Source organism: Epinephelus lanceolatus, chromosome 17 (genome assembly GCF_041903045.1).
Source record: "Epinephelus lanceolatus isolate andai-2023 chromosome 17, ASM4190304v1, whole genome shotgun sequence".
Lineage (NCBI taxonomy): Eukaryota > Metazoa > Chordata > Actinopteri > Perciformes > Serranidae > Epinephelus > Epinephelus lanceolatus.
The window spans coordinates 26,787,034-27,888,813 of NC_135750.1; the positions used below are offsets into that span (position 1 = coordinate 26,787,034).

The following is a 1,101,780-nucleotide window of genomic DNA, read 5'->3' on the forward strand; positions in this document are numbered from 1 at the left end:
GAGTTGTTTTTTTTTATAACCCACCCATTTACATTTTATTAAGGCTTAAAGTTACACATAATTAAGGGCGGATCGTTTTCAGTGTCAGGCCATCTGCCAATAGTGACATTCACTCCTCACTCGTCCACAGCACCAGCCTCTCACCCAAATATGGTCACTTCTAGCTCCAAAAAACCAACAGCACAAATGCCATCTCAAAGGCCATAAACCAAGGATGACATGATGGTAGCTATGTCCACTATGTTACAGTCTCAGATAGATACATAACTCATTAAAACAGGATTGTTGTTGAACTTAAAATGTTACCTGTACCATTGTTTGTTGATCAGATAATTAGCAACAATAACTGTAAAATAAGAACAAAGTTTATCAGTATGGAATTCCTTAATTCTCAACTGGCCTTCAACAGCATAAGTGAATTCCTGAAAGTCAGTTATGGCTTTTGGTTTTGGTGTCCCACCTTTAGATTTTCAGTGGCCCAATCTGGTCACCTCTATGAAAAAGTTCTGGGGCCACCACTGCTCATCACTCTGCATACTACATAACTTTAACAGATAAAAACAATCTAAAGTGTCTCCCACGCTAGTGCTGTTATGACAAGTTACAAATAAATCACAAAGTAAGTGTTACGATTGTCTGTCTACTTTTTCAATCTATTGTCCTCGTTGGTAAAGCTGGCAGAGCAAGAAGTACAAAATGCTATTTTGAGCCTGTTCTGCAATCAGGTGAGCCGGTGAAAAGTACGAATGCTGCTGCAGAGCAGCACAGGCCTGGTGCTCTCAGGCTCCTTCTGTCCCCCACGCCGCCTGCCTGCTCCCAAGGGCCCGCGAAGGAATAATCAGTCATTAACTGGTGCAGGTCCAGCTTCAGCTCCAGAGTGCCGTGTCCCTGGGTGGATCAATAGGCCAGGGTAATTAAAGAGCTGGCCGGGGAGGGAGGGGGGCATGTTGCCAGTAAATCCACCGCAGCGACAGGATGCCTGTAGCCAGAATGACTACAACACTGACACCGAGAATGTCACTAAGGGAGGGTGACTGTCCACACACACAAGAAACAAACACATAAACCTGAACATATACACATATACACTAGCAGGGCCTGCAGACCGGCTCAAACACAAGCCTGTGCACTTATAAACATACTACAACACTGAAGATGTGTTAGCGTGTGTGTGATGGGAGTGTTGTGTAATTACTTGACTGGTTTAGTTTTTTTTTTTTTTTTTTTTTAGATTTTTATTGTCATGTGCAAATTGGCATAAGTGATAGTAATTACTGTGATTTAGAGTTCTGTGCTGCACCAAAACACCAGAGGATTAATCGTGTCTCCTTGTGTATCCAAGTGGAGACGCAAATCTATTGAGCTGTCAGGACACATGGTGATTTAATTTCTCTAAGCTGCTTTTAGCGTGAGTAATGTTTTATTGTGGAAAAAGGTAGCGGCAAGGTAAGCTGCATGAGCATGAGCAATATTGCCTTTTCACAGCGAAAACACCATAGATGGATCCCCTTTTTATTCTGCGAATGAAGCTGCTCAGATGTGCAAGACCAATAAAGAGATGAAAGAATTACTACGGCAAATCCAGTGGGAGAGGCTGTTGTGAATGATGTTTCGCTGTTTGTTTGCGGAGATGTAATGTGCAGAGTAAAGTTCAGTGTGTGCCCTAAATCCCTGAGCATTTGCAGGCTTCACTGGTTTCTTTAATCTGATGCATTAGCAGTCCTTACTTCATTCCAATAAGGACATAGGGGTCTTGTGTTGTTGTCAGCCCTCTCGGACTTATAAGACTTTTTAAATCCAGCCCTTAACACCACAGCACCTCTGTTCACTCAGTGTAATCTGCAATACACAGTGCAAAACAAGTAAGCAGATAAGTGGTGTGCATTCACCACAGTAGTATGTAGCTTCCAAAAGACACTGCACTACATGTGTACTGATAAATAATTAACCCATACATCTGGAGGTGTATCACTTTTAAGCGTCAAGGTCGTTATCATGAAAACACTGGTGAGAAGCATGTAATTTGCCACAGGAAGGTGTAAATTATCACTATAACAAACACAGGAAACAATTTGCACATTCCTTAACTGTAGAACTCTTGTTGACTTAAGTAGCAAAGAAATTGTTGCCTCTGTTTTCACTTTGATTCTTTTCAGATAATTGCTAGTTTGTGACAGTTGATAGTTTGTTCAGCTCGGTGACAGTACAGGTAAAGTAAAATCAGTGATTTTTCCCACTAAACACATTGTACATCTAAGAAAATGGTTGTTGAAAACAGAGTTGGGTAAGCGTTACTTTAAATGTGATCAAAGTACTTAACTGCGTTACTTTTTAAAAAAGTAACCAGTTACTTCACTGCGTTACTCCCTGAGTAAAGTAACTCAAGTACTTTTAAAGTACTTCCAACGTTACTCCCTGAGAAAAGTAACTCAAGCACTTTTAAAGTACTTTTGAGTATTCTACATTTCCTATTGGGCAATAGACCACAGGGCGCTAAGCCTACATTTTTTGTCTCCAAAATTAAAGTTATGGATCACTTGCCCTTCACTGAGATCCAATTCTCCCATCACAGCCGTCACTTTGACCAGTAGAAACACAGAACGATCTGCTGCTGTAGACAACTGTATGACAACAACACCCCAGCGTTTTTAATATTTCCTCTAGGGATGTTACCACACAGAGTAAAAGGAGGAAATGATGGTGTGAAACAGCAGAGGCACTTTATCAACCCAATGAGTACTGTCATTAGAAAACAATGGTACATCCTCACGGTCGAACATAAAGTAATAACATTAAAAAATGGTGGCGGGGCTTTTACTCACCACAACTGCAGAGGCTCCCAGCTTCATTTGAAACAAACTACATTATAGACAGTCCGTTATTTATTAATCCCTCTGTGTTTTACTTTTTATCCGCTCCCATTGTCTTTATAAAGTTAACATATCGCGCAGTCATTTCAAACGCAACACTTCCTAAATTTCTTTCAAATTAAAAGCCCCTTATAACCTCAGCTGAGAGAATCCCTCCATTTTCTAAATATGCTTTTATTGTGAAACATTTGTAGGAACTTGTTGTGGCGGATACAGTAGCTAGAATGTTTGTGTACGGTACTTCAAATGTAGCTCCTGCCATCTGCTGACGCTTTTAGGTGACAACAAAATTTCATCTGGCACATGTACAGACACAGTGACTCAAATAATAGTAAAAGTAATAAAAATAGGATAAAAATAACCAGATGACATCATAAACGATGTGAAAGACGACCGGGGATAATCAGTGAGTACTGTACCATCGTGTGGTGTGTCATGTCCGTCGGCCAAGATACGGCACGATTTTATGACTCCACAATCGTGTAATGTGACATAGTGACTTTCAGAACGGGCAGAAAAGTCGTGTAGTGTGTACCAGGCATAATGCAAGTCCTGAGTCTGACCTGTCTGTCAGCAAATCCTCCTCCACCTTTTTTAAGACTCCACCGTAGACAACGGCAGCATTTCTTCTACCACGTAGTGAGCCACAAGCTTCGTGGCTTCTTTCAGACTGATAGGTTTAACGTAATTTCCGTTATTAGAACCAAAGGACAGTCGTTGCTATTTCGGAGCTGAAGGACCAGCGTTCTAAAAGTAACGGAAGTAATGCCTTGTTTGAAAATGTACTCAGGTATTTGATTACTCAAACAGCAAACTAACGCGTTAGGTTGCTCGTTACTGCAAAAAGTAATCAATGTACTCTAACGCGTTACTTTGTTATACCCAACTCTGGTTGAAAACATGAAAAGACTGGGAAGTGTGTAGTGCTTCATTGTGGAGTTAGTCCGTTAGACTGTTTTCACCATTTCTATGTCCAAGATTTTTTGGGCGGACCTGCAATCATGGCTCGTCGATGTACTTGAGCCATCCTTAACATATCCCATCCCCATCTATATAAAAACTATGTTACTACTGATGTTAGAGTGCATAACATCAGTGTTCTTCAGCTCAGAATTTTGACAGCTATTTTAGATTAAGTCTTAGTCTTGAGACGAAAATGCTTATTAGGTTTAGTCACATTTTAATTATTTTTATCCTTCATACAGTAGTTTTAGTCTAGTTTTAGTTGATGGAAATTTATGACAGTTTTAATAATAATAATAGTAATAATAATAATAATACATTTTATTTATACAGCGCTTTTACAGCTCTCAAAGATGCTTTACATTTAAAACCAAAGAAAAGAAGTACATACATGTAAGTGCAAAGACATAAACAGAAGACAAGGACAATATAAAACAACAAGGTGCAAAAGCATAGTGCAAAACAAAGAAAAGGAGGGCACATGAGGAACCGAGAACGAAAAGCTAATGTTAAAGGTTAAAGGCGGATTTGAAAAGGTGGGTTTTGAGGAGAGATTTGAAGGTGGATGGATTTGGACAGTCACAGATGTGTATAGGGAGGGTGTTCCAGAGGGAGGGGGCGGCTATGGAGAAGGCTCTGTCGCCCCAGGTTCTGTGCTTGGTCCTGTGTGGGGGTGAGAGGAGGTTTTTGTCGGATGATCGAAGGTTGCGGGAGGGAGTGTGGTGGTGGAGCATGTCCGTGAGGTAGGAGGGGGCCTGGCTGTGGAGGGCTTTGTGGGTGAGGAGGAGGATCTTGAAATTGATTCTGTACGGGACAGGGAGCCAGTGAAGGTTTTGCAGGACAGGGGTTATGTGTTCACGGGAGCTGGTGTGGGTGAGGAGGCGGGCGGCAGAGTTTTGGATGTACTGAAGTTTGTTGAGGACTTTGGATGATTTAGTCATTACTTTTAGTTGATATGTTTTCTATATGTTTTTTAACTTTAAACTAATCCAGTTAGCTTAATTCATGCATCAGACATTAGAATCAATGTGACAGGTTGTATAAAAAAATTAATGTAGACAAATTTCTAAACACTTCACAAACACTTCTCCAGCAGTGTTTGACAGGTTTAAGGGGGGATTTATGAGCACACTTGACTAATCATTATTTGAAAAGCTCAACATCTCTCTATTTATGCTCTTAACAACTTTGACATCACAAATAACTAATCTGAGACAACTAGGATTTGTCCTCAGGTTCATTGTAAACTCTGATGTATTGATCTCACTGTTAAGAAGCTGAAAAATAACTTAATTAAAGCCTGAATTCTTTCTTAATCTGCAACATGTTAGTCTGGAGGTTTAAACTCATGTCTAAACTAAACTTTTAACTCTGTCAGAGAAAACTGATCTGAGTTCAGACTGTTTACTTACAGATCAACCCATAAACCTTGCCGACACTGTCCAGCTCTAAGTGGAGACCTGAGAAGACCGGCAGCTGGTGGCTGCTAGCTCCGCTGTCATTCATCGGCTTACAAGAGGAGCAGCAAACAGCCACTGCTGTAACTAGCAAACTCCACAAATCCATTCAGCTCCACTATCCACAGTCTGACACACACAGCTGATTATTCACTACTGAATTACAGCTTACAACTTGCACCCGCTGATGCTGCTCCAGTGTGAGTGTTTTTGCTGCCTAGTGAAACCTCCTGGAGCAGACTACATACTGAAATTTACCAGTCTGTCGCTCATGTGGCATTTGAAGATAAGTGTAAGCGCGGCCATTCTTGGCTTTCAGTGTCGAATAGTCCACTACAAACAATTTCGTCACATCCCATCTGGTCAACGAAAATTAAGCATAGATTTTGTCTTAGTTTCTATTATCAGCATCTATTTCTTGCTCATCATCGTCTCATTTTTGTCACGATAAAAAGGCTGTTGATGAAAAATTTTTGGCAACGTTTTCGTCAGCGAAATTTACACTGGTGGTGTGTGTGACTGAGCTACTGGCTTAGCTGCAGGTGTTTGTCGCTGCGCAGCGGCTCATTCATCAGCTTGGCAGGGGGGGTGCTATGGGTGTGTGCATGCGCTTTGTGCTACTGAGCTAGCAGGTAACGAGACTCTATCGCTTATCAGCAGCTCAGTGCTCTCAAAGCAGAGAATAGTGTTTACATTTTTAATTTGGCCGGTTTGTGACACATTGTTCTGTGGTGTGACAAACTCATTCATTACACAAATTTAGTCTTGCTTTACCTAGAGTTTAACAAAGCTCGGCGATACTGCTTCCGACAAAAATTACAAGAAATCAACATGTACTGTTAATTATTAACCAGCAAGCAGTCACATTAAAGTCACTCATTAAAAGAGGCCATTTACATTCAGGTTTTGGGGTGTACATATTTGCAGAACCTCTTGCACATGTACACATCTTATTCACAGTTATAAATGTTTGTTGACACTTATAATTTTTAGTACAGATTTAAACATTTGTGTTCACATTGGCAGATTTGCCTACACAGTTACAAATCTTAGCACATATTTACAGATTCCTGCACACAAACAGTCTGAACACACACTGTATTTCACATGACTTGTAGTGGCTGCCAAAATTTAAAAGCTGTGAAAGGAGTAATGTTTACAGCATCTCCTGCACCTGCTGCTGTTTGATTATCAGCTGATAGAAAGCGTCATACCTGCCACCTGCACTCCATTTCCACACCTTTGCCGCTAAGTAACAGGCAGCACATGGAGCACAGCCGGAGAGAGAAAGCAGGGCAGCCTGTAGAATGAGTGAAATGAGAAATTTTAAAGACTGTCTATTTTATGGCGTATGGAAATGGCCTTGATATTGATCACTTTAATGAGGCCCACTCAGCAGGCAGCAGCCTGTGTATTTGGTTTACAATTGTTCAGAGTATTATCTACGTATTTTCGCTCCACCACTGAAGAGGAAGATGCTGTTGGTCAGTCTGCCCATTAAAGCACACATCAGGAAGCACACATGTATCCATAAATTCTTTGCAGATGCTTGGTGATGATAATTTGCACCCAGGATGAAAAAATAATTGAGAAAAGGGTTTAATTTGTTGTTGTTGTGGTCTGTTCATCCAGCCAACATATTAGTCCGAAATATCTCAACAACACTTGACCTGATTGCTGTGGAATTTACAGTGAATATCCACAAATCCAAGATAAGATGCTTATTTTTTTATGTTTGTGTGGAACATTTCTCTGCCATCATCATCAGGCTGCAGCTTCCACTTGGACCACAAATATCAGCCTTTCATGGGTATATTGCCACAAAAATAAAGTATATCTATAATCTCCAGACGATGTGAAAATAACCTGTTTTGTAGTCATCCTGAGGTCAGATTTTTCATGATCCAAATCTTCTGTATAACGAACACTGCTGCAGCCTCTAGTTGTTGCTTTAGACCTTGTTAACATACAGTAGGTCTACAAGACCTTTTTGATCTCAGTTTGCCCCAGTTTCCAGATACATTTTGATAGCCTAAGCAGCAGCGCTCAAAGATACTTTAAGTTTGTTGTCAGTTTCCCTGTAAGACAATACTTTCTTTCCTCAGAGTAAAAATAGCTCGCCTCTTCTCTGCCAAGCTGTCACTTGCCCCCCGTGAAGACAACTGAGTGTTTCACCATAGACCTAAATGTGTGGACCTATTGATTTGGAGGCTTTCAGCTCCTAATGGGGCTGTTTATTAGCGCTTTATTAAAGATAGTTACACCAGAAAGGTCACCTAGTTAATCCTTTGTGTTAGAAACACACAGACAGTGGTTGCATGGATGTCCATTGCTATCCCAAATAGGTAATAGAAGACACATTCTCACATTCACTCTCGTAACGCAAATGATAATTAATTTTTGATGTTTTCTAACTTCAATAATAACACTGTATTTTTAAATACAGACATTGAGATCTCACAAAAAAATGTGTTGCTTTTGATTAGCAGTGTATATACTTAGCACAAGACAATGAACCTATTTTGCGACATGTGCGTCACATACACTGGTGCACCATTTACCATATTAGAGGCCAATCAAAAAAGCTAAACAAAACGCTCTTTGCAGCAGGTGAGATACCAAACAACCACTTACCATAATCAACTCTGTAAACCTCTGCAGGCATTCCAGGCATCGGACAAAATGAGATTAAGTGCAACACAATTTGCTTTCAGTGTTTGAGCAAACTCACGCCTCTGTTGTGAGGGCTTTTGTGCGACAGCACATGGCTGGTTGCTGTCGGGGCCACAGGGAAGAGGAGAGAACACACCACCTCTGCCCATTTATGTTTGATATCACTTTCATACAGGCCATTTTATTTCTCCCTGCCTCAGCCTCTCTGGTACCAACGTAAACGGATAACTGCACAAGTGTGTGCTTGTGTTTGTGTGCTTGGGTTGTTCCAATATAACACAAGGTAATGGATTATCTCAAAAAAATTAATTAGAATCCTGGAACAATGATTTGTCAAATATAAATGAAACTGGGCAGTGCAATGTAATGCTGTTGATTCAACAAAAATGATCACATCTGTCTTTGAAGCATATATAAAAACATACTGTCGTCGACCAACCTGTGTGCTTTTTGTCATATTTGTGGGGCAGATCTTCTCTATAGGTGACACAGCCAGCCGCCTAGGGTGCCACCCAAAGAGAGGGCAACAAGGGCATCACAGTCAGAACATGTTCGAGCATTGACTGTCTGGCCATACAGACACGACCTCAAGTAAGAAACCTCTGTGTCATTTTAGATTCTGATCTCAATTGTAAAGCTCAATTTTATTCATTAACAAAAACTGCATTTTATCATTTACACAATATAGCTGCGGTACGACCTCTATTGAGCAAGCGAGAAGCTGGAAAGCTTGTTTATGCTTTTGTTTCCAGTCATCTTGACTATTGTAACGCCCTGTACACTGGCCTAAAACTGCCATTGCAAAACTACATACCATTCAGAATGCTGCTGCCCGGGTTTTAACCAAAATGAAAAAGCGAGACCATGTAAGTCCTGTTCTACATAACTGACACTGGCTCCGACTATCTTTTAGAATTGATTTTAAATGGCACTTAATGGCATCACCCCCTCTTATATAACAGATTCCATATCACCTTATGTCTCTCCACGATCCCTGACATCCTCTACAGCTGCTCTTTTGACTGTTCCTACTGTCACTACAAAAACCTTTGGGGATGCTTCTTTTAGCTACTATGCCCCAAAAATATGGATCTTCTTATCTTTTTAACTATAACTAGCAAACTCCTGTAAAGCACTGCAGTTCTGCATGCGGTGCATGAAAGGTGCTATATAAATAAAGTTCCTTCCTTCCTTCCTTCCTTCCTTCGTTCATTAATGGCTATGGTGGAGATAAGTGTATGTGGGGAGCATCAGAGTAAGAGAAAATAAAAAAGCAAAATTCGCAAATTTGTACAGTAGCTCAGTTATTTGTGTTTAATTTTTTTATTAGCTCCTGTTCTTGTTTTACAGGTTGGGGGTCAGATGTGCTAGGTCCGGCACTGCTCTAAAACTGAGCAACGCCAAATTATAAGCTTGTTTTTTCCGGTGGACTTGCATTGAATCTGAAAAAAATACATCTTTTACCATTTCTGTTTTCCAATAATGATCTTGTTATCTCTAATGACCTGCCATCCTGAGGCCTTTCCAGACAAAGAACCTGACTCTTAAGTCCCATGTTCCTCCCTGGGACTCTATCCTGCCTGCTCCCCTGAGCCCATTGATTATTTGATTTATTGACGAAGCCACTCTTTCCATTATGATGTACAGGAAAACTCTGTACAATCCTGTGAGGAAGTAGTAAACAGGGGGAGCAGGAGAAGCCTATTGATTCTGTGGACAGTGACTCTGATCACATTGAACACTGTGGGATCGACGAGCCGTCCCCAGGCGAAGAGCAAAGCCTTCATCAGGCGAAGAGGAGAGCGACGGATGGGCGTGTCCATCAGCAACAAACATTCCACAACTCGACAAAAACAAGAGGGGGTATTAACTGTGATGCCCATCGATCGGTCAGCATTGCACACAGTCAGAGAGACAAGCTGGCCCATTCGATTTGTCTGGAGACAGACCTGGTGTAATTGTAAAGAACTACAAACAGCAGAAAAGGACAGCATGGGTCAACAGGACATCTGTAGTTTGAACACATTTTGTAGTGTTGCACATGGACAAGGTATCAGGTGAGGGAGGGAGAAGAAAGAGAAGTCAGACCGAGAGAAACATCGAATGAGAGAGCAAAGGAGAAAAATACAGAGCTCCATAGGGGATTTATCTAAGCAGTGCCATTAACAGTCGAGGCAGAGATTTCCTCCTGGCTTTACTGCCCACTGTGCACAGAGGGTCATTCTTTCCAGACAGATCTGCGAGCAGGAGGGACATATATTAAGAGCTTAGAGGCAGCTTTATTCTGTCATGTTTGGCAGAATCTCACAGGTGGGGGGTCAGCATAAACAACACAAGTTACAAGCTACTAGATTGACCTTTTCTTCCTGTGGCCTGACACCCACCTGAGTGGAAGTGCAATGGACACACATTTAACGCTGTGAGTGTTAGAAGAGTCCTCAGTTGCTATGGATTCTTCGCTTTACGCATATGCAACAGATAGACTGTACACAATGCAAGTCACCAAAGATTTTTGGACATTCACTGCGTTGTCATGGAAATCAAGACTGCAACTTGCTACATCCTGCTCTTTACATGAATCTCCAACTTCAACAAAAGGAGAATTTTGTATTTGTAGTTTGAACTCAGGATGCCCTTCTCAGGCAAATTCTCTCTACAGCAGTTTGTACTGCATGTTTATGTTGACAGAATGATGACCAGATTGATAAAGTGAGCACAGTAAGGGCAAAGCAGTGAGTCAAGCAAAAGTAACTATACATTATTAAAGCACAGCATGTCTTGTAGCTGCATGGTGGTGTTATCATTTCCTACTATCACGTGCCACATACTAACACGATACTAAAACCCATTTATTTTACGACAGAGTTACTCTTTTATGATTCTTGTACATTGGTACATAATTACGAGTCTATTAAAACATGCATTTTAATAGTTTTAGATAATTGAATTGTTTTCTGTTTATGTCAACTCAGGATAGAAACAGACATGATGTCACATCATTGACTAGAGTATGAAAAAAGATTGTTATTTTTCAAACTTTTTCGTGAGGCTTTAGTAGGATGGGTCTATCGATGGTAATGTTGATCTGTCAGTCGGCCTTTTGCACCTTTGCTCCAGACTGAAACATTTCAACAACTCGATGGATTGCAATGAAATTTTTCACTGACATTCATGGCTCTCTAAAGAATGAATGACTTTGCGGATCCCTTGCCTTTTCCTCTGGCACCATGAATAGGTTGACATTTTTGGCTTTCAGTGAAATATTTTGACAACCATTTGATGTATTGTCAATAAATTTTCAACCCAAACACCAGAGAAATGTTGGCATTGTACATCTTTGCAAACCACAAATATGTTACATTTGCACTTAGACACGTTGAAACCTTACGTTTTCAACAATGCTGGGGTCAATGTGTGGTTAAATTCAGGCACCAAAAAGATCATGTTTTGACTTAAAATACCTAGTTTTGGTGGCACAATTCCCGCTGGAAAAGTAGTATTGTCTCTGTAAAAACCAACCATTTTTCCTCTAACTATCCCAGCAGGAGAGACAGTGATGTCTCGGCAAAAAGCAACCACTTCTTGTGCCACTATCCCTGGCAGGTAATGCAATGTTGCCTCTGTAAAATAACAACTGCTTGCCATGGCACTAAATCTGCTGGAAGAACAGCAAATAAATCACTGATGTCTGGTGCCTAAAAAGCCGCTGGGAAAACAGCAAAGGGTTGCTAAACAACAACCAGTTTTGTTGTTAGTTGGTCTCAAACATCCACCATCATTTCCATCACCCAATGAGGGTTCCCAGATGATGACGCCTCATGACATAAGCCCCCTGACCTCCTGACTTCCTTCACTATCTATTCAAAATTTTAGCTTGTCAGATTCTTTGGTTCGTAACGAAATATCTGCATAACTGACATTCCCATCAGCCTCAGCTCTACTTTGTGTTTTGCGCTAATTAGCACGTTAGCATACTAAACTACTATGGTGAACATGCTAAACATTAGCCTGTACCTGTTATATATTATCGCATCGTCAGACCTATCTTGCATTGTGCCAGCTCTGGAGAAAGGCCAATCATAATTCCTCACTAGGATGAAAAAAGGATTGATTGTATTTTTTTTTAACCATAGACAAAATTGAAACCAAGCTATCCCAGATTCAGGCGCTGCCATCTTGTGCTTTTGGAGGCAGAGTGTGCACAGCAGTGACTGGGAAGTGGAGCTGCAGTATTGATTTTGACAACCTCTTTTAATTGCATCAGTAATTTATTATGACCAATCTTATCAGAAACACAAACACTTCAACATACATTGGCGTGATAACAACTAGGCTACCTAAATTGTCAGAAACCATTTTCCAGCCCATGTCCTGTTCGCAACAAACAGGCCTGACCTATACTGCAGCCAGCCCCCAGGGGGCGATGAAGATATTGTGGATTCATTTTTGGGGAGCGGTCATGTCGTCCATTTTTATACGAACTAATTGCTCTAAACCGATTACAATACTCACAGGCGGTGCTAAGCCCAGAATGCAGTGATGGAGCCTTTGCAAATCAGTAATGGGAGGGAACTTGTTGGTGGAGAGGTTTTAAAATGGCGGAATCCCTGCAAAGGAAAATGCCACATAAAACATTAAAGGACCTTTTAGCTTTTAGGTTGCTAGCTCGGAGGTTGTTGTTTTTATTTCACACAGTGCTAAAACAGTGTTGAGATAGGCCAAGCTAGGTGAGACTACTTTCACGTAAGGACACGGATTTTGAAAAAAGTGCCATGCAGGAAGTGTGCTACTGTCTGTGACAGGTGGTAAATGACAGGCTTTATACCCAGGCCCAGCCTCACAGGGCTGCTTCTATGGCTGTAGACTTTGACTTTGAGATGGGACAACGAGACAAGATCTCAGTGCATTAGTGCATAATTCATCATGTCTTATAGATGACTATGTAAGGCTGTCATTTAAAAAGCCAAACTTGTTGACCTTTTACAGCATCATGCCTCATCTTGCTTCAACCAGCAGAGTAAATAAACTTTTAAAACACAATATATGCTATAACTGTTAGCAACTGCTATAACCCACATACACACAGTGCACACACAGAGATACATTTATAGTTCCTGTGCATGACTCCACAGAAAATCAGGTCCCTATTTGTATCTGTGCTCCCGATCTATTTTACCAAGTACTGAATGACTGATTAATCGAGTCCACATGAATGATGTCACCGCCCACATTTTGTGAAATGTTTGGGTGAGCCTAATGACAGTTTGACACAGAGCCAATCTAGAGAGCGGACAAGAAAGGTGATTGAAATTCATTGCTTTTGAATGGCTGTAATTTCCATCCAGGTCAGAATATGCCACTTGCCACGAGCGCTGGGCATTTCCCAAACCTGCAATTAAACAGGGAGCACATAAATCACTGGAGGAGGACGAACGACGGACAGAGACTTTCAAATGGCAGGCATTCAGCTGCAGAGGAATCGATTTTTATTAAAATAAGACAGATGTATGTGACAGATGACACTCTCTGCAGTCAAAAGACATATATTTATAAGAAGTAGGATTTTCTTAAATTTACATGTTTCCAAAAAATGTCTTTTTGCACACCATATTTGACTGACCTCATTGTCCCCCACGATTAAAGGAACAAGAGTGAATCACCCAACCATTCGTCCGTCTTTAGAAATGACCTGGCTGGATGCCGCTAATTGGACTTTGACAGGTCTTCAGGAAATGGTATTTTCAAAAACTGGCCTTATTAGCCAAAGGGCTTCTTTTATGTTTTGTGTGTGTATTTAAAACCCATCTTGGCCAAGTCATCATTGTGTGCATGTCATACATATACGTGTGTGACCACAGGAACACACACACACATTCACACACACAGGTAGCTGGCTCTAACTCCCACTGCACAATGCCATTATTCCTGGTGTAATTTAAGACAGCCCTTTGTAACATGGTAATTATGGCAGATGGGAAGATTTTCACATTACGGTAATCTAGAATTGCTGACGGGTCGCTGGATTTCTACGGTGAGAGGGAAGAGGTCTGTGAACAGATTAACAGAACAATCTTTTATGCTTTATCTCCGAGACGCATGCAGAGAATTGAGGTGGTCAGGTTGCCTTTAAATCACCGAGTCAATTACCTCGTCCATATGGGACAGCAGTGATTTGGATATTAAAGACGGGCGGAGTTGAGAGTGAAGGGGCTGTATCAAAGGGGTCTCCCCAAGCTATCTTTTGTCCCTTAAGGCTATACTTATGAACACCTGACTGACTCTGATTCGGGGGCTGCACTGGCTGCGATAGCTTTGGCAGCTGTAGCAGGTTGAGATGAGATGGAAGATGTAGCACCTGGTCCAAAAACAACCGCTAACGTCTCCAGGGATTATTATAATTGGCGTCAGTTTCACATCATAGCACCTCTGTGTGTGGAAGCACAATAACACCTATGGTTAATGTTTTACATTATATTCACATACTAGTTTCAAAGAAACACCACGCTTATGACGGATGTTACAGTTGTTTTTTTTTAATAAGACACAATATAATGACCCAAGAAAATGCAACACTATTTGGAGAAAATCTGTATAAATGTGTATATGCATATTTTGATTTCAGTATTAGGGTGATGTTGAAAAGTTAATAATATGACAAAATGTATTTCTAGTACTGGAACTGTTGCATAACTGAAATAAATGAGTCAGCATTTCAGGACTCCCAGGTCCGACATCTTGAAGCCAGTGTTTTCTGAATGGGTTTTTGGTTAGATGCCTGAAAAATAAGGTCTGTGGGTAATACAAGCTTAAGAGACTCTCATGTTTCATTTTACGAGATAAAATACATCAGTCAATAACCTACTCATGAATTTTGAAGCTTCTACAGTGTCTTAAAAAATACGGATAAATGAGACTGCAGAATGTCATTAAGCTGAACACAGTTTAACAGCCTGGTTGGTGGTGTATAACGATGGTGACGATTGCATTCACTCTGGGAAAATGATAAAAATGGTGTAAATTTGCGGAGATTATCTTGCTGAACAAAACATGGAAATATCATAAATTTACTGAACTTATTTTCTGCAATAATCCAATAGAAAAATCCCACTCCCTTTCTGTCAAGGGAACCAGGTTGACCTTGACCTCCTGGTCGGCCTACAAATAAACATCCCTGTACTGCTCTTTTTTCACAAGGAGAAGATGGGTGGGTGCTGAGGGTGCTGCAAGCACCCCTATCAACAATGGAATAATGATGTCAACTCAGTCCATAGGGACTTGGGTTTGTGAACTGGAGGGTTGTCAGTTCAATACCCCATCTGGACCAAATATGAAGTGTGGATTGATGGCTGGAGAGGTGCCAGTTCCCCTCCTGGGCACTGCCAAGGTGCCCTTGAGCAAGGCACCGAACCCCCTAACTGATTGGGGCGCTTGTCCATGGGCAGCCCCCTGTGTTTTGTTAAAAACGTGCAAATTTATTTAATCCATCCGATCTTCTAAAATTCTCTGCACTTTACATCAGATCGGCTCCAACAAATCACAATTTTCAGTAAAGTATTTCTGAATCTGATTCAGATTCTGATGCAACATCATTATCATGTTAGGTCAAAAAGCAAGGGTCAGGGTCCGCTAAACTTTTTGCCATTTCGATGCATGCAGCCCAGAGAAAAACTGTGTCTAAGGCGAGGGAGCACACATCCTTTGGACTAACGGCTAACAACTACGCCTGAGCAGTTTTCCTGTAGGTCCTGTGTAAGTGCTTGCACATACATACAGTAGTAATGCATGTGCATTTATACTGTGCAGAACCCCTTAAAGAAAATATGTTCCTGCGTGGAAGCAGGTGAACAAAAAAAAAAAACACACCTTCAAATGAACGCTAATGTTGCTCTGTAATTGCTGGATGTGTAAACAGGCAACTGTGTGCTAAGAAGTTTGCCATATTGACTTAAAGGAACAGAGTGTAAGATTTAGGGGGATTTGTGGCATCTAGTGGTGAGGATTGCAGACTGTAACCAGTTGAAAATTCTCCCAGTTAGAATTCATTCAGTGTTCACTGTTTAGGGAGGTTTCTACTGGGAGCCAAATTCTCCACAGAGGTCTCTTCCTCTCAAAAACAAATGCACCAGGAGCCAGATCCGTAAAACTCTGATTCACGAGATTCACAACATAAACTGTGTGTACGCATGGATGCAGAAATGTCCTTAGACATCCCTTTGCATATTGGTACTTGTGCCCCTCTGCCATTCATTAGACCTATCATTGAGAAATATGGGAAAGAATGTGCAATTTCACCTGCTGTGTCGCATTGGTGAGGTTCTCCAACAGTGCCAGAGCAGCCGTCATTACCCATGGCTGTGGATATTTGCAGCATCCCTACCACTAATTCATCACATTTCTGCAAACCATCATCGCAGTAAAATCTCAGTCATCATTACAAAACATCAGAAAGATGATCAATGATTCATTCGAAGTATTCATGTGGAAACTGACTTTACAAAATGATTCACAGCATAAAATTGAACAATCACTTACAGGGAGATGAATGTAAACAAAAACAATGTTGACATTCATCACTCATGAATAATTTAAAATTAACTTTATAACAGCGCCTTTGATTTGACATTTTACTGAGTGTAAGCTGCAAAAATAACAACACAATCAGTGAAATTGGCAGATAATCTAAAAACAGTGTTATACATCTCTTGACTTATATTTAATTTCCTCCTTATCATTTTACCCACAGCTGTCTAAGCTAAAACCACATGTACGCCTGGTTCTGAAGAATGCATAAGTCGCACACATTCTCACCACACATTCCTCCGTTATAATAATCAGTTCATGTGTGGGGAAAGCTGTACACAAGGTCTTCATGTGTATGTATCGTTAATGCATCTGGCCCTCGGTAGTTAAAATCAGTAAAAACAATGAATGAAGCAGATTCACCTTACAAATCAGTGTTTCTCCAATGCTGTTTGGCATGCTTTAGACGGGCCACTAGCCCAGCACCTGCTAATGTGTGCTCACATAATTTTTGATCCAGATGTTCAGGGGCTGTATTCACAAAGCTTTCTAGTACTAAAAGTTGCTTCTAGTGATGAAAGATAAAAGTTAAAGTCTGGTAACTATGTTGGACGACACAAAAACGCAAATAGCCATATCTAGAGCCAGTGTTTTGTTTGTCCGTTCTGGGCTTCTGTAGAACCTTGGGTTTGCAACGTGGCAATCTTCTTGGGCAAGGACCTGCTCCCTCTTTAGATAACGGCTCATTCTAACTTATTTTAAGGTGATTATACACTTATGAAAACGCACTTCTTATACTATATGCCATGACCGCCAATCATCCCCTAAATCACCAGTGTTGTGTTTACAAGTTGTGTTCACTGCTTATTGCAGGTTTAACAAGATGTAATGAATGCTGCAGCTACATGCGGTGACACAAAAAATAATTCTTTTTAGGAGATTAAAGAGGCATGCCAAAAGCTTCATTATAAAATGTGATATATCCATCATCACCACGAGTGACACCAACAGCTAAAAATAACAGTACATGTGTCAGGTTAGCAGGAACCTGGCGATCTCTTGATGAAATAACCACTGGATGAATATTCTCTACATTTAGGCAGAATTAAATAATGAACTGATGAAAAAACTGAAAAGCTTTTTCCCCCATTTAGACCTATTACTTGTTGAAAAGACACGTCACATTGGATCACACACTTGCAGCAACAAATCCCAATATAGTAAAAGCAATTAAAAGTGTAAAGAAGCATGTCCTTGTCCACAGAGCTCAGATTATTATATTTTTCCGTACATAAAGCCATATGTATGAGACAAATCTGGAGCTGACTGACAAGGCTGACATATTTCTTCTAATAAAAGGAGACAGAGCAGATTTCAAGTTAATTGATTCAGTAACATGAAAATTGAGTAGCTGACATAAACGTCATTGAGGATGACCTTTATTTTTTATTTTTTTATCACAATTTTATTATATTCTCTGCGACTCTGACAGGGCTCACACAGTTGATCTTTTTAAGTGTGATCAGACGTGATCATCTGTTGACCGTCACAACTTCAACTGACAAAGAGGCACAAAAAACATCTTGAAATAGCCATCTTTAATCCTGAGAACTGTCCATTTACCCAGATATGGCTGAAGATTTGTCTGATGTGCCTGGTGTTGTCTGTCTTGGTGAGTATGTATGTTTAAAATGCTGAGTATTATATGGTCTCAGAAACATACAGTTCATTTCCACTACAGACGGGTCCATGTCATTGGTCCGACAGACCACTGGTCCGACATCCTATTAGTCTGACGGTCCGTGGTGCTGAACGGCTCCTGGCGGGCGTATTTCTACCTTGGTGGTGTGCCGCGGCCGGCTCTGGGTCAGCTGGGAAAGGCTTGAGGCGAAGCAGGCTCACGGCTTATGTGTTTGTCACTTTCTTTTTCATTTTAACCCACACCATGATCTTTTCCTAACCCTAACCAAGTGGTTTTTGTGCCTAAACCTAACCAAACCTTAACCACAGGGTATCATGATGATTTCGGAACGGACTTCGGAACAATGGGTTTAATATGGTCAGAACAATGGGCTGTTGGACCAATGGGCAGTTCCCCTACAGACTACATATCATGCTTTTAGACAATGTGAAGTTCCTTTTTATAAAATGTGTAATTTCCTTTCTCTTAGCACCTTGTCACAGGCTGGCTGGTCAGAATGATCCAGTGAGGTCCCAGACTGCAGTAGATAATCCAAGTGATCAAAGGGTCTTAATGCAATATGAGAGCTTTTTAAAGGTCAGCTGCAGATCTGCCATTTCTTATAAGTCCTGTGCTCTCCTCTGGCCTGCCAGCCATTAAAGGTCACACCATACTACTCTCCTGCGGACAAAAAGATGGCAAAGGGCTATGTGTGGAGGGGACCATTCTTCATCTAACAAGGGCCACAAGAGCGGACACTTCTATTATACTACATGCTGTCGTACCAAATTCACAGTGAGCTCTCTCAACACTGCGTTCGGCAGATATAAAGGTTTGTCCTACAGCCAGCGAAATGATTAAAGTCACAGCGGCTCAAGAGTAAGCTCTGAATTCCTGGGTGTTTTACTAAATAATCAAAATCTGCAGCCTCTTAATCTTACTGGTATTTATAGAAAGTACATGACATTACCTATAATGAAGTAAATTACACTGTTTTTGTCTGTGAATACTTGTCATCCCAACTTGTCAAATACCACTGCTTTGTCAGTGGACATACACATCAAAATATGATGCACTACAGGTAGGTAACCCCCTGCATCTGTTTTGGACGTTCACAGACGGCGTCTCAATTGACATTTGTCACATGCATTGTGTCTTTAAAAAAAGGAAATGTAGAGTTTCTGCTTGTTAGATGCAGACAGCCCTTTTCTAAATACACTTACAACGTACGTAGGTAAAACAATTTTAGGTTAATTTCCCTAAGTTTAGGCAACAACAGCATGTGATTAATTTGAGAAAAAACACCATGGTTTGGCTTAAAATTCTCACAGGAACTGAACAGTGACCTCCCAGGTGAAAGTCCAAAGTTTGTTTGATCCATCCACCTCCCCACCCCAGGGTTTCTACAGGTATCAGACAGTTAAATTTAATGCTTTTTAAGACCCGTTCAAGACACCTTTTAACCAAATTTATGACAGATTTTTGGACAAATCATGTTTCATTTATTTAAAGGAGCTATATGTAAGAAATCTAAAGCAAATAGTCGTAAAATCCTCCTAATATGTCACAGAGACTAAGGAATAATGTTCATACAACATACTGATCTCACCGACAACAATCGTAGGGCCAGAATATTCGCATTTTAAAAAAAAAAATTACGGTCTGCAAATCATGTTTATGTTTTGAATTTGCGTTTTGGCCTGTTGCGCCACCCACCGCCTTCTACCAGTCACGAAGTCAGTAGAGTCTCAGCATCAGTTACAGTTACACCTGAGCTACAGCAGCATGGCAAGCAGCATTAGCAGTGACCCGGTACATAGCATTAGCAGCCGGCTCCTCCTCAGCTGTATCCCGGCAGCAGCGTTAGCAGCAGAGAAGCCGGACTTGCTTGAACGGTCCGCTGGAAAACCGAAGATCAAGGACGCGGTGACGCAGCCCTGCCATGGCAGCCACCCGTGGGCAAACAAATCAGTCTCCAGAGTGCCGCTGTCCAGCAACCTCGAATCTGTAGGGGAGGGGGGGCGGACACGACTCGCGGCAGTATTTTGAATTTGAGTACAGTAACCGTTTTGGCCACATTCTTACATATAGCGCCTTTAAGCATCGCAGGAAAGATGTGTTGTGAAGGAATATGGTTGTTAGAGTGAGTTAAGTGAGTCTACATTTTGCCAACAGCTAAGTGCAAGTAGTAAAATGACTGTATTATTGTTTTTTAAAGATTAGTAACTTTTACATAGAAAGGCTTCACTTATTTTCACAAAAAGGATAAATGAAATTAGATAAAATTTTTGTAGTAGTTAAGGCCTCACAAATTAAAATGTAAGACTATGTGATGACTTTTAAGGCCTTATGGTTGTAACACTGAATTTGAGACCATCACCCCAGTATTTGACAGCATGGATTGTTTCCCACTGCCCCTAAAACTGACGCGCCTGGTGCATATCATACCACCGGAAAAGGTGCCTCTCAGTGTCAACCTCTGATGCCGAAATCACTGAGAAAGCGGCAGTATTTGAGGAGGCCAGATTGAGAACAAGCTGATCATATAGGAGACACAGGTACACCATGTACATCATGTTTAGAGCATCTAAAGTCTGAGTGCCTCAGTACCACTTAGTAGCAGTTATTTGCACAGGGGCGGAGCCAGACAGTGTAAACATTAGGGCACAGCTCAAACCAAGGGGCGTCCAAGGAATATGCTCCCCAGGGAGGTTTTTCCCTCATTTATGGCGGATATATGCACTATTTTGCAAACCATTCAACATAACAGAATGCCTAAAAATCTAAACATTATTTGGGAAAAAAAACATCCTGTAGAGCCTACATCCTATTTTGTATCTAATTGTTCTCCAACTGTTTTCATCATTCTGTGACCATAACACAACAAATGTTGAGGATGAATCATTTTCACTTCTGCCAACTAAAAGGAGGGAAAAACTGTCTGATTTTTAAGTTACGCAGCATAGATAGGATAGGAATTTGGTGTCAACAGCATTAATTAATCTTCACACCTGTTTTTGTTATACAAAGCTGGAGTAGAGCTCACAGGATGAATGTTTAGCAGACAAATCTGCTACATTGAAATGGATGTGACATGAGTGCGGGCTGCTAATTGCAAATCAAGAATTTCCCATCAACACCAAGTTAGGCTAAAAGAGGAAAACTCAATTATTTTAGATTCTTTAGGGAAAAACACAGTAGGATAAACAACATGGGCCTAATTATTGTCTAAATGACACAGTGTTGAATGTATTTTAAAAGTCTAACAGATTTGAGCCTTTTGAGAAAACATTTGGGGCTGGAGCCCCAGAAGCCACCCCCCTTCTCCGCCTCTGCTCTTGCAGAGAAAAGGACGTTGACAATTTTCACCAATAATGACAAAATCAAAGCTAAAACTGTATACTTATTTTCAACCCCTGTACTGACCTTTTCTTTTAAGCGCTTTGAAAAAAACCTTTTAAAACTGAAAACACCAACTGGAGATGTAATTCAAGAAGAGGGAGCTGCTATCCACCTGACACTTTTAAAGTATTTAAATTGAAGGAGCAAATTTACTGTGCCCCACATTTTCCTTTTTCCTCTCTTTTCTCATAGTTAATACACAGTTTATAATATCTGTGTATGTTTCAATGTGTATATTAAACATGTTATTAGTTTGAATTCCCAGAACACTTTCATATCTGTGTTGTGTGTGCATTGTGCATGTGTGAAAGAGTTAATAAAGTAGTTTAATCATTTTTACTGCTCACTTGTTTGTTTTGTGGTTTAAAGTGTAATATATAAAAGTGTTTATATGTAAAAGTGAGATTATCATTCTGTTAATGAAAATACGTTTGTCCAAAACATTTTAGTGAACGATGCAGAACAGCATGAGATTAATCTGAACGCTTTAATTTTTGACATTTACATTTTACTATATCGGGGCAGGGAGAAAAATGGAGCTAATTAAGAAATGAAATGAATTTAATTAATCTATTGTGGCTTGTGGGAACCCAGCAGCATTGTGAAGGCTCATTCAACCAAATAAAGCCTATGTATGTGGCGATGTATTCATGTGGTTAAACACTGAAAACACTGTCAATTGACCTCTGGCGTTCTTGTGTCAGCGATGTTTTTTTGTTGTTTGTTGTGTTTTGGAAGAAAAAGACTCAGTGCTGTCATTTTTAATTGCTAAATCTCTTTTAGTAACATGAAGAGGAAAATAATGGAGCTTGTGGAAGTTTTAGGAAAGTCTCACAGGGTAAGTCTATGGTAGATATTATCATTAAGTTCAGTATATTCTAAGTGAAGTGTTATGATGAGTTTTGTAATTTACTCTGGACTACCCTCTTCCCCTCAAACTAGTGGTGGACAAGGTAAATTCAGTCTTCCCCAGACAAGGGAGTGTGAATCTGAAGCATTCAGCACGTATACTGTGGGTGGAAAGAAAATTTTTATAGTAACAGCAGCTGTGAGAGCCGTGGCCCTTACTCATGTCCTGTGGCTGTGCTGTTTCTGGTCTATTGAGGCTCTTTCAGCTCAGAAAATGTATCTCTGCCTCTCTTACAATAGGCCTTTTCTCCCTGTATGATTGTAGAAAATTAGTGCGGTGGCTTTCACTCTCAGGCACAGTCATCAGCCTCCTGCTCACGCTGTTCTAATGTTTAACTGTGGAATATAGACTTCTGGAAATATCTTAATGTGATGTTATATCATCTACAAACGTTCACTTTGTCAGTTAAAAAAATGCTATCAGTGCTAACTAGCTGCTTAAACTATGAGTATTTTGTCCATTAAATTAATGTTTCCACTGCACAATGCACCCACAGTGCTATAAATGAAGTTACCAAAATGTATAAGCTGCAGCTCAAGTTTTATGGGTCTGCAGCAAGGGTGTGGGTTTTGTTTTAATGGTGGTTGAGGGGGCATAAGAAACAGAGTGTTTCAGGCCCTCCATCAGAACATTTTGAGCATCAAACACTTTCATTTCATGCATCCTGGTGAATTTGTATGCACCAATTAGTGTGGTGGCTGTGGCTCAGAAGGTAGACGACCGTCCACTAATTGGAAGATCAGGGGTATGATCCCTGGCTCCTCTATTCCGCATGTTGAAGTATCCTTGAGCAAGATACTGAACAATGGCTTTTGCATTGGTGTGTGAGTGTGTTAAAAACTGAGTAGCAGGTGGCACCTTGTAGGGTAGCCTTGGCCACCTGTGTGTAAATGTGTGTGTGAATGGGCAAATGTAAGTGCTGGAAGACTAGAAAGGCACAATACAAGTGCAGGTTCAGGTCCATTCACCATCAACTTATGGTGAAAAGATAAGTCTTTCATGTTTTTAATGGGAAAGACAAATGCACGTTCTAAATATTGAGGGGGACATTTTCCCTGTGTTCCCCCTAAAATCTACACCTATGGTCTGTGGCTTTTCAAGTTGAAAGAGGAAAACTCCCAAAAGAACTTAGTATAAATATAGTGAAATGGGAGAAACCTCGGAAAGGCCAGTTTAACCGTAATGTGAAGTGAAAGGGTTTTCAATTTGAAATTCAATTGTTGACATTGGCCACTGCTAAGCCTCCACTATTAGGGTTTTATTTACAGTTGGAGGGTGTTTTTACTGTCTGGACTCAACTTCTTAAGTGATGTTTCTAAGGCTAATCAACAAACTAATGTTAAGCTAGCTGTTGACGTTCAGTTAAAACCTTCAAACTGCATCTCATTTTCTATTTCCACACGTTAAATATAGAATCTTTGACATGTGAGCGTTGAAATGTAAAATTTAGAGGGTATAAACTGTCTGGAAATGTTTCTTAACATGGAGGTGGTGGAGCTAGCTGCTAGTAGTTAATGGTGCAAACTCCAACAACGGCAACAGAACTTACAGTGCTATCTGTGCTAACCAGGGGGGAACCTGAGAGTAGGCACTTTGCCTCCACAACCACAACATCCTGATGTCAGCGATAGCTGCGGTATGAGGTGCAATGCAAAGCAGCAGTGATGAGCAGTCACACATGGCCAGACAGGTTTACCGCAACAAACCACAGAAAAGCTCGGATTACAACACACACTCATGCTTTGCTCAGGATGCCATTACTCAACTATATCTTTACATGGCATATAATGGTTTGCTGCTATACTCATGCTTTGAATGTTGCATAGCCTGCAGAACCTTTAAAGGCCCTGACAAACCAAGCAGACGGTTGACTGTCGGTCAATGTTGGACCATCGGTGATCGTCTGCTGTCTCAATTTTGTGGTGTATCCCACACAGCTGGCCCTCATCGGCCCTTGTCGGCTTTTTTTCAGCCAATTCAGTACGTTGAATTAGCATCAGAGATGGCGGGGTCCATTGGTTAATGAAATCACTCTGGTTGTACAGACTTGTACACGAGAAAAGAAACTAAAGCAAATGGCTACAGTCAAGACGAAGTGAGATCAAAACAGACTTGTTTTAAGGTATGATTATTTTTAAGCCATAGAGCGCTTTAGCAGAAATAGTAGTGACTTTTTTTGTGCTATTGTTCGGTATAAATATGCTCTGTTCTTTCAGCATTAGATTGTGTTACTAATGTGCTGACTGGCTAACTAGCGTCAAGATTATCCTCCGGGTTCCTTTTTGAAAGATGAATGCAGACTACCACCATCTGCTGGTATGGAGAGTTTCCTCTCAGGCAGATGCAGAACATATGTGCTGGTTGTTCGCAGGCTGTAGTTTTTGTAGTACAACGTTTTGGACGAGACAGGGGACATGAGGTGACGCAACAGTCTGCTTTTGTTGTTGCTAGTTTGGTGTGTGTGGGCCTTAAAAAGCAGCTTCAATAAAGCTGTACAAAGTAACAAAAGTTGCCTGAGGCAAAAAATTGATTACGCTTTTCAAATAACTTGTCAAACACTTGATAAAAATTAAAATCATGCATTGAATGAAATTATGCACTCCCTCTCCTTCTTTAACTCCTGTAAATGTGCCTGTGTGTGCACATGTGCGTGTGTGTTTGCATCACCATACCAGGCGTAACAGAATCATGTAGACTTCAGGCTCACTTTCCTAGCTAATGATTTAAGTAGGGCGTCATTAGTAAGTCGCTGACAGCTGCAGCGGGACATTTGTCATCAGTGAAAAGGAGATTTTGAGGGGTGACATTAATGAATAATGCTGCCTTAATCAGAAATGTATGCCATGTTGCCTTAAGCTTACTATGAAGATTAATTTCGATCGTATCAAGGTACTCAGCTTCCAAACTTTGGAATCTATCTTTGCAAACGTCTTAATCGGTAGAGTGAAAATAAGTCTACCAAGAAAACAGCATCCCTCATGTTGTGCAACTGCATCAGTATCTTCTGTGCAATCCACTTTGCAATCCAACTATGTCTAATGTCCACTTATGGAAGTTTGACCAGCCTGGTCTGGCCCAACACAGACAAAGATCCCAGCTGACTGTGGCATCACACAGCTAAGAGTGTTTTCCTGTTAACGCAGATCAGCAGTGACACTCAGGATTAAATCTGTCCATGGTCTATATACACATGGTGTGGCAATAAACACAAGCAACAATAGCCCAATCTGCAGTTTCTTCATTTCTCTGCTTATATCCAGCTCCTCTCGAATCATCTGCCTGTAATTGAGGTCTGGGAAGTCACATTTCTGCATCTCTTAGAAAAACTGAGAGTGGATGTTGGCAAAAAAGGAAGTCTATTCTTTCTGGGTTAGAGATGTGTTTGTGTTACTGAGATGAAAAGTGTGTCTGCGCACTGCATTGAACTGTGGCTGTTACTTCTTCAGGTGTTAAGTGTGTAAGTATGGTATCTGATTTAAAAGAAATGAAAATTCCAGCGTATAAATAAACACTGTAATGGCAAAGTGACACAAATGGTGTGAGGATAGGATATTTTTCTACTGGCTGCTACAGAGAAAAGTGACCGTTGGAGTTGGAATAAAAAAGGAGAGTTGTCAAATGAGAGGAGAGGAGGAGGGCAAAGAGAGAAAGACCTCCGCCAAGGTCATACCCCCTTCATTTATCACCAGTGTTTGTCACAGTGGTCCCCTTGTCCTATAGCATGCTATGGTCATCTTGCTCTCTGTGCCACTGGGACAGCTTTCTCCGTTAGCATGACATGCCACAGTGAATGTCTCTTGATTACCCGCCACATGCACTCACCACCAATCCATAGACGACATTATTCAGGTACAAAGCAGGAGCCGGAGAAGGATAATGTTTCCTGAAAAACCACTCGTGTGTTGATAACTGACACCTTAAGTCATGCATATTGATTACATCCTGGAGGCATTAGCAAAATCAGTTGAATCTGCAGAATGGAGAGGTGGAATGAACGCTGCAGCAGCGAGCGAAAGACATTTAAAGACATTTGAATACAAAGGGCTGTGCCGTAGCGATAGGAGATGTAAATAAACCAGCCATCAGGATGCATTAGCTTCAGCCTCAGTAGCAACGATACACCACTGTGATTGACTGTGTTCGTTAAATGAGAAACAGAGCAACCAGGTGGATGAGTCATTCTGAAGTCATGCCCTCAACAGACGGCCTCATTGTCCTCTGTGAAAACATTTTCAAGACTTATTTATGGGAAAGTTTCTATCCACTTCATTGGCTAACTTCATTTTTGCAAATTACCCCGAAAAAAAGGCTTGCCCTCCATTTAGATGTCAGTGTCTCTTCAATTATTGTTATTATGATGAGGTGTGGTGTGCTGCGGCTATCGGTGCGCTTCCACCTACTGTATGATGCCCTTTTTATTTAAGTCTAAGGTGGTTATGAAGCCCATAATCTGTAATCATGGTGACAATAGCCAAGTCATGCCTTTAATAAAGAGTGTGTTCTGGAACCAGACCAACGTTTGTGCAGAAGTCACGGGGACAGACAGTGTTTGCAGCAACACATTTTTCCAGGAAAAATGTCTCTGGGTTCCCGGCATCTACCTCAGCAGTGAGGAGAGAGGCACCTCTTCGGATTTCCTGCTGAAACCCAATGTGGCATCTTCAGTTTCCAGAGAGGCGCGTTATGGCTTTTCAGTCGTGATTATGAGGTAACCACCACCACAGACAGGAGGTGGAGACCACATGAAACTTAACACCGTAGTGAATGCACATGGAAAAATGACAGCACATGGATGCTCTCCTGGAAAATAAACGCACGTGCACACTTGCAAGCACAAGTGCGAGCAAATATACTGCTCACACTAATGTGTATGTGTACTAAAAAGCCCTATAGACACATACCAATCGCAGCTCCGCCAAGCTCAAAGGCATTTATTATTAATAGAGGAAATCATAGGAGGCTTTTAATTGGAGATGCTCTAGTCGGTGTCTCAGAGGTAAGCGGGGTGCTGTCACTGTCGATCTGCAAACTTCCTCAGCTCGGAGAAAAACGACGGGACGTCGCACTTTCATGTGCACCTCCTGTTGACTGTGAAGGATGTAATTTGAAGCTGTCCTTCTCCTCTCACCACAGCTTCTGATTAGCAGCCCTGACTCCCAGGCTGGAGCATGCTAATTCAGGAACGGCAGTCTGGGAATCACCACCATTAGTAGCAGGTATAGAGAGTAAACGGCATAATATGCAAATGAAGGCAAGGCATCACCTTGGCTGTCAATCACCAAAATGAAGAGAAAAAAAAAAAAAAAATTCCGAGCGGCCGCTAATAATACCTCAGCAGAGGGAGGGAGTGGAGGAATGCAGATGAAGAGAGACAGGGAAAAGAAGAGAGGATAAAAGAAAGCAGTGTGGAATCAAAGCCGGCTGGCCTGCACACATGTGAAGCTGTGATCGAGGCAGGCGTTCAGGCAGTCTGTGTGAAATGAGCTCAGACACTGTCATGAGTTAATGACAGGAAGGGCTTCGATGCCAGGACACTCGTCATCATCAGAGGTGGTTTGCTGTCTGCTGTCACCAGTTTGTCTCCTTCAGTGGTGGAAGAAGAACCCTGACCTTATTCTTAAAATAAAAAGAGGAATGCCACAGTGTTCAAACTCTGTTACAAGCCAAAGTCCTGCGTTGAATATTTCACTTAAAGGTCCAGTGTGTACGGATTAGGGGGATATACTGGCAGAAATGTAATATAATTAAATAAGCATGTTTCTACAGTGTATGATAACCTAATAACAAGAATCATTGTGTTTTCAATACCTTAGAATGAGCCATTTATGACAAAACAGGGAGCAGATCCTTGTCCATGAAATCCACCATTTTGTATTGCCATGTTTCTACAGTAGCCCAGAAAGAACAAAAGATGAATGGCCCTATCTAGAACCATTCACCTTTTCTCATCGGCCACCTTAGCTAGCAGCCCCTCAACGATGAGCAACATCGGAAAAATACTGACTTTTTAAAATGAAACCGCTTCATTCAGTGTTTTTACCACTTTAAATCATCAGGTCCCTTAGTTTTGGAGAGGAGGAGACCTCTGAAGATAATTCTGCTAATGCTATAAACCTCCTGAACAATTAACACTGACCTAAATGAGGAGTTTTAGCTAGTTTCATTCTGCAATCATCACTGCTAGGTGCCACAAAATTCCCTTAAATCTTACTCTCCATTCCTTTAAGTAAACACAGAAAAGTAGTTGCACCAAAATATACATAACGTACTAACTAAAAAGTACTCACTACGCATTATTTCAGAATAATCTCACATGAGTACATCACTTTAATGTTTCAACTAGTAACAGTGAAGCTCATTTTAACTACTTTATATACTGCTGGGTAGTTTTACCTATAATAATGCATCATAATTTATTCATTGATGGTGTTTTGTTTTAATAATCTAAATCTGCAAAGTGATCAATTTAGTGTGGTGAAACAACACACTACACAATATACTACTTGCCACCAAAATGTAGTGGGGTTAAAGTATTATGTAGCAAAAATGGAAATACTCAAGTAAAGCACAAGCATATGAAAATTTATAATTAAATTGATATCACACATTTCATATGAGAAGTGACAAAATCTATTTAAGGCCTGAAACTAAATGATGTACTTTGGGTATTAGGGTGTTTGAACTCAGCCCCAGTGTGCTGCAGACCTGTGGGTCAATCACAGTGTGCGGGCTGGCACGAGGATCTGAAAGTCTCTTATTTGTCACATATTGACCCACTTTGCCTGACAGCTTACAACTCAAAGCCATCAGTCTATCTATGTGTCTATGTGTCAGGCTGTACCAAATTTTTATTTTTTTTCTTGTCTTTTTTTTACATTTGAAGCTTCTACTGAGGTCTTTGAATGAAGCTTTGAATGTTTGCCATCAGGTTTTGTGATGTCATCACCCTATAAAAAATCCTCAATCAAAATCCTCAATTTGAATAAAGTGATTTATCTGATTGAAATACCTAATCTTTTTTTTATTAAATCAGCTTTATTTCATTAATGAATGTTATGGTGCTGGCTGCTGTAAGAGGATCTGCTGCTAGAATAACAGGCCTGTTTTAAGCATGTGATCTAACAAGCCAACGGAGACAACAGATAATATCACTGCTGTTTTGTATTATCACCACCAACTGGGAGGAAACCACAGCTAACTAACCTGATAACCAGAGGTTGATCCATCGCAGCAGGCCCAGTCCTTGTGCCTGTGCCAGTAAGTGGCGTTCCCAACAGGACCTCCTGTGTTACAAGTCTACTTTCTGTTTTGGGCAATCCCTGCAAAGCAATCACAGATAAATCTTGCACTGTCTGCATCAAAACTGTGCAGGAATATCTACTTAACACAGAATGCAGACATGCACAAGGAAAAAAAGCTGCACAGCATTCAAACTTTTTAGAATTTAAATGTTAACGTCAATAAGGCTTCGATGCTTGTGTGTGTATACACACACAATCTCCAATGCCACCTCTCCTCATGGAGCTCCCCCAGGAGGCTTCTGGTGCCTTACCTCATTTGCACTCATCACAGCAACTTGGGACTGGGTTGACAGGCTCATTTTCCCCACTCTGCATGGAGCAGCACAGCAGCAATGCCTAGGAACAACCAGGCACCCAGAGTGGTTTTATAATTAGCTACTTGCTCTCTGCCACTAATGTACATGGAGCAAGAGCCTCCCTCTGAGTGTGTATGGTGAGCAGACACTCAACACGTGCAAGCAACCACTGATGATAATATGTAGGTGTATGGTGGTATATATTGACTGAGGTCGCAGTGACAGGCTGGAGAGAGGTGAGAGACGGAGGCGGGCAGGGTTGAGATCGTGTGTAGATGGCACTGGTCGTCTCGCCGCTCAGCGGGTGAGAATTGTGCCTGGAGCTGGTGGCTGATTGCTTTGATGTGAAATGATTGCATTTCACGTGGCTCTGGAGGTGCACAGACCACAGGCATGGCCCTGGTCTCATTGTCACATGGTCAGTCAGGCTTTGGTTTGCCAGTGCTGTACCCCACGGGTCCCGAGGGGCAGGGGCAGATGTAGCTGTTGGTACATATGAGTGTTATGGGGAGTGAGAACTCAGCTGTAGGTTGCATCTCCAGGTAGTGCCTCAAGGTAAAAGAGCATGCTCCTGGCAAGGAGGTGAAAATGAAAAAGGGAGGAAAGGTCTCTCTGGGAAGAGTTAGCAGGTTCAGTCCCTGATGGACATGCCCCTTCAACAGCAGGGCACAGAACAGGAGAAAGACTGGGGTACATGGTATGAGATGTGGTAAGAAAGAGAGCATGGGGAAAAATAGCAAACTTCAGAAATAAGTGAAATCACTACAATCTGTTTTTGCTTTATTTTTATTCTTTTTAATATTGACTTGGTTCTACAAGCCTTCTGTTGCAAGCCGTTCAACTTCAGCTGTATTATTGCCTTCATAAATACAAGTTCATACTTGTGGGCTCTGGATGCTATGCAGCCACACAGGATTACAATGTACACAGTATCTCTGCTTCCCCACCACCTCTACGCTCTTTTTTCCTGCCTCCATAGGACAGACAGCATCTGTTGTTCAGCCACGCTTATACAGCGGATAGAACATCCACTGAGTGTAGAGGTGGAAATGGAGCGATCAATTAGATTTTAACAAATGACTTTCTGTGTATTACCCAGCAGCTGTTAAATCGGTCAACCTTAGCACACTCCCCTCTCTGAGGGGATGGAGGAGAGGGCTTGTCTGCGCTGCTTGCTGTATCATGGCAAACTGCAGAGAAAGTCAGCCGTGGCCTGGGGCGGGAGTGTGCTACTCGTAGCGTGGCTTTGGACGGAGATGGAGGGACGGAGAATGGAGGATGGAGGTGGGTCAGTTGGACCCAAGAGACCCCTGGTGGAGATGATGCGGGGACTCTGGGCCAGGAGATGGGCATGCTACATATGGAGGTCCACCCTTACCTCAGGCAAAGGCCGGCCAGGCCATTTGTTCACTTCCTCCACACTTAAATATATAAATAAAAAATATCCCACTGTATCTATTACACTCTTGCACACTCACAGACACAGACACACAGCATGTGCAGAAACAAGTATGCACACACAGGCACACTTCAGAAAGGACAGACCTACTTTTAGTCCTACTAGTAACCCCCGTCTTTCAGGGCACAGGCACAACTCAGCGACTCAGCTCCCTAAATGATGTAGTTTTATGGCGAAGTGCTACTAATGGCTCAGCAGTACGTCTTAAAAGGCCACTTAAAAGCTAGCGGGCCCATAAACTGCGTGACACACAGCAGTGGGATTTGACCACACAATACTCATTTTAGTGACTGAATGCATGGTGGTGTGTGTGTGTTGGAGATATGGAGGGACGGCGGTGTATAAGGTGTGAGTGTATTTGCAAGCACGGTTACACCATTTCACTCGTGTTGCCGCCTTGCTCAGGGTATATTTTCCAATAGCAACCAGATTGGAAACAGGTGAGAACGCTTGGATGTGTGATGACGGAAGCAGGAAGTTATTCTCACCTCGGACACATAGATGGATCCATAACAGATCAGACGTCTAACATGCATGTCCTCTGTATTCTGTATTTCCTGGGAGGAAAAAAAGAACACAGCACTTAGAAATCTGCCTTCTTTCCCTTGTTGCAATTCAGAGCTGTAGACAATAGTTAAATCAGTTAAAAAAGAACTACATCTTTCCAGCTGCACAGGCACTGTAATCACCGAGCACATTAGAGCAGAAAGCCTCTACTTATGGAAAGTACTGTAAGATGACAGAGAGGCTGGCGAAGTCTACCATTATGTTTTGATAAGATGGTTGCCATGCTAAGCCTTAGCAAGATGAAAAAATGAAAATGTGTAAAGTCTGTCACATAACCTTGACACAGTTTTACGAAGAACAGAAGTTTCATGTAGGTTTGATCAACTGAAGACAATATCTGCACAAGATTCAATTGAAAACTATCTCACTATCCATCCATCTATCTACTATATTTATTCTTAACAACTAGCTATAGTTGCTTCAACATCAGCTGGAGGTTAAGCATTTATAGCATGATGGTGATTTGTTTCCTACATTTTTGTGTCTTGTTTTGACCCATTGTAAACATATGTAAAATGTTTTTTTCAGTTTGTTTGCTTTTCTGACTTTTTGACTGGCTGAGAGGAATCTTCATTCAGAACACCCAAATTAATAGCAAGCATATAACAGATTGGATTCTGTCTTTCTGCCCACGGAGTAGTATCATCATCATCATCATCATCATCAGCAGCAGCAGCAGCAGCAGCAGCAGTGGAGAGAGGATGTCCGCACAACAAACATTGCTGCTCTGACTCATCCTGATAAAGCAAAAAAATGTAATTTTGTTTATGATGAGAATTACTCTCCGAATTAATTTCCACAGCAATTAATCTTGATGCCTCACCTAAAAGATGTGCCGTGCTCTTTGGGAGAGGTGATAAAATGCAAAATAATTGAATTGATTATTTAATATATTTTTGTAATGACTAAGCTGTAATGGTTTTTTCTTTTTAATGGAGTTTTTTTTTTTCCCCATCATGAACGACCTATGTTGTCTTTGTTGTTCAATAGCCTGTGGGCTCTCAGATATTTAATAAATGTCCCTTTATTGTGCTTTACTCCATAGGTGAAGTATTGCCTCTTGTGCCTTTCAAATCCCCCTCCCCCATTCGGCTACCAAACCCAAGCCCCGTAACCCCATTGAGGAGCATTTCTTAATAAAACCTTTATTTATCTACTTGATTGGTATATAAGAGGGGACAGGGTTAAGTCTGCCATTCACTATCTCATATTGGGACTTGACTGGTTTCAGCCCTGAGGGAATAGGTCTTTATAATTTCAACATCAGGCCCACTGAGTGCTATAGTTTGCATAGGCGTGCAAGATAGGGGCTTAATAATAGGGAAGTGAGACAGCGAGTCGTCCTGTGGAGGGATGGAAACTAATGAGATGGGGTTTTTTGAAACAGAGGAGGGAGTAGAGGAACAGAAGGTGGAATGAAAATGATAAACAAAACAGAGCAATTCAGACCTGATAAAGATTCTCTTTTTTTTTTTTTACCTACTAGATGAAATAATGCAAAAATGCTTCCGTCTGGGGCTGAGTCATGGTGCCTTCACACCAGCACACTATGGAAGAAAAGCCATATTACCTTGGACATTTTATTTCAGTGGGGCTGTGGGGCAGAAAGCAATTACACTAACAGCAGTGAAGAACAAATCTTTTGAAGGTGAACAACACCAGCTAAATTTTAATACTGGAATATTTGTTCAGCACTCAGGAGTGGGGGTGTGATGCATTTTTTTCATTTAGAACTTTTAGCACTTCTATGAAATATGCATCGAACGTCACCACTTATTGGCTCGGTTCTCAGGATTTTGTTGTTTGGTCGGTTCACAAAATTATGCAGACTGTCACTGGACTGCAAATACTGCTGCTCCCCAGTGTGCCAAATTTCACCCCAATTTATTTTAGCTTGACCATCATGCTTGACCATCAGTGGTGGGTCACAGCCTGCCTCAAACCTTACAGGAGAATGTAAATCTTCTACAGAAATGGCCCAAGCCAAATGCATAAACAAAAAGCAACAGCAGAAAAGACATTGGGAATTCCAGCAAATTAACTTGACAGTGGTCAAAGTAGTTCTCCAGTTTTTTGCTAAAGCTTCAATCCTAAAACTTAACATTACTACCTTAAAAGTCCTTTAATCACACTACATAAAGAAATTTACCTTCAACCTGCATTAAAGGTTTTGTATATGACTTTCAGAGCATTAATACAGCAGCAAACAACTATTTGCAAATTAAAGATATAGTGCAGTGGTGGCATCCTGAGCAGAAAATTAAGTCACCGTGTCTCTGTGTGTTGTAATCCGAGCTTCTCTGTTATTTGTTGTGGGAGATTGTCAGGATGTGCCTGCATGTGAGTTCCTGTATGTGTATCCCATTGATTTATAATAATTACTAGATACTGGATGCCAACGTGGCGTCTATTCATTCCAGTGGAGTTGCTCGCCTGGCACAGATGTCAAAAAAAAGTTTTTTAGATTATGGGTTTACTTAGCAGTATGCAGCTCACTGAATATGTGCAGTAGTGTTTCTCCTGCTGGCTATGCCCGCTGTTTCCTGCTGAGCTCATAGACTTTACATTATGATGATGATGATGATGTCACTAATTTTTAAATCACTTATCTCTGCTCCAGGAATGTTTTACAGATATAAAACCTCCATGGATCAAACATTCATAATACAAGTCATAATTGACCTTGTTTGCAGTTTGAGGTGTCCTGTTAACACTTTTACAGACATCTCTTTTATAATGGTGGCCTATATGTGGAAAATGTTTTTTGGGCCGCAGGGGATTTATTCGCTGCAATACCACAAGTGGCCACTGGAAAAATTTGGCTATAAGACTGAGCTGCTTTCATAGGGGCCTGGTGCATCCCACTGGCTAGATAATCACTGCTGCTCTGCACAGCACTGCACTTACAGCTGATATTGGACCGGCGGCCTTGCAAAGGCATAATGCCTACCAGCTAGCTCCACCCACACTGTTAGCTCTGTTAGCACTATTGCCAGTGTTTGCCCTGTTTGCACTATTAGCAATGTTAGCCTTCAGCCACTGGCTTGCCCATCTCCATGAGAGCTGTGTGCAGACAATCCTGTTTCAGACTCTGAATCATCGATATGCTCTAAATGTCATATACAGCTCCTTCACTTGACTTCTGGTCACTCGGGGGAGGCGCATCAAGCTGTTATGGCTAATGGTGACAAAAGGCCTATTTGCACATCCAGCACTCATGGGGCAGCATTATCAATTATATGGAGTTGACTTTCAGTGGTCATGACAAATTTAAGTCCAATAGTCGCTCTCCTTTTAAAGGGAAATTTCGGTTTATTTCAACCTGTCTCCTATCGTCCTAATTTTAAAGCTAAGGCTGCAACTGGTCCCATTCCTTACAACAGAGGCATTCCTCTTCTGTGGGCATTGGGGTACAGCATTCACAGGTAACGTTACACCACCAATCTCCAGAGCCAAATCCTTCCAGCAGCCGTTCCTCCTCTGTCGTCCTCTACCTGTTGTGCCTCTCTCTCTCTCCTCCTCCGTTCTTCAATTTTACGAAGCTCTTTGTCAGTGCATTCTGGCTCAAATAAATAAGGGCAGCCATAAAACTCTGCAAAATCAAATTCCTCCTCCACAAAGTTGAAGTCTGGCAAAAAGTCAGCCATTATTCTATAAATCTTTCATAAAATAAATGTTTGCATTTGCGGCGACACATTCTCGCCAACTAAAAGAAACAAACATAATCTTTTACAAGGCCATGACTCATCCGTCCGGCGGGACTATAGAGGGAATCGCCTTGTTGTTTACAAATACTTGGGGTAGAAAACCAGCAGAGCTTTTAGCTATATATATATAGCCTATGTATCACATTTTTCACATCACTGTATCACCGTTTGGACTAATCCAATGTTTGTAAAGTCTATAAACACAATGATTGAACAAACATTACTATTTCTGTGTGCACGTTTAGCTGGGCTAACCGTTAGCTGTTAGCCCTGTTAGCCCTGTTAGCCGTTAGCAGTGTCTGTAATAGGTAATAAGTCATTAAACGGTCCGTGAAAAAAATATTCCAGCGGATATCTTAGTTACAACATGATTGAGCTAGCAAAGCAGTTTTGTGTTGCTATGTGTGGTATTTATTCAGTTTTGGGAAATCACGATGTCTAGAAAGCAGCGGTGGCTGCAGCTGACAGGGACAGCTAACAGCAGCAGCAAAGCTAACATCAGGACGTCATCTGTTAAAAGCCTCCCGTTGTCGGATAGGACATGAAACTACTCCAGTTAGCTCAATAATGTTGTAACTAAGACATCCGCTGGAAAAAATATTTTCTTCACGGATGAGCATACGTTTGATAAAACGGAGTTAAATCTCTCGGCATCCATTTTCAAGCTCTCTGTGTGTTTGTTTCCTTGCGGACGAGAAAAGGAGGAGCGCACATTTCTGAGAAGGCGTGTCCTTTTCAAAAATGCAAGAGGCGTTGCTTTGTTGCCGGCCGTTTTCGCCGGTGTGTTAAACACACTTTAGAAAGGAGTGTCCCCAGACTATCAGAAGGTGGAGATCTCTGATTGTCTGGTGGCGAGACTACTTACGTTTTAACAGGTCTGACGCTACAGCTGTATCTAGGCTAACGGCTAACATGCTAACTATTATTTCTATGTCACTAGTCACTTGAAACAAATTTAGGACGATAGGAGACAGGTTGAAATAAACCTAAATTTCCCTTTAACTCTGTTTTGATTTCAACCAACTCCTGAGGGAATTATCTGCTATTGCTATATTTGTTTGCAGTTTGGTGTTGCACAGGGAGCATGCAGAGGCAGGTGATTATTTACCATAGGACCCTCACTACAAGCGGCTCCTTTTGCATCACATACCTGACCCATTGTTAATATAAAACATATTGACTGAGCAGCTTTAAGATGTAGTCACACCTCAACATTCAAAGTACTCACTGTGAAGTATATTCTTGAATTAGGTCTCACTACATAAAACGCATATTTGGATAAATTTTGTTACTTCATATAAACTGTTTGGTTATGCACAACTTTGGACGTATTGTAGTTTGGCCACTTTACTCCAATTTGAGCACACAGTAACACTACATCAGTGTCACACAGAGAAAAAAATACCTGCACCTTGTGGGAGAGCCTCATTTTCTTGATGAGTAATTTAAAGGTTAAACCAACATAAAATCCCATAGAGCGAAAAAACTGCTGCTGTACTGTTCTCCGTGGGTTTTAAGCACGCTCTTCCAGCCACACCTCACAGCAGGTGTTTGGCAATTACAGCTGATGGAAAACACCTGCTGTCATATCACTGATTGAAGTGTGGCCAGAGGTGTAACATTTTTCAAAACCATAAAGAGCTTCACAGCAGCAGGGTCTTATCCTACATGGTAATCTATGATATAATTATATGTTGTTGCACTGTTTGGGAATTGGGATCTTCTATCCTTTAAATGCAGTTAATGTTAGGGTTTTTTTGGCCATCAAGTGCTTCGTGCACCCATTGGGTTGTCAGGGTTACCGGTGACATTCACACTCTTGCCTTGCATTTGAGCAGGAGAAAATTGCTTCCTACATGTTCACAGCCCTAACCTGTAAGAAGAATTTTCATGTTGCAGCTGGGCTTACTTACTCCCTTTGTCTTTGGACAGTTTAAAATAATTTTAAAACTTTGCAACTACGTTCATGTCAGAACAATAATGCACATATTGTAGATCCAAGAAACAGGAATCACCATAGCTGAATAGTTCAATTTAAATAAGAAGTAAACATGCAGGGAACTATACACACAAAATGGACACATACTATAGACCCCTTTTCATATGAATTTTCATGGTACTAGGACTAAGTCCACATGACATCTCAAAAAGACAACAAATTGCAACCTTGGCTTGTTGTACTTGTACTTTATAAGATTCTGTTGATATTTATGCCAAAATGTATTTACAGTACTTTCGGGGACTGCCTAGGACCCCAAAACCACCCATTTTGCACTTACTTTCCATTTTAAAAGGCCAGGAATGAAAAACATGACATCTGCTTCTGCCTTTTGATCATTTGGATCTGCAGTACACTTGTTTGTCTGTGCCCCTACCAAATTTCATGGCTCTAGGAGTTTTATATCTGAAGATATTGAACCCTAAAAATGGTTTCCGGCTAAAAGGTTTTTTCAGGGATGAAAATGACAACATTCCCAGGGGCAAAAAACTATGCAATTCTCAAAATTCAACCAAAATGTTTCTAACTAATTTTTTGGTCTCAAATAATACATTCATAAGGTTTGAACAAATCTAAAATGTCAACAAAAACTCAACCTGGTTCGAGCCATGAGCTAATACTGACAGGTTTATTTATTAAAAGCTCAGTTAGTCATTTTGTCGATCAAATTCTTGGGTTATTTTCAGCTAACAGTTTCAGATATAGTTGCACAAAAACAGCAATCGTGCATGTTTCACCAGATTGTTTTTCAAAATTCAGAAATGTTTTACTACTGTGTTTACACAGATTACTGACAACAGAACAGAAAACTCAATCTCAAGTAATATTTTTATATCAACACAGCAACAAAGTTAAATATGAGTTAACAAGGATGCTTTGAACATCTTTATTTAAAAAAACATTTGCTTATTTGGCAGACTGACTATATTGATTTATTCATGACTGAAAAAATATTCAAATGAGCAGTATTATATTCATCTGATGAAAAGTTTAGAGGGCAGTTTCTTAGAGGACAAGGTTATCAGTGTTATAAGTGTTTCATATGGTAAAGACACAGTCTGTGAAAAGTTTCAATAAAACTTGTCTTAAATGATAAAATGTTTTCAGACTTGTCAGATTCTGCAATCCTGATCCTGTATCTGTTGATAGTTACAATCCTGCCTCTATGGAACAACCGAGGCCTGTACTACTGAGCCAGTTCAACATACTCAGGATATCTTTTTGTTATCTAGCTTCACTGACCCCAACACTGGCCATCTGGATAACCAGAATCACAAAGGTGGTTATCAACTAGCTCAGTCACCTCTGGGTTTTCCTATCCAGCTACAAGCATGTTTATGTGAGAGAGGCGGGGTTGTGAATAGAAAATATAGAAACTACTCTGAATACGTCATATTAAACATTATAAAGTAATACCTGACTGTTCCTGAAGCAAAGAGTTGAAAAGTAGCCTAGTTAATGACTAATGAGGTTTATCTGACTGAACTGTTGTATTTATAATAACGGGAGCCAGCAGCGTGTGGATTAGTTTTCTAATCAAATACGATCTTTTGTTTTTATTTCCAGTTCTCATCACACAGGTGTCTCATGTTATTCTGAGCTGCAGTGATGGAATCAGAGTGAAAATCAGCCACACTGTCAGATATCACTCGGGGATAAAATAAACTTTGCATAAGTTAAAAAGCAGCTAAAATCATCAGCATGTGTTTAGTGTTGTAAACAATCACTTTGTTTGTTAGAAGCTCTGTTTTAAAAGCAGTGGAAGTAGAGAGTCAAACAATGAAATTATTCTACTGACTCATACCAATATACAGGCCTACTCATTTTTACCTGTCACTCTGGACTGATCTGAGTGGTCAGAAGACAGATGTTGACAAGTTGTGATCCGATACTTTAAAGTTAACCTGTGAACCAGCTTCGTAGGACTGAAAACCCAGGGTTGAACCCGAAGTTACCTCCCTAACTCCAAATCCTGCTTTGTATTACAGGCCTCTGGTCATTGATCAGAACGACTGCCACTCACAACTCCTATTTTAAAGAATGGATAAGCTGTTTTACAAGGTCCATTTCACTACAATGATGGGAAATTAGCTTTTCACTGGAAGACTCACCAGATTTTTCTGCCCTATTCTTTCACTGTGTTGGTATATTTAGTGTTAGGTGTAATGAATGATATTCAACTATTTGGATTGCTTTCAGTATTTATTGTAATTAATATTTTGAACTTGTATTTGTACAAATCCCATTAGCATTACTCTTTGTGTCAATCCATCCAGAGACTATAGAGGCTGAAAATTAGCTAGCAGATAAATCAAGTACGATGCAAATAGAACAAGTTTAAAACAAAGAAAAATGAAACAAACTAAAAGCCAAAATAAAACACAGAGAGAAAACAAGCTAAAATGTCAAAGCATACATGAAGTCTAGAAGCTTTGACGGCAAAGGCTCGGTCACCTTTGTGAATCAATCTGGACCTTGGAACGACAAGAAGCAACACATCCAAGGATCTCTGTGTGCATGAAGGGACACAGGGCAATAGGAGATCAGATAAGTAACTTGGAGCGAGGCCTTCGAGGGCTTTGTAAGTAATCAATAATACCTTGAGATCTACTCTGAAAGCAACAGGTAGCCAGTGTAAGGAAGCCAGTGAGATTGATGTTGGTGTATATGGTTCCTGACAAATAAATTCAATAAACTAACATACTCTGCTTTTAACCTGGTGCCGCTTGTAAGCCAGAAAGAAATATATGAATATTGCTAATTGGTTGCTCATGGTGCGGGCCCAGTTACCAGAGTGGCATTTTAGGCACCATCACTGCATTTACTGCTAGGTTTGTGCCTTCAAAAGCAGGTATTTTAAGCCAAATGATCTTTTCCTAACAATAACCAAGTGGTTTGTGAGCCTAAATCTTACTACATTAACCACAGCATTGCTAAAATGTAAAGTTTCAACATGTCCGCTACAAAATAACATGCAAATGTAACATATCTGTGGTTTGCAGAAAAGTACAGTGCCAAATTTCTTTATGACGTGTGGGTTAAAATAAACCCCCACCTTTACAGATCAATACTTTGCCTCTTTCAACTTGGTGTATTGGTATTCTGTCCTATCTATGGTTCAGTCACACTGTTCTCACCCACCCCTCATATAAATTTGTTGCCAGTGATTTTCAGGAAATAAGCTCAGACAAGTTGATTGTACTCTACCTGCTCAAAATGAAACATCAGCAAACAAGTGGCTAGTGAAGATACTCATGCATAATTTTCCTACCGAGATGTTGGTGTATCAAATCAGAGCTGACAGGTAAATGATTATATTTATCCTCATAATATGGGCAAAAACATGACTCCACTGGATGTTGATGGTCTGCTGAATGTAAGTTGGCATTTGTTTGCTGACATATTAGTCACTTTAGCCAGTTATGCTGTTTATCAGAGCAGTGTTTGTGTTTTTCTGCCCCCTCATGGTCCCAAATAGCTCAGTGAAGTTTTAAAAACTATAGAGCTATACTCACCGGCCACTTTATTAGGTACACCTAGTGTTGGGTTGGACCCCTTTTGCCTTCAGAACTGCCTTAGTTCTTTGTGGCATAGATTCAACAAGGTGCTGGAAACATTCCTCAGAGATTTTGGTCCATATTGACATGATAGCATCACACAGTTGCTGCAGATTTTTCAGTAGCACATCCATGATGCGAATCTCCCGTTCCACCACATCCCAAAGGTGCTCTATTGGATTGAGATCTGGTGACTGTGGAGGCCATTGTACAGTGACCTCATTGTCATGTTCAAGACACCAGTTTGAGATGATTTGAGCTTTGTGACATGGTGCGTTATCCTGCTGGAAGTAGCCATCAGAAGATGGGTACACTGTGGTCATAAAGGGATGGACACAGTCAGCAACAACACTCAGGTAGGCTGTGGTGTTTAAACCATGCTCAGTTGGTACTAAGGGGCCCAAAGTGTGCCAAGAAAATATCCCCCACACCATTACACCACCAGCAGCAGCCTGAACCGTTGATACAAGGCAGGATGGATCTATGCTTTCATGTTGTTTACACCAAATTCTGACCCTATCATCTGAATGTCGCAGCAGAAATCTCCAGACTCATCAGACCAGGCAATGTTTTTCTAATCTTCAGTTGTCCAATTTTGGTGAGCCTGTCCAAATTGTAGCCTCAGTTTCCTGTTGTTAGCTGACAGGAGTCGCACCTGGTGTGGTCTTCTGCTGCTGTAGCCCATCTGCTTCAAGGTTCGATGTGTTGTTGGTTCAGAGATGGTCTTCTACATACCTTGGTTGTAACCAGTTATTTGAGTTACTGTTGACTTTCTATCATCTTGAACCAGTCTGGCCATTCTCCTCTGACCTCTGACCTCTGGCATGAACAAGGCATTTTCACCCAGAGAACTGCTGCTCACTGGATATTTTCTCTTTTTCAGACCATCCTCTGTAAACCCTAGAGATGGTTGTGTATGGAAATCCCAGTAGATCAGCAGTTTTGCAGGTATGATCATTTCAACCAACTACTGTATTGTTATCACTTGTTCTCATTGGGTATATAATAGTTGATAAGGATTTTTGATGGGACTCATGTCATAATATATATTTTAAATTTTTAATCTGTACAGTATCATTAAATGTCACAATAAAAGTTAAGTATACACTACATCAGTGTGGACTTTGCATGAGTTGTATATGTAACATCAGTTTTGTATTCTCTCGTGGATTGCTTGATTTCTTGAGAGTATTACCAGGCCAAACCATTTCCAAAGTTTTCGTATTGGTGTATTTGCTCAGCCCCTGGTGGCCAAGACGAGAAACGGCATTACACCTAAAAATAAATGCCAAGTAACCTCTCATTAAACATTCCTCCATCCCTCCCCAACCAACCATCCCAGCTCCCCTCCTCGCCCCCCGCAGAGAACAGCTTAGGTCATTACAGTCTGCTGTCAAAACCTGTGACCGCTCCGCGTTGGAGCCGCCAGGATTAAGGGCTGTGAAAACAAGAACAAGGAGGGAAAGGAGGTGGAAGCTGACAGAGGGAGCAAGGCCTTAAATATTTTCCTCTTTCTTCCCCTCTTTTTTCCCCTGCCACAGTTGACCGCGTGCTGATTCTTGCAGCTACTTTGCAGCGGACTGCACTAATGTGAAGGGATATGGAGTCACATGGAAAACATGGAGAATGAGACTGGTGCACTGAAAATGAGAAGCAAACATCTCCTGACTGTTGAGTCAAGATATCACTGCTCCACACTCTATCCAACCCACACTATATACTGTAGCTATGGAACTATGTTTTCAATCAATTTTGTTTCAAAAATACAGAAAAATGCTGCTCATCTGATATCAGACTTAGCTGAGTTGCATGAACTATAAAACTGTCAAATGAATGAAAAAAAGCATCTGCACATAAATCTTTAAGATTTTTGTGCATATTAGAGTGTGCAGGTGCTTTTTTCCATTCAAATACAGGGTTTCCCCATAGATTTACTTGTGGCAGCCCACCACAACATCAGCATTTGCCAACACACATTGATTTTACATTTTTAGAGCTTAACCGTTACATTAGAGCCTCGTTGGAATATATACACCATTCAGTTATTCAGAGCTCCACACTCTGAGCATGGAGCATACTCTGGGCACAAACAGAGCACTAGAACATCAGGTCCAGTAAAACTGAAACTTAACTGTTCATTAATCTATTTAAAAACAGAACGTTGCATTTCTTAGAACAGCACTTTAATTTTAGTGTTGTCCATAGTTTTTTCCACCAACCTACTACTACTACTACTTTAGATGAAACCAGCTGCATACCGATGGAAACCGCACACCCAGTGGCATGTTGCTGGGTTTAACCTGTGTAATGGCAGCAAAAAATAAAATGCTTTAATTGGCCTCTGTAGCAGCTGCTTCTCTAATCCAGTGGATCCCAACTGGATAACCAAAAGGGTCTAGATTTCTCCTTAGTTATTAGTTCAAGGCCCACACAGTTTAATATATTAAACATTATACTTGTGTTTGGCCATGTCATCAAGCTATTTTGTTGTCTCTGTCAATTAGCTGTCCGTTAGTTTCTCACTCTACAGCAGGAAACAGCATTTCAACATAAAAGCTCCGTGCCTGATATATTTACTGTACACATTCGTGGGTCACTTGTGGTCCATTCAAAACGAACCTTTTGGACCATGACCCACCAGTTGGGAATCACTGCTCTAATCCATTGATCTGCTCTGCTCAGCACTGATCTATCCCACTACAAACTGGATTGATCAGTCCTCCACCCTGCAACTCAAACTCAACAAATTGCTGCTGAGGAGAAAAAAGAACTCAGGAAGAGTTCCATCTAACCTGCACTGAGCCGTTAGTAGCGGCCAGAGATGCTGACCTGAGTCACATCATTTCAAGTAACTCCCTGCTTTTGGTTTTACTTGCTTGGCATATTAAATGGATGATGTGTCGGTGAAGGTTCTCAGTCATCCAGGTCATGGTAATCGTAAGTGCTATATCGTGGGCAACTTGGCTTGCTTGCGTTTCTTGAAGACGTTTCGCCTCTCATCCAAGAAGCTTCTTCAGCTCTGAAACTAAGAGCTCACATGTGACCCCAACGACTCTGCAAGGGTTCACACCCAGAGAGGCGAAATGTCTTCAAGAAACGCGAACCAAGTCCAATTGCCTACAATGTAGCACTTATGATTAAATGGATGATATACCCCAAATCAATGAAATTAATTTAGCACTGTTTGGTTAACCATTTCTGACTTTCAACTTATTCTATTGATCCGAGTATATGCACTGTCCATTTGGTGCAGACCTCACAAATTTGGTGGACAATGCTTAGGACACAGACTTTTGACAACTGAGATTTGAACAAGATGCAGCAGGAAGTTGAGGTAGTCTGTCTACACTTATGGGAATGTGTGTGTGTGTGTGTGTGTGTGTGTGTGTGTGTGAGAGAGTATTTTTTATTTTCATTCAGAATTTGTCAAGGTTGACAACAACAACAAATTGCATTCTGGATCAGACACACAGGGGTTGAAGGGTTGAGGCAGCATTCTTGCATCAGACCTGTGTGTGTGTGTGTGTGTGTTTCTCTTGCTGTATATCTGTGATGTTATCTGAAAAGAGAGATCAAGCCATGCAGGTGTCAGCAGGCGCGGGGAGAATATTTGACTTTATCTCAACCGTTTACTTCTATGTTGACACCATCAGGAATTTTCAATTTCAGCCCAACAAAAGATCATCCTCCGCTTTTCCCTTTTTTCACAGGGGGAAAAGTACAATACACTATTTTGTACAAGCACAGTCCTAACTGGATGCACCCACAGTAAATCAGTGCCAGCGAACCGGACTGCACAAAGCTGAACCATGACTCCATTATCCACCACCATTAATTTGAAATGAGTGTAAAATCATTTTTCTGTTTGGACCTGCTGTCCTGTGGAGTGGGCCTGTTTGGTGTTTTATTTACCGTCACCTCCATGCCCAGAACTCTGTTAATCCTCTGTTTGTGTTCAAACACCTTCGCTGGTTGCTCTGCGTCAGTCTGTCTCCATGCTGGCTGCTGTGAGCAGTCTGTGTATCTGGCTGCCAGTGGAGCTGATCTGGCAGGCAGCCTGCTGTTGGGGACGATGCCTGATTTCAGAGATGTGTGACAGCGGATAGTGAATCAGTATTGTCTGTCTGCCCTGCTGCCTTTCTGTCTGTCTGTATATCTGTCTGTGTGTTACCGTGTACGTCTACTTTCCTGTCTCCCCATCCGTCTGCCGGCCTGTCGGTCTCTGAGTTAACAAGGATGTCTTCTTAAGAGGCATTATTCATTTGGCAAGCTTTTATTTGTTTGATTTATTTATGACATGAAAATATACTTAATCAATATAAAATTCATTTCCTGAAAGGTTTTGAAGGCTGTTTCTTAGATGGTAATCAAAGGGTTATCCTGTTGTATGGTGAAGATTACACAAACTGACAGCTTCAACACAACTTTCACTTTCCTCTAAAACTCTGCTTTCAACCTGTCGCCCCCTGTAGGCCGCACACGAATGCTGACCCTGTTCCACGGGGCTTTCAGGGTCATCAGCAGGCCCCGTGTTCTGGCTCAGGTCCCTCCCCTCACCCCGCTACTGAATGGTACCCGTGATTATCTCATAGTTTTGCTGGATATTCCCTCATCTCCCCTTTAAAAAGGGCCGCATTACTTCCAGCTCCCCAAACTTGTCAAAACCAATTTGCTTTCCTATTATTCCCTCAACTGATTCCACCATGACCCCTCCTTACAGCCCTCCCTCCACAAATCCTCGACCCTCTGCTTCCCTCAATCGAAACTCCCAACACGACCTGTGCAACCCCTAAACTCCCTCCAACCCCGTCCTGTGGACTCCTGTGAATTTTTTTTAGCCCGCGACCTCCTCTGTACCACTCTTATCTGTCTAAACGCTGCGGAGTTTTCTTTCATCTCTGAGCAAACCTTTAGAAGGAACACAGTGAAGGGTGGTGAATGAGTCCGTCACACACACACACACACACACACACACACACACACACACACACACACACACACACACACACTAACAGGCCTTTGTACGAATGAAAGCAGACAGTGAGTCACTGACTACTAAATAAAACCTGTCTAATAGAGATCAACGAACCTGAAAAACTTTTTTTTTTTTTGGACAGCTCAGGCAGCACTTCCACCATCATATCCTGCACAGCCCTTCAACCCCCCCTCCTTGCACCCATCCCATCCTTCTACTGTCAATTAGCGCCTCACCAGTGACAACACAGAGGATCTTCATTAGTGGAGAATGCTCAATTATATCAGTTGATATTCCTTTCCAAAACTAATTATCCCAGTTGCATGGTACGGCTGACTGAGCCTGCCCTCACCCCGGGGCGCAGCGGTTACTGATGTGATTTGGTTTTGGCTCCAAGGTCTGCTTTCCTCTCCTCTCTTTTGTTATCCTCCTCTCCCTCTACGCTCATTCAACAGTCAGCACTCCCATCTCAGTATAGCCCCGTTTCCATTGCATGATACTTGTTGACCCTCTGTGTATTTTTAAAGTTCATGAAGACTCATCATGCTCACATTTTTGCCCATTAAAAACTAAGAGCCTGTGCATATGGATGCAGATCTTGCTCCTCCAGTAAAAGACATACAATTAGCAGTAATGTGGTAATTCTACAAAAAGCTCATCACAGGAGCCCTCTGTCTATATAATGCCATCCTGTGGGGGATAGCAAAAATAGACAGCCTGTACCACAGCTATAGCTGAAACAGAAATGGTGCAAACACTGTCTCCTCAAGAGAGGAAACTGGGAAGGAGGTGAAAACTGCAGAGAACATATGGTGCAGACGCTTAATGCTGTATATTGGCTCAAAGCATGTTTACTTGGAATTTATCCACTAATGAACAGCTATGACATCTGAAATATGTTGTTTATTAGGAAGATTGCTTGTATTGCTCATGGAATCTGTCAGCAGAAGTATGTCCTTTGTGTTACTGACTTCTTTGAATAAAAAAAGGTCTTTAAAAGGAGGTATTAATAGGTGCAGAAAATTATCATACTGTATATATCTTACCACTATGAGGCCGTTTACACATACACGGTGATTTTGATAAACGGAGACATCTTCCTTCGTTTGTGCCCTTCGTTTACACGCAAACGGAGATTTCTCCTCTGAAAACGAGTCTTTCTAAAAACTCCGGCCAGAGTGGAGATTTTGGAAAACTCCGGTTGCGCGTTTGCATGTAAACTGAGATAAACGCAGATAAACGGAGTTATAGGCAGCCCACGTCACAGTATGCGCCAGAACTTGCGCCTGTGTAAAAAGTGCGACCTATGTTGCTATGGTGACAATGGATACATGGAAGGCTTGAGCTTCTCGTTACACTGCCACCTACAGGTTTGGCGTGCTCTTGTGTATATATACACGGGTAAGTGTAAACGAAGATCTTTTTGAAAACGGAGACAGTGAAATGTCCGTTTATGAAAATAGCCGGCAACGTGTAAACGGCCTCTATGTTAGACATCTTAATGGTCAATGGTTCAACTTATGAACTGAGTTAATTACTGCAGAAACTGAAGGCGAAAATGAGAGAAACTGTTTCACTGACAGAAATTCACGTAGCGGGGATTAAAATGAATAGGCAGGCTTAATTTTCTTTCATCTCAAACACATTACTTCCATGCTAATCACTTTGTTTTACATTTTCTGACAAGGTTTATTAGAGGGAATATTATCCAAATGTCTAAACATGCCGCACACCTTTTGGAGTCAATGCATTGTGTTTCCTGTCAGCTTCAGATTCTCTTGGTGGGCTCCTCGCTGCCCTCAAGCCAGGGACCGGCCTCACAGAAGGTGGGCCATTTAGTCACATTTCAAAGTAGCTCAGGCAGGGGAACACACTCATTACACATAATTCTTCTTCTCCTCTTTTCCCCCTGGCTCCCTCTTTAGTCCCCCCCCACTCTCGCTCTCTGTATCTCTCCTCCTCCCTGTTTCAAAGACCAAAAGCCCTCATGGTCCTCCGTCCGGAGTCCGGAGGTAGATCACTTTAATTCTGCTTCACGGATCTTTTTCAAAAAGACCCGAGACCCGGAGACCTCAGAACCGGTGACCGTTGGGTGAACCCGGGCCAACCAGCCAGGACCCGGGCGCTTGTAAACACAGCCAACGTCTCACACGCTCTCATTCCCCCCCGAGCGCTTTTGTTCCCTCCCTACAATGGCACAAGCAATTGATGTTGAGCAGAGTGTGTTCTTTTTAGTTTGGATGTGTTTGTTTGTTTTTGTGACCGCTGGTCATCGCATCCATCCGAGTCAGTTATATCAGCAGTCACTTGGCCGAGAGCAGCTGATCAGTGATTTAAAGGTAGATTGTTTCTCTGGACTCACAACTCATTTAAGTTTTTTTTTTTTCACTGTTGGTTATTTTGAGGGATTGCATCCAAAGCTCCATGTTGCCAAGACAGTCTGACCCGTCCTGGGACAACTGAAAACTGCTCTTTCTCAGAGAGAGGAGGGGGACTGTCCTAGATGAACTGGTTTGCTTATGTAGGCCAGACCTGGATTCTACCAATGGTTCATAAGTTCATTTCCCTGTTTGGGAGGAGTCTCCGACCACAGCTTTCTGCCTGATGTCATCATCCCAATTAACTCGCAGGTGATTGGGTGATTTGAGCACAACCAAAAATTGATCATTGCTGAAAAACACAACTGCCTTCCCAAAATACAAGTGTATGCTTATTTGCCTCTTGTATTGACCAGTCTAATCAGTTCTGCTGCAGCCTGCTGCCTTACAAAACAGTCCACGCAATCAATACACCAAACAAATAAATATTATATGAAAAATTCAGCAGACAATCTCACAGCAGAAATGTGGAAGCGTGACAGTTTGTGACAACAGGCGAGTTTCTTGGAAAGACGTCAGTCTTTCCAGGGCACACACTCAACGATTGATAAATCCTCTCTGATAACAGCACACGAAGCCACACACACACACCAAAAATAATCACGGATATGTCAGTGTTCGAGACATTCAGTGGCATTCACGAGGAGTGAAACCTGTCTGGTTTACTTTAGAAACCACTGTAGGCACAAGTTTTGTACAGCCTCGCTGCTTTCGCACAGCCTCCCTTAAAGGGCAGCCGGCTCATCCCTTTGATGACTGACGGTGGGATTTGTGGTGATAATGTCTTCAGGTGCCAGAGGATTGGGATTAAACATACTCCAATTTAAACAGCAAAGTTGCCATGGCGATGACCTTCAGTTTTAGCTCAGTACACGTCAGGGAATACAGTGACTGGTGTTATTGTCCAGAGACACTCCAATTCAGCGGGGGGCTTTCGTCATGATTGCACTTTCAAATCCTCCATCAAATTAGAAACTTTGTGTGACAACATGTATATTGACTAAAAGCGCAGGTGACATTTCACAAAACAGTCATGCAGCACGGATTGCACAGTGTACAAACAGCCCCACTTAAAGAGGCAACAGATAGCATCTTTTCCTAAATATACCATTATGAAAATAATGTGGGTTGCACAGGGTAGTGGCCACAGTAAAATCAGACTATCAGCGTTTACATAGGTTACTTAGTGGCTGTGCAATAAGCTTCTGCCACCGGTGCTGAAATTTCGCGCAAAAAATCTGCTTTACAGCAGGAAACGCGATTGGTCGGTGAGCCAATCAGGGACTGGAGCTGGTCCTTATGAGGAGTTGGGCATGAGATAGTTGAGTCAGGAGCACAATGGCAGACGGACAAAGTTTGGAGACGAGTGAAAAACGGCCTAGCAAAAGAAAACGAGCTCCTCTGTCTGAGGAGGCAAAGAAGAGCAAAAAGGAGAGTGATAAAAGAAGAGTAAACCTCAGTCAGGTGTTCAAGAGATGGAGGGAGCTCCGTGACCAAAGAGGCTTCAAAACCGATGTCCAGCTAGCTTTCTTTCTAATGGATCAGTAAGTAACACGGCTAAATGTTAGCTAGACAAGAGAGGACTGTACTGTACTGGCTGCTAGTTACTGTAATTCCTAGCTGGCCAGCATCGCAAATCGCCGCAACCAGGGACCGGGTAGTGAGTGTTGGTCGGCTGACATCCTCGTTGCCATTCTACAGCAGCCCTCGGACGGTGATACCCCCCTCCCTTCCTTTTGTTCTCTTCTCGAGGAGGCAGCTATCGATGGACATTGCCCAGCCAAGTTACGCCCAGCTAAGTGAACACTGAACTTTGTTTCCCATTCAATTTGAGCTCCAACCGGCCGCATCATTTCCGTACGGTACCGTTTATTCCAGAATCGGGACTGTTTACATGTGCATATTGGTATAATTCCACTGTGTCTACTGTTTGACTGATACTGTACATATTGGTATAATTTACTGTGAGTTGTTTGTACTGGTACTGTGCATTCTGCTATAATTATTTGCATTACTCTTTGTTTTTTCTTCAGATAAATCTAATTGTTGCTCGGTCTCTTTACTCATTTATTTAGTAGTGTCCACACACCTTCTCATTCTACATATACATAGAGGTATACTGGTGGCTTTACAGCCTACATTTTATTGATTATATTATTTTATTGATCCCCACGGTCAATTTGGTCGTTGCAACAATGCGACACAACACCACTGACGCTAGGTGGCGCCAAGCTAAAAAAAACAAAACAAAACACAAATCCTATCTGTTGCCTCTTTAAATCATGACTGTAACACTGTTGAACAGTCTGAATTGAGCTATGAGCCCCAAAAGACAAACTTCAGACACCCCCACCCATACCTCAGCAGCACCTTGACCCTTTGACCCTCCATCAGCCCTTCAGGTTTATGCAAACGTTCCCCTCCCGCTCTAATTAAGGTGAAAGAAGCTTTTCAAATAAAGCTGATGAGGGCTGACGTGGGGCCGTTCTCTTGGCTGTCTGAGGATGTGAGCACCCAGAGCAGGCTCCGGTTGAACGGGCCTGGAGACTCACGGTTTGGGGTCAGTGCCTATCCCCCTCCAGGGCAGTCCGTTCACACTCTCACACCTGCCTGTCATAGGTGAGAGCAGCAGGAGAAAGAGAGGAATGGAAAGAGAGGCAGGAAGCAAGAAGCGGAGGGAGAGGGTTTTCGCATTTTTAAATAAAGAACAAACCCCAGCAGACAGCAATAAAACAGTGCAATTATTATCACTATTGACTCAAGCCAATCTCAGCAGTACCCTTGAGGCGTGGTTGGTCAATATGAATTGCAACAGTCTTGTAGATTTGACAGCGTCTACTTAGGTCAAAAGTGTGGCTAGACTGCCTCGCGGTGGAGGCTCTGGGAACTACAAGAGCAGGCATGACAGGGAGAAGATGCTACTGTAGGTGTACACACTCACACACAAAGCCATAGGGAGTGTTACGTTATGCAAGACAGTGTGAATACTTCCATTCCATTCCATAGGCTGTCATATTACTAAGACCCAATACTCATGTACTCATGTTTAGTGTTACATACACAACATGTTCTGTGTCATTTAAAATGTTTATGTTGCTTGTCACTTCAGTCTGTTCATGTTTATTACAGTGGCAGTTTATGCATCTTCATACCCATTTTACTAATGTGTCTGAGTAAGTTGTTCTGTAAGCAGTGAATATCATCAGTGCAACAGATGTCTGTCTTCTCCGAGTATGATCGTAATATGTTAACACGGTTCAGCCCGAGAGCAGCTGTTGTATCCCAGCTGTTATATTTGGGTTTGCAAATATTGAGACAGTGTGAAGACGCATTTAAATGTGCCACCTCATGTGGGTGTGTGCTCCATGTTTTGTCATGTGCATATAAATAAAGTCTCTGGGAGATATCAGATACATTATTTGCTTCAAGAATTTACTTTGATTTACTTGTTTTTACATGAAAAGCTCTCATTTGTATTTCATTTTACTGCCATAAAATCAACCCGATTTCAATTAATTAAACATGTCTCATAGTTTAACATGACATTTGACATTATTTATTAATTATGTCTTTGTAATGAAAGTTATCCATCTTCTTTTGTTACTGTACATTAAATTCCTCTTTAAAAAGGTAGGCTACTATAATTCATATGTAAATGCATTTTTCTGTTGCTCACTTACCATTTTGGTTAAATTGATTATAGTGTCACCAGGCATAAGAGAGAAAGAAATTAAGCACTTAGTACTTTAGTGAACCAAAGTAACTGGATTGCTAACCACTAAAAACACCATAGAAATCACCATAAACTATCAATATAAATATATTATTGATTTTCTTATTGAAATATCAGAATAATTGATCATTACCATGATGAGTTTGACCAATTAGTAGCCTACTCAAGAATGATAAAAGCATACAAGAAGTGATTTCTTCACAAACTGACTAATTTTTCTTATGAATACGTTCAGCCAGTGGGCTTAAACTCTGCACCAGTGGAGTGCTCCTTGTTTGAAAAGCTTCTTTAGAAATGGAAAACCATCTTAGTTTAGTGTGTTAGCATATAATAACATTTGCTAATAATTAGCACAAAATGCACAGTAGGCTACATATTAAACTGATGGGCATGACATTGGTTTTGTAGGTATTTGGTTATAAACCTACCCTAAAACTTAAAAAAAAAGCCTAGTCTCAATTAAACACCTAGTCCCTTTTGCTAGCCCAGTGTGGTCACACATTTTGATAAATAAAGGTCTGTCTCAAATAGAGGCCTGGTCTCTAACCATGTGTCCAGTCCTCAATTACCCTGTAAGTTATTCATATTCCTTTAGCCTAAGGGACCTCCGATCAAAAGAATGAAAAGGGGTCTTCCTAAAAAATAATTCAAGTTGTTGTGAGTATTGTTTTAACAGGATAAAGTGGTTTTGTGTCAGCATGGGAGGTGCCGTAATCCTGAATGATTCATAGTTGATATCTGAAGTTTAATTATCAAACAATATTTACACTGGTTTAAATAAACAATGTGAATGTATTACCCGATTTTTGCAGAGCAACAGTTTTGTGTGAAAGGAATTAAAAACCTGTCCCATATGGAGGCACCTGTCCCAAATATAGGCATGTTAATTTCCGTGATTTAAGCAAATAATAGCCCGGGCTATTATTTATGGTGATGGCGCTGTGAGAAAAATCACATGAAAGTGGACACATAATTCTATGGCAATCCATCCAGTACTTGTTGACTCAGAATCACTAATGTAAGCCTCCTCTTGATGCTACAAAATACAGTGCAAGCTCAAGGTATACATATCACACTATAGATCACACAACTAATTAGCAATTACACAACCACCTTCCTCACTAAATGACAATATAATTAACAATAAAGGAGACAAAACAGCTAAACAGAAATGACCCTGTGGACACCACATAAATTAAATAACCTGGCGCTTTTTATAAAGACAGCAGATTAAAACATCACCAAGGCAGACCACGCAGAGAACAAACTCCAAAGCAGCTGCAGCCACAAACAAACACACAAATCAAAGCGCAAGAAACACTGCACAGATATTAAACAACCTGTGGTGCACAGTTGTCAAAGTTACTCACCTGTGTAAACATGAGTCTCGCGCACTGCTATGTCCCCCTCAGTCTGCACCAAGTGTGACTTCTCTGTTCGTTCATTCTCTCGTTTTAGCTCATATCCGGTCCACTCAGCCTCTCTGTCCCAGTATAACCAGTCCCAATCACTCTGTCACACTGTACTCGTCAACGCTGTCAAGGAGGCCCGTGAGCGTGTTAGCATTTAGCATGTTAACAACACCCAACAAACACCTGTTGGGTGTGTTTGATTATGATTACTGAGTGTGCTGGGGTCCGTTTCACAAAGCAGGTTCAACAAACTCTGAGTCTAATCCTGAACTCTGAGTTGATCTACTCTGAGATAGGAAACTCTGAGTTTCCGGTTCCAGAACAGCTGATTTGAATCCGTTTAATCAACTCGGAGTAGTTTCACCTGGAGTTAAGCGCGTGCACCACAACTATAAAAAGCCAGCATCAATGGAGCCTCGATTCGACGAGTCACCATGGCAACGGGGAAGAGGAGGGCTGCGTTTTTCACCCCACTAGAATTAGAAATCTTAATGCGCTCATACTGCGAGTTTGCACACGTTTTCAAAAAGAAGTGCAACACCGCTGCAGCTGCAAAAGAGAGGGAGACGGCGTGGGACAACATTGCTGCTCGGGTCAATGCCTAAGTTTAGGTAAGTAGTCCTTTGCTAGGCTGACCAAACGTCCTCTTTTGCCCGGACATGTCCACTTTTCACGTCCCGTCCGGGGCGTCCGGGGTTTTTTTATAAACTGATGATAATGTCCGGTTTTCCGTGTGTTTGTGTGTGTGTGTTAGAGCGCGGCACAGGCCACATATTTCTGCCGAACCCGAACCGAGCCCGACATTATTTAATGACCAAAGCACTGAGTTTGTGTCACACAGTGGTTACAGGCTATTTAACAGGCCGGGCGTGCTCAGCGGAGAGGAAGACCTCCGTGTTTGAGACGGGAGCGGGAGGCGGGAGGTCCGACGCTTCCAGCGAGAGAAGATGGAGACATAATACAAAATAAGATAAAATAGGAAAAACCTGTCTCCCTCTTTTATTTTATTTTCAGCGTTTAATCAAGGCTGAGGCGGACGGCTGGAGGTCCGAGACTTCCAGTGAGGAGAGAGGTAGAAACAAACAGCCAATGTGTGTCTGTGTGTGTTATGTTCAGGTGTTGTCACATAAATAACAGTGCCCAAGCAATAAACAGGACAGACAATAGGATTTTATTTATTTTTACACTACATTTTTACTGAAAGCTGACCGAATCCGACCTGAGCCCAAATACAATTTATATAGCTATAATGGGTCGGGCCAGGTTTGGTCAAAAATGTAGCTCTACATTTTTGACCAAACCTGGCCCGACCCGTCGGGTACCGTCGGGCTTGGATCGCCACACTCTAGTGTGTGTGTATGTGTCCCCTATAGAGGCCTATCTGAATTTCTGTCTTTGAGAGATATTATTTTGTAATATAACTGAATTTTCTATCCATACATATAAATTTTAAATAGCCTATATTAAAATGATAAGGCATCTTTGAGTAAACTGCGAGTATCATTTAAGTAGCCGTGACCGGCCGAGTGTCCTCTTTTTTGGAAATCAAAATATGGTCACCCTACCTTTGCAATCACAATAATATTACAAGGGAAAACTGCTTGAATGGTAGCCTATTAATTTATTTCATTTAGGTGCAATCCCGTGGGGGAGAAGCGCACTTGGCAGCAGTTTAGGATGAAATATAGAAACATTGTTCAAACAGGTAAGACCTCGGCATAATCTCATGGGGGTACCTCATTTTGATCACGCTATATATTGTAAAGTAGCTAAATATTAAGTGGCTGTTTGACTGTGCAGTTGTTTTATCCACAACATAATGCTGTTTTCACACACATAAATGTCTTCTCATCTATATCATGTTCTGTTAAATAGGCTAATTAAGCCTATTTAAACTAACACAGACTTCTACTCAGCCAACAGAAAGAAGGCAGATGCCTGTAAAACGAGCACACTTTTCTGACCGCCCTGCATACAGTTGCCTTAGCCTACTCAAATGCTCAGCATCTCCGACATTGTACAAAAAACTTCCATTTGCAAAGAAATGCAGCGCAACACACAATATCTGCTGGGATGTGAGAGCATGACTACGATTGGTAATGTTGCAAATATAAGGACGGATTAGGTTGTGTATGTAGATGATGGACTGTGACGTGAAACGGTACAGCACAAAAAGATAATAGCTAAGATAGCTAATTGTCTGGAAATGCTTAAACATCTATGCGCAGTCTGATAACCATCTCCCGACGAATATTTAATTCTCTGCGCAGTAATGCTGCACCTTCATCCACAGGATCGTTATCAAAAGGACATGCCATGTTAGTAAAAAAAGTCGCCACCTACTGTGCCTAATGGACTTCTAATATACTGACTCTGATTTTTTTAATGATTTTTTTAAAATGACAGACGGCAGTACTAGGCTGCGCCAAAACTCGCCTGCTGACTGAATGAATGAGGAAATCAAATGGAGTGTGTGGCTCTGAAAGAGGGCGGAGACAGAGAGAAACTCGAGGTTTATTGAGAAAAACCGACCCTGCGTTCCAAATCGCATACTCTTACTATATACTTTTAGTATGTACTGCCTTAAAAAGTATGTAGTGTAGTATGCAGTATGCATGCAGTATGCATACTATTGGGACACACTACATCCGCCATCACATCGCTCCCTGAACTCCGACCCTCTTGCTCACTTCCGCCGCCGTCCGTAGCGCCACATTTGAATATTTTGTTTTGTTGTACTTCGGAGATGCAGTAAATCTCCTCTCGTCGAGCTCGCCAGAGTCGTGCATACCGTCGGAGGTGCCAGAGAGCTGTGTTGCTGTTATGTCGTAATGTATGTTGTTGTTTCTAATAAACTGACGTGTTCACGTAAACAGTCCCAAGCCTATTATGAGTGACCTGTCTATTGAACTAGTCACCAGTAGGCATATTAACCCCCTTGACACATAGCTCTCTGTTACTGGCAGATGTTTGTTGTTAAATATATTTACAGCAATGCAGCTGCTGGCACTATATTCTGTCTGCACGTGAAGCAGCCTTACATTCACATTAATTTTATTTGTAGTGTAACATACTTGCACATTCTTACTACATTACTTAATATGTATTTGACTTTTACTATTTATATATTTACTAGTCTATACTGCTCATACCTGGCCCATAGTGTATTCATATTTAGTCATATTCATTCATTATTTATACCACATTTACACCACTGCCTGTACTGGTAGAATCTTCTATATTGTAGTCATAGTTGAACCCTAACATTGATTATAATATAATCACAATAAAGTTGAATGTTGTATCTGTGTTCTTGCAAAACTGTATGATATGTGACAGTATATAATCAGATCATTGCAGTCCTAATATGTAGTGTCTTAGTATCTCAAATTAAATAAACCATGTATGAAAGGAAGTGTGGGCGTTGGTTGTACACGCAGCTCAGTCAGTGCGACGTAACTTCCGCTGCGCAAAGGATTGTGGGTCAGAATGGCCAAAGAAGCATGCTGACATGCATACTGCGAAATATGACTGGATGTAGTAGAACATTCTGGTACTTTTGGCATACTGCATCTGACATACTATGTATTGGGACACACTAATTCTTTTTCTGGCATACTAAATAGTATGGTAGTATGGGTATTGGAACGCAGGGCTGGTCCCGACCAGGTTAGGTTCATAGAGTCTGTTACTACGGTAACTGACTGAGAGCTTAAGTTACCTCTCTCTCTGAAACAGGCTAGAGTTACTCCTCTTTCTCTGGTTTGAGTTACCTCCCTTTTTGAAATGGAAAACTCAGAGTTTCCCTCATTTCAGGGTTAACAGACTCTGAGTTTTCACTAAATCTGCTTTGTGAAACGGACCCCTGGCCAGGTGGTGCACTAAACCGGTGATTAATTAAAGTGAACGCAACCTTTTTTTTTTTTTTTTTTTTTTTAACTTACCCATGTCAATGTACAAAAGGCCTAATGCTAACCTTAACCCATAATGACGTAATTATTGATTATGTCCTCATTATTACTTATAAGGGAGGCATCTTCAAAAAGCAAAGATAGAAAGAACGTTACTTCAGTAAAAGTAGAAATACTAATATTTATAAAAACAAGACTTCGATACAGTTACACGAGTTGTAATTCCTTACTTTCACCCCTGCAGTTCCGCATGTGATATACACTCACCGGCCACTTTATTAGATACACCTGTTCAACTGCTCATTAATGCAAGTAGTTAATCAGCCAAACATATAGCACTCAATGCATTTATGTCTGTGGACATGGTCAAGACAACCTGCTGAAGTTCAAACGAGCATCAGAATGGGGAAGAAAGATGATTAAAGTGACTTGGAACGTGGTATGGTTGTTGGTGCCAGACAGGCTGGTCTGATTATTTCAGAAACTGCTGATCTACTGGGATTTTCCCACACAACCATCTCTAGGGTTTACAGAGGATGGTCCGAAAAATAGAAACTCTCCAGTGAGCAGCAGTTCTCTGGGTGAAAATGCCTTGTTGATGCCAGAGGTCAGAGGAGAATGGCCAGACTGGTTCAAAATGATAGAAAGTCAACAGTAACATAAATAATGACTTGTTACAACATCTGTGAATGAACAACATGTCGAAACCTGAAGCAGATGGGCTACAGCAGCAGAAGACCACACCAGGTGCCACTCCTGTCAGCTAACAACAGGAAACTGAGGCTACAATTCACATGAGTTCACCAAAACTGGACAATAGAAGAGTGGAAAAACATTACCTGGTCTGATGAGTCTCGATTTCTGCTGCGACATTCAGATGATAGGGTCAGAATTTGGTGTAACAACATGAAAGCATAGATCCATCCTGCCTTGTATCAATGGTTCAGGCTGCTGGTGGTGGTGTAATGGTGTGGGGGATATTTTCTTGGCACACTTTGGGCCCCTTAGTACCAACTGAGCATGGTTTAAACACCACAGCCTACCTGAGTATTGTTGCTGACCGTGTCCATCCCTTTATGACCACAGTGTACCATCTTCTGATGGCTACTTCCAGCAGGATAACACGCCATGTCACAAAGCTCAGATCATCTCAAACTGGTTTCTTGAACATGACAATGAGGTCACTGTACTCCAATGGCCTCCACAGTCACCAGATCTCAGTCCAATAGAGCACCTTTGGGATGTGGTGGAATGGGAGATGGGTATCATGGATGTGCAGCTGACAAATCTGCAGCAACTGTGTGATGCTATCATGTCAATATGGACCAAAATCTCTGGGGGATGTTTCCAGCACCTTGTTGAATCTGTGCCACAGAATTAAGGCAGTTCTGAAGGCAAAAGGGGTCCAACCTGGTACTAGCAAGGTGTACCTAATAAAGTGCATGCACAGAAACATGTCCAATACTCCAGTAACAAAAACAACTGAAAAAATCTTTATCACATTAACCATATTTTGCTAGTATGACTAAAAGATGATTGTTTTGAGGAAATTATCATTTTAGTATTGATATGATAACATACACACAGAAGCAGCAACAAAAAGACCTTTACATTGTATTTGCACTGAATTATGACTGTCTACATTTTTATCATTTGGTTTGTACATCCAGTGCCAGCTCTGTTGTGTAATTTAATGGCAGAATATTTTTTTATAGTATGGTAGCCTACACACAGCGGAGAAAGGATGAGCACCCTCAGTGTCTTTAGATTCAATGGCATTAAAATTTTATTTTCATATGAGAAATTTATAGAAACTTTGTTAAATAATCCACAAAAGATTTGAGTGTGTAGCTTGCTAAGTCTTATTATAATTACTGTAAGTCCTCCCTTATGCATTTTTAAAGTTGGTACTAAAAATGTATAAGGACACCAGCAGCTGCAGGTTATGTATTTAATGTACATTCACACCAGAACAGAAAAACGTTTCCTAACATGAGCTCTGCAAAGGAAAATTACACAATGAACATTATTATTTGTATTATTATCATTTCTATACAATATATACAGCAGCCTCTACTTATAGGCCATCCCACAGCAAGGTGTGCTCATGCTCTTTTTATAAACCAAGTAATTCCTTAAGTGACTTCAAACACAGTGGATTAACCTCATCGGTGTAACGCACCTGGCCTAGGGCATGTAAAAGGCTTATGTGGATTTGCAGTGTGTGAGAAGTGTTTTCGCACTTTCCGAAATACTCACACAGCTCGTCAGGTGTGTGATTGACAGGTAGAAGTGAGGACACACCAGCTGATTGATCTCTTAGTGCCATATATAGCCTCACAGAACATCTGCTGCAACGTAACTTGAGAGGTGATTAGTAAGAATTCAAAGAGATAGTCTTGTTCCTGTTACCCTGCAGTTTCAAACACTGTGTTCTCAGCATCAGAGCGGGTGGTAAAACTGATGAACAACATATCCCTCTCTGTAATGTAGGAAGCACTTAATAAATTATCTCTGCCTGTTATCCAGCACTTCCCTTAGGATCCTCTAGTTATTGGCTTAGTGAAATCCCTTAAAAGACGCATCTACTTGACTACTGCTTAATGGAGTCAATCCAACATGATGTGTATAATCCATGCAGTCACACCTAGCACCTCTTCTATGTGCTGTCACTCCTTGGTGTCTATGCTTCAGTTTAGATGACTAAGGTAAATAGAGTTGAATAGTAGTACAGTGTGTAGTGTAAAATTAGGCAGGGCTATTTGGCATTTTTAGAGTAAATGAAAATAACAGTAGTTGGCATTTGTGTTGCAGATGGATGCTTGTTGGCATGGTGAAGTCGAGTCAAATGTCTACTTGAAAAAGCAGTGGAACAACAGCGGCAGAAACAGCAGCAGATAGTTGAGTCCTGGCAGCCCGGAGGCGAAGCTCGTCACATTGCAGTCATCACTGTAGCAGCAGTGAACTTTGACACCTGGTGCTCTGTAGCCCTGGCTGTTGGCCTGACTACAGAAAGACTTGTAGGAGCACGACTTCATCACGCCACCTGACAAAAGAGACAGAAATAGAAGTCAGTATAGCAGCTGTTTCGCATGGACCAACTAGGATATATCGGATTAAACTCGCTGCTGATTGAGCCGGGCTATGAAGCTTTAGTCTTGTTCTTTGTTCAGAATTTTTCAGTACACAGTACACAGGCCCGCACACAAACAAGATCATAGACTCTTTGGGTGGCCCAGACAAAGAAGCCCATCTAGGCTCTAATGGTTGCATGTCAAGTGAGGGTAACAGCTAACATATGTATGACAGTTACAGGTAACTAGCTGACTGTCCTAACTAAAGGTATCCATTACTCATACGTTAACAATAAGGGGCCCCACTTATGAGTTTCTGGGGAAATGGCAGTCAACTGCATAGTGCCTTCATGAGTGGTTTAAGAGAGTTTAAGGCCACTACAAAATGTGCCGATATGAGTGATCATCAAGGATCCCTCAGGTGTTTTGGGGCCCTCAAACATTTGCCTGGTTTGCCTCTCCTGATGGTGCACCACTGGGCACCTGGAAAGGTCCAGTAAAAAGTCCCTACCTAATGTATGTCAACATATGTGCATGCTCTCTCCTCGTTTCGACCAGTGAACTTCTCAGGTCATGTGGCCAGCTGCCTGCAGTGGTGGAAATTTTGGTTCGAAATTAAATTTGGTTATCATTGCTTACATTTAGGATGAACATCATTATAGCTAGACTCCATGGACCCCCCTGGTGGCTGGGTCCCGCAAATCTTTCCCTTCTTTTCCCCCTTATGTTCAGCCCTGCCAGCACACACTATGTACCTGACTCCAGAATGTAATTTAGGAAATGTGGTGCAGCCACAATGTGTCATATACAGACAGGATGATGGTCTGTCCTGTTGCCCCACTTTTTAATGATTAATAAGGTATATTTTACACAAAACTCTTGCCTTGTGCAGGGTTAAATGAGCAAAATGAGTTAACTTAATTTTGTGGAGAGGAACTGTCTCGGTGCCATGAACACATGGTGTCCTAATTAAGGATATTGATCGAGCTGGAGCGGCAAAGCTCTTCATTTCCTTAAAAGCCTCGGACCCCCTGCTGATTGGGATGTGTCTCCAGACAGCAGCCTGTCCACCGTTTAACATACACGCACACACACACACAAACACACACATCCTCACATACAGATACAAATAGAGTTGTATGTATCTTAATTGTTGGTAGGAAGAAACCTAGTAAAAGAAAGGCTACTACACTGTCATGGTTGGACTCACTGTCATGGCCCACCACCACAGCGCAGGCATCAGAGTAGCTGGGACAAGATTTGGAGCCTTGCCGGTTGCAGTCCTCATTATTGGAGCCCATACAGGTGAAACATCGCAGAGCCTCACCTGGAGGAAACAGAGAAGAAAACCTGCCACAGTGGACACTTACTAAAGCAGTGAAATCAAAACATCATGGCATGTGGGCGAAACAGATGTAAGTCTCTAAAGCGTAGTTTCATCTTGGTGTATGTAGAGAGCATTAAAGATGTCACTACATGAAAAAAAAACATGCCTATACATACATATAGTTTATATAACAGCGTGTAAATGACAGGGAAGTCATGTAGAAATGTTATTAAACCAGACCAGACTGCTACTGGAGCACATTTACATGAAATCCAGCACCACGGTTTTTAAATGCCAGCTGTACAGTATGTTATTCTTTGGCTGATCTGGTGTTATTGCTTCAGCTGATGGGAACTGATTGTGATGCTAATGTAGGATTTTCCAGCAAATAACTCAAATTAATGAAAAAAAGGCACCCTATGTCAGATGTATTGACTTTTTCCAGACACGATTTGGCTACTTAATGCTGCTGATGTTACTGCTGCCACGCTTGTCTTTTAAAAACCCATATTTAGACACTGGTACAAGTGGCTGCAGCTGCTCTGGCATGGTTGAAACTGCATTACATTGTGGCACACTCAAGCTAACTCTGTCCCATTTATCATGAATTTCACTCTACAAGGGCCTCAGATGTACCCTTTATTAACACAGGATCTATGGGTTTGATGAGTGTGTACACAAATTCACATCTGCATGACTCTGATGCGTGACATTGTCCCACAGGCAGTGAGAGTAAAGTGAAGATAGAGTGCTCATTAATCGCTTCGTTCACAAAAGTATTCCCTAAATCAAGCAAAGATTTAGACAAGCGATTTAAAAACACATCTTTCTAACCTTCAGCTAAAGCTTCAGGGGCCCACTTCAGCGTATAAAACACTTAAATGTCTTTCTAAAACTCTCCAGAGGAAGGAGCGCTTATTTGAGAACTAGCTGACCTTTGAAATATCACTTTAACGCTCCCTTTTGAAAACCTCCATCGTCTCCTAAATTCTAAAACAGCCCTTCATAAGCAGCCTTTAATGCTGCTTCCTAAGAAGATCAAACCGAGCTATAGGAATCACCATATGCTTTATACAGATAGCAGCTTATCTCTTGTCTTGGCCATCATCATAACCTCCTTCAACACACTCAACTTGTCTTTTATCTCCTGTTATGATGGAGGGAAGAGAGAAAAATGTTCAGACACACAGTGCTGTCTCCATTAAGGTAAAGACCAGATAAAATTTTCTACTAAAGACAAGCAAATCAACTTAATGACACATTGCTAAAATATGAGACTTTTACTGATGGAGGCAACAAAGAGAACAACAAACCAACATTTCTGGTATGAATTTGAGAAGCTGGTCTCATTTCTTTGCTTCCCTTGTGCCCCTCTGTATGTTTACATGGCATGTAAATGCTCCCTGCTGTTCGTAGTTGACCCCAATCTATCCCCACAGCACAGCCACTCTCCACACATGCTAGAAGTATTAGCCTCCAGGCCTATTAAGAGATTAGTTGCTGGGATTGCATGCTTGTTACAGAGGAGAGTGGAAGGCTGAAGGAAGGCAAAACTCAGGAGCATTACCAGAGAAATTAACAGCAATTAGCAAAGATGACATTATAATACAAAGTGTTACTGTAAAATTGCTTTATAAAACATGCCTGAAAAAATAAAGTTAACTGTGATTTTGTCATTTTCTGCCTGTCCTGATGTCCGACAGCAAAGATAGACTGGGCAGTTACTCAACAGGTCCCTGCCTCTCAGGGAAAGACAGAAAAACAACAAATACATACTATTCTTGGGAATTCAAGAGATTCAAGGGAGAAGACACCAACAAAAACAGGTGGACAAAGGGTATAAGGGAGATCTAAATGGGGGGAAAGGATGAGGTAAAGACAGAAAACAATAACTCCTTACTGTTGGTTGCTAGCAGGACCAGAGAAAACAGGAGCAGTGGACAGTACTGGACAGCTCTCATGGTGTTGGTGGTCCTCACTCGTCCTGATCACACAATGAAAAGCAGGTTGTTTGCTCCTAAAGCCCCCTGAGCTTAATCTGAGCTATCAGATGAGCTAATATCCCCTCCTGTACTGACCAATAGATTAGCAGCCCCTCTACTGGGGCCCACAGCTTTGTGCTGAGTGTCAACAGTTGCTGCTTCTCCTGGATGGGCAGTAGGACTCGTCCTGTACCTCTCACCTCACCACTGTGCTCTGGCCACACCCATCCTGAGTCAGGCTCTTGTCCCTGTCTCCACCTGGGCCAGCCCTTACATCAGCCTGCTGCAGCACCTGATCACCATCTCTGAGCTTTAACTGTCTCAGGATGCCTGTTGTCCTGTGATGCTTGTTTGTTTGTGTGAGATGTAGATGCCTTAATTCCATAGGGATGTACTTGATGTAAAGCTGTATCTATTTAAGATTGACATTTGGAAAGATTACCTCTGTATATGGAGTTACAAATAACTATATTCTACATTACAGTTCCAAGAGTGGCAGTAAATCATTTTAGGTTGGCTGTCATCTGTCTCAGTAACACTGCTGCTCTAAAGTTGTTATACTTGTTGCTGCCATGACACAATATTGCTATAAAAAGTTAATTTAACATTGCACAGCTCTGTCAGATAAAGTCAAGAACTCCGTTAGTGAATCCATTCATCATGTTCTAAAAATGGTCTTTCAAATGGATTTTATCACCTTTTGTTGTATAGTGACAACATAAACACTCAGTAGCTCTCAACAGTCATGACAACACTGACAGCGTTTGAGGAGCCAGACTTTGGTGTCAGTTCTGTTGCAAATCGTGTCTCTATCTAGCAGAGGCTGAGATGCAGTTGCTGGACAAAAACATGATCTGTATGGAGAGCAGTAACAAGGAAAACAAAGACGCATATCAAGATATAAAATGTCAGTAAGCATCACGTATTATGCATTTTGTGATCTGGAGGAAGGATATTGCAGTCAAAGTTGAAACGACAAAGATATGATGGGCTAAAGTGTGATTTGCAGTGCCCACCCCGTTGACTCCAATAAAACCGAAACCAAAGTCTGGCTCCCTGAAAACTCTCACCGCTGTCGTCATGACCATTCCTTCTTTTATATTTTCCCTGGTAGCTCACAGAAAATAAACAGGGACCTGCCCGAGCACCAGAATAGCAATGACGCCTGTTCTTTTCATATAAGACAGAGTGATCCTGAAATTGTTCAAGGTTTGCATTCATGCTACTGTCACCTTGATTGAAAGAGGTTGGATTCTGAACCATTTATCCATTACTTTTAGTCAAGGGTGTAGTTTTTCTTTCTTTAAATTTACATATGTGGGGACACATATTCAGCTGGGGGCCTCCCCACAGAAATTTTGAGCATCAAACACTTCATTTGATGCATTCTGGTGAGTTTTATGCACAATTTTCTGCATCAATGGTTTCTCCTGCTTCAAGTGGCTCGTTATGTTTTATGGCTAACTGCAGCCATTGCTTTTGAGGTAGCCATAGTTGCATTTATGAGTTCCATTTTAGTGGTTTGTCAAAATTAAAATCTTTTACTACTTTCATGTTTTTGGGAAGGGGACAAATGCACGTGTTCTAAATATTAAGGGGGATGTGTCCCCTGTGTCCCTAAAATCTACGCCTATGCTTTCAGTGATCTACCGCATTCCAACATCTCTGAACTCAATAATCATAACACTTGGTGTGAAGCATCTCTTGTGCAGTTATCGTAGCTGAGGCAATAAATATGCATAAGATCTACCTCACAGTAATTTCTTCTATTTGTGTTTATTTCCCTCCCAAACACAAATAGGTTTTGCTGAAATATACATCTTTATCAACATAATTTCTATTTTTTCAAATGAGCATTTTTCAAATCAAATGTCTATAATGCTTTTATAGTGCATCATATACACATAAGAAAGATCACCTGTGCATGTGTGTGTTGTTTCCTTAGACACTGACTGGAGCCAGCACAATGTCAAATAATCCTATCCACATCCTAATCCTGATTTATCATTGGTCATGCCAAGTCAGCTAAACGCATGAGAAGACAAGTCATGCACGGAAAGAACTGGTGTGAACCCAGAGTGCTGTATTGCCAACTTTTATTGCACTTTGTAAGCAGATGCTGTACAGCAGCTGTGCAGAGAAGTTATTCCTCAGTGTGACACAACGAACCATAGCAGAACTAGGACATAACCCATCCAAAATTAAATTACTCCTGGTCACAACTGAATACAGTAACGATTAGTTTGCTTTATATCAAAATTAAATCCCAAAAAATAGTCACACGATTTCATCAAGAAAGCTATGACAAGTATGACAAATATCTACAAGGTTACATGACGGATATGGGCTGAGGATGACGGAATAACTATCAAAAATGCAGATCGATCTTTTTCATATGTGGAATTTCCTACAGTATATACAAACATATAACATAACGAGTTCTCCTTTCTCTCCTACATGCAGTAAGATATCTTGATGGTTGGTGTTCTCTTTAGTGGTGTATCAACATTTCATGGATGAATCTAAATCTCTGTTACTCTTTTTCAAAGTCTATCTTTCTCTTGTATCAAGAGGAGACAACAACAAGAACGGGTAAACAGTCTTCCTCCTCAGTGGCTGTCATGGCAACATCATTATAGATAATTTAACCCAAAAACAATGCTCTCGCTTCCTCATACACGCACTCACGCGCACAGACACACTCATTAGTGATATGATACATTTTCTAAAACTTTAAACCAGACCCCTGATACAGTACGATACAATGACACATCAAAAAGGTACAGAGTGATTAGAAGAGAAGCAGTTCCTGTGGATCCTGTATACACAAAGTCAGTAGGAGACCATTTTGGTCTTAAATGTCCGTCAGTTCTTGGTAGAGTGGTAAATGTTACTGATCTGCTTCATTTTCCAAGTTCTTTTTCTCCCCACAACCACTCCTCTTCTCTGGGAGGTTTGGCCTGGGCGTGGTGTGGTTGCTAACTCTTCCCCATCTTGGCGATCAGCTCATCGCAGATCTTTGTCAACTCCTCGATCTCTTTGTTCTGTAAAATACTTGTTGCAGTTACATTTATATACTTAGGTATTTTCCTATGATTTCATATCATTTTACAGTACATCCCAGGACTGATGAATTCTGACTGACCTTTTGCTCCAAAGTGCGTTCCAGAGAGTCCACCTTCATCTGCTCCTTCCTCAGACTGGCCTGGTAGGCGGCCTGCTCCTGCTTGGCTTTGGCCCGCACCTGAGCTATGTCTGCGTTAGCCCTGGAAACACACACAAGTAATACAATGAGAATAAATCACCTCTCTGTGACCCCCATAAGCCCGGGAAGTCTTAAGAAAGCACAAGGTCACGTCTGCAAAGCCTATACAGATTAAAATCTTCAGAAATGCTGTCTGTCTACCACTCAGCCCTGAGGTTCAGAACTTGTGATCCTCATAGCACCTTACGTCCCCCGGCCACATTTTGCTGTGAACCAGGACCAGCATTGGTTTTTATTCATCCACCCTTTTAACTCTGAACCCATAATATCTTGGTCCTCGCTCACAGAACAGGTTGTTGCTCAACATTTCCTCAATCAGAACTGAACTCAGAAAGATAAAATTCCCTTATAGTCTCTTATAGTTCACCTTATACATGGAATAATCTGCAAAAGACCTTAAAAAATTATTCTTTTTCTGTCTTTGTTCATGCTCTGCATCATTTGAAAATAACGGTCTCCCTGATTCTCCAAGTCTTCAAAGGTTTCAAAGACAGCCTATATTCAAATACACCGATCAGCGAAAACATTAAAAACCATTGGTGGGTGAAGTGAATAACATTGATCATCTTGTTACAATGAAATGTTCTGCTGGAAGACCTTGGATCCTGGCATTCATGTGGATGCTACTTGACGTGCTCCACCCACCCGAAAACCATTGCAGACATAATAAACCCCCTCACGGCAACAGCACTTATAGATGGCAGTGACCCCCCAGCAGGACAATGCACCATGCCACATCACAAAAACTGCAGAGGCATGACTGGAGGAATGGGACAAAGAGCTCAAGGCGTCCACCTGATCTCCAAATACCCAGATCCCAACCTGATCGAACATTTGAGGGACATGCTGGTACCCCAGAGGTACCCCCGATCCACGGTGGGTGCTCCTTGGAATGGACTTGGCTTTGACCTATTGAGGCATGGACACAGGACCTCTGGGGGTGTCCTTTGGTGTCTTGCACCAGAGCGTTAGCTTCAGATCTTTTGAGTCCTGTGGGTTGTGAGGTGGGGTAGCTGCATGTCCCACAGATGTTTGATCAAATTCTGGGGAATTTGGAGGCTAGGTCGATGCCTTGAGCTCTTTGTCACATTCCTCTGACCATTCCTGAGCAGTTTTTGTGGTGTGGCATGGCACAAAAAACAGTCATGGTGGAATAAACTCCCGATAATGAGTCTCACTTGTCTAGTTTCTCTTCTGCATGAATCTTCAGGGCTTGATAGCGCTGTTCCTCCTTGCGCACCCTGGACAGATACTCCTGAGCGCACTTCTTCAGAACCTCTTCATTCTGAGCAAAGAGAGAAATATTTTAATTACTTGCCATAAGGTCTGCCAAACTAAATTTTAGATGACTTGCAAGGCTGGGGCATGTTGGAAACGCTCATTAGTTGTGAATAATTTGTCACCTTGCGAAAGCCCTCCAGTACGTCTTTCATCTTCTCGTAGCGTCGGAAGAGGTCGGCGAGAGACTTTTCCACGGAGTTGAGATCGGCCAGGGCCTGGTCCTTCTCCATGATCAGCTGCTGGATGGTGTGGTGAGAGAGAGACTTCTCTTTCTGGTCATCCTCTGATGGACACACACAAGTAGAGTGTATATCAGATCATCACTCTGTGTACTGAGGCGTCTGCTGTAGTGGGCTCATCTGTCACCACATATATACAAACAAACACTTTACTATATATCAACATGGATATGTGAGTTAGTATGATTTAACAGCATTTGATACACTATATGAGTATTTCTGCAGCATGCAAACAAAAACACTCAACAATGGGAAAATCAAAGAGACCTGTAATCTATAGGAATAGAGCTGGTTTGCTTTGATAGTCTTCCAGACCCTTCAGATTTAAATGACAGAGCTCCCAGCGTACTGCAGCCCCCTCCCAGCTTTCCCTTTCCTTTCCTGTCAGAAGCTTAGACGGCCAACCTGCTTAACCCACTAATTCTGCAGCAATGACTTTCGCAACCATCTACAGCACAGAAGCAAAATGCAGATGTGCATTTAAAGGTATCCAGTATGTTTATATACATCTTAAAGGTTTGTATAATGTACTTAATACCAGAAACTGGGGGATTACATGAAGTGAATGTTTACCCGTTCAAAAAAATACAGTGTTTCAACATACAGGATGAAATGCAACAAATATGGACAAACAAATGTCACTGGATGAGATGAAGAAAGTGAGCAAATCTGCTCCCCTCTCTGATAAACGGGCGGAGAGATGTCAGCAGACACAAACAAGTGAAGGACAATTCTGCGTTACTCACCTGGCATGCCTGTCAGGGTTATCAAATAGTAAGGGGAGCAAAGATGGGAGCAGAACAGAAAAGAAGGGACTGTGTTAAGTCAAGCTGGGAGGGCAAGACACGTGAGAGAGCCGAGTGTTAGACACAAGCAGAGACAGATTGTTCCTTTTTCGTGGCAGTGCTTTAATGGGATCAAGAAATGAAATTAGATAGCAGCAAAAATCAAATCTTCAGGTGGCGGAGAAGATGTAGGTGAGAGCAGGAATAATGCAGAGAGTGAACCCGCGGCGAGATTTTAATGAGTCCAGAGATGCTGGACACACGTGGGCGAAAGGTGAGCACTTCCCCCTCCGATGACATAAGAATTCACTTCATATTAATCAAACATGAAAGCAAGCACATAGCGAAGCTAGCTTGTGTCAGAGGATAAAAGAAAATACTTAACTCTCTGAAATCAGTGGCAATGGAGTAGGGGCACACAAATACAGTATATTTTGTTCAGTTGCAAATAAACAAGTGCAGCAGAAAGAAGTGGCAGAGGTTGGGGGACAAGTAATTGGTTTGAAATGAAATTCGTGTGTACTTAAAAAACAGAGTCCGCAGTAACCTGGGACCAATGCTCGGGGGTTTGTAAGCAACTGAAAACCTTTATTTAACTTTGAACTCACCTATCATTTGTGCAATCGTCTTCTCATACTCAGCAACAATCCTCCTGTGGATGAGAAGTTGGAGATCATCAGTAAATGGATGGGGTTATATGAGTATGACATTTGATTTCAAAGCACACCTTATTTTATGCAACTCATATATTGGTCTCTACCAATGAAAATAGAGGTTTTGTTTCATACTGTATGCTGCTGGGAACATTTGATCTTAAGAAGTCCAAGATGAGTGAAAAATATGCTAATCTGAAATATTTTCTTAGAATTTAAGTGGATAAAAAAACACACAACTCTTTGTCTACAACTTAAGATAATATGATTATTGAGTAATAGAAGCATTTTCACCCCCCATAACTATTTATCTGCACTATGTGTCCAGTTTCTGAGTCTCGCTGCTTGAGGCCCCCACACTCCAAGCCAAGCAGTGGCGGGGCCCAATAGGAAGCCTTGTTTTGGGTAAAGCAGGTTGCCAGAGGTAAGAGGATTGATTAGCCATGCCTGCCCTTTAGCCTCTTAGCCCCTCCTTATCCTGAGCCCAATCAGTCAAATGAAGTAAGCTCTGTTTTATCCACACAAACTGAGCTGTTGCCAGCTGGACCCCCACCCACCACCTGCTGGCAGAAAACAAGGTGTCTGTACCACATATCGCTATCTCCTTGAACCCACATTTGTCGGGCAGCAATATATCATCCACAGACGTAAATATGAGTGTGGTTAATCCCAGTTTTGAGCTGTTGTCAGGCAGTTTGTGGTGTGTAATCCAAACGACACCTAAATTTTCTCATGGATCATTTACATATAACATAACAACCACCTCTATTCCTCTCCACCACTAACACTCATGCTGATATTAAGGCTCAGATGAACTTCTTTAACTTTCACTTTAACAAGTCTGAAAACTAGACACTAATGGGTCAAATTCACAATGATATCATAGCACAAACAAGCCCGTGTAGTTTTGGATTTAAGTGCAGGTTGCCTGTTTTTTTCCACCTGATTGCAGTCATTCATGTGGCAAAGTATAAATGTTGCCTTTGCACTAAGAACACAAGGCAACAGTGGCAGAGAGAAAAAGACAAATCAAATTTTCGGACTCCATTCAAACAATATAAACCATATTTGGGATTTGATATCCCAGTCTTTCAGTGCACTTCAGTTACCATCAACTCTCTGAAGATGCTAATAATTCCTCTGTAATTGTGTGTGGCTAAGGGGGCTCAATTTTGAGCCACATGTATGCATTTTATCTAATTTAAATACATGCAAATAGCACAGCAGCACCACCCTTTCCACACACAGTTTCATTTTGTCTCATTTGTGCACCCACAAAAGCTGCACAATCGTTTTGTACGCATCGTGACCATAAGTGTGGATTTCAGGGGGGACACAGGGGACACATCCTCCCCAATATTCAAAGCATGTGCGTTTGTTCCCTTCATTAAAAACATGAAAGTAGCAGAGGACTTTTATTATGGCAAAATCAAAGCAATTAACACCATAAATTGATGCAAAAAAAGGTACAAAATGGAGCATAAAATTCACCAGAATGTTGGAAATTAAGTGTTTTATGCTCAAAATTTTCTATCAGAGGACCCCCAAACCCCCCAAGTTTCATATGTGTCCCCTCCAATTGGTAAAACTAAACCTATGCCCTTGATCATGACACAGCACCATTTAACAGAAAGACAGGGAGGTGTTAAATCCATGCTGTAGTGCATGAGTGGGACCCCACTGTGATGTCAGTGATGATAACCCAAGGTATGACTTCTTACCTCATCTCCACCACTTCCTGTCGGCTGTCTTCATACTTCCTCTGCCACTCCAGCACTTCTTTCTCCTTTGACACGATCTGTGGACGGTGACCAAACCATTCAACGTGAGATGTTAAAATGACGTATGTACAATATGTATGGCTTATAGGATAAAAAGAAACATTTTGGAGGCACCTCCTCTCGTGCTATTCCCAGGGAGTGGTCCAGTTCTCTGGGTAGGTGGGGGCTCTCCCCTTCAATGTAGTTGGTGGTGGTGTTGGTGGTGGTCCTGGCATATAGTGAGTTCTTGGACACTCCACTGTCTACTGGAGATGACAGGTCTCGGTGCTGCGTCCAGGAACCAAAGGAGAGGTGGGAGAGGAAAGGAAACATAACCAGTTACGAACCAGACTGAGCTACAGATGGGACGCCCTCACCCTCGAGCCCACAACCAAACCGCAAGGCAGCATCAAACTACATTAAAATGTACCACACAGCAAAATCAATGTGTAAATGAGGCAGGCTTATGATGTTCCTGAAGACTTGGTCAGCCGCCATATGATTGGATGAAACAGTCTTCATTGCCACAGTATTAGCCAAATTTGGCTGATGCTGCCCCCAGCTGAGCGGTCATGATCACCTGCTCATCGCAGTAGCTTGAATGTGATTGGGTCCAGGCAAGGCACACAGGAAGGAGGGCAGCAGTTGATACAGCAAGGACTGCATCATACAGGAGAGGGGGATAGGGTAGCGGACTGGGCAGCATGGGAAATAGATGTTAGTCTCGTGTTAAAGCATATTACAGCATAGTGGTCTTACCTGTTGTGGCTAGAGTCACCTGTTACAGCATTTGCCCATTTCTTTTACAAGTACAAAAAATAAGATGTGAGGTGAACCATAAAACTCACAGGATTCATCATTAGAAAGAGTCTGACTTTGGATATAGTGCTGAGGTGTACTCAAAGAGACACTGCAAACCCAAGTATATGGGCTTGTATTCATGTAACCATTGTAACTTAAGACAATACTCTTCCACCTACAACTCCTCACACAGACCATCATATCAAAATGCAAAAACAATCCTCGTTCTCGTACCATTTTTGGTCCCCTAAAACTCTGCTCTGAAAGGGATTTAGTCATCCTTGGGCGATTAGGGGAGGATTTGATGAAATGGTGGGGGCTCACAGGGGACACGGAGACTGAGATCCACTAATACGCGGAAAAGAGAGTGAAGTGTTTGGTCTGGCTGGAGCAGTAATTCCATTATTTCGCTGAAGGTAAAGACCAGTCAAGTTTAGGTAACCATGGACCTCTTTTGCTTTTAGTCAGGTACTGATTAAGCTTTCCTTCCCACTGAAGTAAAGTAAACAGAAAGCTTAAGCAGAGAAACCCAAAGCTCTCTGTGGGGGTGGTATGACTCATTGTAACTTATTAAAAAGCTCTGTTTACAGAGACCTAAAAAAATCCACATTAAATGTCAGTACTGTAAATTGGAATAAAGTATTATAAAGCAACGTGAGCTCTACTTAATATATTCCTTGAGTGTATGATTGCTGCTGCTTTTAGGAGCTAGGGGTAAAAACAAGCTGGGAGCCCCTATTGAACACAACCCAAACTGACAAAAGTCCCAGAAACCAACCAATATTTCTACACTGGAATACTATCCTACCCGAGGTTTGCTGCATGTCTGTATGCTTTATGTAATAATAATTTGATGAAATGCAAGGCCCCTCTCTGATACTCAGAGCAGCGAACAACTATTTGCTATGTAATGATATAGTGGAGTAATGGCTCCCTCTCTGTGTTGTTGTCATTCAAGCTTCTCTATTTGTTAGTGCATGTGAGTCCCTGTCAATGTGTCCCACTGGGTAGCTATTCATTGGCTCTCTGCACTGCGCTCATATGGCAGATACTGCTGATATTGAAATGGCAGTATTGTGGAAGTGCAATGCCCACCGTCAGTTTAACACTGTTAGCTCTGTCAGCACTGTTGCTTTTGTTAGCACTGTTTTCCCTATAAGAACCATTAGCTGCTAGCCACTAGCTCAGCCGTCTCCATGATGAAAGCTATGTGCAGACAACCTCCTGTACCATCGTACAAAGCTCCTTTAAGTCAGGGCTTCAATCGGGTAAAAATGCACAAGCTACATTTGGGCACAATTTGAAATTGTGCTTTAGTGGTGCATATTACCAAACAATTTTGTAATACATTAAATGACCACAAAGTAATCACCTTACAAACAACCTGGGGCCTCAGGGCAGGTACCCGCTTTGCCCTGTTGGTAATTCAGTCTTACAGAAAAGCACCTTTACCAGATCATCCTAGATCACAAGTCAAGTAAACTGCAAACATTGTAGTGTCTCTTGTAGGAGTGCTGTTGGCAAAAATCACTTACTGTAGACTTGAGGAAAAACGACTTAATGTGAACAAAAAATGGACAACTGAAGACACGAGTTGATGCCACAAAACAAACACTATGTCAAACACGAAAAAGACTACAAGAGAGATGCTAGATATAACTGCAGAACACACAAATTTGCTGACAGGGACAAAGTTCAGCTATGGTAGGTTACAATGTAGGGAGACCTTAAAAAAAGGTCTAAGACTGGGGTCTACAGCAGTTAGAATATACAATGCAGTCAGTAGGTATTAGGACAATTGTTTTGGCTCTGTACTCCAGCACTAAGAGGGCAAACTGATGCATTCCAGCTTTAAATAAAGGGCATTTAAATCCAGATTGGATAAACAACGTAGGATTTGCTGCACTCTACAAAAATTGGGAGTAGTTTGTATTAAAGGGCTGTGATTCATACACTCTTAACCAATGTAGATGTGAACACCTTCCACACTGTAAACAGTATCGCCAGCGAAAATTAAATTGAAATCCAACCTCAGATTCACATTTTGAAATGAACTTTGTCCACTTGGAATTTGCCTTTTTGCATTTTTTTGGCACAGTGTCTACAGTTTTAGTACCATACGCTTAGATGTGTGCCACCTACAGTCTGGCACCTGGATGCTACTGCCAGCTGTGCCCAGGAACTTCCAGAACATAGCAAAGTAAGAAGTAAATAAGAAAATACTGGCACAGGGCAGAGTCTCTGCAGGTAGATACACCTCCACATACCTCTAGTGGGTCACACTTCTTCTTCTTCTAGTGGGTCGTAAGTGATGATTTGTATACATTTTCTTTCCCTAGCAAAATCCTGCATGGTCTTCCTTTGATCCCAGAGTTATTTCAAATCTCTTGTGTTGGTGCACTGAGCCAAAAACAATGAAAAAGTGTGTTTATGACCAAATACTTGGACTGCGCTGTCGCTGGACTAAGACGAGGACAGATCACAGGGGTATAAAGTTACTCTTACTTTAAGTAAGGGGGAACCGTTGATATTCCATCGCCGAGTGCTGGGTTTCTTGAGTCGAGACTGTAAAATGTGTGGGACAACGGCATGAGACATGAGGGGGAAGAGGACCAGGAAGCGAGAGAGTTTTTCCACTGACCAAAAAATGTCATAATATATCACTGTTTTTATATCTAACCATGTGCTGTTTCAGCACAAGCCCTCCAGCTACTGAAATCTTCATGTTCTAGCTAAAAGTCCAGCCAAACTGAATACTGACACCTACCTGATGTAACTGTTTGTTAGTGCTGTTAGTCTGGGGAAAGGACCAAATCACAAAACAAGAATGTGACTGGGATCTGGGGCAATGATAGCAAAGCATCACCAAATACATCTGGGTGAGTTATATCCATATAACTCCTCAGCTGCTGATATTCAGTCTGGTGCGAGACATTCCCAGTCACATTCATGCTCATGTAAGCCTCTCATGAACAGGCAACATGCATGTTGCCCAACATGCATAGTAAAGGCAAGGGACTAAGAAGGCACAGCACTCTGTCCCTGAGGAGACAACCTGGAAGAGCTCGCTGCTAGTCAGGGGTGGGAGCTGGACGTGTTAAGCCATGTTAGAGATTTCACATGTGGGGGACTGAGGAGGACTGCGGATGTAGTGGTGCAGCCACCATGTTGATAAGGCCATGAGTTCACAGTCACACTCAGTATGGTGTGTTTAGGGGGAGGGATAGGCAGGCTGAGACACACTCATGCACGCACACTACAGCTGCGCACACGTGCATCTCACACACACCTGCTGTCCCGTAATCACTCATTCATAATGCATCTTTTCTCTCCCTCACACACACATCCACACACACTTGCATACAGCAGGTGCAGGACTCAGCGCAGTACCTGGGGGGATACAGTGGAGAGGGAGGGGCACTGAGAGATGTTTTTGGCTACCTGCAGAGCCTCTATCCTCAGGGCAGCAAGCACCAGCTCCTCCTGGGCCGCACACATGAGGGGGTGGGGGTGGGGATTGATGGATTTCGGGGGTAAGGAAGGGGGAGTTGCGGCCCAAGGATGAGAGAGCAAAGGGAAAACATATAGAAACTTGAGTTGAGCGCACACACTTTCTACTGTCTACATTTCACACCCCATCACTCACAAACAGTAAGCTAAAAACTGCAGCTGAGACAGAGGAGATGAAAACAATGAGAAAATGAAAAGGCAGGATGTTGTAAGGTGGCACAATGACAATAACACACACATATCAGGGTCACAAATGGGCCACCAGAGGCTACACCTATCAAGTTTATCAAGAGGGGTCATGTGTGGTCTGTCAACACACCTGTAGTTTTTGGGCGAATGCTGTTGGGTTGGTCTCAGCCAGGTCAGGCTCCAGGTACTGCAGGAGGTCGTCACACTCAGACAGCCTGTCTAACAGGGGCAGGGCCAGGACTGGAGCAGGGGCCTCCACAGGGCCCTCACTAGGGGGCTATAGGGGCACCAGGAGTAGGCAGAGGGTAGGGAGGAGGGCAGGGGTCAGCATGGCAAAGCAAAGCGCTGAGTGTTTGAGTGGCAGCAGTGGGAGCTGAGTCACTGAGGTCAAGCTGGGAAGCTAGTGTGGCCGACTGGCTATGTGTTACCATCAGTGACAAGGCTTTAATGAGAATCACTTTGACTGATGGAGCTCATGTTTGAGGGCCCAGTCCCGGTCTACCATAAAGCATGTGCAGTGTGGCACTCTCCCTCTTGTGACTAAACAATGACATGGTGTAAATGTTACAAAATCAAAATCGACAGATTCCTCTTACATGACGGTGACAAGACAGAAATGACACTGCTTACTGACTTTGAATCTTTACAGAAAAGCACCTGGCTCACCTGCTCGTCCCTCTCTGTGCTCTGCGTTCTGCTGAGTGCTTCACTTTCCCTCTTCCTGCCCTTGTCCCCAGCAGAGCCCTCGGGACCGGGCCGGGAGCTCAGCACCGGTGTCTTCATACCCGCTGTTATCTGGGCCTCCATCTCCTCAAAACTCCTGCACAGAGTGAGGGAAAGAGGGAGACAGAGAGACATGGCATGTAATGAACTGAATATGATAGATGAGTGTTAATGAAAAACATTTCTGGAGCAGCTGAATTGCATGCATGCCTTATGCAATCCAAATCATCCTGGTATACAATTAGCAAATTAAATACACCAGTAAAGCACAGACGAACGCACTGTAAGATTTCCAACAGTACACAGTGAAATATTGCAAAGTAGCGACACATATCACAGACAGAAACATGCAGCAGAGTAGTAGTAGAGTGTGTTGTACCCTGTGCAGGGGGAGCTGGGCTCAGATCCATGTGCACACGTATTCTTGGTTAAGCTGTCAGATACAGAGTCTAACTTAAGGTACAAGGACGGCTTCTTCACAGACAGTGGCTGCAAGACACAAAAGAATAAGTCTGAATTCTAAGTTTAAATAAAACATCAAAATATAAAATGGACCAGCATAAATAAATAAATAAAGCAGCAAACATTTGATAAATTCTTTAAATAACATCAGATACTCACAGGCGAAGCGGAGCCAAGCTTCTCCATGTACTCAATTTCATAGTCTTGAGCTGATACAGAGAGACAAAAAAAAGTTTTAGATGCAATAAAAGAAATGGAGAGACATTTGTAGCCAGTGTGCAGCTCTGGACCGATGGGATCAGAAGCAGAGGCAGGGCTGACTGTTTGTTATTTCATCTCTGACCTAGATGGGCTGTGCCACAGGGAAGAGATGGCTCTTCCTCTTCTGGAGGTCAGAGGGCACTAGAGAACTGGGCCAGCTGGCTTATTTCACCGCCACAACAAAAATCAATAATGTTGCTGGATGAATGAAGAGTAAAGTGGCTGGTTGCTGTACAGTACATAATTTATCCAAACATAAGCTTTGAATTTCCTTTTGAGCACCGCCTGTCTGCAGTATGCTTTGATCTCTGTCATTTATTTGGACACAGGTGGCTGCTGGAGGCACAAAGAGGGATCCAAGAGAGGCAGACAGCTAAGCCTCACCTGGAGCCTGATGAGGAAGACTGTTCTCGTTAACAAAGGATGTAAGGTCACACGGCTGTGGGAAGTCTTGTTGGTCGGAGTTTAAATCTGCATCCATGCTGTGCAGGGCTGCCCACTTGTGACTGGTGGAGGAGGCCAGCTTCTCCTCGTCTGTGGCGTGGTCGTCCTGTTGGTGAAGGGAGGGGGTTTCATCTGCAGGCGTAGGATCCTGAAATACAAAGGAGTTGGTGGTGATAGAGTCAGAGGGAAGAGGGAGAAATACAGGCAGACAGTACAGATATGAAGAATTAAAACGCACCTCGGATGGGTCAGACATTGGGGATTTCTTTGGCGACCTCTTCACTCTGAAAGTATTACTGAGAAAAAGAAAAACAATCATCAAGATCCAGCATCTCTCAGCACCTTCAGTCAATGACTCTTTATTAGATCCAACAGTCCTTGTCTGACACCAAGTATTGTATTTGCTACGTATTTCAGACGTGTGCATAATCACAAATCCTAAAATGTAAAACTGCTTGGGTATGTCTGCTTTTGCAAAAACTTACATCATAATTTGCGTAGAGTAGGATTACCATATGTGTAACAGTACCTCTTACTGTAGACTATGTGTGGCTGAAATAAACAGAACAGTGAAATGTTTGTGAAGAGGGTTGACTCTATAGTTAGTAACTGCACAGTGAGGAGCAGAGGTTAGTGAGTGTTATGTTGTGAAGAGTTTACTTTCACACAAATCGATCCTGGCATGTATTTGGTAATGCAGCAGGTTAGTTCGGACATTGATGCAAACATAATCGATTACTGCAGATTTACTGTTAGTGTAGGGTTTTTACTTTTGTTACCCCAGTTTTCAATTTATAGATACCATCAAACATAGATTCTCCAAGAGTCTGTAAAAGACTGGAAGTCCTTGGATGGTAATTACAACGACTATCAACATACAACCATCCTCTAAATTTAATTCAAAAGACATATGATAAATCTGAGCTGGAAATTTCTGCAACCTTGTCACAAATTCACGTTTTTAAGCCTGATGTTTTATGGTTATAATCCTTAACTGGACTCATTAAGACATGAATATAAATGGGACAATAACCCCCCAAAGCTATATGTATCTATGAAAGTATTATCATTAATATATAGTTAGCTTTTTCAACAATAGCCAGCAATGAACACAAGAGGGAGCACAAGCACCTCCTTCATTACACACTGATGGGACACACAGCTTCAGCAGAAAAAGAAATAGAACATTTTTTACACTTTTGTTTTGGAAAAGGTGCTGATAGACAACAATTAAATGAAATCTGAAATGTTTTAAAGAGTGACGGCTAAAGGCAGCAATATTGAAGTTTTTACTGGACTTAATTATTTGTAACCCACACAAGACAATGTACAAATGTGTAGTGTACAATGATCCACAAATATTTCACTATCCACAAAAATGTATTTTACATTTGTGTTGAGTAAGGTCATCTCCACAATAATGCACATAACATAACACATACTTTGATTTCACATAAAAATGTTACAGGTTTTGCAAACTGTTTCACCATAGCAAATAAATGTGCAGTTTTATTTACCCATATGTGGATCCATTTTTACATGTTAAATCCACAAATGTGAAGAATTGTCATTGTAAAGCTTGTGAAATAGTGAAGTATTGTATGGGTTGCAAATAATGTCCAATAAAAACTTGGCAAAGAAGGGAGCCAGAGCTGTAATCTCTGTGAGGGGCCCAGTGTGTCCCAGCAGGATAAGACTGGTCTGCCTGGAGATGCATCTGGACCAGTCACAGGGAACCAAGATCATAGTGACAGACAGAAATAATATTTCATTATTTTGTATTTGTTTCACGTGTCATGTCATTCTCTGGGTCATGTGATGGCCTCCTATTGGCTCCTGCTACTAGCCTATGTAGGCAGGGCAGTATGTTTTTAAAGCCCTGAGGAAGACCTGCAGTGGCTGAAACATGTTTGTACTTTTAATGATTTAGCCACTAAAATAAAGGCTTCTAAAAATTTCCTTCCCTGTTTTCTACATTTTTTGGAGTTCCTGGATTGCCTTCCTGTGTATCACGTTGTTTCCTGTTCTCCATGAGCACCCAACACAAGGTTTTCATCACACTTTTTTCTAACCCTCAAGAATTATTTTGATGTCATATTTTTACTTCATCAGGTTTGACCTAAATTAAGATTACTTGATATCATCATCTCCATCCCTGATGTTTCTATGGTCAATGTCACGTTTTCAGTTATTTTGTCATTGGTATCATTCTCACCTTCACATTCACCATTTTGTCATAATATTATTTCTGTGATTTTCTTGGACCCTTTGAACCCAAGGCAGAGTGCAAACTATGTTCACTGCAGTTTGCCTTGGATTTTGTGGTTACTGTGATATTTACACCCTATATTCTCTAGAACAGAATAAGATTGAGCCAGAAAATTATTTTTAAAAAAAACAGAATAGATATCTCAGTCATAACTCAATGTTGACTGTAATTGTAGTTACTGTGGTTCGCCTCTGTGGGGCAGAATTGGACTGTGATATTTTTCAGTTGGCACTGTCATAGATGGGATTGTACCATACATAATACAGGATTGAAAACAAAACTGAAAACAGGTCCCTCCTGTTAAAATGGGCAGGAATACAAAGTTTAGATGGATTGTTTGACAGTGGGCACAATGACCTGTGATGACTCTGTTAACATAGAGGGACGACAGGGCAACATGCTGCCTTAAAATAAGCCACATGGAATTAAGGGTCACAATGGGATGGATGGCTGTGTTGTCCCTGTACTTACAACAGACAACATAGAGAAGACACACCCCTGGACTTCCTGTGACATATGAGAATACACAGACACAGGTGACAGAGAGACAGACAGAGCACACTGGCATAATAGACAAGAGACCGTACAAACACAGACAAACCTCACAGACAGAGACGCAGACATTCCTACACACGAACACACTGTTCTCTAAAAGTGAGTGTGGTCTCTTCCACAAATGTTCGGTGATAATAAACTGTAAACTTACGATTTAATGGGTGTTTTCTTCTTCTTGGCCGGTTTGTTTTGATTTTGGTCCTCCAGTTCCCCGATGTTATCATTGTCATTTTCATTCTCATAGTCATTGGACGACAGTTCAAAGGAGGCAGAGGCCTTTGGAGGGGAGTTGGCCATCTTATTGGAGGATTTGAAAGGGTCTACGCAGTCATCAAAGTTATTAGCGTCAAACGAATAAGACGGCCTGGACAGTTTGGGGGAGTTGGAGATGCCTTTCTTAGAAGAAAATGGATTGAAGTTCGGATCATCCCACTTGTCAGGTTCAAAATTGTAAGAAACTGCAGGGACAGGGATGTCATCCTCGTTGCCGTTGTGGGTTGCTGGAGGATTGTTGTCCAGCTGCTCCGTCTGCACTGGAGGGGCCTTTTTCAGCCCAAGCTTTGGTTTCCTCAGAGGCATCTTGGCACCGGGCTTCTTGCCCACTTTCTTAGGTGGGGGAGAGGCCTGGTGTGGTGCCTCGCTGCCCTCCTCAGAGTAGTCAAACTCCAGCCTTACTGACTGACGCTTAGGAATGATAGGTTGTTCTTCAGGATTGGTGATTGGCTTTTCAGGAAGAGCTGGGAGACACGGCTCCACAGCAGGGACAGGGGGGCTTTCTGGAGGGCTGGCGATGGGAGCACCCACAGGACCTTTACGACCAATAACAGGAGAATTGGCAATTTTACTACCTCCAGTCTTGAAAGGGTCGATGTTCTCAAAATTATCTGGATCCCATTTGTAGGAGGTAGGAGGGGGGATGGGGGATTTGTCTCCGCCTGTTGGACTACTAGAGAGAGGGGTCTCCTCCTGGCACAAGGGTAAGGCAGGGATGACAAGGCTCTCCTCTTGGGTGGTATGATTGGTCTCCTCTGGCAGAGGAGGAGGAGTCACCACACGGCTCTTCCTGGTCCTGCGAAGGGTTCCTCCTGGGCTCGGGGTCGCAGATCCTCCCTCTGCTTCCTCCTGAGCCTGGAGAGGGCTGGCAGTTCGAGGCTTCGCCCGCTTTTTGGTCTCCGGGGTGCTGCTGGATGAAGCTGGCTTTGCACTCTCTGGGTTCGAGTTCTGCCTGAGAAGGGGCTTCTTCTTCAAAGACCCAGGACGGACTTTCTTGGGCCTGTGGAGCGTCCCTGGGGCGCTCTCAGTGCCTACACTGAAGGATTCAGAATGTGGACGGAAGCCTCCCGCCGTTGATCCGTCCAACAGACCAGAACTGTCTAGTGCTCCTCCCTGGAAGCTGAGTGAACGAGTAAGGGTGTGACTTGTTGAATCTCCAGCCAAAGATTCAATGTTGTATTGGCCACTGGCTGCAATGGGCCGGTTCTCATCAAAAACAGGGGATGGGGAACGGCATGGTGCATTAGCTGAAGTCAATTCAGAGGCAGGAACATTGTCGGAGGTGTCTGCTACTGCAAAAGATGGAGAGACATAACATGAAGAGGCTTTAGCTGCTAAAATCAAAATGAAATGAAATTGGGATCATATATATTTAAACTGGTTTGTGGCGGAGATGCAGGTGTTATCAAGGAAGCCTGCATGGAGATAAAAGCTGCTGCTGGCTTCTGACACATCCAATTATAGAGATGAATGTGCTATAAATAATTCAATAAGAATCTCTCAGTTGGACAGAAAGTCATGAAAAATAACCACATGAGAGAACCGATTGGTCAGCCTTTCCTATATATCCAAAAGCCTCGGTGCTGTGCAGTGGAGGTGCTTGTCTCAGCAAACAAAGCAGATAAAAAATACTGCTTTATTCCACTAGATGGTGCAACAACACTTTCTTACACCTGCTTTGTTACAGTGGTGTTACAGAACATGATACTATGAAAGAGCTACGCACACATCATGGCATCATTTTCTTACTGTACCTTTGTCATCAGATGTTAGTTGCTGGGTTGGAGGATCTACAGGAGAAACAGCCTTCACTGGAGTTGTGGATTCAGGGGTCTCGAACGCTCCATCAGAGTCTGAGCTCCTATAACAAAAGATGAGCATACATCAGATTGATATCTCTTGAACTATAATGACTCAAGCGACTATACTGGGATCACTGACGTCATGTGAGGATGAGCTTAACTTCTACTCCGTCAGACACAGGACTTCACCATGATCTATTTCCCAAGACAGCAGTTTAGATATTATTCTTCAGTGCAATATATAGTGTAAATATGTTACCACACCAGCTGTGTTTAAGGTCAGAAGGGCAGCAAATGCTATTTCCTGTAGTGTGTATGTCTTTCAAAAAAGGCCCAAGGTTAGCATGTATTTCTGTTTTCATTACATGTAGTCTTTTATGGCCACATATTAAAACGCTGAATCTGCAGTGAGGTGACACATAATGACACATCTGAGACACAGGATTACCTGCAACTCAGCACACACATGCAACACCGTACACACACACAAGACCACCTCAAGAGATCTAAAGATATCACCACTATGAAACAGGGAGGTACCAAGGAGAACACTGAGCCGAAAACAGAAAAATGGCCAATTTCTGCATGACAATAACAGGCAGTTAATAAAAACCACAGTGTTATCATCCTGAGCAAAAGCCATATTGATTGGTTTTCCTCAGCACCGGACACATACACATACATCGCAAAGCTCATCAGACAACCTGACTACAAATGTCCATGGTCCATTAATCACAGTATTATCTGACAATGTGAGGCAGCAGCCTCCCGTACTGTCTCACCTCTGTCTGACCGGCTCCCCGGCAGCACTGATCATGTTGTCATGACGTGAGCCCCAGGAGAGGCTCCGGAGGAGCCCAAGAGCCGGATCCGAGCCCGGGCTGTCTCCATCTCCTGCCCCTCCTAGCAGTGTATCCCAGCCCCAGCGAGCCCACTGCAGTGGAGACAGAGCCTGCCACGTACTCACTGCCATGGCTGCCGGCGGGCTACACCTCTCCGCAGCACAGTGCCTGACACAGGTGGACGCTCACCGCCTCTTCCTCAGATGATGACCAAAACCACCAGATCCAACCTCTCCTCTGCCTTCTCTCTTTTTCTCTATAGTCTAATGTCTCTTTGTTTTTGATCTAAAATCTCAGTCCTACTTAACGTTGCTCTTCTTTGTCATCTATAGCCACATCAGCCTGTCTCCACTGCTCCCCAGGAGGAGATGATGCCTCCCAATCTAAATGAGACTGGCTGCAGAAGCCCACCGCCTGCATACAGTATATTCTGGTCCTCTCTCTCTCCCTCGTCTCTCCCAGCCTTCCTCTCTCTACCGTCCTCCCTCCCTCTGCCCCTCTCTCTCCTGCTCCTGAACCATGTTGCTGAATACACACAGAATAAAAGGCAGCCCATAGCCTACCAACAAAACCTGCTATGATAAAGCTTGCTCCTTACATGTACCACCACTGCATCTGATATATATTTCCTGACCCTTATCTCTACTGTAGTGTCATTTTCTACCTAAATTAATGAGAACATTTACACATCTTTTGGTCACTGCAAAGACACACCCAGATTTTGCTCTACTAACCCAGGTCATTTTCACACACACACACACACACACACACACACACACACACACACACACACTGAAACTGAAGAAACATCTTCTGGTAACTACTAATGCCTTTAAAGATATTATTGTGTGCAGATGCAGGAAACAGCTTCTCTAACACATCCTCGGACAGGACAACGAAATGAGTCCTTTGCATTGAACAATATAAAATGGTAATAAAGAATGCAATGCCTAGAGTAAATAGTGACATTATTATTTTCTTTTTAATATATATATATGGTTATTGCTTTTTTAGAGCATAGAAAAAACCTAGGAAAAACAAAGCCAACAGGCATAGCACATTATATGCAAAAGTGGCCACAGACAGTGATTAGTACAAAGTAGTAGGAGTAAAAATTACATATACAGAGAAGGAAAAATAAACACAGCAAGGTGCTTCATCTAAAAAAATATTATTACATTGGCCTTCACTCTGAAAGAATTTAAGCACAGGGTCCCAAATCTTATCGAACTCAACACCTCTATCCTCGCTATAGAATCTCACCATTTTATTTAACCATAAATCATATGTAGGAACAGAGTCCATCTTCCACACTTGTAAAATGAACTTCTTTGCAATCACCATTCCAAGTAAAACAGCCATTTTTGGCATTTGCTAGCAGAGGATATGGAGCTATGAGTGGATCAGGTTACCAAGATTTCCCAAAAGCCTCAGAGAAACATTGAAAAGTGTTCTTCCGATATGTATACAATTTACAGCATGACCAGAAAGCATGTGCTAAATTGCTGATTGTAGATTTACAGTGAGTCTATGTAAAGTTTGAACCGTAAAAGACTAAGTCTGACATTCACTGAACAGTTGTGTATAGTCCTTAAACATTCATCTCAGACTTCATCTGTAAGTTCTATATTCAGTTTGTCTACCCATGCCTGTTTGATTTCTACAGTGTCAAACACGGTGACATTATAGTGGACCCCCCCTATCTCTCTAACACACAAATACAAGAGCATATATGGGAAAGTCTATACACTATATTGATCTAGCTCATCTACAGGGCTTCACCTTGAGGCATTTTTGAAGCCATTCAGCATCCCATGGGGGTCTTTTGTCACATACAGACACAAAGATGGGAATAAAAGGCTGTAGTATGAAAGACACCATCTAGTCGTCAATATGGTCAATATGGCCGATGCAACAAAAAATTCAGAGCTGAGACTTTAGTGTTTTATAGAGGAGGCTTTTGCTGTCATGGTCAATATGTCCACTACCCCCTGGGGTCACATCACAGCAGAGATGGAGGGTCTTCTACAACAACAATATGGCAGTAAGTTACTTGCTCTGCAATGTGCTCAAGCTACACAAAAGCGTACACTGCATGTTAAGGGTATAAACTGATAAGTGGTGCCTGTTTATTACATTTTTATATATTAGCTGATACTTTCTCAGATCAATAGCCTTAAAAACACCTCCATTACTTTCAGGGGGGTGGGATCAAAAAGGAGACAACACATGGCAAAGAAGGGAGCCAGAGCTGTAATCTCTGTGAGGGGCCCAGTGTGTCCCAGCAGGATAAGACTGGTCTGCCTGGAGATCCATCTGGATCAGTCACTGGGAACCAGGATCATAGTGTCAGATGGTCTGACAGGCAGTGACACAGACAAGACCTACTTACAGACTGTAATATGCAAAGACCAGCAAAGCAAGCACCAAAGGAATCAATCTATTAGGAGCTATAACAGATGCAGCTCTCTGGAGATTTTGTTTTGAAGTGTAGCATTAAAATTAGCGCTTCAAATCTGCTTCTTCGAGGATGGATGGAAATAAAACTGAGAACAGTGACACACTGAGGTAATTAGGGCTTATTTCGGCGCTCCGCTTACGTACCTGCAGAGGACATTTTTCATGTGACTGCAAACACAGCATTGCTATGGCAACAGGAGATTGCTCCCGCCATATGTTCCACGTTGGAAGAAAACACGTTGGATGCACACAGTCCAACACAGGCGCACACAGCTGAGGCTTCCTGAACCAATGAGGTCCTCTGGTGAGTTTTATATGATATAGAGGACAAAAAAAGGCACACTGCAGATTTATGAGGAAAGCTGCTCTTGCATCAGCATTATTCTGTTCACAACCTATGAACTGGTTTAACTGAAAAAGGGGAAACAGCATATTTTTTATATATATATAATCCTCACATGATTATTATTGGTACTCTTTATTTCAATTTAAACAGATAGCATCTAATAGAAGTGAAATCATACACTGTAAGGAGTGTTTTAATGAAAGAAACGAATAAGGTGAATAAAAATCAATCTGGGAATGCCTTCTGTGTTAATGCAGTAGTGTTTTCTGCAGCACTTATGCGAGACCTGGGTGCAGACAAAACATAGAAAGAGGAAAAGCAGCGTGTGGGCGAGCAGTCAGGGTATGGGGGCGTATAGAAACAAAGAGAGCAGCAGTTAATAGCAGCCTCTCAAAGGCTGAGATGACTGCCTGGAGACAGAGACTCTGCAGCGTGAGGCAGGGAGACGCTGCATTTCAGATAATCAGACGTGTCTCTGCTTAAAGCCAAATCCAACTCCGCCGCTTTAACAGCTTTCACAGTGCCGGAGGGAGAGCCATCACCAGCCCCTGGGAAGAGGGGGAAACTGGGCTGCACCGACATGTACACCCAGCACCACCTGTCTGTCCTATTGATACACATTCTTCCAAAAAAAATGTGATGTTGGAATTGCAAATGAAGCTCTTATCTGCTCAGAAACAGTTTGATGACAATTTAATAGTGATTCAACTGTGATTACATGAAAGCTGATGGGAGGACAATGAAGAAGGGATGGATGAATGGAAGGCAGGCTGCTGGTGTCCAAGCAGCTGCGTGATTAGCCTCAATGGATTAGCTGCCGAATGCTCCCTCCACCGTCTCTCGGCTGTCAAACACCTCTAAACCCTCTCTGTCTGGACTTCATCTATCTCGATCTATTTCACTCCATCTGTACCTTTAATTCTCCCTCTCTCCCTCACCCCTTGCTTCATCACTACAATTCATCATCCCTTTGTTATCTTCTCATTTGGCAATGCCTTGCCTCTCAGGTGTTTTGAAGCTTTCAGCATCAGGTTGATTTCTGATCTGCTGTTTAGGGCATTAAAGAATCCACTGTAAATCTGTGTCACATGCATTGCACTATCAAATGTCAATGATTTAACTGAACAGAAACACTGTGAACAATAGGAAGTAAATATTTTAAAGCGTGTACTTGGACTGTGTGATAATGAATATCTGCTCTGTTCTGTGTTGTGAAAAGATGGAAGATAGTAAAATCATATAAAAATAAAAGACAGAGTTGTACTATGAGTCTATCCCTCATTACACTCTACACAGTCTGTGGTTTCTCCTCTGAGGTAGACATAAAGACACCAACAGAGGGAGCTCCTGTGCTTTTATCCTCCTGATGAATGAGCGTCGGGATACTACAATATTACATCACAGTCACCAAACACCCTGTAAAACACCACAAAAAAACAATTTTACATTTTACAAGCACCTCTCCAGTTTCTACACAGATGTGACGGGAGCAGGGAGCAACTTAATGAGGCTTTGTGATGAGAAAAGAACACAAAGCGGCTCATGTCTTCCGCAAATGATTCTCCAACTTCAGGAAATGAAATGTTATGGAGAATCGCTCTGCACCTTCTGCGGGTCACATAAACGGAGCAGATGACACTCATCTCAATCCACACAGATGTCAGCTCTCAAGTCTGAAGAAAACACACTCAGCCTCAAACAAAGAGGCCACTGGGAGGAGAAAAAGAGAGTCAGACTGGGATTACCTCGATGTGTAATACCTCATCTAGTCTAATCTGAGACTTTGACTGCAAGCAGATGGCACATGAAACAACAACAGGTCAGGTCTAGGAGTCAGAGCACCAGCAAGGAGGGGGTTAAAATGTCCATTTTGAAGATGAGATCAGATGCTATGTTCATCTGTAGTATCCCAACCCCCATATCAAGGCAGACACCAGCTAACTGGGCACTGATTTTAGATTTATGAATAGAGATGACTACTAACAGCTCATTTGTACATGGTGTTTTGTACTGGATGTCCCTGAGCTTTGCACTTTTGAGATGACTCAGTGCATCCTTTCCATTATTTTTTATTAATGTTGGTATATTTATATGTGTTTATGTATGTTTTGAATTTTTATTTACTCATTTTTCCCCTTTATTTTAATCTTTTTAGATAGTAATGTGTAAGGGTTGGGGTGTAAGGGGACCTGGAAAAATACCAACAAATGAGGGACATTTCCATTTCCATTGTATTTGTATGTTTCTGTACATGTAATGCTGCTTCCAACAAAATATTACTGTAAAATATATATATATCAGAATAAAATAAAGTTTCCTTTGAGCATAAACAAAGTTTGGTCCCTTACCTGACACATAATACTTCCGGATCACAGCCCTAACGTGCTTTAATGTGTGAATGCTTTATATACTGTAAGTACTTTTGACAGTGTTACACAACTCACGGAGTGTTCTCAGTAAAAGCCTTATTATTAATGGTTGGGATGGTGGGCACGGTGCTGCTGCTGTGCACACCTGTAGGAAAACAGCTTCTAATCCAGTGCGATAAGAGCCTGTGCTTTGCTGCTGATCTTCTGAGAGAAGTATTCAGTCCTCTGAGGTCTGAGTTCAGCAGAGCTCTGAGCTGAAAAATGACTTATGTATTATGCTATAAATCATTCATTTCTACATTACAGACAGCACACATGGAGTCACTCCATTTCCCTCATCCCTCTCCTCTGTTCCTCCCCTGGTTCCTCTTCCCCTGTGCAGTAGTGTGTCTGAGATATAAATAAAACACAGCAAAGTGGAGCACTCCCGCTCCCTCTCTCCAACTCCAACTCTTTCTCTCATCCACTGATATTCCTAACATCTTCTTCCACTCCCCCCCCAACACACACACAGCGTGTTCTATTTCGACACCATCACCAGCTCCTGCTCCCAGCGCGTCAGCCACGTCCTCCTTCACGCAGAACAAAAACATCACCCCACCAGCCTCCCGGGGGCACCTACTGTACTCATTGCCTAATTCTGGTTCCCACAGGCTCCCCCGAAGCACTGTTATGTTTCATCCATCCGTACAGTACTGTAGCTGAAGCACAGTGATGCACATGAGGCTGAGCACGTGCTTCGATTCTCTCATCCTTATTTACATATTGAAAGCAAACAACAACAGTGATGACGTGCTCTGCTGGTTGCTTTGGATTTAACAGTCAGAGAAGGCTTTATAACAGTGTGCATGAAAAGATGGAGTAAGGGGAAGCTAAGTAATGCATCAAAAACTGACAGAAACAAAACAGAACACAATGTCTCACAGAGGTGTTTTTGTCAGGTGTCATGTGGCAGCAGTCACTGACACCATAAATGGCAACCATGCCCGTGATATTACTCACAGGTGATCACATCCTGCATCCACAATGAACATTTATGTTGCATGGAGAGCTGGTTTAAAGCCATAAATAAATCAAAACAGAAGCAGAAGCAGGTGGAGCTGCTCTCCAGACCTCCACCTTTCAGAAATAAAGTGATTGTCTTGATTCTGATCACACCCCTGAACATTTCCAGACACAACACTGAGCAGCAATGCATTTTAAGTCAAACTCACATGTGTTCTTGAGAGGGACAGGGGGTCTCTCCTTGCTCCATGGACTCGTTGGCTCCCATCCTCAGCTAGCTCTGCCCCCCCCTGCACCCCCTGCCTGCTCCTGCTCTCCAGCCACCCTCCACATCCACCTGCTCCCCCCTCCACCTCCAAAACTGCCTCTCCTTTTCGGTGTGATCTTTGCAAGAGGAGGCAGGCAGCCTGTGTCAGCGGAGGGGAGCACCGGCTGAGCTTTCAGTGCTGCAGTGCAGAGGATCAGTGAGTCCTGCTCGCATCAGGAGCAAAGCAGTGGATGATTAAGGGCTCCTCACTTTGTGCACAGCATCTCTAAGCCTCTGCCGCTCACAGACCGGAAATATTCGTGTTTCTCATCTTAAATGATGCAACACCAGCAGGGATAAAATCTCCAAGAGCACAATGTCAAGAAGAGAATAATCCAAAACAAACAGGATGAAAGGATCCTGCTTTCCTGCCGTCTTCAGTGTCTGAGGTGCCTCCTCTCTGTTTGGCTGCTGATATTGCTGAGCTGTGTTGCTGCTGCTCTGGCTGCCTCCTCCCCCCTCTCTCCTCCACTCATTCCCCTGACTCCAGCCTCCTGTGCCTTTAAAAAGACAAGCAGCTTTTTTTCCTTCGCTACGGCGACTATGCAGGGGAGCCTAACAATAGAAGACCCTCCAAAACCCCACTGATTAACAGGCAATTTCTCTTTCACTCTATGGTTACCCCTTCGTCTTCCCTCCCACAGCAACCCCGTACCTCTCGACTCTGCCTTTCCCCTGCCACGATCCCCCTCTCTCTCACCCAGTGACTTGCAAAATGAAAAACGTCATTTTCGTGCCTCCTTTTCACACAATGGAAGCTTCCAGCACTCAGCGTGGCCAACCAGAGTGATGCCTGAGGTAAACAATAGACTCTGAGAAACTAGAATGTGTGTGTACTATTCAGCTCTGACCCTATTATATTCCCTTTCATTCAAGACACTCCAACAACAGCTCTGTACCAGCACAAAAAGAGACCAAAAAGACAGACAAAAATCCAACTTTTAAAATGTTATATTATGTTATAAGAGAAGTAACATCAGCAACCCACTATCAGACTCAAAATGTTAAAGATCTTGGTTACAGGAGCTTAATGCAGAGGTGTCAGTCTTTGTTGAAGAGGTAGGGACATATGCTAAATGAAATGAATGAATACAGTCTCTGCAGTAAAATCCCTGGATAGCAGGATGGGCCGGTGATCTAATTTACTGGCACTCTCATCAAACCTTGAATCGCATCAGAGACCGGAAGAGCAATGATGATATTCCGTCCTAGTCTGTCGTTACAATCTGTCTTTCCTTTAAGACATCTGTGTGTGTGTGTGGCAGACGCAGAGAAATGTGTCCTGCGGGATGGAAATAAGAGCGGGAACAGGTTCTGCACTTTTCCCATTCATTGTCAAGGAACAATGGGAAAGAGAGGCGTTGGAAATATGAGAAGAATAAATCTATTGTGCACTCATGGGAAAGTGAGGAAACAAGGGCTCGCTACTATAGCAACTCAAGCCTGAAGCACTTGTAACTTGCTTGTACGCAGGTTTCAGGTGTCGCACCTTTGCCTACGTAGACTAAAAACACAGAATTTCCAGTTCCAAATGGCACTAAACCTGGTGTTTATGTCCGACCTAACGCCACACTTGATAAGGGGGAGTGCTTGCATGTAAACATGAAGTCCATTAACTGATGTTCACAAAGAAAGTCAATGTGATTTTAGCCTCGGATGGGTCTGTCGGTCGATGTTTCACAGCCCGAGGGGGCAAGTAAAAATGCCTCCCACTCACAACTCCCAACACAGACCCCTGCTGAAGCAAAAATATTGATTGCCACTGCCATCCCAGCCCCCATACCAGTTCAAAGATGTATCTAGGGCAGCAAAGGATGTATGTGTGAAGTACAAGTTCCTGTTCTATTGAATCACTGATACTGACATCCTCTCTGTGTTGCTACTGTGAAAGCCCGGCCTTGCACCGCTGTTTCCACTGCAGACTGAAGAAAATGAAGAAATAAAAAATTCAACAAACTCAGGCACTGGAAGATATGGCTGTGGCAGTTTTTTCTGAAAGATTCATTATGGCGCTCAAGAGGAATCAGGGTCACTACGACCCACATATGTGTAGCCTGCTATTCAGTGTCAGACTGTGATGGTGCAGAAGAATTTGTGGTCCGTCTTTAAACCGTCTTTAGTTAAGAACGCTGAAGTGGAAAAAAATATAACCTATGTACCTCTGAAATAGGTTTTAGTTGTGTTAAAAATCCAAAACATACAGTTAAGTCAGAATAACACATGATAAGTGTGACTTAAGAACCTTGAGAAGTGTTGAAATTTCAAGCCAGTTCAAGCTAAGCATGAACCTTAATCACATTACGGTCTCTTGGTTTGCTAAAGGCTCTAATTAAACAAAGAAAATAAATAATATGCCCTTTAATTTGACAATGCTAAAGTCAAAGACACAAGAATAGTACATCAACCCTAAGCAAGAAATAAATTCAACAAATCTAAGTAAGGACCACAAAAGACGGGACCCTCTTTCCACAGGAAATTATAGGTGTGGACTTGGTGGGTGAGAACACAATAGCAATTTCATGAAACATTGTGCTAGTGCAGCAGATCAGACCCAAAACTGAATGATTCATGAAAAAGATAGGGAGGTTCTGATGAGCACAACAACGAATAACAAACAATAGATCTTGAAAAGTGCTGAAGCTAAACTAAAAGCGTGGTTCTATTTCTGACTTTGCAGTACATGTATTTTTTCGTTGACTTAGTTCAAGTCATACATCACTGATGACAAAGTGGGCCACTAACTCCAGAATTACAGGCTGTATCTCTGTTGATGTGCAAACAAAGGCTCAAATACATCACAAACAGAATACAGCAGCTCTGCAGGTGACACACAGTTCAAAGATGTGTTTTGGTGAATCCTGGTTTTAGGTGTCTGTGGCAAACCCCTAATCTGCCCCTCTGATCCTCCAGCTGATCAGGCAGAGCGAGCGCCTGAGGCTTCCTTTCTCATATGCCAAGAAAAGACTACATTGCTCCCATAAACAATCACTTGTGGGATCAATTTCCTGAGGCTGTGTCTACAAAACATCCACTCTTGGGCTTCATCTGTCTGCGTTCACTGTACATCTTCTTATAACATGTTTTGAGATTCTGAGGCATTCCTTCTCTTTGTATCATCAAAGTATGATGAAAGCAATCAATGGGGTAATCAGGGCACTACAATGGGAAACCTCAGAACAAAAGGCTTTGATACCCATCGACACATTATCTCAATTGCAGACATGTGGGCGTGTGACATAATGGTTTTCTCTACAGTCTCAAATAGAAGAAAGAGAGGCTGTTTGAATGATCACAAACTAAACAGATGGGAGATGATTGGTTTTGGGGGGTTTTCAGGGGAATCTGTAAAAACAAGAGAACCTTTTCAGCCGTCAGCTACTGTCTTCACGACAGATATTATGAGTGCAAAATGTGTGGGCGCCACTGACAGATTAATTATTTTTCAATAATTATTAATTCAAAAAAGGCAGCCTGACTTGTTATTTTTCTTTCACAGAAGGATTGAATTATTACTCATGCAACTCTCAATGAATCATTCAGGAAAAAAGCACATGTTTCTTTTAGGATGACTAACATTTTGATGATCGCATGCTGAGGGAAGCCAGTTTTCAGTAGGAGGAGGCAGGTTCAAGGGCAAGTTTCCCAGCTGAAAAGCCTTTTAGCAAGATAATAAATGTCTAGCAGCTCCACAGGTGTTGCTTTGCCCCTGCAGGGGTTGATACATCATCACTTTATTACCAGTAAAGATTGTTAATTTTAATGTTCTTTGCCTTGAATATGACTCAAAGTAAAAAAAAACTAGATTAAAAGTGGCTTCTAGCTGCACATATGTTGGCATAGTTGCACCTCTATGCATCTGCAGGCGAACAGGACAATCTGTGACTTCCACTCAGAATATTAAGTCCATGATACTATGGTGGTACTCTTCTCCTCTCCTCTGCTACCTAACAGTCCTCTCAGATATCATAAATAATATAACAACACTATGGCAGCCTCACCCTCTCAAAATCCTGGTCTTCTCTGAACAAGGAGAGCATTTAGAAAGTCAAACAGGCTGAAGTCATGAGCAAACATGTAAAATTATACAAAGAAAACAATCCACAGTCTTTTCCAATACATAAGAGCTACTGTGTCTCCCTGTGTTATTCCTCATATACCTGCAGCATTCAGACAGCAGAGTGCAGACGTAGGCTGGCAGTACATCATGAACACTGGACTCTGAGAATGGAAAACACCCTCTGCTGGTTGTAAAGGACAGTGCACTGTGAAAGTGGCTGAGTCATTCCCCCTTAGAAAAGTCAGCCCCTGGAATAAATTGCAAAGCATGATTGCAGAGGAATGTCAAGTATTATCAGCGGGGGAACTGCGCTGAAAGCAAAATAACGAGGACCATTTAAACACAATCAGCATCAGTGTTATGAATGAAAATCATTGTGTTCTGCGCCATGACGTTGGTGCTACACAAGCAGCCTAAATGACAAAAAGGCAGCCGGGATGTGTCAGGTGTTGATGATGGGGCCGGGTATGCGTATTGTGAAGAAGCCTGGTGCTCCGCTTTATCCTGTAGTGTTTAAAGGATCCAAATATAAACATTTCACAGTGATGCTTTTGCTATATCCACCATTAACAAGCCACAATTATACAGTGTACATATGAGTTTCCATGACCACTAAGTTCATACATTAGCAAATCCTGTTTCCTATGAGTTCATGTGGCCGACGTGCATAGCAACGCTAATCTGTAATTTTATGAGGTGGTATGACAAGTTGCTGAAATAGCAGACTCTGGAAATTGCAATAATGCTATATGTGATGTATCTGTATATGGAAAGGCCTCTCAAATATGCTGATTTACTGTCTTGCCAAGAGTTAGATGAGAAGATTGATACCACCGTCATGTCTGTGTGATAAATGTGAAGCATGAGCCAGAAACTGGTGGGATGAGATAGTCCATCATATCTTGTTTGGACAGAGCCAGGCAAGCTTTTTTCCCGTTACCAGTCTTTATGCTCGGCTAAGCTAACCACATGCCTGCCCCAACTATTCACCATGTAGATGTGAGACTAGTTATCAGTCTTCTCACCTTACTCTGCAGGAAGGAGAATATGTTAAACTTGTCCTTTAGGTCAGAATAAGGAAACTGATGACTACACTTCCAGTAGCTCACACTATTTAGGAGCTCTGCGAATCAACATCCACAGGATAATTCAGTGTGCCAGACGTTAGTTTAATGCTGTAAATTGACCTGAACTGGGGTTGAAAGGATAAGGACACAGCTACTTTTCGTCAAGCAGGCTAAACGGACTAGTGTCAGCATGCACAAATCTGCGAGGTCTTACAAATGAAGCAGAGCAGAGGCACGACAGAAAACTGACACACATTCAAATCACTTTTTTTTTTTTATAAAGTGAAACAGGAAATGACTTAATGAAGCGTTTCAGGAGCAGTGACAGTCAGGCAGAGTTCATGTTCCTACCTTAATGGGGGGTGGCGGGGTGCAGGAGCAGGGCAGTGGTCCTCGCTCTGGGAAGCAGGAGGTGCAGGAGGGGAATCAGGGGCTGGATGAGGAGGAGAAGGAGGAGGAGGGAAGCTGGGAGATGCAGGTGGGGTTGGTAGAGCGTCAGGAGAGGGTCTCTCCGGGGGTGTGGGAGGAGGAGTGAGAAACTCTGTGGTGTCTTGGAGGTGAGGAGGGAGGGCAGGCAGGAAATGGTATTCGGAGGCAGGAGGTGGGGGAGATGCAGGGGCACGGTCACCTCTCTCTGCCCGCTCAGCGAGGGAGGGCCTGCAGGGGAGGGAACACAAAACATTAACAGACGGACCGCAACAAGAAGGCCAAGTACGGCGGTTTCAGAAAGCCCTCTGAGGCCACGCTTTCCTTTGCACAAATGAACCGTGACTTACCTCAAAGCAGAGAAAGATGGAGCACTCTGCTCTGTGTCATCACCTAAACCTAGCAGTGACTTAAAAAATAAAAAGCTCACTCCAACCATCCTAAGAACACTTTGTTATTAACTCTTCTCATTAGTCCCTTTACATGATAGTCCATGTTTCCCTTGCTTGCTCTACTTGCCCTCTGCTGTGAAGTAGCCTGCTTGAGGACGTCTGGCTCTGTCATCATGGGCCACCTGGTGGAGTGGATTTGGCCCAGATCCAGGCTCGTCTTATCAGGAGTGGTAGGCTCTCTAATCTGACAGGCAACGCAATCGACGCCCATGCAGCTGTTTCACACTTGGGGCATGCCTCCTGTTTAGCTCTAAAAATACCCCAGTAGCCTCTTCTGCAGAAAGCTTCACAATACCTCCATCAGCTGTAACACATTCACACCAAAGCATCAAGTCAACTGTCTGCTGACCTGCACTTTCCAAATGCCCCTTCCAGCTCACTTCGGACTGAAACTGAGCTCTGTTATTCTCTCCAGTAAAGTCAGAACTTAATAGCATTTAATGAGGGCGTGTGCTTTTCTTTAGGGTGTAGCAAGTTACAGTTTACATCTGACTGGTCTGGTTGTTATCATTCCATTACAGAAAGTACAGAATTTTCTAACAGATGCAGGGCGGCTGCGTGAAGAGGAAACGTCCTGCAAATCCATATATGATTTTTATTTGGTCCCATTCCACTCGTTACAAATCCTCAGTCAGTGACTAACGCCAGCAGGCCAAAGCTATACATATGTCAGCATCTGCGGCCAACTTGGCACATGCAGCCTGGAAATAGAAACAACCAAGTCACAGCGCAGTCCGAGCAGACTGTCCAAAGACGCGCCGCTGCTTCCAAAGACGGACAAAAACAGCTATGGAGCAGAGAGAAAATAAGATTACCCAGGACACAAGAGTATTTACTGGTTCAGTGGTTTTTATGTCCAGATAATAGCAGCTGACCCACTCAGGTTAACAGCTTTCCAACTTCTTCTTCCAGATGTGATGTGTATGATGTAGCAGAGGATTTACTAGCAGACTGAACCCAACAAGTTAGAGAGAGCACATGGGCTTTTTTTCAGCCACACGCTTTTTCACGTCAGTGTAGTTTTACTGTTGGCATTAACAGCTGGAGGCTGTCCAATACAGTTTTTTATTGTTGGTAATTCAGCAGCGTGCAGGGCGTTACTCAAGGGCACCTCATAAGGAGTTTTTATTTAAGAAGGCAAATCCAGATTTTACAAGGCAAGTCCAGGTATACATAGTAGTCTATCACAGTCCAGATAACAGAGCTAATTCTCTAACCTCCACTTTCATGACTGAGCATTAAGTAAACAAAAGTGACTTTGCCTGTGCATGTACAGTACTCTAGCCACACACACACACACACACACACACACGCACACACTCATTTAGTGTAATCTACGCGAAACAGCTGGACGCAGAAGACAGCAAGTCCAGGCAGGGTGTTAAATGATAAACAGAGAGTTGTAAACAAAACCAGCTGAGGATACTGACTTTTTTAAAATGTTTTTTAACGCTGTAATCATGGGAGGACCATTTCTGTCCTGTAGCCAACAGCTACCACACACACACACCAGCACACACACACTGCACATTCAAGAACACATTGTATATATTGCAAACACATACTTCATAAATAATCCGCCAATTCTCCTCTGTCACTATGGAGATTAAATTATTACTTGAAGGCAGTCCAGTGTGGTTGAATGAATGACAGACATGAGATTATCTACTCCACTTGTGCCAGCAAAGACACATGAACCTACAATCGCCATGGCAACTGGTCTATTTACAGTACAATGTGGGCTATAGCACATCCTACTTCCTTCTTACTCCGAAAACATGGATGAGAAATATCCTACATACCAAGCTAAAGAGTTCCAGTCATTTCCATAGTGTTTCCTGAGTAACTGTTGCTTTACAAAAGACTTCATTCAATTTGAGTAAAAGTAGCTGTGTAACACGTTGCACTTTTGTGCCATATGTCATACAGGAAATACACTCAGTTGTCCCTTGTGTTTCATGTTAGGCCTAAAAATAGTTATCAGCTCCTCATTTTAGAAGTCTACCAAGCCAGCAAGATTTTTGGACCACTCACAGACAGTAGTTAAACATCAGTTTTACAACTACTGAGATGTCTTGCCAGCCATCGATCAGGCAGCCTCCACATCAAGTAAGGAAAGGAGTACAACATGCTGTGACCTGTAGCATTTTTCTGAAGTACACCGTTCATTTCGCAACTTTGTAACTTCTTCTCCGCTTTCTGTCCCTTCGTCTTTCTATCTGTCCCTTCCCTCCTCCCATCTGGTGAGGTCAGCAGAGACAGAGCGTAATTAGCCCTAGTTACCTACACACCATCTGTTGCATCCACCTGGAGGGATTTAAAAACAACCGCCTACTGTAGACACACACAGACAGGAAAAAAAAAACAGGGCGCCTACTTCTTGTCAACTCACCCAGAATTCAGCCACGGAAGAATCCATCACACAGATCTAAACACGTAAGTGATGGCAATGACTTCTGCTGCTGAACTCCCAAACAGCAGTTTGTATGTCCCAGTCCTCCTCTCCTCTGTGTGACTCTGACTCTGTCATACACACTCACGCCGCAGCACATGCTCAAGTGTTTCTCTTAACTCTGGCTTTTGTTCCACTCTGTCTGGTCTGTGCAAATGACTTCAGTGGGGCTGAGTGCCTGCCCAAATTCCTCCCACTACAGGCTTCAGTTCACAAAGCCGCACAGACTGAGCAGGACTGACAGCTAGGCCAGCCTCTGGGGGCGGGGTAAGAAACATATGTACACACACACACACACACACACACACACACATCACTGACCATGCAGTCACATTTCTGTCTCTGACACACGTACACCAGTGTAACTCTATCTATTGATGAGACCTATAGTGGAAATAGCACTGTCACTCCTCCCTTCTACACTGAACAAACCTTTATGTCTCCAACAGCAGTGATGGGACAAGTGTTGTGAGTGACAGGCAGCAAGTGCTACTCTGGCATGTGGGATGGCTCCTGGGCATAGAGCTAAGCGGCAGGAGAGAGTGACAACTAAGAGAGATAGCTAAGGAAGCTGAGGAAAGAAGTTAACTTAATTAGAATATTCCAAAAGACGTTCCTCACACAGCAAATAAACTAGAAGAATAAACTTTGACACAACACATCTTTATATGCACAATGAACAAAACAATGACATCAAGTAAAAGAATGACATATATGGAAAGTTAGTCTGGTGAGAGCTATTAAAATGCTTAAATAAATACCAAACGCCCACATGGAGGTCGAAATGAACGACACACTGGTTTACAATGTGTATTTAACATAGTCAGGAGCTTTAACAACATAAAGGGGTTCACTGCCGTTTCACAAACGCTTACAAAACTGTTAGACTCAGTCTCATTCATCCAATCGGACACTGTTGCAGACAGCAGCAACCTACCAGACGCCCTCGAGGTGTCTGAAAGCCAAACAAAGCCACCGAGGGGACTCTCTGTGCACATGGAAATCCATTTTAAAAGTGTGACAGACAGAGCTGCTGAGCTGTAAAGACCATGTCCGTCTGACATTCCCCCCTTTTTCACAAATACGTTAGCTGCAATAAAATGTCTCGAATACATCACTGCAATGGAAATGTTATGATAAGTTTCAGGAAAACGATCAGTTCTAAAAGGTCAGATACAAATCATTCTGATGTCTGGTTTCCTGTTGGAAAACCAGTCAACCACAAATTACCAGTCTCCAGCAAACCTGTTGTTCTTAATAGTAAAAGGCTATAATCCTTAGATTCTAGTCAATTGAGGATTACAAGGACATGGCTCTTTTTTTTTTATCCAGACTCTGAAGTCTGAGCTCTGAAGGGAACAGTCCCTTAGCAGCAGTCTGGCAGGGAAACAGTGCTGGTAATGTTGGCTTTCACTGGAAACTGCACGGTTGGACAATGAGAGGAAGTTGTTCTTGTTTGCTGTTGTCATTATTTCAACACACAGATCATGGTCATAACAAACAAAATTCATGTATTCAATGCATTGTGACTGATTATGAATTAATCTGATTTTATAAAGACACTCACCCGCTGTCCTGTAGCTCCTCAGCAGGGTGCTGGACTGTTTCTGTCACTGCCGTTTCCCCAGCTGGTACTTTAAATGGCTCCTCAGGTGAGATCTCTACAGGTTTGTCCACTAGCACCTCTGGCGGCTCACTGGTCAGCTTCTTCTCTGCAGCTGGGGGATCTGAAGTCGTCTTTGTTGGTTCTGGTTCCTCATTCTCTGTTGGTTCTTGGAGCTCTTCTGTGCTTTTTGTTGGTTCTGGGAGCTCAGCTGGCTCCTTCGCTGCTTCTGAAGAAGTAACTGGCTCCCTTTTTGGTTCTGTGAGCTCTTCTGGAAGTTCTTCTTTCTTGGTTGGTCCTGAGGGCTCTACTTTCTTCGTTTCTTCTGGGAGATCTACTTTTGTGCTCTGTGCTGGCTCTGGGAGCTCTGTTGGAGGCTCTTCTTCTGTCTTGGTTGGTTCTGGGGGCTCTACTTTCTTTGTTTCTTCTGAGGGCTCTACTTTCTTTGTTTCTTCTGAGGGCTCTACTTTCCTTGTTTCTTCTAAGAGCTCTACTTTCTTTGTTTCTTCTGAGGGCCCTACTTTCCTTGTTTCTTCTAAGAGCTCTACTTTCTTTGTTTCTTCTGAGGGCTCTACTTTCCTTGTTTCTTCTAAGAGCTCTACTTTCTTTGTTTCTTCTGAGGGCTCTACTTTCCTTGTTTCTTCTGAGAGCCCTACTTTCTCATTGTCTCCTAAGAGATCTACTCTTGTGCGCTGTGCTGGTTCTAGGAGCTCTGTTGTCTTCTTCAAAGGTTCAGGAAGATCCACTGGCTTCTTCACAAGATTCAGAGGTGGGATCTCTGTTGTCTTCTCTGCTGCTTGCCCCGGTGGTGGGATCTCCTCCTGTCCTTGAGAAGCAGCTATCTCCTCAGTCGGAGTAAGAAACTCTAGTTGAGGGGAATCCAGAGATGGGAGGGGTCTGGAAAAAACAATGCAAGAGAAGAGGGGGTTGGGGAATTTGTTGTTTAGTTTACAGCACATGCACAAGGAATGACTGACAAATGACAAATGTGTATGTTTGTGTGGTTATGGGGGCTCGAGTGTGTGTGTGTGTGTGTGTGTGTGTGTGTGCAGAAGTACTGTCGGTACATGTGTGTGTGGTTGTGTTGTTGTTGTTGCATTGTGTTTAGCAGTGTGAGAAAAGGCTCATTCTTGCCCTGGAGAGCAGGGCCGATGTCACAGCTGATGTCATCCTTTGAATATAAAGGGCTGCATTACTTCCTTTAGACTTCACCAGGCACAGTCATCTGATCCGAGCTCGAGTCAAAACAAAGTGCAGCTCTGTGTTTACCTCCTCATTCATATTCATTGTCACACTGCTCTCTTTAATATCACTCCAAACAAGAGCTGGACATGGTGTTACTGCTGGGATTTATGAATACTAAGCAACTGGTAAATAGACTGAATATCATCATTTACAGCCCATGGAAAAATCCAAATAAGTTTACATATTCGTCTACCAAATTCATGATTCTTTAGCCTAAGCTGGTGGGGCAAACCCAATCAGACTACACGCATGCCTTTGTCTCTGTGATGTACTTGAGCAGATGATATGTGACAGCATGCTAACATGCTACTTGTGTGACGCATTGAGAGGGAGCCCATGACGACCTCCACTGACCTCTCAGACATGTGTAGATGCACAGCATTTACTTGCCATTAACATAGTTTCATTGGCGTGAAGTCTCATGTGCACTCCTCTAATTTCTGAATCTTAAAGGGACAGTTCACCTCAAAATCAAAAATACAGATTTTTCCTCTTACCTGCAGTGCTATTTATCAGTCTACATTGTTTTGGTGTGAGTTGCTGTGTGTTGGAGATATCAGCCATAGAGATAACTGACTTCTTTACAATATAATGGGACTAGATGGCACTCAGCTTGTGATACTCAAAGTGCCAAAAAACTTAATTTGAAAAACTCAGCAGCAATGTCTCTTTCCAGAAATCATGACCTTGTTACTCAAGATAATCCACAGACCTTGTTTTAAACTTGTTTATTGTAGGAACCATTTTCTTTCTGCCAAACTACACCCACCAAAGGTATCACTGTTCAGAGGGAAGTGTGCACCTAGTGCTAACTAGCACTGCTTAGCTACATAACGTTACAGCTCAGCAAAGGACAACGCCATTAATGTTTATACTTTGCGCTGTCATGGGCATGAGCTTCTCATCCAAGAGTAGATGCACGCTTCCTTCTGTGCAGTGATACAGATGGCGGGTGTAGTTAGGTATAAAGAAAATAGTTCCGACATAAATCCTCCAACAAGGTCTGTGGATTAACGTTAACTTTAACGAGTTGATTTCTGGAAAGAAACATTGGTGTTGAGTTTTTCAAATGTATTTTTTTGGCATTCTGAGCACCACAAACTGAGTGCCATTTTGTTTCATAATACTCGAGAGAAGGCAGACATCTCTACAGACAATATCTCCAACATTCGGCAACTCACACCATAACGATGTAGACTGACAAATAGCACAACAGGTAAGAGGAAAAATATGTATTTTTAAATTTGGGGTGAACTGTCCCTTTAAAGCATTTTTCTCATATGATGACTTCAAACACACACACACACACACTTGTGTTTACCTTGAGGTCTCTTGTTTACTCTGAACACTGGAAGCAGCTTCTTTTAGAGCTTGTATCCAGTTTGTATCTGGTTCTCTGGCTGTTTGCACAGGAGCAGGACTCTCTGACACATAGCCGGCTTCTGTGTTCACAGGAACTTGTTCAACAGGAGCTTTTTCAAGTGGTTTTCCTTCACAGTTGGAAGCAGCAACAGTGGGCTTTAACACAATATCACCTTGGGGCTTTGACAAAAACACCTGATCGTGAGGCTTCTCAGACTGGGTAGAGGCTGCAGGAGGGGTAGATACAAAATCTTCCAGGTGCTTTGACGAAACAACAGATGGGTGTGTGATAACATCAGGAGTTATTGTATCTGTTATATCACTGTCCTTTTCTGTTGCTTTTGACAGACCAATTGAGGCACTGTCTTTAGCACCCTCAGTTTGATTTATGACCGCCTGTTTTTTCATTGCTTCAGTATTCATCTCTTTTATCTCACTTTGTCCCGTCGCCTGGCTGCTAGCTTTCACTTCGTCCAAAGCTGCTTTATCTTCCTTTGTGATCTCCTCTACATCAGGGCCTTTTATGGCTGTTTGTACTACTGGGCTGCTTTGTGCTGCTGAGCTTTTATTGAAGCTTTGTAGCTCGACAGGCTCACCCACTGTATCCTGATTTTCACAATCCACAGTTTCACTACTGTTGCTCTTTACAGCCGTGACAGCACAGAAACCCTTTTCCACAGTTTCTGGTTGCCCAACCAGAGTAGAGGATATTTTTGTATGAATTTCTTCAGCCTGGTTTGCACTTGAAATGACTGCTGTATGAATGCCGGGACTATCTGTGCTGACCTTTGATGAAACAGAGACCCGTAAAGGTGAAGTCTCATGTTCCTGTGATGCAGACTCAACAGATACAGCAGTGTTCTTTGAGGTTTCAGGTTTTCCATGTTGGTCTTGACAGGCAGCTGGTAGATTGCTTTTTTGCTGACCTTCAAAACCTAGATCGCTCACGAACTTAGTGTCTGGAATTAAATCTGTATCCGACCCAACTACCCCTAACACGGGGCTTTTATTCTCAACCATCCCCTGTCTTGTCTCACCTACACACGAGCAAGCAGTTACGCTCCCAATGTCAGCTGAGGCATTTCTCTCAGCAGCATTTCCACTCTCATTTAAATCACTGGCAAAGTGAGACAGCATATAAACCCCGTCAACCACAGCTTGCACTCCCTCTCCCTTGCCTTTCTCCAGATCTATCACTCGTTCATTGCCACCACTGTCATCACCTGTCAACTTATCGCTGCTCCCTGACTGACACAAACTCCCAGAGGAGCCGTCTCCTCCCTGTGCTACCCCTTTCAGCCCTGGAACCAGTGCCTGGGTCTGCCTGACCTGACCATTAGTCTTTTCTCCTCCCTGTAGACTGTCACCTGACAACTCCTGTGTGGGATGTGTGGATCCCAGACACTGCTGCTGTTGCTCCTGTTGCTGAGCAAAACAGTTTGGCTCTGGTGTGGACTGTGATTGGCCAAGAGCTGCATTCAAATCTGGGGAAGTGTCCCTCTCAGAGCTGCGTTCCAGTGTCGGAGTTTGGCGCAAACTCTGGTCATAAACAGTCTGAGGTTCACTACGAGAATCTGCCCCAGCACTTAGCATGTCCTCAGACGACCCCGCAGGTCTGTCGGGAGATAAAGAAGAAGTGTCTATCTGGGTTTTAGGTGAAATGCCACTTTCTCCCTCCTCCTTTACATCCTTTATTGGTGACTCAGTCTTTTTTACTTTATGTTCATGTGGTGGCTGCAGGCCTCCAATTTCCTCCACAGCCTCTTTCTCTGGCCCATTACTCTGTTGTGGTGTTGTGCCTGTCTTTCCTGTCTGCAGCTTGCTGCTGTCTGCTGTTTCCTTTTGATTATCCATTGTTGCCTCTTCAACTTTTTTCTTTTCCTCTGCAAACAGAACAGAGGTTACATCTCCCATTTCCTGTTTCATATTTTGTTGTTCAATTTCACTATAAGCTTTGTCTGAAGGTAGGTCAGAGCTGAGTGGGCAGCTGACATTAATGAGGCCATCCTTAATGGATGCTTCACAAATAACTGGCTCAGTGTGAGATAGAGAAATTACATTATCAGACCCACCCTTTGCCAGTACTCCCTCTGCACCAGGAGGCTGGGTTGGGGTGCACAGATTTTCCTCCTCTAAAAATGGAATATTTACACTGGTAATCGCAGAATTCTCAAGCTCATAATTTTTATCTTCCGGTTTTGGACAAGCCTCATCTGCTTTAACGCTGACATCACCGTGCTTCAGATCCTGCGCTACGGACATTTGTGTCATGTCCCTGCTCTTGTTGTCATCCACCTCCCCAAAGACTTTGGTGCTGTCACCATCAGTGCCACTGTTATCTGTCTGCTCAGGAAGAGAGATATCACAGTCAGTAATGAACTCCAAGTGACTCAACATCGGGCCAGGAGGCTGCCGCACAAAAGAAGAATTACTGGCACGTTGCTCTATAACAGGAATTGACCGGTCGGAGGCTGTCACTTCGGAAGTCGCTGATTCATCCTTTGTCAGATCAGCAGAGTGAATCGTGGGCTTTGGCCCCTCACCAGCGTGCATGGCATCTATAGTAACCAGTCCATGAGGAGGTGTTTGATTTAATTGGGTGGGAGACTGATAACTGGGGTCATAAGGCTTTGTCTGAAGAGAGGCTGCGCAAGTTAGGGTCGCAGTTTCCATAGAGAGCTGCCCAGCAGATAACTCAGCGGAGACATCACTAAAAGGCTTGCAGGTGACATCATCAGTTGGAAGCACAGAACATGAGGAGAGAAGAGGTTGGTTACCTTCAGTAGCATCACTTATTAAAGGTGACTCCTGAGGCTCGACTGGGCCTTCAGACTTAGCGGGTAACTTATCTATCTCCTTCTCAGTCGACAAGCACAGGCTTACAGCATCCTTCTCTGTTTTCTGCTCTAATTGTTTTGTCACCTTTACAGACACCTGCTCAGCTGCTGAATGATCAGCCTCAGAGGTGGCACTTTCTGCTGTTTGTGAAAGGTCACCAGTTTGATTCTTTTCAGCAGAACATGGAAGCTGTTTTGAGCCGGCCTTTGTCATTGACTGTAAATCCACAGTGTTTGTCCCCAAGTTGTTGCTACCTGTCTGATCTATCTTAATGTTCTCTTCTTTAGTCCCCACATCTCCTTTTTCCTCCAGGACATCTCTCTGTGGCTTTAGAAAGTCAGTTGAGCTCCGTATTGCTGGTTCATCCTTGGTAGGAGCTGCATTTGTGGCAATTTCTGGCTTCTTCAAGCCGAGGAATTCTGGGAAGGTGTAGCTGGTCTCCACCACAGGATGGTGCAAACTTTCATGCACAGTCAGCGGAGGCAAAGAGGCGCAGTCCATAGCTGGTACCGACATGCTCCTAAGATCCATGGAGAAACTGCCGTCTTGTTTCACAGTGTCCGCAAAGTGAACTCTGTTGTTGCCTCTGCTGCTGTCACATACACCCGCAGCACCTCTTTTGCTCTTGGCTTGGACTTGGAACTCAGCTGCACTTTCGTCTTTCCGGGCTGCTGTTGTGCTACTTTCAAGCTGGACCTGTTGATTGCTGCTCGCTTGTCGCTCGACTGGGATATGTTGTGAAGTAGTCAGAGGCTGAGGTGAGATTAAAGGCAGGAAGACTTGGCTGCAGTTTTTCTCTGTCTCTGTGATGGATGACCCCTCACAAGTGTGTCCTAAAGACACTGCTTCCTCTGAAATCGAATGCTGTTTGAGATCAGCCCTTACCCCTCCGTCTGTATTGCTGGAGCTCTGTTCAGGGTGAGCCGGGAGAGGTGAAATTGCTGCGCCATGGTGCTCTTGGCAGGGGTGAGAGAGACGGTCCTGTTCAGTGCAGATGCTCTGAGAGATGGTTGCAATCGGCTCACTCCAGCCCTGTGACTTCAACTGTGACTCGGCAACATCGGTGGGCGGACACGTCTCAGTCCCGGCTGATGACACCCCACTAGCAGAGCCTTCTGGCTGGCTGAATGAACTGTGCTCTCTAGCCAGCCCTCCTTTCTCTCCCCCCTCCTCTCCTCCTCCTCCTCCCTCTCCTGCTCCGTCCAATCCCGCAGCACTGTGATCCTGACAATCAGGACCAGTAAGTGGCCCAAAGGGAGAAGTATTGATATAAGCTTCTAACCGAAGTGGCTCCTTTTCTCTGTCTCCCTCCTCAGCTGGTGAGAGCTCTGTGTCTGCACTGCGAACGGTTGTCTCTCTCGGTCCCTTCATTTCAGTCTCAGTCGAGTTGTGTGGCATTTTGCTGCTGCAGCTTTCCTCAGATACAGCCTGTCCCTCTTTGGCTGAGAATACAAGTGAGCATTTTCCCCGTGAACGGATTAATGCGAGCTGAGGAAGGCTGTCCAGGTCTTTCTCTCCGTCTGCAGAGCTGAGGCACTTTTCTATTCCTCCCAAATCTTTCTCTCCTACTGCTTTCTCACTCTCTGCGATCGTTACAGAAGCTACTCTCTCCAGTGAATCACGCCTCACGCTTTCTCCCTCTCCCTTGCTTTCTATCACTTCTGGCATCGTGGGTGTTGCCAGTGGCAACGCAGCAACCACCACTAAAGCCTCTTCAAGGGCACTCTCCACGCCGCTCTCTCCCACACAAGTTGGGCTGCTGGAGAGTGGGCTCTGATTCTCGTGTGTGAGTATCACTGCCTCTGAGGTAACTTCAGCCTCCTGTGTTTGTGAATCGGACCTCTTATCAGCAGAAGCAGCTGGACTGATAACTGTAGTGTGGACATGTGTCATGGGTGTATTTTGGTTGTCGATGGCACCTCCGGTTGCATGTTGCTTCCGGTGTGGGCTTTCATCTGAGCTGTGATTCATGCCACATGGGGCATCTGTATGGTTGCGGTTATCTGACTGATGAGGCTGGTTAGACGCAGGTGAAAAGGGCGAGACAGTAAGATGATCCTGCTCACTAGGAGAGGATGATAGTGGGGGGCTGGGGCTGGGCTCTCCCTCGGGACTCAGCTGCTGCTTAGAGCCAAACCCATTATCAGGCTGTTCCCCACAAATCACAGTCTGAGCGTCTGCCTGTGACACAACATTTGCTGCTGAATCTGTGTAATTTCCTGCATTTACAAGAGAAACAGCCTGTGAATCATTCTCAGGTTGTACTACTGTCTTTGCTTTCTCCTCAGTCTCTACATTTTTCTCTTCTGTCTTGTTCTTTTTCCTTTGTTTCTTTTTCCTCTTTGCCTTTTTGTCCTGCCCAGCCTCACACGGTGAGCTCTTCCATTTATCTGATTTTGACTCCTGATCCTCCTCGCTGTAATGGTTTGCTCCCATCTGTGCTTCTGATAATACATCTTTATCCTTTAAATGCAAATGACTGCACTCTGATGTTTCATTAACTGAATCATCTTTCTTTCCTGGTTCAGTTATACAAACACTAATGCTGGACTCATCGCTATAATTTTCTTTCCTTATGTCTACAGTCTCTGTTACTGCCTCTGTGCCTTTCTCCCTAATCACTGTATTACAGTCTAATGTGCCATTATCCTCAATGGCTGCATTAGAATCAACATGTTCCTCTCTGAAATCATCTCTCTGCACAGTGAGCGCAGCATCTTTTTGGGTTTCTTTAAATAAATCTGCCGTTGTTTCTAATTGTGCATGCGTGGGTGTCTCCTTCTGCTCATCCATCTCTGTTTCTTCCACTGTCTTAATCTCTGGACATTTATCCAGGCTCTGTGTTGCTTTTATTTCACTCTTCGTCTCTGCTGTCCCAGCACTATTCTCAGTGCCCAGAATGTAATTCCTAAAACTAAACACAACTGTATCCGTCCGACTGTTTGCTGCCTCACTGTTTCCGTGTGTACTCTTGTTTCCATGGCCCCCGTTGCTATGTCCTGGCTGGACTGCAATTGGAGGCAATGATGATGACTCACTGGATTTATTAACCATCACTTCTCCAGTTTTCTCTCCTGCATCGTTAACTGTCTGGTGGGGGGGCCCTGTGGGATTAAGTATCCCCAGTGAGGCCATTTGTTCTTCACATTCCTGGAAAGCCTCTTGGAGTTCCTGGTCTAGGAGCACGGATAGGGGAGGGGTCAGGGGTTGGACACCCGGGTAAGGTGTGGCAGAGGGCCGAGGTGATTGCTGAGCATCTGTGAGAACTGGGTCGCTGTCATGAGGCCTGAGACGAGGGTAGGGTGACACAGTTAGGAGTCTGGCAGGCAGACAGCTGGTCATTCCACGATGCCACAAAGCACTGCTATTGGCAGAGCAGCAGCCCATGCTCACACACTGCACTCCACGATATGCACACACAACACACAACTGCATGTCTATTCTGAGATATACATACCCCCACAAGAAATAACCAGCTGTTTCTAAGCATATGGTTGTTAATGAACATGCAGGTCTGTTCATACACACCAAAACATGTTTGTAGAGATCCCCCACCAAAAAGCTTTCAAATTTAGTTTAACTATTTTGTTGTGACTGCTTGTTTTTCTGCCTGAACCCAAAGCTTAAAGGAATACTTCACCTCACAAATGACCATTTGTGTAACAGTTATTCATACCATGTAATGTTGAATTCCTGAAGAAAACATTGGTTTTCTCACATGCCTCCAGGGTGAACAAAGAATCAAAAACTGAGAAAATTCTTGATGAATTGAAATCATAGGGGGGCGCGTTTAACAACAGGAAAACTTTGTCAAAACATCTGTTATCAAATTCTCACAACAACTCATGCAGTATCACCCAAGTCTTATTTTGCGTCGGGGAGCTAAACTAAAAGCAAAACTTAGCTATGCTGTTTAAAGGAGCTATATGTAACAAATCTAAAGCAAATAGTCATAAAATCCTAATATGTCACATAGACTAAGGAATAATGTTAATATAACATACTGATCTCACAGACAACAATAGTACAGCCAGAATATTCGCATTTAAAAAAATATTTTACGGTCCGCAAATCATGTTTATGTTTTGAATTTGTGTTTTGGCCTGTTGCGCCACCCACCGCCGTCTACCAGTCATGCAGTCAGTAGAGTCTCAGCATCAGTTACAGTTACGACTGAGCTACAGCAGCACGGCAAGCAGCATTAGCAGTGTCCCGGTACATAACATTAGCAGTCTCCTCAGCTGTATCCCGGCAGCAGCGTTAGCAGCAGAGAAGCCGGACTTGCTCCAACGGTCCGCTGGAAAACCGAAGATCACGGACGCAGCGACACGGCCCTGCCACGGCAGCCGCCCATGGGCAAACAAATCAGTCTCCAGCATGCCGCTGTCCAGCAACCTCGAATCTGTAGGGGAGGGGGGGCGGACACGACTCGCAGCAGTATTTTGAATTTGAGTGCAGTAACCGTTTTGGCCACATTCTTACATACAGCGCCTTTAAAGCCAGAATCCATTGACAAAAACAGTAAATTTACCTCGCTGAACATGTGAACTGCTGGTTTACCGGTGCCTCAGTCAGTTAGTTTGTTTGTGTTATTCTGTGACTTTGGTGTTTTAAAGGGTCAGTTTGGATTCACCAATGTCACACAATAATACAAACAAACTAACTGATTGAGGCAGCAGTAAACTAGCAGCTTACATGTTCAGCAAGGTAAAATTATTGTTTTTGTCAATGGAGTTTGGCATTGAAGAGAGCATAGATAAGCTTCAGTTTTAGTTCACTTTCCCGTCAGAAAGGGCTGTCTGTTTCGGAAGTACTGAGCATCCAACTGGATGAAAGAGACTTGAGACGAGACAAGAATTTTCTCTGTTTTTGGATTCTTTGTTCACCAGAGACGTGCGAAAGACGTATTCTACATGAATTCAACGTAACTTGGGGTGAGTAATTGATATACAAATGGTCATGTGGGGGTTGAAAGAGTTGTCTCATTCAAGTAATTGGATTGGCTAATGACGTATTGAAACTATGCCTGTATTTTGTAAGAACCTACTACTAGCATTGCAAATGTAACAATACTAGTAGTAGCAACTAATAATAGTATTGACCTCCATATACTCAGGGTGTCTACAGGTCTCAGACACTTAAATTTAAGTCTTTTTACGACCTTTTCAGGATCATTTTTAACATAATTAAAGACTGATTTTTGCACATATTTTCCATATTCAAGCAGTAAAGGTAAGTATAAAGGTTAGTAGTATATATGTGGCCCTGCGCAGAGGTAGGTTTATGTAGGAATATGGTTATTAGAGTAAGTTAGGTTAATCTACTTTTTGCCAATAGGTAAGTGCAAGTATAAATAAAAAAGACAGCATTTGGTTCTGTGGTAGGTTTAAAGATTTGTAATATCAGAAATGTGGACGCTGAAGAGCTTAATTAATTTTGACAACATTAAAAGATGGATAAATCAAATTAGATCAAATGTTTTTGCCGATTAAGACCTCCCAAATTCAAATTTAAGACTATCTAATGACCTTTAATGCCTAATATGTACAGATCTTAATTTTAAGGATCTGCAGACACACTGATACTGTAGTAACTGCTATGAAAATGCTACATACTCTATGGCAGCTTTATAATTATCCCCTTAAGGGACTGTAATAAATCATGTCACAATATAAACAACCCTACACATGCTTATACTTACGCACCATAAAAAAATACTGCTCCATAATATATGTCAAAGCAGTGACACTGCCCAGCAAACACTCCCTAAAAGTGCACAGCCAGCATCATACTATGAGTGTGCGTGGAATATAATGCCTTAAACAATTACACTAGCTTTGTGCCATTCAGATGTGATTGCTGAGTCACTGCTAAGCTGTTAGCCGGCAGTACAGGAAAAGCCCCACTGAGTGTACAGATCCACCTTCATTATTTAATCATAAGATGAGCTACACTCCTACTCATGTAGATCCTTACATGTTTTTTTCATACATGCAGCAGCCGCTATGACAAAAGTCATCATTCATGATAAGATGAATAGTAAATAACTTAAGTTAGATGTGATTGGCTGATACACTCTCGCCACTAAATGCTCTGTCATTTGCTTGTAAACACAACCTCTGCCCTGAGAACATGTTACTCACTCACCTCACCGGTCTGCCATTCAAGCCTGCATCTAATTCACCTGGCACTCCCTATAAAAAGGCAGGGCGAGTAAAAAAAGGCAGCTGGAAAGTTTTGCTGAGCAACAAGCCGTTGCCTGCCATATCTACCTGAGGTGGAATGGACCAGGTGCTTTCACAGTACTGCATTGTGAGTGTATGTTACTGTTATTATGCAGCATTTGGCTGAAAGACTTTATCATCTTTATTTGGCCTGAATAAGTAAAGTGGTTCATCATACTGAGCTGCTAAGTAGTGCCTCATTCCTTCATGATTATCTAACAGCTTTCACGTCTTTCCCGACTGTGCCACCCTTACTTTACATTAATAGTTTTACACATTCACATCACGCAATATTACTGCAATAAGTCAGGTTGTCAGAACACATTAACTCCTCAAACATATTAGTGTGATTAACCTCAGCACTCAGACAAAAGCAGAATGCCAGGCAACACTTGAAACAGAACACTGAGTCTTTCTGCAGATAATTCACCCAAGCATAAAAACAAACGACCACACCTCAAGCCAAGTCTTCTCAGACAGGCAACACCCAGACAGACATATCCATCACACTCCAGTATAAGTTAGAAACACTCAATCATCCTCTCATCTTTTTGCTCCACTCCATGCTCCCCTGCTTATACTCTTCATCATCCCCGCTGACCACGCTCACACAGCAGACGCCCCACTGTCCCCCTGTCATGCTGAGCCGGTGTGGTACCTTGAGTCTAGAACCACCAGTGGTCGACTGACTTCCATGTGGCTCTGCAGGCCCGCCAGCAAGGGGTTCACCTGCTCACATGTCCTCTCACCTGAGCTAGTCTGAGCTCTGCTAACACAAACCCACACCACACACAGGTACACACACATTCACAGGAAATCAATATCAGATTAACTTAACCTTGACTGAATAATTGGGACAAATGTGTTCCCTTATGGCCATAAATCAAGCAAAGGGAATATCAAATACATTTATTATAAATTAATGCAATAATAATAATATATTGATCATAAAGGCTCTAATCACTACATTATATTTTTTTGCATTGGGAAATAACCTTGTTAATATAAACATTAAATATGGCTTATGGAAAAAAAATAGTAGTATGTGGGCAAGTGTGATCGAAGTAGAATAAAGACTTTTGAACTGCTGTAGAAACTAAAGCCACTCACACTATTGTCTGTATATGTGTTAGCCCTGCAAATTACTGGTGCCCTGTCCAGCATCTTTGTTTACCTTTCATACGATCCATGCTGGTATAGGCTCCAGTCCTGAACTAACCCAAAACAGGTATGAGCAGGTGTAAATAATACATTTATTAATGGTTTGAAAAACGTGCAGACTTATCAGGGAATGGGTTTGTTGGACTGGGCAGATTTCTAACATCAAATCTTTCTCGACAACATTAAATATTCTTAATAATTAAGGACAACGGTCTATCCCTATTATTACTTATCAAAGAGTTTAGCACAAATCAACAAATCAGTTTATTTGCTGTGTCTGGACTGTGTGTCTGTGGTTTGACAGCAACATAACTGTCATCAGATGAAGTATATGATGTCACCTTTTCCCCACTGATCCCAGCCCACTTTAACCAGACACAGACTTAAATATCTCTCATATGAATTAACCAAAATTGTTTAAACTGCAGCAGATGATCGTGGGTTTATGTAAGACCCTATGGCTCATAATAAAACACTGATTTAGAAAATTGGTTTTAAAGTTTTTAAAGGTTTCAGAGTGCCGGATTTATGGGAATATAATAGCAGAAATGGTATACAATATAATGTAATATAACATGTATGATTTCTTTTGTGTATAATAACCTGAAAATAAGAACTGTTTATATCTACATAGGGAGCAGGTTCTCGTCTGTGGAGACAGCCATGTTGCACTGCCATGTTTCTACAGTATCTCAGAATGGACATACCAAACACTGACTCTAGATAGGGCCATTTGCGTTCTCATGTTGGCTACCGTAGTTCACAGCCCTGCTATGACAAGACCATTGTGAAAACACTGATTTTTTTTTTAACCCGGAACTGCTTTATATGGTGTTTTTACCACTTTAAATAAATGGCTCCATTTGATTTGGAGAGGAGGAGACCTCTGTGGGTAATCTGGCTCATGAGTAGCGGCTCAGAAGTAAGGTGAGCAGTGCACACATTCAGTTACCAGAGAAAATAGGTGAGCATGCTCTCTGTGATATCAAGTCACAGTTCTATTTTGACATTAGGATAGAAACTGGGATACCTGCATAATTGTGCATGTGTGTCTGCATGTGTATGTGCGTATGTGTGTGTGTAACCCCTCAACTTACCCCAGCGAGGCCTCCCAGATGTTGAGCTCACTGCTGAAGTCTAGACTGGGCAGCAGGTCATGAGGAAACTCCAGCTCGTCCTGCTCTCCAGCCTCACTGCTGCCCTCCTCCACTCCAGTGATGACTGGGACGTCTGGGAGCACTGGTTGAGACAGCGGACTCTGCTGGCTGGTCGAGGCTTCAGAGAGAAGCGCTCTATCGTCCCTCTGGGTCAAAGTCTCAGAGTGAGCTTCAGCCTGTGGGACAGTGAAACATAATCATGGTGAGCGACACGCTGGAGTCTCCTCTGCACTGTACATGATCCAGTGTGTGGTTAAACAAGTGTGAGCATGTTGCGGTTGAACACAGGAACACCTCCGGAATCAACATACAAGGCCAAACAAATAACTCCACCCATGTGTTATACTATTAAGTAAGGTGTTGTTTGTGCACTGATGCATAGGTCATAGTGACTGGAGTCTATCTTTGTCCCTCAGCTTGCTTATTTCACACTACTACTGACATTAAAGGATTATTTCCAACATTAAAGCCTATAATTTATTCTAGGTTCAGTGCTTGGGCCCAACTCTGCAGCTTTGTTTACACTGTGCTCTTGAGCATCATATAAATACTACTCTGAGAGAAAAAGGAAGTCATTAAATTAACTGTATGTTTCATTGCAGTCTGGTGTTTTCCACCTTAGAAACACCTGAGGAGGAAGTCAAAACCTTTTACAGAGCAAGCAACAATAATCAGTAAAGACAAACCAGTCTTGCTGGACTGTGACAGGCATGATCAGACACATGGTTTAATCATTATCTACAGCATATAATTCATCTGACACTTTTAGTTTTTAATTCTTTCCTATATTGTGAGTAGGTAATTGAGATGTAGAGAAAAAAAATGCATTTAAAATGTGACTTAATCTGTTTTATAATCTCATGTGTAGCCAAAACATGTGTAGCTGTTTTCCCTCTCTGTCTGTCCCACTGTTTGACAGACAGACAGAATCCAACCACAGCCACACACCACAACACTTGGTTGAGGCGTCATGTTGCAGCAACACGGCCCTCGCAACACACACCGCTCAACTGTGGACCCACTATGTGGTGGAATCTCTCCGGCTCAGTTTACAGAGGGGAAAGTTTCCATTTATTTCACCCACTCGGATACAAACTGAGGTGTACAGGTGCAGGCGAGAAAATCTGCGCTTGCTCAGACACATGTAAACGTGCAGATGTAGTGCAGCCCTTTAACGTTCAGTATGTCTGGAACATGTGTGCATGAGCTGTTTCTTACAGAGAGAGACTGGTTTTAGAGAATCAGGATATGAGGTGGTTTAACAGGGTGAGTATAAAAGGATAAAACTACTGAAGCTGCTGTGGTAATGCCGTCCATTGAGGATCTGCTGAGATTCAGAATTGAATCCGTTCATTCATTATTTATGAACCAGTAGTAGACAGCATGGCTGCACACAGGCAGAGGTGACTATCATGACTGACAAGACGGAAATGATGATTAAATCTTTTAGTAAATAAGTTTTTTAAAAAAATGAAATATACTTCTTTAAGGCAGACAACAAATGCCACCTCTCATCTGGAGGTTAACAATTAAAGCTGTGTGTATAGTGGGAGACTCTGAGTCACTGCCTCACCTGTATCACCACTACAAAGAGCCTCCTTTGTGTGACACATTCAGCACAGATGGATCACAAACATGAACGCTGCTCACACAAATACCAGAATACCAAACAGTTAAAATCCTGACTGTACTCAGCCTCTAAAGCTCATTTTAGAAGAATGTTGGCCAATTATGTCGCCTCTCTCCTCACGTCTGTGTCCGCACAGCTCCATCCATATTAGGTTATTTTTAAATGCTCAAATTTAGACTACCACTCCTTGCAGAAAAAAACATAAGAGAACATTAAACATGAAAGAACAACTGAACCCAAAAAAGCACTGCTGCAGGTAAGATTGTCTCTCTGGATGCCTGTGATCTCCACACTGCTTTTACTTTCTGTATTAATGTTTCATAATAAGATTTTAGAAGACAGTCCTTCCACATCTCAGCAGTCATGTGTGCAGACATGAACAGTTTTATCACAGCTGCATGTTGACGTGTCTTTGGTTTCCTGTTTCCTGCCTGAACTTTCTCACCTTTATCATCATGAGCAGATAATGTCAAAAACAGCATATCAACTCAGAGCAGCTAAAAACTGAATAGCACCAGTTGGCACAGCATGTCCACAGTCACAGCCAGCACTCATCCTCCACATCACTGGCCGTTGTATGAAGAAATGAAAGCTCAGTGAGGTGGAAAAGCACAGGCCTCGTTACAGTGAGTTTGACCCCTCTGCAGAAAGCACTGCCTGTTATTAATTAACCCACAGGAACAAAACAGAAATCAAGCTGAGGTTGCCTGGAAACTTGTCCAACAGTCATTAAGTCCTCCTTACTGTTAATACAATCTGTCAGTGCCCATGTGCTAACACAACTTTAATGCTTAACACATGACTGCTGTAAACAGGGAGAATCCAGTGCTAAAGCAGAACCAGGCCCCCACTCACACGTACAGAATAACAGCACTGGCTCAACACGTCCACTCTTTCTATCAAGTTTCATCCCACCATCCCCTGCGTTGCACTTACCCGGCAGTGTGCTCCACTGTGCTGAAGGTGACTCTACAGTGCGCTGCAGCTCCTCTGCTACCCCTCTACCTTGCTCACAGTACAGGCAGCAGCCTCTGCAGGGCTGTGTGTTGTGAAGGGGGCAGAGGACGACACAAACATGCTGCAACACATGCTGCTGACGCTCCCTCTCCTCTCCTGTACTGACTCAGCTAACTTCCTCCTCCTCTCCTCTCCACAGTCCTGTCCTCTCTTCTGCTGCTGCTGCCGCTCCCCAGTTAAATTTCCATGAGCCTCCTCAGGCTCTTGCAGTATGTGTGTGTGTATGTGTGTGTGGAGTCTAGAAACACTACACTACCACGCACTGATAAACACAGTGCTGGCTGCTGAGACTGACTGACTTGACTGGGCTGGTCACAGGGAAGTGCAGAGAATTCTCCTCCCCCTCCACTGTATACTCTTTCCACTCTCTTTCTACTCCCTCCTCCTCCTCCTTCTATCTCCCTTCCCTCTTTTATTTCTTCCGTCCTTCCCTATCCACCTCTGCTCAGTCCTCCTCCCCCCTCTCTCTTGCTGCTGCCTGCTTGCATTGACTGACAGTGCCTCTGCAGGTGAATGCTGGGAATTAGGCCAAGGGTCAGGCCTGCAGTGACCCCCTGAGAGAGGATCAGGTTACACTCCAAGAAGCTTGGTTACACATACACATGGGCACATATACACGGGGAAGCACAGCATCCTCCTGCATTATAAAAGCCCCTACTTCATCCAACTTTGACCTCTGAATGTTGCTAAGGTGTGACATCATCACCGTCATCATTATGGCTGACAGCACCCTTTCCATGACACCTAATTAACAAACTCCCCCTGGCTGTTTAAACACCCTGTGCTCCTTTTGACCAGCTCTCGGGTAATAAATATAAAAACATAACAGCTGTCAGTACACTGAATGTTTTCAGCTGGTCAGTAAGTGTCCTGTCCTGTGGCTGATTTCCACTGGATATTAAGTTTAACTTTCCCCACTGTGGGGACACATATGTGTCACCTGAAGTGATCCTGACATAAATGTGTTGTCAATTTACATCACTAAAAGTGCCACTGACAGGCTCAGATTGTTATTCTGTGTCTGACAACATCGCTACAAAAATATACCTTCCTGTTAGAGAGTGAAATCTTTTTGTTTAACCCAAAACAGCCCCATAATCATCATTGTCAAACCCACCAGACTCCATTTACATAAACATTAATTTTAGCGTGTATAGAGCCAGCACATTTTCACATCTAACTGGGTGAATTAAGGGTGTAATTCAACCGACCCAACCAAAACTGGTAATTGTTGGAACAGTGGAAAGACTAACACGATTTGGTATTTGTGAGTTGCTTTTGGTTTCTGTTAACTTTGAATGTTTTACAATGATAAAATTACTGTTTATTTAAAAGGAGTCTGGTGGGATTGGCGATAGTAATTTTCAGGCTGTTTCTGGTTAGTCAGGATCTTACTCTTTAACAAAAAGGTGTTTCTCTTTCTGTAAGTTGTCAGACACTTGAAAAATAATGTGAATGTGGCAATGGCAAAAACAAGCACTTTTAGTGGAAGTAAACAGACGGTGCAAACATGCCCTGAATCCAGTGGCATAAGAAAGTTATGATGGACCTCTGTCCACTCTATTATGACGGGCCCCAGTGCACACTATCGTGCATGTATTGTCTTGACACAAAAAGAGACTTGACATTGGACAACATCAACATACTTATTACCCAGCAATTACCACTGCATATCTGACAAAAATATCAAAGAAAGTGAAAAATGTAATATTTAATTTGATAGTTTTCATAGTACATTTATAGATTCTAGAGCTTATTTAGAAAAGACATAATTTTATTTTATTTTTTATTTTATTTTAATTTTTTTCTGACTATTTAAAAAAATGAAAGGTAAAAAGAAAGACAAGACACAGATTGGTTTGGCTTTTTCAGGATTTGAATAGCAGATGGGACAGTTTAAAAAAAAAACAGTTTTTAATCATTTATCTTTGAATACAGGTATATTTCCAAGGTGGCAATATGAATCACTTGCAAGAGCCTGCTCTCCCTACGGGCCCATCCATCCCTGGGGCCCCAGCGCAATTGCAATGCCTGAACTGTCTGTATCTACCCTCCTGTCCGAATGATTACATTGGAGCTTGTTTCACTGCTGCTGTCTGCACTGGTCTCACTCAATACTGGACCAATGTCAAAAACTATTGTTGTCACTTATAAACAAAAACATGGGAAAACAGGGTCCAGTAAAAAAAAAAAGCACAAAAGTATAATACTTTAAGTATAATTTAATTATATAATTTACATTGTAATCAACAGTTATTTTCTGCTACATGGGCTGCAAATATCTTGAGTGACAGTTAACAATAATGAACTTAATTAGGAGACTATCTGGATTAGCTAAATATAATATTTAATTAGAGCACACACAAATTCCAATAGGCATTATAGCAATTAGGAATAAGAGCTGCTCTGAATAATTGATAGACAGGGCCAGAAATCACTAATTACTAAACCTGACTTTCATATTTCAAACTTATGTGACACCAAAATGGCGTTACATGATTAATATGTCTACTTTTTCATACTGTACTTTGTGTAATTTAAATCAAATGGGGACTTTCTAACATATTGTGGAAGTGTCCGTCAGTTAAAAGTTTCTAGGAACAAATAACAAACGTCTATCTGAAGTTTGGGGTGTTACATTGACTCTCCAGCATGTACACTACTTAATGATGACTGAGGGCAGAACTTCAATCACACTCGAAAGCAGCTATGGTTATCAGCATGCACTGCTGCTGAAAAGATGTTGGTTGTTAGGTGGAAGCCACCACGCAGTCTTTCTAGTCAGCTGTGGAGCTCTCAGTGCAGGTTTGAGAAACTTTATACATGCATAGTAGATTTAGAGAAAGACCCATGGAGACGGGGAGGAATGATCAAAAGGTGCAGATGTGTATGTTCTTTGTGTCTGTTTTTGTCTTTATCATAACAGTAGAGCTGTATTATATGAGGTATGATGTTATAAAGAGAAGGTCAGACAGTTTTAGCTAGATGTTTTTGTTATTATGCTCTGGTTTGTTTATTTAACTGTATATGTATACTTGCAAGTTGTGTCGAAGTAGTTTTACCAGCTGACTTTTATTTTTAATTCTATTAATATTTATTTATTTATTTATTTATCATTTATTTATCAATTTGTTTTACATTTGTTGCACACCTCTTTGTGTCGATGTATGTTATTCAGTTGTTTTCATTTATTCTATTAATTTACTTTGTTCTTATGAGCTGGGAGGGGATTGTTTGGGGGATGGGGGGTAAAAGGGTTAATATATCTGTTCACAAAGAAAAATGTGCTACTGTATCATCACATATGCAAATTGCTGAATAGAATTGGGTTACAAAAAATCTTATTCACCAGTTAGTATCCACTCAGGCTTTCACTCTCTCACACATTCACATATATTGTACCTGTGGGGAGTCATTTTGATTTTCCTGAGGTGGAAACAGAACAACATTTTCTGGAGCGCCCTCTTCTGGCTGTAATGGGGAATGAAAGAGTTCAACGGTACATCTTCAATGAGGGAAAACCCACACTAAAGCATACAGCAGCAGCAGTGGTATGCATTAACAAGCGGAAAACAAATCACTTTTGTTTTTTAAGGCAAAAGTAGTAATGTTAAGCTCCACTCTGCAATCACGTCTAATGAGATCCAGTGCATAATGTTTTAAGTCTATAGCTCATGAGACAGAAGTGTATGTTAATCCTATTAAGATAATCCTGAATTCCGCTGCTGAAGTCCTGTCACATGTGGAAATTACTGCTTTTCTATAGCTGTCTTTTTTTCTAATCACGAAGTACACCATTACAGCCAAAAAATATTCTTGAATATAACAGTAATACTAAATGCACATTTGAGGCATACATAATGGCTTTCCAACCATTTTAGTAATGATGGATTTTATAAGCTGCAAGACAGCAAGCTTTGAAGTATCATTGTGTGTAGCAGTAAACACCAATTAACCACAAAAAAAGAACAAGGCATGTTATCCAAATGCTTATTAGACAAGCCTCAGTCAAGCATGGGAATGTACGCAAAGCTCACAGCCCATCCTGTGCACATCCCATGTGTTTTACTGAAGCCAGCAGTTAGTTATCATGCCAGCAAGTGTTAGTTTTGTTAGTCCTCAATACATATAGCAGCACGGGGGCAGCAAGTAGCAGTCCCAGCCATCCAATTCCAGCGAGCTCGCCCTTACCAACGCCTCAGTGGTGCTGCTCTCGTTCCCCATGGCACATCCAGCTGCGGGGCCACAACCGCCCAAACCTACAGCCTCTCACATCAGCTGGCTGAAAGACACCGGCGACAGAGAGACCATCAGCGTACGAGTATTCCCAGAGAGACACAGAGTGGACTGTGGTCCCTCAGTGGTCACAGACTCATGCTCCGCAGGATTAGAGGTCTGTGGTATGAGGTTGAACTAGCAGGGAGGGAGAATGGTTAAGTGTGTGTGTTGTTTTAGAGATTAGGGACCTGTGATGCAAGACCTCCCTCACAGACCAAAGTGCAGGCTTCACCTCTGCTGGTGTGGGCTTAAAAGCACGAACAGCATCCTCACAGCATCTTGTAATCATACTGGATGATTGTAGAGATTACTTTAGGATGCAATATCAACTCCTACTGCAGTAAGTTACTCTGACCAGCAGGTCCCTTCTGGTCTGAATTACCTCAAACAAATGGCATCACTTTGTGCTTGTGCATGTGATGTGACTGTAGCATACTGACACAGTGACTAAGGCTAAGTAAGGTAATCCTTATGTGGTAAATAACAGATTGTGTTGTCCCTTGGCATCCAGCAGAGTTCAGTCTGTTAGGAAGAGTCACGGCTATTAAAATCATCCAGGAGCATCTCTAATCCAACGTGTCATCGAACTATAAACAGCATATTTTAGAAAAACACATAGATATTTGAGCTATTTCAAGAAAATGACAACAGCTTTTAACCTTGGACTGATTTTATATCAAATAAAGATAGAGCCACTTTCATAACCTGATTAAATATTCTCTGACAATCATCTTTCTGGCTTATGTCTCTGTTGTATGAAGTGCAGCTGAGCAGTAAACACTCGTGCCAACAGAAATGTTTGTGCATTCCTCATATGACTGCAGGGTCCATACGTGTATAGTCAGAAAGCACTGACCTGAATATGCAAGACTTTATAAATAGAGATCTGTCCTGTCCTCTGCTGTTAGACTTTATTCCAGTATTGTGCACAATTCACCATGCACACTTCATTTCCAAACACGTTACAAAGGCTGTGTAGTTATGAGTTTGCAAATACTTGATCCCATTTTTGTCCTGTTTGTTTCCTATGATTATCCCACGGGAAATTTAATATCTGGATTTCCCCTTACATCTTAATTCTTTATTCTGTGGTGTGGCAACTCTTCTCCCATCCCTGCCTGCTTGCTATTTGTGTGAATGGGGTGTAATTTCAGCCCCTCAAGCCGTGTGGACGTGTGTGCACTTTAGTCGGCAACAGTGTCTCAGAGCTGTTTTGGCAGCGCAGTGAGCACTGGGGCAAATCATATGATTAGACTGTTGCCAGGTCTCTTGTCACCTCATCTTGGGCCTGTCAATCACTCAACATGAGCCATTATTTAAGCTCTTGGGTTTGGATGAGCACCGTATGTCTGTGCTCGGACACCTACCGTATGAGGTTACTGTTTCCTGCCCTGTACCTGACCCCTTCACACAAGAAAACCCAGCAGGGACACAACATTCAAACTGAACATAATGCTGTATGATGACAGACATTTTAACATAATTCAACGGTATTTCTTAGATAATAAACATAGTATAATTCAGCAAGGTAAAAGGCCAAGAAAGGCAGGTGAACATGATGTATAGTAGATGGCATTGTGGTTTAAACCATTTTCATCCACCTGGCTAAGGCAACCAAATATATTGAAATCATCATACTACATCACAGTCACACAGATTTCAATATAAGCTTTCGTAATCCCCACCATTTACCCTGTATCCCTTCATTTTTACATATTGATACGACTACAAACTAATCAAATAATCCAAAATCTGTACCACTGCTGCAACCCATGAACTACTTACCGCTGCAAACAACTTTTCCTCTCACCAGTGTCAAGCTTTTGACAAACCCAAATCCAATCTGTGTTAACTGTCGGACTCAAGGCCAATGTTTGTGTCTGTCCTCTCTCTCTCCTCTGAGGAGCCCCGGTCCCTCTGTTGCTATTTTTGCATTGCACGCTAAGTGGGAGGAGAGAACTCAGGGTGGACACAGGACGGGGACAGGAGTGAACTGGAGCTGGAGAGGCCATGTTTGCTCAGGGTGGTAGTGGGAGGGAGACGGGGGGGGCTGTCAATCAGCTGGAGGGGACAGTCGCTCTAAGGCAACACTGTAAACAAACAGGCATGCTGCATGGACAGGAGGATGAGGTGTCAGACCTCGTGGCTCCCTGAGCGATGCCCACCTGTAGCTTTCCTTTATATCTCTCCAAGCCTTTCATTTATTCATCCTCTTGACTTTAGCGTGGTGATGCTTTTATAATGCCTCCCTTGTGTCCATTTGACAGTGACTGACATGTTTAAACACACACAACCACAACTGTGCTGTAACAATTACCACTGCCAAGAATAACAGCGTGCAAGCAGGAGCCAAATTCACAGGTTTTGACTACAGAGGGTTTGAAATGTATTTCGGGTGCTGTCTTATCTGCCATCATCACAGGCCATCTTCAGCTGACTGCCCAGTCTGTGGACACAGCAGGCTTATTATCATCCCTATAAATAACACTGATTAGATCAGCTCTGTTTCCCACAGCGTACTTTAAAACCATTGGTCCCTCCTAGCTCAACTGTCAGTCTTACTCTTGCACATACACGTGATCCATTCTCTTGTCAACCTGCCTCCCATCTTCTCCCAGTACACTCAGCATCATTCTCTCACTTTTACACTCCTCCCTTCCTCTGCATCTCCACAGCTCCTTTTTCCACGCTGACATCGCCCCTCCTTTAACACTGGAGTTCTCTCTCTCTGCCTGAGAAAAGACCCAGCTTTTGTCCAACAACACCCATTCTGTCTCCTCTTGCACACTCTCCCTGCTCAGTCAGACAGGCACTGATGCTATACTGCAGGCAGCCTCCTCCCTCTCCTCTGTTTACCTGTCTGTGTGAGATTCCGATGCAGCTCCCCATCTTGTATTCCATGTCCTCCTCTGGTGAAGTGACTCTGGCACTACACGGCTTGCAGAGCACCTTTCTGAAGACCTGCATCGTTATCAGTCAGAGTGAGCATTGCCAGAGCAGGCAGACCTCTGCTGGAGCTACAGAGTGAGCGTGTGCACGTCTCTGTGTCTGTGTGAGTGTGTGCCTCAGTGACTAATAAACGCTCTGCACTGCATTGCCCGTGGTACGCCTGTGACATATATTTTCAAGCCATTGTTATATAAAAAAAATCCACATTACGTAAGGAGTCCAACCTAATCAAATGAGTGTGAAAAAAGGGAGCTTCTCTTTGCAGCCTCATGTGCAGCTTAGCCTCACTTTACTGCACGGGTGTGACTGAAGCACTGCTCTGGAGGGAAAAAAAATGCTCAGAGAGGGAGAGAGGCAGAGATGGGAGGCAGCATAAAGGGTGTCTGTCCCTTTAAAAGATCCAGGAGATGGTGGTGCATCATCATGATGAGAACGCACGATGATATCAGTGTGTTCATCCAAATAAATCTGATCACAGTGAAGTTCACTCAGGCAAAACAGAGCAGGAGGAAAAATGACAGCAAGAAAAGTAGATGAATAATTTTGTGTTTTGCATACATATATATTTCTACAATTAGAGCAGAAACATGGATACTGACAATTTGTGTTCCCAAAATACCACAAGACTTGGAAATGAGCACTACACAATTACAAATTACCTCTACCTATTTATCATTACCATTCAGGAGCAATGAAATGATGAAACTGCTGGCACATTATCTGCACCATAGCACTGCACCATACACAAATAGAAAGCCTGAATCTAGACAGAATATGCTGATTGGTGGAAAAGCAGCATAAACTGTACAGCAGCTTGGGTAATGGCATAGTTCCAGTTTTGCTTATGCCGACCAACACACACATCGTAACAACCAGGTCGGAGCTATTTTGTGATCAATCATTCCCAAATCAACCTTGCACTGGCAGTGGTTCTCAGTGCTAAAGGCTTGTGGCCCCTTAAAATGAAGCAATATCAACTTGTGACCTATTGTCACCAGTTGCACTTATGTATGTGGGTCATAACTTGGTTATTGGTCATGGACTCAATGTGCACAGGAAACAGCACTTTTAAATTTTAAAGGTCCTGTATGCGACATTCAGAGCATTAATATAGCAGCAAACCACTATTTGCTATGTAAAGATTTAGTGCAGCAATGGCATCCTGAGCAGAGAATGACGTCACACTCCTGTGTGTGCGCTGTAAAGAGAGCTACTCTGTCATGTGTCGTGGTAGCTGGTCAAGTCGCGTGTGCATTTTTGTTCACGTGTGTGTGTGTGTATGCCACTAACTAGCTAATTGCTGCTTCTCTGTGCTGCACCCATACAGCAGTTACCATTAATAACGCAGTCTTGATCAATGGTAGCTAAATGGCGTTGTTGCGGAAGTCTAACGCTCGCCCTGCAGTTTTGCCCAGGGTAAAGGCCTTTGCACAGAGTCTATTTTTGGAACAGGTTAGATTCTCTGTTTTTAACATCTCAGATGTTAAAGCAAGAAAAAAAATTGTGCCTGAAATGTGGAGGATGGAAGATTTCTGACAGATGATCTGTCAGAAGCCTTTAGAGACATTTGACAAAGAATCAGTGAAGAAAATGTGGCGGTGGGACACAGCTGTGACAAGACAGAGGAATAGGGCACACAGAATTATCTCCTAACTCAGATAGCTCACATTCACAGGTCAGATAGTAATATGCAGGTGGTGGATGGTGATGATGACAAGGAGGAGGATGTGGACTGCAAACAGATTGTGGAGACAGACAGGGAGCACAGCTCCGCCCCTTCATACAGCTGTGGTGCCAAATGCAAAACAGGAAGGGGGTGATGATAGCCAGATAGGTATCACCAGTGGAGAGAGGCAAAGGAGGGAATGTGACTTTTCATTTTGTCACGTATTGTGAATTTTCTCAACAAATAAAGCATTATAGCGCATCGGAATCAGTGTGCAATGTTTCTGTGCATGACAATTTTTTTCAGATGACAGGTTAAAAAATGCATCTGAAAAAAACAGACTCAGAGCACAAAGACCTTAACACCGTTAGCACTGTCAGCACCGTTGCCACTGTAAGCAATGTTTGCACTGTTGGCATCATTAGCTGCTAGCTGCCAGCTCAGCCGCCTCCATGTTGAGATCCGTGTGCAGGCAATCCCTACACAGACTCTGAAACTCATGGCTCATGGTGCGTGCCATTTGCACTGGGAAGATGGAACTTCCATAATCCCTGTCAGAAATTTCAACTGAAACACAGCCTAAAATTGGATTTCTGACTCTGAAAGTTGAAGGAACATCCCAATCCAACCCTCAAAATTCAAGATGACTGTGCCATGTATCAACAGTAGTGAAAGCTGTACTAATATACTGTTAATTAACGTTTTTGTCTTCTTTGTGTGCCATTAAAACAGCTGTACACATAGTCATGTCCACATTCTCTCTGTGGACATGTTGCTATGGTTGTGTGTATACACAACACACAGCGTAATGCATTATCATCAATTGGTATTGCTAGCAATAGCTACCTTGGCTAGAACTGGTATTGCTAACAACATCTTGGTTTCCTGACTTGCCATACTGGAACACAGTGTACTTGGGTGTGACATCATTCCCAGCTCAAACCTCCAACTTCAGAGGTAAATGAAACGCAGCAATAGCTTAAAGCGTTTAATGTCGTACACAGATCCTTTAATGCAGGAAGTTGCCCAGTTAACACAGGTGTTACCAACCCACATATCAAACCATTCAAATTATGGCATTCACACATATTTCATATGAGTAATAAATAAAACATCTTTCTCTCTGTCTTTTTTGTCTCTTTTATTCAAACTTCTAAAAACAGTAAAAAGTAAAAATTACAAAAATAATGTACAATCGAGTAATTAGGATCCTAAGTTACTATGATATGTGTTTACATGAGTGACCTACACTGGAATTTGGCCTCAGCAAATTTTTAACTATTTGTTTTTATTATTCAGAAATAAAAAAACATTAACACACCTAAAAACATGGTTCAGTTTCAGCTGCCAAAAAGTGACAGGGTCTGTCACTCATTCTGCGTGTTCGGAGGCTGAATCAATGTGTCTCTGATGTCGAAGGCTTCTATGAGCTCCTGGGGAGAGAACAGTCGTGACAATTAAATAATTATCAATACAAAAAACAAGGGTTTTTTGTATGTGGGTCTTGTATTGTTGCTAAATTAAGTCATTTGTATTCAGGCCAAAATGTACTAACCCTCCACGTCTTTGGACTGATGGAGACGATGCACTGCTTACGGCTGTATGATCCTCCAGCTTCCACCTCTCCCTCCTCTACAGGTGCTGAGATACAAAAATATAAAACACTGGTAAAATAACTGACTGAAGTTTATCCCTTAGTAAGAATATTTCAACTTAATGTTACATCTTCTCACCTATACATGGCAATTTGCCACTATCCAGATACATCCGTGCCAACCCATCCTGTAACACAAACATTGTCACACCTGTTAACGTCACTAGAGGGCAGACAAGCTCCGTTAAAACAAACTGAAGCACAGTCAGCTCACCCTGATTAGGAAAGACGTGTGGAAAATATTCTCTACTGTCCGGGAAAACGATTTGGGGTCGATCACGAACTCGTAATACGATATCGGTGATGTTGCTGTGATAGAATCAGAGACATGTGAGAAAAGAACAGTTACACAATAATGAAAGGTTAACGTCCATGAAGTTGGCTTTAAACTCACGATCGTCTTGGTAATAGCTCTTCAGGTATCCCAGGATCCTCTCCACCTCTTTCTCAGTCGCTTCCTGATGGGAGTCTTCCATTCTCTTCAGCTGGCAGACATTAACGTGATGCAGTAAGTTTCTGGGACATCAAAACCATCTCATACAAGACAACTGACTGAATTAGTCATTTTTGTAGGATGATGGAAGGCTGCTACACTTTTATTCAGGAGTATCTAAGATTTTGCTCACCTAACACATCACTCTGTGGCTGTACCGAACAGCTGGAAGCTTCGTTTATAACACTGACTAAATCAACATTTGAATGCTATGCAGCTATTTTTTGTGTGTCTAATCATTCAGTTTGAACCTTGCGACTTTGAACTTAGTCACAGAAAAAACAAAAGTTAAACTCTATTAGCAGCTGCGCCTTGTCAAAATAAATGAAAATCTATATGACTGGACCATGTGGGAATTTAATTTGAGAGAACAGACACAGGAAGTGGCCTCGCTCAGCAGTCAGACAGGAGTCACATTACAATCCAATCACAGCCGACAGATGTCTTTCCCTTCTTCTGTAAATATTCAGTCTGATAAAAACAGAAAAGTTGATCATGTTAGTGCAGGGCTACCCAGAGCTTTACATCTGTCCCATGGACGATAGGCCTACACACTTATAAACAGCACCTGGAGGAACATCCGCTCTGCACTCAGGCTTTCAGGTAAAGACGCAACCTGCTGCTGTGCTCTTGAAAGCTGGCACAAAATAGCAAAGTGCCCCACCTCACATTTTCCAGGCAATTAAAGATGTGGCATGTGTATGGCCCCTAATTTCCAGGGCTGTTATAACACAGGTTAGTTAATAACATGTCGGGCAGGAAATCCAAAGTATGGGATTATTTTGAGAAGGTGAAGGACGAACCCAAGGTGATATGTAAACTCTGCAGGCAAACATTTGCCTATCATTCATCTGCAACATGGAAGTAGTCATTACTGCTTTGCCGACAGCGTCATTAACAGGCGGCTCGCTCAGTGTGTGACGTGCACTTGTAGATAAAATGTATGCCTATATTAATGAGGGTTCATTAGTGCGGTTTTGTATTTCTCTGTAATGTAGCACAGTGTTAACAATGTTACTGATACTATTCTTTCTCACACCTTGAACTCAAACCATTGTGTTGCCCCGCCCACAATATATCATTTAATTATCAAATTAATATCGTAAACATGTGGGCGACTAGTCCACTAATGGCACGACATGACAACTATTGGTCGACTAGTTCTTAGTCAGGGGCAGCCCTATTCAAAAACAAATTTTTCACTACGGTCAAACAACCACTGCGCCACCGTGCCTAGTGGTGGGGAATTTACAGCTCCCAGCAACTCAATACAATAGTGTCTGGCTTTTGTTTGATATGTAGCTGTAGTTGTGATACGTGTTGGACGTGTCTGATTTGTCAAATAGCACCGTTAACTTGTTATTATATGAATGTCACTGTCACAGTGAACATCTCGCTGAGCCCCGTTCAACTTCTCAAACTCTATATGGAAAAAAAGGAACGAACAGTCAAATATTGGTATCGAATCGATGTATCTGAGTCACGTACAGCCCTACATCTGTTTTAACGGGGCGAACCAGACACAATCTAACAACACCATGAATTAAATTTATTCATTAAAGAAAGTTAATCATTTAATCTGATAATCACTTTGTTCAAAATTGAGGATCCTGTTCAAGAACTTAGGGTGATGACATCCTAAAATATGACAACAGATATCTGAAGCTTCATTCACTGTAAATAAGTGGAGCCATTAAAGTGTAAGTTTATGTACCTGAGTAGGCATTATCCTTTTCAGTTCCTTGCTCGGTTGCTTCCTTAGCCGTTCAATCCTTTGTTTTGGAGGAGGCGGCTCTGCATGGAAGGAACCCATCCTGATGAAATAAACACAGAAATGACAAAGTCAGATAGTGCTGAAGACAGTAACACACCAGCGCATATGCAATAATTACACTATAATAATAGTGGAAATAATAAAGCTGTTCTCTCGCGAGACTACAAATCAGCAGTTTTAAAATTGTGGGTTAACGTGCACTCCCCTCTGTGATCCCTAATTGACATTCACTAAATAACAATATGTGGGTTTTTAGTGATCATAAGTGGTTGTTTCAGAGAGCAGGTGAATGCCCTGACACATTAGTACATGCTGGCACATAACATGCTGAGGCACTCACATGTAGTGGAAGGAGGGTGCTGTCCTGAAGCAGCACTCTGCTCTCCTGGCCACTCTGTGCCAAGCATCCTGGGGCAGGTAGCCATCAAGTGCATCTCCATTCTGCTGCTCGTTCTCGCCGTCTTCTAGTCGGTTGAGACCCATGAAAGACAGCTGGCAGAGAAGAAGAGACATCTCCACATGACCACTGCAATGTATACTGCCTTGGTACTCGCATTACGAACATGTTCAGATTTTCTACATCGTAGATTGTTATACGTTTATCATTTTGCTTTCTGTTCCCTGAGTTTCCCTCTCTCACACAGTTCAATACATTTATTAGAGTGTTGTTCAGGAGGAGACAAACCCTTTCCCCCGGATTAAGTGCAATTACGACGGCGAGTATGTTAAGTTTTTTTAACAAAAGGAAGGAACGTATTAAAACAGAATTGTGAAATACTGTAAAGACTGAAAGCTGTTTTAGCTCCAGTAACAGGGCTGGTTGAAGTTTGTGCCTGCCAACCACCATTTTATGTATGATGTCATAATGTGTATACACAATAAACTCACTCACAAGATTCTCAGCGAAAGCAGTGGGATCGAAAGCCGTGCCCTCGGAGAAAAGTTGGCTGGCTTTCTCCTTTCCGAGGTCTGTGGCCACAACAAGGAGCTGGGCGTCCAGAGCTGCTTCTCTCGCCTGCCGGACTGCCGAGGAACACAGTGAAAGCAAACTGAACGAAATGTAGGGCTGCGTGATAACAATGTGATTCAGGTATGACTTGACTTGACTACATATATAACATTACACTAAATGTAAATGACAACTTTAAACAAGCAATTTAGAGCTGACGATTAACCTATCCTGCATGTCTTTGGACTGTGGGATGAAATGGCCTGGGAACGCCTTGGAGTCCCCCAGGAGGAGCTGGAAGGTGTTGCTGGGAAGAGGGATGTCTGGGGTGCTTTGCTCGGCCTGCTGCCCTCACAAAGCGGCCCCGCATAAACGAATGAAAATGGATGGATGGCTGGATAGATGGATGTATAGTGCAGCACTGTGCCTCCACCCTTTCATTTTATTGAGTGTACAACCCTGTTGCAGCCCAGACTGAACATTTCTGTGGCTGTGTCACACCTACCATCTTTAAAAAGTTTATTTGCCTCTTCTAAAACTTCTGTGAGCTTGTTGTTGGAGGGACTCAGCATATCTTCTCTGTTTTCTGAAAAGAAAAAACACAAAAGGAAATCCATCAAAGACGTGTCAACAAATAAACAACAACAATGCACGCCATCACACCAACCTGCCTGTCATGAGATACTCACGTTGCACCGAGTTGATGAGGTCTCTGTACTTGCTCCGTATCTCTCTCCTGAGTCCCGGGTCATTGTCGTCGTCCTGCAGTTCAGTTGGGTCGAAGCTATTGCCACCGTCCTCCCCATCACCTTGCTGTTGGTCTCCTCTCCTGCGGGATGTGGTGCCATTCTGCCGGGGAGCTTCCTCATCACCGCCGCCTCTGGCTCTCTTCATGTTCAGTCAGTTAGCAGACAAGCTGCGTGTTGTAAAAGGCAAACACGTCGACGCAAAATAGGTCCAATATAAACAAAGTTTGTTTCAGTGTGTGAGTGTTGCCGCTAATTGTTTACCTTCTGACAAAAACAATGGACTGATTGTGTTTAGTTATCGAGTTGTTTGATGTTATTTCGCGACGTCTAAACCCACCAGCCGTTTTTTCTAAACTTCAGCCAAAGACGTTAGAAAAGTCAAGATAAAACTCCGTTGCTACAGCTTATTCCCGAGGTAGCCCAAGCGCAAAATGCTTCAAATGTCTGTTTAATGAATATAGTGTTAATACATTTGATTCGTACAGCGTATGTGCTAAACAGGAACTAACCATAGCTTAAGTTAGCCACTGCTAAACGATACAGCTACTCAACAGTAGCGCTACATTATGTCTCAACGAAACACAACCTTGGCATTACTTCAAATATGCTAATACACGACTAACAAATAAACCTAAGCAGCTAAAATATATTTTAAAAGCCAAACCCCGCTCAGCTATCAAAGAAACCAGAAGTAAACTTCTGCCGGGCCGGTCAGGAGGCGGAGGTTAACTCAAACACGGAAGTACTGAGCAGTTCATCATGTTGCTTCAGTGCATCTTTGGTCTGAGCAAACGTTAGCCGATGCTAGCTAGCAGAATCACTTGTGTTGGCAACGGAGCTGTACTTATATACCGTTATCTCTCCTGCCGTAACAAACGTGACATTAAAAGTAAAACCACAGCGTGCTCTGATTATTGTTAAACTAGATCAATTTTAATTTAGATAACTTAAACACAGCTACCTGTGTGTGAGAGACAAGCGCGCCAGGAGTGTTCCAGTAATGTTGATGATGATGAAGTTAGTTTAGTATTGGTACTTTTTTGATTGAGGAAAAGGAAACTGAAATTGAAACTTTAATAATAATAATAATAATAATAATAATAATAATAATAATAATAATAACGCTGTTTCATTTCGAGTTTCTTCTACATTACAAAATACATGAAACAAAGAAAATGTTTACATCAATCGGAGCTGTTGTTTTACATTTTAAGAGATTATCAGTCACTAACTTTGACCTGTATAAGCACTATACTGGATGTAAAATGTGTTTGTAAACACTTTAACAGTATCACTAATGTGGCTGTTTAAGGCTTAAGCTCTTACAGAAAGAGAAAAAATAAAATAAAAATGTGCTAAGACATTGCTTCACCTTCAAGATAAAAAAAAAATCAGTGATGTTGACATTAAACCTCCAACCATATTCCCAAAACATACATGTTAAAAAAAAGAAAAAAGAGTGAAGCAGACATGCCTAACAGAGCTAACTTTAGTTGATTTTACCGCACACTCATTAATGTAATCACTTCAGTAACCTAACTGGAGATAACACTGTTGTGCCTGACAAAACTGATTTTTTTAAAGCCTTAAACAAGAAAAACAAAACATTTTATTGCATTTTGCACACACAGGATTAAAATCAACACATGTAAGATATTTTTTATTATTTATTTATTTATTTATCAATCAAGCTCGTGGTGACTTCAAATCAGTTTTCCAATTAGTTTCTCCCCTGAATTTCAGATTTACAGGCACCTGACGAACATGGAACTAACTTCAGCAATGTTATACAGCACCAGTCTTGATGGCTGCAGTGACAACACGTCAGCAGTGACGTAGTATTCCCGCGGATACTCACCGGAAGATGGCGCGCTAATAATGTAAGTAGCTCTCCGTCGTTAGAGAGCCGCTCTTCTTTCTTCCATGTAAACTCAATGTTCTTGTTGTCATGGTTACCAGAAGAGTCTCAAGGGCTCTGGCCAACACAACCAGCTGACTTTATGGGTTTTTTTAAACGGCAGAAGTGGTTAGTGTTGTTTTTTTTGTTGACATTTTTATTTTGTTTCTTTTATTAAAATGTTATCATGTAAAAGTAGAACGTTTCACATATATTTATTCAAGATAATTTGAAAAATAATGGCATAAAAGTTCAGTTAAAGACTTAATTTAGGAGCCTAATACGCTACATGTCAAGTGTTTCTAGTGGCAAAGTCTTAGCCTATGTATTACTTAAAATGTTAAATTATAAGTCATATGTCAACGCTTTTTCAGGATTCTAATATGCTATGATTTATTCATTTAACGTTTTCTCACATTTGCATGAATAAATCTGTCTATGTGTTACAGGTGAAGCAGGGACAGTCAGGTGCAGCTGAGCGCCGCTTGTGTGGAAACGCAGCTAATCCCTCCATGACCTCTCCAGGCTGCACACCGAGGGAACACAGGCTACACGGCATGAGCACGGGAGCAGAAGCAATTTTAAGGTGCCTGATATTATCATCCAGGTAATTTGACTGTTGTTTTAAACATGGGGGAGCTGAAGTCCAGGGCTCCTGGGCCTCGTCTGGACCTGAACAACTTTGACTCGGCCGAAGCAGAGAGGAGTCGGTACGTTTTAACGAGTCCCCGCTCCCTGGAGTCCTGTGCACGACTCGGCATCAAACCTGTTGAACTTCTGATTAAATCACTAAACGAGTTGATTGGTGAGCGGCAGGACGTACCCTTTGAGGCGATGAGAGTTATGCACGAATCCTATGAGAAGGAGAGAATGAAGCTTTTACAAATGTGCCGAGAGGAGAGGGAGAGGATTATCCAGGCGGCTGGGGACAGGTGGCCAGGTAGTAGTAAAGTGTCATGCCTGGAAGTGGCGCCAGACACCAAACTGAAGGATCACAGGAGGGACAGGCAGTCAACAAGGCCCATCCCGTATGCAGATCTGTGCTTTAAAGGGAAATCAGTGAGTAGGTCCTCCTGCTCTAACAGAGACCCAGACAGGAGTACAGTCTGCAGCTTCAGTCTGGGAGACCTCAGACACACCCCTGCTACTGAGAGGAAACTGGAGAGGCTCACCAATGATATAAAAAAGGAGATGTGTGTCACGGTATCAGAGAGAGACCGCAAGATAGCAGCTCTGATGTTGGTGAAGCACCAGGAGGAGCAGGCTTCCCTGAAGCTCAGTCAGCAGGAGGAACAGGAGCGACAGGAGGCCCGCAGGCAGGAGGAGGCCTGGAAGGCTCAGGAGGAGAAAAAGAGGAGGAAGAAACTGAGGCAGAGTATGCGACAGTGGCGTGAGGAGCTGGAGGCCCGCAGGAGGCTGAGGGAGCGTCAGGAGAAAGAGAAAGCGGGACAACTTGCACTGGAGGTGCTGCTGCAGGAGGACCGTAGCAAGAGGCTGAAAGAGGAGGTGGATGGACAACTCAGGGAGAAGATAAAGGCTGCACAGAAGGAGGCAGGGGGGCGCAAACGCTACCAGGAGAGGCTGCTGAGAGAGAAGGAGGAGATGGAGAAAAGGCAGCAAGAGAGAGAGAGGCAGGTGGCAGTGGAGAAGGAGGAGAAGGCCAGAAGGAGCAAAGTGTTGCAGGAGAAGAAGGAGAGGAAGAGGCTGCAGGAGGAAAATCGTAGAGAGCTACTTCGACACATCCTGCTGAAACAGCAAGTAGAGCAGCAGGTGGAGGAAGAGGAGGCCCAGATGAGGAGCACACTTGAGAAGAAGCTGGAGCACTCCTGCGAGAGACGGGCCCAGGCTGTAGAGGCACAGCTGAGGGAGCTGAAGGAGCGGGCGGCCAGGGAGGAGGAGCAGATTCAGAGAGCACAGCAGAGGGCCAGGCTGCAGAGGGACCAGCATCTCACACAGAAACAGATCCTGGTCCAACTGAGCCAGCGTCGCGCAGAGAGAGCTGCCCTGCACGCCTCAGCCCAGCAGAGGAACAGAGCTCAGCAGGCACAGCAACACAATAAGCACAGGCAGCTCTGCCACCAGAGGCTCAGAGAGAGGATACAGAGAGAGGAGGAGGCCATGAGGAAGGTCAGAGAGAGCTGCGTCTTCATGAAGGAGTGGAGGAGGGAGAGGCTGCGGAGGCAGAGGGAGCAGATACAGGAGGAGGCACACAGGCTGGCTCGGGCCTCCTTTCACATGAGGGAGAGAGCGAGACAGCAGACACACGGTCGAACTTTTGCTCAGATGGCCCTGGAGGCTCAACTGACCGCCCCCATGAGCCGCTTGAAGCTATGAAAGACATGTATTCTCCTATCTGCATACAAGTCTGTGAATGTGTTATAACCAGGGTGCTGCCGGAGGATGAATGGACGAATGTTGGGGCTGCACAGGAGCCCTGCAACATGCCATGGATCATTATCATGTCAGGGCTGTGACTTTATGACTCACAAAGTCAGGGTTTGATTTGATTAGATGCTGAATTGTGCCATATATTTTCAATTGTATATGTTTACAGTGACATTTAAATTAGAAAGAATTGTGGACTTCTGTCTGATCTTGTAGTGACCTTCCACAGGGAGAGTAAACACCAAAGCAGTGGTCCCCAAGCTTTTTTCATTGTGAACCCATGAAATTAAGCACTGTCTAGACCCCTCATGTCAGACTGCATTAGTCTATGAGCTGTGCACATTTCAACCAGACTGATTTTAGCTTTTCAGGTTTTAAAAACATTATATAAAAAGGTCAAAATTAGTAAAATGTCAAATACTATGAGCTTAATTTTGCATAGCAGAAATGTTTCTTTTCCTTTTGTGTCATTTGAATCAACTTGCAACCTCTGTGATTTATCCTCAGACCTCTCAGGGGCTATGGACTCCAAGGTTTGGGCTCAATGCTTTATGGTCCAACCAGCTTCCATATATAGTAACAAAAAACATCTCTGCTTTGTGAGCACCAGCACAGAATTGTGTAGCTTGGCCTATGTACCACACACGTGATGACTTCATTGTTTTAACACCAGCATCAAATCCAGCATGAAACAATGTAGTATTACACCCCTAAAATGAATATATGTCAGGGAAGTGGGATCAGCTTTTTAGATTGAGTTAAAGAGAGTTTTCAGCCCGCAGAGAGTCGAGCAGTGCCCAGGAAGGCTGCAGACCAGTGAGTGAAGCGTTAAATCCTGGTCTGTAGCCATTGGGGTGTTTGAAGGCTGACATCAGTATTTTGAAAATGATATGAGCAGCCATTAGCAGCCTGTGGAGTGCAGATAAGAGAGGAGTTAAGGGGGGAATTTCAGGAGGTTGAGGATGAGCCAAGCTGCAGCACTCTAGATGAGCTGAATGTTTTGTGATTTATTCTGGTCACCTGATGGTTGTCAGTGTCTTACCATGTCACCTTGTCTCACTATTATGTCTTTCAATGTATAAAATAGGGCAGGTTAGGCAAAACTTTGAGTTAAATTACAATATTAAAGCAGAACAGTAGTTTGTGAACTCTAAAATGACATTTGTAAATGTAGAATATAAATGTAGACACTGTTGCTGCTGTGGCACCTGATTTCAAATGTGTCACTTCTGTTCTGGACCATAAAAATGATGTGTTTATCATTTAACAGTATTATAATGTTTTATTACACCATAATAAATCATACTTTACAATGTAAAATGCCCTAATCTTAATCCGTTTACTACTGCAACAAAAAAGTGTGTTATGTGGATAAAACTAAAAAGAGCAAGACCTTAAGCAGTCAAATAAACCATTATAACATGAGCAGACATGTTTTTATTCCATGTAGACGTCTGTATGCGCTGAAGAAGGGACTGAATGAAGAGATTCTTAAAATGACACAGACATAATTTCAAACATCTGTGATTGGAAGTTCCCACTTGATAAACCCAGTTATGTACAAAACCTACAGCCACCTGTTTCTGTGACTCACGGATTATTTAAGAAGTGTAAAGAAGTACTGGACTTCTATATTGTTGCTGATTGCTCACACCCAAAAGGCTTTGGCAGTTATACTGATAAAAACACCATAAAACACATTCATATTCTGTGTACTGGTAATTTGTACAATTGCACATTGGTCGACTGAAAGTCTGGTTCTCCTTTCAGGCTGCTGACTATACAAAAAAACGAGGAAATAATCTTAAAATATGTGTCCTATATTTATTTGGTCGTTCCTGTAAATCTCCCCACTGAACATGCCATGTCCTCAGAGGGACATGTTGAAAGGACCTCAAGAAGGCTTACTGTATTCAAACATGGCAACAAACAATAGCTGGACTCACAAGCCAGCTTGACTGAGACAAACACACGCCAAGGTAAACTATTCCACAGTACATCCTGTCTACTCCATCAGGTGTCATACAACACTGTACAGTATTCTTCAACAGGTGTTTTCCTTCCAGGCGTGGTGCCCTTCGCTCTACATTTTATTACCCTGACGTTTCTTTCTCAGTCATCACTCAGCCCGAGGGCCAGCACCATCGGGAGCCCAACCCCCAGGATCAGAGTGAGGCTTTCCAGAAGCCCCAGGTATCGCTGATGGTGAGCCTCAGCTCCACTGTGGTGCTGGAAATCAGAGGTGTGCTGGCTCGCCCTGCTGCTGCTGATCTCGGGGAGAACATGCACTGTGGCGACATAGAGGAAAGTCCCAGCCGAGAACAGCATTCCCACACCTGTCGCACTGAGCTGGTTCTGAGACGAGCTACCGGACTGTGGACACAAGCACACCAAATCAAATAATACCAAACTACCAACTGAAACATTATATTCAGACACAGGATAGCTGACGTGTGGTTTCTTACCGCATTGATTATGAAGTATGTGGTGATGGCAAGTATTGGTGCTGCAGCTGAGAAGGCCAGTAAATGTCCCTGAATGTGTTTCTTTTCAAGGCCTGCATGCAACAGAAAGGAGACCAAACCGAAAGCTGCAGGTGCCTAGGAGATAAGACAGATGGTCAGGTCTTCACATCATTTCATTACATCCTGCCTGTAATCAATACTACTGTATAGACTTAAAGGAACAGTGTGTAAGATATCGGCAGATTTAGTGGCATCTAGCAGAGAGGATTGCAGGTGAAACTCATCCTGGTTAGAATTCCTTCAGTATTTACTATTCAGGAGGTTTTAAGCAGGAGCCGAATTACTCACCTTGTGTAGAATCACAGCTAAAAATACTATAACTTGCACTGTCACTTGACCCGTGGCCACAGCTGCACCAACAGCGAATCCATCCGCTATATGCAAACAAAAATCTTGTCAATGGTCACAATAATCTAGACAAAAATTACATAACACAGATGCATATGTCTGGTTTTATATGTATGTTTTTGCCATGCTGCATCCCAGATTGCCCATGTGAGACAAAAATGTTGAAGCTTACGTCCCCAGGCTGTGCTATAGACTCAGAAAAATTAGGTCATTTAAAAGACCCAACCAGTGAAAACAAATCACATGCTGAGTCACATGAGGAAACTCCAGTGCTCTGTGGCCCGGATTTTCTTGAAACATCTTTGTTTACCTTGGACAAACACCAGCCAACAGAAACAGTTTTGTAATTGTAATGTTGTATTTGTACCTGCAGCGTGAATAACCAGTCCCAAAGTGGCTGTGATGCCGACTCTGTTAGGCAAATGAGTCCTTTGGTCTGAAATGAGACATTGCACGTGTCGTGGTGATTAATCGGAAGATATAGTAGAGTTGACATTCTGCTAAATGAAGCTGGTGTGAAAGTTCTGCCAACTTGCCATGCATGGAGAGGTAACTTCCGATCTGATCCACCACAAACATGAAGGTGAACCCCAGAGTTAAAGCCACCCCGATGATGAACCGAGGTGGAGGGCCTCTCTCTGTGGAGGTTGTGTTTTTATTTTTTCCACTGTTATTCAGCATGGATGGCACATCAGAGGAAGAGGGTGCTGCGGAGAGAAGATGAAGGACAGGAGGAGCTTTTGATCAAATCCACATAAAACAAAACGAGGCAGAGGAGCATACATTCACTGCTTTCATCCCCACACAATCAAGCACAGGTGTGGATGGCGTGGATTATGTGTGATCGGTTGGCAAGACAACCAAGGAAGAAGGGTTAAAGAGGGGGGTGTCCTGTAGGTTTAATGTGTGTATGCCTGGCTCACCTCTCCATGACTCCTCCAGTAAGCCCACTCCCTCAGGGATGGTGATAGCCAGCGCTGTCCCACACAGGAGTCCTGCTCCCAGGATGGAGACAAACTGCAGGCTTTTCTGTGGATCCATGTGATTTCAGCTGATCAGACACATGCTTTCCCACAGACACAAAACAGCTGGAGCTATTTCTCAGATGTCCACAACTATAATAATTAGTTATATTTTTTAAATTTAAAAATCTATTTGAAAGGAACCACGTCTAAAACATATATGTGAACACTTGATATTCAAAAGAAGCCATAAAACAACATTGTATAAACGTGCAAATGATTATAATGCGGTCCACTCTATGGGGGCACACATAGATACAATCACTGCACATTAATCTAAAGTTTGGGTCAATCTTTGCAGGGTCGTGACTGTAATCTGACGTCACTTCACGATGGCGTTTAAATAAACAGTAGTAAACACTTACCTCAGAGAGTCTGAACAACAGTGGGATGAATCCAAGTAGAAAACAACCTACAAACATCGCAACCGATATAAAAGTGATAGTCAGCCCTCCGTCCATGACGACTTTTCTTCCCACATGTACAGACTCAGTTCACCGATATGCTACATTTTAGCGTTAGATCATTCCGGAAGCTGACAGTCTGTTCCCATGATGTCGCTGGACTTCAGTTGTTGCATTATATAAAGCCATAAGTGTCATTCTGCCTTTCCACGTCGCACCTCGGTCTCCCTCTGCACCACAGCAGCACCTCCCTCTCCAGCAGCACCCAGTGTCGGTCACTGAAAACTGCACCCTCCGCCCCCACCAGCCTCTGGTCCTCCAATCGTCTACCTCCATTCTTCCACCCCCCCCCCCCCCCCCCCCCCGCCGAAAAACTAAATATGGCTTTAACTACACATATGCCTTTCCTGATGAGATGTTTCACGCATCCAACCTGCTATTTAGATTAAACCAATGTTTCCCAACATCTGGGTCGGGGACCAGAAGAGGTCGCAAGGTACATCGGAGGGGTCGAAAGATGGTTAACAGGACATGAACTAGAAAATGTAAGAAAGGAACATAAAAATGTTACCTTTCTGGTGAAGTATTGGATAATTTTACTTCTTCAGGCCTCTAATAATGAAAAAGTGCTCAAAATCAGTAGGCATGACCAAAAAATAAATCATACAACATACTATTGCCGCTTTTACACTGCCAGATTTTCCGCGAATGTTGGGCTGTTTTGCCAGCAAGCTGCGAGCGTTTAGACACACAGAGCCGGATTGACAAGTTGATCCGAGGTGCCCAATTTTCCGCCGCGTAGGGTAGTCATAGTGGCAGAACCCTTTTAGTTTAAAAAGACTGAGGCGGCCTTCTGCAACGGGAGGGGCTGTTGAAGACTTGTGGAAGGAACTGTTGATGACGCCGCACGTGCAAGCCACTGGTGGTGGATAAATAGGAAACAGCTGATAGCAGGAATTAGCGAGCAGCTAGTAGCAAGAGGGAAACACAGGCTAGTGACTAAGCACGTTCAAACAGGAAGTGACCAAATAAACAAATAGACAGCATACATACATACCATATATGAGTGATTTTTGAGTGTGCCCTTTATGGACACTATTCTTCCACAGTACAGTTCAAAAGCAACAGTTGAAAAAAATGTGGGTGACAGGAAAACAAAAAAAAAATTCTGTTTCAGATTTTATTCAGTGACACTTGGGAGTCAGTTTGATGTCAATCAAATGTTGACGGTGCATGTATTGCATCACTTCCTGTTAGTGTAAAATAGTTAAATAAGATGTTTTGTTTTGTAAACCACCAAAACAGTATCTTCGTAATTAGTATTTAGTGTATTGCTTTAAGGAGTCACAAGCCAAAGTGAGCCATTTTAGATACTTACAAAACACAGTATTATTGATAGACTTTATTAAATACAGATTTATTGTTCAAAGAGGGGGAAGTACAGATATATACAGTATATATCTGTTGAACAGACGGCCCTTTGGAAAGAATAAGAAAATGAGACGGTCAAATGCTGAGATTGGTTATTGTTACTCTTGCTAGCTAGAAAAATGTAAAACTATAAAAGGCAAAGCACACAAAGACACATTCTAGTTGTGCACAGTTTTGAGACGCAGAGACATTTTACTAACCATTCTGAGAACATTGAGCAAACAAGCTGAGAACTTCTATTAGAAAGTGCTTGGCTCTTTACAAAAAAAACAACAACAATCCATTCATTTTCATTGAGTCCCACTGTGTGTACAGATCTTATGAAGATAATCTAAAATAAAAGGATTCATCACGAGGGTACTAGACTTGGAATTAGAAAAAAAAGGCTACAGGAAATCATTGTAACCATCAGACTGACAAACGTAGATCTATGCTCAAATGAAACGCTACGACATGGGAGCGGACATTGTTGTAGTATAAAACGTATCATTTCTGATTAGTGAGTGAACCGTCCTTTTGAAGCTGTGTAAATACAGCGATCACACTGTTACTTTAGCTACTTTCAACTTACCAAAAGTTGTGGAACAAACCTACATTCAGCGTTTAAACACTGGAGTTGTTAGACAAGACGAGACTTTTAAGTATCTGCCTCAGAGCTGGACAGTATGTTACTTTGACAGGACACATTCAGAGATTTCAAGACATCTCAGAGGTATAAAAATGAAGAGGTATAAAAAAAATAAAATCACCTTATCATGACTAGAAGAGCACCTGACTCAACGATGTCAAACAACTCTTGTTAGTACCATAATAACATCACCATATGTGGGGCCAACATATCCATGGACAAATTATGGAAACAGTTTAGGTTCACCATTGTCGTCACCCATGTCGTTATCGTGCCCTTCTCTGTCAATCATATAAGTGAAAGTAAGATTAGTGCACACTTCCCACAATGGCTCTCTGAGCAGCTGAATAATAAATGTTTCATATCATGATATTCCAAATAACAATAATTGGTCCATAGTGACAGACTGCAGTGCTTTGCCTTTCTTTACCGACAATCGTCTTTGTGTTTAACGGGGCAGCTCATAGTGTTGTCTCGACTAAGGAAGAAAGGAGTGGACAGAAACAAGACGCTTGTTAAATCCTGAGTAAAGTTATAACTGTGTGGACATTGTGTTTTACATTCTTATTTGTGACTTGTAGTCAAGTATGTATTTTTGTCTTTGTGATAACTGAAAAAAAAAAAAAAAGCTGCTTCGTATGATAGGAAACAATTTTAAAATGGCATGTTTCGGGAGCAAGTGTTGAGTTGTAGTACATTACTATTGCTCTGGTTGCGGCCTGACAAAACTGGTCACTGGATCTGCAAATCTGGACTGTCAAACTATGAGGGGAAACTTGGTTCATAACAACTCAAGGAGCAACATCGTGAATTATCTTCCATTTTGCATTCAATGGGTTGGGGTGGGGTAGCATAGTAGTATTTAACAGTATAAAGTTGAGGTTTGAAAATGAGTGACTTTAAATGGATGTGGACCTCATCCACTGTTGTAACTTTCTCAAGTGGCCTAGCCTAAGATCTGATATGTTATCACCTAAATTGCACAATTGGTTTTAAACTATCTACAACTCAGCACTGAGTAGTTGCGAAATGGGAAACTGTAACAATGCTCAATGACCACTGGAACAATATGCTACCTAGACGATGAAGGAGGACCTGGCAGAAGACTGAGTGATTACATACAGAATAGCTTATTTGTCAAACTATCAGTAGCCACCTACACTGAATGCTAATTTGAAAATTTCTACATAAAGACGTAAACATATGGACAAAAAGATACAAACAAAAAGATAGAGAGAACCAGTCACAAGGAGTACCATTTGAAGCTGACCGCGACAAACCGCAAAAGGCCTTTCTCTCCATCCTACAAGCAACACAAAAGGATCAGCAGGCTCCAGGCCTCCAGTCCTCCTGCAGCAGCTGTGCAAGGATTTCCCCCTACTGGAGGAAGCATCAGTAGCAGCAGTCCAACGGCAGTCCCAACAAAGGCTCAGAGACTCAACGCCAAAGAAGATCATGATAAATGTAGTGTGACGAGATATGAATTATCCTCTTCCACAGTTTAGGGATGTATCAAGCTTGATAGCATTAAAAATTCAATGCCTACAAATAAATACCATGTCAAAAAAGCCTATTCTACAAATCCAGAGTTTTGTAGCTGTACAGTGTCGAAGCGTCCAGGAGTGTTAGTAGGAATTATTTTTTTCTTCTTTGATTTTTTTTTTAAAAGGCTTTCATGGGATTGGAAGAACCATTTAGAGACCATCACATCTACACAGACCGAGCTGTCTGGTGAGGTGGAAAACTCCTCTCTTGTTCTCTTGCACCAGCTGCTTATTTGGGGGAAGCGTTTAGTGCAGTCAATTAGAGATACTGGCAAAGGATTATGGGAAAATCCCTCCACCCTTTGAACTTGAAGGCATGCTGAACTACAGTACCTTAATGAAACTCGAGCTTATAGCACAGGTCCTCTCTTTCAAGTGCAACAATGTTAAGGAAATACAGACAGAACATCGCTCCCCTTAGAAAACAAGGCAAACTATTCTTCATTTGTGCATTTAGTGTCTTTCTTTCATGAGTCCATGTGCAGTGTTTTGGGGTGTGCCTCTGTTATCTCGGGGCAGAAGGGTGTCACTGCCCTTGCATTGTTAAAGTAGATTCCCTCTGCAGGTACACAGACAGACGATGTGTTTTGTTGAGACCCAGTGACGGAAATGCGAGAGTCCTGGAGCAACAATCCATTTAATCCTTAGTAGACAGTGTGCTTATGTTAGTGTTAGGTCCCTCGATGGAGGTTGAGATGCTTTGGAGAACTGTTGGTTCAGTTCCTAGTTTAATTCACATATTCAGTGCGCTCCTCAAGTTAAACTTAGGGAATTTTTTTTTTCTGTTCCAGGCACTGTCAGTGCCGCACTTCATTATCAATGAGGCTGTCCTCACCGGACTGGAAGTCCTCATTCAGGCCATTTTCGACATTGATTATATCCTCGTCCTGCGAGGACCCTTGGCCGTCATCCTCACCGCTGCCTGAACCAGCCTCCTCTGAATTTGGGTCTTGAAGTACCTGAGCAATGTACATTTGCTGTAGGGGAGAAAATGAAATACAAAGTCAAAGTCTGATACCTATTTTGTGTTTCAGGATAAGCTTCATTCTGTGGACATCTCTTTCCACTGTTTAATCTTGAGGCTCATATGCTTATAGAATAAATATGACAGAATACATACTGCTGCCTTGCTGGCAGCAGTGCTGCATACTGGACGCCCATTCTCCATCCCGTCCACATGGGTGTCAATCTAAGACAGAGAACATTCATTTAGTATAAGCAGCTGAATATAATGCTGGTCTGAAGTACTGATGAATTGAGGAAACATGCATAACATGCAAACAAGGGTGACTATCTGTTACCTTGTAGTTGTGAGCACTGAGATATTTAAAGTGTCCAAAGCAGACGTGAGAGAGGCAGATAATGATTGTGATGATCAAAACTATGAATGTGAACATGGACGTTGCAGCTGAAAACCCTGGGAGGGAAGAAAGAAAGTGAGACATTTAACATTTAACTTGTGTTTTATTATGCTTTATTATGCTCAGAAAAAAGCAGTAGATACACTGTTTATAAATGTGGGCATGTGTTAGGATATTATTGGCCAGTAGGTGGAGTCCTTGTCTTACCCGAGCGAACAGTAGAGAAGAACAGAAGCCAAAAGAGACAAAGAATAGGAGCAGCCACCACTTGGTTGACTGCTCCAGAGTGGATCTTCTTGTCTAGTTTGGATGGCAGATAGGCGTAGTACATGTTGTACCTGTCTGCGAGGTGTTTCAGTAGCATGTACATCAGCCCTGCACAGAGAGGGAAGACAAAGTAAATAGTGGAACTAATCCAATTAGGCCTGCTGATAAGCTTCTGTATAAAGAACAAAGCCACTGAGTCCCTGCCCTCCACACTTTTCTCCTGCGGTAATATAATAAGCACACTATCTTGATGTGAAACAGCAGTAATCAAAGCGGGGGATGTTAAACAGTAGAACTCACCAAAAGGGACGATGATCGGGCAGGTGATGCTGTAGGTCATAACCACAGTGAAGACACACATCATCCATGCATAAGCCGCCCCAAACTGGAACTCATACGCTTGGTGCTGTGAAGATACAGTTACAAAATATCAAAGTCTGGGTACAGAAAAATTAGTGATTTCTTTCTAAACACATTATACATGTTAGAAAATACTAGTTTAAAACACATGAAAAGACTTCCCCTACCATATAAAAACTACTACGTTACTACTAACATTAGCGCAGATATATCAATGTCTTGCAGTGGCTTGTTCTTCAGCAGGGAGTGTGTTTGCTTTGTGCTACTTGGTGAGCTGCTGAATGAGAGCCTGTCGCTGCACAGCAGCTTGTTCTTCAGGTCGGCAAGTGCGTGCTTTGTGCTTCTTTGTTAGCTGCTATAAAGACTTTTAATCATTCAAATTTGGCTGGGTGGTTAATAACACATTTTTCGGTGGTGCGACAAACTTACACTTACACATATTTACTTTTGCTTTACCTCACTTGCATTTTCACTAAAACCTTACCATTTAAGACTGACTGAAAGTCAATATCCAATATTAGTGAAAATGCATGTTTGGAAAGTACTGATCATACGACTGAATTATTGAGACTTGGAGTTTACTGCACGAGTTGATTGAGAGTTTGTAAAAATATGTTTTGCTGTATTTTGCTGTTGTTAAACATGGTCGCCATTTTCTTTAGAGGCATGCAAGACAAAGATTTCTTTCGAATTCAAGGTAACACGGCATGACTTATTGATATATAAATGGTAATTTTGTGGGTGAAGTATTCCTTTAAAGAAGGACCCTAATTTGCAGTACATCATGTGAAGGGGTGAAAAAAAAAAAACAAAAAAAAAAACCCAGAATATATTTTCAGCCCAAAATCAAAGCAGAGATTCCCATTTTTATATATTTTTGACATCTGAGTGTTGGCTTTCTAATGTTTAGCTTCTTAACTGGCTCGTTCATGTGCACAACAATGACACAATTAATTCCCCCACACAGTTTCAAAATCAGTGACTGTGTTAGAGGTAAATTATACCCTGCTATTAAATGTTAAATTAAACCACTTTATGGGCCATGGACCCATTAATGATGTCAACGTGGCAAGCAGGGGAAACACCAACCCTCTTGACATTCCTCCTCTCCGCTGCAGAGCGAGCCAAACAGAGGCGGATCATGTACATAAGTAGACCGGGGATCCTCAGCAGGTCCATGGCATTTCCAATGAATGCAGATGCAATGACATAGTTCACGAAGAACGCTCCATTGTCAGGAAGGAACACGCACCTAAAGAGCAAAGAAAAAAGAAAATCTTACTAAAGTCTGATGTGAGAGTCACTCTTAAGTTTTAAAATGCTTTATTGGAGAAGCCTATTTAATTCCAAATTAATTTACTGACACATTTAAACTGGTGATGGTACAGAAGAAAATGACTGCTTACATTGTCATCCTGTTTTGCCCTGTTCCAAGTGCTGGAGAGTTGTATTGAAAACATCCATAAATTGATCGTACTTACTCAAATCTCACTTTAGCATCTGCCAAGAACTTTTTGTCAAAAAGCCAGCGGAAGAAAACATCCAAACTGCAACGATACAAGAAAGAGATTAAATCAGCTCAATTATTCAAGCTGAAAAAAATGAATTAATGTATAACATTAATCATAATCATAAACATCCTATACCTGCTGAGTCCTAGGGAGGGCAGCAACAGGACCATGAAGATCAAGAACGTGTAGCATTTATGCATTGTGGTCCTGTTCTCTCCTGACCTGTTGAAAAAATAAACAGAATACAATCAAACAACCTTAAACCTCAAATGTGAATAGAGACAACATGACTCTGATTATGCTGAAGTATTGACTGCAGATAGTGTAAACTATACCGGGTCCAGTGGGCTTCGAAGAAGGCAGAGTAGTAAACAATGGTGGGAAGTAAGGCAGAGAAGGACCACAGGAGGAGGGTAGGGAAGAACTGGGTGATGATTGGATTCTGGAAGACAGATCAGACAGACATGAACATGCTGTGTCAAGAACTGAGAAGTGAAATCCTGTTTCTCTGCAACAGCATACATACTCGATAAGGATGCATGATCTGGTCGCACTCTTCATAAAGAAAAAAACAAGCCATAAATGAAACACTCACATTTAGGTACTCCACTGGTTTGGTAACATTGAACTTGTCCATGGTGGAGATGATGATGGCCGGGGTGGTGAGGAAGAAGAGGAGGAGAAAGAGGACAAGGTTGATGATCAAGCAGCGGACCCACCAGATGAATCCTCCCACTGACAGATGCTCCCTGTGGGATGAAGGTTATGTTTCGGTTAGATTGACACAGCTGGCCAGTAAACTGATACTGCAGATCAAAAACCGGTATGCCATCGGGATTAAGAAAGTCTAATTATTCCTCAGTATAATATGAAGCACATTACACATCAACAAGTCTGTATTTGTAGAACTCCCTTTGGGTATTTGTATGAAGTACTTTTATTCTGCCAAATGTATCCACCCTTTTCAATTGGTGGAGTTATGCAGAGGGGAAAAAACTATTCAGCCTGGATAGTGGAGAGAATATGAGACCTAAATGTGTTCTTACCAGTAAACATTTTGTGGATCAGGGGCATAGTTGACAGTCCAGTTGTGTGTGTGAAGCTTGTGGCTGAATTGAGAGCTCTTGGGCTCCCAACGACACTTACAGCCCTGACACTTGCAAGCATTAAAGTCTTTCAAGATTCTGAAAAAAAAAACCATACACCCAAACATAGAACAGACATTACAGTGTGCCGAGAGCTAAATAATCTGTAAACTTAAAACCTCACAGGTCACAGATACACATTGACATATTACATATATAATATACTCACATGGCAGTCATAGACTCATTCTGGAAAGTGACAAAGGCCATTCCTAAGGGCTTCCCGTTAACCTTCTCTCTCTCTTTCCTGTAGTCATCTTTTAGCTGTGCCTCCAATTTGGTATAGTAGCTCACTGCCTCTTCCTGTAACAGACAAGAAAAATAAGTCAGTCTGTGATGTTTGTTTTAGTTTTAGTTTAATCCTAACAGCTATAATTTTACACTGCAGAAATAGCGAGTATCATTTAAAGGGCAATTGTGCTCTTTTTCAAAATTCATACATGTAATTCCTACATTCTAAGACAGTCCAAAAATATTAGTAAATATGAACAACTCCCAAATCCAAAAACTAGAGTGCTACAACCCAAATTAGTGATGTCGTTTGGTGTCAAGTCTGGAGCTGCTCCATTGAATATGAGTTGGGAAAAATGTTTTAGATAACACAAAGAGCACCCAGGGGAATGTTCTAAGTATATGGGTATGTTTCAAGTTTCAAAACTGACAACACCACAATAGAAAAATGCTCATTTGGGTGTGAAAAAGACAAACATCTTGCAGTTATACAAAATCATTCTCTATGGAGCAGCTCCAGACTTTATACTTGATGACATCACACGTTTGAGACTTAGGCTGCGTTCCATACAATTTGGAACTTGAACATTTCCAACCTCCCACTAGAAAAAGTACAATGGAAGCGCACATATTAATTGATAGGTCATGTAGGTAGGATGCATTTGTACACTACATCATTTGTATTAGGCTAGTGAATGGAATATTGATATATGTTTCCAAGGATATAAGTGCTGTAAAATAAAATGTTTAATGGCGTCTGTTGCCTCGAGTTGTTTTTCCTCCTGTTTCATATATGTGTGCAAGCAGGCTGCACTGCTGAGTGTGTACACCCACCAAGTAAACATTAGTTTGTCAGAGTAAGCCATGTTTTTGTTTACATTTGGTGCTGTGTACCTGAAACATTGGAGGTCAGAAGTTGGACATTGCAACTGGGAAATTTCGACGTCCGGCTGTGACTGGACTGCAGCATTGATGCTCTGTCTGTATAATTGTCTTCGAATGTAATTATATGACTATCAACTTAAACTTATGACTAGACATCATAATATTTGGCACTATTTAGCACTTTGAGATTAATGTCTACTTTTATGGGCTACTTCGTACTGCTTTTATTTGGGTTTTAAAGATTTTTACAGTGTAATTTTAAATATATGTTTTATTGCTGTTTAGTTGTTACTCTTTCTGCCTGTCAGTAATGCAAACCTGACACAACCCATACACGTACACCCATATACGTAGCAGTTAGCACAAGGAGTGTCATGACTAAAGCAAAAATAAAGGCTGCAGTATACAAAATGATGTTCAGATAGGGTTTACAACTGATGTGAAATTATACGGCTTGATGGCTTTTCTAGGAGCAGCTACCTGCATGTTACACTGCTTATATGTTTTTCCAGCTTAGCCCCGATTCTCCACATGAATCTATAAATTGATAGTAAAATCAGACAGATGCCTTCATTATCTTCCCCTAAAAAATGCTGCTAGTGTCAGCTTGCCAACATGTTTCAGGAGTGCTGTTTTGAGATAAAGCTTCAATATATCAGCCTGACCTGCTCACAGCCTTTAATGATGCAACAGCAAAGGTGTCCACAGGGTTTTGGATTGATCATGGTGGTAATATGCTCCTTAGCGTGGAGGTCGAGGAAGAACTTCTTGTTGCGCTCTGCCTTCTTCCTGCATGGAAAACATTAGCTGTGTCAGACTGAAGAAGGGCTGCTTCACTGAAACAAGCTCACATCCTGAAGCCAATAAGACACTTCACAAGCACATCCCAAATTGCTATGAAAGGGCAAACACACACACACACACACACACACACACACACATACACACTCACACACTTGTGGTTAAAACATTGTTACCTTTCAGAGTTGAGAGACATCAGCCTGGCTACGTCGTAACAGATACGAGCTTCCAATACAGCACAGTTTTCATACGCCTGCCTATAAAGGAAGAAGGGGGTGGGGGGTCAAAGACTAGATAAATTCAAACTTACACACTCTTGACAACAACAGCAAAGTATATTTACAGTAGATGATATATCTCTACTACATAACAATAACACTGACCACTCACAAAAAAGATGTGAATGTAACAACCACAAACATTGATTGGCTTTCATCATTTTTGTTTTACACAGGAAGTTCCTTCTTTCTGTTTTTTTTTTTGTTGTTGTTGTTGTACTCAAGGGTGAGGGTCTTTTTCCAGCACAGGAGTAAAGATAAGATTTTGATAAATACTATTTGGCTGAGTAGGAGTTGAGCCAAACATCCCTGCCTCCGTGTTTGACCATCTTGACACATGACTTGCATGAGCCTCCTCATCTGGCTCCTATTATGGACAATTACACATATAGGCCTGTCATTGTCTGATCCTGGTCATATGGGCCAGCACAAGACGGCTGCTTTTAACAGGAAAAGGCATGGCTCTTATACAGCTTAATACAGTTACTGCACTGCTTACTGCTATGACGACAGAGCAGTGTACTATTTTCATAAGCAGACAGATTCAAGCATTGTGAGATATTAACTGTGGAGCCAGGATACCAGTGATCCTGACCAATGCTTACTCAAAGTGTTGCTTTATGTCAGTCTCCTCTGCGTATTTGGAGATTCTGTTGATAAATAAAGTGCGTTTCACCTGCAGGGAAATGAAAACAGAGAAATAATTACCAATAAAAGTCAGACCAGTGAGTTTACAAGGACGAGGGGTGTATAAAATTGCCACTTTATAAAACCATGCCACTCACCAAGTCATCCTCTTTGTAGTGCATCTTGGAGGTGTGCCGTCGCATGCTGTACACCGTCAGTAACAAGTAGAGAAATGCAAAGATGGTGTGCAGCCACAATAGTGCATTACTGCAGAAGAAAAGAAGTATGTCACACATCGTAAAGTTAAGGCTCAACATTAGACTTATACGAGTTAAAAAGTGACAGTAGAAGAATTACTCACTCTGCATTCAAATTTGCAATAGTGGTTCGCCCAAAACTATATGCATTGTTTTCTGTAGGAAAAATAACAGACACGAGACGCTTTTCAGTCACCAGGAGTCCTGCCCATGTGCAGCTCACTTTGGCTAACATGCTTCATAGCCAAAGACAAACATTAATAAACATCAATAACTGAGGGTCAGGGGAGCCAGTAAGTATTGCTGACACTGAGCGTCCATGAAAGAATGAATATATATATATCAAAAATAATAAGAAAAGTAAAAAAGTATGATTCATTTAACATATTTACTTTGTGTGTTCTTATTGTTTTACAGAATACAATAATGGTGCTGTAGGTTAAATCCTTCTGTACATGTCTGTACTTACAAAAGTTTACAGGTTACATGCTAAAGACCATTGCAAAGCTTTGTCTACATTTGTTAATGGGAAGACAGTTTTAGTAAGAGTAAAGAAAAAGCCCCACATAAAAGGAGAACAGGAAAAATATACAGAAAATCAATCTCTAATCCACTCACCAAGTAGGTTTCCCGAGAAGTTAACGGGCAAGATGATGCCAACAGACAGCACGCCTACCACTACTAACAGGCCAATGATGTGCCGCTGAAAGGACAAATAATGTACTGCATCCTCACCACACTTCTCCCTTATCTCTTCATCCCTACAGAGAGAACACATCAACAAAGTAACTACTCGAGAGCAATCAGAAACAGAGACAAATGTCATGCCAGCTTAGTCAGCGTTTCGCCAATGTTTCTTATTTCCAATATGTTATGTATGACTCACTTGATTCGGAAGATGGCAGTTAACCAGGAGCAGAAGCCCTAAAAAATAACGTGTGCCTGTTATCACATGCAACATACAGTATATCCTAGATGAACAGACTATAAAATATCATGTAAGAACAAAGGCATACTTACTGTGTCTCTCTGATCAATATCCACAGAGCTGGAAACTGAAGTGAGGCGCTCATAGCGTTCTGGTGTATCTGATGTCAAGGCAGAGGCCACACTGTACATAGGAAACACAACACATAGTTTTTGTATGATGTGACATAACTACCTAACATCACCATGCACCATAACAGGATGTTAGTTCTTTGTTTCTAAGGACAGTGGGATTACCATCAGTTTGGAAAAGTTGTCACCACACAACACAGGCAAACACACGCCCTGAAATGTACTGAAGAGATTCCCCCCTGCTTATCCGGTGTGGGCTGGACACAGGATTTGGGCTGGTTAACCACAGTCAACCACAGTCAACCACAGGAACAATCTCTACAGCCACATTTCATGCTCTATTAGGAGTCAACTTTACACAGGTTGAGTCACCATCACTGTCAGAGGAAAGGTTGTGATAAAAAGTTATAAAGAGGAGCTCTACAGAAAAGACCATTCACAGAGGAAACATCAGAAACCCAGCTATCACAAAGAGGCAGATTTATGGAGTTTCTCCAGCAGAGCCTGGACATAACAACACATCAGGACTTTATCATATGCTGTGTACACATTTGATAGCACTCCCCAGGGAGGTCGTGCCAATTTATACATAATCAGAAAATATGAGGAGGACCCAGGCTCTGCTGGGATTCCAACATCAGTTCAGTGTTCAATACTACATGAAAGGATGATGTTGCCCAGGACTCTAAGAGATCTCTAATGGAATGAGGAGAGAGCCTGCGGCTGTAAACCACCGTCAGTCCTCCTCTCGCACATTCCTGTGAGAAGTCAGAATGGCTCCTCTCTGCTCTAGTAGACAGGACATACTGTAGCTGCACCATGTCAGGGCCTGTCTATTAACAACAACAACAGATCAGGGAAGCATTACCTCTCCCTATTAGCATCCTGTCTGTGTGGCTCATGCGTTGCGCTCACACAAAAGAAGTCCGAGCTTCATAAAGAGGTCAATACACAGATTAGAACACACAGATCTGATTAGGACAGTGAGAGAGGACAGGCACACCCAACAGCAGAGGTACAAGAGTGACAAGGAAAGGGAGAATAATTAAGAGCCTGGCACTGGGAACGCCTGGAGGAGGAGGGGAGAGAAGCAAAAACCATCCAAGAGAGAAAAACAGGCTGAAACCCACAGCAGCCTGGGCAGAGTGGACAAGAGTTATGAGTTAGGTTAACTACAGAGAGGGGAAAGTAGAGAAATGAAAGGTGGTGAGTCTACTGTATCGAGAGATAACATACTATTCCCGATCATCCAGGCGACTGTATCGTTGATCCATTCGTCTGGTGAAAACAGAAGCAAAACAAAGCCATTCAGCTTAGTTAAGAGGAAATGGCCCTGTTGGCCAGTAAGGGTGCTGGTTTAGAGAACAACTGGGGTAGCATATCACACCACGGGCATACCAATGAAGGTTTCTATTCACTCTGGTGTACATTACACAGCCATATAAATGCATTTATGGCCTGTGACATAACAACTCAATCATTCATTTTAGTCTTGAGTCATGGCTTATGTAGCTGGAGCAAAAGACACACCAAAATTTATACCCCATTTTTGACAATTAATCAAGCTTCCTGGTAAAAGGTTACATTTACTTTTCAGATGTAACAAGAATCTAAAATACAGACACTGATCTCAATCCAGCACAGTGTCATGAGACAACAAACTACATTTCCTGTCTATTACAAAAGTGTCTCACGCTGCCACCCCCCTCCCATCCTCCCACCATGCTGCCAGCCCATTCTTTGCTCACATGCAGCTGCAAAAATAGTGAAGCTGCAACATCACACAAACACAGCAGGGGGATGTAGGTGATGGAGCACTGTGTCATGTACTTTCCACGGTTCACAGTCAAAGAGGTCTGAGGTCTGCAGCAATTTCTGAGCTCCCTCTCTCCTGAACTTGATCGGGCCTCTTGTTTTAACTTGGGGTTAGGAATCAGTCCTTGTTGACAGGCGCCTCTTAGGCTGCTTCCACTACAATTCTCGTTATTCGATCAGTGCGTAGACATCAGTCTCAAGCGTATCTGGCAGCATATCATCATATAATAGCTACAGTCCACGGGGCTTAGATGCAGACAGTGGCTTTAAAGTGTTCTGAGAAATGGATCTAAAAGGGTATTTAAATTAATAATAGTTACTAATCATTAGTTTCTTTTTCCAACATTTCAGGCTTATTCCAACCGCAGTCGGGCCTGTCTATCTCAAAATGAAGAAACCATGTAACACATGACAAAACATGGCAATGTCAGTGTGCATTATTGCCCTCAAAAGGGAAACTGCTGACACTGACTTCCTGTCTGGAGTATCATCCTTGTGATGTCTGCTTCCATCAGAAAACTAACTCCACCCTCAGAACAAGAATTTTTCAGTGTCAGCCAGTATCCAGACAAAACAGCCACCAAATACTGATAAAATGTGTCTCTGACGGGGCGTCGGTGGCTCAGTGGTAGAGCAGGCGCCACATGTACAAGGCTGTTGCCGCAGCGGCCCGGGTTCGACTCCAGCCTGTGGCCCTTTGCTGCATGTCTCTCCCTCTCTCTCTCTCCCCCATTTCACACTTAACTATCCTTTCAATTAAAGGCAAAAAATGCCCTAAAAAATATCTTTAAAAAAAAAAAAAATGTGTCTCTGACAGATATATAAATAAGGATCACCAGCCACAATGGCTAGTACCTACTGTAACACTAACATTTAAATACCAACAAAGCTTTTGTCACATTTTGTCCCTGTTGGCCACCATACACTTTCTGACTAGAGGCAAATCATATTCAAGATTCAATAGCTCTGTATAAAGCAGAGGCATTAAGCACAAGTTCCTGACTTGCTGCTTAAGAGTCCTGTCTAAACCCTGTCAAATGTGACATGCTTATATCTCCTGCAACAGTGTGTAAATAGCCTGACATCACATGATGATCAATTATCAAAATATTAAACAATATGTTTGCCAAAATGATCTTGCAAGATGAATTAGTTATGTTTCACAACAGTTTTCAATGTACAAAAGGGAGTGACATTTCTGGGAAAAAATCTATGATAAATTATTTTAGCTAACACATTTTTTGGGATGGTTATCCATCCTCTAATATACAGCTAACTTTGGACAATGGCATGTGACAATATCACTGCTGAGTATTCAACACTTATTACATGAATAAATAAACATGTTAACATATGAACTTTCAACTATGGTTGATGTATCAGTGCATTTTGGCATAATGTTATTGCTTTCCATGACCCCTAAAAGTCAGAAAGTCTAAGTACTGGACCCTCTAGTCTGGACCAATGTATTCTAATTACCTGTCAGCGTCAGTCACCAGAGCGAGGCGCCCATAGTCCCATGCTACTTTTCTCAAGAAGGAGAACACAACCAGCAGCCCCTAGAAGTACATGATAAACAGTGGCTGTCAACACATCTTGTCCCTTTATTTATAGTACAGAGAATACAAACGTTACATAACTGCTTGAAGGAGTTAATCATTCAAAACACATTCCTGAAGTATTTTACCTCAATTCAAACAGTTGAGGTGAAAACACTGACAGAAAGACTCACCAGGAAGCACATAAAGTCAAGGGCAAGGACAGTAGGCACCCCACCGAAAGGCAAGCCCTGGAGCACTGTACTGCGAATTCGGGCAGAGTAACAGAAATCCTTGGTGGAATTACTCGCTGTTGTCTCTGCTGGCGGGCAGCTCCCTGGATTGGAGCATTCCGACGCCCCCAACATCTCCATTATTAACAATATCAACACTTGGTTGATAACTCACTGCAACATGTTGACAACCTGTAAAGAACAGATGAAAGTCTTAGAACACTTGGTATGGTAATTATCAGCATCTTGCATTCTGGCATAATTGATTACACTGTATGTGTCTATCACGGACAAATTCTGAAGAGCACCTTCCCCCAGTGCTTCGGCAGGAAAATGGACGTAACTGTAAAGCATTCATCACATGAGACTTTGTGGTAATAGCTACAATGGAATTTCAATTTACTGTCCCAAGGCTGAAATTTCTGTCTTGTCATTAGTCACATGCTGTTGCTGTTGACCACATGCATGACAACTGAGAAACACATTTCAAATTGTTGTACACTTTCTGTTCCTTGTTTGCAGCCACTCTATGTGCAAATGACACTTGTTCTTAATTCCAGGAAAATAACTGTAGTAAGTAAAAATGCATATTCTGAAAACCTGAGTGTTCAGAGACAGAGCACATGTTCAATGCCAAGCAGCAGTTCACTATCCCCATCCAACAGACGGAGACCAACAATGGCACATTGGAGATATTTCTAGGTCACTGAGAAACTTAAGTGAAATATTCACTCCCCTTTCAGTTCCAATGCTGTCCTCCAACACCTGAAAAAATAGCTAAGTCTTTAGCTTGTAAGATGTTCAGCTTACAGCAGTCACCGGTGTACTTCAACCTTTGTTTTGTCTTAGGCAGGTAGCATACTCTCAGCTTGCCTGAGCTTGTTTGAGAACACTGCTGCGTACAGTCATGTATTGGGGTTTGATGAGGACAGTGACTCAACCACAGAGTCTGTTTGAGTCGGAGCAGAGGGCAATGAGTTGAAAGCTGCCAACAGCTGCTGAAACCCTTTCACATTACACTGTATCACTTAACTCTTAATAGGTGTAGATACCAGGCCTCTAACCTAACAAGCCAGGCTCAAGAGATGTGGCCTGTTGGAAAAAGCCTCACGTTGGCTACCTTTCTGTTTTGGTCTCTAATGCATTTCAGTTAGAAACAACAAGCATCTAACTTAACAAGCTACCTGAAGGATAACGAGGGAAAACATTTACAAAGCATTAATAGTGTATGAGGCGTACTCAGTCCTATGAGACATGTATCTTAATAATAACATCCTGATCCCAACAGTAAAGCAAGAGCCCCAGTGATTGTAGCGGTTTAGTATCCAGATAGTCCTTTCATCTGCCCTGGTACACAGCACAAATTAAGTGTGAAAAACTACATCTACAAGCTTATTCAAGACTCCCTGGCAAATATGACGAGAAGGAAAAACATATTGCTTAGATAGAAAACTAGCCATCCTATCAATATTTGTAACAACATAAGCTTTGAGCATTCCCAACATCATTTACAGCGGCCCTGAAGTTGCAAAACATAAGAAAGTTCCTACTGACTTACAGTAAGTAGAGCAGAAGTGATACAAAAATGTATTGGTTTTAGATGTTGACACAAATAACTTAAAGCACTTTGTCTATCCTAAAAAAAAAGATCTATTTCAAACTACAGGCTATTACACACAAAAGGTTTCATATTTCACACAGACAGACTGAATGAAGGGTTTGGAGAAACCGTGTAGGTGTTCTGGTGAGTGCCGGCCAGCATGTTTGTACAGTTGCACTACTATACTTGTGCCCTTCGACCCACTATTACCAGCAGTATTCACGATGCTGCTCATCTGCCCTAACACTAACTCATTTATCCGCTCCCTGGAATGCTGTGACATCACTGGAGAGGGATGCAGCCAGAGCTGAACAATAAGCCGATAGAGACCGCAGGGTTCAAATGGACCGGTCTCAACCCAGGGAGGACACAACATACCCCCCTGTGCCTTCAACAACACTGCTGCACATCCTGGACCCATTGCCACAGTCCAGACTGTTTAACATTCAACACCAACATCTTGAAAAGGACTTAAGCACATTTCAAAAACAACTCGTTGTAACACCAAGGTCGTAGATGTTATGGTACAGTAAGCCCACCTCATGGCTGCAATATCAGTGTCATTGGGAATTAATGTGTATCTTCTTGAGTGATGAAGCTGATGTTTAACATGTATACAGTATCTATAAGGAATCAAAGAATATAATATTCGCACAAAGCATGTGGTTAGATAAATTGTATTCCATCATGAGGCACTCTGCATTACACAAGCTCAGCGTTAACTTGTTATGCTATTAAATACTGCAATTAAGGGAAGTGAAAAAGCTGCATTTTACTTTCCTTTTTTCTGGTGTACTTTAGTTCAAAACTGAAATAGTGAGAACAGCTGGTACCCAAGAGCTGAGTCAGCTGTTTATGTTATTGGAAAATTAAACATAAAAGGCTATACATATATATAAATCCCCATCTCTCCCTGGGGGGTGGTCCTCTGCCAGAGGCCTGGGAGTTTGAGGGTTCTGCTCAGTATCTTAGCTGTTCCTAGGACTGCACTCCTCTGGGCAAAGACCTCAGTTGTTAGGCTATACCTTGAATCTGCTGGAGCAACTCTCCCAGTTTGTGGGTCACAGCCCTTAGTGCTCTGATTACCACTGGCACCACTGTTGCCTCTATTCCCCACATCTTTTCTAGCTCCTCTTTCAGCCCTTGGTATTTTTCAAGCTTCTTTTGTTCCTTCTTCCGTATGTTCCTGTCGCTTGGGATTACTACATCTATCAACACTGCCTTCTTCTGTTGTTTGTCGATCAACACGATGTTCGGTTGGTTAGCCATCACCAGTTTGTCTGTCTGGATCTGGAAGTCCCATGTGATCTTCGCTTAGTCATTCTCAACCAACTTAGGAGGTGTTTTCCATTCTGACCTCAGGACTTCCAGCCCATACTCAGTGCAAGGTTCCTTTGCACTATGTCAGCCACTAAGTTATGGGCTGGGCTCCCATGTACGCTGCTCCTGCCTGCATCTTACACCCTGCTATGTACTGAACCGTCTGTACTACACAGTACACAGCCTGCACTATATATGAGAGAAGTACAGTTTGGTTACTGAGAGCAACTGAATGATATTTCTTCATGTCATTTCACTTGCCATTAACTTACAGGGGCTGGACGCAACAACATGAACATCTGACAATACAGCACAATAGCACTCTATCTCTTTGAGGCTTATATTTAATTGGCCAAGCAGAGCTGAGTTAACAGGTCTTTGACTGAAAGGTTCAGCACTATATGTTTTTTATTGTGGTATTTAGGCCTATTACAAGACTACATAATACTGTCCGGTCCTGATAATTTGTTAACAACTTGTGATTTAGCCTGGGCAGCTTTAATCTGTTATCCTGTTTACCTTACCTAGTTCTTGTTTTCTTGTGTGCATGTGTGATCCAAAAAAAGGGACTCATGTTGTCTGTTTAGAGGGCAATTAAAAATGTGATACATGTATTTGAACCATGACTCCTGACAGCAATTAAGTACAACTGAGGCAGAACATCTCAGCTGAAATCGCGAATGACATAATAAACCATGGTACTCACATCAAACATTATCCGTCACATTTAACACAATATTGATGTTTTCCGAAGTTAAATCTATTCTCAGCTCTGCTGGGATTTGTTATCTGCTTCTGCAGTCTAACAAGGCAGTATTACCTTAAATCTGAATGGTAAACAGTGTTCAAATCCTATAGCTACAACCTAAACATGACGTTGGGGCAGCATCTGTTTTAATTCCATACCTTTAACAAATCAAATAGTTTTTTCACTTTCGTGTAACAACCGACATGGAAAAGAAGCATTCTAAACACTGAGAGCAATTTCTAACACCGCTGTGTGCATGACACAGGGGCACAGAAATACTGTGCCACCTTTCCACCTGATGCTAGTTGCTATGGTACCATCAGTCTAGCACACATTCTCAAAATACAAATAAACATAAAGGCGATGAAGGCAGTGGGGGAGAACATCCCATGCTTGACCATTTGAAACTCAATCTGGAATGCTGTTTGCTCTGCAGCTTAAACAAGAAAAACAGTGTGGTTTGTCTAATTGTCTGAGATATTTTTTCTAGTTAAACAAACAATATAAAATGCAAATGTCTGCCGAGACGATTAAAATGAACATGTCATACAATACAGTGCCTCATTCAAGTCCATGCAGGCAGCTGCATGTTCATTATAAGCGGATAATATGCAAACCTTTTAACTGTTCACTTCCACCTTAATGCGCAGAGATATTGGCATCTGAAAGTGCACAACACTAATGCTTTCCATCTATAATTAGCAACAGCACACATATTCATGACCTTGTGCATTCAAATCTACAGTATGTGAGTCATCATTTCTGTAAACTTCATAGATTAAATACTTGAGCAGACTTTGTTTAATGGTTTAAAAACTGTGGGCTATAATTTAGGTTAGCGGTTGTCAAGCAACACCAACTTGAGATGCTCTACCTTGCTTTCCCAACTAAATAAAACCAAATTCAACAAAGGAGAGACAGACATTAGGTGCTAAAAGTAAGTAAATCAGTTTTGTTCAATTCTTCTACACAACTCTATAACCTTGATAATGCCCAGAAACCTTCAGTGTAACATGTTATTTATGATAATGTGGTTAAATATTTCGTTAAAGCAGAAACAAATTGTGGAGGAGAGACACGAACAACCTTTAAAAAGTTCCACTAACAACTAAGACGTTCACTTATATGTCCAACAAAAACAAAAATGCCACAGATATAGCCTACTTACAGGTGTTGGTTAAAAACAATCACCACATAAAGCCTTTGACTGAGAGATTGCACATTCTTTCCCCAACACACACCACATACTTAACCTTGATGCGTCACTCTAGATAAACAAGTGTCCTGATCAAGTCTCTCTCATCACCTTTTAAAGGGTTAGTGATAAACAGGGCTGGGTTAAAAAAATTATGATACCAGTACCAATACCAGTATCCTTGAAGTGAGAGCGGTACAATATAGTACTTAATTTGATACCTTTTTTCTACTTTATGTGAATGGAAGCATTCAGTTGTGTAAAATGCTATCAGATGCCACAGGCCATAGCCATACTTGAATGCTTTGGTGGCATCTCAGCATGCTGAACTGCCAACACTTCACCACACCACTGACTGTATGGTCGCACCCGCTGCTATAGTGAGCCAATCACACATCGCATTAAATCGAACAGCACTTGAGTGATTTGCTGCTACCAAAACCATACAAATAGTAATTATTTTCCAGGTCTGGGTACAGAAAAGGATCACGTGCAGGTAACAATTGACCTGAGAAGTTTCACTATTACTTGGTACTCGGCTATGTCGGTTCATAACTAAAGGTATCATGCACCGATACCCAGCCCTTGTGATAAACTTATCAGCAATGTGAAAACAAGAAACAAAGAACAGGTAAGAAGGAAGGTGCCAAAAACACCTGGCCCATGTAGACAATAATTACACATTTCCACATACATTTGTTCATGTAATCAATCTGTACTAGTGTGTCAAAGTATTAGCCTAATACTGTATGTAATACTGTTTTGAATCCTTTATGAGGCCATTCACAAGCCTGCTTTATACTGACTGCTTTACAAACCTGCTTCACAATGTCATACTTGACATGAATTCTCTGACAATTCTGAAGACTGATAATGCAGATTTGCGCATATTAGTCTTGTTGGTATTGGCCTGTAAATCATTGACAGCTGCTCAGTGCCTGAGCTTTGATTATCACAGATCATGACGATATCAGAGTGCGGTTACATAATCACGTTACAGCAAATATGTAACTACAAACAGTAGGGAAAAAAGGAAATTCAAAGCAAAATTAAATGTTGGCGTCCCTTCCCCTGTGAACATGATCAGTATTTGTTAGTCAGCAATTTTTACAGACATTTTGTACATTCAGCGATAGAAAGGAGATCATACCAACATATAAGTTGACGCTATGTGATAAAACACTATTACGCTAAATAGAACACAAGTGCACCTAGCTACTCATCTAAAAGTCAGCAGCATTAAATCAGTTTAAATCCAAAGGATTACATTATCTGTGTAAAATTAATCTTACAACTTTGAGTGGATTCTACCTTAAAAAGACTGGAGGTGCGTGTTTCATCCCATTAAGGAGTTGCATTTCTTCAACCCATCATTTGTTTGGGTGATTTACAAAGTACCACAAATGACTGATTGATGCAGCTAAAATTTAAGACGGCCTTAATTGGCCAGTTCTTGCTTTCTGCATGGCAAAATGTAAAAATGTTATGCACAGGAAAAGCTGAAATACCCTCAGCATTTGGAGAGGAGTCAAGCTAGTGAGGTGCTATGTTTTTATCTTGTAAGAAATCAATGAGGCAGTAATAATACACTGACACTTGATACTTGTTTTTGGAAAGTCTTCCATCACATAAATCATTAATGTCACTCAGGCCCATGGACAAAATATTAAGACTGCTATCAGCCAGCTCATGTTTATCCCTTTATAGGCTGGGCACAAGGAAACACTTAGGGCATTAACTGTCACAGCCAAGCTGTGTGTGGTCATCAGTCCATGATGAAGCCCATGTCAGTGTAACACCGTGTAAGAGAGTCTCTCTCGGCATTGCTCAATTACAAGCGTTAGATAACGAAGATATGTTAGGAATTACTGACCTTGAGCTGGATATCTATAGGTGTGTCAAAACCATGTCCTGAATTATGTAGACAGACATTTAAACTATAGCTGCATTGTCTGATATCTCTTCTAGTTTCCTCGCGTCTATGCACAAGCAATCTCCCCACAGCACACAGCCAAGCACTGTGGAGGTCCACACAGTTTTCAAGGTTTGATAGATATTGCCACATCCCACTACTGATCATGACTAGTAGAATATGGGCAATGAGTCAACAACAAACCAAACACCCAAGTGCCCGATGATGACCAGCAAACTTAATCTGGGGCTTGTGGCTCGTATGTCGCAGCCGATGAAATAATAATGAATGCACAGTTATCTCTTAGGAAAAAACAATACTAGAATCAGTACCATTAACTTGCCTTGATGAGTTAGGTTACAACGCGCACAAAACTACCAACCTTAATGTTTGAGCTCGTTAGCATTTGATCAGTTAGCCTGCCGCTAATGGTAACGGGATGTGTTTACTCCGTCATTGTTCTGACAGCAATTATCAAGTTTACCGGCAAAGTAGCTAACGGTTAGCTGCCGCAACTCCAGACAACAACCAGCCATGTTTGTCACGAGAAACAAACAAACGCAGAGTTACTGAATAAGAAAAACAACTTACCCGGCTATGATACGCAGCAGGGGCAGAAAGTAAAACAATTAGCTAATGTGAGCTAGCAGTCAACCGTAACGTTGACGTTAGCTAACTTAGCTCCTCGATGTAGCAGATAACAGGTGGAGGCTATCTAACGCCTGTCGACAAATTTCCGCTTTAATTTAGATTTCGTTCACCTTCCCTGACCGCAACACTAATGCTAAACAAACGGAGCAACTCGGTCAAACGGTCTTGCTGTTGTTAATGATAGACAAGCCTCAGTTTCCACAGTTGTGTCTGTCAGCCAGTTGAGCAACTCTCGCTAACCCAACCAGTCCGACGAGAGGTTTAGACTGTGACGTAAATAGAACTATGTCATACAGAGAGCACACACATGTTTAGAGGTCGGACACTTAGATCCAAATCTGAGGCATTGTCATGTTTAGTGTATCCAGACAGAGAGAAGTATTAGTTGTCACAAAATAATTTACTGACAAATAGACTCTACCTTCTTCAATTTAATATGGAACATAATCCTCACTATTCAAACAGAGACACCAAGGAGGCCTGAATGTGCTTGATTTTCATTCCTCTAATATAATTTTCAAGTTGAACTGAATGACACATTGCATTAAGAATGAAGACAGGATATGGTACTTCATTCCAAACCTTTGTTTAATTGCTAGTATAGTTTTTCGTTTTAAATGAGATTTTGATGTAAATAAACTCCCTTTTAAATTATCTAATTTCCTCAGGCAGGCTCTTATATGTTGGCAACACGATTTTCCTTCCAACAAACATTTAATATAGAATAATAGAAATTAAAAGTATAAATCTAATTTTTTTAATGACAAATCAGAAAGCCAACAAGACTATGGTAATTTACAATGCTTTAATAACCTCTCTTTAATTTCAAGGTATATATGTACTCCTTGTTCTTCTTGTTATCAATTGTATTCTTTCATTCTTTTGTATCATGCTATGATGACTGAATAAATGGGGTTTTAAAAAAACATCTTTGCACCCCATCATCGTAGGGGCTTTATTGTGTAACTTCTATACACTCATATTTCTATTTTACCCTGGCGCGTTAATATGACGTAATAGAAATTAGCAACCAAGCTAACTGGGACCGGCAGCCGTTTTTGCGTTTTTTTCCAGGCACTCTAACTGTTACGAGCGCAAACCATTCACATTTATGAACATTTATCAAACCAAAGCGCACCTTTCTTATTTGCAGCGAAGAGCACATTTTATCATATGCTAATATATTTTGTGTTTACCAGCTAGCTCGGCTAAATCTGATTGGTCGCGTGTTGCTGACGCCATACTTTTGACATTGGCATGGAGCGTGATAAAAGGGTAACATCAAAAAGGTAGACGTTTTAGACTCACACCTTGATGCGTTTAATGTAATTATTCTTGAATTTGTGTATTTTCGGGGCACAGACTACAAGCCAAAGTAATTCTGCTTTGTTATTAGGACTTGTCCGGCCACCATGTGATTGTTAGCTAATGCTAGCGATATTGTTAGCAAACCCTTTAGCTTGTTAGTTGCTAACCATATTTAACTTCTCTTTCCAGCTGACCCAGTGTTCGCTGTAATTATGGTTCTCCCCCTGCTTTCAAGATCACTTACTGGGCTCCTTGTAGAGTCGTCGTCCATTTTTCACCAACGGACTTTTAGGTAAGAAACTTTTTTGTCAAATTTTAGACAGTTAAGACTCGACAGCGGTGTGGGTTGTGTATTTGGGCCAATTTCATTTGCAAAACCAACTAAGATTAATTATTTAAACAGTTACTGACACAGTCACTAATAGAGCAGTGACATGCTTTAGCATATCTCAGTCAAGTCCCCTCCAGTTAAAAAATGTGTTTATTTGTTTGACCTTCACTGTGCAAAATCATGTATGAGCAGAAATTAGATGGCAGTGCTCGTTTATTCGTGGATTGATGTTCTCCTGAATACATCCATGGTATATACCAGCCTGATTTCATGACATCAAAACTAGTTTGAAAGCCATTAGTAGTCCAACATGAAACACAATCAAGTGTGAAATGGAAACCATAAGCCCCCAGTACACACACACACACACTGAGAGTAGATTTTTAAGTTAAGTATGAGACATCTTGTGTCCTATAGTTGATAATAACAAATAAAACACATACCTGCATATTATAAACATTCCTGGATGGGGTCTGTATTCTCACTGCAAGGTGGTTGATGTTTTCAGTCAACATGAGTAATACCAGTGAAGTCACAGTGGATGCTGTCATAGTTTGAGTTCCTTCTTTCCTGGTTTGAGGGCAGAGGTGTGGGAAGGCTATCAAAAATAGGTGGGGGTTAAATATTAAAGATGTAGACTGAGGCCAAATTATTTCATTTATTAGCTAGTTATAACAGTAAAGGGTGTGTCTCTCTTTATCCACATAATACAATGTAGTTTCCTGATTCAACCTTATAACACATTTAACTCACTGTATATGGAGCAGTGTATTTGTCTCCATATGACATGATCACCACAAATTTAGTGTTGATCTTAAGGATTAACTTGTGAGTCTTTGTTTGCATGACTGCTGACTGATTGGTTTCTATGTCTCGTCAGTGTATCCGCTGTTGCAGCAGCCATTCAAAAGATGACAAGAGTGCGCGTGGTGGACAACAGCTCTCTTGGAAATACACCTTATCACCGTCCGCCAAGAGTGATCCATGTCTACAACAAGACTGGCGTAGGAAAAGTGGGTGACAAAGTGCTGCTGGCCATCAAAGGACAAAAGAAGAAAGCGCTAATCATTGGACACAAAATGCCTGGACAGCGCATGAATCCACGCTTTGATTCGAACAATGTTGTTCTGATTGAGGAGAATGGGAACCCTACAGGAACAAGGATTAGGGTCCCTATACCCACACAGCTACGCAAAGTGGAGGGGGATTACTCTAAAGTCCTTGCAATTGCTAGTTCATTTGTGTAATAGAGGCATCATTCGGCTGTTGTTTTTGGTATCTGTGCTTTATGTTTCACATTGGGTGGGAGTATGTGATTCTTGTCTTCAGTAAACTTTAGAGAAGCGTATACTGTCAGAGTTATTGTCTCTATACAGTATTCTGTTATGTAATGTATGTAATTGACACAAGACTTTCTCAACATGTTTGACATTTTACTGAGGCCCCTCTGTGCTTACAATAAACATAACCTTTACCTTAAGGCATAGGAGTTTCTGTTCAGTTTAAGTAGCCAAATGTGGGTCAAAGTCATGTCTTCTATCATAAACCTACTGAACAAACTGAGAAAAGCATGAACCATGAGGGAAATATTTATTGAAGGCACAACATACATTCACATCACGAAACAAATGACTGGCATATTCTTACAAGCTGATTTTTTAACATGGTGTCATGTATAAAGGCATTTAGTATCGTGATCCCTGTAAATGCCACTTGAGCGGACTGAAATATAGCATTTCTCAGTAATGTGAGGCAATGTCAGTAGCAGCTTCCCTAAAATCTCAGTGCAAAATAAAAACTATCAAGTAAAACTAAATTAAAATTCAGCTGCTGAACTTAAATTAAAGACAAATATTAGTTGAATAAAAACAGGCTAGTATCAAATGCCACAAAATTTAAAAAAAAAACATCAACATTACATCAGGTCTGTACTGCCATCTACAGGTGCAAGCATGAAACTACACTGAGGTGATCATTCCCTTATAAAAATCTTTGTTCTTAGGCAATAAAAGAAACGTGATTGCAGAATGATTAAGAGAAACTATAAGACTTCACCTTTTACAGCATTAACAGTAACAGACTTATTCAGATTTCCTCTGCGTTTTATGTTCCTTAGCCAAACAGCTCTTTGTGAGATTTTAAAATGATGTGAGCAGTGAAATTGTTAGTAAATCAGTTGACTCTCACACAGAAAGCAAAACTAAAATGTAGAAAGCTAAAATAAACTTACAGTGCACATTACAGCTGGGGATTTTTGTCATGTTCAGACTCATGCTGTTCTAACAGATGACACATCTATGTGGCACAGTGACTGCTTCATAATGTAGGTTTGCATAGTTTCTAAAACTCGGCTGGGATTCACCTGGCTTTATTGGACTTTGGTTTCCCGTTTTACAGCAATTTACTACTTAAGGTTCGCTGAGGTGGGATGTGTAAAAGGATCAACGAGTGGCTAAGGCTGAGGGGTCTTCAGTTCTCCGGGTTCATGGCACTCTGCAGGCTTTGCTCAACGTGCACCAGTGAAGACAGCTCTCTTCAACCACACATTGTCATGTAAAGCCACTGGAAAGATGAGACAAAGTTAGATGATGAGAATACAAAAGACTGACAAATTGTATTGAGATTTTCTTTAAAACGCAACTCACCTCTGTGAGATTAAGCTCAGCCTCTCCTGATCCCTCCTGGTCGAACTGCTTGAAAGACCCTGTTAAAGTTTCACAATTAATATTTAACAGTCTGCAAACAAACAGTAAACATTTAGAATATCTTTTATTACAACAATACTCACTAAACATGGCTTCCAGCTTGACCAAGCAGCTGATGAAGTTGTCAAAGTCAATCATCTCGTTCTCTGCATACCGGGCTACCAGAACCTGGTGCAGTCTGTTATTCAGTTTAAAACCTACACAGGATGACAATAATAATAACAGAAAGGGTTACGCTTCTCTACTGTGAGTGAGCATGCAGTGAATAACTGTAGACATGATAATCCAGAGCATTCTACCTGCCGCCTCCACAGCAAGGCGCATCTCATATGAGCTCATGGCCCCCGACTTGTCGAGGTCAAAATCTCTAAAAATGACCTGAGAGACAGAAATATAAATAAAAATACAGAAAATCTGAGTATGAATCATTTGATGTTGCTGTAACAGTATTTAATTCATCCTCACCAGCCACTTTCGGATCTTATTCCAGAGGATCTGAAACTCCACCATCCCTAAATGGGCACTTCCATCTTTCTGGTAAACACAGTGTCAAGGGGTGAAAACACACAGATTTTTTGGTGTCAAATAAAAATCACTGTAATTACATTTTTAAGCCATTCATGCGCAATAACTCAAAGAGGATACGTCCATCAGGTTGACCATGGTCCTGCATGAGTCTGTGCTGAAGCCATCAGTCTTCAGATCTTTGTCTGAAATAGCAAAAACACTCAGTGTCGCCCACAACGATACAGTTACACAGACGGATGGTGTACACTCTACAGTGGAATCTTATACAGCAGTGGGAGATGTATTACTAATATGTAACATTTCCAGTAGCTATTAACTGTTAACTAAAAATAAACAAGAAACTCACGCCGGGAGATGACTCTGTTCAGAATGGTCTTAAGCTCGTGAATAGAAATCTCCATGTCCTGGAAAGACACAGAGGACAAGAAAAGGGAAACTGGGGTGATTTTGGATGATTTCAGCTTAAATATTATCTAAAATACCACTGAAAATATAAATACAGAAGAGAGCAAAGATGCAAAACAGTAAGATGGATCTGTTCTCAGAACTTACCTCTCCTGCTAGCTGGGCGAACATTGACTTAAAGGAGTCATCAATGTCGTCTTCAGTTATTTCATCCTGAAGAAAAAGACAAATATAAAGGCACTCGTTTATAATCAAGGTCCTAGTTATGCTGCTATTCATCTACTATTGTATCTTTTTTTTCATGATACATGTCACTGATACATACATCATCTCCTAAATCGGCAGAGATTACATCATCCAGTTCCCTGCAATGGACAAAAACACGTCAGCATGAGATTTAAATGTCTGCACATTAGAAATACATAAACTGGCATTAATATAATGTGCAAAAGACACATACTCTGTTTCCGATTGCTTCTCGGTGAAGACTCTGAGGACAAAGTCAGCCTCCTTACTGGGCTCAAAGGTGGAGGGGACGATGAGGTATTCTCCGGGGGGCAGACGAAGCCGCGTGCTCACCTCTCGCAGGTTGATGAAGGTCTCAGAGCGTGCGCAAGATGAATGCGACAAAAAGAAATTTTTCTTCAAGTGGACATTCTGGCAGCCTCTGTACTAAGGGCAGGAGGAAACAACACACAGGGTGAGATGCAGTTGAATATTTTTAGGTCCATTAACAGTGGCAGTAATCGATGCTCTACTTACCTCCTCTGGAATCTGCATGACAGAGGATAAGGGGGGAGAAAACAGAAATGAGTTAAGGCAAACTTTAAAAAAAAAAGAGAGAATATGAGAAGCACAAAAGGACAATACTGATGTTTGATCTCTGTTCTCACCTCATAGAGAGCAAAGCCAATGGTGTGCATGTCCTGACCTTGGCGCCGATATCTGCGGCGGTCCTTCTGCATGAGCGCTACTAAAAAACTGCACGCCACCTCATCGTCCTCTGGGTCATCATCCTCCTCCAGCAACGTGATCTTGTACTGAGGGTTGATCCAAAACGTGTCTACACAGATGGTGCATTTGTGTTAGCCTTTATCATAGTCTATGTCTAATGTATGTCAGTGTCGTATATTTGTGAGTGTACGATTGGGACTCACTGGGATTGTTCCTGCAGCCTCCAGCGGTGCTGCCTCTCCTCCACGTGCCGTAGAACTTTATGGTGTTCCAGTGGCTGAGAGTGTCCTCGCTCAGGGCGTCAGGAGTCAAGTTACAGATCTCTATCCGAGAAAACTGCCTCTTGAATTCGTTGAAGGACATCCTGGAAAATTAAAAATAAGTTTTGTATCAGAAACATGAACCCTCCTTTATTAAAGAATAGTTCTGATAAGGAGAAGCAGCACACACAGCACCTTAATGCATTAAGTGCACAGTTGTGATGAGGATCAAAGCAAACAGAACAGCACTCAGAATTTTCTTATTTAATGTGGGCAAAACAAAAAGGAACATGTTTCAGCTCAAAGCTATCACTAGCATTCAAATTGTTTTGCCAATATTAAATAAGAGCATGTATTCCTGAGTGCTGCTAAAAGAATAGTCTGACATTTTGGGAAGAACACTTTTCTCTCTTTTGCTTAGGGTTAGATGACAAGATCAACACCACTCTCATGGTAATATGGTAAACAAAGCTGTTAGCTGAAATTAAAGACTGGAAACAGGAGGAAACAGCCGTCCTGGCTCTATCCAAAGATAACAAAGTCCATCTACCAGCACCCCAGTAATTAAAAAAGTTATATCTTGTTTGGTAATCCAAATTATCCCCTAATAAAACTGAACCTGTTGTTGTTACATTATGAATATAAAAAAAAGTGTGTCCAACTGTGAGCTTTAGAGGTGCTCAGTTCTTTCTTACTCCACACCCCGAGATTTGTTTTCTTTTCAAACGAAGTCTTCAGCGTCAACCAACACTTAATTTACGACACCAGGTTTTTAAATCTACTCCCCAAGAACTGTAAACATACTTTGATGTATAAAATTTGTAGAGTTCCCCTTTAATATTCAACCGAGAGATATGAGAGTGGTATTGATCTTTGGAACTCTCTGCAAGAAAGTGAATAAGTGAATTTCCCCAAAATGTTGAAACAGTCCTTTAAAATATCTTTAATACATAAAATTGCCATACAGTACTAAAGCACCTGGGACATCTTACCAGAACTCCCCGTCTTCCATCTGCAGATGCAGGTCCTCTCGTTCAGAAGGGTCAACCTCGTCCCATTCAGAAGAACTACACACGACAAGACAAACAGACAGCAATAAACATTCAGTCTGACACTCATAAAAGACAACATTAACCAAACAAAACTAGGAAATCTTTTTAGTGCACAGGGACATTTATTATGTTTTAGCACACTCACTTGTCACTCCAGGCACCGGTCCACTCCACCTGACCCCAAGGGTTACGTACTCGGATTAGGCGTTCCATGTTGCCACGGAACTCAACCTACATAACACATGGAGTGATGGCCAGCTTAGATACGTTACTATTATTCATTATGGTTATGTATTAAAGGCAACAGAGTTACACACAGACAGACCTCCTTGAGTCCAGTGACGGAGTAGGCGTGGCCCTTCACAAGCTTCTTAAATGTAACAGCCTCCATGTCAAAGGCACTAGTGATCTGTATTAACATGAAAGCACGATTACTGCATCCCAGTATGAATTGTCTGCCGCAGAAATAAATAGAAGTGCTTTTAATGTTATTGGCTTTCTCAAGATGGTGCAACATTGATCTGCATGTGTTGGTGGTGTGCCAGCGTGTTCAGCACTTACATCTATAGAGCAGCCCAGCAGAGAGCCTCTCTCCAGGGCTTTGCTAATTATCCTGGGCAGATCTCTGGGAGCACTGCGCAGCTCGTACATCTCAGACACACCTCCTGTGAAGTCTTCAAACCCTTCTGTGGTGCTTCCTCCGGACAGGGCCTCATAGGAGCCATTCAGCCTGACACCACAATAAAAAAAACCACACATGCCATCAACAGCAGCAATGCAGAATGTGATTTACAACTTCCTACTAATACACTCATGCTAAATAATTTAGCTATTGGGCAGGCTCTCTTTCAATACCTACTTGGCATAAGCCTTCTCCAGGAGTGCACTCCAGAATTCATTGCCCTCAGCAGAATGGACAAACATGAGCTCCCCGCTTTTGACAGGCAGCCTGTCATCTATCACGACATCAACCCACTCGCCGAACTGCCAGAACTGCAACACAGAGCAATAATCAACGACTCCATCTACGTAAACTGCTTGCTTTACAGTTGATAGGAAGTGAAAAGTATGGAAGATGATCTTGAAGTACCTGAAAGTGGAAGATTCCAGCATAGTCGTCCTGGAAGGACTGCCCATGTGGGACAACCCGATGAAGAAGCCTCTCATTCAGGGTGAGAGAGGCGATGGCTGCTAAGAGCCAGCAGTCACCTGCAAGCGAAAGAAGCATTTAGCAACCTTTATCTAATTCTGTCAAATCTTTAGGTCAGATTAAACATTAACATTAACAACAAGGGCTCACCCAGCGCTCCCTGACAGATGTCCGTTCTGGTGGCACCACCCACAATAAACTGAGGGTCATCTGTCAGTTCCTACGGAGAAGTAAATGTCTCAGTGAAGACAAATCAAATCAGTCAAACTCTCAAATTTCAGACAAGCCAACACAGTTTCCAATCTACTTTAAAGGCAAGGCACTGAACTTTGACACCTGACACTTTGAAACCATGGCTATTATTGCATCCATGTGTCAACTTCCTGTGTTTTAATGAAGCACTGTAAACAAATGTCAGAGTGAGGGAGTGGTCAGGGACTGCCACGCAATGCCAACAGCTGCAGTGGTCTGAGACTTTCCTGTCCGTGCTTGTCTATTCTGTCTGAGTTTGCAGACGTGAAATAACAGAGTGTCATCTGATATAGTCTGTTTATATGATATCTTTCTCTGTTGAGTCCCAGTCATCACCGGCAAGAGTCACAAACACATGCCTGTTGTGAAATATCACATGAGTAGCAATCCAAAGAATATGTCCAGCTTTAGGTCTGGAGTCTATGTCTTGAAAACATCTATTCATCTGTATATGGGTGCATGAAATATGTTTAGCTGTAACCACTCACAGTAGGCCTCATCCACTCCACATCCCTAGTTTTGGAGGAATGGGGGGCGAGCTCCTTGAAGCCCAGGGATGAAGGCTCAGCAGGGAAACAGGGGTCTTCAAACAGGCAGCCCGACTCCAGACATTCCTGCTTCAGCGCCTCGTAGTTTTGGTTGGAGAAAGGCACAGCCTGTTCCTGAGTGCCCATGCCTTCTGCCCGGAGCCTGTTGGCCTGTATGGTTGCAGATATCCCTCCACTTGGAAACATACTGGCGTGAGATAAAAATATGGCACTGGGTGGGTATGCACAGCGCTGTCTATAAATAGCAGAAAGCTAATCGGTGGCATACTCTTGTCTGAGGGTTAGGGCACAGCAATCAGGTGTGGTAGTGTGTGCAGAAAATTAATGTTTATACTAGCAACAAGGATTGTTTTTGCTCTCTGCTGATTGGACTAAATCTGCCTTCAAGTAATTAGTCTGACTCCCATGTTTGACCCCATATGATTCAAGATATACTATGCAGGACTTTCCTGAAACACAATGTTTAAACCCATATAAAAGTAATCCCTTTCAATCAATCATTAATAATAACCCATATTTTCTTATTTTCTTCCCATTTTGCTGTGTTCAGGACGTTTCTGGTCACAGCATGCAGGTGAGGTCAGGACTTTACAGAGAGGTAGCAACCAGGTGCCTATAGGTGACTGTAAGCAACACGCATCCAACAGGAAGCCACAAAATTCTACGCCGAAAAAAACTCAAATATAGCGAGAAGAAACGCTAAGCTCGTTCCAAAATGAGAGCGGATGCGGTGTTGGTTTTCACTTTCACTTTGACTGGCGATACTGTTCACAAACAGTAACCAACCATTCCTGCATTGTATACCCTTAAACATTTCTGAGAGGGGTGGGGGGTGCACTGGTGGGACTTGTGAACTCAGTATTCCTCATGTTCTGGCTACAGCCCTGCACAAGAAAAATCCTGCAACTAATAATTTACTTACCGATTAGTCAACAAATTTTACAACCTACTTTAAAGGCGAGGCACTGAGCTTTGACACCTAACACTTTGAAATATAAAAGTAACGCACACTAAGAATTCAATGAGGTGCTGATTCCTGGCAGTAGGCTTAATTGTAGAAAACAAGTGTCTCACATTATGGCTCTACTTGCATTTCTTTTATTTTGGCGGCGGTTCGGCCTTTGGGCCTTCTTTTTACAATACAATACAATTACAAATAATAATAATCAACAATTATGTTTGTTTCGGCCTTTGGGCCAAAGTTTGTTGATCTTGAAGAAGGCCCAAAGGCTGAAACATCATTGAAATAAAGAGTGTTTGACACTTGTTTTCTACAACTTAATACTTCTAAACCATTGCTATTCTTTCATCTTCACGTCAACTTCCTGTGTTTTAATAAAAAGTTGGCAAGATTCAAATCTGTAAGCAGCATGCATCCAAGACAAAGCTACAGATATCATGGACAAAGCACAGAAAAAACACAAATATAGCGAGAAGACAACCAAGCAGATGTTCCAAAATGAGAGTGAATCTGGGGTGCAAATTTGAGAATCCTAGGATAGCGAACGAATCACCCAGCACCCCCCCCCCCCCCCCCCCCTTATGATTGACTGGTAATTGTTGTCTCCATTGGCTGGATTGTTTAGGTTTAGGTAAGAGGAGTGGGATTGGTTAGGGTAAGAATATCAGGGTGAGCCAATCAGAGGCAGAGTAAGGCGGGCAATTCCTTTGCTATCCTAGAATTCACGGATTCGCATCTGGGGTTGGTTTTCACTTTCACTGGCAATACTGTTTACAAACAGTGGCTAACAATCCCTGCATAGTATACCTTTAAACTTTTATGAGAGTGGTGGGGGTGCATTGGCGGGACTTGTGAAGTCAGTATTATTAATGTCGTAGTTACGGCCCTGCAAAAGGAAAATGCTGCAACTCATAATAATTCAAGCCTCTTATTAGACATACCTCTGATGACAAAGTCATTTTACCAAGTTAGTGGTGTGTTAAATAAATGTAAATGTGCTGCCATGGAAACTTCAGCTACAAGCTAAAATAAGTAAAAGCCCTGCAGAGAAATAATAGAGCTAATGAAAATACGAAGGGAAGAAAAGCTGAGGAATGTGAGATAAGACACCACCTTGAACACAATAAACCCAGAAATAACAAAAGAACTTGACATATGACGGAATATGATACCTTGTCTGTATAGGCAGGCTGAGGGGGAGATGAGACAAAAAAAACAGAGAAAGAAAGGTCATTCACTCAAGGTTTGGCACTGGTAAAGATAAAGTGCTTCTTCTTTCAAATAACTTGGAATCGCACTAACAGAAGCTTGCACAGCTCTAATGGACTATAGTCGGGGCTTTCTCTCCTCCCTGAATGCACTTGTTTTTTATGCATTTCCCAGAGAGTTTCACAACTTTTAGCCGAGCCTCCAGGGATGACATAAAAGCTTTGTGAGGAAACTAGGAGTTAAACAAACTGAAAAAGCTGTTGGATTTAAGGTTGTGACTTCCTGAATCAGTGCAAGAACAACTGAGACACTGGATGATCATTTATACGCTCTGCTCCACGGGAAAGGAATCCTAATGAGCTCTATTCAGTAAACAGTGCATTCAAAGTAAGAGGGGAAACTTGGATGGAGCTGCGGTGGTAACAGAACAGGGAATCCATGAGATAAGTGATAGAGTTAGTTTTTAAAATGAGTTAGGTAACAAAAAGAGGTGTTGCTGTACAAAACAGGCTATGCTTTTCATAGAATTCTGCAGGCAAGGACATTGTTTGTAAAGCCAGCCCCCCCTCTGGCTCCCCGGCCCTGAGGCCCCCTTGCCCTTAGAGTCTGCAGGAATGTCCCTCAGCTCTGTCTAACAGCTAGGGAGAGACTACTGCTGGCTTGTGACCAAAAGGACATCTCTACTTTCCCTCAATGGGCTTTGAAAAGCTGATCCATGCATTCCTGTGATGATGATGTCATCTATAGGACTTCAACCTCAACAATGCCCTAAAACAACCAAAAGCCTCTGTGTCAAAACCCTGGGGTCCCCCTCTATGACAGAATAATGCTTCACATATGTTGGCAGCTTTGGGAATCCATGGGCCTGCTACTATCAAAACCTCACAGCGTGTCTGACATGTAAAGCAGACTGTTTACAGCACCTGTTCAGTAGTCCAAGTAGGCCTGTGTTTTTTTTATGGCCTGCAGCCTGCTTCAAATATTTCTGGCAAACAATACATATTTCACAGCACTTATTCCACCCTGGATGTCACATGTGAGTCAAATCTGTGAGCCTGAATATGACAGCTGTGACTGTATACACTATTATTAGTGCTTATAGCGTGCAGTATATTAAATCAAACAAACCCCACGGTGGCCTACACTGCAATAAAACCGCGAGGCACTGTTAATCTCAGTAGGTTAAATGAACACATTCAATGAAATGGAATAAACAAAACGATTACACTCACCACCGCTTTAAAGGCAACTTTGGGCTCCTTCAAAATGGTTCAGTTAGTGGTAATCGTGTAAATCTGTGAAAGGGGGGCAGTGGTTTAGCAGACAGGAGCGCAGGTCCAACCCTCTCCGCTGCACACACTGCAGGAAAGACCAGCCCCTGCAGGAGGAGGGGCCACAGCTCACACACCCGGCAACACACACACACTGCCGCTAGAGGTGCTCAACACAGTGACATGCATGCTTTTTAATAACTGTAATAAGTAGGTAAATATTATAGCCTACTGTGAGAGAATGTAAGTGAAATTACAAATAAATACTGAATTGCAATCATTCAAATGTTCAATATTTTTCACCTTTTGAATGTATATATTAATTCAACATCCAATGCACATGACTGCACATATTTCTTGTGTTTACTCTAATTATATTCTTGTTTTATTCTACTGATGTATATATTGTAGTTAAATATTTGTACACTTACAGCCTTAGCACAGCAATGATATATATTATATTTTAATGTTTTAATTTCATATCTTAAGCACTAGTTTTAAACACTGTGGCATAATGCACATTTTATTTTATTTTGATGCACATTTCACTTCTACTTATTGCTTTATATTTACACACTTTTATTTCATACTCTTATTCTTACTTCTTATAAGTATTTCTGATTCTTAATTGTTTTATGATAGCGAATTTATTAATAGTAACATCACTCAGTGCAATTCAGTAAAAAACATACACAGTAAATAAAATAGAATAATAAACAAAAGCTAAACAATGCTAAAACAATCCATGCAATATTAGAAATGAATAATATATTAAATGCACTAATGCAAGATGCTGTTATAGCATATGTATATACATGTATCTATATACTGTAGGTGTATTGTATATGAGTATGTGATAGCAGATATTTTTGGTCAAAGGAAGAAATATTCAGTCAGAAAAAGTCCAGTTCAATCCAAAATGAGGTTGACTTTTTGTTATAATACCCATAAAGTAGAGCTAATACTTTCAGCTATTAGTAAAATGCCTTTAATTAACAGATATAACCAAATGCCACAGGTAAACAAGAGCTGGCTTTAAACTACTTATCATCAATTCACAACAGTATGTATCAGAAAACAAAGCCATGGAAAGTGTTGAAATAGAAACTACACCGTTGACTGGTCAATATAAAATATGATCGCTGTAAAAATTAATAATAACCTCACTCATATATATAAATGATTGTTACTTGGTTGAAATTCAACTATTATCTATGTCAGTCCTCTTGCCACCCAAAACAGTTGAGTGTCACCTGAGAGATAAGAATTGCAAAGGGTTAAAGGCCCCCTGAGGAAAGACAAATAGATGTTAACTATCCTTTGTTTAGTTACAATGCAGCCAGGGGTTTGTGGAGCTTCCTTTACACTATACTCAGAAATAAATGACACTTTAAAATATGATATCTGTTACAAGGTTGAATAGAGCTCGTCTTGTAGTGATTGAATCAAAAGGAGAGTGACACTCTCTCACACTACTGTCAGAGTGTTTGCTGGCGACTGAACTGACTCCAGATAAATAATGCGGCCCACTACAAGAAAAAATAAATATTAGCACAGTTTTCCTCTAATCCTTATTCTGGTAGAGCCGCCTGGTGTCACCTGAATCATAAGGCAAATATTTTTGCAGGATTACAGTGGCATGTCTTTAACACAGGTCTGGCAGCGTAAATATAATGTTACTTAGAGGACTTAAAAACTTTTTTATGTGGGCGGAGATCATGATGTCACGTTCTTCTTTGCGCCAATTAGGACTTTGAGCTTAGCAACAGTTGAATCGGATTGTTTGGTCACTGTCCATCATCAAACCACATTTGCATAGTCCAGATAAAGCAGATCAGTTTTTTTGTGTTAAACTCTTAATTTAATACACAAAGATGCGTTTCTTCTTGTTGTTGATTCATTAATGAATGTCATATACAGAATTTTTTGGTGCCAGTTTTCAGGGGCTTTAAAGTTGCTTTGATCAATAGGCTAATTTAATTAACCACTGATGAAATGATGATGTAGGAAATCAAAGGGGTTGCTGAGAGTCAAACTCTCGGACAATAATTACCATCTCTGCTGGTCCCCTCAGGCCTAAGGAGCTTTTTAGTGTCTTTCGGTTCATTTATTTTGGTTCTACGGCTCTTAATGTTTTGGTTCTCTTTGACTGCTCTCATCAGTGTTGTCACCAAACAGCAGGCAGGTGTTTACATCAAATAAGCTCTAATAACCTACCATACACCACCTGATTGGCACCAGACGTCAGAAAGGCAAAGTTAGCAAATAGCTGGTGAACACTGGGGAGTAATTAAGGGTGGCAGTAGCTCAGTCCATAGGGACTTCGTTTGGGAACTGGAGGGTCACCAGTTCATGTCCGGACTAAATATGGAGCATGGACTGGCTGTAGAGGTGCCGGTTTGCCTCCTGGGCACTGCCAAGGTGCCCTTGAGCAAGTCACCGAACCCCAAACTGCTCGGCACGCCTGTCCATAGGCAGCCCCCTCGCTCTGACACCTCTTCATTTAATGCATGTATAGGTCCTGTTTGTGCATGTGTATGTATTTCAGGCTTGTGTGTACATGACAACAGAGGGAACAATTGTATTTCCCCTCTGGGATTGATAAAGTATATCTTCTAAATAGCCAAAAGTTCCCACAGGACCAGGTGGAGAGTAAAACAGAGCTAAAAAGAGAGTGACCAATGTGCTTAGATTCATCAGGTTGGCGGGGAAAGGACTCGAAATAAGGGCTGATGTTGCTCTGCATGTCTGATAGACTACTAAACTGGCACTATTTGCTCAGCAGAATAAGTAGCAAATGTAGACGTCAAACCAATGTTGCATTCAGGCTAACAGTAGCTTTTACTTACATAATGACAGTGGATTATGTCTGTTAGATATTTGGTAAAAACAACAGTACATGCATTATTAATCATTTGCAATGCCACAAATACACTCTGTCAATACAGGCTTTACATTATAGCTATAGTGATGGAGTTGCTAACATTAGAAGAGACATAAATCATTATAGATCTGTTAAGAATGCCTGTAATGGCTCATACATTACAACTGATTATTTCCTTTCATTAAAGTGTGCTGATCAATTACCGACTACTTGCCGTTGTCTAGTGTGTCAGCAAACTTCCCCGAAAGATCAATAACCAAGAAAATCAAGAAGAATTAGGTTTTCTTGCTGTTTGGCCCACATTTTAGAGCAAAGTTAAGTGAGTCTGTTGAGTCCTTTGTGTGTCTCACGAAAAGAGGAGGAGTATGGTTTTATTGGATCTCATCTGTCATGTCAGTGTTCACAAACAAGACTGTGTACACACAGCATTCAGTGGTGTATGTTGCACCCTTCCTCCAGCTTCCCACAAGCCAGCGAGCTTCGGAGGAACTGTGGATAACCTCAGAATTGTTATCTGAGAGGATGTTCCATTTGCCCACTGGGTGTGGACGGCTGACACTTGGAAATATGGCCTGCGTGGCACAGAGGCATTTATTTCAGCTCTAACATCAAGAAAAGTCTGCTTAAACCAAGATATTTTTTTTTGCAGAATGTTCTCCCATGTATAAGATAGAGATGGACTGTTTCTTTACTATGAGATATAGTAGCCACTCTGCACCACAAGCACTGGTCTGCAGTTTAGTGAGTCCTCTATGAGCGACGGTTGTAGTGCATGTCTTTTCTTTTTCCATTCTGAGGCAATCTAAACAAGGGTGGACTCACTACCATTCAAGTCCTTCGGTGCACATCCTTATGGGGTACTTCTGAGGCTTACGCAGTGTATGAATAATCTTTTTATAAAACAAACAGTGTTGTATTCAACAGCTGAAACAGCAGTGCAGCTGCAGACAAAGCCAGCTGATCACTGACCAAAAACTGTTTGACTAAGGATTAGCTTTGCTGTGTTTAGCGTAGAGGATGTAACTACAGAATAAGGATATAAGATGATGTAACAGCACAATGTATGTTCTCCAAAACAGACTGGACCTGGCAGACATCCCAGTGTTGCAACGTCATTCAAACCCCATTATTATACTTGCTCAATATAACACTTGCTTCATTTTATGCAACTCCTAGCTCCGTGCATTACATTTAATCCCTTCCAATAACTCTGTTGGAGAATAACACCTCAACTTTGTTTTTCTTAGCACTTTTATATGTCTAATTTCAAGCAAATTTAAATCAATGCAAGTGTTTGTTTCCTGTAACATCATTAAATGGGAGACGATAAATGCAATACATTGCCCACCCCTACCACACTCCCACACAAAATCAAAATGAGGCAATGAGAGTGGTGCTTCAAGTCACCCCTAGGTGTGTCTCTGTTTGTATTTCGGCTGTGGCCACAGCCATCTCATTTCAGATTTGCTTATGGTTCCTGCTGTCTGTTTTGCTCGCCTCATCACCTGTCCATTGGAGGCCCCTCCCTGTCTGTGTTGCCACCCTATCCTCCCTTCTATAGAAGAGCCTAGGACAAAGACAGCCAAAGTCGACCCAACTAAGCCCACAAAGAGAGAAATCCCCATCCAGGGAGTCTATATACACTTGAAGGGTGAGGATGACGTCCACGGCAGATCGACTGGCCCATCAGCAGGAGAAGGAACAGGGCATTGGCACAAACCAGAAGGCAGTGAAGTTCTCCCATCAGGATTATGAGACTCTGCGCCAGCAGTGTCTGGAGCGTGGACGCCTCTTTGAGGACAACTGCTTTCCAGCTGAGCCCAAATCACTGGGCTACAATGAGCTGGGACCATACTCACCCAAGTCCAGGGGCGTCATTTGGAAAAGGCCAACGGTAAGAGACCACTGGGAAGAAACACACAGCTATGGAAAAAAAAAAAAAGCCACACTGTTCACACTGTAATATTATACTGTGGTGGTTGGTGAGCTTGACAGTGTGTTGTCTGAGGAGTGTGTCTTTCTTTTACTGAACTGCATGAATTCATAGACAATTCAGACAGTAGCCATAACTCGTTACTTTTTAACAACATCATGATCAAACACTCAGGTTAAACATATGCCCCACACACTGATCAGGGTAGTTAAAAACAGTGCTAAATACTCCGTTCAGCGTGGTTATGACAATCTCCTAAATGTGCTGGATCATAGCATTACTACTGTATGTGTGAATTCTTTGGGTGTATTTTTACTTTGAACAGTCATCAGATTAAAGTCACTGAATGGGATTTTATTCTACCATCTCAGTAGTTTGATACTGGACAATCAAAAGAAAGATTTCTCCAATCTGCTCTCAAATGTTCAACCTTTTGTGATTGTTTGGTTCTTTATAGGAGCTGTGCTCAAACCCAAAGTTCATTGACGATGGAGCCACGAGGACAGACATTTGCCAAGGAGCCTTGGGTAAGTGAGGGGAGGGAGGATAAATATATGATGGATAGATGAATGATGGGTCACTTTGGTTTTTTAGAAGGAAACCACAAACATCCCTGGTCTGAAGCCTCCACCCATTTTGCCATTAAGCTTGTAAGAAGGAATTGTCATGTTTGGTGGCACATACTGTTTACAGCACTGTGGTGAACAACACATGTTACCCGATCTCAGAGCATGTATCTGCTCTTACTGTGTAGGTGACTGCTGGCTTCTGGCTGCAATAGCTTCTCTGACTCTAGACCAACGGATCCTGGCTCGTGTGGTGCCTCATGGACAGAGCTTCACTGAAGGTTATGCTGGGATATTTCGCTTCCAGGTCAGACAAAGACTGTTCTCATCTCACCACTTAACTTGACCTTCAAGAGGGATTTTTGTCTTTCTTTTCTCTTTTATCCTGCCATGTCCAACCACAGAATGATGACTTATTTTGATGAAGACTTACACACTAGTATAGGGCAGTCCAGGATACTCAAGTACAGATTTCGGAGCTAATACAACAATCCATATAGATAAGCATCAGTCAAAATGTCAACTCATATTTTGCACTGTTACTGTTGAACATCAATTGTTAAGTTCCTCATATCAAGACAGGTGCAGCCAAAACATGTTCTACTTGTTCTCCTACAAAGCTGATTAGCACATGTTTGGTATAAAATATCTTGTGCCTGTGTACAAATTTAAAGCGTCCCCTCTGGCACCACCACCAGTTAAAAGATGAGATCATGTAAAATTTCATACATAAAGACAAATCCAGCAAATCTGAGCTAATATAACAAAAAGGGTCACAGTGTTTTATGACAAATCTTCATGGCAATAGGTTAAAACACAATGGTGTTGGATTAATAAAGTCTCATCTTGAATATTCTCTCGTCAGTTCTGGCAGTTTGGTGAGTGGTTGGATGTGGTGGTCGATGATCGTTTACCCACCAGAGATGGAAAGCTGTTATTTGTTCACTCAGCAGAGGGCTCCGAGTTCTGGAGCGCACTGCTGGAGAAGGCCTACGCCAAGTATAGATTGTTGTTCCTCTTATATATATTTTCACCCAAACATTAAGGCATTGCAAATGTACAGTAGGCAGTCTAATGAAGCTATTCACATCCCTCTGTGCCTGACAGGGTGCATGGCTGCTATGAGGCCCTGTCAGGAGGAAACACTATTGAGGGTTTTGAGGATTTCACAGGAGGGATTGCAGAAGACTACACTCTAGACAAAGCTCCGCCAAACCTCTTCCAAATCATGCAGAGGGCTCTGAAACTGGGCTCGCTGCTGGGTTGCTCCATTGATGTAAGCCTTATTTTCATACTGATTTTCATGCTGGTCTGCAGACAAGCACACCAACAGTAGAACAGCACTGTTGCATCAGACTAAAGTCTTTGTTCTTGGTGTTTTCAGATCACAAGTGCTTATGAGACAGAGGCAGTTACATCTCTCAAACTTGTCAAGGGACATGCATACTCAGTCACCGGTGCAGAGGAGGTATATGATTTATGTAAACTGTCAATGATGAGATGTTTTATTTACTGCATGTAAATTACATTGCTCACTGTTGCTCTCTGTCCCAGGTTAATTATCGAGGCAGGCAGGTTCAACTGGTCCGCGTCAGGAACCCATGGGGTCAAGTGGAGTGGACTGGGCCTTGGAGTGATGGGTAAATAATTACATTATAGATCCAATAACTATCAGCTGTCATTGATTATTTACAGGATTTTCTAAAAGCATGATTTGTTTTCCACAACTAGATCCAGGGAATGGAGCTACGTCAGTGAAGATGAGAAATCAAAGCTGAACCATGTGGCTGAGGATGGAGAGTTCTGGTAAATCCATTGCTTAACCTTCCATTTATATGATGATAAATGCAATATTGTAGGCATTTTGTTGATGCTGTAATATTGATTGATAATCTGCTACATCACCAAAGCAACTATTACGGCTCAGACTCAGGCTACGACAAGAAGACGTTCTTTGCTGAGAAATGTGCTCTCTTCTCCTCAGGATGTCCTATTCAGACTTCACGAGGCAGTTCTCCAAGCTGGAGATCTGTAACTTGACCCCGGACACACTCGTGAGTGATGAAGTGGGCCACTGGAATCACTACCAGTTTGAGGGGATGTGGAGGGTGGGCTCCACTGCTGGCGGCTGCCGTAACAACCCCGGTAGCAGAAAAACCATATGTACATCTGAGTAAGAAGTTCTGTAACACCACTTCACATAAATAAAACATGTTTGTGTGTTCCAGCCACATTCTCATCCAACCCTCAGTTTGTGGTGCATCTGGAGGATGTGGATGATGATACACTGGATGGGGAGGATGGGTGCACCTTTCTGGTGGGACTGATGCAAAAGGATGGGCGAAGGAAGAAGAGGCTTAACCGCGACCTTGAGACCATCGGCTTTGCCATTTATAAGGTGTCTCAGAATAATTTGAAATAGCTGCAGCTAGTGATTATTATAATTGTTGACTGATCTGTTCATTATTTTCTCAATTTACTGATTAGTTGTTTAGTCTATAAAATGTTAGAAAATGGTGAAAATGGCAATCAGTGTTTACCAGAGCCCAAGATGACGTCCTTAAATGTCTTGTATGTCCACAACGCCAAAGATATTCAGTAAAAAAAACAAACAAATTAACAAAAAATATTCACATTTAAGAAGCTGGAATCTGAGAAATTTTACTTTTTCTTTCTTTAAAAAAATGCTCAAATCAGTTAATGATTGATATATAAAGTGATATTTCATATGAAATCAGTACGCTGTATTTGGCTGATTTACTAAAATACCTCTGTCTGTTTCTGCTTTACAGGTCCCAGATCAGGTCTGTATTTGCACTGTCACATGCCAGAAATGATCCCTCACTTAAAACTAAAATTTTACATGCAAAAAATAGACATCTCAAGTGTCACAAGTATTACTTGATTGCATTAATGCCTGGTATAGCTGTTTGACATTCCAATAATAAACCCCTTTTCTCCTGTTAATATTCAGTACAAAGGCCACAGCAATGTTCACCTGGGCCCGGATGTTGTACTGAGACAGAGAGCTGTGGCCATGAGCAGCACCTTCATCAACACACGAGAAATTTGCAACCGCTTCAAACTTCCTCCAGGAGAATATGCCATAATCCCCTCGACTTTTGATCCTCACAAGAACGGCAGTTTCCTTCTCAGGGTGTTCTCAGAGAAACAGGCTGCAACCAGGTATCTGTGTCATAGTAACATACAGACTAATGGATGTCTGCAGGGGGATGTAGAGTTCAGAGCTTTTGCTTAGACAGCCATCTAGTGGACAAAGCTCAGAAGCCAGCACCTACTTTGGTCACAGAATAGTCTTGAATGTTATTTTCTTGCACGCCGACAGAGTGTGCTCAAGGTATGTGTTTATATTTTTCAGTCCACTGGAGGAGGACATTGATGCTCAAATAGAGGAGGTAAGAAAATATGCAATGATAAGCTGCTTTTGCATGCATTGATATTAAATAAGTATAGTCATTTTTAAAGATTTTCTTACATTTCCATTTTAACTTTGAGATTGAATGAATCATATAACAATTTAAATGCTTAATTTAAAGGTCCAGTGTGTATGACTTAGGGGCATCTATTGGCAGAAATGGGGTATAATATTCATAACTATGTTTTCATTAGTGTATAGTTACCTGAAAATAAGAATTGATTTGTCATTACTTTAGACAGACCTGTTTATATCGAAGTACGAAGCAGGTCATCTTCCAAGGAGTCTTCCATGTTGTTTCTACAGTAGCCCAGAATGGACAAACCAAACACTACCTCTAGATAGAGCCCTCCACGTTTGTATATCAGCCACTCTAGTTCTCCTACATGCTTGGCACCAGGGGTGTCATAGTGGGAGGAAAATGGACTAATTACCCAGGGCCCCAATGGGAGTGGCCCCTCAAAAACCCTGGAATGAAATGTTTGTTTTTTTATGCAATTTTTAAATTCTATTTTATTTTGTAAGTAGTTTGATAATTAAATTTAAATTGGTTGGATAAATCATTTGAAAGACTGAACTTGTATAAAACCAATAGTGGAAGTTCTCTGAGGCACCTCTTACCCCTAAATGAAATGGTTTAGTCCACCCTTGCACTAGGATTTGTCTCTGAAAGTAGCTAAAACTGAGTGAGTGAGTGAGTGAGTGAGTGAGTGAGTGAGTGAGTGAGTGCTTTTGTTGCCGGAGCCCCATCATATGTTGTTCCCCAAGAAAGGGACACCTGAGTTCCACAAAAGAAAAAAAAGAAAGAAAAGGGAAGAAGGCAAACTGACTGTAAAAATTTCAAAAGGTGCATCAGAGAGACATGGATCAAGAAAGAAGGGCAGGTGGCCCGCAGACACTGCTTTTGCATAGGGCCCAGAATCTGGTGCTTTACCTCTGCTTGGCACATGGGAGAAATTTCAGTTGGTTGCAACCTGCAACCTTACCACTAGATGGTGCTAACTCCTACACACTAAACCTTTAAATATATCAAATTCACCTTTCACCAATGTTTCAAAATGCCTAAAGTCTGAAAAGCCTTTGCCTCTATTTGACAATAATGATATAGATTTACCTGTGTCTCCCTCTCACAGGAGGAGGTATCTGAGAGTGATGTGGATCCTCATTTCAAGCATCTCTTTAAGCAAATTGCTGGCAGTGTAGGTAGAGCAACACAAGAACTGATAGTAAAGGAAATATATGAACAACAGTACACCTGGATTATAACTGAAGACTCACGTTATAATATGCATTCTTCAAACAGGACATGGAGGTATCAGTCTTTGAGCTGGTTACAATTTTGAACAACGTTGTCTCTCACCGTGAGTACATCAAACTCGTATATATTGACATGTAGCCTTTTTATTTGAGTTTGAGCTGCTATTTTTATCACTTTCTTGCAGGGTCTGATATCAAGACAGACGGCTTCAGCCTGGAGACAGGCCGTCTTATTGTCAGTCTGCTGGATGTATCCTCTTTAAAAATGAATTGTCCTCCCAAAATTGTTGAAATTTAGGGATTTGGGTGCATTTTTGGATGATCTGTGAGTGATCAGTGCATTCATACTAAAGGATGAGGTTTTTATTAACCTTAACATTCCTCAGAAAGATGAAAGTGCCAAGTTGGGACTGATGGAATTCCACTTGCTTTGGAGCAAAATCCAAAAATACCTGGTAAGTTGTGATTGATACGTTTTGGAACAAGTGTTGATCGTACTGCAGTACCTGGCTGTATCTGTTAACACAACACATTGGTGCCTGGGATATACAGATGATCTTCAAGAATTACGACTCAGACAACTCTGGCACCATGAGCTCCCATGAGATGAGAGGCGCCGCCACTGAAGCAGGTAACACGCATTATCACATGAGGAATCTCATCCGCTAAACCAGTGGTGGCAAGAGGTCAACTGGAGAGGAGAGGAAACAAGATGATGAAATGACAGGGAAAAGGAAGAGGAGAGGGGGAGAAAGGAAAGGAACAGAGGAGATGAGACAATGGGAAAGGAGAAGACATAAAGGAGAGGAGAGGAGAGCAAAGTACTCAAGGGGAGGAGATAAAAGGGCAGAGGAGAGAAGACTAAAGGAGAGGACGAGAGCAGAGGTGGAGGCAAGGGGACAATTGGAAAGGAAAGGAAAGGAAAGGAAAGAGAAAAAGAGTAGTAAGAGGAAAGAACAGGAAATAAGGAAACATGAAAGGAGAAGAGATGGCATAAAAAAGGAGAGGGGAGGAAACAAGACAAGGAAATGAAAGGGAAAAGGACAAAAAATGAAACAAGGACAGGAGAGAAGGAGAAAGGAAAGGAGAAGAATGGACCGCAAGTGACTCGCAAACATGTCTAGTTTGTAAAATACCCACTTTATTTTTGAGTACAATGAATTTCCAGCACCGAGCTTTTATTTTGAAGTGCTGTTTCCTGCTGTAGAGTGAGTGACTAATGGACAGCTACTTGACAGAGACAGCAAATTAGCTTGACGACATGGCCAAACACAAGTATGACACTAAATGTAATAAACTGTGTGGACCTTTAACTAATGACTAAGGAGAAATCTGGACCTCATCAAATGGCCACTTGAGGCTGGCTCCAAACAGAATCAATCCCCATACACCCCCCATGTTAAAATGCCTAACTTTATAGCAGAAATAAACATCTTTACAACCTGGTATAAAAAACAGCTTTGTTCCCTGTAGTTAATTTAAACATTTATGACAACTGTACAAGAGGGAAATTTTTATACAACTCATCTGTTTATATTTTATTAAGACACAAAGCTCTGTATATTTAAGGGCGTGCCAGCTTTGAGTGACAGGTTGTCTGAGAGGCCCCACCACAGTCTATGAGTCAGATCCACCCTTCACTCATACACAGCTCCACTCTCTTGTCCAAATATTAGGAGGGGAAGCTTGCGTAGAGCTCCAAATCTGCTAGGCCCAGCACTGCTCTGTGTATGGCTTGAAATTCAAGGTTAATATTTGCTTTCCTGATAAGAACAAAAATTAAGTATTCAGATATATAGCCTCCAGACTTTAGTCATCTTTGAACAGAGTATGCCACTATAGTTGACATGCAGCATGAAATATGTCTTGCTTGTGGATAAGGAAAAAGTAATCATGTACAGCTTTGTGAACACATGAGCCTACTTTACCTGTTTTGCTTATCTTTCTGGTTTGCATCTGACCACTGAGCCCTGCAGGAAGAAATAGCAACATTTTGGCACAGTGGATAGTGTTTGTGGGACTTGTAAAGGCAGTTACTGGTATACTGGATAAGCAAGTTGGAGGACTTCTCCTGTGCATATATTTTATTATTGTATATTATGCCACAGGAACAAAACAAGCAGGGTGAGGCTGTGTAACTCAACTCTTCCATTATCACCCTGCTAATATCGGATGTTTGTAAAACTATACTCCCACAGGATCAGAAATAATCCACCTGTATGAAACTGACCCTTCAAGCTAACAAAATGATGTTAAGTGACATCTTTTTTTTTGCCCCCACAGGTTTCCATGTCAACAGTGCTGTGCTGCAGGCCATTGTCAGTCGTTATGCCGACGCCCAATATGCCATAGACTTTGACAGTTTCGTAGGCTGTCTCATTAAAATGGAAATGCTCTTCAGTAAGTGTCAGCAAACACAACAATACTGCCCTCAGCATATCCGATGTTGATCTGCAGGATCTGAGGGCTGTGGCATGTTTACATGACCAGTATCTTTTTTTCTGTCCATCAACCAGAAATGTTTAAGACTCTGGAGAAAGACGGCAAAGGGAAGATTGAGCTGGACATGCAACAGGTGTGTGAGAAAATAACAAAAGCTGCTGCTGTGTTGGCACTTCTAGTTCAGATAGCTTATTGTATCATTCTTTTTCCTCTTACAGTGGCTGTGCCTGGCAATCTACTAACTGTGGAGACAAGACAAGTGAGGGACCTTTTGTGATACCTGCAGGAAGATTAGCAATACACTAATTTCATTCACAAAAACTATTTTTTATTGTTGCAAATCAAATACCGGTAAACGCACTGTTATTCCATATACTCATATGTTCCAAATGTATTTGCAAATCTTAATGATATCTGCTGAACATATATATGAAGATATGTTGTATTCCTCACATGTAAGACCAGTTTTGTCTTGTAAGTAGGTGTTTTTGTTCTTTCAACTGTTGCAAAACTTCTGTCAAATGATAGAAAATAAAAAACTAAGAAACTACAGCCTCTGGATTATCACTATATATAACATCTTGCACAGATCCGACAAATTTAATGGTTAAAATAATAGTTATAAGAAATGATCATATAGTCTGTGCCTCAGTTTGTCTGTTTTTTACAGCTTATGAGCTCAGCCGGGCCAAATGAGGTAGAAATATTATTGAGATTTAATTCCACTGATCACATATTTTATGGCCCAGCACATGTTTCACCCATCCATCCATGTGGGCCACATCTGGGCTGATGATGGGCCATAAAGCAAAGCCAGATGTAAAGCAGGTTGGATGAAACAGGTGAGCCAGAGCAGGTTTGCTGTCTGCTATGAACAATAAAGGGTGTGGAGACAGTTGAGCTGCTCACACAGCACAGAGCCTGTCTAACTCCACACACAAACACACTCACACTGGGACTCACACTGGGACACTGTCACAAATAGACAGAAAGACTTAGTCTTTTAACATGACCGGCATGGCTACAAGACTTCAACACAACCGAGACAAATCACATGGGATAGGATGCAACGATAACGCGGTGAAATACCTCAACCAGGACTTTGAAGCGCTAAGGAGAAGCTGCCTGGAGAGAGGGCAGCTGTTTCAGGATGACTGCTTTGAAGCTCTGCCTTCATCCTTAGGGTTTAAAGATCTTGGACCTAACTCCTACAAAGTTCGGGGCATCACCTGGAAGAGACCCACGGTGGGTACAATAAGCAGATAAAAACATCTGCTGTAAGTACAGGCTGGTGGCATGTGGCTGCAGAGTTTTTACATGCTCAGAAAATACAATTATTGGGCCTATAGTGGCCAAGTAGATTAAATTATGAAACAAGTTTTGTGTTAAAATAGTTATCTTATCAACCAATATGCTGACTTCTCACTAACTGAGTATGGGTGTGATTGCAAGGTAAAGTGGACATTGTTTTCCTGCAGTGTGTCAGGACCCTAAGAGTTACAGTTTATGCAGTATATTTGTGCAGTTGTGACATACAGCAGAACATGACTATCCAAATGAAGGCGGATATAATATTATAGGTCAAATAGAAAGTGCTGATACCAGGAAGCATTACAATTTGATTCAATTTTTACCCTTGTTTTTCCTTCAGGAATTGTGCTCCAATCCACAATTCATAGCTGCAAATGCTACAAGGACTGACATTTGTCAAGGAGCTCTTGGTAAGACACACACCCACATGCATGCATACATTCTTCCAACAATGTCAGTTTTTTACTGTTTAAAACTGACCCACATTAACAATTTTATTTTCCTATCGCTGCCTTTTGATGGCACAGTTAGATATTTACAGCATTTTACAAAGAGCACATTGACTTCCATCTTCAACTATCTGAATGAATGATTCTGCATGTTTATCTTAGACCATCACAGTTGGCAGACGTGAATAAAATAACACACTGATGTAGCTCTGCTCATGCTGACTCCTCTGACGCTGTTACTCTGTGTGTCAACGCCATCTTGCCTTGCTTATCTCTGGAAACTGTCTTTTACCAGTATGGGTTTGTAACCTCAAACCACTGAAATAAAAATCTCCTAGTGGATGCCTAAGCTCTGACATCAGCTGTCACTGTGTACAAATCATTTTGAAACAACTCCCTCAGCCTTCTCTGCCCACACCCTGTCTGGTTTGGTTGGGACTGAGTTGGGTTGTTACAGCTTATGAGACCAAGACAATAGCTACAACTTTGCTCAGCAGAGGTGTGTTTGCACATAAACTGCATACCTTGTATGGTTTGGAGATGTGTCATAATGAGATGACAGTGACATGTGAAAACTTTGAGTCCTCTGGGGGGTGTGAGGTTTTGAACAGGAGTTCCCTTCATTCTTATGCTGTCAACTTGTTTTCAGGCGACTGCTGGCTCCTGGCAGCTATCGCCTCCTTGACCCTCAACAAACAGGTTTTGTCTCGTGTTGTCCCCCATGACCAAAGCTTTGACGAGAACTACGCTGGCATCTTTCACTTTGAGGTACAGCGCTCTGATGCATATCACAGGCCTTATTCTTTAAAGGTGAGGATTGATTTTCACTAAATGTGTCTTCTCTGTGGCTCTCAGTTCTGGCAGTTTGGTGAGTGGGTGGATGTGGTGGTTGATGACCGCCTGCCAACCAGAGATGGAGAACTGCTGTTTGTTCACTCAGCAGAGAGTTCAGAGTTTTGGAGCGCACTGCTGGAGAAGGCCTACGCCAAGTATGGAAGAACAGAACATTTGGATACCTTTCTGTTTGTTTCAGTGTCTTTTTCTGGTGTAAACATTCATGAACTCCTTTTCCCTTCAGGCTCAATGGATGCTACGAGGCTCTTTCTGGAGGCAGCACCATTGAGGGTTTCGAGGACTTCACTGGAGGCATTGCTGAGAGGCATGATCTGAGCAGACCAGATCCCCATCTCTTCCATATCATTGAGAAGGCCTTGGCCAGAGGCTCGCTTCTGGGATGCTCCATTGATGTTTGTTTGAGCTTCTTGTTTCACTCTCATGTTAATGGTCTCCTCGTGATATCTGGTGGGTTTTACCTCACAAACTTTTCCTCTCCATCCCAGATTACCAGCGCAGCCGACTCAGAAGCTGTTACATATCGCAAGTTGGTAAAGGGCCATGCCTACTCCGTGACAGGAGCGGAAAAGGTGAGGAAATATTTGTGTCTGTGTGCTATACAGATCATACACATACAAGTGAGGTTGCAGTGGCTACCATGTATGCTGTCAACCGTAATCAATATTACAGTTTGACTTCTTTGCTAGTTTTACCTTTTACAATATTTATATTGTTTTTAGGGTCTTTCTTTTGTGTCTTTTTTTTCTGGTTGAGAGTAATTGACACCTTATTCTGTGTCAGGTGGAGTATAGAGGAAACACTGAGAGGCTGATAAGGATTAGAAACCCATGGGGTCAGGTGGAGTGGAACGGAGCCTGGAGTGACAAGTAAGTGTTGTGTACTTCTGAGTTTTGAGGACATTAAATGCAATGAATATGCTTTTATTTTATTGTGCTATTTTCTCATGATGTAACCTCTTCCTTTGTACAGTACTTTGTAACCTAGGTTTTGAAAGGTGGCATATAAATAAAATTTTACTTACTTACTTACTTATCATTGGCAGCTAATCTACGCCAGAGTACTTCTCGAGTTTTTGGCCGCATTAGCAACATGCGACTCCAGGGGTGCTGCGCTAGGCTGGTTGATCTACTTTGGTCCAGAAATATCAGATATAATTCAACTATTGAATGGATTTCCATTACATTTTGTATATTTTGTACATTCATGGTCCCCAGAGGATGGAGCCTCATGACTCTGACAATCCCCTGACTTAGCATCTATCACCATTAGCAGGTTGCTCGTCCAGTGGAGTATTTCACCATCTACCTGGTGAATATTTCCGACCTTAAGGTACCTATATGATGTATACTGATGACTTTGGTGCTTCCTCTACAGCCACAATGAGGTTTACATTGGTGGTTTGGAGTGACATGTCTCAACAACTGATGGATGGACTGCCATGAAATTTGGTTTAGACATTCATGTTCCCTGCAGGATGTATTGTAATCACTTGGATGATCCTTTCACTTTTCAAGCACCATCATCACTGTTAAACATTTGAATTTGTCCAATATATTGTTTTAGGGCCAAATATCTGCAATGACATTCCCATCAACTTTGTGTTTAGTGCTAATAAGCAAATGTTAGCCTGCTAACACACTAAATTAAGATGATGAACTTGGTATACATCATACTTGTGGATACGTTAGCATTGTAATTGTACATGTTAGATGTGCTGACATTTAGCTAAGAACGCCAGTATGCCTACTGTAAGTGCTCACTAGAAGAGAGGACGATTATGAAGCAATCCCTTCCACCTCTGTGTGTGTCTATACTGAGGAACCATTTTATTAGAGAGAATAAAGGAAACATTGACTTTCCACATTTATGACGAGAATATGGATCAAAGATTTAAAAACTAAATTCAATTTTAGCTGAACTGCTTTCAACTGCTTCTTGTAAATGGGCTTTCCCAGTTACACCTCTTGTGTTATTTGTAAGATGACCCAGCCTAATTGAAAAATCTACACCCTTTGTTTGGACAAAGGTACTGAGTGTGTGTTTCTGTCATGCAGAAGAGACATACACACCCTGTGGAATGGCTGGTAAATCCTGTGGTAAAAAAAAAAGTTGTTGCACAGACTCTGGCTTTACAGCTTATTCTACTGCTCGAGGTGTAGGTGGAGTGTGTGACATTCAGTCATAGGTGCAGTTCATGTCTTTCATGTTTTGATCTCATCACAGTGTATTTCTAACTGAGAACATTTTTTTTGCACTTTTTCTAGGTCTTCTGAGTGGAGATATGTGAGCGACGATGACCGGGAGAGGCTTGTCAACCGTTGTGAGGATGGGGAGTTCTGGTAAACCTCGCTGAAACTATGCTTCTTCCTCCTCTGGTTTTCCAGTGCAGAGATACTACAAGAGCATTTATAGTTTTTATATCTATGTTATTTAATTTTCCTGTTTTTGTCCACAGGATGTCATTTAAGGACTTCCTGCGCCAATATTCTCGACTTGAGATCTGCAACCTGACCCCTGATGCGCTCAGCAGCGATGAGTTCAAGAAATGGGCAGAGATAGAATTTGAGGAGACATGGAGAAGGGGCGTGTCAGCTGGTGGCTGCAGAAATTTTCCAAGTACGACCAGTTTCACAATCTTCCCTCTAGCACCGGTGCTTGTGTATCTTAAACTAATGCAGTGTGTGTCTTGGCTGCTGTGATGCTGTTGATGAGCTAACTCCTGCTTCCCTTCCTAGATAGCTTCTGGATGAATCCTCAGTTTGTCATAAAGCTGGAGGACTTGGATGATGATCCTGATGATGGAGAGGAGGGCTGCACCTTCATTGTGGGCTTGATGCAGAAGAACAAGCGCCGTATGAGGAAAATGGGGGAGGATCTGGAGACCATCGGCTTTGCCATCTATGAGGTAAGATGCTACCTTTAATATGTGGTAATAGAGTAGTGATCATACCCATGTCAGTAGTGATTGTATTTAACATGTGCACCAATTCTGATTTGTTTTTGTCTTTTTCTAGCTGCCTGAGGAGGTACGTATACAAAGAGGAAGACACTTCATGATCTTGTTACTGGGAAGAACACTGAGTATTCAAAGAAACGTTTGCATTTTTTTAAAATCAATTTTTAGTCCTAGAAATTCTCTCTAATTACACAACATAAAAAGATTGTGATCAGAGGGAAGGTATAGGGTGCCCTCATGTGACCATACAGCATGTGTGTCATTTTCCAGTGTGCTGGCCAAAGGCAAGTGCACCTGAAGAGAAACTTCTTCTTGCGCAATTGTTCTAAAGCACGCTCCGAGACCTTCATCAACCTGCGAGAAGTGTGCAACCGCTTCTGTCTTCCGCCTGGAGAATACCTCATCATCCCCTCCACCTTTGAGCCCAACAAGAATGGAGACTTCTATGTGCGGGTGTTCTCTGAGAAGTCGGCTGATTTCCAGTATGTTCCTCTCACAAACAAGTACAATTTCATAATGACAATTTGTACTGATAATCAATCCAATTGATCGTGTAACTATGACTTCTTGCTGCTTTTAGGGAGATTGATGATCCTGTTGACTGCCATGTTGAGCAGGTAAAATCGTACCCCTTGATATACATATACTTCAGAGGATCAATACTGATGATAGTATTTCAACAAAGAAAAAAAATATGATTACTTTGTCATCTCTAGACCAATATTGATGAAGATGACATCAGTGACAGGTTCAAGAGACTGTTTGGACAGCTTGCCGGACATGTAAGTATCCTAAAGATCAGATACATTATCTTGTGCTCTCAAATTATCACTCTTATGATCTGCAAAATGTCTGTGTCATACACTTTTTAGGATGTGGAGATTTCGGCATTCGAGCTGCAGAGAATCCTCAACCGAGTGATAATGCACAGTAAGAGAAATCATTTCTGTCTTCAAGTCCAGTATGTGCATGTATGTGGGCCTGACACTCACAGTAATCTATAACTGTGTTTTGTTCATTCCCAGGAGATGACATCAAAACCAGTGGCTTTAGCCTGCCAACTTGCCGCAACATGATCAACCTGCTGGATGTATCCTTCCTTACTATCTTTAATTATGTTATGAGAAATCCACAAAACTAGTATTCACCTGTACACAATCCTGTTTTCCCCTTATATATCAAGATTTGATTAGAGGCGCAATACGTCAATTTGAGCTTCAGAAGTGCTTGTAAGTGAATTTTGTTACTTTTTGACAGAGCCTGTTTGCTGTAGCTGTAGCCTATATTTAGGATCCATACATGGAAGTGGTATCATTTTTTTCTTATGTAACTCTTGGCAGAAAAGTGGATAAACATAGTTCCCAAAATGTGTTCCTTTAAGGCTAGAAACATCATCATATTCCTCACAGTCTGACAGTATTTCTGTATTAAAGTGAAATATTTAACGGAAGACGTCATCCATTTCCATCCAATAGATATATTTAAGCCTGGCATATTTGGTATCTTTGTAAACTTCTTTGGATCTCTGAATCCCCACTTGAATTTACAACTGTGATCAGTATCTATGAACCAAGTTTGAATACTCTGTGTGAGGCATGTTAAAATTTCCTTGACATCTGCTTCAAAGAAAGATGGAAGTGGCAAACTGGGACTGGTAGAATTTAAGATCCTGTGGACAAAGATTGAGAAGCTCCTGGTGTGTTCCTCACTTGTTTGTATTAACATTAACATTAACATATTAACACATTAACACATTAACATATTTACTTGTTGGAATTTCCATTAGAATGTGTACAGAGAGAAAGACGCAGACCAAAGCGGCTGTATGAGCTCCTCTGAAATGCGGATGGCTGTTGAAGAGGCTGGTGAGAAATCTGTTTCACATTCACGTTAATAGAATTTTGTGCACATTGTGAGGTGTGTGAATATCGTCACCTTTGTCCTTTTTTATTATGTGCTGTCAGATATTATCTCTTAGTTTGTTCTTTTGCATTTCGGCAGGTTTCTCTCTCAACAACGCTCTGCATCAGATAATTGTGGCCCGCTACAGTGACCCAGACCTCACCATTGACTTTGACAGCTTTGTGTGCAGCATGATCCGCTTGGAGACACTCTTCAGTGAGTTCTTGACCTTGTGACCACATTTTTATCTTACAACCATGCAGGCATTCTGTTGACTCATGATGTCTTCTTCTCATTTACAACAGACACCTTCAAGACTCTGGACGAGAAAGGGTCTGGTAGGATACAGCTGGGTTTCATGGAGGTAAGAGCCCATCTGTGATCATTACACAAAAATTTAGCCATGGTTTACGGACCACACAGTGACTTGTGCTTGTGTTTTTATTTACAGTGGATGGATCTAGCAATGTTGTAGAGGAGCTCTGACTACTGACGGTGGAAGAAGCATCAACTCTGATTATTTGCTGTGTGTTGTCTGTCTAAACTGACATGTCTGTTGCATGTCAGTTTAATCAATAGTTCCTGATCTTAAGGGAAGGTAATGTCTTTAAGTTTGATATAATCCACAAGCATAATAAAACCACAATGTCCTGTAAGTAAGAATCTGTCTGTTCTTTCAAGTAACTTCAAGGAAGAGTTTGGGGTTTGGGGCCTATTTGCTCTTTTGCAGAGCGGCATACAAGGGCAGGGCCTCGTTCACAGTGCGTACACACAAATATGTGTTTAAACCATACGCATGACTGTTGGAAGTGGGTGAAATACGTAAGACCCTTACGACCTGATTTTGTGGAGGTATCGTTCAAAAGATCCTATGATGTTTAGTCAAGCAAACCTCATTGACTGCTATTTTATTTATTTTTGTCTCTTTTGAATTGGATTGAATTGAATTAGAACAGAATTGAATCAAAATCTAAATTGAATCGAAATCTAAATAAATAAATAAAAATAAAATCAGAAATCTGTGTCATGACTTTATCTTTTCTTCTTAAAAAAAAGAAAGGAATTTATGTTATATTATTTGCAAAATCACGTGTAATTATATAAATACACCCACAGTACATGACTTAATATGACCAAGACACGTAAAAGTAAAAACAAGGCTGTTTTCATCAACTTACAAGCAAGTGCGTGTCAGACATACTGTAAGTGAATGGGTTTTCTGGTCGGAAAGGTAATGCCCTCATGCCCCACTAGAGGGCGCGTGAGGCTTAACTTCAGCATACCACAGGGGTCACTGGAAGTGTCCTCACTGTGGTATTGTAGGGTCCTAGGACTAACTAGCTTACTGACGATACCACCATCTTCCTGCAGAACAAAGGTGAAGTTAAGATTGTTGTGGACTGCCTTGGCAGTTTTTCCTTGGTCTCTGGATTAAAACTAAATACCAAGAAATGCGATCTTTTCCCTTTAAAAGATAGACCGGGTGACTAAGCTGAAATATGTGGTATTCCTGTAAAAGATGTGGTATCTTATTTGGGTATTAAGGTCTGTAAAAAACAGGCGGATGGAGTGGCTCTGAATTTTAACCCATTAATCAAAAAAATACAGAAAAAGTTTGATGGCTGGCTATTGTGTGACCTATCTTTAAATGGCCGTATATTATTATCAAAAGTTTGTCACGGCTTATTTATACAGCTATGGTATTAAATGTTCCTCTTGCTTTAATCAAAAAAATTGATTCTAAACTCTTGAACTTCATCTGGAGAAACAGACCTCACTATCTAAAAAAGAGTGTTTTATGCAATTCCTACTCCAACGGTGGTCTTAATGTCCTCGATTTCAGTACATCAAACACAACATTAAAGGTAAAACGGTTGAAACATTATAAGGGAAGAATAAAATGTGGTACACCAGTATAAATTTAATCTTTGATAGAATAGGTGGCATAGACTCAGCTTGGCTGATTAATAAGAAGTATTGTGTTACCAATAAAGTTAGGGAAGTTTCTTTTAAAATTTTGCATTCAATTTATCCAGTCAACAAACTGATTTCAAGATACAGAAACATAAACAAAAACTGTGTGTTGTGTAAAATGGAGGAGGAAACTGCCCCAGTGTCAGGTCATTTTGGTTCAATGTGGAATTTTATTTTAGGACTCTGACTGGTCATTCTATCGACCTTGACTTGAAGGACATTATTTGTTATTTTTCTAGAGAAGACAGAATTGATTGTAAGAAGCTGTTCATATTAAACCTGTTTATTTTAACCTGTTTATTAAAAGGACTGAAGAACATCAAAGCAGCCAAACCATTGACATCTGCAAAGACTTTTAGATTTTCATTGATTGATTATTATTAATCAATTATTGTTTTGATACCCCTATGTTTTGTATGTCTTGTATGTTAAGTGTGTCTTGTATTGTCTGGTATATATTGTATGTTTTTTGTATGATTGCTAATATGTTAATAAAGCATTAAAATAAACTTAAAAAAAAAAACCTAGCTAGCTTACTGCTACTTCCGCTATCTCACCGGAAGTTGCGCATCAAAACATCAAAATGTTTTTATCTTTTATTATTTTTTTACCAATACTATTACTACTATTATTTTTGAAATATTACATAAGACTACAACAACACAGCCACATAACAAAGCCTATTAAATCAGAGAGAGGCTCCCCACCTCGTTACACTTTACCTGCTCTCTCGTGAAGGTTACCTGACGTCACGTGAACCCTGAAACACGCTGTATCATGTTATCATCATGTTATATCAGAGATATTGGATGAAGCGAGATACCCAACTCAGCTCACTTCCTGATTCAGTGACGTCAGCGCCACGCCCCCGTAGGAGACTTGAGGCAGCTCTGAATGTATTGTCGTCAATGCGGAAAATGAACGTGATCACAATTTATGGTCAATTCTTTCGCCCTGTAGTCACTAAAGTAAATATTGGGTTAATTTTCCACAAGCTACACATCTTCCCAATATTCTGACACTAAAGCTGCTTTTTTCATCCGCACAGATCAAGAGATAGTTAACTTTGTTTGAGCCCTGTCCGTCTCAGAAAACAAGTTCTCGCGAGATCTCGTGATCTTGATAAACAGGCGGTAAAATCAAAGTTAGCTTACAAACAGTTATTTACCGCTAGTAATAAATAAAAAATGCCCAAGCTTTGTGCAACAATAGGCTGCCATAATAGGAAGAATGTATTTTCATTCCACCTGCTTCTGCTTCTCGATCCGCATACACAGACATCCGCATTGATTTACATTGTGAAGCGTTCAAGCTCCAGTCCTACCATTGGGTGAAGGTAAATTGGTATGACGTCCTCATGATGTGTTCATTGTAATCTTGTAAAAATGTAGCTTTTGGTGAGAAACTTGAATAAATCCAGCTGTTTGATGGAGAAATGTGTTGTTGTTTTCACAGCAATATAAAATAGATATTAGAGAGAGAATTATGATGTAACATATAGTTATAAGGCTTGTTGCTTATGTTTTTAATGATGTTTTTCATGTGAAAGAAGGTTATGTTCAAGGTTCATAAATGTGTATTACTGAATTTCTGCTCATTTGATTTCTGTTTCCCTGGAACAAAAGAAGAATAACAAAGAAAGAAAGAAAGAAAGAAAGAAAGAAAAAGACCAATATAAAGACATCAGTATTGGCTATTGTTATTTTAAACATTAGTATCAGTATCAGCCCAGAATTTCAAAATCAGTGCATCAAATAGAAAGTTGAACATTTCATTATTATTTTATGATGTCATATATTATTTTATTTTTTATTCTTCTGAACAAATTCATTTGTAAAGCAAATTAGCAGATATGTTTATCTTTTTTTGTTAGCTAGGTTGTTTATTTGCATTTTGGTAACAAACTCTACATTCACTGAATGTAGAGTCTGTATATAGAGGCTACAAACGTGCAGACTGTTGAGCTGCACTGAAAAAAAACACATGGTTTTTGGGGGGTGGGTGGTGGTGACAGGGTGGCGTATGGGTGTAACCTCAGGCACCAAATATGCTAGTACTACCGCCACTGGTTGGCATGACGTTAGCTCTAAACTGCTGGATGATACAAGTTTGTTAAAATGGTGGGGGTGGGGGTAGTGTGAGCCAATACATCGATATGAAACAACTAGGTGAAGTTTAGAGAACACTGTATTAGACTTACCCCCATGTGGCTCAACCTATTCTCTCCCTTGGCTCAGCTTTTATCAGGGGCAAGTTGAGTGAAGACACCACTTTTTCTGGAGTCTTATTTTGAGGATGCACCACATCCTGAAATATATGTACATTTTAGTTGGAGACATTGCTGTCATGCTCCTGTAAAGATGCCTCAAGTAAATACTGGTTCAACTCACCCTGCTCTCCCTAATATGTGGGATATATTCATAGAAATCTTTAATGAGATCAAGAAGGATATAATAAGCAAGTTAAGTAAGAACTATCCTCAAATGTTTGTGTGTTAGATCCAGTTTCTAGAATTTAGGTGGATATATTTGCAGAAATGGAGTGTAATATAATCCGTATGTTTTCTTGTGTGTATAATCACCTGAAAATAAGAACTGTTTTGTTATGACATTGTCATTACCTTTATATTTACATAGGGGGCAGGTCCCTTTCTATGGAGATCGCCATGTTGCACCACCATGTTTCCACCCAGAATGGACAAACCATTCACTGGCTCTTGATAGAGACAATTGCATTTTCACATCAGCTACCGTAGTTAGAGGCCTCTTAGTGACGACAGCACTGGAAAAACACAGATTCTTTTTAACGTGTAACTGCTTTAGTCAGTGTTTTCACCAGTTCCATTTGTTTTGGAGAGGAAGAGACCTCTGCAGATGATTCGGCTCCAGGTAAAAACCTCCTAAATATTTGGATCTTAAATTATCAGAGGAAAAAAGGTCAGCACAGATTAGCATGTGCTGGACTAGCAACCTGCCAAACAGAAACTCATAACATGAAACTGCTTTTGTGTGTGTGTTTTTGCCAGTTTAAATTACCAGGTTTGTTTGTTGTGGAGAGGAGGGGACCTTTGTGGATAATTCACCTCCCAGTAAAAACGTCCTGAGTATCTGAATCAGAAAAAAGGTGAGCGCACATGAGCAATCTTACACACTGATCCTTTAAATAGATGCGTATAATTATTCCATTTTTCCTGAAGAGAGAAAACAGGTCAATCTAAATCTAAAGTCTTTTCCTTAAAAAGTTCAATAGATATTTTGCCATAAGTTATCTTATTCATTGAATTTCTTTAAACAAGTTGATGCACAAATTTAACTCTTCATACACTGGCTCTGGTCTTTGGTGGCAGATGGTGTCACTCTCCAACAAAATGCAACAGATTTCGACCTTACGTACATGCAGCACAATGAAAATGCAGATCCAGTATCTGTAATTTACCAGTAGATGTCAGAGTTCTCACAGATCTGGGTTCGCTGCTTGGACGTCACTGACTGGGTTGTGGCCAAACTTCCAATGTGCTTGCAGCAGCATGAAGTTTTCAACTGACACAGAGTTATGCAGCAACCATTTCCTGTTCCGTGTGGTTTAGGGTTGTATTTCTCCTTTTACTACTTAGAAACGTTGCTGCTGGCTGCAGTTAGGGTTGGTAGGCTGGCCTTACCATAGCTGTGACGATAAACCTACAAAAAATAACCCTCAAGCCACCAAAACAGCATTCTGTTGATAACTCTATCGGTTTCTCTGTATGTCTAACTCTGTTTGCTGAACAGACTCTTAGATAATATATAGATGATCATTTTCTTTACAAGTTATAGATTATTAGGTTGCAGTGCAGGCAAGTTATGACGTGCTGACATTAAGACACTCTGCTTTTTGAAACAGACACTAGTCCGGATGTGGGGCGGGACTCTGTCTCTGTAAACCACAAGTCCACACAGAGGAAGCAAAGCCGCTGTGATGCTTAAGCAGAGTATGTACATTTAAAAATAGTCACTGTGGAGGAAGGGTTTATTATGTATTAAATGCTCAATCAAGAAGGAGAGTTTGGAAAAAGGAACTAGACAGTGTAACTTCCAGCATCACAACTTTGAATTTGTCATATTTAAGGCAATAGATCACGCATAATTATGTTAAGCGATTTCCTAAGGGCTTTTACACAAACTAACTTACCCATTTTATGTCAAGCTAGATGATGTGTTGCATGACCATCCATCATTTTGCAATGTGACTAGCAAGCATGCTACAGAGCAGCCAGCAAAAGTGCAGACGTATTACCTGTGCGCAGGGCAGTGACCAAATCTGAACATAAGTGGTTACTGGAGACGCATGATAAACACAGGTGTGAACAGCAATGTGTCTTTGCTGTCCGCTTGTGATCAGAACACACAAAACGCATGTTAATACCAGGTCTAAACAGGGCTAAAGAGACGGTTCATCCCATACTCAAAAATATATATTTCTCCTTGTATCTGTAGTGCTTTTTATCAGTCTAGATTGTTTTACTGTGAGTTGCCAAGCGCTGATGATATTGACCCTAGAGATGTCTGCCTTCTCTCCAATACAATGGAACTAGATGGCACTCTGCTTGTGGTGCTCAAAGCGCCAAAAAATACATTTGAAAAATTCAACAGTAATGGCTTTTTCCAGAAATCATGACCCAGTTACTCAAGATAATCCACAGACCTTGTTGTGAGCAGTTTCATGTAGGAACTATTTTCTCTCTACCAAACTACAACAGCCGACTGTGTCACCGAGCCAAAAGAAGTGTGCATCTACTCATAGGCTGAATCCAAATGTCCACCCTCTGGACTTGTGGACTGAGCCCTTGCGGACTGCAAGTGGCTGAAAGACAGCTCTCAAGACTGTTTTACTGGTTGCCGTGAAAACGTTCAACCATCGCTGCTGTCATATTCATATATATGTCATATAAGTTGATGAATAGTGCCTACTCAGCCGTTCCTGAAGATCCAGTGTATCACCTTTTTTTGTGATGTTGTGGCAATTTTTAGCCGATCTGTTTGGGAGTCAGCAAGCAAGACTGAATAGCTTCGTGCATGAAAGTTTATTCTCTATAGAGAAGGCGCAACCTACATGCTTTTTTGTGCGTGGTGATACGGTTGGCGAGTGCAGTTTGGTGAAAGAACAGCAAGGTCTGTGGCTTATAACTAGGTCATGATTTCTGGAAGGAGACATTGCTGTTGAGTTTTTCAAAAGTGTTTTTTAGAGCTTTGAGCACCACAAGCCGAGTGCCATCTAGTCCCATTATAGTCGAGAGATGGCAGACATCTCTTTGGCCGATATTGCCATCGCTCAGCAACTTACACCAAAACAATCTAGATTGGTAAATATCACTACAAGTAAAAGGAAAAACATTTATTTTTGATTTTAGGTGAACTGTCCCTTTAACCATTTAGAATTTAATTGGTAATTATTTATTCTATTTTTAATCTGAATGCGCAAAGTACAGTAATTAAAGCAAGTACCTCAAAATTGTACTTAAGCACTATACTTGAGTAAAGGTACTTAGTTACTTTCCACCACTGAAAAAGGCATGGCGTTGGACCAGAGGAAAGTGGCAGGGAGCCATGGTTCCCCTCCTGTGAACTGGGCCCCTAATTCTTAGCTACAGCCCTACAGAGAAGTTCCAGGTTTCATTAGAGGAGGCCTTGTTTACATGCATAGTCTTCATGTTACTTATTTTGTTTTCTGACACGGGTTTGGACCCTTGTCCATGTATGTCTACTTACTCTCAGAATCCATGTAGTATTCCGAAAACCTTACACCAAAATGGCATGGTCATATAATTACACTCCTTCTGTGACTTTAGGCTTATGAAACAGAGAGAAAAACAGGCCGGGCACTAAGTCTACGCTCTAATTTTGTGAGTTACTTTTGTGAATCATAGAAACTGCACTGACTCATCAGTCCTCACAGAATGTGACTGGAGAAAAAAATGAATCTACTTAACTGAGTTGGCAAATGACACCTTACATTTGAAGCTCACACGGTCCAGATTGACCCTGTTAGGTGGTAAATGTGTGTAATGCTTGCTGTGTTTTTTTGTAGAATTGGTGTTTTTAGGCATCTAACTATTGACTGTGACTATTGGAATCTGATGAAGGCGTAACATCTCACTTTTTGTAAGTAGATGGATAAATCCTTTTGACATAACTGCACTCATCCTGTCTTTTACCTTATAAGGCTCTGAACTGCGTCTCAAAAGCAGATGAGCTGAATAGGTGGACAGGTTTGTTCTCCATATAAGGGTGTATGTGCCGCTCCCACTGATGACTGTCTCGAGCTCACCTGGGGATTTTCCTAAAAAGGAAGATCTCTCCCTCTACCAAACTTGTTCATAGAAAGGGTGTTAACAGTGTTTATACTGTGCCAGACAATGAAGCCCATAAATCCATTGTGCTTTAGTCTTCAAATATAATGTAATTAAATGAAAATGCCGAGGTTGCAGCTGAAACTGTGTCACACCTGGAAAGAGGGGGAAGGGCCTACTTTTGGAGGTGTGCTCATTTACTCCGGCTCCTCCTCTATGAGTCAACCTGCTCTCCTTCCTTATGACCCTTCAGCATTTTGACTGCTGCTGCCATTTTTCTCTGCTGCCTGTTCCTCCACACATCAGAAGCAAACATGGTGAGTAGCTTTCACAAAGAATTTGACTGGATTGACTTGTGTTGCATGAGTTAGCAACTTCATCTCTGTTATTTGTGTGACCCAAAGTGATATGTAATGTAGAGATGATGAAACTTTCAAGTGCCATGCCTTTGTTTTTAGTTACTTTAGTTACACACAGAAACTGTGTAAACTCAGTAAAGCCTGGTTGTCATTATATCTAGAGTGCAAGGTTTCTATTTGATAGTCTGCTTAGTGAGAAGAGACGTCAGTGTTTGAAAGGGCTTGCTCAAGGTGTGGTTTTGCCTCCAAAATGGAGGGAGCTTTGTTCGTGCTTCAAACTTGTTCTGAGAGAATCCCTTGGGGCGGTCTTTCTTGTACTAACTTGTTCCACAATGACTGGAATGTGACAGAGCCAAGGTCTTGAAAAAAAATCATAGGGAAGCTACACCCATGGCATGTTACTGCAGAAAAGCTGGTCGAACATTTGCGCATTGAATTGCTTTGATAGTGTTAACACTTCTCTCCCAAGTCTAGTTTTGAAGAACTTCCTGTTTCTTCATCTTGCAGTTCTGCTTTCTGTCTCAAAACCACAGCACAAGTGAACAAAGTCTACTCAAATATGAGCCAAGGCCTTAATCTCCCCAGTGTGCTCATATTGTGATAGTCTTTTATCATGTAAGAATCATTACAAGAATTTGTCCACTTAACTGGCAAATTAGACTTGGTACTGAACTAGCAAAATCCTATGATTAAAATGATCAGGAAGTAGAAGAGAGCCTTCAGTTTGTTATATAAAATGAATAAAATTCATCCATTTGCATCCATTCTTAAGACTTTTTTTTTTTATTTTATTGTCCTTCAAATACAAATCTTCTGCAACTGCATTTTTCTTTGTGTGTTTCCCTTACTGTGAAACATTAGATACATGTCAATTGTAATTAGTTCATCAACATTAAATGTGATGGCATATGTTGTCTTTTGGTTATGGCACTAACTGTACATGCCATGTTTTGTGTTCTCTCAATAGTCGTCCGGAGTACAAGTTTCAGACGCTGTGAAGCTACTCTTTGAAGAAATGAAAGTTATGAAAAAAGATGCTGATGAGTGCCAACGGCTGAGATTCGCGATGTTTGTAATAGCGGATGGCGCAATCATAGTGGACAAGGTCGTCCGAGAGAAAGACCTGGAAGGGGTGGAAAATCACTTCCAATACTTTCGGGGCATGCTGGATGACAAACAATGCCGCTACGTACTGTATGACTGCCACTATGAAAACGAAGAATGCTCTAAAAAAGAGGATCTGGTCTTCTTTATGTGGTAGGTCATTGGATTGCAATTAAAGTGAAATTACTCTTAAATGTATTTTTCTGCGTCCTCAACTGACTACAGACTATAGAGAAGAACTAACAATAGATTCTTGGTAAAATTATCGCATGTATTCAAGAGCTAATCTTATTTGGAGAAGGCATTTCTGTTGTGTGTGTGAATACTTAAGTAAAACACTCTTTGTGTGTGACACTTAATGATTTCTCTTCCCATCAGGGCTCCTGACAATGCAGACATCAAAGAAAAAATGGCCTATGCCAGCTCAAAGGGCCCCCTTGCAAAGGTTTTCTGTGGTAAGTTTTTTTTTCTGCTTTGTTCAAATGTTTTTGTCACATTAATTAGATATTCTGAGACACTGATGTCATGAGTTCAAGTTGAATGATGTTCAGTATCTCAAAGTACATCCTATGACTTCAACAGGTGTCAAGTTCGTCAAACAGATTAATGACCCTGGAGAGTACCACTTGGATTATTTTGCAGATCTCCTTGGAAAAAATACAGTCACAATTGAGGGCTGCAGTGTGAAGTGCTCACATAAGAAAGGCCATTAAACAGTCTTTTCCCTGTTTTTCATGCCATCAGGAATTTAAAGGGACTAAGGGGGGCGGGGGATAACAACAAAGTTTCCAAATCTACTTTGTTTTTGGATTGATTCAACAAACCTTTAGGGGAAGGTATCGGGTCGGATTCCTTTAACTCAAACCCCTGATGCTCGTGTCCTACTTAGCTCTTAAGTTACTCCAGACTGTGAAATCGGTCTTATTCAGATGTAATTTTGTTCATTCTTTGACATGTCAAGAATTATACTATTTCTGTCACTTGACTCTCTCATAATTTTCACATCAGTAGTTTCCTGACTGTATTTACATACATGATGTTTCAAATTCCAACATACTCCAGTATAAACCATTTGTCTTCCTTGTGTGTATGTTGAGTTTACTAGGTCAAAATGTCAGGGTCTGTAAATTTGACATAAATCTGTTTTTCTAGACTGTTACACTTTGATAAATACCTATAAAGAATAGTACAACTTTTACAAAGAAACTAAGATGATCTGAAAATGCATCAGTGTCTGAGTATTGCCAAATAAATTTAATGCAACCTGTTGTGCAAGTATGTGTGTGTTTTTTCTTTTTCCACATACACCCAAACAAATTGGTTGTAAATTTCCCAGTGAAATGAGATGGTGTGGGCTCACTGATTCATTGATCTGACATACAATCATAGTGGAAATTCTGATGTAATCAGGTTTGACCAACTTACCAATGGTCAGTCCTGAGATAATTATGGAACCACATTATTTGATTGAATCTCCATTTTTATACAGTTTAACTGAGAAAAATGTACTGGTACTTTTTTTGCATTACAGTGATGTACTTAAAATTGTGAAAAAAAAATTGAACAGGAGAAATTACTTTGATCATATTTTATGTTTTGCTTTGTAAACTGCTGTCGGGGAAAAAAAATGAAATATAAATAACAGTGGTGTACATCAGGGCTTGTATTTACTATTTGTGTCTGATGCATTAGCTGAAAATGCCAAAGGACCCTTCCAAAATTTAACTGTGGATGAAGACTATAACTAACAGGAAGCTGGGGGTTGGTCTTAGCACCTGGATGTATACCACAAGAGTTCTTCCTCCCTTCCAAAAACCTGGGACCTGTCAGTGCCAGTATCGAGATCAATCCATCAATCTTATACTGATACCATAAATAAAATAAAGACAGGCGGTTATCTGCCTTTAATGGTCACACTTTCACACAGATTTTATGTTTGCGCCTTATTTCACACTTGCAACACAACCAGCATTACCATTTATAGTTTAATCGTTTGACTGTTTGGGAAATATAATGGTTCACTTTCTTGGCATGAGTGAGATGTCAAAATTGATGCCACACTTGTGACTGCAGCCAGTCAGCTTAGCTTTGCATTGCTGTAATTTTTAGCCGATCTGTTTGGGAGTCAGCAAGCAAGACTGAATAGCTTTGTGCACGAGAGTTTATTCTCAAGCTCAGAGGTCAGGGGTTGTGCCCAGAACAGTGAATACAGGGCATCTTTATACCTACACTCAGACGACAAGATGACGAGAAATCAGTAGTAGCTTTCTTGGGCCCTCCTGATTTAATTATGCTCTCTTGATTATATCAGAGGAACATACCTGTTGCAATTTAATTTAACATGTTAGGTAACCGGCTGTATCTGTTAACAGTCAATGGACTGTCTTTGAAGGTGAGATTATAGTGAATGAAAATCTCTTGATGATGTCAAATAACAATATATGTTTACAAAAGGGGAATGCAAAGGTCACACACTTACAAACACATGGGAAGAATGAAACAATATAAGCACTGACAAAATTTTCACCATAGCATAAAGACTGGGAACAAGTGGAGACAGCAAGCCTGGCTCTCTTCAAAGGTAGCAAGGAAACCAGCAGAGACTTCATTAATTCAGGGTCCAGTATATACCTATACCAACTGTTCATCTGTTCCTGTTGCTGTTAGAAACAAAATGTCCTGCTGGCTTTTTTACTGCAGTTTGGCGTGTCATCACATTAATTAAAAACCCGGAAGCCATTAAGACAATTGTGCAGACTCACCACCTGACAGTGGCAGACTCAGGCTGGCTGAAGTTAATTGAGGACTAAAAGTTTCATTTGTTTCCCTCACACACACACACCATCGGCTCATTTTGCTTTGTTCCCTCAGGAAAGATACTGTCTGTGGGTGTGGTGGGGAGGAGGATGACAGAGACAGACAGAGATCATGCCTAAAACAACTGCAAATTAACTCCCTCTTGTAAAATACTTCCTTGCATCTGAAGCCATTGATGCAATCTGGACCTTTCAGTGTCTAAAGCTTTAAGTAATGCAACGCCACATTTTCAGTTTTTAAAAAAATGTTAGTCATGATTTTAAAGGATAACAAAAGAGATCAGAGCTACCCGCCATTTTGCTGTAAGATGGTATACTGTGTGGTTGCTGCTGCATGGTACTACTTCCTGTCAGAAACCAACAATGTTCTCAGCACAGAGGAGCCGTCACAGGTTCCTGTTGATGGCAGGGAAGATGGTTTAAGTTTTAAGATTCAAGTGTAGTCATCTTGAGCCAACTCTGTTGAGGTTTAATTGTCATGAGACAGATGTACAGTGCACATATTCACCATTTGATTCACACCGGATGTGAAACTATGTCAAAATATAATAGCTAACTTTTACCTTGCTTCCTGCCTGCACTCATTGCAAAAAGACACTGAACAAAACCATGTAGAGCTACACTGTAGTTTATTCATTTATACAAATTTGATGCATGTAATTGGCAGCCAGCTACAGAGGAAAGCAGGCCCTAAAGGTAATGAAACATTGAACCATAAAATGTTTCCATTATTCAACCACATAGAAAAGACATACAAAGTAATTGCACAGGTTGATGTACGTTTGACGTACAATCGGTTTCCCTTTTTAACACTGAACTATGGGTAAATGTTTGGAATATAAGGCAGGGGGATAAATAACTTCTGACATAGCCAGAATTGTTGATGGAATGTGGGTTTCAATAAAGATTGTAGCAGGATCGTCTCCTCTAATCTTATTTTGAAATGTTCATAATATCAAACATTTGACTCCTACAGTTGCAACAAATGCAATCAACTACAGTACAAGAAAGAAATAGTTTTGGAATGCATAACTATGGTAATCATAAGGCATATTTGGCAGTTTTTTGTAGTGTCTGCAGTGAACTTCCTCTCAGACGGACGTTCCTTCCTTCAGCTCCACGTATTCTCCCTTGAGAAACACAAATATAGTGTCAAAATTGATGAGCATACTGAAACAATGAGCTTAGAGGCGTGCATGTGTAGTCTTGCTGCCTTGCTTGTCTCACCTTGCCCTCCAGGTGCTCCTGTAGTGTTCTCACTGTGTCTCTCTCTTTGGTCAGCTGCTCCTGAGTGGCTTTGAGAAGCTGCTGGAGCTTGGTGGCTGCCTGGCCCAAGTCTTTGGACAGCTTCCTCTCCTTCTCCAGGCGCTCCTGTTCCAACAGTGGTAGCAAACGTTACTCCAAGCCACCAAACAAAAAGTGGCCTCAATATGGAGATCTAAAGTGTTAAATATTAAATAAATAAGACATGGGATAAATACAAACTACATCCTGTAACCATAAAATTGTGAAATAATTCAGTGAAGATTTCACCAATGACCCGGATGATGAAATATGAGCCCAATTGGCGTGATGGTGTCACTATAATTAAGGCCCAAAAATGCAATTTTGGAAAGGCCATGCCCCTCACACTGAAAGTCCGACTGACTATAAATTCGACAGACAGTTCCAGTTCCATGTGCTCTACAAAAAAGTCTCAAGAGGCTTTTAAGTCTGCCTGATTCTATATTTCGCCATTTTGAATTTGTACCAAATTGTCTGAGGATCATTATTGGACAAAGCTAATCAAAAGACCGTATATATGTATAGACCTTACTCAACAACCGTCGTGCCAGTCATCTAAAACTTGCAGGATCTGTCCACATAAGTACCTGAAATATACCATGAGAGTTTATTTTTAAATAGTCCACTAGAGGGGCGCTACAATTTTGAAAAATGTGTGTGGCATGACACAAATGAGACTATGAATCCGAAATTGTTTGTCTAATCATTTCAAAGTTTTCAGGATATATTTCATAACAATGGCAAATCACTGTTTGTTTTAAATTATTTTAGTATTTTGACATCGCTCAATAGGGGGCACCACCAGTTCCAAACATGTGCACTGGCCTGGCACAAAATTCGCCCGTAAATCAACACAACTTGGTTCAAACATTGCTTAACTCGTGGATAAATTAAATTGAGCTGTTAGAACATGCCCCCAAAAATGTTTTTCCAATCAGCCAATCAGGGGGGACAACATTACCGCAGAAGAACGTGGCCCGGCAAAGATTTGATCGTAAATGAATGAATGTCAGCCCGACTGTCATTAAACCGGTCAGTTATTTGTGATGCTCGTCTTGATACTTCTCGTCTTTCAAGTTTCGTTATAACCAATTTTCATCAAAAGTCCAAGTTTACAAAGTCTGTAATCTGTTAATCGAGGCAAACAGGGCAGAGCCAGTTAACTAGAGCTGCTCTTTCATCCAGACCTAAGCCACAGCCAAGTCGGAGTAGCACTCTTTAACTTTTTAAAAACTGTTTAATTGCTTGTATTGTGTATTCTGGTTTTAGGGTGACTTTAGTAACATCTGTCCGGGGACTGCAGATGAAAAGTAGCCTCTTGGCTAATTCTGGCACATTTACAGCAATGTTCATTAATGTGCACTGTCCCTGTTCAAACAAACCAATAAACTAAACTAAACTAAACTAAATATGACTGTCATTGAAAACAAATGGTGCAAGGTAAAAACAGACTTTGAGAAAGGACATTAAAAAATAAATAACTAAATAAAATTTGATTAAATTCATTCAAGCTGCAATTACCTCTGCTACTCTCAAAAATACACAAAATAAGAATAATTAGCTTTTTACCACTTTTTTAATATTGAACACTTGGGTCTCCATAAAATAAATGATTAGAGTGGTGACCTTCTGTTGGAGAGACAAAAAGCTCTATTCATAAGAGATATCAGATATCTAAGTTTCATTTGGAGCCGCACCACCTGTCACTCTGAGATACGCTGCAGATTGCCAAATTCATATATAATCAGGACTGTATCATTAATCACAGTTAAATGTTTGGATTCTGGGTGTCATTTGTAACCGCACCTTGAGCTGAGCAACATCTTCTGTGTCGGCTTGTGGTGACTCTGCAGAAACTTTCACAAGATCCAACTGAGCCTGAAGTTCTGTTATAGTCTTCTGGGCCTAGAAGTTGACAACACACACACATACTGACGTCATCCACTGAGAGTTTATTAGTCACCCTCTGGAATGACAATGCGAAAAAGCAAACACAGTGTGCATCAACAATGGCTGCTACCTGCTCAAACTCCTCTGAAAGCTGCTGTCTCTGAGCCACCTCCCCGTGCAGCTTCTCAGTTGTCTGACTCAACTCGTTCTGAAACTGATGGAAGACAAAAAAAGGCGTGCACACACAGTGAATACACATGCAGACAAATGGCTGATGCATACGTGTGTATGCAAAGATTATTGTGCCAAAGCAGCAACAGTACACACACGCACACACAAACACCCACACAAAAAAAGCTGCTCGACCTGTGTGCCAAGTTAGTTGCCTCTCAGACTATTTCAGGTGAAAGGCTAAAATCAGATTAACTTTCTGCTGATATTAAGAATCTACGAACAAATATGTAAAAACAAAGGAGAAGTGAGCATGCTGAAAAGGGCAAGAAAAAGCAGTGGTTAGAGTTGTGTCCACTCAGTCAGTGCAAACAGTGGTTAGCATAAACAGCGGCTGTGTCAGAGGAATACTGGACAGACTGGAAATACGGCTCTTTTTGTTTAAGTCAGGTGTTACTCAGTATCCGTGTGCCAAGGCCACATCCTTGTTTCAGGGCATGGGTTTGGCATGTGCTGAGTCAAATCCAAAAGAACATGTCTTAATACATAAAGTATAAGAAAATCAATCACAAGTTTAATTATGGTGATTTTCTACTAAATTGAACAAGGCTCACTTGAGAAGTAAACAAAAAGCAGGTAACAAAGGAGATTTTAGGAAAACGTGTCCTTGTCATTGTCCAGTACCCTCTGACAGGAAGTGAAGGGTGCCCTGTAACATTTGCACCCTGACCTGACTGGGTTGAGCCTCAGCTGGGCCGTTCTGTTCTCGCTGAGCCCGCATCGTGATCTCGCCCAGCTGCTCTCTGACCTGAAACAGGAAGCCGCACTGGTTACATAACCTGCGTTGCATGAATCCCCCGTGAGCTGCATGGCACCTCACCTTGTTGGTTGTGCGAGTTTAAGAGGGACTTCCACAAATTCCTTGTCATGTGCTGTCTCATAATTAACATGTCTCCCCCCCACCACCACCTCTGGCATATAGCTGTGTAAATATTGACGTATGGAGAAAAGGAAAAAGCAGGTTAAGTCAGTGGGTCACCTGTGCAAGCTCCTCCTTGTGTGCCTGGGCCTCCTTCTGGGCCAAATCCAGCTGGCTCTGACACTCTGACAGCTGCAGCTTCAGCTGAATACAGAGCACAGCACAGAGATGAACAGATGTCAGACAGGTTTACTTTGAAATCCAGCACAAGAGATTGAGATCTTTAAATGTGTTTCTCATAGGAAAAGCCTCCTACACAAGTATGGATTGATAATTCTTTACATTGAGAGCTATTTCTATAATATTTCATCAATGAAACAAAACTTTTTAAATCGTATTATTCAATCCATAATAGGGCTGGGCAACAGAGTTCTGACTGGGCCCAAAAAAATCAGGCCTGACCCACATGAGCCGGCAGTTTCTGTCAAAGCCCGACCTACAGCAGCAGTTTTGGCCTACTTAACAACCCAAATCTATACTGTCAAAAATATATATTTAATTTTATTTACTATATTTCTTTTAATATTAAAACGTATTACAAGCTAAGGGCTGATGTGTTTCCTCAAACCACTTCTTCTTTTCTACCTTCTGTTATTTCAAGAGTCTGATGTCTCATACACGACAGGTTCCCCCCCAGAGCGTCTAGTGTGCACAGTGGCCCATAGCAATGCGGTGCTCAGATGATGATCACCGCTCTTCACTGCATGTTACGCACATCTCTCACACTGCTAGGGAGGCAGAAGAGTTGCAGAACTGCCAACCATGTTACCTCCCAGACCTCCCTTTCTCTCTGTCTCTTGCTTTCCGTCCCTCTCTCTTGCGTGCATTCCGTCTCTCTCCATTACTCTGTTGTTCCATCACTTTCCCTCTCACAGTCACAGTCCCCATCTTTCTCTCTCTTTCCCTCTTGATCAATCCACTATAATATCTGCCATTTATGCACAAGAACTGCCTGTTTAATATTAATAATAACTATTAAAACAAACAAACAAACACTGGTAAACTGACGAGAACCCAACCTGATTCAAGCCCAAGGGAGTACTGAGAAATAACAGCCCGGCCCAGCCCAAACTTGGTGGGTTGGTTTGGACCAACACTGATGATGAACATTGAAGGGACTATTGGTGCTTACACAAAATATTTACACAATGACATCTGTGATAAATACTCATCAGTAATGTGGATATAATGACTGAGGGGGAAAATGCAAATAATAGAACAGCTAGAACAGTCTGGTAGGTTGAGAAAGCTACGTAACCTTATTGTAACGCTGCCTTGAAAATTAGGAAAAGACAACATTCTCAATGATACATTATGCGAAACCCAAGACGGTATCTAGTCCCAGCCCTAAAGAAAACTGAATGTCTGAATATGGACATTTATCAAAAGTTCAAAAAGGAGTTAAATCTAACCACCAAATTTTTTCCGATTTTAGAAGAATGTAATATGCAAGTCCACCTTCTTAAGAGGGGAATTTATCAGTGGTGTCAGTTCCAGTGAGGCTGCAGTGATCCGCAGACTGAACATGCTCATGTACCTGCTCCATTTCCTCTGAGATCCCCTGGTTATCTGACTGTTTCTCCAGCTGGGCTTCCACAAGCATCATCTGCTCCTTCAACTACAGCAAGAACCAAAATAAAGCCGTTTACTTAGTTAGCAGTACATGTCTTACCTGCTAACTTAAAATCAAAGTGCAATTTAAACTGAGTGTGGAAAAATCCTCACCTGTTCTACACTTTGGGTTTCTGCCTCCAGTTGGCTGACTTTCTCCAGAGCCTGGAAATGTGTGAGAAGGACTGTTGTGAGGTTTTGAAAAACATGAGGAAGGGGGACCCACATATGGTGAAAAGATGTCCAAGTCATAGTGATTTTAAGGAGGTCTCATAACTTACCACCCTAAGCTGTTCCTCTGAGTTAGCCATCTTGGACTTCCACACCAGCTCTTCTTCCTCCACACTCTTCTGCAGATGTTTCAGCATTCCTTCCTAAAAGGAGAAGGGGAATGGGTTTAGCTGAACTGCATAAATTTAGGGTGCTTTCACACCTGCCCTGTCTAGTTCAGTTAATTTTGATCTCAAGTTGTTTGCCTCCCAAAGTGCAGTTCATTTGGGCAGGTGTGAACACAGCAATCACACCTAAACAACCAGACTGACAATTCTGACCAGTCAAGAGCAGCTTTCTCCTCAAGGAATTTTATCTGGTCTGCTTGTAAATGCTGCTGTGAGAACACGGACCAACTCTAGGCAATTATACAACTTCGGACCAAAGCAAGCTTTAGGCCTGAAAGCATCCTTACTCGATATTCACACAACTCAGTTTCCCAGTCACTTACTGTTTCAGCCAGGACTGTCCTGTACTGTTCACATTCAGCCTGCAGTGAGCCATGGCTCTCCTCGGCCTCCTTCAGTTTCTCAAGCAACTCCTGAAACAGAGAAAGCACATTCACATCTTCTGCCGTGCTAATTTAAATCAGTATATTTTTATCTGTATAAAACTGTGGCTTACAGGCGACGCTGTGCTTGACTGAGACTCCTGGCTCTGCTGGCTGAGAGACTCCTGCGCTTTCTGTGTAAATACTTGTAACCAGTTGGCCTAAGCAATGAGAAAAAGGCAGACGTAAATAATTCATGTGAATATTATTTTACAGAATATCAACCAAAATAAGAGATCACTCAGCAACTCCTTTTATGATATCCCCTTTTCCTACCTGCTCTGTCTCTAAGGGTATCTGTGGGAAGAGTGTCTGGAGAGTTTCTTTGGCTTCAGTTTGAAAAGCTGTCAGCTCTGCTGTAACATTCTGCTAAAAACAATGGATGACATAATCAGGAGGGTGATTCAGAGGAAATCAGTCTCAATTGAAATTGGCTAATGTGTAAAGAGAGCCTTACTGCATCAGTGGTAGTCTTTACTCTCACTTCTCTCAGCTCCTCTTGTAGTGATGTGATGAGAACATCCTTCTCAGTCAGGCTAGCCAAAGAACCAAAACAGTCAAACCTGAGATCTATAACAGACCTAACAATATGTGGGGCTGATTTTTTTTTCCATATGCCAAGACTCATTTACCTGTTCTGTAGTAGTTCCAGCTCTGTGGAGCTGTCTGTCTGCTGTAAGAAAGCAGACATGCAAACAAGTCTAAGATCATTTTTTTGTTCTGCAGGGAGGCTGTAAAAGTAGAATCATGCAACACATCAACAGGTACACTTACGGGTGTGTTTTGAAGTTGCACCATCTCTTCTTTGAGGTTTTTAAGTTCATCCTGAAGTGATGCAATAAGGCCAACATCCTCACTAAGAATGGGCACACAATTTGGACAAACTATTAGTAAACCGAAAGCAAACATAGGTGTGGGGAGTTGATTAGATTTGAGTTAAACACATGGACAGTAGAAGGCACCATACCTTTTATTTCTTTGTTCTAGCTCAACAATAGTGTCCTCCTGTTAAAACAGCAGATTATATGTGATTAGCAGTGCCACTGTACACATTGGTATGAATTAAAAAAAAAAAAAAAAAAAAGATGTATCTCCTTCAAAATCAAGAAGTGATACTATTTGGTAATAGATGTAACAACAGATGTTTGCGACACTTACAGCAGCTTCCTGCTTCATCTGCAGTTGCTTCAGTTCCTCGTGAAGCGTGTTCAACTGGTTGTCTCTCTCCTGAAGGCTGCAGGGGGCAGTGCACTATGATCAATAAATGAAACGGCTCTGGTTCGAATGCTGACACTGAGGAAAGGAGGCTCAAACACTTACCTGAGCTTTAGCTGTTCCACTTCTGCAGCGTTCACCTGCCAAATCACACATAACAGACATCCTTAAGGGGTGACTACGTGTGGTCGACCATCTGGCCATTTCAGAGAAGTCAAACTGACAAAGTGTGTCTTACCTGATTGTTATCCTCCTCCTCCTTTTTGGTCTGACTGGCCTCCAGCAGTGAGTTAATGGTGGCCACCTGCTGCACAAGCTGGTTTTTCTCTGCCTGTGTCTCCTCCAGCTGGGCAGTGAGGGTGTCCACCTGAGCAGAGCGCTCACCGATCTCAGCCTCCAATTTCCCAATACGCACCTGAAACTCTGCACGGACAAAAACATAGCACTCACAACTTATACATCCACTGCTACTGATACAGCCACTGCTACCCTTTTTTTTCCCCCACTATCAAGATGCACATGACCATTAAGACATCCCTCCCTCATTTTCTGACCTGAGAGGGTGCTGCTGTCCTGCTGGGCATTGTCCAAAGTGGCCTGCAGGCTGCTGTTTCTACCCTGTGCTGCTCTGAGCTCCTCACACACCTCCTCCAATCTCCTCTGCAATGCCTGCTCGCTCTCCCCATGGCTGGCCTGAGAACAACATATATCAAGATGTGTTTAACAGCAGGGGGCAGCAGAGATTCACAAAACAATTCTACTTTGCAGCAGTGATTCACAGGGCAGTATCCGTGCCTTCCTGTTCAAATATATTGCAACACATTCAAAGAAAAAGAACATAATTTAATATGCACAGATGATCCACCTATGAGATGAGAATATAATCTGGCTTGAGGTTGTATAACAAGGACATAAAAATAGACATTTTATCAGTCAAGCTATTTGTTTGGGAATTTTTAAAGGAAGTGTCTTGCAGGAAGTGCTTTGAACTTGAGGGAATTTTGAGATGACTAGCCTGCCTGAGCTTCTCTGACAGACTCAGTCACAGCAGTCAATTGTTAGTGACAACCAAGTCCAACGACACATTTCACAAAGGGAGCAAAACTTCTCTCATGTGCAAGAAATTAGAGAAGACCTCTCTTGCATCAACTGAGCATGTCTAATGTATACTGACTGACGGCGGAGCCATTGCATAACGTGTTTGAGGACCTTTAACTGTTAGAACGCATGTTTGTAAATGATTAAACTAAGTGAACACTTGACTGTCAGGAAGTGCTGACTCACTTGCTCCACATAAGCCATAATGGTTCAGACCAACACAACAACATTCCGTCAGTGAGTGACTGCGTAGGCTGATATGAGAACAGCAAATTAGCAGATAATGCAAGGCAGGGATATACTTCAAGTCTGACTGTCGTGTGTTGTAAATACCATCAGACTGTTCCTCCTCTTTCAGAGCCTGTTACAGTGGGCTGGAGAGGAGAGGTGCTCGGACATGCACACATTCCAGCTGGTGCTGAGGCGCATTTTGCCTACAGCCCTATTACTGACTGGCTGCATTCCAGCTCAGTCCTGAGCTCTGTGATTACAAGGCAATTAAACTTCCCATAACATTAGAGGGTTTGAGGATAGGTGGAAATGGTCTAGGCTTGCATTTTGAACAGCCTCTGTAACTAATGGGCTGCCCAAACAAGAAACAGCATTTTTTTTTTAAAAAAAAAAAGATGGAATCAATTTGTTTTCATGTGGAAACTTGATCACTTCTAATGTAATGTGTAGCAGAGATGATGTGGTGTTCCCACAGGCCAAGCCAACCTGAAGCATGGCGAGCTGCTTCTCAGCAGCGGACACCTTGGCCTCCAGCCCTTTCCTGATGTGCTCATCAGCGAGGAGACTTTCTGTCTTCTCTCCAAGTTCCTTGGTTAACTTTGCACATTCCTGACGCAGTTTGGCCAGCTCTGCATTTTGTCTGAGGACAGTATGAAGGAGGGACAGAAGGACAGACACAGGGAGAAAGAGTCAAGGACAATGCCTCATAAAAATAGAAGCCAATCTTCAGGCTTGGCAGACCAAACATGCCTTTAAATTTGTACACACTGTATTTAACTGTCACTTTAATTAGTATCAGTATAAAGAGGTAAAGAGGATGTCATTATGGATCATGGCTTCTCATTTACTGTCAGAGGAATACACTCACTTGCTCTCAGCCTGACTAGTGGCTTGATTCAGGGCATCGCGGAGAATGGAGTTCTCCTGCTGCAGGCGGGCCAGCTGGGCATTGGGGCCTTTCTCCAGCTGGTCCTGCAGGCTCACGATCTGCAAAATAAGTTTTTTTAAAATAAACTAGCCATGTTGGACTGTCAAAGCTTGGACAGCTGCTTTAAATCCTTTTCAACACAACAAAATTACAAAAAAAAACCAAGGGAAAAAATGCATTTTCACTCCTCATTAGCAGCCAGATTGCCAGGAGGAAATAAAAAGACAAAATGCAAACTCAAATGTGCATTAACAAACTGTAAAAATTGTTCTGAGGAACTGACCTTTGCATTGAGGCCCTGGGTCTGGGCTATGTGGTCCTGGTAACTGGCCTGCATGCGAGCTTGCAGAGCAATCATTTCTTGCTCTCTCTTACTCAGCTGGGAACTCAGCCTCGTCTCCACACTGGCAACCTTGGACTTCTCAGCAGACAGCTCCTGATACACAGACAGCACGTTCAGATTCATTGCTCATAATTCATATAGTTAAGACATCCACCACAGGACAAATTTAAATATTTACCATACTGTGGCTTTTCCTCTCGTGCCAACATGATGACTCAATTTTTCATTCAACACTTGGTTCAGAACAAGAAAACATTAAAAATAATGCAAAAAATACTTTTCTGTGGAATTTGCTGCGACCCTAAAGATCGACTTGCCACCTTGTGCTGCCACCCACAGACAGAAATAAATAGCGCGTGACATTCTTAGAATTGAAGCAGAGTAAGCTCCAGATGCTGCAGACACCTTGTTAACTTTGCTCTAGTGCCATCTTCAGGATGAAAGATAAAGAGGACTGCAATTTAAATGTCAGTGCGTGTTCATTTTCAACAGAGAATTAACCCTTTAATTTAGGTTTTTTTTTTCTCAGCTGCCACATTTAGACCAATCTGCACTCTTTGCCTCAATAGTAAAAAAAAGATCTAAGAATTCATCCAACAATTTTGTTTTCTTATGTAAAGAGTGTAATGTGTCTCATAGGGCTGCCAGCATGGTTACAGACCAGAGGAGGTGTTGTAGCTGGAGTACGGCTTCATTGACCCGAGAGACACGTGTATGTCTAACCTTGGTGAGTTCTCTGAGACGGTTCTTTGCAGCAGAAGCATCCTCTTGTTCTGCCGCCAGTTGTTTCTCCCTCTCCTCCAGCTGTTTTTTCAGCATGGCCACTGGGTCTCCTTTCTGAGTGGCCTGAAAACACATTAGTTCACATTAAGACAGCAAAAAAAGTGGATCTCCCTACAAGTCTCATACATATTCAGTGAACTATGAAGTCTTTTTTTCTTGCTGACTGCAGCGTCCATTACCATGTGCCAGGTGTCCTGAATGATGCCGACTTTCTCAGACAGGATCTCGATGAGCCTATGAGCTTCTCCCTCACTGAACACCATGCTACTGATGGTGGACACCAGAGCCTTGTAGGGCAGGTACAGAGGGGCGTCAGCAGAATCCACCACAGCTGCTGAAGAGGCAAACACCAAAAATTGCAATGAAAAACAACATGGTGGTATCACATCAGGAATTTAGAGGTTATTTCATGTTTTAAACCAAAAAGCCAACAGTTTCAAAGCTCATTAGGCTGTCACAGTGAGGACTGAATTCCCACACTGCCTCAGGAAAAGGACAAGGTTGAGACTTGTCCTGTGGGTCTGGGGCCTTGGGCAGCTTTGGATGGCAAAATGATGGGGCACTGTGGCACCAGGCGGAGACAAGCCTCAGGCAAGGAAGAACCCATCTCCCCTCCCTATCCATTGTCAGGGCACTGAGAGCCTTTGTCAGTTAACAAAACAGGGCAGTGGTGTTTGGACAGGCTGGCGTGCTCTATGCCCTCCAGAGCTGAGTACCAGACATTACCCACAACTGCCATTGGCACTACTTTCCACGGGTACACAGCTAGAAGTTCATCAGTACTGACAGGGTATTACTGCCTTAGATTGTGAGTGTATGCACGTGCGACTAAACTGTACAGACATGACCCCACTCCACCTCCAAACAAGTTCGAGTGCTATCACCAGTGTTATGGCTAATGCAGTTCCTGCTTAAACAACCATTTCCACTTTAAAGGAGGACGCTAATTTTAACAATGATGGTTCTAGTGTAGCAGAAATATTGATAGACTACAGTGGCTTTGATCCTTGATAGGCAGTGAAGGGTTTGTGGGTAAATGTAGTTTTGAGAGACTTGCAGGAGCACTGATGTGGACGCCACCAAGGTCCAAACTACACGTGGAGCGTAACAGCAGTCCCCAAACAGTGCATCGAAAAAACAATGACTGGTTTAACAGGAAAGAAAAATCTGGCGGCGGGCTTGGCCAAGGCCAAACAACAGGCATCTTTTGGCAGAGGGAGAGTTACCAGACACCTAAAGATAGTGTAGAGCTGTGCTGTGATTTTGGCATAGTGGCCACACTCAAAACTGCAGGTTATGTAATTCAGGGCCTTGATCAAGCACACAAAAGACTGGACTCTTAAGACTGACGAGCTATATGTATTATTCTCTTCCCATGCTGCTATTATCTGTATCAGTTTCTATATTTTTGAAGTGTAATCTTTAATAACCTTTGAAACTACAGAGCTATAACATGAAATATTTGGACATCTCTAAAACATAACTGCTTACCAGGCTCTGCCTTTTTCTTGGAGGCCTTCTTCTTAGGCTCTTGTGCTTTTCCTGCAGCAGGAGGAGCCTGCTGAGATCCCACTGGGGGGACTGCCATCACTGGGACGTCTTTAGTGACAGCTTCCAGCACTGGGGCAGTTTTGGATGGAGCAGGTGAAGATTTGGCTGGGGCCGGCGCAGACTTGGCTGGGGCTGCAGCAGCTTTGGCTGGTGCAGGGGCAGACTTAGTTGGTGCTGGGGCAGACTTAGCTGATGCAGGGGCAGACGCAGCAGGCGGGGCAGTTGCTTTGGTCGGGGCAGACACGGGGGCCTGGGTTGATGGAGGGACTGAGGAGGACTTGACTGGCGCAGAGGCAGCCACAATTGGGGCTGTTTGGGTAGAGGCTGGCTCGACCTTAGCCACCTTCTTCTTCTTTTTCTCTTTAGGTGAGGGTGCAGGTGAGGGCTCACTAAGAGCAGGGGTTGGGTCAGCAGCGGCCTTTGGCTGGGTGTCTGCTGGTGCTGGGGCCGCAGTTGGCTTAACCTCTACAGCAGGGACAGGTTCAGGGGCAGGGGCGAGAGCAGCAGCCACGACTGGGGCAGCAGCAGACTCGATGACTGTGTCAACTTCAACTTCCTCTTGAATTTTTTCAGGCTCTGGGATCTTTCCATTAGGCTTTTCTTCTTTCTTCTTTCCACGACCCTTCTTTTCAGATACCTTTTCTTTCTTCTTTTTCTCAGAGCGAGTAGATTGAATTTTACCCAACTCTTTGCGTTGTTTAGCCAGGGCTTCTTCATAAGAGGTCTCCTTCATGGAGAAGGTGGAGACAAGAGCAATCCCTAGAGCAGAGATCACCATGAATCCACCAAACACCATTATCCCAAGGGTCTGGGGGTCATAGATATCCATTGTTCAATTTCAGTGGACCTAAAACGAGAGTGGCAGACTTGTCAATACAGTTAACAACTAAAAAGATTATCTAAAGGAAACAGCTGGCTGTGGACAAGCAAAAACTAGGAATTTTCAACAAGGGGAGAAAGAAGTTTATATACTAATTCCCCACGTAGTATCATCAACAGTATTTCTCTGTGCCTAGGTAAAAATGAAAGTGAACTGGCAGCAGCTGACTTAACTAAGCAGTTTATGATATAATTGTGATTAATGCTGCCTGGAGGACGAGCAAAGCTATTCCTTCCAAATGCCTCAAGGTGTCACTGTTATCCCCATAAACTTTTGCCTTGAGGCTGGCTACATAATACAGACTGGTTAACTGTGTGACAAAAAACAGCTGCTCAAAACCCACTTGCCATATTGCCTGCAAACTTGGATAAAACATATGTATTCATGCAGCTGAAATTCACCCTCACAGTGAAGTCTCATATGCTTCATTTTGAGGCCAAGCACTGAGCTTTTTGAGTACAAACACTGAAACAAATTAAGTAAATACAATTAAATATCAGCATCAGGCTGCCTCACTTAAAAGATTTAATTTTTTGTACACTCGTATGATCATTTTGGATGATTACACTGTTGTTGCAAGAGACACAAGATTAAATAAAATCGAGTAGTCCTATATGAAAATGCATTTTTATTCATCAGCAGGAAGACCCATTATTATGGCTGCATTATACACCCGATAAATGCACTAAAAATATATTTCAGACCCCAAATCACACACTTGAGTGTATGAGGGAAGCATTATAGCTGGTATAAATTTTGTTTTATTTGCATACACAAACATCATCATATCTGCTGTGTCTGTTAATGTTCCTACTATAATTCATGTTCAGCCATCAACAGAGTTAGGGAAAGGTTACTAGATCCTGTGTCGGCTAATTACCAGATAAACTACTGCACAAAAATGACTCTTGTCATCTTTTTCTATATTTGATCAATGCTGCTAAAATGATCAGAGCTATTATGGAATTCAGTGCATGTATGAAAGGGGCTTAGCACAAATCAACTACTTACTTTAAAACAACCTAAGTATGAATTTAAGGCAGGGAGCAAACCCCAATCCATACAGCCTAAAAGGGTTTCAGACAAAAAGAACACAGTACCAGCAACTGCAAAAAAAAAAAAAAAAAAAATATATATCCAGCAGTTGGCTGGTAGTTTGTGTTAATTTCCTGCCCTGTAGAAAAAAAAGAAGGCATCCCTTAAAGGGACTTTCAACTATCCCTTTAAGGCGCTTCTCACAAACGTTTAGCCTGCAGGGGAGGAAAGTTGGCTGAGTGTGGACAGCAGCTTAGGGACACTAAAACCCCCTCTTTGATTTATTTATTCTTGCAGTGCTGTCAGTTATATCACAGTTTACATTATAAATAGCAATATCACCCTGTCAGAAAATATATAAAAGTTGGGCTTTACTATTTTAAAACAAACCACCATTGCGACACGGTAGAAGAAAACTGCTGAGCCACTTCAGTATAATCAAAACTGAGTCCAGAGTCCCTGTTCATTGCAGGGTCTAATAGTCAGAGGCAAAGGGGAAGAGTTTGTACTGCCTCCTTATCTGTGATGTCACACGTCAATGCATCTACTTTCAGAATTCACTGAGAGAGGACTTAAAAAAAAAAACTTACTCTGGGTGACTTTCTGGAGATGAAAGAGCATCTCAAGGTCCATTGGAGATAGGACTATAAGATGAATCTTGCTATGCTGTAACCACTACCATACGGCCTTTAACTTTAACACATGTGCCTTTCATGGACAATGGGATACCTACAGGGATTGTATTAGTACATGGAGCAGTCTTCAGCTAAAATAAAAAATATTACTTTTAATAAGCCATGGAGGTAAAATGTGCAAATGCATAGATTTTCTCTCCTTTAAAATACACTATTTGTCTTTCATTGCCTTTAGTTTCAGACATATTATGTAAGTCTGAGAAATATTCGTGCAAACTTTACACAAACGTACTCAATTTAAGTCCAAATGTTACTTTAATACAAACCCATCGACTTCCAAGAACTTCTGAAATAGTTTAGTATCAGACCAATACTACAATTACATCACTGAGACCCCAACTAAAAAGGCCTCGGATATGTGAGAGACACAGAGACACCCTACACTGTTACCCGTTCAAACATACATTAAAACAGACAAACAGTGTGTAGCTTAATCCTGTCATTATTTAAATGTAAAATGCTTTCAATCATTACTTGCAAGCTAGCCCTGCAGCTAACACTATGAATCAATGAACTTAGCTATCCTCCTGCACATTATAGTATTAAGTGTTGGTTAACGTTACAAAACAGTGTTGCAGGAGCCGCAATAAAGCTGTAAGCTAAACAGCTGTTGAGGAGGAAAAACTCCAAATGATTTCAGACAACTTTAACCGGCTGTCTTTCTGTGTGACTAGTTAGCTCAAGAGTTAGCAGTACTTAGCTTCCCAGCCTAGCTAACGCTGGCTCAATGAATAAAAAAATTCCAAGACTCCCACACTTACCTCGCTGGTGATGTAACTTAGCTTCGTCTGCTTGCTTCAAAGGGAACGGAGAGAGGACAAAAAGCTTTGACTGTTAGACGAAGTGACTTCCGTGCAAAGCTACCTATTTGCCCAGCTATCTAGCTAACTAGCTTTTTTCCCAGTGCTCTCCCCCTCGCTCCGCTGGAGAATCCGTGGTCTGCTGTGAAGTCGTGGCACTTCGAGCTGGCTAGACGCGCTGGCCCCGTGCCCCAGATAGCTGCCATAAATCCCGGAGGCTTCTGATTGGCTGCGACGCACTCAAGCCGGAAATGAGCACTCTGGGACTTGTAGTCTTTTACGTAGACGGCAAAGCTCGCATAGTCGGGCAGTTTTCAGTCAAACAAAAGGTTTGTTTGTCATGGAAAGAATGTTTTCTCAAGAATAGAGCTTAAGGAACGCTTTTCAAGTAGGCGACCGACCTTTTCTTTAGTGTTTTAAGGCATTTTGAGACACGTCAAACTTCATGCCTCAGAGAACACTGTGTTTTTTTCTTTTTTTACTCCATTACGTGTAGGCTGTGTACAGTCAGTGGTGACAGTCATAGTAATAGTAGTCTCGTTTGAATGGGCCTTATTCAAAACTTTCTTACATGCTTATGTAACCTGCTGTAAGCTTTTTCTATTCTAGCTCTTTACTGAAGCTTTATGTTGTGTGAATTAATCAAGATAAAGGCCTCCTGTGCATCATTTTATAGAAAATCTAGCCTGATACATTTGTTATCTTTGGAAAGCTTGGTGTCTTTATTTAATCTAAAATAGAGTTCTGTGGGTTTGAACATAATTTATCTCTGATAAATACACTGTACCTCTGCTGATCTTCTACTTTACAACCCAGGTCATATTTTGAAAGCAAGACTTCTACTTCCATTATAGGGGTCACCACTTTACATGAATTATATTTTTGTTTATTTCCACAACCACTTTAATTTTAAAAAACAATGTGTTCGTACAACTAAAAAGAGTCTGTGTATTTCAGTGTATGGGGTGAACGAGTTGAAACAAAGCACAAATATAAATCAATTTAAAAAGCTATACAAAAAGATATTTTTGGCAGATATATAGATGAGGAAAGGTTGAGTTAGGGGAGTGCATATGTAACATTGGTTGGCACTTGGACTGTAAATAAACTGGGTGGTAAATAGATTGGGGATAGTTGTATATTACTTGTAAATAAATTTGGGAATTTGTTGAAATAATATATGAGTTAAAAGAAGAAATGTAAGAAAGGGGTAGGGACATACAAGTTTTACTTCTACCTACTCATTTTCAGACACTGTTATCTTTGTCTTGCTTGTCTTTTATCATGTTTTTCTTTTATTTTGGTTTGAAATAAAGTCATTCATTCATCCATTCTTTCAACTAGGCCAGAACCTCAGGAAGTAAGCCTTTCAAACAAGCTACAGGCCTCCCAGAAGTGATCATTATTAGCCACGCCTGACTACTCGGAAAGGTCACCCGCAAGCTGCAGGATAACATTGTTAGCATTAGTGACGTCTAAGTTTTGACAGTCCTTCTTGGGAAGCTTGTTTACCACACCCTACATTATTTTAACGCCCAAAAAACTAGCAAAGGGAGATTACACCTTACACTTTGTGTTCTGTGTATGAAAGGCTCTCGATAAATAAAGGTAATTCATTTTATAATGATACTGTATTAAGGTGATGCATTAACACAATGTGAAGCCATTGTGTGCCTGTGTGAGATATTTATTAAGTAGCCTATGATGTGTAAGATAAGTGTAAATGAAATGTGTAGCCTCTCTGCACTAATAATGAAACATTTCTCTGTCTACAGCTGAGGTCACTCATTTGGAAACTGCTTTCACAGGCATCCTTGACACAGCCTCTCTTCAAACCGCTTAATAAAACGGTTTGTCAAGTGGATGCACTTGTGGTTCAAGTGTGGTCACAGAAGGTCCTTGTCTGCCATCAACAACATGTGATGTTAAGAACCTCACATTAACCTCACAATACTTCATTAACATAAAAACAAGCATCTTATTGAGTTCCAAAATATAACAGTGAAAATGTTGACTGAACATATTGTGTATGGACAATAATAAACCTTATACCAAGTGTGGTTTCCAATCCATTGCTGTAGGCCTACTAAGAAGATGTGACTGAAAGTGTGTAGCCTATAACCAAGTTCTGCTCAATCATCTTTCTTGGCACCTTTCAGTGCTGCTTATTTTCTATCCTACACCATAATAACGTTATTAAGCTGGTGGCCTGGGTCAATTAATAATTGTTTAGAAACCTGGCTGTACCCCAAGATGTAGCTGTCTCACTAGTTACAAACCAAAAGCCATTTAATATTTGTCTGGACACTAGTCTCTCAAAAATTACACTCAGTGTTTTTTGTTTGATGCACATAAACCACTGTCAGTGATTCTGCCTTCACTCTACATCACTACCGAAACTGATGTGTGGCATTTTCACTCCCTTTTCTCACATTAAGTGGCAGCCACTGAAAGTTCAGCATCGGCTGCAACTCTGTTGTGCTCTAGTATGTGTATTAGATGAAATACTTGTCTTGTTGGTCTGTGCCTGTTAATTATTTAGAACTTTATATTTTGTTTGTATTGTGAGCATGAAAGCAAAAGAGTGCCTGAGCAGGGCAGGGCACACTGACTTAGTTAAGGTTTGGCCTTTGGTCCTTTGAGCTTTTTAGTGTTGTGTGAATGACAAGATGCATTACTGAAGGAAGAAAATAATTGTCTATAACTACTTAAATGCTACAAAACTTAGTTTCACCATGGAATTACTGTGAGATTCTCTGAGAATCACAAAGAATTACATGATTTCACTTTTTATTATGTGAATTATTAATGAATAAGTTTCCATATGCAGCTCATGAGCAAAGAAATGCGCTCATTTGTCACTGAGCATTAGCATATTGATGTTTAATTCCTGAATACTAAACCTGCCATAGGTCATACATTTTGTGATTGAGTTGGAACTTGAACTTGCAGTCTGCAGTGTTTCACACTAAAGAAGAATGTTGCATGAGCCTCTTCGGTTGTAGGTCAACTATGTCAGATAGATATAAAGTTTGAGTCCACAGCCTCAGAGCTGGTGGTCTGTTTTTACATTTATTGCATACCATGCAACTCAGGAGGTAGAAAGGTAAGGAAATAGGATTTAAAATATCCGTAGCTGTGTGCAAATTTAACCTAACGAACAGCAGGAAGTAGAATCCTGTTCTCTTTCACTAAGGAAACACAGATAGTTCAGTTATGTCAGGAAGCCCTGCAGGTGCACCTTTTTAAAGTGAGTCCCTTCAGAGGACACGATTTCTATTTGAGGATGTCTTCATGCCTCATGCCTCCGGTCCTGCTCTGAGGCTTCTGTCTACATTTATCATGACTTTTCAGTTGAACAGTGTAGAGCTGCGGGACATGAGGCAGGTGCTTTCACAGGCTCAGTCAGCATAAGTAAGATGTTGGCATGTTGGTTTTTTGCAGTTCACCTATTCATGACCTCAGCCAGAGTGGTAAAACTCAGAAACACCTAAATTTCATGACATGACACAGCATGAAAGGTACATCTGAACAGGTGACTTTTTCCCCTTATATTTGCTATGTCCTTTTTGTTAAAAAAATCCTGGGTCTGACTGTCTGAGGGTGTGTGTGACTGAGAATTATAATAGATTTGCAATCATAAAGATGGTGCCGGAATAATTTTTAATGACTAACTAATGATAATGTCTCCAAAAGAACTGAAAATGTTCCAAAATCTTACCCCTTATCATACATTTAGAGCCCGCGGATTATCTAAGTGTGTGAAGAAATTCATAAAATCAGCAAAAATAACTCTTTAAAGCAGACAGATTTGTTCCTTTACACCAGTGCAAACAAATGTTACACTCTGAAGCTTTCTTTCTGCGTTTAGAGAAAGAGCTGAGGAAATGCTTTATCATAATCACACAGCAGCTACATAAAGGGAACATGAAAAAACCCAACTAAATTTAGCACTGATACTTCTCAGTTTCGTGCTGATAAACTCAGATCTGTCACTGCATATTTTCATAAAGTGAAGTGAAATAAGCCCTCCATAAGTAGATGCCTAAAGCATGGCCCCTTACATAGGACACCTCAGCTTTGTGTCTGGGGCCCTTATAATACTTCTTCCTCCACATGTTTAAAAAGACACCTTGTTCTTTTGATCTTTCATCGCAGTAATTCCACAGTGCCATGCTTTCAAATAGTGTTTGCTCTGATCCCAGTTGGCAAACTAACCTATTTGCACTGATAGTGTGTTAAGATCTCATTGGCTCTACTCTGTGGTTTCATCCAATCAGTGAATCGACCAAAACAGGTCACTGTGACTGACTGCGCTACAAGTGAGGTCAATATTGACAAATCTATCAGGGGCAGGTACAGTATATTCTGTCTATGCACGTGTTTGTTATAACTTTATCTGTCCACGACTTTTTAGGGGTAACCTTTCACCTCTGTATGTGTGGAGTTACTTCAGTGCTGGTAAATGAAGCGTCATCAAACAGTTACCATATGTTTTTGACACTTTAGCATTAGCATTTCCATCACAACAACAAGTAACAAAAAGCAATTAGTTAAAGGGACAGTTAAAATCATAAATATGTATTTTTCCTTTTACCTTTAGTGTCATCTGTCAGTCTAGATTGTTTTGGTGTGAGTTGCCGTGTGTTGGAGACATCAGCTGTAAAGATGTCTGCCTTCTCTCCACTATAATGAAACTAGATGGCACTTGGCTTGTGGTGCTTTAAGTGCCAAAAAAATAAATGTGCAAAACTGAACAGCAATGTCTCTTTGTGGAAATCATTACCCGGCTACTCAAGATAATCCACAGACGTTGTTGTGAGCAGTTTCATGTAGGAACTATTTCTTCTCTATCAAACTACACCCATCAACAGCATCACTGTGCAGAAGGAAGAGTGCATCTCCTGCTAGCTCACCTAGCATCACTGAGCTAGCTAACATTACAGCTCAACTGAGGAGGATGCCATTAATATTCACATCACACTGTCATGAGCATGAGCCTCTTGTAGATGCATGCTTTTGTGCAGTGATGCGGTTGGTGGTTGTATTTTGATAGAAAAAAAATAGTTCCTACATGAAACTGCTCACAACAAGGTTTGTGGATTATCTTGTGTAACTGGGTCATGATTTCTGGAAAAAGGCATTCCTGTTGAGTCTTTCAAATATATGTTTTGGTGCTAAAAATACACCCGCCAACTGAATCACCACAAAACATTAATGGCATCCTCCTCAATTGAGCTGTAACGTGAGCTAGCTCAGTGGTGCTAGGTGAGCTAGCAGTAGATGCAAGCTTCCTTCTGCACAGCGGTGGGGTGAATGGTTGTAGTTTGATGGAAAAAAAAAAAAAGTTCCTACATGAAACTGCTCACAACAAGGTCTTTGGATTATCTTGAGAAACAGTGCCATGGTTTCTGGAAAGAGACATTGCTGTGCAAAAATATATTTTTTGGCGCTTTGAGCACCACAAGCTGAGTGCCATCTAGTTCCATTATATTGGAGAGAAGGCAGACATCTCTATGGCTGATATCTCATCACTTGGCAACTCACACCCCAACAATCTAAATTGATAAATAGGAAACATTCGGGATAAACTGTCAATTTAAAAACCATTTCCATGTATATGCCAGTTGTTACGAGTGCCTATCTTCTGCCTATCTTTATATAGACAATGGACAAAGATATGAATCTAACAAGAGTTTCACATGGGCTGTAGTGCAACTCATGAAGTAGAACATGAAATGTGTACTCTGGTGGTACTGACTCCCATGAGTACTCTGGCATTTCCTCAAAGCTTACCTAATACACCACACAGTCCCATCACAGGATCCACTGTGGTCAATGGATTTAACACAAATGTGCATACAGCTGTGGGCCCACACATTATAACTCAGTAGAAACTGGATAGAGTGGATAGATAGATGGATACCGCCACCTGGTGGTATGATGGATCACTCTTTAAAATGTAGATGCAGTGCATTTTCATACAACAGAAAACTTGTAAGGAGTAAGACATACTAAGCTATAAACCCTCAATACAAATCGAGAATGGCACAGGTGAGTCTTGGGAAAGTAGGATTTATTCAATGCCATTATTACAAATTTATAAAAATGCTAATGTTCTGTAAGAAAAGCATAATGTAAAGGAATTCCCCTGTCTGAATCCATTAGAAATACATTCAATTTCTTATAAAACTATAATGTATTTTAACACTCCGCTGAGCCTGGTCATGATTGTAAAGTATTTTTCATCATCTTAGTGCATCTTTTCTTATATTTCCTTTAAATAAACAAAATGTTTTGAGGATCTGGTAAATATATCAGGTCTGGTACATGAGATCAATAACAATAGGGGAATCTAAAGCAAAATGAAGAAAAACAATAATTACACACTGAAAAGTGAACAGGCAGAGGCAGTTAGGGTGAAGAAGCTGCTAAGGACATGATAAATGTAGTGCAGGGGTGTTGGACATGCCTTGTGCAAATGAAACTAAAATGGAGACTCAGAGTCGTTACCAACATTGGTTTTGCCTGCTAGATGTTCAAATAGCCAGCTGTTGACTTATTCTCCTCACTAATCATCTATGATTCATCCACATTTGCAAAACTAATGTGCATCTTTGATAACCGTGGGATCTTGAGGCCACTTCCTACAAACAAGAATGTGGAGACTGATCCAACTGTCCATTCCTGAGGTGAGGAGCAGCTATTTTAAAACACTCCAAGATGATCTGTCTTGTCTTATAAGTCGCTCATGAGTTGGGGTTTTTTTTTCTACTATTGTTGGTTTGGCTGTACACTAATGTCAGAGCCCAGGAATGCAGATCATGTGGATGTTTTTTCCAGGCACTAGTTTTGCTTCTGTAAAACTGTTCCATTGCCAAACAAGAAAGCCCCAACAGAATCATAAAACTTAGGTTATGGCTATGTGAAAAACATGCTTTACGTCTTAAAAAAAAGTATTTTAAAGTGTATATGAGAGAGGAGCTCAGAGTCAGAATTTATGTAGGCAAAAATATGCTTGAAAAAAAGGCAAGATGTGTACTATGTGCATAATGTAAAAAAAAAAGAAAAAAAAAGAAGAAAAAAAAAGAAACTTAATTAGGACAAAGTATAATCTCCTCTATTGGTGCTGCGAAGGAATGGAAGACCTTAATGTTGGCAACCTCGTTCTCTGAAGGCGTTCACATCAAGTTAGGCTTCCATAAATAATGGAAAAGGATGGACCACGGACCAGAGGACAGGGACTTTGTAAACATGAAGACATTCTGCTTACAAGACACTTGGCCTCGCGCAGGGTGTTTAAGTGGCATCAGACCCATGGGTGGGAACAGAGATAGGGCTTCGATTCATGTCCATGCAAGGCCCCGGGGGACGCCAGGCTTCCATTTTCTATGACTGGTCACTTGGTAATGGCAGGACATGGATACTTGAAGTCTTGTCCGTTGGTCTTGAGCAGGTCAATGCATCCCTGCAATAGAGTCACATTGTTCTGGGGAGACGGGAGAAAATAGTATGAATACTCCGTTCTGTTCCAAGTCATGAGGACATCCATGTCACCAAATGAAACATTTGAATGCACACTTGTATCCCAGTTATAATCAGGTTTTTGAGTATGCATTTTCAGGTGTAAACAACATATCCTAATAACCTGAACAGATTGCTATCCTAAGTGCATGAAGATCAAGGTGAGCACAAATCAAAGTGGGTACTACACTTTTAAATCAGTCACAGAACAAATTCAATCGCACAGAACAGACTCGCTGAAATGATACAGATATGAAAAAGAGGCTGCAATTTAAAAGTCCTTTATTTGGGTGATTTATAATTTGGTCTCTTGGACATTCAAGGTTAAATTTATTCACTCAGACTGAAGAAGTGTGCATGATTAAATGCACCATGAAGCAACAGGAAATGAGTTTAACTTATTTTCCAAATGATTCTGTGTTTCCAGTAACACACAGGCAGCGTTACGTGGGGTTTCAAAGCACACCTTGCCGCTTCAGTGTTTCCGCTTCCCACAAATGCCTAACTGTCAAACCGCATGAGTGCAGACCAGGTAGACAACAACAACAGGCCAATGGAAAAAGCAGAAATATTGTTGTAGCAGATAAAATGTTAAAAAGCAGATAAAAGTTGGGAAAACTGGACTAATAGGAAATGACTGCAAGACAGGAAATTATTCATTATCATTGTGACATTCAGGTTTACAGGTGCATATGAGATGTATTAATGGTACTGGTGCATGATTTTTACACTTCATCTACATAATACGATTGAAACAAAGTGTATGTCCCTATAGGAGTGTTACAAGAGTATTTTTAATAAGTATAAATATTAGTTGGCTCTATTGTGCTGCTCACCTTGGCATGTTTTATCTCCAGCTCAGCCATCTCTATGAGGTTCTTCCTGAAGGCCACAACGCGCCTGCCCTTGAAACTGGTGAGTTCTATGAGGAAAAACAGTGCCCAGTTAAAAATGCGCCTGCACAGTGCACACCACTTGACACACAAAGACACAAGCACAGAATGAGCCAGCATCTCTTGTGCTCGGATGCACAAACCTTTCTTCCCAGACTCTGAGAGCTTGTCAAATTTCTGCAGGCACTGCTGCTGGTGCTCCTCTGCCTGGGCAATGTCCTTGCTCTTCAGCCGAGCCTTATCCAAGGCCTTGTTAGAGTTCTCGTAGTCGACTAACGCCCGGGCTCGCCTGTACAGAAGGTCCTGATATGTGCCAGATAGTTAGTTAAATAGATAACATAAAAAAATAAAAGAATAAATGGGAAGCCAAAAGTGAAGTGCACTTGAAATATTTTAACTGAGACAACTTGGCAACATGTTCATGTTTGCAAAAGACAGATTTAACACAAGATGAGCTTTACACACACTTGTTTTTTCATAGCAGGGTTTCTCACTGCTCCTCAAATGCAATTATTTAAATCTGAATAAATACTCAATTAATCCTCATGCTGAATACGACAATTATGTGCGTCTCTAATCCCACATTGCCTGGAAAATGGCTGCCTTGCTCCTCTGAGTAATGCAGATTATTTTCTGTTCATCGTTACCCCATAAATCTTCATTCAGATTTGCTTATTGAGAACAATGAGGACTGATACTAAGCTCTGATCCGTGGCAAATAGCAGAGCTTTTGTTATTTGGATGAGTATAGTTCTGTCTGGGGGGAATGGGTCGCATAGTGATTGAGATACAGCAACATGTAAACTTCTTAAAATAAGGAGCATACGTGCATCTCTTATAAGGCAGAAGATTAACATGTCTCACCTTGGCGGCCTGGATGTCTCTCATGTAATATCTTAGCAGCTCTGTGAGTTTCAGCTCCTGGTCAGATGCTACTCGTCCCTCCACTTTCTGCAGGGACACAAATAAGGACACATAGTAGATACTACAACGCATCTACAAATAAGAGCAATATTTACAATGGGGGCTGTTCTTACTCTGAGCTTCTCAAACAGGTCTGACAACTTCTCCAGGTGCCTGAGAAGAAAGTAAAGATATTAACATGTAAAACTCTGCAGTTATGTCTTTGCTAATGACGTGATTTGAAACTATGTGCATGCAAATATCACCTTAATCTAGCTTTTGAAAATCATCCACAAAAGCAGTGATTTGTTGCACAAGATAGGGCCAAAAACACAACAATCACTTATAATCTTCAACAGCAGGTGCATCTTTGCATAAAAATCATCCAATTATACATAAAACTCACTTTTTATTTGCTGTGGTATCCTCAGCAGAGAGAGTGCTCAGAGTGGCAGAGATGTGAATGTAATCATCCGCAATATCTGTAGCAACAGAAATCAGAAGCCAAAACTAAGCCAGTTACAAATATTCATTCACTTATTCTACTTAACTCAAAATCTAATATATAACTGTGTTATACTTTTGTGCGCGCGGGTCATTTTCTCTGCTTTGGCAGTGGAATCCTTTATCTTGCTGTAGTAGTCAAGCAGAAACGTCTTCTCCTGCTCGAAAAACTCATCCACTTCCTGTACAGGTCACACACACACAAACAGACAAAGGTAATTGAGGAAGTGGATACGATACTGCATCTGTAATGATGCTATGCAAATAATGTAAACAGATCGTGCATGGGCCTCACCTTTATTCCTGAGATAAGGACCTCATCTGCTGACTTCACCATGTTTTTAAAGAATCCTCCAAACATTTCCTTGGCATTCTTTCTTCTCACAGTGAGCTACAATGACAGAATTTAGACAGGTTAGATATCAACTCTAAAAGTGGAATTTGATTTATTACAGTATATGTTGTTGTGGGAACTACAAAGGGAACTGAAGTAATGGTTGTAACTGTGACAATAGTTCATTGTTTTTAATCACTGTGTCACGGCGTGGTGCACAAATACATGTGGTTCATGCTCTTTCATCAGACTAGTACCTAAGTGTATAAGGATTTTAACTACTTTAAATTACATTTATGTAGCTGATGCTTTTATACAAGGCAAATTAAAATAAGTACATTTAACCATGTGGGTACAACCCAAAAAAGTGCAGCATTCACGCAAGTACATCAAATATGCTGATCTACTATAAAGTGCTAGATTTACAGACAATAGTAGATAGAGGAAGGTTTTTTTCCCCCTCCCTAATTTTATTTTATGGGCCGAGGTGCAGTCTGAACAGATGAGTTTTCTCTTTAACTCTTAGCCAAACTCAAAAACAACAGCCACCAACTAACAAAGACTACAAAGATAAGCATAACTGCTGATCACAGCAGGATGTAAGCCATGTGTCACAAGTCTCCAGTAAACTCTACTTCCTCTCTTTCCAACTGACAACTCAGGAAAGGAAGTCAGCATTATGGGGAACTCACATCCTGGTCATACTCTAAGAAAATCTGGAAGTTTCTGTCTTTGCTTAAAATGGGGTGAGAGGACAATCTCTGCAGGAAGACTTCGTGCACTTGGACAGTTTTCTTAAACACAGCCAGGTACTCACTGAAAAGAAAACAGACACAGCAAGAGGAAGTTTGGTTTTTGTATAACAATATCATACTGACGTTTGAAAAGGATCTAATGTGATGCTGTCTAAACAATACAAAGCAATGTCAGGTGTTTTGTTTGAGTGTCACACTCACGCCTCCAGCTCCTGCTTCATTTTATTGTACTCCTCCTTGGTCATGGTGGCTTCACCTTCCCCCAGTTTGTGCATCTTCTCTCTTGGGCTTTCAAAGTCAGGCTTTGGGGGTGCAGGAGGAATCTATGAATGATAAAGCCGGAAAAAAATACTTCAGATTTGTGACAGGTTAAATGGTGTTAATGCGTTATATGCTATTAAACTTCTGTAAAAAAATATTTTTCACTAAGTATACAGGCACCAAAGACAAATAGTGACATGACAGCCTCTGTCTATATATGTGAGTCATGTCTGCTGCACGTGGTCCAACTTACTATTAGGCCAGCATAGTCCTCTGTCTCAACCAGAGTATCATGTAGCCAGATGAAGTCTTCATGTTGCCTGGGAACAGAGAACTCTGGCTTCTGGAAAGAGCTAAGTGTGGTCTGGGAACACAATTAAGGTTTTTGACAATGTTATTTACTATTTTTGAAAATAGTATGTTTATGTAGGGGGTACAATTTTTTTTTTTACCTTTGTATGGACAGTAAACTTGACTTTATCCCGTTCACAGAGTGCATCAGGAATGTCAATGAGAAGAGAGGCATCATGGTTCAGATCCACCGACACAGAGCGCATCTAGGGAGAAAGAATATAAAGTGGTTATCAGAAAATATCACTTGTTATGTACAGATGCATTTTTTTGTTTGTGGTCACTTGGTTTTAAATGTGTCTCTCAAGAAATATACAACCTGTGTCTCGTCTGATTATCATCATTCTTGTCAATATCATAAATGCAATTTGATTCATTTTATTTTAGTTTGATTAGACAGAGGTAGCTAAAGCATTGCCTATCTGATGTTTCTATGGGGTACTAAGAATTTAAAGTGTTAAATAAAAAGTAGGACTGTGTGTAGCAGCACACATTTTGAATATTGGTTCAATTATCAGTCACTATTCATAGTTAAAATGTATAACAGTTTCATTTAGGTCTTAACCAGTAAAGCAGCACTACAAATCCTCAGTGTCTGGAGTCTTTCCCAGCTTGACAATATACAAACAGGTCAGAGGAATGTTCTTTTAGCTGCAACAATGTTGAGAGCACAAAGTCATCACTTTGATCAGTCATCAGCCCTCTATCTGATTCAACACTCGCCAGTCCTGAGTGGCTACAACTTTACAGTGAGGACAAAGTAAGGTTGGAGGCTAGAGATACAGAAGGGAGTCTTAATCCATAGAGCCCGAGAGGTCAAGCTCAATCCATAGAGTTCAATGTTACATTTTGTTTGAATTCCTAATGTGCACAGGGGCTCTTAGAAATCATTCTTCCATGAGTTTGGAGCTTGAAGTGTCTGGGGGGTGTTGGGTAAAAGGCTGGAGGCAGATTATTTCGGATCTCAACAATAAGCACAGACTCCAGTTCTTCTTTGGCTTTCAGCCTGGATCCACACCCTTGTTGATCTGTTATACTGAAGCATGGGAATAGGCTAAACACAGTCTTTACTATTCCTTCTCTTGCTGGTGAAGCTATACACCTTACACTCAGCTGTCAGTTTATTCAGGTACACCCACCATGAAGGCCATACAGGTCAATTTTTGTTGTAACTGTTTTAAAGAGGTGTTGATACAATGGCCATTCAGATGGCATATATTGATGTCTTGTGTCACTGATATGAATGGGATGACCAAATTATTAGGAACTCCTTTCAGTATATCACATCGCCACAAACTACATCCTCCAAAGTGAACGTAACGTTGAATCAACACCTCTCAAAAACGACAATTCCTGTCAGATTGATAACAGTTTTAGCTCAATAAAGTCCACCGAGTTGTCACAGTCCACTGTTGCACAGCTCTGCAACACACTCCTCAAACTGAGTTAAACAGCAGCGGAAGCGAGGAAAACATAACTTAATGCCAGGCAAATTTTATCACTTTTCTGACACTTTTACGTCAATTGGCGTCAATCACTGCATGTCTTAACACGATCAGTATGTACGGTAACAAACAAGCAAATAACACCTTTTAAATAAATGCAATTTGACACCACTCCTATACCGTTACACACTTTTTCATAGCTTTATCGATTAAATGTTAGCTAGCTTTAGCTAAGGGCTAGCCTTATGCAGACAGAAAACAACAAGTTAGCGGCAACAACTTAGCCAGAAAGCAACCGTTAGTGTTAGCTACCTAAATGCTACCAGGGCTGGCTTTTTGGTGCAATTTAAATGCCGAGACCCATTTCCCTTACCTTTTCCTTATTGCTTTCGTCTATTGTGGATGTCATGGTGGGATTTAAATCGACGGAACGGCAAGAACAGGCCCACAACCCAAATAACAAAACTATATGCAGGAAGCTGTCCGTCGGCTGACTGGTTAGCTGCCTGACGAGCTGTCAAACGGTTTTTTTCGCCCCCATCCTGATGATGTCAGTTTAAATCCCGCCTTAAAGTAAATGTAACAAGACAACGTCAAATTTACAAGAGCTACGGTTAGTTTTTAACCTGGTCAGTTATGTCGCATTTCTATTCGTGCGATTTAATACAAAAAATAGCGTTAACTTCTTTATAAACAGCAATGTTAACGTTACGTTTTGTTATCATTAGTTAGTAACTGAAAATAACTCTGGCCCAATAACCGCGCGGATGTATTTCAATGATACACTGGGCATTATGGGTCATGTAGTTTTTTCTTTTAAAAATGCAAACATATGAACCACGCACGGAACTACAACTCCCAGCTACGGAAATGTGTGCAACCGAAGAGGAAGGTCGTATGGAAACAGTTGAGTTTGTTTGGACGACTCTCTCGTGAACACGTTGGGGCGAGTACCATCACCAAAATGAAAGAGACATCTTAAATGTACTGTTAAAACACCATACTTTTGTATAGTTCGTTAGCTAGTAAGTTATTGTCTGCTACGCTAGTTGTATAAAAGTCGTCAAAATGTTCATTATTAAACGCGTGGTGTGCGTTGGGGGCATCATTGTCCCTCAATGCACCTCTCTCCTCTTTGCGAGCAACTTCTCTGCTTGCCATTGCCTAACATCCCCAAAGAGACCCAGCCCGTACAGCTCAGTGGACAGTGAGCGCTACTCTTCTCTCGTGAAGTCCGTCATGTCATCCAGGGTCAGTTCCCAAACCCCCGAGACCCTCCTAGCGGAGGATGACCACATCTATGGACCTGTTGTCAAAGCTCAGGCGCCCTCCAGACCACAGAAGAGGGCACCCAAAACTCTCCATCCCTTCTTACACTGCGAGGAGACTCCTGAAACAGAGGAGCCAGAGTCAGGACCTCCAACCCGGATTTCGTTAAACCGGGGCCAAGACAGGTCTTTCCTACCCAGTGTGACCCACATTCTTCAGCAGACCCTTTCCCCAGAGCAGATCTTTTATTTGGAGAGGTGGAAGAGGAGGATGATCGCAGAGCTCGGAGAGGAAGGCTTTAAACAATACAGTCAGAGTAAGTTTCCATAAGCTGATTTTGAATTATGGGTGGGTGTGGAAACTTGGATACAGGGTTTGTTTGAGGCAGGACAAACTGTGAGAAGTGACCAATGTTTTTGTCTTCAATCAGATTTGTTTAGGCAAGGGAAGATTTTCCATTCAGCTGTGGAGGACATCCTGACATCAGGCACAACATCGGAGGACAAAATTTCCTCAGAGTGTTCAGAGTATCCACCTGAGGTACAGGGATACATGCAGAGCATCTCTCACATACTGGGGGATGTCAGAGCAGTGAGAGCCATTGAAAGCACTGTGCAACATGACGCACTGAACTATCTGGGCATTGTGGATTGTGTTGCTCGCTACAGGTAAATATAATTTGCAGACAAAGGTAGACTTCACTTTTTCCACAACAGACTTGACTTGACTGTTTTTTCCGCAGGGGTGTGTTATGTGTTATTGACTGGAAGACCTCAGAGAAGCCCAAACCATTCCTGAGCAACACATATGACAACCCTATTCAGGTGGCAGCCTATGCCGGGGCTTTGAACAGTGATGGAAACTACAACTACCAGGTGATCTACTGAGATAAATGATGTGATGATCTTTTAATGCTCCGCTTTCCACCAGGATTTTCCTTAATGCTCAACCGGAAAGCCATGATCACTGTATGTCTGCCACAGTGTCACACACATAAACCAACCATATACCCACTGATGTCTTCTCATTGCAGGTTGAAAATGGACTCATAGTTGTGGCCTACAAGGATGGCTCACCTGCCCATGCTCATCAGTTGAGCTCTGAGCTGATGTCGGAGTACTGGAAAAGGTGGCTGGTTCGTCTGGAAGTGTTTACAGAGCAAAGGTAAAGTAATCCGAACTTTTGTTTTTATTCCTTTGAAAAGAATTTACATTTTGTTTACCACTGATTTTATTCAGAAATACCTGCAATAAGACTGTCTAATTATATTGTTATTGACCTGATCTTGGATATCACTTTTGGCAATTCCCCAGTCAGTCTGGTCGATTTATTAATACATATTGCTTCTGAATATTTCAAACGGTTTTGATGCTGTTTTCCTGCACTATCAGTACACTCATACTGGCTGCGCTTTCTCGCTATCGTCAAAGTTTACCACAGTCATTCTGCTGTTCTCTGCTACTAACCAAGAAAAAAAAGTCATTGTCATGGTAAAGTCTTGTTATATTTATCTTTTAATCAAAAAAATGTAATTATAAACCCTTAATGTCAGTTTTTTTCACGTGGTAAAAAATGGTATTGATTATCAATATTTTACAAGGTATTACACTGAAGTTAGAATTTCCACTACAGACACTACAAACAACAAAAACAAGAGCAATAATATCATGAGAGTGAAAGAACAAGTATATTGCATTCCTCCATGCATGTCAGACAAAATCGAACTATGTCAAAGCAAATATGATCACAATCCTGCTCCTCAGATGTTACAACTATGAAACATTATTTAGGCACTTGATCTTAGGAACAGATTTCAACACATCAAACATAAAGCGCTCTCCCATGGTGCTGGTAGGTGTTTAACACAAACAGAGCTCGGTGAAACGCTGACTGTAAACAGGCACTGATGTCTACATCTATCAGACATAGAAAACAAATCAGAATGCTCTGCAGACATTGGAAGAAAACTTGGATATCTTGTGTTTTTGTAGAAGAACATCGAGTTTTCTTATCATATTATCATATTCTTATCAATGTAAAGTGAAATGTAAGGTAAATTTAACAGTGTGTAATGAGGACATCATTTCCCATTATTCTAAAACATAGATTTGTCATTTACACTAATTCTTTTTCTTTTCATTTCAGATCCAGTAATGCATCAAGTGCTTCCATGGAAAAGAGGTGAAATGCGTAAAGAGAGATCTTTAAGGAAGTGTCCATGAAGCAGGTTGTTTCGGTTTAAGGCAACTGAACCTAAACTGAACACATAACATTCTGACTAGCATTTTCCCCTTTTCTAATTGTCATCTTCTCTAAGGAATTAAAAAATCATTAAATCCACACCAGGCCTCCCTGTGTGAGGGGTCCTCAGTGAAGCCCAGGTTTTTAAAGAGCCTGTAGGAAACCTTATTCTCCTCCTCTACGAAGCAGAACACTGGGTAGCCGTCAGCGTGGCGTTTCTTGGCCATAGTGCTGACCAGGACTTTGGCGTAGCCTTTCCCTCTGTGCTCTGGCAGAGTGTACAACACGCCTATCGAACATGACGCGTAGGTCAGGATCCAGGACACAGGCTTTCCCTCTGTGTCCAGCACGCAGTAGGACGGGAAGTTAGCGAGCATGTTCCGGATCATCCTGACAGCATTGTTGTTCTGTGCAAACTTCCACATCTGACACACCAAGCCAGTGTGTGATTCATCAAGAGAGCTTAATGAGATCCCCGAGCTGATGCAGAGCAGAGCAGAGCAAAATCCTGCTTCATTAATTAACTATTAAATTTAAAATAATGATTTCTGTCACACATTAGACACTTAAGATATCACTGCATAGCTAGGCCTTACCTCTCTATGGAGGGAAGGTTGGATATATCCTCCAGTATCATCATGTGACACACTGCCAGTCTGTGGTAGGACACGTGTTTTTCTGATGCAAGTGCTGTCAATATCTCCATATGGCGACTGTTGATTCCTTGGAAAGATATAATGAAAATTTTTTTTTTACTGAAAAGCTATAAATAAATGTGTGAAACTTAATTTTGGTATTTGTATTTATTTTGAGTTCTGAGAAAATGTTTTATTCAAACATGATTTAAGATTCCAGTTATACAGTCTATCAGAAGTGATTTCAACCTTGTTTGAAACATAAATGTACAGCCATCATAAACCTGATCTGGTATTTTTGTCTTTGAATTGAGAGTTTATGTTTCTCTTAAGATATGAATAAACCCCTCTCATTACATCTTGTCCGTCTATCTTCTCGTTTCTGATTTGTTTTACTCGGACTTTGCTCTTCCAAAGTGGTCCTATAATCATTCACATACTGTAATGGCACTGACATACGGATCTTTGCACTCATAAATTTTTGGGGCTTTGATATGCCATTATAACAGGAGGACTTTGGACATGATAAAAGAAAGGGAAAAAAACTAAAAGTAAATTTGTACCTTGAAGACAGCAGTGCAAAAATCACATTTAGGTTTCTGAGTTTTGTATTTTTTCTCCATTGTCTTGTTGGTGGTGCAGGTATGTTAATGGCACACTCCTATATTACAAAAAAAGGTTACATTTTAAGTCTGCAAACAGTGCATTAGTGCCACAGTAATATTTCAATGATCATAGGGCCAAATTGTAAGAGCAGCGTGCTGACAAAAGAATAGAATAAAAGGTAAATGCACTGATGTTCACATTACTATTCAAGAGAATATGAAAAAAAAATCTTAGTGCCATTACCAACACACATGTACTGGGTCCAGTCAAAAAAAGAGGACTTCCTGATGGTTTCTTCTAGAATAGCTTCATCATTTGCAAAAATCAGAATGTCTTTGAAGAGATCCCCCCTCTGTAAGAAAAATGAGATGTGAAGATTTTGTATATGCATGAATACAGATCAGAGGTGGGTAGAGTAGCCAAATATTGTACTCAAGTAAGAGTACTGATACTTTAGAACAATATTACTCAAGTAAAAGTAAAAAGTAGTCTTCCAAATAATTACTTGAGTAAGAGTGAAAGAGTATTTGGTGAAAAAACTACTCAAGTACTGAGTAACTGTTGAGTTACGTCTGATTTATTTGTAAAATAAGAACATGAACGTAATCAATCAATCAAAAATAATAATCTGCAAATTCATGTATTTTAAACGATACCCCTTTAACTAAAACAAAAATAAATCAAATCTTTACAAACATAACATAAATCAAGGCACAAGAAACAAATATATTCTTATATATACTGTACACACACACACACACACACATATATATATATATATATATATATATATATATACAGTACAGGCCAAAAGTTTGGACACACCTTCTCATTCAATGCGTTTTCTTTATTTTCATGACTATTTACATTGTAGATTCTCACAGAAGGCATCAAAACTATGAATGAACACATGTGGAGTTATGTACTTAACAAAAAAAGGTGAAATAACTGAAAACATGTTTTATATTCTAGTTTCTTCAAAATAGCCACCCTTTGCTCTGATTACTGCTTTGCACACTCTTGGCATTCTCTCCATGAGCTTCAAGAGGTAGTTGAATGAGAAGGTGTGTCCAAACTTTTGGCCTGTACTGTATATATATGTAATTATGTACTCAGAGGTGGGTAGAGTAGCCAAATATTGTACTCAAGTAAGAGTATTGTTGCTTTAAAACAATATAACTCAAGTAAAACTAAAAAGCATTTTGCATTAAAACTACTCTGAAAAGTACAATTTATCCAAAAAGTTACTCAAGTAAATGTAACTGAGTAAATGTAACTAGTTACTACCCACCTCTGATACAGATACATATACTTATTTGAAATACATATATACATATTACCTGTTCACATTCTGGTTTACAGACAACAACACTGAACTCTGGCCATTTGTCCACTAAGATCCTCACAGGGTCTGATCTGACCCTGTTCATGTAGACCAGATATCCATACACCTTAAACATGAAAGAAATAGTTACATTGCATTTAAAGAATTGTTTGAGCAGGTCTTCGCAGTAAATATGTTTAAAGAGGTTGTCAGACTAAATAATAATAGACCAACGTGAGCCATCGACTTGCAATGGGCTATGAAATGTAGCGTAAATTTTCAGTTATTGTTGACGTGAGTGGACGCACCTGTTGTGACCGAGGTAAATATCTCTTTAGCTGCATCTCAGCCATTTTAAGCTGGTCTCCTGTCAGTTCTACGGTCATTTCTGCTGAAGAATTCCCAATTTGTAAAATCAGAGAATCAGCACTGAGTCTAAGGGTGCGTCCCAAGTCTCTTATTTTTATAGTGCTACCAGAGATACTGGATGAAGGGAGATACCCGACTGTAGGCTTATCCAATGTTAAAAAAACGGTTACTCTTCCTGTCTCCTAAGTGGGCGTGGTTAGCTCTCCCTCCAATCAAAGCCTGTTCTCCCTCGTGGCGCTGACGTCACTGAATCAGGACGTGAGCTGGAAAATGAACCCAATATTTACTTTAGTGACTACTGGGCGAAAGAATTGACCATAAATTGTGATCACGTTCCTACGGGGGCGTGGCGCTGACGTCACTGAATCAGGACGTGAGCTGAGTTGGGTATCCCGCTTCATCCAGTAATGCAATCAAAAACTTAGTTTAGGGAAAGCGCCTGGACAAGATGGGTTATCATCAAATTTTTATAAATTTTTTTGGAATGAAATAAAAGAACTGTTATTTTTTGCTATTTGTGAATGCTTCACGAACAAGTCCCTAATGCTCACAATGAAGCAAGGATTAATAACCCTTATCCCCAAACCTGGCAAGGATAAAAAATACTTGGAGAATCTGAGACCTATTACACTACTTAATGTCGATTATAAATTGTTTGCCCATGTTATTGCTGACAGATTAAAAGAAGGTATGGCACAAATTATCAGTGAAACACAATCTGGCTTCCTTAAAGAACGCTCCATCCATAACAATATCAGGCTAGTGTTGGATTTACTTGATTATAGTGACAGAATTGAGGATGATGGTTTCATTTTATTTTTAGATTTTTGCAAGGCATTCGATAGAGTGGAACACCCTTTTATTTTGGACACTTTGCAACACTTCGGTTTTGGTGATGGCTTCAGAGAGATCATCAATATGCTTTATAATGACATAAATAGTTCAGTATCATTACCATTTGGCACCTGCAGTAGATTTGAGGTGAGAAGGGGTATCCGCCAAGGTTGCCCTGCCTCTCCTCTACTCTTTATTATGGCGGCGGAGATTTTAGCTATTATGTTAAAAAATAGTGAGGATGTCAAGCAGCTAAATGTTATGGGTTGTCCCTTAGTTGTAAGCCAACTAGCGGACGATACAACTTTATTTCTAAAAAATGCCGCTCAAATACCGAAAGCTCTAAAAATTATTTCCTCCTTCTCAGAAGCTTCTGGTCTTAAGTTGAATTTAAATAAATGTGAATTGATGGCGATTCATGACCAACCTCTAACATCTATTGAAGGCATTCCAATCAAAAAAGAAGTCAAATATTTAGGAATTACAGTGTCTAAGGATTTGAAAGATAGAGAGAGGGCTAACTTTGAGAACATTCTGAAAAAAAAGTAAAACAATTTTGAATACATGGTTACAAAGGGACTTATCTATTTTCGGAAGAATTTTGCTTTCAAAAATGGAAGGTCTATCGAGATTGATTTACCCAGCGTACTCTTTGAACGTCCCTGATCATATAATTAAGATTATTAATCAAAACAATTTTAATTTTATTTGGAAAAATAGACATCATTATATTAGGAAGAATGATGTCATTAAATCTTTGGAAGAAGGAGGTTTGAATGCAATTGATTTCGATCCCATGAATGGCTCACTAAAGCTGAAGTGGTTGCAGAGTTTTATCAAACAGTATGAAAATTTTTGGTTTAATCTTCCTACGAAGTTGTTTCTGGATTTTGGGGGTGTGGAATTTTTATTGAAGTGTGATTTTGAAATAAGTAAACTGCCAGTCAAACTTTCCAAATTTCACCAACAGGTCCTCCATTATTGGAAATTAATATTCAAACATAATTTCTCCCCCCACAATACTCCAATATGAAATAATAGATATATTTTGATAAAAAAGAAGTCCTTTTACTTCAAAGAATTGGCCAGACCAGGGAATCTGGTCTATCCTACATTTATTGGATGACAGAGGCAATATATTGGAATTTACAGAATTCAGGAACAAGTACAACTTAAACTGTACCAGAGAATTATTTAGTGATGCGATTAAAGCAATACCTCAAGCTCTTATAGCTACAATCAAAGGATATTTATTTTATGAATCAACAATACCTCGAATGTACCCTTTATTCATTCAAGACTGTCTTTTTTCAGCTGATAAATGTAGCAAAAATCAATTTCTAAGATCTTTACTTTCCAAAGGATGTTTCCCATCGCCCTTAAAAAGAAGATCATATTAGAAAGATACACTACTGCTGCATCCACCGCTAAGAGAATTAGATGTAACTATTTGAAATTTTCTATTCCAACGAAAGCTAAAGAAGTGCACTTTAAGACAATGAATGAGATTTATCCATGTAAAGAACTATTGCGCCTTAGATTTAATGTTGATGTTAATGAATGTACATTCTGTGAAAATAACATTGAAACTCAGGAACACCTTTTCTTCTCATGTAACATTTCTGATAGGTTTTGGAAAGATCTTTATCAGTGGTTCTTGGAAAATAACTTGTCTTTGTCACCCCTAAGTTATGAAAATATTCAATTTGGTCTTGTCTTGGAGGACGCAAAAACTGAGTTTCTATTAAACAATATCATTATACTTGCAAAATACTTTATACATAAATGTAAATTCATGTCTGTCACACCTCATTTTCATGTTCTGTTGAAGGAGCTTGCTATCTTTTTGGACTCTTTGAAAGAAGTTGGATCTAAGAATGCTGAATGCCTTTACAGTGTGTTATCTGCTTTGTCTTTCAAACTGACCCCAGAAAGTGATAATTGAAATTTTTTATTTTATTTTTATTTATTTATTTACTTATTTTTTTACCCTTTAATTTTATGGCTTTCTCGTTATTTGGTTATGGTTTCCTAGTTATCTGTTTATGTTACACTCGTTTACGCTCAGTCTAAAACGTAACTGTGCATGTTCACTGCTTATCAGATTTGTTTTAACTAAAAAAGAAAAAAAAAATTACAATGACCTCTGAGAAGGAATTTTATTGTTGTATTGAAATATCTGTATATTACTTATTGAAAGGTCATGTAATCTTTGGAATTTAAATAAAGTTAAAAAAAAAAAAAATCTCGCTTCATCCAGTATCTCTGCTGTGATTTTACCGCCTGTTTATCAAGATCACGAGATCTCGCGAGAACTTGTTTTCTGAGATGGACAGGGCTCAAATAAAGTTAACTTTCTCTTGATCTGTGCGGATGAAAAATGCAGCTTTAGTGTCAGAATGTTGGTAAGATGTGTGGCTTGTGGAAAATGAACCCAATATTTACTTTAGTGACTACAGGGCTAAAGAATTGACCATAAATTGTGATCACGTTCATTTTCCTCATTGACGACAATACATTCAGAGCTGCCTCAAGTCTCCTACGGGGGCGTGGCGCTGACGTCACTGAATCAGGACGTGAGCTGAGTTGGGTATCTCGCTTCAACCAATATCTCTGGTGCTACTGCTAGCTCCTCGCTTGAACCGGAAGTCGTTCGAGGTCCGCCATCTTCTAGGCCGTCCCAAGTCTCTTATTTGTGCAGCGAGGAGCTAGCGCTAGGAGCTAGCAGCAAGCTTTAAGCAGCTACGAGCTAGGATGGTCGAGAGGTTCCTAACAGGAAGTCTTTTTCAGCTTGAGGCCATGACGTATAAATACCCGCCCCCTACGTCTGGCTCATTTGAACGAGATGGCGGAGAAACAGCGCAAGTGTACCCGTTACATGCATTCTTTGCAATGAAACGCTGTAATTCACATGCCTACGTGACTACAAAGAGTAACGTTGATGATATTTCCTGCAAGACTGTCATGTTGTAATTAAGTTTATTTCATTCACAACCCGTTGCGGTGTTCAGCGGACTGTCGGTGATGTGTGGCTGTTAAATGTGCAGCTGCTCATGTCCAGAACCACACATGTTGATATAACACCACGCACACACACACACACACACACACACACACACACACATTTGCCCATCATTAATTGAGTGGAATAATGTTTAATAGCTTGTAGGTAATATAAATTAGCCTATTAATATTAATAATAATTAATATTATTACTTTCATGTTGTTGTAAGCTACTGTCATTACCGTCTGTCCTGCACCTCTCTCTGTCACTGTCTCTCTCTCTGTCTCTCTTTCTGTCTCATTGTGTCATACAGATTACTGTTAATTTATTATGTTGATCTGTTCTGTACAACATCTATTGCACGTCTGTCCGTCCTGGAAGAGGGATCCCTCCTCAGTTGCTCTTCCTGAGGTTTCTACCGTTTTTTCCCCGTTAAAGGGTTTTTTGGGGAGTTTTTCCTGATCAGCTGTGAGGGTCATAAGGACAGAAGGATGTCGTATGATGTAAAGCCCTGTGAGGCAAATTGTGATTTGTGATATTGGGCTTTATAAATAAAATTGAATTGATTGAGGCAGACTGACAGGTCTGATGTCTTATTCACTCAGCAGCTGACTTGTTGAATGATGGCGAGTGGATTTAATAATAGTGATAATAATGATGATGCTAATAATAATGATAATGATGCTCATCACAGTGACAGTGGCAGGGCTACAGACCGTTCTTTAATTGTGACAAACTTCAGCAAATGTCTCAATAACAATGGTAATACATGCAAAAGTGTGTGACTAAAGTCATGATGGTGGTTACGGCTTTGATCAGCGAATATAATGGGACTTGGGATGTACGCTAAACGCTGGCTCCGTTATGCAGCAGATCCAGCTGTGCCGCCGTCATCAGGAATGGACGTTGCTTCACGTGACGCTTCAGAGTAAGGCTATCTCATGTCTCTTAAACCGACAATGCTCGCTCATCGCTCCTAGCGCTAGCTCCTCACATTTTTTCCTAGGTGGGAGGGGCTAAACAGCTAGCAAAGTCAGCTAGCAGTAGCACTAGCAGTAATTTAAGAGACTTGGGACGCACCCTAGGACACACACACACACACACAGCTGTACACTGGCTGAATTTCCGATTCGCACTTTCGACACATGAATGCCACCTCTATTCGGTGAACCACAAAACAACCTCTTCCGTGTTCTCTACAAGCAAACTATAAAAAATATTATCCATAGTTTACGTCGAAAGGACCACAGGAGAGATTGTTTTAACTGAAACTATGAATAATAATATTTAGTTTCTTTTTTTTTCTATTTCCATAAAGTGGTGGAGGAAGTATTCACACCTTTTACCTAAATTTTTTTTTAATTAATTAATTAATTAATTAATTAATACTACTTTGTAAAAATACTCAATACGAGTAAAAGTTCTGCATTTAAAATCATTATTAAAATATAGCCTACTAAAAGTACATAAAGTTCTCATTACCGAAAGTGGCCCATTTCAAATTCATGTAAAATGTATATTACTGAATTAAAATTAGTGATGCGTGCATGTGTATATCGTCAATGTTGATAGCTGGTAAAGGTGGGGATAATTTTAATTACTGCAGATTGTGGCAGCAGAAGTGAATAAATAAACACTGAAATGATCAAGTTGTCTTTTGTGTTAATTAATAAAGTGATAGAATAATAAGAGTTATAACAGAGTCAGTCTGTTTCAGCTGAAAGGTCCGAGCTCTGACACCTTGAGTATCCTCTGTAGGTCTGACAAAGAATCACAGATTCAGCCACATATTATGATTAAACCTTATAAGTGCACCGCAAAAACTGAGGCAAAGGGAACTGGTTAACTGCCATGAAAACAGCTACAAAGCAAGCTGCTCATACACAAATGAAAACTCAAGGACAGTTTACCTCAGGTAGCCTACAATGAAGCAAAAATACTGCATGTCTATATATGGTAATGATTAATCAGTTTAACCTTTAGCCTAATAATACACTTTAATTCATTATTGCAAAGTAACTAGAGCTGTCAAATAAATGTAGTGGAATAAAAAGTACATTTACCTCTATAATGTAGTTGGATAAGTATAGAAGCATAAAATGGAAATACTCAAGTTAGTGCAAGTGCCTCAAGATTGTACTTAGGTGTAGTAGTTTGAATCAATTGAAGCTTTGTGAAATGAAAAGGAGAACATACTGTATTTGAAACACAAATACAACAAAGTATGCATGAAATATCTTTATTTTAAGGGACCGTGATGACTGATAACTGCATTGGTGTTTATAAAATGAGGTAGCCTCAATGGTGTAGTGTATAGAGGATATACTGTGTGTGCATCATTGAATAACTGCAGACAGAAAGTAAAGCATAAATCAGCACAGCTCAATTTAACTTGGATCTCTCCTGTAAACACCAAGGACGGGCATACATACACCAAATGGTGTCTTGTTGCAGGTTACAAATTCTTGCTCGTCAAATGTATCAAAATAAAATACAATATGCTGGGATGAGAAAATGTATTTAATTAAATACAAGTACTTGTAAATGTAGAAATATATTCTATCCAAACTGCTGTTGTCACATTTAGGGAATTTAGTAGCTTCGATATGGGTCTGACATGGAAAAGATGAGCTCTGCTAAATTATAATAAAGTGGCCAGTCAGATATGTCGGAGCTGGGAGGCTGTGAGTTCAGGGGTGCATGCTGGGCATTTCTGTCAGTCAAAGTGACCACTGACTGATTGGGTGGCCAATAGAAATGCAGCAAGGGTGATGCACTGGTTCTTTCAGATGACAGTAAGACTGACAAGCAACCAAGTGAATGAGTGCAATGACACAGAACAGTGCCATTACAGCAGAGTATGACACAGTACAAAACAGTAGAAGAGAAAGAGAATCAGTTCCTCCCTTTACCCTGATACCAACAACAACCTGAAACAAAAACTGCTCTCCTTTGTGTAGCCCCTTTACACTGCAGTCCAGAGGAACACAAAGGAAATACGATACTTCACAATGAGAAAGTTGCTGGACCTGCCATTACATGTCACGTGATTCACTCACATTTAGCCAAAGACTGATTCGACTAACTGTTTTTTACAGTTTAAATGTGGGGATAAAACCGTCTTTTTTACTTATATAAAATGACATATTAAATAACTAATTTTCAGCATTTCAAATACAAACTCTTAGTATTGTGTTACGATTTTTTTTCTGTCCAGCAAAATACAAATTACAAAATGCTCAAAAGTATTTCAGGTATTTCAAATACATTTAATTAACACACTGGTCATCTCACCTGCACCTACTATGAAAAAGGTGACATTATGTGTATGATTTTGCATCAGTTAATGTCTCTTTCACCTATAGTACTATCATTATAACATTACATGTTTATGGGTCAGCTATACATTAAATCACAATGGTTGCAAAATCAAAAGTTGAACTCCAGCCACACTGCCCTGTACGAGGGGTCCTCAGTGAAGCCCAGGTTTTTGAAGAGCTTATAGGAGGCCTTGTTCTCCTCTTCTATAAAGCAGTACACTGGGTAGCCCTCAGCGAAGAGTCTCTTGGCCATGGTGCTGATCAGGAGTTTGGCGTAGCCTTTCCCTCTGTGCTCTGGCAGAGTGTACAATAAGCCCATAGCGCAGTAATCATACACCAGAATCCAGGAGAGTGGCTGACCCTGGCCGTCAGTGATGCAGCATGACGGGAAGTTGTTGATGAGTTTCATAACTAATTTGTGACCCTTCTCGTCCCCACCAAACTTCCAGGTTTTATTCACCAAGTCAACATGGGAAAGGTTAAGAGATGAAATCCTTGATTCAAGCTCACTGTAGAGAGACAGATTATGATAAACTTCATCTGAGCGAAGAAACAATGTTATTTAAATTTTCACTGATGCAGATTTTAGTGAAATATGTACATGTATCCTTACAGTACATTTTTATGATTTGACTATACCTGTCAACTGCTGGTGTGAGCAGACTGCTGCTGTCTGGCAAATACAGAAGATGCACCATAGTATAGCTGCGGTTGTTAACTCCTCTGTCAGCAGACACTTGTTTGATCAAGGGGGTATGGGCGCTGTCAAATCCTGTGGGACAATGATTCACACATTAATACCATTTTCCTCCCTAAGTATGACACTTAAGGCTTACATGAAATACCTTGCAAAAGACTGACTGGAAAGATCCTGTTGCATAAAGCTGCAAAGCAATCATTCATTGTAACGGGGCTGGAAGAGCACAGCTTTGGAAGGTTGGGTGATCCAACCCCAGACGGTCACAATCATAAATTGACTTTCAGTCAAGTTTATAGTGCAAAGTCAATTGTTCATCATTAAGTGTGTCCATCAGTTTCTCAGAATGCCTTAATTTTTCTCATTTATCTCCATAAACTCTGCCATGTTGTGGTTAAGATGGGGTCAGAGGTACTTTATGTCCTTACTTTGGTTACTAAGGTCCTCTGTGCAACGGTTTAACAAACTTTAGGCAATGCCTTAAGTGTAAGACCAAGATAACTAGAAGAGCATAAATCCTTAGGTAAACAGTTTAAGGAAACTTTAAGGAGAAGCCTTGAGGATGCTTTATGCGACCAATTTTATTTTAGGGAAACCTTAACTCGGACTTAAAGGAAAATGTTTAACTTAAGGTGCTTTGTGCAACCGACTTTTATATATCATGTGATATACATTTTCGTCAGCGATACATTAATGTCTAACAACCATTTCACTGTTGGCTGTTTGAGGTGGAGTTCAAGTGTAGTTCCATAATAACATATGCTATTTTATGTATGTCATACTGTATGTTCTGTGAAATCTTATTTGTAGAGTAATGGTACCGTTCCTAAGCATCCCCATTTTGGTCAGCCCTCTGTTGGGGTACCTAGCACACAGATCTGGGGCCTCATTTATAAAGCTTGCTTGCGCACAAAACGGGGCTTGAAAGTGGCGTACGCCACTTCCCACGCAAAGGTTGTGATTTATAAACATAAACTTGGCAGGAAAATGTGCGCACCTGTAAGCAAACTGAGTCATGCGTGCGCACATTTTGGAGACACTGGGAAGTGGCGACGCAGACGGCGAGGTGGAGAAGTGGAGTCAGATTTTTATTGATGTCTCACACAAATTTAATGTCACGCTATATCCACCTTAGATCCACGTTATCATTGAAATTAAATCCAGCAGCCTTATTTTGCGCTTGGAGTGAGTGATCATTGTTTCATAAAAATGTTGTAAAATCCAACTCAAATCCTGAATTGAAATCCTTTCTAAATACGTATTTAATCCGCACTGCCTCTAACGTCTCATTGTCCACTCTGTGAGCGCAGGAGGGGGAGAGGATGGCGCGACTGCATGGAATATATTTATTTATTTAGCTAAATATGTACAGTGCATTTATCATGTCTCGAAATACAGCCATTAAGTACAACCGTTACACTCATTTCATCAGCCCTACTTAGACATGTGCTGTTCATGACAAAACCGGCATGAAGAAACGTGTTCGCCTATTACACTTTCATCTTTGAATTGTATTTCAAATCACACGTTGTATTTTGGGACAGGGATACTACTGGTTCATGCTGTAATTCAGGCCGGGTGTCTGATCAGACTAATTGCCATAAACATATAAATACTGCTGTGACCCTCGTGCGTAATTGTGCAAGATGGCACTGGCACATATTCCTTTTTGCCTCCACCTTTAATAAATGTGAAGCAACACATTAACTACATGTTGGTTAAGGAGTAGAAATATTTGGTCTACCTTTAGATCAGACCACTTTTTTTTTTCTGTCAATGTCCGTGCAGTCCCAAAGACACATCAGCTAGTATCAGCAGCGCTGATGTGTTGCCACTTTTCTCGCTTTCTTTCTTTCTGTGGCCACCAAATAAAATCTTTCTTCAGTCCTCCACCTCCCGTTAAAGGGTCTCGAGCTCAGTCTCGGAGGAATTCCATTTTTTGGTTCGTTTCTCACACCTGTCGCTGTGACTCACAACGAGAGAACGTTTGCATGCCAGCTTATTTATATGCAGATCGCATTCATGAGGTGATTTGCATGACCATTTATGGTTGAACTAGGGCGTGTAGAGGGCGGAATATGAGGCGGATCTGGGTGCGCACAACTCCAGGAGGTCTGTGATTTATAAAGAGAACATTGCTTGCAAGTGTGCGTGCGCACGGTTTTATAAATCAGATTATTTTTTGGCGCACGCCATTTTCAGCTTTTGGGCACACGTCAACTCTTAGTATGAATCCTAAGCACTCTTTTATAAATGAGGCCCCAGGAACTTAAAGGTGGAGCTGTGAACACTGCAGTCCGTTGATTGGTCAATAGCGGACGGTCACTCTTGTGGCTGGTTTTGAGGCTCATATAACATTTACTAAGTTTTATTAGTAAACTGTAAGTATAAAATGAAAGGATGTTTCAGTGTTTGGTGGAAAACGGGACTTTATTCTACAGCACGAGACACCACTTCAAAATTGAAGCTTGAAACGCTCTCGAGTCACTTGTGGCCCATTCAGAATGGACCTGCGACCCACTTTTGGACCACGACCTACAAGCTGGGAACCACTGCATTAAAATATGTTTCTGAAAACATGAGGTGAGGGACAGAGATACAATAACAGAATCTTCATATTTGATCAATGCAGCCTTGTTTGAACTCCGCTCATGAGCAGTTATCGTCATGAATGACAGCTGTATTGGAGTGTCCTTGGCTCTGATTGGTTGTTCTTGTTCACATGCAATAAGTTCTTTTGAAGCTACAAGGCAATAAAGTAGGCAGAGGAAAATGTTTCTTTTTCCACAAATTATATGTCTAATTCAGTGCTGTGTGAATACAGTGACAGTTTCAGCTAATATGCATTTTTAAAATCACAGTTACCAACCACAGCTTTAAGTGGTGTTCCCCTTTAAGTGCGGCACTGCTGGCATACTTGCTGGTAGTCAAGTTACACCGCTGCAAACTGCTGCCTGCTCTGCAATGATCTAAACTCACCTCCGATAATAAAATAAGAGCTCCAGTCAATTGCATCCTCCTCTGACAGCATTCTCCTTAAACTCTGTTCATCCGTGCTGTAGTATGACACCTTCTGCATGAACTCCAGGGAGCGCTTGTTCTGCAAAATAAACGCGACATCTAGCAATCACGGCACACACATGTATAATCAATGGAGGCTTAGATTGTATCTAATTCTCCAATTGCATTTGAACTAACCTTGCGGTCAGGCCGGCAAATTACAACCTTAAAATCAGGCCACGTATCAACAAGTACCTCCAGGGTGCTCGGTTTGTTCCTGTTGATCCCATATAGGAAACCATATACCTAAACACACGATAAGTTTAGAGCCACAGTAGCTTACATAACAACGCGATAACATGCATATTGAGGAGTGTAGTTTCAAAGGCTCGCAGCCGTCTACCTTTATGCTCTTTGGTAAGTGTTTCTGCAGAACTCCTTCAGCGATCTGCAGCTCTTCCTTGTTTAAAGCCTTCATGTTTCGGGAGTTAAGAGTCTTTAATGGCTCAGTTTCCCTTTCCTGACCGCTTAAACTCCTCTGTTCTAATAATAAAAAAAAAGCTCTCCGCCTTGATAAATCATTGACAGCCGATCACAGCAGGTCGTTAGCTGCCTTCAGACGATAAGAAATGTGCTGATCGCTCACATCGAAGTGGGGCAGTGTGTGTGTGTGTGTGTGTCTGGCTGACCGTGTCTACAGTAGGTTATATGACACCATGGGTGTAGATTCTGCAGGGATCACATAGGCATGGCCCTCATATTTCAACATATCCACCTGAGACCAAAACTTTTGTTTGGTATGCATTTTTAATTTCTCCTAGCTTTTTGGGATCAGCCGGACATGATAGGCTAAGTGTAAAAAACGAATGACTGTCAATGACAATAAGTCCTAATGTCCTCAATCAAGACAATAATAAAGTCCCAAAGTCCGCAATTGAGACAATAAAATCCCAATGTTTTACAACAACAATTAAGTCCAAATGTCCTCAAATGAGACAATAATTAGGTCCAAATGACTTCAAACAAGACAACAATAAAGTCCCAATGTCCTCAAACGAGACAGTAATTAAGTTCCGAAGTCAGCAAAGGAGACAATAAAATCACAATGTTTAAAACGTGACAATTAAGTCCCAATATCCTCAAATGAGACGATAATAAAATCCCAATGTCTTCATACAAGTACTTCCTAGTTAACAATGTTACAGCTCTTTACTATTACTAAAATTGGTCAAATGGTTTGCCATATCAAACTACAAACATTTCAATCATTGGATTCGATCAGGTTTTGGACCTTGTTCTCTTTTGCACCAGGATCGGCTGCAGACTGACTTTGCAGGGAAGGCTGCCATCTTGTTTTTACACGAATTAGTGTATTGTGTTCTTACTGCCACTAGATGGCACAAAAACGTGTCCACAAATAAGGACTACAGGTCTAAGTTAATGAAGTATAAGGTCAAGTAGTCTCGCTCACCAGACCTTTCTCAAGAAAAGAAAGGTCAGGCTGCACTGACTCTTACTTTGAGATTGGAGAAAAAAATGCCCCGGCTTTTTTTTATTTCTTTCAACCAATCACAGTCGTTCTTGGCCGTGCCACAGCAACGGTGGGCTTGCAAAAATATTGCCGGGGGGGAAACAGGTTTTGGCATAACACACCCACAAAAATATCGGCTACAGGACACGAACCATGACAGAAAAATGGCTACATCCCCGCAAGATCAAACACCGGCGCAAAGGTTAGTAAAGGACGTGTTGAAAACTGCTACACAACCGGAGGTGGTAGGGTGGGATTTCAGCGGGTGGCTCGTTCTGCCCAATGAGAGGCTGATCTATGCAGCGAACTTCCGCCCACTCAGACTAAAGGTCAAGTAAACCTTGATGTCCTCATATAAGGACACAGGGTCTCAGGAGGTTATGCATTTGTCTCCCCCAATAAAGACATGAAAGTAGCAGGGGCCTTTTTATTTATTTATTTTTTTACAAAAGATATTTGCACCATAATTTGATTGCGAAAAGGCATAAATTGGTGCATAAAAAACCACCAGAATGGAGAAAATGAAAGCAACATTGTCTCTAGATTCAGGAGAATTTAGAGGCTTGTAGTTGAGGATTGCAGATTGCAACCAGCTCAGACTTCTACTGATTGTAATTTCCTGAGTCATTTGTTTAAGAGGTTTTGACCAGGAGCTGAATTATCTGCAGAGGTGTCGTCCTCTCTAAAACAAATGGACCAGGTGATTAAAACTAAATTAAAGTACAATAAATAAAGCAGTTTCATGTTATGAATAAATTTTCCATGCTATTTGGTATGTCACAGACAGGCCACTCACTCCACACCTGCAGTGTGTTCCTATATTTTCTCCCTGATACCTTATTGTGTGCTTACCTTATTTTGGATCCAGACATTCAGGATGTTTTTACGGTCAGCTGAATTATTCGCAGAGGTCTCCTCCTCCCCAAAACAAACTGACTGGTGATTTTAACCAGTCAAAACATGTTATAAAGCAGTTTCATGTTACGAATCAGTGTTTCTCCTACACTGTTTGGCATGTTGGAGATGGACTGTTAGCCTATAAACTGCATATATGTGCTCACCTTTTTCTTTGATAACTTAAGATCCAGATGTTCAGGAAGTTTTAACTGGGAGCCGAATTATCTGCAGACATCTCTCCCTCTTCAAAACAAATAGACCTGATTATTCAAACCGGTAAAAACACCGAATAAAGCAGTTTCACATTGAAAAATAGATTTTAACAATTCAGTTTTTAAAATGCTCGTTGTGGAGGAGCTGCTAACTACAGTGGCTGACATGAAGGCGCAATTGACCCTATCTAGAGCTAGTGTTTAGTTTGTCCATTGTGGGCTACTGTAGAAACATGGTGGTGCAACCATAGATATATAAATGTAGATATATGCAGCTCATTCTAAGGTAATGAAAACACTACATTCTTATTTTCAGGTGATTATACACTTGAGTAAACATACTTATTATATTCCATTTCTGCCAATATAGTCCCCTAAATCCTACACACTGGACCTTTAGGTGTTTAATGCTTTAAATTTTCTGGTATCCATTCCATATATGTGTATGTCCCTGTTGAAATGAAACCTGTGGCATTGTATGAGATCTACTTGGTATATGTATCTATTGTGTCCACTTCTCAAACAGAAAAATATAGGCACCCTGCCTCGAGAAAGAAGAGCTTTTGTTATTTTTCTTTAAATCCAAATTGTATTTGTATAACCCAAATATATAGATTTTGAGCATCGAACACTTAATTTCTTGCATTCTGGGAAATTAATTTATGGTGTAATTGTTTTTTAATTTTCTCAGAATAAAAGTCCTCTGCTACTTTCATGTTTTGTTGGGGCAGACAAATGCATATGCTCTAAATATTGAGTGCAACATGCCCCCTGGTTACTCCTCCAAAATCATCGCCTAGGGTATATATATTATTTTGCTACAGTTGCCAGCTCATATGTGTGTAAAAAATGACATAACTGATCATTAAAAGAGGGAAGTTTACATGAAGTTAAACCAAGTATTTAAAAAGAGCAATAAATGTGGTTGTTTTTTTTAATCTGATGTAATATTATTACTTCTAAAAAATTTTCCTTTCTATAAAATCATACCTTTCAGAGCATTTCATACCCTTACTGGCCAATGGCAGATGAGAAAAAACAACACACAAAACAAACTTTTCTGTACTCTTTCCAAACACAACAGAACATCAAACTGGGGTTGGGATAGCGAAAGATGAATACCTGTATGTATTTACCACATGGACACATTCATTTAAATTCACGTGCTGCTTTAATTTTCATTTCATTTTAAAAAGCTGTGTTTTTTAAAAAGCTTAATCAACAGTTCAGTCACAATTATTAGTTATTTGCTTGGTTTAGCACTTACGCATTAGAAAGTTACTCCTCTAAAAGTAAATGAACCTTTACATTTTTAAACTGTAAAGGTTATTTTAAAACACAGTGACTGTCAAAGGATATTCAGTCTAGCATACAGCAATGTGGCATAGGCAGAAAAGGGACGTTAATACTTTTGTGGTTCGACTACAGGGAAGTACATATTAATCTGAATGAAGGTTATTTTGCAAACAATGCCAACACTCGAGATTTCCCATGCAGTTCTCTTTCTAGCACTCCTGCTTCATCAACTGGATGTCATTCAACCATGGTCTGCTCCACACTGTGAATGTGCACTGGTATGGCTGAGGAAGAAAACATTAAATGAGCATGATTACTTAAGATTTCATTGAAATTAAGTCCACTTATCATTTATCATTAATAGGTTAATGTTAATTTATTTGTTAAACTTAGTCCTCTGGTTAAAAGTGACTATGGTTCAACATCTTTGCTAGTCACTTCCCCTCGCTTCACACACCACTCTCACTTCCAACTTCTCTCAGGGGGAACAGCAACAAACCAAGCTTGATCAAAGAGGGGAAGTATAAACTTGTTTCACAATCTGATAGTTTATGGTGTACTGTTGAAGAGAGAAGTACAAGTCAGCTGTGTGACCTGTAAACATTATGTCTAATGGTTATAGCCTCATGTTAACGTCATTACCCGAGCCAATTCTGGGTTTTGGTGGATGGCGCACACTTCATTTGCACTGCCCTTTCTGCAGGGGGTCTTCGCCATTTTCACAGTTATTAAGTACTTCATGCCAGAAACCACCTATGAGGAGAAGAGAGGGAATGGTGGAAAAACAGATCAATGTTAAACTTCATGATAAAGCACTGTAGCAATCTCACAGTAGATTTCAGGTAAATGCAAAATTAAGGCAAAAGTGGTGGCCTTTATATGAACACATGCCCCAAATATTAACCCTTAAGGAACATTTCAGCCCCAAATCCAAAATACATTTTTTTTCCGCTTACCTGAAATGCTATTCAAAAATGTGGATTGTTTTGGTGTGAGTTGCCATGTGTCAGCAAAAACAACCAGAGATGTTTGCCTTTTCTTTAATATAATGGAACTAGATGCAACTGCATTCAAGAGAAGTCGGACACTCTACGGTCAGTATCTCCAACACTTGGCAACTCATACCAAAGCAATCCAGATTTATGAATAGCACTACAGGTAAGAGGGGAAATTTTTTGGGGGGTGAACTGTCCGTTTAAGCTTATCTTTGTATCAGTCAAATACCAACATACTCCACACCAAAACACAAAATGATCTGGTACAGCAACAAGTTTCAAGAAGGGTACACAATTACTTAAAAAAAACAAAAAAGACCTGAGGCCTCATTTATAAAAGAGTGCTTAGGATTCATACTAAAAGTTGACGTGTGCCCAAAAGCTGAAAATGGCGTGCGCCAAAAAATAATCTTATTTATAAAACCGTGCGCATGCACACTTGCAAGCAATGTTCTCTTTATAAATCACAGACCTCCTGGAGTTGCGCGCACCCAGATCTGCCTCATATTCCGCCCTCTACACGCCCTAGTTCAACCATAAATGGTCATGCAAATCACCTCATGAATGCGATCTGCATGTAAATAAGCCGGCATGCGAATGTTCTCTCGTTGTGAGTCATGGTGACAGGTGTGAGAAACGAACCAAAAAACGGAATTTCTCCGAGACTGAGCTCGAGACCCTTTAACGGGAGGTGGAGGACTGAAGATTTTATTTGGTGGCCACAGCAGCGGGTTCACTAATAAAGCAAAAAAAGTGGCAACACATCAAAGCTGCTGATACTGTCAGCTGTGTCTGTGGGACTGCACGGACAGCGACAGAACAAAAAAAAAAAAGTGGTCAGATCTAAAGGTAGACCAAATATTTCTACTCCTTTACCAACATGTAGTTAATGTGTTGCTTTTAAATTTGAGGATGTTTGACATTGATGTGCGACATAAAGAATCACATGTATTAAAGGTGGAGGCAAAAAGGAATATGTGCCAGTGCCATCTTGCGCAATTACGCACGAGGGTCACAGCAGTATTTATATGTTTATGGCAATTAGTCTGATCAGACACCCGGCCTGAATTACAGCATGAACCAGTGGTATCCCTGTCCCAAAATACAACGTGTGATTTGAAATACAATTCAAAGATGAAAGTGTAATAGGCGAACACGTTTCTTCATGCTGGTTTTGTCATGAACAGCAAATGTGTAAGTAGGGCTGATGAAATGAGTGTAACGGTTGTGCTTAATGGCTGTATTTCGAGACATGATAAATGCACTGTACATATTTAGCTAAATAAATAAATATATTCCATGCAGTCGCGCCATCCTCTCCCCCTCCTGTGCTCACACAGTGGACAATGAGACATTACAGGCAATACGGATTAAATACGTATTTAGAAAGAATTTCAATTCAGGATCTGAGTTGGATTTTACAACATTTTTATGAAACAATGATCACTCACTCCAAGCGCAAAATAAGGCTGCTGGATTTAATTTCAATGATAACGTGGATCTAAGGTGGATATAGCGTGACATTAAATTTGTGTGAGACATCAATAAAAATCTGACTCCACTTCTCCACCTCGCCGTCTGCGTCGCCACTTCCCAGTGTCTCCAAAATGTGCGCACGCATGACTCAGAGTTTGCTTACAGGTGCGCACATTCTCCCGCCAAGTTTATTTTTATAAATCACAACCTTTGCGTGGGAAGTGGCGTACGCCACTTTCAAGCCCCGTTTTGTGCGTAAGCAAGCTTTATAAATGAGCCCCGTTCTGCAGAAAGAAAAAAAAATCTTAAGAAATGTGCGAGGAACAGGGACCGGTTGCACAAAAACACCTTAAGTTTTCTCCTTAAGTATGACACTTGAGGCTTAATTTCTCCTCAGCTGAGGGACACAGTTGCACATAAAGGTTTCCTTAGTTAAGGAAAAAACGATGGTTCATTTACTGCATTGAAAGAGATTTTGCGAAGGTAAAAGTTTGCATGGAGCTTGTTTATTTGCTTGGACTGATGCCTGTTCCCACCTCACAAAGTTGGCATATGGCTAGATAGTGGAAAAATGGCAGAGGAAATGAAGACAAGACAAGAAAACTGTATTCGTGAGAGGGGGGAAAGATAATACTTATGGAGGAATACAACCATAGAAAGTACATCCTGCAAAGTAAATTTTATCCCCAAATACCAGAAAACAATTGTAAGAAAAATGAATTCAGTCAAATTTTAAGTTTAAAATCAAAAGTGTATTCATTGGGTTCTCCTGGTAGCAAAACATTCTTACTTACTTACTCACCTCCATAAATTTGGTCATGCTGTAGTTAAAATACAGTCGGAGATACCTTAATTTTTATTTTTTTATTTTTATTTTTTTACCTTGCTTTAAAGTCTTTTGTGCAACAGTCTAGGGATTCCTTAAGTATAAGACAAGGAGAAAGCCATAAATACTTAGGTCAACATTTTAAGGAAACCCTTAGGAGAAGATTATGGGTGTTTTCTGCGAGGGATTAAATTTGAAAAAACCTTAACTAAGACTTTCAGGAGGAACTTAAGGTGTTTTGTGCAGCCGGCCCCAGGTATATAGAGACACCGGATGGGATTTGATTGGATTATGGTGTTTTGTTTGTTTGTTTCTCTCTGTTGAAAACTGTGAATTCAGCTGATCATGGACATGAGGACATTCTTGTATAGTTATGAATCAAGTGTAATTATTAATCAAAAATATATGTATATACTGTAATCAAGGGCAACAAATTCAGCCAGACATATATATTCAAGTGTGGGAGGGACTTGTGTGTGTGAGCCATTACCAGAATAAGATTTGTCATGTTTGATTATGGTGTTTGCATTCCAAAGGGCGAGACATGTTACGTCATTGCCAAACCCCAAATTACCTCTAGGATCGATGCACCTGGGGTATAAATAAAGAGACAAATCACTGCTCACAGTCATGTGACTTAAGGGTGGCGTCGGAGTAAAGAAAATTAAACATGTAATGTGTACAGGCCTAACGGGCCCACAGTCACAGTTAATGGCTGCTGTCACACCGCGACCTACATGTAAACTGGTGTCTTGGCTTTACAAGCTCAGTGAAATGAAGTCTAGACATTCACAAGTCTAAATGAAACGCTAGGCCACTGACCTGTCTCTGAACCTTGATCACTTCTGCCACCTGGCTGAGGTACAGGTCGTTGGTGGCTCTGTTGTGTTCGACGACGGAGAAGTTGAGGGCATTCTTCGCGTCTTCGTCAGTGTTGTAGTCTACGTCTTGAAACCCCCCGACTAACTTTGACCCTGATCCGACGGCGATAACCGCCGCGAGAGCGAGGAGGACAATCTTCCACATCGTGTTTCAGTAACAACGAACTCAATTGAACAAAACAAGCTGCGCGTTTCCTCCCTGTTATATAAACAACGACGTCACGGCTGTTCGTGCGCGGCGAGTGACACATCTCTCAGCCAATCAACAACCTCTCCAACACAAGCCCCTCCCACAACGAGCCAGTTCTCGCTTCACCAGCAGTCGCGAGTGTGTTCGTTTTCCACATCGCTCAATTCAACAGTTTCCCTTTCTACTTTGCAATTCTAACATTTCCTAAAGGCACACTTAAGAGGAGGTAAACAAGGTTGTTGACAGGCATGGCGGCTGGGTTTTAACGTACTTGTGCGAAACTTTTGAAGTGCGGAAACATTTCTGACTTCTGTCCCAGCGCAGGCAGGTCCAAAATAATCACCTGTGTGGGCGCTCACCTTTGGAATTGCACAATGCAACGACTGCAGGTTTTGAAGTAAGTAGGCCTCTATGAGCTTTTACTCAAACTTTATATAGATAAATATCTGTAATTACATCAGAGCTATGATTGTCCCCAGTGAGTTTCCCCCCTCATATTTTCCCCCACACTTTGCAGGCAAACTTTCTGTGGCTTGGATGTCTTCCAGCAGCAGCTCCTAATAGGCTCAGCCGTGGCAGCAGGGGGGATACTGGCATACGTGGTGTACAAAAGAAGACAAGTCAAAAGCATTCCTCTTGGTGAAGGATGGTGGGGAGCAGGGAAGAAGCCCCTGACAATGGATGATAAGATCTATCCCTTCAAAGTGCAAACCTCAGATATGGAGATCAAGGTCCTTTTTGAGCTGTTCAGTAACTTTTCATCACCAGTAATCAAATTAAAAGTGTGTAGTAACCTATAGTGCTTTTATTCAACAGGATCTTCATGAGCGCATTGACAAAACCCGCTTCACTGACCCTTTAGAAGATAGCTGCTTCCACTATGGCTTCAGTTCCACTTATCTTAGGAAAGTGGTTTCCTATTGGAGACACGAGTTTGACTGGAAAAAGCAGGTGGCAGTGCTTAACAAGTATCCACACTACAAAACTAAAATAGAAGGTACACAGCCCCGAGCAGAATCAAAGTGGTTTGCTTTGTTTGAAGAGTAATAATCACTACATGCACTTTCTTTTTTCTGTCTGCACATCAATGCTTGTGCTTCAATGCAGGACTGGATGTGCACTTCATCCACGTGCGACCACCGTACCGCGAGAATCAGAAGGTTCTGCCTCTCATGCTCGTTCACGGCTGGCCCGGCTCCTTCTATGAGTTCTACAAGATCATTCCACTTCTCACAGAGAACCAGAGTGGCATCGCGTTTGAGGTCATATGCCCGTCCATCCCTGGCTACGGTTTCTCAGACGCCCCTCGCAAACAAGGTAGACAATTCTCAATAAATCTGTATGTGTTTAAGTTTGAGCAACAGATGTTTACAGATGATTTTCCTGTGTCTATTCAGGATTTGACAGTCTCGCTGCTGCCCGAGTTTTCCTGACACTGATGGAACGTTTGGGATTCTCCCAGTTCTATCTGCAGGGAGGGGACTGGGGCTCTCTAATCACCACCAACATGGCACAGATGAAGCCTCAGTAAGACAGCAAAACAAGCTCTTGCAAACAAGTTATCATCGCAGTGGAATTTCCACCACCCACTTGTTTTTTTTAAAAGGGAGTATTGTGACATTCTAACTTACATTGTGAAACAGTGCTTGCTGTGTGCAAAGTGCAGAATTGACCAAAGCTACTGACACTGCAAATTCCTGGATCGCCAGCTCAAATAAAGGACAGTTTTCCAAAAAGAAAAACATGATAAAAACTTGCGTAATAGCTGCAAATCTGTTATTAATATAGAAATGTTGTAAGATCTGAAAGCTTCGGTAACATTGATTTTTTTAAATTTTTTTTTCCCAGGTGTGTGAAAGGTCTCCACTTAAACATGTTTATGTCAACAAGGGGGTTCAAAATTTTGTTGTCCCTCATGATTGGTCCTTATCTGCCCTTCCTGGTGGGCTTAACTCGGGAAGATGTTCGCCGGTTGTTCCCTTACTTTGAAAAGAATGTCTGGGACATCCTGAGGGAAACTGGCTACTTACACATCCAGGCCACTAAACCAGACACTGCAGGTGGGGACATACACAACCAGGAAACGTAGTCTGAGGGTGTTATTGTCACTGTTTATAGGTCAGAGGAACCGCCTCAAAAAGGCAAACTACTCATACTATTTTGTAGTCTCAGTACGCAAATATTCCAGCTGTTAATGTCTCTTAAATTGTGGTTACAGGCTGTGGAGTGAATGACTCTCCTGTAGGCTTGGCGGCCTACATCATGGAGAAGTTCTCCACCTGGACTGATCTAAAGAACAGAGATCTGGTGGATGGTGGCCTGGACAGGTACAAGAGGAAATTCAGTTTTGCCTTTTTTGCTATTTCCAGCCTAGAGATGATACAATAGATTCAGCAAGGTTGCTGGCTGTAATTATAAATGTCTACATCTGTGCAGGAAGTTCAGCCTGGATGAACTCTTGACAAATGTCATGATCTACTGGACCACAGGCTCTATCGTCTCCTCCATGCGCTTCTACAAAGAGAACTTCAAGAGCAACCCTGACAAAAGAGTGGATGCAAAGTATGTGCCCAAATGCTCATACTGTCAAGACATATCAATATCATGTTTTAACTCTGATAGAGTTTCCCATTTTGTTTTAGGACTGGAATATTTGTGCCCACTGGACTTGCAGCGTTCCCTGGGGAGCTGATGCACTGCCCTAAGTCATGGGCATCAATTAGGTATCGAAACATCTATTCCTACACTTTCATGCCTCGAGGTGGTCACTTTGCTGCCTTTGAGGAGCCCCAGCTGCTAGCTGAAGATATTTTCCAGTTTGTCAAAAAAGTGGAGTTCAGCCTCAGACAAATGTAATTACGGTACATCTGTTCTTTATTATTGCAGCTGTGTTTTTGTGATTGGTCATTCCAAATAGGACACAAATCCTTGCTACTAAGATTGTGTTCATGCTACAATCATTTCAGCAATGGATTGCCTCCAAAATTGCAGCACTGTGAAATATCTTTTTCAGATTTCAATACATGTAAACATAAACACAGATGATACTGGCACTCCAATGTATCCAAAGATTGGATTAGAGAAAGCACTATAATGCAGTAGACCTTTTCAGTTATGTCTATTAAAAACATATTGCACCAATATTATGTGTGCTGTGCTGTGTTTAACATCCTTAAAAATTAGTGATATTTTATGCAAAACATGTAAAACATTATTCATAAACAATGCACAATGTTGTCATAAATTTAATACTAACAAAGCCTCAGAAGACTACAATACACTACACTGCTTGAGTCAAAAAACCAACTATTGTTTTAAGTGACACTTTTAATTTCAAGTAGAAAAAAATGTAACTCATAATTCATTAAAATATGGACAATTCAATTCAAAATTCAAGTTCAAAATTCACATTAACCACCATTAAAATGTATAGTACTGTAGTATACATGCTCCAGATAAAGAGCTCCAAGCTCAGATTATGTGCTCCCCAACTGTCTGGGTCATTTGCCAAAGCCCTTGATAGTCATTGGAGCCTGAAACCACACATAATCCTGCCAGTCTGACCCCTGTGCCCTTGATTCCTTACAGGTGCTGGGATCAGTAGACAGAGCTATAGTTTGGTTCTTTACACGGGTTGGCACTTTAAATTGCAGTTTAGGGCAGAACCAACCTACACCGCAATCCCTGTGAGCCAGTGCCATAACTGTGGTAGGCATTAAACGAACGGGTCTGGTGTCAGACAAAAGGTCAGCCACAAAAAGAGTGCGGAAGAGTTGCCTTAAGCATGAGGACACCCGTAGACACTGCTCACCACCATCCAATACCAGAGCCTCCATGTTGATCTCATACAGCTCTTTGGGGAGGACGAGGGAGCCACCCATCAGCAGCAGCACACGGGGCACCTTGCTAAGGGAAAAAAGCACCTCCAGCTGCTGCAGCACCTCCTCGAGCTCCTGAAGAGTCTGTTGACATTTGCGCCCATCTATGTCTGCAGACTGCGGCGGCCTCCGACTCACTGTGTCTTTATCCTGAAAAGTAAAACATTCAGCAAACATATTTAGTTAATCTCAAATCCACAGTCTTCATTTATGAGCATTTGTACACTATGCTTGCACACTTCATTTTCCCCTTCACCTGCATTGTGGCTTGCTGTTTCTTCTGGGAGTAAACCAGCTGGTCGTACGTCATGGGCAGTTGCTGTCTCTGGTAGAGAACGCACTTGAGGATCTCGCTGACGAAGCGGCAGCAGCCTTCCTGAGTCACAGTGCCAGGGAAAACCACGTTCACACGGCCTTCCTCCCGCGCTCTTCTCATCACCTCAGAATCACTGTCCTCTCTGTCATTGTGTTGTTTACTGGCAGTCACGCTGGAATCCGACAAAGTCCTCTGACCAGAAGTGTCCTCGTCTTGGGTGTTTTCTGTCCAAATGCAGACCACAGTAATGTCATTAGGGTGAGCAATGGGCCTGTTTTGCTCAATTTTAGCTAGTTAAATAATTAAATCTAGCAGGGCCAGTGTTCTAATACAGCCATTGTCCCCATTTTCCCCCTAAACTTAACATAAAGTTACTGCCTGGCTGAGGTGGAAGAATGACTCAGATCCTCTACTTAAGCATAATAAACAATCCTGCACTCAAAGGTTTGCTTAAATGGAAACTACAGCCTTTTTCAGAATTCATACATGTAGAGAAGCACAATAATATCGACATGTCATCGGAATCAGCCAAAATGCTGATAATATTGGTACATCATCGGTATTGGCCAATATGTTTTTTAATGTTGCACAATGAATAAATGTTACATACATTGAAAAGCATATCTCATGTCTCCATCTGCTGGTGGGCCATCAGTATAAGAGTATGCATGCATAATATGATGTTAATTCCACCACAGAAGAGACTTAATGATCACTAAGATTAGCTGGTAAAAAAGTGGATATATTGATACTGGTATTGCTTATCAGCCAAATAAGTTGTTATATATTGGCATGTTGGATATCAGCAAAAAATCCAATATCAGGCATCCTTACGTACATGTTATTCCTATGGTCTCACAGTATTAGATCATAGTAATTATATAATATTAGTAAGCGTGAACCTCTCTTTCCCAAATCAACAGTTATGAGGTCTGGAGCTGCTCCATAGACAATCAGTGGTGAAAAATGTAATAGATGACACTGAGAGCACCCAGAGGAATGTTCTGAGTATATAGGTACATCTTCTGTTTCAGAACTGAGAACACTACAATATAAGATTTTTTTATTGTCAATGGAGCAGCTCCCTATACTTTGACATCACAAGTTTGAAACTATCATATCTGGTTTCTGGCTTTGAAAGAAGGTAGCTCATGTTCACTAATATTGATTGAACTTTCCTTGGCTATGAAAATAACATTGGTATACTTAATTTTGGTGGTGTCTCCCTTTAAGTGCAGATTAATACAGTATTATATCAGGGTATACTGGATTATAACTATTGATGCCTTCAAGTGTAAGCAGCATTTTAATACAGCTGGTTATGGGGCTCGTGTTATCTACTATATATACTGCTGGATAGTGTAATCGTATTTGCTTTGTTGATATTAATGTTTTGTTAGCAGAATAAGATAAATATATCTGTAAAGTAACTTGAGAATAGTAAATCACGTCCATTATAGTTTCCCAGAGTGCAGAATGACATCTTTAAATGTCTTGTTTTGACCAAAACAATAATCCAAAACTCTAAGATATTCAGTTTACCATGTTAAAAAACAGAGAAGCTACAAATAATCAGAATTAAGACACTGGACACTATGTTTATAACCTATCACATCACACTCATCTGCCATGCTGGATCTGAGAAACGTGTAACAGTTAGGAAATGTGTTTTAACGTCCCCACTGGAAAACATGGATACCCACACCGGTAACCAACCTGGAGTGCTGCTTGTGGAGGACATAATGATGTTTTCCTTGTCTTCAGTGTTAATCACACTATGCTGTTTTGAGTTGAGTCGATTTTCAGTGGAGGCATTTTTCAATTCCGTTTCATTTTTCGCTTTAACGCTTGTGTTTACGGTCCGTGGTGAGAACTGTTCGGCTACTTCCGCAGACGGTCGGTGTGAGTTTGAGTCTTCGGGAACATTTTGTAACGACAGGACTTTACAGGTCATATTCGGCTCTGACGGAAACGACAGGCGCCTCGGTATCCCGGTGTCTCCGCCGGTAATAGTGGACGTATGTTCCGCGCATTCTGAGTTAGATGTTAGCTTTATTATATTAGAGTCTTCTGCCATGATTTTGAATGTCCCCGCCGGGTGTTGGCCGCACTGCATCATGGGAAACGTGGAACGACAGCAATGCCGTGTTCAGGCTACATTGAAATATTCGAAAAATAAACTTCCCCGACTAAAGTACTGTTCCTCCGACTGTTATGTCCAGAACAATAAATCAGAAATGTATTAATTCTCGCAGGTGTAAAGGTTTGCTTTGTAGGTTTTTCATGGCTTTCACAGTTTTGAACGTCACTGACTAAATAATATTATTTCGAATGAGACCTTAAAATAACCGCTTTAATTGTTCATTTTTTTTTCAACAGACCCAACACTAAAAATATTAGCAAATATAACAACACAGACTACAAGCTTACATAACTTTTCAGAAAATTTTAGTCAACGTTTGACGGCCTAAAATCGCTTTTACCACGAGACCAATAAGCGGAACAACTTGGCGATGTTTCAAGTCCTGCTGTCGGTTTTTTTTTTCCGTGAGTGTCAAATGCAGCATATTGACAGACATATTCAAATCAGTGGACACATTAGATACATGTTGATTTCAGTACAGTGGGTTTATTGATTAGAAACTCCATATACAATTTAAAGTTAAGTGTGTAAAGTTTGGTTGAGTCACTTTCCATTTGTGAGTGGATACATTTACAAAGTTGTGTTTTTAGATAAACAGAAAATGAGACATCTGCCTGTAAATTGAGTGCAAAAACGGGGTCTACAGGTATCGGACGCTTATGGCATTTTCAAGATCATTATATCCAAATTTAACACTAATTTCTGGAGAATCCATCTTTTTCTTATTCAAGCATTGCAGGTAAGTATAAAGGTATGCAGTCCAGTGTAGATGTAGGTGTTATGTAGGGACATAGTTAACAGAGTAAGTCAGGTTAATCTACATTTTGCCAACAGATAAGTATAGAATGAAAAGACACACTTAGATTCAGTGGTAGTATTAAAGATCTGAAAAATCAGAAATATGGACTTTAAATAAATAAATGGATGAATGAAATTAAATAGAAATGTTCATGGCAATTAAGACCTCGCGAATTCACACTCAAGATTATTTAAATACCTGCAGGCACCCTGAATAAATCAAAATAAGTATAATAACACATAATAAATAATAAAAGGGATTGAGCAAATATAAAAAATGTATTAAGTCGCAGGCTACTACACCCTAGTGGCCAATTTGTGTAGTGCACCGAGAAAGGCAGCAACAGGCCCCAGGTGTGATAATTAGGTGTGAAATTACGCTGCCTTGATATTCACGCGGATGTCTTCACGCCAAAGGCGGACTTCTTTTTCAAAGCAGGAGAAAACCGGCTGAGAAAACTGTCTGTTTAATGTGTTGTGTCTGATTTTGATCAGTAATGGCGTCAGTGCGAGTCGCGGTCCGAGCCCGTCCATTGAACAAAAGGTAGGTAGAGTGACTGCTGTTATTGTCTCTCTGAATCAACTCTGATGCCACTCACGTTCACGTCTCCACAGAGAAAAGCAGTTATCATCGAAGGTGATAATTCAAATGAAGGGGAACTCTACATCTATTTATAAGGTATTTTATCACACAAAACGCCATTATACTAAATTAATTAAGTTTTTATTAAGAGTGGGCTGTGTATTTCAAATTGTAGCCTTCACCTCTTCGAGGGGACGAGCTGAAGGGCAAAGGGAAGACCTTCTCTTATGACTTCTCATATGATTCAACGGACAGAGGAAGACTCACATTTACATCCCAGGAGAGGGTATCTGTATTCTTATGTTTAGGGGAGAACTGGGCTGGTTGTCACATGGCTGTTGTTGTGGCCTGTTAAAACATGTTGGTAGCCCACTGAAACTTTCAGAATTGGGGTCAGAGGTCACCTACAAGGTTATAGTTTTTTTAATGTCATAGTGTAACTAGCTCCCACTGTTGTTTCTCTTCTAGGCATACACACAATGAATTCATTATATATCAATTATTGGCGTGAAAAGCGAGCTAAAGTTTAGATTTACATATTTCTAGAAGTTTTTTTTTCTTAGTAAGGCTACAACATGTGGTTGTTGTTGGCTTAAGCAGGATTTATACTTCTGAGTCAAATAGATGCCGTAACCTACGTCATAGCCAAACGTGCACTTCCCTAGAAATGTAACTACACCTTGCAGCAATGCAGACCTCGCTATTTTTGTAAACTGAAAACCATTTCCCTCAATACAAGTTTTATTTACTTTAATTTCACAGATAAGGAACAATAAATTGTGAGGACAATAAAGCCCCTACAAAATAACATGTTAAGTCTAGTGTGTGATTTATTCTGGCTTCATATGAGTAGAGGAAATCTCAGAGAATCGCCAGGCTAATTATTACAACGTAAAATGACATAAGCTTGTGCTAATAACATTAGCATGTTATATTTGTTTGGAAAACGTCTTTAGTAAAAGACAATTGTTTTGTTGGTGAACCTTGTGAGCTGTAATGGAGCTGAATTTTGTAACATTACCTTTGTTAAATGTTGCTTAGTCCCTGGCTTCACATGAGTAGAGGAAATGTCCGCTAGCTGCTAAGATAATTTACACAATGTAAAATGCCATAGGCTTGTGCTATTAACATTAGCATGTTGTATTTGTGGGGAAAAAGTGTCCAGCAAAAGACAAATGCTTTGTCTGCGAATACTGTGAGTTATAGTGAAGCTGATTTGTGTACTGGTGTTTGTATTTGTTGTTATTAAGCCATGTTTAAATTGTGTTTCAGAGCGACACAGATAGACCACCGCACACGTATAAATGCTCACAACAGTGAAGGCCATGTGCGAGGCTACGTCGTAGGTTCTGTGCACAGCTGATGCAGAAGTATAAATCCACCTTTGGTCGCTAGCAAAAAACTGCAAATGGGGATGCTTGTCATATTCTCTTCAGGGAAGATATTGTTCTTCATAATGCTATATAAGGATGAAAAACTTGAAGGAAAGCTTTTTCCTGCTTATGCTCTCTTGATGCATGAGCTAGAATTTAACTTTTTAAATTCATCCATATTCATCCACATATCTTTAAAACAGAATAAGCTTAAGGAGGGTAAAGTCACTGCGTTCCTACCTGACATTTTAGGCTTCCATTATACTTTGAAAGAGAATCTGTTAAGGATACAGTTTTTGAGGGATTCAAAATTAAAATAAAATGTGACGATAAACCCGGTTCTCCCCTACCATCTGTTGTAACATTTTGCATAACGTTTTTGTAGTGTGGGACAATGACCTGATATTTTAACTAACTTTTTCTCTGCTGCTTCAGATTTTTCATGACCTGGGGTCTGATGTCCTGAAAGCTGCGTTTGAGGGTTACAATGCCTGTGTGTTTGCCTATGGCCAGACAGGTTCAGGAAAATCTTACACCATGATGGGTCATACAGTAAGGCTCTCTATCAGCTGTCTCAGCACTCTCACTCAGGTTAAAGGGCCATTTTTAATTTATCTTGAGAGGTAGCTATCCTATAAACATCTGTGGGTCATTTCCAACTTGCATCTCAAACAGGCCCTGTAAATAAGCCCCTCAGTCATTACGGACACCCAGGATGTCACAATATTCACAGCACTGTAGAGCTTACAGTGCAGAATACTTCAGCAGTCCTAACCAAGTGTGCACAGAGCAGTGACTCCTCACCACATTAGAAACTAACTGATGGCAGCCTCATCACACATCGCTCCCTGTCTTTCCCATTTATCTTCATGTTTCTCCCCACTAATCAGCAAATGTGATGAGGCCAGCAACCCACAGCTTTTCTCTCCTCACCTTGCGCAGCAATGGAAATTTCACATTACCAGCAAGCTTTCTGCTTGTCTACCAGGAGACTTGTGCAAGGTCATCAGCAAAGCTGCTGTCAACATTCCAGATAATTATATATGGCTCTTAATGCTTACTATCTGTTACTTTGTAATTAAAACAAGAGGGCATGCAGCTCGGAGTGGAATTGCTTTTATGCTTCAGTAACTCCATATCAGATGAGCTGTTGTTTGTGTTGTTCAGCAGTCTTTGCATGTGCTGACTTGTGGTCACGGCATAGCATTGACACCCAAATTAAGAGAACATAATAGGAGCAAAAATGATATTGTCATGTAAAAGTAACACTATGTATAACATTATCTTTTTGAGCTCTGAAAAGTTCTAAACGTGACATTTTCTACCTTTTAATTTGCCAGGAAGATAAAGGGTTAATCCCACGGATCTGTGAAGGTCTGTTCTGCGAGATATCTCGTAGAAGCATGAGTGATGCCGTGTCATTCCGCACAGAGGTCAGGTAAGGGACCTTCATATATGTGCTGCAGTAACTCTTCTTTTTATTTTCAATCAATCAACAAACTTATAAAAATTTAAAAGATTCCAGGACAATATTTTGCTTATGAGAATTTTAGAAATTAGCAGAGGCGGTGGACTGACCAATTTTTTTGGTACTTATATAGAGTTGGAAAGGAAAAATTGGTGTGTGGCAAATGGTAACAGCATTAAATCCAAAGCTACTGTCGCTTATGTTGGGATGATGCTCCTCTTTGAGTTGTTTTCTGATCTAATACTAAGAGAGCCTACAATTGCAAGCCTTTTTTCAGCACCACTAAGACCATTTTACTCATTGAGGAAAGTGTGTTTAAAAAAAAAAAAGCATGTATATGACCAGCCTACAAAGAATCCATGCTGGGATCAAGACTTCAAATAGACTGATTTCTGTCATTTCAATATAACAGTAAGGCCTCAGTTTGTCTCTTATACCCCTGATGCAAAGGTGAAAACAGTCAAAAAACTATGGTGCAAAAATACGCAGAAACAAGTTCATGCCTGATTGTCATTATTTCAAAACTCCTTAGAGCTGCAGCACATTTCATGAGTGTAACCACAGGTGTCATGATGCACACGGGAAAAACAAACGCACTGTTTGCAGCTATCTACTTCCAGCTGACAGTGACTAGGCCTCCAGTCACACTTATGACGAAGCATGACATAAACAACGCCATCTCAGTTATTGAGTTGCTTCCTGTTTTTTGATGTTCTTTCTTGTATTTTTCAGCAGTATGGTCTCGGTTTAGATATGATGGTCGTGCAGATAAAGGCCTTCATTGTTCATTTCACCGAGCTAAAATGGTCATGTAACTTCAGAAAATTGCGTGACTTCACCGTAATGAAGTCATTTAAAATCAGAAAAAGACAACATTAAGGTTTATTACTATAATCAAGATCCTAGGTGATATCCAGTCTCAGCACAATTGTTTCATGATTACATGTCCCAGCTCTGCTCCTAAATGATTATGTTTGGAGATAAAATTGAGGGTTTGAAGCCCATCAAGATACTGTGAAACTATTATTTAGCCATTTGGTATCATGTGTGCTGCTGGCACATTATTTGGGTTTAATTCAACTCCAGAATTGGATGTGATGTGACTGGCTCGGCTTCATTTTAGAAATGTTGAATAGCTTGAAAATGACCACGGGATGGCTTCTGACAGATTACACCTTCTGTACTGTTTTTTTTTTTTTTTTTTTTTTTTGGTATATACCCAGCAGAGGTGCGAGTTACACGTTGTCTTCCAAATACATTTTCCAAAAAGTGTGATTGTCAGTGATATTAAAGTATCACCGTCACCGTTTTCTTGCAGACATCATGAAAAACACAGATGTGTTTCAAATGTTTGGTTCAAGATATGGTAATTATTAAAAATGCTTTGATATCCCTGATACACATATCATAGATTTAGTGACCATACAATAGCAGTGTAAGGCTTCATGTAGTAGTTCACCAATCACGACTTCATGGGGCTCCAAATTCTGAACAAATTTGATAAAGTGCATGATTAAATAAGGATTATGAGTCATTAAAGAAATTAAACTTATAGGAATGTTGGGATAGGACATGTGTGAGATTCCTGGCATGGCATCTACCACTTGTCAGCTTTTTCTGTCAATTCCTATGGTCATAGTTTCACTTGCCCATAAATGAAACCTCTGATTGTTGTTGGTTTCTCTTGTGCAGATAGCTATAAAACATCATACGTTTTGTATTCATAGTTTGAATCACACAGTATGTAACTGGCCTTATAATCCTTCCTGTGCTGTTATAGTAGTAATAGTAGCTACGCTTCAAGTCATTTAGAAACCATCTAATATTGTAACCCGTCTGACTTCTCAACTCTGTGCCAGAAAAACAACCTGAATGGCTCCATCCACATGATGCGGTCTCTACCATTTTCATCACTGTCACGCTCCCGTAAAGCCTAATTGCTCCATGCCTTGCATTGTTTTTGAATCACCCACTCAGACTAGTCCTTTTGCTTCTTGCACACACCCAGTTATTGATTTGAAGTGCTCTGCCGAAACCTATTTTGCATGTGTTTGTTTATTCATTGCCAATGCAAGCAGAGCAATGCATGCTCAATATGCACAATAATTTGGCTTTAAATCTCCTGTGCATTTCTTTTCATAGTAGACGGTGAGTATAGCAACTTGTTTTGTTCTCATTTGGTGCTGTGCCACTCACATATCAACACTGAAACCCTTCATTATTCATGTGGCTTTGTGTGTAATCTCAGACCAAATTTTGCATTTGTGTTTCTGTCTGGGCCCCAGCTATTTGGAGATCTACAATGAACGTGTGCAGGACCTTCTCAAGAGGAAAACTGCACCCGCAGATGGAGGCTTGAGAGTGAGAGAGCACCCCAGGGATGGGCCCTACGTAGAGAGTAAGGCAGGGCTTTATTCTCCATCCCGTGCCTCTCTCAGCTTGTGTGTAATGCAGAAAATGTAATACAGACCACAACTTGTGTGTAGATCTGTCCAAGCACTTGGCACACAACCACAGCGACATGGAGGACCTGATCATTCTTGGCAATGCCAAACGCACCACAGCCAGCACAGGCATGAATGACCTCAGCAGCCGCTCTCACGCCATCTTCACCATCAGCTTCACTCAGGTGAGCTGCAGTGCTTAAGTGCGTCCTCGCTGCCCTGTCTCACATTGGCAGTTTGAATTGGAGTTAACATTTTTTCTTAAGTTTCCTTGCAAACTGTTTTGGTGTTAGTAAAGGCCATCCCTCAAGAGCTGTAATTAGCCTTGTTTATCCGTTTTGTGTAATGATCATTTTCTTTGTTTTTAGGGGTTTTTTTTTTTCAGTCTTCAAAGGCCTTTTTATTTTTTAGATCTTAAGTAGCACTTTTGTCGTAATGCCCGCCCATCAGTATTCCTCTGTGATGTTGCCCCTTTTGAACTAGACGGAGATTGCTCAGTGATTTTTTTTCTCATGCCACAGGCGTATTTTGACACAGAGCTGCCACGTGAGACGCTGAGTAAGATCCACCTGGTGGACCTGGCAGGCAGTGAGAGAGCCAATGCCACGCGGGCCACAGGCACCAGGCTGAAGGAAGGCGCCAACATCAACAAATCCCTCGCCACCCTGGGCAGTGTAATCTCAGCTTTGGGTAAATGGCAGTTACAGTTTGACTTACACACCATGATGCCACATCTTTATCTAGTATTGAGCAGGTCAGCTCAGTAACAGATATTGATAAATGACTGTATTCTGTGCTATGGCTGTAAGTTTTCAAAACAAAATGCAGTGTGGGGGTTACTTTTCTTACATTTTTATTATCTTACTATATAACGACGAAAACTCTGTCTGTGATTGTATCTGTCTGTGTCTCTGTTCCACGTTTTTCTCCTCACTGACTTGGTCAATCCATATGAAATTTGGCACAGTGGTAGAGGGTCATGGGAGGATGCGAATGAATCAATTGGCCAAAGCAGGGCACTATAGCAACCGATTGAAATTGCAAAATTTGAATGGGCATATCTCATGCCCCGTATGTCGTAGAGACATGAAACTTTGCACAGAGATGCCTCTCCTCATGAGGAACAAATTTGCCTCAAGAACCCATAACTTCCAGTTATATAGATTTTCCGCCATTTTGAATTTTTTGAAAAACACTTAAAATCGATCTCTTCCTAGGAAGTTTGACCGATCTGCATGAAACTCGGTGAACATAATCTAGGGACCAATATCTAAAGTTCCCTCTTGGCAAAAGTTGGAAAACTTACTAAAACTGAGCTTCTGTAAGGCAATGAATATTGCGGAGGGTGTGGCTCATCACATAAAGGTGTGTAACATCTCAAGGGTTTCACCGATCACCACGCAACTTTGTAGGCATATGACCACACATAATCTGAGGGGACCCCTCCATTATTTTCAAACAAAATGGGGGTGCTAGAGAGCTAATTTCTTATCTAGGCCTAACCGCCATCGCTGTGGCTCCCCCTGTGGCCAAATGTTTTGTTTTTTTTTCTAATTATTGGTATGACTAAGTCATGGTATGGTATGCTGTACATAATCACGGAAATTCTGTCAGTCAGTCATTCTGTCTGTCCCACGTTTTTCTACTCACTGACGTGGTCAATCTATGTGAAACTGCACATAGGCATTGAGGATATGCATAGGTAGAAGATGACAAAGCTATCACTGGGTATGGACTAGTAGAATTTTATGTTTGGTTTCATTTCAAATAGTTCTTTTCACCATTTGAAGGAAAATATTGTCTTGATAAAATTGTAGCTGGAATTTAACCGCTGTTGTTCGAGGGGTGAGAATGAGAAGGGCATAAGTGACATTTAACTAGCTTAACAGGACAGCTAAAGCCAAAAATGACCCTACTTTGTCCCAACTTTATTGAATTTACTCTTCAGTATTAAAACATCAAACATATGGATGACAATATGTAATTAATAGTATTTTGACATATATTAAATTATTTTTTAATGAGAAAGTGCACATACACCCTTTTTGGCCCCAAATAATTTAGCTTCTTTCTTTTTCTCTTTAGTGCTATGTCCTTTTGGTTTTTGATTAAGAACTCTTGATTGGTTAAGATTTCACAAGTACCCCTTTGGCAGTAGAAAGAGCTCATTAGGAACTTTCATTTTTTATATATATATATATATATATATATATATATATATATATACATACATACATACATACATACATACACACACACACACACACACACACACACACACACACACACACACACACACAGTACAGGCCAAAAGTTTGGACACACCTTCTCATTCAATGCGTTTTCTTTATTTTCATGACTATTTACATTGTAGATTCTCACTGAAGGCATCAAAACTATGAATGAACACATGTGGAGTTATGTACTTAACAAAAAAAGGTGAAATAACTGAAAACATGTTTTATATTCTAGTTTTTTCAAAATAGCCACCCTTTGCTCTGATTACTGCTTTGCACACTCTTGGCATTCTCTCCATGAGCTTCAAGAGGTAGTCACCTGAAATGGTTTTCCAACAGTCTTGAAGGAGTTCCCAGAGGTGTTTAGCACTTGTTGGCCCCTTTGCCTTCACTCTGCGGTCCAGCTCACCCCAAACCATCTCGATTGGGTTCAGGTCCGGTGACTGTGGAGGCCAGGTCATCTGCCGCAGCACTCCATCACTCTCCTTCTTGGTCAAATAGCCCTTACACAGCCTGGAGGTGTGTTTGGGGTCATTGTCCTGTTGAAAAATAAATGATCGTCCAACTAAACGCAAACCGGATGGGATGGCATGTCGCTGCAGGATGCTGTGGTAGCCATGTTGGTTCAGTGTGCCTTCAATTTTGAATAAATCCCCAACAGTGTCACCAGCAAAACACCCCCACACCATCACACCTCCTCCTCCATGCTTCACAGTGGGAACCAGGCATGTGGAATCCATCCGTTCACCTTTTCTGCGTCTCACAAAGACACGGCGGTTGGAACCAAAGATCTCAAATTTGGACTCATCAGACCAAAGCACAGATTTCCACTGGTCTAATGTCCATTCCTTGTGTTTCTTGGCCCAAACAAATCTCTTCTGCTTGTTGCCTCTCCTTAGCAGTGGTTTCCTAGCAGCTATTTGACCATGAAGGCCTGATTGGCGCAGTCTCCTCTTAACAGTTGTTCTAGAGATGGGTCTGCTGCTAGAACTCTGTGTGGCATTCATCTGGTCTCTGATCTGAGCTGCTGTTAACTTGCGATTTCTGAGGCTGGTGACTCGGATGAACTTATCCTCAGAAGCAGAGGTGACTCTTGGTCTTCCTTTCCTGGGTCGGTCCTCATGTGTGCCAGTTTCGTTGTAGCGCTTGATGGTTTTTGCGACTCCACTTGGGGACACATTTAAAGTTTTTGCAATTTTCCGGACTGACTGACCTTCATTTCTTAAAGTAATGATGGCCACTGGTTTTTCTTTAGTTAGCTGATTGGTTCTTGCCATAATATGAATTTTAACAGTTGTCCAATAGGGCTGTCGGCTGTGTATTAACCTGACTTCTGCACAACACAACTGATGGTCCCAACCCCATTGATAAAGCAAGAAATTCCACTAATTAACCCTGATAAGGCACACCTGTGAAGTGGAAACCATTTCAGGTGACTACCTCTTGAAGTTCATCGAGAGAATGCCAAGAGTGTGCAAAGCAGTAATCAGAGCAAAGGGTGGCCATTTTGAAGAAACTAGAATATAAAACATGTTTTCAGTTATTTTCACCTTCAGTGAGAATCTACAATGTAAATAGTCATGAAAATAAAGAAAACGCATTGAATGAGAAGGTGTGTCCAAACTTTTGGCCTGTACTGTGTGTATGTGTGTGTGTGTGTGTGTATATATATATATATATATATATATATATATATATATATATATATATATATATATATATATATATATATATATATATATATATATATATATATATATATATTTTTATATATTTTTATATATATATATATTTTTATATATATATATATAAAAATATATATATATATATATATATATATATATATATATATATATATATATATATATATATATATATATATATATATTTTTATATATATATATATATATATATAAAAATATATATATATATCTAATCATTTTTGCCCCAAATGTCACGTGCGCCCCTCCACTTCTCACACCTCGATCTGAGCATATGATAAAATGAAAGAAAAGGGAGAGAGAGAAAAAAGAATATAATAACAAAAGAAAATAAACAGGTGGGAGGAAGAAAACCAGAGGGCTTGTAAAAGGACCCCACTTAACACTGAAATTAAAGATGGCTATCTTTGCCTACCGCAATTTACAAACAGACATGAATATATTTTTAAATATCTAAAAAAAAAAAATTTTAAATTGCCAAACAAGTAATATTAGAGATACAAAAAAATACAGAGGCGGAGGAACCCCCCCCCCCCCCCCCCCCCCCAAACAATTTCCATACAAGAAAAATTGGAGATTAAAAAAACAGAAATTTCAGTAACATTTGCACTGTTGACATACACTATATCATAACTCATTTACATAGTACTGTACTACATCAAGAGGAGTTGCTTAAGAGCTTTTTTAAACAACAAAAATGAGAAGTGACTGCGAAGTTGAGCACAAAAGCTGTTCCATATAATTGGAGCTCTGTACCTACGTAATTGAAAACTGGCCAAGGTTAGCTGGCCAGGTTTATATTGAGTTTTTATTAAATGCGAACTAGTCACACTTTTTAAGGATTAATACTGACCCTTCCACCCCCCTCACCACCACCACCACCACAACCACGAAAATGGATCTATAGAGCTTTAGGTTAAAATATTACAAATTTTACTGGAACTGCAGTTTTTTATTGAGTCAGTGTTTTCTCTCTGTGTGACCCCCCCAGCTGACCTCAGCGTGGGAGGACTGTTGACGAAAAAGAAGAAACAGCTCTTCATTCCTTACAGAGACTCTGTGCTGACATGGCTACTGAAAGACAGCCTTGGTGGAAACTCTGTGACCACTATGATAGCAAGTATGTTCTGTAAATCAGCTGACACCAGCACATTTCAGGCCGTTTCCCAAAAGTGCATGTCCCCCTGTCTTTATTCTTGCATATGGTGAGATAAGTGATTAAAAATAATGTTAACCACATAGTCCTTTTTTTGTTTTTCACGTTCTATCTCACCATTGCTCATCCACCTGTGCGCTTCCCACCCCGGGGGCCTCTCACGGCAGCCATCTCTCCCGCTGATGTGAACTACGCGGAGACCCTGAGCACGTTGCGCTACGCCAGCCGGGCTAAGAACATAGTGAACTCTCCCACGGTGAACGAAGATGGCAGCGTGAAGGTGATCAGAGAACTGCAGGCAGAGGTTGCCAGGCTCAGAGGACTGCTGGAAGAAGCCAATCAGGTGCTATGTGTGTTCAAGCTCGCATAAAAAAACCATCAAGCATACTACAATATGTATGTTGACAGTCTTTTATTCAAAGGTTACACTGTAGGTTGGCCTGTCTTTTTACTACTACTCCAGGTTTCCCATGGGGAGCCATCTTCCTCCGTGAAGGTAGAGGAGGAGCTGCATCAGAATGAAGCAAGGGTGAGTCATCCTCTGCCAAATGGAAAGCGGGGGGAGGTTTGATGGGCCCCTGTGTAAACAATACACCTGCTATTCCCCCTCAGGTCCAAGCACTGACCAAGGAATGGACCAGGAAATGGGGCGAGACTCAAAGTATTTTGCAGGTACAGCAATGTACAATTCATAGATTAAATTGTATTTAAATGTAGGAAAACCAGACATTGCTTTCCACAAAAAATACACCATTGCAAGCTGTGGTTGTTTTTGTTTTAACATCCAAAATTCAACCACACATTTTTTTTAAAAATGTGATGTCTCCCTTAGTTTTTCTGCATCCCTTACATATGTGACTAAACCCACCAGATCATCCACCCACCTCCACAATACTGTTAGCCCCAAGCGAAAGGAGTTAGAGTCACCCATTTGTTTCAATAAACTATTCTTTCAACTCACAGCTAAAGAGGCCAAGTGAGCTTTATGCCGACATCCTGGGGACAATTTAACTTCTGTTAGTTAGATTCACAAAAGCCTGGTACTGTGTGTTTGATTCTTGGACATGAGCTGGAGGATAACAAGGGAGTAACTGGGGAGAATGGCTTGATGAATTGCCTTATTCCTGTGATCCAGTTTGGTGTAGCACTTTCATTTAATCTGATAGGACTATAAAGACAACCAAAGACTCGCAGCAAAACTCTGTAGTTTGACATCGAGGCATTTTTCTTTAGTACAGAGCTGGGTAAACATTTCAGAGTAAAATGTGAGATACCCATATTCACAGTGCTATTCTTTGGCGCTTTGTTGTTTCCAGACAGACAACAGTTTGTTAGGTGCCCTTGTTACTTATGTTTTTGTTGCTTGCCTTGTTTTGTAAACCCCCATTTTCAATTTAGTAATGTGACAAAACCAATTTGTATTTCATTTTCAAGTCCAAAATTGAATGTATTATTTTGTGAGGAATAATGTAAAAATTATGCCATTTGAAGCCTGGCACAGAAGGATATATGTAAGTAAAACAGAAGAGTGCATAGAGTGTGAAGGTTTGCTCTATTAATTTTAATACTATCCATCAACAAAGCGGCAGGCTCTCAGTAGCAGTTTTGACAGACGCTGCTGCATGCAGTAAAGACATCCTGCCAGGTGGTGTCACTGCAAGTCTTGTGAACAGCCCACAGCCACTTCATGGAGTGGAAAGGGTAATGAGAGTAGAGTCAACCTGACATTTAAATTTAATTTTCCATCTATTTAGGTTTAAATGGCATCCAAAAGCTGGGCTCTTGTAATGATCGTGAAGTAAGTGTGTGTGACAGTGTTTGTGGAGTTTGACAGAAAAGAAACAGAGCAGCCTTCTCCCTCTACCCAATATGGTTTCTCTGAGGCTGGGACAGGGTGGCAGCAGCATCCTCTTACAAGACCCCAAGCTGCAACAAAAAAAATGCCGCAGTATGCCAACCCAAGAGTTTACACTGAACACTTTTTCCTCTGTTGAATTTGTGCCCAACCTCCCAAATAACACCAAATGTCATCTGTTTGGGACTCATCGTACTCCACCAAGCAGCCTGTTGCATTATGCATTGAACTGCGAAGCGTGCCAGTCATGAAAAGTATGCAATGACTTCCTGTGTACATCGTACATGCTTAGCAGTGCATTCTCTTTAGCAGATTTTGAACTGTTGTGTTGATCTGGCCTATAAAAGATTTGTGTGTTCCTGGCTTGTAGATCCTGCACCAGAGTCAAGATGCACATTTAAGAAGACATTGCGTAATTTTTGAATACCCTACTTATGAATGTTGGCTATAAGTGTGTTGGATAATTAACATTCCGAATCTGTACAGTGGTTAGCAGGTGACATTTAGTGGCTCGACAGCCCTTTTATTCATGACAGTGTATTGGAACTCATTAGCAGCTGTCACCGCTCCTAATTAAGAGGTCTTGATTATTGACATATGGCACTTTCGTCTCTGACTATCCGGCATATTAATTAAAGTTACAGTGTTGTAAATCTGTTTGCATGGTCAAGCAGTGATGGCTTTATGCTCGGAGGCAACATTGTCCATCTATACCGGCAGAGCTGAAAAATATGCCTTGTTTTCAGCTGGGCCCATTCATGTCGGAACACCTGTTATGATGCATGATGCAATGTGACACCTAGGAGAAAAGGCCACTGTACCGGTGACCGGCAGGCTCACTGTTGTTGCCGAAGCTCTAAGTGTTTGATGAATGACTTTATGGATTTGACATTTGTCTTCCTGTGCATTTGCATTCTGCTCAGACGTTAGAGGTGGTGTCTTTGCTCAGCTCAGTACAGAGAAGCACATCCAGCCCCAGTTTGAAGTTGGCCATCTGAAAATTCAGCACACGTTCTTTGCAAACAAAAGCTTAATCACATCTGTGGAATTTATTTAAAGTAGATTTTTCTTTCTCCTTTTTTATCGAATGGCCCTCAACATGTTTTTAAACAGAATGGTTCTGATATAGTCCAACCTTGAGTGTATGGCGTTACACATAGTGGATGTTCCCGATCTCCTTGTACATGTTTTTTTAAATTACTAGCAGTCTTCTCCAACTCCTCAAGTCTCATATTTTGTGTTTTAATTCAGATGACGCCGTTGCTGAGAGCTAGATTAACATTTCTGCTTGGGCCGTAAGGAGACGAGTTGACCAAGAGCGGTGTAAACAGAATTTTGAATTCTGTATTCAAAGCAGATTTAGAATGCAAAGTTATTCATCGTCAGCTTCCCAGATTGGTTACAGGGCATGTGGGAAAGAGAAAGTAATTAATATGAGATGGATTCCACAGCAGCCTCTTACCAGACAGAGACGGCAACAGATTGAGAGAACAAAAAAGGCAGGAAGAGGGTAAAGAGAAATGTTGTTCTACTTCAGGGGTATATGTATATGTGCACACACACACATGCACACACACAACCACGCACAGATTTGTGAGTAGGTGTACTTCACTTGTGGAGTTCTGCTCCCCAGCCAGCCTCTCAGGTCCCCTTGTAACACAGCGGTGGGAGGAACCTCCATTTCAGTAAGATAAAATGAACCACAGTGTTTCTTTGATCCCAGTGGTCTTTGTATTTCCCAAACATGCTGCAATCAGCACAAAGACACAACTTAAGCCTTGAATGCTGCGAGCCTGCTGGCTCTGTTTAATGTCAATTTAGCTCGTACTGTCAGCAGTTATACATCATAGTATGTCATTATAGCATTTCATGACCTTTACATATTCTTATCAGCAGCTTGCCTTTGATTCTTCACATGCCAGTAAAACTCGGCCCCAAACTAGATTGACTTTCTTTTCCTAATTTAATTCAGAAGAATTGGTTATTATCCGGCCATGTTTGAAACACACATGGCGAGCACATGTTTCATAGGTGTCATTCATGCCAACAAATCTCCTGCTGGGGCCCTGCAATCAGCTGCACAAATAACATTTCACATTCTTTCAACAAATGAACGATACAGTACAGGTCCTAAGTCTTATTACTTATTTTAGCCATTACCTGATGTGAGTTGCAGAGGAACACAAAGCAAGTTTGTCAACCTATCAGAAACCCAGAAGTGCTTTCACCAAGTTGAATTCCTCTATAGTTTTTAACCACAAGCTGCATGCATGACGACATGCTGATGTCTAGCATTAAGGGTGTAGGTTTTGTTTCAACATTGGCGGGGACACGAATAATAATAATGAGTACATTTTATTCATTAGAGCGTTTTTCATGGTACTCCAAGACACTTTACATTAGAATACAGTAAAATACACACATAATTCATATGTTAAAAGCCGTTTTTAGAAGATGAGTTTCGATGAGTAATTCGGAGAGGTCAGCAGAGTCTCAAATGTATTGGGGAGAGAGTTCCAGGGGGAGGGGGCAGCTATGGAGAAGTCTCTGTCGCCCAGGTCCGGTGCTTGGTCCTGAATGGTGGGGTCAGGAGGTTGGCATCAGAGGAGCGGAGGCTGTGGGAAGGAGTGTGGCCGTGGAGCAGGTTGGTGAGGCAGGAGGGGGCGTGGTTATGGAGGCTTTGAGTGAGAAGGACTTTGAGTTGGAGGCCGTGTGGGACAGGGAGCCAGTGGAGGTTCTGGTGATGTGATCATGGGAATTGGTGAGCAGACAGGCAGCATAGTTCTGGATATATGTATGGATGGTGTACCATAAAGCAGTGGTTCGCAACTGGTGGGTCCTAGATCCAATCTGAATGACTTGTGAACATGCCAAGTTTGTAAAAAACACACTTTATTTTGAAGTACAATGAATTTCCAGCACACAGCTTTTATTTTGAAGTGCTGTTCCCTGCTGTAGAGTGAGTGACTGACGGAAAACTATATGACAGAGACAGCAAACTAGTTCAATGACATGGCTAAACACAATTTGACACTGAGTACATTGAACTGTGTGGACTTTGAACAAATGACTGAAGAGATAGCTGCAGCAGTTGGGAATCACTGCCACAAAGAATGTGTGGGGTCCTCAGCCAAGAAATTTTGAACATCAAACACTTTCTTGCATTCTGGTATATTTTTGCACTAATTTATGCCTTTTCTGCACTAACCTATGGTGAAAATGTAATGTTTCACCATAGGTTAGTGCATCCCTGTCGTTCCCCCCCCCCCCCCCCCCCCCAAAATCTATGCATATAGCCAGAGTGCTTATAAAGCTTTTCGCACAACATTTATATTACAACAAGAACAACAACTCTCTGGTTAAGATTCTGCTTTCACATATAGCACACACGGAAAAGCAAAGAGGTGGGTAAGGAACAGAAACAACTGTTAATAAGATGCCAATTCATTTCTGTCAGTAACCGTAGCGGAATATAACCAATCAAACAAAAGGCTTCATGCCATTTAATAAAACTGTCCATTGCCTTTCCCTTCATGTGTTATTCATTTGAACTTTTATAAAGAGCAGTAATCTAGGATATAAATGCAGCTCTTTCAAGGAAATTAACCTTTTTAATGTAACCGAGCAATTGAAATGCAGCGTTTTTTTTCTCTTGGCTTGGATTCAGTACCTGCTTATCTGTTCTGTTGGCAAGTTGCTCCACTTGACAAGGCTGATGGGCAGTCAGGAAAGAAGGATTGGTTGGCCTAGTATGGAAGTGTTTTGAAATGCATATTAACCAAGTCGGGAACCTGAACTGTCAAAGTGCTGCGAAAAATCCATTAAAAATTCTGCCCAACCACAGATGATGGCTTTTAATGGAAGCCTAAATGCTGCCCGAGCCTGGCTGCTGGTCCAGGCCACAGTTAATTACAGTATGTTCACCAGCTGCCTCAATCTGAAAGCAGACTTTTTTTTTGTCCTCACAGCACACGCATGCAGACTGACTGACTGACTGGGCGTGGTGAGGAGCAACTTTCTCTGTTTTGTGCGTGCGAGTGTCGGGAGAAAATAAGAGGATCTCCTCTGCTCCTGTTGTCTGACGAAAGTGACACAGTGCATTAATCTGCCAGGCTGCTCCTCACCTCCTAATGAAGTCTGTGAAGAATCCCTTTTAATTAAGTACAGGGGCTGGGGTCGATGCCTCTCCTTCTTCATTAGAAAAAAGGATTTCTCCCATCTCACAGCTGCCAATGAGCGAGGTGGTGCCGGTGGTGGACACGTCTCTCACTTCGCGGTCCAATCTATATAAGAGAGAGTAGGAGGAGGTTGAAAGAGAGGGGAACTAGTTTATGCAGAGTGTTGCCTCTGAATCCTCCATATGTGAGATTTTCTGCTCTGCCTCTTGGGGAGGTACTTATGATAATCCATGGCAATGTGAGGCATTAGTCCACCAGCTTAACAGAAGAATACTGATAGGGCCACTCATGCTTGGGTAGACTCTGGGTTATTGAACCACAGCCATTGCCCTGGGAGGAAAAGGTTAGCGGCCTTGAACACTTTGCCTAGAGTTAAGTTTCCCTTTATGGCTTAATTCAGTGTGTCTTTTGAACCCAGCAGGTCATCTAAGGCTAAGTATTTCATTTCTTGTTGAATAATTGGCAAATTAACTGCTCAACGAACTCATTCTGTCTGCAGCCTGTCTGGCCTTTTCTAAAGCTTAACTCATAAGTTAGAAATGAAATAATACAAAATGACATTTTATACAAAGTTAAATGAATATCACCCCCTGACAGGCACACATGCTGTAAGGTGGTGTGACTCATGCTTTTGAATTTCCCCAGCAACAATAGTTGGAGGCAGTGAAGCGGTGTGTGGAGCAGATCAGAGGTTTAAGTGTGGCTGTCCTGTGCTTTAGAAATGGCTTTCAAGGATTAAATCAATTTCTCGACTTCTTATCGTGTTTCTGTGAAGAGGTGCTGTAACACCATGAAATGCATATTTATCAGGGATTTCTGGACAAGCAGAATGGATTATTTTTTTCATGTGGACATTAATTTCTGTCTGACTTTTGAGTTGTGATGCAACTGCAGTGTTGCTTTCTGTGTTGCTGTAATGCAGTATTAATCAATAGCCTATGTGAAATATGGACGTTGAATTGTTTTTCATCATTTGCTTCTGAGATTTGGCATTTATGCAAACACATGCCATGTTTTATGGGCCAGGGAAAAATGTAAAATGCCCCTATGAAATAGTCTTACAATGACCGATCTTACTGCAGTTATTCATAGTCCTCAATAAGTAATACTTATGGAAAAGAAGTGCTCTATGTTTAAGTGTCCACTTCACATGAGCCAGTAAGGCACATGAATTCACTCCAGTTTGACCGCCATACAATACTTTTATCCGACACATTGTAAATGACATGAAGCTACCTGAAGTTTGTTGCCGTTATCTGAAGTTGACACACTTTACAAGCTCAGGAGTATTTCATTAGTAACATGCAGTGTTGATAGCTATGTATCAATAAAGGCAATGGTGCATGGTATACAGCCCACCTCGTGTGTGTGTAGGCGGCGGCACCGCGTCTGCTTCGCCCACTGAACACAATGTACAGTTTGACTCTCGCCACGATAATCTGAATGATTTATGGCGTCTCTCTTGCCGTTAGCCACTCTGCCGCTTCATGGCGACACATGGTTGGAACGCTGCTATTCTGCTTGGCCTTCAGGCAAGGAAGAGCAGTCATAAAGAATTCAGTTTTCTGCTGGTTGCCATTAAATGTCTGTCAGCATTTTTGTTTTATACTGTGTGCCATTCCAGCTACAGGCTATTGAATACTCCTCATGGTATATTCTCTGGTGTATACAGGAGGATGCTGTGGCTCTGAGGAAGGAGGGGAGTGGAGTGGTCCTGGACTGCCAGTTACCCCATCTGATAGGCATTGATGAAGACCTGCTCAGCACTGGAATCGTCCTGTATTATTTGAAAGTGAATCTGAACTTTATATAATGACACATTACTTTTTATTTGTCTCAAATCATTATCAGCCAAGGCCCAGTGCTTTTGTTAATTGCTAAACAACAGCTTGCATATTGTATCACGACCTTTTAATCTTTGCCGTAGGAGGGCAGAACCCTGATCGGGAGTGACGAAGCATCATGCAGTCAGGATATTGGTGAGTCAAGGTCACTACACTCTATTCCCAGCTGCTGTGTTATCCGTTGGACTGAAAGTAAGCAGTATTTCTTTTTACGCTTTCATATTTAATTGTGTTGCAGTGCTTCACGGGCCTGGGCTCCTTGGTGAACATTGTGTGCTGGAGAACCGTGCTGGGACTGTGACTCTGATCCCTCAGGATGGCGCACTGTGTTCAGTCAATGGCTCTGTGGTAACTGATCCCTGCCAGCTGACTCAGGGTAAGCATTTCTGCAAAGATTAATATGCTCCTGATATTCTTTAATGAACACGAGGGGAGGAGAAAAAAAAAGCAAGGCACGTCTGTATTAATGAAGATTTCTGTCTCAGATTCCCAATTATTTGGCTAGTGGGAGGCAATAACACGCTGATCCATTCTGAATGCAGTTATATGAGATCACTGCATCACATCTGCAAATGAAATCCACTTTATGTCCCTGGCACCCCCACGGCAGCGCACTCAGGGCATGAGTGGATTGTGAACACAGCTCTCCACAGGGCAGATGCCATTTCTCTTACTAAACATTTTGAAGGGCGAGGGACCCCAGACAAAGCTCCAGACAAAGCCCCAGGCCCTCCATTTAATTGGCAGATGGAGTTGATAGGGCCGACAGGTTTGAAGTGGGCCAGAGCATTAACCTTTCAAAGGACAGAGCCAAGCGGAGCTGAAACTCCTGCCCCCCTGAGTAGCCCGTGTTCGCCGGGGCTGGGAGCTTTCGCCGCTTACTACCTCCTCATCCACACTACTTTGCTTCCCAGAGATAATAACTGCACACAGAACCAGGCAGCGCAGAGCCTGGCTACGCTAGTCTCTTTTATAACCATTTCAATTTATCCAATATCCCCTTCAGAAACGGCTGCATCTGAAGCTATTTTCTTGAACAAATGATAGTAATTTTCAGTCCAACAGCAGCTGGAATCCATCACAGACTGCCCTCTCAGGTGCTTTGTCACTCGTCAGAAGTCATTAGTAGTAGCAAGATTAGTATTTGCTGTGCTGAGAGAGAGGAGGAGGAATGAAGAGAAGACCCTGAGAAAATCTGCGGATGTGGCCATATAAGCGTGAGTCTGATATATAAACCCTAATATCACTTCAATTTCTATAGCTTTACAAGACTTCTCAAGTTTCCTTGGACCATTTTCATCCACCCGTCTAGGTCACTGCCAATCACATCGGGGATTGTGTCCTTCATGGCAATTCATTTACTTTACCTCTGCAGAGGAAAATGTTGGAGAACTTTTTGTGCCATTTATCACCCCCCCCCCCCCCCGAGTTCAGTGCAGAGACAGTTCACTGCAATCCCACAATGACAGGATGATTCTCATGGCCAAAGCCTTTTGCTCCTCACCTTCTTTATGCATTATAGATACTGTGCCACACCTCCAAAGGTTACCTGGCAGACTCTAGACACCATTACTGTCACTTGCATCAGTCTTGAAACACATTACATACTGTCTCTGCCAGTCTGGCTCGCACTGTGCTGCATAGTAGTGCTTGGCGCTGCATTTATACCAAATAGTGAAGTTTAAGCTGGTAAGTGAGTCGGTGGTTTGCCACTTTTTTCACGTTTTGCCTCTTTGGTTCCCTCTAGGTGCCATCACAAAGTTAGGAAGAGGAACCATACTCCGGTTTAACCACCCGACTGAAGCTGCCCAGCTCAGGGAGAAACGGCAGGTACAGACGGCACCCAAAACCTCCACATATGAGCTCTGTTGTGTTCTTATACTATCCTGCTGTTTTCGTAAAGCCGAGGGAGCCTCTGTCAGAAAAAGATGCTGCCACAACTGCATTTTCTGCTGGTAATTTTGTAAAGGCAAGTCAGCATCATGCACTTTGTTTCCATAACTACCAGCTGTGATATCTGCTTCCTTCAGCAAACATCGCTCATGTTGAACTCTAATTCACACTTCACTCCACATCACAAACTCTACAACAACACCAGCAGTGTGTGATCCATGCAGATTCTTTCTGATCAGAATAGGAACTCACCGCCTGCTTTTCAGCTGCTGCTTGTTTTTTCCTGTTTAGCATGAAACTCTCCGTCTTCGTTCTAATTAATTGGCTCACCAAAAAAAAAAAAAAGCGCCAGACCTGCACATCATGAACAATCTCTCTGCAATATTGAACTGTTTTCAACCATAGAGAAGCTCTCTGCTGTTTCTGAAAGGAGGCCAGGTGCAGCGGCTTTCAAAACTGGCTGCTTTTTCGTCCAGCTTACAACAGCTCCCTCTTGGCTTTGTTTCACTTTCATGTGTTTTTTAAAGAAGCATTGTGTGAATGCACCCTCGCTCCAGAGGAAACAGCAGCCAGCGTTTCTCTCCAATAAATTGTGAATGTTTAAGTATTCTTAAGAAGTTTGGGTTGTGAAAGCCTGAGTGGGTGTAGGAATAAACACCTGTGTTTATGTGCTGTGCAGAATTAAGTAAATCACTTTAAATTTAGTAAACAATGGCTGAAAATGTAAGATGTTAAAACTCAAGTGGAAAGTTTAAAAGTTTGTTGTGGAGGGAGTCAGAAGTATCACTGTATGCTGCTGGTGATCATTTAGCTTAACCAAAGAATGCTCCTTCAGATTACGATCACATAATACATATCATATTTTGATTTTAGGTTAAAGGTCCAGTGTGTGGGACTTGAAGAGGCAACAGATAGGATTTGGGTTTTTTTGGCTTGGTGCCACCTAGTGTCAGCGGTGTTGTGTCGCACTGTCGCAAAGACCAAATTGACCGTGGGGATCAGAGATAATCAATAAAATGTAGGCTGTAAAGCCACCAGTATACCTCTATGTATATGTAGAATGAGAGGGTGTGTGGACACTACTAAATAAATGAGTAAAGAGACCGAGCAACAATTATCAGATTTATCTGAAGAAAAAACAAATAGTAATGCAAATAATTATAGCAGAATGCACAGTACCAGTACAAACAACTCACAGTAAATTATACCAATATGCACATGTAAACAGTCCCGATTCTAGAATGAACGGCACCATATGGAAATGTTGCGGCCGGTTGGAGCTCAGACTGAATGGGAAACAAAGTTCAGTGTTCACTTAGCTGGGCGATGTCCGTCGATAGCTGCCTCCGTGAGAAGAGAACAAAAGGAAGGGAGGGGGGTATCACCGTCTGAGGGCTGCTGTAGAATGGCAACGAGGATGTCAGCCGACCAACACTCACTACCCGGTCCCTGGTTGCGGCGATTTGCTATGCTGGCCAGCTAGGAATGAACTAGCAGCCAGTACAGTACAGTCCTCTCTTGTCTAGCTAACATTTAGCCGTGTTACTTACTGATCCATTAGAAAGAAAGCTAGCTGGACATCGGTTTTGAAGCCTCTTTGGTCACGGAGCTCCCTCCATCTCTTGAACGCCTGACTGAGGTTTACTCTTCTTTTATCACTCTCCTTTTTTGCTCCTCTTTGCCTCCTCAGACAGAGGAGCTCGTTTTCTTTCGCTAGGCTGTTTTTCACTTGTTTCCAAACTTTGTCCGTCTGCCATTGTGCTCCTGACTCAACTATCTCATGCCCAACTCCTCATAAGGACCAGCTCCAGTCCCTGATTGGCTGACCGACCAATTTCGCAATACATGACGCGTTTCCTGCCATAAAGCAGATTTTTCCCGCGAAATTTCAGCACCGGTGGCAGAAGCTTATTGCAAAGCCACTAAGTGACTTATGTAAATGATGATAGTCTGATTTTACTATGGCCACTACCCTGTGCAACCCACATTATTCTCATAATGATATATTTAGGAAAAGATGCTATCTGTTGCCTCTTTAAGGGGATATATTAGCAGAAATGCAATATGATATAAATAGTATGTTTTCTTTAATGTATAATCACCTGAAAATAAGAATTGTTGTGTTTTTGTTACCTTAGAATGAGCTGTTTATATCTACATAGAGAGCAGGTCCTTATCCACGGAGATTGCTATGTTGCACCACCATGTTTCTACAGTAACCAAGAATGCACAAACCATATCACTGGCACTATAGGGCTGTTTGCGTATCTGCATCAGCCACCGTTGTTAGTAACCCCTTTGCAACATGCCGAACAGTGTGTAGAAACACCGATATGTAATGTGAAATTGCTCTTGTTTTGAAATTTGAAATTGATCTGTGTTTTTACCAGTTTTAATCACCTGGTCTATTTGTTTTGGTGAGGATGAGACCTCTGTGGATAATTCAGCTCCCAGGAAACAATGAACACTCAAGTTTCAGCTGGTTGCAATCTGCAGTCCTCACCACTAGATGGCACTAAGTCCCCCTTCTGCTTTAAATACACCAGTATCTGTAAGGTGATCAATTTCTTAGTAGCACCTACATTGTGAGGACAAACCAAATCTTGCCAAATTTACTGAAAACAACCCAATCAGGGGAAGCACAGGAAAGTGCAGTTAGGTCAGTCAGTCTCAATTTGCTTCGCCCAACAAAAACAGACCGTCTGTATGAGAGGAGCACTAGTGAAGCAAGTAACCGAGAGGCCTGTAGACACTCTGAAAGTGCTGCAGGCTTCCATTCCTGATATGGCTGACACTGTGTGCATACAAATACTGTTGCCTTGGTGCCTCACTACTCATAGCTTTATGGCATGTGAGTTTTTTCCTACAGGGACTTTCAGGCTGACAAGTAGCTTAGTGTTTGTCAGAAGGCAAATGAAAAGGGGTGAAAACTTTTTTTATAAACAACAATAAGTAAGCGTTGATGATCACAGAATCTGAAAATATTGCTTTAATATTCACAGTCAGTTTTTAAAATTAAGTTCCACTCTCGTATGCATTTGCCTTTAACTCAAATTGAGTCTTCTTTAAGTATTTCATCCTGTGCTTTACAACATTTTATGTTGTAAAATGGATTCACACACCATTTTATAGACACAGCTGTACTTCTAGTTTTTGACAGCTTTCTGCTCTCTGCATTATTGAAAATTGCACACCATTACAGCCAAGTAAAGTACAGACATCCAGGCCCCGCTGTGGTTCCCAGAAATGTCTTTGCCATTCATTTTTAACATCGATTCCAAATGAGATGGTCTCGGGAGCTCTGCATTCGCTCGCTCTCTGAATATGCTGCCACACCTAGAATTCAGTGTGTAACTGTTGTGAAAGGAAGTGGCTTTAAAATAGTTTTCAATGTTTCAATGGCAGCAAATTATATCTGAACAGTGCTAAAGATAAACTGTGAACTATATGGAACCACAAGCTATACATTACAGCTGCTCTTTCAAAATGCACAACCCTTTCATTTTAGAGATATGTGAGAGTTTCATGATGATTACCCTAATTTTTGGAAGGGCTTTGATTTACCAGATATTAGCGTTTGATATTTCTTCAAATGTTGTCAAAGCTCTTCAGTCTACCCTTTTATGTTTTGTGAAAAACAGTGTCATGAATACTGATGACATACAGCATATACTATAATTAAACCATTGCATAATTGCACATCCACCGCAGGCAGCTGTCACTCATTTCTTACACTTTGACAGATTTTCATTTCACAGTGCTGTCTCATTCTGTTGTCTGCAGAGCCGGCTGCTGTCTGCCTTCAGCCTGCCCTTGACTGACATGTCCAAATCTACCGTGAATCTGTCCAAGGTGATGCAGCAAAACCCAGGGTGAGACTCATGCAGACACGTGTAATAGCTCTCCACGCTCTGTGACCCGAGCATAACTGAACCCAGTCCACCTCAATCACCACAACGTGCCTGCTTATTGAGCAGCATTCATCAGGCACGTAGACCAAATCAAAGCCATAAATCATGGCAGCATTTCTGTGAGGCGAGGTGGGAACATGCAAAAGCCATTCTGATGTACTTCATGCTGAGCCAGTGGAAATCACAGCAGGCAAGTTTCCTGCAGCCCAAGGGTGTGTCCCAAAACGGCCCCTAGTTCTGTAGGTAGTGAACTGCCCTGTGTTTCCGTTTATAAAATGACTGACTGCAGTGCAGTTGAACTTCAGCTCCCCCAAATTCCCAGAATGCACTATGAAAATAAAGTAAGTGATATCATTCTACCTAGCTGCACTTCCAGCAGATCCTTTTCACATTAAATCTTTCTCAGTCTACCTTCTTGTCTGCATTTGGGAGATCTCATCAGCCATGGCCCAACTAGCATCCTAATTCCAAGTCCGTATTTAGCCAAGCACAGTCTTGGGGTAGACAAGTGACCCAGCATGTATTTACAAGCAATGGCTGTTATAATTTTTACTTCTGAGACTTCTTCAAATCAGTTATGATTTTTTTTAGAAGATAAATTTTGATTTTGAAAACTGTCTCTGAGACCAAAGTTTTGGAATGCACTATGCTGTGTTAAAAACACTACAGAGTCTCAATGTCTTTCTTGCCATAAAGGTAAAGTTAAGGTTTATGTTTGGTATTGGGCTGTTGTTCAATAGTGCTGCTTCTGTGTACAGTACATTTGACTCCTTAAATGTAAGTAAATGTATGTAATCTTGCCACACACTTGATAATAATTATTAGTAAATATATTTAGGCTGCCCCCTGAAAGTTGAAGATTCACATCATTTGTTTTTGTCAGTCAGTGTGCAGTGCACCTGTGGGGACATTTCAGTCCCTGGATGTAGCTGCAGAGTGAGCACTTCTCACTTTCTGCTTTCACGCTGCTCCCTGGAACAAGTAGCTGCGAACCCAGGGTGAGTCTGAGTGAGATGGAGGCAGCTGTCTGGAGAAAGATGTTTTAACAGGTCCGGTTCTGAGATAACGTTATCTTCTTCCTTCTGCTTAAAAGGGTTAGATTCACAGCTCAAAGCAACTGATTATGATACAGTCTCTGGCTTTTTAAAAAAAATCTATAGGGGGCAAAAAATGTTGCTGTAGTTAGCATGCATTAGCTAAAAGGGTTACTACAATATGTGAACATTGCTGTCACCCCAAACCCATTCAAATTCTGACTTTATGTTGGAAAAAAAGGAACAAATATTCCAATATTTTAATTGAACAGCCAAATTCAACCGACATTAGTTGACTACAGCCCTAAAATATGTAAATGAAAAGGGGCAGTGTAGTGTATCTTAAATTCTGTTTTAGAGGAAAAATACATTACAGTGAGGATAAAAGATGCATCTGCTGACTGCATGTCACAGTCAACGCAGATGAAAGCTCTGTAAAAGCTTGTTAAGTGGGCTTTTTCGGTTTTGAGATAATTTTGTCACACAGCTGGTGCACAAGGTTATGTTAAAGTGTCACGACAAAGTTCAAACTCCCAGGGACGGGAATTATTTTTGCATACTCTGTATCGAGAAAGGCTGATTGTCTGTACATGTACACACAGCTGCAAGTAATACAGTAACAGGAAAGTTTGATTCAGGTAAGTTAAGGATTTTAGGATTTAAGTCAGTTAAAGCCACAATGTGATACTGATAATGAATGAATTGATAATGATAATTTAAAAGATGCTATAATTATTATCAGCTAGCTCTTTACTGTTTACTAGCAGCAGTTGGGCACTTTCTTGACACAATAGCCTTCCAAACTCTGAGAGATATTACATTAATGTGACTGATCTTTACATGCTGCCACCGCCTTGGAACTGTGCGACAGGTCATTGATCTGTCAGTGTCTCAATGTTCATTGAATTAGTGCCCAAAATCCAATTCACTCTCTGGTGATTCACCACCCACTGAAGTAGTGAGCAATTTGAGACACACCTCCAGTCCCTCGTGATCTGATAACCCTGATGTTTTACAGTATGTGGAGCTGTCTGACATGTAATTTCCCCCACAGTGCAGTATCCCTAAAAAGCAGCGCATCCGCTCAGGTGATTCATGCTGCTTTTAGTCCAGACAGCTGTGACCGTTGTTCCCAATCCGCTGGTCTGACGCTGCTTGGATGCTAAAGTGTGAATACGTGTGTATGTAGAGGATTACTTTCTTCAAGGCTGCTATTAGTCGACCACACAGCTACTGTCTTCATCACTCTGCATCAGAAACACTTGGTTTGTGTGTGAAAGTGGTGTTACAGAGTGGGCAGAAGGTGGAGAAGAATGGAAGTCAGTGTGAGTCTGCGGTGGAGGGGAACTCGGACAGCTTGATTGAAGTCTGTAGGTGTTAATGGCAGATCATCAGCAGGATTGACACCTGTTTTTTGCAGCGTAGAAATACACAGAGCGGAATATGGCAGTATAGCACATTGCAAAATACACTTATTTGATTCCTCTGACCACGCACCATAAAATATTAAATAGTGCATTCAGCTGACAGTCATCTCTTTTTTTTTTTTTTTAAACCTCCCCTCACCTGGCATGCTAAACCATCATCTGTTGAAGACGGGCAGTAAAGGAAGGTCTTTTTCTTCTATCATTACTTAGATATGTATTCCGTCCTTGTTCTGCTTGTTGTTCGTGTAGCATAAACTCCCCACAGCAAGGACAGAATTGATCTCTAAGTTTGCCCAATCATCTAAATATAACCCTCAGTGGTAAATAAGCACAGATAATTAGAATTCAAATGGTGGCTGTGGATATCCGTTCAGCTCTGGGAGTGACACAAGATATCAATGAACTGACCTGCCGTTGCTTGAGGGGGTGCTCCTTTGCAACAGAAGCAACGTGCCCATTATCAGCTACATCAGTTGATCACAGACTTTCTCACTTGAGAGTTCAGATAGGAAGAGGCTAACTGCATTAACAAAACGTCCGACCTGCTCCTTACAGCATGAGAGCACTTCAGTTTTGTGTTTATCAGGATCTTTGATTCACTGATTCTTATGTATGCAATGTCAAAGTGCATTTACGTCAGCTGAATGCAGATTTTCTCATCTAGCAATGCCTCCAAGTATGAAGTGTAGAAAGTCGATTCAATTGAGCTTTTAGTTTGGAAACACAAGATTGATACTCCTAAGAGACGAAGAGTATTAGGCCCAGGCATAAGGGAAAAACTGAGGAGCACGAAGTTTATTTAGAAATTATGCATCATAAGGATAAAGTCAAAATGTCAAGGATAAAGTCCAAATTTCAGGATTTGAGTCAGGCATAAGAAAAAATTAAAATCAAAAGGAGAGTTTTTTTCTCTCTTTGCACTTCGAGAAAAAGTCAAAATTTTGAGAATAAACTTCAACTTCATTTTCAAGATTAGTGTTGACCTGAGAATAAATCACACTACTAGCATTAGCACATATGCCTACCATGACAAAATTATGTAGATGAATTGGGAAAACTATCATTCAGAATTGGTTAAAGTAACAAGGAAATTATTTCTCTTATCGCATAAACAGTGTGGTGATAAGTATTGGGGCTTTGAAGAGATTGTTCAGGAGGAACCTGTGTGCAATACAGAGAAAATATGTATCACTAGACACAATTTTATGGACATGAGGAGCTGACTTTGTTCTCAACATTTTGACATCATTCTCAAAATGCAAAAAAACATAGAGGCAAGAAAGGGCTACATTTGTCTGTTATGGCAAGGTGACACGCTTTGTATTGTGTGCCAATTCACGACCATCCACAAGACCAGTTCCTGAACTCCAAGTAAAAGTTGGCCCACTGTGTGTGAATCATTCTTTATTAAATGGACTGTGTAACAGAGACTGCCCCGTTGAAATGCAGCTCGCTCAAACCCAGCAAGTCTGGACTCTGAGAGCTCCAGTGATGGAGCGGGCCAGTTGGTGTGTGACCCATGCAGCTTTTAATGGCCACCTTATCTCTCAAAGTCCCTCATCTGACAACCCTCTCAGTATCCTCCATCTCTGGCCAGAAGGCCAAGTGGCAACTTTACTACTTTCCTCCTATGACCACCGACAGGCTGTTATTGGGAGCTCGAATCTCCTGAAATGGTGTTTTTACACTGGTTAACGTCCATCACTCTAGGAGCTCCTGTGCCACTTAACACCTCCTGCCACTAGCTTTAGTGCAGCTAGAACAATCTTACCTATGAACCTATCTTAAGGTTGAGATTCTTTTTTTTTTTTTATCTTCCATTTGTGTGTCACTTTAGTTTAAGCTGTTTTTTAAGTTAACATCCCAGGTGCCTCCTTCAAAAACACAGGTTGGAGTTTCATAAAACAGCTACAAAATGAACTGGAAATGTTTGAAAATATTGGTGCGAGATGTGTTAAATGGCGCGTATGAAAGGATGTAGGATTTCTCATAAAACCTGTGTGTGTGGGCGTGCGTGTACGATGTGATGATTAGGAGGATGGAACTGAAGCTCAACCAGCAGGAGGTGGAATGGCAGCAGGTCCAAGAAAACCTGAACAGACACAACAGGGACATCAAAAGACTTTCAAAGCAAAACAGTGGGGCTCCCCATCAACACAGAGAAGAAGAGAAAACAACGGGGGCAGAGATGGAAGAGACTGGCAATGAGTAAGTTGGGGGGAGGCGAACTGTGCTCTCTGTGGTGATGTTAATGAATCCATTGTTGGTGTACGTTTTGTTCGCAGTCATTCCACAGCGAGAACACTGTAAACCTCTGCATGTGAGCGAAAATGTGTGACAGGAAAAAGTAAATTGTATCAAGAAAATGTGGTCAGCTTTTTAGACTTGGGAATCCCAGATCAGTGTTCCTCCATTTATTCATGCAAATAGACAGACATCACTGAGTACAGGACATTCTCTGTACTGATCCTCAAGATCTGCAGAAATCCTTTAATCGTCACGAGGACCTACACTGTGATCCCTCTTGTTGATGTTGTCAATGCTTTAGCGCTCCCGCTTTCCCCCTCGTCAACCTCCTGCAACACACAAAGCTCAGCCAAAGCCTCTGTTTACTGTCAGAAATCATTCTGAGCTGTATATTTGGTTTCTGCTCCCCCCTCTAGAGTGCTGAGTATTGTATGTAAATCCTCAAATCAACATGCACAGATTCTATTTAATTTCACAGCTAGTAGAGTGGCTCTAATCTCATCCAGCCATTTGTGCTGTTTGCTTTTCAAATCTAATGGATGTTTTTTGTGAAGGGGGGGGGGGGGCGGGGGCGGGGGCGGGGGGGGGGGGGGGGGGGGGGGGGGGGGCGGGGGCGGTTGGGTTATTGCAGTCTTGTCTTTTGCCTGCAAACTGTTTGAAGTCTCCAGTGTCGCACCACAGCAAATAATTAAGTTTTGCTTTTGAAAACAAAGAGCCCAGCAGCATGTATAAGCATATAAACACAGCTGTATTGTGCGCATGCCTCCTCATATCAAGGCGCAATTTTTTTTGTTTTCTGATAGAATATGAAATGTATTATTTCGTTCTTATCTCTTCACGGTGTCCTTTTTCCAGCCAGATGGATACGCTTGCTGCAGAGACAGCTGTGTCCAAAGTGCCAAGCAGCTGTGTTACCTCTGCCAAAATGGAGATGCTCACGACTACAGTATGTATTCATTTTTTTTTGTTTTGTTTTACAGTTAAAACAAATCATACTCTTGATTGAATATAATAGAAATAAGGATGTAATCAATAAGCCATGGGTCGTTTTTGAATGAAATATAACTTTAAATTGCTTTTAAGAAATAGAATAAAGCTAAAAAACACTGTGTAAAAAGTGAGACTTTGTTCTGCAGTTTTTGTTTATTGAGCCTCTGCTGCCACTGTGCAACTGAAGTACGAGTCCCTTTTGTCTTTGCAAAACAGCGCAAATGTCAATACCTATCCTCTCTCCAGCCAGGCCCAATACAGATTTTTATGAGGCATGAAATACTTTTTCTCTCGGCTTGTTGTTTGTTTATTATTCACATATTTTCTTTGAAATCCCTACAGGAAAGTGTAATAGGGTTTAAATGACACTCATTTTGTGAAAGCTTATTGCAATGAGAGCACTTTGAAGTATTTTTGTTTATACTTGTACCTTGTTATTCTTCACTCCATTTTCTCGTGCATGTATTTATGTATTCAAATATAATTGAATACATAAATAAAGATACATTTTGAAGGGGGCTGGCTGAATAGTTATTTCAGTTCCCTCTCAGCAATGGCAGCGCTCATTATGTAGTCAATTGCATAAAGCAAACAGGAATTTTGAATCACTCTGTACAAAATCTCTCAAAGTTTTATTTCCTTTTTATTGTTTTCTTTTTCCCATCCACTTACACACTATAAACTAGGGCACACCTGGAAAATATCCTGTCTGTCACACTAGTTTTGAGTTGGATGGAGACACACTGCAGGGTGGGATGAGCACCAGGGATGGCCAGGAGCAGGAGAGGGACTCGTGTCATAAATCAGGGCCAGGGCCCACGTCTGAGAGGCTGTGGAGGAAAGCTCAGAGTGGGGCTGGAGCTGCAAGTTATAAGGAAGAGGAGGTTTGGTCAGGGGATGCCAGCTGCCAGCAGACAAATGTCCTGGGCCTGGGTGATGGATGTGGCACGAAGCCAGAGGGGAATGCTAACGAGATCAAAGGCGTCATGTCTGACTGGTACAAGGAGAGACCTGGCTCTGGTGGGAGCTCATTAGGCAGCGTGTCCCACCTGCAGAGCAGCAGAGGAACTAGCTCCACACCCGTCCTCCCACAGACCAGCACTCCTCCTCCACTCGACAGAGTGCCTCTCAGCAGTCAAGCGGCCCGCTGTCCACCTGAGGGAACTACCTTCGAGGGCCAGTTAAGCTTCAGAGAGATGTATGAATCTGGAGGTTTGGAGGAGATCCCAGGAGTGTGTGTGACAGGGACTGCAGCAGCCAAAGTTCAAAACTCAGGACTGGCCTCTTTGGTCAGCAGAGTTTCCTGGATTGTCCAAGATGCAGGGCGTCTCCTTTGGAGCTCTCCCACAGTATTGCAGCAAGTCAGGGAAGAGGGAATACAGCCTGTTGGGGCCCGCTGGTCCAGTCACATTGTCTCTTTGATCAGGGAGAGTAATGCTCTCTCTGTAGTGAAGGACAGCCAGGTCGTATCCATGGTTAAAGGTAGCTTTGTCTTCGCCCTGTTGAAGGATAGTCACATTTTTTCCTTGGTGACAGAACTACCTCTCATACAGCACATCCATATGGAGATAACTCAAAACCTTCAGCCTGAGGAAGCAGCTCAGATGATTCAGGGCTGCATTAATCCTGACAAAATCCAACTTCCAGTCCTGACACCAACACAAACCTTTAGCAAGGCAGAGCAACTGCCAGATGATGTACCACCAATCCCAGAAGATACCTGGACAAGGAATACGAGTATCAGGGATCTGCGGTTACCAAAAAAGGAAGACATGGCTGATATTCATGTAAAACAAGGAGACAAACTGATTACAGCGCTGTCACCAGTGAAACACATCAGTCAGTCAGAGGCTGTCCGTGCACCTGAAGACAAAGATCAGGCATCAGTCAACTCAAGGCCTCTGCACAGCAAAAAGGACATTCAAATCTTTTGTCAAACGTTGATAGAATTTCCTGATTCCCTTTTGTACCTGCAAACTCTGCCACTGCAAGACATGATGGACGCTTTAAAATCTATTGTCTCTACCTCAGTGCTCACCTCCCAGAAGATTATAGCTCTCTATTGGCTGAATGTAGCTAAGTGCTGCCAACCTGAGCCTCGTCCTGCCCTCCTGATCCTGGCAGAGACTGGTCTCTACACCCTGACTTCTGACTCTGGGCTCCTGGTTTTGTTCCATCAACTCCCGTGGTTGCAGCTCAAAGAGGTGCAGATAGGCTTAGCAGGCCACAATCTGCGCTTGATAGGCACCACAGAGGAGAGCATCCTGGGTGTCTACACCCTCAGTCAGAAGCTTACCAAAGAGCTGTGCTGGGCCATACTTGGTGTCATCTGCCCCGGGGACAACAGGGTCTCCCAGCACCCACTGCTCCATGGAGACTTGATGAAGTTGTCTTTTGACTGGCAGGCCTGTGTGCCCGACCTGCTGCTGGATGCTGGTTTAAGGGTTTGTTGCCAGTTTCAGAAAAGTCTTGCTGATCTGGTTTATCTTCTTCATTGTAACATGGATCAAGAAACAGTAACTTTGGGAGAGGTGCAGCTACTACTGTGCACAGGTGTGAGGGCGTGCATCAGCCCTAGTAGCCACACTGAGCCTCTGGCCCAGCTTCTACTCACTGATACCCACATCGGCCTGGTGCAGGAGGATGCTGTCTTTCACCCAGCTCCATGCTCCGTCACCACAGTGAGCTGCCGTCCCCAATTCAACGACTTAACTCTCCGTCGGCGCTCAGATGTGCGCTGCGTGCTGCTGCATGATGAAGACGAGCGCGGGGCTGTCAGACTGGATGTAATCCTAGCAAATGTGAGGGGCAGGGGTCACCCTGAAAGCGTGACTAAGGCAGCTACCCCGCCAGCACAAGCTTCAAATTCATCTCCGCATGCAGAAGTGTGGAAATTAACTTTCAGTTGCTCCTCTGAGGCCGCCTGCCTGATTAATCACTTGTCAAATGTCTGATCAAGGACTGAACAGCCAGTAATGAACAGCCCAGCTTGAAAACTCTCACTCACAGGGAGCAAAAGTGCATCACAACCAGACAATGCAAAGGACAGCTTCTCTGGTAAATGACAGTGAAAACTATGACCTATTTTGAAGTTTCTGTATTGATTTGTGTTTCTAAAAGTTTTTGTCTTTTTAATATTGCATGGCTAGAGCACTTTTATCTTTAAAACCCTTGAATTTCTTTGTTCTTCAGTTGTTATTGTTCTTTAACTGCTAGCCTCCCATTATTGTTGTTGTCAAAGAGGTTGTCAGTTTAATATGGGATGTTTAAAATAATTAGGGGTTCAAGGTTTAACAGTGAGGATTAAAAACATGTTTGTTTATTTCATTTGTTTCATGGGCATTGTTTTTATAGGATTTTAGATTACCAATCTGATCAAATGATCTCACTGTCAGGTTTACTTAATGTATGTATGTCAAATTGTTGCCAATTTTAAATATTGTATATACAAATAGATCTATTGAAATGGATATGTGTGAATATATTTGTATAAATAAAAGGAAGGTAAATCCACTGCTGCTCTGGAGTCGTGTTTACCACTTAGAATGCAGATAAGCTCTGATAGTCGAGCTTTTAACTCGGGAAAACAAAGAATTCAGAGTCTGATGCATCTCGCTGCTTTGTCTAATGTCTAATATTTTGTCTCCCTATCATCTTCGTCAGGCTTTCTTTATTTTCCTACCCTCCTCTCTTTTGTTAGCTTTGGCACAGTCTCCTTTTCTTCCTTTCAGCCTCTTCTTCACTGTCATGCAGGACTCTGCATGAATCTGTATTCCACTCTTATCATCGGACTCGCCACTGGAAACATATTCTTAGTATCCGAGGTCAAGGTGAACCTCCTCCACAGAGTTACTACCTGCACAATTACTCGTTGGATTTATACCTGCCAGTCAACATTGTCTCACTCCGGGACAAGACTTGTTCATTCTATGAGAAATGCTTCAAATTTTGAAAAGCTTGATCATGCTGCATCTCTGAGACAGAACTTGAGTCTGATTCACATCTCGAGAGTTGGAGCCAAAGACTGTTTGCTCCTTGTCTTGACTGAGTGACCCCATCCAGCATGGAAAATTACAGGGGCAATATAGTGCAATCAGTCCTCTTGTCTGCTCCGGCATGAAGGATGGAGATTTGGCCTCGAATGAAGAAACACATCACACCTCGTAGCGGTGAGGTTTGAGCCAGGATGAAAGCTCAGGGATGTGAAAGGGTTGTTTTTCTCCCTTTTGCTCGAGACAGTTAATTAGCATTCAAATCACCTCCTGTGTATCACTACCTTCCTGTGAATAAAACACAAAAGGCAGACAAATCATATCCTGATATATTGAAATGAGGCTAGACTAATATAAACTGCAAAATGAGAGACAGTCCTTCTGCAGATAAGACCATAAATTACGTCAGTATTTGGAAACAGAAGGTTCAGCGGGCCACCCAGTGTCATAAAGATTGATTATCAGTGATTGAGAAGTATCAGTGACTGTTTGAGTCATGCCATATTAAATGGGGGCTGGTGAGTTTGTTCATTCTCGAGGCAGTTGGCAAACATCTCTAACTTTTGCGCCTCCCCTGTACCATATGTGATGCCTTCAGTGTGCTGTTTTGTGGAATAATTATTTGGGAATGTAAATTGAGGGGTTGTGAGTAATCTTTAGTGGCACCAGTGAATTATTTCTCAATAACAGCCATCAAAAATTAAATTTAGGGCTGTTTAAATGGGAAACCACTGCAGATCTTCTATCCCATCAGTTCGGCGGCTGGCTTGTGTCTGAAATAGACAGGAGCTCTTGTTGGGCACAGCCTGGTTAAGGGGAAGTGCTCACTCTCAGACAGCAGATACACATACTGGCAGGCTTTGAATCTCTAATCATTACTCTGTGTGATTTCCCACTGGGTTCTCCGGCCCTAATATGCACCGTCATTGACAGCACATAACAGGATAATTTGTTTACCTCCTCCTTTGGAAGCATGTGAACGTGACCCAGTCAGTTCTCTCATTGCTTAGCTGTTGATGGGCTAAATATTTCTTGCGTCAGTCCCGATCGCTCTGCCTGCCTGTAGCATCCACAAAAATGTAATGATTCACTTACATGCTTTCTTCTGAGATTTAGGAGACTAATCCATGACCTACTGCTTAGATGCAAATTGGTCCTGATGATGTTTTGTAGTTTTATAATCAAATCAGTTTGATTAGGACAGGACTGGTAAACTCAAATCACCCCGTGTACTTCAATTTCTTTTGCTTGGAGAGAAGCTTTCCTGGTTACAAATTAGACTTCACTCCAGAATAAAAAAACCATCTTGTTAAACCAAGAACTACCGTAGTCTCTTAGAGAAGCTGGCTTCCCAATTTAACCTGATAGTGGCCTTTTAGAGAAGAGGTGCACTGATCAGCATGTAACATTTAGAACGCTTGCAAAGACAAGCCTCTGCTCGGATAGAGGCAATTTGTACCTTGGACCAAATGCTGAAGTGCAAATGCTGTCATTTTTAAATGTAATCGACTATTAGCCTACAGTATAACTGAACTGAACATGAACAAACAGCTCAATACTGATGCACAATGTTTTGCTGTCATCTGTAAGTTTGTTATTGTTGCACATGTTGCTGTATAAGTTGCCTACTTTGTTTAACACTCATTCTTGAGAACTGGGACAAAACCTTTTTTTAATTGTATTTTTACTCTTAGATTATGTTGGGAAAAGTGCACTTTATAAGATAAAAGTTTTGTCTATTAAACCATGTAATGGGCCAGCCTGCCAGTGATTTATTTTTTTTCTTAAGTAGCATAAGATTTGACAGAGTGGATCATAGTTTAAAAAAAAAGAAAAGAAAAAAAAAAGTTCTATATTTATTGATTTCACAGCAGCTAATTATTCTCTTAATGCTAATTTTTTAAACCATAATTCTCTAGAAGGGCTATAGAGTTGACATGGTTGAGATGCACCTGATGGCAATATTATTTAATGTATTTGTCAAAAAAAGAAAGCCCACCAATACTTGAGCAGCAATTCCATCTTTTTGGAAACCAGACAATGAGACTTTTATGTCTGATTAAATTATGTTATGATAAAAGAAATGTGGGACACATCTTTAGGGGGCCAACATTTTTACAAAAAAATATGTTTAAAAACAAAGATTATTATAGTAGCATATTTTTACGCCAACTGTGAGCTTTGTTTTAAAAGCTTTTAACACATTTTTTTTTTTTTTAAATTGAAGTTGTGAATTCTTGTCTGGGACAAGGTTATTTACTGGCACAGGGCATGTGTTTAGTTTAAAAAAAAATGAAAGCAGATCAAAATATTTTATCAAATTCATTTCATAAATATGATTTAAAAAAAAAAAAAAAAAAAAGTTTCACCCCAAAAATGGAAGTAGTGTTTTGAAATGATAAAAATGGGACTTGACCAGTTTGTTGCAATCAAAAAATCCTCCAAAGTCACAACTATTTCAGCTTCTTCTGGACATGTTCTTGCAGGCGAATTTTCTCTGTTGCTGTCAGGACGTTGTTACGCTTTACCTGCTTGTAGAAGTAACTGGTATTTAAAATCTTTTATTCCTTCTGCTATTTGTCTTTTGAATTCTCTGTAAAATTTTGTTTTTTGATATATTTTTTTAATCTTTTATGATAATCTAACTTTAAATATAGATTCCTTTATTCCACTGAATGCCCTTTATACATTTTTTTTTATTTGTTTTTTTTTAATTTTATTACTCATTTATGTGTCTACATGTTGTCTGTATGTGTGAAAGGCAGGCTGTTCAAACAAATTGGTCCTAGTGGGATTAATAAAGCTGTCTGAATCTGATTCTGTAGTTATAATTTTAAACTCTAATTGGCAGGACATGGTTTGTTCCATGGGTGTTAAACATATCTCCCTTGTTGTTACACTTATTGTTGTAATATAGACACGCACACATGTACATTTAGTAGTTAATAAAGTATAGTCTCTTTGTGAACAGCTTCACACTCTTGAATGGAGCTTAGTCTGTAAACTAGTTCAGACATCTTACATGCACTGCTACACTCACATGACATATTTTCCATGCTACACCTTATGTCTAACGCACCCTCTATAATCAGGTGGTGTATTTAAGCCTCACTTCTAACTCGGCAAACCTGGCTGCAAACTGCAGAAACTACTGAAACCTACTGCTAACATTCCCATGCTTGCCTGCCAGCAGCCCGGCCATGTTGGACACCGTTGTGACGGCGGTGTGTTTCTGCTGCCTGCCCAGCAGCTTCTAAAGGTGTTGAATCACCTGTAGGCCACAGTGCACTTTGGAAGCAGACATTTTGGGATGTGTAACCACAGTTGTATTCTTTTGGCTCTGCTGCGATGCCAGAAGACCACTGCCTCACTTCAAGATAAGTACTTGCTGTTCTTGCTAACATGTTTATTCTTGGCTCACTTGTGCTTGTGTGGCAGTGACGGTTAACAGCTAAGTGGAGGTGCTTGTAGCCAGATATTTCAATGCTCTTCACGGTGTTAATGAGCACCTCTTGGTAATTTAGCACCTTCTGGTAAGAATAAGGAAAGTTTTCGTCACTTTTCTTTTCTTTGTGACACTTGACAGATGGTGCTGTGTCTTTTGTGGTGATTTTAAAGCCTTTTCTGACTTGTCATTGCAGGAAAAGTACAGGTGTAACCTTAAGGATAACATTAGACCCAATCATGGAGCAGTTTGATGAAGTCATTAAGCTGGAGCCGGAATATCTAAATAAATGGGTGTCATCAGGAATGCTATCAATGACACTTGTGCTGTTCTTACTATGGTAAAATATAAAGTATCCTCTGTTTGCTACAACACTCATCGTCCTCATGTCATTAAACACACCTGTGCTTGGATGTCACTATTAACACTTGGGAAGGGCTTGTCCCATGAACTTCTACACATCAGTCATTGATTTTTCCCATGCTGGTGTCTGTTTTTATGGCTGTGCTGGTTATTTTCTTTGTGGCACTGCCATGGTGTACATGTACACTGCTGGTTTCTTTTGAGTTTTTAGTTTCTATCTAATGAAGCTCAGTGCAAGTTCAATCAGGAAGACTTTCTTTGTGCTCATCAATTTACAATTCTCTCCATCCATCCCACTCTCACTACTTCCTCTAATCACTTGACTGTGGGTGTTCACTGTTATAGTTATCCACTAAAACTTTGCCATGATCTCTCTCAGCCAATCAGGATGCCACTGCAAAAGTTTAAATCTGCTCTCTCCTCTGCTGCTGTCAGCTGACATATTAGGCAGAATCTTTGCGCCCTCCACCACCCTGTTCACCTCCGGCCATCGTATCCAGAGTCCAGGACAAGCTCAACAAAGGCTCATTCCTCTACTCATCCAGATGATCAGCACTTCTCCATCTTCCTCTCATCTCATCTTCACCACCTCTACCACCACCAGCGTCCAGACCCCAGGGTGGTTCCCTGTTCGACTATGGATTCCTCACACTCCTTAAAGGGATAGTGCACCCAAAAATGAAAATTCAGCCATTATCTACTCACCCATATGCCGAGGGAGGCTCGGGGCTTCAGGACACTTGGATCACTACGGACGAGCAGTATGGAGATATTTTGTGGTTTCAATTATGTGTTTTTGGACGTTTGAATCTGGGGCGCCGTCAGCCTGCATTAGGTGGAGTTGTGTTGCTACCCCCTCTCCCCTGGGATCTCCGCAAGGGATGTTAGGACTCTAAAACTTCACCTGAGCCTTCCTTGGCATATGGGTGAGTAGATAATGGCTGAATTTTCATTTTTGGGTGCACTATCCCTTTAAAGGGAAATTTCGGTTTATTTCAACCTGTCTCCTATCGTCCTAAATTTGTTTCAAGTGACTAGTGACGTAAAAATAATAGTTAGCATGTTAGCCGTTAGCCTAGATACAGCCGGGGCGCATAGTAGCGTCAGACCTGTTAAAACATAAGTGAACGGGCAATCTTCAAGTGCAAAGTTAGTCCACTAAACAAGCTTTTTTTCCCACAAAGACCGCCTCATATCGTTAGGATAAATGTCAGAGAACATATAGAAAGCGACATGTAAACGTGTTGTCTTACCTTACTGGTGTGCTGCCATGTTTGTTTACCATCTAGCTCTGCTTTCCAAAGCGCGCCCGAAATATCGCGAGAACAAGCAGTGATCTCATAGCGTGCCTGAACAAGCAGCAACAGCTGGAAGAATACACTGACGAAGAGCTTCGTGAAATTGAACGGAGGAGGAGAGAGAGAGGCGCAACAGGTAGAGGACGAATGGCTGCTGCAAGGCTGCGTAGCTCTGGAGATTGGTGGTGTACCTGTGAGGAATGCCTCTGTTGCAAGGAATGGGACCGGTTGCAGCCTTATTTTCAAGGTCTGGATGTGACCGAGGACGAGACACCTCCACCTGGAGTAGTATCCAGCTGGGCTTTATCTAGAGCTGGCGAGATATATTTCGGCCGTGCTTTGGAAAGCAGAGCTAGATGGTAAACAAACACGGCACCACACCAGTAAGGTAAGACAACACGTTTACATGTCGTTTTCTATATGTTCTCTGACATTTATCCTAACGATATGAGGCGGTCTTTGTGGAGAAAAAGCTTGTTTAGTGGACTAACTTTGCGCTAGAAAGGATGCCCGTTCACTTACGTTTTAACAGGTCTGACGCTACTAATGCGCCCCAGCTGTATCTAGGCTAACGGCTAACATGCTAACTATTATTTCTGTGTCACTAGTCACTTGAAACAAATTTAAGACGATAGGAGACGGGTTGAAATAAACCAAAATTTCCCTTTAAGGTATACCGTGATGTAAAAGTTGACAGTTATCATACAGTCCACATTTGTACGGAAGCGCATTGCATTCACTTGGCAAATAAAAAAAGCCCTGTTTTTCGGAGTAATTTATTTGTTTTTCTGTTTTTGGTGTAATTTTTTCCCTGTTTTTCTGAGTATTTTTTTCTGTTTTTCGTGGTACTTGTTTTTTCTGTTTTTTGGGGTATTTTTTTCTTTCTTTTTTTTTTTTTTTGTGGTAATTTTTTTTCCTGAACGAGGAGACGAGATACTTCAAAATCTCGCGAGAAGCTCCCACCTGGTGCCTGCGTAAAGTCGACAAACTAATGATATGACTTAGACAATCTCCCAGTGTCTCAAACCCAAAACAAAGTAAAACCGGATTAAACTAAATAAGCGGGTCATGTTTGCTTCCATTATATCAAGCTCTCAAGAAAGGAATGAAAGCGTCTGTTGTTCTATTGCTCTCTTAACTCAGAAAAACAGAAAAAATTACCCCAAAAAACAAACAAAAAAAAACCCCACAAAAAAAATAAAACAGATTTTTCTTTATTTGTCAAGTGAATGCAATACGCTTCCATACATTTGCTTTTCTATGATATTGGAAAAAATAAAATGCATCTAGACTTTGAATTCTCTTTTATTTTGTTTATTTTCTAAGAGGAGACTTTTTACACAAACTTCCATTAACAAATGTTTTAAGTTTTAATTGTCGTAATAAAATGTTTGTTGCACCAACAATAACCCTTCTCTTTTCTTTCCTTTTAAGGGTCGTTCTAACTGATAATATAAATTGTGTAATGCCGTGGAACCACCATACTTTCTGAGACTGCTATTGTACCATGAAAATCTCATACCTTTGCAACCCTGCAATTAATCGATTAATCTGCCTCTAATTTTCTCAGTGAATTGATTAGGCCTAATTACTTTGTTGCCTAATAAAATGTCAGAAAATAGTGAAACATGTCCTGTGTACTCTAAACTCCCAGAGCCCAAGGTGACATCCTCAAACAGTATGTTTTATCCGACTAAAGGTCTAAAATTCCAAAGCAGTTCAGTTTATTATCATGTCTGACAAAGAAAGCATTATTCAAGAAGCATGAAACCTGCAAATGTTTGGCTTTTTTGCTTCAACAATTTCTAAAACGATTACTTATAAAAATAATTGCCAATCAAATTTCTGCTTATCAAATAATAGATGAATTGCCTACCATAGAATTCTAGTCTTAGTCATACCGAACAACCAGTCTTTTCAGGTAAAGGTCGCTAAAGTAAATTTTTATCAAATGAGGGTATGTGACGTAATGTGTGTCAATGTAGGTGTCCCTGAAACGAAAAAGGTTGAGAACCACTGCTTTACAGTATTGTGTCTGTTGGAGGTTTTTCAGGCTGTGATCCAATGTGAGGTCTCTGGTAAAGGATGAATGGGTATGTTATCTCATGAGATCATGTAACCACTGTTGTGCACTGTCATGTAGTCATTACATAGTGAAGTCATTATGGCTGTTGGATCATGATAGGTAGCCTACTTACATTCACATTTTCCCCACGTACCTCAATTCCATCTAAACTGCTGAGCTCCTGTTCTTTGGTTTATGCTGCTGTTACACTCAGCTGCACCAATGACCAATTTAAGCTTATATACCCATGTACTATGGTTTTCTGCTTATCACACTACATAACATTTCATAAAACGATTATTTGGGATTTGTATTAGTAAACACTGCAAGTACCTGCTGATGTGTTTTGCATGTTTGGATTGTTGCATTTAGATTTAACTATCTGAGTTCATTAAAAGGCTCATTTCTCTAATGGTTAGAGGTGCCTAGCAGGGAAATAGCCACACCTATACATAGCTGATTCCATATAATGGTTGTCAGCGCTGCATATAATGTGGTTTTGGGACAAACATTGTACTTGTTATAGACGCCAAGTGTCAACGCTGTACATATTCACATTGTTTTTATTTATAGAAATGAGCTTTTTTGCACATATGAGAAACTTTTGAAGTAATGACTGAAGCGTTGGTGCTAATTATAAAAGAGTGTGATGTGTGTATGTGTGATGTGAAGCAGTAAGGCTTCTGGATATGTTCATTAGTAGATAAAAACCAAAGTCACACCAGCACTCTTTTTGAAGGCTTTATGTCAAGGACACTTTTTCAAGTTCAATTCCAGCAGAGTGGAGGTTTTTTCAAAATGTCCAGTATCTGCATCCCCACTGTTTCAAATTCATTTCACTCAAAAGCAGCAGAACGTAATTAACTTCATCGCTGTACTCCCATCTAATGAAGGCGAGTGTTTGCCAGCAATGGCAGGTTTTATCCAGGCCTCTGATGGAACGTGTTGGGGGTGAGTCTCAAAGGAGACGGACACAATGGCGACCTGAATGTCACTGGCATCTTTGAGCAGCGCTCATTTGTGAATGTCTGTCCACGGGCCAGAGAAAACTCTCTGGCCTCTAGAAGGATGTGTTTGTCACACAGTGTCATTTTTAAATTGGACTCCTTCTCCCCCTGCCCATCCCCGCTCAGTTTTGGACCTCACATGAGCTTCATTAGCATTTGCAGGAACTGTGAGACATTTACCACCATGGATTGTGACAGATTTCACAAGCTCAATTTTACTGTTGCCCTGGGGGGGAAGAGGCAGTGCTCACCATCTGTTGATTGTGACTGTACCCAGCACTTCCATAGGAGGCTGCCTTTCTGTCATTCCTATGTTCTGTGACAAATCTGGTGCATTCACTTCGGTGAATTTATACCCTATGATTTCACGTCACAAATGAAATTGATTGATTCACATGAAATGAATGCTTAAATTGAGGTATGATTCTCCTAGAGGGCAAAGAAAAGACTATATTTTTCAAACATGAGTTTTTCTCGGCCAGATACAATGCACATGACAGTTATTTCAAAGTTAGTTTTAAAGTTCTTTGGTTTTGAACAATGTGTTAGTATCAACCTTAAATCTACAGAATAGCTCCAGTCCTCACTGGATTGCCTGAACTTTGTTGTTAAAGCCTCTATTTTAAATTGCACTCCAGAACTTTCTATGATATATTTAAGTCTGGAAAATTGGCAGACGAGTGAAGACATTTGATTTTGTTTTGCTTTTTGTGAAATGGCTGTTGGATGAAATGGTTGTTTATCATTGTGTATGGGGCAATATGGTTGGAGTTATGAAGAAGAAACAGGGGATGCTGCACTGGGTCAAAAGAATTGGTGTTGGTGATGCTGACGCAAAAAAACAGGTGCTCTTGAAGGATTGGGTGAGTAGTCATGTAAGAATAAAAAAACAATGATTGTCCAGCTTACTTGAAAGATGGTCTTTGCATATAACTGGGCTGTCTATGCAGTAGAAAGAATAGAATAAGAAAGAAAGTGTTATTGTCATCATATATTAAATGAGATATAATGAGATGCAATGCAACTCCATTACTGTGCTTTCAAAAATACACTGAACAAAAATATAAATGCAACACTTTTGTTTTTGCTCCCATTTTTCATGAGCTGAACTCAAAGATCTAAAACTTTTTCTACATACACAAAAGACCATTTCCCTCAAATATTGTTCACAAATCTGTCTAAATCTGTGTTAGTGAGCACTTCTCCTTTGCTGAGATAATCCATCCCACCTCACAGGTGTGGCATATCAAGATGCTGATTAGACAGCATGATTATTGCACAAGTGTGCCTTAGGCTGGCCACAATAAAAGGCCACTCTAAAATGTTCAGTTTTATCACACAGCACAATGCCACAGATGTCGCAAGTTTGAGGGAGCGTGCAATTGGCATGCTGACTGCAGGAATGTCCACCAGAGCTGTTGCCCGTGAATTGAATGTTCATTTCTCTACCATAAGCCGTCTCCAAAGGCGTTTCAGACAATTTGGCAGTACATCCAACTGGCCTCACAACCACAGACCACGTGTAACCACACCAGCCCAGGACCTCCACATCCAGCATGTTCACCTCCAAGATTGTCTGAGACCAGCCACCCGGACAGCTTCTGCAACAATCAGTTTGCATAACCAAAGAATTTCTGCACAAACTGTCAGAAACCGTCTCAGGAAAGCTCATCTGCATGCTCGTCGTCCTCATCGGGGTCTCGACCTGACTGCAGTTCGTCGTCGTAACCGACTTGAGTGGGCAAATGCTCACATTCAATGGCGTCTGGCACGTTGGAGAGGTCTTCTCTTCACGGATGAATCCCGGTTTTCACTGTTCAGGGCAGATGGCAGACAGCATGTGTGGCATCGTGTGGGTGAGCGGTTTGCTGATGTCAACATTGTGGATCGAGTGGCCCATGGTGGCGGTGGGGTTATGGTATGGACAGGCGTATGTTATGGACAATGAACACAGGTGCATTTTATTGATGGCATTTTGAATGCACAGAGATACCGTGACGAGATCCTGAGGCCCACTGTTGTGCCATTCATCCACGACCATCACCTCATGTTGCAGCATGATAATGCACGGACCCATGTTGCAAGGATCTGTACACAATTCCTGGAAGCTGAAAACATCCCAGTTCTTGCATGGCCAGCATACTCACCGGACATGTCACCCATTGAGCATGTTTGGGATGCTCTGGATCGGTGTATACGACAGCGTGTTCCATTTCCTGCCAATATCCAGCTTCGCACAGCCATTGAAGAGGAGTGGACCAACATTCCACAGGCCACAATCAACAACCTGATCAACTCTATACGAAGGAGATGTGTTGCACTGCATGAGGCAAATGGTGGTCACACCAGATACTGACTGGTTTTCTGACCCCCCCAGACCCCCCCAATAAAGCAAAACTGCACATTTCAGAGTGGCCTTTTATTGTGGCCAGCCTAAGGCACACCTGTGCAATATTCATGCTGTCTAATCAGCATCTTGATATGCCACACCTGTGAGGTGGGATGGATCATCTCGGCAAAGGAGAAGTGCTCATTAACACAGATTTTAGACAGATTTGTGAACAATATTTGAGGGAAATGGTCTTTTGTGTATACAGAAAATGTTTTAGATCTTTGAGTTCAGCTCATGAAAAATGGGAGCAAAAACAAAAGTGTTGTGTTTATATTTTTGTTCAGTGTAGATAGAACAAGACAGCCTGCTAAAACACAGCTATTTAATGGCTATAATAGCAAATGATAAGATAGATAAAAATGATAAAAGACAGGGGTTAAAAAATATTGCACAGTGTAGATATTGCAAGTGATTATTGTTTGTTTAGTGTTCTTACAACCCAGAGAAAGAAACTGTCAGTTAGTCTAGAGGTGTAGGCTTTCAATGACCTGTAGTGCCGGTGGAAGGAGTCATTGAGAGTCATTGAAAAAACAGAAAAAGGGGCGATAGCTTTTACTCAAGGTAGAAAACCTACAACTATCAAAAAGCAATGCGCCACACTGGAAACTCTCCCGCTGACACATGTCGTAATGTGATCTTGTCCATTTTCACACAGGAAACAATATGACAGTCAGCTGGTAACAAATGATCGTAAATTACAGTTACACAATAAACTAAAATGTGTTTCTGAAAACATTTTAGGTAAATATGCAATGTTGTAACAGAATGTTGGTTCATGTTTTATCATGATATCATATTATATCATATGTTTTTAGCGTCTGTTTTTACAGTGCCCACTTCCTGCGCACAAATGATCCTATTACAGCCAAACAGTGCACTAAAATATGTTTCTTGAGACATTTTAGGCAAGAAATAGGTAATACAGTAACAGAATATTGTTTTATACTTGATCACAGCTGCCTAGTTTTACTGTTTGTGTGGAGCTTGGTCTGAGATTGAGAGAGAGAAGGACTCTTTAGCCCCGTTTCCACTGAGCGGTATAGTACAGAACATATCAGTTCAGTTCGGTACGCATTTTTTTCCATTTCCACTGTGAAAAGTTGTGGATGGTACCAATGGAACTGTTCTTCACCATTCCATGTTTGGTCATCCCTCTGTTGGGGTACCTAGCACACAGGTCTGGTACTAAAAGGTGGAGCAGCTGTGAACACTGCAGTCTGTTGATTGGTCAATAGCGGACGGTCATTCTGCTCAGGGCTGAGTTGTGGCTGGTTTTGTAACCACTGTTTATACCGTGGCAACCTTTTTTTACATTAGTAAACTATAACTATAAAAATAAAGGATGTTTTTTTTCTGCCTGTTCGAGCAGGCGACTGAGGAGGAAAAAAAACTCAATTCACTGAGGCTGACTGCAGGCAACTTTTAAGGTGGAACATTTTCTTGTCTCAATTCATGAGATGATGACATGAATCCATCACCTCTCCTTAAATTTCAGTATGACAACTTTGACCATTACTTTAGTTGTGTGTTTGTCTCTCGACACAGACTTTTAGTAATGAGTGGATCTTCAAACATTAAAAATATATATTTTAATGTCTACCGTATTATGTGAACTGCGTGTATTCTAATCCTCACTTGGAGAAAAAAAACCTCACGGAGCATCATTCCTGTGGGCTCCGTCTGGCTCACTTGCCTGAGAAGGACTACATGCACAAACCCACTATTTTTAAATATCTCATCGAAAGAGACTCTCACTGCAGCCTGTTTTATTTTCTTCTGAAAATGACGGCGTGCAACCTCGTTCTGTGGACAATAAACAAGGTGCAGACTTTCCATCTATGAGGAAATGCAGTGAGTACTGGACGGAGCAGTGAGTGACAACAACCCCGCCCACATTCAAGGGTACTGTTTGCAGTGGAAACCCTAATCGGACCTAGGGTCGAGGTACCATGTTGGAGGGGTTACGTTTACTTCCAAAGGTACCGTACCGAAAGTGTTTGGTGGAAACTGAACTTTTGTGTCTGTGGTGGCGGGCATACAAAGTTGCGGAAGTGCAATCTGTAATTTATGCAACAGCTCCTGGAGCCAGTGTAAATCTGCCCAATGACACAAAATGCATCATCCAGTGGATTTGAGCTGTGAAGTAAGCAGGGAGATCTCAGCGCTGATAAGATGGAGGGACGTTTACAATAGTTAATTTACAAATACTATCCACATTGTTATGATAAAAAGCTGGTTGAAAATCTATCTGCAAATTATCCCTTTAATGTAGAAGTCCAGCGTATTGTTTGGCAGACTGAAACGCATCCAAGGCACTCTGATTGTATGTTCATAATCCATTATTAATACATGGATAACCAACACGTTTCGACTCAAGGGGTCTTCACTAGAGTATAACACATCATGGCAGTTTTTCCCTGCCATCAGTCTACAGCATAGCCTGTCAGTCATATAAATGGCTTTGTGGATGGAATCTTGACGCAGGTGGTGGTGAGTGGGTGGTGGTAGGAGTTGGCCTCAGTGGGCGTACGCTTTAGATGCTGTTACATGGGAGCTGATTATTGGTTTAAAAAAAAGCCCACTAATAATGATTGATTCCTGTGGGTAATAGGAATGTGAGGTTTTTGCTTATTTGATGATTTGAAGATGTCTTGAATTCTAATGGGATCATAGAGAGATAGAAAAATATGTAAAACGATTTGAGCTCAGGAGGAAGTTCTGAAACTCATAAACAAGTAAAGAGACTTAAAAATCAAATGTTATTTATAACAGAACTTTGACCAAGTGTAGTTAAGATATTCAACCAGAACTCTGTTTTACATTGCTTGTGGGTACAGGTCTGTTAATTACCTTCATTTTGTTTTAAAAACTGACATAAAAAAGTTTGCTTCAGTGACACCCATTGCTAATTAGCTTTCAACTTGTCCATGTGGCTGCTTTTGTGTAATTCTTTTATTCATAAACTAAATGTGCAGCTTACAAACTAACACCTTGAAAAAGCAGCCCAGTTCATGTTTATGCTGCTGGCAGGGTCCTGAAGTCCTTTGAGACCTGAGAAGGTTTTCTGATTATGTTGTAATAAAAGGAGATGGAGGTGCTGTGCAGCATGTTGCTCAGTAGAGTAGCTGCTCTGAGTGGATGTGCTTTTACATGATTTTCTTAAGACTCCCATAAAAGTTGGAGAACAAGAAGGAACTTCAAATATTCATGAGTAGTGCTTAACCGAAAAGCTTTCCACATATTCCACAAAATAAACTTGTAAAGGAGTTAAAGACAGCGTATTCTATAAAGCAGAACCATACAATGTTTTGCTTCACTGAATTATATTGGTTTACAACGATCATAAAGGCTTTCCTTTTAAAGTATTCATGTTTTCAACTTCGTTTTGTAGGATGTGCCTTTTTTTGGTTGGTACCAGCTGAAAACTGTTAGCATATTGTGGATGTGTTCCCTTCAATAAAGCTCCGTCCCCTGACTGTTATTCATGGGTGTCCAAAAAAAAGTCAGCTCATTGTAAATATACTGAGGGACAAGTGGATGATGAGTATGGTTGATAGTCAGATGGTGTTGCTACTTGTATATGCACCTCATGTCAGCATGGTTCATTTAGAAAGTCTCTGGCACACTTCTATTTTAGTAGCAGCTGGGTTTCAACTTCTCACTTCATTATGAAGCAAATGATTGTGCTATCGCTATGCTAATGCTGATTCAATCAGGGCTAAAGTCAGTTGAGCACCGTTAAATTAGATTATTAAATTGTCCATAAGAATAGTCTAAGTCGATCCTCTTTTCACTTGCTTCCTCAATTCTCATAGGTTCCTTTGTTAATCTACATCCGAGGGTGGAACCATGAAGTTAACACGTTACTGTTTGTATGTCGTGGCTTCATATCGAGAATGCGCTTTATTACGCCTGCTTTTGTGCCTCATGTTCAGCTGGTCCAATTCAAAATTAGCACTTTGAAATGGCATGTGTGAAAGCCTCACATCATTTATAAGTGAGTCACTGATTTGATTTATTCTGTCTCTGATTAATTCTGTGGGCGGCACAGTGTGCAGTGGTTAGCATTGTAACCTCACAGTAAGAGGGTTCCTGGTGTGGAGTTTGCATGTCCTCATGTCAGCGTGGGCTTTCTCTGGGTACTCCGGCTTCCTCCCACAGTCCAAAGACATGCAGGTTAACTGGTGACTCTAAATTGTCTGTAGGTGTGAATGTGAGCGTCTATGGTGTCTCTATGTGTCAGCCCTGTGATAGTCTGGTGACCTGTCCCGGGTGTGCTCCACCTCTCGCCCAATGTCAGCTGGGATAGGCTCCAGCCACAACAGAATAAGTGGTTACAGAAAATGAATGAATGATTAATTCTGTGAAAATCACAAGAAGTAAACGACCTACTGAGAGTGGGAACATCAATGAGCAAACACCGCAGTGCTGTAGTCAAGGGTGGGAATCACCAGCAGCCCCACAATAAGATATTATCATGATATTCAAGTCACGATACAATATTATTGCCATTTTAAATGTTTTGCAATATGTTGGGTATTGTAATAACATATTTTGCCAAATATTGTAATTTATCTCCATCTCCAAATTATGTAAACAAAGAAAAAATGTGTCAACATCTGTTTTTTTCTAATGAGATAATACGTTTTCAGTCTGTTTATCTCACTTCAGTCATCTTTATTGCAACAAAATATGTCTAGTGGATCGAAAAAAGCAATTGATTTTATTATTTTAGTAGGCTACCCAAAGTTTAATTTGTATTTGCAATATTAATAATTTAAATTATAATAAAATCTATACTTGGCATCCATGTATCAATACAATATTACCACACAAAATATTGTGATACTATACTGTACTGTGATTTTACCCCGACTCCTAGTAATCAATAATGTGATTTAAATCAGACCTCAGCTTAGTTCTGTGCCTCAGCTGCATGTTCCAACACTATACAAGAAAAAAAGTATTACTTATCATAAAGGGTCATCAAGTAATCAACCTCCAACCAACAAATTGCACCAACACTGATAAATCTCTGCTGTGGCTTGTAGAGGCCAGTAATTGAAACAAATAATAAAACCATATATTCACAATAGAGATGAGTAGGCTGCGTAATTAGAGGTCCAAAAGAAATAGAGGTAATATATCACAAATCCAATTCACTGTAATAATACTAATTTGTCATTTAGCCTGACAAAATGCCTTGTGATGCTGATTGTTTGCTTGTGCTGTGGCCTTGTCTTCCATTGCTGAGCAGGTGAATTAGCTGGAACTTTTGTAGCAAAGCAGAAAACAAAAAGCGATGTATGAAAGCCTGAAATTCCAGAGCCCAAATAATCATTCATAATTGCTATTGATCAACAGCCCTATCTAAACACTGCTGATGTAGCATGATCATTTGAGCACTGGGACTGAAAAACAATCAAACACTTTGAAGCTTATCACCTTGCAGTGCAACAAATTAGCACTCTCTGAAACAATCCTTTTGTACCACTACATTTGGCTGGCACCATCAGATGAAGTGCCATGGTGGTGATGAGTGCTATCACCAAAGCTTTCTTCTCTGGGGCTTGACAAACACTACATTTACGACAAGCCCCATGACAAACAGGGCAAGGCTGTTTTTCCAAACCTGCTGCATTTTACTTTTATGGGAAGCGGATGAGAGCGGTGACAGAAGGAGCGGGTCCAGACTGCTGATGCTGGCGATGTTGAGCTCCTTCTCCACACCTCCTATTTCTAGGCTTTCAGCATCCAGCATGGTGCCATTAATCAAGCTCCAGAAGTTAAGTGCTACTGGAGGCATTGCTGTGTTATAAATTGCATGGGAAATGCATAATTAGTTAGCAACAAATCTATTTTACAGTCATACTGTATTCAGTTGGGGATGCATTTTGTTCCAATAGCTTTTCTGCAGGGATAATAATCACTGCTTTGGACCAGAAGTAGTGCTGGTTCACCTGATGCAAGTGAGACCAAAAAAAATACTTTGAAGTCCTCCGGGAGTCAATGAAAAGCAGAGAAGTAGAATAACACACATCTGATTGTTGAGCTTCTCTTAGCCCTCTTAGATGTCCTGCGTGTGTGTAAATAGCTGTATCATGTAGAGCAGGAAGGATGTTTACATTCAGTGATTCCACTTGGCAGGATGCTTTAAGGATATTCGTCTCTGCTTTCTTCTTCAGTGTCACAAAGCCAGACTCAGCTGACTCCTAGCCAACAAAAGCAATTTTCTCTAGGTCACACACACACCCGGACAAACTCTGAGTTTCTTGATGACCTTCCGATACCTTTCATAACTTGACAATCTATGTCCACCATTGCAAAGTTTTTGTATTTCCATGCTGGTTCACAAAGTTCTTGTTGTTCCATATTTCAACCGAGTGCTCCGAGATGCCTGTTCTGCTTCAAGCAAAAAGAAGGAAACAAGGAGTATCCGCTCATTATTCCCCATGTCTTTAACCCATCCTCGGGACCTTAACCCAGACAGGGACTATTTCCATGTAATTGGTGCTGGTGTTGCTCCTTTCACCATTTAGTATTTTTGATATGGCCTCGCTTTCTGAACGGAAGGAACAGGGTGCAAAGTGTCCCTCACTACAGGCGGCAAATTACTCCTCAGAACTCCACTAACACCCCTGTGCAGCGCAGAGCTGCCGTAAAGGCAAAACAATTTGTCCAACATGAATAGGTTCCCTGGAGACTGTCTTAAGTGTTAAATGACCTGGGTGAACCCAATACTAATCCGCGGCTGGGAGTTATTCAGGCTTGGATGGCTAACACTTATACCCTCTGCGCAGCCATTTGAAGGCTGTTTATGCAAATTCAAGGTGATCTGATTTTTCTCATGGCTTAGTTTACTGTCTCTCTCAGCCCCCCTGGAGACTCCTGCAGTCACTCCAATCGCTCCAAGTCCCCTGCCCACGCAGACATGTCAGTGGTAGTGGGCATGGATATAATGTAATACAAGTGTTTCACTTAATCCAACATTTTGAGCTACAGTTTAAATTGTTCAGGGGTTTATTGACATTTTAAAAATCCCAATGCAAATGTCAAACTAACAGAGCAAACATAACACTATTATGTGCTCAAGTCCGTGGACTGCTGTGCCTGTTACACTTTTCAGATGAGATGCATTGTCATTTGTGGACACACACAAAGTGTCGGCACGTTTGTGCACAGAAAAATCAAACAAGATCTTGGGCTCCAAGAAAATATTAAAAAACACTTTCTGTCCTGCTGACAGTATTAAAGCTTTTTGAGGATAAATCTGTGTAGTGCATTGTTTGTAGAGTACTATTGATGTTACAGTAGGGGGCAGCAGTGAGCCACGGGTTGTACATCAGGTTTGACTTCCATACCTTTGTCTTCTCCCTCTCTCGTTCCTCATAAACAGGATTGTGGTCTGCCCTCCAGACATCTGCTCGGTTGTAAAGGGAATGAATAAATAAAAACAAAGGCCTATGAATGACGCTCCAAGAATTTATGTTCCATGCAAACATATATTCTGTTTCAATATTATAATCCTTATTGGTACATTTATTGTTTGTGTCAGCGTTTATGTTTAAGTACAGCCGTGTTGTTGTGTTATGTCTTTGTAAGATGAAAAGGGGAGCGTGCAGGGGAAGGAGAGGCCTCGGGAGAGTTAGGCGAGTAAGGATGGAGTGAAGTTAGGGAAAGAAAGTATAGCGTGACAGCCAGTCACTGTACAATACAGAGAACAGATCATTAATTAATGCTGCCGAGAGTGTGAAGTGAATCGATTCGCCCCCTGAGCACGACACGCACTAACACCCCCATCTAACAGGCATGGCGGGGGGTAGCTGGGGTGCTGGTGAGGGAATCCACACTCCCCTTGTCAGTTCACCTCCATTTTAATGACTTCTAATTGTTTCCAGTGGCATGCAGTAAATATCCGGCGGGAATAATTCAATACACCCATACCCCCTGGTTCTTCTCATCAGGTCCCTTTCTGTCTGTCATGCTTTTTTTTTTCTTTTTTTGGCCGATTCATTCCCTCCCTCTGCGAGCACCGGATGCCTTGATTAAAGTAGTTGTTTCATAAGTGGCTTTTTTGTTATGCTTCTGTTTTTGTGTGTTCGCTGTGCCTGTGTTATCAGTACACATGGAGGAGTGTGTGTGTTCCTGTCAGGGGATGACAGCTGGCTCTCTCTGCCCCCTGTCACAAAGAGGCTGTGACTGCTGGAGTGTGACCAGCCTCACCCCCCCCCCCCCTGCAGCCTGGCCTGCCCTGCTACTTTGCTTGTGGCCCTCTCTCTCTTTAGATCCACACTGCATATGGGTCTGGTCAGCCATGGAAACCTGCTCAGCCCAATTAGAAGCAGCCGCCAGCTGGGCTTCCCATCCATTCTTCCATCCCTCCTCTCTGGCCCAGCCACGTCCCTCTCTGTTCCTCTCCAGTGGTTTCACGCTCCAGCATCCCACAATCAGAGCCTCTCTCACGGCCATAATCATGCCAAGCTGATGGGCACACTGTCCCTAGCGCGTGGATGGAAGCAGCGATTTGTGACACGTCTCCTCTCTGCAGACACCATGCACGCACATCCATGCTATTACATCTACACATGGTAAAACGGACAGCCGCACACATGCACACTGTGACGAAGTGTCCAGAGTCTCCCCTGCCAGATGCTGTGTTTTGTCTCTGGCCTCACCAGCTGGTTTGGACCAAATGGCTGGAGAAAATAAAGCAGTGTGTTATTGAGTTCATATCTCAGTGGCTGGACTATAGCGATGATGGCTCCGCTTAACTCTCACCCCCTCAAAGCACATTCTGGCTCCATAGACGAGGTGGCTGGAGTAACTGGGTATCATTCAAAAATGTCTGGAGCAATCACGGCTTGCTATTAACTGTGGAATAAGGGTATTCACTTTTTCAATATGGATTTCTTGTATTATTGAAATAGTTCCGCATTCTGGCTTCATATTATTCACTCACTTAGCATTCATGGCAATATGATATGGAAACTTCTTTCAGTAAATACTGACAGCCCAAAGTCATTTCTTGAGTTTGAGAGATTCTTTTCAGCGAGAAAGATTAGTGATTTGAAGTCATTTTCTCTCCCTCTCTCTCTAATGGCTTTTAGTTAATTTCAACTGCCTCACCTGCAGTTCAGGGACCTGTGGAGACAGACATAGCATAAACATAAGGTTTTATATAATGCAAACCAAGAATTACTCAGGAGAATTTTCCTATCATATGAAAAAGCCATTACTTACAGATAAATGTCAAACCTTGCTCTCACAGTTTGACTTTATGCCATTTGCGCTGATACAAAACTGAATTATTGGCCATCAGATAGACGAATAGGCTACAGTTGTGACAGATAATCTTCCTAAAGGTAAATGTATTGCATTTTAAATTATTGAACATACGATTGATCATGTGAGGAGGACGGGTCATATGCACTACACGCACAACCATATTAATTTCTCTTGTGCCAGCATGTTACACCTTGGGACTCCAAATCGCCGACCAGATGGGAGTGCTAGCTGCTCCCACCTGGCTGACGATTTAGGGACCCAAGGACCAGCTGGAACGTATATGTAAGAAATTCTTTATCCCCTATGGCATGTAGCCAGTAAACACAGAATGACTGCATTGGGGAACACTGTTATTTTACAAGATGTGCTCTCTTTTGTTATTTACATAACTTATTGCTGCTATTGTATCTTGTGTACTGTACATTTGTATGTTTTTTATGGTGTATCATGGGTATGTATGTATGTACCTCTGCTGTGTTTGAGGTCGAAAACAATTTTCCATCGAGGTGGGCAGTAAAGTCCATCCAATCTTTTATCCCTCCTGTAATACTACATTGTTTAACTCCCTTTTTTCAATCACAAAAAGTTATGATTCACCATTGCACCATTAGAGATTCTAAATTGCATAGGCTTTGTGAAGGTTCCCACTCAAAATGGTTTCACTTTTCTGCCTTAGCTACTTCTCTGCTGTCTTCCCTCATATTCCACTTTGGGGTCATCAATCACTGATGTAGGCCTGATTGCACATGAAGTGGCTGGATCCCATTTTGAGGGGTGACAGGGGCCTATTTTGCACTGGTGGCAGTGATGGCTGTGTGTCAGAGCTTGTGACAGGATGCTCTCCGCCCCGTCTCCTGAGGTTTGGGAGTTTGAGGGGCCACCAGCCCCTTTTGTCCTCCTTTTGTAGATGGTCTCCGACACGGCTTGTTTTAGGCAGAGGCAAAGGCAGTAATTGATTTCTCTCTCCTCTCTGATTCCGCCTGTGGCTCTCAGGCGCTGGCTGCATCTCTCCTCTGAGAAACAGATGAATAAAAAGACAGAGCGTGAAGTTTATAGCCAACAGTCACAGCGCTGACAGATGGTCAAACCTCACGTTATCAGGGCCCGATAGAAGTCCGGAATGTGGTGGTTAGCTTCTGAATTGGCTTCTGAAAGGATCGGTCATATATATTAGAGCAGAGAGTATTGAGCCGTGAAGAGCTGGAGAGATGGGAGATATTGAGGCGCGCAAATGCTGAAGGTGAGAAGGACCTAAGCTCAGATCTGACAGGCTACATTAATAGATTGGTGAACTGATAGATGCACAGTGGAACAGTGCGATGAATAAACTGATTCAGCCTCAGAAATTGAATTTTCACTCCTCTTGCTACAGCCGGTGGGAAAAGTTGTTGCAATGTTCAGTGACGTGTTTGAGATGCATCCAAGTGAATCTCACAGAATTGAATTTTTGAATTTGCTGTGAACAACAGTATTATCTCTCACTGACTGACCAATCTAATTATTACAAGCTCAACAAAAGAAAATTACAGTCTTTTTTCCCAGAGTCCATAATATCAAAAGAATCAACAGCGCATTCATCATAATTGTGACCTTGTGTCTTCCTGTCAGCAAGACTGACTTAATCAATTGCAGAAGTTGTCAGTTGTGACAAGAGGCGTTTAGCCTGGAGACAAGAGGGACGGGTGGCATTGACTGTCTACAGACGCTCTAGCCTCTTTCCATTAATGTCGGTGTCTGTTCCAATCCAGACAGCTCGCCTTAGACAAGCTCCAAAACTTTGTTAGCCAAGTTTGCCTAATCTCTGCTTTTTTCCCCCCACTGCACGCAGGAATAAATGAGCCAATTAACAGTGAATGAGAAAATCTCCCTGTATCTTGCAGTATGAGGTGTTTTGAGAGCTGCATCTTGCAGAGAAGCTGTGGCGTTCTGTGACAGGAAAGCCTAAAAATTGGTGTTGGGTGTCATTTTAATCATCTCTATCAGCTCGTTTGAATTGTTAGCACCTCTCTGCAGGCTCAGGCAATTTGACAATGATGCTAAATGAATTACATTTATTAATGGAGCTCATACAGGTATCATGGAAATAAATTATCTGTTGTCATGCATTCTGAGCTGTTTTCACTGTAAACTGTAACTGGAAAATCCTATTTTAACGAGTTACGAGGAATACTATTTTAGTTAGTTAGTTCACCTTTTAATGAGATTGAAGGGTGTAAAGAAGACAAAGCAGAGGGACTGGTGACAGTCCAACAGCAATGGGGACATTGAAAGTATCCCTACATGTTGTTCTGTACCCTCCACTTGCCCTGCAGAAGCTTGCAGGGATGACTAACGTGTCTTTCCGTAACCATTCACATTTCATCGCTGAATGATTGGTTGTGAAATGGCACATTTAAATTGCATGCTGTGTTGAAGTGATTTTCCTGCCTACCTTGATGCCTATTTTGTTATGGAAATTTGTGATACATTAACATAACCAGCAGGAGTTCGGAACAGAAAATAATGAATCCTGGTGGGAAGGAGCAGCACTCTCCACCCTTATCTGTGAATTAATAAATACACATACAGTATGCACCTAAGGGTCACACCATGTACACTTCAACAAATGCTTACTGCACTTGATGGCTCTTCCTCATTGTTAACTCAAGGCTTTCCTTGGTGAGAAAGGAATGTACCAGCACCCATGTAATAAAAGAAGGTGGTTTGCAGGCGGGGAATATGAAACGTGCATGTCACCCTAGACACCTAATGGTCTGATATCCATATTCTTCCTTTCTCTGCAGGCAAATCAGCATAGATAATAAGATGGTAATAAGACCACCAACCAGTGGCTACCATTACCAGGATCAGTTGGAACATCATCACTATACTGTAGCTCACCTGTGAAATGTGAAGTGTTTGTAGTCCACCACCACAGCTGTGCCTGCTTTTTATCTTATGCTGTAAAATGTTTTATTATTAAATCAACTCATCATAACTTCACCTCTCGTACACTTTCTCAGCAAATGGGCCGCGCTAAATTGGACGCAGTGGTCGGGATGGCCCATTCACTCTTCTCTGCTCAATGGCTAAACTCCATTCACCTGATTCTGAATGCATACAGGGCCTCACTACATCCTGTTGCTACGGCAACACTCCTCGGAAGCAATGGAGGGACCCCAAAGGCTCCGTCAGAGCTGACAGGCAAGATGCCGAAATGCAGAAAGCAATCAAGCTTATCTGTTTTCTGGTGAAGATGTGATCTCAAATTTGTTTGGGAAAATAATCAGGTAAATGTAATTCTTCACGGCATTGTCAACAATCAACAACAACAAAACGGCAAAGCCACCAGTAGATCTTATATTCGCAGGAATGTGTGTTGAATTTCTGCACATTTGGCACGGTAAGTTTGTGGCAACTTTTTAGGCAACAGTAATTAGTGACAATGGCCAAGAAGTTGCCAAGAGTGGTTAGGTTAATCATACAGGCAGAGGCTGCTGCCAGGATTCATTTGAGTAGCCTAGCTCTTAAGACAGTGAGTCATTTTGTTCATTAATGCTGTGAGTTTGCCACAAAATGCACAATATTAACACAGTGAACACACACGCCGTCAAAGTGGTGATGCTTTCCATTTTCATTATTCTGGACAAACTAATTCAAGAAAGCTACTCTGCTGAAAATTATGCATCAGTGGGTGTTTTTATAGGAACTATTACAACAGATTAATGCAGTATATGAGATGCGCTGATGATGCTGCAAAATCTAAAATCTTCATTAAAAACACTCCAGATTTCTTTCTCATGGAGCTCAGGAAAATATACCCATTCCCAGAAAGTTCCTGGCAAATTCTGTTTGGGCAAAAATATGATCCATTACAAACTTTTTTAAAACCTCATGACAGTCGAGAAACACTAAGAGCAATATAGTGTTGCCAGCTTAATGGTATTAAATTCCCATGACACCAGGGGTACCTCTGGTATTAAATTGCCAAAACTGAAATCAAGGGCACCAATACACAAATATGCTGCAACTGGTAACCACAGATGATAAACACAGGCTCTAATGACTCGACTCACATGTGCAAATATCTGTTCACACTGTTCATACTCTCTTTGATTTAATTTTCTGGCAGCACACAAATTTGGATGGCCAAAAATGCACTGTTAAGATAGGAGAGTAAACTATGTTGCTGGTCAGTTCAGGTCTTGGGTGTTGTTGTTGCGTGATTCTGCGAGTCTGAAAGCTAGCACAGATTTGGTCACCCCGAGTTGAACTTTCACTGTGAACTGTGTGATCGACAGTAATGAAAGAAACCTGTATTTATGACATGTTAATTCCACGGGAAGGAAGGTCAAAGTCAGATTTAGATGTTCAAACAGACAAACGGAACAATTGTTTGGCCAGTGATATTGGAAACTTGCATTTATCAATACATTTTCTCACATCGGGTCATAAAAACAAATGCCGACCGGTCGTGCTAACAGTTGTCAGGTTGTTTGGTGTCCATGTCAGCAGAGTCTGTAGATGACTGAGCGGATGAGCAGTGGTGTTGGTGCTGCCCTTTGCTTGTGCCATGTGGTGTGATTAGCTAGCACATGGTATTATGGCTGACACTGCGAAACTGCATACAGTTTCAGGATGAGTAGAAAAAGGTAGAAAAGCTTCATCACAAAGCTGCCAAAGTTGATGAGTAATTAATAAACTTGTTAATTAACCTTTTCTCAAGTGGTAACTTACAAACTGTTGGCATGTATTTCAACAATAAATAATCATTGTGAGAAAGAGCCAGAGAACCACTGTTGACTCTCAGCAGGGAAAAGAAACTGTTCAGGCTGAAACTGTAGGTTTGTAACACACAATTAAGCAACGTAGTGATCTACTTAAAATTGTATTAAGCAATGAGCGTTAAAGCTTAGACCACAGACTGTAAAAATAATGGGAGTAGCTACCGTGACATCACCTGTTGGTTTGTGGCCATCTTGGTGTTTTGGAGCCTAAAGTGACTGTATACAGACAAGGAATTGGAGCTAGAGCTAGACTGAGAAACCAAGGACACTATCGGCAGACAGCCTGTCACTCAAAGCACCACCCTTAATTAAGCATAACTTTAAGCCTTAACAAAATGTAAATGGGTGAGGTAAATCAAAATTCACCCCGTACAGTTGTCATAAATGGAAAAATTAGTTAGAGTCCAAAACAAATTTTTGTACCAGGCTGCAAACATGTTTATTTCTGCTGTAGATTTGGGCATTTTAACATGGGGGTCTATGGGGATTGACTGGCTTCTGGAGGCAGCCTCAAGTGGACATTCAAAGAACTGCAGTTTTTGCCATTTTTACGTCGGCTTCATTTTTTTAAACCTGGAGGTTGCCGCTTGTTGTAGACACACCAAACAGACAGCAAAGAACTAGTGGTGACAAAGGCAGACTGTTGCATTGACCCACATTGCGAGAGAGTAAATAACTCTCCATACTCTCCAAAAAATGGAAACTGTAAGACCAAAAGGATGGGTTCAAGACGCTAGTTAGCCAGAACATTAACAATACAACCTGATGCTGAAAGAACAAAGGATATTTATCGTGTGGCACCAAACAATAACAAACAATTATGAACCATTTCTGCGACAGAGCTCAATGATTAAGAAATAATCTTACCTCATGCAACAAGTTTGTTTTGGTCTCATGTCCTTTTATCTTCAGGTGTTTGTTTGCTTTCTTCACCTCTGTTTCTCTTCTTATGCACTGTGCTGATCTCACTCATTGACGGGCCAATTCAACATGCTGAATCATTCCAAAAGAAAAAAAAAAGGCAGACAAGCGACGATGAGGGCCAAGGGTACAAGACACACTGCAAAAACCAGGACGACAGATGCTCACCAATGGTCCGACGTTGGCAGGGTGTGGCCGTTAAGAAAAATTTGGCAAGTTACAATGTTGAAACCAGTGACTTACAACTACAGTAAATACTCCATTTTGTATTTTTTAACCATTTGGATATATAAAAGACACTTGTTATTTATTTAAAAAAATAGTCTCCTACTGATTTTACAAAAAACATTTTTACATTTGACCCCAGCTTCCCTGCTGCTCAATCCTGTTTACTTAAGTGCATTCACGTTGGATAGCTGGAGTGAAAAGCAGCAGGGCTCCAGAAGAAACACCACACTCCCCTCAGCTTGACTTGTTGGTTCTTGATCTTTTAAATGCATTGCTGATTTATTCCCAGAATCCCTGGAAACTAAGATCCAGGTGACATTTAGCTTTAATGAGTTAGAGAACATCAGCATATCCACACCTCTCACAAAGATACAGCTAAATAAAACTAATGCATTTATTAATGTCCAGTTTAATTACTGAACATTTTAGAGCCGTTGCTTTTCATTTTCTTTCATTAGGTGTTCTCGGTGTTGTGTTTTTTTTTCCTGGTGGAAAAACAACATGGAAAGTTTTTAATAACTTCTGAAGTAAATTTGTTAACAACAGTAGCGCCACATCGTCCTTCAGTTTATTAGTGTTCTACAAAGAGATGTTATCATTTAAATCTCTTGTTTTAATTTATCTTTACCAAAAAGAGCATGAGCGTGTGCATTTATTTAGATGTAATCCAAATGGAAGCTTGTTCACGAACATAAAAGCTTTGACCTATTGGATAATGAGGACGATTCAGAGCTAATGATGCCAATTTAACTGAGGTTTATCAACAGATCGTGTTGATGGGTCTTTAAAACAGGACCTTATATCGCTCTCGGGCTGCTCCTAATCAGTCTTTGTTGTAAGTTCAACCCATGCAGCACTGCACACACATTAGCTTCATAACCCACTGAAATTTCTTATTTTACGCTGAAGGAAGCTGTGTTTTGTTTTGAAAACAGCAGCGAAATGAATTCAAGGGTGGATGTCGCTCATGTGAATTATCACCAAGTTGTTATTCTGAGCAAGAGGATGGGAAAAGAAAGAGAGGACTGCTCTCCTCAACCTTACATTACTGCTCACTGATTAAAAAGGCAGACTTTGACTCAAAGTGGATGACTTCATACTGTATTTAAGAGACAGTGGTCTTATCCATGCTATAGCTTCGGTAAGGTGAGAACTTGCGATATCACCTGAATAAGCAATTTATCAAGTTGATAATTAGAGCAACAACGGAGTGTGAGAGACAGAATTAGTTCATTAATCCTCTTTCTCTTCTGTTCTCTTGTCACGAGGGGCCATCAGCATGAGACGAGCGTGCTTTTTTAGTCAGACAACAAATGTAATCTGCATAACCGTCTTGTGCTGGTGGAGTTTAATCGACGTATTCTCACTTGTTCAAAGCAAACTAGCAACGCTGCAAGTCAATTTCCTTTCAACATTTCAGTGGCTCTCGCAGCCTTTGAAGACAGGCATCCATAATGAATGGCGTCAATTTTCATCCCAATTAGAGTGTTTATCTCGGCTTAGTTCACCTATAGTGTTGCCTTTGCCTCTTGTGGGGGCGATGAATTTTCATGAAGGACGAACACTGTACTTCAGATAAAAACAGCTTATCTAGTGCTGGGATTTAAAGCTTTAGAGCTGGAATTATTTTTCTCCAATTTGTTTGTGCTGTGTTAACAGCCAGCGTGGCACCGGGTCGTCGTTGTGTGGCAGGAGGGTGGAAGACAGTGGGAGGAGTTAGGAGAAGGAGAGTGGAGGGAGAGCTGAAAGAAGGGGGAGAGAACACGGTAATGCATGTTTATATAAGAAGAGGTCAGCAGAGCTTTCATCTGGAAAATGGAATAAACGGAGCACATCACATCATATCAGCCCCACAGCTGCTTGATAAGATAGAAACTGACAAAAACATGGCAACTACACAGGTCAATCAGCATTACCAGTACATGCATAAATACTCTAACATGTGGTTATGGTTTATTTAAATGTGTAGACACAGATACAGTGCCTGTGAGATGTTTTTGCAGTGTGAGCCAACAATTTCACCCTCACAACTCTGATGTGAACCAGACAATTCAACACTGTTAGCTGAAAACTATTTTTTTTTTTGGCTGTTTTTGTGGAATAGGCGGTTTGTTGTTTTAGCACTGAAGTGTTTTGTATGCCAGGGAGCTGGTGCGTGGCAGGAAGCCTGTGCGATTAAGCTGTTTCCCTTGACACTACCTACTGCTCAAGTTCAGGGAACCCTCCGCTCTGACATGCAACATTTAAATGAAGTCATTAAAATTTAAACCGTCTCCGTTCCAGGGACAATCACTCCTGACATCCGCTTGGCATGCGACAAGTTAATGGAACGTAAACATGGTAGCTGCTAAAGCGATTTGAAACTTGTTTTCCATTGGCTTTTCCACACCAACAGATGAGAAACCTGTTGGTGATGCTTTTTTGCCATTATGGTATCCAAAAATGATAACAATAGGTGAATTTTGTTATTTTTAACCCAATAATAAAGACCTCTCTTGACAGGATAATGCTTAAAACACTGTGCTCTTGTATTTGATTGATGCGTCTCTGGAGAAAGAGGAACATGTTGAGAATTCTTTCTCTTCATCTTGTCTGTGTTGGACTGGATTTAGTGTTATGAATTCAAAGTCCTAGTAGCCTTGTGGTTACGACACATGTAACCACAACTTCCCCAATTCAATGCAAGCTGGTTGCTTTGCTGCATGATGTACCTCTCTCTCACCATATTCATCTCTATACACCGTAAGCGGTCAAAGAGAACACAAAACTGCGAAGGAAAACAACAGAAAAAACTAAGTGATGTCACTTTGGCAGCTTTGGCTGGTGCTGAATATGACAACTTTGAGAATGAACAAACATTATCTGGGGATACGGAGTTAAAGAAACTTACCAGACCTCTGTTTCCTGCTTCTCATCTCGAGGCTGCATTGGCCACTACCAGCTTTACACACCTAAATCTCCTGCCTGAGCTGTCAACGCTCGAGATCCATGGGTGGGTAATTTAGTTGCCAGGCTTTCACAGAGAAGCAGAATGCATGGAATAAAAAAGATATCTCTAGTATCCACTGTTTTAACTGTCCATTGTGAGTCTGACAATGTTAAAGGAGCGCAGTGCTTAATTGGTGGTGTACCCTTTTAATTATTAATACTTCACTGTGCAAACTTTACCCCTTGATTTGCCTTAGAGCAGACTCAGATGTGAATACAGGTCGACTCGACACATTATGATTGTTAACCCGTAATAAATCTGATTTGGAAGTGGAGACTGATTGGTTCAAGTCTGTCCAATCTGGAGATAAAAGCATACAGTGAGTGTTGCTGAAGGATTCTAATCATTTGCCTTCTGATTCAGTTGCTGGCCACCATCTTAGCACAATCATCTTTAACATTTGTTTGCTCAGCGAGTGAGAGAGTATCTTTTATTTCATGCTCCACATCAGGTGTTTGTGCAGAGCCGCAGCACCTGATAAAGTTATCTCACTTTCAGCTCTCCATAGAGGTTTACAGCCAGAGTTGCTCTCATCTCCCCGTTCACCAACTTATCAAAATGTTTTGTTTTTCTTCAGTTTGTTCCCTTTTCCTTATGGATCGCACTGTAAATTAGCAAGGCAAACTCTTTTTGATGAATGTCGTCTTGTATTTCGTAAAGGAACATGCAAATGTTTGTGTCCTTGTGGGAGCTGCCATTCAACGTGTCTGTATTATATTGCCTTGTGTGTTGCCTCAACACATACATCAGATGTTCGATGTGAGCTCTTTCCTGTTGTGAGGACTAAAAAAAATCTGTATCGTGGTGTAAAAGGATGTTACAGTGTTTTGTTTAGTCTTTATAGAGTTTGACTCATCCTTAGGTTTGTTTGCAGCTTTATTTTGATTGGGGCTTGGTATCGATATTCAATACCTCTTTAACGTAACAACCGAAACAACCCAGTACCAAGTTGTACGAAAACTTACCTGTGTTCGATCCTTTTTGTACCCAGAAAAAAAAAACTATTTGTATGGTTTTGCTAGCAGCAAGCACTCTTCAGTTTAATGCAAAATGTGGTTGGCCCAGCTATACAGTCTATGGTGTGGTGAAGCAGAGTGCGGTGTATTTCACATAGTTGGCATTTCTGCATGCCAAGATGCCACCAAAATGTTGAAACTATGACTATACCACACCCCTGGTGTCTGGTGGCATTTTACACAACTGAATGTTTAACATGATTGGTATTGAATGAAGCACTCTGGTATTGGTACTGGTATTGTGGTTTTTTAAATAATACCTAGCCCTTTTTCTTGTGGTTAAATGATGAAAAAAGCCTAGAAACCCGGAAAACCTGTTAGAATATGTACAGTAGTTTTGTAAGAGTGTTGCCGTCTAATGATAAAGTGTGACTTCAGGAATTATAAACACTCGTAAACATTTACCAAAGATTTGAAAAGTTGCTACGCTCACATTATCTCTCCAGATAAAGGGGGTGATTGATGAAGTGGTTCTGCTCCGAAGAGCTGCTGAGTCTTTGATAACAAACTCCTTGTGAGGTCTTTGGCCATTAGTGAGTTTCCCAGAGGGAGGGAGGGCTCTGGGGTAAGAGACTCTGCCAGATATCTCTTCTTATTTGATACAGGAGAGAGCCTGAGGGCCAGAGAGGCGGCATGCTGGAGATCACAGGACAGACTAATTGTTTCTGTCTACCCAGAGACACACGACTGATCGCTCTGTTACTGTTGCTCAATTTCACACGTATGAACCGATGGGAAATGAACTGTACCAGCTGTGAGTGGAAATAAATAAAATATCAGCTACTGTCGTGACAGAAGTGAAAACAAGACGCGTGTCGGGGTACATTAAAAGCTGAGACATGGCTTCCACCTTTAAATTTTATTAGTTGTTTCTGTTATAGTTTAGCAAAGCAAACATCAAAGTATGAAGGCATCATTTCATAGAACTGTAATTAATCTGATCTTTAGTATGGCACCACTGAAAATAACCCATGAATCATACCAACATTTAAAAGAAACCAAAACCAATTTTAAAAAAATCAACCGAGGAAATAAACAAGAAACCATTAACAACAGGTATTAGCCATTACATGATGTTATCATGTACTTAAAATTACAAATCATCTGCAAGCAATACACAACCAAGAATTCATACTTGGACCACCTCCTTAGGTCTGTGATTGTGATTTAGTAGGTTGATATGAAATAAGGCAGATTCCTTCAATACAATTATAGACAATCTGGTAAGGAGACAAGCGAAAGCAAAGAGGACTGTAATTTTGTTTATGTTGATGACGTTTAAAGCAATTTTCTGGCATGCACTGGAAACAGCAAAGAAAAACGGGGACAAGAATTAATTGATTTGTTAAAAGACACTCATATCTTCTTTAGTGTACGTGGGCCTTGATGAACAGTTTCTTGGTTAAACGAGTTAAGCTGCGGTTACAGCAGTGGTGGAGATCAGATGTGATCAGTGACGTTCATACATAAAAGGCCGAGTGACACACGGCCTTACAGACCGCGGTCTGAATCAAGGGTATTGGCTGATTTGACTAAATAATGGAGCTCAAGCTGCAAGAGTGTGAGGAGACATGGCAGGCGTCAATGTGTTGCACTCCACTGAGGCTTACAAAAGCAGGGTGCTGTCAGGTACTCCATCGTTGAATGTCACCATGACTGTGGCGCTGTGAGAACAAAAGGATGGTTGATGTTAAGCATCACCCAGCCCGGAGTGTCAACATGTAGGAGCTGCGGCTGTTGTCCTCTGACAGCTTCACCATGCTCTCACAGTGGGATTAGATCAAATAAAGAGACTTGAACCTGGTTTATCTCATCGCACCCTGCTGGCAAAAATGATGTATGACTCTAACACACACAGTGAGGTATGGCTCATCTTTTCTGGTTGATATGTTCAAGTCCTATAGTAAGGTTTTGCACATACATACATTTACATACAGAACATACATACTTCAGAGATGAGTAGTTTCTTAATAAAGAGGGAATAGGCTAAATAAAGTTGGGAATGTGAGCATCTTGTGAGTAACTGGTTGTCCTGGGCCAGTGTCAGAGCCCATACTGACATGGGCCCGTCTGACACCAGTGTGGTTGGCCTTCGCACAGTTTTGCTGGCTGTCAGATGAGGTTGATTGTCTTTCCCTCAGCTGGTCATTCTTTCTTCTCAACAGTGTCTAGATGGAAAACAAGTTCAGAGTCCGACCTTAGATTTTGCATGGCTGAATTTCTGGTTCTTACATTTAGCACACAATACTGTCTTTTAATATTACTGTTTATCACTGGTCATGAATTTGTCTGACTTCAGCCAAGGAGATGATTGGAGACTTCTATAATCAATCTCTGCATGAGTGAAATGATAATTGCACACCACAAAATAAAAGGGGCGAATGGAAATAGAGCTGAAATGATCAACATCAAAATCAACAGAAACAATTAAGCAGTTATCAAGAGTCGTCGATTAATTCTGAATAATTTGTTAAGTAAAATGGCCAACTATTCCCTAGATTCAACTTCTTAACCGTGGAGATTTGCTGCTTTTATTCATCAAATGTAATGGCAGAGTGAACATCTTAAAGTTTGGGCTGTTTTCTAATATTTTATAGACCAGAGGAAATAAAGAGGACCTTATGCTCATTTTCAGGTTCATACTTTTACTTTTACTAGAATATATTCACATGCTTTAATGGTCAAAAAAAAGATCTGTGCTGGAACACCTGTATTCACCCTCTTTCTGAAATGTGCTGTTTTAGTGCTGGTCTCTTTAAGCCCTCCTGAAAAAGCCCAGTGTGCTCTAACTGGTCAGTGTTTCTGGTTCTTCCATATCTCTGCATCTCTGAGAATAGCAGCTCCTTTTACTGTGAAAAATCACCAGCAAAAGCTTCTGAACACAACCAGACATATTGCAGATCTGAAATTGGACTGACATTTACAAAATCCGTAACCAAGTCCAATGTTTTCCTCGTGTTACCCTGTAGCTTATTATTTGGAACTTTGGTTACGTTTAATATGAGCTCATAACTTCATGCCTGTATGAAGACATGTATGTTGATTTACCTGTGTGTGTGTGTGTGTGTGTGTGTGTGTGTGTGTAAGAATAAATCAAATCCAAAAAAAAAAAAAAAAAACATCCATTGTAACAATATATAAGCATAATAGTTCCCCTTTAATGTAATTTTTGGGATACTATAAAACTTCAATTTAAAGCCCAGGCTGTTATTTGCTGAAATCAACAGGCTTATATTTGGGACAGGCTTTTAATTCCTTTCACACAAAACTGTTGCTCAGCAGAAATTGGGAATTATAAGCAATCATTTAAACTCGTATAAATATCACTTATAATAAGGCTTCAGATAACACTAATTATGAATCATTAATTTGACCTAGCTCTGACAGACAGCACATCAGAGAGAGAGTGAGTTATGGCACTCAAGGGTTATGGCACCTAGTGTACCGACACAACACCACTTTATCCTGTTAAAACAATACTTAAAACTTGGATTAATTTTTATGAAAAACACTTCTTGATCTGAGGACCCGTATGGACAAAAGGAATATGAATACCTTACAGGGTAATCAAGGAGATGACACATAATTTGAGGTAGCCAACAACCTGGTTTAATACATCCGAAGAGCTTCTATTAAAAAAATGAACTGCTTGGCAACCAGACCAGGCCCGTAATTGAGACAGGTGTTTATTTGTGAAAATGTGTAGCCACTATGGGCTAGTAATAGACAACCATGCTATTCTCAGAGCCTTACAAGTAATACAGTTAAATTTAAAGTTGATCCTAATTTAGAAAAAGCCCATGGTGTCATTAAAATCAAAAGGGATTTGTCCCCTTAGATGTGTGTCTCTGGTCATGATATTTCATAAGCTGTTTTTAGAGCAGGAAATATTCAATATTGTCCTTTTTTTGGCTGAGGTGGCATTAGTTCAAGATTAGTTCAAGTTTGATGCTGACAATAGAGGAAAGTTCACAGGGCATGTTTGATGGTTTTCAGGATGTCGTGACATGAACCAAAATGTTGGCAAAGGGGAAGATTGACTGATGGTGGCACCAAAGGTCACTGGGTCACCCAAAATCATTAGAGGACATTCTCTGGGGAACAAATAGTTGGTCCAGATTAAGATATCTTGGACTGGTGAACAGACAGTAACCCAGTACTAAAGTACCTCTTAAATAACTAACAGTAGACAGAACCTGTGGCATTTATCTATAAAGCCAATAAAGGGCAGTGACATGCATTATTACCAAAAGTTTTGTCTAAAATTTGATCTGTGATGTTCCAGAAATTGTGTGTGACGGACAGATGGACAAACATTTGGACACTGAGACTGATCCATTTTCTCTGTTCTGATGTGAATCTTTAGTAACGATAAGACAACCTACCATCTTTGTTCCTGTTCAGAAAACGGGGCAGTTTGTTGTGACTGCCCAGTGTCAGGCGTTTTGATACTGTACTATGGCTAATTTTAACTGCACGCTATGCCCTGCCCAGCTCCCTTATACACCATCCCACCCTGATCCACACGCTTGTTCGACAACAAGCTTTTTCTTCTCTGGCGCTTTGTCTGGCATTGTTTAAGCTCCTTCCTTTCTACACCAACCCATTTGCCTCTGCCAAGTTATTTCATATGCTGCTAGCCTGTCCTATTTATTCAACCCTGACAATCTGTTCACAACAGTTGCTTAATGAATATTTTTTTTTTTACCTGGAAACTATGATGCCCAAATCTAAATCCCATTTTTTGGCTCAACAACTCTATAGAGCCACACACACAGAACAAATGCAGACATATAAATTCATAGCACTCTCCACAGATGTGTACATTTAATTTACATGCCATCTTATTACCCTAAATCTCAACAGAGACCTGAGAATAACAACAGTGTGGTATCCTTATCAAATATGATTTATTGGCATGATTATTGCTCCTACAGTCTGTGTTGGCTGCATGTTAAAATAATATGCATTGCACATTTGATTTATTAAATGTCTGATAGTTGAGTTTGCAGGCAATTCATCACATTCAATCTCCAAAGACGTGCTGACACGTTTATACCAAAATATCCTACAATACAGCCCCTACTGAGAGAAGGAGATGGAGACAGACGGTGGGGAAAAAAAAAAAAAAAAAACGGAGACAAGGAGGGTGAAACTGGCTAACACTCAGCTGCACAGCGCTGAGGATTCTCTGGATGAAGTGAATTTTAATTCGGCAGCTGTGGCCACTAATAAGAACCTGCGATTCTGCGTATAAATAGAAATTGTGTTGGAGATGTGAGCGAGTCAGTGTGAGTGCTTCCCCCACGCCCTTACCTTTGGACTGAATGCTGTCAGTTAGAATGGAGTCACATTCTTCTGAGCTCTCGACAGGATCTTTCATCTCCTCTAGATAAGAGCAGGGGAGAGAAATGAGAAGAATGGAGAGGGAAAATGTGAGGAGAGGCATTTGATAATCCAGCAATCTGTTGCCCCCCATCCTGTGCAGAGAAGCATCAATTTACCTAAACAAGGTAAAGCACGTGAATCAAGCTGAGTAGATTTAAAGTTATAATGTAGCAAACTTTTCGACATCAGGGATGGAACTGGATGTAAGTATCTATGGAGGCTTTCACATCAGGGACCTGGGTGTGGATTTGAATACACTTAAACCCAGAGTCCAGTTTGTTTGGTTAGTGTGAATGTTGTGTACCATACCCAGTCACGGTTCGTCAATCCGTGCCAGGGTCCACTTGAAAAGATGATGGAGTATGATTTGCGTGTACTTGGGTACGGTTTGCATCTGGTGTGAACTTACAGCACCACAACACCGAAGTGGACTGTGATTTAATAAAAGGTAGCAGTAGTTGCAAAGGCATTTCTCAACACTGCAGGTCTCCTCCAAAATTTGTAATATGCACGCACCATGTGGTAATCTCCTCCTTTGAACTGCACGGCCACAGGTGATAAAGTAGAAAGGCAGGTGAAAGGGTTGTCCTTTGACATTCTCTCCAAATTATAAACAATAGACCAGATCACTGTGACGTTTTTACTGTGACGTTTTTACCCTACATACTAACTAATCAAGGCAGTGGTGCACCAGCAACTCCTTTGTTCTGCAAAGTAAATTTACCCTTTTGTAAATGGTGGCTGGTGGCTTTGAGGTAACTGGTTCAGTGGTAAAAAATACACTAAATATAGTGTACACTTATACTGATGATGATATTCTTTAGGTTGGACTTTTTAGGTGGCTAAAAACTAACCAACTGAGGCAGTGTTTGCACATTGCAGTTCAATTTGATGTACGTGACGCGAGGGTTTCTACTCGAAGTTATTGGAAACAAGTGGGCATAATGCAAAGCTTGACTCCATGGTATGGACTTTGGGTGCAATTTGTGGCTTTTCTACATTGTAGCAACAAAATAAACAAATGTCACATAGATTATGATGCAAGTGTTCATGGGTACAGCAAATTACTAATGTGAAAGCTGACCGGCAGGTGAGTGGAAAGGGAAGGCAGTCATAATTGGGGATGGAACAAATCAATTATACCTAATATATAATGCTCCAATAGCAGCGTCAACAAGAATCTAGATTACAGCATTGACTTGAGCTTCTACTTCTAAAATGTGCATCCAACTTAAAACCAGAACGCTAATATGCCCTGTGATATTTTATGAAAGTAGGCAGGTATGTTGACTCATGTGTAGCAGAGGCAGGAAAGCAAGAAATGGAGGAAAGGGTGTGGAGAGCAGACAGCAGGGAGGTTTCTGCTAAGTGGCAGGATTTCAGTGATGCGTCACAGCACACAGACTGAATAGTTCATGGGGAAAAACATGATTTCTACTCACCCCCATTGCTGGTGCCAGTGTTGTTGATCTCAGAGACATCTGCAATGAGGAGCACATATAAATACAGACATGTTACTCATCTTGAATGTCAATCCATGCATGGTGATGCAGTTGATGAAAGATTCAGGAATTAGCAGTTTTAAATAATCATTTGTGCAAAATTATTCTGCTTTTTTCTAACTGATAGTAGTTTTTATCAAATTATCTTGCGCTCAGAAAAGTAGATCATCCCAAAATCAGTCCATGAATTCAAGAGTAACTTCATGGCCTCACATTTACATTTGTCGTGATGTTTAACAGTCTCCCATGCCTGGAAATTCAGTGCCTTCCTAAAGAGTTATTCTTCAAAAAAGAACACAACAAATGCGAGAAGGGAGAGAGACGCATGCAAAATTAATTACAGACTGCCATCCCTGTAAGGCAGCGTGAGACGCCCCCTCACCATCCCCCGCTCACATCCTCTCTCCCCCTCTATCCTCCCCGTTACCTCTGTAGGCACACAACTCCTTCTTCGTCACTCCCAGAACAAATCTTGCTGCTTTCCCCTTTGCAACAACAATCATCCAAACAAAGCACATCATAAAAATAACCGCTCTCCCCAGGCAGTCCAGCGATGATGTAAACAAATACAACTGCTTAGGCGTGATAGAACGTGTGGAGTCCAAAGTGGTTCAGAGCTCTGTATGTACACTAACAAGTCTGTGGTCAAGGTAATTTAATTCCTCAAAGAAATGCAGGTCCCTTGTTGTAATTGCAGGTTTGGATACATGTGTAGGACTGCAGAGGTTCTCAGCTGGATAATACTACATTTGCTTTGCAGTTTGGACGTGTCGGCTGCCAAGTATGGAGAATATACATTACTCTGCTTCTTCTACATAGAACTGATTTAATCTGTTGCAACATTTTGGTATGAACTTTATCCTTACTGAGACTCCATGGGGACAAAGGGACTCTTGAAAAGCAGGAAGGATGAAGCAACCACAATCTCACCCTCATTTTTTATTTAACTTTTTGATCTGAGGCTTAGAAGTCACAGGGGGGGAAATATATATATTTTTAAAGCAAAACTATTGAAAAAACATTTCAGATTATTGACAACTTGGATTTTTTTCCACGTAGTTTTAGCTCTGATCGGTAGTTATACTTACCGAGCTAATTGAGAGTGAACCCCAACATTGATGACAGCTTAGACATTTACCATACTTGCCTCAGTTGTGCACTGGAGTTTTCTGTGTTCTGTGATTATTTTTGAGGGCTGCAACTAACAACTATGTTGGTCATTGGTTTATCTGCCAATTATTACTTTAACTGATTATCAATTGGATAAAAGAGAAAAGTTTTATTATTTCCAGCATTTCATTAAAAAAACTAAACTTTTTTTCATCTTCTTGTGAGCTTGTGAGGCATTTTCCAAACAGCTTGCAAATTAAAATAAACAAATTTACGTTACACCAAAAGTAAGTACAGATAAGGGCACTAAAATAAAAAAAAAAAAAAAAAGAAATTAAATAAATGGACACTGGGGATGCGGACATGCCCTAAGAATAAAAAGGAAATGTAATGCAAACTTATGATGGCACTCATCAGTCTGATCTCAAGTACAGGGCTGATAAGTACATTCCTTTAGCCATAGAAATTGGCAGATATACAAACACTCCAGCTGATAGATGTTACTGTACTCTATGCAATAATGGTTCTATTGAATCAGAAGCCCATGTTCTTTTACAGTGTGACCTCTATGCAGACATTAGTTCAGAACTATTTCGTAACCTCTCCAAGTATCTTGTTAATTTGAATGATTTTGATGATACAAATAAAATGTGTGTAATTTTATCTGGTAAACACTGCATTAACGTGTGTGCCAAACCCTGCCACCTCATTCTTAACAGAAGATTGTCTTTTATGAGTTCCGGTACATAACAAAACGGTTCTTGTGTTTTTGTTTTATGGTGCCATAGTGTACGTTTGTCTTTTTAGTATGTGTCTCACGACTCCTTTGGAGTGGTCCTCAACATCTTTTAATTTTTATCAAGGGGGAGGGGGGGTTAACGGGTACTGAATACTGTAACTTATGTATATTTTTGCAATTCTCCTGTACCCTTATGTACTTGGTATTCTTATTGTGTGTTGTGGAGTGACACTTAAATAAAGGTTTATCTATCTATCTATCTATCTATCTTGTTTGTTTATATGAAGTAACAGAGGTGCATATTTAACAGATTTGGGGTGAACGTACAGTAAAGCATCCATGGTGCAATGTGATAGTTTGACATGCTCATGCTGGACATGGTGGAGATGTTAAAGCTAGGGATGCATGATATAAATCTGGCTGAAATAAAATTATCAGCCGGTAATAGTAAATATATATTATTATGTATTATTCCGATAATTAAATTGCAGCTAATAAATAGCGGCCATGATACGAAGGCAAATTGCTTTCATTGACTTAACAAGGGCAGCATCTACACACCCAGATACAGTGTATGGTGGTACACCTTTAAACTTGGTTTGTGAGCCCCCAAAATACACAAAAAGGGAGGAAGCACAAACACAGCACGCCCACTAGAGAGTCAAATATGTCGTCGCCAGTGTGGACGTCTCTTACAGTTGCAGAGGAAGACAACAAAATTGTACTTAGGGTCTGATCACCCACCGATCGACTCCCCACCAGATCAGCAAACTTGTCAGACACAGCCTTGAAGGACTATCTCAGGGGCCGCCATCCTCCTGGCGAACGGGCAGTTAAATGTCTGCCCGGTTAGCACAAGCTAACACAGCAGCAGCTGTACACATCCAACACAGAGCCTTAAATGTTTCCAACAGACCAGGAGCGTCGTTTCAGCAAAAGCTAAGGTATGGCAATATGACATGACGTCACAGAGCTACTGATGATGGAGTTTCAAAAATATGAACTTATATAAAACTTCAGTTTGGTCTTTGACCTGTCAGAAGTACATACTATGCTATTGAAAACTGTTTCAAAGGACATGAAGCTGTTTCTCACATTCATAATACCTCATGTCTGCATGTAATGCACGACTTGGTGAGAGCAGTGAAAACATCGGACCTATTTTGGCGCATATTTCAGCACCACGGACAGCGAGCGGACGTTTAATTATCATTAGTCATGTGTTTAACTTCACAGAAAATAAAGAAAATAAATTAATTACAAGCTCATTTCTAGAAGATAACCAAGGGGCCCGGTGTATGAAACATAGTAAGACAAAGGTCAATTTGGTACAATACTGTATAGGCGAATTTATTGGACTGTCTCCAGAGACCGAAAATACAAGCTTAACATGCCGACATGAAGAAAAAAAACCCCACATACAATCAGACAGGCTTCAAGACATCATTTAGACAGGCTGTCTACAAAAGCAGAGCAAAATGCTTTTACAACACATAGATACGGTAACTCACATAACTCAAAACTCGCGGAGGAGAGAAGTGGTGAACAATTTGATTCAATAACACTCGTATTCACTGATGAGCATGTTATTGACCTATTTAAGTGCAATACAATGAAAACAACCAGCCGGTGCGCCTCGAGTAATGACTACAGAACCTCTCTCTCTTTTTTTTCTCCCGATTCCAAGGTATGGCAGCTGCCATACCTCACCATACCTAAATGACGCCTATGCAACAGACTCACACCAAAACAGCTTCGGTTCTGTGGTTAAAACCATTAATAACCGTTAGGTAATGCTAGCCTTGTGATGCTACAGCCCTGTCACTGTGTGTGTGTGTGTGTGTGTGTGTGTGTGTGTGTGTGTGTGTGTGGACTATCTCTCACCCAGCACAGAGCTCACACACAGTAGTCTGGAGTGTCTACACAGGGAGGCGGAGGGACTTTACTTTGGTGTCACTTATTTGTGTATAACCCGTTAACAAGCCTGTTTTGACAGATAATGTCGAAGCATTTCATTTTAATTCTTTGGCAAAATGCTCAATACAAAGCAAAGTGTGTTTGAGAGGTTTTTTTGACATCCTTTACTAGAAAAAATAAATGAACATTTGAAGAGTCAGAGCTGTTCTTTGTTTTTGTTGTTTTAACAATAGTGGTGTCAGTTAGATCTGGTTAGGTCTGGGCTGTGGAATATTAAGTCATCCATATTTTCTCTCTGCATTTTAGCCTTTCTTACCCTGAAGTGTGCATAAACTACAGGTTATACACTTCTTTTTAAAATACAAATGTGAAATAATTAACAGTCTTAACAGTACCAGTGGTGCAAAGCAGGTAACTATTGGTATTGGCTGAAAAACAAATTATTATCTATATTGTGCATCCCTAGTTATAACATAGAGCCCACTAATCAATGATGAAATTCAGTGCCAACTTCATTTATTATTGATTTTAATCAATTAGTTGTTGCAGCCCTTAAGCACACTCACTTTTGGTTTCAATCTCCTCTCCCCCTGAACATTTGTGTTTCTCCCCCTGCTGTTGTGGCAATGACACTGTGTTCCCAGGTATCAGCAGTTACTCTGAGCACAACGTTATCAATTACTGATGGAACTGGCCAAAACCCTAAGAACAAGAACCAACCCTGAATTATCCTTTAATATATTCTGCTTCATTATTAATCAGAGGAGCAGATTTACCAACAGATTCCAATCATCACGGTAATGGCATAAATTGACAGGAAACATGTTCACACACGATGTACCACATATGTTCAAGAGTCAGGCGTATGGCGTCAAGTAATGTAATAAATTATGCATACACGTGAAATGATATGGCCTGCATTCCACACGATCACGGTGCAGATATTAAAGCTGATGGTGGGACATGTGGAACGTGCCTGATGCTGCGACTCGTGTCGGAACACAGCCTCCATCATGTCTGCATTTTCATATGAGCTAGCATAGCATGCCTGTGTGAAGCAGCAGGAGCTCACTGAAGCACTGGCCTCATTCCAGATGCTTCTTTCTTCCTCTCTCTCAGGTAATAACAACACAGTCTGGGTACTAGGATAGCATCCTCTTCCTCTAATATCCAGCACTGATCAAGACAAAAGCATAAAGCTTAGAATTTCAATTGATTGTGGCCCCAGTCTCCCCTGGCTGCCTGAGGCTCAGAGGGAACAGCAACGTGGGTATGTCCTGCTCTCTAATTTGACTGCTGTGTGCTGACAGTCAAGGGGCTATCATTTAGGGGAGGATGTGAGTCTGCTGTGGTAAACACATAAACAAGATGGGGGTAGAGAGAAAAACGGGCCTCTGTCAAGGTTCTGGTGAAGGAGAGGCACAGTCCACAGAGGGCTGATAAGGAAAAGAGAAAAACAGTCGACCGAATTGACTCCCTCAGCAGGAAACTAGACAGCTTACACCAGTGGTTCTTAAAGCCGGGACCCTGAGGGGTCCTTGACAGTGTCTCCCACTCTCAGTTTTGGTATGTAAATTACCAGTACGCATGGTAACACAATTTGTATACTGCCTAGATTATTGTGGGTGTCTAGAGACAGAGGGCATAAAACACTCTAGCCATCTCACACACAACAGTTTATATATCTATGGCCCCTTGAAATACGTTTATATTTTTTTTCCCCAAATGCTGGGTTTTCCATTTTAAATTTTCTGAATTTTATATTTTAAGATTCAAGCACATTTTGTGACTGCTCATGTTGTTCATGAATAATTTCAATTCAATAAGAAAATGTTAGAAATTTAATGAATATTCAGGAATGTGATGTAACACAACATTGCACTATTTTTTGAATCAAAGCAAGTGCTTCAATACAGTCATAAAACAAAACAGTCAATCCTTTTGTAAATTAAAGTGCTTCACATCTAAGCGTCACATTGCTCTGCTCTAAATGTAGCTGTTAGTGTTGAATTCCTCAGTTTTTGGATGACTCGTCTCAGAGGGCCTCTTCCACATGACTGCAGGGTCCAACAATTTTCTTTCAACAACCCAACATCAAAGAACAAAATAATTTTCCTCACAGTTTAGTGGAGAAGGAAGCAGGTAACATGTTTTACACATCCTGTAAATAGAATCTAGCCTAATTAATCTCATTTGCATATACATGTATTTTTTATATGCTCTTTATTTCAAAAAGCGGACGTAGTCACATGAGCATCTTTGGCCGTATGGATGCATTTACCATAAAAGTCAGAATATGGGGGCACTCCAGTTTTAGCAGCAGCTGGTTTGACAATGGAGATGCTAGGAGACGACCTAGCTTCGCTGGCCAAGGAAAAGTCTGCAGCCAGGCAGAGCACAGCAAACTCTACTTGTTTTTAAGAAACTTCTTTTGAGCACTGGCCTGATCAACTTGGCTGATTTACTGGCCCCGGTGTGTGTGTGTGTGTGTGTGGAGGAACTGAGCCCTGCCCTCGGTGAAACTTCAACACAGAGAGCAGAGGACAAGAGCAACATGTTTGTAAATGACACCAAAACCAAAAAATGCCGATGATGGTGGAGAAAACCCTGATTTTTTTACAGACTGCATCAGCATTTTGGCCAATTCCATTAAATTCCTTGTTTTACAGTTGATTCCATTTCTATTACCAAATTAGATACTATCTATGTTTTCCATATCACAGATATCACAGGGCCATATATATCTCCTGGATTACACTTAAGCATGCATGAAATTTCTTCATGAAGACAGACATCTTCAGTGAGGGCGCCTGGTAATGAGGGTTTAAAAGGTACCTGATCTGCATTTTTTGCACAGTATTGAATTATAATCTGTTATCGTGATGATGTGAAATCTCATGACATATTCATTTACAAGCCAACAGAGGCCACGCAGGAGATTAAAAACATTGAAAACATTTGGTGAACTTTTACGTTCTTTAACTTTTCTTGTCACTTCAGCCTTTCAGAAGTTTAGTGAAAACATCCTGGAGAGAAAACCCATCAGAAGCTCAAGAGGGAGGATGAGCATACGTGTGTGTCGGTGTGTGTGCGCGCTCACATCTTCACACATCAGAGTGGGGAGAGGAAGGAAGAGAGTTGGGCATAAGTCACCCTCGTATGCAGACAAGCAGAAAATTACATCCCCCCACCTTCCATTCATTTATTAGACAAGAGGTAGTTAGCGTTTTGTTGGTCAGCATTGGTGTACTGCACCACAACATTCAACCATGATAGAAATTGCATTTGCAACTAGATAGCAATGGCAAGTTAAGATTTAAAAGTATTGTGTTAATAAATGAAATACACATTTGAGTCGCTGTAGCTTCTGTGTCTGTTTTCTCATTATTTCTCTTCCTTGGAGAGCATTTGTCACGATCAGCAGCAGTTCTGCCTCCACACCACTTTTAATGTTCTTGTCATTCTAGCGCGGTCAGCCCACAGGGGAGGCTGTCCCTGTGGGTCACCCACATGGCAGCATGGGAAACCGTCTCTGCTTAATGTTCCAGACAGGAGCCTTGGGCAGAACAGGAGGTTCCTTTTGTCCCTCCGCCACAGGACATCTCACTGTCTTTTAATTCAAATCCTCTTTTCTTGAGCAGTGAAAGAATAAAAATCGATGGAGGTGTAGAAGTGTCTGCGCCCTACAGTGTCAGTTCCCCAGGAGAATTTCTTCTGTTCATTTGATCCCCAAACCATGGCGTGGTGAGGTGGGCTGGTCTGCTGTGTCTGAACAGGTCCTGGAGCTTTGATCTCAGCCAGCTCACACAGGTGTCCAGCTGCCCCCAGTCAAACAATGAAAACGACCCATCACAATCTCAGTCTGGGAGCAGCTGACAACCATTATTCTTTAACTTCCCAATAGTTGCTCAATATCTTTTGCTTAATGAGCCACTGAAGTATTCCTAAAATTAAACGCACAACATCTGAAAAACATTAGACTGAATCTCTTTCACCGATTGCATCAAGTGTGTCTACTTTGCTTGATTTGATCAAGTATCTGGTAAAGGTCTTTGGTTTCTGCGGCTTTTATGAAACAGGCGAAGGGCTGCTCCTTCCTCAACAGCATTTCATCTTGAGAGAATAAAACAGAAAATGTCAAGGTCAATAGCAGTATCAATTGAGAAGCTCCATTGCTTTCAGGAGATGAGAGCAGAATTCATTTCAGCATGTAAACTGGGTGGTCTGTGTGGGACGTGGGCCTTGTCTGCATTGGGCCATGTATATTAAACAAGTATCAAAGAGCCCCTCATTGAACTTTGCATGGACTAATAGCTTTGGGGCTGATATGCCTTCTGCAAAGATAATTAAAGACATCTCCGTGCTCCAGCAAAACAGGAGCGGGTGGAACTCAACAAGTGCCCGACCAAAAGAACTAATGAGCTGGTAAATGTGGAAAGCAGCCCATTTTCATATGTTAATGTTAAGTTTGTAGTGCAGGCTTGTGGAAATAGCTTAGCTGCATGAGCTGCCACTCTCAAAACAGGAAAAAAAGGATTTTATGAAGAGTGGGGGTCAGTATTTGATAGCTGGAGTTTTCTTTGCTATGAGATGGAACACTGTCTGACAATCTGAGCCAATTAAAGAGCACTGAGCTGTGACCTGCAGGCTAGGGAGACGAAAACAAGCCTGCTCAATAAACACTGCGTCCGCCCCTCTATACTGCTATCCTCCTGAAAAGCCAAGAGTCTTCATTAATATTCCGCCTTTCTTCTCCCTAAGAAAAGGCCGAGGGGTTGTGGACACTAAGTAGCATTGAGCTCCCCTGCGGGTTTGGGTAACCTTGCAGTGGTGGCTGTAGTGGGGCGGCTCCAAGTTGGGTCAGGGTCCCCTAAACAGGCTGAAAAGGCCCAAGCTCATTACACAGGCTTGGGCCATGCTTGACAAGATGAGAAAACACAGAGTACTCTGAATGACTGAAAAGAGAACAGGACACCATCTGCTTTGGGGTTGAGCTACAACTCAGAGAAAGTGAAGCTGATTAGAGGGCAGAGAGAGATGGCAAGAGAAGAGACGGGGCACAGTTGATAACATATGTTGCAAAAAGCAATGGGAAAATGACCACTGGCAACCCATTGATAAGACAAAACAAGAGTGAAAAGAAACAGGAAAGTCAGTTAAAATGTTGCTCAATTGTTAATCTCTCTCTTTTTCTTTAGTCGTTTCTGTTCCCCACTTTGTCCAAGTTAGTGTGAGACAGTCACAGTGGTCTGTCACAAAACAAAAAGGGAGATAAAACAGAGCGAGAACACTGAGATACCCTGAGATGAAAGGCGTAAGTGAATAACTGATTAAGTGGAGAAGTGAGAGAGGGAGACAAAACAAAAATAGACATGGAAGGGAAAAAATGCAAAAGAGGCCTCCCCCTGTGTGACCTACATACCTGCTAAACCTGCTGTCAGTGGTGGCCTGCTCCTCTCTCATCACTCGCTGAATTACTTTACATAATCTTTAGACTCTCCCTACACAGCTAGCGGGCCTGCTGCAGGAAGCTGCCCACCTCTGTCTTCACTACCTATTGTGGTTTACTATATCAAGGCACAGACAGACAGTCTTGCAGGGGACTGGTAAATCTGACTGAAGGCGATCTGGCTAACCCCTGCGATACATTAAAATGGGACACACCACAGCGGAGGGAGGTGTAGGAGCGGCAGGCCTGGATGTCTGTGTGCCATCCAGGACAAGGCTCAGGCCAGCTGACTGATTTGCAGTTATGAAATGATGCTTCTTCTGGGCAGCTCAAGGTTTTCCGCCGGAGATCATGGATCGGGCTGGTCGATATAATCAAAGTGCTCGTCTAGACTGCAACGAAAGCTGCGAGCCCTGGCAGAGCAGCTGTCTAACACTGAAAGGTCAGCAAGAGAGTAGCTTGATTGGTAGACCTCAATAGAAGCTCCAAGTATATGTGTCAGCAGCATAGTGAGAGACTGATAGAGACATTATCATAGCAAATGAAGACGTATTAGGTATTAGTATCGTGACATTTTTTTTAAACATGATTTTACTTCACTGCCGGTTGCTGTTTTTTCCCCCAATATTGTCCAATTAAGTGTTTTCTGTGATAAAATATTCTAATGTATCACTTTCTTATCATAGCATGACCTAATTTATTGAAGTGTATCATATCATAAGGGCTGCAATAGGGATGTCAACGGTTAATTGAGAATATTTTTGATCGGTTGCACGTCGATCTATTGGTTTATTTTGCAGCTTAGCAGTTCACTGCACTGCAGACCACCTGAGTCCGGTGGGAGCTAGCTAGCAGTTCCACAAATTCAGCCATAACCTCTAGTATTGCCGTCCTGACCAGTGTTGCTGGTCCCTTCTAGCTTTGTTAATGATGTTATCACTCTGTTAGCACTGTTAGCAGTGTCGGCACAGCTAGTGGTGCTTACATAATTAACAATGTTAAAGGGGTTTTGTGGCTCAAAATGAAGCCACGTACTCACTGTAGATACCCAGGTGAGACCAAAGGGTGACCACCATGTTTTTGCAGGAATGCCGTCCCACCACTGGGACGCTGTTTCTAGTGGTAATAGCCAATGAGTTGCACTGCTAGCTCCTACCTGACCCGATTGGCCAAGGCTAACCAGTTTCCGCACATTAACATAGCGAGCAATGCCAACAGAAAATAAAATAAAAGGTAGAGATTTATATCACAAAACATTAAAATTTTGGATAGTGCTTCGAAATGTGGTGCTAAAGCTTACTGAAGTCAATAAGCGCCAGATTAAAAGAAGAGATCTCTTGTATGTCATGTAATTTTACCTGTTTTTCCTCAAAAATTAACTGGTTAGTTACCAGGAAATAGGTGTCAATCAAAACTGATATCAGTGGGCTGTAACTAATGACCATTTTTGTTATTGATGAATTTGCCCACTATTTTATTGATTCATTTAGTCCAGCCAACAGTGTTCATATGTATATGTGTAAATATTCAGTTTACTATTATGTTAAGACCAAAAAAAAAAAAAAGCAGCAAATTCCTAAATTTGAGAAGACGGATCCATCCATTTCTCAGTCGTTTTTTGCTTACAAAAAAACCCTTTGTAAAAAAAAGTTCATCAAATCAGTTGGCAGTTTTTTGGTTGATCAACAAATCAGTTTATGGAGTAAATGTTGCAGCTTTGTTATGTTGTGTTGTATCTTGTTGCATCATACCCTCAGTGCCTTTTGGGTGAACTTGGAGAGATCAGAAAAAGGGGTCAATATCTGAAAATTCGAGTGAGTGACATTTGCAATCCAAAGACTAAAAACCCCGACTGTCATGCTTGAGTCTCAAAGACCATTGTTGTCAGTATCTCACTGCTCCCTTTTTCTAACTGAAGTAGCTACCATCAAATCTTTCTCACTGCCTCCAGGAGACAGGCAACCCATACAGAGATCACTCATCAGTCAGTGTCTTCGTGTGTATGCGTGTCTGTTTTTAAAGTATGTGTGTCTGACAGAGATTAAAATGTGTTCAGGACTTTTCAAACACACATTTGTTGCATCTCTGCTGGCTGACAAATTCTCACTCTGCTCAGAGTTGATTCATTTACCATTTCTGTGAAGCAAACAGAGGGATGGGGACAGGATAAGAGAGCTAATCAAAAGAGGAGCTTCAAAGGAGGACAGAAAAAGTGTGTCCCTTGTAGCTTGTTAGATGAGGCCCCGTCTCTTTGAGGCAAGCTTCTGGGCCAGAGGTGACCAACATAATGGACATTGTGCACATTGTTGGTCTATTCTCCAGCTCCAGCCAAATAAACAGAGTGCTTTATAACTATCAATAAGACGACATTACAAGATGACACAGGGCACTGTGCTGAGGAATGATGGCAAAGAACCAAATTCAATCAGGGTCTTTTCACACCTTAAAGTCAGACCCAAGATGTGAACCAAGGTTTGCATTTTATGTTACATTGTACATTTGATGCGCTTAGTTTTGGTTTCACATGGCAATTATGCAAGCACACAAAATAATTATACATGACATATATCCTGCTGTCATTATCTACGTAAGCTGTGCCTCACTGTACTTGACATTGACTGTTTTATAGATGTGCTCTGCCATCCTCTTGTAACTCCTCATTCTCATCCTCTTAGAAAATAATTAAAAAGTGTCTGAGTGTCTTTTCCAGCTGACTGTTTACAAAGTCGTCTCCTCCTCTCCAAATGTGCTACAGCGGCTCATTTTGTTATGTTGTGTTGTTCATGGACTAACCAAAACCTACATTGTACATTTACTACCACTTGACAACTTTACTGTTAATTTCTCCCCCGCTCCAATCGCCAACACCTGTCTGCTCTGAGCGTAGCCACCGTCACTAAACCACACACACACAAACACAAACACACACACACACACACACACACACACACACCACACTGAGGCACTACAGTACTCTCATCACTTGACGACACCCTGCCAAAACGTCCTGTAATTGGTCTGAAAGTCCAAACCATTCAAAAAATGTTTTCACACCAGAAAGAAACCAAACCATGGATGGTTCAGTTTGATCTGGACCAAGACAATCTCTTTTCACCGGAACAAGTTCCAGCTGTTTGGACTGAGGGAGGTTTCACACTTGTATTTTGGTTTGGATCAAATTGAAAAATCCAAAAGTCCGGCGGACTTTCACACTTAATGAGGCGGGTGTGAAAGGACCCTCACACTCCAAGGGATTATAAAAAGTCAAACTTTTTCATATTGAAATCACCAAGAAATTGGCTCGATTTGATATTCAGTGACCTAACATTAACAAAGCAAATCAAAAAAAGCTATAAAACACAAGCATAGCCTAATGTCTTCAACCAGTGGCAGCTTGCTCCCTGAGGAGCCACTCAGTGTTACAGTATACAATGTTATGCCAAAAGTTAATTGTGTGCTGACAACTCTTAGCCACAGGAAAGACTGCATTGCTCTCCAGAATTAGATTTACATCACCAGTATCCCATTGTTCACAAAAGGCGAAGACAAAGGGTCACAAAACAACCAATTAAGCAAAGCTTCAAATCCTTTTTGCTAAGACAAAGGAACATGAATGCAAAGCGCACTTCAGTAACAACAAATTCTGAGAGGAATATACCAATGAATTCTGGGATAAATTATTCAAGCTGTTAAAAAGAAGGAAAAGGGTCTTTTGATTTGCAGTGGATTACTAAGAAATCCCACTCTTTGTATTTGACGCTTTAAAATAAAAAGAGCGACCACACAGGGTCACTGTGCTGTGATAGCTTTGTGTGTACCCTGATATTGCCAATGGCAAGTCTGCTGGATTTCAGAAGAGCCATTTATGTCGGCTTGTTGTTATGTTACACTCAAGCTGTACCACCGAGGGAGTAAAATACATAGAAATCAATAACATCCCCCAAATAACATTCGCAAACAAGAGAATAACAACAATTCTCATAACAGTTGTTAGAGGGGGATTTGTTGCACCTCCATTTTGATGCTGTTTTTTTTTTTTTATTATTATTGTTTTTCCGATTGTACAAGGGAGAGAGGTGGGTACATGATGTGCATGTTGTTTTTGGGCACCATATGGCACTTGTGGATGCAGCTGGGCTTTCTGCTCAGAGCTTCACATACAGTGAGCTGCGAGCGGTTGTGGCACAGTCACAGCGCTAAATAAAGCACTCACAGCCATCTATACTTAAAACACCCTGGCTACCATGGGGGGAAAAAACATTTGGAGAGAGAAAGTCAAGAAATCAAGACAATAAAGAAACCATAAACAAGTGAAAACTTGGATAATGAGTGTGAACTGGAGTTTACTTGTGCTGCTGTGATGTTTTTTCCTTTAACAACACAACAGGTCTAAGGAGAGAAAAGGAAACAAAGAAAAATCAAGGGAGAGATGAGCAGTGGGAATGTCAGCTCCAACAGCCTCTGGGCTGATGTAATGGTGCCTCGTCTCTCTGCTGTGTTGAGACTGAGATTGTTGTGATGGCCTGCTGGGTCTGTCTGTCTCTCCATCCTCTTTCTCTCCATCTCCCCTGCAGGGTCCCTTTTTCCTGGCTTTAGTGTGCCATTACAGTTTGTACTCGCCTGTCTGCTCTGCACCCAGCCATGCTTAGGTAGAGACCACCCCTCTAAACTATTCTCTGTAGCATCCTTCCATAGTCAAGGAGCTGCTTTCATCCCGCAGTCGGCCTCTACCAGAGGCCAGCTTTATCAACGGCTGAAAAATATAAAGAACATTCAGGCTCCCTCGATTGCAAGGTTGTCCGTGCTTTATATTCAAGGATATATTGAAGAGCAGAATTATAGGAACAGCACTGCCTTTTGGTCACATTTAAAAAGGCTGTGTAGATAATAGGCACAAACTAAACCGAGTGGCAGTGTAATAGGAGATACTGTCACAGAACAGTCTCACATGCCTTATTCAGGTTTGTGTTGGTGCACTGCATGACATGCAAATGCTTTACAAGAGAAATTTGCTCAAAGTTTGATTGTAAAGAAGGATGAGCCACTGTTCGCTCGGTGGCATTGAATCTGCGCAGCCATTAAATCTTACCTTTGAAGCCAAGACGATAGCTATCGACTCCTGTAGGAGAATCACACATGCATGAAGGAAAAACAATTTCTGTTCACAACTCAGATTTATTTATTCCTTGCTTTAGGCAAAGACAGTCTTATTTTAATTTATGGATGCTACATGAGCTTACTGAAGCGGGTGCCCACTCTCACAAGTCACCAGAACAAGGCTTGCTGGAGAGATAGTTAAAAAAACACACAATAAAAATACAGCTTCCATTTCCATTTTAAAGTATGTTATGAATATTCATAAATAAAGGCTGCTTGGATTCTGATTCAATTTAGGGAGCCTTTATAAAATCCCAGATATCAGACGGAGGATCTCATTGCCTGTGCAGGGAGATATCTAATACATATTGCGGAGCCTGCTTTAAAATACAAAAGCTCTCCTCTGCCTGCCTCCTTACATATCTCTCCTCCATGCAGATACTATAAAGCGATAAAATCCCTAGAATATCTACTGTTTGTTGCTTATAATGTTGCATTAAATTAAAGTCATCTGTAAAGCTAAGAACAACACAACTAAATACTTGAACAAAACCGCATATTTAGACCTGCTATGTAAACAACAGATGGCATCGTTTGGTTCTATGAACTGTTAAAACATCAGCAAATGACCTGTGCTGCAGTGTCCTACATCTCCATCTAATATAAGGGGGTGTGCTCAGAATAAATAGATTCTTACATTAACAAGTAATAATGCTGACGATAGTGAAAATGAATAAAACACCAAGCTTTGTATTATTTAGTGTGACTGAGCTGGGACTGAGATGCTTAGCTGTGATAAACACTTCCATATGTGCAATATTGAGCTATGTGAGAACAGCAGGCTGTCAACAAACATCGCCGACAACTGGGAGCACGTGGATTTAAATGTGCGGAGGCGAAAGATGGTATTTGAGAACACTGTAGCGACATGTCTGTCTATAACACATCCTACGGTGAAGGATCGCTAATATGTGGAGTGTGAACATCGTCATACAGGAGGCTTTACCGATTAACAACATAATGAACGGGTCAAAGGAGTAGAAGCTTTCAAGCTGGTAATTTTGAAATCAAATGTGTCCACAGCCACTGATGCAATATAGCTACAGTATTTTAGATACTATGAATCAGTGCACACAGCTGACCAAATAACCCAACAACAAAATTAGACAGAATTATTCTTACAACATTTACTTTAGGATCAAAGAGGCAGCACATTTCTTCTTTCTATATTTCTTGTCCTTGCTCTTGTGTCTAAGAGCATCAGATTTATCGCTCTTTTTGTCCACTATTAGCAATTTGGCAAAAGAAAGGGAAAAATAAATAATTCAGTATATCATATATTTATAATTAATGCAGACAGGTGTGTCCTTGTGGAGAAATTAAGCTCAGCAAATGCTCAAATTAGTTTGTTTGATTGGTTTGAATTTGCTACAATGGATACATTTGTTTAGGAAATGTACAAATTTGCCACAAACCATTTTCCGTCTTGCCTGCAATCAAGGTAAGCTCTTTTGTCTGAACGCAACATCAGACAGCCAACAGCGTGTGTTAATACAAAACATATTATATCGCCATCCCTGAGTTATTGGTGCTCGCAAATTACCACTTGATTGTGAGTATAAGACTGTTGAAAACAGAAAATAAGGCACCAGGTAAGACCTCCACACTGACTCCTGATTAGGTGTATGCATATATGTGTAGCAACCTCACGTTCGTCTCTCCTCAAATTGTTTGATTCATTACTCATTCCTCCCATCATTATGAGGCATTTTATTACTCCTTTCAATGAAGCAGATTTAACCTCTATAGCCATGAGCAGGCAGCCTGATTACAGTTATTATTTTTAATAAAGGGTATTGGCTCGGGAATCATTTTGGTCTTGTCCTGTGAATAGCTGGTTACGCGTGGCTAAGTCGGGCTGTGTTGGCCTGCATGAGATTCAATATCCGAGACAGTTTGAGTCTGCACTCTGTCCAAGGCCCTGCTCCTCTATACAAAATGCAATCTGCCTGCAATCAGGAATGACACCACTGTTTACTGCTTGACAGTGCCACCACACAGTACACGGCCCATGGTAACCCTAGACAGTGACAGACACTGGCGGGCTCAGGCAAGACACAATCAACAGGCTGGAGTGAAGCTTTCCAGTGATGGAAAGCCTGCAGTGTTTGTAGGACGTATTCCAATGGCTTTTCAGAGAGGATGGAGAAGGCTATCTCAGATAGATCTAACTGGAATGTTCACTCTCACCCTAAATTAATTGAATGTCAGTCAAAGAGAAAGTGAAATGGAGGTGAGGGAGTGACTCAGACCTTTGTGTTAGTGTAGTGGTGGGAGAGGGGCGGCTGGGGCTCACAAATCTAACCCTCAACTTCACCAGGAAAAAACCCTTAATCAGTGTCAATGTGAGCAAGAGAAAAATGGGGATAAATAAAGACGGATAATACCATGTGGTCAATGAATGAACATAAATGAGGGGTATGCAGAAATAGAAGTTAGAGCTAAACAAAATGGCTGGCCTCATCATGGAGCTCAACTGGACTGGCTGAATGCAAATAAAGGCTAATATATGGCAACCTGATGAAAATTACCTAATTTAAAGTTTCCTGCCTTAAAACTTTGTATTTATTTCCTCTAAACACTGTCTTTTCTTTAGCCTTAATAATTCAATATTTGTATTATTGTCAACAAGACCAAAACCAGCGATGTGTAAGTCCGTCTCTCAATACTTTGTGACTTTCCTACCCTGTCTGTTCTGCCGAGCCTCCAGCCAGTTTGTTCTTACTGAAAGTGGCAATGTTTTAAAAACAGGTCACAAATATACATGGTCTTGAAAAAGTATTAGAATTTCCTACAACAGTTGGGCACTTAAGTTTTCAGCAAATGTTACTCAAACAAGTGTAAATAGTGTGTTTGTTGGCAACTATTTTCAGCCATGGTTTAATACACATTTGGTGCTCTAATGAGTAATACAACAGCAGGTTGGTGAAACGGACTCTTAAGGATGCATTCGTAAATCCAATCTGACACTCTACACTAAAATGAGAGCGCTGTTGTTCAAAGAAACAGAGCGTTCTACTTATTCATGAATTAATGAACCTTTAAGTTAATCACACTTTCACTCCACATGGCACTCTGCTGCTCCGTCCTCCCAGACAGAGTGTCCAGAGAACGCACTGCTGCTCTGGCAGTGTGGTGTTCGAGAACTTCAAATTTAAGAATGGCCCAGTTTGTGCCAGAGTGTGCTCCGGCACTCAGAGTGAGTATTTCCGAATGCAGCCTATATAAACTGAAGGTACAGGTCACCCTGTGCAACAGTTTGGCTCATTTATGTGTTTAAATAGCAAACAATGGAGGTCTATGGTACAGAGGAATATGTTATATCAGGCGTTGGATACTACATATTGTCATCTTTAATTTACACCTTATATTTTGAAATTCTCATGGCATGTCTGTGTCAGCATTTCAATCTGATTTCACCTCCTGCTGAAACATTCAAACAGTGTTGGCGACCTAACACCAGGCAGATAATGGGAAGCATCATATTGTTGTTCAGAGATTCAGTGTAGTATTGTACCATGATGAAACACACATTTTTCAAGTGTTGACATTAAATAATATTGAACACTGCCTGCTTTATTCTGCCCAGAAAAGAACAATGCATTACAACATAATAGTCAGTCTCAATTTTTTTTATCTACTATGATTGACTGTTCTCAGCACCTCCGTCGTGGCTTCCAGAGATGTGTTATACCCCCTGAGGTCCCCTGCAATGCCTTGAACTTCCCATACAAAGTGATGTAGCATGGGTGAAGTGGATCTTAGACAGGCTGAGATTGATTTCAGGAGAAAACTACTTTGACAAACAGCAGACAACAAAAACAACGCTGACCATACTAATTCAATTCACAAGTATACAAATACACAAGGCTGACCGAGAAAATCGCATTGATAGAAAGTCAGTCAGCGAAGCTCTCAATCAGATCAAATCAAATCAGATCAAATCAAATCCAAGCAAATCAGATCTTACCTTCCATCTCCACAGTGGACTTTGCTGTGTCGTCGTCTTCTGCCTTTGCAGCAGGCTGCTCTTCCTCTGCTGGAAAAAGGAAGCAAACCTCTGATGTTTGTTGTGCTACACATTCACATGACATTAGTGTCTTTGCAAACAGGTGACTGCACCCCCCATGACCTGCTGTGTTTTCAGTGACGTTAACATGCAGAATATTCCGGTTTATACCCTTATTCTGAAAAACTCAATGTTCCTTCTAAGCTGTTTACATGGCTAATGGCAAAGAATATTCAACTAATGTTCCGTGTCCTAACATATCATCTATCACGTCAAAATATAGAAAAGTCGTAGCCGCTTGTGCCATTTTGCTTCTTTGGATCAAAATAGGATTTTGTGAAAGTTTTCCCCTGGTGGCGGACTTGTTTGACCGTGAAAACACATTTCCCCCCTTTCATTCCTTAAGCCCCCTTCTTGAAAAGGTCAGTGTTGCGATATTTGCACATATCCAAAAAACATGTTGATAGCAAACTTAATGTTTAGGCGTGTTTCTTCCAAGCAGAAATGTGGACTTTTTTTGGGCACGCATTGCTACCCCACATCCTTGCAAACTGTTGACTAGTTGGCTTGTGTACAACACATCAATGACAACGAACAGAGCTGACTGTAAACAGACAAGAAGTTGACATGCAAGTTCCGAATGCCCTGTATACATGTCCAAAGAATAGTCCTAAAGTTGCCAACGATATAGCACTTACAATAACCATGACCTGGATGACTGAGAATCTTCACTGACAATAGTCCTAAAACCTGAATGATACTGGCGTACCCCACATGTCTTGATTAGAAAATGCTTTATTCCAAAAAAGGCCTATTTGCAAATATTTGAAAGGAATATGCTGTTGCCACTACTTGTACCAAATATTGCCATATTTGGAATGATAGTTGTATGTTAGTGTGCATGTCAATATAGTCATTGAGATCAGCTTTATGTATATGTTAGTATGCTTAGTGTGTGCACTATGAGGCTCAAGTGATGGAATATTGTATGTAAAAGTGCACACACTCCGAGCCAATCCCTCCTCACTTGGTTCTGCTCATTCTGTGCAGAGAGATGAATTTGCATAGATTCAGACACTGACAGCAAGAAATAAAAAAACACCCTTATTGTGCATTTGTAGTGTTCCATCTCCCAACCGTGTAATTTTAGACTGCCACTAAACCAAAAAATGTAAACATCAATGTTTCCATTTTGTTATGATGTCATTATGTCAGCCATCAGGGTTTCACACATTGAACTGACTTATTCATATCTAACTGCCTCAGTGCCCTGTGGATATTTTGCTACATGCAGTGATAAAATACAATTACTATCAGGAAATCAGACCATCACCTGAACCTTTTTCAATTTGGTACGAATATTTGTGACTGTCAACTCGTGTACCTCAAAGTGTTTGATGTACAAGAATAAAACCAAACACATATACCCCTGAGTACATACCTTTGTCCTCATCTTTATTGTTGTCAGTGCCTTTGTCTTCTTCTTTCTCTTCGTCATTGTCAAAGCCAACATCGTCATCTTTGTCTTGGTTTTCATTTTCATCTTTGTCCTTTTCTTGATTTGGCTCCTCGTTTCCTGAATTTTCATCTGGAGGCACACAAACATCGAAACATAAAATGAAGTACGTTTTGAAGGATTAATTCAGGCAAAGGGAATTAAAGCCTTCACAATTAAATCATGTAACACATGGCAGAAAACAAGCTCATACGTCATAATGCTGACAGAAATCTCTCATAAACATTTTCACATCAACAGGTTGTTCTTTACCGCGGGGGCTGACAGGAAAGAAGGGTAAACTGTCAGAAACTTTAAAAAGCCACAGTTTCAGAAGAAAAAGTGCTTGCTTTAGGCTGTACAAATTGTATTAAATGTAGATCTATAAAACCGATATTTCCTGTCCTTGATTATGATTGGCTGAGGCTTTCAAAGCCGTCATAAAACACTCTATAAACACACAGCTGCTACCACACAACGTCAGTATTACTGCCCCAATTAGTCACCTGCTATCATATGTGATACAGAGCTGAAGAGGACAACAGCCAACAACAGCTTAGTATGAATCATGTATCATTCAACAGGATGAGAACGGTCAAAGGTAGAAGTATGCACCGCTGTCATTCAATGTGTGTGGTCTCCGACTGGAGTATAGTCCTGAGAGCCTGGACCCTGGAACATCTTCCAATCCCAATCCCAGTCCTGCCTGAGACATGGAAAAGTCGATAATAAGAGGGGAATGTGTGTGTAGACTTGTACTACGCATACTATGGACACAAAAGTCTTTTCACACTGTGACAATTATGAGACACGTCTCTAACGTGGGAACTGATGGTCCCCAGTGGCGCCCCCAAAAATGGTTTATAGTGGCGGCCAAAAAAAAACACAAAGATGCCGGCAAGAGATCCTACAGTGAGGAAACCCACTGTTTCCAGTGACAGCTGTTGCTGCTGCTCAATACACCGTCCCTTTATCTCCATCAGAATCGGACAAGCTACACCAACTATCTATGGGGTAAGTTGACAGTGTTACTTTATATAGCTTGATTAGCCTTGGCCCAGATATTCACTGGCTGCACCAGATCAGCCCACAATATTTGTCCTCACCCCTAGAAGCTTTATTGTCTCCTGATGATAGCCAGTAAGTTCCAAGGTTGGTTATAATGTGACTTCAACATGACAAGGACTTTTTTTTTTTTAATAATGTTAGGTAAACTAGAGCTCATGCAGGTAAACTTCTTTGGCGCCATGTTGCCATAGCTTTGTAAAGCAGCCCTACACCAGCCCTACGTCACTTTGTGTGTTGCTTGACAACCATTCTAGTAAATGTCACCAAAGGACTACACTACTTGGCGGAAGAATAATTATTCGTTAACAATAAATCATTGCATTTTTTGTTGCTGTGTGTTTATTTCATGAAACTTTGCCAGGTATATCTAGTAACTGTTTTATGAAAGCAATAAGCCGCAAGAGGCCATGCTTTACAGTGATTTTAGAACAGCTAAGGGGCGTTGTTTGGCAGCTGATGTACAATAGTCCAGGATATAAAAACATGTAATGGTTGGTGTTATGAGGGTGTCACTTAGTGGTCGTGAGACTGCTGGTGTTTGCTAGGGTGGTGGTTTCTATCATTTGGAGGGAAAGTAGTGCTGAAATATGTACAAGATAATGAACAAAATGTGTGTAAATGGAATAATACAAAGCGAAATGTGAAGGAGCAGAATACTCACAGCAAGTAAAAGTGCTAATAAAGGTCTGTGTGCAAAGGTTATATTTTACAAATTAACCACAACTACATTATTGAATAACATATCGATCTGTGGTCTCTGGTTTTCACCTAGAACACACACACACGCTCACACACATGCTACACACACACACACACACACACACACACACACACACACAAAGCAGAATTATGCAACTGCTGTATTTTTGGCTGAATTAGTCTGCAGGTGTTGTTTTATATTGTATATCTTTGCTCCTCCTAGCTCCTACCTCTCTGTTTGTGTCTCATGAGAAAGTAATTACATATCTCAGGTTTTGGATAGCATCCCAGGGCTGCATTTGCTATAACTCTCTCATAGAATATCTACAAAATTCATGCTCAGAGAGGCTCTATCTGTCAAATCTTTGTCAATGGGATGGGATTTGAATAAAACAAAAACAGAGGAGAGGCGAGGCGCTGCTCACTGCCAGTATGCAAATGCAGAATCTTAATTATATACCAGCAGCACAGAGGATATTCGGAGAAAGAGAAATGGTTCTTGCTCAAAGTTAATGGTTGCCTCTCTGTAACACACACACACACACGCACACACTCTCAATTCACTTAAGGCCCTCGCTGTCAGCGCAACAAAACATATCAGAGTTTCATGGTCTGTTCATCCAGCCCGTACAGATGCATTCAGAGCTTTGTATACTAGTTATTCCTCCGCTGCTAACAAGACTGATCAGGTTAGATCTTAAATCAAACTCCGAGCTTAAGTGAAAACCAGAGCAATGAGCTGCATGTTGGTCAGCTCTTTTCCAGAGATAAGAGTCAGATCGATGTGCAATCCGTCCCTCTCGGTGAGTGATGCATAGAGTGGTGGCAATCTGCACACTGACAATAACACGTAATCACACCCCTGGTCCATACAGGAGCCTTGGCTTGTAACTGTACTGTACCTGGGTTTTGACTCGCCATCTCCACGTCTTCATTTCCCGGAACATCTAGAGACAGAAGAGGAATTCAAAAGAGTGGAAAACATTTGAGCTCAGTGCTGTTGCCTGGAGTTGAATTGACTTGGCTTCCGATATCACCTCAAACAGCCTTTTCATTCCATCTCTTTGTGTAGCTTTTTCTTTGTACAGCAGTATGAGAGCAATGGAACCACAAAGACATGCATAAATTAAGTGACAAAAAAGAAGGGAAAAGAATGTCACTTCTAAAACCATACATAATTAAGGGATTTCTTTGTTCCATGCTTCTGTGATAAGAGAGTTTTTTTTTTTGTTAGTGGTGGCACACAGGATGGAAAGACTGAATTGGAGCGACTCGAAAATTCAATTTTTGATGACAAATGACATCAAGAAGCACTGGTAGAGCCGAGGGGCTCAGAACATGTGTTAATGGTCCGTGGAGTTACATTACCATCGTCACCCTCTTCTTCGTCACCTATTTCCTCTTTACCTGAAAAAAGGAGGGAGAGGAATCATCAGCCAAACACTCACATGGAAATAATGCCAGTCGTTCAAATTTGAAAAGCAACGCCACCAGTCATACTGATGATCACAAACTGTTCATCTCTAGGCAAAGGATTCATCTTGTGAGAGCTGCCACCACATTTTAAAATGTTTACTAACTGTCCCCTGTTACACTTGCCTCACATTCACAATGTATTTTTTTTTACATAGTGTATTCTATCCATGGTCTAAGGTACTGCTAGGGAAACCTACTACTGCACTTGCAAATAACAACTCCTTTTGTTTGAAATACAACAATTACTTTATTAGCTTTACTTGTCTTACATTGCCAGCTTTGAACTTCAGTTGTTGAAGGGTTACAGAAGTATTACTGTTTTAATATAAAGTGTTTCACATGTGTATCAGTAGGAACTAGGTACGAAGAGTGGATCCAGAGTAAGGGCTCTGACACATCAAGCCAACAGTGGGCCATCTGAGCTTCTGCCACCTTTGTTTTTGGGGTGTGCCCCGTACCACTGGCAATAGTTGGCCCTTGTTGGCTGTTTTTGGCCAATTAAGCATGTTGATTAGGCATCAGAGGTGGCAAAGCCAATCAGTGAGAAAAATCAACTGGCAGTTGAGCTCAGTGCGTGAGAAGTGCCATGGAAGTGAGGAAAGTAAACAAAGTAAAGTAAACTGCTAAAATCAAGAGGGGGTGAAATCAAGAGACTACCACCGGCTGCTGGTTTTGAGTTACTTCCTCTCAGGCAGGTGCAGAATGTACATGCTAGTTGGCCATTGGCTGTGGTCTTTGCAGTGTGTTTAAGTGCAACTTTGTGTCTGTGACCCAGGCGATGTGAGGTGACACAACAGTCAGTCTTTGAGCCACTAGTTCTTTGATGTCTGTTTGGTGTGTCTGGGCCTTAAAGGAGTCTACAGCCATGCTAGCAGCTCTATCAGCCTGTCGCTAGGCACAGCAGTACTTTGAGCTAAATGCTAACATTAGCATGCTTCAGTGTATGTCCTTGTATTAGTCTGTGTCCCCTCTCTAAATTTGGAAATTTTTGCAGGTCCTTGAAGGCAGCGCAAGCAGAACTTTGCTTTTTTCAATTCAACAGCATTTGTGGAGTTTTGAGTTGTGGGGTGAATAACTCATCAATTGAGCCGATCACAGCTGATCAGATCAGATCAGATCGATATACGAGAGAAGCAGCTGTTTGTTAGTGACAGGAAACTTTAGAACCACCGCACTGAAAGTTAAGTTTCACTTTTCACTGCGTCTGATGTTCTGCTGCTCTGCCTGGGCTCTCCATCTGTGGAGCAAATAATAACCGAATTGTGGAATGTGGCGGCATATGTTTTAATTGTGGTAGCCTGCCACAAATAAATGAATGTTTAGGAAACCCAGTACTTAAATGCACGCATACAGTGACAATGCTAGCACGTTGACATTAGCAGGTAACATTGTACTGTTTACCATGCAAACGATTGTAGTATAGTATCGTATATTATAGTATAGTGAATATAATACTGTGAACTTGAACTATTAACATGATGCTTACAAGTATCATGTTTCATCTAATCCATGAAAACATATTTGACGAGGGGGTCTTGTTTTCTACACTGAAGAATGACACTCATACTGTAGCCTACATACAGACATCATACTGGCTAACCAACCTTAAACTGTCATGAAAGTATCTGCCTAACTAATCTACCCAAAAAACATGTCAAAATCTGTCCAGTGTATACACCAAAGACAGATTTCAGTTGAACATAAAACAAATTTAATCCCTGCATCATATCTGTTACCCCCACCCTCCTCGCCCCTTTTCTCACTCTCGCATATTCTTAGACACACACACAGACACACAAATAAACCAATGACATTTGGGACAAATTGAGTAAATGAAAGCCATGACACCAATAAGGGAACATGCTATACAATGGCTATTGTGCAGCTTCTATAATTGCTTTTTTAACAAGCTGTAGAGAGAAACCATTTTTTCATATCTTTGCAATTTTGCCCTGCACTCAGAACAATAAAAATGCCAGCCTCTATTAAATGGGGAAAAGGCCAGTTCTACCAGTGCTGCATGTTTTACTCAAGTGCCTCTGTCCATCACGCAGAACGCTGGTGACACACAGTAGATGGCAATCCTTTCGATTAATCATGACTGGCATTTTGAGATGGAGCCACAGACAGGGCTGAAAAGAATACTTCATTGGGAAAAGCAGTTTAAGATGAATGCCTCGCTGGTCATGAGGTCACCCTAAACCTTTCTTCTGCGTTTAAAAATTATGCATGGCTGCTGTATCTGTCTAAAGTGATCCCAAACAACAATATATCAGATACGACAAAAGGCTGGATGTAATTTCCTCCCTGTTATTTGATCATTCGTATTTGGCTTATTGAATGGAACAGTGTTCAATTTGTGATAAAGGATGTTAAGGGACAGATTGTGGATAAACATACACACACACTCACACACAAATGAGACAACAAAAGATTCTATGTAGGGCAGATGTGTTTTATAATGGATCCAAGTTGAGTTCAATTACAACAGTGTCTCTCTCTCACAAAGTAAAATCCCAACCAGCACCTGAAGTCTCACTCATGTCCTCCAAACAGCAGGTGGCAGCATTGTCACAGCTTTCCTACCCAGTCCTCACTGTACTGTAGAGCCTTCTCTGTGAGTCAGGGTCTACCATACTTCACACAGAAGGGCTCCGGCCGAAGTCCTCACCTCACGACTTTTAGTGTTAATACTCCCATAAATTCCACTTTCAGAAATATAGTAGAGACTAAAAGGCAATTTTAGACACTCGCCTGCACTCGTATTGAATGAGCGACAGCGCTGTGGTGTTTTTTTTCCTGAATAAAATGTTAGTCTCACACACGCTTAAATGATTTATTTATGTCAACATCAGATTCAGGAGCACAATATCACAAATACATAAACTATTTAGATGTTGATATGCAACCTTCCCTGTGTGTCCTACTTGCATGACCGTTGAGTAAACACCAACTACAGATGATATTTCCTAGGAGGTAAAAGCAGTATCTCATGTTTAGGAATGAATAAGAATGTGAACAAGTTAACTTGCACACACACACACACACACACACACACACACACACTCACACACACCCAAGCTATGCTCTATCTCTTCCCCCAGCCCTGTCTCCTTTTGCTTCCATTAAAGCAAACTGGAGCAAAGGACAAAAAAGATTAAAAAAACAGGGAAATGTGAAAAATTCATGAGACATGTGTAAAGGAAAAGGGGCTCTGAGATGACCAACAGCTATCATTCAAAGACCTTTTGCATGTGAAATGTGTGTGTGCTAGTAAAGTGCAAGTGTGCCTGTGGGCGATGCTTGACGGGGTGCCACAGTGTAAAAGATGGTATCCCGTGGAGAGGCTCACTGTCTGTCCACACATAGCGTTATTAATCTGCATGTCCATCCACGCTCCGTGCCATCTTTCACCATCTCCCCCTCTCTTCCTCAAATCTTTCCCAGAAAGCTCGAGCATGCCAGGCAAACAGACCCAGCCAGGCATTGATTCCTGGCGCAATGTTCACATGTTACTGTGCCCTGTGACATCCACTAATCTCACTAATACCAATCTGATATCAAATAATAGACAGTGTGGGGCTGCCTGCCAACTCAGGTGTGCTCTAAAGAGACTGTTCTCCGCCCTGGACCTCTGTGCCAACATTCGTCTCTGTGTCTCACCCACCCTCTCCCACTCTTGTCTTTCTTCTTTCTATAGCTCGCAGCATCTGCATGCTGTGCTTATGTTTCATGTGGATTACATCACAACACAGCTCATCACACACACACAGTTAATCTGTGACCCTCTTTTGCAAATACACTTCGAGGGTTGTTTGTAGTTAACGAGGGATCGCGTATTGGCCTCTTTTGAAGAAGAGCTGAAATACTGTTTCTCATATCTGAACAACTCCCCTGTTGTGTTGGTCTTAAAGGGACAGTTCACCCCAAAAGCAAAAATACACATTTTTCTTCTTACCTGTAGTGCTTTTAATCAATCTAAATTTTGTTTTGGTGTAAGTGTTGGAGATATCGGCCTCAGAGATGTCTGCCTTCTCTTTAATATAATGGAATAGATGGCTCAAAGTGCCAAAAGAAAAAAAAAAAGACACATTTGAAAAACACAACAGCAATGTTTCTTCCCAGAAACCCTGACCTAGTTACTCAAGATAATCCACAGACTTTGTTATTATTGCGCAGAAGGAAGCGTACACGTAGTCATAGACGGGACGCTTGTGACAGCAAAAGTGGTGAACATTAAAGCCGTCCTCCTCGGCTGAGCTGTAGCATTAGCAACATTAGCTAGCTCAGTGGTGCCAGGTGAGGCAGCAGTAGATGCACAATTTCTTCTGCATGATAATATGGTTGGCAGATGTAGTTCAGTAGGAAGAAAATAGTTTCGAAAAGAAACTGCTCACAACAAGGTCTGTGGATTATCTTGAGTAACCCGGTCATGGTTTCTGGAAAGAGACATAAGCCTCTTTTCCACTGCAGGGACTTTTATCAATTACCTGGGATTTTGAAAATCCACCGAAATTTACCCGGGTAAAAAACTTTCCCTCAATCCCAGACTTTCCCTGAAAAAAGTACCTAGTAGGGGGGTAGGACTTTTCAGATTACCCGGAAGTCTTGAGGGGCGGGGCTGTTAGCTGAAGAACGCTGATTGGTGGAACACACACTTGCAGTGTTCCGCACTTCCTGGCACGGGCAGCCGCTGCAAACTTTATTTTGTTTCTACAAGCTTCACTTTGTTTGTGTTTTGATTAAGGATGGGTACTGAAACCCAGTACTAAATTAGCCCTGGGGCTAAATTATCAAAGACCATATCGATAAGTGCTAACGGTATCGGTTCTCCTCTGCGCTCTGTGCTGGCGCTGAACTCCTCCACACACACACACACACACACTGATGCGACATGGTAACCGGTGAACAACCGAGCGGCCGCGGTGGATACAAAGTGAAACAAAGCTACACTCGTTACTGTAAGTGACATTAGCCCTTAGCGAGTAAGAAGCCAATACTTTATCAATACATGTGTTCAGCAAGCATGAACATGTATACATGTAGACAGCGATATTCAATATGCTCCGTCTAAAGTCTCTCATCCACCGACACTAACATTATGTCTTACACAAGGTCAGCAAGCTAGTTCGGCTGATAGCGAATTGTTACTACATGTAATAAGCTCAAATGACAGCTGTCTGTATGCAGACCAACTTAGTTTGACACTTATCGTAAAATACTTTTAAACTTAGCAGCTGGTTTAGACAAACTCTCTCTACCAGCACTATGTTACCAGTAAACAAGCTGGTGGAGCCAAATACAGGGCACATGCCGAATCATCTACGTCATCATGCTAATTTGAATACATTTTCCGGAGCTTTGAGGTACGGTGGAAACGCAGATTACCAGGAATTCTTTTACCCAGGTAAACAAATTCCTGGTAATAAAAGTTCCTGGAAATGTTGGTGGAAAAGAGGCTATTGTTGATGAGTTTGGCACTTTGAGTACCACAAGCTGAGTGCCATCTAGCTCCATTATATTTGAGAGAAGGCAGACATCTCTATGCCACCATCTGCAACTCACACCAAAACAATCTAGATTGAGAAACAACACAACAGGTAAAAGGAAAATATGTACAGGGTGAAGTGAATTTAAATAATACTTGAAGATTGAAAAGTCTCATGAAAGTAGGACATTTATTAAAGATTTATGAGCCATAAGTGTTTAGAAAAGACAAGGAACAAACTGACAAAAGCAATACATAGTATATTAACATTCAAAAAAGTAGAATAAAAAAATACACAGTAACATAATATGAGGCATGCTTTGATGTTTATATAATAAGATGGAGAAGCTGCTGTCTTGATTGAATGGTTAGTTGTACCACAGGTTATGTGCCGTTTTACATAGTTGGGTATTTGTGTTAATTGTATGCTTTTTTACTATTTTCTTCTTTCAGCCCACTGAGGCAGAAGAGGCATTTTACTTGTGTGAAGTTGCAGCAGTAGCAGTTGCTGTGTGTGGGACAGCCCTATAATTACCTTTAGTCCACTAACCAGTGTGTTTATCGTGGAACAGCAGTGGAGAAAACCTTTCAAAGAATGCTTTCTCTTCATCATGTGCCGTTGCTAAAACCCCCTCATATCTGACCCATGGACTGAGAAGAGTGAATCCCCCTGAGGAGAGTGATGGATGTGATGGATCGCACTGAGGCATATTGACAGACACACTCCACCAACTGTGCTGCAGCATAATTTATTCTAAAAAGTGCTCCACATATTATATCGACCATACCAAATAGGTGACCTGCTTTGCTGGCTCTATAGACAAGATGGTGAAAAATAGTGTGTAAAACACTGGTGTACAGAGGTTGTAGAGACTCCCAGCCATCTTGCGTCTGTCTCTCACATATGACAGTCTGTTTTTGGAGCTCATGTTTCCTCTGCTCTGTGCTATCTTGACATCTGAGTGTTTTCTATGATTAATCCTTCCTATGTGCTACATTGAACCAGACCTAACCTTTACAGTGCAGGCAGTACAAAATCATTTCATTCCTTTCCTGTGAGAGAGGTTGTCTCAAGGACTGAGTGTTCCCATGCTAGAAAGCTGTGCCAAGGCCTTTTGTGAATGGATTAGTTACTATTAAGCTGCCGGGCCTGATAAATTAGGATTTATAAAGATTATTACAAAATACTTATGCCCTCCTAATGCTGGTGATTGAATTTGTGAATCATATTGAATTACTGCTGTGGATTATAGAAAGGTATGTTGAATAGGCAGGGAGAAATGACTTATTGTGCTTTGTTTAACAACGCAGAATGTATTGACGCCCTTGAAGTGTCTGTGCTATCTAGTCCAGCCTCTCACAATCAGCCGAGGACCCGTTTCCCCAAAGAAAACAACCATGACTGCTATCTTCAAAAATTCCCTGCAACCTTAAGGCTTGAAGACAAATGGATGGTGTACGATTTTAATTGCCTACTAACACCCTCCAGTGTAAGAATCTAATTATCTTTGGTCCATCGTATCGGAGAAGCCTATAACTGTTTCAATATTACACATCCAAAGGGGCTGAAACTGCAGAATAGCCAGATAATGGCTTCTTAAACAAGTTTGCCTCTAAGAAAACATTCTTTTAAAAAAGACCAAGCTTCATCTTGTATTCATTTCCCCAAAGAGGAACTTGGCACCAGAGAGCAAGAGATTACCGACCAAGAACACACTCCATTACTTCAAACACACAAAACAAATTAATATGTAAACACATATCAATGTGCATTGTTTCCTCCACTAGCTACTTGGCATGTCCAAAACATGCAGTCATCATGAATAAAATACAAACAAACACACATGCATGCAATCACACACACTCACCAATAGGCTTACCTCTGTTACTGTCTTCACTTTCTTCCTTGGTTGTGGATTTTGTGGATGGCGGTGTGTTATCTATAAATAAACAAAAATAAATGGTGATTTACAGACGGGGGAGTGACACATCGTTATCCCCCAACGGCATCAGGATGCGAAGGGCGTGATTCCTTGTCAATTTGAACTGCTAGATGAGAGACGGTGAAAGACTTTTGGCAAGCCAAACTCATCCCAGCAGTGATTATTCTAACTTGGCCATTCTGCATCGGCCGACCACGCTACAAGAGCCTATGGGGGAACTCAGTGGCTCTTACACTGTTTTGTTTTATACCTGCCTGACAAAAAAAATGACTCCTGTGGGAGAGAAAGGGAAGAATGTGAGGCTTTGAGACCAACTCCAGAGCACAGTCTGAGACAAAAGCATCATTCCATGTGAGAATGGCAGTCATTCGAACCTTTGAATAGGCTCCAGGCTGCACTGATTCAAACTCTGGCTGATGGAGCTGAATAAAAGGCCAGTCCTTGGCACCGACGCAGAGGCCCATCAAACAAGGCCAAACTGGACCGGGGCAGGGCTGGCATGATGATACAACAGAGCCACGAATTATCAGGGGTTTTTCCAGTTGGCTTGATGTGGTCTGGTGCTATGTTATTATGGAGTATGCAGTGTAAAATAGCTGGTGAGAAACGCGACAGAAAACAGCGTAGTTGCTCAGGCGCTAACAACAGGACAAACTCTCAAATGCAGTTCCTCTCAGCCAAGTCTTTATGATTTAGCCATTACGTGCACATTGTTTCACTCTGGAATATCACATTTTACAGTGCACTTATAAAACAGCCCTTTTATGTTCACCCAAAATGGAATCTCATTGAAAACACAGATGCGTGTAATTGGCAAATCATGGGGGTAACTTTGGGAGGAAAAACATTTTGATAGCACCCTGGGTTCTACATCTGCGGTAATCTGAACACTTCCTTTCGACAGACAGTAAAACTAACATTGCTCTCTGCTTAGTTGGTCGCACGTGTACTATGACGTCTTCAAGGGCCAAAGCCATTAGATCCCCTCATACTCGTAAAGAAAACTCACCATCAGGTGTTTTCTTAGGCCTACTGTACCTTGGAGAACACTGCTGTACATTACATCAAACATTTCATAAAAATGATTTTTTTTGTCTAAGGAGAAAAATAATTGACTGCTGCTAAACTCTTTTGTTCTCCCTATTCAAATAATACACACACCTCCATTAGGCTTTCTGTTCAAGCCATTGCTTAGTCCGGACATCAGCGCACAGACAAATGTCAATAGTTTATCCTGATAAGTAGTATCTGGGAGTTTCAGGCTGTGTGCCAAGATGGTGTGGTGATAAAAGCATTATGCGCTGACAGTTGTGTTTGTGCCACCGCCTGGCACATGCTGCGGAGGGATGCTGCTCTGCTGTTTTTTTGTCACTCGCTTTAGGTGGTCTGAAGGCATTGTGCCCGTAAGCCGGATGAAGAGAATGGTGTTGGGAATTAGCTGTGGATATAAGCTCTTGTAATGTAATGTACCTGACATGGAGTATTTTTAACTGCGATGTGTCAGGCCCGGGATTCAACTTGTCACCAAATGAATAAACATTCAATTTCATCTGCTGCATAAAACCTGGCAAATCACTGTCACCAGTTGAAGCTACGCCACTCACTCAGCCTCTGTGTGCTTTAATGGAGGTGTTAAGGTGAAAAGGCAACCATGAAATATTCTGTCACTCACCTCCCTTCAGCTGCTCCTCTGTAACCTCCATGTCATTGTCTGGCAGAGGGGAGAAAGACAGCGTGTCAAACCATGCTATTTTATATTGTACGATACAGCTCGTCTCCTTGATTATAATGTTAAAGCACAGATATTTTGATGCCATACTGCTGTGTACTCTGCTTAAACCAGTCAACCACTGAAACTAAAACCTGGAGTGTTTGCTCAGAATGTGATTGAAATATGAATTATTCTTTTGGTACAAAAAGAAAAACCCATCTCATTCACATGCCTAAAAGCCTGCTGTTGAAACTCTTTCACCTCCTCCTTCAAAACCAGCTGCCATGCCCCCAGATCTTACCCTTCACAGCCTCCCTCGATTCCTTCACCAGACGGCCTTGGATCTAGTGAGTTATTACACCAAATGACTGTGCATGCGGGTGTGTGTTTCAGGGGGTCACATTCATGAGACATTCTTTTTCAATTAAACCTATACTGGTAGGCTCAGCATAAATGGCACAAAACCTCCAATTTCCTCAAATTACAAGGACTGCAGGCTGGGGTGGACAACTGTGCCTTCAAAAAAAAAATCCCTTTGATTTTCTCTTCTTCTCTCTATATGTCTATTGTGCGAGACAGACTGTGTGAACCAAAGGTGTTTCTGGGTGGATGAGTTGAGTTGCACAGTGGGAGATGAGAGGGAGCCGCTGGATGCTGCTTCAGGAGGAACTACAGTGTGAGAAATGGGGAGAGAGGAGCTGGGGATGCTTGCTCACAGATCCTGGCTCCCATCACACAAACACACACTCAGATCTCAGCATGCCAACATTCTTTGAGTCATGCCACTATACACTATATACATAAATCTGTGTAAAGCATGTGTGCGGTTACGTTTTAATATGCATGTTCCAATGTGTGAGGGCACATCTCTGACTATGTGTATGGCTGTGCATGAGTCTGAGCAATGATTGCGCTTTGGTTAACAAGCAAAGGCAAGAGTTAGCTTTGATGAAAGGCTGTTGTCATCTGTTCTGTAGAAGTGTAACCATCAGAGCTCCCAGTGGATCCAGCGACAGACTTTTCTTTTGTATAACACTGAATAAAAGGGTACAGTGCATTAATCTAACCTTGCTTGGGGAAACAAAGCACGGCCCACTGATACAGTATAACAATAGTGCAAGAATGGAAACATGGGGTGTCTCAGCTACTGCCACATGCTATGACATTATTACCACCACTCAACACTGCTGTCAGCACAGGAAATGTATGTAACGTAGTTTAGAATAACAATATATGACACCCTTATTTCTTTCCTTTTTTCCTTCTAGGGGTAAAGACAACACAATGGCGCAGTGAGATTCACACGAGGGATTGCTTGATCTTTGAACGAACAAAAGCTATTATTATATGAAAAAGATGAGAAACTATCAGCTGTTCAATAGTTTGACATTTTGGGGAAAGTACTCATTTGTCTCCTTTCCGAGGGTTAGATGAGAGGATCAATGCCACTCTCATTTCTGTGTGCTAAATATGAAACTAGAGCATCAGTAGCTCAAAAGCTCGCTAATTAACATTATATGTCCTGGCTTCTCCAATGGTTGCTTGGCAACCTCACAGCCATGACAGAAATCCAGAAAGTCACTGCGCCCGGCCAAGAAATGGTCCAGCACATCAAACCCTGTACAACTACAACTTGTTTTTCCACTTTGGTTTATGTACAGATTAAACAAAAAATGTAACGCAACAGACCGGACCATCATCGCCAAGGCCGCGCCCTCTTCTGGGGGAAGGAAGTGCGCTGTGACATATGGAGAAAAACAGGAAAATGCCAAAGCTTTCACATGAGATTTGAAGCACCCACAAGATAGTAGAATTTTCACTGGCAGTGAGGTAAATGGCTAAACGATGCTGGTGACAGTACAATCATACAGTGCAGCAGCATCACATTGTCGTCTCCAAGTAAATCTGAGTTTGGTCAATCAGTTGGCTACTAACAGGATAATTATTTACAGAAACGGCCAGCCTCATGATACCTTATAATTAGATCGAATATGCATCAATGTCTGCCTCAGCAATATACAGTCACTGTGTTGGTCATTGATCGAATTGCATGGGGGAAGACTGAGGGGGCATGACGCCAATCAACCTTCATTTGTTAAGGTATCACAAACGAGCAGGTTCAGACAAGGTGGCAAAACAATTATTGATGTCTATCAAACAAAAGTTTGGTTGACAAGAAATAAATGCATACAAACGTATCAAAATTACAATCCAAACAAGTCAAATTGCATTGACATCTAAAGAAACTTTGGTTTTCCAACCCCCAAAGAGGGGGGAGCCTTGATGTTTGAAGTACTCCTATAGGCCCGTTTCCACCGCAGGAACTTCGGGGTAATTTTACAGGGCCGGGGCCGTTGGTGCGTGTCTCCACCGCAGAAACCACCCCCGAAGGACAGAGTTCCGGAACTTTTACGGGGGCTAAACAAGTCCCTGCCTCGGGGTAGGTACTCAGAACAGCCCCGAAAGACTCCTGGCTGGGGCTTGGGGATTACTTGGTGCTGATTGGATATACTCAAGGAGGGATGTGACGTCAACAGAAAGCAACAAAATAGCCGGCATTTTTAAAACTCAGCAAACGAGGGTTAGCTCGTTCATATAGCTTTTGCCGCAACGTAAAAAAACTCACTAAATGCCCCGTGAAAAAAAATACTCTTTCCAGCGGATACCTTAGTTACAACATGATTGAGCTAGCAAAGCAGTTTTGTGTTGATATGTGTGGTATTTATTCAGTTTTGGGAAATCACGATGTCTAGAAAGCATCAGCTAACAGCAGCATCAAAGCTAACATCAGGATGTCATCTGTTAAAAGCCTCCCGTTGTCGGATACGACATGAAACTACTCCAGTTAGCTCAATCATGTTGTAACTAAGACATCCGCTGGAAAAAATATTTTTCTCACGGGCCATTTAGTGAGTTATTACAGACACCGCTATCGGCTAACGGCGTCCCTACGTCGCCCCAGTCAAAATGGTCGCGCAACAATTACGTCACATCCAGAGGCAGCCCGTAACTTTACAGGAACCTTCCTCATACTCCACTCAGTGGAGACACGGCGGTTGAGAGGGCCGAACGAGAGGACATTCCTGTAGTAGTTCCTGCCCCCCAAATAGTACCAGGAACTTCTTCAGTGGAAACGGGCCTTATGTGCCCGTTTGGTCTGTATAACGTTAGCTCTAGAGGTGCTTTTAGGCATTCTTTGTTTGTACTTTAGACAGAGCCAGTCTAGCTGTTCCCCCTGCTTCAAGTCTTTATGCTAAGCTTAGCAAACTGTCTCACAGTGGTATCGATCCTCACATCTAAATCTTGGAAAGACATATTGATCTTTTCATCAAATTCTTGACAAGAAAGTAAAAGAACTATTCCTCCAAGTAACTTTTTTTCTGTATTCACATATTGGAACAGCTTGGCATTATGTGAGGGATGGTTCAGACAAAGTTAGCTTTAAAGTTTCAAACTGTACCGCAAGCAAGTTCTAAATCTCTGTATTATCAGGAAGTATCCATGTTTAGCCAATACTCTACATATCGATAACCAGGTATATGTACATTTTTTTCATGTCTGTGATTTATGCACATGCATGTGAGCATTTTCACATGTGATAAGCTAAACTGAATCCTCATATCTGCCAAAGCTGACTGAGAGTCTCTGAGCCACTGTGCTTTTTGACAATCACATCACTAACACACCATGGTCTTCTCATTTCCCTGCCCTGAAGGACAGCCTCATGAGAGCAACACAGACTTCATTTACACCCCTCTTGGGGTTCCCGTAGCCCTTCATATCCTCTGTCCACATATTACATGGGTATGATAGAAGCTTGTCCATATCACAGCTTTACTTCTTCCAAAGCAGTGGGGGGTTTGAGGGAATGCTTCATCTGTGTGGTAGGTGTGTGGGTTGTGGGACTGGGAGTATGGAGTGTATTAAGAGCCATGTAAACAAATGTCAATCCGAAAGTCAGTGAAACAGTCGGGGAGAATGCAGCAGCCCCTGCAGATCTGTGGGCTGTGTTAATATTGTCAGCACTGTGGCTGATTGAGGGGAAGAAGAGATGGAGCCCAGCTTGTGGGCAGCCACCCGGATCATATTAGTGAAGAAGTGTACCCAGAATCAATTTCAACATGCTTTTACTCTCTACAACCACAGCTGGCTGACTGCTTCCATGCTCGCAAATAATGCGTGCCAAGGCAAGCATGTGGTCAATCACGATTTATGAACCAAACTGAATACTTAATAGATTCATGTCATATGATTACATTGCATTGATTAAACACAGTCAATTAATGATTATACTTAATCTAGAAAAAAAGAACCTATAAGTGCAACCATGGTAATTCCTTGAAATTTTCTGGCTGCTGTCTCTAGGTGCGCGTATTATTCCTTCAAATGATTCAAACACTGATGGTCCACTTAACCAGATAGAGAGGCTGTCATAGCACCTTTGAGATGTATACAGTTTATAGCTTTTCAATGTAATGAATAGGTCATTATATCACTGGTTATGAGCTCAGTTGGAGCTCAGGTGGGTAATGGATGGTGAATGGTACCACTGAGGCAAAAGCTTTACGTATAGTTGCTGTGTGTATTAGCTTGTTAGGCTATTTGCATATTTTAGTATTTGTGTGTTTGAGAGGCCTCCTTTAGAAAACATATGAGCTGGCATACATTCATACATTAAAAAAGACCTTTGCTCATCAGGGCTGTCGAAATTGGTCAAATATTGCATTTGACTATTCCCTCTGGCAAAACATGTAGGCTCAAACCATTCGAATATCTATTACGTCCTTAAGAGGTGGCGTTCCGGACATCTAGCCATGCTCATTTGTAGGCATATTTTCAAGATGTGCCCTCAAGTTGCAAGTGTTGAATGGCAGGCTAACTGTAGCTTACATAGCTTGCATACATCTTTATCTCAAAGTTCCACAATTTTCTGGTCTACTGATTGAATTTGAAGTATTTCCAAACTGAGCCTTTAGATTGCTTTGAGTGCACATCACTCTCTACGGCTGACTTCTCTGCCATCATTACCATACGGTTGTTGTTGTTGTTGAATTATTTGCTCGTTCAGCTCAACCAACATTTCATTTTCAATCAGTGAAAGTCGCGTTGTGTGACTCCGGTCATGCAGTAAATTTACTGTCTAGACTGTATAAAAATAATGGATGCAGCCACCGTGATGTCACCCATTTTGAAACCTTGAGTTTGGCAGTTTGGCCAATGCCATCTTGGATTTTTGGAGCCAGATGCCAGGTGACTTTATTTGGACAAGAGGGTGGAGCTGTGGAGGAGCAAGATGTCACTCGGATATATAGACTGTGGTGACCCCTCGCAGACAGCATGTCTCTCAAAGCAGCCATGCCTTAACAAAATGTAAACAGGTGACTTCTGTAAAAATTCCCATCCTGTGCAGATGTCATGAACGGGGAAATTAGTAATTGAGACCAAAACTGTTTTTTATACCAGGCTGTAAACATATTTATTTCTGCTTTAAAGCTGGCTTATTATCATGTGGGACTTGCATTTGGAGCCAGCCCCAAGTGGCCATTCATGGAACTGCAGTTTTTCACACTTTGCATTGATTATTCAGCCCTGGAGATTGCTGCTTGCGTCAGTGCATCAGCCTAGGCCTAGCCTACGCGACAACTTGTGATGCAGAAAGCCACAGCAGTGCTGCTGTAATATTCACAGTGAAATGTATGTTTAAAAAAATAAATAAATAAATAAATAAGTAAATATATAATTATATGTAGAATATTCATTGACAGCCCTATTGCTCATCAAACAGCAGCTCCTCTGGTAAAGAATCCACAGTCATTTTTTCTATTTTTTCACTGTGATGCCAATGTTGTAATATTCATTCAATAGTTTCGACTTCGGTATTACTTCCTGTTTTATATGTATGTGTCTTTGTCCGGTGTGCCTGTTTGCTGGTGTGCATGAGTATTCTTGTCAGCACAGGCCATTTTTCAGTTTCCCTCTTCTGCAGAGATGTAACCATATTTTGGCTCTCTCATAGTGACAGCTTGTGGGAATGCACATTGTAATAAAGCAATTTCCTGTATGCAAATGTCCTGTTTACATGTTCCTGCTCCAGTCATTGTCACTTGACAGATTGCTTGAATATGAGGAAAGCAGCTATACAATGAAAAATGAGAATAGTAAGACTTCAATAAAAATCTGCTGTGCCTATTCTCAGCTCTAGACATGCTTGAAACCGATGTCACAGGGAAGATCTTGAGTTTCACTCGGCCACACATACAAATTACAGAGAGATCAAGGCCACTATTCACGACGGCTGCTTAACAGCTTGCTGATAGAGGAGGCAGTGGAGAAGCTTCTCCTTGATATAATGAGGAAGACTGATAGAAAGTGGAGGGATGAGGTAATGGCTCAGTGACATGGGAACAAGGAGAGTTGTAAGTGAGAATGAGTGAGGAGGAGAGGGAGCGAGAATATGGGGGATCGACGTGACAGAGGGTTATTAAAAGCGGTAGCATGTTGCAGGAGATAAAATGGTCTCAGGCCTCTGTGTGATGCAGTCAGCGCTGTCGCAAGATCTACCTGACTGTCTGTCTCTAGCAGTGAGGATGATGGGATGTTCAGAAAGCGTATGAGCACACCTGCAGAGCTAATTCACAGCCTCTGATTCACTACTGCCACTCTGCACAGGCTAAATGCACGTCTTTTCACACTACGGGGTTATGCATTCCCTACATGGTGCAATCATACCAATCAGCATTTCTTTCTTTAAAGCACACCTACTGTTAAACTCATCTACGTGTTGCAGCCTGATGGATAAAATATACGAATTCCCTCCCTTACCTTAGCATCTAGTCTACGATCACAGCACCAGTAATTATGTTATCTTTGAGTCATCCTCATGGAACATCTTAAACGAGCTGTTGTTTTCATAGAGAGAGGACGGTAAAAGCTTTGAATGAACACATGAGGTGAAAGACTGGAGCAGGTGTAGGCAAACATGTGTAAAAAAAAAAAAAAAAAAAAAAACCCACGTCAACCTCACTCCAGACTATGACCCTCAGTGGGAATGTCACACTTATTTAGCCACTTGATCTATAATGGAATTAATATCCTCTCCAGCCCACACATGCACACAGAGCAGTGATAAAGGTGGCTCTGACCCTAGAGGTCAGAGGGCACATGACAGGTGAGACACTGTGATGAGGAAAAGCACTCGGGCTGGCATCATGGTGCGTACTGTGGTAGCCTTCTGGAACGACCCCACATTTAATCAAAGGCTGACCTCTGCCTCCCTCATTAGCAACTCATTGCATGATGGTAAACAATAGTTTTTAAAGAGTTATCCTCTAATAATGTGGCTCTCCAGAACTTTTCTGATTTCCCTTTGCGGCACGCACAGAGCCTGTTGTTTTGTCTCCACTCTGTTCCCAGTCGTGGATAGAGATATAGGGCATTTATCCGCTGACAGCACTTGTAAATGGCGAGAGTGATAACTGGAGAACAACAGCTCCAGATTCTCATCTCAGAGCACTAATATGATGAGACGGGTGCTGGGTGCACAGGGGCAGGCATTATAATTAAGGTCTCTCCCCAGAATGTAATCTTTCAGGGTAGAGCCTGGGCGGGGAGCGGGACAGATGACGGGGAGCGCAGGGGGAACAAAACACTCTCCATCTGGGAGCAGCGAGATGAAGGCCTGAGAGCTGGTATTCCGTTGGGGAGGTGGGGAGGGAAAAGTGAGGTAAATGGGAGGTAATGCTAGGCTGGTGAAGCCAGCCAGCCTCCTTCAGCTCCCCAGCTATTAAACTCAATTCTCCGTGGAGCCCCCATCAGAGCTGGTGACTGCTCCCAGCCCCCCAAAAAAAGATGATGGCGTGAAAGGAGGGAGGGAATTGAGAGAGAGAGACAGAAAAGAAAGAAGGAGTAGGAGATAATGGATGTTTGTTTATTTCACATATAGAATTGAGGAGCAGTAACCAAGGACGATCAGCAGTTGCTATGCATCCCTGAATTTTTTAGCTCTTGCAGGAGACATTCACTGCTGCGGACCGTTATTACAGTCAATCAAATCTGACATTAAGTCTCATCAAAATATCAACAATTATGTAAAGTCTCAGCTTGCTGGTTTGTTGACAAGAAGTCTAACTATTCTAATCCTATTAAGGCAATCCATAAAGAACCTGACACTTGTTTTACCAACTGACAGCATTAATTCTAACTGTTAATCTCTGAAAATGGCTTTGCAGGAGAATTGACTGTTTTTGCATTTGAAGGTGTCACCTAAGCCTGACAGGTCCTCATACTACTTCCAGAAACAACATATCTCTAGCTGCAGATGTTTTCTAGGATAAACAATGCGGCAAAGCTGCCTGGGTTTGTGAAGATGGTCAGTTAGGTAGGTGGTGACATCACATATCACACAAAAGCATATAAATCATTCATCTATCCATTAGTTCAACTCAAAACAGCAATGGGTAACACAGGATATGTAATGATATGGTATTACTGATATGCAGTCTATTCAACTGGAGGTAGAGACACATACCTGGAAATATGACAGACATTTTCTTCTTGTAGATGGCAAAATCAGTCTCGAGGAAGACACAGAAAATGACCCGTGTGATCTGTGCAGGAAGAAAAAGAGATAGAAGAGTAAAAGTGTTATTGGAAAAAAGTCTCTCTCTGGTGAATAACATGACGGGAAAACTAAGTGGACGGGTTTAGATCTGGTGATTGTCCACACCAGCCGGCTACAATTGTCGCCATTCAGAAATCTAATTAGTTATCCTCCCTATCGAGACCACACAAACTAGACCCTTTGAGACAGCTTTTTAGAGAATATTACAGTACATTACATCAGAATAAGTATTATTGAATGGGTGCATTGTTTGAGCAGAGCACTGTGCTTTAGTATCAAACAAAGTGCAATGACAGGAAACTGCAATTTTAAAGATGAGCAATGGAAAATACTTTTACCTAAATTGAACACGTCAAGAGATAATGGCAAATAAAGTGTTTAATTCTCCTACACAGGATCATAAAGACAATTAAATGCTGAAAAGAAAAAGTGCATTTAATGCTGAAACATCAAAAAGACCATCTGTAAATCTGAAAACCTTTCACAGACATTGACTTATGTTCTGTTTCGGTGTCATAAAAAACAATACAGACAATTTCTTTTGTTAAATTGGATAGCTCAAGAAGATGGGAACTACCACTGGCCAATCATTTCTTCCCCTTACCCTGGGTCTCTTATTTTTATAGCTGTGCAGTTGTGTAAGAGAAAGTTATGTCAGCTCTCGAACATTCAAGTGTTCAACAACATCGACAGTAATGAGTTATATGTTGATCACAGGCAGATGCAGAGGTTCACTTTTTGTAAACAATGTCGAAAAGACATCTATGCACTGTATACAGCGGCTGCCATGACAACGCAAGTCCTCTACAGTATGTTTGTGAAAAAAAGGTCTAGAAAACTTTGTAAAGGTGAAACCCGTTTTATTTCAGAGGCTCTGAGCACAACATAACCTCAATAGCTCAGTGGGTGTTGATGATCAATGCCAGTCACTTCTCTGTTTCCTCACTGCCTACTCACATTTCAAACTTTCTAATCACTCAGGACGACCTGACTTTCTGTATTTGCTCCCGCTGCTCCCTAACCACCAAACTACCAACTGTGCTCTGAATCATTTGTGCATTCTTTGAAATCTGCAGCTTTACACTCCAAACACTGTTGCACAATGCTGGCTTTAATTTTTTGGTAAAGATAACCAACCTGTGCACAAAATAAGCTTTTAGGTTTGCTGTTGATGCAGCATAGCAAAGGCTGCCATGAGATGATGATAAAGAGCTGAGTTATGTTGATAACTCATTACACCTTCAGTGCACCTGCACTGGCTACAATTCAAATGCAGGATTAAGGTTCTTTTATTTGTTTTAAAGCCATATGTGGGCTGGCACCCCAGTACATTGCTGAACGTCTCTGCCCCTACTCCAACTCCCGACCTCTTGGATCCTCAGATCAATGTCTTTTAACTGTCTCGTTATCGAGGCTGGTGGGTATGGGAGATCGTGCATTTGCAGTAGCTGCTCCAAAGCTTTGCAATAGCCTGCCACTCTCAATCAAATGGTTCTTCTCCTTTGGCACTTTTAAGACAAAGCTTAAGACGAACATATTTTCAATGGCCTTTGGTTGTTCGCTGTGGTTTTAATATTTTAGTATTTTACAATCTTTTTTACGTATGTAATTGTTCTTACTGGTGTTATTCTGTTTTATATTTGTGTACATGTGATACTGCTATATATTTGTGTCATCCTTTTAATTTGTACAGCACTTTGGTGCTTTTAATGTGTTATATATGTTGTATTATGCGTTATAGACTTTCAATGTAATGAGTCCCTGGGACTCACAGGTGGTCATTTGAGTGGGTCCCCAATAAATTCTTTGTCTTTTGATTTGCCAAATTACAATGTTACACTAGTTTGTGATTTTATATATTTATAATTGTGGTCATATTTATGTATGAGGAATATATATATATGTATGAAAATAAAATCACAAACCTGTAACCTTAAGTTATAAATCATTATACAAATGTCATATCTTGTGTACATTTTTAGACATGCCTATTCTCTTTTGTTCTGAGAAGAGTGTTACATTTCCCTTTTACAGGATCTGGTCTAACACAAGATGGTATGAAAATGGCAGCTGCTTGTGAAAATATTTTTTCAACAGGGCACATCCCCTGGACAGTAAAGCAACATCGGGTCATCATCAGCACGAGTTTGATTGTTGATTGACAAAGAATTAAGTTTGTTTGCTGCAACAAGAGCATTAAGTCTTTATAAGTATGAGATCTCAGTTGCTTTTGTTTTTTGACAGCAAAATGTATTGTCTTTATTTATGATTTTAACAGAAATTTGTTTTTCACAATATAGCATTATCAGGGAAAAAACATAGTGTGCCTCCCCTGGAAATGCTGATAATGAGTAATAGTTGCGGATTTTAATGCGTCAGAGATGGACGTGTACTTAGCAACAGTACTGCAGCTGCCATCAGCATCTCCACAGGGAACAGATTAGAAAGGAGAGAAGTTCCTTTCTATTTGATGAACAGAGCAAACAATAAAAAATAAATAAGTAAACAAGCTCACGGTTTCTTAGACTTGAAAATAAGTTTATAATGACAAATTGTTACATATTATTTAACTGCCAGCATATTTGAATTATTTTACTTCTATTTGTTGGCTCGGTAGAAATCTGATAACCATTTTGTTTTCACCCTCAGGGCCAAAATCATTCAAGTATTCAATTTAGTATTAAAGAGATTTCTTTTCCGAAATGCACAAGAGGATGATTAAGTTGGAGAGCACCATTGTCTCTGGTACTTTCAGTCGTCAGACATACGCCAAATAAGTACATGTAAATAATATATAAATATGCTATTTATTTAATCAACAATGTGACATTTAGCAAATCATACAGATAGCATTCATGAGAGTGTGACTTTGTTTAATTCTGTGTGTTATAATTCATACTGTAGCCAAGGGGACTACTGATGGTTCATAAACTATCCACTAAATCTATCCACTGGCTATGTACACTTTCCATACTGTAATATTGTATCTAAAATCACTCATACGCAGAGCCTTTGAAAGATTGCAGAGAAAGAGGTCACCTCTTTCACTTTCACTCTTCTCCAGTGGAGTCTTAGATATGCAGGCATCAGTCACAGTCACAGAGATGCATTACACACCGCGGCAGCAGATAATCGCTTGACTGAATAATGGCAATTTTACACAACAGCCATAATGGTGGCTACCCGCTCCCCATCCTCTTCCATGCAGGATAGTGATGTTATGGGGGAATAAAAGGAGCTGACCAGCTTCACCCCCATTCCTGACCCTGCCCAACACAAGGATCTGATTCAAAGAGGCACCCTTCTGGTGTTCACACAGACATATAACTATTAATAGTTTATGATCTGCGCTTTGGAGTAAATGTTAGGAGCTGCATCTAGGATGGATAACATTTTATTTTGCTGGATGTTTTGTGAGGGGAGGAGGGCTTTGTTCATAAAATGTAGACTCACTCTCTCAACCCCTCAACCCTGACAGAATATGAAAGAAAGCTTTAAGTCTCCTTTGAAGTTGTGGGCTCGCTGACAAACAGATTGTGAGAAAAGTGATAATACGCCAAGATAGTGCATACCACTGGGAGCTGGAAGGCCACAGGACAGCAGCTCCCCAGGAATTTCCATTACTCTTTTATGGCGCTCCATTCTAAAACTGACTACCCACTGTGAAACAGGATGAATCATGAATTCATGCTTTGGAACACACAGAAATACCGGTTTGCACGCACACACACAGAAACGGACACCATCAATGTTGAGTCCACTTCTCCTATGTTGCATTTGATGTGATAAAGGAAAGGAGAAATATTACTTGGAGTTAACAACTTGTGCTAAAAACAAAACCAAACGGATAATCTTAGTATCCATGTCATGTAGCCTCTTCTCTCTGGCTCCTTCTCCTTCTTTGTCAATCTTTTTGTGTAGTTTTTGTTAGAGCATGTTCACATTCTGCACAAGGCTTGGGCAACTCCTTTTATTCCACAGATCAGAAACACATCGTATGGTCTTTGACAGATATCAGCCAGACCAGGATGCCAAATAAAAACCAGAAATTCAAGTGTAGAACATTGACATTCTGTCTGTATCCAAACAAACACTGCTGGCCAAGGCTTCATAACGGTGAAAAATGAATCAAATACAACACAGAAGGTGATCTGTGACTTTTTCTTTGTAAAACTAAATTCTAACAGTCTGTACTTAAAAGAGCTTGTTCTTTCAAAGTCAACCAGCAACGGCTTATCTCTTGCATGCACACTTACAGTACTGTATAGCCATAGACGAAGAATCTATGAGGAGTTGGAGAGCAATTTTCTGAATCGCAGAACCAAAATCACACACACCAGACGTTTTTTTCATGTGCAATGTAAAATACACCGTTTCTTCACTGTCATGTGGATTAGTGATGACACACAAACTCACTGCTTTATATTGATGATAACACATAGAAGAGAAAAGATGATACACAGGATGGCATTATACTGTATGAGTGTAATCATATAGATGAGCACCATAGGATATAAAAGCACACTCTTTCAGCCAATTAGGGTGAAAGTGAGCATGATTTAAATAGTACTGCAGAATAGAAAATGCTACTGAATACTTCATTTAAGATTTTAGATTCAGGAAAAGATGCACAATATTTTGGTCTGAGGCTGCGAGGTGTGTGTATGACTGTGTGTGTTGAGCGTGCACCCCGCAGCCGCCAAGGTTGAAAAAGTTAATGGAAGACTAATTAGAAAGCTGGGATCACTGCATGCAAGCCTGCCTAGTCATTACTCATCCCTGATTGGAGGGCCTTTGCCAAAGGGTGAGCACAATATGATTGGGTCCCCTGGTTGCATATGGGAGGGATGGTCGTCTTGACAGAAATGTGTTCTGCACAATAAGGTGCAAGACGGTGTAGTTGGCATGACCTGTCGCTCTTTGAGACTCAGCCAACTTGTGAAAGAAGGACTTTTGACAACGACTGAACAGATGCTTTAAAATAGTTTTGCTGTTGTTAAACATAGACCCCTGTACCTTTAATTCATCAAGGAGTTTTTTGATTCTTCATTCACTGCAGGCATGCGAGAAAACTGTTTTCTTTATGAATTCAATGTAACACAGGGTGAGTAGTTGATATGTAGATGGTCATTTGTGGGGTGAAGTATTTGTTTACGTACAAATCAAAGTAATATTTTGAAATACGTCCAATTAATTAGTTTATCCTCGATGAGTCCTAGAAAATATGTGATAGTCTGAAAGCTGTTGAGTCACTCTGAAAGTTTCTATTACACTGTAAAGACATTAATTAATGGTGCAGACATTATTTGTCAACACCAGTGCTGTGCTGTGGAATATTTAATAAGTAAGGTTAAAGATCTTATTTCAATTATATGATTTAAACACCCTGCAGAACAAATTCATCCAGCCTAATCAATTCAAAACCAATGCCTCTTAGTTGTAATTGGGTTGTGAATATATCATGAGACTAATTAAAATGATAATGCCAGGGGTGCACCCTCCTACGACTTTGCAGCTCATTTGCATGGCATGTGAAAAGCAGAAAAACAAGATCTGGGAGTGGCTAGCTCTGTCAGTTTGTGGCAGATGCATGTGCCACATAGTTAATGAGTAGCATGACACAATATGAACGTGTCCTTTACCCACATTTCTTGTTTCATGAAATACTGTATGTGATTTTTAATTTGTGTGTATCTGTGGCTCATCATTCTGGCGCATGGCTCACCAGGTGCCCCAGACTCCTATTGGCTGGCTGACAGATGAGCTGTCATAGCTGGCCACCCATGCCCATAATTACATTGGGGGCACTGCCAGCAAAATCTGACGTGCAGGCACAACGCACGCACTTTTGCTACTTGCATTTCCTTCTTGATTCTGTCACAAACAATAATAGGGACAGGTTGCCCTAGCATGTCTGCTCCAGCTGGAACCCAAACCCAAGGGAGATCTGTGTCTCTGTGTCCTGCACTGCCTTGTTACCGAGGCACCAGCTCATGCAGGATCCCGAATGGTTGCATCCAGATGGACAAAAAGCGACAGTAGACTGATATACAAAATTAACACTGTCTCTATTTATTCATTTGCTTTCTTGCTTATGACCAAGGTCATGCTGAGTAAACACCAGCATGTACTGGGTGGAGGGGAACCTCTGCAGGTCACCAATCCATCACAAAATATGGGCATAATGAACTGTATGTATCATAAAGTCCCACATACACACCGTAAATACATTTTGTGTTTGTTTTGTTTAAGATGTATTCATCTCTGACATGACATATATGACAGTGTTGCACATGTGATCATACGCTGATAGTACATTTCCATTGTTCGAGACAGATTGAATAATTCCAGCGAATTATTCCAGAGCCAGAAATATCTCCCCATAAAACACAGCCTTCTATCTGCATCATCAAAGCCATAATCAGTGAGCGCCCGTCTCCTTTGTTGTCGGCAGCGCTGGGTTGGATAGAGGGTTCACTTTGAGGCAGGTGGACCATATCCAGGCCCTATTACTGATGTAATTACACACACCTGCGTCCCCCTCACCACTAGTACACACAGCCTGCATCTTGGAAAAACTCTGCTCAGGTCTGACAGGCATCTATAGTCAGAGCTGTGTACACACTCAAACACACATAAACATTCCCGGATCCTTCGTGATCATGACAGCACAACCACCCAGTCCACGTTCTGCTGCTTAAAACCTGCTCGCCACTGTGACATCCCTCTTGTTCACTGCCTTTACCAGCAGTAGGGATTATGTCGGTGGCAGAGCTGACAGCTGCAGCCAAGGCACTGGCACCGGCTACTCGGGTGAAGCTGTGAGCAGCTCCTCCATTTGACTTTGATTGACCCTGTCTGCCGGGAGAGCTGCAGCTCCACCTGCAGCAAGCTGGTGAATTATCATTTCAAAGAAGTGCCCAGAAAAGGTTATCCCTTTGAACAAAACGCCTCCATCCATACATCAAAGGAGAGGCCTGACATTGGGCTTTGAGAAGGCATGGTTACGACCAAAGCCTGGAAGAAAGTGCTGAGCTCAAATTCTTACTTTCTGAAGCCGGTCGACATTAGATGCTCACTATATCACGATAAGGGCAATAGGATAGTCAATGGAGTCAGCTTAATATTGCTAAACACACCACAGATTTTGGTAAATGCTTATGTACACAATTATGCATGAGTGCTCAGCACAATGTGACTAAGTAGAAGTGATAACAATCTGGTAAGCTGCCTGGTTATTTCATCAGTGTAAAACATCACCATGCTGCTTCTAAGGCCGTACAGCAGTGCAGAATATAAAACATTCTGACAGGAAAATGCTGTCTTGCTAGATTTGGAAAAACCTGTAAGATAATATATCAGCAATTTGTATGTTAATTCAACAAATGCTGCGTGTGCCTCACATTTTTTACACATTAGAGCTGAACAAATAGTTCCTGCTACTGTATTATTCAGGCTTCATTGCTACATGGTACTGTAGACAAAAATTGGAGTACAGCATGCTTGAGGCATCTAGCATTTTAGCTCACATTCTCAAAAATTGTTCTCTCAAAGTGAAAGAGACAGCATTTGACTTTCACAGGCTTTGAGCTGTTCCTGCCAGCTCCCGCTGCCAGCAGCAGAAGCACTGTGCTATCTGATTAAAAAAAAAAAAAAAAAAAAGCCAGACACAATTTCAGCAGGAAAAACTCACAATTCATTCCTTCTATTTCATTTCATATTATTTTCATATTTAATCTGTCTGAAAGAAGACGGCAAGCTTTATGGATTTTAAATTCTCCAGTAAATTTTGCCAATAAGAGCACCAAACACAGTGGCTGATAATATTCTGAAGTGGCTGTTTTACCTCCGCGAGCCTGTTCCAGCAGAGTGAAGTAAAATGTCAATAACCTCCCACGGGATCAGTAACTGACATTACCTGGCTGCAACTAAATGTTTAGTAGTACATAACCAATGACAGTAATAGAAATCCTTCCCCATCAACAAGAGGACTTGTAAGTACCTTGGAGGAGCTCTAAGGGAAATGTCAGTACCACCAGTGCCTCCAGAGGTTTGAGGTCCTGGACTAACAGCATCTTTTTGGCATGTGACCAATGGCGCAACAGCCTCCACTGATAAATGTGTCAATTGATATGGATGGTCAAATAATTATAATGATGGAATACTTGTGTTGAGTCTACAGGGAGTGGTGTGAGTGTGAAGGAGAAGGATTGGACCACTTTCTCATCATAAAGATGAGAGGTGGTGCAGCTGCGGATGAGGTCAGAGGGGAATGATGAAGGAAGGACTAATATGAGGGCTGTATCTATGATCCATGGCTGCATTGGTAATGATCTGACCTCTGGACAGCCACTGGCCTATAACAACCTTTGCTGATGAGGCACAGTGTGTGTGTGTGTGTGTGCGTAATGGTGGAGTTAGGGTTCCTGTGATAACACCTTGTTCAACTGTATACCATCCAAATGTCATACTGGTCTTAAAAACGGAAATATAGTATTTTCTCTCTCGCTTTACGTAGATAAACATTATGGTGTGTTTTCTTACCCTTAAGAGAACTAACGACATGACCAAATAGATCTACCTGAGTTACGCTATTGTCGGCTTGTTGCTATCTTCAAACGGCAGACATGAAACAGTCATCTGCCTCTGGTTAATGGTATAGTGGAGTTTGCAACAAACACAGTTTTCTTACATTTCTTGCTAAAATGCACTGCTTGTCTCCCTAGGGTGATAAACATATGCAATGCATTTCCTACCTCATAAAACCTTTGTTTGAGTGTCCTTTTTCTGCTGTTTTATCCTTTCATTGCTAGCTTTTACAGCCCACCAACTGTCAAAGGAATAGTCTGCATCTTTTGAAGTGGGGTGGTATGAGGTACTTATCCATAGTCAGTGCATTACATACAGTAGATGGTGATCGGCACATGCCCAGTTTGAAGAAGGGAAGTTTGAAGAAGACAAGCAACATGGAACATGGAAGCTAAGTAATGAACTGCCGTGGACAGGGGCAGCAGCAAAATGTATGCCACCCAAAAAACAAAAAAATCAATAATAGTTTAAGCGTACGCTATATTGAGAATATTTTCACTGCTTTACCTTGCAACGGACAGCCTTTTTTGACAGGAAAGCCAGTTACGGATCCACTTCCCCATATCTACTCTAGTCAATGCCACCGGACTCCAGTGACAAAAACAGTAATTTAAGCTCACTGGAGCTGCTGGACATCTGCTGTCTCAATCAGTTAGTTTGTGTTATTGTTCAACTAAGGTGAATCCTAACTAACTCTTTTAAACTCCGAAGTCATACAATAATACAAACAAAATAACTGATCAAGACAGCGATAGACCAGCAACTCCTGTGTTCAGCAAGCTAAAATTCCTGTTTTTCTCAATGGAATCTGGTTTTGAAGAGAACAGGGATAACAGCTTCAGCTCCCTGTCAGAAATCGCTGTCCATTGGCGAAGTAAAGTGGTGAAAGTATTCTAAATATAGTGTACACTTAGACTGATATTGATTTTTTATGTGGTACTTTTTTTTAGGTGGCTAAAATATGTTTTGCTGTTGCCCCCATCCACAGCAGTACATTGCTTAGCTTCTATGTCAGTACTCCTGCCTGCTTCTCTAAACTACAGGTGTGCCGTTTGCCATCTACAGTAGGTAATACACTTATTATGGATAACCCATAGTTTACCCCACTTCAAAAGATCCAAACTGCCCCTTTAATATCCATAACACCCCTCTGCATTTGGTTGGAATGTACGCATGTCTCCTGGTGCTTATGGTCTTTATGTGTATCCTGATGCACTTGCTGGTAAAATTTGAGATACAAGCAAATGGGGACCACCTCACCATAACATTGCGCCACTTGGCACATATACTTTAAGTCGGGAACAAAGTGCAATTACTCAGGAACTGAAAAAGTCTAGAAACTTATATTTATTGTGTATCTCCAAGATAAATTCTAATTATTACACAAGTGGTGTATGCTGTTGCCTCACATTGTTTTGCAGTCTTCCTCTGCATGAATCCCTCCCTCCCATTAAGCTCCTTTAAAGCAACGACTAGCCTCTGACACCTTTGCTGTGCTCCCAATTCCCATATTGACCACCAATAGGCAGTATTACATGTCAAGTTGAAGGATTGGTGCTTCGTGCGGATGTGTCAGGCTCTGTGTCTGCTCATCTGCTCTCCAGGATCACACAGGGGATATCCTGCTTGGTTGTCAGATCCACTCATATTTTCATTTTTCCTGTTTCTATTTTGTCAATACCTGCTCAGTCTCTGGGCGGAGGCCAATAAGAGCCAAGTCAGCTCTCTCTGAGGGAGGCTGGTGTGTGCAGCCAGGTACATCCTCTACGCTGAACCCGTTACGCCCAGCTCATGTTGATGAAGTTATTACACAATGTGTGTTTTCTTGTCAGATGAAAACAGTTTTCACACAAGAAGGGCAAAGCCTTTTAGGTCCAGCAGGAGAGACAGAACGGGGAGAGCACTGCCTTAGACAAATGAAATCCACTGATGTGCACTGAGGAAAATAAAACAATACAAATGTCTCCCTTCTATTTCTCAGATAAATCATTTTTGATGTTTCCCTCTAGTGTATGCAGGACTTGGAGCAGTCAATGCGTGTCTCTGTGTGCTCGTTTGGCACGTCCGGCTTCTCCTTTTCAGCTGCATGTTTGCCCTGTCTGGTCCTGACTGGTTCTAAGAGGGTTTCCTGGGAGGAAATATGTGGTGTGATCCAGCCAGGTCCTCCCCAGTTTGAACGTTACACAAAAGCTGCCAGACGAATGGGAATCCAATCACAGTTCCCCATGGCAAAATTGCCTGAACTGCAGACAGGCCCGGATCTGGAGAGGCACCAGTGACCTGTAATTTATCTAACAAACAAGTCCATGTTTCTTCTGCAAAAACGAATGTGCTACGGCTGCTAGCAATAAAGCTGTGTCTTTCATTGTGAGCATTCTTATTAATAAAGCCTTGTAACCCAGTCAGTACTTGAACGTGATAATGCATATGAGTGAGAGAGAGTGTGTGTGGGCTGTGCTATCCCCTCGCTACATGGAAATGCTAATAACTTTGTCAGCTCTCTGAGGTTTAACCCACGTGTGGTGTTTTTTTTTTGTTTTTTTCTCCTGTCAAGGGTAATGCCAAAAGGTCAGGAGGAACACTCATTAGAAAGTATTCTGCTTCACATATACACTTCTAGCTAAAGCTATTGCCCCTTTGTTACTTTTATAACAGAGATGCCAACACAATTCTAGGCAGAAATATTAATACTTTTTCCTTTTCTTCCAGCTCATCCGGCGTCTGCATTAGAGCTGGCACCAAACCCATCGAAGAAAAGGTTCATTAAAGCCTTTTTTGCTCTTATATCCAAACAGCACAATCAGCTGAGCAGTACTCATGATTTCATTTCGAGTTTAGAGATGGACTATTTTATTCTGTCTACCATTTTTCACCCGTATAGAGACACACTCAGAGTCTAAATCTCCTCATTTAATTATGAAAACCATTCTGTGGAGACTAAAATGAATAGTTAGTGGAGGTTTTAGGTGTCTATAGGTATCTTACGAGGTATTAAAAGGATAAAGAAATACCCCCAAAATTAAAGCAGAGGGCTATGTGAACACGTGTTATGACAAAAAAGGTGATCCTTTTCACATTAAAATGCCACGATAGCCACTGTGAGGTTCGGACAGATTTACACACTGCTGAACAGAACAGAGGATGAGTGTAATGGCAGGAAATAAAAAACAGAAAAGCTGATCCTGAGAGCGATACCATATGGCTGTGTGGGCGACATCAAACAAGGAAGCGAGCCTCAAAGCAGAGGTGCTGTTTGACATAACTTACAAAGTGGAATGAAGATCTGATCTGGACTTTGTCAGGTGTGTCAGGCAAATTTACAACCCCACGTTCAATGTGAATTGTAGAGAGTGTCGGGGCTATTTATTTACAGTGACAGACTGGCAGAAGGTAAAATGCTTTTTGAGGGGCCAGTGGATTGGGATTTCCATGGAAGTAGAGGAAACAGTTGAACATTACAAGACACATAAATCATGACTAAGTAGAGACAACATAGCAGAACATTTGCTGGAAACTAATGCATGTTACAATATCACTATTTGGTGTTAATGTTGAGACAGAAATACAATATAAAAACAATATCAAGAGCCACAGTAGACAGGCACAGATGTCGTAACTGGGTGGTAAATAAGTTCTCACACAGAGTACCCAAATCAGAGTCTTTGAAAGCAGTGATTAAGATAAAATTGTCTGGTTTTGGTTTCCTCTGTGTTGCTGTAACTGGCAGCAGTTGGCTGATAGGAGGTGCCTGAAGGTGTTTGCTCTGGAGATGGGAGGCTGATTAGATATTGTAAATGCAAGTGGCTCACAAGGTTTATAGCAGGTTCATCAACTAAAAGAGAGTCAAACCATGGAGATTTGTCTAAATCAGTGTCACCCACTGGAGTCTTTGCTTCTTTTTTTCTTTTTTGATGACAAACAGCTGTGTAACAGTAGATCTAGTCGCTCAAAGGCCCAGTTACAGTTATATTATCATGACACAATGGATACCTTTACAGCTGGCCTTAACACGCACATCTCACATCTGGATATCTGGGGCCAGATACATAAAACTCTGTGTAGACTAAACCTGTGCGTACCTGCACAGACAGAAATATACCTATGCTTTTAAAATCAGATTTATAAAGTGGTACATACATATGATTTTGTTTTATGAATCCCAATCATTGCAGAGCTGGGCGCATGTGCATGAGCCTCATTTCCACAGTTAGCAATAAATGATGATGATGTAGACACGCCTTTAAACAAATTGCATATCAATATTTGTACCAGCTCCACCACTCATTAGACAGCAACGAAAGTGCAATTACACGGACTGTGTCGCATCAATGTGGTTCTCCTAACAGCTGTCATTTCACATGGCTGTGGCTACTTGTAGCAACCATACAACTAACTCATCACATTTCTGCAAACCATCACTGCGGTAAAATCTCAGTCATCATTATTATTAAACCTCAGAGGAATAATCAGTGATTCTTTCATGGTGCTGTTACTGAAACAGACTTTACAAAGTGCTTCACAATTAAGGATAAAATTACACAATCATTAAAGGGGAGACGATGCTCAAATGTAAGTAAAAAGAACTAGAGACCATTTAGCGACTGGATCACTCCAGCTGTGAAACAGCAATCTGACTCAAAACAAATGTGTACCAGGGGCGTAAAGGCTGTGTGTGTGTGTGTGTGGGGGGGGGGCTCAGTTGTGACACTAAGGTGTGACAAAATCTGTCAACAGACAGATGGAAAGACATATAACCACCTTCAAAATACTCACAAGTGCTTCTGTGGTAGTTCCTGCTACAATAGGTGTCACTAGGACCACATTTTGCCATGATGACACGCACATTAACACACACACACACACACACACACACACACACACACACACACAAGCCCTTTTTACACTGCCTGATTTTCGGCGAATGTTGGGCCGTTTTGCAGGCAAGCCCCTCATTGCCATTTTAACCACAGCTATCTCAGCTAAAACCGTGTGCATGTCTGGTCTGAACAAGGCTGTGTGTGAGGTGCACACATTCCTACTGCACATTCTCCCTTTATAAATACTAGTGTATATGCAGGAAAAGGCATTTGCATGGTTTAAGTGCATACAAATCATTTATTCATCTGACCCCAGAACTCCATTTATAGTAAATCTGAAATAAATATTTTACCCCAGCATACACACTAAAAGCAGATATATATTTTTCTTCATAAAGGACATATTGCTGAAAGCAGATTTCCTCTAATAATAGTCTGTCCTTATGTCCTTTTGGCTTTTTCACTATTGACATATATCCCCATGATCTTTGTGTGACAACATTGCTGTCCACACTTCCTACTGTAGCTCCTGCTTGATTTCTAACTGAAAGCATACTTGTGTTTACTGTATGTTAGTGCTATTAAATGTCATTTGGAGATTCTTGTCATATTTAGTTGGGTGTTAATGCACCCAAATGTGTCACTGGCAGCCTCTAGATCAACCTTCATCTCATTCACAATCGGATTTACTGCGTCTCTGCTTTATTCAAAAATAATCTGATTACCCTTTTTGGTGTTGATGTTAGGTGCAACGTGGATCAAAAATCATGTACGGGAAAGATCTTGTAAATCAGGATTAGGGTTTGCAGTGGGAGGATGAAGGTTTCTAATTAGCTAAGCCCTGCAATGTGAGCAGTTTTGTTATATGCTGAGAGAAGCTCCAAACTAGTTATAAAAGCCCATAGAACTCCAACAGCTTTGGGTGTGATGGAACTAATGGGAACAAAACACATCTCACTGAACAGAGTGAACTGAAAGAGTTTAAAACAAAAACTTAATGTGAAGAAAGTCTCTAATAATAAGCTGGGAACAACTCTGTGAGGAAGCCAAATAAAGGCAAGATGTTGTCATCATCTTTGGTCGAGCACAGTCAGTCACGATCAGTGCAGCAGGGGGAAGGGGGAGAAAGGTAATTTTCCACAGTCTCCCCGATTTGCATGATTTCTCTCAGAGAGACTGTAATATATCTATATTAGTGTCAGTGTTCTTATGTGTGTTTGCCGTGCTGCACCTCAGGGTAAAGCCCTATACTACAGGACACTCAGAAACAAGGAGGGATCCCCATGAGGACCTTCCAGGCCATTGACGCTAGAGACACAATTCAGTCTGACTTATCAGAGGGCTCATAAGAGTGGAGTGTTACTTAAATAGGCAGCACTGTGCTTTTTCAAACACCAAGCCACAACAAAAATACCATTCAAAAGATCCCCCCTGAGTAATAATAAAATAGCTAAAGTGGGTCTAATTAGCATGGCTAGTGGAAGAAAGCTCTGTGCTCAACTCTTGAATATGAATCAAACCGTTTCACTTGTTGGCAGATCAAATAAAAACATCAAAAATGTAAAAACATATCCAATAATTTGTTGACTTTAGTGGTATAACTGTGAGCTAATATGAAACAAATAAACAAGGAGATGTGAGCAGTCGCAGAGAGAGAGTAGTCAACAATATTAGTTAGACTCGGAATGGGTTTTGTCATGTTGGGAGTTTCAGGAGGTCATGCTTACGAGACAGGATGGCCTTTTTAAAAAAGAACTACAGTATAGCGAGGTGTTTTTATTGGAAGGAAAAGAGCTGCAGAGCATAAGATGGTTTATTTCTATGCAGCGACCACATTAGCTCAGGGTGCTGAGGTAGTCTGTGTCACGCATGATGGACGGTCACACCACACAGCTCCACAGACTAATGTTTCCCAGCCTCCGAACTCTCCTCTAGCTTACTACAACTATCCCGCGGAAGTCTCCAATCAATACAGTATCTGTTTCGGTCGAGCTGTTGCTTAGAAAAATCAATGACCTCCTCATTTCTAGCACTGTTTTCTACACTGTCTCTTGTAAGCTTCCTTAAACCTGACTGGAACCAAAGCAGGGGGTAGTTATCTCCCTTCCTAGTAGCTTGGTGACTATCCACAAGAGATAGGTGACAATTTGTTAATGCGACAACTGTGTAACAGGGGGCACAGAGTGCTGCTGTAATTAATAACGCTAATCCAACATCACTTTATATGTGCACTTAGAAAAAGACAAACAAGGATAAGTAGGAGAAGAAAACACACTGCAGACGGGGTATGATGAATGAGCAGGCTCACTAAGTGACTAATACCAGGGGATAAGAGAGAGTATTTCCCCCCTGTTGTTAATACTTTAATAAACAAGGACATCCACTATTTTCAAAGTAATATATCCAGTCTAGGTACTAATTAATGTTCCTGATAAATACGGACCGTTAAAGAAGTGTCAAGGGACTAATTAGATCAGTGGAAGAAGAGTCGCTAAGCACGCAGTGATATCACATGGGACTGAGGAGTAAAGAGGGAGAGCACCCACTCTGTCATGTGTTGGAGACCCAGCCGGCTCAGTCTTAAGGAAATCCTCCCTGCACCATCAAGAGAAAACCACGGGCTAATATACTACCTCATGATTCATAAGTAACAACCAACGGAAAAAAATGGCAAAATAACAAAATGTGATTTGTCTTTATGTGGCAGACGACAACTCAGAGCAGCATCTGAGCTGCAAAGAGGAGCGGGGATGGGGCCTTTAAGGGAGTGGAGAAGAACATCAGGGTGGTGTGTTGGGACAGACCGGCCCCCAGTAAGCCTGTCTTAACCACACCTCTAACCAGGTCCAGGTGGACACTCTCACTGTCTCTTGACTGCCAGATCCTCAGAAGTGGGTCAACGCAGCACCAGAGAGGGGAAAAAAAACCTCTTGAGGAGAATTTAATGCAATTGGCAAAGATTCTTGTGACCATGTAACTGCAATGGCAAACAGTGCTAAAATGGATCTTTAAAGTCTTAACATACTCCATAAAACCATCTCTCCAGGCTGAGAGAAACATGGAGGTATAAAGCCCACGTTGACCCTTTGACCTCTGGAAGAGCACTCCTATATTACCATTCTGCATGCCTGTGCTTTGACCTTTTCAAATCCCTCTTTAAAGGTTGCGTGTTCCTGTGTCTGTGGGCTGCGCAGGCTTCGCCGGAGCAGCCGGCTGAGTGAGCGCACCTCGCCTCTCCACAGAGTGACCTACAAAGCTATTGTATTAAAAGAACCGTATTTATTACCGCTCTCCACACCACTCTGTCCTACCTGCTGCAACGGAGAACATAACCCTTCCTCAAACTCAAGTGCTCCTCCACTCAGCACTTTGAAAAGCTTTTTAGGCACGATTGGTTAGAGGGATCTCTGAAAAGGAAGCCTATCGCTTGGCTGCTTTGAGAGGTGAAAATGGTATTCAGGAGCCACTGAAAGTTTAATCAGTCTGTGCTGGGTTGCTTGAAACACAGGGCTAGACTAGTACAGGCGAGGACCGGCCACTAATTTAAATTTTTGAACAGACACTGTTCCTTACATCTGCATTTGTAATTATTTCTCCTAAAAATGTATTAACATAAATGGAGAATCTCTAAAAAATATATCTATCTGTGACAGATTTCTTGCAGATTTCGAATTCAAAAGGTTTTAATCTGGTGAAAAAAATGCACCTCCATACTCTAGAGGTGCATATCTTAAAACTCGCATTGAAGAAATACTGACAGAGTGCTGTTGTAAGGTTGTTACTCAAGGCAAGGAAAGCCTGAGGATAAAGGGTTAACCCGAGGGGCTATACTGGGAGCATGGCCTTTCAGCCTGCAGTTTTTTCATCTTTTCAGATGACGACTGAAGCTGTTAGGTTGGCAAACGATGAGGCTCTTTGGAATAACAGGTGCTCCAGAAAAGCCTGTAAAGTAGAGGTAACAATTCATTGTTAGAATTATCCTTTCTTATGCGTGCAGTAATCATCCCAAATAGCACCTCCACTGTCAGCTCACAGCCCAATATCCTGGTGTTCGGAGAACAAATATAGCTCTCTGCCAATTTTGATTTCAATATAACAGAGCCCCCAAACTTTCTTTAAAATAAATAGCACTGTCATATAAGCAAATAAAACTCTTAAAATAGAAAAGAACTTTGTGTTCAAGCTCCAGCTGACCACAGAAGAGGCCGCATGGTATCAGGCTGCTCTGATTTAGCAACAAAACAAAAACAATTAGCGGGAAACACTGTAACCAAGAGTAAAGAAGCCAGAGGCAAACAGAGCCACAAGTTCCCCATAATTCCTCCAATAATCTAATTAAGATACTTACTGGAACCATGGCAAGCTAATGAGAGGGCTATGACACATTTGTACTCTAAACACTCTGGCGCTTTATCTTTGCGCGCTGGGAAAATGGAATTATTTCCACAAATGGATCTCAAGTCTGATATCCTTTCTCTCCTGGAATGGTTTTGTTTCGCCTGCCCTATCTCATCTGCTCATCTCCACTCCAATCTTATTGTTAATTCTTCCAAGACAGGGACACAATACAATTCCATTTTAATGATTAAAAATACAAGGTTTCTAGAAAGCGCAAGTAGGTTAAATAAACAGTGGAACTCTGATGGGCATAAAATGACGGCAGCATCGCTTTTTATCAGATATTTATAGCTCAGAGTAACGGTTGTGTTCTGTGATATGTCTCTCTCCACAGGGATGTGGCTGTGGTTGTGTTTTGACATATATTGTATCAGTGTCCTACTGTCTCTGCGACCTAAACGTACAGAGGCACATGTTCACAATGGAGCACACACAGCGCTAACATGCTGTCCTGTGTGCATCCTGTCCTGCCACTGAATCTTTAATTCATGTGCGGTGCCTGTGCCGAGTCCTCGTCTTGTTTTGGCCGATGGCTGCCTGACAGGGGGGGTGTTAGGGGTTGAGGGGTGGGGGTGTTGATATGGGTGGGGTTAGGTGCATATAAAAACTGAGGCAGATGGCAGGATGTGAGAATATCAAATAGAGTCTTCACTTCCTGCTTTGCGGTGCCCGTAGGTCGGCAGGGTCGAGCCAGCTTTGCCGTCGCAGCCCATGCTGCGCACACAGGAAGAGAGCGGGTCACACGTTTATCACTGAGACACACTGAAAAAGCAGCTGAGAAAAAGATCACAGCCGCACAGGGGGAACGCAGACCCGAGAGGTATATCTCTCCTGCTTTCACTTACTCAGATAAGACCCTGAGCCTGACAGCACTTTCATTTTTGCCACTTGCTTATTTCATTTGATTGAGCTTTAATGGGTTTTTGTGGATAACATCCCTTTGTTTTTCACTGTATTTTTTTCTAATTAAGATTCAGTATGACACGTTGAAGTCCTCTTGTTTTTGTAGCACCAGCCTATTGCAGAAAATGAAACCCAGCTTTTGTCAACAGGAGGGTAACCATCAGGAAGGAATTTAGTTTCTCATTGATCTTTAAAACTACAAACGTGTCTCACTTTTTCCTCTGTGCTGCTCGGCAGAGATTGAAAAATCCTTGTTTTCCTTCGCATATTCACTTTGAAGAAGTAAAACACCTATGAAACATGCAAAGTTGACAAAGAAGTGGGTGAGGTGGTATTTGTAAAACCAAAAGGAAAAGGGTTAAAAGTAACCTCTGCCATGCGTTAATGCATGAAAATGCATTAGTGCTGAAGAAGTATAAACTGACACTACCTAGGATGATAACACAGATTTACATTTTTTTTTACTTATTGAAATTCATCTTTCCTCAATGGTATGCTATAACTGGCACAGTTTAATAATCTGTGGCGACTATATGAATATGAATGAATGAAGCTACCATAGTATGATACTATATTTCAAATCAGCATGCATATCTATCTTTTAGCACACCCCAATTAAATTTGACATTCTGTATGAAGCGGCTTTGAGCAGTCAGTGGTGTGTGTTTATGAATATGTATTCCTTTTACGATGTCAATTAAGCATTGGATAAACGTCCATGATGTGCTTTTCGCAAGCTTAAGCGTAATCAAACTAATTCTAATTAGCTGGTTTATATGAGAGGCTCAGATTAAGTGTAAAGAGCTGTGGATGTCCCATCGGCACAAGGCTACGAGCCCATATGTGAGACTGTGTGTGTTTTGTAGGAATAATAAATCGTCTCACATGTTTTACACTTCAGAGTTGTTCAGCCTTGGCGCTTAGTGGATTTGCTTGCCAACATTCCCAAGAAGAAGAAGATGAAAAAAAAAAATCACACATCTGTAAGACATTTCCAGACTCGACGGTTGATGTGCTTCGGACAGTGTCATTTAAACATCCCAGGTTATGGCCTGTTATAAAAATGCCCAGCTATCCAGGTGCCAGGAGACATTTACTGGACTCCCAGAGGCTTTGCGAGGGATTTGGAAGTTTCATGAAAAGACATGGAAACGTGCATGAAAACCTCTTCACCTAAAACTGCAGGAAAGCTTCCAGAATGAGGATTAAGGTTCAACTTCCATCTGTGTGACGGACAGACGAGTACTTAGCAGACAATTATAATCCGTTAAAAGCTAATAAAAGCACCATCATGCTGTTTCAGCATAAGGTGAGCTGGGCTGGGGCTGATGCTGGCTCCCTCCCTCTGATTGGCTGACTGCTGATGAGAGGTAGACATCCTATCTACAGCCGCAGTCCCCACAACAGCCTCAGGCTTAGAGGGTCAAAGGTCATACTGGGGATCACATCAATCAAACGTCTGCTGTGAACCCTGTATGGGTTAATTTGGTAACTAATTTATCTGAGATGGGCTCCCGCCTCATATCACTTTATATGCCTCATGGATGTAACACAGGTCTTTATTGCTCTGTTGAGGAGAGAGCAACTCCCATGTGCTTGCTTCGCTGACGCACTGCAGTCGGCATGAGATCAAAATGGGACTACTTTTTGATGTTTCTCTACAATCTGAGGAAAAATACTAATAAGCTGAACATCCCTCAATATGCAGAGCGCTGGAAAATCAAAACCAAACTGTCAGCGCCAGTCTGAGTTTGGGTATGTACTACTGCAGCAACATGAGGTGTCATCACTTTCATCTGCTTGGACACGACTACATCAGGGACCTCATTAGGAACTTTCAAACCCCCCAAAAAACTCTGCATCCCTGTTATCCAGTCTAGGAAACATCTGCGTAACACCCATCCATCCAGAGTTACCCACGTCCCGCCCAGCAACCGGGGTTACTGGGTTAATTGGCATCCATCTAATCACATGTGACGTCTGATGTAATAAACTGATTTATTGATTTAAGTGGTGTGTTTTGTAATATCCTGCTCTATGTATGATTTAAGCTAACCACTCTAAATCAAATGCCTGTCTGAATTCACAAGATAATATCAAAAATGCAGTATTTACTGGAAAATGATTATTTCTTAGATCAAGGCATATGGCTCTGAAGCTTTTAGCGCGGACAGCTTGAAGGATGCACTGGGAACCAAACTACAAAACACCTCCATAACCATGAATAATGCTGAACGGAAATGAGATGTCTTATTGCTATTCTCCAGTGAGGGAGGTAGGAGGAGGGCTACAATGAGTCAAAGGTTCAAGATGCATTTAGAACGTGCCAAATGCACGTTCATTTTATTATCAGTTTTTCGTCTGAAGCTATATAAACCTATCACAAATGTCTTGCCTTTATCTCAACTGTTTGGATATACATGTGAGCCCAGAGAATAAAAATATTTATTCTCTTGCTAGCTATGGATAATAGCTCGAACCTCTTGAGCCAATAGGCTTTCAGGAGGAGTACAAAGACACACATTGGAGATGAATCAATACTGATGATAACATGAGCTGGATGCAGTGAATCAGCCTAGGTCTGGGCTTTGCGACCTGTCACATTCAGACATAAACCAGCGACTCCAAAGATTAAGGGGAGATTCTGTCTCTGTCTCTGTTCTCGACCCCACAACCGAAATGTTTTAGTTGTCCTTTAGATCCCTCCTGTATGCCACGAATCAGTTTCCTTGAGAGATGGCCGCGAGCACAGTCCTTAGAAGTGGATTGTGGGGGGGAAACCTGATGTAAATATGTACAGCTGGCAGCTCATGTGGTTTTGTTCATGCAGCTCGGCTCGCGAGTCTTGTGCTGAGAGGTACAGTATGGATTTCTATGAAAATAACCTTGCTTTACAGTTTTTTTTAAGACTCAGTTTGAAAGTTAACCTTTTGAAAAGTGCATTCTCCATCTGAAAAACATTCAAAGTGCTCTCTGTATGAACTCTCACAAGTGCTCTTTGACAAAATGAAGTGACTGCAATGGTGCAGGGTGTCACCGCATAAGACCTGAATAATTACAGGCTGTTTGCTTTCTGAGTGTTGCAGTTAATCCTGCCTGACGGGTCGCATTAAAGACAATATAGACTACTTGAAGTATCCGATTGACATCCTTGACATCACAATGAATCTGCCAACATTTACAAATACTGTGGAGTACAAAACAAGGCGGCTGCAAGCGAAAATAAAGCCTCACTTTATGGAAGGTGAATCCCTGGTCTCTCCAGTTTGAAGCAACTGTGCCAATTTAAAAATAACAAATACAGACACAGGGCCTACAGGGACACAAAGCTTTTACTGTAAACTGTAGCAGCCATAGCAGGGGTATCACACAGTTGATAGATACTTCCAAATAAGATATGAGACATGGGTTCTCTTGTGTGTTACCTCATAACCTTTCAATTATATATCCTGATAACATCTCGACTTTTATTGTCAGATATGATGTTGATAAATGTCACATAAACTGCAAAGAACATAATGGCTGCAGTCGCTCAGGCTCTGCTGAGGCAACAGAACATGCTGACAAGATGAGATGGTGCCAGAGCACACGTTAACCCAAGTACTGCTACATGCGTTTTTACAATCCACCGTTTAAATCCATATATTTTTAATTACCACATCACTTTTTCTCCGAATATAAATTATGCAGGGGGCAAATGCTATCTAGTTCACACTAGTTTGACTCCTTCCATGCCTGTTTTTCCATCAGATTCCAGTCCAGGATAGTCTGCGTGGGGGTGAATTCTAATGAGCAAGACACACTTACATCCAAGCTATTCCATCCACTTTATGCTTTTTGAAATTACATTAACCTTTTTAGACGCAACTTTTGGAGGATTTTGAAGGCGGCTAAGTATTGCATCACTAATTGACTGCTTAGCAGAGGAAATGTGGTGGAAAATGACAAGATTATTAGATACAGAGTGAGAATGTAATGGAGTGCCAAAAGAAAGGGCTCGCTGATAACGCCTTCAAAAATGCCAGCAAATAACAGGAACACTGCTCTGGAAAGCCTTCAGTGTGAGGGGGAAAAACAAACTTAGCTAACATATGTTCACGCACATTCAGACAAGGGCAAAGTCATAAATGCACCCCCACGCAAGGTAAGTCACGTTTTGCATGAATACGTGAAGATGACTATCTCAGTGGCTCGGCTAAATCCACACTCACACAGGCTGTTAATGTTGCCCCTACCATAAACATGTTAGATTCAATAAAAGCTTGATACTATTTTAATAAGAGGAAAGGCTCGCGGCTTAAATAACTTTGTTTTTCTTCCACAGAGCCGCCCCCTCCATATCACATTTCTCAATTTCAGGCTTTTTCTAATATCCCCCCCATCCCCTGCAGGAACACTTGTATGTTTCAGTCAGTGTTCAGTAGGCTGCATGGGTTCACTCCTCTAACTCTTACCACATGTGCACTGACTGGGGCAGCAGCACTGCACGCCAGATAAAGCCTCCGAAAAACACAGCCACGCTTATCTCCCCATTCAATTCTCCCAATTATTACTAAATAAAAGATCAATCCAAAAAAAATATTACTGACATGCTTTACGACAGGCTTGACACAACACACTTGCACGACTTTAAAGCAAAAGCCAAATCAATTTAGATGAAGTATTGATAAGGATCGGGTTGGAGGGGGAATAAAGAGGTGACAGATATACAGAGGGCATAAGAAAGTATCGCAGTAGATGATGAAGGAGGGACATTTTTTCATCTTCTGACACAAAGGAATCTATGAAGGTCTGCTGTGCCGCGTGACTGCCAGACAGAGAGATATGCATATGAATTCTTTATAAAGAAATTAATTGTTTTTGTCTGTCTGGGTGTGCTAGATTTTGACTCATTCATTTCTATACTTTTCTATTATTATTCCCTATAAATTATAATTTGCTATAAATCTGAGTGAAATTTTGTGGTCATGTTCTGACTATTTTTGCTAATTTATACTTTATCCTCATTAAGCTCAGCCACATTTCCTCTCATTGAATATTAGTGAAGCTACCCAAATGTTACACAATAAAACAACGAGGAATGAGTGTAATTACAAGTGCTCACAGCTCCGGCCTTATTGTTTTACATGGTACACTGCACAACAACAGAGGGGCAACGCTTATTACGCAGTACAAACACTGTGTAGATTGGCTTGAACATATAAAGATGCACTAATTCTGAAATGGGCCATGAAATACAGAGGACTGTAGATTATTGCCGGTCACAGAGAGGAGCTAATCAGCTCGCCAAATGAATGATGAGGAGAGAGCTGGAGAGAGGACTCCCTCTAGTTCTGCCCATTATCTGGCGACATGCAGAGAGACTACCTGGTGTGAACACACAGACTTCATGCCTGTGCAGTGGGCAGCAGCTCACGCTGGGCGTCCCGCGCGCATCAGATAATTGGTAGAGCACCGCCATGTGAAGCAGTGTGCCAAGGGGACAGCGTGCAGAGAAAAACACACAACTTCAGCAGATGGTTTGTCTGATGAACAAACAGCATGCGGACAGAGAGGCAGAAAGAATCGGGAGCGTCCTAAAAATATAGGGAAGCGGTATAGTCGGAGAGAGGAAGCGCAAATGTGTGTTTGTGTGTGTGTGTTTGCGCGCATCCTGACTGACATACAATACGACAAAAGTAAAAAGATCCAACGCTGACTGACAGCAGATTCGTTCATTATCACACAACACTGGTTTCCATCAGTACTTCCTAACAATCCCAGGTGTCAGAAAATCAAAAGGCAGTTGAGCAGCCATGCAGGGAGGAGAAAATCAAATATGTCACAGTAATAACAAAACACCATATATTGGGCTTTTGACGACACAATAAACAAGCACACTGAGCAGAAGAGAGTGTAGACGCTGCGGCAATAGCAAAAAGGATATCATTACAGCCCTTCAGTTGCTTTATTCCACAGTATGGGTCAGAAAAAAACAAGCTAACAGAGCTGAATCAATGTGACAGGGTTAATGACTGTTTCTCTCTTCTAAACTCCGGCTGTGGAGCAGCTGGGCCTCAGAGACCCCAGGTGACAGTTAGACTTTCTGTCATATCCGCCCAGTCACACTTCATTTCTTCACCTCACTTCACCACCATGATGCCGCTGCGCTTTCTCCCATGACACCAGCACTCAACCACAGTGCCTGGGCTCCTCACCTGCGGGCCTCGCACGACCTCAGCATGCTTTAATCAAAACAGGTTGATTATTTACACCCATATCACTTTGTTGATGGAGAGATGATCAGGCTCAGATTAAATCAAAAAAAAAAAAAAAAGCACCCACAATTTTTTGGTTTGTTTAATCCTAATTATGTGCCAGATGGGCGAGGCTAGACACACAGCACGATGATACAAAAAGCTTAGAGAAACCTTTGACCCATAATTCACATGTGTATTTAAAATATGATTAAGTATGCCTTGTTGTGATTCACACATTATTTGTAATTATCTGTACACAGCCTGTATCCACATCCAGTGGTAAAGCCGTATCCATACAGATTAGAATGAATGATACAAACCACTGAATTATTTGTCGCTACTAAGAAAAAAACAAGGCATGCCACCAAATTATGTAGCACAAATGTAATGAAAATATACACTTTAACATTTTAATACTTACATTACTTATATTTATAGACTTTTTAATATTTTTTAATCACTCTATTTATTGCACGTTTGTCTTTTAGCATATCTAATTGAGTATGCCACCCCCGCATTTCACTGAAATATGAGTATGTGATGAAGACATTGTATCATCATATTTGCATGTTCTTACTGATTTCAGTATAATGCATGACGTACTATCATGTGTTTAAGTGGCTGAAACGCACAAGCTATGTTTGAGGTCTCCTGATTTTAATTTAATTTAATCTTTAAAAAATTTAACGGACACCTGCTGACATATTGGAAGAATTATCTGTAGCCATGGCTGGAAATAAATTAAAGATTTTGTTCAAATTGATCCCACAAAACAAAAAAACATGAATAATTCTGGCATCAAATACGAATTTCAACCCAAAGCAAATGTGACTTGACATGTCAATATTAATCTGTAATTAGTACATTTTCTCTCAGCAGTTTTTTTAATCCCCTTCAACTGCTGTCCAATAAAAACTGTCGCTGTGTTTGTGATCATAAAATCATGGTGAGATTCAGAAAGACAAAGGCTGTGATGCTGTGTTCGTGTGTGTCCGTGGGCTTGTGTGTTGTTTGGGGGCTCTTGATGTATGTGTATGGCTGTACATGACGTTGGGGGAACAAAGTGTAAGTGGGTTAGTGTGTGAATCAACTCCATGTGTGAGTGTTTGACCACACTTTGGAAAAGTTGCTGATTTAGTTCAAAGGGCCATCTGTGCTTTTTTCCCTGACCTTCATGGAGCTGTGACTGTGACAGCGAGCAATTCCCTCTCTGTAGGATGGCTGTCTTTTATATATATATATATATATATATATTTATGTGTGTGTGTGTGTGTGTGTGTATGTGTGTGTATGACAAACACAACGCATTTCTTGTCAGGCTTTGATCGAATACACTTCACAATGATACATTTCATTGTAGATTGTTTGATTTTCCTTTTGTCTGCGAGGCCAAATACAATAGCCAACACAAATAAACTGACTATATCAAGAAAATTACTATTGAATTGAGCATGCCCAAAAAAGAGTGTGTCTCTCCCCACGACTCAATGGTGAAGCGTCCCCTCACAGTGAGGGTGACCTCCTGATTTACTCCTTTTTGCCCTGGTCACAGCACTTTGTCAATACAGCATCCACCATTCAGGAACACATCAACACCCAAGGACAGTCCACACAGACCTGGCTGGTCAGCCTGAACAAAATCCAAACAAATAACCTTCCCTGCTGTCACAGATTTACAACCCTCTGACAGGACTGCCCGCCAGAGGACGACAACAACACGACACAAACGGGATGAATCATCCCTACGTTTTTCCTCTTCACCTTTGAATCGGTGGAATGGTGATGAGAGTGTTGTAATTTCACAGAGCTGGAGCGAGAAGAAATCAGCCTCCTGTCTCTAAATTTTCTTCACAAATTGGTATTGAATACCTGCCGTTTTATTCATTCGTTCGGAGGTATTGTCACAATGCTGAGCTGCAGGAGAGGATAAACACGAGACATTAGTAGTCAGAGTAACTCTTGCAGATGTGACCAAGTTGCCCCACTTTTCCACCACATGCCCCTCGGAGCATATCCTGCCTGAGGAGTGTCTTTCTCTTCTCTCCTTCCCTTCTGAGGGTGAAGGCAGTGCCAGCCACTAGTATGGGTTGTCTACGGGATGTCGGGCGGACTGGTTCCCAGCTGGGCTGCTGCTGCTGAAGGGGCTGTCATCACTGCCATGTCGCCCTGGGCACCGCAGCAGGACTGAGTTGCTGGTCCCTTGATCGCTGTGGTAAAAGCTCATCTGTAACTATGCTGGGGCCAAAGAGGCTACTCATGCCTAACTGCTAACATGGAGGCAGGCCAGAAGAAGACTGGGTTTAACTCTGACATTAGCCAGCAGAAAGAAAAGGAATCTTTAAAAACCCATGGCTCGTACCCTGTATCACTAAACTTTTCACAGTATATTACTGTATATTACAGCATGGCTTGTTTATTCAAACTGTCAGTTTACACTGCCTGCTGGTAGATAATGCTGCAATCAGTTAAGGCAGCAATAATGTTACGAATATTTGCACATTATTTTAACCAAAACCCTAAAATATTTCCAATATGACTTAAAAACAGCTAAATCAACATTCAGACAAACTGACAGCACTTAACAACATGCACACATCTAGGCTCCGTGCCCACAAGAATATTAGGTTTGAACTGGAGACATTGTTTGCTTTTAAATGTCTTGTAGCTGTGGAGGGTTGAAGAATTACTGCTCCAGGTCAGCGTGGAAATACTGTTACAGAAATACTGGAGGTAGATAACAGTCTTCATTGTTTCTAATATCTCTACGCTTCATGTAACTAGAACAAACTCGAAACAAAGGTCATACTGTATATTGTGTCTTTCACGGTCGGTTAAAGTACGTCTTCGTCATATTGTATTTGCACTTAGCAAGTGCGGTTGAGTTTAAAGAGAACAATTACATTGTTCAGGAAAATGTACAAACATTACTTTCATTTTTCTCCATATGTGCAACTCAAATAACAACTCTTTCTTTGAAAAAAAAAAAAAAAAAAAAAAAATGCTCAGATGCCACCTATGAAGGCATTTTCTGGTCAAGGTTTATTCAGCAAACTCCTACATTTGACCATGATCATTTGTGCCAGAAAAAGCATGGGGACAGAACTGGAAGATAATATAATAAGTATGTTTTCTTTAGTGTATGATCATATTAAAATAAGAACTGTAATGTTTTCATTGACTCATTGATGGAGTCCGCCATGTTGCAACATCATGTTTCAACAGCAGCCCTGAACAGACACACTAAACACTGGCTCTATAGGGCCATTCTGGTTGCATCGGTCATTGTGGTTAGCATTCCCTCCATGACAAGCAGAGGAGAACTGGTAAAACACTGATTTGTAACATTAAACTGCTTTTTTCAGTGTTTCCACCACTTTAAAACACCTGGTCAATTTGTTTCGGAGAGGAGAAGACCTCTGTGGATAACTTGGCTCCTGGTAAAAACCTCTTGAACATCTGAATCTTAAGTTATGAGAAAAAGGGTGAACACCCATCAGCAAATGCCTGTCTGTGACAAGCCAGACTGTGTCAGAGAAACACTGATTTGTAATGTGAAACTGCTTTGTTCAGTGTTTTCGCCGGTTTTAATCACCTCATGATCTTCTTTATTTTTCCTTTGGAGAGGAAGAGACCTCTGCAGATAATTCGTCTTCCAATAAAAACCCCCTGAACAATGAACACTAAAGGTATCCTAAGCAGGGGTTCATGTTTGGCACATGGGAGATGTTTCAGCTGGTTGCAATTTGCATTCGTCACCGCTAGTTGTCTAAATCCTACACATTGGTCCTTTAATGCATTGGCTTTGCCTAGGTTGCACTTTAAAATAGTGTTATTCTAAAATGTCATACAGAACCAAAGCCTTTTGGGTGATTTCCTTTGGCAGGTATGATTTCATGTCTATCTAGATAGAAAGGGAAAAACAACTGTAAACTGTCAGCTAAAGCAGATGAGACTTGCATACTCTATATCAGCCTTTCTTTAGCTCTAAATGGGGGCAGTGAAAGATGTCGCCTGTCACTCTATCTCTGATGCTGCAGTGATTAAGCAGCACTGTGGCTCTGATACAGTTATCAGCAGTAATGCTGGAAGCCGGCTGAACAGACTCTCCAGCTCAGGGAGGAATGTAGCGTCTGATGGAGTGGCTTGGCTCCCAGAGCAGTTGAACTGACATTACATTAACACTCTGTGCCACGACATGCAGAGTGGCAAAAAGGAAAACAACAACAGTGCAAAATGTATCGCTTTGGTCGAGTCACACTGAGCGAAAGGCAAACTTTGGGAATGAAATGACATTCACGGGAAAAAGCATTTACTGTGATGAAGGCAGGAGATGATATTTAAATCGCATTTGTCACTCTTGACATTCAACTCAATGGCTGACTTTTATACGTGTTCCATTTTGCCCAATTTGCCCATTAAATGAAGTGAAGGTGGAATGAAAATCAGGCTTGCTTTTTCTGGCTGTGTAAAATGACATCATTGTAAAGAGACATGTCTACAAGAGTGTTCTGTTTATAATAACAGACAAGTAACTGCTAAACTTGTGCATAATCTCATGGATGTAGACGCAGTCATGTAATGAATGCTGTATTTTCTAACAGGATTTAGTACACACATCATGCTTAGCAAGGAAACATGACTGCAAATCCAACGCATCATACAATACGCTGTCAAATTCACCTTCAAAGCCTCTAATTTGGCATTTTGGCTGTTGGCATCTTGTATTTTTTTTGGAGTAAGAAGTGACCAGTGGACCACAGGGTGGAGCTGTTGAGGGGCCTGAGAACCCAATGACACCGCTGTGGTAGCAACTTGTCAATCGTAAGATAGCTACACCTAAAGCATATCCTGCTTTAATGTTAATTTTACTCAAAATGGGACCATAATTTACAAAATGAACATCATGGTGTAGTGAAGAAGTAACAAGAAACGTAACAAATCAAGTGAGAAGTTGGGTAATTTCTTAAGGTCTTAAAGGTCCAGTGTGTAGGATTCAGGGGCATCTACTGGCAGATATGGTATAAAAAATTCATAGCTGTTTTTATTAGTTTATAATATTCTGAAAATAAGACACATTGCATTTCCTTAGATTTAGCCGTTTGCATTTATATATGAGTGGGTCCTCTTCCACAGAGTCCGCCATGTTGTTCTGCAACAGCCCAGATGGCTCCATTCGGGTTTTTGTAGTTTTGCGTAGTTTTTGCTGTAGCTCTCCTACAGTACATTCTTGGCACATGTGAATGTTTCAGTTCTGCAACCTCTACGCTAGATGCCACTAAATCCTACACACTGGACCTTTAACTACAACCAGACTTCTTTTTGCAACCAAGCGGCCACCTCAAGGACCGAAAAATGAAGCCAACACGACTATGAAGACAACCACTGCAGCTCTTTGAATGTCTACTTTAAGTTGGCTCCAGAAGCAAGTCAGTCCCCATCAATCCCCATGTTAAAATGCCAAACTTTACAGCACAAATAAACATGTTGACATTCTGGTGCAAAAGTTTTGGTCTCTATGGCTAATTTTCTCTCTCATAATGACTGTACAGACGGTCAGTTTTATTAAATTTACACTTTATAATGGCTTAAAGTTGCACAAAATGAAGGGCTGGCCACTTTTCATTGCTGTTTGCCGATAGTGTCATAGATAGATATTTATTAGTCCTTTCGTAAATTTGTTGTATGCTGTACAGCAATCGCCAGATAAACAACTATAACAACACTGACAACAACTATAATAACAGCAACAACGATAAAAAAAAAACAAAACAAAAAACACACCGAAAGTCAGATCCAACCCTTGCTTCTCCACAGAACGACGTCTGAGATGTCGAATATGAGGCATGCAGGTTTAGAATGCAAGTATAAGGCACTTACGCACTGGCTCCACTTCAGACCTGGACATAAACCTTTGGTTCAAACAACTATATGCACAACAACTTTGTAGCAGCTGACATCTTTGTACATTCAAGATCTTTGTTGAATGTGTATCAAATTGTTTTCTGAAATGAAAACTTATTCATTATAAAAATAAATGATGCCATCATTAGTCTTTTTTGTATACTCACAGTGCTCTGTGACCTTGTATGTCAAGTGCTGCATCTAATTACTTGTGTTCTCTTTTTCATTAACTCTTAACCGCACCTTATGTGTTTTATTTTAAATGTAGACAAAAAGATTCATAAGAATCAATAATAGGGCTGCGCTGTTGGATACAAAGTCTATTATTTGCAAACCACTCATGATCCTCAAATAAACTCTGCATAGCGCGCTAGTTCTTAATTGCTATAGTCAACAACAATACTGTTCTGAGGCTGTTTTGGATGAAGCACAAAGGGCAGATGAGGCGAGGAGAATGCACACTGATTGGAGTGCAAGAAGTGGGGAAAGCTTACAGCAAACAGTTGGTTTGGTGAGAGATTTGTGTAGTCTGTATAGTTTCAGCTTGCTGTCCCAGGTGTATTCTACACACTGTGTACACTAACAGCATACAGGTAACATTATTCTGTACTCCTGGCTGGAGACAGTACGGGGAACAGTAACAGACAAGACGAGAGCAGGCCTGCAGGTCCTGCTGTCATGGCAGCCATCCTCTCTTTATCTCAGTCTCACCTGTGTCCTGGACAATTTAATCCATCCAGCTCCTTGTGGCTCGCCAGAGTGACATTCGATTAGTGGCCCAATTAGAAACAGCATTGCTTCAAGGCCTCTTTTTCCCTCCCCTTGTGTCAGGGTGAGAGACCGAGATGTAGTCTGAGGTTAGTTCAAGGCTATTGTAACGGCAACAAGTAACCATGATGCCAATGCCAGGTTGATTAAAAAAGTTAATTAAACATGGGGCTGGGTGATATGGAGAAAATCAGGATACTTTGAATCAAATACCTCGATATTGATATTGTAACAATATAGCTGGGTCGACTATTGGTGCTTTCCACTCAGTTCAGACTTGAACATAGCACATATATAACACCTGCTCTTAAAAACAAAATGGATACTCATATTTCTCCTCTCTGCTGTAAGTGTAACTGATCTGGATGCTACATTCACTGTTTTTGGCTATGTGTGAAGCTACAAAGCTATTGCTCTACTATTGTGGATGAACTGTGTGTTATATTTGGTGTACAAATAGAATTAGACCCTCTGTGCCTCTTACTTGGCCTCTCGGATGGTCATATTACAAATATCAAACATAAGAGACTCTTCAATCTTTTGATATTTGTCGGCAGGAAAAATGTTCTGCTCTTTTGGACCAAGGATGCTGCTCCGACAAAAAAGTCGTGTCACAATCTTATAATGCAGTGTGTTCCCAATGAAAATATATCCCTTGTATGCTTCACTTCTCAGTAGAGGCTTTTTAAGTCTGGGACCCTGACTTAAAGTACATTGGACCTACACTGTCTTCTTCCATAGTACAAGGGGTTCCTAAATCGGCTTAGCCAGTCTCTGCACATTGCCTAATCAGTCTTTTTGTAACCTTGCCGTTTGTCAATTTAGCCTATTAGTTTGTTTGTTGCTGCCTTTGTGTGGTTGTAGGAGGTGATGGAGGCTGGGGAAGGATGTAATGCCCACTATTTTTTACTTTTATTATTATTTTCTCAATTTTAACTACGATTTTTATTTGTCATGTCATGTCCGAGCTGCTTTGTTCTGTGTTGTATGTAAAAAATGTAATAATAATATTCTGAAAAAAGGGATTTTTGATAAATAATCATCAGTAATGTGGATATAATGAGTAACACTTTAACAATTTAAGACGTTATCTAGTCCTATGTAACGATATTTACATGATATATTGCCCAGCCCTAATTCAACAAATACATGCACAGAAACATGCTCTTTATGCTTTGCGACAGACATGGGAATGACCTTGGTCAGCCCTTAGTGTCTCCATCTACACAAGCAACAAGAGACATCATGGGATGTTTCACACCAAACTGTAGCTGAGAAGAATCTGAGGTAAAAGAGTCATTAGCAGCAGTTGTTGAGTCCTTGAAGGGTCTATACACAGATGCCTCTGCTAAAACACAGAGAGAAATACAAGCTGATGCCTCACTACTGATGAAAGAAATGTTTGCCTTCACCTATTTCCTCTGCTAGCTATATGGATTTTGCTCAAAGAGGGGTTAATGCTTATGTTGGCTGCCTTTTAACAATGCAATTAGCCAGACAAAGGTAGCAACAAATCACTTTCATTTGTGTTAATTGATTTTTAGTTGTTGTAATTATGACTATCAACTGTGAGTCACATCAAGGAGGGCGCTCCGCCCTGGCTCCAGTTTCAATTTAGTCACGCTAAGTGGGTAAGCATCATGGTGGAAAAAGGACCAACCCATGGGTTTTCACACATGTAAACACACACACACACACACACACACACACACACACACACACACACACACACACAAACATACATACACACACACCCTGATTGGTTCAGTTTCTCACCAAATTTGCAGGGATGTGATGTGGCATATGTTCCAGCTATGGGCTAGGCGTGTGAACAGGTGGAGCAGAAAATGGTGTGAACTGCTAGACACCGCAGCAAGGTGGAGGCAGCACCTTCTGTCACAATCTTAGGACAAACTCGTGCCTGATCAGGCCCCAGGGTCACCACTGACTTGTGGGTCATACTAATAAGAAGCTGGGATTGGTTAATCACACAGCTGTCATGCTAATGCAACGATTCAATTGGAAAAGACAGACTGGTTGATGCCAACACAGTGCTCTCTCCTTGACTTTTATCTTTTGGAAGAAAGGTTTAATTGTGCAGTGATGAAACAATTGCCCTTTGCAGTTAGCGTCACTTCTAATATTAAACAGAGCCTAAATGAGCAGGTGGAAATCACTTCTTATGATGAGGGAAAATAGAAGTGAAAGCAGTGCTGAGGGCATCCATGAGCATTCTCCTCCACCCAGCAGTTCAGTGACACTGTAAAGGACCTGTAAGAAGCAAGGGAATTGATCTTTTCCTTTCACGGGCAACAGCAGCCGTCTCTAATTGTCTACCAGAGCGGAGCAGGCCTTGGTGGAGGCTTTGCACTGGGAGCCCCTCGTGCACTGTGGGAGAGCACCTTGGGCCCTCATGGAGTGACAGGAGCTAACACACACTTATGCAGCATGCTCTGAATAATGCAAATCATGTCAGCCCTCACACAACTCCACCTAACAAGACTCTGGTGGTTTCACACAGCATCATCTGTAACAGTGACAAATCCCAGCGTGATGCAAATTAAAACAGTGTATGAGATTATTTTCACTATAGTGTACCACCTCCTCTGAATTATGATACAATAAATTTAGCTTCACAAAAACGGCTCCGAGCTGTACTGATAGATGCTCAGTGAGACGCCTTTTAATAGGATTGTTGGTCTAATAGCAAACATTACCACACATTTTCTGACACTCCATTACACATAAGTGACATCCTGATTTGAATTTACAAACATACACACACATGCATGCATTTCGTACATTTTCAGGCTGGTCCCAGAATCCCAGCAGCAGGTCCAGAACAACGTCTCTGGTCTTGGTCACTACTGAGGTCTGGGCCCCCAAGCCTCATTCATCACAGCTGCTTCTGTCTGGTGCTCTGGATCACAGCAGGGATTTTTTTTCTGCAGACTCTGCATTTTAAGTTGCCCTATGAAGAGGGGAAGCGATGATGGACACACTAGTCAGGGCATCTGCAGCAAACATGCCGCGAGCCATCCAGTCAGGGTTAGTCTCCCTGACAGCACCGCTCTGACACACAAACTCTGACGAACACATAGTGCCCATCTGGCTGTAGTCAGCGGCGGAGAGAGCAGTGCCAGAAGGGCCAGTCACACTCCCATCCCAAGACTGATATATGTGTACCGCTGGTATTGTTCCTGCTACAGTAAAGATTGGCTTGGCCAAAGACTGTCAAATAAATATCGAGGTGTAATTCCATCTCGCACAGCTACCTTTAAAAGAACTCCCTGACATAAATTCTTTGCAGTGGCAGATATGTCCGAGAATATCCCATTATACTCCTGAATGTGATGCAGGCTTGTCCCAAAACCATACGCGCTGGTTTTGGGTGATAGGTAAACATAACAAGATGATGTATTGTGTAGGACAGTAATTCTAGTTCTTCTCCATCTCCCCTGGGGCAAATGAGAAGTCTCAGCCTCACTGCTGTGACTCACCAAAGGCCATTTTCACACCTCGACACCTTGGCCTGATGAGACAAACCATGCATGATAATTACGTGTGACTCAACAAGCTGCAGGGACACTGTTAAGTAAGCACGTGGCCTCTGCATGCATGCGAGTGTTGATGTGTCTGTCATTACTCAATCCCCATTTAGCCGGCCGCTGACATCTCTGACCCTCTGAAATAGGCATGGCAATAACAAACTGGGTGGGACTGGTATTAATAAAGTATGAAAAAAGGCAGCGTTTGAATCTAATTATTGATCTAATGCATTAGATGTGATCACACAGGCTCTTCAGTGATGAGGAAATCATCTCCCGTAAGACTCCACACTGATAATTACAATAACATTAACCTCTGCCTTGTTAATTCAGGCCCTCATAGCAACTCATCTCAGGTCAGAGACCTTTTAAAACATTTCTTCACACTAGCTTTGCAGGGTGGTGGAAATGCTGATGTGCTATGGACAGAAATCAAGCTATAACAAGCACACACTGTTTTTTTTAAATGAATAAATGAGGGGCTGTATTCACCGCCTGCTGGAGCACATTTTCTTATTACCCTGTTAGCTTGCGATGTGTGCTTATCCATGTGCTGGAAGCAGTGCTGTGACAAAAACACAAATGCCAACAAATTTAAGAAATTCACTGCAGTGGTGCCCCCAGAAAATTTCCATAGGGGTGGCCAGATGGGGCTGTTTTAGTAGTCCATACAGTGTGCATTCCGAATCACATACTTTCTCTTTTTACTTACAGTAGTTACTGCAGCTGCCCTTTAAAGTACATACTGTTGCATACAGTATGCACACAAGTGGGACATACTATAAAGTGTTATGCCTTGAACTTTGACCCTCTAACTCATATATCCGTTACTATGGAGAAAAAAACAAAATGCCGTTCATCAAGCTCTCCAGAGATGGAGGTCAACCCAGAGAGCTCTGCTGTAGTAACTGCATACACTTCACAATAGCACAATTACATAGGCTGTACATTTCTCTGTTATTTTTATTTAATACTTGTGCCCTTTTGTTGTTGGTTATATGATTATTTTATTCAATTTATTCTTATTTTTACTAATCGATTGGTCATCAGTCATCTGAATGTCATCCATCATAGTGACCTCTGAATAGCCAGGAAAGCATGCTGGCTTGCATACTGCAAAATTGAACCCAATGTAGTAGCACATCCTGGTATTTTTGGCATATTGCATTTGCAATACTATGTATACTAAATCTTTTCCTGGCACATGATATAGTATGGTAGTACTGGTACTGGCAGCTAGCGTTAAGAAATCGCACACTGATATACTTTTGTTCCTTATTTCAAAGTAAATATGCTAATTATCTGATTAGCCGAGACTAATAATGGTACAGTTAACACTTTGATTCTCCAACAATCTTGTTTTAATATGTTATGTGTCTATACAAGCTAGGCAATTCATTGTTCTTCAAATAGGCTGGTTGTCCTTTTTCTTATAAAGACAAATATGCAGCTTTAGTATGAAGAAGTACTTCGATTGGAAGGAACTAAATATTTAATGGGGGCAAGCCTTCTTGGGTTTAGGGGAGACTCTTGGGTACCCAAAGAACCCATTTTCATTCAGATATCTTGAGGTGTGGGTTAAAGGGATCCCTTTACAAATGGCCGTGCAGTTGTTCCCTCAAAAAAATGTAGCCTTTTACTTTGAAGTGTTATTAAGCTTCCTGTCCAGCGTTTGTGGTACCCACATACACAGAATACCTAGATCACACTAGCTTTAAAAATGAGCATGCCACAACCTTTTACAAGGCAGTAATATCAGCTTCCAATTATGCTCGCTGGGAAGCCACTGGGGGGGCCAGTACTTGTATCGGCCCCTGGCAACAAAAACGGAGAAACAGGCAAGCAAATGCCAAAAAATGTAAGTATAGTAAAGGGAATAAATTGAAAAGTAAATGAGGATCTGAGGTGTGTTGGTTGGTGGCATCAGCAGTGTAAATGTGCAGGTGTGTGTATAATTTAGTGTAAAGTGTTGTCAAGTACAAATATGAAACAAAAGCCAAGCAAAAGAAAAGGGTTGCAGGCGTTGGCAGGGAGGAGAAAGAGTTGTGCTGGAAGCTGGAACTTAATTAACCTATGGTGCTTCAGATCTGGCTGGACTCTGCAATCAGCGGCACCTTAAAGACAACATGGGTAAACAAAGGAACCGACGCTGCTCACATACACACAGGCAGACTAGGCAGGGGCTGTCATACATGTGAAAAGATTTCTGAGTAAGGACAGGTTTCTAACCGACACTATAATTAGAATACCACAATAGCAGGGAAAATGACTCATTAATCTGTTCATGTCTCACACATAATCACTGTCTTTTCTGCACTCATGTTGTGCTATTTGGATGCTTCTAATGATGTGTGTGTTGTGAGCAGGCAGAACTTGATGTAAGAGCTGCACACACACACACACACGTGCACGCACGCACACACACACACACACACACACACACACACACACACACACACCGCCTCCTGCACCTTCTCTCCTGCCATATTCTCAAATGAGCTGCAATAACCGCTACCAAAAATTAATATGGATAAAGCAGACAGTAAACACTTGATAAGGCAGACACACAAATAATAAAAATAATAGATGCATGCACGCACACACACTCTCATACACACACACACACACACACACACACACACACACACACACACACACACTAGGGAAGATACAGATCACACAATAAACTCTCATATTCAGGTAACACTAGCGACTATATTGGACTGTGAACACCAGAGAGGTTTCAAAGGTTCCAGGTTTCTGTTCCCTTGACTACAATATTAGATCATGAGCAAAAAAATCAATTACTTTTCTCTTCATTACAAGATAAGCTTCCACATTAAAAATACGAAAGTATCAAATTCAAGTTTTAAAATATCATAAGTAGCCTCCAAACATGTGAGTGCTATCACAACAGTCTCCAATCAACATGTTGGTCAGCACACATTGTTCTCTAGTGAAAATGAGGCTGTTGCTTCACAAGGTGGAACAACACTAAAAAGGTGTGCGGCACGTTTTCATGTGAGGAGGACCACATTGACATGGAGCTGGTGTTTCAAAGCTGGAACATGTAGCATGGCAACCAACTTGTTATCTATTAGGCAGGCAGAAAATCCACGGTGTGAAACAGTGAGAAAAAGATGCACTTGTCAAAATAATCAATCACACTCGGGATCGACACGACCGCATGATTTAGCACGTGCAGTTATTCCTTGCCAATCACACTTGGCTGCTTTGTGAGTTTTGTTCATTCTTCAGTGCACAGTCTTGCATCTCTAAACAAATCAAGTGAGCACTGCTGCCAGCAGGAATACATATTGTGCCTTTTTTAGAGATCTAAATCATCTTCATGTCATCATGTTAAATATTGAGAATACCCTGAATGTGAAATTCTTGGCACATACCAATTTTTAAAATAACTATTTGTCCGATAGCCAATACTGATGTTTTAATGTTGTTGTTGTTTATCTTTCTGCTGTTATTTACTCCCACTTTTGTTCCAGGGAAACAAAGAAATCTACTCTATTAAAAAACTGAACTGTTTCAAGTATTAAAACAAGTGTTAGGCCCTCGATTACAAATTCAACTATACAAATTTATGAAACAACTACCTGTCACATGGAAAACATGTTTTTAACAAAGTAACAGCTTAAAAGCATTTTTACTATATATATATTATCATAATTCCCTTCGTTTTTATCTGTTTTATATTGCTGTCAAAACACAAATTTCTCCTTAAAATAATTGTATTTATTCTAGTTTCTCACCAAAATCTACACTGTAGAAGATGACACTGAATGCATCATGAGAATGTGACAGTTTAGCTTTGCCTCATTGTCAGTTTTACGGAATAGAGCTTGAACGCGTCATATTGTTGCTCACTGCAGCCTCTGTGAGCTGTTGATTGTAGGCACCGGCTGCATGGAGCTAACGATAAGTAGCACTCCTCCTGCAACATGGATTCGTTGTTCACAATGTAACATTATCAGGGAGACAATAGGGTGTGTCCTCTGACATGATGAAAGTGAGTTCACAGCGTCCTTTCTTTAAAGATTTATCTTCATCCAGAACACGTTTTCTATTGTCACCAGGACAACAGGACTACTATTAACAATCTTGTCACACAACAGTGAGATCACAGAGCCCATTTGCCGAACATTCATTGTATTCTTCCTGTACCTGCTCATCAGTTTAAGTTTGTTGCCGTACGTTTTGAGCCCTGCTTTTTAGCCTGTCCAAAACTGACATTGGTGAATGTCATCTCATTTGCCGATTAGCTGATGGCAGTAAAGAAGGTGGATATTAAGCCTATGAATTGGTGCCTCCCTATTAAATTCAAAATAAACATTAACAGTGCTTGATAGTAATGGTTGCCAGGTTGCCATTGACAAACATCTTGAGAAACTGACAATCAATTCTTGGTCTTTGGTTGCAATCAATGGCAACCACTTCTTAAACATATAAAAAATAGGGACAGCAATCAGCCAAATGCACCCCAAAACAAATAAATTGTTAATATTTGCTGCATTGGTGATATTTTAATATTTCTGTTACAGTCAGACTGGGAGGCAGACAACGGGACGAAACTGCACATGCATGGACTGTTTACTTGTGTGTGCTAAGCAAATAAGGTTGCACTTGAGATTCAAATTCTGTAAAGTCCCAGATAAAACAAAAAAATAATTTTGTTCAGTCACTGTAATAAAGCTTTTTAACATTCTTATAGGTCACATTTTCATTATTAAGCTGACGTATAGTGAATAGTGTCTTAAATTATTATTATTAATAATGATTATTGTTATTAAATGTTGGATTGGAATGATTTTTGATGTTTTCCAATTGGCAAATTCAATCCACAACTATTTACCACTAGAGGTTAACTTGTGTTTATCTTTGTCATTACAAGACACATGAGAGAGACAAAAATGTACTTAACACTGATAGTGTTTACCACCATGAAGCTGTGGGTTGATAAACAGGAAAACCCCAAGAAACACCTCGAAAATGACTAATATGATGTTTAAATGAAAACTACTTAACATGGAAATCAGCAAGAAAAATACAACATTAACATAAATAAGGGATCACATTAACATCTGCAATTTACATTAAGTCTTAATCAGCACTATGATTGTTTGATCTCTTGACAATACATAATGGACTTTGAGTGCATGTGTGTGCATGCAGCCATGTGTATGTTGTATCACTTTGTTTGCAACTAAAATTAAAAGCATCCTTGGATAGTAAGACCTGATATGCATATAGCACAGTATGCCCTCTGACGTTTTCTGATTTGCATCTAGATAGCTTTAATTATGAATAAAAGTCAAGTTACCCGATTGGATGGCATAGTGGCGAATCGATTGGGAAGCGTGGATAATGACAAAAGGCACAGCACCACTTCTTATCACAGCTCCAAAACCATATCAATCTCAATATGTGGCACAGCAAATAACCACTCCGTTGCATCGCACGCTGGAACATTTGTAGCAATTTAATGGTCTTGTCAAATGTGGATGATCAGAGATCGTTTTTGAGTCTACAAATAAATTCTCCTATGTAATGTGGCCTCAAGTCATCTTACTCAGGAGGAAAAAGGGGAGTTCACGTCGAACAGATGGCACCGCACCTCAAAAAGTGCGAGGGTAAAATATGGATTATGCAAAGTCCAGTTGTCTTGTAAATGTTTGTTTTAATGCATCTTTTGCATCCAGCGAAACCACAAAATTATTGATGCCATAGTATGTCCATCTGCAGACTGCTTTAGCTGAAAGCAGGCAAATGCAAGTATATATTTGAATCTTTTTGTTTCCGTCTACTAAGACAGAATTATCAAAAAATCCTCATTAAAACCAGGCTCTTCAAAACTTCATATTAAGCCATCACTACTATATTGGAGTTCAGAGACTTAAACATAGTTGACAGGCTAGAGACAATAAGATGCAAACAAATTACATCTTGTTTTGACAGGCTTGACAAGAATCTCTTCATTAAAAGCATTTTCTGTGATCAACTATTTATTGTGTTATAACTCAAAATGAAACAAGGATCAGACTACTTCCTTTTACTCTACTTTAGTTCATGGTCAAAAGTACTCACATACACAATTAAAGACATCTAATTCATGATAAATGAATATGTTAGAAGGGCTACATATTGTGCACGGATCCATCGACACAGCCAGTTATTAAAATAGCTGCTGAGGGTTCATGAGGTGAGAACAACTGCTTTGAGTCATCCCACGGACTGCTTTATCTTTTCCTGTGTGACCTGAATAAAATACAGCCTTTATTTTCTTAAAGCACCTCCTTAATTATTGAGCCCTAAAACCAAAAATGAGACGATGTGTGTCCTAGCTCATGCTGCCAAGACAGTGTGCCTTATCTAAAGCCTTTTGAAGTTTGCCATAGTTATCTAATGAAATCAGAGGAAGGAAACTAACATGTTGAATGCACATCCAAAACCACAAAGAAAATTCACAAACAGAGCGTCTGCCGAGACAAGAACTGCATGAATAAAAGAGAGAATGTATTTAGCTTTTTACTGCGGGCGGTGCGGCTGAAGTGTGCTAGCCCACACAGCAGCACAGAGCTCCACATCAGAACGGGAGCTGAGAACGTGCACAGAGGTGGGGATGCTGAAAATGACTAGCACAGTGCACTGGCAAGAGGGTGGAGTGTTTGATATCATCATTATGTACCTCTGTTCTGTTCACATCTATATGACACACTATGCTATTATTATAAAGCAAAGGGTGGTTGTGCTCTGAAGACTACATTCAGCTTCTCTTTGTGCTTCCCAGTCTTACAGTCATGTCTTTTTCACTCACTCCTCTCTAGGACTGACAATCTTCCAGTAACGACACTGTAATGATGCAAACAGCTTGACACAGACGATTCTGAGGCCATGCCTCCTCTCGCAGGCAGAGAGACTCTACAGAGTTTTCTTAACGCAGTATTTATTTTTCTGTCCTGGCTGCAGGCTTTTTGACCTCCCAAAAGCCACATTGGGGATTTTGTGAGCAATTTTTCTCTGTCTCTAACTGGGCCGTAGCATCATCATGAGGGCATGATTGTACTTTGATTGTTTCCAGCCCACTTCATGAGCGTATGGTGTGCCTGCCAGTCCTGGTGGACTGAATCAGGACATAATGGGTTCATTAAAAATCGCCAAGACTGCTGGCATTGGGAGGAATGATTAGTGAGATAAGCAGGGGATATGAGCTTAATGGAACAAGAGGTGGCTCACCAAGATTAAAAGCCTTTTCCACATCACTGCCATTTTCCCTCCAATTCAGCAAATCACTTAATTGAAATTCTTTTAATTTTCTTTTTAATTTTCTCCTCAAACCCCTCTTGGAATTGCAACCTTGAGATGAATGGTCAACTGAAGTATGACTGTGATACGAATTTTATTACTCTTAAGTCATTCAGTGTGTCATCTTAGAGCCCTTTTGTGAGACCATTATTAGTGGACTGTGAAACTGTTTTAACAAATCCAATGTTTTGCCTGAAATATTAGACTTTGATACCCATATCAGCCGCTGCTTACTGTATCCACAAACATAAAAATAACACATAAAACACTCTGCTGCACCAAATTGCCATGTTACTGTTGCTGTTTCTCTCTCCTTGCTCTAAAGTCAACATTAAGGGGAAACAAAATTTAAAAAGCATATTTTCAAAGTCAAATTAAAGAGAAGTATCCCTTGCTGATCCGGAGAGCCATTACTAAATTCAAGGGCACAGACTGAAACATTAGTCCCCACTAGTTGCAGATTCATTATAAACCATAAAATCGCGACATCAAACATGTCATGAACCTGCTAAGAGCCAGATTTCATGGCGGCAGAAACACGGAAATTGGAGGTTGGCTGCTGCCAGTCAAAAATGAGTGTGAGGGCTTTGTTGTGTGATACCCTGTCAAGAGCAGTGCAGTCTCTGTGGTTTGTTGCATGGGCCTTCAGAGAGGCTGCACAGAGGATGAGAGACATAAATAAGTCTGCTCTGTCAGGAGAAACCACAAAGCTGTCAGATAATGCAGCCCTCTCAGGCCTACGATACAAGGCCCAGCATGCGCCCAGAGAAAAACTACTTGTTTGTAGGACTCAAATTGACGTTACGCTAGCTGGAACCAATTTAGAATCGATTCCAATTGCAAATGGAGATCGATAAATGCCATTTAAGGCAGCGTCCTGCTGCACTGCACGTAAACAAGCATAGCCGCACTAGCATGCACATGCACAGATGCATACTGTACATGCAGGAACAGGCCATGCTTAACCTTGAGAGATGTCTTTGTTAGCTCTATTAAGAAATCATCTCCCCGCTAACACCAGATCAATAGCTGCGACTGAGCTCTCTGTCAGCAGCACATAGACAATAGCATGTCTGAAGTCCCGGTGATGATGTGACAGGATAAATTTGGTTATGGTCTAACCCCTGGCTGGCTGATGAAGGGATAGAGGATGAATAGGGTCTTATCAGGTCGTGTTGAGAGAACTCAAATGGCAAAAAAAAAGCTCAAAGCCTTCCAGAGATCTCTCTCAATCCGTCTGTCAGATGAGGATGAAAAGTGCCTAGGCTGAAGCTACCCAGTGCTCATACTTTAATGTCATTCAGTTTGCCTTGACAGCGGCAGACACAAAGTGGGTAATTATTTTGCATTGTAGTTTATTTAAACAAGACTTGTGTAAATTTTTCCTCTGCAGTCTGGAGCCAGTGTTACATAAACAGCGTGCTACGAAAACATCTGAGGGATACTAGACGGGAAGAGGATGTGTCAGAGATGGAGAGGAGCTCCTCTAAACACAGTGTTTGGAGAGTGAGGCGAGCTCAAGTGTACTCAGCGTGTTATGAAGGTCATGGCTCAGACAGTCTGTCTATCTTCATTACATCCCGTCTTGTTTTATGATATACAGGACAACATCTCAGACCAAGAGCCTGGCTGGGAGCGTGAGAGCCAGACTGACAGCATATTTCATAATTGTTATGCATTGAAAAACAGCACAGGCTGCATTCAGCCTCCCTGCCAGAAGCCAAGCTAAGCTAAACCGCATACAGTTTTTCATAAGTGTGCATTAAGAAGCCATTAGAGCAGGATGCTCACAAACAACAGCACAGGTGTTGACAGAGATCTTCACTACACTTCAATAACAATATTAGACATGGGCATATGGCTGATTACACTTCTCTGCATTGGTATCAGTCACATTATAATGCAGCATTGATAACTACTGTATTAGCATACCAGCTTGACGATGGCTTTTTACCTGCTGATTGTGGGTACTACAGGCACTTCCAATGAATTAATAATTCCAGTGCTCAGTATCAGTATGATTATCAGTATATCCAAGATAACTCATTATCCCATTTGGCTCAGTGGAGTCCATTTATTTCAACCGCCTTTGTTCGTCATGATGAACCTGCTTTATCAAAAGCTTGTTATTCAATGCCTGCAGTGCAGCACGATCCTGTCTGCCTAACAAGCCAACAATTTACAGCACAACAATGATCACAGACTATGTAATTTTCTACCTTACTCCTCTGACTGCTGTTTAAAAAGCGTCAAAAAACCTCTGATTTTTTTTCAAAAACACTCTGTTAAATAAGTATTATTTATAGTTATGATCGTAATTGAATGTAAAATCACAATGTACAATAGATACAAAGGGTCTTTAGGAAGTCTGATGGGACATATGTAAATGAAACGTATTCAAACATCATTAAAAGCTTCCCCAATGCAATTAATAGAATATATTTTCTTCAAAGGCTGCCATTTTCACAAAGGTTGTGATTTCTCATATTTAAAGGGCCTTTTTTATTCTCTTTAACACAGCTGAGGGGAATTCATCTCATTTACATTTTATTTTTTGTGACATTTCCAAACTTTATGAGACAGTTGCATAAAAAACATGGCTATATTTCATTAACGGCCCCAAGCAACGAGGAAAAAGGCAATCGACTCTCAACTTACAACATGAACTTTCTGGGTTTTACGGGTAAGGACAAATATCTGACAGAAAATTCTGCCATGAAAGTGTTGAAAAATCCCACAGCCAGACAGACATGTGAAATAATCAATAGTTCCCATTGGAGAATGAATGTCTGCAGTGTAACCTCATTCTTTGAGAAAATCTTGTCTGCTCAGTTTGAGGTTTGCCCTCTCCAGATGAGAAGGCTGAATTACTGCGCATCAAAGGCAGAAAATCGTACCAGATTTGCCAGAATACTTTGGCTCTGTATCCTTCAGATTAGATTTGATGTCCATCAAAGCTTTTATGAAAAACTCTATCTGTGGTGTTCACATTACAGAGTGAGAGTGCTTTTTATCCCATAACTGTGAACAAATCTAATCCGATGACTTCATGAAGGGGGGTACATTTTCATTTCAGCACTCAGGAGAGACTGTTAACAGTGATTAAAAAATAGCCACAAATCCCATTGATTTGTTTCAGTTGAAGAAACAAGCCGGAACTGGACATCAGATTTAGAGACTGCCCAAGCTTAGAAAAGGAATTGGGAGAAAGTTGAGGGTGTATAAAAAATAGATATATTTTGCTGTTTCTGCAAGCCACCACCACTAATAAGCATACACTTTTCATACACTTCTCTCTTCCCCAGTTCACTCCAGTCCACCTTCTGCTCAGCCGAGAGGAAATCATAAAAGCAGGAGACAAGTACAACTTCATAGGAACACTGCTTTAGCTATGCTGGTTGAGCAGGGACAAACTCTGGTGTACTGTCAAAGTTCAGCACGTAAATAGTAATTCAGTGCTCCAGGCGAGGAGAACACAGGAGGTTACTAGAGACCACTCCGCAGGGCGACAGCTTCTTAACGTCCTCTACTGAATAAAAAATAGGAAACATAGGGAATACAGAGAGCTAGGAAAGGCTGGGCACATCAACAGCTCCCTTTAATATGTCTGGGATAAGGAGGAAGAGGCGTTTGTCAGCCTATTAAATGAGAAGGAGGAATTTAGGTAGTTGCAGATTGAAGAATCTTAAGTTGAGCACTGCAGTTTGCCTGTAACAGGAAAGCAGGTGAGCGCAAAATTTATGTAGGCCTGTTTATTGATTTGAATTTGAAATACAGTTTATTACCCCATTAAAATATTTTACGCTGAAATATACATTCAATAATAAATACGCAGCATAGGCATGGCTCACAGTCATTTAAAAAAGCGAGGGGAGCAGCTCCACACTCTTCAATACATTACTGACACAGTAATGCTCAAATTCAGTTAGGTTCACACTGATGAAGGTCCAGAAAGGGAAACCCAGCAATATGGAATCCACCAGTGCAAACAACTGAAATAAACAGCATTACGGAGGAGCAGAGAGGCAATATCAGAGATTGCCCTGAGAGAGCGTAATGGAAAAGGACTTGTTCTGTCACAGCCTCTCATGGTGATAGAATGCCACATGCTCCCTTCTGACAGTGTGATATTGGCTTGGCACAAGCTTGATGAATGTATCAGCCATAAGTCAGACAAACCCCTGCCCTTCCTGGAACAGCACCTTCTAAGATGTTTATGCCACGGTATAGAGACAGACATTGTGTAATAGGAGTGGGACCATTGTCTGAAATGGGTTTATGGAAAGCGGGCGGGCCCAATTCCAATTCCAGCCATTATTTCAAATGGAATGTTATTACTCTTTGAGGTTAGATGCATTGCTGCTTGGAAAATAAGACGGGCATTTGGCTGGGGTGACTTTGCGGCACCCCCCGAGAGAACGGGCCGTGACTTCCTGTTGCTCAGCTGTGGCAGAAGGTGAAGGGAAAGAAAGGAGAAGGATGAGAGGATGAGGGGCGACCTTTCCCTGGGCAGGTGATAACCTGTGCCAGACCACCTGGCTTCCTGCCAGGGTCGAGCAATTAATGCTGTCCTCCTTTGATTACCTCGGACAGCCTGGGGATACAGCGGGCCAGCAGATAGTGTCTGGTCCGGGAACGTTGCACAAGGCAGAGAGGAGACAGCTCTGATGAAGGTTCAAGCTTGGGTCGCATTGTTAACACACACAGCCGTTATAAACATCAGAAAAAGTAAGCCGCTTTGCTTATTTATTTTTGCATTTGCATAGTAATGCGGCGTAAACACACTAGGTTGTCTCTAGGCCTTGTCACTCCTGCCTAGAGCCTCACCAACCTGCTCAGTTAATATAATGATTCACAGAGAAGAAAAAGGCTCTAAAAACTTTTCATATAGCAGGTGATACCACAAGTTGGGCTGTAAGGATTTGGTTTTCTTTTTTCAATTACATTTATATTGTCAGACTAAGAGAATAGTAAGTAGAGGTGTTATGAACTAAAGCATCTACTTTCTTAGTTCTAGCCCTGCAGCCTTCACACAGCGACAGTGGCAACCGGAGGGGACATTTTACAACAGTATTGCTGTGAAACTCTAAGTGTTAACTGAACTGCTATAAGTCTACACACATTGCACATCAGATAGTTAGCATTAACTGTAAAATAAGAAACCAAAGTATATCAGTAATGACTATTTAGATCTATTTGAAAACAGGTTTTGTCCTATATACTTCAAAAGCATGCGCAAATCCCTGAAATTCACTTATGGCTTTTGGTTTTGGTGTGTCACCCCAAGATTTTTACTAGCTCCATCTGGCCACCCCTATGACAGATTTCTAGAGGCGCCACTGCACAGTGAGTGCCTCCTGTTTTATCCATCATCCTCCTCTACCATGTAGCTGACCCTCAGTGCCCAGCATTATCTGTGAAGCCCTGTTGAGTTACAACATGTACCACTCCTACTGTGCCAGCCCTGCTAGCTGTGTCCTGCAGAGACAGATGCCCTTGTCAATCAGCACTGTGGAGATCATTTGTCAGTAAAGGTAACAGTCAAACAATGACATAGTTTAAAGGCCTGCTAGATGTAGGGGTGGTGAGGCAGAGGCTGAGAGTGATAGCATTGCTCACATCTGGCCATAATCACACCTGTTAATGACGCACACTGACCCACAGCTTTAAACATCTCTCTTCCTGCAGCTCAATGAAAAGCTCCCTCAGAAAAGGCAAACTGCATGGGGGATTAGCACTTCAGAACTCAGCATGACTTGAACTGAACCACAGCTTCAACCTTTAACACAACTTTGAAGAGCATTTACACCCATTTATGGTTCACTGAATCAATTGGGCATCACTGGAAATATGAACATTTTCATCTCCACCTAAACAGCTCTCAGTATACTGCTGCTTTGTATGAAGACACAGTTTAATAGCCCATCATATGGTTATATGAGATATATAACTGGAAAAGCACATGGTTAATAGCACAAGCAAAATGTTTACGTGTCTTTAATTCTGGCCAATTTTTTAAATTCATGCAGAAATAAAAAATCAACTTGATGGGGACATGTGTGACATGACATATGCAAACACTAGAGCCCCTCTAACTGTGGCAACCCTTACTTCTGAATACAACCTTGGGCAAAAAAGTGCCCTGATCAAGTAATTTATGCTTAGAAATAAAACATTGACTTTCAAATGCACCACCGCCTGAAGCCAGGCTTTGAGGCTGATTTGATCCCCCTTTGAGATGGTGAGAGATACGGCCCATTCCCCCTAATCACATGCCAGAGACCGTGCAATCACACGGCAACAGCTAAAGTAATCACTGCGGTGGTCCCCACCCCTCCTCCCTGAACCGAAACTCAACCCTTCAACATCGGCAGCACCGGGAAGTCCTGCATGTGCGCTCCCCATACAGAAACAGACACACTGCCTGCGGCACCGTGGCGCAATATTCACACTGTAAGCAAGTTTGTTGATGAGGTGGCTGATAATGACCAACTGTGAACTGTGAAAGAGGCTGCCGCTGCATGAGTAGTGACCTCATGCTGAAACAAATATTTGAACAGGAAGGTCAAGCATTTCGTTGCTGCTTAGGTATTGCCTTTCATTATGTTACAGTGCAATGCCACATATGTTGCACAACTGGTGAACACAACCAATCTTAACCTATATTTGTGAGATATTTCATCCTGTAACTTTTAAATTAAAACTTGTGAGAAACTTTATAAAGCTCTAGTGCTACGCAGAGTTTTTGTTTGTGGAAAACTGGTTGGGAAAAAAGGAAGCACGGGAATCTGACTGTAAAAAGTTAAGCTTTGGCAAATGAGCATGTTGACTACACAGCATTCTTTTTTATGGTCACAGAGCTGCACGTTAAATGGACTTCTGCTGATTTGGTTATCATGTTGCTTCCTGTGTGAGTTTCCACAGTTAGTGTGGCTGTTCCACCACCCGCCATGCCATTTCCTCTAACTGCAAAGAGCTTATCTTAATACTCTCTGGTAACTGGGATAGCTACCAATAGCTTCCGGGGAAAACAAAAGTGATATCCTCTTTCTGTTTTGGTTGCGCAATGGTTGACGCACTTCCTGTGTACCCGGTGGCAGACAGAATCGCAGAGTGAAAGTGAGGCTTAAGGGAAATCAGTTTAAACGCTGATGGTGTCATTATTCTGTCGCCATCACATTGTGCAATCAACATTTACTTCATTATGATAAGTTAAGCAAAACACTATTTCCACTTACATATATGTCACTTAAAAATCACTTGTGACTGCTAAGATACAGACTTGATAGTGGCTTGAGAGATGCCATTAAATGCTACTGAGATCCAACTCTGTATTCAGGTATAAGACATATATTTAAAGGAGCTGTATACAGCATTAAGACCATATTTATATTTCAGAGTCTGATTCAGAGATTGTCTGCAAATGGTTCTCAACATGGAGGTGGCTGAGCCAGTGGCTAGCAGCTAACGGTGCTACAGCAACTTTACATGCTCACTTCACAAACAACTATGTACGTTTTTCTTGTGCTGTACCCGTCAAAAAGAAGGTCATTACACTGGCAATGCTAACCAAGGTTATTTGTGTGTCCCAGACTTTATGGCTTATTATCAGCACAAGTGAGTGAGAGGACAGTGGAGTGGTCATAATGTTTTTCATCCACTATCTGTTTCTGCAGGCCATAGATAGATGACATAATTAATGGCTGTGATGAGCGTTCTCCTGACAAAACAGCAGAGGGTTTTTTTTTGTGTGTGTCATCTGAACTTGCGGCAGTCTTGAAAGGAGCTTACTAGGTCATGTGCTGCACTTAAAGAGCACACACTAAATGGCATACACAACACCTCCACAGTAAAGGTCTCCATGCTTCAGAGTGGGATACTGCGGTGTAAAATTGTGTTCAAATGGGAGTGAATGAGCTAGTCGGAGTTTGATGAGTCTCCTGTCCTCTTCTGAACCAACAGCTCGACCCACTCTTGCTTTATCACGGTGTGCCAGCCTACCGCTATCTCTGCTACACTAAATCAATTAGCATGTCATTAAGATAGCTTGTTCCAGCACAGTAAGCATGGAGGTGGGACTACAGTATCTGCACGAACGGAGAGTGCTGAACTCAGAGGGCATCATATCTCAGTGTCCATGTGTTAGAGTGCAGTGGGCTGTATTTATTGGTGGGCTCGGTGCGTGCGTACAAGAGCACCTGGATGTGGAGAAGATATCAGTCCCTAACAATAAAACACTGAAGGCTTTCCCACCATGAAAAAGGCCGTTTTACAAAGTCGCAAACAAGTGCCAGCAAACTGTATTACCCATAAAGATAAATTATGCATATCTGATATTTCTTATGGTTTTTGTTACTTGTTAGTTGGCTCTGTAATCCTCAATAACAGCCATAGCAATTACATTCAAAGCTTTATTTAAGTACTGTGCTATCATAAACAGCCTTTAAATTATTTACTTATTTCTGTGAGAGAGAGATTTAATCAATCCTGCGAGTGGAGTTTTATTTATTCCTTTATTCCTTTTATTCCAAGTAGGGACCGAGCATTAACAGAACATTCAATATTCATCCGCCTCAGAACAGAAGACTCAAAGTCACCTTACATCTGAGAATAAGGTGATCATTCTGCAATTACCAGGAGTAAAGCAACACCTTGGTCTTTGGACAAGATAGAGAGATGATAGGCTTAATCCCTATTCGTGCAGAGAGGATTTCTCTCTGAAGGCAAGAGCTCAATCAAACTGTTCAGATAAACATTAAAAATACTGTAGCATTTTCCTGCTTGCGATAAACTTCTCTTTATCTTTGACAGCAGGAGCGTTTAATCAAAACTGCTGCAGATAAAGAGCTAAAAGTTAAACATTTAAGAAATAACTTTCACTAGTGTCAATACAGAAATTGGATTTGTATCTTAAATCTATTTAAACACTGAAACTAGTAGTATTTAACTACACCAACCTGGGGTCAGGGGAATCAAAGAGCACACATCATATTATCCAGAGTGAGCCAGATAATAAAATCCTCAGATCATAAAAGCCATAAAATCCCCATTCTACTGCCTTGGGCCAAATGGCTGCCACTAATGTATTAGACTACATGGCATGCATTAGCACTGGTGCCAGAAAAGTAATTCTCTGACAGAGAAAACTAATAAGGCATTCACACACTCTCTCTAAAGCATTTCTATAGCCAAAACTGCAGGTGTTTGACAGAGAGGCTGGAGAGAGAATACAGTTATCTCAGGTCAAACTGTGCGTCTCCATCCAGACAGTACAGTATGTGGATGCAGAGTCGAGTGTTTAGTCATGCTCCCGGCTCCCGATCTGGCCGTATCTCCCTGATGCTCTCAGTCACAGCAAACGATTCAAAGGGGCTAGACACTGACTTCAAAAGACCAGTGCTGCCTTTGAACACCATGCCAGTTGCACAAACCATCAGCGGCACATCAGTGTCCTCAAGGCATGCACGGAGCAAATTTGTGCCTCTCTCGGCTGCAGATGCGACACTTGGCAAAGTCTTTTCACTGGATACCAAACAATAAAAACACCATGAAGAGGCAATGCAGCAACAGGGAGCTAACACACACCGCCCCACTTAGTGTTAGCCTCTGTTACGGTAGCTTTTGGACTCTCAAAGTGTTTTCCAACAGAGGGCTTCTTTCATCAGTCTAAGCTGAATTTACCAGGGCTTTCAGTCCACACTCTAAATGTGTATTTATCACTGTACTGTCGGGCAACATTTAAGCACATTGTCCTTTTACTATAGAAAAAGCAATGATGTTTTTGTTAGCTTTTTTATTACTGTTTTTAAAATGGATTAAAAAACAGTCACGTGTCCAATTTATCTCTAAACTGTAAGTCCCTCTTGGTACATTTACTGTAGTTAATCATTTGACAACTAGATCATTCCTTTAAAGGTCCTGTGTGTAGAATTCAGTGGCATCTAGTGGTGAAGCTGCAGACTGCAATCACCTGAAACCTCTCCTGAAAAGCTAAATCTTCCTATCTGGAGTCAGTGTTTGGTTTGTCTGTTCTGGATTACTGTAGAAACAACATGGCAGACTCCATAAAGGAGTATGTAATATGTAGATATAAACACCTCATTTTATGCTCACAAAACAGCTCAGAATCCTTAGTTTCAGGTGATTATAAACTGATGAAGTTATGAATATTATATTCTATTCTTGCCATTGTGTCCCCCTACATCCTACACATTAGGCTTGCAGTCACTTTTAGTCAAAAATGAAAAATAAATAAATGAATAAAAATAAATAAATAGATAAATAAAGCAAAAATGTCATCCTTTCTTGCTTCTCAAATGTAAATATTTACTGGATTTAACTGTTTTCTATGATCTCAGACCAAATATCTTTTAGTTTTAAACTGTTGGTCTGATAAAACAAGAAATCTGAATAAGCCAACTTTAGCTTTGGGAAATGTTTTCTGATATCGTATTGATCAAACGGTTAAAAAATAATTGACTGATGAGTCAATAATGAAAATTAACCTTAATTGCAGGCAGCTTGATGGGTTCCACAGTTCTGCTACAAAAATACACCAGATAACACTGCTTCCTGTGGATCCTTTTACAGGCTACATCTCTTGGCCTCAAAATCATTTTTTAGGCCCTCTCAGTGCCAATGTGGTTCAAGCACTGGTGCCAGATCTTGTAAAAACAAGAAAGGTTTGTCCTTCAGAGCCGAATAAAAAGCCACAGCCTGAATAGTAAGTGTTACAGTTTGCAGCCATTGATTCAAGGAGGGTTTTTTTTTATCTGTAGTCCAGAGACTCAATATACATTTTCAGTCACATTACAACAGAATATGCAGTAAATGTGCTCCTCAAACATTCTGTGGTAACTCATCATTGATGCCCAGCAGCATACTTCCTAAATAATAATCACTTTTATTTTGGTTATAATAAGGAGGTCCTGGAAATGTACTGTCCTTTACAGCAGTAGATGCCACTTTAACATGCATTATCATGTTTCAGCCTCTTAGAAAGACTGATGAAAGAAACCTTGCATTGAAAACACACTGTCTGGACAAGGCTAATGGAACAGAGGCTAGCTAAAAAAAACAGGAGGGACTTCAACTCTGTATTCTCTTTGTGCTCCCTGAGGCAATTCATCATCATTCTAAGCACCATGTATAGACAGTGATAAACAAGCAGGGAGCACATACGAATGTGGTTCAGTGTCTGCTAACCATGCCTGCTTGATAAAGCTGGTCACAATACTCAAAAATGTAATACTCATTTTCTAAAGGTGAACTGCACAATATAGCCATGATAACAGCAACCATCCATCGTATTCAGCTGAATGCCTCATGTTAGAACCCCATCTGCCAAAACCCAGACAGCATCCTAAACTGATATCCATTTACACAGAAAAACACAATCATACAAGACATGCGCCATACTGTATTTATTCCTAATAGTCACTTGACATTTGTCACAAATCACTGTTAAGTCTCGGGCTCTGGTTTGAGATGGAATTTATTATCAGGTGTCTTAAATGACAAATGCTGCTAAGGTAAACAGATCATTCACAGAACAGGAAAAGGGATGTAAACACCTGTTTTGGGAGCATCACCAGCACAGTGGAGTGCTTAATACCAAAACCCAAACCAGAGTGATGTTGAAAGGTGAAATCTCTACACATCAATTTTGTCCTGAGCAGCGCAGCGCAGCAGAGCTTATTACAGACTCCCAATCTGTCTCAAGTGTTCAGACTGTGTCAGTAATGCTGGGCTGCTGGGCCCTCGAAAAGCTTCATTAAAAAGCTTGGCCATCCAGAGCACATCCGTGGCAGCCAAATAAAGTGTCAGACCACATTTTTCATCTGCAGATTAAACCTATGTAAGCCTGAATTAAACCAAATTAGATCTGAAAATGAGAAATAAACCAAAGCCAGATGAGTGGAGGGGTGTGTGTGCGCTGGGAGCAGGAGGAAACTGCTCCAATACCATATGGAGAACTGGTTGTGTTGGGTTGTCACTGCCTCTCTGTCTGCAACCCCCTTATGCATTTTTGAAGAAATTAGAGCCTTCTGGTCTGTTGTTTACACATACCCACATATTCTGTTCCATTTATTCGTGCGGTGGATACACGGACGCTGACTTCCCTTATTCTTTCATCTATTGTGATCTGAAGGATCATTCCTGCACTCGAGTCTCTCTAGATTAAAGGATCCGCTCCCTCTGACCACGGAAAGGCTGTTTATTCTTCCACAATGGAAGTCTAGGTGCTTTTAAGAGTGAATTTCACGCTGGCATTGCGGCCCTTTGTGTGCTGGTGAGTGCATCAGGGCTACAGTGTGCTGGCCTGAGAGATAAACTCACTGCTAATCAATCACGCGGTGTCCTCTTTTTTTCCTCCTCTCCCCGTCTTGCACACACACACACACACACACACACACAAACACAATGTATGAACACAAATTCCTCTGCAATTTACTGTAACAGTGTCCTGAGACTTCAGACCCACTTGTGTGCACATTTCAATCACTGGACAGTTACAGTCCAATTGCTTTGTGTGTCCGTGTGTGACTATATAACCTGACAAATTCACATGTATCTCAACTGGATAACCAGTGGTGGAAGAAGTACTCTATTACTTAAGAAGAAAATCGCAATACCACAGTATATAAATACTGTGCTACAAGTCCAAGTCCTGCAATCAAAATGTTACTTAAGTAAATGTTCAAAACTATAAAGTATTTAGAATGGCTCATTTCATTTCAATAACGTATTATTGGATTATAATTATTAATGTGTATGTCACTTTAATGTTGCAGCTGGTAAGGGTTGAGCTTACTTTAGTTATTTAATATACTGCTGTGTAGTTTGTGATTTCAATAGTCTTCCCTTGACCCATAATAAATCATAATTTATTTGCTGATTATATCCTGTATTAATCTGAATCTTCAAAGTCACTAGTAACTTAAATGATCAAATAAATGGTTAAAGTCAAAAGTAGCAGAAAAAGGAAATACTCAAGTAAAGCACAATAACCTCATACCCAGACAATGCTTTCAAGTGAAAGTGTGTGTGTGTGACCGTGGAGGGGGTTGCAGCGAGGGGGCTGTGGCCAGTACTCTGCCACCCCAGTGTGTCAGATCCTCAGCCAGCCCATTGTACTGAAATTCAGCCACAATAGCACAGTATCTTCCCCAAAGCAGAGCCCTTATCATGGCCCTGAAATGACTCGTCTCTGTGGACGCCCACAACACAAGCTCCATGGGGGCGAGTGTGCAGAGCTGGAGGTGAGCGAACAGTGCAATCTAGTCCTATTGTTCCGTGCATGATAAACTGGGCTTCAAACCTCTCATTCTCGCTCTATCTTTGGAATAGCTGGTTGCAATCTGTGATATGAGCTACTGTAGCAATGCTGAACTTTTGTGAACCATCAGATGTTATAGCATACAACATAATCTCTTTGTCAGTCTTTGAAGAGAGATAGAGAAAATTAATAAAACAACAATGTGTTTTAACAACCTGCATGATATGTCAGGTACATTTATGGACTTTAATTACCTATGCCGAGGAGGTTTGTTTTCTGTTTGATGTTTATCTGTTTGTCTGCACAGTTATAGAAAAACTATGGGCCAGATTTTCATGAAACATGGCGGAGGGGTGTAGCATGGGCCAAGGAATAACCCATTGAACTTTTTTCAAGCAGGTCCAAATCCTGGGGTGGGTACACAAACTATTTTTCACTTTTGTTAACATTGTAAGACAGGGCATTTGGCCTTGGCAAACAAACACCATAAACCCAGTAGACAGTAGTAAAACAGCCAATTGTAGAAATACAATGACTCCACAATACAATCAACATTCACGGGTACCAGTAATCCTCTGTGGTAGCCCCCACATGCAGTTGCTCAAACTTCATACAGAAAGCGGTCTTCATGGGGCATCTGGGGACAGTGGTTTCATGGGAGAACGGCTACAATTGTAACACCACCAGAATTGTAACAACACTTTTTATCAAATAAAAGTGTAGCTATAGAAATGTAAATATACACATGTTATACAACTAATTATACTCTTGCTTACATCACAATGTTAACTGTCTGCAATAAACTCCACCAAGGATATTAAAGGAATACTTCACTGATAAATGACTATTCATAAATCAGTTATTCATGCTGTGTTACCTTGGATTCATGAAGAAAATATTTTTTATTCACATGCCTTCGGTGAACGAAGAATCCAAAAAACTGGGACTACTGTTGACTAATTGAAGTAAACAGGGACCATGTTCAAAAACAGCACAACTGAATCAAAACATCTGTTAATAAACTCTCACACAACTTGTGCAGTATAATCCAAGTCTCATTTATCCAGTTGCATGCTCAGTGCTTCCAAAACACATTGCATTGCCTTGCCTTCAGCCCCTCTGGGTAGTGCCACAAATGAAACTTATCTATGCTTTTACTTTCAGTCCTGTCCATAAAGAACTGAGGCAAGACAATGCAGCATGTTTTGAAAGTACTGAGCATGCAACTGGACAAATAAGACCTGGATCATACTGCACGAGTTGTGTCAAAGTTTGCTAACGAATGTTTTGATATAGTTTTGCTGTTGTTTAACATGATCCCTGTTTACTTCAACATTTTCCTCTTGAATTCAAAGTAACATGGCATGAATAAATAAATGATCATACTGCAGGTGAAGTATGTCTTAAAAAAAATGTTCACACCTTACGAGAACAAGTAATAATATTGACCGCAATTTATAAGTACCTTATGAATGCACAGCTGAGATGATGACCATATTCTGACATAATTCTAATTAGAGCTGGGCTATATATCAATATTATATTGATGCTGTGATATGGAAACAGATACCTTAGATTTTTGACAGTGTAATATCAAGCTACATTACAATAAAATGATGTCATTTTCTATAAGTATTTAACAAAATACTGTGTCATCATTTTGTGATAACACCTATAGTCAACCCTACAATATCATCGCAATATCTATATCAAGGTATTTGGTAAAAAATATTGTGATATTGACTTTCGCACATCGCCTAGCCCTTATTCTAATAGCTTTGGAAATATATCTATACACTGGCCTATGTAATGGTTGCTCTTGCAGATGAATATCATAGAGGACTGGACTACCTCGGTGGAGGTCTGCACTCTAAGGGTTCCCTTCAAGTATCCCATGTCTTAATTGACTGTAAGCTCCATGTAAGACATGCTGTCAGCTCATAATTTTCTTATGAGCTGACACGAAGCCTGAGACAGTATCATGTCAGTTATCAGTCAGGTTGACAGTGGGTGTGTCAGTCGAGTAAATGCTGCAGTGATAAATTGCTTTTCTAAACATAGCAGGCAAAGCAGACGGCATTCACCTCAACATTTAATGTGCAACAAAACACTAACGCATCTAACAGGAAAGACATCATGCTGCTCCTTCAGGCACTATAAAATTCCATTAGACATTTATTTAAATTCTACTTCATTTTTTTTATTACGTTGAGGTAAAAACTAAACTGACATAATCACTTTTAAAAAAAGGATGTTTTTTTTAAATCATATATCATGTATTTAAAAATCTGTTTGGGGATGCACCAAGAGTAACTCAGCACCAAGTAACGGTGAATGAATTGAAAATTGGAGGGGAAGACCTCCTGCTTCAGTGCATGTTGTTCTGCAGTCTGATTGGAAGACTTTCCAATGTAATACTGCTGTGCTTCTGGGTAAAATGTATCACTTTATTCTCTCTGATCTCGTTAAAAGCTTACTCACTCTTGGTCTAGTTAGAGTTGAAGATCCACTGCTTGTGCATGCGGAGCTTTGCCAAACAGTGCTCAGGGAAGCCTCTGTAGAGGTCTACCCCTCTCCATGAATTGTAATATTTTCCACTTGATCTACCCACACCAGAGATAGCTATCAGTCCATGCATCACAAAATTGTCTCTCATGTGTGGCAGTGCAACCCTCTGCACGGCAAACAGCAATCCTGGATGTGGAACAACACCACCACAAAAGTCAGCTTTGCACATTAGCTCGTTATTTAGAGTCAGCAATAAGCTATATAAAACCTTCTTTACGCCAGAGTGTTGATGGATTCCCCAAGTACATGTTACAGCAATCATCAGGCAGTGAACAAGTGCCGCAAACATGGCACATCAACTGCAAAGTAATCCAGCAGCTCGGTATCATTTGGCTGCCTGTTCACAACATCCATAACACCAGCTGAGGGATGTTGTAGCACATCAAGCTGTGAGCTTTATAAAACACCTCAATCCACAGTGACAGATATAAACAGTGCCACAGTAAACAGAGATGACCCCTGAAGGTTACCATCACTCACTGACTCTCAAACTGATGTATGTTGTGTACAAACAGCCTCCTGACAACTGGATGAAATTCCATCATCATGAACTGTTAATGAAAATATATCAAGGTGAGAAATACTCTTTTTTAATGCATGTCACATAAAACAATGCTGCTGTAAAAGCTTTGTGGAATGAACTCAAAATAGCTCGACATTTGTCCTAGCTTTAATTTGGTTATTACAACACTTTCACGTGGAGTTTGACCTGGTTAATTAGTGCTGTCATATTACAAAACAGTCACATATAAAGGTTTTAACACACTAGGTGAAGCGGAGTAATGTTTGATAATAAGTTCTAGTCTGACACTGAGGCCACATAGATTCAAAAATAAAGTAGCAGCTTTAGCGCACACCGTGTTTGTTTTTCTCACTGTCTAGATAATAAGACAGTAATGGCAGTTTCTCTGTGGCAAAGATCCTTGCAGCAGCATGCAGCTCAATCCCCAGCAAAAGCAGCTTTGAAATTAAAATATCCTTATCCATTTCCTTCCCCCATTGGGGAGATGGATATATTATGTCTCTTTGTGACGGTCATTTCAAATGATGACTGTTTTGCCACTTACCTAATAACTAAAATTGAAGATGATCGTCTGTCTTTCAGAGTATACCATTCCTTGTGCTTTCTGCTCAAGATGACGGTGTTTATGCAAGTTTTCTACCAAATAGATTGCGGTGGTACAATGGATTGGATCATGAATTACTATTTGAGCCTTCAGTCTCTGGAAGGCGTCACTGTAACTCATCTAATACAAAAACCAATTTCAGATTATTTCATCTGATGTGTTTATGTTCTTCTGAGTTTAATAGCTCTCCCCAGCATAGACCAATTAACCAGTCAACAGACCATTTAAGGCCTGATTAGTCTCAGACTGGCTTTTAATTTGATATGCATTCAGACCACAGACTAAATAGCTGATCAAGCAGGGCAGGTGGATAAGACGTCTGTCTGATACAGAGATGCATGATAATTAGTGTTCTGTGTTTCTGCTGTGGTCCAATCATCTCCACTCATAGCAAATCAGAAATAGCCTAAAATAGACAGTGCCTGCACACATGCATGGGTGGCTGGAGATTGACAGCTATTTGTTTTGAACATGCATTACCCTGCCATGAACTACCTTATCAGGATTCTCTTCGATCCAGCTCTTTACTGTGTTCAGAGCGATGTCAGCTGCAGGCTCATTTGGAAAACCTAGAAGAGAGAGAAAAAAAACAGTGTCAGTACCAGTTGTATCCAACATGCAGATGCAAGGGGGAGACAAAAACAGACAGTCCAACAGACAGACTAACCGATATCTCCACAGGTAAAAGCATTTCTCCTAAATCAATGGAAAGCAGCACAAGCTGCTTGTCTCTGGCAGATGCGACCAGCTGTCTGATAAACTGCTGTAGACGTGTGTTGCCAGATGCACAGTGACAGGAAAACACATACACATGCAGACATATTCTGGGGGCACAGAGTGTAGATAAAACTACATATTTACATCACACCCTCCCTCACCTCAGGTAGTATTGAGTGTTTTGTCTTTATGGGGGAAATTATGCATAGATGTGCGATCATTACACACACTAGCCTATTTTATCAGTTTGCCAACATGTAGTAAAAATGGTGTGGCTGAGATGCAATGTGACTAACTACCATATTAATCACAACAGTTGTGCCTGCTAAGGAGCCCGAACACTACGTTAACACAAGGTATCGATCTGAACACAGAGATTGCAATTTGATTAATTTTTAATAAGGCCAGCTGAGGGAGGACTCTGCAGGATGCTGAACTCAAGATCATTTGCTGCCACTATAGAGAACTTCCCAAGACCCAACACTTAGAGTGAGCTATTGACTATAAAAGCCCTTGGGCAGCCTTGCTACAGCTGGAGAGTATATAACCCATTAGTAAAAGCGCTGACAATCTTCTACTCTGTCACAGAGTAGTGTTTCAGTTGTCTTCATTTCAAAGTAATTATAGCTGAGTTTGGTCGTCTGTGCCTTTCACAAAACTTGACAAAAGCATTTTGCTCTAAAGCCTCTGTACAAATCTGTGGAGCTAGTTTGAAGTTGCCTTGCAGTTACATTCATAACACTACTATGCAAGTTAAGCCCAGAAGCCAACAAACAAACCCATTTTTTTTTTTCTTTTTTCCCCCAGTCCTAAATGATCTCGCACATGATTTCAAACTTCTTCCATATTATAACCCCTGACCTCCATAAGGGACCACAGGTTGCAGCAGGCACTGTCTTCTTCTAACGACAGAGGTCAAGACCTCAATTTCAACCCACATCAATGGATACAAGGGCCACGCCACAGCTGTAGCCTGTTGGTTATTGCATGGGTCAGATTCTCAAATATTTTTCTTTTTCCGGGTCATTGCCACGACTGTAACATTCTATGACCTATGAAACAGGCTTACAAGCACTGCAACGACCCCTTCCCCTTTAAGTTGGATGTAAAGAAAAAAATGAAAAGCCTTGAAGATTTAGCCTTACGTTTCCTGAATTCTTTCATCTCTCACTTGGACCACCTGCTGTCAAAGCCTCTCAATAACTTCCCTGTAAATGCTTTAAATCAACTGCCTTGACAGTCAAGATATACTGTATGAAGCTTTATCCCCACCACTCTCACCTTTCTGACTACCGCTGATGTCTCTCTCTGTCTGTTTTTCTTCTCCTCCCCCTTCTCAGCCTGACAGGAGTGGCTGAGTTACACTGAGCAGAGGAGAGGGGCTGAAGTGCTGCCGAGCCCTAGCTGAGCTCCTGTTCAAGCCCTGGGTGGAGCGAGATGTGAGCTGCATACCAGCCAGCAGTGACAGCCAGTCTGCTCCTATGGCTCTGTTAGGCAGTGTCTGCAGACAGTGCATGGCCCGTTCACGGCTCCTGCCCTTCAAAAGCTGCCCCCAGAGCTGTGTGCTCAGAACCTAATCCAGCATGCCAAATCAGTTTGCAGGTCACCTGACTCCTCTTGTCTCCCCAGACACACTTAACCTTTTCAGTGATATCACTTTGTCTGGTGATGTTTCCTTTTTAAAATCCGTTTCCACACATATGCAGGTGTACCGACACCCCAACTCGCACGTCAAGTAACGTAGGCAAACAGATGTGCGGAAGACAAGAAAGCTGAGAAAAATAGATCCATGGAGATAGGACCAGCTGTTTAGAAAGAGCAGGCACAATGGGAGAGGTGTCAAGGAAGTAAGCATATAAACAAATGAAACAAGGAGCTAATTATAATAAAAAGTCAGGACCTGTCTTTGTGCTCTTACTATGAAAACTTTATGAAAGCTAAAAACAAACAATTTTACATGCAATTTGGAGGTGCAAACCTGTTTACAATTTAGGGAAAAGTACTTAAATACATAGGGAAGTGGAAAGGTTTGATGCTGCCTACTGGAATTGCTTAATATATCAAACTTGCAGTGATAAAGGTAGGCGCTGTCACGACTGCCAAATGATCCTCAGATTATTGGAAAGCACAGCCTCTCCTCATTTATAATGGTTGCGTACACACAAAGCAGGGCTTGAACTGTGTGTACATCACTTTCTAATCATGAATTTGGATGTATTAAACAAAAGCTGATGAAGAAATGTGCATAAATTAACTAAAAAATATGACCCATTCATTGGCATATTTTGGAGACAGGAAAATTGGTGGCGGCGAAGAGAAGGTGGTGAATTGAACCCAGACTGTAGAAATTAAAAATGAGAGCAATCATTATGTGTGTAATGATGCCGCTCACACATTTTAATAGACTTCATATCACACGTTACTTATAGATCCACTTTATTATAAACATTCAAACCAGCAGTATTTTTTATGCTTGTGCTAGTGAGTCATAACTATTCCATATGCACCTTTCAGTTGTAAAAGATAGAAGCCAACTCAAATCTTAAATCAAATTCCACTCAATATTTCATCAGTGCTGTCTTGCCATCACATTCCCCACCCCTGGAGTGCAGAAGACTGTATGCTACTGATATTCCTGGTCAGCTGTTGAGCACACTGCAGCTGTTAAAATGCTAGCATAATGCTGGACTGTGGCAGGATACCCAATATTAAGCATGAGTATTTTCACCTCCACCATACAGCTGATTAAAGTATCATCTGCTGTTGTAGCAATCCATGACAACATCATAAAGCATTAAATAACTGCAAAACAAAGCAGCAGTAGTTTTCAGTATGATGCCACACGTGATTTTAGATTCCATGTGGTTTTTGTGTGTGAAATCATTGCAATGAACACAACTGTGCTGTCAGGCGCAAAGAGCGCACTGGAGACACAGCAGCAACTGCTACACACACTCCGCTTCTCCAGTCACCTCACCCACGTCTTCATCACCTGCACATATGGAATGTGTAAATTAGCAAAGACGGTGGGGTGCTTTTTTTTCTTTTTTTTTTTTTGCATCCCCCTTTACATCTGACCATTTTATTTTTTTGTATGTTGAATTCACTGCATTAACCACAGGAGCAACATGTTGCCACTCGCTGCATTTTCTTTAGTTTGCAACCCCACTGCTGTGGCCATCAAACATTATGTGCTTTCTAACCCCTACCTCACCAACGAGCACCCTGATTTCTGAGTCTGAAAAATTCCTTTTCTTATCTTAATCTTATCTTTATCTTAATCTAAGATCTTAAAATATGGATGCCAGAAATGTTAAAAATGGTATCATACAAACAGGTTAGCTGGAGTCTCTGATGAAGGTGAGAACTTTGAGAGGTCATGAAACCACTTTTTCACTCAGTGTTGCTGGGACACTGGTAATCAGATTGTATAACTACTGTGTAATAGCTAAATGTTTGTTTTAGTTCTTCTAAATGTGCGCATTTACCACAGGCCTTTAGATCTTATATAACTAAAGATAATATTACTGTTTATATTTAAATAAATAAAAACTTTAATCACATGAAAAAAGAAAGCTGAAAAGCTCTTAATCATAATATTAGGACATTCTGGTCAACAGCAGTGGGTGGATAGCATTGAGTCTATTTAATCTATTCAGTGTGGAGTTTGTACAAATGCTCTATTGATTTGAGAGCCATACCTATTAATCATAGCAGAGCTGAATGGAGAGGAGAGGTGAAAAGAGGCGAGCTATAGAACCAGTGAGAAAGATAACAGGGAAGTAGAAAGACAGATGTAAACAAATGTTGGAAAAGAAATGGCATAAGGAGAGTTAGATGGAAAGCTCGAAAACAGGGTCAGTGCAGCTCGGGGCAGGATGCCAGAAGAACTCTGCTCAACAGGAACATCAACTGCCCAAGGTCAACAGCAGCAGTTTGAGTGCATCGGCTGCTCTCTCTCATCATTTGTCTCCTTCACAGCATCCACTACCTTTACCTCTTTGCCTCTCTGTCTTGCTGTCAGCATGGCCAAGTATGTTTATATGTTTAAAAACAGCTACAATAAAATACCCTCAATCTCCACTTCTGCCACCTCTCTTGGCCGCAGGAGTCACAGCCCTGTTGGAAGTGCAAAATCCACTTACAGGAGTTCAAAAAATGATGCTCAGAAAAGGATTGAGTGGGCTGACTCTTTCATATGCTCAAGTACACACAAAATGAAAAAGTTCTGTGTTTTACTTCTACATCCTCTCCCCTCAACACTTCCTTCTTATTCTCTTTTGCTCCATTTGCTGTGTGGAAGGTTCAGTGAAAGCTAATCTGTCAGGAGGTGGAGAGCTGGCGTCAGGCGCAGTGATGGTGGGCCCTCCAGGGTCCCTGCTCTGCTTGGCTCGGCTCTCTCCTATGCTGGGAATATGGCCGGCTCAGGGAGATTTGTCTTAGTGAGGCGCACTGATGGGATATGTGCAGCGCAGCACCGCTGATGAGGACTCAGGTGGTGCAGTGTTATTTCTGCTGAAGGCTCCTCTACTTCATCACCAAGCAGAGCGCAGCATCCAGACAGAAAGGAGGGGAGAGAGACGGGAGACTATGGCACGTGCCATGTGGACAAAGGGTTACTGTGGCACAATGTGCTTACATAACATCTGCATAGTACATCCAGTGATGTTGATGGCAGCAGTAGTTATGGATTCAGTGACCACAACAAATTTGGACTAGTGACGAGGGAGAAATAAGATAAACACTGAGTCTGACCTGAGAAGACTGCGAGGCAGGTCTTTTCAGTTAGTGTTCCTCATTCATCCTTTTTCACTCATTCGAGGCCACAATTAAAAAGCACAATCATAATATATGAAAAAGACGACTTGGTTTCATTTCCTTTTAAATGAAAGGTACATTTTCATCTGTGTCTCCACGTTAGCCCAGTGAGTTAAGCCAAAGGGAAGACTCATCTTAAAACAGAATTCCCATATTTTATTCCTATGATCTTGGGCATGTAGGACCTTTGTTAATATGGAAAAAAAAGAGAGCCGGCTCTAATCTCTGATGCAACCAAGAGACAGAGTCTCTGGCCCCTCTCTTAGGCATATGTAAAACACCTTCATGAAGATTTTTGCAGGACCCAGGGAGACTTTTAAGGAATATGGTTTTATTTATTTTACACAAAACTAGAAACCAAATGAAAGCCACTGCTTTGGATGTTACAGCTAAAAAAAATACAAGCAGTTACTTAATTCATAATGAAACAGCTTACATCACAGACAACTCTGTCTTGACTGTGAGAGTTGGAAAGTTCATGTTCAAAAATATCCACTGAACTGGAACGTAGGAAAATAATATAAATGTGCACTCTGCCTTAGGGTGAATTTCTGCTTTAAGAACAGGCAAGCCCATTGCTCTCTCTCTCTTTTGCCAGCGTGGCAACTCTTTCGTATCCTAAATTTAGTTAGAGAGTTAACTTCACAACAAACTTGTGTAGCTCAGGTGTTTTGCTCTAGTGAGAAGGAGTGAGGAGTAACTGCATCACCTGATAAAGCGAGTAGAGGTAAGTCAACAAGTTGAATGTATGTCTGCGCAATGATACATTCCCATTCTTTGTTTGCAAATAAATGGGTAGGCTGTGAGAACATAGTGCATACCACACCAGTTTTGTTTTCCCTGAGTGAGCTTATATTGTGAAGACGATATCACCTCAACCTGCTGTTGTTTCAGGGCTTTATAATTTCTAGTGTTTTTTCAATTTTTATTTATTTATTTTTTAAGAACACACTGATTTTTTTGTAGGAGTGTGTGGCCTTGGTTTGATAAACATATGCTGCCTGAATTCTTGCAAAATTCAAAGTACAGCCTTTCTCCCCTTGAGGCAAGAATGGTATTGTTGGTCCCTCTTTGCTACCCCTCAGTTGTAGTTGGTCAAGTTCACGTCTCAACACTCGTCATTCATTTTGATGAGCTGTCTACCTTGAAGCAGCATATAGCCCGAGGCTGATGTATCTGACACTCGTAAATTCACCACAGGTGTTGAAATGGCGGTAAACAGGAAATGTGCTACAGAAGAATAAAAATGGCAACAACAGAAACATAAAATGCCAATGTTTATCTGATTCTGAAAGGTCTTTAACAAAGATTTAGCATCTCATTTCTTTTTACAACTGTTGCTCAGAAACATCTTTAAAATAGTTGTATAAAGAAATTCCCCTTTTAATAAAACATTGATAGGGCCTAGAGAGTCTGACTGCTACCTCTAAAGACCTTTATTATAACAGACGGGCAGGGTGGAATCACTTAAGCACAATATTATACAAAGTAGATTAGTTGATTGTGGTTAGGGCGGCAGGAGGAAATCATTAAGTGCAGCACAATTGAGAGCTGCTCTAGTTGAGGGCAGCAGTCCTGTGTGTTCATCTGGAAAGGGAGGGGGAAAGAGGGTTGTCACCCCATCAGGGCCCAGAGGAGAGGTGAGGTGACCCGGGGTGGAGGACAGAGTAGCGCCCCAGGACTCTAGACGCCAAAGCGTGGGTGTCAAATGGCCCGGGGCTCCTCTCTACACCAACACTGGGACATGGCAGGGCTGTGACCATGACCGACTTTGCAGCCCGCAGAAGGAGACAGAGACAAAGAGGGATGGGAGGGTGCTATGTGAGGAAGACAGGCAGAAAAAGAGGTAGGAAGAAAGAGAGCAGCCTCCATGGCACAACAGATGATGACCTTCCTTGGAAACATTCCATATAGGTGATGCCACGCTTTGTCCTACATGCTAAAATTAACACCCGACATTCCACTTTTTAAAAACATCCTGAGGAGCGTTTGATACGCAAAAGTTTAATGCTCAACCAAGTTTCTCAAAGGCCTAAATCTATTGTCCTGTGGGTGGGGAGTATTTTTACATTTGGCTTATCATCCATGAAAATGGTAGAGCAAGGCTAGTGTTGAGTACAATGCACACTGTGTGACTCGGTTAAATGGGCTATGAAGCTCCTGCTCCCCCTGAGCACACACTCTGCTACCCACTGATACAGCACGTTGCTTCTATGTACCTTGAAATTCCCAACCCAGCTGGGCTAAGCTCCCTGTAGTAAACCCTCGGTTTTAAGAGAAGGGGAGACTTGCCCAGGCCATCTCTGGCAAGCTAGCAGCGAGCCATCACTGTTGAGAGATAAGGTGCCATGAATGTCTCCAACCTTTCTAATCCTAGACAGGGATGAAGAGAGCCAGAGCATGATGCTGGCTGGAGGAAAAAATTCTTAGCTGCTTGACACCTTTGATCTGGACGGTACAGTAGAATAGCAGCGTGGACATACCAGTAGAGCTTGGCTGGATTACATCCGCATATCATCCGCAGCCACGAGTCAGTGCAAAAACCCCTCCGTCAACAATCCTCAGATCCGTCACAGAGACAGATGAGCCAAAGGTGTAGAAGGTGAGCAGTAAACAGGGAGATATTTGTCCTGAGTAGTGGCATTGCCGTGTTGTGAGCCCCCTGATTGTTTTGATAGGGTTATAAATGCACGTGTGCGATGGCATCTGCCAGGTAAGTAGTAGACTTAATGTTCATGTCCTTGCTTTTGCATTGTGCCAGTGAGCTCTCTGCTTAGTGCTGAGATTGATCTTAGTAGTCGCCTCCTAAACTGTACAGCTCATTACAAGGCTTTTGGAAAGTGCTCTTTCAGCGCCAGCTAAGATACGATCTCCACAAGGCTGAATTGTCCACGATGCGTCTTGAAATGGGATTTTTATGTATGTGGCTTTGCTTGAGCAAGTATCTCAGCCTGTGTGTGAGCATGTGTAGGACTGATGCATGAGGGAGAAATATAGACCACAAGGGATGAGAATGTATGGGAGGGATGAGGGGAGAGAAAGGGATGCATAAAGAGAATATGACCTCTCTAAGTCTAGGTAGTTGGACTCTTGGCACTGATCTTGTGAGACATTGAGAGGTGTCTCCTCTTTGGAAGGAATAATCCATTTAAACCCAGGTCGCATGGCTGTGATTGATGTGCAAACAGGAGCGGCACTTAATAACCTCTATCATGCTGGGTGACCTCGTGGCCCACGGTGGGCACCAGTTTGTTTATGGGTGGTACCTCCGACATACTATCCGTGCAGAAATTCTGTTGTGGCTAATGGGCCGGACTGAGGGATTGGACTGTCAGCGCAGTGTGAGCCCTCATTTTTCTTTCCAAGCGTCTAAGGTACCCCCTGCGCACCCCTGCAACACCCAACCTCCCTGCTCTGCCATCATCTGTCAATGGTGACTGAGTCTCCTGGAATATGGAGGCGTGAGAGAGAGTGTCAATTAGCATTAGCTTTCCTGACAAATCTATTTTTCTCACCACAAAGGCCTTGGATAACTTGTTCCTGATTCCTCTCTGTCACAATGTTGGGGGCGCAGCATTTGTTTTGTCGACAACGATTCAAATGTGAAAATGGGTCAAGCACATGTGCATAGTATGGTACCTAGGCGCACATATAAAATTATGGCTATATTCATGCGTATTCTACAGAGACAGAGGAATAGAAAGAGGCACACACACGGAGACAGACAGAGAGAAAGAGAGATCGGGAAGATGTGCCTTTCACACTAAAAAGCTTTTGTTTACATTGCTGAAATGGAAGTTGACCTTAAAGGTTATCTAAAATGTACAGAAAATGTCAAAACGCCTGACAAGAGAGCAGGGCCCCTTTCAGAACATGGCAGTACTCAGGGGGCACAGGGAAAAGTCATACAGAATAACACCACAGCGCCGCACTGTACTGTAGTTCCTTTGAAAGTCCCTCCTCTATTTGCCCTCTGCTGTGTGAAGATCTTCAGTCTTAATCAGCTGTATTGTTCTGTGGAGATGCAGTTATGGGAAGCGCTAAGCTGTTTATTTATTGAACAGGCTGTTTAATTCTCCCCCCTCTGCTGCATGCTTGGCTCTGCACAGCCTACCCCTTTGATGTGAGGGGGCTGCTGGTGGAGCGCTATGAACGGCTCCTACTGGCAATGCAGCACACGGCACTAGAGTAAAAGCAATAAGGCAATAAGCAGTACCCTTGTCAGCGGCGTACAGTGCAAACAGTGACCCTCTCCTTCCTGCATGCATTTGGCTCGCCTTTGTGTCACTACAATAGAGCTGTTTTACTCCAAAATGCCACATATCCATTTTAAAAAGAGGCCTCTATGTTTCCATTACCTGACACTCTCCACTCTATTCCTTAATTCAACCAGTGGAAGAGTCGTCACTCTAAAAGCTGTAATTTAATGTTCAAATTCATTTTGCTCTGTCCATCATTTGACTTCATTTACTGAGCATTCACAACATTTTTTAAATCACATATAAATCACTCACCAAGTCATACACTAACAAGTCAGTCACCAACAATCAGACACTAATAAGTCTGTCACTTGGTCTGCCACTAACAAGTCACTCACCAGCATGTCAGTCACTAACAAGTCAGATACTAACAAGTCAGACACTAAGGAGTCAGACACCAACGAGTCAGTCCCCTACAAGTCAAACACTAATGAGACAGTCAACGAGTCTGCCATTAACGAGTCAGACACTGAGTCTGTCACTAATGAATCAGCCACTAAAAAGTCAGACACTGACAGGTGAGCCACCAACAAGACAGATACTAACAAGTGAGACACCAATGAGTCAGTCACTAACAAGTCAGTCACCAACAATCAGACACTAATGAGTCAGTCACTAACAAGTCAGACACTAACAAGTCAGTCACCAACAAGTGTGTCCCCACAGGTCACTAGGCACAAATGAGTCAGTCAATGAGTCTGCCATTAACAAGTCAGACACTGACAGGTGAGCCACCAATAAGACAGTTACTAACAAGTGAGACACCAATGAGTCAGTCACTAACAAGTCAGTCACCAACAATCAGACACTAATGAGTCAGTCACTAACAAGTCAGACACTAACAAGTCAGTCACAAACAAGTGTGTCCCCACAAGTCACTAGGCACTAATGAGTCAGTCAATGAGTCTGCCATTAACAAGTCAGGCACTGAGTCAGTCACAAATGAGTCAGCCGCTAACAAGTCAGTCACCAACAAGTCAGTCACCTACAAGTCAGACACCGACAAGTCAGACACTGACAAGTCAGTCACCAACAGTCACTTAGTCTGCCATTAGTAAGTCACCAGTAAGTCAGACACTAAGGAGTCAGACACCAATGAGTCAGTCATTAACGAGTCAGACACTAATAACTCAGGTACTAATGAGTCAGACACTAACAAGTCAGTCCCCAACAGGTCAGTCCCCTACAAGTCAAACACTAATGAGTCAGTCAATGAGTCTGCCATTAACGAGTCAGACAATGAGTCTGTCACTAATGAGTCAGCCACTTACGAGTCGGTCACCAACAAGTCAGTCACTAAGGAGTCAGCCACCAACAAGTCAGTTACTAACAAGTCAGTTACCAAAGAACTATTCACTAACAAGTTGATCACCAATGAGTCAGACACTAACAAGTCAGTCACTGAGTCGGCCACTAATGAGTCAGTCCAAGGGCGTAGGTTTGATTTTCACATTGGTATGGACATAAAAGTGCTCCATGGTGGCGACCTGTACATTGATGATTATTTAATGCAATTTCACGTCATGTGAAACTGATCACACATCTACACTAAATACAAGAATGTCTTGGTTAATGTATTCTCTAATGTTATCAGTTACATGAATATACACTGATAACTTTACCACATCTGTCCGTATGTGCTTCCCAGGGTAAACTATAATAACAACAATAACAGTATACTCTGAAGGGGCTTAACTTCAGTACCAGCCTGCGGTCTGCAGTTGGGTTGGTAACAGTGATCTAAATTGATATTGATATCGAGTAAAAACATATTATGCATGAATCAATATTTTTACTTACCCCTAATCACAATGCTGAATCTCACTATCAACATATATCCTTCACGATTCAATCTCACCTGTGAGGCTCCTGTCTCTCCTCTATCTCCTCCTGTCTCTCTTCCATTTCCTTCTGTCTCTCTTCCTGCCTCTCCTCCTCCATCTCCTCCATCTCCTCCAGTCTCTCTACTACTTGTCATCTGACAAAAATATATTGATGCAAGACATGTGAACAGTGGGACAATTTGAGATGCAACAGTCATAGATTTTGATTGTTGTAGCCTGAGGAAAACATACTGTATGTTTTACAATTGTGTAATTCATTAAACAACATCTGAATGTATATAGGCTAAAGAACAGCCATAATGCCAACACAAGTTAGTCAGCTTCATCATGTTAAACATAAATAAAATAAATCAACAAAAATGTAAATGCTCCAAAACCATTATAATACCACTGTGTGCAAAATGTTGCACTTACACCCAATATCGATTACATAAATATGACTCAGTGTTGGTGTTTTTACTGGGAGCAGTGGATCTCTATTCTCCTAAAGTCTCTCCTTCACACACCATGGATGCTGAAGCTATTATTTATAGTATTTACACTTTATTTATTCAGACTGTTTATATCATGTCATCTTACTACAAACATTAATTTGAACTGTGTCATCACTACATGACATCTATGATTGATGTTGGAGCATGTGAGGTGGAATTTCATGTTCTTTGGCATAATATTGATCTAATAACGTTAGTTGCCAAACTTAGCTCAGCTAGTATTAGCTCGTTAGCATCTCATTATGTAGCAAAGAGTTGCCAAGGAACGCCATTCAGTTAGCCTAACATCAACAGGTGTTTGTTTAGCTTATTTACTGAACCAACGGACTCACCGTTCACACTCGGTGCTCCGCTGTGGAGCGCTAACGGTGACGCGCGTGTATGTGTTGTTCCCTCACGAACTGCCGTGAACTGTACGGTGACGCGCACCCACACAGACAGTGGAGAGAGCGGCACTGGGGAGGACCAATCACACGTTACCAATATAACGGTAGAGCCAATCGATGAGCAATACAAGGTTAGAGGCGGGATGTATGGTAGACACCAACGATTGTTAACCCTTTGTGTACCATATTGAGCGGACGCCGATAGCCAGTGTTTATCTTGATAGGGACAATACAGAAGGGGCTGAATATTGGTAGGGACGTGTCCCTACTGTCCGTACCCAATCCTATGCCTATGAGTCAGTCACTAATGAATCAATCACTAAAATGTTAGCCACTAAGGAGTAAGACACTAACCAGTCACATACCACTCACTACTAATTTTACTGAGAATTTGAATAGGTGTTGCTGTACAGATCAGAAAGACCCCAAATTTGTGATTTGAGATATTGGGTTAAGTAAATGATTTGACTATAGGGTCACATCAAACTGGAAAAATAACAAAAAATGCAACATAATGCATGTTCATATCAATGCAGAATGTGCTGTTGGAATTTCCTATGCAAGACAGGAAGATATGAGAAGAGGGAATGAATTTTGCAGAAATGACTGCTGAATTCATCATCACTGACTGCAAAATGTGAAGTGAAATAAGCAGCGAGGGAGGAAGAGGGAAGAGAGAATGAGAGAAAAGAGTGAGAAAGAAATTACAACTTTCGCCCTTCTTATCATTAACACTTCAGTAATAGCCATTTTGAGATGCGTGCAAAGACAGGTGGCAGAAAACAGACATTATTGCAGAGAGAGATGGTGAGAGGAAATGATGAGGAGTTGTTGTGCAGTAAACCATGCAGACTGCAAAAGTGATGGGTGGAAAATTCAGTATAATTATAAACATCTAGTGAATTTTAAGCCTGAAGGCTCTCTTTAGTACACACGCTGGGCATGCTGTATATCAGGGTGTGTGACCACTTGGACTGTCTGGTACCAATTCACATGATTGGAAGTTTAATTGTACTGACTGGGCATAGTTTTTTATCTGTGCTGAATAAATGGACAGCTTGTTGAACTCTTACAAGTACACCATAATTAGCTATTCGTTTTTTCAGCACCCTGGATGTTAATAATATGGTAGGTGCTTATTATCAGAAACTGTTGAGGACCGAAAAAAAAGTTTGAAGTAAGTTTGTTGTAACTGCGTGTTTATGACTGGTTTAATAAGCACGTCGACATTTTGTCAGGCTCTATAATCAGTGATTTAATAATCAGTAAGCCTATGTTGTGATGTTGTCAGTGTGCAACTTTGTGACAGCTGCCAGTTAGTCATAATACAGGGCTGATAAAGGAGGAAGAGTGACGGCTTTGGATGGATCACTTTGTTCTGACATTTCATAGAAAAACAGATGTAAGGTAGCCGGTAATTTGCACGTGTGCACGGAGGCTTTTTTGATGCTGAAATTCCTGTACTTTAAAAAGTCTCTATAGGCAGTTTCAAATGAGTAAAACCTAATAAATCCATATACACCACAAGCATCTAATACTGTGATTTTTACACCAGACAGCTGGCATGTCTATTTTCATATGAGCTACCAGTAGTGAGGTTTAGAGGCTTCTGTGATCTTAACGCATGCTCCCAGTCATGTTCTGGGATTGTGTTATTAGTCAATAGCCTCTTTTTAAGGTGAAAGCCTCGTGTAAATTCCCCCTTGTGAACAGAGCAGTGCATGATTTCATTTCTAAGATGTGTTTCCTCAACCAATATATTACATTTGTCAGCTGAAAACTTCTTTTGCACTCTAAGCAAGACACATCCTTCAATACTACGCAGACATTTGTGGCTGCAATGCACAGCAGGTCAGGCATTCAACTGCCACTGATTTTCACCTTCTTTTTTAAAAATAGATTGCACATTGTTTCACATTGGGCTGTGATAGGCGAGTTGCATCACGAAAATAAGAGATGTTACTGCAGTTTTTCCAGCCACATGGAGTAATGCAACTCATAGAGGTAAAGCTGCTTGTCATGCATTATATTTGTGGAAAATGGAAATCAGCGATGGCTGAAGCTCCACTTGCATTTTGTGGTTCAGCTGCAAATGTCTGCCCTGTACAGTTAAACAGCCCAGCACAGGTCCTCATTAGCGGCAGTGCATTCAAATGACTCAACCGCGGCTGTGCTTATTTACACCATTGGTGTTAGAAGGTACCCCGCCGGTGTTGAAAATGGCAAATTAACACCTAGGTATTATGTTTTTCAAAAGGTTGAAAACTCTTTTTAAAACAAAAAAAAAACCATAAATATTATTGCTCAGAAGCATATGCAGGGTGGACTAAACACAGCCTCTGAACAGAAATATAACCACACAGCAGTTTCAGTTCGTCTTGTTCTGTTCTGTGTTTCAGAAGTAGATTACATTTTTCTTTTTTTGTGGAAAAGCCTCCAGCTCTCTCAGTGATCATGGCGAGAAACCCATAAAGGATTACCATATAGCTTTGGTGACTGGAGAGGCCATGGACAGGTTATGAGTTCACTTTGGTGTTTGAGAAACCACTTTTAAATTTGTTTCAACATTGGGCCCAGTTGTGTTTTTATCCTTGTATACATATATGGGAACATCTTGCGAGAACAGTGTTTACACCACAGGGAGCCTCCGGTCTTGTAAAATGGTCTTAATTTCCGTGGCTGTAATATGATCATGGAGAGTGATGAGCGCACCGAGCCATTCTCACGAGACGACTGCCCAAACAACTTCAACCCTGACCATGTGTAACAGTCACTGACTTACGTTGGCTGCAAAGGCTTAATAAGCACTGCGGTACACAAAACAGGCATCTAGGTAATTTTTATCCATAAGTTTACTAGAGTGGTGACTGCTTTCGAACCATATTGCTGCTGACATGTTGTTATTGACAGCAAATGAAAATTAGCATGCTAATTAATCCTTATGGCACCCACTGTGATTGTTAGAGCTCATGTGCAGGTTCAGTGGATGATGCATACTGTATAGAGTGTGTATATATACTGTCACTATTTCTTCTCAGCAGAGGCAATTTGCTATATCATATAAACTCCAGTAGCTCCCCAGCATCAAACACCTTTTGCCATCATAACTTCAAAGCCTGTTTATGTCACCAAGTTTGGCATGTTTTCAATGTGACTTTGTTTAAGTCTAATTAGCACAGCCGCTCTTTGCCAGCGATGCTTTGCTGCATATCAGGCCTGGTCCCGTGAGGGAGCACAAGCATTGTTCGGGGTCTGTATTTTGTTCACCTTATACTAGGTTGTGTCTTTGTGCAACACGGTGTAAGGTGAACTTGTTGGTATGTTTCAGCATACTGTATTTTTCTTCAAAGACAAAATCTGTACCCCCAGCTCTTGACGAAGACAACTGAATATACAGCCACTGAAATTATGTTTGCAATATAATAATGATGATGTTTGCTATACAAGGCGGGTGCACGGTGCCAATGTGTGCAACTGATATGATAAAACATGTAAATAAGAGAGATTAAGCTTACCATAGATGCCTGTGGATATACATGGGAAGGCCTGTAAAACAAAAAAGACAGAAATAAACGTCATAAAAGCATATTCACATAATAAATGGGACAAAACAACAGTAACTTTTATCTCACTGAGCATTAGCACTACATCGGCATTGAAGCACACCTACTGTTTACCTTTTGTATGCTTGTTGTTTACCTCTACTGCTTCACTTCATTCCCAGGAGGAGCTATTTACGGATCCATTTGCCCAAAATCTTGCAATGCTAATGCAGAACTGTATTGTAAACCATGCTCCAGCTCCCAACACACACACACTAATACAGTGTACTTTTTTCTTGACTTCCAAAAAAAACAGGCACACTAAATTCATCCAGGACTTGAACACCCCTATTCACACACACATTAGATCGATTATCACGACCACACTGCTGCGTAAAAATGGCTGTTAGACTGTTGGAAATCCTATCATGCACCGTTGCACCAATGATCGTGACGGCCTATTAGTACTTAATGCCCATTACAGTCCATAACAGTCGTAGTTTGCATATGTTGCTTGAGGGAACGGTGGATCAGACTCATGTGAATTCATAGGTACATGTAGAGCTCGCTGCTTAATAATCTCCAGCACATGAATATCCAAATGAGGTCGACTGATCCTGTCTGTCGCCTACAGCCCAAACTTACACACAGACTTTCTCCTCCACTGATGTTTATGGAACTTAACCAAGGACTGTGGCTGCTTCACACTTCAAATTTACTTTCACCCAACTGATATATGCCTGAAATTTAATGGATTTAGATAGAAAGACAGATTTCATTCTGTGTAAAGTTGATGCAAACCCAGCTGAGTCTCGGCAACAACGAGGACATCACAGCAGGAGGCTTTTCGTTGCATTTCATTCAAATGATGAGAAAACTAAAGACGAAATCACAAAGTCATCGCTGCCACATTTAGATCAATAGCAGGAATCAATAACACCACATCAACTGCTAAAGTGTAGGAGTACATACACAAAACTAAGGAGACATGCTGAGAATCAGAATGCATGTTGTAAATATAAATATTTTCATAAGCTAAAGAGAAGAAACCTACATATATTTATGGCTGTCTTTTCCAAAAAGATTATAAAAAGTAACCACCTTGTAATAGTTCTTGCTTTGTAGCACTTTGCAGCAGACATATTATTCAAGCATGGCTTTATAGCTGAAAATAGTTTCATTATTCTTTACTTCTGTGAGCAAATACATTATGATACATAGGCCTCGCTGTAAGCTTCCCTATTTCACATTCATCTTTTTAAGTATATTAATAAACAGTAAAGAGAAAGGATTTTTTCAAAGGTCCCATTTGTCCTCAAAAGCAGCTGAATACGTGCTTTAGTTCCTGCATTCATCAAAAGGCGTGGCCGCGGCATTAATATAACGGCATGACAAATGAAAAAAAAAGAAAAGGAAAACATTCCCACCAGCAGCTCACAACTGGATGAATATAGAACAACAAAACACTACAGAGATTCATCAAAGAATAATACGCATATGTCAAATTCTCCCCGTACCAAAACTAAGCCCAACAGTTTGTTTTGCCACACTGACCCTGTCAAGTTGTATTTAGAAACATGCTGTTGCTAGCAGCTGTGCCAAGATCACTTCATTTTAGAAGTGAAAACACAATTAATAGATCTGAAAGAGAAAGATAGCAAATACACGTCCGCTCTTATGATGATTATACAAAGAAGTAGTCAGGGTTCTAATCCGGTGGGTCTTTTCAACTGAGGGAAGAAATAAACCTATTTTGAAAGTAAATAATTGATTAAAAAGACTGATAAAATATGTAGACTTTTTTCCCTCTAAAGCATCACAACCTATGACACCTGCTTTGAAATGCAATGGTCCGTTTGTCCTTGCTTTAAGCGAAGAAGAATGAGTCTCTGTTTGTATTCTTATTTACCAGTTTTCAGGTTCCGCCTGTCAAGGTGAATCTTTCTTCTGTGGGATGATTTAAATCTTTTACCGAAGCTTTGACCTTTCCAGATGACTGTCTGGGTCTGACACAAACCATAGATGATGAAGCGTGGAAAAGCAAGGCCATTTTTAGTCTGTGCCAAACGCTGCCCATGGCACACACACACAGAAAATATTGAGAATGAGACACAAAATGGTCTAAAATGGATTAATGATATCAAAAGGAAATAATGACTGCATGTAAACTGGATGTCAGATATAAAGGAATTTGTATTTGAAAACACCAAAGGATGCCCAAATTATTAATTGCACAAATGAAATGTAGTCCTTCATATTCTGTAGTCGGCATTTAGACCAGTGAATCTCAATACCTTAAGCTAAATTATGCCAATTCTACATTTGGCAACAGTCAATACAAACAGGAATCGAGATTCACTACAGCAGCAAGAATCTATTTGAAGCTGTGTGATAATAAAAAGGAAGTAAAATGAATTTAGTCTTCAGACAAGATGAGCATTATTTCCTGTCAATGCCTCCAGCCAGTCTTGGCTGCCAAACTGATCCTGAGCCAGAAACCTTGTTATCTTCTCCCAGCTGAAAGGCAGCGATGTCAGTCTTTTCAACTTGAACTTGTGCTCCAACGGCAACTAAACCTCAACACATTGTGGGATGCTGCAATGACACCATCAGCATAATCAATTAAAATCTTTTTTATTAGTTCCCTGGCTGATCCGTTAAAGGGTATCGATCGCTCTGGTGTGAAAATGCTTTGGGTAATCACTTTAAGGGGTGCTGTGAAGATCTGACACCTTTGTGGCACATGCAAATGTCACTTTATTTATTTAAAGGATAGTTATTGCGGAAAGTGAGGAGAAGTATATATCCAATAAAACTATAAAGCCTAGGGAGCATTTTGGCAGACGCATCTCCTTTTCATCCATATCAGCCATGGGCAGCAATAAATAACATCAAGCTGTGCAAAAATTTTAAATCTTACTGATAATCAATGTCTGTAAACATGCTCAACATCATTATTTATAAGCTTAAAGTTAAAATTGTTAAAAGCTCCAGCTGTTAACTCAAAGAAATTTTATTTGCTATTTTTGAAATCTATGCTCAAAAGGAAGACATAACATTTAGATCATCAATACATCCCTCCATAAAAAGGATGATGTCATTCAGTGTCCAATTTATTTACACAAAAAACACTGAATGCAGGGTGAATTCTGATGTTCAAATTACACTGTGGCTCTCCAGGGAGCCCTTTTTTTGGGGGGGGGGGGGTACTGTACACATGCACATACATACATACATACATGATAGCAAAAATATACTATCAATACATTTCAAATCAAACAGAGAACATTTCGCATAGTGCATGAAGAACCAGAAAAATTATTCGCTGTACATTCACTGCCACTTGACAATTTCTTCTCTGCTCCGATCGCCAATACCTGTCTGCTCTGAGCGCTTCCACCATCACTCTCTGTCTCTTTCGCTCAACCACACACTCATTACGCCTTGAGCTATTCCCTCAGACAAAATTCTCATGTAAGATACTGGAGTTGATGCAGTAATGAGTGGGCTTGTACGTACGTTTGCGTGATTGTCATTGGTTAGAATTCTATGAACTTCGACAATCACATAAAAGATGAATAAGGTTCTACGGCCAATAGTTTTGCCTTTATACAGCAGTTGTGATCTAATCATACGCCAACCTTGCTAAATGTCTTTCTGTTGTGCGTTTCCCCGGTCTGCCAAAGTGGCACATGGCTTGACAATTTTACACACCACTGACAACAATTTACCAGCATTTGGGCGGTGGTGGCTGCTAATTTCCCGACCCTGACCTGTTTACTGCGGTAGCACCTGCTTTAGTATTGCAATTATTCCCATGCAGAGTAGATGAGTGGTGACGGTCATTCTTAATGGAAGTGTTAAATCAAATAGTGCTTTAGCTCTTTCAGAGACAGAAAACAAATTATTGCCAAAGTCCTTTAATTTGTTAAAACTGCATGAAAGCCAAGAATACTACAGCTGAATGCATAAAGAGCTACGGCAGATTTCAGAAGCAGCCACAGCGAGCAACACTGTAAGAGCAGCAAAGCCCATTTTTCTTTCCCATCAACACTGGGCCACCATAGAGGCTATTTTGATAGTTGTTAGTGTACATACCTGTACATCTGCTTACACTGTATAAGGTCCAGTGTTAATTAGGACAGTCAGTCCGTATATAAGCAGTCATGACCTATGATTCCTCCTTTAGGTTATTATTTCTATCTCTGGATGCTCATTAGAAGTGAGTCAGCATGTTCGCCCAAGCCCTGGCACTCGGCTGTGTCTGACATGTTGGCTTGTTGCTGATTTTCTTTGCTTAGGGAGTGTTCAGAAATTGGTCACCAGGGAAATTATTCTGTTGCTGCCGCTCCTCCCTAATCTATCACATCACTTTAAAGTGGAGCACCTTTCCTCTCGGCATTTCTGTACACTTCTTCAGCTCACAGTATATTAAGCACAGCACAGAGTGGCTGCAGTGATTATTGTTGGAAAAACTTGGTGTTACATTCATGCATCCATTTAACGAAGATGGTGTTAATTATCATTTGCATGCACTTACTGTAATACTTTCAGGAGGATTTTTAATTTTTTAAATAGACGCAACCACGGCTTATTAAAACGATGATTTATTCACTTCAAAGTGTGACTAGAGTTTTGCAAAGACAGTGCTCATAAAACTAAGTCACTGTTATTCCACTGAGAGCATGATAGCCTGCAGCTTTCAGTCATTTGTTAAGCAGCAGGAAATGACACAGTAAAGATGGCTCAACCTGTGGCAAATTGTGGCTGTCCTGCTGTAGCTGTCACCTTCCCATGAGCAGACAGGTAAAAGTAAGAAAACCATGCATGAGCACTGTGACTGCAGGATCCTGCCGGGGGGGGCACCTCGTCTCGGCTGGCTGAGTAAATAGCACTGGACACAGGGTGCTGCCCCCGTAGCTTGAAGCCTCCTAGCCTGTTTGCAGATGGAAGCTCTGCTTATAAATCACAGCAGCGAGGGGAGACCTTGTGCAAATGCGACCACAAGTATGTTATTATTCACCACTGTTGCCACAGTGTGGGCTTACATCAGAGTATCAGAACATGAAGAGAATCCTCTTTGTTGACTGCTGTAATTCTTTAAGCACGTAGGTCATGCCTGGTTTCTCTGTCTGAATCAGCTACCTGCTGCTGCTGCTGGGAAGAGCATGCCACGGTTACAGATCAGGATATTCAAATATGACACATTAACACCCTTTTATTCTGCATAATACCACACTCCATATTCTAATGTGAGCGCTGATTGTTTGAGTGTCATTATGCTAAATGGAGGATGGAGAAATGCAGAGGGTGAGAAACCTGGAACCTAATGGCCCGAGTCCCACCACCCGTTTTTATATCTGCTGTGATCAAGTATAACTATTATCACAATAATATCAGAGTGTCCATTAAGAACTCAGCATCACTGGCTGTGTTTACATGCAGGGACTAACTTACTGGCCATGATTCTCTGGAAAACAGCTTATTAAGGATAAGCTGCTTGCATGCACCTCTGCTTCCTTGTGATGCAGAATCTGTGTTGTTATGAATAAACCAGAACAGAACATTCCTGTCGTCCTCTATAGGGCCCTGTCAGCAATGAAGTATGAAAATGTGCCACCACCAAATAAATCCTTTCCCTAAGCAACACTAGGTAACGTCTGATACAGAGGGAAGGAATGACAATCCAGACTATAGAAATTGTAAATAGTGCTTACCACAATGTTTTTGTTGACAACAACATGTAGCCTATCTTTCTATCGTGCTGTGTGAGTGCGAGTCTGTAGCAGCAATGAAAACAAACAGTGAAAGCGGTAAGACGTTCCCACCTCACAGCAAAATATTCAATGTTGAAATATGCCAGCCTAACCTGGTCTTATATAATCACTCTGTGAGGTTTATTGGGTGGCTCTAATCCAAACATGAAGTTTACTTTGAATCATTTTGAAGCAAGATTACTTAAGAAAGGATTATCCGAGTTCTCCGTGCGTGTAAACAAACTTTGCTATGTAGTGGCGATATGCACAATCTGATAAATGATAACGGAAATGCATGATGTGTTTTCTGGCTCTGGGCTTCCAGCCTCAATTTTCCCACTTTAGGTAACAGTATAATGTCAGAAACTACAGGTTATTCAGTCAAGGAGTGTGTAGGACCCCAGACATGAGGAAGGTGTGCAGAAAGGCTTAAACTGCTCACAAGTGAGCTCTTAAGCACTTGCCACTTCCACAGTAGGACAAGTGGGTGCACACATTGGGATTGAACCAAAGATAGACACAGTAGTTGTATATAATGAAATCTTTTTGGCCTTAATGAAGCTCAGGGTGTTCTATGATTGCTCAGTTCCACAGCACTGATCCCGTCTGCATATGCGATGGATTCAGTGCTGCAGGGGGAGAAAGAGAGTCTGCAGCATGTCCGTCAGCCAAACGTATGACAGAGGTGAGATGAATGGCCAGAAAAAAAGGTGTAAATGCTGCAGCCTCTGGATAGGGCAGAGCAGTGGAGCAAATACAAGCAGCTACTGAACTGATGGCTGCTTGATTCATTGGCCCATGACCAGCTGTATGGTTGATCAAGCACAATTCACCCTGAAGCCCAAAAGCTACAGTGCACAGGTACACTAAGAAGCGTCTTTGATACAATATGGTCATCACATTTGGAACTGGAAAGCAACTTTTAACATAAAACTATGAAGTACATGCAAAACTTTAACATATCCAAACCAGTGCGTTGAGTGTGCAAATACCATCCAGTTTGGGTGGAAAAAGGGTTCTTCTTTATTATTCATATCACAGTGATTTCCCACAGAGGTCTGCTGGTGACTCTGATTCCTTCAGTGTTAAAGAGGGAGCATTTAGAAACGGCATAAAAATGATACTACTCTGAACTGAGGGCACGCGCAACCAGACGTCTGCTCATATTTATGTATGAGCGCTCTGGCTCAGTATCAGTTGAAATTATATCACTGACCACTGAGCAACAGAGAGGCAAAGACAAAAGAAAGGGCTTCACATCTGTGAGACAAACTAACTAACCTCTGCATAACCTGCACATGATTGACAGAATTGAAATGAGTGGGCAAGGAGCATGTCAGGTAAACTCAATAACAAAATGTATTCCTACTACTTCACTGTACCACTGCTCTGTACAGCTGCAGGCGAGCTTCTTGTCAGATACATTTTTTTAAATATAACTTATTGATTAGATTAGCATACCTGTGGAGGGTGAAATCAAGACCTCACTGCGGGCTGAAATGTGGCAGAGTAGAGAGCCTCAGACTGACAGTTGGGGTAATAGACCTGTGCCTTTACTTGAGACAGGTTGTTATTATGATATTTTCTCAAGAAGCCTCATTGTTTTTGATCCGTCTCCTGCTCGCTGCTGTAATTTGTTGTTAATGGAAAACCAACATTTTATCAATCAATCAAAAATAATATTCCTGCAAAAATGGATAATGCGGTGCGCCTACATTATCCCATTGGATGAAATTAAGCTGCTAAATTGAAGAAATCTCAGATTTACCCCATGAGCCATTATAGTACAGGTATTATTTTTTAACTTTATTGGCAACCAGATTTAGAACCTATACCAGCAGACCACAGCCTCAACTATTATGTGAATATTGGCTTTTATTTTGTGATTTATGGCATCTAACATCCGCTTCCTTTAAAGCCTTGAACTTTAGGATCATCACCCTGACATGATTATAATGGTCTTGTGATTTTTTTATTGTATTTATCACAAGAGCCTTGACATTATAAACTGTAGGAAGCATTTTGATCCCGAGATGGAAGCAAAGAAAGCAGTAAATGAAGAGAAAATGTATGTGTGGTAATTCTGAGCAAAACGTTTCATTTGAATATTTGAACCTCAACACTCAGCAGTGTAGAAGACATCATTCAATATGCCTCAGGGCCCCCAAAGCTTGTGATTATTCCAATGAGTGCTTAAGAAATGTAGAGCATGGTGTGTAGCATTAGAAGTCATTTGCATTTTGGAGGCCTAAATTACAGGTGGGCACAAAGAAATGATCAAAGCAGGGAAAAGGAGGATTCTGTTGGAATCTATCAAACTGCTGTTTCATGAGGTATCTCAAAGTGAAAGAGCCTCTGAAATGCTGCAGATAAAGTGTAGCAAAAGAGACAAGTCAAGCCATATATCCCTTTATGGAAGGTAAAACCAGGGCAGATGTGGATTCTCAAATATCCATGCCCCATGTCAAACTGTCTCAGTGGAGATTAGCAGCATACGGAGCAAGGAGGTTAGAATTATCAGTAATCCTAAAATACAGCTTGTGATTTGTACCGCAAGAGCAGACGAGTTCCAAGTGGTTGATCTAAATGAATAGTAAAATAATAATTAGGGAGCATTTTTCATGAGACATTTTAATTTCCATTCATAAATCAACCTCAACAGCACATTTAATCAGAGAAAGGAAAAAAGAGTGTTTCTGGTCTTGCAATGTGAGAGCCAGCCGATGGTTCCCTTCCAATGTAGGGCTACTAATTAGACTTTTTTTCCTTTCAAGGCGTCCTTCAACATTTTTCAAAAGCACCATATCAAAGGGGCTTCAAAGTCAAAACCCCACTCTGAATTTTGAGGTGACAGAACTGCATACATATGAAGACTTGCTGTATGGCCCCCTGTCTTTGTCACAGGACCAGTGTGAGACAAAAATCATGTCTGCTGCATACTGCATACTGCATACTAATGACTGAAAACCTACAAAATATAAGCTTGGCTGTACTGAGGCTGTATTCAGTGACAAAAGCCTTGTAATCATCCCCAACCTGACCAAAGGTGTTTGAACTGAGCTACTAAGCAACCTCCACTGACATCTAAAGGGAACATGGGGGATTGATCATTTAAACTGACCTTTCTAACGTTGCCCTGCATTATTTATAACATTAAAGGTTTATTGATGAGCTACTATATGGTTAGACGTATGCTAGTATGCTAGGAGCTACATGGAGTGGGTTAAGAACTATTGTGAGGGGCTGTAGAGGAGTCAGTGTAACACGGTGAAACAGAGTTAATATGGTAGCATGTGGTCGGTGGGGTAGGGTACCAAAACCCAACCGGACTGAATGACAACGCAGAATTCAGTGCCTCATTTCAGCCTCTCTTAAGGTGGACTGTTGAGGCTATTGTCTTTGTAGTGACAATCAGACATTCCTGAATGGATAAAGGTAAACTGTCAGGCTGCTGAGTCTTTTCTGTGTTAGGGAGACAATTAGTGATCCAAACTCAAAATTTATTTTGCTGTTATCAGTACTGTAACTAATATTTAGTGCCAAATCCTTTTAGTTGGGTTAGGTTGTATTTATTATGTAAATTTGTTAAAAGTGTTTTGTATTTATTCATATTTACATATTTAAGTGTACTTTAAACTGGTAAGAGTTCATAAATTGTTCAATTTCAAGGTTAGATTTGCCTTTGCAATGTAAAAAAAAAAGTTTTTTAATGATGTTGACCATCATGTTGTGCTTTATTTTTTTAAAGTATTGGCACTGGCACCATTTAGCCACTGGCAACATTTTTAAAGTATCGTTTTAGCATCAATAACAGCAAAACAACAAATTATACCTAACCCTAGCTGGCTATAACTAATATGGTTAATGTAGAAATAATTCCTAGCTGTAGCCCCATGGTCACCCAGAGTAAAGGACAGGATGTCATTGAATGATCCTTCACTGCCCTCGGGTCTTTCCCACTGTCTCAACTGTGTACAGCCTTAGAGGTGTGACTGATTTAATAGTGATTAAGTCAGATTTTGTCAGCACAACAACCACATATATGACAACAACATAGATATCCTGCAGATAATAAAATGTTTGTTTCTATCAAAATGATCCTCAGGAATTGTACAAAGTTGCTTATTTACCATTAGAGATAATTAAGAGACCCCATAACTTAATTTTGTTGGACTTTTTTACTTAGTGTCTCATGGTATAAAAAAGAAAAGCTAAGTAAAATATTACCCCAAAGAATGGGCTCTGCACAGAATCATAAGAGATGATAAAATAGGCCATAACCACATTTCCCAAAACACTACATACAAAATAAAAACTAACATTCGTTAAGAGACCCAACCTCATTAACTGCAAATCGAATCGAGCTCTCTGTACTGATGTAGCTGTGACCTCTTGGAAGCACGGTAAGTACATAATTATTATAGGAACACATTTTCCAATTAGAAGACCGAATGTTTGTCTTTTTCCTGTATACTTTAAGGCAAAACATACAGTATACCACTGGGTAAGTCTGTTTCTTCTGATTTCTTCATTGGCCTTGTGCTTTAGGAATAATTACTTCAAGACTTGAAGCCTGGGATGTTTTTGTCAACTGGGAATTTATTGGACTTAATGAACTCTTTGTTAACGGAAGCTCAGGGTGCTCTGTGATTGCCTTCATCGCACTCAGTTCCGCAACACTGATGATAGCTGATCCCATTTGCACAACTCCAGTGATACATAGCCTGTGTGAACTCCTGTGATGCAATGTTGTGGAGGAATAAAAGCCAGGCTGCAGTATGTTTATGAGCCAAGGTAGACTGGGGCGAGACAAATGGGCTTGAGGAAAAAAATAGTGCAGCTTCTGTCGGCAGATGGAGAACCCTGGATGACTTGAAGACTTTTTTTGAACTGTCTGTTGGAGGCTAGCAAATACCCCCCTGCTGCCGGTGTTTGTGCAAAGGTAGGCTAAACACATGACTGATCTATCTCTGTACTGAATGCGCAGAGATGAAATTGATATTGATCTTCTTGTGTAATGCTCAGTAAATCAGCAAATAATCCCAAAATGTCCAAGTATCCCTTTGGAGATTAAAAGCATCATTCTATAGATTATACTGTAAAGAGCCTTGGATTGCAAAGCACAGGGCAAAAGTTAAACAACAGCAACAATGCAGTGTCATCTATAAAAGCTATACTACACTGAGTCGTGGCATGTAACTAAGTACAGTGCAAATTCCAGGTATTTGTACTTGAGTATTTCCATTTTATGCCACTTTATAGCTTTACTCCACTTCATCTCAGAGGTAAATATTGTACTTTTTACTCCACTACATTCCTCTGACAGCTGTAGTTAGTTTTTCATCCCCTTCCTGTCCAGTGAAAACCATGTATCTCCGTATGTGTTGATTTTTAATGTTTGTGATAAGCTGAAGAATGAAGGGTTCCTTCATGTGCTGAGAAAATTCTCCTGCTTCTTAAGCTAAATAAACTCTTTGAAAACCCTCAGGGATCAGCTGGAAAATGTATCATCACAAAGCTGAAAACAGGGCTGTTTTTCTGACACCATGAAAAGTTGACTTTTTAGAGATACATGGTTCTCAAAGTTCAGCCAACTACCAAACAGTTTATAAAGGTGTTAAAATTAGGACAACCTTTAACATCTATGCAACACACGCATTAAAACACTACTACTTTACTACACTACTTTTTTTCATACTTAAAGTACATTATGATGATGATAATACTTACATACTTTCCCTTGGGTAAGGTTTTAAATGCAGGACTTTTATTCATAGTGAAGTATTTTCACAGTTTGGTACTGAAGTAAAGGATCTGAATACCTCTTCCACCACCGACTAGACTGCAACACTACAAAATGATGATCATGTCAGAGTTCATCAATTTATTTGAGACCTACTTACTAAACTGTATGTTGATTTCGGCATTTACATATGCGGTTAAATCTACACGTATACCAGAGCTTTGATTCAAAGCCTGTTTATTCATGTAGTCCATGGACAGACTGGGCCCCAGCAGCGCACTTTCGCTTTAAAGCTCCCCACAACATAAAGCCATAAATCTGAGCTTGCCCAGAGGTAAGAGCAACCAACACTAATTAACAGTAGCCGGATGAGAGGTCAAGGCCTGTGTCGTATTAGCGTGAGAAAACACTATTTTTCAATTTACAGTATATACTGGTCTAGTGTGCGTTAAGTAAGAAAAAAAAAAAAAGATATAAGCTTGCAGTACCATGGGTATGAATACAAACATATTTACTGTACACACAATAATGTATGCTTCCAACCTCAGTTTATTCAAGCTGTATGAAGGGCTTTCAAATGAGATGACTAAATTGTCTTAACACAACTGACACTTTAGATGCAATGACTGCCTCTGGGAATGTCCACAAAGCAAGATTGCTGATCCAAAGTAAAGCTCAATTTAGGCATAATGTGTAGAATTGGTTTTCAATGAATATGTCTAGCCCTTAAAAAGACTTTGGTCCAAGGACATAGTAAGCTCTGAGGAGGTCAGCGCTCCCTCTGCGCGGACCTGTGGGCCATTCTCTCACACTTTGGTCTGAGCTCTGATGATGGTGTGGCAAGCATAGACTCAGGAGTGGAAGGATTAGGGACAGGAGGGACACGGGGAGTGACAGCTTCCTTTGTGTTCGTTTTATCCTCATTTTGTGCATAACGGCAGACAGCATGCAAACCAATGGCTCCTCTAAGGTGTTTCTTTTTTGGGGGGTGTGAAATCCTTAACTCTTAAAAGAGAGATCAAAGGCGAAGCAGGCTCATTGATAACTGTATAATGGCTCACTTAAAGAGAACAGGCATTTCGGGGAGATGGGCGCGTGGTTCAAACTGCAAGCTATTAGTCATGCTGTCGGCTCATTTCCATATGTGTTTTGCTGTCTCATGGGCAAAGGCTACTGCACCTCCTCGCATTTATTGCACTCACGGTAGATCTAATGATATTCACACCTACGGCAAAAACAAAGGGCCTTGTATCTCTTTGTCTCCATATGAAAAGGCTCTTGAAAGGTGACAGTGTGAAAGCACATTTCAGTTTTGTGCGCTTTTCTTTGATGAGCTTTTAGCCAGGCTTGTCTGGAACAATATGAAGCTATATCTCAGACATTATGATTATTACAGACTGAATATAAATTCAGTAATGCAGACAAATTTTATGTGAGTTGACAAAGACTGTCATCAGAGCAAATACTTTGCAAATAAATATGCTGTGTTTTTTAGTCTCTGCAGTACTGAAACTGCTCCTGAGCAACTTTGAAGTCAGTTACGAGCACAAGAAACCAAGTGGGTTTTGTGCTCAAACCTAACCACAAATTAACCACAGCATTATTGAAACATAAAGAAATGTAAAGTTTCAATGACAGAACAGAACGGACCTCTCTCCCCTCCCTCTCACACAAACACCTCACCCTAATGATGTTTTCCATCAAGGCCATGGAAAAGTGTTTAGGAAAGGAAACAGGGTGTATTTTTTGATAATCCAGCTGCAGCCAAGATGCTCTGAGAAGCTACCAAGTGTGGTTGGAACTGCGTCACAGGAGAAAACGTGAAAGATATGATTGACAGAGACGCTATACTGATGTGTACATTGTGCCCGATCAGTGCTGCACATGTGTAACTCAACAGGGACTAGAAGGAAGCAAGATGGCTCACTTAGTAGCTACTTCCAGATGCTATATGTACTGTAGTTTAAATAGGCCACCAATTGCAAACAAAAATCTGCAATACCAGGACACTCTGATACTCCTGAAGTTACATTAAATGCAAGCCAGATGCCACAGCAAACAAAGTCCTTCATGTGTTAATTTAGGCTGCAGTCCATAAGAATTCCCTGTCACTATAGGATCGAATTACGTATCAAGAGACATTGAATTTCACTGGTTGTAGTATACACATTCACATTTATGGACTTACAACATCACCAAGGTGGCAGTGTTGCCCTGTTCACCCCAGCTCCTTATCTACCACTGCTTGAGAATCAGGAGGACACAGACTCCCGTTGGTCAGTGGATGTAAACATAAAGGTAATTACGATGGGATGAACTGCTGCGAGGATGCCTAATCTCTTCCCACATCCCCACTTTTTCCACTCATCTGAAAATGTACATGCACCAAGCCCAGCAGCTGCCGTCTGAACTTCATGGTCTCTTCTTGCCAACCTCAAGGGGAGAGCACATAATACACCTGCCTTGTCACGTAGCAAACTTCCCTTATTCATGGCAGGTACAGGGATATGGGGGATCAACAGATGTGAAAGTGTTGGTAGGAGTGCTCCCCAAGGCTTGTTGCCATCTTTAAGTAGTCCTGTCACTTTTACACTACAGTGCAGGATATGGATATAAAGTATGAGGCTGTAAAAGCAGTGTTTTGAAACATTGGGGCGTTAGTGGATTTATTGAGTGTAAAAGCCTTCTGAAGGATTGCCTGTTCAAAGTATCCACCTTTAAATCCCATAGGAGATTTATTTAACCAAGCGTCCAGGCCTAATCAGAATCTCTCCTCAGACACTAGCTGGGTACAAGTTAGACTCCTTTCTACAAGGATGGTGGTACATAAAAACCATATAAATACACTCATATACATTCAGCATTTTAAAATATACACAGAGATATGAAGGAGTAAGGGTCTATCGTTTGAGTGCATGAGGCGGTGGTCATCATTAAGGTGCTTAATAGACCATGTCGCCTGTAGGACCTGACAGGCAAGCTGGGCAGAGTGGAGGATCCAGAGAGAGAGGGTCACCTTCATGTAGAGACAGCTCTGTCACACTGGGGCCATGAAGGGAGCCACTCTGCCACCCTAGCCTGGCCCAAACAATACATGTCTATGGCCAACCAAGCAGAACAACAAATCCCCCACCTCCTCTAGACTTCAACAAAAAAGAAAAAAGAAACAGACTCTGAGAGAATTTAGGCAGTAGATAAAAATAGTACTTCCAAGCTGCTTCGTGAGGGAACTGTATAATTGCTTGCTGCAAATGTGAAAGTATATGAAGGGCTCATACTTACTTAAATACAATTATGTTCCCTGATTTCAACAATTGAAACCATCTACTGCAGAAAAACAACTGTGGGTATTGCTAAAACATGTAGGTGTCCTTTTAATCTTTTGCTTTCACTCAGATAAAATTGCGATGTGAACGACCACAGGAAGCAGCAGAGAAAGCACTATGAATATATGCAACTGAAGTCACAAAAAGAGCATGCAAAAAGAGCCAGTCTGCTGCTATCTGTGTTATGTGATTTTTTTTGTTAAAAGCAGTCAAATCTCAGAGCTGCATTGCAAAGCGGTGCTATCTTTGTCCGAGCACAGGTGCATCTCTAAATGAGGAGGGATGAGGAGGGACCCAAAGCCCAGCAACATCCCGAACCAAAGAGAGGGGACACGCCACTCAAGGTCATGGTGAATCTGGCACTGCAGATTGATTGGGAGTACAGGGAGCAGCTGGCTGAGAGGAAAACAGGAAGGTGACTGAGGGAATCACCAGGTGGCTCCCGTGAATTATGAAACCGTCCATCCAGCTCTTTCTATCTCCCGTGCAGACAAAGTGCTGGTTTTAAGTGATCCTGTCGTGTGCTGCCTGCCTCTGGAATGGTATCTGATTTCCATGCAAGGTAACATCTGACGGTGGAGTGTACCGTCTGGTCAGAAACTAGAGTTGTTGCTGTGCTTTGATTTGAACTATATAGATTGCTTTCTTCCCCCCACAAATGGCCAGAGGATAATACAGCTAATTACAGCTTTCTAAATGTGGAGTTCATCATGAATATTGATAAAGCATTAATTAGTTACTAAAACTGGAAAACCATTTTCTCTGCACCAAATACATCACATGTTTTTGGAGCAAAAATGTACTGCATCACTTCATAGGAATGAGGACTCATATTTTATTGCAATAAATAATCAAATACTTCTGTCACTCAGGAAGTGTCTGTTCTTAAAAAAAAACATAAAACACTGGAGCAGCCTGTGATATGTTTTTCTATAACGTATCTTTATCAATAATAAGAAGGGTGATTATTATTTAGAGGGGATCATAATTATGCTTGGGTAAGAGACCATCATGTAGGTCATCATCATTATGCCTGACGGAGCTCTCTGCCAAACACATACACATTTCTTCATGACTCAGCCTCCTTCCGCAAAAGCCAAGGACTCTGCAGGACTGGGCTCAGGTGGGGAGCCAATAATTCCTCGCGTTAGGACTCTGATGCTGTGATTAAGCCAAAGCGATCTGATAGTTACATTTATCTCGAAACACTTCTCTCGGATTTCATAATGGAGCCTCTTCAGAGCATTGCTGAATGGGAAATACCGTTCTTTTAATTGCTCAATGCCTTTCTGTTCAGTCTTTCAGTCGACATAAAATGAAAACTGGCAAGTACAAATCCTTTGAACATTTGCTTCTGGTTTTCTAGACCTATCTCAAAAGCAGTGCATTCATACTTGTTTTGTTCCATGTTCTTCATCTCACGCTCTTTGACCCGAACGATAAAGAGCCCCCGTTTGATTCCATGCATATTGTCATCAGGGTGTTACGGATATGACATTAGATTTAAAGCTGAGTGAGATTTGGGGGTTATCTGGCATTCCAAGCTGCATGCAAAAAGTCAAACCATGAAACAAGATTCACCCCATGCTCGCTCTGGCGAGCACTTCATTCAGCATATGACATGGTGACTAAACCTGTGGGCTTTCCAGATTCATGTGTATGTGTGTTGAAAGAGGTGGATATAGGTACAGTAATGGCTGATTTAAATTCAAATCTTTTCTACGGTCCTGACAGTTGCGGCATCATTTATAAAAGGCAAGGTGTGACATTTATGATATTGAGGTCGCTGGTTGACAATGAAAGAAATGTTTAATCTGTTAAATTACCCTATGAAATGATTACTTCAAGAGGCCTACTTCATAATGATTTAATGTTAACATGTCGTATAATTTTTAATTAACTTGGAACAGGGGAGAGTGCGGAAGGTGGGGGCGTAACTCAAGGACTAGCTGCTCATTGACGATCAGGTGTCTGATACTCAGCTGCTAAATGCTTTTTCTATCACAAATTATCACAGAAATAATAATACAATACATGCCCACAGTCAATGGCCTGTTTCTTGCACTCTGCAGATCATTCAGGTAAATGTTAAGTGCAGGGTCAACAGCAGGGCCACACTTTTTCGGTTTTCAAATATTATTAACCAGCAAAATAAGTACATTGGCATTCGTCGTCAGACCACAAATGTCACTGCCAGTAGACAGGATAAAACATTTGCTGGGGCCAAAATTACTATCTTGCACCTCTGTGGCGATTTCCAGTATCAAAGCAAGACAATCCTGCACTGTTAGAGCTAATATATCGCTGTCATAAACTTGTGCAAGGTGCTGCACTGCCTCCTGAATTGCTGAGTAGGCCAAGATTGAGCCAGTTTAAAAATTGCAAGTCAATCAGCACAGGCCAGGCATGGTGCGGCAGCCCTCGTTAGCTGTGACCTTGGGAGATAATAATGGCACTAAACTGGGTGTATGTGTGGGGTAATAGCGCTGTGATTAAAGAATTATGTAGGAGAGCATAAACATTGGCGTGTCTGCCAACGCACACAGTCATTCACCTGAACCTGTGGGAAGACTGCTGCGGTTTTGATAACAAAATGTTTAGGGTACTCTAACTTGTGTACATGCGTGAGGACAACTTGAGTCTTGAAAAATGTGTGTGGAGTCTGTGTTTAGTCTGTCCTGGTCTTCTCATAAATATGCATAAATATGGACTGGCCAGTTGGTCAACACAATATGCACTGTTCCCAGTTTGCTGTCGTGAAACCAAACAATGCTGATCATAAATATGTGCCAAGCAGATGGGGACTATTATAAATATTCATTTCTGACTTTATACATCCCCTGGATGTAGACATGCAATTGTGCACTTCTGAACCACACAAAGAACTACAAACATTCCCAAGGCTCCCAATACCTGTCAGCTCTTTGCCTTATGCATTCTCTTTGATAAAACACACAGGAACCAATGCATTAACAAAACACAGGAACGAGTTGTGCTCGGTACGTTTTAAGGTTAGGAAAAGGCTTGTTATGAAAAATCTGAAGAAAACCTGCTGTGAATAACTGTAAATAATCTCAGAGCAGAGACTAGTACTAGCTGAACGGCATCAGGATTCAGGTCCCAGTTTGTGCTCAACAAGAAATAAGTTCAGAAAAAGAAAGAAAATGAACAAGCTGAACCAAAATAAGTAAGAAAGAACAAAATGTCAACTACAAGATAAAGTTTAAGAGGAAGTTATTAAGGCGATGTGCCTGAACAAAATGCTACTTTGTCTTTATCCAAAGGGGAACAAAGCTGTGTCTTTGTTTCCTCATTTTGTTTTATTAAACCATCACTCACCACTCAATACCAACAAAATAACAACCAAAGATTTCACAGCTTGTATATAATTCATCATTCTCTGCAGATCATTTCTTTTAATCATGTAAAAGCAATAACTACCTTGCATTAATTAGAATGGGGGTAGCATTTAATACCAGTGCAGTGGGGAGTCTAATAGAGAGCTGATCTCACAGTTTTTATTCCCTTGTATGTCTAATGTGCATAAACAAAACACTAGGAGAAAATATAAACTTAAGAGTGGAACAGTTAGCAAGCCTTTTAGCAGCCTGACAGACTACTAATTTGTATGTCTGAAAGTGTTAATGTAATATACTTGGCTGTATCTTGCTTTGCTTTGCTTTGCTGCCATGCTCATAATTGCTACTTATTCAGCTTAAAAGCAACAAATAACCGAATAAATAATTCCTCTGGTGACATTCATCTTTATCTGTGACGCCATCTGACTTCTACCCTCGAAAACATTTCATGTGTACAGCCAGAGCGAGAGAAAATGTCCCCCGTGTGTCAAACCACGATAGAGAGACCTTGTACTTCGACCAAACACATCTGTATGACCGGGGACTATGATTGAAGGATAATTGGGTGCAAGCTTGTTGAAATGGAACCCTGTGATAGACCAGGAAATTCCAGTTTCATGGACACGGCCCTGGCAAGGTCGCTGCTGGGTTCAACACCTGGCTTCATAAAAGCCACAAAGGAAAGACTGCGGGAAGGTGCTTTGAGGAACTTGATCCAACACCGGAGTTAAACGAGGGCTCACATGTGTGGTGGAGCTACAGTACGTACCCAATCAGTGCTAATACAGTACATCACATGTTCGCGATGACTGCTTGCTTTATCACATTGTTTTTTAACACTAAAACCGTCTGAGGAGCTTATTTTCTGACGGAGAGTCATGTTAAACGTCTCGCCTTGTAACTTTAATTAAGTGCATTAAGAGGAACGCACAGATTCAGCGTTCTCATTACTATTCACTCAATAATAATTAAAATATCCATCTGTGAGTGTTAAATTGAAAATGTTGCCATGCGTATCACAATAGCAGCATAATGTATCACTGAGATTTGTGGACCAGTTGGAGGTAGAAGGCGACCTGGATGATTTTGTACATGACTAGATACAAAGGGTTTCCCTGGTTATTCATTTATACACGCTATTTGAATGAGTCTCACCCACTGGCATGGACTCAAGGATGACCAAACACACCGGAGCAGCACGAGGCATTACTTTGGGGATAGTGCGGAATTAGTAATGAGATGACTGGGAGCATGACAGCTCTGTCCGGCTTACTGACACACACACACACACACACACACACACACTACAGGCGTTGTTGGCTGGACTGATTCTGCATGGTAATTAACCATAATGATGTAAACAAGAACTCATTCCACCAAGGTCCGCTGCCGATGAACAGCAATCTGTTACAGTATTTGTGAGATTGCTGAGACTTACTCGGTTGAGGAGCAACTGTCAGGCTTTGAGAGACGCCTGCTTTGCATGTAATGTATTTCACATCCTCCTTTCCTGCTCAGCTCCTTTGATCAAGGGAGAAGCATTTATCAGGTGGTGGAGGAAATGTTTGATGACACTAGTGTTTCAGACTCAAGCACAGCTCTTAACAGATGGGAGCCTACTAGAGGAAAAACAGGCTTTCAGGTGTACAGCGAGGACGAGGTTATTTTTGTTGAGTTTTTGTGTAGCTGAGGAGGCTTCAAAGCAAACGAGATGCCACTGTCCATGTACTGAGTTTTCCTCTTGTCGGAAACAATGCAATTCAAAAGTAGCCTTCCTCAGAAAAATGACTTGAGACTTACTTTGAAAATCAGCATGGTTGCAAAAGACTCTGAATGAGATGTTGCTAATCAGAACTAATTGCCACTCGACTATTCTTTCCTTGGGTAGATCCATATGCTTTTCTCCTGTTTGTATTCTCTGTACGTCAAACCAGAGGCAAGAAAGGAGTGACTTTCTCTGTCCTGTTGTGAAGCCGAGGCAACGATAGACAGAAATGCCTTTTGTTCTCCTGTATTGCCCACATTCTTCAGGTATGTTTAATTAATGCATGCTTATTGTGGTGTTCTTGTCTCATGGCGTATAGTGGGAAAGACATCTGTTTAATCAACAACTTCCTCCGACAGTCCCTCAGTTGGGTGGGAGCTGTCGCTTCTATTCTCAGATGGTACCGCAGAGGGATATGAGCCTCATAGAAATTCAGGAGACCGTCTCCAGGAGCTCCTCACAGCCAGGTACAGCAGCAGAGAAAAACATGAAGTGAAACCAGCCTGAGTGCTATGGCTGAGTCTTATACTGCTTGACTGTGCTTTAGTACTTAAATTATTTGAAGAGCCTTTATTATTGTCAGAGCACATTAATCTAGAACAGAACTGCTGCCATTTCCTTCACAGAACATCTAGGTAGAGTAGCCTTTGTAGGAGACAGGGTTTAGTCTCTCTCATGATTGCTATGGGCTTCCTGTGCTTGTAATCAAGACACTAGCATGCTCACATCAGCCCACTCCACATAGGCACTCAGAAGATTACCTCTTCAATCCCCATCAACTGTGATTACCCCTCTCGAGGTGTGCGGAAATGTCACATTTTACATATCCTAATATTTCACCTCACATAAAGTTTTGCAGTCTTCCCTGGAGTGAAGGGAATGTCAAGGGAAGGCGATATGACAGGGCCGTCCCCTTTACCCAGACCTGAGGCACCTCCTGCTGTAGTCGCCTCCTACTGAATCAGGGCACTGGGGTAATTGGGGTTCCAATGGCCATTAACTTAAACTAGGTGGCAGACCACCACAACCACTATCAGTGTAATTGGATCTAATTGGCCCTGTGTTGCCAATGATTCGGATCAGACAAATAGCACTGACTAATTTAAATGGCGGCATGACCTTTTGAAAACTTCAGTCTAATTAACCTTTGTGTTGCACGCAGGTACTGTATGTGGCAGCGGGCTACAAGCAGCGACTGGCTGACTGGTCACAGAGAGGGCTGGGTTCTAATCACATATTGTAGCTGATTGCTGATTGGGGGATTACACCCAGTGAAACTCTCTGCAGCACATACTGTACTAGTTTTTATTCCTCATTCGAGCTATAGGTGTCTACTCTAGATATTCAGCTGGATCAACAATGGTAGAATCAGTGCTCAAAGTGGAAAAGAAGAAGTACCAATACTCCCTTATACACATGTTGGCATGTATATCAGGTGTGGGTAGAGGTTGGGGATGGTGTCAGTGAACCAAAAGAGTAGCTCCATGAGTGGGTTTGCAAGTGACAAGCAAACGACAGGCACCAGGTTACTTAAAAGAGCTGGTCTCCCCATTGCCTGCAGTGGTGGTAGCCGCAGGTAGTTTTGCTGATTCTAATGTTACATGCTCGAAGTGGCACTAATGTTAGCTTGCTGCTCCCGGCTAGGATTTGACTTTCAAAGCTGTTATGTCATCTTCTGACTCTGTTCTCGGTCTCTATGTCTTCCCTTTTTAGAGCCAAGCCAGCACTATTGCCATGTAACATCAGGGTTAGGGTTAGGTTAAGGGAGACAATGATAGGGGTAGAATAAGAGTTAGATGGAGTAAAGCAGGCAGGCGAGAACTGGAACAGGTGAGCGTCACGAAGTGCCCCCTGCGTACAAAGTGCCCCCGGTACCCTCTGGGTAATGCAGTTTATATTTGGCGCTGTTATGAATTGCCCAGGGCATCGGATAAGGAGAGGGCAGAGAAGAGTACCGGCAGCTTGTGAGACGTGCCAGTGCACAAGAAAAAGTCACAGTACACCAAAGCCCAGTTTGAGCACTGGCTAAAATGCTAACATCTTGATAAAAGCAAACAAACAATGCCAAAAAACTAAGGAGTAGAGCATCATATTCAACTGAGAACCGAATAAAGTCTTCACTGGTTAAGATGTGTTTCAAAAAACCTATATCTGATGGCTTAGCTTCACATTAGAAGCAAACAGTTTTAGCACTATCTCTTTCTTTCTTTCATAGCATCCAGCCTTGGTAAAGCATATGTACATGAAGCATAGAGCAGCAGTCAAAGGTATGTAGTAGAACTGCACAGAGTGCTAAAAACTGATATTCAGTAGTATCTTGAAAATACATGAACATGTTTCCATCGGAAGCATCAAATGACCTTTTTTTTCTTCACTTTGAAAACAGTGTAACATAATTGCAACCGACTGTGAAGGTCTGCATTGAGTTCACATTTCGTCTGCAAATTAAGTTCTCCAAACAATGCCATAAAGACCTTGGATTCTATTCTGGGGGAATTCAAAGTATGAACTACATGGAATTCTGGGTGATGCAGACAGACAAACCAGCTGCGTTGTGTAAGCAGATCAGCAGTAAACCTCTCGTTTTTCTATCCCAATTAATGGCACAGTTTACTTTGCTATGATCAGAAGCCAAGTATGTGCACGATCAGGCCTCTTTACTTCTCTCAGCCATTATATAATTAAATCTGGAGTCGCCTGCACTCGCGGACAATAATTTACGAGGAAGGGTAGAGAAGCGGATAGAGGAAAAGTTTGTGCACGATCTGTTCAGTGCATAAATGAAAATTAATTAATCACTTGGGGAGTCGGCAAACCAAAATGGAATAGGGTGGAGTACAAAGTCGTTAAGTTTGATATGGTGGTATTTGGAAACATAAATAATGACAAAGACCCTCAAGTGCACTTAAATACAGCAGTAAAAAACACATTTTCAAATATCACCAGTGACCTACATTAATAAAGGTGGAACAGTAAAAGTTATTTAAAGCACATTTCACATAATTCCTCAGAACAGAGGTTAGCTTTAAAACTGGTCGGCCAAAACTGAATCTAAGATGAGGTTAAAGCCAACCTGCCCTCCATACCTCCCTGTGTTGTCTATTTTGAAGACACCTTGGGGGCATGGTCACTTATCCCAGTGATATAGCGTTTGTTTGTTCTTCACTTGCTGTCTCTGTCATGTTGAACAGATTATCTGGTAGCGGCTATCAACTGACATCTTCAAGCAGGGTGTGCATGCTGATGTGTCACTATAAGATATTGTTTGTAGGAATGCATTTCGGGAACACTGTCGGGTAAAATGAATGGGAGCAAATGCTCCTAGCAGCCTTGGAATGAGCCCACAGAGAAGGGTGGCTAATCCTATCATTCTACACCATTCATCTCCAATCCACTTGGCTTTCAGCATTTTTCTCAACGGGCAATTTGTGGCTTCCCTGCTGGATCTCCTCGAAGCCAGTGTGTTATGACTACAAAACACTTCCAGCATCGCCTGGGAGTCAGAGAGGAGGCCACTAAATGCAGTCTGCAACCCTGTCACTGTCCACACTGACAGCTGCCAGCCCACTGCACACCGCCAGAAATAGCTTAATGATAGATACTTTCGAAAAGCATCAAATTGTGGCCTGTCAACGTCAAATTATGAACAAAAAGGAGGCTCGGTTGCCCACAAGATCATTAGTCAACAACTAAAATGCTTGCTGTATCTTTATGTCACTTACCCTCGAGACTAAAATCCTAGTTATTTTGTCTCAACAGAACACTCCCCAGAGGCTCAAAAGGAGGGCTAAATTAAATGAAACAATAATGATGTTTTGGGTAAACATGGTTATTCTTTTATTCTAAAGGTCACAGTCTAAGGGGTTTTTAATATGGTCTCTAAAACAAAACAGAGTCTAAGGCTGAATGGCTTCCAGATGGTGGCGTCCCCTTCCACACAGTCTGTCTGTTTCTGCCTGACAGATGCTATGCTTGCTTCCAGGGAAGAATCTGAGCAGCCTTCCATGACTAACCAAGACAGGGGACCTGCATTAACCGTCTCCTCAGTTCCATGTACTGTATGGCTTTCCAGCTCTTTGGAGAGGAGCCCCCCAGGGTCTGACTGTACATGAGTACAGTACACACATACCTGCGAGTGCATTGATAAAATGCACATACACCGGGGTGAATAATTTGTCTTTCACCAGATGATAGAAGCCTAATCTTGATTGCAAGAAATTATTCTTTCAGTTAGAAGATGATGTGATTGGCAGGTCTCAGCCAGTGGTTAAAAATCTGCTTGTGTTACGCACTGCGTGGCACTTTAACTCACAAACAAATTACAGAAAATAATTTATTTCCCATCCGTTGTCTCTGAAAATTCTGGCAATGCAGTACGGTGGTACTGCTGAGTAGTGAGTTTCCCCAACAATCTCAGCTGTTTCCAAATGGACTATAATAATGACATGCTCCGTATATCAGAGAAACCATGATGAGACCTATTTAATACGTCCTGGCTCAAGCAAATATTGATAGCCTGCTACAGCATCTTCACTCCTATCGACCAGTGAGGAAGTGTTATTATCACAATTCATATCTAGAATCAATCCACCAAAAATCCATATTTCCAGCTATATTTCCTTTCTGGCTCCTCACCTGTACCACCTTTGGAAGCAAACAACATTCTGTAGTGTAACAAGCATTGAGCAGAGGAGGGGGCTGTTTGACAACACGCTGCTCATCAGCCCAGAGCTGCAACTCTGTACTTAGAGGCTGCACAGCTCCCACGGCTCCCCTGTGTGATGTTGCAGAGCCCAGCCGGCAACGCTGGCATCCTAGCTGTGGGCTGTGGTCAGTCAGAGCCCAGGGAGCTGTGACAGCCTGCTGCTCTTTCAGCCGCAGCAAAAAAAAGCAAAAAAAAAAAAAAAAAGCACTGAAGCATCAGAGTCCTCTAGGCAGGGAAGGAATGAGCAAAGAACGTTGCACATTCACATGCCCCAGGATGATGCACGTAAAAGACACAGTGCATGCGTGCACATGGGTACAAATACACGCTATCACTTTCCAGCATGCACTGCAGCCAAATGACTTGGAAAGCTCAACTCAATAGGCCATCCAGCCATTGGATATTTATCCAGCGACTAAGACAGAGTGAGGGTGTTAAAGCCTGGACCGTTCCAGACAGCTCTCAACATCAGTGTGGGGGTTAAACGGCAGGTTTCTTGGCGCAGGTTAATCGTCATTTTTCATCTGAAGGCCATCCTTCAGTACGACTCAGAACTGCATCCTATATTTACAGTTTGCCCTGTGGGCCAGGGGTAGTCATATAAACAAAATGTGCACATCTGCCTTTAGATTTCAGCCAATATTGTCTTGGCAAAGAATGCGAGTATGAGTTTCAAGACTTTAGATAAAAAAAAATAATCTACTACAATTTGTGTCAAGATGATTATTTTTCTTGTGCAACACTTAATGCCGAACGCCTTGAGTGTTATCAAAAAAATTTAATTAAAAATGTACTTGGCCTGGGACAGTTTACATACGTTTGCAAATTTTCTCAATTATCTCTCAAAACTAAAACAATGGAACAAGGGTCCAATTTTAATGCCCTCATGAGCCACTGTCTGAGCTGCCACACAAGGGCAGACTTTATGGACTTAAGAATATTCACTCAAGCTGTTACTTTCAAATTAATTTTATTTTATAGTAATGGTAAGAATACAACCTAAAAACTCAGAAACAACCTCTAAACTCAGCCAGGAATCGCCTTAGGTTGCCTAAAAGTCACATTTCCCATCTTCCCCAGTTCCGTCCCAGTAGAGCTGTAAATCAGTGTAACACTGATCACTCTGGGACAGGAAAAGCACATCACTGAAGGACAGGAAAAGCTCTTCTATCTAACGTTTGACTTCTGGGGATACTAGGAAATGTTCAGTCATACACACTGAGCTGCCCTAAGGTAAAGGAAATGCATTTTTAGCACTGAATTTCTGTGGTATTCCCAGTAAACTCCCTGTCTTGACATGCTACAGTCACAAAAGGAGCTTGATGAGATGGCTGTGGTAGCTGAACTGTTTCATAGCCTAAAGGGTGGCTTTGAGCTCTAAAAAACAGGGATTAACTACCAAGCTCTGCTTCTTTTTAATCTTTTATGCTCAAGTTTATTTTGCGTTAGGCTTTGTTTTGACTCCTATTCCTTTGTAATACCCTGGAATCCCCATTAGGGAGCCAGCCGTCTAGGATTCCCAAATGTAGACCCCCCCCTTCTCTTTTGCCCTCTTTGTAGACCCACTTGGCAGGGTGCCAGTCTTCGGTGGGATCTCTTGTTTCTCTCACACAGCAAAACTCATAGTGAGACCCTTTCAGATGAATCAAAATGAGCTTAGTGCTGATCAGCTAACCAAAAACTTGGACTCATTGTGCTCTGCACCAAGAGACCGCAAGACTCTCTGTTAAGAAAGAATTAGGACTAGAGAACCCTTAGAGCCTCTATTCAAGCAAGTCTTGCATATCAAGGCAGGCTTGAGTAAGACTAAATCAAGGCCACATCCTTGCTTGAAGAAACAGCTATTTCCCTTTCGCTTTTGGTAAAAAGGCTTTCTGTTGTCCTTACTGCAAGGAGAGACGAAATGGACTGTGGCTAACATAATGTAAGGACTAGGGCTCATCCTACAAGGCCAGTCAATCACAGAACACCACTGTTTTCACTGAAGGCCTGCTCAACACAGAGCAGCTGTATAAATACATTAGACAGGATCCAGGCAGCTCCCAGTAAAAACAGAAACTCTGTTTCTTATAAATATATGGATTATTGGATAAATAAATCAAGAGATAGGCCTAAACTAAATAAATCTTTGGAATGTGCCAGAAACAAAGTAAGGATTGGATCATTTGTGGATGAAAGCAGACAAGCTAGTGGTGTGTTCCTGCAATGAAGCTTGAGGGGCCCAGAGCTGCAGAGTTAGGCCTTGCCTCTGCCCATGAAGCCCAGAGCCCATCAGAGCAAACTATTCTGTTGTTTAAATGATGTTCTCATGTAATGTCATGCTTGTGGCACATCAGATATGTGTGGATGCAACTATTCAGCAGGCATGCTGCTGATTTTGATAAAACTTCACAAACACTTAACACAACAACTTCAGTCATTTGGCTTCACAATCCATTTAATTGCTACCTAGAGGTGTCTGTCGCAGTCATAATAAGTCATCAACAGAGCAGGAATTTGTCACAATCAACTTTAATGAAACTGGCACTCAGCTATGCCTCCTCTCTCTGTTGGTGAGTACTTGCATTGATTGGCCTGTGATGAGGCTGCAGGGCAGTAGGCTGGTGCAGAAAATGTGATTTGTGGCTATTTGGTGTGATACTGATTTGTTTACCCTCTGTGGGCAGGGCAAATCCATATATCAAGTGGACCAGACTGAAACATACGGTCCAGAACAGACTAGAAGCTGGGATGGTGTGTGAATGATCAGCCGCTGCCAGCTGTGGATTGTGTGGGCATTGTCTCCTCTAAAGCCCTTATGATTCAGCCACGTTCACTAAACCTTTTGCTTTTCTGGTGTTTAAAGAAGAAAATTCCTCTTGCACCGGTGGTACAGTCATACACAAGAATGAAAGCATCTGAAATGACTCTTTGGTGCGACACATTTAATTTTTGGAAATTAAAAAATAATAAATGAAAAATCTGAATCAAGACCTTCATAAAATTCGATAAAGGTCACAGCTTGTTTGTTTTTTTATCCTAAAAGTGGCATTTGAACCAATGCTAAAGGCAAAATTGTGTTGTTATAAGCAGCGGCAATATAGAGTGGTGGATACAAAGGCCTGCCTTTCATTTAATCACAAGCCAAAGTAGTGTACATGAAAAGCCTTCATTTGACAAACTTGAAACATTACCATTTTGTTGTGTTCTCTGTTGTTTTTGTTTAAATAAAGAAGATTAAGGCTTTTCAGAACTGTATCTGAAATGAAAGATGCTAAATCCTTTTGTTCTTGTACCTTTTCCAAATTTCCTAAAAAATTTCAAACACAGCTTTTCTCACTGAAGGCTTACTCACTGTCAAACAAAAACACAGAGGCACATAATTTATGTCTTTCAAGCTGTACAGAACAGAGACCATTTTCTCCTCAGATGAGCACAAGCTTAGTAGCGTATTGTACTCACCACAGTGCTCAAGTCGTGCTCCTTCATCAGCCTGAGGGAGTTCTGGTAGCAGGAGGTGAGGTCATTGGTCTCGGTAGGGCCCACATGACCTCTGGCCACCGGGCCCACGGTGTGGATCACATCTGTCAGGGAGGGGACAACACACAAAGCTCATTTCAGCACAGTCTACTTCTAGCAAGGTGACATGCTTGCCGCCGTTTCTAGTAGTGGAGACATAAGTACAATGCTGCCATGCAGCTGAGCAGTCGAGCCAAAGTTATTAGAATCTGCAAAATCATCATCAAATACAAAATACGATGAAGTTTGTCTTCACAATGAGACAATGGGGAAGGCATGAACAACCCACTGCCTGAAATGAATGCATTTATTCAGTAAATGAAACGGCAGCTTAGATAGAAAATCAATTACAAGATTCTTTTATGCCATCTACTCAAATATTCATATCTCTCCCTGTACTCTCTTTCCCTTCGCATAGTAATGTCTTTACCTGTCAATCACCGGTCTCCTTGTCTGGCCTGGCCAGACTGAGGAATGCAGCTCCTTAATTGAATCATAGGAGTGATGACAGAAAAATAAGAGAGTCTAAGCAGTGACTTGACAGAAACATGATCTTCTGCATTCTGCCTGACTAAACTTGGCCCTCTCAGTGTTGGACAGATCAACATCAACAAACTAGAAGTAACTGCATCGCCCACAGAGCATTCCAGAGAGGTACAGCACAGGTACAGTACAAACAGCAAGGACTTCAATGACACAGTAGAACTAAATTTTACTAAATACAACTGTAAAAAAAAATGTGATAAACTTGGAATTTTCTTAAAAAAACAACAACCCATCTTTGCCCTTGTGAACTATAATTCACGAAGCCATTAGTGTTTTTCTGTTTATTCAAAAGCAGACTGTTTCACTTTTACTTCATTTGGCAGTACTGGCTGTTGAATCACAATTCATGGTCCATTAAATATAGATCAACTATGACTCATATATTTGCAATTTAACGCATCAAGTCCCCATTTCTGTGCACTAAAATATTAAATCCCTGTTGAAGTATGAATACTGAGAAATCAGACTTGGTTCAGGTGAGGGCATGTGAGGAAAACACAGCAGCCTCATGTGTTTTCTTACACCTAACCTCACCGTTTACTTATAATAAGAAACACTTAGCCTCACTTTCCCACTGAATTAATGTAAGCTATAATACTACTCTTCTTGACCATAAATCATTTATAGATTAAATTTAGTTCTCAGTTGTATGTCTGGTTGCTTAATAGGTCAGGATGATAAAAATGCACGGGGAACCACTATAATCAAGTGGCTTTCACTGGTGTTGCTTAAGGGGTGAGATTTTGTGTTTGGGAGAGGTAAGAAACAAGGTGATCCCCCAGCTAAGCCGAGGCTGGGCTGTAATGAGAATGGAGCTGTCTGAAGTATTGTCTTTTTCCAGAATAGCAGGCCGAAAATTGCACAGCACAATGTGGTTATAATGGGACATGTGGTAAGTTGTTTTTCGTGCATAATTCATGAAGTTCCTCACTACAAGAACGGCAACATGCCAATTAGAGTGTGGGCAAGCGCCAAAAACCAGACTACTGGTGAATTCATGAAAGTTTAAACAGTTCTTATCTCACCAGTACCGATGTCTCCGCTCGTATCCTCAACACTTCCACATCAAATAAATATTTATACAGCTGTGTTTCTGTAAGGTGAAAGGCATACTGTATTTCACTTTGTAAGTAAGGAGGGATATTACAGGAAGGGCGGTTAGTTGCTGTAGAGCTCCAAAACACTCTGGCAGCTGCTTCAGTATCTCTGCAAACTTGAACACAAATGACCTCTCTACCCTTGGTCTTGGAGGAAGTGAGGTTTTTTGTTTGTTTTTTTTGTAAAAGGAAAAGGCACAGTCATTCTCTAAATGCAACAAAACATTACAATGAAGAGTTCATGCCGCTGAAAAGCAATAAACTGTAGGAACTTTATTGAATCCTAATTTTCTAAAGACTTGAGTTTGTACTGAAAAAAGTCTTCTGCATAGACACTGAAATACGAATAACTCTAATTAGCTAAGTAATAAAGAGGCATGTCAGTGAAGTGCATTAGTTTAGGGCAATTTAACCTCGAAGATACTAAAGATTAGGACTTCCTCTATGCATATAAAAATTTTATATTTTTCCAATGTGTTTGAAGACTCAGGAAATGGTTATTTATGACCACAATGTTTTTCAATACATAAATTACACAGAGATGTTCTTTGCAATAAAGGTTTGAGAAGCTCGGGCAGTTGATCCATTCAGCATGAGGCTTTATCATCATTGTTCCTTCTCTTCTGGTGGAACCCTCAGCTTTTATCATTATTCACATCCATTAGCTGACAGACACATTTCAGTGTATCAGTGTTTCTATGTTGTTCAGAAGCACATACGGACACATGTATATCATTATCTCTGCGCAACCTTCGTACAAGAGGCACATAAATCTATCTTAGCCGGGGTGAAAAGATTACTAGCTGCCCTCTTGCACTTCATGGGGGCTGGCCTTGATTGCAGGGATGATAAAAGATGCAGAAAAACATCAAGAGACATGTCCTGGTGACACACACTGAAGGCAAATCAGTCACTATCAGAAAATTCTAAAAGCTTCACATCAAAAGTCATATTCCTGTTAAAAAAGAGGAATTCACTTGTAAAAAAAATAAAAGAAATATACCAATGACAGGAAAATAAAAAAGCCAATCATTTCAAAATGAACCTGTAGAGAAACATACCAGTGCTACAGACAGAACACTTCTTTATCACACGGACCACAAAATCCCTGCCGCGCACACCTCCTTCAAGACCCTCGCCTTGCCATTTCCACCAGTAGTTAATGAGCTTCCATTCCCACCAATGTTTCTGAGCAGTTTTTTTCCCTCCCAATATCTCCACTGGATTTGTTCATTGTGGTCTCTTGCCTGGGGCCACAAGGTCAGTAACACAATTGAACCAGCAAAGACTGATGATTGCCATTCACACTGTGCTTTCTTTCCCCATGAGCCCATGGGCTCTGCAAAGAGAAACAAACAACAAGGACAACAAAACAAAATAAAAACAATCATGCTGATTTTTTTCATTGATAAGAAATAATTAAGCCTTAAACCCCACATTAATGGACCAAATTAAATACCATAATGCAACACAGATACCACTTCTGTACGGCTACACACTTTTTGTTTTATGCGTCCTACAACACAAACCACGAGTGAAACATGAACAATTTATTTTCCTCAGCATATTTTTGAACATGTGTCCTTTCTGTTATTAGGACCACTCAGGATGGGCAGGTTTGCTGCTGACTACAAACTACCCTAACAGGGATGCAGTGGGGTCTTTAAATTGTTGCTCAATCGTTTTCATTCTAAATGGGGAAAATGCGCCACAGCACATGCACTACGCTCGCTTTTTCTCGACTTCTAATGTGCCATGATTAGCACACACTTCTCCCATCAATTCTTGAAAGTTGATAAAAAAAAAGCACTGAAATGGGGAAAAGTGTAGCAAGTACTCAACAGACAATTGTTTTTATCTTTTTTGCTCAGTACTACTGCACCCATCAAGAAATCATAGCAACAATTTAGAATGCCTTTTCTGAATACAGTCAACACCTTCAGTGTGTGACTGATCCTTGTCCTTTGGTTTGTTTGGGAGAGTGTCATGTTTCTGTAACAGCAGGGACCCTGGAGATTAATGAGGCACGTATAAAGGGAAAAATTGCTCTTAAATGTTTACCCATCAGGTGCAGAGCGCAACGATAACAACAGGAGTGCAAGTGCTACACATAATTCTTGTGCACTTCTCACATAAGACTGAATATAAACTTGATTTAAAGTGGAAATAGACAACTTTTTAACTTTCGCCACCCCTTGTGTCACCAAGTGGTATTATGGTTGGCACCGCTGTTGCAAAGGCAACCGGATTGCGGCCCATTTTCTTCAGAGCCTAGCAACTGGGATTTTTTGCCTGGTAGTTTCCACAGTTACTTCAGTTGTTCCACAGTCTGCCATTTTCACTACTGGGGATAGTAACTGCAAAGACCTTACACTGATACTATAAATTACGCCTATACTTATAGAGGTAATAAAATAACAACATGGAGGCCCCACAGTCTGAATCAAGATCATAGACTGTATAAACACCAAGGTCCAAGATGGCAAAACTCTTCCCACGTTGTCAACGGCAGCACATGACAGCTTCACTCCCTCTGTTCTTGCCTTTCACAATAAAAGCCCTAGACATATTCACTGTATCACTGCTTACTAGAGGTGAATTCAATTTACTCAGAGCATTTTGCTTACAATACTCTTTGGAAATTGGGGATAGCTACTGACAGCTACCAGCGAAAACAAAAGTGTGATCCTCTGTTTTGGTTGCACATTGGTTGACGCACTTCCTTTATGTCATTAATTGAGACTTTATGGTGGCTGACGGGGGCGGCACCAGTGGTATGGTGGTTAGCACTGTCGCCTCACAGCAAGAGGGTTCCTGGATGGTGGCGGTGGACAGAGTTGCATCATGAAAGCAAGGCCTTTAGGGAACCAATTTAAATGGCAATGGTGTCATTATTCTGTAGCCACTACATTGTGCAATTTACTTCGTAATAATAAGTAAAAGCAAAAAAAAAGTGTCCATTTTCACAAACTCTAATACAGTAAACTAGTGTAGCATTGTTGTGTGGTAGAAACCAGCACTTACAAACATTAGTGACAGTATCACTGCACAATTTAAACACATTATTCATAACATCATCTGCATTAATTAACTGGATTGGGACTGATACGCATAAACAGTTTCATTGGTTCATATAAAGCCCGATTCTATCTGAATGATCAGTGACACTTTGCGAATGCACCACAACCCAAGGTGTCGCTGTTGGTTTACAACTGCACTTAAAGGTTATTATTTTGCTCATGCTAGAGATATAAGGAGGATGTCAAGTTCCTTTTCAAAGCAGATCCAGACTGACAAGAATATAGAAATTACTAAAGGACACTATAGGAAACCATTAAAAGAAAACTGTGATGCAGGATACATTTTCTTATTGCACATCTATTCAGATGACAAACATATGTTGACATATTCCTCTAAATTGCATGGGATTTACTGTGCAGCTGCATAATGTATTAATTTAAATCAGATGGGGACTCAATCGCGGCACATTCTTGATAGTAAAAGACTCTGATCGGGAGCAAAGAATAAAAAAATAAAATAAAAAAATAAACCCTGATGGAGACATCCCTCGTGGCAAGTGATTTTCGGTAAGCCTGGTCTGTTCAGGATGGACTGGACATGAAATGACCCTTTACCACACCCACTTTGAAGCAAGTGTGTGAACATCATAGACAAGCCTACTAAAATATTCCTCAGCTGAATAACTACCAAGGGGACATGCTCACTTCAAAGACGCCACTTTCTTCGCAACTAAAAAATCTTTTGAAATATCTAGACTTCATTTAGAAGAGAAGTGCTGTGCTATTTCAGAGAGGGACCAGCACTTCACAGCCTAATCAATCTTTCATTTCTACTTGCCTGTACTGACTTTGAGTCTGCTTTACCATTCCACATAATATAAATTCCAAAAAAGGCTTGAACACGTTTACTGTAGTGTGACTGCGCCTGAATGGTCCCATTCTTGCCAACAACTGTTAGTGCCAAAGAGATGCTGTATGTGGATAGGGAAGCCTCATTTATATCTATTATAATTCACAAGAGCCAGCAGACAATAATCAAACCACTTTTGTGCTGTCCAGGGCAATTATCCTCCACACTTAAGAATCAACAAAGCACATAATGACTTTGAATCTATTAAGAAATTCAGCCAAAATTTAATTTAACTGCAGTCACTACTTTTTATGGGATAAGCAAGATTTTGTGTGGAGAGTGGACTGTGGGCTGATTAGTTCGTGAAGGCCTTGCTAGTAGAATTAAGTGTCTAATAAAGTGCTATGACTGATGTTGAAAATCAGTCAGATCATCTAAAAGTCAAGGGGTAGAGTCACTCAGAGGCTGTCTAACTCTCGCTATTAAGGGTGGATCAGCAAAATAAAAGTAATCTAAATGTATAATTATATATAGTTTCTTAACTAAGAGGAAGTTCTTTGCATAAAAATATCAGTAAAAGCACCATCACAAAGAATAGTGGGTCCATTATAAAAATTATCCCTGAGGAAAGTGAACCACAGCTGGCTATGGCACTGTGTTCCTTAAATCTAGGAGAAGAGGCTCGGTGTTGTGCAACAACTGCCTGTCTTGTGTTGTAAGACTTGATTTACAAAGACTTTACAGTGTAATGCATCAGAGCAAATTGTCGAAAGAAGATCAATAGAGTTACACAGCGCACGCTGAAATCTCTCGTCTGTGTGCCATTAATATTGAATTTCTTTTGTTGTTTTTATCCCGCGAAAAACATAAACAAAACAAAAAGGAAGCCAAAACACAGGAGAGCAGAAGAGGGAGTATCATTTAAAGGGTAATTCAACGAAGAAGCACACAGGGAGAAAAAAAAATCTATATCTATACTGTTCTCTGCGGGCCGAAACTTTTCAGGAATGTTTCACTTGTGGCCACACCCTCATCTGTGATGTCGACGCAGGTTTTTTTTTTTTCCTTTCGTCTTTTGATGGACAACACAAGTTGTGGCAGAGTTTCATAAGACCATTGCAGCAGCAGTTTAAATAAAAAATACATACAGCTTTATTTTGCTGTTAACTCAGAGGGTCTTCCTGCCAAACATGGCTGCATAGGTCGTCTTTGCAAGCTGCTTATTATGACCCATATTTATGTTAACTGTTAGGTGGTGACTGCTGGAGGCTGTAGTAATTATGAGGAGCAAAGGAGGAAGTCAGGTGATGTAGTATAAAGAGCCACAAAGCCAGTGTAGGGAGAGGGGTCAGAGAGACAGCTGTTCATGTTCTGTGTTGGCTTTTTTAAAATGTACATTATGTAAATTATCGTACATAATGTACTTAACTTAGTGCACATGCAAAAAGTTATCATGTGTATGTAACATAAGTTACATAACAAACGTATGTATTTAAACCCTAAACCATGATCTTTTCCCAAACCTACCCAAGAAGTTTTGGTGCCTAGACCTAATCAAACTATTAGTTATTGTTCGTAACTCCAGTTCTATAATTATGTGCATCTGTTGCTGGTATGTTCCAACTGTCATTTATGTTGTTTTGGGAGTCACTGGCAAATCATCTATTAATTTTGTCCTTTAGCTATGAGAATGGTTGATTAACTACACGAAGCACAATGACAGTTAAAGACATATATACTATTATCATAAGCATCATTATTGTGATAATCTCATGTACTAGACAAAACCCAGTGCTCTATAATTTTACCCCCTTGTAAACATTGTTTAGCATATACCCAAGCAGTCAAAATAAAGCATCAATCCATTTCCATACATGCCGGTTTTAATTAACGACTGCTTCCACACATCTGAACATGACAGCAAATAAGTGCCAGTCATTGTGAGCTGAGAGGACACATCTATCTTTTGTCAATCATGAAGCTGCCTCTTCAAAGTGTCCAACGGCCCATGAAGTAGAAAAAAAAAGAGAGATGGCATCTCGCTTAAAAGGGCTCTCCGGTGTTTCCCATTCCTTCATCTGTACATGTAACTCACTGTCAGTGTGTCAGAGCGGTACACGGCATGTTAGAGTTTTGGCAGTTAAGGATCCACCTGCATAAACACAGTGGTGTAGATTTACAGAACAATTCTGCACCCAGTTTAGGTTTCTCTTCACCTACTGTGCACCTTAACAAATACAAGGCAGTATGAATAGTCAGAGAGAGAAAAGGGCTAGACAGGGTTAATGAGCGGTATTATTTTCTTCAACTTAAATGATGTAACTTAGGTTTTAACCACATTACAATTAAACCGCAAGAGATGTCCTTCACCTTAAAGAGCGTGTATGTGTACAGTGTGTAGGTGTGTGTTTTGTGGAGTTGTGTGGTGACAGAGTTGAAGTCTTGGTACTTAAGGCAAGTTAACGTGGCTCCCCGATGGTTCTTTGATGGCTCAGAGGTAATAGATTTCAACATTAATCAGGTGAGTGTATTTGTATTCCTTGTCTCCGACATACCTCAGTGAACACCGTGCTGCTTGTGCTGTAAAAGGCAAACAACAACCAGTACAAGTGTGCCAGTTCAGGTAAAGGCCAAATGACTTCCCGATAAAAATGTAAGTACTGTATACAGTAGATGCCAGCCACTGCCACTCGAATTCTAATTCCATAATACCCACAAGAGTGACCACATTTTGCGTAATTAAGTGTATTTTGGCGTGATTGCTAGCCTGGACCCTCTCAGCATGCACACAGCTGTTCCCATGTTGGTCACTGAGGATTACTAAATGAAGTGTGTACACCCACTCGGACATGGAACTGGCGTTGTCATGGTGACAGAGAGTGCAGAGTGATCCCCCAACGCTCGCTGAAGCTCCAGTCTGAAAAGGAGGGGGGGCTTTTTTTGCAGACCTGGAATCGTCTGCCTGGCAGATGCAGTTGTTAGTGCATTAATATTCCCTTCTTTAAAAATGGATTAGGGGTGTCTTAGTGATTATTCATACACTTGGCTTTCAAAGAGCTTTTCCATTGTGAGTGTCACTGAGATTCTGTCACACTTAAACAGACGAAGGGGTAACAAGCACGAGAGGAGCAGTCAGTAAAGACGATAACAGAGCATCATGCACTGTCACAGGAATGTTTTCCCTGATTGAGAACAATAATTATTTCACAAGTGTTCATACAAAACAGGAATAGCTAGGGTTTTACTGACATGCTTTATGCATACAGCTCTCACTGTATGTTATATAAATTAATAACCTTCAATGCACAGGCCCCTGCGGTGCTATTTCCCCCACTGTAATAGCAGGTGACCCTTTGCGTGACTCATGAAGCATGACATTTTCATGAAGCACTGATCAGCGCTTCCCCACACTATCATTACATGTGAAATTTTTCAATCTTCCAGAGTCACACTACAGACATGCACATACAACACACGCACACACACAAGTGTAAAGTACAGTACAGTACAATCCAGGCTGCCTTCAAATGTCAAGAAGCTCTTTGAGTGAAAGAAAAGACCACTTAATTGGAAAGCCATCTCCACCAGCCTGCTGGCACACTTTTGTTTTTTTTTTTTTAAAAACCGCTTTACTGTACTGAACAGAAGGTGAGGTAGGTGTGTGTGTGAGTGAGTATGCATTGGCCTCATACTGAAGGACAAGAACACTGGGGGTGTGATGATTGTTTTGCTGTACACATGCTGTAAGAGTGGCCCTGGTAGTGTCTACAGGGACGACAGGCCCAGAGTAAAGACAAAGGGAGAAAGTCACTGAGCAGCACCGCCAGCTGTTTCCACTGCTCTGGGCTTTCTATAACATTCCTCCAAGCTTGAATGAGCTGCCAGGTGACACTGCTCTCAACAGCGCTTGCTAGTTCTGCTGCTTGCTCTTTTTTTTCCTCACTTTTCAAAGCATTTGCTGGATGTTTTGAATAAAATGTGAATATAAGAGTAGTTTTGCCGTGCATGAGGCAAGACTGGGGATGTACAAAACAAGTCATGCACACACACTTTGTAGACTTAAAGACTACACCAAGACAGTACCATTTGAAATGCAGCAATGTGCGCAGCTGTGGATATATGTATGTTGTATGATGCACTGTGTGATATGGTCAAAAATATGAATGTGAAAGACAGAGATGCAAACATTCAAACAAAATCTACACAACATGCAGGGCACATGATTTACATATGTGACATCCTGACATATAATCATACCATTGTAGAGTAAATTCTGTAGTTTATTTTAGACATACAGTCAATGATGGGGTTTCACTTACCCTTCAGCCACAGGTATCAATTTGCTAGTAATGACTCAGCAGGCATGACATGGCTATGTGGTGATGTAGCTCAGAACCAGCATGCAGTGACACTGTGTGTAAGAGGAAGCAGCCCCGCTGGGTAACATCAACCACATTCACATCGTGAGGAAAATACAATTTCTGATTTTCCTGTACAACACGGACCCCCTTTGAAACACCATTGAGAGATGCTGTTGATGAGTCGGATGGGGCTGGTGAACTGCAGGCAGGTCGGCTAAATCTGAATGCAACAGGAGGGCGCAATCTATACAATAACACACAGCAGGGATCTGCTATATCTGTTGTTCACTTGCTGGCTCCCCTGCAGCAAGGAGCTGTGTTGTGGTGGAGCCTTAAATGCAACCTGCTCTGTGTGCTTTGTATTTAATGTAAAAAACAAACCACACACTGCGTCAGCTTAGCCTTTCATCTACCACTTGAACATGAGACTGCCATGTTGCTACCTGAACTCAACTGCATCTCATCATTTCTCTGATTAGGGCACCAAACAGCCGGGGCAGTACATCATAATTCTACGGGGGTCTGTGCAAGCAGGTCCTTGAGCTAGTGGGTTTGAGCTTCATGAATCTTTCAAATGTCAGTAAGGTTTACACACGCACACATACGCGCAGTTGCACACACACACATACACACAGTTGTGGAGGCACAGCTGCAGGGAGACTGAAAGTGATGTGGCCTTCACAGATGCTATTACCCGTCATTTCAATTAAGACATATGCGCCCAACGTGAATTTGATGGAGAAAGACACTGCGGGTGGAGAGATTAAGCACACTCTCATTCCAGCAACATGTGCCACACGCTCTCCAAATTATCCTAATGACATTAATTACAAAGGCGCATTCAAGGCTGTGTTTGGGTAAGTAAGGGTTAGGAAATGGGAATAAATAGTATTGTGTGGCACCGTTGTATTTCACCCTCACCAGCAGACATGGAATCACTAAAAATAATTTTACTCTACCCATTAAGTCACATTTACTGTTCCTGTGAACCATTACACAGTACAGGACGTATAATTTAAAAACTATCATATTTTGATATTGTGCTAATTACTACACTCAGCATGTTCACCGTATTTGCTTTTCAAGTGTTAATGAAACACTTGAAAGTAATGCACAAAAACAGAGGAAATAAAAGAAGCAAAAATATCTAGGCTACAGTGTGTATCTGGTCAGTTTGGTAACAATTGACAATTGCACTGTATTTTTTGAACGACAAGTTTGTTTATTCCCAAATAGAGCCGAAAATGACCAAAACGAGCATTTGTTGTCTTTGTGCTATCAACTCTGTTGGCTTCTATGCTCCCATTTGCTGCTAAAAGACTTGAAAAAGTGGGTCGCTTTATATTATAGCCTGGAGCAAATAAATATTTTTGTTAATCAGATAATAACTTTTGACCTTCTGCTCTTTCAAATGGATGATGAACTCTCCAATCTTGGCAAGTGTAGACCTAAGTGTGGCCCTGGAGCACCAAGAAGGAGGACGTTTCCTTTTTCTTTTCTTTTTTTTGCTCTCTTATTTTGAGAGTTCAAAGTAATATGATAATGCCACAAGGCCTTTGAAAATCTTGTGACTACAAATCAAAAAAATGTCAGACAGTTGCTAACATGCTGACATTCATAAGGCTGCAATAACAAAAAAACTGCAGGGGGGCTGCATCATCTCATGCTGAAAGAGCTGCTATCTCCCTGGGGCTGGACTGAGGCCTGTCTTCATGTGAATGTGAAATGGTTATTTAATCTGGCCATGTTCTGGAAAGTACTTGTACATTTTCTCTGTATAAATAACAATGCTTTTTATACTTATTACTTTTGTGTGAATCAGCAGGGGACAGCAGAGGGGCACGTTACAAATATGTTTGCTCTCTTTTAGAAGATGCGTTATTCATGTATCGGCTGATACTTTTATACATAGATTTTGGAGCCATAAAAAGTCTATGAGTTAGTGCTGTTAATATATCTGTCACTAACACACACAGCTCCCTGGATTTTGTAAAACATGACCTTTCTGCAGGTAAGTGTGGATAAAATGGAAGAAGTGGGCTGTGACCTTCGGGAGCAATTTTTGAGTCTCAACGAGATGGGTCAGCCCTTTTCCTATTTCCTGCACCTTGCCTGGGTGAAACTTAGGTTCCTCTCAGCCCAAGCTCCATCAAATAGACAGCCCACTTATCAACTCCTTTCACATCCAGGGTGCCACTCATCACTCATGTATTCATAGCCTGAGCAGTTTAATTACAAGACTAATCACAACAAACTATCTCCTTCACTACTATACCAGCTGCCTGGGTAATGTGGGCCTGAGGGATTCAATGCAGCTAATCTGTTCAATGTTTGCTGTATTCTTCAAGATTACCACTGCAGCTACATAGTACTTTGTATGTATTATCTCATATCAACCAACAATTCCATGAGAGAGAGGAGGAACGCACACTTATGCCGGAAAGGTGAAAGTACAGGTGTAAATGGCGATAGTCGCATACTCCATGATGCAAAAATATTTTAACATTTTAACATGACACCCTAGAAGATATTGTCATGTCAAAACACTGGTAAAGTATTAAAATATTTTCTGTAGTGTGGCTACAAACTTGCAATGACGAACAGTTTAATAACACCTTAAGAGATGCAACCTTTTACACATTTTCAGAAATCCCTCACTGGTTTAATAAAGAAGTATTTCACTGCTGGAAAGACGGTCTTTTAATAAAACTAGTCTGTCTATGCAGTACAAAAGCACTTTTGAAATGACAAAAGAAACCAGACAAAAAGGGCTGTGGCATTCACCCTTGCCCAAGGTAGAAAACCTAGCATTGTACTGCCCCAGACCAATAAATGCTAACGCTGGTGGGTGACGTAATGTGAGCTTGGCCATTTTTCCACAGTAAAACAATTCGGCGGCCTGCTGGTTACAAACAATATTGAATTACCAGTAAATAGTGAGCTAAAATATGTTTCTGAAAACATTTAAGGTGAGAAACAGGTGACGCAGTAACAGAATCTTGGTTCATATTTGATCAGCACTGCTTAGTTTTTCCATTTGATCTGATTTTTTTTTTTTCAGCCTCACAAATTCTCGTATTACAGGCAAACAGTGCACTAAAATATGTCTCTGAAAACATCTTAAGCAAGAAATAGACAATACAGTATCAAAATCTGGGTTCATATTTGATCACCACTGCCTATATTTATTGTTTGATCTGAGCTTGAAAGACAAAGAGAGAGGGGGACGGGTCTCTGTCTCGATCTGCGTCTGTACTCTTTGGGTCCATGGTGGCGGGCATACAAATATGTGCAAGTACAATCAGTCTGTAATTTCAGCAACAGCCCTCACGCCAGCAACATCTGGTGCATGTGAGCTAGGAGATGAGAAAGGAGATTTGGGTGCTTGCAAGATGGAGGGGAAATTAGCCATAGTTCATTTACACGTACTACCCACATTGTTACAATACAAAGCTGGTGGAAAAGTATCCATTTAATAAAAACTTATTTTCACAGAGCTGGTACATTACCAGGGGAAAAACCAGTGCGAACACAGGTACGATAACATTGCAAAATACACACTAATAGGACTGGGATTCAAGCCTGGGCTCTTTTTGCAGAAGTGCAACGTTGTAAACCATAGAGCCACCATGCCAGCCCACCACAATAGCAGGAAAAAAAAAAAAATCTTATATCTTTTTCTGCATCACCTGTGGGCACTTTCCTAGTTCAGAGTATGACCTCCCTGAAATGACAGAAGAATGACTATACGGCGGTCCCATTTTTCCTGGAGACTTCAGCCAGTGGAACTGGGGTATGGCCCCATTACTGCTCCATCTGTGAGGGCCACCAGAGCAAGCTCTTATCTACGCCTGTTTCAGGTACCTCCACTGAAAAAGCTGTGACAAGGACCCATGCAGCCAGTGCAGTCTCACAGGACCTGGGTCCTAGAAGATACACTCCTCTTCGCACTCACACACACAAAGATGGGGTTATCTGTACAACAGCGTCAAAACTTGCCCATCAGTGTGAGCCAGCGCTGACAACTTTTGTAAGAGGGCCCCATCGAAATAAATAGAGGTCATTCTCACACTCCCCTCCTTTCTCAGCCCTCCCTCCAAACACCCACAGAGACAGTTTCAGGGCCCCATGTGGATGAAGAAGAACTGTGACCAAACTCCTCCAGGGAGGGAGACTTGACAAAAAAAAATGCACCTACCTAGCAGTGGTACACCTGCCACATGATACTTCAAAGGACGGAGAACACACATACACAGTGTGCTGAACGCTTGCTTGTGCAATGTGACGAAAAGCTATAAGAAACATACCCTTATGGGAATACATTACTCATAGTATAATACATAGCCATATGGCGCGGCACAGATCAAACATGTTGGAATACAGTTGAAGTTACCACACAGTGAGTACACGTGCACTGGGTGCTGATGCTTTGGATTGATGGTATAGTAAAATCTCATTAGGTGCTGTGTTGGAGCCTGGCCCAGTGCTGTCTTGTTTTCAATTCCTTTTTCTTTTTGTCTTTTTCCCTTCGCCTTCGTCAATCTCTCTCACTCCCTTTCCCTCCAAGTCTTCCTGTATCTCTCCGTCTATCTGTTTCTCAGCGGTGTAGCATCTGTTGAACTGCTGAATTTAGCAAAGGTTTATGTCTGGAAAACGCAAGGTCACGCGAAGCATCGGTCGGCTCCCCACCTGCTTTACTGCAATTCCTTCGTGCGTGTGCGTGTGTATTTTATCACAGATGCAGCCATTTCTGCGCTGAGGGGCTGTGCCATGCTGTGCATACGCTCACTTTGTTACCCCCGACAGAAATGCCTCACCAGGGAGAAGCCTTTAGTAGAGCACATATAAACTCTTGCCTTTTAGTGGCATGGGAAATGCTGGAATACATACATTTATGGGGTCTGTTTCTGAGCATGATACTAAACTCAGAGTTTGACCTTGCCACTGCTTTGCACAGTCGTTTGAAAAATGCTGAGGTGACTGTTTTAAACAATGGATAATTAATGTTCTTTTTCCCATTCCTAGGAGTGGTTTAGATATCTGCTCATGTCATCAGACAGGGTACATTAAGAAATATTATAAATGTACTTTTATACAATATAAAAAGGAAGTTAGGGTGGGAAGTTTGGATGACAAAAGGAAACATTTGCTGGAGTGGTTTCATCTTAGGCGAAGAGAAGTGGAGCTGCAACTTGTTGGCCTTCCAGCGGCACCGGTCAGAGCCATCAGATAATGAAAGAAAACAGGAGATAACAGGGTGAGGCAAGATCTCTCAGCAGGCCTGCGTTAATGCTACTAATGGCACAGTGCACTTTAGGGTGAGCTTTCGATGACACAGGCTGATGTTTTCATATGTTCAACAAACACAGGAGGCCCCATTTAGCTGGGTCAAACACAAATACTGTGAGCAGTGTCAGCCCCAAGTGCAGCAGCATGATGGACGGGAGGCTATCCTCCCCCAACCCCCCATAATTCATAGCAGTCCAGCCTCTTTGCACAACAGTCTCTTGTTCTTCAGAGTATTTTGGCAATCAGAGCCACATGCTGCACGAGCATTTATCTTACTTTCACAAAAATGTGGGCTTAATGAGATAATTTGGGGTACTATGCTAGATTGACGTGGCAGAAGAGCTTCAATGTGTGGTCTCCACACAGGCAGAGAGCAGGTCAGGGGTATGAGAACTTGTTAGTTGTGCACAATAAATAGCACAGGCTGGCTCTTTTAGCTGACGCAGACACTGGAGAGCAAGAGAAACCACTGCGGGGCCTTTGTGCTGGATGGAAGACACAGTAGGACTGAGAGGAAATGTTTTTACCTCCAAGTTGCACAAGGTGAGCTGAGCAATCAGCCATCAGCTTCACCCCAGTTAAGAGAAATCATTTAGCCCGGAGCCTTGAAGCACACAAGCAGGTCTCCCTTACTGCCAGATCCAGCAGATGCCTACTGCAACCATAGTGGCTTTTAAAATATGCCTCACCATCTGATTTCAGTTTTAAGCCCAATGTAAGGAGCCAACAATAGAGAAGTACAGAAAAAGCAAAAGAGAGAGAAAATAACCCAGGTTATTCAGTTATACATAGCAGTCACTGCTTTTCTTATCCAGGGAAAATCAATTGAGATTCGTGTTATCAGAAACTTCTGCTTCCAAACAGGACCATAGAAGTTTATAAAAACCTTTATTTTTCAGGTATCAGAGAACAGTCGAACAAACACTGTTTTCCATTCGGGTACGTCTGGGCAGTCAGACTGCACGGAACAGAAGGCTTGTAAAAGCCGAGAGGATTCTCTTTTAGCACAGAGGCAAAAAAAAAAAAAAAACAACCTCTTAAATCCACCCCAAAGCAGCCAAAAACACACAGACACATCAGCCAGATAGCACTTCTTCAAAGTAAACCCGCTCAGGATATGAAATGAAATGATGAAGAGCAGGTGAAAAACATTGCACACATCAGTGCTGCCGCTCAGACAGAGCTGAAAATAGTTCTCCACACCTGACTGGAGAGACAGAGGGAATCTAAAGGATGGACAGCAATTCAAGGCTGCTGTCGGTCTGCCTGTACACTTCAGGATAAATGATAGAAGCAGATGAGTTTTACACTCCAAAGCCCCACAGCAGACAATTATATAACTCAGTAAAGTGAGGTAAAGATGATGCAAGTAAGATATGGATACATTTATAACTTCATTAAACTCTAAGAGTTACTGGCAGTGTAAATTGTCTGTGGGATATCTGAAGCATATCCCAAAGCTCAGGCTGTCGAAGCATCTGTCTGCCTACAGTACCTTCAATAGTCTTTCACTTGATTTACTCACCATCTTTGTTTCATCAGGTTTTATTGCAATGTGTATAGCACAGCACAAATTCCTGCTGTATATGTCATATACCAAATAACAATAATAATATTACCTTTATTTATATATCAATTTTCAACTGTGCTTTACAGCAAAAACAAAGGCTAAAAGTAAATAAAAATAATTGAAACAAATACAACAAATCCCATCAGTTAAGAAAAAGGCACAAGATAAAAGTGAGTTTTAAGAGGACATTTAAAAGAGGACACTGGGTTTGCCTGCATTAAGATACTGGGGCAGGGAGATACACAGCAGAGGGGCCCATTCACCCTTAGCAACAAGTCACGGTTGTGTAACCATTCATAGGGCCCTGCAAGCAGCCCAGTCGCCAGAAGAAAATGTTGGCATTGTGCATTTCTGCAAACCACAAATACATTACATTTGCACACTTCATACATCTCATATTGACGTTTCTAAAGTGACGTATATGAACTGAATTATTGGGAGGTGAATGGCAAGATGCCTGCCAAGCTGCAGACCACTGTCTGAGACCAACAAACGATAAACAAACAAACGTTTTAGTAAGTAATTTCTGTGTTTCCATGGGCTTTGTAGCCCTCAAACGTATAGGTGTTTTTTAAGCAAATCAGTGTTGTGTTTCCAGCGGATTTTCAGCCCCCAGATGTATTTTTTTCAGCAACCCTTGCTGTTTTTCCAGTCGGGATAGCTCCACTACGAGTGGTCGTTTTTTACCAAGACATTGCTGCTTTTCTACCAGTGACTGTATACCCAAACCATGTATTTTTAGCCAAAACATGACCTTTTCCAAACCACAACAAGATGATTGTTGTGCCTGAACCTAACCACACATTAACCATGGGATGGTTTGCAGAAACATACAATGCAAACTTTTTTTCTGGCGACTGGGTTGATCCCAGGCAGTGATCAGGCTCATCTGTAGTCAGCAGATCACGGATATAGGCAGCAGTTTGACCATGCAGGGCTTTAAAAACAAGCAGAAAAATCTTAAACTCTAAAAGTACCGGGTATCCAGTGAAGGGCAGCAAGGATTAGTGTGATGTGGTCACTTCTCTTAGAACATGTTGAAAGCCTGGCAGCAAAATTTTGTTTAAGTTGCACTCTTTGGGTGTTTTGCCTGCTTAGATCAGAATAAAGTGTGCTCCAGTTGTCAAGTCTGGAGGAGATAAAAGCACGAAGGACCTTTTTTTTGTAGATCTGAAAATATAGCAGACCTCCAAAGAGACATGGTTTTAAAAAAATCCTATACCATGCTTCATATGAATACTGTGAGCGGTTGGTCTAAGGCACTTGGATAATAATACAGAATATGTGTGACACTGTATTGCCTTTAAACGATGCAACATAAACAATGAGGAGAAATCCGCTATTGTAGAAGCAGCTGAAGAGACAGTAGCTCTTTCCTGGTTTTCTTTGCTATTATTACCATCTTCCCAATCACACATAATAATGTGGATATGTACATCAGCAGAAATAGTACATGTCAACGTATACCTGCTTAGCATGAAACTGCATGATCCACCTCACACTGATTACCATGTTGTCATAGAAACAGCAGCCACAGAAATCACAGTCAGCCAACACTGGGATTCATACCTCATGTGGGTTGCTGCACAATACAGCATGATCATTAATGCCGAATTGCATGTAGTTGCAAAGATGTTACTGTACACATGTAATCATGTATATTGCACATTAATATGAATTGTAGAGAATGCTCAGCACTCGCAGGCTGAGCAAGTATGAACATAATTTCTATCATTATGCAGTGCCTGATAAAGTATACAATAGCAAACGAGGAATTACGGCCCTATGAGGATCTAATCTTATTGGTTGTTTACAAAGCACTGTTCCTCTGAGACACTTGATCAAAGCCTACTTCTTCTGCTCTGGTAGTGACATCATGTGTAAACAGTGAGTGCTGCAGTGTGTGTGTGTGTATGTGTGTGTGTGTGGGTGTTTGTGTATATGCGTGTGTGAGTGTCTGTGAAAGTAAAGACTGGAGGCAGGGGCCTTCTCCCATGTTGAGACTTGGATGAAATTTTTGTGCGAATACAGCAAAAAGCCTGTGACAGCGTGCTTAATTATTTTTGGCTGTAGCAGGCCCTGCCACTGCCTGGTGGTGCCCAGCGGTGCCTGCCTCTCAGGGGGGCAGAGACATGCCGCCATCTGGGGGTGTGTCTACCCAGGCCTTGTTAGCATAAACCTAACTACAGATTCATGAAATTACCTCTGAGACGTCTTCAAAATACACACAGATCTGTGGCTATGGTAAATACATTGCCCTCACTGCAGTTCTCATAAATAAACAGATAACATACCATTTTCACCTTGCAGTATCTGCAGTGGAGAAGAAAATGGAAAGGTAACCTCAGTGGACGTGAAAATGAAATATGAGAGTGTGAAATGGGGGTAAATGCGCTTGCTGGTGTTTTCTTTAAGCATCTGCTAAGGTGGGGTGTGACATTGCTGAGGTAGGCTACTGGAAGGGCACAATGTCTCCCAGATGACTTAAGGAGGAAGTTTCTCTCACTTGCACATTGGTCTCCACACGGTCAGAGAGAGCAGTGGGAAACGATATATTTCCTAGAACCTTCAACACCTCTCAAAATGTATCTCAAGACAAAACTTGTTTGCTTTCCATTCTTTCCCGTGTCCTTCCTGGCAGTCGCAGCCCCAATTGAGAAAAGGGGGAAACAAAGGTTATTGCTTTAGGTTTTCTTGCCATACAGTAAGTAACCCCCTTTCCTCCCCCTCTCTTTTTCTGTCCTCCTGCTGTGCCAAGAGAAGAAGCAGGTTGCCTGATGATGGCAGGCGCCCACCACTGACCTGGGAAATAAATCCTTTAACAGGTGGCCAGCGTGGAGGGGAAGGGCTAAATCAGCAGCACACCTTCCTGCTGCCGACGGGGCTGGCTGTTTTATGTGCCTTAATTACACAGTCCTCCAAAACCTTCACCCCCATCCTGTCTTCTCCTGCACCCACTGCCCTTGATACACCCTCTGACTCCAAGGAGCAGCACACCCACACAAACACAGTCAAGCACAAGCTAGCTTTCCACCACCTATGCAATCGCTAAAGTTCGAATGTCAGGTGTTGGGTTAATACACTGTAACATGGCGACGTGAGACAGTTGGTGTCACATATTCAACATCACGTCTTTAATATCCACACTGAAAGTTCACAGACACCTAGAGAATGTTGTGTTTTGACATCTATTCCTGTGTGCTTCTATTCATTGATCCAGTTTCTGAATGATACCTCTGGTTTTGGCCCTTGACTCCATGGGGAGATCAGCCCATGTGTAGTTTTGTCAGTCTCTGTAGCTAAGCAACTGAGCATTACAGTGAAAGAGACCAGCGCTTGCGGCGGTTGCTAGGGAACTGCTAGAGAGTGTTACCACTTGTGAACGGCACTCCGATAGATCAGACTCTAATGGTTCAGGTCTGATGGAGCTTCGCCTAGAAGGAGATGAGGGATCGGCAAGCAGGCAGCATGCTCCATCTCACAGGCTATACCATATGTCATAGCCGACAAGTCTCCGGAGTCCCACGCATCAGCACACATAACAACCAGATGAAAGTGATGGCAGGTTTTTCCTCAATAGGAAACCATTTGCATAGAAGTGGAGACTGAATAATTGAGAGGTGTGGGAGAGAGCAGGGTGGCTGAATTGGGATGAAGGGATGTATGCCTGCCAGCCAAATCCATTAGCCAGGCCTTGCTTGGCTGAGGCAGGCAGCTGATGGGAAGGCTCTGTTATCGGACACTAAAGGACACTAGGGCTGGCCATCACCACGCCTGCCCTCTCTACTCTGTGCCGCAGGGGGAGAGAGAGGAAGACAGAGAGGGAAGGGACAGGAGGCAAAATGACAGAGACAAAAAGAGAAACTGAGGGAGAGACCAGAGAGGTTTAATAACAGAAAGGCTGAGGAGGTGTTGCCCTGTTACAGCTTTATAATTGGCCTGCAAGGGCGGTCAAATGAGAGGCTACTTATCGCACATAGCAGTTCCACAAGAATACTTGTCCATCTCTATAGCCGGAGCCCATTTAAAAGAGCATTAGGACAAATGAAGCGTTGAAAAAGAGGACACCATCTCTCTATTTAAGCCCGGATAAAAAAAAAAAAAAAAAGAAAAGAAAAGTGTTAGACAATTGTATCCCATGCAAAAAAAAGTAGCTCTGTTGGGTTCTGTTGGGAGCCTAATTACCCTGGAGAATAACTGTAGTGGACAAGCCCAGGGTAGCCTTCACAGAGGACATCTGTGCATGACAAAATCTGCTGTAGTCACTACAGCACACACAACCGAGGGTCTAAAGATAGAGCCTGGCATATGCTGTCCAGATTGTAAAGCCATTTATGGTACATTTGCGATGTTGTGCTATATAGAATACATTTACTGGACTTGACATGACTATAAAATAACAATTAAAATAAAGCAACAAAAAAATAATCACATTTTTGTGCGGGTAAATAAAGGACAAAGTACAACAAAGCAAGTGAATGACATGCTGCTTCCAAAACATTTGAACTTTTGTGGTTAGCTCGAATCTTATATTAAAGGTACATTTAGAAAATAATTGAAAGGGTTCACACTCAATGTAAGAATTAATGAAGGACATTGTCAAGGCTAATAATCATCTGGAAAATTAGAACTTATATATAAAGCTCCATAAAGTATCATTTGCAATTTAACTTTGATTCAAATGGCTCTAATGTGAAAGGGTTGTTTCTCAAGATGTGTGACATAAATTCACACCAGAGAATTAATACTGAACTTAAAGTTGAGATGAAATGAAAAATGCCTTTACAACCCATCTGGATCACATCCTCGGTCATATATATAGCAATAAACGAATATTCCTTTATTAAAATCAAATCATGTTTTCGTCCTGTGAAACAAAATGTGCTTATGTAAGCTACAGTCACCCAATTTCAACCAATATCATAACATCTACCCATCAATCAATCTGTGACTTTTATCCACACAGCGCTAAGATTAAGTTAGCAAGCTAGCAACAGCATGCTACATCTGTGTGTCTTTAGTTCCCCAAAATACCTTACCTAACAGACCCACTGGTTACACTTTATTCACTTTAAGAAAAGTAGTATCTATGACAGCTCCAGCAAATGTGCAAGGCATTTTACAGTGGACTGCCTCAGCAACTAATGTACCATGGAGCATATGATAGACTTTGTCTCTCTCTCTCTCTCTCTCTCTCCCTGACGGATACTACTTTTCTGTCAGTGTGGCACCATCAGGGTCTCACTGTTATGACTGTTGTGCCACACCCAGTTTTCCAGGATCAGATCAAATTGCTCCTATCATTTCACTTAGAAATATGTCACGATACTGAAGGTAGATACTGTCGAAATGCTGTTCCAACCAGACTTTAAATTCAGGTGATAAGACACTGGGGTAATACAGACTGCTCTATTTCCACTGGATGTGGAAGCAGCCAGTTTTTACTGACAGGTTAGTGATAACAACTTAATAAATCCATTGTATAATAAAAGCTCTGTGGCCAAAATTTTTGTGTTGGAGTTTTTTCACTTTCTAGTGGTTTGAATTGCTTTATATGGCTTTAGAAAAACTAGCTAGAGGCTTGTAAAATGTGTTCAACTACAGCATAGTGGAAACAGTGCTCACAGCTCTGACCTTTGAGGCCTTCGAGATAACTTCCTGAGTGATTCTCGTCTAGTCTCACACCATAGAAAAAGCTCAGACAAAAAAAAAAAAAAAAAGTAGACATCCAATATTTTCCTACAGTGCAACTGTTCCCGAAGAATTCTCACTAATTCTAACATCCTATTCCATCTCTTTCCTCATATTTGCCATTGCAATGTGTCTCTGTTAGCAGTTTACACTTAGTATCTCTGCGTGAAAGAAAAACACATTGCCGCAGTGATGCATTGCCAATCAGATTTATGCTGCACAGTCTGGTGATCCTGGAGAGGGAGACATCCAAACAAAGAGGAAGAGATAGAGACGAGCTCCACGCTAAGACCTGCTTGTACAGAATCCAGTACAGCATGACAAAGTCCTGGCTTTGAATAAACACAGAGAGACACAACTCAAAATAATGAGCATCAGACAATAACCATTGACCGGGCATTTCAATATAAGACATTGATTTGTGGGTCCTGGTCTATTCTTTGCGCCCTCAGCACAAACAAAATACACTAAAAGAAACAGAAAGTAATCATATTCAGCAACGACCACAGTGATGGTGTACGAATGATGCTTCTCCTCTCAAACAAGAAAAGTAGAGTAAAAGGGTAACAGTAAAGAGGGAGAGGAAACCGTGGCACATAACTAATAACTGCCATTTGAGCCCTGAGTTTCATTGCCTCCTATCATGACAGAAGTACATGATAGCTTACACACAGAGAAGAAGAGGGGGCAGCCACAGGGCCTGCTTTAAGAGGATACAGCTGTACGTGTTTACAAAGCTCACGTCTCCTAAAGCTCTCTCTCCCACTCCTTCTCTCCTTCTCTCAAGCACACACTGAAAATCAAGCATGAACAGATATGCACAATTAAATTAGCCGAGTTCTGTTTAACTGCATCTGCCAAATAAAAGACATTACAAAACACAACCCCTAAAATTTCAAACTTTACATCTTCCTGTCCCCGTAAGATCACTGAATAGGTAAGTTGAAGGACGTGCTGTTCTGTAATGACTAAGAGTAGTAGTAGTTGTCAGTTAATATTGGGTTTGCATCTGTGGGAAAGCCTGCGTTTTGACTCACATAATGTAATCTGCACTTTGGTGGATGGACTCACCTGGTGTGTTTTATTACATTTTAAGTGCATAAATACTTAACATGCATGGACACAGTGGGAATTAATCCGCGAACCCATAGTGTTTCTTTGAAGTCAAACATGGCAAGATTTTAAATAATTACTGCAATTCAAAGCTTTAACACCATTTTGTAGCTGCAGAATGGCGAGGTCTGGAAATCTCAGTTTATATTAATATAGGCATTTTGCAAGGATAAATAGCAGCTATCACATACAAGCGGCACTGAATCTCAATGAGCTTGTTATTGCAGTGCTACAGGAAGTGCATCCCTACAAAGCATTGACGCCTCATTTGCATGTTTTCATATTTAATTCTGGACAGCAGAGACAGGTCTTGATGTGGCCTAATGTGACGCCTGACATTGCCTAAGCCCTGTAATTATTTTTCTGACCTGCCCAACAATCATCTTTCCTCCAGTTAATTGCCAACATAAACAAATCCTCAGGTGGTCCAAGTTCATAGGGAGTGTTATGCATGCATAACGGCAGTCTCATGGCCAAGAAATACACGACGACAAATCCTCCCAAGACCGATCACAACTTGTTCCACTGCTGCTTTATGAAGTGCTAAATTACAGTTTCTCTGCAGCAGCACGATTGTAAAGACTGATTGATAACAATAATTGGCGGAGATATGACAGCGAATGTATGATCCTTCCCAAGGAGAAGCATAGAAATTATGTTGAAAGAAAAAAATAGGCAACAAGTTGAGAATGAATATTTAATATAACTCAGACTTGTATTATCAAGCTTACTGAGCTGTGGAAGCCATTGTTACTGACCGTTCAATATTTCAAAAGGCATGGGAATGAGGTAAATGTCTTTTTCTTTGGATATGGCTTTATGTTCTGTTCAGATATCTGCACAGTGGCACTTTTATTGCTGTTCTTTTGTGTCTTGTCTGTGTGTGCTTAATGTTTGGTGTGTTGTCGCTGCGAGTGAATATTTAATGAAACCATGGCAAGCTCTCCACTGCTGTTCATCTGGGCATTGAGTCAGCGGAAAAACTCTCTCTCTGGTTCTGCCATCTGTTGGAATCAATAAGGGGGGCTTGAAACCCCCAGCCGCCGTTCAGGACTCCAGCATGTTGACGATTAAAGCTAACCCCTCTCTCTGTTCCTGCAAGTCCTGCTCACCACCAGCAAGGTTAAATGGCAGGTGCTGAAAGAAGTATATTATACCCTGCACAGTAATGCTAATCCCTCAATTAAATTATAGCCCCTAAGCAGACAGGCCTTTCCTGGCGCTGCAGCTCCGAAAGCAAAGCCCTGCGACATGTTTGCGCACTACAGTCCACACTTCATGCTGGGGCTTTGGATGGATTTATGGAGGGAATGATACTCCGCAGAAAGACAACAGTACACAATGTGTTTGTGCAGTGTAACTAGACATTAAAAGCTTTGGGATGTGTTTGTTTAGCATGGCAGAAGCATTATGAAGCCTTCAAACAACAGGAACACTCAAAAATCCTCTTTGTCCTGTTTGCCTTCGTCTGATGTTGACAGTACGCGTCTGTCACGAGTGCACAGTAATAATGTCTGTCTGCGGCAGATGGGAAAAGACTGAAGCAATGTCCTTCTTCTGCAGCCCAGAGGGGTGCTCTTCCTCTAATGGGGAAAAATAAGGTTGTTTAATTGTAGTTTATTTCAGAGCCTGATTGCTTTTATTGAGCACCATTATTCTTGTTAATGAGCCTGTAATGTGAATGCTGATAATGTGAGAAGCAAGTCTTCTTCTCACAATGTGAGATCCTAGTGTTTTCTGGCCACTAGCATCTGTTTGCTGCCCCCTGTGTCGCTGTCATTGACCTAACAATCAGCAAGGAGTGAAACTTTATGTCCCATGGTTAACATTTCTTATTTGGAAACAGCCCCAGATGGAATGAAAAGCACTGAGGTTGGTACTCTGACTCACATCAAGGAATGCTTAAAGATAAATTATAGTGGACACCCTCAAAAGATGTGTCACAGAAATTCACACGGAGATGGTGTCTAGCAAAGGATGGTTACTACTCTAGGGAGAGTTTATCAAGGAGTGTTTACAGATATTTACTCAAAAGTTTTTGGTGTTTTTCTTCCAGATATACGAAAAAAGATGCACACACACTCGCAACAATCTCTTTGCAAGAAAGCAACAACATTTGGGCTGCCAATGAGTGTTGGGCAAGTAGACTGGCATTAAATTGGGTTATGCGGTGACAAGTGTGCTAAAATGTCATTGGCATTTGGAACAAGGAGAAGGCATTAGCATTACACAAAGAGTGCATTATGAGTGAATAATGCACTGTGCTACCAGGTTGGACATGCAGCAAAGTGAATGTCAAAACTCATTCAAACACACATTCTTCAGCCCATGCAGCCCCATATCATGCTTAAACAAGGATACAGAGAATCCTATCTTCTGCTCATTCCTTCATTATGATAACTACAGAAACGGCACCAGAGGAGGGAGACGCCGATGCCAAAGAAAGCAGATATAGACGATAGCAGGCGGTCTGCATGGCAGCCACTCGGTCATCACGGGTCACAGCGGGAGCGGAGCCTACCTCAGCATGAATAAGGTGAAAGGCAGGAAAACATCATCACATGGCAAGCACAAAGACACAGAAACATATAGTGCACACGTACTCTGGATACTTTGGAGTTTTCAAGTCATCCATGATCACACAAACACACACACAAACCCTGACACACACCACATGCTGTCACTACTTCCAAGACGCACTGACCTTGTTACCGCAAAGGTAAAAATGCTTTGAGGATAAACTGATGACATCGAACCCTGAAATCAATCAATCCCAATAATTGCGGCTGACAACACTTGATCCTTGCAACACTGGTCTGATGAGAAACGTAACACTCATACTGTATGCAGTACAGTGATGTAATGTTTGCCTCACAAAGCGCAGCGTTGTGCTCACTGGAATACAGGGCTACATAGTGGATCATATTATAGGACAGTTGCTTAGGAAACCTGCCAACTGATAATGGCTTCGTAATGTAATTAGAGTCCTATCAGGGCAGTTATTTCACAGACTTATGAGAACACATTTTGCTTCAAAAAGAGTCTGCTCCATTTTCTGAATAAGCTATTAAACAGGCTTCAGACTGTCAGACCCATCAAGACTAAATCCTCAAAATTATAATGATTAACTTGTCCTTGCGAACTATCAGAAAACACATAACACTAATGCTACACTGATAGATTCAGAGTGAAAGAGGATAAATGAAAGACGTGGAAAATTACTATTAAAAAAACGAAAAAGAATTGCTAAACTATTTTAAATCCCCTTACTCCCATATAAACCAAATCTTTTCATGCAGCTATTACTACTGCTGTGAAGACCAAAACTGCACAATAGCGCCCTTACAGACATACTCACAGCCTGCAAAAAGGAGGCACTTTCCTTTGTGCAGAGGCCTCTATGACTTCTGAGAAAATGTAATAGCTGATATTATCTCACATTGCCTCTGTAGCAAGAAATAATGGGGTCCTCTCCATTAAAGACCACATCCACATGCTAGAGCATTTCTTGTTAATGTATGTTTTAGAAACACATGAGAGGAGAAAAGTAATCAGTGCCACCGCATGAAAACGCTCTAAAGCCAAAGCCTATTCTTTTCTGATCTTGCACCCCACCACATTATCTGGTTTTCCTGTGAACTAGACTGTATTCGTTTTCACTGAGAGGTTTTTATCAATGATGACATACTGTGTACTCGTGTTGACGGAACAGAGGGTTGTTGCTCTGCGTGAGGCCAACAGAGTCCGGCCATGCCCAGCCTGGCTGCTTCTAAGACCAGGAGAGAAAAAAACTTTTCTTTTCGTTTTTCCCTACCCTTTTCTTCACTCCCCTTCTCTCAACTGTACATGTTTAATGAGCTGGCATCTTTTCTTTCACTTTTTATATCATCCCCACCCCCCCACACACTCCTCCACTCCATCTTTCCCTCCATGTCTGTGCTCACTTTTTCTTGTGTCTCTTTTTCTTCTTCATCCAATGTTCTTCCTGCTGGCATTCAAAATGCTCCAGAAGGGACTGAGGAAAAAGCACCATCCTCTGCTATGAAGTACTTTAAATTCTTGGTGCTGACATTCACTGTCCCATTTTAGTGCGAGTAACAATAGGGTGAATGAAAGCTTAAGAACTTTACCGCAGTTGGGGTTCACAGACCTGTGCGCATGTAAAAATGATAATCACATAAAATGGCATATCTTGCATTTCAATTTGAGTACAAGAATAGTTTTAATCAGCGCCCATCATCGGTTTGTGCTGTAGAAAAGCTAAAATTAATTTTTTGTGGTAGGGAATTGTGAGGCAGATGGAGAGAAAGGCATTAATAAAAAAGCCTATCTTTCCTGGACGATTGGGTTTTTCCATTTTGCTACTTCCTGTCAAAAGCATCACTCCATAAAACAGGACAAATGAGATTCCATGAATAGATGAATGGTTTCTTCATACATGTTCAATCTAAATCAATCATTAATGAGTTAATTTGTCGAGGGGATGGGATAAAGCTTCATCACGCAGACCACAACGACTCCATTTCTTTGACAGGGAGAGCAGACTTGGGGCGACGGCTGGCTGGCTGCCTCTTCATGAGTGTAAGAGGGTTCGGCAGCTGAGAACCGCATGTGTAGCACTTCAAGAGACGCGCTGACATGGCTGTGAACTTCATGCAGTAATTAACGGCATCCTGCTTTTCTTGCAAAGGCCACAGCAGACAGTCGTTTCCTATTCTCATTTCTGACCTCACTGAGATGATGGTCTGTGTGCCGCAATAAACCAGTCACACTGATTTTCACATACTTTTGTTTTACCATGAACAAATAGCCAAAGCAAAAACACAGAAATTAACTTTTAAAGCAGCAAACTTAAATCATGCATGTTAGGAAAAATGCAAATCTGTCAAAAGCAATAAATAGGAGGAGAGAAGGAGGAATGAAAGTTGTTGGAGGGATGGATCTGATTTATCTGCAGTGGTTCATATGTGAATAGTGAGGAGGCCAGAATGTTCCAACAGGCTGGGGCTGTCTGAGGAGGCCTTGGACAGTGATTTATGGGTCAGTGGTGGATGTGTTAATGGACTGGGCCTATGGAGCATATCCATCCCAGGTATGGAGCCCCATACCTAGGATGGATATGCTCCACGGCAGCCTCTCAGAGCAAGCACAACACATCATCGCTGTGACTGACAGCATTTTGGACGTCTATAAACACAGGGCCCAGTGTCTGCTTCTGTTAAAGGATGAATAGGCCGCTGGTGGCAAACAGATATATTAACACAGCACAGCGGGAGAACAGGGATCAAGACAGGGGAGAAAGGTTAAGAACAGCATGTGTATTTTTACTCTTTTATTCCAAAAACAGACACAGCAACTCTGTTTCCAGGCTTTATGAATACCAATATAATTGAGATTCTTCCAATATAGAGGGTTTGTATTGACTTTTTAATGTGACGTGAACTTTGCTACTCTCTTAAACAGCCCCTGGCTAGAATAAATCACAAAAACACTGGGATGAATTAACATCCTGAAAAAGTTAAGGGCATCAGAATTGAACAGAATGACATATTGGACAGTTGGTGGTCTGTGGGACCTAGACACGCTTGCCTTTAGGTGTCATTAAGGTAGAATAGATACTGACTGGGACAATATGAGTAGCTGGACACAAAGGAAGTGACATTAAACTAAGCCTGAAGGTATTATAAAGACACCCGGCCTGATTTTAAAGCAGGGTTGTTCTGCCTGACTAAATCAGGAGGACTTTAAAGGATACTCAGCTTGTTTTGAACTAATATTTTGTTTGTGCTGTCAATTGCAGAGGGCTGTGCCATTTTAGCAATGTTTTCCATGTTTGTTTACAAATGGATGCACAATTTAGGATGCCTGCTTTTATGCATTTGTCCATATCATGTGCATTCGCATGAGAAAATGCAAGGTCAACTAGAGATTAGTTTGGCCCTAAAAAGATTATAAAAATGAACACATTATGACGCTGCATATAGATAAAACCACAGTTATTTTACTCAGTGCAGATATTATTTATTTTTTGATATTTATCTTTCTTTGACAAGTCACTTCAAACTGACAGGAAACTGCCTTCACTTTTACATTTTATATGATACATCTTTTAAGGCCTAGTGTGTAGGATTTAGAGGGATATTTTGGCAGAAATGTAATATAATAAGTATGTTTTCTTTAGTGTATAATCACCTGAAATTGAGAATTGTCGTGTTTTCTTTGGGTTAGAATGAGACATTTATATCCACATCATGAGCAGGTCCTTGTCCAAAGAGACTGCCATGTTTCTACAGTAGCTGAAAATGGATAAACCAAACAGTGACTCTAGATAGGGCTAGTCACGTTTTGGTGTGTAGCCACCTTAGCTAGAAGCTAAGATAAGCTGACGAGCAGTGTTGGAAAAACACAGACCTTTTCACTTGAACCTGCTTTGTTCAGTGTTTTTACCGGTTTAAATCACAGAGTCTGTTTGTTGTGGAGAGGAGGAAACCTCTGTAGATAATATGGGTCCTGGTAAAAACCTCTTGAACATCTGGATCTTGAAGTATCAGAGGAAAAAGGTGAGCACATGTGACCCTGGCATAAACTAATTATTCTGGCATGACTTCAGCTAAATGATCTGGCGTTGATTCAGGTCAAAGTTGGTTATGTGAGAAGAAGCGATTGTTCTCGGAGGTGGTTGTCTGAATAACAGGAAATCGGTGCTTGAGAGATAGGAAACACCTTTTAATGTGTATTGGAACTGGGTGTGTGTGTCAACTGATACTAATTGTTTGTCAGACACTATAAATCATCTTTGGCTTTCTTGCAAGTAAACCCTCAAATGTGCAACTCCATGACCGAGCCTCTCTTATTTTAGGTCTTGTTTATGCTACAACAGTGGCTCATCTGCAGCGAGCTGAACAGCATTGGACAAGTTGTTACATGAAACTGCTTTGTTTAGTGTTTTTACTATTTTTAATCACATGGTCCGTTTGTTTTAAAGAGGGAGAGACCTTTGTAGATAATTTTGCAATGAACACTGAGGGAATTCTAACCAGGAGTTCACGCTTGGCACACGGGAGACGTTTCAGCTGGTTGCAATCTGCAATCCTCACGCTTTCTCGCCACTAAACCCCGCACAATGCTCCCTTAAATAATTCAAAATTACAGTAGATGATGGGTGCCTGAGATCCACTGGATCATTTCAGCTTTTATCAATAAGGTTGTGCAGTTCCCCAACCTTTATTACATGCAAAGCGAAGATCTTTTTTTCTATTAACTCAAAGCTAAGCATGTTAGACAAAACAAACAAAGAAAAATAATGTAATTATAATGTAATAATTACTCCCTCACAAATACATTACAGAGTGTGGTATTCTGTGGGGAGACTGAAACATTTTTGCCATCAGTTTAACAAACAAATACCACACCTCCATGATAAACAAATGAGAATGTATTGAGGAAGAACATATTCTAATTCATCACACCCCCACCTTACCATAACACAGCTTCCTCGCTGCTCTGTCTTGGCTACAAACTCGTGCAAACTGTGCAATATGTGAATAATTGGCATGTTTCATCAAGGCATAAAACAGGTTTGAAGAAAGTTGAGTGCCAGACTGCAAAGGCTCAGAAGCACCAGTCATGTGTGTCTGACAGAAAGCTTAATCCAAACCTTGTAAACACCATTAAAACACCAGGGCCTATAAAACACTTTTATGAAGTAAAGAGGCATCTTTACAGGTTTTGTACTACGGCTCCTAAAAAGAATGCTGTTCCTAATGCTGCTGCCTGAATGAGAACAACTGGAACAAAAGACTGGGACAACTTTCAGTCAAAAATTAACAACCAGAAATGTGTTTGTAGAGGAGAATGGTTTGGAAACGAGTCTGGATATCTTAAGTGATGATCACATGTCTCTAATGTTCTTATGTTAATCCAGTTGTAATGTCCTTGCATGTGCACAAAAAGAGCCTCTCTGCATTTAGTTATCATTCCGTTCACTGTGAGCTGGAGCAGTTTAACACCGTGTCTCCTCACTCTACATTTGCAATGTAATAACTCTGGAGGAGTTTGCCAGGTGGTGCAGAGGGTCACTGTTTACACTTTACCAGAGCTGTTAGAGGCACTCTGATGGAAGCCAATATCCATTTGTAAAAGACCTATCACATGGGGTGAGTGTCCTTCGCTGCCGCTTTCTCTCCTCCTCCTCCTCCACCTCCTCCTCCTCCTCCTCTCCTTTCCCCATACGGTAGCCTCCTAATCAGATTGGTCAAAAAACGGCCCCAATTTCAGTGAATATATAAATAAATAAAGTGGAGGAAATCACTTATACTGTATTTTGGAGCCAACATTCATCATTGTCAGCAGGCATATACAGTTCATATGCCCCTAACACGTCCCATTTCCCCACCAGTAGCCATCCTGCCATTTGATAGGACAGCGTACTCGCTCATTTATAGTAGAGCCTGTCAGTTTTGTGCTATTTACTAATGTAAATGTCCCCCAAATGAAGTCATCGTCAGGCATACCCTTGCTATGACAGGAAAACAGGCGAGCGTAGCCGTTTCTAGTCATATTTGTGTCCACGCTGCATGGATTTGAATACCTACTCTGCAAAAGTAGTTGAAGGTCGTGATGACCTCCAGACAATATGCATTACAATGCTTACCTTACCTCATGCGAAAAACTCACATCACTAAGTTCAGGAGGCGTAGTGCAAAGATGGGCTTAATGGCAGATAAGTTGACACAAGTCCAGGAGCCTCTTGTGAAAACAGCCAATGTAAGGTCTAACATTTCAGTCATGCTTAATCTAATAAGGTGAGTTAGGGGAAATACTCCTGAACTCTTACAAGTCTTAGGACTCCACACACTGGAAATTGTACTGTATACACAAGCTAAAAAACATTAGCTCAACAACAACAGTCTAATGGTTTGCATTCATAAACAGAGGACCGAACCAGTAGCATGAAGCAAGCTGGAGAACTGACTGTTGATACAAGCAGCTGAGGTTACTGCCCAAAATCCCCACAGAGAGAGGACTTTCCTTTTGTTTACAATGAAATTCTCTAAAAGCCATCATATCTGCTGTGTTCCTATTGAGTTACAGGACAAATGAATTACTGGGCATTTAGTGTGGCAAACAGCAGCATCTCTTAAAGCCGGGGGGATCTCAGGGCTGAGCCGAAGAGAAATGCCACTGCTGAGATCCATTTCCAGCTACGTAGGAGGGGAACTAAACAGTCCTCTTCCCCTTTCTTCTGCTCTTTCAATTTATTCTCTGTTTGAATGTTCACTGTGGTCTGCCCACTTGTTTCTGAAGCTGATAATCGGCTCAGGAAAATTAGCTTATCTACATTTAGCATTCAGGAAGACAGAGGAGTCTCATAAACACAAATAAATAAAATACTACACTGTACAATACTTTGTGTGTGTGTGTGTGTGTGTGTGTGTGTGTGCGTTTGTGTGATTGCATGTGTTTTTGCATCACAGAAAGGCAGAGATAGCGAGCTCTTGTGTGCTTGCGTTACAGTAAACAGGAAGGGGGGGCTCCAAAGGCATTTTTGATGCCGGGGGTTTTTAAATTGCATGATTGACATTCATTCCCCTGTATGTGGAAACAGTCGTGTCCCGAGGGCAGGGAAGCCCTGCATGGTTTCAAGTGTTCAGTGAGCTGCGCCTGTTTATTCTGGCTATACCTCAACATCAGTACAAATCCCTGTCAGTCAAAGTTCTGACGCCATAAAGAGAAGCAGTCAGCTCTCTGCTGGGCCTCTGCAGGTGAATTACAGGGAGGGCAGGGCGCCACCCGGCCCCGCACTCTCTCATAAACGCCTGTTATTAGTGACCCATGCAGCTGAAGCACTAAGCAGTATTTAGGAACATGTTTCCTACAGTTTGATTGGCAGGGTGCAAGGAGATGCCACAGGCAGACACAATGAACTCTATTTCAGCGCTACAGCCTTCAACAACATCTGACTTCTACCTGTGGCAGGAAACAGTTTGATCCACCATTGTGGATAATGTGTGGGAGGCAGGTGTTGCATCTATTTCATTTTTTTTGTTTGTTTGTTTGTTTTCCCAAAAAATGGCAACAAAACTACTTGGACACAAAGAAAACAAGAACAACAGGGGAGCATGGACCAATGAGGGATTTTTATGTTGACTGTTATCTGAACTCTTGCAGGCAGCTCTCTTATAAGCAAGAGTAACCCTTTACTTAAAAGTATGTTGACCATACCTATCAAATCTCAACTACATAAATCCCTCATGATGGCTAATGCACAAAATCCATTTAGGCAATTTCCACAGCACGCTGATGATTTCCACTGACATAATAACAGCAAATAATCCCTGATGAGCTCTTAAACAAACACAGTTTTATGTTGCCAGGCAAATTGCCACCTCTGCAAAGGGCTAACTGACATCACTGCGCTAAGTCAACGCACTAAGTATGAGACCGAAATTAATTCTGCCTTGAAAGATACAGTAGGAATCATTAATGCACTTAACTTTTACCCTGCGCCTCACACCTGCAGTGTCCACCTAAAAAAAGGACAACTGCCGTGAGGTCAAGACACTACAACATAATGGCTCCAATGAAAAAAACTTCATAGGTGTTTTATGAATCTTGTCGAGAAGTGCTATTAAAGCCATGGGCTTGACAGCGGAGAGGTTTAAGAGGGGAGCCTTGAGGGGCTATTACCTCACCTGCAGGTGATATCTCAATAAGAAGCATGTCCTACACAATAGAGAAGGGTACATCAGTGTCTTGACCTATACAGCTTCTTGACATGGATTAAGACCTGCGCAGTGAATCAAAACAGCGCCTCAGCATAATTTTTATCTTAAAGAGATCAAGAAGAGGACATCCTGTACCTTATTCCAAATGTCTCAGGTGTGGGTGGGATAGATACAAAGCTTGAGCCATGTTGTGGGTACAGAGGCTTCTTTTTTGTAAATGCATTCAATTACAAGGAAATTACATTATGATGTAACAGGATATTAAAAAGTTTGATAACGACAGTTTTGAGCAGAAGCACCTGCACCAGCTTCGGCTACTGTGGGGACTGGCAGCACTGAAGTATGGTAATGGTAAATACTGTTATCTACAGTAGGTGAGAAGTCCTGATGGAGCGGCAGATGGAAAACAGATCGTCTCAGTTTACTGAGCTGATTGAAATTATACACTGTGAGCCATCCAGTACCTCCAGATTAAACAAATACACAATCGCACCCTCTGGACACAATTACATCTCCAGCTGATGCTAAGTCCCTTTACAGATGATGGATGTTTGTGAGAATCTCGGTGTTGTAAGATGGCTTAGACTTCCCCTCTGATTTTGATTTTTAAAATATATCAGAGCCAATCAAAACTTTTTTTCCCCCCAGAAAATTAATAACTGAGTTTGCAACTTTGACTTCACATTCTGCCAAAACTCAAGCTTTAATAAAATTGCACTTTGCTTGCACTTAGCCACGGGAAGTTAGTTGTTTCCATTTGTGGTGATTTTTTGATTGAGGAAAAAAAAAAAAAAAGTCTCCACTAGCAGTAGCTGTGCATATCCTCCTTTGATTAAAATAACAAAAGGAGTTCCAAGCTTATTTTTCTTCATTTTTCTTTACTTAGTCATGATGGGTATTTTTTTATGTGCTTCACATTCTTGAACTAACAGTGGGACTTTTCAGATATAAAAATTTAAAAACTACATTTTAAATATCACTTTGGTACTTTGGCACCTTTTTGTACCATCTACTCTAGCAATAACTAGGGATAGAAATTTCTAAAATGTTATTTATACAAATAAATATGCTATTATTGATTCTGCTTATCATGTCCTTAACAGATTCCCTGATTGATTCCTGATCAATTTTCTGTGTGGAAAAGTAGGTCGACACAGGTTTTCTGTAGCAACACCACTGTTGTATTGTCTCTGAGTTCAAACACAGTGTGGCTGCTTTGCGCTAGATTAAGATAGGATATTTACCCTCGGTAATGGTCATGCTGCTTGGTTGGGAAGCTGTGGCACAGTATGATACTTCATCAATAGCCAGTAACCCACAGTCATTAAACAAGCTTAATGAATTATAGTTCATTCAGAACACAGAAAATGAGAGATTGTATTACATGTTATTCCACCCATGACAGGGAATCAAATTGACATGTAATGCTTACACTCAATAAATCCTTAGAATTCACAGAAATGTGTTTAAAAGGAAAGGGACAGAGGCAATGAAGGGGGACATGTACTGACAGGGTTAAGGCGAGGTTGATCTGTGTTAAGACAGACGCGAGATACACAAGCTCCACACTTGGCAGCTCTGATCCCTCACCTTGGACCGGAGCTTTAGACCCCAGTCTGGCCAGATAAATTCTGAACCAGTTCATCGTTTCAGCATATTTTTTTTTTCACTCCAGGACACAAGTTTGCCCAACGCCTGCATCACCGGTCCTTTGACTGGGATTCAAGAATGATGACGATGAGAGTATCCCCGCACATTCAGCAGATGGCGGATTCATTCACACATGCCAAAAAAACTACCATTGCAAGTGAGTCCAAGAAGGTATTGCAAACGTCAGACGCTTATGTAACCACGGCTCAAAAAAAAACACTAGCATAATAGTATGAGCAGAGCCAGAGTCTGTAGTGTGTGTATGTGTGCTGTGAGAGAACACGCCACAAATTGTTTTCAAATTAAATTCTAATACAAATGAAAGTATATAAATAGAGTTAATTAGACAGGCAGAGTGAGAGAAATTTATTCAGTATTGGTGATTTGTTTAGACAGCCCAAGATGTGTGCTGTGTTACAGTCAGTTACTGGTAATAGAATAAATTGCAGTTAAAAATAGATTCACTTAAAACTAGTATAACATTGATATCCTTCATTCAGAAAACACGTTGATTACTAGGAGGCATGTGACAGTTACCAAGCAGACAATAAAAGTAACCATTGGGTGTTGGGTGGCGATGTGTTATAGAGACATACTGGTGCCTGGTGGTTACAGTTTCTTTACATACTGCATTTTATCACCTTCTCACATATAACGAGGTCTGGAAACTGATGTCAAAATGTATAACAAGAGATAGTAATGTTTCAACTGCTGGAGAGAACATATGATATAGATACTGTATAATATATGCAGCAACGACAGCTGGGCTGCATTTTGGCCAGGGAAAAAAAAGCACATCAAAGTCATCCTTTAGTGCGCATGCCATACAAAAATAACAGTGGGAACCAGATGAGTCCCAAAAGGGAAAAAAATCCAGTCCCTCGTTGGATTTTTAACATCCCGGAAACCGTCTCTAATTAGTGACAAGGCTGCTCCCAGGGAGCTGATGAGAATATTTGCGTTTGATTATTTTGGCATGAAAAAGAAGAAGAAGAAGAAGAAGAAGGAGAATTAAATACTGTTTGAAAATCAAGCGGAGCCAGTTGGACAAGTTGGGAAGAGGTTTTCAGGGCACCACTAAGGGTCCACTCTCTCCTTCTGTCGTGTTTTTATTGCTTTTCACTTGGTCTGCATGGTTTCTCAGGCCACACTGGTGGAACACCTACCAGTGAAGTGAACAAACAGATGCTAGTCCTGACTAAGCAATTCTCCACACCCTTGCCTCCAAATTCCAAAAGTTATGGGAAGAAAAAAAAAAAAGATTATATCCTCAGCATCCCTTTAAAACCATTCTAAGGCGCTGTCGGATTGAATATCATTAAACCTTTTTATTTCTTTTCATTTCTCTTTTCTTCCATCGACAGCTAGTTGTCATAAACCGCCACTGAACCCCCACGAGGCCCCCTAGTGCAGTCAGACGAAGTACAAAGCAATCATATCTGCTGATTAAAGCTCTAATGCATTCTGCTGCGTGGGGCTGGGCCCTGCATCATTAATGAAGAGCAGATATTATATCCTGTTTACAGGGAGAAGGGAGGCAGCTCATATTAAGCATTAGCGCTCCCCTTGCACTACTTCCACCCACACGCTGAGAGGGCAGCATGCCCCTGGCTCAACATCGACCTGCAGACTTTGGCTAACAGTAGGCTGTGGTAGGTGGACCGAGAATGACGCATACTAAGAAGGCTGTTTCTCAGAGGCTGAATCATGACATCAGTGAGCAAACACTGCCGGGCAAAATCTGACGCTTGTTTGACTCAATATGTCTGGGTGTGCTCCCCTCTGCATATTTTTGCAGGTATGCATGGTTAAAAAGGTTACCCACAAGGTTATATGGCTTATCTGAGATCCGAGGTCCCCTCTCGTCTTACTTTATCATTATTTGCCCCTTTCTCTCTCTTCCTCTGTCTCTGCTGGCTTCAGCCCAGTGGACGCAGGGCCAAGTGGTCAGTCTCTGAGGAGGGACACCCGCTCGGCATGGTGCTCGGGACAAACACTGCAGCAGCGTTTCCTCTGCTCTACCCATCTGTTGGTTTTGGCCCACTCCTCTGGACCACAGCACAGATCTGGCCAGGGTTTTGCAAACACGCTTGTACAGCAGCCAGACCACTTTACACAGGACTTTTCTGTAAGTACTGTCGGCAGCAATTAAATGTGGGAATGGGACTGCAAGTTTGGGCTCTGGACAGTGGGATGGTAAAAACACTGAGCAAAGATCATTCCCACGATATTAACATCGCATAAATTCTATTTATGACCTTCCCCTGGAGAACTGTGCTCTTCTGATGCTCTTATGACATGATGTACAAGTAAGGACATTTAGTTGAGCATATATCAAAGAACAGAAGTTGACTCATACTTCTTGAAACGGGAGTTTATGCTCTTGTGCAATGGGTTGCACAGTGATATGTTATGAGTCCCACTGGCAATCACTTTAAGAATTGGAGTGCCATTGTGTCAGCGACTGATTAATATACAGAGAGTTAATCATTATTGGATACCCTAATTGGATTATCTTCCAAGAACACAAAAAGGACTAATTATTCACCAGGAGCACTCTCGTGTAAACACTGTTTATTTTTCTCTGATTTGCACTTCCCCTATGCCTTTCGTACCTCCTGAGCCACGAAACTGTCACATCAACATAGTCAAAGTCAAGTAAACAGTGACAATGAAATCATGAGACAAATCATTTGAGTCATCTGAATATAAAACAGCAGCGAGCCCAAGAGCAGTCTGTGCTATGACAATCTAATTACAAAACTTCAGTGGAGCAGAAAAGAGTTAGGAGAGGAGAGGAGAGGAGAGGAGAGGAGAGGAGAGGAGAGGATAGGATAGGATAGGATAGGATAGGAGAGGAGAGGAGAGGAGAGGAGAGGAGAGGAGGGGATAGGATAGGATAGGAGAGGAGAGGAGAGGAGAGGAGAGGAGAGGAGAGGAGAGGAGAGGAGAGGAGAGGAGAGGAGAGGAGGGGAAAAAAGAAGAGAAGATGACTCTTTTAGATTCCGAGCAGCCCTTTTCCTCTGCAATTGCATTACTTTAAAAAGCCTGCCCTTTAATTTATCTGTATCTTCTAGCACAGGTAATTTCTGAGTGCAGAGCAGGGAATCATACAGACACTCAATCGATAAAAAGGAGCCACAAGGAGGCAACAGAAGTGATTGCTTCAACCTGCTAAAGATAGCTAGAGGATATGAGCTGTTCCTCAGATAATTTCCATGCACAATCAAAAACACGGCAACAGACAGAAACACTGCATTAAGTATATGACTTACCTGTAAGGTGTTACCAGAAGCAGTTGATTGGGCCATGAGAGCATGGAAAAAAAGAGGCGAGGGACACACATTAGTGACACTGGAGAAGAATATGTAGATAGTGTTTCTCTCCTGATATTGTCTCACACATGCTCAGTGTGAGTGGTTATTAGGAGAATGTGTGAAGCACAGTGAACATTAGAGCAATGTTTTTAACAAGCTCTGGAGGAAAATATTTCAGCATTTACTGTATTGGTTGTTGTGTTTTTCAGGACACAACTGGCCAGATAAGTGCACTGAATGATGATCCACATTCCAGCCACAATTTAGTCCAAACCCTTCTGAAAATTGGCACCAGATGCCCGAGGGAGGAAAAACAAATCCCAAAATGAGCCCGTGTGATTGAGTACCATCTAACCCACGATGTCTGGCCTGCACAGACACTGAGATCGACGTCCACTGTGATAAGCGTTAAATTCAACACAGATGGAGGACTAATCAGAGTTTTTGCCCTAAATTTCCAATCATTTCCTGTCACCTGAAACCAGCCTTGACTTTAAAGAGGGACTGGGGAATCCATGCACTCAGATTTCTGTGCTACACTGGCAAGAACGCCCAATAGCAAAAATCAATATGATGATGCATAATCAATGAGAATGCCACAAACAGTTAAGAAATACAGGACCAATAGTATTATGATATTATTTTATTTAGTTATATTACAATATGCATTTTATTATTTGTGCTGCATAATGCACTCAAAATAGACTGCTCTGCGTTTGTGAGATCTGGTTTGGGGGCAATTTATTAAAAGTCAGGAAATGAACAAGGACAGCACAACTATGCAGAATATTTCTCATTTCAAAATATATAAAAAGACATTGCTGAGGTCATGAATCATATCAGCTTTGAAGATGAACACCCACACAGGAAGTCAGACATACTGGCTTTTATTGTTGTAGCAGATTAATGTGAAAGGCTTCCTCATTGAAAAATCACACAACACTTTAGAGTATCAAAACTCACTGATTGGCAGATGACACACAACATTATGTAATTTCTAAAAGCCTTGCCTTCTGTTTGTTTAGTCCTTCATTCCGGAAACCATAGCAAGAAGACAGGTGAGAGCTACCCGTCAGCCCTGGCCAAGGGCAAGTTTTGTTTTCCTAGGATGTAGTGGTTACGCTTTGGAATGGATTAGGACGACGTGATCCAAGACTACAGTAGAGCTCCGAGGTATCTTTTCTCAAGAGTGTGGTCTCACAGCCTGGGGAGAGGTAGATACTGTTGCCTGTGATAAAGTACGGTTGGTGCACACATTGTAACTGGATTAGGCCCTCTGGCCACACGGTATTCTCTGGAGGTCAGCACGCGCAGAATTCATTGCCACAGAAATATGAGTCAGAGCTGTGAAACACTGGCATGGTGCTGCCAAGGATGTTTTACACCTTCAAAGGGAGCGTCTGAAGGTGGCGATTAGAAAGTTTTGCACTTATTAAAAGTCAGATGTTCCTGTTGTTGGCACAACACATGAGGCTATGAAAAAGATGCAAATGCCTCAACCACCAATTAGCACAGGCACTCGATTATAATGTCTTGACTTCAGCTCTTAACAGCTACTGGTAATTTATATGCGGTTGAATGAAACACATGCTCAAAGAGATTCACACTGAGCCGTATTTATGCCCAAATTATAAACATAGTTATGTAGAAACTTCCTCCAGCAATGTATTTTTTGCTGATCTGTATACGCTGTTGTCTTTTGCCTTTGGAGACAGAAGCGTTGTTGTTTAGGAAGCATGGAGAAAATTTATCTGCACATAGTTCCATTTGGTCAACAGCAGGAGAGAAGTAGCATTAGAGCCTCCAGCACTGCGGAGCAACTGCATAGCAGGACTTAACTCAGCTCTGCTGGACAATACAAAAGTCTGCTGTGGCTGTTTCCACTTATTGTACAGTGGAAAGACTGACACTATTCATCCCATACAATTACTATCTTAATTGGATATCAAGCATTTGATAGATCATCCATTTAATAAATGTGAGGGACGCTGATAAGAGACGGACTAATTGTCATGCCTGGCACTAAAATAGTGAACTTGGGAATAATGATAATATGTGGAGAGTTTCTCTGTCAGAGTGACTTCACATTACTCGCCAGTATATTATTAAAAGGATTTTTTAAAATCTGAGATGTCAAAGAAAAATCACATTAAAACACTGAAATATTAACCATTACAGATGTTTTTTGTTTTTTTTTCCCCCACTTTCAAACAGGTCGCCACAGGACTGACACTTGCCTTAATCCTGACAGCCAACTGGAAAAACAGCACATGTGCTACCAGTTGGTCGGGCTAAATCTATTCTTTCTAATGACCACGCAGGCGGCAGCTCAAGAGATGCAAGCCCTGTCCATTCCTGGGAGAGATGGTGAAACGCCAGAGGTAATTAACAGCAGCTGAGGTGCTGAAGGGCTGCATGACATCCAGCACCAGATAGTATGTTCCTCTCCTCTGTCTTTTGTTAATTAGTAGCATTAAACTAATCCTAACCTCATCCTTTCTTTTCCACCATCAAAGTCCACCAGGGTAATGCAACGGCACAGTGAAGCAGAGCAGACTAAAATGAGGAACTGTAACAATACCAATTTGCCACAGCTCTGAACACTGCAGCATTTCCTAAATATATGTGCTTGCGCTCGTCTCCTTTTTTTGTGGCTGATGCTTTGATAGTGTCCTCTGTGTAAGCCTGAGTGCTGCAGGGTAGAGGTTTGGAGTGAAATGAAAGAGATCATAGGGAGCTGGAGCTTGCTACATAGGTGTGTGTCTGTATCAACACTGGTGTTGTTATACCCCCGCCTGTGGCACGATGCTGTAGACTGCTATGTGATTTATTAGCCTGCACAGATAGTAGCAAGAGAGCATGGGAATAACAGATGCCACTAATGTAGACTATAGCTCTCTAATAATAGCCTTCAAAAGGCTTTCTGCAACACTTCAACAAACCAGCAGTGTGTTTATTAAATCTGTACATCTAAAGTAATTACTTGGATAATGGCGACATCAGTACTTTTGCATCATTAGGACGCAGCATACAAAATGTTGAACATCGTTTAGTTTGTAAGAGCTTTTTTTTCCCTCATGATGGGACTTTTGTGCCACATCAGTGTGCCTCAGAATAAATGTGAAGATGTGAACTTTAAATCTTCAACCTGACAGTCGTGTCAACATAATCGATCAATTCAGTCATGAACAGATCCAGAGGTTCTGCTGGGACTATGAGAAAAATAAAACACAAATCAATGCGTGGGTTTGTGGAGGTGAGAAATAATGCTCAGTCTAGGTATTTCAGACGAGCATAGGAGCAGCCTGCCCACAGCTCCAACAGTGCCGTCAGGATTTTCCAATGTATGCAGGAGCGCTGACCCTTTACTCCCTGACTAGTTCAATTATTTACAGGTGTTCCTCCTGACAAACCTCTTACTGTCCTCACCTTCTGACACAGAGGCACTCAGCCACTCAGCTGAATATAAACCACCACCACGCCAGCGCTAGATGGTCGCACAGAATTCAAGCCGGACAATGTGTTAAGGCAAGAGAGGAGCGCTTGCATCTGCATCACCTGATTTGGGAAAAAGTAAGTAAGGTCTATACAAATAAGCATATTTTTATTGAGAGTTACCAAGTCCTGAATCAAACCGCATACTATGCCGCTGGTAAAAATCCATATTTTTTATACTGGCAGATGAGAGAGGCAAGACTGGCTTTGTGATGAAAAGTGAACTTGAGCTGACCACAAAGAGACTGAACTTGCACTCGCTCAAAAAGAGGAAAGGATGGTTGAAAAATAGGGGAAATCACTCCCTTATCTTTTCCCAACCTCTGTGTTTTATGCTTTGAATCCGACTTCAAAGCAACGTGGGGCTGAAAGTCACCCTGTTGTGTGGGTGGGAAGCTTTTACTTTCTTTGTTGGTAACACTGCAGTACACTGCACACCTGTTAGAACAAGACAAAAATGCTAAGCAGTCGGAGCATTTTGGCTCTTGGTGTGTAATTTAACAAACTGGCAGGGGCACAAACATCTGTAATACAGATAAACACTGGAGATATGAATGGTATGGATGATATGACATGCCCTGGATGCCAACAGCAGCATGATTGTATTGTTCTTGTCATGCATACTTGCAGTGCTGTAGTGTTGTTAAATCACTGTATTTCTTTTATGACATCTGAATTACAATCAATCTCTATTTGACGTAAAAGTCACTGATGATCTGCGTCTGATCCAGCCACTCTGATTGGCCAAACAACACGTATTCTTCCAAAAAACAAAACAAAATAAAAACAGGTACTTTATCAGCCAAAGCTCTTCTGACAACTGGCACTTTTTCGGACGTACATGAGTTTGGGTGTTTCATGTCACTGTCAAACCACAATGTTTTCTTTATTGATTTTCCGGTCTGATCTCATCCCAGCCAGAGAGAAAGGGAGGCAGGGTGGACACATTAGAAAGAAAACACCAGAAAAAGAAATGTAACACTGGAAGAGTTGAGGCTCAACACAATCAATTCTGTTAGTGTCTAGCTAGAGTATGATGATGGCTTTATAAAGCTCTCTTATCCTTGTCAAGTCTGTCAGTATGTTAATGAAGGTGCTGCAGCAGTAGGAGGCAGCGTTGGCTGGCATCTGGCTGGGAAGAAGCCTCCCTTGGGGACTGACACCCCTCTACCAGGACATGTGGTGGAGGAGTGGGAGGTGGGGGGGGGCTGTTTGTGAGCTCCAGTGGGTGCCAGAAAGATCACAGTGACCTGCTCCAGGAGTGTGCGTCCCACTGACAGAACTCCTGAAGCCAAAATAGTCTCTTCAATCAGCGTCTGCAGCGGACTGCAGGCGATGTCATTACTATCACCAGCCTTGTATTTTTCTCAAAAGAAAACCACATCAAAAGTGCATCTTGTATGTGCCTCGCAGGAAGCACAGGAGTCTTCTGATGAAACACACCTCTATTAGGCAGACTCTGACTGTGGACTGCTACAGATACTGACCTTCAGAAGATGTAAAGGTTTTCTACATGATTCTTCATGATTAAAGAAAACAACAAGGTGAATGCTAAACAAAAGCACAGTAGAGTGGAAATGAGGAATAAAGCAATGCAGCAAGTTAAGAAACGCCACGCTTGTCTGTTTCAATTTCTGCACTATTTAGTGTTTAAATGGTGCAATAATACAAAACTGCCAAGTGTTATTCTGTCTTAACCATGGCTTAGTATTATGTCAATCAGTATTTAATACAAAAAAAACATCTTAACAATCCACTTAAAAAATATTCTGCCATTAAACGCAATTTTCAGATTCCAGATCAGAGAATAATTTGCTAGTAGGGTGAATTATTTCCACGAGTTCCCAGTTTCACAGTAGCCAGGGGTTTTTTTTTTAAACAAATGAGAGCTAATATCTTGAAAGAAGACAGAAAAAGGCATGCTGCTGCACTCACGTCAAGAAAATAACATTTAATTCTGCAGAATTCTCCAAACAGCTTGATTTGTATTGAAAACAGATACATTTATATCTCACCTGAGTCGCATAGATTTATCTTTGTAGAAAGTACACTTTGGAAGTAAAAGTAGTCCAACTGTAAATGACTGGTTAAAAAAACAGATTTTTGTTTTCTTTTCTTTTCTTTTTTTTTCCCCCAGTGTTCCCCGGAAATCGTCCACAATGACTGCATCCCCTGGTATTCAGCACGGCACAAATGTTACCATTTAGTCTGTCTGAGCGAGTGCTTTTTAAGCTTGCTTTGAAAAGTAGTGCATTTCTATTCTCAGACTCTTTTCAAAGCACAACTTTTACGTGAGTGAACAATATGAGGAGCCTCAGGACAGTTTAGTGATTTGAATATTAAAAACGGAACTTTATATCTGGACTACAGGGCTCAATTAGTTCACACAGGTTTTTGAGAAGACTTACAATAATTGAAAGCTTTTGATCCTACTGCAAAGGACAGGACTGAAGAGCTAATGACTGACAGTATGTATGCAACATTTGTAAGCAAGATTTTTATTTTTTGCATTGACAAAAACATTCTGAATGCAGCACAGTGGAAAAGGAAGCCAAAGAGAAAAGTGTAAAAAGAAAAAAAAGCATTTTTCTTCTCTACCATATGTTCTCCCCCTGCACAGTAGTTCCCTTTTCATGTGGATGCGAGCCTATTTTCCACCTTACTGCAACTCTATCAAGAAATATGATTAATATGTTGGGCCAGAACCCAGGTCCATGGCACAGGCAGATAATTGAGTTCTAATCTTCACACTGTGGTGATATCATTAACTAACTCGCCCCTACAGCTCCATAAAGATGCAGAAACCAATCGACAGTTCGGTGGGCATAGGTGCAAAAGCCACATTAAAATAAGACCTGGGAAAAGTAGGTTTTCATACGGCTGTTGCCTGAATCGATAAAGGCTATTAGGTCCAAGTCCCTGAGGCACATCTGACAAAACTCAGGCCCGGGAAAGACTAAAGAGGCCGAGAAACTGTCCAGGTAATTCATTCAGAGTCACGCTGGATAAATAATAGTAGACACATATGAATCTTCTTGGTGCTGTCGTAGTGCTACCGATACCATAGCAACCATGTCTGTTTCGCTTTGATCTTTTTTACTGCTGAATAATCTGCTGACAGCAGCCAAACATGTAAATGCGTCCGTGCTATCATAAATCTTTTGTATTTATTTTGCAATGGATCGGAACAAAGAGAGAGAATTGTAACAGTACATATACAATAGTTGATTTTAGCCGGCCCACATCCCTGTGTGTGTTTAATGCCTTAAAAGCTTTACTTGTTTCTTTCCCTTCATTTCATTTTAGACACATGATTGTGCGCTGTACTCTACCGCTACTACTCATCGACTACACTATTTATAAATCCTGTCAAATAATTTATTCTGATCACAGGTGTTCCTATAATCAGATGTCTCATCTGCACCTCACTCCTCAGCCGTCTTACCATCACAAGGTGATTTGTTTCACAGTGGTTTGAGATTGACAACTTCCTATTGTTGACAGCTAATGCCAACAGCATTGGCAGGCTGTGAAACAAGACAGTCAGCACTGAAATATCTTCAATGACAATGCCTAAGCCCATCTACTTCATGCTCTTTATTCATCCATTTTTCTATTCTGAAGCAGAGAAAAGATTCAGAAAGTGAAGGCGAACACAATACATGTATTGACATACTGTACATGATGCCGTGGTATTAAGCGGTGAACACAGCGCCCACGTTTACTTTACACAACTTTAAAGTTCATTGAACAAGTTTAAATATTTTGTATTTCAAAGACAGATCAAAATCTAATCTGCAATCTCAGTCAGTCCTCAAGCAACTCGTTGTGCCTCAGGCTACTTAAAGAATACTTGGGATGTAACAACACACTGAAGCACAGTGTGAGCACACACACACACACACACACACACACACACACACACACACTGGAAATGCTTGAGTCAACATCAAAAAATGTATATATTATGAGATGACAAAAAACAATTTCAATTCAACTAAAAGACTTTACCTTGGTTCAAGTGGATTATGTTGACACATGGTGCTCATAAACATTCATCCGTTATATCTGCTCTAAATGGGGCCAGGTGTTCACTTGTGCAACTTGTCAAACTACCTTTTAAACAGAACAGGAACTTCAATTAAGTGTCCGACACCACTTAATGAAGTACTGATTGTGAGAACAGAACAGTGTCCAGAAACATAATGAAGTCATTAATGCTAATTTATACAAAGTCTAACATTTGAGCCCTTTGTTTATTTGTGAGAAGCCAGAAAACATCCTATGGGTTCATTATGATCTGGAGAGCTTCCGCTAGTTGTGTGTTGGACATGGGGGTCAGGACAGGCACGCAATCAGCCAAGTGCCTCATCTAGCTTATGCAGAGCCATTCCTGTTCTATGCTAATGTCATCTCGGTGGGCAGAAATGAGAATGTAGTGATGCAAGATAATTACCAGGGCACACCAGAGACAGGTGGTGCCCTAACTGTGGTGATTTAGCATTTTGAATTCCTCGTTCTCATTAGGCCTGTACTATTCCTCAGTCAGGAAGTAAACTTTGTGGCACTAGGCACTAAATCTTCACATGGAGCCCCTGAGGAATGGCAGATCCCAGATGCCTTCAGAACATGCTAATGGTCGTAGCTATTACAAAGAGTCACAAACAAACCTGGTGTTTACCTGCAGTCAAGGTCAGCTTGCAGGTTATCAGTGGTTCTGGATGGCAGACTCATTTCTCAGGGCTATCCCTGTGCACACTTTCAAAAGGTCAGTCATTAACCATGCCATAAGACCAGAACACTGCTTAAGTGCCCCTTCTTCACTGTTGGGTAAAGCCCTATTTATGTCACTTCCAGTGGTGAAGCTTGTAGAACGCGAAAGCACACAACAGAAGTACCGCTATTAAACTGGCTTCTTAAGGGGTTAATTTCATACTGCCCAGGTTGAGCCAGGTTGACATGACGCGACTTCATGATTCATGACCCCTGCTGATGCCTGGTCGAACCACTAATTGTCTGCTTATCACTGGAACAACGTGGGAACAATGGGTGGCCGTTGCACTAAGGCAGAAACACTCGCTTTGGGTTCAGGTTGAAGTTTCTCTAATGACTCACTATTAGCCGCTCGACTTATACCGTTGAGTTATACCTGTTTAGCTCAATAGGAACTGTCTGGAGCTGCAGACAAAATGGTCTGTCACGGGGCAGTGAGCGCTTTGGTTCCTGCCTTGAAACAAATGGATTTCACACTCCACCTGCAGGGATGCTGGGAAAAGGTGTGAATGGGCACTGAAGAACAGCCACAGGACAGGACTCGACAAACTATGGAGCGAGCCAATTAGACGTGGATCTGCAGGGAAGCTTGCACTCTCTCTCCTCTGCACCAGAGAAGCAATATTGACACCACATGGCATACCATTTTGTAGGCTATATTCAAAATACTATTTCTGTACCATCAATGAAAATTATACACCTGCAGAGCCAGTGAGGAAAAAAAAAAGTGAGGCTCTGAGCTTTTAATGATGGACGGGATAGTGTCAGCGGGATGAACCGAGCTGAGGTGAAAAGAGGGAGAAGCAGAATGTTTTCTCACCGTTACATATTACCAGCAGTTGCCATTTGTTTCTGGTGCCAAGCGAATTCTTTTGTGCAAACACAATACTAACAGCCAGAGCCTATATTAAGACTGTAGAAACTGGAGAAAATTCCTGTTGTCACATGGCAACGGAATGGATGAATTTAAGCTGTCAAGAAATGGAGGTATTGTCAGCTAAGATGGTTAAAAGCCAGGGACTCTCGAAATCCTGACACTAAGATGCTGTCAAGCTGCCCAGAGGAATAAGAGTGACAGTGATGTGAAACAAAGAATTCTCGCCTGTTCTTCCCTGTTAACTAGTACAAACCCATCACAGAGGAAAAGTCGTGCGTAATTCTACCATGGAAAGAGAAATTAGGGATATACTCAACAAGGATAATGCAATTTTTATCTTATTTTTTTTAACATATGTCACAAAAACAAGGAAAAAGAACAAACCTACACATCCAGCCCACATATGCCATATAGGTAATGTCTAAACCCTGAGAGCGTTGGTGAAATGCCCAATAAAATTTTATTATACACAGTATGAATACACTGTCTCTTGGCAACACAAGATTAACATACGAATTTCTCATGTTGCTGCTTTATCACTACGGTATTCCATATGAAACCATCTCCAACCTAAGCTTTACTATCCCCTGACTACATAAATCAGACATGACACATTTCTTTCTGTTTACTGCTATGCTAAATCTAAGGTAAGCAAAGGCAAAAGCATTGAACTCACACTCTTCTGTCTGCAAAATAAACAATAAAATATGTTTTGTTACGTTTTCTATTTTCTATGATTTTGGTATATACCCTCCATATCCTGCTTGGACCAAAAACACATGGCAGTTTAAGATGTCTATACTGTGACTAACCTAGTTATTGTGTTATAAAATATGTAATCTTGGAGAAATTTTAATTTCAGATAACTGTATGTAGAGGATGATAAATGCCTTTGGATGCAGTTCCTGTCTCATATTTTTACCACTATGTTCTTCTCAGATTCAGTTTTGCTTGATGAACAGCAGGCATCATGAGTGAGACTGCAGCCGCCATGTTGACCTGTATACTGTATCCATGGCTCTGCAGACAGACTTCAGAGACAACTGGGTTGACACTCCAGGGCCTTCCCGCTGTCACCGTGCTGCTACATAGAGGTGTGTGTTTGTGTGTTATGAGGGGGTACGGTTGATACTGCTGGCCCCAAATCCCCTCCTCTCATCTTTAGGCTTCGCTGTCTGCTTCCCCTGCAGGACCCAGGTTCCTGACTGGACTCCTTTGTGGCAAAATCAAATCTAAGGGACAGCCTGGGTATCGCTTCAGGCTACAGAAAACAGGGTCACTGGAAGAGGCAAGTGGCAACACGGTTGTATACCTTACACATAGCTGGCTGAGCATTAAAAGCTACAAAAAAAAACTTCCCTCAAACAAAAGTGTGGTTTGCACCAAATGAAGCAAAACTCAGTCAACATACTGTACATGTCAAATCATCTCTCTAGCATGCAGCTGGAAGCTTCACAGAGTGACGAGCACATACGGCAATGATTCATCCAGAAGGAGAGTCTTCTTTCAGGGAACATTGAGTCTGCTTGTTGTGCTGAATTAGGAAATTAAGAAATAACTGTGCTGTTCTGTGCAGATGTGAAGAGCCCTGTGTTGTTTCTTTTTTTCTGGTAATTGCACAGCTTGAATCCTCTTGCCCCCCCCAACCCCCCCCCACAATTATTGCTGAATACACACTCAATCCCCTCTCTGCCCATGTATCTTGTTGCAAAGTGTTACGTCCAATTGCAAATGGAATTACCCCGACTCTTTCATTGTGTGCACAGCTTTTCCTTTCTCCACATGCCGAAACCATATGCTGGTCCAACAGTGAGCTTTACAAAGTGTACCCCTTGGTCCAATGAAGTCCTTGGCCCAGGGGGCACTTAAGTATATTTACCTTTAATCATGCCTCTGTAGAGAGAGGGCCCACATGTGAATTACTGATAATCGAGCTTCTCTATTAAGTAAGTGGTTGGCTCCACAAGTATATTAGGGACATCAAAGGAACTGGTTGAGCTGCATAGATATCTACAACAACAACATTACTGTTATCTGTTTTCACCAGGTCATAGCCACTCATATTACCTTATTCCTTTTTTTTCTTGCAGTATCGCTTTAGGAAAGATAGCAGAGATACTACAGTGTCACTCATACTCAGTTTCCTCTTATTCAACATTTGGGCTTTCTGACATAAGGAAATATTCCAGTGCTGGACAGATGGTCTTTACATAAACCTGGGCTGTCTATGCAGTGGAAAGATGCAAATACTTCTGAAATTGATGGTACATGCCCAGAGAAAACAGACAGAAAGGCTGTGGCATTTGCTTTTGCCCAAGAGGTAGAAAACCTACAACTAACAGAATGCAATGCAACACCCCAAACCATAAATGCTCCTGCTGGTGGGTGATGTAATGCAAGCTTAGCTGTTTTTCACAGGAAACATTATAGCGGCCAGCTGGTAACAAATTGTGAATTACAGTTAAATGTTAAGATAAAATATTTTTCTCTAAACATTTAAGGCAAAAAATCAGCAATGCAGTAACAAAATCTTGGTCAGCACTGCTTTAACATTTTATGATTTTCAGCCTCTGTTTTTTCAATACAGGAAACAGTGAGGCGTCCACCTCTTGTTCATAAATTCTTGTATTACAGCCAAACAGTGCAATAAAACATGTTTCTTCAGATATTTTAGGCAAGAAATAGGCGATACAGTAACAGGAACTTGGTTCATATTTGATCAGCACTGCCTAGTTTTACCGTTTGATCCGAGTTTGGTCTGAAGGGTGGGTCTCTCTCTCGAACAGCTTGTATACTCTTTGTGTCAGTGGTGGCAGATGTGCGATGGTAAATGGGGAAATACAATCTGTAGTTTGTAGGGCTGCCTCCGAACAGTCGACCAAATGTTAGTCGACCAGAAAGGTCAGTAGTCAGCAAGAATTCATTGGTCGCGTAGTCGCAGAAAAAAAACCCGAAACCTGACACTCTATTAGGAGCTGCGCCTTGTCAAAATAAATCAAAACCTTAATTTGAAAGTACAAACACAGGAAGAGGCCACGCGCAGCAGTCAGACAGGAGTCACATTACAATCCAATCACAGCTGACAGATATATTTCCCTTCTTCCGTAAATATTCAGTCTGTGATAGATTAAGAAAAGTTGATTATGTTAGTGCAGGGCTAGTCAGTTAATAACATGTCGGGCAGGAAATCTAAAGTGTGGGATCATTTTGAGAAGGTGAAGGACAAACCCGAGGTGATATGTAAACTCTGCAGGCAAACATTTGCCTATCATTCATCTGTAACATGGAAGTAGCTACATGCATGTTAGCCACTTAGCACAATCATTACTGCTTTGCCAACAGCGTCATTAACAGGCGGCTCGCTCAGTGTGTGACGTGCACTCGCAGATAAAATATATGCCTATAATAATTAAGGTTCATTAGTACGGTTTTGTATTTCTCTGTAATGTAGCACAGTGTTAACAATGTTACTGATACTGTTCTTTCTCACACCTTGAACTAAAACCATTGTGTTACCCCACTCAAAATGTATAATTTAGTAATTAAATTAATATTGTAATGTATTGGGCCACTAGTCGACTAATGGCCCTAAATGACAACTATTGGTCGACTAGGAAAGTCTTTGGTCAACAGCAGCGCGAGTAGTTTAAGCAACATCCCTAGAGCCAGAGAAAATCCACTGGATGACGCAAAACATATCATTTTGAGCTGTGACGTGAGCAGGGAGATCTGGACGCTGGTAAGATGGAGGGAAGTTAAACACAGTTCATTTACACATACTGTCCACATTGTTATGATACAAAGCTGGTTGAAAATGAGCAAAGTATCCCTTTAAACTTAACGTAAGGGAGGAGGGAGGAAGGATTCAGGTCCCAGCAGATGTTCAGTCAAAGGAATGGTTACACCAGGGCAAGAATCCAAGAGGAAAATTGCAGGGAGGACACATTTAAATTATTCCTGTGCAAAACCAACTTGATACAGCCAGTGCATGACATCGCTGTTGATGTGATTTAGTTCAGCCATGTCCAAATATGCTCTATGGCTATGACTCTGGAAGGACCTTTAGCAATGTATTCAAGGTCCACTGTGTTTTCATTAACATGTGACTGGGGCCTCAGTATGTGATTTTCCTTATGGAATCCAATGGTCAATAAAACAAAATGAATGACTTTAAGCCAGCACCCCTCTACTCATTACAGAGGCCGCCAAGATGGATATGACATTTCCAATACGCTGAGTGACTCCAGAAAAAGACCTCATTGATTGAGGCCAGGACACTGCACTGAGACAAAATATTAATTTTTCTAATAGCATTGTGTTTTTGTGGGAGCAGGTGTGAGCATGTTCAATAAAAATCCCACATATATTAATAAGCTGAACGTTCCCGTTTCACTTCATCAACATGAAGTACTGTAGGCATTATTTATATTTTCTAGAATAAAGATAATATAGTCAATAAAGACAAACACTGAAATTGAACACCTTATTCTTTGTCACTGGAGACAGGCCTAATAATACATTTCATCAGATGTCAGCCACTACAAATTATTTACAAAATGACAGCTCTCAAGCTGCAGTCCAAAAGCCCCGCTCGCTCTGCTGGCGCTCTGTGAGTCAATATCTACTCATGATGAACAAGATATGTGAGAGACCTCATAAATCTTAAACAGCCACCTGCAAAAGGCAAGACGCCTCTCATTCAAAGGTTAGACTCCATATTGCAGTTTCTCAGAGTCTCTCCCTTTGCACTGCAACACATAAAAATGTCATTGATACACAAGTGTAATCACAGTTTCAAACAGCTATTTGTGTGGTTACCCTGACTGTGAGATAAAAAAAATCAAGTTTTTCCATTAAAAGCCAGATCCATAAATTGACAGAGCATTAGATCATACTGCCAGTCTATCCCCCCTTTCTCTGACAGCATTCAATCACCCCCCTCACTCCCCTCAACCCCTTCATGTCTTTCACTTAAGAGCATTTTCAGCTTGCCCTACGGGCCTCTACAACAGTCACATGACTACAGTGTTGCTTCAAAGATGCTCTCTGTTGTCGATGTTGCTGTTTCCTTTGAGCAAAGGCAGTTGGTCTCCATCAGTCACACATATGTTGTCAGTAGTGATGTCTTTGTAATGCTGGTTAGAGCTGAGTGCTGTGGTCAGCAGAGTCCCACAGGGTGAGCTACAGGAGGTCGATCATTTCCTGTTTCTGAACTGAGCCAGAGGTAAGTGGGATGTACAAATTAGCGCATGAATAAGAAACACGACCACAGCAGAGCTGATCAGACAATGGGATGTCCTTCTTCATTGTTGAGAAAGGTTAGAAGTGAAAGTAATATTAACTGGAAACTTTTTTTTTTAAACTTCCACCTGCCGTTCTCTTTCTTCCCATTTTGATTTAAACTCACCACGCGGAGGAGGAATATAGGATTGATGTGGACAGCATTCAGTATAATGTAGTACAGTTGGAGACACCATGGGAGGTATAGCGAAGGCTATGTAGCATGACCAAATGGTCTGACTGTGAGGTGATTGATACAGAGAAGGAGAGAATGATAAGCCCCTGGGAGAGAGCAGCTGAGGAAGACGTCCTCTGTCATCAGTTACACTAGATTAGGAAGTGCCACGCCAATGTTGCAACAAAGAGCAATCTGTGGATCTCCACCCTCGCAGGTCCACTACTGCACTGAGGCCCATCTGTCTCAGCAGCCTCACTTGTCCCCATACATCACCACCTTCCTGGCCCATCGCACTGGGATCCAGCACCATGGTTAAATGGAGAGCAAAGTCCAGGTGCTCGAACATGCTTTTGACTGGAAACATTGTTACACAAAATAATTTTCATTGACTGAAAACAAACAAAAAAATATCTTCAGTCTCAAAAATAAGGTATCTTGGCCATTAAATCAATGTTAATATTTAAGCTCATCTTTACACATCTTAGTCATAACAATTTCAGTCGGCTTTGGATGTATTGATACACCTGTGCAATAACAACGTCAACATACTAAACTATCAATGTACCTAGATGTATCTACAGTATAAATAGATGTCCATTCCTACTATAACCCGGCTTTGGATAAGCATTTAAAAATGGATGGATGGATGGATTCCTACTAAATATAGTATCTAATAATTTTACAAAATAGTTCAACAATGTAATGCTGCAGGTGACTGCAAAATGATGTAATATTGTTAAAAAAAGGAAACACGTAACCAATTTACAGCTGTATGAGAAATTTGCAAACTGTTTTCTAAAAATATCCCCATAAACATTTTTATCCTTCTGCACAGTGATGCAGTTGCCAGGTGTAGTTTGCAGGAAAGAAAACTGTTCCAACATCAAACTGCTCACAACAAGGTCTGCGGATTATCTTAAGTAACCGGGTCATGACTTCTGGAAAGAGACACTGCTGTTAGGTTATTTTTTAAATATATTTTTTAGCATTTGGAGCTCCACAGGCAGAGTGCCATCTAGTTCCATTATATTCGAGAGAAGTCAGACAGCTCTACAACTGATATCTCAAGTACTCAGCAACGAAAGAATATAGATTGAGAGACAGTACTAAAGGTAAAAGGGAAATGTGTATTTTTCATTTTGGGGTGAACTGTCCCTTTAACACAAGCAAAATGACACAAATACTGTATGCACGTCTACATGAACAGCACAAATCCAGAGCAACAAAAAAACAACACAAACTAGATTAGACAAATATCTCTAATGTTGCTGAGATTCATTATTTTTCCGAAGATAATTTAATGGCATTTTGCCTTGGCCAGCTAGCTGACAGCGGCAAGGGACAGGAAATACAGAAAAAGAGAGAGTGGGATGACATATGCCAAAGGTTCACGGCCTGATTCAAACTCTCCACCTCAAAGTGACATGGAACGCACCTCAGACCGCGAGGCAAGCAGTATGTCCCAGATTCATACCATTGGACAGATGGAGTAAACCGTCCTCTCTGAAAAATACACATATTGCAACTGGCACGGCTCCATAATAACAGTTTTTCCAACCATCTACACCATGTGAGTACTTGTGTGGAATTATATCACCCAAAGTCAAATAACAGCGGAAAACAGCCGCATGTAACTGTGCTTCTTCTAACAAACCCCATATCAAATCTCAGCATGAAAAATTTTAGGACTTGTTTGATGTTCTCTTACCCACAGTGACTGAGCAACGATAAAACAGACATAGTACTGTACCTATCAAGTTATCCACCTTGAGCTGCTATAAAAGCAATGTAAAATTGCAGCTTATTAGTGTACTAATTGTAGTGATTTGTCTTGAATGTCACAATTAAGCAGATTCACAATGTAGTTCTCGATACTTTACAGCTCATTTTCAGTTACAATCGCACTTAAGCCCACAGATATCTAAAAAATGTAACCAGCACGCTGCTTAATTAATTCATGTAGGATTTAGAATTAGATTTCAGTTACTGCAAATGTGTGTTTTGAAAACCAAGCTAAACTCTTAAAACCATGTATGCTGTTTTGGCTGTCATTGGCACATGTGCAACAACTGACTGAGAGGATTATGCTATCTGCTGGTCATAGCTAGAGAGAGCGAAACATCTCCATCAGGATGTTTAAAGTGTTTGTGTGGGGTAAAAAGACTGCATGTGGGAGGTTAAAAGAAGTGCATCTCGAGGCTGATGTAATGAGGCTGTAATGGCATCGGCTTTGATGACAGAACAATATTCCTCGTGGCAATGTAAGCATGATACAGGTGAGTCAGTGTGAACAGAACACATGTGCACAAGGCTATATTTTATTATTTGACAAGGAAAAAAAAAAGAACCAGACATTTTTTGTCGATTGCGGATTTTCCGAAGGTTATATCTTCAAACCAACAACCCTGTACGGCAAAGTATTGATTGGTTCACCTTGGTTACGTTTCAAATGTTATTTCGGAAAAAAAAAGAAGAGAAGGAAACAATGCAGGATGCAGGCATTTCGGTTCAAAGCCCCATGGGTGTGTACTATGTTCACAACATAACAGGAGACAACCCTGTTAAGCCTGCCAAGACTGTGAATTATCTGTCCACTATATTTATGTGTAGACATTTGATAGCAGCAAAAGCTGAATATTGTTTGGGAGCTTATAACAAGCCCGTCACAACAAAGAAGAGATGTCAGTTCCAAAGGCTTATCCCATTTATAATGAGTGAGGATGAGGATGCATTATTCATTGATTCCAACACTTTTAAAATTGTAAGTGCCAGATTATTACTATAGTGCTGTTCAGGCTCTTGAATGAGAAACTTTTAATTGCAACTGGAAGAAAAATTTTCTAAGAACAATTTTAGCTTTTACCTGCATAATCATTTATATTTCATGAGCTACTAATTGACTCCTTCATATTATCTATGTCTTCCGGCATGCTAATCCTTAAGAGAGATCAGCACAGATGCATAGGGGTGGGTACGCATGAATCACCATGGTCTGCTATTGATCCCTGCTTCTCATTGAAAAACAACTTAATGAACATTCGCCAAGGCGTCGCACAATGCATCAGCGTGTTCCAGCAGATAAGTGTTCTCGTGGATTGACAAGAGGAAAAATAGGAGGCTGGTGGACACCACAGTCCAGTCAGGGCTGGATCCATAGATTTATTGATCCCATCTCTAGATAAGAGATGCGAGAATAATGATGCTCTGAGCGCTTGAGCTGGGATGGCCCAAATCCTGGGAGATTAGGCATGGAAGGCATTGCAAGAGGGGCTGGGCTTCAAGTTGAAAAGCCAATCTGCGGACTCTCCTGAAGCCAGTACGTCATTAGTATTGAACACTGTTGACATCCACCTGGACCCTGTACAGTCTCTCAAGATGGCTCTCTGCGTCTTGGCCAGAGATATGTAAAGTTGCGGCTCTCTTCACAGTGCAAGCGTTCATTAACAAGTGAAAGGGAAACATGAATTGATGACCTTTGCAGCCACACAAGTGCATCTTTCCCAAGGAATATCTAAAAATAAGAAAAGAATGAAAAAATAAGCATCTTTACCTAACTATTTCAGAGCGCTTGGCTCTCCCCAGCTCCAGCCCTAAAGGCCAGGAGAGTTATCCTCTGTTCCCTCTAAAGTACACTTTGTCCCAGTTTCCTCACCAGATGGGCACACTTTTTAACTACTGAGGCTTCTTTGCAATGATTATCATGGGCACAGCAAAAAGGAGCGCAAAGGAAGTTTGCTGCATCCTCTCTCTCCTTATCTGTAAAACCTGAAAGGTATGGCAACAGAGTATCTAACATGGGGGGTAAGACTCAAACCACTAATTGATGACAGTATTAAAAGGGTCAAGGACAGTGGCTGCATCATATCAAATACTTTTTTACTTAGGACCTTGACATGACTGTAATGAGAGCTTTTCAGATCCCACATATCTCGCTGTCGGCACAAGGCTATATTAATCATGATGAGCCAACTGATCGGTCAAACTGTTGGAATTGATCCCTTTATTCTGTAATCCTTGTGAAGGTCACATTAACTGGTGGTCAGTAATCTTCCCACAAAACGGACATGAGAACTATAACATCACGATGCACAACAATAATCCATGCCATGCTCCGCACATTTGCAAAGAATCTATATCTCATTTGCCGTGATGTGCCCTTTTGTCTTTGTGTGTGCCTGAGTCGCCCAAAGGTCGCATGGTGCAAAGCAGAGGGAACACAAGGAAATCATCAATGGGGATCAATACAGTAAAACCCCCGTGAGTAGCTGGGTGAAATGGCTGTCATATTCAAATAGCGATATTGCCGACTGCAATCAAATCAAACAGCCAGGAATCTATCCCCTAAAGCCTCCACAATTGTCTTTTGTGAGCTCCTGTTGTTCTTGTAAATGTGTCCCTGTATGCTCTCTAAGAAGGATCCTTGTACATTCACTGGCATATCAAATGACTTTTACTCAGAAACATTAATTTATGCTTTTGCAATTTGTTCAATTACTTCACATCAAGCGTGTGAAGCTAAATAAAACAACAAATGCATTTCTTTCTAAATGATTATGGAAAACAATGTATAAACAGGTATTAATTAATACCCCTGTGTGAAATGAGGACTCCTGTGCATGTGTGTCGGCACTGTAGTTCACTGGCCGGCATCCTTGCAGAGCCCACTGGGAAGGGCTCATCGCTTTTCAATTACCAAGGGGTGTTACTTTGCATTGAATCATTTTATCCTCACGATGTGCCTCCCTGTGTTTAAAGCCGTCTCTTTAAAGAGAACAAGCTCGTTGACAGAATTTGGAAGCATGCTTGAAAAGGGCTAACCACAGTACAGCAGCACACAGAGCCGCTCGATGTGGAATACGCAGGAGGGGGTGGGGGTTGGGATATCTAAGCTCAACAGTAAACACCGGCATCTCCCCGCTAAACCGCCAACATCTTCTCCGGTAGGGCAGATCAAAGACGCGTGCACTCACAAACTCTTATCGACACACAAAAGCACTAGTGCTGCATGGTGGAGAACTAGGCTGTAAAGGGGATTGCTGCTTTTCAGAAGTAAGTGTTTTGAGAGAGGAGGGGAAAAAAAATTACGAATAATTTTCAATACAAACATGTGGCTGTTAGAGATATCAGAAGACGAGAAAAGGCTTGCATTACGTTTGCCTTGCCTCTACTCAGAAATCCACAAGGGTGAAAGGATACTTTGCTTCCTCCACCAAACTCCACTGCTGAGCACTTTAAGTGCATGTTGACACTTGGTGTTAGCATATAAACAACCTGTCGCAGACACAGCCATGTGTTTTTCTAGAAACTGCACAAATGCTCCTCTAATCAGGTAATTATTTCCTACCAGCTTTGATTTGTGTATGACCTAATATTACAGTGCACGATCAACGTCAGCCCTGATCTACAGCATGCCTGAATCTAACCTTCAGCTTGAGCACAGTGTATTAATGTAATACTGAGACTAATGAGTGTTTACCATGCAGTAATTAATAAGAGAAAAAATACAGTATCATGAAACAATCCTCCAGTGGAAAATGAGTAGGCTTAGTCATACAAAATTATAAGAACAAATATAAAATCCTCCCATATTTCAGCAGCTGAGGAATTAAGCTCTTTTCTTTTAACAGTTTCAGAGAGAGTCCAAGTATCCATTTTGTTGTTAACTCTGGAGACTGCTGCTCTTGGCACACAGAGCCTTCATCTGGATAGTGTCGCTCCAAGGATCCCATTCCTATTTTAATTGACTGTCACTCATAGCGTGCGGTCAACAGTAACACTAGGATTTTGCAGATTCCTTTATAACATTCTTGACAACAAATCAATAAACAAGAGTCTGAGCAGTAGGAGAGATTTCCTGTCATTAACTGTGGCTGTCAATCTGTCTCTTCTTAGAATGAGCCCTGTTCGTGATTCCTCCTGCTGGCAGTGGCAACCAGACACATTTTGTTATGGAATTTTCAGTCTTTTAACTTGCTGCTTAAATTTCTCAACATGCAATAAATAATGATGAGCTCTAAGCCTACGCAAGGATGTTAAAAGTTAGTTGGCTATCTGTTTCTCCAATATCTTATTCTGCTAAATATGTTTTTATTTTGCTGAACAGGCTGTTTAAAACACCACAAGACCAAATCTATTATCTTTGTTTTTCTCCAGAGAGACAGGACCTCCTTGACTTATGCACTCCTGATATTCCCCTGATATTGATGAAAATATAATTTGCAATGAAAATAATCAAAAGTCTCTGGGACGCAAATAACCAGAAAACTGATGTCAGGAATAATTTTAACTAGAACTTAAGAGAAGATGGATCCCATCATCACTTTGAGTTTTAAATATTGTACATGATCTAAAATGAGATGGAAATCACGTTCATCCTCTGCATAGCATTGCATCAGGTTAGATGCCAAGAAGAAGAGGAAGAAGATGCCAGCGCTCAGACACAATCGTACTCTGCTCTTTCAGATAAGGCCCGTTGTCTTCTTCTGTTTTACTCCACAATATGATGGACAAGAACCACTCAGATGATCAAATAAATACCTCCAGGCTGTTTTCCTCTAATGACAAGCTGTTACCAATGCTAACTATGGTTCCTTCCTCTCTGTGCAAGGCTGCTGTGTGCAAAGCAGTAGCAGCATAAAGAACATGTCCACAGGCACCCTATGTCAGCCGGCTGACCTACTTTATTCTCTGTAAGGTCTTGCGGCTCCCTCAAGAACCCCTCCACAACAAAGACACCATTTTGTCTTCATTAGATCCAGAAAATGTCATTCCATGCAGTTTGCCTCCAAATGATATTAGCTTTGTTTACAATGTGTTTACCACCTTAATTCCAAATCAGCTACACAAATAAACAAATGAGGAGTGATGAAACGAGCCTCAGCTAATGAGTATTGCCGTCTCTAAAAGGGAGGTAATGCCACGAGCAGGACTACCTGCACATGTAATTGGAAGAGTCTGCTGGTAACAGAGAGGGTGAGCCCTATGAGATGTTTCCACTGACACTTTTTATCCCTGTGTTGGTCCCCATAGCCATTAGCATGCACACCATGCAGCTGCAGCTTTTAATCATTAATACATTTCAAATTAAACACAATTACAAACCATGATCAATGATGGAGTTTTAATTACTGCTAATAACTGACCATCTGCCTGGCGGCCGAGGGGTAAGGAAGAGGCACCGAGATGCACCCTGAACAGTGCACCCTAAATGTTGTGCAGACCCATGAAATGCCTGTGTTAATTAAAAAGTCTCATTAAAGCAGCCCACCCACGCCAAGGGGTGAGAGCACTGTGAGAATGGTAATTGTGATCCATGGACAGGAGAATATCTTAGTGTGGACCTCGAGTGAGATGTTAGAGATGTTGTTGCGTGTGCCTCCTTGTGAAAAAATAAGCAACATTACCGCAGCTGTAAACTGGCAGCTCTAAACAATGTCAGTTCCATGATTTTTATAGTTAAGATGAAACCATATTTAATCTGGTCATTTCTTGTGGTTGTTTTGTGGTCAAAGAGTTTGTGAAGTAACTCCTGACAAAGACACAAAGACCCTTCTTGCTCTGTGTCTGAAAGCCTTGTAGACACCAGGCCTGTTGCATGTAGCTTCATTCATAACGTGGACATTCAATCTAAGTCATCATTCGAATGCTGCTTAGATTTTTTTATTTGCATGTTCATTCTGTTTAAACTAAGTATTTCTGTGCAGTTGCAGATAAAGATTAGGCCACACTCATATTATTAGCATCATACTATTTCTAGAATGAGATGAGATTAGGACTGTTTCTGAATCATGTGATCTCCAGAGCGCTGTAAAGTCAAAATGTATTTAAGTTAGATGTAATAATTGCCAAAATTCCAGAAAAGAAATATTCTGCTTCAACTCACATATGTGTCTGTTTAGTCTTTTGAAAGCAACGCTGTCACTATGATTCAAAAAACTGTTTGCTCTCCTGCTTGCTGCACACAAACAAAGGCATGCACCTGTATTTTCTGCGAGGTCTGGCAGCAATCTAGTAACTACTAATAAATTTAAAAAATTACATTCATTCATTTAAAGAAAGCTGGTTTAATTAAAAAGACTAACTCATTTAATAGGATGAATCACTTTAATCAAATCAAATTTTTTTTAAAGAGTGATGTCATAAAACATGAAGACAGACATTCAAAACTTCATTCGAAAACCTCAAAAAAAAAAAAAAAAAAAAAAAAATTCAGATTTTTTCAGATTCAGTACAGCCCTGGTAGAAATACCTATTGCTGTTTGTCTGTGAGTCAGTATATGTGCAGATTTATGTTGATGATAAATGTATTATTGACAATATAGAAGCTGGAGCAGCAGAAGATGCAGGGGAAGAAATCAGCATGTCTCACCGGCACTGCTGATGACGGCTGTGCCCTAAAACGTGTTAATTTGTACCATCATGCTGCTCAGGCATTAAACATAATTGTAAACTACACTACATCAGTGAACGCTGCCCGTCTCCTTCTACTTCTGCCATCACTGAGACCGCACACTCAGTGGGAAACTGCTTGACTAAGTTTGTAGCTGTGCGCCATAATTACCTTGTCTAAACACTACAGCGGCAACCATAACAACCATCTGCAAAAATGCTTTGGACCAGTTCACAAGGCCAGAGCCAAGGGAGTCGTAATGATGTTGTTTACTTCAACTCTCTCTCTGACTGTTGCTCATTTTATGTTTCTTTTCCGCTCCCTCTTGCATACACAGTCATTCCCCTTTGCATTTTTCCTCCCTTATTTTCAGACATTCAAGTGGAGGACAACGGCTATGGCTCCATCAAGATCGCAGGGGGGGCTGAAGCAGCGGGGGACATGCCAGAGGGTACGTTGCTGAAACATGTCTTGACGACTAGGGCCAGATTGGGCTCGGGGGGGGGGGGGGGGGGGGGTTGCTCTTTGAAAGCCTCCACAGTGTCTGGAGATGTGGTCCTCATGGCTGTGGAGCTTGTTATCCATGGAAAAAAACACAACTCTGATGGGGCTACATGCCTTTTTCGAAACCCACGCACACTTCTGCTTGAATGGGCTGTGCTCATCCTGCTATGTCACTTACAATGGAAACAGTGAGTGAAATTCACAGTAAAAATGTAGTTGCCATTAGAGGTATAACTTAAAACTAACTAAAGCTATAACTTATTTTCAGAATCAATAATTTGAACGACTCCCCAAGCAGGCAGGATGCATAAAACGGCAAGAATAACATTTTTTTATTTCATTGTATGAGATTTTGTTTTTGTTGATACTTAATATTAGCAGCTATTCATTTAAACTCATCCAACTCGAACAGCTTTAATTCCTGAGGGGTTTGGATTAGAGCGTTTCTGTGTTAATGAATTACAGATGACACTGGGAAACATGAATTTTGGTCGACTTGTGCGACTTACCCTGCCAAGTTATTAGTACTTGCGACACAAGTGCATTCAAATATGCCAGGGAAATGGCTTTGTGATGATGATGCTGATGAGGATAATAAATTCTTGAGTGAATATGCAAGCCGCTGACATTTAGCTGTGGTGCATACTTTTTCCAAAATTATCTTGTGCTTACATATTTAGGACGCTATTTTTCATCTTGATTCTTCATCACAAAAGACTGACAGTGAACAACGGTGACGATCACATGATAATGCTGACCTAGCACAAATGATCCCGTCTATCAGCGTCAGCGATTTTGACCATTCTTTCACGAATAATTGTCTCTCTGTCCATCAAACAAATGACTGTGGTAGCGTGGGGAATCTAGGGCACCTCCTGAGGAAACCTACAGCACGAATCCTCTCGCACACAACACACAGACATTTATCCCTTTGCCACCTTCACATTGAAATATGGCTTCGGAGACAAATGTACATACCTGGAGGTCCCATTGATATGACACAGAAAATCACACATTGCTGGGGTGGTATTTTTAGCCCCGTGCTCCTCTGCTGGGCCAAACACAGAGGGATTTCTGAGTGATTGCCCATCTAAATAATGCAAAGTGTGTTCTTCCTGCGCACCCGAGAGGCCCCAGATGCAAAATGACTTGGATGACGGGGAACAGCTGATGAGATGTTTTGCCACAAAAGTCTTTCCATGTTTCCTTTTCCACATTGTAGCTTAGTGGTCTCTGAGTGAGGTGCTGGGGAGGTCTGTCCTCTGCTTAGAAACAGAGAACTACTTACAGAATAATGAAAAACTGCATCATGTACACCTATTAGGCAGCTATTTATTTATTTATTTGATTATTCTTTTAGTGTTTTTATCCAGTGAGTCACACAAATGTCTCAGGGAAAAAGGGGAATATATTTGGTGAACATGGACTTGAATCCATTTTCACATACATTTTAATTAATTGCCTAATATAAAGGGCAGATTCTGATTTACAATATGCCTAAAAAAATAAGTTTCATTTATTATCCACATGATGAACAAAAGCAGAAAAAAAGGCAAGTTAAGGCTTCGGAAAAGAGGGATTAAAAAGCCTTATCTATACAGAAGGTAAACAGGTTGGAGATTGGTAACACTGCCAGTAAAATGAAATAACAATTTAAAAAAAAAACAGCTCTCTGAATCTAAATCCTCGTTTATCTGAATAATGTGAAGATTCTGACTGCAGCTGGTTGCATGAATCAAAAAGAAAGTTCTCATCTGTGATTAAAAATGGGGGCTTATGCACGCTTTGAAATTCCAAATAACTTTTGAAGGACATGAGATTATGGAGATGCAACAACAGAAGCGTTTTGTTTCCGAACCCAACTCCTATCAAAAACGAACTGCTGTGGTGTAGCTAGTCAGTATCTATTACAAGGATGTGTACAAAAAAACACTGAATAACCACTGATTCGAACATTTACATGGTATATTTAATTGCACGCCATCTGTATGTACAGTGACTTGATGTACAGAATACATTTTAGCTGATTAGCATTTTATCTCATTGCTGAGTGCAGTGAACGTGCTTCTCAGTATGATACTGAACAGTATATATTTCAATCCATGACACTGATGAACAAAGGAGAATATGAATTTATTTCGGGATGAAGCTGTATTGAGAGACATCAGAGTGCCACTCTAAAATAAGCTGCGAGTTGACAGTAGTTAATGAATCTTTAATGTTTCTGCTTAAGTTGTCAGGGAAAGAGAAAATGGCTTCAATTTTACTCCTAAGGCAATAATACAGAGTGCTCCTCTCTGCAAGTGTGCCAAATGATGACCATGGTCAGCCATCTTGCTCTCTTTACCTTGAACCCAGCTACCAACTTTCCTAAACTTCCAGCAGGTCACTGAGAACACATGACCAGTAAGCCTGCTGGCTGGACTGGTCTCTTCTGTCGCTTAAGTCCTTGTTAATCATGACCTGATGACAGGGCTGTGCAGAAAATGAAAATTTGCTGGATAGAATTGCTGTTTAAACAGCACTACGTATAATAAAATCTCTATTAGCATTTACATAATTTCACAGGTCACATGCAAAACAAACACGCAGGTAGAAAGTAGAGTAACACAATCAGGACAAAAATGCAGCTCAGTGGAAAACCTGAGCATTCCCTTGATAGTTTTCCCCTGAGAGGCAGCCTGAACATTTCACCGGGGACTGAGCAACGGATTGAGTTCGGCCACGTAGTGAGAGTCTGTCTCTGAGCTGCCACTAACAATGTACTCTGACATGACAGACCTGATACTATGCACGCCTAACCTGAGTGCCCATTATGTCCACCCACAGGATTGTCAGGAAATTCAGTATCTAAAAACAAACCACCAGACCACGACTGACTGACAAACATATTATATTTCTAAACTGTGCATATGATTAGATAACACTGTTTTAAAGTCTTTAACAGAGCTCAAACCACGTACACGTATCAAAGCAAGATATGAAAAGAAAACATTCTTCTGTTTGACACTACATAATATGCATTTTAAAAGCCAAGCAAATATGCTCAAGTGAAAAATGTCACTCACAATTTCCAATCATACTTACTCAATGCTGTTTCACTATATTGTATAAAACAGTTCTGCATTCAGTAAGGCAGAGCATTAGTGTCTCTCTTGGGAGACTATATTTATCTTCAAGTGAAAATATAGTGTATCTTATCTACACATTTCTGATTTTAAACTTATTGTCACTGGGAATTACGGCTGTGGCAGGCTAGAATGCCACAAAACTGGACACCTAATTTCATTCAGCTGAAACTGACAAAGAATTAAAGCCAGGCAACAAAAAGTGACAATTTTAGGGAATTAACTGGAATAATAAAACAGTTTCTCATAGGATGTTTTTATAGGGGTACGTAGCTGGGATTGATGTGCTCCTAAAGTGTTGCTTCAATTATGTTTGTTTTTCACTCATTGGTAAAGTGTAAAGATTGATCGCATCAGCACACAGGCAGCTGACAAAAATCATAAATTGGCTTGTTGTGATTACAGTTTGCTGCAATTATTGAAAACACAGAGCTGAATTCAACAAACTATGAACTGCGTATCAACAGATGAGTGAATCAATCAAAATAAACCTAAAATTAAAGCCTCCTCTTTTATAATCTTGCCAATATTTTGTCAGAGGTATTGTGTTTCCATGGTTGTAATGTGCTTGTTTGTTTTATGCCAGTATCATTTGGATATATATACAACGTGTGTGTTACAGTTTTGCATGCCTTGTTTGTTGAGTGTTAAAACTAGATTCCGGCCAGCTTAAACTGAAGAATGATGCTGACTTTGTTTATATTTTACCACCAATACCCCTGAAGGGACCAAAACCTACAAATATAATTTGTCTGCATTGCCTGATATACTATAACTGATGCATTCGTGCCATAGAACTCTACTGTTATCCAAAAATGATTAAAAACACACACAAAAAGCACCTTCACTACTACAAATACTACCCCACTGATACAGAATCTCACAGAGACACAGAGTTTTTGTCAGGCTGAGTAAGCATGGGCAAAAAACAAAACAACAACAAAAACTGTTATCGTGGCCAACGCCTCAGAGAAAAACACTGGAGCCACTGCTGCTCTTGGGTCAGTTAAGGCAAAAGGCAATGCAGTTCATACTATGAGCTGGATATATACTTATCTTTAACTGGCTGGAGGCTGTGACCACTTCATATTGTTCTTCCTGCAAATGTAAATGTGTAATTTACATTGTAAAGAAACTATGTTCTCTTTTTTTATTCTGTTGTGTGTGTTGCTGTGATGCGATGTGCAACGGAGCCCTTCTGGGGTCACATGGTAGAAAAAAAACTCAATGTGTAAATCTGTGCAAATGAATTTGTAAACTTTGCCCTTGGATGCATAATCTGCACGCACAGTTTTGTAATCTAGTTATATATCAACACACAGATCTTATGTTGCCCATGCAGTAGCGATCCATTTATAAACCACTGGAATATATACAGTAGGAGAGGATACCTATCTACCCATCTACCTAGAAACCAAGATATGACAGAGATAGTATTCTCTGTTATCATCATATCTGCTGATGTATGATTTATGGCTGTGGCTCATCACAGAAGAAGGTTTTAAGGTGCAAATCACCTTTCTCGCAGGTTCCTATGTTAACCTGATTTAAGATCACAGTTAAAATGATCTGTTTTATTCATAGAGTTCTAAGTCAACACAGAAATCATAGTTTAGGTGACAGAGTGGAAAAGGTTCCCTTCCAAGAGATCCAGTAACATCTGTGTTCGTCTGACAGAAATGGGTTCAAATGACAGATAAGACGTTTATCTTTCTAACAATCCCAAAACACGCACATTTGACGTCTATGGATAGCTGGATAGCACTGGCTTAGATGTCTGAGCCAATCAATTTAAGTATGATGGTGTTTTTTATGGACAAATGTCTGCTAGCAGAAGGGTGCAACAGTGCATAGATAGTGAATCAGAGGGCATGGTTTACAAAACAGTGCACATGGATTTACACATCACGTTTTTTAACCCTGTGACCCCAAAGGGGCTGTGGTGAAGTAAACAAAACTGCAATTATGAAAAACTTTTAAATCTTTGGAAACAGGAGCTTTTGTCTCTAAAATGTTCAAAAAAAATAAGTGAGGGAGTTAATTTTTGGTTTTTGGCCAAGTGTCCAGGGTGTAAGCTGGATAATCCATTCTGAGACATGCGTTAAAGGATTAAATAATGCACTCAAAGATGCAATACTGTAACACACTAAAAGAACCACACTCTGCTTCACACTGGATTGCCTTTTTGCATTGTGCATGGAATGAATTGCGGATTATCCCTTTCTTAAAGCAGTAATGCGTATCCAAAGTTCTTAGTCAGACGCTGACAAACAAACAACAAAATTGAACAAATATATAAAAATTGGTGTAAAAATCAGATCTACACTTTTGCTGCTCGAAGCAGCATCTGCACTCTACCTGCAGTCACAGTTGCCTCTACATGCATGCCAACTGGAGAGACAGGAAATCAGCAAAAACAGAAAATGTCAAAGAGCAAGTTGTGCATGTTATGTCTATAGTACACCGTGCCTCGCTCTGTTAGCCAGGTGAACACAACATGCTAATGCCCTGAGGAAAACACTTAAAGAGGGACGTATGTGTCGGATAAAATAGTCAATATCTGAGAGCCACATTGTAAAACAACACAACTGCACGTGGCCATGGGCGCGCTAACAATGAAAGATGAATGAAAGATGAAGCATAAAGTGATTAAAATTCAGTGGCAATATAAATATCAAAAGCGGAGCTGTCAGAACAGGCTGTGATGGCTGCCTGCTGACGGGAGGGGGGAGAAGGGCCATGTTGGCAATAGTTGACAACCCTGGTAGAGCTTCACATTTGGACGTGTGGAAAAGGAGCTGGTAGTGTGTATGTGTGTTTTTCTGTGGAGTGGGGGTGCTTTGTGCTGTCAAAGCTGTAGAAGCTTGGGATGAAAAAAAAAAAAACCCCAACCATATAACCACTGCCAGCAGATAATGTCACTCAGTCTTTGTATTTAGGAACGGGTGTTTCAGGGCTGGCTGAAATATATGAATACGGTGAACAAAAGCGCTGCAGTGTAGAGTGAAGGAAAAATGTCCACGAGTTGTCCATTATGTGTCCTTTCCATAATAAGCAGGGGCAATAAAACCGGTCACTGAAAAGACACTGTCCATTAGAAGCCTCTAGATGTGTGTTTCCTGTACCAGACAAAGCTTTTGAGCCTCTGATCATTCCTTTGATCTAAATTGAAAAATCTAGATGCACAGTAGATAATACCTCAGAATCCATGCAGATCATACCCATATTTAAAAGACACAAGGCATAGCACTGTGATGACAGCATTGAGAAAGGTGAGGATAAAGTAAAGTAAAGGTAAAGTTCCACTGATTGTCACACACCTGAATGTGTGAAATTTGTTCTCCGCATTTGACCCATCCCCTGAGGGAGCGGTGAGCAGCAGCGGTGCCGCGCTCGGGAATCATGTGGTGATCTAACCCCCCAATTCCAACCCCTGATGCTGAGTGCCAAGCAGGGAGGCAATGGGTCCCATTTTTATAGTCTTTGGTATGACCCGGCCGGGGATCGAACCCACGACCTCCCAGTCTCAGGGAGGACACTCTACCACAAGGCCACTGAGCTGGTAGACAGATAGATAGATGGATAGGTGGATAGATGGATAGATAGATAGTTTGTTCTTAAGGAGGACATTCTTTGAGGACAAATAACTCCCATTACCTCTCCTAGTGCCGTCATCACAGTAATATGCCTCTTTTCTGGACATGGTCAGGACCGAGTCTTACCACACTGCCCATATTCCACCGAGGATTTACAATTTGAGATGCAATTTCACACCAAGACCTGACGCTTTCCATGTTTCTAAGATTTGATTCAGCCTCTGTGTTATTTGAGGGGAATGCAATACCAACCCAGAGTTTAAGGAACAACAATAAACTACACAAATATTGACAGTTGCAACCTTGTAACTATAAAAACCACCTGGCACAAACTACAATATCTTGAATGTCACAACTATCTGAAATGGTGGACAAATGGTGTTACAGTTAGACGCAGTCAGTCCACTATGGCATAATATGATGCAAAGCAGGTAACAAAAGATACAATGCAAAGTTTGAGAAACAAACAAGACAAGCATGATTTTTTGGTTTCAAGTCTCTCTGCTGCCATCTTACAGTACTTGCTTTAGAAAATGGACAAAAATTAGCAACGACGATACAAAATTACACTTTTAAAAGATTAGGATAGAAAGCATCATGTAGCAGCTACAGATACATTAGTTGTAGACAACAGAAACAAAACTGAACAAAGTTTATACAGTATCAAACACCTCATGCTTAAAAGACAAAAGCTGTTAATGTGTGGAAGCCAAATTACTCAAAATTTGTCTTTTGAAAGTCAAGTTGTTTTGAAGAGTATCTAATGTCAAGTATTATCTAATGTTGATTATAATGTGTCCTAACAGTTAGTTCCCACCAAGTAATATAATTGGATGAGATGCATTCCATGAGTGGTTCACTGGAACTTTTGACTATGCATTTATTACTCCGCTTTACGAGTCTAAACCGTTTGTGACATTAACCGGTAATTAGCCTACATTAAGGGTCATTGTAACACACTTTACAAAGGAGAACTTATTTCCACGAATTACATTTGAGTTTAATTATGAATGGTTGTCAGAGGAGGAGATGAAGGGAAGGAAAGAAGCCTGGAAACTTCACTGCAAACATCCAGATGTGCTCATATGACATCCGGCGATGTCACATCGGTACTGTCTAATCAAGCTGTTAACTCATGTGAGTCACACATGCCAACAAAGTGACTGTCAACAGACTCTTATTTTTCTGGTTGCACAACAAATGGAAACATACAAATAAACGTACATGATAAAAACTGGCTGGCCTGCGGTAACGAAGTAGCAAGCAGGTGGGCAGGAATGTTTATGTGTTCCCTGGCAACAGTCCAGTCCCTCTCCAGCTGCAAAACTACTTGTGCTGGCGGAGCCAAATAAATGATAAAACTGAATAAACAAAAAAAAACCCCTCATCAGTTGTAGCTTATTAATGTTAACTAAAATAGAACTTGTAGAAATCAGCACAGTTGTGAATATCTTCTGCATTTACGAACGCAACACAGCTGTGCTTATATTCAGTACACCTGTCATGCATTATTGCTTAATTTATTTAGTGCCACCAAAAACAATTAACTAAGTCTTGGACACAGCATTTAAAGAAGTATTTCACTGCTGGTAAGATGGTCTTTACGTAAAACTTTGCTGCCTATGCAGTAGAAAGACACAAATACATGTGAAATTGTTGCTACATGATGAGAGGAGAAACTATCAGCATGCATTGCCCTGCAGTGGACCAATAAACGCCCCTGCTGGCAGGTGACGTAATGTGAGCTTGGCCATTTTGACACAGGAAACAAAATGGCGGCCGGCTGGTAACAAATGACCTCAAATTACAATTAAACAGTATGCTAAAATACATTTCCAGAAACATTTTAGGTGAGAAATAGACAATGCAGTAACAGAATCTTGATTTACATTTAATCAGCACTGCTTAGTTTTACAGTTTGATCTCAGTTTTATCGGGCTCCATTTTTACAACACAGAAAACAGTATGGCACCCACTTCCTAGTCACACATTCTCGTATTACAGCCAAACAGTGCACTAAAATGCATTTCTGAAGTCATTTTGGTGGAGAAATAGGCAATAAAGTAACTGAATCTTACTCAGCACTGTTTGGTCTGAACGAGAGGGGGGATGGGTCTCTTTCTGGATCTGCATCTATACTCTTTGTGACTGTGGTGGCAGGCATACAAAAATGTGGAAGTACCATCTGTAGTTCAAGCGAAAGCACAAAGCCAGCGAAAATCAGCATTTTGCATCGTCTAGCGGATTTGAGATGGGAGATGAGCAGGGAGGTGTAGGCACTGGTAAGATGGAGGGAAGTTTACCACTGTTGATTTGGTGACACTACCCACATTGCTGGTTGAACCACAAAGCTAGCTGAATATCAGCAGGGGATCGTAATAACGTAATAAGAAATTCACTTCACATCAAAAAAAACTTTGATGCTCTGTAAATACATGCTACATAATTCAAACAGTGTAACTCAATGACATGCAGCTGACATGCAAAATCCTTTTAACTCTAAAAGGACTTTTTTGTTAATTGTTTTGTGTTGATGTATTTTTTAGAAAATATAATTTGTTTGGTGGAGTCTGGATTCTGTCATTTACTCTGTGAGCCATGGCAACTACATAAACAGACACATGACAGCATATATGCATGAGGAACCCTGCAGCGCAGGGTGTGCATGTGCCTTCCATTTATTATAGATGTTTTTAATGTGGGCAAAAGCCACAGTATCATGTGACACACTAGGATGCCAAATGAAAAAAAAAGCAATAGCACAGATGCTACCATAAACACAGCTTTCAATGTGTTTAACCACAAGAGTCACTCACTGAGAGGATTCCCATCACCTAAATAAAACAGAAAACGAGTGTTGAGAACGTAATTGAGCTGCCATGTACACTTATCATCACTGTCAAAACAAAACCAGGTGCCCCAAGTACCTAAGAGATGGCCATTTCTTCCCTTCTTTATGAAAATTAATCGTTTCACGGCCACAGTAAATGACATGCCACATTTGTTTATGGGCTTAGAGTGAATTGATAGTGAAGAAAACAGGTATGGGGAGGAGGGAGTGTGGCCACTGACCCATGCTAGTCTCGCACTGCATTTGCATTCATTAGCTCAATCAGGGAGCCTTCCTAACTCTCTCCATCATAAATGATAGATGACTGAGGAGGCTGAATAGCCACTGAGATCACTGAGACCCACAGAATAGATATATTTTACTGACATAAATTATTCATGTGACTTTCATTCTGAAAAACAACATCTGATTGGTTCTTAAGGAGTAGCTGGGATAAAGATTATGCAAATGTTGATCACCCATAATTGAGCGTAATTGCATTGCATATGTTTGTGAAGCTCTTAACCGTCATTACTCCCCCCCTCAGAATTTGTTTTAGCACACAAGAGGGGTGACTCACTCACAGACACCTGTTCAAAGGACAAGAGAGAGGAGCGGCGTAAATGGAGTGGATGACATCTATGACCAGGCCTCTCAGGTTAAACTTGGGGAAGAAAAAACACAGTGGAGAGGATACAAAGCAAGTTTTTCTGCTTCCCCAGAAAACAATAGGGATCAGAAATGTGTCAGAAGAGTCTAATTGGTGCTCTTTGATGTGTCACTGTGGTTGCTCTGTCCTTTCTGTCAGCTGTCACCCCCCAAGCTTAAGGCTCTTTGACAGAGGCAGGCTCCGGGCAGGCCCATGAAGTTCAGCACAGACGCAACAGTGTGACAGCAACTAAATTACCATGATACCCGCCATAATCAACGGGGCTGCAGGGAATATCAGCATCTGTTCAGCACAGGCGGACAAGGCATCGCTGTCAATGCACAATATTCCATACAGGTTACCGCAATTACACCAAATGTTTGAGTTATTTGGCTCATTCATGATGATTTGAGAGGGAAAGACTGAGGACAACTGTGTGACACCACTGCATATTTGTAATACAATATTATCACACAAATGCCGCACGCATAGAAAACTGGAGTGCCATGGAGGGTTGTCATTTGCTCACCCATCAGACTTGTATGCCTGACTGTAAAATAACAAAACAATAATACCACCAGCCTGTGCTTCAGCCTCACTGCCTCAGTTACAGTGTAATCAATAGTCTTAATATAGAACTAAATAATGATACCAAGCCCAGGCTGCTGAATCCCACAGCATAAAGGGAGAGACATGGCCCGAGGTGCCAAAACACTGAATAAAACACAGCACCAATCAATCTCTCTGTGCTTCCAAATCAGACATGGCCGATTATCCCTCCTGCACCAATGCTTGTGCATGAGCAAAAGAACGAGATAAGAGTGAACAAGGTTGCATATTTAACATTTGACAAAGTCACATACCAGGTTCACAAGCACCTGAAAACATAAGCTTCATATGATTAATTGTACAATATAATAAAGGGAGAAAAACGAATTATCGAACTTCCCACAGAATGGAACATTTCTCCCATTGAAAATGCTAATAAGCCATTCTTTGAAGTGTCCTTATTTGCATTACAAACATGGCTCCCAAACTCTCAGCAAAAGAGTGAGGAAGCAAAAGAGAAACCCTCTGTTCTCCATCAATCAGAGATGTTCTGCAGTCGAATCTGTGTTTGCCAAGAGCTGCTATGCAAGATACTGTACCTACTACAAAAATGCTGTATTACAGTCAGACTTCACCTTTCCATTCAGTGTCATGTTCAGATGGTGGTTCTGATCATGAAAAAGACAGATCCCCTGAGGAATACCTTTCTGTGGTTCCACAAAGAGAAGAGCAATCCCATCAGAACAACCATACATATTCAAGAAATCCTTGTTCTGTTGGCTTTGTTGAGCAGTGGAGTATACCCATAAGATCTCCCAACCTCACAGAACCACTAGGAATTCACAAAATAATCACTGTCTTACAATATGTTTAACTCAGTGTGAACAAGGAAGTCTTCTGTATAATAGAGACACGGCAAGGTAGGTTGAAGAGGGATGGGTCCCAAGACAAAATGAATTCAAACCGCTGCCTAACTAGGCTATCTACCAGCCTGAGGAGATTTATGATTTTATCATTAGGGCTTGCTGGATACATTTGATATACATAGCCCGTCTGCTGTGATTTTGATGTAGCAGTGCTCTTGCAGTTAGAGGTATGAGAGATAAAAATGCAGGCTTCCTGCCACAGTGGATCGCTGTAGAGAAAAGCTTCTTGTTAAACCCAAATACATGTTCATTCTTTTCTCCTCCGAACGGACGAGACACCTGATAATCAAAAGAAGCGGAACACACTTTGCAAACAATCTGACAAGGCTTGAAGATGCGTTCTTGCTTTACTAACTTTGATCTGAAATTGAAATACCTATTATAAAGTTAGCTCACACAAATGGAAAGTGTGCAAGAAAACAGCAAATCAATGGCACAGAATTCATGCAAACACATTATGAGGTGTCTACTCTGAAAAAAGTAAAGCATGACGCCATATATGACATTTGCAGCCCTTTGCCTACTCAGACAAATGATGGACATGGAAAATTAGAGGAATAGTGTGATTTTTCTTGGTAACATTGTGTGGGTTTTTGTAACAGTGGGTAATAATGTTGAGGGGGAGCAGCGCATTCAGAATACAATGTCTCCTCTGTGCCAAAATAGTCTTGGCAAAATGAATATGAGAGGTTTGAACGAAAGCCTGCATTTTGATCATTCTTTCTTTCAACATCAATCCTTTGTACCATAGACAACCTGTTTACAGTGTTCCAGCTGCTTTTGCTGAGCGGGAAAAAAAAAAAAAAAAAAAAAAGATCTAGAGTTGTCATGTCCATATGAAACAGTATAACTCACTTTCTAGAGTGTCAAGCCATGAAACTGAAAAATTATCTGTCTGGAGGGGGCTCACATTCTCTTTCAATCAGAGATGAAGACATAACATTTATTAGCTCGTGCAGAAAGGTCAACTCTGACCACCTGTTGCAGCCAAGCAAGCAGCTATGAAAGTTCAAGCCACTTCACCTCATCTGTCTGCAAAAGCATTCACGTTATAATCACAGAAAAAGGGTTAAACTAATCAATGGCCGTAGGAAACTGAGATGTGATGTTAAAAAGAACAACATTTAAAGAATACCCAAGGACGAACAGAATAAAGAGGCACTCCCAAGCAAGACTAGAATAATATCTGTGCGCTGTAGGCTTCACAGTGACAGGCGCTGTCAGATCACTGTGACACAGAAGCACCCTTAAAGCTCAGAGAAGTACACTCATATTCTTGGAGACACATTCAGTGGAGTCGCACTTGTTTGGATGTTGAATTACTTTTTTTTTTAAAGGCTTTCTCTAAAGTGCTGGTACTGAGGACTTTCTCATGCATTGATAATCCAATGGCCCTTCAATGATTCAGCAAGCAGTGTGCGGAGTGGCAGCCAAGAGCTCAAGCTCTTTGGGCCTTTTTAAAATTTCAGTAAACTAAAGCAGGATTTGGAGCAGTGGAGGCCTTTTGCAGACTCTCGCTATCTTCACCTCTTCGACCCGATCTCCTGAAACGCATCGCTGTATCCAAAGTCATTCAAATTGCTGATAAGGGAGCAAGACATGGGTGTCTGGTGGAATATTCAAGTTTACTAACTGCTGAGTATGTGTCTCTGGCAGGCATGTGGGTACTACAAGGAAAAGTCTGGATTTTTTTTTTTTTTTTTTTTTGTGGCAAAAAGTTGGTTATATAACATTTTTCATAAAACACAAATCACAAGATAATTTAATAAGTTATGATCCACAGAGTTTTTTCTGACAGCCAAAGATATCCGATGTGGTTCATCTTTTGATCAATCTGTCAACTGTTTGAAAGTTGCTGTGCTTGACTGATATACGAAATAATTGCGGTAGACATTTGAGGGTTCAAATACTTCTTCATTTCTTAATTTAGTAACAACTGCTGCCTTTGGAAAAAAAAGTCCAGCACTGATTAAAGGACTCCTGATGAATGAACTACAATCAATTGGCTGTTTTCTGAGATTGCCTGTTTTTCTAAATGGGATAAGTTTCATACAGTTTAAAATGCCAAGACGGTTCTTGTAATGTAATTAAGTGGCCATAGTTTATGTGTATTTTCCATTCTTTGAGTGGGGACAGAGTGTACTGGGACATACTATTCTTCACAGACAGGCCACCCTCATTTCCAGGGGAGTACGGAGAAACGGTATATAACAAAAAATGAAAACTGATCAGAATGTTCCATTGTAGGACATTTTGTATTCCACCACTAAAATAATGGAAGCAGAGGGCCAATTAATCAGGCACTTGTTTACCATTCTCAAGGCTCTCCGTGTTCATTAGTCTGCCGAAGCTGCGCTCTATGGGGCTGGAGACAACCACAGGAGAGGAGATCCATCTACACGCCGCGGGTGACATCCAGAGATTTACGAGCCAGCGCGTGCCACACGCCACATTTCCCATCCCCATAAGACAATAAACGCTTCATTATCATTTTAAATTGCTCCTTTTGTGTCTGGTAACAAACAGCAGCAGCAGTATAACTAAAAAGTAAACTATGGTTCCATAACGCCCTCAACACCACTGTCCAAGCACCAGCTATGGGATCTGGCTCTAAATATGACAGAGAGGATGTATATTCATGTGGAATTTCTCATAAAGCGCTGGAGGGGAAAATCCAGCAGACCAACAGAATGAATGATTTATATGCGGAGTAACTAAACAATTAGTATTTTTGCCATGATTCATGAAACTATTAATACATTTTCTCTTTTTTTTTGGAATAAGACATAAAACATGATAACTATGAAAGCCTGGAAGGCGAATAAAAAGAACATGCATAAGTGACCAAAAACATCAAATCTTTAGAAATCTAAACAATTGTAGAGAGAAGAAAGTCATAAATAAAAAGTGCAATGAATCGTGCCGGGTTTGAATGGATGTTCCTTTTCTGGAGAGCAGAAGAGAAAATGCCCCTTTCTTGTCAGCGAGCCAGCTGCATTGATGATCATTTTCCACAGCCCATTTCCCCACTTAGTCATCTGAACAGCACAAAGGAGCAGCAGAAGGTGTGAATTATCAAAGAGAAGTAAAGAAGGGCAGTGAGACAGGGACAGCCAAAACCGCTACCTCACACTTAAGTAAGCCTTCCTGTTTGTCTTGCAGAACAGGACATTTTCCTCTGACTAAATAGAGTTCAGTGTGGGCTAAAGTCTGTGTGTGAATAATGAATAATTCAGGTTGGAGGTGAGTGGGATCAGTTCCTAGTATGCAGGGGGAGATTAACCACTGGTGGCCCCTGACAGATGGAGACCTTACAGCCCGATGCAACACAGACCCAAGAGAATATCAGGTGTCACCTCATTACACACTTCATAGGCTTTTTCAACTTCCAATGTTACCTCCTCTGATTGGGATAACTGAGGCAGCTCAAAAACAGCCTAAAAACATTGCTTATGTTGAATACGAATTTCATCAGAAAGGTCTTAGTTTGACTTTTCTGCCAATGCGTCAACAGCTGGTTGGGTATTATTTTAATCTTCCATTGACTTTCTTTAATAAAAGTAAGTTTTCTGTTTGTTTGTTTCATTTTTTTTCCAGATTCAGTTTTTCTCAGCAGGAACAAAAAGCCTGCCCAAAAAGTCTGACTAAAAAAATTGAACACAGTTTTTTATATATTTATCTTTTGGGGGGATATCATCAATAGAGTTCCGCTCAATTTTCACAGGGCTGCAGTGAATACTAAATCGGTTTGAAGGGCTTGGCTTTATCTGCCATTAAATGGGTTGCCTTTTCCATAAAAACACTTGGTGGGATTGTCTCATTTAAAAGGGGAGTAATTTACTCGATAGGAAATGTGAAAGAGATTTTATTCAGAGAGAAAACTGAGATTCTCAACTGTCATCTCATGGGCAACTGGAGCCAATGAATAGGGTAAGCTTCATATTTTCTTCAATGCTACACAGCAAGGCAATTTTTCAAACTGCATCAGTGTGATTTATTATTTGTAAGCTGATTTTATTTCTAATTAAATATGCACTGGTTAAAATTGTTATTTTTAAAACATATATACTGATGAGTTTGCAAAGTCTCCTTCACTCTATTTTTCTCTGCCCATCATTATCTCTCTCTACATCCTCCTCCTTGCACAGCTTCAGGCTAGATTCACGATGGCCTGGTAACCCAGAAAACCTAAACGTAAAAGGATTGATTGATTTTCACAGTTTACTTGATTTGCTAATTTTTTTTATGATAAAACCTATTATTTCTCAGCTCAGTCGGCAGAATAAATGTTGGCGACGTATGTTTCTGCAACCCACATACATGATAAATTTGTAAGTTTCATATGTATGTGATTGTTAAAGCAGCAAACAGCAGAAAAGCACTGGGTGTTTCTGAACAAGAGTTTCGAACATATCCAGCCGTGTTTGTGGCAATCAAACCATTTTTAAGTGTTTTATTTTGGTGCTTAAACCTAACCACAGGTTAACCACAATGTTGTCACAACATAAAATTATTTAGATGACTAGATTGCATTCCTAATCCCTGTCTGATTTTTCATAGATTTTCCATTATCATGTTCACTTCTCTCAGAGTTTTGTCACTGACTACACTCTGGAACCAGCTGCTGAGATGGACACTGACACAGTGGGTGTATACTGAAGAGCAGCAGCGGCTGCAGCTCAGCTACAAAGCCATGACACATTATAGTTAATTGGCAACATTTTGAACACTAGCATGATTATTGAAACTAGGACAATAGAGCCCAAACTGAAAACACCAAGATGTATTACTTAATGACTACAACATTTTTGTCCTTATACTTACGCTGAAGTTTTTTTAATGTTCATTGCAAGATTTCTGCCATCAGTGGCAATTCTTGAACAAAATGTTCTGTTCATGTTTTGCTTGGAAAGAACTGGGCTCAGGTTCTAAGATAGAAAAAAAAAAATCAGAAAAAGACAAATGTAGCTGTCATTGGCTGTTTCACTTTTATGTCAGGCTTTGAAAAATCAAAGACAGCACCAGTCAGTCTTGATACTTGCCTGGTAATTGACGCTGACTGCCATAAATTGGTAACAGACCAATTAAGTGTCACTTTAACTTCCACATTAATTGTTTCAGTGGGATAAGAAATCCAGAGTGATCAACAGCCAGTGTGACGGTGCTGCCTGTATTAAACCAAGAGACTGGATGTGCTACAAGTGAGAATTACCTCGCCTCTGCAGAATAACATCTCCCGGTGAGACACCCTGGGGGGGGGGGGGCGAAAGTGAAAAGAACATTCTGCTTTATGCCATCATCTTATCTCTGTAAATGGGACACATCTCAAGTGCATATACGATGCATTAGCAGGTTATAATGTCTGATCTGGCAGAAGATTGAAACTGATCTTTTAATTGTAGTATATATCACCCTAACATCCAGTGGTCAGTACAGGGCCAAGTTGAACTAAATTGATGGCCAGACGACTGCAAACCAGCCCGTTCCTTTCCAAGGTCACATGGTATGACTCAGACAAAACAGAAAGCATATCCCAATGTAAGCAGATACACAAGCACACAGACAATACACACACATGCTCATATATGTGTATACTTTAAAAGGCTTTCTCTGTGGTTGTAGCTTACTGGCCACACTGCCACATAACCAGAGAGGCTGTTAAATCCTTTATTCTATGCATTAAAGATTTCCAGCATGTAGTGTTATCAAGTTAACTTGCAATGGAGCTGTTGTTACATTTGCCAAGTGCATAAAGACTAGCTCAAATTCTGTTTCAGGTTTCCAACAAATGCTGGCAGGTCTACAGTCTGGCTGTGGCTCGCAAGACTCGTGTAAAATCAGGTCATGTGCGTAGCCTTACCTGTCCACATGAACAGCTGCAACACACATCATTTAGTAATACTAATGCTCTCTGAAGCCGTGATAGGAAAAAATACTCTCTAAATGTAACATTAGGTGCTGGAGGATTCCTACAATAATATGGTGGGTAATTAAATAGCATGGGCTTGTGTACTTAAAACATGCAAACTCCACACGAAGAGAACCAGGATTGAGACTCAGTGTAGGTCCTTTGTAAGAGAACAGTGAACTATGCCTCTCATGTTTGTGAACATTGAGTGTTAATGTAGCTTACATCGATACACAGGCGAAAAGAGCTACTGTGTCACAGCTCCTCTTAGCATCAGCCTGTGAGGAAGAATACACACATTATCTGCTTAGTTGTTAAAAACACGATGATAGCTGCTGGTCTTTTCCAATTCCAATGGAAATCAGCCACTTCAACAAGCTTATCAGGACACCGGCAGCACTTAATTGCTCCAGGTTTGTTTCATCCAGGCCTCTTTTTGTATTTTGCCTCTTCCGACTTTCCTGATGGAAACTGAAACAGCCTGAATCAATTTACCACCTAACATGGTTTCAAGTTAGTGGGCAAAACAACAAAAAAATATCCTGAGTGTTTGATGTGTTGCTGGGCGTGTTAGGGTTGGAAAGGAAGAGGCATTAAAGGAAAAAGCTTAGTCCTAATAGGACTGATGTAAGGACTGAGCTCAGTTAAAATAATTAAGGGCACCACAAGGGCAGAGGACCTCAGATGCACTATGAAATTCATTAAGCCCTCTGCTATCTAAACATGGCATTAATCAGAGCCATATTATAAAACTAATAGAAATCCTTTCAAGAGTCTTATCTTTAAAAAGTTAATGAAAGATACGCATGAGAAAAGGGAAGGGGAAACCGGCATCCATCAAAAGGGACTCACAATCCTCTTTCTGAACCTGCTGGTAAACTGTAAATGACCTCAGAATGATGACAGCATGTAAGTCGAGAACAATATGGCTGCCGTGTTTACCTGCCTGTCTTTTCTTGCCATGTCAAGCCGTGAGCTGCCACCGGAGGCCTGACTGACAAAGACCCTGCAGGGTGGAGGGGGAGGGGGCGGGATAGGTTGAGCGATGGATGCCCTATCCATCATGGCGGCCCTTGCTGGTGGGCTAAGGAGCCGACATGTGGTGGTGAGGGAGAGGTGGTCAGTGAGGAGTCAGCACTCTTTGACTACTCCAGATCCATCATCCAGACAAGAGCAGCACAGAATCTGTCTGTGTGGTGACAGCCGGCAGAATGGCTTCTTCCACTCTGGGCAAAGAGCAATGTGCTGACCAGGAGAAAAAGGTTGTAAGAGGGCTGGTCAGGATGATATCGTTTAGAGGATTTGGGGAATCAACACTATCAAAGTGAGGGTTTTGGAGCAGGACCCTGTGTTGCCAGATTGAAAAAAGAAGACAGCTTAAGAGATATGATTCATGGGTTTATTTCTTATCAGGGGAGGAAAGAAACATCTATATTACCGTGACAGGTAACGCTGTATATTACGGACCTTGTAATAAGCATTAGTTAACAGGTAATAGGGCCCTTATAAGGTGCTTATTAACATTATTAAGTGTTAAAAAGACTATAGAGGTGTCAATGATGGCATCATGAACACGTTTATTGTTTGAATTAAGGACATTCAGAAGCACTTACAAGAAACCTGTTATGGGTTTAGAGGGTAACGGTGCCCATTTTGAAAAAAATATATTATTCCTATTATCAAAGACAGTCCAAAAATATTAGTAAACAAGACCAACTCTCTCCCAAATCCAAACGCTACAGTACTAAAACTAAAATTTGTGATGTCATAAGGTATAAAGTTTAAAGCTGCTCTATAGACACTTAATTGGGAAAGTTGTTATAGATGACACTGAGAGCAGCCAGGGGAATGGTCTGAGTATATGGGTACATTTTCTGTTTCAAAGCTGAGAACACTACAATAGAGTAAAGACCATTTGGGTATATAAAAGAAAACAAACATTATGTGGGTTCACAATATCAGGCTCTCACTCACTGTAGCTGGAGAAGCTCCAGAATTTATACCCCATAACATCACAAGTTTGAGACTTACTTCTCTGGTTTCTGGCTTTAAAGGAGAGAGTAGCTCATATTCACAGATACTAATGGAGCTTCTCTAGACCATTTAAAAGTTTAGGTGGTGTTCCCCTTTAAAGACTGATTGAGAATGTCTATAAAAGCGTTTCTCATAATTGTTTATATTAGCATTACAAACATATTTATTGAATATTCCTTCCATACCTATTCTGTAATTTAAACCTTTAATAAGCTTTTGTCATGTTTTATTGAGAGTAATAAATACTATATTATGCATTTATTAACAGTTAACTGTGCTTTTTGCAGCTACTGGATCTAAAGCAAGGACAATGCCTTGTTAAGCTAAATTTTTGTATTTTTAAATTTACTAATGTTTTTGTGTCTAGATGATAAAACAAGACACCAAATTTTGAAATTAGTCCTTTATTGAGAGACCACAGCAGCTCCAGCTGTGGAAACAGGCTGCAATGCAACCCCAATTGTGCACCATCAATTTACATCCACTAAAAGTGCTTGTTTTTGCCGCTGACAACATTATGGAAAGGACCCTACAGAGAAATTAAACATTTTTCCTTACCTTCCGCTGATCCTGTCTGTTTAGTATTGTGTCTAACATCATCTTGCTCAAGGGAAAGTCTTGTTCTGAAGTCTTGTGGACTTTTCCTCATCAAAACCAGCTAAATACTCAGTCATGACGATGAAAATCCTTTAGATAACACTAAGTCATGCTGGAATAGGGTCCAGGTTGAAAAATACTTCACTACCCCTTTAAGGTTAAGAAATCCTTTATTGTGCACTTATTAATAGTTAACTATGCATTTCTCAACTGGAGAGAGCATGGTCAAGGTTGGTAAAATATGAATAAAAAATGACAATGTTTAAGCTCTGAAGCACAGAAGCAGACTTAAAGACTGCGCTTTTTAAAAACTGTCACTTACTTTTCATCATTTTCACATAAATGGCTGCAACATGTGGCTACACAGAAAACCTTCTAGAAAACACAGCCTCAAATAGGCCTTAAAAATAGCACAATTATTATTATTACAATTACTAAGTGGTACTGTTAGATGATTAGGAGGCTACTGGTATTAATGTTTCATCAGTTTAACCAATTGTATCTAGTCATACATATATACTGGCAAGAAACTGATGACTCAGATCTCGATGCATCTGACCATATAATGCAATGCATCCATATATAGAGGTAATGGAGCAAGAGAAAAATGATGCAGCACACAGGTTAAGAGAAAAAGATCAATCCAGAGAGATGGATAGAGAGAGGAAAAAGGGGAGAGGAAGGCAGAGGACACATGCGAGAAAAAGTTCACATGCATGAGAGAGTTCACAGTGGGTACCAACCTCCTGTAGATCTGAAGAATTAGAGTCATAGGGAAAACTCAGCAGGGGCACAAATGCCGGTCTCGTTATACAATATATCACCACTTGGTAAAGGAAAAAAGAGAACATGTTGTTTTTTTTTCTTGCCAGTTCAGGTGGAGTGTGACATCCCAAGTCATATTGTTGTTGTGCTACAGATGAGTAAAGAAACAATGCTCTACTGCAACAGCCAAAGCTGGCATCTCACAAAGCCACTGCACAGGTGAACTCAAAATCTCTTAAGACACTTAAAAACAGTTGTCTTTCAGTCTTTATAGCATTGCTTGTCAGGAGCAATGTCATCAGCTGTTTACAGAGTAATCTGCAAGCATCTAATCTCTGTACACTAATGTAGTTGGTGACCCTGCAGCGCTCCGACACAGCACTCTGTCTTTTTAACTGCCACTGCCTTTTTTAGCTCTGGAGGTGGATTTGTTCCCCAACATGCAGGGAATGCTAAACACACCAAAACTCTAAGGTCAACTCACAGAGATGACCCATTAGGACATGAGCTAGTTAAACTCTGACACCCTGCCCCTCAGCCCTGACCTTCACTGGCAGGATGCTTCTGATAAGGCTAGTTTGGGAGCCACTCCACACATTGTTAAGGCAGGGAGCAGGGAAGGGGGGAAAAAAGCTATATTGAGGCTTTAGTGGATTTGAGTTTATAGGAGCAGCCGCATAAAGCAAAGACATTTGTGGTCTTGTTATTATCTGTTATCCATCCGACCCAAACCAAACATTCACACACTGTTTAACTCTATATTTCTACTAAAAGAGATGCAAGAAATCTGTTACTGAGATGTCTGCTTTGCTAAAAACGTCACCAATCTCAGACCAGCACTGGTGTCAGCTCATTAGATGGAGCGAGCGGCCTGTGTAGACAGGTATTTTATAGGCAATCCTCTTCTGCGAAAGAACAGAGACCACAGAGAATACAAACCTAATTGCATCACTCCAACATGACAAGAGGCAGATATAGAAGCCTGCAGTCATACGATTCATCAGTGGAGAAAGAAATGGAGGAAAAAATGGAGAATGAAATCATTTTTATGCACATGACGCAAGGGGATCTGGCAGTCATGAACAGGGATTACCTTATGCTCTGTCATTGTGGAGTGATAGCAGCAGAGATGCTTTCATTTTTCAGTGCAGAGAGCGGGCGGGGATGAGACAGCCACTGGGATGCTGCTTGTGTTTTGCAGACACAGATACGGGCCGTACACTGCACCCTTTGACAAAATGAATCACCGAAAACACCCCCAAAAGCACCTGTATCCAATACAGAGAAACGTGGCTGGATGCCAGGTTTGCAAATCCGGTGTAAATAATGAATGTTGTTTCACACAAATTCAACACATGCAAAGGGTGCTGAGCCTGAGTACAAAAGACGCACAGAAGAGGAAGTTAATCGATGAAACAGGGTGAGAGCAGGCCAACGGAATGTCAAGATGAAAATCTGTCATGTCGTACTGTTTCATTTTCACATAAATTACACTGGAAGACATGGGGTGGAGCTGGGTGTGTGTGTTTGAATGTGTCTGACTGCATGTGTGTGTGTGTGTAATCTGACCCACAGTATTAGTCTAATCTAAATCAACAGATCCAATCATGCTGCAGGTATCATTTAGCAATGAGGGCATTGTGCCTTTGCGATGTGCAATCTTCTGCTGATTGGAGCGCTATGAAAAGCGGGTGCCAAGTTGCTCGCATAAGCTTCGAAACCAACTCCCAGTACTGACTAAACTGAAAAGGCACAGACACACTGATAATGTTTTTTCCACTTCTGAACAAAAGATTAGTTGCTTTGCACAACAGCGATGAGTCACATCAGACTGTGACGATTATTAACTGAGTGACAATTAAGGGAGAGACAGTTTCTATCAGTCATTTTTCACAGTACAATTGAGAAACTGAATCTTTCTTCACTTCATGTTGGCATGTCGTGCACTGCAATGACCGGCAGCTGTGCTGTATTTGTAGCAAAGGGTTTTCATTGCATCCAAGTTAATGTTAACCATGTTTTGAATATGTATTGAGGCACTGCAAACAGGTGAAGGAGTGCTAGAGTGCCAACTTTCCTATCTAAATTGCAGGATTTTTAATGGAAGTGTTAATGGACATGAAAAGGGAGGAGAAGTTAAAAAGGGGGGCTATTTAAACATGGTGGCTAAGTTAGCTATTACATCAAATAATTAACTACATTACTTAGTTAAATCCACCAATTGTTGCAGGACAGATAGATATATTGTGGTAATGTTTCCATAAAATCTGTGTTGCCTTGGTACTGAGTTCGACAGCACATCATTGCATCATCTCCTGTTGGTACAAATAGGTAGGTTATAGGCTAATTTCCTGAATACTAACTGCCAAAATACAGATTAGCACAAAGCATGATGACACTTTATAGTATTAGTTTATAACAAGAAGCTGGGACACACTCATTGTCTTCTCACGCTAGAGATGTAGCCTTTTGTTCTCTTTTTTTAATAAGCGACTTAGACGAAGAAGACAACCTCAGGCGAAACCTGAAAATAAATGAGTTGGCTCCCGCTAATTGAGCAGTAATCGTGATGTGCCGTTTGTTTCTGTTGAAGAAACATCATTTGCTGATAAACATTTTTCTAATCACAGCTGCTGCAGGCACCGCTTCCCTGTTTAGTGCCAAGGTGACCCGAACAAAACACGAAATAATGTGACATGAAATAGGGACGCTGCCAGGAGCAAAATGGCCTGTCACGCTTCCTCAATATGAGGAAATGATGAGTGCTATTTTGCAAATAAATCTGGCACCACTACTATTAAAAAGGTGGAAAACAATCAATAGCTTTCCCACAATGCATTTGTGTCATTGCTAACTAGCAACTGGTCTCTGAATAGATGAGCGAGCTGATGCAAACTGTTTCCCGTTGTGGTGATTAGGAGGTGAGCGCGTCTCATAAAACTTGTCTTGACAACCTAATTGATCACAGCAGGGGGCATAATAAATGCCTTACACAAACTGAGAAGTATATCAAGGGACCTTTGCATTATAGCTCAATTTAATTATAAAGCACAATCAAATTACTGTAGACTCGAAAAAGTAACCCATCTTATTACAATCCCTCCCCTCCTACTTTTGGTCATGCAACTTGGCTAATGGAGTTACACTTTTCAAAGTGTCCCTGTGGATCAAAAATAAACTTATTTGGCTCCTCAGAAAGTGAGTTGGCTTAAGTTATTAAGTCAAAAAATAATTGCTAACACGGCAAAGGCAACAACATGTAAAGAGCGCTCTGTTTGTATTGTTGCTTCTTCACAGCACCCTTCATGCAATCTGCTGTTCATTTTTTCAGTACATCCGCACATCTAGCACACAGACCCAGTCCCCACCCATCCACCTGCTGTGTATACAATTTTGACTAATGGTTTTATTCAATGTGAGTGAAAGGGGGATTATTGGCCAGATTTCTGTCTACATAAGCACGAGGATAAACTAGTCAGAAGTCAGTCATCAGGCACCTCATTTACGGGATGTGATCTGGGCCTCCAGATCCCCAGGCTCTGAGTAGTCGTGGCTTTGGTAGAAACCAAATGAGAAATGTCATTAAGTGGGTCTCATCATCAAGTGATGCCATTCTCTCTCTCTCACACACACTCACACACACTTGGCACTTACGCACACACAAACATGCACCCTCACAGACACCCATAGACTTTACTGCCCCTAACAGGATGCACTTCGACAGACAGTAATGAAAGTGTCTCATTCGCAATTCCAATCAAAAGCTCATCAATCACAACTTGCATCTAAAAAAGCCTCACGCACTCCCCGCTCTTGGTGGGAAAAGGTGAAAGGAGGGAGCCTTGGTGCAAACCTGAGCTAAATTTAATCATGTGCTATCAAAAACAAACAGGCTGCCAGGATAAAGACAGAGCCCCGCAGAAAAACTGCAGTTTACTGAACCTCATCATTGCAGTCAGTGGGATGAGGCTGTTTAGCTGATAGCAGATCAGGGCAGACTATTGGAGGAGGAGAACATAAAGCGAATGAGCATATGAATCACACGTTTCTACATTTCTAATAAACTTTCAGCTCTAGTTTATTTGCAGTGATAAAGCGCTGAAGCAAAGAGATAAAAAGTGCGCACACTGATGAAATGCAGTTATGAAGAACAATACTGTAGCTGAGAAAAAAAGCACAAGATGATGCCAAAATAAAGAAAAATAAACTAACTTGCATCAAAATTATAAACTGAGACCCAACTGTAGAATTAAATTTAGAGTACTAAACATAGAAACAGTATGGAAGTAAATACAAAATTAAATAAATGTTAATATGACCCATAAAATATATTCAAATAGCCCTATCAAAGGCATGTGTGAGCGTATGTGTGTGTGTGTCGTTAGTCACACTCTCAATTGACTGTACGAGAGGCACATATGCTGCCACATATAACTTTGACAGCAGCTTTGTTTTGTTTATTTCTTCACACTTCACACCAGTGGGGGTGCATTACGAAGAAGGCAACCGTAACCAGCAAGAAATGGTGTTGACTACAGCAAACAACAATACTGGCTGTAATGAATACGAAACAGAAATAGCCGAGGGCAATTCAGGATTTAGAAGCCACATTGCCGATTCAACAAAGGGCAATGAACCAGAATATGATAGAAGAGGCTTCTGTCTAAGATAACACACTGTTATGTCACAGTTTTGATGAGTTGCCAATGGTCACACAGCGGGGAGCGTTTGTGCTAAAAATGTCCTTAAACATGTCTTTTTTTTATATGTTTAAAAATGCTTTTTTTGGCAGCAATGCTGATTCTGTTTTGTGTCATGTTTGTGCATTAAAGCAACAGGTAAAGTCCATGCCTATGCAACAAGTTAGCGTCATAGAGGCCGGATAAGACACATTCTAAGTCTATTTAAAATAGCTGCTGTGCATCAGTAATAGTATGCAGACTTAGCATAGTTCACAGTCAAAATCCCTGTAAAACTGTCAGATTATCTGATACACCCAGTGTCCACTTCATTAGGTACACCTCTCCTTGGTACAGTCTTATTTATGTATGCATTTATTCATTAATTCCCAGGGACATCGCACATAGATACATCACTGCACAGGACAACCCCATCTCATTCTTGTCCTATATCATAACATTACCAAGCCAGTTCTTCTGTATGGTGCCATCGGTTTTTTCCAAATGTTCACAGTCACCTATAAAAACAAACTCTTAAAGATAACTCACTTAGCCTGTAAACTCATAAGTATTCCTACTTCCAACCTATCTGATTGTGTCACCTCATCCCAGATCCACGAAGCACTCATAATCTCCAAAAACCCAGATCATCCTCTCCACCAGAACACTATACCCCTCCTTCTTTATGACACAAGTGTAGACTACCAATGTGCAGAAGGGTCTGTTTCAGCAAGGCTTTGTTCCCACAGCCATACGAGCTCAAAATAACCCCCTTTTGGTATGAAATTCAGTCTGTGGAGTGCTGAATGCCTTTGTCTCTTTTAATTAAATAATTACTTTTGTATCTATCTGATACAAAATCTATCGATCAAAATCTGTCTATGAGAATCTATCTATCTAGTAACGGTGCTCTTGTTTGTTCGTCTGAAAGCTTCTGCTGTGGTGCTTCATATAATGGGATAGCGTGCTTGTGTACTCACTGGGTCTAACTGTAACGCCATTTATCCATCATTTCGGATAATTGTGACATTCAAGACATTACTCTTTGGGCCAGGTGCGTTTTTCTTTAGTACAAACTTCATATTTTATTGTTCCTTAAACTCTGGCTTGGTATTGTATTGCCCTCAAATAACACAGAGGCTGAATCAAAGCCTAGAAACATGGTGAGACCCAGGTCTTGATCTAAAATCGGAGATCCTCAGTGGAATATGATCAGTGAGATGAGACTCGGTCCTGACCATGTCCAGAAAAGAGGCATATTACTGTGATGCTAGCATTAGGAAAGGTAATGGGAGATAGACATTTTATTTGTCCTCAAAGAATGTCCTTAAAAACTATCTATCTATCTATCTATCTATCTATCTATCTATCGTACATACATTGTAATAGAAGTGTTAATCAAATTATGTCTTAGAAATGAGGTCATAGTCAGTGGTGCTGTTGTACTGGACTGCAATAAATCAAAAGGTGTTTTCAAGTTGTTCTCCCTATTTACACGCACGAGGGGGGGAATGTTCGAAATCCTTCTCACAATGCCGTCCAGGAAACTACATAAATCCAACAACTAAAAACACATAATTGGATTTACACATCCCCAACAATATAACCACAAACCGAACAGTATGAGCTTTGTACATATGGATGTCATGGCAAAAGGGTTGTATTGGACTGAATTAGGTTGTCCAGGTGTGCCTAATAAAGGGGCCACTCAGTGTTCAGCACATATGGAGCATGAATTCAATCAAAAGCTAATTTAACAGAGAGATTCCAGATGATTTTCTGCATGCATGAGTTATGTGGAAGATAGCGGAATATTTAGTTGATGAGAAAGTGGTTCGGTACTACTGTTGCTCAAAGTGGCTATTATAACAATTACCATCTCTGGAGCTCCTGTCTGAAGGAGACTGGAGGCAAGCCCAGGCAAAGGTCTGCAATAATGGTTTAGACAAGAGCACTGTATGACTGTCTTTCTGCCCCTCTTACTCCCAACATGTGAAAACACATATTGTGGGCAGCACTTTCTCTATTTTGGCTTGTGTTCTTTTTCAATAGAGAAAAAGCCAACTATGGACTGTAAAAAAGGAACTGAAAAGTCCACTCACCCACTCACACTGTGTGATAGAGAAAGGATAATGTATTTTGCTTTGAAACCTCAGGAGTTGGAAAGAAATATCATCCATGAGCAACACCATTATTTCACACTGTTACCCAGAACTCTGAAGCCAAGTAAATTCTGCACCGATAAATCTTTCGGTTAAGAAATCTGGCCAAAGAACAACTTGTGATGGCAAAAGCTAAAGTTTGTTTAATACACGAAGGCAGTGTTGGACACGTCAGACCTTATTGTTAATTAAACCATCACAACAGAAGGCTTGTCCCTTTCAGTGTGAAAACATACTTTAGTAATTCATGACACTGACCACACTTACATGGACAAAATACTCCAGTTTTTTTCCCTTATTCCAAAAAAGACAACATCCCTACCGAGCTGTTAACATGGCTTATGAAAATGAATATTCCACTAATATCCCCATTTACATTCAGTCGTGCATACTTCGATTAACATATGTAAAAGTAAAATGGCTGGAGCCACTTATGCCATTTTGCGTCTTTGCATCAAAATAGGAATATTTCAGTAATTCATGGGTGGTGGATCAACTGTGTGAACACAGCCTCCCTCTTTCACTCCTTAAACCACCTTCTTCAAAAGGTGTTGTGATATTTTGATATTATTATTTGCAATTATTCTGAATGTGCTTTATACACATCCAAAGAATGCCTGAAAAAACCTGGCTAATTGCGGCATATCCTACTGTCTTAATCGGAAAATGCTACAATAGGAAAAATGCCTAATTGGGTTTATCCAAACAGATTTAAATACAGAGTATTATTATTATTATTATTATTATTATTATTATTATTATTATTATTAGTAGTAGTAGTAGTAGTAGTAGTAGTAGTATGAATAATACTGGAATATTAGTGTGTATGTAACTGAACACTGATCAGGTGCAAAGAAACACGAAAGGCACCAAAACTTTGTGCACTTTATTACCTTTTTATTACCTTTAAAGCTGTACCTAATTTTCTTTAGAAAATTGTGATAATACACTAAAAAATGATGGGTAACCTTTTTTTTCCCCAACAAAATTGCACATACTGTATTCGGTAAATACAAAGGCTACATCAAATCCTCTATAAATCTTGGTACTGGACTAAACTTACTTTTTGAATAATTAAAAAATTGTGACTATTGGGAAGAATATTAAAAACTGCCAAGTGTCGCTTTTGGCACCAAATGCTTTCTTTGTCTTTTTTGCTTTTTTTTTTTTTTTTTTATCAATTATTGCATGATTTGATAGCCTATGCTAACCAGACCTGAAATAAACTAGAAACTGTTCCACATATAATATATACTCAGACATAGGATGATGACAGTTATCATACTTTTTTTTCCCCCCCCAAACCTTGCCTTCCCAGGCTTTCATAATGCAGGCTTATGCTGGCCTATTAAAGCTGAAAGGTTAAAGGCATGAAAGCCTTACTGTAAAAAAAAAAAAAAACCTTTTAACTTACTTTTTCAGCACAGGAATAAAGAAATTGCATTACTAGATGAAAATGGGGAGGACTGAGAGAGGGGGGTAATGGCAGCTGGTACTACACTTGTGAAGGATAAGGTCAGTGGCCGAAATACCCACACTGAGTCTCTAGGGACAACCGCAGAAACATTCAAATCCTCAAATCTCAAATAAACACCTCTCTAGGGGAGTGGGGGGATTTTTTTTCCCTTTTTTTTCCATCTCATTGCATTCAGTAGGCCTCCGCCCATGGTTATTATTCACTGCTCATTATCACTGCTCTGATTAATAAGAGCAATTTCAGGGTCCCCTGGTATTAGAGTGGAAAAAAAGAAGTGGTGTGTTTTCTGTTATAAACACAGTGAGTGTGCTACTTAGAATAGAAAGAAGGAGGGAAAGCAGCAGGTGATATTTGCCTAAGCTCCTTATCTGAGTGCCTGCAGCTTAAGGGGGCACAGATTTCACAATCATTTCTCAATAAATAAGAAAACATATCTCGGTGGTCAAGAACCGGTCAAGACCAAACTGTAGTTGACAATAAATTCCACCAGGTATGTCATCTTTTGCTCAGTTGTGAGATGCTTTACAACATTTCTTCGCACGACCCTTAAGTGTAACAATTTATTCACCATTTGAGACTATTTTTGGAGATGGTGCGGCTCTTAAATGTGTCCCCGTTTTTATATATCCCTTTAATTTCTCAATTATTAATGACCAGAAGGGAGAGAGCCAGCGCTTGTGAGAAAGTGTCTGTGAGACTGCAGAGCTACAGTATCGCAACAATCAGGTCTTAACAACATAACAGCACCTACTGTGCACACAGCCTGCTACCTGTTACCACTGATGTTCAGTGCTCTCCGACACTCTCCCTCACATAGTCCTGTGGTGACAATAAAACCAACTGTCAACTTTCGCAAAAAAAAAAAAAAAATAACTCTCCTGTGCCAAAGCTCCCCCAAAATTCTGATGAGTGGGCCAGTTCAGGGCAGCAGTCAGCAGCAGACGATGCCATGAAAAAGGCAAAGACCAAATGTTATTCTTCCCAACAGGGATGGCTCACACAGTTTATGTGGCTGTGGGCTATAGACTGTTCTGACTGTGCTCAAACAGTCATGTGGGAAATGAGGTTTTCTGATTTGACCAAGCATTGTACACACAATATATCAATATGCAATATAAAACATATAGGTGGACTGCAATGACTCTTAGTGTTAGTGTAATATCTTTGCACTTACTGCTAAGACACTGCTCAGTAACACAGTGAAGACGAGAAAAAACAGTGTGTTGCTCTTTTTGTTCACTTAACAGTGTTCCTGAATGTAACCTGGTGGCTTTAAGTGATGTCTTATACCAGCCTGAAATAAAAAAGATTCACTGATAACCTTAGAGAAATCCCAACACACGTATATTTCTAAATTCTGCTTCTCTGGATCCTTTCCTGAACGTTGCAGTAGAGGCAAGATTGCTTAAGATGGCATGGATTAAAGGTATTGAAGCACACAGGATAGTGGGAAGCAAAGATCAAGTGTAATGGTGATGAAAGCATCACAGAGATGCAGAATTCCTCAACATGCCCCTCACAGACCTCCGTGTTTCAAAGACATCGACGCAATCCATTTTTCTCCACAACCTCACACTCATAGCTTGATGTAGCGACAAAAGCAGCAATGCTCGCACTGCCCTTGTTTAAGGGAGCATTTGATTTTTCTTATAGGCATTTGTGAGGTGTAAAGAAGAAAACTTGCTGTGAAGTCACCTTCAAAGAAATGCCCCGGTGCCAAGGAATTACAAAGCTAAAATAGTTTCTCTGGGAGGAGGCAGCGATTCTATTATTCTTTAAAATGCAGCGCAATGGCTTTCATGAGAGTGTGGAAAAGCCATCTGAGAAGCAGGTCAGGGGAGTGAGCGGCTTGGCCCTGAGCACATTGTGTCTTATCCCTCTCCATTTCCACCACCTTGTCCCTGAATAATGGGCAGACCTCGTCGCTGCCCCCGGAGGCTAATGGCTTCTCATGGAGGAGAAATCAACACAGAAATACCTCCACGGGTAATCTGCCTCTTTAACCAGAAACATGCCCATGTGTCCAATCCTACTGTATTCAAAATAGCACCAGAGAAATAAGCGATTCCACCCCTTTGGGATGCCGCCTTAATATGCTCCATGAGAGCCGCTGATGAAAAATATATAATCTTCACTGCAATCTACCAGAAATGTAGCTAGCTTAATGCCTCCTCCGAAGGGAGATGATTGATACCCTGTGCCTCACAATGGTGATCTGTTATGTAACCTCAGAAGTGATGCAGATGAAAATTTTAGTTGGAGAATTTTAATAAATTGCCAAGGCTGGACATCAACCAAGAAAATTAAGCTGGAAAACAGCGTGTAGAGCAATTAGACTGAAACTCAAAGAGACGTCCAACTTAAAACTCACTACAATGACGAATACAAAGTTGGCCAAATGGATTGCTTTCATTTTTGTTCACGCCGCAATGAAAGGTAATAAAAGAAATCAATCAATATTGTAAAACGCTTGTTAACTCAGAGTATGCACCAAATTGAACTGTGAGAGATGTGCAATATGGAACTGTGAGTGCCCCCCCATCTGAAATACGTATGCAGAAAGAAATTAACAGATAAATCTTACGCAACTACATGGATATGCAAAAGCATTTTTTTAAAAATCATATGGTCCTTCCATCTGTATTGTTCAGTCAATATACGAACACACACACACACATATGTATGCAGATACACACAAACAAATGATAAGCGCACTCTGTAAATGAGAATATAACTCTGCTTCAGGCACATTACACATGATGAATTATTGAACCACTCACTAGAACTGTTGGTGAAACTCTGCCTCACGTTACAAAGTTATGAAGTTGTGTGTGTTTCTATGTGTGTATTACTATTCTATAACCGCAGCTTCACTTTAAATTAATATTAAAACTACAAAGATTTGGTTAAGGCCACATCAACCACTTGAGGTAAAATGTTTAATTTCAGGGATTAATGAAAGGTCAACACCATCCCATTAACAGTTGATAAATATCACATGCAATCAACACAGACGAAACAGATACACACCTCCAGAGCTCCCCTGTGACTGAACATGCTGACTTAACTGCACAAATTTCACATTAATCCACACATGCCAGCGGTGCTTTCACAGAGTATCTTGATAAACTGATGCTTCAATTTAAAGAGCTACTAGTATCATCTTAAAAAGACAAAGAGCATGTATGATAGCAACGCATGTCAACGACAGTAATTAGTAACAGCAAGGATATTTGCCTACAGTGCATTGATCATTCTGACCAGCTTCAAAGGTCTCTCAACTGGAGACCTTTAACGTAGAAAGGAGAAGTTTCAGATGAGACAGTTTTCCTTTAATTCCACTTAGAAAGTGCTTCAAATGTGTAATCAAGCCATTCGCCATCTGTCAATCCAGATTGAGGCTGTCTGTTAATACATGAAAAGAAATCCATTTGATGTCAGTTTTGTCGGCGACAGATAAAGCTGTTCTACCTTGAGCTGATGCAACAAAACGGTGAGAAAACAAAAGGCGCACAGGTCAGTATCAATAAACATCTGTTTCTTTTGCATGTCTGGCAAGGCACGAGCAGCTATTTGTAGAATGGCACTTCCCCTTCAACATGCTCGTTTCTTTATACGCCATCTATACCTGATTGGTTTTCTTTATGAATAAGCATAATGGGAGTAAATGGGCAAAGAAATTATCATTCGCACTTCAAACTCTCCACTCCTGCTCTTTTTGAAGCAATTTTAGCAGCTTACAATTGTCTCATTAATGGAGGTAACTGAAAAACAATGCATCAAAGATCCTGTGAAAGAGACGTGGAAAAATACAATCCGAAAATAAACACATGAAAACGCGTCTAAACAAATAAACCCTTCTAACAATAGCAATCCCACAACAATACGGTAAGGGTAGAGAGGATGTGTTGAGTCAGAGACTGAAACTAAACAGCTAATTTTGTTGTCAACTAAATACACACACCGACGTTGGCTGACATGTGGGTGGCCACTCCATCTCTCCAGGGGCAAATAATCCACGCTGAGCTCCCAGTGGCTGAGGTCAATTTCACACTCAGGCCTGCTCTAATATCTACTAACACATACAAATAGATATGAATGCATGTGTGCACATGGAGAAAAGCACATACCACACAGCCGCTGGCTTGAGGGGAAACAGGTGGGTTTAATGCCAGAATCTCATCTTTCACAAAGACCGCACAAGGAGTCAGGGAGAGATATTGCTTTCATATAATTCCATCGATAACACAATAAAACGGAACGGAAATGAAATAAACGTTCTTGAGAAATGCTTTGACCAGCAATAATGTTGATCTCCATCCAGCCGGTTTACTAAAGGGGATAATGTTGTCACTGCTAAATACGTGACAAGCTGAGAGCCACCAGGAGTATTTCACCTTGGAACGATTCATCCTCTGTGGCTGATGGCCCGTTCAATGGCACAAATATCCACTTAGATAATGTCACCAGTAAAATAATCTTTTGTAAAAATCCATACGGAGTATCACTTTGCCATTTTTGCATTTTTCTTTTAAATAACACACCTAAATATGGAGCTCTCATTGATAACATGCCTGAAACAACTCTTGTTGGATGGAGAAAATTGACTTACTCTCAACAGGCTCTATCCTAGCACCAAACTGTGAAATGTACACTAGTACATGGTGATCTTTTTATTTACCCTTTATATGTTTTTACAGACTCTAACCTGCAAAAACTGCTGTTTCATTTCACTGTGTTCTTTCTTTGTGGTTTCAATGGCTTTTCTTGTAAAACCAGGATCATCATAATGCAACACTGAGTCACAAAAACAGCAAGAACTGCAACTCTAACATTTATAACATGATTTGTTATATTCATCCATGAAAATGAGCAATCCTTACTGTGAATACACACCAACACCGTACACCGTAACACACTCGGAACACACTCGGAACAGACTTACAAGGGGTAGAGGTTGAAATCTTCTATGAAATAGGACAACCCTTCAAGACCCTGATACATCATTGATATGCTGGCGTTTACGTAAACAGAAGTGACAACTTTGGCTACAGGCAGCCTTTTGTGGTTGACGGGATGCTCATGATCTGTTCACACCTTAAGTTCCATGCTATCAAAAAAGTCATCAACTAAAAAAGAACCCTGCTCCATTACCAGGCCACAAGTAGTACTCTGTAAGCTAACCTGTTAGCAACCAGTGCTCCTACCCTGCCTGTGAACACTGATATTAGATGAGCAGCGACAGTGCATTAACCTCATTGCTGGACTTCGGTTAAATGTCAGGCGTCATATGCCATCAAAGGAGAAGAGTGCAACATGCAACATCAAAAAGTGAGATTGTCATGCACAAATCAGCAATACAATGTCATGGTAGCTAGCTAGCGAGTTAGCTACCTACACATCAGATACTAGCGATTTCTTTAGTTATACACGTGAATAAGGAAAAGGACCGCAACACATTGAGAACGACATTAAACTAAGATAATACTTTGGTTACTGTAAGTTTTAAATCTTAATTAATGAAGACAATACCTTTGTGGGTTTATTTTGTTGCTTGTATAGCCATCTTGCCGACGATTTCTCACAACACTTGGTTTTAAAAAACCTCTGTTTAGAGGGCTATGCAGCTCTTATACTTCCTCTTATACTTCCTCTTATAACTCTATCCCATCAAGAGTCAAGACAGCCTTCCTCTAGACATGAACTCAAAGAACAGAGGAGTAAGGACTAAGTGGTAGGAGCAAGGGGTGTACTGGGATTGGGCCTAATTATGTGCAGTGTGCAAATCTACTCCTTGGCTATGAGTTACTTCCCCTCTCTGTCAAAGAGAAGGTACGATCTGTCTGAATGAGGTAGATTCACTGAAGTAACACAGCTAGTCAGAGACCAGACATCATCAAACATCAAAGTGTCTCGTTGCTAAGGGACCATCTGTTTCATAATGTACTCCACTGAGTTGGAATTCTGTTGCATATGCAACAGGATTATAAAGCTGCCCGAATCTGGGCGCTCAGCTTTAAATATTTCAAGTGTTAATCAAAAATAATGCGCTGGGGTTTTGTCAAATGCAAAAATGAAGAAGATTGCGAATGCGATGAACATCCTTCCAACTAGGATGATTATTTTGTCGTCCCAACACATGTAGCTTCAATGCCTCTCTTTTGTCTGGTACTTCTCCAGCAGCAGATGGTTCACATACAGTGGTTTACAGAGAGGCTAGTGCATCGCTTCCCTTAAAATATAACAAAACAAGCTCAGCTGCTGTTGTTCGTCCACCTGATGCAAATTATCCTTGTCTGCATTGTGCATGTGTTCAACAATACATATTACAAAGAAGTGCTATTGTACAACTATGCAAGCATTGGCTGAGACCTGCTGCTGCATTTTCTTTAGACTTCTTTGATATACAGTGCAAAGAAGTTTCCTATATCTCAAGTGAATGACATTACTGAAGTGAGTGAAGTGTCTTTATATATTGTAATTTCCGTGTGCAGTGTGCATGGCAGAAAGGGTGACATAAACAAATAAACTCACAGAGGCCATTTCTTATTAGAGTCCTCCTCTTGATCAACAAAAACAACAGAAACATCGTCCATCCTGAATTTTCTTCACTATCTTACAATCATCCCAAGCAGCCATGCACAATGAGACAGCTCTGTTTACCTTGAAAGAAATCAATATAAATACCTCAAGGAACTTATTCAAGCATACATGTCTGTCAGTGACCTCAGATCTTTTCATTTAATCTCCTTCTCTTCCCACACACCACAACGAGATCCACTGCTACAGTCTTTGCCAATGCAGATTCAGGTCTTTCATATTCAAGAGTATTGACATATCTTGACTGTATCCTTAATTCCATTACCTGCCTTGACTTTCAGATTCCACATTATGGGCACCTGAGGGGGTGATGAAAACAAATCTTTTTTCAAAATGCTGTTCATACAAAATTTAAAATGCTGGTTTTAGCTTGGAGAAGAAACAGTTTAAGGATGAGATGAAATTCACCTTGGACTTGAAACAACCTGAGGCAATCTGTAAAGAATATGGATGACATGCACCAATTATGATGTAGGACTACATGAAAGGAGACATTAGCACCAACAAACATTTCTTGCAGCATTTTCTCAGGATACTTTACATCCATATAATCCTAAACGAGGCTCCACAGGATGACATGTATCTCTTATATACAGACTCCTGTGGTGCTAAAATGTATAAATCAAGCTATACAGCCAAGAATGTGGTGGGATTTAAACACAAAATGATGCTTTGTGGGCTTTTTGTGAATTATGATGTGAATGGCTATTTCATGGAGGCTAATTGCATTGGAAACAATGTGTAATACAGTACTTTAGGTCCTTTGTCATTTTGTTTTATGGGTATTAATGCTCAGTAATGCTAAACTATGTTGATAGTTTAGTCAATACGAATGATCGATATGAATGTCTACAATGTTACACATGATAGTTGGTTTTATCCAGCCTCTCCTGATGCCCATTTTCACTTTGCAGTTGACTGTAATGATGGTTTCTATCTTCTTAGATGCTGTTTTGTAGACTCAATAATTACTCTGAATCATTTTGTGGAATCTCTGTTTTATGCATTTTGGTCCCAGGTTGTACCCACTGCTCTGCTGAAAATGCTAATGGAGTCATTACTTGCAGTCTGACAGAAACAATGTTCCAGGGATGATGAATTAAACAATGTCCTCTCTTGTAGTGGGACTTGAGATAACCTCTGAAGCATTAGAAACACAGCCAAGGGTCATCTAAGTTCAAATTTACCGTTTTATTTCACAGAGCAGGGCGAGAGAAGTTTAAAAGTCCTGTGTCTCAATCTGAATTAAACAGGTGATGGTTAGTTTGGCTTTGTAAAAGGCTTTGTGCTGGGTTTTAATTGCAGTTTTTGAAAGGCAACCTGCCCATTATTGGCTTACTGCAAGTTCCTATAGAATTCTAACAGCTTTGTTTCAAGGGCTTACACTCATTTTCCTGTCATATTCAGTTGATCTTTGAATATCATTCATTTCAATTTAATCTAATTCCATGATAACATTTAATCATTATTCCTCTCATCTTGGTCATTGGTCTACTTCACTATTCATAGGTCAAAATCACTGGACATTTAGATGATTCTGAAACCACTGCTCAAACATATCCTGTTTTTCCTGTTCTGGAATAAATAAATAAATAAATAACTGGGGATGGCATTATAAGATTGGCAGAAGTGTTAACTGGAGATGAAAAGGTGCCATCAAACCCTCAGCAAGACACGCTGCTATGATCAGTGTGTTACTGAATCAAAATGAATATGTAAGTAGCAACCACTTTGCCAAATAACTGAAATCCCTGCACTGCTTGCACTTAACCCTTAAGTCTTTAACCCTGTTTTAACAGTTTAATCTCCCCACAGCCTACTCTCCATCACCGCCAACATGTAGAGTCGTATGCAGTGTGTGTGTGTGTGTGTGTGTGTGGGGGGGGGGGGGGGGGGCTGAAAGCTGCCACTCTTTTGCCAGCTTTCAAAGGGGCCAGAATTCAGAGCTGATCTTTTTCTAGGTGTTGTTTTGTAAGCGTGTAGCAGGTCTAACGTATTGGTCCATGGGACAGATGTGAAGCTCTGGATAGCCCTGCACTAAAATGATCAATTTCATCTCCATTTTTACCATGACTGATATTTACGGAAGAAAGAAAGATCTGCCAGCTGTGCCCCTCCCCCCCAAAAAGGCACTCAAAGGCACTTGCATGCCAGCGTTGCTCTGTGTTTACACTGACTATAATGGTTTTGAGGGTGCAAAATATGCAGCGTATGTACGTGCCCTTACTGTACATTTCACTGTGCATCGAAAATTGACGCCGAGTTCTCATCCTCCACAAAATGAAACCATTTAAAAGGTTCCAACAATTGCATACTTACAAGTGCTCTACATTTCATTTGTAGTGCAGCCTTTTCCAAATCTTGTGCTCAGCTTAGGAGGAAAAAAAATTAAATCCAACATTTTCAAGCATCGTGTTTATAAAAAGATACGTGTAGTGTGTTCTTTCAATTGACAATGGTGAGAAAATGAAGATAACAAGGCGGGGAGATAGTAGTGCTATGGTGGCAGTGTCTTGGGTCTTTAGATCTCAGTTTGGAGAACCATTACCCATTCCTTGTCCATCCTCTGAGGCTCTGAGGGCCAACCAGGCACACCGGGGTGACAGAATCAGGAGGAAAATGAGAAAAATAATTGGAAGGTCAGATTTGATAATGGCCACTCCAGTGAAAAACAAGCACTTAATTGGTATAAGGGCTGCTTGGTGAGTTTTCAAGGTAAAATGTGAAAGCACTCATTATCCTTTCTGTCTCACAGATGCTGCTGCTACCTTGCAGGCCATGGCAGAGATAGCTTCCGCCTTCATTCGCAGTGTTGAGCCATGACATGAGGCTTCATGGCCTTTTTGTCGGACCCAGGCTCCACTCTAATGAGCCATTGAGAAAGCATGTTGGTGGGGAATATTCTAGGTGAGAAGTAAAGTTGTGTTTGAGAAAAGCAGGTGTCAGAGTAATTGCAGTACTTTTTTGGGGGGGCTTTTTAAGTAACAACTTGAAATGTCACCTTCTTGAGTTAACTTTTCTCTTCTTCTCTGTATCGTTGTTAAACTCATCAGGTTGCAGCATGGGTACACGGCTGTACAGCGGGATTGAGAACATGAAGCTCTCTCTCTCTGACTGCGAATCCCACTAAAGCCCTGGTATCACCTGTGAGAGCTGGGAACTTGGCTTCAGGAGCCATAGTGAGTGTTGCGTGGCAGAATGAGTGTCACCCTGCAGGACGAGTCCTTTCATCAAGCTTCCCTCTTACTCTGACCCTGCCATCTGGGAAAGCAGATGATACTAATGAGGGATGGCTCCTTGTCTCCTGGCACCCAACACACACACACTGCTCCCATTGTGCTACACTGTCCCTGCTGCCCCTTGGGAGTCACAGACACCGCTCATTACACAAACATAGACACAGAGATGGACAAAAGACAGGTACGCAATGGTATGGGACGGTTTAACAGCAGGAGAATTTCTGATGCTTTACCATGAAACAAGAGGCATCAGAAACATTTAACTTTTAACACAATGCAGCAGACAGTAGTGAGGTAGACTTTTCTGTTGCTGCACGGTATTTTTTCTTCTTAAAGGTCTGACAGTGACGGTGGATGGGTGTAGGTGGTGGAGGGGGGGTTACTTGGGTTAGCATTGCTTTTGCAGGAACTGGAAAGGAGTGACTTCTCTGAGACGCAAGGGTCAGACAGGGCTAATTAGTCTGCAGCGGCCCCTCAAATTTCTGCCCTGGGATATTAATGAAGTGATCCATAGGAAAGCAGCTGCTCGCCACACACACCCCCACCACCACACCACCATCCTTCCCACCTCAACAGCCCACTGCAACCTCCATTCCCCCAGCCCCCTGCCGCTCTGCGACTCTACCTAGGAAGGGCAGCGCTGTGCCAGGGGAGAAGCCCATACAACCCCCCCTGAGAGCATGACAGCCCCCAATCGATGGCCCCGGAGCAGGAGGCGGATGAGCAAAGGGGTGGGGTGTGCAGCTGTGCGTGTGTCGCCATGCCAGGAGAGGGTGACAACAGCCTGGCTTTGTGTCCTACATCAACAGAAAAATAATGTTTCCACAGGAGTGAGCACAATGGTTTGAGGAATGGTTGTCTTGTCTCCATATTTTAACTATTTCTGCCTTCCTGTGGTGAGTCGGAGCTTCGCTGTCATGAGTAACTACTGAGGTAAAGCTTATTAGAGTCTTCACTGGTACATCTGCTCAGAAGCCTCTGTCACAGGCAGGATGTTTTCCTGTCATTTCTTCCATGAACACACAGTCCATGCAGTAAATGTCACACCAACTAAAGTATGTGTCTTTCACATAGCTATGGGAAAAAAACCTGGCTGGAGACATTCTGAATATCACAGAGACATTTTCAGACACAGGGAAAGATAAAAATACGTCTCCCTTGTTACAATTCATTCAACATGCTGCTTCAAATTCAAATGGGACAAACCTTTTGAGACAGAATAAACAGACTGACAGTCAGTTTAATTTTGAAAAATCCACACCTATCAGCTCTTGCCCACATCAAAAACTGTGAGAACAAATCAGAAGGTAAATCTCTGATCTCAACATCCTACAGAAAAATGTCAAAAGAGGAGAAATGGATTCCTCTGTTCGGGTAGACGGATGTTAAAATGTGTGAAATGTGGAAAATTGCAACAACTAAAAGTCATTTTATTAAAGCATTTTGAGTCTAACTAGCTAAGATGAACAAAAATCCAAGATGGCTTTCATTTCAAAGCTTTTGTTTTTCCTACTTTAAAACACCAACGTTTTCACCTAACTGTAACCTAACCTCACCTAACCTTTCTAACCCATCTGCTTGTCATGGCACTGTTGAAGTCTGGGTCTTCTCACTTATCAAACTCGAAGGTTTCTTGGGCAGTACATGGAGCAATTTTGTCCTGAGTTGAGCCTCTCGGGCAGCACTTCCTCTCAGGCTGTGTTGCCTCAACGAGCCAACAGCTTGGCAGCAAGAGCTGCAGGAGAGGTTTAATTCAGGGCAACAAGGTCCCTGACATGCCTGTGCAACACTAGCCACAAAGGCCCAATAGGTAAGACGGGCATCTGACCTGACAAACGGCAAAACGACTGATGAAATAAAAAAATAACCAATCCAAACATAATCAATTCTGTATTAACACATTGCATTAATGCAGTTCATCCACCTTATTACCTCTGCCAAGATGGTTATGTTTTTGGTTTGGTTTGTTTGTATGTCAACAGAAGTACGGAAAAAACTACTGGTCTTATTTTCATGAAACTGGGTAGGGTGTAACATGGGCCAAGGAATAACCCACTCAATTTTGGAACGGATACAAATCACAGGGCAGATACGCAAATAACTTTTCACTTTTGTTGACACTGTAAGATAGGGCACTAGGCCTTAGCAGAGGTCTGTGCCCTCTGAGTGCGCTTCTAGACAATTTCATAATTGGCATCAACTTGGATCTGCTGTTACAGAAAATAATAACTGGCTCAAATCTCATAACAATTGTTGCATCTTTCTTAACAGCAGGGACCTTTTATTATAAGCTCACATATATTCATTTGCATTTCTCATTTTCATTATCACTGATACTGATGTCTGTTGATGTCAGCACACTAGAAAATGGGATTTTTCACTTAAACAAATGTCCTTGAATGAGGTGCAGGGGGTTAATATTCCCAGTGTGAAGTTTTCCCCTAAAGGCAGAGGCATCATTTAGCTCTTGCAAGCTGAGGTCTTTAGCAGAGTGAAATCTCTGTCTTGTTACGGCTCTGACAGCTTATTCTGCGCACATCCAGTGTGACTGCAGGGGGACCAGAGACAGAGCTGAAGGTCAGTAGGCCAGTGTGAATGAGAGCACCTCTGCAATTGAAGGTGAGTTGTTGTGAGAGGTCACTGCATGAATACCGAATGAGTCACATGGGCCCAGTACTGAATCAATGAGTTTTTCACAAACGTGATGATGGAAATGAAAAAATGGAATATGCAGAGGAACCTCCAAACCATCTGGGAAAAAATACAAAAATAACAACCTTAAAATTCCAAATAATGTTTTAAGAGCAATACAGATGGCGTCTGTGCTCTTGAGCGCCCATGCAGACTGCATAAACATGAATTCTTCCTACGTCTCATGTGTCATAACAAAATGTCTTGTCAGAACATAAGACAGTGGCGGATAAGCCTGCTACAGTGAACAATATGAGATTCTTTTGATCATCTGCTGAGATCCAATCTTTGGGTAAACAATTGTCAGTGGCATCTAGTAATGACACATTTTACAGATGTCATGTACTGCCTTCCCAGAAGCACCCCCATTACAGCAGGGTGTCAAAACTGTGACCCCTTCTCTCTTTCATCTTCACACCTCTTAATGAACAGTCGCACTCCCTGAACTTTTTCCTTTTGATTGACTTTTACCTTTTCTCAGCCTCTGCACAGTACCCTGATGGAACCGGTGGTTCGGCCCATGAAGTCAAATCCCTGATGACAGAGTTAACCCTTAGGTGGCTTTGATTTCCTAGTAAACAGTAGTGTGTTGTGGTTCATGAGTAATTGAACACTATTGATTTGAAGGTCTGGGGGTGACAATAATGAGGTCACATATCAGGCGACAGCAAACAAAGCTGTGAAGACAGCTTACTTCTCGGTGACAGACACACACACACACACACACACACACACCACAAGAAATTATTCTCACCTATACGCTCCATGATAGCATCGCTACCCACTGTCTTTGGCAGCACTTGCTTTTGCTCTCCTTATCTGCCTCGCTGTCAATACAGACAACCCTCTGCTCCACTGGGGGCATGGGGCGGTATTGACATTCAGCTCAAGCCCACAGCTCTGAGTGGAGTCCAGGGTGTTGCACATGAATTATGCATGTCTTGACGCCAGGGTGCTGAGCAACACCAGTGCCATCATAATTGAAACAATTGAAAAGACAATACCAGATGGGTCAATAATTAGACAGCAGGAGGGGGAAACTTGATCCGGACGCTCCCCTGCTTGCCCTGCCAACCGAACCACCACGCACATGGAGGGGACCTTTACCGACATGTCCTGGTCCCCTACGGTGCATAGCCACGTGCTGCATAACATGCCAGATTGTGTGTGTATGCATGTGTGTCTGTGTGCAGTTATTCAGAGAGAAGATTGCAAACCTTCCTAGAGCCATCACCTCTCAAGCAATACTGAAATAAAAGTGTTCCCAATTAAAAATCCTATATCTTAAGGTTTAGACTTCCTAAAGTTTCTAGAAGTACTGGATAAGTAAACTTTGTGGATCAGTAAAAACTGCCAGAAACAGTCTCTGTGTATAGTTTGTCAAATCCTTGTCGCCTTGGATTAGCGCTCTGACGTTATTCATTGGTGTCTCTTGGTCTGTGGAAAACAGAGGCAGGTGACTGATCCTTCCCTCCAGCCCTGCACTTTCATAAATCCATACTGAGGGCTCCCAGCAGATCCATTACACTCACTGGTCTCCTGGCCAGAGCAAGGACTCAAGGTGATCACCATAAAACTACTTGCCACAGAGCCGTTTCTCACCTTGCAATGCCTTTAAAACAACCTGGGAAACACAGGCGGCATGATGGCAGGAACACGAGCACCTCGGGCCAACACATGTCATAAAAAGGTATAAGCAAACATGTCCTGGTTTACTGCCATCAAGTCTTATAGTCAATAGTTTAAGGCCAGTGCAAAATAAATCTGTGATATATGTGATTACATAAAGAAACAATTATTTGTATAATTGCTGTAGGCAAAGAGGCAATTTTAGAAAATGGACTATTTTCTCTCTTTTCCCTTGATTGTTGCTGAGTGTAATTAAACAGCCTACATGATGTCTTTCTGATGATCAGTTAATATTCCTGGATATCAAATCTAATTTATTTTTAAATACTAACAAGAAAGTATGATATTGTACATTTACTCTCTACAGTCCTAAATCCCCTCGTCATGTCCAATTAGTTTCCGCATGGTGTTTTTTGTTGTCAAGGTGCAGCACTAAATTATCATAGAGGTGAAACACTTAATTACTCCTAAAACCAAACTGTTTCAAGACATAAAACTACACAGATGTCAAACTTTTTTATTCCATGAGGTGTGAACAATAGGGTCAAGGAAATAAAACAGAAAAGAATTAAAGGTAAGAAATTCAAACAGCCTTGGGCCATAAAATCCACACAAGTACACAAACTTTAATTTCCTGGGAACATATTGATCGAGACAGCACTTAAACCAAGGTACGCGCAAATCTGGGAAACACCCCAACACCATAACGTTAGCAAAAAAAAAAAAAAAAAAGTTTTACTCCCTTTTTATGGAGTCTCATTTCCGTATTTCTCAAAAGAGGTGCCCCTGAAAGCACACATAGACTCCTGTGTATTGGTCCCATTCCCCATTAGGGTTTATAGTGAGCCATATGCACTTTTATGGGAAGGTTAATGGTTTTTAAGGGCCGCAGCGCAGATCTAAATCCACAGCATTAAACTCAAGAATGGCAACCTGGGATACACACACAGGTCACATGTCTATATATTTAAGAACGTAGCATATACTTAACGAACTGGCTACCAACGTCTCCATCCCCTCATATCCTCCGAAGAGGGATTCTGGGATGTGAAGTGAAAAAAGAAAAAAAAGACAAAACCTGTCAACGCTTACAATCTTAAAAGCCTAATGAGCGGAAGTAACCATAGCAATTTAGTGAAAAGAACATCAAAGACTAGGGAGCAACTATTTAGGCAGGCAGTATTCATGCATAATTAGCTGTGAAAATGGCACTACAGGAGTCTGTTACTCCCTGTTCTTAATTAGTTTTTATCCTTAGTCTTGGATGAGAGGTAAACAAAGCCATCAGATTAAAACTTTGCTTTTCTTCCTGAGACAACAACACTGTCAACATTGGAGACATGCTAGTGTTAGCCTTAAACTGTGCACTATTATCCCAGGGGAATGAGTGGCAGTGTTCTGTATTGGTCTTAGTCACAGTATAAGGGAGCCTGAAGCCCTGCTTAACACCACAATGCTGTTGTTGTAGCGAGACAGTCAATCTCCAAAATAGAGCATATAATTAAATTTGAATAAAGACAGCTAGATGTTGAAAGGGTTCGGTGTAAAGGAAAATAAAGCTTCTCACCTAACAAGAAGAATAATTCAGGCACTAATTCTTTGTTGAGGCACTGTGTAGCCTTACCCTGCGTCTACCTTTACTGAGTCTGCTGTGCTGGTAGCGTCACATTACGTTTCCTTACTCAGCAGCCATTTGTGAAAGACTTCCCTATTGATTGATTTTAGATCAAATTGCACTGGAGCTCCTATGAGGCTATAAACATTGGCAAAAATGTCAAAAACATGTCTTTAGGGTCAAAGTGCACACACTATTTTCTTTTGTCTTATTTGACAAAATGAACACATGCTGGAAAAAACAGGCTGCACACACAATAGTAAACAGACTAAACAAATGTGTTGGTGAATTTGGAGAGATTTTGGGGAGCTTAGCTGTTAAGATAATAAGTATTTCATATCTGTTTAGAAAGGCAAATTACTAGAATTAAATTAGAACCCAATAGTGTATCAAGAAATCTTTGAGGAAATGTTTGAACACATCAAATACAAAATTGTAAGGCTATTTTCCTTTTAAAATCACATAAAGTCATGAAGAAGAGTTTTGGAACCAGCCCTGCTGGGGGCTGAACATGTGCCACTAATGTAAAGATGTAAAGCGAACTGCAGCCTGATTATCTAACTCAAATTGCTTTACAAAAGAATCAAGGGCTTGAAAAAAACAGAAGCCAGAGTACAAAGAGAACAAGAAAATAAAAGAAGCAGAGCGGCAATGGCCAAATTTCTGGCCAAAAGAAAATGTGAAGAAGCAGCGGGTAAGACAGGCGAAGCTGAACGTGGCAGTGATGAGGAGCTTGGCACACTAGCAAACAGAACCTGCTGTAGCAAGCTCATGTTTAAGCCACAGTGAAGATACTGGTATTATACTGTATAAATGAAAATGTACCAACATGTCATGCTATCTTGTCAGGAAGGGGCTAAAAAACACTCCAAAATAAGGCTAGATATTGGCAAGGGAAAAATTGGCATTGCCATTTTTCAAAATGGTGTATTTGAATATTTCTGCATCTTGGGTCCCTGAACAGTCTTGGAATTGCATAAATTGGGTATGACTGGAAAACTAAAACTCTTGTGGATTTAATGAGCCCAACTGTATTCATGATGTAAGTCCCCATAGTAGCCATTTCATTGTAGTGAGACCATTTGAAATTGCCCTTGTTGGTATTAGAGGAAGAAGACTGCATTTTTTATTAATCCTCGAGGGGAAATTAAATTTTTTCTCCCTGTTGTAATTTCCATGTTATATACACACAGCCTCAAAATACACACGTGCACAAACAGGACCTATACACATGCATTAAATGGAGAGATGTCTGAGCAAGGGGGCTGCCCATGGACAGGCGCCCGAGCAGTTGGAGTTTTGGCGCCATGCTCAAGGGCACCTTGACAGCGCCCAGGAGGCAAACTGGTACATCTCCAGCTACCAGTCCACTCTCTGTATTTTGGTCCATACAGGGACTTGAACCAGTAACCCTCCAGTTCCCAAGCCAAGTCTGTATGGGCTGAGGTACTGCCACCCCACGAGTTAGGGGTGGGTGGTGTTGGTGACAGGCCCATTTTGAAAAACAATTGTCCCCCTGTCCATAATTCCTAATAGCTGGCCTATTCCCAACCCCTCACATCTCCCAGTTCCTTCACCTGATGATGCAAGCTTGTGCAGTAGAAAGAAAGAGCCATTTCAGTCATTATCTTAACAAAATAAAACTAAGAGACTTTGTAACGTGGGAGATGAAAGTTAGAATACAAAACGATAATAAGTACCTAGAAAAAGAAAGATCCTGCTGAGTTTCTCAGACACTCCAGCCAAGTATGGAATGATTATGTTATTGTTTCCGGTCTGTGTCTCTCCCCCTGTGTTACTTCTATAGATTTTCTACCTGGATGACAAATCTGTTTTCCCTGCTTCTTACTGCACTACGACTGCATCATTATCAGTTGTAGAATTTGGGGAAAATGAGGTTGAAAATCTGATTTTAAAAAAAAGTCAACCTTTAATCTGATGAGGTAATTCTACACATACATACAGGTAACAGCAGGACTTAAAATATATATATATTTTGCGATCCCCAAAGATGTTACTAGAATCTGTCCTAAAATACTATTCAATATTAAATCAAAATTTTAATAAATGTAACACACTCTGGCAGCTGCAACACTTCAATAGTGACGGTTCTCTGTGTGTGTGTAAATGTGCCACCACTGGGTGATGAGCCCTTTATAATGACAGCCTTCATTACACCAGGCTTACTCATGGACAGATGGGGAGGCAGGACTGCATTAGAGCTGCTGCCACATTCCACTTCAAACCTGACCTTCCAGTGGTCCCACTTCATCTGCCACCCACAGGCCCCCTCCTGATGCATCACTGTCATTCTGGGGCTCAGGCATTCCTTGCTGACCCCCCTATCACGGCTACACAACCAGCCTGCCACACAGGCTGAAGCGGCTCCTGCACCCCATTATTCCAAAGGCCTCTCACCTCCTATTTTCAGCCATGTTTTGGGTGAGACCACCACACTTTCTTTCTGCTAGTGTTTACCTGATCACTCAAGATGCCACCCCCCCTCCCTCTAGTTTCCTGGTGATGAATGACCGTTGGCCGTCTCACTGACAGCTAGGCAGCTGATGCCACATAATTACAGTATCACCGTTTAGGCAAAATTACCAAATTACTCCAGTCCTCAAGAGGCCTGGAAGACTGACAGGCTAGCCAACAAAGGAAACACAAATATCTGAAAAGAGAGAGACGTGGAGGACTACTTGGGCCTTTACAGGCGAGCAGTGAAATTAGGTTTGTTCTGTTCCTTGAGAGTGCACCCATTACAGCCAATGAGAAGCTGGAGAGCGAGTTGATTAGTCTGGAGAAGCAAAGGCACTTTTTCCTCTCATAAATGATGCGAGAAAACATCTGGCCTCTCCTTGATATCCGATCTTCCTTTTCATACTCAATTTATTTAATCATTAATTCGTCTTGAAATTTTGGAGATTATAATCACAAACATCTTAAAATTTCATCCCAACAGCAAGGTCCGACCATTATCTTTTATGCATCAAAGGTTTATTAGGTTGTTTTTGTTGTTTTTTAAAAGTTTATCTTTCTCACCTTTCCTTGATTTAATTCCTTTTTTTGATTTGTTTTGCAGTTTTAATACATGAAAGATTATCATTAAAACACTGCTTTTGCTACCATTACAACAAAGTGGAACTTTCACATTTAAAATGATTATTACTTCATCCCATAATAACTGACAGGCTGAGCGAATGAGGTACCAGACAAAACAATCACAACTGTCTGAGAAAGTCCGAGGTAGCCCCCGTCTGGTAAATGGAGTGAGCATGAAGTGATGAAGTGACATTTATGATGTGAGTGCTAACAGTGAGCAGTGGAGAAGATGTTGACTTTACACTGTGTCTGGTTAGAACAGTGATGGCCACCAGGGTTGAGCTAAGCCCCGCTAATTTATCTGCTGCAACAAAGGATTTCTTTCACTCAAGCCTCGAATCCACAATGAGAGAAAAAAAAAAGAAAAAACACCTTGAAACAGTCACAGTGCATCTATTTGATCCATTATGTAGAGATAAAGTACATTCTGTTCAGCCTTCTGCCATGGTAGCCAGTTCATTTATGGAAAGTAGGGCAAACAATGTTAACAATGCACTGCTGTTACATGAAAATCTTATAAAATGTGTTATTTTTATATTTTGGCTTTTAGGGATTACAGCCCTTCTGTGGCCTGAGAAAATTCAATGAACTGCTGGAATTATGGGACTCAGTGGATCAGGTAAAAATGTATGGTGGTCAATCTATAAACAAGGTGTTTCGATTGTTCCTAAAATACTGAAGTCACAGGCAGAAGACGTTTAATAACCTTCGCTTATGTGAATGACTTTTAACTCTTTAATTACATTTCTATTGCAAATGCTTCAGGACACATTAAAATATCTTAACAACACAATGAAATTCAAACTTGAAGGACAACAGCGAAACATCTTTAACAATTAACAAATCATGGGTTGTTCGATGGCCCTCTGAAAGTGTCAGCCCCGCTGGATGTGACAGGGCGGGACTGCTTTGATAAACATGCTCGGCAGAATGATAATGTTCTAGGGGGTAATTTAATCAGAACGAGCTATATGTCACTTACTAATAGTGGGCACTTTGCTGTGATTTATCTGTGTTTGCTGAGTGGAGAGAGACGGAACAGACGGCCTGGTCTCCCAGATTAAATAGGGCATGGGAAAGATTCCTCACGCTATCAGGGAGAAAAATTTATCACAGGCTGATGATTAGTATTATTAGCACAGGTGCAGTTACAGTAAACACCAGAGACTTCCATTTTGTACTGAAAGGGAGCAGTAGATAAAGAAGGAGGTGAACTGAACTGGGAAGCTTCTCCCAAAGGTGTTTTGTCTAACTATGGTCCTGTAAGTTCCACTGAAGCTTGCCTCTTAAAGTACAGTCGGAAACAAACATTCAAAACCACTACTGCAAAGTAACACAACAACAGTTCTGGTTCTCTGGCTGTTTTGTTCAACTTAAGCTGCTATCTTTCACTGTGGCAATATAAATAAAAAACAGGGATAGAAATAGCAAAAGCAAAAAGGGACTTGTCCTGTACTTAAGAGCTATACGTTAGCGTTGTGCTGCGATGACGTCTCACGAATCATATCCTCGAAAATGTTAAAAAGCCTGCTGCTCAATGAAATAATGAAAAAAATCTGATGACATAAAGCCTCCTAAGTCCTCAATTCATCACTTGCTATGAGTGGATTTGCATGACCTTGATTGATTACTTTGATAACCTCCATTTTAGCTTAGAAAGACCTGCAAATATTGCAGTTATAAGCACTTGCTGTTTTAGCAGCTTATGTAAAATACCTCAAGAAAATGAAGGCTATAGTTTTTTACATTAGCGCATATGTTTCAAAGGAGATAAAAACAAAATTTAAATATATTTCTACTTAATTAGAGGACCATAAGGGGAGGCTATAGAAATGGCAAGAAACAACTATTAATCTTTAAATCTCTGTCTATCCGAGGACATAAACGGTGTTTAGAGACCTCTCATTGGAACTTCATTGCTGCAAACTAAAATGACCCCAGTTCACAGCGTCTCGTGCACAAGGCTAAGCACAGACTTCTGATTTTCTTAAAGGGAACACACTCCTGGATGTAATAGTAGTTATAGACAGCGTATGGATTCACTGAATACACGAGGCCAACAGGCGTGTGTGGCAGCCGCAAGTAAAAACTAAATAAATGTCAATGCTGTGTGTTGTCCTAATGAAGCTCGAGTGTACAATGGAGAAGTGCGGAGAAGTGCCCGGTCAATGTGGAGACAGAGAGCCGGCTGAGTGTGCTCCAAACAGTTAGCATCCAGTTTTAGATTAGAGAGTAATCAAAGGTCTGCCAGCGGCTCGATGCTGCATGGATAAGGTTGTGTCTCTCCACATTATCAGAGTGGGCTGGGTGGAGGCAATACTCCAAAGGCTGAAATATATAACCTTACAGCTGATAAGTCAGAGTAAAAAGCACTTCCATATGAATCCCAATGAGCTCTTTTTCTCTAGAGGGACCAGTTAGCAAAATAGCAGACTGAAATATTTCTCTGCTCAATGAGATTAGACACACTTTAGAGATAACAGTGAATACAGTATTCATACAGCACGTGCTTTATAAATTGTTCCATATATGTAAAAATGAAGCTGGTTCTTCCTAATAAATGTATGGCTGAAGCTCAAAAAATAATTCTCACATATAATTAACAAAGTCTAAAAAAGAAAGAGGCCACTGTTATGACAGCAACATGATAAAATAAAATGTTGGCCCTCCTCTCTTGCATCCAAATATGATTTATTATTTAAAGCATATACTTAGAGCTCAGAGAATAATGGGTAGGGGGGAGAGAAGCAAAACAATAAACAGTAAAACGTTTTGAGCTGTCAATCCAAAGTAGCCCTAGGGAGGAAAACAAAACTGGGTAAAAGATTTCAGATGAAACCGGAGAGTGAAAACGCCCATCGTCTATCTAAAAAGTTCCTGTGGGACGTTAACTTTCTCAGGCAGACCTCTGGTTTGAACTCTGAATACCTTCTAGGTCTACTGTGACACGTAGGGCTGAAATGTGCAAGTGCAGATTAACCTGCAAGGTCTTTGCTAAACATTATTAGTGTGGACCTGTGGAGCAGCATAATGATGACGATATTCAAACAAGTCTATTGTGGAGTGCAGTCACTGCAGCTCATCCTCAGGTGTGTCACACATTTAAATTACAATGACACCTTGTCACACACAGTGAATAGTATGGTGGCCCTGAGGATCAAAACGCAACATTTTAGAAAACAACAACAATGGACTGACAGACAGTCATGATGCAATCAGTGATGAGGAATCATTGTCCAATAAGTCTATCTATCCTGGTTTCACTTTCACCAAATGCTGTTGTGTTTTCTGAGATGTTGTGTTTTGTGGTATGTCGTGTTTTCTGCAATGTTGTTGCCTGAAATGATATGGGTTTTTTTTTTTATAAAAATGTTGTTTTGTGAAATGTTTTCTGCAGTGATATGTTTTCTGAAATGTTTTCTGGTGAAAAGTCATGTTGTCTGCAAGGTTGTCTTTTCAGAAGTGTTTTGTGAAATGTGTTTACTGACATGTTGTTTTGGAAATGTCATGTTTTCCTAAATGTCACCTTCTGTGAAACGCGTTTTGTTAAATGTTACTGTGTTTTGTGAAATTTCAAGTTATCCGAAATTTGTTTTCTTGAATGTTGCTGTGTTTTGACCCTCGGGTCCACAGTGGAAGAGGGTGTTTAAGTGTGCAAACTAAACAAGATCAATAAGAAAACACATGCCGATCACTGTTGTTCAGTCACTCATACTTAATTTATGGAAGAGAGTGAGTAGTTAATTTTCATATATTTATTCTTATTTGGCTTCCACCAACATTGTTTGCAACAGATTAAAGCTCATGCAAACCAACTTTGTTTGCAGCAGAGTTAAGCTGCAGTCAATCCTCATAAATGATTAGGTACTTAATGGCGCTTTTTGATTAGAAGACTTAATAAAGACAAATACGGTGTGTATGATCAGAGCTGTCTTGAGTTTTATCCACTAATTACCAAAGTTTTAAATATATTATTCACCAAATCTATGTTAATGTTTATTGTGATTATGTAAAAAGATACTTTTGATTCTACTTTTCTTTCTTTTGAGAAAAAGTATATTACATCATCAGCACCCTTAGTGCCCACCTTTCCTGCTCTCTAATGCCTGGCCTGAAAACTCAAAATGAAAATAATGCCACACATAACAACAACAACACAAAGAATGTTTTTGTGTGTTCTCAGATGAAGTACCTGAGCCAGAAAGGCACCATACGGGACAGTTCTAACCTCATCCATCATCCCATCAGGTGAGCATTATAAGCATGCTTTCTTTGAGCCATTCGATATCTACTTGTCAGACACAGCACTGCTAATGCACTTTACAACACAAAAATGTCTTACAGCAAATGTTCACAGGTGACTTGATGTCTGTATCTACAAAGGACAAGGCCACAGACAGGCAATACAATGGACACCATTATAAAGATTTCAGCAGTTGAAGTGGTACAAAACAACCTCAGGTGGTAAACAGATAAGATGCAACAACTGTAGCCATTCTTAATATCAAAATGAGCACAGTCCACAATGTTTATATTCGTTTCAACCTTTTGAATGATCTTCTTTTGACAGCTGAAGTCGACCATACTTATCTATTATTTATCTTTGTGTCCCCGTCTGTAGCTAACCCATTCTAAACTTTTAATTTGGTCACTTTTAAGGCATAGCGCGAACTTAATAATGGAACAATTATGGACAATGCTGCAACACACGTATAGTCATAAATATGTGACTTAGCTTGTTACAGTTGACATCATATTTTCATTTGATCATTAATCTATGAGCAGATGAGTAACTTGTCTAACATGAGGGCAAATAGACAATTTCCCTGTCATATTGATGTAACAGACCATTTTTTTGGAGTCTTTCCGCTATGGTAGGTGGGTAATTACTGTCATTGATTAATAATCCTGGGCCAGCCCCATAATAATCAGTCCCACATGTGCCTCACCCTCTTAAAGGAAAGGCTCATTTGCCACTGGGATTCACAGCCTAAACTGCTTAGTGGGATGTAATGGAGAGCAATTTTCTTGTCTTGAGAAAAAAAAATAAAAAATGGGATGGGGTGGGCTAGCCCCGGTCATTTTCCATTGCCTCAGCACATCAAATCTCCAAACAAGGACAACTGTGATTTCAGATCAACTGCTCTTCTCCCTGTGGGCTATAAGTAGTTTTCAAGAACACAAGGAAGCATTTTATCGCTTTGCCAGTTATTTTGAGTATTATGTTTAAATTGCAATTTCTCCATTTCTTACAAAAATAACAAAATTGACCAGCGTAATCCTTTGTTGAATGATACAATACACCGTGGGTGATATCTCTAAATAACACTTAAGACTCCATAAACGCTGTAAGATCAAGAGAAATGGCTATATTCATACTGTAATATAATGGATCACTTATTTCCATGCATTGTTGGCAAAGTCGAGAGATGACTGCTGTGGGTTCAGCGTGAAGCTGAGCCTAAATCCCTAAAAAATTTAATTAAAAGCAAAGTGATTTACAGTTTGTTCTGCATTATTCAGGGTTTAGATTTCCTTATTTCCAATTATATGCAGTGGACTGGATTTCAGAGAGGGAGGCCCCAAAGAAGAGTGCAATCCTCTGAGAGATTTATGTGTTTATAGGAAATTGTGAAAAGCAGCCTAATGTTCAGGGCAAAACTGAGAAGAGAATGCCCAAATTGGATATACTGGGCATTGCCAAGATGTAAACGGTAAATGGTCCATCTGTCTGCGCTCTTCTCGCTCTTGGAAGAGTCGAGGAGCCACCATCTGCAGATATGCGTCAGCAGAAGCAATTTCACTTGCAATGAGAGTGTGAGTCCACATGTGTATGTGTATATAGAGACCTGCAGGCACATATTCATTACATTTTTTAGATACATGTGAAAAAAAAGAAAAATTATAAATGCACTGATTATGCTTTTAATTAGAATTCATTTCGGTGTGTGTGTGTGTTGGAGCTAACATTTCTTGGACAAGACTACGTTTGTTCACGTGTTGTTTGTCGCTTCAGTGTCTAATGGTTTCATTTAACTTACAAGTCTTTACATTTGACGTCTGACAGCCTACAGTAATCAATCTGTGACAGCGCTAACAACAACACCAACTGCTTTATTTTCCAAACACCCACTATGACCATAATAATATTTCAGCTGGCTAACTGTTTTGACAGACAAGACAATGAGATGGGAAAACTTACTCCACAAACAACTTTCGATGTAGTTTTAATTAGGCTTATTTTCTCTAAAAAACATGCTTAATTTCTGTTTAAGTAGAAAAGCTGGTATGTATCTGTTTAATTGCTTATGAATATAACTATATTTTTTGCATAGTTTCAGTAGCCACTTCTGTCAATTATCCTGATGATCCATCTACCCTGAGTAATGACATGAGGCTCAAGTTAATCATTTCATTAAACAAATATTAAAATTAATTTTATGTCAATTTTAATCATTTAATGCATTTAGTTTTAGCCACAGCAGCGGGCCATTAACATAACATTAACTTTCAATTAAACTAATATACACTGACATTTCACTGCAGGCTTTTATCCTTTCGTGCAACGCCTACATGTAACATCCCATAATTTGGGGAGATTCAAAAATGTTAAAATTGTGTGTTGCCTTGTTTGTTTACTTTGTTCCTTGGTGAGGGGGTGGACAGACTATTATTTGAGATTTCATAAACCGAATAGATTGTTGTTTGTAGTCATGGCAGCTTTATAATGTGCGTGTAGGTGGAACAAATAAGTCAGAGACGGAAATTAATGGAAGACGAGCAAAATCCAAACAGTGGATAGACTTCGGGAACGAGTGAGATCTCTTGTCAGAGCTGAGCGCTCACAAAGAAAAGTCAAGCGGTTGTCAGTCTCCAAGAGCAGACGGGAGAGACAACGCAGATGATGACAGTGATCAGAGTTGGGAGATAAGAGGATGATACCGGCTGGGAGTAAAGATAGCTCTAATATGAAATAACATCACGTTCAAAAAAGAACTGGCTGTTCCCGGTAAAGAACTACACAATCTATTACGATTTATCAGCACAGAGAAGGTGTTTTGCCCAGAGATAATTACAATAACAGCACCCGGTGGCAGTGTGATTGCTCCCAGGTGACATTGCAGGTTATTAAATTGTCATGGTGCACCCTGTTTTGGCGCTGCAGACACTTGAACTGGCTGCCCACAAGACTGACTCACAGTTTATCTGCTCCATTTGTTTGACATCTTTACGACATACCGTATTAACACAACCTAATTTCATCTGGGCCTCAATGTCTTCTCTTGGCTGTCTCATGGAAATCCTTCAGGGTTAGGTTAGGACTGCTGGGACGTTTGTCTCGACCGAATTACACCAAGTGACATTTCTTCCATCCTATCGTGTTTTCCATTCCAAGTTTGCGAGGGAAGAAGCTTGTGACAAACTTTAAAAGTGACACACGTAGACAATTATCACAAGAAATTAGCTTGGGAATGTGTATCATAAAAGTCGTTCAATTCTGAGAGGAGGTGACACGCGCGCGCACACACATACACAACACAAACTTGACTTGATTACAAAACATTACATCAATGATAGAGATAAAAACAAAGAAAACAGTGCAGTCCCTCTTCTGATCATTTATGGCATGACAGTAAGAGTTATGTGATCCGTTAACAGAATAAATCAGGGATGAAAAATCAATCAAATTAAGCAACTAATAGCTCCCTTAATGTCTTTGTTTGTGTGCAGATGACGCTCCCATCCAGCCATACAACAAGCACCAATCATATTAATTATCTTCCAAATAACAACTCCCCATTTATTACAAATTAGTTTTCAAAACTAATAAATTATGATTAAAATGTTTTTTATTTTAGACATTACGAGCATCCCACTCTGTGTTTTGGAGTGGACGCTAATGACCCCAGTCATTATCTGCAGGTATGCAACTGTGCACATGTGTGTGTAGGCATATGTGTGTGGTTTCAATACAATCATGTTACTCCAAACTCCATAGAAACTATGACCTCATGTCAAATGATGCATGTGCACATGTGAATTGCAAAAACCCTCTTTCAAATCAAACAGCTATTTCTGTGATTTTCTGCATCAATGCAATGTCAGTGCAGTCCCCCAGCTGGTCCAGGAGCCTTAGGTTTGAATAAATGAGGCTATTTTATAAAAGCAATATAGATTAATGCTGGATCGCACAATGTTTCACTGCTCTAATGTTTACCACTAAATCTTAATGTTCACTAACTGTCAAGTGATGTAGCCCTCAATGGCAGCAGTTTTGATTAGAGAATATTCCTGCGAGGCACCGCTGCACACATTACAGAGCAAACAAAAAAACATATTAATTAACTGATACTCACATTTTGCGGGGAGATCGTAGCCGCAGGTGATCTTGGCTTTGCCGGTTTCGCAGCCATTTAGTGAGTGGCACTCATCATACAGACAGGACCCCGCCGCTTTGTGTATGCAGCCATCCACTGAAACACAAACAGACATGCAAAGAGAGGTAAGGCCTACCTGAGGAGAAACATACAAAAGCAGGCACCTGACATATCTCAAACTAGCGGGGCTAATTAGCAGTTTGTGTGCTCTATCATGTCAAAACAAATAAGCCTTTACAAGAACATGCTGAAAATTATGTTCATGAGTTCGATACTGGAAATCCCAACGTTGTCAAATTATCTCCCTAGCTCTGTATCTCTTCTCTGTAGGGACGTTGGGTCTGCCATAGTGTGCTGCGCCTGTTGCTGGTAAATATTGACGAGCTTAGGAATGAAATTAGCTGGGCTAGGATCTAATAACGCCTCCACACACAGTGAAAATGAGACTGTTCTTCCTGTAATCCCTCTCCAATGTCAACAGCGATATACAGTCCGATCATTAACTGTATTTTTCTGCCCTGTGGTGGGGATCTTATAGCTGTCCTGTTCTCTGCGGCGAGCCTGTTATGATGTGGATCTGTGTTCTGATTCTGTCGCGCTCCCTGTTGATGTGTGTGTCCTGGTTCCTGGTTCCTGGTCCCCGTCCCCCCCCCCCCCCCCCCCCCCCAAGGTTTTAATTTTACCGGGTTAAGGCCGCGATACACTTGATTGATGGCACGTCTTACACGAGAAGGCAGAGAGATAGAAATCCACATTATCCGTCTCTGAAAGCCTGACATCCCTCCAAGAGCATGTTATCAATCACACTGAAACATCATAAAATCCTCCTCAAGTTGTCCTGTAAAAATCCTCACAAGCCATTAGAGGATAACAGAGCCAGGAGGAGGAACAGTAGCAGTTGGAAAAACAGACGTGTCTTTTCTTAAGTTTCTCTTTGTAAAGACTTGGCCGATGGAGAGAACAAGTCTCCCAAACTGGCTTTATCCATCAAAGCTTAAACGGTTGGGAGTTAAGATAGCCTGCAGGATAACCGCTGATGAAGGAAAAAAGAACTGGGGAACAGATAAAAAAAAAAAAAAATCTGAATTTATATTCCTGATAAAAGACAAAATGTGCCTCTAATCACTATCTTCATCTCCTAATGTAATAATTATTCACGTACAGCGCCAGGAAAGAAAAACTGTACAAAAAAAAGGCCGAACATTAGTTATACACTATCTTCAAAAATGTACTTTGCTTCACATCGTCAACACAGACAAAAGGTCTTTTGATGAGGGATGGTCCTTTTCTGAGCTCCTTTCAATTTCTCAGGGATGAGTCAACGACAACAGCTGGGCGGAAGATTTTCTAGCTCTATCAATCATCTTTAATGGACTGAGGGACAGGCGGTTGACAGAGACGAATCCTGATGGCTTTTCGAAAAAGTAACATGAGTCTGACAGTGATGTGGATATGAGGAGGTATCGCTCTGGTGACAATGAAAGCTACTTAACACAACACAGAGCGGATGTAGCGCTTGGCTGTAGGCTTGGCATTTTTAGAATATTCACTGTTCAAACAAGATTGCCCATGATCATCAGCCACGCTTATTTGCATCATAATTGCTTCTTAACATCTCGCAAACATGAATTGCTAAAAGCACAGGCTGAACTGAATGCTCTGGGACTCGAAGCATGCCTTTCATTTATATACATATAAAATCACTCCTGCTATATAAAGTAAGAGAACATTGCCTTTTAGGCCTTGTTGTTTTAGCACTGAGTGAAGTTATTTAAGGAAATGTCTTCACCTGATGTCGCATCTGCATCACAGCAGTAACAGGCAATTCAATATTTTCCTACTGACAGGCTTCAGATTCAGTGGTTGTCTATAATGGAGGTGAACTGATCAGATGTCCCCCTAGGCCTCTGTGTTATTTAGGTTTATAACCCTTCATGTGAACTTCTGTTTTGGCTAAAATGTTTTAATTTAAATATTTAAAAGGATACTTCACCAGCAAAATTACCATTTGTATATTAATTACTTAGTGTGTGTAACATTTAATTCATGAGGAAAAGTTTTTCTCCACAGTGAACCGAGAATCCAAAAAAGGCAAAGATTCGAGGACCAAAACATACCTTCACAAAGTCTCACATAACCCGTCCAGTATAATCCAAATCTCATTTTTCCAACTGTATGCTCAGTATTGCCCAAACACATGCATTTTCACTAAAACAATAACTTAACACACAGTACACACAGTCCTATGCACAGACGGGAAGTGGATGTTTGAACAGGGCTCAAGCAGGGCAAATACTTAATGCTAATACTTAATAATGTCAAAGTTCTGTGAGTTGATGGCATGTTTGGGATTGAATGAGGTGCGGGGTGCGAGTGTGACAGGGATGAGGAGGGCTGTGTGAGTGCGCGTGCTGGTGTGCGTATGAGCAAGCTGGAGGAGAGAGCAGGAGTGCACAGTTGGAGTTACAGCTAAGTTGTTGTTTGTTGGTTGTTTTGGCGTGGTTACGGCCAACAGTAACCTGTACTGTTCAGTAATAAACGGTGGTTTAATTACCGAATAACTGCGTCATCCTTTCCACACATCCTGGCGGACGCTACAGTATTATAAAAAATAAAATTAAACCACACTTTGTATGACACATAGCCTAAAGTTACAACAAACTTAGGGCCAAATTCACAAAGAATGAACTGCGGCCGCTGATAGCACCTTGAATTGCACTTCATTTGCACCCGCAGTTTGCTCCGTCTTAACGTCCTATTCACAAAGGATATTGCACTAATGATATACCAGCGCAAACACGCCCACAAAGTTTGGCAGCTGAGTGCAGTTTGCCCCTGATTGCAATTAGCCACATGGCAAAGTATAAATGCTGGCTTTGCACCAAGAACACCGTGGCAGAACAATGGCAGACTTTGTTTGGCAAAGTACTGAATACTGTATACCCTCATGTAGTGATGTCTGCTGGTGAGTCAGTCTAACAGTGCCGGATGGGTTGAGGCTGTGGATTTGACCAAGTTTGACCACTTTATCACTATTCCCTCTCACTTGTAGCTGTTTTTTCGTTATCTTTTGAATTTAATATGAATTATGGAACCGTTTTTGTTCAAGTTTGTTTCCCCCGTGTCGTAAAATAAATTATTGAAAGTTGCTTTTGAAGTGCGTGACAGAAGTGCGTTTTGAGAACGACCGCAGACTGTCACCTGTTCAATGCATCAGTATCTTCAGATGCCATTACAGTGTCAAAATATTATTTACAGACTGATTTAACAGACGATCACTGCTGCCACGATTACTGGAAAGTCTGGGCGAGAGGCTTCCACAGAGGAATGCCAAGTTTGCACCAGCTTTCTAAAGAAACTGCATAAAGAAAGCTGGTGCAAACTGGGCACCATTCAAACTGCGTTTGGCTACTTCATTCAAACTGCGTGTGGCTATTAGCGCTGGTGTTAGTGAATTAGACGTTGTTTATCAGTGAGGCTCATTTGCATAGAAAGGGGCAATTTTTGCGCCAAATATATGCATATTACCTCATTTAAATACGTGCAAATAACACCGGAGCATCGAGACACAATCTGCTTGGCAGCGCAGTTAGTGGAGCATTTCACCCTCTGCGCGTGCTTTGTGAATAAGAAGGTATGTGTTTGCTCCATTTTTACCGGTTTAGCAGCCCCAAAAGCCACGCAATCCTTTTGTGCATTCGGCCCTCAGTTACAATGTTGCAACATTGGGCGCGCACAGCCCTTCACCACCTGGATCCTAAAATAAACACCTGTTTTATTACATAATCATGCTTCCGTGTTGCGCCATTCATTAAGATCCTATGTTTCTGTCATTCAAATAACAAGACTTGTGGTTTAATACTCTTAATTATAACAGCCAACTTATTGAAAAATGTCAGGTTTAAATCGGGCTCGGGCCCATAATTACAGTTAATTGGACGGGACGGGCGGGTCCTGGACATAACGTGCACGGGCTCGGGCCGGGTCGGGCTGGATTTTTTGGGCCCGATCTAAGCTCTAATTGAGACTTAGATTATACTGCACGAGTTGTGCAAGTGATCGTGAAGGGATGTTTTGGTATAGTTTTGCTGTTGTTAATCATGGTCCCCAATGACTTTAAGTCTGAAATAATGTTTGCCTTTTTTGGATTATCCGTTCACTGTGGAGGCATGCCAAAAAACAAAGTTCTCTTCATGAATTCAAGGTAACACACAGTGAGTAACTGATGTAAATGTTCATTTTGTGGGTCAAGTATTCCTTTCTTGGTGCCTTGTTTTCTACGCAGTCTTTGCTGTATATGCCACATTATTACTGTGTATGTATAATATACATGAGTTACAATATAATCCATGCATTGACAAGCTTTGTAAGTTTTTTGTGCTTCTAGATATATCATCTAAATGCAGTTTTCCCTTTGTAGTGTGATATGGAACATAAAAAGGAGTCCCAAGGCACTAACAGAAAGTTCACATATGGACTACGACGAAGCAATAAAGTGTTCTGTGGGTTTTAGCAGTTTTGAAACATTTTGCAGGCGATCTTGCAGCAGTTTCACTCTGTGAGTGTGCTGCACATCTTGTATTTCTTCTATAACGTTTTGGCCACTAAATGGAAGCAAGCAAGGTCAGAGAGAGAGAGAAAGGGACACTGGAGGTTGCGCATCACATGACTTCTACACCGAAGATGAAAACTTTCACTTTCAAGAGCTAATTGCTCGGAGATCAATCATCAGTCATTTAATTGGCTGATCGAGCTGACTCATCTGCTTATTAAACACGCCAACTAGATTCAGTCTTTGAAGCTCTCATTCAGGTGCACTCACGCTAATATATATATATATATATATATATATATACACACACACGTATATATATATATATATATATATATATATATATATTGTATTAAACTGTATATGCTGTGTAAATGTGCTGCACCATGTTAGTCAAGTAGAAAAAGACATTAAAAAAAGAAATAGGGTGATATATTTAAAGATTGATCAATACAAAGAATATTTCTGTATAATTAATATGAAAGTAGTTGGGTTTTTCCTTAAGAAAAAACACACTTTACAGCCTTGAATCAGATAGGAGAGACCGTTCAAGAGGAGGAAAATATCTTGCTTGAACAGGTGTAAGAGAAACTATGATCGCTTCATGGTCATATAAGGCCAGACAGGTTAGGAAAATTTAATAATGCCCTCCTCCAGTTTGCAGTGTTCCCGCAGGAGTCCATCCTCCCTAGACACTTCCTCTCATCACTACCAGGCATGGCTGATCTTTTACCTATGAGCTCCTTGGGAGCCCAGCGAGCAAAAAGCACACTGGGTTCTGTGTTTCATCTCAGTAGCTGAAGAGTAAGATTGTAGATAATAGTTTCAGCTTCCATTTTGCTGCTCCCCCCCGTTCATGGCTGCATAAGCTACAGTGAGTGTGAAACTTGTTTTTTTCTGATGCTACTGAGTGTGTCACTGTGCATCTTGTGTCAGCGAGTCCCTACAAGCCTGGAAATCTGTTCACAGTGCCCGTAAATAGAGAGGAGGATGCTGAACTGATCTGGCTGATTGCCAGCGTCTTGGATGCTACGGCTACAGATTTAATTTACCTGCTTCACGGAATGGGTGGAGTGCCACAGATGCATGGTGGGTAATATGTGTGTTGGAGAAAGATATATATAGAGAGTGAGAGGTGGGGGAGCATAGAGACAGGGAGAGGTTTTTAAATGTGCTTTGTAATTTCAAATTCAATTGCAGGGCGGGTTGTGAGCTAATCAAAATTTGATTGTAAATGCATTTTTCCATGTCCGTTATTTAGGCAACTAAAAGCAGATCTGAGGTTTCCGTAAGTAAAGACATGACCCACATGCAATTTGGCCATCAATTTATTTTCTCATTTAAGTGGGATTTCAGCATTATTCCCTCAAGATTTCTACATTATGGATGCCTGCAACATTACAAAGGCGGCCTCAGATTCTCATTAACTAAGACTGGCATTTACATTCACTTCAGAAAGGAGGACATGTCAACTCAATCTCCTGTTGCTCACTATGAAACACCACAAATCTGAAACAGTTCTGTATTTTGCACAGTTTGATTACAAGTTTCCTTGTTGATTGTCCACAAATTTAATTTAATTATCAGATTTTCAACTGAATTGTGCTGTAAACCCTCACAGTACTGCATGTGTCTTGTTATCATAGTCACGTGTTTGAGTCGTTTCAAAAGGACTCCTGAACGCCATTATATCTGTGTCCCTATTCCATTATACTTATGCAATAATCATATTCAAATGCTAAAAAAAAAAAAAAAAAAAATGACAGCGCACCCATCCTGATGATGCACCTGCATCACAGCATTGAAAGGTGATCAAAGCGACCTCTCTCTTTCATCTCCCAGCTCTCAGTCTGAATCACATGTCAAGCAGAAGCCCTAAGATGAACATGTGCTCGGCTATGTGATGCACAATCAGTGGCACTCAGTGCTATATTTCAACTCCTGTTAAGACTTCTTTATGGAGGACATTTCATTTAACAGGCTTAATATTCAGGCAGCAGCATCTGCTTCTGTCCACCCCACTCCTGGGCTTCCTTGGCCCCCGTTGAAAAATATAACAGTTAATACCTCATCTATCTCTCCTTGCAGCCCTGCCACTGCTTTAGGCTGGGCCTATGTGGGACAAAACATTTATTCATCTTCTCTGAGTGCCTTGCTCAGAGAAACCTTCCCCGAGCAGCCACTCCAGCAAGTCCACACAGCTAATGAAGATAACTTTGAGCGGTGGCTGGACGGCATCCCTCTGAACTCATAATGGGAACAAGGAGGGAGCAAGAGACAGAGGCAGAGCCATATTGAGAGAGACAAAGGAGACGAGTGTGTGTGCGTGTCAGCGTGTGTGTCAGTCTAGAGCAGTTTGAATTAGTTACTCAGCTGTAACCTTGGCTCCTGCCATTGTTGAAGACACCTCTGCCTCGTCCTCTCAAGGCTCCGTTCCCACATGCATTAAGGGACTCAGCAAAGCTCTGCTTACTCTCCCGGGGCTTCTCCCAGGCAGCCCGAAAACCAAGGGCTTTCAATCGGTCCCTCAGACACAATGAATACCTGCTCTGCTCTCATTACAATACCCTGCTTTTCAGAAATAGTGTCAGCTGCAATTTTCTCTCCTAATTATTTTCCGCTCCTCTGAGGGTTGGGTTCAGGACTGGAGCCAGAGGAGGCTGCACGGGGTGGGCAGGAGGGGGGGGGGGGGGGGGGGGGGGGGGGGGGGGGTGAGCTGGATTCTACCTGGCAGGATATGGAGTAGTCTGAATATCAGTCCATAATCTAACAAAGGGGAATAGATGGTCATTCATATCGAGGTAGGCCTAAACCTCAACCTCTTGCCCATGTGGCCATTTCCTGCTGATCTGCTGAGATCTGAAACGCCAATACTTCTCGGGAGCAAGTCGGGCAATAGAAGCTAAAACTTTTATCAATACTCTCTCACGCTGGGGGTTGCACTTTCCAAAACCAAACATATTCCTGAAACTATTAAGTCATATATTCCCTCTCACCTATTTTTTTGTAGTATCCATGGCAACAACATATTTCCTCTCTCCTCACAGCACTTTTTTTTTTTTTCAGAGCTGTACACTGATCAAAGCCCCCTCCACAATTCCACCTCTGTGATTTACGACACCATTTTCTACTCAACTAATTTCACTGAAGGAGATAATGACATGGATTAGTTGCTAATCAAGTGCCAATCAGAGATCTGGCTGAACTAAATGTCAGGTGGAATATGTTCAAGCCATTGTAGTAACTCCCTTGTGATACTGGATTATGTGTCCTAATCACAGCAATTTTGGATGCAACAGGAGCCAGAGCCCCCCCTCTACTGTAACCAAGTTCCCAGGAAAGGGATAATAATCTCCATTTTACCTATAATACCCCGGTAAACAAGGGATTTGGGCTAATAGAGTGCCAGGCAGATAGTCATAGATGTTACTCTCCAAAGTGACATAAAATACCTCAGGCTTACATGATTCACAATTCCCCTGACATCGCTATGTAAGCAGGAACCAGAATAAATGACACACCAATCACAGGTTCCACCACAACGCAGAGGAAACCCTGTTGTTATTATTGTTACAGTTCAGCCCAAGTTGACAAATATGCCAGTAAAGATCAGAAGCGCTTTCTCTGAAATGGCATAAAGGAACCTAGTGGGTTGCAGTTTCAGCCTTAACTATTATAACATACTGTGGGTCACATCAATAACAGCAGTTTGAGGCTTACTTAGAAATCTAGACATGCGGCTTAAAGTTTGACAGTCTGAATACACAGACAAGCACTACGGCATCTTAAGGGATGAAAGCGAAACCTTTACTGAGGTGCCCTGAAGCAAGGCACTTCATCTTAAGTTGCTAAAAAGCATAGCACCCCACTGTCGAGGACTGCGCCACCCAGCTCCCAGCTGTGACTGTGTCTAAATTTATGAGTGACAAGCAGGTCCCTCCTGAAGAAAGAATATGTGTGCTTAAAATTAATGATTAAGAGAAAAATACAGAGCTATTTAATGACCTAAAAACGACTCTCAAAGGTGATTTTAATTAGGTTGCATTTCACCACGAGCAAAGAAACATATCATTAAACAGATCCAAATTGATAAGAAACACTACTTACACATAGACATAACAATTAACAGCTTTGATTCCATGTCATACCATCTCTCTTCTCCACCTTTCCCCATTATTCTTTCTATATCACATCATTGTTACATTAGACTAACATAGCCATGATAATTGCAGCTGCTTAAAAAAAAAAGCTTCTGGCAACATTCACAGCACCTTTCAACCTCCTGCTGACAGTGTAAGTCTTGGATCATGTGCTAGCCAGGATTTATTTCCATGTACCATAACAGATATGCACTTCTATTAATTTCCACTAATTTTAAATATAGTTGTGCTAATGTTTCCATGGTACCCAGTTAACCTCTCTACTTTGCAGTTGACGCCATATGTAGATCTGTTGATCATGCTGAGATTAAGCCAGCTCACTGTGGACAGATTTACTGAAGAATTATTTAATCATTCACAAGAATTATGGAGATTGAAGCTCAACATATTGATGTATATTCATGACTGTGTGCATACTACTTCAAACTGCATTTAAAAACTAAAGTGGGATTTGTGGAGTGGGGGCTGAAGTTAACCAAGTAAGGAGCACACGCTCTTCACACTGTTGTTCCCAGGGTTGTAAAAGAATGCCAGGTTAAGTTACCACAACTCATGTGACACTGTCGTTGGAAACCTGGAGTCCGACAGCTGCGGACAGCTCGGTGCCAAACCCCAGCCGTGCTGAACTCCCTTGGAAAATGTTGACGGTCCCGGCCTATATATTTAAAGATGTTTTTTTAACCGCTCTGTCTTGTTGTCGCAGCATTCCCTGTCTGAGGTGGCGGAGTCACTCTGTCTTAAACAACCTTAAGTACACCATCTGCATTTTTTACATGGCTGGGGTTCTGCTTATTCTGCTTCACAGTAGCTCTAGGTTGGTGACACTTTATTTGGATAGTCCAATACAGAGGCTTTAAATAAATGCTTCATTTTCCTCCTCTAGTGTAACTAATAAACTTGACCCCATTTTCAATCCTAAACCCTAAAATGAGCCCAGACAATGACAATCTACAGACATGAGTTTCACTTTAAACTCCACAGATGACAAATCATACTGAGTTGATAGGACAGGGAGTATCAGCAAAGGATTATCCAAATTAGGTGTGACAAGCTGCCCAGTGTGGTTTCCAGGTCTCTTTTGTAGCTTGCATGCCTTAGCTATAATGATTTCTATTTCCTCGCAGCACGGGGAAACAGCACAGACCCAAATGGCCATGCGTGTAAATGTTCTTTCAATATTTAGGATATGCAGGTGTCCAGCAAAAGGGCACCACCATATCATCACAGCACCACTGTAAACAACACGTTTCGAGATACCATTCATGTCATTTGGAAACACAATCGTTGCCATATCACTGACTGTGATCACAGCTGCTCACTGAATGGTATCCTGCCCGAATGAAATCCACCATTTGCGTCTCCTACGACTCCATCTAGGTCTTCAAAACCTTCTTTCATTTCTGGGTGTGTGGTGCCCTAATAATCACAGATAAACACAAACCTCCCCTTACAGCTTCCTCTCCCTGCTTCAATATCACACTCATTTTTCACCTTTGACTCCTCATCCAGTCTCTTATTACAAACAAGCACTCTGTCAATGTGGCTATTAACGCCTCGTCTCCTAGGTTAGATTACCTCTGGCACCCCAGCTTTACTATTACTGCCAGAGGATAAAGAGGGAGTGAAGGAGACTGTCAGTAGACAGTATTGTATGTGAGACTCTCTCAGATCTCTCTCTCTTCCAGCAAAACCAATCAGAAGTGCAATGTGTGTGTGTGTGTGTGTGTGTGTGTGTGTGTGTGTGTGTGCGTGTGTGTGTGTGCGCGCGCGCACATGGCCACATATTATTTTTGCCTGCAGAGTTACCTTCAGTCATTAAAGCTCCTATAAATGTAGCTTAACAAAACAATTTAAATAAAAATTGCCATTTCTCACTCATGTCTTTCATGTCATAATTGTCTACGAGTTAAATTGTTTATAGAATAAAACACGTTTCCATTGGTTCTTTGGGTTCCTGGAAGGAATCAAAGCATTTCTGAACAACTTGAAACATTATTAACAAGAACAACATGACATGTAGTTAATTCCTCCCTGTAAGGGATTCTGACATCAAAGAGCTCTCGTAGCGGGGGTTTACCACAGCCGTGTATCTCTGATACAAAGGTAGTCAACACGTGTAACCCACAACCACCAGGAAGCATCTCCTATCAATAAGTGTGCCACCTATCTCAGTGGGTGAGGAGCAAATCAGCTGCCAGAGAGGATAACATCAAATATGCTTTTTCCTAATTTCAAAGCATGATCCCGCTGCTGACCAATAAGGACTCCCCTTGGACTACATCAAGAGTCAGAACCAGATGTGAATTATTGATTAGATACAGCATGCTTTTATTTAACATTACTGGAGACCTACCACTTACCGCCTCATGGAGTCTCTCATGTTTTTTAGTGTGAATTAGCATTATATTAAGGATAGGATGCTGCATCAGAAGCTGTATCAGACACATCTTTTTGGTTCCTTAACACCACACGGCTGGCTCTATTTGGAATCAATAGAACACACACACATTTTCATCCAGACATAATTAAATGTCGCCTCCTGAAGAAATTGCCCTCTTTGAGAAGTTAGGCTAATAAGGGACACACTAATGTTGAGAAAACACGGCTAGAAAACACAACCCCCTGAGCGAACCTGGCCAATTTCATCATAAATTACTTCCCTGCACAAAGTTCATCTTTGAGTTACCCAAGAGAGCCTGCTGCATGATGGTAAAGGATGGTGTTTCTAAGAACAAACTGGCTAGAGGTGAGAGCTGGAACAGGAGCACTTTGTTCGATGTGTGCACAACTCGAAGAAGCAACAACAGCGGACAGGACTAGATAAATGCATGTAATTATTAAGCAATCTGAATAGCGAGCTTTAAGGCTGGTGAGGAGAGAAAGCAAGCATGGCGGCTGCTTCAGACTCTCGGATCTTCAGGCCAAACTCTCTGGCAAGTCTGTAATTGCGGAAATGAAGAAAGATGGAGCCATTCAATGAAAGGCCACTGCTTTGGATTAAAATGCATGAACAGCTGTTGCTATTATACATGGTTCTTTGGGTTTGCTGGTGCAAGGCGCTTCTTCAGCAAAGCCTACAGCCGTGTACAATACATTAACATTTGCAAAGTAGCACACGAGGCATGTCAAAACCACAGAGAGCTATGGAATTAAAAGGTCATCACGGTTTTGTATTTCTTGATCACTAACCTTGTTTTACCTGTGTAAACAGACGCTGTGGATGTTTGAATTGAGTTCAGGTGCAGCCAATAAAGGACTATGACAGTGTGATAGGCTACAGGACTGAGAACATCATGGTTTAGGTCAGAAACTGGGATTCCAGATATTTGAGACATTGTATTTCTATTCCTGTTAAACCAGGAGCAATAAACATTTGGGCAACAGTAAAACCATACAGCATTTTCTGCAGCAAATCAAGTTCTGTTGTGTGTCTGGACATCGGGTCAGTTTGCAGTCTTTATTGAATTCCTAAATTGATGAGACACCTGCAGCTCAAGAGTTTATTGTAACAAGACACAGCAAAGTCAGGCTGATACACCTGTCCGTGATAACAGCTAATGCCAGAGCTATTTTAATTAAAGAAGAGTGCAATTTTCGTATCTTGTTTCTGCACAGTCAGAGAAAATTTTCCTCAGAGAAAATCAAGTTTTTAACCCTGTTAAGATCCATATTTTTTATATGCTGTAAGACATCATGAATGAAATAAGCAGCCAATGTCATGACTGAGTAGTGCACCAATGTCTCATAAACACAGATTCTGACTTCCCGGGTTTGTTATTTAACAGACCGAAGGACCCAATCCCATAACACTATGGCAAAACGGGGAGTATCACAGCAGAAGCTGTATTTTGCAGCCATTAGCAACACATTATTAGCTCTTTGATAATGTAGTCACGCCGGAAACATGTTATCTATTACAGTTTACAAGCAGAGGTTTGCATGTTTGATGAGCAGAGTTGTAGGTGAGCAGGCATGCTCTAGCTGCGGGTGAGTGAATGAGGGGCTGGACTTATTTGCATATTCACAGCAGAGTTCTGCACTGGGTCAGGTATCTGCAGTTACCACAAGCACTTGGATTTGTAACATTCTGAAATTTTAATTTGTAGTTCCTAAATTACCTTCATTTTAAAATATATTATCTTAGTTTCACGTGTTTAAAATGTTCAAAAATGATGACTTAAACATGCTGCTTAACCAAATTATCTGAACAGTGCATGGTTATTAAAGGATTTGCTGTTTTGGGTCAGGCTGTGGATATTGTGTCTGTGTTTTGGGTTGGGTTGCAGAGCTAAATGGTCATATGTGCAGATGGTGAGGCAGGTATGGTAATGCACAGCATGACTCATCATGACATGCAGAACTCTGATTCATAGTCCCCACATACTAAATGGGGCAAAGGTGTAGACTTACAGCTAAGCCATTTTAAGGCATGACTTTTTTTTGTCATGGATAAAGCTTCTCAATATGTAATTTTGATGAACAGAGATGAGTTTTTGGGGTTTAATCAATGCCAGCAGAGGAACTTTAAATAACTCAGTAATATCAATGTTATACATTTTTAAGATAAAAGATAGACACATACATCCATTATGATATAATACATATTAAAAGAAAAGACATGCTTTCACTCCTGCTATGTAGCAGACAATGAATCCTTTCATGTACAGATGGCTAAAAAATAAAAGTCATGCTAAAAAGAACTAGATAAGACAAGCAGTGTGTTCATCTATGGTAATTTAATATTAGAATGCACTTCATGCTGTGTTCTTTACTACTGTGCATTCCTTTTCATATTTATTTAGCTGTTTCATGTAGCTCCAGCCTTAAAAATCATTTTATCTGCTTAGCCAATGGGGAAAGACGCTGGATTTGAAGATGCACAAAAGTTTAATGTCTCTGATCGTAAACATCACTGTGATGACTGCCCGAAAAAGGAAGAAGCCTGGAAGAATTAGGGTTAAGCAGCAAAATCAATTCAAAAAAATTACAATCATAGGTAAGTGTTTTTCTTTTCTTTCCAAAGAGATTACCAGAGAGTTCTCCAGATGATTATCCATTTTCCATTATGGTGAAACTGTAAACAAGATGATTAAAAGGAGTGGGAATTGAAAGGAATCAGTGAAAACTGCTAGTGGGTACGAAATGATTATTTGTCTTTTATGATCCTCAAGTAAATGCATTTTAGGGCGAGTGGATTTTATGATATCTACAGATTAAAATGCTGACTTCAGAAGTATCAAAGGCTACAATGGTTTAAAAAGTTTAAATTCAAAATGTATCACGTTCTTCAGTGTTACTCAACAATTATACTGATTGCTTTTGTATAAAAAACAAAAATATAATTATGGAGATTCCTATAACCTATAATTCAGGGTAATCAAAACACTTGTCAAAAAAAAAACCTGTGTGCCGCGCTGCTAGAAAATCATTACCCTTCTGTAACTCAAACTAAGCAAACAAAGAGAAACAGGCCACTGGGGCCAGGGCTTGCAAAAGCCAGCGTGGAATCCTCTCCAGTGATTTATCTGACGGGGCCCTGACAACTTTCTTGCAGAATCCCAAAGTGTGCTATCTACTAATTGAGCCTGTGTCAGCGCAGGGGAGATTAAGCGTCCGCAGCTGCCCAGTGAAACGTCTTCCCCAGGCCCAGCTGTGAGACACAAATCAAAGGCCCCGGCACCGAGATGAACCGGCACAACACAGAGCCCACCTCCATTCAAACACAAAGCTCAGCACTAATGTCCAGCTATGATTCACTGTTTGGTAAATATCTCCAGTGTAATGTCTGATAGCGACTGTTAACCAAATCTGATATACTCTGCCACATTACTGATGATTCACATGAGTTCTAATGAGCTCAGAGATATGAGAGAATTAGCTTTAAAAACCAACAGCAACACGACTGCAGCACTACAGCTCTGCTCCACTAAGGGTCAAACAATGCATCAGCTCTTGGTACACTATTCATTGGCTTGACATATAAACTTGCCTGTGATTTGCCTCTTGACTCCCTGTCCTTCATAAATGATCTTGCTGTGCTTTTCCCCCAGGCTCAGTTGCCATAAAAAAGCCTCTGGTAGACCTCTGGGCTCGCTCTCAGCTCCCCACATCCTCAGTTAAAGGCCCGTCGTCCTCCCACTGCCTGTACTTGTAAAAGCCCTGTGTGGTCTCAGTGCTTAACTAGTGGCCATGGCCTGGCTCCACCATGTGAGGCTCCTTGCTGCAGAGCCAAGGATTAACAGAAATGGGTCTTTTATAATTATACCGTCATGATTCCAGGCCTTTCCTGCTGGTCCTTTTAATTAAGTAGATAATTTTTCTCTGGGGAAGACCAGCTTTAACATACTTACCGGCTATTTCAAAAGCGGACTTTTCTCGGAACTGTGGCAAAGATCTTCTTAATCAAAACTATTATTTTGTTTTGAATTAATACATAAATTGCATTTGTGGGCGAGCCGGCACTGCATGTGATAGAAGCAAACATTAACTGGTGTGGGGTATGTTAATGTGACCATTGAAGCATTAACTTTGTGTCCCCCCCCCCGTCCCATCAAAAAGCCGTAAAAAGCCGTCCCATCTCTGAAGGATGGAGGTGAGTCTTGGAGGGTAATAGGGTCTTCTGTCACTCACACCTCTTGTGAGTGACAGCGACAAGTCTAATAACGAGGGAGATGCCTGGTCACTCTCCCGTTCAACCATTTCACTGAAGGGACCTATCTCTGCTATTCGGTGGGCAGTCACGCACCCGTGCAGCACCCACCTTGCTCTGGGGAGGTTTTATAATTCAAATGGAACGCTATAATGGCCTCACCAGTGACAGCATTCAGATAGCTGCTTGTTCACAGCTTGGCGTACTGCCAATTAATTCTAAACCCCCCTCAAATGCAACGTCCAAGGTTTTTATGACGTACACCAGGAGGAACAGAAACAGCACTGGATATGGTCATGTGGAGACAGAAAACAGCATGATGAGTCGACATATTTTCAGATGTTCCACTCAGTTTGAGTACCTACTATCAATCTGGAGAAAAGCTAAAATAATAAAATACATGTGTCAAAACTTTATGGTTTGGGGATTACAGCTGAGTTATTGCTGCATTTAAACATTAGTTTCCTGAAAAAGTACCATCATACACCACTTTGTGTATCACAAACTGGCAGAGCTAGATATCAGTTATTGAGGCTATGATGGAAGCCATTGACCTTCCAGAGATGATATGTGGACTTACAATACAGTGCACTGTCACCTCTGAGAATATTAGTTATCAATTCCGACTTTAAATCTCTCAGGTCAGCATTTATGTCATCTCAGTGGTGGAGCTGCGGTGATGGATGTTGAAAGAATGGCGGGCTTCATTCTTTGTTTTGGAGCTAATCTGATGATTTCCTTACAGCCTCTTAAGCAGGTTATGATCCATTTTTCATGCTTTATACTAAGACAGGATATATTAAATCCATTTATGCCATAATTGCTGATGCCATTAAAGAAGAGATTAAGATATTATTAAAAACTGATTATTTTGCATATGAAGGCTGACTGTACTGTACTTCAAAAATAAGACACACACAAGGGATGGGGGAAAAAAAAGGGAAACTGAAAACGCTGATGAGCGGCTTTACCTCAGAGTGAGTATATAAGTGTAACATTGCATTTCTTTTCTTCTGCAGTAAACTATATAATACTATAAGCCTTATGTTAGTTGGAAAGTTGCCAGAGTTAAGTGGTTTTTGGTCAGAGTGGTGTATATTCAACCAGAAGCCAAAATTCTGCCAAAAAAGACTGCTTATATATTTATTTAATGTATGTCTGATGGGCAAAAAATTGGTTTGGCACTATCTAGATTTGGCATTGAAAAGAAATTCTGTATCCAAACACAGTGTTTGGCCAATAATCAATTCATAATCATCGCTTTGCATTCCCTTTTGATAATTTGTATTTGCTGCTGTGGCAATGTGATGCCAAAATGGGACTTGCTCATGCTTAAAGGAATAATTCATCCACAAAATGATCATTTGTATATCAATTAACCATTCCTTGTTACACTGACTTTGTGAAGACAAATTTGTTTTTCTCACATGTCTCCACACTGAGTGAAGAATCCAAAAAACAGCAAACATTCTTGATGACTTGAAGTAAAGGCGGCATGTTTAGCAACAGCAAACCTATATCAAAACATCCATTTGCAAACTCTCACATAACTTGTGCAGTATAATCCAAGTGTCATCATCCAGTCGTACGTACATGCATTTTCACTCAAACTTTACTATTTAAAAATATGCAAATGCATGTTTTGGAAGTACTGAGCATACAACTTCATAAATGAGACTTGGATTATACTGCATGTGTTTGAGCTTGTAAGTGTATGTTATGATATATTTTTGTTGTTGTAAAACATGGTCCCACTTTACTTCAATTTATCAAGAATATCCGCAATGTTCTGGATTCTTTCTTCACTGCTGAAACATGAGAGAAAAAAGCTTTCATTGCGAATTCGATAAGTAATTAATACACAAATTGTCATTTTGTAGGTGGAGGTTTTCCTTTAACTAAAACTCAGGCAATAGGTGGTGAGGAGGAACAGGGAACACTGAGAGGTAAGGTGATCATCGGGACACAGAACACAGTCATTACTTCCATTTTCCATTGTAGGAAACATACTCACAACAACAACAAGAGTTTTTTGGAGAAAACCGTGTAGGATTTCATCTGTATACAGAAACTGAGCGGATGGCAAACTTCACAATGAGTCACTGTGTTTTCGCCTCTTGCATGATATTACAATTATATACAAAGACAAACACACCGCACAAGACTGAATTTACACCTGGCAGGGATCCTAGTGCAATGTAAACCAGGAAATCTCTGGAAGCAATCAAGCTGATTGAATAATATTCAGATCACACAGACTTTACACCTTGCGGTACCACTAATGCTTCCTTTCAAGGATAATAATAAGCACGCATTGGTTACATTTTATTACTAAAATCAAGTCAGTGTTTAAACTCTAATACAACTCTAAGTATCAAATTGGAAACAGACAATGGTCATGTGTCCTGCTGTTGTATGTCAACTGTTGGATCCTTAACACAGCTTCACTGCAGTGAAATCCATCTGCTTCCTAATGCAAAGGCAACGGGCCTTCCCAGAATACAGTCTTGGCATTTAGCATCAGAACTGGGGATTTAGTCAATAGAGAAAGGGGCAAACACAAAGCTGGCCGGCAGAGAGACCTGGCACAGCCTTGGTAAACACCAATCAGACTGGAAGTGCCAGTACTGCTCACAGACAGAGACCAGAGGTTTGGCTCTTTTTCTCTCTCTGGGGATGCTGGTTTGAGTATGAGTTCTCTGAAAAAATAATGTAGTATTCAGGGAAAACACCATGACTTGTAAACGGAGTACCTTTGGCTTATTAAACTGTTCAGACATAAAATGGATTTGGGAGGACTGAAAGGTCAGTTATAGGCCTTCCTCTTACAATGGCACAGATACAGGAAAATAAACCTGTAATTATGTTGGGCACAAGTGTATCCATTGACTGGCGATAGATGTGAGTGCAGCTGAGGGGAGAGTTACTACAAATCAGGCAGCATGGAGGTGAGTTCCCTGCTTTCGAAGGGAACAGTAGGATGTTATTTGACTCGTCATAACTGATGCCAGCCACCACAATACCAACTGACTTTTTTCATACTCATCCAACCTTTCCTTCAACAGCTCTGTTGGCACACCTGGGCCACACAAACACCTCTGATCACAAAATCGCCAAAATCTGTATGTCACGCCCTAAAAAGCTTGCACTATGAGATTCTTCCACCTGCTGCATTTGAGCTTGGATGCACAGAAAACAAGCTTTGGGAGTCAAACACAATGAGCCATTCAAATCTGCACTAACGCTACTCATCGCATGGTATCTCTAAGATACCTCAACATCAATTTAGATCGCTTTTGATCCCCTACAAGGACATTAAAGGTGATACTGCTTGCACTTTTCCGCACATGATGGGCTGTCTCTGCATCACTCAATTCACCATGGCACTGATTCCAGAGATGTCAGCTGTAAAGTTAATTAGTCAGTGTGAACGAGAGTCCAACAATAGCACTTTGCGGGAGCACCAGAATGCTGATATTAAGCTTCTCTGCTGTTATGTTAGGACTTGCCTTCTGGTGATCACAACCCATTCAAGACAATATGCATACCAAAGCAAGACACTTCGGCTGGCTTTAGTCCGTGAAATTAGACTGAAAATAAACCTCAATTCTACACAGTTATGGCTCAAAATTGGTGCTGTTTTCGTAACTGGGAGCAATTTCCTATATTCATACAGTGACGTTTCAAAATGTTTAGAGAAGAGAAGAGTAGAAATGGTAAAAAAAAAAAAACAAAACTCTAAACATGAAAAGCAAGAGAGACTACAGTTCTCACGAAGCAGTATAACAGTAAGGGAATTCAGGATGCAAAAACGGGCCTTTAAGCTGGTAGTACTATATTGAAAATCCTTTAAAATGTTTAAAAATGCACAAATAGACTCCAGAGTTTCACATCTTCAAAGTACATCGTTGCAGCTGTTAGGATTTATCAATACATGCATTATGCTGTTTTCTATCTTGTCCAGTCTGTGCACACATTCATACATGAGGTTGCTTATCTCTGCCAGATATATGGGCATATTTATGCTGCTGAAAATACTAGCGACATAAAATCTTGGCACATAAAATGACACCCACAGCAGGTCATTACAAGCGACCTTCTTTCCATACTGCTCTTTCTATGTGCACTTTACCACAGGTAAACAGTGTACTGGGTCAAACAGTAAGAACAGCCAGACCTGGACATCAGATGAGCACAGGGGAAGTGAGTGGGTTCTCTTTTTGGCATTGAATCTGATGTCAAAGTCAGCACCATATAATAAGTATACATACTGTATGCCCAACAGCTGCTGAAGACCAAAACTTCCACATCTGCATAAACGCATTTATTATACCGTAAATATGGAAAACAAGCGTTTAAGCCCAGAGACAGCTCCCCAAGACTGAACAAGAACGGAGATTGTTTCTCATCCTGCTTACTACCATTACTGATATGACAATCGTAAGACCCACAGCTACTCATAATATGAAAAACTTTTTAATGATTGATTTGATAGAGAGCCTCAGAGATATCTAAGAAATGTAACAGGTGCCATCTTCAATAAGGATTTTCACTCACAGGCCTTTTTCTTTTGGTGCTGCCACCATCAGATCTGTCTGAGGTTTTGCTATTCTTGTTTGCAATCTGCTTTATGTTCTCATGTAAGAAAAAAACCCCTCAAAAATAACACATAAAAATAACCCTGTCAACGCCACCACTCAAAGATGACATGCTTCACTACAGTGCTCAAAAATGCAAATAAAGCATTTGAAGTGTCACTGTCTTTTATTTAACTAACATTTCCTTTGTAGTTCAACTATTTTTTGCTTCACACACAAAACACTATGAGGCCCAGGCACTACTTACTAAACATACTAATAAACTGGAGCTGCATGAAACTAAAATTTCAGCTCTGTGGTTGTATGTCTCCGCCAACCAGTCAAGTTTGCAGTTTACATCCACGTCTATCCAGACATATATATTAGTGAAGGCATGGAAGGAATTTAATAAAAGGTATGACGTGTATTTTTTGGCCAAATATGGATGCTTCACACACATCTTCACACCCGCAGCACTGGAGATAGTTTCAAGGTGGGCACCCAAGTCACCAATTCAGGATAACTAAAGGATTCTTGAGTTATGGCTATAAACACGTTTTATGAGGTCACAGTTACTTTGACCTTGGGCCACCAAATTCTGATCAGCTCATCCTTGAGTCCAAGTGGACATTTGTGCCAATATTGAAGTAATTCCCTCAAGGTGTTCCTAAGATACTATGTTCAGAAAAGAATGGGATGGACAGATGGACGATCGACCTGAAAACATAATGCCTCTGGCCACAGCTGTTGCTGGAGTGAAAGCATAAAAGTCCAAACTCTGTTTCCAGGTTCAAAACGGTTTAATTTAAATCTTAATGGTGATATTTGTGGTTAGCTGTACTTCACTATTGTAAAACTAGGTATAAATTGTGTAATAACATTCCTTTGAATTAAGTGTAGGAAACAGTAACACAAGAATGCACTGCCCCACAGCAGTCCCAAATCAGAGGACAGGTGATACAATCTGAAGATTGACACTGCTGATAATATCTGTAGTATACTGTATAATATGTATAAACAGATATGTTTTTAGTATCAGTATTAAAACTCCATACCAAATAACCACATTGTTTCTGTTCTTATCTTTAACTGTACATAATAGACACAGTAGATCCAAAAATGCATCTCCAGAGAGACCTCCCTACCTGCCCTTTGCACTCCTCCTCAGCTGGCTTCTTCCATCCCCATGACCCATGTCAGTTCAATGAGTGCATCCACTTTCAGCTCTGTAATCCCCAGCCACTCCACACAAAACAAAACCTAAAAAAAACACCCTCCCTAAAATAAATCTATTCATCACAACCTATAAATATTTTTGTTTTCCTCTCCCACACTATGTAATTTGCAATTTATCGTGTTGTGTCCCCTCAGTGTTGTTACATCTTATGTTGATGTTTATGTGTTTACTGCTTTCATCCGTCCATGTAGGCTGATCTTGTACTGATAAATTGTGAGCAGAATTATTTTAACTTTTATGAATGTTTATAAATAGTGGTAGGAACAGTAGAAGTAGCAGTGGTAGCGGTGGTATCTCAACAACAAGTTGTAAAGTGGGTCATAGCCAGTAATAATGCCATCCTCCATATAACTTTGTATTTGCGAGGAAAACTCTCAGCAAGTGCAGCGAAATGGTTCCTGTGGAGACAAAAAGCCACTTCAACAAATGTCAGCAGCTAGTCAGCAGTCCATTTACCAGTGAGATGCCATGACTGATGTACTTTATTTGAGGCTGCCTCAAATGTCTCTCCGGTGGTCAGGTGTACTGGCATGCCCATATTAATGACAGGGTGAGCAATATACTGGGCCTGTAGCCAGGCATTATGCTGGGTTTAAGACAGCGACAGCCTGGAAAGCTAGCCAGGTCCTCTCCAAGTCTATGCAATCTGCAATGCAAATCAATCAACAGTGTGTGGCCAGTGCAGCAGCACTGCAGAGCAGCCTGACTGTGAGCAGTCAGTGTTGAAATGATCTCTTTTTTCTTCAGTAGCCATCACTCTCTGTCAGGTGCCATGGCCATCTCATCGCCATCGCTCTAATTAGACGGGGATCCCCGGAGCAGGCAGCGTGATAGAAAATAGGAGCACCAATATACTAGTTCATCTCAATCAGAGAAAATTTATAAAAGTTGTGAGCAATTACTTCTTTTAAGTACGTTTTTTGCTTCAATAGCCCCATAACTGATAAGTTCTTTTGCTACAGTCAATATGCAGTACTTAGATTAGGCTATTCACCTTATCTAATGGTAGAAACCTACTTGTTAGCTATACAGATAGTCAACTCGCGTATATTCCATACATCTTAAAGTGACAGTTCACCCTACATTCAAAAAATACATATTTTTCCTCTTACCTGTAGTGCAATTTATCAGTCTAGGCTGTTTTTGTGTGAGCTGTTCAGCTGTAGAGATGTCTACCTCCTCCTGAATATAATGGAACAAGATGGAACTCGGCTTGTGGTGCTCAAAGCGCCAAAAATAAAAAAACATTTGAAAAACTCAACAGCAATGTCTCTTTCCAAAAATCTTGACTTTGTTAATCAAGAAAATCCGAAGACCTTGGAGTGACTATTTTCTTTCTATGGAACTACACCCGCATACTGTATCACCACACAGAAGGAAGGGTCCATCTATTGCTAGCTAACCTAGCACCACTGGGCTAGCTTACGTTACAGCTTAGCCAAGGACGATGCTATTAATGTTGACATCTCATGCTGTCATAAGCATGAGCCTCTCATCCATGACTAGATGCAAGCTTTCTTCTGTGTGGTGATAAATTTGGTGTGTGTAGTTTGATAGAGAGAAAATAATTTCTACATGAAAGTGCTCACAATAAGGTCTGTGGATTATCTTGAGTAGCCAGGTCATGATTCCTAGAAAGAGTGTTTTTAAAATGTATTTTTGAGCACCACAAGCTGAGTGCCATCTGGTTCCATTATATTCAAGAGAAAGCAGACATCTCCAGCACTCTGCAGAACACCAAAACAATCGAGACTGATAAATAGCACTACAGGTAAGAGGAAAAATGTCCACTTTTGGTTTGGGGGTGAACCATTACTTTAAAGACCATTGCTGATAAGTGCTTCTGTATGAAATATCAATATTAAGCCCTACTAGTAAACACTGCTATACTGCCGGAGTCACTGCAAAACAAGTACCAATATAAGGCATCGCTGATTATGACATTAGTGTTTATAATGTATGTCATTATGATACATTTACATGCTTGAGTGTACACTGCTCCATACAGAGCAGACTGCTTTTATAGAAACTGGCTGTTGCCACACTGTGGTGCAGCAGAGGAGTGGGGGGAGTCTGACTTTTGGCTCTTCAACACTAAACAATGTAAATATTTCAACTCTATTTCGGGGAAGATTAAATAATTAACTTTACATGTCCATTCAATGTTAATATAGCTTCTCATGTACATGACATTCAGGTGAGGTGTGTCTGCCACTCAAGTAATATGCACAGCACTGCAACAAAGTTAAAACACCTGCCACTGAACCCCACTTTAGTATTCTCATCCTGAGAAATGATGTGCATATCCTTCCTCCATCTCAGCAGAGCAAAAGATGAGCCAGGCATTGGGTAATCATTCCTATTTCCATTCACTTTGCATTTACTAAAACCAGGTATGAGGGAAGCGATTCATTTCTCCTTTTCTCCTATCTGTCTCTAAGATCATTTCTGCTGAAGCCTGGCAAAAGGGAAATGGAGGAATGGAGCAAAGCACAGATGATCAAATCCAAGGATGATTCTTGTGTCGTTTCACTAAATAGTAGATTTATCCTGGTCCTGTTGCTATGGTTGCAGTGCAGCGGAAGAAATGGGAGGCAAAGTGTAAATCCCTTCATTGATCACTTGGTTATGCTTTCATCATATCTGGTGGTTAAGGTGAAATGTGTTATTGGATCGGTGGCCTCACAACAAGCTAGATTAAAAGATTCAATAAAAACAGTGACAGAAAGGGTGAGAGTCTCCACTTCCCATGTGCTTTTAATGGTTGGAATACGTTATTCACAGCAATAAAGCACACACAAGAGAAGACAACAAAAAAAGAAAAAAAAAACATTTAGTAACCTATTTATTAAATAAATGTAATATTGGAGTGTATTTGTGACAGGACTGGAGGGCAGGCGTAATGAATGGGTTCTCTGAAGTCATTTAGAACAGATAAAAACTAGTTTAGTTTAATTAGATTTTCAAACGGGTGGGGGTGTTGTCCCAGTTCTGAAACAGAACAGTCTTTGTGAAGTTGCATTTAAAAGCCTGGGTGCATAGGCTACTCTAAAATACATGATAATTGTGCATTTTAATAAGCTTGAGAAGTGTGAGGCAAAACAAGCTGAATCCCATCTGCATGAACAATGAGATACACCAGTCACATCCTTTGTAATGTCATGCTGAAACCACAAAGCCTTGCACGGTATAGTGTAGCAAAAGTCAAGGTTATTTAATCAACTAGGTTGACTAGCTAACATGTAAAAACTTTACTGCTCAGATTTTGGGGAGATTTTAGTTCACTCTGCATGACTTTGCTACTCATAAAATAATGGCATTCATTTGAAAACTGACAGAGGTTAAATGTAGGGATTTAGTCCGCTTCCAAATTCAATGGCATGAAATACAATCAATGGAAATTAATAAATCCGGCAGTTTTTGCATTGTTGTTTTTCAAAAATGACTGAGCTAAGTGCCCACAAAAAATACAGACTACACTTCCATGACAATATGTGCAGTAGTGAAGGGTAAAAATAACAGGCTATGCCTCCCCCGTGGCCTGTAAATCGAGTGGATGATTGGAAATCACTCCAAAGTGATGCCAGACAACCCCCTCACCTGCACTGAAGAAAGTATCACAGCCAGGATATGGGATCTAATGGTAGGCTAAAGGCACAGAGAAAAGCTGAGTGCGTCCTCATATTTTGCAGTCAGTGACGCCCACCTGATTTGGAGCGCACTTTTTTCAAGTATCCATGTTACAAGCTTTTGCATCAGAGCTGACAACAGAATGGCTGTTGTTCGAGATGAGAAAACAACACTGTCATTGTGTTGGGCTCCGTGGACACTTAGTTGATCTACATGCCAATCAATGAGCACAATTAATGTTCCAATGAACACCAGGCACTGATTCAGCAGCTGATGCTCTAATTGGATAGAACTAAAGAGGGTTAGAGGATGACCCTTTTACTGACCCTTATCAATGGAACGGTGCCTGGAGCACAACCTTATGAATGACCCTTGTGTCAGAGGTTGATCAGGACAACCCTGCTTAACCCCTGGACACATCAGCCCATGAGGTCATTTAGCATCATTTGAAACAGTGTGTCAAAGACTGTTAGCATCTGGAAAGCTTTTTTTTTCTTCAAATAAGATTAAAATGAGGGACAATTAGCCGTGACAAGTGGATTGGTCGTTCCCCCTTAGACAAAGGTATTCTGTAGGACCCAAAGCCTGGTCGCATTAAACAATCAGTAAGGGTGGGGTGAAAAATAAAAAGTTGTGATGCATGCAGACAGGAACCTTCCTTCACATTAAGTGTGCAGTCTAACTCCTTATAGGTGTACTATGCAGGGATATCCTAAAACTTCAAAGTAATTCCTCTCGATCATCACATATAACCCACTAGCAGTGTGTGACGGTGTATTTATCTGTAGAGACCCTGGCCTTTGACTGTATTATCCTATTTTCTTCTTGTTTTGATATGTTTGGGACATTTTAGGTTGCAACCTTTGGGCAATGGTGTGCATTCCCAAGGCATATCAGCCCACACTTCAGGTCAGGACGTTATACAAAAGTAGAGACAAAGTACTTGCAGTAGGAATTCAAGAGGATGCTGTGAGAAATTGTGGACACAGCATCAAAAAAATAAGCAAATATAGCGAGGCAAAACACCAAGCGGGCAAAGCTTGTTCCAAACTGAGTGTGACGATAATGCGTGTAAAAAATTTAGTACCAAAGTACTCCACAGTGGCTGTGAATGAAATCCTCCAGCAACATGTTAATCTATTTATGAATTTCATTTTAGGGTTGTTTCAGCAATTTAACAACACTGTTTGGACAATACTTAACTACCTGTCAATTATTATTTAATGAGGGCAGCTTAACTCACAAACTGGGTTTTCATCAAATGCATTACAACTTCAGATACTGCATATCCTATGCAGTATAAATGTCGACTATCACAGTGTGCGAGGTGCCAAAAAGGTATTTTTTTTTATCATTTTTCAATTGATGGAGAGGCTGATTTGACAGGTGCAAATCCCTGAGGGCTGCAGCGAGAAAGATGTTTCACTACAGTATTGCAAAGGAGCTATGCAACTAAAAGATAACAGTGAGCAAGTCTGCTCAACATCTTAGACATCCTGCTGAATACCTCACAGTGTTTATATTCAAACAGATACCAGCTGTAAAAGCAGTAGATAGGCCCGAAAATGTTAGAATAAATAAAACACTGAATTGAACTTTTTTATATAGAGTGACCAAGAAAACAAAACTGGAAGTTCTGACGACCATATGTTTAAGGCATTGTTTCATGTGAGCAACTTTGCTAATGAATGAGAAAGAAAGTTAAGTCAGTAATCTTCTATGACCTAGCCAATTGCCTTTACAGGGAATAAGAGGTCTTTGGGTTTAAACGGCAAGACAGAGAATAATTACATGCACAAAGTCAGACTGGCCTCAAAAAGTTTCGGGTTGACTTAGCAGGTGCTAATGGGATGTTTGAGAGCTTAGGCTTTGTGGAGTGGAAGCAACCATTGCAGGCAGCAAGCTGACTGGAGCACGAAAAGACACCCAGCCACTCACTGATGCTGCGACTGACACGAGCTGACAGTCAGCTCCAGACTGGTCACTCAGCCTGCAGAACAAAACTCTTCTGTAGAAGTAAAATGGAAAAAGCATGCGGCTGGCTGGAATGACAGCAATTTTTTTAAACCACAGAGAAACAAGGCTTGTCTAGCATGTGTCATCCTCTGCTGACAGAGACAGAAGAAAGCTGCAGTTCTTTTGTGCCATAGTTGTAATTTCAGAGTTGTTAATTACTATCCGGAGAATTGAAATCGATGCCGGCATGCTGGTATCTGACGATTTCTTTCAGTTACAGGATATGTTGATGCCACAAGTAATTCTCTGAGTGCCATTGACAGGATAAGAAGGAAAAAAATGTTGTGGATCACACTGTGCACGTCCCTATCAAAGGAAATGAATCATTTCTGACGTCTACAACCTCCAACCAGTTTCTGGCGTCCCTGTGTTAAAATGTCCAGATATGGCATTGTTTGTATTGCTTTGATTATTTAACCAACCATGAGCTGCTGTGACTCATGATTTCTCTCTGTGATCCTGAAAACACATTTTCTAAATTATCCTGTGGTCAATCCACATTATTACTGTTAGTACAAAGCTGGTTCAGATTCAGTGGAAAACATTATATCTAGATTGTGGAGTGACAACAGCTTGTCACTGACCATTTGCAAAAAAGTGTTACAAGAAAATGAAGGGAAAACAGATTCTGTAGCTTCTCTAACAAGCGGTTGCTGTGGCCATTATGCATCCAGTATGCCATGCGTTCCTCTAACAGAAGAAACCTGAGTGCTTAGATGAGGGAACAAATTGCCTGTATCAATATGCATCAAGCACAGCGAAAGGGAGAATGGCGATGTTAATTATTTACTGAGGAAAATGTTGCCCTGTTGCTTTCACTGACAGGTCAGACTTCAAATGCTGAGATGCTTAACGTATGCTGCCGAAAAACCATTAGCGCCTCATCCCTGCTGCTCAATTAAAAACTCAGTATAACAACCATGCTAAAAAGAAAAAAAAAAAGAAAAAGACAACACCTTACTTTTGGACAGGGGACATTTGTATCACACAGCATCACTTCGCTAAACAGGTAAACTGCTTATTTTCTGTAAAACATGCATCTCCCAAGGGAAATACCTGGCTCTAAAGCTGCTAAATGTTCCACTATGTTCACCAGCTAGTTGCTAGATGTGTCTGTCTACCCTTTGGTGCTGGACAGGGTACAACCCTTTTTTTAAGAGCTTTTTTTTTACACAAAACAGCTGCCTGCTGCAGTTCAATGCTACAAAAGCAATGAGAGTGAACCAAATCAGGAAAGTTTGGGTCTGAAAAGCTGAAAAAATTAGCTGAAACTCGCTATAAAGCACAGTGAAGCTGAGAAAGCTGCAGACTCAAGCGATAACTCTCTGTAGATTCATCACTACAAGCAGCTCACATGGTTGCATGCAACTAATAACTTTTTTCATTGTCAATTTGTTGATTATTTTCACAATCAATTGAGTAGTTGTTGATTTGTCCAAAACCCAAAGATAGTCAGTTTACTGTCATAGAGGAGAGAGAAAACCAGAAAATATTCAAGAAGGTGGAATCAGAGAATCAACTATTAAATAAGTTGCAGATTAATTTAATAGTTAACAACTAACTGATTAATCAATTAATCACTGCAGCTGAAGTCATTGTCTATATTGTAATTGTCAAAATATTAGTTATATCCCATTTAAAGTAAAATACAGCATCCGGACACAAATATTTAATATGGAGATATTGATGCTGCTTTTACACTGGTATAAATTGTGGATTTATCATTCTAGTAATCATGAATTTATTAATTTACAAAAACTGGCTATGACTCAAATTCCGAGGCAGATTAGGCTCAATGTTTTGTTTCCCAAACAGAGAAAACTTTTTTTCTCCATGGTGAAACTTCTGTTCAGTCAAAAGCAACTAACCTGTCATTTTGCTTGAAATTGTTACCTCCAGAATCATAGGCAATGTCTCCCACATCAACCCACCCTAGAGCCAGCCTCCCTCCAGTTTTAACTATCTGACTATCTTATGGCTGTTGTTGAAACTTTTGTGAAGGATTTAGAAAGACATGGTGTAATGGCTTGTGTACTGCTTCCTGCAAATTGCCATGTGTTCAGATTGAATTGCATAGTTTTTTTTTTGTCTTTTTTCCCTTTTCACTTTGGTGTAACCCAAGTGTGTGTGCTGAAACTTGTTCCAATAAATAGCTTCCTCTGCCCTGCAGGAGTGGAAAAATCATTTATTTTATAGATTTTCTGCTTTACCATCAAGGATTACCCTCTTAACCTTAGCCTCTTGCTTCCTTATTGGCTTAGCTATTGATTGCCCTCCATCCACTCTTCTGCCTTCAAGGTGACCCATAACTAATAAACACTCCTCAAAAAGTATGCCATGCAGTAACCTAAAAATACGCCCCTGTTTGCTGCTGGCCAGGTCTATATGGCTGTCAACGTTTGTGCTTATGTTATTGAACATTCATCGAGCTGTTGGGGATACCTGTCATATACTATGCCAAACAAAGGTTGATTGATTTATGCAAATGTGTGCGGTCAACATGAACCACAGGCAGTCCTGTGACATATTTAAGGTCCTCTGGTCCTTCACAAAGAGTAAACAACTATGTCAGATTAAAGTTTCCACATGTAAGCCTACTAATTTTAGTGCAAAAGCAATGTGGACAGCTGAGCCAGTTAAATTGATCTTGCCCTCCGTTTCCCTCTCTTTGCTTCCTGAGAGGGTCACACTGAGGAGTGTGATGAAGAGGAAGCATCTGTTTCTAAAGTGTTCCTCCATTGTCCACCCATTGTGAAGGACCAGCACCTGAGCAAACAAAGAGCTTCCATTATGCCATACTCACCAAAATCTCGACAGCACCTTTACACGCCGAGTGTGTGAGACTGAGTGAAGGGAGGAGAGTGAAAGGAGAAAGGGAAATATTGTATGGGAGCTCTGGATGTTCCAGTCTAGTGTGCTCCTTAAACAAAACTAACAATGACCATTAGTTACAAGACACCTTTGCTCACCATCATTCAAGCTAAAAATGTCTCCCTCCTAAATGGCTCTCAAAGCCCAGAGTAAGGAAGACATGACTGTTTGTGTTGTTTTGTGCAACTCCACAGATCCCCCCTTTTAGAATGAGCACTTGACCTGCTTCCACACATTGGAGTGTCCTTTCCAGGGTAATGGCATTTTGCATAATGCCATTACTAAGCTGAAAGTGTGAAATCGCTGTGCTTCAGTGCAGTTTTGTAACGACAGAAAAAATGTGTGTGTGTATGTGTATATATAATAGCATGTGGGGGATGGGTGTGGGGTGGCCATATAAGATGGCCTAGCGAAAGCATATTCTCAAATTTCATCTCCTCTAAATAAGATTAGTTAATTACCAAGGGAGGGTAATGTTACAGTTTGGGGGAACTACCCAGCTGAAGCACAGTAAAAAACAAACACAAAAACATATTAACTTGTTTCTTTTCAAGTCAGCAGTTTGTCTAAGACGTCATCTGAGTTGTTCATGAGCCAACATTTATAGCTCATAGTTGATAGCTAGTAGGATCTAAAATTATCACCCAGCGTAGCCAGCCTTATCAGGCCTTGGTTAAAGACTAAACCCTGGCTGTCAGTGAAAAGAGTGATTCCAGAGTGTCCTATCTTTCCCTAAACACACCACAGGGAGCCTGGGAGAAGACCCTGACCTCATCCCCCTTTCAGCCCTCTGTGCCCTGAACTGGGATCGTTCAGGCCAGCTGCAACATTGATCTTCCAGGCTAAAATTTCAAGGGCTGAAAAACAATCTCCCTGTTGGCAAATGGATGGCATAGCACCCCGAGCGCTGGGGTCGTCAGTTCAGCCGGAGCCCGGAGGACGTGTGGACGTGTGGTGAAGGGTAGGAATGTTGGACAGGCAGAGGAGATAGAGACGTGTCCAGCAGGCCTTCCCTGGAGAGATCTGATGGCCTTGTCTCCGACCAGGTGAAGAGGTCATCGTCACTCTCATGACCTCTAAGGCTCACTCACTTTGTAAACTCTATATACAGTCACAAAGGACAAGCAGGATTGTTACACGTCAGTATGCTAATACACAGCACTGACATGTTCTGACAAATATGTAAGATTAGCTGCCCTAAATCTTTTTGCCTCTGGAGATTTATAACTGTGTCCATAACACTCTGAACAGAAGGTGAGAAAGGGGGAAGAGGACTAACACATAGAGCATGAAATATCACAACTCAGAGCGAGCCGCATCGCTTACTGCACTGAAATTCCCTTTTTAGTTTTAGGGTAGCTTTTCAACACTGAACATTAAATATTTCATGTAAGAAGCATTCAACTGCAGGTCTAAGATTTAGGAGAAGTTAAAATGGTGGCTTTGTAAAGCTGATTTCTTCCCTTTGCTGATCATCTCTCACAACTTTGTACAACTCTCTCCCTGCTCTGACTGAAAGTCCTGTCAAAATGATTATCCTGTCATTAAATGAGTGGTCTGAATTCATTACATAACATCTCTGCAGCCCGGTAGCCAGCTTTTCACCAACCGGTACAAAGTTTAGATTTTAAAAACCACTGTCCTTAGCCATTAATTTTTTTCCACCCAGTTTTGTGTTATATAAGTGCTTCCAGCATTTTAATAGCCCTGCGGTATAAATAGTACTACTATTATATTCATAGGATCAGACCCAAAACTTGTTACATAGAAAAAGAAACCTCAGTAGGAAGTGCACTTATTGAATGAAAGTATGTTATTATGGCTGCTGTCAAGCGTTTCATGTGTCTGTACTGGTGTTATAACATCACAGTAAAGAACAGATGATATGTGTCCAATATATAAGGAGATGGTGGTTTACTGTATATCTTGTTATTTGTAATCTCCAGGCACATTTACAATCCACAATAATGTGCTAAGTCCTTGTTGTGATCAAATTATGGAGGGCAATTTGACAGTGATTTACTGCACCAGTGCATGAGACCGTGTTGTTTCTGTTGTGATTGGGGGTACAGTGAGAGGCTGCACATTAAAAAAAAAGCTATTGCATCATCAAACAGTAGGAATACATTCGTGAAAAAGACTTCTGTGTGTCTTTAAAAGGACGGTTCAAAGGTCTGATGTGTTTTTACAAGGGGGTATGGGTAAATGTTGATAAAGCATGGACAGAGAGTCTTGTGTTAAAGGGACAGTTAACTCCAAAATTAGCACTACATATTTCTCCTCCTACCTGTAGTGCTTTTTGTCAATCTAGATTGTTTTGATGAGAGTTGCCAAGTGTTGAGCATATTTGCCATAGAGATGTCTGCCTTCTCTCCAATATATTGGAACTAGATGGCACTCGGCTTCTGGTGCTCAGAGAGCCAAAGATTAAGACCAGGTTACTTAAGATATCTTGAGTTACCAGGTCATGATTTCTGGAAAGAAACATCGCTGTTGAGGTTTTTAAATGTATTTTTCTGGCACTTTGAGCAACACAAGCCGAGCGCCATCAAGTTCCATTATATTGGAGAGAAGGCAGACATCTCTACGGCTGATATCATTAACACTCAGCAACTCACACCAAAACATTCTAGATGGATAAGTAGCACTACAGGTAAGAGGAAAAATATGCATTCTTGATTTTGGGGTTAAGTGTCCCTTTACGTAATCTCCACATGAATTTGTCTTGAACAAATGAGTAACACAAGAACAACATTTCAGGCTATAAAATGCTTCTACTATCCACAAGACAACAGAACGTCTATGTTGCATTTCCAATGCTTTATTTTCCTGTCAGGTCTCACTATGGAGAGTATAAGGGAGGGGCTGCAGTGTGTGGTAATAAACCGGTGCGCTCCAAAAATAAAGGTTAAAGAAACAGAAAGTTTTGGGAGGGGAATCAAGAATCAGGGGTTAAAACTTTGTGTTTGTTGCCTCTAGCTTAGCAGGGTGCACTGTCAAACACTGTGGTGCAGCATTTGTGGGTGGGAAGCTAGCTTGGGATCATGTCCTTGGCACTGCACTGCATCTCCCCTTGGCTGGTCAGGGCTTTTGTGCAGAGTGTGGTGGACTCTTTGGGGGATCTCGTGAACCTCTGTATGCAATACGCCCTACCGGTGAAGCTAAAGCAGCTGGCGGCTCCATGCCTGCCAGAGTAAAGGTAGTGGTTTAAACAATCTGCACAGATCAATAGTGGGAGTTGGTAGCAACAAGGACTGCAGTTCTCCATTTCTAACTTTCTAAAAACCACACAACCAAACCAAAAAGCACCTTTGTGTGTGTTGTGGATTGTGTGTGTGCTTTTTGTTACTTGTCCTGTGTGCTGCTCATCAACCAAGATCATCAACCACACAAAAATGTTCCTCAGTGGTTCTTTGGTGTGGGATGAGGTGCTATATTGCACTGCTGTACACACAAAGAACTCTTTAAGCCCTTTTATGTTTCTTTGGTGGTACTTAACTAAACTAAGCTAAGCTAAGCTTTAGAGGTTCTCTACAGGTTCTTCAGCGCGGTTTAGAAAAAATATTCAAGTGCCCCAAACAGAGGATGATAACCTGTCCAACAATTGCAAATCATTCTTATTTTACGTACAATTTTATTTAGTGCCACATAGCACCCAAACAGGTTTCTCTATGACTATGAGCCAGTGATCTGCATCTGGGTACTGTTTAGCACCATTTTTATTTAGACTGAGGACTAACTGCATGAGCTTATGTTCATGCATTAATATACATATTGGTCCGTTACCCGTCACTTCACATTAAAATCTTAACTCCTTTAGACTAAGAAGCAGAAGGCTGATTCAGGAGAATGGGCTAGACCCTTAAAAGTATCTGAGTTAAGACGTCATAGTGTCTTACAAATATAACCCAGCAAAAGCATGCAGGTGATCTTTCCCATTGTTTGATTCAGATAATATAAGAGAAGGCAAGTATAGTACTTGAGAGATTGGAGAGCACTAAATCTCATTTGTGGTGTCTGTCAATACAAGTGAAGTGCCAGCTGCAGCGGTGCCGAGCTGTGGGTGAACCTTAGGTTAACGCGTATGTATAGGGGGCTTTGTGAGTGTTGGGAGGGATGTACTATGCAAAACAAAAAAATCCATTATTCAACAATGAAAAGTGTTTTTTATCTCTCACTTATCTTACATAGCGTTGTAATTTTGGAGGCCACACACTGACCACAGGCGAGCACAAAGAGGAAAACAGATCATCGGGTCACAACTCCAATCACAGTGTGGAGAATCAACAATGCAAAAAAACAGGCCAGGGAGATTCATTATTTTGGGCTGGTGAGAGTATTTTAAGTGCTCTTATTTCAGATAATTCACATTTCCCATAGCTAACCTTCTCCCAGTCCTTCTCTCTCTCTCTCTAATGCTCTCTCTCACCGTCTCTTTTCATTCCATTTCTCTTTGCTCTCCCTGAAAGACAGATCTATGGAGCGAGAGACTTCTTGTCTGAGGCTGTCTTATCGCCTGTCTCAACCCTGCAGAGAGAAATTCCTCGCCATTTGTTGAATACAAGTGTGATGGTGTGCGTTAGTGGCTCATCTGTGGCTGCACTTCCTCACCTGGCACTCATGTGATTAGATTTCATATCCCAGCCCGCAGCAGATAAACTCTATCTCTATCGGCCAGGCCCCTAAACATCAATCTGCCTTGCTGATGGCCTGTGTTGTGGCGGCAGCCTCATAAAACATTCCTACCACCCTGCTACGCATAATAATAAAAACCTCGATGTTCTATGCAGAATGCCGTTTTAGATTTAAAATAAAAAAGTTTATTGTAACATGATGTGTATCTGTTTCACAAGGGAGACAATCAAGTCCTCATAAAGGGTGAGCACCCTGCTGTGCTATCCGAATGCCAGCGTTTAGGGGTTCACTGCCTTCCTCCAGCCGTAAGCCAGTCCTGACGAGATGCTTGACTCTGCATGGAGCACATCCACCATGTGGCTAGACAGAGGTGTGCTGGAGCAGAAAGTGGGAGGAAGGAATAGAGCAGGTCTGTTTATTTATTGTTCTCCTCTGCTTTAACGGCTCATGACTGGCTGGCTTTATTAAACTGGGCTTTGAGCACACACATAGCAGCACTAAAACTTCCTGATGGCTGAGAGGGGATCAATTCGAGCTGCTGCCTGCAGGAATTACTGCAAAGTAATGGTACTATCACACAGGTAGGCCTTGCCTGCGTTAGGGGTTAAATGGACCATTTAAATTCTTTAATCAACTTCAGTATTAGCTGCATGAGGGGAGTGCAGCTCCTAACAGATATGTGCAGGTGTGGGCATTTCTATGAATATCAAATAAGGAGTTAACACAAATCCCTTACCAAAATGGGTTTCACGAAAAAGACAAAACAGATATGTTGAAGATTATCTGTCGGCACCACAGTTGTAAAACCTGGAACATGAATATTTTTGTCTTTAATTAGTGCTTCTCCAAACACTTAATAGGTTGCATATAAATGATGCATATTTATAAAGGGCATAGCTATTGCTCTAATTAAAATGTATATTTGAGAAAAAAAACAGAACTATGGAGTTTCACTACAGACATCTGGAAAGTTTTCAGAAATGTGCATTGTGAGTGGATTTTGTTTTACCAATCTATACAGAAGACATGCAATAAATACTACACTCGTGAAATTTACAGGACACTGGGGCTGTATGGAATTGTGGGTTGTTGTCTTTTTCAAAGTGTTTTTAAAGCTTTGTCCACCTTCATTTGCATATGTTAAGGAAGAGAATATTAGGAATGTCTAAAAATGTAATGTAATGCAACAACAACACATGCTACAACCTCAATAATTTCCACAGAGATTATCAGTATCTTTATGACAGGTTAAAAACAACTGGTCACACAAAACTGGAGACTGATATATTGGAAAATCAGAGGAAAGGTTTGTCATTTAAATCAGATTACAGCTGAAAGCAAAGAATCTTCCGACTGCGACAGTGCATGTAAATGCTCCGATGTGTGTTGTGTACACTCTCAACCCCCTCCCCTGTACGCTTGTTGACATCAGGGTCCCCTCGACCCCCCGCCACCTCTGTAAATTGTGTTTCACGGCTTGAAGGTTACAGAGAAAGGCTTGTGTTTGCCGAGGAGGCCAGATTAGTGCTCATCAGTCGTGGTGTTTGAGATCCCCGTTCTGACCCTCGGGGCAAAAAGCCAAGCCGCTTTCACACTGCAGTACACGGGGACCCGAATGAGCCTACAGCAGCCTATTGTCACCACTCACCCAAAAGAAAAGGCAGCAAATTGCCATGTCAGGAACTTTGGCCCCCATGCCAATATAATACACAGCCTTTGTCCCTCATCTAGCCTGTTAATATAAAAGGAGTCGCAAAGGGTATATGGTGCAGCTCAATTCTCGCTACAAAATAACAACAGTATGATTTGATGTAGGTGTTTGTGTGCATGTTTGCTTCAGAACAAGTGGCAGTTTGAACTGCAATAAAGATTTACATTTGATGCAAATGAACGCCTAATCAAACTGTTGCAGGATAAAGGAAGGAGGCACACATGTATCTGCCTTGAGATGAGAGGAATATTAACAGATGGTTGTAAACCGCGGTTACAAACAGCCAATGCAAAATATTTTTAATTAATTGAATAGATGTCTGAGTTCTGCTATGCCATGACACTCAGGAGCAGATGAAAACAAGTCAGTGGATTATGCTGAGGTAAACAGCTATGTTGAAAAAGCCCACTGAAAGTTTGATCCTATAAGATGCTCAAACCCACTGGCTCAGTTTGCAGATAGTACACAAATTGTTACAACATTTTTTTCATTATCTCCAATGATTGTGCTAGTTGTACTCTCAAGCTTTCCACTTCTATGCCTACAGACCCAAACCGTAATCGACTTGAGGTGATTTGATCATTTGTTCCTTGCCTTCCTGAGGTAGCCGGCGGAGGTCAGTGATTTCAAATGCCGACCAGATGACATATATCATTAGGGTGGATTTCCTATTCTGCTCAGTAGTCAATCGTGCAAAGGTAATTAGGCATTTCTGTCTCCGTGACGCTGACTGACACTAAGATTAACAAGCTTTAGGAGCACAGTTGACTGGAGGTGAGAAATCTGCCATTATTGCCCAGATGATGAACTAGGTTCTGTAGGGTTCGATGGCATTGAAACCGTGGCCCCCCTCAGAGCAGACCACACTACGCTGCACACTACTTACATTGTGTGTACAGCTTAAACATATTTCAACACATAGTCAAGGGGAAAAAAAACTGTTAAGAAGTCACACTAAAGTACTCAGGCACCTCTGGTAATCGATAAAAATTCGCAAGCTAATCCTGTCTAACACCTATGCTTCTGTGTGCTCTCAGAGTAAAAAAAAAAGCCTGCAAAGGGGAAAGAGTGTTGAGTTAGAATTAATGCAATGTTAGTATGCACATTGTTTTTCCATCAGGTCTATTGGCATACTCACAAAAAGCCTCTGCATGTTTCTAATCAGTGTGGTAGCAATCCTAAATGGCAGCAATAAAAGCACACAGATCTTGCAGGAATGTAAAAGCGCCAGTAAAATAAAACGCATGATTTAATGACCATCTGTTGGGAGCCGGTGCAGACCTTGCTGCGACATGCTTTGTGAATGATCAAAGGCAGCGTCCGCATCGAGAGCGATTCACCTCAGGAGGCACGCCGGGGAATTAACAAGCCACCCAGCACAGATCCATTTTCCATGCAGTTTGGCCCTTTTGATTCCTTAACTGGGCTGCCTCAGTCTCACATGGTGAAAAGGACGGAGTAAAACAATGTAATATACACACAGCAGCCCAGCCCTACAAAATGAGAAGCTCATAGCTAAACAGCAACACACTTAAAAGTTTGAAAATCCATTTGTAGAATAGCCCAGCGGAACGATTCAGAAGAGTTGTGTATTATTAGGATTTTTTTTATTTATTTTTTTCCTTTCAGACTAGCCCTGCCATCGGCTGCTTATGTTTATGGCCTTTCTGAGTTTCTCTAAGAGTCCATTTAGGTGTTGGGGGATGGATGCCAAATGACCAATCAGCACTTAAAAGAAGCATGCACACACAGAGAGGCATGCTGATGTCCTCAGACAGACATTCCAAAACACTCGGCTCTTATCTCATCAAGGCTCAGTAAATAAAACATTTAACAGCTGCGCCAGACTCAGCATTGCAGAGACAGTGTGGGCATCCAGCCTGCGCCAGGAATAACACGTAGAGCACATAGAAACACAGACACCCAAAGATAAGTCAGGCACTAACGTATATTTATACTCATGAGTTAATTTGAAGTTATAAACAGACCTAAAAAAGACAGATTCTCAGGGGTAAGACGAAAAGGAACAACCACTCCACTGGCATAGCTCACGCTTCAAAAATTTACCATAAGGCATGACAAATCTCAGGTGGGCTCCTGACAAATACGTACCCACACTAGCGCTTTCAAAGCACTACAAAGATTAACATACACATCCTTGGGCTGACATCGTCATTACCGCTTTGTTTTGCTTTCTTTACCTTCTGTCTTTCTGTCTTGTCTTTTATCTCCTTAATTATTCTTCCTTTTTTCCAGTGCCCGCCTGTCTGTCAGTGAGACTGTGTGCAGTATTTAACATGCTGAGGGGACACATGTCCACCCCAAACACCACAGAACAAATTCGCTACTTTGTTTGCGTTCACAGCTCATTTGGCCCAATCCATGTTTTGGCATTCTGTTATTGTCACGCTTGGTGAGGTTTTCTCCGCTGCCCACCGAGGGGGAGAAACACGTTCCAGGGGCTGTCAGCTGAGGCTCACATTCACACTTTATCCTGCAGTATTTCCTTCAGGCTTACTTTTTCATGTATTGTACAGAACACTGTGTCTGGAAACAGAGACTGTGGAGTAGCATGTGTGCCTCCATCTTTGGGGCATTGCCAGCGAATTTTGAAGAAGCTAATAAAACGGGGGGAGTGAACTTGGGAGGTGAGGATAAAGTAGCTGGAGAAATGGCATCAAGGTCAACTGCTTCCTCTGCTTTACCACTAACCCACCCACATCTTGACCTTTTTTTTTGGGGGGGGGGGGGGGGGGTCAAACACACACACTTTAGATACAATCAGCACCACAGCTGTGTGTGTGTGACATCATACCTCCACCACCAACACAGTCACACTCCCACATGTATACAGGCTCTCTATTTTATCTGACCCACCACCCCCCTCAATACTGTAATGATTGAAGAGGCTTGGGAAAGTATCAGTGTGGTGTTGATCTCTCCAATGGTTGTGGAGGTTGACGGGAAGGGACAAGGTCTTGTTTGCAATTTCACAGGTGGAACTGGCTGGTGGTGGGAATGTCCCAGCTGGTCTCAAAGGTCTAATCTCCCCCCAGCAAGCAGCAGTCCATCCACCCACCGACTGTAAACACAATGGCTCCCTATGGTACTGAGCTGATTGCTGTTTCATCAGGGCCAGGACTGAAGTCAGTGGAGAGGAGCTCTATCTCACACTGTTTGATGAACTTGTTTGTTTTTCCTGCGCATGGGAGGCCCAGAACAAACTGATTGGCAAGCAGCATGTTTATCAGAAGCTTAGAAAGCGTTCCCGATGATACCGGACAGTCAGTGCTACGCCAAAGCCACAGCAAAAAGCTTAATTAGAGCTTTCTGAAAATAATGTCTTGATACCACCCCCTATAATGCCCATTATTACTGCTAAGTATGCTCCTCCATCAAGTATGGCATGTGCTAATGTGAGTCTCACAGTAGAGAGCCAACATGTTTCAGTGGGCTCAAATAGCTTTGCTGCACTCTCCCACTCAGAAATTAATCTTCTTCCCAGCAGACACCTCTGCACATGCCCGACACAGAAAGGAACGCATATACCAACATTAATTGGTTTGTGCAAACTGAAAACTCAATTCTGAATCTGAAACCTCTCAAATACACAGAATACTACACATAGATGGCATGTTTGGCATGATTGTTTTGACATTATTTTTCACCCTACAAAATGTGCTCATTATTTAACTAAGCTAGTCAAACAGTCTGTAATATATTTGATAAAGTGTGGCTTGTTTGATGAAGAGAGGACCTGTTTTCCCCTGACTCCTCTGCAGTTTTGCTTGCTACTTGCTTCTGTCGTGAAAATACATGAATATGCAGAGGAAAATGAAAAGATATTACGCAAACTGTTTTTCTCTCACCACCACCCACTATGTCTGACATCTGTTCTCCACCTCCACCACACAGTTTACCCCATGCATCCCTCTGACATTCTTCATACCACCCTCCTCCTCTCTCATTTTTCCTCACCCTTTTCCCTCTCCCTCAGTACTCCTTGCTCCCTCTCCACCTTCTACGTGAGCTTCTGTGGCTATCCTCGGAGATCTGTCTGCACACACACATGCTGTGGCGACAGTGTGAGGGTGATAATGAAGTGACTGGGAAAAGCGGATTTGGTGGAGTGGTGGGCATCATCCCCGCGGTATAAACGCTCAGCTCTCCCTCAGGAAGGACACATGGAGCGTCTTTCACTTCAGTCCAACTGGCTGTCTCTGTGTCACTCTCAGCTAGCACACTAGGACGGCTGCTGTGGCTCTCAGGAGGCAACAGTGAGGGGGGTTAACGCAACGGCGGGCCCAGCACCTAGGGGACGTTTGGCGTTTCATCCTCTGACACCCGCCTGTTTATTCTGCACAGCCAGGCTGAGAGGAGCATAACACTGGCACTGGGAAAGTGAAGATCTTCACCAGGGGAACAGGCTGACACAGAGAGAAAGATAGATGGAGGACGAGAGAGAGATAGAGAGAGACGGAGGAAGAGAGGGAGAGACAAACTCCTCCTCTTCCCTGTGGTCTGACAAAAAGATGACAGCTTTCCTCTGGAGCTTGCTCTGCCCTCCCTGGGCTGAAACCTCACTTGTAGGCGAGCGGCCTGTCAGACATAGCTAACTAGGCTGCCCCAAGAGAGATGCAGAAAGCTTGACAGTTTGTTACTAGTTGGCAAAAGGCCACTGTAGCAGGTCAGTCTCTGCACAGGAAGTGTCAAAGAAGTGCCACTAATCAGCTACCAACTGGCTCTTTACAGATGCTCACGTGAATGTTATCCTTCCTCTCCGTCCACAGCTAGTTCAAAGACCTATTATTATCACTGATTTGTCACATACTCAAACGCTCAGATCTATGTACCACCCCGACACTACTGTAAACATTAGGTACTTGAGAGCAATCAGCGCCCTGTGTTGCGCTTTTATGATGCATAGTGGTTAGTGAAATTATGGCATGCATTGTTTAGTTAGCACAAAGCCCCGGGAGCCCTGCAGTGTGCAAGTGTAAATCAGGCAGCAAGGTAAAGGTCCTTGAGCCAGCTACCTTTAACATAACAGAATATTACATGGTATATTTAAATCTCAAAATGAAGAGTAATTTAGTAAATGATAAGATTAAACAAAACATGTGCTAATAATCTTGTAATAAATACAGTGTTCATATTAAAACAGTTCAACTATTCATTTGTTAAAAAAGACTGGCTATCAAGACAAGGTTATTCTGCCTAGCCTGGTGGCTGTGTATTGATTTAATGGCTCTGCTTAATGGCAATGTCCTGCTAATTTCTTCCACTGATCTCCACTGGTTCCTCAATTACATTCACCACTGTTAAATGTAGAGAGTAGATGGCATGTTAGGGAATCAAATTATATTAAAAGGAACCTGTTATGCTCATTTCCAGGTTCATAATTGTATTGTATTTGTATTGTATTTTCGTCAAATTGTCCGTGCTGAAACACCTGCACTCACCTCCTGTGTGAGACACTCTGCTGTGGCGCCTGTTGGTTTAAAAGGATACTTTGCTGATTCTCAACTGCCTTTGTATTATAACAATGTGGGTAATGTGTAAATGAAGTGTGGTAAACTTCCCTCTCTTTTAACAGTGCCCAGATCTCTGCACATCTCTCAGCTTTTCACTGGCTCCAGGGTGTTTGCTCAAACTTCAGATTGCACGTCTGCATTTTCATATGCCCCCCACTACAGACACCAAGGGTATAGACAGGGATCGAGACACAGCTGCACCCTCTCACTCTCACTCTCTCAAACTCAGACCAAATTTAGATCAAACTGTAAAAGCAGCGCTGATCAAATATAAATGAAGATTCTGTTACTGTATTGCGTATTTACCTCCTAAAATGTCTTCAGACACATATTTTAGTGATGTTTGGCTTTAACACAAGAATTTGTGAAGAAGGCGCTGGCGTCAAACTGTTTCCTGTACTGTACAAACGGAGGCTGAACTGAGATAAATGGTAAAACTTAACAGTGCTACTAAAAATATATACCAAGATTTTGTTCCTCTTTGCCTTTTTCTTGGCTAAAATGTTTTCAGAAACATATTCTGGCCTACCGTTTAACCAAAGTCGAGATAATTTGCTACCAGCCACCATACTGTTTTCTGTGTCAAAACAGACATGCTCGCATTAGATCATGCACCAGTGGAAGCATTTATTGTTCTGGTGTGGCACACAAAAGTGAATGTCACAGCCCTTTTCCTCTGTTTCCTCTGGTAACATAACACCAATTTTAAAAGTATTTGCATCTTTCTATGGCATTGACAGCCAAGTTTTATGAAAAGAACATCTTTCCAACAGTGAAATACGTCTTTAAGACCACCTCCCGAAAAAACAAACAAACAAACAAAAAAAAAAAAGTCTGCTCTGATTGGTCAAGGTTCCTGAGTCTTCAGCATCTCTGCATCGTCATTGCAGCCAGGGGAATGACTGTAATGGACTACAGCAGCACTTTCTATTGTGAAAAAACACCAATAAATGCTTCTAAACCAAAATCTTCACCACTGGACACGTTCCAGCAGGAAAATGGTCCAAAATCAGGGAGAAAAGAACAACACTGGCAACCAAAACTACATGTCTTTCCAATATAAGCATGTAACTATACGTAGCAGTGTAGGCTACATAATGTAAACACTTGCAGTAGCATGTCTGGAACAGATGACCATCAAAAGAAATCTGTCATGAACTCATGTCAGCTTGTCTGGAAAGTATAAAGACGTTGGAAACAGAGCATTCAGAACGGTCTGAAACCTGAGGTTACTTTTAAATATGTTTACCTCATTATTTGAAACTTTGACAATGTTGAATATCTCATGTATGAACATCTCATATTGTAATATCATATTAATGTGACAAAGTAGGGAAAAGCATAACAGGTCCACTTTAAACATCAAGGCAAAGCAAAAGAAGAAGTCGTTTTGATACTAAACCTCTTTCATATTTCACTGTGCCTCAGTACCAGATTTTGTTAAATGCTGAAATGTGTATTTCCCAATTTTGGTTTACTTTTAGTCCCACCTGTCTATTACTTAAGTGTTCTGTCTTCCTGATACATACTTTGCAAGACTCTCTCCAGCGAGCACTCCGAGTAAGCTTTTTGAAAATAAGAGGGTTTCATGTGATTGGTATATTGGCATGTCAGCCGTCTCTGAGTCATGTGTGAGCATGTGCCTAAGCTCTCTGAGCCTCTTGTGATGTCCTTGTAGTAGCCTTGCCGTGATTGGTGAGACTATGGGATGGGGTAGTGCCCTGCTAAGAACTGTCCCTGTCTGTCAGATCTCATCACTCCATCCTGCATCGCTGGGGGGCTGCGGGACCAAAACTGACCACTGAGTCAACTGACAAGACAGCTCAGCATCCAGTTATCCCAGAACAAGAAACGAGCACACACACACACACACACACACACACACACACAAGCACATATTTGTAAATTCAGACAGACACACAGACACGCCATCATGCAGCAAATGCATTCACATACGCACGCACACACACGCACACACACATACTGACATGCAAACACCCAGTCGCACAGACACAAACGTAATACACACAGACACATCCACGCAAAAGAGCATGGACAGGCCGCGTGCCGGATCTACCCCCAAAACAGCCACAACAAAGCCTGTGCAGGACACAAATGTGCTTTGACGTTGAGGTTGGTTATGCTTTGAGTTGTCTAAAATCTGAACAACTGACCCAGAAATGCTGGTGCACAGAGGAGGGGGTGTGGGGTGCGGGGGGAAGGTCATGTGTGATGCAGTGTGGAAGAGAACTAAATGGACACTTTCTTTCCCACTTCTTGAGCCCTGTGGTGGTATTCTCACTTTTGGTACAAGGGGGCGGGGGACAGAATACGGTGGATCCTTAAACCGGGGTGTCCGCCCTTTGTTGCAACAAAGCATGTGAATTACCGGGTGGTTGAAATATACATAAGCGGTACAATATGCTGCGAGATTGCAGAGTATCACTCTTCCTGTCCCCGGATTGAAGTCAAAGGCCACCTTCGTTTCCTCTCAGTGAGAGCGAGAGAGAGAGAGAGAGCACAAAGCAGAGAGAGAGAGAGAGAGAGAGGCTGCAGAGGTCAAACACAAAGGAAAACAAGCAGCTGCAATATGTTTACAGCAGCAGCCCTGAGGGAAGGAGAGGACCCAACCACAATATCGCATATATTTATTTTTAACTAAATGATTCTGAGAAGTCAAGATGGCCTACTATATGCTTGTGTTGCTCCCTTGCAGGCAAAATGCACAAAAATGCATGCAGAAATGTAAAATGCATAACTTTCCCAACAAGAATAGCTTATACAATAGTTTTATGATAATTTCAAACACTGTACTTTACCCAACCAAAATGTAACAGCACTCAGAGACTCCCTAGTCCCAGCTGCCTCGAGGCTTGGCTGCTGCCCCGAGGTTTTAAGCTGCAGCTGGCAGAGCTAGCATTTCAAACTGATAAGACTCTAGACTTTCCCAGTACTCTGGTTCAATATACTACAGGGGACATTCCAGAGGAATGAAGTCCTCCACCTAAAATCACGTCTCGGTGGCAAACACACTAAAAATAGGTAGGTTTTTAAATCCACTGCAAGCTAAGGCAGGCTGAAAACTGCATTGTTTAATAATCTTTAAGGCTTAAGAATAAGAACAAAATGTACATTTATTGTAACCATCTTACATTTTCAAAAATCAAAAGCGCTTGGAATATGCATTACCACTAATTCATTCAAGTCATAGTGTTAAAAAAAATCAGTTTCACACACGCAGGAAACCCAGCTGTCAAGTACGATCAACAACAAACTTAAAATACAATCTGCATTATACAAACACTTTCTTAACATCCTGCATTACACATTCACACACTCTTGAGTGGCTACGGGAAACTCAATTAATTGTGAAGTGTGAACTGCGAGTGTCAGAGGAGGAGCGTCTCTTTGAGCAAGTGTAACTCTGAATGGTCCTCCTTAGCTCAGTGAAGCTGGTTACACCACAGCCAGACACAGAGAGCTCCCACAGTTTGATACGCTGATATGTGTGCTTTTAAAAGTTAGGCCCCTTCCCTTACCCGCACTGCAGTGCCAGAGATCAAGTGATGCCGTCAACTAGCTAATGACATGACTGCCGCAGGCGACGGCCGGCAGCTTGATTTATACATGGGGACAGAGATGAATGATTCATAGGCTAAGAGAGGGATAGCAGGACACGTGGTGGCTATATGCCCCTCTCGCTTGCTGTTATTCGCTGATACACACCTCTCCATAAATGCCTTGGAACACTTTATGTCTCATAAGCTTAACATTACACAACTGGCCAGTCCTGTTACCACCGCTCATAATGTCTGTGCCTTTTCCCTCTCCCTTCTTTTGTCTCAACATTTTTTTTTTACAACTCTTCCTCACACTGTCCCTCTTTCCCTCTAGTGTTCATTGACTCCCTGACCATTTCTTCTTCCCTTCCCATTATAATGCAATGCTAATCCTAAATATGGAACCCACTGTTGTAGGCTAAAATGAATGGCCCAATCATTCTACATCAATTAGTCCATCCATCATTGCTGATTGGAGGAGGAGGAGGAGGTGGGGGTGTTCGTGGTGACTGTTCTCTGTGGTGGCAGCGGGGAGACAGAGATGGCATTAGAGAGAGCTTTCACGCTGAAATGTAATTTCCATCACTGTTTGGGTACCGCAAACTGCAGTCCACACGATGACCTTGTCCTGCTAATTTTACTGGAATGCCCTCTAAATTACGTCATCTCTGTAATAATTGGGTGAGATGATCTGACAGCATGGGGGTACAGTACTTCTCATGTGATAATTTCGCAATATAATGACTGATGTTTCCACTGAGATGTCATCACGCTTGATGTAATTGTATATTTAGTAATTACCACCAACTTCCATTAAAAATATTCAAAATCAAGAGATGGCTACACAGATGTAACACATCAAGCTCTTTCTGTAATACAGAATTAACTTTGTTGGTACCAACAATAAATAGATGTGGTCTAAGTGGAGTGTTGTGGCTTCCCTGCATATTATGCAGTCAGAATACTGGGTTACACATTTAATAAAGGCAAGGCAACAGCACACAGTAAAGTGTTAATGCATAAACTCACTTAGAAGTGCATTACACTTGGGATATGTAGCATGAAGTTGTTTTATAATTTTACTAAGTAAGTGCAATTTACAAAATGACTTCTCTGCTTATGCAAGAACGAGGCCAATTCAAATAAGGATCTTTTTTTTATTTTAATTATTTAAATGAATATCACTGGCTCAAGCCAATGCAAGAGGGCACTCCCAGTTTTGGATGATGCTATAAAAAGGAGACAAATGCAAAGTCCTATCCTGAACTCATGCTTAAGAAATAAGAGGAACATACTGTAGATTTATTTACTTTGATAAATCACACAAAGATTAAGATATTACAAATGTCTTTATGCTGTGAGTTTACCTCGTAAATAGTTCCTAACAGCAGGGCTTATCCAGCAGAGGAGGACAGACACACATTTATTTCACTGCTGTCTCTAACACACTTTAAAAAGCACCATGGAACATCACAGCACAAATACAAGGTGGACCTAGATCAGAGTGTAACTAACTGCCCGCTAAATATGAGCAGATAAGTAAATCCCGAGGGTACCGCGCTGACTGAGGAATCTTTGCATTCAATTTATCATTTTACATTATTTAGGCTACTCCACGGGGAAATACCGTATCTATTTCATAAGTTATGCTAATGGCTGGTACTACCATCTGTGAACTGAGGACCATCAGTCAAGCATGGTGTGCAATCTCCGAGTTGTGAGAATAATATGTCATCTTTGAGTGATTAATCATATAGGGGACTTCTGGGGCTCACTGCGAGCTGATTCGGTTGTGACAGGGACATGAGGCCATCTAACCCAAGCCGTCACACAACACCGTCCTGTATCTCGACCTATATCCCTCCCCCCTGCACAGGGTGCCATGCCCCGTTCCCCTCCAATCTACTCAATAAACAAGCCTGGGGCAGGACCCAGACAGAGGATAATGGTTCACCTGGAGGTGACAGGAAAAGAAAACAGAGCTCTTTGCATAACGAATGCAGATAGAGATAAGCACAGTGAAGCACTTAGGAATCTTGATAAAGGATTATCCAAACATGTCCGAAACTGGATACATTTTCTTTTTTTAAGCATGCTGGAACAGTCTTTTTGGAGGAGCCAGTTCTGCAGTTATTGTCCTGCTGAAATTGCACTGCTGATGTTGTGCTTTCTGTGGTCAGGTACTAAAAACAGAAGTTCTCACATTTCTCCCAAAAGGTCAAACCCAGGACATTATACTCCTTCCGTTAATTCCATTTGTAATTTGCAGACCTTTGCAAACACATCATTTTCTCAGCAGTCACTAAGCATTGCCCTGTCATGTCACTGTGAGTCTGCCTCGATGACATCTTTAGTCGCAGAGGAGGGCAAAGAACCACACGAGCACCACCGCAGCCAGGCATAATCACAGCAAGCATAATTAATCTCATACATTAGAATGTGTTGGTACTTGCTATGACTCACACCACTGTTTAGGAAACTTATGAGGGAGGAGAGCTGGGGGCACACAGCGCTACAGCCTATGTTATGCAAGCAATGACAAAGTCTGGTGAGTTCAGTAAGCGTTAGCAGCCCGTGGCCAAATTAGCCCGAGTCAGGACATACAAAAACAACCGTGCATGTGTCCCGCTGCTTGACTGGAGCAGAGAAAGGAGGCCCAACCTGAGAAGAACGATTTGTTTGGGTGGTCTAGTTAAAGCCTAGTGCTAAATGGGCAACAGTTCTGGTTAGAATGCTAATGAGCCCATTCCCCTCCTGGATGGAGACATCAAAGGCAAGTGGAGCTCCCTCTCTCTGGCTACACAGGGCTTCATGGTATCATTACATGGCTCAGTGTGTGCTTGCATCCTTGTGTTTGCGCATGTGTGCGTGTGTGTGTCAGTGGGTGTGTGAGAAAGCCACAAACGGAGGGGGGAAAGGAGAGATAGACAACATCATGTTTACATTAGGTCTATTCTTTTGGGAGTGTGCCAGCATCCAGCCATGCTGTGACACACATCACACGAGCAACCTGGTACCATTCATAATTACCCTCTATTCACAGAGGCCTCATTTAGTGTGCTATTATCAGAGATCATTGTTATTTCCCTCTATGTATGTATGGAATCCCAGTGAGACCAACATGTCTCACATAGATAACAGCGCTATTTCGGTTAACCCCATTGTGTACATAATACTGAAGACGCACAACCCAGAGAGAATTCCCATCAGTGATTTCTAAGGATTTAATAGAGCATCAGGGCATAAGAATCTTTTCTAGACTTTTTTTGTCTCCATAACTAATGCTAGGAATATAATAATGTGTTTTTTTGGGCACAGGACAAATCTCACTCAGGGCTTTCTTTTCACTTATTCCCACCCTATTCACACTGCTCTGGCTGCAAGCCAACGAAACCATCACCAACATGAGTCTTGTCTGCTTTGCTGTGACCACACATCACGCTTGAATTAATGATAAGATACTCAGAGAGGTGAAACTTTTCTCCCAAAAGATACCTCCACATACGTGGGAATAAAAAAAAAAAAAAAAAAAAATCCTCAAAACCGTGTAAAGCCAGGAGAACTTCTAAAAGTGTGTAGGTGGTAAACTAACTTTTCTTACATAAAGTAAAGACTTTGTCCAGTTTTCACATACTGGCGGGAGGCCCACCTCCAGAACTGTGAGAACTAAACATGGCTCAGGTGCGTGAGGCCAACATGATGGATCATCCTGTTGTGAAGCTGCCCCTCTGCAGAGCCCTGAGAAGACAGGTGGGAGATAAGGCAGGCCCTATATGAGAGCACATCTCCTCTTCACATCGATCCTCGCCGCCACCAAGGCAGGAGGTCTTCACATGCCAAACCGCAGATAGGGGTAGAGAGAGGGCCAGGGTGAGAACAGAGGGAGCAGTTTTGTAGGTTTAGCAGCCACCTCATAGTGATAAAGACACTGAAAGATAAAACCCCTCTTGGCCTCGCGCAGATAAAAGACAAACGGTGTCGAGCTTTGTTTTGGCGGGAAAGTAATCTTCTCAGCTCTCTGGTAGATAATGGTAATCTCTCCGTGGTTATAATCACCCCAGCCAAAACAACAAAAACAAGCTTCACAAGAACACACACATAAAAAAATAATAAAGTCACACAGACTTGTTGTGGTCATTATTAACACAAGAAAATGTGAGTCGTAGCATTTTGCAGTTAATTGACCTTGTATCTTGTGCCAGTAACTTGGCAGGAATAGCATCACTGGAAGTCAATTAAGAATGAAAAGAGGCTTTGCTCTCAAAAATGGCACTTGCTACAATTAGAATTCCTCTGGAGTTAATAAGCACAGCTGCAGGTCACAATCAACCAAAATGTTTTCTTCCAAAGTTTGACATTAATTGACACGAGATCTCACGCTCCAGTGTTGACAGCCTCAAATCTGACTTCGTTTTTGTTGCTGCTGTGTTGGAACGGAGCAATCTGTAGTTGAAGAAGGACCTGGATCAATCAACAAGTCTGCGTGCTCTAAGATTCTGAGAGCAGTAAAACGGGGATTTGCCACAAAATAACAATAAAGGAAACATAATGGCAAAGAAAATTGCTTCTTGTGTTTGTCCATATGTGGCATATGAATACTGAGAGTCCACTGCAGCGGAGACAGACACCAATCAGGAGGACAGTACACCTGCTTTACAGGGCTTGGCTTTGTTATGGAGACGCATGTTCGTGACCTCTGATCTCAATCACTGAAGTTTTCTCGATGGTTGTGCGCTGAGGGCCTCTCCATGTCACTGATACACATTAGGATGCCGCACTGCTACGCAACAAATGGCTGGAAAGTTTGCAGTATTAAGCATATATCAGACAAGATGAGGGCCACTCCAGGCTGCGTGATTAGATGTGAATAAGATTTCAACAGCAACTGTGTACACTCTAATGGACACCATGTGCGCTGAGCAGTTAACTATGCTGTGGCTTTGATGTTGCTTTATGCACATCCCTCGTCTCTGATGACTCATATTTCACGCCAGGTGTTCCTAATAAATAAATATATAAAAACAGAAAGGAGTGCCATCCTGCAAAGGGCATAATTCTGTCCTACGTGCTGTTTTTTTGTTAAAACAATTTCTAAAACTACTCTATAAAAGGACTATGTAATTTGGAGGAACATTTTGACAGATAAAATGATAGAGTATAACATTATAACAAGTCACCCACATAATTGTTTATTTTTTAGTTCTATGAGGAATATTAAAACACCAAAAAGACACATGCACTGACAATAAACAGGGACTATCTGGCATGCTGTAAATGTCAGTGAAGATCTTCTTTATTAGTCGCATTATAGAAAGCTCTTAAAGATACAGTTCACCCCAAATCAAAAATACATATTTTTCATCTGACTGTAGTCCTACTTATCAACATGGATTGTTTTAGTGTTCGCCGAGTGTTGGAGATATCAGCCATCAAGATGTCTGCCGTCTCTCAGATACAATTGAACTACAAACACATTGCAGTATCACAGTGCAGAAGCATTCTTGCATCTACTCATGGATGAAAGGCTCGAGCTCATCACTGTGAATGATCTTAAAATTCACGGCATCCTCCTCAGCTGAGCCGTAACATTAGCTAGCTCAATGGTACAGTTGGTGGGTGTAGTTCGGTAAAAAGAAATTAGTTCCTACATGAAAGTGTTCACAACAAGGTCTGTGGATTATCTTGAGTAACCGGGTCATGATTTCTGGAAAGAGACATTGCTCAGAACCACAAGCTGAGTGCCATACATTCAAGAGAAGGCAGGCAGCTCTACAGTCAGTAGACTCCCACCAAAAACAATCTAGATTGATAAGATCTAGATTGATAAATATCACTACAGATGAGAGGAGAAATACATATTTTTGATTTGGGGTGAACTGTCCCTTCAAGATGAACTCCTTTAGACCTACAGCACACACTGTATAAGAACATTTCTATAGATATATACGATATGATGCAATGCCATGCAATGCAATTAGATTAGATAGATTCCATTAGATTACAATAAATGTACAAACCTCTAATGCCCTGGTTTGGATCACTCTGTACAACTGAAGCCTGTCAGGAAACGGTGACACATTGAAAGTGACATCCCACGCAGATGGATAAACAGATAAAGCTGAAGCAGTGACCCTATTTCACTGTCATATGATTCCAACATATCATCAAAAATTCCCCTTCGGACTAAAAATTAACATTCCACATAACTGGGTGCATTTTACCCCAACATCATACTACTGTGGGGACAAATGATTATTTCAATCATGTCACTGTAAAAGTCAAATTTCAGAAAAAGCAGAACAGTTGGATTGGGCAGTAACATCCTACTTGAGTTCCCAACCCATTATTCCCACACCACGGTTGGCTGCCTCAGATTTCCTCCATTGCTTTGATGATAATGTTCTTTGGCAGGCCGCTAAAGTAATGACCATCTCTCACTGTGGCACAATACAAGGTTGCGCTGCACTGCGCTCTAATGTTTTGGCCTTACATTCGGCCACATTTAACAGAGACACTTGGAGCGAAATAGACACTAAAGTCTGCTATGAACCCACAGCAGAATATAGATGCGCCATATGAGATCTGATGAGTGCAACTTTAATTGCTTTAATACCATGGGAACAAACATTGAGATGATATAAAGAAAAACAAAGGTGTTCACTTACCTCCCCCTCCTCCCAGAAGACTGGAGTTTGCTGAAAAGAGAAATAAAATGAATCAGTAAACTTCAAAGAGTAAGCAAATATGCATCATTCTATACAGTCAGCAATATCTGAACATTAAAGTTTGGATTCTTTAACTGCGCAAGTGTGATTTCTTTAAAACGCACCCATTTGATCTAAACTTTGATATAATTATCACATGAATCATTTATGTTATTTAATGAACAGAACTACTACTGAGAACAGAATGATTCTTGAAATTGTTTATCATATTTCCAGAGGACTTAAAAGAAAACCAGTAGGTATAAAGTGCCAAGAGGAGCCTGATTCTGGCCTGAATGATTATGTTACATATTATTTTGTATTATTTTCTCAGTTAAACCTGTAATCACACATTTCAATAGCTGTACCTGGCAATACAAGATTTAGCATTTTTCCTATGGCAGCTTCCAACAACACCACAGTCATCCAAAAGTAACAAGCAACACGACTGTCATCCAATACTTTGTTTATCACATCTTCAATAGACAGAAGTGATCACTGTGTGTGGCAGTGGTTTTCTTTGAATACTAAATTTGGCAACAAACGTGTGATTCAGCCAGCAGCTAATTTCAATATACACTCCTTGGCAGATTTCCCCCTTGGCAACATGACAGAGGTTATGCTCAATAAAACATGTGGTTCATTAAAAGCAATTAACAGTGGCCTGAAGTTTGAGACACTTGTATCTACTGCTGCACAATTGCAGATTGGATTATGGCTTTGTGGGGTCTGGTTGTTAGCTCCGTCAAGGACGTCATGTATTCCGTTCGGTTTGTGTGCTTGTCTGTGTGTCAGCAGGATTATGGAAAAACTACTGGCCTGATTTTCATAAAATTTGGCAGAAGGGTGTAGCATTGGCTAAGGAAGAACATATTAAACTTTGGAGTGGATCAGAATCACAGTGCAGCTACACTAATTATTTTTCATATTGCAGTATACAACATTCAGAGTCTGGGCCAGGATTGCACATGAGGTGGCTTGGACGAAACGGTGGCTAACAATGGCAACAGTGCCGACAGAGCTAACAGTTGTTATGGGGGTTAGCTCAAAGTGACTGAGAACACCTGGGAGGGAACTGGAGGGTGGATGTTAAGCTTCCACGATGACCCATGGTGGTTTGATGGCATTATCAGTAGTGCTATTGGACTAACGGTGTCAACAGTGGCTACTGACAGAGCTAACAGTTTGATTTTACAGCAGTGCTCATACAGGCTAGTATGCGGAGATTAGCTAGCCAGAGGGGACAGCAGTAACAATAGATGGCTACCAAATTATTGTTCTGAATATTGTATATTGCACCTTCAACATTACGAGATAGGGTATTTGGCCTACTGCCCTCTCTAGTGCCCCTCTTTGGGAAAAACATGTCACACAAAATGTTGAACATGAGCTGAGACAAGCTCTTTAGTACAACACTTGTGATCTTGATGAGTGAGGTTTCATTCTCACATGTGACATAGACATGTGGAACAGCGTCAGAGTAAAGCCTCGCTCACTGCTAACATGTTGTCAGCTTTAAGACAGTTTAGTTCATAAACACTCTTAATATGACCCTAGCCCCGTGCTGCTCATGTGAATCTCCAACATTAACTGCAGTTTACTGGTTCAACAGAAGGTAACGTCAGAGTGTTATCTAAGTGGAGGGTGTATCATTAAAAATGAGCCTATCTGTCAGTTGGAGACATCCGATGCACATGAGAGGAGAAAGATTAGAGGGGATTTAAAATACATCTGTTAATTTGGGTGTTACTGGAAGTAGGTAGCCTATGTGTTTGAAGTGTAGTTCATCCAGCGGGCACTGGAAGAATCATACACTGCAACATGCCTTTAATGATCTTTAGTTGCAGCTATACAGCATTGGCTATCATTAGCAGTGAACACTATCCCATTAAAAACTTATTATTTCTCAAAAATGTTTTGGTGCCCAAGCGACAGATAATGAACATGTGGTATAAGAGAGAGTTCTCCAATCACAGCACAGTCCTGTGGCTGTTATTTTCTCTTTTTTTTGCCTCATATGAAGGGGACTTCTGGAGTTCACTCAGTTTCCACACCTTTCTGTGGCACCATTATGGCTTTGCATTGTTCTCATTTGAGCACCACACATACAAGTGGGCACAGGGACAAAGAAAGCTCTCCCACTGCAGAATTTGTTTCATCAAAGGGCTTTTGTTGTGTGCGTGTATGTGAGTGTGTGCGTGTGAGTGTGTGCATACAGTATGAGCATAACATACACACACAAGAAACAGCAACTCAAACAGGGATGTACTGACAATCCACTGTCATGTTTACAATAGCACCTCTCCAGGTTTTTCTGTGATGAAAAAGACGCCTGTGCTCTCCCAGCCTTTGTTTAGCTCTGGAATCTATCAGCTATCAACAGCAAGCACACAGCTCAAACGTGCATTTCCAGAACAAAAAATTCTCTGTTCATATTTCAAAAGCACGGATAAATATTACCAGAGATCTGGGGATGGCATATCAGATTTTCACTACATGATTATCATGGCCAAAAGATTTCATGTTAACAATATTGTCATGATATCTAAATGAAATTTGTTGGAGAAAAATGATCAGCCAAATTAATCTTGAATTTTGTTTAATGTGCGATTTATTTGTGTCGATTTTTGGCAAATGAATTACACATAAAATAGAAGTGTATGGAGGTGGAGAGAGAGAGTCTGTAACCATAAATATACAAAAACATACAAAAAGAGCAGTTACACTTAATGGATATTGAAAAAGGCAAAAGGATGGTGTTGTGGTAGGGAGACAATGCAAGAACGTAAAGAATGGAAATGATTTAAAAGTTATGTGTATTATCAACACAATATCAAAATCTAATGTTTAATTATCATGGCTATCCTCAATACCGTTATACTGTGACACTCTTAAATGATTAGGGTTGGGTACCGAGCTCTGTACTTCTAAGGGTTTCCGAACAAATGACATCTCTACTACCGAGTACTGATTAACATTAAATCCATTGGAGCCAAATGTCGGTACTGAGAGTGCATCTGGGTGAGAACGCCAGGTTTAGACAAGGGGTATAAGCGCCACGAAATGCCACGAAGCCTGGAAGCCAGCCACAAAGCTCTGAGGAAGCCAAAACTATTGCTGCAACACCAATCTGCCATGATGGTTTTGGTGTCTGGTCTATTTTCTTTATTTTAGTGATAGCCAAAAATCAAGATTAGCTCTACGTGATATTTTACTGATAAAGTTGTATACCAAAAAAAGGTACCATTGGGTGCTACCACTGAATACCGGGTATCGTAACCGGTACTGGTATCTGTTCAAATGTGAACAGTACCCAGCCCTATAAGAGATACCTTTGACTTTAAAATACATGCTAACAAACTTGCAGCACGTAGCATGTAACTTTTTTGTGATGAAAATATTTTTAAGCTCGTTATCGTTTATCTATTAAATAGTTTTAGTGCCAGTTAGAGGCAAGCTAATAGTATGCTAGTTTTCAGCAAAGTCTATCATTATTGTCTAGTCTCCTGGGGAGTCTTCCTATTCCTGAGCTATTAAAACACTGGGGTTTAATTACCTGACATTATGGAAATGCATACCTGAGGGGGGCGCTTCATTTACTCCACACCTAATCAGAGATTGGAGATGTGGTTGCTAATCAGTCTAACACAACTCTTCTGTGTGTGTGTGTGTGTGTGTGTGTGTGTGTCTATGTGTGTGAGGTGGGGTAGTGCTGGTAGTGAACATGGTAGTCTGGGGGGTTGAAATGTTAAAAGCTTTCTAACCACATGCGACTTGGTGTGATCACGGCAATAGCCCACTGGGAGATGAAGAGTGTTCGACAGCCATCTCATCTCTGCAGTGGGTTTGATAAATATGGGAGCAGGGAGGGGTAAAAAACGATGCTTTATGCCTTTTCATTTCCCCCTCTCCCTGCATCCTCTCCTTTAATGATCAGAATGTCATGAAACATGTTTTGGCAGTTTATCTTACAGCACGCTGTGCTGCTTATGCACACAAAATATCTGTAACCTACAGAGCCAGTGAGCTCAGCAGCCCACAGCGATACATATCAGGGGAGACATTAAAATCCCAAAGTGGATGGGGACTCGCTTTAAAAATCCGTCTTCAAGCACGAGACAAATAAGAAACAGCTGGTGGAAAAGCTAACCTACAGCAGCACTCACAGAGCAGTCCTGCTCTCTTGGCAGCAGAGGCTATGAGCTTGTGCCTCATTCAGTATGACTTGTCTGAGAAGTGCTTCAATTATCCTGAGTGAAAATCAAAACAGAAATCCATATTTGGCCACATCCACCCCATAATGCATATTTTATAGAGTGTGTATTAATTATAAACTAGCTCTCCTTGCTGTTTGTGCCCGCCCTGGGCTCAGTCTGGCTATCTTGTGGTAGATCAACACATTTCTGCCTTTAGGGAAGCAGTGGGAGAGCCAACAATTAGTATTATCAGAAGACCATTATCTGGTTCTTCTAGCTGAGCATGTACATGTGGAGTTGTCTCTTTGAATGTATATTTAATGGGTTTTTGATTTTGCCATCCTCTCTTCTGTGTCCGCCTGTGCGTGCCCCCTTGAGATTTTCACGAATCAATTCATCAATTTAGACTTCAAGGGCATAACAGACCACATCTCCATCTATAAAACAACTACAAGGATCCCATCACATTAGACAAAATACCGCAGTGATCTTTGAGCTTTAATATTTCAGAGAACCTGAATATTCCTTGTCACAGTAAAGATAAGCCTTGAAGATTTGCAATGACCCAGTTAATGAGAAGAAAGAGTGAAGCTTAAGTAGAAGGCTATGACTTGGAGTTTGTCGGGAGTGCTGCTGAGAGTCGTCCTAGTAGTAACCACAACATGGGTCATAAATCTCAGTGGAAGGGCTCCCCAGACTGCCTGGAGATGGCAGGTCATTAGGAACTGCTGGTCCACGGCATTAGGCTGGCCCATCAAACATATGCCTGAACTGTCACTGTGGGAGGACCCACTTCCTGTCTGCCCTTTGAACTCTTAACCTCCACAGCAACCTCATTTATCCCTCAGCCAATGACAATGCAGCGGAGCCGCCACTGTGTATTTTCACAGCAAGAAAATATTGATAACAGAGCCCTAGCTGGAGCTTGTGACAGGCACAGTTTATGGATTGTGGCACTGCGTCAAGAAGCCAGCGCAGACACAAACACAGTGAAAAAAAGGAATGGTGAAACCACCCTCTTGTCTCAGTGTGTCCATATATTTGCAGAGCATTCATAAAAATGGCTTATGTGCACTTCAGTGTGCGAGTCCTGTGTGTGCAGAGGGCAGCGAGGCATGGAGCTGGGTTGTGTGTTCGGTGGCGTCAGCAGAGCCCTAGATCATGCAGTTAAATGGGAAGTGCTAGTGCATAACCACAAAACCTCAAGGCAGTAAACAGATTCACTGTCTACCTTCTGGTCTCTGCCACCTTAACTGAACCCTTTAAATATGCTCCATCGGATACACACTCACCTTATCCTTAGCAGCCTCTCGCACGCTTCTCAATAAGCTCAGAGGTTAATAGTGTACTCTGCTGTGACTCTGGGATAAAAGGTGGGGTAAAGAAACTAATAAAAAAGTTTTATGGCTCAGGTTGCCTGCTCTGTTGCAAATAGATGAGTCAAAAAAATCTTGGTGCAATTTTTCAAAGCAACCAGGGCGGCCACTGCAATGTAATGCTACCAGCCTATCTCTGTCTGCAAATACAGGCTTTTTGGCAGGATTTTAAGTAAATATATCTGAGTCAAATTAACTGTGACAGGGACTATCTCTGCTATATTCTATAACAGTATGCTGCTTCATATCAGAAAGTTTCAACATCACTCACTGCTGCGTTTGAAGGGTGTCTCACCTGTCCACAAAGACGGGATAGGGATTTTAACAAATGTGATTCCAAACACACAAACTGTCCCAGATAAAAAGCGCAAACTAGGTCAAAAGAGCTGCTCTTTGTAACTGGGAGTCACATCATTTTTTTCCTCCATTCTTCTGCTTTAATTAGAAATCATATTCACAGCTAATTTGATGGGCACAAATTAGCATCTACAACACAATGAACTGCAAATGGGAGGCCTGAAATAATGAAGAAAAAAGGTCCAGAGAAACAAAAAGCCGATCATTTGTAGACTCGACTGACACTTAGATGGTCATTAGACGTTCCTCTTCATAGTGTTCGGATGTTTAACATGTCAGCTCTGAATGTCGATGTTCAAAGAGTCAGCGAAGTGAAGGACTTTGGCAAATTCTTTTTGAGTGGAATAACACACACTGACACTTTTCCACTCCGCCAGCCTTCCTAACAAGCACTGCTACTGAGCCTGTACACACACACACACACACACACACACACACAACCACATGCCCAAGTACACACGTGCATATGCGTGTACTTACGGACTAGCACGACCCAACTAACAGGAAATATTCAGGCTAGGATTTAATATCTAGAGCTACCCGTGCCATGTCTGTGGAGCTCGGTGTTAAACTGAGGCAATTCTAACCTTTAATGATGGGGCTCTTTTTTCTTTTAGTGGCTGCTGAAATTCGCACAAATAGAAATAAAACTTAAACGAGCCACCAGTTGTGGGATGAGAGAGGAGAGGCAACAGTGGTATTTCTTATTTGTGGCACATTAAAAATGCATGCTACACCACACACGCTGCCTTGCCTGATGATACTGGTTGGCATTTTTGTTCTTTATAGCTTCTAGTGGTCCCTAAGGAGCCTGACCGAGCCAGACAAACTTGTGGTAGAGGTGGCACGATCCCAGCAGCACATTCACATGCGCACACACACACACACACACACACACACACACACACACACACACACACACACACACACACACACACACACACACACAAAGCCTAAAGCCTGACTCATGCATCAGTCAGAATGATGCAACTGTGGCTAAAACAAATACAGTATGCAAGGTTCTACTCTCCGAAACAGTGTGCACTGTGGACACGTTAGAGGAGCTCTATGTGACATTCAGAGCATTAATAAAGCAGCAAACAACTGTTTGATATGTAAAGATATAGTGGAGTAATGAGGTCCCAAGCAGAGAATGAAGTCACACTCCTTCTGTGTGTTGTAATCTGAGCTTCTTTGTTCGTTGTTGGGACAGATGGTTCGGCCACGGGTGCATGTTAGTGCATGTGAGTCCTGTGTGTGTGTATCCCACTGGCTAGCTAATCACCACCGCTTTGCACTGTGCTCATATGGTGGTTACTGCTGATATCGGGACAGTGGCATTCGGTTCCCCCCTGATGACTCTGTTGGCTCTTTCAGCACTGTTGCTGTTGTTAGCACTGCTCATGCTGTTAGCACCATTAGCTGTTAGTTGCCATGTTGGGATCCTTGTGCAGACAACCTCTGATTCGCAGATACCTGTGAATGTCGAATAGATCTCCTTTTATGTCACAACACCTATTTGAGCATTGCATGACAAATTATTTATTGAAATGTTATCCACATGCCATTGATATGACTGAAGTTTCAGGTTTCATTGCTGGGGTAATGCTAAAAACTGTAAAAATACACAAGAAAAACATTGATATGAAGCTTGCATACATCAATTTCGACAATGCATGAAAGCATAAATCTCAAAGTCTATTCCAAACAAACTTAAGCATTCGGCAGCAAAGGTAAAGGGTCGGTTTGCTGCCAAAAAAAGCCACCTCTTACTTGTAGTGCTATTTATCAATCTAGATTGTTTTGGTGTTAGTTGCCAAGTGTTTGAGATATTGGCCATAGAGATATCAGCCTTCCCCAAATATAATGGAACTAGATGGCACTCTGCTGGAGGAGCTCAAAGCACCAAATAAAATACATCTGAAACACTCAACAGTGATATCTCTTTCCAGAAGTTATGGCCTGGTTACTCAAGATAATCCACGCATCTTGTTGTGAGCAGTTTGATGTAGGAACTACTTTTTGTCTGCTGAATTACACAAAAAAATTGTTCTTACATGAAACCGCTCACAACAAGATCTGTGGATTATCTTGAGAGACCAGATATGATTTCTGGAAAGAGATATTGCTGTTGAGTTTTTCAGATGTATTTTTTTGGCACTTTACGCACCACATGCTGAGTGCCATCTAGTTCCATTATATTTGGGAGGAGGAACAGATCTCCCCAGCTGATATCAACACTCAGCAACTGGCACCAAAACAATCTGGACTGATAAATAGCACTACAGATGAGAAGAAAATTATGTATTTTTGATTTTGAGGTGAACTGTCCCTTTACATTTTTGTTTTGAGAAACTTGTAAGTTGTGTCTGCTGAAGCTGTGAAACAACAGCAAATTAAATTGAACTGAGACTACACTGCCAGCTTTATATCCCCTGTTTTCCAAACCCAGCTTACAGTAAGTTACAGGGTTTTTCTGCGCTGTAAAATTTTAGGAGGACCTTGTTGCAGACTTTGTTTGCCATTTATTGGATTGTAATATCAAGTTGATTTGGTACCGGTAACATCAAGCAGGTCTCATTTCTCATGTGTATTGATACTCTGTCAGCGGTCAGCATAAACAAATATTTCCATTAAGGCAGAGGATGGGTTGAACTTTCGGCTGCTCTGTAGTATACTCAGTTTGAGCTATTAAAAGCTCATCTGGCTCAAACAGGCAGTCTATTGCTGTGGGAGTCATTGGTTACCTTTACTGCTACATACAGTGGTTCATGTGTTACCATACCAACCTCAGCCATGTGGATTTGTTGTGGTGTGAAGCTTATTTGACTCATGACAGCGTCACTAGCTCTGGAAGAGAAATGCCTGTGTGTGGAGAAACCAGAGCTTAACTGTTCAAACCCACTGCAATAACAGCAATGTGACTTCTATTTTTGGATTTATTTTGAAATTCTCATTACAATATCGGGCGACCGTAGGTTGCTTCTTAAACCTATTCATAGTCCTAACAGTACTTGTCATATACTGTTTTGATAGCTGAAATTATGTTGTTTTTGCAGCTTCCTTTAAGAACTATAGCAGCAGTGTTATGATGTCTGAATGTATCAATGTGACAACAGGGTGGTGTCACAGTGATTAATCCCTTTCCTCCGCAGGCTTGTCACCTTCATAACAAAGCAACAATACCAGATGCCAAAGCCAGCCCACACGTCTATTGTTATAATTACCTGACCTTCAAATCCACATTAATGAGCCCAGGATGATCCCATTCTCTTTCATCATTTGGCTTCCGAGCCCTCCTTTTATCTAACAAGGTCACCTTTCACAACACTGCTTCTCCCTGAAATACACATCCCCCTCATAAATATACATCTACCTGCATCTGCTCAACCCCCAATCCTAAGAAGGGAGCTTGGAGAAATTACAAGAAAATAAAGCTGTAGGTGGGCTCTGCAAAGCGCGAGTTTGTATTTCTTCTGAAGTTGACACCAAGGGAAAGTCAATGCCACCAAAGTTAGACACAGAAAACAACTTTCTAACGATTGAAGTGCTACTTAATAATTGTTTTCAACACTAAAGATGCAGCCTATTAACATGAACGAGAAACACTCACTGCAAGGGCTCTGAAGGCACAATGCAGGGGGGCAGCGGAGAGAGCGGGGTTCATTAGATGAAGTTGTTTCGATTTGTTCCCACTATTTTAATCACAAATGCACTGCGGTTGTCAAAACAACAACAAAAAAATGTCCGCAGTTTTTGAGAAACCACAAGCACAATCTCAGAAAAACAACACATTTAGTTACTCACCTACTCTACTCTATTTCAGCCACATTATACAATGTGACTGTGGTTGAATTTGAAGAATGTGGAAAAGGTGAAACTGAGCTCTGCCTGATATTAATAAGGCAGAGCTGTTGAAAGCAACGTCTAACAACTTAAAACATGATGTTAAATAATGACTGGAGGAGGAGAAGGCAAAGTGCCACATATATCCACATAAATGCACAAATTAAAATACACAAATTAAAGCAGTTAATGACACATGCAAATGTTTACAGTGGCATATTCTCACATATCTTAATTTATGTCTTGACATTTCAGTGCACCTCATTGCTCACATGCCTTAGGTGATCCTTTCCGAATACTATTAATAGATGAGACATTTTTAGTATATATAAGTGCGGATGACTAATGCATACTAAGCCAAACTAGATATTCAACATTAAATCCTGTACACTGGACAAAAATGTGGTTTTAATATGCATATGTTATGTAACGCAGCAAGATATTTCAACTGATGCTCACCAGCCCTGTGCATATGTGCCAACTTTGAAGAGGCACCATCATTTACTGGTTGAGATGAAATAGGTTATCTGCAAACTTCACAGGGCCCAGTGTCACTGTGGAGCCCTGGCGGGATTTGGGCCAGCAGCTGCATATTATGGATTTATCCAGTCCCATTTCTGGATTTATCAGCCGCACGTTAATGCAGCCTCCTCCTTACTGGCGATCAGGCCTGTTGGTATGTTAAAGACCCGCATGGCTCCTCAGGGCCTTCACAGTCCACTACCCCCAGCTAGGTACCCACCAGGCAGCCAGACAGTTCCCCTCACTATATCCAAAATAACATGGCTGAGATTCCTCCACAAGGGAGAGCCAGGACAGCATTAAATTGGAGATTCTCAACTACTGAAGTGTGGTTTCTGAATCGACTTCCTTACATATCACTGCTTTCTCTTTGCAGAAAATAGAAGTCTGGAGATGAGGGCCTTGCCCTTGATAGCCAGGTCGTGGTATATACACTCAGAATTAGACTCCGTATAGCTTAAGTGCAGAACATTGCATTAAGGAAGAGTGCATTGTCTTTTTTAACACTAAATGTATTTTAACTTCTCTTACTTCCTTAGTGAAATGCACTTAACCGGCACTTAAGAGAATCCATTCATACCAGCGTCTATTTGATCACAGCGGTGTAAGTGTCGAGGTGATGTGTGAAGTGAGCCTTGGCTCCAGAAGTACTTCGTTTATGTCACAGAGACTCATCTCCCTCAAGCGCCAACTGCAATCAGGCTGGAGCAACTCAATCAGAAGTTCAGGAGAGATATGCCATATTATTCATGTTACCATGGTGAAAAAAACATTTTCACGTAGGCATCTCTGTCTCTGTTTAAACAGGGTGTGAGTTAATTAAAGGGGGGGGAGGGGGGTATCAGAAAGGTGAAAATTATTATACTTCTACAGCTTGTATGTACATTTCTTTGTGTGGAACATTGCTGATGGATGCAATTAGGGGAGACACACTGACTCAGTCACATACAATGACAAGCGACAATTCTCAAATATGTAACAGACTACTTACTAAACTATAAATTTATGTAGTGCTGAATATAGTGAGGGTTTACATCTTGAGCAACTGTAAAAATATAAGACAGACATTCCTTTTGCCTAAATACAGCACTTGTAGAAAGCAAAGCTCGGAAATCAAGAGTCTAAATGAAGACACGTCAGTTCAGTCTACTGAAGTACATGATGAAAGCTCTCACAAAGATAAGCCAATCCCTCATCGGGAGAGATGATCTCATAAATAATCATACCTGTATTAACATTAATAGCAAGTTGTAATGGTTTGATCATAATGGGAGGTATTTACTTTGAGACGGTTATTTATTTCCCATACTTTGTAATGGAAATGGAAAAACGTTTTGCACCTCAAAGATAATGTCTGCCATTATGCCAGCTCCACTCACTGTTGTCCCAGTCACAGGCCATTAAAAGAAAAAACTGCGACAGAAACAGTGCAGTTATGCAAACAGGCCCAACAACTGTGTATTGATATCACACTGTACTCGTTAGCTTGTAAATATTATAGCACTATAGCAGCAAAAGGGGGTTTTCACATACGCGTATACCTCGCAGTTCCTGCCTTTTGAACAACGGTGGAATTAGCTTAGATACAGGAATGTCATGGTCTGCAACAATATTAGCGTAATATTGTTTTGAGCTTCTTTCTTTGTAGCTCCTATGGATCACACAGTGTTCACTTCAGTGCATCTTCAAACAAGCGTCTTTTTTTCCCCCAACAAACATGTTCACACAGAATCCCGCCAGATAATTTCCTGCTCACTGGTATCTGCAGCCTTTTGTTAAAACAAAACAAAAAGACAACCTGTTTCAACTGCTTATTCGAGGAGGTTTTAAAAAAGGCACCCTACAGACTGAAATGGTAAAACGCAGTGCTGACACTATGAGAGTTATACAATCAGACAGGCAGAGTGTTTTCCTCTTGGCAGTGTCACCAACGAAAGCTGAGCTTGAATAAAACAGTGAATTGGCAAGATGAAGAGCAGAAAAAAAGAGTTAAATATTTTCCTTTTTTCCCCAACTGTGTTGCCCAGTCTTGGGTACTGTGGTTTGTTTATGCAGACAGCATTAACACGATCCATTAGATTGCTCAAATCAAGTTTACTGCACCTCTCACTGATCCGAAAACATCCTCCCTATTTGACACTCATCCTCTTTCAGAATCTCTCTTTGCTTCATCATCCAGTCTGACGTCGTCCTTTAACTAACTTTTAATGATATTTAAACAGAGGACACGGTTTGGCTTAATAGAACCTCTCTAACTCATCAGAGGATATTAGCCACAGAATAATGTGAAGTCTCCCTTTATCCACGTTTGTGAGAACAACTGAAATCATCCTTTGTAAGTACTCATCAGACTCCTCAATTACCTATGTTTGAAAAACTAGGCGTGACAAGGAAAATGCTAATTACACATCATTTTCACTGGCTTAAGCAGGTAAGTCTACCATAGCCCTTTTATACACATACTGCATTTCACTTCAGAACACAACACTTGCATCTGTTTTTGTATCAGAAAGTGTTCCTCTTACATATGCAGGAGAAGGGGACCCATAATAAACCACATCAAGCTAAATAATTGACAGACGTGTTGCAGGCTGACAGACTGAAATAGTTATCTTGGGAATACTTAACTAGGAGAATAGATTGACAATGGTTATATCTCTCTAAATGATATTGCCGTCCTCCTGCTGAACTTCGCATTGCTGCTTAATTGCAGACGTTAATTGGCTTGCCTCCAAGCTCTTTATTTCATTGCTGAACCCCAACACACACACACGCACTGTAGCCATCTTAATGTTGGGTTAATGCTAAAGCCAAGATTTACATAAGATTTTCTCCCACTGATGTACCGATGAAAAGGATGTACATTAACCACTGTGTGGGAAATAAATGAACTAGCATGAGCTAACTTGAGGGTTTCCTGCTGCTTTATGAAAAAAAAACCTGTGACAGCAACTGGCTTTCCTGCTAGGAAGGTCTAAGTCAGGGCTTGAGACTAAATTTCATCCACTAATAACACAAGTTCTCCCTATACTGAACATTTTGGAAGCACAACTTGCATCGGTGTGCAATGCAACACTTTCAAAAGTTGTCTGTAACTGAAATTTAATCGTCGACCCACAACCCAGTCCAAAACTAAAGTCATTTACCTCAAAATTTCAATGATTTCTTAATTTATAAAGGGACACAGGTAACATGTTTTCCACTTCCTGTGAATATAATCCTATTAATCTAATTTTCTATACATGTATTTTGTGTGTCATGACCGTTTTTTGAAAAGCAAAGATAGTAACGTGTGTAGGTGAGAATACGGAGGCACTGCAATTTTAGCGGCAGCTGTTTTGACAACAGAAATGTGAGTTAACAGTTAGCTTGATGCAGAAACATCAGACTTTGCCTCTGGATGACCTCAGCACAGGAGGATAGGATTTGATCCAGCTTGGCTGACTGAGAGAAAGGCTGCAGTCAAACTAGCCGTCACGCGCATCTCCCTGATCGAACAAACTGCTGTCAAAGTTGGACACAACACAGACAGAACAGAGCGAAGTCTCAGAGACTAGAGCAGACATTTGCACCGGTGCTCCTAGTTAGAAAGTTTACTATCTCCAAAAATGGTTGCAAAATGTGACTAAATGGATGCAATCTGGAGCTGTGAAAGTGCACTGACAGATGACAAAGAGTTTTCTCAGTAAGGTGCAGTACAAAACTGCAAAGTGCCCTTCTCAAATAGCACCAACTTAACAGTTCACGTATAATATTAGGCTGAGCAGCCCGAGCATGTGGGTAATAACAAGAAGCAAACCCTGCGGCACTTCTAGCCAAACCGGGCCAGTTTTACACAAGACTGTCAGCTTTAGTGTTCCTGTGTTAGAGCCTCGACAATAGGAGGTGGGGCAGTGAACAGAGAGCTGCCTCACTCTGGCAGCTCCAAAACACCAATCAAACACTAAATCATGGCAGCACACTAGTTACATTGTGAGGGGGCCTGTCACTTCTGGAGAGCCAATTTATAAGGCTTTTACACATGCTGAAGAAAATGAAGGTTTTTTTGAGGCACACAACCCGGGACTAACTGTGAGGCTGACTGTAGAGCTGAATGTTAAAGGAGAGGAAAACACAAGGAGAGGCACCCCTCAAAGATTTGTTCAACTCACTGCTCTTTATAATTCCTATGCCTTGCACGTAGTGTAATAGGTGGAAAAGTGCCCACAGAGTATAAAACATGAAATTAGCATGAATAACCGCACATTTACACTCAACTTTAATGGCCTTGACTGGACACTTCCTGAGGACACAGATCCCAGTGTAAAATAATATAAATCCAACCTCACCCTCACACCAGGCTAACAAAAATCTCCAGCAGGTGGGAGCTTGGGAATGAAGGAAGAAAAACTAAATCTGGCCCAAAGAAAGCAGCAGATACGGGGAAGGATGAAATGAAAGCTCCAGACAGCCTGTAAAGGAATTTTGCATAAAATCAAACAAGGAGTGATAAAATAAAAAGCTGAGAGAGGTGTACAGGATTTGTTTGTAATTCAAATTGGGAGGCCAAAAATGGAAGGAGAGAAACTGACAACAGGCAGAGGATTAATTCTCGTGTTTTGCAGAGAAGAAGTCCATGAGAATAAAATAAACCATGCCAGCTTTTTTTCCCTCTCTAACAACGTACAAGGTAAAAAAGAGACACAATTTTGTTATCCAATGTACAACACAATACTTGTTTTAATACTGGAAGATCAGAAAACGAAGTGACATTCACAGGCAGGTGAGAGCACCTTTAAGACAGTAGCTGCAGGATATATGATTAATCTAGAAACCTTCGCTGGACTGTAAGTAGAGATGCACTGATTGAAACTTTCTTGGCCAATTCCGATCCAATTTTTTAAGAGTCTGACCTGCCGATCCCAATTTTCTTTCTTCCAAAGAACTACAGTTGATAGTATACACAAACATACTGCATTTGGAACTTTTCTTTACAGCCACTGCAAAACTTTGCTTCAGGTGTATAAATGCATAGATGAGTGCCTTATTAAGCATCCACAAAAATCTGAGTGATTATAAATGTTCGCAGCTATTAGAAAACTTAGTTCCAAAACAGCTCATTCGGCTGCTCAGACCACTTCACAGGATTGTGAGGGTGTGATCAGATCACGCTTGAGTTATAGCTCCCTTTCAGCTCAAGTAACGTTACCATTTTATTAGGGACACTATTGTAATCCTAGGTATTCTTCTTCTTTATTCTTCCGAGGAAATCATACTTCCCATGGGTGAAAACTCACCAAACTTTGCACAAAGATCCAGTCTCATGCCAGATATCCTCAGCTGTAAACTCAAGCCAATAGTCCTGATGGTGGCGCTACAGCAAGCGTCTAAAGTTCAAAACTTTGAAAATTCATAACAAATCAACCATACGTGCTACAACTTCACAACTTTCATCAAACTGTAGCCCCAATACTGAATAAATGTTTGTATATTTAAACCTATTAAAAATTACGAAGTTCATCACTCTGTTTTTTTCAAAAACTTCTTAAACCTATCTCTTCCCACAATTTTTGCTCAGTTGACACCAAACTTGCTACAGAGCATCTTCAGACTGTCCTACAAAAACTAAGTTTCTCAGATTTTTGATTTATCAAAAATTGAGCCTACAGTGCATCAAAATGTTTGACTGTAAACGGTACTGTAAACATATACATGCAAATTCTTGGAAAAGAAATCTTCAATGTTCATGAAAAAAAGACAAAATTCTAGAGTCATGGTAGATGATGTGTGGCAAATTTCAGAATTTTATCTCAAAAACTGAATTTTTGACAGCATTTTGAATTTTGCTCTAAAGTGAACAATTGGAGTCAATGTAAAAATGGCAATTTTAAACATCAGTTTTTCATTTATGGAGCAAATCAATCATTGTTACAAACAAATTGCCAACATCTCCATGCTGTCTAGATGCAATATGTGTATTTTCAGATTTTTGTTTGATAACTGAATTTTTTACAGTGGTTTGAAATCTGCTTCTCCATGCATGGACGGCTGCTAAACCTGCACATCTGGCTTAGTCAATTTGTGAAGCTACACATGAATTGTCACTGACTAATTAGCTCAGTGAGATAGAAATTGATTCTTAGTCTCAGAGGTTGTGAGTTCAAGCCTCAGCTGATTCAAAAGGCAGATCATGTTGCTAAATTCCTAAATGTCTTCCGATTCTTCTGCTTGTTGCTCAGAATTGCCTAAAAATGCCTGGACCCGACCCATCGCTGCGCAGCAGCTATAATTTTCCTTTCAATCCCTAGCATTTAAGCATTTTGCTGCCACAAAATTAACTACCAAATCTATCAAATAAACCATACTTGGCAAGAAAGTGAACTAGTTGACCTACACAAACACAAACCTCTGCTTTTATTGAGCTATACCTCCCAGAATACACTGCCAAACATTTTAGCATTTCCAATTCACTTATATGAAACAGTTAGCATTAGCTTTTCTTTGTGAAACTCTTGAGCTTATTATCAACCACCCTCGCAGTCTCCTAGTTATCTTGATTAATCAGCTATCTAGCAGACTTGGGTAGATCACCCATATCTGTGTTTTTATTGAGTTATACCTCCCAGACCATTAGGGTTTTGGGAGCACTTTTGGCCTCAACGAGCCAAATCATGCTGTGCCAATTTGCATTTAATTTGTTAGTTTTAACATGCCGAGTTGAGCTAAGCCTCACCCGAGATGGATCATCACTGGAGTCAGGCCAAAAGCACGCCCGACCACCTATAAGCGGGTAGCTGTGACATCTTGCCGACCGCAGCCAACTCCTGACAGCCCCCCTTCTCCCTCAGAAACCAGCCTGTGTAGCAACACTTACCTCATGCTTTTCTGTGCAGGAGAGCAGAGAGAAAAGGCATATTTTCAAGTCTGTGTGTGTCTAGCTCTCAGTAAATTTGTAGGCTTGAGACTGAATCTCTGGGGTTTGAAGTTTAGTTTCTCTCCTATGTCCCTGTTTTTACTTTAGATACCTATATCTATATCTATATCACCAGTCAAGGCCAATTAAGCTGGAAACGGCCGATTACAGTCACCAGCTGATCAACTGGGGCATCTCTGGCTGTAAGTATTGTCAGGTACATACAGGTAATATTGCCACAATCATAATATCCGAGATCAATCATGCTGGTATAGTTACTGCACCACTCTACCATTTCCCAGAATCCAATATGGCTGAAGAAGCGGTTTGATCCTCGGTATTGTTTGTCACTAAATCAACCAGCTGTCCCTAAGACTACTGCTCTGAAAGCTATTATAGGGAACACAAAAGCTGTTGCGGTTGCAGTCTTAATAAGTTGAGTCCCTACAAAGAAATGAGCTTTGGAAAATTCATCCAAACAATAATGTCAGAGGGCAGACAGACCTTCCATGTAACCACACACTCTGTGCAAGTCAACAAGACCTTTTTGTTGTCAGGCCCATTCAATAATACCTATAGCTACACAGGCTGTTTCTTGCTAGAGGAGAAGGACTCAGCAGTAACCTTGCATCCCAAGGACACATCATTTGAAATGCATTGGGTGCCACAGCGGTGTGATATATCCTTTTTCCAGAATTAACCTCAGCTAGTCTTTCCCGTCACCGACCAATCAGGGAGTATGAGTAGGGACAGGTCCCAAGTCCCGACAAACAAACACAGAGCACTTCTCGCTCCGCCTTTTGTATGTTTACCAGCTCATAGGGCAAGAGCCAAAACATGACAAATTGCTTGAAAGATCTCACAGGTCAGGCAGCCACATGTTTGACAAATACAATCTAATTGTGAAACATTTGTTTAGAAAAATCTTTTTTTAAAAAAAAAAAAAAAAACGTGAAGGATGGAAGTGTCTCCGTGACCTCTATTAGAGGCAGAGATCTATCTGTATTGCAAGGTTACCTCAACCGAGGGGCAGTCCAGTCGGCGAGCAAAAGGGCTCCTGTCTATGCGTCTCCAAATAGTAAATGTGAGTGCATTGTGGAGAAGAGAGAAAAAAACTGAAGCCACAGATGGCTAAAAGCATACTTGATTAAAATGCAATTCAGTTAGGAGGGTGAGATGGATGAATGACCTAAATGGAATCGGCAACTGCACAGGTAGACTGCCTCCGACTAAACTGGTGGGTTTTATGTGTCTCATAGTGGCATAGTTGCCACCAGTGAAAAAGATCTGGAAAAAAGTTATGATGATTAGAGTGAGGATGCAATTACTGTGCATGGATTTCTCATTGTACATGGAGAATTCAGTTACAAACGGAAGCCACAAAATATTAACAAACTCTGATAAGATTACTGAAAGCAGAGCCAAATTCTTTCCATCTTTTTAATTAAATGCCAAGATGGAGGCATCTCTTTACAGCATAATAACCGTCACACTGCTAAATTCAGATTTGGCATTAGATTAGTGTCTTTGAGCTTTCTGCCTGAATATGCTGAAAGAATGTGACACTGTCTGTATTAAGGCACCACTTCAAAGAAGAGAGACTTTGTGATCATTAATGGAAGTTCTAATTACTGAGGAGCCACCAGTAAAGGACCAGTGCTAGCTCTCTGAGTGTTCATCATTTATGAAGCTGGACCACAGTTTCAACGCTCCAAAGCGTTTAATTGGCTTATCTCTCTTTCTTCCACACAGAGACACAAAAGAAACACAACTTCAGACACATTCAGAGGAGCGCTATCTGACAGACCCGCACGAGTCTGTGTCACACAGCAAAGTCACTTGTTTTTATTAATCAGCGAGACAGGATATTTGACATTTAATGCATTTTTGATTGGAAAAAAAGCATATTCTTTAAAAAACAGAGAGCAAAAACTTAATTAGGCCCTGATGATTTAGAGATGTGGTGCAATATGTATGACACCTCTTGAAAAGCTTTCAAATGCATCTCTCATATAATTCACAAAAGCTTATGTCCCACTACGATTCATTTTATGGTTCTCTGCAAAATCAACGATGTTCCTCGGCTGCAGCAGTAAATTTCTGGTAATGGTGTCCAGAGCATCTGTCAGCTTGTCTGATGAAATGAACCCTTCATTGGTGTGGCAAAACAAGCATTACTTTTCCCACTGCAGGAACTACTTGTTCAATCTTATTTATGAGTAATACAAGGGAAGTGGATGCCTCCTGCCCAGTGCCGCAGTGTGCGAAAGAGGATGTGGTTTAATCTTCACTTCCATCTTTAATGAGATCTGATGCAGGATGAAGCAGCATTGCTAAAATACAATGCAGGCCCTGGGAGCTGCACACAGTAACGCAATCGATGCCGTGTGATAAAGTGATATACACTAACCATTAGGACTGTAACAAATTATTTTTTGTGGTTAGCTGTGTCAGTCCCTCAGACAAAGCCGTGAAAGGGAGAGAGAGAAAGTGGAATCAGACCACAGACAGGAGAGGTGGAAACTCAAGAGCAATGCAAGTAGTGCAGGATTAACCTCTGCATGCACCCCGCACTTAAATGAAATGGATCGGCCCAAATTCACTGCCCTCTGGCCAGTGTTCCCTGTTGTGTTAGCATGACTGTTACATGGGGCAAGTGTTTGTGTAGAGTGGAGTCATGTGAAAGCGGACTCGGAAAGATACACTCTCGATTGTTAGGATTGCATATTTTTGGACATTTTTATTTATTTTATTTTTTTTAAATCTTACACTGAATAAAAACATTCTACAACCTCAGTGGACATACAGTATGTACAAGTTACAAAGTCTGGCCTCTTTCTCTTTAGCCTTTGAGGTATAAAAGCATACTCTTCAAGCTCTGTGGGCTGCTGAGGGAGCACTGATACCCTGTCAATACCTCTCTTTGGCGCTCCTCCCCCCTCCTCGCTCAAAGAGAGGGAGCATTCATTCTTCAATTTGGCCCTAATCAAGTTTGAATCGAGTTAACAGCTGTATGTCAATCTTTTCTAGAACTCCGGTTGCAGATATGTAATCTCCAGCGGTGTCTCCGGGGCATATTTAACTCATACATAAATACAGGGATTGTCTCCTGCAAATATATAATGTGTCACTGCTGGCCAGACAGCAGGTATTGGTTACAGCCACACAGTCTAGACAGGCAGCATACTAGCTTTGAGAAAAACGATATGTATTTATGTATTTTTCTCTTTTAGGCCGACATTTTGCAACAGAAATATGGAGGAAATAAAGAATTGACTCTAATAAGGTTTTAAAACAAACACACGTATTATCCTCTTACACACATAAGGAGCTAATAGACGTGCTCTCCCTGCAAAACCCTTGCATGCAGTTGTCTCGAGCATAGCAATGGCTATGCTCGAATGTGAGGGCCGATGCTCCGTATGGGAGGCTTATTAAGCAGAAGGCTACATTCAAGCTAGCAGCCCAGAGGACAAGAAATGAGAGAAAAAAAAAAAAAAAAAGGAGGAGTCCCATTGTGGGAGTCCATTGGCCCGCAGTGTCTCCTGCTCGACTAATGTAATCTATGATCTCTCCCATCCCAATTAAAAGATGAAATGGCCTCAGAACAGCTGTAAAGGGAGGCCTCACAGGAGTGCACTAACCGCTGTTAATGTCAGAAGTCTCATTTAAAGAGCAGCATCTGTTTAGGCTCCACGCAAGGCCTCATGCCTCCGAGCCTGCTAACAGCAGATACAACCCTGCCCATCTGGAACGTTGTAGCAACACTCTGTCCCCGACTTAGAAAACCAACTGACACTCGTATTGTTTCGCTCAAGTCAGGAGACACCTTTGACTTTAAATGTTTATTAAACTTTGTTTGAGGTCAGGAAGACTATTTATTAGGTTACATTTTATCGATTTCCTCATTAAATGTTCCTCATTGAAATGTGTGTCATAAACTTAGTATCAAACTAGAATTGGAAAAGCTTAACTCCAAAACCACAGGAGGTGCAAAAGGCTCGGTAAACATCAATATCTGTTCTCAAAACATTAAATCAAAGTGCTGTTATTCGGCAGCAATAATAAACATGTCTGGCTTGAGGCATTTTATTGTCCAAATCACATTGCAGGCTGATTGAATTAGATGATTACAGTATTTTGAGAGCTTTGATTGGTAATAACATAGGGTATGGTGTATATAATATATTGACTATCAGATGTAAATAATACGTGCTGAAGTTGTAAAACAGCTAAAGTGCGACACTTAAACGAAAACTGATGAAATGTGCAGGAATCACCAAAAGAAAAAGCCCAAGTTAACAGTGTGTATGGGTGCGTGTGTGATTCCCAAAGCTATCAAAATGAACCCAGCTATGATTTGATTTCACTTGTTTAACTTCTCAGAACTGGTAGCCTGTAGCTTCCTTTAGATCTCTCTTCTGCCGATCCAACAGGAACACTCCACTGTTCGTTCTGATTCAAGGAACAGGAAACAGCAGTGCATGCAGCCAGGAAATGGGCTGCCAAGTGAGAGAACAGGAGGTCCAGTAAAAAATGAAATGACAGTTATTTGTTTAGGAAGACAGCGGAAGGATGTTCACTTCAGCAAATCTGATCAGATAATTCCATAGCTCAGTGGCTTGTAACGGAAGTATGCCCATGCGTGTTCATCACTCCTGTCAAAAGCAGCTGTAAACACTGATTATGTCATGTCTCGATGAGGTCATTTTCTAATCAAGTATCCAGCAACATTGCCTTTGTGTGTATGTTAAAGGCCCAGTGTGTAGGATATAGAGGGGTATACTGGCAGGGAGGGGCCATAATAATAATAAGTATGTTTTCTTTAGTCTTATTAATCATAATCACCTAAACATACAGAATTGTTATGTTTTCGTCACCTTAAGTCTAGTTCACATTACACGATTTTCACCCTGAGACTATCGTAATCTTTTGAGTGTTCATACCTGGCAACGTGTGTTTCTGTCAGCGGGAGTCTCGCCAACTGCATTACGACCTGTTTGTGCACACCACAAGATTTCTCCACCAAACCCAAGGCAACAGAGCCCCAGATAACGCGGTGACATCACCAAACACAACACACTCCCCGTGATCCTGTGGACACCGCCATTGTTGTTGTTGCTTGCCGGCCGGCAGTGTTGCCAGATCTTGGGAGAGAAACAAGCAACCAGGGCTATGGAAAAAAGCCCAAAAGAAGCGACTGCAGTCCGACATAAAAAAATTAATAAGCAGACCTGGCAAGTGGCAACCCTGCGGCTTGTCCTCCTCACATTTCTTCCGTCCTCCTGCGCGCTGACATGGACGTATCCCGCCTCTCATTGGCTGATGCTCTTTGTCAGAAGTATCAGACTTCTCCAGTTTTTTAGCATGCCAGATATCCAGTCCCAGTCACAGACGAGGGGGCGACTTGCTCGTAGGCTTGTTCATATATGAGGACTCGTCGTGCCAGACTATCTGCCGACTCACCTTCAACCCCAGGTGCCTCTCAAGATCCTCTGCGATGTCAAAATTGCGGTGAAAATCGTCTAATGTGAACTAGGCTTTAGAGTGAGCTGTTCATATTGGCATAAGGGTGTAGGTCCTCGTCCATAAAGATTGACACATTGCACTGCCAAGTTTCTACAATAGAAACAAACCAAACACTGGCTCCAGATTGGGCCATTCGCGTTTTCATGTCGGCTACCAAAGTTAGCAGCCCCTCTACGATGAGCAGTTTCAGAGAAGCAGATTTAATGTGAAACTGCTTTATTCACTGTTTTTACCGGTATAAATCACCAGGTCCATTTGTTTTGGAGAGGGAAACACATCTGCAGATAATTTGGCCCGTGGTGAAAACCTCCTGACCTTCTGGATCTTAAGTTATTAGAGAAAAAAAAGGTGAGCACTCATTGGGCTACCAGCATGTCTCTGACAAGCCAAACAGCACTGGAGAAACACTAACCTGTAACATGAAACTGCTTTATTCAGTGTTAATCACAGGATCCGTTTGTTTTGGAGAGGAAGAGACCTCTGCCGATATTTCCGGTCCTGGTAAAAACCACCTGAACAATGACCACTAAAGGAATAATAACTCAGAGAACTTTCACCTGGTTGCAATCTGCAATCCTCACCGCTAGACGCCACTACATCCAACTAAATCTTACACACTAGACCTTTCATGTACATATATTACAATACTGCTGTTATAGAAGACTCCATGGAGGTCTTTATTCATGGGCAATAAAAAATATTTCCTCACGCACTTTAGATCTGGTAATATATTGAGGGGCTTGATAGAGTTGCTGATCAATACCAATGACAAATGATTGCTTTTTCAGCTGCAGAGACTATTGGCTTTTTAAAACACACTTTCCAGCCCTTACTCTGTTTTGGCACAAACACTGCCTGCAAATTATACTTTCAAGACACTCCCAATTCCCCATCTACCTCCCAAAAACTCCTTCCCATAAACACTTCCAACTACTCTTTGATGGAGTGTGGTGCTAGGAGTTAGCGTCTGGTGTCCCAACACACACAATCTAAACACAACTGAGAACACAACATGTTCTCAAGCCAAAAGAGGGCAAATGATACAGCATTACTATTGCAGTATTTTGGATTGTGATATATTACCTGTTCGCTAGACTCTCCTAGGATCTGTTCTCTAATTAGCTAAAATACTAGTCTATACTTGTGACTTTCTTTGTGCCAACTCAAGCCTACTTTAAAGCTACTGTAAATCGTAATCCAAACTGGTGTATTCTCTTAGCTGAGATGGCAGATTTGTAGTAGGGGAAAAAGCTGTGCCATGGGCTTTAATTGACACAATAGGCACAGACATCCACTGAGAACTTGCTGAAATGTTTGCATTGACACCACAGCCTCCAATAGGTTAGCAATTTCATATGATTGGTTGCACTTCTGCATGTGGATTTGGCTGCATTCTTTCCATCTGACTGTTTTATATCATTTCCACCTTGGGTAGACTGAACATCTGTTACAACAAGATGAATCTATTTCAGTCGACTTGAAAAGAAATCCATCCGCTATCAGCTCCTTAACTGCACAAGTATCTAGCAAGTCTGTTATTTTTTTCACACTGTGCAGTTCAAGATTGCTATGCATGCTAAACTTAACCACGGTTAATTTTCTTCACAGGTGCCTGTACTTCAAGTAAGTGGGTAAAGATGATTATCGAATATATGGGCCTGATTTATCATGGCTGCACACATGCACCGACTCATCAAAAAAACAATAGCAGGAAGCAGCTGGTCAGCATGCATACTCAGCAGCTTTCAGGTAGCCCAGATTAGGAAAGAAGTATTGGTAATCAAGTTTATCATGTACACAAAGGTGCAATTTCCATATGTTTGGGCTAGATTCATGGCCTACATATAAAACTGCAAAAGACCCCAAATGCAGCATTTACAATACATATTGTGTGCAATGTAACAAACAATACACTCAATCACTATAGAGGTGGAAGGAGTGAAAGAGTTGGGTGCAACATTAGAGACACGTCAATGTTGTTGCAACTTGTCCTGGTCCCTTAGATACAGTAGGGGTGTAAGGAAATATCAATAGACTTGAGTATCACAATATTATATTTAGTGATACTGTATCAATTCTAAAAAACCCTGTGTTGATTTTTACCTAATAACCAGGAGAAAAACAACATTAATAACATTGTCTGTTTAATTGATTTGGAAAAACTCCGTTCAGGAAGATATCAATGAGAAAGAGGGAAGAAATCCTTTATTCCCCCCTCTGTCATCTTACTGAACAAGTAACTTTATTAAATATAAGTCGCTGTTACTATTTTTAGGATTTTCATCCCAACTGTTTGGCCCACTTATTTATTATTTAATGTTTTTAATCTCATGTATTTTCACCCATAGCAGAGGATGTTTTTTAAGTGTATACATGTATGTGAAGTTTTTGAGTGTATGTGAAGCCAAAGACAATTTTCCACTTGATTGGAAAATAAAGACTGAATTTACATGCAAAGCCTCATGGCAGTGGTTCAATTTGTGGTGTGTTTCAATCCCCGAACGCTAGATAGCAGTGCTATAATCTATTGTAAGACATTTGACTTTTCCTCTCCAGCGTAACAACATATCGCTGGCGTTAACACAAAGAACACAGGCCTAGGAAACAGGCAGTCATTAAGACTGCACCGCTAGCTCCTATAATTTTTTTTTTTTTTTAGAATCTCTACATATCGTCTTGCTTTCAATATCGCAATATATTACAATATATTGTAATATATAACCCCTGTATCATGATATGTATCATACTGCCAGATTCTTGCCAATACACAGCCCTAATATACAGTTATGTGATGCCTGAAATATGGCAACAAATTTCCTCTAACATGCAGTGTCTGAAATGTATTGTTATTAATATATGCCATTATTTTATTAATCACTTACTCTCCATACCTCCATACCTCTTTAGACTCAATACTTGACATCTCATAGCTTTCCAACATGGGGGCAAGGTATCACATACTGTGTGAGGAGAAGGGAAGTAACTTGTAGCTTCTCGGAAATGGGTGCAGCTGACACCGAGTCAATAATTATAGTCTGTAGAAAAATGAGAATCCTGAACACCAGCAGATCATTATCTCTCGACTAAACATTTTCTGAGATTGGTGAAACTGTGCTCATTAACAGTGGTAATAATTGAATAACTATTTACATGTAAACAAGGACCCTGTTGAGTTGGTATGATCACAGATGTACTCTGAATAGATAATTCCTGATTGTTGATGGTTTACAGGCTGGCGACATGACTCCAACACATTTGGCAGAGAATCAAGGGTCATATGTGATTACCATGGAAAGATCACGCCTCTGCACAGCATTTTACAGTTTCTAATGATCTCTATCTTGCCCTAGGCAGGGCACAGGTTAACAGTATACATTACTTTCCCACCACCCAACGGACAGAAAACAGCCTTAAAACACCCATGTGATGCAGTGTTTCTACATTTATGCAAGGCAGTTTAGCAAAGGATAAGGTTGTGTCATTACTAGTTTTAAAGAGTAACTAAATCCACTTATTCGAGTCTGTTAATTGTGTGTACAGTCACTATATTACACCATCAACTGACCTTGGTTCCAGTCTGTAATATTCATGACAACAGAAGCTATTTCACTTTTCTAGAGAAAATCCAGTAACTTTGTCCTCTAGACCATCAAAAATCTGCAAATACCTGTGGTGTTCTCTGGTGCACCATTCTCCCACACAACAATACCAATATTCCTACTAGGGATAGTTCAATTAATTCTGGATGACTGCCAAATAATATATAGAGGTGTGCTCAAGCTAAATCTGGAAAATATGTTGCTCTTTAACTAGACTGTAGGTGATCAAATCAATCAATCAGATAGGTGTCAAAATCAAAAACAACTGAAGTCATGGCACTTTGATATGTTTTAATGCCTTGAGTTCAGCTTGTGAGATGTCTGATGCCTTCTGCTAATAATGCCTTTCCTAATTAAGGACTGCACAAGCCATCAGTGTCCATGTTTACCCTTCTCTGTGGAACATAATCTCCAGCAAGCTGTGTCATCTTTCAAGTCCTACTTGAGTATTTTTGGCAGAACAAGCTCAATTATTTCTTCCGAGATTAATTGCCTCAGAATTTTTTGACAAAGTGGGGCAACACTGGAGGTATTTTCACTCTCTTTTTTGCTCCCCTTGTCTGGCTGCATCGGGTTCAATTTTTGAAATACACACTTGCTCGAGGTCTATTTGGAGATGGAGCCGGGTTTGTGCTTGAAAGCGTCAGAGTAAAATCCAGCACATAAATAGTTTTCCATTACAAGCACAGAAGTAACAGGGGCAAGAGAGGAGCCTGCCATTACTCCACTCAGTGAGGGAAACTTAACTACTGCATCCTGTTATTGGCCTTCTATGGGATTCTGTTCTATAAATTTTGGAAATTGGGCCTTACCAGATCCTCAGTGCAACGCAGGAGGAAAATTGAGTGTAGCGTGATTGTTTATTTAATGTCACGTCTTTATTGTAGAAAGACAGATCGGTGGTTACTCTGGCAATAGGAAACCGCTACACAGTTTTGAATAAACAGTCCACGGCAGCTTTCTGTATGCAGAAGGACATATTTGTTATTTGTTATGGCAAATTTTGGTGACGCAAAATCCATCAACTTTGTTGTATCAGCAATAGTGTTGCTGTTGTTAGCAATATGTCTATATGCAGATGGTTCCATTTAGATGGAAGGGATACCATGGAGCCAACATTTCCCATTCAGTGATAAACATATCAGCTCTTGCATAAACAGTCGGAGTTGCACTAGGTTTCCTTTTCCCTCAGATGAATGGAGCATTGATGGACACACTATGTGATGTGGCACAACACTGTGATAGCAAATTGTAATATAATACAATACAGTGTGCGTTTCAGTTGTGTTTGTGCAAAAGATCTACACGAATTTAAAAAATGTCTTACATGGCACAATTATATAAGCTGTTTCAAAAACCATATACATTATGATAATACATCAGACTATATTACTACCTCACTAGAGTCTCTCATGATTAAAAGGAATGAAATATAAATATTTCATACTTCATAAATCAATATTAGGCTGCATGATTGGCTAATTTCCTGTCTGTTGACAATGCACTTGCCACATCTCAAGCACTTTTTTTTTTAAATATGCCATTGATTTTTCCAAATGCCCAGCTAATTACTAAATAACTTCTGCTATATTCTTTGATTATTTGTGTGGCTAACAGCTCTGCACTCCCTCACCCGCGTACTTCATGTCCTTGTTTCTCAAATGATTGCATTACATAAATAATGCTTTAGGCCAGATTGTGAATTAGTACAACAGGACGTTTGTTCCACCTCCAATATGAGCGGGCTATTTACAGCTCGGCTCACTGTAGGTGTGCCACCTTCACTGTTGAACAGATGTGAAAATGTGACATGAAAACTACTGTTGCTAATAACCACAGCACTGAAATAAAAGAGACTGGAACCAACAGATATTGTACAACAGTATATATGCAGGACTTAATTCCACACAAGTTTTACCTGCCAGAACAATGCAGAGGAAAGACCTCGTCTCGTGACCACTCTCCGTTGAACTATTCAGAGTATCACTTTGCAAAGTGCCTAAATCTGCTAACTGAATTCAAGAGAAGCAGCTCTAAACTCTGAGGAGCTATTGTGTGTTCTGTACTGCACTTTTCTTTTTTGCTCTCATTTGGATAGCAACATGCTCCCCACTGACCCCACCTCTCTTAGTAAAGGAAGAGAAGGGATTCCGAAAAACACTCTGGTAGAGGAAGCGAATGTGAATGTGCAGGTTCTGGATGGCTTAATCTCACACTAAACAGGCAAGTGTAGAAGGACACCATGCCTGGCTGCAGCCCTAATTGTCCTGAAAGAACATCTATGTGTTGCTGTTAAATCCAATTTCTATTTCGCATTAATGCCCTCTGAGAGCTACTGCCTTTCTGCTGTGGAGAACTTTATAGCCACATCCAGAACAGACCAAGAGCGTGTGAGAGATTGTGTTTGTTTTTTCTGGCCAAACATTACATTTGAATTTTCCATCAGTCTAAATCTCTTGGTAATAATTATTATCCTGCAACCTGATGCGTTGTGCATATAAGAGATTGTATTTTTCCCCAGAAACATTTAAAATAAATATCCTGCATAAATTGAGACGAAACCTTTCTTCATGAAGATTGAAGTAAACTCTACTGTATAACAGTAGGGAATTGTACAATTTTCTACTGCCTTTAATTTCAAAGAAAAAAATTAACAATAGTGTTCATGTATCCTGTCTTGTGTTTTAATTCTAAATAGACCTGACATTGATTTTTAACAGTACACAACTTAAAGTCATATGAAATGGAAGATAGAGATATTTAGCTTTTGTACTTTGACATATTTCCCAGTGAAACTGAATAGTAGAGTTGTGTACAGTTACAAGAAGGATATGAATCAAATCTTTCGCGTTTGACTGAACTCTTACTGCACTGTTGGCTCCTCACACTTCGCTGTTACATCAGGAGGACAAGGGAGAGATGAATAAAATAGACCTCAACCACGCTGTTTAGAAAACGAAAAAACAACACAAAAAGATTTTTATGTATGGATATCCAGACACAGATATCTTCCTATCTCTGTCCATATTGCCCTGTTAGCTACAACAACCCACAAACGACCAGTGTGGCTAGCTAGTCACCCAAGTCTCATTTGATTGGATGAATTTTTGTAAACGTCTGAGTGCAGGATAAGTCATCAAACATTTGAAACCATTTTACCTGGTTTTACAGAAAAAGACAGGGATTTTGATGTAAAAAATACTCTGATATAGATTTTTTGACATTTGTTTGGCATATAACGAGAGACGATTAATTAACAACGGGACATAGGATTAAAACTGGGAAATATATATTTTTCATTTCATAGGGACCACTTGAATCCTTATTTTAAACACGTACAAGATATAACTATAAAGGTTTTCATTCCCTCTTAATAATGGTGCTGCTACAGTAGTAGATGTAGGCAATTGTGTGGGACACATGCATGGGCTGTCTCATCACCATGTTTTATGGCTCTTTGCTCAAGAGGATTAAAAACTCCTTAAGATGCTGGTATTAGAGTTTTACAGTCCAACAGGCAAAGACTTAATGCTATTGGAAATGGTGACCGTTCCTAAAAAGAGCAACAGGGACTTCATAGGGGGCTAAAGACGGGGCAGGACTGAGCCTCAGCTAATGATGCTACGCAAGCGCAAGTGTCCGCGGGGACAAAAAGGAGAAGTCCTGATGGCTGACTGAGCGAGAGTTAGACTCTGAAAAAGGGGGATTAAACCCTTGATTCAGGGAAATTCAACTTTGAGGGCTGAGGTGAAAAGAGTTAGAATAGTCACCCATGCCTGCTCCAACCCTGCTTTGTCCTTAGAGACAATAGGCTTAGCTACTCTGATCCACAGCTCTCTGGTTCTGATCACAACCCATCACTAATGCACTACCACTGCACTTAAGACAGCAATTTACTGATTGCCATCAATTTCAGATGTTGAGACAGCGCCTTGAGTCGTCCATTTTGCAGAGATTTGTTATGATGTGATTGCTGTGGGGGTCTCCACTTTAAAGTGCAGACGGATTCACACAGATGGGAGAAAAAACGCATACAGTAAGATGAAGTGAGGAGGGAAATAAATGAAGGTGGCTGAGGCCATTCCGTGTGGGGAATGAAGAGATATTGCACCACATTCCAACTGCTTCGGCTGCTGATTTAAATGAAACGCTCGGCTTAAACGCTCTATCTGGCATGGAGCCTCATGCAAATCTTCAAGCTGCCCTCTGACCTGCAGACAATTGTGGGGCAGTACTTAGAGAGCGCTCCCAGAGATCCTCCCCTGGACTCCAATTAAGGGGGCTTCACATTACTACAGACAACAGGCTAAGTAGGGGCCAAAGCATCTTAAGCTGCACTGCATGTGCTGCACAGCCTGCTGGTGCCACGGCGAATACAGTCAGAGAGGTGATTAAGTATTGCAAAATGAGCCTTCTGAAAGTGGTGTTACTTGAATCACCTCACTAGTACCACAACCAGGGGAAGCATAGATAAAAGGAATAGTAATGGAATAATCAAAGAAGCCAGGGAGAACATTGTTTATTAGACGTGTGGTTGTTTGAGTACATATGCAGCACATTATACTTCAAAGATTACAGCCAGGGAGCCAATAAGTAAACGTGTATCTTTGGGAGTTTTTTTTCCAGAGAGTGCTATCTTAACTGACCACTTTTCCATAAGAGGTGTAACGTTTGGCAGGTGCTCTGCATTCTAATAAAAAAGGATGCAGCAGTTACGATAAAATGCAGCCTGTTCTACACATAATCCTGAGGCACAGTGAGAAACATGCTGTATAGTGTATGCACAAGCAATAAAGCTGTACCACTACAATGATAAAGGACTGCATTTGCCCCTTGTAGTGAATACAAGCCAGGGCACCTACAAATTAAGGTTTCTGAGAAATAATGTGTGAACTGAGGAAAGAAAAAAGCTTAGTAGTTGCCACATGAGGAAAAGTCCCAGCTGTTATTAGCCGAACAGTATCAACAGCACATTACCCCTTACATTCAACTTTGGCACCAACACAGACACTTTGAGTCCAATTGCACTTTACTTTTTCCATTCAGTTTGACAACACCTGCATGCTATAGGCTTATTGGAATTACTATCTTTGCCCAAAAGTATAAATTAAAATCCATTTCAACAAGAAATTACCATATGAGGCCAGCAGGGTCGATACCGATGCAGCACCAGAGGTAGTGGAGTTGCTTATTGCATTTCTCTATACATCGCCTTGTGAAGTAGACAGTTGTGAAGTAGTCACTTAAATAAAGGGAACACTTAATTTGAAAGGTCACAGGTGTTTTATCAGACGACGAGGGCTGCTTGCTCTGTCGCTGAGAAAATGCTCTGAGAGGAACTGCAAATGTGAGGGGCCGTATGAAAGATGGGCAGTGACAGCACGGCTACATACAGCAAGAAATGCATAAAGATTTCACTTAAAGCTTGCCAAAGCACTTATCACCTGTCACTTTGACCGAGCATCTGCTTGCCAATCCATTTGAGTGCTCAGGTAGCTTGTCTTTTTTTCTCCCCCATCTCATCAGAGATGCATTGAAATTCAATCACTTGCATGGAATCAATGGGTTTGAGGAGAATTACCTGAGCAGATTAGAGATGGAGGCAGCTGGAGAGAGCTATCGTTTGATCATTCAAGCTTTTCCTGCTCTGTTTGTTTTCCCAGCACTTTAGCTAAATTAGTAATTACAGTCACACAGCCAATCTCACCATGGCCACCACGAAGCCAAAGACACACCTGCAGAAGCGCCACAAACAAACAGCTAGTTTAGTGGTGCACAAACTCCGACAAGCTAATGAGAGAAACGGTCTCTTTTGCAATTTCCATGTGAAACCTGGTGGAATTAAAGCGGAGAACCAACACAATCAAAAGTGTTAAATTGGAAAGATTGTTGAACACTAAATGGTCCATCAGCATAGTTAGGCTGTATATCTCAGAACACATCATGCAAAATCAGTCTCTTATAGCAAAAGACATCACATTTTAAACTAATTCAGTGCATTTGAAAGCAACAGCGGAAGCATTAGGCCTGGGGTTTGTCTTTCAACATCATTAAAAAAACAAAGTTTAAAACAACTTCATATTACAGCACAGAAAACTTTTCAATGAGACCTTTAATCAGCATTTTATTAGCTGATATGGAGGAAATGGTAGCCTGATTAATAACTCTTAGCAGTGCAGGATGCAGAATGTCGACAAACTGGCCATGCAAACAGTTAGTGGGTTTGCTTGAAAGAGGGTAAAACAGAAGGATCCAGATGCAGGCTTACTTTAACCCATGTAGCCATTTTCAGACATGGAATTTGCAGCACAGCTGGATGTTACAGTGCTGCAGCGTTTACGATATGCTTGGAATCTACCATGCGAGAGGAAGCTCTAAAGCCCTCTTCTGATCTCACTGTAGTGGTGGGAATGATGGAGGGCAGCAGCGAGTTGGAAAAGAATCATATCAAAGAGTGTCCTCAGTTCTCTCACCATAGATAGTGCACACAGTGATGGATTTGAAAACTTATTTTGCAGTTGAGCTGTTTATCTGCATGATGAGCGATCAAAGTCAACACTGCAGGAGACATCCACACCAATGTGTTTTTGTTTTTAAAACGTGTAACCTTTGCCACACTTACAGCTAGCATCCGCCCTACTCTGGTGCTTTGAACCCCTAAAACTGAAAGTTCTGACCCTGTTTTAGTTTGAAAACTCCAGGATTGCATTTTATTCTGGATGGGCAGAAATAGAGACATAAGAAAATGATGATGCAAGCACCCACGTTTGCCTCCTGATTGAGTCTCATCAGTCACAACTTATCCTTTGTGAATTTATCACAGCTCTATCATGTGACCCTTTTCCAGAGGAAAACAAATGACATCAGCCTTGACTACTGGTGATTAAGTCAACATGGATAAGGAATTACAGGTGTTGCTGACTGTGTTGTCTATGCTAGCAGCTGTTGTGTAGTTAAATTCTGTATTTTATGATGCTACTACTGCCTACATGCACAGGAGGCAAGCTATCATTGGAGCCATTTACATTAATACCTGTCTTCAGCTGCAATATCAGCCCGCAGAGTGGACAGTCTGCTTCCTGATGACACCACACGCCCAGTGTACGTGAACAGTCAGTGATATGCGTTTTCAGGCATTTGATCTAAAATTGTGCTAAGACCCTTGTGTGGACAGAGATCATTTTCATTTTAGAGTGGATGTAGTCTATAAGCAACCAGTTACATCCCCCAACACATTTCCTTATCAATCATTCATCAGTTATTTCATTTATATACTGCTCAAGCATCGGTCATGGCTCTAGGTGAGTTCCTACATTGGCTCACATACTGCATGTAAAGAGCTAAAAGCAGCTGGCATGAACACAAGTTAAAAATGTCGGGGGACTTGGATTAATGAGAGAGGGTTTTTTTTTCTTTTTTGCCCTGTGACACAAAAGGAAAAATCCTTAATTGAAACACATTTTTTAAAAACTCACCTGATGCGAGAAGAACTTCAAATTGGCTCATTTGAATTATTTCATGGTTTATTAAACTGATTTTATTTCCAAATGATAACAAATGAGAACTTTTTCATTGTGCTGTGGCAGGAAAGCAAAATAGCCCTTTTAACACCTCACTTATAGTGCATGTATTCGACCTTATGACATACTGTAGCAGCCTTTCTGTTAATGTGACTGCACTCAATTCAGTGTTGAAGTAAAAGGTCCTCGCAAGTCATAGTGCCAGTATGACTGACTCAAAATCTTTTTTAAACACACAGCCAGCACATTGTAAAGAAGCATTAAATTGTACTGTGTCTGCAAAGTTACAAGGGTTTGCATGTCATACATTATTTTTAGTTGTCCATATCTGCAAGGGTCCGAAGACCAGAATGTGATCACAAAAACCGCACTTGTAGAGTGAATATGTATGTGCACGCTTGACTGATGCATGCATGATTCCCAAAATAGTATATATGAAACCAAGTGTGCGTCTGCTATCTGTGTCTATGTCCGTTTTGGGGTTATCAGGGTCTTTACAGCTAAAGTGAACTCCCCTGACAGGTTCTGTGTCTCAGCTAACACCTCTTTAGGGAGCTCAGGAGAAACCCAGACTGCTGTGTGTTTCAATATGACTGAGCGAGCCCACCAGCAATGAGTAAATATATGAGCCAGTGGGGCTCTAAATTTACAGTGTGACGTGTTTCATATTCCATAAGGTGCCATTCAAATGACCAAAGAAATCCTGTCTTAGAGTAAAGTAGCCACATTTCTAAGCAAACAGCTTGGCAATTGCTCACTGGGTGAAACATAAACACGACTGGCTTTCGCTTCTCTTTCTCTCACAACAGAGCCGAGCATCTTATTGGTCTCCAGACAGCAATCAAAAGCACAACGATATCTCAAAGATAGCTTGGTACTGTTAGACTGTGCTACAAGGCTTTGATGCGTTTTACACCCTGTCTCAAGAATATTGCGAAACCATGTGCTTTTCCTCGACCAGCTGGGCCTTCTGAGGCTGCACCTCCACGCTGTTTGGGGTGACTCAGCGCAGTCACCGTGGAAACATGACTGAATGAACAAAGGCAGAGAGTTTGTTAAACATGGAGGGGGCAAGGTCAGCTGGCCATGTGATGTGGGTGGTAGCAGCAGCAATTGGAGGCAGAGGTAGAAGGGCAAAGGGGGTCGCATGAAACTAATCAAAGAACTTCTTTGACTTGATAACCTTGTGTTGCTGCGACTGAATTTGAGCTGGGGAGCTTTTGCAGGAAAACTTTTCTTTTGTTGTAGTTAACTGACATCACGGGCAGAACACCTAGCAAGACCTTATGTGGCGTAAACTGATGCTTGACACTTGTATCCCCACAGTCATACACAAGTCTCACACTGACAAAAACAGACATAAAGAGTGGCTCAGGTAAACTGACGGCTGGATATGTGAGAAGCCTCAAATGCCTGTCAGGCTGTGTGAAAAATCACACACTGAGTCTCTATGGAGGACTCCATGTCACTGCATTCAGAAGAACCAGGCAGGAGTTCAACAGCCTTAGCCCCAATTATAAGCCAGCAGATGACTGCACATCATACAGAGCGCTGTTACATTACAGTAAGGGGAAAAATGAATACTCTTCTATTACTTCTGACACATTCAGCTTCAGATCTGACGACTGATGTGACTGATCCCCGCTGACAGATCTGGTGACAGAAAAGAACTGTTTCTCTCTATGCTTGCACGTCTGCAAGAATAAGAAATCTCCTGCTGGCACAGCAAACAATAGTGAAAGCCTTCTAACTATGCAACTGTAACTCACTTATGCCAGGCATTAATTACTAACTCAATATAGTCTGAGATCACATTGGCGTTTTAACAAGAGAGTAAAAAGGAGACATGCAGTCATATTCACACAGAATCAATTTTAACAATAGATCAGGAGATCAGTAATGGGCTGTTGAGTCTGTACAGCTTACTCGGAAGTGAGTATGCTCTTGTGGATAAACAGAGAGGAGGAAAGAGAGGCTTTCTCCAGGGAAAGCTAGATAATTCCCAATTGAGCCCATCGGCTCCCACCCACATGCACATACACACACACACAAACACAGAAGAGACAAGACCGTGAATATTCATTAGGAGGATACTGAACTCTAATTAAGCAAGGTGGAAGGAACACAAGCAGGTGTGGGTTGCACCTGGTTTTTCAAAACCATTGCTTCTCCACATTGGGATGAGAACACTCTTCCTTTCTGCAGTTGTGACGTCACTTTCGGCACACATCCCTAACCACTAACCAACCTCGTCACCCTGCGTTCATCTGCTCCTCCTACTGCACCTCTGAGGCGCCGGTGCAGGCGTGAAATTTGGCAGGCTAGGAAGCCATCCGCACAAGAGAACAGACGGCAATCCACACCAGGTGAAGACAGTCTTTCCTGCTTGACTGGCAGATACATTCCTGTCGGATGGCTCCAACTCTTCAGCTCAGACAGACAGAAATGTATAAGGCAGAGTAACAGGGCCATATGTAAAAACACAGCTGTTTTTTTTCCCTCCTTGAGAATGAAAGACATAGCCAGTCCTCTGATATTTCACTCCAGTGCTCTTCAGAATCAGCTTCAGAAGCTGAAACATTTAGCTACTGTGTTCTGGCAGCAGGAGACACTGCTGGAGTTAGACTTCATTCCACATTATACACAGCTGTTAATGCACTCAAACGTAAAAGTCCAATGTCATTTTTACAAGAAGTGTCCTGGAAACACACAATGCAGCTTCTATAAGTCTGACTCCATCTTGGGGCATCACCTGTTGCTATGAAGTCAAATCAAAGTCTGTCCATGTGTCACCATGTGTGTGTGTGTGTGTGTGTGTGTGTGTGTGTGTGTGTGTGTTTGTGCTGGACTGTGAGTTAGTGAGAGCATGTGTTTTATCAGTTGCTGGCGCTTGTTTGAACGGAGCCGTGATGAAAGCCTAGACAAACACAAGGGAATGTCAACCAAGGACTAAAGTCAACACACAGAGCCTCGACGCTGCCAGGGACCCCTTGTGAGAGAGGCATGCCCTCCGACACCGCACCGGACTGTCTCTCCACACCGCTCCTCTCAAACCGACCTCCACCGGCAAGACAGAAATATACTCGACACATATACTCAACACAGGGACTACTATGCTCTCTGATACGGTATAAAGATATGTGAGGAGAATGTGGATTATGAGACAGAGAAAAGGAGGAAGACAGAGAGAGGAGACAAAAAACAAGCTCATAAAGAAACACCGCTAGGCAGGTTTTTTTTTCCTTTTCCAAGCAGTGGAGAGTCAGCTCAGCATACAGGATTAAAGATGGTAGGGGGTAAACACTGTCCAAACACACCACTGAAGTGCAACTAGAATATGTCCATTTCCATACTCTGCTGGTATGAAAGAAAAAGCACAATTAAAAATCTCCCTTCCGTTTAAAACGACCAACTGATGCAGAGAAAATATTCAAGGGAAGCTCATGGTACTTGCTTTGAATATATTGTTGGGATTATGGTCTCGTATTTTTGGTCTGGTAATGTACTGTGAAGGCAGCGGAAGGGCAAACGGTAAAGTAGGCTGGGCAAACATCGAGCCCTATTCAAGTCAGTGCTGAAGCTTCACTTTTATTTTTTCTTTGTCCGTTTTTGTGTGGGAAGCCAGTAGAGTGGGCCTGAATCCCTATTGACTCAATGTGCTGAGACGTTTTCCCTTCTACCAATGCTAAAGTAGGCATGAGCGCTAATCCTTAGGGGTTAAATGGAGCCTCCTCTGGGGTTTCCCTATCCTGAGAGAGCTGGGGGCGGTTGCTTCCGCAGCGCGCACCCAGAACTTTAATGTATTTGGCAGAATTTTGGCTCAACTTTTACAAACTCGATGCAAAGGAATTCCTGCTCAAAACTCAGTAATGCAACACTGAATCAGTGTTAAAGCAATCCATATGGGGACGTGTCTGCTTAAATTCAAGGCTTCCCATGGCAGATACTCAGGTGACAGGCATGAATAAGAGACATGCTGCTGATGATGATAATGATGATGAAATTTTAATGATCACAGTGGGGAAATTAGGTCACTGGAGCAGCAGAGAGGAAGTTATAGATAAAATAGAGAATGTACAGAGAATTAAATGCAAAACAATTCACAAGCACAATAAAAAAAATAGCTGAAGCACTGCTGAGGATAAAAAAATGTAGCATCTGTGTTGCTGGTTAGAAGCTATAAAACAGTCAAAAAATATGGCAAAAACATGTTTGCAGCTGTTTATATTATCAGTTACAGCATATGAAAGAATATAAAACATTGTGCAGCAGAGCCGTAGCCCATGCAAAAATGCTTTACAAGCTGCGCATGTGATTATAAAAAAAAGAAGAAGAAATGTGGATTGTAAACTGCTTAAATAGGTATAGAAAAAATAGCTTTTGCAAATGATACAGTCACAGTGATGAATGATTCCAAATAGGGAATGCTGGCATTTTCCACATTAATAGTGACCTTTACAAAGAGAAGAATGCTTTGCTCACAGCCTATTGCAATGTTATGCAGAAACTTGATGCAAGCAGCTACGGTTCAATCAACAGGACTGTTCACCAGTAACACCCGCCACAGAAAGGGACCATTTCCATTTCAAATCGCAGCCATTTTCACACCGACACTGAGACAGCATCAGCAGCTGCCAAAGTCTGGCAGCTTTTGCCCCCAGTGTTTTTTCCTATTGCTGCGTATAAATTCACATCTTTGTTATTGCCTGTTTGATTGATGTCAGTTACAATGCCACTACTTCTATTTACCCAACACATCTTCCCATCTCCTCTAACGGCGGTTTGCTGGTTGACTTCCTCTACCTTTTACTGGCTGTCTTTGATGGGTCAACTTAAAGGAGTTCTTACTGGCCTGTGAAATGTCACAGCTTTGTCTTTATTGTTCGTTTGTGAAATTGGAGCATGGAAAGGTATATTTTCAAGCTATGATCTGTGAGAAGAAAGGAAATACTGCTGGGCCCAGTGCCCCAAGAAATTCTACTTCTGAAATACTGAAAATTTTCAATATAATTCTGTATTCAAGAACAATAAAAAAATTCTTAAAAGGTGATTACTGCTAAATGATACATATGGACAGAAAAAATCTATAGCCATATAGCAAGCACACTTTTTGCACAGTTTAACTTTCCTTTATTCTGAGACAGACTACCCACTAAGCTGTTTACAAGGTTAATGAATAGCCTTGTAATGAATGACGAATATTCCACTTGTATTCCTGTTTACACGCCCTAACATGTCGTTTATCATGTCAAAATATGGAAAGTGGAATGGCTGATGATTGTGCTCAGAATTTTTGTGCACCTTCCACCAGTGGCGGACTTGTCTGACGGCGTGGACACAGCCTCCCTCTTTCATTCCTTCATCCACCCTCTAGAAAAGGTCAACGTTGCAGTGTTTGTGTATGTCCATAAATCTGTTCATATCCAAGTCTTTCCGAGCATTTTTAATGTAAGTGGGTTTCGTCTTCCGACCAGAAATGTTTGCTTTTCCTTTGGGCATGAACCTCTATGCCGGCCTTGCCAACTGTTAGTGACTTGGTTTGTGTACAGTGTATCCATGACTAAGTCATATCAACACAGAATATGCTGTTTACGTGACACATATCAAATTGAGAGTATTATCATATTCTGAACAATAGTGGAATATTAGTGTGCATGTACCCAATGGCACTCACAGAAACTGAAACTGATTTAATGCACATGTAGATGAAGAGCATGTCAATGTCCAAGATGAATGTAAACATTCCCAACACACTCAAATCCTCCCACCCCTCATCCCTATCACTGCCAATGTAATGCACACCACCACACACACACCTCTCCCTGCAGAAGGTTAACCTCAGAAACACCCCAGCAACAGAGTGGGATAAAGAGGGTCTACTCCAGTTACTCCAGTTTTACCTAAAACATGTCATTCACAACTCCACCACAAGCACCTTGCACTCCTGCGTTAATGGGTGGGCGGGCAGTCTACGAACACTTCTTTCAGGAAAGTCATAAATGTCCCCTTGACTCAACCGCCGCTTTTATTTCCCCATCATCACTTTCTATAGGCTTCCTTTGAACGTGGCTCCTGGCTGCACAAGAATAAGACATCTGATATCCAAGTCACTCAGGCTGAGTGCTGAAGAACTGGTGTCAGACGCTGAGGTGCACACACCTTCTCCTTGTTGGGGTGGTTGGAGGTGTCACCTGAAAACACCTTCTGGTGGAGTTTAATACCAATTAAGTGGCTCCGGTTCCCAAAGACGCTTCCCACCACGACAATGACAAAATGTTAACATAACTCTACCCGTCTTCAACAGATAACACTATAATGATGCAAACTGATTTATATCGCGCTTGACAACCATATGCAAGTGTGGAACTGGATAATGAGAATGTATTTTAAGCAACTGATTGAAGCGTAAGCTCAGAGTTGAGAGCACTGTTGTTACCAAGTTTGCTCTACAGCGCATGATCATATAAAAATCTGTTTTGCTTTTGTACTTTTCTAGCAGTTATTTATTGTATTCAGCAGTGGAAAAAAACGAAGTTGAGAAATCATAAAAAAGGGTAATTTTTAGATATGACTCATGAGAGTAAACAAAGTCATCCAGATCACAGAGAAAACAAAGTCAGAGTTAGTGTTTGGCACAGATAAGTAAACACTTTGATCATCATGATGGCAGCTCTGTGTGACGAGACATCCCTTCTTTCATACTCCCCCTTCTCTTAACCCAAAACGCTGTTGCCTAAGAGCCGTACTTCCTGTATTTGTTCCAATCAACAGGGCCATTACAGTCCTAGAGGTCTTCTACAATCTATCTTATCTTATCTGGAGCAGCAAAAACTTGGTTTGTTCCACTAGATAACATTAGCCCTGACTTCCTCTCCTTACAGCTCTAAACCCTGACTGACCCTTTCATAAGATACTCAAACTCCTAATCTCAAAGGACCAAGGCACTAAATTCACCCATGTGATGCTGAGTTCAGGAATCAGAAAGCTGTGTGTTTGTCTTTAAGGCTCTGTCGACGCTTACACAAGCATATAGAGTCCATTGTAAAGATAAATGCTACCATTTAACTAAGGCTAGAGAAAAAAATGCTAAATTGGCTAATTACTGATTTAGTGCAGGAATAGTAAAGCAGTTACAAAGCAAGAGAGAAGGGCTTCAATTAGCTGCATTAGAGTTGTATGCTGGACTGTGAAAACACTGTATGGTAATTCTATCTTTTATCTCTTTTATTGTGCTGATTAGTGCAGTGGGGAGGGGGAGGGGGCCTATCTAATCTGATCACAGAGCATTGTGTTTGGGGTCATTAACCTATGGGAGGTTCTGAGGTTGACAAGTCAGCGCCTACCCCCCTCTACCTTTTTTTATGGAACTTGCTCATCCCTGAGTTCCTCTGTCTCTGCAGAAAACACAACAGAAACAACCAAAGAAAACAAAAGACGAGGGGAAAAACAGGCGACGGGGCTATTTGCATGGCTTGTCATTCTTCCACAAACACAAGGCCCAAATGACTACTGGCCCCTGGACTTGCCTAAGCAGCAGGATGTCGGCCCCTTTCGTCTCAGTTGTTGTTGGCTCTTGTCTTTTTCTGGGCCGCATCCCAGTCCCAAGAGATGAAGGGGGTCAGCCTATCTCTCAACATCTGGGATCTGCATCAGAAAAGGCTAGTACCTTACTGCATGGCCTAATGGCAATCATGCCCGTCTGCTTTATGCAACTGACATCTGCATTCATAGGCATAAAAAGATCCAACAAGCCCCATCAGTCAGAGCTTTCTCCTGCCAACCATTTTGGGCAATTCATGAAGCCTGCATTTACATCTCTACAAACCCACACTAATGAAATCCAACATCTGTCTACATATTTACCCATTCACTGATTTATATATTTTTCCATAAACCCTCTGTCTATCCCTGTCACACACATTACACCCTCTGCAAATCAAAAATGTGAATTTTCGAGCATAACCAACAGCACCTCTCATCCACAAATCCTAGTTAAACTGTTGTGATGCTGAAAAGCTGCCTGTCAGGATGGCAGAGCGGAGATGAAAGGCCCACAGCAAAGATCTCTGCTGATTGCCTGTAGAGGATGAATATGCAAATAAAGCAGAAGGTAAATGAAAAACAAAGCGGGGGTTTTGGCAGCAGCCTTTTTACATGTTCCCCTTTATTTGGCATTGGTTAAGAACACGGAAAGTCTATCAATAATGAATTCCAGTCAGAGCAGGGAAGGAGACATGAAGAGAAATCAGTCTCCATTTTTCCCTTGTGAGCCCCTGAGCAGTTTTGGGGCCTATTGTATTTCACACAAGCTTTTCAGTGAACAAACGCTAAGCTTAAGTGACAGATAAACGGAAAATTGAGGGAGATAGAATAATATCCATAACACCTAGCTTACATTGCAACAATCAGACTGGGTCTGCATGTTTTGGCAGACAGTCCAGAAAGTAGGGCAACACAGCCTGCCAACTGCAAGCCCTATCTATTGACCACAGCAAGAGCAAAAAAGTAAATCAATTATCTGGTCGAATGTCTGTCATGAGAGACAAAACCTGGGATCGGGACAGTCTGACATAGAACAAGACCAAGTGCACACTCAACAGTTGTTTCATTGCCACCAGAGCCAAAAAGCACTTTAGACAGCACTTAGCAAAATCAAGTGGCTTAATATATTTAGTTATCTTTGCAAACACACACAACAGAGTAGGAAACAACCTGTCTGTTGTCCAAACACAGTGAAACTAGCCAGACAGACTAGAGTGCATCCTTGGGAAAAGGAGAGCACCCATCCCCTTCAACAAAAGATGAGCAGGGCAACAGATTTTCCCTGGTCTTGAGATAACAGAAACCCAAAACCCTCGTCCTCCAGTGGGGCTCTTTGTACGTCTGAGAGAGGGTCAATCAGCAGCCGCTGACAGATGTGTCTGCAGTCGATTTAGGAGAGGAAGGCACGGTGAGGTCAGGCATAGGTTTCTCTGCTCTGTCCCCCTGGAGGGAAGACAAGGATCAAGTCAGGATGTCCGAGACTGACCTTTTCTCACCTCGCAGCCTTTGGCATACAACACCTGGATGATGATAACATAGTTAAGCTCATTAACAAACTAGCGAAACATTAAGCCGCAGTGGAAACTCTGCAACACAATGGAAATTTATTTCATACAGATTTGCCTCCAAGTGAACGACATACGGGCAGACCATTTATATTTGTCTAGAAATCCCATTGTGTTTCGAACAAAAGTGAGAGCCACTCCAGCTGGAAAGCAAACAAATCTGAAAAACTCCACTGGAGGTCTAAGTAGTTTTGGCAGATGCTCCAAGCTTAAGTGTCTGTTCAATTAGGCACTCCAGTTAAGATGGCAATCATGGTTTAACCGTGTGCCGATGTGTTGAGGCTGGAGCTGGAACACGCTCTGTCCTGGCAAATAGCTGGGCATGAGATGTCAGCGGTGGTCAGGCACTTAGACAGTCACTCTTGTGTAGTGCGCACCATCCTAATGAGACAATAACAATTGCCAGGAGTGGAGGTCCACATCAGCTCATGAGCAGATAATGAGAATACTAAAACAGTCTAAATGGGGACATTAAATGAGTGAGTTGTGCTGTTGTTTATGTCAGGAAGTTGCATCCATGAAAAGCATTTTCTTTAAGTTTGCTAAATTATTACTCTGTGTGAACTGAAGGCATTTGCACAATATTACAAGGCCCTGCTTTTCCTTTCACTCGTTGTCAGTATTACTGGGTCTCTGCTAGTTTAATGACAAAATGTGTTCTTTAGCTTTTCTAACTGTCATTAATTATCACACAGCAGCTGCTCTCTCTTGACAAACAGAAAGCATGATGAATTTCAGCTAGATATTTTAGTATCCCCAGACCGAGTGAATAACACCTCTCTAACAAACCTGTTTGTTTACTGAAAATGAATGCAGACCCTCCAGGCATTCATAACTGAACAGCATAATAGGTTTGAGTTAATTAACAAAAAGTAGTATTTAGTGAATGACATGTAAGGGAGGAGTCTCTGCATGACATAGACAGCTGCACACAGATCTGATCATTGACCCACTGACACCAGCAGGAAGCTGATATTCAACAACAGATAAACAGAGCTGCTCCATTGCAGCTCAATGCACCAGGTTGTGGTGTCTGTCTTGTCTGGTAGCCGGAGGGGGAGACACTGGAGATGACGCAGGGCAGCAGAGAGTGTTGGCTGGGTCAGCTCTGCTGTACGACCCTTTGACTAACAGGGTGACTCACTGCTGCTTTGGGCCTAGACGGGAGCAGACCCACTGTTTGGCTTCATTTAAACATGAAACCAAAGAGGGTCAAACAGAGAGTATGAGGGACAAAAGTCAGAATGGTTCAGGTGTGTCAGGGTGACTCACATGTCCATCCTATATCAGCGCGCACACACATATGCTCATCATACGAACACATACGCAGCTACACCCACAGGAACATATATCAGGAATTAGCACAGGAATTAGCACTTGTCCACACAAGTGCTTCAAAAAGGGATGTTTTTTATTAGCATTTCAGATTTTTAGATTAGACTTTTTTTTACACTTGCATGGACAAAATAATTTGGGTTTACAATTGTGGAACATTTCTTTTTCTCTTTGAGAAAAGACATTTGCATCATCCAGATAAAAAGAAACACCTGCGACAGAGATAATTGACAAATCACAGCATCGGTAATGAAGCCCCTGATGCCAAAAAAACCTCATCGTGAATTATCCTGACACATCTCAAACAAATATGCAAATGATAATTTACCTAACAAAGCCACACATGGCCTAAAACAAACCACTACAAGTAAGAGGCTCTGTGTTTGTCTAATTCTCACCAACGTGAAGACACGTACTGTGCATTTCCAATTCTTTCCCTCCTTTTCTGACAGTGAGCATTGCTTTCCAACCAGTGACTATTCACTCCTCCTAAGTGCACACATCTGACAAGGATGTGAGTGCATTTCCCCTTTCCTCCACTCCCCCTAGTGTATCCATGCAACACTGCATTTTTTTCCCTATGCATCTCCCTAACAGAGAGAGAGACAGAGAGAGAGAGGGAGAGAGGAGAGAGAGAGAGAGAGAGAGGCCCCTCCTCCAGATGACATCAGTGCTCTATTGAAGCTAGAGGCAAACACAACTCCACATTTGTATTGAGATCTACCCGTGCACCTACGTCTTTGCACAGCCTACAGATTTTGTGTGTGTGTGTGTGTGTGTGTGTGTGAGGGGCACCAGTAAACATAGCAGTGCTGCTACAGATAAACTCCAAATAGCTCTATAGCCTTGTTGAGTGAGTGACAGGAGTTTTTTTTCTGGATCTGAATTTAAGTCCTCATAGCCTGGATTGGATTATTATTTTTTCCCCCGTTGTGATACCCAATTTAAGAGGATACCTGTTACTTTCCAATTTTTTTGGTTGATTATAGAGGTAAGTGCGTTTTTGCTGGTACAGTCCTGTTGGGAATGAATCCTTTTCATCTTTTTGGATCTTCTTTCTGGCAGAAGGAATTTAAAGTCATACGGGATCCACAGGAGTTGCTTGTATCTTAATTAGTAGCCCTCTTTTTTCCCCACCTTTCTTTTTTTAACACTCGGCCCAGGCGAAAAAAATCGGTTTCTCTGATGTGGATGTGTCACAGACGTAGGGAGGCTTTCAGCTATGCGATAGTAAGAAAAAAAATCCTGAGCGCACTTTTCTTCTAAATAACCAGCCAAACAGAGCTGTGTTAGTTTAAGCTCCGCACTGCAAGTCATTCTGCTCAGCTTGGCAGATTAAAATCGGACTTCTTCTTCTTCATCTTCATCTATCTCGTCATCTCAAGCCCCCTCTCGTGCCTGCAACTTGCTGCTTCGATCCTGTGCCGCGTCCCTCTTTATTCTAACACACACACCACAAACACCACATCTCTGTCTTCTCCTCCGGTTTCCTCCTCTGCCTGTAAAGATGCATTTCTTGTTGCGACACGCTGAATTTGCTTCTCGATCACATTCACACTCCGCCTCAGTACATTGGTCACAACATGTAAAAAAGCACTTAGGAGAGCAACAGGGGCCACTGGAATCTTTCTGTTCCTTATTTCATTTCAGCTTCTCATTTGCCCCTAAACCAGTAGGGGAATAAACAGTGTTGAATACGCAAAACTTGATAGGATTAGAGGGACTGTGTGATTTAGTCTCGGCGTCGCAGCCCGAGCAGACACCCCGGTGTGCAGCTGAAATTGCAGTGCAGATCCCGCGGAGTTGGACATGAAGGGGCAGCTGGAGAAACTCCGCTAAATGCGTCTCCGGCGTCACTGTCTGGACGACCCGGACCAGCTCTGATCGTGCCCAACTCCACTGAAATGTGCTGTGTGCAACTGTAAGCATGTCTGCAGATAATACGGGCGCCCCCCTAAAAAAAACCCCACCATACGTTGTGGGAGCTTTATGCTGGAGGGGCGCAGTCATGAATGTCTCCTGAAAATGCACAAAATCCAGTGAAGTTTCGCACATAAGCAGCGGCTCATTTTGCGCACACAACATACTGTAGCGTTAAAACATATCTCTGACATGTGTGTGCTGTGGCAGCTTTGTTATGACTGGCGTATTAATAAGCATCCAGAAATAAACGCGGTTTACAGTAAGATAATACCTCCTGCTCATATGGCCGACTGACACTCTGGTGTCAGTCTAATGAATCAAATGCCCGGTTCATGTCTTTTACATACAAACCTGATATTTATCCCATTAGATCCATGTAAAAAAGTGGGCGCCTTCGATTAACATGCACTGTACTTAAGCTGGATGTATTATTGGCAACACCAGGGCAGGGAATGTTGTTAATCCAATTTAACACAGCCTTTTATCTTCATGAGACAATAAGGTCATCCAAGCTTACATGTATGTGTATATATATATATATATATATATATATATATATATATATATATATATATATATATACACATATATATATAAATATGTATGTATATTTATAGGCCTACACCCTGATTTCACTAAATCATTAATGTAGTGAAATCCAAACTTGACTTCAATTGTCAAGCTATGGTAGCTCTTTGTTGTTCTGTGTGTTGCAGAGACAAAGAAATAAATTGCCTGTTAATAGCAGACATGAGGACAGACCCAATTGTCTTCACTGATGACTGCCTCAGGCAAAAGTCCCCAGTCAATTGCTTTCAGAGGGAATTCACACTGCAGATTAACAACTAACCAGGTCACTACAGACAGAATCTTCTATTGCCAGAAAAGTTAAAGCATACAATATGAATGACTGTGTTCGGGGGGGAAAAGTAATAATACGACTTTCATAACTACCAAGACATTATTTCAGATTCGACACTGTACTCTGCAGAGGCCCAATTCAGTTCTTTTCATAATTTATTCAGACACTGAGCAGTCTCTTTTCACCATCTATTCCAAGCTTTAAGAGGCAGTTCGTTTTATTGGTTACTAAAGAGAAGGTGTAAACATGGCTGCAAAGCATAAATACTGCAGGAAAAACCTTTGCAAGCGCTATGACTCAGGAAAAACTGTAGATGGGCATGTAGGGAGGTTAACAAATCTCTGTATTGTAGGTAGGTGTCTGGCCTGTGCTGAGATGGGCTCCTGTGACCAGCTTAACATGAGTATTTAGTGTTTTGGTGTTTGCTTGTCACATACAGGCACACACACACATTTCATCTTGCAGTGCCTACCACCCCCATGTGGGGAAAAAACCACTGCAGCTGCTACAGATCTCTCCTTTCAGGCTGTTACAAAAGAGAGACCCCCGTCTGTCCCAGGCCTCTCTTGTGCTCTTAATGGGCCAGCAAAAGTATCATCTGGTCAGCCCATCTAAAGACAGCGCCAGGAGGCCACATACCAAATCTGTGAAACTATCAGAGATTTTTGCCCATTTTCTCTCCGGCTTAAACGTGTCCTGTGTCTCTGTGAATTCAGATGTGACCATGAATGTTCCATTGTGTATCGCCACCACAGCAGGCCGCTGCCTGGTGTCCTGACATACTACTTACTAATATGTAAATCAGTTGCAGACACAAGGCTTCACATAGCACACGAAAATGGATAAAAACTCACCTCGGCTGGGAGCAGAACATCATGAAACAAAATATCTAAATACAAGAAAATACAAATGGATATTACATTTTGCCTTCATATCAAGTTAGCTTCAACTGACCAAAATGAATACATGTGCATGATCACGCAACTGTAATGAATCACGTTTTCCAGTATCATTTGACTGATTGAAACCTATGAACTTGCCAAACCTTACTGCAAAAAAATACATTTTCAAGAACAAAATATGACCCACACTAACAATATTGTGTGCAATCAATCATATTTCAAAACTATATTATGAATTAGAATAAATAATCAACAGCAGATACAAACAACATTGATTTCCCAATGGAGAGCTCTACTGTGGTTCAAAATTAATTTCAGGGCTTATGAATAATTTAACAGTCAGCCATTACTACTTCTACAGCTCTTTCCTCCCCTAAATGCAGCCTATGCAATATTATTCTGTATTTTACGGAACTAAAAGTCATTATAATCTGCAATACTTCTGACAGGCATGAAATTGTTTCTATTTGAGGTTTTCCAAAGCCTTTCTTGTGCAGTGTATGACTAGGGGGCACAAAGTCTTGGGCTCTGTTATTGCAGACTAATGTGCATTTATGCGTGTTGAGCTCACAATGGCTATCAGTGTCCAGCTTTGTGTGAGCCTCCCACGCTCTCCACTGAAAGGTAACTAGCTGTATACACACACACAATTTTACCAGGATGCTCAATTTAACTTTGCCAGTTCAGATTAAATGAAGCAGAAGCCACTTTGACTGCAAGAGAAATCTCCTGTTGGCCGGCGGAGATTATTAGAACGATGGAGAAAGACATCCATCACTAAAAATGTGTAACTCAGCCTCCATTGAACTCAAAATGGTTTTGTGTGTTCTGTGGGTATACGTTATTAGTAAATGCAATTGAAAAGGCTTGTAAAATGGACTGTGTAAAGTAGAGGCATTTTTAAATTGCCTAAATAAAATGTTTTAATACCTAAACCCCCTCTGTTGAGGCTACAAGGTCCACATGCTTGCCTTGTAGCGAACAATGGAGAGGGGCCACTCTCCTGAAATCCGATGAGTGTGGAAAAAGAAAAGGGGGAAAAAACACCATAGCATCTAGGCCTTACTATGCTCCTCGTAAAGTATGTGTGATGTGCTTGGTTTAAAGCAGACACCTGATAAATCACCCACAATACAAAACCACAGTGAAGCCTATTAAGCTTCAGTATGTTTTGCTCTTTCTACCTATATTTACACCAGTGCTCATAAATGACTACCAGTGTCCCTTGGCCCCCGTAGTGGACACTGAGCCAGACTCTGTGATCTCAGCAGGTAACAGAGTTGTAGTGACCAAATAAAGGCATCAAACATCATATACGTGGCTATTTATGCAGAGAATCATCCCACCACACATCCCTAAAATCCTATTATTCCAAGTGCAGAGAGGTCTTGCTGGGTTCCCTCGATAAGATAGAAATGCAGAGACAATTACTTTCTTTTATGTAATGCTAAGAATTCAAGGATTCAAATCAAGACTACACACTTAACACTTAACAGTATTCAGAGGATGGAGAACTTTACAAAATGAGGTGAAAAGGGCTATTTAAAATTGAAATAGCTTGACTAAGTGCTGCATTAAAAGTTCATTCCAACAGACAGACAGCACATATCCCTCTATCATCCCGCCATTTTCTAAAACTCCATTACTGAATTTCATCTTTTTTTCCCTTGTCAGACTCCTTTATTCCAGAAGTTAGTAGAGGTCACATCTGGTGCTTTTTCCCCGGACTCTAATCTACAACTAATGTAATACTGGACTATGGGGCCGTGTTTAGATGGAACAGAAGGAAGGGGGGCCGTTATTATTAGACAGCATCTCAGGAGTTGTAATCGAGTTTCAAGCCTCTCAATTCCCTAATCTTCTCCTTGTCATGGGCTACAACTGTTAAATGGCTGGGCCCTTGTTCCTAATTTACCTTTACGTGTTTTACAGCAAACACTGTCCGCCAGCAGGTCACAAGAATGGTTGCATATACAGGCACAAAGCCATTGTGCGTTAAAGAGGAAACATAACATTTTCTTTGGCAAAGGAAATTCTATTTTTAACAAACAGAAACAGCATTCATAGAGGATGGGGCTGGGGTAAGAGGTCACAGAGTGGAGCTGGGAGTGACAGGGATGGATGCAGCAGCCATCCTCCTCTCCATACAAAAAATAAAATGGGCCTCATTAGTCAGGGGGGCCTTTTAACAATGCGAGTAATTCAGTAAGCATTAACTGGATCTATTTTTTCTCTTATGTGTGGAATCTGAACTAGCCTTGCTGCTAAACTAGCACAGACTGCATTTTTATAAATCGCAGGACTAGTTCCCTTGTAAAACACCAAAAGCTCAGCTGAGCAGTGAGCTGGACTGAGAAGGGGCACAGGAACTCCACCCTTAGCCATTGTGTTGGGATCCAGATCACTGTTGTCTTTCGTACTCATACACATTCTTTATTGTATCACCATAGAAAAAAAACGTGGTCTTTAAGAGTAACAGGCTTTAAAAGGTCAACAAGCTAAATCATAGACCAGGAGAAAAGGGTATTTCTAAATTAGAATTGACAATGTAGGGGAGGTCAGAGATCAGTATCAAACACATTCTTAAACTGAGTAATACATCTAGTTCATTTTAGGTTTCAGAGTGATATTCTTATATTTCTATCGGACTAAAAGAAGAAAGTTATGCACAAACATGTGCAATAAATGTCTTTTATCAGTTTTAAAAGATCACTCTCTTGTTGCCTGATAACTGAAACACTGTTTTGTACTGAACGAATGTGGGCACTAAATGTGTTTGTCTCTGGTTATTTTTCAGCGCGCCATCCCAGGTGTGAGGAGGGCACAGTATGAGTCAAGCTGCAGATTCGTGAGGGAGGCTGGGCCCAGAAGGATAAGCACCTTGCCCTGTTTTGCTCCTTAGAGGAAAGGAGAACATTGGTTATCTGCTTCTGGAAAAGGGACCAGAGCCCTGGATTAATGTGTACACAGGCTTGACAAGAAAGCAGAGGATTCTGGGTTACCTGAAGACCTGGAGTACACAAGTGAACAGGCCTGTATTGAACCTGTGGCACAGGGGATTGGCATGGCTCAGACCAGCTTTGTGTCAACTCATCATGCCTGTCGGGCTTGATTGCAGAAAGGAGCCTTTGCTAAAGCTTGCCCCGTTCTACACGCGGAACACTATACAACACCCAAAAAATCTCATTTGCAGTTATGGCTGTTGAGCTCAACACCCATTAGGATTTTTTAATATTACCTGAGAGCGCATGTTTTGTCAGTGAGAGGGGGATGCTTTTTCTTCAGGCTTATCTGCCATGGTAAAGGCATTGAAAGCATGAGCCTCTGACTACACAGAGGAGGTCATCGTCCAAACAAGGATCAGCTCGACAAACACTGACCAGGTCAGGATATCACCAGAAACCCCTCGGACAAACTTTTCCTTTGAGAAAGGATAAAAGAAAATTCAAGAGGAAATCTTGATTGGATTTTTGGTGGCTGGGAAGGATTAACCACATCGTATAAAATCAGGTATGACAAATACGGATGGCTGTGCTTCTTTCCACTTCACTGACCAGACCACAATTTCTAATGAGACGTGCAGGAAGAGAGGTCATGGCGGGAATGCATAATTAAAGCAATAAATCTTTATTAGTGTTATTAAAAGGAACTACACATCAATGGTGAAAAAATAAGACCTTCTGCTTTGCACCACGGTTTTGTTAATTTCAAGGCTACCTGTCGTAAGTTCATAAAGTGTGAAATTTAATATCTTATTTTTTATGAGACTGATTTATTTAATTAGATACATTTTAAACAGATCACAATTACAGCAAAGATCATTACCAGTGCTGCAAGGATAAACGAAGCTCACAAATTTCATCTTGTAACCTCAGAAATCTCTCAAAAAACCCTGTCCTTGGATCTTAACATGCTCAAGTCTTTTATCAAACCTCTTTTCTGTGAGGAGAGATTTTTCTTTCCTACCTTGTAAGAGGCCAGTTAAACCCCAGAATTTGAATGACGAAAGGCATGGGTAATGACCTAACAGGACTTAAGAGTATGTCGGTTCCACACCAGTTCATCAACAAAGCCTGACTTTGTTCACTCTCGTGGTCTGTAGCGATGAAAGGCAGCCTTGAGATACAGAAATGTGTAAAACAACTAGGGAGTGCGATTACATTTCACAAGTCAGGGCCAAAAAGCAGAGGCACAGAGATTCAATTCACAAAACTCAGAAGTTGGAACATTTCTTAAAAAACAATTCTTTTTCTAACGCAGGTTCATTTTTGAACCTCTAATCCTAGAAATATATAGATGATATAAAAATAGCTCTGAAGAAAACAGTTTATTGCAGGAAAAAAAAGTTTACGTTTTTTTTTTTTACTGTCTGGCAATCCTAATAATCAATTCATATAAATTTAATAGAAGGATTTCAAACTGATTTTTTTCAGCAGTTGTTTAATCTAGAAAGTGCTGCAGGCAGCATTTCAAACACCCAGCAATTATGAGAACAGGAATTTGGCTCTCCTTTAAAGGCCTTGTGCATTAAATGTACCCTTGTGTCTTCTCCCCAGGGGCTCTTGAGTGATTAGACTGCCAGGCAACACAGCTTCAAGATGGTGCGTCAATGCAAGGCCTTTATCCTCTTCCTCACCCGGGTCGGGCTGCTGCTGGGTCTTGCTAACCCCCTGATGACTTCCGCCTCATGTCCCTCAGCCTGCCGCTGCGATGGGACCTTCATCTACTGTAATGACCGTGGCCTGACTTCCATCCCTACTGGTATGCCCCAGGATGCTACAGTGCTCTTTCTGCAAAACAATCGCATCAAGAGTTCAGGCATTCCTGCAGAGCTCCGCAAGCTGACAAATGTGGAGAAGATCTACCTTTACTGCAACAATCTGGATGAGTTCCCCACTAACCTTCCTCTTGGGCTGAAAGAGCTCCACCTTCAGGAGAACAACGTTCGGATGATTACCCATGCCTCTTTAGCTCAGATTCCCTACATTGAGGAACTACACCTGGATGATAACTCTGTATCTGCGGTCAGCATAGAGGAGGGGGCCTTCAGGGACAGCAACCACCTCAGACTGCTTTTTCTCTCCAGAAACCACCTAAGTACCATCCCTCTAGGCCTACCCATGAGCATTGAGGAGCTGCGCTTTGATGACAACCGCATCTCCTCCATCTCAGAGCAGTCGCTCCAAGATCTCATCAACCTGAAGCGACTAATCCTGGATGGTAACCTGCTCAATAACCGTGGGATTGGGGAGATGGCTCTCATCAACCTGATCAACCTGACTGAGCTCTCGCTAGTGAGGAACTCGTTGACAATGCCCCCAGCCAACTTGCCAGGCAACAGTTTGGAGAAGCTGCAGCTACAAGATAATCACATTAATCGGATCCCGCCTGGGGCTTTCGCCTTCCTTAGGCAGCTGTATCGCCTGGACCTGTCTGGCAACAACCTGAGCAGCCTCCCACAGGGTGTGTTTGAAGATCTGGACAATCTCACACAGCTCCTGCTACGCAACAACCCCTGGCAGTGCAACTGCAAGATGAAATGGGTCCGTGACTGGCTGCGGTCGTTGCCATCTAAGGTGAATGTACGTGGCTTCATGTGCCAGGGTCCTGATAAGGTCAAAGGCATGGCAATTAAGGACCTAACTACAGACATGTTTGACTGCACGGAATCAGAACTCAACCCCACGTATGAGACAAGCACAGTCTCCAACACTTTACGCCCCACACAGCCCCAGTGGCCCTCGTTTGTGACTAAAAGGCCTGTAGTAAAAGGGCCTGACATCGGTAAGAATTACCACAGCACCACAACCTCTTCTGGCAGAAAGATCATCACCATCAGTGTGAAGTCAAGTAGTGCTGATGCAATACACATATCATGGAGGGTGTCGCAGCCCATGACTGCCCTGCGGCTCAGCTGGCTAAAGCTGGGACACAGCCCTGCCTTTGGCTCCATCACTGAGACCATTGTGCAAGGGGAGAGGAGGGAGTACCTGCTCACAGCGCTGGAGCCAGAGTCTTCCTATAGGATATGCATGGTTCCCATGGAGACCAGCAACATTTACCTGTCAGATGAGACCCCTGTTTGCATCGAGACAGAGACTGGTTCTCACAAATCGTACAACCCGACTACGACTTTAAACAGAGAGCAGGAGAAAGAGCCTTACAAAAATTCCAGTCTGCCTTTGGCTGCTATCATTGGAGGGGCTGTGGCTCTTTTGGCAATAATCATGTTGGCACTGGTGTGTTGGTATGTCCACAGGAATGGTTCACTTTTTTCCAGGAACTGCACCTACAACAAAGGCCGTCGGAGAAAGGATGACTATGCTGAGGCTGGCACTAAGAAGGACACCTCCATCCTAGAAATACGAGAGACATCTTTTCAAATGATACCTATAAATCACCTGCCTGTGTCCAAGGAGGAGTTTGTGATACACACGATTTTCCCACCTAATGGCCTGACTTTATACAAAAGCCCACACACCGACAACAGTATTAACAACAGGAGCTACAGAGACAGTGGAATACCAGATTCAGACCACTCCCATTCATGATATTGCGCATGGTCATTCATGAGGAGTGCGTGACATAAACAGAGTGGCAAGACTTTTACAAAACACTGGATCTATAAGACTAAGGAAGCAATGTTCTGTACATTTGCCATATAATTTATATTTAAGGACATTTTATGAGGATGGAGAACGTTCCAGTTGCAGGCCGTCACTGAACCATCAGTGGGTATTGTAACTAACTGCAATTCTATATTTTAGGAATTTGTAGTAATTTGTACTGTATTACCTTTGCTTAAGGTTATCGACCAACTAAAAGAAACTCTGTGTTCTACTGAGATATGACTTGTCAACTGTGAAAGTGGGTTTTCATTGCTGTGTTGAACAATCAGACCTTAGAAAACCTTGTAGTATAAGCACAGGTCATTCTTTTAACTTTGTGGCTGTCTGAAAAACAAAAAGGCAAAAAAAAATGACATGAAGTAAACTAAGGCACAGCTGATCAACTAATTCGCAAAGCAGACATGTTGCCCTCTAAAAATGTGAGCAGTCAGTAGCTGTCTCCATCTAACACAGACCAAGAGTCTTGTTCTAGTATTCACCAGGTATGGAGTACGAATACCTAAAGATGAGGTGCCATGCTTTATTTCTCTGCTTTGTTCAGTGTGTGATTTTAATTTCTGTTTTGCAAGAAGAGGAAACACAGCAAAGCGACCCAAGCAGGGTTCCAGTGTTTCTGATAGGATTGTAGACCACAGCACAGGGCAGATAAAGCACACCGACCTTAAGGAGCTCTCTGCTCCTCAAAACAAGTAGGCTGGACCGGCTGACACAGAGGACCCCCCACTATCTCTATTTGTACAAGCCAACAATGGCCAAACGACAATGGCGGCATTCTTTAGTACCATGTACCATACGTCATTGTAGTCACCAGGCCAAAAAGACAAAACATGTTGGCTTTCATTAGAATTACCACAGTGTCAGCAACTCCTTGTTATGAGTATTATTTTGTATTATTTTCCAAATGAACACACTATTATGTTTCCACAATTTGAAGTTAACTGTTCTTAACAATTGAAAACCAAAGTGCATTGTATGCCCTTTGGCCAGTCTTGTATGTGCCTTGATCCAATGCTTCTTGTATTTAGCTTTTTAAGAAACCAGTGACTTTTTTTCATACACACTTGAATATGAAAAATATTGGTCATATTACAGAATAAAAGTGGACAAAAATAACTTTGCTCGTCCTTACCTTGAGTACACCAAACCCCACTCAAAATACTTTTTATTGTTCTGTTCAATCATGATTATCCCATCATGCTTTGCTGTGATTGCTCAATTTATTTTATTCTACTCAAGAGAATTATATCTTTGTACAAATGTTAACTGCCCTGGAGTAAAAAAAAAAAACAAGGCTACAGGGGAGCTGTTTTATTCATTAATATTTCAAATTACTGTCTCAGCGCACAATCCAAAAATGCTTGGAGATGAAAAACATAACCTACTGTATTTTTATCCTCAACAATGATCTGAACTTCGGAGGTCTTAGCTGATAGCGTTAAAACCACATCTCCCCTTCCAAGACACAGTGAACTGTTTAACAATAACCGAGATACTGTTCTTGAAACCCAGTTTTCCACTCCATGGGCAGTCCGCAGAGCAACATCTGCTTGAGGCTGCTGTTGTTCTTTCGTGTGGTGAAGCCATGTGTGACTTATCCGATTGGCCAGAGAGAGAAATGTCACAGTAGAGTAGAAATAGGCTGCGGAGAGATTGGACTCTGGGGTTTGATGAACCTCCCAGGCACCAGGGCAACAGAAAACTAATGACGAGGCACCATATGGAGGGTGGTACAGGCAGACCCTGATGGGGATGCCCGTCCCTGCAGAGGACAGAGTATATATACACTGCTCTGGGCTCCAGGCAGAACACTTAATGACATGGTTGCAGCTCACCCGAGCAAGGGCCCATGAAAAGGTACACATGCAAAAGCAGTAAAATACTCTATTAGCCCATTTTACAAATGTATCCAACAGACCATCTTGTGAAAGCTAACATAAAGTTAATGCATTTCGGATTATACTCACCAGACTGGAGCACTGACCGTACTCCTACACAAAAGCACATAAGCATTCAGTGTGTATCACAAAAAATATCGCATACCCACATTCACACACCCACAAGCTCTTAACACAGGGAAAGCTTTAATTACAGTAAGAGGAGCCGCTAAAAGCTGCACACGCCATCCAAACCTTAAGTATACACTAACTCTGCCCTTTACACTAAATATATATCACATTAACTTGGAATTAAAGTAAACAGATGGTCTACTTTTAGATACTGAATAGTAATAGTTCCCATATGAACTCTGTCAACAGTTTTTTGGTTTTTGACTGTTCAGCCTTAGTCCTATCTTATTTGGGTAAAGAAATATGAAAACTACAAGATAAAACCTTGGAATGTCTGTAATTTTTATTTTATTACGCTGAAGTGAGCAAAGCATCCTTGTTTGAGATGACATTCTTCACACTTTTTATGGTGGCCTTCTTCAGAAATATTAAATAAATAGCATCGCATGCTATGATCTGTTTTTAGGTAAATTACAATAAACAAAAGGATGTGCAGTTTTCTCATTGCTATTACTGGTCTAGCAGAAAGACAATTCAGATGGTTTCACAGTATCGGCTTCTCCCCGATGAATGTGGTGGCTCTACAAATGTTGAGAAATGGAAAAGTGAGCAGGGCGTCCATATGTCTAGTAATTGCAAGAACCTCTTAAAATGTTTCAAGTGTTAGTTTTGAGCCAGAAAGACTACAAACATAGTGTATCGATGAGATCACTGCAATTTCTTTCACTTTAACAGCAATCATTTATGTGGTATTGCTGAGCTTTTGGGACTTAGTTAATTACTGGCGTGGGTGTGTAGTGACATAACTCTGCTGACCATTTTTAAAGTTCTGAGAATGAGAAAGCCGCTCACACATTTCTCACCTGTATGATAAATTACAGTTTAGCCAAATGGTGAAAGGAGCATGCTATTGTTGTGACTTTCACTGAAAATAATACATTAACCGGAGCAGCTTTGTGCAGTTTGGTTGACCTAAGTATGAGGCAAAATTGATGAACCAGACTGCTGACGACCCCATGTGACCTCACTTATCACTCATGACCCTTGACCCATCCGTCCTTTTAAACTATTCCTTAATCACTCTCATGTTCTCACTGAGGTCAGACAAGTCTTTAAACAACACAAGATGCCACATGCATTTGTCTTCTGTGTGACACACACAGCACCTAATTATGTTTGTCTTTTATGTAACCCAGAGATTAAAACTAATGGCGGCAGCTGCACTGTCTGCCCCAGGGCTATTGTAATGTACTGGTCAGGCAGCCGGTCACATTTGCATACCTATAGATGCTTGTATCAAAGCGCCCCTGGATGACCTCATCGTTGCCAATAGCTGGGCATGGTTCTTCTCCGTCAGCACCATTAGTAGGACAAAAAAAAGCACAGACCGTGTGACCCTATGACTGATTAGAGGTCAGTGAGATAAGGTCAGACTCAGTTCAAGGATCTCAAGAGATGAAAAATGGATGCATATCAGTGCCCACAAAACATATCAAGTCATCAGGGACTCTGATAGGCAACCTGTCCACTACAAGGATGCTCTGCCCAGGAGAGACCCTCGGCATCAATTACGAGACATTCTTAGGAGGGACGGCAGAAATTATGGGCGAAAACACTACGAAGCCAAGGCCACCTGTTAAGCTAATGGCTTAATTGCCCTCAGAATCATTCAAAGGCTCACAGCATAAGGTTAAGCCAATGAGTTGATACAGAGAGGACCAATTCAATATCCTTTGATATGGTTTATCAACATGATTAGACATGCTATGCTACGGTGCCTTAATAAACTGTACAAAATAAGAGAAATTACTCAGATTTGACAGAAAGGTAAAACAAATCAACAGCAATGTGTCAGGGTTAGGGAATTCTCTAAGTTACATACTCCACTCACATGGGACTCCCTAAAAACTTGGCATTTCACCAGAGGGCGGTGCCTAGCGTCCTGTGTCACACAGAGTGTTGGTGCCCGATGCAAAGTCTCATCAGCTCGTATTGGGTCGTCTCAGCACTTTTTAGATAAGATAGCAAAACTGTAACCTGAAAAGTTGTTTATTAACCTAACCGACAACTGAACCATAAGATAAACATACAGAAAACCTTACGCCTCATTGTAACTTCAATAAGAGATGCCTTTTTATTTTTGTGTGTATTAGTTTATGACGATACACTTAGATTTTATGCTCCTTGTACTGCTGGCACAGCTGCAACCACGACTGGACTCCCCTGCAGATTTCCAAATGACTTTTACCTGACCGCTGAAAACTTCTCAAACTGACCTTCATTAACAAATAATGGAAAATATAAAATTGGTGCTAAAATAAATTGACATTTAGATGGACTAAATTATGTCCAGCATCAACAATCAACTCACATTGGGGGTCTGTCTTTTGGTATTAACGTTGTATCTTGATGCCCTGCCTAAACAGGCTCACAAGGCAGACTATCAATTTCCATGTACATAGGTGTGAGCCCAAATAAACAAATTAAAGGAAAACATAAATCATATCTTCCTTATGCCTTCATACTTGACATGCAACACATCGTTTATCTCATATTTTATGTATTCTTCAGTTCAATTTGCCTAATTTCCCAAGCTTTAGAAATTAAATTAGCCTTTACTTTGGCACTCAGTCCTACTTCTCATTTTCATCAAACCTAGATAAATCAGGATTTTGCATTCTGACAAAAGTGCACACAGTGTATTATATAAAGTGTGCAATGCTGCATCCTGCAAATACACACCCATCATGGTGAAATACAATGTTTTAGGGAGTCCTCTGTTCACATACTGCTTAATGGTCATAATGCACAGAAAAAGTAGAAACATATAGACCATTTTGTTCTAAAAAGAATTTCCCACAGAATAAGAGCCCCTTGTTTTTGAACTCTTGTAAAAGAAAAAATAAAACGTGTGCCTCATCAACACATGGACTTGTATGCCAAAAGCAACCACAAATTCACAACAAAAATAAAAGGCGCGCTTGCTGTTCCCTCACATCATGCTGCACACAGCTTGCACATCAAACAGACAGATTTAATGGCCTTTTGCGGAATGGTGGTGAGGTCAGAAGCCAAACCAAGGCTCAGGGCCTCCCACAACGTCTGCACTTTTGCCAGTGTGTAAAATCTGCATATACTGTGTGTGTGTTCATGTGTCAAAGGGATAAAAAAGGAAAGAAACTGTGACTGCTGATGCTGCGATGTGAGGTACTTGATTTTTCGTTTATCCTCTGGCACAGTGTGTATGGTTGATTCACATCTTGATCAGATTACATTTATTATTCAGATGTGCTGTAATGCAAACATGCTTGTGGATATATAGCTGTGGTCACAGACATACACACTAATGAGTGTCTTTGATGGGACTGCAGATTGGGGAGGGATCCTCAAAGGGTCAAATAGACTTGTGACTGTCATATGACTTTTCCTGTACATTTGCAGTGAACTAGAGGAGGTGGGACCTGATAGTCTGAGCCCTGAACAAAAGGGACAGGATGTTTTTGATATTCAAGTCATCCTCATCACTCATTCATGATTACATGTGACAATGAGACGCTCATGCTAACCCAATGCAAACGTCTGCATGAGTGAGTGCACATTGTCTATGTGTAATTATGATTGTTATAGTAGATGTGACTGCTTGCCTTTTCATCTGAACCTCTGCACATTGTTCACACATCTAATTAACACAAACAGACAATCACACTGATTGATATGCATGCAAGCAGAATAACCTAAAGCCATCACCTCCCTGCTTGGTTGTCCCAAGGCTGTCATGTGACTTTGTCTCTCCCAGTTACAAGCACAGTCTGTTCTGGCTGTAAAAGAGCGGAGGGGGCGAAAAACAGTGTGTCCGGTGAGAGACACGTCAGCGTGAGTGATGTGCTCTTGTGTGGGGGTATTGTCCCCTCCACTCTATCTCTGACCAGCCCCTCCTCATCCTCCAGGCCAAGACCCTCTCCATCTCTTCACATTACTCAGTGACCTGAAACCACAGGGCCAAAAAACCTAACCATCTCCTCCGTCTTCTTAATGAATCCAATTTTTTGCCTGAGAGCACAAGGCGTGCACATACATCCATCGCAACTCTAAATTATCTGACATTAATGCAAATTAACAAGAGCCACCGCCATCAAGATTGTGCCACCCCACAATGGCAGACAATGACAACGCATCTATATCACTGTATGAAGACAGCAACTTATTTTGTACCCTCCAAAATTCAGTCAATAACCTCATTTAAAACAGGCTATAACCAAAACAAAAGCAGAGGGGCTGATTGGTGTCCGTGCCATTACACTATGAATTATACACAATATGTTATGAAAATATCCATATAATTGACTCTGCTCTATGGCAGCCATTAATTCCAGTCCTCCATTAAGTGGTTTAAATGATCTAGTAAGAGGCCATACATCTCCTGATGCCCTTTATGAGATCAACACCACATCCCCCTTAGAACTTAATCGACCCTCAGTCCCATTTGTCTATGAAGTCTGATGCAGGGGAATAATTATTTCATTCCTAAAGGTTCTGAGGGGTCCAACTTGTCCATTACCCCCCCAGTAGATCTGCAGCAGGAGGCCAAAGCTCCTCTTCGATCCATTCTCTTCTCTCATTTATGTTAAGCCAGCTTTAAATGTCAGTACAGTATTTGCATGCCAATGTGCATCTGTCTGCAGCTCATTATTTTCAGATGTTGACAGCCTAATCGCATGCAAGTTTAGTCCACTTTGCTAACCTAATGCTTGTTACAGCCAAGTCATACTGGACAGCAAGCCAAGGTTTGTATCTGCAGTGTTCATCTGCAGCTGTCTTGTTCACTTTCAGAGGGAAAACACTGAAAACACAGCAACCTTGCATAATCTGCTAATCAGTAATGACAGGAAGCGTTCCATGCTGACCATCAAACACCACTGTCTTAACCAAGTCTACTAAATAACATTTATGTAGCAAGAAGGTCAATATAAATTATATCAATTACGTGCTGAGACTTCGATTCTTGCGCTCACATGCCTGACTTTCTCCTCCCGAGATGTTTCGGGGATGAAGACTGAGCAGGGCAGAACTCTACCTCAGCAGGTCTGATACTACCCTTTTGACAGGCTGACCTTCAGGCGAGAACTCAGTCCATCTCTGCAGAGAAGTTCATCATGCCCCTCATTCACTCAGACAGCAGCTCCTCCACACCTCAGCCGGGGACTAACACATAGACATTTGCTCAAGGGTAGCAATGTTTTGGTACTTCTCCAAGAGGTGTAGAATTTAGCAGTGTCAGCATCTTTTAGGATTGTAAATACAACCTGTCACCATTCATCTAGGCACCAGAAGGAGAATGCAGACACTTCAAGGCATCATTATTTCACTGTCCTCAAGCACCTTGACATAAGATCACTGCTGTGCAGCAAAGGGGAAACATCCCCTGACCCAGTGTAGGCAAACTACTACAAAGGGTTATTAACATTTCATGTGGACTTGGTGTACTCACATAGTTTCAGGCACAGTTACCAAACTCTTGGAGACAGAGTTAGTGGAGCTGACATCAGAGAGTTTAAACACGTGAACACAGTTAGTGGGCTGTCTCCCGCTTTCAGAAGTGTGGAAAAGTGACAGCGGTGTCATCCTGTAACGATACAAGTTACGCACACAACGCTGCAGCGGGTTGAGAGACTGCAGTTAGAGAAACCTCCCCCCCACCGCACCATCCAAACACACACAGTCAAACACACAGGGGAAAAAAAGTTAAGAGGGAAAAAGTTTGGGGGAGAAGCCACCAATGGGCAGGGCAGGGTGCTGGGATGTGGGATTAATTAAAAGCTGCTGTCACTGTGGTGTGCTGGTGACACGCAGCCACACGATTACTGAGATCTCTGTGTGAGAGGAATCTGCTCCCACAACTCATTTCCGCCCCATTGAGGAGGGGGGTGGGGGAGCAAAATGGGGCCGTCTGTTGTACAAAATACCAAGAAAGAGAGAATCATTTTTCATTTAAAGGAATTTGAGAATCCAAAAGGAAGGAAAGGGCGGGGGGTCAGAGAGGAAGGATGAGGAGAAATTCTTTTGTTTTTGAATAAAAGTCTGCTGAATCTATTTCAATCGAGTCGTACTCTGGCCTGGTGGGAGGGAGAGGTCAAAGGATCTAAGCCACTGTAATCCTAAGCTTGCTGCTGCTTAAAACCTGCTCAAGTTAACATGCTGATGTGTGTGACTATGGACACCATGACACTCACGCAGCTTAAACTAACATCTGGCAATGCTACCATATCTAACTTTCTACTTATTTCTTGGGATGCTTACTAATCCCTTTGTTGTGACCAGTGTACTGAAGTCTTAATGCAGTGCTGCAATGATTAGTCAAGATTTTTGAAAATGGATTAATAATTTAAGTCATTTATCAAGCAAAAGGTCAAATATTTCTCTGTTCCATCATCTGAAATGTGAAGATTTGCTGCTTTTCTCCCGTTTTTATCATCAAAAAAAAATATATCTTTGGGGTTTGGCCCCTTCAAGCAATTTAAGGACGTCGCCTTGGTCACTAAAATGTTTCAGTTAATTAATCAAAAAATATTTAACAGATAAATCAATAATGTCTGGTTTGCAATTAGGGCTTGGCAATAAATTGATACAATATAAATATTGTGATATATGACCAGATATCATCATAGATTTTGGATATCCCAATATCGTAAGTGTCGTCTTTTCCTGGTTTTAAAGCCTACGTTACAGGGAAGTGATGTAATACTCTGAACTCACCAGACTGATTTAGCTATTCTCTTATTTCCCTCATTATATCCACATTACTGATGATTATTTATGAAAAATCTCATTGCACAAATATACTATGGTTTCTACCGTTTTTTTTTCCCCCGTTAAAGGGGTTTTTTTGGGGAGTTTTTCCTTATCCGCTGCGAGGGTCATAAGGACAGAGGGATGTCGTATGCTGTAAGGCCCTGTGAGGCAAATTGTGATTTGTGATATTGGGCTTTATAAATAAAATTGATTGATTGATTGACTATGATATTTAATTTTTGTTTTATCACCCCGCCCTACATTCATCCACAGTATAAGCTATATGTTGTGTTATATAAGCGTAAACACTTCTCATAAAGCCAGATTTTTTTTCTTGTTCCCTACAAATGATTAAAAGAATATAGGAATTGAGTTCTACTGTTAGATTTATCATTAGGATGTATCTCTCTTTCTTTTCAAGTTATTTCAATGTGTGTGTGTTTTTCAGCTGCTAACAAGCAAGCTATCAAAATGTTTCACAGAGGTGTAGCATTAAGGTGTTGAGTATTAAAAGGCAGTGTTTCCACTACATTCATTTAGCAGCAGCGGCACGCAAGCAGAGTTGCACCACCACCGCTCTGTGCGCTTGCACAGCGCAGCAGCCAGTGTAGTGAGGAGAGCAGTGGTGAGGGAGGGGGGAGTCGGGGAAGGCTCCTATTTAGGGATGCACCGAATGTATTCGGCCGAATATTGCAAAAAAACACACATTCGGTATTCGGTGGAATAAGTGAAAAGCAAGGCCTAATAATAGCGGCGTGGTTTGATAACGCAATCAAACAGACACGGACAGGAATACGTATTCCTGTCAAATATGGTGGCGCATGATAACGGCTTACTGGCGACGGAGAAGTCCGGCTCCAGGTGAATAACTTGTTGTCATGACTGCCCAAAGGTACCTGAACGCCGAGCCATGGCGGCACACAGTATGTGGCGTATCAGAGGAGAAACAAGCCGTTCACATTTCTCTCTTTGTGGCAGGTAACGGCCCACAAACCTCACCACACTTTAGGGACTGTTCTTTACTTATGAAGGGACTGTGAGGGGAGGAAGGTGGCTGGTTGATTTTTATTTTATTTATTTATTTAATTTCAATCCCCGCTATGTTAATCACTTATTGATGCCATTTTTGAGGTATGAATAAGTCAATAAGTAATTTATTCCATTGAAATATCAGTGATGTATCATAGAAAAGTGACTTATCTTTTTATAAATGACAAAAGGCAAATCTGCCTCATTTTTGCTGTGGTATCGTGATACTACTCAGAACCGTGATACTTTCACTGGTATCGTACAGTGGGTCCCAATTTTGGTACCGTGACAACACTAATCTGGAGGGGGTTCATCTGCAAAAACTAATGAAAAACTAAACAACGGCATTCGGTATTCGGTACTCGGTATTCGGCCAAGCGTTTAATATTATTCGGCTTCGGCCACAAATTTTCATTTCGGTGCATCCCTACTCCTATTGGAATTAACGTTATTCGCGGGATCTTGAAAGTGACATCATCACTGGAGCACCAGGTCGGCCGCCATCCCCGCTGCTGAAAAAAATCCTAGAGGAAGCACTGAAAGGGGAAACACTGCAGTATTGAAGAATGCATCATTTTTAAGTAGAAAATGTTGTAGCAGCACATGATCCTTTCACACCCTGGGTTGTGTTGCTTTGATAATGTTTACGATCTAGAGAACATACTTTATATTTTCTTTAAAGACAGACGGAGCAGCCGGCTGACACCTGCATACGCGCCATATGCAGCGGTGTCAGATTCTGGCACTCACGTCTGCACTTTTTGAGAAAATTAATTGTGGATTCAATGAATGCTTTATAGCATGGCTGAGAGGTAAAATAAAAATGTCTTGGGAAATTTTGAAAGACATCCCACCTGCTCTGAGTGTTGTGAGAGTGAGACATACAGCAAGCGGGTTGAAGTGCTAAAGGTTACACCCCAGCCACAGATGTCATTAACAACAATTCTTATTAAAGGTGATAGCTAGGGTGAAAACAGGATACTGGAGACGAGGAAGACAGCAATGGAGCTTATTAATTCACACTTCACTCTTACTGGGGAGGGCAGATAGATGTGAATAATACACTGTGAAAGGTTGGAGAATAGACAGCATCTACATTTATGAGATCTCAGTTTGGCACCTGTTTCATCAGGGAAAAATAATCACACTCAATAAATGATATCCATTTTTTTCTCTCCACTTGTGAGACTGTTCCCCTTTCCACCTAATAAACCAAAGATTGTGTGCACCTCACAAATTAAAGCTCTTCAGGAGTCAGATGAAAATTTAATACAACCAGAAGCTTTTAGGCTACTAATTATTCATTTCCTTTAATATGCAGACATTTCATTTAAACAAAAACTTAGGCAGAAGAGGAAAGTTTCCAGTTTCAGAAAACACTGCTGGGAATGCTGGCAGGCCCATTCTTCATTTTCTAATTATGCTGGATTATTATTAGCTAGAGACACAACTGACGAAGAAGACGTACATTGATGGAAGAAACACACTAATGAAATCAGGAGATGCTAGGAAACGCACGCTGAGCAGATGATGTTAATACAGAGGGATTCTACTGTGTGTGGTGCAGAGGCCAACCGAAAGCTTAGCACGTGAGATTTTTTTTTTTTTTTACTGTGGACAATGCTGAGCTTGAGGCAGACATACTCTGTATACATACATCTGTCTAACACATAATCCCTGTGTTTCAGGCCAGCAGCATACAGCCAAATGTTCCCAGATCAGTGCTAATGTGACAAGGGTGATGGCTTTTGTGTAGAGTCACCAGAAGTTGTCAATGGCACCACGAGCTTGGTCATTAATCACCCAGCCGCCTGGTTGTGTGCATACATGACACAAGGGCAGGGTCGCAATGGAAGGGGGTTGAGCCCTGTAACATGGACTCTTGCCCCAGGAGCCCCAATGGACTTGAATGAAGAGGTCCCACACATGCATAGTTACCAGGTCACTAATCAAATTATGTTGATAGCCAGGGATAGCACACAGGACAACAGAATTCATTTAGTATCCCTCACCTCTATTGTCTGTTTGCCCGGGCATCACTGAGGTCTGGGATAAATAAGTAACCCCCTTTTCATCTCAATTTATTTGAATCCATTCAAATGAATGGCACGCCTTGTGAGAAAGGCATGAATTAAACAACAATGAGAGGTAGGTAATGTGGAACTTGTGACGACATAGTTGTCACTGAAAGAAAAACTATGCAAATGCAAATGCAAATCATCGGCGTGAGACAGATGGTCATAGTTTTGGGCAAATTCACTAAGTCAGGCATAAGTGATGTCTCACATTAAAAATATGGCCAAAGCATTATTGGACAACACACTCAAAATAGGGGTGCTGAGGTGAGATCTGTCTGTCCATCACTGGAGGTGATCATTTGGTTATATGTCCCCCGAGGTGACTAACACAACAACCTGGCACTATCTCAGACAGGACTGTGTGTGTGTGTGGGGGGGGCACTCACACGTGTGTATGTCATTCATGCATATACCACAGCCCCAGGGGGATCCAGTGCCTTTGCTGTGTAGCGTTTTAATTAATCCCGTGATGACAGAGCGGATCTGGCAGGTTATGTATGTCTTAGGGCAGGGGTGAGGGGGTAGTGAGGAGAGAGGAACATGACAGTGGGGTTAATGCCAAACCTACCAAAAGGCATAACACAGCGAGCAGCAGGTCCACTCTTGGACAGGTGCTCCTTCTGGGGTCACCCGCCAACTCCCTAACCACACAAAGCCACCGTCTGTCGCCACCAATCCGACCCGCATGGTCAGAAACGGAGAAACACATGGCCTCAGTTGACTCTGGTAAATGTTATGAATTTTTAATGAGTACAATAAAACCAAACATTTACTTATGTTTGAGCCTCTTCTATTACAGGGTAAAAATGTACCGGTCGGTGGTTTGCTTAGATTGCTTGCTCACTTCCCTGACTCCTGGTCCTGTCCTGAGGTGCAGTTAATTTGAGCAGCTTTAATGTGTATTTGACAGAGCGTAGAAGATGTATTATCACCATTGGTTTCTTTGCTTTGTGAAATTTGTCATTTCAATGACCATTCGAGCTCACATTTCACACTAAGTGTGATTTGAATATAAAGTTGGCCATACATTTACATCATCTAAAGAAATCCTTGAGAAATGCAAATCTTCTTTGAGGGTGATTAATTGAAACCTTTAATGCTGCAGCCATTGTTTCATGCCCTGGAGTGGGTGACTGCACACATTGGCGGTGAAACTCAATGTGTGCTGGCTTGTCCATGCTTAATCAAGGCCAGTCAGAATACTTAACACTGTGAAGGTGAACAGTGTGACCATGTCCTGATGCGGAAATCGTATTTCAGAGTCAAAATGAGAATCACTTTAATCGATAAGTGCGATAAATGCGGGAGAATTTGTCTTGGTGACAAAGTTCTCAGCGTGGGGAAATGAGAAATTGGAAAGTTTCACAGTACTTACAGACACAGTCAGCGTAAGGTCAGGCAGAAGAAGACATATATAAGGACCTATGGACAGTAACGTGCATTATTTTCTAATGAGTGCATGAAAGCCATTGCTGTTTTTCTCTTCAGCACAGTGGGTACTCAAATGACTAACATCTGCCTCTCCAGCCCCCAAGGCTGCAGTCCGTCTGTCTTTCAGCCCTAGATTGAAATATTCGCGGGTCACGTCCAATAAGGCCAGTGATAATAACAGAAAAATACATCAATATTACAGGGCACAAGGCAACATTGCCAGGGACTGCCAATCAGCAGTACAAATGGCTGAAGTATTGACTGGATACTCAACCAAGACAATGGGTCTCATTGGATGCCTGTCATTTAAGAGACAGCAATTAGCAGATTTTAGAGCAGATCGCAGAGGCTGCTGAAAAGGAGCAAGGTTCTTCACTTAGCTGTTGTGAAATGAGAGCAACACAGAGGAATGTCTTTGCTAAAGGCATCTTTTGTTGAGCCTCAAGTACTTGAGTTTACAATACAGTCAGAGTGCTTCTTTCATCGTGCCAGCACACGATCGTGGCGGTATTTTAAGTTACGCAAGAATAGAGGAAAGGAGAGACCAAGCTAATGATGAACAGAGAGGATATTAGAAAAGAAATAATTGTCAGCAAGGGAAACAAAGACAAATAGAGTGACAGACCACACAAAAGACAATGTAAAACCAAAGTGGCAATGCTAACTTGTGCATAAGCGCCGGTGCCATAGTGCTAAAACACTTAAGGAGAACATCTAATTGCAATATGTCCAATACCAGTATTGGGACTGCAAATTAAATTATGATTATTTCCTATAAGTCAAACTCCAGGCCTTTATTGGTGGTTTGTATGGAATTAATTAAGATTAGTTTGTATCATGTTAACTCAAACATATCTTGTTTTTACAAGGAAAAAAGCCACATATTACAATTGACAAAAAAAAAGAACCCTTGCATGACCTCAACAAAAAGCAACTCAGACAAATTACTGTAATTGCACCAGGTTTTGAAAAGAGGTTTTGAAAAGATAATTTTGCAAAGATTGATTACGACATACATAACATTACTGGTTTACTCATTGTGTCCAACAGCTACACAGATCTCCATTTAGTGTATGAATGATAGGATGCTGGTAAGTCAACGCTACCTAGCAAACTGCAAACTACCCCTCTGATAATGATGTGATTAAATCAGTCATCAGTCTTGTTGATCATCATTAAGACACAGCCCTTTGCCTATCCTTCCAAATGAAAATGATAGTGTTTCTTTCCTGAGTAGTGAAAATAGTACAGACACATTCATGCAAGCAGCCTACTAAGGAAGACAGGAAAAAGACAACAATAAGATCTGAGTATTAGAATAGAGACAATTTAGTTTTACAACCACGCACAGCCTCCCCCTTCTGCCTCTACCTGTCAAGAGAGAGACTATGCACAACCTACCGGGGGATGTTTGTGTATGTGCATTTTGTGTGGGTGTGTTTGTGTGAAAAAAAAGTGAGCACACGCTCAGCTTGGGTGAGAGGATGACAAAAGATGTTAACGGTGTAGAACAGACATGGAAGCCGCCGCACACAGCAAGGGAGACACAATATGGATACCATAAGAAACATAGGCCCCAGTACAGAAAAAAAACAAGCTGCTATACAGAATTAATAGAAACCTGCAGAAAAAAAAATGAGGTGATGTGCCCAAGAAGCAAAGTGTGATACATCAGATCAGGGGATAATAGAAACAAGACCACATGTCCCTAGTGATGGTCATTCTGGCTTCACCCTCCAGGCATGCACACTTCAAAATGTTAAGCTGGCAATACATTAAACACCAGGGGTTTATCTTACCACTAGGACTTATCCTAAATGGCAAGTTCCTGGCTTAGACTTTTCCTATTTTATCCCCTATTATTCCTCTATGTTCTGACCTATTCAAGAAGCTGCTGAGATCAACTTTTACAAGAAAATGAACAGAACTCTAAGCTAAGAGAAATGGTTGACCTTGTTTCTATGGACGACATTGTGCTACACGAATGGACTTACTCATTATACCCTCAGTGACTGACTCATAATTCATCATAATAATCCAAGTATAATGAAACATATAATAACTGCTGCTGTATTAAGGTGATACTGTGTTGTTGGACATACGTGGTCATGACTGTGGTTGTGGACAGGACTGCAGACATTGGGATTTCAGAAATGAATTACCTACAGTACAGGCCAAAAGTTTGGACACACCTTCTCATTCAATGCGTTTTCTTTATTTTCATGACTATTTACATTGTAGATTCTCACTGAAGGCATCAAAACTATGAATGAACACATGTGGAGTTATGTTCTTAACAAAAAAAGATGAAATAACTGAAAACATGTTTTATATTCTAGTTTTGAAACGGGTGTGTTTGTGGACCCAAATGCAGTACCAGGCTCGCAGGAACAGTTGGTAATGACTTTTATTAGCACCACAGCAAACAGGGAATGCAGCAGGCAGAATAAACACAGAATAAAGTTCGTTCTTCGGGCAAGTTGCCCTCACACAGTCTCTGAGGCTCAGATGAGGGAAAGAGATCAAGCTTACGGCAGCCAAAGGTGGCGAGGCAGACGCACCGTAGGCTGAAGTGCCGGCTGATCGTGCTGAGAAGTCGACGAGGAGTGAGCTGAGGCGAGGTCGGGAGCCGGTGGGGGGGTCGTAGCTAGAAGAGCCGTCAGCGAAGGCAGAAGCACCGTTGAGGAGCAGGCAGGAGGGTAGACGAGGCCGGGCGGAGGAGTCGAGACCAGACGAGCAGGCAGAAACCAGAGACGCTGAAGCAAAGCACGAGGTCGGGGACAGAAGGCAGGTGAGTTTACCGGGAGGCAGACGAGGGGAGCAGGTCGGGGACAGGCAGAGTTGGCACCGGGAGATCAGGCAGGAGAAGAACGCTGGAGAGTCTCGCATAATGCTAAAGAACAATCTGGCAGTGAGTGAAGGTGCTGGAGAGGCTTATATGCAGGGCTGGTTGATGAGCTGCAGCTGTGTAGGCAGGTGAGCAGAGTTGGGCTGATGAGGTGGGCGCGGCTGGCAGGTAGAGTGAAGCAGAGGGAGGGGGAGTGGAAAAACACTGCAGCAGAGTGGCAGGAGAGGACTGAGAGACAGGGATTGTGACAAGTTTCTTCAAAATAGCCACCCTTTGCTCTGGGCTTTGCACACTCTTGGCATTCTCTCGATGAGCTTCAAGAGGTAGTCACCTGAAATGGTTTCCACTTCACAGGTGTGCCTTATCAGGGTTAATTAGTGGAATTTCTTGCTTTATCAATGGGGTTGGGACCATCAGTTGTGTTGTGCAGAAGTCAGGTTAATACACAGCCGACAGCCCTATTGGACAACTGTTAAAATTCATATTATGGCAAGAACCAATCAGCTAACTAAAGAAAAACGAGTGGCCATCATTACTTTAAGAAATGAAGGTCAGTCAGTCCGGAAAATTGCAAAAACTTTAAATGTGTCCCCAAGTGGAGTCGCAAAAACCATCAAGCGCTACAACGAAACTGGCACACATGAGGACCGACCCAGGAAAGGAAGACCAAGAGTCACCTCTGCTTCTGAGGATAAGTTCATCCGAGTCACCAGCCTCAGAAATCGCAAGTTAACAGCAGCTCAGATCAGAGACCAGATGAATGCCACACACAGTTCTAGCAGCAGACCCATCTCTAGAACAACTGTTAAGAGGAGACTGCGCGAATCAGGCCTTCATGGTCAAATAGCTGCTAGGAAACCACTGCTAAGGAGAGGCAACAAGCAGAAGAGATTTGTTTGGGCCAAGAAACACAAGGAATGGACATTAGACCAGTGGAAATCTGTGCTTTGGTCTGATGAGTCCAAATTTGAGATCTTTGGTTCCAACCGCCGTGTCTTTGTGAGATGCAGAAAAGGTGAACGGATGGATTCCACATGCCTGGTTCCCACTGTGAAGCATGGAGGTGGAGGTGTGATGGTGTGGGGGCGTTTTGCTGGTGACACTGTTGGGGATTTATTCAAAATTGAAGGCACACTGAACCAGCATGGCTACCACAGCATCCTGCAGCGACATGCCATCCCATCCAGTTTGCGTTTAGTTGGACGATCATTTATTTTTCAACAGGGCAATGACCCCAAACACACCTCCAGGCTGTGTAAGGGCTATTTGACCAAGAAGGAGAGTGATGGAGTGCTGCGGCAGATGACCTGGCCTCCACAGTCATCGGACCTGAACCCAATCGAGATGGTTTGGGGTGAGCTGGACCGCAGAGTGAAGGCAAAGGGGCCAACAAGTGCTAAACACCTCTGGGAACTCCTTCAAGACTGTTGGAAAACCATTTCAGGTGACTACCTCTTGAAGCTCATCGAGAGAATGCCAAGAGTGTGCAAAGCAGTAATCAGAGCAAAGGGTGGCTATTTTGAAGAAACTAGAATATAAAACATGTTTTCAGTTATTTCACCTTTTTTTGTTAAGTACATAACTCCACATGTGTTCATTCATAGTTTTGATGCCTTCAGTGAGAATCTACAATGTATATAGTCATGAAAATAAAGAAAACGCATTGAATGAGAAGATGTGTCCAAACTTTTGGCCTGTACTGTATCTCGTACAAAACATAGTTGTCAGGTATTTTTCTATACTTTTAGGAGTACTATAGTCCAATCATAATAAATATATTGTGCTAAGCATGGATAATGGGAAACATTAATACATTATATTCAGGGACACTGGAAACAGTAAAAGAAAATCAAAACAAAAACCCACTTAAACTATATACTAAAAAAAAATGGCAATTTTATCAAGATCAAGATTTTTCATAAAGAACATTTCTACAGATTGTTGTTGTGGAGCCAGTGAATGTGATCAGGGCTGGTTCAAAACTTTGTCTTAAATGTTTGAGGAGCCTTGCTGTATTGGCAGACTCTAAAGTGTGTTGCTCTGGTATTTATTGTGAACATACAATGCAGTATTTGTGACTAAGAATGTCTTTTTTTAGTTGACTGTTAAAGTGGATTAATATGAGAGTAGTATTTCAACACTGTGTTCTGATAATGTTGAAAAAAAAAACAGGCTGCTGCAATGTGTGCTGCGCTTTGGTGTGATGCCAATGCATTGTGAAAATTCATCACATAAATTGATGCCAAGAAGTCATTTTGAAGTCATTCAATAAAAGCAGTAGACTGAATTCTCTAAAGGACGTATTTGTCAAGGCCATCCACGTATATATGGTATGTATGTTTACTGTTGGTAGTAATTCTATAAATAATAATTAATAATTATTAATAATAATAATTCTATAATAACTATATTTCTTGTTTTATTCAACACCTGCATTATGTGTCTTACAGTTTTATGAATCGCTTTAAGTGTTGCATTAATAGTTTATCATTTTTAACTTGGGATTTTAAAAGAGTTACAGGTATTGTACTACTGGTTCGGTCCAAACCTTTAAACATTTTATACACTTATTAAAATAGCATGAAAAATGAAATCTCAAATCCTTGTCCTGACTCCATTTCAGAAAGTGTACCACTAACATTGGAGAGTGTGATTAATATAACACTGATAATGTTTCATTGATATTAAAGGGACAGTTTGGATCTTTGCAAGTGGGGTTGTATGAGGTACTTAAGCATGGTCAGTGTATTTCTTACACTAGATGGCGGCCAGTACACCCCCAGTTTTAAGAAGCAGGAAGAAATACTACCATAAAAGCTTTATATTTTAGCCATCTAAAAAAAGTATCACCTAAAAAAAAAAAAAGAAAGAAAAACAATATCAGTGTACACTATTATTAGAATATTTTCACCACTTTACCTTGAGGGATTTCTGAGGGGGAACTGGACCCATGATATCACTAAAACAGCAATTTTAGCTAGCTGAACACGGGCGCTGCGGGTCTACGGCTGCCTTGATCAGTTAGTTTGTTTGTGTGATTGTATAACTTTGGTGTTTAAAGGGCTTAGTCTGGATTTACCAAAGTCACACAAACTAACTAACTAACTGATTGTGGCAGTAGTAGATCAGCAACTCCCATGTTCAGCAAGTTAAAATTACTGCTGTTGTCAGTGTAGTCTGGTGGCTTTGATGAGAGCATTGATGGGAACTGAAGCCATTAGTGGCTTCCAAACAGGACTGTCTGCAGCAAGGTAAAATGGTGAGAATATTCTCCATATAGGTGGGACTTTTCTGGTGGCTAAAAAATGTTTTCCTGTTGCCCCCATCCACAGTCGTACATTCCTTAGCTTCAGGGGCAGTACTCCTGTCTGCTTCTCCAAACCGGGGGTGTGTTGACGGCAATCTACTGTATATAATATACTGACTATGTACCTCATACAGACCCTCTTCCAAAGGCCTGCACTGCACTATCTCTTTAAAGTTCTTTAAACAGACAACTTTTGCAACACTCAGCCACAAGTATCAGGAAGTATGACATTAGCAATGTGACATTAAGGAGACTAACCAAACAAAAAATAATGAAGGAGTAACAGGTAATTGTGTGAAATTCAATGTAAGTTATTATATCAGCACAATCAGTACTCAATCCTAATTTCATTTTTGGATGATGTTTTATGCAAATTTTATTAGCCGCCATTTATATTTTCATTATTAATTATGTGTCATGAGATTTTGATGGCATTCAAAAAATGAGAGTGAGACTGTGTCCAAATGAAGGTGCTAATGCTCTGATTGTGTTAAGATAATGTACCTGATGAGGCCATTTCACAGTCTGGCTTCATTTTAGCCGACAAGCTTCATTAGTCTCAGCCTCCAAAATGGCACTCAAACTGCATGGCCAAATGGTTATCAAGTGCTAAGAGCCATGCCGGGACCTGTACCACACACCATAAACCTCCGATATTAATTAACATCAGTTGTTCACAGATTTTATTGGGTGATGCCTTTTTAATTGACACTTGCTACGACTGAAGAATTCAGAAGGTACACTTCATTGTAGGAGGGCAAAAAAGACAAATTAAAGTCAATTGGTTTGAGGCGGATTGAAGGAGGAGATGGTCATGCAGATGAAAGAGGAACAGCTAGGCCACACGAGCTCAGGCTCAGACGGAAATCCAGACTACGGGGAGACCCAGTGTCTGCCAATATGAGATAAGGCCAGCACAGAGACTATGGCGCACTGCCCTGTACTGTTGCTTTAGAAAATGGAGTGGAGAGAAATGGCCGGGGTCAGGCCTGCAGCAGGATCAGTTTTAAGAAAGCTCTATTCCCGAAGAGGCCCTCTGATATGTGTAGAACAAGCAACTTTTGTTCTTTATTTACATTCTTGCTGGATTGGCTGGGATGAATTATGGAGTCTATTTTGGTTTGCAAAGGGGTTGATGAGGAGGTGGGCCAAGATGCAAGTGAAACCCCAGAAGCCTTGAGCCCCAGAAGCCATAGTTTGTGAGTGTGTTCTCCTGAAAGAGGCAAGAAGTCCCTGCCAACATGGAAAACCGGGGTGAGAGTGTGCCTGGCCTCAGCAAGAGCATCAAGGCCAGCTGGAGAAAGGAGGGAAAAAAGGATCCAGAGCAAAGCTTTACAGGTGTTCCCACTAACACTGTGGCTTCTTTTATGCATTACATTTGAGTGTGTGGGAATAGCATGCATGCAATTTTAACAGCTGTTCTAACAAATACAAAAAAAGAAGACTGTGCCAGTCTCTCTAGATGAAATCTTTGGCATGAAAACCTTGTCCTTAAAGGGCTTTTTGATGGACTCCAACCCCCTTAATCATCTCTTCAACTAAAGAGTGCATTACTCATCTGAAAGTGTTATCATCACTTCAGTGTGGGATACAGTAGTGAATGCAGAGTCCATAGTCAGTGGCTATGCACATCAAATTGTACCCAACAAAGAAACGATGCTCAAGGCAATATGTTGCCAAAATGGAGATTTCAAAATTTCTTGCAATGGATAAAATCCAAAAGAAGCTTTGGCAGTAAGATGTGAAACAAGACAAAAATCAGCAAAATACCAGTGAAGGACTAATATATTACTATGGGATTAATACAACGGGCAAGAATATCGTGTAATGACATCTGTTAAATTGAAATATTTGGGTCTGCTGGCGAATGTACAGAAAAAAAAATCAGGGGTATATTATAGAAACTTACTATCTTATTTCATAAGTTAATATTTCATTTCTGATTCTTTCCCTTTTTGCCTGTTACAAATGTTTATTTGGTTTTATTCCTTAATCAGTGCTACCCCTTACCAGCAGACTAAGGTAAGATTTAAGAGGTAGAAGGTTTCTGTGCAGTCCCTGAGCAACCAGTTCATCAGCTTTATTTGTAGATGTGTGTATACTATGTAGAGTATTTTGTCGCCTACATTTTTCATCGAAATTATTTTTCTAAAAATCAGATATTTAGCTTGTTAGTTATACTTTTGCAGAGGTGCAACAAGTGATAGCAAAATTGTATTGTAGTTCTAAGAGCTTGATAATTCTGTAATTAATAATAATGTAATAAAATGTACACAAACACAGAGGGATGTTAATGTTATCAATGTGCTGCCATTATATTATAATACTTTATTTATATGAACTATTGTGTGTCAGGTTAAATTAGTGAATTATGCAAAAATCTTGGACAAGTTGAACTAAAATCCTCCATTACGCCTGTGGCACCTGGCCTTAATCAATCACCATCCTAATGAAAACTACACCCCAGTGGCTCTATATTGTTTGAAATGAGGGATGAAAATTCAATACTTTGTCTGTGTTCAGCTTCATCTCAAAGTCAGGGACAATTAAAATCAATCGCTTTGACTTCAGACAGTGTGCTGGAGTCAAATGAGCAAAGTTTTGACAGTGAGCATCCATTAGAAACACTGACTGTAACAACTTAATACGCACTGCACAATTAATGCAGTGGAAGGGGAAAAGGTTGAAGTGTGAACCGTGATAGAACTTTTTATAAACAGGGTAATTGCTGGACCTATCTTGCCATCAGGAAAACATTAAAAAAAAAAAAAGAGTTATCACTAAAATGGTCCCTTGTTTTGCTTTCTTAGTCACTAAATGAGTCTCTGCGGGTGACAGGGAAGAAACATTATTCACAAGGCCACCGTTCATATGCAGCTCCAAATCTAAACACCCCCTGGGTCTTACCAATAGTTGTAATGATTTGGTTTTGTTTTCCTCTAAAAGCCTTTTACCCTTTACAATCTCATATTAGCAGCTCAAGTATTAGAAGCAGACAACAGCTAGAGAGCAGCAGTGTTACCACAGTTAGCCTCATACAAAGATTTATCGTCTCATACGTGCCGTTTTCATTTCTACAAGGACCATTAGGTAATTAATTTATGATGCTGGTATTATTCAAAAGCTTTGGTAATAACAAACCCCTTCGCAGTTCTGAAAATCCATATTTACCCAATACCAATTTATTACATGCTATAATGTGCGTAATGACCTAGTGGAAATGAGAGTGTGAGTATGTGAAGCAAGACTGATGTATTGATGTGTACGGGAGCATGTCAAAACCAGGTGACAGCTGTTTGAGTTTATACAGTCTCAGACAGTCACAAGTAAAGGTTCTGTCACATTTCATATTGAAAACAGGGCTGTAATAGTGACTCTAGGCTGGGCTTTGAGCTATATGCTTAATGTCTGCATGCAAATTGGTCACAGTGATGCTGATGTTTAGCAGGTATAATGTTTACCATGCCCATCATCTTACTAAGCCAGTTAACACACTAATATTTGCTAATTAGTACTAAGCAGTAATGTATGAATAGTGATGGATAAATTAAAGTTTTGACCTGATGAGGGCACACATCAGTGACTGCATATAAAGATGGACAATGCATCTCCACCTTCTCCCACTGCACAAAAATGAAGCCAATATATCCCAGATACAACCACCGCCATCATGCGCTGGTGCCATCATTTGGAGCCAGAGTCTGTGCAGCAGCGATCTCTGCAGAGTTCCTACCCATACACCCGTCCTCCCAATGGTGAGCAGCGCCAGTGATGTTGAACACACTGATTGCCACACACAGCTGTCAATCTTGTTGTCGCATCTACTTTTTTTTTTAGCATCAAATAACTACGTAAAACCACATTTATCCAAAAAAGAAACATTTGTACGGACATCAGTGTAGTAAGAACTATCTTAAATGACAGAAACCATCTTCTAAAAAAATGTATTTGACGTGTACTTTTATCTTTTAGTTGGGCCCATGTCCCATGCGCTAACATAGAGGGGGCACGGTTAATGGCCTATACTGCAGCCAGCCACCAGCCACCATTCAAGATGTTTTGGCTTCACTTTGGGGGGCTTTCATCCATCTTTATTATATAGTCTATGGCTTAGACAAAAAGTGAAGGGACACATTGGCATGAACTGACTTCTTTTGCAACCCATCCAACCAGTCGAGACGTTCTACTAAAAGACAAAAATTTTAACCTTCTGGTGGCAGTAGATTAAAAGTCACGGGATCACCAAAGTTATCGGGGCTTATCCTCTGGGTACCACTGATAACATGTTCCAAATTATATCGCAATCCATGCAACAGTTGTCTAAACATTTCACTAAAAAATAAAAATGGCAAATATAGTGGCATTAGATGAAAGGTCAAGTAATGATCAAAGTCTGTTGTGGACCAAAGTGATGGACTGACTGACCAATCGACACTGCTATACAGCCACACTGCTAGCATGGCTGCTAGGAGCACACATACAACACATGCATATGAAAACTGAAAGCTCAACAACTGTATCATTTAATAATGAAGCCATATCATAAATATTAAGATGACAGTAATTGCACATAGTGGTATGTTTTGAAACCATGTCGTTCTATGCAGAACAAAGGTCCAACAAGAAGTGAGGCCCTGAGGATCAGGACCCAGAGCACAGGGAGAGGAAAGACACATTGGTCTGCTCCATACAGTCATTAACCTTTCTCCAGCAGGGAAGGCTGCATGCTTTCTTCTTTCATTCTATTCACACACTTCATTAACACGCTCCCTTTCATAGACTAATTCCCGTTTCAAATTCGCTCTTTGTTAATTAGACGCAGGTTTAACCCCACAAAGCGCTCCTTTTGTGTTTACTTTTTGATAATATTGCCCCATGTAAATGAATTAGCACAAAAACACACTGTCCAAGGCGGGCATTTACAGAAATGTATTGGCAAGTAATTGAGTGTGGATGCAAACGCATTTGTGCTTTTTCAGTCTAAAATAAAAGCTGGTGTCTTGCCTTGGATTTCTCTTCTGTTGGTGTTCCTAATTAACTCCTGTTTTCAGGAGGGATTTAAAATAGGCCAATGAAGAGACACGCTACAGGGAGGGTTATAACGGCCTCCTCATCCAGTAAATTAACCTTGGCTGCCTCTTGCACCCAAAATGTAACAGGTTTCTAATCAATTTTTGGCTCTACAATGCAATTCACAAGCTTAGGAAAGACGCTTAACATGAATTATGCCTTAATAACAAAGTAGTTGAACACTTATCTCCAAACCACAAGACATTTTTCTAGGAAACTGTCAGGATACACATCCCCTGGTTCTGCCCCTGGAGTCGAATGACCCCATGGTCAAACCACAGCTGGCGTGCAGCCCGCGACAGAGGAACTGCACGCAGATGTAACAAAGAAGACAGCAACAATGTACAGTGTGTCCCATCCAGCCCAGTCATCGCAAGAAAATGTTGGCATTGTATGTTTCTGCAAACCACCAATATGTTAGATGTGCACATGCCATACGTATCATATCAACGTTTCTAAGTTGATGTAATTCTGATTACATGTGTGTGACCTGACCTTGTCATCTTGAGGTGGAGGGGACGATGGCGTGATAGCTGCCAAGCTATCAAGACCAACAAACAACTAAAGCAGGTTTTATTAGCAAAATATCAGTGGCATATCCAGCTGTAACTTTTCCCCAAAATCTGGTCTTTTGGGACAAAACATGGCCTTTTCCTGACCACAACCTAATCATACATTAACCTTGCATGTTCCTCAGAGGTGCTGACTGCAGCTTTGTCTGTCCATTGAGTGAAAATTTAGGAGGACGATATCCTTGAAGATACAGGCTTTGACATTGAGGGTGCATACATTATACAGATTCAGCAACAGGGATTTCACTTCCTCCCTCCTCTAATCACTAAGGTGTAATTAAACAAGACAATTAATCTCCAATCCAGAGACTCTCCCGTCTTGTAATAATCAAGGGTCAAAGCAGCATGTAACAGCCATAGCTGTGAACTTGTTTATCTCTGCTGCAGTATGTTCAGTGTCACCACTTGTCATAGTGTTTTGGCATACATGCACATAAATGAAGTATAGATGTTTAACTGTGTATTAAAGATGAAAGAGAAGCTCATCATCATAGTCGTTCCCCCCACATATAACCATGCAATGACGCTCTGCTGAGTTCACATCAAAGCACTGGGGATATCTGCTGTACCCTGTCACACACAGTGGAGAAATCACCAAACTAAACACGATCCTTCTATTCAACACTCTAAATGAGTCAGTCTCATTCTGATGAGAGGAGACGGGAATGTGAGCCATTTCTACCACTGCTTAATTGGCACTGTTTGACTAGCACGCTGACACCAGGGGAGAACAGTCAGTGCTGAGACACATGAGTAGGACTGTCAAGGAGACAGGGTGAGTCTGTCGTGGACATGAGTAACTCATCCTCTTGTCTTGCACGCAAATGTAAGTAGATTTAAAAAATGCAACTAGGAAAAAAAATGCCTTAGAACTGGGTTCCTTAGAGTGGGACTTCATGACTAATTGTCAAGCCGTTATGGCATATGTCCAGTAAGACGACCTTACAGAGTTGAAAGTAATAGATTTACAGTTGTTTTCAGGTTGCGGTGTGAATGTGTATGTGTGTGTGCATGCTACACTGTATAGGTCTGTATAAAGTTATTAGTTTGATCAGTTTTGTTTTGGCTCCAGAGTCCCCCCCACAGTTGGAAATAATAACAACATATATAAAGAAACATTTATTATGTGCCCTTATTGCTCTACCAGTGTATCCCTAAGAACAAATTTAACAGCAATTAAAAAACAAGAGTCCGTATATGAAACAAATACACAAAATGGTACTTAAACTGCAGCAAAGAAATCAGGAAGAAAACTGCAGGCAGCTTCACAAAACCTTCTTATGGAAAACTCTGTAAACTGCTCTTTGTTTATGAGTCTAATCTACAGAAAAGGGTCAAAATATATAAATGATCAATGGGAATAATTAAGTAAGTGCAATCAAATATGCAAAAATTCCACAAAAAAACGCTGAATCAAAAGCACAGCTGCAATTCTGCTATAACTGGAGCTGCAATAATAAGTGGTTTACACACAAAATGCATTGTTAAAGGTATATTGTTACTGTTTGTTCATACGGTTGTCAGTGAAAGTGAAAATAAAGCCAACCCCTTCGCTCTCATTTTGCCTCGAAATATTTGTGTTTTCAGCGATATGTCTCTCGGATGCCTGGAGCTTACAGTCTGGCACCTGGTCATGGGGGTACATGCCCATAAACATCCCATACCCTGAAAATAAGAAAAAAACAGGCAGCGAGCAGAGTCTCTGCAGATAAATTCACCGCCACACATCTCTACTGGGTCATAAGCGATGATTAAAATGAATTCTGTCTGAGTCTACACATGTTTTTTGCTTGTTTGTTTACTTTTCTAGTAAATTCTTCATAATATATCTTTAGTATCTCTATGTAGATATTGATTAATTTTTTTCAAGCAAAAATACAAAGTATTTGATGGCCTCAGCTTCTGCAGTATGAAGATTTGCTGTTCTCCTTTGTCTTGCATTGAAGATCTTTGGGTTTTAGACTTTGGATTGCTAAAAGCGAGAAATTTAAGTGGAGTGAAAAACAAAGTTCAAAAATGCTTCAAATGATTTTTGCCTAGAAACAACAACATTGTCAGCCTTGAGAAAGACTAAAAAAGAATCCATCTATTGACACTCCACTCAATATCACTAAATACCATGGCTGACTATGACAATAGTACTAGCACATGTGAAATTTTTTTTTTGTTAATATTGATGAATATTAGCAATGAATGGCATTGCTGTTAGAATTTCAGGTTCACGTTACAGCTACAGACCAACAAACCTACATTCCACATTATTTGTTCTACAGATTCAAGTTTTAAACATTACTCATGTTATTGCAATCAACATTGTACTGAAAGAATACTTTCATATAGCCTGTGCTTTCTTTTCATCTTATTCCTGTTTACATGTGCACAAACAACAGAGCCAGCACAGAGGATGCATACAAGACATGAGAGACAATGGGATGAAAAGGACAAGAAATGGCAGGGACAGGAGTGATAACAATCCAAGGGTGCAGGTATGTGACATCTTTTTGAATTTGCTACAAGCAGGAACAACAGCATATTATGAGCTCTAGGTGTGAGGAAAAGTAAAGAAACAAAAATATTTATGTTAATATTGCAGTTGCTTTGTAGTCTCTATTCAAGGAGCTTGAAAAACCAAGCTTAGTTTGTAAAAAGCGAGATCTCAATACTGGGAATCAGTCAATCTGGCCGCTCAGCATGAAAGCTAAACCTATAACAGGGCTTAAATAAAACTGAGGCAATTTGTTTACATTGTATAGTTCTTTAAAGTGGCTTCTTTACTTCCAATAAGCAAGATAATGTTATAAGAGGAAATGAATACAAAGTGAGCGTGTGTGTGTGTGTGAGCGTGTGTGTGTGTGTGTGTGTGTGTGTGTGTAAAAGCAACAGTGAGAGCGAGACTGAAGAGAGATAGGTTTAAAGACTGCGTACAGTAAGTTGAGAAGCGTGCAGCCAGACAAACATTTCCCAATTACCTTCCATGCGGGGTTTTCATTAAGTACTTCCACATAAGAGTCTGACTGGCTGCTCTTTGTCTCCACAGCCGTCTGGAGCTAATCAAATTCACAGGCCGTCTCAGAAGCCATCTCAGCCTCCCATTATCATTAATCTGGATGGCCATCTCATTGGCACCGTGGTTAACGAACAATGTTAGGGCTAGAAATTCAATTTTCTACAGTTAGCAATTGAATTGGTGATCAATTGTAGCATCTCAGAGATGAAGGATTGTCAAAGCGGGGTCCTCCATTGTTCCATTATCGGAACGCTCAGATGAGCTCCTGAATCCCATTAATAAAGCGGCGGTGCAGCAGCTGTGCATCACGGACCAGCCAACGCTGAAGCTGAACCTCTGTGTTATTTCCACTGTGGGAGAACGGAGAGGAATGACAAGCCAAAACTGCTTTTACGAGATGAAATGTAGCAAATGGTGCTGCCTACAGTGTGTAGTCACCAATGGAGGAGGACTACACCAAAAACAATAATTGAAAATATATTATGTGATATAAAAATATGAAATCTCATACTGTGGGAGTGAGGGGGAAGATTTATGTTTATTGTGCTGATGATAGTTATTATCAGTGAGGGAAGGTAACATGACACAATGCAAGACATGTAATTGCATTACTTCTCTAGAGTGGAACAATGAATGGCATTGCTGTTAGAATTTCAGGTTCACGTTACAGCTACAGACCAACAAACCTACATTCCACATTATTTGTTCTACAGATTCAAGTTTTAAACATTACTCATGTTATTGCAATCAACATTGTACTGAAAGAATACTTTCATATAGCCTGTGCTTTCTTTTCATCTTATTCCTGTTTACATGTGCACAAACAACAGAGCCAGCACAGAGGATGCATACAAGACATGAGAGACAATGGGATGAAAAGGACAAGAAATGTCAGGGACAGGAGTGATAACAATCCAAGGGTGCAGGTATGTGACATCTTTTTGAATTTGCTACAAGCAGGAACAACAGCATATTATGAGCTCTAGGTGTGAGGAAAAGTAAAGAAACAAGCACTTTTCCCAAGGAGAAATTGTTAATGTAATTCAATTTATTACAGTTAAAGAGAAATAATACATTATACATGTAATGTTTTACTTTCATGACCTTGGCAGTGTTGTTTATCATGAAATTATACAAAAGTATGAAAAAGTGCCGCATTTAAAAACTGCAATGCTCTGAGTTGTGAGTCTGACAACATCCAGTAAGTGGGTCTGGTCTTGTGAGCAGAGGGAATAGAATAGATGTTTTGTGTTATGGGAGCACCAACCCCTTTCTCAATGCTGCATAAGCTACACTGTCTGACTGCAGTGGGGTCTATTGAGACAAAGTGCCTGCCAGAAGAGCATAAGACTAATAGCGTGCTGCCATTTCTGCTTATATTGTTACACCTGCCCCAAAGGATAGCTATACTGCTATGAAATTACACCACAAGATGTGTCATTGCGACATTTTGGCACAGTATGCAGCACAAACTGACATTAGCAACAAGTAGTGCACCTACACACTGTGTGCTTCAAGCCACTAAGACTAGGGCTTTAGAATTCAATGCATCAGTCTTCACTAGAACCGTTTTATTTTTCCATCAAAATAATTGAAAAGATATCAAATGAAACTTCTACACATAGTAACTTTACAGTCTGATCAGGTGAAACTTAAATGCATGATTTATGTTAAAGCTAAAAATTCAAAACAAACTACAACATTAGAAAAAGCATCACTGTCACTACATGAATTAGAGTCATAAGAACAACCACAAATTGCCACACATTGCGAGTGTTGTCACCCTCGCCAGGAAACAACACATTTGAGCATGACGATATTAACTCCTTGAGCCTTGCAAAATGACAATTAACACTGAATATGATTGTGTAAAACACATAAACAAGATTTCACAAACAACTTGACTTCATCATGTTCAGACAGGCAACCAAAGAGAGGAGATGAACGCAGAGCCATGAAATCCGACAACACAATGTTCCTAACACTGGTTTCCCTATACTTCTCAGTGACCCCCCCACACCCTCAACCCTGCTTTCCATTCAACCCTTCAACTGTCCCAAAGAGAATGGGGGAGGGTAGATATGAAAGCACTTATTTGTTGGCCTTTGTGCAGCGAACTGCTCTGTCTGCGCACGTGCTGGAGTTGCTCACCAGTTCACCCGAATACTTGCGGTTGTTAGCACCCGTATCTTGGTAACAGCACAAGGCGAGCAGCATTTGCGGAGGGTCTTACTGTAGATGTTCAAAGAACAGAGCCTGCTGCCTGTCTCAGGGAAAACAAAACCGTTAATAAAATGTAGCAGAGAGCCGATGAAAATGTGAGATTTTGCCAAGTTTATATGTAGGGTGTGTTTATGGCTCAGGTTAGAACAAAAAACAATGGTGCTATACAAAAAGGTGTACTTTCCTGCTTTATTTCTAGCTGTGTGTGCTACATGAAGGGAGAATGGTTGCACCACCTGGGTATCCGTTTGCGTCAGCGTTCCCTTTATTGTACACGCTCAGTGAGTGTCTTGTTCAGTTCCACCCATTTCCCGGGCTTTTGTTTGTGTAGAGTTTGTCACTGAAGATATAAAAAGGTATGGATAAATATGAAAAGCAGATGTGGCTGCCAACAAAATGGCATCCTTTACCCATGCTACTTCTTTTGTTTTTTAAGGTCCAGACAACTATGTATGAAACATAAGTCCCACAGAAAAACAACACATGTAATCACAATCAGAGGAGAGCACAGGATGTCCAGTTCTACATTGTAAAGCTCCACTGTCCTCAATACATGACATGGATTTCACACTCTCTCTTTAAATAAAAGGAAAATCAAATCCTCTAGTTATTTAAGAGAAATTATATTACAATTCAGGTGGCATAATGATGTGCAAATTGATCCATTTTAATATATTTTACCACATAATTGTGTCTAATTCACTGGAAGACATGACTAATATCAACTATGACCACACCAGATCTGATTTCATGCAGAATCTGAAAAGGTGTCATAGCTGAGAAGTTGGACACAGTTAAGAGGAGAAGAGGGAAGCAGATGTCATTAGAGTATGAGGGGGATGTGGGCAGAGCCAGCAACTACACAGGACAGTGGCGTCCCTTCTCCTACTCTGTTGGACATAGACTAAGACCCCCTTCGAGGACACTGTGAACTGATCCTGATTATCCCAGTGGGCCTAATCCTCAGAGGCCGGCACTGCCTGGCCGTTTCCCCCCTAAAAAAGACTCACTTCAGTGGACAGAGAATCCCAGACACTGTGCCCCTAAACTGTGAAAACTCTCCTCACAATGGGGACCGAGAAGAGAAAGAGACCCCAAATCCACCCCCCTTCCCTCATCCCCCAACACTCCCCATCGTCACACTTGGGAAAGCAAAGGAGCGCAGCCTCATCCTAGGAATCCTGCTCAATATCCTGGGATTAGCTGCGGCCCCTCTCAGCGCCCCTTCTCTCCCTCCTGCTAAGGCTAATTCAGACTGAACTCGTCTGGCCGGACCCATTGTAAAAGCCCCACCACACAAGAGAAACAATCAAATATACTAAACTTTAATCTCTTATGAGCTCATATCTCAGTCTCCCCTGCCTGCGCTCAAATCCCATTGAGGGAGCCAGCCTGGGAGTTTGTTAAATACAACAGGCCACATCCAGGTATACACCCACAGTCAGATATCAGGAAGCACGCAGAACCTGATGCAGCATAATTATTCAGGGGAATCAATGAGCAAGTCCTTCTGAGTTGCAAAGCCAAGCAATTTGAAATGTAACTAAATAAAAAAGCCTATAGCCAGTTGCTGTATCAACATAGCATTTGTTTCGCATATGAGACTGAAGCATGCACACTTCAGTTCAGTCAATAGACAAGATTTTTTGGTATGGTCACGATCCATATTCAGCAATTAAAAGTGAAAATAATACACACTGAGCTGGGGCAGTATGTGTGTTTGGGCAAAAAAAAATGTCCCTTTAGTGAAACATGCAATTGCATCCTCAATGTAGGCTTTGAAGGGCTTTGAGGCATCTATGGAAGCCATGGGATGTGGGTCCAGCTGTAAAAATACGAGCGCGTCTGGACTGCCACCCATGCAGCGAGCATTGTGTGATTGTGTGTTTGTGTGTGTCTGTGAGTTAGTCAAAGACTGATCCCATTGCTACCATCTCCATATCCTGTCACTACCACCCCCCTTTTCTCCACTGCATACAAATATGCGTTCACTCTGTGAGGTCTAACACCAAGAGCCACAAACAATCACTCATGTGCTCATCTGGATACTCAGATCTTCCCACGGACATTCTGCTTCATCACTTAAGCCTCATTTCCACCACTTCGGTACGCATTTTTTCTATTTCCACTGTGAAAAGTTGTGGATGGTACCAATGAAATTATTCCGTACCATCCCAGTTGTGGTCACCCCTCTGTTCGGGTAACAGACACTGATGCGGTCCTAAAAGGTGGAGCTGTGAACACTGCAGTCTGTTGATTGGTCAATAGCGGACAGTCACTGCTCAGGGCTATATTGTTGCTGGTTTTGAAACTTATGTAACCACTCTTTATACCATGGCAAGTCTTAGATACATTAGTAAACTATAACTATGAAGGATGTTTTGCTGCCTCTAGCAGCAGCTGTAGACTGAGAAAAAAAATTACTTAAGTTACCGAGCTGACTACTTTTAAGGTGGAACGTTAACTTGTAATGCATGAGTTGATAATATGCATCACTCAACACACCTTACATTTAAATATGATGACTCTGACCATTACATTTGTTTGTTTTTTTGTCCCTCATGGATGACATACACTTTTAGTAATGAGTGGATCTTCAAGCGTTTAAAAATATATGTTAATTTAGACCAGATTATATGAACTGCATCCTTACTTGGAGAAAAAAAAAAAGCATTGCACAGCATTGTTCCTGTGGGCTCTGGCCGTCTGTGCTTGCCTGAGAGGGACCAAATGCACAGAATCGCTGTTTTTAAATATCCCATCCAGAGTGATTCTCACCGCAGCCTTTTTTATTCTGTTCTGAATATGACGTTCCTCTATGTCACTGGTGAAGAGGAAATACAGTGAGTGCTGGACAGAGCCGTGAGTGACAACAACCTTGCTCACATGTAAGAGTACCACTTGTAGTGGAAATGCTGAACAGACCTAGGGTATAGGTACCATGTCTGTGGGATTACTTCTGGTTCCAAAGGTACTATACTGAAAGTGTTTGGTAGAATACCTGTATGCATTTTTATTTCGAGATCCCTGCTTCACCCATCAAAAGGGAGCTCAGCACTACCGGGAATCCAAAGAGATGAAGAAAAATTGATAGCTCCTTAGCGGAAATCACATTACCCTTTATGCTCTATCAAATTATATTTTGCCTCAAAGGATGCATCTTTGCCTCTTGGAAAGGCATCCTTTTGAAATTATATTAGACACATGCAGTAGAGGTGAGAGGATCAGAACGACTATCAAGTGCAAATGCCTGTACAAGGCACTGGCAACAGAAAAGCTGTCCGATGTTGGTCATTCCCTGCCCATTAAAATCATATTAAAACAGACTTAACTGTATTGATCTACTGAGAATAAGTTGAGTTGTTTGGCTTTAGCTGACAGATCAGCTCCACGGTGTGTGTAGCTCTGATTTATAAACACTGCAGCCGACAGAACCAGTGTAAGTGTACGAGGTTGCCTTCGGTAGAAACCTGGCCTTCTTTTGTTCCATAAAAGGCCCGTAGACTTTAGCCACTTTGAGGCATACACAAAGCAGCTGTTAATTGGTGCTTTCCCAGGCAAGTGGCCAGCAGACATTCTCAGTCTAATGCGGCACCTGCAAAAACTGTTTACTCATATTGGCTTACATCCTGTTTTGCTGTTTGCTTGCCAGTCTCCTTCCTGTTATGCTGGTCGTTGCGATGCAGTCATGGATTGGCTTCAGACACAAAAACGTATAAATGCAAGTTCACGCACAATCTGCTACCCATAAGATAAATCTGTAGGCGTGGGAAATGAAGGAGGAAAGGAAAATGGCAGCTTAGAGCAATGAAAGAAGCAGAGGTACAGGCCTCTCTCTCTCTGAAAATCAGAGAGAGTGGGATTTTTGTACAGTGGCATGTATGCAAATCTGGCCATTGGGAATACGCTCTGGCTCTACTGCGCCCTATTCTGATGATGCAGTTCGAGGCAGTGGAGGAGGAAATTGAGTTTAGTCAGATAGAGAAGCTGAGTTAACATGTGGCCTGAAGGAAGAAGAAGGAGTCACCTGGGTCCCATGGGTAGAGATGCAAAGTCCTCAAGAACCCCAGCTAAGGCATATAGCCCCTAGGAGACAGGGGTGTGGAGCTCAGTGGATTGGACCATAATGACATTCAAATGTACAGTCCACTGGGTTGACGGTGGTAGGAGAAATGTGGGATTTAAAGCTTGAAGTATTGAAACTCTGGGGGTCAAAGCATTTAAAAATGAACAATTCTATTTTTCCTGATCGCCAACACCACCTTTTTAACGACAGCCCAAAACGGACTTTTCCCACTTTTAACGTCCCTGATGGATGGCTATCCTCGGAGGCCTTTATCTGCTGAACCTTACTTTAATAGCTGCTAAAGGCAGACTCTGACCTGAATCTGTGGACTTTGTGTGAGCAAGCAACCAGAGAAGAGAAGAGGTGGAGTGGGTGAAAATGCAGAAAACAGAGCCAGGGAGAGGGAGGGAGGTTGACATGAGAGGCAGAGAACTTCACTTCACTGTGAGTGTCTCAACTCTCCCCTTGGGCATGGAGTTTTAACGGAGAACCGGCACATAGTTGTATGCAGTTTTCAGCACTACACTCTATTTATTTTCCCTGCTTGATTCATTACTACATCACCTTGACACACAGTGTATTTAAGAGCATCCTGCTACTGAAACGCCTCTAAGATTTGAAAACAAGTCCTGACAATTTGAGAGGAAGGGCAGGCTCAGTAATGATGAGCAGGATACGACAGGTCTGTGGGACAGGTACAGAAAAATCTGACAGCCTCTCCACCTCTAAATAAGTTAATAAGTTGCCATGAGCAGAAACTGCCAAAGTAAAGCCTTCAAGATGATTGCTTCACCCATTTTACTCAGTTCCTTTTTCGTTTCAGCAACTGTAACAGAATTAAATTAGGCTGTGTTTAACAGTAGCACTTTGCACTGAATAATAAATTAAACATTATGATATTTCCATTAAGGGTGGTTAAGAAATTAAACTGTCACCAGATTAATAGCAAATATATTACTCTGACCCTGACGTGAACATTACGCCCCAAAAACAACATGTGGCTGACAGCTTGGGAATGTGATCAGTAATGAGGAGGCTGCCTTTGTTCTGATTGTGGTACGCCCCTTCTGAGCTGAGTAATCATGCTTTGGTTAATATCATTCACTTGTGTCGCTCTCCCTCTGATGAATGAGTGGACACCAACTGTCACTCTCTGAATGTAAATTATTTGCCCACCAATTAGTCACACAGTTCCAGTTCAGTTCGGTATATCATAATGAATAAAATCCGCCTCGTCCACCCACACCTTCCAGTCGGCTTTAAGATGCGTCTTGCTTGTTGGGTTAACAATAACAGGCACAAGGTGAGAAACAGGTGACATGGGCCGACCGCTTCACATGAATAACACATTGTGAATAATGACAATAAACATAAGGCGGAGAAACCTATTAAAAGTTGCCCTTTCCCTCAGTCCATCAGAGGTTGTTGAATTTCTCCGTCAAGATGCACTAAACGAGACATTAGATTTACCTGATCACAATAATCAAAAGCACTTTACAGCAACAACTCTTCAACTGTGTACATAACATACTGAGAGACCAAACGGGAGGTGAGACAAACTGGACTGTATACATGGTACATAAAGAGTTCAACGTAATTGTTACATGATCGTCAATGTTCTATCTGAAAGTAAGTAAATGATCTGTACGTAAATACACAACTTTTCTGTAGGTAGGCTGTCAAGGGTAAGTATCAGTGGTGCCTTTAGGCTCTTGAGAAAAAAGCAGTGTTTTCTATTGTGTTTCCTGTTTGTGTCTCCCAGTTTCTGTGAAGAGGAGTATTTCCTGCACAAAGAGGAATATACATCCAAACCTGTTGTGGCAGTAGGAAGGTTTGGACTGAGGATGAATTATGACCTCTAAAACAGCTTGGAGGTGGAGTAAGAGCAAACAACATTCTTTGCACTGATCTTAGGACAGTTTGATTAAGAGTAGTAGAGGCAATGGATATGTTTAACCGCATACATTAGAGTACCTTTACGTGTTATTCTGTCACTTCTCATTTTATTTCAGGCTGTCGACAGACATGATGGGAAAACTGAACCTATGACCTCTGAGTTATCCAACTGCTTATTTTTGTGTAATGAGTCAGGTACATATTGGCACAGGTGGCCATGCCACACCACAGTGAAACCAACTACTGTATTATTTTTCATCGTCAGAATCAGGATCAGGATTCAAACTCTTGTCACATTCTCCCATAGTCAGTTGTCTTATTCTGTGGATCTGTAGTTGTCACAATGTACAAGAATAAATGTTGAGGTAGAAGAAGACTCAGACCACAACCCACAGTTCAAGCATTACAAAGATAACATAGATAATGAGTTATGAGGCAAAGAATCAAGTAAAATAACTAAAATATTCAAGAATCCAGGAGAGTAGTCCAAAGTCACTTTAAGTTAGTAACATATGTTTAAAGGGACAGTTCACCCCCAAATCAAAAATACTGAATTTTCCCTTCACCTGCAGAGACGTATGACTTCTCATTGAAATAATGGAACTAAATGGCATTCAGCTCGTGGTGCTCAAAACACCAAAAATATACATTTGAAAACTCAACAGCAATGTGTCTTTACAGAAACCATGACCCGGTTACTCAAGATAATCCACAGATCTTGTTGTGAGCAGTTTCACGTAGAGATCATCTATTTCCTTCTGATCTACACCCACCAACCGTATCACTGCACGGAAGGAAGTATGCATTGACTGCTATCTAACCTAGCACCACTGAGGTGACTAACATTACAGCTCAGCAGAGGAGGACATAGAAGTTAATATCGAACACGAGCCACTTGTCCATGAGTAGATGCATGCTTGCTGTTGAGTTTTTCTAATGTATTTTTTGGTGCTTTGAGCACCACAAGCCGAGCGCCATCTAGTTTCATTATATTCAAGTGAAGGCATCTCTGAGGCTGATATCTCCAACATAAACAGCAACTCACACCAAAAACAATCTAAATTGGCCAATAGCTTTATAGGTATGAGGAAAAATAATTGTTTTTGATTTTGGGATGAACTGTCTCTTTAATATAGTGAGTGCAGTATTGTGCTTGTTATTTGTGCAATGACCAACAAATGGTGCACTGCTACACTACATTGCTGCAATGTTTTCAGCTTTGGAGACAAATTCAGTGGTAGAGATGCCTGAGTGAAAACAGGCTAAGAAATACGGATGTCTTTTTTTCATGAGCCTATCGCAAACTTTTCTAATAATGATATGGTGGTTGATGTCTTTCAACACCACAGTCACCCCTGCCACAAAGATTAAGAGAGGATCTGCTAGTTTTTCGTCATGTTATTTAAAGTCTACATTGGCGCTGGCTGTCTGCCTCAGCTCAACTCAGACACTCACACCAAGATTGTGGTTCCACTTTATGGTTTGTGTGAGAGCAGAGAACCAACTCTGCCCGTTCTTGCAATGAAAAAGGCCAGCAAACATGAAAAGCAAAAAGATCTTCCTGCCTGGAAAGCGTGTGATTTATTCATGGCCTTTAGATTCACCCTTTCAGATGCTGGATCATGTGAAGCCGAGCATTAACATCACATGTGCAGGTGCTTTTATGGGCCCTCATCCATTACTCCTGATTTACATTCCTCAGCTAACACAGTGCTGTAACCAGAGCTGTGCAGATGCCTCTTCACAAGAGGCCAGTGATATGTGTGGGAAGGGGTTAATCAGCATACAGCAGACGAGACTGATACATGTTTGTGTGAGGTCATTTACCACTGTCGTCAAACTTCTCTACATGCTTGCGCTGAATGTGTAAAAATCCTTTTATAATACAACATAAGTAATATTGCAGTTGGGCACCAAAATGGATGAAGTGGAACCATAACAACTAAATAAAATATGATTAACAGAGGACGAGAAAGAATTCATATTTTAGCACCCGCTCTGTGCTGAGTTCTTACACCACTTCCATTTGAAACTTGTCTGCACTTCCCTGAATTTCCACTGCATGGGTAAGCTGATATTTCAGGCTTGTATGAGGTCCATTTATGCATGTTTACTTATAAGAAACACTGGGGAGTAGGTGTTTTTGTGAGCAGAGTGTGGGTGGGGAAGCATCAAAAAGGCCAAATGAAGCACTTCCAGTACCACTGAGAGATTAGATGGCAGACTCTAGCTTCAAGATATCACTATTGATTTCCCTTTCTTCCTCCCATTTCTCACTCTGTGGAAAAATAACTTCATTACTGTTCTAACTGACTCATCGCTGCACAGAGAGAAAGAAGCCATATATTTCCAAGACAACCCATCTGAGAAATGCTTTTTCATGACATATAGCACATTGTCTAGCTAATAACCGCAACGCAGCTATTTGTTTCGTGGCTGACTGGGCTTATGCATGTGAACACATAGGCCACAGAAAGCATGTTATTAACAATAAGCTTAAAAAGAGATGCGTTCAGATGTAATATTACTCAGCTGTATAACAGGTGTATAATAGTTCATACCTATTATCATCATCGCTTTTGAAAATATTTAATAGAATTGGAAGAAAAATGCCTTTTCACACTCGTACTCGAAAATCCCCTTTGACTTTAGGGAGGAATTGAGTTTTTATTTTTCTCCGTTCATTCCTCATGCTAACCTTGGACTTTAAACTTCTGATCAGGCCAAGTCAAATTTAATTAGAGCTCACTCCTTCAAACCTGAAATTCATGGCTGATTACTTGGCCTCCCCCTTGGTCCATTTGTCTTGAACCATCTCGGACGTCTATGCCTAGTAAGCACCAGATAACAAAGGAGAGAGCCCAGGGAAAGCCGGGTAGTTCTGCTCCAACACTCACAACTACATTCAGATTTAATATTTCATAGAAGGGAGTTCATGATTAATGGAGGGATTTGGAAGAGTCATGAGGAAGGACATTTAAATTGTTCCCTATCCCACAGCGGAGTCACCTACTCAGACAAGCCTCTTCCATCCCTCTATTATATAAGCTTTACGTAATGTGAGCGAAAGAGTGTTTTGAGGTCTTTTTTTTTTCTTGAGTATTCTGACAAATCAAATGTGGCAGCTTGGGGAGAAAATGAGGAAAAACTGTCATCTAACTCACAGTTATGCAGTCCTGCAAGTGAGTAACTTTTCTAACTTTCCTATCCAACAAATCTGAAGTAGACAAAGAGGCATAGACTTAAAAGGTAGGATCATCATAAGGGCCATACATAGTAACAAAACACTACATAATGTTTGGGAGCAAAATGAATCTGTTTATGTATGAGGCAGTATATCGATGCAGCTTGGCTGTAATCAACTATTTTGTTATATTAAGCCACATCAAGCAACTTTATAGTTAGCTCCAAATTCCAATGAATAACAGTTTGAAAAATTTTAACTTCATTATTGAGAAATCATAAATCGCATCTTGTTGTATATAAAGACTGTTTTTGTTTTTGCCATTGTTAATATATACCCTTGGAAGATGTTAAGAGATTAGATCAACATTGGGGGTTAGGAAGATTACCTGACATTACCTGAGTTTAGCAGGTGCCAAATATGCACAGGAAAGAAACTAATGATGCCAGATGGTGTAAAATGTCTAGCAGCAGGCTGTTCTTACTCCTCAGCACAGCATATCAGGCTTTTCAGACAAAAGAGCGGGTAGAATGAGGGACGTGTGTGGTAGTGCTCTACCTGCTGATTGAAGCTGATGTTAGCATGGAGTCAGGTAATAGGATCAGACTGCCCAGGCGTCAGAGAGTGCCTGCAATTTTCCTCCAGGGATTGTCAACAAAAGGCCTCCTACAATTACGGTGCTGAGAGGCAGAAGAGACAAGACACATTTCTGTCTCATTAACACCTGCTGTCTCTCGCTTTTATGTGCCTTAAAACACTGTCTCCTGTCGTATCACTTCTTCCCGACATGAACTCGGTGACTGCAGTTTCCAATCTTTTCATACTGTGCTGAAGGTTGTAACCCATGACAGCAAGAGAGCATGCAAAAGAGTACTTTCACATTCCTATGATCTTTCTAGCTATTCACTTTATAGATTTTAACATTTAGTTGCAGGTCTTAATGTCTTAAAATTCTATTTTTAGATGTGTTTGAATATGCCTTATTTATTTCTTTTCTGTTGTGACAGAAGTGCATAATTAATGGCAATGCACGTGGGGACTTAAGACAAAAACAAGTTCCACAACTCTGTGCATATGTCTCAATGTTGTAATTTAAACATGCATCCATCATGATACAAAGAATTTACACTACAAATGCAACTACACAGGTCTATGTCCTGACAATTCATTTTTGCCCTCTGTGGAGGACATTAGTCTAACTAGTGTAACTCAAGTATTCTTTATGCTATCCATTTGGGTCAAATTGTGTTCTGAAGAGGACATCCAGGGCTTTCTAATGATGTAGACATTATGTGGGTGGGGTTAACAGGGCAAACACACACCCTTTTTAAAATGGCTGCCATTATGGTTTTTTTTTTTTGCTGCCAGAGTGGTAATTGATCATTTTCTGGCAAAAGTTATGATTATTTTGTTAATATTTAATTAGTTTCCTGAATATAAGGGTCTTAACTTTAATTTAGAGAGATTTCAGAAATCCAGAGTAATTTTAACCTTTTCAAAATACACCTTTTATTCAATGTCCTCTGTAGAGGACATCAGGACTTAGTATCCTCTGTCTTTTAACCAATTTCCATGATTCAGCAGGCAGAAGGCCATTAAGGGGAATGACGTTTTTTTTTCTCATAATTTCTAATACATTTTAAAGGTTAGTCAGTGTGAAAGCAGACATTTGGCTTGGAGTGAGACTCTGAAGTAATGTGTATGCAAGAATTTGGAGGTTTACTGGAAAAAAAGAACACCTTAGGTGAACGAACATTCCCATGCATCTATGGTAGGATACTACCTAAAAGGAGGATTTCGAGAAACGTCTCGCTCTATTTCCTTTAAACAATGACAATTCTTGCTGAGAGTGTATTCACACATACAATAGTATCTATAAAGCTTCACTCCACTATTCTTTACCCTTCCTCGGCCACCACACACAATAAAGTTTACCTGGTCTTTGGGGTCTGTCACATAGGGGTCATGGGTCAAACTATGGGGCTCCCCATCACTTCTTATTGCCTGGGCGAGTGTTAAATGTCTACATAGCAAGCATTACACCTCATCACATCATAGATAGTGAGGGGTGAGTGCAGTTGGACCACTAGGCCCTTAAACCCAGTGGTACAGGGTACCAATCCTGCACCCTGACTGCAACATCAGGCCCATTGGTATAGCTATTAAGAATACACTCTACCTTGCTACAGCTATCCATCATAGTGTTAAGCATTGAAGACAGCCACATAATAATTCCAGGGGAGTAAAAGTCCTTTGTAGCTCATTTATTTAGAGATAAAGCATAAAATACCCCATAGTCCCATTGTAACTCAACTGAAACTCATTGACTAACTCTGGAAATTTAAGACCCGACTAAGTCCAGATGTCCTCTACAGAGGACATGTGATAAAAAATAAATAAATAATATTTTTGAAATTTTTTTTTTTTTGATGGAAAATGTTTCTTTCAAGTCTAATACTTAAATTACATAAAACAAATCTTGATATCAAAACTTTTTTTCTTCTGGGTCCCAGGATCAATTTCACTTGAATAGTAAGTTTAAACAATGAGCATATGCACAACGGGATTTTGAAATGATGAACCTACAGATGAGTCGCAAGGTTAATAGTGTCACTGTGTAAAGTGTGCACTGTTGCAGCCTAGTCAGGAATCATAACAAGGAAATCCTAAAAAAATGATGTTGCAACTCATAATGTAATAATGGCTCATAATGTAATAACTTAAATGTAATAAAAGTTCATAATGTAATAATTGGCTCATAATGTAATAAAATCATGAGCACATAACATAATAACGGCTTTGCGCATAATGTAATAATGTAATAACCTATTACATTATGAGCCTTACTGGCGTCGCTCATAATGTAATAACAGCTCATAATGTAATAATGGCTCATATTGTGAGAAAACTGCTGCATTATCATGCATGCATCATTTTTACATCTTAAAGGTGCAAATAAAGCAAACGGCATGGGTTTCAGCGCATAGTAAACTAAATTAGTGAAACCAAGAATTATTTAATCGTAATTGCATTCTCACATTTTATTATGTAAGATGTATAAAGTTGAGCCACTAGGTGGCACCCGTGTTAGGTATTTTGGGCCTCTGAGAATGCCATGCTCATTTCCACTGTCTGATTGTTGCAGGTAAGTAGTTGGTGGAAAGTTTAAATATTAAGAAGGATGAAGACTGCTGCCTAAGTATTAGTAGGTTATACAGAGTGGCTGGACGCAATAGTGGTCTTGCGTCCAATATCAGGCAGCTCTTCAGCCAAAATGCCAGGTGGATTACAGCCTGGATCGTGACTAAACATATGTCCTTTGGATGGGTCCATATTAAAGACATTCATTGGAAGAGGTAAAGTTTTCTTTAACAAAAAAAAAAAACAAAACAAAAAAAAACAACTTGTTAAGCCTTGATCCGAGTGAACACTGGCACAGTCACTGACAAATGGAGCCCGCTGGACTTGATTTTTGTTGGCAACTATGATTTATGGTTATGTATTATTTATGCATATTGTTAAGTTAAATTTATTTGGACTTATGTCTTTACTTGGGTGTCTTGACAGGCTGCGTTTACATTTTAAGAACTTTTGAGCTGGTCCATTGTTATTACATGGTTCTAAAACGCTCTTCTCATTCTTGCACAAGTTCCAAAATAAAGTAAATTGAATGAATATGTTACACTGCTATCATGTATTTAACGTAAGTAGTAGGAAAACAATGCTTATTAAAAGTCTTTATTAAATTGGCATTAAGACCAACAAAAAAGTAACAGCAACATTTTGACTGGAAGGTCTTCACTAGGTTGTATGTAAGGAGAGAGTATTCACTTACTTATTTGAAAAGACCAAGCTTAAACGTGTTTTTATTGTAGAAGTTATTGTGTCCTGCATTTATTGTAGCAATAGTAAACAAAGGAAATGCTCTTTTAAACTACATGAACCACAGTCCCCCTCCTTCTTCCCTAATCCACCCTCTTCTCCAGCTGGCTTTTGAGTTGGTTACTGTCGTACCATCTATAAACAAATCATAGTCAAACACAAACACAGACCTCTGCCCTTAAGTGCACTCTCGTCAGTGTGTGCAGTTTTGACCTAAAAATTATGATAATGCAACACTTTTTCTCACAATATGAGCCATTATTACATTATAAGCTGTTATTACATTATGAGCGGCGCCAGTAAAGCTCATAATGTAATAAGATATTACATTATGCACAAAGATGTTATTATGTTGTACGCTCATGATTTTATTACATTATGAGCCGATTATTACATTTTGAACTTTTATTACATTTCTGTTATTACATTATGAAGCGTTATTACATTATGAGCCATTATTACATTATGAGTTGCTACAGATGACCACAAATTTGTTGATGACACGCTATTCGTGGGTTTGATTCAAGATGATGATGAAACCAGTTACCATGGGTGTGTAGCAGGGCTGAGTAATATAGAGGAAATCAAATATCATGCTATTTCTGATGAAATACATCGATATCGATATTGTAGGGTTGAGTATTGGTGCTTTCACTACATATTTATACAATGAGATTTTTGATATATAATCTTCAGTAATGTGGATACTATGACTAAGTGGGTGAGGGTAAATGATAGAACAGCTACAACAATCTGGTAAGTGTACATCACTTTGTTGTAATGCACCCTTCGAAACCAGGAAAAAGCAATACTTGTGATATTACGATACCCAAAATCCAAGACAATATCCAGTCCATACTGCCCAGCCTTAGTGGGTAGATCAGTTTGTTGGTTAGTATAGGCCCCTTTTTCTTTATTTGAACACCAAGGAAACGATCATCATCTTTGACTTCTGGTGACAACACATACCAACAAATGACTATGGGGACTCAATGGGAAAGGTACTACTACAAATATGTAGGAACATTAATCGATCCCAAACTGGCATTGGATTTAAACACAGATGCTATCTATAAGAAAGGTCTGCAGCGTCTCTATGTCATATGTAAACTGAAACTGTTCAGAGTGGACAGATATATATTGGTTCTTTTGAATCGCTCCTTTGTAGAGAGCATCCTAACTTTCTGTTGTATTGCATGGTATTTGTCATTGTCTATAAATAATAAAAACAAACTGCATAAGATGGTTGATATGCTTTTTTGCTGCTGTCCAGCAATCTTACTGGACATAACAATGACTTGTGAGGCCCGAGTGCTCAGAAAAGGGCAGGCGATTACCTCGAGTTCCATATCCCCTGTTTAGTGTATACGAGTTGTTACCATCAGGCGGAGAGTAAAGGGTGCTGTCCTTGGCTCGCCAATCATTTTTGCCTGCTGCCAGTGTTGTTGAACAAACTGAGAAACAAAAATAACTAAACCTCTGTGTGTGAGGATGCTGCACCTCATGATATGTAGAGCACTTTAATGATATGTGGTGAACAGGTCTAAAATAATGATGAGGTGTTCTGCTGTTGACATTTGCTTTTGGTGCCGTTGTTGTTGTCGGTGGTGTTATAGTTGAGATTTTATTTTATTTTTCTGATGACTGCTGATGAATTTCTTATCCGTCTGTCTGTCTAGCTAGGTACTGTATTTCAGTAGTTTAGATACATGCACCAGAAACCATTTACTTCATTTAAAGAAAACGGGGGTTCTGTATTAAGATGGTGATAGGACTTTGCCTTCTCATATTACAAAAGTTTTCCTTGTCTGCAGTTTATGCCATTTGACTATGGTTGCTTCACTGCTAAAATATCCCACATTATTCTCAGTGTTGCAGTGATGCACTAGACGAGAAAAGTAATGTTAGAAACAAATAGAAATGAAATCACACATATCAACCTTAGTAGCACTACAGAAGACATTATTGAACTGTGCATTTGGTTGTATTCCCCCCTCCGCCTCCGCTCTATTTGGCAGTCTCTCTCACAAACACATGCACACACTCCACGGGCACTGCACTGTTATCCTCTCTCACATTTGCCGTGTTTCTATACCATAAGCCCCAGAAGTCATTTTACTTTCATCCCTGGCATCTCCTTAAACTGAAGAATCACTCCACTGCTCTGCAAAAGAACATATTTTCAGTTTTAAAATGTTGAATCGAGCAGTGATGCCAGAATCTTGTTCTACTTACGCAGCAGCAAAAGCATCTGAGAGTAAATATATGTCTTACGTTAATTTGATCATTTTAAATTGACCACTAAACACTAGAAATGATACAAATAAAATGACAAAGGGAATGTGCCAGCACTGAACTGAAAGATAAAATGTAATGTGATGAGCCATATTTGTCATAAACATAATCGAACTCTCGTGCAGTTACATATTCCTTTGCTGAGTGACTACATTTTAAAAGGGAATCAAATACAGACTCCCTAAAAAGTCCTATGTTTGAATGGCATTACAAATCACAACAACAGCACACATGTGGTGTGGTCCAAGGTTGCTGGCTTTCCACTGTGTAAAATAAAATAAGATGAGACAGAATAGATACACATGGCCAGTAACAAAATAGATGGATGGTAAATTAGTTTGCTCACTATTTTGGCCCTAGCTGTTTTCGTAACAACTGGGCATTGAACTCAGCTGGCCCAGACTGTAATGTTGTCCTCTGCATGGTGTGCTGACTCCTGAGCGAGCCAATTTGACAGTGGAATGATTTGAAAAACAGCATGTGAGTGCAGGTTGCTTGGGACGCCAGAGATGCCTTTAACTAAATCATGCTGTAATGTATCACATCAAATTTCATCACATCTCTCTGAGCAATAGCTGAATTGAAACTTATTGAGTCCTTACAAGTTTTCTTTTCCAGGACTCCATTTGAGAATACGAACTGAGACACAAACTGACTCAATCTAATAATGGACAAGAGAATTTATGTGGTCAAAACTAAAGACCAACAAAAAGTGGTTAAGTACTTCCTGTGCTATTACAATATTAATACTGGCAGTACTGGCATCAGAGCGTACTCAGTCTGAGGTCATCAGCAGACACACGATTTACAGGTTCTGTCAACACTCGGCTATTGAATTAACCCGTGGTTCAATAAAGCAATGTTATTTCCCCTCAAATAGTTATTACGAGAATGTCTCTCAAATAGAGATAGAGTCCTGGCTAATATAAAAGACCTTTTAGTAAGCTGGAAGGTTTGTAATGAAAACGTTGTGGAGCTGCATCAGTCAGGCAGGTCAATAAGGCCTGTCTCAAGCCATTACCCAATAAGAGCAAGATGTGTCAGGGTTCAATGTGGCTAGCTCAGACTTATCTTTTGTCCCTTGGTTAGAGGAAAAGGCATGGAGATTAAATCCAGCACGAAAACCAACCTAGGAGCACATAAGCTATTTTAGTTTCAATTTTATTTCACTGTAAAGCTAGATTAATGTTCTATTTTATCTGATGAATGAACTTAGCAAAGGGCAGAAGGTCAATTTAAGGATGCCATGCAGATGAATGTTTCTGAGGCATTATGATGACTTCGACTGGGGACATGGAATGTTCTGACACCACACTCCAGGAAATGCTTTGTAATATTTAACTGATTCCCCCCTTTGCATTACGTTATTTACATTTCCCTGTATCATGATAGTGATTGTATGTAACAGTATACTGTAGGCAGAGGACAATATGAAAGTTTCATGTCCCAGCAATGAAAAGCAGAAATGTTTGTCATGATTATTCTGAACAAATTAATTACAATTACAGATATTATCTTGATAATCATCAAAATATGCTTAGAATTCTTAAAATGGCATGAAAATATACTGAATCCACTTTACCTTACATTTTGTTAAAGGAACCAAATGGAGGATTGCGCTTTTTACCTCACGGGGTCCCCCTACAGACGAAAAATGGTATTGTCTGTTACAACTGTCGCAAAAATCTTTCTGTGCCTGCATTTGTTGACAAGCCAACAATACCGGTGAACTTCCTGAAGCTGGCCGTGTAATGCGCGATCACCATGTCTTCAGAACAGGTAAAGTAGCCTTATGGCATTTTGTACAAACATGATTAGGCTGCTTGCTTTATTTATTTATTCATTTTCGAAACTCAGAAATGAGTTGCTCCCTGCATGTCAGGGCTGACCTCCTCCTCACAGCACGCACGCGCACAGACACACACACACAAACTCAACAGAGTGAAGTCAGACAACAGCAGAGAGGCCGCCTTGCAGATGACGGGAATATAACTTCAAGATCACTCTAGCTGACGACAACTACGCTTGTTACTGTAAGTGAGTGCGATAAAACCTCTGCCAGCCAAGCCAATATTTTATCAATACATGATCAGCATGTAGAAAGCCATATTTCAATCTGCTCTGTCCGCAGTCTCTCATTCACCGCTATTATGATTTACGATTGCGGTCGACACAAGCACATCGCGTTTGCGGTGCTAACAGCAAACTGTTAAAGACCAACTAAAATGAAAGCTGTCTGTATGTCGGCTAACACTTTATCTTAAAATGTACCTGAGGCAGCCGACCTGCAGACAACGAGTCTCGTAAGTAGAGGGTAACAGCAGTAACAGCACCAGGTCACCATCGGTCGGGCATCCCTCCTCCTCTTTCAGCTCTCGCCAGCGTGTGAAAGCTGGGCCAATATTAATCCTTGTTCGAGCTCTTGTTTTATGGTTCTCCCACTTTCTTTTCTTTGTCTCCTCTGACAACACCTTCACCTTCTTCCTTTTCTTTATGGTTTCAGCCATGACAACCAGGTCTAACTTCGTTCACCTCGGTTTGGCTACTCTACTCTAAAGAGAGGAGGGGGATATGACATATGCCGTAAAGCAGCATAATTTTGTAGTCCTTTTTGTGTCCAGGTTCCTACCTGAACCCTGAAACTGCATAGTGCCAGTGCAAGCGAAACAGACGCTCTCAAGCAATGACGGAGGTGTCATCCAACCTATTGTGAGTTGATGTACCATCACAAGGATCTTGGATATATATTTTGAGGGCTCAAAAACTCCATTGTTTTGCTTTAAGTAACTAATTGCTTTACCAAAAGACCACACATCTTTCACAGTGAGCATCCTTTTAGTTAAGGAAAAAAAAAACAATTGTAAAAGGCCAGGCTTTTGATATGAAATTAGCTATGCTTGATTAAGATCTTTCGCGATTTTTGAGGTTGGTGCATATGCAGCCTGTTTTTGCAAAGTCTCCTTTATTGCTGGTTGCCCAGCAGACTTTTTGAGTGCTGCTGGACATGATATTTATGATTATCCCGATAATGGAAATTCATCATGATCAACTTAAGGTGAGTGTTTTTCAACGTGAGGCACGCTAAAATCGTATTTCGTCCCACCCGTAGTATAGTGTAATTCATGAAACACAGTCACACCTCTGAGCACTGCTGCAAGTGAAAAGCACATTTTCCCTTTTTCAATATTATATGTATTAGTAAAGGGGTGGCATGTCCAAAATGTTCTAAATGCCTGTGAATGTTCTGTCCAAGTGTATAAGCAGACTGTCTTCCACCATCCAATTATATATTCAGACATCAAACCCTAACAAACGTCCAATCCAACAGGATGTAACAATTCATGTTATGTTGTCCTGCTGGTGCCAGAACAGAAGAAATTGAATTCTTCTTCATCGATTAAACAAAAGAAACAACCACCGCCAAAGAAAACAACAAAGCAGTTACAGTAACTACTGAGAGGAAGTGTTTCTGGAAACTGACAGCATGTTTATACTGTAACGCTCAGCTACTGTAGCTTCAAACGCCAGTAACCAGAGCCAATATTTACTGTGTCAGCCCTAAACCTCAAAAAGTATTCATTCTTCTGTTGTGTATTGTAACAATGAATGAAGTCTTCTGGACGTGCAGCAAATACAAAAATGTTCCTTCAATTTAAATTGAATGGTCACATTTACACGTATAGACCAAAAAGTAAGTGACAGCTTAAAAAACCACATTCTCTGTGCATGTAAATATAGCTATTAATGATTAAAACAGTTTCTGGGGAGACTCAAGTAAGCAGAAAATGAGCACTCTCAACTGCACCTGCTGCAGATCTTATCAAGGAGCAATCAGTATAAACCCTGTGTCAACCTCCCCCTCCCCGCTGTCACCATGGACATGCCCATCTGACAGCTAGGGATGTGGCTTTTCATGCATTAATTATTTTAATGTATTTTTTTTTTTTTTTTTTAGTTTAGCTCTTTGTGCTCATTCAGGATTTGACTTTCAAATCCATAGTGGAAGCAAACACTTTCTGATCTGAACTTCAGTCTCCCTATTCACTACTCAACAAGTCAGAGTAAGTATTTTCCACAAAAATTATGAATTATCTAATCGTCTCTCACTATTTAATGTCTAAACTATGTATCCAAGAATAGAGTGCTGAAATAAAGGAGAAAGATAGGCAATGTTTCAAACTACACTTGGTCGCAGAGCTTGGATTCTTCAGTAAAGCTGCAGTGGAAAGCGCTTTAGAAGCAACATGCAGTAAAAAAAAATAAGTCTAAATAAGCAAGATGGAGGAGGCTATGGGTATGAGCACAGAGCATAACGTTCAGTAGCATCTGTTCTTTGTCATCTGAGTCACCAGTCTGTACAGTACCTGTGAGGAACATTAGCTATTTAACTAAACCATCACCGATTCAAATTGAACATCCAAGTAGATAACAACCATTTGCAATTATCAACTGAATCCATTACAGTGTATTTCTTATAAGAGCTACAAAACGCAATAAATCAAGCAATTAAAAAGACTGGGAAAGAATAGGACGCAACAAAATGAATTTGCACTAGAGCAGCACACCTCCTCCCTGACCAAGCCACGATTTTACCTTGACTGAAAGAAAAAAACATTTTCAAAAACAGCCAAATAAAAGACAGAGTAGAGAGATTTCATTTTCTAAACACATTAAAAGATCTGAGATTAAAAGAAGAAAATGACATGCTCGAAAGACAATTTTGTTCCAACATAGAGGCACAGTGGAGAAAGACGCACACGAGACAGACACTGTAAATGCACTTCTAAGAGAAGGAGGCAAATTAACGTGTTGCAAAATGAATGCTAATATATGCAGATTCCTTCTATCAGCCTGTACTCTGTTTTTTCTCCCTAAACCTTTGGTCTTTTAAAACTGCAGGCGGACAAACAGCAAGCTGTTTAAAATTCATGAAACATTTATTTAATTCACCGGGCAGGGACCTTTCCTGACAACCTTTTACTTCTCCCACTCAAGCTCTGCTAGTCTGACATTCGTCAGGTCCACATTGGACATGATGTATGTTCCATGACAGATTACTCTCCTGCATCATTCGCATTGCTCTCTTGGGTCTGCTTTGATCAGTGGGATAAGCATTAGCATCTCCCACATCACACACACTTCCCGCTGAACGTTACTGACATAAGTGATGGACAAATTGCGATACCACAAACACAAATGTATAACCAACAAACATACGCATACGCATACGCACACACACACACACACACACACACACACACACACACACACACACACACACAAACCAATCACTGGGATATTTATGATGATAACCCTGTAGTCTACAGCTCTCAACAGCGTGCAGACTTTTCAACACACTAAGATGAAATCTAGTGTTGGTCTACAGGTTTGAGGAGCAGGCTGGTGTCCAAATATTAAGTGTTTTGATCCCAGACTGGAGGGACAAAACTGGGCAAGGAAAACCACTATTGTTCAATTAACCCCTAAACTCCTCAGTGGCTAACCAACACTATGGTTTTAGTGGACCAAGTCTACCAAGATTACCATGTAAATGCAGGATTTTTACGGCCTAGACGCACCCAACCAACAAAGAACTAGGGGTGAAAAAAGCCAACTGTTGCGTCACCTCACTTTTCCTATTTCTAGGTCAAAAAGTTTCACTTGAACACACCGCAAAGACTACAGCCAATGGCTAACTAGCACATATGCTCTGCGTCTGTGTGAGATGAAATAACCCCCACACCAGCAGGCAGCAGTAGTCAACATTCATCATCATAAAAGAGAAACCAGAAGACTGACAGGACAGACTCAAGACACTAGTTACCCAGTTAAAACGTTAATAACAACACAACCCAATGTTGAAAGAACTAAGGAGCTCAATGGCTAAAAAAATGATCCTACCTAATATATCAAGTTTGTTTCAAAACTCACGCCCTCTTGACTTAAGTCGTTGGTTTGCTTTCCTCACTTCTGTTTCTCTTTTTGTGCACAAAACTGAGCTTCCAATCAGATTGATTTCTCTCACTGATAGGCTCTAAGGGCTCCAATGCCAATTCAACATGCTGAATCAACCAAAAAACAGGCAACAACGCCTGACTAGTGCCAACAGTGCAGGGACGCACCTCAAAAATTAGGGCAACGGATGCTCACTAACAGTCCAACTTTGACCAACAGCCAGCTGCTGGCTTGGTGTGTCAGGGACCTTAAATGCAGGAAAAACAATCAATAGATTCCTTGCCCCTTGCCAGTAGACAGGTATGCTTTTGTTTGTTTTCTGGAGCAGCACATTCCACATCACAAATACGCCGTAAAACAGAGTTAGTAAACAGTCTACAGCAGCTTGGAGGCCAGTGACAATGTTACAGTGGTTCTCTCTTTTTTTAAGTTAGTTATTCAGTCTCTTTCAAACTTGGTGCAGACTAATTTGGAGCGATGTTCCAGCACTGCCAGAAAAGGGAGAAAAATGACGGTGTCCACCCACATGTCATATTTCCATAGCTACTGATCAGAGCTGATCTGGAGCCAATAAATACCTGTGACTCCTACAGAGTCATTTGCCCTGGGAGTTAAAGGCAAGTTGTAACCTTTCCCATTAAATACAAATGCCAGGTGTTAGTGGGTGTTAGTGGATTTTTTCTGTACAGTGGGAAAGAGGCTTGAGGAAGAAATGTTTATAAATGACTTAAAACATAACAATTTAATGACTAACAAAAGTGATGTTTTAATTCATAGAACATGCTGCGAGATATCCAGTTTGTTATTGGAGGTAGTCCAAAAAGCATTTCTGAATGTGCACTGTTGTGTTTTTCCTTGTGATGCCACTTGTGATAGACAGGGTGTTTGAGCAGGTCACGACCCTGTCATCCCACATGCTTGAGGGCTCCGCCAGTAATCATGGTTATTGACAAACTAAAGGTTCAATTGGGCTTAATGGCCACTCCGACAAATCCTCTGATTCTTCTGCTCATCTTCCCTTTCTTCCCTGTGCGGCACCATGACTCGGACTCTGCCCATCGCTTTCACAGCCCATCTCATTCCCAGCTACTGCTTGAGCCGAAGCCCAGCTGTCCGTCGAGTTTGCTCTGCTGTGTGAATGACAAGGAGATGCAGTGAGAGGCACTGAACCGCTCAATGTGGAGGAGCCTCTTTGAAATCCTCCAGGTTCTTTTCTTTACGCCCAGGCAGTGTAAAAGTCCATCTACGCCCTCTGTGACTTCCCTCCTCCCTTGTGCACTAACCCCTTTAACTAGTTCCCATTCTGGCTCTGAGCTGCCCACCCTTCCATGGCTCCCCTCCTCTGTAAAGAAGAGCCATTTTCCCACAATTCCCTGAAGATGTGGCTGATGCTTTCTACTTCCAAGACTATGGGTGGTATTTATTGAGGGTAAAAGGAATCCTCACACCTATTTTTGTGGATTTAGTTCAGATGCCTCTCCCTGGCCATATGGCTCAGGGAACAAGGAAGTGTGGAAGTAAACGCAGAGATTACCTTGAAGCAGCAAAGTGAAGTAAACACCCAACTCATCTTCAGTTTGACCCTCATGTCACTAGCTTTCTGTAAAACACAAATACCACTTAGGGTACCTGAGGAAATAAAGAGGGTATTTAACCCCGAGAGTTGAGCAGATTTGAGCCATCTGTTTTGAAGAGCTTAACCTCAGACAGTCCTCCACTGTCTGGATGCGTTTGGTGACAAGAAGAAAACCAAACAAGAGTGCTCACTAAGGGAACAATGAGGCATGTCCAGCTCTTGCTTAAATCTTTGCTTAGTGCATTTACTAGAGATGAGCCATATGTCTCAAAATTCCTGTTTCACTTTATACTGAATAGGGTTGGACAGGCCATCTGGAGTCGTGGGAGTTTCCCTGGTGACATACTCAACCTGAGGGGCTTCCAGTGAGTCAGAAACAGTCTAGTTTTTTATGCAGCATTACACTCACTTAGATAGCTCCTTACAGGTGTGTGTAGGCAGGGTTGTCAATTTGTCGCATTTCGTACTTTGGTACATTCTGGCTGGTGCATTAGGTCTCCTGTATACAAAGGGGTAAATATGGCAGATTTTCAGTGACCTTCGACTTACAAAATTGTACCTCTGTTCAGATTGTATGTATGTGACTACCCTTTTATAAAACACCAACTTCATTTACATATTTTGCTGGTTGTAATAATCTCATCTGGCTCATATTTCCAAGGCTGTTTTTTTTTATTATCCTTGTTTGTTACTGACAATGGGAAGATGAATGGGGAAGAGTAATAGGCTAAGTGTCTTTATACTCTCACACCTTTCATTAATACTGTACCTGTCCTGAAACTGAAAAGGCTTTGTTGTTATACAATATATCAAAATGGTATTAGTCATTACTGCTTCCTGTCTTTTCTGCCATTTTGTACCACCATCCCCACAACAGAAAAAAACATTCGTCTTGAAGCTGCAATCTGTAGAATTGTGCCATGTTTTGTGCACTGTTGACAGGTGTCAAAGGGATTGTGTGCCATGAATGGCAAATGTCATGGTGAAGTGAGGGATTACACTGTATTACTTTCTGAATATTTTTTCAGAGCCAATAGCTGTCTAGTGAAGGAGTGGTAATCTGCTGTGGCCAGACCCCATCTGGACTGACAGCGGCTTAGTTCCACAGAGTTCAGTCCTCTGGAAAACTTGGCCTACCATGTCACAGTCCATCAGAGACCTGAAATTTGGTTATTCACCCCTGCTAATGAAACCGGCTCCCCATCCACGCCACGCCACCTCTGGCCCGCGACCAAGGCAGACAGCCGTGTTTATTATGAGGGAGTGGAAGCACCCCAGTGTCAAGACCTGCCATGCAAAAAGACAGCTGAGGCTGGCTCTATGATATGGGGAACATTCTTTTTTCCACTCATTTTCAAAACTGTCTACAGCCACAGGAAAATAATAGCCATGTGTTTGATGTCCTGCGCCACTTTTCTCTCCACCAGCACAGATAAAAGAAAATAAATAACATCACTTTTCTGTCCTGCTCTTATGTATTCCCCCTTGTACTATTATATATGAATATTGCAACACAGATATTTGTTAGATCTATAGTTTGTGGACTGTGACTTTGACCATTGCTCTCTCATAACACTGCACCAGGGCTGTACTGAATACCATTTTTTACACTTTCTAAGCCTCTATTGAGTTTCATGAATGGAGCTTCAAATGTCTGTCATCACATTTAATGACATCGTAACCTTAAAAGAAAATAAAAATTCCTTGAACACGATCCTTAGTAACCTGAGTAAAGTGAATCATCTGATTAAATGATTTGTTAAATCAACTTCCTTTAATGAATGAACTTCTTTATCTGCAACTGAGCAGAAATACTTCAAAGAATGAATACACATTAAAAAAAGCTGCGCAGCATTCACGTTGATTTAGAATTTGTATGTCTGTTATGAATGACGCTTCCAAGCTTAAAACTATTAATTCGGTACTGCCCTACTCTGCACTGCTCAAAATGATGGCAAACAAGGCATCTGAGCTTATGCTGTTGTTTTCCTCATTGTATGTCATTCTAGATAAGTGTTACAGCTAAATGCCAGAAATGTAAATGGTCATTCTGCTGCTCATCCGCAATGCATTACACTGATCCTCAGGGGTAAATGGTAGCCAAATAGGAGGGTCTGTCAATTTTTACACACTGTCCATTTTCCAAGCAGAGAACAAATTGGTCACATAATGACAATTATCTGTTAGCAGACATAGATAGATTAAAGCAAACTGATCATGTAATTTGGCTGGATAGTATGAAAGGATGTTCTATTGACCTAAGTGTCAGATCAGGCTGATAAATGGAAACCTAAATTGGCAGCTTTGGAAGGTGGGATATTGACTGCGGTCAAATGGCTCATTGATTATTTGATTATAGCACTCTGTTGTGATTAGTTGATAAGCAGAGTGGATGTTGGGCACACAATCTGTGAGCTTGGCTGATTGACAAGAAGACAGTGGATTCATCAGATGAGGCGAGTGGTCGTGGACAAAGATGATAAAAGAGAGCTCACTATCTCAGGAACTTATTATCGAATCATTTGAAGATTTCGTCACATTATAAGAAAATATATTAATCTTATACTGCCACTGAGAATGACTGCAATTAAGACAATATATCTGAAAGCAGGTCTCGGTGGTTTGTAATGAGGCTGCCTAAGTCTTAGACATCTCCGCTGTCCAGGCTTTCGATGCATGTTGACAGCAACAATACAGGTTGTAATAGCTAAGCATTCAGGGATCAAATTAATTCACCCCTCATGAAAACTTTATGAATACACTCTGAGGGACTGAATATAAATGTACATATTCTAGAGGTAATGCACAGTGGAGGCAGACAGATGTCTCAGAGTACAAATATTGCTTGATAATATTTGCCAAATCTTTGCATATTATCCTACCATTAACGTGATTACATCATCAGCATACCAAAGGAGCAAACTGCCATTTTAATTGATGCAAGAAGATGAAAATGTGTCGTTTACCTGTTTAACCCTATGGGCCCGAACGACGCATAGTGCGTCCAAATTCACACCCGTTCTTCTCTGTGGATTTTCTCCGCGACCGTGCGTCATAGCGAGAAGCCACACATATCACGTGAAACAGCGGAACTGTAGCTTTCCGACAAGACCAAGCACTTATCGGTAACCCAATGTTTTCACAGCGAGAAAAAATTGATAAAGTTATAATAAAATGATGTATAACAGAGCTTTCATACAGCTTTGCACACACATTACTCTTGGATGGATTACAGAAATGCCACGCATATCACATGAAAGTGAAGGAGCAGAGCTTTCCAGTGATACCACACACATCATTGTGCTGTCATCCCATCACGCTATAAATCCAGATCAATTGTCTACAAAATAAAAACCTGACGAATTTCTTTACAATCCATGATATAGATCTTGTTATCAGTCACTTCATATAGTGAGTAATAATAATAATAATAATTATAATAATACATTTTATTTATAATGCCCTTTTCATCAAAAGATCTCAAAGTGCTACAAGTTAAAAACAAAGAAAGATAAAAAAAAAGGAATGGAAGAGAATAAAAACAAGGTGAGCAGTTATTTTATTTTTTTAAACAAAAACATCTAAGGGGGACCAAAAGCTTTACTAAAAAGAAATGTCTTAAGACCTTTTTTATATCATATCTTACCACGTCTTAGGCTTGCGTGTGTTTCTCCCTGTCTATCCACATTTGTAGTCCGGCTTTCAAGATGCAAATATCTCCATATTGTCCAGTTGACACTCCATCAAACTTTGTATGACAAGACCAGCGCACTTCACCTTTGCGCACCCTGACAACTGCAGCCTAATTATGCATGCTGACAGGGCTGTAGTCACCATATACATTGAGGGGGACATGTGCCCCCCCACCAATGCCCAAAATGTCCCCCCAATATATAACTGAAAAACAAATATTATCTTGGAGGACATCATTGCACTTGGTTGACTATTTTTCTATGATCTTAGATGTAAATATTGCATGTTTCTTTCAGATGAAACACATTTTTGACTTGTGAATGAGTCAATGGAATTTCTTGCAATAATGAAAAAATACTGGCAATCATGTCCGCCTGGCACAAACCACATGTTTTGGACAACTGTGAAGTGACAAAATGTCCCAGCATCATGGTTCTTATATTGCCAGATTCCAGAGAGTCTCCCCTCTTCATATATGGCAGAATATGTCAACTTCCAACTTGCTATGGTGAGATACATGTAAAAATGTAAGAATTTAGTCACAGATTTGTTTTTTTCATTGATATAAAAATGAATATAAAATACAGGCACATAGAAGGACATGGCATGATGGCAAATCTGTTTAGCCCAGATTGTCCTGAAAAAAACAAGATATAGCATGTGTATGTAGCCTTTATAATGACTGTGATATGAGCTTAAAAGTAAAGGCAGTAAAAATACCCCAAAAAGGCCTAGGGCCCATAGGGTTAAACAAAGTTAGAGAAATGTGCCAGTCCATGGCAGGTAACGTGCACATCTTAATTTGAAAATAAAATTTAAAAGCAAATGGAAAATTGCATTTTGCTTTGCTACTCATGTACACCAAAGTGAGATCACCGCAAAGGACAGGATTGTTTCCACTAAAATGGACCTTACCAATCTATTTTTCTACCAGAAAAGCAGTCATATTTATTAGCTTATATCATCACAAGACTTTCTTTATCCACACATAGTCTTTTTAGTCATGCACAACAATAATCGAACTGAAATAATTTCATCTGAGTGGCACCACAGGGGAAAAATTCTTGTAAATATGCAATTTAATTCAAGTCTTGGTGGATACATTTACATGCACTGCAGAGTTTAATGTTTAGGATGCTCACGTATATGCCAACCATCATGTCCTGATTATAATAACCCAGTTAAGTTGCTAGAAGCTTGAATATAAACGCTGGATTATTATCCAGTATACTGAGGCGTGTAAACACTTTAGCCCAATTACTGTTGGGTTTTATGATCAGCCCAATTTGATTACCATGGTAATATTTCATGGTAACACTCAAACAACTTTGTTATTCATGTACAGGAATACTGTACAGATACTTATATAGTAGCTATCCCAAAAACAGTGAGCAATAAAAGATAGCCACCAATGATTGATATATGAAGGGTTTTTCTAGTCAAATATTCAAGTCTTCACCTAATTCACTTTGGGAAACTCCATATGAAACACGGATATATCCATCACTGTTTATTGCCTTAAAAAGAGCATGGGAGAGTGAAGCATTACACTAAAAATGCAAAACTGTTTAAATGAGAAACATAATGGATTGAGCAGGAGGGCAGCTTGTAATTCCTCCATGCTGTTGAATTACTGGGGGGAGAAAAGAGGAAAATGAGTTATGGAGCATTAACCTCTTCATTCACAATTATCCCTTTGCCTCCCTCTCTCTCTTCCTCTGTCTCTCTGTCTGCCTGTCTCTGTCTCTGTCTTGTATTACACATCACTTAATGGCACCAAACTGACCAACGCTCCCTGGAGGCACTCTCCGTCAGCCAAGTGCCTGATAGTATTTTTTCACAACACCCCTCTCAATCCTAAGAGAGGGGTTGGGAAGCACCTTGATGATATCACTGATATTAAGTTTCAGAGAAGTCATCGCTCACTGTGTGAGGGGCAGCGGATGGAGGTGGGTGAGGAGAGGGCGACTGGGCTGATAAGGATCTCTTTGTCTCAGAGTGATGACCTGCACTGCCGGGTCAACATCCTGGGGAGCTAACTGGTGTGAGGCATTTTTCAACCTTGGAAAGGTGTTGAGACATTGAAGGGTAGTGTGAAGAGAGCTATTGAGTTACTGTGACGATGGGGAGGGCTGAGGTGCATGTTTGCTTGATGGCCTGAGGCATTTGTAAGGCAATAAGAGGGCCAGCAGCTCTCGTCTTTCTCCCACCGGTGCCTGGTCTGTATCACAGGCGTGTGACACCTGCCCTCTCACACCTGACTCTGAGACAACAGTTAAGGACTGATCCAAATCTCAGTCTTCACATGCAACTCTTCCAGTGGGAGACAGATGTTGGGCTATACTGCCTTAAGGATTGGTAATTAATAAGAGCACTGAGGTCTAAAAAAACAGCAAAATGTTAGAGAGTCAAGCCCTAAAATGGAAACTTATGACATTACCAATTAGAAGACTACACTGTCTCATGAATTCACAGAGTACCTGTACAAGTGTTGTTTCTTTTGCTGGAATACTGATTACTTATTATGCTGTTATTGCACCAGAATCCTATAATATAGGAATTATAAAGACTCCACCTTCTTGGTCATCTATTCCAAGTCACTGTAATAAAACCTCTTTGCCAAAGTCGTTTCAGTCGCTGTCTCCTAGCAGCCAACTAATTGAGAAAACTGATGAGCCCCGTTAGCTTCCAAGTAAGCCCTTTTGTTCCACCTGCTTGCTAATTCCTTGCAGTCTCCATCTTTGTCCACTCTAAGCTAATTCAGCACTTCTCAGGCATATGAGCTCCTGATGACCTCCCAGTGGTGAGGAGAAAAAATGTAGAGGACCCTTGTGATTTGTCTGGAAACTTGTGACCATGTCTCCTGTATCCTCTGGGTAGAAAGGGTCAGAATGTTTGAGGGTAAATCTCATATTATGACAAGATGCTTTAAGAGCCTTATTTTTCATATCCATAACAACATCAGATTATTTTTCTCCACATTTTTATTAATTGGTTTAATAATGTTTATGTAACACAACTCTCTGTATGACGCCCTTTCTTAAGAAGCAGCTAACTAAAAGAATTTCATTAATTTGGATTGACAGTGCTCTTCAGAATTGTGTCCCAAGGTTTGATGTAGTTTTTGTTTTTCCACCCTGAGAAGAAAACAGCTCAGGGACAAAATCTGCATATCTGACAAATTAAAAGATTTCAATTACTGACACAAAACTCTGGCCATCTTTGAATTTAGTCTAAAAACACTTTTATTTGCATATCACCCTTTAAAAAAGGAATGCTGCTTGCACACTTAATATTTCTGCTCATCCCCAGTAAATGCAAAGTAAAGTCAAGTGAGGAGTGACAGGGTTGATAAACACAAAATAAAACAGAAAGGCACCAAGGCTCCAAATCATGAACACGTAAACAGCACATGAAACAAGCATAACATTAAGAGTCCTGTGGGGAACGCAGCAGTTAGTAGACACCAGTAGGTATTTACTTGATCTTTTTTACAGTAGTGCTCTCGCTTTAATTGCTGTCTGAATAATAAAGCACCGGAACATTCCTTGTGCTCTCTGATCAATCTGACATATTGGCTAATGAAATAAAAGCCTCAACGTCCTCTCAAGCTTTGTTGCCATCTCCTTTTGGGCTGTAAAAGAAAGTTGGTGAAATGTGCAATGATAAACACCCATAAAGCCCTGTCTCATTTTACTGAGAGGCCATTATGGTACCATCCTGAGAGGTGCTTTCATTCTCTGACAGTTAGTCAGATTATTCTCATCTATAAAACATGCAGGTTACGTTGAGGGGTAGCTGTAAACTGCCAGTTTGCTCATTTAGTAATGTCTGGGGAGTGTAGCTATCAGGTATTCATCTTCCGCCTCCCAGCCTCTTGCTGTGGCCCTGACTGGGAGGAAACTGCCTCACAGTCATAAATGTACAAATGAATGGGTAAAATCTCCTGTCACTCCACCACTACTCCAACAAATGGTTTTATTAGCACTGCCACCACTGGAAATGCTGTATATTGAATGCTTTTATGCTGTCCATGCTCTGGAAGATTAAATAATTATGCCACATTTGTCAAAAACTGTCAGATTTGCCTCCACGCTACAGTCTCTTGTAGGACAAGGCTGTGCATTAACTTATTCAGGCCTGAAGGCTGGTTATACAGCGAGTTGGTGAATCTGATGCTAAAAAACTGGGGAAAACTACAAAAACCTCCATTTGTACTATCCAATCTTCATTTGAAACATCCAATGTGCTCTTAGTTAGGCTAATTGTTAATGAAGTCAAACCTAACTTTGCTCTATTCAGGTTGTCTGCTTCATGTACCGTGCCCCTGGGACACATAGCAAAGTTTTCTGGGTCTGTGGCTAATTGAAAAAGTACACAGCGTCAAATATACAGCTATCTATCTTGCCTTTGTGCAATAACAATGCAATCAAAGGGTAAGTGCACGGAAGAATATGTTTACCGCTAATTGCAATTGAGTGCATTCCCCTAATGAAGCCCAGACCTGACCCTAATGTTTGCCTATGCGCAAACCATTGTGTGGGCATGTGTGCTTCTTGGCCTCTGTTACTGTTGGTGTGAGATGCCAACATATTATTTTGTTTTGATTTTAGCATTACTTTTAACACACAAAGCTCTTTCTTCAGCAGGGGAGAGGAAAGAAAATGAAGACAACACATAGTGAAAGAATGCAGGCAAGACTGGTGCAATCTCTCATGCACCATTTGGCAGTATAAAACACAGGCCTGTTGTCTATTATGATGATTAATCTCCAAGCACACAGGTTTTCAAGACCTCTCCATCAATTCTCTGGTTGCAAAACCAGAGAATGAGCCTGAAAAACAATGTGTGCACATGTAACTTCACACCAAACACCCTACTATGAAAGAAGAACATGTCTCAGACAAGGACCAGGCTCTTTAGTACATACTTCACAGAGGGGGGTAGCAAACGCAGATCGAAGATCGGAGGGATAAAAGTAGGATTGGGTATGGTCTATGTGTGCATTTACATGTGTGTGTATATATGTCCGCTCGTCTAGCAATGATACTAGTAATATAGAAAAGAAAACAGACTTGATGCCAAAACCATCAGGGCAGATCAGCACTGTAGCTATAGTTTTGACTCGCTGGGAAGCCGACGTAGTGGCCAGTTTTCCAGGCTCTGGGGCATTTCTTCTCTTGTGTGAATTGAACCTGCTGACCCCATGGAGCTCTGTTGCTGGCCTCGGATTTCTGTTCATTACCCAACCCTAGGTGAAAGTTCCAACAAAATTTCATCCCAACTACTTGTATATGAAATGCTGCTTTGCCTCTTAAAGAATCCCTGTTCCTTTGAGGAAACGAAATGAAAGGGAGATACACAAACCAGTAGCTAAACTGGAAAAGTTGGAGAAGATGACTATCACAGTTCTGTAGGATTTCACTTATCATCATGAGAGCCTACCAGAAAGGCAGGATATGAGATGTTAGGAGTGTTAAATCCAACAACATCATTATTGTCATCAGCAGAATCAAGAACATCACATGGCTCCTTTCACCATTATTTATTCATGATAAACAGGCTAATGTTAGTTGTGTAGCAGGAACAGCACAAACAGAAGTCTGTCTGACCTTAAGTGACAGAAAACCATGAATAAATGAGGGGTATCAACTGAAATTGGATTGTGCTACGCCTTGCTTTCAATGACATACAAGATAATTGCCTTCACAATGCAGAAGTAATTGAGCAGATTCAGGCATTAACAACATCAGTAATATTGTCAATATTGTCAACAGTGCTGTCTGGAGTTTTGAGGAAATTCAATAGTAACTCATTAGCCAAAGTTGTAGGGAAATAAACAATTACTCATCCTTGTTCGTGTTCTGTTGACATTGACTACTTCCCCTAATAGATTGTTGTGAAGCTAAATATTCTAACGATACAGCAGTATACAAAACTATCATCTAAATCCCATACTTCATCCCAGTGTTTCTTATTTGAGACCCAAAACAGGAAAGAAACTGTCAAAAAAAAAAGGAAAGTGTCTAAATATGTTGACATACCACAGCAGACGGTTGTGATTGAGACGCCAGCTGGTGTTTAGAGTGAAAGCCTAAATCTAGTTTACCATAATGAAGCTCTCAGAGGGAGGCAATGCACTCCTCATGCCATGCTGCTTTACTTGGCTTCTTAACACTTCCAAACCTGAAACATACACACATGGATTTTTGGGACAAACACAAGATCTCCCTGGTCGCTACTACAAAGTGGCACTGGGTGTGTTTGCACAGCTTGAGAGAGCTCGGCTAAACAAATGATTGACGATTTGATGCCAACTTGCATGAGTCTAACAAAACAACAACAAAAAAAATCTTCGTTTTGGGGTGCCAAGTTGTCTGAGAATGGGTAAACATAATTTTGCCCTCTCTCTGTTGGACATAGTTTATTTGTTTGTTTATAGCTTGCTTCTTCAGGAGACATAGTCTGTTCCAAGTCTGTTAGAGTAAAAAAACTTAAATTAAAATGTGCCTATTACGGCAAACAGCAAGCATTACAGTAGCTGTTCCAAAACAATGGTGCCCTGCTCCTCCCTGACAGCATCCCGCAACTCTAACTTTGTTTCACATTTTGAATCTAGGCTGCACTGACTTGCAACAAAGAGACAGTAGACTTTACTCATTGCTTTGAATTACATCAATCTTCTGCCAGCTGACAGCTTCAACTTGCCTCTCAACTCTGACTGTTGTGTTTTGGCCACTTCAGGTCTATTTCATCATAAACACAGAGTTTAATGCCTTTCATTTGGGGGATAACCCCCCAGTCAGTCAAATCTTCTTACAGAGAAAGTTTTGTGATCAAGAATTTACAAGATCGGCAAAATACCTTAAAGTTGTTGTGTCCCAAAACACAGAATTCAGTTCTTAAGTTTTTCATACTTCCAAATCCCGAAACAGTATCTCGCAGAAGACTTCTCCTACTCTAAGCTAGCAGCAGCCTCAGGCAAACTGTGGAATCCTGCTTCCTTACATACATAGACATAGAATAAGGGTCAAGCTAACTCACAAATGGTAAAAACAAGTGGTGTTTGTTCGTTTAATGTAATGTTTATATACATTATTCTCATTCCTGCTGCTGTCAGTCAGCTCTATTTTAAAGATAATTATAGTCTGCCTTTTTGCGTACACAGGGCTCGACAGTGCAAGCGTTTCACTCGCATTTGCGACTAAAAATAGGTGTGTGAGAACTGTAAAAAATATTTAGGAGCACATGTGCGCATAAACAACCAGCCGAAGCAGCCTATAGCATATTTTTGTCAATAAAAAAATATGATAATCTAACCACAAATGTTGGAGGAACTCCAGCCGCCTTCCCTCTTCCCCATGTGACATGGTTATGGGCGGTTTTCCAAGCCACTGTCGGCACAATGAATATAAGTCCCACTGTCGGCAGCGTGGAAATAAGTCAAAGTGTGGAGGAAGCGGCGGACCTACGGGGAAGTCTGCTCCGTTCTCCCCACAGTTAGGGACCATTCTCCACGGCCAGGCTGTCGGCTGGGTGGAAATAAGTCAAAGTGTAGTGGAGACGAGGGACCGGGAAAAGCGGCGGACCTCCGGTGAAGCCTGCTCTGTTCTCCCCGCAGTTAGAGACCGTTCGCCACGGTACCGCTGCTGGGCAGGGTGGAAATAAAGCCCTTTTCACACAGAGCACGCAAAGCGTAGACCTCCGCCGACGAACCCCTTCATTGCGTATGTGCTACCGCGGCGCAAGAGCGCACCGCTCTGCTGCCGATCTGATGCTGCGGCGTCTGCGCGCCGCCAGCCTGCACTCGAATTGAAATTTTTTTAATTTCACCGCAATGCGCTGTGACGACACCTCGGCGCGTCCAATAGCAGAGAAGAGCGGTCACCATGGAGCTGTAGCTCCTGAACGAGCCTGTACTCCCCCAAATCCTGTCTTGCGCGCCTTGCTCTCCGCTTGCTCTGCACCCTACCCCACGGTGGGCGCCGAGAAAATCGCGCTCTGTGTGAAAGAGGCTTAAGTCCTGCAGAGTTTCAGAGGACCTGGAGAATGTTTTAGGATAGTAATAACATTATATAAGATAATCATATTGCAAAGATAATATACATAAGATAATAACATTAAAGACAAAATTAAATTGCAATACTTTTTCAAAACTTGATGATTTTACCTTTCTGTATATTTTGTATTAAATAATTAAATAATTTTGCTTGTAAATGTCTATTTGCATCACATTTATTAAGGAAAACACATTATTTGATCAATTTACATTTTGCCCCTAAAGTTCTTTGTGCGCTCCTTACTTTTTCAACTTAGGAGCACATGTGCTCCTTGGGAAAAAAGTCAGCGTCAAGCCCTGGTACAAAGCGTCACATGTGTGCCTTAAAGAGTTGATTTGGATTAATACATTTCATAGGACTAGAGGCACATCTGTTCTGAATGCACCCCAAAATTAGGTGCTGGTTCTGGCAAGGCCTTATTAAAAAAGGACATTAACCAAGCATTAAGCTGTAATTACCTATCTGTATTGCAGACATTTTGACCTCACTTTATCTTTCTCATGACCAATTTTTGCTTGATTTGATATTCCCCCTTCAACACATCCTGCTCACAAATGATAAATGGACGAAGCATCAAGCAAGACAAAACCATCAATGAAAATACCGCCTGACCTTCTGCTTCTCCTTCCATCCTGCTGGCCTGCGCTGACATGTCCCTTCATTAATTTTCAGCAGCACAGGCAGCATTAATTGGCCCACAGTTAATTGAGTTGTCTTCTAAATGGAAATCACTGTGAAGTAGTTTTCAGGACTTTATTCCGTTAACATACTTGTGTTACCGTGAAATGTAAAACATTCTTACAGAAGCAATTACGGCACGTTACTATGTCCACATCACGCTGCTAATTCTGCAGTGAAATCGACTATAAGTGATTTATCTGTTCACCTATTTTAAACAATGTATCTCAAAGGCCTCAAGGTTAAGAAATGATGTGGTACATATACTTGGTTACTACAGTACCTTTATAGGTACATCTCAACAATGTAATGCAATAGAGCCATGCAATGAAACATTTGGGAAACTTTTAAAGGTCCGTTTTTGTTGACAATTTCTCAGAGAGCTGCTGATTCAACTCTATGCTTGTTGTTTCCAGCCATATAATTAGAGGTGCTGTGGTATTGTATTGAATTATACTGTGTCTGTAGTGTTTGCCCATACCCATTAGTGGACATGATATTGAATATAATCCAATGAAACACAACAGCAATATTGCCAAATTAACACTATTGCAGTGCTATTCTGTTGATTGTGTCAGGATTGTAAACTGGAAGCTTGGTGCCTGAGCACTGTGGTACACAACTGCCTACAGTAAGAAGCAAAAACAAGCTCTTGAATGACTCTATTACCTCAGTCACCTATACGATGATTCTTTGCACAATGATCATTGATTTTCTCACTAACACACACACACACACACACACACACACACACACACATGCTAAAAGTGTCTTCTGTGTTGGAGACACTTTCAGCATGTGATGAGTAGTTCTCTTTGTGCAAGTCGAAGAGAGGAAGGGAAGATTTCAAAGTTGGTTTTGTTGCCATATTCAAGCTCAAAGGGCTGTCAAGTTTGATATACCTTCCTAAATATTGTTTACCTGCTCTGTAACTATGTGAAATACATTGCATCAAATGGCAAGTTATCTCACGGTATTTTGCAAAACACAAGATATAGGATGTTGTATAGTGAGCTTTAATGGCCAAGTATGTGTGCACATACAAGGAATTTGACTATATGTACAGTACAGGCCAAAAGTTTGGACACACCTTCTCATTCAATGCGTTTTCTTTATTTTCATGACTATTTACATTGTAGATTCTCACTGAAGGCATCAAAACTATGAATGAACACATGTGGAGTTATGTACTTAACAAAAAAAGGTGAAATAACTGAAAACATGTTTTATATTCTAGTTTCTTCAAAATAGCCACCCTTTGCTCTGATTACTGCTTTGCACACTCTTGGCATTCTCTCGATGAGCTTCAAGAGGTAGTCACCTGAAATGGTTTTCCAACAGTCTTGAAGGAGTTCCCAGAGGTGTGTAGCACTTGTTGGCCCCTTTGCCTTCACTCTGCGGTCCAGCTCACCCCAAACCATCTCGATTGGGTTCAGGTCCGGTGACTGTGGAGGCCAGGTCATCTGCCGCAGCACTCCATCACTCTCCTTCTTGGTCAAATAGCCCTTACACAGCCTGGAGGTGTGTTTGGGGTCATTGTCCTGTTGAAAAATAAATGATCGTCCAAGTAAACGCAAACCGGATGGGATGGCATGTCGCTGCAGGATGCTGTGGTAGCCATGCTGGTTCAGTGTGCCTTCAATTTTGAATAAATCCCCAACAGTGTCACCAGCAAAACACCCCCACACCATCACACCTCCTCCTCCATGCTTCACAGTGGGAACCAGGCATGTGGAATCCATCCGTTCACCTTTTCTGCGTCTCACAAAGACACGGCGGTTGGAACCAAAGATCTCAAATTTGGACTCATCAGACCAAAGTACAGATTTCCACTGGTCTAATGTCCATTCCTTGTGTTTCTTGGCCCAAACAAATCTCTTCTGCTTGTTGCCTCTCCTTAGCAGTGGTTTCCTAGCAGCTATTTGACCATGAAGGCCTGATTCGCGCAGTCTCCTCTTAACAGTTGTTCTAGAGATGGGTCTGCTGCTAGAACTCTGTGTGGCATTCATCTGGTCTCTGATCTGAGCTGCTGTTAACTTGCCATTTCTGAGGCTGGTGACTCGGATGAACTTATCCTCAGAAGCAGAGGTGACTCTTGGTCTTCCTTTCCTGGGTCGGTCCTCATGTGTGCCAGTTTCGTTGTAGCGCTTGATGGTTTTTGCGACTCCACTTGGGGACACATTTAAAGTTTTTGCAATTTTCCGGACTGACTGACCTTCATTTCTTAAAGTAATGATGGCCACTCGTTTTTCTTTAGTTAGCTGATTGGTTCTTGCCATAATATGAATTTTAACAGTTGTCCAATAGGGCTGTCGGCTGTGTATTAACCTGACTTCTGCACAACACAACTGATGGTCCCAACCCCATTGATAAAGCAAGAAATTCCACTAATTAACCCTGATAAGGCACACCTGTGAAGTGGAAACCATTTCAGGTGACTACCTCTTGAAGCTCATGGAGAGAATGCCAAGAGTGTGCAAAGCAGTAATCAGAGCAAAGGGTGGCTATTTTGAAGAAACTAGAATATAAAACATGTTTTCAGTTATTTCACCTGTTTTTTGTTAAGTACATAACTCCACATGTGTTCATTCATAGTTTTGATGCCTTCAGTGAGAATCTACAATGTAAATAGTCATGAAAATAAAGAAAACACATTGAATGAGAAGGTGTGTCCAAACTTTTGGCCTGTACTGTACATACAAAGAAATAGAAATACAGCTACTCTATTACTCAGCCCTGTGTTATTTCAGCGGTAATATTTCAATTTGCAATTCATGAATAATTTAGAAAGTATAGTGAGATGACAGTGAGATTAACAGAGGCTACAGTCAGTATTAAAATGTAATATTTTAAAAGTGAGGTGAAGTAATTGCTTTTTGCCGTAAATATGTGGAATTGTGCTCTAAGGGTTATGATATACTCTCCCAAGCATAAACTGTAATAAGTTGTTTTTGTAGTCTTAGTGGAATTAATTGTATGACTAATTAAATGCCCATGCCCTAACCTACAGCTACAAATATGGAACAAGTGCCCACAATAACTGAATTTTATTGTACCTATCCAGAATTAGAATTAGTTATACCCACAGTGAAGTCTTGCATCAAAAAAGGAGGCCATTGCATGAGTGTATTAAAAACCTGTGTTTATACAAACAAGTAGACACTGAACACAGTGTTTTGGAATTAATTCCATCCTCTTATACTACAGGAGCCCATTTGTCACCCTCTCAACCCTGCAGCGCCCTTGAGCTACAGTTGTCTATAATAGACCTAAACAATAAAGTCAAACTTAAAGCAGCAGAGACAAACGAGGAAGCTTGTTAGAGCAGAGATCCAATAAAAATGTTTACTGACGAGTCAATAGCCTATATCATGACGTTAAATGCTAAAATAATAGTACTGCTTTGTCATCTTCTTTTTAAGGTTGACAGCAAAGCTTTTTAGCCATGACCGAATGGTTTTCTGATGGCAGTTGATCACTCGTAACTCTGCTCTTCATTGTTGTACTAGAAAGAAAAAACTGGGGAAACAATTGCAAGTGGGGTAGGAAAGATGAGGAGATTGGACCGGCTTCAAACTAAAATCGTACTAACCTGCAGATGTACTTATGTGTAATGTGATTATATCAACATATCAATGATTCTGTGCAACGAGGCTGTGAAAGCCATATGTATTTCTCCTTACATTAGCCAGCAGTATCTGAACATCTTTGCTCCTGCCTTGTGTCCATATATTCTGAGCAGATATCCCATTGTTAAAGGGTGATTGTGTCTACTGGCTTAAGTTTTCCAAGCCTTTGGTCGTACAGTATGGAGTTACCTTGATCTGTCTTTTCTACCAGTCGTCAAGACACCCACTACGCCATGATAAACGCACCCATATCAACTATAATGTGATGTGTTTCATCAACAATACAGCACAGCCCCTGGGGGACTGCGATGGCTGGAGGATGGCCATGTGGTGCCTGATTATCCAGGGAACATGGGAAATTAAATCTGTTGAGAGTACACAGCATTGTCCTCTGAGTCCCCTGCCTGTCACAACTTCCTCCGATCTCTCTTACTTCCTATTCTTCCCCCTCACCTGGCAGCTTCTCAAAGTATACCTATAAATATACAGTGTCTTTGCACCTTGTCTTCACGTTTGTCTAAGTGGCACAACCGATGGGAAGAAAAATTAAAAAAATAAAAATTACATGACAAACACTCGATTGTCTCCTTTCCTTTACCTGTTCCACATTCATCCACAGCAAATTGCGTTCTTACAAATCAATCAACACCTGCTAATGGCAAGAGGATGACGGATTGCTTCCTTAGCATTCATATCAAAGAAAGGACTGTGTGGAAGCTCCTTAAGAGCCGACTATTCACCACAGCCTGAGTTTCAGCCACTCGAGATATAATTAGCTTCACCATCATGCTGAAGCACAACACAATAATGCGGTAACCTAGATATAGCTTTTAGTACAGGGAGATTTCACTGCTCTGCAGACAAGGTAATATGTCTTCTTTTATCGGTGTATAAATATGTTTCATGTTTGATGTATTTCAATCTACCTTTCTCCTTATCTTCTCTTTCCTTCTGCCCATATATCTATCTGCCATTCTCTTCATAACTGAATGTGATACATAATGTGCTATTGTTGTCCTGGTAGGGTCTCCCTCGTAAAAGAGATCCAAGATCTTAACCCTGGTTAAATAAATTGAATAAAGCACAAATGAACAGAATTGGAGCTTTTGCTCTGTGTTGAGGGAATTTGACAAAAACCCCAATGCCACCCACAGTATTGGGATTCTGTTCCATCACAAAGACTGCGAAGTCTTCGCCTTATTGGGAACCCTAATCTGCTTTGTTTGTGCATGTTTTTGGGGGGGGGGGGGGGGGGGGGTACTAAGATTCTATTAAAGAGATTAAATTGTTTCCATAGCCAACTGAAGCATCAAAGGCAAACCAAATTGCAGCCGCTTACTTGAGTGGGTTTCGCTAAAGTCACTTTTTTGTCCATTTCATCATGCTAATGGCAGAAGCTATCATCCCATTATAGCTCCACAGCTGAGCGAGGTTAAACAAATGCAGTTTGTCTGAGGTCACACTACCTTCAAGTCAGGTCTCACTGCTCTCCCCCCCTGTACATCACAACAAATCATCAGCTTGTCTATAACTACTCTATATAAGCAACCCTCTGAACCCAGCTGCATTAAACACCTCTTCACTTACTGGCACTCAAGGCAGCAGTGTTCTCTTTTTTTGTCTCCTCTGGTTCTCCTCTCATCAAAATTCCTTCCCTTGCTGCACTCTGTTATGGAAATAAAAATCTAATCTAACTTCTTGGGTCAACCTAAAATCGCTTTGTTCTTCTGGGGAGTTTGTTACACAGTATGAAATGTCAAGCATCTGACTGAATATTCTCTGTACGCAAGATCTTGTTACCCTAATAACTGTCTTAAATGACCAACTGAAGAAATAAAATCTTTTAGTATACAGTACCTTCCCCTAACAAACTCTGCAATAAACAGTGTTCATTTTGTCATAAATGAGCCTGAATGGGTTCTGCTTTTCGAAAAATGATGGAGTTCATTAGTGCTCATTGTTTGCAGGGTAGTTACATCAAACACTGACTTGTAAGCTGTAAGACCTTTCAAAATAATAACTCCATCATGCCTAATAGACTCATATCTCCCAGACATGTCACATAAAGCTTACCGTTCATCATAGCCAACAGAACCTAACCTCATTTCTATTACCATTCCACAGAAGGAAGGTGTTTGTCTGTAATGAGTCCACATTCCCTAAGCCCTACAGTAACCACACAATCACTTGTGTCAACAAAAGGGAAATCCATTTCATCAGGACGTCCAGTCAGTGCTTCATTACCATACACGAGGGCAACAACTGTGCAGCCACGTCGCCCCTGAGAGCTGCTGCTGATTGCTGGAGTTCAGTGCATTTGCTGAGAGAGTATTTTCATTATTACTGTACAATAGATAAAACATGTTCAATTAAAACACCATCACAGGTCAGTTCATCACAATGACAAATTGCATCATAAGGGTTCTTCACCACCATGACATGTAACTGTGTGTTATAGTTATAGTAAAGACAGTACAAATTGCTGTGAGACAGAGAACGTAAGATTTTTTTTTCTATTTCTCTAACTCATCTTAATCTCAGCCAGCAACGCAGACCTTTATAAGACATGATAAGATCAAGGATCATTTAGTTCCCGTTTCCCACTACACGAAGGAATAAAACCACTGACTGTCAGCATCTTTTCTCTGGGACAGTCTCATTTCTATTAGTAAGCATTCAGCAGTGTTCTTTAAGGTCAGGGCCATTACAGTTAAGAGCTTTTTGTCATTGTCAACTAGCTGATTATTTCCCAAAAAAACAAATTGTCTTCTCACATTTATTGTATTTTTTTTGCAAGGTTTTAAAAGTCATCTCTGAATTTATACCTTATTTGTTTCAATCTAGAAAGGGCTGCTGTTGTTATGAACCAGGTTCATTACAGAAGATGGAAAAGGTCCCTCTGATAGCACCTTAAGGTGAATTTCTAGGATAATGTGTATGTTTTGTTGTTCAGCATTGCTAGTGCTGCTATAAAACATCATTTGGGTAGAGACAGTCTAAAAATATTCAGAGACTATAGACTTCTCCGGCACAATGGGCTTCACATTTTAACACATTGCTGATGGCTGACATCATATTATGTCAAGCAGCACACCTACAGTACGTCGAGTTTACGTTTATTTTAAGGTCCTGTTAAAATTGATAAGAGTAACATATATTTTAGGAGGCTCAAAAATATTAAGGATTGTGTAATGTTTAAAAATCACAGCCACTATATTTGATATGAGATCAAAGTAAATGCAAAATACAACTCTTACAATAGTTAGAATTTTAGCCAATATTTATATTATTTAATGGTTATTTATTATTTAAGCACAGCTTATTACAGGAACATGTATTTCAACAGGCACTTTGTTATATGAATGATTTACTATATATATTTAAAAAGGTTATTTTCAGAAGAGAAGGTCTAACTTGTTTCACACCTCATTTTTGAGGAAGATTATGTTGTAAGAACAGTGAGTAAAATATAAATACTTGCTGCAAAATTAAAAACATACACAGAGATTATGTTTTGAAAAATAACACCACAAAAAAAAAAAAGCTTTCCAGTGGTTGTAGTGGTAGCAGTGGTTATGAAAAGCCTTCAGTTTACCCTTTTCCTGATTCAGTAAATGAAGATTTAGATTATACATGCAGCTGTTCAAGGTAAACATCTGCCTTATGACAAGCATAAAAGTAGGAACTGATACGAGACAGCCTGCAGGTGACAGCTGATAACCTCCTCTGTCTATGTGCGACCATAATCACTGTGTGACTAATTATGTTTTACAGTTTAGCAACAAAATTACCTGCAACGCAAAATGTAATACTTTGGATGAACAGTGAACTGTTAATTAGGTCTAAAAATAATGAAAGACAAGACACACTGTTGCTAACCAAACATTTTGTTTAATTTAGTATTATGGGGAAGATAAATTCATGGATTTGAGAAAATAAATACTAACATTGCCATGAGACTTTCCACTTAACCACATCGTCACTTCTGAGCATCATGGCTGTTGTTACCGACACTGCTGAAATCAGGACTTCAGGCTAACTCTCTTTAAATTCTCTGTGAGATATCTTTTGTAGTTTAGGAGTGAAATGGCTACACGCAAACCTTCACCTTAGAGAGACTCATGAATAAACCTCTGCAAATGTAACTGCGCTAAATTTCTTTTAACTTTTAAAACCAGGAGAGGAACATTGTTACTATAAAATGCATTCAAAATGGCCAGTTGAGAGCTACTTTGATGAACAAGGCCCCCTCACAAATATTGAATGAACTGCCCTGGGTTATAGGAATTGTATTCACATTTAAAGCTACTCAGCAAACATCACAGTCTTTTATTTGAGCTGCTTATAGGACCTGTTATATGGAGTTATATTTCTGTTTAGCAAACAGAGAAATAGTACGGAGGACACAATTTCACATCTCCATTAGGCACTGATGTTCTAGGTGCATTTTTGACAGAGACTTAGTCACAGTAACGCTGCATTGGATTATTTTATTTCTGCTACAACACGACCACATACTCTGAACAACATGAATTCATTTTAACCACTGCATCCCCTCTGAAGAAATGAGGACTGTTTAAGCAGAAAATTATCAAATGGAGTGTCTGGTGAAAAAAAAATGATATCCCTCACAGAAACTACCTTCGCCAAAATGTGTGCCTTATATTCCGTTACTTACTTGTGACATTATGTTGCTCATTACCTGCGCCATTACCATTACCTAGCCATTATACATAGGAGGCCATTATAGAAAACCTTGCCACTGCAGGCCTGTAACCAAGTAGCTCATCAGTATTTCTGCTAAGGTGCACACTTTTCTGGGCTCTCAGTGTACATGGCTTGCATTTGTTTGCTTCCGCAAAGGTTTACAGTATTTGCAGGAGTAGAGATTAACTGAAAATAAAATGAGGAAACTGAGGAAAACATGGGGAGAACAGAAGCAGGGAGAATGAACTGGTGTTCAAAGAGGGGTATTGTGAAGACCAGTGAATCGGCAGCTGACGACCGTGCATGGCACGCTGCCTGGGGATTGTGCAGAGAAACAGTCAACAGTCGGGGGCTGATTTTTCCAACCCTCTCCTTTCACCCGTGCTTCACACTGCCAGGAAAGAGCAAGTCTCATCCACCATCTCCCCACATTCCCTTACAGGATAAAAAGAACTCACTTCCTCCTTTGTGCATACACAACTGCACACATGCAGTATCTCCACATCCCCAACACACCTAAAAAAGAAGTGCACAGCCGCACTCTCACTTCTTCTATGCTAATACCGTGTAACATCTGAAACCTTGACTGAGCTCTAAATCAGGATCTGTTTTATTTTTGTGTTTCAATTTCCAAAAACAGCACAATATTGGACATTTTTCTGGGTTAATGGAGGAGCAGATGCTCAAAATCGGTAAGATGCCTTGGAATTTCCTGTTGTCACCTCAAACAGTTCTAAAGAAACATCTGTGAAGGGGAAGCAGAAAAGGGGGATTTATCAATCTGAAATGCAACACCAGCCCAGCCATCTCACTTCTCCAACTTACTCTGCTGTCAGCGATGTCAGCGATACTTAGGTGGAGCCACAGTGCCCCCTACAGGTCTACAGATTCACAGAGCACTGGACCCATTCTTCTATCGGTCTGTCTCCTATGTTATCTATTAAATGAAAGCTTTAACTGGTACATACTGGTTGAAAACATTTTATTCATCTGCTTTCAAGGATTGTACCTGTACCACACACACAGACACACAGACACACACAGACACACACACGCACAAGCTTCTCATGATATAGGCACAGAGCTAGAACATGAGTCATGTTGCAACCCCCATCTTTAAGTATCTACTCTGAAAGCATTATGTTGTTCTGAGTTTAAAAAAAAAGTTTCTGTACCATTAAAATACTTGTGAGGTTAAATTTACCTCACTGAACGTAAACTCAGTACTCGTATTTGTTTTTACTACTTATTTTCCTTTCCTTGTTCTATAAATGACCTCTGCAGTAATTACTTTATCAAAAGATCCTCAACTTGTGTGAAACAAAGGAAAAAAGAAACAGAAGGTGGTGAGAGACTCCTTCCCCATGTTCCTATTTGAGTACCCCCTCTCAATTACTCACAGGCCTGATGGATGAGATCTGGCGTGTGTGCAGCATAAGGCAGGGTGTTTTGAAATGTTTGTTTCAGGGCAGGGAGGGGGGTAGTGGAACAGAGGCGAGAAGGGAGCTGGGAAGAAAAACAGGGATGCAAACAGAGACTTTCTGACCTTGACAACGATTAATTTAAGTTCTCCGTCTACTGGGGAGACAAGTGAGGACCTGACCTGAATGATGGGCCTCTTCATGAGCACTGGCAACTGTCTCCAAAGACACAAAGTCAGTTGAATGGCCTGAACACCACTTTGTGTTAGTGAATGTTTGCAAGTGTGAGTGTTTGTGTTAGAGAGAGAGAAGGTGGTGTGGGTTGGGTCACAAAATGTGTGACTGGGAAGGACGGGGAGGCTCATTCCCCAAAACACTTAATAAGGTCATAGACCATTAGCAGTTCAAGCAAAGGGAGACATTTCTCTAAGTACCAGCCAGATACACACTGACAGCACAGATTCCCATGATTACTTTCCATTAGCCACACCTCATGAAAAATTATTTCTATCTGGCCATGTTGGCACCTCGTAGGCCACAGAGATTAGATAAACAACGTTGACGTTGACCAAACACTGAGGCGAGCTGTGAGGCTGTTCACAATCTGGACACTGGGAGGGGAGAAATGGAGCAAAAGTCGGAGGGAGGGGAAGCTCGCCAGCTGGTTTGTCACCTCAGTTCACATTTACACCCTGATGGCAGGGAAAACCCAGGCCTTGTGCTGTATCTCTCTCAGAGCTGATACGATTAACTGGACCTTTTAGTGCAGGACCCAATGCAACCCATTCACCGGAGTCATTTCACTGTTCAACAGAGCAGCAAGCTCTCTCAGCCAGGGGCATTGATTTTCATTCTTGGTGTGGCAGTGCAACAATCACAAGTTTGCTCAAGAAGTTACCAGTCCTCTGTCATGATTTCTAATGTACTGTGTGTGTGTGTGTGTGTCTGGACTTCCATGTATACGCAGCTGGCACTGGAGTGAAAGATGGAACAGAAAGAGTGAGAGACCCTGAAATGCAGTCATATTGCTGGGAGCATGGCTGCATTACTCAGGGAGGTTATGGCGCAGGGTGTGAATCTGCAGAGACAGATAGACCCGTCGAGCCAGACTCTCCGAGGGCTGAGTGTGTTGTGCAGCACATCCATGACCTGACAGAGAATCTAATGAAGAGTCTACGCTGACAAGATCCCCAAACAGTAGGAAGCCACACCAAAAGCCATAGGTTTTATCAATCACTGAGGGAAATGGAAAAAGAAAAAGAAAATTGTAAATTTGACATCATTATTTGGCATGTCATGCCACAGTCTGGTGTATTGTTGAGACATCCTATTTAGTAACAGCTAAAAAATGTCCCCATTCCATAACAGTAATGAAGTGTCCTAACAACATTTTAGACGGATGCAGTAAAAAAAGGATTTGGACAGCAAATCAATTTCACAGAAGAGTATTGGCTCTCACAAAATAGAAAAGGAGAATATGTTGTCATATATTACCACTAGACCTTTAAAAAGAACCCTAAAGTTGGAAGAGTGACAATGAAAAAGTCTGTCTTTTAGAGTCTGTCTATAGACCGAGAGCTCAGTGAGAGAATAAAAATGCCACATCTACTCCTCATTCTGGAAAGCCTTGTGCTTTGCAGGCTAAAATATTACCAGAGCACTCAGAGAGTCATTCCCTAATAAATAAGGCAGTACTCTCCATTAAGGCTTGTGTCTCAGAGAAGCATATAATATTCTCTGGACATTACACACCATTATCCTGCACTGTTGCTGTGCTGGCACAACTACTGAGGCTTCCAATAAACGGGGAAGGATGAACCACAATCACTACGTGCCTCCCTCACCCTTAAAAGAAAGTAACCCTCAGAGATGCAAAAAAAGAGTTTTCTGCCTTCAATAAAAAATCTAATACTTTGCTAATAATATGCAGCTCAGTTTGGGTTTTTTTGGCTGCATGTAGCTACTCTTTTGCATAACACATGAATAATGTTGGATGATTCAAATTTTGCACTCTTATTTTCATTTGTTCTTCGTATTCAGATTTTACCTCAAATAACCCAATATCAAGGTTTCATTTACACTAATTATCAAATACTATGACAATAATTAGTTTAAGAGCAATTTAAATCATATGAAATAAGTGATCTACAACCCATTTTTGTTTTCTTTAAGTCTCACCAGCCCAACATATGCAAGCTTGAGTCCATCCATTGACTAACAAACTGGTCAGGATTTAATTATGAGTTTGAAACATGAACATGAAAAACAATACCACCTCTATATATTACCTTGCTCTGACCACCGAGTAAGACTGTATTCTGTTCAGTACCAGAGCCAGGGCACATAGCCTGCTGTACTGTACATTACGCATGAATGACCATAAAGGTAAACAATGCTGCCTGTGTGCCAAGCAGCCCCACAGGAAAACAATGTTTGAATGGACCACATATCAAAAAACATATAAAAGTCAATCTCCACTGGATTGTGGTATTCTGCCCTCCGAGGGTCACTGCTCTCATCAAACCTGTGATGACTGCAGTACGAGCGGCTCCATACAACTGAATACCAATTGCCTTTCTCACACTCATCTCAACCCCTACAGGTTCTTTATAGCGTTCATAACCAGATTCCCTGTGAACACTAAATTGGCTCCTGTAAAAAATGATCTAATACAGAAAGATGGGAAAGGTTTACAGCGGGTAATGGATTAGGAGTCAACCCCTGTGCATAATTACCACAGGCATCATGAGAAGCGAAGTCCTCTCTACTTGGCATCGCTATCTTTACAACCTCATTTTGATCTGAAAGGGATGGTGACACTTATATGAACTCCATGCACAAAGACAAGGAAAAAATGGAAGGCATGATCTTGTGGTTGCCAAGTAAAAGAAACAGTAATAGCATGCATTAAATGTAAAACTGCAGTTTGAGCGTCCTTTCGACTTTTAGGCAACCCTGTAATTTTCTATGAAAGATGCTTTTGTTAACTGTGACAGTCCAAAAGGTATATGTCAAAGACATACTACTAGAGGACCAGGGAAATTGTTGGATATTTGTCAGACTTACTGAACAATGCAGGATTGTCACTTGCTTACTGAATGTACTACATCTATTGTACAAAGGAGGAAAATGCATCCTGTACAAAAGCCTGGGCAGAAAGTCTTCCACACTCAGGGAATCAATACCCAGAACAAAACAGTCTACACTGCTAAAATTCAATCTAGACAGTGTGCTGAGTAAAAAAAAAAGACATCCACTGAGGGGTATGTCATATATATGCCCCCTGTCACTTGTTGTCATCCTTTAAAAACAGTAGGAAGAGGGTTACAGGGAGTGTGAGTATGGGTCTAACAACATTATTTATGCAGAGTGGTGGCAGACCAAGGCAGGCTTATTCTAATGAGTAGGCTGAGTTGGGCCATCTGCCAGGGCTGGATGCTGCAGCCCAAGCCACCTTGTCATGATGTGGCCATCCTGCCCTCCACCCTTGCAGTTTACCAATTGTCACCATAGCCTCTCCTGTCCTGAGCTCTCCAGGCCCTTACCCAGGTGACAGTTTGAGCACCTTCTGTTCAACCCCCAGCCAAACAGAATTAAGGAAGAATTAAAAACTCAATGAGCCTAATAATTAAACTTTAATGGGGGACATAAAGCAACTTGACACCCTCTAAAAGCTATAGGCAGCCACCATAACAGTTGTGCTACGCTGGCCTGTGTCCCCTAAAATTACAGACATTTCTCCTTTGCAACCAACATATTTTGTCTGTGAGGACAAAAACCTTGTTGCACGACTTTTATGTTTTTGGTTTCTAAAATATATTCAAAATGCTGTGTGATAAAAAAATAAAATAACATGTCAGCTGCAAACAAGCTAAAAACACTACAGTCTTTCTTGCTCCTTAAAAGATGACATTTACTGTGAGTCATTCTTCATGCCCAAGAGTTACAGTTAAAGGGATACTTTGATGATTTTTTCAACCAGCTTTGTATCATAACAATGTGGGTAGTATGTGTAAATGAACTGTGATAAAAAATGAGATCAAACATTAAAACTGAGCAGTGCTGATCAAATATAAACCAAGATCCTGTAACAGCAGGGCCTATTTCTTGCCTGAAATGTCTTCAAAAACATACTGTTTAACTGAAATAGAAGATAGTTAATTATCTGCCGGCCGCCATTTTGTTTCTAGATGGGAAACTTGCATTATGTCACCCACCAGCAGGGGCGTTTATTGCTCAGGTGCGGCGAAGTGCATTTTTGTAGTTGTCGGTTTTCTACCTCTTGAGCAATAGCAAATGCCACAGCCTTTTTTTTTGTTTTCTATGGTCGTGTAGCACCAATTTTAAAATTATTTGTGTCCTTTTTACTGCATAGACAGCCCAGTTTTATAAAAAGACTACCTTTCCAGCACTGGAATACTACACTAATGCAGTATTAAAGATAAGAAATCAAGAATTTGGTTGTTTCTCATTATGATCTGTGCCATGATACAGGACCAAAAGTTCACTATGTTGGTATGATTCACAGTACGACATCCTAACGCTGAATTGCCCTGTTTGACTGTGGAGACATTCAGTTCTAACTCGCCAGCACAGGATTACACTGAGAACCTGCTCCTGTGGTTGTTCTTCAGTTCATGTCCACTGAACACACAAAAGGACACAATAAGCAGAGTGGAAAACATATACCTTTGTTAAATTTTACATAGCAACCTTAGCATTTACCTACGATTTGCATAATTAGCACTTTATGTTTGACATTCTGACAGTTTATTAAACTTTAGACTGAAACTTTCTCTGTGCTCAAAAAGTCCCACACTTCATAGACAGCAGTCTACTGGTGCCAACACTGAATGAAAAACAGCATGAGAAAATGGAAGTACTGCAGGCTAGAGATTGGAGGCAGTGAATAGATGAGAGGCAAAGATCTTATCAAACTACGTTGCTCAACATCCACAATGTTTGTTCACATGCAGCTCAGAACGGTGTTAGTCACTTAGATTTGGACAGCAGCCACTACAGCCGGAGCATGTCCAGCCTATTCAACTAATGAACAGTTTGGACCCATTATTTATATCAGCATACCTTAAAATCAAAGTCTTTTGTTACCGATGAGAAAAAACACATAGTCTGGCACGTTCCATTCACATTCAAATTTACATTCACAACACACTACTGAACAAAACTGGGCAGCAAAGTCCATCACTATATGTTCTTATCAGTCCAACCACCTGTACAAAGACAACTGGTCCTGCAGTATGAATAGAGTAGCAGTGGGCCAACTGCTGAGACCTTCTGGAAATTATAAAAGGCCTCAGCAATTCCTTCAACCTTTCAGACACTCTGACAGCCTGCTAAACAGAATGAATTACCTCCTGGCCAGCATGTAGCTCAATCAGAGCCTGGACGCCTGGCAGCATTAACTGCTGAAGTAAACTGCTTGCCTTTGCTACAGTTGTACTCAACAGTTCAAAAACAAAAGTGTGCAATGCTCACTCCTGAATCTCATTCCCATTCTCCTATACTCTATTTTCTGTTCACTTAATAAGTAAAAACACTGCTTACCCTATACACTGCCTTAACCTTGATTTGTTTCAGGTAGTGACTGTAAAGAACATATTGGCCACAAAATGGGGTAAAAATGCAATCAAAGAGAGTTTAGTCAGTCTATACTATAACAAGTTTACATACTATAAAACTAGGATGTGATCTCAGTGACTCTTACCTTAAATAAAATACAAATCCAGACTTAATTTATTCATTGATTCATTTTCAGTAACCGCTTATCCTTTTGGGGGTACGGGTGGCTGGAGCCTATCCCAGCTGTCATAGGGCGAGAGGCGGGGTACACCCTGCAGGTTGCCAGACTATCACAGGGCTAAGATGTATCTAAATAGCATATAACCATGCAATTCAGACATGGAGCAGTTATCAGAAAACTCAGTACAAACAAAAGCTACTTAAATAGCCTAATACCAGCTACAAGGGCTACATTTATAAAAGGTCAAAATGTCGATAAAGCAAGACAATTGCCATGACATTTGGGTGTGTGTCAGGTGTCTGTGTACTAAACCTCATATTTGTCTTTTACACAATGCTGATGATGATTCAGAATGTCATGTCAACCTATCCTCATCAGGCTGGGTATTTACATAATAGACTAAATTCATTAGCCTTATCCAACAGAGCAGTCTGTTTTTCACATCTATTAATCTCGCATAAATTATAGAGTATTAATTTCACACGGGATGCACACTGCTTAGTAAACTGTTATGTGTGTATGTGTGTGTGTGTGTGTGTGTGTGTGTGTGTGTGTGCGTGTGTGCACGTTTGCAAATACTGCACGAGAAAGGAAAGTTATGAAACACAATTGCAGAAAGCCGAAGCAGACCATGGTATACAGCTATGGTTCGGGACTATACAGTCTATAGCTGCAGAATGGTCCTAAGCAACAGCTGCAGAAGCAACAGGTAAAGCAATCTTTTAGCCCCTCTGACTATGTGTGTAGGTTGTGAGCAGACTGCAGAAAATTACGTAACAGTAGCACAAATCTCTGTAAAAGGCATATCTGGGAACCTTCTCCCATTCCACATCCTCTCTTTTACTCATTATAACTAATCTGTACCCAACAGCAACATTGGATTTGTGACCACTAATCATTACAACATACATACGCCACATTCATGACAAACAAGATGACAATAACTTCTAAAAAAATCTAAATGAATTCAGTCATTAACCTCGTGTTTAACTGACAAAAGGCAGGTCAAAGCACTGGAATTGCAAAAAAAAAAAAAAACTTGAGTAAGTAAAGGTAAGATAAAAATCTCGTCACTATTTTATTTTTGAAAAGTCAGACAAATGTGGCAAATGTCCAGTTTAACATTTGCCTCAATCACACTCATCACTTGTACAATGTCTTAAGAACCAGCACTTTCAGAGTCTTAACAGCAGAGGGCAGCCAAGGACAATTTAACAGCCGAGCTGCCTTCAAGCAGCAAACCCCATCCAACAGTTAACAAAGGTCAAAGGGCAGATCCTTACCAGCATTGACAATGGCATCCACCTCCAAGACGGTAATATCTCCTTTGTACAGGGATACTTTATCATTTAGCCCTCCTCCACCCGTCAGCTCCGTCCCTTCCTCCTTGTCATTGGCTGAAATAAAAAAGATAACTTCAACTTGTTGCAATCATTCAAAAAGGGACATGAAAATATAGTCGGTCAATAAATGCACATATTATTTGTTGCTTTGAATAGACACAGAGCAGGTTCACAAATGGTCCTCAAATGTACATGAAAACACAATAACTTCAGTTAAATGTGATGATGTTAATGGAGCAAAACACTCAATTTATCCAATTTCCAATTTTCTTATTTCTACAGCAAGACTCCACAGAAATTTAAAATACGATAAAAATATTGCCAGTCGCACACATATTATTCTGGCTATATATATATATAAAAAAAGATAAGTGTATTCTGGAGAGAAGTATTTGATGCCCTCTATGAGTTCTTTTCAACAGGATATTCCACAAGATTCCACTGCGGTAATAACTAAGACTAGATTTTTGCCAATACCTGATATTTTCCAACTCATTTTGGCTGATTGCAGATGCCATTACCAATATATGCACCTATATTTTTTCATCTAATTGCAGAAATTACCTGTCCTAATGTCACTCCTGTGGTGGAATTAACATAATGTTATGCCTGCTCTTATAGTATAGTGATGACCCAGTGGCAGACATAAAATACATTGCTTTTCAAAATATACACATTCACTGGGCAAAAAAAAATCTACTTTAACTTAGGTTACATGTAAAACACACCATATTTATTTCTATGTAACATTTTTAAACAAAACTATAGAATTCATGCTATTTCTCAGGTGATGATGCTGTACCTGAGACAATATCGGCAATAGCCGCAACCAGGACACCTTTAACTTATTTCTACTATTTGAAGACACAAACATAAAGTCATCTTATCTGCAGTCATTTTTTGTAGAAATATTAATTTCAGGCAGATAATATCAATATTTTATTTTAAAGGCTTTATCTGTCCATACCCATGACATGCCAATATTATTGTGCATGCCTGGTAATAACCAAAATTATGGACAGAAGGGTCAGCAAACAACTTTTATAAATGTTAACCTTTTATAATGTAAACCAGACCCTCCAACATTCAATACATGGATCCAAAGAGTATTGGGCCTTTATAAGATGGAGCAAATTATACTCACTGAAGCAAAAAAACACCTTTACTACATGATGGAGACATGTCATTAGTTTTATTAATACACTGAGGTTTATTACCCAGTGGTGCTCCGTGTTGTAGTGGAGGGAAGATGGGGTTTACCCAGAGTACAACCACTTCCTCCATGGTAACTCACCCATCTGTAGTACACCCACCTCATCAACTACCACTACACCACTACTCGAACCTTCTGCCAAATTTGTACTTATACACAGATTGATACACACATAACATATCATCTTTTCCCAGAATAAATACTGTGCCTGTATTTTTACCTATGCTACCTATTTATATCTTTTTATTGTGTGAAATTCTATATATTGTACTGTTGTTGATGCAAACTAAATAAAATGACATTAAAATACAAAAAAATTGACAATGTACTTATTGTACTATCGAGATCATGATAGTGTTCAACATGGATACTGTGAATTTGAATCCTTTGTTTACCGTTCTTGTTTCATATTGTGAAAAAAAATATAATTATGTGATGCAATGTGTGGTAAGCCAGGCAAGTTTAGCCACGACTACTTTGTGGCATGTACCTCCTCTAAGAGTTGAGCCAAGAAACGCTAATAACCGAGGAGCTGTGAATCAGCAGTTCCGTTTGTTTTCTACTGGTTCTTAAGGAAAACACAGCAGCTAAGCACCCCCCAAACCACCATAAAAAGTTATTATACCCTGTTTAATTTAATGTAGAGAAAAATGCCACAGCAGATGTGTGCACATCTCCAAGCACTCCTAAACAAGTTGTCATTGTGCCTCACTCCACTGAACATATATTGCAGTCTGTGTTGGTTTTACACCAGTGTCAGACAAGCTGCCACCACCATAAACTACTCTATGTTCTAAAGCTCCTATAAGCTTCAAGCTGTTATACATTGTCTAACTCCCTCATACTTTTCTATACATGACCTACATGCATCAGAGTACTCATATTCTATGTTTGCCAACTACTCTAACAACTTTCTATATGTCTGTCTATGAACACCTTATCCTGTAAGGGTCATGGCAGGGCTGGAGACTATCCCAGCTGCCATTGGGCAAGAGGCAAGGTATACCGTGGGCGGGTCACCAGACTATCACAGGGCTGACACATTGAGACAGACAACTATTCATACTCGCATTCACACCTAAGGCAATTTCAAGCAACCTATTATTAACCTAAAATCCATGTCTTTGGACTGTGGGAGGAAGTTGGAGAACCCAGAGAAAAACCACGTTGACATGAGGACAGCATACAAATTCCATATAGAAGGGTCCCAGCCAGCCAGCCAGCCAGCCAAGCCCAGAATCCTATTGCTGTAAGGCAACAGTGCTAACAAATTCCCTACTGTGCCCCCCCTTCCTTTATTCAGGCTATAGTAAATTGCTTTATTTTCATTAAAACATGTTACTCAAAGGCAAAAATATGTAAAATCTTGCACAATCTCATGTCAAAGCATGCTGCTACTTGAAATGCAAACCACTATTCTGAATCTAAATGAGATTTGTTCATTGTTTTCAAGAACAAACCTGCAACACTGATATAGCACAAGCCCTAATTCTATTTGTTCTTAGGATGGGTGCTGCAAAAGTTCTTACACGGCATACATTTAATAAGAGTAGCATCATTAGCTCTGATTTAGAGTGAGTATTCAATTATACTGTGTTTGAAACTAATTTAGCCAAACATACTGTAACCTCTAAGTCTTTGGTCTTCATTGGTTTGTGACTGCTTCGCTGTCTTAACCTCTGTTACTGTTGGCTTACAAGTATCCAGAGCTTTAATACAGAAGTACTCTATGTTCTTCTGGGTTTGCTTCATTTATTTTTGTCACTGTGTTAAGACTTTTAATGACACATAACCCCATTTTAAAAATACTTGCCTTTAATTAAACTCTAGATAGGGTTTAGGCCATGTTCTCCAAGACATTATATAGCAACACAGGCTTGGTGGACAACAAGACCATTAGCAAACGTTTTCCCAATCTTCGAAATCACGTTGGTTTTTTTTAAGTTTACTTGGACATGTATGGCTGTGGTCTATGTCTTTTTCATCATGAAATGGCGTCACTTGCTGAGAAATCATGTTGAAGATGCTTTACTGTTTGTTACCTTGGCTATCAAGCAAAGTTCACCATCATAATTTTGGTTTAAACATTAGCAAAAAAGGTAGGGGAAAAAATAATGAGTTATTTAAATGTTTAGTAAAATACACTAAAACATAGTTGCAACTTTTGAAAAATATTACCAATATGCAACACCAGCACATGTAAAAATAGCACACGTGGAGATTTACAGTGCTTTCTCTATAATTTCATACATATATACAACACCATCAAAAGTGTGGAATTACCTGTTATATTGATGATCTTCTTTCCTTCAATAATGGCTATGTGTTATTTACATCTGAAATAGTTTTAGCCTCTAGTTTTAACTTCTACGTAATTGATATGTTGCAGTGTTGCATAACAGGGGAGAACACTGTAGTAACAGTTTTAAAAATGTCTTTGCTAGAGCAACACACTTGTTAGGCATTATTGCGCACTTGACACTGAAACAGTAACCTGTTCACATTTAAATCTGCATCTGTTCTATTTGTAAAGAGGGCTTTCTACAACCTAAAGCATGAAAGCTCATTCAAAATTAAGAGTAGTCCTCTCAGCTATTTAACTGTACTGAATCAAGTTATTGTGGCAGGCAATTTTTTGGTGAAACTTTTAAAAGGAATTTTAAGTGAGGCAAAATGCTCAAGAGAGGACTTGTTCTGCTTTTCCTTATTTTTTGTCGTCACAATGTCTGATGTTCCAAATTTTAAATAATGAGATAAACGTATATAAAAGTGATCCCTGCAAGCAAACACCTCAGGCTTCAAACCGTTCTGAATGTACTGTTTCCAACAGTTTTTTTCTACTTTTGAGACAAGCTGATGCCAGCTCATGATGGATCATAGATATATATACATAGATGCCGCACCCTGACTTGTGGGATGCGTCAATACCGCCGCCATCTTGCCTAGGTGCTCTGACCGGTTCAGACCCATGTCAGACTCGGCAAAAATGCCACATTTTTGCTCTGCATTTGGGTGTACGAACGAAAGAAGTGTTAAAACCAAGCAGAAGGGAATAACATTCCACAGGTAAGAAGTTGTTTTACAATATTTTACTGTTACGAACATGTTTAATGAGATATATATCTCAAAAAGTGATCCTTCTTTTAAGCTAATCAAGTAAAGTAACTGTCCTGATCTGGTCCTAATGCTAAATTACACACAACTTAAAGAAAAAAGGTTAACATTTATATAATATTACTTATAAAATTATGATGCTTTGTCAAACAGCTATGTCGGCATATGTGTTATTCCAAATTGTCAACTATCTGTTTCATGGCACCAACGTGACATAACGCAGTATAATGTTAGTAGTTATCTTGTGGCCTGAATTGTAACTACAAATTATGTGGAACTGCGTTATTCTGACACACTTATTTTGTGTGTAGTTTTTAAAAAAACACAGATAGGAGACAGACATGGGTAGCAGCAGTGAGGAGAAAGGACTTTGTCCAGAGTGACTCCTCAGTCATCTGCAGCTGTCACTTCAGACCTGAGGACTTCGACAGGACTGGGCAGACTCCTAAAAATAATACTAGCTACTGTACACTGTATGTTTTGTAAAAATGACCTAATAATGTAAACAGTTCTGTGTCCAGGCTCCCATGAGAACTGTGGTGTTATACATATGAGATTAAAGCAAAATTTTGTGTAAACATGCAGCTCTAAGTCATTTATTCTCACTTGTACAAAACCAATATTTGTTAATCAGAATCTGCACTGCAGCTCGGCACAACCCTGCTGATACACTATTTTTTGCACATTGTGTGAAATGTGAATAAACATTTATAGTCAAAATTAATAATTAAATGACATCATGGTGGGCATTGTACATCTAGTAAGAAAAAAGAATATTTATTACATGGGGAAAGTTTAGTTTAAATGTGTTGTAGAACTATTACTGTTACTTTATCTACATAAGATCAAATATTTTGGTATGAACAACTGCATTTTTTATTTAACCAAGTATCCTGTATCATAACTATATGTCTGACAATTGTAACAAACCAAACCGCATGAAAATCGGTTGAGAATTCAGCGAGTAATGATGATTTTAATCATAAATAATCTCCTGCCTCAATAGACATACATGCATTAGGCAGCGCGGCTCCACCTGGGCAAGATGGCGGCCGCGTTGACGTATCGCTCCAATGAGGAGCACCGTTGAATAGGCATCTACATATATATATCTATGATGATGGATTTCTTTATATGGTCATCTGCTCAGGCACTACATAGCCTACAATGCTACATGAAGCGACATGCTAACGTTGGGCAAACGTAAAATCTTGGTTGCCAGTGTTATTAATATCTCCTCGATTTTGGATCATAATTCTGCTGAACCATGTCCAGCTGTGAAGAATTTGCTTAAGAAAGTTTAACTGGTGACTTTTTTTCCAGTCAAAAGTGCCACTATACTTTATTACAGTCATTCTTGGCTGCAAGTACTCGGCTACCTATAGCTACATGCTAACGTCAGGGAAACATGTCGGGCCCGATCTTACATCTGGCATCTAGTGGCTCACAACGCACCACAACTGTCATCATTCTGCTATTTAAAGGACGCATTATTGAGATAGTAAGATGTGCCTACATAGGTGGGTTCACAGTGCCCATACACTCTGCATACACTCTGCTTGTTACACCCACAGAAAGCTAGATGGGTTGCGGGTGGTATAAGTGAACATAGCAGAGAGCAGAGATGAGCGGCAGAGCTGCCATCCAACTCCCCATTAAGAGAGAAGCTGACAGTTTTAGTTCTTATTCCTTTGTCAAGTTTATAACTACAGGTTTTAGTTTTCCTGCTTAAATGTCCCACAACAATTGCAGCAGTGACATTACTGCCCTTACTGCATTACTGTCAGCAGAAAACCTCACGCTTCCCCAATTTGCCAAATCCGTTATGTAAATAATGGTGCGCAAGGTGCAGGCACACCTGGATTTTAAAGGGAGTGAGATATGACACTCTGATTGGTTGAATATATGTTATACCCAAAGCACACCTATGATTAAACAGGGTACTAAATACAACCCCTCTGCCCCTAATGCACACACTCACGACCATGCTCTACAGATCATTTAAACAGAGCCTATAGTTTGTTGCAGATGTTATTTCTTTGTTAATTTCAGATCATATCCCTGCTGGAACATATTGTGTTGTGAAGATTTTGGTTTAGAAGCTTTAACTGGTAATTTTTCATGGTAAAAACGTGTCTCTATACACTTTTACAGTCATTCCCTGGGCTGCAATTATGGTGCAGAGACGCCGAGAGCACAGACACAGAAAATCCTGAATCCTTGACCAATCAGTGCAGAATGGGCTTTTTCTGGAGGGGGCCTTAATGATACAGGAGCTAAAACGGAGCTTCTCAGACAGAGGGTAAATATAGGTGTATGGGGAAAATTAAGTATTTTTGAACATAAAAGCATGTAAACATGTTCTAGTAGAAACCCAGAATACAAGCATGAACCTGAAAATGAGCATAATAATAGGCCCCCTTTTTCCGAAACAGAAAAATCATTTAACAATAATAATTTCAGCTAGGCTGTGCACATAGTGCCATAATGTGTCAGTTTATCAGCCACAGACAACTCATAAAGCATTCAGCAACAATAAGCAGTCTTTCTTACGTCTATTTTCCTCTCTCCAGGTTGGGATCTTGTCCAAAGATATAAAATCTTGACGACGATACTCCTTGCGTCTCTCCTCCCGATCTAGACGGAGCAGTCTCTCTGTAGAGGAAAGACACCATACATTTAAGCAAGAATAAAGCTGGTCCAATTGAAGAGTACAATAGAGAAAGAAAAGGAAACAGACTCGGAGCTGGCACAGACAGCTAATAACAAATGTAAAATTAAATTCCAGTGAGAGCCACAAACTCTCCTAAATCGTAGTGTCTTTTCTTTTCTTGACTGACTGTCTCCAAGCATATTTCCTTTACTTTATCTGACCATCACCCATAGGACAGTTGCTGCCATCATCATCATCATCATCATCATCAGTCATGTGCCACTCCTCATTGCTCCAGCTCCACACCTCCCTGGCTCTCTAGATTAACTCTATGAAAAATGTTTTCTTCAGTTAAGTGATATTTAATAATGTGATCCTGCCTCAGGCATCAAAATCTCTTTTGGCTTGTCCGGTCGAAGTGCAGGATCAGCAGTGAAAAAGCCCTCCTGGAGCTGGTAGCTAGCCCACTTTCTACCTCATCAGTGGTTCTCAGCCATGTGCCATGGTGACCCAAAAAAATGCAGAATCTTATTCTCATCAGACGCCTCACCACCAGTTGATTTCACTCATTCGTCCCTCTTCTTTGGTTGTAGTGTGTTAATTAGTAAAACTGTCTGTTGTGCGGATTGGCTGGAATGAAAATGTGCATACTCTTGTGTCTCCATGACTCTCAGATGAGGACCATGTAATCCTGTTGCCCAAGCTTAATTGCACTCTGAGCTGTTTGTCTTACCTTGCGTGTGTTCTGTACTGCTCTGCCCATGCAATAAGTTTTATGTGACTTTGTTATCAATAGATTGCTAAGAACGTAAATTACTTAAACTTTTAAACTTAACCCGTGATGCATCTACTGTACATGGAGAAACTGTCTTTGTCAAAACAACCTACATTTGCAGTTTTTTTTACAACTGTTAATGTATATTTCTCAATAATGAGTTCATAGAACTCTTCACACAGTCAGATAATGTGGACTAAACTGTGACTGACTTTTCCTTGCTTTGACACAAAATGCATACAATGACCACCTCTATTAAAATCCATAAACTAGTTTCTCACTCAAACTTAGCCACCACCAAAACTGTGCATTTACGATCCATGTATACACAATTAGTGCTCTACTGCACTCTGTTTCATTTAATCTAAAAATAAATTTACAGAAACGCATGAACTTCAGATTGGTACATACAACACCTGAGCACCTATTGTCATTCCTTGATGACTTCTAGGAAAGACTGCCAAGTGAGGAAAGGTAGCAAGTGATGCAGAAACCAGAACATTATGTTACTGTATGGGACCTTGTGGCATTTCGCCATTCTCTTCCAGTCACAGAGGGGTTAAAAGCCAATTCCATGATGGTGTCACTTTTCCTACCACCTTACTTAAAAAATAATTTCATCTCAGAATTAGAAAGGTTATGACCAGCAGCCACATGATCAGATGTCCCTGATGGACGCATTGAGTGCTGGATATCTGGACACATCTGCAGAGGATAATTTGCCAGGGATGGATCAGGCATGCAAAATATTCTTTCCCCGGTGTATTAGAAGAGAGGACAGAAGGTGTGATGTTGATAAAGAACTGCCAAATGCAGAAGACAGGGTTGTATTTTTATAAATGAACTGTAGCTATACAAGTGTGTATGGTGATTATTAGGTTTGGGCGGCATCACAGTATACCAGGGTATTTAAATATCCCGAACATTTTCAATACAGTTTAAGATGCCCCCTCTTTGGACTGAACTCAGATGGAGAGGATGTACTGTGTGTAGTGCACAGCATGCGTCACCTGATGTCAGTCTCTACTGGTGGAATAGGCAGCTGAGTTGCCAAACATGGCAACTAGAGTGGTGGGGATAATGTTGCAGGAGGGTAATCAGCTGGCCCACAATAGCCAGAGGAAATAACAGCAAATATTCACATATATTTTTTACCAAACCAGAGTTGGTCATTGTTGGAACAGCAGACTAACTAACTAGACAACTGACTAAGACAGTTTTGGTCAATTTTATTATGTTTCTCTCGAGTTCAAAGGAAGTATTATTTACGATGAGTTAATAAGGCACTAAGCTAGTCTTAGTTCAATAAAAGAGAGATACTTGAATGCAAAGGGGGTACGGTTGTATTCCTCTGCTGAAAAAGGAAAATAGGTTTAAGATTATAACCTTTCTTGACATGTTGTGAGTTTATATTGTTTATTTATAAGAGTGAAAATGTAGAGTAATAGCTGTGGGGTGGGGAATGGGATTTACTCCAAGGCTGTTTGGCCATCTCTGACCTTTCATAGGCTCAGTCATTGGTACCTATTTATTTACAGTATAAAGCATAGACTGTATAAAAATACCAGACATAGCCACCGTGACTTCACCCATTGGTTTGTGGACTGTTTTGATGCCTTGAGTGTGCATTTTGGCCTTTGCTATCTTGGATTGTTGGAACCACGAGCATCCATATTAGGATGGCAGGGTGGAGCTGTGGAGGAGCTGGGAGTTGAGTGACTTGAATTGGCTGAGGTGATGCCTGGCATGAAGCCTGTCACTCAAAATGGTCCACTCTTAATTATACGTAATTTTACGCCTTAATAAAATTTAAACTAGTGAGTTGTATAAAAATTCACCCCCAGTACAGTTGTCACACATGGGTAAATTAGCTGTAGAGTCCAAAACTGTTTTCTGCATCAGGCTGTAAACATGTTTATTTCTGAGTGAAGTTAGGCACTTTAACACAGGTGTCTGGGTCATGGGGATTGACTTGCTTCTGGAGCCAGCCTCAAGTGGCCAGTCAAGGAACTGCAGTTTTGGCACTTAGCACCGAGGTTGCTGCTTGGTTAAAAGCCATTCTGGGTAAACTCTCATAATACATTTGTACTCTGATTGGACAAAGATCTGACTGTACTTATAGTCTGAGATCATACGATGTAGTATTGTTGTCTGTTCCAAGAAAACGGATTGAGCTGGGAGCAGCCTTCAAAAGGATGTCAAACAAAGAGAACTGGTCTCTCTGCCTTATTTTAAAGCTCTCATAATTATAATGGTGAATGTATCGGTTGGTACATGTCAATGTACATAGGTTTTTTAACTTTTCAACACATTAATGTATATCATCCATGTTTTTCTTGTGATTATTGTTGTTTGTATCTTTTTTTATGCTGCTGTCTCAACCAGGTCTCCCTTGTAAAAGAGAATGCTGATGTCAATGGGACTAGCCTGGTTAAATATGGGTTAAATAAAATAAAACTAAATAAAATCTTCAGTTGCATTTTGTGCACTTAGAATCACTCTATGCAGAAATGGCAAACAAATAAAGTCTACAGAAGCACGCTGCAGCATTTCTGATTCATTCGTTGCATTAAAGATAGCCATTCCGTTAAAAAAACTTGCTGGAATATTGGTTTATGTTAAACATATAAATAAATACATAAGAGATTCTTCTAAGACAATAATCATACTTCCTGTAATGCTAATTATGATTAGTTGTTTTTTTAAGTCATTGTGTAATGAGTGACAAAGTGTTACTGTTGGCAGACAAATGTTGTCAGTGTTCTGGTGCAAGAGTTGATTCTGAGATGTGCATGTGTAAGTGTTGGTGTTGCAATAATGCATTTTAGATGTGAGATGAACCGTTGTGCTGAGCTGCATGTTGGTAAAAAGAGAACTATGCAAACAGTTTCGAAAAAGTGAACTTAGTACAGAGAAATGTTACCAATTCTAAAAACTGTAAGCTACTGTACTTCTGGTTAACTTAAACTGCCATGGGCAAGAAGTGCGAGTACCTTTCCTTATTCAATTGTTTGGTTTTTACAACAAATTGCAACATGATTGGCTGCTGACATTAGTACATCACACAGCTGCTGCTTGACCTTTGTACTGCTGTATCACTCTTGGGTCCTCACAGCTTGTGTCCTCATGTTCATCTCCACTGACTGCAAAAGAGCCTCAACTTGTTAGAGACAACACTGGGCTGTTCTGCAAAACAAGCTTCATCCTAATTATGTGCTTCACTGTGAAATCTTCGCCAAACCCCAGTGCAAAAAGTGTGGACTTTGGTCAATTAAAACATCCCTACTGTAAAACAGTTTAAGCAAACTGGATGTGATAGGACACTACACAAAAGCATCCTAGTTCACTATATTTGGCTTGTTACAACAAAATTTTACAGGCTTTAATGCTCTGCAAATAACACTATCCCACATCACTTTGTACTATTTCTTAAAAGAGGCTATGAGTTATGAGACTTGCTCCTTACACAGATGACAGCCTAAAATATTGAGGCAGTCGGTGCTGACTTAATTTTGGTAAGAAATACAAGGATCCTTGGGTCATCTTTTGGCAACATCCTGCTGTAGGTCAGGCTTATATCAAAGGTATTTCCGCAGTGGGGGATATCCATTCTATCCCTCATGTATTTTCGCTCCCTCTTGCCCACTCCTGTCATTCCCAAGGCTGCTTTTATTCTACATGGATGAATAAAAAGGCAGTTCTGAGGTTGAACACAGCAAAGCTCTCTGGACCACACTAAAGCGCTTCGTCACTCTGCTGAACTTATAGTTGTTGAAGAATCCCGCAGCTTAGTTTAGATGCCATGAGAACAGGATGGGGTCAGAATTTGCTTTATTAAATATGAGTTACAAGACTGTGTTACCGGAGTCGCAGCATAACTGATGCTAAGTGCTGTATGATTCTTCTGTACTTGATGAGCTCTGGATGGAAAGGCCAGCCACTCATCACATCCCTGAACCAAATTCTAGTGATAACAAAACAAAAGGAGATGTGACTGCCTGTCACATAACATCTCATTTTATGTAGTGTTTCAACACTATTCATATTACTGTTTCATGTTCATTTTGTTTAAGAAGGTTCTCCAACTTCAGAATAGTCTGCAGCCTGACAAAACTCTGCACGTTACTTTTAAATAAGGCTGATTTTGCCAACACAACTTACAATAATTTACCTTTGTTGATACTACATCTCACACAGCCTACAGATTAGCCTTGAGTCACACTACTATTTAAAAAAATAATCACATTAAATTCCTTAAGTTTCAGAATTTCTTTCACATTTTGACTTGCCTTGATCTCCTCTTAACGCAATTTGAGCTAGAGGGTTGTATGCTCAGAATATGAAATCTGATTTACTTTGATGTTCATTCCATTGCTACCACCTGCTCAAACTGGAAACGGCTGGCTAAGATTAATTATTACCTTTGCTCGGAGAATTTAGATGACCATTATGAAATTTTTTTTCCCATACACTCCAAAAAATTAGTTGTGATTTAATGGGCTTTGATGGCGAGACACTGACTGAACTATATCACAATAAAAACTAGCAAGCAGAAAATTCAAATCAATAACTCGCCAACAATATCAACAATCACTGCAAACAATTCTGGTTTCAGTTATTAACTGAGGCCACATCTATGTTGAAATTTGTCTGAACCAGTTGCCTACGAGTATCAGACACTTAAATTCAATGCATTTTAAGACCACTTTTAATCACTTTTAACCAGATTTAAGACTTTTTTTGTTTTTGGACAAATAATCTTTCTTATTCAAGCACTGAAGGTAAGTATAATGGGAAGTAATATATCTGTAGCTACATGCAGAGGTAGGCAATTCAGAAATGTGGACTTTTACGTAGAAGAGCTTACGTAGAGAGACTCATTTTGACAAAAATAAATTCAAATTTTGATAAAAATATTTGTGGCATATATTCAAATTTAAGACTAGTATCTAATTACTTTTAGGGCCTAATATTTTTTTTTTTAATCATTTACAACATTTTAAGACTTTTTAAGGACCTGCAGACACCCTGGATGTGATTTTTCACATCATGTGCAATTTTATTTTTCAATATCATGATCACTTGTCAGTGTAAAGTAACATCATTTCCTCAATCATGTGCAATGATGCTTCTCATTGTTATATCATATTCAATATAACATTGACTATCAGCAGTCTGGTTTTTCCACCATTTTAATTCATTTTTAGTAACTCTTGTGCTTATCATACTCCTGTTGTTACTCTATTAGGCACTGGTTTGCTTTTGCTCCTTGAGAACATCTTCTATCTTGTATATTTTGCCAGATATTTAATACTCCATTGTTCTAAAACTGGGCCCAGTGAGTGTCCCTGACCCGGGGAACCCACTGGTTCTCTGGTTGTGAACGTTAAATTGTGGTTACTGTACTTAGTTTTACTGTAATTTAAAGCATTCTCTGGCACAAGATAAATAAAGTTGTATTCAATTGAATTGAATAAGGAATACAGTGAATTTACATACAGTAGTAGCTACTGCATAGCCTACACCTTGACTTGTCATAGTAGGAAGACCACAGGTGCACTGATTACTATTAATGATGGCTGCATCCCATTTAGTGTGGATAAGGTGGCAGCCAGAGAATGGCGCCACCACCAATTACAGTGATTGACTGCACCTATGCTGCACCTGCTGTGGCATGTCAAAACGTCTTCCGTGGGAAAAAAAAACCCCTCTACTGTGTCTGTGTCACGAAATGAATAACTTATAGATATATAGATAAGATTAGCATGTCTGTCTTGGCCCATTGAGCACAACAGGTCTATCCCGTACATGTCTCTGAAACTACAGCACTACACTAGCATCATACGCAACTTTGACTGTAGGTTTGAAGCAGTCGTTTTTGTCGTTTAATTATAAATAACCATGTTTTAAACTATTAGACAGTCCGTTTTTGTTGTGACCGTGTGCCTGCTGTTTGGCTACAGGAATATTCAGTAGCACAGAAGGTTGTTTGCAACTCAGTGAGCTACTGCTGGTGTATCACACAGGTGGAAGGTGGGCTATGTTCGTTAAGAGTACTCTGACAGGTAAATAAGGGCTCGGCACAAATCTGCCAGAGCCTTAAATGTAAGCTAATAAGCAAGAGGCACTATGTGGACAGTGTTGTTGCGAATGTCAAACATGCATTACGGCAGCCAAACAGAGGCACAACATCACTATAACATCTGTGCAGTCACCGTGTGGGATAACCGAATAGTCCAGATAGTGAGCATTGTCACAGCGACACGGAGGAGACACGGAGAGTGGCTGTCAATCTTGTGGCATGGTTAAATTCATGCTGTCTGCCATGGAGATGATGATGATAGCCTCATTCCCCCCCAAAACAAGCCTTACCTTTTTCAGTCTTCCAGTCCTTTTTCTTTTTGCTCATGCTGCCGGAATGATTTGACTTCGAATGGTTGTTTTTTGACTGTGGCAACCCCAGGCTCACAGTGAATAGTGCTCCGGGAAAAAACTGAAATGTAAAGTGAAACAGCCTCTGGACGGTTGTCTCACCTGTGAAGCTGTCAAATTTCTATGGACCTCAGTCGGTTAAACCTACCATGATTGCGCCGTAAATTATGTGTACGAATCCTGGCTTTGTGATTGGGTATCGAGAACGGGGAAGTGGGCACGCGATTGGTCCGCTGTCTGAGTCAATCAGCTGAAGTCCACGCCCCGGGGAGGCAGGGTAGGTTGTTTCCGGCGGTTCATCCTCCTGGCGTGTGAGGTGCTGGGCTAGTAACGCCGGGCCACTCGGTTGCGGAGTGCAGAGGGAGGGCTGCTATGAGTCAGTGCCAGTGAACTCAGAGAGGAAACAGTACTGTAAATTAAAAAAGCACTTTTTATAGGATTGTTGTTGGCAGTATATGACAGTGTGTTTTGCAGTGTTTTGAGTTAAAATGTTCTCCCATTGCAGAGAAAAGTAAAGGGTGCTTTGTAATAGTAGTATACTATATTTGTATTGCAGGCTAATATCATAATAACTTAACAACCTACTTAAACCCCTAAATATTCCTATCATAAAACCTTAAATTTGTTTTAAAAATGCCTGTTAATATAAACTCTCATAGCAAGATAGATTTAGTTGCATGATATGTCCATATTTTCGTTATTAAGTCTTCCTAATTCTGCCTAATATGCTTACAATTTGCCTTGTTTGTGACCCAGAACTGTAATTATTATGTAATCTTTCGATCTTAGCAACATGAAGACAGGTTTGATTATCATTTTGGCCAGTATTATCTGAGATGACTGTTATTATATGACTTTAATTAATGTGACTAAATACACACAAAATAAAAAGCAGTGATGCATGGTAACCTGCCCTTGTTCATGGCAGAGGACAGTCTCTCACAGGATAGACCAGATCAGACCAGTAAGTCGGGCCGTCATATGTGAGAGGCTGGTTCCAAAGACCACCGTCTGTCATCTGTTGTGTTAGCTCTGCTCTGGTCCAGACCCATCTGCTCCTGAGACCGCTGACATTATCTGAGAGTGGAAAATATCTTTCATCCAAGCTGTACTCTGATCCAGATCCAGATATTTAAAATCGAAGGTTATTCTAGTGAAATACATCCAGTTTTCGTGTCATCTGTTCAGCTGTTACAGCTCGGTTAAAATGTTTTTCATAAAAAGCCTACATTAATAACACTAACAGCAAATTGACAGTATAGGTGGAAGATATGTCCCTGTTCCATTTGGGCTAATTATATCGAAAACTCATATTACAAAGTGCAAAGGATTTACGTTTCCCGGGACCAAGGTTGGCAAAACTCTCTCACAGTGTTCACCAGACATCTCATTTACAGTCAAATTAAAGATATTTATCTCATTGAGCTGCTGCCCTTTTTTTAGGAAATTAAGACAAAGTAATCAGCTCTCACATCTGGCACAGAAATTCATAATTTGCCCTTGTAATATCTTTATTAGTTTCCACTCTAATATGGATTTAAAAAAAAATATTAGAATATTATGTCAGTGCCTGTTCTATTTAAAACCACAATGGGACATCTGCAGAACTTCCCTAGTCAGAGCCCTGGGAACAGCTGATTAAACTATCTGCCTTTACCCTATAGCCTATTTAAACAAAGATGAGATTGAATTAAGAGGCCATTGCGGTTTTCCCCTCTGTACTATTCAAACCAAACCACTAGATGTCAATCTTGCAACATTATAGGCACCAAGTGAACCTCTACAAAAACTGAGTAAAGCCTATGATCAGTGTTGGCACCGCATACAATATCCAAACTTATAAAGATTGGCAGATATTTCACGGAGGCAGGGAGGTAGGGATCGCTGTTTTTAGGCGGTCTTGCTGTAAATAATGTTCTCTCTGATATTTTTATATCAGAGGGAGGCATACTGAGGAGAATGGACTTCATCCAGAGGATTTGAGTTCAAAACCCTTTTGTCAGCATGTCTCCCACCCAACTGTAGTGGGTGGGAGGCCACACACGTTCGATGCTGAATCTAACGTGTGTGGCGCTGACCTCTGACCCTTGATTTTACCTGTCAGTGAAGCATCCTATACTTCTATGAGGCTTGTTTGCACAAACTACTTGTTATTCTACACTGAAATACATGATTATACTATGGTTTTTTTGTGAGATTAAAGCCCCAACACAGCCACGGTCAGCTCACACGGGTGTTTTCACTAGTGTTGCCTGATTAGACCTCTACTTGGGACTGTGTTGGCATGTACAACCAAGGCTTCACTGACACCTCCCTCAGTTTCCTGTTGTATTGTTACACCTGTAAAGATAGGGCATCTTACCCTGTTATCATTCTTATTGGTCCATAGTTTAGTGACAACCTGACTAGAAGTGTGATCAGCCAGTCACTGAAAATACCTTTGAGGACATTACTATTATGATGAAAGGGATTTTTTGTCTTTTTTGTAATTTTGTCCTGGCTTTTTCATTGTTTAAATTGAGGATGATTTAAAGTAATGACACACATTGCATCTATTATTTGGTCAATAGTGTGTAATTGTTTGGTCACTGTGGTTCAGTCACTGTTCAACAGGTGTTACGCAGACAACATGATATCTGATGAGCAGCAGAAAAAGATCAAACTTGGCCGGCTGTTCGCACTGACTAGTTGATTGTGCAGGGCAGAATCTTTATATTCCAAACATTGGAGGATCTATTTGTGTAGGACTGCGTAGGCAATTGTTATTGTCATGGTTACGGCACAAGGAGATTAAGCCGGTGCCTGTACCTACAAGCCACTAGCAAGAACATTGCATCGTTTAATCTCTTGTTGGCTTGATACGTATGTTTTTCATATCCCGCTCATAATCATAGCAACGTAATTACAGCAAGCAACACAATTATCTACAGAGAAACGCACAACATTGCCCATAACTTAAAGTGAACCCAGGGGCTCAAGGAATTATAATTATGGCAGTTGTTGTTTATACGTGTTCTTATGTCAATATCCATAAGTCCTTTGATGGGTTTTTAGTGACTATTTGGCTCGGTAGATTTCTGTGAAGGGATTATATCATCGTGTCTGTTCTCAGTCAGTGCTTAATGATGAAACACATGATTTGTTCAGTGCAGTAATTGGTGGTTTCAGAATCTTAGTTCAAGCCTATAGATGTAGCACTAAATGCTTCTGCTCTGTGGGGAGCTCCAGTGAAAAACTGGGCTCAAGCCATCTTCGTTCAACTGGCCCTTGAGGCCTTAAATTATTTACTGTTTTTCATATCTCAGATGAGGTTTGACAGGGTGAATCTATAGAATGCATGTTAAACTTCTCATCCAATACATACACACGAATGTATGTAAAGCACAGTTTTTCACATACATTAATAAATAATAAAATAGTTCTAATGTACAATCATTAGAGATAGAAACAGTTTTTCAGCAGTCCTGCACTAGAGAATCTGTGTTGCTATTGCTGAGTGCTGTCTTTGACGCAATGCCAGCCCTGGACATGAAAACACTATCGTTTGGTGGTTTGTGTGGGTTCTTTTCAACCTTCCAATCAAACGTGTCTGCCCATATCATCCATTGTGTTCTGTCTCATATTATGCTCATCTGTTCCACAGATGTGAGAAGCGGCTGGCTATTCTGATGAAAGGAGCCAAGAACCTCGGAGAAGCACCTCGGTAGAGAGCGGCTCATTTGTGCATAGCTCTGATGCGCACCTCTATACATTCATCATGTTTGTTTATGTGATTAGTATCTACTGAATGTATTGGAAAACCATTGGTGAAAATAAAAAAAAAAGTTTTCATTGTTACTAATGGCTGCTTCTTTAATGTGTTAATAACACACACCAGGTATGGACCTTTCTTTCTAGAACTCCTCTCCTGTGTGCAACTTAATTGTAAGCTATATATACAGCCCTGCATCTCAGAATTAACTATTATAGTCTAATGTCTCTAATTTCCTACAGAAGTTCTTATTCCTGGCTTTGGCAACTGTTTTATTCATGATTACAAGCAGGTTTTCTTAGAAATCACAATCGCCTCTAGCCTCTAGTCTGTAATTCAACTGTAAGAGCAATTTGTCGTGAGATGCATTGTGATGTACTGATGTGAATATAGTGGTTTACTCAGTGGCACTTTGTTTAGTCTACATCCTTAGAATGGGTTTGGGGTTGGATTAAAAAAGCATCACACTGTGAGTATTCTTTTCCTGCAGGATTCCTGTGGGTTGTAGCTTTGGCAAAATGTGTTGCAACGGCTCCCTCTGTTTATTTTACTCTATTTGATAAAGCCCCCATCCAGCATGTCTCTTCACACCAGAACGTGCCTGCTCGCTGCCTGCTCAAAGCAGCAGGAATTCCTTCCTGATCGCTGGCTGAACCCAAGTTGAATAGATTTAGTGTGGATAGATGTTCGGCATGTTCAGATGTTCAAAGCATATGCACAGTACTGATCCAAACTGTTATGGCTTCTATGTATCAACAATTTTCTTTGCAAGATTACTCTGCTCATATACTTGGTCTGTTGCTCTACATTTCCTTTTTACCACATGACAATAATTTCTTCCTATAAAACTTTTTTCAGGCTGCAAAGTGAAATCTCTTTGATATTGTACCGCAGTGTTCTGAGACAATTCAAAATATCATGTGTTCCCTCAAGACTCAAGAACTTCTTCTGTCATTATGCAAGCATAATGAAATTGCAAATATGCCGACCTCAAATGGTGCATACTGTTCAAACTTCACACTCTGACCATGCAAATATTCACAGTGCAGCATTAGTCATCCGAATGAACATCTACCATGTCTGCCAGATGATAGAGCAGAATATTTTCGGAGAGACGACACTCCACAGGAAAAATGCTATTGCAGAAACTATATTGCTCACGCTCAACGCTGCAGGAGTCTGCAAGATTCCTGACCTCTGATTTTCTGCTTGTGACCTCCTATCCCTGCCATAACACAACAATACAACACAAAACAATAACCCAAAGCTTCAACAGCAATCTGTCCAATTTTACTTGAAGCGCTCCAGTATGATAAGGGTATGATTACAAAGGTCTTTAAAATATCAAGATAAATTGCACTCTAAAAGTAAAATGTTGATGTATTTGATTTTAAAGGGGATGATGGAGCCATTTAACGATGGCCTAGCTCACAAAAAAGCCTGTGCGAATGTGAATATATGACTCAGGATAAAGATGCAGAGGAGGCCTCAAATGAATTGATTCTTTGTAGTCACAACAGATAACACATTTGTTAAAACTGGACTGGCAGTTTTCAACAACAGCGAGCAGAAGTTTACACAGACATTTGATGGCAAGCTGCCCCCTAAAGGCTAGCTGGCCCCTCTTCAGCACTCTGCACCCTGGTCCCAGCTCTCTCCTCATTAATTGCTCAACAGCACTCTTTCATCTCTGTTGACTCGATCCAAAGAAAACAACATTACGCTGCGCATTATGATTAAAGAATGTGCTTGTTTTGGTCCACCCATACAACTTTTGCTTGGACCATAAACATTAAAGCGCTTGTTTGAGAGCAGTAATGATATTGGACTGGTGTTGAATTTAAATGACTGGGTGTTATGAGCTGAATACATATTTTTTTGTATTACTTTATTGCATTTTGTTATCCTTATATCTCTAAATGTGGTACAGATGAGTAACTCAAACTGTCTGTTATTACAGTCTCTGAGATAGGAATTATGATAGTCTGAAAGTATAACACAGGATGTCAGTGAAAGATGTTCAGTTTATTCAAATAGCAATTTTATGTCTTAAACATAAAAAGAACTTCCTAAGGGAGCAATAATCTTTGCATATCCCCACCATTACTGAGAACTTATATGTATTATACCCCTTGCAGTTCACTTCTTTTTTGAACTGACTGTGATGATAAATCATCTTTCATGTGCAAAGCTGACAGAGGAACATTGCTAGAAAGCTTTAACTGCATGGCAATGACTGGCTTATGAACTTTTCTAAATTCTAACAGCTAATTTTAATCATGAAGGCTGCGTATTTCTCCGTGTCTAAAGCAATACTGAGTCATTCTTCACACCGAGGCAAGAACTGGATGTTTTTCTTCAGGGTTTAATTATCAGCTGCCTGACAGGCTCAGCCAAAAAAAAAGTCAGAATGGCCATATCTTGGGTAAAGCACATCCTATTCTTTTCCCTACCGCCCCACAACTATTCTGGAGAGAGCAAAGTTATCATTGCAGACTTGATTCGAAGCTGTGGGACCTAAACTTGCACAAAAAAAAAAAAATCTCTTGAGTGAAAGACGGCCACTGATTAAAAGGTCTCTGTTGTCTAACCTGACACACAACTTGGAATTTATCCAAGAATGTGCAGCAAAACACAACTGAAGAGGAACACTGTCACATTGTCAGAAGTTGTAGTGACACAGTCTGCTGCAAATGAGATGCAGTGATTAAAGAAAATTTGAATAAAGTGTCAAGGAAAGTTGTGCCCACTTTTAACATCCTGACAAACAGCTGGCAGTGCCTTTCTAGGGCTCTTTTTCTTCTGGTGGTGTATTTTTTCTTCCTCTCAAACAGCGTTACAGTAGAATTTGGTGGGAGGAACACTGCTATCTGACTGTTTGTGAGTGTTAACGGACAGGGAACACACAGAGACAAAGAGAAAGAAGGATGCCATGCAATGAAGCCGGACTCAAACCAGCCAAGTTTTTAATTTCAAACATTTAAAGTTCTCAGTTTTTGATGCTACACCATGTCAGAATCAAAAACGGTCTTGTTTTCACCATTTAGGTGAGTCAGTCTCACAGTCCTGATATTCTGTATGCTGTCTCACTGGTATGCCTCCTTAGACACCTAATGGAGCTGAGCTGTTATTAAGGAAATTAGCTGGACATATGTGCTTCCTGCTAGAAGAAACATCTGCTGTGAAAGAATACTGTGGTGGTGTTTAAATAAAGTTGTACAGCTGCCATCACAGTCACAGCTTTATTAGAAATTATTTGGTCAGTAAGCGTAACTGACAACTGTGCAATTAAATTTACACACAATCAGTCAATGTAACTACTCTTTATTTCAAACATCACAAGTCAATGCAGTATTATGGCTGACAACTAGTAAAATTAAACTGTAATAACATTAATTTCTCTGTATTTGATTTTCTTTAGGATAGGATTTGGGATAATAAACTTTTTTTGCAGGCCTCTCCAGCAAGTGTACATGCTTTTGCAGCAGGTCAGCAGGTGTTACTGAGATATTTTTCACATGGAAAACTGACCATGAGGGCATTATTTCATGTTGTCATATTGTTGTGACAGTGACAGGTAGAGGGATTTAGAAATATCCTCTCACCCAGTCAAACTTCAATATGAAGCTAGCACAACCAGCTCTATACTACAGCTAGAAATCAACCATGACAAGTCCCAGTGCAGGCAGTGCAACTGCACTGGGGCCCCTGGGGTGGAGGAGCCCATAGAGAGAACTGCCCTTGCAAGTGAATCAGATTTCCACCTCCCTGTGTTCAAAGATAAATCTTAAAAAAATCTACAGTATAGTTTAAAAACAGTGTCATTGCTATATACGTCCTCAAAAAGGTGAACCCATCTGCATCATGGTTTCTTTTTTTAAATACTCAGTAGCTATCCAAAACAAAATTATACACTTACTTCTATATAAGTACAAAATATATAAATACACTATAAAAACTATTCAATTAAATGATTATTTTCCTACTTTCTCTGATTTTTTTTTTCAGATATGCAATGATGACTGCTGGGTAATGTATGTTGATGATGTCCAACGTCAAGTCTCTATTTGTTTCAAGACAACACATGCACGATAGCGTGCACTAGTGCACTTCCTTATGCCACTGATAAGTCCCCACTTATTTAGGAATTGCTTACTTATCCAAACAGCCTGGAACAATATGTTTATTGCCACTGACTATGTATTAGATTGATTCAAGATTCAAAATTCAAGATTCAAGATTCAAGATTAAAAAAACTTTAATATCCCCAAGGAGCAATTTGCTTTACAGACAATAGTGTAACACAAACAACACAGCAACAGATCCATGTCTCGTACACTGAAACCGTGAATCATGTAAAAAGAAGACACAATGACACTGGTGGTTATAGTTTGTTAAAAAAACAAAACAAAAAACAATAGCAAATGAAACAAAGGACAATTGTAGGCTACAATAGTTTGCCAAAAAAAATAAAAATACTGGCTCCAATGCAAACTGTTCACATCAAAGAGTCTGGATTAGCCGGGGCATACTTTCTGGAAAGACGTGGTGTAAAAAAAAATAAAAATAAAAAATGTAATTATGCTGTGAGCACTACAATCACATATTGTATTCACTCACCTCCATTGTATTGGAGAGGGGGCAGAAATCTCAGTGAGAGAAAAAGCTGGCCAAATAAAACCAAAAATATCTACATGACTAGATTCCAGGAGGGGTAAAAGAGAAAACATATGTTGGTCATTTGGGTGACTGACCTTTTTATGATAGTTTAGTTAATATTAATGCATGTTAAAGCTTGTTCTGGTCAAGGATTGTCTGATAAGAGTGTGAGAATCACATTAGAACCACATGAGGATTTAGTCAAGACCTCAGAAGATGAAAAAAAAAATGTATAGCTCACCAATTCAATATTAATTAATAATATTATTAGATTATCATTTAAATTATTTCAAAGAATTATTTTATTATTAGGCCTAGTATTTAATTTAATAAAATAATAAAAATGTAAACGTTCAATCATTAATAAACAAACTGTTGTCTTGTTGTTGTTTTTTGCTTGTTTGTTATGTAAGATATGCACTGATGATGATGATTTCCAGTTGCAAGTTGTAATATAACCTCACAAATGTATATTTCTGATTCATGTTTTAGGTCATAGACTGTTTCAGATTCATGATTTACGTGTTTTTTCCACACAATAAATTCGCAATTTTGTGTGTGTATTTTATGTATGCAAGTCCGCGATAAAAAATGCATTTGCAAATGTATTTTGTTCTACTTTCTCTCCTCTGCAGTCATACCCACCTCTTATTTTGTGCAGCTTCGCTCCATCCACGTGTTGCAATGTTTGCACTCAACGCACTTCCTTAGCAACGTGTATCTGAACCAGGAAGTACTTTTGTATGCTCTAGCTAACTAGCTGCGGTTAGCACAGAGGAGTGGAAGTGAGTGGCAGCAAAGTTTGTCTCTGCGAGATTTATGGGTCCAGCTGCCGTTTATATGTATTAAACACATGTCGGGCGACGTCGTGGTTAGCAGGCAGGTCTATCGCTGGTAGGAGAGGAGGGGAAATTGTAAGTTGAGGTTGTTTTGTTGGTGTGTGTTAGCGAGCTGTTAGCTAACAAGCTAACGAAAACACAGGGCTGTTAGCTTAACTTGAAATAACTTACTTGTTTTTAATGTACTATCTTTCTGAATCAATTAAACATAAATGTAAAGAACAAAATAAAGCTTGTTTAATAAGGCAAATTTTAAACTGACATGCGTAACGATGCATTAACAGCAGGGGCAGTTTGGAAAGTTGATATACGTCAACTTAGGTTAACGAGATGGATCATAGCTTTATGTTACGTGCAAGCTTTCATCTGTGGTGTTGTGGATCTGGACTATGGATAGCATGGCTTTAGATAACATTAGCTTGATGGCTGATGTTACTCACATAGCATTTGTGCTCGAGTTAGTACTTGAGTATGTGTTATTTGTTCTCCACCACTGTCAGACCAGTTATACTGGTGAATGGTAGCTGAAGTTGATTAGTGATAAATGCATGTGCTGAGATGACTGAGCATGTGCAGATTCATTACTTCATAATTTATTTTTAGTGAAATCAGCTTCTGTTGTAGTGTTGATCCAAGCAATAACCTGTGTAGTGCCCCCTTTGTGCCAGTGCTTTGTGGTCACAGTGGTGCATAGCTGTTAACCACCATACTGCTTTGCAACAGGTTCTTTACACTTCAGTTATCTGTCAAAGACATTAAATCGTGTTGTCCTATATTATCCCTGAATGACAATGTTTGTGTTTATTTTCTTGTCACAGGTGTTCCATGAAAATGATTTTCTTACCACTGTCTGGTAGGCCATGATCGGCTTGTCAAGTTATGCAGGGGTTATGGAAAATCTAATGAATTCTGCTGAAGAGCAGCAACCCTCCTCTCCCCTGGCCAACTCATGGTCCACAAAACAGGAATCAAGCAAGAATCAGAAGCCAAAGCATGTTGGCGGATTTGTTTTAGTGCATGCAGGTAAGTGCGCACATCATGATAAACAGGTAGAATTAAGGCTCACTTTTTTTAGCTGTCCTCAATGTCCATCTTGAAATGGGAACATGGGCTTTTAAGTATGCTGCTCCTGCAGCTTGGAGTTTGCTGCAGACTGATTTGGGTGTAGGGAAGCTGGTCTCTCCAAATGTTTAAAAAAACAAAAAGGAGTTGGAGGAAGTTGCATCAGGTTGTAGATGCTTTGACTGAGCTATTGCCCTCGATGTGATCCAAAATATGATGACCTGAATTTTGGTTTAACCATGTTGCGATTTTGAAATCTTAAAATATGTAACTGTTATATGTTGTATGTCTGCCACTTTGTTTTAATATGCTGTTGCTTGTCTTTGCCAGGGCACTCTTGTAATTGAGAATTTCTGACATCTCCATAAGGATTTTCCTGACTAAATAAAGATAAATGAATAATAAGAGTGTTTATTAGAAAGGAATCGTAAGCAGTATATCATCATAGTAGTATGGTTTTCAAAGCACCAACAGGCTTATGTGCATCCCAGTATAGTTTTCCGCTTAGTGGAGGTCATCACTTTCATCATCGCCGTATAAATGATCACACACCTTTTTCCTATTGTTTGCTTTCAGGAGCAGGATACCATTCTGAATCTAAGGCCAAGGAGTACAAGCATGTGTGCAAAAGAGCCTGCCAGCGAGTAAGTTTTCCATAAGGGTATTACGATTGTAAACTGTTTGTACACACAATTGGTCATATTCTTAGTGGAATGTTAGGTCAGTCCAGATATTTTGGCACTTGGCACTAGTTTCTGAATGCCAAGCAACAGAACAGATTGACATTGATTAGCAATTTAAGTAGCTTTTCAGGGCTTGCTTGTAAGAATGGTGCTGCGTTATTATATTTGAATGTAATTTTAGTTGTAGAAGTGCCAGCTCATCATTAGATCTATAAGACTCAGAGCTGGATCTTTTAAGGAATACTCACCCACAAAATGACCATTGTAAGTAACATCACATACCTTGAATATGTGAAGAAAATGGCAAACATGTTGATTTATTGATATATAAGGGACCACGTTAACAACGGCAAAACTATATAAAAACATCAGTTTACAGTCTCATTTATCCAGTCGTACGCTCAGCACTTTACAAACACATACATTTTCGCCAAAAGGTTACTACTTAAAAAATGAACTCAAAGTGAAAGTTATCTATGCTAAGATTATATTTGTGGGCTTTTTGCCTTTAATGACAGGACAGAGAGTGAAATGGGAGACAGAGAGAGAGAGAGAGAGAGTGGGGACTGACATGCGGCAAAGGGCCGCGTGCCGGATTCGAACCTGTGGCCGCTGCAGCAAGGCAATGCCTCTGTACATGGGACGCCGGCACTATTCACTACGCTACCGACACCCCAATATGAAGGTTTTTTAGCGAAAATGCATGTGTTTGAGAAGTGCAGAGCATATGACTGGATAAATGAGACATGGACTCTACTGCACAAGCTGTGTGAGAGTTTGTTACTGGATGTTGCGATATAGTTTTGCTGTTGTTAAACACAGTCCTTCTTTACTTCATTCGTGCATTTATTTCAGGTAGAATGTTTGCCTTTTTTGGATTCTACATTCACCATTGAGGCATAAAAAAAGTTTTCTTCATGAATTCAAGGTAACACTCGATGAGTAGCTGACAAATTTTAATTTTGCCACTGTATTCCTTGAAGTACAATCTGTCAATAAATCACCATATTTGCTGTTTTCCATGGTGGCATGCAGGAAAAACAAAGTTCATGAATTCAAGGCATGACTGATTTACAAGTGGTCATTTTGTGGGTGAAGTATTCCTTTAATGTAGATCATAAAAAAAGACAGACTAGGTCAGTACTCCAATTTGATGTTTTAATGCTGCCTCATGTCTTACAATTTGGTGTGACAACAAATTAGGTAACTTAAAGTTTCTAAACACTAACATATGTGTAAACGTCCCTCTTATACATTTTTGCTTGCAAATCAAATGTCTTCAAAAAGCACATAGAGTACCCTTGTTTATCAGCTTGATCAGCAAGGTATTGGGGTTTTCTCCTCAACTTTCTGTTTGCTCAGGTTGGATGGGGAGCATCTGTGAACAGCTGTCATTTCATTTATTTTCAGTGGGATTCCAATCTTTGTTTTGGCAGTAGCACTCAAGCACTTTAATGTTTTTGTTTTGAAGTCATTCCAGTTTTCATTTGGCTGTATTAAGATCATTTTGCTGTTGGAATGGAAGTCTTTGTTCTTTGGCACCATAGAGCAGGTTCTTCTCAAGAATGTCTTTGTATTCTGTTTCATTCATTGTTCCTTATGTCCTCATAAGTTCCTTACATCTGTACGACTGAAAAACAAACTCGTGGTGCTGCCATCACCCTTACTTCACAAAAGGAATGGTGTTGGATGGGTGACGAGCTGTGCTCAGTTTCCACTGGATGAAGCACTTTGATTAGGCCATGCAGATTTATTTTAGGGTTCTTTTACCTCATGCTGTCTGTGTCCCTTTTCCCCACATACACGCAGACAAGCCACACTTAACTCAATCCAGAATCCTTATTGCATGTGTCTTTTCCAGGCCGTGGACCGACTCAAAGCTGGGGCACTTGCAGTGGAAGCAGTGGCTGCAGCACTGGTTGAACTTGAGGTTGGTTGATTTTGGTCCAAGTTTGATTATTCAGCTGTCATTACCTCAGTATGCAGCAACACTCCACTTCAGAGGAAATTAATACTTAGGCCCAGACTGGATTTAAAAAAAAAAAAAAAAAAAAAAGCATCCAGAATAGTTTAGGTGAGGATATGAAACTTAATTTGACATGTGTATGTGTTTATCCAAAGCAGCTTTATTCCACTCTAGCCTCCGAAACATGTACACACATCCTGTCAGATGATGTAAGAAATGATTTTCCTTAGGACAGGTTTGGAATAAAGAACAGTGACTCTGATGAACTCTCTGCAGCTGCACAAATGTACATGTAAAAAATGTAGTGCAGCAAAGAAGAGCCGTGTACTGTATACATGCATACAAATCAGGAGAAGTCAGAAAGTTGGAGCCATCATCTGGTCATTAGAAAACAGTTCAAGCATAATGCAAAAATGAAGCATCATAATAAGATGCTATCACAGAACAGAGGAGCATTAGCTAAACAGCCAATCAGTGTCACCATTACAGTCCCAGACTGATAACATAAGTGGCAACAGGGTTGTTATTGTGTTACGGAGAGTAGTCCACCAGCTGCAATTTTAATGACGTTGTAACATATTGTTAATTGTCTTGCTTTAAACCTCATCCTGTATTTGATTTTCACTCGGTGATAATAGTGGTTTTCCTTTGATCAGGCTGTTTCAAAGCAGTGTTTAAAGTCTTTAAATGCAGTACAGTCAGCAGGGCCATTACATAAGCTGCTGATTTGAAAATTTAAACGAGAATAGATATTGATTCTTGTCTTGTTTGAAATTATTTCCATTACACCAGGACTTTGGACCATAAGAAAGAGTGACATTTTTTTCTTGGTTAAGCTGTATAAAAAGATAGAATGACTTTCCTTCAGCATATTAACACTGACAATAAGGTTCATTGCAAAATAGAGTTTTATTCTAGACTTTGCATGTTTTTAATTGTTCTCAGGACTCTCCTTTTACAAACGCGGGCATGGGCTCCAACCTTAATTTGTCAGGGGAAATTGAATGTGATGCCAGTATCATGGATGGGAAGTCGCTGCATTACGGCGCCGTAGGGGCTATCAGTGGTGAGTTATTACGCACGTAGTGGTATTCATGTAATGCTGATGTGTTGTTGTGGCCCTGAAGTTCAGTCACCTGGAAGTAACGGCAATTAGTGAAGCCTCTATGTTTTATGTTTTACTGATTTACATTCTACCATTTCAGATGTTTTAGAGGTTCATAAACAGTGGGGGGGCATCCACTTTTTACCTGGAGAACAACCAGAAAATGCTGTTAATATGTACACATCCGCATACGCAGATAGTTTTCCTTGAAGGCTTTAAATAAAAGCAATTTTTTTTGCAAGGACTCATGATTTATTCCAAATAACCGCCCAGGGGTGGCAGTTAACATGATGTCCAAAAGACAACAGATTGTTTTAATCACTACATCTGCATCATGTAATAGTTTTCCACATTATTTGTACATGATGACTTAAACTTTGCTGGCTTCGATATAGAAATGCATACCTGCCAACCTGTGTTTTTCATGAGGTTAGAATAGTCTGAAAGCAACCCAGATTGCCTAGGTGTGCTTGTGGGACGATGGCAAAATAAGGAAATGGACAGTAAACTAAGTGAATAGATGCCATGTGAAAAATAACAGAACAAATTTTAACAATACACAGAAATTCAACACAGATATGACAAAAATCAAAACCATATTTGGTCCACCTGTATAACTAAGCTTGATTTGAATCAAGGATTACTATGTGTGTTTGTAAAGTATCTGGATTTGTTCACACTGTAAAAAATTAAGTAGAATGAACTGCTAGCCCTGTGATGATTCTGACTTTTCCTTCAGGTATTAAGAACCCAGTCTTAGTTGCAAACCGTCTACTGAGTGAAGCACAGAAAGGGAAACTATCAGCTGGCAGAATACCACCCTGGTGATTATAATGGTTATTAATTATTGTTGTATTAATGTGACAGTATCCACTTGTTAATTTGTGTTCTTTTGTCAGCTTTTTAGTGGGGCGAGGAGCACACGACTGGGCAGTCAGTCATGGAATACCACCATGCCCCTCAGAGAAAATGGCCACCAGTGAGTTATATTGCACCGAATCAGAAACATGCTTCATCTAAGACAATGGTTCCCAACTGGTGGGTTGCGATCCAAGTGGACAAGTGTCAAGTTTGTAATAAAGACACTTTGTTTTGAAGTACAGTGATTATCCAGTACAGAGCTTTTATTTTGAGGTGCCGTTTCCTGCTGTAGAGTGAGTAACAGACAGTTACTGAGCAGAGAAGTGTGACGCTGAATATTTGAAACTGTGTGGACCTTGGAAGTAATGACTAAGGACAAATCTGGATCCCGTGGTGGACCAGTTGGGAACCACTCATCTAAGAAACTGATTTTCTGTAGCTGCAAATCTTAACCAAAACACAGTACTTTAAAACAGCCATTGAAAGAAGTGCATTCACTTATATGGATTTATTATGAGATTTCTTTCCACACACAGAGTTCAGTTTATCTGCATACAAGAGGAACAAGCGAAAAATGGAGCTGGCAGAAAAAATGGACACGGGACATAATCAGGCCAAGAAAAGACGACAATCAAGTGAAAATGTAAGTGCTATGTCATCAGTTAAGATACCATAAATTATTTAAATGGCGTCAAGTGTATTCTTTCTCAGCTGCATCACTCGAGTCAGAATGGACTCACTCCTTTCTGCAGATTTTATAGCTGTATTACTTACAGCGAACAACCTTTTTTTCCTCCGTTTCACAGATGCTAACCATCTAACCACCTGAACACGAGCATCATTTGCACTTAACAAAATCTGTAATAAAAAATTGGTTGGCAAATAGCAGCCTAAGGGCCAAATCTGGCCTTCCACCACATATTTTGGCCTGTCAGATGAAACCTGAAACTTTCCCTGCTTGGGCTACATTCAAATATTAAACAAGGCTCAGAAATCAATTGTTGATAAGCCAATAAAAATCCATGTAAATCACCACAAACGTAACATGACTGTACCATCTCATGGGTGGTACTTCCTTGAGAGGGACAAAGTGATACTGTGCCTGCACGTGGTGCTGCAATGAGGTCTAATGAACTGACAAAATGAGCTGTGCTTCACTTTGATCAAACTGTGCCGTTATATTTAAATTAAAACAATAATTTAACTCCCAAGAATTATTACACAAAGACTGATTTGGGTCAAACGTAGGAGAGATCAGCAGTAGCAACGGTATAAGCATGCTTTTATACTTTATAGAAAATCACAAGAGAGTCACACATACTCAAACGCAACATGAACGTGTGATCCTCAAGTCAGTTTCAGTATACTTGCAGCCTACTCCACATTCCAAACTGCTAGTTATGCAAGACATTAAACTGCATCTTAAAGAAGGCAGGAAACATCAAGTACAATTTGGTATTTTATACAAGAAAGCAGTTTAATGATGCTACACAACTAAGACATCAAGATCCGTTCTGCCAGTTATGATCTCACATTCTCACAGGGTCGTTAAAGGAAATGACATTACCAGGTTGCACAGAGGGTTCCCAGAAACAATTAAAGTGTTGACAAGAGTAAGTGCAAAGTTTCAGTGCCCTGAGCAGCACAACCAAAGAGTGGCTGGATGATGAGCTGAGTAGAAAGAAAGCAGACTCATTCTGCTCTAACGTCACCGGCAGTGGCAGCAGCACAGAAGAGGGTGGGAGAGTTTATCTTGGTTCAGATGTGAACTGTGTTAAATGGAGTAAAACGTGTAAACAGCCACAGCCCCATACGCTTCATTAGACCTGTTTTTGAATGCTGTTATTGTTTATTTAGTTCAGTTAAATCAATCCTCAGTATTAATGATATATCCACAAGAAGAAAGATTAACAACTAAGATGACTGTTTGTTGACCGAGGCAAGTGATATATGATTAAGTGATAGATTTTTGTGTCAAACAGCTTGTTAGCCTAATGAGAGTTCAAGGTTTGAGTTGCCCTCTATCCTCATCTGTCTCCTACACGTTTACACAAAACTGCTCGACCTATAAAAGATTATTATGTGACCATTTGGTGCAGTTAAGCTACCGCGATTTGACCATGACTGATACTCAGACTGTGACTGTTCACATGCATACCATTGTCAGAGTTTTAGGTCATTTTACATGAATTTGGCATCAACCTTTTCACTCTGCCATTGACATATAAAGCCAATTAACAGGAAATAACCTCCTTTTGTATCATGGCTATTAGAGACTTATGGGTTCAACACAAAGCATCATTGTAGCAAGTCTGGTTTTAATTTGCATACATAGTGTTCCTTTTATGCCTCTGTCTTTTTGCCAAGCCATAAAATCTTTCCAGTCTTATTTTTTTCTGTGCAGTATAGGCACCTGTCTCATGATGGTGTATAGTTGCAGTGTTGTTTAGGAAAATCTAAAGCATTTCCATATAATCCCAAAGATGCCCTGAAGTTTTACAGTCATTATTTACTGTGGATTTTTTCACTCAAGGACACTGATAAGGAATGACAGGATGGTCTTTTGTAGCATTTTGCAACAGTTGGCTCTGGTTCTTTTTGGCCTCAAAAGCTCAGAGACAGGGCTGATTTAGGAGAGCATGAGACAGACGAGAAACACTGTAGCCTTTTTTTTTTACTCTGCCTTTCAGTCCAGGGTTCAATGAAGATGTTAAGTTTCTGGTAGAAGTGGAGCTCTGATCATGTATCATAATGCCATTTTGCACATTTACCCTGTAGGAGTCTATTTATCATGCCGTCTGAGTCATGATGGTTCACAAACAAGTCACTTCCAAAGCAAACTGCAATCAGGGAAGAAAAAAAACAGCCGATTGAAATCACAACAGCACATTTTTGATGAAATATGAAGGGCAAGGAAGAGTGATTCATAAATTCATGCATTACATTAATTTTGGAAATGTCCTCAGTCAAAGATGATGTCTCTGCTTCAGAATGTGAATGATCGGATTTCTCCTCCTTATGTTGCCTAAAATGAGATCAGTTCTCATTTGAACATGTCAATTTGTATATATGTGTGTTTTTTTTCTGTTCATGTGACTCCTCTCTTTATTGTGATCCAGGAAAATGGTTCAGGGTGCCTCGACACGGTGGGAGCCGTTGTGGTAGACCTGGAAGGGAATGTAGCTGCAGCGGTGTCCAGTGGAGGTCTGGCCATGAAGCATCCCGGCAGGGTTGGCCAGGTAGTCGGGCAATCTTCTCCTTTCTTCATCCGTTCATGTCTTTACCCCCATAACCGCTTCTTTAAGTATTACATAAAGATATAATTTACAACATTGAATCAGGCCTTTTTCTGCGACAGCTTTTATTAGACCGGTCTTTCTTTTTAGTGTCCTTTTTGAGTAAATGTTTTAGTCGGATACATGTTGAATTTCTATTTAAATAGTGTACACCTACAGTACAGGCCAAAAGTTTGGACACACCTTCTCATTCAATGCGTTTTCTTTATTTTCATGACTATTTACATTGTAGATTCTCACTGAAGGCATCAAAACTATGAATGAACACATGTGGAGTTATGTACTTAACAAAAAAAGGTGAAATAACTGAAAACATGTTTTATATTGTAGTTTCTTCAAAATAGCCACCCTTTGCTCTGATTACTGCTTTGCACACTCTTGGCATTCTCTCCATGAGCTTCAAGAGGTAGTCACCTGAAATGGTTTTCCAGCAGTCTTGAAGGAGTTCCCAGAGGTGTTTAGCACTTGTTGGCCCCTTTGCCTTCACTCTGCGGTCCAGCTCACCCCAAACCATCTCGATTGGGTTCAGGTCCGGTGACTGTGGAGGCCAGGTCATCTGCCGCAGCACTCCATCACTCTCCTTCTTGGTCAAATAGCCCTTACACAGCCTGGAGGTGTGTTTGGGGTCATTGTCCTGTTGAAAAATAAATGATCGTCCAACTAAACGCAAACCGGATGGGATGGCATGTCGCTGCAGGATGCTGTGGTAGCCATGCTGGTTCAGTGTGCCTTCAATTTTGAATAAATCCCCAACAGTGTCACCAGCAAAACACCCCCACACCATCACACCTCCTCCTCCATGCTTCACAGTGGGAACCAGGCATGTGGAATCCATCCGTTCACCTTTTCTGCGTCTCACAAAGACACGGCGGTTGGAACCAAAGATCTCAAATTTGGACTCATCAGACCAAAGCACAGATTTCCACTGGTCTAATGTCCATTCCTTGTGTTTCTTGGCCCAAACAAATCTCTTCTGCTTGTTGCCTCTCCTTAGCAGTGGTTTCCTAGCAGCTATTTGACCATGAAGGCCTGATTGGCGCAGTCTCCTCTTAACAGTTGTTCTAGAGATGGGTCTGCTGCTAGAACTCTGTGTGGCATTCATCTGGTCTCTGATCTGAGCTGCTGTTAACTTGCCATTTCTGAGGCTGGTGACTCGGATGAACTTATCCTCAGAAGCAGAGGTGACTCTTGGTCTTCCTTTCCTGGGTCGGTCCTCATGTGTGCCAGTTTCGTTGTAGCGCTTGATGGTTTTTGCGACTCCACTTGGGGACACATTTAAAGTTTTTGCAATTTTCCGGACTGACTGACCTTCATTTCTTAAAGTAATGATGGCCACTGGTTTTTCTTTAGTTAGCTGATTGGTTCTTGCCATAATATGAATTTTAACAGTTGTCCAATAGGGCTGTCGGCTGTGTATTAACCTGACTTCTGCACAACACAACTGATGGTCCCAAATTGATAAAGCAAGAAATTCCACTAATTAACCCTGATAAGGCACACCTGTGAAGTGGAAACCATTTCAGGTGACTACCTCTTGAAGCTCATCGAGAGAATGCCAAGAGTGTGCAAAGCAGTAATCAGAGCAAAGGGTGGCTATTTTGAAGAAATTAGAATATAAAACATGTTTTCAGTTATTTCACCTTTTTTTGTTAAGTACATAACTCCACATGTGTTCATTCATAGTTTTGATGCCTTCAGTGAGAATCTACAATGTAAATAGTCATGAAAATAAAGAAAACGCATTGAATGAGAAGGTGTGTCCAAACTTTTGGCCTGTACTGTACATGTAGTTTGTGTGTTATGTTGCTGTGAATAAAGCAGCCTGAAAACAAAAACAGATTTTTCCCTGCTTAAATTACCTAAACCTAAGGTGGACCATCTATAGGCAACCTGCGGCTCAGGAGCTGCATGTGGCTCTGTAGCCCCTCACCAGTGGCTGCCTTTGCCTTTGACAAAAAAGTATCTATAAATCAATAATGGTTATTTTTTAACATTTAAATTTTCATTTATCATTGTTGTAGGCTTAAGTGATTTTTTTCATTTTCCCATAAATAAAAAAAAATATACAGCCCATACATGGTATTAAAAAAAACATGTTTTAACATTTTGTCAACCAAAATGTGCGTCATACATCTATGACCTGGTCCCTTTTACTGTAAAACTTGTTGAATATCAATCACGATATCTAATCTTTAGTCTTCCTGGCTAGGCTAGCTATTGATTCCAAATCCAAGTCTCGGGGGGAAAATAGAGAATTCAGCAACGTGTAGACAGATTTGTTTGCTTTTACCACCAACGCCACAAGGTTAAAGTACCAAAAAATCATAAATAACCCAATGCATAGTAGCCACCTTGTATTTTTACCTATTTGTTATGGTGAGAGGCTAATTTAGACTTAATAGGCTGTGTTACCTACATTATATGGCTAAAACATGATTTACGACTCTGGAAAGATGTTTTGATTATTTTATTTGCAGTTGTGATGGTAAAGGTTGCTCAGCTCTGCCCTAAACCAGTTGGAGAATAACCTGAGCACAATGCACCAAATAGACAAAGTGCTGCTGAGAATGACTTTAATCAGTCGTATTTGTATTAACAGTCAATTAAATGACTTTGTGTTTTATGAGAAAGTTATTAAGAAACCTACAGGGACTTAATACCCAACACTACTGGGATTTTTAACCTCTTTTAGCTCATTGTTTTGGTTTGACAGCCCACACATTCTTTATGATGCCATCTCACAGTTCCTGAATGTGTTTTTTTGCAGTCATTTTCACCAAAAAAGCTGCAGTAGCGTTCTGTCAGTTTGATCCGCAGTGACTCTGAACTCTATTCGCCTGTCTCCGTCCCAACAACCAGCTGTCTGTCAGTCAGCAGCACCTCATGAGGAGCTAAGAGGACAGCAGCCAGCCAAAATTTCTGCACCAGGCTGACAGAAATTTACTGGACATTTATTTTTAAATGTAGACTCCATAGGAAGGAATCAGCATTGTTTTTAAATGTATCAGTTCATTTAGTCAAAAGAATCAAATCAATCTGTCTGCGTGTTTTGGAGTATTTATGCTGCCTAGTGACCAAAAATTAACTTGTCAATCCAGCCTTAGAAAGTCTGAAAGCAGCAGATAGGAGTCTTTGTTACCAAAGAAGCCCCCCGGCATTTTGATCCCCTCCATTTGCGTCTGCCTCAATCCGGCATCACTGTTGTTTGATTTAATTAATAGATCTAAAGTTTTGCTTCTTAATGCAGAGACCTTAATTAATGAGGTGACCTACTGAAGAAGACACTCTGATCATCCTCATTTCCTGTGCCCCATTCTTTAATGTCAAAGTGAACCCAGCAAATTGCAGTAAAACATTTCCGTGCTGGAAGTCTTTTACTTTGAGGAAGCTGCAGGAAGTTATGAGTTTGCATGAACAGCATCTTAACAGGAAAAAAACAACTTTACAATGGGAACAGAATGAATGAATCAGTAGGATTTACTGCCTTAACCTCATCAACACTAAAAACCTCAAGCTCAGAGCAGTAGAGTCCTGAGTATGCCATGTTATTCTAGTGTAGTTAATGATGTGGAAATGTGAATTAGGCTGAAATGTCCACCCCAGCCTGCAGCGTTAGTTTTAAATTCTTACATTTGGCCGTGAGCAAAGCAAAGTGATTCTCCTTTGTATCTAAAACGTGCTCTGTCCCTCTCTCTTCTCAGGCTGCTCATTATGGATGTGGCTGCTGGGCTGAAAATGCCTGTAACATGAACCCTTACTCTACAGCAGTGAGTACCTCAGGTATACCACAGCGCACTCTCTACAACCTACACCGCAGTTGTGTATATGTGTGTGTTCCCTTTCTTTTCCCCTTACCATTAATGCTTACCACCAGCCTGCCTTTTGTTTTGGAGATGATATGAATCAGAAACAGATATTTGATGTGAGCCTCTTATTTAGCCTCGGTGAGTCAAGCTTCACAAAGCCTGATAATACTTTCCGATGACCTCCAACCATGCCTGCTGACTGACTCTCATCAGTCACTTCCTCAGCTGATTGAGTCATCATTCTCAGCTCTCTCTTAGTCAGCTGCATGCCAGGTGCATTGCAGAGCTTTGAAATGACATTTGACATGAGACACCTGCTGCAGACATGATGGAGAGAACTACTGGAAGTGCAGCAGAAAGATAATACATGTACACACCTCAAGCGCAGTTATCTAGTTTCAGATAATAACTGTGCTTATCTAAATGAGTGGTATTAAACCTGGTAGTTAATTCCTAATGCAAAGTAAATGCAACATTTTTTGTTTCTAAAATCATTTTGTTACAAAATTCATGTATTTATCTTTATGTTAAAAAATAAAGACTTGTGCATGTATGCTCTAAGAAAATGAGCTTTTTTTGTTTAATATGTATTACTTACCTTTTATGATATTTCAAAAATAATTTAGCTTATAGTACATCACATGCAAAAAGGATCAAGTATTGATCCTTCCAGGTTTTCATTTTGCATGTGAGTTATGCACAGTCATAAGCTCTATCCTTTGACGAGCTTTAACTAATTAGGTCCAACAGTGATTAACTGAAAACTCAATTTTTAAAACTATTAATCTTAATGCAGATTTTATTTTATATTCCCGATATCAAAATTCTCTGTTCTCTGCTGCAGTAGACAGTCAACAAATTCTTTGCTTGGAAAAGACAGATTAAAATATGCTTCTGCCAATACAAAGTGAAAAGTATGGAACTTATTGAATGTTTTCTCTAAATACACCAAAGTTCTTTTCAACTTGGATTCTGCATTTCATGTTATTTTCAATACTGCACTATTAAAACTTCAAATATCTGCATGTGCATTAAGAGCAATACAACTCAGATCTTCTGCACTCGTTAATTTCTTTGTAGACAGTTTCTGACACTCCTCATAGTCCCTCAGAGACTTCATACCATGGAAATGATTTATAGTTGTCACCTGTTATGTGCTGCTTGTCCTGTCTTTCTTTTTCTTTCTTTCTTCCTTCCTTGCTTCCTTCCTTCATTCCTTCCTTCCTTCTGCAATTCATGCAGAGGTGGAAATCTAAACTACTCCAGCTGGCAATCGTGCAAGTTCCCATTGTGGTTAGCAGGTCATCAAGATTAAAGGTTTGACAATCTGATAAACCTTGTCAGTAGTTTATCACAGGAAATCAGAGCTATTTAGACAGTTCATGTTGTCATATCACATTTGGCACACATAGAGGGATCCCTCCTCAGTTGCTCTTCCTGAGGTTTCTACCATTTTTTCCCCGTTAAAGTTTTTCTTTTAGTTTTTCCTTATCCACTGTGAGAGTCCAAAGGACAGAGGGCTGTCGTATGATGTAAAGCCCTCTGAAGCAAATTGTGGTTTGTGATATTGGGCTTTATAAATAAAATTGATTGATTGATAACAATGATTTAAAATGGATATTTAATGATGGAAAGACTGCAGGGACTGCTTAAGATAATAAAATCCCTGCAACACTCAGTGTGACCTCTTATATTTAAGTCTTTTATCAGCCTGATGAGAATGGCCTAAAAGTCTAAGATTCACACCGAAAGCAGACAGGGAAGAAAATTCTGAGGGTAATTCTAAATTTAAAAACCCTGCTTTGGGACTGTTGACACTTCTAGACAAAATAAAAATGCATGTATGCATATAGAGAAACTATAGCAACCACCTCACTGCTTGTGCCCATTGTCTGCTGACAGCACACAGGCACAGTGAGGGTATCTCCTGAAGCGCTGGCTCTTTAGGGTTTAAACTCATACACAAACTCTATTGGACAAAGACATCCTTGCCTTTCAGGACCAATCTGCCATTTCAAAAACAACTCGCATTCTTCTTGAACATATTTACACAACGTATACAAGTGTGCTTTAGTGTTTCCCAAAAAGGAGAGTGCATGCATCTTTTAGCTGAAAGCAACATTGCTGGCTGTGAGCTGTATGGTTGTGAATGTGAGGTCGAGGGGCTGTATTAGCCCACTTCTTTAAGATGTGTAGACGTCTGCGACATAGCTTCTGGGGAACATTAAAACCTTTTGATGTGGATCTGTAGCCTAATGCATGTCAGTGCAGACGAGCTGATTTGATCAGACAGGCTGAAGCTTGAGTCACATAGTACTCAGAGCACTGAGATAGCCAGCGTTTTGCACCGCTAAAGCTTGTCTGAATACATTATAACTAGCTATCGGTGAGAAGTTTAGGGTAGTGTAACAACAAAAGCACTTATATTGAGTCTAAACAATTCTTTGGACTTTGCCTTGTAATCATAACTTCAGTTTTTTTAGATATATTAGCATCATGAAGGTTTTTATTACTTTATGTACTGCTTTTGAACATAGCCTCAGAGGTAAATAATGATTTTAACTATGTTCTGTACATTTGTATCCCACATGACGACAGCTTGGTATTAAAGGTCCGTCACTTGTAGTCTGCAGCTTAAAGATTATAAATCGTCCGGCCCATTTCGACTGATCTGTCTTGTATTTATTATATTAAACAAACAGTATAAGAACTCAATCTTGATAATAGTCTGCTGCTCATCATTTATCCCAGTAGATGAAGTATAGATGTTTGCTCTGTATGTATTTCTACCTCATCCTGTCCTCCTATATTGTGGCTTTGCCTTTGATGTTGCTTAAAAAAAAAAGCTTTCCGTATGGGTATGGAGAACATAATGTGTGTTCCAGTACGACACCTGTTTTTAATTTCCTAACATGAAAGGCATTCCCATCAAAAGAAAGAGAAAAACAATCATTTTCATTCTGACTCAAGGAGCACGGTCCTCAACCCTATATGTCACTCTTTCTTCCCTCCATCCACCCCCCATTCTAGTCTGTTTTGTAATATGCAGCTCATGTGGGTCATTGTTTTATATGCGTTGACTGCTTCGTCTGGCCTTCACTTTGCTGTGGCCCATGAGAGAACAGCTCACCAACTTGACTGTTTACTCTCGCTGCTGCTGACTGTCACATACTGTTTCTCACATTGTTGGCCTCGTACCTTTCTACATTTCTCTTCTGTTGAGTTGCTTTCGTCTGGGCGTCTCGCTGCAGTTCCAGTTCAACTGTGTTTGTGCTGCCATAATATCTCATTCCCCCTGGGACAGAGCGGTTTACGGTAAACACAGTACAAAAGGCACAGTACCTGGCCAATCTGACGTTTTGCTCTCATTAAAAAAAGAACTTCAAATTGCTGCAGGCATTTGGTCTCCACAGTTACCGACCTGCATTCGGTTTTGTTGTAGTTACCTGATATTTTACGAGGCCTTCATTTGTGTTTACAGAAACAACAAGGCTATATTCTTCAGTCTTTATGGGGTTTCACAGGAGCTTTTGCCAGATGTGTTTTCACTTTCACATTTCTTGTCTTTTTCCTGAGTGCGGGCAGACTTCACATATAGGAAAGATCAAGATCATATTTTACGTATGCAGCATGCATTTAATATCTGTCTTTTTTCAAACAACCAGGTCCTTCAAACAGTAAGAAGCATAAGATATAAAAAAGTACACCTGCTATGTTTTGACTTGAAAGTGGTAGAGGGTAAGGTGAGACGGGCTGACCATGGTTTTTATAGATCCTGGTTTGTATAAATACTTAACAGAATGCTTTCTTTCTAGCATTTATCTGATTTTATTTAGATTTCTACATAGGAGTTTTGTTTCTGTGAACTGTAGGAAATGTGTGTCACAGCCCTTACAGGTAAAACTGTTAATTGTAAGTTTCTATACTATTTTTGTTTGGCCATTTAAGCTGAACTAAATTCTAGAAAATTATCTCTGGAAACTAAAAGCCTGTTAACATAAAACTGATGCATAGATGTGTAATGGTGATACATGCTGCAAGTATGCATGCACATACTGTAGTTATGCACTGAGCCAGCCAAAGCTCAGAGTTTACAGAGGTGGAATTTATACTGGGTGGTTGCTGTTTCAAATTCCCAGACCAGCTGGGAATCTGGGTAGGGAAAACTGTACAAGAAACACAAAGGCTCCCTCAGCAATTACTGTCAGTGTGCCCTTGAGCAAGGTGCTGTCATATTTATCTGAAATAATAAAGCTTAATGTCATCACACTGCTGAGAATGTGCTAAAATGACTGTGGCATCACTAAATCTTTTGTGCAATCTAAAAAAATAATCTTACTTTTGCAATATTTTCCATTATGTAACTTAATAATCAGATCTATTAGGAAAATGTGATCATTTTGACAAGTTTTGAATATCAAAGCATAGTATTACAAATGGTAATCAGGAAATGCACGTACATATTGATCTCTTCAGAATTCACTTAAACTTCAAGATGTGAAATATCAATATGTGATTAATACCATACGCATGTTTGAAAAGTCAGATTTTTTCAATGTGCTTCGGATGCTTTGACGTAAGTGGTTTTGTACTTCATGTGCTACAACTCTCTCAAAGTGAACTCACTGGAGACCTTGTGCAATTCTGATTGAAGGCACGCAGCCTTGCAACAAAGAAATGAGTTAATGCAAGTTAATGATACAGGCTCAGCTGTGTCTGTGTGTCTTTTGCCAGGCTGTGGAGAGCATCTGATTCGCACCATGCTGGCACGGGAATGCTCTGCTGCCATGCAGTCTGAAGATGCCCACCAAGCACTGCTGGAGGCTATGCAAAACAAGTTCATCAGTGAGTCACCCACATGTAGCCCGACTCCATCTCCTTTTCCATACACACAGATTTGTTAGCCAAGAACGTGTTTGCGAGAAACACAATTATGCACAGAGAGAATTAAGCTAACAAACAGATGTTGCATAACATGAGGAATGAGCTCACAACTGGAAACATTGGAAATAATAGAATCAGAGGAGACGGCTTTTGATTTATGTATCGTTTTCACTTTAAACACTTCAAATGTTCCACACATCATAGCTGACAGCCGCAGATAATTTTGGAAGACACAGCTGTTTTGTCGAAAGTTCATGTGAGGATGTAATTTTTGTTGCCATATTCTCAGAAGTGGTCAGTTTTAGAAAGCCTTGTTAACTGTGTTTGCTGCGTCTGTGAATGACCACTGGGATAGCTCAGAGAAGACAGAGCAGAGGAGGAGAGGACATGTGGAAACATGTGGCGGTTTCTGCCTTGCTTTGGCCTCCTTTAGAAGTCAGTCCCAGTTTGGCTTTGTCGTGGACATCTGTAACACCGAGACGTTTGGACGGGCTGGATGAAGTCAATTTGAAGTTAATTCTTCTGCTGTTTCCTTTCAAGATGCACATTAAGTCAAATGAAGCTCCATAAATCCTGCCTTAGCAAGAGCAATGATGACAGTGTCTGTGATGTGGAGGCCTCTCACTCAACTTCACCATACATTTGTCAGGTTCTCTAAATAGAATATCTTTAATGACAACACCATCAGTATTTTTAGATCCCTTTGTGTCATACACCACCTCTCCCTCTCAAAAATACTAAAATCCTGGTAGTTTATTCTTCTTTTATTGTTATGGGTAAAATAATGGTGAGCATTAAGGCAATGATTGACCCTCTCTCATGTGTACAACATGCAGAGATGTCAGACTTATTATGGAGCGTGTAACAAAATTAATTTAAGAGCCTTTTTTATAAAATGTACAACAAATACCAGGATTTTGTGTGAATGGCGTCCAAGCTGCGCTCAAAAGTGTTTTATAGAGTGAAGGGGAACATTACGACATGGAACCAAAATCAGTGTGAAATGCAACAAAGAAACAAAGGCATGCAGACACCAAAATATTTTCATCAAATGCACCAATTGCCCCCTTTTGTTTTTTTTTCTTGTTGCTGTGTTGAGACGTTTTGAGACACACTGGAGCTGTTTTTAGTTTGTGCTTTTCCAAATTCCTTTTTTCTTTTATTGCCTCTCACTAATCAGCCAATCCAAGTTTTTTTTTTTTTTTGTATACACAACACCTCATTCAAGTTGGCTTTTTTGAAGTTTATTCAGGGAGCGAGAGAGGTTCTCAGTCCAAACGATAGATTTTTTTTGTTTTTTGAAAGTAAGCTCAAGAGTCTTTGAGAGTTATGCAGCTGGGAGTTTTTTCTTTAAATGAAATATTTTGGTACAGGACTGAATGAAGTGTGGGGAAAATTACACTACCTGTCATCAACCTATTATGTGCTTAAAAACCTGCCCATGCAAATTGAGTGAAATTTTTTATTTTTTATTTTTTTTATTTAACAGTCTGCTAAATAAAATAAATACATCTGAATAATTGCTTTCAGTTGTTTAACTTGGCCAGGAGGGCAGAGAACTTGAATGGAAGGATTTTTTTTCTCATAGATCACCTTAATTCAATTAAAAAAGGCTGTGTTTTGTCTGGTTCTCTCATGTGTTATCCTTGGTTCAAAGTGTTAGGGTGGAGACCTAAAAGTACACAAGAGACTTTGTTGATTGAGGAGAAACTTGTCAATTTTTTTTGTACCATGTTTACGCTTCATTTAGTCATCTCATGTGTGGTGTTTTCTTTGTGTGTCCAGGCTCACCCTTTCTCGCCAGTGAAGACCGTGTTCTGGGTGGAGTAATTGTCTTGCGCTGCTGCAGATGTGTGGAAGCTCAACCATCTCAAAATATTCAGGGTATACTGGGTAAGACATTAATCGTTTCAAGAGTGATCGCACCCAAACATCTATGCCGCAGCAGAGATTTTTGGCTGTTAATATTTAAAAATCCATCATCAGATAGATGGGAGGAGGGTGGGAGGAGGCTCTGTAGCTTTCCTTGCGGGTGGTCCGTGTTTTAACTTGCACAATCAGGCTCTGGTTTCACACCCTTCATCTCAGATTCAAACAGAGACCTCCCACTATGGAATCAGCTAATCTTCAGATAAGTGGAGGCCTTCTGAATACTGCCTAGTTTGGCTGATTGTATTGGCGGATCTGATTTCTCTACCTGGAGCTTCTGAGCTTTATTTTTGCAAACCTACCATCATTGAATTTAACCTAATCAGAGGTCCGTCCAAAGTTTAGGCCACATGACTAGGTTTAATGTTGCCCTTTGCCTTTTGTGATACTTTAAACATGATCTATGAATAATGAATAATGAAATGCTCCAAAGTACCACATACTTAGTGATGTACAGGCCCTGTTTGATGCTGTTTATGGAGCGTAGCCCTTGTGCACAGTGTGAACTACCTCAGATTACTGTGGTCTGCAAAGGGCTCTGTGTTGATTTACAAGAATTAACAGTATGTCAGCCACTTCCTTTGGGTGCTGTAATTTCTTCTCCAGCTCACAAGTTCTACCTTCCTCTGCAGTTATGTCATAACTGCAAGTCATATATTTTCACGGAAATGGGCATGCTCAGAGTTTACTGCAGCTTGCCATGCTGAGTCACCTGCTAGACTTTTTCCTCCTGCAGATGGAAAACTCTTGATTTTTGTTCATTTTGTGAAACTGAACTTTAGTTTTATAACAAGCTGTTCTCTCCCCACACCTTTGCTCTGTCCCTGTGTTCTTTTTATTTATATTATTTTTATATTATGTAAATGTATATTTGTGGTCATTTATTTTTCCTGTTCATTTTGTAATAAACCTTTTTTATCTGTGTATTTTCACAGTGGAGTTCCTATGGAGTCACACCACAGAGAGCATGTGTGTCGGCTACATGTCTGCCCAGGATAGCAAAGCAAAGGTAAGCTTCCCAGTTAGCTCGACAAGCAGAATGTACTGTAATGAGTTTCAAATACACTTGAGTTAGGATTATAACTACCCTTACCTCATTAGCAAAACTTTGAGACAGTGTAGGCATTAGTTTAAGATCATATTATAGATTTAATAAAACGTACTGTATGATACTTATGCATCACTAACCAATGCCACAGGCTTGACATTAGATCTGACCATTTTTTTAATTTTTGGGCACTATTTTGTCTCCCTTTTTGCATAGATTTGACTTTTATCACAACTGTTTTACATCATATTTTCCAGGATAAATAATGTTAATCAGAACAAAATCATTAAAAAAGACTCTAGTTCTAGTTTTCTCCACCTGCAGATATTTTTCAACTTTTGTTTGCTGTGTTTTTCCTTCTAGTTTGTAAAGTCAGAATCCCTGAGAAACTGTAGGCCCTGTCCCTCCTAGCTCCACTGTTGACTTGAGGGAGAGTATGTACAGTAGAGACAGGTCCATGCTATCTCCACCAGATTCCATTCCTTATTCCCCTGGCAAATAATCCCTCCCTGTCTACCCTCCTACAAATACTGAAGGTTTTGGTGTCACTGGAGGCCACAACCATGCCAAACCTCAGGTCCCTGTGGTTGGAGGCAGGAATTTTGCTCCTGCACCACCTGTGCTTGCTGTCTTGTTTGGTATGTAGTCTGTTGGTGACCTTGGCTTTTGGATTGTGGGACTAGAAGTCTCTGTGGAGGCCTTTTAAGTAGACATATTTACAATGAATGTTTGAGGTTAGCTCTGTGATCTTCATCCAGGACTTTAACTTTCTAAAAAAGAAATCATTAGCGAAATTCCTGAGCACATAAATTGTGTGATGTGAATCAGTCAGTGTGGCTTCTTAAACAACAGGGCTTAATGCTCTGGTCTCATGGCTCTAAATGGAGTCTCAGCTCGGACTGATTTGTTTGGCTAATGTATCTCTGTCACTCTGTATAAAGAGAGGGCACTGTTGTTGAAGCCTCGGTCAGATTTCAAAGTGTTTGTCCTCGGTGCCGCCTCCCCGCCCCCCTTACCCGTCCTTTCCTCCGTCTCTTGGTCTGTCTCTCTCGTCACTCCCCCTCTCTGGCCCTACCTGGTCCTGAAGCACCATAAAGTTTACTGAAAGTCATGCACCACTGGGGATATCAGTATCAATCTGCATATTTGTCAGATGCGCTCTGTGTATTGGGCTTTGTGGTGGAATGCGAGCATGCAAGCTCCCCTTTCACGCCTGTGCCAACGTAAAGAGGTGAGCAGAACACAGTGAACCGTGTGCTGTTCAGGGCCACTTTTAATCAGGAGAGATTGCCTTGGTTTGTGAGTTTTTGTTTTGTTTACATTGGGAAAAGTACAGTAGTAGAGAGGTGTCTATTTGTTTTTAATAAAGGTAATTTGCAGTTGCAGGTGCAAGGGATCAAATTTACCATCCTGTGATTGGTGAAGCGGAAATAATGTTGTGATAGAGAATAGGGGGGAATGTGGTTACTGGTTTTCGCCACAGTGGCTCAAGCTGCTCTGTCCACAGACTTTGAAACAGTACTACATAGGAGCAGAGCAGCAATCTTTAGCATTTGCAGGCTGTCACTTAAAATTTACACTGTCTGCAACATAAGAGCATTAAAGTAAGTACCTTCAGATCTGCTGTGGTGAACCAGTCGCCCAGCATCACTTCATTAATATATGCATGCAGAATGTTCTTTATAAAATCGTGCTCAGTCGGGGCAGGTCTAGGAATATCATCTGTCAGTAGCGGTTTCTGGATCTCCGGGGAAATGGTATCAACTTCCTCTCAATGGGGCATTGGTGACACAGTGATATTGGAGAGTGCAGCCGAGAACACAGCTGCTCCACCAAACCTCACACTGCTCCACGAAGCTCCCTTGTGCCTCTGTGGCTCTCAACGTCTGCATACCAGAGAAGCTGGCTGTTCTGTCCTTCACGCCTCTACACTGGGTGCAAAACAAGATTTTACTCGTTGCTCCGCAGCTGGGCCCAGAGTCGGCCCCTGCTTGCTGCCAACATATCGTCCGCTGAGGGGATTCCATAGGAGAGCATCTGTTTTCTCTCTGATCTGGTTAAAAAAGCCAGAGATGAGAACCTTAATGCAGCCAGGCTCCAGTCGTGATGTCTGTTGTCTGTAAAGTGGTCTGTAAGCCGTAGAGGCCCAGGAGGTGGCACCTGCATGTCCATGGCCTTGATGGCTGGTATTGAAATAGTGGCAAAGCCTCATGGACAGAGTAGACAAGACTGACAGAAGTAGTGCATCATGCAGATTCAGTAGAGATAAGCCCTTCTCAAAAGCATCAAGTCATTTTTCACTGGGAGCAGTGCAGATGAGGGTTGATGCTGGATACCAAGAGGCAGCAGGACAGGCAGTGCATAAATTCTTGCAAAGACTTCCTTGACTGTGTTGTCATAAATACTTGCAGAACAAAATTTGCTACAGATTAGTGTACCCATTGCACTTTTAATAGGTTGCCTATATAACTCATTTTGATTTAAGCACATACAAATTTTCATTGCACTCACTTGCAGAGATTTCATATAGAGCCAGAGCCATCTACGGCCTCAGCTGCTGTGCTACAGACATTCTTCCCATTCCTATTAGCATCCCACTGGGCGTTTCTAACCAGCCAGAGTCCATCTTCCACTGCTTTTCTGTGATAAGAACATGAAAGGGCTGATACACAGTAGCAGGAGTATTTAGGACAGAGGTCAGACTGGATTTATCTTGTAAGTCTACTTCTCTTTCACAGCGTTTTAATTTTTCAGATTTGTATGTATATATTTTTTTTGACAAACGAAGCATGCTAGAGCTCACTCTGTAGAGTCTAAAACGAATTGGACGTCAGAGCGGTTTTTCAGACACTGTGCTGGCAGTTCCTCTAAGGTTTTTCTCATGTTTCAATCACATGTTGTTTTGAGGAAAGTTGAGTCTCTATCCTAATCCTTTTGACATTACACTGTCAAAAAGCTATAAAGCAGAATTGCTGCGGAGGGAGAGCATCTGGTTTTATTCAAACGCTCACCTGTGTTTGCACTGGATAGGACATCAGAACATCGAGCCATGTTTTACAGAGCTACACAAAGCTGCAGAGGCAGGCCAGTGGCAGCGCTTCTGAAACAGTTAGACTATTGTTTTATTGTTTGTCATGATTGGGCAGATGAAAGAGAAGTGTAGGATCCACAGCACCACCACCATGGCTCAGTTCCCTCCTCCTGGACATCATTACCACTATAAAGCTTTTGCTGCTCAAATTGTGTAAGGCCAGAGAAAATCAACTGGCATGCGATTCAGGCCTCCTGGTTATTGTCTGCTTTGTATATTACACGACAAATGTCTTTTATTATGGTACATTTTGTTTTTACTATCCATCTCGCGTGGAGAATAAATAGCATATGATTGTTTTATTTTTTAAATTTTTTTCTATTTCAAAAAAAAAGAATGTGAAAACCACAACAGAAAAACAGCGGCATAGTCATACAGCTAAATTTATCCTTTGGCCTACGCTGTGGTGTTAATGTGCGGCTTCTCTAGCTCCTAAACACATTCATATCACCAAAGAATGTTGTTTTTCTTCGACAGATACAATGGAGCTGTGTTTTTCACGTTATATTTTGACTCAGCTGTAGTCCTGTCATGTGGTTCACTTCAGTCACTGGGTATCAAGCTGACAACAGGCTCACTGTACATTTGCGTGTCTTTATTTTTTTCCCTCATCTATCTAGCCCCAGCTATCGTATAATTCAGAATTTCTTTGCCCCTCTTTCAACCCCTCTGATTTTGTAATTAGTTTATGCTGCTTCTGTAAACATGGATTCCACCACAAGAATTCGGGAAACAAGTAAATTGGAGTTATGATACGGTACGTTATGAAGGGGATGTTGAGATGGACATCACATCCACCAACAGACGATCTTAAAATCATTGTAAGTCTGTGTTCTATTAGTGAGATCATGTTTGTCATTGAAGTGGGAAGAACAACTGTGATGGCCAAAAAGTTGCCTCTCTCTGTAAGTAACTGCCCACTTTTTAGGAGCAGCACAACAACAAAGTGTCAGTCTAAGTCGGTGGTTCTCAACCAGGGCTCCGCAGACCTCCAGGGGTCCTCAAGGGTGCTCCAGGCAGTCACCAGGAAAACAGGCAGTAGCTTGTTTTCCTTAATTAATTCATTATAGAAGTGAGCCCAGTATGAGTGAGGGGCCGTAGACATGCTGCGTCTTTAACCACCTGGAACATGCAACGTCGGCCACTGGGCGCTTTTGTGCCTTTTTTGAGCCAGCTTTCAAGAGCGTGGTGGCAGGTTGCATCTGAGGTTGCTAAGCAGCCTTAACAGTCACCATATCATAGCCTATTTACCTCAAACCCTGAGTGCAGAGCTGATCTTCTTCCAGGCACTGATTATGTGTGGGCATATCGTACGTGGGACAGATGAAAAGCTCTGACAGCTCTGCACCAAAATGATCAACTTTTCCGTATTTACCACAGACTGATATTTATGGAAGAAGGGAAAAATATCTGTCCGCTGTGATTGGTTGTTCCTCGTCACATGACGTGGTGCACGCTGCTGTGTTCCAAAAGTTGAACTCGGTTTATCTTGGTGCGCAGCCATTGCACCCTGAAAAATAGGTGCTCAGGAACACGTGCATGCCTCGAAAGGCATCGCTCTGGTGTTGATTGCGCCTGCCACATGGCTACATTGAAAACAGTAAATTTGTTGAGGGCGCAAAAAACGCGGCATGTGTATGGTCCCTAAGAGTCATAAGAGTGACTATTCTGATCATAAGTTTCACTTATCTCCTCAACTATGGTTGACAAATAAAGACTTCTAGTCTTAATCATATCTTATAATTAAAATCTTTTCAGAATGAAGTTGTTACTGTACTGTGTTGTTTTGCTAATGTCATTGTGCTCTGTCATTAAAACATCAAACAGCTTTTCTTTATGTGAATTTGCTGCTGACTGATAATACTACAATGTAATCAGACTGACCATAAAGGTTGGCACAACATAGACACACAAACTGTGTGAGTGCAAATTAGTGATTCAGTGTTTACACATAAGGCTACAGCATTATTTGTCTGATGCTGATCAGACTTGATGTCACAGAAGTGTTAGGACATCTGTTGTGTGACCCCTGAGCCTGAAGCACAACTCATCCTCACTACTGTATCTCTCTAACCTGGACTTCTGAACTAGCGCCGCAGCTTGTGAAAGGCACGCGATGCCCATAGCACTGTGGTGGTGAAATGACTCACTTGTTTGGTTTAGTAAGCCTTTTACTCTTCCTGCTTACTCACTCAAGACGTCCATTTTGTCAGATGGAAATATAAATTAAGGTCTTAACATGTGCCGCAAGGTTGCGTGTCGGGGTGAGGGTTAGGGCACATTGGTGTCATTGTCAGACACAGTTTTTCCTGCAAAATATATGAAGTCATACAGCCAGGCAGTAATTGTGCCCAGTAGTGTGTTTTCAGCTGTGTATTCAATGTGGTTGGAATTTAAAATTGCAAAGCTCCTTCCCTCTGACATGCAAACATCAAAAGCAAAACATTTAACGTGTCACCATTAGTTGATTATGTCTCAGCTATGGACCTTCAGTCACAACAGTTTAAACGAGGCCTTTCTTTAACCTCATCTTGAGAAGATGAAGGGGAGAGGATGAACCCAGAAAGGGGCACTGGAGGCATAATAGCCCCTGAGAGTGTTGCCATGTGTGCCTGGCCTTCTCTGGCTGTTGTCCCATTGAAGTGACAGTTGCCCTCGGGGTGCCAGGGGCCATAGTCCAAGCCTGCACAAAAAGAGGGCCAGTAGAGATGAAGGCTCCTGCGACTGGAGGAGTGATGTCAGGCCAATTCAGTGGCCTGGTCAATAAGTGGATGGACTTTTCCCCCAGGGCTGGAGCCAGTGTTAGCCTCTGTGGAGAGAAAGAGGAAGGAAGATGACAGCCATTATTGGCACAGGGAGAGTCAGTCACCTTTGATCCCCTCAGTTGAAGTATCACTCCCATCTTCACAGCTGTGTTTGCTCCTTGCCTCCTCCTCTTACTCCTCTCACTCCTCTCTGTGTCTGGTCAAACACAAAACACTTACAGTCTGTTTCCTGTATTCACTCTGTCTCTGTAAATACTCACTTGGCATCATTGGACCTCAGGGGTACATGCTCATGATGCGATAGTAGTAGCCCTATGTGTGTTCTTGAACACAGAAATTGCTGCATTGTATTTATCACCCGTGTTAGATATAAAATATGAACGTCCGTTGCACTCAAGCCCTTGCCAAATAAGTTCACACAATGCTGTTTGAGCTGTCGCTGCCAGGGAAAGCTTTCTGTGTTTTTCAGTGTACTGGAATTTTGGTCTTGGGTGATTATGCCAACTTTACCGTATAGGTGCAATAAAAATTATTTGTAAATTTTGCATTAGATTTGTTTGTTTTTTATCATCTTATTCTGTTTGGCACTGCTTTTTGTTTTGTTTTCTCAATGCTTCATCTGTATGTGGGGACGGGGGAAATGCAGCAAGGGGTGCAAGAATATGTTATAAGCACATGTTGATAGTGTTTATGTAATTACTCTCATTGCCAGAGGGGGGAGACAAAAGTTATGTACCTTAGCTTTAAATTATATTTAAACTGTTGTAACACCTAACACACGCTTACCAGGCAGTTACAAACTCATTGCGGTTGAGGTATTCTGGTGCCCCCCATAACCTCCAGGAGCTGTGCATTGTCATATGAAATGGTTCCTGGTACTGTCTCTTGATTAGTCCAAAGGCCCGTTTCCACTGAAGAAGTTCCTGGTACTATTTGGGGGGCAGGAACTACTACAGGAACGTCTTCTCGCTCGGCCCTCTCAACCGCCGTGTCTTCACTGAGAGAGCGGAGTACGAGGAAGGTTGTAAAGTTACGGGCTCTGGGTGTGACATAATCGTTTCGCGACCATTTTGACCGGGGTGACGTAGAGACGGCGTTAGCTGTTAGCCGATAGCGGTGTCTGTAATAACTCACTAAATGGCCCGTGAAATTTTTTTTTTTTCCAGCGGATGTCTTAGTTACAACATGATTGAGCTAACTGGAGTAGTTTCATGTTGTATCTGACAGCGGGAGGCTTTTAACAGATGACGTCCTGATGTTAGCTTTGCTGCTGTTGTGAGCTGTCCCTGTCAGCTGATGCTTTCGTGATTTCCCAAAACTGAATAAATACCACGCATATTAACACAAAACTGCTTTGCTAGCTCAATCATGTTGTAACTAAGATATCCGCTGGGAAAAATTTTTTTTTCATGGGCCATTTAGTGAGTTTTTTTACATGGCGGCGGAAGCTATATGAACGAGCTAACCCTCGTCTGCTGAGTTTTAAAAATGGCGGCTATTTTGTTGCTTTCTGTTGACGTCACATCCCTCCTTGAGTATATCCAATCAGCACCAAGTAAACCCCAAGCCCCAGCCAGGAGTCTTTTGGGGCCGTTCTGAGTACCTACTCCGAGACAGGGACTTTTTTATCCCCCGCAAAATTTCCGGAACTCTGTCCTTCGGGGGTGGTTCCTGCAGTGGAGACACGCACCAACGGCCCCGGCCCTGTAAAATTACCCCGAAGTTCCTGCGGTGGAAACAGGCCTCAAGTCTTGGTATTCGAGTCTCTGGGTTGGGTTCTGAAGAGGGGACTCCATACTTCTTCTGGGGTACCTTAACTGTTGTCAGAACCTCAACAGTAGCTGGTTCCTGAACACCTTGGACGAAAACATGAATGGTTGACTTTGTAGTTGTACTGTCAAATCTCCTTGGGGGTAACTAAGCAGGGCTGCAAAGTTTAAAGAGTAGACTGACCTCTGCAGAGACTTGACACAACAGACCTCCTTGTATGTGTAGCTCACTTGCAAAGACAGGTGCATCATGGGTCCAGGAAAGGAATCCTTAGGCCATGGTTATGTCTTTAACCCTTAGCTCTGGTCTGTCAGTCATTCACCACTGAAGCCCAACATCATGGTTTAAAAGCACCCCCATGGGTTTGCAGCAGTGCTAATGGCATTCATAGTGTGCTTAAAAAGTAACAATTTATCTACCAGATAGACTGCAAGCTGCCAGATACGCAAAGTGGAATCTTTTTAGCGACCATGTTTGTTGCTGCCATTTTTAAGCTCACATCCGCTGGACCCCCAACAAAGATACTATCATCCATCCCAATGTTTCACTGACATCGTCATGTGCCAATGTGGTAGACATCGCCCAGCCCTACTTTGCAGTGTGATTGTTGTCCAGTCTAACTGTTAATGCAGCAATCTAGAAGTCACATTTTCTATGTGCACGGTCATAGTACAAGTCTGTGCTGCGTACATTAGCACTGCAACAAAAATTAACACAGCCTGCTTCATTCTAATGAGACCACTATGTTGGCATGTACCAAAAAATTCAAGGTCTTGTAAAAAGCTAACCTGGCTCAACTTCTGCTGCAGTAAAGAACAACGTAACTTTTGTCATTATGAAAACTTTCACAGTTCTAAAATTCTTCTGGTGAATCTGAACCTGACATCTGATGTATGTATTTCTCAAACTGGACTGGAGCATTTGCTTTTTACTATATAGCCCTGCCTCTGTATGTATATCTTTCCTTGGATGATGTTCTCATTGTGTCAGTGTTTGTGTGCTCTTTTGTCGCCTACAGACACACATATCCAGATTACCACCTGGGACCGTTCCTGGGCAGTGCTTGGCCATCGAAGGAGGTGTGTGTAGACTGATGAGTGTGGTGGAGTGAGCTGCATTCGCCCTCCCTCCGGGCTTTTTCAGCAATACTTCAATACAAACCCTTCCACTCAACCACACACGCGTGCACACCGCCCTCAGCTCCCCACCACCTCTGTGACACCAGAAGTAATAAGCTTTAGCTGTTTTAACAGGTGCCCAGAAAGGAAGGAGGGGTGTTAGCTTGTACTTAGTGCACTTACAGGACTTCCCTTTGCTGCCTCCAGCATGTACTCTATGCCCCCCCTGCTTCCGAGATCTCCAGTGTCACCTGGATTAGACTTGATGCACCATTGCCTTGATGCACCATTTTTTTGTTATTACTCCTTTCCTTTCCTATTCTTTTTTTTTTTTTCCTTTTGTATATAAGCTATGATTTAGGAAAACAGGGTGGATGTTCATGTTGTTTTGTATCGCTGAACAGATGTGACTATTTTCAGACACTTAGGAATTTCAAATGCAAGACCTTATTTTGTTCCTCAGCTACTTTTCAAGTTTAAAAAGATGTCAGATTGCACCTTGTGGAATGCCTGCTACTCCAGATAATTGTTATGAGTGAAGCATTTATAGCTGTGAGAGTGATAAAAGCAATTTATAATGTTAACACGTACGACTTCCATGTACTTGTACACACATATTGTTATTAATCCTCCAGCATACTGTATAATGTAGCATAATGTGCATCTTAGCTCATGATGAATTTTATAACCATTTCAGCCATAGAATGCTTTGCTTTGATTGTTTTTAAATGTGAATACATAGCTATTGCATGTGCGGAATCTACAGTAAGCCACTTTGTGTTCTCCGACAGGCGTAGAATTGATCAAGAAGCAGGAAGCTATGCACTTCCAGATTGATGCTGATACATACATAGTGCTCAGGTAGCAGCATTTGACCCCATCGCCAAACATGACTGTTAGTCATCATTTAAAAATGACAATTTATATTTCTATAGTTACATCGACAGAGACATGTATTTTCTTGCTAAAAAACAAAAATGATCACTAAAAACTAATTTATGTATCAAGCCCGTGAATTGGTGCTGTTGAGAATTGTACTTGAAAGAAGTAAGGATCTAAATTAGTGTTGGGATAATCAGTTCCTCTGGTTTTGCTGTTTCACTCAGTTACTACTAAGAATTCCAGTCTCAACAAAACCATAATAGAGCTTGTTTATTCTTTACTTGAAAATGCAACTAATATAAAATGGTATAAGCTATGGAAATGGTAATATGTGCACAGCTCTCTACAGTGCTCAAAAAGTAAATAAAATCTATGTTGCTACATTTCTGTGTCTGTCTTTAGTCTTTTGAACACCATGACAGAAGACATAGGCTACGTTAATATTACAGGGCTTAACGCTCAAATTCCGATTATTCCCAATATCCGATCTTTCTACCTTCACTGCTCACATTCATTTTTGGAATGACTCATATCTGGTAGGGTTCCAGGGAAGAACAGTTCCTCCAAACTTTACGATGTCCAGTGTTTCATTCTAGTATCTCTGTCAGTGCCTCACGACAACGCTGCGATGGCATGTGGGCCAGCTGTCCCCATCAGAAAGCACTTGGCAGTTGGGCTCAATTGGCTAGCGACTGGCGCAGCCTAACGTAGCAGCAGCTCGGCTATGGACTTCTCTGACACTGTATGGTGAGTGATCTACATCTGCACAGTTAAATATGATGTGGAAAAACATGGATGTATGAGAAAACACATATGAATCCCATTATGACTTTTTCACATTTGCATGGCCATTGTTTGATTATGGATCGGATTTAGTACCACATATGAAAGTGGCCTAGATCTAATAGGAAAAAAAATCTGATTTCTGTGTCTACACTACTCTGAAAATATCAGATATGCATCACATGGGAGCCAAAAAAATCAGATTTGGGCCTCATATACTTTTAATATGAATGGCTGTATTCCTCCCACTGTACCTTCTCCAGAAAAGGAAAACAGTTTGTGTAAGCCCAAACAGACAGCATAAATATCATGATCTGAGCTGTGGATAGCCAAAAATGTATAGTCTGGGAATAAATTACATGCTGAACAGTAACTAGAGTGGAAAAAAAGGATTCTGCAGGAAGACTTGTGAGCATGCTGAAACATTTAAACGCGAGAGAGGAAATATTGAAATCTGTGTTTTTTGAGGAACCTCGATGAGTATTAAAAATGTATGCTGTCCATCGCTCCCACCCACACACACAAACACACAAGCTGTTCTTTTCCTGAGCCACTGTTTCTTTTTAAATTTCAGCTTTTCTTCACATTTAAATAGTGTCGATTACATAACCAACATTTTCCACTCTCCAGTGTTTCTCAAAATGCCTTTTTTCTTCTGAGTTGTGTTGATTTGATTCCTCATAAAGGCTCTTATTGGAGAGGGCAGTTATTTATATCAATTGAATCAGTCTCTAGGGCAAGAGTTTGTCCAGCTGCTGGCTCTGGATCGTGGCCACTGCAGTGTCTGAGAGGAATGTGCAATAGAGATGTTCAAGGAGATAAATATATGCACCGTTTGAAGAGAGAGATGCCTCCCTGTCAGTGCAGCATGCCTGGCTGTGGGCTAGGACCACATATTGATTGTATCCAGCCAGTTTGCCTCTCAGGTGTAACATGTCACAGTCTGTTGACAACAGTAACGTGCAAAATGCATCTGACAGGTCAGGAGGAGCAGCAGAAGGTTGGTTGGGGAGGTGCTGCGTGTGTTTGTTTTTGTTCTGCAGCCTCCTGACCCCAGGTTGATCTTGAGGGTCCATCTTAAAGGCGATCTATGTTACTTTGCCCCTCACCTGCACTCACACTCACACCATTCTCCATTAGCTTGATCATGTGTTATTATGAAGCACTCTCTTTTCATCAGGGCTAATCTGTGTTGCTGGGAGACCCTCGGCCCTATTCAGCGCAGAACCTTCCCCTTCAAACCTCATCCCTCTCTGTCCTGGATCCCCTTAGCTTTGAAAAAGGATCCTGGGTCTTTAAAAAGTGGACGGGGTCCTGAGCCATTCAAGGTGTATCCAATGCCTCTCGCTCAGCAAGGCTCTTAAATGCAAAACAGACGGTGGAGCAAATAAAGATCAAAGGCAGCAGCCTTGCCCGCCTTGGCCTGCTGTCCTCACATGCCAGGCGGTGCTGTCACAGTGAATCACGGCCATGCAGCTTCCATGCTCACGCTTATCCCCCCTCCCTCACCACCTAAGGGCCACCAACCCCCTGGACATGCTACAGCCATACTGTGCCAGTGTCTAACATCCACACTCACAGGGTTAAAACCAGACAGTGCCTCTGCTGCCTCTGTCAAACCCAGCCAGAACTGAATCAGATGAGCTAGACATCTCTAACCTTTATGCACATCGGGACAAGGGTGAAGTTTATGAAACATATAAAACACAGGGCTGGGGGTCCGTCTCCAGAAAAATTAGAGCATCAAACACATAATTTCCTGCATTCTGGTGAACTTTTCTGCACCAATTTGTGTCTTTTCTGCACCAATTTATGATATAAATGTCTTAAAGTTTGTCAAAATAAAAGCCGTCTGCTACTTCCATGTTTTTATTGGAGGTTAAAATGCACATGTTCTAACTACTGAGGGGGATGTGTCCACCCCGTTACCCCAGAAATCTACACCTATGCATCAGGATCATCCATTAGCACTTAAGTGAAACTGATTTCCACTCACTTCTACGAGCACATGAGCTTATAAAGCATGTGGTGGTACATTACTCATACGTTTAGCTCAATGAAAAGCATGACTGAATATAATAACTCTTATAAGGAGGCAAAGCAGCTTTTTTCTCCTCTGTTTGTCCCAATTTGTCCGTCAGCTTTGTGTGCAAATTTAATAGTGGGTGCATGTTATTTTAGCTTCTGTTTTGACTGGTGTAGAAGACATGAGCCAGGGGCAGGTGCCAATCACGCCACTGCGCCCATTTAACATGATAATGTTCTTTGCATGGTGATTCTGTAATTCCAAGTATGCTCTCTTGCCATAGATGGTGCAGCATTTCAGTGGGGTTAAGTAAGGCACCTTAGACTCTTAGATGCTCCACAGCTACTTGACCTGTTTGTTCAGCTGCACACCCAGGCACATGTCTGCCCCCCCACCACACCACCACTACCCACTCCTCCACTGACTCGCTGAGCCAAAGATGTGAGCCTATGGCAGGCACAGTGCCAGCAGCCCTGCCCCTGTTATGCCGGTAGGACATTGGGGGAGAAGGCTGAGAAGGCGGGATAGAGCGGCTAGATAAGCAATCTACCATACCAGGTCAGCTACTCCAGATTAGAAGACCAAAGAAAAACCTTTTAATTAGGTTTGCCGTGCAGTTAGGGCCCTGCGGTATTGCGGCCCAGACACTTCCTGCATTGTGCTACACCACCCAAAAAAGTAGCAGCGCAAGGGAGTGAGTGAAAGAAAGTGAGGGAGAGAAGCTAAAAATGGCTCTGCCACATGTGCACCACACCACAAAACAAAAGAGATGCTTGATTGCCACCATGCACCGCGGTTATTTACCTACTAGAAGCACTACAGTGAGCTCCAGCACGGACAGCAAACCACCTGGGCTTGTTTTAATGTGAAATACTTGTACAGAAAAGAGTTGGAGAACAGCTGAGCTTACTCTTCATTTATTACAACACCAATGCATCCAAGTTTCCACTGCTTTCTTCTTCTTCTTAACTCCTCTTGTTTTCTTACTCCCACAGTTAACTCTTGTGTGGAGATCGACTGAGAAATCCCAGAGCCAGCCCTGTCAAACTCAGTCTAAAACGGCGTACATACGTTGGACATAATTTCCTTCTCATAACAAAAATAGAGGCAAAATACCAACAATCATATCTTGGTGATGCTTAATGAGCCCTTTCGGATCCTTGACAATATACCACTAATATGGTGCTTTGCGTCCTTTGAAACATACCAGAGTAGAGTCCTGGAAATAGTAACACAAAAAGCGAGGCCTCGCTGACGCCCCACAGCCAACGCAACAAGTCTTCTCTGCGCTCGCTGGTCTGCAGCATGTCTGCCTTCTCATGCATTTTCACACCAATTATTCTCAGCCTCTAAATCTGTACTGTATCTGTATTCCTACTGACACCCTGGCACGGGAATCAAAGTGCATATTGTGCAAGTGTTTGTAGGGGAGGGGAGAAGAAACGAGAGATGAAAAGTGAGGAGGGCATACGAGTAATTGCCTGCACTCGAGACACGTGGAGCCTGTCTGGAGAAGAGATACTGGGGGGTGGAGGGGGAGGTATGTCATCAATTTGAGCATGGCCCTAATGTTTCAAAATAAAGACAAACACCTCACTTTGATCTCCATGGCCTGTTCAGCAGTTGGTCTGCTAAGATAACGATCCATGCCAGTTACTGTAATCTTAGCCTCCATCCATGGCTTTTACTGAAGAGAGAGACAGAAGACTTAAAAGAGAGATTTACACACTATGAGTCTGAGGGAGAATTATATCTGCATTTTAAAAGAATGTATCCGCATGATTTACAGTGAGTGTTTGGTGGGTTGTTGGTAAAAGGCTGCATTTGGGCATAAATGGGTCGAAGAACGCGTGTGGAGGAATTTCTGATGAATAGTGAAGCAGCTAGGCGGTTGCAAGTAGCGCCTCAGGGGTGTGGAACGTGCTGGGGCCTGCTGCATTATAAAGACAAGCCCTGCACCCGGCCAGCTGTGCCGTACACAAGACTGCAGGAATGAGGGCACCATGAATGGCTTTCTCTGTGTGACAATGACTGCAGCACTCAGTGGAGAGGGAATGGTCAGAGGTCCTCGCTACGGACAGGCAGCATTGAGTGTGTGTGTGTGTGTGTGTGTGTGTGTGTGAATGCATGTGTACACTGAGAAATTACCCAGGAATGTGAGGATACATGCCAAAGACAAAGAATTTGAGTCGCATTCAAGGGAACCTTACCCTCCTCGCCCTCTGAAGAAATATCGCAATCCCATCAAAAGGCCTGGCCTGAGAGCCACACTGGATGGAACTAATGGAAGTCTTGTGCACTGGCTTAAGCTCGTTTGAAGAGTTTAATTGATGAGATTGTTCTCTGAGATGAATTTCCTTCGACAGCAGGAGAGAAATCTAACAGCAGCTGATGAAACTTTGCTTAAAATCATTATTTACAACCTTTAAAGGTCAAGTGTGTAGGATTTAGGGGGATATATTGACAGAAATGGAATATAATACATATGTTTTCTTTAGTGTATAGTCACCTGAAAAAAAAGAATCATGTTTTACCTTCGAATGAGCTGTTTATATCTACATAGGGAGCAGGTCCTCATCTGTGGAGAGTGTCATGTTGCACTGTTATGTTTGTACAGTAGTCCTCTACATAGCTCTACATAGGGCCATTCTCATTTTCACTTTAGCAACCGTAGTTAGCAACCCATCTGCAACGAGCAGGGTAGGCCAAATTTTTTCAACGGTGCTTTATTCAGTGTTTTAACAAGTTTAAATCAACAGGTCTATTTGCTTTGGAGAGAACCTCTCAAATGTCTGGATCTCAAGTTATCAGAGAAATATTGTGAGCTCACATTAGCAGTTGCTGGGCTATAGCAGCCCATCTCCGACAAGCCGAAGTGCGTCAAAAACACATTGATTTAACATGAAACTGCTTTATTCAGTGTTTTTACCAGTTTACCAGATAATTCAACTCCTGGTAGAAACCTCCTGAACAAAGAACACAGAAGGAATTCTAACCGGGAGAAGTTTCAGCTGTTTGAAATCTGAGGTCCTTACCACTAGAATCCCCCTAAATCTTACGCACTGCTCTTTTATGAGATGTTTGCCATGAAGCTCATTCAAGCAGAGTTTTTTTTTCTAACAAACACATTCATTGGCTTTTTAAAAAATTTATTTATAGATTTATATCTCAAAAATCTTTCCGTACAGTTGAATTCACACATTCTTTACGCTCTATTATGGTTTAATCCCAACTTGAGACACGCACATCGACGCCAATGTTTGAGCGAGAGCGGAATCTCAAGTTAGCATTCAGCCATATGTGAATCAGAAACCACAGTCATAGACACCCAACTCAGACACAGCTACAACTTAATAAATACTTTACAAAAATAACGCAGGCTGCCCTCGGAGACACAAGGGACATGGTTGTAAATTAATTGTAAATTTAAAAAAAAAAAAAAAAATGTGCATGCTAAATAATCTCACAAGCTTACATGAGAACCTGGATATTGTGAATGACAAAACGGGAGAAAATTCGATAACCCTGGTCTCCAACCTGCCCACCCCCACCCCCACCCCCAAACACATTCCTGAAGGATCTCATTACTCTATTACCACAGACCTCTCAGATTCAGCAAACATAAACAATCTATGGAGACAAACATGGACACAATCTAAACAGACATTCCTAGAATAATAATTTTCCCTTTTTAAGAATACGAACTCAGTTCTCCCTTTAGCGACCTGATCTGAAAGAGTTATTATTGGTGGCAAAATTTTGATTTTTTTTTTCAGAGGCATATTTTATAAAAATGTTTTTAAAAAAACAAAAACAAAAGTAGAGCAATGTTTTGTGCCTGGTTTTGGTGAAGTCACGAAAAGTTTCTTGTGAGCAAGTGAGTGTTCTGACTCTGTTGGATTTTTATTCCTCTTGGTTCAAAAGAGCAGTTCTGTAAGTCTTGTTCCTCAGAGCCTTAAAGTTCTTGTGTTGTTTGATCTAAAAGAGAATTTTGAAAAAATGGTTTCAGCACCATTTTTGAGGTTTAGCTGAATATTTAAGCAGTGTGGGTTTGTTCCTTTTGCTCTGCAGCTGGCTAGAATTCCCTCGCTTCTTCAAACTGTTTGTAGTAGTCCTCGTCCTGAGGGTTGTCGGGACACTTCTGCCCATTGTTTGGCGGCCTGGCCTGGTTGTAGCGGCTCCAGTCTCCTTTGCAGATTATCCAGGGCAGGATGTCCACTTTATAGTGCAGGTCAGCTGAGAACTCTGTGCTGATGAGGTTGGGCGTGCCGGCCCCTTTGCCACGAGTGATGAGCTTCATGTTGTCATCGTAGCAGCAGTGCTGCGCCGCCAGCGTGGTGGACTCCAGCGTCAGCATAGAGCGGATGCAGTAACGGGCCGTGGGCTTGTAGATCTCCAGTTTCTCTTTTGGCCCGCTGGCGTCTTTCCAACGGAAATCCCGGCGCGTGGGAGCATCGTGTACATCTGCCGTACTGTACGCCACCTCTGTTGGGTAAGAGCAAGGGCAGCTGGGAAGGTCGTTCGCCACTTTGGTCATGTACTTCTTTAAGAAGTCGCTCTTGCAGTTCATCCACCGCTCGCAGCTGTCTGTATCTGGAAGAAAAGAAGACGCTGTTAAATGCTACATCTCCTTCCCAACATTAGAAGATGAAACCACAAGTGTAAGAAGGTGTAATGTTTAACATGAAGGTGTGTTTTCACTGGGTTGATTAAGAACAGACAGACAAAGAGAGAGAGTGGGCAGCGCCATACTGTGCTCTTCCTGCCCTGCTGCACATTTTCATCTCTACACAGTAATGGAGCTCAGCCCGAGCATGAGGAATGCTAAGTGTGTGCAGGAACACTGCTGCCAGATGGATGAACTGTCTTTGATAGTGTAAGAACATCTGAATGAGGGATAGTCTGCAGTAAGACAAGAGCAAAAATCTTACCAACACCAAAGAGCTCAGTGGCATTGAACTCATCTGTTCCAGCTAACAGGCTCACTTCAGTAGCTGCTGTCTTGAAGGCATCCTCAATACCTAGAGAGATGAATGCACAGTGAAAGGTGGATCAAAAGATGAAAGACCACTAAATCATTTCATCCACTTACAAACTATCCTCTAATACCCGTCTTTACTGGTATGGATTTTCTTGTCTCTGTGATCCACAATCAAGACTCTACCTGGGCAGTTGGGCATATCACAAGTTCTGGACTCGGTGGCTGTACAGGCGTAACCACATGACCTGGTTCTCTTCTGGTTGCCGTTTCCACAGGTGACGCTGCATGCTGTCCAGTTACTCCAGTCCCCCTCTCCATCCATATAGTCTGGACCAGAGAGAACGAGAGAAAAAGATCCTCAGCTCTGATGCAGGCCACATGCTGAACCTACTCAGGCCTGTTAGCATGCCTCACTAATAATAAGTGGGGGGGAGCACATGAAAGGGGAAGTGGGGGAGCTCAAAGTTCTCTTTGACTTCGGCCCTCAAAGCAGATACCACGCAAGCCTGTCTACACATACATGCACACATGCTGTACACGGCATAGGGCACAGTATGTGTGTTCAGTTAGCGAAGTAACAGGGAAGCATTTTGCTAATTCCAACAAAGCTACAGTCCATGGGCACAGATTTTGGGGGGGCACAGGGGACATGTCCCCCTTAATATTTAGAAGATGTCCTCCATTATTTAAAATCATTAAAGAAGCAGTAATAATTACATTTTTGACAGAAATGCACCACAAATTGATAGAGAAAATGCGGGCAAATAAAAAGTCAGCAGAATGCAGGAAACAAAGTGTTTGATTCTCAAAATTTCCTGGTGTAGGACCCCAAACCCCCTGCTTCATCTGTCTCCCTTCCCCCAGTGTTGAAACAAAACGTCCATCCTTACTTAAGGCGCTACAGCATTTACAAATAGAAATTTCCTGCACTGCCTGAACACCCCTGGCACAGTGGCACTGGACACCATTCAGTTGCTCGATCTGTGATTCATTGCTTTGAAAATAGGAAGTGAAATGGCAAGAAATCCTCTTTAACTCCAATTATCATTGAGCAGATCACTGTAATGGGTGTACATGGAAACAGTTACACTGGGCTTGACGACCGCTTCGACCTACCACCACTGTCGCTACCGCACACAAACACGCACACACACATCTTGAAAACAGTACTCCATCAATGAGGAGAATTAATGTGGGCATGTTGGGATGGAAGTATTTCTGGCAGGAGTCCAAACCTTCCTATACACCCCCCCAACACCCCTGCTGCCATCTGCCCCTCATTATGAGCATTTTGTATGAATACAGGCCAGATAGCCATCTAGCGCCATCTCCCCTCCCCCTTCCATAGCTTACTATGGCCAACAAGCTGGTGGCAGCTCTGACAAAAATCAAAATTGAGAGGACTTGATAATAGCCTGCCCTCAGACCACAGATGAGACGGTTGAATGTACCGCCAATGGCCTGTGATGGAGTGGAGGACCACTGCCTGTCCACAGTTATGATTATTAGGTTTAAAACCAGGACAGAAATTATGATAAAATATTTTCTTGTCCATAGTGTGGTATGAAATAGACTATGAATGAGAGCTGACCGCAGCGATAAGCCAGAAACATTACACATGGGCTATGGTTTGACAAAAAAACGATTATAAAATCGCCTCCCTTAACCACTGTAGCGCAAGTGCAAGTGGATAAAATGACATTTTCCACAGCATATGCATTCCTGTTCGACCATGTTGGTTTGGGCATGCTACAACACGGGCAGGACGCATACTGTATGACAGTGAGTGTAAATTCTTCTGCAGCAGATTTATCGGTAGGGTTACTTTTGGAGAGTGTTGTGAGGATGGTGTGGCAGCCTAACAGTGCTTCTGGCCCCATTCCTGCTGCTAAACTTTGATGTAGCAAAGGCGTTTAAACTGTGTCACGTAGCTAGCTCCGCACCACAGAGAAATCCATCTCATAAAAAAGTGTTAAAGGCTTCAATCAGGGGCTCCCAAGGGCTCGCCTGGGATGACTGCACTTATTATGGTGACAGCTTAAATCAGCAAATCTGCAAATTACAGATTCCACATCAGACTATGGCCATCTGTGGAAAACCCTGGAGACTGGTCCTCAAATGAGAGCCTATAGACCCAGCTAAATATTCTGCCATGTGCATTGTGCACTCATTTCCTTGCAAACACATCTCCTGTCATTCTCACCATATTCAGTCTGAGCTTTGCTGCCTCCCCCGGTGCCTCCCCTCCTGTCCCAGTCTGCCGGCGGCCGGAGGAAGTTGCTGTCCTCGCTGTTGCTCCCGTAGGTGCGATCGTGCTCTTCTGTTTGAGTGGTGGAGGAGGAGGAGGAGGATGAAGAAGTGTGAGGCCACCAGTTTCTCCAGTTCGGAGAAGCCCAGCTGGGTTTGCTCTCTTTACGCAGGCCTTTTTCTGGCTCATGACTCTCCAGTCCGTCCACCACTTCAATGGTCACCTGAGAACAGAAGTCAATTTAAAGTCAATATTCAACAGAGTCGTCAAAGGAGATACTTACAAAGCATTTTGGAACAGAATAAGTCGATCAGATGCCGAGAGGTGACACTTTCTGATACCCCCATGCACAATATCACCCCCTCCCCCTTTCTGTCCTAACACATGTGCCTCCCAGATGAGGGGGGACCACCACCCCTGCCCCACAGTCACCCTCCCACCTCTTGGGCTCTCTCCACCTAAACACAAAGTTCAAAGGGCTACTCAGCCTCCTCCAGACCATGAAAGCCAGATGAATCCCAGGATCAAAGACACCCCCCTTCTCCTCCTCTCCCTCTCCTACAGCCTCACGCCCTTGCTCAATTGGTTGCTCCGCTCTCTTCCCACATCTTGAGATGTTAATACACTTTGTTCGTGCTCGGATTTAGCAGTGATGCTCTCAGAAATGGAAAGACCCCCTTGCTGGATTAGACAGGAGAATGATTTAAACATGGCAGCGGTTACTCGGCCATCTGCACCACTGAGGGACTTATGGGCAAGGGCTTGCCACACATTTACATAAGCTGCCGTCTGTCTTCCTGCACATGGGTTAGTAGTGAGGCATTGCTGTCTGCCTTTCAGCTGTCATTATGATGGACGTGAGACCTCAGTGTCTATCTTAAGCTTCACTACGAGCCAGGAAGTGTGAAGGGGGACAGGGGGAAGGAAGATGGAGAAAAAGGGGGTAATGATGTGCACCAAACTATTCTCCTTCTTCCTGTTTGCTCTTCCTGTCCTATGTGGTTGAGTAGCCATGTCTTACAAGTGAATGAAAGCATCAAAGCAGGTGCACAGACACACATGGTCACCTGTATGTTGGGATTCTGTCCATTGATATCAGCTTTGGAGAGGTCGGGGAAGTTGTGCAGATCTAGGAGGAAAGCTCCAGGACCGTCCCTGTGTACGTTGCTGCCTTGTGCCCAGGGGAGGGAGGCAGGTCGGTGGGCCAATCGATGTTCTGGACCAGACCTCCGATCTTCAGGAGCCAGCTGGGCAGAGGAGCTGCTTTTTGCATTTATATTGTTCTGCTGAGGAGAGAAAGGGACATAACATTCAAGTTTTATTGTTTGTGCATTCACAACATGAGAGAATATTTATAGAAAACATACAATTCCCTTTTGAGTGAATGTTTAGACTGAGGACCCTGTCACTTGGCATCTACAGAGTCTGCACACTCAGCAACATTAGATTGATGTTGACAGAGGTCCATGTGGCCATGACCCCTGTCATAAATCCTGTGGACTCTTAGCTCCTTGGAGCCCAGAAGGAAGGAGCCACTGAAACAGACAAACATTCGCTGAGTTCTGTGCGTCTGTCTGCTTCCACCAAAATATAATTTCAGAGCCAATGTCACAGTAAGACTGTATATTTTTCCATTTTTAACTGACAGAGTATGCCACTGCTTTACCGTAGTTATATGATGTGGACATTTTTAGCATGCTCTAGTGCTTGCTGGGAGAAAAGAGCATGTAAGACTGATGGGCTTCCTGCACTGGGGCTATACTGAGAAACCTAAGCAAACATTGCAAAATAATTACATCTGCCTTCTTGACGACAGAAAAACATTTGGTCTTCTGACCGTGGGGATTGTAAATTCATCCCAAAAGGACAGTTGAGGACATATGTCCCTTGTCAGGTATGCACAGAGCGAACAATTATTCCTCAATTGGACAGACAGCCGTAAGAAGTCGGCAATCATCCATTCTGGGGTGGCAGAAAATAAGATCAAAGAAAGCCATCAATCATGTTCCTTGTTTTCTTTTTTCATGTCCCATTTCTTCCTCCCTAGTGATTTTGTGGCCGGGCTGAGGCCTGAGAATATGGCAGCAGTGCTGTACGGTTGCGGTGGCCAGTCACAGACAAAGTGTCAGCTCAGCCACATTGTGGTGGGCATAAAAGCCCCCAGTGGAGCTGTTTGTGTCCAGCCAAGGTGCACTCTGGGACAATATAGACGCCGTAAATGGAGCTGCACAGCGAGGGAGGAAGGATTATAAATGTACATGTAACTTGAATTCAACCGCAGAGGGGATGGTGGCTGCGCAGAGAAACTCCCATATTCCACTTAGCGTTACTTTTCTTAATTCACCACCAGAGACCAGATGGAGTTAATGTGATAATATGATGCATTTCAAAGAATTTAAAAACTTTCACATCACACGTCCTAATCTGAGCCGCCACAATTACAATAATTATACTACTGACCATAATTTTAAGGATGAAGAGTGGATGGTTGTGCATTTTGTCTGTAGCCACCAAATAAAAAGAGGCAGAGGTTTTAGATAAGATGATGAGTTTTTATGAGAATTTATGTTCCAAATCATAAAATCTGAAGAAAATGATTCTGAAAAACCAGGTTCCAATCAGAACCACAAATGTCTTTTCCATAACCAAGAAATTATGGCTGAGGGCTCATACAAAAAAAGATCATTTCAACACCATAGTTTTGGCATCAGCTCTTAAGCCTTTATGTGACCATCACAGGACCCTCTCTGGTTCTATCACGAGTACTCAGGCTTTGAGATGCCCACGTGATAACCCCGTCTTTCAAGTTCCCAGCCTTCAGAAGTCAATCGGTGGCTGTAATTGAGCTCTACTGAGGGAGCAGGCCTAACACAGCACTTACAGGTTCAGTCACAATGTAACTACATAACACACACTTGTGAATAAAGTAAACAGCTGTGGTTGATCTCCTCTGCGTGGATTATATTTTTTATGGATTATATTTGCATTTAACTGCAGACCACACAAGTTGCTCTTCAGTCCAGACATTACTGTTTTCATGATCCTACAAACAGTCATTTAAACTCGTTGCCAGAAAACACTTAACTTCCACACACTTCACAGCTACTGACGAGACAATTTCTTTTGTTTTACCATCATGTCATCTTGTCATTTCAGGAAATTCATCCAGAAATGCTCTGGCTGCTGATTAACACACAGCAGCCCAGTCACCAGAAGACAATGTTGGCATTGCACGTTTCTGTAAACCACAAATGTTACATTTGCACGTTTCACATGTATCATATCTGTGTTTCTAAAGAGACGCAGTATATGCGCTGACTTTGTCATCAGGAGGTGGATGAGATGTCATGGCTGTGTTTCCAGCAGTTTCGAGGCATCAAACATAGGTGTTTTGTGGCGACCCATCACTGTTTTTCCAGCAGCTTTTTAGGCATCAAGTGTAGATGTTTTGTGGCGGCCTCTCGCTGTTCTCCCACTGGCTTTTTAGGCACCGAACATGGGTGTTTTATAGTATCCCTTCGCTGTTGTTCCAGCAGCTTTATGGCACCAAATATTGGTGTCTTGTTGTGGCCCATCACTGTTTTTTCAACAGCTTTTAGGGCATCAAACGTAGGAGATAGTGCCATGGACAGCTGTTGTTTTTTAATTAAACATTGCTACATTTCCTGCCAGGATTGTGCACCAAAAATAGGGTATTTCAGGTCAAAACACGATCTTTCCCTAACAATAACCAAGTGTTTTTCGTGTCTAAACCTAACCACACAAATTAAAACAGCATTGTTTAAACTTAAAGTTTCAACGTATCTGCGACATAACATGTAAATGCAACATATCCGTGGTTTGCATAAATGTACAATGCCAACATTTTTTCTGCCGGCTGGGTTGCATGCTCACATACATGACTGCCACTGAGTTATGACTTGGTCTATGAAAAGAAAGCAGATGCCACCACAAATGTTTCAGAATACACAAACTGTTGGGTCTTGAAACCCAATCGGAGTGTTTGCCAGCCGATTAATCCTCCATTATCCAGTCTAATCTAAATCTTCTGTTGTGTCATATTATGCTGTGTTACACATGGCAGGCAGATTATCTAATCCTGACACAAATTTGGTTTATTTGAAGTCAAACTAAAAGCGCTTTGATTAATCCCAGGGCAACACTCGTGATGATGCCTCACTGGCAGGGCTTGTAAACACAGTGAATCGTCAGTTTATGGGCAAACATTGGTAGTTTAATGTGGTTTATTTTTGTTTAGACCATAGATTATCTTGCAGATGGTACAGTAAGAATGCCCCATGTGGGAGAATTTCTGAGTGGTGTTTTAAAACAGAAAATATACTGAATATTGAAGAAGTTCTGTGGGTTTGAATGAAGCTGTAATAATTTGCAACCAAACTACTTCCTCTGTAACCACTAAAATTAACGCCCAGTTTCAAGTTTAAATTATTTGTTGACTATCTAAATCACATGTTAATGGATTCTGATGTGCTACGTTACATTGACAGCAGACTGGTTCATTGTACAAGTCTGTGTTATCCCCTTGGACAGATGTATTAAAGTCATTACAAACTTACAGTGTGCTGTGGGACATGTGTTCCCGGTTTGCTAAAAAGCTACACAAGTTATAAACTGATCCATGGTGAGGCAAGGCTATGTTTGAAGACATTCATATAGGTGTAAAAAAAAAAAAGACAATGCAATAACCAGCTGTTATTTTACAATATGCCAGATTGCTTTCCCACCTCTAATTGTGCAGAAGCTACATCAGACACTTCATTAAGAGAGCTGCTCAGCCTTAAACAGTTAAAGCTTAGACTACATGTGCGACTGGTGTGTGCACACAGTGTTGACATACTGTTAACTGTCTCACTGTCCTTGGTGCCAACAGGGCATATGCTGATTTTCTCACTGCAGTAAATACTATCAAATTCTTGCCAAAATCTAGAAAAATTTCAGCCTTAAATATAATGCTGTTGATTAAAGCCTTGAGCTGAATTGTAAATAAGAAAATTGTGAGACTGTCTTGCTGAAAACAGTCCATCACTTGGACAGAAACAGGGAGATCTAAGCTGCTTTCCCCCATAAGCACTGAGATTTCACTAAATCTTTATTTCCATCTGGGAGCTCAGCAGTGTGAAGGACAAACCATGAAATTTTATACGCCCTAATAACAAATTCTTTTTTTCTGTCTCAATCAGTATTTCAGCAGAACGATTGAGAATTAGTCGAGTTGAAAATAACGGAAAGAATGCGCAACGTGGGAATGAGTAATCAGAAAGGAATCGCAGTTGTGTATAAGCTATGTATAAATTTCTGATAATGTCGACATAAACACCTCTCTTTGTCTTTTCCATGCGACTCTCAGTGGAGCTTTTTAACACAGCGTAATGAGAAAAACATGCTGTTTGCTCATTTTTCTCTAATACGGCCCAGACTGTAACAGTGCACAGGAGTAACTCATTTAAATGATAGAAAATCAGCAGTGTTCCCCTTTGATGGCGGGGCTGCGTTACAGTCCCTATCACTCATCTGAGAGCTTCCTCAACGAGGAACATGCTTTAATTTGGAGATCAAAAGTGACACACCATTCCTCAGTTCATCTGGGGCCTCCCAGGATGTCACCCCCCCCACACACACACTCTCAAAAGCCATGAATGAACACTTGCACACACAAGCCACCCCCTTCTCCCTCCTCGCAGTATCTCCTCTTCTTTTCCCGCTTCCCCCTTTTTCACTTTGTGAGGGCTGCTTAAAGGGGCATGACTCCATTTTCAATTGGGAGCAACTCAGGGGTCCTTCCCCCAGGGAGGCTGGCAGGAAATGAAGGCAGTGCACATTGTGCCAGATGCTTTTCAACACTACACTTACGTAGGTGGAAGAGAAAACTATCCTTCCCCCTGTCACACGCCTCATGCTGGACTTAGGTATGTGTTTATTTACAGGATCAAACTGGGAACATACGTGCTATGAAGGAGTTAACTTCAGAGTTTACTTCTTCAGAATCAGAAGAAAACAAGCTCAGGGGTGGAAAACCATGATTCGTTATTTACTGTTAGTAATTGCATATTCTTAGCTGACAAATAAAGTTTTTTTTTTTTTTTTATCATAATATAACGCTAACTTTACTCTATCACAGTGGTTGAATCTGCCTTCCTGGGTCAGTGATGATAATGTGCCTTGGACCAAAGCATTTCCTCTCTCCACTACAGGTGCATGGAGCCGCATCCTGTCATTTGTGTTGCTGTGAATGGCATTTTAAATATGACACCTTGGAATGACAATACACCCCCTGGGCCGTGACAGGCCTGGCCGAAAGATGACATCACCGCCTTCAGTGGGGGGCCAGTGAGGCATATCATAGTTGGAGAAGTCACAAGCAAAAAAAAACCAAACAAAAAAACAATCAGTGCTTTTTCTCAATATGGGGCATGAGCGACAATGTCGGGCTCTTTCATCACAAGCCAGAATCTCTATGTAAATTTGGACAAGTGACAAAGGGGATGTTGGAGGTGGAATGAGTGGCATGTGTTTAGTATTTCTTGCTGCAGTTTCCTCAGGAGAAACTCCCTCCTGGTCCTCATCCTGTTCGTCCAATCCAACAATTGGCTGTGTGACAAATATTCAATAAATTCCTGGAATATTTCTTCAGCTTTGCATGCCCTGATATCCAGCTGAACACAGACTTGCTGCTGCATATAAGCAGGCCGGTCCACAGTGATGGCAGTGATAGTGGTGATAAGAGAAATTAGCCTCACCTTCCTCTGTTTAAGTAAAAATTCTTTCTATCCTAATAAAGAATATATGAAGGGACGCCGATCCAGTGAGCATAAATGCCCATTAATCACTGGGGCATGATGTCGTGTGTCAGTATCATGCTAAATATACTTCAAAAAGCAGCTGTAGGATGCTGAACACACTCAAAAAGCCTGTTGATCTCAGACCTGCCTTAACCCTAAAGTCAGGATCTGAGGCTCTATGAGAGAGTCTGTATGTTTTATGCTGATGTTAAAATGGGCAGTTAAACTGTTAAAGTGGGTGTCATGTTGACAAAGGTCTTCCTTGTGAGCTTTTGTTGAGGCTCATTCCAAACTGGACCACAACCCAAAAGATGTGTCATTAAAACAGTATTTTCATCACACTATCAGTGTCAAAAGATTTTAAAAACCTTATTTTTTTATATTCTTCTATTTCTTTCCCTCAGCACTGAACATTATCATCTGATCTGTCCATGTGGCATTGCTTACACATGTGAGTGTAGTGCAGGATCAAATAAAACAAGTTAGACTTGAGAGCAGGGCAGAAGTCTGATGCCAGACTCTGCTCCAAACACAACTCTGGGGCATGTGTGTTGGTAGGGGTAGGGGTGGGGGCACCTTCCGGGTTTCAGCTCTGACCCTGGATGACAGTGATGAGCCCATGATGACAGAGAAGTGCCTGCAGCTAGCATTTAACCCCCAACAATAGGGAGGTGCGTCTGGTGCAGGGGGCTGATCTCTGACCCTGCCTCATCTCCCATCCCTCTGCTGGCTCCCTGCCATTCCCGGGGGACACCCTGGGGAGACCACATCCGTGTGTATGTCAACAATCCCCAAAGACTCACAGGAATGGAGTCTTTGTTTTACCTGGCTCAAGTGAGCATTTTATCAAATCCATCTGTGACCAAATGAGACCCCTCAGATATCACCTTTCGCATCAAAATTGCCCCCAAGAAATCCCAAACGCACCTCACTAACAGCTTTCCCAACTCACCTCTGTAAGTGCTGTGTCCTGATCCAGGCTCAGAGTTTCATTTCCCTGGGGCAGCGGACTGCTCCGCAGGACCGTGATGTGCAAGGTAAGGAGAAGAAGTCCCAGGAGCAGCAGCAGCTCCGCCGCCAGTCGCACCATCCTTTTGACGCGGCCGCTCTTGGGAGCCTGCGGTGTGGACGGAGCTCCGACTCCGCCTCCTCCCGGTGCAGAGACTCCAATCTCCGGATCCGCCGGGGACGAGGAGCCGCAACACCACTTCGGAGCCACTTCGGGAATCAGAATTGCAAAAATGAAGGGAAAAGGATCGGAGGGGGTGGGGAGGTGGGGGGGCAGTCGAACAATTTGGAAAAAGTGATGTGAATTGATTTGGATCCAGTTGGGTTTCTTGGCAAACTGTGTCCTAAATTAAGATTTATCCTCTTTTACTGACTATTCATGTAGTTTAATTTTAACCCAAGTATAATATGAGTTAACGCGCTCATCTGCCAGTTTACTGACTGCAGGGCTGATCCAGCATTAACACTTCCCCCTCTTGTTGCGCCCTCGTCAAATCTCCAAGCTCAGGAAACTTGCAGCCCAGTTGTCCCGTGGTGTCCCCGCCACATTCTACAGCCTCACACTTCACGGTTCCTCACTTCCACTTCAGCCGCTTTACGCACGTCTTGTTTTGTCCACATTCTGCGCCGTCCAACGTAACTCGACGAGACTACACCTTTGGAGAAAGAAGTACAGGTAGTTAAAAAAATACCTCTTCCCAGTTAAGACTTCACGGTGGCGTTCTGTCTTCTTCAAAAACAGTGTTCATCCATTATGCTGCGGACCAGGAGCCCACCAAAATGAAGGCACGGGCTGGCGCGCGTCTTTAACGAGTCCTGTTGGAGGAAACAAGCCAAACCATATCAAACTAAGGCTTACTAAAACACACGCTGTTCTTGATGTGCGCTCTTGAGGTGGTTTTATACTATACGCCCCTGTGCAGGCGCCCTCCCCCTGGTTAACTCTTTCGACCCCTCTACCAGTCCTCTCCAAACTGGTGTCCGGTTGGGTTAACACCAAATATACTTGTGGAAGTTCGTGTGTGAAACAGCCCCAAAGTGAATACTACTTTCCCATTGCAAATGAGATACATTTAAGTCCTTTATAGTCACAGGACCAAAATGACAGAGCTTTATTTTCAAAACCACAAAATATCTCAGAGAACATCAGGACAGATTTATAAAGTTTCCACATTTCAGTAGACATTAAATCACGAATCAAGTTGAGTCATCCCAGCATTGTATTATTAAAAAAAGGTGCCACTGCAAAATAAAGACTTCCTGAAAGAACCTCAAGTAACCCTGGTGGTCCCGGTCCCCGGAGGCGCACTGGGCACACAGGCGCATCTGAGCGCGGAGGAAGACACCCGGAGGCGCCTTACAGGAGGTCTGCCTCTCCTGTTGACATGTGTGCTGCAGCAGCAGCAGCTTTGTCTCAGTGGTTGATTAAAACGCTTCTGCGGAAGGTGCTGTAACACTTCACTTAAGCGAGACAAATGGTGCGTAATGTGATTAGCCCTCGTGAGACTTTTTTATTGTCCGCTTCAAAGGACAGGTCGCTGTGTCAAATTATGCACCAAGCGGGGATGCTGCGGCTTCAGCGTGGGTGACAGTTCACTGAGCCCCGAGGCATGGAGACGACCACGCATATAATATTGCTTGTCACCTTTGAAGTCAGTACACTCAGTTTGGGCACACGTGGAGCAATAATGTTACTGACGACGACTAACAAGTTCTCATTAGTGTCACTGATTATTTGTCAGTGTCATTCCAGCTGGGATAAAACCATGTATACACATATTTGATTTTGCTCATGAGTTATCCTTGATGCTGCGGCCAAATGGCGCGTAACGCAGCTGTAGCAGGACCATGACAGTGAAACAGCAGCAGTGCCAAACAATTTAAATTTCTGTTGTGGCATGCCATGAGTTACATTTTATTTTTCTAATTTCATTTTTCCCTTCATCACAGTTTCTGTATCAACCAGCCTGTGTTTTAAATGTGTTAAATATCCGAAGAATAGCCAAAGAAAACCAACACAGAGTCATCATTCATTTCACTCTGCAGCTCTGGGTATTATGAGTCTTAATTTTGAGGCCCTGAACTTACTTCAGCTGACATATAACTCAAATGTGCCCATCTGATGCCCATAGGTGCGAGAAAGCAAAGTGAGTTAAACTGGTCATAGTGTCATCTCACTTACTGTAAAGAATGGCAGTAGATACCGATGAGCAGGATGGAGTAATTCAACACTTTGGATGAATGATACAACTGATATCATATCATATTCAGTCACTGATACCCCTATACCCTGAACAAGGCTGCCCAAACTATCCCACAAACATCACACTATAACAAATGTCTGAATTAGTCTAAAATACATAGAAAATGCTCCAGTTTAATTTCTCTACTAATGAAATACACCACACTACTTCATTATGCTCTCCATTAACAAGTGGTATCCTCCAGTCCTCAGTTACAGGCTTACTTACACCAGGCACAGCATAGCTGTCTAAACCATGTAAATCTGTTCTTTGTCTGCTTCACTTCAAAAATCCCTTTCCAGAATAGAAAAATCTCTTGTCTAAATGGAAAACAGAGTGCAGAGAGAATGGCTTGCCTGCTTTGGACACAGTGGTGGACATCAAAGGCGTAGCAGAGGATCCCCCTTCAGAATAGCAGCTACATGCCATTCCAATAAGTGCAGTGTATTTGGATCTGCAGTTCAAAAGAGGCTGGTGCAGGCAGGCAGGTCTCTGGGGCCTTGCCACCAGTAGTCAGGCTGCACAGATGTTTTGAATGCCAGCACAGACCATTTGCCACTTCTGCTGAAACTGAGGGCAGTTAGAAGTGACTGGAGGGAAGTTTGGCAAGACACATGCTTCCCACCTTCCCTGACAGCCAGTGTGTGTTACGATACTTCGTCCCTTTGCTTCACTGGCCAGCTGAAATCGACACCTCTCGAGTATATGGTCCATACAACGCTTGACAATAAAAAATTGTTTCTAAAAGACTGATGAAATTAGTTGGCTGTTTTGATATGAAGGGTTCTGCACAGGTAAAGACATATTTGCAATTATACACACAGGTTTGGGGTTAAAAAGGCATCCATCAATTAACCATGCAAGTTTGTCATGCAGAAGTCATTGTGATGACTTACAGCTCATGTTAAAGGGACAGTTCACCCTTAAATCAAAAATACACATTTTTCCTCTAACTGTTCTTTTTCTTTTAACCTACATCGTTTTGGGATGAGTTGCAGAGTGTTGAAGATATTGGCCGTAGAGATGTCTGTCTTCTCTTGAATAAAAAGAAACTAGATGGCACTCAGTTTATTGTGCTCAAAGTGCCACAAAAGTAAAATAGAAAGATTCAACAGCAGTGCCTATTTCAAGAAACCATGACCTGGGGTCTAAATTATAAAACAATGTGCAGGATCCATACTAAAAATGTACCTGCAGACAAAAGCAAAAAAAGGTTTGTGCCAAAAAATATTAGACAGTTTCTACAATCAGGCTTTCTCCTCACCATCTGCGTCGCAAAGTTCCCATCCCAAAAATGTTCACAAGCATGGGTCAAAGTTTCTCCCATCAAGTCTGTTTTTATAGATCACAACTTTTGCGTGGGAAGTGGCGTACGCCTCTTTCAGGCCGCATTTTGTGCGTAGCACGCAGAAGGAAGTGTGCATCTACTAATCCCTTACCTAGCATCACTAAACTAGCTACTGTTACAGCTCAGCCGAGGAGGAGAACATTGTTTACTTCTTGTGCCGTCATAAACACGAACCTCTCTACCATAAGTAGATGCACACTTCCTTCTGCACGGTGATACAATTAGCAAGTGTTGTAGCTCCAACATGAAACTGCTCAAAACAAGGTCTGTAGATTTTCTTGTGTACTCACATCATGATTTCAAGAAAGAGAAAAGAAAGAGAAGGCAGATGGCCGATATTTCCAACACTGCATAATTACAATCTCGATTGGTAAATAGCACTACAAGTAAGAGAAAATGTGTTTCAGATTCTGGGGTGAACTGTCCCTTTAAGTCTGAAGTCTGACTAAAGCAAAAACCAGTTCAAAAAGCCACCAATACATCTTCTTTGAATGTTATTTCACTCTCAACGTGAGATTCCTGGAACAAACATTCTCCCCGCTGTGCATCTGCACAAAAATGTTGCTGGTAAAATTTCAGCAAGTTAGAGTTTGCCTTTCTGCATAATCACAGTGGAGCTGAGTATCTGAGCGCTCCATCTGTGGCGCGTTGAGTTATGTCTGAGAATGAATTCAGGCTTTTGAGTTTCACTTTACACACATCTGTCTTCTGCTGTGAACCCACAATGCATTTCAGAATGTTCACATTTAGACTAAAAAGGTGAAAGTAAACACAAATTAATAACAGACATCCCCGAGGATGTCAATGCAACATTTGAGGCCACCTTTCCCCATCTCCTCCAGATCATCATGGAGCAGCACATTGGTATGACATCACAGATTCGAGGATTAACAAAACTGTTTTCTATTGTTTCTGGCTATAGGAGCCAGATGTGAATATTCACTCACAGAACAAAATGATCTGGTATGGTCCAGACATTTCAATAGTTTTCTCTTTTAGTTTTTTTTTCTTTAATTTCTTATGTTTACAGTTCATCCAACATGTTTTTCCCAAAGATTTGCATATTGCATTTTAGTTCCATGTTGTAAAATGTCATCACTATGTTGTTTATGAGGAGGAAAAAAAGCACAAACACGGTAACGTCCTGAGGGCAAACAAGTGTCGACTAGACCCAATCTGACACATTGTGAAAACACATTTATCATCCATCTATAATCCTTCCTGTGTTAATCAAATGATTACCCCATACCACGAGAATTTAGAGTTCAGCGCTAATTGCCAGGTTAGGTTTCTGTTGGCTCAGGTGCCGCATACTCTGCATGCTTACCTTCACGACTGTTACACAGTCTGTGTGTGAAAGAGAACAGCGGGTCTTTAAAACATCAACAATTAAGCTGTTAAGACTTGGTGACGATGAGAAGTCTCGCCACGAAACAAGCCATAACACCTTTTTTCTCGCACGGGGTTTGTTGAGATTTAGCTCAGTAGTTAAGTAATTGCTGTGTGATCTATTATTTACAGATCAAAGTGGTGTTACACTGAGGAAAGTTTTACAAAAACAGTTCACTGTGGAGCACAACAGGCATCTTCGTCATCGTTTGCTCAGTCACTTCAGCCTTGAGTAGTGTAAATAATCATGTGTCAGGAAATTAATGCAGTTCCAAAGGGAAGGTTCAGGACTTTTAAGAAGCCTGTCATCTGGATAATTAATCTGGCTTTCTATGCCAAAACCAATTCAGGAAGTTTTTGTGTGCAATATTTGTGTTTTATTGGAAATAAAATAAAAATAGGTATCAGCAAACACAATATTTTAGCAATGCAGCAGTGCGCTACAGGGGAAATGTCAACCTACAAATGCCTTTTCCATAACTTTTAAATACTTCTCCATGTACAGGAAGTAAATGGGACTCCTCACAATAATGACCACCACTGGCATCTTTTAAAGGAGCAGTATGTAGGATTTAGGGGAATTTAGTGACATCTAGCAGTGAGGATTGCAGGTTGCAACCAGCAGAAAATTCTCCCGGTTAAAATTCCTTCAGGGTTTATTGTTCAGGAGGTTTTTAGTGGGAGCCGATTAACTGCAGAGGTCTCTTCCTCTCTGGTGATTTAAATCAGTCCAGCCATGGTGTCCAGATATCTCCTTAGACACTAGTTAAAGGTCCAAACAGTGTAATATATACAGCATCATACTTGCCTTTGGCCATGTTGCCCAGCTAGTTTGTCTCTGTCAAGTCGCAGGAAATGGCACTTCAAAATAAAAGCTCTGTGCAGGAAATTCACTGTACTTAAAAATAGTGTTTGCAAGTGACTTGCGGTCTTTTCAGAATGGACCCATGATCCACTTTAGGACCGCGATCCATCATTTGTGAATCACTGAAAACAATGAATAAAGCAGTTTCACATTACATATCAGTGTTTCTCAGAGGCTGTTCGGCTCATCACGGAGGAGATGCTAACTACGGAGGCCAACACGAAAACGCAGATGGCCCTGTCTAGCACCAGTGTTTGGTTTGTCCATTCTAGTCTACTGTAGAAACATGGCAGTGCAACATGGCGGACTTTGTGGATGAGGACCTGCTTCCTGTGTAGATATAAATGGCTCATTCTAAGGTAACAAAAGAAAACATACATATTACATTTCTGCCAATATATACCCCCTAAATCCTACATACTGTAAATGGTGACAATAAATTATGATAAGCAGTTTTCAGTGCTTAATATAGAAACAAGTATTTAGAATGATGTCTCAATATAAAAGGCTAAATGACTCAAAATATTTTACAATGCATTTGAGTTTGACACCAATCCTGCAATGCCTGTGCAATAATTTCATGTTTGTATTTACATATATATATATGTATTTAGAAATAAAACATTTAAATAGTTCAAATAGAGTCTCTTGTAAGGAAGCAAAAATAAGTGTTCTGTCAAATCAAAATGTTGTACAAATGTATAAAAAGCAGCTGCTAAACATTTGGCTGCCTCTCGTGCAGTGAGACGTGGGTGTTACTCTGCACTGTGTGTTTACGGGTCTGCTGCGGCGCGGACACTTGGTTTTGACACTGTGAAATGAAGGTGTCAGGGGTCATATCAGCTGTCCAGCTCAAAGTCTGTCTCATCATAGAGGTCAGGACTCGGGGTATATTTCAGCCGTGAGAACTTCAGGCAGAGAGTGTCTCCCACCTCGTTCAGATGGTGCAGCACCTAAGGGTGAAGGAAAAGTCTCAGAGCATGTGTGTATATGTTTGATTCAGGTGAAAAATACCCTTTAAAATACCCTCAGTGAGGAATTTGATGTTGTTAAATATTTGTGTGTGTGTATACCTGGTTCAGCATGGCTCTGGTGTGTGCTGCAGACAGACAGAAGCGAGCTCGGGCCTCTGTAATCGGTGTAGCCGGGAAGCCGACCACTACAACACCAATTTTCCTCTCCAGCATTTCTCGAGCAAAAGCCCTGGTCAGCAAAAAATAAAATAAAATGAAATGAAATGAAAAAAAAAGAAACTAAAGTGGTTCTTTTTGTCATATACAGACCTCTGACTGAATTAGATTATATTCTAGATTATACAACACACAGCAATAGAATCAGGGTGAAAAATCAATAGTCACTCACAGCATACAAGACTAAACAACAACTTATCTCACATTTCTTACATACTTCTCACATATTTAAGGTTTGAAGTCTCCAACATGTGCAGAGGCCCCAAAAGCCACCTCAGGATGATGGAGCATTTGCCGCTTTTACTCATCACATTAAAAGAAACATGGAATGTTGCTTCTTCGAGCCCCTCCAAATCCTTAATTATGTAGCTGGGATGTGTGGTGTTGATAAATTAAAAAGAACACATAACTAACAATTTTGAAGGGCTAGAAGCAACATATCTCTGATGACTTTTACTTTAATGAGTCCAAGCACTGAATACCTCTTCATTTTGTGGTGAAGTAGACAGTTCAGAGAGTTCAAACCCTAAAGGGACAGTTCACCCCAAACTCAAAAATTCATTTTTACCTGTAGTGCAATTTATCAGTCTAAATTGTTTTAGTGTTAGTTGCCGAGTGATAAAGTTGTTGGCCGTAGAGATGTGAGATGCACCTCTGAGCGAAGTATGTTACAGCTCAGCTGAGAAGGACACCATTAATATTTACATCTTGAGCCTCTCTGCCATGAATAGATGCACACTTCCTTCTGCGCAGTGATACAGTTGATGGGTGTACTTCGATAGAGAGAAAATAGTTCCTACATGAAACTGCTCACAACAAGGTCTGTGGATTATCTTGAGCAGCTGGGTCATGACTTCTGGACAGAGATATTGCTGTTAAGTTTTTCAAATGTTTTGTTTGAAACATTGAACACCACAAGCTGAGTGCCATCTAGTTCCATAATATTGGAGAGAAGGCAGACATCTCTATGGCTGATATCTCCAACACTCGGCAACTCACAACAAAACAACCTAGACTGATAAACAGCACTACAGGTAAGAGGAAAAATATGGATTTTTGATTTTGGGGTGAACTTCCCCTTTAAAATGTGCTCTAAAACGGATTAAATAAATCTGACACTGCAAACTTGAATGGTTTTCCATATTTTAGATGATGTGTAATTTGCGTGCAGAGCTAGTCCAGAATCTCAATTTAATGGCAACATCTTTAAGATCAACTTAAGTCATTAGGACAGCAATAATCCAAAAAGGGTAACAAGTAAATGACTAGAAGTAGATCTGATATAGCAAAGTAGCTACGGACACATAGCTTTAATACAGTTGTTATGCAATGCCTGAGAAATGCACTTAAGTGTTGTTACAAGACAACATTTCCAGACAGCTTTGAACGGAAAATAACAGTGAAATTGCTTTAAAATTATTTAAAAAATAATATTTAAGGATAAGACTGATGGACTTTTTTCCCAATCATCATTAATGCTCATGAAAACGGAGCGATGTAAAATCAGAAGCTACTGATTATATTGGGTGGAACTGGCCTTTTCATGGATATTAATGGTGACTCGCATTGAAAGACACTTTATACCCAATTGATTATACCTGAGTGGCTAAAGCAATCCTGGATTATACCTAATCAATACCTGATGTTGCCTCTTAAGTGGTTACAGGAACCCAGTCTACACTACTGATTCATGGAAACTCTGGAGTGTGTAATATGGCAACCATCCAAATCACTTAGTGATGACACACAGTGAGCTGACCTGAAATTGCTTGTGACAACAAAGGATAGTGAAGTTGATATTCATTGTTTCAGATTAGTCTACGCAGAATGAATTTCCTGACAATCTTACACTACTCTAAAAGAGGTAAGTGTTTTTGGGGAGAGTTTAAGTGTACTTACACCACTTTGCCTGGCATGTAGAGCAGGATGGGAACCACAGGTGAGTCATCATTGCCGTAGATGATGAAGCCCATCTCCTTCAGTCTGGCCCTGAAGTATCTGGTGTTCTCTGCCAGTTGGCGGATCCGTCTAATGCCTCCAATTAAAACAAGGACACCACCAGATGTACATGAGTAAAACACCAACTCACTGTTTTATGCGTATTTCTCCTGTCCCCTGCAGGGAGGGACATCACCTGTCAGTGGTAGCTAATGTAGTGTGAGTTCTCTGCAGTGCCATCTCATCCTGAGTCCTGCACCTCCATCTGGGCCATTCCAGCCTCCGCTATGAACTTGCTCATGATTACAACTCAGCTGCAGCAGCAGATGGTTCAGTTTTGTCCGTCTGACGGCATGGTATACGCACTCGCGCGTTGCCAAAATGAGGGTTTGCAAATTGGATACGATGGATTTCGCACAAAATGAGTGACTGTGGACTGCCACTGGCTCGAAGCCATGACTGAAACGGAATACAAATAATGCTAAAGGATCACATGTATTTCAGATAAATGTATTAGAATCAAAGACAGCAGAGGCGGGTTGCCCTGCTAACCCCCTGTGTTTTCAGATGATGTGAATCACTGGGGAGCCTGGCGCTCTGTGGCTGTAGCACAGTTTGGCATGGCCCAGCCTTGGAACACAACTCTGTTTCCCTCTGATTACCTGGGAACAGATTGGCAGTTCTTTCATGGGGATGTAAGAGAGCACTTTAAATCCCCTTATCTCAGCAGAGAGAAAGAGAAAGAGGGAGGGAGGAAAAAAAAACACAACATTCAGGCATCTGCCAAAAAGCAGGCCCCATTTTGTAAATTGTTCCTCTCTGCTTAGATAGAGGGCATGGGGGTCAAAAACCTGCTGCCAGACTCAGAAATCATATGAGTAGGTGAGAATGTGTGGATGTTGCTGTCTGTCAGGGTTTTTTCCCCATGTTTCAGAGCCGTTGCCACCAGTTTGCTTTAAAGTGCGAAATTCAACATAGTTGAGAAAGGTGAGGGGGACTGGGAAGGCTGAGAGAAAGAGGAATAAAAAGGTATCCGGCATATATATATATATATATATATATATATATGTACAGAGAAAACTTCCTGTCAGAGTGGGCTTTTATGGTTTTGTGATGGATGCTGGAGCTAATGTGGTGAAAGACTGCAGTGTTTGCTGTGTTCCCTGCCCTCTATAAGACAGGTCAAGACTCATTTTTCCACAACAGCTATTTCGCTGGGCTACGTCAGATGCAAAGCATGTCTGGTTCAGAGCCAGATGAGAAAGTTACTCATCTTTGCATGAAGCTACAATACACCTCAACCATGAGACACCAGGCTTTGGTCCTTGAAGTGATTAACCCATTACAGCACCCCACGACAGACATGTATTTTTGTATCCCACGCAGTTAACATGGCTGTTACTGTAAGTGTGTAAATATCTGCCATTTACCTTCCACTACTACCTCCACCACTACATATACTACTACTACTACTACTGCCAGAACTAAAACTATAATAACTCAAGAAGAATTGCTCTGGCAGTATCGCAACCGGTCTGGTAATGACTACTTCCCTGCCCTTGTGTCTGATGCCATTAAAGCAGAAACTTTTCAGCGGTACAGTGTTCCTCACAACACACACATGAAAATGATTTCCTCCACGTTAAGGTCACGTGTGCTCAGGGACTGCATGTCCCCCCTTTTCCTACCACTGCAGACCCCTGTAATTGCAACCACATTTTCTGACCAAGCAGCTGTTTGTCTTTCCCTGCAGGTCTGGACTTACTCCTCATGTTAACATTGGTGCTATCCTCTGGATTTGGTTTGCTATTGTTTCCATAAAAAATTATATTAAGGTGTAAAAATTTTTATAAGCCAGACATAATATTTGTCTGTGTAAAGAACATCAGGTTTGACGAGCATGTGGATAATAAGACTGAAATTGAGGGTGACGTTCACTGGTGGGAGTCGCGGTGAACTAAGACACTCACCCTCTGTGCTCCCGTCTTTTCCCATGATGCACTTCATGGCGCGTATGATCTGCTCAGTGACAGGAGGGGACATGGCCGAGGCATATACTGCACTGTGAGAGTGACTGCGCAGGTAGTCCACCAGCTCCTGCAACACAGGACAGAGACATTTTTGTAAAAACACTGATTAAATATATATGTAATAATATGTATTCTCAGAACTGCACTTCCCTGCACTTTTATTTTAGCACCACTAGAGCGAGCTCAACACCTGAAAATCAATTAAAATACCTCAAGTCATTTTTCTGTCATTATGAATGTCTTGGCATTGACTGTAAAATAGCTCTGGACCTGTCCCTGCTCTCTACTCTAAGGTAGCCAGCGCACTAATTTGAGAAAGAACCATTGCTGAAATGAGCCAGAATGAGGACTGCCATGCTCATTATTCGTAAATGTCAGCAGGAGATTAATTCTGTGAATGGTTGTCAAGAGAAGAGCAGGATTTCAGGAAAACGATTCGGTCATGGGTCCCTGGAGCACGTGTGTGTAAGTGGTCTGAGGTTGGGATCGGGGCCTGAAGCTGTGATGGGCTGCTGCTCAGTGGCTGCGCAGTGGCCAGCGGGTGCAGGGTGATGACACATAGCCGGAGATGCTGTCTGGCCACCATTTCCACTCACCGCCATCTGTCCCCACTGGGCGGCGGCTGCGGCTTCCTCACACATAAGAGGGGAGGGGATTTTAGGGGAAATGCTCAAACGTAGGATAAGAACCCTGAAACAACCTGACATCTGTTTTCGTTTAAAGCTGGGGGATTTTCACCGCTTTAGGGGCCCCGCAGGATTTTGGTGCGACCAAGATAAACCAGTTAAGAGAACATGTCCGAAATCCATCTCACGTCTGCGGGTGTGGAGTGACAGCTTAGAGTGTTTCCTCAGCCGCAAGGTGGCCACAATACTGATGTGGTGATACATGTCCACAGTGCCACAGAGCAGGAGCTGTGCCAGAACACCACACACACTACTTGGTTCTTCAACGGATGTATTTAATAACCTAATCTCAGTGCAATCCCAGTTTTGAGTAAAGGGTTAATGAATAAAAGCCTCTTTCATGCAAGGTTGAAGTGAATTAGAAGGAGCTTGAAGTGTATGTACTGGGATATTTATTTTTGGTACTCTCATAAAATAGCTGTAACATGACTGTTTTCCAGAGCACATCTGCAGAGTCTTTTGTCGGTCAACCCGCATCCACTTAATGTAGGATTTGGGGGATTTCACCACAACAACAAATACGTCAAATCTAAAGGCTTTCTCTCTCTTTTCCTGCCTGTTTCTTTCAGGGGTTTACTACAGCCAGCTGTCAAACCAGGCACAGTGTTCTTACTTCAAACATTATCATGCTTATTAAAAGTCATCCTGTTAAATCTGGAGCGCAGTTCCGACGCCCGCCACAAGAAGGGGCTGGCCCTCTGCCAGCTTTACCTTCTTATTATGGCAGAGCAGGGCTGAGCCGACATAAAGGCAATGGCAGGAAGGGTCCCTCTCTGAATACCTAATTCAAGCAACATGGCCGTTTCCTCCGTTGCTTTCTAATCAACTGCCACAAAACCAATGTGGTTATGTACTAAAGTGTACTTTTTAATGGAGTAAAAAAGAATTATAAAGGCCCGGAGTCACAGCCTGGGGAACATTTGTTGGACACGTGAGAGCTACAAGAGAGGTGGGGTGTAATGAAGTGTGTATGATTGAGTCCCACACATCTTTAAATAAAGACCTGGGTAAAATCAATATTTTGTACGATGTGTTCTAACCTGCTTTGGAGCCAAATGGGTTAACACTGTTCCTGTATACAGACAATGGCTGCCAGGTTGTATAAACAATGTCAAGAAAGTTTTAAAAATTCAGCTCAGTTATTTTCTAAGAATGGCAACTTGCCTAAAGCTGTTGGAATTGTTTCTGTGTGATTAATCCCACCTACGTACATTTTGAAATGTATCTTGACCCCGTTTGTGTCCAGGGGGATTATTTTTGCATAGCAACCAGACTAGTTTCTGCCTGACTGGAAAATCAGCAGGTCTACTGCAGTGTTTGCTAATTCAGTTTTTTTACAGGTGTACCACGAACTGGTGATTTGGATATCACTTAAAACAGTGATGATGAATTACATTACATTAAACTATTTCAGCTTGTTTTTGTCTTCTATTTTAAGCCCTTTCTCTGTATGTGTCTTTTTTATACTGTCTTGTGTTTCTCTTATATCTTCTTTAATATAAAGCACTGAATTGTCGTGTTGAAATATGCAAAACAAATAACATTGCCTTTCCCTGCCTCTCTCTCCTCTTGTTTACATTTACTCTTTACAGCCAGCTATGTGATTAAACACAAAAACTTGAGGCAATAAAGTGTTCTGAATATGGCCTACCTTAATAGAAAATGTGTGGAAGAAAATTAAGTTTTAGAATGAAATTCTGTAAACAAAAATTCTCAGGTGTAAAATGATTAAATGTATATTTATAACTAGGGCTGGGCATCATTTAAAAACACTAGTACCAGTATCCGTAAAGTGATACTGATACCAATACAGTACTTTAGGCGATACCAATGATGTGAATGGAGAGGCTTGTAGTGTATAGCCATACTTTTGAATGTTTTGGTGGCATCTCGGCATGCTGGACTGCAACTCCATCAAATACACCACGCTTAAAGGAAATGAGCACTTTAGAATGAAAATACAGACAGTACTTACTGACCCTTATGCCGACAAGAAGTCCAGTGTAGTTTTTTAATCCACAAAACTTGTTCGGGGTATCGGAGGATAACAGCTAGCCGAATTTTTCCATACACGTGAAGCGCATGGAACCCACATCCAAAATCATTTTGAAAATGTAATAAAACTCTGCTAATGCATTTCAAAAACATCAGAACGGCTTGAGAAAAAAAAAAAAAAATTCTCACCGTGGTCAGTTAGCCTGCAGGCGTGCTGTGTTTACATGGCAACTCGCACGAGACTCGAGAATGTTCAGAGACGTTCTTGTTCTCATGAGTCCTTCCTGCTGTTGGACGAGCCGTTCTGACGTTTTTGAAATGCATTAGCGGAGTTTTATTACATTTTCAAAATGATTTTGGACATGGGTTCCATGCACTTCAAGTGTATGGAAAAATCCGGCTAGCTGTTATCCTCCGATACCCCGAACGAGTTTTGTGGATTAAAAAACTACACTGGACTTCTTGTCAGCATGAGGGTCAGTAAGTACTGTCCGTATTTTCATTCTAAAGTGGCCATTTCCTTTAACTTCACCTCACCAAAGACTTTATGGATTGTAGCTGCTGCTGCAGGAGTGTGAGCTCTGCACTGAGGACAGTTGCGAGAGTCCGCCTGGCCGCAAACACACAGTGATGGGGCTAAGCGTTAGCATCACGTAGCTAATGTTGCCTAACAGTTATTTATGGGTTTAATGACAGAGTTGAGCTGTTTCAGTGCTGGTGTGAGTTTGTTGGGACTGTTTTTTGGCTTGGTGTTAGATGTGGGTGTTTGTTAGCTGGTGCTAATTGGGCAGATGGAGGTGGCTGCATCAGAAAGTTTGCTGATATGGTGGGGAGTTGCTACAGTCAGTGCAAAAGGCTCAATTGCACTTATCGTTAGAGTGGAGACATTTTGACACTAATTGGGTTATTTCAGTTAAGGTTAAGGAGTACTGATATCCAGCCCTTTATATAACTCATAAGATAAAAAAAAACAAATTGTACAAATTATATTCAGAATGACAGAACAATATGCAGTATATGAATATCAACTACAGTAAAATTAATAAAGCAGAGAGAGCTGACACAGAAAATCCCAAAATCCACAGTAACCTTTTTCCCTGCGATATAGCCTCCAGCAGCCCCAAAGCTCTTGGTGAAGGTGCCCATCATCACGTCCACGTCAGTTGGGTTCACATTAAACAGCTCGGTCACGCCCCTCCCCGATGGTCCCACTGCTCCGATACTGTGGGCCTCGTCTAGGTACAGATATGCTTTGTACTTGTTCTTCAGAGCGATGATCTCAGGAAGTCGCACCACTGAGCCCTCCATGCTAATGAGACGAGAGTCAAACAAAGAATACAGTTACAAATTAAACAATGTGGGCACTCACATTAATCAATTGTAGGCCAGACTGTTCAGGTGATCAGGTTTAAAAGGAAAAGAATCTGACCCTGGACCTCACTTTATCCACTGCAGAGGATCTGTACATCTGTAAGTGCATATTACATAATTTGACACCAATCTTCCAAGAATCTTTCTGCTGGCCTCTTTCACTTTACTCCCACCTCTTTCCCATCTCTTCCTCCCCTCGGATGCAAGCCTTTTAAGGCTACAAACAGACAGTATGAGTGAGTATATGGCTGGTGAAAATAGAGCAATCCCAGACCTGCTATCCTTGCTATGGCTGAGAACGTCTGCAGCCCAAATGACACAAGACAGGGTTTCACCAGGACGGACATGGACATCAAAGGCAGGGCCAGGATATAGCTAAGCATGCTTAGTCTTTATCTGAGTCTTTTGATGTTACAGGGAGGCGATAGATGGAGCATTAGTTCTTTCAGTGCCGTACAGCAAGGCAGCGTTTTTTTAATGTCGGAGTCTGACATCAGACATTATTGCAATATGATTACATGCAATTAAGTTGTCTCTCAAATTACCAGGACCGTTGTGGAACTAATAGTCATATTGATACCAACTGATGGCCATGTTCAAGACTGTCCTGTTCATTTGAAAAGAAGGTTGTCAAAAACCAATTTAGTAAACTTCACCGACTGTGTAAATGTGTGGAGGGGAAATTAAGTTGTCTATTAAGCAAAATAAATATGTGGTGTTTTAGTTCAAAAGGCCTGAAATGCATGGTGCATTTGAGGGTAAAAAGAGGGAAGAAAGGAGAGAAGTAAATGGCCGTGATAAACAGTTGGAACTGGGGGTGTAGCCAAGTCAATCTCGGTGGCTCCATTTGGCCTTGATTTGGAGCTAATGAGCAGATGGAGAGGGTCACTAAGACTCAGGATAGCTCACTGCTGGCCTGAGAGAGACACACAACACCTTGCTCTTCTCTCTTGTAATGAAACGGTACCCAACCATAGACACACACAGAGGGAAGCAATTGTAAAGGAGACCATTACAGGGAGTGCTAAACACTGGCTGAAAGCTCTCCTCAGGTTACAATTTAAGATTTCTACCTGGCTGTGCAAAAACTCTGCTAAAGACCACCTGGAAGCCTATACTTACAAAGATTGATACAATGGCTCAACTGACCCCCAAGATATGTGTCTGCGAGAGAGCGACTACACTGATGTGTGTGTGTTGTATAATGACAGCTGACCTATAGATGCCTTCCACCATGATGAGGATCTTCTTCCAGGGCCTGTGGGTTCGTGGCTGCCCAGAGCACACTGCCTCTCTCAGCATCTTCTCCAGACTGTGCATGTCTGAGAGAAAAAAAAGTGATGAAACAGGCAAGAACCCAACAATCTAATCTAATTTCAAACCTTATTAAGGTACAAAACAAATAGCTTAACACACAATGATGTTTGTAGTGTAGTTTAGTCTTGTACAATGAAATCAAGTACAATTAAACACTTTATACATAGAAACACATCCTGTTTTTAGAGTGTAGCAATAATTAGATGCAAGGAACTCCAACTAAAAGCCAACCACAGTAAGTTGAGTAATAATTTCTACAGGGCAGGGCAGTTCACAGAGTACACAAAGCACTACTTTATCTGCCAGAAACACCTTCCACAAACTACACACAGCAAATACCTCTGCAGCCTGATGCTAATGAACACCTGCAATGTCTGTATCAGGGCGGATTACTAACTGAGCTAAATATGGGTTTGGCCAAAGGTCTCTTCAGTGCAGTCTGCATGGTTGCTTAAAATTAGGATCAAAATTTTGGCTTCATCCAAATCATTTCCCTGTGGCATTTAGAGTTTATACCATGCAATGGCTACACTATTAATGTTCCTCTGCTGCAAGCCAGCAGATGGCAGTGTTGAATAACTGTGGTTTGCAAAGCAGCATTATTCAAAGTATGACCGCAATCCAACCATTTCCAGCCGAGCAGCGAGTAAACCTGTCACAGCTAATTATCTGTCATAGATGATCGATATTGCTCCCTCAGCACAAAAAAAAAAAACAGGTTTACTGAAGAGGCAGCAGACGCTCTTCTGATAAAAATCACTTCCTGAAGCTCCGCAAAGCAGAGTACACCTCACATTACCAGTATCAACACTGAGGAAACCAGACAGTGAAAGAGAAATCCACAGTGGCTGGGCTGTGTGCACAGACAAGAATGAGGAAAAGATTATTTCACAGTTAAGCACTGATTTGAGATAAGCCACACGGCCTGATGCGTGATACTGTATGACTGTGATGAGGGGGATGATAGTCTTTGCTACCATAAGAAACGTGCATACAGTTGTGGATGTCAACAAAGATGTTATTATCTTATCTTTGCAGTGACCCTGGGAATGTAAAAATGCTACCAGCTTTATAAACAAGCCATAACCTTCCATTAAATACATGTAATTATCTGAACGAATAATTACGCCAACCTTCAAAATAAACGTCCTTTATCTATTACTATTCGAAGTATTTACAACACACGTCTCACAAAGCTAGACTGGACAAACCAGTTCATTTGCTCTCTGGCATGAATTCCCGTCCTTCCATGTTAAACACACACCACTGAAACAAAAACAAGGGATATTAGACATTTTAGACAGAGATTTTTTTTTCACTTATCTGTTGATGTGGCCGAGTTGATCGGTTGAACCCTCTTAGTAAATATTGGCCTTGCACTAATAAAAGAGTGTCTGGTGCTGGAGGTATAAAAGCAGGGAGGGGTCAGATACTCAGGTGCCTGAGGGCTCTTTGCCTTTAGACAGACCTCTGGGATCTGCTTGGAGGACCCATAACTGACTCTGCTTGTACCTGTCAGGACACATTTGCTGCCAGAGGACCGGCTCATTTGTCCTGTCTCCTGAAAGAGCAGTGGATGTTTCCAACGCAAGCGTGATTAATGTTGTATCATTCATGCTAAATAATTCTCCCTATTCATCTACTGACAATGTATACTTTGACAAAATAATAGAGAGCATTTAGTCTAAGTAAGATGACATTTTCATATAAACAAACTTGTGTTTTGCTGCTCTGCTGCTCATGGAATAAAACGCAGTCGTGACTGTAAGCTGAACCCATTTCATTAAAGCTTTTTACATTTGCTGCTCTAAACACAGAATGTTAAGTAGGTCTTTCCTAAGGCAAATCCTGTACCGCACAGAAAGTAATGTGTTTTTCTCACAGCAGCAACAGTTTGGAATGAACAGAAGAAGAACTAGATAATGTGAGCATCAGAGGTGGCTGCACAAACAGAAATCCAAACTTCATCAAAAGATAATCTATGGCAAAATGCATCAGCAATGTTTATTTGGCAGGAGCAATGAATGTTACAGATGCTGGCAAACTGAAACACCACATTGGTTATAGCTTAAATAACGTTGTGTATCATGTCGTTGTAAGGTAGCCTGGGAACCAGACAATCTGCAAGCTCGTGTTTTATTTGCTCTGGCAGATGCGTCTGGTCCCCCTCCCGTTCAAACAGATTTGCAGCCGACCTGGCCCGCTTCGAGCCAATCACAAAAGTTTATCTAAAACAGGGTGAGTTTGATATGATGACTGAAAACTTGAGGAGCCTTTGTGTGTTATGCTAAATCTGTGATGATGTCATTTTTGGCTCGTTCATCCTCATGCCAGGGACACTACAGTGAGCATAAACCTAGCTTAGTAAAGAGGAGTGCCATTGAGCAGTTTTGAAAACAATGATGGCTGCATCTGCATCACGCTTTAGTGATTTGCAGTCGCTCAGTGCTACATTATGTTTTATTGCTCTGACTTATAATAGGTCTAACCAGTTCACAGGCATTTTGGTCTACAACCATTGATAACGCCCGTTGGAATTAAAAAATAAACAAAGAGATTCCAGACCTGCCAGGCTGGTTGTGAGACTTATGTTCCCATGAAAGAGTTACTGGACTTACTGTTGTGCTTGAACACGCGGATGGTCGCTCCTGACAGTCTGGCCCCTAAGATGAGAGATGTGTGATTGAGCTCATCGCTCAGTATCAAACAACCCTGAAAATCAGCAGAGAGAAAAGATTTAATTAAATTTCAATTCCAGTTAAACAACTGAATCACATGTTCCTGCAATCTGGAAATTAAAATTTCTTACAAACTCCACAAAATTCTTGTATGTATAGTACATTACACTATTTGGTTGTAATCTTTCATTATTGATAAGATGATAATATTTGCAGTGTATAAAGACAGTGTATAATGTTGCTTCATATTTAATGGTCTACACTTAGAGACAGGGCCAATTAGATTCTCTCTTGCGCACAGGAGAAAGCTTGTAAACACTATCATCAGTATACTGTACATGGATGAAAATCAGTGTAGCTGTGTGTGCTGCGTAACCATACTCTTGTGTCTGTTTTCTGAGAGGCTGCTTGTTTTTCTGCGTACTTCATGCTGTTGTACTTTGTCCTTGTAGAACGTTCTGTACAATATCTGTTGCTCTAAAAGGATCCACCTGGCCAATTACAAGTTAGCCCTCTATTCTCCTCCATGCCTCAATCATAATCCTCTATGTGTAGGTCCTCTGTGTATGATAATAGCTGAATGTACTGCACATATTCAGAAATTCTTTCATGTCTGATGAAGTTTCGACTAACAGACACATCACATTTTTCATAATGGAGAGTATGGTACTTCATAATATGCCATAAAAATCAGCATGCAAATTAATTCAGCTGTTCCAGGAAATTCTCTCCACAACATTAGCATATTTAACACTGAAGCTCTAAGCATTTGACTGCATTAGTTTGAGTGAACTCTTGTAGAGGGTATGTTGACACCGTCTCGGTGACAGATACCCTCAGTTTGGCCTGGGGTCCAGCTGGCCTGGTCCCTGGTCTACCAGCAGCTGTCACTCTAATGTAGCCCTGCCTGCACAGTGAGGCCTGTCCTGGCACAGCCTGTCCCTGTAGGATAGAGTTGGCAGTGTGGGTTGACCCCCCAGCCCCTGCAGGGTTACTGCTGGGGGCTGCAGCCTAAGGGGCTGCTACACCTCTTGAGCTGCATAAACGACCCCGTTCTCATCACTTAAAGAGTCAACCTCCCCTTCCCCTGTCCAGTCCAATCACAGATATTCATGCTGTGTGTTGCCCCTGGTAACCCGTGGCTGTCTGTGTGAGCCAGGCTGGTGTGCCGCCAGGCCAGAGTATGGGTAATCATACCCTTGAGTTGTGCTCTTAACAAAACCTGCCCTTCCTTGTCATGTGACTGAAAGCAGCTATGTATGCCCAGAGCCTCATCCTTGCGGCTACTGTAATGTTTAATTATGATTTTAATTAATGGGGGTGGGTCGGGAGTGTCGCAGCTGAGTTTAGTTGACTGTTATTCATTAATTTAGGCCATATGCGAGAAAGGAACAAAAGCTAGGCTAATTAGATTAATTTCTGCTGCGCTGTAAAAATGATACCCATGTATAGCAGGATTTCCTACAATCAGTGTGTGGCATTAATGGTGTAAAATCACAAACCTTGCCAACAAGTGCTGGAATGTTCATCGAGTTGGTGGCGAAACCCATCCCAAACGTCATGGAGGACTCTACTCCGAGAAAATTGGCCACAAGTTGCTCCAGCTGTTCATGGATGCTCAGGTTACCTACAAGATAGAAATCACAAAAAGATGTCTCACTCTGACGAGATCACTGTACTTGTTTGTTAATCATGTCTTTGGGTTTTCTAGTTTTTATCATCCAATCGCAAACTTTGACAGACTTGATTGCCTCCTGATAAAAAGCAAGACACCCTTATGCAACAGCCTGGACTAACTGCACACGCAGCACCAGCCCCAAACACTCTAGGCATTTGAAGAGATTTATAAAGATTCAAGATGTGGTGTATTTGTAATCTACTTCAACTACCCCCCTTTTTCATCCCAGGTGATATCGAGACGAGCCGTGCAAAGTCTAAAATGGTTGTGCAGCACATTTTGGGACTGAGGCAGTTTGTTATAACCCAATGTGACAGGTGGGGGACCAGAATTAATTTAGAAAATTGATCAGATTGTAATCTGTTGCCTGACATGGTGTTTTTCTATTTTGTGCAATAAAAGTGGGATTTTCGGGCATCTCTGGGGTGCTTTCATTACTGCCCTTGTGGTCAGCTGATAAAAAAAAGAACTGCTGTTATAATTGTGAGCTACAGGGAGAGAGGAGGCAGTGAAAGGTTCATATGTACTGTATTTTATTGCTGCTGGCTGTGGGCAATGTTATATATGGTTGAAATACAGTACAACATATAGGTTCAGTAAATTTGAACCCACTGTATACTCACTATAGAGTTACTATAGTAGTTACTAGTTATACTATAGAGTTAAATATTACTCTGTAGTACTATAGTACTTTCATAACTGTTGATAAGTGTTTTGATGATAAATTATATAACCACTGTAAAGATAAAACTGCCACCATCACAACAGAAGCACAGTAAATCTGTCAGTAAAAAGATGTCTTTAAATATTTGTAGGTCTTTGAAATACTATAATATTAAACAAGTTACCAGTGAATATAATAATCTGGCCTGGCTTTGAGATATGTAATGCCACTGAGGCAATTCTTAAGAAAATAGTGAATTGATTTAACATATATGGGATATTAATCATTATAGTCATAATCAATAAAAATCAGTAACCACATAAGCAAGCATCAGAAAGTTCAAACAGACTGAATGGTTGAGGAAGGACAGGAAAATGGAGTGATGTGTATAAAACTATAACACAGCGAAACAGCTCTGCCTTTATGGTGATCCCAGTCAAATCGATTCATACATTTCCTCAACCACTCAGGCTCACAACCCCTGCTGGCATGTGCAGCGTTTTTGATCAGACTGCATCGGCATTCGCTCTCTGTATAGAACGTTTTACTCAGCTGTGGCTTCATAGAGATGCCCTGCCTCCTTATTGATATGCTAACCTCATAAGGCTGCCTGCAGTCTGGATACTCTTCAGGTAAGAGAGAGTGGAGGGTCCTTATTAGATCCCACTCACTTTTCTTGATTCACATGCATCTCATTAAGCGTGGCCCCCTGTCCTCTGAATTACCAAGGTCACCATACTGCCATCACAATCATCAAAGCTTGTTGACTGAAAAAAAAAAAAAAAAGCTATATAACAACTGCCAAGGTTGGGGTGCATTATCGTGGAGAGACAATAAAGATTATGTTTGCAAATCTCCAAGCTAAATCCGTGTCTTTCATTGAAAACCTGTGATTGAGGTTTCTCTTCAAAGGCTTTACAACCAGACGAGAAAGAAATGCCAGGAAGAGTTAATAATTTCTATCACCAATCTCGACTGCAGTCTCAAGAGAAAGTACAACAATGGCTTAGTCTCATACACACACACAAAACAGCCTTATAGCTGTACATTAGTATATTAGTGTACATATAATGGTGAAATTCTTACTATTATGTGCGTGGCAGCTGCACTTAGTATGTCTTGGTATTTTGTCATTCATTTGACTACATGACATCATTATCTAATACACTGTATGTTAATGATTGTAGGAAAAGCAGGAACCGTGAGCTATCCATTAATACAAATCTATGAATGTTTGACATGGCGGTTTACTCACAGGGCATGCTTTCAGAGCACTTTGTATCTACTTTAACACGTCTACCCAATAACAAAAATACCTCACACTGCGCTACATATACTGAAGGGGAATTGGGGAAGAAATATTTAGAATTTTTTAGTAACTTTTGAACTGAACTTGACATTGCGTAACAATCATCTCTAGAAGTTGACCCAAAAGCCTAAAACTGAACTGCAGTTTCTAAAAGAATTAAATATCAGATAACGTAGAAGTGGAGATGAGATGAAACATTTGAAAAGAACCTTGCATCAAGAACATTTTCCCTTAAATCTTGAGAGGATGTCGGAGGCACAGACAAGAGTAGAGTGTGAAATATTCTTTAAATCATCATCATTTTAGTTTGAAATAAACTGAGAGCTGGTAAATTCAGTAGAACCACATCCTGCATAACACCAATACGAATCCCTACATGTGAACGAAAACACTGGTGATAGCGTCACTGCTACTACAGAGATACTTGGGTCTTTAATAATTGATGCTTAATAAGGTCTCTGGGGAGAAATGCTTGTTATTCCTTAACCCTCTCTGTGAGCCAGCTGAAACACAGATTACAAACCCAGGGAAAAACAGTCCCATTTTAAAAGAGAAATAAACATATAAATAAATCACATAGATGAATAATGGATGGTGCAGAGGAGAGTGTGTCTGCGCATGAGGGGGGTACTTGCACTCTAACAAACCGACGTCTAAGGAATGATCACATGCCCTTTAATTCCTCCAGTTTTCTCTGTTCTTGTCAAACTGCTGATATCATGAAACACCACGCAGCCACTCAACCCACTCTGAGCTTGTATGTCAGCTCACCTTCTGCTAGCCTGCTCTCAGCAGATACACAGCACAGTGTCAAAAGTGCCATAAACTAAACCTCACTAACAGAGAAATAAAGGAACCTCCTTTCTTAAGTAAACTTTGCTAAGAGTGTCCTGTTTAGTGAGCTCCACAATGTTTACCCATTGTCAGGGTTTGACCAGCAAACACGCAGCTTTTGACAGCCGTCACATTTCACTGCTGCAACACAGCTGTGCCAGAACATGAGATCCTGGCACATGCAGGCACTTAAACACCATCAGAAGCTGGGTAAAAGTTCAGAGGATAAAATATTATTCAAAATTCCTCTGAAGCCACAGATCCCACTTTCTGATCTTTTCTGTTCCATCACTCTCCTCACATATATTCCTTTTGCATCCTGCCTAATGTCCAGGGCGTTTCATAATGTTACATTCCACTATGATATAATTTCCCCCACCTCCCAGTGTGGACCAGTATGTAATGATCTCAGCTTATGCCCAAATGGTACATAATTCAACAAAGGTTGAATAATTCATATTACACTGCAGCCACTGGAAGATAATTAAACATGCGGGCAGTATAACTCATGAGAAAGATAATAAATCGTGGCATATGTGATGAGGGAGATGGAGTTTTATTTCCAGTTTGATACTCAACTTATAGTCAGTGTCATCAAGGTCTGCCAGAGACTTTAAAATAGATGCACATGTAAGAAATGAGAGGCACTGAAAGATGAAGTAAAAAACATTCCCTGCCATATGCGCTTTTAACTTGAATTATGAAGTGGACCTTTTTCACTCAAGACAAAATGAATACCCTTGTTGAAACTAACTTAAAAGGGATAGTTCGCCCCCAAATCAACAATGCGTATTTTCTTACATGCAGTGCTATTCATCAGTCTAGACTATTTTAGTGTGATTAGCGAAGGGTTGGAGATATCGGCCACAGAGATGTTTGCCTTCTCTGCAATATAATGGAGCTCGATAGCACTAAAGCAAAAAAACAAAACAAACATGTGTCAGAGCCGCCTCTAGATTCTGAGGAGGCTGAGGTCGTCCGACATCTGCTGGACAATGGAGAGGATGTTTAATGAGTCTGTGCTATCCCGTTTGCTGTTGTTTGCTAGGGCAGCAGGTTGAGGGGAGCAGATGTCAACAGACTCAACAAACTCATCGGCAAGGCAAGAAACATTGTGAGGGTGGAGCTGGACTTTCTGGTGGCAGTGTCAGACAGATGGAAGATGCTGTCTGAGTTATGGGTCATCTTGGACAGTGTCTACCACCCACTCAGTGATGTGCTGGTCAAGCACAGGAGTACATTCAGTGCCAGAGTCCCCTAAGATGCACAGTAGAGTGCCACAGAGGGTCACTCCTGCCTGTAGCCATCAATTTTTTTAACTCCTCCCTCAGTGTGTCAAACACTCTTGGACTTAATTCAGCCATCAGCAGTTCTAATTCCATGATTTATTTATTATATTTCAATATATATATTATACTGATTTAAAGGTACAATAAGTCTGTGCAACACTGTCTTAACTGTACAGAGATTTATGCAGTAATTTAACTGGGCAATATTCTTTTCAGTATAATAATTTATTCTTACCAACAACACACCTGATGAGCATACAATGCACATATTGTTCATAGTATTTTTTATTCATATTTCTATTCATGTATATATTGTGTTGTACATTGTAGCATAATATAGATATTTTTAAAAAATTCCATACTGCTTTTATACATTGTAATATTGCATAATGCACATATTTGTACACACATTTCATACTTATCATATTATACATATTTTCTATATTTTCAAATATTTTATATACTAGTGTCAAACACTGTAGCATGATGCAAATTCTTTTTAGATTTTTACATACATTTCTACTGTCCTATGATTCTCTATGCTATACATCAGAGCGACTGTAACGTTTTACAATTAACCTGGGGCTCAATAAAGTATTTCTGATTCTGCTAATCTACAGACCTTGTTGTGACTGGTTTCACATAGGAACTATTTTCTGTCTTACAAGCGACACCTGTCAATTGAATCGCCACAGAGGAGGAAGTATGCATCTACTGCTAGCTTACCTGGCACCACTGAGGTAGCTAACGTTACAGCTCAGTGGAGGGGGACACCATTTATGATTACATCCTGCGCTGTCACAAGCATGAGCCTCTTATGCATGAGTAGATGCACGTCTCCTTCTGTGTGGTGACATGGTTGGCAGGTGTAGTTTGGTAAAAAGAAAATAGTTCCTACATGAAACTGTTCACAACAAGGTCTGTGGATTATCTTAAGTAACCAGGTCATGATTTCTGGAAAGAGACATTGCTGTTGAGTTTTTCAAATGTATTTTTTTGGCACTTTGAGCACCACAAGCCGAGTGCCATCTAGTTCCATTATATTGGAGAGAAGGCAGACATCTCTACGGCTGATATCTCTAACCCTTGGCAGCTCACACCAAAACAATCTAGATTGATAAAAAGCACTACAGGTAAGAGGTGAGTATGTATGTTTTTGATTCTGTAGTGAACTGTAGCTTTAAGAAGACAAGTGCCACACAGTTTTTAAATCTGTACCACTGCACACTGACCACAGACTCACCTATTTCCTGCCTTGTGCTGCAGACACTAACCCCATACTGACGTGTCGTCTCTGCCACCGTTTTCAGGAAATCAGCATTGTTCTCAGCAAAACCGAGGTAGTTGTAAGAGCCCATGTTGATGACATTGGGTATGGTCCTCCCTGTAAACCTGCAAGCATGTAAACATTAGGAATTACTTTCTGTTGCCTCCTACTTTTTTCTACTTACACACACACTCAGGGAATTAATTACATATTTAAAAAAGTAATCAACATTCAATTAAGAAAATTGCTAATCACGAACTTGCTTCTTTGTCAGTGGAGTTCATTTCATGAGGAGCAATTATAGCGATGTTTACTGTATATAAGGTAAACAGCAGTGACTGCGTGTGTATGGGCATTCATTATTCCAATTTCCTTGGACATTTTCTTTTTGGGAATATAATCAAATATTCACAACTCATTATGCTGCCCTATAATATGTAAATAAACATGCAAATTGGGAAAAGATGGAAGGTGTGTAATAGCTTCTTGCAATAAGGCAAGCTGATGTAAGTTCATGTGGTCTGTCAAGAGTGCACAGCCTCACTGTGCATTAGCATCAGAGTTTTAACAGTATTTTAGGAGAACTGCTCCATTTCATCAACTGACCTACTTCCTCTGACTGCGCATGTAAACCTGCACACCACTACAAACCGTTCCTCATGCCTCTGTGATGGAAAATTATGGTATTTTAGCCTTTTTAACCTATAGTGTGTTCTGCATGTGTTGTATAAGGTTACTTGTTTTGATGAAACTGAACTTCTCACCTAATGATATGTGTTACTGTGTTACTGCAGTGTTAGATACAGCAGAGGCCTAATGGGAGTAGGTTAAAGGTTACGTGCCAGGGAGGCTCCCACACTATGTGTCCTTGTGAGCCTCAAGAGATGTGTCTTAGGGATGCTTACTGCAGAAACCACCTGAGTGCCACATATTTTGACTATTACATGCATGTGTTTTGGGAACTATAAAGATAGCATGGCTGAAGAACATCTAGGCACTCACTCACTGACTGACTGTTCATGCGGTTGCATGTGTGTGACTCCATTCATGAACGCTTATTAAAACTCAAGAAAGACAGTCGACGTGTGAAGACTTTTTCTTTAAACTGTTCATTAAATAGTTGTTTTGCCACCACACCTCTTTACCCTATCACCAAACTTAACCACTGAAGACAAGCTGACTGCTCCATTTCTACTTTTTCCAGTCAGGTTGAACCTCTTAAAACATGTAATCCACCCTGACTACCCCTCTTTCCTGATTCATAATGTCACATCCGCTCCCTGTGGCTCTTATGTATTCCCTGACCCTGCTGAGCAACACAGAGCTGCCTCACTTGTGTCAAAGAATTTAGGACTGACATGTCCTCACTGATGACACATGGACTACATCTAAAATTAAAAACTAACAAGCTTTTTAGCATTGACATTTAAAACATTCTTGAGCTGAGCAGTATGTAGACCTATACTAGAATATGTCTAGTATACTATATCACAGATGACTGGATGAGAATACCTAAAGGTCCAGTTGTAGTCATCGGACACCCTCTCCATCAGGTCAAATACAGGTCCCGGCAGGCTGCATATGGGACGGTTCCAGTTGTCTCGTACCCTCATGTACAAGTTTCGAGTGTAAAAATTCTCAAAATCTTGATAAAGCGGTATGAAAGCCTGAGAGCAAAGAGAAGCATCATCAACAGCTTCACAGTAAGCCAGTGCCAGAGTGTCACAGAGTGGTGAAACAATACAACAAAGTAGGTGGACGTAAGGAAAACAAATCTCTTCCATGTTTCTATGTTGTACCATGTTGAAATTAAAATACAAACTATGCATTATTTGCTTTAGTTTTGTGACCCGACACATTCCCTTGCCCATCCTCTTAAAGCACTTTGCCCTGTAAATAGGGGCTCTTCATATCATTTACGTGAGATGCCCTAACTCTTGATGACCACACAGGTGTTCGTTATATTGTGTCTACCTTTGTACTCACGGCAGGTGACTTCTGTAATTACCTCATAAACATTCAAACCGCCTTCTCAGTTTTTACCTTGGTAGGAGATTCAGATCTACACTGCTGTGGTCTTTACGCTGCCTGTATGTTTTCACACACAGTGAACCCCTGACAATGCTACTTACCAAGATTATTTGAGCATTTGCCTTCATTAGCCCCCCCTCTGTATGTCTGATCCAATGACACCACCATTACAGTCTCACCTTAACTTCACACTGCAAATGATTGTTGTCAAACACAGGGAGCAAACTGCCTGGTTATTCCTTGGAGAGACTGCTTTATTGTCTCTGCCTATGGACACACTGCCTTATCAAAATAATAACCAAACATGCTAACAGCATTTGTTTTTGTAAGGTTACAGGTTTTTTTTTTAATATGAGCCACGCAAAACAAATCAGTACTACTAACTTATCTAACAGTGAGTGTGGTTTTTAAGATTTAAGAAATCATATCTATGGTAATACAATGGCTCTCATGTGGCAGTGTTGGGGCCTTATCTAGGATCTGAAGCACAGTAACGAAGAAAGAACTTGAATCCTCTGAGATTTAATTAGGTCTTCAACAGATATTCTCTGTGGTGTCCCGTCTCACCCATGGCAACATTATAGTGCAGAGGAACATGAAGGAAGGAGGCAGAGAGGGAGCTTAAGAGCAAAAATTGAAATAATTAGGGGGAAACAAAAAGTGTTGACACCCAAGGCGTGCATGCTCCCCTATTCAAACTGTCTGAGTGCATGCGTGCGTCTACAGTATGTGTATATGCCTGCAATTTGCCTATGTTTGTGCTGATTTTACGTACCTTCTGTTCCACTCTTTCCTGGGCAAGGTGGCACTTCTCTAAGCCCACGGCTCTGAGGAAATCTCTGAGGTAGCCAAACAGCGTGACAATGCCAAAGCCCAGGTATGTCAGGACAGCCACGTACATGGGGGCCTGTTCAAAGGACTCGTGCCTGTGCTGCCTGGAGGCGACACCAGTCCCTGGGCCATTTTTCTATACAACAAGAGGCCCACATAAGCTCTCTTACATTGCAGACAAGACAAGAGAGAACAATACCGTTTGAATAAAAGTGGCTCGGTTTCAAACAAAGGGATGGGAGAGGAGGAGGGAGGTATTGGCCTACTGCTGCACTTCCAGACGTCACTAACACATATTTTTCAGTCTTTCCATTCCATCCATTATCTGTAACCACTTATCCTTTACAGCAGGGGTGTCAAACTCTGAAGAAACTGCCAAATGTTTTGCTAGTGCTTCAGCAATAATATGCCACCCATACTGTTTTAACACAGATTCCTTTGTACTGAAGCTGCTGGTTGATATTTTGCACAATGTTAAATATCTTTAACTAAGACCACAGTACATTTTTTTACTGGTAAGACTGGAAAAGCCTCTAAAGCAGCATTTTACACGAAGCAGGCTACTAACTAACTTGCTCCTGACACCTGGTAGCTCTTATTCTTCACAAATGCATCAATATTGCACGTGCAAAAAGTCAACTAGTGGGCCGGATTGGTGGATCAGCTCTGGCATATGGGCCATATATGTTTGACACCCCTGCTTTACATGGCCACGGGGGGCTGGAGCATATCCCAGCTGACACTGGAGAAGAGGCAAAGCACTGTACAGTACAGTACATCCTGGACAGGTCACCAGTCAATCACAAGGCTGACACAAAGAGAAGAGACATACAACACATCACACTCACATTCACACCTATGTACAATTTAGAGTCAACAATTAACTTAACCTGCATGTCTTTAGACTGTAGGAGGAAGATAGAGAGACTGGGGAAAACCCATGCTGACTGCAGAAACATACAAACTCCACACAGAGGGGCTGCAGCTGGCTGAACCCTCATGCTGCAAGGTGACAAGGCTAACCACGGTACCACCACCATGACACCCACATATTATTCAAGGTCACGCCAAGTAAAAGCTGCTATATGGGATCATTTTTGCATTGCTCACATTTGAATAAAAAGAAGATGATTTACAATAATGGATAATTTGAGTCTACAGTATAAACCAGCATAAATGACAGTACTGAAAAGCCGATTTGGACTCAAAGCGTCATGCTTTTTCTAAATGTAAGAAAGTCAAAATATGCTTAAGGAGAGTTAACAGAGAATACACTGCTTTGGAAAGCAGAAGTAGCTGCATAAACCAGCATAAAAAAGATTTTACTAACAGCTGTTGAAACAATGCAACTTGCACAAATTTCAATTAAAGATGGCAGCCAAAAGTGAGGCTTTATTTGGAACGACTCTAACGACAAAATTAATAAATACCTTTATACTTATGAAAATGTAAATATCATCAATATTGGCCTTGATAAAATAAACCTGTGTTGGTTGCAGTTTTGGTAACACAGTTGTTTGACACCATCTGCAGCACCAAGGAGATATGTCACTTCCAGCTGCCATGTTTGTTTGGTGAAGCACTTGCAGCTTAGATAAACAAAATCATTTTTCGTGTAACACAGTGAGTATATTATTTTTAATTATCTGTCCAGAAAAGAGGATTGTGGAAGCATCTTAAAACAGTGGTAAGTGCTGTTGAACTAGTGTAACTAACTAACTAAACTAGGGTTTGAAAAGTCACCAGTTAATGCTTCCTTTCACAAAAACTGATACCATGATGCTAATGGTCATATCAGACTTCAGGTAAATCCATCGCTTGAGTGTCGGGCATTAAAAGTATTCAAAAAACATATAAATAAAAACTTAAGTTGTTGGACTAAGTGAAACCGTTACAAGTGGTGTTATGCTACATTGTTAAATTACAACCATAAAGTATGGGATTATACATAAAAAAAATCTTAGCCTCAAAGCAGGTGACTTAATTTGCATAGACAAACATCTGCACCAAACTTAAGTAACCCAACTTTCATAATGAGGCAAAAGGTAATAAAAAGGCTTAAGTGTAAACAAACACAAATGTAAACGAAAGTACAAAGTGGCTTCACCTTCCTCACCTGTAGACTGAGCCTGAAGGCAAAAGAAACCTGCTGTTGCAACAGGGAAGAGTTTCAGGGCGGGGTCGTTTGTTAATTTATTGCTGTTTGGTTTGCATTGTTCTTTTTGGAGGAACTAACCATTCTTTTATAATAAGAACGACAGCAGGCAGATCATGCAGTTAGTTTTTAATTATTTAAAATGTAAATAGCGTCATATTGAGCTTTGGGTTGCTTAAATATCACGTCACAACTATTGGTACCGTAAAAGACACAATGGCACAACTTTATTTTACGCGCATATAGCCTGGGACGCTTTAAGTATAGCGGTGGTGTGATTTTGGTGGTTTATATGCAGCAGGTGAGCAGCCTCTATGGGTTACAAAGTTTGCCTACGTCACAGAGGTCGTATCAGGTAAAGAGCCCCGTAACTGCTGCTCAATTTCAAGACAATCTCTGCAGGGAAATAGTAACAAATATATGACTTTACGCAGGAAGCGTGAAACAGACGCACGAAATAATCTGGCGCACAAACGTGTTTGTGTGAGTAAATCCAGCCGCTGACAGACATACCTCTCTCCTGCTGTTATAGCCATTCTGGTTCAAATGTGGTTTTAAGTTGCCTTTACCCGCAGTCTTTGCCATATTCCTTGACGCGCAGCAGCGACTGACTGTGTCCTCTGTTTGACTGTCAGGTAATACAACCACCGGTGAGCTTTACTTCACTTACAAAGGTGACTTCCTCCTTTTGTTGCTTCGGTTCAGCCTCCCATTGTGGCTGGGTTTGAACATCGCTATGCGTTGGGGAGTTCTTCAAAAAAAAGTCACCCTTCAGTTATTGCACTGTTTCGATATCCTGTTAATGTGCCAACTCTCTCTTCTCCTTTTTCAATTTATCCAATAACGACACTTGTGAAACTTAGCACCTAGTTTGCATCTTAAACTAAGTGTTATCTTTGAATTTGCCAGTTTGTCTTGTTAAGGTATTCTAAGTAACTAAGTACATTTATTCAATCATTATACCTAAGCTTTGAGTATTTTACTTGAGTATTTCCATTTACTGTAATGCTACTTTGTACTTCATTTTAGAGCAAATTGCACTCTTTATATGCTACATAAACAACTTTAACTACTTGTTAATTCTGTGATTAAGATATTTTTGCAAACAAAACATCTTAAAAAATATGTGCTGTAGAACTACTAAACAGTATAATGTACCTCCTCCAACTAATGCACTAGTATTACCTCTACAATTATATATAATAGTACTGTTCTCACAGGGCCAATTTTCCTACATTTACTTTTACTTTTGATCCTTAAAGTACATTTTGTTATTATTTATTGTCCCTGTTTTGTAAGAATGTGAATACAGCACTTTAATATATAATTAAGGATGTTTACACTGACATATTTGTACTTTCACTTGAACAAAATTATATATAGTCATTTGTTTACCTTATTTTAGGCCAAGCCTTTAGGTCAATAACACATGGTTGGAGAATATAGGACGCTTGTTTGTTTGCAGATGTTTATGGTTTGTTTGCAGATTAGATTTATTGTAGCCTTATCTTATCTTTGTGAATTGTTAGTCCAGTGATACAGTAGTAGTACACACCAAAATGCACAATCAGCAGTGCACGTGATGCTCACAGTAACCTGATTTCAAAGTGATGATCTTCACAGTCACATTACAGATTGTTTTTATATATGCACTAAAATCCAGTAAACATGGTTTAGACAGAAATGAAGTCAAGGCTAAATACACATTAATTAATTCATTCATTCGTTTTCTGTAACTGCTTATCCTGTTAGGGGTTATGGTGGGGCTGGAGCCTATCCCAGCTGACACTGGGTGAGAGGCGGGTTACACGTTGGACAGGTTGCCAGACTATCACAGGGCTGAGGCATAGAGACATGCTCACATTCACACCTACGGCCAATTTGGAATCACCAATTAACCTTTGGACTGTGGGAGGAAGCTGGAATACTCGGAAAAAACCCACGCTGACACGGGGAGAACATGCAAACTCCACATAGAGGGGCTACATCACCCTGGGCCCAGGTTCGAACCAGGAACCCTCTTGCTGTGAGGTGACAACGTGAAGCACTGCACCACCCTGCTGCTTTAATACACCTAATTTGACACAGATTTGCTGAAAACTGATCTTTTCTAGCTCTTGATATAGATCTTGCCTTTATGCACTGACAGGTCAGAGGGTTCAGCTACATCCGGGGCTGAGTTGGCATCTCAATCTGGCTCAAGTACTCCTCAGGAGGGCCAGTGCTTATTATTGTGAGGGCTTAAACTTATGCTCACTGTGCTGGACTGCTGTCCTAAATGCACAGTTAGTAATAAGAGCATTTTATTGACCACATGCAGCCAAATAGATTATGTTTCAGGGCACAGCTTTAAGCAGTTATGTGTAACAGTCCAGCTCAGCCTAATGATACACTGTACACCCCCTACAGCCACTCTGGCATTGTTCTTGCAGAGCACACAGATGTTTAGTGCAGGAAGGTGTGCTCCAATTTGCAGTCTCTGCAGTTAGTCTTCCTGGTTGATGATTTACTGAGGTGTCATAAATCAGACACTCTGTTATTGGCATAGGTCAAATCAAAATTGCCTTGTAAACTTACTTCTGTATGCAGGCTGTCAACACTTTGTTGCCCGCCTGCGTTGTTGAGATTTTCCCTTCGGCAAACACAAAGAGATTGTTTGTTAGTAAAAGGTCAAGGCCTACTCAGTGGTCTTGTGGTGCATTTAGATTGTGGGTACACAGTCAGTCAGAATATGCGCAGTATTGTGACAGTAAATTTAATGAGGGTATGTCTTTACATATTGACACTGACTTGCTGCTGTTTTGGAGAGCATGTCTCTCAGTGGGTGTGCACAGGCAGAATATGAGTAGCAGACAGTTCAAGTGATAATGTTAAGGGAAACTCAGAGTTTGGAATGCATGTGCATGTCTGAACAGCTGTGAGAGGAAACATTTTAAATCAAGGTATCTGCTATACACTCTCTGTATACTTTATGTTAGGCTATTCTGCCAGAGTGTGTTTGGACAGGGAGCACATTTGATTGAAGAACTGCCACATGGGACATTTTACAGCCTGTCTAATACCCCCCCTCCCACCTCCATGTCATTTTAACACAAATCATTTATCACTATAGGTACGAGACTCTATCCCTCACAACCATTCACCATTTGACAGACATCATTTCCTGCTTTCCCAACCCACCACAATCGGAAATTGTGCTGTCTCTTTGACATGTGTCTTGAGTTTTTACGTCTTCATTTGAATTGCAAAGCTTGTAGAATGAGGCCTTCTTTGAATGCATTGTGTGATGTTTTGGCTGAAAACACTCAGGCCCTGTGGGATGACACATGTCATCCGCCATCACTTCAGAGCTGCCCTCACTTCGCACTAACTGATGAGGGTTGGTGTTGTCTAATAACTCAAGACCACTTGTCAGGGAGGGAGGGGGGAACGCAGGCTGACACTTGCATGAGGGTAAACTAGGAAGGCTGACAAGAGTGCTGGGAGATCATTGGTATTGCAGTTTGAGTGAAGCAGAGAGAAAAGGACATATCATGAATCTGGAGTAGTCGGCTTGCATCCAACTGTTATAGAGGGAATGACTGAGTGGAAGGTAGCATACCGCAGTCTTAGTAAATTAAAGGTATCCGCAGCTCTCACCTCCTCTTAGCTCAGCTTGGAGTCCTGAATGGAGCTGTCACAGCGGCTGGTGCCTCCCTGCTTTCACTACAGGATTGTTTTCTACCAGTGGGACCAGATGTAACCTACATCTGTCAGGATTCATTAGCTATGTCAATCTGGATGGCACTGTTCATTTTCGCTTTGCAAATGTTTCTTTTTAATTCTTCTATGCAGTTGCACATTTGGGCAATTTGGATTTTCCAGCATCAAACTTTTAGACATATTTTATCTCGCTGTTAAACATACTGTCATTGTGAGTTTGACCAAAGTTGATCAATGTTTAAGGAGGATCACAAAATTAGGCTCATCATCTCCGCAGGGAAATTCTCCATTTTACACTTCAGCTAGCGTCTTTCATGTTTTTTCAACATGACTGAAGATTGGACTTCATTTTATTTGCTTCCTGTTTGATATTGATTGATGTTTTAATTTCCTAACAGGACTGATCCTTGTATGTCTCACCCTGGCTTCTCTTCTCTACATTTAAGATTATTAGATGCGGTTTCCCTTTTTAAGTTGTGATGGGGAAATTACTTTGAAACCTCCATGAAAGAGATTTCCCACCTTGAATACAGATGAATGGTGAAACGGTGTATATAGGGAATAAGCTGCCCACAGCGCCCAGTGGGAAGTCTCCATCTACACTGCTTTCATGTGAATGTACTGTAAAATGGGCTTTCCTTAAATACATGATGAATACTAATCCATTTTTGATCTGCTTGCATGTTTTTAATCGACCTCTATTCATATTTTTGTTAGATTGACTGATTCTTTTTTTCTTGTGAATTCATTTGCCTCATGGGTTTATTTCTGTTTGGATGTTTATTAGATTAAAAATAAGGTTATGTCTGTTCATAAAACACTTTGTAGAGTCTACAATGCTCACACAAATAGAAGGGTTTTATTCAGTTGCCTACAAGAGATATGGGTTGTCCCTCCACCTAGTGGCAGTGCATGGGAAAGCACCTCAGCCTCCAATCACATACACGCAGCCTTATTGCCACTTCCTAAACCCCACCCATGTTTCCCTATAATGAGATATTTGATTGTAAGTAAATATGTTTGCTAAAACAGATGGACAGGTCTTCACTGACGTGTAGTATTTGATCACTGTAAAACGATCCAGGATTGAAGTGTTTATGGATGAACTCATGTCATGCTGTGCTGTTGGACGCCAGTTATAATGCAGAGCTATATTTAAACTTCCCCTGGGGTGCCATTAAATCATGTAATTTCTTCGTCAGGCCTGGCTGACCTCATTTTAATATCCACATCAGACAGCATTAAGAGGAAAAAAACATTAAAAAGAGGAATATTGAATTTTTGTATCTGCTGTGTTATCTTACATTTACATTTTATATTTAAGCCCTTTGCAGACTTTCTTATCATGTGAGACCTACAAGCAGAATTAGCTGAAATTCAATACATTTGGATGTTGGAATGGCAGGGGCATGATATTATGTGCTGTGATACGGCTGTGTGTTTGTTTTTGTCGGCTGCCAGCAGGGAGAGTTGAAAGCGTGTCTATGTATAGTTCTGCAATGCGCGCAATCCATTTGGACCACCAAGAGAAATGAGAAAATCATAAAAGGTTGATGCATAAAATGGCTGCATTGTTGTTTTTTTGCTTTGCCAGGGATGAGGATACAGAATGTGTTTTTCACTCAGCTAAATAGGATATAAAACTTTAATTGTGTTTCGCAGTATTATTTTGGGGAAAGAGGAGGCAGACTGAAACATCATATTGTATTAGAACCTTTCAGACTGTAAAATTCAATTTGGCTTCAGTTTTATTAGCAGATAAGTGAGTTTGTGTTTGACAGCATGGGCTATTAATGCTGTGGACTGTACAAATGTCTTCAATAAGTCCTGCATGACAGCAGAAACCCTGGTCTGTTAGCTCCTGCAGCTGCAGTACTCCTAACCTTGAGTGGGTGTTCACATCCACGGGGGCTGGAAGATTCCCCTGTTCTCTTCAAAAGCAAGCGGGAGAGGGGGGAAAGACAGACTCGGAGACAGATATTTATAGAGGGAGAGTGGGAGAAAGTGAGATTGTGGCTTGAAAGGTTAAAGGAAGAGGGAGCAGCAGAATGACAGAGAGGAAGAATGACAGAGTTGTCTGGTGAAACAGGGAGATGGTGGAAAATAAAGATGAAACAAGAAGACTTAGAAATGGATGATGCTGCAGACATCACCAGAGGCTGTGCGGACCCTGCTGTAAATCTCTGTGTCTCTGTAGGTCAGGTTGGCACTTTACTGCCTGTGTTGACCCTAATTAAGTCCTGCAGATATTGCAAATGAGTCACTGAAGGGCTGGAGGAAATATCTTCTTAGGGTATATCCTGCATTTATATGTCCATTGTTTCCCCCCTCTGTCATCTATAAACATTACCATGCGGATCCTTAAAGCAGATTGCTAATACCATGAGAGACTGTGAAATATTTATATGCTGCAGAAATTATATAGGTACCTAGTTTATTAGCATAGTCAGTTGAAGTGAAATGGGCTTTGCTGAAGTGTTATTAATGTTGAATAGCTCATACATAAGTCAGAATGTGAACTCAGAGTCTTAATATTCCCATCTGGGTAGAATTATGTCACTAAGCAGACAGCTAAAACAGTAAATCACCTCCTCTGAAGCCAAATTTTCCCAATTCTGTAGTTCTTTTTTTCTGCTCTGACAACCGAAGAAACCATTTGTTCCAGGCACCCAGGAATCTATTGGCCTTATGACATCGAATCTCAGCAAGGCTCCAGACTCCCAGCGAGCCTCCCACCCAGCTGTAATTACAGTTTCCTATCTACCGGGATTGTCCCGACCAGGCCCACTGAGACTCACTCCGCACTAAATCTCCTTGATGTCGTCACTCAGCCGTCCAGATAGGTAGCTGGACAGCCAGGAAAAAGGCAAGGCCTCCTGGAAGTGCACTCCTCCTCAGGGTGGTTGATGTATAGACCGTCGTGGGCTGATTTTAACAAATGGTCTCTCCTCCCACACGGGGCTGTTCTGAAGTCATTGTCACACTGGGCAAATGTGTCTGGCAGGATAGATGGGAGTTTGCCGTGTTCAGGATAGGGGGGAGAAAATGTTGTCTTGTGGACATAGGGCTGATGAGTCGGCACAGACAGCCATTTTCCTGCTGTTACAGGAAGGAGTTTTGTAGAGCTGGGAGCAGGGCTGTCAAGAAAAGGAATAAACAATGGTATGTGGAGGGAGGTGTTAGCTACAACTCAGATGTTGAGCATTGTACGTGTACACTGTGTGTGTTTTGTGAGTGCAGGATTAAATCAAATCAAATCAAGTTTATTTATATAGCACATTTAAAAACAACCACAGTTGCCCAAAGTGCTGTACAAGAATGAAGAATGAGACAAATATACAGTATAGCAATATCACATGCACACAAATATAAAACAGAATAACACCAGAAAGAATAATTACATACGTAGAAATTATTATAAAATACTAAAATATCAAAACCACTATAAACAACCAAAGGCCATAGAAGATTTGTCTTAAAAGTGTCAGTTGAGGGGGGGACCAATTGATTGAAAGCCGAAAGGCTATTCCCAAAGGTTTGGAGCAGCTACAGCAAAGGCACTCCCTCACCCACTAGTCTCGATCGTAGGACAGTTAAAAGACATTTTTCTGAGGATCTAAGAGGTCGGGAGTTGGAGTAGGGGCAGAGAAGTTCAGCAATGTACTTGGGTGCCAGCCAACATATGGCTTTAAAAACAAATACAAAGAACCTTAAAATCAATCCTGTATGAGATAGGTAGCCAGTGCAGAGATGCTGGCACTGGTCTCTTTTCTGGCGCCAGTAAGGAATCTTGCTGCAGCATTCTGCACCAGCTGCAGGTGAGACAAAGATGACTAACCAACACCCAGGTACAGAGAGTTGCAATAGTCAAGCCTTGAGGAGATTAACACACCAAGATTCCTGGCATGGGTATGAACATAGGATGTGAGTGGTCCTAAGTGGTGCTGGGGGGACCAAAAACAATAACCTCTGTTTTATCATCATTTAACTGAAGATTTTTTTGCCATCCAGGATGTGAAATCCTGGATGGCAAAAAAGTCTTCAGTTAAGGATGGATGTGAGTGCTGGAATCCCCTGGGTTTAACTGAAGGTAAATTTGTGTGTCGTCGGCATAACAGTAAAAGGAGACATTGTGCTGGCAGGAAAATGGAGCCTAACGGAAGCATGTACATTGCAAATAAAATGGGCCCTAAGATAGAACCTTGAGGTACACCACAAGTGATATGGGCAGAAGACGAGGAGAGGTCACCAATCTTAACAGAGAAGGACCTGTCTGATAAATAGGAGGCAAACCACTTGAGGATTGTGCCCTTGATGCCAACCGGACATTACAATTAGTATGATCAATGATTCCTTTGCAAGGAGGACATGGTTGATACATTAGCAAAACATGTAGTTTCTGATAGAATAATTCATAGACAATCTTGGAAAAAGTAAGACATAGAAACAAAGGAGTATGGAGAGCTTACATCATCAACAATGTCCACTATCAATGGGTATGTGGATGTTTCACTTTCTGTTTGTTTCCAGTTATTTAAAATAACAAGTGTTCAATCTGGTTTGGACGTAGAAGGCCGACTGACTAAGAGCACTGTTGAAATTTAGTGGCATATGCTTTTTTTATTGTTACAAGGGTGATTGGGGCTTTGTGCCTCCTTCATGTCGATGAGGTCTTTTTAAAGGACATGAATTAAATTGAGATGTAAAACATTTCATTGAGCTTTGTTGCAGGCTGTGAGGGCCGAATGATAAAAGTTGCTGATTGTCTCAGTGCCTTTAGTTTAAAATATTGACTTGTTTTTATGTTGTTGTCCAAAAGTAGATTAAACACTTTTCAAATCAATGCATGGCTTTTGAAACTAAGATTGAATAATCAGTCTTTCTTGGTGGATCAGGCTGAAATTTGACTGTTCATTTTGCAACACATTGCTATTGTGCGTTCAATTAAAGTTTAAAATAAAGTAACGCTGTGCACAAAATGCAAAAATATAAAGCAATGATAACACATAAACGGTAAAACTCATTATGTATAGTCATTCACAACCATGCATATCAGCGTGTCAGTCCACAAGAAATGTGGGACCGGTTGTGCTTTGAGCTGGTCTGCCATGCAATCAAATTTGCATTAGTACGAAAAATGAAAGAGAAATAAAAAGAGCACGACAGATAGCTGAAGGGGCTTTTTTTTTGAAAGCCTGCTTAGTTGAGCACAGTTATTATGAGAGTATCAATCCACATTACGACACACTGCTGTTCCACTCATTTACAGCACGCTGCCAGTCCTCAAATGGGAATATCACAGTTACTGTATTTAAAAGTCACATTCAATATTTGTTATTCTCTCAGCTTCAGTTGGAGAGGAATGTTAATAAGCCTTATAAGCCATGCAGAGCTTTGACTCCTTGTTACTGCACTGCAGGTTTTATCATGGCTTGTGTGAGGCAGCACATGGTGAGAGCTTTGACACCCCTGCCTCTTATTTTCCTAAAACTGGGTGCAAATGCAATGGCAAGTCCAAACTGGGGTGCAAGCTTGCAAACAACCAATTGTTGCAGTTTTTGCAATGTGGAGAGGAAGCTGAATGAGAATAAATTTATCAGTGGGATGAAGACAGTATCAGCTGGTGGAGTTCTGGTGGGCTTCAATAAAGGCCAATCAAATCAGCTCTTCTCATTTCCTTTTAGGATATACTATGCAGGATTTTCCCCAAAAACAATATATAGACTCCCCTCTCATCACTTATGACCCTCTTGATATGTTTAGCACTGTATTTTTCTGCAGAGACTCTGCCATCTGCTTGTATTTTCATCTTATTGTTTGTGCTCAGGACATTTGTGGGTGGGTACCTGCACAGCGCTCAGGTGAGGCTGGGGCTTTATAAAGAGCTAGCAACCAGGTGCCAGGTCGTAAGCGGCATGCATCCAAGAGACACAGCACAAATATAGCAAAACAAAATGCCAAACAAGAGCTAATCTGGGGTTGGCTTTTACTTTGACTTTCGCTGGTGAGTGTGTTTACAGTAACTGACAATCCTGCAAAGTATACTTTAAAAGGAAGCAGATAGTCTTATACAACAGAACTATATTTTATTGTTTTTGGTTTGTTTAACAAAGGCATTAAATTAAAGGCCTCTGCGTTCTTTAAAGCTTCTGTTCATCTATCGACTCTCCAGTGTCTACAGTTCACCTCCCTTTCTGCACTCTCACTTTGGAAGAGTCCCAGACAAGAATGGGTCAATACAGGAAAGTCCCAGAGCAAAGAAGGAAGTTAATGGTTCACTTTCACCCTATGAAAGAGAGATCGATAAAACAAATGGATGCATTTAACACAGTGTTCCTCAAATGTCTGATATGCCCTTTAAAGAAACACAGTAGAGACTAGGCCCGTTGCTATTAATGTTTGAAGTAAATCTACCAGTTTGAATTGATTAGAGATTTTTTTTCTGTACACCTTTGAATTTCTACTGCATCATGAGAAAAAACAACATTCAGCTCCCCCTGATCACATCACTCCTCAGTGGTTTGCAATGGTTCGTGTCACAGCTACAGCAGAACAAACTCACACCAATAGGTGATGTTTTTCAAAATCTCTGAAAATCATCTCTTGATTTGGTGCTAAAAGCTGAAGTGCTAAAACCTCACCATTTTATTGAGTAATGCCCTGCTTGTGCTCAGACCTGAGAAATTGCGTTCCTGCAGTGTGTCCGCTCATGTTACCATCACTATGGGCATCCATCACACTGCCACACACATATTTTGTGGCTGAAGCTCTGAAATATTGTGCACTGATAGCTCTTGTACTGATATTAACTTGTCATGCCACAAACATGAGGGTTTTCAGTCTGTCCTTAACAGTTTTATTTCTGGGAGAGCAGGAAACCATTGAAATGAAATCCCTTTAAGATTAACACCTCCTCAGAACTCCCCCCAATGGCAAGAGTAGATTGAATTAATTCAGCAAAAACATTTGTAAACAACCTGATGAATAAAAATATATTCCAGTACTGAAATTACTGATTGGACTCGCTGTGCCGAGTCTCAGTCTGCAGTTCAAAAGGGGAAAAGGAGCATTGAGAATGATGGCGTCTGGCTGTGACACTGGTGGCAACAGGCCTGAGAGTCTGGAGGCAAAGGGGGGAGGGGAAAAGGAGAGGTGAGTGACTGATGGGCATGTGTCAACCCTCCTCCTATACTAAATGTTGAGAGGCAACAAGGGTGGCTCGCTAATTGGGGCGAGATGTAAAAGTCCCTGTCACTCATCATCATCTACACTAATATGTTTGGAGGCAAAAGCCAGCTGAAGCATGGAGCTGAGTGATTAGTCACAAGAGTCGGAGGCCAGCTGAATGAAGGATGCATCTCCACTCGAAATATCTTTTTTGGACGTAGCTCTTGTACTGATAAGATTGGTACCACACTGTGTCGCTGAACACAATGCTTCTGCTTTAATTATTGAACATCTGTACATTTAATTTGCAAGGCAATTTCAGAGAGCAGCCCTGTGAGACCAAGCTTTGTACTGATATTTTTTTTTCCTCTTTTTTTGGTGCACAACAGTGAACCACTCCAGCAATAATGGCAATATCATGGATTGTCGTGATGGTCACAATGGAGTAGAGGTCTTGGCCCTCTAGCATCTATAATTTTTCTCTGACCTTGAATTGTTCCCTTCTTTCACAACCTTTCATGCGATGTCCTGAGGGAAATAATGGCAAAGAGACGGAGAGCGAGATGCAGCCTCTGGAATTGACTGTGAAATTAACAGGAGGCACGTTATTCCAGCACACTGTTTAACCAGTGTGAAAAACAGATAGTGACAGCGATAACGAAGCAGGTAATGAAATAGTAAGTGCTCTCCCTACTGTTGTATGTATTTATCACTTTTATTTACTTTTTTGTAGACTTCCCTCATTAGAGCAGAGCAATAGCAATATAGCTGTTTGAGATGATAATTGTTGGCACATTAAAAGGCTACGTTTGATGACAAGATGATTTAACGTTACACAATAAATATTTTTTCCCCTCACAGACATTAAACATTGCCTTTAAATAATGTAGCTGCAAAACTGTTTCAACAGGTACCGTATAATTAAGCTCCATTTACCACCTAATTAGATTAATATGCTACCAAATATTCCCAGTCACTTTTTAATGGCTGGTTAATACTAGTAGTTGGCATTGTCTCTTCTGAGTAATTCCCACTCTTGAATCTAATGATCCGAACAAAGCCGACCAGTTATATGATCTAATTTGAGTGGCTTTTAAAACCTGCTAAGATCTCATTTCCATAACCCTCTAACTGGGAAAACAACAGCAATTATGGGACTGGTATTAGCATGAAGTGACACCTCTGAGCTGCAGTCATGCAGCAGGTGGGTAATTGGCCCTGAGCTGTACAGTGGGCGCTCTGTGGGACTGTCCTTGTCTCGTGATGGGGACACCGGCTGCTCCACAGGGTGGACTTATCAGCTTGCTGCCCTCTGAGCCAGATGCAGCATTTTATAATTAACCAAGTGAGACGAGTGGGGTCAGAGAGAGAGAGGGACGCCGCAGTTCTGTACTGTAACCAGCTCTGCTTAAGCCGCCATCATACATGTACAGTAAACGTGTCACTCCTTTCTAGTCTGTTTGCTTTTGCTCTCATTACCTCAGATGTACAGTATGTGGATTATTTGCATGCAGACAGTGCGTTAGAAAGAGACAGAGAGTTTTATTGCTGAGAATGAAACTGGACTCCAGAGGCCTCCCTGGTGTTAATTGAGGTGTAATGTGATTTGTTTTGCTGGCCCTTCTAGCAGCCCTTCCCAGTCCATTGAATCAGATCCCCTGCGATTACTCTCTAATGGCCTGAGTTACGTCTGTGTGCTTTAAACAACCCACAACTGCTGAAGATAAAATGATAAGGTTAATGCTGCAATGACACGATGCAAAGTGAATAACCATTTAAACAGACTGTCTGTACAGCATCACTGCAGTGTACTTTAGAAAACTGTCCTTAAACACAAAGACTGTTTTTAAGCGTATGCAAACCAAAGGGCTGATGCTGGCACAATACCATTTGCATCTGGTGCACATCCATATTTGCATGCTTACATAATGACTTGCAGGTGAGGTTGTGTTTGTAAAGAAGCAACCAACAAAGAGCTGTAGTCGGTAGAGGCACACAGACACCTTCTCTTGTAGTTTATATACATAAAAGTCCTCTCTTTGAGTTTATTAAATGCCTGTAGCCATCATTCACCATCATCCGCTGAACATAATAACACACTTCAGTAATGTGACTTGGAGGATTCTGGTAATATCAGGAGAACTTCATACCACTGTAATATGCCCTTTCTGGTGCTCAAAGCTCCAAAGAATTAAATTAGAAATAGTCGACATGCATGTCTCTTTTCAAATGCAATGCCATGGTTATTCATAGTAATCCACAGACCCCATTGTGGAGGAGCTACTTTTTACCAAATCATGTCTGCCAGCTGTTCAGCACTGAGTATAGGGAGGAAACTATTCAAACAAGGTCTCTGATTGTGTCATTTCATTAGAAAATACTTGATGATATTTAAATTTACACAAAATTCCCACAAAACACTGGGTCCTACAACAGAGTGAGCTACGCTGTATATCTCCAGACCTCAGCATATCAAAAAAAAATATCTAGACAGATGGATCACACTCTGCATAAGAGAAAAAAAATGAGTTCTGCTGTGTTTTTGGTAAACTGCCTCTTTTAGTGGTACAATCAGTGACCTCATCATTCAAAGACACAGGTGTTGGATGGGAGTGAGTAGCTTATATTTGGCTGCACCGACATCATTTGCTTCAATACCGTATTCAGCAGGGAAAACATGCAACGATGGGATTTTCTTTTTCTATTATGAAAAGACCGGGTTACCAGGTGCACGTCTGTGGGGAACGTATTTATTTATTATAGACATCGTGTTGATGCGTGGCGCTATACCCGACTAAACCGATCATTCTTGAGTGACCTTTCTGCATTGGTGCCACTGCACTGCAGTTCATGAATGTTTAATGGAAAGGCTGGCTGTTTTGGGCCTGCCAAGCTGGGTTTGCTGCCTGACAGAAACATACTAACTCAAAGGCAGAGTGGAGGTTAAAAACAGTGGGTGCTACAAACAAAGGACACCAGACACAACCTCTGACAAGTAAACACTCCTCAGACCCAGAGAACAGGTGAGCATCAGATGAGGGAGGAATGCAATTATGCATACACACACACACACACACACACACACACACCATTTTCACTGTCTCTCTCACACCTACACAATTTGATCTCACATTTGACCTCTTTATATTGGATGAACGACCCTCTTAAAGGCACGGTGACCCATATTATATTAATTAATGCCATCCTATATACTCAGGAACACTACATCGATAGCTAGAATGACGAATAACAAGCACAGGCAGAGGGAAAAAGCGTGGGTGAGGACTAAGTAGAAAATGAGAGCGGGACTTTGTAAAGAGAACAGGAACAACAAGATACACTGCTGGTGAGGTGTCGTCGCGACAATATCTTCTTTACAGTCTGGCCCACAAAATGCATCCCTCGACACCTTTTCTGCCTCCTTGTATTTTTTACCTACCACCACGTACTCTCTACTCACGAAACACCTCGAAATAAGTACAAAAGAAGACAGTAGCAAGAAGCAAAAAGACATGATGATATGAAAATAAGATAGGAAAGATAATTGGGTTTAAGAGTGAACCGAGATGGTACATGAAATTGTGAGAGAATGTGTGGAGGAGAGGTGCTGATTTGGCAGGCGGACAGCAATGCAGATAATGATTACCTAATTTATTAAAAAAAAAAAAAAAAACAACACACACACACATCCCTGAAACAAAACCTTCAGCGGTTTGTTGGTGCCACGTTTGACTATAAAGGCACAAACAACATCAAATCAAAGTCTTGTACCCTGTGTTTGCAAGATAAACACAATCAGCTTCTCATATCTGTCTGACAGCATCCCACTCTTCCAGCTTTATGGAGGAGACAGCACAAAGACAATACTAGTCAACTGTGTCATGAAGTGTGAGCGTGTGTGAGAGGAAAAGAGAGCGACCAAGGCTACCTTCAGCACCATCAAAGTGTAGGGAAAACTTTTACTCCAGTGAAGTCTTACATTTAACTGCCAGGGTGGCATGACGAGATAAAACCTTCAGCTCCGTGCTGAAATCTGAGAGAGAGAGAACAAGCAGATGAGTCAGCTGCACTAACAGAGTGGACGGCATATGAATATGATTTCAATAAAAAGCTCTGCTTTAGAACTCCTGCATATTCAGTACCCAGAACTATGGTCACTCAGTTTGACAACTTTACAGCTTTAGCATAATACGCTTACTAAAGAAGGGGACACAATAAAAAGAGGATGAGATTTCAAAGGTCAGATGCAACTTTAATCAGTTGTACTCTATGGTATACATCAAGGTTATTCAATTACAAATTCAAATGAGCAGGATGTTAAAACCAGGAAATGTAAATGGGCTAGACATTTTCAGTAGCTTATTCAAAACTGTTTTTTTTCCAGCTTTTAGTAAGGACAAATTTTAAACAAATGCAAATGAATGTTGTAAAAAATGTCAGTGCTTATGCTTCACTTTTGAAATTAGATAAATATTTTTGTCACATATCTGACCCTGGCACATCACAAAGTGCAGAAACAGAATTAAAAGCAGCTATTGATGCACAGAACCACAACAAGTGGCAGTAACAGTAACACACTCTATCTGTCTTCATCCTCCCTTCCATACACACCTCACCTCATGACATTTTCCTGCAAGGTCAGGAAAAAGTTGTTTTGGAACACTACTAGATATGGTTGGAACTGCATCACAGGAGAAAACGTTGATTTGTGAAAGATATGATTGGTGGTGTCGCCACACTGCACTATACATCCTGTCCTATCTGCACTGCGTATCTGTAACTCAGTGGTGACTGTGGCTCAGAGGTAGAGGGTTGTCCACCAATCAGAAGATCGGTGGTTTGAACCCTCCTCTAGTCCACGTTAAAGTACTTGAATAAGATACTGAATCCTAAATTGCTCCCGATGGCTGTTACATCAGCGTGTGAATGGTTACTGAGTAGCAGGTGGCACCATTTATGATAGCCTCGGCCACCAGTGTGTGAATGGGTGAATGTGATGTGTAATGTAAAAGCACTATGAGTGAAGTGGACTATAACAGTGCTACATAAGTGCAGTCCATTTAACTCAAGATAGATGAGGATGAAGCAAGATGGCTCACTTGTTAGCTCCTCCTAGACACTAAATATAGTTTATATATTTTCTCATACCGGTATATCAGATTTATGCATGCTGGGCCACTCGGAGATTGCTTCTGGGCTGGATGTGGCCCATGGGCTGACAGCTGAATAGGCCTGGTATACATTATGTACATGATGAGAAGCAGCGGAAATTTATTTTAATAACTTCTGCCAAGGAGGTTATGTTTTTGGGTTTGTTTGTTTGTTTGTCAGCAGGATTACAGAAAAACCTACTGGCCTGATTTTCATAAAACACAGTAGAAGGGTGTAGCATGGGCCAAGGAAGAGCCCATTAAATTTTGGAGAGGATCCGAATCACTGGGTGGATAAACAAATTATTTTTCACTTTCTCTAACTTTGCCTGATAGGGCATTTGGCATGGGTGGGGGTCTGCGCTCTCCAAGTGCTCTCCCAAGTTATTATTTGCACCTTTCAAATTGCAGAACATACAAAACCACCTCAATGACGCCTCGCTGCACCTTGAGGCATCTCTTTAAATTTCCATTGGTTCTTAGTGGAGAGAGGCACTGAAGAGGGAAATAGATGATAGAGCCCTTCTGTCTGGGCCGGGGCTGTGATGCAGAGAGCAGGTCTCATTGATAATGCATCAGGAGAAGAAATCCATCAGGACCACATCCATTTAATGCATGAAGCAGACATTTATGCATAAAAGTGCGCGTGGCCTCTCGCTCCAAACCTGTGACCAGGCTAAGTGGTGGTGTCCTCTCCGGGTTGTCACCAAGTACAGTAGCTCAGGTCTCAGGGACAAAGCGCCCCCCAGACATCACTCCTGCCCACGTCCAGACAAAAGGATGAAAAATTCATGAGGTGTCTTTGTGACAATGGCAGATTCAACATTGTTTGGTTATGGTGGCCTCCCCACCTCTTCTTCCTCACTCAACTCCACCCGCCTTCCACACACATCATCATATCTGTTGGCCTACTTGATAGAGCTTTCAGGTGAAAACATAAACCCAGTGTGGAGTGATTACCGAATGTGCTCCTGCAGAGGAAGGACTGGCATTTCTCTCTCTTTGTTGTGCCTCTGACCTTTTGAAAATATCACAGATTAAATCTTTAATTATTTATGAAGGCTAGTTGTGGTGATGGCAGAAGAGAGAGGGGGGATGTTGCCACATGTGATGGGGTACCTTGCTGTAAGAGAAAAGATCGACGTTGTGTTTGGTGTAGTTCTAAGCCAACACGTACAGATTCACGCATGTGCTGAGAGGCCCAATTTGCTCTTTGACATTATCAGATGTTTTTGTTGTGAAATTTGTGCTTTGTGTGTGCATTCTGCTTTCAGATATCCTAACGTAGATTTTAAATTCTTTCTCAAACACTGGACTCAAGTCTGCCCAAACATGTGTATCACACTGTTCACTGAACTTCATAAACAGCAACCCTCAGATCCTCCTAACTCCTCCTCACGTCACCTACCCTCGTGCAGTAAACATTCCTGACACATTCATTTTAACATAATCAAATAATCATGATGCAAGAAATAACAAACAAACAAACAACAGAGAAAATAACTATGCTATACGGAAGAAAAGTATTTCCCGGGAGAACGGTTGAACCAGTGTTTGATATGCAAATTCTCTTTTTCATCGGAACCCCCAGTAAATGTCAGGAGGGGACACCGGGGAGGGGCTGAACATCTCAATTAAAGAGCGCTAACATGCATCATTCCAAACAACCCATGAAATGAAAGGCATCATTTAGATTGATCTACAGCATCAGTGAGAATAAATCAGAGCAGCAGCCTAATAATGCAACACTCCAGGGTGCATCTGAAAATTGCAGATAGGAATTCAGAACAGTATCTGCATAATGATGTTCCAGCTGACGAAGTTGGCGATCAGTGTTTGGGAAACGGGCCACTGTTGCTGCGAAGTTAAATGCTGAAATGTTTCTGTGAGAGAAGAATGACTCTAGGACTGTGCCTCTCTAATGGCTGAATCGTGCTCACAGTTTGTTTTCTTTGGACCAAACTGTGGTTAAAGGCAATAAAATGATTTGTCTGCACTCCTAATTAACCTTCACCGGTGTTCATGCCAGTTAAGCGCTTTCACAGAGTTTGGAAATGTGCTTCTTGGCGTACTGGGCCTGCATTGTATAGCGAGAAGACACTTGGCTCTTGGCTAATTCTAGTATTTTAGTGTTTAGTTTTCCAAACGTAGGAAGCTCCCGGCTATCTGCCTATTGTTTCAGAGTATCCGTAACAGCTTGTGCTTAAATTGATCTCCTTCAGTAATTACCTTGGTTCTAATTACTTCTGGACTTGTGACAAACTGCTCCACAGATTTTGTGGTGTCTCCAAGATCTCTGTCTTAAGACATCAGATAATTACTGGTTTAAAAGAATAAAAAGTATCTGTACTTACAGCGCTTGTTTACTTCTCTCAACTAAAACTTTCTGTGTGTTTTGAAGTTAACACACAGCTTCTCCTTTACCACCATCAACAACACCGAAATTAATGTATTTAAGTGTGGTCCTCTCACGCAACTTGATGGGTGAAGGCGTATCCTATCAGCACAAGTTTTATAAATGGTTTCGGTTTTGATCAGGTACAGTCTAGAATAATGTGTCTTGCCACCCTAAAGGACAGATCTTTGTACTCGTTGCTCTTATGTCTAAAAATTGCTCACTTGCAAGTCGCAAGACATTCTTTGAAAATTATTCAAGTGAACATAAAAGTACCAGCTTTCATTAATCAGAGTGTGAATTTATTTGCCCTGGATGAAAAATGTGCTTGGATTTATCTCTGTGACATCAGTGCAGGATCCCAGCAATAGCTCACAAAGTCTAATAACAATTATGTGTTTTTATTTTGTAGCAAGAACAGAACTATACATTTATGTGAAGAGCACAGTGCTAGCTATACAGGGGAGACCATACATGTTTCCAGTTTGCTCAGAAAGGCAACATGCCACAGGAAGGAGCCAGTGCAGTACAATGGAGTGCTTTTTATGAGTGTGGGAGACTATGTCTCACATTTACTGAAGATTTACAGCTTCAGAATTAATGCTGATTTTATTAAATATTAAGCCTGCAGTATATGACAGTATCAAGGGTTATATGAACGACCCCCACTGAGAATGACCTAATTAGCTGACCGTTGAGAGGATGAGATTTTAGAGACCAGGAGGGGTTTTACCACTGGTGTCACCTCTGATTGCTCTGTTTGCCCATGTGAAAAGGTCTGTTCTTAAGAAATATTTAGATAGCAGAAAGTAACATGCATGCACACCTGTTTGCATGCATTTACGAAGTGGCATCCTCCTTGGCTGAAAAATTACACCAATGCAGAATGTTAAAATGCCCAACTTTGCAGCAGAAATAAACATGTGTACAGCCTGGTACACAAAACTATTTTTGTCTCTGTAGCTTATTTCCCTGATCTTAAAAACTGTACAGGATGTGAATTTTTTATGTATCTCACCCATTTAAATTATACTAAAGCTTAACGTTACACATTAATTAAGGGCGGGGTCTATCAACAGATGCTCTTTATTCTCCACACTATGTACTGTACATTGCAACCTTGAACTGCACCCTTTACTGGTAACAGTTTGATCGGATTTTTGCTGGGTCAGAATGTTCTGTCACACAGCGCGACACTGTTGAGGGCATGGCCATCAATTCCGCTCAGACTGCAATCTGGGGCTGTTTTTGCTTGTTACACTGCTCAACATATTCTCCAGCATCTAATGCAAATGCAAATGCAAGATGTTGAAGATTAAAAGAATTACTTGGAATTTAAAAAAAAAAAAGACTGCATTTAAGGCTTTCGATGACCCAGTTTCCAGGCATCCATCCAGTGGCTTAGTTGCTCTGGAGGCTTCTGAATGTTGTATTTGTGGATTCACTGTGCTGTGTGTATGTGTGTGTGTGCATTGTCTGTGCTAGCACGCATACATGCAAATGCATTTTTGTGTTTGTGTTCTTGCTTATATGCAGCTTTTTTTTTTTTGCTTGTGTTGGTTGGTACACATCCTTAGATCTCATCAAAAAACAGTGACCTAGATATAATTAACCCCCTCAAACCAACAGAAAATTGTATTTAAAAGTAGCACAGCGCCCATCAATCTGCCCTGCATGTCAGCACCGAGCTGCTTCCCATGTTAAAGCCAGGTTTCTAATAAAGGGAGATATCGTGGACTCCCTGCAGCATGTCAAGCTGGCGGCACACAAGGCAAGCGCTCAGAGAAATGCAGCAGACAGGTGATGGAATGAATAAGCTTGTCTCAAGGCAGTCTCCTGGCTGACAGGTACTTCACACGAAACACAGAAATTCTAGAAAATAAGCTTCTTTTGAAATGAGCATCACTTATTGAATAGCAGAGAAACAATTAACGCCCTGCACTGTGGCCTTTGCGTCTGTGGCAGCATGACACAGAGCTGCTTGAGAGGCATTGAAATTTCATTTATTCTTGTTCAGATAGCCACTTGTACGACATTATGAGGTGTAATTTTCCATTGGCTGAACAGCTCCCCTCATCTCCTTTTGAGGTGAATGAGCACACACATCACACACTGCCTTTAAGAATCTTCACTAACGCGTGAGATCCTGATTACACTTTGCCTTTAATCTAATAATCTGATTTAATTTGACTGTTCATTTGTTCATGCATACCAATGTGGGAATACAGCACACGTTCAAACCATTTTCTTGTCTTATGGATGCTGCAGTTATTATGATAATAGGCCAGCATTAACCCATGTGTATTATATCTCTTCAGATCAGTGTTCACTTTTTTCACATTTCCATGAGACTGATTTCCTCTGAAGGTCTCTTAGAAGATCAAGATGCTCTTAGTAGCTCATGCATGTATCTGATTGCATAAATTATGAGTTACATCAACTGTCACTCACATGCTCACAGTATGTCATGAAGTAGCTGCATAGTCAGGAAACGGGGAAATGAGTTGAGGATTGATATGATTACAGGCAGATAATTAAAGCTACTTTGAAAAGGAAATGATCAACTCCACCACTGAGTAATCATACTTACAAAGGTTAAATTAACTGGATCTCAAGCAGCACTCTCAGTTGCTGTAAGACAGTTCAAGTTCACTCTTAATTTTACACAACAAGGTTAACATGAATGCAGCCTGGGGGGCTGATTGGCTCAATTTTAACAATATTCTTGTCTTAACAGTGGGTGGAAAGTACAGACATTTTTACAAGTACACTATTACACTCAAGTCTTTTAACACGTTTCATTTCATGATCAAAATTATTTGTGATTATTTTGTTTTATTTATTTTTGTAGCTGTACGGAGTGTATTTAACTCAATGTCAGAGCTGTGATTTGTGATACAGGCTTCCATGTTGTATCTTTCAGGGCTCGACAATAAGGATTGCCTGACTGACTGTGGGAAGTAAAACACCACATTGGATTAGCAAATCTAGCAACTCATTTGCCCGACTGGGAAAGTGGTAAAAATGAATTTTACATTTTTTTTTTTTTTTCTTTTCCAGAGCTGATGATGGAAGTAGCTAAGGAGTGAGCCATCTCACTTCCTTCTCTAGCCTACCACTTAAATAACGATTAAGCCAAACAATTAACTTTAGTATTTGTTGTTATGTGATAACTGTAGGGGGAAGTAAAAATTGATTTTGGGCTAGTAGATTTCTGACCTGTCTGACTGGGCAAGTAAAAAAAAAAAAACACATTAATATTGAACCCTGCCTTTATCCTAATGCTGATATTTCTTAGTACAAGTTTAACGTAGGCATTAAGTAAGAGATTTGTCCCTTTTTTTGTCCCAGATTCTGCACAAAATAATGACTAAGTCTTGCCATGCTTATGTCTTACAAAACAGCAATATTCTGCAAAGAGCCTTTTTCCATCTGCTCTTTTTCTGCACAATGCGGCAGTGCCGATGCGTGGTTTCCTCACCCTCCCTCTGGGAGGTGTGAACCAAGGGAAGGGTAGAGACAGGAGAAAGAGGAGGCGGAGAACACAGAATGCAGTAAACTTCAATAAGCACAGTGTCCTCATCTCCTTGTTCTGGAGATCAGAGTTTCCAGTTTTTTGTCGAGGAAATGGGGAATTAGTAATTCAATACTCCTGATAGTTTGAATAGTATGTCTAATAAGTTAATTATATGAAGGGGTTGTCATGCGGAGCTGCATACTGGGGTAAGAGCAGGATCTTCACACATACTTATTTAATCTGCTGGTTCTGTTTGATGAATCAGCTCCAGATGCAAGCATATAAACTGTGTCTCCACGGGTATTTTATGATATAGCTATAAGATAAACATCAGAGCCCTGAGTCTGTTGGACTTTGTGGAGAGCAAGAAAAAGACTGGTGCATCCGAGAATTAAATAAGTGAATATATTTATCATAAAATATCTTTTCTCAGTCCTCGTCAGAATGGTAGCGCTGCTGAGAATCCTACTGGCACACAGTCCTACCCTGGGGCTCGGGGATTACATGTGCTGCGTACACGTTAAAGCCTCTAAACCCTCGCCTCCGCAGAGCTGATCTGACTGCACAATCATCCCCCTCACTCTCAGCTCCACTCCACCGGCCATGAGGCCTCCGTTCTCCCAGGATGCCGGCTGCTTACTTCCAGATCAGCAGAGCTTTGCAGCGCCCGTGAAGGTCGGACCATGAGTAAATTTGTCAGCTTGCCTCTGTGTTCACTGGATCACCTAGGAGTTGACCCTCTAGCTCGCCATCAGTTGATGGAGTCGGACATCCTGACTGCATCTATTTTTATATGTCAGTTTATTTTTTTTGGATAAAATTGGTTTAAAAGAACAGTTAGTGATTGTTTGAACTCCCACACAGACTGGCACACATGCAAAAATACACTTAATGTGCAATACAATTGCACGTATCTGCACAAAACGCTCACACACACATACACTCCCACACCCACACAACCACACAACACATCTGCAATTTCAAGGGGTAAATTGAGGACCTAGAGCCAAGGAACAACATACAGGGCAGAGCATATTCAATTAGCCCCTGGCAGTTCTTCACCCTTACCTATCGTCATTGCATCACATTTCAATATTGCACAGAGGTGTGCCGCCAACGCACTGCTGACACATCAAAGGGCTGCGGAAAATCCACACTCCTCCTCGGAGCCTCACAGCTATGTCACAGCTGTTCTGGGGTAGGCCAGACAGGCACAGGGAGAGGCCAGGCATGACTAAAAGACCTTAGCAGACATATTAAAAAATGGATTCTCTATTTCCCACTTCGATGAGTTAAAGTCAGGCCAGCCTGTGGGTAGAGCTTGATGGTTTCCTGGTCCAGCATGGCATGGTTAAGTCTGAGGGTTAAGGAGAGAGATGATCTGGATCATGAAATGTGTATGACAGAGTAGAAGTGATGAATGAATTTTAAGTGTAGCACTTTTTCAGACTACTTTTTTTCTTGCCTAAAGTTTATGTTCTGATAAAGCTAACTTAACCATCACCTTTATCCATGAAGTTTGTACCCAAGTACACCAGGACAGGCCTGGTGCACTGGAAGAAGTCCATCCATTCAGCACTGTAATGAAAGATATATCATTGTACATTAAATGGGTGCCAGGGCATAAGTCCAAGACCAAGAAATAAATAACATCATCCCTTCAGTCTGTCTTCCTTCCCTCTTCCGGCTGGTGTAGGTGGAAGCGATACAGGTGGAAGTGGCTCACTGAGATCTTAATCAGGATGTAGCAGATATAGATATATTTGCAGAAGCAGCATTAACACAGCTAGTTAAAGTTAAAACAGTGTGCTCATTTGTTGCCGCTGGGTTTGCCTCCTTACCTCTGCACCTTCTCTTCCCCTCTCTTTTCTCCTTTACTGTTGGCCAAATGAGTTAGGGCTCTAAATTGAATTCCATCTTCGTGTATTTCTTCCAGAGGGCTCGCTAATTAAGAATTTAATTATGGCTGAGAGCAAAACACAGGCAACAAAACCCCCTCATGTTTAAAACATGATCACCATCTCTCTCTTCCCCTCTCTGTCTTTCTCTCTCTGCTTCTTTCTGCAAGTGTGTTTTCTGAAAGTTTTGAGGTGAACTGAAGGTAAGACATACGCTAAGATGGTAATCAGAAAGGACTGTACCAGAAATTCTCTAGAGTGAGCATGCAATGCATGCGTGATCAAAGAGAGAAAGGAGGTTAGACCTTCGAAAAGATATTCAATGCAGCTTAATGTTATTAAAATTATAAGCCTGTTTGCTCAGAATAAAAAATTTCAGTGCTAAAATCCACCAAAATAAAAGTGAATGTTTGATCATTATAGCAATTAAAAAAGCACAACTTCATTAGCGTCTTGTGCTTTACTTTTTACTTTGACTCTCTCTGCAAACACTGCTCAGTGTGATATGTCTGCTCTCTTTTGGCACTTTGCACGAGGGCTGCCTGGAGGATTGTTCCCCTGCCTGGGGGCTCTCCGCTCTGTAGGCTTGTCCTGTTCACATACTGTACCTTTTCTCCCTCTCTCCATTACGCAGACCCTCTCATCTTGTCTCTGAGGGCCAACCCTCCAGCAGCTATTTGTCACAAGCAGATGTTTCAGAGAACCATGACCTCCAAGTGTGGTTGCTGGGGAATGGGAGCCTGGCGCCAGTTCTGATTGGAAACCTGCGGAGCAGAGAGGGCATGGTCAAGGTGAGTAATACTAGCTCCTCTCAGGTCTTCAGGTCAGCTAATCTCCCGTGGCAATCAGGAAGGCAATAGAACGAGTGAGAGGTCCCTGAGTGGGGCTGTCCAGGCCCTGACATCACAGTGATGGGGCCAGACTGGGACCAACTTTCAGGGACGAAATTTAATGTCTCCTCTTCAACTATCCCACACACACACACACACACACACACACACACACACACACACACTTGTATGGGATAAGTTGTGAGGTCCACAGAATGGCATCAGATGTGGCTTTAGAAATCTAAGCATGTGGTCAAAAAAGCAAGTGCATGTCCTTATGGCTGAAGCATGTATGAATGTTAAGTTAAATTTGATCCTACACTAGTTATACCTAATCTGGTGTCTGCATTCATGGAAATACAGACATCTGTAAGTTGCAAAGAGCAACATTTAAACAGGAATGGGACTTGTCAAAATGTGCCAATAAACTGTCCGGGAACAATAAACACATTGGCTGTAGTATCTTTTAAGCCTGAAATCACCTTTTAAGGTTATTCAAATGGGAAACATTCAACTTTTGGTTGCGTATGGTTGGAGGCAACAGATACAGATTGGTGAAAGAACAACATAAAAGTAAGGTGTTGGGCTGCCAGAAGAGCTTCAGTGCTCCCTAGCAGAGATGCTACCAGTTTCTCAAACTCTAATAAAGGGATGGACCCCACTTCCCAAAGGATATTCCCTCTTTTGGTGTTTTGATGATGATAGGGGAGAGCTCCAAAGTCAAAATGTTCATCAGATATTACTGGTTATCCCCCTAAAAGCTCAGTTGTCTTATGCTAGCTAATAGCTTATTAAATTTTGATTGCTGAGGCTAAGGCTGAGGCTGAGACTGTAGAGCACTGTAATATAACAATTTATTGTTTGTATCATGTCTTCCACCATTGTGTTTACAAGGATGCACATGAACACCATGATTGCGGGACATTGCAATGCACGTTTCTGCCAGCTGTGGTGGGTGTTAACAGTTGGTGGCAGTGATGTGCTCTAAAAGTAGCACTACAGCAATAAAGGAGAAGAAGACCGCAAGCCAGTGTAAACAGTGCAGGGCTTTGTTTGAAAAACAAAGGCTTTGCTTTATGAGGTAGGAAATGCATTCAAAATGTTTGTCAGACGTTTAAAATGCACGCAATGGGTTTTTGTGTGAAGTGTTAAATGTGAACAAAACCATTGCTGTTTATAATGAAAACTCCACATGGTAACGTCAAAATGACCCTTTGTCTTTATTCTCTCCCTCATTCCTTCATGCTCACTCACTCACTCTCTCTCTCACGCACACACACTGACTGTGCCACCTCACACCTTGCAGGTCATGTGTTATTATGGCTCATTGTTATGTTTCCTCAGCCACAAGTGAAATGATTTCCCAGTGGCCTGTTGCATGTAATTTGCTTAAATTGGAGGAGAGAAGTAGAAAGAGACAGGAATGATATGGGGACATGTTGCAGGCCACGTAATCATTGTATAGTACATAATGAGGCAAGTTCCTTGGTAGGCATTGTAGTCCACCGATTTTAAATGTGCACAGTGAAAGTGCTTGTCAAAGAGTCTTGTCTGTTTATAGTGAAACTGCATTTGTTTCCAATTAAAATGACACATTTTACCTTTGAAAATGAGCGGTCAGTTTGTAATTAAATAGAGCAACAAAACAAGCTACATTTGTAACTGCATTAAAGATGCATTAATAAGATTACACATACAAAATGTATGGAGATCCCACTGGGTAGCCCAGATTAGGAGTCTTGTAATATACAGGCATTTGCACCAACTGTGATATTTAAATAAAAATGAAATATTTATATCATGTTAATAACACAAAATATTGTGTAAATAATTCAGTGCCTCTTAAATGATTTCCGTTTCTTTACGTTCTCACTTTGTCTCTCTCACCTAACACCATCTGCTCGCCTTTTGCCTATACAATAAGTGTAATTGCTCTTTTTGTATGTTTTTGTACAGTTTATGGTTACAGAGTGTTTCTCCACCTCTCTACACTCAAGTGTTGGCTGTAATCAATTTGGCAAATAAGAGACAAAGTGCACAATAAAGAAAGATGAATTTGACTGGTAGCATTGATTTTTTTATATTCAAATTTCCCATAGATATCACTAAAATATCATATTGTGAATTCTTTTTGCCACAATATCCATCCATTTTCATCCGCTTATCCGGGGCCAGGCTGCGGGGACAGCAGACCAAGTAAAGCACCCCAGACGTCCCTCTCCCCAGCAATGCTTTCCAGCTCTCTCTGGGGGACCCCAAATCGTTCCCAGGCCAGATGATATATATAATCCCTCCAGGGTGTTCTGGGTCTGCCCCGGGGCCTCCTACCAGTGGGATGTGCCAAAACACCTCCGGCAGGAGGCATCCAGGAGGCATCCTGATCAGATGCCTGAACCACATCAACTTACCCCTTTTGACGGAGCAGTGGCTCGACTCTGAGCTCCCTCTGGATGTTTGACCCTGAGATACTTTAACTCACTCGCTTGGGGCAGTAACCTTCTCCCAACCCGGACAGGGCAATCCATCGGTTCCCAGCAGAGAACCATAGCCTCAGATTTGGAGGTGCTGACTCTCATCACGACCGCTTCACACTCGGCTTCAATCGTTGGTGCGTGCTGGAGGTCATGGTGTGATGAACTCAACAGCACCACATCATCTGCAAAAAGCAGAGATGCAGCTCAGAGGTTTGTATTGTAGGGTCGACTATTGGTGCTTTCACAAAAAATGTACACAGATTTTTTTGATAAATAATCATCAGTAATGTGGATGTAATGACTACGTAGGTAAAGGCAAACTAGCAGCTAGGAAACTTTTGACACTTTGGATACAGCGATATTCACAATGTAGGATGATATCTAGTCTCATATTACGATATCAATAGAATATACACTCACTGGCCACTTTATTAGGTACACCTGTTCAATTTAACACAAATAACTAATCAGCCAATCATGTGGCAGCAACTCAGTGTGCTTAGGCATGTAGACATGGTCAAGACGACCTGCTGAAGTTCAAACCGTGCATCAGAATGGGAAAGAAGGATGATTTAAGTGATTTTGAACGTGGCATGGTTGTTGGTGCCAGACAGGCTGGTCTGATTATTTCAGAAACTGCTGATCTACTTGGATTTTCACGCACAACCATCTCTAGGGTTTACAGAGGATGGTCCAAAAAGAGAAAATATCTAGTGAGCAGCAGCTCTCTGGGTGAAAATGCCTTGTTGATGCCAGAGTAATGGTAATGGTGTGGAGGATATTTTCTTGACACACTTGTCACAAAGCTCAGATCATCTTAAATTGGTTTCTTGAACGTGACAATGAGTTCACTGTACTCCAATGGCCTCCACAGCCACCAGATCTCAATCCAATAGAGCACCTTTGGGATGTGGTGGAACGGGAGATCGGCATCATGGATGTGCCGCCGACAAATCTGCAGCAACTATGAGACGCTATCATGTCAGTACGGACCAGAATCTCTGAGGAATGTTTCCAGCACCTTGTTGAATCAATGCCACCAAGGATTAAGGCCGTTCTGAAGGCAAAAGGGGGTCCAACCCGGTACTAGCAAGGTGTACCTAATAAAGTGGCCAGTGAGAGTACATCTCATCTGGGTTGGAAATGCCTCTGGACCCCTCAGGAGGAGCTGGAAAGCATTTCTGTGGAGAAGGACTTCTGGAGTACCTTGCTCAGCCAGCATCACCCGCGACCTGGGCCTGGATATCCATCTATCCATGAAAAGGAATAGATGGACGGATATTGCTCAGCCCTATATCAAACAGATATTCTCTTATTAGGTGTAAATGTATTCCAGTTTAATCGATCAGACAGAATGCAGATGCATGTTAATGACTGAGATAAAGAGCTGTGAACACAAGTATGAAATATATTCCAAACATATCCGGTCACTTAATCTTGTTTATGTGGAGTGTAACCATATGTAATGTAATAGTGATTTAAATGAGTCTACAACACAGTGCAACATTTTAGCCAAAAAGCAGTTGAAGGATTTCAACCATGCAGAGAAAGTTTAACTATCCATGCCTTATTAGTTGCCAACATTGTGGTAACAACGTTATAGTTATTTTATTTCCATTTTGTGTCCTGCTCTTTAGTTATAGATAACCGTATATGAGCCATAATATATTTGATAATACTTGTCTATATTATATACCTTTTGCATCACCTCTGTGGTAATAATAATCACAGTGAGCAGCCTTTGAACGGGAAGCTCAGATAAACTGCAGTATGAAAGACACATGCCAAGAAATCATCTGATATAGAATTACAAACAGAGCTCAATAACGAAATGATGATTACTTTGACTCTGCTACTGCAAACAGTGAAGTTGCTTTTAGTGCAAATTTACTACGGTTGAAACAAAACTCCCTCACTCTCTTTAGAAGCAAATTACTGCCACCTCTGTGGCTAAAGCTTCATCATCTGCATTGTCAAAGAGGTAGGAGGAAATGTGGTGTGACAAATTCTTCTAATGATATGATATACATACCGTAATTCATTAAAGGATGTATTTGCTGAATAATGTTCTAAAAACCATAATGAAGAGCACTCATCCCTTTCTCCTCATATTACTGCACTTGCATAGACTGTGGTTGTATAATTAATATGTTCTGAAATCAGTAATAGAAAGGTTGGCATGCACATAATTCTGTGATTTAATCTATTAAGCCTTGGATTTCAGAGTCAAATCACTGTGCTGTGAAACCACTTTGAATTTTAATTTGTCCTTTCACGAGCTGTTGTTAGCGTTTACGTCTACCCTTGTCCCTCACTTTGTGTATCTCACTTTGGTTAAGGTTTTAATGAAGATTTTGAGGCTGGAGCTGATGACGAGTCTATTTCCCTGGACTTGATTCAGCTGTTTCTCCATCTGGCGTTTGAGCACCTGGGGTAAGCCTTCCTCTACAAACTGCTTTTCCCCGCCTTTCCAAGGTCTCCCTCTGTAAACCCATTTTCCAAATTTTTCTTTTGTACGCTTTGTTTTTCCTCCCTCTTCTTCTGCTTCTCCACTATCTTCTGGTTCCCAACCCTACTGTGTGGATTTCCACCAAATCATTAACATATTTAAAAAGACAACAAGCAAACAACAAAACAGGAGCTTACCAGTGAACATCAGCAGTTATTTCTGAATAGTTTCAACACAAATCTCACATTCAGGAAGGTCTGAATAGCACAATATCGCAAATCTTAATGCATCTACACTACGACTGCATTTCTAAAAGTACTCCAAAGGTATATTAACTTGAACTTTTGATCTTTACCAACATGAATTCAAGTACTGAGCACTGATCCAGCGACTCAAATTTGAACTTGCAAAGTGAACAGCCTGAGAGGCCAGATTTGATAACACAGTGTAGCACAGAGCTCCTCGGCTCTAATGAACACTGCAGATGTGTCAAGCAGGGGAGGAGGGGTATGCCAACAGCAATGTAAACAGCAGCCAATTACCTGCCTGGATGACGATTCTTTACTCCTGCTTAGTGCATACACGTGAAGAGGCCAGCACATCTGCTGCAATGCCTAACACCAGTGTGCTACACACAATATCAACCATGGAGCTGCCATTAGACATGCTGCAAATCAAGCATGCCTTCTGTAATTGTCAAATATTTCAATTTGTATAAGTCAGTTGGTTTGGGAACAAATATAAATCATATGCATCATATTGTTTTAACATGTCATGTATATTATTAGGATACTTTAGAAAGGAACTGAAAGATTGTGGAGGTAATGAATGACATGAGATGAGAACAAAATACTCTGTAAGAGTGTTGCTGGTCTATTGTGCTTTTGAATTATATTGGACACGAGCATGGACCATGGATGCAGATGCAAACATAAAGGGAGAATACAGCGAGTCAAAGTATGAGAAGCAGACATTTAGTGTGCATTTGCATTACAATGGCTATGCTTCAGATTTTACCAACATTGCACCAGTTCTGTTTCTTTTCTTACAGCTCAGAAAATGTAGCTCTCTCTGGCATTATAAGTGTTCATGTGGCATTATTATTAAGGGAGACAGACAAAATTAGATTTTAACAGCACTCATGAGTCAAACAGGGTGAAGTAAGGAGAAAGAACGAGAGAAATTCTTGCCATCTGGATGTCTCCTGATCTGAGCCTCAGGCAAGACTGGCCGATGTGAAAGGCTGCCCTGCTGTAATTTAGATGCTGTGTAGTTTGGTTTTGTTCTTTATGTAAGAGTTATATAACAGATGCACTCGAGATGCCTATTGCTTTCACATTTTGGAACCATCTGTTTTAGTATTCACACCTATAAGGAGAAGTTTTTTTTCTGTTAAACACAACTCTTGTGCATTAAGTCAAGCTCTGGATGAGTAAGATTTGGTAAGCTGGCATCGCTTGCTCTGATGATCTGCAAACACATACACTGCCTGAGCATTGCTTCTACTGCTCTCACTTCCATGTTGTGCTACTTTGTTGGTAACGTACTGTACAAATCTTTGTATCAAAATAAGGTTGTTAATTACATCTCCGAGGAAGTAATTAATATACCATCACAGAATGCTACCAAATGGACACATATCTTTGAACAAATGTGATTGCATTGGTTGCAGTTTGTCTCAGGGAACTAGATGGATAGGGTGACTTGTGATCCATTCATAATGGACCCGCGACCCACTTTTGGACCGCGACCCACCAGTTGGGAACCACTGGTTTAGAAAATGTGGAGTGGAGCACACATTTTATACATCAATATCGCAGTCTCTCAGTGGTTTCTGTGACATGAGAAATACTTAAAGAACTAGTAAAGTCATGCAATGCCACTGTTTGATTTCAACATGAATTTGTTAGCTGCAATGTAGCATTATTGGGGAAAAGAATTGGCTGTGTTCCTTGGATGCATCGGTAGTAAGTGTACTGCATCCTTTCAGATTTTAATGCGTCAGAAACGCTGGACGCATACCTAGCAACATCAATGCTCAAGTCTGATGAAGTCCATTTTAAAAAAGGAATGGGTAATTATGTCCACTCACTCAGGGGAAAGAAGCTACTGTTTAAAAATGCGTGAGGGAAGCAGATGAAAACTTGTTTAAAGAGTTAATCAATTCAACATTCAATATTTTGATGCCACTGCAGTGCAATACTACATGTTCAGAGGAATGATGTTTCAACAGAACTGAAGTCAGGCACAGTTCCACTGAAGTTGTGATACAGTGTGTTAGAAAAAGAGCATCCATATACATCTTACCCTGAGGTGCCACCCTTTATATCTGTTTCCTCTCAGAGCTGCTCCTTATGCAGGGATATATGGAACAAATAAAACTGAATAAACATTAGATGTTGATCACATGAGATGAAGAAACACAAATGAGCAAATGCAAGCCGTTTGCACAGTGTGCCTGTTTTCCAGCCCGTCTGCACACAGTCATCTAGCCGATGCATTTAAACATGCCTGAGAGGCAGCATGGCTTTCATTTGGTGTGGTGAGACAGTAATGCACGGTGACAGGTCTTGACTGAAGGTAGCTCATTATACCGCACTATAAAATAAAAGAAATCAATGTTAGTGATGCCTGGCTTCCAACCAAAAGGGATACTGTACAACGTTGCAGCAGGCTGCTCACTGTGACGTCCACAGTGCAATACATTTAGAAATAGAGAATGTGACTGTATAAAGAGATATTGCTGATGCACGCTCCTGAATTGAGTAAATAAGAACATCCTTATCAGAGTGGGCAGGGTGTTTGCAGGGATTCATCTCTTTGAATTCAGCGAGCTGTAAAAGTGGCACTCCTTCCCGCGAGCGGAAGAGGAGCTCGTAAGCGCGCTGTTGAGAGATATACTGTGGGACGGCTACAATATCACTGACAGAAGGAACATGCCTCTCTGGAGTCCATAATCATATTTCACTGTGGAATGTGACGATTCTGATATGATGTAAGTCTGTTTTGCGCTCCTAGGCAGAACGCGGGCACCATTGTTTCAAGGGTTTCTCAAGGCGGTCATACTTTATGATGCAGAAAGCATAAATCTCATTACCTTTAAGTGCTATAATGCTGACACACAAGTCGTCAGTGCCTTTGGTGTGTGTGAAGCACAACGCGCCCAGAACTAAAGTGGTCTGACTTTATTCTGCCGGGACAAAAGCCAGCGCCCGTCCAGGCCTCCCAGGGGTTTAAATTAGTTACACCCATGTCTCTCTGTGGCCTCTGAAGCCCCCTCACTTCTACTGCATAGGGTTACACCATGTCTCTAGTGGCAGGGCTTACTTAAAGCCCAACCCACATACTGTACCAAGACATGAGCTATCTTTGAAAATAACCTTGAGAAAGTAGGGCTGGAGGGGAGGGTTTTGGTACACTTGATTTGTCTCCTCTATAATAAGACTACATGATTTGGCCTCTCCTGAGAGCCTGTCACAGAGCAGCCGATGCTGAATGCTGCCCTCTAAAACTATTGGAAGACCAACAATGCATTTAATGGTTTGGCTTAATGTGGTGCAGTTATGTAAGCTCTGTGTTAAACAAAAATGAAAACGTGTGGGTGACAATGAAATAGTACATAACCAAGCACCTTATTAACCAGATAAATACGGCACAGCTTAGTGTTATACAACGTTTAAACTGTACTGTATGCTCTGCCTTCAAGAGGAGGAATGTTTTCGAGAGAGGCTCTTTAATAGGCCTGCAGGGGAATTTTCGTATATGGGTAAGTCACACCATGTCCCAGCTGCTTTATAAAGCTTGGAAAGAAACTAACTAAAAGTATATGGTGTGCACATGTGTGCCCACATACAATACGCATTCATCTCTATGAATACTAATGTCCCCCCCAACACCCCTCTATACACACTTTCTTCTGTCTATCAGAGTTGCCCTGTGGCCAGAACTACTGTCAGCTCTGAGATGCCTGCCATGAAATATTCACTATACCATGAGTCATGTTCAGACTGCAGGGAGAGCTGCGCCTGACGATCCTGTTCCCAGATCAGACCTGGCTAAGAGGGGTCACTGTTCACTTTGATCCTCCGCTGGATCTCCTGACTAAAAGCTGTCTCTCCACATGCCAAGTTGGTTCCATATACACCACTTTTGTTCTTTCTATCTCCAGCATTTACTAGTTCCTACCTTGCATTAGCTAACTCCCGCATGGAAGAAAGAAAAGATACTGTGGATAGATACAGTAGATAAAGAGGAAGACAGAAGGCAGAATAACAGCTTCAAGCATCGTTACTTTAACGTAAGCAATTGCATATTAGTGCTGATATCTTGTGTATGTACAACTCATCTTCTTGTTGCTGTGAGCATTTGCTAAAGAGGTGCCTAAGGAGCTGTCGATGTTAGTGGCGGAGTATGTACAGTATGTGAGAGGCGTGATATTGGTTCAGGGTCTTGGTTGTAAAGAGACCATAAATTAACAGAAACAAAGAATATCATCCCCCTCAGCCGCAGTGATTAATCTTACTTTGGGCTCTTAACTCTGGAGCCGGGTAGCAGCATGTTCCTAAGTCAGGCGGCATTTGCCTGGCCATTTATTCATTAGAGAGCCCTAAAGAACATCCGCAGACACCTCAATTGCTGCCGAAAAAAATTGTCTCTCATGTTTTGCTGCTCATTAAATCCGGTACCAAATGACACTTGAGTTGTTTCACATATTTGACATTCACAGAGGAGCCATTGCAGACAAACACAAGCTGTTTTTGATTGACAATGCAGTTTGATTTTCTTTTTATTAGTAGACCATATGTGTCACTGATTCTCATAAGTCCTTAATACCTACTGCACACCCTCGAGGCACACACCAGAGCGACAGTTCATTTACTGTTAAAAGCCATTTGCTCTACCTGCAGAGGAAACAAAGTGCACTCTCTTTGTACTCAGTCACTACAACTGCATAATTGGGCTCTACACATCTGCTCTTTTACTTATTATGTCCAAACTATGCCCTAATTTCTCAGACAAAAATGCACTTAAAAGTGTAGATCCATGAGGCATTTCTCAAACCCAGAGGCCAGCTGTCAGAAAGCCCAGGTTTTGATTTTGACCTACCTCAAGTCAAACACTGTTTACATGCACAAAATATTCATTTTTTTGCCCTTATTCCAACAAAGCTGTTTACATGGCTAATGAAAATGAATATTTCACTAATTTCCCATTTACAGTACAGGCCAAAAGTTTGGACACACCTTCTCATTCAATGCGTTTTCTTTATTTTCATGACTATTTACATTTTAGATTCTCACTGAAGGCATCAAAACTATGAATGAACACATGTGGAGTTATGTACATAACAAAAAAGGTGAAATAACTGAAAACATGTTTTATATTCTAGTTTCTTCAAAATAGCCACCCTTTGCTCTGATTACTGCTTTGCACACTCTTGGCATTCTCTCCATGAGCTTCAAGAGGTAGTCACCTGAAATGGTTTTCCAACAGTCTTGAAGGAGTTCCCAGAGGTGTTTAGCACTTGTTGGCCCCTTTGCCTTCACTCTGCGGTCCAGCTCACCCCAAACCATCTCGAATGGGTTCAGGTCCGGTGACTGTGGAGGCCAGGTCATCTGCCGCAGCACTCCATCACTCTCCTTCTTGGTCAAATAGCCCTTACACAGCCTGGAGGTGTGTTTGGGGTCATTGTCCTGTTGAAAAATAAATGATCGTCCAACTAAACGCAAACCGGATGGGATGGCATGTCGCTGCAGGATGCTGTGGTAGCCATGCTGGTTCAGTGTGCCTTCAATTTTGAATAAATCCCCAACAGTGTCACCAGCAAAACACCCCCACACCATCACACCTCCTCCTCCATGCTTCACAGTGGGAACCAGGCATGTGGAATCCATCCGTTCACCTTTTCTGCGTCTCACAAAGACACGGCGGTTGGAACCAAAGATCTCAAATTTGGACTCATCAGACCAAAGCACAGATTTCCACTGGTCTAATGTCCATTCCTTGTGTTTCTTGGCCCAAACAAATCTCTTCTGCTTGTTGCCTCTCCTTAGCAGTGGTTTCCTAGCAGCTATTTGACCATGAAGGCCTGATTCGCGCAGTCTCCTCTTAACAGTTGTTCTAGAGATGGGTCTGCTGCTAGAACTCTGTGTGGCATTCATCTGGTCTCTGATCTGAGCTGCTGTTAACTTGCCATTTCTGAGGCTGGTGACTCGGATGAACTTATCCTCAGAAGCAGAGGTGACTCTTGGTCTTCCTTTCCTGGGTCGGTCCTCATGTGTGCCAGTTTCGTTGTAGCGCTTGATGGTTTTTGCGACTCCACTTGGGGACACATTTAAAGTTTTTGCAATTTTCCGGACTGACTGACCTTCATTTCTTAAAGTAATGATGGCCACTCGTTTTTCTTTAGTTAGCTGATTGGTTCTTGCCATAATATGAATTTTAACAGTTGTCCAATAGGGCTGTCGTCTGTGTATTAACCTGACTTCTGCACAACACAACTGATGGTCCCAACCCCATTGATAAAGCAAGAAATTCCACTAATTAACCCTGATAAGGCACAGCTGTGAAGTGGAAACCATTTCAGGTGACTACCTCTTGAAGCTCATGGAGAGAATGCCAAGAGTGTGCAAAGCAGTAATCAGAGCAAAGGGTGGCTATTTTGAAGAAACTAGAATATAAAACATGTTTTCAGTTATTTCACCTTTTTTTGTTAAGTACATAACTCCACATGTGTTCATTCATAGTTTTGATGCCTTCAGTGAGAATCTACAATGTAAATAGTCATGAAAATAAAGAAAACGCATTGAATGAGAAGGTGTGTCCAAACTTTTGGCCTGTACTGTATGTGCAGCCGTGCATACTCTGATTAACGTGTCCTAACATGTCGTTTATCATGTCAAAATATAGAAAAGTTTAATGGCTGGAGCTGCTTGTCATTGTGCTTCTTTACATTAAAATAGGATTTTTCAAAACTTATTCGACTGTGTGAACACAGCCTCCCTCTTTCACTTCATCCACCTTCCTAAAAAGGTCGGTGATGTGATATTTGGTCATATCCAAAAACCTGTTGAAATCCAAGTCTTAAGTAGGTGTGTTTCTTCTTCTGATGAGAAATGATGGCTTTCCTTTTGGGCATGCTTCTCTACCCCAACCTTGCAAGTAGTTAGTGATTTGGTTTGTGTACAATGTATCCATGACAACACACAGAGCTGGTCCTAAACAGATAAGAGGGCATGAGTAGCCAACTGCGATAGAAACCCTAACTGAGGCCTAGTCCACACGGACCCGTGTACTTCTGAAACCGAAGTTTTTCGGGCTCCGGTTTCCAAAAAAAAATTCGTCCATACGAATGGTGTGATAAAAAAATATGATATCCACACGAAACCGCAGAACCCACTACCAAGTGATGTAATACACATGACAAAGCAGTAGGTGGCGATGTAACTTCTAATGGAAAGGCCATTTCAACCAATCAGAAGTCAGAGTCAATACTGGAATAGGGAAGGGCGGGAAATAAAAACAACTCGACCTACAAAAATAGCACGACCTAATTCAACATCAGAGGTGCCTGAACAACCAACTACACCACCACGAAAGCAGCGACGGGCCTGCCAACGTAGGTCTGACCTGGCCGGATCCAGAACCTCCGCTGGCAGGCCTGTCGCTGCTGTAGTGTGGTTGGGGTAGCTAGCAACAGGAGCAGCCTCCTTCATTGGTCGTTAAGTTGAGCAGCTGGATATGCCATCCAAAGAGAGCAGATAGCACGCTCACAAATAAAGTTAGCACCAGCATGTTTGTTTGGTCTGCCATTTCACTAGCTATTTACGGTCGCTCTGACATCAAACAATGGAGACAGGTAGTAAAAACACTGCGGTTATCCTATGTACACGCAACCGCTGGCACCGGAGTCTTCCAAAAACTTCACCCTGGACTCCGGTTTCAAAGAAACGCTGTTTCGGGGGTCCAAAAGTGCGGTTGCGTGTGGCCAAACAGCCAAATTGCATAGAATAATACATGGTTTCAGAAGTACACCGGTCCATGTGGACTAGGCCTGAGATGCATATTCTGAATGCACTGTACACATGCCCAAAGAATGCTATTAAAACCTGAATAATATTGGCATATCCCACACGTCTTTAGTAGAAAATGCTTAATTCAGAAAAAGGTCCAGTTTGGAAATTCTGAACTAATTATGGTGTTTTCATGACCCGCATCAAATTCAGAATATTGTCACATTCAGAATAATAGTAGAATATGAGTGGGCATGTAAACGTAGCCAATGTGATTGTGAGTCTGTATGGCCTACACAGTATTAATAGGCCACAGTTCATCCATCCTAACTAAAAGTTCTCAGTGTGGTGTACTTTTAAAACAGTGTGAGGAAAAAGTCCTCCAAGGACAAACAGGGCCGCCTGGAGGCATCACAAACAGAACATTTGTTGTCCAAAATAGTAGACTAATGAGATACATTAAGGCTCGAGTCAAGTGTCCTTCCGTGTCTGATAAGAGAACATGCCCTCATGACCTTAACTAGCTCACCATTGGTGAGCTAGTTAAGGTCCCCAAACTGATCAATAGAGGTACAGAGTCTGTCTGAGGATAAGCAGCTATGTGAGTTAGTACACTTTCTCACTTGGCACCGCTGATCTGTCGGCGTGTTGTTGTTATTTCTGCAGTTGTCGTGTGCCATGAAACTGACATTTCTTTTGTAGAAAATACCAGCATTTTCTATTTTTCACCCTAGATTGTAAGGGAAGAGAAATGCTTTTTTAGAAATGACAAGAACTGTTCAGCTGCCTCAAAAGGCAAAACTTTTAAAGAACATTGCGTCCTTGCCTTTTTTTTTGTACCCACTAGACCTGTTCTTTACTTGTGACTGAGTGAATAAGTGGCTGATATTGACTTTGCAACAAAAATGTCAATGAAGACTGAGAGACAATGCTCTGCATACTTGTGACAAGCAAAAAGACACTCCAGCTATGAGAGCAGAGGGTGGATATTGAACCTGGCACTCATCTCACCAGAGACTTGAGATGTAAGTGCATGCTGTTAACAGACCTCTTAATCAATGATTGACAAATGCCAAGAATTCTCAGCAGGGACTTTGCTGTTATTCACAAAAAGGACCAAGCAAGGACATCCTGTGGTCCCTCTTACCGAACAGAAACAAAAGATACTGCAGACATTTTAAAGCACATTGATGATTACAAAGCAAAATGGTCCTTTGTCATTTCAGGGAAAATTTAAAGCCTTTTCTTGGCTTGAGAGTACAATTAAAACTCTATAGGGCAGTAAGTCTGACTTGGTCTTTTTAAGCCAATCTCAAACTTGCTTCTGTTCTTTTATAGCACATAATTATGTAAGTGTCCTTACATTTGAATTGCCTTAATGAGTGTAATTTGGAGCGGTCCTCCCAGTATCAAGAGGCTGTAGTGTTGTTCTTCTCACCTGCTGCCCTTGGGAGATACAGGATGCCCTTTCAAGAAAAAGTCTACCAAAAGAGCCAATTAACCAGTCTGACAAGTCCCCATAGTAATCACCACTGAAAGGAGATTGGGTCGCACTTAAGGCCAATCAAAGAGACAGGCAATCAGAAATTAAAAGACCATTAAGTTTTAGCCTTTACTTGGACTCATGGCCATTGCAGAGTGGATTGGAAAGAGATTCACCATGTCTGCCTGATTTTTATGGGAAATGGTATAATGAATATTTTGGTCAGGTTTCCAACTCAACAGTCAAAGTACTTTTTGATGTGGAATTATGTACCATATTAAAATGTCTGGTGATGTATGATGGCAAACAAATTCTTTGTATACATAGAGGCCTGCAAATACCAAACATAAGGCTTGGGTTTATGCTCGTGGAAGTATCTCCAGCGTGAGGTTCGTACACCAGAAAATGACATAATTACCTCCCCTCAGGCTCGGAACGCTTGGTCATGCACCTCTGAATTTTTGCAACTAGTTGCCTACTGCGAGCTCTGCATTTTTCAGTTCAACAGAAAAGACTGGCCAAGATGATTTGCCTTGAGAGACTACCACTATTCACTGAGAGGCCTCACGGACAGTCAAATGGCCTTAAATTCTTGGAAAGAAATAGCCCAGCACACTGGGAAAAGAAGAGGCTTTTTTGCTGCAGGGAGTGAAAAAAAACATAAGAAATCACTGTAAAAGCTAAAAAGAAAATGGTCATGGAAAGAGTGGTAACCCATTGGAAAACAAGGCAGTTAAAATAAGTTTGACTTGGAGGTAGGAAACAGTTATATTTATAGTATCCAAATGCAGTGATTGGTGGTACGTCGGTGTTAACTACTGTTGCCAGGCAGCCTACTTTTCCGGTAACACTTACTGACTTCTTGCTTATAATATTTTGTTTGCACACTTCCCGGCACTTCAGAGCATATTTCAATGAACAATGTGTTGAGCATAAACGCCTCTGTATATGCTCTTAGCTAGCTCGCCATTTGTGAAAGCCCGCAACACAGTGTCTCACAGTTTAAAAAAAGGTTAAGCGAAATAGCTGCATGAGGACACACCACTCTTTTACAATATATGTACAAAGAATTAAAGAAGAAGTGACAGGACAGCTGAACAAATACATATGATACAACAAGCAGCTGTCCCAATTTAGAGGCAACTGGAGATAATGTCTAGGCCTATCAAAAAGGCTCACCACATGTGTGCAGCTGTATAATTATCCACGCCACCTATTCTGTTCTGTTACCTTATACCCTCACCTTTTGTTGATCATTTTCAAATACCTATGAGTTGTTTTGAAGATAGTCAGGCAACAGTTTTACAATTTTCACTTGAATATTTTACACATATATTCAATTCATATTTAATATAATGTAGAAAATGACACAACAACATTTCCCTCAGGCATACAAATGTTGGATGACGATAGGTCTGGCATGCAAGACTAAACTGTATTTGAAGCTTTGCAGGGAGTAGGAGCAGAGACATATGGTAGGAGAACAAGCAGCACTTACAATTTCCCATCAACTGAGTGGCATAAGAAAACATTTGTAACATATCTGCTGACATACTCGAAATGTAATTTGTATTGATTTTTATGAAATACAGTACAAATAAAGCAGGAGTGGTCACACAGAGACACAGCCATTACAGAGAGATCAGTATAGAAGAAAGACGTATAAGAAGTTGTGTCAATTCATTTCCTGTTTTTTGTACTTTTTTTAAGGAGCATTAAAACTGTGGCAAATATTTCTCTTGACTAGTCTCAGCAGAGTATCACAGTTGCAGTGATCAAGGTCAGCTCTCATCCTCCAGACCTGATTTTCCTTGTCAGTATTCCAAGCACCTCAGAAACTGTTGGCAACAGTTTTTACTTGGCAGATACCTCCCCGACCTGATAGGGCACATGGAAGAGACGCACTCTGAATAGTCGATTCTTCCAACCTGTGGTCAGCATTCCACATGCGTCCCTTGGAGCTAAACGCTCTTCCTCTGCTCTCCTTTTAAGCCCTCTCAAAGGAAGGATGCGATATTGCACCTGGCCTCTTTCATGGCCCCCTCCCCCCCTTTGCCTCTGCCTCGCCGTGGAACTGTTCCACCACTCCACACTAATTGTTCATTCCTTCTCTCCCTCTTATTCTGCTCTGACACCTCCTCCCCGTAGAGCTCCAGTGCTCACGCCTTGAGAAAAGAGGACAACTCGTTATTCAAACTGTTAAACAGATGAGTTCATAAGCAAGAAGAGCTCTGCACCCCAGGATACAGAAACAGTGCAACCCTCTATAAATCCGTTTTGATCTGGACAGGGTTTCAGCACAGCAGACCTTTTTGATGCCAGAATGATAAACCTAACATCCTCCCGCTCAGCCTCAATAAGTCTGTGTTGTTTAATGAAGCCCAATCAGCGGGAACAACCTGGCAAAAGATCTCAATTAAACTTATTCTTTTCATCTAATGACTCCCCGTGGGACTTCCAGGTCCTGGCCTGATGCACCTCGGAGTCCAGCTCTATGTCCGGCATTTCTAATAAGCATCCTGGACCCAATGAGAATCTGAACTAATTAAATCAAGAGAACACACAAGTATTAAGTTATTTTTTTTAACATGTTTCATACTTGAAAGATGATTTAAAAGTTGTCTACAAAGCTGCAGGCTTTGTTCGCTTTAGTTTGTCTTCAAAAATTGTAGCTTATGCTGCTCCTTCACAGTTCAGCATTTACATCACAGTACAGTGGGCAGTTCTTTTAAAGGCAGTTTAGTATAAGTAATGTGGATGAAAAGACCATCAGATCCATCTTTAAAAAACTCTTACTAAAGTTTGTTAGATAAATACAACCATACTAACATAAAAAAGTGTTTTATGATCAAATGAAAATATCAGGTCCAAACAATATTTCATATACAATAGTTTCATATACAATGGTCAGTACATTTAAGAACATGTTCCAACATTTACAGGCAAGTATACAACAAGATGTTGTTCTGTGGCTATAAATAATGAGTTTAGTGTTTAGTTATTCTTTACATGGATCTTATAGTCTTTGCATATAATGGTAGATGTTTTCATTATGTATGCCTATGCCACTTGAGGACAAACATTATTCAAGAAGTGTAAGAATCCAGCTTCCTTGAACAATGCGCAACCTTTGTGATAAGAGCCATAAGCTTGTAAATGTAATTCTCGATTGATTTTCGATATTTGTGTCTGGGTCTTGTTTACAGCAGATGTACAATTAAATTGGGGTTTGGCTGTGCAATGTGTACCTGATTCCTTCCTTTGCTCTTTCTTTTCCAATCTCTTTATTGGTTTTTGCACAGAGTTAACAGCATACACAATTAGCAGCAGTGTTAATAGCACTCTGTGGTTGTCTATTGCAACGCCTCTAACATCCACCCCCACACACAGCAGTTCTAGGTCCATACCTGCTCATGCTCTTTTCATTTCCTTTTTGTAAGTATTGATGCAATCTGTCTCTACCATCAGCCCCCTCATCACTAGAACCAGATACATACTTAGAATTTGCCAAAAAATATGAATTAAACAGCAAGAAATACTTAAAGCTGGGGAAGGCAATGGCAATTTTCTGGGAATGGTAACAACAACGATAACAGAGAAACAAAAACAGCAGAATTTGAAAATGCAGCCCTCCTCTTGCAGCAACATTGATTTATTTGTGGTGGCCCGCCACAACACCAGCACTGACTGCTACATATTGATTTTGTATTTTTTGTTGTTGTTTTCCACGCCACGAATGAGACAAGGATTAGCTAGATCACGAGCCCTGTTGTTCCTCTGCCTCACTGCTTCCCCCAGAGGAGCAGAGGCTCCGGAGATGGACCTTCGGTGAGTGGCAGTAGCAACTTAAATTTAGTCATCGCAAACTCCAGCACCAGGCAAGGTCTAACCTTTGTAATGGCAGCAACAGAAAGTTTCCCAATATGGTGGGGAGTCAGGGCTGTGTGGGATCAGATCTCCCACAGCTGTAATCTTTGAGATGACATCGTGTGATTCGAAGCTTTAACTAGCTACACAAAGATTATCTTGAATAAGCTGTAGTCATGAGCTTCTAATTTAGCTTCTAATACCCATAGTCAAAACTATTAGCAACATTTGCTCTCTATCTGTTTAACACTTCAATGATAATTAGATGTTCTTTATTGCGTTTACAGCCCACTCTCTTTTAGTCTCTCTTTGTGATTAGTCTGTTGTCCTTTTTGGGGTTGTTTTGCAGTGTAGGCAGTTGTTGCCGATGCTGGAATAGCAACTTTCTCTGCAGGATTTTCCCCAATTTAATCAGTGTTTCACCATCTGAAGGAACATGCACGTACAATTTAAATTTGTAGAGCAGCCAGAAGGATGCCCTCTCTCTGAAATTACCTGTGATTGGCCAAAGTCTCCCATCCGGGGATAGCTTTTCTAAAGCCTGAAAATAGAGCCAAGAGGAGGAGCAGAAGGTTAGTGTTCTGTCAGACGACTAGAAATACAATATACTGAGAGGTTTTTTGGGGGGATTTTTGACTAATGTTGCCAAAATAAAATGCCTACCCATTTCTGTTTACTTCTGAGTATTTGTATTCATTATCCGTGATCCTGTCACATATGAGAGTGATTAGGGATTCATTATAACATAGTCTGTCAGAGCTCAGCCTGTGTACATGTGTGCAGTGGATCAATGGTGATTCTCCAGCATGGAGCCTGGCCTTGTCGTGTGGCGAGGGAGTGTGCATGGAAGGAGCGGGCAGATTAAAGCAGCTTTGTCTGTGCGTAAATGGATTATCAGCAGGTAGAGTGCTCCCTGTGTTTCTGCAGCGATTGTGTTAGTGCACTTCCTGCCTGGCCACAGAGAGGGCCATCTGCCATTTAGCTCTGATGGATGGTCCCAAGCAGACGTCAGTCTCCTCTACGCAGAACACCTGCTGAATCCTGATCAGACTGTTGGCTCATATTAGTAAAGGCCCATCACTTTGTCATGATAGCATCCGTGTCTTGCTGCTGAGGTTCAAACACGAACAACCAACACACGCACACACACACACGCACACACACACACACACACACACACACACACACTCAGAACTAAAACAAGGTTAACAGATTTGGGTGCTTAACCACTGTGGCATTGTTCCAATACATACTACACCAGGTAGACGTATAAACAAGCCTCATTATGGACTGCACTATGTCCACTGCTCATTATATCAGTGAACAGACTGTATTATTTTGACTGGCATCAAATGGACGTAGCTGTGCCAATTCCTAACAGGATTGTGTGTGCTGAAGCGTAAGCTCACCCAGTGACAAAGTACAGTATGTCTACTTCTTGCCCATAAGAGATAAAAGAGAAACAGAAGGACAGACAAGAAAAGCAAACCAGTAGGAAGAAGAGGAGAGTGCATATAAGATGCAGTATATCGATAGAAACATCACTCTAAAGAGGTAATATCCGATTGATCAAAGTCCTGCTATAACCCCATGGATCAGACCAGTGGATCATTCAGACATTAGACAATAGAAACTTTAGAAGAGGAAGAGATAATGCCCTTTCATGTGACAAGATGGGAGACATAAATCAAAAGACAGAATTTATCCATACATAATAAAAGAGAGGAGAAAATCTTTGTGCAAAGAAATCTGAATTCCTAGATGCCAAAAAATACTTTGGCTTGTCAAGTAACCGTCAACAACTGCAAGATGTGCAAAATAGAGACAGATAATTTATGTATGTGATGGCAGCTACTACATGACAGCTTGTTATAAGTCCAAAAATATACACCTAAACAAGTGCTATCACATTTTGGTTCTGGAGGCTTCCGTGTAATTGCATGAATCTATACGTTCTATGAGTGGTGGTGCACATTTTTTAATGACATATTATACACAAGGCCCATATGTCTGTCTGCTTGCACTGTATTGGAGATCTTGTCATACAGCTACATGTGTGTTAGTAGATAACAGTTTATCACTTAGCTCTGAGCCTGTATCTGAATCAGTGTCACCAAGACACACTGGTGGATCTTTTATTTTGACCTATTCACATTGTCTAATTGATAACCATCTCCCAGTTTACTTCATTTCTAATTCAGCCTGCTCTTTGTGAATTATTTATTTTCTCTACCGTCCTCAGAAGGCAAAAAGCTTTTTTTTCCCCCATTAAGACATTTAGACACTTAACAGCAACTGTTTGTGTGGTGAATCAGTGTCAGTCACAGAACAAAAACGTGTTTTGTTGCATTGTCAGGGCTATTGACCCTCTCAGTGTGGCAGGCATGCTCTCAGCCAGATCAGAAGCCCTGATAGCCACCAAAAGGCAGCTAGAAAAAAGACCCCTGTCTCCTTCTGACAGCCTTCTCCTACCACTCGTCACTTTATCTCATCAAGCCTGTCAGGAAATAAATTAGAATACAGCAAACTCAGGGAAAACAGAAGCCGTGTCCTTTGTGACACACGTGACATTGGCTGACAATCTTGTTTTGCCATGACGACTCTCGCAATTTCATGCATGTGCATTTGGAGATTGATTACAGTTTGATGCACAGCCCTGGTTTGTTGATATAATGCTGTTGCCTTTCGAATTATGAAAAATGAAATCCCATCATGCTGGTGCGACACACATTACAGATGTAATTGCCACCGAAATGTAATTTTGCAGAGTCAACTTCAATTTAAAGAAAAAAGTTTTTTTTAAAAAAAAAAAAAAAAGAATAGATTTTACAGTAATGACAGGAGGGTATTATTGATGCCATCCTTCATTTTTTAAAAATGATCTAACTTTATATATATTATATGAACAAACACCAATTTGGGAGGAACCTCAGTTTATAACACTGAATTCCAGATGTTGTACCCAAAATCAGACTCAGGAAACACAGCAAACCCGTATTTAATAGGTCAAAAAGCAAAAATAACCATCAAGAAAATGTTTAGATTGAAAGCAAGCAAGTTTATGACAAGCCAGCAGTTGTTAAAATCTAATGAGTTTTTAGAAGCCAACTGCTTGTGATGAGCTTGATCGCAGTGGCTGGTGGGCAGGTGGGCAGGTGTGGTACGGCAGCTCTACTAGGTCACATTTCATGAGCAATGTGCCAGATTACTTTACAGCAGAGGGAAAGAGATCCATTGTCATTTATACAGGTCATAGGTCTTCACTTAAACCAACCTGTGTGTCCTTACATGTAGGAATAAGAAAAGACAACTATAGGTGAGGGGGGCGGCACGGTGGTGTCGCCTCACAGCAAGAGGGTTCCTGGTTCAATCCCTGGTGTGGGAGCCCCTCCGTGCGGAGCCTGCATGTTCTTCCCGTGTCAGCATGGGCCCCCTCCGGGTACCCCAGCTTCCTCCCACAGTCCAAAGACATGCAGATTAATTGGTGACACTAAATTGCACATAGGTGTGAATGTGAGTGTGAATGGTTGTGTGTCTCTACATGTCAGCCCTGTGATAGTCTGGCGACCTGTCCCGGATGTACCCTGCCTCTCGCCCAATGTCAGCTGGGACAGGCTCCAGCCCCCCTGCGACCCCAGAGATGATAAGCGGTTAGAAAATGGATGGATGGATAGGACTGTAGGTGAGGGTGATCCTTTAACCACTTTAAAGTGATGCATATTTTAGATTCAGGTGTTGAACATGTTAGTCATGAGTCATCTACAATGTTCTTGAGAAAGCTAGAACCAGCCATCACAGATGACTAGAGGGTGAACATGCAGATTCTGTGGTATTTCACTGCTGCTGCTTCCAGTTGTTTCTGCAGCTCAGCAAACCTGATCAACCACACTGCTGAATTCTTAAACTCACAGTGATGAAGTCTTTAGCTTTCTTCTTCTCTGCATTTCCAAATCCTCGTTATTAAGCTACTCTGAGAGAGAGATGTGCTTTGTACACTCATCCCCAAAAAAATGACTAAAAAGTTATTTTATCCTCAAGAACAAGGAAAAGCAAGACATCGACTTAAGCTTTCTTTGCATCAGCTAGTGGGCTGCTATCATCCAGCGTGTGTGAAACGAAAGGAACGAAACTGTCTTGATGGGAGTGTGAGCAGTAAACAGTGCCATCGATCAAACTAAATAAGACAGGCAATTCAACAGCTTATGGCGTGATATAGCATTCAGAGGAGAGGGCACTTCAACATAATCAAATACTCGCTTGCATGTATGCCCATGACTATGCAGCTACATGCATGTATGACACATCGGCAATCATTTCCAATCATTCCAATCTCATCATGCTTATCTGGTACAGAGAGAAAGAGTGAACAAATATCATATGTTTGTATTTGTGCTTAATCTTAGTGCTTTCCATATTTCTTACCATGCTCTATGGTGTCTGTTGTATGCTTTATGACCCTTCAGATAAAGTAGTCCTGCAGGGGAGGACTCCTATCTCACCAATCTGATACAGATATCAGGCCCATGCCTGTGTGCATCTTGGAGTGTTACAGCATACCTGCCTCTCAATAATAACCCTAAATCTTCACTATAGCCCTCCATCCGCTGCTCACTGCCTCAGGCCACTTATATGCTATCAAAACAACCAGCATGGACATCTCAGTCTTCAACCACCTGCAGTGCCTTTTACTGCCCTTCCCATGAGCACCAGGGCGCTGATGTAACTAAAATGCACACCCACTCACGTAACTGCCGACAGGTGGAATGTTTTTTCCTTCAGCGCTGAACACACTGTTGAGGGGCGAATGGAAAAACATCGTCTCACTTTGGTTCCTCCGGGATTCTGATTTCGAATCATCACAGAGAATCCGTGTAACTTCTGAAGTCAGTGTTTAATCTTTGAATGCTTGCTTAACCCCAAGAGTTCTTGCTGAATGGTAACAGTCACACCCAGCCGGCATCCGAAACCAAAGTGGTCTGGTTGTCTGTCAAATAACCCCCCTCCAACCAACATCTGCCCCCCCCCCCCCATCTCTTTTTGACCCAGTGCTGCTTTCATCTTCCTCCTTCGAGTACAAAGTGAATGCTGTGCTGCTGCTGGGACTCAGCCAGCCAAGGAAGGAGTCTACCGCTCAGACACTGACTACAAACTATAAAATCACCCTGACTCTGCCTTGGACTCTCTCTCTCTCACTCTCACTCTCTCTTCTTTCTCACTCTGTCTCTCTCTCTCCAAGCTCATAAACACCCAGGCTTCCATTTTGCAGAAAAGACATTTTGCCGTAACTGCTGTGCTGTTCGTTTTCTGGGCTGCAGGATTACAGGTTATATTCAGGCCTCCAGATATACACTGGCAGACCAGTGTCCCACTGACCCTCCAAAGCCTGCAATTTAGCAGGGTTATTTATGGAGCGAGGAGAACACATCCTCTCCGCCTGCTCCTCTGCTTTCATGATGCTGGACAGCCGCAGAGGCCCTTCACACTTGTGCCTCAGCCCCCCCCTCCTGCTTGGTGAGCATGGCACTTTCTCTGTGAGTCACAATCCTATTACCCCTCTACGGCCTCGTGGTGGGGCGATAAGAGCAGCCCGGCGCCCTGCAAGAGGGGGTAGCGCTGAGCCTCCTTTAGCTGCGGTAGGTGGCTTAACCATGGGAAGAATGCTCCACAGAGCTTTTTCTCTCGTCATTGCAGTTGGAATTAGCTTTTGCAAAGAGGTGTGTGTGTTTGTTAAAGATGAAATTGCCTTGAGAAAAATAAACCAGAATATGACAGTCAAAACATCTGTAGCATAAGAGACTTTGAAATTGACATTATCATAGAAATGGGGCAGGAAATAGACTTGTGACATCTATAGAGAAAACAAAACGGCATTTCCTTTTTTTTATTACAAAAACATTGTAATATCATATTGAAAAAAAAAGAGTTTAGACTGAAACATACATCTGTCTGTTGGGAGTCATCTGCTTTACATTTTCTCTTTCAAGAACACTGCACACCTAAAAATGGTTGTCATTAAAACTTATTTGGGTAATATATGCCCACATTTTAATTTGGCATCTCTACTTTGATGCACAATCCAAAGTAAAATTGCACCTCCTGTTCCCTTACTGAATTGTAGCAACAGTTGGTACGTGCCTTTTGTCTCAGAAGCAAAAGAAAATGTACCATTCACTCACATATGCATGAGTAAACTTTGTACACACTGAGACAAGCACACAAAGACGCAATCACCCTACACGCAATGTATTACCCACACTGTACTGTGTGTTTATGCAAATAGCAACAATTTCTGTGCAGTAGTTTGAAAAATGCATTTGACTACAGTATATCTCCCTATGTACTTGCCTCTGGTGTGTGCAACCAGGGACTCTGACACTGTTAGATATATTAAAAAGCAGACAGCCTATCTCATCCTCCTCTCACCACCTGAAAGGAAATGAATGTCACATCATTGCGATTGCCTCCCTTTCACTGCAAGTAATATTATTTCAGATGTCTATATGCTATTTGGCGTTGCCTTTTCTTTCCTTCATTTTGAAAATGTACTCAACTGCACTGGCCTTTGATTTTCTTAAGATCTCTTTATGCAAAAATGCATTTGATGTTTGAGACCACATTCTGCGCATGCTGCACGTTTGGTTGTACACATTTCTTGCTGCTGTGTGTCCAAGTTCCATGTAAGGCAGCTTGTGTGTCAGCTGACAGGGTGTTTCATTGTAACATGTGTAAGAGTGAGTGTGCTGACAGTGCTCTTAACCCTCTCATCAAAGCCCCAGCTTTCCTCTGAACCCCCTCCTCGCTCAGGCCTTTATGTGAGCATCAATCCCTGTTCAGCCCTGTACACTGCGCCTAATTATGCCGAGGCCAGCATGAGAAGTAGAAGGAGCCTCCACTGTACGACTCTAACCCTGTCAAGAAGGAATAAGGAAAAAAAGGGGCAGATAATTAGGAATCTGGTCCGTTTTCCTTTTCCACTTTTGCTCTTCTCCATCTCTCCCTGCTTCATCTGCATGTTTCAGAAGGTTTCTCCAATTACTGAGGCAGTACCCCCAACCGTTTCTCCATCCGCCACCAGGGGGGAAGTAGGAGGGTTTGTGAGGAGCTGAGAAAATGGAAGGATTGTGAGAACAGTGTGAGGTTGAATTAATGGTTTAAATTAGCAGTTCTACAGGACAGAGTAATATTGAAAGTGAGGGATTTCTCCTGTATACACATTTCAGTGGCAGTAAGGGTGCTTTCACACCTGAGCTGTTTGTTCCGTTTTAACGGAACCCTGGAACATTTCACAGACAGTGTGGTTGGTTTGGGATGGTGTGAATGCTCATTAAAATTTGGGTGAGGACCAGAAAAACGAACTCTGGTCCACCTGAAAATGTGGGCCTCGGTTGACTTCCAAGAACACTGGCAACCCAATCTCATCTCATTAATCCTGCGCTTGGGCAGTGACTTGCGGTGTCAGCCACTGATGCAGAAAACCATCCTTAAACAGCGGCACAATTCGCAACCAGTTGCTGTTATAGTTTAATGGCGCTCAGCAGCATCAGGGGGAAAGTTAAGGCGCTAAAGGTCTGAGTAGGTTGGGTGGGAGCGGTGGTGGATGGGTCCAACAAACCAACAAACATTTTTCACATTTTTGCTTATGAGAGCAGTGTTTGCCTCCCGTAAGATTATAAATCCAAACACTGTTTGTTGTTGGAGGAACAAAAAAAGTCCATTCGCATTGTTGTACTGATCTAGTGAGTTTATTTTGAAAGAGACTGTATATAAATGTTAAATTTCCTGTGAAAACGGAAGTGTATTTTGAAAGAAGACAATGGCAGAACTTGACACAGCGTTCCAGAACATCAACAACCAACGCACCCAGGGTACCTCTGATGTTGTATCTGGACATGGAAAGTCCATGACCAAACGTTGATATGTGACAAGGTCGGAGTGAGAATGTGTTGACACTGCAGTTGACATAAACATCATAATCTCTCTCTCTCTCTCTCTCTCTCACTCATGAGGGCTGGAACCACTTAACACGTCTCACTGGAAAGAGCAAGTGCTTGACAACTCGCTCACTTATGTTGTTTGCTTTGTTCTTTAATATAAACACTGAAACAAAACCAGAAAAATCAAGACCACATATATTTGGTGTTGGTCCATTATTTCTGAGACCAGGAAGTGTGAATTTGTGTGAATGCTTGGTGCACTGATAAAGTGCAGTGCAATCGCTAACCAAACCAAAAGAAAAATGCAGCAATATTGGAACTTCACCCTGGAATCACACCAAGTCTACTGTGGGTGCGAAAGAGCTTACCTTTATTTGACCTTTTTCTTACTGCTGGCCTGATGCTCATAGACATACATCCACAACAGTGGATATTTCCCCAAAGGGACCGCTCACATACACTGTGCTCCTCAAAAATGGCGGTGTGACGTCAGCTAAAGCAGAATATGCTGTGAATCAGTAGCCTTGAGGGAACATATAGATGTCATACATTCATGCAGGATTTACACTCCTTTGTATGAGTCATTGACTTCCCTACCGCTTGGATTATCAGTCATCAGTGAGGACGGCAGCCTTTGAATGGCGTAGCAGTAATATCAATCTTATTGAAATATTGACTGATTAGAGACATCTGAGTTTGTAACATCCACTGCAACCTACGCACAGTGTAGATTACTACCACTTGCCCACAAAGACATACACACACGCAGTAAAACCACCCTCACTCTATCTCATTTCTCGGTTTTGCAGAATCAGCTGTAGCAGAGGTGACAATATGACGGTGCTGAGGGGAGGATGGTGAAGGTGAAAATGACTGAAACCTGGCAGGGAGGGTGGACTGGTGGTTTGGATTTACTGTCACCTTTTCACACTGATTGAAGTGGAGGTTAATGTTGTTCTGGGGGGGAAAACATCATGAATACTAGCTCTACTAGTAAGCAGCATTTTTGTATGAGGTAAGCAGTTCAAACTGGTTGACCACGGAGGGTGCATTTTTGAGCAGAATGAGCAAGTACAAATAGCCTTACCACAGTAATGGTAAAACAGAGGCTTTTAAGAACATAAAATTGATAGCTATTATAATAGATTTTCCATCAGGCCTAATTTTTTCATTACTTTCCCAGCTTGTATGGCCAGCATAGAAGCTCAAGATGAACCCTAACGGTGCTGCCTGAAACCCTTTTACCGTGTCCGCACAGAGAAAAACAGTTTCAAAACTGCCAATTATTACACACTAATAGTCCCGACTGCTTAAAATATCAGCTTTGATGGAAAAGGGCTCTTTGATGGAAAAGTTAGGTGTGCTTGGCTTAATGCATCCAGAGAATTATAGAGAAGAGCATTTGTGACAGTAACTACAAGCATTATCTTACATTTTCACCTGGAAAGGCATCAAATGAAGGACTTTCTCCCCTGTGTCCGCTTCAGTTACTTTTACTGGTTACTGGAGTCATTGTTTCCCTGTTCAGCTGCCATTAGTTTCTCCCTAAAATAGCAGACGGCAGCAAAAACCTCTGTAGCTAATCTGCTCCTTTCTAGTTGGTCAGTATCAGCCCTTTCTTCGCTCTGCCGCTCAAATTCAGCAGAGATTAGGATGTATGAATTCATCGGGCTGGCTGTGGGTGTAGTGGTATAAAATGAACACATGTGAGCCTTATATTAAGCCACGCGTGCTACACATCCACAGATACACTATCACTTTATATTTCTGTTGACCTCATAATTCTCAGTTGCCCATGATTTATAACTGAGAATTGCTACCAAATCCCCTCCACCCCTCTCCATTCACACACCAATGAGAGGCATGCCATTGCTTCTTATGAATAAAAATGGATAACATTATGGGGGTTTCATTTCAACCATGTAATGTTGCTGTCATTTTTACTTCTCCAAGCTCAACGTATGCCGCACCAGAGAAATATTCCCCAGATCCCACAAGAGAAATTTCATTCTCACACGGCCATAAGTCCTGCAACATCCTCAGAATATGCAATCACCCAGCAGGGATGGATGGAAACAAAATTGCTACAGGGTATAATAGGCAGACCTATTAAAAACATACTGCGGTCATGGGAGGAGTTAGTGTGGTTACAAGGTCATAGTGGGGACCAACCTAATTTACTCAGGCTAGTAATGTTGCAGAGAAATGATCTAAAGTACTTACCTTGCAGTGCTGAGCCTCTCATCTAATGCATTAATATCATGGCATTACTAATTACTAAATGACCTGTATGGATAGCCAGAGATTTGACCCTTTCAGAGAAACAGATTTTTGCAGAGTGGCATCAGCATATGCAGTCGGGGCAGAGAAACACTGAGAGAGTTAGTTTTAGACAACACAACACACAACAGATTAACAAAGCACCATATTAACCTTCAGGTGCATCTAATTGTTGGGAAATTGAATGCAGCTCTCAGTGAGGAGGGAGGGGATCAATATATCGAGCTGGCCAAGCTTACAACCTCTAATCCTGCAAATCTTCTTGAGGTCCTGAAGTGCTGTATTGAATATCTGAATGACTCGGAGAGCACTGCTTAAGCATAATTTATGTAATGCGTCTGCCTGTGTCCACATTCATTCCCACTAGTGCCCGGTGATTGTTCAAGATCAGTCGACCTTTCTCCCATCAAGATATATTTAGCCGCAGTGTCCATTGAGTATAAGATTAGATTACCGTCACATATCAAACATTAAAAATAAGATTTGAACGGTTAAAAGTAAGTGTAAACTATGTTTTTAAAACTGATAAAAAGTGGTTAGGAGCTGTTCTTTCAGCTTTGCATTTTGGGATTTCTAATGGTGTTCAACAGGGGAAACGTTAGGAAAAAAGGCAGCGCCAAGAACACAAGACCAGCCTGGGTGGAAGCTCATGATTTAGACCGACCCCTGTTAGCTGATTTGCTTACATTCTATAAGAAGCCACATGACTGGGTAAGAAACAATGAATTCCCGCCCAGGCTGGTCCGGTCTTTTGGCACTGCTATTTTTTTTTTTAAAAAAATTCAGTTTCAGATTGTTTCCTCTGTTGTAACACCGTCAAATATCCCAGAAAGCAAAGCTTAAAGAGCAGATCTGAGTCTCTGAAGTGTTGAATCTCTGAAAGGAGTGTGCAGGGTTGCGCAAGTTCACACTTCACAAGAGCTAGCTCAATGTTCAGTTCACAATTTGAATTTTTGTTTTAAATGAGCTGCTATTCTTTTAAAGTAGAATCTCCTCCTACCCATCCATCCACACCCCCTAGTCATTTCCACTTTCCAAACTTAATGAATTTCTGTTGACCAAAGAATCACAAACAGAGATTGCGTTTTAGCACTAAAACAACGTATTATATCATTCAGAGAACGAAAGAAAAGAGTTGCAGGAAAGGTACACTGCAGATGCAGTGGAAATTCTATTGAGCCTGCATGAACAAAATTATGCAGCAGTTTGAAAATATAAAATTCATATACTTCTGGCTTCATTACAGTTGCTATAGCTGAAAAATGTGTTATGATTTCAGTTCTGTAGAGCACACAATTAAGAGAAAGCATCAATGGGGAAAAATAGAGCAGGACCTTGCGGCTGTTGGTTCACTGTCGTACCCTTTGTTAGTCATTTCTAGTGATCCTTGTTCACTCGCAGATATTTCCCAGGACGGGTCAGATGCTTCAACTCGATGTGTTGTTTCAAATATGTTGTTGATGTGGGTGGCATTTGAAATTGTTTTTCAGACCTGGCGGGGACAATTTGCATAAAAATGTGAGCTTTTTTCAATAAAACTCCTTCAAATATCCATATGAACTGGCTTCAGCTGTACCAGTACCTGTGTTGTCTGAATTTCTATTAGCACTAGCTACTCTGGTGTTGTGTCGGCATGCTGGGTGTCGTAAATCCTTGGGTGCTGTAAAACGCTGTGTAAGTGGCGTTTACTGTCACGAAAGTGGACGACGCTCATGTTAAAGTTCATTTCAGTCAGACAACTAACATTTAAATGTTTATTTCAAAAGCAGAACATAGTTAGAGTTTGGCATCTAGACTCTGGCCTCATCACTCCCTGCAGATATAAGATATTGGGGAGTGATGATTAAATATTGCCCCCCGTAGCCGGAGCCTGCAGGTGGATGCTGGGGTGGAGGTGGGGCTGAAAGAACAAGCAGCAGTGGCATTGACAAGGCAAAGAGAGAGATGACTGCCAGAACTTGCTTGCAGGCATCGCTCCATTAATTGCAAACTGATAAGATCAGTTCACTGATCACCAAAAATGAGCACATTCAATTTTAGTGAATTTATGACATTCAAATCTTATTTTAAAATATTTGATTTTTCAGTTTTAAGTTCATAGTTTACACTTAAGTTCAATATTTCAAAGGTGCCTTAGATTCAATTCTATATGTGACATTAATCCCACCTCATATATGTATTGCCTTATCTGCTGCTTGCCAGGACTATTGTACGCAGGGTATCTCTAATCTGTTCAGACCTTATCAGCCATCAGCTTGATCTCAATAGTAAAGATACACAGCTAGATAAAGAAACATCTGAAGCTATTGATCAGAGTTGGTTCAGCAATAGACAAATCCAGTATGGCACAGAGAATGTGAAATATCTCTTTGATCAAGAGCAGAGTGAAGCCTGCACATATGCTCTGCCTCCCACATTCCTAATGTTTATCATCCTCTTTGTCTAAAAGCTGTGACGCTGCATGGGCTGATCTCAGAGGGAATAACAAATGTACACAGTCTCACTTTCTACATTTTTAAGTGCAGATCTGTCACTGGTAATCAAATGGCTTCTTATTTGTAAATATCTAAACTCATTTTGTATCTTTGAGCCCCTTAATCCACTGAGTTTTGTCATTTGTGCGGGATGAGGCTACCCTAAAGCCTCCTGTCTGTCCCTTCAATCACAGGTTACTGTGGCACTTGTCATCTGCAGTCAGGCCTGTTATTGAGAGGCTTCCCTCAGGCCGCCTCTTTGTCTTTAGTGGCTCGATTAAATTAGAGTGACACCTGGCATGGACCCTCAGCTGTAATGGCCCCTCTTTTCATCCCATCCTTTTTATCAGCATAATAGACCACTGATGAAATATTACAAACCTACAGCTCCTTCTCTGTGCTTCACTGAACTGTGTAGGGTCGAGAGAAACAAGCCATCGGTTCATGAGTCTTTAATGATTTAGCAAATTAAAAGAATGCATTCAAATACGTATGAATAACATCAGGAAATAGCAGACCGCCTGCAATCCTCACATATTGTACTCATTGGATGAATTAGTTTTGAAATTACATGAGCACTCTAATCACATTAGATGTATGGTTAGTGACTCGTGCACTCTTGTCATGTAGAGGTGGTGGTGGGTGGGGATATTTTTAACCTCTCCGAGGCAGGATAGAATGGCTGATATTGTGCAGTTTGCTTCTATTCCTGGAAATAGAGGACTGCGTTGGAAAGACAGCCTTCTTGTGGCGGTTCACAGTTACACTTTGCCATATATAATGCATTTTATGCACCTTTGTTATGCAAAAGAGGCATGATGAAAAGAATTTCATCATTGAGAAATGGAATTCCAGCTGCCCCTCCTCCTCCCCATGGTCATGAGTGCTGCTGGAGGTGCCGCACTGCACACTGGGGGAAAATCCCCTCCACTCCAATCTTGTTGAGCTGACGTACATGGCCTTTTGATATTTCATGTGTTTCTTCTATGAGATAGAGAGATGGGCAGGGAGATGCTAAGGGGCCACGTTCAGAGCTGTATTCAAAGCTCATTCAGATTTCTTGTAAATGGAGAATCTTGTGGATGTGTAAGCGAGAGCCGAAACTACAGACTGTGCCTTTTTAATGAACCCAGTGGTACTTGATGATAGATATTAATTATTCACATAGTATCCTGCTTACAGTATCAATGCACATTTCCTGACCTTGCACATTTTGAGTATATTTAACAACTTCCCATTGTTTCATGATTGCTAATGCTGCAAAAAGTGCAAACAGTTGCAGTGGATGCTTGTGAATGTTCTGTTCTTGCTCTGCTTGTTTAAGTGCTGCTGTGGGTGACAACATAGTAATTGATAGCCAAAGAAATTATGTTGGAATTAGATACACCACTGGTTGGTTGATATTACATTTCTGTGTTGGCTCTTTGTTGCCTTGAGGTGGTCAAGATCTTCTGCAAGATATGTGTCGGAGAATTCAATGGATTCATCCCGTTTTGTTGTGTTTGGTGCTCTCAAGCTGACATTTAATCATTTAACAGATACAAATGAATCACATTGGGATTAAAAGGTAAATATGTCAGCAGCAAATATGTCAATCCCAGCTTTTATCATAGCAAAAAAAATCTCACTTTTATGTTGTGGTTTACAAGCATGATTATATGCTTTGTTGTTATTCTACCTCTCATCCCACTACTTCCATCTACTAGATAAACATGGCAGCATCACAGGTTCAGTGGAAATGCCACTGAAATGACATCTGCCCACACACTGAAAATCATATATAGTGTTCTTCCTCTATTACAACCATGCGAAATAACACAGGAAGCGTATATTCCACCTCCCCTGAATGAATATATAACGTTCATCCCACGCTTGTGTGCATGTATGATTGCCTGTCAGTATCAACACACATTACTCGGAGTCATGCAGACAGTGGGTCTGTTAGGGATGAGCGCTTCAAATAAAGGTCTGATGCTCTCTTTATCTATCGTTCAAATATAATTTCATTAATTCCGTAGGACCAACAGTTTAAGCAGCTTTATTCATCAGAGCTGTCACCTGGCTTTCTTCTGTACAAATCATATGTAATACGTCAAGTTAAAGCTGGACTGCCTGCACGAGAATACAAAACACAGCGAGTCAAACTAGGAAAACTTCCACAAAACACAACACTTTTATTCATCTCATGTCCTGTGATTATTTCCAGCAGCTCAGAGCGAGAAAAGCTTTGGTATCTCAAAGGCAAGTGAAAATAAGGGGAAGGTAAGGCACAGTGAAGCTTAAATTGAGGCCATTATTGAGGGCAGTGAGGGAATAGTTTGGGGCTTGACTCAAAAAAAGCATAGGCAGAAAGAGTTTTAGTTAGGTCAGATGAACACTGATGGCAGCTCCTATAAATCTCTGAAATGAAATAAAGGCACAAAACAGCGCCCTGTCAATTAGACAAGGCATCCGTCTTATATTTTACTGGTAAGATGCAATCACTTTGACGTTACTGTGCATTTAAACCCCGACTGATATTTTTCTTTATCTGATTCAACATAAAGAAATAACTTCTTAAGAGCAACTTTGAAACCGGCTTTCGCTCTGACAGTTGAGGCAGCTGCAGCTAATTATCTCTGTGAAAGGTAAGATGAGAAAAGATTCTTTGCTTCACCAACATCAGATTCATCATCAGCTTGACAATTAGGCCGGGATCGTGCAGCTGTAGTAATGTTTATGTAGACAGATTATGGAAATGTGGGGCTGCTGTGAATGTAGGTGTATTACTCTCAATCCTTCTTTGATTGCACGCAGAATCTCTGCTTCAAAGTTATAATGAATTGTGCCACACTAGCTTTAACAGTATGCATTAGGACAGAATCGCCGAGGTAATGCGTTTCAGAACGATGCTAATTGCATGGACTTTTAGATCCAGTAACTGGTTTTCCCTGTGGTAAGCAGGACATGAAAAAGGGCAGACGAACAAGAGATAGCGCTCCACTTCTTAAATTAGGCCACAAAAGCAGGTTGGTAGAGCTCAGTTAGATTTCAAAGAACTTTGACTCAGTATCACTCAACTATAGAGGCTGTTATACTCCTTGCCATAAATCAGACAAAAATTGCTAGTGTGGTGAAATGTTTGATGATTTTAAGGTTAAATAGAGAGGAGTTGGGTGTTCAGCAAATAAAATTCCCCCTTGTAAATGTGTATTCAGGGACAGGGAATGCTTTTCTTTCTTTAGCACTGTTAAATTGTGCTGACTCCCGGTCTGGCAGATAGTTCTGATTTGTTTGACAAAAGAAATACCTAGTCCCCAGTATAATGTCTCTGTTGATTACCAGACTCCCCCGCTGCCAAGTGATAAGATCCAAAAGCAGATAAAGACTGAATATGAGAAATGGCACAGTTAAGGCATTATTCTGGCAATAACCATACAATACATTTCTATTCATAGTTACAAATGCAAATCATGAATGCAATCATTTCAAATCTGTCACTTCACACTTTCTTTGTGCTTACAGGAAATAATTAAACTGGAAAAGCCAGATTTCCTATGTTGGAGGTTCTGAATGAATGCTCACAGAGCTCCTCTGCCTCTCTGTGCTCTTTCTCCATCACCGTATCACTCTCTACAACACATTAAAACACATTAGCCCTCCCTCATACTGCTCGCAGAGAGAGCGAGAGAGCAAGAGCATGTGTACAAATGAATCAGTGCTGTTTGTTGTACTGTTTCAGGCTCGAGCTGTTTCAAGTAGCTTATTTGAGAGAGCCGCAGATCATGTTTAGTAAGCTCGCCCTCATTATATCAGACCCTGGGGAGAGAAGGACCCTCTCACTCCACACTATCAAAGCCATGGAGCTGCCTTAGAGGACATGCTTCAGTGTGAATAGAGGCTCTAGAGTACATACAAAAAGTAGCATGCTCAGCCCTCATCACCTCTCTCAGTGGGAAGCTGCCAGCATTCAAGGTTTTGATCAAGCCTTGCCGTAATGGCTGTGGGTGACAGGTATACGAGACCATGGTTGTGGGAATAAATAGCTTGATTAGCATAATGCATCACCAACAAATTTAGCTTTCAGTGCACGTGAAAGAACTACTTTTTGCCTGAGTGCAGCATTCATATACCTTCTGGGATCGTATTTCATAGGACAAACACACAATTATGTAAACAGGGTATTTACTTCTGCACCATTGGAAGGTAATATAATTTACTTCCAGTGTGTGCCCGATACGCCGTCTCTATGTTGTCTGTATTTTTGGCTGCTTTGAATAGGCCCTGCAGCTCCCATTGTCCAAGGAAAGCGCATTTCCACTCTTTTCAGCAATCATAATTCACCTGATACACAGAACGCTTACCTCCAGAAATCCCAGCCATATTGATCCATCTGGAGCTGAGCGACATCGCTATAAACAGGCTAATCTAACATAAAAGCTGGCCTTTCAATGCTCCAGCCTGTTGAAACGATTTAGCTCTGCCTGGTAGCAATGAATAAATAAATAGATAAATGAGACACACAATCGGGCTTGATCCTACCGTGCATCTCGACCACATGTGACTGGAGGCAATAGCTCTGAGATGGGAGATTATTTGGAATAATATCCCTTACATTCTGCAGGTCTTTAGCACCACGGGGTCGGGAAAAATGATGACAAAGAAGTGAAGGTGGCTATCATCAGTCAAACTCCTGTCTTCTTTCCGCCACCACCCACACCTTGCATCTGAACTTTGTAACCTTTTGCCATTCTCACGTGTGATTAATTGCCACTCAGACTGTCCGCTAATAATCTATGTGATAATTATCAAGGGAAAGAGCGCTTTACCTGAATACTACTCAGACAAGACTCGCTGCTTACCCCTGTCTCCCCCTTTCCATTCTCCTCTCACCCCCTGCCTTGTTCCTGTTTGACTGGCTGCCAGTAGGCTGAGGTTAACGTAATAAGGGTAGTGGGGGGCTCAGATACCCTTACATCTGTCAGGATTACAGCAATTCATTGTAACCTTCAGCAGCCCTTGCCAGATGCTCTCGTAACACTTACTGGGCAGTTTCTGCTCCAGAATACTATGCTGTATAGATACATGTACACCTTTAGAGAAAACATATGGTTTCAGGGGAGGCAAGGGAAACAGGGCTTTGCGATTTCCTTGGAGATTTGTTGAATTAAAAAAACAGATTTTTAAATAATTTTCTTTGATTAATTCTTTAAACCCACAGCTGTGTTTCCCTCCTCTCTTTGGCCATTATTAATTCATTGACATTTTGCTAGGATGGAAAATGATCAGGATGTTAAGGAGTGGATATGTGATTGCCTTCGGTGAACACGCTCATGTTTGATATGGTAAAACAACAGAATGTGGTTCCTCTCCCCATTTTCTTTTCCCTTGTGTGGTATTTTTTTCCCAGCTAGGTAGATTTAGGGTACATATCCATTCAGTTGAACCCAGCACCGCATTAATATGCCCAGTAGTCAGTGATGTGATTGTTTGTGCAGAATGATACCCGCAGAATAAGGAAACAACACCATTCCTCAGAAGATACCGAAGGACCTTTTGGTTCTGTTCACAGACTTATCTGCACTTGGAACAATCAATCTTACAGAGCATTAGGAATCTTGATCAGTGGTAATCCACAGTCCTCCCTCAAGTCAGACTGGATCTTTTCATCCTTAATTCGTATTGAACAGTAATTAAACCCTCAATGAGACTTTCCTGGGCAATATGTGCCCAGTGTGTGTCAGTGCCCAACAACTCTGTTTTCCCTTCCCCCTCTAAACCATATGTTTATTGCCATGCCGGTCTGTGCGATGTACAGAATTCACCGTCACATTTATGATTAATGATGAAAAGTACATGTCAGCTTCCTCTATACTCTGATAAACAGATGTAAGACTGTAAACACTTTGAATTATATATTAAAATTTCAAATCAAACAGCATGCCAGCAGCACTGTGTACGTGAGTGAGCAATACTAAAAAAGAAAAATTATATCACCACACCGACTTCCTCATCAGTAATATACAGTCTGTCCCATGTTTTCCATCACTGACAAACTAATTATAATTAGATGCCTAACCATGCATTTTATTCCTAGCCCCGTAGGATTTAATTGCATTTCATTCATAGAATTAAAATGGTTTACCACAATGATTGTCACACCTCATGAAATAAAAATGTTTTCAATAAGTATAACACATGATGAGTCTATGATACATTTATATGTTTAAAGGTTTGGGAAGACGGATATCTACTATGTTATAGCAGGTGATTATAGCTGCCAGCATAACTGCTGATTGAAGTCTCACTATTGATCCCACAGTTTTTTTATGTGCTCCAGGAAGATCAGAGGTGTTTCCATCACAGTTCTGGCAGTGAGCTCGTACCCTCTGGCAGCACTTCCGCCTTCTGGCTGACTGTGATCAACACCAAAACAACATCAGGTCTATAGACTTGATTGGCAGTTGTTCCGGGAAAACAAAATGAGGAAAGGTATTTTGTTTCTGCTTCAGAGATGACACAAATGTTTAATACACAGTAACCCCTGCATGGGGTGTCTCATTGTATCTAAACTGTACTGGAATTGATATTTAGCTGCCCTATTCCAGTTACATTGCAAAATGAAATCACAAGTGTCTCTCTGTGTCTGCTGAAAGGAGGCCTGCTTCTGACTCCTGGCACATTCCAGTCCCCCGCCGCCTCTGGTGCAATTAATGATCTTGCTTACAACATTAGCGCCACAATCATGAAAAATCGCACTGAAGCACTGAGTCCCCCAACATATTGAGCTCAATTCATCAAGGGCTTCATGCTCATTGGCGATGTCAAACTTGGTCTCAGCGTTATTGAGTGCCTTGGTAATCAACTACCTGCCATAAGCTCCCAGGAGTGATTATCTTTTTGAACATACAGTTCACGAAGAGGTATGATTTGTCTTGAGATTTAGTAAATGACTCATCCTATTTTTGAGTTTTACAGCAAACTGCATCAGGCGCCCAGAAAGTTAAACTCAAAAATCCATAAAGTGTCTTTGTTAATCCATTGTTTTGTCAGTGCTTGAACAATTGTATCTGTGGTAGGAACTTTTAACTTCATCTACAACACAAGTGTACCACTTCTAACAATTGTTTCAAGAGTAGAAATCGTCTTTTGAGACTTGCTGTCCTTTGTTTTTATCAGCCGACAGACACATCAAGATCGAACATGGATTAAACAGTGTGATATGCTGGGAATTCAGCATTATAGGTATTTTAGGCATTCAGGATTGTGCTATCAATTCTCTCTTTATCTCTTGAAACATGTGGCCATGTCAAGGAGCCATTATTTATGACTGCGGTCTTTAAATATTCAAGATTGTAGAGGTTGTTTGCCATGCTGTTAGTGTCTTCAGACCTTTGCAGAAGTAATTGCACATCAAAGAATCATGCTTTATAGTTGTAGCCCATTAAAATTCATATTAAAGAGGGGGAGGTATAATGTTGTGTAGTTCAGTGGGATGCAGAATAGAGTTGGACTTTGACAGACAAAAAGCAGGGTGTATAAGTGGCAAGAAGACATGGATCATCAATCAACAGACAGCTCTCCTTGGTATTGTAAATCACTGCACTGCTGAAGGGCATCATCTGTCCCCATCTCCTAATTTCAGACAAAGTGTGTAGCGTTATCACTTTTTACAGATGGGATGAACAACCAACATGTACCACTTGTTTTGTTTATTTGCATCATCAACAATCATACACATTCATTGGTCTCCCAGCACTGTAGCACGTAAACACAGGACATGAACACCAGTTTGCCCATCCATTGTTATCAGCAGACAAGCCTGTGGATGTTTATCCTACACCAGAAAAAAAATATTCAGTAGCACAGTAAATCAAAAGAATCTGCCCCATTTAAAAGAACAAGTAAAACAAAGTGACAAATTCAATTACAAACTAACATCAGTGCAATTCTGTAGCATATACAGTATGCAAGTACTGATACTGTATGATCACATTGGGAGGGAGTGCTCAGCAGTTCAGGGTTTTTAACAAAGAGAAGTCAAAGTCCATAAGATAAACAGTTTCTAACACTGAATCAATCATTGATCTTTTTGCTGTAAACAAAACCAAGGCGCCAGAACAATTAGTAGTACACATTAGATGAAATGGAACAGTTCTGCTCTTGCTGTAAGTACTGCAGTGCGCACAGATTAAACCAAAGAAATCTTTCACTCGACCGTATTGCAGTGAAAAGTGATTCTTTAAGTAGAATTTCACTGTAAACATAATAACACTGATCTAAATGAAACCTCACTGGAGTGTCTGAGATGAGTGTACTGTAGGTGCAGAGCAACATGCTACAGAGAGAGATGCTGTATGGGTTGTGTCTCATTATATCTAGTGCCCCCTAATCTAAGACCCCTCACGCTCTCTCTAAGTGCCCCGTTACTAGATTCAGAGTATCAAAAAGCTGCAGATTCAATTGAAACCACTTAAATACAAATGCCTAAGGAAATTGTATGTTGCTATCATACAGCCTTTCTTCACTTTTTAACGCTGATGGTCCAGAGTCGTGACATGAAATGCTCATTGAAGAATATAGAATGTGAAGTATTGCTGCTATATATGTGCATTCTATGCAAGCATAGAAATAATAAACATACTGTAGCATATTTATCATATAAGATATCTTTGAGGCCAGCATTGGCCACAATTGTGGCATCATATACATTTCAAAATTTACATATATTCATATATACATTATATGCACATCTAGTGCAAGATATTTTTAATCTTTTAGGACGTTCATCCACGTATCTGGACAACCAAACATCTTGAGACATCAATCTGATCCTACTCAAGTGGACCAATTACTGAAATCAAAACCACACAAGACCCTATTACAGGTCTGATTTTTTTTTCTGCACAATAGTGACAAAAATAAATACCAGAAAGTGACACTATGCACAAAGTAATAAATTTCTATTTCCATAAGTGCATTGAAAATCAGTCAAATAGGTGCACAGGTGTTGTCAAGCGTAGAAGATGAGCTCAGGGATCTGCCCCCCCTGCACCCCAGTGCCATTAGTGCTGTCCGAGGAGCACTGAAACTGAAATGTCACTTTCCCACACTGCACCTCCGTCATCCCTTCCTGTCCAAAGTAGCTGAGCTCATTCCCATCCAGAACCACACTGGCAGTGTAGAAGGTATCAGGCTCGATCTGGACTGGATACTCAAACCATACTGGGAAGGTGTTGCTGGAACCATCAGAGAAGTATTTACTGAGGTTTTGTCCCAGCAGTACTCCTTGACGTTTCAGCTCAATCTTGGCACTGTACTCTGCTGAGCCACAGCTAGATCCGTACAGTCCAAACCCAGCGATGAAAACTCTTTTATCCACTGCAAACTGTATACTGTCACAGCGGCCCCGGTAACGCCACTGATTGCTTCGGTAGGCACAGGACTGGAATCTGTGGCAACGCTGGGGTGTCAGGCCCTTCCTAGGCATGCTGACAAACTGCAGCTCAGGCTTCTTGGCTGCTGTATACCACAGGAAGATGTCATTGGTCTCATTAAGCGTCAACACACCAGACTGGGCTGCTCCATTGGCAAAATCATCCAACGCCATAGTAGGGATTCGTATCAGGTACATGGCCTTGCCCAAAACCTTACGTCTGTTGTCAGTCGACAAGCTGAGTTCCTGTCTCTGGCACTCAGCCTCAGCCCAGTTGAGCGCTGCCTCAAACACCACTATCTCTTTAGCATTGAGTGTCTCTCGCTGTAGGATACTCTCCAGGGTCTGGGCGTCTATGTCGCAGAAGCCCTCCGAGCGTAACGCCAGCTCGGCCTGGGCATCAATCACCTCCCAGCAGCGCTGTGTCAGCTCTGGCTCCTCGAACAGGCAGCTCTGGGAGAGTAACACGCAGGCATTCTTGGCACTCAGGCTGGTCTCCAGGAAGTTGACGCAGGCACGTGCCAGGTGAGGGACAATGTACTTCTTGGCAGCATAAAGAGTGGCTAACACTGTGTCAGCACTCAGGTCAATCTCGTCACAGTAAATGTACCTGTTGACATAAAATGCAACTTTCTCAGCTTAAGACACCAGATCAGACCACACAGAAATGACATGCAGCACGATGGTGTAAACATGTTTGTTAGGAAGATAATTATCTTGTAAAAACAGATCAAGGATATGATGAATGTGACAAAAACAACTATATTTTCATTGGTTGTGGTTGAAACAGACTGACATTACAGTATTGTAAGCCATAGCTGCACAGTTCAAAACCAAGTTAGAAAACAATGATATGAGATTCTGAACAGGGTAAAAAAATCACTGTGCACACTAATCAAACAGGCCAACAAAATAGTATTCCTCCCACACCCTCGTCTACCACCTACTGTAGCTTGCCTGCAAGGACACAGCAAACAAAACTCAAAAATAAATGTGATGGAGGAACAGCAAGGAGGAGGTAGAAAACAAAATGAAGTGTGAAAAGTAGGAAGTACTGTACAATAACATGAGTGAAATGAAAGCAGACGGATATAGATTCTATCTCTGAGATAGAGGAAGGAACACTTTATTTCATTTGTCTGGCAGGATAAGAGCGAAACAGGTTTGTCCAAGATGTGCCAGAGATGGGAATAGACTAGGGTTGCAAGGGCTTGAGTATTCATACCAAACCATCATGGTACGGTACACACATTATACAGAATACAAGGTGTGAGAATTTATGCACATAATGTGGAACCAAAGCTCACATGTGCCAGTTTTAGCCATACACTGTTCGCAACATGTGCTGAGGTTAGCACAACAAGCGGATTGGCAAGCAAATGCAAGTGGCAAATGCAAATGAAATGCCAAAGCTGAAAGGCCAGTCTGTCGGTTTCTGGTCAGCTAATACAGACTCTGACACTTTTAAAGACATTGCCCACTTGTGCCCATCCAGGCTGTCGTCATGTACTGCTCATACGTCTTATATGCCTCGAAAAAGTAATGGACCATAATTTGTATCTAACCCACTAAATCACAAGCCAGTAATTTGTCAATTCAGAGTCACGTGAAACCAAGTGAACTTTGAGTTATTTTAAGGTACATCGTCCCTAATTTTCTCTTCCTTAACCTAACCTGCTCAACTTTACATTAAGTATGTAACTTTACATAAAGTACATATTGTCACTCATTGGGCGCTAATTTGTTAGCTATCAATCCAACTGTTGTACCTTGGCCCATCACTGTCACGAATGTTGAAATTAGCTGTAGAGACCAAAACCGTTTTTTTTGTACTAGGCTGAAAACATGTTTTTTTCTGCCTGTAAAGTTGGGGATTAAAACATGGGGGTCTATGGGGGTTGACTCCTCATACCCAAGCTTCTAATGGCCAGCGTCAAGTGGCCATTCAAGGAACTCATCCTAACGCATTTGTTGTTACTCTCTGTAGTGAACTTGCACTGAGCTGTGACTCCCAAACCAGGGTATAAACTAAACTGTGACTTTTGTGTACCATTACACCCCTAGTGTGGGCTAGCTTCATCAAACCTTCCTTTTCCCATCAGGGTCAGATTGAAATAGCAGTTATTAACCTAAAGAGGACACTTTTTGTTTGAAAAGGGAAGTATAGAAAACACACAAGAACAGGGCCAATTGAAGGAAGTACTCTGTGTTGCAGGGTTATTATGACAGAGGAGAATCCTTACTTCAGCATTGCCAGAAATGCTGGTGGTTCCACATCTGGGATATGGATTTCATCGTTGTTCTCAGCCAGTTCACCATAAAACATGGCATGGAACACTGAGCTGCCCACAGCCAAAACATACTGTTGGAAAAAGAAGAGAAAACAAAGTGTGACAAGAGAAATGAAAACATGCTGTGGTTCCTCTGTTTTCACTGGAAACCACATGAAATGCAGTAACATTTGGTAAAAGCGAAAGATTATTTGAAATGGGACTAAATCCAATTAGTTCACATGTAGCTCTTAGTCTTTACATAAAAACACAAATCTCTTGGTGGATATTGAACAATGCCTCAGTTCTAATCACTGGAGAGACTGAACCTGTTGAGTTTCTCACATAATGAGCCGAGCTCAGCCAGTTGCTATTTCTCCTGAGGACAGGGATGCAGATTTCTAATGAACAAGATTGCCTCTGATAAAAAAAAACACAACAGGAAATCCTAATAACACAGTGAGAGTGCGGCAAAAGTTCAATTTACTGAAATTAATCACTTTTCTGAACTTATGATGAAATCAGATGCAACACCGAGCTACTAATAATTCCAGTGATAAGCACTGCATACACGGCTATGAATTCTGTTATTATACTCAAGTACATTCATGTTTTAGTGTGTGCATGTCTGTGTTATGTGTGTAAAGCACAAGTATGTGTAGGTGGGTATGTGGGTGGTATAAATTTCCTCGAAAAAAGGCACACAGACTTTCTCTTAAAATTGCAGTGAACCTGATCTAAAATAAACCTTGCAAATTAGGGTTTTTGAAAACAATGCTGTTGTTGTTGTTGTTGTTGTTGTTGTCGCACACTGGAAATCATGTTTGCTTTTCCATAAAGAGAGGTCAGCTGAAAGACAGTTGCACTTAGACATACATTTATAGCTGAGTATATAAATGCTTCATATTAGAATAAGATTAGTCCCACCCCTGACCCATTGTATTTTACAGATGTTCACATAAATTACTGCTTTTAGCTGCTAGCAGCATCCTCCATCTTGCAAGGATATAACTTTGTGAATTAAATCATAATGCACATCTGAGCTCCTGCCAAATGCACACAATAAAGATTGCTGTGCTGAGTGTCATTACATCCCATTGGCATAATGTCTCAGCATAAAGTGCAGTCGAGTCATCTTCAGTGTCCTTCTAAAACTGCCTCTATAAATGCACTGAAGAAGTGCACCACAGCTACCAATCATAGATTATACATTTGGGTCCGACAAAAAAAGATGACCCATGCAGGGCTCATCTGATGTGGAGGGGATAGCTGAGCCAAATCCACGGCTGCAAAATCACTCAGCAGTTTTAATGTGAATGTTCTAATCATATTCAAATAGAGTAGATGTAATGATGTGCTTCTAGATGAGCCACATGGTCTAGGCAACTATAAACCTTAATCATTCATGTGAGCATCTTGGAAAGCAATGAGGTCAGCTGGGGGACTAAACAAAGAAGCATGTCGACCTGCACGTTACAGCTGGCATAAACAGGATGAATGAGGGCCCAATTATAATAATTGTAGCTATTTAAACTATAGTTATGCTACTGTCAATCCAAAATTCAAAAGCTAATCAAGTAAATTAGCGCAAAAGTAAACTAGGATGTGAGATGCAGAGTTGAATGCACCTTACTCTGTGCCTTATCATTGTAACAGCGCACTGTTTGATTAAAAGTTGAGTGATTGCAAAGCTGTTTCTGAGCTAAAGCAGAGACAAAGGCGATCCATTCTGTGTGAGATGACTGCTGAAGAGGATCTCCCTTCCTCCTTCGCTCGCTCCGTGCCTCTATCCGTCAGCCTCATTTACATAAATAATTGAGGACTGTCTAGAAAAGACACATGGTGCGGAAGTGAGAGTGGAGCACAAAGGATTTCACTTCCATTACAGCTGGCAATGGGGTAGATTATTTTTATGCTGATATGATATGAACAACACTGGGACGGGCCGGCTGATTGCTTGTTTCCTAATTTCCTCCCTGCTACCGTGATTTTACTGGTTGATGAAATTCTTACTCTGTGTCCTGGCAGCCGCTGAGTCCTTCCAGGCTGACCCACCACAAAGTGAACATCTGCCATCAGCTCATTGTTGAACATTACTGAATTTCTAAAAAAAAGAAAAGACAGAATGAATTTTGCATATTTTACCCTGTACATTTGTTTTAGAGGAGAGGAAGATCAGATGAGAAAAGCATAACTTGGGGGTATTAGGGTGAGATTAAAGGAGGATCAATGCACATAAACCCATTTATATGTGTATTATGTGAATCATAAAAGTTACACCAATTAGTCCTTGGCAGAAAGTCAAACAAAATTAGTAAAATAAATGCATTTTTTTTTTGCTACTCTTAAAACAAGAGTTTTATGATTATGCAAAGTGTCCCAATTGCATCAGGCAAGACTAAAGACATTGCATTGATTTTAAAGTCTTACATTGCACACTAAACACACTTAAACTCTTTATGTCTACATAAAAACAAGCAAACATGACAATGAAGTGAATGGAAAATCCCCACTGTGAAAGAATGGGACCAACAATAAAGCTGCGTTCATATATTATTGAATAGTGGAACATGTCACAGGGGTGGGTAAACAGCCCCATGAATTTCTGGAGAGACAACAAAGCCAGGTCGGAAAGCGCACATTTTGCTCTGGACAGCTGGGGTCTTTTACTGATAGGCCAAGGTAAATATTTTGCTTTTAGTACAGAGCAGCCTCTGCCTGTTGTGCATATCAAACGCACCCGGTGCCTGTCCGCCCTCTGTTATGTCAAAGCGGCAAAAGAGGGTGTAAACAGAGATACCCCCAGCGGATTGAGGGCAGGGCAGGGGGAACACCCATCCACACACACACACACACACACACACACACACACACACACTTTAGTTTACAACAGTAATTACCTTACATAAGTGTCTTGGGATGCATTTCATCAGACAACTGACAATTAAAGTGTATTGAAACATGATCTATTGAACTTTAAGAACAATATTTAATTAAAACTTCAGATTCATCTTCCCTGAATGTGCTGTTGATAAAAACAGTTGGGGGAAGCAGTGGTGATTCGTGGTTCAGAAAGAGGCTTGCCAGTTGTACCTACCTTTCTCTTATAGTGGAGTAGAGTCCTTGCCAGTTACAGTTCTGTATGGTGTTGTTGTTGTTGAGGTTCTGCTGCTGGTACTGTTGCACTGTGGTGGTGGATGCTGGCTTTTTGGTGGGAAAAATGTCAGCTGCCATCTTCTTCTTCTTCTTGCTCCTCAGGGTGATTATCTCATAACAGACAGGGGGCAGCTTGGAGCTGCCACTGGCATTCCCTTTCTTGGAGCTTTTACTTGACTTGCTTTTCACTGACTCGGGAAGCATTAAGAAGAAAGTCAGACATTTCATGTTCCTTCCCTTGGCATCGACCATGAGTGTTTTCAACTGCCGAGCAGTGGGATTGCATGCAGAGAAGACATTCACCAGGAGCAGGCAGGTGTGAGGGAGGACCGAGGAGGGACAGCAGAGGCTTGAGCTGTACTCAGCAGTGCAGTAATCAGAGTTCCTGTACGAGGTTTCACCTTTTGGGAACTAACAGGACAATTCTCTTTTACGTTCCTTTTCTTTACTCCTCTGATGAGACTCAGACCGGTGATCCGAAGGCACTTTTCCTGTGTGAAGTTTGATCTGCTGACGGAGAAGCTCTTGGGGTTCCCATCCCTGCTTGTCCAGAGTGATGAGATCAGCTCTTTAAATCACTTCTTTCTCCTCTGCTCCCTTGCCTCTCTCACTCACTGCTTTGCTGAGGGTTGGCCTGACAGCCCCAGATTTAGTACAGCTGCAGTGGTCCTCAGGCAGGCAGCGGTGTTTACTCAGTTCCTTTCATTTCCCACTCTTATTCCTTCTGTGCTTCTCTTCTTCTCTCAGTCTCTCCTCATCTGTGGATCTACCCTTTTCTCTCCCACACTTGCTCTTTTTTTCCCTCCCTCCTCTCCTCCACGGAGCAGAGTCATCTGCAGGATGCTGTAGCCGTGGATGCTGTGTACCTCCGCTCAGCCACTCGTTCTGCTGACTACAGAGGTTGAATGGGAGAGCACAGAGGAGATGGAGAGCCCCCCTCCCCGCCCCTCACAGCACAGTACATGGCTCTCTCCGTGGCTCAGCCAATGGCAGCGTGCAGCATTCATGATTGGCTAATGCAACCTAGTGCAGCACAGACTTGAATATGCAATAGTCAACGTCTCAATTAAAGTGACAGCCATGCCCCATAAGAATGATATATTTATCTACAGTTTTGCTTCCTGTGTTTGCTTTACCTGAAGCTGCAGCATTCACTTTGCAGTACAGTAAATATAGACTCCATGTTATATTTCAAAAGGGCAATGCAAATGCACATGCTCTTTTTAAGGGCAAAATTTGCTTAATTCATGCATCCTCTGACAGTTAACTTCTTTTTTATAATGAGCTTTTCATAAATGCAAACAAACAGGTGAATTTGCAATTTATTGGTCTTTGCTGCTTTAAATAGACTTATAACCTCTGAACAGATTTGCCAGTGCAAAACCTTTTACATAAGTCCACATGTCATTAATAGACAAAACATTCATGTCAGAATGATCATACACAAGCTATTCTTACACTACTAGAATATGATAATGTAGCATATTGCAGTGTGATAATATTCTGGTATCTTTAAATATTTTATATTTGAATTAATGTCCAATTTTTGCATTTTAAATATGTGAAATCGCTCTGAAATACTGTTAGATTTTTATTTTTTTTTGGAAAGCCAACTGTGTGCAATCCCAACCAAAAGTATGTGCTTGTGCTTAAGTTTTCTTGTTAAGTCATCTCTTCAGGAGAGTGCATGGGGCTATAAATGTAATGCACTCTTTGCACAATGCATAATGCATACAGTTCCTTTGCTCTTCTTGTCTAGTTGGGCCTGTGCACAGTGGGTATTCTATTTAAAGCGCTGGGATGATTTAGCTTTTTGGCGGTGGTGTTTTAAAATGTTATGAAATGCTGTCACATTCTATGTAATGATAATTTGATGTTTTATATATTTCTTTTCATGGTGCTCTGCATATTCTACTGCTGTTGTGTGCTTTGCAATACTAATAGTATTTTCTTAGCTAACACTATTAGTACTATTAGTAGTAGTTTGTTTGTGTATTATATCACATTATGTTTGCAAGAGTGAGAATCTTACTGACAAAAAGAGCAGGATGAGGTGGCAAATTTAATTGAGAATGTCTTCCTTGAACCACTGTCACAATATTGATTTTTCCATAAACCCTAATTAACTGTCTTAGCGTTTGCTGCTCTGAGGAGCATTAGCCCACTAAGCTCTCTTATACAGTGTCTGCTGGAGAACAGAGAAATTTGCTATGGTAACATGGAGCCAGCGTTACAGGGCACCATACTCTCAAATTGCAGGCCACTAGAGATGTTACCTTGGTAACCACATCCACAAGCAACAGCAGGCCAGAACAGACATAAAAACAACGCTGACAGTAAAGGTAAAGCCCTAATATTCTGCATCTTATGTGTTGAGAGGAAACCTTAATATGATATAAATTTGAGCTGTGATTTTTCTGTTATTCCACATCAATCCAGAATCATTACGAACCACATGATTGTAATGTTTAAGAAGCAGCCGTAATAACTGACAGACTACACATGTTAAACCAACAGTTTTCTGATTTATCAGGCATCCTTGTCTAGCAGCCTGTATGATAAATAGGATGTCGTTATGTCACCCTAAATGGCTTCCTGCTTTCTTTAATTGCATTTTCTCTCCATTCATCAGCAGAAAATGTAATCGTGTTATTCACACATTAAGAGCAAGGAGTGAGAGGAGGAAGTAATGATGGTGTTGTCACAGCGTCAGCATCACCTTTGTCTCACACTTTGTCATCACATAATCACACATATTACAGCAAAAGGAAAGTGTTAGCATGTCTGTAGTAGCATGGCAATCCGCATTGAGGTCAACAAAGGCTGCTTGATGATAGAACAATGTAAAAATGAACGCAAACACAGAAAAAGAAATTAAAGAAATCTATAAGAACCATTTTAATTTAGAGCTCAACATATCTCATCTGCCATTCTTTCATGATTTTGAGATCACGGCACTTAAACTATGAACTGGTAGTACTAAGATATAAAATCATTTTATTTTCTGACGCAAGTTTAAACAGTTCCCTCATATTTCAGTGCCTGGCAAAACTCCAGCCTCTGTGTATTAACTTCAAAAGGTGAAGTTAAAAAGCAGCAGAAGTCCAGCTGTGCCTTTGTTGATTGCTTCTTGATGACAGTACTCAGTGCAAACCTTTATCTTCAAAGTACTTTTACCAAGACACCTTCATCTTTTAAGAAGTAACTGCAGCCGGTGTGAAATACATACGAGCCAATAGAGGCAGAAAAAATAGTCAAGTACCTTTAGCATCAGGGGAATACTTACTTATTACTCTCTGTTAATCTCTGCTGATTTTCACACCAGTACATATTTGTTTTATCATTTTTCAACAAGCCCAGGGAGTTTCCATGCAGTAAGTATTTTGTCCAAAAAGAGTACACATTGCATTTTAAGATTGATTCATAATGGCATAATTAAAACATAATTACATGATTATACATAATAATTGTGTTACCTTCAGTATATTCTCATCAGAAGAGAAAATGTGTGTAAGTGGCTTTCAGACAGTGGATTACTGTATAATGGCTGGCCTGTGCTCACTATACTGGAAGACATCAATTTGTAATTCAAACAAAAAAGTGGAAGCACTGGGTAGTAGTAGTTTTTCAGTGTAAAAAGCCCCATTAAGAGGTGCAGTCTTAATGGAACTGGGTAGAAAGATTTCAGGAAAATTTCCTCCGCAAGGGCCTGAATACTGAGGTCTTCAGTTGTGGTGTGGAAGTGACTGCTTGCCATTCTGAGTTTGAGCACAGAGATGCGGCAGTAAGTGTGTGTAGTGGCAGAACTCTTCTGCAGAGAGACACCTGCTGAGAGGCTTGGCGGAGCACAGCGGAGAGAGGAGGCTGGGAAATGAACTGTGATGCTGGCCTGGCACACGGAGGCAGGGACAGGATCCAGCAGCTCGTCCAGCGCTAACCCCCTACCCCCGCCCCCACCCCCACAGCCGCCTGCCCTCTCTGCAGCCGCCATTAAAGCAGGCAAGGGCACCTGACAGGTGGAAGGGGCGGAAGTGATGGCGTCTGCCCAGAGACGGCGCTTAGAACTCCTGAAAAAGAGAACTGTTAGTCAGCGGGGTCTGGGAGAGAGCCGGCAGTCACGGATGAGAACAGTGTGAAGCCTGTGTGTGCATGTGAGTGTGTATATGTGAAGTGCCCAAAGTTAATGTGAGTTCATGAAACGGAAACTTGTGGTTTATCCAAACTCTCTCTGACATAGCGCTCGTTCTCTGTTTGTCTTTTTGGCTTGTTCACAGACCAGCATAAATTCCGCTGTCTCAGATTTTCAGCATTTGAATAACCAGATTAAATGATGAAAGGATCAAAATTTAATCAGGAAAACCACTGAAACTTTTTAGTAACATCTTGTCTAACAAATGGCCTAACACACTTTAACTGACCAGAAAAGACAACAACACCATAGATGAGATGATAGCCTCTCCTTCGGCTCCCAATCAATATGTCACAGTCACAAGATGTATGGGGGTAATTTTACTTGCCTAGAGAGCACAGAGAAGCCAGCGACTGTAGGAGGGCTGCAAGAGCCACCAACTTCTCTAGATCACATACACAAGAGCAACCATTTTAATACAGGCGCACTTCCCCCACATATGCAGCATCTATCTATCTATCTATCTATCTATCTATCTATCTATCTATCTGTCTATCTGTCTGTCTGTCTATCTATCTATCTATCTATCTATCTATCTATCTATCCATCCATCCATCCATCCATCCGTGTGCTGCTGAGTGCGTGGACACAGTAATGACAGTGTAGAGAAGACCTTGTAACCCTGGCCCACCACGTGCTCAAACACTGACTCCCACACACTTTCTACCATTGCTCACTCATCGCCCTCTCTCTGCTGTCATATGAAAGTTAATAGCCATAATTTACAGTGTGATTGAATATTTTTGGGTGCAGTACAACTTGGTCTTTGTAAATGTACGATATATTCTGCCCTGTGGTTAATTCAGTTTATTTGTTTGAGCATAATTCTTTTCCCCTTGAAAGGAATCCCCATTCTTTTGTGACAGTGGCAGGCAAACAGTTCAACATACATGAAGGGTTACGTTTTCAGTTACAACTGAATAATTAGTGAATGTGTATTTAGATGTAAATGTCGCTCTGCCTTTAAGGAAGAATCATATTTTCCCTTGCCTGCCATCACCAAACCAATTTGCAATTGCGCATTAGTCTGGAACCTCTGAGTTATTTTCGATTTGATCAAGAGGATGGGTCAGAGGAGCCAGTGACGCTGTAACTACAGCGGAGTCTGGGTTCTCCTCCAGGCTTGGCTTTTCAGTTGTATCCTCCATGACCTGGATCAGTATTGCAAGGAGGTTCAGTAGGGGATGTCCAAGGAGCTGGTGGAGGTGTCACCTCAGTACAGTTGGTCTCTGTACTGGAGGTCGGCAGCTCTGTTTCAGCCAGGTCAGTGGTCAAGCCATCCTTCACAGCAGTCATGATCACAGGTTCAGAAACAGGGGTTTGTCATTTTCATCTTCCCTGGCCTCAACATCAGAAATAGATTGAGGTTCAGCAGATGGTGTCACAGTGTTTGGAACCACAACAGAAGCTGGTTCTGGGTTTGTCACTGTCATCCTCCCTGGCCTCAATGTCAGTAATTAACAGAGGTTCAGCAGGGGGTGTTAGAATAGCTGGACCCACCGCAGAGTATTAATCTGGAATCAGTGTTGGAGGCTTGTCAGCCACCTCTCCAGGCTTGTCGGCCTGGAGAGGTGGAAGGAGGTTCAACAGTGGTTATCAGATGAGCTGGCACTTAGGGGCTCTGGGGCTGAAACATCTCAAAAATCTGTCCTGCTGCAACATCAGCAATTTCACTCAGAAGCACTGGTGCAAACATCTTGATCCTGTTCACCAGGATATCATGTGGAAGCCTCTGTCTGATCGTTGATAGGACAGAAAAGATCATGTCATCCCTGATGGAGCAGGAGAAGATAGCATGATGTTCCACACTGGTGAGAGCATTTAAGACGCTGTCCAAAACAGCCTTTGTAACCCCAATAGACCTTTTGCTGAGTTTCGGGGAGGGCATGTTTAAGAGGGGGTGAGGAGGAGGCACCTATAGGAGCCCTGCAGGACTCTGGGAACAACCTCAAACACCACCTCTTTTGGAGAGAGTAATTTGGGGCAGGGAGCCTCCTTTTGCTTCCTTGTCAGGATCTTGGCATATTCTTTTGCCATGCTGAGAAGTTTAGGATGTCTGTAAGTTACAGTCATTGAAATGTATTTTTAAAACCCTTCAGAATATCACACAGATATTAAAATCGCTGTAGTTTAATTGTCTATAAATTGTGTCAAATATTACTTCCTGAAAATTAGGAGGTTAGGCCTGTGGGGAATTGAAGAGCACGTGGGCTTCAAACTCAACGTCCCTCATTTTATTACTGACATTAACTGCCCACACTTGAGGCAAGGAATCACATATGAAGTGTAGTTTTGATATTTGATATTCAAAGTATAAAATCAGCATAATTTTATCCAAACTGCTGTAAGTCTTCTTAGGATTTTGTCTTACCAGCATCAGCAGAGGTTTGGCAGCCTCCTCAACAAAATCCTGCAGTTCAAACTCCCAAAGGCTTCAAACAGAAAAAAAGATGCTTTATTTTTACTGATATTCTCTACATTCTTAGTTCAAGGTGTAGTGGTGAACCATCTGTATCTGCCAGAGTGAGCTTCAAAACTAAGTCGATCATGTCTTCAGCACTCACCTGAGATGGGATCTGTTTTTTTCTGGGCCATTGATTACATGCAGACATTTTGTTACCCAGTGAAATACTGGGAATATATCATTGTAAAGGATAGATCTGGTGATATTCTTGATTTTCCCATTGTCAGCAACCATGTAAAGGCCAAAGACAATAACGATTGTATCCTAACACACATTGCCTGAGAAGCTGAAGCCTGGTATTGATAGCGGATACCCCAGTGAGATCCATCGCTGTCCAAAAAATATTGAAACACATTAATGAGTCACACTGTGTCCTTTAATGTGACATGTTAACAATCAGAAATTATGTAATAACGCCAGCCTTATCATTTAAGTCATCAGTGAGCAGGTACAAAGTTACAGTTCATCTGAGGGCATGAGGCATTAGACAGCCTTTATGCTGTTTCTCCATCTTATTGGCTCAGTAGCTGGAGATGCCTATATACTGGAACTCTTTTCATTATGCAAAAAGCTGTCATTCTAGATGTTACTTAGGTCTTACCTTATTAATACTTCAGTTAGTCCTTTCCCATATTTCCTGGAATGACTTGAACAGTTTCCTAATATCATAATATATGTTAGGGTTGATATGGTTTGAGGATACTCTCGGTTGGGGGTTCTGCCAAAGGACAGTTGAAAAATAATGGACATAGCCACTGGGATGTCACCCACTGGTTTGTGAACTCCTATTACGAAGCCTCGAGTTTGGCATTTTGGCTATCACCATCTTGGATTTTTTGAGCAAAAAGAGACCATATCTGAACAAGAGGTTGAAGGAAGGAAAATCAGGCCTCTGTTGCACGTTTGCAGTTGGTTCAGAATGCTGTGGTGCGTCTACTAACCGGAACCCGCAAGTATGACCATATCACTCCGATTCAGGCCTCTCTCCACTGACTCCCTGTTTGCAGAACTGAATTCAAAATCTTATGTTCGCTCTCAAATCGATGCATGGTCTGGCGCCTCAGTACCTCTGTGACATTATTCATGCTAAGACTCCCCTAAGGTCACTGCGCTCCTCTGACCAGCTGCAACTTGAGGTCCCTATGACACAATTGAAAACCAGAGGTGACTGTGCTTTTTCAGTTGCAGCACCTAAATTGTGGAATGCACTTCCATCCCATGTCAGATTGGCCTCCACCGTCGAATCTTTTAAATCTCATCTAAAAAACCACCTTTACACCTTGGCTTTTAATTCAAACGGAGAGTTTGCTGGTCTTTTGCCTCGTCTTTTCTGGCTGTTGACTAGATGTTTGTGTTTCTTTGTTTCTGTGTTTATGATTTAGCTATTTTTGTGCACTTATTTTGTTCTGTACAGCACTGTGGTAATCCCTGTGATTTGTAAAATGTGCTATATAAATAAAGTAGATTGGATTGGATTGGATTGGATTGGACGATGCCTATGTGTGACTTTAAGCCTTACTCAACTCTTTTCTGCTGTAAAGTTAGGCATTTTAACATGGGGGTCTACTGTGATTGACTCGCGTCTGGAGCCAGCCACAAGTGGCCATTTGAGGAACTGCAGTTTACGACACTTCGACAATGGCTTTTTTTTTTTTTTTTTAAAAACCCAGTAGTTTACTGCTTGGTTCTGCCATTAATGTAATGGTTCACTCCCTGAATCACTGAAATGATTAGAGAAGATCAGGACATTAGAGCTGGGGTAGCCAACATGGTTTTCTCTAGCACCTTGTTGCCTGCAGGGAGGCAATGAGGCACTCGCGAGGCATGTTCTAAAAACAGTTGGGGTTAAATCAGCCGATGCTATAAATGTAGTTCACCCAAAGACTGACATTTATGGTGAATACATTCTGACGGTTCAGATCCAGCTGACAAAGAGAGCTAGCGACAGATTTGGCAATGTTAGCGGAAGGATATGTCTGGTTTTCAAAATAAGGTGTTCACAAAGGGAATGTAATAATCTAAAATAAGATTAATTGGATATATTTACAAGAAGTATAAAGCATGTTACTCTCATAAATTAAAAAGAAAGTGTCACTTATTTGTGAGGTAAATGTCTCTATTCTTTGATTTTTGGGTTGCTTGTAAAAACATAAAAAAAATAAAAATAAAAGAATTCCTGCTGATGACTGATACATTTGAGTTGAGGATATCTCTGACTACATACAGACACAAAATCAAACAATTTTACTCTATCAATTTCGAGATAATCCAGAGTAAAAATGGCATATCTGCACTTTGATATTGCAAAATTTTTGAATACTTGACATCTGTAAAACCTACAACAGCAAAAAATGTGTTCCCCAATTTCAGCTGCAAACATTACAATGTTGGGCTAACAGACTTGCTGCTTGCAGCGGTAATGTTGCGTAATTTCCAAAGCCAAGCAGCATATAATTAGCAAACAAACATCATTTTGTGGGGTTACAGCTTTATTTATTTGTTTATTTGTTCATTATTTGTCTTGCTCAAGCTAATTTGCAGCCCCCTTTCCTGATTAGGCTTTTAAATCTAGATTAAAACAGACAAACAAATGCTGATGAAACAGGAATCAGGATAAAAACAAGACAGATAGAATCAACAGTGTACATGTGTATACACACACATCCATATCTATATGTGTTGTACATGACTGTGTATACATTAAGGTGTGATAGTGTGTGTGTGTGTATGACGAAGTGTGAATACTGTATGTAAGCATCAATTTATTGATTTTTTTGAGTCAAAATTTGGTGTTCACATCTTTGTTGTTGTTTAAGCCAGTGTTGTCGTATGTCCTGATTGTGATTCTAAATCAGGTGGTAAGGTGTTGTCTGACTGTGGGTCTTTTATTGCAAAAGCCCTCTCTGAATGGCATTTATTACCAGTACACTTTTATTGGTGCTTTTCACTGAGTTCAGGTCTTGTGAAGATCAAGATTATTTGTTCTTATTACACATTGCGTGCCCTGCACTGGACATACGGTTACTAGGATCTCCCTTATCGTCTTTCAACCATCCAGATCGATACGTGATTCATAAATTACGGATGCTTTTGGCAGCAGACTTACTCTGGAGTCTGACTGGAAGGATATGCTTTTTCACTAATTTACGGGAGTAATAAAGTACTACTTTATGGGCCCATATCATTCATTAAAATCACTGACGTGGAATGCACTAAATAACATAACCAACATTGATCGTCCTGCAATACTAATCCAGTCTGGACACTGTTTATCTCCTTTGCATAGACTGCTGAAGCACTACCAGAGCTCTGTGAAGGAAATGCTTGATGTTGTGTTGACATGAGTTTTGATGTCGGGAAGGACTGTGTTCCCAGAGATCTCCTCGAAGAGTGTGGGTGCTGGGGCAGCTGCAGGGAGCCAGCCAGTTCTTTTTTACACTTAGAGTGAGAGGTGCTTTAAAATATTCAGCTTTCGGTAAAGCTTATTCAAAGTTGGTGCCAGATCCAGGAAATGATTTTCACAGACAGGTATTCAGGTGTAGCTGAGGTTTGTGGAGTGTCCATTTTAGCCTCAATTGACTGTGATTGCAAATGTAGAAAGAAGTGTTTTGCTACTCAGGTGGAGAGGGATGAGCTGCCTCAGGTGGAAGCCCTCAAGTTGAGGATTTCAGGTATTTTGGATTCTTATAAACCCGTCTCTTATGTGTTGTTTTCTCTTTTGAAGCATCAAAAACCAAAGACCTGTTTATGTCATTTTTATGTAGTGTACTTGTAATAAGCTTCAACCCTCACTCTGATACTCCTCACACACAACTTTAAGTTAGCCTTTGATTCAGTCAGTTTATGCTACACTCTTCCTCATAAATCCCTTTTTATCAATCAGTGCAATCCCACTGTCTCTGTGGTTACTATCAATAATTTAATAAATCTGCTTGCTTTTCATACAAACACTGAAGGCTTATCACAACCTCACTGCTCATACTGTATGCTAGGTCTGCATATGCTTATCACACACACCCCTTCATCTCATCCCATCACCACTAGTATCAAGGGCCTAAACTGCTTCAGTCTCAAGTTTCATTAACTTCTAGCACATCCTCTGATGCACATAAACTCACCTGCAGCATTGCTCAGTTGTTACATGCAAAATGTTTGAGTCAGGGTTTAAACCGTGCAGGTTTATCCTAACATCACAGCAGATGATTTACTGATTAGCATAGCGTAAACTAAATCGATGGTGGTTTTGTACAAAATCAGCTGTTTAGTGATCATTAGGAGCTAAAACCTGCATAATCTCAGGACTACATGGCACATGGCTTCCTATTCGTGCAGTACAGCACAATGCTCTGCTATAACTAAAATATGGAAAGCAAGGTGTTGACGAAGCTGTTTCAGTGTTGGCAGGAGTCCAACCGATGCTGGAAAGGCTGACCATATGGTTCTTCCTGTGATGTGATTTACAGAAACATGTCTGCAGCCCATGCAGATGCAGGAACTGGCGTATTTACACCAAATCCCAGTCATAATGTTCACCTTACTGTATCTTCAGCTTATACATTTTTGAGCCGCATATTACCATTGTACTTCTACTGTCCTCGATTGTGATAAATATTTATATGAGCATCTAAACAGACTCCTTATGTGTTCAAGCTGCGCCAAAGGAGTCCCAGAGGAGCAGAGTGCTGACCATGCACATGCAGGCAAAACAAAGAGAGAGAGAGGGAGGGAGCAGACAGATGGAAAAGAGATGTAGAGATAGTTTGTAATGAGGGTCCCTTTGTCGAGGGAGGTGGGGACGTCTCCTTACTGTCTTAATAAAGCAGGAGGAGAATGGCAGTGGGATAACAGTAATGATGTGCTCACTGCTCAGCTGTCATACCCATAGCATTTACACAAAGAGAGAGGGAGAGTGACAAGAAACAGCAACATGTAAACATACTGTACAATAAACGTGTTAAAGAAAGCAGATATGGACATGTTATTTAGCTGTACGTTCCCTAGTATGTATTGTTTATGTCACATGTGGTAGATACTGGATTTGCGCCACAGTGGGATTCTGCTATTAAGATGCTGCAGCATTTTGGTCAGATGCTGTAGGTTGTTGCAATGTGCATGCTGTCAGGGGACCCCAGTGTTCCATATTGCAACATTAAATTGTATGTTTGTGTGTGTGTGTGTGTGTGTGTGTGTGTGTGAGTGAGTGTTAATCAACAGAAACTGCTGGGCAAGAGAAGGTCAGAGAGGAGATTGGGCTTTCTGAACTGAGTGAAAACAGTCTCTATAGAAAGCTGTGGAAAAGCAAAAAGTGAGATATGGTTCTGTGGAGCACATGGGAAAAGCCCTTCAAAGCTGATTCTTAATCCTTTTCTACCCCAGACCTCCTCCTTTCTCCTTCCCTCAGTTTAATCTCTGACACTGCATTAACATTTAAATTTTTCACAGCAATTTGAATCTAGTGTATGCCATGACCACCTAGATTTATTCATTTACACTAATTACCCAGTGCTGGGATGGGAGTGGATGGTTTAACCTTCTCACAGCTAATTTCTCATGATTTCTCCAAAGCTGCACCCAGCCCCACAGGGGCAAAATATGACCTTTTCCTATTTTATTATCAGCAACACAAACAAAATGACACTAATCAGGATAATGCGGTGGCACCTTTAAAAAGCATTCCATTCCATTTCAATTTGTAGCAACAGACAACATTAATGAAGACTGACAATATGTAGAGTGAATTATTTTATTTAGCTTTATTTTCAATACCAGGGTTTTTTCCTGGCTCACACACATGCATATGTCCTGTGCCTTCAACTAGCTCAAGGAAACACTTTTTACCAGCAATGTATTTCAAGAGTTCTAACTTTCATATGATTTAAAATATTACAATTATTAATAAAATGCGGCCAGATTGTTACATATATAGTCCATTGTATCTATAATGTGAATTCTGTGGTCCCTGGATTTGTTTTGTGTACTAAAGTAGCACATCACATGACCTGATTAAACTATGTTTGAGATGGAAAATATAACCACAAATACTGATATACTGAAGATCTTGAACAACTTTGTTCTGCTGACAAAATATTTTTTTACACAAATGTAGATCTGCTGTTTTCGAAGCATTCAAAAAAAAATTATATTTTCAATTATCTCGCACACTTTTTCAAGATAATTTTATAAGACAGCCTAAATTAATTTCGATTATTTTACTTCCTATTGTAAAATATTTGCTTTTATCAGTATAGGCTATATGTTTGTGTTTAACAGATGTGTTTTTTAACTTTTGGGTTGATCAAGTGGGAATAAAAGTTGATTAAAAATACTGTATTTCCTTACTTTCTGCTGGTGTTAATGTTGTAGTCTCAGTACAAGACAACTTCAGACGCACATATAGAGGTGCATGGAACAGCGAGTCCAAGTGACATTTGCAACAACATTTATAAACTGGCCACAAAAAAATGATTATGTGACAGCAGGGAAAAGGAGTTTTGTTTTCTTTAGTGATTATTTTGTTGTGGTGGCAAAGATGTTATCAGCGGAAACACTGGCACACCTAGCTGGCCTCAGCCTCCCAGTATGTGTGTTGGGCTTTGAAACCAGTTTTTGTAGTGGCCAAACAGTGTAATTACACCATCACATGATGCCTTGTGGCCCCAGAAGACTTTTTCATATTGACTTACATGGTGAAAAACATGTCTGTAAATGAGTTGATAATTTTTTTTTGAGCGTCGCAACCCCAGTGAATTGACTCAGTTCACTATCAGGATTTGATCTGTATGATGCGATAATATTTTGAAAGTCTACAAGAGCCACAAGATTGAATAATTTTATTCTCATCCAAGTTAATTGGAGTGCTAAACCGGATGTAGCCTGCTCAGCTGATGGAAGTCTCTAGTGTGCCTGCTCTATGGGCCACACAGCGCACAACAGGCAGAAGTTGACGCAGGGTCCTGGAATGTCAACAACCAATGCACCCAGAGTACCTTGCACATCGTATCTGGACGTGGAAGGTCCACGACCAAACGATTGAGAATATGTAAGCAGAGGCAGTGGCAATCATCTGGGTAATTTTGTACACGGCAATTGAACCATATTGGCTTCATGCTCCAGTGAGCAACTTTCATAGAAATAAACAAGGGCCCGCCTCCAACGCTGTATGCATTTCTCTTTATACGTCCATGGTTGGTCCCTGTTTTGCTGCGGTCCAAAACAGACATCTCTTTTATTTCTCTTTGTCATCAAACGGCAGCAATCCAGGGCGTTATATTCACTTGGTTTGAGCCACTGAAGTGCTAAACCTGTTGCAGAGATTGCTATGGAAGATTGAAAATTTTTGTTGATTTGTCTGTCCATCTAGCCGCCCACGGTGTTATCTTAGAGACAGCCTTTGGTTTGTTGCTCCTGGCGAAGACAAAATAATGGCTATTTGAGACAAAAGGGCTTGTGTGCCCTTGACAACCATGCAATATGTGACAATTTCATGAAAAGACCCATGGTAAGCGACAAGAAGAGATGACAAAAATTTCAAATGACTTTCATGAGTTTTATTATGAACTTATGTACTAAAATGAAAGACTATGTCAGTCACAATGACAGTGTATGGCTCAGTAAAAAGTGGAATTACTGTAAGAAAAACAGTCGGTGCAGGACTGCAAGGAGGATTAAAAGCAGAGGTTATTAAAGCCACTTAAACAGTCCTGAGGGCCAGTAGCGCAGATGGAGAACGTCTCTCAACAAGTCCTCCAGACTAATTGCTAAAATAGGTCATTTGTCATTGCCTTCCAAAATGACCCATGTGAACATTTTCTGATGGTGTCCCTATTGGCAGGATGACATCTTTTGTCAGTGTCTTACAAAACCCATGTCATGGCTACAAAAGGATTCATATGACATCATGTGACATATGAGATCATGTGTTTTCTGAACTGGGTTTAGGCACGAAAACTGGGGTCAAAGCAATATCTGAAAGACAAAAATTTGGCCCTTGTCAGGTGAATGTAACTGATGCTGTTGTTTTTCTGGTTAGGTGTCATATTTCATGGCACCTTGCCCCAGTCTGCGTATTGTTTTCTGATCCAGGAATCCCACCCCACCCACCACAACATGTCACAATAGACAATCATAGACTAACCTTTCCTAGTATGCAAATCAAACATATGCACAGTGCCAATTAGACTGCCAACTGAAAGATTCTACATTTTGTCGTCTTTGTTGCATGTCCTAAACCCCTGGGCATCCAGTAATTTCTCAGCACAATTAATTTGAATAAATGTAGTTAAAAGGTCAGCAGTGAATGATGGATTATGGCTTGTTCTAATTAAAATATTTTGTTTTTCTGTGATACGATTGAAAGTGAGATAGTGAGTCAACACAAATGCAAAGAACTTTTCACCATGTTCCTTGTTTGGTACAAAATGTTAAACAGTTTGGATCTGTTTGCTCATGCTGTATGCATCTCACTGAGGTGTGTGTGGCTGCACTGATGCACATTAAAACACTCTCTCATACTCCTGACTGCAAAAAAAGATTTTTTACACAGGATAACAAGTGATTTTACCCTGAAGCAATGTCATATTTGTGGTTTGAAAAACCTTCATATTCTCAAAAGTGCTAATGTCAATCAAATCTAATGCCGCTATGGCTCCAGAACAACCTGCTCAGACCTTTCACATCTTCATCTCTTTCGGAAGAGGAGCCAAAGCTGACTAATTAGAATGATACTGCTTTTGGAACTGCATGCTACTTTCTAATTTCAGATTTGTCTGACAGTGGTGCAGCCCATGTGGGTGGTGTAAATGCCTGGCAGCTCACATCGAACATGCCAAGAGAAAAGACTGCACATACTTATTATAAGAGAATCTTTGTCACATTATGAGATGGTACAAGAATTTGTATTTGTCGTGTAAGATTCAATCCATAGCGAGACATAGCGAGCTTCTCATATCTTTCTTTCCAGTTTAAAAGGGTGTACATCCAGTAGAGCATGACTTACATGTGATTTAATCTCTGATGCACATATACCGTACAGGACAGAAACAAAAACTATAGCATATGTTTTTTTGTTTTTTTAAATCAGATTTTATTGTTTTAGATTTTTTTTAAAACAAATAACAGTGAGAAAGTGCCAAAAAAATACCTATCAAAAACAGCAACGTAAAGTCAATTTAATGTAAAAGTATTACACTTCTGAAATACGATGGCATAACTCCCATCCATCTGCCCTGAGAGTAAAACAAACATTTGCACATACTGTTTGCTGCAGGGTTTCTTGTACTGTACAGTAGGTGTGGTGCAGCCTGTCGCTGCTGTATTCCACCCCTGAGTGCTGTGAAGCTGATTTATAAGAGGGAGGGGCCCGTGAGCTGCAATCAACCCATTTCCATCAGCGTTATGGCTGCCTGACAACATCCAGCTGTCCCTGATGTGCCACCGAGGGCCGATGGTGCGCTTGTCAGCTCTGCTGTTTTACTGCAGTGCTCACCGAGACGAAAACATACACACACATGCATACTTGCCCACACTTGCACGCACAGTGACACATATGCTCCCGCACACAAACAATCACCGAATAAAATACATCATTGGCCTTTCCAGTTTTGTCATAGAATGAGATCTGTAATCATGATGTATTATATGTGAAATTGAAAATCTGATAAATGCTAATTCATGTCAGGTATAGGTCCACCCACAACATGTGGAATTACTGGATCTTATTTTACCAAAGCAGTTGAGATTTATATTAGTCAAGGACATGATGACTTTAAATATATGAACATAAATTATGATTGTTAGCAACTGACATTTATAGTTTTATTAAGGTTGTGATGTCTGCAGACTGATTCTACTGTAGTATCTAATCTGCATGGACAACGTTATATAATATGAATCTCAAATTTTACATACCACATGATTTCTTCATTTATTTAACATGGCATTTACTGTATTTTTCCACTCATATCATTATGTGAAATCATTATAATGCACACAAAACAAAATCACTTTTAATACTTTTCCAGTTGCACGACAGACGTAAAGAAGCCTCTCCAGTGAATGACTTTTACGAGATGACGCTCCAGTCTACTTTCAGACTGAGAGCGCACCTAATCAGAGCCCTGACTCAACAATGCATCAGTGTTGTACCTCATCAGTGCAATCTCTCCCTACCCTTTTCCTGATGTCTCTTCTCCAGCTGCTCCCACTAACTTATGATATAATGACATTATACTGTAACTCGATAAATTGTGAACCCAGCTGGCTAAACCTTATTTTGCTTTTACAACAGCTGGGATGCTACGTGCACTGGGAACCCGCCATGCTGCTGGCCCGATGCACCACAACAAAAACCTGCCTAACTCTCTATCACTCTGCTTCAGGGAGTTCAATGTGTTCTTGACACTCAACCAGGACAGGACTATTCAGAACAACTATAAACAGTTTTGCCCTCTAAAGATCAGACGAAAAGTTGTATGAACTAGTTCTTGCTTGTTGTAACCTGGAGGAGCATGTTAGCATGGTGTGGCAGCATCACAGCTGAGGCTAATAGGTAAACCTGTCATGATAACTACATTATCGACTCATCAAGGTCAGCAAATATTCTCAAGGTCACGTCTTTGCATGATATTGCCTTGCCGTAAGAGCTTCACAGCATTTTAGCCAGCACGATGCCAGAATAGACAGCAGGGTTTTTTCTTACCATCCCTGTTTTTTCACTGTGCCAAAACAGAATGAACAGAAAAAAAAACACTATGCCAACATACCTTTTGCTGTCACTTGTGGTCACTCTGCTTCTGTTCTCTCATCCACTCGCTGTGTCACATACACACACACACACACACACACATACAGTGACACAGTTGAATTGAAGATAAAGTTGAGTCTAGTAGGTGTTTTTGCTGACGGCCACTGACCAGCAGAAGAGTTTGGAAGTATAAGTTCAAATGGACTTGGTGTCAAAGCTGCACTCCACAGCTCCCGCGTGGCAACATTTTGGGTTTAGGCTGAATGAGAGAGAGGGGAACCCACTGACGTGAAGAAGTCAGTATGTCGACTTGAATGAAAAGTAGCAATACAACTAACCACGAAGCTCATGTTAGACATGTTACTTATATCTAACAGTTATTAATATGTTGTTACTTTGCACGATGGTTTACAAAAACCATTGAGAATCTGGATTAGCAGTGTGTTGCCTGCTAAGGAACGACTCTTTATTGCCCTGTGCCACATGTTTAATATTTACTGAAGTGCTAATGTTGTTTACAGAGCCCAAGATTCCATTTAATTTATTGTTTGGTTGCTTGGTTTTATCATCAGTGGCATAAAATGGTCTTAAAATGACAATACTATTATTTATGGCAGTTATGTCAGTGACAATAGAAATATCGTCTACCAAAAGTAGTTTGGTGGACGTGACAGGCCTACTAATAGGAATATGGGAATTGGTTTTATAGATCTGATCTTGAACTTATGTGTTAAACAAGAGGAAAGTGTGACCTGCAATTTGTGCTGAGATGAGATGGAGCAACTGGACAGTGCCATAATTTTAGTGCAGTGCGGCTAAAAAGATCAAATACTCTCACATATACTGTGTAATAGGTTACTTCAATATAAGACTATTATCTTTAATACGACTATTATCTTTATCATGTCATTAAAAGTCAATGCCTCTGGATTATGGAGCATAGTTTTTTTTCAGTAAAACATTGCAATGCTTTATCAATTGCAATTCTGACATTTTGTGATCATACTTGTTCTCTTATGTGCATTGAAAAGCAGAGCTGGGTGCTGTAAACAGAGTTGGTGGGCAGAGCCAAGCAGAGAAAGTAACCATTCTTAATGTCTTAACTTAACCATGGTTAAATTCTGTTCGCTTGGCAATTCATTTTTAGACAGAGCGTGAAATAAAAAATGTGTTTTTCTGGTCTGGCAGGCTAACAGTGCAGACATTTATTGATTTTGCCCATTTAATGCATTCAAGATATAATACCGGGGCTCCACTCAGCTGAGGAAGCTGTCGATCTTTCTCTTATCAAGCATAACTAACAGCTTACATTTCATTTGGAGCATTTTTACAGCAGTCGTCTAAAAAGAAGTGGCTGTGTCCTCACTGTGTAAAGATGCCAGAGAACCTGTTGAATTGTTATCATGTGTACTACAACTATATGTGACGTTTGACATTAAAGCTTGCATACACTGCAGAATTTTTATCCCTTTATTTGCAGTTATATGCTCAATAATGATTAGACAATGGAGTAAACTGGCTTTAAACAGATGCAATTCATGTCCATGGAGATCAAAGGCAACAAACAGAAATCTGTGTAATCTGGCAGGCATTTAAAGCAATGGGTTTTAACCATTAGGGGAAAATGGGTGGTAATTGAAATGCAGTGTCATTTGGCAAACCGCTGAGCTGAGAAAATTAATAAATGAAGAATCAAATAGTTCTTAACATCTTCCTCTCACTTTCGTTTTATCTCCTGTTACATCATCCAAGAGACAGTTATTGCTTAGTTGCCTCCCAGAAGAAACCTTGTTTAAAAGTGAAGACAATATTCCCTTATTCTCCAACAGAGGGGTTCAGATCACAGTCTAATCAAATTTAAATGGATGTAAAATGAACCAGTGGAACCACAATATCAATTCTGTTCCTTTCTGTCCTCTGAAATACCACAGAGATGTTGTGCTGGTAGTACACGCTTTAGCTGTTATTATGCCTGATCTACCACATGAAATTGGTTTGTGTGTTTTGCTTCTTGCTCATATTTTTATGGTTGAGGTAGACAATATAAGCAGACCCCTTGTCTGAGGAAGTCTCCATGACTTTCAGGATTTTAATAACCACATGAAATTTTGAGGCAAATTTACACTGCCTTCATATATCCTTCGCCTTTCAGTTTCAGAGTGCTATTTGACTGAGCATCCGTGTTCGACTCATATAATCACAGTGGTGATGCCTGGCACTGAAGACACAGACAAAGTGCCCTTTCTCCGTTTCTCCTCAGTGATAGATAGAAGAGTGGAAATGATAGAGCATGCTGTGGGAGGGAAAAGGCCAGTTACAGCCCCTGGGCTCCCTTATGCCTCCTAGAAATGGAGCTAGATCAAATGATCTGTGGTTGTGTCCCAAAATTTAAGCTTGTTAGATATGTGCCCATGTCTTTTCGTCCAGGTGATCTCTGAGTTATTGCCAGGTTTGTAGGATGTGGCTACATAGACATTTTCTGTGGAAGTCTTTCTGCCTGATGTTGTCTGTCAAACTGGCCCACACTGCAAGAAACGTGTTCACCATGGAGTAAGAATCATTGGTTTGTTAATCAGCCACAGTTATAAGCAGCGGTTTCTGTACTCCCTTCACCTTGGATATCATAGCAAGCACTTTGAAGAAGAGGATGTTTTTATTCATGCCACAGACGTATTAGCAGGGGTATTTCTAAATACCTCAGGCTTTTGAAAAGACACCCTGCACCTTTGTGCATTGTGCGCCTTGTTTGTGCTTAATTCATACTCAGCGTCTGCGGCAGATTGGCTCACAGGGGCGGCTTGCAGACATTTGAATTAAAGCTGCAAAACTATTAAAAATGTATGGTCTGTATGAATGCATGACCTATATTTTCCATGCAAATAAATAAATAAACAGGGGTTTAGGGAGGATGATGCAAATCTTCAGAAGTGGGACACAGGATGAGCTAATGACATTATAACAATAAAGACTTTGGATTTCACACTGAGAGCGTAATGGAGACCAATCCTGTCTTACTCATTCCCTCACCCCCGCCTTTGCTCTTGGCCCATAATCAGTCTATCCCCCAATGCCGCCCGCACTATCTGTCCCAGCATGGCTGTGTTTGAATTGGCCTCTCCCAGTTCAAGTGTATATTATGACTCACCTCTCTCTGCACTCTTCAGGATTGCAGAGAGAATGCCTTTGCTTTAATGTAGCGCTGTATTTTTCTAGTGCTGGGACACTGACATACGGCGGTTTTTGGAGTCTTTGTCTTACTGACGGTGATGTGGCCTTCCTCCTTCATTCTGTCCCTAGACCATGTCTGTCTATCTTCTTTTTTTCTGTCACTCTTCATGCTCCTCTCCCCCGCACCACCCCACCCTGTCTGAGTCCCTCTGTTGTCTCAGGTTTCTTCTTCACTCTGCCATTCACATGATGTCAGGGACCATTGCAGTGAGAAATAAAGGCCACTGCTTTCTCTCGCTTCATGATGAACTGTCGCTGTCTGTCTGAAGCAGCCTCTAAAATTCACACAGAGAGAGGGAGAGAGAGAGAGAGAGAGAGAGAGAGAGTGGAAAACAAACCCATCAGCTATCAACAGCGACTGATTTGTGTGAAACTTTCAGAGGCTGAGTTGTTGAGCCCAGGCTGCGGTAGTTATTCTTGTTAAGAGAAGTGAACCCATTGCTGTTTGGAGAATGAGTAAAGGGGTTCTGAGTCAAGACATTAACATCAATTTGTCATTTCGATCCTGTACATGAAAAGGTCACCTCGTTATCTCTCCCATGGTCTCGCATGGCATTAGTTTTCTGCCGGAAAACTGTCTATCGACCACTGATGCAGGGACGTAACACCGACCCTCACTCTGTAACGGGAAAGTAACCTTTAACCTCATGTTTTCTGCAAAGGCCATCCTGTCTCTGAAGCAACTCATAAACCAGTGTTTCTTACTCTCTCTGCGTATCTGCCTGTGTGTATCCATGTATGTGTGTATCTCTGTTTGTGTGTGTGTGTCTAAGTTCAGGCGAGGCTGTTGGCTGTTTATATGAAGCAGAAGAGTGTATCCATGCTGAAATGACTAATTGGGAAATAAAGTGTACAAGCTCATTTGATGCACTGAGCAACTTATTCCCTTTGCATGAATAACTGCAGGTTTATACCCTAAATATAGTTTGTGTGTGTGTATCTTCTTACTCAACTGCAGCCAGTGTATCGTTGACTTTAAACCTGGTGATAGATCATTCGTCTCTACACAGCGCTGTGCATTTTTGCATTGTGTTTTCTACCCAGAGGGACTTCTTCCCCCTCCCTCTGCACCTCTGCTCTGGCTACTGCCACAAGCTTGGCATCAAAGGGCCATTAAAAAGCCTTCTTCTAAATGAACTTGACAGCAAAGCCAAGGCGTGGTGATATGGGTGGACATGCAAATCAATATTTCACATCATCAGCCACTGGTTGGTGGAGAACAGGGACAGGATGACGAGGAGCGGCCAATACTCTCATTGATTCCGACCGCAAAAGAAGTCAAGGAGGTCCAGTTAGGGCTTAGCGGTTGCATTGTACACTTGTACTAAAGGTATTGTGGAGGTAATCAAAAGCCAGGGACCATCAGGGATCTCTTCTTTCTGTTTCAGCACTGAATCCACATTCTGTCATTCTGTTCTGCAGCAGTTCAGCTCACAATTCACAGCGAGATGAGTTGGAGGCTGTTGATCACACCAAAATGACATCTGCGCTTTGTTTATCCCCCCAAACATGCCATAACTGTTTGCAGCCTCATTGTAGAAAGAAAGGATCAGTGTAAGCAAAGCAGATGGAAGGCATATGGAAGCAAAGACAATTCCCCCCCTCACTGAAATGTACCATTTAGTTCTACAGACCGGCTAAGTAATGTGTCACTACACTGGCGCTGTTGATGCAAGGCTTGGCAGCCCCATGAACAGCAAACATGTCATTCAGTTGTAAATTATGTTACACGCAAGGTCACCTTGTGTAAAGGTTGGGAAGGAGGAGGAAATGAGCTGAGGGTGTAATTCATCTCTTCATGTCAGAGATATATATCACATGGTGGAAATCGAAACACACACAGTTTAACTCCCAGATAATGCAAACACAAACATAGCACAGATGTCTACATTTATGAGCTTGTTAAACCATGCATCTAAAGACTGTCGATCCTGTTTATTGCTACGAATCATATATTGTAGTAAAATTCGCTTTTATCTGCATCACTATGAAAAGTATCATTTAGTATTGATTTGTTAATCAAGTGAAGGACAATTTAAACATAGCTATTCAAACTAATTTTTTGCAGATGCAGCGCTGTATGTCATCCAGGACTTGTGGCTGGTATCTTCTTGTTGGCGCTGCTAATTTTCTGTCCTTGTGTGACTTTCAACTCGAAGCCATGCTCCCTCAAGGATACATGTCTTAGCATAATACAGACAGCTTAGGAGTCATTGAGATGTGGTCCCTCTACTGTGATAGGCAGACACTGCCAGGCAAGGAATCCCCCTCCCCCAAAACCAGCTCGTTGCCAGCACAAAGCCAACTCTGTGCCTTTCCAGCTTTGGCACCCTTGACCGTTGACTGTATCTCATTCACACCTCCCCTCCCCCAGACACAGGATACAGTGTGGCAGTGTGTGGTTCACATCTACTTTGACCATCCTGTCTGTTACCATCCAGTTTATTGTTAATAGAAGGGCTGGTCAAGGGTGCATCTTGCATTCTCAGATTGCTCAAATTTTTATCCTTTTTTTTCCAGTAAATACAGTTTTTATCATCTAATATCACCCTTTCACTTGGTACTGTGCCAGATATGAGGAGACTGGCAAGGTCAAATCCATCCCCACGGTCCCCAGCTGGCACTAACCCCAGTGACAAGGGTGTCTGGGAGAGGGAGATGTTTTCATGCTGGATGCACAATTTGTCTAGTGTTTACTCTCCTGTCCATTTGCATCACTGACTGTAGACCTGAGTGACATCAACATGAAGCAACAGTCACAGGATGCTATTGCTTTTTTTTTTTTTTTCTTGGTTAACTTCTAAATCCTCTCCCAGATTCTGCACATGATACACGCCTGATTTCACAGCGTGCTTGTACAGTGCAAGCATGTACACACAGAGTATCATTGTAATATGTGGAGCTTTCATTGATGACATCCACTCGCCAACTTTAATCATTACCACTCCACATGTCTAACCTAAAACCTACTGTGACCTAAATCTAATTTTCAAGGAATAGCTTAACATTTTGGAAATTTCTAAGCATTAAGCCCAAAACTGTACTAAAAGTATACAATAATGCCTTCACGCTGGCAACAGCTGTGGCCGGAGGCAAAGGTCAAGGTCACTGTGACCTCACAAAACTTGTTTTTGGCCATGACTCAAGAATTTATATGTTAATCATGACAAAATTTCACACAAATGTCTAATAAGATAAAATGATGAAGTAATTTTATATCCAAAAGGTCAAAAGCTTCACCGTGACATCATAATGTTCTGCAGAAACACTCCTCTGGCCATTACTCGGCATCATAACTCAGAGGGGGAGGCATGTGGTCAGATACTGAAGTGGTGCCCACTTTGAAACTGTGCTGATTGTACAGATCTTCTGTGCTGCCTGGTCAAAGATGTGTGTAAAGCATCCATGCTTATGAGTATGTATCTTTTTTGCAGCAGCATCCATATTTGAAAGACTGTCAACTGTCATGGCTACATGTGACTCTGGACAGACTTGATATAAACAGTAACTGCATCTTGACATGTATGTGGAGGCATGCAACCTTGATGCAATAATTCTAGTTTTAACCCATAAAACTACAACTTGACCTTTTAATGCTTTGTTTTTTGTATGGATTAAAAAAACGAGATACAACATCTTAAAGGAATAGTTCAGGGTTATATAAGCTACTTATCCATAAACAATGTGTTACATACAGTATATGTGGGTTGGCACACCCACAGTTGGGAGAAGCAGACAGGAGCATCACCATGGCAGCTAAGCAATTTACTGCTGTGGATAGGGGCAGCAGTAAGATGTATTTAAGCCACCTGAAATATGGCCCACCAAAAAAGACAGACAGCCCTTTACAGTGGAGAAGCTGTTAACGGCTTCAGTTCCCTAAAAGCCAGTCATTTTGGCTTGCTGAACACGGGAGCTGCTGGTCTACCTCTGCCTCAGTCAGTTAGTTATTTGTGTTATTGTGAACTCCAGACTATTTTTTGTAATGCCAAAGACACACAATATTACAAACAATCAGCAGCTCCTGTGTTCAGTGATGTTAAATTACTGTTTTTCTCAATGGAGTCGAAAGAGTAAAATGGCTTTCTAGACATCACTGTCTGACGGCAAGGTAAAGTGGTGAAAATATTTAGAATATAGTGTCAACTTAGAATGATATTTATTTATTTAGGTGGGACTTTTTTAGGTTGCTAACATATGTTTTGATGCTGACCCCTCCACAGCTGTACATTGCTTTGCTTCTGTGTGAGTACTTCTGCCTACTTTTCCAAACTATGGGCATGCCGACCGACATCTACTATAGGTAATACACTGACTATAGATAAGTAACTCATACAACCCCACATTAGTCATTAGTTCAAGGTCCACACAGTTTATTACTTTTCAGTGTCAAACTTGAGGTTGGCCATGTTATCGAGCTAGTTTGCTGTCTCTGTTAAGTAGCTATCTGTCAGTAATTCACTCTACGGCAGGAGATAGTACTTCAAAGTAAATGCTCTGTGCTGGAAATTCACTGTACTTAAAAATGAAGTTTGTTTTTACAAACCTGACATGTTTGCAAGCCACTTGTGGTTAATTCACAATGGACCCACGACCCACTTTTGGACCGTGACTCATCAGTTGGGAACCACTGAGCTAAGCTAACCATCTCCTGACTTCATATTTAACAGACAGATATGAGAGTGGTGTCGATCTACTCATCTATCTCTGGGCAAGAAAGCAAACAAGTGAATTTCCCAAAATGTTTAAGTATTTCCTCAGCTCTAAAACCAAGTCCTAACACCCCAAACAGCTAAAATGCTGTTATTTTACAAACCAGTTTTGACTCTGAAGGGTTTGAGACACAAATTAGAAATCGGTAGTGCATATACAGCATACAAACACTTCAAATAATCACTGCATATTAATACAGAATGTTCCTTTTTCACACTAAATGCTTCCAAGAAAAGCCCTAATCCTGTGATTTCAATCAGTTGGTTTACTGGATTACAGTCTTTCAACCATTTATGTCAACAACTTTACTTATGTTTTTACAGCTAATCAAAAAATAAGAATCTGAGTACATAGCCAGATATGCTTATTTGATATTCAGGCATGCCACTGGAAGAGTATGGTCCTATATCATATATTACATAAGCACAACAAGGTTTCTCAACCCTGTTAGCAAATGTATAGTCACACCTGATGATGAACAGGATGACCTGATTTCCTGTATCTCCAGAGACATCTGTGCAGATGAAGGAGCGCAGTGCATCAGGCCTCCATTTCCCTTCTTCTTCAACCTGTCATGGAATCAATCCTGCCTTTAGATGTGCTCTCTATAGGGAATGAATCAGTGAAGGTGCTGTGGTTTAACCTTCTCTGTCTTTCTCTCTCTTTCTATTTCTATCTGTGAATAGATCTATCCATCCATCCTTATATTTTGTCATCCTTTCTCTTCTTCCTCCTCGGAGATTAGCTCTCTGTCTCTTTCCGCTCTCTCATGCTGACTTTCTTTCCGCCTCGCTCTCTCTTTTTATCTCTCCTTGTCTCCCCCCCTCCCCCCTCCCCCCTCCCCCCTCTCTCCTCCTCTCCCCTGTCTTGGTAGCGCCGCAGCTCTTGGAGCTGAGGGACTATGATTAGGACAGAAGAGAACTGGCTGTAAGACAGAGACAAACTCAGAACTGGGTCATCATTGTTTCTGTGTGAGGGCCCGCTCTGCAGATGAAAAGCTTGAAAACAAGAGGAGCAAACGATGCTCAATACAGCACCGGGAGCCCTAGACATTTCTGGGCTACAGAAATACTCATGCAAGGAGGAATCGGAACGGCAACACAGAATTTATGTAATAAGAGCTGAATAAAACATGCTGCTGGCCCGCTTTTCCATCTCTGAACCCTTCAAGTTAGTAATCATCACATTGGTCGGCTATAGCTGAGCGGCAGAGATGCAGCACAATCACAGAGAAGTGCAGTGGTCACGAAGAACAAGACAGGGAAAACCTTGGTTGTCACGGGGTAATAGTATTTTGACATCGATCATCATTTTTCTCCTGCTCTCGTGCTTTATCTCTCTTTCTTGTCCTCTCTGCAGTCATCGCTCCCTCTCTCTCTGTCTTCCACCCCTTTAGCAGACAGTCTGACAGGGTCTGTCCCACTGGCCAACCATTCAGCACTCATCATGCGCATCATTTCCTCTCATCATTCCCCCTGGTGTGCTTCTTCCATCTCCTCTGGCCTCGCCATCAACCACTCCCCATAAACCCTTTTATTTGTGTGTGTGTTTGTGCCTCCGTGTGTAGTGTACATAGGTATGCATACTATTACATGTAACCTGCTTCTACACATTGCTGTTAAAGTGTGTGTCGGCGTGACTATACATAATATTATCCCACCAAAAGGATGTGTCACAGTATGCGATGTAGGGAAAAATGGGTTGTGATATCAGTTTGAAACAACCAGAGCTTGATAATAAAACTAAACTGGTACATTTTTACATCAAAGAAGAAAATTATGTTCTTTTTTATTCTTTTATACATCGTGTTGAAAGCAACAAATATCTCTCCATAGATTTCTTCTGTGACTCTTCGTGTCTACTGCTGTTAATAAGAGCCACAGTCTTTGGCTTACATGTGTGCAGCCGAGTATGTTCTTGAATCAGAAGGCAAAGAGAATTTACTCTTAGCTGCTCTATTAATGTAGATGGCAGTGTCTCCAAAATGAATTATTTGACATAGTCATACTTCCTAGATTCCCTGCATACGCGTGTCGTCCTTGTGTTTTCTTCAACATGATACGTTTGCTTTCTGTGCCTGTGTCAAACCTTTATTTCAAATCAGAATTAGTGGTGCCTTGGCCTACTTTCCAAACCATCGAGGAGCAAATAATCAGCCCGAGCTGAGGATTTGCCTGGCACTCTCTCAAACGTGGATGCTTGTGAAACATCCTTTTCTGCAAGTCTTGGGTTTCACTGAAAGACTTTCAAGAGTGTTTCTCTGACAGGGAGAATACTAGGAGACTTCTACTGCCATCTAGCGTGCAATCAAAGATGGTTCACGGGATAGAGTTGTGTGGTTGGAAGAGATTTCTCAACATGTCTACTGTACCAAATGATTTGCATGTAATATATGAAATAAAGTAGCTTTACTGTATTTTGGCTTGCCGTAACTCCTGACTTAGACATGCATCACTTCCCTGCATTTTCATTTATTTACCCAAAGTCTGAAATATGCTGATTACAGTATTTACAGCAAACAGACAATATGATTTTGGACTTTTTTTCCTTTGTGCACTTTCTCTTTCTCTGCTTCTCCACCTCCTTCCTCGACAAGCCTACTCCTCACAGCACAGAAGTAATGCCAGAACAGTTCCCAGTGCCAGAAATTGCCCGGAGGTTTATAAATGAAGTACTTGTTGTTCAGAGTGTGGGAAGATTTTTCTTTTATTATACAAATAGCCCAACACCAGCTACCAAAAAAAGGAGAAAGCCAGGGATCATCAGAGGCTTAAAAGTCTTTTGATGTATTATCCACCTCACTTTTTCATTTGATTTCTTCCTCTTGTTATGAATTTTTCTTCCTTTGTAGTCTGCACTATGCTTCCACCACACAATTCAAAATATCCCAGCCACTCTCTGCTGATTGTGTTCCAACAATGATTTTTCTAATCACCATTTTCATCTTGCTTTAATTAAACCTTTTATTGGACAGAGACACGGGCCATTATGCTCTCTATATTTCAGAGAGAATGGATTGGAAAATGACTAATGCCTTATGCTGACCTATCTCAATCGCTGCCTGCTGGCAAAGCTATGCAAAGCAATTTCACCAACATATTTATCTCATCCAAAGCACACCTTAGACTTAATCCTAATGGCCTTTTCATTAGCCTTATAATTGAGCAGCGTGGAGAGTGTTAAAATGTCTCTCAGCCGCTTTTGAAAAGTAGCCCCACGTCAGATCCAGTGTATACACATTAATTTCGGGTAGTTAAACCCACGTTAACCTCCAAGTGTAGTCATCAATCACACACGTTCTTCCCACTTTATTCTTAATCTGACTGTGTGACATAGTAAATAACCTTCTGAATGAAAAAGAGTCTGGCTCACATTTACATATCAGCCATGTGTGTCACAAGGTTGGAGGAAAATTAATGTAACTACATCAATATCAATAATCTCATTATGAAATGCTGACTGTTTCTTAGACCAACTGCAAGAAAACACTCATAAGCAGAATGCTTGTTAGATTGATTGAATTGTTTGTTGCATTGTTTACTAGAAAGATGTTAAATGTTATTATTTAAAGATAGAATATGCAGGATTTTCCTAAAAACAATATGTGAACTCACAACATAATCCCTCCTTATCACTTATGAGAGGTGTGTGGTGATGTATCTGCAGAGACTCTGCCCTCTGCCTGTATTTTTTTATTTTCTTCTTATTTTGCTGTGTTCAAGATGTTCCAGGGTACAACGTGCAGCTGAGGTCGGGAGTTTATAAAAAGGTAGCAACCTGGTGCCAAACCACACATTCAAAGTTCATTCCAAAAGTAGAGTTTATCTCAAGCAAGAAACTCCAAGGCTGAAAAATGAAGCTAACATGAATTGCAGTTCTTTGAGTGGCCACTTGAGGCTGGCTCTGGACACCAGTCAATCCCCAAAGACCACCATGTTAAAATGCCCAACTGTACAAGAGTAAGAAAGATGTTTAGAGAAATGGTTGTGGTTTCAATGCCTAATTTCCCCCTTCATGACAACTGTACAGGGATGAATTTTTCAATAACTTATCCATTTGTGGGTGAGGGGCGGCACAGTGGTGTGGTAGTTAGCACTGTCGCCTCACAGCAATAGGGTTCCTGGTTCGATCCCGGATGTGGGAGCCCTTCTGTGTGGAGTTTGCATGTTCTCCCTGTGTCAGCGTGGGTTTTCTCCGGGTACTCCAGCTTCCTCCCACAGTCCAAAGACATGCAGGTTAATTGGTGACTCTAAATTGCCCGTAGGTGTGAATGTGAGTGTGAATGGTTGTCTGTCTCTACATGCCAGCCCTGCGATAGTCTGGCGACCTGTCCAGGGTGTACCCCACCTCTCGCCCAATGTCAGCTGGAATAGGCTCCAGCTCCCCGCGACCCCCAAGAGGACAAGCAGTTAGAAAATGGATGGATGGATGGATGCTTCGAGTGACTAGCTATAATCCACTTACTCCTCCACAGCTCCGTTCTCTCACCCAAATATGGACTTGCTCCAAAAAACCAAGATGGTAACGGCCAAAATACCTAACTAGAGGCTTTAAAACAGGGTCCTCATGTTAGCTATGTTCATTATTATTGCAGTCTATGGTATATTTGGGGTTGACTTTCACTTTCACTGGCAAGCGTGTTTACAAACAGTTACTGACCTTTCCCTCAATAGTGTACCTTTAATATACTAAACATAATTACTAATTTATGAAAGAGTGATACAGTTTCTAAATTATGATAATAACAGTTAAAAACTGAAACAAAAATCAGTATTTAAGTATCAAAGTATTTAAATTGACTGCATTTTATATGGATACAGAAATCAGAGCCAATTTCTAAATGTTTCATAATGTAATAAAGCAGAAGATTTAAAGGGTTTTTAAGAGTGTTGCACCCCCTTTGAAGGCAGAAATCATAGCAACAGTTTTTGGACTCAGCACCTGGACAAGAGAGCTGTGTGTGTTTTGCACATTAATCAGATAAATCTACCACAGGATTACATCACTGATTGCAGTTCGAAGCATTTTCCAACCTTGGATATTCATCCAGACATGGAAGATAATTGTTGTACATTGCCTGCTCTGTATGAATAATAGGATCTAATCAGAATCACTACATAATCAACCCTGAGAGGCATTCTCAACTGTACACTAATTCAAGACAATGGTGTGCAGTTTGTAAGACCGCCAGTAGATGGCAGTACTATGTCAGCTTGTCCGAACCGGCAGTGAATGCAGTGAGAATATACCAGGGACAAAGGTCAAATAACAGCACTGTTGACCAAGAGAGGGTCAACACATAAATATCTCGGGGGACTTTCTCAAGTGCCTAGCGCGGCTACTTAGTGTGAGATTTGCCAGAGGAAAAGGCAGAAGTCCCATTTCCACCTCAGCAAAATGAAATCAGAAGCCCCTGGGATTTGAGTCTGACCTTCCTGGCTCTCACTGCTGCTGAGTGATTACTGAAATATAAGAGGCTAGAGGGTGTAGGGCTGTGTTAACCACATAAGGGTTTACAGGACAGAGCTACATGAAACGTGAGGCAATTTGCATGTATTAATAATGATTATCTTCTAATTAACATCTCACTAACTACCTCATTAACTGTAATTTAGAGTCTCACAGAGCAGGCAGACAGTCACAGACAGTACAGTATAATATAAGGCCAATGCCGGTCTTGTTTGTTTAACGTTTAGTGGACAGGAATTCCTTTGGTTCGCTTCAGACCTGCATGCATTTTATTGGCTTGTGTGGGATTTGGGCAGGAAACCAGAGCTAATGCCCCCTCTCCCACTTCAAACGGATGCCAGGCACCCTTAAATGTCATGGGGTGGTTAGAGAGTTGAAGGAGGTGGGAGGGAGAGGAGGATTGAGGAGTGAGAGGCTGGGGCTCGATGGGCGAAAGAGACCGGTGCTCGCCTCAGAGCTTATCAGTGTGTACTGGATGTAGCTTTACCGAGGCTGCTAAGAAAAACCAGATGCAGTGGAGGTTGCTCTGTGCCACTTCGTGTCAGGTACAGCCTGGGTCAACCTGAGGCGCCTTGGTAGTATAGGAGGAGGCAACTGTACAGTTCAAACTCACTGCAGATGTTCCTGACTAGCGTACAGTAGAGTGTCGGGTCCTGCGGTTCGTCCTCTCGACTTGACAGCATCTTTGAAAAGTTTAGAAGGTTTCATGGTGTCACTTCAATTACTCACCCCGATGGATTTCCTCTGCGTTTTAGATTGACAACTTGCAGTGGTTTATAGTCGGAGTATCAAAGCCTGTGAGTGTGTGTTCTGGGGTGTGTTGGTCACTGGGAATCCCACGGTGTCTTTCTACTCTTGCCAGCGGCAGTGTTTATAGGATTTTGTCTCATTTTCTCCAGCGTTAATTTATTTCCATAAAGGCAGCCATGACACATTCTCTCCTCTGCCTTCTGTCTCACTGTGGCTTTACTTTACAGAGCTATGAATTTCTCTCCCTGTCTCTCTGTGCTGAATGGAAGAATAGACCAGACTGACCTCAGTTCCTGCAGCATGCTTATTTTGACAATGAGCATCATCATCATTGTCAATTTCCCTGTGTCTCTCTTCTCTATCTCTCTCCGTCTCTCTCTTCAGCTCTACGTGTCTACACCCTGCAATTGCATTGTTTTGTGGTTTTGGATAACTCCTCACTATATTGTTACACTTCCTGAGGTATGTCATTATGGTTCATCTATGTCAGTGGGTAAATGAACATGTTGTGGCATGGCAAACTTCAATTTCCCATGTCTGCAACTAAGTCTCTCAAATCTCCGGCTTGCCAGTATCATACTCCTCCCTCCCTGTGGGTCTCTTTGGCAACCAGCAAATACCATCTCTCTCATCATTGGGATTATATGGAGCTCATTTGCCTTTGATTGCAAAACCATTAATGCACAAATGTGTTGGTGACTGACCTGTGACCTTTCTCATCAACTGACAAGCGAAACTGGTCTTTTCACTTCTCCTCTCAGGCTCTTTGGACCCCAGGGGTCTGGGTCAGGGGTTTGGTAGTGTTTGTGCTGTCTTTGTGTCAGACTTGTATGATCCACTGCCACTTAAAGAGGGAGAACAAGGCTGAGAAATGAGGCATTTCCGGGCCCAAGGCTTTATTCCTACAGCACAGTGGATTACATTACAACATACAAAGGGGAGACATGACTCATTTTTTTTAAGAAATATTCTGCACTGAGCGCTGTTCCAGACCATCTTAGTGTCTAATCTTCAAAGAGAGAATCGGCATACAAAGCTTTCAAATGTGTCTTTACGTGACGTCACATATTTCCTGACTCTATCCTGTTCTATCTGTATTTTAAAAAGGTGAAGCATGCTGTGTCCTCATCAATCAGGCTTACATTGTTGTACCCTCAGGAATGACTCTGCTGGATCTAAAAAAAAAAAAAAATGTTTATCACATATCCAGTGGAGCAAAGCTCTGTCTGCCTCTGTGTTTGTTGTTTTTACTTTTCATTTTCTCTCATACCACAAATATGCTGTAAGACAAGAAGAAAAAAGAAGTGAATGTACCCTTTGTTTTGTTTTTTTGTTTTTTTTTTTCTGGAAATGTGTTTTTCATAGGCATTGTTCTGCACATACATTGAAACAATATGGATTATATAGTGCTATCTACCAAGAACAAAGTGATGTACATATGGGGAGCCTTTAAAGGGACAGTCCCCCCTAAAATAAAAAATACATATTTTTCCTCTTACCTGTAGTGCTGTTTGTCAGTCTAGATTGTTTTGGTTTTAGTTGCCGATAGCTTGAGATATCTGCTGTAGAGATGTCTGCCTTCTCTTGAATATAATGAAACTAAATGGCACTGGGCTTGTGATGCTAAAAGCTTTGAAAAATAAAGAAATCAAGAAATCATGACCTGGTTACTCAAGATAATCCACAGATCTTGTGGCTGGTTAACGTTGGTCAACTCAGCTGAGGAGGACGCTGTGAATGTTTAGTGATGGACGAAGTACACAACTCTGTTACTTGATTCAAAGTATAGATATTCCTGGTCGTATATTACTCCAATACAAGTGAAAGTTGCTGAGTCAAGTTCTAACTTGAGTTAAAATACAGGAGTACTTAAAAACCACACAAAAAACACTGGATCCTACAAGAATCCACAGCTAAAGTAAAAAAGCTGAGTAAAAATATTTCTGCCGGTGTACTTAAGTGTACATAAGTAAATGTACTTTGTTACTGTCCACCACTGTTTACATCCCGCACTGTCAGGAGCAGGAGCCTCTCGTCCATGAGTAGATGCACACTTCCTTCTGCGTGGTGATACAGTTGACGGATGTAGTTTGGTAAGAAGAAAAAGTGTCTTCATGAAACTGCTCACAACCAGGTCTGTGGATTATCTTGAGTAGCCAGGTCATGATTTCTGGAGAGACATTGCTGTTGAGATTTTTGCCGCTTTGAGCACCCCAAGCCAAGTGCCATCTAGTTCTATTATATGTGAGAGAAGGCAGACATCTCAACGCCGAGGTAAGAGGTAACAGGAAATAAATGTTTTTATTTTTTTAAATTTTTGGGTGCACTGTCTTTTTAAAGGAGAAAAAGTCCAATAAAAACAAAAACAGACATATGTCCCCAACTAAAAGGCTTTTGGCTCTCTACAGAACATTTTATCCATACAATAAACACGTTCACATATGGAGGTAAATAACTAACAAAGGATGACACAGCTATCACATTATGCAGACAGAGAGCTTCAACACTTTGCTCCAACCTCATCACCACTGTTTCTCTCAGTCTCTATAGTCCCCCTTTCTTTCCATGGTATCATCAGATGGCCATCACCTTCCGTTGTGGAGGGGTTTCCATGGTGACCAGATCCTTTCTTGGGATGATTGCTTGCATGGGGTCAGGGCTGACCATGTGCTCCAGGAGCAGAGGGTACTGCTGGTAGGTGGGGGTGGGCGGAGGCTGGCGAAGGACAACAATTTTAGCACTGGGTCCCTGCAGCAGGATGTCAGTTAGCTCTTCCTGTGTAGAGTTGACCACTGGTACACCATTCACCTCCACCAGCCTACAAGGCCCGTTACACACAGACACATATATGTAAGGAAACTATGTAGAAAAAGTGACCATAAAATCTTCATCAGTAAAGCCCAAGATCTCCTCATTCCAAGTTATCATGTTAGAAAATAAAATTCTAATGATCTTCTCAAAGTGTCTTTGATAACACAAACAAAAGCTGACGGGGAAATTCTCTCTCTCAGCTTCAAAATCAAATTGTTTATTTGGCAGGATTCTCTCTGCAGGAAGAGGCAGGACCTCGGAGATGCTTCTTTAACAAGCAACAAACAATATCAAAGAATTCACAAATCACAGAGCATGAAATATTAAAAACATCACCTTTACACAGAGCTCATTAAAAATTTCCCTTCATTAGTTTTTATTTATAGCCAGCCGAACAAAGCTGACAGGGAAATAGCAACCCTTTGTATTTTTTGATTAGCTGTGTAAAGAGTGTTGGCAGATATACTGTGATAAGTGAACACACACAGTGAGGCTCAAAGACTCTTTTCAGCTTCTGTGGTTCTGTCTCTGCACTGTCATGCAGACTTCTCTTTCTTTGGCAGGACTGTCTCAGAGAGGGATGTCAACTGCACTGTGTGTGTGTGTGTGGTGTGTGTGTGTGTGTGTGTGTGTGTGTGTGTGAATACTCACGTGTATGAGAGTGCTGCGTTTCTAAGCATGTACTTGTTATGCAGTAATTGCTTAATTATATGAAGTTCTTTCATCTGCTCCTTTTTGCTCTCTTCTGCATCCAAGTATTACGTTACAATGTTTGCTTGCTTTGGGGCCAATATCTGATGGGTTTCCATAGCTACTAAGCACAGAGTAATAGAGCGATGAAAGAAATGGGTGGGATGAGTGACACACTGAATAATACTCTCACTAACTAGGTGGCCTCTGTGAACACACAGCAAGTATTTGTCATTAAGCCTGGATAAATGACTTAGTTTCTTTTCTTCATGTGTTACCTGTCATCCACACAGAGGTGAGAGTCTTCCACTGAGACCACCACTAGTCCGCTGCCTTCTCTGTAGCGACACGTAAAGCCATAATGACCATCGCGGTTGGGGTTCTCCTGTACAACCAGCAGCATGGCAGGAGACTGCGGTGACACCAGCTGGCTCAGGCTACCAATGGCCAAACTGTTTTTCCGAGCTTTCTCCTGAATGTGGAAACGGCAAGAACACATTTACAAATGCAAGGGCTGCTTGAATGCACACAGTTCAGATTTTTAGCCAAAGCTCATTTGTGGTGGATTGATGTAAATGTCGTGCAAAATATGCTGCACAACATGAGACATAGTGTTTTTACAGACTCGTTACATGCTTTCATTTTTCACTTAAATCATCATGATAATAACATCTTACATTAAATTTGCATTAAGTTAAAGGAATAGTTCAGCTTTTTGTGAAATCCACTTGTTTGTTTTCCTGCTGAGAGTTAGATGAGAACATCAGAACCACTCTCATGTCTAAAAGAGTTCATTTATCTTGTGATAAAGACCAGACACAGGGAAACAGCGAGCCTGGCTCTGTCCAAAGACTACCAGCGCCTGTAAAGCTGCAGTATTTAACATATTATAATCTATCCATCCATCCATCCATCCATCCATTTTCATCCACTTATTGTGCAGTTGTGGGGGCAACAGGCAAAGAAGAGCACCCAAGACATCTCTCTCCACAGCAATGCTTTCCAGCTCCTCCAAGGCGTTTCCAGGCCAGATGAGATACGTAATCCCTCCAGTGTGTTCTGGGTCCACCCCAGGGCCTCCTACCAGTGGGACGTGCTCAGAACTACTCAGGGAGGCACCCAGGGGGCATCTTAATCAGATGCCTGAACCACCTCAACTAACCCCTTTTGACACAAAGGAGCTCCCTCTGGATGTCTATGCTCCTCACCCTATCTCTAAGGCTGAGCCCAGCCACCCCACAGAGGACACTCATTTCGGCCGCTTGTATCCGTGATCTCCTTCTTTTAGTCACTGCCCAAAGCTCCTGACCATAGGTGAGGGTTAGGACGTATGTATATGGACCAAATCCAAAGCTTCGCCTTCCAGCTCAGCTCCCTCTTCACTGTGACAGCCCGGCGCAGCACCCACATCACTGCAGATGCCGCACCAAACAACAGATTCATCTCACGCTCCATTCCACCCTCACTCCTGGACAAGACCCCAAAATACTTGAACTCCTTCTCTTGAGGCAGTAACTCTCTACTAACCCAGAGGGGGCAATCTACTGTTTTCCAGCACAGAACAGGAAAACCTTGAGGACTTGGCAAATTTTGACCCTGAGTACCTAAATGCTTGATCTGGATGGAGGGAGAGCTGTGCACGGACCCACCAGTCCGTGTGGATTCAGTTTTATTCTCTCCTCCCTTGTTGTTGTTAAGTGATGTGACCATTGATCTTTATGGTAGGCAGAGTAGCAGAGTGTAAGTACGCAGTACTTTCATGAAAAAAAGAAAAGACATGAACACAGTGGTTGTGGCGGTTGCTTTCCATCCCCTTCGGTTTACTTGTCAATAGCACGATATTGCAGTATTGCAGATGTATTTCCTTTGCACAGAGCCAGACTCACCAATTCCCACATGTCGAAATCCAAAATGTCGAAATACTCCTTTAAAGGGAAAATTCATCGATTTCAAAATTCAAACATGTTATTTTTGTGGTCTTACAGACCAAGAATATTAGTAAAAATGAACAACTCCTCCCAAATCCAAAAACTAGAGTGCTAAAATTCAAATTTGTGATGTCATCAAGTATAAAGTCTCCAGGCTCCATAGAATTGGGAAAGATGTTGTAGATGTTGTAGATGACACTGAGAGCACCTAGAGCAATGTTCTGAGTATATAGGTACGTTTTCTGTTTTAGGACTGAAAATATGACAATAGAATAAAGTTCATTTGGGTATAAAAAGAAAACAATACTAGGTCCTCAAAAACAGGCTCCGGTTTGTTGTCTTTGGAGCAGCTCCAGACTTTATACCCAATGACATCACAAGTTTGAGACTTGCTTCTCTGATTGCTGGCTTTGAGAGAGAGTAGCTCATATTCACAGATACTGACTGGACTTTCTAAGCCATGGAAGTAACATATTGAAATTCTCAATTTCGGCGGTGTTCCCCTTTAAGGTGCAATAAATGGCAGATAGTTTAAGAGATTTAAAAGTAACCAAGTGCAACCTCTTGCTTTGTTATATCTATCACAACCCTATTGAATTAACAAATCTTAAAAACTTTCAGGGGTTTGTTTCTGTGCCTCTGAAGCAGTAAACGATTAATATTTCCTTGATATAAAATTCTAACTTTCCTTCTCGTAAAAAGATACCACTACATGGAGGTCCCCAAGAGATAAGACTGAGGCTGCGTCAAAGCCAAAAGACCACCAAGATGTAATGATTAGCTTTGGAAGAGATCACACCACAAGTAGCTTGCAGGGATCAGAAATAACTTGTGAGTCTCACCACTGAATTCCAATGCTCCCTTATCCAGCCTATTGGCATACTCCCCTCCTCCCCCTGAGCGGCATGTGAATGCCTTGAAGCAATAGATGCCGCCTTGCCAGGGTCAGGGGTCAAAGCTAAGGCTTCTCTCCCTCAGACAAGTGCGCCAGACAGGATATATCCACGGAAACGCAGCCGAAGCCCCTTGAGAAGCGCACTTTATTTGTGCATCGTTTTCCCTTTTAGATTGCCTCAATGTTGGACACACGCCAAGAGGCCAAGGAATTTTCTCTTCATATTCCTATTGTTTATCCACAAGATCTGATCAAATCCTAACCCACCAGGGCCAGACACAGGGCACACATCCCATGTACACACCAGACACAGGCAGGCAATTAAAACACTGCTATTCAAGATCACAGAGGTCACTCAGGTGAGAAATAATGGCTTTCTGTTTTTCTCTATAATGAGAAAAAAAGTGATTTTAAGTTGCAAATCCCATAAACACAATAATTTGCCTCCATTACAGGAAGCTACAACATGATCTGTGAAAGACTCTGTTTCATCCAGTGTGAGAAATGACTTCCTGACAGCTCAAACAGCATAGATGCTAAGTGGATGGGATTGCATTTCATTTACAATGATGGGTGTTGGTAGTTCTAAATTCAGTGCTGTCATCCTGCATGCCGATGCCTTGGCTGCTCCAACGGCAGAGATCTTTAACACAATCAACCTTGATAACGGAGGACAGAGTAATCAGAGACAGTCTGACCACATTGATAAACCATAACTGGTATCATAACTGGAGGCACCCTATCTATTTCTTAAACGGAGGGGCATGGCATGACAAAGACAAAGTGGTGGCAGATTTTTCTCAGAACTCAATCCATCCTCAACGGACATGTGACACCAAATAGTGGACAAAACAATAATTCTTCCAATTTCCCCTCTTTAATAGTCCATCTGAAGTTTTTCAGTTGTCTAAGCTAAACTGCTTGTTTAAAGTCATTTCCGCCATTTGTTGTCCTTCCCCTCCTCCCTTCACTCTCTTGCTTCTGTTTCTCTTTCTCCTTCCCTCTCGGCTGCTTTATTGATGCTCTCCACTTGCAATAGATCCTGGAGATTAGACTGCCGATGATGAAATATTTCCTTATTGTCTGTAATGCGGGGCAGCCTACGAGACCAAACACAGGGCGGTCTGCTCCTTATTAGAGCAGCAGCGCCATCAGTTCCCAGGCTGCTCCTCAGCTCTGACCTGCGTGTTAACTCTGATTAGGTCATATGATAAACATTAGCACTGCTGCTTTTCCCACAAACTCAGCACCTAAAAAAGCGTGGCCCCGGGGCGGCAACGTGACACGGGGCACCTTTCAAAGCCGAAGCCGCGTGTGTCCTTTCATGGCACCTCGTTAGGGCTTCTCCAACGGGATAAAAGAGCCACATTAAAAAAGAAGTAGGCTCCTCCGGGGATAGATGGAGATAGTTTTACACATGCTGGCCCACTTCTCCATTGCACTCTCCCAGTGGCTTTTGTCGCACACATTCCATTGTTGGTATGGTCACAGGCTCTCGGATGTCAGCGCTAAACATCATTTTCTCAGAAAAAGTGCATGTTAGTCCAAAGGACTTCACTCAGCCTTGTATAGCGACTCTCACAGCGGGGCTAACTGCACAGCTTAACGAAACAGAGTAGACTGAATGGAGCATTGTGTTGTCATTCATGAGAACAGTGAAGAGGAGATCAAAGATGATGGACATAATAGTGTCAAGTAATGACCTACTACATCAGGAAGCTGTTACTGCTTCTCCCGAGTGTGCTATTTCTACTGTTGGAAAATTAAATGAACAGATATATGAACTTCACATGTTCTGTAAATTCTCTAAGTCTGTGATTATCACAGTATGGCTTTCATTAGTGAAGAAAGGCCAAGCTATAGTGTTTATATTGCACAAGTTGTTCTGATATGGTTAAAGACAGGGGAAACAGCATTGGCCATGGACATTATTGTCCAAAAACGGTAAATCTGACTGTGTTTGATTTTTGTTTCTCATACCACACATGCTTCTCTCAATAACTAGTGCTTTTTTGGTGCAAATCTCAGTTTCTCATTGTTTATTTTTAGCAAATCAAAACACTCTCTGACTCAGACTGTACAGCTTTCCCACATATTGGTGTAACTGTGTTTCACATGCTGTTGATCAAACTACACTGACTGAGCTCCATACTGTCAACTTGTTGATTCAATTCTGCTGCCAATAATGAAAAGTGTTATAATCTTTGATCAATCGTACCTTAACGTAGCTTTCTTGCAAAGCATTTTGGAGGTGAGCCACCTGCCGGTTGAGATGTACCATGGAAATTTCCTCCTTAAACACTTGGCAGTTCAGCTTCATCTTCTCCAAGAGACGAACGTCCAACTGCCTGAACAGCAAGAGACCACATTTCAGAAAAGGTCAAAGATATACATACATACATACTTTATGAAATATGGTATGTGGTTCAAATGTGGTTAAGGTTTTATGTGAATTTCTCCAGAGTAACTTAAATTTAGCAGATGGGATATTTTGCTTGGAGTAGAAATGCTTAAGCATATTTGATTTTCATGTCGAACTACAGTTGCCATATCAAAGGTTACGATATCATAACCCTTGTTCCGTCAGCACAGATGGAGCCCTCTACTGCATTCTATGGCTAATGCTCTTCCTCCAAACACAAGCACTCATTTTCCTACTGAAATTTACTTAAACGTAGCAGGCCAATCAGGATGAGCCTACCTGAGTATGTATGGACCCCACAGTATGTACGGCAGCATGCAATACTGTCTGCTATTCTACACCCTCCTCAACGAGCAGCATAAAAGCAAGAGTCCCCCTAAGTAGAGTGCTCCGTCTGTGCTAAGAGAACTAGGGTTGCAATAGCGTAACCTTCTTTCTATCTCTCACAGGCTCCATCCTTTGTTGGACTCTATGGGTACAGTGGGCGCAGCCCAATGAATTCACGACCTGTAGTAACGTAACATTGACAAAGCCATACTGATTCTGAATGGCTAAAGGTTCGTCACAACAGTCCAAGCTGATCAGTAGGCAAATTGCTGTCGTCGAGTGTTGCCTTCTAAACTGAGGGGTTTGCAGGTAGGCATGTCCTGATTGGCTGACTGCATTTATGTAAATTTAAGTTGGCGAGTGCGTGCTTATGGTTAGAAGAGATTATTACCTATAGAGCCTAGTACAGGGCAAAGCCTGTGCAAGATAGAACTCTGTCACCTAAAAGTTTCACAAGATCATTAGCTACTATTGGCTATGTATCAACTGTCTCTACTCCCTGATTACTTGTTGGTTTACAGCACCATCACATATAGTATCTGTAGTCAAACCCAGACAAGTAGCATAACCAACAACACATGGGACAGTTGCCAGTTGTTGAACAGTATATTCAGATTAGTGGGCATTTGGGGGTCTCTAACTGCCTTTTATGTCTCTGGAAGGTGGAAGAAAAGTTATATGCATTGTTGAACAAGCTGCTGATTAACAGAGACGCTCCACCTACTTTTTCTTGTGAGCAGCGGAGTTGTTAATGTTGTCTCTGAGGGTCTGCAGGCTCTGCCTCTTGTCGTTCAGTCGGCTTTTAACCAACTCCAGCTTCTGCTTCAGCTCAGCAGGGCCAAGTCTGTCTACGTCCACATCTCCGTCCATGTTCTTGATCTCGGAGCAAAATGCTACCAGGCCGTGGTGGAGCTCCTGGACCTTTGGGTTTAAGAGATCAGTTTTCAGTGGTGATTATTTTCACTACTAAGTCAGTACATTCACTGCAGCACCATTAGATGTTACATATTTTCACAGACATAATTGAAGAGAGATATTGACCTGAAGGATGACATTCTGTAGAGAGTCCACCTGTTGGTTTAGCTCCCTGATCCTCTCTTCTTTAGCTGGCTGGGTCACCTGGATATTTTTGTTGACGTTGCCGTTCTCGTTAGAGCTTTTGACTTCTGGATTATTTTGTGAAACAGTAGTTGGTGACTTCTCCTATGATGCAAAACCATACAGAATATCAAAAAATGTTCAATTTAATGAAAAGCCTGGAAGCATTACTGTACATATAAATGCTGACAAAGCGATCAGTCTTACTGTTTTACACAAGTGCAGCTCCAACTGTCTGTTCTCCGATGTCGATGTCAGTAGACTCCCAATCTGCTGATCTGGTGGAAGCTCCTCTGATGAATCTGATAAGATAAGATACGATAAGAAACACACCTGTCTCTTTACATACACTCACATACAGTATATCCTACATCCAAATGTCATATGATTTCGAGCAGAGAGCAAAAACAGCTGAGCCTTGTGTGTGGACTCTGAACACACCCAGACGGAGGGAAAATTCAAAATAAAATCTCTTCTTTGTCCAGTCCATTTCTCTTAGACAAAACTGAGCTACATATATCATCAATATGATTTTTTTCCCACCATTTTCTCATACTTCTTGAATTAGCTTCTTGTCTCAGCATGATCCTAATTTAAGATCTTAAAATGCACTCTTTCCTCTCTCACTGCAGTAATCTTTATTTGTCTGAAATAATCAGCTCTCACGATAACAGTAAAATCCAAAAGGAAACCTAATTGTCTTTTAAACAACTGTATCATTTCAGAAATTTGTCTCAACTCTGTGCATTTTATCTCTTCTCAGAGTTGAGGAACCCTCTGATTGTGAGCAGCATTGTGAGCAGCAAAAAGTGTCCTCTAGGCAGTCACATGCACCATACCCTTACATAACCAAATGTAACCAAAGTACGTATACACCATATGAATACATGTGTTTGTGTTCTTGTGACAAAGACTAGATGATGTGCTGTGCACCTTGCTTTTCTTTCAGTATAAAGAGGCTCTTGTCTTCTGTCACTCCCAACATTTTGATGCATGAATCCATGATTTTTCCCAATGTCGTTTCCTTTGGGGTCCTGAGATGAACTATCCGCTCCGATGCTGCAACACCACATGACACAACAATCACAAGTACTGCATAGGGCTGAGTTTATTCTCACATAAGTTTTCAGTTTGAATATCAAAGCAACAACGGCTTCACGGGCTGGATATTGCATAATGTGGCTATATGTGACCAAAGGTAAATATTTACATTGACTAAATGCTGCACATTTACATATATATTACACATTTATAGTGTATTAGTTATAGTGCATTTATGAAATGTTTGAACCAATGCAGTTACTCACCATTAATAGTAATCTCTATCAGTTGATAATTCCTCTGTGCTGTGTAGTTTGGGCTGTTGTTTCTATTGAGAAAAAAGCCCAGAGATTAAAATTAAGCTTGTTCATATGTTTCCATTGTATATATGAGAGGCTGTACCTGAGTTTGAGGGAACGCCGATTCATGCTGAGGCAGCTCACATGAGGAGAGGACTTAGATTTGCTCATTGACACTAATGTTGCAGTTAAAGTCTCAACATTATTGGGACCTAAGGACTCTGCAGAAAAAAAGAAACACCAGTTAACAACTCCTTACCATATTTCATTCGCAAACTGCACAGGTAAATGTGTATTTTTCATGTTGTGAGGATAAAAGTGTACCGAGCAGAGAGTCGATTCTCTGGGTGATGGCGCTGGGAGGGTGCAGCTCATTGTAAATGGCCGATAGTAACAGCTCCCTTTCTTCCAGTGTGGCGATATGGAGGATGTCTAGAGTGTTCACATCCACCGAAGCTATGTCTGCGCCACGCAGTTTGGCTTCTGAAAGACAAACATTTAGTCATAGACCTACATACTTTAAGAAATCTATGATATACCTAGGGCTGCAAAATCTGCAAAATATTCAAGAGGAAAACTTTCGGTGGGAATTGATTTGTTCATCCTCAATTTACCATGTCATATGCAGATAAAAACAAACCCTTTTCCATATCATAAGAAGACATTCATTTGCCACATAAATCTATTAATTTATCAAATACGTACAATGTTATATGTGCCATGTCATGAGCTGGTTAGCATCTTAACTAATCGGGAAAGATCGACAATATGGTTTGTGTGCAAAGAGAAAGAAAGAAAAGAGATGAATTAAAACTTTATTTGCTCAGTTAGCATGCTCAACTAATCTACATCCCACATGGTAGCAGCTAGCTAGCAAACACTAGCAGAAGGTGTAACAACTTATAAACTTTAGGCTACTGTCTGCTGGTTAACCAAAATATTATATATCATCTGCAGTAGTGTGTACTACACATGTGATGAGTGAAGGCACTGTGCTTGCAGAGGGTTGTAATTTTACAGAATTCTTATTTGTCAAATGTGATGGAAGAGTGCGTTGCTGAATGCAGAGCATGGTTACAACTCAGTTAAAATTAAATGGGCAGACCTTTATCAAAAACATGCCTAAAGACCTAGTATGTACTTATTAGTACTTCTTATGTGTACCCCCCAACACAAAATAAGTTTACTATTAAATTATATGATTTTTATATTGAAATTGTGCAAATATTCCCCAAATTCCAGGGTTTAACTTCCCTTTGCAACCCCAGGTACACCACGGCCAATAATCTTTACGTAACTGACTTTTTACTTTTTGGAAGTTCTTTTTTAATAAAGGAAAATGTGGAAATTGGATTTGTTGTAATATACAAGTGGCAGCTTTATAACTAGGAAATAGAAGAAATCTGAAAACAAACATTTAACAGTTAGCTCTTACAGAAATGTATTAAGATGTCTTGCCATTTATACAATGATTGGCTTACTTTTTAAAACTGACTTACTCATGTCCAACTTTGTCTTGCCAGAATTTAATGAGCGTGAATTAATATCTAAATCTTGGCACCTGCTGTGTCAGAATTGTGCTTAAGGGATATTACATCAATAATTACTATCAAAACTTCATCATGCTGGAACTGGTCTATGGAAAAAGGCCTAGCTGTAACAGCATAGACTGTATGAGATATTAAAGAGAGAAAGACAACTTTATTATTGCATAAAACTTGATCTATGCAATAATGCTATCAGGTTTACTCAACTGCTTTTCCTCTCGTTGTCTCCTTTTCCTCTTAAGTTATTGACAATCATAAAAAGAATTGTTTTAATTTGATCTGCGGTAGAGATAACTTAAACTGGCAGTGTCTGCCTTTGTTATGTGACCACAGGGCTAGGAGAGGAGACTGACAGAAAAAACGTGTTTTACCTCTGATGAAAGGGAGACATTTATGCAGTCCAATATTGGTAAACCACTGGCAGACTTCATCATTGTTGAGCTCCCCAAGGCATTTGGCCACTTGCCTGTCCACGTCCTGGGGAGAAGGAGAGGTTACATACCTGCTGCGTATACCACGTTCTACACAGAATAAGTAGGGTGTGGAAAACCACTTTTATAAACACCACACTGCAAAAACTCTGTGTGTAATGTCCTTTATCATTAAGTCATAGTATTCTGCACACAGGCAACATGTTTTTGGTTTCAATCCAAAAAGCAGGCAAAGGTTGGGCACATGACACACAGAGATAATTCAAAGTCAAACTGCTGCATGTACAAACCTATTCAGTAGGAGACAAGGCATCAGGGCGAAACATGGTTAAACTCCAAGACACTTTGTCACTGTCTGTGTTACTGATTCAAGTATGACTGTGTTGGAAATCCATGTTTTGACATATCACAGCGAGTAAACACATTTGAGTATTGAACTGTAAACAAAAGTTTAAAAAGGACAAAGACAAAATGTTTAAACGCAGGTTTCTGTGTAATTGCTGCCTTAGTCATAGATTCTCTGTTTATGGTGATCCTGGGAAGAAAACTACAGTGTTCCCTTCTGCCAGCAGAGGCTTTACAAAGTGACTGTGGAGTGATTAGATACATTAGAAAGGTGAGAGGTTTGCCTTGTCTTAGGGATTTCATTATGTTATAAAAGAGAGAGAATTTTAGAAAAAAAAATCCAATTAGATCATGATTCACCAAACCCATATAAATAATAATCTATAGCCATTTTCACCAATTTAGTCTAATTTGGGGTCCCAGTGTGGGACCAGTGTGAGGCGTGGCTGCTTAGGATCCATGATGCATAAATTACTCATATGTAATTGATGGGTTACCAGAGGAAAATGAAATAGTTGATAATGCATGGAGATAATAAGTGCAGGACGTGAGCAATTTGCTTTCCTTTTTAAAAAAAAAAAAGTAAAAGAAGACTTTCCGTTTTGTGTTTCAGCTAACACATGGATCGCTAAGGATACGAGCAATCTTGCTTGGCAAATCCTGGACACAAAGACGAAAATCCTGAGACTATTTGCAGAGTCATTGCTTTGACAGATCAAGGGAGCTGGGAAATATAAACAGAGCATATTCTGTAATTGCGGCAGCTCTGGGCTGTGTGCTGATGCCACCCTGAAGGCCCTGCTTTGATGGTTTACAGTACCTTCTCAGAAAAGTTTCCATTCTGATCCTTCGACTGAGGCATATATGATGCTGCATGAAAGTCACAGAAAAACAAAAACATGTCAGGTAAGTTTTTTGTTTTTTTAAATTATACATCAGTGGAAACCGAACAATCTTGTTTGTTCATAGTATGACATTACCAGACTTACCAACGGTTTTGCGACGTTGTCGTGGTGACCCCTCCTCTTCCTGCTGGTCTGTGGTCTGGGTTAAAGCGTGGAAAGTGGCACTCCTGGTCAGTTTGTCCCCAAGACTGCATGAGTGAGCTATCGGCTTCTGTCATATAATACAGGTTTCAGTTAACATCAGACTGAAAATCCAGCACAGCCTGATCAATTCACAGTTGCTAAGTATTTTAAACGTCATGAGTCATAATACACAGTCATAGTGGGGGTATAAGAAAATAATGCTACACTTGAGTATCGAGATATTATGTTTTGTGATATTGTATTGATTTTTAGTTAATAATTTACATGTAAAGATTCGTGGCAATTTTTTTTTTTCATTTTGTTTCTTCAGCTGCTAGTGTGACCACAAAGTACATGGGCCTATGAATCAGGTAACGTCATCAAGGGCGCACCTCTCACTCTTAAAATTAGATTACCACATCACCAGATTCTTGCCAAAACTCAGCTCAAAGGCAAAGTGTAAATCAGATAAAGCACTTTTCTCCCAGGAATGTCAAGTGACTCACTGGAAATACATTTAAAGGTCTAGTGCAGGCATGTCCAAAGTTGGGTCTAGGGGCCAACTGTGGCCCGTGGACCGATTTTAAAATGCCTGCAGCTTGTTGTTCAAAATATGCTATATGTGGCCCACCACTGGAATTGGTTAATCAAGCAAGAACACTTAATATTGATTGGCTCACAATGGCAGGACAATCGCACAGTGTGTAGGCATGTACCAAGTAGGAACTATACAGGTGGAACTGATGTGTTACATGAACAAGCCAGAAACAAGCAAACGAACAGCTATAGCAGACATTTCCTGCTATGTAGCAGACATGGCCACAGAAAAGAAGCATTAGGTCGACAGCAAGGGCTGCTGCTCTCTGGAGCGATGGAAAGTTGAGTTCTTTTTTAACTTAAAGATGAAACAGTTACGTTTGTTTCATTTGTATGGGATTGTTGTTTTCAATAGCTCATATAATGTGAGAAGCAGCAGGGCCCCAGATATTTTTATATATCTGGTTAAGTTTGTAGGTTTTAGTAGCATCTAATGGTTTAAGTGGCATCTAATGGTGAGCTTGCGGAATTGAAAAGTCTACCATGCACCAAGACTTTAAGAGAAAAATGGTGGCTGCTGCAAAATCTCAAAAACATGAATAGTTTTGCCTAGAGCAGGGGTGTCAAACTCATTTTAGTTCGTGGGCCACATACAGCCCAATTTGACGTCAGATGGGCCGGACCAATAAAACCATCGCATAATATTCTGTAAATACCATGAGCTCCAATATTTTCCCTTTTTTTGTGTGTAAAGAATTTCAAGTACATTCTGTAGATGTCCATCCTTTCACAAAACAGATGAACAGTCTATCCTAAGAAAAATAAATGCAGTTTCAAAAGTATGTCTCAGTTTTTTCACATTCAGTCAGTCTACTTCTCACTTTCATTACATGTGCATTTATTCATACATTTCCTGACACAGATTCTTTTGAACTTCAGCTGCTGATTAACAATATTTTACACAATGTTCAATATCCTTCAACATGGTATTTGCATTTTACATGAAATGCATTGTTAACTTGCTCCTGAAACCTGACTAGTCTAGTCATGTAGTGGGCCTGTATTGGACCCTTCGGTGGCCGGATCTGGCCCTCGGCCCGTATGTTTGACAACCCTGGCCTAGAGCCAGAGTTTGATTGTCCGTTCAGGGCTACTGTAGAACAACATGGTGAACTCTGTGGAGGAGATATAAAGGGCTCATTCTAACGTAACAGAAACATAACAATTCTTATTTTCAGGTGATTAAAAACTAATGAAAACATGGTTATACATATTATATATCATTTTGTAAATAGATGCCCCTAAATCCTACACAATCAACCTTCAAAAACATTAAAGGTGCATGTGTGGGCCATAGAGCATACCCTTTGGTGGGAAAATGTGTCCTTGTTGGCAGCGTGGGGAAGCAGACAGTGTTCGGCTTTCAGCATGTCGGAGCAGCTCACATCTCTGTTGCTTAAGTCATCTGCATAGCAATAGAAAGACTGAGTCAATAAATGATTAAGAATTGATTCCAGTTAGTCCTTTCTTAGTTAGTTACTGTATGGGAAACAAACTGTTCAACAAAGTCCTTGTTTTCACCCTTTTAAGGAACTCTATTCTTACGGTTTCAGGCCCTCTCAGCCATTTTCTGGCGTACAGGTCACCAGGTCTATTTACAGTGCATTAGCTGATGCTGATACTGGACACAACTTAGATGGGGTTGCTTGGCAGCCCGTCATGCACGCTAATGTCCGTCTGGTAGATGACATACTTCTCTGACAACCCAAGTTCTTTCCCACAGAAAGCCCATATTCTTACATTTTCCAAATGTCACTTGGTCAGCGAGCAGATATCTTTTTTTTCTGCTATCATAACAAGCAAGACGAATGAGGCTGAGAATACGGCATTCAAGCTAGGCCCCGGCTTTCTCAGGCAACACAGCGCTGTGATGTGATAGTGATAGATGTTGGAATGTTTGCAGTTCTGAGCTGTAGCTGCTCTAAGTTTTATATCTTCACAGATTAAAGCGTAACAAGCCCCTTTACAATTTAAAACAGTAGTCTTTTCAAATAGTTTACCCAACAAAAAAAATTCAGCCTAATTTCTTAAACACATGTTTTTCATTTCAGGGGCCTGTTTCTGAAAGGCTGGTTTGACATGGACGGGAGTTTAGATGGAGTCAGAATCAGATAAGACAGTGTAATTGGTTTATGTGTGTCAGCAGTGGAATCTTGTCTGGGTCCTGGAGAGACAGTGGAGTACAAGGAGGGGGGGCCGCGAGCTGGCACTCTCTTCATCACCTGGCTGGCCTGTGAGTCACTCTGTAGAGGATCATAAAGTCTGGCCTACAGCTAAGCAAATTCAGAGCACTCCATGCAAAACACAACCGTCTTGACTAGAACAGCCAAGTGAGAAAAGCGATGAGTCTTGGCTCAACGTGATGACATGTAGGAGCACCCTCCTCTAGCTGACCTCAGACACAACAGTGTGTCTATGAAATCCTGAGAAAATCATTTCCAGTCTCGCTCCGTGACTTCTTTTCACCGTGCATGGGAGAAGGGACACAAGATGGAGATTTGTCTGAGAATGCTAATGGAGGGTAGCAGTACACCCACCTCATACCACAGCCATGTTCAGACTTCACACAGCCTGCGTTGTCCAGGAAAAGCCCAGTCAAAACAAAGGACAGGAAATTTTGGGCAGGCTTAGGGACACAGCCTGATGTTGCCTTAAAGGGTGAAATCACCAGTAACGGAGAGATGGACATCATTCCCAGTCTAAACTGGCAAAGTTGGGACAAGTCAAAGCATGAGTAAGCTCTCTCACCCTTGACTGGTTAGTACAGACAAACACATTGCATCCTTGCACGCACACATACAAACTTTGGTGCGTGACAAAGTTTGACAATCAGTCACACACGGGGTTAATGACAAAGTGAAGCTTTAGAGTCAGAACTTTTCAGCACATTTATGTAATGGATAGGCAAAAGTGATGCTTATCGTTTCCAGTATTATTGTCCTCCTCTGGTTTGAAAAGAAATTAAGCTCTTTGAGAGACGACCGAGGGAGGAGAGTATGCTGAGTCACAGGAACCCAAAACCTGGGAACCACCTGCTCAGCCACGCACTGGGAATACACACACAATGGCTAAAAAGGGATTCCAACAAAGGGGGAACTTCTGCAACTCCCAAAGGAGGCGTTCGAGGTACTGTAGCCATGTCACATAATGACTGCAATTTCATCTGAATGGGGAACTGAGATCAAAACGAAGAGGCAACACATGAGCTTAACAGCTGGATGGAGCGAACCATCATCTGGTGCCATTTACCTCTCACCTAGAGTTTACCTAAATAGAAACAGGAAGGTTAAATACAAATACTTGCAAATTTACCTGGAAAAAACTCACCCAGATTGTGCTCAGTAAATGATAGAATATTTATTCCAGTGTTGAAGCTCCCTATGACAGAGAAAGAAACCGAGACAACATTTGTAACATCAATTTCCTTTCAAATGAAAAACAGAATATTTAGGGACATTTTTGACATAATTTCCCAAACATTTTTGGGAAATATGCTTGTTTTTTGTTTTCTTTTCTTTTTTTAACCTCAAATTAGATGAGAACAGTTTCTACTGTATCTTTGTGTGCTCTATCAGGCGATTGGTCTTTCTCATAGCAGACATTTTGACTTATCATGGTAGGGAAAAGCACAGGTGTTACTAATATTAATGATGGCTTAGTTGTATTTAAATGTCCCAGAATGACATGACATTGTAACAGTGAGTCAGTATGTACAATGCTGCATCACAGGCTCCTTGGATGGTCTGATTTCCCAAGTTGGAAAGCCGTTCTCCAGACTTTGATGTATTCACACGCTGTAAGTTGTAATGTGGAAACAATGTGGACGCTACAAAGAAAATGTGTCATATTTTTTGTGAGTATTTAATAAATGAATGAATGAATTAAATGAATAATAATTCATAAAACAATGTGATGTTGCTGCACCAGTACATCATCTAACCTAGTAAAAGATTGCTTCACCTGAGTAATGCGAGTAATTACCTTTTCAAACTAACCTTGGTCACTCTGCGTGGACAATGACTTTATACCATATCTAATACCATATAAAAAAAATACATGTGAGGAAAAACTTGATATGTCATATGTGAATTAATGAAAAATTTGAAAATTGACCAAACATTTACTTTCGTCTGCCATGTTTCTGCATATGTGACATCAACTTGGCAACTCAGATACTAAAATTTTCACCAACTTTTGGAGTTGTTGTTCCAACTTAGGGGCTGTTCTCATTCATTTTCCCAGTCCTAAATTAATTTTTCCCATTATCCTGACACCACATGAATGCAGGGTAATACCAGGACCCTGAAACTAAATCATCATAATTTATTTATTGTTGAAATGCCATCTGAAAAAGACCTTTTCTTTCAGGGTGGGTTTATCCTATCTGAGCAGGTAGCCTCCTTAAAAAGAAGAAATCATACTGTCCAACAGCTCAAAATTTGTCTGATTAATATGTTTAATTCTATCGGGGTGAGACTTTTGAGTTGCTTTGTGCAGTCACTGGGCAAAGCTGCTGTTAACTGCTTGTTAAACCACATCGCCTCATTTTGTATTTCTACACCAGTTAAACACACAACCAGCACACAGGGCAGCTTTGGAGTTGTTGGAAATAGTGATGTGACGTTCGCGAACGAGCCGACTCTTTGAACCGGCTCTTTGAAGTAAACAAGTGAACCGGCTCTTTAGAGTGAACGAGCCAGTTCCTAATTCACGTTGTGTTGATGACCCCCCCTCGGTTAGAAATGAAAGGTAGGAAGCTAACCCACTGTCAGCACTTGCTTGTATTGGCAGGCTTGTCGTTTCTAAAGGGCGTTGCTATGGCTACACCTAACTTTATATGTGCAGGGTCTATTCTGGATCCACGTTACAATATCCAGATCATGTGATGCGATAAATCAGCAATGCAATTTGTCGTTGAACCCACTAACACCCGCCCTCCACACACACACACAGCAATAACACCCGCCCCCCCCCCCCCCAAAAAAAAAAAAAAAACCGAACGAACGAACTGCATCTTTGAACCGGCTCTTCAAAGTGAATGAGAGCCAAAGAACCGGCTCTCACAAGTGAACAAGAAATCCCATCACTAGTTGGAAAGTACCTATGGCAAAGCTAAGCTACTGCTACTACTAGCATTTTTGCTAGGCTAAACATCACAAGGTGGCTTCACCACTGAACATACAGAAATTCATCTATCTCCCAGTAAGAAAGCAAACAAGCATATTTCCCCAAATCTAAGAGTTCTGCTTTATTTGTGGATTTCAGTAAACCAGCACTGGAGAGGTCACTGTTTGACTCACTTTTCAGAGGGTACTCAGGGAGAGGAGCCACCTGGTAGGTGCTACGTAAGAACCTGGGCTTTGTTTTCTCTTTATCCCTGTCTTTGGATGTCACCGCATCTCTTTCCTCTCCAGACTCATCTCGTAGGTCATCTTCAGGCTCAGCTGCATTATCAGCACTTACTTTATTCTCAGCTATTGTAAATTCCTCCATTGACCCCTCTGCCTCCACACTCTCCATCTTTTCCTTATAACTCTCCTGTTCACCAGCAGTGAAACTTCCATCGCTGCCAGATGTATGTGCCACACTTTCCTCTGAATTAACGTCAAAGAACTGATCGTCGTCAACAACATCAGAGGGAGTGGGCGGGATCAGATTAATGACAGGTGGTGTCAGGAGGCTTGCAGATGCTGGCGTGCTATCAGTGCCACTCTCAGACAGCAACGGGTCTTCCTCCTCTTCTTCATCATCCTCTCCACTGGTAGAAGTGATGGCCTGGGGCTCTACAGGGAGCGAAGACAGAGGCTTCAGTCGTTTCTTTTTCAGAGCCCTCGGGCAGGCAGACACAGAGCTGGCTGAGCGGGCCATGTTGTTCCTCGAGGTCAGGAGGTCCTCGTCAAACAGGCTGAAGCTGGCGTTAACTATCCCCAGATCCTCTACTGTAATCTGGATAGCCTCCCTCTCACCTGATCCCCGTTGATCCAAGTGTGGATGCTGAGGGCCCCCATTAATCTTCTCTTCCTGCTCCTGCAAAGGGTCCCCCTCCTCGCCTCGCAAACACGAGCAGCAGAATAGCCTGCGTGAAAGTCTTTGAGTGCTCTTTCGCCACGGGCGCCTACGAGGCTGCTGTTTCTCTGCGTTCATGCTTGCCATAGCTGCCTGACCATACGCCGGCTATACTGCTAAACACACCATTCTAGGTAAAACCTCTGCAGCCTGAAGAGAAAATAAACAACCATCCACACCTCAGAGATAAAACACTACCCTGTGATAGAAGCCACAGCATCTGCACACAACACAAACACTCATCTGCAACATGTGTTGCTCAGGAGAGGGGTGAAATAAATGGACCAATTCATGCTCTGGGTCAGGTGTACACTTGAAATGAATGCTGGGCTTAATCAGCAGGCTTTGATATGTTAAACAGCATCATTGTAGATACAGCTCTGGTTTCAAAGGGCTCTAATAAGACAGCAACACCCTGCCAAAATAAAATCTTGGCATGAACTATATGTAATGTAGATAATAACAGGAAAAGTACGTCTGTGTGATTATACTGTGCGTGTTGTGTTTGTGCACGTGTCCATGCATGATCGTGCATGTGTCACGGCGTGTGATTGTATTAGTACAAGTCAGTGTTCAATTTCTATGTGGGTCATCTGTTGGGGACTTACAGCATGTATAGACACCGGTGAGAATATGGGCTTGCGGATGCTCGGCTCATACATCCCCTATGGCATCAGATGACATTTCCTTCATTCCACAGGCCCAGTCCTGTTCTCTGCTACATGATAAGTCATCCAGCATCAGCTTAAAACCTTTTTGCCACACCACCCACATCGAGGGTTTGTATGAAAAGATGATATCCGTGTGTTTTTCTCACGCCCATGAAGTGACAGTAGAATGATGAGGATAATTACTCCTTCGCCAGTATCCACCTCTCATCTTGCACTCTCTCTTTGGAGTGAAAGGAAGCTGCTACTGTTTATGTCTCTAACTCTGTCATTACTCTGCTCATTTTCTTCCATTTCTAACCCCATCAGCATTCGGTTCTCCAGAGAAATGTAGTTTACACGCCAGTTTCCAATAGGCAAGATGTTTACCTGCCTGCAGTGCATAAAATCTAGATTGACTTCCTACGGTTTTAAAGTTATCCTACATGTATTTCTTCTGTCATAAAAATAAGTGCCAATGCAGTATATTACCCACATTCATATGGAAAACTCAGCTCTATGTTTAAATTAAAACCTACCACAAAGGTTGCCTTAATTGGGCTTTTAACAACACTTACTGTTTTTTCCCAAATAAAAGCTGACCTCAGACACAGTAACTACTCTCAAATTAGGCTAAACAATTTGTTGGCGCGCAATAGTATCATTTCTGCACACTGGCAGCAGATAGAAGCAAAAGTAGTTTTCTGTTTTTCTAGATACCGTGAGCTTTTCAGGTAGTGAAGTTCCTGAGAGACTTAGTTGCTAGGCACAAATTACAGCACCTCGAGGTGATTTCAGTGGGAGGCCAGCTGACTATTGACAGACTTAGTGCAGGGCTGAAGACTCTTTGTAGTGCAGTGAAAAGTGCTTTTATACCCATGTCAATCAGGGACCCACATGATGGTTTTCACTGGGAGAGAAGGTGATATGAAGTGAACAACGTGGCCTCAGAATTAATGGCAGCTTAGGAACAATTTGGGGTTCAGTTTACCTCAGATTTAAGCATGACACAGCAAAGCTAAAAGGCCAAGACACACACAAGCCGAGAGCTACAGCACATTTGGAAAGGTGAGGAGGACATGCATTAGAAAAAGGAAACCAGCCCTCCACTTAAAAACAGCTGCAAACCATTTTTTGGAGTTGAACGTTTAAAAGAAAAATACATATAATGTATGTAAATTGTTTGATTCCGCAGAGCTGAAAACATTTGTGCATTGTTAAAACATTGTCCAGCACTATATAAGAGAGCATATGAAAGTGGGGGTCTGTGACATAATCCTTGTCAATACTACGTGCCCAACAAGGGGGGGCAGTAGAGAGCAGATGCACAACACTGACAGGACATAAAGCAGAACCCACCACTTCTTAGAACGACCTCCTCTGGTATTCACAAGTCTGGATAAAGTTAAACCACACAAGTGCTTTTCATTCGCAGCCTAGTGAGGCCGGCTTTCATGATATCTTGATCTGGTATTTGCAAGAATATCAAGTTTTGTCATAATCCTTTTTACATGTTGTTTGAATATACATAAGCAGTAGGGGAACGAAAAGATATATGTAGGGTTAATGTTCCATCTCCTTTATACAGGATATGTTTGAAATTAGCTGAAAATCTGTGACCTTACTGGCAGATTTATGAAAAATGAGTTCCTTATGATAAATGTGGAGAGACAGTGTAAGTGACAGACAGACAAAAATGAATGTTTCACAGCTGCCTTAGCCTGGGGCCATCTGTGGGAGAGATGACTGAGACAGACATGGAAACCCACCAGTCTCCACTCTCTGAGTGACGATGTGAATTTCAAACTATCCTAATTGTTTGTCTTTAACATAGCCTCTTGGGTTTGTTTGACTTTCTCTGTGCATTTGTGCAGTTACATCACCGGACTTCACTGCACTTGGTAAGTTAGTCTACATGTCCAGACATAGGTCCGTCAGTATCTGAGCATGCTCCGAGTGTGTTTTTACTGGTCTCACTACCAGAGAGTGGTAGATTCTGGACAGCCCCCAGACAGCTGTGCAGCCAACATCAACACTAGCCCTCAGCTCTGGGAGGGCTCCTCTTTAAAACACCCTCACCTCTTGCTTAGTTGCAGCACAGTGAAACATGTTGAACATTTCCTGTGACAGGCATGTTTCCATAGGCATCAAGGGTCCATAGTCAGCGGCGGATTCTGTGGTGAACATAACCCTGTTTGGCCATACAGAGAACTCACACACTCACTAAAAAAAAAAAAGACAAGCTTTTCCTTCGCTCTAATTCACAGGAGAGGAGAATGCTTCAGCCAGTCTGTAATTGCATTTACTAAACAAGACAGCAGCATGAGTCACTTTCCAGAGTCAAGGAATGTCACCTCTTCCTGTGAAACCAAGAGGAATGGTGGGAACTATTACTGCGGAATAACATCCACAACCCTCTTTATATTGTCAAGGATGTTGAGCAACCGCGGAGGGCCAAACAACCCGGCGGCATTCTTAGAGCAGCGAGGGGGGTCTACAAAAATAAGCATGCTCAACCGAGGATGTTGAGTCCACGATTCAACAGATAAATCAACACATCACGAATCGAGCCTTTTCACCACCGAGTTTCACTTAAACAGATGCGTCCTTTTTGCTTACACAGACCTTCCTGTTTGTGCACGCCACCACCAAACCTCTTGGAAGTCGGACCAAGTGTGCCAAATATTTGCAGTTTCCCCCGTGGCTGATACCTAATAGCATGAGAAAAGGAGTTGGGCAGGGGGAGGGAGAGGGCAGTGACCTTGAGAACTTCTGGGCTGAACTTTCCCCTCCTTCCCCCCTCTCACCCGCCAGTCCTGTGCTCTCTAATCAATTACTGTTGGCAGTCAGGAGACCACCAATGATTAGCAGCAGCAAGGCAGACGTGGTTTTGGGGGTTGGAGTGTGGGATGTGGGAGGCTGGGAGGGTGACGCGTGGGGGAAAGGAGAGGAAAGAGGTCCTGCAAACGGCTTTGATCAAAACGCTGCCTTGAGAAAAGCGTAATGCAACAGGACCCCCCTGGTTTAAATGACCCCTGAACAGTTTTATTTATCTATGAGAATGAAAGACGGCATCCTTTTGTATTTTGTCTCTCAGACTGTCGCACGTGAGCGAACAGCTGTAGATCCCAAATGGTGTTTATACTCACACATGCACAGTAGAAACCAGCCGAGACCGACAGGCTCAAAGACAACAACACAGAAACACCACACATAAACACAAACCTTTTTTGTTGTTCAGGTCTTTGAAGCAGGAGGGAAATAATTTACAGGCTGTTTTTTTTTTTTATGAGAATCTGTGCCGTTCCCACGCCCAGTGTGGCAGGAAAGCTCGACAAAATCATTTGTCTTAGATTGGCTGATTGGCTTGCTGGAATCTGAGTACGTCTTTGACAGAGATGGAAGTTTAATTTGATGAGAGGAACTCTCCCACCACACCCACCCACAACCAGCCTGCTCTCACTTTTATTCTTTTTCTCTCTTTTTCTCTCCATCTCTGATTCTTCCGTCACTCTCCTTTAAGTTTATAGCTTTATCTTTTTTATAGAGTGAGAGTGAGGCTGACAGAGAAAAGGGGCCCACACTCCTGCAGATGTCAGAAATGTTTGTGTCATTAATTCTCCAACTCTTGTTTTATGGTCAGGGGTAAGACAGAGAGAGAGACAGTTTATGTGCGAGGGGGAGAGAGTGAGAGAGATAAATATAGAGAGGAAGATTAAATAAAGAAAGATAAAAGAGAAAGAAAGTATAAAAGACAGCAGATATGAGCCAGAGAAGCCCTGCAACACGGCTCACACAAACCTGCTTTACAAGATGTGGCTTCCTCTGGGGCTCTCAACAGCTAGCCCTTTCTCCAGCTCTCCCTGCACACAATTAATGGCATTATGAGCACCACTGGAAAGCTTCAACTAAACAGTTGTGTCTACACTTTTCCCATGGGAACACCATTTTGTGTTGATGCCAAGCACTCTGAAGTGATTTGCTTATCTCTTTTCACTGATGTTCTCCTTCGGGACTCGCGCTGTTGAGATAGCTTTGAGGAAATAAAGCAAGATCAAATTAAGTTTTATCTGTAATTTCAGAGCCAACAAGGATTATCATGATACATCACTGAGCAATGCGGGCTGGACTCTGACTCGGGCAGTTTTGGAATCCAGTCCGTGGTATTGTTTGCTGCTCTGGGTTTGTCTTTGTCATGAGATGTTTTTCACAGCCAGACAAGTATGGTCACTGTGATGTCCGCAGCCAGAGCATCTGAGCCTCATCAGGCAGGCATTTCAAAGCTGCTGTCATGGGTATTTAGAAAGGGGCAGACCAAGGACAAAGGCCGGCTATTGGCAACTTGTCCATTTTGTAGCCCCTTTGAGGTTTCCTAACGATGCCTGTGCCCTCATAGAAATCACTGCAAATTAATTTTAACACTCAGTGAAAAGACAGATTAGTGCCGAGAGGATGGCACAAAGGGTGTTAAATACGGCGAGCAGCATGCTGGACCACAGGCCATGCCTGGGACACATTACCCACAGCTGCCAACACTGACCTATTTTCCCCAAACCAGCTTAAAGATTTTTTAGCATCCTCTATTGTGCAAAGGCCCTGCAAAGCACACCATTGAAGTCTTATCTGCATGACCCCCCTTTGGGTACGGTGCCCTTTGATGCCTCTCATAAAGGCAGTGATGGGGTTTTAATTAAGTGTGGCAGGTGATTAGATGGTCCATATTGATCTGGAGGGTTTGGGGCAGATGTTGCAAGAGACAGCCAGGGGGAAATAGCTTTATAAAGAACACAAACAAGCCCCCAAACCATTGTGGTGGAGACTTCAGTGAGAGACACGACCCTCACTCTTAAACCAAGAGAGAAAAGTGATTTCAGATTCAATTATCTTCTTTGCAGGAGGAAATAGTGAGCAGATGGCAACAATAGTCACGGGCCTCACCACGATCAGCGCAGCTCATGGACATCTTTTCTTTGGGACAAATTTACCGTGGCCTCATGAGGTTTTCATTGAAGTGTTAGCACTAGGAGGTGAAGCTTGCCAACAGGTCAATAGCATTACAGACATGACAGAGGTCCAAAGCATCAGAATATTTTATGTAAACTCCCTCTGACACCATACCCTTTCCATAAAAGATTTGCTTTGTCTGCTTGCATTTTGTCAGTTTGATTCTTTGTAGGGAAAGTGATTTTATTTTGTTGGTGCAGGAAATATGCTTAATGTCCTTCTACTTTCTTTACTGCATATCATCTCATGTTAAGCAAGTATTGACATAGTTGACCAACGTTTATACATATTAGCGTGTAGTCAGTCAGGAGAAATTATCCTCATGTCATGCTATGAATAACGATCTAAAAGAGCGTAAATGACCGCTAACCAGTTACAAGTTACAAGGGTTTGTGATGATGATTGATTGGGTCATGAGATGACTAATTTGTAGTTTATACAGTTCATGGGAGAAATTTATGAAGACAAAGACTTGGAGGCAACTCTGAGTTTGTCTGCTGGCTACCTCTATGGGAGCAGAGCGAGAGCCATATTTGAATAACGACCAAGTTTTTTAACACAAATAAATGACCTCCATTTAAGGGTACATAAATCTGATCTTTTGGAAGGGCAGTGACCCTTTTGAGGGAGCACAGGCTAAACTTCTAATTAGATTCATGCCATGGCTGAATGAGAACGGAATGTGTTTACTTTTTGGAAATAGCCATGAATAAAACAAATGGGACCTGGGAGCAATCCTAAAACTTTTATTGAGGAAGAAGTAAAGAATGATTCAGAGGGTACTAACAGACAAGTTATCTAAAAGACTTTAAAGTGGGTTACAATTGTTTATAAAGCAGCTATTATGCTGTGTTTAGCCCTACTCTAACAGTGTGGCTCCCATTGTCTTGGGCTTTAATATGATGCCAGGGCTTTGACTAATAAACAGTGGCTGAAATATAAACAGCAGCCCGTGCAACAGTCTTCACCTTAATGCTTATTATGGATCATCACTCATCATTGTCAACATTTGGCAGTGTAGCTGCACTGCCACCTTAGATTATTGTTGGGGGGCTTTGCAGAAGTCAGGGACGCCTGAGGAAAAGGTTTAAGTATTTGCAAAGTCCGGCTTCGTGCCTGCACTTATTGGCAGTTGCCTTTTTATGGAGGGCTTTGTAGCTCTGCCCTTAAAGGAACAGTTCACACAAAAATCAAAAATATATATTTTCCTTTTACCTGTAGTGCTATTTATCAGTCCAGATCGCTTTGGTGTGAGTTGCCGAGTGTTGGAGATATCGTCTATAGAGATGTCTGCCTTCTCTTAAATATAATGGAACTACTAGATTGCACTCGACTTGTGATGCTCAAAGTACCAAAAAAAAAAGATTACATTCGTGACCAAGTTACTCAAGATAATCTACAGACCACACACTTAGCACCACTGAGCTAACTAACATCACAGTAGTAGAGTAGATGCACGCTTCCTTCTGAACAGTGAGTGAGTGTAGTTCAGTACAAAGAAAATACATGGAACTGCTCACAACAAGGTCTGTCGATTATTTTGACTAACCAGGTCATGATTTCTAGAAGGAGACACTGCTGTTGAGCAGGGACCGAAGTTGACACCCGCCAAGCGCCAAATGCAGGTAGTTTTTCCATTTGGCAAGTAAGTCTTGGAAGGCTATCCGCCACACTGCCGGGTAAATGTTTGTATCAATATAGTCATGTAATAATAAACTATGCTGCAGGTGCACGCGTTTAAACCTTGCAGCAAAACTGACCATCTCAAGCGCTCCTAGTCAGCATTCTGTGGCACTGTTTAATATATGGGACAGCAGCTGATCTGCTAAACTATCACTTGCCACCGGTCTGCTGCTAGCTAGCATTGCACCCACTTACGAAGGTGATAAAATAATAACACAGAGGCTCCATAGTCTGAAGATGGCAAACTCTATATGGCCTCCAACACTGTCAGCAGCAGCACATTACAATTTCACTCCTTCTGCTCTTGTCTTTCACAATAAAAGCCCTGAACATAGAACGTATGCACATGATGAGGCCGTGGTGACAAGTTGTTCAATACATTAAAATCTATTGCTTTTTTACTCTGGCCTCCTCGTTCAGGTTTCCAAGGTTTGTATTCAACATAATACCTTATCATCTCAATGATATGCACTGAAACAAATGTATATGTGACATAAAGAGGCAATTTACTTGTTTGCTTGGTGGATTTTTTCATCTACCAGCCCCCTTGTGAGTCAAAAAGTTAATTTTGGACATTGCTAATGAGTTTTTCACATGTATTTGTTTGAGGCTTTGAGCACCACAAGCCACAAGAGTGCCATCTAGTTCCAATAAAAAGGCAGACATCATTACAGCAGATATCACCAACACTTGGCAACTCACATCAAAACAATCTAGATTGATAAGCAGCGCTACAGGTAAGAAGTAAAATATATATTTTTGATTTGGGGGTGAACTGTTCCTTAAATTGGGGCATAACAGTGATATTGAAAATATGGTTTATGTCATTTGTTTCCTTCATAATCTGAACATAAATAACTATTAAAAGTTGTTTGCTTGTGCTACATTACTGTTAAAGTGAAGCATGAACTGTAGGCAGATTTTTGTCTGCCACTGTTTTTTTCCCACGCAAGTGAAATCAGACCAGAACTAAAAATAAATGCCCCGTGCCAAGACGTTTGAGCCTGTTGATCCACTTTACTGTACTAACCTGTCTGATTGGTGCGATATGCTATAAACATTAAAGACAGCATGTGCTGTGACAGCTTATGTCATGTGTTTTTCCTCTCTCTGGCACATTGGTAACATTAATTTACTCAAAGAGCCTAAATTTTTATTTGATTCCATTTTTTTTATCTGCATATCTGCATATTAAATTCAAGACCTTGTGTAGTTTGTGCATGTGTGCCTGCATGCTTATCTACATAAATCTCGGGATGAGGGAAGCTCATTCAAGACTGGCAACAAACAATAGACTGAAAAAAATCTGTATTTGATAAGTCCCTGAATAGGAGAGGGACACACACGCTTCGTTTCTCTCTCCCCCCTCCACCTCTCCCTGGAAGCTGGTATTTATGAAGGTCTGGCAGCGCTGATGCTGGGTGGCACAAAGGCCACCTTTGAGAGCATAATATCAGAAGTAATCAGCACCTTGAATGGCTTCAGCAAAAACCTGGAAACACAATGGGATCAAATGTACTGTATACTTATTAATCACCTGTGACAACCGTCAGTGTTCGTGCAGATTGCCAACATTTGAAGAACCGGGGCAGTGATCCTTTAATTTCACAGAATGAAGTGTCGACAGGAACCTGAACCCTCTCGCTGGCTAAATTAGAAAAGGGCAACACAATAGTTGCTCATTTCCTGAACTGAATAGACTTGAAATGACCTCAAGCTTATTCATCCTTTTACCATTATCAGAATTAGCATGACACAAAGTGCTGTTCCTGTTAGGAACTTGTAATGGTCCTATTTGTAGAAATTATATTCTTGTCATTTCGCACAGGAAATTACATTTCATGTAAATGCACTGTCTGATGTTTATTCATTTAAGAATACCATTAACTCATCACATCCTGGTTTATCTTTTGTGTCAGCAACAATCAATGTTGTACCACCAGATTCACTGTGAAAGAGCATTTGACCAAGTGATACCCTGGGGATATTTATGTCTATGCTCTAATTAAAAGGATGAGGTGACTCGTAGGCCATTTTCCTAAAATTTTGGTATAATCCTTCAACTGCGCTGTCACAGACATATAATCTCCTCTGTCATCTGTACTGCTGGGGTGTGAGAAGGGAGTATTTGTGTTCTTTTCCTCCGGTGCTGACGGTCCTCTCAGGAGGCCATTAATGCTGCATGTCTAGTCACGCTAGACAGCAGCAGGCTGTTTTAGTACTCAGGTTGCTGGAGGTTGCTCTCTCACCTTGACCCCACTGAAACAGGAGAGCTTGAATACTGTCTTCCCCCATGTCTTCAAATAGCAACATCAGGGTTTTTTTTTCTTATGCCAATTTAGTATGGCCAAAGCAACCAGAAAGCAACTGTTTCTGTGTATTCAATAAAATCACAATGTATGGATCATTTTGCACTATTTCTTGTTCTTTGCTTTTTTAACAAGCTCCCTATTTTTCTGTTTTCACTGGTTGTTATTGGGAGCAGTATAGGGTTAAGTCTCTTGCTCGGCGCAGCCGTCTTATATTCCACTGTTTGTTGTATCAGCAATACTTTTGCGTCATTAGGAGCTACTAGCAGCATGTGCTCAAAGATATTTACCCACATAGTCTCATAGTATCCTGACAACAAACATTTTTTCTGAGTTCACTAAGTTCTTTAAGTGTGGTTTAATGTACCTCTACTAATCCCTACCATCATGCCGTAATGTACAGTGAGAACCTTGCCTATAGGTGCATATAGTCTTTACAGAAATAGCTGGTGTCAGCACTGTGAAAGAGGGTGTTGACCATCTTTAAACATCTGTTAAAGCACAGGAAACCAACCTCACTACAGTTTCAGCAAATCGCAGCCTGCTCCAGCTCCCTGATAGACAGCAGCTCAGACTGAGGGTCCACTCAGGGGTCAAAAGAAGGGAACAGGTCTGTATTGTCCGTTTGATTAGGACTTGTACTCTTTCACAAAACCCTGTCCCCAGCAGCCCCCTCGCCTCATCCCGGGCCTGGGTGGAATGCAGGGGAATCTGATGGCAGACAGGAAGTCCTTATTGTACTAGTGCAGAGATCCCGGAGCCAGACAGCATACGGGAGCGATGTCATCCCTGGCCGGGCCAGGCATATCTTTGTGCTTGCTCACTGCGTAACAAAGACGTAAATAAACACTGTTACCCCCACCGGTCTTCAACTGTCATTTCAATTAGGCAGAGTAGTGATCGAAAGCCACGGCCTGTGTTTTTCCCAGCCATGCCGTTACCTCTGACCCCTGCGGCTCGTGCCTGAGGTGATTTTCTTTATTAGTCCATGGGGTCAGTATTTAGCCCCATAGCCATCAGTAGCTGGCTTAAATCTGCAGAGTCAACACTCTGCCTTCCTGGCTGTTAGCTGCATTAGCACACTGAAGCCCCACAGCCCTCCCACTCCCATTCCCCAAACATCCTCCCTAAGGCCAGATAACATCTCTGTCCTGTGCATTCATGAGCCGGCTGGTCTGAAGCTGGGGTTCTGCACATATTGATGCAAAGAGGCTTTCTAGGAAGTCTTTTCATCTTAAATATGCAACACTAAACAAAGGATTTAACAATAGTAACAAGTTTAGGGTTGTAAAAGATGAGAAAACTGTCTTGACAGTTTGTCATAACTCACTGGCTACTCAAACAGGTTTAACTTTCTCTACCTTGAATTGTTTCTCGACATCCAAACACAGCACAATGATAAAAATTATTAATAGAGGAAGGGCAAAAAGGCTACCATCTATCTCTTTTATTAAAGTAAATACAGTAAGTCCCCTGACATACACCGTATAATATTAAAGGTCTTGACTTTCTAAACCCTCAGTTACAACTCAAACTGAGGAGAAGAAGTTAACAGAACTGTGACCAAATGATACATTTTCCAGGAAACCAAGCCTTTGGGATCGAAACAGTAAATGTTTTGTTACTGACAATAAATCACGACATTGTTTAATTAGCATCCACCAAATTCTCATTCATTGTGGTGTGCCTCTGAGATGTTTCCCTCTCTGGCTTTTACTTACATATTTCTCAAGATATTCCACCCATCAATTTTGCCACTGAGAGAGAGATAGAGGCAAACGGTAATTACACAGGAGGGAAATCTGGTGGGGAATAAAATGGGCCATTGTGATAATCCTCTAGAAGGGATTTACAATCCGTATCAGATAAAGAGGCAGCCATTTGCTTATCTGGCTTCTTTCTCATTACACACATTTTTTTTTCTACCATCTAACAAACGATGAATGTAATTACAACTTCTGTTGCAGATAAAACTCCAAATCTATCATTTAAACATGTGCAGTCACCAAACTGTCTTCTGTTCTCACAGAAACAGCCTAAAATACAGTTCCTCCCACTCTCCTCTGACCCTGGGCTTCACCTGAACCTAATCTCACCGAGCATCTCAGCTATAGAAAACTCTGTCAACCTGAGTAAGACGATGCCTTGTTGGTGGTGGTCTCTAAAGACCAGCATGGACAATGGATCAAATACAAACCGAGAGGCTTTGAACTATTGTTGCAATTCCCTTTCCCTCTATTGCTCATGCCCACCATGACCTTCTGCTCCTCCTCTGCTCCTGATATCTCGCTTACTATCCGACTGAGTGAAAGTGCCTCAGTCCAGAGGAGGAGTATATTACTGATTTGCCTATCTGGTCTACCTGTGACCTAGATAATGGTATCTACTCAATGAATACACGTAGATTTAACAGCCTTTAGCCTGGCTCGCTGGTGTTTTTAATCTGATAAAAATCTACTCGGAATTCCCCTACATCCATCTGACTGCAGAGTCATAAAACAAATGCAGTTTGGAGACCTTGGGTGTGTAGGTAGATCATATTCACTCCAGAGGAAAAAGCAGGGTTTTTGGGGAATAATAGACGACATGAACGGGCTAACATGTAATCCAAGTGATTATCAATTACAATGTAAAGAAAAGCCTATAAAATTCTCATTCTTTGCATACATGCCTTTTGTGGCTCAATTGTCTTTCCTCCCCGCCTTTACTCGCCCATTAAACATGAGCCATGAAACATAAGTCATCCACAAAGCGCTTAGATACAAGTGTGCCCAGGAGAGAAGCTTGGCAAATACCATTGCAATATTTAACAATAACAGCCTCATAACTGCATGGTCACAAAAAAAGTCATAAAAATTTCATTATGCATTTTCAGAAATAAGCCATGCACTGACAACTGTCGAAAGGAAAGGCAGCTTGGAAAAGCGGGAGCCTATTTTGTGTGTGGATATTGCAGAGCGCTGCCAGCTTTCATGAGTAACACAATAAAACAGTCAAACAGTGCTACAGAGATCGTTCAGGTTTCCAAATGTTTGAAAAATGGGACTTTCTTTCGCAAGAGGAATCTCGAGGAATCTGATCCTTGGATATCAATCTCTGTCTGCGTGATAAAGACACTGATGACAGAGGAGTTGATCACTAGCCTAGGGTGGGGTCCATGCATATTTGTCTGCAGTTCTACAGTAAATGCTGCTGTCTCCACCCAAACTCAAACCACTCCACAGACTTGTCTCTCTTCCCGAGCTGTCTGCAGACATCAAGTCTAACATATTGTACACGCTGCGTTCACCTTCATTCCATCAAGCATTTCCACAAGACAGGACCGCGAGGAGCCTCGGCTAATGAGAAAACAACATGTATGTAATCAGCTTGAGAGAACGGGGGGAATTCTGCAAACCTCAGTAAAGCTATCGCTGGCAGAGGCTGCTTATGATACAGGCTTGTCAGTTTCTGCCAGCTGGCACAGGCTCCCTGGCAAAACCATGCCTGGTGGTTAATGGATCATAAAGGTTTGCTGGGAGCCGCTTCACAGCTCGAGTTGATTTAGCAATGTAACACAAACCCATTAGTGCAGCATTTCTGTGTAAGCAAGCATGGCATTCAGACTCCATGCACCATGCAGGCTCCATGCAGCAAAACACAGACTTATAGCCTTCATAAATCATCAGGTCTGGGCAACTTGCACAAAAAGGCAGTTACGCATTTCATCAAAAGAAATGATACAGCTTATCACATAATCACTGTAAAATTATTGGCATGCCCGAAGCAATTACTCTCAACTGCTTCATGTTAAACCGTAGGAGCAATTTCCTAACCATTCTGTCCACAAAAACGATCCATTAAATCCAAAATAATGCCAGTGTTTGAAACTTATTATAAGGAGAAGTGCACTGGCTTCACCCCCGCTTTAGAAAACTGGCTGCAATGTTTTGCCTCCTAGTTTCGTTGCACTCTATATCCAGTGTTATGCCTTGCATCTCAAGGCTAGATTAAAAGTCGAATGTATCATCAATGTGAAAAAGACAGTTTAAACTTACCTCAATGCAAAACAAGCATCATTGTTCCATGAGTATGCAGTTGAACTGAAGAACCTTGACTTTCTCTGTTTGAAGATTCGTGACACACTGTAGATAGTGCGTTGGCATGAGGACAAGACCGACTGGCTGACAGAAAGGGATTAAACAGTATTAAGAGTGTCCAGATGCAGGGCCGCATGCACATTCGTTCAAACTAATACTTCAACATACTGACACACTGCACTGGAGGATAAACAGTTATCAAAACCATGATCATTATCTCATCACTCAGGACCAATACCCCCCGCTCCATATAAATATTTGCACATTGGATCTACACAAATTCAAAGCATTTAAATACAGATAGTGAGATGCTAGCTCCTGTAGCTAACAGTTGAATCACATCATGTGCTTTGTATCATTTCACTGTCCGCAGGTCTGTTGTTCAAAGCTGATTATAGTCGGCCAGATGGACCCCAGTGCTCACGCCTAGTCTGTTTCATCAGCCCCACCCCTCCCCCCCTCCCTAGTGAAGGATACACATCTGGGTCATGAGATTGTGTGAGTACAGTATTTGTTTTTCAGATTTCTGCATCATGATTGTGGTTCTGAAATTATTAGAGTGTGATTGCGAGTTAATCAACGTAAAACCTCACGCAAGGACACCCACAGGATGATTTTCCTCTATGGCCCATTTAAATATAATTTTTATGTATAATCTACGCTTCCTCTGAGGTCATTGTAGGAAGGCAGAGTTTATGAACCTGTAGTGTAGTTACAAAGGCCAGAAATTCCCCTGCTGCAGCTCTGGGGCCAGCCCTGCTCCCTGGACGGCCTCCCCTGGAAGTCTCCTGTGACCCCTCAGACTTTCCATAAATCTGCTGAGTGATTGTGGTGGTCAATTAACACTCTGTGAATTGCTCCCGGTGGAGAGAACGCTCACATCCGTAACAGCAAGAAACCAAAGCCGCGGGTTCACTCCGAGTTCTGCAATAATAACACAGTGGACCTGGTACAATGAAAAATGGGTTGAGGGCCCAAAACTATAATAGCAGCTATTGTGCTGGTGGTCACACAGTCACTCAAGTGCAATATTCAGGAAGGCCATTTCATTACATCCAATAGAGCCTCAATCATGTGTAAAATTTGCAGTTTGAATGGGCTCGCTATCATATCAATCATCAGCGGCTGCAGTGAAGGCTAATGGAGGCCCTTTCTTCCTGCTGACTCTTTTGGCTTAATTTAGTTGCTTTTTTAATCAAGACAGGACTTTGAGTGATTATTGTTGTGCTGAACCAGGGTGCTCACACCAATATGTTTCCTGAAGATTAGGAGAAAAAAATAGAATTTGTTCTGCTGGAGGAAAGAAATCAGTCAAACTGAGTGTGTTTGATGTTGGATATGGCAGCGGACCTGCAAAGAATTTGTTTAATTTTCATGTCCTGAGTTTGGAAATCACGGCAACAATGGTGAGCACTACTAAAGAATGAAACAACAAAATCAAGAGGAACAATGTTAAAGCAATTTTGGGGAATTTAGAATAAGTGTGTAGACACATTAGTGACTGAAAACTGCTATTAGGGATGGCTATGTCTGATCCACTACTTTGATCCAGACTTAAATATCTCATCCCAATATCCATTCCCAGGGGCATCAAATAAGGCAGCTTGGTCAGTGGTCACCGGTGTCTGATTCCAACACACAGAGAACCCTTTAGTGTCTCTATGACATGTACCAAGCTTTTGTGGCAATGATGCAGATTAAAGAGCTACAAAGTCTAAGTAGGGTTGGATGGAGGAGTGATGGATAGGTCAGGTCAGGTCAACAGGATTTTCACCCACTAGAGTGGTGTTCATGTCTCATGTGAAACACTGAGGTTTTTTGTTTTTTGTTTTTAACTAAGGTGCATAGTTAACGTCACTTGACATATGTGTCACATAGCATATGTCGCATAAGTCATGTGACATCGTTGTTAACTTGCCTAAGTTACACAGCAAAAGAAGACCTAAAGTAACAACACATCATCATGGTTCAAATACTGTCAAAATGCACAGACAACAATTTGTGTGATATTTAACATATTAGCCACAGTTATGTACCATGTACCATACTTCACGTAATGTGAACGTGTTTTAAAATTCAAACAATCTCTGTATACACGAGCACTTTAGCATTGTTTCAGAAATACTCTCCGTCCATATTAAGCCACCTGAAAACGCATACCACATGACCGCTCTTGTACAGTTGGCATACTTGCATCGGTGTAAACAGGAAGTAGATTGTCTACTCTGTTGGTTGGTTGCTTAGTTGCTGAAAATAGTGAGGAAGAACAGCAATGACAAAAAGTAAAACCAGAGATTTCTGTGCTTTGGCTAATGAGATTTAATTGTAACTGAAAGTAAGTCATTAATATAAGATGGTGAAGGCAACAGAAAAAACGTCGTGGCTAATAAGACCCAATCAGGAAGCGAACACGTTGGTCTGCATCATTGTTTTCAAAACTCTCTCTGTGCTTTCCTTTACTCATACTACCATACTATTTAGTATGCCAGAAAAAGATCGAGTGTGTCCCAGTTCATAGTATATAAAATGAAGTATGCATACATTGCAAAGTAACAACAGCAAAGCATTCAGGGTTGATCTCTATCTCTGGTGAGCTCGGTGATTGGTATTTTGTTTTGTGTGCTTCTCCATCATCATGAATATATGGGAAAGAGGGTTAAAGTTCAGGGTATATTATTATGAGAACGTGGCATGTCCTGATTGTGTGCACACTGCATCCAGCGGTACTAAAATCAAAAAGAAAAATGAGCAATATAGAATGCCCCCTTTTTCTGGCCAATCCAGACCACACCACAATGCTAGAGTTTTTTAAACTGAAGCAGGGTCGGCAGTGTTTTTAAAAGTCTCTATTTTAGGAGACTAGTGTGGACGCTAGGTGTAAACATAGCATTTTCAAAACAAAAATGCATTAGCGTGGATGTAGCCTCAAAGGCATCCGTAGCCTTCTCCTGGCTGCATTTCACTGCCTCCCAATCCCTCTGTTAAGTAGGGGTGTCAGTCAGATTGACAGTTTTGGAAAGTTACATTAGTTTGAGATGCACACCCGCCAATTCTGACATCAGAGAGGTGTTGGGAAGCACAGTCTCAGACGCTGTTAAACAATCCAACAAGTACTTCATTTGAAACATACTGAAGCCCTGACGTGTCCCATGCTCCACTGTCCATCATGGCCCATCAGGCATAAATGGTGCCACTTTATGAATGCATACATGGGGAAGTGTACAGTCGAGGTTTGAGACTGACTCAGCAGCTGCAGGAAGCAGAGGAAGCCCCAAAAGGGAAATGTTGGAGTCGGCATAATCACAGTGATGATTCACAAAAGCTGTTAAAAAAAGCACCCAAACTATTTCATCATCACAGAGAGACTATATTTTAAATGTGGACATTTTTCTTTAATAGTTTTTGCTACGCTACGCTATGAACTCTCAAAAATTGAATGCATCTTTAATTTTCATATAAAATACAATTTGAAGTTAAATTTCTATAGCTTGGGAGTCCAAGTCTTGGTATATTTTGTTTACTGTGCCAATAATGAATTTCTAGGGGACAAAAGTTTTACATGAAAATAATAAACAACCTCCATTTTTAATCAAATGCACAGCTTTTGTCCCTCAGCTCCAAATGCTCATTACCCTAAAATTACATCATCTGTGGTCACAGTTAAGGGTGTGTTGATGCTTGAACACATTTACTCTGTTTACAGATGTTGTGACTTGGAGTGTGGAAAATAGGTGGTCAGTACCCCCACAAACCCCTTAATTTGCACTTTGTCGGCCTTGTTTTTTATGGCGCTGCGAACAATTATATATACAAGGAACATCCCATAAAGGGCACTAATATAAACATTTTATGACTGCAGACAATCTTTTCCCCAGCACAAAGACATTACAGGAAGTAAACACATGACCTCATCAACCATATTTTATCTCTGGAGTTAAGATATACACCCTGCAAGGTGCTTGGCAGGAAATCAATAGCAGACACTTGCTTTATCCCAGCACTTAGTTCAGTGTTTTCTGGCTGGTCAAAGTCTAGTCCAGTTTTGCAGAACCCTGCTGTGGCTTTTGGTCCCTAGTTAAATGCTTTTACGTCTAGACATCACCAAAATAGTAACGCTGAATGGATTTAGCTGAGAATCAACTCTGTGCTACCCACAGGATCAGTGTACTTTCTCATGAGTGAGAAAAGCACTCTTCCGTTCTGTTATTTGACCTCACAGTTCAATAGACCTGTCAGCTGGAATAGATATGTTGATACAGCAATAAAGACGGGTGAGATAACAATGATATCTGATCTAGATTTGAAGGCACGCATGGAACACTGAACTGAGGATCACAGAGTAATGTTGAAATGTTAAATTCAAATATTTAAACAAAGTAAAAGCTCACAGAAAAACACAAAAATAAAGGCCTTTTATAATTGTGCAGAACAATTAAAAATACGCCTGTGACAGTCAGGAATGCCCTGCATGTTTTAGCAAAGAAATGAGTCAAGCGTAATGTCGCCACCATATTTTTTTGTGTTGACTTAGATGTATTTTTGCCAAAAAAAAAAAAATGCAGTTTTAGGAACAATAGTTGGAACAAGACTGACTTGAGAAACAAGAGAAAGGAGCAGACTTGGGCGAGCATTCCCCTTTGCTTCTCTGGGAGATGAAAAGCAGGGACTGCGTGCAATTGATAAATAGCCCAAAAACTATTATTTTATTGGTGCTTCAATAGCCTATTTCTTTCTACTGCTGACACATTGTTTGCCTGAAATGCCTCTGGCTTTTGTTTTTCACTCAGACTTTGGAAAATATATCAGAATGTTCCAAATCAGTCTGCAATTTTCATTTCCAGTCAACGTTCCTTGCTAAAAAATTTATTTGAAAGGTGCTTGCCCAGGGAGCTTATGAGTCAGGGTTCAGGAATCCCCTCACTCACTGCTAATGCACAGTGACAAACAGCAAGGATGGATCGGGATCTCCAAACATTCTCCACAGGCTTCATAGAGCAATCAATTTATCACAGGGCTGGTAGAGCAGTGCCAAGGCTTTTAACTGCAACACAAGACGCGGTCCGTGCTGCTAACAGGGGGAGAGCATGAAGATTGATGGCCAGATGAAGCTCTATTATGACTAACCCCACTTGGTGGTTTTCAGACAGTGCCGCCGGGCTGCTTTAGGAGTACCGGTGATGCTGGTGGAGCAGAGTGACCCCTGCCAGTAAGAGTGACAGGGAAGAGTGGCACAGCTACAAACTGAGGATGTTTTGTGGAGTCTGAATGATGTGATCTACTTTGTGTTGATCTGCAGTCAACAGACAGTGGCCCAGCTCTGGCAGTGCTCCACGCTAACAAATACCAGCTTTAACTTTGGAGAACAGATAGTCTCCACTCTTATTCTGAGTAATGTCTGCCTCTCATTCATTTGGGCGGCGCATGAAAAGTTTTCAGACACCGGGGCCATGCCAGAGGTGACATCACACCATATTTTCTCCTCCTATGAGGCAGACTGCAGCAGGATGTTAAGGAGGGTGACAGGACAAAACCACCTCTGCTTACGAACGTGTATGTGTCAACGCCCTTTTATGTGTGTGGTGTGAGAGTGTGTGTGCCAGTGTGAGCATGCCATTACTTGTGCCAGATTGTACGTGTTTATGATCATGTGTGTTCGCCGTTTGATGATGGTGCAGGTCTGTAAAGCCACTTTCCTCTGTAGCGAAGTTAAATGGGGAAGGGGAGAATTGCTTGAATAAAAAAGAGATTTATTGGACCGCAGAGGCATTATTCTATTTTCTCTGAACTTTTTTTTAAAGAGGTAGAATAACTCATATTTCTGAGATCTACAGCCAAGAAAGAGCCGTTGATGACTAGGGTTAAGCCTGATGTGCTTGCAAATTACATACATTCTACAATAGAGGCAGTGGCGCCCCCAGAAATATGTCATAGGGGTGGCCAGATGGGGCCACTGAAAATCTTGGGGTGGTACACCAAAACCAAAAGCCATAACTGAATTTCAGAAATTTGATTATGCTGTTGAAGTATAGGCTAGTTAAAAAACTATGTCAATATGGAGAGTTAAGGAATCACATACTGATATACTTTTACATCCTTTTCCTTACAGCTAATTATCTGATGTCCATAGACTAATCCCAGTACAGCCAACATTTTGAGCACCACAACAATTCTGTTTTAATGTGTTCTGCACCTATACATGTTTACATGTTAGGTGATTCACTGTTCTTCAAATAGGCTGGTTGTTCTTTTCCTTAAAAAGACAAATATATGTTTAACTTGAAGAAGTACATTGATTGTAAGCAGCAAAACATTTATAGGGAACAAGCTTTCTTAATTTTAGGGGAGACTTGTTGGTGCCCATAGAACCCATTGTCATTCAGATATCTTGAGGTGACAGTTCAAGGGACCCCTTTGAAAATGGCCACGCCAGTTGTTCCCTCGCCAATATTTTGCACATCTTTGGAGTGTTATTTATCCCCTTTCCTGAAAAGCTATGCCAACATGGATGCTACCAATGGATGCCTTACATTGTCTACGTTTACAAGATATTACTAGCTCTGCAGTAGCTTAGTAGAGTATGCCACAACCTCTTCAAAACAGTAATGTCAGCCTACAAGGGCCAGTAAGGGGGAAGAGATGTTGGCAGTGGCGCCACTGATTAGAGAATAACATTTACATTATTGAAGATATATTCCTGCCCCCTCTTCAGTTTAAATTAGTTTGTGATTGCCTAACATTTAGCCTTAAGCCTTGATTCAATTAAAAAACAAATGTATACCTTGTTCAGGTTTACATGTCTTGTGGCTGCTCAATTAATCTTGTTAGAAATGAAGAACGCACTGGCCAAGGCCATTAAGGAATACTATTATAGCCTTATCGTTTTTTAAGGCTTTTTTTTAAGACCACATGTTTCCTTAATTCGCTATTGGCAGCAATTGTGATTATGCACTTTTATGTTCCATCCATTGTAGGCTTACTTTTGCTTCAGCCACTCCACAGAGTAATTTATATTTCAGCACTGACTGCAGATAAAGACAAGGGCCTTTGTATCTGTGACAGATGGAATGTAACCAGGAATTAACCGAGCTTCAAATGGCCTAATACAGCTAAATAATTACCCACAATGATTGCAGTTTGTTTAAGTACAAGATAGAGAGTGCCTCAGAGGTCTCATGTTACAAAACACTGTTTTGCATCACGTGTTCTTGTTCAGATCACCACTTAGGCTAGACTTGTGGTAGTCTCTCCGGCTGATATATGGAAACATAAAACAGGCATCACACCTACAACTTCCCCCGTGCAATCAGGACTCGTCTCTGTGGTTGTCACGGTGGTTGACTCTCAAGTTCATTGTTTTAAATTCCCCTCTTCACTGCACATCATTTAGTTATTAGACTTGGGAAGGAGAGAGTGATGTAGGAAGAGAGAAGATGGGGAAGGAGGAGTATGTTTGCAAGATTTTTTTTCCCCCTCAACTTAGCCTCTCTTCCTTGCCTTTCTGCTACATTCCCTTGTCCTCACTCTGCAGTCTCTAACAGAAGAGAGCTTCAAGGAGAGGCTGGTCGAAGTCAGACAGGGATGGGCCTGAAAGAGGCATATTGTGAGGTCACATTCTTCCCAAATGCAGGCAGGAGCCAAGTCAGTAGCTGGCGGAATTACCCCCATGAATCATGCCCATTGTGATGCCTACCCAGGATGAGAGCATGGAAAGGAATTAGGTATGGCAGAGCCTTATCAGCTTCCCATTCGGAACCAGTCGGACGCTCGGTGTGAGCAGCCGGACAGCCTTTCCCATCCTTCTTGCTCATGTAGAGTGTCCGTGAATGTGGAATTCCTCCACTGCCATGTGTTGTTACTTAAGGGTGTGCTGCAGCCAAGTTACTGCGCACTTTTCCATCCACGCCCGTCCTCCTGTCTGTGCACTTCCTTCCCTCCCATTTACCCAGAGATCTTTGTGGTAGGTCCTGGAGTTCAGGCAATATTAGGTTGCACCTCTTAAAACATGTCAGGCTTTGTGGTGAAAATTAAAGAATGGAAAAATGATGAAATGTAACATTTTGCTTTGGGCTTTTTCACATTCAAGCAAAAGAGGGAGAGAAGATGGGACGGATGGAAACACATTTGACAACTTTTATCATACTGGGTTTATTTTTCATGTACAGTCCCATTTGTTTCCCCTTAAACAGCGCTCTGCAGGGTCCGTGTTGAGTGGTATGTCTTGGGTGGCATCTTCGGTTTTAAGATCAACCAGCTGTCTCGCCACTTAAGTGAGGAAGAAGTGAGAAACAAAATATTTTTACAGGATGATTCTGGGGGGATTTGATATATCATTATTTCGCCTCAGCTTTCCATTTGAATCCATTCATAAGTTGCTGTCTGCAGAGACCATGAATCGCCCTTCACTGTGCTCTTTGTGTCTCGGGGTGAGAGATTCTTACATGATATGACAAATGAAGTGAATTTCATGGTGAACAAAGAAATGTGTTTGCCATTTTTGTAAAGGAGGATGAAAGAGATAGCCATTGAGAATGAAATGCTGTAATAGAAAACACTCGGCGGCAAAAGGCATGCATTCTCACTTAAAAATAACCCTCTGGTGATTTGAATGAAAAGAACCGGCAGAGGATAAATGAGTCTGCTACATGATAAACTATGCTACGCAGCTATCGAGCCTCACATGACTTCAGCTAAAGGTTTTAGCCCTCCAGGACTTTGTGATGGATGGTAAACAATCCTGAGCCATTTTGAAGCATGTATGAATGAGGTAATAGCAGCGAGACAGGAAAATGGACTATGCCAGGAAGTCTCATGTCAGCATTTTCAACTGTCCATGAGAACAAAAGAGAAAGAAAAAAAGACCAGAATCTTGCTGGGTGAATCTCGCTATCCTCTATCTGCTTATGTGGTTGTGTGTGCGTGAAGTTTCCATCAACGCCAGGCAGGACAGGACAGGGTGTGGGCAGGAGTCACCCCCTCCACCCTCCTCCAGCCCCTCCTCCCAGCCCTCTCTGCCTGGGGAGGGCAAGCCGGGTGGGGCTGGCAGAGTTGTGAGGGCCCCCATACCTCATAAGGGCATGACACAAGCACTGACTGCATACATCCGGGGAGTGAAGTCTTTGTCATAACACGGCTCTCCGCAAAATAAAATAAACACATGAGAGGGAGAAAGGAGAGGGTGGGGAGAGATAAGGACAGGGAGGGAGCCGGTGGGAGCAGGTAGGAGGGAAAAAAGTGCAGAGAAAAGTTGTGTAAGACAAAGAGTGCTGGAGAAAGGTGGCGCATGAAACAAAGCGACAAGCCCCCCCAAGTTGATTACTATTGAGTAAGCCCCGAGTCCATTAGCCCAAATAACATCCAGGTGCTGCTGTGGCTATGGTGGCTTTTTTTCACTGGGGTGTAAACGACCTGCTCCTTTTCATGCTCCAACACAGGAGGCCGGGAAACAGGCCAGACAAGCGCCATGTCTCCTTGGGCTATTCCTCTCTCCTTCTCCCCTCCATCACATGAGTCCCATCAGTACTCCTGCTGCTCCTGGAGACATGTTCCATTCATCCGCCGCCTTTGACATCACCCAAAAGCATTGTTACTCTCTGATCTGTATGTGTGTGTGTGTGTGTGTATGCTGAATGTGGGTGTCTTCACTCCCTGGGCGAGACCTCCCTCCATTAACTGTTACAGTTCCTTCCCACAACTGAGCAAGGGGGGCCCCTAAGCTTGCACTAAACACGCTTTCTTTTTTGCGAGTTTAATGAGGAATAGGAGAAAGAGAGGGAGAAAGAATGTTTGGCAGAAAAAAAAAGTGGAGGGATTTTTCAAAACAGCCACAGAGGATTTATTTGACAGAGGGAGAAAGGAGAGCGAGGGAGAGTCAAGAGACATTCTGGATGTGGAGACAAATATGCGCGCATGGAACCACATTACACCCATGTTACCTCTCATTACCTCCAGATAAGCAGCAGTACACCACAGCTGGCTGATGTCTCTCAGTAATGACCACTATAGTACAAATTAGCGGCTGTAGCCAAGCCCAGTCTCTTTGGCTATTAGGCCTGGACTCTGCATCCTCTGGGTCTCTGTTTCACAACTGAAGAACAAGCTTGAGTGTTTGTCATTATATCTCATTTGAGGCTGCTGGTCATTCAGGCCATACAGTCCCCTTTATTCTTATTCTCAGAGTTGTGAAGTTAATGTAACTGGATAACAGTAATCTGGTTACAAAATATAATTAGTGAAATCCATTAGGGGCAGAATCAGAATCACCCTTATCAGCCAACACATTTACATGCAATGTGACTTTGGCAAGCACATGCGCGCGCACACACACACACACACACACACACACACACACACACACACATGGCACAGGACAGGACACCATTAGTACCAAGGGTACAGTGCAGTTTATGTAGGGACATGTATGTATTGTAGGCAATGTGCAAGTCTCTTAGCCAACTGGCTATTGGTATGACAATGATAAGCCTCTGGGGGCAATGACCAATATCTGGGGGGTTCTGGTGTGGCCGGTGGATGTCCAGGCCAAGACCTCTTCTTTCATGCATCTGTCATTTTATCTAATCTCTATAAACAGATATCTGCATAAGAATGTGAAAAAAGGCTCATTAAAAGCTAAAACATTGTCAGATGGCACATTCATATTCAGAACCCTAACCCTAACCTATGGATTTACGTTCTCCAAAAAAGTATAAGAAGTTACTGTCTTCGCTTCCAGGACTTATTCTTATGAACTGTTCCTGAAGTCCCCAGTGAACTGGGAAAAAGGGCATACAAGTATGCTGCTCCCTTGGCTTGAAATCAGCTGCGAACTTAATCTGACTCATGAGAGCTGGTCTCATTGGATGCATTTGAAGTTTTTCTAAATGTTCTTTATTATCATTTTAAATTATCAGATGTTTGTGTTACTGTCTGCAGCCATGTTATTTGTACTGTTGCCTGTCTCAGCCAGGGCAGTCTTGATTTTTAAGATTTTATTCCTGGTCAAATATGGACTGAATAGACGGTAGCAGAGGGGTTCCGAGATTGCATTGCGGCCAATGTGTTCCACCTCTTTTGCCCTCGACACAGACTGATAAACTGCTGCTTAAACGTGATTTGTTACTACAACTTGGACTACCAATGGACCACAGATGGAAAGCAGACCACTTCTGTTATAAATATCGTGTCCTGTTTTCTACAGATCCTACATACGTAGATATCTGTGGAACTAAAGTATGTATTGACATTTGGCTTTAGCCATTGTTATGTCTGTCACATGTGGTACAGCTTCAAAGTAAACTGCTGTTGTTTGTGTGGTAGCACAAAAAGTATATGAACAGCTAATTTACATCATGTATGGAACAATGATAAATATGGTGGAGGTATTTGCAGTTAGAGTTTGTTACATACGTTGTGTGACAAAAGCAAAAAAAAAAAAAGGGGGAAATAAACAACCTCAACCTATTCCTATCAATTTTTTGCTATAGATGGGGTTTTCTGCAAAGTACTCTTTACATACTGTATAAATTACACATTGTTTTAACATATATAATGGATCATACATCTTGATATCATTTTAAGTAGGACTGTTGTAAGGTTATGGATAAAGTTTCCCTCTCAACACTGTTCCTCCACTATTTCGAAAATTATGACTTAATATTGACGAAACAGTGTCACCTCAAGGTTCATTTAGTAGTTGTCTTGGAGCTTTTGATCATTTCACATGCACATGATCTTCATCTAGAGATGGAGTCGCTCACATGTCATGGCATTGTAGATGTTCTGCTAGCCTTTTGTTTTGGACTTTTTTAAGGCAACCAAAGTGTCTTTTCCCAACTGAAAATGCCAGGTGCTCCTCAGAAAATACCCATCTAGGAGCATTTGAGAGTCCTTTTGAGGTGCATCGTTTTTTTCAGCTGAGACACTTTGGTTGTGTCTGGTTGCTATGATATGGAATATTCGCAGCAGCACAAGGGAGAGTACTTGGTCAGGATGAGGTGAAGGCAGAAGGATGGAGGGAGAGAGGATGGACCCAGTCTGTGTGTGTTAATGAGAGGAAACATATACGAAAATACAGTATATTAACAGATTTCTTCTCCATTGTTCTTGTTCGTGTAAAGCCTAGTTCACATTACATGATTTTCACCCTGATTTTGAGTTGCGGAGACTATCGTAATCTTTCAAGTGTTCATACCTGGCGACGTGTGTTTCTGTCAGCGGGAGTCTTGCCAACTACGTTACGACCTGTGTGTGCGCACCGCAAGATTTCTCCACCGAGCACTTGCCAACAGAGACCCAGATAACGCAGTGACGTCACCAAACTTGGAGACGACACATCATAGAGGCACGGATATTCTTTATGATCCTGGGTCCAAACACAACGCACTCCCCGTGATCCTGTGGATGCCACCATTGTTGTTGTTGCTTGCTGGCCGGCTTGTCAGTGTTGTCAGATCTTGGGAGAGAAACAAGCAACCAGGGCTATGGAAACAAGCCCAAAAGAAGCGACTGCAGTCCGACATACTATCATGCGTTTAAATAACTTATTAGACGTATATATAGAGAGAGAAAGGGGAGGTTTAGAGGGGAAGCCCAAATAAGCAACTCCACTTTAGAAACAAGCCCAAAGTCACGGCTAATAAGAGGACCTGGCAAGTGGCAACCCTGTGGCTTGTCCTGTGACATTGATGAGCACAGTGTAGAATTCCTACTCAGTGCCTTGTTACACTGTTGGTGTTTGTAAGGTAGTGTAAATATGCAACGCTCCCATTGCAAACAGTCGTAAAAAAACAACAAAAAAAACTGGCCTCCCAAAAAATGCTTCCATGGACACAGCACCTCAGGGCTTAAAAGTTAAGTTTCAAAGCAAAAGTTTGCTTCTTGAAAGAGACGCTGACAAAACAATCTCACCTCAAGGTTGATTTAGCAGCTGTTATTCAGCTTTTATGATTGTATATCATGGTCATCATCAGCAGATGTCTTTTGGTGTGTGAACATAGTCAGAAGAAAAACTAATATCCGGTCTCAGTTTGCGTCCTCATGAACTTGTGCACCATGTGGAAACAGACAAAAGACAGTAAATAGATGGCTACTGCATACTCTTCACTCTTTGTGTATACTCAGGTGACTGTACATTGTTTGGAGGTGCTCAATCACTCCAGCCTTCACCATGGCCCTCATGTCTCCTGTATTCCTTTCTGGGGTATGCATTGTGCACTGCGTGTCAAAACAAGAAGTTCAATCCTTGCAGGTAATGATCGTGCAAGCCTGCTTTCCTTCTCACCGCAATATTTGCACTGCTAGCTGCTGCTTTGTGTCCCCTATTTACCCCTAATCCTCTCAGCAGCGCTTCACCTCCAGGTCGCCCTTCGTTGTAAAACAGTTTGTGTTGTAGTGCGAGTTATGTGTCGTCCTGTGTCAACTCCCTATGAGTATGTCTGTGAAACATTCACTCAGTGGGGATACAAGCAGTTACAGGAGGCTGCATTGGGGACAAATCAGGCAGAAAATCCACTCATCCCTGGGGTGACCATTAGATGTGGTATGTTGACATGATATGGGACTGGGTGGGTGTTTGAGGTGAGGAGGCCTCATTAGAAGACACAGCTCACAGTCTTGAGGATCTCAGCCTTAAAACACCATGACAAGAGAACAAAGCTAAAGCTCTGATCCTTAAGCTCTGTAATGACTAGGTGCATGTCATCCATAGGAGACTGATCTCATTTATGTTTGCAGTGTTTAGGTCTGTGAGCCTCATGCTCTCAACTGCTCTATATAGTAGCGCTGAGTACAATATAAAGCATTGTTGAAGGAGTGCCTGGAATCTATCCAGCTTCATTATCACTACATGTGAAGAAGGGTGTATCTAGATTTGTGAGCACAGAGAGTGAAATGTGTGAGCACAGTGTTGGGTGGAGAGCACACAGGTGAACGTTAGGGTTAAAGGTACATGTGTTTTTTCATATTTGTGTTTGTTCATGCCACTGCTTCAGAGTTGTGAGTTTGTTCAAGGCATTTATCTACTGGAAGCCTCTAGGAGGAAAAGCTGTTTCAGCACTGAATAAAAGTTATTTATGGCCTCTTTGACAGATGCTCATACAGGAACTGTGCATACGGAAGCCAACTCCAAGTACTTGGCATAAACATAGCAAGAGGATAAATCCTAGTTCAAAAAGCTGCTTAACATTACAGTGAGAGGATTTTTCTTTTGCAGAGAATGGGAGGCATGGTTTGGACTATTTCAAGGAACTTTAAATGTTTGCTTTGAAGAGCAAGTTTGTAAATGAGCAGCATGTTGAAAGCATGCATTAATGGAAAGAGCAGACAGGAGGATGTCACAATGTAGAAAAAGTACAGTATGCACAGTGACATACCACTGTGAGGTTTCTGGTTAAAAATAAATCCAGCAGTGCCAGTGCGTGCCACCATTGCTTGAGCCTAAATGTTCCCATCACCAGGGCTGGTTCTGCCATCCTGCTGCCTGTGATGCAATGAGACAGTAAATCCACTGATTCAGTGGAAAATCAAGCATGTAGTGACAGGTCAAAAATAATGGTGTCTCAACTTTTGCCAAAACCAAGAGTCACAACTGGCATAGCAATATCACCCCAGGGATGGGACTGAGAACCAGATGATCATCATATTATGTGATTAATGTCCTTTAAGGTCCTTTTGATTATAGTGTTGATGTCATATTTTCAGAGTTTAACTTCTCATGAAATGTCACTTGGAAGTTTCGGGAAGGCTTTCACAACACACGATTTCAACATAGATGCATCAGCACAACAACTTTCATATGCTAATGTGGGCAAAAGTAACACGTGTGTGTGTGGATTTTTGCTGGATAAGTCCCTATGTCTTTGCAGAGGTTATGTTAGACTTTCTTGCTGTTCATCATTTTGAAGGATAAGGTCATAAAAATTATATCATTATCTATTATTACCCATTTTTTTAATTTTAGCTGCCACTAGCTGATAAACATTATCAGTTGCTACATGTTTGTTCTTCATCCTCCACCATGTCATTCTCTCTCTTTTTTTCTATATTTTGGGCAGTAAAGTGAAAAATCAACAGCAGATGTTTAATGCTTCAGCTGTGGAGGTGTTGCTGAACATGACTTCTTTAATTTTTTACCATTTAAAATGGGTAAAATCTCATTTCATTGTAAAGTTGCATTCTGATTCACTTGGCCCATGCTTGCCCAGTTCTCACTCTGTTCATCATGACACTGCAGTGGGAGTGGGAGCTCAGCACCAGGGACAGTTTGTGAGAGTCCGCTAGCAAACGCACTTTGACAGGGCTAACTGTTAGCAACACACAAGAAAGTTATGGTAGATCCCCCTAAGTGTTCTAATCTTTCACAATGACAGATGGCTTTCAGATTTTTCCATTGTTAATAAAAGAATAAAAAAATAAAAATCAGTCAAGGATGGAAAATCTTTGGTTAATGCAACCTCTGTGTCTCTGTGCTAAAACCCAGATTCGCTTTGGCTCTTTTTGCCCCATTCTCTGCCCTGCTCTGATGCACTCCGGTCTACTGCAGTACTGTACACTTGTATTAACCCACTTCATTATACTTTATTATGTTTGATTTGCGCAGTAAAACACACAGTTCCCATGGCAATGGTGAGGCTTTCCAGTGAAAGCCTTATTTGTTTGCCGGTTTCCTCACCCTCACTGGTTCACTGCTCTGGGTTGGACTCACATGTTTGGTGGATTTGATGAGCGAACAGCAAATGTTCACTGCGTTTTGGAAGTGGTCCATTTCTGACCCAATTCTCTGCTCTACAGTGTGAGCTAAAATGCCATGTAAAAAAAAACCATACTGTAGATGGTGTGGCAGGGTCATTGGAGACATAATGAAAAAAGAAGTGTGTGACATTTTTGCGTTCATTGAGTGCATTCCATTTACTTTCCAAAATGCAAAATTCCCCAGCCTTGAGCACATGGCAATGATAGGTACTGTAGTATATTAATGCATGCTCTAAGTACCGCATAACTCATAATTAAAGCCATATGTGCTATGATGCACTGTATTTTTGAAAGAAAATGTAGGACAAGGTATCAGATCTGACGCCCAAAATTATGGTGCATTCCATGCTCAGCCATTAATAAAGAGTAGAAATACAACACAGGTGACCAGGTTATGTTTATGCCAAGGGAATTTTTTTCCATTACAGTGAAAGAAAATGCATCATCGTGTTTAACTGCTCTGAAGGAATACAACATCATTAGCTGGAGGTTTTCAACCAAACTACAGGGTATTTTTACAGTGCGACCGGCTGAATAAATCAGCTCTCTTGGAGTTCTCAAACTAAGTAGGTTTTACTTGGCCTCTTTGATCTCTGCAGAGCACCTGCATCCGATGTCTCAGGGAAAATCCTTTAAAAGTCAGAGGCATGTTTATGTGGCTGCCACAGAGAGCTGCTTTCTCATCACTTTATTATCGACTCTTTTAACTCTGTCTGTAAGAAACCAGACTGAAGCTCCTGAGCGGTACCAAAGCATGAGCACGAGGAAATACCTAAAGACATAATAATCATTAAATGATTAAACCAGGAAAGCGGGCACTGAGTCATCTCATGTGTATTCAGTGTAAGTGCTGCAACTCTCAGGAGGCACCTGTGTTCCATCAGGATGCCATTAGAGTCTAAAAAGATCACGTCCAGGATCCTGCTAACATCCTGTTTCTCCTGACTGTGTGTGCATGTGTGTGTATGTGTATGTGTACTGTATATGTGTAGAGGAGTTGGGGGGTGTACTAGGCTAAGTTGTTTTGTTTTAATCAGTTTCGCCTGTAATCACACTACTCAGAGTTGGCAGGCGATGAGACTGGAGATGGGCCCGATGCGGGTAAAATGACTTCCTGTCTCTCGCTCTCTCCCTCTCCACAGGCTGACTCATAGCTGGGGAGCGGCCGTGCATGTGAGTGTGAAGACGAGGGGAAGTGAGCTCACTGGTGGGCCGACCTGGCCCTCTTGGGGCAAAATCACTGCCCGCTAATTAACCACAGAGTGGCCCCTTCCCAACAGGACCCAGCAGGGACTCACCACAGCCACTGAGCTAGACAATTTAGCAGTTACTATATGTAACTTTGCAGTACTGTCGTGCGTTTACTGCATGAGCGTGTAGAAGATAACACTCTGCACAAGTGTTGATCCTCTCACTAATCTGAAATGTACCTGGCAAAGTGCAGCAGGCTGCTCTGTTCCACACTTTGAGTGACATCAGTTGTTTTCTTTGAGCGTCGACCTCAATGATCTGGCTGTGGTCCTGAGACCATGTTGCCCATGTTGCCATGACAGTGTGTACCTTGTGTTGTGTAATGCGTTCCAGATGGATAGGTAAAGCCAAACATACTACATTACACCAGCGTCTGGTAGAATAATCTCCTACCACCTCCAAAATGCTTTCCTTGGATGCAGAAAGGAAGTGATGATCACGATTTACAACAATCTGCTTTGATTTCTGGAAATCTAGACCACCACCTTGTCTTGGCTGGCTGTGACTTATAAACTGGCGAGATGGGAGCCTGTGGCTTGAAGCTAATAGGCTGAAGAACAGCCAAGCCCACCCACACCTGACAATCCAGGGTAATATCCAATAAAAAAGGCAGGCATTAGGTGAAAAGGGATTTTATTTTTCGATTTTTATTCACTATTGAAGAGTCAGGAAAACGATCTGACAGCTCACCACAGTGTTTGAAAGATATTTTTGCTTTAACAATAGTAAACAATGTATGGCGGTCTGGCTCACAAGGGAAGCAAAATGCTGAACGTCAGATAGTTTCCAGGAGAATCAATCCAACAAGGGCACTGGGATGATTAATGTGGTAAAGTAAATAGAATAATCTTGTTTTTTTGCATAGTTTTTCAGGGGTGGAACAAGACCTTGAATAAACTCTCTTCAAAAGTGAATCTGCATACCAGTATTACAGCAGTTCAGTCACTGTACACAAAGGGAACTAAAGCAGATGATTTTTATGCTTAGTTTTAGGATTTTGTATTAAATATTAATATATTATTATATATTGTTACACAGATTAACCATGTTGCTCACTGGGGTCCTTTGTTTGTGCTTCAGTTGCAATTCAAAGATGAGTATCACCTCAACTCCAGGGGAATGTTAGTGTGGGATGCAGCAACAGATGAGGGGACATTTGAGCATGGTGATTAAGGATTAACTTTAACAGCAGTATTTTAAATGGAGGACCACTTTATGCTAAACTATATCCTGGTTCTTGATGTGAACACCTCTCTGTTTGCCTGAAGTGATGAATCAAAACTTTGCGCCCAAAAGAACGTGGATGTCTGTTGAGTCAGACAGATGTGAGATCATTTGGGTCACTCATTGCTGATGGCTTCTCTCTCATTTAAGACCACACGAGGTAAACCGATATACACACAGTGTCATAGGAGAATTACAGGACTGACATATTAATATTGATACATGTTTTAACAAAGACAAATTAAATACACATGAAATCTATACTAATGTCTCCATAATCCCTTTGGAGCTCCCTCTGTGCCCGTTAAAATAGAATCATTGTGTAACTATCTGTTACAACACAGCTTGAGAAATAACCAATATTGAGAGCCGTATGACAACCATTGACGGGAAGCGCATTACAGCTTTGCATCATGGGATGTGTCATCAGTCGAGCAGTTGGCATGGCACTGTGTTGATGTAATATGGCAGTCATTATCTTCCACAGTCCCCGCCAAAGGAGGAATACCCTCTCGAATGTCAAGTCACATCAGCCCTGTGGAAAACCGCACCGACTACAAGAGCCAATTTGTCACATTTGCAGCATGTGGCACCACACCAGCTCCAGAAACATTCATTATTGCCCTGATTGGCCCTCATTAGGAGAGCAATAAAGTGAACTGACTTCGTACAGTCCCACTAATCATACAGATATTGCATTTTCTTTTCATTGTCAAATGCAATTGTTGGCCAGAGGAATAATTCCATTTCTGGCCTGTGCTGCATTGACTACCACTTTCTGAATAAAGGAGCAAAGACACTTTAATTGCCAAGAAAAATAAATGTACAGGAATTTGTCTTGGCGCTATTGGTGCAGAGGCAGATGGACAATATACAGAGTTTAACAGAACATACTGCCAGACATACAGTAGAACAAGGACAACAGGACCTCACAGACTGTGTGCAGGGATATGGAAGACATACTACGAACACCACACTCTATATGTATATACAAGACTTAAAAAAATAATACTTTGCAGAATAAACTGCCTGCACTAAAGTTTGTTTTTAATTTGTAGGTTCCTTTGAATGCAGATGGCATGACTTCCCTCCATGTGTGCAGCTTTCGAACCCTCCTGCAATGCAAAACATTCTGTACATTGTTTTCTTTATCGTAAAGAGCCTATGCCTGTGCCATATGGATACTTTTTCAGTTTGCAAACCGTAGCTACTCTAATTTCAATTTCTAATCTTTGTGTTTTAAACAATTTCATATTGCAGTGCTCTGTTGTGCAAAGACAATGTGTGTGTTCTGGCTCAGGGTGCTGATGATTGAGCAATGCTATTATTGCATAGGCATGTGAGAATATAGCTGGTCTTCTATATCCAGAGGGCAGGAATGGGATGACTCTTAGAAGCATCCGGAACGTACCTTTCTGTTGTGATTGGGCTGAGATTAAACTACTGAGGCTACAAACACAAATGTGGACCACATATGAATTAATGCAAACTACAACCATATGAAGCTGATGGCAGACAAATGAAAGAAAGAAAAAATGGACAATGACTGCAAGGTCTATTGTAATTAGAAGCAGTGGGCTCGCTGGAAATACCCCACTGAATTGATGAGATTGATTTTGTCTCTGTCTGCACACACACACACACATCTATAAGTACACACTTGTGAATGTGCGAATGTGCATGCACGTGCTTGTATGTGCATGCACAGAGCTCTTGAGGATTTACTTTTCCTGGCATGCCTATCATACTAATACTTTTATACACTGAAGTGAAAAAAGAACTTGTAGTTAGGCTCTTTTGCCAATAGCTGTTGCAATACTTCTCTCATGCAGAGTGAAAATTTGGGGTTGGGAATATGAATCCACAGTGTTACAGATATACACTGAGTAGGCAAGCCAGAAAGTTTTCTGCAAAACCACCTCTGCATTTCTGGTGCTTTTCAAGTGAACAGTTTTAAGTGTGAATACGCGTTCTGTGGAAAACAGTTGAAACTTTTTTATGAAAGCTCTGCGCTCAGTTGGACCAAACTTACTGTAATTCCTTTCTTAACATACATATCTAAATCGTCTCAATTGCGGAAAATTTCCCTTACCAAGATAAGGAGAGGTAGGAGTATGGGAATGCGGAGCAGGGGTTGTGAGGAAAGCATGTTTCTGAGGGAGAGCCCAGCCTTGATTTGCCTTCAGAAAATAATAAACTGAGCCATTTTTGTAAAAGACACGCTCAGGTTTGTACATACAGCTAAGCTTTCAGTGTGCTTTCAATATTGTTCCAGAGCAGCTGGCAAGCTACAACACACACCTGGGTAAACACACTATGCTCTAGCTCTTGTCCTGTTCGCTCTCTGTCTCTCTGTGTAACCCATGAAGGTCAGTGTTGCGAGGGGTATTCGTTTGTCTTCATTCTACATTCTGCTCACTGTCAGATCAATCTCACTTCACCAGCACTGTCTATCTCGACACGAGGGGGGACGCCACGTCGAAAAGGCCCACCCAAAATCCCTCCAAATCCTCCTCATGCCGAGCAAGCAGGACTCACAGCAGTGTGCATTACCTCAGGAGGGGAGCTGACATAGCCCAGCCCCTCTGCTTTGGACTGGTGGGCTCGTTTACAACCAGAACTTTGATTGTATCAGCCCTGGTGATGTCAGCCTGCTCTGCTGCTAACAGCTTTCTGCCACTCTCTCCCAATTCTTCCTCTCACTCTGTATATCAGTCCTGCCAGCAGATTAATCCATGGCCACCACATCCACACACTCATCACTCTCCCAACAACAGGCACAAACTCAGACTGCCAAGAGCAGGATATAGGCTATTAATGTCACACCTGACTGACATTTACATTGTGCAAGCTGCCCTCACCCACTCCAACATTACTATTTGGTTCAGCAATTTATTTCACAGTATTGAAAAAGCCTGCTCCTACGCTGACCTCCCCTCAATTCCAGCATGGGCCTCCAGATGCTGGTGACTTAACCCCTCGCCTGTAAAACAAGAGTAAGAAAAACACCCTGGTTATGATGACTATATTGGTGGCCTCGTTCTCCCAGGGAGCAGAGGCTTGGCTGAGGCTCTGTGCGACTACAGAGGGCCAGTGGGTATTAGTGGTTACTGCTAAAGTTTTTTTGGGAGTAATTTAGTTTGGTATCAGACCAGTACGCCTCTACTGACCCTCCCCTCTCCGTTGTACCCCTTGCAGTCCCCCCTGCTGTTCCCCCTCAGACTGGGGAACTCCATGTTAGGGGTTTGTAGATCTCACCGTTATTTATTTATGAGTGTTTAAATGCCACAGCACCCTGGCAAGGACTTTAATGGAGGTGAGACACTCCCATGTCGCACTACTCCCCTCAGTAAAGTTTTACAGCGTCCCACCACACTCTCCAGAGAGGCCAGGGGAAAGTGACGCCATAGCCTAGGAAAATACTCTGTACTCATGCCTGGCTTGACACTCTGGTGCAGTAGAGTCAGGGGCTTTGAGGTATCCTGAAACTGTGAAACTGTGGTTTTTGGTCTTGCTTCTCTTTTAAATAACTCCAAATGTTACTGTCGTCAAATATCCCACTCTAAAATCAGAAATAAGCTGCTAAAATCCAGTCAAAACAGAGGTTTGCGCCGCATTTGATAGCAGTTGTCACAACGTAATGTCCCTCATGTAAGGTCGTCCTCTCGACTTGTTCTAATCAGCCCACAAACCAGTTGTATCTGTCAGGCTTCACCACCAGTGCGGCTAATGGATCCGTACTTTATCACATTGATTCTCCCTGTAAAGCCAGCCCCCCTGTCAACCCACCCACCTTTCCCCCTTCCCTCATATGGCCTTGATGAGATCCAGACTCTGTGTGGAAGCATATTAAAGTGGCCCAACAGTGTCAGCAGGAGAGCTAAATGGAAGGTAGTGAAATCTTTTGAACCTCTGTTACATTATAACAGTTCTAAACACATCCAGCTGGGTCCAAAGTTCAGGGAAGACATAAAAGCACCATTGCATGTTACCTTGGAGGATGATAATAGCCGAGCACCACTAAAACTACTAAGACAGTCCACAATCAAAGGGCCCAGAGGAAGGACTCCCTGCACTTCTTACTGGCTGCTAATGGCCTGTGTGTGTCAGAGACAACCAATCTGACAGTCGTTATATCTCCTATAACACACACTCCATGTGTTGTAAAGCCAGGGAACTTTTTCGGTGTTAGTGATTAAACTCCATTAACTTTGGGTTAATTAAAATACAAAAGACTTAGAAGAGCAGTAATTACCCTGTACCAGCCTGGTAGGTCACCCTTAAAGGAAGTTACAGCACACTGATCTTGATGGGAGGCTGCTCGTATCGTGACTTCATGGTTGCCAGACTTGTTTTACAGGAGTTGGACTGCTGACATTGACAATATTGCTGATTCTGTCTATATTACAGAGGAGATGAGCTGGACAGACATAGCAGAGCGAGGCCAGACAGCATACAGCATGTGTGTGTGTGTGTTCCTTGAGCTATGTGTTGGCTGTGGGCTCCTCTGTGGCGTTTCAACCACACACGATAAATATGAGCTTGTGGCGAGGCCGCGGTGCCCCAGGAATGCTCACATGTGGCGGAGCGGCTCTCACCACCATTGACAAGAGAGTTAGATGGCTTTTGGTCATCAAGATTCCTGGTGGGGAGAGCTACATAGGAGGCCATTTGACTTCAAGACTTGAGGCCGTGGTTAGCAGATGCCAGTTTCCTTTCTGGCTCAAGTCTCTTACTAAAGCGTGTTATTTGTTTACTCCAAACTCTGACGAAGCAACCAATCACGCTATTGTTTACTGGCTGGCTGATCTCGGTCGGGGCCAAAAAATGCACTTAATCACCAGTTAGCAGCATCTGAAACAAACATGGAATGACAAGGCCGGCAGCAATATTTCCCAGATCAAGTGTAATTCTATGAACGTCTTTCCATGTTTATTTATACAACTCAGAAACGCTCTCACAGTCTCGATGAGGCTGATGTTAACTCCGGCACAGCTACTTTGGCCTGAGATGTAGGATTCGGCCAAAAAATGAACAAGTGAGAAGTTTAGGAATCTGTGCAAGGGGCCAAACAAAATATGAGCCATGATAAGATCAGTCTTAGCTGTTAGGACATTCATCAACAAGACGTTTACACCTAGAAGCAGCCAGACTAACCACTTCCATGGACGCAAAATGCCCTCCAGCTATCTGCACACACTCCTCCTCTGGACAGGACATGACCTGCGGCCCCTCCCAAGCCAAAGCAGACTCATCCAAACTCATCTACTCCAACAACCGGCTGAGTCAGGCAAAACTAACAATATCTACGATGTGTAAATTGATGTACAGCAGAAACTGTTTTATAGCAACCTCCCCACCAAAAAGAAAAACATTTGTCCTGATTGATGTCGCAGTGATTGGGCCATCTGTTATTTTAATATCAATAGTCTAGAGAGAGATAGAGCCAGAGTAATTTGTTACCCTCAGCAGTTGTGCCAAAATATTTCTATGGATCTATTATTCATACTGTAAGCAGACATTTTCGAAATGATGCCTGTTCCTTAAATAGCTTTTTGAAACAAAGACCATTAAAAGCTGGCATAAATTATACACTGGATGGAATTTGAAAATTGCTTCACAAGCAACAACACAAAAACAATTACCAAAGTGATTTAATTTGGGCCAATTATGCTGTGGTCAAGCCATGAAATCCATTTTCTACCAAACATCACTAGTTTTAGGAACAAGTCAGTGTAAATCATGGGACTATGAAATGCCCTCCTTCCACACATCCGTCATCGGAGACCAATCTGTTGTCTCCCATAACTTTATGGCTGACAAGGGTCATTCGCCTGAGGCCCTGACGGAGACTATATCCCCTCTCTGGACAGATGCAGTGGCATAAGGGGGGCCCGGATGCCCCCCTCTCCTCCTGCTGACCTCTCCCTCTCTTCCAGAGTCTGAGAAAGGGTCCCGAGGTTGAGAAGGTCCTGGGGACTGGACACATTGCGGCATTAATTACACACTCAGTTACCATTGAGCCTAATGTTTGGCCTCCCCCCCCTGGGGTTAACTCCTTCCTGACAAGCAGGGAAAGTAATGGGGCCTCTGTGGCTCGTTTGCCAGCAGTCAGCCAAGACAGCTCCTCTATGTCCTCTTCCACAGCCCTGTTCTCGCTGACTGACAGCAGCTAAACGCTTCAGTCCCGCGTTGCTTTGCACGGGGATCACACACAGGGAGGAGGAGACGGAGATAATGAGAGGTGTGAGGTGGTGGGTGACAGGCGGGACCCATCAAAGGCTTTTTTTTGCTGGTCGCCTTGTGCAAACAAAGAGGCTTTTTTGGAGCGTTATCTATCAGAGGCTTCTCCTGCTGACATCCTCACTGCGCACTACGATTGGCTGAGAAGACAGAGAAGGAAGAAAGAGAGCGTGCATCAACAGGATATCCCCCCTGGTTAACAGTAAAGTAAACACAGTAGAAAGACAGAGAAGGAAGTCTACCTCTGTCACACAGACTCGACTTGAGACACTTGCAGATGTCCTTGAATGCATTAAAGATTAGTTCCTGAACTTGGTGTTCTTCTCCAAAGCACTGCTGGCAGCAACTATAATCACAAGTGTCTCTGCCTATTGCTGAAGTAATCCGATTTCTGTTGACAGGGGCTGTAGTAGGTAATCTGATAGGAGAGTACTTACAATATCAAGGCTTGTGTTTCGTTTGATTAATTCATAGCCTACAGGGTCTGTGAGATAGAGGGAGAGCGCAGCATGAGATCATGACCCTGGAATTCTAAACAATAACCATCTGTGGTGAACCGTGTTGAGCTCAAGCCGACTCTCGCTTTTCCTCTCTCACTTCCTTTTTCTCTTCCTCCCTTCTCTCTTGCAAGATAACACTTTAAAACACACCCACACATGGAACACACACACCTGCAACAGCCGTTTTGCATGTACAACCAACCAACCAAGTATCAAAAATATGTCACGACATGCACGCTGTTGAAAATAGCATACTTTCGGGCCTGAGGCACATATCACCATAGCACCTGAGCTAAAACAGAGCCTCTGTGAAACTCCTGTGCACACAGCTCTCTGCTTGAGTCATCTTACAAGCAAGGTTGAGAACAAAAATGGTCCTGATTCACTTTCCCTTTTAGAGTATCATGTAATTTAACAGTTACTTAAATATAATCAGCTTGGCAGCGGTGCTTTACCCTACAAGCTGTTAGTGTTAACAGCAAAGAAAAATAATCCCAGTTCCATGTTGGATTTAATGAATGAATCCACTGCACTATGCTGGAAAAAAAAACACTGCTATGTTCTACATGCTTGAATCTGACATTTTTAAAGCGGGATGGTCCGAATTAAAAGCTTTAACAATTTCTTTTCTTTACTCCACAAAAAAGAAAACAACACCCCTGTAAATGTCAGAGCTCTTCCAGCATCTCCTTCTTTGTTGAGAAAAAAGTGACGTGGTTTGTTCTCTTTCAGCTGGTTGCCACAGGGGCCGAGAAATGATAGATGAAGTGTTACTTTGCGGACTATTTTTAACTTTTCCAAACCAATGTTCAGACATCCCATCTGGACAAGGTTAGGGCGCAAGGCAGCGCAAGTCCTTTGCCATTAGTTACAGTAACAGACACCGTGAGCTCCCCTCAGATGTCAGAAAACAAATATTACACTTGTTTATGTGCCATGGCATGGCTGAGATGATGAGTGCAGCCTGGTTAACAGCTTGCAAGAGGTGATGCGTGACTTTTTAATAAGCTTGGACAAAGATTTGTTAAATGTAGAGGATGGGTTTTTAAAAACATCAAACAGTTATTTCTGTTTATAAAAATGTAGTTGTGTTTCCACAAAGCGAGATTTTCTGTTAGATTATCAAAGGAGAACATACCGTATCTGTGTTTGTGATCAGGAAAACAGTAAATTACGCTGTGCAACAGGTCTGCTGTAAGTTCCTTTATTTATTATCTGTAACCACTTATACTGGAACAGGGTCCTGGGGGAGCCGGAGCCTATCCTAGCTGACTTGGGGTGAGAGGCCTACCACGGACAGGGTACAGCCTGGACAGGGCGCCACATGCAGGGCTGATACACAAGGCCCTGACACACCAAGCCGACGGTCAGCTGTCGGTCAGTGTTAGGCTGTCGGTGAGTGTCTTTGGCCCTCCTTGTTGCTAGTTGGCTTTTTTTCCACCGATTCAGCATGTTGAATTGGCGTCAACGACTGCAGAACCCTACAGTGAATGAAATCACTTTGATTGACAGTTCAACTCAGCGCACAAGAAGAGAAACACAAGTGAGGAAAGTACACAAAGAGCAAAAGTCAAGAGGGTGTGAGATCGAAACAAACATATTTAATTTAGGTACAATTTCTATTTTTTTTTTTAGCCATTAAGCTCTTTAGCAGAAACTGTTCATGATGGTGTGTGTTATTGTTCACTGGCACATGGTAAATATGCTTTGTTCTTCTCAACCAAGACATACATACTGGTTGGCTGTTGGTTGTTCATGTGCAACTCTTTGGCCGAGACACAGGCGATGTGAGGCGATGCAGCTGGGGGCTTTTGTTGCCCCTAGTTCTCTCAAGTTGGTTTGGAGTGTCTGGGCCTATAGAGGGAGATAATTATTCATGCTCACATTCACACCTATGGGTAATTTAGAGTCACCAATTAACCCAAGTCCTTGGACAGTGAGGGGAAGCCAGAGAACCCATGGAAAACATGCTAACACTGGGAGAACATATATGTGTTTAACGTGTATGCGAACTCTGAACCCTTTTGCTGTGAGGCAACAGTGCTACCCACTGCACCACCATGCTGTCCTCTGTAAAGAACAAGTGTATTCACAGGATACATCCAGCATGTTTCTCCAATTAATAGTAAAACATTTGAATAATTCACTTTGCCAGTGATGTAGATGCACAACATGGGCTGGTCAGTGATGTGTTATCACACAGTATAGGTGACATTTGTTAATCTGTATCGAGCTTTGGTGTAACCCACTGTTCACTGTTAAGTGTATCTTGAGGGCATGTTTAAATGGCTGTGCTTTAAAGGTATAATATATAACATGTCTGCATAAAAAATTCTAGAAACAACTACACCTATGTTATATATTCTGTTGAGTTGTGCACTAACAACTTATCCCAAATATTTCCAACAATGTTCAGACCCATAGAAATCGACAATTTTAGTCAAGGTAACAGTGTATTTAATCTGGTTGCCTGTCAGTGGTGTCATATCCCCTTTACCCCCTCTAGTTGCTTGAACTTTTGAGGAAACATGGGAAACACCAGATGATAATAACAGTAATAGTAATGCAACTTTTTCTGCCACATAGCACACATTTTTCATTAATTGCATGCCACTGTACAAACTGTGATCCAGTAGAGATTTAATTCATGGACATTTCAACATAGATCCAGCTTTCTACGATTTGCTACTATGACAAGTGGTTCATGCCAGCCATCAAGCTGATGTGTATGATAATGTTATAGCATAACAACAGTTTTCAAGGGCTCATAAAGTTATTTCTAGCACGGAAAACAGCGCTTGGCTACTACATGATTAAATTTGCAATATGGTAAGTTAGCAAACTAACATTTCCTTACAATGAAATGAATACACGTAACATGAATGAAACTTTAATACATTAACTCGCCCATGAACATGATTTCTGCCTGAGTCACATCAGATAGATTTTCATCAGCAATAGTGGTTGTTTAACAATGTAGACAACACCTCCCTTAATACCACGCTACTTTACAACATCATCAAAGTCTGTCTTTTGTTATTGTTTTAATTGAGAGACCCCAAGCAGCAGAGATTACATACTTTGTGTATAAGTCAAGTGTATTTAAAGTTATATGACATTAGGATGATTTCAGTGTGTGGGGGTACAGTTGAGTTGGGATTATTTGAAGAGGCAGGTCTACATGAAGCAGGAAGTCTCTTTTTTTCCCTTTAGAAAAACATACATGTGGAGGCTCAGTAGAGTTGGATATTGTAGGTTTTAAAATGTGCCACTGAGTGAAAAAATGCTTCTTTTTTTGACATAGTGGGAATGATTACTTATAATTATGGAATTTGGTTCCTTTCTCTTTAAATACCCTTGTGTGCGTCTTAGTCCCATAGGTCTTATGTACCTTTACAAAAGCAAGATTTTCTATGGTTCTTTATATCTCTGAAATTGACAGTCGTAAACACACTTCCAGTGAAGTCAGTGGGATATTTAGGTGTGTGTTTCAGCCTGCAAAAAGGCTATTTTTCAGGGTACTATTACATTTTGGTCAGTGAGTTTAGCAAATACTGTAGTTCAGTATGTAAAAAGGTAATTTCTGCCAGTAATCCATGTAAGAAAAAATATAATAAAGTCGCTGGTGTTTAGAGACTGAATGTGAAGCATAATATTTGTCCAAGATATTAATAAGTTCTTAAATTCTTTTTTCTCTCCTAGCCAGATTTCTAAAATTACATGACCTACAACTGGCCTCCAAAGGTTTTGCTTCGACCTTTGACTGAACAGGATGAATGACCTGTGAAAGATGGCCTTCCCAGAGAAGGACTGTCTAGCTATCAGCCTGGAATCTCACAATGTTTATGCTTTGAGGGGTGTGTCAGGATGAGAGTGTTCGGCTGAGATTCTTTGAGAGAAAAGGAGGTACACGCTGCCTCACGGCTCGAGTTGAATGTCAAGTGTAGATATGCTGCAGAACAATGCAGCGGCAACACTGTCTCTAATGAAAAATGTCCTCCTGTCTGCAGCTAGAGCATAAGAGGCCCCACAGAGCTGCTCTAATACACTATTTCCATTCTGTTTTTCTTTTTCCAGACTTACCACAAGGTCTGCAAATAACTATATATTGCACATAATGCATTTTATCAGCAAAGGACTCTCACTTCATACCACTATTTTTGACTTTATAGTGAGAAAGGGTGTTCCCTTGATTATGGTTATACAGCGAACAATAACTGGAGTTAAGTTTCCCTCTGTGCCCCGAGAGCCTCAAATAGCGTGTCCACCGCAGAGAGAGCCTTAGGTTTTCAATTACACTCTCAAAGTGGTCCCCGATCGCTCCCCCTGTCACAGGTGGTGGGATGTAAGTGGAGGGGCAAAACCTGGTGTTCCATTTAAGAAATATGTGGGAAAAACTGACTCTGAGCCCGATTTGTTTGGAATGTTTTATGGCTACAGATGTAACTCCTACTGCGCCAACGTCACCCCGAACTAACAATCTCTCTGCTCTGCATCTAACCACTAATTACTGCAGCTGAGCCCCTCATCAGAAGGGGGACTAATTAACACATAGCATAACCAAAGACTACACTTGGCTGTCATTATTTTGCATTTCACACATCACATTGTAAATATATTTAACTCAGTACAAAGCCTGATGCTAATTTTCATAATGTTTACAAGTTAATAGTTGCTCAATAGTCTCACCTAAACTGGATTTTAAACATTTTCCATGTTAGTTTCTGTCACCTTGGGGTGGGCATCTACCCAGGTGGCCCTATATTGCTTTGGGGGGTCTTGCTGTACACAATATTAATAAGTCCCACCCACCCTGCTTTCTCTCCACACTCATCTGTATTACATGTGTTTTTTGGGGGGGGCAGCACGCCACCAAAGTAGAACACAAACTTCCCTCTCAAGGAGCTTTGTGTTCAAGAGAAAAATAGTAAGACTCAGAGTAAGAGACAAAGAGAGAGAGCATTGTGTCTGCACTCCTAAACCAGAGAACCACGGCGCTTCACCAGAGGACTCTAAAGGGGAAGCCCACACAGCAGGAACAACAGTACAGTACAGCGTGATGGGAAAACATCTACAGATTGGTTTTCATCAGTAAGAACAGAATACCAGAAAAAAAAGAAAAACACTGACATGCATATCATGCTCAAATCTGGCCAGCTTCCTTTGTGATATGTCATGTGTAAAACTATATTCTGTGGTTCTGCCTGGTGGTCAGGCAGAGTGTCTGCAGGGGCCCCAAGTCCCTCACCAGGACTTGGAGGCAAACTGCAAGCTTTACCTTGGACAAGCAAAGGTCAACGGACAGGGAAGAGACCGTCCCTTTGGCTGAGATATCATTTACACACTGCAGCTGAAAGCCTTGATCTGCTTTTAACAACATGAGGTAATGTGTGAAGAGTCATGGATGTACCATGTAGGATCATACTCTCAGCAGTGATCATCTACTGTATGCATATGCATCATCCACTGCAGTCTTCTTTTACCAAACAAAAATGGGACCACACTCATCCATCTTTACTTTGAAGAAAGAGTTAATTACTGAGCCCCAGAGGTGCTGGTAGATGAATTTTATTGGACATTTGGATGGAGCCAAGCTGTTTCCCCCTGTTTCCAGTCTTTGTGTGAAGCTAAGGTAACACATTGTGCTTAACATTGTGTACACATTGTGTGTACAGACATGACATTGGTATCGATCTTCTCATCTAACTTTCCAGAAGAAAGCAAATAGGCCTAAGTGAATTTAGCAAAATACTGTTTAAAGGGATAGTGCACCCCAAAATTAAGAATACATATGTGCTTTTCATCAGTCTAGAAAGTTTTGGTATGAGTTGCTGAGTGTTGGAGATATTGGTTGTAGAGATGTCTGCTTGTGATGCTCAAAGCGGCAAAAACATCTGAAAAGTGGCCACTCAAGATAATCGACAGACCTTGTTGTGAGCAGTTTCATATAAGACCTTTCTACCAAACTATATCCATCAACCAGTAGCGGATCCTGATATGGGCCAAATGGGCGTTTGCCCAGGGCGGCACTTTGTCACGACATGTGGGGGGTGGCAGGAGCGGGTTTGGCCCACTTGACATGCTGCTGTGTTGTGCTATGGCCTATTTAAGTGCTGGAATTTGTTATTTACCTGACAACGCCTGAACGCAACACAGGCTCCGCTCCACAGACTGTGTGTACAGTGCCGTGCTGTGCTGCTGTGTGAGCAGCATGTTACACACTGTCCGTAACGATAACTATGTCAGGTAGCAAACTGCATCGGACTCGGGTCAGTTTGGTCAGGAAAATGCGGCCCGAGCCGCGCTCTAGTGTGCTCACCTGTAAGTGCGAGCACGTGTCTGTGTGTGTGTGTGTGTGTGTGTGTGTGTGTGTGTCTGTGTGTGTGTGTGTGTGTGCCATAGGGGGGTGTCGCCCAGGGCGCCATTTAGGCTAGAACCGCCACTGCCATCAACCGTATCACCGCGCAGAAGGAAGCGTGCATCTACGGCTAGCTCACCTAGCACAACCAAGCTAGCTAATTTTACAACTCAGCCAAGGAGGACACCATAAACGTTTACATTTCCCACTGTCACATGCATGAGATTCTCATTTATGAGTACACGCACCCTTACTTCTGCGTGTTGATATAGTTGGTGGGGATAGTTTGGTAGAAAAAAAATAGTTCCTGCAAGAAACTGCTCACATCCCTATGGCCAACATCTCCAACACTCTGCAACTCCTACCAAAGCAATCCAGATTGATAAACAGCGCTACAGGTGAGAGGAAAAATAAAGTTTTATTTTTTGGTGACCTGTCCCTTTAAGTAAGTAGTCTGCAAGGAGTTATGGCTCAGTACCAATGTTCTGGTATCGTATTTCTTTTTGTCATAATTGAATTGTCTCCCCCACTTTCAGTTATAAATTTAATCCAAAGATGCGTTCAAGAATAACCCTATAAAATCAAACCTCTTCAGCTTTTGTCCAGTGGAGCAGCAGAGACTATGCCATCAGAGAAAACTGACCCCTTAAAAGGCAGCAGTGCCCTTTGACCCCATCCATCCTTTCTCACAGGAACATACACAGAAACACACACTCCTCACCCTCATTAGCTGTTAGGATTCATTAGAAATTGGAAATTTAATTAGTGGTTTCAGTTTGTCGTTGGGTAGCATTTCCTCTGTCTGAAAGCCAACCACACAGGCAGAATGGTGTCTAACGCCCGTTAGCCAAAAGGAGTTTGAAATGGAAATGCTGTTGTGGCTGTCCTCCACACCCCTCTATCATTTGTCTTGACCAAACCCGCCCAGAAATAAAATTACTCAAATGCAAGGGGATTTTCAATTATTTTTTTCCCTCCTTTCTCTCTTACACTCTTCTACCTCCTTTTTTTTTTTTGCAAGTGGAAAAGCAGCACGCTTTGCGGAATTCAGTCGCCCACGCACTCTGTCAGGACACTTGATTCCAATTAGATATTTTTCTTTGCTTTCTTGTTCTAGCCTGTCTGGGCCTCCTGCTTTTATCCCTCCCTCTGCCCTCCCCACTAACTCCCTCACTGTTGAACTCTCCCCTCCTCTCTCTCCCATTTCCTCGCTCGTGTCCTCATTCTCTCAATCTCTATGACAATATGTAGTTTTGTGAACCGCAGTACCCTGCTTTGCTTTCATGTATTCACCCATACACAGATTTCTCACAGCCCGACATCCTGTGGCCGATTTTAAACCCTGACACTGTCACATACAACACATCAGGGCTGTAAACGCTGCGGCAGAACAGTTACAGCAGACGAAACCCAACAGTTTCCATAATGATAAAGCAGAGATTTAGAAGTAGCGTCAGAAGTTTGCAAACCGCCTTTGTTTTGCTCCTAGGCAGTGAATATTTATTAACCTATGGATCCATTTGATTACAGTGTGAGGTCAGCTTCTTGCTGTGAAGGTCCTCCCACACATTCACTAATGACAGCCTAGCAATGGAGCACATACAATACATTTCACCCAGAGCGCAGTAGCCACATGTAATTCCTCATCCAAATTACTGTAATTAAAACATTCCACAATCCTTTATGTGTTATTTCTCCCTTCATGTTCTGTTGTTTCGTGTCTCAGCTCTCTTTTAATTCAACAAATCAAACAGAGGCTATTAGTCTCACGGTAGCAGAGCTTTGCATTATGTATTTGGAAATCCTTGCAGTGTCTAGCAACATTAATAGTTCTGCTGACTCATACAGACACAGCCTTATTGCACAGCCCAAATACAGGAAAGAAACATCTCTCTGTGTTGTTATTATTAGCTTAAGACAGAAGGTCAGTAACATTTTTGAAGAGACGAGAGGGCTAGCATGCTGCAAGGCTGTCATTGCTGAGTCCAGTTCTCCTTTGTTGCAGGCCGCAGACAGATGATTTAGAGTGCATCTCTTCAGCCTTAATTGTTTCCAAGCAGGGGGTTCCTCTGCAGCGTCCAGCCCATCACTTCACGACTGAGGAGGCCTTGAGTTACGGCTCCATGTTGCATGGAAGTTTCCAAGAGCCAAGCTATTGTATGTGTCGGCCACATTTATCATGTAGTTGTACAACTCTGGAAAATTCTGTTTTACAGTTTGCAATTTCATGGTTAACCACAATAGTAGAATAATAAGAATATCTAGTATATTTGATATTTTCTGTGTTTTATCATTAGAGTGTGGAGATGGAAAGCTTGAAATTGAATTTGTTATTGAGCCGGAAAGGTTGCGGTTCTTATTATGCAATTGCTTGATGGCAGGCTAAATGGATTTCTGTCGGAAAAGCTGAGCTTCAGAGTCACTTCTGGTCGCCCACCTTCAATTAGTCGTGATTTTGGATGGGATTATGTTACTGATGGGCCAGCTGAGGTAGTAAGTTCTTATTAAGACTGATACTCAGGGGACAGATTAGTACTGAGAATGCATGAGGGGGGAGGTATATGCATGCTTGTTTATCCTTCACCTTCAGCTGAACATGCAGACTGCAGAATAGCTGGCGTTGAGCAATAACAGCTACACTGGGCTGTAGGTTCTATGCACCGCCCTCAGCAATGAAAACTACTTACTGCTCACTTGGGGCCGACCATTCATCACGCAGAAAAGAGGGATGGATGAAAACATACCCCCTGGTCAAGGAGAGAATACATTCAGTAAGTCAAAAAATCATCAGATTGCCTCTAAACCTAAAACACATCCACCTCATCCGGCAGATAATATCTAATGTCGTGCATGGGCTGGATAGAGATAGCAGATGGACCTGCAGATGCATCTCTATTATGTACTTTCCAGATGACAAGATTTACCCACAGATTCAAAACTCTCAATTGCACTGTAAAGCAACCTATGTTCAGTGAAATTACTTTTGTAAGATAAGTAAAATTATACAAAACAGATTCATTTAGGTTGAAGATAGTAGGAAAAGGTCTGTGGCTGGGAAAATAGAATGATATTCAAAACATTTGTCTTTCTTTTCAGCTTCCTAAAAGAAAATGAAAAATATAACAAACTAAAACTGAATTGTGTTCACTAATAAATATAAATGTATTCCTGCAGCCCTGTATGCAAATAACTAAAGCCAAGAAGGAAATAAGAATGTTTCCAAGACCCTCTAAGAAGTCTTTAAGCATTTCAGAAATGCCAGCAGGTTGGAGCTGGACCATAATTGAATATCATTTAATCTAAACGAGGAGCATGTGCTTTTAGCCAACCATTAGTTTAAAATTCTTTTAAAATCTTGCCCTAAGAATCTTGTCTTGGCACTTCAAGGAACCGAGAGAAAATGTTGCGCTGACAGACGTGTCATCAGAGAAAGTTTGGACCACACAGAATAATCCTTCATGGCCCTTCAAGGACGGAGTCATGTGGGCATGAAAGATCTACAACTGGAAGGGAAGCCTAGCCTTGCATCCTGCCTTTTTAAAAGCACTCGCTCTCCTTGAGTGTCTCCAGGGTGGGACAGATGCAACAAGGCAAGGCGACCTCTTGGAGGGGTCAAGGAAAAAACACAGGGACGCTTGGGGGAGAGTGTTGACCTCACTGGAGGTACCTATCATTCACTGAAGATGTTGGCACCTCAGCAGACATACACACACACATATATGCCTGAACATGCACAGAGAAATCAGCCATACACACACTTGTCTATCCTTTTTTCATGACAGGAGGTCTCTAATGGATGTGGCACTCTGAAGACCCTTGAGAGGAAGCAAGGCCACTCTCACTCCTACCACTGACTCTGCAGGGCACAGAGAGGCCCTCACATGTCTGCGCTTCACAAGATAACCAGATTGAAAAGCTGCCTCCACACAAGTGTGCTCTGTCAAGGGCTGAGGGCCGTTTTTATGTCTCCCTGTCGCTGTCTGACGGAGATGCGGAAGGTCGGCTCTGAAGGAGCGCTTGTTCATGGCTATTACAGTCACTGAGTACAGTGATGGGGCCCTTCGCCTCGACAATACCCGCATTATCCGTCTCTCTATCTTCTCTGCTTCTACTGATGTGCGCCAGGCACTCTGTCTTGATACCCAACACACACTGTCAGCATGTTATGGCCCCACTCAAGTGACTGTATAAATTCAGATTATGGGAGAATTATTCTGGTCTGTCTGGCAATTAAATACACTCATGTGTGGCTTTCCAGGGCAGCCAGCCAAGCTCTCATCGGCACCAGTCCCAGTCTCATCTAATTCTACCAAGCGCCTCCCTTTGTCTGTGGTAATACACTTTTATCAGAAGGGAATGTGTCTCATAGGATTGAAATATCTCTTTCCACTCACGCTTCCTGAAACCTTCAGCACAACAGCAAAGGCATGAAGGATCTCTTTTGGTCTGTGTGGCTGCGTCGGTAAATCCAAACAAGATGAGGCTGTCTCACAGTCATCTGAAGTTTGTGCAATGTCAAAATCATTTAATTGTTATTTAATACTCATAGTGGCTTATTCCTCTGAGAGATAAAACGCTAAGTTCTCTGTCTTGACTTCTCTGTTGCAGAGCTGGAAAGTGTAATGTACGGCTGGCGGTGGATAAAACACAGCAAAAATCTATTAAAGGGCCAAGTGGATATTCTGACATGGTGCAGGTTACCCGTGGTCTCTGGGTGTGTAGGAGATACATGTTTATTTTGGAGTTGAGTGACAGTGAACACGAGTGCGAAGGCCCAGACTCCAGAGACAGGAGACATCACGTCAGAGCTCTCCCCACCACAGTGGGAGCCGCTAACGAAGGCTCACCCCCACACAACATGCTCGCAACACACACACACTCTCACACCATCACCTTCAGAGGGGACCCACCACCCTGCAGCAGAGCCTGGTATCTCGCCAGTGGAGAGGGAAGAGAGGGTTTTGAGTGCAGAGCCTGGTCTCGCCTCATCCAAAACGCAGAGACCACTTAAAACACATTCCTGCAGCTATTTAACACACAGACTCAACACGGCTGAACAGCTGAGGCCTTTCAAACGCCGAAAGCAGTTGAACCGGTTGGGGTCGAGGTGCAGAAGGCTGATACAGTGTGGGGGGCTGTGGGATTAAGCTATTACCTTAACCACAGGAAGTAGATGAAATATGATACCTAGGAATTCCACCAAACCTCCTGTTGAGCTGTGTGTTTCTGCAGAGGTCTTTTTTGCTGAAGTTTCTAGGCACCATCAGTGATCACTGACATCTCATCAGATGAGGAGAAACTGACAGACGTAGAACACAGAGAGTGATTTACAATCAGTAGAAAATACGATTATAAACCTGGAGGCTGTCCCTCGATTTGTTTCTTTGGGGCAAGGGGTCCAAACAGGTCACATTCTTATTTCACAAAAAAACTTTCATTTGAAAAAAACGTTTACACAATTCATATTTATATTCACAATGTTGGAAAGCATTGCTGGGGAGAGAGGCATTTGGAATACTCTGCTCAGCCTGCTGCCCCCGCAACCTGGCTTCGGATAAGCGGTTGAAAATGGGTGGATGGATGGACTACTTTCAGTTTATGGAACATGTTAATAAATTTCGTACAGTTTATTTGCTTGCTGTTATGAAATGATGTGATTTAATTATTACTCATTTTTTCATTCACCGTACTGTAACTGTACTGTAACACTGAAACCTGCCAATATGACACAGGGTCCAACATATGTCAGGCCAATAAATACAAGCCCTTTTTAAACAGGAATTGTGCAACTTTGCAGGAAAACCCAATCAGGCTTCGTTCATCATTTGCAGTATAAAAACAAAACCAGGGAGGCCGGCAAAATGACGTCTACCTACTTTTGTTTATACAGAATGCACCTTTTTCGGGGCAATGGGGCGTGAGCAAGTAACAAAACGTGTAGCTCAGCGTGTGACGTAACCAGTGACGTGGGAGGGAAACCGCTGCTGGTCAGTCCTTCGGGATTGCTCTCGTAAGTCGGCCCGTTCTTCATCGTTCCCGTCATCTGATGGTTAATGGCCTCTTCGTTTGCGAGGGCAAGGAGGGCGCACAATTCCTTGTCTCCTTAGTTGCTCATCTTTACTGTGTCTGTCAGGTTTGCATTTCCCTCTTGCTACTAGCTGCTCGCTTCCTGCTATCAGCTGTTTCCTGTTTATTCACCGCCAATGGGTCGCACGTGCAGCGTCATCAACAGCTCCTTCCACAAGTCTTCAACAGCCCCTCCTGTTGCGGAAGGCCGCCTCGGTCTTTTTAATCCAAAAGAGTTCCACCAGTATGACTACCCTACGAGGCGGAAAATTGGGCACCTCAGATCAACTCGCCAATCCGGCTCTGTGTGTCTAAACGCTCGCGGCTTGCCAGCAAAACGGCCCATTTGCGAAAAAATCTGGCAGTGTAAAAGGGGCTACAATCAACCAGTTGCCTGATTGAGCAAGTGCTCAAAAAAGTAGAAAAAAAAAATTAAAAAATCATTTGAACAATTTTCTAGACATTGCTTCACAAGCGACGCTACTATGTCTACACTACTCTCCAGGACTTTGCTTCGCTCTTCCCCTGTCTATCTCTACTCACGGTTTTTGGGAATGTGAGTAGAGCGTGAAGACAGACATGGGCTGGCTTGTTTACTTCGTAGATGAAAGGCTGTCAATATGAACAACATACGAGTTGAAACTCAAAAGAATATTCATTGCCTCTTGAAGAAAAACTTGTGACTAGGTTGAGAATGATGATTGCTGTCATAAAAGTGGCGTAGCTGCTTTGAGGAATAGCTCAGTGCCTTGTGTGCGTACTGTGGGCGTAGCGAGTGTGTGTGTGATTGAGCGAGAGAAAGATGGTGGCTGTGCTAACAGTATACAGGTGTTGGCGATCAGAGCAGAAAAGAAAACCTGTGGTCCACGGCGTAATGAAACAAAGACAAAATGTATCACTTTTCATCCAGTCCAGAAAGAGTGCCAAGGTGTGGCTGTTTAGGACCTGATAAGTAGTATCGAAATTTAAATGTCTTATTGATTCTTGCGAAATCTAAATTTTGAAACCTGTCGTGTGGAACTGGTTCTTAATGCCCAACCCTGCCTCTTGTACTCAGTGTCCTTGTTTTTAGTTGCAGAGTAAGCGATCTGAATGGTAGCATAAAACTTTTATGTCCATGACAAGTAGAAACTTGTCACACTTGGCTTCATGTGTACTCACCTCGCAGCCATATACTGTACCTCAACACACCTATAGATTAACATCATGGTTAACAAGCTTTAATAGGAGTCCTTTTGTTGCACATATTCCCTCAGTCATATTCAGTCAGTTTGTATGCCAGTCATTCCACAATAAGCATTTAAAGGATGATGCTCTGTAATACCACAGAGAAGCAGGTACCTCACATGGTCTTATTTGTAAGCATATTGTTTCTTATTGAAGAGATAAGACAGCCATGCTAGCAGTGGGTAAATTGACAAGGAAGGAAAAGTTAGGGGATCACCAGTCAACCGTATTCATCCACTGGGGACCATGAATGTTGGTACAAAATTGAATGCCAATCCATCTAGTTGTTGAGATATTTCAGTCTCCACCAACTAGAGCCCTGCCACCACCAGTCAAACATAAGGCTAGAATATTCTGAAGTTTGACATTTTAGTTTCTAGGTTCGTTGCTTTTGCTGTGATGAAGATTTCAGGTTTAATATTTACAGAGCTATTACTTTTGGCCAGTGTTGCCTCAAAGACTAAATCATTCCTCTGAACTGTTTTTGTGAGGAAAAGATGTAACACACAAATGCTCCATTTCTCTCAGGGACACTTTGAATAAAACTGAATTATTCACGGCTCGATGAGCTCAAGAAATGTTTTTATTCCTCCACAGATGCGTGTAGACTTCAGAGTAAATTATTCCAAAGCACACACAGTTACAGCAAGTTGAGACTACGAATGATTGTAATTATAAATGAAAGTGCACAACACATGAAGGCTTCAAATAGAACATTCCAGCGAAACACCTCTACGGGCACTGTTATTTTACTTACTTATAAAACATATGGTCTCACTTTGCGGTTGATTATTATGGAGGCTTACGTGTAGTGTCATGTCCGTCATGAAGTCACATGAGGACATGGAGAGGACAGTTCACAACGTCCATATTGTTAGGGAGCCAATCTAATGATCAGCTGTGTTCACAGGGCATTAATGGCCTCAGCGATTGCTCATATGAACTCATAGTACAGTTAGTTTATAAAGGAATCCTTTGGGGAAAACATAGGAAGCATTCGACCTTGATGTTTGAATAAAAGGAGTAACTCTAGAAGGAAAAAAGAGAGAAAGTCCCTCTGGTTAATCTGACAGAGGTGGTTATTATGAGGAGGACAGATAACACATGGCAGCATGTGGAATGAATCACAATCACAGACTTGAACACACGCAAGCACAGGCGCACAAACTTCCTATCACAAACACTTCTTAAACACACTTAAACACATACAATATGAAATTCAGCCCATCCAGTCCCATCCATGTAGCACTTTTATATCCTGTTTTACCACAGAGCTCGCCTCTTACACAAACAAACTCTCAACTCTGTCCATAAGATGACTTGTTACATACTGTGTGGTCATTTGCACACACACACACACACACACACACACACAGGCACACGACACACTGGCCTTTTTTTCCTCCTTTCGTCCTGCACTGGAGCATGGACAGGCCAAAGCTCACTTTTCAAGAGGGGATGCTTTGAGTTCCAGAGGGGTGCACATGAAAGAGCAGCAGAATATAAAGGAGTGCCCAAGGATACACTGCAGTGCTCAATGTGAGGACAATTTAGCCCTGATGGAAAACCTGGATCAAAGGCCTGGCCTCCATAATTGCACATTCCCCAACAAACACTGTGCCATTTGAAGAGTGGGCCAGACCTCCGGACTCCTGAGACCTGTTCCTGTGCACAGACACAGGCAGCCCCATTCCTTTCACCTTGCTATGTTCTCTATCTCAATGTCTCGCTAAAAGATTAGAGAAATGCTTTCATTCCAAAAGTGCTCACGATTTCTCTTTTGAATGTCAAGATACTGCCCAAGGCCGAGCCAAGCAGCCCTCAAATTTTCTTCTCTCTTCTGTTAAAGGTCGCCAAGTCATGGTTATCGCCATGGTGAGTCATTGTTCAAAATGACAAGACTCATACTTACAGACTCGTCACGTGCAGTTCACTTGTAGTATAATCTCTTTGCTCTTTTGTAAGGTGAACTTTAGGTTGCTGTGTGCTGGCATCACCAATAAGGACACCTAAGTGTCTTGGTTACATAAGCAGCTCACAAATTAATGACTGCACCCCTCTGCTGAGACTCCAAAAAAAGTTCCTCCTTTCCTGACTAATTCTAATGATATTAGGGTGATCTGTTTAAACTCATGGGTTTATCTTTATGAGAGAATTCATTGTATGGAGGATATAGCTCTCCGTGTACTTCCCTGTGGGAGATGACGGGACAGGAAATTGTTTTAAAACTAAAAGTTTCTTACTCCCTTGAGACGTGCCCGTAGGTTTATTTTCTTCTGCATGCAGGTTCAGCCACCAGAATGCAGTTTCAGAGCTTGTAAATCTAACTTGGATATCTTCACTGTGCTGCAGGTGGGAGACCTCTGGATATTGTGGAATGTCTTGGCTCTGCTGCGAAGGAAACCATTAGTAAAAAAAAAACTATCTGTTAAGTGAACATGGGTAATCTTCAAGAAAAATTGGCTTAGGTTTCTGTATTTGTATGCCAAAGACTTGCACGACCCACTTTGTTTTGTGTGTTCAATCTTTTCCTTGTAGAGCATTTGCATTTTTAGCACCACAGCTCATAAATTGGTGGATAAAATAAAAACCCAGGTGTTGTTTGTCCTCTCGTTCTTCGATGCATGTAGTAAAGTGGCTTCCTTTAGTACTCTCACCACTTATTACGAGCAGTGTGCTGATGTTTACACTAAATCTCTCCTAACAGCACAGGCAGCAGCAGAAAACCAACGTGGTTGAGCAGACACTGACAGCTCTGTCTATGAGAGCCTGTGAGTGCTTACTTCAGGACTTCTGATGGTTTTATGTTGCGTCTAGACTTTAATAAGTGGTTGTGTTTTCCTGAAAGCACACCCCAAATCTCCCCTGAAAGTCCTATGGCGATGCTTTAGTAATAAAATACTATATGCATGTGTTGTTGAGCCGGACTCAAATAAACATGCTCCTAATAGACCCGAGTGTGGCAAGCCTACAGAAAGTGCCTTGTCATCAGAAATATGCCTCAGTGTGTGTGTGTGTGTGTGTGTGTGTGTGTTGCTACATCCTCGCACGTGCTTTGAAGAGGTTTTTATAAAGTAGACGTCGCATATGGGAATACTACAATGTAGACAACATAAAGAACATGACTTCTTTCTTCTCAACTTTGTGTTTTTAACTTTTGAACTCAGCATGGGAGCATGGCACTGCATTAAACAAAACCTGCAATTAATATTGAGCAACTGAAGTTTGAACACAGTAGCTCTGATCTATTGTTTTGCTTTAGCTTTCAAGCCAGACAATGAAACCTTTGATAGAAGAGCTAACACATTCTTCCTCTTTCAGATAAAAAGTTGTGTTCGTAAATAATAAAGCACTCCCTTGCTTAATTCAACACATGCAGGGGCACTGCTACAGGCTTGTTGGGTCTGGTATCAGCAGTGGCTAATGTTAGCAAATGTTTGCAGACTTTATTACTGTGTAACTCTTCTCTTTTTGAGGCACTGTTACAACAGTAACAACCCCTAAATAGTCACTTGTCAACATGTACTGTTGCAGTCTTTCAAAGCAACAAGAATCATACAGATTTTAGATGACTAGTGTCAAATGGAGGTTTGGACTCAAGTGACTCACATGACTTGGACTTGAGTCAGACTGGAGTTGCAAATTTGATGACTTTAGACCCAAGTTGACAAATCAAAAAGACTTGCAACTCGACTTGGACTTAAACACCAATGACTCGTGACTTCACTTGGACTTGATACCTTCCCCCAAGGCCAAAAATTAAAAATGTAAAGGTGTGCCATTTGGTGTGTCATTCTCTGAATCAACTAACATAACCGCTATTTCCAACAAGACGACACATAATTCTCCAGATCCACTTTGTTTGGACCAATACCACAGCATCCTATCAAAATGCAGAACCATGAAGAACTAATGTTACGTAACTGAGCGCCAGTTGGGAAAAATGATACCAAAGATACTTTCATATGCATACAAAAACTACAGGTGGTCAACAAGAAACAAACTGCTAATTCTTGTGTGGGTCAAGATGCAAAAACTTCCAACAAACTTGTATTAACAAATAAATACAAATTTGAAATACATTAAAAATACAGCCATGCTTTTTGTAAATGCAATATATTATTACTTTGTTGTTAAAATGGCATGACATTTGGTGAAGAGCGCAATATGACTTGTTAAGGGCTCGAAACTCAAGGTTTAGAACTTGTGACTTGACTCAGGACGTACCTGTCTTGTGGCTTACAAAGCAATGACTTGAGCCCACCTCTGGTCAAAGGTATTGTATTGGAAAATTTAAATGGATACCCCAGAGATCAGACATAAAGCTCTGACTCAAACCATCCCCTATATTTTTGGTTTGTTTTATTTATGATATTTTGTACTTTAATGTGCACTTGCCTGTCTTGCACATTCATTTTCTGTAACTGCTTAAACTGTTAGGGGTCGTAGGGGGGCTGGAGCTGACACATAGAGACAGACAACCATTCATGCTCAAATTCACACCTACGGGCAATTTAGAGTCACCAGTTAACCTAACCTGCATGTCTTCGGACTGTGGGAGGAAGCCGGAGTACCTGGAGAAAACCCACGCTGACATGGGGAGAACATGCAAGCTCCGCACAGAAGTGCCCCCCCCCCCCCCCCCCCCCCCCACCCCAGGGTTTGAACCTTCCACCTTGGGTTTGAACCAGGAACCACAAACCAGGAACCCTCTTGCTGTGAGGTGACAGGACTAACGATTGCACCATCCTGCCGCCTAACCCAATTTTAAACAGTAAGCCAACTTTCATTAAAATAGAACTCTACAGCATACCAACAGTAGTTTATGCCATTAAGATCTAGACTCACTGATACACATATATCTACCATCTGTGGCTCACCTGTGACCCAGTCCTATTATACCTTCCAACCAGATGGACTGTCAGATAGCCCCTCTCTCTCAAGACTCGGTAAATGTATATAGGCCTCAGTCTCCTATTCAACGGTGACCTATCGTTAACCTGGGAGGATTTTCTTCACTTGTCAGTGAAAAGAATTTGAGTGGGTCAGATTGAATTTCTCCTTTTCTGACATTCAAGTTCAAAGCAATCATGTCGAGAAGGCAGAAAGGTCCAAGAAAATAATAGAATTTAAGAGCTGGTTTGAACATTTTTCAAAAGAGCCACGATGGGGTTATGATGGGGCATAATGATCATTTCCTTGCCGTTTTAAGCTTTGAGGAAGAAAAGAAAAAAAAAAGGCGACTGAGCTTGTCCAAATTTTATTCCTTCTTGGCTTGGGTGAAACCTGTTGAGGTGCTAATAACAAGACGCAGACTGTCCACAGACTCGGTTTTGACAAGTCCACAGTCTCCATTTCACTCAGAGGGTAGATCACTGTAGAGATGAAAGCAGGGAGGGGAAAGGGGAGGCCTTTGGTGTTAATCAGGTGCTGATTGGCAGCTCGGGAGCCTTTAAGAGTTTGGAAAACCTGTAGAGAAAAGGGTTATTATCCCTAAACACCACTGCATTTCCCTCTTATTGTTGTCAGTGGAAGCAGTGACATGATGTAGTTTCATCTTTATCTTCCTAAGTTCTGCAACACATAGGAGAGAAAGGATGCTCCTGTTTCTTTAAGGTTCCCATGACATCAAAATACAAGTTTAAGTACTTTTAAATACATGTCACTTATATATGGCATCTCACCCAACAATGACAAAAAAAGTAGTTTTGTAGGTATTCTGAATGGTATTTTAGAGTTTGTACTTTCCTGGAAAACAATAACAGAAATGTTGATTATGACATATACCCTACTACGTTTGCGTCCAATGAAATCCACCTAATGTTATGTAAAGGTAAAATAAAAGCAAGAGCTGATATCATTATCCGCTCATGCTGGATGCCTCAACTCCCTCCTTCATCAATAGCACTGCCAGCTTTGGATCTTGGCTCCAACACTTATGGCCTTACTCCAACAACGATGTCACCATGGTTGTCTTCTTCCTCCAGTTCACCCCTGTCCAGTTCATCAGTAAAATCTGCAGGCGTAGGCGATGGTGGTGGTGAGAGTTCCTCGACAGCAGAGAGCAGGCTGTCCTTGTGACTGCTCTACATGTTGAGCTAGTAGCTACTATTACTCTGAAATTTGGCAGAGGGTATAACGCATACTCAGCACTATTGGCTACTGTAAACCCTGATCAACATCTGCAACAAGTCCCTCCCTAGCTTTCTGTTTTGACAGGAAACATGTAAATATGCAGAATCAAATAGCACTCTGTCAGATGTTTCATGGGAACTTTTAAGTTTCTCTAAAGGTAAACTAATATTAAACTTAATTTTGCTAAGAAATCAATCTATATACAGTACAAGCCAAAAGTTTGGACACACCTTCTCATTCAATGCGTTTTCTTTATTTTCATGACTATTTACATTGTAGATTCTCACTGAAGGCATCAAAACTATGAATGAACACATGTGGAGTTATGTACTTAACAAAAAAAGGTGAAATAACTGAAAACATGTTTTATATTCTAGTTTCTTCAAAATAGCCACCCTTTGCTCTGATTACTGCTTTGCACACTCTTGGCATTCTCTCCATGAGCTTCAAGAGGTAGTCACCTGAAATGGTTTCCACTTCACAGGTGTGCCTTATCAGGGTTAATTAGTGGAATTTCTTGCTTTATCAATGGGGTTGGGACCATCAGTTGTGTTGTGCAGAAGTCAGGTTAATACACAGCCGACAGCCCTATTGGACAACTGTTAAAATTCATATTATGGCAAGAACCAATCAGCTAACTAAAGAAAAACGAGTGGCCATCATTACTTTAAGAAATGAAGGTCAGTCAGTCCGGAAAATTGCAAAAACTTTAAATGTGTCCCCAAGTGGAGTCGCAAAAACCATCAAGCGCTACAACGAAACTGGCACACATGAGGACCGACCCAGGAAAGGAAGACCAAGAGTCACCTCTGCTTCTGAGGATAAGTTCATCCAAGTCACCAGCCTCAGAAATGGCAAGTTAACAGCAGCTCAGATCAGAGACCAGATGAATGCCACACAGAGTTCTAGCAGCAGACCCATCTCTAGAACAACTGTTAAGAGGAGACTGCGCCAATCAGGCCTTCATGGTCAAATAGCTGCTAGGAAACCACTGCTAAGGAGAGGCAACAAGCAGAAGAGATTTGTTTGGGCCAAGAAACACAAGGAATGGACATTAGACCAGTGGAAATCTGTGCTTTGGTCTGATGAGTCCAAATTTGAGATCTTTGGTTCCAACCGCCGTGTCTTTGTGAGACGCAGAAAAGGTGAACGGATGGATTCCACATGCCTGGTTCCCACTGTGAAGCATGGAGGAGGAGGTGTGATGGTGTGGGGGTGTTTTGCTGGTGACACTGTTGGGGATTTATTCAAAATTGAAGGCACACTGAACCAGCATGGCTACCACAGCATCCTGCAGCGACATGCCATCCCATCCAGTTTGCGTTTAGTTGGACGATCATTTATTTTTCAACAGGACAATGACCCCAAACACACCTCCAGGCTGTGTAAGGGCTATTTGACCAAGAAGGAGAGTGATGGAGTGCTGCGGCAGATGACCTGGCCTCCACAGTCACCGGACCTGAACCCAATCGAGATGGTTTGGGGTGAGCTGGACCGCAGAGTGAAGGCAAAGGGGCCAACAAGTGCTAAACACCTCTGGGAACTCCTTCAAGACTGTTGAGAAACCATTTCAGGTGACTACCTCTTGAAGCTCATGGAGAGAATGCCAAGAGTGTGCAAAGCAGTAATCAGAGCAAAGGGTGGCTATTTTGAAGAAACTAGAATATAAAACATGTTTTCAGTTATTTCACCTTTTTTTGTTAAGTACATAACTCCACATGTGTTCATTCATAGTTTTGATGCCTTCAGTGAGAATCTACAATGTAAATAGTCATGAAAATAAAGAAAACGCATTGAATGAGAAGGTGTGTCCAAACTTTTGGCCTGTACTGTATATTGGTGGTGTTTGCAACTTATGTACTTTATTTAAAAGTAGAAAGCACTCCTTACATACACCGATCAGCCAAAACATTAAAACCACTGGCAGGTGAAGTGAATAACATCGATCATCTTGTTACAATGCAATGTTCTGCTGGGAAACCTTTGGCTCCTGGCATTCATGTGGCTACCACTTGACACACAGCACCCACCCAAACCTAGTACACCCCTCCCAATGGCAACAATGCACCTTGATGGCAGTGCCCCCCCAAGCAGAGCAATGCACCATGCCTCACTGCAAAAACTGGTCAGGAGTGGCTCGAAGAATGTGACAGAGAGCTCAACGCATCGACCTGGCCTCCAAATTCCCCAGATCCCAATCTGATTGAGTATTTGTGGGACGTGCCGGTACCCCAGAGGTACTCTAAATCCACAGTGGGGCCTTTTTGGATTGGACCTGGCTCTGACATGTCAAGGCATGGACACGGGACCTCTGGGGGTGTGCTTTAGAGTCTGGCACTGGGGCATTGGATCCTTTGAGACCTGTCGGAAGTGAGGTGGGGTACTGGCATATCCTACGGATGCTTGATCAGATTGGGATCTGGGGAATTTGGAGGCCAGGATGATGCCTTGCACTCTTTGTCATGTTCCTTGGGCAATTTCTGAGCATTGTTTGTGGTGAGGCATGGTGCATGTTCTGCTGGAGGGGGTGCCATTGAGGAGTGTTATTGCCATGAGAGAGGGACTTGGTTGCAGCAGTGTTTGGATGAGTGACGTGCTTCACGTGGCATCCACATGAATGCCAGGACCAAAGGTTTCCCAGCAGAGCATGGCATTGTAACAAGATGGTCATTATTTTTCATGTCATGTGTTCATGGTTTTAATGTTTTGGCTGATCGGTGTAAGTGTATGTGTGCACGAATTTTTGGTTCTGACCAGTGGCGTATGGTAGTTACCAAGGGACCCAGTGCATGCCATTGTGACGGGCCCTAGTGCATGCTAGTTACTAATTATAAGGTGTACACACACACCACTGGCAACTGTTTCTAAAAAAGCCAAATTAATCTAACTTAGAAAGCTTTGCTACTTTTTCTTCCTGCTTCCTGTCTCTCTTGTCCTTTCTTACGACTGCTTTAATGTTTAAAAGGCATTACTGGTCTCTGGGCTTGCAGACATGCTCTCTTGTCAGTCTTGTTAGATTTTGCACAGATGTTATTCATTGAATCGAATAGTTTTATATAGATATATAGTTTATTCATGTTTTTTTCTAGCTCATGTATAATAAGCATATAACTTTGTTATGTCTCCAACTTTTGAGTCCTTTAAAAACCTGCAGCAGGTTAAACAAATTTAAGTCTGGCTCCTCTTTACTAACCCAAACCTGAGGACTGAAAAGATGCTAAACCAAATCATCCAGCTAAACACTGGGACTTAACGATAGCAGGGACAGGAAGGTCTCACTCTTTCATGCCCAAGTAAAGCCCCTCTCCAATAAATATGTTCTTGAGATCTTTTAGGAAATGGGACACAAAATGGCTAATTGGAGGGGTGGCAGGGGTTAAACACTTCCCTCAACGTTCCAATCTGTCACTCCAGACCGCTGCATGCTGGGACTAAAGCCTGGACCTGAACGTGGGAGTCCATCTGAGCCTTTTCCAAGGACACTAAACTGGAGACACCGCAGAGAGACTGCCGCTGCCACCTCAGGAGAAATACACAAACCAGCTGTGTGCCACTCACACCCAATCCATCACCTCTGTCTTAACATCCCTGGTCTCACTGATGTCTATTGAATTCATCATGCCATTACTTTTCGAAGATCTCAAATAAAAATATGATTTCTCAATCGAAACCCCACAAACCGTAACACATTTTCTCAATAATCGCTGTTCCATTTTTATCTAAACGAATGTCATTCAGGATAGACTGCCAGCAGAGAATTTTCCTTTTTATGCTGTTGGGGCCTCACATTGATTGAAGTCTCGCTCTTGTAGCTTAAGTCTGCCTGTTTAACCCCCAGGCCCTTGCAGGATATGGCATGAATTACATGCACACACCACACTGCTTAGATTGTAATCTTTTGATAATATACAGCCAATTTCCACCCTGTTATATAGAGCTGATTGGTGCAGGGTTAGTAGCGCAGTGCACGCCTTCCTTCAGCATCGCACTACTTTATGAAAAATATGTGACAAGTCCCCATGGTACAGTATAAACAATCAAGTAATGAAGCTTCTCATCAAGATGCTCAGCATAGTTTTCTCCTACCCGCTCCTTTGTCTCACAGACTAATCATTGTTTCTTTTTTAATTAGGCAAACACGGCTCTTTGTATACACAATTATACGTTTGTAAATTACACTTTGATTAGTTTTCCACTGAGATGTTGCAAGAAAGCAATGAAGATGACTACGTAGGGAGGGGGCTGTCACATATTTGCTGCTGTCTTTCAACACTAAATGAGGGGTGTTTCTGTCTTTGGCAGTTTGTTTAACCACTTATATGATTGGATTGCTCATTAATTCTCATTCTGTCACGTCCTAGCATTAATCATCTTTTAACTGTGCCTTTAAACTGCCACCCTCAACATCTGTCTAATGATTTAATGTTGACACATTACACAGTGAGTTGTTTTTCTGCCACTGATATATTCTGATACTTTGATGCAATGAAGCGTTGTAATTCATTTTAACCAAATTAGCGTTCCGTGTAGTATTAGATTTGATATGGTGAGGCTCGGGCACATTGTGTAAGGAGCATGTTTGGTGAGTCAGTCAGTATGGCCCATTACTAGTTAGATTTTTGTGTTCTAACAACATGTAATGTACTAAATCATTGAAAGCAAAAGTAGTCTTTATTTGTAGGAAACACAATGACAAGCCAGACTACTTTAGAAAGCCATGAGAATGTTCAAGATCCTTATCGTTATTATCATTAGATCTCCCCCTCCCCCGTCCCACCGCAACACTCCGCTTATCTTGATAAGCTGTCAACTTTAAATTAGCATTCAGCATGAGGCTGAGGTAAAGAAATGTCAATCCTTGCTTTTTTTTTCTCTCCTTCGTAGTACTTTCTGCATGTGTTATTGTCTTATGATTTCCCAACTTTGCAGCCACTAGCCTCCATAGCCACAACCCAGCTGACTGCTGGTCACCACACCTATAGGAAACACGCCCACAGGACATGCTTTATGCCTCAAAATATTGAAAACATTAACCACATCCATGTGTTGGGTAAACAAATATTTTACTGGCCAGAAAAATGCATCAACTTATGTTAAACATCCCCTTCACTCAAAAATGTCTGACCCTAACCCCATATCCTATTCAAGGCGGAAATTTCACGCTGTTACTCCGCCTCACCATTCGTTATAAAACGTATGATTGTGCAATGGGGGGGATAAAGTTGTCTAGCCTTTAAACCAGCAGCAGAGGTAGCCAGCAGAATGGGACTATGTACAGGTCGGGTGTGACATTTTGACATCATGTTTTGTGTGTGACCGACCAGCAGAAGATTTAAAAAATTAGCTAACTGCAGTTCGCTAACTCAAAGGAGAAAAAAAGCAGCCAAAAATGTCCTCAAATAGGTTAAACAATGAGATCCAGGAGCTCCTCTCATCAGTTCACATTCCTCTACTGAAGGAGACAATGTTTGTGCACTTCCTTAAAATCTGTGATTTAACCTGGGCAAGTTAGATTAGGTACTTCACTAAAACGAGAGCCAATTGCTGTCTAATACATGGGACACATATCGATGGGGTAACAGACTTTGACACAACACAGACAAAGAAACCTGAAACCCTCAGTGCAGCACAGAGCTATAAAACATGATATAAAAATCTAAGACAGAAAGAATATGTCTTTCTGAAAAATTTGAGTATACGCTAATTCTGCGTCAGTCAGTGCAAGTGACAAGCTAACAAGCTAACGAAGAACATAAACAATAAAAAATGCTAACTACACCACCATTCTGATACGTCTGCTAGTCGCCAATTTTGGTGCAAAACAGACTCCTCAGTAGCTTTCTACAAGTTACTATTCCTAACCAGACTAGATGCTTGTTTGGGGGCACAGTTTGACGCAGTGGCCTTAAGTGTATGAAATGTAAGTAACTGAAAGTGAAAGTTTTGAAATGAATGATTAAAATAACAGCTAATGAATGAATCTTATGTCATGTTTGGGGCCTGCACAATGTTTCTGATGGCCACACTTTGAGCAACAATGCTCACAACATTATTGCAACTTTGGTGACACAAAATAAGACACTGAAGGTCTTGCAGCTCTGCAAATCTTTTTGCAAGTTTACTTTCTGCTAATATGGAAACTTTATCTGTTCACCTTTTCTCCTATGACACATAACAAACAGTGACAAATGCACCTTCACTCATCTCACCACTTTAATCTCTCTACATCTTTGTTTTTGCAAATGTACTTCTCTGTAATATGCAAAACATTTTGTCCTCAGAGCCACAGTCGCATTTCCAGTCAGGTTTTCTTACACAAAATTTAAAATGCTCATAAAACAGGTGGAAACTCACTCCATTTTATGGTCCACAGGGGAGTTAGAAATACACACACAGAGTCACAGAGGCACAGCACATTAATGTCAACTCTGTCTCCTAAAAATTACGCTCATAATCAACTAATTTGTATTGCCATTTTGTAGGAAACATAATGCTGTGATTATAAGTTTTAGTGTCAAGGCTTTCAAGAATTTTACATTTCCTGCATCAGAACAAAACCTATCCAAGAAGCACAAATCAAATGGCAAATGTCTGCTCATAGATATTTGGCAATGGTTGATAATGTATTGTAAAAGCTGTTAATTTGTTCATTTATTACTACTTTACACTTAAAATAAGTTTTCATGTTCCAGCTTTAAGACCAGTGTATGAATGGTTTGACACAGCGGACAGACGTAGGCCAGCTGTGGTTCTGATCCAGCCGTTCACTTGTGTGGGTCCAGACAGATCAGTGTGAGGGAGGGTTTGCTGCTGTGAGGCTGCTCCACCTAATCCCAGGCTGCATTACTCAACCAGTCCAGTCAAACAGCATACAGACGTGGGGACTTCCCCTTTCCCTCCAAAGACGTAGAGGAATACTGTATTGCCTCATGCACCACTGAGGTAATATCATTACTTCAGCAAAGTCTAACCTGAATATCGTCTTAAGTGTCCAAACCACACCGTGTGAGAGTATACGCAAAGACCAATTTGTCCAAAGAAATTTTAAAGCAATGACATTTCCATAATTCTTGGATGATCGCTGCATCTAAATACATCTCACGGTGCTGTGTAGCAAAGTTTTCTCTGGTTGTAACATTAGTCTGCTGAGTTCTCCGAAAGAAGCATTACCTTGACTCCTGCCAAGAGTATCGAACAATGCTTGTAGTCATTTTCATGTTTTCCCCGATAGATACCAATCAAACCATCTTGAGGGAAAATCCATCACATGGGTGTGCAGCAGCTCCACGAGGTATAGTCTCTTGCACGCAACTCTGAAATTACTGCTATCCACTGTTACTGGCATTCTCTCACCACCTTCGGGGTGTTGAGAGGTGTCATTTCTAAATGGCCCAGAACACCATGGGCAACAATGATCATATCTGTTGGAACATGGCTCATAAAATCCACCACCTCTCATCATATGCACTTCACAGACACATAATTGTATGTAAGTGCGGTTCTTTTTTCTCTATTTTTTTAAGTTGAATGATGTGAAGAAAGAGGCGAGAAGGCACAATTTGAACTGATATATAATCCTCCCCAAATGTGACGCTTTGCAAAACTTTCAATTCGGATGCACTGTAATAAAGACACAGGCAGGTTTATTCCTGTTCAGTAGCATAATGAGGGGAAGTGACTGTGTAAAAAGTACAAACTGGATCTGCACTGACATATTTCCCTCGATAGATAAATATGAACTTGAAGCAAAGCGTCGGGTCTATCTCTGAAAACAAACAGGGCCATATATTTCACTTGGAATAACAGAGATCAGCTGTATCAACACTGGTCCTCCTACTGCAGCCAGCCACCTCAAGTGAGAAACCATCGAGTCTGAGAACCGTCCTCTGAGTGCATCTGAGCAGACATGAGGAAAAGTCTTTGACATTCAGCTGAGCGGGATATTGAACTAATTAGGGTTTGATACCAGGGACAATCTGGTTTAAAGACCAATCTCAACTCAATACAACTGTCAGCTCTGGAAAAATGTTTAGGCAAAATAAAAATGTCAAACGTACAAACGGACACAGCTGAAGAGCATTTTACGGCTGTTATGATTTGATGGCAGTATTGTGTTAGCAAGGCCTGCCTAACTTTTCGCTCACAAATAATCTGACTGCTGTTTGCACTGGCACAGCTGTTTGCATTGCCTTTGTTCAGCTGTCTGTGCACTCCCTCCCTTTTCCCACTTTGATAACATAATACTCTGTGTATGTTTCTAAAGGGTAATAAAATGAGAAGGAGCCGCTATCTGCTCTTTGATTGAGCAACGCCAGATTTAAACACATCCCACGATCCTGGAACATTTTACCATCCAATGTTTTCTCTCTCTCATACATCCTGAAGACATGGAGCGTGCAGCGGAGTTGAAAGGCTCTGAGAATTATTTTCTTTTTAAGGCAGAATCCACCCTCAAAGAGATTTAGATCTGTGGAGCCTTTGATGTCAAACACTTGTCATTTAATAACAATGAATATAGACCGCAACCATGCCAGAGAGCTACAATCAAAATAGTTACAACTGTAAATGCTGATGCCTTCGAGAAACATCTGTAAAATTGTGTTAATAAAACTTGCTTGCATACCAAATACATTTTGTTGTAACAATGACACCACCTGGATATTTTTTCAACATAACAATGAAGCATTTATGTTGAACACGTGCTGTTTTGTGTCTTTTTGCTTCCTAATATGCCAAAAAAAAGTGTAGAAAAACTGGTAGCAAAAGTGTCTTGTTCTGTGGGAAACAACGGTTTTGCAAGACTGCTTAACTACTTTTCACAGTGAGTCAGCAAGATCCTTATCGTTACTATCATTACGTTTCCCCCTCCCCCTTCCCGCCCCAACACACCACTTATCTTGATTAGCTCTCAACTTTGAATCAGCATCCAGCATGAGGCCGAGGTAAAGGCATGCTAATCTTGCTTCTTTTTTTTTCTTCACACTGCATTCTGCATTTGTTATTGTCTTATGATTTCCCAACTCTGCGGCCACGAGCCTCAGTAGCCACAGCCCAGCTGACTGCTGGTCACCACACCTATAGGAAACACTCCCACAGGGCATGCTTTATCCCTCAAAGTATTGGAAATATTATCCACATCCGTGTGTTGGGTAAACAAATATTTCAGTGGCCAAAAAATGCATCAACTATACTGTTCAATTTTCAGAGGGAGCTGCAGAAGAGCATTACTAGCTTCTCTGTAGCTGTGGTACACCATGACCATCTGTTGCTGCTCCCAACTTGGCTGTATGTTACTGTCATGAATTAAGTGACACCGGCCTAAACCTAACAACACACCTGCACAACAGTGCAGGCTGTTCTCAAATAGTGCACCAGAGTATATATGGATGACCAATATGCTTATGGGAGTAAACTAGTAAGCACTATAAAGACTGAAAGTCTACATAAGAAGGTGGACAGGTCAGACAAAGACACTTTCCCCAGGAGACAGGTGATTATGTCACATGTGAAACCAGGTGAACTTTGATTTATTTCAATGTACGTCTTCACTATGTTTCTTTTCCTGAACCTAACCTACATGACATTACTTTCCTGAACTTACCCTATAACTGTACGATAAATACGTAACATGACAAGGCCCAACCACATTTTTTCTCCTAAACCTAATCTATGTAACCTTTGTGCATAACTTTTCGTTAAAGGGACATTGTGTAACATTTTCAGTTGTTTATTGGCAAAAATTGATGTCTGCATTAATAAATATGTCATCACTGGTGTACTATTACCTCCACCAATAATCTGACTTATTCTCGTAAAAGGAGAATTTCGGATTTGTTTGTACATTGTGCGGGTAAGTTGTCTGTGGGGTTCCATTACGTTTCGCCATCTTGAAAATACACCCGCCAGCAAGGGACATATAGCGTTTTCGTTGAGAGACAGGCCAGCACTGCGTGACTGAGGAGCTGAAGGAGAGGAGCAAGAGGCGCTTCGCTACTACCCTGGCAAATTTGAAACAAAGTCCCACTCTTTGAGCATAATGCAGTCACAGGCCAGCGCTGCTATTGGCTGTTAGCCGCTGTTAGCGGCCAGTCGCTAACAGCCTTATCCCTCTCCTCGCATCACTGCGCCGCTGTTAGCTGTTAGCCACTGTTAGCCGCTGTTAGCCGCTGTTAGCGCTGGCCTGTGATTGTGTTACCTTTCTCCTTCAGCAGCTCTCTCCACCTGGGAAAGGCAACCCCAATGCTGACCCTTGTTTTTTTAATTCGCCGGTCACGCTGCCTTTTTGATTCCCTTTTGCACTTTCTTGGCGACGAGGATTCCGTCACCCGTGATGCTGCATAATACATGATCCTGCATTATGCTCAAAGAGTGGGACTTTGTTATGCGGCAGTAGTGCCGCTGGCCACTAACAGCTGTTAGCAGTGCAGTAATGCGAGGAGAGGGATGAGGTGTGTGAGGCTGAGCCACTTGTCAGTTGTCAAAGGACAAGACGTGATTGGTTTGTTTCAATTTACATCCGCCCCAACAGTCCTACGTTGTAAACACAGCCAGCATGGTGAGGAGGGGGTTTGTCAACTCGCGTTGCGTGTGTCTGTGTAGGAGCCTGAATGAATACTCCATGTAGTATCGGATGACATGGTTTCATCAGTGTTATCATAGCTTTTTGGTACACAGCAGCTACAGTTGTTGCAATACATGTTTGAAACAGTGAGGCGCTAGAGTGCGCCATCTGTTTGAATGCAATATATGATTTCAACGTTAGATGGGAGAAATTCCTACACACTGTGGCTTTAAGTACCTAACATGGCGACGCCATTAATAGGGGGGGCGGGTAACAAATTTTTGTATGAGGATACGTTGAGAAGGGAATGTCATCCACGTTTGGCAGAGAAAATTGTACGTAGAATATAAACTTTCTTTGTAGGACATGGGGCTGCTCCTGGATGTGCTTTACTGATGGTAAATGGAGGAGATGGAACTGATACACAAAAGTGGCTTTTTATTTCATAGAAGGTCAGAGAATTGTGACCCAGTGGATCCACCTTTGACCTCACAAAATCATTGTCATTGTCAAGACTGTCTGGTCGTCTGCGCACCATCAGTGAAGCTGCTGCAACATGTGTTGATTGATGACAGTGGACTCTATATTGAAGTCTTGTTTGTAGCTTTGAACTGTCGATGTACACACATCTAGACAAAACACATACAGTAGGAAAAGGGGCACAAATACCCAAACCAGTATGGGAGCTACAGCCTTCATCCAAGCATGACAGGGTGCTTAGTCACAGACCTGCAGGCTATAGTCTGGGGGGACTCTGTGTTTTGTTTCAGTCATCAAAGCTATTGGGTTTAGGGTCTCCTCTCTGTGCCTATCACTCAGCAACACTCATGGCCACTCGGACCCTGAAATTTTACTCCTGGCTGCTGAGAGGAGCGGGCGGTGGGGCTGAAGAAACGTCTCCCTGGCCTTGCTCTGCACTGCCGGGGGTCATTCTGCCATTCTTCTGTTACACAAAAGACTTCTTCAAGTGCCTGTGTGACAATGGCCTTTAGATCGCTGGAGCGTAATGATTGCTGGTTAACGTGAATGCACTCTGTATTAATTGAGCCAGAATTAATATGAAGTTTTTAGCATTTTTTTATGAGTTGGCAAGGAAACTTTTTAATGGCGTCCAGGAACCATGGCTAAATGTTCATGTTGTCCTTCATTCATTTATCCTTTTGCATAGCAGACATTGTTGTGGTGGATGATAGTTAAGACCGGACAGACTGGTCCCAGGCTGGGACTCATTCTGAGCCCGTTAATGAGCACAGCCTCTCACTTTCAACCCTATAGCTAACATAATGTCACTCGCAAGCTCCTCATAATGAACGTGCACAAACCACAATAGCAGTGAAGCATGATTTCACAAGACAAGCCTTTAACTTAGCACAAAGGAATGTCAGATGTGCTGACACAAAAGACCTCCATTCCCCCCTTGATTTACATAAAGCATAATGCACTGAGGGAGATGAGACATTCAAGCATTTGTACACCACATTAAAACACATTCTGGGATTCTGATTAGGTCAGAATGAAAAGCATTATCAAATAAAAATAATTAAAACAAGGTTTGGAGTGTATGATTTCCAGACTGTTTTTGTTTAGCCGTCATCATAAACAGAGTTAGCTGTGTCTGTCAGTGAATTAAGAAAACACTGGGCCCCTTCTGCTTTGCCGACCTCGATTCACAGATCCTGTGAGACTTGCCAGCGGTTCGCTCTCTTTCAGCACAAGTCGACTCAGCCAGTGACAGACAGGCACCCTCATGTCAAAACACTGTCTGCTGCTGCCAGTCTATAGCCAGCCCCCAGACAGCACGCAGAAAGGCATAGTTACACTGTCACCCTCAACATCACTAACACATTTATGTATGTATATTCTTGTGGATGACAACATATGCAATGTATTAGAAGAGCAATATGTCTCATCATTGGAAGGCAACAAAGCAGCCAAGACTAGTCAACAGTCATATATCTGTACTGTTAAATGGTTTGTGAGGCTCATCAATGCACTGTAGTCCCTCTGATCTACACCACATTTGACCTCTTTTACTTAAAAGTTTAACCATTTAAAACTTTGACTCATTCTATTAACATGCGCTGCCTTGTTACATTTTGTCTCTGCTCAGTATTTCAATATCATTTCTTTCTGTCTTGGCTGCTAATTGGAACACTTTGCTTTGGTGTTTTTGGACCATTTACTGCAGAGTAACCAGGAGAGCACAGAACCAAGCACAGATGCCAGTTTGTTGCAAACTGACACCTCTTCAAAGGGCCGCGAATCTGCCAAGCATGCAGAGGTATCCTCTTTCTGACCTGAGTTCAAAAGGCACGTCTTGCTCTCACACGTAAAGCTGATTGGATGTTTGGCTTGACAGTGCTATAAAGGAAGAAATAGAAACATGTTTTAGACACGTTCGAGAATACTGGGATACATTTTCAGTCTTCTTCTGTGTTTTTTTTTTCGTACCTGTGTATTCTAAAAGCAGCCAAATAAATGCAACTTCTTTTCTGGCTGCCTATTTTATTCCCACTTCAGCCACTGGAACGCTCTGAGGTATAGGAAGAAGGAAATTATGAGCCCGAACATTCCCATTTCTCACTTTTCATGGTGTCTTGGATGCAGTGCTGTTGTGCACAGAATTTCCCTGCCTTCACGTGATGTAGGGAAAATTATGTAGCCAACATGTTCAACTGCAGAAACATGGAGGATTAGGAGGATAAAGGCCATTTTTCTTCTTTAACAGTGAGAGCTGAACTCATTTCCAGGCTAGCTATAGAGAATTAAAGAAGAAATACTGGTGTGCAGATATTTTTGTACAGATTATTTTCATCCAGTACCTGCAACCAAAAAAAATTGCGGATGTGCTTGTATCCTCTGATGATCTACTGGAAAGCAAACTATATTTACCAAGTTATATCAAACTATCATTAGTTTTTTGATTACATGCCTTTTCAATGGAACTATGATTAAGTAACTATACCCTTGGACTCAGTTTTAGTTTAGTTCAGCCAATAAGAACAAGAACAGGACAGCAGGGGAACTCTAGTAATGTAATACCCCAGATAGTCTAACCAGATAGATATGTGTTATTTTCTGCTGCACCAACAAAGCAAGCAGCCTGCAGACTACATCCCAATGAGTCAAACTGATAATTTGAAAAAGTATTACACATTACAGTACAGTATGTTGTCTGTATGACACCCACGCACGCATTGCCTACATGCTATTTGTCATCATGCTGTGTGGAAAATATTGCTCCCACTGACAGCTTTATGACTACTTCACACAGCATTTTAAGAGTCATGGCCAAGAAAAAAAAGAGATGGCAATAAAACCCTCCTGTTGCCTATTAAGCTATAGTGACATTTAACCATACTGAGGTTTACCATTGATCGTGTGTCACGGCTCCTATTGTACAGACTAAACAGAAGCATGACATTGTCTTTGTCTTCACAAACTGTCTGAGAAATATCTGATTTGTCTACAATACGGGATATGGAAAAGACATATAAGGTCTAAGTCTGTCAGCTCAAGTCAAAAACTTTAATACTCAGATGTTTGTATTGCAGCTTTCATAACTTGGCCGAGGCAGCACATTATTCAGTTGCAAGTTTGTTTAATGTCTTTGCCTGTCTGCAAACACGGTTTTAATAAAATGAGTGGCCTATTTATCACATTTGGCTGTCACACATATGTTAAAATCAGATTTTAATTGAATGAATAGTTTTATCAATTCATTAGGAGGCTATGGTCGCTGTATCCTGAAAGTAAGTGTGCTAGCACTTTATTGAAGGAACACAAACACTGAGCTGGAGATAAGGTACAACAAAGCATTAGTTAATCCAGTTTAAATCAGTTTTAATCAATATTTTACATCAACATTGGATCCCATGACCTCTTGTATATGGAAGGTGTTACTGGTAGTGACACATTTACGCCATATCAAGTTATTACTGAGGCTGATGATTTCTCCTGTTCCCAAGTGCCAAAAAACTTAGTTACTGTATGTATGGGGAGCATGTCTGTTTCTTCAACCCCATGTTCCCTCAAACCTATGTTCCCCCAGCCCTATGTTGCCTCAGCCTTATGCTCCCTTAGTGCTACTGTATGTTCTCTCAGCCCCATGTTCCCTCAGCCCTGTGGTCTCTCAACTATATGTTCCCTTAGTCTTATGTTCCTTCAGCACTGTGTTCCCTCAGCCCTATGTTTACTCAACCTTATGTTTCCTCAGCCCTTTGTTCCCTCACCCCTATGTTGCCTCAGCACTTTGTTCCCTCACCTCTATGTTGCCTCAGCACTTTGTTCCCTCAGCTCTATGTTGCCTCAGCACTTTGTTCCCTCAAGTCTATTTTCTCTCAATCCTACGTTCCCTCAGCCCTATGTTCCCTTGACCCTACATTCCCTCAACCCTATGTGCTCTCAACCCTGTGGTCTCTCAACTATATGTTCCTTTAGTCCTATGTCCCCTCAGCACTATGTTCTCTCAGTCCTGTGTTCTCTCAACCTTATGTTTCCTCAGCCCTATGTTGCCTCAACACTGTGTTCCCTCAGGTCTATGTTCCCTCAATCTCCCTTCCCATAACCCTATTTTCCCTCAGCCCTGTGATTTCTCAACCCTATGTTGCCTCAACACTGTATTCCCTCAGTCCAGTGTTCCCTCAACTGTATGTCCCCTAAACTGTATGTTCTCTCAGGTCTATGTTCCCTCAGCCCTATGCTCTCTCAACCATATGTTCCCTTGGCCCTGTGTTCCCTCAGCCCTGTGATTTCTCAACCCTATGTTGCCTCAACACTGTATTCCCTCAATCCAATGTTCCCTCAACAGTATACTGTTGAGGGAACATATATGTTCCCTAAACTGTATGTTCCTTCAGCACTGTGTTCCCTCAGGTCTGTTTTTCCCTCAATCCTTTGTTTCCTCAACCCTATGTTCCCTTAGCCTTAAGTTCTCTCAACCCTATGTTCCCTTAGCCTTTTGTTCCCTCAACTCTATGTTCCCTCAGATCAGTATCTCCACCAATGAGGTCATGTTTTCACCCCAGTCTGTTTTGTTTGTTTATCTGTCTGTTATCAATATTGTTAGTGTGATATCTTAAAAAGGTTATAGACAGATTTTAGAATGTACAACCCTAACCTGGTTATGGAGGGGCTGTTTCTGATGGTGAGGGAACATAGGTCTGGGCTGGATTGTATTGTAAGAAGCTAGTCTTAGCAATTGATTAGCTGGAAAAAGACTGAAAACCGTTAACCTCGCTCTGTCTGTCCAGAGGTTGCAAAAACTCACTAATTAACAAGTTGTATGTCATTTGTTTAATCGGCACACAAACAGAAATGTAGCAGTTTCAGTCAAGCAGTTTCCCCCTGCTTTATGCTAAACCAAGTTGATTTCCTGCTGGCTCCAACTTCATATTTAGCACACTTTAGACACTTGAGAGTGGTAATTTCTCATCTGACTTCCTCCAAGAAACCAAATAAGAGTATCTCAAACTATTTCTTGAAAGCTCTAACAGATGAGTTTTTCAGAGTAGAAAAGTAGGGACAAAGGAAAGTGAGTATCCAATAGAGCACAGCAACAGTGAGCTCTGTTCTACCATTACACTTGTACATGTTGACTTTAATCGTGCGTCAGACCTTTTAAACTGGCAGCACATTCACAATGGGACAGAAAGTAGGCTCATTAGTTTAACATTAACAGGTAGTTGACATGCTCCAGTGAAGTGGACCCGTCCAATATTCAGCTTTGCCATGTGTCTTGTAAGTGAGCTGTTCCCACATTATTTCCATGTTCTTTGTGACTGCTTCACTTCTCCCGCAGCACAATCAGACACACGTCTATAAACAAACCGAATATTGTCCTTCCCTTGTTAGTTGACACTGTATAATCTAATTGTCAGTATATTGACTCACTAAATGTTGGCATTGGGTTCAAGCCCAACACTAAATATGACAAAAAATGAGTTTATTGTTATATAAAGTTATCAGCACACACTTGGACTGTATTGTAATTGATTACTGTGAGGAAAGGCGTAAAAGTAAACACTGTGACAGGCGTCTTCTATTGAATTTAAATCACATGTCGGTCATATTTTTACTTCCTAACACCACATATTACTTTTTAATGTCATACATCCAGTTTCCCGAAATAACATTGTGGCTTTCAATCTGCAAACGTACAAAAACAACATCAATTCAAACTGCCTCACTCAAGAGTGAGAAGATTGAACATGAAAACATATATCAGCTTGCGAATGCCTGTTCTATCTCAAGACTCATTCCTGGTGTGTGATCACACATTCTGTACATGTGTGTGTGGGAGAGCCAGTGGATTTTGTTTACTTTAGAGGAAAGTGAAATGCCGAGGTCGCCTATATTAAAACTGACAGGCCCATTTGGAAGCAATCATCAAATGTGTCATGGAAAAACCGCTACGTCATGGTGCAAGGGACGTCAAGACTTTGCCAGCATCAATATTTTCCTTCGAGGCTGGCAAAGGATGTCGTTTTGACTGGGCTCATGTACATCAAGTTCCTCTCCACAAGTCTGCAGGTCATTTTTCTGAGGGTTTTGCAATAAGAGGAATAATTGTCTCCCCTTCTTCCCTCTCCCAAAGTGTTTGACAAACAGGGACAAAAGGGGGGAAAAGTTTTATCAGTGTCACCTCCTCCAGATAGGAAGTTCAGGTAATTAACCACACTCACCTCAAGTGAGGGCCAATATCCTGTTTGAAGAGAGCACTGTTCTGATTCACTGATCCTGAGGGCACCACACACAGGCCCTTCGAACTTTGGGAGACCACCTTGGATGGTGTGATGGGCGAGGATCTAATCTCCCTGCCTGAATAGTTTGCATCCTCCCACCTGAGACACTGTCACATTGATCAATGGTTTGAGCCGTAACCATTCCCCAGCACATCAGCTTTTCCTCAAAATGCCTTTCCCTCTGCAGAGACAAATCTAATCAAGCACAGCTACGACATATTACGCACTCACACACAAATCATTTCATCACATGATCACCAGGGTCAGCTCAGCAGTATGAGACCTGGTATTGTTAGCCAGGTGGAAATGATACGCTGGTGAGTAGTAGGCTACTAGCCTAAGCGGGGATAATCTGATTTGTTTCACTGACTGCAGCCCTCTGGTCTCCCCTCCCCTCAGGGGATCAAACACCTTCCTGGCCATTAAGGATGTGCGAGGACACACACACAGACTGATGATCCATTCACAGGTTCTTAATGCAGAGTGCTGATCCAGTCGTCTCTTATGACGCTGTTGATGTGCACGCTCAAAAGTAAATCCCTGTAGTTCACCAGTGTCATTGCCATACACAACACCACTCTGGGAGAGGATAAAAAAAGAAAGAAAGACAACTAGAATAAACATGACATAAATGAGTCACCCACAGCATCACCACAGCAATTAAGCACAGTTTGAACCAATGAAAATCAAAACCCATGCTCTCAGCCTCTATAATCCAATTTTTACTTAGCCTCCACATCGCAGCTGGACTCCCTGCACACTAACCGCACTGAGGTACTTAACCACAAACACACTCAGACATCAAAATACCATCACCTCACAGAACGGGGCTCTCGGATAAACGTTGAAAATAACAAAGTGGCCACCTTTAACAGTGGAAAATAATATTTATCCGAGCGCCGATTGCTGATACCATCTGTAACACGTTCTGTAAAAGCAGCTCCCATAAACACACCGTGTAAACACTGTGATACTTTTAAACGGGATGAACAGTGAACTACACAGATCCTCCCCTTCTGCAGTGGTCTGAACACTCATGTCCTCCTCAGATGTGCTTCTTCACCTTGCACATTTTTCAGTCACACGCAGATAAACTGACTTTACTATGTAAATTCACTCATTCACTTTATTTGATTATGCTTGCATGCCTCTGGCTTTCCCAACACAATACTTGGACTGCAGCTCATCTTAAAATGTAGCCATTGATCATTGTAATACCACAACATCAGATAGATGAGTCGAACATTACTAGGCCATGTCGTGCAGTCACTGTAAACCTGACATTGTGTTTACAGTATATTTCATTTACTTTGTTATGAGGAGTGGTGAATGTGGCAAGGATGGAGTTTTTTTTTACTGAGAAACGACTTGATAAAATATATCTGCTTAGCATTTCTGCAATGGTGGAAGGCGATCCTTTATTTAATAGCAGCAACTCTACATTGTAAAAATGCTTCATAACAACTAAGAGATGTGTATTTAAACTCTTAAGTAAAAGTACAGAAGTATTAACAGCTATTTTACTTAAAGTATTAAAAGTAAAAGTACTTCTTCAAATTCTTAAAATGACAAAAAGTGTAACTGCTGGACAGAAAAGGTCTCATACCTCAGTAAAAAGTCCATTCTCAGTGTATGTGTACTGGAGGTTTCAAATTTCCACGTCACACTTGTGGAAGTTGCATACTGGACCATGACTGGCCTCCAAGATAGTTGTGATGTCACAAAATCATCTCATAGGTCCACTTGTTGAACTCAGATTTAAGGTGAGCACAGAGAAACTTCCTGTCTTCTGTGGTAAATGCGAAGACAGGCTTTTGTGGTCAGACTCCTCGTATACAACATTCTGCACAGTGAAGCTCAAACATCGAGATGCAGCAACAAAAAGCAAAGCACATGTTTGAGTGAAGGGGACTTCAGTCATGCTCCATCTTGTCTTCACTATCAAAAGTCTCTGCTGGAACCAGGAGAGGTGTGACGGCTTACATAGACGTCACTTCTGCCTCGCTCTGATGCAGAAAAACGAATTTTGAAAAATTGTATTGACTGTCCACAAGTTATTGCAGCACAGCCAAGTTACTTTTGCTTATAAGAATACAAGAGGAAATTATTCTGTTCTCTGTCTCTGGGGCCAGACAGTAATGACATTAAAAGAATGGGATCAGTTTAAATAGAAGGCTGGTAGTTGTAAATCTTTTTAGCAGAGAGTGCACCACAGATTTTAGTAAAGGTAGGGGGGAAGGGAATGCTCACTAAGCACCTAATCCACCACATTCTTGTTAGGGGTCCGAGTCTGAATTTAGGCAGGCTTCAATGCCATGCACTGCGATAGGAGGGGTTGCAAAAGGCTGAGGTAATTGGATTGGAATACGGCATTGAGTGTCAGACAACAAAAGATATCCATCTCTCTCATGGCCGTTCAGCTCTTTTGTTGCTGGCTGGAATTTATTTGGTCATTCACTCTACTCTTCCAAGCCCGGCGAGGACAGAGGAACAGGGGCAGGCCACCAGGACTGGCTCAGTCTGGTGGTCTCGTATGCGGGCCAGTGGAGTCACAGCGCCTGTGCAGCCGCTGTGTGAGGATGTGTGAACCACGGATCCCCCAAAGCCCAGGGGTCATTTGTGTGATCATTACCATAATCACATTAAGGCTGCAGGAGATTAGCACCATGGCCTCAGAGGAGAAACCCTGTCTGTGCTCCATGACGACTACAGACCATGCTTACAGGGAACGGCGCACACGCTGCTTTGATACCTAGTAGCTGTATGACAGAAGGGCAAGATGGCAGATAAAGCAAGGAGACATCTTTCCTCGCATGTCCCTTCTGTAAAATGTAGTTTTCCAAAAAAAGACATATGACAAAAATTCTGTATGTGCATTTTGTGTAAATATGTAAACACAGGAAAATACTTTTTGGGTTAATGTTGTATCGCTGATACTCCTTGTCAGGTCAGACATTTGGTCTCAGAAACACAGGCTGTCAAAATGTATCTGTCTTGCTGACCAATATATTAATTTAACAGGATTATATGTCAACCCTCAGTACCACCACCACTCTCCCCCACCCCTGTCATCACCCCAACACAAGCATCACCTCTGGGCAGGTCACGGGGCACGGCAGATGGGTTCCCGTCACATCCCCCTCCTCAAACCATCTACAATCTCTAGACTCAATTTTGGCTTTTGCCACCACGGGGAAAAAAAGCTCCCTAGGGTTAAAAACTTCTCCAATTAACCCTAATTACCCAGAGAGAGCATTTCAGTGAGGCCTGTAACCTGAGATGTCTATCAGTTCGGAGTCTGGAGGCAGGCGGGGAGGAAGCCGTACCTTTCATCTTGAAGTTCAACCACAGGAAACCTGACATCTGAATTTTGACAGCAGTGATTTAAGATGCTGGAAATAACACTTAGACGCTTCCTTCTTTGAATATAAATACATCTTACCCAATACTACTACGACTACTCATAAACAAGGTATTTTAAGACCAATACTTGGGGCTATCCCTGCAGAAGCTACCGTACACACCATGTGTCACTGAGGAATCTAAACTTAAGATAAGATAAGCTATTTGCTTCGCTGCTGCGGTGTAAACAATGAACTAGACCTTGCTTGCTTGTACTGTTTCTAACAAAAATAGTGATAAAATGCCAGACCTCTCTGCTTATCAGGTCCGAACACATACAGGAGAGACGTGTGACACCCTCATAAATGGCTATAAAGTGTGATGGTGAAACATTACATGGTTACTGATTGATACGCTCCTCTCTCCACAGTGTTCCCAACTGTGTTTCCTTGATTGTGACCCATTGCATGACCTGTGTAATTGGTCCACACAAATCACTAACCACAGGGGCAGAGGGGGTTCCCATCCTCTCATATGAATGTTTGTGTGTGTGGCTATGTGTGTGTGTGTAGCCACTGATCCAGTTCACAGATTACCTTCTTGCAGAGGTACACCCGGCCGCAATTGCCCTTCAACACCAGAAGGATACCTGGGGAAATTATATCTTTCAGCAGTCTGTCGGCCTTTTGCTCTCAGTTAAAGCTATAAATCTGGTCAGCAGGGGTTTCATTCAGAGTCATGTCCATTCTGGCGTTATGTTTGGCCATAAAATACAGGCTGATGGTCTGAAACAGCATTAGATTGCAAGTTATTTAAAATGTGTGACATTCCTCAGGCAGGCATAAAAGCTGCAGGTCTGCCACTCTGGGGCACTGTTGTGTGCACTCCTGATAGCATCATGTTGTTTCACATTTAGAGGCTATTTTAAAAAATTAAGTAGATTTGAAAAATGCTGAAAATGTGCAGATAGTTTGCTTCTTTTTTTTTTTTTTTACTATGGAATTTAATGCTCTTCATCCAAGGCTTGCATTTCATGAGGAAAGATGCCTAACATGACACAGATTCAACAAAATGCCCTTGACTCAGCTGCTGGCCTTGGTGCACGCTCATTTTGCAGTCCACATGATTTAGTATGTTACCTAATGGCACAAATGTAGAGCAGAGTAAAACCAGCTAAACTCGGTCTACCCACCTTTTAAGCTGACATAAATC

The 1,101,780-nt window shown here is 41.3% G+C and overlaps 27 protein-coding genes and 1 long non-coding RNA gene across 56 annotated transcripts; 10 read left to right on the top strand and 18 right to left on the bottom strand.

Annotated features, from left to right (window-relative positions):
• Positions 1-59,533: 59,533 nt before the first annotated feature.
• ly6pge (lymphocyte antigen 6 family member pge) lies at positions 59,534-64,364 on the bottom strand. The gene is made up of 3 exons (XM_033613224.2): positions 64,073-64,364; positions 62,056-62,172; positions 59,534-60,817 (listed from the first exon to the last, which is right to left on the bottom strand). Exons 1-3 carry the CDS (start codon positions 64,131-64,133, stop codon positions 60,624-60,626), a joined length of 372 nt encoding a protein of 123 aa, XP_033469115.1. The 5' UTR covers positions 64,134-64,364; the 3' UTR covers positions 59,534-60,623.
• A 1,869-nt stretch (positions 64,365-66,233) lies between these two features.
• On the bottom strand, positions 66,234-125,025 carry tacc2 (transforming, acidic coiled-coil containing protein 2). 12 transcript variants are annotated; one of them, XM_078160620.1, is made up of 25 exons: positions 124,581-125,008; positions 121,638-121,728; positions 120,849-120,917; positions 114,740-114,975; positions 113,140-113,247; positions 103,379-109,543; positions 100,777-101,709; positions 96,231-96,536; positions 83,379-83,485; positions 81,503-82,916; positions 81,268-81,303; positions 78,766-78,823; positions 78,468-78,675; positions 77,982-78,031; positions 77,740-77,849; positions 77,304-77,457; positions 76,768-76,914; positions 76,329-76,421; positions 72,273-72,425; positions 72,099-72,175; positions 70,333-70,376; positions 68,823-68,983; positions 68,598-68,704; positions 67,300-67,420; positions 66,234-67,198 (listed from the first exon to the last, which is right to left on the bottom strand). In XM_078160620.1, the coding sequence occupies exons 2-25, from the start codon at positions 121,668-121,670 to the stop codon at positions 67,133-67,135; spliced, it is 10,956 nt and encodes a 3,651-aa protein (XP_078016746.1). In that variant the 5' UTR covers positions 121,671-121,728; positions 124,581-125,008; the 3' UTR covers positions 66,234-67,132. The 12 variants fall into 12 exon arrangements, with proteins under 12 accessions (XP_078016746.1, XP_078016745.1, XP_078016744.1 ...); XM_078160619.1 differs by lacking the exon at positions 124,581-125,008 and adding an exon at positions 123,510-123,635; XM_078160618.1 differs by lacking the exons at positions 120,849-120,917; positions 121,638-121,728 and having other exon boundaries at positions 81,503-82,913; positions 124,581-124,820.
• Positions 125,026-127,465: 2,440 nt separating this feature from the next.
• Positions 127,466-132,980, bottom strand: nsmce4a (NSE4A component of SMC5/6 complex). Of its 2 annotated transcripts, none has more exons than XM_033612658.2 (11): positions 132,920-132,980; positions 131,899-132,125; positions 131,715-131,795; positions 131,153-131,283; positions 130,601-130,752; positions 130,201-130,300; positions 128,388-128,478; positions 128,208-128,302; positions 128,073-128,121; positions 127,895-127,980; positions 127,466-127,772 (listed from the first exon to the last, which is right to left on the bottom strand). In XM_033612658.2, exons 2-11 carry the CDS (start codon positions 132,101-132,103, stop codon positions 127,707-127,709), a joined length of 1,056 nt encoding a protein of 351 aa, XP_033468549.1. In that variant the 5' UTR covers positions 132,104-132,125; positions 132,920-132,980; the 3' UTR covers positions 127,466-127,706. The 2 variants fall into 2 exon arrangements, with proteins under 2 accessions (XP_033468549.1, XP_033468550.1); XM_033612659.2 differs by lacking the exon at positions 132,920-132,980 and adding an exon at positions 132,220-132,352.
• A 1,371-nt stretch (positions 132,981-134,351) lies between these two features.
• Positions 134,352-136,308, top strand: LOC117248789 (uncharacterized). The gene has a single exon (XM_033614047.2). The coding sequence runs from the start codon at positions 134,486-134,488 to the stop codon at positions 136,187-136,189; it is 1,704 nt and encodes a 567-aa protein (XP_033469938.1). The 5' UTR covers positions 134,352-134,485; the 3' UTR covers positions 136,190-136,308.
• Positions 136,309-137,507: 1,199 nt separating this feature from the next.
• LOC117247994 (zinc transporter ZIP9) lies at positions 137,508-140,797 on the bottom strand. Its single transcript, XM_033612701.2, has 7 exons — positions 140,501-140,797; positions 140,037-140,142; positions 139,650-139,820; positions 139,481-139,549; positions 139,054-139,139; positions 138,706-138,840; positions 137,508-138,613 (listed from the first exon to the last, which is right to left on the bottom strand). The coding sequence occupies exons 1-7, from the start codon at positions 140,594-140,596 to the stop codon at positions 138,353-138,355; spliced, it is 924 nt and encodes a 307-aa protein (XP_033468592.1). The 5' UTR covers positions 140,597-140,797; the 3' UTR covers positions 137,508-138,352.
• A 2,634-nt stretch (positions 140,798-143,431) lies between these two features.
• On the bottom strand, positions 143,432-164,187 carry tmem63ba (transmembrane protein 63Ba). Of its 3 annotated transcripts, none has more exons than XM_033613175.2 (24): positions 163,877-164,052; positions 156,472-156,702; positions 156,219-156,298; positions 154,161-154,202; positions 152,886-152,976; positions 152,752-152,789; positions 152,484-152,626; positions 151,970-152,021; positions 151,767-151,875; positions 151,587-151,657; positions 150,880-150,960; positions 150,568-150,691; positions 148,956-149,089; positions 148,688-148,825; positions 148,237-148,390; positions 147,977-148,083; positions 147,777-147,863; positions 147,612-147,677; positions 147,220-147,382; positions 146,071-146,176; positions 145,711-145,878; positions 145,444-145,559; positions 145,263-145,331; positions 143,432-145,119 (listed from the first exon to the last, which is right to left on the bottom strand). In XM_033613175.2, exons 2-24 carry the CDS (start codon positions 156,649-156,651, stop codon positions 144,940-144,942), a joined length of 2,499 nt encoding a protein of 832 aa, XP_033469066.1. In that variant the 5' UTR covers positions 156,652-156,702; positions 163,877-164,052; the 3' UTR covers positions 143,432-144,939. The 3 variants fall into 3 exon arrangements, with proteins under 3 accessions (XP_033469066.1, XP_078017087.1, XP_033469067.1); XM_078160961.1 differs by lacking the exon at positions 163,877-164,052 and adding an exon at positions 163,247-163,268; XM_033613176.2 differs by lacking the exon at positions 154,161-154,202 and having other exon boundaries at positions 163,877-164,187.
• A 900-nt stretch (positions 164,188-165,087) lies between these two features.
• Positions 165,088-167,055, top strand: mrpl14 (mitochondrial ribosomal protein L14). Of its 2 annotated transcripts, none has more exons than XM_033613199.2 (3): positions 165,088-165,225; positions 165,434-165,536; positions 166,456-167,055. In XM_033613199.2, the coding sequence occupies exons 2-3, from the start codon at positions 165,457-165,459 to the stop codon at positions 166,820-166,822; spliced, it is 447 nt and encodes a 148-aa protein (XP_033469090.1). In that variant the 5' UTR covers positions 165,088-165,225; positions 165,434-165,456; the 3' UTR covers positions 166,823-167,055. The 2 variants fall into 2 exon arrangements, with proteins under 2 accessions (XP_033469090.1, XP_033469091.1); XM_033613200.2 differs by having other exon boundaries at positions 165,210-165,311.
• Positions 167,056-167,148: 93 nt separating this feature from the next.
• Positions 167,149-176,969, bottom strand: LOC117248263 (calpain-1 catalytic subunit-like). The gene is made up of 23 exons (XM_033613198.2): positions 176,832-176,969; positions 175,563-175,580; positions 173,370-173,616; positions 172,780-172,849; positions 172,570-172,688; positions 172,339-172,472; positions 172,041-172,209; positions 171,805-171,888; positions 171,625-171,710; positions 171,420-171,494; positions 170,371-170,531; positions 170,107-170,276; positions 169,976-169,987; positions 169,674-169,885; positions 169,539-169,578; positions 169,361-169,426; positions 169,155-169,212; positions 168,926-168,990; positions 168,746-168,814; positions 168,580-168,658; positions 168,364-168,477; positions 168,221-168,279; positions 167,149-168,137 (listed from the first exon to the last, which is right to left on the bottom strand). The coding sequence occupies exons 3-23, from the start codon at positions 173,613-173,615 to the stop codon at positions 168,111-168,113; spliced, it is 2,115 nt and encodes a 704-aa protein (XP_033469089.1). The 5' UTR covers position 173,616; positions 175,563-175,580; positions 176,832-176,969; the 3' UTR covers positions 167,149-168,110.
• A 4,243-nt stretch (positions 176,970-181,212) lies between these two features.
• On the top strand, positions 181,213-189,940 carry LOC117248471 (calpain-2 catalytic subunit-like). The gene is made up of 21 exons (XM_033613587.2): positions 181,213-181,648; positions 182,145-182,214; positions 182,442-182,560; positions 183,119-183,252; positions 183,361-183,529; positions 183,638-183,721; positions 183,808-183,893; positions 183,985-184,059; positions 184,238-184,398; positions 184,482-184,651; positions 185,046-185,057; positions 185,228-185,439; positions 185,633-185,669; positions 186,823-186,888; positions 186,993-187,050; positions 187,132-187,196; positions 187,333-187,401; positions 187,499-187,577; positions 189,230-189,346; positions 189,463-189,521; positions 189,607-189,940. The coding sequence occupies exons 1-21, from the start codon at positions 181,412-181,414 to the stop codon at positions 189,628-189,630; spliced, it is 2,103 nt and encodes a 700-aa protein (XP_033469478.2). The 5' UTR covers positions 181,213-181,411; the 3' UTR covers positions 189,631-189,940.
• A 348-nt stretch (positions 189,941-190,288) lies between these two features.
• On the top strand, positions 190,289-197,524 carry LOC117248470 (calpain-2 catalytic subunit-like). Of its 2 annotated transcripts, XM_033613586.2 has the most exons (21): positions 190,289-190,633; positions 191,040-191,109; positions 191,798-191,916; positions 192,004-192,137; positions 192,227-192,395; positions 192,489-192,572; positions 192,784-192,869; positions 194,268-194,342; positions 194,459-194,619; positions 194,739-194,908; positions 195,018-195,029; positions 195,230-195,441; positions 195,540-195,576; positions 195,676-195,741; positions 195,832-195,889; positions 195,985-196,049; positions 196,587-196,655; positions 196,746-196,824; positions 196,961-197,077; positions 197,167-197,225; positions 197,313-197,524. In XM_033613586.2, exons 1-21 carry the CDS (start codon positions 190,397-190,399, stop codon positions 197,334-197,336), a joined length of 2,103 nt encoding a protein of 700 aa, XP_033469477.2. In that variant the 5' UTR covers positions 190,289-190,396; the 3' UTR covers positions 197,337-197,524. The 2 variants fall into 2 exon arrangements, with proteins under 2 accessions (XP_033469477.2, XP_033469476.2); XM_033613585.2 differs by having other exon boundaries at positions 192,227-192,572.
• Positions 197,525-205,335: 7,811 nt separating this feature from the next.
• Positions 205,336-207,898, top strand: cfl1l (cofilin 1 (non-muscle), like). The gene is made up of 4 exons (XM_033612611.2): positions 205,336-205,477; positions 206,487-206,776; positions 207,002-207,078; positions 207,206-207,898. Exons 1-4 carry the CDS (start codon positions 205,475-205,477, stop codon positions 207,334-207,336), a joined length of 501 nt encoding a protein of 166 aa, XP_033468502.1. The 5' UTR covers positions 205,336-205,474; the 3' UTR covers positions 207,337-207,898.
• Positions 207,899-210,051: 2,153 nt separating this feature from the next.
• Positions 210,052-225,899, bottom strand: rrbp1a (ribosome binding protein 1a). 7 transcript variants are annotated; one of them, XM_078160976.1, is made up of 27 exons: positions 225,715-225,899; positions 222,284-223,190; positions 220,972-221,126; positions 220,733-220,855; positions 219,950-220,102; positions 219,607-219,725; positions 219,225-219,378; positions 217,964-218,102; positions 217,648-217,832; positions 217,515-217,549; positions 217,353-217,428; positions 217,162-217,199; positions 216,969-217,050; positions 216,827-216,864; positions 216,652-216,730; positions 216,471-216,560; positions 216,269-216,355; positions 216,096-216,185; positions 215,656-215,748; positions 215,489-215,539; positions 215,301-215,381; positions 213,824-213,907; positions 213,515-213,592; positions 212,744-212,827; positions 212,530-212,628; positions 210,667-210,810; positions 210,052-210,569 (listed from the first exon to the last, which is right to left on the bottom strand). In XM_078160976.1, exons 2-27 carry the CDS (start codon positions 223,170-223,172, stop codon positions 210,531-210,533), a joined length of 3,285 nt encoding a protein of 1,094 aa, XP_078017102.1. In that variant the 5' UTR covers positions 223,173-223,190; positions 225,715-225,899; the 3' UTR covers positions 210,052-210,530. The 7 variants fall into 7 exon arrangements, with proteins under 7 accessions (XP_078017102.1, XP_033469488.2, XP_033469486.2 ...); XM_033613597.2 differs by having other exon boundaries at positions 216,471-216,563; XM_033613595.2 differs by having other exon boundaries at positions 216,827-216,867.
• A 5,913-nt stretch (positions 225,900-231,812) lies between these two features.
• Positions 231,813-239,256, bottom strand: snx5 (sorting nexin 5). Its single transcript, XM_033613458.2, has 13 exons — positions 239,097-239,256; positions 237,380-237,484; positions 237,181-237,291; positions 236,868-236,989; positions 236,604-236,727; positions 235,873-235,968; positions 235,654-235,759; positions 235,480-235,555; positions 235,208-235,247; positions 235,035-235,121; positions 234,314-234,473; positions 234,114-234,199; positions 231,813-233,242 (listed from the first exon to the last, which is right to left on the bottom strand). The coding sequence occupies exons 1-13, from the start codon at positions 239,130-239,132 to the stop codon at positions 233,153-233,155; spliced, it is 1,239 nt and encodes a 412-aa protein (XP_033469349.1). The 5' UTR covers positions 239,133-239,256; the 3' UTR covers positions 231,813-233,152.
• A 395-nt stretch (positions 239,257-239,651) lies between these two features.
• Positions 239,652-243,226, top strand: mgme1 (mitochondrial genome maintenance exonuclease 1). Its single transcript, XM_033613459.2, has 5 exons — positions 239,652-240,308; positions 240,423-240,660; positions 240,735-240,867; positions 241,026-241,156; positions 242,138-243,226. Exons 1-5 carry the CDS (start codon positions 239,792-239,794, stop codon positions 242,175-242,177), a joined length of 1,059 nt encoding a protein of 352 aa, XP_033469350.1. The 5' UTR covers positions 239,652-239,791; the 3' UTR covers positions 242,178-243,226.
• LOC117248402 (glycine N-acyltransferase) lies at positions 242,305-245,323 on the bottom strand. The gene is made up of 5 exons (XM_033613460.2): positions 245,107-245,323; positions 244,815-244,925; positions 243,718-243,826; positions 242,830-242,956; positions 242,305-242,713 (listed from the first exon to the last, which is right to left on the bottom strand). Exons 1-5 carry the CDS (start codon positions 245,182-245,184, stop codon positions 242,305-242,307), a joined length of 834 nt encoding a protein of 277 aa, XP_033469351.1. The 5' UTR covers positions 245,185-245,323.
• A 5,909-nt stretch (positions 245,324-251,232) lies between these two features.
• LOC117247958 (glycine N-acyltransferase-like protein 3) lies at positions 251,233-259,673 on the bottom strand. The gene is made up of 6 exons (XM_033612631.2): positions 258,615-259,673; positions 256,426-258,485; positions 256,221-256,328; positions 256,002-256,122; positions 252,965-253,097; positions 251,233-252,834 (listed from the first exon to the last, which is right to left on the bottom strand). Exons 2-6 carry the CDS (start codon positions 256,498-256,500, stop codon positions 252,435-252,437), a joined length of 837 nt encoding a protein of 278 aa, XP_033468522.1. The 5' UTR covers positions 256,501-258,485; positions 258,615-259,673; the 3' UTR covers positions 251,233-252,434.
• Positions 259,674-259,814: 141 nt separating this feature from the next.
• Positions 259,815-264,380, bottom strand: cst3 (cystatin C (amyloid angiopathy and cerebral hemorrhage)). Its single transcript, XM_033613469.2, has 3 exons — positions 264,078-264,380; positions 260,601-260,711; positions 259,815-260,242 (listed from the first exon to the last, which is right to left on the bottom strand). The coding sequence occupies exons 1-3, from the start codon at positions 264,279-264,281 to the stop codon at positions 260,168-260,170; spliced, it is 390 nt and encodes a 129-aa protein (XP_033469360.1). The 5' UTR covers positions 264,282-264,380; the 3' UTR covers positions 259,815-260,167.
• A 76-nt stretch (positions 264,381-264,456) lies between these two features.
• Positions 264,457-267,469, top strand: ephx5 (epoxide hydrolase 5). Its single transcript, XM_033613467.2, has 9 exons — positions 264,457-264,723; positions 264,844-265,057; positions 265,143-265,323; positions 265,434-265,643; positions 265,724-265,853; positions 266,175-266,386; positions 266,545-266,653; positions 266,763-266,888; positions 266,969-267,469. The coding sequence occupies exons 1-9, from the start codon at positions 264,701-264,703 to the stop codon at positions 267,180-267,182; spliced, it is 1,419 nt and encodes a 472-aa protein (XP_033469358.1). The 5' UTR covers positions 264,457-264,700; the 3' UTR covers positions 267,183-267,469.
• mad2l1bp (MAD2L1 binding protein) lies at positions 267,180-270,654 on the bottom strand. Its single transcript, XM_033613468.2, has 3 exons — positions 270,237-270,654; positions 268,461-268,744; positions 267,180-268,354 (listed from the first exon to the last, which is right to left on the bottom strand). The coding sequence occupies exons 1-3, from the start codon at positions 270,637-270,639 to the stop codon at positions 267,827-267,829; spliced, it is 1,215 nt and encodes a 404-aa protein (XP_033469359.2). The 5' UTR covers positions 270,640-270,654; the 3' UTR covers positions 267,180-267,826.
• Positions 270,655-271,749: 1,095 nt separating this feature from the next.
• kif16bb (kinesin family member 16Bb) lies at positions 271,750-306,262 on the top strand. Of its 2 annotated transcripts, none has more exons than XM_033612718.2 (20): positions 271,750-272,005; positions 272,077-272,140; positions 272,220-272,330; positions 273,853-273,969; positions 274,758-274,855; positions 277,171-277,283; positions 277,372-277,514; positions 277,851-278,019; positions 282,279-282,407; positions 282,530-282,786; positions 282,907-282,972; positions 283,056-283,115; positions 290,149-290,268; positions 290,404-290,455; positions 290,559-290,696; positions 292,068-292,150; positions 295,997-296,085; positions 300,620-300,793; positions 301,688-301,778; positions 302,509-306,262. In XM_033612718.2, exons 1-20 carry the CDS (start codon positions 271,959-271,961, stop codon positions 304,774-304,776), a joined length of 4,389 nt encoding a protein of 1,462 aa, XP_033468609.2. In that variant the 5' UTR covers positions 271,750-271,958; the 3' UTR covers positions 304,777-306,262. The 2 variants fall into 2 exon arrangements, with proteins under 2 accessions (XP_033468609.2, XP_033468610.2); XM_033612719.2 differs by having other exon boundaries at positions 271,752-272,005; positions 282,611-282,786; positions 302,509-306,261.
• Positions 286,635-292,590, bottom strand: LOC117248006 (uncharacterized). Of its 2 annotated transcripts, XR_013487929.1 has the most exons (3): positions 292,466-292,590; positions 288,423-288,581; positions 286,635-287,035 (listed from the first exon to the last, which is right to left on the bottom strand). It is a non-coding gene; the product is annotated as an uncharacterized LOC117248006 (long non-coding RNA). The 2 variants fall into 2 exon arrangements; XR_004500869.2 differs by lacking the exon at positions 292,466-292,590 and having other exon boundaries at positions 288,423-288,801.
• A 30,171-nt stretch (positions 306,263-336,433) lies between the features above and the next one.
• On the bottom strand, positions 336,434-809,567 carry macrod2 (mono-ADP ribosylhydrolase 2). 3 transcript variants are annotated; one of them, XM_033612904.2, is made up of 18 exons: positions 809,372-809,567; positions 802,125-802,226; positions 795,185-795,298; positions 658,105-658,134; positions 606,287-606,403; positions 486,970-487,091; positions 458,848-458,878; positions 443,310-443,383; positions 383,268-383,346; positions 374,702-374,740; positions 372,967-373,026; positions 365,491-365,529; positions 365,025-365,069; positions 362,302-362,448; positions 360,822-360,887; positions 342,420-342,458; positions 340,906-340,977; positions 336,434-337,757 (listed from the first exon to the last, which is right to left on the bottom strand). In XM_033612904.2, exons 1-18 carry the CDS (start codon positions 809,406-809,408, stop codon positions 337,735-337,737), a joined length of 1,236 nt encoding a protein of 411 aa, XP_033468795.1. In that variant the 5' UTR covers positions 809,409-809,567; the 3' UTR covers positions 336,434-337,734. The 3 variants fall into 3 exon arrangements, with proteins under 3 accessions (XP_033468795.1, XP_033468794.1, XP_033468796.1); XM_033612903.2 differs by having other exon boundaries at positions 360,822-360,890; XM_033612905.2 differs by lacking the exon at positions 365,491-365,529 and having other exon boundaries at positions 360,822-360,890.
• On the top strand, positions 703,132-718,690 carry flrt3 (fibronectin leucine rich transmembrane 3). The gene is made up of 3 exons (XM_033612902.2): positions 703,132-703,413; positions 708,907-709,619; positions 710,666-718,690. The coding sequence occupies exon 3, from the start codon at positions 710,708-710,710 to the stop codon at positions 712,658-712,660; it is 1,953 nt and encodes a 650-aa protein (XP_033468793.1). The 5' UTR covers positions 703,132-703,413; positions 708,907-709,619; positions 710,666-710,707; the 3' UTR covers positions 712,661-718,690.
• Positions 809,568-818,583: 9,016 nt separating the features above from the next.
• tasp1 (taspase, threonine aspartase, 1) lies at positions 818,584-849,329 on the top strand. Its single transcript, XM_033612610.2, has 14 exons — positions 818,584-818,755; positions 819,499-819,703; positions 820,319-820,386; positions 822,287-822,355; positions 823,337-823,457; positions 824,236-824,320; positions 824,396-824,475; positions 824,894-825,000; positions 827,477-827,596; positions 831,355-831,433; positions 836,194-836,304; positions 838,129-838,236; positions 839,208-839,281; positions 847,965-849,329. Exons 2-14 carry the CDS (start codon positions 819,541-819,543, stop codon positions 848,055-848,057), a joined length of 1,278 nt encoding a protein of 425 aa, XP_033468501.1. The 5' UTR covers positions 818,584-818,755; positions 819,499-819,540; the 3' UTR covers positions 848,058-849,329.
• Positions 849,330-854,887: 5,558 nt separating this feature from the next.
• Positions 854,888-867,689, bottom strand: ism1 (isthmin 1). Of its 2 annotated transcripts, none has more exons than XM_033612655.2 (6): positions 866,737-867,689; positions 860,052-860,267; positions 858,940-859,207; positions 856,920-857,063; positions 856,687-856,776; positions 854,888-856,348 (listed from the first exon to the last, which is right to left on the bottom strand). In XM_033612655.2, the coding sequence occupies exons 1-6, from the start codon at positions 866,872-866,874 to the stop codon at positions 855,831-855,833; spliced, it is 1,374 nt and encodes a 457-aa protein (XP_033468546.1). In that variant the 5' UTR covers positions 866,875-867,689; the 3' UTR covers positions 854,888-855,830. The 2 variants fall into 2 exon arrangements, with proteins under 2 accessions (XP_033468546.1, XP_033468545.1); XM_033612654.2 differs by having other exon boundaries at positions 860,052-860,270.
• A 4,437-nt stretch (positions 867,690-872,126) lies between these two features.
• Positions 872,127-898,598, bottom strand: sptlc3 (serine palmitoyltransferase, long chain base subunit 3). 2 transcript variants are annotated; one of them, XM_033614071.2, is made up of 12 exons: positions 898,414-898,598; positions 895,690-895,881; positions 894,396-894,550; positions 892,860-893,008; positions 887,345-887,469; positions 885,783-885,876; positions 883,064-883,169; positions 881,566-881,785; positions 877,736-877,862; positions 875,727-875,862; positions 873,711-873,840; positions 872,127-873,590 (listed from the first exon to the last, which is right to left on the bottom strand). In XM_033614071.2, the coding sequence occupies exons 1-12, from the start codon at positions 898,483-898,485 to the stop codon at positions 873,477-873,479; spliced, it is 1,620 nt and encodes a 539-aa protein (XP_033469962.1). In that variant the 5' UTR covers positions 898,486-898,598; the 3' UTR covers positions 872,127-873,476. The 2 variants fall into 2 exon arrangements, with proteins under 2 accessions (XP_033469962.1, XP_078016683.1); XM_078160557.1 differs by having other exon boundaries at positions 898,470-898,571.
• A 62,610-nt stretch (positions 898,599-961,208) lies between these two features.
• On the bottom strand, positions 961,209-969,270 carry btbd3b (BTB (POZ) domain containing 3b). Its single transcript, XM_033614027.2, has 4 exons — positions 968,315-969,270; positions 967,231-967,321; positions 965,191-965,309; positions 961,209-963,557 (listed from the first exon to the last, which is right to left on the bottom strand). Exons 1-4 carry the CDS (start codon positions 968,623-968,625, stop codon positions 962,525-962,527), a joined length of 1,554 nt encoding a protein of 517 aa, XP_033469918.1. The 5' UTR covers positions 968,626-969,270; the 3' UTR covers positions 961,209-962,524.
• Positions 969,271-1,000,799: 31,529 nt separating this feature from the next.
• On the bottom strand, positions 1,000,800-1,021,530 carry LOC117248636 (uncharacterized). The gene is made up of 16 exons (XM_033613842.2): positions 1,020,687-1,021,530; positions 1,018,714-1,018,764; positions 1,016,691-1,016,791; positions 1,014,751-1,014,877; positions 1,014,582-1,014,631; positions 1,013,357-1,013,462; positions 1,011,763-1,011,921; positions 1,011,542-1,011,659; positions 1,011,406-1,011,467; positions 1,011,032-1,011,157; positions 1,010,306-1,010,400; positions 1,010,042-1,010,203; positions 1,009,725-1,009,921; positions 1,008,470-1,008,599; positions 1,003,707-1,003,900; positions 1,000,800-1,002,745 (listed from the first exon to the last, which is right to left on the bottom strand). Exons 1-16 carry the CDS (start codon positions 1,021,528-1,021,530, stop codon positions 1,002,502-1,002,504), a joined length of 2,766 nt encoding a protein of 921 aa, XP_033469733.2. The 3' UTR covers positions 1,000,800-1,002,501.
• Between the last annotated feature and the right edge of the window lie 80,250 nt (positions 1,021,531-1,101,780).

Excerpts from the sequence above, each read along its gene's own strand:
- ly6pge (XM_033613224.2), bottom strand. The coding sequence starts at position 64,133 with ATGAGAGCTGTCCAGTACTGTCCACTGCTCCTGTTTTCTCTGGTCCTG. Across the intron at positions 62,173-64,072 it reads GGTCCTGCTAGCAACCAACA|GTGAGGCTCTGCGATGTTTC; the intron begins GTAAGGAGTTAT and ends TGTTTCCTCCAG. Across the intron at positions 60,818-62,055 it reads TGTGGTGGTGGGCCATGACA|GTGGCGTGATGAAGTCGTGC; the intron begins GTGAGTCCAACC and ends CTCTTTTGTCAG.
- tacc2 (XM_078160617.1), bottom strand. The coding sequence starts at position 124,691 with ATGCAGGTCTTCAGAAAGGTGCTCTGCAAGCCGTGTAGTGCCAGAGTC. Across the intron at positions 113,248-114,739 it reads ATCTGGGAGGCCTCGCTGGG|AGCTCAGACTAGCTCAGGTG; the intron begins GTAAGTTGAGGG and ends TTGTGTTAGCAG. Across the intron at positions 67,421-68,597 it reads GCAGAAGAGAAACTAGACAA|GGCTAACGCAGACATAGCTC; the intron begins GTGAGACTCATT and ends GTGTGTTTCCAG.
- nsmce4a (XM_033612658.2), bottom strand. The coding sequence starts at position 132,103 with ATGAAGAGAGCCAGAGGCGGCGGTGATGAGGAAGCTCCCCGGCAGAAT. Across the intron at positions 131,796-131,898 it reads CCTCATCAACTCGGTGCAAC|AAAACAGAGAAGATATGCTG; the intron begins GTGAGTATCTCA and ends TTTTCTTTTCAG. Across the intron at positions 130,753-131,152 it reads CTGCTTTCGCTGAGAATCTT|CTGTCTTTCATGGGTCTCAA; the intron begins GTGAGTGAGTTT and ends CTTCTCTGCCAG.
- LOC117248789 (XM_033614047.2), top strand. The coding sequence starts at position 134,486 with ATGGGGGAGCTGAAGTCCAGGGCTCCTGGGCCTCGTCTGGACCTGAAC.
- LOC117247994 (XM_033612701.2), bottom strand. The coding sequence starts at position 140,596 with ATGGACGGAGGGCTGACTATCACTTTTATATCGGTTGCGATGTTTGTA. Across the intron at positions 140,143-140,500 it reads TGTTGTTCAGACTCTCTGAG|AAAAGCCTGCAGTTTGTCTC; the intron begins GTAAGTGTTTAC and ends ATGGATCCACAG. Across the intron at positions 138,841-139,053 it reads TAGCTGTGATTCTACACAAG|GCACCTGCAGCTTTCGGTTT; the intron begins GTGAGTAATTCG and ends CTTATCTCCTAG.
- tmem63ba (XM_033613175.2), bottom strand. The coding sequence starts at position 156,651 with ATGGAGATGTTGGGGGCGTCGGAATGCTCCAATCCAGGGAGCTGCCCG. Across the intron at positions 150,961-151,586 it reads GACATAAAGCAACACTTTGA|GCAGGCGTATGAAAACTGTG; the intron begins GTAAGCATTGGT and ends CTTCCTTTATAG. Across the intron at positions 147,678-147,776 it reads CCCTCCCTAGGACTCAGCAG|TTTGGATGTTTTCTTCCGCT; the intron begins GTATAGGATGTT and ends GTATCGTTGCAG.
- mrpl14 (XM_033613199.2), top strand. The coding sequence starts at position 165,457 with ATGGTTCTCCCCCTGCTTTCAAGATCACTTACTGGGCTCCTTGTAGAG. Across the intron at positions 165,537-166,455 it reads TTTCACCAACGGACTTTTAG|TGTATCCGCTGTTGCAGCAG; the intron begins GTAAGAAACTTT and ends ATGTCTCGTCAG.
- LOC117248263 (XM_033613198.2), bottom strand. The coding sequence starts at position 173,615 with ATGTTTCCAAGTGGAGGGATATCTGCAACCATACAGGCCAACAGGCTC. Across the intron at positions 171,495-171,624 it reads ACCGGTGCCTGGAGTGACAA|TTCTTCTGAATGGGACGAGG; the intron begins GTGAGTGTGCTA and ends TGTCGTGTGTAG. Across the intron at positions 168,478-168,579 it reads CCTTGCTGTGGAGGCGGCAG|GTTTTAAACTGAATAACAGA; the intron begins GTAGAATGCTCT and ends CATCCTGTGTAG.
- LOC117248471 (XM_033613587.2), top strand. The coding sequence starts at position 181,412 with ATGACGTCCACGGCAGATCGACTGGCCCATCAGCAGGAGAAGGAACAG. Across the intron at positions 184,060-184,237 it reads GCTGAGGATGGAGAGTTCTG|GATGTCCTATTCAGACTTCA; the intron begins GTAAATCCATTG and ends TCTTCTCCTCAG. Across the intron at positions 184,399-184,481 it reads CGGCTGCCGTAACAACCCCG|CCACATTCTCATCCAACCCT; the intron begins GTAGCAGAAAAA and ends TGTGTGTTCCAG.
- LOC117248470 (XM_033613585.2), top strand. The coding sequence starts at position 190,397 with ATGACCGGCATGGCTACAAGACTTCAACACAACCGAGACAAATCACAT. Across the intron at positions 195,577-195,675 it reads TTGACTGCCATGTTGAGCAG|ACCAATATTGATGAAGATGA; the intron begins GTAAAATCGTAC and ends TGTCATCTCTAG. Across the intron at positions 196,050-196,586 it reads ACATGATCAACCTGCTGGAT|AAAGATGGAAGTGGCAAACT; the intron begins GTATCCTTCCTT and ends TCTGCTTCAAAG.
- cfl1l (XM_033612611.2), top strand. Across the intron at positions 206,777-207,001 it reads GATCTGGTCTTCTTTATGTG|GGCTCCTGACAATGCAGACA; the intron begins GTAGGTCATTGG and ends TCTTCCCATCAG. Across the intron at positions 207,079-207,205 it reads CCTTGCAAAGGTTTTCTGTG|GTGTCAAGTTCGTCAAACAG; the intron begins GTAAGTTTTTTT and ends TGACTTCAACAG.
- rrbp1a (XM_033613594.2), bottom strand. The coding sequence starts at position 223,172 with ATGGATATCTATGACCCCCAGACCCTTGGGATAATGGTGTTTGGTGGA. Across the intron at positions 212,629-212,743 it reads TTTCAGAGGAGTTTGAGCAG|GCCCAGAAGACTATAACAGA; the intron begins GTAGCAGCCATT and ends GTCAACTTCTAG. Across the intron at positions 210,570-210,666 it reads AGGAGCACCTGGAGGGCAAG|GGAGAATACGTGGAGCTGAA; the intron begins GTGAGACAAGCA and ends GTGTTTCTCAAG.
- snx5 (XM_033613458.2), bottom strand. The coding sequence starts at position 239,132 with ATGACATCCACAATAGACGAAAGCAATAAGGAAAAG. Across the intron at positions 235,760-235,872 it reads TCCTTATCTCAGGAATAAAG|GAAGTGGATGAGTTTTTCGA; the intron begins GTGAGGCCCATG and ends TGACCTGTACAG. Across the intron at positions 235,556-235,653 it reads AATGACCCGCGCGCACAAAA|ATATTGCGGATGATTACATT; the intron begins GTATAACACAGT and ends CTGTTGCTACAG.
- mgme1 (XM_033613459.2), top strand. The coding sequence starts at position 239,792 with ATGTTCATTATTAAACGCGTGGTGTGCGTTGGGGGCATCATTGTCCCT. Across the intron at positions 240,661-240,734 it reads GATTGTGTTGCTCGCTACAG|GGGTGTGTTATGTGTTATTG; the intron begins GTAAATATAATT and ends TTTTTTCCGCAG. Across the intron at positions 241,157-242,137 it reads GAAGTGTTTACAGAGCAAAG|ATCCAGTAATGCATCAAGTG; the intron begins GTAAAGTAATCC and ends TTTTCATTTCAG.
- LOC117248402 (XM_033613460.2), bottom strand. The coding sequence starts at position 245,184 with ATGACCGTAGAACTGACAGGAGACCAGCTTAAAATGGCTGAGATGCAG. Across the intron at positions 244,926-245,106 it reads ATTTACCTCGGTCACAACAG|GTGTATGGATATCTGGTCTA; the intron begins GTGCGTCCACTC and ends TTCATGTTTAAG. Across the intron at positions 243,827-244,814 it reads GTAAACCAGAATGTGAACAG|AGGGGGGATCTCTTCAAAGA; the intron begins GTAATATGTATA and ends TTTTTCTTACAG.
- LOC117247958 (XM_033612631.2), bottom strand. The coding sequence starts at position 256,500 with ATGAAGGCTTTAAACAAGGAAGAGCTGCAGATCGCTGAAGGAGTTCTG. Across the intron at positions 256,329-256,425 it reads ACTTACCAAAGAGCATAAAG|GTATATGGTTTCCTATATGG; the intron begins GTAGACGGCTGC and ends TCGTGTGTTTAG. Across the intron at positions 256,123-256,220 it reads TTTGCCGGCCTGACCGCAAG|AACAAGCGCTCCCTGGAGTT; the intron begins GTTAGTTCAAAT and ends TTTATTTTGCAG.
- cst3 (XM_033613469.2), bottom strand. The coding sequence starts at position 264,281 with ATGTGGAAGATTGTCCTCCTCGCTCTCGCGGCGGTTATCGCCGTCGGA. Across the intron at positions 260,712-264,077 it reads TGATCAAGGTTCAGAGACAG|GTGGTTTCTGGCATGAAGTA; the intron begins GTCAGTGGCCTA and ends TTCTCCTCATAG. Across the intron at positions 260,243-260,600 it reads AAAACCCAGAATTGGCTCGG|CCATACCAGTGCACATTCAC; the intron begins GTAATGACGTTA and ends TTTCTTCCTCAG.
- ephx5 (XM_033613467.2), top strand. The coding sequence starts at position 264,701 with ATGCAACGACTGCAGGTTTTGAA. Across the intron at positions 264,724-264,843 it reads CAACGACTGCAGGTTTTGAA|GCAAACTTTCTGTGGCTTGG; the intron begins GTAAGTAGGCCT and ends CACACTTTGCAG. Across the intron at positions 265,644-265,723 it reads AGACGCCCCTCGCAAACAAG|GATTTGACAGTCTCGCTGCT; the intron begins GTAGACAATTCT and ends GTGTCTATTCAG.
- mad2l1bp (XM_033613468.2), bottom strand. The coding sequence starts at position 270,639 with ATGATGCAGTGCGGCCAACACCCGGCGGGGACATTCAAAATCATGGCA. Across the intron at positions 268,745-270,236 it reads CTCCACAAGCAGCACTCCAG|AAAACACCCAAGACGAGGAC; the intron begins GTTGGTTACCGG and ends GCATTTGGACAG. Across the intron at positions 268,355-268,460 it reads AACAGCAAGCCACAATGCAG|GATAAAGACACAGTGAGTCG; the intron begins GTGAAGGGGAAA and ends TTTACTTTTCAG.
- kif16bb (XM_033612718.2), top strand. The coding sequence starts at position 271,959 with ATGGCGTCAGTGCGAGTCGCGGTCCGAGCCCGTCCATTGAACAAAAG. Across the intron at positions 274,856-277,170 it reads TCATTCCGCACAGAGGTCAG|CTATTTGGAGATCTACAATG; the intron begins GTAAGGGACCTT and ends TCTGGGCCCCAG. Across the intron at positions 300,794-301,687 it reads ATGGAAGAGACTGGCAATGA|CCAGATGGATACGCTTGCTG; the intron begins GTAAGTTGGGGG and ends TCCTTTTTCCAG.
- flrt3 (XM_033612902.2), top strand. The coding sequence starts at position 710,708 with ATGGTGCGTCAATGCAAGGCCTTTATCCTCTTCCTCACCCGGGTCGGG.
- macrod2 (XM_033612903.2), bottom strand. The coding sequence starts at position 809,408 with ATGAGCAAAAAGAAAAAGGACTGGAAGACTGAAAAAG. Across the intron at positions 487,092-606,286 it reads CTACGATCTCCCCGCAAAAT|ATGTGATCCACACCGTGGGC; the intron begins GTGAGTATCAGT and ends CCTCCCTGACAG. Across the intron at positions 458,879-486,969 it reads AGCACGACTTGAGCACTGTG|GCCTTCCCATGTATATCCAC; the intron begins GTGAGTACAATA and ends TTTGTTTTACAG.
- tasp1 (XM_033612610.2), top strand. The coding sequence starts at position 819,541 with ATGATCGGCTTGTCAAGTTATGCAGGGGTTATGGAAAATCTAATGAAT. Across the intron at positions 824,476-824,893 it reads CTCAGAGAAAATGGCCACCA|AGTTCAGTTTATCTGCATAC; the intron begins GTGAGTTATATT and ends TTCCACACACAG. Across the intron at positions 825,001-827,476 it reads GACGACAATCAAGTGAAAAT|GAAAATGGTTCAGGGTGCCT; the intron begins GTAAGTGCTATG and ends ATTGTGATCCAG.
- ism1 (XM_033612654.2), bottom strand. The coding sequence starts at position 866,874 with ATGGTGCGACTGGCGGCGGAGCTGCTGCTGCTCCTGGGACTTCTTCTC. Across the intron at positions 857,064-858,939 it reads CAAAGCTCAGACTGAATATG|ACTATATGGATGGAGAGGGG; the intron begins GTGAGAATGACA and ends TCTCTGGTCCAG. Across the intron at positions 856,349-856,686 it reads CACTGAGCTCTTTGGTGTTG|ATACAGACAGCTGCGAGCGG; the intron begins GTAAGATTTTTG and ends CTTTTCTTCCAG.
- sptlc3 (XM_033614071.2), bottom strand. The coding sequence starts at position 898,485 with ATGGCAAAGACTGCGGGTAAAGGCAACTTAAAACCACATTTGAACCAG. Across the intron at positions 893,009-894,395 it reads GACTACAACTGGACCTTTAG|GTTTACAGGGAGGACCATAC; the intron begins GTATTCTCATCC and ends ACATGCTTGCAG. Across the intron at positions 887,470-892,859 it reads CAGCACAAGGCAGGAAATAG|GTAACCTGAGCATCCATGAA; the intron begins GTGAGTCTGTGG and ends TCTATCTTGTAG.
- btbd3b (XM_033614027.2), bottom strand. The coding sequence starts at position 968,625 with ATGGTCGATGCCAAGGGAAGGAACATGAAATGTCTGACTTTCTTCTTA. Across the intron at positions 967,322-968,314 it reads TACTCCACTATAAGAGAAAG|AAATTCAGTAATGTTCAACA; the intron begins GTAGGTACAACT and ends TCTTTTTTTTAG. Across the intron at positions 965,310-967,230 it reads AGCGGCTGCCAGGACACAGA|TATGTTTTGGCTGTGGGCAG; the intron begins GTAAGAATTTCA and ends TTTTTCCAACAG.
- LOC117248636 (XM_033613842.2), bottom strand. The coding sequence starts at position 1,021,530 with ATGAACGCAGAGAAACAGCAGCCTCGTAGGCGCCCGTGGCGAAAGAGC. Across the intron at positions 1,011,158-1,011,405 it reads GATAGAGATTACTATTAATG|CATCGGAGCGGATAGTTCAT; the intron begins GTGAGTAACTGC and ends GTGGTGTTGCAG. Across the intron at positions 1,008,600-1,009,724 it reads TCCGCTGCTCACAAGAAAAA|GCAGTTGGACGTTCGTCTCT; the intron begins GTAGGTGGAGCG and ends CTTGCTGTTCAG.